The sequence below is a fragment of the Salmo salar genome, chromosome ssa04, assembly GCF_905237065.1.
Source record: "Salmo salar chromosome ssa04, Ssal_v3.1, whole genome shotgun sequence".
NCBI classification, from domain to species: domain Eukaryota; kingdom Metazoa; phylum Chordata; class Actinopteri; order Salmoniformes; family Salmonidae; genus Salmo; species Salmo salar.
This window is the reverse complement of record NC_059445.1, coordinates 54,652,510-55,805,942: the sequence shown is the minus strand read 5'-3', so window position 1 is coordinate 55,805,942 and position 1,153,433 is coordinate 54,652,510. Positions and strand designations below refer to the sequence as shown.

The following is a 1,153,433-nucleotide window of genomic DNA, read 5'->3' as shown; positions in this document are numbered from 1 at the left end:
CAATGACAGAGAATGAAAAGCCACATTCAACCATGTCAGTACAGCGAGAAACCAGGTAGAAAAAGGTAGTGGAGTAGATTATGAAATATGATGTGCCGTTGTAGTGGGTTTATGTTGCAATGAAATCTCGGAAACTCAGAACTAAAATCTTGCGTAATTGCGTCGGATGGTCTATTTGTATTGGTATTTATTATGGATCCCCATTAGCTGCTGCCTAGGCAGCATCTACTCTTCCTGGGGTCCAGCAAAATTAAGGCAGTTCTACCATTTTTTTAAACATTACAATACATTCATAACAGCTTTCACAACACACTAAGTGAGTGCCCTCTGACCCCTACTCCACTACCACATATGTACAACACAAAACCCATGTGTAAGTGTGTATAGTACACATGTTATCGTGTGTGTATGCATGTGTCTGTGCCTATGTTTGTGTTGCTTCACAGTCCCGCTGTTCCATAAGGTACATTTGTATCTGTTTTTTAATCACATTTTACTGCTTGCATCTGTTACTTGATGTAGAATAGAGTTCCATGTACAGTAGTCATGGCTCCATGTAGTACTGTTTGCCTCTCATAGTCTGTTCTGGACTTGGGGACTGTGAAGAGACCTCTGGTGGCATGTCTTGTGGGGTATGCATGGGTGTCCGAGCTGTGTGCCAGTAGTTCAAACAGACAGCTCAGTGCATTCAGCATGTCAATACCTCTCACAAATACAAGTAGTGATGAAGTCAATCTCTCTTCCACTTTGAGCCAGGAGAGATTGACATTCATATTATTAATGTTAGCACTCTGTGTACATCCACTCTTAAACTAACTGCAGCTCTTTGTTAAGTGTTGCAATCATTTCAGTAGCTGTAGTAGCTGACGCGTATAGTGTTGAGTCATCCACATACATAGACACTCTGGCTTTACTCAAAGCCAGTGGCATGACGTTAGTAAAGATTGAAAAAAGTAAGGGGCCTGGGGAGTTCCTGATTCTACCTGGATTATGTTGGAGAGGCTTCCATTAAAGAACACCCTTTGTGTTCTGTTAGACAGGTAACTCTTTATCCACAATATAGCAGGGGGTCCAAAGCCATAACACATACATTTTTCCAGCAGCAGATTATGATCGATAATGTCAAAAGCCACACTGAAGTCTAACAAAGCAGCCCCCATGATCTTTTTATTATCAATTTCTCTCAGCCAATCATCAGTCATGTGTATATGTGCTGTGCTTGTTGAATGTCCCTCACTATAAGTGTGCTGAAAGTCTGTTTTCAATCTGTTTACTGTAAAATGGCATTGTATCTGGACAAACACCATTTTTTCCAAAACTTTACTAAGGGATGGTAACAGGCTGATTGGTCAGCTACTGGAGGCTAGTAAAGGGGGCTTTATTATTCTTAGGTAGTGGAATGACTTTTGCTTCCCTCCAGGCCTGAGGGCACACACTTTCTGGTAGGCTTAAATTGAAGATATGGCAAATAGGAGAGGCAATATTGTCCGCTATTATCCTCAGTAAAAGTTGTCAGACCCCGGTGGCTTGTCATTGTTGAAAGACAACAATCATTTTTTCACCTCTTCAACACTCACTTTACAGAATTCAACATTACAATGCTTGTCTTTCATAATTTTTGTCAGATATACTTGGATGTGTAGTGTCAGCATAGGTTGCTGGCATGTCATGCCTAAATTTGCTAATCTTGCCAATGAAACAATCATTCAATTAGTTAACAGTGTGTTTTGAGATGAATGAGCCATCTAATTCAATGAATGATGGAGCTGAGTTTGCCCTTTTCCCCAAAATGTAATTTAATGTGCTCCAAAACTTTTTAATAGCATTATTTATGTCATTTATCTTTGTTTTATAGTGTAGTTTCTTCTTTTTATTCATTTTTGTCACTTGATTTCTCAATTTGCAGTACGTTTGCCAATTGGTTGTGCAGCAAGACTTATTTGCCATTCATTTTGCCTCATCCCTCTCAACCATACAATTTTTCAATTCCTCATCATTCCACAGGGATTTAACAGTTTTTACTGTCATTTTCTTAATGGGTACATGCTTATTAGTAACTGGGACAAGCAATTTCATAAATGTATTAAGTGCAGCGTCTGTTTTCTCCTCATTACACACCAGGGACCAGCAAGTACTATTTACATCAACAACATAGGAATCACTATAAAACTTCTTGTATGACTTCTATATAAACTATGTTAGGCCCAGCCTTTGGAACTTTGGTTTTCCTAGATAAGGCTACTATATTGTGATCACTACATCCGATGGATCTGGATACTGCTTTCAAGCAAATTTCTGCAGCATTAGTAAAGATGTGATCAATACATGTTGATGATTTCATTCCTGTGCTGTTTGTAACTTCACTGGTAGGTTGACTGATAACCTGAACCAGGTCGCAGGCACTGGTTACAGTTTGAAGCTTTTTCTTGAGTGGGCAAAGTTCTGGGGGGAGATGTATGACAAAAGATACTAAAGGGACTACTGAAACTAAACGGAAACAGAAACTTAACAGAAACTCTCAGCCAAAGCATGGGCCAAATGTCCCCTCCCCTTCTGAAATTCGATTAATGCGAACACCTCCGAAGCCGTGATTTGTCCAAATGATCAGCAAACAAAGTTTATCATTAGTCGTCACAACCCACAGTCTGTTGACAGACGCTACGATACCATCCCATTTGTTACGTGTCTGTCCATGAAAAATACTGTGTTTGATTCATTGTTAGTTCATTGTTGGTTGCCTAATCACACAGACTTTTTCAGTGCGTGCTGGCCCAAACTGGTCTCAGAGAATTTCGTATTATTTTGTACGCAAATCAAAGACATGATATGTTATGTTTCGTATGATACAGTATGTTACGAATTACAATTCGTATTATATGTTATGAATTTGCAAAACTTCAATATGTTACGAATTTGCAAAATGTATATTCTGCGAATTCTGGCTAGGTAGCTAACGTTAGCTAGCTAGCTAACATTTAGGGTTAAGGTTAGGAGTTAGGTTAAAGGGTTAAGGTTAGGGGAAGGGTTAGCTTAAAGGGTTAGCTAACATGCTTCATCAGCCTTTCTTAAAGTGTGGGTCGCAACCCAAAGTGGGTCTGTCAGCCACTGACTTGTCATTCCCACTCGCCATCCCTCACCGCTGTCAGCAATGGACACAGGCTAGCCACATGTTCTGACCGAGCTCAATCGTCATGAATGCAAATAAAGCGATTAGTTTCTCTTGGTTTCATACAAACTTTGAGGAATAACGAGGAGCGGCCACAATGTGTTGTGTGGGAAAGTGCTTAGTAATGAGTGTCTCAAAATGAACTGACTAAAATGACACGTCCTGACCAAACATCCACAGCATGACGGTAAACCCATGGAGTTTTTTCAGAACAGGGCAGAATGCTTCAGGAAACAGTGTTTCGACAGTGGAAAAGTCCGCTAGCAAGGTATTGTCGTCATGTTAAAACAGGTGATAAGCAGAAATAAGGGAGTACTATGTCTCGTATATGTGAGATTCTTTTTCAGACAATCACTTTGTACTCAGCTAACGTTAGCTTGCTTTGGTTAGCTACTGATAGTGCAACCTAAGTAACAGCAATGATGGAAAAAGTCCCCAATTATCAAACTTGAGTAAAAGTAAAGATACTATCACAGCTCAGGCTAAGACCCAGATAGTACGAATCTGAGTTTATTAAAGTACAAGGGGCAGGCAAAGTTGTAATCCAAATCAGAGTCAGGCAGGTACAGGACGGCAGGCAAGATCAGGACAGGCAGAAAGGTCAGAACTGGGAAGACAAGAAAACAGGGACTAGTGAAAACAGGAGTACGGAAAGACACTGGTAGGCTTGACAAGATGAACTGGCAACAGACAAACAGAAAAGTATAAATACACAGGGGTATAAAGGTATAAATACATAGGGGATAATGGGAGGAGATGGGAGACACCTGGTGTTGGGTGGAGACAAGCACAATGTCACGTCCTGACCATAGAGAGCTCTTATTTTCTATGGTAGAGTAGGTCAGGGCGTGACTGGGGGGTTGATCTAGTTTATTTATTTCTATGTGGGGTTCTAGGTTTGATTTTCTATGTTGGTGATTTGTATGATTCCCAATTAGAGGCAGCTGTAATCGTTGTCTCTAATTGGGGATCATATTTAAGTAGCTATTTTTCCCACCTCTGTTTATGGGATATTATTTTGAGTTAGTACACGTAGCATTCTCTGTAGTTACGGTTCGTTGTTAGTTTGTTTTTGTCTTTGATTAGTTTCACTTTCTAATAAAAGATGTGGAACGCTACTCACGCTGCGCCTTGGTCCGATTATTCCAACGAACGTGACACACAAAGACAGGTGAAACAGATCAGGGTGTGACATACCTTAATAGAAAATGACTTAAGTAAAAGTGAAGCCACCCAGTAAAAGTCTAAAAGTATTTGGTTTTAAATATACTTAAGGATCAAAAGTCAAATTGCTAAAATATTAAGTATCAAAAGTAAAAGTATAAATAATTTCAAACCCCTTATATTAAGGAAACCAGACGCCACCATTTATTTTATTTTTATGGATAGCCAGGGGCACACTCCAATACTCAGACATCATTTACAAACGATACATGTGTGTTTAGTCAGCCAGGGAAGAGGCAGTAGGGATGACCAGGGATGTTCTTAAGTGCGTGAGTTGGACCATTTCTGTCCTGCTAAGCATTTAAAAAGTAACGAGTACTTTTGTGTGTCAGGGAAAATGTATGGAGTAAGAAGTTTAGGAATTTAGTGAAGTAAAACTTGTCAGAAATATAAATAGTAAAATCAAGTACAGATGCCCCCAGAAACTACGTAAGTAGTACTTTAAAGTACATTTACAGTACTTATGAGTAACAGTACATATGAAGATGAAAAATGTTCAGGCCTACTGTACATTTTAATGTATACATTTTTGTTGATAACAAGTCTAGGTTGGAACTGTTGCTGTTAAATACAAGCAATTATTTTCATTCTGAACTGGAATAATCTGATTGAAGCAAGATGCTTTGAGGTGAACTCAGTTCTGGGTTGCTTCATCTACAGGAGGAAGTCCGCAACAAAAAGGGAGACAACGTGGAGATCAGGAATAAATATATTTAATAACTGAAGTAATGTAAATACAATTAACAATGGTGTGTGCAGTCAGTAATCAGTAGTGTGAGTGGTTGTGTGCATTAATGTGATAATGAGGGGTGTTGAAAGGTGCCAAAGCAAACAAAACATCCACAAAAATGCCACAACCAAACTAACTGTCTGCATGGAGAGAGTCTCCTCAATGAATGGGGAAGAAGTGTATTTATCCTGGGACACACCCGGACCCAGGTGTGTCCCATGTTGCTGACGATCCTCCCAGCTCTGCCCACCGACATCCTATTAAGGAAAACAAGAGCAAAAAGAAAGAATTTGGCAGACAGAGTGGGAGGGTCGTCACCCCCCCATAAAACCGGGAACCAACAAGGACCCCGGAACACCATACCAGTCACAAACAAAATACTGCCCTGGATCCTAGAAAATTCACCCAGCCTGCGTCCCAAATTCACCCAGCCTGCGTCCCAAATTCACCCAGCCTGCGTCCCAAATTCATGAGGGGGTACGTGTTCACACTTCCACTTGCCCCAGCCAACCTCATCCTCCCCAGACCTCAGCAACCTTTGCGCACAGGAGGCAACCTTTAAGAGGAAAGAAGAAAACGAGACCAGAAGGGAACAGACAGGAGTGACAATACCAAACAAAATAAACAACGGTCAGTCATGTAGACATTCAGGAAAAGGGCGCACGAGAGGGCGCGTCAGCAACAAGCTCCAAAAGAATAACATCTCAGGGTCCTTCTCATAAAATTTGGCAACAACCGTAAGTTTCCAAAAATATCAAATGAGTCCGGGGCACAGCCGAGAGGAGTGACCACTAGGTAAATCTGGGTCACCTTCCCTGAGCAAACTCTCCCCTGAGAGCTTTCCTTCCCTAACCAACTGTCGCAACTTGATTTTAGCATGCTCCAAATCCTGTTTAAATGACAATTCCTTTTCATACTTTACACGATCATGCTCTAGTTATAACAGAAGCAATTATTTATGTTGTTCAAAAGACAGACCACTGGTCTAACAGATGGGGCGGCCATTGTAACGAAACGGGGAGACAGCGAATCCTTGGCAGAGTCTGCCCCAATGTTAACTTCAAGAATACATCTCCATCAGATTGGCTTTCAATATCAACATAACAGAATTTTAGACATTTATCACTAATTTCAATCTTGTAGTGTTCAGCGATCTTGAACAGCTGTTCTTCAGAACATAATTCTAACAGTTCCTCTAATGGAAAGCGAGTGAAATTGTCTACATTAGGCACCATAGTCACAAGTAAATAGAAAAAAATAATAATCTTGCTCTCTACCTCTGCTGAGCACACCAGACCACAAGAAAATTGACAATCACACTATGCACCACAGAAGAGAGATGAGATATACATGGAGCTTCCCCAAAACCTACAATAACTCAACCCTAGTCTTCATGCGGACAAGCAGTGGGTAATTATGCACTGTAGCCAGCTGGCAAGGAAAGAAACACCCAGCAAGCTGACAGATTCACCCCCAAGCCACAGCTGTGCCCCCAAGACAACTGCTCAGTCCACAGACACCACACAAGTAACAAACAAAATAACCATGCCCAACGTATTCCAAAGTGAAACATCGCTAAGCCTAACAGGGGAAAAAGAAAGGCTATAGCTCCAGGAAGCAAATGTCACTACCCTACCCAAAAATACCACTGAGGTACACAGCCAATTGTACTCAACTCCTCAGACCGATGTCTCAACAGCGAGTAGAGCAAGAGACTCAAGCCTGGGCAGATGCAGCACACAACCAACTATCCACCACAGTGGCAAGTTTACCAAACAAACAGAGGCAACCAATACTGGGCCTACCAAACATTACAACAAAAAAGCTGTAGCAAAAGACGCAAACAAAGCACCTACAGAGTTCTCAAACATTAACTCCACGTTTTCTCCCAAACACAATACACATACTAGTAAGCCCAACGACACTAGTCTAAGTCCTTCATAATGCAACAAAGTGCTATACCCCAAAATGTCTAGGAACCAACCTTATGATCCCGGATGAGCCCTCACTTGTCACGAACCGGCTCAAAGTCCGTAGCAAAAAGGGAGACAACGTGGAGATTAGGAATAAAAATAAAAATAAATTAACTGAAGTAAGGTAAATACAATTAACTTCTCTAGGGTAGGGGGCAGTATTTTGATGTCCGGATGAAAGGCATGCCCGTAGTAAACTGCCTGCTACTCAGGCTCAGAAGGTAGGATATGCATAGTATTAGTAGATTTGGATAGAACACTCTGAAGTTTCTAAAACTGTTTGAATGATGTCTGTGAGTAAAACAGAACTCATATGGCAGGCAAAAACCTGAGAGAAATCCAACCAGGAAGTGTGGAAATCTGAGGTTTGTAGTTTTTCAAGTGATTGCCTATACAGTATACAGTAACTTAGGGTTATTTTACACTTCCTAAGGCTTCCACTAGATGTCAACAGACTTTAGAACATTGTTTCATGCTTTTACTGTGAATAGGGAGAGAACAAGAGCTCCTGGAAGTAGATGTGTGAGAAAATGACATGAGCTCAGAGGCGTGCGCTCACGTGAGAGTTAGCTGTGTTCCTTTTCTTTTTGGAAGACATTGGAATTGTCCGGTTGGAATATTACTGAAGATTTATGATAAAAACATCCTAAAGATTGATGCTATACATCGTTTGACATGTTTCTACGAACGTAAATATAACTTTTTTTGACTTTTTGGCATCTAGGTAAGGAAAATTATGTGGATATATTGAAGCAACATCTCAAGACATCAGTCAGGAAGTTAAAGCTTGGTAGCAAATGGGTCTTCCAAATGGACAATGACCCCAAGCATACTTGTTGTGGCAAAATGGCTTAAGGACAACAAAGTCAAGGTATTGGAGTGGCCATCACAAAGCCCTGACCTCAATCCTATAGAAAATTTGTGGGCAGAACAGAAAAAGCGTGTGCGAGCAAGTAGGCCTACAAACCTGACTCAGTTACACCAGCTCTGTCAGGAGGAATGGGGCCAAAATTCACCCAACTTATTGTGGGAAGCTTGTGGAAGGCTACACAAAATGTTTGACCCAAGTTAAACAATTTAAAGGCAATGCTATCAAATACTAATTGAGTGTATGTAGACTTCTGACCCACTGGGAATGTGATGAAAGAAATAATAGCTGAAATAAATAATTCTCTCTACTATTTTTCTGACATTTCACATTTTTAAAATAAAGTGGTGATCCTAACTGACCTAAGACAGGGAATTTTTACTAGGATTAAATGTCAGGAATTGTGAAAAACTGAGTTTAAATGTATTTGGCTAAGGTGTATGTAAACCTCCGACTTCAACTGTATACAAGTCAACTCTGGCATACTTATAAAAAAAAACAAGTACAGAAATAAACTCACTGCTGAGCATGACCCCAGGGTTGCACTGTCAAAAACTCACACCTCTCATTAGGACTGTTTGTGTGTTTTCTGGTCTACGTCTGTATGATGTGATGAATTTATTCCAGTTCAGAATAAAAATTAAACATGAATTGCTATGCATATGGATATTTCATTCCATTTTGTTTTTTTCTATATTGCATTTGTTTTGGGCATAAGGCCAATAAAATGTACCAATATTTATGTATAGTTTCATGTTTTCATAGGCTTGGGTCCCAGGAAAACATCATTTCTAATTTGGTTCCCAGGCTGAAAATGTTTAAGAATCACTGTGCTAGGTTGTTGCAAAGTAGCTAAAAAGTAGTAAGTGGTTGATATGTTGCTAATTAGCTATAATTCTTAAGTTGTCCCTGATGAGATTCAAACTCGCAAACTTTGGGCTGCTAAACGTTCGCGTTATACCCCCACACATCCACCCTACTTTAATTTTTGCCTTAAGTAACCATCTGTAACCATTCAAAATGTAACATATCATACTAATTTGAGTGTTCCAGATTCACCAGTACTATGTTACGTCTATTCTATGAGACCAGGCTGGCTGGCCAGATACTCCCTTTAAACATTTTGCACTAATTTCCAATTCTGGAGCATTTTCATGCTGTGTGTTCTTTATGTGTGAGTGTGTTAATGCCTTGGCCAATGGATTATTGGGTTTTGAATTTACAACTAAACTCTTAATTGTAGAGAGGGAATCAGTGTTGCATGATATCTGGAGAATGAAGCAGTAAACATACTGTAATGTGATGGAGATTCTGATTGAATTCCTATGTGATCTGGGAAGCTGTAATTTTCCATATCTAAGCAGGTTTTCATCAGCAGTGTTTATTAGTTAGGTGGTTCCACGAATAGGGTGCCTTTTGAGTGCCTTTGGTATTAGTGCCTTTTAATATGAACCACATTGAAAATTCAGTATGAATAAAGACTTACTAAAGTGCCAAAAATCTTCATTTTGATATGTCCCTCATCATGCTTTTCCATGATACGCTGTTATGTGAACTGAACTCAGTTAATATATGGAGAAACTATTCATTTTTTTTCGTATTATTTTTTTAGGACAGCACGTCAACCCTGTTACCCATAGACAGAGGCTGGAAATATCTTAACAATTGCATTTAATTGCCCTTCCCTGTTGCACACAACAAGCTTCCATTCCCCCTGTCATAAGGGGATTTATCACTGATTTAAGTCTACCCTGTTACAGTCAACCCTGTTACATTCAACCCTGTTACTTTATTTGGCACTTAATACACTTACTATAGTCATTTTTTTATTTAACGTCTTGATGGAAATGTGTTTTTTGTAGACCCCAACTCCCCCTGAGACACCCTCTGAGAGTGGAAGGCACTCTATTGTTGTACTGACCCAGGCACCAAATGGTAGAAAACAGACTGAAACAGGGAGTGACTACCTGGACTTGTCCAATAAGGAATACGCTTATTGTTTATGTTGTTCACTGCAATTTTATATTTTTTTATTCCGTTGTGTGACCTAATGAACCCAAACCAGCCAGCAGTGTTCATTATAATCTGTCCATATTGTCTCTCGTGTCCACTAGACTAACGAAGATTAACACATTTCCATTGCTCCTGTAATGTAAAAACACAGAGTTGATTAATCATTTTGATAGTTCCCCTGACCCTTAATAAAACCACTCTAATACGTTACCAAATGACTTGATGATATTTATATCCATTACGATATGAGACAGACACAACCATTCATAGATTAACAATTAGGCTGACATGTTTGTCAGAATTCCATTTCCCAACTGCCTCCCTCTCCTCGTCCGTGTGCATCTGTGGTGCCAATGACACGAGTCATTAGTCAGGGTTATATGTGTGCGTCTGTGTGTACACAACCAAGCTCTCTGTCTCTGATTCTATCTGACATCAAATGGGGGTGAAATACACTTGCACATCCAAATCCATCCAACAAGACATTATTTATCATTTCATCATCCATATGCCTTCGATTTCATAAGTTGTTTAACAGTGATCTACTGCTACAGATACAGTATCTGAAGAACTCTGAAGTGTTAAGGTGTTGAAGCTCATATGTGCTTTGTTTTATTGCAGATAAATCCCACCTCAGTGAGCACATGGATCTCACAATTAGTAATGTTGTAACTAGCTACAAAGCCTTGTTTTTGTTGTTGATGTTATGTTGTTTTCCTAAACCAACCAACCAACAGTGATATCGCTCTGGGTCTCATTAAGCCTCTCTGTAACATATTTGGCTGCGGTGCCATTTGAGCATTTCACCTCCCTTCCTTTTCTATTAGCACTTCTATTCATGTTGTGCTTGTGGTTAAATGATAATCTTCACACTCTCACATTTCTGCCATCGCTGGCGGAATTATAAACACCCAGTCAGAAAGTACCATGCTTCTCATAATTAACTTTTTGTATACTACGCCAGTAAAAAGTCTCAAACTTGCCGCTAAACTGTCAGTTTGTTTTTTAAATGGAGTAGCAAGTATGCTTTGTTTCAGCGATGCAAAAGCAGGATTTTATTGGCTTATGATTTATTTTATAATAATGTTGACCATACAGTGCTTGATTTCTGACATTCAACATAACAGCACCTAGTTCTATATAATAGCATATTGTATATAAACATTTGTAAACATTTATAGTAGTAATTACTAAGAGGGGGAAAGCTTTCAGGAGGGATAATGTGTTTTTATGGCATGTTCCTTGGCGTTAGTGTCCATGGTGATGGGTGGAGGTGTACTAAGTGCAGACTGGGGAAGTAGGAGGTAGGAGGTTGGTGGCAGGAGGTAGCTGGCAGCTGGCCCAGTGCCAAGCCCAGGGGGTGCCAGGGGGACAATCTCAACCCGTCATCATCTCCGGGGGGGTTCCACCTGCTGTTGTTCTGGGGGAAAACTGTCTCTCCATCTCCCCTTCTCTCCCACTCTCGCTCTCTATACCTCTCTCCCTCTCTACCTCCATCTATCATCATCTCTGGGGCGTTCCACCTGCTGTTGTTCTGGGGGAAAACTGTCTCTCCATCTCCTCATCTCTTCCTCTCTTCACGTCTTTACCTCCACCTGTTATCTCTGCTCACCTGTCCTGCTTATCGTCAGGCAGTGTTGCCAAGTGTTGTCATTGTCAGTTGAATGTATAATGAGATCACTATGAACTGTTTATGATCTCACATCGAGGTTTTGGGAGGTTTTATATGTCAATATTATATCATATAAAACCCTCAAGCTGAATACACTGTAATAATCACTCTCTGTTATCCTTAGCTAGCCTGCTGTTTGATTCAGCTACCAGCCTTCAAAGCTATACTCTGATTGACAGCTATGTCAGAGATTGTGTGACACACTGATACTTACTGTATCATATCAGTCTGATGACATTTGACAGATTGCAGCTAGCTAAATGACTCACACAGGCTATATAAGGATAGCACACAGAACGTTTTATAATACAGTATAATGATGATATTGACATATCAAAACATTAGGATGCACACAAAATATTTTGTGGAGCTTGTAACTTGTGTGTGTGAAATGCAGGAAACAAGGAGCATTTGCAGTGCCCCTGTAGCAGGCTATAGTCAGGGGCTTTAGTCTAGTGCAGTCCTTTTCCATTATCTCCTAAACGGCTACAGCGACGGGTGTAGATTTAGTTTCCCAAGGGTTCATTGCTTTGCATGTATACATCCATACCCCAACGAGCCACATCCCTCCAAGGTTTCACCTCCAACTGATAGCCGTGGCAGAATCAAAAAGGTGATGCCCAAAATTGGTCCATTTCCCATTGTATATAGTGGCTTTTGTTTTCTATTGTATTCCATTATGGGAGGCTCGCTTTCGAGGCTCAATGGCCACTGATATCCTGCCAGAGCCCATCAGATTCAAAAGGTTATCCCCTCTTCTCTCCTCCAGATAACAGCAGAGCCCTTTCACTGGGCTTTTAAACACTTCTATGGTGACTTATCTATCACCAGCATGGCCTGTCCACACTAATCCATTTCAGCCCCACTCCTCTCGCTCGCCCTCCAACCCTATTATTAATAAAGTGCTGCTGTTTTATATGAGACGCGAGTGCAGAAAAACAGGTCTTAAGGGAAATATCTTGTTTTTATTCGGAGGGATTATAAGGCAGTAGAAATTTCATTAGATTTTCTTATGGCGTTTTATTTAAGGTGCGCTAACGTCATTTTCTCTCTCCATTTCCCAAATTTCACACAACATATAGCAATACATTACACCACCATACACAGATTGAATGTGTTGTTATAGGTTCTTTACAATGTGGTTACTCTCTAATGTGCTATAAGGAGCGTAAGGTCTGTGTCTCTAGCTTTCATAAAATACAGCAGGCCTTTATTGACATTTGGCAGTGGCAGTATATTTGGGTAGCCGTGGAGACTGGAGAGAGAGAGGGGCTGTAATCTATGGTGTGTCAGTTCAGTGCCAGATGAAATCCACCTGCTTCTTTGATTAAAAGGAGCCTGAAAGTACAAATCTAATAGAAACTACTGGTCTGGGAGAGAACTGGCTAGCTGTCTCCAATCTGCAGGTGCAATCCTACCCTGGGCTTTACTGTAGAGGAGAGGATTACGGGATGGTTGGTGGGTAAAGTGTAAGGTGAAACACCTATCATTAACACCACTTTAAACTGTAGTCAAGGCACTCCTCCCTATCAAAGAGCTTGGGCAGATTCTGACAAATGATCACTTTCAGCATATGTTTTCATTTGAAGCTTGTCATCTGTGACAGGCAAATCTCATGAAAGCTCTGTAACACAAAATGGGTCTTGTGGAGAGAAAGAGACAGAGAGAGAGAGAGATTGAGGGAGAGAGAGAAAGACAGACAGAGACAGACGGAGACAGAGGTATGTAGAGAGGGGAGGGTTGTTTTGGGAACAGCTTGGTTGAGGTGAGGTTGTCCAGTGTCAGCAGGGCCAGCATTGAGCTGTGTCTTGGAAGAGGTAATGCTGTTATCTGATTGTGGCCCTTTAATTGATGTTGACTAATGGACTGTGGATAAGTCTACACAAAGCCCATGCCATGGTATACAGTGGCTTGCAAAAGTATTCACCCCCCTTGGCATTTTTCCTATTTTGTTGCCGTACAACATGGAATTAAAATAGATTTTTGGGGGGTTTGTATCATTTGATTTACACAACATGCCTACCAATTTAAAGATGCAAAATAATTTTTATTGTGAAACAAACAAGAAATAAGACAAAAACAGAAAACTTGTGCGTGCATAACTATTAACCCCCCCCAAATGTCAATACTTTGTAGAGCCATGTTTTGTAGCAATTACAGCTGCAAGTCTCTTGGGGTATGTCTCTTTAAGCTTGGCACATCTAGCCACTGGGATTTTTGCCCATTCTTCAAGGCAAAACTGCTCCAGCTCCTTCAAGTTGGATGGGTTCCGCTGGTGTACAGCAATCTTTAAGTCATACCACAGATTCTCAATTGGATTGAGGTCTGGGCTTTGACTAGGCCATTTCAAGACATTTAAATGTTTCCCCTTAAACCACTCGAATGTTGCTTTAGCAGTATGCTTTGTCCTGCTGGAAGGTGAACCTCTGTCCCACTCTCAAATCTGTGGAAGACTGAAACAGGTTTCCCTCAAGAATTTCCCTGTATTTAGCACCATCCATCATTCCTTCAATTCTGACCATTTTCCCAGTCCCTGATGATGAAAAACATCCCCACAGCATGATGCTGCCACCACCATGCTTCACTGTGGGGATGTTGTTCTCGGGGTGATGCGAGGTGTTGGGTTTGCGCCAGACATTGTGTTTTCCTTAATAGCCAAAAAGCTCAATTTTAGTCTCATCTGACCAGAGTACCTTCTTCCATATGTTTGGGGAGTCTCCCACATGCCTTTTGGCGAACACCAAACACGTTTGCTTATTTTTTTCTTTAACATTAAAATGACGAACACTTACCACGCCGCATTTTGGTCTGATTTCTCTTCCCCTTCATCCGAGGATGACGAAGACCGTTACAAGGTGCACCCATGACCAGCTCGGAAACCGGAAACTCGGAAACATACAGTATTTTATGGAAATTATAAATAAGCCCCATTGAACACAAATTAAGGCCGGTCTACACACCAATGTGTGCACAATTACAATGATAATGTAATATGGTCAATTTCAGAAAAATGTGTGTAACATAAACATACTGTGGACACGTAGGCTATGGTGTAATTGAATGTTTTGCCTTCTGTGGTAGGTTTTGTGGGTTTTGACACTCTTATGTAGGTGTCTTAACCAGCCATAAAATAACTACTGTGGTTGGTTTTGTGGGTTTTGACACTCTTAAGTAGGTGGCAGAACCAGCCACAGGTGTAAATATATGTGTCATGACAATGTTATGATCATGATCATATAACAGTATAGTATGACAAGTTATGTCAGCTGTCATGACATTTTATGACATGGTTATGACTATGTCATAACGTGTTAAACCGCTGGGTGTCCAAAAAAGTGTTAGCGATTTATTTTGAAATCCTGTGTATGCTGCTAAATCGGTTCTCTCTTGCTCTGTTGTACTCGACCCTGCCACAGGCATATACTTTGACTGATTTGGGAACACCCTCCCTATCCCTACTGGAGCAACCAGCCTAGGCCTGCATGTCTGTTATCTTGTTGCACTTGGCACCACGGGGCTACTCAGAATAGTTATTCAGAAGACACGGAAGACCGAACAAATACGGAAGAAAACTTTGCTTAGGCTATTGACCAACCTCGTTCTGCAAAAATGACGGACAAGTTCAATTAGGGCCTGATTGGTGGAGTGCTGCAGAGATGGTTGTCCTTCTGGAAGGTTGTCCCATCTCTAAAGAGGAAGTCTGGAGCTGTGTCAGGTTTTTGGTCACCTCCATGATCGAGACCATTCTCCCTGATTGCTCAGTTTGTCACACGCTGATCTGTTTCACCTGTCTTGTGCTTGTCTCCACCCCCCCACCAGGTGTCTCCCATTTGTTCCCATTATCCTCTGTGTATTTATACCTGTGTTTTCTGGATGCCTGTTGCCAGTTTGTCTTGTCTCGTCAAACCTATCAGCGTGTTGTTCCGTACTCCTGTTTTTTCTACTCCCTGTTTTCTAGTCCGCCCAGTTCTGACTTTTTCTGCCTGCCCTGACACTGAGCCTGCCTGCCAAACCATTCAGCCTGCCCTGACCTCAAGCCTGCCTGCCGCCCTGTACCTTTTTGACTCTGACCTGGTTTACGAACTTTTGCCTGTCCTCAACCTGCCTCTTGCTTGCCCCTTGTATTTTAATAAATATCAGAGACTCAAACCATCTGCCTCCTGTGTTTGCATCAGGGTCTCATCCTGTGTCGTTATACAGTTTGGCCGGGCAACCAGCTCTAGGAAAAGTCTTGGTGGTTCCAAACTTCTTCCATTTAACAAAGATGGAGTCCACTGTGTTCTTGGGGACCTTCAATGCTGCAGACATTTTTTGGTGTCCTTGCCCAGATCTGTGCCTCAACACAATCCTGTCTCGGAGCCCTATGGGACAATTCCTGTGTGACCTCATGGCTTGGTTTTTGCTCTGACATGCACTGTCAACTGTGGGACCTTATATAGACAGGTGTGTGCCTTTCCAAATCATGTCCAATCAATTGTATAAACACTGAAGTTGTAGAAACATTTCAAGGATGATCAATGGAAACAGGATTCACCTGAACTCAATATCGAGTCTCATAGCAAAGGATCTGAATACTTATGTATTATGTTTTTATTTTTAATAAATGTGCAAACATTTCTACAAACCTGTTTTAGCTTTTTCATTATGGGGTATTGTGTGTATTGTGGCTCGGGTGGACAACAACCACCCGAGCAACTGCCTGTTCACCCCGCTACCATCCAGAAGGCGAGGTCAGTACAGGTGCATCAAAGCTGGGACCGAGAGACTGAAAAATAGCTTCTATCTCAAGGCCATCAGACTGTTAAACAGCCATCACTAACATAGAGAGGCTGCTGCCTACATACAGACTTGAAATCATTGGCCACTCTAACAAATGGATCACAAGTCAGTTTATTAATGCCACTTTAATAATGATGTTTACATATCTTGAATTACTCATCCCATATGTATATACTGTATTTTATACCATCTATTGCATCTTGCCTATGCCGCTCAGTGTTACGCCCTGACCATAGAGAGCCCTTGGATTCTCTATAGTGGTTTAGGTCAGGGTGTGACTAGGGGGATGTTCTACAATGTGTATTTCTATGTTGGTGGTTTTGTATGGTTCCCAATTAGAGGCAGCTGGTAATCGTTGCCTCTAATTGGGGATCATATTTAGGAAGCCCTATCTCCCACCTGCTTTGTGGGATATTGTTTGTTTGTGTTAGTGTGTTTGGGCACTATGTCTTCACGTTCTTTGTAAGTTTTGTGGTTTTGTTTCTAGTTTCACTTTGTATTAAAAAGATGTGGAATTCAATGCACGCTGTGCCTTGGTCCACTCATTTTGAAGTTCGTGACACTCAGTCATTGCTCATCCATACATTTATATGTACATATTCTTATTCCATCCCTTTACTTAGATTTGAGTGTATTAGGTAGTTGTTGTGGAATTGTTAGATTACTTGTTGATATTGCTGCACTGTCAGAACTAGAAGCACAAGCATTTCGCTACACTCGCAATAACATCTGCTAACCGTGTGTATGTCACCAATAAAATTGGATTTGATTTGATTTAGAATGATGAGGAAAATGTCATTTAATCCATTTAGAATAAAGCTGTTAAGTAACAAAATGTGGAAAAAGTCAAAGGGTCTGAATACTTTCTGAATGCACTGTATATACTGTACATTGCCTACGGAAAGTATTCATACCCCTTGACTTATTCCTCATTTTGTTGTGTTACAGCCCGAATTCAACATTTATTAAATAGATTCTACATCTACACACAATACCCCATAATGACAAAGTGAAACATTTCAGCAAATGTATTGAAAATTAAATACATAAATATCACATTTACATAACCATCACACGCCTGAGTCAATACATGTTAGAATCACCTTTGGCAGCAATTACAGCTGTCTTTTGAGGTACGTCTCTAAGAGCTTTGCACACCTGGTTTGTACAATATCTGCAAATTATTTTTTTTAATATTCTTCAAGCTCTGTCAAGTTGGTTGTTGATCATTGCTAGACAGACATTTTCAAGTTTTGCCATAGATTTTCAAGCTGATTTAAGTCAAAACTGTAACAAGGCCACTCAGGAACATTCAATGTCATCTTTGTAAGCAACTCTAGTGTATATTTGGCCTTGTGTTTTAGACTATTGTCCTGCTAAAAGGTGTATTTTTTGCCGTTTTACTTTAGTGCCTTATTGCAAACAGGTGTGAATACTTTCTGAAGGCACTGTATAGGCGTGATGTTGATGCAATATTCTCCTAACCCTCAGAAAACTGGACACATGAATGTTCTTGCTATGTATTAATATTAGATATTCTGAAAACAAAGATAAGTTCTGGATAAGTTCTGTTTGACATTACGGGAATGCTTTCCTAACTTTAATACCAAAACATGTGTCATAATCGTGTATGTTGGTGGCAGGGAAGTCAGGCGCAGGAGAAACCAAATTGGTTATTCTGGAGTATTTAATTTAAAAAACAAACTCCACAACCAAAATACTAAATAACATGGGTAACATAATACCCGTCGCACACCAATACAAAACACACGTAACATAACATAACAAAAACAATCACCGACAAGGACATGAGGGGAAACAGAGGGTTAAATACACAACATGTAATTAATGGGATTGGAAACAGGTGTGTAGGAAAACAAGACAAGACCAATGGAAAATGAGAAACTGATCAATGATGGCTAGAAGACCGGTGACGTCGACCGCCGAACACCACCCGAGCAAGGAGGGGCATCGACTTCGGCAGAAGTCGTGACAACATGCTAAATGTCAGTCATCAGACTGATATGATACAGTAAGTACCAGTGTGTCACACAATCTCTGACATAGCTGTCAATCAGAGTATAGCTGAGAGGGCTGGTAGCTGAATCACACAGCAGGCTAGCTAAGGATAACAGAGAGTGATTATTACAGTGTATTCAACATTATGGGTAACATAAAAAAAACGTTCTCTCTCCCTAGAATTGTTAGTTGGGAAGAGTCCAATTTCGAACAACATAGTGAGAAAGAAAGTACATTATTTCATGAATTATTGCAAAATTCAGGTTTTCAAAGTTAGCAGTATGTTGTGAGGAGGCAAGGCCGATTGTATAATGTGATACTAAATAGCGTATTGGAATATAATGTTACATAATGCTGCTCTTTATAGTGGAAGGTCATGGCAGGTCATATGAAGTCTAGGGTGTCTCATCAACCTCTATGCGGAGAATAAACACTTGCGAGAACAAGACAAGTATCATCTGTTGTTATGGCTCATTTAGGCTGCGTTGGGAGTTAGACTTTCCATGTTAAATGGAGCCTGCAGGAAGTGGATAAAAACAACAACGAATAAACAAAGGCAAGGTAATTTACTGGTGTGCCTCATCTCATCAGGAGCTCCATTTACAGCGGAACGAGTGAGAAATGTGCATGCTAATCCACAGTTTATTGAACGGGGGAGAAACCTCTTTCTCTCTCACTTGTTTATTCTCTTTTTTTCTAGTCTCTCTCTCTCTCCCCCAGCTGACCGAGGAGATAAAAATGCAACCGAAAAATATAGCTATTTCTTTCTTTTTTTACATTTTAGTGCAACCAACTGCTGTGCACATATTAAAAGAAAGGGATATATTCCTCAGCAATCAATTTCAATTACAGTATGCCCTTGTTTCCCGGGCTGAGCGTTAAATTCATCCCACGCTGACTCAACAGCTGCTCTCCATGTATCAAACACACAGGCAGCCTGACAGACATCAGTCATCAGATCCTGAATTAAATCACGTCATCATTAGAATTAACAACCTGGGAGATGAGAATAGACTAGAGTTCTCTCTCTCTCTCTCTCTCTCTCTCTCTCTCTCTCTCTCTCTCTCTCTCTCTCTCTCTCTCACTCACTCACTCACTCACTCACTCACTCACTCACTCACTCACTCACTCTCTCACTCTCATCTATCTCTCTCAGGATGCCAGCTCAGCAGCTCACCACAGACGGGTTGAACCGATGGAGAGAAGGAGGGAGAGAGAGAGTTAGAGAGGGAGAGAGGGAGGAACATGCAATAATAACATTAGGCATGCTTGGAGAGTAATGAGCAATTTCCTCCCAGGTTAAACACTGCCTCGCCTAGGGCACAACCATGTTGTGGGTTGCCTGAATGTGTTGTGGGGAGGACAGAACAGCCTGTTTCTTTGAAGCCTTCCTTGAGAGTGACCTATATCGCCACAGACGTCCGCCCCTCCACCCCCGCCGCACACACACACACACACACACACACACACACACACACACACACACACACACACACACAGAGGTAACACACAAGTAGAAATGCAGACAAGGTGAATTAGCTATTGTAAATCAGTGCCATTGATGTGCAGCTTGCTCATACGAGGTAAATACAAAACCTCTTTTGTACAGTTTGCCATTGAACCCAGAATCCTCCCAAATTCTTATGCATGCGCTGTTGCCACCGTCTCTCATTGCGACAAGAGTGAGAGGTTGAAAGGCATTCCTATGCCTCCCCCCCTTCACTGCCAGCGTGCAAACAAGGCACTGTCTGCCCCAACTCCTCTGACTGCATGCAATGGCCACCCACCATCAAGCAGTAGCCGGCATTTGATGTGGTATTCCTTTGCCATTGATGTCTGAGTGGCAATTGGCCATACTGTAATTGGATTCTGTGGTGGTGGTGGTGGAATTCTTTGTTTCTCGAACAAGAGAAACACCAATGGGAGAGCAGATGGAGGACCTACTAGACTCTACAACCTCCCCTTCCATTCAGTCCCCACCAGTACCACTCCCTATGCAGAGTCCAGTACCATGCAGAACCCAGTACCACTCCCCATGCAGAGCCCAGTACCACTCCCCATGCAGAGTTCAGTCCATCATTATTTGGTGGTATTAAAGCCAAATCAATGTCACCTGGGGGAGAGACAGTACAGTGCCTTGCAAAAGTATTCATCCCCCTTGGTATTTTTACTATTTTGTTGCATTACAACCTGTAATTTAAATGGATTTTTATTTGGATTTCATGTAACGGACATACACAGAATAGTCCAAATTGGTGAAGTGAAATTTAAAAAATTACTTGTTTAAAAAATGTTTTAAACATTTTAAACGGAAAAGATGTGCGTGCATTAATATTCACCCCCTTTGCTATGAAGCCCCTAAATAAGATCTGGTGAAACCAATTACCTTCAGAAGTCACTTAATTAGTTAGATTGCACACAGGTGGACTTTATTTAAGTGTCACTCAGTATATCTACAGCTGTTCTGAAAGACCCCAGAGTCTGCAACACCACTAAGCAAGGGGCACCACCAAGCAAGAGGCACCATGAAGACCAAGGAGCTCTCCAAACAGGTCAGGGACAAAGTTGTGGAGAAGCACAGATCAGGGTTAGGTTATAAAAAAATAGCAGAAACTTTGAACATCCCACGGAGCACCATTAAATCCATTATTAAAAAAATGGAAAGAATATGGCACCACAACAAACCTGCCAAGAGAGGGCCGCCCACCAAAACTCACGGACCAGGCAAGGAGGGCATTAATCAGATAGGCAACAAAGAGACCAAAGATAACCCTGAAGGAGCTGCAAAACTCCACAGCTGAGATTGGAGTATCTGTCCATAGGACCACTTTAAGCCGTACACTCCACAGAGCTGGGCTTTACGGAAGAGTGGTCAGAAAAAAGTCATTGCTTAAAACTGAACACTAATGCGACAAGCAAACAAAAGAACAACCGAACAGTTCCATCAGGTGCAAAACACTAAACAGAAAATAACCACCCACAAAAGCCAAAGGAAAACAGGCTGCCTAAGTATGGCTCCCAATCAGCAACAACGATATACAGCTGTCCCTGATTGAGAGCCATACCCAGCCGAAACAAAGAAATACCAAACATAGAAAAAAGGACATAGAATGCCCACCCCAACTCACGCCCTGACCAACCAAAATAGAGACATAAAAGGATCTTTAAGGTCAGGGCGTGACAGTACCCCCCCAAAGGTGCGGACTCTGGCCGCAAAACCTAAACGTATAGGGGAGGGTCCGGGTGGGCATCTACCCGTGGTGGCGGCTCAGGAGCAGGACGCAGACCCGCTCCACCGCTGGCTCACCCCACTTTAATGGCTCCCCTAGAGCGTGGTCTCTTGTCGCCGATCACGGACTGGGGACCCTCGCAGCGGGTCCCGGACTGGAGGGTGACTCTGGGAGCGCCGGTTCCGGACTGGAGGGCAACTCTGGCTGCGCCGGTTCCGGACTGGAGGGCAACTCTGGCTGCGCCGGTTCCGGACTAGAGGGCAACTCTGGCTGCGCCGGATCCGGACTGGAGGGCGACTCTGGCTGCGCCGGATCCGGACTGGAGGGCGACTCTGGCTGCGCCGGATCCAGACTGGAGGGCGACTCTGGCTGCGCCGGTTATGGACTGTAGGGCGACTCTGTCGGTTCCGGACTGTGGGCCGTCTCTGCTGGCTCCGGACTGTGGCCCATCTCTAAATGGGGCACTATCGCCGGAAGCTCTGGACGGGGCACTGTTGCCGGACACTCTGGATGGGGCACTGTTGCCGGACACTCTGGACGGGGCACTGTTGCCGGACACTCTGGACGGGGCACTGTCGTCGGACGCTCTGGACGGGGACTGCGCACTGAAGGCCTGATGCGTGGGGCTGGCTTAGGAGGCACCAGACTAGGGACACGCACCACAGGGCTAGTGCGAGGAGCAGGAGCAGGACGAGCTGGACTGGGCTGACGCACTGGAGGCCTGGTGCATGGGGCTGGTACTGGAGGTACCAGACTGGAGACAAGCACCCCAAGGCTAGTGCGAGGAGCGGGAACAGGACGTACTAGACTGGGCTGACGCACTGGAGGCCTGGTGCATGGTGATGGCACTGGAGGTACCAGACTGGAGACCCGCACCTCAAGGCTAGTGCGAGGAGCAGGAACAGGGCGTACTGGACTGTGGGGTCGCACTGGAGATCTGGTGCGTAGGCTTGTTACCCATCTTCCAGGCTGAATACCCAACCTAGCCCCGCAGGTACAGGACGGACTGATTCCTCCCAGCGCTCCGGAGACACAGTACGCAGCGCCGGCGCAGGATAACCTGGACTGAGACAGCGCACCGGAGACCAGATGCGCTGAGCTGGAACACTCCGCCCCGGCTCAATGCCCACTCTCGCCCGGCAGATGTTAGGAGCTGGAATGTAGCGCACCGGGCTCTCAACGCGTACTGTGGACACCGTGCGCTCTACCGAATAACATGGTGCCTGACCAGTACTACGATGCCTCCTGTAAGCACGGGAAGTTGGCTCAGTATTCCATCCTGACTCAGGCCAACTTCTCGTGTGCCCCCCCATCATTTTTGGGGGGGCTGCCTCTCGGGCTCCCGTAGCTCCCGTAACTTGTCTTCCCAGAATCTTCGCTCCTTCTGCCAAGTCCATCCGTCAACCCGATGCTCCAATCCACGCTGCTTGGTCTTCTTATGGTGGGTGGTTCGGTAACGGTCTTCGTCGTCCTCGGATGAAGGGGAAGAGAAATCAGACCAAAATGCAGCGTGGTAAGTGTTCGTCATTTTAATGTTAAAACTGAACACTAATGCGACAAGCAAACAAAAGAACAACCGAACAGTTCCGTCAGGTGCAAAACACTAAACAGAAAATAACCACCCACAAAACCCAAAGGAAAACAGGCTGCCTAAGTATGGCTCCCAATCAGCAACAACGATATACAGCTGTCCCTGATTGAGAGCCATACCCGGCCGAAACAAAGAAATACCAAACATAGAAAAAAGGACATAGAATGCTCACCCCAACTCACGCCCTGACCAACCAAAATAGAGACATAAAAGGATCTCTAAGGTCAGGGCGTGACACACCACAGCCACGCTCAAGGTACTAAACGATATCATAACCGCCATCGATAAAAGACAGTACTGTACAGCCGTCTTCATCGACCTGGCCAAGGCTTTCGACTCTGTCAATCACCGTATTCTTATTGGCAGACTCAATAGCCTTGGTTTCTCAAATGACTGCCTTGCCTGGTTCACCAACTACTCCGCAGATAGAGTTCAGTGTGTAAAATCGGAGGGCCTGTTGTCCGGACCTCTGGCAGTCTCTATGGGGGTACCACAGGGTTCAATTCTCGGGCCGACTCTTTTCTCTGTATATATCAACGATATCGCTCTTGCTGTGGGTGATTCCCTGATCCACTTCTACGCAGACGACACAATTCTGTATACATCTGGCCCTTCTTTGGACACTGTGTTAACTAACCTTCAAACGAGCTTCAATGCCACACAACACTCCTTCCGTGGCCTCCAACTGCTCTTTAACGCCAGCAAAACTAAATGCATGCTTTTCAACCGTTCGCTGCCCGCACCCGCCCGCCCGACTAGCATCACTACTCTGGACGGTTCTGACCTAGAATACGTGGACAACTACAAATACCTAGGTGTCTGGCTAGACGGTAAACTCTCCTTCCAGACTCATATCAAACATCTCCAATTCAAAATCAAATCTAGAATCGGCTTTCTATTTCGCAACAAAGCCTCCTTCTGTCACGTTCGCTATCTTCAAATTCCCTGTCATAGATCAGCCAAGGCGCAGCGTGCCGGTAATTCCACATACTTTATTTGTGAAACCGAACAAAACAAGAAACAGGTAAAACAGAAATGAACGTGACGCAACTGAGGCGCACACAAAACACTCACAGAAAGAATATAATTACCCACAACTGAAGGAGGGAAAAAAGGCTGCCTAAGTATGATTCCTAATCAGAGACAACGATAAACAGCTGCCTCTGATTAGGAACCATACTCGGCTCAACACAAAGAAATAGAAAACATAGAAATGGACATAGAAATACAAAATATAGAATGCCCACCCAAATCACACCCTGACCTAACCAAAATAGAGAAAATAAATGGCAATCTAAGGTCAGGGCGTGACACCTTCACTCACACCGCCAAACTTACCCTAGTAAAACTGACTATCCTACCGATCCTCAACTTGATGTCATCTACAAAATAGCTTCCAATACTCTACTCAGCAAATTGGATGCAGTCTATCACAGTGCCATCCGTTTTGCTACCAAAGCGCCTTATACCACCCACCACTGCGACCTGTATGCTCTAGTCGGCTGGCCCTCGCTACATATCGTTGCCAGACCCACTGGCTCCAAGTCATCTACAAGTCTATGCTAGGTAAAGCTCCGCCTTATCTCAGCTCACTGGTCATAATAACAACACCCACCCGTAGCACGCGCTCCAGCAGGTATATCTCACTGGTCATCCCCAAAGCCAACACCTCCTTTGGCCGCCTTTCCTTCCAGTTCTCTGCTGCCAGTGAATGGAACAAAATGCAAAAATCGCTGAAGCTGGAGACTTACATTTCCCTCACTAACTTTAAACATCAGCTATCTGAGCAGCAAACCGATCACTGCAGCTGTACATAGTCCATCTGTAAATAGCCCACCCAATCTACCTACCTCATCCCCATATTGTTTTTATTTACTTTGCTGCTCTTTTGCACACCAGTATCACTACTTACACACCATCCTCTGCTCATCATCATCTGCTCATCTATCACGCCAGTGTTAATCTGCTAAATTTTAATTACTTTGCTATTATGGCCTATTTATTGCCATACCTCCTCATGTCATTTGCACACACTGTATATAGACTTACTTTTTTCTATTGTGTTATTGACTGTACGCTTGTTATTTCCATGTAACTCTGTGTTGTTGTTTCTGTTGCACTGCTTTGCTTTATCTTGGCCAGGTCGCAGTTGTAAATGAGAACTTGTTCTCAACTAGCTTACCTGATTAAATAAAGGTGAAATAAATAAAATAAATATGTGAAATTTGTCCTTCCAATTTATTCAGTTCAAAGCAATAAACGTCAATAGTGATGAAAACCTTGTTTCATTTATATTTGATGAAGATTAACATGATTTATTCCACCCATGTCTTGATTGTAATAGTTTTTTGTTCACAAAAATCACATTTTATGAAAAAAACGAATAGCGCTTTTATTGATAAATATGATCTAGCAGAGAAAATGGCAAATATTAACCATGTATGCTGTCTATATTGCTTGTAATTGATATAAGTCAACATCTAAGTATTAAGTATTTTTACGTGTTATGGCTGTAGTGTTTTAAAAACCCAATAATGTTGTGTGTCCATCAGGCCAGCGAACATTGGGTGAATAACAAAAACATGAACACCCCACAAGGGTTAATAGAAAGAATTTGAAATGATTTTTTTCTTTTACTTTTGATACTTAAGTATGTTTTAACAATTACATTTACTTTTGATACTTAAGTTTATTTATAACCAAATACTTTCAGACTTTTACTCAGACACACACACACATGCAACAACATCACTCACACTTACTTCTGGTATTGGTGTTGTTGGCTCTGTGGGTCGGGCAGATGGGGCACCAGCATCCTCCTCCTGAATCCTTCTCATGATGGCTGCAGAAGCTGGGGTCCTTGGGATACGTTGCCTCCTCTGGATTTGAGGTCTTACCAATGCCTTGCCCAGCTCCTCGAGAAAGAGCCGTCTCCTCTGGAGCTTCCCTCTGTTCCAATCTGGGTTCAACGCCATCCAAATGACAAATGTGTTGTACGCCGAGATGTCCAAGATGTTGAAGAACATCACAAGTGGCCAGCGTAGGGTTCTTCTTTTGCAGCTCCTGCCAGTCACCAGCTTGTCGAAATTGTCCACCCCTTCTTTTGTGGCATTGTAATCCATTATGATTTCTGGTTTTTGATGTGCCTGACCACAGATTCTCCCATCCCTATGCAGCTTACTCATGAGTCCCACATTTTTGCCTTTCTGTGGTATGTAGGACACTAGGGACGTGTCAGCCGTGAACACAAACTTAGAGGAATTGAAAGGCCTGTTCCGTGTATTCAACAGCTGAGGTCGGAACTCTGGCTGGTGTTTCGTACTGTTCCTACCATCGTCAGCTTCATCTTTGTCACGACTTCCGCCGAAGTCGGTTCTCTCCTTGTTCGGGCGACATTCGGCGGTCGATGTCACCGGTCTTCTAGTCATCGCCGATCCACCTTTCATTTTCCATTTGTTTTGTCTTGTTTTTCCACACACCTGGTTTACATTCTCTCATTACTTGTCGTGTATATAACCCTCTGTTCCCCCCATGTCTGTGTATGAAATTGTTTATTGTCAGGTTGGCACGCTTCCGGCTGGTTTGCGCCGGGTTTTGTTTTGCACCCGTGCTTTGTGGCAGTCGGTACTTTGTACTTGGTTGTACTTTGTGCTGCCTCACTTGTTCTTTGGGCATTTGTTTTTGTGACGCGGTTGCGTTCTGTTCAAATAATTGCCTCAGTAAAGTGCTTTGTCCACTCATCTCTGCTCTCCTGCGCCTGACTTCCATGCACCAGCTACACCCGCCGTTCGACAATCTTGAGGAGCTCTTGTCCCAGCTTGTGCGTATTTCTTCTCCTGCAGGCTGCTGATGAGCTGGTTGCTGACGGGCTGGTCCTGGGGCAGGCTGCTAATGGGCTGGTCCTTGGGCTGGTTGAGGGTCAATCTCATCCTCTTCTTCCAATTCACTGTCAGACTCTGAACTGACAGGGACATGATCCTCATATTCTGAAAATTCTTAATCTTCCAAAGTGGAAGACACTCCTTCCACACTAACTTCTCTCTCGACAAAATTGTGTTCTAAGGCCCTCTGAGCAGAGATTATTTTTGCCATACTGATTGATTGTGGTAAGGAGCCACACATGCGAAGCTACTTATTTGTTGTGTCCCCCCACCAATTTGCACGTGGCTGGGGTAGAGTGTGAGAAAATACTTGAAATAATGCATCGATACTGCATTGTGTAGCTTCACAGACAAGTTCTTGGTGATATGTTGAAACAGCAGGCCCAGGGAGGAGGAAGACAGAGTGAAGGCACACAGCAAACCTTTTTGTTTCATTTTTACTTGTTTTCACACACACACTTTTCAACACTTTTATTACCATCGGGTCCAGTGGACCCGGACACCACATATGTAATATAAATCTGTAGGGGAGTGCACAGTATGAAAATGTATTATTTTACATGTTCTTCACAGAAAATGCCAATGAGTCTCAGGCCGAATTTTTTTTTCATTGTATTTCATTCTTTTAGTAAACATTGAAAATGTGTCCCACATACCCGAACACCACACAAGGGTTAAACAAAGCAGGCTGCACCATATTATTGTTTTTAAAATGTGTGAATAGCCAGGGGCACACTCCAATACTCAGACATCATTTACAAAAGATGCATTTGTGTTTAGTGAGTCCGCCAGATCAGAGGCAGAAGGGACGACCACGTGTTGCATTGATAAGTGAATGAATTTCACAATTTTTCTGTCCTGCTAAGCATTCAGAACGACTACTATTGGGTGTCCGGTAAAATGTATGGAGTAAAAAGTACATTATTTTCTTTAGGAATCTAGTGAAGTAAAAGTAAATGTAGTCAAAAATATAAATAGTGAAGTAAAGTACAGATACCCCAAAGAACTGCTTAAGTAGTACTTTAAAGTATTATTACATATGTACTTTACACCACTGTCTCTGCCCCATGGCAAAATGTGTAGAATTACATGAAATTAATTTTAAAACGTACATTTCGCTCAGCCATTAGAGCCTGGATCATTGATCAAAACCCTGGATCATTGTTATTCTAATTTCCGCGATGCATATAAGGCCCTCCCCCGCACTCCTTTCGGAAAAAGCTGACCACGACTCCATTTTATTGCTCCCAGCCTATAGACAGAAACTAAAACAGGAAGCACCCGTGCTCAGGTCTGTTCAACGCTGGTCTGACCAATCGGATTCCATGCTTCAAGATTGCTTCGATCACGTGGACTGGGATATGTTCCGCATAGCGTCGAACAACAACATTGATGAATACGCTGATTCGGTGAGCGAGTTTATTAGCAAGTGCATCGGTGATGTTGTACCCACAGTGTCTATTAAAACATTCCCCAACCAGAAACTGTGGATTGATGCAAAACTGAAAGCGCGAACCACTGCTTTTAACCAGGGCAAGGAAACATGACCAAATACAAACATTTTAGTCATTTTTAGCAGACACTCTTATCCAGAGCAACTTTCAGTAGTGAATGCATACATTTCATACATTTTTTTTTGTTGTACTGGCCCCCCGTGGGAATCAAACCCACAACCCTGGCGTTGCACACACCATGCTGGCATTGCAAACACCATGCTCTACCAACTGAGCCACAGGGAAGACATTATTCCCTCCACAAGGCAAACAAGCTAAGCGTCAGTATAGAGACAAAGTATAGTCGCAATTCAACGGCTCAGACACGAGAGGTATGTGGCAGGGTCTACAGTCAATCACGGACTACAAAAGAAAAACCAGACCCGTCGCGGAACACGATGTCTTGCTCCCAGACAAACGAAACAACTTCTTTGCTCGCTTTGAGGACAATACAGTGCCACTGACAGGGCCCGCTACCAAAACCTGCGGGCTCTCCTTCACTGCAGCCAACATGAGTAAAACATTTAAACGTGTTAACCCTCGCAAGGCTGCAGGCCCAGACGACATCCCCAGCCGCGTCCTCAGAGCATGCGCAGACCAGCTTGCTGGTGTGTTTACGGACATATTCAATCAATCCTTATACCACTCTGCTGTTCCCACATGCTTCAAAGAGGGCCACCATTGTTCCTGTTCCCAAGAAAGCTAAGGTAACTGACTACCACCCCGTAGCACTCACTTCTGTCATCATGAAGTGCTTTGAGAGACTAGTCAAGGACCATATCACCTCCACCCTACCTGACACCCTTGACCCACTCCAATTTGCTTACCCTCCCAATAGGTCCACAGACGACACAATCGCAATCACACTCTACACTGCCCTAACCCATCTGGACAAAAGGAATACCCATGTAAGAATGCTGTTCATCGACTACAGCTCAGCATTTAACACCATAGTACCCTCCAAACTCATCATTAAGCTCGAAACCCTGGGTCTCGACCCCGCCCTGTGCAACTGGGTCCTGGACTTCCTGACGGGCCGACCCCAGATGGTAAGGGTAGGTAACAACATCTCCACCCCGCTGATCCTCAACACTGGGGCCCCACAAGGGTGCGTTCTCAGCCCCCTCCTGTACTCCCTGTTCACCCATGACTGCGTGGCCATGCACGCCTCCAACTCAATCATCAGGTTTGCAGACGACACTACAGTGGTAGGCTTGACGAGACGGCCTACAGGGAGGAGGTGAGGGCCCTCGGAGTGTGGTGTCAGGAAAATAACCTCACACTCAATGTCAACAAAACAAAGGAGATGATCGTGGACTTCAGGAAACAGCAGAGGGAGCAGCCCCCTATCCACATCGACAGGACAGTAGTGGAGAGGGTGGAAACTTTTAAGTTCTATTTCTAAATGTATTTATATAGCCCTTCTTACATCAGCTGATATCTCAAAGTGCTGTACAAAAACCCAGCCTAAAACCCCAAACAGCAAGCAATGCAGGTGTAGAAGCACGGTGGCTAGGAAAAACTCCCTAGAAAGGCCAAAACCTAGGAAGAAACCTAGAGAGGAACCAGGCTATGAGGGGTGGCCAGTCCTCTTCTGGCTGTGCCGGGTGGAGATTATAAAAGCACATGGCCAAGATGTTCAAATGTTCATAAATGACCAGCATGGTCAAATAATAATAATCATAGTAGTTGTCGAGGGTGCAACAAGTCAGTAACACAAGAGTAAGTGTCAGTTGGCTTTTTCATAGCCGATCTTTGAGAGTATCTCTACCGCTCCTGCTGTCTCTAGAGAGTTGAAAACAGCAGGTCTGGGACAGGTAGCACGTCCGGTGAACAGGTCAGGGTTCCAGCAGGTCTGGGACAGCAGGTCTGGGACATGTAGCACGTCCGGTGAACAGGTCAGGGTTCCATAGCTGCAGGCAGAACAGTTGGAACTGGAGCAGCAGCACGGCCAGGTGAACTGGGGACAGCAAGGAGTCATCAAGCCAGGTAGTCCTGAGGCATGGTCCTAGGGCTCAGGTCCTCCGAGAGAGAGAAAGAAAGAAAAAGAGAAATAGAGAATTAAAGAGAGCATATTTAAATTCACACAGGACACCGGAAAAGACAAGAGAAATACTCCAGATGTGACAGACTGACCCTAGCCCCCCGACACATAAACTACTGCAGCATAAATACTGGAGGCTGAGACAGGAGGGGTCAGGAGACACTATGGCCCCATCCGATGAAACCCCCCGGACAGGGCCAAAAAGGTAGGATATAACCCCACCCACTTTGCCAAAGCACAGCCCCCACACCACTGGAGGGATATCTCCAACCACCAACATACCATCCCGGGACAAGTCCGAGTATAGTCCACAAAGATCTCCGCTACGGCACAAACCAAGGGGGGACGCCAACCCAGACAGGAAGACCACGTCAGTGACTCAACCCACTCAAGTGACACACCCCTCCCAGGGACGGCATGGAAGAACACTAGTAAGCCAGTGACTCAGCCCCTGTAATAGGGGTAGAGGCAGAGAATCCCAGTGGAAAGAGGGGAAACCGGCCAGGCAGAGACAGCAAGGGCGGTTCGTTGCTCCAGCCTTTCCGTTCACCTTCAAAGCCCTGGGCCAGACTACACTTAATCATAGGACCTACTGAAGAGATGTGTCTTCAGTAAAGACTTAAAGGTTGAGACTGAGTCTGCGTCTCTCACATGGGTTGGCAGACTATTCCATAAAAATGGAGCTCTATAGGAGAAATCCCTGCCTCCAGCTGTTTGCTTAGAAATTCTAGGAACAATCAAGCCCGCATCTTGTGAACGTAGCGTACGTGTAGGTATGTACGGCAGGACCAAATCAGAAAGATAGGTAGGAGCAAGCCCATGTAATGCTTTGTAGGTTAGCAGTAAAACCTTGAAATCAGCCCTTGCCTTAACCTCTCTGGGCTACTCAACAGCCAGTGTAATCCCGTGGCGAGATATTCAAATACCTCAAAAATGCAAAATTTCAATTTTTCAAACATATGACTATTTTACACCATTTTAAAGACAAGACTCTCGTTAATCTAACCACACTGTCCGATTTCAAAAAGGCTTTACAATGAAAGCAAAACATTAGATTATGTCAGCAGAGTACCCAGACAGAAATAATCAGACACCCATTTTTCAAGCTAGCATATAATGTCACATAAACCCAAACCACAGCTAAATGCAGCACTAACCTTTGATGATCTTCATCAGATGACAACTCTAGGACATTATGTTATACAATACATGCATGTTTTGTTCAATCAAGTTCATATTTATATCAAAAACCAGCTTTTTACATAAGCATGTGACTAGCATGTGACTAGCATTCCCACCGAACACTGCCGGTGAATTTACTAAATGACTCACGATAAACGTTCACAAAAAACATAACAATTATTTTAAGAATTATAGATACAGAACTCCTCTATGCACTCGCTATGTCCGTAGAGCATTGCAGTAGTCCAACCTAGAAGTAACAAAGGCATGGATACATTTTTCTGCGTCATTTTTGGACAGAAGATTTCAGATTTTTGCAATGTTACGTAGATGGAAAAAAGCTGTCCTTGAAACAGTCTTGATATGTTCTTCAAAAGAGAGATCAGGGTCCAAAGTAACGCCGAGGTCCTTCACAGTTTTATTTGAGACGACTGTACAACCATCCAGATTAATTGTCAGATTCAACAGAAGATCTCTTTGTTTCTTGGGACCTAGAACAAGCATCTCTGTTTTGTTCGAGTTTAAAAGTAGAAAGTTTGCAGCCATCCACTTCCTTATCTCTGAGACACAGGCTTCTAGCAAGGGCAATTTTGGGGCTTCACCATGTTTCATTGAAATGTTCAGCTGTGTGTCATCCGCATAGCAGTGAAATTTAACATTATGTTTTCGAATGACATCCCCAAGAGGTAAAATATATAGTGAAAACAATAGTGGTCCTAAAACGGAACCTTGAGGAACACCGAAATTTACAGTTGATTTGTCAGAGGACAAACCATTCACAGAGACAAACTGATATCTTTCCGACAGATAAGTTCTAAACCAGGCCAGAACTTGTCCATGTAGACCAATTTGGGTTTCCAATCTCTCCAAAAGAATGTGGTGATCGATGGTATCAAAAGCAGCACTAAGATCTAGGAGCACGAGGACAGATGCAGAGCCTCGGTCTGACGTCATTAAAAGGTCATTTACCACATTCACAAGTGCAGTCTCAGTGCTATGATGGGGTCTAAAACCAGACTGAAGCGTTTCGTATACACTGTTTGTCTTCAGGAAGGCAGTGAGTTGCTGCGCAACAGCTTTTTCCAAAATATTTGAGAGGAATGGAAGATTCGATATAGGCCGATAGTTTGTTATAATTTCTGGGTCAAGATTTGGCTTTTTCAAGAGAGGCTTTATTACTGCCACTTTTAGTGAGTTTGGTACACATCCGGTGGATAGAGAGCAGTTTATTATGTTCAACATAGGCGGGCCAAGCACAGAAAGCAGCTCTTTCAGTAGTTTAGTTTGAATAGGGTCCAGTATGCAGCTTGAAGGTTTAGAAGCCATGATTATTTTCATCATTGTGTCAAGAGATATAGTACTAAAACACTTTAGTGTCTCCCTTGATCCTAGGTCCTGGCAGGGTTGTGCAGACTCAGGACAACGGAGCTTTGGAGGAATACGCAGATTTAAAGAGGAGTCCGTAATTTGCTTTCTAATGATCATGATCTTTTCCTCAAAGAAGTTCATGAATTCATTACTGCTGAAGTGAGAGCCATCCTCTCTTGGGGAATGCTGCTTTTTAGTTAACTTTGCGACAGTATCAAAAATAAATTTTGGATTGTTGTTATTTTCCTCAATTAAGTTGTAAAAATAGAATGATCGAGCAGCAGTGAGGGCTCTTCGATACTGCACGGTACTGTCTTTCCAAGCTAGTCGGAAGACTTCCAGTTTGGTGTGGCGCCATTTACGTTCCAATTTTCTGGAAGCTTGCTTCAGAGCTCGTGTATTTTCTGTATACCAGGGAGCTAGTTTCTTATGACAAATGTTTTTAGTTCCAGCACAGACTGGAATATGTTCCGGGAAGTCCTCCGATGGCATTGAGGAGTACACCACATCAGTCACTGGCTTCATCAATAAGTGGATCGATAATGTCGTCCCCACAGTGACCATACTTACATACCTCAACTGGAAGCCATGGATTACAGGCAACATCCGCACTGAGCAAAAGGCTAGAGCTGCCGCTTTCAAGGAGGGGACTCGAAGCTAATAAGAAATCCCGCTATGCCCTCCGACGAACCATCAAACAGGCAAAGCATCAATACAGGACTAAGAATGAATCCTACTACACCGGCTATGATGCTCGTCGGATGTGGCAGGGCTTGCAAACCATTACAGACTACAAAGTGAAACACAACCGAGAGCTGCCCAGTGACACGAGCCTACCAGACGAGCTAAACAACTTCTATGCTCACTTCGAAGCAAATAACTCTGAAACATGCATGAGAGCACCAGCTATTCTGGAAGACTGTCTGATCACGCTCTCCGCAGCTGATGTGAGTAAGACCTTTAAACAGATCAACACTCACAAGGCCGCAGGGCCAGACTAATTACCAGGATGTGTACTGCGAGCATGCGCTGACCAACTGGCTAGTGTCTTCACTGACATTTTCAACCTCTCCCTGTCGGAGCCTGTAATACCAACATGTTTTAAGCAGACCACCATAGTGCATGTGCCCAAGAACACTAAGGTAACCTGCCTAAACGACTTCCGACACATACCGCTCACATCTGTAGCCATGACGTGCTTTGAAAGGCTGGTCATGGCACACATCAACACCATTATCCCAGAAAACCTAGACCCACTCCAATTTGCATACTGGCCCAACAGATCCACAGATGATGCAATCTCTATTGCACTCCACACTGCACTTTCCCACCTGGATAAAAGGAACACCTATGTGAGAATGCTTTTCATTGACTACAGCTCAGCGTTCAACACCATGGTGCCCTCAAAGCTCATCAATAAGCTAAGGACCCTGGGACTAAACACCTCCCTCTGCAACTGGATCCTGGACTTCCTGATGGGCCGCCCCCAGGTGGTAAGGGTAGGTAACAACACATCCACCATGCTGATCCTCAACACATGGGCCCCTCAGGGGTGCGTGCTCAGTCCCCTCCTGTGCTCTCTGTTCACTCATGACTGCACGGCCAGGCACGACTCCAACACCATCATTAAGTTTGCCGATGACACAATAGTGGCCTGATTACCGACAACGACGATACAGCCTATGGGGAGGAGGTCAGAGACCTGGCCGTGTGGTGCCAGGACAACAACCTCTCCCTCAACATGATCAAGACAAAGGAGATGATTGTGGACTACAGGAAAAAGAGGACCAAGCACTTCCCCATTCTCATTGATGGGGCTGTAGTGGAGCAGGTTGAGAGCTTCAAGTTCCTTGGTGTTCACATCACCAACAAACTAACATGGTCCAAGCACACGAAGATAGTTGTGAAGAGGGCACAACAAAACCTATTCCCCCTCAGGAGACTGAAAAGATTTCGCATGGGTCCTCAGATCCTCAAAAGTTCTACAGCTGCACCATCGAGAGCTTCCTGACTGGTTGCATCACTGCGTGTTATGGCAACTGCTCGGCCTCCGACCGCAAGGCACTACAGAGGGCGAACGGCCCAGTACATCACTGGGGCCAAACTTCCTGACATCCAGGACCTCTATACCAGGCAGTGTCAGAGGAAGGCCCTAAAAATTGTGAAAGACTTCAGCCACCCTAGTCATAGACTGTTCTCTCTGCTACCGCACGGCAAGCAGTACCGGAGCTCTAAGTCTATGTCCAAAAGGCTTCTAAACAGCTTCTACCCCCAAGCCATAAGACTCCTGAACGTCTAATCAAATTGCTACCCAGACTATTTGCATTGTCCCCCCTATTTTACACCACTGCTACTCTCTGTTGTTATCATCTATGCATAGTCACTTTAATAATTCTACCTACATGTACATCTTACCTCAACTAACCGGTGCCCCCGCACATTGACTCTGATATCAATACAAGAGAGCAAACAATGTTTCAATTTGTCACTTTGTGCTTAAAGGTCAGTACCTGTCTAGCCTGCCAGATGTTTGAGAGGGTAAAGACCGCTTATGTCACTAATGCCTGGAGCCAGAAATTTGTTGATTTAAGATGAAAAACATTTGGTGTTTTTTTTTTTTTTACAATCGGGATTCTTTTTACCAATCTAAAACGACGCATAAATCCGCAATGCTTTAGGCTAGAAACGAGAGGTAAAATGCCAAAGGAAGACAGGACTCATCGATTATTGTGTTAAAATGTTGGGATCCCCTGTTGTTTTTAAGTCCTGTTTGATATTTATGTATCACTGGAACATTCCTATGAAAATGTTAGGTTATGACCTATTGAGACTGTTAAGGGAACGTTCTCTAAAGTTGTGGGAATGTGTGTTGTTAGCTGGGTTATCAGTAGTAATAAGGATCTCCCTACCAGGGTTACCCACTTCACTGGCTCTCTCTTGACTCTGGATGCAGGTACATATCTGCAACCTGAGCATGTTACAAAGAGCCCTTGAATTCACCTAATCTAGTCCTCTCTGGCTTCCAATAGTCTTCTCTCTGTGTGTCCATGACAAGGCAAAACGTCATAATCTATGGAAAAACCTTTAGTCATTTTTTCAGTCTGAAGCTGAGCTCAAAGATAAACGTGACACTTCAGTACAACCCATTGAATCAGCAGTGCACTGGGCCGCTTGTCATCGCAGTAGTGAGTGTGCCTATTTTTCTTATGCTGGCAAGTGCCAGCTTTAGCTGCCATCAAGGACAACTCCCTGTCAGATTACTGTACCATTGTTACTGAAGATAACATTTCTCCCACAGGATCTCTCTGTGTGAACATATTTATTTTTCATTTCCATACAAACCAATTTTTTTCATTTACTTTGGCGGAATGCAGGGGCGGACTGGGACAATAATTCTGCATTTTATCCACACAAGCCCACAGGTCTGCACGTTGCTAACTCACCCCCATCCCCACTCAGCACCATCCTCCTACCACTCACCTAGCTGGCCACCAAACATACACACACCCCATCTCTAAACATACATCCTACACCCTGATCCTACTCACCCTACTAAGACACAGGCAGTAGTGCTGACACATAACATTGGGAGTACAGTACAGCGTTTCTGTACCAGTGACTGGCGAGACATGGTCCTCCTCCTCTTTTTTTAACCAGCTCATGTTTAAATCAAATACAATATGTAAAAACACCACTGGAGATACAACTCACCACTATAACTGGGTCTCTGCACTAGACATTTTGTTTGCCTCCCTGTTGTGCTGTCTATCTGTCTCAGCATCTTCTCTGCTGTCACTCTGTGCTTCTTTTGTTCTCTGTCTGTCTGTCTGCCTGTCTGATTAAGCCTTAAATCTTATTAAAGCTAACAACTTAGGCTATAATGCAAATTAGTGCCTGTCATGTGTTCCCCTGAATCAACACCTACCCTACGTGTTAATTACTATGACAGGGCTCCAGACTAACATTTTCCACTGGTGTCACTAACTTTTAAAGTTGGTGGCACTGGCACCAGCCAATGATTAGGTTACTACCCATGAGACCTATAGGCCTATGCCCTCGGAATGTCCGGTGCGCATTTTGCGTGTACGTCGCTCCTTATCTCAAAGCCTTAACAAATATCTTGCTTGTAAAATAGTTAGTATTGAGCTGAATATTGAGAGTTGAGAAATAATACTTACAGAAAGCTGAAACCCTCCTGTTTTGGACAGGGACAAGTGTACGAAGCTTCCAAAGTTTTTCCTGCAATTGCATTTTGAAATGTTATGATCAGAACACGTTTTTCTCGAGGGCATGGGGGGAGAGGAGAGTGGCTCGCTCATTATAGCAGCAGGCCCCAACGAAACAGGTACAGGGGCAGGGCACACACTCATTACAGGAATCATGAGGATAATACACTTTACTGTGACCAAATCATGTTTTTAGCGGCCGTTGCCCACTGATCAGCCAAAGGCTCATTATAGATTAGTATAATAGAGAAATTAAGTAAAAATATATATTTTTATTAATAGCAAGCCTTGTCACCTTTAAAAAATGTTTTTATATATTAAACATATATTTGTGTATCAATTTCGACCAGCCCCCCCCCCAAAAAAATCCAGCCCATCTGGCATTTGCCAGAATTGCCAGATGGCCAATCCACCCCTGGCAGAATGAATGATTCTTATTTTTTTCTCTCTCTTTTCTCATTTGGCTCTTAACAGATAAGAGGGTATTCATCTTTTGTCTTTGTAGTGTAAAAAAATTATGAAGTCAATTAAAATGCAGCCATGCTTTTTCTCTGTGGAAGAGCCTTTTGTTGCGTCAAATTATCAAGCCGGGCGCTCACAGACACAAAATAGGCCTGGTCTGTCTTTCTCCATTGTAATTCCTACTCTATTATTATTCTCTCCCTGCTTTACAAGACAGGAGCTTGTCCAACACTGACCTATGAATTGTTAATATGCATGAATGCAGTTGTCACACATAATTTATTCAGCTGTTGTTACAATATATAAAATATTGAAATTATATGGTATTCTGTACAGTTCATGCAAATATGTATTAACTATGTTCATAGCACATACTGTATGTATTTCAGAATGTAATTTCCTTCTGCAATACAGACATTTTTATATTGTGATATAAAAAAACTCTTAGATGTTAAGTCCCCCAATAAGGGGGACTTTGAGCTCTCGAGACCATTTCCGACTGACACTTTGGTGTACTCTGTGAACGTCGTAGTGTCCCTAGCCATATAATGCCAGAAAGCCCCATCTGTCTGCTCTCCCCTTTTACTCTTTTAGCGGAACTGACTTTAAGTGTCAGGTTTCACATCCTACATTTGCATAGGGAGTGACGTATCACATTTTCTGGCTTATCCAGACAAAGAATCGATTTACTCTTCCTCTAAGCTGGTGAGCCCAGACTGTGAGACGGCATATGAACGGTGAGTGCGGTTACATGCACACAATAATATGATTACTGTGGATAGCCAGATTAGTATAATAGTTTGTTTAAAACGTTTACATGCTTTGCAAGAAGAACGATTCCCCTAATAACCCTGTTTACATGGACACATCTGAAATCAGGCTACCTGATGGCTCTCTGATAAATGCAGAAAATCGCCAATCAAAATAAACGTTCTACCACAGCGAACATGTTATTTTTGGGTAGCATATTTGAATCTGACTTCGGACATACACTGAGTGTACAAAACATTCGGAACACATTCCCTAATATTGAGTTGTACCCCCTTTTGCACTCAGAACAGTCTCAATTCGTCAGGGCATGGACTCTACAAGGTGTCGAAAGCGTTCCACAGGAATTCTAGCCCATGTTGACTCCATTGCTTCTCACAGTTGTGTCAAGTTGGCTGGATGTCCTTTGAGTGGTGGACCATTCTTGATTCACACAGGTAAATGGTTGAGCGTGAAAAACCCAGCAGCGTTGCAGTTCTTGACACACTCAAACCGGAGCGCCTGGCATCTACTACTATACCTCGTTCAAAGGAACTTAAGTATTTTGTCTTGCCCATTCATCCTCTGAATGGCACACATACCCAATCCATGTCTTTAACCTGTCTCCTCCCCTTCATCTCCACTGATTGAAGTGGATTTCTCAAGTGACATCAATAAGGGATCATAGCTTTCACCCTGGATTCACCTGGTCAGTCTGTCATGGAAAGAGCATGTTCCTAATGTTTTGTACACTCAGTGTATAGTTTGTGTGTGAAAACCACTTCTAAGACCCATAAATGCAGTTGTTCTGAACACAGTTCACATGCGCTAAAGAGGGAGGCTCGTTCAAATGGTGCTAACACATTCACAGATCAAATACATCACTGGAATGCGATTAAGGTGCCGACATGTCTTAATAATTCGAAAGATTTCTCAGAAAACCAGGTGTTTTAATCTGCGTATGTTTACTTCGATTTCTCACCACGCCGATTAAGAAAAGCAGAGTAAGATGTTTACATGACTATTGCATAATATGCCTACTGCCACAGTTGAATATTGAATTATTAGTCTGCATGTAAACATACATACTCAGTGTAGCGGATCCAGCCATTGTGGTTTCATCTCGCTCTGATATTCTCAGCAGGATTTAGAGCTCTCAAAAATACTAAATAATTTCATTGAATTTAAACAATACCACTTCAAATCAAATCAAATCACATTTTATTTGTCACATACACATGGTTAGCAGATGTTAACGCGAGTGTAGTGAAATGCTTGTGCTTCTATTTCCGACCATGCAGTAATATCTAACAAGTAATCTAACAACTTTATCTTGGTCACAGACAGACGAAATCCCATCGTATTTAAAGCTCACGTTGTAACGAGAATGCACACATGTGAATGGTATTTCTGCACCTTTTAGTGGACTTTTAGGAGAAAATTCTCTGACGGCAGTTGTATGAAATAGTGCCAATATTTTACTGTCACTAAGTGTGATCATATTTATTTTACACTTGTAAGAAATTTTAAATCTTATAGTAATTCATTTATAATTTGATTGTTACTATATTTAGAAACCATTACAGTCATTTCAAGCCCTATTACCCCTTTGTTGAATTTTGTTGAATTGTGAAAGAATCATGTATGATTATTTTCATAACATTTGTACTATCTATTTGAGCTTGTGCCCTCAAAAGTGATATATATATATATATGCAACAGGATCAGTTATTGTTTATGGTCATCTCATGAAAAATAATTACGTTTGGGTATGTCTATTTAAGTGGAAATAAATGTTGCCCTATCATGTCAACTGGTTAATATTTATATCAGAGTATTGATTGACCTTATATCAAACTGTGTGTTAAACCAGTATGGGGAGTGTACATTGGAGGGTTAAGGGTTAAGGGTGAAGGATTGAAGGTTTGGAATGAACTTAACAATAGATAATGTCAAGAGGCCCATTTTGAAACAATATATAATCGTCAATGAGAACATTATTGGCCTAACAGTGCTCTCATTCCCCCTTTCCCCCCTCTCTCCCCCTCTCTTCTTCCTCACTATCTCCCTCCTTCTCTCCCACCGTTTCTCCCTCCCTCATCCTCCCTCCCCCCATCCCTCCTTCCCTTGTCCTCCCTCCCTACCAAGTCCTTTCTCAACCCTTCCCTCCCTATCTTCGTCTTTCCCTCCCTCCCTCTCTCCTAAATCCTGCCATAGGTGGTTTAGTGACAGAACCCAATTTAGTGACAGAGCCCAATCACTTTACCAGACAACAAAAGCTGCCTGTCCCACAGGTCATCATTAAACCCTATTGTCTGTAGCCTCCTGGCCTCTGAGCTACAGTAGCTCCATCAGATAGACATATGATGCAGACAGGGGTTCAATTACTATTTGAAATCTTTCAAATACTTTGAGCATTTGTTCTAGCCCACCTGGAGTGCCAGCTGGGGGGGGTTTACAGCGTTGGGACTATTCTATTGGCCCATTAAGCCAGGCAAGCTCAATCAAGAAAATCATTTTTAAACCCAGGTCTGATAGCTAGGGCCACACTCTGCTCTGCTCTCTGGTGAGCAGCCTTGAAACATCCCATAATAGGGCGGCTGTGGCTGGCCTGGAACAGACTGACAGATCGTGATGAGTACATTGTTTTGTAAGGAGAAGCACACTTCTTGACATTTTCTGTCCAGGGCTCTGTACTGAAGCTGTCAGGAAGAAATGCTGAAATGACTCACCTTGGCTCATGGGAGAATTTCTGCCATAAGAGGACGATCTCTCCCACCACATCTAGCTTGATAGACATAATATAATGTTGTTTTCACCAACACTGTAAAATCAAAATATTCTAATTACAACCTTATGATGTCAGATTGTTAGAAGATTGTTCCAACAATTAACACATCAATGTGCAACATAATTCCAATCATTAGTCCCGTCCCTCGTCCCCCCAGACAGTAGAAACACTGACTTTCTTGAAAGTCTAGACAAGCACAAAGAATTACCTTTCCAACCTTTAATCAAAAATAATAATGTTGTTGCCCTGTGAAGTCGTGTTGCGTATTATTTCCAGTGACTAATCAGTAGCCAAGGGTCATAGTGAGTCCTGAGTCTCCTGATCCTGGTAAATCTGTATGCGTGGAGTGTTAGACCGTTTCTGACTAATTACTGTAGCTGTTATGAGCGACCCACCTAATTCATCACTCCCCTGAACATTTAATTAGCTGGTAGGCCCAGCGCAATTAAGCGCTGAATTAGGACAAATTGAACTGCAAGCCAAGTAGCTTGAAGGACACACCACATCACACCATGTCCAAATATGATTTCAGCTAGGAAAACCTTTACACCATGTCGTAGCCTGACTCAAAGTCATATGAGCCAGATGGACTGTCTCCATCTCTTAAGTGAAGACACAGATTACATCTCTTACAAGAGAGACCTGGATCAAAGTACCAGCAGCATGTTTTTAGTTACTTAATCATTTCTTAATGGATAAAACCTCTCAAAGTTGAAGTGTTTATTAATAATACTGAAGACATTCATCGGCTACATGAGTGAGTTGTTACATTAACGCAAAGAGAGATACGAGACAGACAGAGATGTTCATTATTGAACCAGTCATTAGTCTGCTCAGGTAAGATAATGGATCAACTGACCCAATTTAGATGTCTTGGTGCAAATAAAAAAGGATCCTTTCACATCCTCTCTGTTCTGTTGATGTCTAAAAATTTACAGTAATTTCAGATCCTTTGGTTGGTAATTAAGCATCTTTGGCACTATCACAGGGCAGTCAGGGAGATCCAATGCCTGCGGCAATGTTGGGAGAAATGAGGAGTTAAAATGCCCGATTGACTCCCGAGGATAGTCATATACAGACGGAGGGGGAAAATCTATATCTGTCATCCCCACACTGGAAATGGTAGTGGATCAACAACTGAACATATTCACAAAGCGAAAACAAACAACTCAGACAGCCACTTGTACTGATCCCCGAGGGAATAACAGAACTAAAGGAAGAGAGCCTGTTAGAAATGGTTCAATGAGCTAGGATACTGTACTATAACTGGATTAATGTCTAAACCAAGCTCTCAACCATGTCAGTAAGTGTTGGGCTGTGGCTGCAGCTTCACCAGAGCTAACTAAACCCTAAGTCAGGCTAAGTTCTGCTCTCCACCACAAAACCAAACCACATAGAAGCACTCATTCAGAATGCAACACAGGTTTGGTTTTGCTTCAGCACTCCCTCTTATCCCCACTGTGTCTTTTTGAGTACAACCTTCAGTGTGGATCTTAAAGTGTGGATCTTGTGCTCAGTGGTTTGTGCTCAGTAAATTATACCTGCAGTGGATTTTAAAAAATCTGTTTGTGTAGCAGCATAGCTTTGTCACTCAAACACTTTAAGGGCATGGTCTGATTGGCTCAAATGATTTGTTTCTTTCTCTTGCTCTCCCAAACCAAGAGGCGCTCTTTTCTCTGAATCTGTTTGTATGTGAGTGTTGTTTTGTGCGTCCCTGTGTGTTTATGTCTGAATGGGATAAATTACCTGTTAAACTGCATGATTTTAGCCCTCTCAATTTCATAGCGAGGAGAAAATCTTATTTTATAGTGGAGTGAAGTGTACTATTTCTCTCCATAACTAATACAAAGCCTGACAGTGTAGATGAGAATTTCCCACACTGCTTAAATAAACTATAACACCTTGTTTTCCATTCATTCAACAAGCATTATTTAAATGTATACATATGATTTCCTGCATAGCTAATGCTGCTCTCATTATAAACAAAGTGTCCATGCTTACAGCAGTTCAGCAAACACATTTTGTTGAACTCGAAATCATTGCATTTGTTTACCCCACTTTACCAGATATATTTTAATCAGATGCTGCTATATTGCCTGTCTTACTGCAATTCTACAAAGATGAAATAGAAGAGTGGCTGCCTTTTTATAATATGAGTCCATTATATGAGGGGGAATTTGGCATTGTTTCCTGGTTGGCATGAAGATAAAGAAGTTCCGGAGCCCTCCTGGAGGCGGAAGCTATCCCAGTTCATTCCCAGGGTTCCGCTGTGCTTTGAACTGGGTTGGACTAATGAGTGCTGTGTGGAAAGGAGTGCGTGGCCTTGCTGCACTGTGGCCCTCCACCAGGCCTACTCAGCCAGGCCTTCAGGGTTCTGTGGGATCCATGTTAGGCTCCACGTTTTGCCCTGTGTGAGGCTCCAGCTCACATTGCTTTTTCAGCAGTTATATGCAAATCCACCAAGCCCTTCACCACGGCTCCTTAAGGGCCTGTGGGGCTCCATTTAAGGCCCTCTAAAAGGCAATGTTAGGACGCCTGTTAGGAGCCTCTGAAAGGCCGCAGCCCACCCAGCAGCCACAGCAGGTATGTGATCAGGCTAGGGTAACAGTCTTGGTGAGAGGAGGGCAAGGATCGATAGCACTATCCCGTCCCTTGGTGTTGATTATGTGATACACTGCACTGACTGTGAGGCTTTGTAAAGTAGAGGATTGCTCAGTTTGCCCCTGCATGCTCCTCTCTCAGAGGTACTAAAGGAGCACTGTCTTATCTTCAACATACATTGAGGATTTAGGGAAGTTGAAGGTGGAGGTGTGGAGGGTAGGACAGAGGGATGAGGAGGGCTAGAGACTACTAGAGAGTTAATAAACCATTAGCCTGTGGTGCCAGAGGTATGTTGGTTCAAATAGTTAATTTATGGATCTGTCACGGTTGTCGTAAGGATTGGACCAAAATGCAGCGGGAATATGTATACTCAGCTTCTTTTTATTTTGAAGAAGGAGAAACAACTAAATACGTATACAAAAAAGAACAAAACGAAACAGTCCTGTCAGGTGCAACAAACACTAAACAAGGAACAACTACCCACAAAATCCCATAGAAAAAACACCCCTCTTAAATAGGACCTTCAATTAGAAGCAACTAGGAGCAGCTGCTTCCAATTGAAGGTCAACCCAACAAACACCACATAGAAATAGACATACTAGAACATAACCCAACAAACCCCGAAACACTCTAAACAAACACCCCTCTCAAAACAGAACATAGCCCAACAAACCCCGAAACACTCTAAACAAACACACCCCTGCCACGTCCTGACCAAACTACAATAACAAATAACCCCTTATACTGGTCAGGACGTGACAGGATCCCTGTTATAGTAGGCTAAAGAAGGGAAGGAGATGGAGGGGTTGGTATTTGGCATCTGTATGGTGATGGTATATAAATGTCTCCAGAAGGGTGCTTACAGGATTTTACTTATATCTAATGTTATTCCTACTTAAATAAAGGTTAAATATTTGTTTTATCTCAACTCTGTGACGTTTTCCAGGAAAAGCAATGTGTATTCACTAGCAGTTCTGGGGAGAGGCCAGGGGGGGGCAGTGCCCCTGTGACAACAATTTTGGACCCACTTGTGGCCCCCCTAAATGTGGAGTATGAAATAATTTTTACATAACTAATTTTTGCTATCGTTATTTTTTTACATCCGTTATTAGACAGTGGCAACGATGATGATTATGAACATGGTCTTTTGCCTGCTAATGCCTGCAATGCAGTGAAGAAAACAATATTACAACAATAACGTCCAATGTAACTGGCCCCTCGAACAGTACAACTGGCCCCAGCTTGGCCCCCCCAGTTGAAATGGTCTAGAACCACCACTGTGTGTATTGCCTTTCACTGGGACTTAGTGCCTTATACATAACGCTTAGCTAGCGATTAGTGCTTTTTGAGGTCGTTTCGGTTTCGGTTCGATAATTATTTTAGACATTAAATGCACTACACATTATGTGGTTTTAATGCTGTAACAACACAAAATAAATAATTCAATACAAGTCCCATGACGGTAGTGACTGCCCATTAATGCTTATCACTTATTAACCATCATTTATTCACATTACTTAACGTCAATAAAATATTTCATTTGTATATACATTTGTTTTATTTGATTACTTAATTTCATTCCGAGTCATCATCTCATCTCTATAGAGCTGCTGCTTATGCTGTCTGACATTTTACATGACATTTATATTTTAGTCATCTAGCAGATGCTCTTATCCAAAACGAGGAACAATTAGAGTTATGTGATGAGCAATTAGAGTTAAATGCCTTGCTCAAGGGCACATCAACATATTTTTCACCTAGTTGGCTTAGGGATTCAAACCAGCAACCTTTTGGTTACTAGCCCAATGCTTTTTACCGCTAGGCTACCTGACATAATGTACTTGTTAGTAGTTCTTCAAAGTAAATAAAGCATACTTTAATGACTGCTGAGCACCAACTATCATGTATTTTCAGGCAGAGATACCTTACAAAGCAACTGCTCTCTAGCTCTCTAGATCACTCATTATCTCTTCTCTCAGTCTCTGTTCCCACACAGACATGACAAGTAGGTGCGCAATGGATTATGGTCATTGTAGTTAATTACCACGTTTTCTGCGCTAAACTATGTCGAATATTGGCCTGTTGGAAACATCCACCCCATAATACATCGCACAGTTTGGGCTTGATCTGATTTCAGTCTTGAACTGTGCATTGTGCTCAGAAAAAAACAACAAAATGGAATTCAAGTAATTGAACAGACATCGGTTAAATAGTGTGTCCAGACTATAGAAGTAGAATGCCTTGGTAACAGATTGAATTGAATAGGAATTTCAAACTTGAAAATGCTCTTTTAAATAAGTGTCTATTCATTATTGGTGAGTATAGTGAATGGTGTGCTAACTACAATGCATCATTTTCCTTCAGCAAACTGTGAATCACAGGTTGATCTTTAATGATTACCTCAATAGATTACTCAGTTCATTCAGTCTATCTGATGGTAATATCTATTATTCTAATTCTACTGAGAAGTGTATTAGTTGCTAATACAGGTGACAGGATACAGGTGGAATGATGTTTCAAAGCTACATCCACCAATAAGATGGAAGCGTGTCGACCAGACAGTTTTATGTAACATCCTTTGTGTTTGAGTGTGTTTCCAATTCTGTTGAGACATATATTCTGTTGGGTCTACTGTACTGACATCTTGTTGTGTCTTATGATGTGTGAAACATAACTACTAGTACATGGTACAATCGCAAGAAAGAAGTAGGACGTTTTTCATGTGCTAATACAAAAATTCTAAACAGTTTGTGTCTGTGTGAGCATGTATGTCAGTGAGAGAGAGACAGTGATGGGAAAAAGAACAATGATGTTTGCTCTGTGGGCTACTTGTATGTGTGACATTGTGTTGTTATGGTGTTAATTCTCTTTCTCACAAATCCAGTTGAATGCTCTGTCACATGAGGTCATTTCACACTAACAGAAAATGCTGTGCATCTGGGTCCATCTCAGCACAGTCCTCCCTTTTATAATCATTAGGCTCCGGTGGATACCAGTACCTACATGGTTAACAATACAGAAAACCTGACGGTTAGACACTGTATTAGAAAACACGCTCCAAAAGTATATTAACTATAAGATTTAAGTCTTGATTGGTTACAGCCTTATTTTTACGCCGAGGTCAGTTGTGTTCCATCTACCCATTTCCACGGCCCCTCTTCATCTATGTCCGACAGACCAATCCAAACGGTTTTGTTGTTAAGGCCGAAGACATACTCCTGTTGTTGAGAAAGATAATTGGCTGATCAAAATTATATTTGATTATATCCATCTCCCCCTGCACCCCTCCTTCCTATATCTACCCCTCCCTCCTATATCTACCCCTCCCACCTATATCTACCCCTCCTATATCTACCCCTCCCTCCTATATCTACTCCTCCCTCCTATATCTACCCCTCCCTCCAATATCTACCCCTCCCTCCAATATCTACTCTACCCTCCAATATCTACTCTACCCTCCTATATCTACCCCTCCTATACAGTATCTACCCCTCCCTCCTATATCTACCCCTCCCTCCTATATCTACTCCTCCCTCCTATATCTACCCCTCCCTCCTATATCTACTCCTCCCTCCAATATCTACCCCTCCCTCCAATATCTACTCTACCCTCCTATATCTACTCTACCCTCCTATATCTACCCCTCCTATACAGTATCTACCCCTCCCTCCTATATCTACCCCTCCCTCCTATATCTACCTCTATCACCCTCCTATATCTACCCCTCCCTCCTATATCTACTCCTCCCTCCTATATCTACCCCTCCCTCCTATATCTACTCCTCCCTCCTATATCTACCCCTCCCTCCTATATCTACTCCTCCCTCCAATATCTACCCCTCCCTCCAATATCTACTCTACCCTCCTATATCTACTCTACCCTCCTATATCTACCCCTCCTATACAGTATCTACCCCTCCCTCCTATATCTACCCCTCCCTCCTATATCTACCCCTCCCACCTATATCTACCCCTCCTATATCTACCCCTCCCTCCTATATCTACTCCTCCCTCCTATATCTACCCCTCCCTCCAATATCTACCCCTCCCTCCAATATCTACTCCTCCCTCCTATATCTACTCCTCCCTCCTATATCTACCCCTCCCTCCAATATCTACCCCTCCCTCCTATATCTACTCCTCCTATACAATATCTACCCCTCCCTCCTATATCTACTCCTCCCTCCTATACAGTGTCTACCCCTCCCCCTATACAGTGTCTACCCCTCCCTCCTATATCTACCCCTCCCTCCAATATCTACTCCTCCCTTCTATATCTACCCCTCCATACAGTATCTACTCCTCCCTCCAATATCTACCCATCCCTCCTATATCTACTCCCTCCCTTCTATATCTACCCCTCCCTCCTATATCTACTCCTCCCTCCTATATCTACCCCTCCCTCCAATATCTACCCCTCCCTCCTATATCTACTCCTCCTATACAGTATCTACCCCTCCCTCCTATATCTACTCCTCCCTCCTATACAGTGTCTACCCCTCCTATACAGTGTCTACCCCTCCCTCCTATATCTACCCCTCCAATATCTACCCCTCCCTTCTATATCTACCCCTCCATACAGTATCTACCCCTCCCTCCTATATCTACCCATCCCTCCTATATCTACCCCTCCCTTCTATATCTACCCCTCCCTTCTATATCTACCCCCCATACAGTACCTACTCCTCCCTCCTATATCTACCCCTCCTTCAGACAGCTAGTCTTACTGGGGTCCAACGTATAACGAAAAATACATTACAGAATAAAGACTTCGCAATTTAAATACATTTAAAAACATTAACATGTAGTGTGTGTGTGCATCTATCAGTTACACATACAGTGCATTCGAAAATTATTCAGACCCCTTGACTTTTTCCACATTTTGTTACGTTACAGTCTTATTTTAAAACAGATTAAATTCTTTTTTCCCCCCACAGAAAATCTACACACAAAACCCCATAATGACAAACCGGTTTTTAGAAATGTTTGAAAATGTATAAAAAAAAAAGACTGAAACACCTTATTAACATAAGTATTCAGACCCTTTGCTATGAGACTTTAAATTGAGCTCAGGTGCATCCTGTTTCCATTAGTCATCCTTGAGATGTTTCTACAACTTGATTGGAGTCCACCTGTGGTAAATTCAATTGATTGGACATGATTTGGAAAGGCACACCTGTCTATCATGTCCCACAGTTGAAAGTGCATGTCAGAGCAAAAACCAAGCCATGAGGTCGAAGGAATTGTCCGTAGAGCTCCGAGACAGGATTGTGTCAAGTCACAGATCTGGGGAGGGGAGCCCCAATAAAAAAAAATTGGGGGGGGCACACGGGGAGTGTGGCTAGGTCAGGCAATAGACCTGAGCCAACTCCCCGTGCTTATTATGGGGAGCAGCGGATGAGAAGAGCGCCGGTCTATGCGGAAGTGCGCACGATCTCGCCCATGCGCACGCACAGTCCGGTGTGAGCGATTCCAGCCCCTCGCAAGTGCCGTGCTATAGTGGGCATCCAGCCAGGTAGGGGTATGCCTGCGCAGTACATCTGGCCACCAGTACATCTCCTAGGCCCAGGCTACCCTACGCCTGCTCTACGCACGGCAGCCATCAGGCCTCTGCACAGCCCAGTTCGTCCTATGCCAGCACTCCGCCCGTGCAGGGCTACTGTTACCACCCAGCCAGGACGGGTTGTGCAGGCTGTGCGCTCTTGACCTCCAGTGCTTGTTCATGGCCGGTGTATCCAGTCCCTGCTCTACGCACTAGCCTTGAGGTGCGTGTCTCCAGTCTGGCGCCTCCAAAGCCAGCACCACGCACCAGGCCTCCAGTGCGTCAGCCCAGTCCAGTACGTCCTGTTCCTGCTCCTCGCACTAGCCTTGGGGTGCGTGTCTCCAGTCTGGTACCTCCAGTACCAGCCCCACGCACCAGGCCTCCAGTGCGTCAGCCCAGTACAGTATGTCCTGTTCCTGCTCCTCGCACTGGCCCTGTGGTGCATGAAAATAGTCTGGCACCTCCAAAGCCAGCACCACGCATCAGGCCTGCAGTGTGCAGTCCCCGTCCAGAGCTTCCGACGACAGTACTCCGTCCAGAGCTTCCGACGACAGTTCCCCATCTAGAGCTTCCGACGACAGTTCCCCGTCTAGAGCTTCCGGCGACAGTTCCCCGTCCAGATCTTCCGGCGACAGTTCCCCGTCCAGAGCTTCCGGCAATTGTGCCCCGTCTAGAGCTTCCGGTGACAGTTCCTACAGTCCGGAGCCTGCAAATACGGCCCACAGTCCGGAGCCTGCAAAGACGGCCCACAGTCCTGAGCCGGCAGAGACAGCCCACAGTCCTGAGCCTGCAGAGACGGCCCACAGTCCGCAGCCTGCAGAGACGGCCCACAGTCCGGAGCCTGCAGAGACGGCCCACAGTCCGGAGCCTGCAGAGACGGCCCACAGTCCGGAGCCTGCAGAGACGGCCCACAGTCTGGAGCCTGCAGAGACGGCCTACAGTCCGGAACCGGCGCAGCCAGAGTCGCCCTCCAGTCCGGAACCGGCACAGCCAGAGTCGCCCTCCAGTCCGGAACCGGTGCAGCCAGAGTCGCCCTCCAGTCCGGAACCGGTGCAGCCAGAGTTGCCCTCCAGCCCGGAACCGGCGCAGCCAGAGTCGCCCTCCAGTCTGGAGCTCCCAGAGTCGCCCTCCAGCTGGAGCTCCCAGAGTCGCCCTCCAGTCTGGAGCTCCCAGAGTCGCCCTCCAGTCTGGAGCTCCCAGAGTCACCCTCCAGTCCGGAGCTCTCAGAGTCGCCCTCCAGTCCGAGGTCTCCAGCGATGCGCATCAGCCCGAGGTCTCCAGCGACGTGCATCAGCCCGAGGTCTCCAGCGACGTGCATCAGCCCGAGGTCTCCAGCAACGCGCATCAGGCCGAGGTCTCCAGCGACGCGCATCAGGCCGAGGTCTCCAGCGAAGCGCATCAGCCCGAAGTCTCCAGCGACGCGCATCAGGCCGAGGTCTCCAGCGACGCGCATCAGCCCGAGGTCTCCAGCGACGCGCATCAGCCCGAGGTCTCCAGCGACGCGAATCAGCCCGAGGTCTCCATCGACGCGCATCAGCCCGAGGTCTCCAGCGACGCTCCTTAGCCCTGAGCCTTCAGCGGGGGTGGACAGGTTAGGTTGGGGATTAAGGCCAGAGCCTGAGCCACCTCCATAGTAGGAGGATTGGGGAGGGGGGGTGTAGCACAAGAACCGTCGGTGACGGTGGCCACCCTCCCTTCCCTCCCTTTAGTTTGGGATTATTTTTGTTTTGGGGTTTATTTTTGTGTTTATTTTTGTGTTTTTTTGTTTGAGGTGCATCCGGGGTCTGCACCTTTGGGGGGGGGGGGTACTGTCACGTCCTGACCAGTAAAGAGGTTATTTGTTATTGTAGTTTGGTCAGGACGTGGCAGGGGGTGTTTCTTTAATGTGTTTCGGGGTTTGTTGGGCAATGTTCTATGTTAGTCTCTTTCTATGTCTGTGTCTAGTTTATCTATTTCTATGCTTAGTTTATTGGTTTGACCTTCAATTGGAGGCAACTGTTTCTCGTTGCCTCTAATTGAAGGTCCTATTTAGTAGGGGTGTTTTTTCATGGGTTTCTGTGGGTAGTTGTTCCATGTGTAGCTGTATGTCTCACAGGACTGTTTTCTCGTCGTCTTGTTTAAGTGTTTGTTTTGGTTTTTCATCTTAATAAAGAAGATGAGTATTCACATTCCCGTTGCTCCTTGGTCCCATCTTTACGACGAGCGTGACAGGAGTTTGCCAAAAGGCACCTAAAGTACTCTCAAACCATGAGAAACAAGATTCTCTGGTCTGATGAAACCAAGATTGAACTCTTTAGCTTGAATGCCAAGTGTAACTATCTGAACTTGATGGCCACATGTACTCTTAATCTCTACCTGGCACAGCCAGAAGAGGATGGTCTGGGCTTCTCTCTGGGTTTCCTTCTTCTAGGGAGTTTTTCTTGGCCACTGTCCTTCTGCTTCTGCTTTTGCTTGATCTTTGGGTCTAGACTCTAGACAGGGTTACTGTAAAAGCACTGTGTGACAACTGCTGGACTGCAGAGTTTGTGACCACCTTAACTAGATAACTGTGACAATATATAGTTTAGTCATCATATCATCATGGAGACAAATCTCATCTCTGTACTTTTCCATATGGCAGTGTATTGCAAGATGCTAATTATTTCCTGTTCCTCCCTCTAAAATTCTCCAGTGTGTGTTTATTGTCATGTCAATCATCCTCACAGCGCCCAGAAAAAGGAAATAAGGTTAACACAAAAACGTTATTTCATCACATACACTGCATTTCCTGCCCTGCTGGATGTCTATTACAAACACATTTATTTCCTTTAGCCAAAGGAACAGGCTTGTGGTTTCAACAAGACGTGCATAACAAACTAGGCTGTAGGGAACATATTTAAAATCCTGTGTGTCAATTGAATTAACATAAGAAAAAAATCCCAAACATAATCCGTCAATTTAAGCTAGAGATATACATTTTTTGCATAGCCCGCATCTCAATCCACCTACAGTATGTCAACTTTCTGCATCTGCGGTGGAAGGTGGCCGAGCTACAGCGATGTTTTGTCAGACCATGAGACATCGAAAATCGGTCTTCTCACAAAAAACATCTGTGGGGTCCGTACATTTTGCTCTACGACCCACACAAGTGTCACAGAACTCGTCTGAAGGTAACCCATAAAAATTAATAGAAGTATGGTAGTTTGTGGCAACAAAAATAAGGGGTTAAATATGTGTCCAAAAAAACCTACAATATTTCCTGAGCTTTCTTATATCTCCTGATATCGGACAGACACTTCAAAACCTTATTCCTTATGATTTCTTTTTTGATTGTCTTTATTTGCCATTTATGAATGTGTTATTCAATGCGTTTCTATTGGTTATAGTAGTAAAGGCTAAATTCAATATTTTAGAACTTGACTTCTTTAAGATCCAATGCTGTTTTTATCTCAATATCAAATTATTTCTTGGTAACAATTTAGTACCTTACTGTGACTATTTTCGGTAACACTTTATTTGGATCGTCCATCTGTAGACTCTACAGACTATCATTAACATTTCAACTATCTATCTACTAACCCATTACCCTAACCGTAACCTTAGCAAGCAGCTGCTTATCAACAGATAGTCAGTTGCTTATCAACAGAATCGAACATACAGCCCTGGTGTTGCAACGACATCCCTCTTCACACTGTCACAGGCCCAGGGCTCCCTCCAAAGGGAAATACTTTTTATGTTGTAAATTAAATATTGTCCTGCTGATAGGCCATCAGAAACACAGTGCTGATAGGCCAACAGAAACACAGTGCTGATAGGCCAACAAGAAACACCAAGATGGATCTGCTAGGCTCAGAGACTCATCCATCATCCAGGTCACATTGTCACTGATGCTGAGGAGAGCCATCCCGCCACCACTGCAGTGCATGCACGCACGTGCACACTCATGCATGCACGCATGCACACACACACACGGATCAGCTCTACTGTGCTCTGTCCTCCGGTTGATTAATGTTGGAGCTGATGCTCGGTGATGATTATCTCTTTTGATTATGTCATCACATTGTTATGTGCACAGCAGTTCTATCTGAGATTAGATTTGACTCAGGGCTTCCTTTCTAATATGAAGTCATCATGGGAAACATTTGACACTGCCTAAAGAAGAATTAATTCAAAGAGAGTAGAGCTCAGTGCATGTCAGCCTGTGCCCTTGAGCACTATGCAAAGCATAAGTAGATTTAAGTAATGGCTTTAACTCTGCTCCATATTCCCTCTCACTTATTTGGTTTTAGAAAAAGGCTTAGTTATGTGGCAATTAGCATAGATAAGTACCATTGTTTAAATGCAGATATTTAATTGAAGTAATTTGTTTTCCTCAAAGCTAGCATATTTAAACAGTCTGAACTGAACTTACTGAAGTTTTCTTTGCAATTACATCTATCTATAAATGACAGTTGCTTTGTACACTGAAAAGTCATTTTCTCTTGGAAGATTCAGTGTGGCTACAGCTGTTGTAGTTAAACACAGCCATTTAGATTTGTTTATAAAACCTTAGTGATGTTTTTTCTCAGTGAAAGAGATTAACTCTCTCTCCAGACATCATCCCCACAAGGGCAAGGCATGCTCTTTGGTGAAGTGTGCTGCTGCCGCAGGCTACTAGGCTTACTGAGAACCATGAGTCATTTTTACCGGCTACTATAGTGAGCCTTTAATATAGGTGATTCAGAAATATGCAAATACATACTGCTCTAGCTCTCTGCAATACCTTTCAAATGCAAATCACACTATCCACTGTGGAGATGAAACCAAGAAAAGGCACAGATATTAGATTGAGTTTATGCAGAATAAACTCCTTTAGATATAGTGACACTCAGCATATTGGGTTTGGATGCGGTATACTTGCCACTCACTTTTTTATCCACACAAAGAGAAAGTAGTATTTTTTATGTCCTTGATGTGTTGGGACAAAGTGATTATTTTGCTGGATTCAAACAACCCACTTTGTCATTATAAGAAACAGAGAGCAATGACAATGCCTGTTATGACTTAGATTAGCACACATTTAGGATGGTAGAGACATGCTTTCCCAAAAGAAAACGTTACAACTTGTAGCATGGGTGCAACTTTAGTTTTAGAAGTGGGGGGGGACATCTTTTATTTTTTTTGTATCCAGTCGAATAAACACTCCAAACAGCCTACCCGACCACTCAGAGGCATCCGCATGGTCATAAAGCACACTTTTCCATGGTGTTGTATCATATTCCAATGATAAAACTGGAGGGGACAAAAATACAATTTCAGAATGTGTGTGTGGGGGGGGGGGCATGTCCCTTCCCGTGCCCAGTGAAAGTTGCACCCCTGACTTGTAGTAAAAAAGAGGAAACAATACCTGTCTTGTATAACATACTCAGAGAGAGCAAGAGCAAGCGAGGGAGAGTGATAATTCACTTACAAAATCTCTGTTTTCGATCTCTACTTTTAAGTGTTTTAAATGTCAGGGATTTAGCCTTCTTATTCTCTACCTTTCTTCTTGTTATTCTGTCTCTCTCAATATCAACAGTCCTCTGTTACCCAGTAAGCTCTTGTGTTATTATTCTTGCTTACCTATGCTAATGTTGTTTCAGAAGATGGAATGAACGACCTTGAGGCTGGCGGTAATTACAAGTACTGAGGGGAAATGAGGAACCAAAACAACATTCTCTTGTAAACAAATTTTAATGAATTCCTATAGGAGACTGAAAAAATACCTCTCCATTAATTACTCTAATTCCCCAATGGCTTTAGAGTGATGTAAGTCAATAATGTAGCAGGCTAGGCATAATGTAATTGAACAGTCCAGATGGAGAGGACAGTTGTTTTAGTTGGAATCACTAAGCAGAGGGTAGTGAAGGACTATTTGGAGCTCTAAGTTCACCATGTTATTTTGGAAGGTGGAATCAGGAGATCAGAGGTGTTACAGTATGTCATCTTTGCTGTTTCCCATATACACAGTGTCCCTCTGGCTCAGTTGGTAGAGCATGGTGTGTGCAACGTTAGGGTTGTGGGTTCAATTCCCACAGGGGGCCAGTTCAATTATTTTTTTTTTAAATGAATGAAATGTATGCATTCCCTACTGTAAGTCTCTCTGGATAAGAGCGTCTGCTAAATGACTAAAATGTAAATGTAAAATGTCTCAGGACCAGGGGAATTGTCTTGCCTGTCTAGCAGCAGCCCAGCATTCATGACTGGTAGATTACTGCTGTAAGAGAGGTTCAATTGAGATTTTGGCCACACTGATTTGTGGCATAACTTTATTTTCCAGCAGTCGATTACTGTCTGTCACCTTCCACAGAAAGGCGCTGCAGTGTATGTGAAAATTGTGTGGGTGTGTGCATGCACGCACGCACGCACACACACACTTACTTACTAACTAACATCCACTCTAGACTTGAATACATGCCACAATATGCTTTATTTAACATTTACAATACAGCTTACATTACCAATTTCCACAGTGCTGCTTCACTCAGCCAATTATTTCTGACTGAGTTTTCAGTCCAGCCATCTGGGGGAGTGTGTCAGGAATGTGTTTAATACACGCAAAGCAGGCTGTTTGCCCCCGTGTGTGTGTGTGTGTGTGTGTGTGTGTGTGTGTGTGTGTGTGTGTGTGTGTGTGTGTGCGCGTGCCTGAATAGCTTTGAAGAGATTGTTCTTCAAGTCATTTGATGAAAACTAAACATTAATCCGTAATACATTGAATATGGAAGGTTAACTATAGGGTCTTGGTGTGTGTGTTTGTGTATGAGAGAGAGTGCAGCAAACACAGTGTGAAACAGAGAGAACAGAAAACAGCTGTTGCATCATATGGCCTCACAGAGCTCACAGCTCTGGCCTGGAAAGAACATCTCTCCACTTTATTACAGGTTCATAACGTTACACATTTCATTGTCTCGCTGACTGATATTGTAGGCTTAGTGAAGCAGAATTGCTTAGGTTAGCGGTGAAAATCTAGTTAACAATCTAGACTTTATCTTTCCTCTGCATCCCACCTCTGTCTGTATAGCATACAGCGGTGAGAAGGTTGGTGGTGACAAGGTAATACTAAGTATAGACCATAGATCAACCCAAGCTCTCCCTCTCTGCCCATCGCTGTCTACTATCCAGGCAGGGCCAGAGAGAAGCTTACGTGGTGTAATGCTGCATAATAAAGAACCTACAACTACCTACAACTACCCTATGCTTTTCATCCTTCATGCAGGATTAGTGTGTTGGACAGCTGAGTAGAGGGAAACATATTTCAACGCTGCTGATTGAGCAGATTATTCAATCTAATCTGATCCAACATTACTCCCACCCTTTCTCCCTATTCCTCATCCCTGTGGCAGGTAGGATATTTGCACGCAAGGCAGAGTGCCTGGACGACATGGGGGTCAATGCACTGTTGGGTGATACTAGGGAAATAACATCTCTTCAATCTGCCAAGTGGCATACTGTTGAAGTTGTATTTAACAGTATTGGAAGGCTCTTATGGTAATGACAAAAAGAAGAGGTGCTTCATCAAATAGTTTTTTATCTGCTGAAATATTACCACACACACACACACATACACACACTGTGAAGCTGGCCCTGTCCTTGATCCCATTCCTGTCCATTGGCATTGAGTTTGAACCTTGGGCCCCCTCCTCTCTTCCCTCCCTTGCCCTCCCATACAGTGAGGCATGGCCATGCTCATTACTCACTTGGCTTGTAGCTGAGACCAGAGCAGAGAAGCGGAGTTATAGACAAAGCTTTACACACACACTTGCATCTGTAGTCCACTGGGCCCGGCCATAACATTTACCGTTTAATACCCAACAGCCCGCAGGGAGCCGCGGCTTATTCAAACGCCAACGGCTTTCTGCTGATTACACACATTCTGGCCTGGCAGGAAAGAGGAGTGAGTACCAGGTTGAGTTGAATTTAGTCAGCTGTGGCACCTCTGGCCCCTGTGTGAGGGACGAAGGGTAGATATGGACACAGTTTGTGTGTGTTTGTTGTGTATGCGTGCGTGCACTGGGACAGGGGATTGGCTTCCTGGATTGGCTGTGGTTGTTTTGCTCTTGTGCCAGAGTCACAGATGTCACTACTTGGCAGTATAGGCCTACTCTGAAAGTTGCGCTGTTTTTTGTTGTATCCAATCGGTAGCCCCAGGGGTTGAATTTTTTTTTAAATACCCACACACAATATCCACTTCAGTCTAAGTGAAGGACATAGCCCATTATGCAGAAATTATCAAATTGATGTGAGACTGAGAATGAGTGTGGAGAGGGGAAATTATTGTGTTCCAAACTAGCTTCCAAATGCTGTGAGATATTTTTCTAAAACATACAAAGCTCGATTGAAGTTCCATTTAGGCAGTGAATCACTTCCTACAATATGCTAGTTGTAATTCATGAGTTCAGGAAAATATATCTGAACGCTATTAACAAAGCCTCCATGCATATTTAGGGTTGCATTATAGTATATTCTGTAAAATTGAGAGATCAGTGAGGCCAATAAATAAACATAAACAGTCAAGACCTCTCATTGAACAAAATATATCTTTTTTAATCTCTATGCTTCAGAGTGTGCATCCCAAATGGCACCCTGTTCCATATAGTGCACTACTTTTAACCAGAGCCATATGAGTCCTGGTCAAAAGTAGTGCTCGATATAGAGAAAAGGGTGCCATTTGAGTTGCAGATATATAGTAATAATGCTGTAAAGATTATTCCTCAGAGCTAATCTCTCATCCTGGTATCTGGCATCAGCCATCCCAGGCTGCAGGGAGGGATATCTGTTTAGCCAATACTATTGACAGATAAGGTTAACTTGTCTTATTCAATTATTAATGTAGGAAAGCCACTGTATTTGTGACCCTGCGAGCTTAACTGTCTATTTTTCCTGCAGTTGCCTCTATATCTCTTTCACTCTCTCATTGATCTCTACTTTCCTATTTTCCTCCCTTTTTCTCAAAGTGTTGCTCTAGGCAACCCATTCCTCCCAGGACAGGGATCTGATGGAAAAGAGAAGGGTTGAGAGGCGATGGGGGGAAGACGAGAATGACGGATCTTTTGCAAAACAGAACATTATAATGGGGAATGAAATGCCTGTCAGACCAAGAGGGATAAGGTATTTCTCCTTCTTTACAGATGGGGATATGTTATCACAGGGCTTCTGTCTTCATATCACAGGCAGGAAAGATGGTTGTTGTCAGACACAGAGAAAGGATAAGGGATGCTAGGCTCTCATTCTTCACCGGGGAGCGTTGTGCTGAATGCTTATGGTAGACAGTAGAAAAGTACCATTGTAATCTCTCTCCCTCCTGTTCTCTCATTCTCTCTCTGTCTGTCTTTCTCTTTGTTTCTTTTTTATTTATCTCATTCTCTCCACCTTCCTCTGTTTTAATAACCTCTCTTAAAGTTGCAATATCTACCTTTTTGTGTGACCTGACCAAATTCACATAGAAATAGAAGTTATAGATCTGTCATTCTCAATTTAAGCAAGTCTAAGAAGCGGTAGATCTGTTCTATGTGCGCTATTTCTATGCTTCCTGTTCATAAGTTTCCATTTTTGCATCTTTTACTTTTGGTTTTGTACACCATCTTCAAACAAGCAAAACCTTTTTTGTTATTGAAAAGATATTTCACAGCGATTTAGATGGTACAATGATTCTCTTGTAAGGGCTGTCTTCAGGAATGGACCAAAATGCAGCGGAGTTAGTGTTCGTCATATTTAATAAAGCAAAAGAGAACACTATACAAAACAAACTGAGAAAACCGACAGCCAACAGTCCTGTCAGGTGCAAACACACTAAACAAGAAACAATTACCCACAACCCCAAGGAAAAACACACACTACTATATAGGACTCCCAATCAAAGGCAACTCAACACACCTGCCTTCAATTTGGAGTCCAACCTCAATTAACTAACACATAACACAAAACTTCTGCCACGTCCTGACCAAAACGAATACAATTACGCCCTCTGCTGGTCAGGACGTGACAGTACCCCCCCCTCAAGGTGCAGACCCCGGAATGCACCTTAAAAAAAGAAAACACAAAAATCCCCAATACCCCAACAAAACCAATAAACAATACCCCCTAAACAATAAGGGAGGGAAGGGAGGGTGGCTGCCGTCAACGACGGCACTGTGCTACACCCTCCCTCCCCCAACCCACCTATCCTGGAGGTGGCTCAGGTGCGGGACGTGAACCTCGCTCCACCTTCAGCGTCGTCCACTTCGGTGGCGCCGATAGCTGCACCGGGCAGACGGGCCACTCGAGCTGACCCTGGCAGACGGGCCACTCGGGCTGGGCCGGAGGACAGGCGGGCCACTCGGGCTGGGCCGGAGGACAGGCGGGCCACTCGGGCTGGGCCGGAGGACAGGCGGGCCACTCGGGCTGGGCCGGAGGACAGGCGGGCCACTCGGGCTGGGCCGGAGGACAGGCGGGCCACTCGGGCTGGGCCGGAGGACAGGCGGGCCACTCGGGCTGGGCCGGAGGACAGTCGGGCCACTCTGGCAGCTCCGGAGGACAGTCGGGCCACTCTGGCAGCTCCGGAGGACAGTCGGGCCACTCTGGCAGCTCCGGGCAGTCGGGCCACTCTGGCAGCTCCGGGCAGTCGGGCCACTCTGGCAGCTCCGGGCAGTCGGGCCACTCTGGCAGCTCCGGGCAGTCGGGCCACTCTGGCATCTCCGGGCAGACGGGCCACTCTGGCATCTTCGGGCAGCTCTGGCGACTCTTGACTGGCGGGCAGCTCTGGCAGCTCCTGACTGGCGAGGCTGGGCTGACGCACTAGACGCCTGATGCGTGGGGCTGGTACTGGACGTGCCAGCCTGGAGACACGCACCTCCATGCTAGTGCGTATAGCGGGAAACACCGGACCGTAGAGGCGCACTGGCGGTCTTGAGCGCAGGGTTGGCATCACCCCTTCAGGCTCGATGCTCACTTCGCCCTGGCACAAGCGGGGCGCTGGTATTGTGCCTACCGGCCTGAAAATCCCAGGCCTCACCACAGCCCCAACCCCAAAGCACGGGACCTGTCCAGTCTGTTTCAGCCTAAACAGGGTATGGGGAGCTGGCCTGGGGCTCCATCCTCGCCCCATCAAACAGCCCTTGTGCCCCCCCCAAATGTTTTATTGGGGCTGCCTCTCGGGTTCCCTTAGCTCCCTTAACTTGTCCTCCCAGAATCTTCACTCCTTCTGCCAAGTCCATCCATCAACGCTGTTCTCCTGTGGCTCCCTCCTCCTCTGCTGCTTGGTCCTTTTGTGGTGGGTAATTCTGTAAGGGCTGTCTTCAGGAATGGACCAAAATGCAGCGGAGTTAGTGTTCGTCATATTTAATAAAGCAAAAGAGAACACTATACAAAACAAACTGAGAAAACCGACAGCCAACAGTCCTGTCAGGTGCAAACACACTAAACAAGAAACAATTACCCACAACCCCAAGGAAAAACACACACTACTATATAGGACTCCCAATCAAAGGCAACTCAACACACCTGCCTTCAATTGGGAGTCCAACCCCAATTAACTAACACATAACACAAAACCTCTGCCACGTCCTGACCAAAACGAATACAATTACGCCCTCTGCTGGTCAGGACGTGACATCTCTACACCCCTCAAATTCAACTCTGTACCTCGAAGCCCCAGACCTGGGACACCTGGTGTGCAATTAATTATCAGGTAGAAAAAACAGCAGGCTACGGACCTCGTAGGGTAAGAGTTGAATATTCCTGCTCAACACATAAACTTAAATTAGGCGAACTATCTGAATTTTAGCAACCAGAAAATGTGATTTCTGCATCTTCCACCTTTAAAGGAAAAATGTGCAGTTTTTCTTTGAAAACATTATGAGTATGCACTGTAGTGAAAATACACCTTCTAAATCACTTAGTCTTTTACTGTTTTTTCATAAAACAACATTTTCCCTTACCCACCAAGATTGCGCAATCCTCTCCACAAGCTTCCTCTGCCTTTGCAGTTTTCTATTTTTGCCACAAAGCCTCTCACCATTCCGGTTCTTTCTTCTTCTTCTTTAAGGTTTTATGGCAGACTACAACCTATTGGTGTATTGCCGCCAACTACTGTACAGGGTAGCGAAACCAAAATGTTCCATTGCGGGAAAGGGGGGGGGGGGTGACCTTGACATCATACAAAATACAAAAAAAAATATTAAATAAAACATCCCACTCAAAGTTCAAATCACTTCCCTACATAGGCTCAGGGGCCTGTGAGGACGGAGCATTCATCGACAGGATTCCTTGTATTTCCTCTGCTGTAAAATCCTTGAGTCCCAAAAAGCACTCAGCCGCACTCACAATGTCTATTTTCTCAGATTGTCTCTCTGTTTGCGCTGTGCAGTTGATAACCAATGCAATAATGTCTACAAACTCCAACTTCTTAACATGCAACATGTCAGGATCCCTCTGTTGACAAGGAATATTTTCTGGTGTCTCTACTCCTACCACCATTATTTATTCAACTTCACTCCTTTCTTCCACTCTTCTCACCACGTCTGCATAGGAGGCATGCTGGATAGCCCTTATTCTTGCCACCTCTGTCTCCTTCACCCACTTCAGGAATTCAGGTGCATGTTCACCACCACAATTGTAATATTTAGGCTCAGCTGGCATACGATACTTCTTCTGTCTACATACACTTGACACATGGCCAAATCATTTGCATTTATTACACCACATGGGTTTGGGCACGAATGCTCTCACAGAGAATCTCATAAAACCCAATTACATGTGAGAAAGGAGAGACTCTTCTTTAAAAAACAATAGAATGGATAGATTGGGCTTCCTCACTCCATCCACCATGCGGGTCAGTTGGTGTACACCAAACACTTCATCCAATTCTTCACATATATCCTTTGGATTCACTTCTAGCACCACCCCACCCTTTATAGGTGCCCTACTTCAAAGATCCACAGACGACACAATCCAATCCGATATCTTCTTGAGGCATAGATTACACTCTTTCTGTTCCATAGATACACAAAACAAATGTAATAAGCCAGCTTCTTGTTCCTCTCATCGACGCCACCTTACCCAACATATCCTCGATTTTCATAGAGATTTCAAACGGATCTCCCAGGTAACTCCATCGATCCAAAGCCCTTACTCCGACCCAAAAATAATCAGAACTAGGCTTGGATTTACTAGATTCCACGTCCACTTTACTTCTCTAATTTCCTTTTGTATTCACCACTGTAATCGAATTATTCTCATCTCCACTATACACGTCATCTGATTCAAACAGAACATCTGCTTCCACCATCTTTCCCTCCGACGATTCCACCTCTACCACCATTCCGCTCTCTCACCCCTCCTCTCCGGTCGTCACTAGTTATCACAGCCACAAAGTCATAAACCCCGCCTATTTCTACAATTTCTCTGCATAAAATGTGATAACGTTAGCATTAACCACACTGTTAACCTTATGCCTAACCTTAAATGAAGACCCAAAAACACATTTGTGACCGACCGGATCGGTTCTGTCTTACAGTATGTAGCAAAATTTGAAATGGTGTTTTTTACATTGGATAAAAGTAGAGACTCAGAGCTAGAAAATGGTATGTCATACACTACAGTTGAGAAACAATGGGAAAGTAATTCTTCTTTGAAAGTTGATAAACTTGTAACTTTACTTTTGAGAAAATAGCCTTTGAATGTTTTGTCTACACCCATTTAGCATCGTTCACACCCTCTTAAGCTATAGCTCAGAGCGTTGTCAGATTGTCCGTTAGTAAATTCAGAGCGTTTCGCTCTCAGAGAGTACACTGGATGCTCTGGCTGAGGAGTAGTGTTGATCCAAGCGTTCTGTCCTAACAACAGCAGTCAAGCACCCAAGCTAACTGGCTAATGTTGGCTAGCTACTTCCAGACACAAATGAGAGAACAGCCCACTGACCATTTTAAACGCCCTAGCAGAGCTGGTTAGGCTGTTTTTATGTTATCCAGAGCGTTGGTGAATGCAACTGTGCTGCTGGCAACAGTTTAATTACACTTTTTTTGCCAACATTTACTGACACCGGCCATATTCAACAGGTGTTGAGCGTTCGTAAATTTGTCAGTTATTTTGCGCTCTGGCACACTCAGACGAGAGTGCTCTGAAATCGGAGTAGATAGCGAATTTACCAGCTACGTCTATCAACAGTTGTCACATTGACATCATGAACATTCTATTGAAATGGTTACTTGTATAGTGGTTACTTGCTAGCTAGCTATACAATTAACCATAATCCCAACTCATGGCATTACTACCCTGCATGAATCTGCAGGTAGCTAACTAACCAGGTTCAATGTTAGCTAGCTAACATTAGGCTATAACTAGCAAAGCAAATGGCTCTGAGATACAAATAATATTACTACACAGATCTAACACATAACGTTAGTTAGTGAGCCAGTCAGCTAACATTAGCTAGCTAGCTAACAGTACACTTTAACTTGAAATGAAAATGACTTTCTGACAAAATTAGAAACATGTAATATCTGAAAATGTAGCTTGCTAGACTATCATACCCGTATACATGGATGGACGCTTCTCCCTTTCTGTCATGCCATGTTTGCCCTTAGTTTGAAGATGTAATCTGGAGACAGGTGTTTTCTCCATCTCCTTAGTTATCATACTCTAATTCCACTGATATAAAAACTCGATCTCTTGGCAAGTCCAGCCCCCTCATTATCTCAGCCAATCATGGCTAGCGGGATGGTTGCTGACTTTTTCTCTGGCTAAACCAACTAGGCTCATCATTTTATTCGTATTTACAGATGGCATACAAGTTTGCTATTAAGGCACATGAAAGTTCACATGTCCCAGAAGACATGTCTGCCAAAAAACGCATTTTGAAACTAATCACATTTTTGTTTTTAAGAATTTTGACTATATAGGCAATTTTTACTTTGTGGCTATTGTTTTTTATTTTTTTTTATTTATTTCAACTTTATTTAACCAGGTAGGCAAGTTGAGAACAAGTTCTCATTTACAATTGCGACCTGGCCAAGATAAAGCAAAGCAGTTCGACAACATACAACAACACAGAGTTACACATGGAGTAAAACAAACATACAGTCAATAATAGAGTAGAAAAATAAGTCTATATACTATGTGAGCAAATGAGGTGAGATAAGGGAGGTAAAGGCAAAAAGGCCATGGTGGCAAAGTAAATACAATATAGCAAGTAAAACACTGGAATGGTAGATTTGTAGTAGAAGAAAGTGCAAAGTAGAAATAGAAATAATGGGGTGCAAAGGAGCAAAATAAATAAATAAATAAATACAGTAGGGGAAGAGGTAGTTGTTTGGGCTAAATTATAGATGGGCTATGTACAGGTGCAGTGATCTGTGAGCTGCTCTGACAGCTGGTGCTTAAAGATAGTGAGGGAGATAAGTGTTTCCAGTTTCAGAGATTTTTGTAGTTCGTTCCAGTCATTGGCAGCAGAGAACTGGAAGAAGAGACGGCCAAAGGAGGAATTGGCTTTGGGGATGACCAGAGAGATATACCTGCTGGAGTGCGTGCTACAGGTGGGTGCTGCTATGGTGACCAGTGAGCGGAGATAAGGGGGGACTTTACCTAGCAGGGTCTTGTAGATGACCTGGAGCCAGTATGGTTGGCGACGAGTATGAAGCGAGGGCCAGCCAACGAGAGCGTACAGGTCGCAGTGGTGGGTAGTATATTGGGCTTTGGTGACAAAATGGATGGCACTGTGATAGACTGCATCCAGTTTGTTGAGTAGGGTATTGGAGACTATTTTGTAAATGACATCGCCGAAGTCGAGGATCGGTAGGATGGTCAGTTTTACAAGGGTATGTTTGGCAGCATGAGTGAAGGATACTTTGTTGCGAAATAGGAAGCCAATTCTAGATTTAACTTTGGATTGGAGATGTTTGATGTGAGTCTGGAAGGAGAGTTTACAGTCTAACCAGACACCTAGGTATTTGTAGTTGTCCACATATTCTAAGTCAGAACCGTCCAGTGTAGTGATGCTGGACAGGCGGGCAGGTGCAGGCAGCGATTGGTTGAAGAGCATGCATTTAGTTTTACTTGTATTTAAGAGCAGTTGGAGGCCACGGAAGGAGAGCTATATGGCATTGAAGTTGTCTGGAGGGTAGTGAACCTGTTATGGATAGGAGGCAGTATTTTCACGGCCGGATAAAAAACATACACGATTTAATCTGTTTATTACTCCTGCCCAGAAACTAGAATATATATATATATATAATTGTTTGATTTGGATAGAAACCACCCTAAAGTTTCTAAAACGGTTTGAATGGTGTCTGTGAGTATAACAGAACTCATATGGTAGGCCAAAACCTGAGAAGATTCCAAACAGGAAGTGCCCTCTCTGACCATTTCTTGGCCTTCTTTAGCCTCTTTATTGAAAACAGAGGATCTCTGCTGTGACGTGACACTTTCTAAGGCTCCCACAGGCTCTCAGAAGGCGCCAGAATGTTGAATGATGACTTTGCAGCCCCTGGCTGAAAAACAGTAGCGCATTTGGATAGTGGTCGATCTGAGAACAATGAGACGGCGCATGCACGTGAAGAGTCCATTTTACATTTTCAGTCTTTGAACGAAAACAACGACTCCCGGTCGGAATATTATCGCTATTTTACGAGAAAAATCGCATAGAAATAGATTTTAAACAGCGTTTGACATGCTTCGAAGTACAGTAATGGAATATTTTGAAATTTTTTGTCACGATACGCGCGGGCGCATCACCCTTCGTTACCCTTCGGATTGTGTCTTGAACGCACCAACAAAACGCCGCTATTTGGATATAACTATGGATTATTTGGAACCAAACCAACATTTGTTGTTGAAGTAGAAGTCCTGGGAGTGCATTCTGACGAAGAACAGCAAAGGGAATCAAATTTTTCTTATAGTAAATCTGAGTTTGGTGAGTACCAAACTTGGTGGGTGTCAAAATAGCTAGCCTGTGATGGCCGTGCTATCTACTCAGAATATTGCAAAATGTGCTTTCACCGAAAAGCTATTTTAAAATCGGACATATCGATTGCATAAAGGAGTTCTGTATCTATAATTCTTAAAATAATTGTTATGTTTTTTGTGAACGTTTATCGTGAGCAATTTAGTAAATTCACCGGAAGTGTTCGGTGGGAATGCTAGTTCTGAACGTCACATGCTAATGTAAAAAGCTGGTTTTTGATATAAATATGAACTTGATTGAACAAAACATGCATGTATTGTATAACATAATGTCCTAGGAGTGTCATCTGATGAAGATCATCAAAGGTTAGTGCTGCATTTAGCTGTGGTTTTGGTTTTTGTGACATTATATGCTAGCTTGAAAAATGGGTGCGTGATTATTTCTGGCTGGGTACTCTCCTGACATAATCTAATGTTTTGCTTTCGTTGTAACGCTTTTTGAAATCGAAAAGTGTGGTTAGATAAAGGAGAGTCTTGTCTTTAAAATGGTGTAAAATATTCATATGTTTGAAAAATTGAAGTTTTCGGATTTTCGAGGAGTTTGTATTTCGCGCCATGCCCTATCATTGGATATTGGTGTTCCGCTAGCGGAACGTCTAGATGTAAGAAGTTAACACAGTGTCCAAAGAAGGGCCAGAAGTATACATAATGGTGTCGTCTTCGTAGAGGTGGATCAGAGACTCACCAGCAGCAAGAGCGACATCATTGATGTATACAGAGAAAAGAGTTGGCCCAAGAATTGAACCCTGTGGCACCCCCATAGAGACTGCCAGAGGTCCGGACAACAGGCCCTCCGATTTGACACACTGAACTCTATCAGAGGAGTAGTTGGTGAACCAGACGAGGCCATCATTTGAGAAACCAAGGCTATTGAGTGTGCCGATGAGGATGTGGTGATTGACAGAGTCGAAGGCTTTGGCCAGGTCAATGAATACGGCTGCACAGTATTGTTTCTTATCGATGGCGGTTACGATATCGTTTAGGACCTTGAGCGTGGCTGAGGTGCACCCATGACCAGCTCTGAAACCAGATTGCATAGCGGAGAAGGTGCGGTGGGATTCGAAATGGTCGGTAATCTGTTTGTTGACTTGGCTTTCGAAGACCTTAGAAAGGCAGGGTAGGATAGATATAGGTCTGTAGCAGTTTGGGTCAAGAGTGTCCCCTCCTTTGAAGAGGGGGATGACAGCAGCTGCTTTCCAATCTTTGGGAATCTCAGACGACACGAAAGAGAGGTTGAACAGGCTAGTAATAGGGTTGCAACAATTTCGGCAGATCATTTTAGAAAGAAAGGGTCCAGATTGTCTAGCCCGGCTGATTTGTAGGGGTCCAGATTTAGTAGCTCTTTCAGAACATCAGCTGAATGGATTTGGGAAAAGGAGAAATGGGGTTGGCTTGGGCGAGTATTGTAACTAGTGGTAACCCTCCTCTCCTATCTAAATAAGGGCATGTATATTTGAAATGGGTTGGGCTGTCTAGTTTGTTTTCATCCTCCTGCTTGCTGGCAGACAGAAGTCCCCGCTTGGGAGAAAAATATCCAGAAGGATAAAGAATAACTTTATTTTTTCTCCAAATGTTGAGATACTCTCAATGATTGGCTATGAAAGCCAACTGACATTTACTCCTGAGGTGCTGACCTGTTGCACCCTCGACAACCACTGTGGTTATTATTATCTGACCATGCTGGTCATTTATGAACATTTGAACATCTTGGCCATGTTCTGTTATAATCTCCACCCGGCACAGCCAGACGAGGACTGGCCACCCCTCATAGCCTGGTTCCTCTCTAGGTTTCTTCCTAGGTTTTGGCCTTTCTAGGGAGTTTTTCCTAGCCACCGTGCCTCCTTACCTGCATTGCTTGCTGTTTGGGGTTTTAGGCTGGGTTTCTGTACAGCACTTTGAGATATCAGCTGATGTAAGAAGGGCTTTATAAATAAATTTGATTTGATTTGATTTATGTTGGACGCGATTGCTAGCTATCCTGCTTATCAGCTATTTAGGGATGAACAACTAAACTAACTAACTAATCGTACATTCAGCAATGTGTTAATTGTGAAGACAAGGGTTGTTTCTAAATCATGAATCGGTGAAATTGCTAGCCACCTAATGTAGCAAATCATTTTCCCCCCATTTGTTTTCAGGGACTAAAGAGAGCACCTGATTGCGTTTCACTCAATTGGCATGGCAGGAAAAAACACTCAACATGCCAGACTTGTTTGGAGGTAAGACATTTTAACAACATTTGATGAAAAACGTAGGAAATTCAGCCATCTGTGTTCTGTTCAATCTAGGCTTGCTAGCTATCAAAGTTATTTATGCATTCTGTTCATGAGTCTGTTTAGCTAGCTAACTTTCTATTGTCACTTTAACTTCCCCTATTGTGTTGCACCATTGGGTTTGGTGTTACTAGTTACAATTAGATGAGAAGTAATTATACTGTAAACAACTTGATCAAGCCTATATAAATATGCAATACTTGAATTTTAATTTTGAGATTATTTTGTTTTGAATATCGCGCCGTGCTATCTCACTGGTTGTTGTCCAACCAATCCCGTTATCGGGATTGTATCCTTAAGTATGAAGCGAGGGCCAGCCAACGAGAGCGTACAGGTCGCAGTGGTGGGTAGTATATTGGGCTTTGGTGACAAAATGGATGGCACTGTGATAGACTGCATCCAATTTGTTGAGTAGAGTGTTGGAGGCTATTTTATAAAGGACATCGCCGAAGTTGAGGATCGGTAGGATGGTCAGTTTTACGAGGATATGTTTGGCAGCATGAGTGAAGGATGCTTTGTTGCGAAATAGGAAGCTGATTCTAGATTTAATTTTGGATTGGAGATGCTTATTGTGAGTCTGGAAGGAGAGTTTACAGTCTAACCAGACACCTAGGTATTTGTAGTTATCCACATATTCTAAGTCAGAACCGTCCAGAGTAGTGATGCTGGACAGGTGGGCAGGTGCGGCAGTGATCGGTTGAAGAGCATGCATTTAGTTTTACTGGCATTTAAGAGCAGTTGGAGGCCACGGAAGGAGAGTTAAATGGCATTGAAGCTCGTCTGGAGGTTAGTTAACACAGTGTCCAAAGAAGGGCCAGAAGTATACAGAATGGTGTCGTCTGCGTAGATGTGGATCAGTATAATATAACACTTAAAAAAAAGTGTGGTTAGATTAACGAGAGTCTTATCTTTAAAATGGTGTAAAATAGTCATATGTTTGAGAAATTGAAGTTATAGCATTTTTGAGGTGTTTTGTATTTCGCGCCACGCTATACTATTGGATATTGGTGAGGCGTTCCGCTAGCTTTAACTTCAATTTCTCAAACATATGACTATACAAGACTTTCGTTAATCTAACCACATTGTTCGATTTCAAAAAGGCTTTACATCGAAAGCAAAACATTAGATTATGTCAGGAGAGTACCCTGCAAAAAATAATCACACAGCCATTTTCAAAGCAAGCATATATGTCACAAAAACCAAAACCACAGCTAAATGCAGCACTAACCTTTGATGATCTTCATCAGAGGACACTCCTAGGACATTATGTTATACAATACATGCATGTTTTGTTCAATCAAGTTCATATTTATATCAAAAAACAGCTTTTTACATCAGCACGTGATGTTCAGAACTAGCATACCCACTGCAAACTTCTGGTGAATTTACTAAATTACTCACGATAAACGTTTACAAAAAACATAACAATTATTTTAAGAATTATAGATACAGAACTCCTTTATGCAATCGCGGTGTCAGATTTTAAAATAGCTTTTCGGCGAAAGCACATTTTGCAATATTCTGAGTAGATAGCTCGGCCATCACAGGCTAGCTAATTTGACACCCACCAAGTTTGGTGCTCACTAAACTAAGAAAAATTGGATTACCTTTCCTGTTCTTCGTCAGAATGCACTCCCAGGACTTCTACTTCAACAACAAATGTTGTTTTGGGTTGAAATAATCCATGCTTATATTGAAATAGCTCTGTTTTGTTCGTGCGTTGAGGTCACTATCCGAAGGGTGATGCGCGGGCGCATTTCGTGACAAAAAATTTCTAAATATTCCATTACCGTACTTCGAAGCATGTCAAACACTGTTTAAAATCAATTTTTATGCTATTTTTCCCGTAAAATAGCGATAATATTCCAACGTTATATTCATTCATAGACTGAAAGAAAAACATGGAGTCGTCTCGTAAACACGCACTCCAGTGTCATTGTTCCCTGCCTGACCACTAACAAAAATTCCTGCTGTTTTTCGCCCAGAGACTGCAGAGACGTCATTCCACTTTCTGGCGCCTTCTGAGAGCCAATGGAAGCCTTAGAAAATGTCACGTTACAGCAGAGATGCTGTATTTTTGATAGAGATGCCCTAGAAAGAGAACAAATTGTCAGACAGGGCACTTCCTGTATGGAATCTTCTCAGGTTTTGGCCTGCCATATGAGTTCTGTTATACTCACAGACACCATTCAAACAGTTTTAGAAACTTTAGAGTGTTTTCTATCCAAATCTACTAATTATATGCATATTCTAGTTTCTGGGCAGGAGTAGTAAACAGATTAAATCGGGTACGTTTTTTATCTGGCCGTGAAAATACTGCCCCCTATCCCAAACAGGTTTTAAGAACAATTTCTTATTTGCAATGACGGCTTACCCCGGCTAAACCCTAACCCGGATGATGCCGGACCAATTGTGAGCTGCTCTTTGGGACTCCCAATCAAGGCCGGTTGTGATACAGCCTGGAATCAAACCAGGGTCTGTACTGACACCTCTAGCACTGAGATGGACTGCCTTAGAACGCTGCGCCACTCGGGAGTGGGAATGTGGCCGTGCGTTTGGACAATTAATAGACACTACAGTAAATAAAACCTATAAAAAAAACACTCTCGTCTAGGACTGGAGCATACGCATACCGGTGCACCATAGCCAATCAGAGCTACAGTAGGTCTTTATGCAAATAAGCCATTTGCAACAAAGGCCTGCCATCATTCACTTTGAACTGGACTGTATGTTTACAGGCAGTTGCAACAGCACGACTCTAGATCGTTAGAAAGCATTCGTCAAAAGCCACAAAATACACCTGAATGGATTTCAAAAAATATGTCAATACCACAGCAGTCCTTTTACTTTTGGGAACTTTACAGTCCTATTGATCAAACAACCATGAAAAGGTAGGCTCATTCTCCCTCAGTTATGCACATCAACAAGATCAACTACTAATGCTAGCCAGAGCAAGATGAGCTAAAATATAACAAGGGAACATTAGATAATCAATCGATAAATCTATCAAATTTATTTATAAAGCCCTTTTTACATCAGCCGATGTCACAAATTGCTATACAGACACCCAGCCTAAAACCCCAAACAGCAACCAAAGCAGGTGTAGAAGCATGGTGGCTAGGAAAAACTCCCTAGAAAGGCCAGAACCTAGGAAGAAACCTAGAGAGGAACCAGGCTCTGAGGGGTGGCCAGTCCTCTTCTGGCTGTGCCACATGGAGATTATAACAGTACATGGCCAAGATGTTCAAACGTTCACAGATGACCAGCAGGGTTAAATAATAATAATCACAGTGGTTGTAGAGGGTGCAACAGGTCAGCACCTCAGGAGTAAATGTCAGTTGGCTTTTCATAGACGAGTATTGAGTTAGAGACAGCAGGTGCGGTAGAAAATTAGAGTTGAACAGGTCAGGGTTCCATAGCCGCAGGCAGAACAGTTGAAACTGGAGCAGCAGCACGGCCAAGTGGGCTGGGGACAGCAAGGAGTCATCAGGCCAGGTAGTCCTGAGGCATCGTCCTAATGCTCAGGTCCTCCAAGACAGAGAAAGAAAGAAAGAATCAGAAAGAGCATACTTAAAATCACACAGGACACCGGCTAAGACAGGAGAAAAACTCCAGATATAACAGACTGACCCTAGCCCCCGACACATGAACTACTGCAGCATAAATACTGGAGGCTGAGACAGGAGGGGTCGGTAGATACTGTGACGATACCCCCAGACAGGGCCAAACAGGCAGGATATAACCCCACACACTTTGCCAAAGCACAGCCCCCACATTACTACAGGGATAACTTCAACCACCAACTTACCATCCTGAGACAAGGCCGAGTATAGCCCACAAAGTTCTCCCCCACGGCACAACCCAAGGGGGGGGGCGCCAACCCAGACAGGAAGATCACGTCAGTGACTCAACCCACTCAAGTGACGCACCCCTCCTAGGGACAGCATGGAAGAGCACCAGAAAGCCAGTGACTCAGCCCCTGTAATAGGGTTAGAGGCAGAGAATCCCAGTGGAGAGAGGGGAACCGGCCAAGCAGAAACAGCAAGGGCGGTTCGTTGCGCCAGTGCCCTTCCTGTTCACCTTCACACTCCTGGGCCAGACTACACTCAATCATAGGACCTACTGAAGAGATGAGTCTTCAATAAAGACTTAAAGGTTGAGACCGAGTCTGCCTCTCTCACATGGGTAGGCAGACCATTCAATATAAATGGAGCTCTATAGGAGAAAGCCCTGCCTCCAGCTGTTTGCTTAGAAATTCTAGGGACAGTTAGGAGGCCTGCGTCTTGTGACCATAGCGTACGTGTAGGTATGTACAGCAGGACCAAATCGGAAAGATAGGTAGGAGCAAGCCCATGTAATGCTTTGTATGTTAGCAGTAAAACCTTGAAACCAGCCCTAGCCTTAACAGGAAGCCAGTGTAGAGAGGCTAGCACTGGAGTAATAATATCACGTTTTTGTTTCTAGTCAAGATTCTAGCAGCCGTGTTTAGCACTAACTGAAGTGTATTTAGTGCTTTATCCGGGTAGACGGAAAGTAGAGCATTGCAGTAGTCTAACCTAGAAGTGACAAAAGCATGGATACATTTTTCTGCATCATTTTTGGACAGAAAGTTTCTGATTTTTGCAATGTTACGTAGATGGGAAAAAGCTGTCCTTGAAACAGTCTTGATATGTTCGTCTAAAGAGAGATCAGGGTCCAGAGTAACGCCGAGGTCCTTCAGTTTCATTTGAGACGACTGTACAACTATCACGATTAATTGTCAGATTCAACAGAAGATCTCTTTGTTTCTTGGGACCTAGAACAAGCATCTCTGTTTTGTCCGAGTTTAAAAGTAGAACATTTGCAGCCATCCACTTCTTTATGTCTGAAACACAGGCTTCCAGCGAGGGCAATTTTGTTGCTTCAACATGTTTCATTGAAATGTACAGCTCTGTGTCATCCGCATAGCAGTGAAAGTTAACATTATGTTTCCAAATGACATCACCAAGAGGTAAAATATATAGTGAAAACAATAGTGTTCCTAAAGCGGAACCTTGAGGAACACCGACATTTACAGTTGATTTGTCAGAGGACAAAGCATCCACAGAGACAAACTGATATTTTTCCAACAGATAAGCTCTAAACCAGGCCAGAACTTGTCCATGTAGACCAATTTGGGTTTCCAATCTCTCCAAAAGAATGTGGTGATCGATGGTATCAAAATCAACACTAAGGTCTAGGAGCACGAGGACAGATGCAGAGCCTCGGTCTGACGCCATCAAAGGGTTATTTACCACCTTCACAAGTGCAGTCTCAGTGCTATGATGGGGTCTAAAACCAGACTGAAGCGTTTCGTATACATTGTTTGTCTTCAGAAAGGCAGTTAGTTGCTGCGCAACAGCTTTTTCTAAATATTATGAGAGAAATGGGAGATTCGATATAGGCCGATAGTTTGTTATATTTTCTGGATCAAGGTTTGGTTTTTTCAAGAGAGGCTTTATTACTGCCACTTTTAGTGAGTTTGGTACACATCCGGTGGATAGAGAGACGTTTATTATGTTCAACATAGGAGGGTCAAGCACAGGAAGCAGCTCTTTCAGTAGTTTAGTTGGAATAGGGTCCAGTATGCAGCTTGAAGGTTTAGAGGCCATGATTATTTTCATCATTGTGTCAAGAGATATAGTATTAAAACACGTGAGTGTCTCCCTTGATCCTAGGTCCTGGCAGAGTTGTGCAGACTCAGGACAATGGAGGAATACGCAGATTTAAAGAGGAGTCCGTAATTTGCTTTCTAATGATCATGATCTTTTCCTCAAAGAAGTTCATGATATCTCTGCTGACGTGAAAGCCATTCTCTCTTGGGGAATGCTGCTTTTTAGTTAGCTTTGCAACAGTATCAAAAATAAATTTGGGATTGTTCTTATTTTCCTCAAGTTGGAAAAATAGGATGATCGAGCAGCAGTGAGGGCTCTTTGATACTGCACGGTACTGTCTTTCCAAGCTAGTCGGAAGACTTCCAGTTTGGTGTGGCGCCATTTCCGTTCCAATTTTCTGGAAGCTTGCTTCAGAGCTCGGGTATTTTCTGTATACCAGGGAGCTAGTTTCTTATGACAAATGTTTTGGGTTTTTAGGGGTGCGACTGCATCTGGGGTATTGCGCAAGGTATTATTGAGTTCCTCAGTTAGGTGGTTAAAACCTGTTGGGGGTAGGGGGCAGTATTGACACGGCCGGATAAAAAACGTACCCGATTTAATCTGGTTACTACTCCTGCCCAGAAACTAGAATATGCATATAATTATTGGCTTTGGATAGAAAACACCCTAAAGTTTCTAAAACTGTTTGAATGGTGTCTGTGAGTATAACAGAACTCATATGGCAGGCAAAAACCTGAGAAGATTCCTTACAGGAAGTGCCCTCTCTGACAAGATCTTGTTCTTCTTGTCTCTGTTTATTGAAGACTGAGGATCTTTGCTGTAACGTGACACTTCCTACGGCTCCCATAGGCTCTCAGAGCCCGGGAAAAAGCTGAATGATATCGAGGCAGCCCCAGGCTGAAACACATTTGCGCTTTTGGCAAGTGGCCGATCAGAGGACAATGGTCTTAGGCGCGTGCACGAGTCGACTCCATGCTTTATTTTCTTTCGTCTTTTTACCTAAACGCAGATTCCCGGTCGGAATATTATCGCTTTTTTACGAGAAAAATTGCATAAAAATTGATTTTAAACAGCGGTTGACATGCGTCGAAGTACGGTAATGGAATATTTAGAATTTTTTTGTCACGAAATGCGTCGTGCTCGTCACCCTTCTTTACCCTTTCGGATAGTGTCTTGAACGCACGAACAAAACGCCGCTGTTTGGATATAACTATGGATTATTTGGGACCAAACCAACATTTGTTATTGAAGTAGAAGTCCTGGGAGTGCATTCTGACGAAGAACAGCAAAGGTAATAACATTTTTCTTATAGTAAATCCGACTTTGGTGAGTGCTAAACTTGCTGGGTGTCTAAATAGCTAGCCCTGTGATGCCGGGCTATCTACTTAGAATATTGCAAAATGTGCTTTCACCGAAAAGCTATTTTAAAATCGGACATATCGAGTGCATAGAGGAGTTCTGTATCTATAATTCTTAAAATAATTGTTATGCTTTTTGTGAACGTTTATCATGAGTAATTTAGTACATTTTTAGTAAATTCACCGGAAGCTAGTTCTGAACGTCACATGCTAATGTAAAAAGCTGGTTTTTGATATAAATATGAACTTGATTGAACAAAACATGCATGAATTTTATAACATAATGTCCTAGGTGTGTCATCTGATGAAGATCATCAAAGGTTAGTGCTGCATTTAGCTGTCTTCTGTGTTTTTGTGACATTATATGCTAGCTTGAAAAATGGGTGTCTGATTATTTCTGGCTTGGTACTCTCCTGACATAATCTAATGTTTTGCTTTCGTTGTAAAGCCTTTTTGAAATTCGGACAGTGTGGTTAGATTAACGAGAGTCTTGTCTTTAAAATGGTGTAAAATAGTCATATGTTTGAGAAATTGAAGTAATAGCATTTCTAAGGTATTTGAATAACGCGCCACAGGATTCCACTGGCTTTTACGTAGGTGGGACGATTTCGTCCCGCCGACCCTAGAGAGGTTCTAACTGATTTTTGTACTCTGACGTCCTTGGGTAGGCAGAGGGAGTCTGAAAAGACATCTAGGAATCTTTGAGTTGTCCGAGAATTTACAGCACGACTTTTGATGATCCTTGGTTGGGGTCTGAGCAGATTGTTTGTTGCGATTGCAAACGTAATAAAATGGTGGTCTGATAGTCCAGGATTATGAGGAAAAACATTAAGATCCACAAGATTTATTCCACAGGACAAAACTAGGTCCAGAGTATGACTGTGGCAGTGAGTAGGTCCGGAGACATGTTGGACAAAACCCACTGAGTCGATGATGGCTACGAAAGTCTTTTGCAGTGGGTCTGTGGACTTTTCCATGTGAATATTAAAGTCACCAAAAATGTGAATATTATCTGCCATGACTACAAGGTCCGATAGGAATTCAGGGAACTCAGTGAGGAACGCTGTATATGGCCCAGGGGGCCTGTAAATAGTAGCTATAAAAAGTGATTGAGTAGGCTGCAGAGAGTTCATGACTAGAAGCTCAAAAGACGAAAACGTCGTTTTTTTTTTTGTTAATTGAAATTTGCTATCATAAATGTTAGCAACACATCCGCCTTTGCGGGATGCGTGGGGGATATGGTCACTAGTGTAACCAGGAGGTGAGGCCTCATTTAACACAGTAAATTCATCAGGCTTAAGCCATGTTTCAGTCAGGCCAATCACATCAAGATTATGAACAGTGATTAGTTAATTGACAATAACTGCCTTGGAAGTGAGGGATCTAACATTAAGTAGCCCTATTTTGAGATGTGAGGTATCACAATCTCTTTCAATAATGGCAGGAATGGAGGAGGTCTTTATTCCAGTGAGATTGCTAAGGCAAACGCCGCCATGTTTAGTTTTGTCCAACCTAGGTCGAGGCACAGACATGGTCTCAATGGGGATAGCTGAGCTGACTACACTGACTGTGCTAGTGGCAGACTCCACTAAACTTGCAGGCTGGCTAACAGCCTGCTGCCTGGCCTGCACCCTATCTCATTGTGGAGCTAGGGGAGTTAGAGTCCTGTCTATGTTTGTAGATAAGATGAGAGCACCCCTCCAGCTAGGATGGAGTCCATCACTCCTCAACAGGCCAGGCTTGATCCTGTTTGTGGGTGAGTCCTAGAAAGAGGGCCAATTATCTACAAATTCTATCTTTTTGGAGGGGCGGAAAACAGTTTTCAACCAGTGATTGAGTTGTGAGACTCTGCTGTAGAGCTCATCACTCCCCCTAACTGGGAGGGGGCCAGAGATAATTACTCGATTCCCAACACATCTTTCTAGCTGATTTACACGCTGAAGCTATGTTGCGCTTGATGACCTCTGACTGTTTCATCCTAACATCGTTGGTGTCGACGTGGATAATAATATTTACATTTGCATTTACATTTAAGTCATTTAGCAGACGCTCTTATCCAGAGCGACTTACAAATTGGTGCATTCACCTTATGATATCCAGTGGAACAACCACTTTACAATAGTGCATCTAAATCTTTTAAGGGGGGGGTTTAGAAGGATTACTTTATCCTATCCTAGGTATTCCTTAAAGAGGTGGGGTTTCAGGTGTCTCCGGAAGGTGGTGATTGACTCCGCTGTCCTGGCGTCGTGAGGGAGCTTGTTCCACCATTGGGGTGCCAGAGCAGCGAACAGTTTTGACTGGGCTGAGCGGGAACTGTGCTTCCTCAGAGGTAGGGGGGCCAGCAGGCCAGAGGTAGATGAACATCCCTATATTATGAATATCCCTATACTCTCTACACTTGCCAGTTTTAGCTTTAGCCAGCATCATCTTCAGATTAGCATTAAAACAGAAACCGTTTACTCCAAATGGAAAATGCAAAAGAGTTTCTATTCAACAAATTCTGGTAGGCTCTTCCCTGTTTTGTTCTGTTTGCTTCTGTTTGGTTCTTAAACAGTAAACGGTTTCTGTAATGAATATACCGGGAGACATCAACACTTATTTATTTGTTTCCCTGTATCTGTGCATGAGTCTTTAAAGTGGAACTGACAGCGTTTGAACTACTTTGCATATATGAAACAAACAGACAATCATAATATCAGTCAAAAATATCATATTCCCAGTTTATGCTACTAACCAACTTTATAAGAGGTTTTAAAAATAGGTTATATTTGACTCAACATTCCATGACGTACACTAAAGCATTGTAGGCAGAATAGATGGATGCATTTCAATGTATGATTAATATAATTCACCAATACGTTTCCTGGTAGTCCAAAAAATATTGCAATCAGGTTGTAAATCACAGTTGGCCTGATACAGTGTTTGCTGCCTCCATTCGGGATGAACTGTTTCAGTTTCAAGGGCTCAATATTTTGGACAAAAACGGATGAATGTAATTAAGGCTGGGAATGTCAATACAATCAAACTATCAAGGGCAATGGCTAGGCTAGCGCATCTAATTCTGGTGGTATTGTCTTGGTGGTATTGTCTTTCACGTCATTTCCGGTCACAACTTGCAGACTTGTTTAAGTGCTGCTGTGCGTTTTTTTGCTAACCTTACTTTGCTACCTGACAACTTTACGGTTTTAACTTTTTAATGACTGTTTATATTTTTATTTTTGCCCTCAACTTTTTCACTCCGAATGCTTTATCTGTACGTGGTTCGTCAGGACCTCGACCAGCCGAAGCTAAGTAGTAACATTAAAACTTCTTATGGATCCCTTCGCGCGCCAATCCCTTTAGCGGGATCGATTTGACAACACCCAGTGAAATTGCAGCGCACCAAATTCAAAAACAGAAATACTCATAATAAGAATTCATAAAACATACAAGTGTTATACATCGGTTTAAAGATTGACTTCTTGTCAATCCAGCCGCAGTATCAGATTTCAAAAAGGCTTTACGGCAAAAGCAGACCATGCGATTATCTTCGGACAGCGCCCAGCATTCCAACACATGAAAATCAGATTTCAACCAGGCAGGTGCTACACAAAAGTCAGAAATAACGATATAATTCATGCCTTACCTTTGATGATCTTCTTCTGTTGGCACTCCAAAATGTCCCATAAACATCACAAATGGTCCTTTTGTTCGATAAATTGCTTCTTTATATCCCCAAAATATCAATTTATTTGGCGCGTTTGATTCAGAAAAACACCGGTTCCAACTCGCCCAACATGCCTACAAAGTATCTATAAGTTACCTGTAAACTTGGTCCAAACATTTCAAACAACGTTCCTAATCCAAATTTATGTATCCTAAAACGTAAATAATCGATAAAATTTAAGACGGGAAATACTGTGCTCAATACCGGACGAAAACAAAGTGAAGCACGTTCCAGGTCGCGCAAACCAAAACACTAGAGTGTACCTGGAGTAACACATGGAACTAACAGGGCTACTTCTTCATTTCTCAAAGGAAAAACATCAACCAATTTCTAAAGACTGTTGACATCTAGTGGAAGCCATAGGAACTGCAAGCATATTTCTATTAAAAAGGGATTGCCATAGAAATAATGGAAAACAGATTGAGCTCGAAAAATGTTTCCCCTGGATGGATTGTGCTCGGGGTTTCGCCTGCCAATTAGTTCTGTTATATTCACAGACATTATTCAAAAAGTTTTAGAAACTTCAGAGTGTTTTCTATCCAAATCTACTAATAATATGCATATCCTAGCTTCTGGGCCTGAGTAGCAGGCAGTTTACTTTGGGCATGCTTTTCATCCGGATGTGAAAATACTGCCCCCTAGCCCAAAGAGGTTTTAACATGATGCCTTCTAATTGCAGTCGCTGTACTCATAATATACAGGAGAACGATCACCTTACGGCGAGGATAGCTGTGCTGCAAGCCCAGCTTCAGACGCAATCGTTAGGCAAGGCTAATTTCAGTGTAGGAAAGGATGAAACAGCGTCTGTGCCACCAGTAAGTACAGATAGTAGTATAAATCCCCTCGCACAGTCCCCGCAGCCGGACAACTTTCTCATGGTTTCTGGAGGGAAATGCTGTAGGAATGCTCAACCGGTGTCGCTCATTCAGCCGACAGAAACTTTCAACCGGTTCTCCCCATTAAGCAGCGAGTCGGAGTCAGAGGCCAAGCCTTCTCTGATCTCTACTCTTCCCGTTATGGGGTCTGAGATGCCGAAGCCTCCCCTGGTGGGGGGGACTCAGTCCAGCTTTCAACTTACTCTTGAAAGTTGTAATAGTAGAATGCACAACGTTCAATTTGGAAATTGGGTAGTGCATCATCCGTTTTCCTCTGGTCATGTCAGTCATTGCATACCTTAAAGAGCTATTTATAACTTGTCAGAAATGTCCAGATCAACTAGCCCATGTCAGCCTATATCAGCTAAACTAAGTTTTGTAGCCCAAAGATTTTGTAGTAATGTTCAAGTCACTCAAATATAACATGAATAGGCCTCCTGAGTGGCGCAGTGGTCTAGTGTGCCACTAGAGCTCCTGGTTCGAGTCCAGGATCTATCGCAGGCGGGAGACCAATGGGGCGGCTCACAATTCTGCCCTCCCAAGCAAAAAGGCAGTAACTGCTCATAGTGGAACTGAGAAAAAGTTTAATTGTCCAGACAAATGAATTCTAGGGAGATCATTGGAGATGTAATGATCTGTTGCCTTACTATGAGTACATTGTTTTATTCATGTTGACCCTGACCTCTGACATGACCTTTGACACTTAAACGGCAGTTACTGCCTTCTTCCTTGGCATGATATGTTATAAATTGCAGGGTAATACCAAAGCAAAGAGCAGTATCTGCCATTTTCATTTGTTAGTTTAGTATACTTCTCATTTATGCTATTAATTCAAGAGCAGTGTAATTACCGACAGTGTAAAATAGTTGAAACTGCATCCTTTGTGTGTCTTTCACTAAGATACCAGTTGCATTTACATAGAGATGTAGGTTCTGCGTCAGTCACATTACATACTGTGTTTGACAAGTAGCCCATGTCTTGTTATAAGAATAAATGTGAAAAGCAGCATTGCAATAGTTTGAATTACATGAAATGATAACCTGTCTTGTAATATAATGATGGAACATGATAGAAGTATGACGTAGGGTAATACAAATTATAAAAAATGACCATAAGATTGCTAATAAAAACATTTTATTTGTATTTTTTCAAATGACACTTTTGAATGAATGAATAAATAAATCACAGCTTTAAGAATACATTTTAAACATATTTACATGTTCATATTCATAAGAGGACCCAAATGAAATTTAGCTACAATTTTAAGTAACATTTCATTTTTAACCTCTAGAGGATACAATCCCGCTAAAGGGGTTGGTTGGACAACAACCAGTGAGATAGCACGGCGCGAAATTCAAAACAAAATAATCTCAAAATTAAAATTCAAGTATTATACAGCATTTTAAAGATACTCTACTCGTTAATCCAATCACATTGTCCGATTTCAAAAAGGCTTTACGGTGAAAGCAAAACATTAGATTATTTTAGCATAGCACCTTAGCAAAAAAAAAAGCAATTTTCCAAGCACGGATAGCCATCACAAAACCGGATATACAGCTAAAATGAAGCACTAACCTTTGACAGTCTTCATCAGATGACACTCCTAGGACATCATGTTAGACAATACATGCATTTTTTGTTTGATCAAGTTTATATTTATATCCAAAAACCCAATTTTTACATTGGCGCGTGACGTTCAGAAAATGTTTTCTCCCCATAACCCTCGGTGAATAGGCACATTTAATTTACAGAAGAACTCATAAATGTTGACAAAATGTATAACAATTATTAAAAAAATTTGAGATAATCTACTCCTTTATGCAACCACTTTGTCAGATTTCAAAATAACATTACGGAAAAAGCATATTGTTCAATATTCTAAATACAGAACTTAGCCTTCAATGCTAAGCTATACAGTCAGCCTACAACCACAGCGTCGACAAATCTCTAAAAATATGTTCGAAATATTTACTTACCTTTGCTGATCTTCGGCGGAATGCACTCGGATGGGCACCCACTTCCACAAGAAATGTTCATTTGTTCTGCAAAGTCCATCATTTATGTCCAAATACGTCCGTTTTGTTGACCCATCCAGAACACTTTACAATGCCATGTGGCGTGGACGCAAATCCATAGACGAAATGTTCAAAGTTCCATTACCGTTTGAAGAAACACGTCAAACGATGTTTACAATCAATCCTTTAGGGTATTTTTTTACGTAAAATTGCGATCGTTTTACAACCGGGCAATAGGTATTCATCCCAGAAGAAAAATAAAAAACAACAAAGTCACGTGCACGCGCGTCATAAGACACCTGTCCTCAGACTGGCCAGTGATTGACTGAGCCACAATTTTCTGCCCGGTAACAGGTGACGGATGAAACCAGTTCCTAAAGATTGTTGACAGCCAATGGAAGAGTTAGGAGGTGCAACGTAAATCCTATGTCACTGTAGTTTTTCAAGGGATTCAAAAGAAAAACTACATTTCTAATTTCTCCCACTTCCTGATTCAATTTTTCTCAGGTTTTTTGCCTGCCATATGAGTTATGTTATACTCACAGACACCATTCAAACCATTCAGAGTGTTTTCTATCCAAATCTACTAATAATATGCACATTATATTTTCTGGGCCAGAGTAGTAACCTGTTTAAATTGGGTACGTTTTTCATCCGGCCGTGAAAATACTGCCCCCTAGCCCCAACAGGTCTTAAGTAAAACTTCTTCAGTGCTCTTCCATGTCACTCCTCATCCACAGCAATGCTGTTCACAGCCAAGGCATTCCAAAACTGCCTTCGATTTGCAGGCATCAGAGGACACAGCTTGGTGATTATGTCCATCTTCTTGGACTCTTCTATCCCTCTATCCTGTGTACGTAGTGTCGAGGGTGTCTCTCGAGTGACTTTCTTCATTATAAAGTCAAGCTCTGTGAAGTCCTTTTCTTCATGGGAAACTTTGTAGAAGAGGCTCCTGGATCCACGCCTCAATTAGGTATCAGCCATCTCTGCCAGCTTTGGTGCTACTGCCTTCTTCAGCTTGACGATGGAATTACCAGCTTTCCATGCCAGCATGTTTTCCTTTTCAATTTCCACCACTTCCACCTTGCCTGCATTGGAAGTGGCGACCACATGGAGGAAGTCCCCGAAGTCGTACACCACACCTCCAGGTCGAGCTTTCATTTCCTGTTCCACGCCATGGTGGAAACTGTCTGCACTCATGAAGGTGTGTCCTAGCTCGAAGAACTTGTGGGTGATGTCCTCCATCAAAGTTCAGTCAGCATTGACAACACTCACCAGGGATGTTAGGAGGCACCAGTTTTTGTTTTGAGAAGTGCAGTTATCCACCCAATACACTGCATTCTTGACATCTCTCTCCCTCTCCAGTGCTGTTACGTAAGATTAAGTAATCTCCTCTGCTTTCCGACCAGCTGTTCCTTCATGCTATACCACTGAGATTGTTTTCTTCTTTTGAGACTTCTTTCCAATGGTGGTGAATGTCTCGTGATAGGCAACAATTCTTCTTGTGAACAATGCTGTTTTCACACCTGGCATGCGAGGGAGCATGATGACTTTTTGCATATCAACACTCCTCACAGACCAGTCCTCACGCCAATCTTTCTGTGCATCAGCCTGGTAATGGCTTCTGCTCTGCCCTGCAGACTTCTTATGTTCCTCATATTTCCTACATTGCATGCAGTCGGGGTTGGTGATGGTGAATTCAGGTGCTGCATGGCTATTGTCTTGGCAGGCTTGGGTTTCCATGGCCTCATTCTCCCTGTGCTCCATTTTCAGATGATGACCCTGTACCAAACAGAGCTCGCTCTCCTCCTCTCCATGCTTCACTAAGTTGATGTTCCTTCCCTTTACCGCCTTGCGATAGGTTTTGTAACCACAGCTGGCATCTTTGTTCTTCTCCTTGTAGTCATTATGCATGAACCGAATATTGATGTCACTAGGGCGGTAGAGGCGATGTGGGGCATGCTCTCATCTGTAGTGGCTGATTTGGGGATGGAAGGACTCAATGTGTTGCAGGATTGGATTCATATTCAATTTGCTTGTTGAAGCTTTCTTTCCCCACTGATCCTTTGGTGGAATCAGTTTGGTGGTGATTGACTTGCCCATCATCGTGACAATCAGCCTGTCATTTTTGGGGCGGTAGCCCAATGTTGTCATAAAAAACACTTTGCATACCTGTTGTGCAGAACCGCTCTGGTTGGAAGATGGTACAGAAACGACCTGCTGCGTCGACTGTCAGCGCCAACAGTGATATTTTTCTTAGATGGCTGTGCAACCATGTGGAAGATCCGTGTACTCTTCTCCGTATACTTCATCTCCAAATACTTTTCCCTTATTTCCTTTTGCCTACCCTCTGAGTTCATTGCCTCTTGCATTTGGGACCACATGGCTTACCCATTGGTGGAATCTTGGATTTCTTGTTTGATAGGTTGTCTGGAGTTGTGTCCACGGGCTCAGCTGCCACTTGTGCTGGAACATCCAACTCTGAAGGTGTATGATAATCTTCATCATCCTTGGCAATTGATTTCTCATCTGATAGACTGATGTCTAAGGAGTCAGAGACCACCCACTGGTTCTCAATTTCTAGTGATGACTCTGTGACTTCAGTTAAAGGGGGTAGATCAGGAATCTTTGTTGGAATGTGGCCCTCAAACTAAACTGAAATAAATAGAGCAAATAATCAGGGACATGCATCCTAATGATTCTATTCTGTCAGGATGATAATAATTAATACTGACATTTTGTGGTGTGCAAACATTTGATCATAATCCTTTTCAGTTATTCTATAATATAGGATATAATCAATGTTGATTTTATCTTGTGCAAACATTATAATAATTTTCACTGTCTTAACTCAGTTCATCTATTAATTTCATACATGCTCCCAAAAAGGCTCTTAAATTTTCATCTTTATTTACAAATACAAAAAAATTGCACGGATGGACATTGACATGAATAAAACCGAGCATTGACGTGGTTGTACTGTCCTAATACACTCTCACATGCAATTTAGATACCGCATAGATACTAATCATCTAGACCATAGGGATTGATGGAAGTCATGCAAAACAGTTTTTTCTGCATTCATGTAATGATGGCATTGAAGCAGACACATTGAGTACACATTTGGCATGTCAAAGCTTGTTGTACTAATTTCTAACTAACAAAGGTGATGGATACAATTTGGGTTTTTAACTTTCCTGATCGGGACAGTCACGCAATACTGGAATATAAAAGAAAACCAGAAACCCTGAACATGTGAGTAGATATATTATTAATGAGCTAGCAATGCTGTGTGTGTGCTCATCCGGAAAACGAGTGTGCGTGGCTTTTGACAATTCAGTATGGGGTGCAAGCCCAACTGACCATCAGCTGGCTAGAGATCGTGTGTGTGGTGTAATGTTACTGATTCAAATAACCCATGGAATGTCAGTATATATCTATAGGGATTATATTAATTCTAGGTATAACAGATTAAAGCTAGTATAAACTGCTGGTCGTCTCTTATGGGACCATGTAGCACAAATCTATTGCTTTATGCTAATGCTAGCTAGGTAGGTTTTGACGTTTTGGTAAGGGTGCATCAGTTTTAGCTAGGTGGCTGACACTGGCTAGAAATCGTGTGTATGGTGTACTGATGCAAAGAAAACATCAGATTAAATTTCAGAATATAATTCATTATATGGCTAATAGATTAAAGATAGTATCAATTGCAGATCTCCTCTTATGAGGGCAGGTAGCATTGTTAGTCTATGCTCGCTAGCTAGCTAGCTAATTAATTTTGATCTCAGATCTACTCAGCTAGCTAGTTCTTACCAGTGTCTGGATGTCGGCGTTTCAGAGCAAGTTCAACCATCATTTTCCCCCGGGAATGCTGTGCCATGGTGTTGTATACCTAGATTAGCAATGTATGTGTGTGTAGCTGTCAGTCAGTGTCCTACAGGTTCGATTGTATCACTATCAGAATAAAATTATATGAAACCAAGGTACAATGCAGTAACTGCAGCCAAGGGCAGGTTGAAACCAATCTAAAAGGCAGTAAGTTCAGTTACTGCCGTTTACCTTGGTTTCACAGTAACCTTTTGCAGTTACTGCTAATACATTTCTTTTTTTACATTTTAGTCATTTAGCAGACACTCTTATCCAGAGCAACTTACAGTAGTGAATGCATACATTTCATAAATTTTTTCTCCGTACTGGTCCCCCGTGGGAATCAAACCCACAACCCTGGCGTTGCAAACACCATGCTCTACCAACTGAGCCACACGGGACTATAATATGACCCCCATTTTCTCCAAAACACAATACAATAGAGGCAGGATACTTGTCTACATGATTAAGAATGAATTTAATGTAACAAAAATTACATGAACTCATTTTCTACCAAATGAGCAGTTACTGCCTTTTTGCTTGGGAGGGCGGAATTGGCCCAGCGTCATCCGGGTTAGGGGAGGGTTTGGCTAGCAGGGATGTTCTTGTCCCAACACGCTCTAGCGACTCCTGTGGCAGGCTGGGCGCAATGCACGCTGACATGGTCGCCAGGTGTACGGTGTTTCTTCTGACACATAGGTGCGGCTAGCTTCCGGGTTAAGTGGAAGTTGTGTCAAGAAGCAGTGCGGCTTGGCTGGGTTGTGTTTCGGAGGACGCACGGCTCTCGACCTTCGCCTCTCCCGTGTCTGTACGGGAGTTGCAGCAATGAGACAAGACTGTAACTACCAATTGGATACCACGGAATTGTGGAGAAAAGGGGTAAAACAAAAAATATATATACATAATTATACATAACATGAATACACATTAAACATGGCAAAATGTATAGAATTGCAAGAAAATCGGCATTAAAACTGCTAAATGTTCTCTCCGGCAACAAGAGGGGTGTGTCATGAACAGTGTTTGTGTCATGAACAGCTGCCAAACTAACCCTGATTCAGATGACCAACCTACCCATGCTAGATTACGGAGACATCATTTATAGATCGGCAGGTAAGGGTGCTCTCGAGCGGCTAAATGTTCTTACCATTCGGCCATCAAATTTGCCACAAATGCTCCTTATAGGACACATCACTGCACTCCATACTCCTCTGTAAACTGGTCATCTCTGTATACCCATCACTGGTTGATGCTTATTTATAAAACACTCTTAGGCCTCATTCCCCCATATCTGAGATATCTACTGCAGCCCTCATCCTCCACATATAACACCCGTTCTGCCAGTCACATTCTATTAAAGGTCCCCAAAGCACACACATCCCTGTGTCACTCCTCTTTTCAGTTCGCTGCAGCTAGTGACTGGAATGAGTTGCAACAAACACTCAAACTAGACAGTTTTATCTCAATCTCTTCATTCAAAGACTCAATCATGGACACTCTTACTGACAGTTGTGGCTGCTTTGTGTGATGTATTGTTGACTCTACCTTCTTGCCCTTTGTGCTGTTGTCGGTGCCCAATAATGTCTGTACCTTTTGTGCTGCCTTGCTACCATGTTGTGTTAACAACATGTTGTTGTTATGCTGTGTTGCTACCATGCTGTGTTGTCATGTGTTGCTGCCTTGCTATGTTGTTGTCTTAGGTATCTCTTTATGTAGTATTGTGTTGTCTATCTTGTTGTGATGTGTGTTTTGTCCTATATTTATATTGTTTTTATTGTTTTATTTTCATCCCAGGCACCTGTCCCCGCAGGAGGCCTTTTGCCTTTTGGTAGGCCGTCATTGTAAATAAGAATTTGTTCTTCACTGACTTGCCAAGTTCAATAAAGGTTAAATAAAAAAAATTAAAATGGTCCTTCTGGAAGGTTCTCCCATCTCCACAAATAAACTCTGGAGCTCTGTCAGAGTGACCATCGGGTTCTTGGTCACCGCCCTTCTCCCCCAGTTGCTCAGTTTGGTAGGGTGGCCAGCTCTATGAAGAGTCTTGGTGGTTCCAAACTTCTTCCATTTAAGAATGATGGAGGCCACTATGTTCTTGGGAACGTCAATGCTGCATTCATTTTTTGGTGTCCTTCCCCAGATCTGTGCCTCGACACAATCCTGTCTCGGAGCTCTACGGACAATTCCTTCAACCTCATGACTTGTTTTTTTTCTCTGACGTGCACTGTCAACTGTCAGACCTTATACAGACAGGTGTGTGCCTTTCCAAATCATGTCCAATCAACTTAATTTACCACAAGTGGACTCCAATGAAGTTGTAGAAACATCTCAAGGATGATCAATGGAAACAGGATGAAACTGTGCTCAATTTCGAGTCTCATAGCAAAGGTTCTGAATACTTATGTAAATAAGGTATTTCAGTTTTTATTTTTAATACATTTGAAAAAATGTCAAAACTGTTTTTGCTTTGTAGTAATAAGGTATTGTGTGTAGATTGCTGAGAAAATTTTTTATTTTATCAATTTTAGAATAAGGCTGTAACATGACAAAATGTTGGGGTCTGAATACTTTCTGAAGGCACTGTATATATGTATATTCCTGTTTGATATGCATTTATATAAGTATATTGGACATTTTATCCTTAATCACATGCCAGAGTTTGTTTTGTATACGATGCATTTACCTTACAGTGCATTCAGAAAGTATTCATATCCCTTGACTTATTCCACATGTTGTTGTTACAGCCTGAATTCAAAATTGGTTGAATATAATTTTTTCTCACCCATCTAAACACATGTTGAAAAAGTGAAAATATATATTTTTGAAATGTTTGCAAATTTCTTGAAAATGAAATACAGAAATATCTAATTTACATACATATTCACACCCCTGAGTGATTACGGCTGTGAGTCTTTCTGGGTAAGTCTCTAAGAGCTTTGCACACCGAGATTGTACAATATTTGTCCATTTATAATTTTCAAAATCCTTCAAGGTCTGTTATATTGGGTGTTGATCATTGCTAGACAACCATTTTAAGTCATGCCATAGATTTTCAAGCAGATTGAAATCAAAACTATAACTCGGCTACTCAGAAACATTCACTGTCTTTGTAAGCAACTCCAGTGTAGATTTGGCCTTATGTTTTAGGTTATTGTCCTGCTGAAAGATGAATTAATCTCTCAGCGTCTTGTGGAATGCAGACTGAACCAGGTTTTCATCTAGGACTTTGCCTGTTCTTAGCTCCATTCTGCTTTTTTTATCCTGAAAATCTCCCTTGTCCTTAATGATTACAAGCATGCCCATAACATGATGCAGCCACCACTATGTTTGAAAATATCGAGAGTGCTACTCGTGTTGAATTTCCCCAAACATAAAACTTTGTATTCAGGCCATAAAGCTAATTGCTTTGCCACATTTTGTGGCGTATTACTTTAGTTCCGTGTTGCAAAAAGGAAGTATGTTTTGGTATATATTTTTTTCTGTACAGGATTCCTCCTTCTCACTCTGTCAGTTAGGTTAGTATTGTGGATTAACTAAAACGTTGTTTATCCATCCTCAGTTTTCTCCTATCACAGCCATTAAATCCTGTAACTGTTTTAATGTCACGATTGGGCTGATGAAATCCCTGAGTGATTTCCTTCTTCTCCGGCAACTAAGTTAGGAAGGAGGTCTGTATCTTTGTAGTGACTGGGTGTATTAATACACCATGCAAAGTGTAAATAATAATAACAAGTTCAACTTCACCATGCTCAAAGCGATAGTCAATGTCTGCTTTTTTATTCTTTTACCCATCTACCAATATGTTCCATCCTTTGCGAGACATTGGAAAACCTCCCTGGTCTTTGTGGTTTAATCTTTGTTTTAAATTCACTGCTGAGTCCATGCAACTTATTATGTGACTTGTTAAGCACATTTTTACTCCTGAACGTATTTAGGCTTGCCATAACAAAGGGGTTGAATACTTATTGACTCAAGACATTTCAGCTTTTCATTTTTAATTAATTTGTAAAAATGTCAAAAAACATAATTTCATTTTTACATTATGCAGTATTGTGTGTTGACCAGTGACAAACAAATCTTAATTTAATCTATAAAGAATTCTGTCTGTAACACAACAAAATGTGGAAAAAATCAAGGGGTGAATACTTTCTGAAGGCACTGTACATTAGGATGAAGTAGCTTATGCCTTCTAATATACACTGCTCAAAAAAAATAAAGGGAATACTTAAACAACACAATGTAACTCCAAGTCAATCACACTTCTGTGAAATCAAACTGTCCACTTAGGAAGTAACACTGATTGACAATAAATTTCACATGCTGTTGTGCAAATGGAATAGACAACAGGTGGAAATTATAGGCAATTAGCAAGACACCCCCAATAAAGCAGTGGTTCTGCAGGTGGGGACCACAGACCACTTCTCAGTTCCTATACTTCCTGGCTGATGTGGTCACTTTTGAATGCTGGCGGTGCTTTCACTCTAGTGGTAGCACGAGACGGAGTCTACAACCCACACAAGTGGCTCAGGTAGTGCAGCTCATCCAGGATGGCACATCAATGCGAGCTGTGGCAAGAAGGTTTGCTGTGTCTGTCAGCGTAGTGTCCAGAGCATGGAGGCGCTACCAGGAGACAGGCCAGTACATCAGGAGACGTGGAGGAGGCCGTAGGAGGGCAACAACCCAGCAGCAGGACCGCTACCTCCGCCTTTGTGCAAGGAGGAGCAGGAGGAGCACTGCCAGAGCCCTGCAAAATGACCTCCAGCAGGCCACAAATGTGCATGTGTCTGCTCAAACGGTCAGAAACAGACTCCATGAGGGTGGTATGAGGGCCCGACGTCCACAAGTGGGGGTTGTGCTTACAGCCCAACACCGTGCAGGACGTTTGGCATTTGCCAGAGAACACCAAGATTGGCAAATTCGCCACTGGCGCCCTGTGCTCTTCACAGATGAAAGCAGGTTCACACTGAGCACGTGACAGACGTGACAGAGTCTGGAGACGCCGCGGAGAACGTTCTGCTGCCTGCAACATCCTCCAGCATGACCGGTTTGGCGGTGGGCCAGTCATGGTGTGGGGTGGCATTTCTTTGGGGGGCCGCACAGCCCTCCATGTGCTCGCCAGAGGTAGCCTGGCTGCGATTAGGTACCGAGATGAGATCCTCAGACCCCTTGTGAGACCATATGCTGGTGCGGTTGGCCCTGGGTTCCTCCTAATGCAAGACACTGCTAGACCTCATGTGGCTGGAGTGTGTCAGCAGTTCCTGCAAGAGGAAGGCATTGATGCTATGGACTGGCCCGCCCATTCCCCAGACCTGAATCCAATTGAGCACATCTGGGACATCATGTCTCGCTCCATCCAACAATGCCACATTGCACCACAGACTGTCCAGGAGTTGGCGGATGCTTTAGTCCAGGTCTGGGAGGAGATCCCTCAGGAGACCATCCGCCACCTCATCAGGAGCATGCCCAGGCGTTGTAGGGAGGTCATACAGGCTCGTGGAGGCCACACACACTACTGAGCCTCATTTTGACTTGTTTTAAGGACATTACATCAAAGTTGGATCAGCCTGTAGTGTGGTTTTCCACTTTCATTATGAGTGTGACTCCAAATCCAGACCTCCATGGGTTGATAAATTGGATTTCCATTGATTATTTTTGTGTGATTTTGTTGTCAGCACATTCAACTATGTAAAGAAAAAAGTATTTAATAAGATTATTTCTTTCATTCAGATCTTGGATGTGTTGTTTAAGTGTTCCCTTTATTTTTTTGAGCAGTATAGTTAGATTGCATCATATCACATTTCAGTATTAGTTATCAACGATTATAAACTGGGTTGTTGAGTCCTGAATGCTGATTGGCTGAAAGCTGTGGTATATTAGACCATATAGCACAGATATGACAAAACATGTATTTGTACTGTTCTAATTACGTTGGTAACCAGTTTATAATAGGAATAAGGCTTTGTGGTGTATGGCCAATATACCATGGCTAAGGGCTGTATCCAGACACTCGGCGTTGCGTCATGCATAAGAACAGCCATTAGCCATGCTATATTGGCAATATCCCTCACCCCCTTATTGATATCCCTCACCCCCTTATTGCTTAAATATAAAACTGTTTTCTTGATCATCAGTATAATTTAATAATATGCACGGATGTGATAGTTGTATGAATGAATCACAATGCAAGCCTACTCATTAGAAGAAAAACAACAGTAGCAGCCCTAATGCAATATTAGGTTCACAGTGAAACACCCTTATTCTGTCTATTAATAATTTGTAAACAGTCAGTGAGGTAGCTTATTTATTTACTTATCTAAAAAAACGTCCCACTGGGCAACAGCATGCAATGCACCCTGGACTGAAGAGGCAGACAAATAGGAGGAATGTGGTAGACCCTCTGTGAAATTACACATTTCTCGAAGTAGGAATATCGCAAAAATATATGATCAATGCCTCATTCGAGAGACAACAACCTCCCGCGTTATGACATTGGCCATTATTGAAATCGGAGATGTATGATAGATGTCTTCTCGATCTAAAAGTGATCTACCTATTTATTTATTTTTATTTCACCTTTATTTAACCAGGTAGGCCAGTTGAGAACAAGTTCTCCTTTACAACTGCGACCTGGCCAAGATAAAGCCAAGCAGTGCGACACAAACAACACAGAGTTACACTATAAACTTCCAAAGTAGGCAGTGTGGATTTATCACAATGTTATGTAACACTGGCTGTATTTCGGCCTGTGTGAAGGGCAAGAGCTCATGATACACATGAAAGCATGAAATGAGATGCCGAAAAACAGTATAACATTCAAAATGGGTGAATATTTCCTTTAATATGTGGGCTCTACTCTATTATGGCTTGTCTTGTCAGAGGAGAGGTCATCTATTTGCACGCTAGAGCAGGTAATTAGGTTATTTCACATTTAGAGCACAAGATGAGCTGTTATCTCCTGCACCTGATCACCTCCCACACACCCCACCCCCCTAGGTCCCCTCATCTCCCACTGGTAATATGCAAGGCCGTCAGGCTGCATGTCACCACAGTAGTCTCAATGTCTGCAACCAGAGCTACCGTTCCTGGAGGGAGCCTCCCACCGATCTGCTTTATAAAGGTCTGCCTATGGCTACAGCTATAGCCACAGTACTACAGCCATTACCATTACAGTTATAGCCACAGTATACAGCTACCGTTACAGCTACAGTTAGCCACAGTATACAGCTACCGTTACAGCTACAGTTATAGCCACAGTACTACAGCTACCGTTACAGCTACAGTTAGAGCCACAGTACTACAGCTACCGTTACAGCTACAGTTATAGCCACAGTATACAGCTACCGTTACAGCTACAGTTATAGCCACAGTACTACAGCTACCGTTACAGCTACAGTTATAGCCACAGTATACACCTACCGTTACAGCTACAGTTATAGCCACAGTACTACAGCTACCGTTACAGCTACAGTTATAGCCACAGTACTACAGCTACCGTTACAGCTACAGTTAGAGCCACAGTACTACAGCTACCGTTACAGCTACAATTAGAGCCACAGTACTACAGCTACCGTTACAGCTACAATTAGAGCCACAGTACTACAGCTACCGTTACAGCTACAGTTATAGCCACAGTACTACAGCTACCGTTACAGCTACAGTTATAGCCACAGTATACAGCTACCGTTACAGCTACAGTTATAGCCATAGTACTACAGCTACCGTTACAGCTACAGTTATAGCCACAGTACTACAGCTACCGTTACAGCTACAGTTATAGCCACAGTACTACAGCTACCGTTACAGCTACAGTTATAGCCACAGTATACAGCTACCGTTACAGCTACAGTTATAGCCACAGTACTACAGCTACCGTTACAGCTACAGTTATAGCCACAGTGCTATCTAGCCCCGGCCTGCTAGCTGTCTGATTCGCCGTGTCTCCAGCCAGCCTAATCTACTCACTGGACCCCTATGATCACTTGGCTACGCATGCCTCTCCCTAATGTCAATATGCCTTGCCCATTGCTGTTCTGGTTATTGATTATTGTCTTATTTCACTGTAGAGCCTCTAGCCCTGCTCACTATGTCTTAGCCAACCATTTAGTTCCACCTCCCACACATGCGGTGACATCACCTGGTTTAAATATGTCTAGAGACAACATCTCTCTCATCATCACTCATTGCCTAGGTTTACCTCCAATGTACTTCCATCCTACCATACCTTTGTCTGTACATTATGCCTTAAATCTATTCTATCACGCCCAGAAACCTGCTCCTTGTACTCTCTGTTCCGAACGTACTAGACGACCAGATCTTATAGCCTTTTTCCGTACCGTTATCCTACTCCTCCTCTGTTCCTCTGGTGATGTAGAGGTTAATCCAGGACCTGCAGTGCCTAGCTCCACTCCTATTCCCCAGGTGCTCTCATTTGTTGGCTTCTGTAACCGTAAAAGCCTTGGTTTCATGCATGTTAACATTAGAAGCCTCCTCCCTAAGTTTGTTTTATTCACAGCTTTAGCACACTCTGCCAACCCGGATGTCTTAGCCGAGTCTGAATCCTGGCTTAGGAAGACCACCAAAAACCCTGAAATTTCCATCCTTAACTATAACATTTTCCGCCAAGATAGAAATGCCAAAGGGGGAGGAGTTGCAATCTACTGCAGAGATAGCCTGCAGAGTTCTGTCTTACTATCCAGGTCTGTACCCAAACATTTCGAGCTTCTACTTTTAAAAATCCACCTTTACAGAAACAAGTCTCTCACCGTTGCCGCTTGCTATAGACCACCCTCTGCCCCCAGCTGTGCCCTGGACACCATATGTGAATTGATTGCCCCCCATCTATCTTCAGAGCTCGTACTGCTAGGTGACCTAAACTCGGACATGCTTAACACCTCGGCCATTCTACAATCTAAGCTTGATGCCCTCAATCTCAGACAAATTATCAATGAACCTACAAGGTACAACACCAAATCCGTAAACATGGGCACCCTCATAGATATCATCTTAACCAACTTGCCCTCCAAATACACCTCTGCTGTTTTCAACCAAGATCTCAGTGATCACTGCTTCATTGCCTGCATCCGTAATGGGTTTGCGGTCAAACGACCACCCCTCATCACTGTCAAACGCTCCCTAAAACACTTCAGCGAGCAGGCCTTTCTAATCGACCTGGCCCGGGTATCCTGGAAGGATATTGACCTCATCCCGTCAGTAGAGGATGCCTGGTTATTCTTTAAAAGTGCCTTCCTCACCATTTTAAATAAACATGCCCCATTCACATTTTTTTTTAACCAGGAACAGATATAGCCCTTGGTTCACTCCAGACCTGACTGCCCTTGACCAGCACAAAAACATCATGTGGCGTACTGCATTAGCATCGAATAGCCCCCGTGATATACAACTTTTCAGGGAAGTTAGGAACCAATATACACAGGCAGTTAGGAAAGCTAAGGCTAGCTTTTTCAAACAGAAATTTGCATCCTGTAGCACAAACTCAAAAAAGGTCTGGGACACTGTAAAGTCCATGGAGAATAAGAGCACCTCCTCCTAGCTGCCCACTGCACTGAAGCTAGGAAACACTGTCACCACCGATAAATCCACTATAATTGCAAATTTCAATAAGCATTTTTCTATGGCTGGCCATGCTTTCCACCTGGCTACCCCTACCCCGGTCAACTGCCCTGCACCACCCATAGCAACTCGCCCAAGCCTCCCCCATTTCTCCTTCACCCAAATCCAGATAGCTGATGTTCTGAAAGAGCTGCAAAATCTGGACCCCTACAAATCAGCCGGGCTAGACAATCTGGACCCTGTCTTTCTAAAATGATCTGCCGAAATTGTTGCATCCCCTATTACTAGCCTGTTCAACCTCTCTTTCGTATCGTCTGAGATTCCCAAAGATTGGAAAGCTGCCGCGATCATCCCCCTCTTCAAAGGGGGAGACACTCTAGACCCAAACTGCTACAGACCTATATCTATCCTACCCTGTCTTTCTAAGGTCTTCGAAAGCCAAGTTAACAAACAGATTACTGACCATTTCGAATCCCACCGTACCTTCTTCGCTATGCAATCTGGTTTTGGAGCTGGTCATGGGTGCACCTCAGCAACGCTCAAGGTCCTAAACGATATCATAACCACCATCGATAAGAAACAATACTGTGCAGCCGTATTTATCGACCTTGCCAAGGCTTTCGACTCTGTCAATCACCACATTCTTATCGGCAGACTCAACAGCCTTGGTTTCTCAAATGACTGCCTCGCCTGGTTCACCAACTACTTCTCTGATAGAGTTCAGTGTGTCAAATCGGAGGGCCTGTTTTCCGGACCTCTGGCAGTCTCTATGGGGGTGCCACAGGTTTAAATTCTCGGGCCAACTCTCTTCTCTGTATACATCAATGATGTCGCTCTTGCTGCTGGTGATTCTCTGATCCACCTCTGCACCTGTATATAGCCCATCTGTAAACAGCCCATCCAACTACCTCATCCCCTTACTGTATTTATTTATTTATTTATCTTACTCCTTTGCACCCCAGTATCTCTACTTACACCTTCATCTTCTGCACATCAATCACTCCAGTGTTTAATTGGTATATTGTAATTACTTCGCCACCATGGCCTATTTACAGTGGGGGAAAAAGTATTTGATCCCCTGCTGATTTTGTACGTTTGCCCACTTACAAAAAAATGATCAGTCTATAATTTTAATGGTAGGTTTATTTGAACTGTGAGAGAATGAATAACAACAACAAAAATCCAGAAAAACGCATGTCAAAAATGTTATAAAATTATTTGCATTTTTATGAGGGAAATAACTATTTGACCCCTCTGCAAAACATGACTTAGTACTTGGTGGCAAAACCCTTGTTGGCAATCACAGAGGTCAGACGTTTCTTGTAGTTGGCCACCAGGTTTGCACACATCTCAGGAGGGATTTTGTCCCACTCCTCTTTGCAGATCTTCTCCAAGTCATTAAGGTTTCGAGGCTGACGTTTGGCAACTCGAACCTTCAGCTCCCTCCACAGATTTTCTATGGGATTAAGGTCTGGAGACTGGCTAGGCCACTCCAGGACCTTAATGTGCTTCTTCTTGAGCCACTCCTTTGTTGCCTTGGCCTTGTGTTTTGGGTCATTGTCATGCTGGAATACCCATCCACGACCCATTTTCAATGCCCTGGCTGAGGGAAGGAGGTTCTCACCCAAGATTTGACGGTACATGGCCCCGTCCATCGTCCCTTTGCTGCGGTGAAGTCGTCCTGTCCCCTTAGCAGAAAAACACCCCCAAAGCATAATGTTTCCACTTCCATGTTTGACAGTGGAGATGGTGTTCTTGGGGTCATAGGCAGCATTCCTCCTCCTCCAAACACAGTGAGTTGAGTTGATACCAAAGAGCTCCATTTTGGTCTCATCTGACCACAACACTTTCACCAGTTGTCCTCTGAGTCATTCAGATGTTCATTGGCAAACTTCAGACGGGCATGTTTATGTATTCTTGAGCAGGGGGACCTTGCGGGCGCTGCAGGATTTCAGTCCTTCACGGCGTAGTGTGTTACCAATTGTTTTCTTGGTGACTATGGTCCCAGCTGCCTTGAGATCATTGACAAGATCCTCCCGTGTAGTTCTGGGCTGATTCCTCACCGTTCTTATGATCATTGCAACTCCACGAGGTGAGATCTTGCATGGAGCCCCAGGCCGAGGGATATTGACAGTTCTTTTGTGTTTCTTCCATTTGCGAATAATCGCACCAAATGTTGTCACCTTCTCACCAAGCTGCTTGGCGATGGTCTTGTAGCCCATTCCAGCCTTGTGTAGGTCTACAATCTTGTCCCTGACATCCTTGGAGAGCTCTTTGGTCTTGGCCATGGTGGAGAGTTTGGAATCTGATTGATTGATTGCTTCTGTGGACAGGTGTCTCTTTTACAGGTAACAAGCTGCGGTTAGCAGCACTCCCTTTAAGAGTGTGCTCCTAATCTCAGCTCGTTACCTGTATAAAAGACACCTGGGAGCCAGAAATCTTTCTGATTGAGAGGGGGTTAAATACTTGTTTCCCTCATTAAAATGCTAATCAATTTATAACATTTTTGACATGCGTTTTTCTGGATATTTTTGTTGTTATTCTGTCTCTCACTGTTCAAATAAACCTACCATTAAAATTATAGACGGCTCCTTCCTTTGTCAGTGGGCAAACGTACAAAATCAGCAGGGGATCAAATACTTTTTTCCCCCACTGTATTGTTTTACCTCCCTTATCCTACATCATTTGCACACAATGTATATAGATTTTTTTTCCTACTGTATTATTTACTGTATGTTTGTTTATTCCATGTGTAAGTCTGTGTTGTTGTATGTGTCTAACTGCTATGCTTTATCTTGGCCAGGTCGCAGTTGTAAAGGAGAACTTGTTCTCAACTAGCCTACCTGGTTAAATAAAGAAAAAAAAGAAAGAAAGAAAAAGAAAGTAAAAAACAGAGGGTAGTGCGAACGGCCCAGTACATCACTGGGGCCAAGCTTCCTCCCATCCAGGACCTCTATACCAGTCGGTGTCAGAGGAAGGCCCTAAAAATTGTCAAAGACTCCAGCCACCCTAGTCATAGACTGTTCTCTCTGCTACCGCACGGCAAGTGGTACCGGAGCGCCAAGTCTAGGTCCAAGAAGCTTCTAGGTCCAAGAGGCTTCTAGACTATTTGCATCATTTGCCCCCCCCCCCACACCACCCTCTTCTACACTGCTGCTACTCTCTGTTATTATCCATGCATAGTCACTTTAATTACTCTACCTACATGTACATATTACCTCAATTACCTAGACACCGGTGCCCCCGCACATTGATTCTGTACCGGTACCCCCTGTATATAGCCCTGCTATTGTTATTTACTGCTGCTCTTTAATTATTTGATATTCTTATCTCTTACTTTTTTGGGGGGGGATATTTTCTTAAAACTGCATTGTTAGTTAAGGGCTTGTAAGTAAGCATTTCACTGGAAGGTGTTTACGTGTTGTATTCAGCGCATGTGACAAATAACATTTGATTTGATGCCTGATATTACTGTACATTCCTTTTGTTGTTGTAAGGGCCCTTTTTAATGTCGCAAACTTCCTTCTTCTTCTGCATTCCTCTTCATAAACATCCCCTGCCCCCTTACCTATTCCCTGTCCACTGTATCCATGTGGAAGAGCTAGGTTACTGAAAAATTGAAATGAAAATCCTAATCAATCCTATATGTTAAACACACATATTGAGTTTATATTGTCACTGACATTGTAATATTATGGTCTTCTACCAGCATATTGTGATATTTATGCATTTGTGAACTTTTCATCTGTTGATTTGTGAATGCTGTACATGCTAGCTACTGTTCTTTCTACTGTAGGCTACATGTTGTCATTGGGCTAGCAAGGCTATTCATGTCCCTTTTTGTTAATTTGTACTTTACAGAGGAGTTGGTGTATAAGGGCAGCACAACATTTAGTTCATGGATGTTGTTTGTTTCTTTATTAGGTATATCATGTTTTTTTGTTTTATGATATTTTGACGATATTTTAGTGTTAGTTTGCAAGTGCACGTCATGTACTAACTGTACGTAACGCCTGGCAGTCATTTATGAAAGTTGTTTAGCCCTTTTACATTTTATACTGTACATTACATTATACATTTTATACTGTACATTGAACTATATTGTATCGTTATCAAATGAGATGATTGTTATTCTTAGTTGCGTATTAGGGCAGCACAGTATTTGTTCATGGAAGTTTTTGCTGTCTTTATCAGAGGGTAAAAGTTCAACACCAACCCTGATCCTTTGGTCATATGTAAGACGATCAAAACGCAATGCAGAGGCAATCTACACCGGTCACACTACCGTTACAGCTACAGTTAGAGCCACAGTACTACCGCTACCGTTACAGCTACAGTTATAGCCACAGTATACAGCTACCGTTACAGCTACAGTTATAGCCACAGTACTACAGCTACCGTTACAGCTACAGTTATAGCCACAGTATACAGCTACCGTTACAGCTACAGTTATAGCCACAGTACTACAGCTACAGTTATAGCCACAGTACTACAGCTACCGTTACAGCTACAGTTATAGTCACAGTACTACAGCTACCGTTACAGCTACAGTTATAGCCACAGTATACAGCTACCGTTACAGCTACAGTTATAGCCACAGTATACAGCTACCGTTACAGCTACAGTTATAGCCACAGTACTACAGCTACCGTTACAGCTACAGTTATAGCCACAGTATACAGCTACCGTTACAGCTACAGTTATAGCCGCAGTGTACAGCTACCGTTACAGCTACAGTTATAGCCACAGTATACAGCTACCGTTACAGCTACAGTTATAGCCACAGTATACAGCTACCGTTACAGCTACAGTTATAGCCACAGTACTACAGCTACTGTTACAGCTACAGTTATAGCCGCAGTGTACAGCTACCGTTACAGCTACAGTTAGAGCCACAGTACTACAGCTACCATTACCATTACAGTTACAGCAGTGATGGTCGGTGACGTTTACAATGACTTTTTTTCATGAGCATGGTCTTATTTCTATTACAGCATATTGGATGACTGTCATTCATATTCCATTCACCCAGTTCAATGTAACATCGATAGGTTTAGGCTACTACATGATACTCAAATTTTCCCTGTACCCATCATGAGGTTGTTACAACCTAGCCTTTGAATGAAAGTTTACAACGTAGGTGGACAATTCGAGAGAATATTGAGTAATCAAGGTGACAGACAATGACACATTAATACCGCTTCGCACACTATTGCCTGCATCTAGCTGATCTAGGGTGTAATCATTAGTCCAACTTTCCAAATGACAGTTTCTATTGGACAAATTCAGTTTCTTTCCATTTGCTTCTGTTTAAGAAACATTTTTCAACAGCATCAGAGGAATGAATACAACCCTGATCACACGCAAACAGTTCACTTTCATAGCAGCCACATAAAAACAGTATGATTGCTTTGCTCCTTGTACTGTGTATATATAATTTTTTCTCACATCTGTCTACGTGCTCTCCTCCTCTCACCTTTTCCCTTCGCTTGTGGACTTCAGTGCACAACACATCAGCTGTCTGTGACCAGGTGAAAAAAACTTTCCAAGCCAAACCTTCACATCATGACCGCTAACCGCTACACACAGCCTACATCGTTGTCACATCATTATCAACTACAACTACTATAACTAGTTTGTTATTAAACCCGCTACAATCATGGAGTACAGTGTACAGTCAGAAAGCAGTTTAGCAGTTACACTTGGGGGCCCCGGTGGCAATAAATTAATAAAACTAAAAGCTTACCTTGACTTGGAAGAGTTCCAGTGTTGGATAGCCATAGCCAGCTAGCTAACATAGCATCCCTCTCTGTTTGAGCCGGGTGTTTGAGTAGGCTAAACTAGCTAGCTGCATTTGCTACAGTAGCTAAGTGAAAGTGAAAGTGAAAGTAAAAAAATAGCAAGCTCTCTCTCGCTCTCCCTCTTGTTTCTCCTTAATTTTGGAAGAAATGAATTTGTTCAACTATTGTCTTTGTCTTTTTGAGTCAACATCTCACCACATTTTATGCACTGCAGTGCTAGCTAGCTGTAGCTTTTGTTTTCAGTATTATATTAATTCTCTGATCCTTTGATTGTGTGAACAACATGTCAGTTCATGCTGCAAGAGCTCTGATAGGTTGGAGGATGTCCTCCAGAAGTTGTCATAATTACTGTGTAAGTCTATGGAAGGGGGTGAGAACCATCAGCCTCCTAGGTTTTGTACTTAAGTCAATGTACACGGAGGAGGACAGAAACTAGCTGTCTTCCAGCTACACCATGGTGCTACCCTACAGAGTGCTGTTGAGGCTGCTGTAGACCTTCATTGCAAAACAGTGTGTTTTAATCTATTATTTTGTGACGTGAATATATTTAGTATAGTTTTATCTAAAAAGGATAACTTTTTAAATGTTTAACTATTTTTATGCAATTCACTGAAGAGGATGGTGCTCCCCTTCCTCCTCTGAGTTACATCCTCTAACCTACTTTACACTTCTCATTTCCTCCATTATAGCCCTGAAAATATACATGAAGGGAACGTGAGGTCACACCCTATTAGACCCTGTCAAATACCATTAGTATTCAAAGGGAAATTACCTAAGAGGAAAAAATGACAGTTTATTTTCCTGTGTCTGCTGCTTGTAATGTTATTTACAACACCAGCCTTTGGAATTAGCATTGAATTGTGTCAGAGGTCTGAACAACAAATTCCCAACAGCATCAGGCTATTAATTGTGTTTATTAATTTGCTTGCATCCCTTGGCCCCTGTTTTCCCATTACGAGGGAGAGAGGCTCTTAACCTGTGTTTAAGGAGCGTTATGTATCGCCAGCATCACACAGACACACCATCATTAACATTCTAGTGTGGGGCTAAACTCTTTTAACAGAGCAGCACAATGATTAAACCTGTCCTCATCAGTGAGACCGACTGACGTACACAAGGGAGGCCAGAGTCATTAAAAGCTCTAATAGTATATCATTTCCTCTAGATAATCAAATTGAATAATGGAGTCGTGGTAAACGCCTGTGGCTGAGGTCGTATTAATCAGGCTCTGAGGACTCTGATGTCTCTACGCCTCCTACTGACCTCAGGCCTATTGAATGACCTGGAGTGTTAAGTGTTAATAAGTATAGAGGCAGTATGGGGAGGGGCACAAAACACCTATATCGCCTATATCTCTGACTACTACAGCTATGGGAATTTTCTGCTATATTCATGGTATGTGTTGCTAAAATCTACTTAGACATTCAAAATGTGTATCTTTTACAAAAATGTGAAAGTGCCCTTTAGACTGGATCTAACACTTTGGGAGTGCATCCAAGCACGTCCTACCCACTCCCACCACCTCCATGTACCTTCTCTAAGACTGACATGGTAAATATCTGTCTCTCTCCCTCACTGAGACTGTAGAGCAGTGTGAAGCAGGCAGAGCAGGCAAGCATGAGCCCAGGGCTGACCTGATTGGCAGCAGGGCTTATTTGACATGTCATGTTGAATCTAACAAGGCTTTGCTCTGATGGGATTTGAGCTCTCTCTCTCTCTCTCTTGCGAATGGTTGGTTGGCCACGGCACTGGAGTGATACAGCTGGAATGCAACTCTGTTATGCTTATTTTTAAAAATACGCTGACCCAATGCTTTCTTTCTGTCTGTCCGTCTGTCCATCTGTTCTCTCTCTCTCTACAATTGTTAAATTCTTCTGTCAGGGACCTCAGTTGAATCTCCTCAGTAAACACAATTAAGGGCATTTTGAGAGCACCCCCTCTATTTATTTATTTATTCCTTTCTCTCTCTCTCTCTCTCTCTCTCTCTCTCTCTCTCTCTCTCTCTCACTCTCTCATACTCTCACACTCTCACACTCTCTTACACACACACAGCATGATCAGAGGATGACGATCGCATTACGGCCTGTTGGGTTTGTGCATGCAGACAAACAAAAGGCCAAGAGAGTGTACAAAATCACATGGTCATATCCCTGGTTGAAATGCTCATGTTTGGCTGCCACTCTGTCATACCATTTGATGCCAGCTGTGGGATCAGGGCGTTTAAGCCAATGGCAACGCAATGTAAGCCCATGCTGACCATTACAGGCCCAGTGATGTCATCAGGCTGGCCTGAGAAAGCTCTGTTGTGACTGGATAATCCCCAAAGCCTCTTCATTATGCCATCCAAGCTCACTCTGATGGGATTGCGTTGGCATTGGTCCTCTACTGGATGGATGAAGGACTCTGAGGTATCACTTGAATCTGAAGGGAGATGTCTATGACAACGTGTGGAGATCAGATCACCAGTCACAAAGGTAACCACAGCACTGCTTTCCCACTGTGTGGACGTAGTGGTACCTTCCCATGAAACCGGAATAGAAAGCTTATCGAACAGCCTTTCTACAAACTAACTTGATGTCAAGTTACCTTTCAAAGTAGTACCCACCTCCCTTTCATTCACATTTTTGTGAGTTCACAACTCATGAGAGGTTCATATCACAAAAAAACAAGTCTGTCTGTCTATCTATTTACTTAGCCTTGCTCTCTGTGCCTTTGATAGTCTCATTAAGAATGTAACAGACACCTATCTGATCGTCTGGTCTTCACACAGACAATAACAGCTCTTTATCCTCTGTTCTCTTTCATGTCGGACTCAGAGATTTTGATGCGACTCTTGGACATAGTTGTTTTCACTAAAGTTTTTATAGCAGAGAATCTCCTTGATCCTGGAATATGAACATATTTTTTATCAAATCACATCAAATCAGCCACCTCCAATTAGTCTCCTCTTCAGTGACCCCTGACCTCTAACGATAGACCTGGCCTAACCAGCCTCTGAGGTAATCTTAACCTCAGACAAGCCTCCTTACCTGAACTCCTACATCACACACAGGATGATAAGAGTGTCATCTAATTTCAGTCACAAAAAGTGACAGGACAATGTGTTTGAAAAGAGATGATAAAGGAGTTGAGAGTAGAATGTGAATGGAATTAAAGAGTGAAGTTGGCCCATTTTAGTTAAATCCATTTTAATGTAGCAAGATAGAGATAAGACCTGTGATGGTGTGGTTGTGATACTTGGTCAATGTGTTAGTGGAGGATTATGATCTGTAAAGTCAAAAGACATGGAGGATTTATCCCAGTAGTTCTTTATCCTGAGAGAGAGAGAGAGAGAGAGAGAGAGAGAGAGAGAGAGAGAGAGAGAGAGAGAGAGAGAGAGAGAGAGAGAGAGAGAGAGAGAGAGAGAGAGAGAATTTAAGAGGACGCATCTTTTTTTTTTTAAAGACCACCTCTTCATATGTGTGTCTGTGAGAATTTTTCCATGTCCCAGCCAGGTTTATGGTTGTTGAAATTGAACCAGTCTGAGCATCTATCTGGTTGTCTGGATCTCATCCAACACTAACACCTGCAATTACACACTTGTTCACTTGTAAATCTGGTCTCCTAGCTGCAAATGCAACACAACTAGGGAAACTTCCAAATGTCATCACCGGTTGTGGTTCACGGCAGCAACCTCTGTACCGTGGTAAAATACTGGTGAGGGAGCGCCATCATGTCATCAGTAGACTGACAACTCTCTCTCTCTCTCTCTATTTCTCTCTCTCTTGCTATCCTACTCTCTTCCCCTCCCCCTTTAGGACATGAGATTGACCAATAAGAGAAAAGAGACTTCATCAACCGCTACCACTGGTCTATGACAGTATTAGGATGGAGTGATATCATCGATTTAAAGGTGAAAAGAGGATGCTCTCGATACCAAGAATGTGACATTCTCATGCTATGAAAGGTCGTTAACATAGCAGAGTGATACGAGGACATGATGTTAGTGATATGAAAGTAGAACCATATGTGTTAATCCAGCCTGGATGGCAGCGTGTGAATTATTGTGACAAATGACAGACAGTGATTTCCTAAAGAGGGGTGAAATCAATTTGAGACAGGCAGAGCTAGGAAGCCTTGTTTTGACCCACATTCCCATCATCCCCCGGCGGTGGCATTAAATCCAGTCCAACCCGAGGGCTGGAATAAATCTGCATTCAATTAAAGGATTAACCACTGTTTAAACATGGCTTCCTCTTTTCACTGCTAATCTTCCAAGTGGGTGTCCCTGTCTGTGGCTCCAACAGACGAATGTGTGCCGTTTGCCTAATAAAAATACATTTCTAGTCAGAGTGTTTGGCGATGTCAGGACCCATGCTTACACTACTACTCGTACTGCAATCAGGAAGAAAGGGGACATTTTTATTTAGACCATCTGACAAGAAGAAATGTGTACGCGCTTTAAACATCAGTCGATAAATTTACTTTTCTGTCGTGGAGAAGAGAAAAGAGCTGGTTGAGGACTGATGCCCGTTAGATTGAATGTCAGAAAGCAGACTTGCTCTTTGCTAATTCTGCTATGTTTTTCTCTAGTTTAGTCTCACACACACACACACACGCACATCTGACCCCGTCACATATTCACCCCACATGCACCAGGTATTATTTCCTCAGTATGTAACACAATGTAATGTTACTCTTATTGTCCATGTTTGTGTAGAATAAAGACATGGGCCATCTGTTATCAGCAGGCGTATGATATGGCCTCTTATCAGCTGAAGAGCACTACACACACACAGTGGTCTGTACGTTACAAGGCCTGTCTGTGAAAGCCACTTATCTCAGTACGGGGGTGCGGGGGTGTGAAATGGTCCACTGACTGTATGTGGCAGACTGAAGAATTAATTTCAGGCTCTGCCATTCATATTTCACTACACAGACTAAGCACTGGCACTCTGACATCGCCATGACATCTCCAAATGCACAATGTCTGACTGCTCCTCCAGAGATTTGTGTGGATTTACTGTAAGATATTGAATGGATAAACTGATAACTGGAAGTGTATTTGTTCTTGTTTGAGTATGTTTGTATGTATGTGAGGGTTTAGGTATGCATGTCTGCCTGTTGAATGTGTGGGCTGTATGAGAGGACAGAATGACAGGCACCTGTGTGCGTGCGTGTGTGTGTGTGCGTGCTTGTGTGCACACGCAGACACACACAAACGCCCCCGGATCCTTTAATCACCATGCCGATGAGAATCCATGGTGCTGTCCTGTCCTTCAAGTGGAACAGCACGGCACCACTTCATCAACAGCTAATTAATAGGGTCCCTGGTAAGCATGTCTACATCCCAGGATAGAGGGAAAACTGTGTCACGTTTTACTTAGTTTTCCAATAAGACACCCTGTGGTGCGAGAAATGGAGGCCTCAAACACACTAACACACACTAACACAAACTAACACACACAGATACACACACAATACAGTCCTCCCCACAAGAAACCTAGTGGATCTGTCTGTGCATACAGTTATTTCCTCTGTAAGACTTTAAAAAAAATCCATGTTAGATTGGCTGGTTCTGTATCACTGCTCAGTGAGAGTGTGGTGAAAGCTATAGTAGGTTTACAGGATTACCAGAGATCCATCTGTGCTCTCTGAAATGACCCCACTCTTCCAACAGGACCCCCCACAGTGGCTAACAAAACACAACTCTGATTCTGGAACATTAGAAGAAAACATTTTAACTCATTTCTTTAGCCCTTTCGCAATATTCCCCTTGAAGAGAGGGATCGATGGCTCAGCGGCTCACTGTAATGGCCAATCAATAGGAGGCAGTGGAAACAGAGTGATGGATGAGCCTAGGTTAGAGTGGTTGGGCTCTGGCAGGCAGGGACACTCCTAGACAGACCCTTCCTGGGTTCAAATAGTATCTGTTTTCTTTCAAATACTTCAAGCGTTTTCACTCAGTCTAACTGAAGTGCTGGATGGGCAGGGTTTAAACGTTTGGGACTATTCCATTGGTTCCATTGCGCCAGGGAAGCTATATCAGGCACAACTTTAATAAGTATTTGAGAGAAAACAAACACTATTTCAACTCAGGTGTGAAGCCTAGACCTGTTTTCACTCCTCCTACCCCACACAAAACCCTGAGAGAGAAGGAGAAGAGTAGTTAAAGGTCTGTGGATGAGTGGTTGAAACCAAAGGGACTCCGTCTTGTAGCAGTGTTAATCATTTGACAGTCAGTGGGGGTCCAGTGTAAGTGCACTATAGTAGAGGGAGAGAAAAGGGGTCTAATAGTGATGGTTTGAAGATGATGGGGGAAGCAGTAGTTTATAGAAATACAACATATTTGCTTTGTAGAGTGGTTGTTCTGTCTTCTGTTTTATATGTTGACTTCAAACACCTCCTCAGAAGATGACAATACAAAAATGCCTTGTGGCCATAATGCAGAGGAAACAATTCTTCACTGTGTGCGTAGGTCACAGAGTTACAGAGAGCAAAGAGGTTGTGCGAGTGAAGAAGTGACCTTTAACAGTTGGCATCCACACAGTTTATTCTACATTGAACTTGGAAACTAATGCTTAAGAAATGCAAACTGCCTATATGCCATGTTTGATCTGTTATTGCTTCAGGTTCTAAGCAGTAAAGCTCTTTTGTGTGTGAGTTTCTCTTTGTCTCTTTGTGCATGTAGGTGCGGGAGAAAGAGAAAGCATATGTATGAAATGGAAAGGAAAATAAAATAAAATAGGGCTTTGTGAATTTTTCATAAATGGTTGAAAGCTCAGTTGGAAATGTGTTTGGGTGGTGCGTTGTTCATTACGCACACCCAGCACACTGTCAGATTCCCATCCTCCAGGCACTCCTTAACTCTAACATCGGGACAGGAACTCCTGTGTTATCGTATCTCACAGCTCTGACGGTGTGTGTGTGTTTGTGTGTGCATGTCAGTGTGTGTGCACATCTGTGTGGGTGTCCCGTTTCACTCCTCTCTTCATATCCTCTGTGTGTGATTTACCTGTCTGCTTCCACGGAGTCAGACGAAAGCCTCTCCTCCAGCACCGTTCAGTGAATATATGAACATAATAACTACAACGTAATTAAAGCATAACATAAGGTAATTTGGCTTGTACATCTTCATTTTGGCTTCAGATAAAACTAGACTATCAGACGAAAACCACTGGGCTTGTTTTCATTAGTAGCTACAGGTATCTGCCAAAATAATGGAATCACTTGAGTAAATGAGGTATACAAAGTATATTGAAAGCAGGTGATTCGACACAGGTGTGGTTTCTGCAATTAACATCCCATCATGCTTAGGGGTCATGTATAAAAATGCTGGAAAGGCAGTTATTTTGACCATTATATTGGCTACCATGGCTATGCCCTCATAGGCAGGGCACGGGTGGTCACTGAATGGTTTGATGAGCATGAAAGTGATGTAAACCATGTACCATGGCTGTCTCAGTCACCAGATCTTAACCTAATTGAACACTTATTGGAGATTCTGGAGCGGCACCTGAGTCAGTAAGATGGCGCCGACACATACGGTTGGCCTGTTTCCAGCTCCCAGCCAACTTTGCTGTATTTTTTTATGTTTTTGTGTTATTTCTTACATTATTTGCTCAGAACGTTTCTTGTATTACTACCTACAGCCGAAAATAACTTTTGGACATTAAATTGGCGGTCACTCATCAGAAATATGAGCAGAAATTCGACTTCCCTGACCTGGATCCTTTGTTTGAATTTCCCAAAGCAGCTCTATTCGTCCCGGGGGCTGCACCAAGACGCCAGAGAAGAGGAAAAATAAGTGGGGTCCTAGTCAGACTCAGGCATACCATCCACCACTTCTGAGTATATTACTCGCTAACGTTCAGTCCCTGGACAATAAAGTAGACAAACTCAGGGCGAGGATCTCCTTTCAGAGAGACATTAGGGACTGTAACATACTCTGTTTTACGGAATCATGGCTCTCAACGGATATATAGTCCCCATCCATTCAGCCAGCGGGGTTCTCCATCCAAGAACTCTCTGGGAAAAAGAAAGGTGAAGGGGTTTGTTTCATGATTAACTCATGGTGTGATTGTGGTAACCTACAGGAACACAAGTCCTTTTGTTTTCCCGATCTGGAATACCTCACCATCAATTTCCAGCCACATTACCTCCCAAGAGAATTTTCTTCGGTCATCGTTACTGCCGTGTATAGTCACCCCAAAGCCGACGGCTCTCAAGGAACTACACTGGACTATGTGCAAACTGAAAACCGCATATCCTGAGGCCGCATTTATTGTAGCTGGGGACTTTAATAAAGGATATCTGAGGAAAACATTACCAAAATTCTAGCCATACATCTTCAGTGCTATGTGCGCATCACAAACCCTTGATCATTGCTACTCTCCCTTCCGGAGCGGCTACAAGGCTCTCTCCTTCCCTCCCTTCGGGCAAATCAGATCACGCCTCCATTCTTCTCCTCCCCACCTATTGGCAGGAACTTAATTGGATACTTCGAGATTGGGATAATGAGGCCCTTTATCTACCAGAGTCAGATGAACTCGTGAGTACCATTTTTATGTCTATACTGTATGTCCAGTAGGAAGAAAGTTAGAGGTTGTTTCATGAGCTAATGCTAACTAGTGTTAGCGCAATGACTGGAAGTCTATGGGTATCTGCTAGCATGCTACCTCTTGCTCCCTGACGAGCTAAACTTCTTCTTCACCCGTTTCGAGGAAAACTCATCGAGCCGCTGACGCGGGCCCCCTCCGCTCATGAGGACTGTGTACTCTCATTCTCTGTGGCCAACGCGAGTAAGTAATTTAAGTGTGTTAACCCTCGCAAGGCTGCCGGCCCAGACGGCATCCCAAGCCATGTCCTCAGAGCATGTGCAGACCAGCTGGCTGGAGGGTTTAAGGGCATATTCAATCTCTCCATAGCCCAGTCTGTTGTTCCCTCTTGCTTTAAGATGTCCACCATTGTTCATGAACCCAAGAAAGCGAAGGTAACTGAACTAAATGACTATCACCCCGTAGCACTCCCTTCTGTCATCATGAAGTGCTTGAGAGGCTAGTTAAGGAACATATCACCTTACCCGACAACCTAGACACACTACAATTTGCATACCGCCCCAACAGATCCACTGACAACTCAATCGTCATTGCACTGCACACTGCCCTATCCTACCTGGACAAGAGAAATACCTATGTAAGAATGCTTGGTCATTGACTACTGCTCAGCCTTCAACACCATAGTTCCCTCCAAGCTCATCACTAAGCTCTGGGCCCTGGGTCTGAACCCCCTCCCGGTGCAACTGGGTCCTGGACTTCCTGATGGACCGACCCCAAGTGGTGGACAACAACACCTCTGCCACACTGAACCTCAACACGGGGGCCCCACAGGGGTTCTTGCTCAGTCCCCTCCTGTACTCCCTGTTCATCCATGGCTGCGTGGCCATGCACGTCTCCAACTCAATCATCAAGTTTGCTGATGACACAGCAGTGGTAGGCCTGATTACCAATGAGACAGCTTTGTAGAGTGGTTGTTCTGTCTTCTGTTTTATATGTTGACTTCAAACACCTCCTCAGAAGATGACAATACAAAGATGCCTTGTGGCCATAATGCAGAGGAAACGATTCTTCACTGTGTGCGTAGGTCACAGAGTTACAGAGAGCAAAGAGGTTGTGCGAGTGAAGAAGTGACCTTTAACAGTTGGCATCCACACTGTAGAATCAACTATGAACTTTTAAACAAATGCCTTTGAAAATAAATGCAAACCGCCTATATGCCATGTTTGATCTGTTAAGGTCCTATTGCTTCAGGTTCTAAGCAGTAAAGCTCTTTTGTGTGTGAGTTTCTGTTTGTTTCTTTGTGTATGTAGGTGATAGAGAAAGGGAAAGCATGTGTATGAAAGGAAAGGAAAATAAAATAGTGCTTTGTGCATTTTTCACCATCATAAATGGTTGAGAGCTCAGTTGGAAATGTGTTTGGGTGGTGTGTTGTACTTCACACACAGCACACAGTCAGATTCCCATCCTCCAGGCACTCCTTAACTCTAACATCGGGACAGGAACTCCTGTGTTGTCAGATGGAGGCCCTGAACATTTATCTTATCTCACAGCTCTGACATGGGGCTGTGGTGTGTATGTCTGTGTGTGTCTGTCAGTGCCTGTGTGTGTGTCCCATTCCACTCCTCTCTCATACTTCTCTGTGTGTGGGATGTGCGATTTGCCATGACTGCTTCCACAGGGTCAGATGAATGACTCTCCAGCACCGTTAAAGTGAACATAAGAACTTAATAATTGCAAAGTAATTAAAGACCAGAACAAAAGGTTGTTTGGCTTATACATCTTTGTTTTGGCATCAGATGAGGACTAGAATACAATATGGCCTTGTTTTCATTAATAGCTATCTAGCTAGCCCATAATGAGCCATAGTTAATTCTGATCAGAGAGGAGCTGGTTGTGAGGAAGACTCCAGCACTAATGAAACTGTAATAGAATGTAATGAGGCATTAATCTGTGATAGGGATTTCTTCATGCAGACGTATTATCAATGAGAGAGGAGAGGGGGGACATTAGACACATATCTACCTTCAAACGGGCTGAACTGACAACAAGCCATGGCTCCCACACACAGCCTATTCCCCTGACACTGGGAGACAGGCAAGGAAGACTTTAATGAATTACTCAGGGTGAGTTCAACAGCAATTCATCTGCTGAAACTAACTGACAACCCAACCATTCAGCCAGCCATTATTTGTTTTTCTTTTAAGTACTGAATGAGGTTTTGCTGATCTTTGGATGGAGCCTGCCAGGAGTGTCAGATAGGTGAAGTTTGCACTCCTGGGACTGTTTGCACACAAAGCATGCTCTTTCGGCCTCCCGAGTGGCGCAGCGGTCTAAGGCACTGCAGTGATTCAGGCGTCACTACAGATCCGGGTTCAATCTTTTGCTGTGTCGCAGCCGGCTACAACCGGGAGACCCATGAGGAAACGCACAATTGGCCCAGCGTCGTCCGGGTTAGGGGAGGGTTTGGCCGGCAGGGATGTCCATGTCCCATCGCACTCTAGCGACTCCTGTGGCAGGCCGGGCACATACACGCTGACACGGTTGCCAGCTGTACGGTGTTTCCTCTGACACATTGGTGCGGCTGGCTTCCGGGTTAAACGAGCAGTGTGTCAAGAAGCAGTGAGGCTTGGCAGGGACTTGTTTCGGAGGACACATGGCTCTCGACCTTCGCCTCTCCCGAGTCCGTATGGGAGTTGTAGTGATGGGAAAAGATTAACTGCCAATTTGGATATCACAGAATTCGGAAGGCAAGCTCAATCAAGCGCAGCTGAACTAATTGAAAGAAAACAAATACTTATTGAACCCGGTCTGCATCTCTCAGACACACCCTCTCTTGCGCCTTGGAAACTGTTATAAAAACGTAACTTTATGAACTGAATGGAAAAACACTGTAAGCAAAGTTAAAGACTGGAAGAGAGGGAAAACACAAAGAGACATACAGAAGAAAATAAATTCGAGACACAGACAGACACGGATTCCCCAGAGAAAATTATATTTTATTCATGTTGATAGCCCAGATAGGTTTGTTTTAAAATTAAACCCCACAACGTTACAGAGAGAGAAATATGTGGTAGGCCTAATTAGATTGCATTGTTGTTTTTTGTCTTGGGTTATGAAATCCATCCTGTCTTCATGGGAGCGATTATGGAGTGCCTCTGTCACAGCTCCTGAAAGGAGAGATAAGGCTGTAGAAGACAGATTTCTCCCTCTGCAGAGAGAGAGAGGCCTGTGTGTGCGTGTGTGTGTGTGTGTGTGTGTGTGTGTGTGTGTGTGTGTGTGTGTGTGTGTGTGTGTGTGTGTGTGTGTGTGTGTGTGTGTGTGTGTCTGTGTGTGTGTGTCTGTGTGTGTGTGTGTCTGTGTGTGTGTGTGTGTGTGTGTGTGTGTGTGTGTGTGTGTGTGTGTGTGTGTGTGTGTGTGTGTGTGTGTGTGTGTGTGTCTGTGTGTGTGTCTGTGTGTCTGTGTCTGTGTGTCTGTGTCTGTGTCTATGTGTGTGTGTGTGTGTGTGCGCGCCACAGTGTTTCGATTTCCCTGCTGCACCTCTCATATTTCTTTTAATGAAACACTGCAGAAGGTAGAAAACTCACTTTAGAGAGGATCTGGGTCGGACCAGGCTGGGGTTTTAGACGGGACAACAACTGGGCTGGGGTTCCCTTCCCACTGTGAGACGAGACAGAACCATGCAGCTGACCCAAATCCCTTTTATTGTCCAATGTCCAGACACTAGGATGTTATTAACTAGGGCTATAAGTCATTTATGGGGGTTAAAATGTGTGGTTAGTACTTGGGAAGAGATTCTGACATTAAAAACAAACTCTGTAGCAGGATTGCTTATGCAGGACCTTGACAAACTTACAGTGAATGAGTGATGATCCTGAAAACACGCAAGTCTGATGTCTATAGCTATGTTCAACAAATATATTATTCTCATGGTTTCATCAAGCTCAATTTGTGATATTTTACCTTGTGTCACTGGCTTGCTAGCTTGCTAGGTAATCAGTCCTCTGATGTCATCTGCGATGTTGTAGACGATAACCATCTGATTGCGTGTTTGTTAACTTGCATGAGCTGCATTTGAAGTTGCATGTGATCATATCCACTTCCACGTAAACAAAAGTTTTTCTGTTGGACACATGCACGCGCATCTTTTCATGACGGTGCCGGGAAATGGGTCTATTGCCAGGGCTTAGCTTTCATGTCCCATGTACTCCGGTCTGATCTCATATAATGTGACAAATGTGCTCCCGTCCTCCCTGAGATACATTTGGAAGTCAATCTTTGTGTGTGTGTCTGCATGTGCATCCTTATATGGGCATCTGTGTGTGTTCTTGTGTGCACGGTTGCGTGTGAATCCATCTGAGAGAGACTGCGTGTTTATTGGCTCTATGATGTTTCACTCTGTATGTCTTTGTGTTTGTACCTGTGCCCATAAGCAGTCAGCACACCACAGACAGATTGTGTGTAATCTCTGGCTCTGTGTGATGGCTGAGACCTGTTTGATCCAGGTCTCTACTGAGCAAGCGGTCGGTACAGCTCTTTGAGGTGGCGTCAGCCCAGTCTCTTATTAGCTGGTTGAGTGAGCCTGTAGAGAGGCCTTGTTTCATTAATAGTCCCTGGAGTGTTCCCAGGTGTGTGTTTGAATAAGAGCGGTGCACTGGAGAAGTGTCTGAGGTTGCTTCTCCTCAGCAGGCCGCCTATGCTGTGTGGAGAGAAGCAGAAAAGAGATGTAAATGCTGATTAATGAGTGTGTGCTTGCGTGGGTGCGCGTGTGTGTTGTGTGTGTTCTGTCTAGGCAGAGCTGCACACAGTGTGAGTGTCTAAGAATGAAAACGTGATCCTTCTAACTGCGGTATGACTCAGTGGTATCAAATATGTATGGTTTATAAAATCTTAACTAGCTTAGTTTTTTCCACTACTCTATTGCGAATCCAACATTAATATTCCATATTAAAATCTTCAGAAAGTTTGTGGAGTTTCTGTGTGTGTGGAGGCTGTTTGCATGCATAGACAGAGGCTGCCCAGGGGCACCATGGTTTCTGGATACCATAATGTCTCATTAACATTGGATACACAGCTTTAAAATCAATAGCCACATTCCCCTACACTGAGAATGAATCAGCAGGGGGGGGGGGCAAATATTCACAGTCACAGAGAGGGAGAAAATGGCCCGGGATGAATTAGCTGGAAATCTCTCAATGTTTGCACGAGGTCCATTACATCAAGACTTAATTTACTCAATTAAAAACATTTCAATGAACGCGGCCAGAGCACGTCGGATGAAGAGTGATTGAGCTTTGACATTAGGAGCTCCTTAAAGAGAGTGAACGGGATCTTAAGCACTTACAAATTTGTAACGTATTGTACAAATGCACTGAAATTCAGAATGTATTGTTCGAATTGGAATTTGTAATATATCATAGGAATTGCAAGGACTTAACATATCATATGAAATGAATGATGTTGTACACAATTATGCACACATTTCGGGGACCTGTTTTGGCTCGTGAATGCTACTTTCAGAACTACTGACTAAAAAGTCAAAACCTCTGGAATGCATCTTTAATGAGCGACTGCCACTAAAAAGCAACTAATCTCTTTGGAAATAGTCTATGTGGCATTGATATGAGTCAGAAACATTTATTCTAGTGTTAAAATTGACCACAAAGTGTACATTTTAGTCATGAAGGCAGACTCGTCTAAAGCGGAATTTGGAGCCTCAGTGCTTCACAATTAGTAAATCAACAAATCATGCCTCCTTTTGCTAAGCTCCACATGCAAATAGCCCTTCTCTTCCCTTCATTGAATGGGGCTCCATTGTTTCATCGCCTCCAACACGTTCAAAGGATCATAGGCCCTCTACTGCCAAAGTTCTATGGTTTGCATGCCCTGCCAAAGGATCATAGTATGCAGAATAGGTGCTTCCCTGGAGTTTGTCGGTCCCCAAGTCTGCACCAGTAACGCTAGCTTGGTGTGGTGGTGAGTATAACCAGAGATACTGGAATATAATGACCTCTCTGGTATAACGTAGCTTAAGACGTTGGATAACATTATTGCTGGATATGTAGGTAGCTATCTTTTGATAAAGGATAGCTAACGTTAGCTCGTGAGGCAGCCTAGCTAACGTTTTGGCTAACGTTAGTATAGCTAGCTAGCAACCTCATTGCAACTTAGTTAGGCCGTAGCTACAGGCTAGCTAATGTTAGCAATCTAGCTAGCTAACGTTATCCTACAAGTCAAATTTGCAAGCTAGTTTGTAGCTCATACAAGTCAATTCTTTATTATCTAGGGTAGGGTTTCCCAAACTCGGTCCTGGGGCCACCCCTCTGTGCATGTTTTGGGTTTTGCCCTAGCACTACACAGCTAATTCAAATAACCAACTCATCATCAAGCTTTGTAGTGTAGGGACAAAAGCCAAAACGTGGACTTGGGTGGGGGGGGGGGGGATGTTAGGGGGGCAACAACAACCCTGGTCTAGGGCAACAACAAAAAATGGATGCAGCTATGGTGGTAGCTAACTCATATCTGAGTCTGACTATTACAGTGAACTAGGAGCAACAAGCCATAACGGCATCACCAGCTTGGAGCTACGGACAAGCAAAACACCTCCTTGCCCACTTTGAGGAAAACACAGTGCCACCGATGCGGCAAGCTCCCAAGGACTGTGGGCTCTCGTTCTCCGTGGCCGACGTGCGTAAGACATTTAAACGTGTTAACCCACGCAAGGCTTCCGGCCCAGACGGCAGCCCTAGCCGCATCCTCAGAGCATGGGCAAACCAGCTGGCTGGAGTGTTTACGGACATATTCAATCTCTGCCTATCACAATCTGCTGTCCCCACTTGCTTCAAGATGTCCACCGTTGTTCCTGTACCCAAGAAACCATCATGTCATCATGAAGTGCTTTGAGAGGCTAGTTAAGGATCATGTCACCTCTACCTTACTTGACACCCTGTGCAACTGGGTCCTGGACTTCCTGACGGACCACCCCCAGACGGTGAAGGTAGGAAACAACACCTCCACTTCGATGAGACCGCAGTGGAGAAGGTGAAAATCTTCAAGTTCCTCGGCGTACACATCACCAATGATCTGAAATGGTCCACCCACACAGACAGTGTGGTGAAGAAGCCGCAACAATGTCTCTTCAACCTCAGGAGGCTGAAGAAATGTGGCTTGGCCCCAAAGACCTTCACAGAATTTTACAGATGCACAATTGAGAGCATCCTGTTGGGCTGTATCACCGCCTGGTACGGCAACTGCACTGCCCGCAACCGCAGGAAGGCCAAAAAGATCAAGGACATCAACCACACCAAGCCACTGCCTGTTCACCCCGCTACCATCCAGAAGGCGAGGTCAGTACAGGTGCATCAAAGCTGGGACCGAGAGACTGAAAAACAGCTTCTATCTCAAGGGAATCAGACTGTTAAATAGCCATCACTAGCCGGATACCACCCAGTTACTCAACCCTGCACCTTAGAGGCTGCTGCCCTATATACATAGATAGACATGGAATCACTGGTCACTTTAATAATGAAACAGTAGTCACTTTAATAATGTTTACATACTGCTTTACTAATTTCATATGTATATACTGTATTCTATTCTACTGTATTTTAGTCAATGCCACTCCGACATTGCTCATCCTAATATTTATATATTTCTTAACTCCATTCTTTTACTTTTAGGTTGTGTGTATTGTTGTGAATTGTTAGATGTTACTGCACTGTTGAAGCTAGGAACACAAGCATTTCTCTACACCCGCAAAAACATCTGCTAAATATGTGTATGTGACCAATACAATTTCATTTGATTTGATTTTACACTCAATGTACATTAATAAAGCATAGAATTAGAGTTTTCACAAGTTACCACAGCCACTAAGTCAAAATATATATTTTTTTATTCGCTTTTTGGCCTTAATTTAGGCTTAGGCATTAGGTTAGCAGTGTGGTTAAGGTTAGGTTTAAAATCACACTTTAAGAAGAGAAATTGTAGAAATAGGCGGGCTTTAGGACTTTGTGGCTTTAGTGACGATCTAAAATGAACATGACCCGAGTTATTGCCCTGATGCACAGACGGCTTCATCAACAACAGTAAGGTGTGTTATGTGAAAAGTTGTATAAAAAAATACCCAGTTTGATAAACTAGTAGGTTAGTTACCCAGCCAAGCAGAGACAAAAAGCTTTGTCCTTTCTTTATAAGAAAATGCAATTTACCACTTGGTGGTCTATTGTATCACCCTGTCACAGACCATCCTAGTCAATACCACCTCATAAGATGAGGAAGTACGTTGCTTATGAGGATTGCCTGCTGTAGTTGTTCGAGAGATGTCCAGTTTGCAGCAGAACATGAAACATAGAGAAGACCAGCAAAGGGAGCCTCAGCATCCCACAGGCATGCCCTAGCTGTGAGCATTCATATAAATGGAACTGGGAGGACATTTGAATCATGTCGGTGATATTTGAACTTGTCAAATCTCAAACAGTTTAGAATTTTGTCCCAATTCACCTTCATAACCTAGCCTGGTAGATTCAGCCTGGTAGCTGTGTTTACCATTCTATTTCACTTCACATATCATAATATCTGTGGACGACAGGAAAAAGAGTACCGAGCACACCCCCATTCTCATCGACGGGGCTGTAGTGGAGCAGGTTGTGAGCTTCAAGTTCCTTGGTGTCCACATCACCAACAAACTAACATGGTCCAAGCATACCAAGACAGTCGTGAAGAGGGCATGACAAAACCTATTTCCCCTCAGGAGACTGAAAAGATTTGGCATGGGTCCTCAGATCCTCAAAAGGTTCTACAGTTGCACCATCGAGAGCATCCTGACTGGTTGCATCACTGCCTGGTATGGCAACTGCTCAGCCTCCGACCGCAAGGCACTACAGAGAGTAGTGCGAACGGCCCAGTACATCACTGGGGCCAAACTTCCTGACATCCAGGACCTCTATACCAGGCAGTGTCAGAGGAAGGCCCTAAAAATTGTGAAAGACTCCAGCCACCCTAGTCATAGACTGTTTTCTCTGGTACCTCTTGGCAAGCGGTACCGGAGCGCCAAGTCTAGGTCCAGGAGGCTCCTAAACCGCTTCTACCCCCAAGCCATAAGACTCCTGAACATCTAATCAAATGGCTACCCAGACTATTTGCATTCCCCCCCCCCTCTTTACACCACTGCTACTCTCTGTTGTCATCTATGCATAGTCACTTTAATAACTCTACCTACATGTACATACTACCTTAATAACTAACCAGTGCCCCCGCACATTGACTATGTATCAGTACCCCCCAGTATACAGTCTCGCTATTGTTATTTTACTGCTGCTCTTTAATTACTTGTTACTTTTATCTCTTATTCTTATCCATATTTTTTTTAAACTGCATTGTTGGTTAGGGGCTCTTAAGTAAGCACTTCACTGTTGTATTCGGCGCATGTGACTAATACAATTTGATTTGATTTGCAATAGAAAGATGAACGCGATCAGTTTGGTACCACCATTGGTAATGTAATCAGTGCTCTGTGTGTGTATTTGTGTGTGACCAACCAGTATTTTTGATGAGGAACCAGGAGTTGATCTATGCTGCCATGCCCATCAATGGTGCACTGGCAAAGACCTTACCTCCAGCCTCTTGCCTGCTCACCAACGGTCGTTGATGGGAGACCAAAATTAGGTAGGTTTAGTCTGACCTGTTCAAACTTAAACATAGTATATGTTTGTTTGTCAGATATCACCTATCCTAACTGCCATTGGTAATAGAACAGTGACTGTGAATGTGTTCACAGATGCATCTATGGAGCCAGCACTTGGAGAATTGCAAGATAATGTGATGGACTCCTGCAGGCAAGGTTCTGACAGATAGGTGTGTCTTGTTGGTGGCAAGGACACACCCAAGAAACACCCACATCAAACCACACCCCCAAGCCAACTCACATTTGGCTCCTGTCATGGCCGCCAGGATTTCTTGAGGAACAAGCCAAAGAACTAGGCCAAATCCGCGGGTGCAGTTTCCCTTTAATCATTATATATCACTGGTGTAGCAACCTCTGATGAGAGGGGGAGAGAGGAAGAGGTAGAGAGGAGGAGAGGGGGAGATTGATTACCTGTATATGACAGTTTTTTTAATCGCTTTGGTACTATTTTCACAAGTATGTGGTAAAATGTCACAACTCTTAATACAAAACTCAAAACAGATCATCAAAAAGGCCGTTTTTTCTCAACTTTAAGCACATTTTCAATTGACTAAGTACAACACACAAAATCACACAGTAACTTTTTCACCAAACCTAATCAGTATTTCATCTAGAAATACCTTTCATATAAAGTAATTACCTTTCACAATGCAATGCTCACAGTACTTTTCAAATTATTTTCTTCTAATTTGTTTAAATACATTTGACCATCACTTAATCCAACTGTGCTTAATGGTTAATCACTTAACTGTTTGGTAAACCTATACATTTCAAACTGGTTTGTCTATTATATATGGATTTTGAGAATTACAGTAAAGTATAAACATCTAAATTACATTTATGATACTTGATAACCATTAACAACAGACTTTTAACAACAGACTTTCAGCATGCTTATAGAGAAGGGCACTTAACATGTACTGCACTGACACAAATGACTGATGATTGGTTGAAAGAAATTGATAATAAGAAGATTGTGGGAGCTGTACTGTTAGATTTCAGTGCAGCCTTTGATATTATTGACCATAACCTGTTGTTGAAAAAACGTAAGTGTTATGGCTTTTTAAGCCTCTGCCATATCGTCGATTCAGAGCCATCTATCTAATAGAACTCAAAGAGTTTTCTTAAATGGAAGTGTCTCTAATGTCAAACATGTAAAGTGTGGTGTACCGCAGGGCAGCTCTGTGGGCCCTCTACTCTTTTCTATTTTTACCAATGACCTGCCACTGGCATTAAACAAAGCATGTGTGTCCACGTATGCTGATGATTCAACCATATATGCATCAGCAACCACAGCTAATCAAATCAAATCAAATGTATTTATAAAGCCCTCTTAAATCAGTGTATATCTCAAAGTGCTGTACAGAAACCCAGCCTAAAACCCCAAACAGCAAGCAATGCAAGTGTAGAAGCACTAATGAAGTCACTGAAACCCTTAACAAAGAGTTGCAGTCTGTTTTGGAATGGGTGGCCAGAAATAAACTGGTCCTGAACATCTCTAAAACTAAGAGCATTTTATTTGGTACAAATCATTCCTTAAGTGCTAGACCTCAGCTGAATCTGGTAATGAATGGTCTGGCTGTTGAACAAGTTGAGGAGACTAAATTACTTGGCATATCTTAGATTGTAAACTGTCATGTTCAAAACCTATAGATTCAATGGTTGCAAAGATGGGGAGAGGTCTAGCCGTAAGAAAGAGATGCTCTGCTTTTTAGACACCACACTCCAAAAAGCAAGTTCTGCAGGCTCTAGTTTTGTCTAATCTTGATTATTGTCCAGTCGTGTGGTCCAGTGCGGCAAGGAAAGACCTAGTTAAGCTGCAGCTGGCCCAGAACAGAGCTGCACGTTTTGCTCTTAATTGTAATCTGATATAAATGATATAAATACTATGCATGCCAGTCTCTCTTGGCTAAGAGTTGAGGAGAGACTGACTGCATCACTTCTTCTTTTTATAAGAAACATTAATGTGTTGAAAATCCCAAATTGTTTGCATAGTCAACTTACACACAGCTCTGACACACACATTTATCCCACCAGACATGCCACCAGGGGTCTCTTCATAGTCCCCAAATCCAGAACAAATTCAAGAAAACGTACAGTATTTTATAGAGCCTTTATTGCATGGAACTTCCTTCCATCTCATATTGCTCAAATAAACAGCAAACCTGGTTTCAAAAACAGATAAAGCAACACTATGTGTGCCTTTTTAAGAAATGTATGTAGTTCTGTCCTTTAGCTGTTCTGTATTATGTCATTCTGTATGATGTTTCGTTTTTTGTGTGGACCCCAGGAAGAGTAGCTGCTGCTTTTTCAACAGCTAATGGGGATCCTAATAAAATACCAAAAACACCAAATACCGTACATAATCGTTATTGCTAATTCATTTCACATAGTGGTAACCACAATTGGCCACCATATAAAAGGGTGTCTGTGAAGACCTGCAATTTCTTTCAACATGGAGCAGGATAGACAGCAAGGGAAAGGAGGAAATCAAAGAGCTCGTGGACAAGGGGCCCGTCAGAGAGCTGGGTATGGGCCCCATCAAAGAGGTGGGCATGAGCCTGGTCAAAGAGGTGAACATCAGAGAGAACAAAGCAGACGGCAGGGAACTGTTGTGTTTAATAATGTCTGGGCCATCGTCGTTGACCATGTGCCTTATCATGGCAGAGGCTGCCAGATTAGTTCACCCCAATCTGAAAAGATCAACTGTCAATTCGATCTTGAGAACATTTCGCTAAGAAAACTGGTAAGTCTGCAGGATAGGGACTATGCTTTACCATTACATTTACAGTAAATCACATATTGTAATGCATGTAAATTCACAAAACATCTTATATGATCTATTGACAGTATACTCTGTAATTGACAGAAGACTGCATGGTGGTGGCCGTGGCCCTGTGCTGGCCGACCAGCAATAGCGGGCAGTGGTGGAAATGGTGAGGGCCAGGAATGACATAAATGATGAATAAATTAAATAAAGCAGGCCTTTGAGGAGAAGAATGACACCTTTGCCAATGTGGCATCCATCAGCCTACCAACAATCGCCGGCCTTTTGAAGACGCACCAGGTATCAATGAAACACATTTACCTGGTGCCTTTGAGCGAAACCATGACTGGGTGAAACAACTGCAGGTCGAGTATGTTTGGGTACAGCACTATACACTGTATTACTGTTACTATTTGATGCACATGCTACTTTACAATATCATATTGGAACTATATTGTAAAAATAACTAACCAAAATATATATTCATAGAGGGTGATGATGCTTGATGCTGCTGTGAACCATCACAAGTATTCTGTATCTTTGTATCTTGGCCAAAACGCAACTCCTTGAGTGGAACCTCATTGGCCAACAGGCGACCGTCCAAGTGCCTGGACAACGTGGGGAAATTGAGCAGACCTGTCAAGAGGTCACCTATGTCATTGTGTGGGACAATGTCAGGTTCCACCATGCAGAGGTAATACAGGCATGGTTTTGGACCCATCCCCGATTCGTGACCCTAAACCTGCCCCCATATTCTCCTTTCCTCAACCCTATGGAAGGTGTACGATCGCCATCCCCATGAGTGTGCCACCCTCCTTCTGGCCATGGATGAGGCATGCGACGACATCAGTGCAGACCAAAAGGTTTTCCCCGCAGTGCATGAACAATGAGGACATTCACTGTGATGTGGTTGAGCATTTGGCCCTAAATTCTCATCCACAAGACAGGCTTGATGCAAATGAATGCGTGCTGCGTAATGGTGGGTAATGTAAGTGTATTGCCTAATGTGAAATATACTGTAATTTACAGCATATTACTTTCAGCACTTCTAACGGCAACTTGAAACACGTATCTTGCATTGTTTGCTATTGGATTAACTGGTAGTTAAAACAACAACATTGCTATTTCAGATGATATTACTTTGGCTGGCCCCAAAAAGAAAAACAGCTAGAGAGAAAAGGGCTGTATTGATTTCATCTCCAGACAATGTGTACAGCATGGTTTTGAGATCTATAATAACTAGCTGCAATAATAAAACTAGCACTGACCTATTATTACCATGGTGATGGCCCTCTGTGTTTGTGTGTTTGGATGTGTGTGTGTGTGTACGTGTGTGTGCTTGAACATGTGTGTGTGTGTGTGTGTTTGGCGTGTGTATCTTTGCCTGCGTCCATCAGTGTGTGCAGTGCAGTGTGATCTAATAAATGCTATCATGATGCTTTCCAGGTAGCTGCCCGGCTGTCTCTTTCTCCATGGCTGACAGGAGTGTTAATCTATCCATAAGACAGTGTGAGACCCCTTCTGCCACCTCCTTGCCTCTGCTTCCCCTGCTCTCTGGACAGGATTTATTCACTCACATCTCCCCCATCACCCTGAGGTGCCTACACCATCTAATACACAATGTAATATAGCCTGTGTGCTCAGCACTTTGTTTTGTTCGTGGAAATCAAATTAACTTAACATTCTCAGGTAATATAGCAATAGAGTATTCCCCAGGGAGGGAGGGAGGGAGGGAGGGAAAGAAAGAAAGAAAGAAAGAAAGAAAGAAAGAAAGAAAGAAAGAAAGAAAGAAAGAAAGAAAGAAAGAAAGAAAGAAAGAAAGAAAGAAAGAAAGGAAGGAAGGAAGGAAGGAAGGAAGGAAGGAAGGAAGGAAGGAAGGAAGGAAGGAAGGAAGGAAGGAAGGAAGGAAGGAAGGAAGGAAGGAAGGAAGGAAGGAAGGAAGGAAGGAAGGAAGGAAGGAAGGAAGGAAGGAATAAATAAATAAATAAATAAATAAATAGAGGGGGTGCTCTCAAAATGCCCTTAATTGTGTTTACTGAGGAGATTCAACTGAGGTCCCTGACAGAAGAATTTAACAATTGTAGCCATTTTCCACTTGGCAGGTGAACCTGAGGTATTATTGAAACTAGACACATCACGGTCTATTTTCATCTCACCCCTCATCCTTTACATGCTTAGCTTAGAGAGTATGTGGAAAACCAATGATCTCTCCATTGCCTTAGTGATGACCCAGACCTCACAGACTAACAGTCGTAATGACACTATGCTCAACCCGTATAGGAGTCCTCTGAGAGAGGCAATACGAGATCAGACACCATACAAGTCTAAAGTGTCATAGTGATGTTTCCTGCATCCTGCTACACTGTAGGTTATATTGCTGCCACAGAGGCAAGCAGGCTAAATCCATCAGTTCATTTATCAAGAGGCTACTGTATTACCACAACGTGGGCTTGGTGCACTGGGTTCTCTCTCTTTTCTCTTCCTCTCTTCTGCTCCCTCCGTCCATGTCTCTGTTGTAAGTGCTCCTCATTTCCGCTCAGAAGGCTGTAGTGTTCTCCAACTAAACAGCTATGTTACTGTATAGAGACAACAAAGCATGGCTCAAGGCTACCAGGGGAAGATTAGTTACAGCAATGCTGTCGGACTAGTTTAAATCACTCTACAGGGTGTATTATATGAGGTACATGCAATGCACACTTTTTCCCTGTTTAAAGACGTTACACAGTGTTAACTAGAATTTTAAGGATTGATTTCACCATTGAACGTAATCTTATTTACATAGTTTGTGTCACGCCTGCTCCCGTTTTTCCTCCCTGGCGCTTGAGGGCGCCAGGCTCCCCAGCATTACGTACTCCTGCCACCATCATTATGCACACCTGCCTTCCCCCGTCACGCACATCTGTGATTATTGGACTCACCTGGACTCAATCACCTCTGTCATTACCTCCCCTATATCTGTCTGTTCCCCCGTTCTGTCCCCGCTTCAGCATTGATTCTGTCCTTGTATACCCGTGTGCTGACGATGTCCCTGTCTTGTTCCATGTCTGTTCCGATTAAATGTTTGACTCCCCGTACTTGCTTCTCTCCTCCAGCATCGGTCCTTACAGAATGCTGAAGCCACCAAACGAAGCATCGGGGAGTGCAGACTTTCTGGGTGGTGTGATGTCGGATCCGTGGGCTGCCACCAATGGAAGCGGGGGTGCCTAAGCCAGCTCGTTGGGCTGTCACGCCCTAGCTGGCTCAAGGTTTCTTGCCCCGGTTGGCTCGGAAGGTGTCAATCCCACAACAGGCCTCAGCCGGATCATCGGGTTTTTACGCCCAGCCGGCTCGTCAGGCTGCTACGTCTCCGCCGGAGCATCGGGGCTCCGACGCCTCAGTGGGATCGACAGGTCTTCATGCCTCAGCCGGATCGTCAGGCTCCTATGCCTCAGCTGGCTCGCCAGGCTCTCACGCCTCTGCCGGCTCATCGGGGGTTCACGCCCAGCTGGCTTGTCCAGCACCCATGCCTCGGCCAGCCCGTCAGGCTCACCCAGGTGGGACGCCGAGTGGCGCCCCTAGAGGGGGGCGGGGGTGGCTACTGTCACGCCTGCTCCCGCTCTTCCCCCCTGGCGCTCAAAGGCACCAGGTCCAGCATTACGCACTCCTGCCACCATCATTACACACACCTGCCTTCCCCCATCACGCACATCAGCGATCATTGGACTCACCTGGACTCAATCACCTCTGTCATTACCTCCCCAATATCTGTATGTTCCCCCGCTCTGTTCCCCACTTCAGCATTGATTGTCATATGTCCTTGTATAACCGTGTGCTGATGCTGTTCCTGTCTTGTTCCATGTCTATTCTGATTAAATGTTTGACTCCCCATACCTGCTTCTCTACTCAAGCGTCGGTTTGCATGTAGGAAATTGATCAATACATATTATGTTTAGAAAAGAAGCCAAGAGCTTTTCCCAGGTGTGCTGTGAGTTATACAGAGTAGCAGAATAATCAGATGCCTTGTAAAACCATAAAATATGAATTGCTAGTTCTGCAAGAAAAAGGATGTTGAGAGTGAGAGGAGTTTGCTCCTCTATGATGATGTTATATTTCTACTGTAATACAGAGAGACACTGTGGTAAGTTTCTGCATGACATTTTAAGTGCAGGTAATAAGCCAAAAAACAGACACCCACAAGTACCATTTCACAGAAGGGATGTGAGCTAAATTGAAAAGAAGACTAGTCATACACAATGTACTTTCTTGACGGTTTCAAGAGGTTAAATGCTTAGGAATTCTTTTGGAGTGTCAGATACTTCTTTTATCTGAGCGTGTTTTCTTTCTCCCTGTCTGTCTGGGTGCAAGTCTGGGGTCATCCGTATCGGGTATCTGCGTAATTCAGTTGTCAAACTCATTTAGGCAGATGGACGTGAGGCTCCAAGTTCCTGTCTGCACTGCATGGGGGGCTAGGGGAGGAGGGGGGTGTAGTAGACATCCAGTCATCGTCGGAAGGAAAGCAGGGGCATCGCTGTCCAATCGTCGGGAAAAGCAGAATAGAATGAAGCACAGTGTTATCCAATTATTTGATAAAACACTGAATCTGGCATTACTGCTATTAGCCCATTGAAACGCATTGAATAACAGATTCATACATGGAAAAACAACTACCTTCAGATGGGTCTTGTGAGGCTTGTGGGCATCCTAGAGCATATCAGTGTGTAACCCAAAGTGTTTGGATGCTACAGACAGATGTTGGCAGATCAGCGGTACTGACTTCAGGCGAGTCCCGTGACACTTGTGGGTGCTATAGACATACCATTTGTATGCTACAGATGTTTTCATGAGAAGACCGATTTTCGACAAACACCACTGTAACTACGGAAGGCCGACATTGGCGGATGTGGGGGATTGAGACATAGTCCATGCAAAAAACAGATATCTCTAGCTTAAACAGACTAATTTTGATGGGGATTTTTGTATTATGCAAATTCAATTTCAGTAGGGGCATGGATATTGACTCAAGGGGGTTAAGTTAAAGAACAGAGAGAAAAGGACAAGCAAGCCATGAATAAGATCTATAGATTTTAAACACAAAGATATTATACAGATAAAAACTTAACATTTATTCATATGAGTTGAAAGTGTGAGTAAAAAAAAAAAAGAAAACTATTTTCATGCCTAGCTTGTTAACAGACTCTTTGAATGTTTTCTCCTTCCTTCCACTGATCAGATACAGTAAGGGCCTCCCGTAGTGAATAGCTAGTAACTAAACCCCCCACTGACTGAACCCACCATTAAACTAAATGGGCTATCTGGCATCCATGACTTATGAACTATTTATCATGGCTCATTAACTGGTCTACGTCTAATAGGCATGGCTCTGTGTTTATCATTCCACCACCAGCTGACTAATTACATATTAATCAATGGCCCAATTAGCGTTTCTGTGTAGTTTCATCCACCTCAGCTTTTTTTTCAAACACTCGCCGTTTCTGTTCGACAAAACTGGACAGTTATTGTTTTGTAATCCTACCACACAAAGCTATTAGGCTCTGAAAAGGAAACGTGGTGAGAGATTGTAAAACATTGTACAATTAGATTTTCTTTTATCTGGAATCACAGCAAATGTAATTTATGTACATAATTGTATGACGGAATGCCTACGTTTCCAGAATGCAGTAGCCTATTTCTGATAAAAAACCCTCTGCATATATTTTTTATAAAAGCATCAATACAGCCAATGTTTTGTCAATATCAAATAATTTCTTGGTAACAATTAAGTACCTTACTGTGATTGTTTTCAATTAAAATTGTCAACAAGAAACAAAAATAGCTTCTTAGCAAAGAGCAATTTCTCAAGCAATAATTTCGCTCGGACTGTCTGGGAGTCTGAGTGGGGAGGAGGAAATGGAAAACTAGCTGTTATTGGTAGAGAGGTTGAATTAATTTACCAGGCAGGCAGGCCAAAACTCACCCACCAAAACAAGCTGAAATTTCAAACAGCTCTTATACTAAAATGGCATTATCATAATTTTCCAAATTTCACAGTATTATTCCAACCTCATATTGTGGAAATTATGTAAAACACAGAAAATTCACGTTTTTGACTGCACTGGGCCTTTAAATCCAGACGCATTCCAGTAGATCTGAAATTACCAACAGATCTGACCAAAATTAACAACTTTTTTGTGCCTGTGTATATGTATATTGGCCTAGATGTATAGCCTGTGTCTTCTGCGTGCCAGAGATAGAGACCCGTAGACACAGGGACAGCTGGTCCACATCGTGTCTCACCTCTTAAACTCCAAATCAATACGGTTGGAGATTACCCCTCCACCCATCCAGAGCTCTGAGAGCTGCTCTGAGAGCCGGGAGTGAAGACTGCGGATTCTCACTAACATTGGGCCTTAGCCTGCTGACCTACAGGAGTTTGAGAGACCAGGGAGGGGAGGCTGCTTTCTGGATCACAGACACAGGACTGTGGACGTGACACCAGGGTTAACGCAAGATTAACAGACAACAATTCACAAAGTAGCCGGGACTTCCTGGTTTTGCCAATACGCTACTTTCCCCCTGACCATCTGCAATCCCTATCTCAAAGACGGTTGACCCGACTGGCCCCTAGAACGTGAATAGGGTGCAGAGATTCCACCTGTGCTGGTGGTACATGCTCCCATAACTGAGAGAGGCCTGGAGAATATTATTAGAATTATTACAACCCTAAAGGGAGAGTACTGTAGCTCATTTTACACTTGATTTAACTTGATTTGATCCATCAAACACTTATTTGGTCATATAAAATGTGAAGTGTTCTTTTTCTTCCCATTCTTTTATTTGTATTTATTTTGTTTAACCTTTATTTTACTAGGCAAGTCAGTTAATAACAAATTCTTATTTATAATGATGGCCTAACGAAAGGCAAAAGGCCTCCTGCAGAGGCGGGGGCTGGGATTAAAATAAAAATATATCACAAAACACACATCACGACAAGAGAGACACCACAACACTACGAAATAAAGACCTAAGACAACAACATAGCATGACAGCAACACATGACAACACAGCATGGTAGCAACACCACATGACAACAACATGGTAGCAACACAACATGGCAGCAGCACATTATGGTAGCAGCACAAAACATGGTACAAACATTATCGGGCACAGACAACAGCACCAAGATAAGAAGGACAACGATACATCATGTGAAGCAGCCACAACTGTCAGTAACAGTGTCCATGATTGAGTCTTTGAATGATTCTGTAGGTGTACATTCATCTAAATATGGCCATGACTCTGAAGAATGGCCTAATGTGAATGAAGTGTAATGACTACGGAGCATCTGAATGCATATGATTCGCTGACTTATTTTTCATTTCCTTTTTTACAACCTGTCTATGAGCTAATGTTTCAACAGTCACCCTGCAACTGTTGGATGCCCAATCAGTCAATAATATGGTTACTAGTCTACATGGAAAATATTATTATACTATTAACAGTACCATAAGCATTTGGCATATCAAAGGCATACAAAGTTATTGTTTTCGTATACAGATATTGTCATATTATGTTCCATTGAAATATTTATACTAGATATTATATTGTATTAAAGCAAGAGGTTGAATCTCCATACATACTGTCCCTCTGAATAATCCATTACGTCACTGCTGTATCCCACAAACTATGAGTGTGACGTGTGCTCCCTCTCCGGCCTCTAGGTCACCAAGCTGCTCATTATGGGGCACACCAGTCTCCATCGTTACGCGCCGCTGCGCGTCGTCAGACTCACCTGGACTCCATCACTTCCCTTCCCTGTCACTCCTTTGGTTCCTTCCCCAGGCATCATTGTTTCTGTTTCAGTTTCATGTCTGTGCGTTGTTCGGATTTCATTTATTGGTTAAATCACTCACTCCCTGAACTTGCTTCCCGACTCACAGAGCACACGTTACAATGAGGCAGCTCTGAGAGTTCACATATTACATCATTTTATTCCCATCTCATATACAGTATAATACGTTGTTATTCTATAGAGGGTGATAGAAGAAGAACACGTGCCCTAGTCATACAGGAGGATGTAAGATTTTAGTCTAATGGAAAAAACGATCACTTTGATGTGGGGCGTGTGTTGATAAATAATGTATTTCATGAACAAATGCACAGGGGACTGCCAAAAGGTTGTGGAGAGTTTACACAGCAATATGTGCTGGAAGAAAAGAATGAACAAAGAGTGAATAATTTAGGTGGAATTGACAGTGTGATGACGGGCGGAAGGACAATCCAGCATTAATACACTTTACTCATCTATTTTATGGCACCCTATTCCCTATCCACCCTATGTAAAAGTAGTGCACCACACAGCCTTTTCCTTATATAGTGCAGTGCTTTAGGTCTCTGATCAAACATGCACTAGACTAGATAGTAGGGAATAGGGTGCTATTTCAGACACAAACCCTGCCTGCAGCAAAGATTTCATTCACTGTTCTAACCATTCTGAATACTATTGAATCTAAAGGACTGTTGTATAGGAGAAACCTTCAAAATGAAGAAGTAAATAAGCACACTATTGTTAAGATAATCAATTGGGATAGATGGCTTCAGCAGTAATGTACAGTGGCAGTTGAAGACATTATCCACCACCTATCGTCTATCAACTCCACAGCATGACAGGTTGAATTGTGACTTGAATTTCCACCCAGTCGATTCCACCTTAGACACATAACAGTGAGGAAAAACAAAACATTCGGTTACCTAACAAGAGATCAATATGTACATATCGATCCTGACTCATAGAGGAGAGACTGAATGCATGAAAATGCTGACTGGGTGGTTTTCCCTTCAGTCATATAACAGAGGATGTATTAACTGCATGGATCTCCTCTCCCTGTTGCGTTATGTATCCAGTTCCATAAGGCTGTACATTGTAATTAGCTTAAAACTGATCTGAAAAGCTATCGTCAGGGCTGTATTCACAAAGTGTCTCAGATCTAGGATCAGTTATGCCTTTTAAATCATAATGAATAAGAGGGGGGACCGGAGCCTTGATCAGCATTCCTACTCTGAGACGCTCAGATCTTTTTTTCCTGCAGGTGTGTGTATAGCTTTAATTTTGATGGAGGATTCTGGACACATGTCAGCTCCTTTCATGTTTTATGGGGACACAGGGAAGGGCTTGTTTACAACGCGGTCCAAAGGCACAACATGGGCAGATGTCACTTGATAGCACACATATTATGCCATCCCCTCGCTCTCTTTCACAGAGCCATGTTTGAAACAGAAGCCCTAAAGAGATGGAAAGAGAGGAGGGAAAAGGAGGGAGAGAAAAGAGGGAGAGAAAGGATGGGAGAGGGAGGGAAGGGAGAGGGACAGAAAGAGAGAGGGAGATAGATAGATGGGTTTTAGAGAAATATCGAAAAATAGGCTTTTATCTTTTCTCTTTGCAGTGCTGCCTTTACGATGGGCAGGGGGATAAATGGGCATGTAAGTGAGCAGTCTGGTGAATGCCACCAGATATATATCAACTTAGTGGGCAGCCTGACTTTATGTTGTCTTGTGCTTCCTAAATTATTTCATACAGAGTGATTTTCACTGTGGTTGTTCACGGTAAGAGGCATGCTAACAGACAATAGCCTACTGGAGCACCACTTCGGCTTGACATAGCAATTATTTGACCCCAGCCTCATGTCTCTGACCATTACCATCGTCTACTTTTAACGGAACAACTTTTCTATTAAGACATTGTCCTGCATTCACCTACTGTCCCACATAAAAAAATACTATAGTGTATACTTTGATAGGAATACTATATTATTCACTGTAGTGTTTTTGCGGACTTTACTGAAGTCAGCAAAATACTACAGTAAATATTGTAGTATTTACTGTAGTATACTGTAGTATTAACAGTTTACTATAAGATAAATACTATAGTAAAACAATAGTAGTTTATACTATAGTAATTACTGTAGAGTTTTTGGGGACTGTACAATACCATAGTATTATTTACTGTTGTGTTTTTACAGACTGTAGTACAGTACACTGTAGTATTTACTGTCGTGTTTTTGCAGACTGTACTATACTGTAGTATTTACTGTAGCGTTTTTCAGACATGACTGTTATCATGACTGTCCTGTGAGGATCCGAATGGGTCAGATCAGCTTGGAAATGGATGGCAGTAACCACAGAGGGGGGAGGAGGGAGCTGCTGGGCGGTTGACCGCTCACACTCTGTCGTAAATTAACACAGGAATGTTCCTTTGTCTCCAGAGACTTTTCCCGCTGAAACTCTAACACGTTCTAAAGCGAATATTGGGAAAATATTCCTAACAGAGAACATGGGGAATGGTCAGAGGCGAGCTAAAGAATAATAATGTCATATGGGTTGTTATTTTGTGATGTCATTAAAAGTGTTATAAAGGAAATACTGTAACTTGAAAAGTATAGACACTACATGTACGAAGTCTCCATCCTTAACAATGTATATGAAATATGAAAAATTATTAAAGTACTGTTGTTAAGATAGAAATGTGATTTTAGGAGCCATAAGAGAGAATTTGTCTCCTATAAACTTTGCACAGTAAGTAGCCATGCCCTGAGTGAAGTCAGGGTGTGTGTCAGCATGACAGAACCGTCCCTTTAGACTAGAGTGCATAAAATAAATTAACATTTAGACCAGGAAAGACCCCTGAAAGACCCCTGAATCTCAACACGAGGTTGAGACAATCACGGGTAAGGCTGATTAGCTGTCCTAAATAAAATCTCTTCGAAAGTGAATTTAAGTGGGACCATTCTACTACTCTGTCAAATCACCGTAGTACGCTACTCTCATCACCCCACTGGAACCATCGACACAGCTGGCTAGCCTATCTTCAAAGAAGCTTCAAGAGCGAATGAGAGGAGAACAACAGAGAAACACCTTTTGGACCATCAGAGCCTTACAAGCGTGCCGCTGAAAGGCCCAACGCCGTTCCTAAGGAGGACTGGTTCCAACAGTGATCCATGACAAACGAAGGATTGATGATGATTTCTTACTCCGAACGGGCAGTGGTTCGTGTGCAGTAGTTCCTAAAATGTATCAACGATAAGTCTCTCTCTCTCTCTCTCTCTCTCTCTCTCTCTCTCTCCCTCTCTCCCTCTCTCCCTCTCCCTGTTGTTGTGTAGGAAGCAGCCATATGTTTTGTCAGAACGCTAGGGACCTTTTCCTAATGTATTAAGTGTGTATGTTACCCTGTGTTATCATTTAGTTAGCTAGTAAATAAATAATTAATCCAATTTGTGTAGTACTGAATCATAAGTAAGGCTGGGGTTTTTGCAGATGCAGGAGGTTACGACTTCAGAATGATGATATGATACAAAGTTATGATTAATACGTTGACTGTTTTAAGGTAAAGACCTTTAGAGCTTAATTTGGGTAATTCTTTACAACCTCTCTCATGGTGCCCCAAATTCCTAATTAGTTAATTGCTACATGATTCATTTAATCGGGTAACAAATAAATATAGTTAGCTGATTAGATAAATAACAGTCATCAGATTAATGAAAGTAAATTCATGACACTGTAGTATACTATAGTATAAAATGTAGTGTTTTTCGGACAGTAGCATACTGTAGTATTTACGGTAGGGTTTTGCAGACATGACTGTAATATACTATATTATTTACTGTAGTGTTTTTGGGTCTCCCGAGAGGCGCAGCGGTCTAAGGCACTGCATCTCAGTGCTAGTGGTGTCACTACAGACCATGGTCCGATTCCAGGCTGTATGACAGCTAGACGTGATTGGGAGTCCCATAGGGTGGCCGGGGTAGGCCTTCATTGTAAATAAGAATGTGTTCTTTACTGACTTGCCTGGTTAAATAAAGGATTCATTATTTATTTACTAGCTAACTAAATGATGACGCTGGGCCAATTGTGCGAGAGTATACAAAAAGTATACTACATTATTCTTTATTTTTACTATGAGAGAATGCCAAGAGTGTGCAAAACTGTGATCAAGGCAAAGGGTGGCTCCTTTGGAGAATCTCAAATATAAAATATATTTTGATTTGTTTAACACTTTTTTGGTTATTACATAATTCCATATGTGTTATTTATATATATATATATATATATATATATATATATATATATATATATATATATATATATATATATATATATATATATACATTTTTTAAGGATGGGAGGCTCCTCAGGCACAGACATAAAAGGAGGAGAGGAAACTAGACTAGATGACACTGATAAGGAGGGCTTCTTGAGCACTAGGACCGGGGCCACTGTTAAATTTCCTAACGAGTGTTCTTGTTCGTTTTATGCTCATTGCACTAAAAGTCTAACAAGTCTATAATTGTTATGAACTGAGGAGTGAAAGAGCTGTGGTGGGTTGGTTTTCACAAGCTCACTGTCTGTTTGATGCCCTTGTAACCCAACTGTACATAATTAGATTGACTTCAACATACACTGTAACCCAACTGTACTGAACAAAAATATACATGAAACATGGAACAATTTCAAAGATTTGACTGAGTTACAGTTCATAAATCAGTCAATTGAAATAAATTCATGATGCCCTAATCTATGGATTTCACATGACTGGGAATACAGATATGCATCTGTTGGTCACAGTTACCTAAAAAAAAAAGTAGCGGCGTGGATCAGAAAACCAGTCAGTATCTGGTGTCACCACCATTTGCCTCATGCAGCGAGACATATCTCCTTCGCATAGAGTTGATCAGGCTGTTGATTGTGGCCGGTGGAATGTTGTCCCACTCCTCTTCAATGGATGTGCGAGGTTCCTGGATATTGGCGGGAACTGGAACACGCTGTTGTACACATCGATCTAGAGCATCTCAAACATATCCAATGGGTGACATGTCTGGTGAGTATGCAGGCCATGCAAGAACTGGGACATCCTTGTGACATGGGGCCATGGATTATCATGCTGAAACATGACTTGATGGTGGAGGATGAATGGCACTACAGGTGCCTCAGGATCTCGTCACGGTATTTCTGTTTGTTGTACGTAGCTTATGCCTGCCCATACCATAACCCCACCGCCACCATGGCACTCTGTTCACAACGTTGACATCAGCAAACTGCTCGGCCACACAATGCAATACAGGCTTTCTACCATTTGCCCAGTACACTTGAAACCAGGATTCATCTGTGAAGAGCGCACTTCTCCAGCGTGCCAGTGGCCATCGAACGTGACCATTTGCCCACTGAAGTCGGTTACTATGCCGAACTGCAGTCAGGCCAAGAACCTGGTAAGCAGGACAAGTACACAGATGAGCTTCCCTGAGACGGTTTCTGACAGTTTGTTCAGAAATTATTCGGTTGTGCAAACTCACAGTTTCATCAGCTGTCCGGGTGGCTGGTCTCAGACCATCCCGTAGGTGAAGAAGCTGGATGTGGAGGTCCTGGGCTGGCATGGTTACACATAGTTCTGCGGTTTTGAGGCCGGTTGGACGTACTGCTAAATTCCCTAAAACAATGTTGGAGGCGGCTTATGGTAAAGAAATGAACATTCAATTCTCTGGCAACAGCTCTGGTGGATGCCAATTGCACGCTCCCTTAAAACTTGAGACATCTGTGGGCATTGTGTTGTGTGACAAACTGCACATTTTATTGTTCCCAGCACAAGGTGCACCTGTGTAACGACCATGCTGTTTAATCATCTTCTTGATATGCCACACCTGTCAGGTGGATGGATTATCTTGGCAAAGGAGAAATGCTCACTAACAGGGATGTAAAAAAAAAGAAGCTTTTTGTGCGTATGGAACATTTCTGGATTCTTTTATTTAATCTCATGAAACATAGGACCAACACCAGCTTGATGTTATGAATAAATGCATAATTTTCTCCTTGTTTCTAACTCCCCCCCAGATTGTGTTTACTAAATCATCTGTCAGAACTGTTGAGTGTGTGACAGCACCATTTATGGATCAGTAATTTGTCTCTCTGCTCTACGAGCACTAAAGATCATTGTATGAGACGATGTATGAAGTCCCCCATGCTTGGTGGAAGCGTAATGCATTATTTCATCCCCCTACAATGTTAACAAGTACAGAAGCAGTGTCTGGGAATGTTAGGGGATTATAACACGGGTAAAGTGTTCTCTAAAGTTTGATATGAGATTTTAACTTTGGTGTGTGTGTGTACAATGTATATTGTTATGTATTAGTCAGCAAATGGCTTGGCATCTCTTTCCCCCACAGTGTAAGATTTGTTCACTGTAAGCAGCCAGGATGAGTACTAACTACACACATGGCTCTCATCTCGTCTCCCTCTCTGTGCTCTGACACACCTGCCAGGCTGCTGGTTCACTGGGGAAGGAAGGCGGGTGCCTGGCGAGATCCTCTCTGTGATGCTCCCAGCCTGTTCCGATGTTCTGCACGCGTCAACAGGGAGCACTAAGTGATCTCCTGGAAGAGGAGTTAAACTCTGAGCTCTTTAATGTGTTTCCTAGGGAGACAGACAGGAGGGATGAAGGCTTCTCTTATTCTCCCCCAAGTTGGGAGTACGTATGATGCCTGAGATATGAATAAATTAATGTTCTGCTGGAGCTGTATCTCTGAGCTGGTGATGCTTGGGGACATAACCTGCACTGCAGACTTTTCTGCAAATAGTTCCCCAAGGTGTAAGCAATGTGAGCAATAGCAAACTAATCATCTTAGTGTGTTTAAGCAGGGCTGAATGATTACAATCAGTCAGGTCCTGCAGCCGTTCAGTAGCAATTTATTTTCATCTTCTTCACTCTGGGTTATTTCCCTCTCCTGCTCTAGGTAATGTATTCGTCTGTAATGGAACCCAAAATACAGCAGCATCTGCACAGTAATGTAGTTACAGCAGGCAAAATCTGAATGAAATGTTGGATAAACTTAGCTAAACTAAACTATCTAACAGAGGTTTGTAACCACACGATTGTAGAGGATCAGTTAAGAGGACATAGCCTCCCGAATGGCTCAGCGGTCTAAGGCACTACAGTGCTTGAGGCGTCACTACAGACCAGGGTTCGATCCCGGGCTGTGTTACATTCGGCCACAACCGGGAGAACCATGAGGTGGCGCACAATTGGCCCAGCGTCGTCTGGGTTAGGGGAGGGATTGGCCAGCCGGCATGTCCTTGTCCTATCGTGCTCTAGCAACTCCTGTGGCGGGCCGTGTGCATGCACGCTGACACGGTCGCCAGTTTTACAGTGTTTCCTCAAGCGAGCAGTGTGGCTTGGCATGGTCGTGTTTCGGAAGGACGCATGTTGCAGCGATGGGACAAGACTATAACTACCAATTGGATATCACTAAATTGGGGTAAAAAACTAGAGGACATTTGGAAAGCTAACTGCCCTAGCATGTACAAGAGAGTTCAGTAAACTCACAAAAGTTGGTTTTAGATCTGTACCTCATGCGGATAGGTGGCTTTTGACAATTAGTCTTATTACAATCATGATGACCCAGGAGCAACAGAACACTGAGGAAGCATATGCTCCAGATCGTTTAGCTAGCATCAGTGCCATCCAGATGTGTTGTATGCTGATGTGAAGCTCTACAAGGCCAGGCATTACATCAGGAGACTGATAACTGTCACGACTTCCGCTGAAGTCGGTTCCTCTCCTTGTTCGGGCGGCGCTCGGCGGTCGACGTCGCCGGTCTTCTAGCCATCGCCGATCCATTTGTTCATTTTCCATTGGTTTTGTCTATGTTTCCCACACACCTGGTTTTCATTTCCCAATTACTGGTCATGTATTTAACCCTCTGTTTCCCCCATGTCTTTGTGTGTGTTTGTTTATTGTTAGGGTCGGTACGTTTCCGGCTGGTTTGTTCCAGGCGCTGTGTTCACCCGTGTTGTATGGCAACTATTATTGTTCGCACATTGGTTTTGTTACTTTGTGCTATTTTCTCTAGTAAAGTGCGTTGTTCACTCATCTCTGCTCTCCTGCACCTGACTTCATGCACCAGCTACACCCACCGCCTGACAATAACTTACCGTTTGGCTCAGGTCTTTAGCTTTTACTGCAGCTCTCTCCATGTGTCACGCCATAATTGGGTTTAACAGCTCAGTAAGGATCTATATATGCCCCTCCTCCCAAAAAATGAAATCCAAAAGAGAGGTTTAAATATGATATAAAACAAGCAGGAGTGATTTTTATCCAGGGTCACTAAAAACCATTACCAAAATGTAATACATTTTTAGGTTCATTACCTCAGTTTGAATTGGATAGCCTTGTGTAACACTTCACTCTAAAGAACCATACAGTTAGCTATGCAACATAGTCATTTTACACTGCTCTTTGAGCCCATTTAATCTATACAAATTATTAATTTTAACCTGGCAATTAGTCTCTTTATTTGTATAAATGTCATTATTACTCCAGTGATTATAGATCCCCCGAAGAATTGCTAAACCCCCATGGGTCCTCTTTAATGAGAGTATACGGATGCATCATACCACAGTTAATAAAAGAAACAAACTGTTTATATTATTTTCTACTAGACACCAAAAAAAAATATATTTCAGCATTTGAAGATATGGAGATGTATCATGAAGGTCTTGGACAAATCAGAACATAGAAACTGTAGCTGAATAAAAGAATGGTATGTTATCGTACAGTACATGGAGAAAATTGGACCTCTCTAAAATGAAAAAGGATGACCCTCCCTGAACGCTTGAAAAAACAACAACAAGTGACCCTCCCTCTACCCAAAATAATAAACAAAGTGGATAGCAGAGAACATGTTACCCTCACTCCTAGGACAGACTAGAGCATTAGATACGCAGTTTGTGTGTTCTTTGTCTCAAAGCATTATTTGGCAACATAGCAGTTTTGCCAGAATGTCTGGGTTCTCAGACCGCTGCTGACAAGGTCACTCTCATTATCCGTTATAGCCTACTACAGACTCTCAATAGCAATAGAGCACTTGATGCCAACATGATGCCCATGAAAATTCTTATTTAAAACAGGGTTTGTAAAACTCTGTATATCTATGGCACTGGGACAGACAACTAGCAATTCTGCAGCATGTAAACATTTTACCCCTACCCCTGCAGAAAAAGGATAAATTACCAAAGATTCTCATATGGTCCATTACATTAGACTATGTAACAGGGTTGACACTGCTAACTGGTTTTACACACAAACTAAAGAATGGGAGTGTGTTTCCATTGATATAGGCCTATTTAGCCTTTGTCCTAACTTCATTGGGTAAAATTATCCTTCTGACACATTCCTCTTTTGACATTTTAATTCACATTTGTGCATATAGCCTGTCTGAAAATGTTCCCTTGACTTGCAAAGTTTTGCATGACATCGAGTAGCGGTAGCCTACGATTCGCCAGGCAAGACAAAAAAATATCAATGTTGATTTCCAGGCAATATAAATAGCCTATCATATATAAGAAGTACATTTTCTTAGAAATATATCTTTGCCCTGTGCTTCTCCGAGCATACACTCCCAGACTAAAATTGAAAAATCATGGCCCTCCCCCAAATTCCTCCATGTATCCCGTTCTGTAAATTCCGAAATGTCCCATAGTAGCGATCTCATGCACAGCCATAAAACATAACCCAGAGGGTTAATTGCATTCCCTTGAAAAATATGTCTTGTAGCGAATGTTCTTTAGTGTCTATATAATTTTACAACCTTTAAGAAATTTATTTTTATGAAAGATTTTTCACCAGCAAGGCTGAAGCAATAACTTGAACAAAAAAGACAAATGTTAGCTAGATATTTTTTATTGTGCCAGTGATGACTTTGGTCCTAAAGAAGCAGAGGCCCCTGATCTGTAATGATAGTGGCAGTGGCATGGCATTTGGAAGGCTTCAGCTTCCTGAGAGAGGTGGGGGGGAGATGTGGGAGGGAGGTAGGGGCAAGGATCAGGTACAGCATCCGCACACATTGTAAACCCCAAGGCCTTTTGAACTCAGTTGAACTCAAAGTCAATGAAAAGTCATTATTACGTAAATTGTTTATGGTACTGCTGACTCAAAACTAAATGCTAAGTCACATCAACTACATTTTTTAAGATATGATAACAAATCCCAGCATGCTCGACTGCAGGTAGATTTTTGGGATTGTTTTTCATATCTGTGTTTTTGCATGTACATTGAGTGATTGGTTGATTAAATGTAATTTTACACAAAGTTAAATAATTGTTTTCTAAACTAATCCAATCATTGCATTTTTGCACCCGTTACTGAAATGGTTGTTCCAGTTTAAATGGCTTAGGTAGTTTCCTCCCACTGTTCTTAGCCCTGGCAGTCAATATTAATGCAGGTTAAGGGTGAATACAAATGTCAACTGTTGGGTAGCTATAAGGCCCAGATGCAGACAGTTCGAAGTAAGAAAAGTTTATTACATAAACAGGGGGCAGGCAACGATAGGTCAATGGCAGGCAGAGGTCAGTAATCCAGAGCAGAGTCCGAAAGGTACAGAACAGCAGGCAGGCTCAGAGTCAGGGCAGGCAGAATGGTCAAAACCGGGAAAACTGGAAGACAGGGACTAGAGAGAAAAACAGGAGTACGGCAAAAACGCTGGTAGGCTTGACGAGACAAGAAGAACTGGCAACAGACAAACAGAAAACACTGGTAGAAATTCACAGGAGATAATGGGGAAAATGGGCGACACCTGGAGAGGGGTGGAGACACGCACAAGACAGGTGAAACAGATCAAGGTGTGACAGGTACCCTAATGCTGGCTAGATTTCAATTGAAATTACACATCACTTTGCAAGCCAGCATAATGTGATTTACAGTTAGGGTTGCAAAATTCTGGTAAATTTCCCAGGTTTTCCAGAAATCCTGGTTGGAAGATTACTGGAAGAAAATTTGCGAACGTTTGTGGAATTTTGCAACCTTATTTGCAGGCCTGATGTGGCCTATAAACTATGATTTTCAGGCCACTGTATAAGGCCTTATGAAATATGTAATGGTTCAATTATAATGATAATATTTGCCTAGAAACTCACTTGGTGAAGGACACATGACTGAAAATGAACAAATTCAACAACCATGTGTAGCCAGGTGGTAAAAGCACATAGCTGTATTCATTTATAGCCACTAGATGGTACTGTCCCTTTAAGAGATTCATAAATAATGTGTGCAAGCGGTTATGGGATTGCGCATGCACAGTGTGTAAGTGTGTTTCACTGGAGAGTTGTTGAAATTCATTGTGGGTCCAAATGACTTTAGATGGGTAACTAATACTTTTTTTATCTTACTCTTGTACCTGAATATATCATATTTTGCATCATCTGCAGTGTATAAGAGTTTGTCTTGTAATATTCAAGCCAGATGGTCATGTTAGCCTGTTGATACTTTCAGATTGACATGAGGATGTTAGCTTTTTTCAGGCTGAATACCAGTGCTCTCAGAACCACGTTGTGGAGTTGATGAAAACATTATTTGAATCGTGAGTAATTATCAGAATTACATTCTATTTCATGTAAAGTTTTAGGCTGTTGTATTTTGTTTCATTTTTCAATTGTAACGTACAGTTGAAGTAAGAAGTTTACATACATTTAGGTTGGAGTCATTAAAAGTCATTTTTCAACCACTCCACAAATTTCTTGTTAACAAACTATTATTTTGGCAAGTCGGTTAGGACATCTACTTTGTGCATGACACAAGTAATTTTTCCAACAATTGTTTACAGACAGATTATTTCACTTATAATTCACTGTATCACAATTCCAGTGGGTCAGAGGTTTACATACACTAAGTTGACTGTGCCTTTAAACAGCTTGGAAAATACCAGAAAATTATGTCATGGCTTTTGAAGCTTCTGACATCATGGGGAAATCAAAATAAATAAGCCAAGACCTTGGGAGCAATTTCGAAACGCCTGAAGGTACCACGTACATCTGTACAAACAATCTATATCCACAGTAAAACGAGTCCTATATAGACATAACCTGAAAGGCCGCTCAGCAAGGAAGACGCCTCTGCTCCAAAACCGCCATAAAAAAAACAGACTACGTTTTGCAACTGGAAATGGGGACAAAGATTGTACTTTATGGAGAAATGTCCTCTGGTCTGACAAAACAAAAATAGAACTGACTGGCCATAATGACCATCGTTATGTTTGGAGGAAAAAGCCGAAGAACACCATCCCAACCGTGAAGCACAGGGGTGGCAGCATCATGTTGTGGGGGTGCTTTGCTGTAGGAGGGGCTGGTGCACTTCACAAAATAGATGGCATCATGAGGTAGGAAAATTATGTGGATATATTGAAGCAACACCTCAAGACATCAGTCAGGAAATTAAAGCTTGGTCACAAATGGGTCTTCCAAATGGACAATGACCCCAAGCATACTTCCAAAGTTGTGGCAAAATGGCTTAAGGACAACAAAGTCAAGGTATTGTCAAGGTAGTGGCCATCACAAAGCCCTGACCTCAATCCCATAGAAAATGCACTTGATTGTGATTTAGACTGACCTTTACTTTATGGTGACTTCATCTTACAAAGATTTCCCTTCCACATTATCCTATTTTAAATTTAAGCTTTGTCAGAATAAACAACCCCAAATTAGCTGGTGTCCTGTGCTGAGTTTCATTTCGCCAGGCTACACATGTCTCTATCACTAACATATACAGTCATGGGTGATAACTCTACAATTAAATCGAAAAGGAAAGGTACACTCGGAAATTATTGGAGGCGTAGCTTAATGGGGGAGTTATTTATTTATTTTATTTTATTTCACTTTTATTTAACCAGGTAGGCTAGTTGAGAACAGGTTCTCATTTGCAACTGCGACCTGGCCAATATAAAGCATAGCAATTTGATGCATACAACAACACAGAGTTACACATGGAATAAACAAAACATACAGTCAATAATATAGTAGAAAAAAAGAAAAGAAAAAGTCAATATACAGTGAGTGCAAATGAGGTAAGATAAGGGAGTTAAGGCAATAAATAGGCCATGAGTGGCGAAGTAATTACAATATAGCAATTAAACACTGGAATGCTAGATGTGCACAAGATGAATGTGCAAGTAGAGATACTGGGGTGCAAAGGAGCAAGATAAATAAATACAGTATGGGGATGAGGTAGTTGGATGGGCTGTTACCAGATGGGCTATGTACAGGTGCAATGATCTGTGAGCTGCTCTGACAGCTGGTGCTTAAAGCTATTGAAGGAGATATGAGTCTCCAGCTTCAGTGATTTTTGCAGTTCGTTCCAGTCATTGGCAGCAGAGAACTGGAAGGAAAGGCGACCAAAGGAGGAATTGGCTTTGGGGGTGACCAGTGAGATATACCTGCTGGAGCACGAACTACGAGTGGGTGCTGCTATGGTGACCAGTGAGCTGAGATAATGCGGGGCTTTACCTAGCAGAGACTTGTAGATAACCTGTAGCCAGTGGGTTTAGCGACGAGTATGAAGCAAGGGCCAACCAACGAGAGTGTACAGGTCGCAGTGGTGGGTAGTGTATGGGGCTTTGGTGACAAAACGGATGGCACTGTGATAGACTGCATCCAATTTGTTGAGTAGAGTGTTGGAGGCTATTTTATAGATGACATCGCCGAAGTCGAGGATCAGTAGGATGGTCAGTTTTACGAGGGTATGTTTGGCAGCATGAGTGAAGGATGCTTTGTTGCGATATAGGAAGCCAATTCTAGATTTAATTTTGGATTGGAGATGCTTAATGTGAGTCTGGAAGGAGAGTTTGCAGTCTAACCAGACACCTAGGTATTTGCAGTTGTCCACGAATTCTAAGTCAGAGCCGTCCAGAGTAGTGATGCTGGACGGGCGGGCCGGGCAGGTGCGGGCAGTGATCGATTGAATAGCATGCATTTAGTTTTACTTGCATTTAAGAGCAGTTGGAGGCCACGGAAGGAGAGTTGTATGGCATTGAAGCTCGTCTGGAGGTCAATTAACACAGTTTCCAAAGAAGGGCCAGAAGAATACAGAATGGTGTCGTCTGCGTAGAGGTGGATCAGAGAATCACCAGCAGCAAGAGTGACATCATTGATGTATACAGAGAAGAGAGTCGGCCCGAGAATTTAACCTGTGGCACCCCCATAGAGACTGCCAGAGGTCCGGACAACAGGCCCTCTGATTTGACACACTGAACTCTATCAGAGAAGTAGTTGGAAAACCAGGTGAGGCAATCATTTGAGAAACCAAGGCTGTCGAGTCTGCCAATAAGAATGTGGTGATTGACAGAGTCGAAAGCCTTGGCAAGGTTGATAAATACGGCTGCACAGTAATGTCTCTTATCGATGGCGGTTATGATGTCGTTTAGGACCTTGAGCGTGGCTGAGGTGCACCCATGACCAGCTCTGAAACCAGATTGCGTAGCGGAGAAGGTACGGTGGGATTCGAAATGGTCAGTAATCTGTTTGTTAACTTGGCTTTCGAAGACCTTAGAAAGACAGGGTAGGATAGATATAGGTCTGTAGCAGTTTGGGTCTAGAGTGTCACCCCCCTTTGAAAAGGGGGATAACCGAGGCAGCTTTCCAATCTTTGGGAATCTCAGATGAAACAAAAGAGAGTTTGAACAGGCTAGTAATGGGGGTTGCAACAATTTCGGCAGATCATTTTAGAAAGAGAGGGTCCAGATTGTCTAGCCCGGCTGATTTGTAGGGGTCCAGATTTTGCAGCTCTTTCAGAACATCAGCTATCTGGATTTGGGTGAAGGAAAATGGTGGGGGCTTTGGCAGGTTGCTGTGGAGGGTGCCGGGCAGTTGACCGGGGTAGGGGTAGCCAGGTGGAAAGCATGGCCAGCCGTAGAAAAGTGCTTATTGAAATTCTCAATTATAGTGGATTTATCGGTGGTAACAGTGTTTCCTAGCCTCAGAGCAGTGGGCAGCTGGGAGGAGGTGCTCTTATTCTCCATGGACTTTACAGTGTCCCAGAACTTTTTTGAGTTTGTACTACAGGATGCACATTTCTGTTTGATAAAGCTAGCCTTAGCTTTCCTAACTGCCTGTGTATATTTGTTCCTAACTTCATTGAAAAGTTGCATATCACTGGGGCTATTCGATGCTAATGCAGAACGCCACAGAACGCCACAGTTACATTTAAGTATACCTTACAAATAACAAACTGCATTTGTATTACTCATATGAAGCTAGTACTGCTCTCTTCAGCTATTTAAGTTTCTTAACTGATTTTTCATAGGTAATCGGTTTCCTCGAAATGTTTGAGTAGCCAGAACCTATCCTGTTTTACAGTGCAGGCATTACAAATTCTGTCTTGGCTCGGCTGAGGAAAATGTATGCAAAGCTATTCATCTGCTGCTGCAGCAAGCGCTGCTCCTGAGATGCGCAGAGAGAGAGCGATAAAGAGGCACAGGCAGGCACTCACAGACGCACCAGTCTGGAAATAGCAGATCAAGGTGCTTACACGCAAAGTAAATTGATCACACTTGAAAGTGCATGGGATGATTTCTGGAGATAAGGCGCTCGCGTGTTAATAGCAGCTGACATGCTGTCAGGGGAAATCCGCATGCACACCATTTACTTGTAGTTAAAATGTCACCAGCGCGCGCCGAGCGGTACCATGAATCTGTCTGTACATTAAAGGGAAATATAATGTATGATGATCTATATGTGTAATAGCTTGAGAAAGTCTAGATTTAATTTCAGATCAAATCCTATGCAGGGAACAGATTTCACATGGATTAGTAGTATCTTATTTGTTTAGGTTACAATGTCTGGGAGATATAGGCCTGCATTAATACACATACTCCATCCCTGTCTATCCAGAAGCTGTATACTTCTGTCAGTCTGTACTAGCTTTGCTTCAGTAACACTGCTCCCCTGCTGTGAGCCTGGGAGCCTTGCTATATTGTACATAATGATTTGTGTGACGGCCTCTGATTTCCCCTTTCCAGGCATTGTATTTATTTCCATATCTCTCATCCTCTCTCAAATGGGGCCTAATTTGTTGTAGAGAATGTTGTTGAAAGTGACATTCTCCCCTGCCTCAGTGCTCCACAAGACAGCAGCTGGGGGGGCTCGAGATGCACAATGTGGTAAGGTATTGTGTGTGTGTGTGTGTGTGTGTGTGTGTGTGTGTGTGTGTGTGTGTGTGTGTGTGTGTGTGTGTGTGTGTGTGTGTGTGTGTGTGTGTGTGTGTGTGTGTGTGTGTGTGTGTGTGTGTGTGTGTGTGTGTGTGTGTGTGTGTGTTGGAGAGAGAAAAACAGAAAGGGAGTAACTGTTGTTTGATCATTTCTATTTTCACACATTCTTTATAATGTCAGATCTCTTTGAGGTTTGTTATAACTCATCCATTCTCCACCAGTTCTATAGCAATGCAAGCAAGAGGCAATGCCATATCCTTTCCCTGTCAACAGCAGAGCAGCAATATAGCTCTGAACTTATCAAGGTTAGGGTCAGAATATGAATGAGACCAGGGCAACAGGCATGCAGCATGCTTTCACTCACATCCCAGGAGAAACTTGGCATGAATCAGTGAACATACAGTCAGCAAAAAAATAAATATATATATGTTCTTTGACATATGGTCACCTTGGTGTAGAGACAGGGAGATATAGAATGGTAAGCCATTTTGACATCACACACACACTCAAACACACACACACACGTCAGAGCTTTTACACAGCATGCCTTGTAAAGCTGTCCTTGTGAACATATTCAAAACATCAGGATCTGACTGCCAAAATGACATGCCGCTACACTCCAGTGGATTGTCAAATAAAAGGTTCCCTGTGATATGTATAAACAACAACCTGTTTCTAATGATATTGGATTTGCCTTATTGTGCCGCACAAATTTGAGTTACACATTGTACAACCCTTCGACTTTAACACGAAGCATTGGTCTTCTGTTTGACAGGTCTAAAGGTACTATTCACTGTGTCTTTCTGTGGGATGCAACATGTGCCAACAATATGTATGAGCTAAGCTACAGTATACTCACAAAAACTCTCATTCTCCCAGCATCCTCTGCGCTCTCTCTCTCTCTCTCTCTCTCTCTCTCTCTCTCTCTCTGACATAACTCGTTAGTGTGCTACTGCAGCTTGGTTAACACACACACACAAACACAAACATTGTGGATGTGGGGCTCTCACGCATGGGGGTGGGGAAGAGTTCACATGAGACAGCGGGCTGTTGCTTAACAGACAGGCTCTGAAACGCATGGCAAAGTAATTGCGGTGAAGGGATAATTTGACACCCACTTGGCTATGATAGCCTGCAATTCTCTGGCTCTTCCTGAACGCAGGGTGTGGAAGCTGTGCTTTCGCTCTGCAGAGCTGTCTACATACACAGCTCCAGGGCAAAGCTCCAATGCAAGGCTACTGTCTAGTCTACCCGCTTTTGTACTTATTTTCTTTTATAAAATCTATATCCAGTATAGAGGGATTATATTTCTGTATCAAAACAATTCCTTGTGGGAAGACTTAGCTAATGCCTTTGCCCCCTCAGTTGTGGATATTGTTTTTAGAAAAAGGTTTCAGTCTCAATGAATTTCACTCAATTCATTGAGACTGACAGCGCAATTTGTCACTCACAGTTTTGTGACAATCCCATTTAAAAAGATACCAAAGCATCATCGCTCATGGACAAAAAGCATGAGGAGCAGATACCACTGACACAAAGTGATATGTTATACCGTTTTTTTTCTTACTACACTGATTTATTTTGAGAAACTGTCTTGGTTCTATCTGTCCCTCTCTTTTGATTTGAGCCTCTTCATATTTTCATAGACAGGCTTCAATAAAACATGTCTGACATCTTGTCCTCACGGAAATGACAAGCTGAAAATGGAATGGAAATCTGTCCTCCATGTATTTATTTAGGATTGTGTACATGTATGTTAGTAGGCCTAGGCCTGGTTGGACCATGATGGAGAAAATAACCTAGTAGTGACTCACTCCAGATGTCATCTACAGTACATGCCTGGATTGGAATCTCATCTCTCAAATTCTGACAGTGAGCTCAAACACTCAGTCTCAGAGACCTTTCAGCTACAGATCTGTGATGTTTGTCTGACTGACCCATTTCTTTAATCTCAGAAATACTGTAAAAACACAGATGTATTGATTTCCTTAAATGATTGCATCGCCATGCCTAACCCTTGTAGTTGAGCTATGCTAAATCCTTTTTATCACACTAATCTTGAATAGTCTGCCTAATCTCAGTCCTACCATTTTACTATACCTGATCTTTCCCCTTTGTTACTCATTCCCTCCCTCCTTCTCCCTCTGCCTCTAACCTTCTTTTTTTTTAACATCTCTTTTCTCTGATTGTGCCAGATGCACCACAGAAAAAGGTCTCCCCCTCTCCCCTCTCCTCCCTCCTGCTCCAGACTCAGTAAGTGGTTCCAGTTGCTGTGGCATGATGTATGACTTCATCATGGCCCTGGACTAGCCTCGTTGCCCCACCACCACATGCTGTTATCATTGGGTAGTAAATGTCATAACCCAGGTGGGCCTGGCCTGCATGTACTTGAAAAGTATTTAGAGAGGCCTGGTGGATAGGGCCTAGATGAACACAACTTCTTGGTTTATAGGGCAGACAAGTGTTACAGGAAAATCTGTGTGCATCCAACACTACTCGTTAATTGTGCGACTCACTCTAGAGTCAATAACTATGGGTTTCTTAACTAAACTCCATGTCTCCTACACTCCATATCTGATAAAAATCAGTGAAGTTTTAAAGACCATTCATTTCAACTGCAGGGAGCGCTGCTTTTCTTATTATTATTTAAACACCCCTTGAGTGCCGATAAAAGGGACTTTTCATGTCAGAACTCTAATAGAACAGTTCTGATACCTTAATAGAACAGTTCTAGAACAGTAATATAGCAGTAATAGAACAGTTCTAGAACAGTAACAGAACAGTAATATAGAAGTAATAGAACACTTCTAGAACAGTAATGGAGCAGTAATATAGCAGTAATAGAACAGTTCTAGAACAGTAATAAAACAGTAATATAGCAGTAATACAACAGTTCTATAACAGTAATGGAGCCGTAATAGAACAGTAATAAAACAGTAATATGGCAGTAATAGAACAGTTCTAGAAGAGTAATGGACCCGTAATAGAACAGTAATAAAACAGTAATATGGCAGTAATAGAACAGTTCTAGAACAGTAATGGAACAGTAATATAGCATTAAAATAGCAGTAATAGAACAGTAATATAGCAGTAATAAAACAGTTCTAGAACAGTAATGGAGCAGTAATAGAACAGTAATAGAACAGTAATAAAACAGTAATATAGCACAAATAGAACAATTCTTGAACAGTAATATAGCAGTAATATAGCAGTAATAGAACAGTAATAAAACAGTAATATAGCAGTAATAGAACAGTTCTAGAACAGTAATATAGCAGTAATATAACAGTTTTAGAACAGTAATGGAGCAGTAATAGAACAGTTCTAGAACAGTAATAGAACAGTAATAAAACAGTAATATAGCAGTAATAGAACAGTTCTAGAACAGTAATGGAGCAGTAGTAGAAGAGTAATAAAACAGTAATAGAACAGTAATAGAACAGTAATAAAACAGTAATATAGCAGTAATATAACAGTTCTAGAACAGTAATGGAGCAGTAGTAGAAGAGTAATAAAACAGTAATAGAACAGTAATAGAACAGTAATAAAACAGTAATATAGCAGTAATAGAACAGTTCTAGAACAGTAATAAAACAGTAATATAGCATTAATAGAACAGTAATAGAACAGTAATAAAACAGTAATATAGCAGTAATAGAACAGTTCTAGAACAGTAATGGAGCAGTAATAAAACAGTAATATAGCAGTAATAGAACAGTAATAAAACAGTAATATAGCAGTAATAGAACAGTTCTAGAACAGTAATATAGCAGTAATAGAACAGTTTTAGAACAGTAATGGAGCAGTAATAGAACAGTTCTAGAACAGTAATAAAACAGTAATATAGCAGTAATAGAACAGTAATAAAACAGTAATATAGCAGTAATAGAACAGTTCTAGAACAGTAATGGAGCAGTAATAGAACAGTAATATAGAAGTAATAGAACAGTAATAGAACAGCAATAAAACAGTAATAGAGCAGTAATAGAACAGTTCTAGAACAGTACTAGAGCAGTTCTAGAACAGTTATAAAACAGTAGGCCAGCCATTCCAAAAGCTCAGAGAATGGTTGGATGACTCATTATGTGTGTGAGTAACGGGATGTTTTAAGTATTTAACCGCGGATGTCATTAATATGCTAAGTATTCTGGGCTGGCTGGCTTTGTCTTCACTGCTCCTCAAATCCATTGTTCAAGACCAACCAGTTGAAGTGACTAGCCCTGAAAACCACTCCATGGATTATATAAAGTGTCAGTACACATCAAATAAGGTATTTCAGGAAAGAGTTACTAGGTTGATCATGATTGTTTAACAGGTGCATGTATTGTACATTATCTTAGGGACAAGATGGCAATGTTTCAACTTCTTTATCATGTCAAAATATTGCCACAATCGATGTCTTCCTTCCCAAGTTATTAATTATGCTATCAAAGAGATAAAGAGTGGTATCCCATTACGACTAAGCTCCTCTAAGACGCTTGCATGAAATAAGGCCCTTAGAGTGATCGTTAACTACAAGCTCTAGCTAAAATAAAGGCCACAAAAGACTCTTGTAGAAACCCAGATATATATCGCCATGGCAACCCAGGATACTTTTTTTCTCAAGGAGCGGAAAACTGATAAATGAGTCAAAATGGGAAAAAAACACCTTAAAGGCCCAGTGCAGTCAAAAATGGGATTTGCCTATGTTTTATATATATTTCCACACTATGAGGTTGGAATAATACTGTGAAAATGATAATGCCCTTTTAGTGTACGAGCTGTTTGAAAAGACTGCCTGAAATGTCAGCCTGTTTTGGTGGGATGAAGCTTTGGCCTTTCCATGGTAACATCACCATGAGGTAAATTAGTTAATAGACCAATTAGAATGACAGTTCCAAACTCTCTGATAGTTTTCAGTTTTCCTCTCTCCACCCTAATACTCCCAGACAGTCTACCAAAATTCTTGCTTGAGAAATTGTTCTTTGCTAAGAAACTATTTTTTTTTTTTTTTTTACCATTTTAATTGAAAACAATCACACTAAGGTACTTAATTGTTACCCAGAAATGATTTTATATTGAGATTAAAATTGCTGCATCGAACCTTTAAATTAATACTTAAACCCCTAACACTGCAATGTAAATACCAAGGGTAAGGCAGACTTCATGTCAATGTTAATTGTTTAGAGATAATTTACCCATTTGGAAAGTAGTTTTAAATAGTCAATATGCCATTGGGGCTAAGACAAAAAAAAACTCTGGGAAAGATCAATATTGATAGAATTATGATTTTCTTGTAGTGGTCATTGTCACACGCCTGCCTATACACTGCTAATACTGTTTCACTGAGATTAAGTCTATTGCTTTCATAAAAGTGATTATTTTTCTTCATCTGAAAAGCCCACAAAAATGTTCAAAGACAACCACTTCACATTGTGTGAAGCTCAACATTTGGCAATAGAAAAACCTGGGCATTGGCCTTTAGCTGACTTGTCAGGCGTTTTATCTCGTGTGAAGCATTTGTACAGATGACGCCATCGTTATGAGAGATTTTTCATTTGATTTGTGGATTCTTTGCTTGGTTCAGCCCAGAGAGCTGCTCTGCGGAGCGTTACCATGTCTACCTCGCCAGCAGAAACCCGTGAACCGTGTTGCCACTTCACTCACTGTGCAACAGGACTTATTGTTCCAAAACCCAAGGTCAGGGGAACTTTGCTCTGTAATGGGTCTAAATACAGACCATTACTATCACCCTAAAAACTGTTTCAAACCTTCTAAGAAGGTCTATTATTAACTCTTGTTATTTTTAACAAATGGAGAAGTCCTTTTTGTCCGCAGGAGTTGTTCAGGTATCATCCTGTCAGTTCATTACAGTCCATTTGATTGAGGGCCTGGGGCATTATGGGAAAAGCCGGTTGATGTCCGCAAACTCCTAATGATCTGTATTTGTCACTACTTATTGAGGCCCTGCCACATCTCATGAACAATTCATGAGCACTTCTGTCTCTCTCATGTTAAAAGCTGCCACATAATTGAATGTAATCATTTTTATTCTTCTTCAGTATGCTACACTACTTTAGTAAACATGAGATTTGTATAGCATGATGGTTCCAGTTATAAGTCACAATGCCTCCTACTAATAACTCTGCCTGTTTGATCATAATGTGAATGTTTATGTGTGTGTAACTATTTGTATATAGTATACAGTACCAGTCAAAAGTTTGAACACACTTCCAGGGTTTTTCTTTCTACATTGTAGAATAATAGTGAAGACATCAAAACTATAAAATAACACATATGCAATCATGTAGTAACCCAAAAAAGTGTTAAACAAATCAAAATATATTTTATATTTCAGATTCTTCAAAGTAGCACCTCTTTGCCTTGATGACAGCTTTGCACACTCTTTGCAAGTACAGGGAGTGAACATTTAATGGAAACGGACATCAAACAAAACAAAAACAGCATCTAGATGGGGGGAACAAAACGACATTACGACAATAATGCTGACACGGGGAACAAAACTGAGGAACACACAGATATGGTGCAATCAACAACGTGAAGAAGTCCAGGTGAGTCTAATGAGCGCTGATGCGTGTAATGATGGTGACAGGTGTTCGCAGATGAAGGGCAACCTGGCGCCCTCGAGCACCAGAGAGGGGGAGCGGGACCAGGCGTGACAGTTGGCTGCTTTTCCTTCACTCTGAGGTCCAACTCATCCCAAACCATCTCAATTGGTTTGAGGTGCGGTGATTGTGAAGGTCAGGTCATCTGATGCAGCACTCCATCACTGTCCTTCTTGGTCAAATAGCCCTTACACAGCCTGGAGGTGTGTTGGGTCATTGTCCTGTTGAAAAACAAATGATAGTCCCACTAAGTGCAAACCAGATGGGATGGCGTATCGTTGCAGAAAGCTGTTGTAGCCATACTGATTAAGTGTGCCTTGAATTCTAAATAAATCACAGATAGTGCCACCAGCAAAACATCCCCACACCATCACACTTCCTCCTTCATGCTTCACGGTGGGAATCACATATGCAGAGATCATCCGTTCACCTACTCTGCATCTCACAAAGACACGGCGGTGTCCAATGACCTTTGCTCGGTTTCTCGGCCCAAGCAAGTCTCTTCTTCTTATTGGTGTCCTTTAGAAGTGGTTTCTTTTTAGCAATTCGATATGTAAGTAAGCTTATCACTGCAAGGCCTTTACCTGTTTATTCAGCACATGTGACAAATAACATTTGATTTGATTTTGATTGACGCAGTCTCCTCTGAACAGTTGATGTTGAGATGTGTCTGTTACTTGAACTCTGTGAAGCATTTATTTGGCCTCCAATTTCTGAGGCTGGTAACTCTAATGAACTTATCCTCTGCAGCAGAGGTAACTCTGGGACTTCCTTTCCTATGGTGGTCCTCATGAAAGCCAGTTTCATCATAAGGCTTGATAATTTTTGTGACTGCACTTGAAGAAACCTTTATAAAATTCTTGATATTTTCCTGATTGACTGACCTTCATGTTAAAATGTAAAGATGGACTGTCATTTCTCTTTGCTTATTTGAGCTGTTCTTCCCATAATATGGCCTTGGTCTTTTACCAAATAGGGTTATCTTCTGTATACCACCCCTACCTTGTCACAACACAACTGATTGGCTCAAAAGCATTAAGAAGGAAAGAAAGTGTCACGTCCTGACCAGTAAAGGGGTTATTTGTTATTATAGTTTGGTCAGGACGTGGCAGGGGGTATTTGTTTTATATGGTTCGGGGTGTGTGTGTAAGTAGAGGGGTGTTTGGTTTATGTATTCTGAGGTTTTTGTCATTGTTCTATGTTAGTGTATTCTATGTTCTGTCTAGTCATTTCTATTTCTATGTTTAGGTAATTGGGGTTGGGGCCTTCAATTGGAGGCAGCTGTCTATCGTTGCCTCTGATTGAAGGTCCTATAAATAGGAATGTGTTTGTCATGGGATTTGTGGGAGGTTGTTCTTTGCATAGCTGTGTGTTGCCTGCAAGACTGTTTGTCAACCGTTCGTTTTTCTTGTTTTGTTTATAAGTGTTCTAATAAAGTTAATATGAGCACTCAACCCGCTGCGCCTTGGTCCATCCACTACGACGACCGTTACAGAACCTCCCACCAACCACGGACCAAGCAGCGGGCACAGGAGGAGGAAGGATCCTGGGCCAGGGAGAAAAGGGAGTGGAGGACATCGTGGACATGGGAGGAGATAATGGCAGGGGACAAGATGCTGCCATGGAGACAGGTGGAGACAGCAAGAGAGGAACGGAAAAAGTGGAACGAAGACCGGGACTGTTACAGGGGTACACGGTTGGCATTTAAGCCTGAGAGGCAGCCCCAATAAAAAAAATTGGGGGGGGCACATGGGTAGTTTTGCGGGGCCAGGATTAAGCCGCAAGCCAACTCCCCGTGCTTATTGGAGGCAGCCTATTACTGGTCAGGTCCCGTGCGTTGGAGTGACGTGCACGGCGTCGAGGCCAAGCATTTACAGGCCGGTGTGCGCGGTGCCAGCGCCCCGCATTTGCCAGGGGGAAGCGGGCATCCAGCCGGTAAGGGTGGAGCCAGTACTGCGCTCGAGACCGCCAGTGCACCTTCACGGTCCAGTGTATCCTGTTCCCGCTCCTCGCACTAGCCGTGAGGTGCGTGTCTCCAGTCTGATACCTCCATTACCAGCCCCACGCACCAGGCTCCAGTGCGTCAGCCCAGTCCAGCTCGTCCTGTCCCTACTCCTCGTACTAGCCCTGTGGTGCATGTCCTTAGTCTGGCGCGTCCTAAGCCAGCCCCACGCACGAGGCCTTCCGGCAACAGTGCCTCATCCAGAACTTCCGGCAACAGTGCCTCGTCCAGAGTGTCCGGCAACAGTGCCTCGTCCAGAGCTTCCGGCGACAGTGCCCCGTAGAGAGACAGCCCACTCTCCGGAACCAAGAGAGACGGCCCACTCTCCGGAACCAAGACAGACGGCCCACTGTCCGGAACCAAGAGAGACGACCCACAGTCCGGAACCGAGTGAGTCGGCCTACAGTCCGGAACCGAGTGAGTTGTCCTACAGTCCGGAGCTCCCAGAGTCGTCCTACAGTCCAGAGCTCCCAGAGTCGCCCTACAGTCCGGAGCTCCCAGAGTACAGTCCAGGGTCTACAGTGACAGGCTTCAGGCCGAGGTATTCAATGGGGGTGGACTGGTCAGGTAGGGGACTAAGGCCTGAGCCTGAGCCACCTCCACTGTAGGAGGTTTGGGGAGGGGGGGTGTAGCACGGGAGCCGTCGGTGACGGCAGCCACCCTCCCTTCCCTCCCTCTAGTTTAAGGGGTTTATTTTTGTAAGATATTTTTTTTTGTTAGGTCCATCCGGGGTCTGCACCTTTGGGGGGGTTACTGTCACGTCCTGACCAGTAAAGGGGTTATTTGTTATTATAGTTTGGTCAGGACGTGGCAGGGGGTATTTGTTTTATATGGTTCGGGGTGTGTGTGTAAGTAGAGGGGTGTTTGGTTTATGTATTCCGGGGATTTTGTCATTGTTCTATGTTAGTGTATTTCTATGTTCTGTCTAGTCATTTCTATGTTTAGGTAATTGGGGTTGGGGCCTTCAATTGGAGGCAGCTGTCTATCGTTGCCTCTGATTGAAGGTCCTATAAATAGGAATGTGTTTGTCATGGGATTTGTGGGAGGTTGTTCTTTGCATAGCTGTGTGTTGCTTGCAAGACTGTTTGTTGTCCGTTCGTTTTTCTTGTTTTGTTTATAAGTGTTCTGATAAAGTTAAAATGAGCACTCAACCCGCTGCGCCTTGGTCCATCCACTACGACGACCGTTACAGAAAGTCCACAAATTAACTTAACAAGGCACACCTGCTAATTGAAATGCATTCCAGGTGACAACTTCATGAAGCTGGTTGAGAGAATGCCAAGAGTGTGCAAAGCTGTCATCAAGGCAAAGGGTGGCTACTTTGAAGAATCTCAAATATAAAATATATTTTGATTTGTTTAACACTTTTTTGGGTTACTACATGATTCCATATGTGTTATTTTATAGTTTTAATGTCTTCACTATTATTCTACGAAGTAGAAATGAGTAGGTGTGTCCAAACCTTTGTGTGGTACTGTATATGAAATAATTGGATTAGTACAGTAGTCTACATCTAAAATCAGATCAGATTACAGTCTTGCACTTGCAAATGCCATGGACTCTACAATGATTTTCCATTACATAAAATTAAGTATGCTCTATAAAGACCTAGTTGTCACCCATATGAATCAATATGATTGAACACCCTGAAGCCTGTACCAGTGACATTAACAGGCATACTGAGAAAATCTCCTGATTTTAATATATGGGGCCTGTCAAAATTCTCTTTCCTCATGTTACATCCCCTGGTTCAAACAATCAATCACATTTGCATTTCAAATCTGCCGGTCAGTATGAGAATAAATGGGAACAGAAGGAAGAGAACACTAAAGATGGACGATATATAATCTACTGTAATAGTTGAATTGCCAAGCACTGTAACTCATAGTTAAGAATTGATTTGAGTTTGTTTGAACCCTTTCTATGAACTGTATTCTTCATATGGTATGCTGATAGTGGACTTTCACTAGACAACTCCAGCTCTAAGAAATCATGTTTTCAAATGTGTGTGCCATTTTTCTTTCATTTCCATAGATAAATTGATACACTTATGCTGTGTGCTTTTCAACTTCGTCTTAGTCCCGGCACAGTGGAGCATTTTCCATATCTGTCATCTGTGCAAATACACCAAGACAACTTCCAAATATAGCCTGAGATAAAATGTAACAAGGAGAAGAAAACACACTGACAAAAAACCTCTCCTCCTTCTCTCGTGTTTACCTTCAACTGTGTGATACCAAAATACACTGTAGATTGCATCGTGGATATTGAGGATGACGGTTGACCTAAAAACTCAGTCATTTTTAATTATGTTTTAATCTCTTTCTTCCTCCCACCATGCTGCACTATAGAATGAAGCACATACAGAATATTACAATTGTTCTATTTATTCAATATATTACCATATTGTCCATAAATCAATACTGAGCAAATGGCATGGGTAAGTTCAACCCCCAAGTTCAATCAACTAAGATAAAAGACTGAATCACTGAAGCTGAAGTACTGAATATACTAAAACTATACTAAAACTGAGTCAATTCTATATTGGAGAATCCATAACACATGAACAGAAACCATTCAAAAGTGTGTACTGCGTACATCCAGATGATACCAAAATAAAAAGTATTGAATTTTCACTACAACTGTGGGTGTTGGCTGAGTGGGTGTCGGCTGAGTGGCTCGATAGCATCAGGCCCTATTAGCCAAGGGCATGTGTTCAGTGTGTTCAGTGATTGACAAATACAACACAGGCAGGAGGCAGAGACAGAGACAGCGTGTGACGGCAGGCTGGGGTGCATGTAGACCCTCCCCCATCACCATCACCCCCATCCATGGATCGCATGATATAAAAGAAGGGTGCACAAACATTTTCTGTTCCCTCATTCGTCCTAGAAACAAAACACACACAGAGACACAAACAGACACGCACTCTCGCACAAACACACACACACACAAACTCCTCCTCAAACTCTGCTAATTGTTCCTTTTATGAAACAAAAAGAAGAACAGAATATCTCATTGTGCAGTCGAGGGGAGGAGGGGCGGGACAGAGGAGGGAGGTTAGTTATGGTGCGGGGAGATCTCTCTGGAATACGAGGCAGGGATATTTTCCAATTACTCAGTCCTCTCTCCCTCGCATCCCACAGGGCGAGAGAAGCAAAGGCAAAGTCGCGCTCGTTTATTAGTATTAGGGTCTCGTTCCCCCTGCGAGGCCGCTCTGCTCTCCCCCTCTCCCACAGCGCCGCACACACAGGATCACGCTAATAGAATTTGTAAGCCTCCAAATTAAGTGGATTGTATAAGACAAAATGACAAGAAATATGTTTGCAGGGGGAAGGGACCTGTGGGCTGGGGTTGCAAGGTTTCTTGGGCAGAATTGGGTGGGTGAGTGTGCGCGGTACAGCCAGAGAGAGGTGAACGGAATGAATACTATGACTTAATTTCATCCTAATTTGTCTGCTACTTGCCTGCCCTGGATCGCCCACTTGCATTATCGGAGATGAAAACGTTTTACAACCATTATTTACAGGCTCACCTACAGTGGTAAGTCCATGACGGAAGGTGCCCGCTTCATCCAAAATGATCTCGTGGGTGATCTTCATTAGGTGCTTATAAACACATATGTATGTTATAAATATGGAAATTGTTAGTAGTGATAAAAACACAGTATGACCTATCCAAACACTAACCTCACAAATCACACGCTAAAAGGGTTCCAGGAAGATAATAATGTCATCACCCAGAGCCAAATGCAGCCTCTCACGAGAGACTTGGAAGATCATTTATTTTCCATAATGGAGAAGCATTGTTCCCCAGGATTTGAAAAGATTATATCATGATCTGGTGCTATCTTTGGTCGAAGCCTCATCCAACGAGTTCATAGCACTGATGTTACTTGAGGTCTGACATCTAAAGGTCACCAAAGGTCAGAGTGAATATTTAAACCCTAAAGTTAAACACTAATGGATAATGTTTGGGGAACCAAACAGGTCTTTATCAACCAGCCACTACAAAATATCAGAAATGCAATCATGATAATGTATGGATGATATAGATCACTCTGGTCCTTGATTAATCTCACTGTACCCACTACCAGTAGTTGTTTTTTTAAACAATACATTTTTTATTTTTGATACTGCTGAAGCAGCAGTTACACTTCCTAGGGTTCATACTAAACATAAAACATGACATAATTGTCACGACTTCCGCCAAAGTCGGTTCCTCTCCTTGTTCGGGCGGCACTCGGCGGTCGACGTCGCTGGTCTTCTAGCCATCGCCGATCCACTTTCATTTTCCATTGGTTTTGTATTTTTTTCCCACACACCTGGTTTTCATTTCCCAATTACTGGTCATTTATTTAACCCTATGTTTCCCCCCTGTCTTTGTGTGTGATTGTTTATTATTCAGGTTGGTACGTTTCCAGCTGGGTTTTTCCGGGTGCTGTTTTCACCCGTGTTTTGTAGCAACCGTTATTGTTCGCACATTGGTATGTTCACTGTGTGCTATTTCTCAAGTAAAGTGTGTTGTTCACTCATCTCTGCTCTCATGTGCCTGACTTCATGCACCAGCTACACCCACCGCCTGACTGAATCACACACCAAGAAACGTCATGGAGTCAGCAGGAGCAGGTACCCCTGTTATTGGGGTCGAGGAGCGCATCCAGGAGCAAGCGGCGATGCTCCATCATCTTGGCGCCACCATGGACCGCGTCCTACAGACTATGGATCGCTGGGAGAGATAGGGAGGTCTTCCAGCACCTCCGCGAGCTCAAGCAAGGTCTCCACTACTCGCCCCTCTTTCACCTGGTCCTAGTGGGATTCGTCTTGCCCTCCCTAGGGAGTATGATGGGACGGCTGCACAATGTCAGGGTTTCCTATTACAGCTGGAGCTCTACCTAGCAACCATCCACCCGGCGCCTTCGGACCGAGAGAGGGTGTCCGCCCTCGTCTCATGCCTCTCAGAGAGAGCCCTGGAGTGGGTCAACGCCCGGTGGGGGGAAGGAGATGCGGCGCTGGACCACTTCGAAGATGAACGTCTAGTACATCTGAGACAGGGGACGAGGAGCGCCCAGGAGTTCGCTCTGGACTTCTGTTGTTCCACTGGCGTGGGATGGAACAACAGGGCCCTGATCGACCACTATCGTTGCAGTTTGCGCGAGGACGTCCGTCGGGAGTTGGCCTGCAGGGACACGACCCTCACTTTCGACCAGCTGGTGGACCTGTCCATTCGGTTGGATAACCTGCTGGCTACCCGCGGACGTCCAGATCGGGGTCTGTCGGTTCCATCCCCCAGCACCACCGCTCCGACGCCCATGGAGCTGGGAGGTGCTGCGCTTAGGGAGACCAGAGGAGGTTTCGTTTCATGCACCATCCGTGGCCACAGAGGGCACACTGCCGGTCGGTGCTGGGGAGGTTCCTCTGGGAGTCGAGGCAGCAGGCAGGGCACTCTCGCATCACCCCAGGTGAGCCGGCACCATGCTCACCCAGAGATCTCTGTTGCCCACGTGTTTTTGAACATGACTTTTTCTGAGTTTTCCCCGCATTCCCAGCATAAGGCACTCGTTGATTCAGGCGCAGCTGGGAATTTCATTGCCAGATAATTTGCCCATAAATTAGGGATCCCCATTGTTCCTGTGGATATGCCCTTCCCAGTTCACGCCCTAGACAGTCGACCATTAGGGTCTGGGTTGCTTAGGGAGGAGGTCGCCGCTCCTCTGGACATGGTGACACAGGTGTGTCATAAGGAGAGAATCAGTCTCTTCCTTATTGATTCTCCTGCGTTTCCCGTGGAGCTAGGCCTACCCTGGTTAGTCTGTCATGATCCTACCATTCAATGGCAATGGAGGGCTCTCACAGGGTGGTCACGAGAGTGCTCTGGGAGGTGTTTAGGGGTTTCCGTAGGTGCTACTATGTTGGAAAGTCTAGACCAGGTCTCCACCGTGCGCATTCCCCCTAAATATGCCGATTTGGCTCTCGCCTTCTGTAAGAAGAAGGCAACTCAATTACCACCCCATCGACAGGGGGATTGTGCGATAAATCTCCTGGTAGACGCCGCACTTCCCAGGAGTCACGTGTATCCCCTGTCACAAGCGGAGACGGCGGCTATGGAGAGATATGTCTCCAAATCCCTGCGTCAGGGGTACATTCGGTCTTCCACTTCACACGCCTCCTCGAGTTTCTTTTTTGTGAAGAAGAAGGATGGGGGTCTGCGCCAGTGTATTGACTATCGAGGTCTAAATCAAATCACGGTGAGGTACAGTTACCCGCTACCTCTCGTCACCACGGCGAGTGAGTCAATGCACGGGGCGCGCTTCTTCACAAACTACATCTCAGGAGCGCGTACAACCTGGTGTGTATCCGGGAGGGAGACGAGTGGAAGACAGCGTTCAGTACCACCTCAGGGCATTATGAGTACCTCGTCATGCTGTACGGGTTGATGAATGCTCCATCAGTTTTCCAAGCCTTTGTAGACGAGATTTTCAGGAACCTGCACGGGCAGGGTGTAGTGGTGTATATTGATGACATTCTGATATACTCCGCTACACGCGCCGAGCATGTGTCTCTGGTGCGCAGGGTGCTTGGATGATTGTTGGAGCATGACCTGTACATCAAGGCTGAGAAATGCCTGTTCTTCCAGCAGGCCGTCTCCTTCCTAGGGTACCGCATTTCCACCTCAGATGTGGAGATGGAGAGTGACCGCATTTCAGCCGTGTGTAATTGGCCGACTCCCACCACGGTAAAGGAGGTGCAGCGGTTTTTAGGGTTTGCCAATTACTACCGGAGGTTTATCCGGGGTTTTGGCCAGGTGGCAGCTCCCATTACGTCACTGCTGAAGGGGGGTCCTGTACGTTTGCATTGGTCGGCTGAGGCGGACAGGGCTTTTGGTCACCTAAGGGCTCTGTTTACCTCGGCTCCCGTGCTGGCCCATCCGGATCCTTCTTTGGTGTTCATAGTGGAGGTGGATGCTGGGATAGGAGCCGTGCTCTCTCAGTGCTCGGGCACGCCACCGAAGCTCCGCCCCTGTGCTTTCTTCTCGAAGAAACTCAGCCCGGCGGAGTGGAGCTATGATGTGGGGGACCGGGAGTTGTTGGCTGTAGTGAAAGCCTTGAAGGCGTGGAGACATTGGCTTGAGGGGGCTAAACACCTTTTTCTCATCTGGACTGACCACCGCAACCTGGAGTACATCCGGGCAGCGAGGAGACTGAATCCTCATCAGGCAAGGTGGGCCATGTTTTTTATCCGTTTTGTGTTTACACTGTCCTACAGACTAGGTTCCCAAAATGTGAAGGCAGACTCGCTGTCCCGGCTGTATGACACAGAGGACCGGCTCATGGATCATACTCCCATACTCCCGGCCTCCTGCCTGGTAGCGCCGGTAGTGTGGGAGCTGGATGCGGACATTGAGCAGGCGTTACGTACAGAGCCCGCTCCCCTCCCGTGTCCAGCTGGGCGTATGTACGTTCCGTCTGCTGTCCGCGACCGGCTGATTGGTGTTTCCCACACACCTGGTTATCATTTCCCAATTACTGGTCATGTATTTAACACTCTGTTTCCCCCCTGTCTTTGTGTGTGATTGTTTATTGTTCAAGTCGGTACGTTTCCGGCTGGGTTTTTCCGGGTGCTGTTTTCACCCGTGTTTTGTGGCAACCGTTATTGTTCGCACATTGGTATGTTTACTGTGTGCTATTTCTCAAGTAAAGTGCGTTGTTCACTCATCTCTGCTCTCCTGCACCTGACTTCATGCACCAGCTACAACCACCGCCTGACAATAATACATATACATTAAGAGACAAGTACAGCACAAGGACATTTAAAATAAGAAAACATGCTTCGTACATTTATGCCTTTGCATCCATGCATCGTGTACTCATTATAGCAGAAATACTGCAGCCATTATTTTCCCATATATTGCAATCCTTTGCTCTACCGTTACAATTACTTTGTCTAAGCAGGTTCTGATATCCTAATCTCACAGTATCCTTGAATCCTGATATCCTAATCTCTCAACACCAGTTGTTCTGTAAACACCTGAGAGAATCTCACAAAATCCGAAACCATGTCCTTGGTTATTCCGTTTGACGTCAATACTATGGATAATAATGTAATTCCTAGATGCTACACATTATGTGTGTTCCCCGCAGACAAGCACATCTAGTTCCACTACAAGCTATATAATTGGTTTCAGCAATACAAAACTTAAAATAACACAAAACACTCAACAGATGTCAGGTGGTTTTCCCAGTCAGGTGGTTTTCCCAGTTCTATGCAACATGCTCATTCTGATGCTGGTGAGAAACCTGCAGATCCATCTCCATCTGTAGAGGCTCAGTCAGTGTGTCTCAGCGTGTCTCAGTGTGTCTGCAGGCCCAGACAATACAGCACTGTAGATGAGCCTTCTGCTGTAAATGTATCTGTCTCTCAACAGAGCTGTTTAGTTTACTGTGCCGGTAATTTACAGAAGTATCCTCAAGATGAAGCTTTCTTCTTTATCAAGATAAATGAGCTTTGCATGACAACAGAGTGCGCTTACAATTATCCACTTCAGTGCCATCCTGAGTCAGATACTGCAGAATGCCAGATTGCCACTGTGTCTCAGGAGGGAAGGCTGTGAGGGAGGGGAAGTATTTTCGCAGGAAATGGGAGGAGAAGAGATGAAAAGAGAAAAGGAGGAAAGAATGCTCAATATAATTTGGTTAATTTGGAGGAATTGATGGACTTCACAACAGCGTTAAACAGGGGTCAGATATTCCTTGAAGGAGGGGTCACAGGGTTCAATAAAGAGGACATTACTCTTAATGGTGGATTGTCAGATGATGGCTTGGTGTATCTGCATCAAGGGACTAAGAATAGTTTGTGGCAGTGTTGTGTCAAAGATTAATTCAGTTTTTAAATGTGGTCCACTATAAATCATTTTCAACGTCAACAGTGAAGAGGCCACTCCGGGATGCTGGCCTTCTTAGACAGAGTTGCAAAGAAAAAGCCATATCTCAGACTGGCCAATAAAAAGAAAAGATTAAGATGGGCAAACACAGACACTGGACAGAGGAACTCTGCCTAGAAGGCCAGCATCCCGGATTCGCCTCTTCACTGTTGACGTTGAGACTGGTGTTTTGTGGGTACTATTTAATGAAGCTGCCAGTTGAGGACTTGGGAGGTGTCTGTTTCTCAAACTAGACACTGTAATGTACTTGCCCTCTTGCTCAGTTGTGCACCGGGGCCTCCCACTCCTCTTTCTATTCTGGTTAGAACTAGTTTGTGAAGGGAGTAGTACACAGCATTGTGCGAGATCTTCAGTTTCATGGCAGTTTCTCACATGGAATAGCCTTCATTTCTCAGAGCAAGAATAGACTGATGAATGTCAGGAGAAAGGTCTTTGGTTTCTGGCCATTTTGAGCCTGTAATTGAACCCACAATTGCTGATGCTCCAGATACTCAACTAGTCTAAAAAGGCCAGTTTTAATCAGTACAACAGTTTTCAGCTGTGCTAACATGATTGCAAAAGGGTTTTCTAATGATCAATTAGCCTTTTAAAATTATAAACTTAGATAAGCTAACACAACGTGCCATTGGAACACAGGAGTGATGGTTGCCGATAATGGGCCTCTGTACGCCTATGTAGAAATTCCATAGCAAAAAACTGCTGTTTCCACCTACAATAGTCATTTACAACATTAACAATGTCTACACTGTATTTCTGATCAATTTGATGTTATTTTAATGGACAAAAAAAATTGCTTTTCTTTCAAAAACAAGGACATTTCTAAGTGACCCCAAACTTTTTAACGGTAGTGTAGCAAAGTCTGAAACTATTTGTAACCAGTTGGAATTTCTTGCTTTGAATCTTGATCAGCTGCCAGAATCTTGTTATAGACCCCCTCTGCTCTCGGTGATGCATTTTCTTCTAGACCTAGACCTTATGTCACGGGTGTCGTAGGGATTAGACCAAAATGCAGCGGGAATGTGTATACTCATCTTCTTTTATTTGGTAGAAAGAAGGAAAACCAAAACAAAAGTATACAAAAAATAACGACGATAACAGTCTTGTCAGGCACACAGCTAAACAAGAAACAACTACCCACAAAATCCCATAGAAAATACACCCCTCTTAAATAGGACCTTCAATTAGAAGCAACGAGGAGCAGCTGCTTCCAATTGAAGGTCAACCCCATTAACTAAACATAGAAATAAAAAGACTAGAACGAACATAGAAATATACTAACATAGAACATTAACCACAAACCACGAAACACTTAAAACAAACACCCCTCTTACATAAGAACATAGCCCAACAAACCCCGAAACACTCTAAACAAACACCCCCTGCCACGTCCTGACCAAACTACAATAACAAATAACCCTTTTACTGGTCAGGACGTGACAGCTTATGTCTAAACTTCTTTACAGCGAAATTATCTTGATTGGTGATCTCAACTGGTGTTGGTTAAAGCTGGTGTCTGATGATTTTAAAATGTTTTGTAATTCTATGAAACTTACCCAGTTGATTAACTCACCCACCTGCCCAAATCTCAAATGTCCAGAGAAATCTACCCTGATTGATTTGATATTGACAAATGTTCCCCATAAATATTCTGCGGTTGGTGTTATTTGTAATTATTTAAGTGACCATTGCGCTGTTGTTTCTGTTAGAAATACTACGGTTCTTAATACAAAGCCACGCTTTATTTGTAAGATACATTTTAAGAGTTTGAATGAGCAGGCTTTCTTTCATGATTTGTTTTATTTTGACTGGAGCAAGATTTAGTGTATTCCTGATGTGGAAACTGCCTGGAAATTCTATCATGATGGTTTTTCCCAAATAGTAAACAAACATGCCCCATTCAGCAGGTTCAGGGTTAAAGGGCGGGATAATCCATGGTTTTCTTCTGAGCTGTCTTGTATTATTCACGAACGTAATCTAGCCTGGGCTAAAGCAAGGAAATCATGTTCTGATGCTGATTGGCTTCTTTTTAGGCAGCTACGAAACAAGTGGTATTTTCTTCTCAGGAAGGCCAAGTCTGAATATTTTATGTCTGTTACCACTGATAACCTGAATGACCCTAGAAAGTTTTGGAAGGCTATTAAGTCTATGTCTGGTAACAGTAATGTTAATGGTTTACCATCATGTGTATTGAAGGACTGCTATTGCTGTATATGACAAACTGAAATGCTGAATTGTTTCAATGACCACTTTGTATCATCTGGTAGGCTGTTTGATTCAGTATCCTCTGTCTCTGTACAACCCTGTGTGGATGAACCAGTGAAAGCTGGTCAAACGTTTAGCTTTTTGCCATTCTCAGTGCAGGAGGTACATAAAGCCCTGAAATCCTTAGATCAGAGAAAGTCTGCAGGTCCTGATCTTCTTGATCCCTGCTTCTTAAAACTGGCAGCTGATTTCATAGCTGAACCACTTACAGTGAGGAAAAAAAGTATTTGATCCCCTGCTGATTTTGTACGTTTGCCTACTGACAAAGAAATGATCAGTCTATAATTTTAATGGTAGGTTTATTTGAACAGTGAGAGACAGAATAACAACAACAGAATCCAGAAAAACGCGTGTCAAAAATGTTATAAATTGATTTGCATTTTAATGAAGGAAACAAGTATTTGACCCCCTCTCAATCAGAAAGATTTCTGGCTCCCAGGTATCTTTTATACAGGTAACGAGCTGAGATTAGGAGCACACTCTTAAAGGGAGTGCTCCTAATCTCAGTTTGTTACCTGTAAAAAAGACACCTGTCCACAGAAGCAATCAATCAATCAGATTCCAAACTCTCCACCATGGCCAAGACCAAAGAGCTCTCCAAGGATGTCAGGGACAAGATTGTAGACCTACACAAGGCTGGAATGGGCTACAAGACCATCGCCAAGCAGCTTGCTGAGAAGGTGACAACAGTTGGTGCGATTATTCGCAAATGGAAGAAACACAAAAGAACTGTCAATCTCCCTCGGCCTGGGGCTCCATGCAAGATCTCACCTCATGGAGTTGCAATGATCATGAGAACAGTGAGGAATCAGCCCAGAACTACACAGGAGGATCTTGTCAATGATCTCAAGGCAGCTGGGACCATAGTCACAAAGAAAACAATTGGTAACACACTACACCGTGAAGGACTGAAATCCTGCAGCGCCCACAAGGTCCCCCTGCTCAAGAAAGCACATATACATGCCCATCTGAAGTTTGCCAATGAACATCTGAATGACTCAGAGGACAACTGGGTGAAAGTGTTGTGGTCAGATGAGACCAAAATGGAGCTCTTTGGCATCAACTCAACTCGCCGTGTTTGGAGGAGGAGGAATGCTGCCTATGACCCCAAGAACACCATCCCCACCATCAAGCATGCTTTAGGGGTGTTTTTCTGCTAAGGGGACAGGACAACTTCACCGCATCAAAGGGACGATGGACGGGGCCATGTACTGTCAAATCTTGGGTGAGAACCTCCTTCCCTCAGCCAGGGCATTGAAAATGGGTCGTGAATGAGTATTCCAGCATGACAATGACCCAAAACACACGGCCAAGGCAACAAAGGAGTGGCTCAAGAAGAAGCACATTAAGGTCCTGGAGTGGCCTAGCCAGTCTCCAGACCTTAATCCCATAGAAAATCTGTGGAGGGAGCTGAAGGTTCGAGTTGCCAAACGTCAGCCTCGAAACCTTAATGACTTGGAGAAGATCTGCAAAGAGGAATGGGACAAAATCCCTCCTGAGATGTGTGCAAACCTGGTGGCCAACTACAAGAAATGTCTGACCTCTGTGATTGCCAACAAGGGTTTTGCCACCAAGTACTAAGTCATGTTTTGCAGAGGGGTCAAATACTTATTTCCCTCATTAAAATGCAAATCAATTTATAACATTTTTTACGTGTTTTTCTGGATTTTTTTATGTTATTCTGTCTCTCACAGTTCAAATAAGTGTTTGCCCACTGATCATTTCTTTGTCAGTGGGCAAACATACAAAATCAGCAGGGGATCAAATACTTTTTTCCCTCACTGTACATATCTGTTCAATCTAACCCTGGAATGTAATGAAATTCCAAAGATCTCGAAATCAGAATTTGTCCTTCAAGTTTTAAAAGGGGGAGATCCAACTCTTTTAAATAATTATAGGCCAATCTCAAAGCTGTCACCCCTGGCGAAAGTACTTGAAACACTTGTTAGTGAATAGCTAAAATAATTTGTATATACTAACTCTATTTTATCAATGTACCAATAGGGCTTCAAGAAGAAGCATAGCTCAATTACAGCAGCCATAAAAGTTTGAAATTATATCACTGAAACCCTTGACACTTTTTATTGATCTCTCTAAGGCCTTTGATACAGTTGATCATGCTATACTGAGACAGAGATTGTCGAGTGTAGGTCTTTCGGAGCATGCAGTTGCATGGTTTGCTAACTATCTATCTGAAAGAACTCAGTGCACTCAATTTGAAGGGCTCATGTCTGTTAAAGTGCATGTCTGTAATGGTGTGCCCCAGGGCTCTGTACTTGATCCCCTCTTATTCACTATTTATATAAATAATTTAGACAAAAATGTGCAAAATACTCTACTTCACTTTTTTGCTGATTATACTGTTATTTATTGTTTTGCCTCTTCTCTCACAAAAGCTTTCCAAAACTTGCAAACTGCTTTTTACACTGTTCAACATACCTTGTGTCAGTTGAAGCTTATCCTCAATACTGACACAACTAAATTAATGGTGTTTTCTAAAGCAAGAAATAGACCTCTGAACCTTTCACCTATGACTACCTGTCAGGGCAATGAGATTGAGACTGTAACCTCATATAAATATCTTGGAATTTTAATTGATGACAGCCTCTCTTTTAAATTGCATATTCAACAACTTACAAAAAATTGAAGCTGAAGCCTGTTTTTCTTTAGAAGCCAGAAGGAGGCTAGTATCAGCTACATTTATGCCTTTACTAGACTATGGTGATATTTTATATATGAATGCTTCTGCTCAGTGTTTGAGATCAATTGGCACCCTTTACCATGGAGCATTGAGATGTATTTTAAACTGCAAAACCCTTACACACCACTGCACTTTATATACAAGGGTTGGCTGGCCTTCTCTAGTCAATCGTAGGCTCAGTCACTGGTATACTTTTTTTTACAAAGCCATTTTGGGTTTACTACCATTTTATTCTGGCATTTTTATTGTTCAGAAATGTGGGTACTCTCTTCATTCGCAGGACTTTATCCTGCTAACTGTTCCAAATGTCCGAACTGAATTTGATAAAAGAGCTTTTATGTACAGTACTCTGCTCCATCGGCTTGGAACGCCTTACAAAATACTTTTAAACTGGAAGAACTTGTCCCGAATGGTGTTTTTAAATCATTGATGAAGGATTTTGAGGCTGATTCCCTGACCTGTCAATGTTTTTAATTTTCTGTTTCATTATTTTGTTATACTCTTGTGAATTCTATGTTTTTTTTACTAGGTAACCTGTAGTTTTTTATGTTGTCTGTCTGTAATTGTGTAAAGACTTGGTGCTGCTTATCTTGGCCAGGACGCTCTTGAAAAAAAGATTTCAAATCTCAATGAGCCCTTCCTGGTTAAATAAAGGTTAAATAAAAATAAATGATTGTGTTGTGTGACAAAACTGCACATTTTAGAGTGGCTTTTATTGTCCCCAGCGCAAGTTCAACCTGTGTAATGATCATGCTGTTTAATCAGTTTCTTGATATGCCACACCTGTCAGGTGGATGGATTATCTTGGCAAAGGAGAAATGTTCACTAACAGGGATGTAAACAAATGTGTGCACAACATTTGAGAGAAATAAGCTTTTTGTGCATATGGAACATTTCTGAGATCTTTTATTTCAGTTCATGAAACATGGGACCAACACTTCACATGTTGCGTTCATAACTAAGATTTAAAGTTGGCTTTTTCTACAGAAACAGATTGTGCTTTTCTCTAAGCAGTAGGAAGCAGATTATTCAGTCAACCTTTTTTATCTGCAGCTGCTACTACTCTTAAACCTTTGGAAGCCATCTACCCTAGTGCCCTTGGTTTTGTTACAGGTGACGGTTTTGATAATCATCACTGCATCGTGTATTAAAAGGTTGGCTGGACTTCGCTAAAGACTCGTAGCTCTCTACATTACTCCCTTTTTGTTTACAAGGGTCTACTTGACAAACTTCCGTTTTATCTAACTTTGCAGTTGAAGTATAGACATCTGAGTTATCTAACCCGTTCATAGGATTGGTTAACTCTTGAGGTTCATAGGGTCCCTAACGAGCTAGGTAAATCTGCTTTTAGTTTTAATGCACCGCATTGCTGGAACAAAATAAAAAATAGATTTCATCTAGATGTTCTGGTGCCGTTCAGGCAATTTAAAGTATTGATTGGGGACTTGTTTGTGGAGGAATGCAAATGTTTTTCTGGTTCATTTGTGATGTTATATTTGTGCTTCCCATGACTGTGTTTTTGTATTTCAACGTGTGAATATATATACTGCTCAAAAAAATTAAGGGAACACTTAAACAACACAATGTAACTCCAAGTCAATCACACTTCTGTGAAATCAAACTGTCCACTTAGGAAGCAACACTGATTGACAATAAATGTCACATGCTGTTGTGCAAATGGAATAGACAACAGGTGGAAATTATAGACAATTAGTAAGACACCCCCAATAAAGGAGTGGTTCTGCAGGTGGTGAACACAGACCACTTCTCAGTTCCTATGCTTCCTGGCTGATGTTTTGGTCACTTTTGAATGCTGGCGGTGCTTTCACTCTAGTGGTAGCATGAGACGGAGTCTACAACCCACACAAGTGGCTCAGGTAGTGCAGCTCATCCAGGATGGCACATCAATGCGAGCTGTGGCAAGAAGGTTTGCTGTGTCTGTCAGCGTAGTGTCCAGAGCATGGAGGCGCTACCAGGAGACAGGCCAGTACATCAGGAGATGTGGAGGAGGCCGTAGGAGGGCAACAACCCAGCAGCAGGACCGCTACCTCCGCCTTTGTGCAAGGAGGAGCACTGCCAGAGCCCTGCAAAATGACCTCCAGCAGGTCACAAATGTGCATGTGTCTGCTCAAACGGTCAGAAACAGACTCCATGAGGGTGGTATGAGGGCCCGACGTGCACAGGTGGGGGTTGTGCTTACAGCCCAACACCGTGCAGGTCGTTTGGCATTTGCCAGAGAACACCAAGATTGGCAAATTCGCCACTGGCGCCCTGTGCTCTTCACAGATGAAAGCAGGTTCACACTGAGCACATGTGACAGATGTGACAGAGTCTGGAGACGCCGTGGAGAACATTCTGCTGCCTGCAACATCCTCCAGCATGACCGGTTTGGCGGTGGGTCAGTCATGGTGTGGGGTGACATTTCTTTGGGGGGCCGCACAGCCCTCCATGTGCTCGCCAGAGGTAGCCTGACTGCCATTTGGTACCGAGATGAGATCCTCAGACCCCTTGTGAGACCATATGCTGGTGCGGTTGGCCCTGGGTTTCTCCTATTGCAAGACAATGCTAGACCTCATGTGGCTGGAGTGTGTCAGCAGTTCCTGCAAGAGGAAGGCATTGATGCTATGGACTGGCCCGCCCATTCCCCAGACCTGAATCCAATTGAGCACATCTGGGACATCATGTCTCGCTCCATCCACCAACGTCACGTTGCACCACAGACTGTCCAGGAGTTGGCGGATGCTTTAGTCCAGGTCTGGGAGGAGATCCCTCAGGAGACCATCCCCCACCTCATCAGGAGCATGCCCAGGCGTTGTAGGGAGGTCATACAGGCACGTGGCCACACACACTACTGAGCCTCATTTTGACTTGTTTTAAGGACATTACATCAAAGTTGGATCAGCCTGTAGTGTGGTTTTCCACTTTAATTTTGAGTGTGACTCCAAATCCAGACCTCCATGGGTTGATAAATTGGATTTCCATTGATTATTTTTGTGTGATTTTGTTGTCAGCACATTCAACTATGTAAACAAAAAAGTATTTATTAAGATTATTTCATTCATTCAGATCTAGGATGTGTTATTTTTGTGTTTCCTTTATTTTTTTGAGCAGTGTATATAGGTTGGGTATAATGTGTATATTTCTGCTGTATATACAGAGCACATTTGTAAAAGTGACCTAGGTCCCAATCCAATATGTCTTAATATGTGTTAAAATAAAGGTAACCCCCGGACAGGGCCAACCAGTCAAGATATAACCCCACCCAGTTTGCCAACTTACTACCTTGAGACAACGCTGAGTATAGCCCACGAAGATCTCCTCCACCACACGAGCCCAGTGGGAGCAAAACCGGAGAGGAAGATCACGTCACTGACTCAATCCACTCAAGTGACCCACCCCTCCTACGGACAACATGGAAGAGCACTAGTAAACCAGTGACTCAGACTCGTAATAGGGGCAGACCATTCCATAAAAATGTTGCTCCATACGATAAAGCCCTGCCTCCAGCTGTTTGCTTCAAAATCTTAGGGACAATAAGGAGGCCTGCGTCTTGTAGGTATGTACAGCAGGACCAAATTGGAGAGACAGGTATGAACAAGCCCATGTAATGCTTTGTAGGTTAGCAGTAAAATCTTGAAATCAGCCCTAGCCTTAAGAGTAAGCCAATATAGAGAGGCTAGCACTGGAGTAATATGATACAATTTTGGGGTTCTGGTCAAGATTCTAGCAGCCGTGTTTAGCACTAACTGAAGTTTATTTAGTGCTTTATCCTGGTAGCTGAGGAGTAGAGCAATGCAGTAGTCTAATCTAGAAGTGACAAAAGCATGAATTAGCTTTTCTGCATAATTTCTTTGGGAAAGTTTTCAGATTTTTGTTACGAAGATGGGAAAAAGCTGTCCTTGAAATATTCTTGATATGTTTGTCAAAAGAGAGATCAGGGTCCAGAGTAACGCCGAGGTCCTTCGTAGTTTTATTTGAGACGACTGTACAACCATCAAGATTAATTGTCAGATCCAACAGCAGATCTCTTTGCTTCTTGGGACCTAGAACAAGTATCTCTGTTTTGTTTAAAAGTAAAACATTTGCCAAATCTCAATTTGTGTGAATTTATGTCTGAAACACAGGCTTCCAGGGTAGGCAATTTTGAGGCTTCACCATATTTCATCGAAATGTACAGCTGTGTGTCGTCCGCATAGCAGTGAAATTTGACATTGTGTTTCCGAATTACATCACCAAGAGGTAGAATATATAATGAAAATAATAGTGGTTCTAAAATGGAACCTTGAGGAACACCGAAACGTACAATTGATTTGTCTGAGGATAAACCATCCATAGAGACGAACTGATATCTTTCAGACAGATGAGATCTAAAACAGGCAAGAACTTATCCATGTAGACCAATTAGGGTTTCCAATTTCACCAAAATAATGTGGTGATCGATGGTGTCAAAAGCATCACTAAGGTCTAGGAGCACGAGGACAGATTCAGAGCCTTGGTCTGACGTCATTAAAAGGTAATTGACCACCTTCACGTGTGCAGTCTCAGTGTTATGATGGGGTCAAAAACCAGACTGAGGCTCAGTGAGTTGCTGCGCAGCAGCTTTCTCTAACACATTTTTGAGAGGAATAGGTGATTCAATATACATTTGAAGTCGGAGGTTTATATATATATATATATATATATTTTTTTTTTTTACATACACCTTAGCCAAATATATTTATCTCTGTTTTTCACAATTCCTGACATTTAATCCTAGTAAGAATTCCCTGTCTTAGGTCAGTTAGGATCACCAATTTATTTTAAGAATGTGAAATGTCAGAATAATAGTAGAGAGAATGATTTATTTCAGCTTTTATTTCTTTCATCACATTCCCAGTGGGTCAGAAGTTTACATACACTCAATTAGTATTTTGTAGCATTGCCTTTAAATTGTTTAACTTGGGTCAAATGTTTCGGGTTGCCTTCCACAAGCTTCCCACAATAAGTTGGGTGAATTTTGGCCCATTTCTCCTGACAGAGCTGGTGTAACTGAGACAGGTTTGAATGCCTCCTTGCTCACACACGCTTTTTCAGTTCTGCCCACAAATGTTCTATAGGATTGAGGTCAGGGCTTTGTGATACCTTGACTTTGTTGTCCTTAAGCCATTATGCCACAACTTTGGAAGTATGCTTGGGGTCATTGTACATTTGGAAGACCCATTTGCGACCAAGCATTAACTTCCAGATTGATGTATTGAGATGTTGCTTCAATATATCCACATAATTTTCCCTCCTCATGACGCCATCTATTTTGTGAAGTGCACCAGTCCCTCCTGCAGCAAAGCACCCCCACAACATGATGCTGCCACCCCCATGCTTCACGGTTAGGATGGTGTTCTTCGGCTTGCAAGCCTCCCCCTTTTTCCTCCAAGCATAACGATGGTCATTATGGCCAAACAGTTCTATTTTTGTTTCGTCAGACCAGAGGACATTTCTCCAAAAAGTACCATCTTTGTCTCCATGAGCAGTTGCAAACCGTAATCTGGCTTTTTTATGGCGGCTTTGGAGCAGTGGCTTCTTCCTTGCTGCCTTTCAGGTTATGTCAATATAGGACTCGTTTTACTGTGGATATAGATACTTTTGTACCTGTTTCCTCCAGCATCTTCACAAGGTCCTTTGCTGTTGTTCTGGGATTGATTTGCGCTTTTCGTACCAAAGTACATTCATCTCTAGGAGACAGAACGCGTTTCCTTCCTGACCAGTATTTTTTTAACCTTTATTTAACTATGCAAGTCATTTAAGAACAAAATCTTATTTTCAATGACGGCCTAGAAACATTGGGTTAACTGCCTTGTTCAGGGTCAGAACAACAGATTTTTACCTTGCTTGGGAAATGGATCTTGAAACCTTTCGGTTACTAGTCCAACGCTCTAACCACTAGGCTACCTGCCGCGGTATGACGGCTGCGTGGTCCCATGGTGTTTATACTTGCGTACTATTGTTTGTACAGATGAACGTGGTACCTTCAGGCATTTGGAAGTTGTTCCCAAGGATGAACCAGACTTGTGGAGGTCTGCAATTATCTTGGCTGATTTCTTTTGATTTTCCCATGATGTCAAGCAAAGAGGCACTGAGTTTGAAGGAAGTCCTTGAAATACATCCACAGGTACACCTCTAATTGACTCAAATGAAGCTTCTAAAGCCATGACATCTAGACTGCTAACAGCAATCACTAACACTAACTGCTGCCTACATTGAGACCCAATCACTGGCCACTTTAATAATTGGATCACTAGTCACTTTATACAATGCACTCTAAATAATGCCACTTTAATAATGTTTACATATCTTACATTACTCATATCACATGTATATACTGTATTTTATACCATCTATTGCACCTTGCCTATGCCGCTCGGCCATCGCTCATCCATATACTTACATGTACATGTACATATTCTCATTCACCCCTTTAGATTTGTGTGCATTACATAGTTGTTGGGGAATTGTTAGATTACTTGTTAAATATTATTGCACTGTTGGAACTAGAAGCACAAGCATTTCGCTACACTCGCATTAACATCTGCTAACCTTATGTATGTGACAAATTCATCGCTGCCGAAGTGAAAGCCATCTTCTCTTAGGGAATGCTGCTTTTTAGTTAGCTTTGCGACACTATCAAAAATAAATGTTGGATTATTCTTATTCTCCCGAAATAGGATGACCAAGCAGCAGTGAGGGCTCTTCGATATTGCACGGTAATGTCTTTCCAAGATAGTCGGAAGACTTCCAGTTTGGTGGAGCGCCAAGTATTTTCTGTATACCATGGAGCTAATTTTCTTGTGACAAATGTTTTTTGGTTTTAAGGGTGTGACTGCATCTAGGGTATTACGAAAGGTTAAATTTAGATAGACATTCACTCTCAGGTCAAATGCATAGAGGATCCTCATGTACAGTACACATCGTCTCCCCTTGAGCCATACATAGAAACACCATTCAGTAACACTTAACACCATTCATAATTCATCACCACTTCTACAATGGGTCATAAGGCTCTTATTAGCTGTTAATTAGCCATCAACTCCTCATGTATTAACATGCAGTTTAAGGGAATTAGGCACTCGTTAGGCCTTAAGGGACTAGTAGTTAGTCATTAATTATAAATATTAGGCTTCACCACTCTGTGATTTAACCACTCAAATCACCATCCAATATTAATAACAGCATATAGTATTGGCAGAGTGTGTATACCCAGAGCAACATTGATGATGCTCAACAGTACACCATGTAGTTCTGCATGGTTACAGAGCAGAGCGAGAGGCATTTATAAAGACTAGGGTGTACACAGTGGAAATAATAGTGGCTATTACCGGGCTTAGAAAGAGGGCTTTGGGGCAAAGACATGAGCCGATTCCATCCAGCGTTCTGCAGCTCTTTGTTGCTGTATACGTGGCATATATACCATTGGAATGTCTGTATAAATTGCAATGTACTCAACTCGTCTCAGTATCTTGTGAGATTCTTGCAGATCAAGAGAGAATGTGGATAGTTTAATGAGAGATGCGAGACAAAAATCTATTTGTAAATCTGATTTACCTAATTATCACCATCTGCTGTGGTTCCATCACTGAGGAGAAAGATTTCATTATGCCTTGTCAAAAATTCTTCCAAGATGGCGTAGCAGTTCAGACGTCCTCTACCCTCCTCTTGTCGTGTCCCGTGTATATATATATTTACATATATTTTTTTTTCTTCACTTATCTTTTTATATATATATATATTTTTTTATTCTAAAAACTCAATCTCAAAGCACTCTCCTGCAACCCGCCTCACCAATTTAAAAAAGAAAGTATTATTTACCTCATCTGAATTCCACAACAGAAGCTAGCAAGTGTTTAGCCATTTTCACTGGCTAACGTTGAAGTTCAGCTAGCCACGGTTAGCTGTCCTCAGCTATCCATTAGCTCGAAAAGCTATTGCCAGTTTTTGTACAGCGCGACTCAGACCAGAGCATACCGGACCTATTCTCTCTCCTTTCCCCGATTTCTACCGCAGGCTCTGGACATTTACACCTGGATCTTGCAGCTAACTAGCTGCTACCTGAGTGACTATTGGCAACGTCGGTCACGGAATTAACACACATTATTACGGAGCTAGCCAGCTAGCCAGCTGAAGAGTTCCGTCAGCCACTCCTGGGCTATTCATGAGCTAGCCAGCTGAAGTGTCTCCTGGGCTACAACTCACCTATCCTGACCCGTTTTACTGCCGATGCGGAGCCCCATCTGGTCTTCACGACTGGACCACCGACGTTATCTGCCCGAGGGAGTTATCCAACTGGCCCCTCTGTCGCGACGTAACCTGATCGCCCATCTGCGGCCCGCTAATCGTTAGCTGTCTTTTCGGCTGCGATCTGAATAGGTCTATCGGACACTTTTCTTGGGCCACTATAACTAACTATTTTGCCAACTTGGACTGGTCCAACCTTCCACACGGAACCCCACTAACCCACAGACGGAAACGCACGAGGTGGCTAAAAACAGACCTCCCTCCCATCTTCCACCAGCTTGCTACCTATGGCCCGGCTAGCTGTCTGAATCTCACTGGACCCTTTGATCACTCGGCTAAGCATGCCTCTCCTTAATGTCAATATGCCTTCTCCATTGCTGTTCTGGTTAGTGTTTATTGGCTTATTTCACTGTAGAGCCTCTAGCCCTGCTCATTATACCTTATCCAACCTCTCAGTTCCTCCACCCACACATGCTATGACATCTTCTGGTTTCAATGATGTTTCTAGAGACAATATCTCTCTCATAATCACTAAATGCCTAGGTTTACCTCCTCTGTACTCACATCCCACCATACCTTTGTCTGTACATTATACCTTGAAGCTATTTTATCGCCCCCAGAAACCTGCTCCTTTTTCTCTCTATTCTGGACGTCACAGACGACCAATTCTTATAGCTTTTAGCCGTACCCTCATACTTATTCTTCTCTGCTCCTCTGGGGATGTAGAGGTGAATCCAGGCCCTGCAGTGCCTGGCTCCACTCCTACTCCCCAGGCGCTCTCTTTTTGATGACTTCTGTAACCGTAATAACCTTGGTTTCATGCATGTTAACATTAGAAGCCTCCTCCCTAAGTTTGTTTTATTCACTGCATTTGCACACTCTGCCAACCCGGATGTCCTAGCTGTGTCTGAATCTTGGCTTAGGAAGTCCACCAAAAACTCTGAAATCTTCATCCCTAACTACAACGTTTTCAGACAAGATAGAACGACCAAAGGGGGCGGTGTTGCAATCTACTGCAGAGATAGCCTGCAGAGTTCTGTCCTGCTATCCAGGTCTGTACCCAAACAATTTGAACTTCTACTTTTAAAAATCCACCTCTCCAAAAACAAGTCTCTCACCGTTGCCGCCTGCTATAGACCCCCCTCGGCCCCTAGTTGTGCTCTGGACACCATCTATCTTCAGAGCTCGTGCTACTAGGTGACCTAAACTGGGACATGCTTAACACCCCAGCCATCCTACAATCCAAGCTTGATGCCCTCAATCTCACACAAATTATTAATGAACCCACCAGGTACAACCCCAAAGCCGCAAACACTGGCACCCTCATAGATATCATCCTAACCAACGTGCCCTCTAAATACACCTCTGCTGTTTTCAACCAAGATCTCAGCGATCACTGCCTCATTGCCTGCACCAGTAATGGGTCAGCGGTCAAACGACCTCCACTCATCACTGTCAAATGCTCCCTGAAACATTTCAACGAGCAAGCCTTTCTATTCGACCTGGCCCTGGTATCCTGGAAGGATATTGACCTCATCCCGTCAGTAGAGGATGCCTGGTTATTTTTTTTTAAATGCCTTCCTCTCCATCTTAAATAAGCATGCCCCTTTCAAGAAATGTAGAACCAGGAACAGATATAGCCCTTGGTTCTCCCCAGACCTGACTGCCCTTAACCAACACAAAAATATCCTGTGGCGTTCTGCATTAGCATCGAACTGCCCCCGCGATATGCAACTTTTTAGGGAAGTTAGAAACCAATACACACAGGCAGTTAGAAACGCCAAGGCTAGCTTTTTCAAACAGAAATTAACCGTGCAACTCCAACTCTAAAAAGTTCTGGGACATTGTAAAGTCCATGGAGAATAAGAACACCTCCTCCCAACTGCCCACTGCACTGAGGATAGGAAACTCTGTCACCACCGATAAGCCCACTATAATTGAGAATTTCAATAAGCATTTTTCTACGGCTGGCCATGCTTTCCACCTAACTACCCCTACTGCATTCAACAGCACTGCACCCCCCACAGCTACTCGCCCAAGCCTCCCCCATTTCTCCTTCTCCCAAATCTATTCAGCTGACGTTCTGAAAGAGCTGCAAAATCTGGACCCCTACAAATCAGCTGGGCTTGACAATCTGGACCCTTTCTTTCTAAAATTATCTGCCGAAATTATTGCAACCCCTATTACTAGCCTGTTCAACCTCTCTTTCGTGTCGTCTGAGATTCCCATAGATTGGAAAGCAGCTGCTGTCATCCCCCTCTTCAAAGGAGGTGACACTCTTGACCCAAATTGCTACAGACCTATATCCATCCTACCCTGCCTTTCTAAGGTCTTCGAAAGCCAAGTCAACAAACAGATTACCGACCATTTCGAATCCCACCGCAACCTCTCCGCTATGCAATCTGGTTTCAGAGCTGGTCATGGGTGCACCTCAGCCACGCTCAAGGTCCTAAACGACATCGTAACCGCCATCGATAAGAAACAATACTGTGCTGCCGTATTCATTGACCTGGCCAAAGCTTTTGACTCTGGTTTCTCAAACGATTGCGTCGCCTGGTTCACCAACTACTTCTCTGACAGAGTTCAGTGTGTCAAATCGGAGGGCCTACTGTCTGGACCTCTGGCAGTCTCTATGGGGGTACCACAGGGTTCAATTGTTGGGCCAACTCTTTTCTCTGTATACATAAATGATGTCGCTCTTGCTGCTGGTGAATCTCTGATCCACCTCTACGCAGACGACACCATTCTGTACACTTCTGGCCCTTCTTTGGACACTGTGTTTACAACCCTCCAGACGAGCTTCAATGCCATTCAACTCTCCTTCCGTGGTCTCCAACTGCTCCTAAACACAAGTAAAACTAAATGCATGCTCTTCAACCGATCGCTGCCTGCACCTGCCCGCCTGTCCAGCATCACTTCTCTGGACGGTTCTAACTTAGAATTTGTGGACAACTACAAATACCTAGGTGTCTGGTTAGACTGTAAACTCTCCTTCCAGACTCACATCAATCATCTCCAATCCAAAGTGAAATCTCGAATTGGCTTCCTATTTCGCAACAAAGCATCCTTCACTCATGCTGCCAAACATACCCTCGTAAAACTGACCATCCTACCAATCCTCGACTTCATTTACAAAATAGCTTCCAATACCCTACTCAACAAGCTGGATGCAGTCTATCACAGTGCCATCCGTTTTGTCACCAAAGCCCCATATACTACCCACCACTGCGACCTGTACGCTCTCGTTGGCTGGCCTTCGCTTCATAATCGTCGCCAAACACATTGGCTCCAGGTCATCTACAAGACGCTGCTAGGTAAAGTCCCCCCTTATCTCCGCTCACTGGTCACCATAGCAGCACCCACCTGTGGCACGCGCTCCAGCAGGTATATCTCTCTGGTCACCCCTAAAGCCAACTCCTCCTTTGGTCCTCTCTCCTTCCAGTTCTCTGCTGCCAATGACTGGAACGAACTACAAAAATCTCTGAAACTGGAAACACTTATCTCCCTCACTAGCTTTAAGCACCAGCTGTCAGAGCAGCTCACAGATCACTGCACCTGTACATAGCCCATCTATAATTTAGCCCAAACTACTACCTCTTCCCCTACTGTATTTATTTATTTTATTTATTTTGCTCCTTTGCACCATATTATTTATATTTTATCTCTGAACTTTCTTCAAACTACAAATCTACCATTCCAGTGTTTTTCTTGCTATACTTTATTTACTTTGCCACCATGGCATTTTTTTGCCTTTACCTCCCTTATCTCACATCATTTGCTCACATTGTATATAGTCTTATTTTTTTATTTTTTTCTACTGCATCATTGATTGTATGTTGTTTTACTCCATGTGTAACTCTGTGTTTTTGTATGTTGTCGAACTGCTTTGCTTTATCTTGGCCAGGTCGCAATTGTAAATGAGAACTTGTTCTCAACTTGCCTACCTGGTTAAATAAAGGTGAAATAAAAAAAATAAAAAATAAAAAAATAAATAATAAAAAAAACACAATGCTATATTGTACATGTACATGTGTACATGTTGGTTTGCATATGCAGTTTTCTGCAAATTGATTACATATTATGCTGGTGTTTCTGGCGACCGGTTTAGTTAATCGTGTTCATTAAACATACACTGTAAGCTGTAAACCTGAGGGTTAATACTGCTATGTGTTTTTATGTCGCTGGAAGCACTTCACAGAAGAGTTGAGCGCAGTATATTTGCTGTTGTAGCCTAGAGTAAGAAACCTTCTCAGTTAAATGCATTTCAAAGCACATCTTCACTTTTCTCTATTTCTCTTCTCTTCACAGTTTTTTATCTTCCTTTTTCTTTCTTCTTCAGAATAGAATGTATGCCGTGTGTGTGTCTGACCTTGGTCATGTCTAGATCGTGTTTAACATCAGTTTGATTAAATGCATAATAAAAAGGGTTTTCTTTAACTCTCCAATTGAATACAGGTGTTTTTGACCAGACTCAACATGCTGGTCAATCAAAGGGTGTCTGTCTTATTCTTTTCCTGAACAACCTTTTAGTTAGGTCATGACCTATAAAAAGAAAACAGCCAGTGATGTGTTTGAGGTGTTCTGACATCAAATGGTGATGACTTGAGAGTGAAGATGGTGCTGCAGAGAAAGCATGGCTAATGTCTAATAATTAAACGCGATTGTAGAGAGATTATAAAGTGTCCTGGAGCATTACTCTAACACGGCTGGGCTGCGGTGGTGGCTGGGCTGTGATGGTGGCTGGGAGGGCGCTGAGGCACCCCCTCTCAGAGGCATTGATGGGAATAGAAGCACTCTCAGACTGGACACTCTTTGAGCCATACCACTGTGCTGAGCACTCTGGCTGCATCATTACGCCTGCAAGCTAAAAATAAACTGGCTCTCCTGATCCCTAATTCACACAGGACCAGCCCACACCGCTGCTACCGCCACACACTAACACCATCACCACCACCATGTATCTGTGTGCTAGCTTTCAACATGTAGACATGTCATGTTGGTGAGATAATCACACTTCTGTGGTTTTGGGCTTTATTCTAAAAATGCTTTCTATGTTTGTCCACAGGAAACACCCCCTATGGACAACAAGGGGTGTTTCCTGTTGTCCATACACAAATATGATATTATCATGACATTTAATAATACCCTTATCACCAATAATATTACATTTAATGTGATTTACTCTTTATTATCAAGATTTGGAATTAGTCTGACGTTTAATCATATTAATTTATTTCTGTAACAAATGGCTTTTTTCAGTGCTGGTTCCATTTGAGCATTCAGAGCCCATGACTGACTGGACCAGGAAATAAAAAGTGTTCAATTGGTATCATGGTGTAACGATTGTCGTCTAAAGGGGACCAAGACGCGGCGTGTGATGTGCTCATATTCACTTTTATTAAACTCTAAATCAACAAAATAACAAAACGACCGTAAACAGTCCTGCCAGGTGCAACATACACAAAAAGGAAACAACCACCCACAAAACACAGGAAAAAACACCCCTACTAAATAGGACATTCAATTAGAGGCAACGAAGAACAGCTGCCTCCAATTGAAGGTCAACCCAAGAAACTTAAACATAGAAATAGACACACTAGAACAAACATAGAAATATACTAACATAGAACATAAACCAAAAATCCCAAAACACATAAAACAAACACCCCCTGCCACGCCCTGACCAAACTATAATAACAAATAACCCCCTTTACTGGTCAGGACGTGACACAAGGGCGACAACGGCTCCACTAATCCACCCATTGAAATTGGAGGGTGGGGCTTTGAGCCTTGAACAAAAGATCAATACAAAACCCATAGGAACACATTCATTAATACAGTACTCATATATGTAAGTGGAACTACTGAGAAATCTTTAAGCCCTATTACAAATGGCAAATTAGACATTTGGGTAATCAAGGGTGTGAACAAAATTGGCATGATTGCAGCTGAATGAAATAATACATTTCAGGACCTCAGGAAGATTAAAGCAACACTTGGCTTTCACAGCTCTCTCTCTCTCTCTCTCTCTCTCTCTCTCTCTCTCTCTCTCTCTCTCTCTCTCTCTCTCTCTCTCTCTCTCTCTCTCTCTCTCTCTACACACACACACACACAGGTTAGGACAAAAGCTGCTACTACCATTATAATGTATGAATATATTGATTCTTTGTTGTACCCAAATGATACATTGCATAGATCTGGAATAACTACAACCTTGCATAATCATGTTAGGGACTCTCTAGGCAGTAGAATATCAATTGAATATATTACTGTGGCCATAATGAAGCAGTTGCTTGGGAGATTTTCAGCATCCTTGGGTTGTGGTTACTGGTTAGCCCATGCAAGCGTGAAACATTGGAAGATCAATCATTGTATATCCTGGCCCTAGAATACATGTATTGTATTGAATGTATTTGAGAAGGACTTGTTTAGACCTACATAAAATAACTACATGACATGGATGTCTAACATTCAATATTGTAATTGCAATGTTCACCATGATAACTTATTATTTCATTGTTTTCATTACTTTCATCATTTATCTAGTCTGTAGGGAAATGTGATTTTTATTTCCCCCCAAAAAACTCAGATTTGATTTGCAAGGACATCTTGGCCTGATACCATCCCCAACCGTGCTAACATATGTGACCCACCAATGACCAAACACTTCAGGTGAGTCAAATGCTTTGTGACACAGATTAATGAGACCCGGAGAGTGTTCTATTTCACTGGGGTTTGACAGGGCAGCAGAGCAGAGTAAGTTCATTCATTAATTCATTGATTGGATTTATATAGCGTTTTTCTACCAACTGAGGTACTCAAAGTGCTTTACATAGTAGGGGGAAACTCACCTTATCCACCACCAATGTGTAGAACCCACCCTTGGTATCTCCCTGAAGAGAACCTAGCCCTGTTACATAACCTGTGTGATAATCTGACATCTGGGTCCATGATCTGTCTGCAGAGGATGGATCTGTCAATAACACTGAATGGGTGTCTGGGTGATAGCAGCAAAAAGCTCAACGCTGACTGACTGCCTGTTTGTCTGCCTTTACTCCAGATCCATATAGTCAAGAGGGCTATAGGGATATCGGCATGCTGGTGGGAGGGTTTAGAGATGATTAATGTACATATTGTTTGGGATAGGCTACAGGATTTATAATGAGTATCTTAAATAGGGGTGACTATATGGTTAGAAGGGTGGGAATTGTCAGGAATGATCACGTCACAAGTGGTGTTTTGTGCACTAGCATTTTGGTGAGTAGCCTAAGTGTATACTCAATAAGATGTATTTGTATTTATTTAAGTATGTATATTACTTATTACAGAGTTTCAACGACAACATTACATAAGCATAGTTTAGACATGTTCTCCTTAGTACAACGACCCATACCAGATTCCATATGCAGCACTATTTGCGCCGAGGAAGCGCATACCCTGTAAAGCGGCACTGCGGCATCGCCATATCAATGCGCCTGGTCCCTTCTCCGAGATACTGAAGAACGGACTGGGAGAGAAGAGCCCCTTTGCTTCCTTGCGGGATTTATTTGTTTGTTACATTTTTCCTTTTCTGTTCCCTTGTATTGACCATTTGTATCCGAATGCCTGCGACTTGCCCGGACGGTCCCCACTTTCAAGGGTTTGCATTTCTTGGTTTTGCATGACGTGTCTTGGAGGAAAAGAGGCTCGCTTTGTGTGTTGTGAAAATAAGCGGAGAGCTGGAGCAGGAGAGGAGCCAGTGCCAGTCTCTGTTGTGGGCTGGACTGGCCACGGAGCGTGAGATTTACTGACAGAGGAGCAGACAAAAAAACTGAACGAAGACAGCGAGATAGAGTGTGATAACAGGAAGGAACGAGAAAAGGGAGGGCGAAGAGGCAAAACATCTCTTAAATGATTTACTATAGTTATGTTGTATGCATGCCATTAGGGGAGTGCTGGCACGGGGCATCAGGTTAAAGGGTTGGGGACTGGGAAAAGGCTTAGGACCGTTATAGGAAAGACTGAATTTGACTTCTAGACAAGGCTGTGATTTTGGATGGTTTAGATGCGCCCTTATTACGCACCATCCGTCCAAATAAGAAAATATTTGCGAGCCATTGTAATGTGCTGATGTGTAACATTTGCCACTTGTAGTCTAGTTTATGCCACCTTGATTTGCAATCATTGGACAATGACATCATGCAAAGTTGAATATGGTGGTTGTCTATAACAGATAATTCTAATGGTGTGTCTGGTGATGATGGAGCTAGTCAAGGTGTGTTCCCACTGTCTGGAACGGTTCACTGGCAGAATTGGGAGGGGGTGATGGAATTTGGAGTGGCTTGAACATGCCTGTACGGTTTGGTGTATTCAATGATGGATAGGCTACCATTTTGGAGATGTCATCATGTACACGTTTTTATCTGGAAATGGATTTTGATAATCCTGTAGTATTCATAGAGCACACTTTCTCTGTATCTTTGACATACAAAGCAGATTAGAAGAGTGAGAATGGATTTATGTGTGAAGGAATGATTGAGGTGACAAACTGTTGAATATGTTGCCTGTCTGAAACTCAAACCAGTATGGTTACATTGTATTATATTGTAGCATGAGAAATGTAAATAGGTTAATCATTTAGAATAGCCTATTATGACTGTGATCACATAACTTCGATGCTCCAGGTTCAAGTGCTTTTGGACCAGATTGTCAAAAGGTCTTTGTCATCAGTCTAGCTTTAGGTGTGAGCATTGGTTGGCAGAATCCTCATCTCAAACTCTCAAGGACAGGAATGATTTAATATCTAGGTTAGATTTTGATAAACATGTTTAGATATATAGCTTAGATGAGATGATCTATTGGACAAAATGTATTTGATTGTAAAATATCATGTCATGCTGTGACAAAACAAGTGCTTTATAAGAATGAATAACCTTGTAGAGATATTGCATAATACACAATAGCTTTTACATATAATTCAATGAACACCTCTAACTAATCAGAATGTGCTAAATCATTTAGCGGGTTAGTTGTGTGTAGATTGAAATGAAACACACAGAATGATGAGCACACTGCAAACTCTGGGAAAAAAGACTACCATGGCATCATTCCTTGATGAAACATGTATTTACCAATGTAATGTTATTGTGTGAACTGAATCAAGGTTTTCAGCACCTGTGTGGAGATAATGTAACGTATAGGGATTGGAAGTGTTTGAAAGGCAAGTGTCGTGGTGATTGAGGAGTTTATACTAGATTTACCTGTTTAAAGCACAGTGATTTTGGAAATTGCAGTGAACAGTACTTAAAGAAACCGAGCTAATAACCACAGCAGGCCTATGTTTAAAATATACACATATAGAGGAATAGGCTAATCCAAATAGAAGAAATACCCATACATTATAAATGTAAGAAAATGCTTATTTCATTAAAAGTACAGGATAGGGTAAAACCAAGGGGGGGGGGGGGGAGGGGACTTCAGAGACAGTAGTAGAGAAGCACTTTAAACACACACTGAGTATGTTTACATGCACTAATAATTTGATATTAAACTGATTACAGCAGTCCCCTGGCAGTCGCCTGGACTACACCCCCCCCTCCATAAATCTATAAATTTATCTAGGCCGAGTATGGAAATAGTAATCTTAGTTGGTGAAAGGTCATAATCGAAGTAGGCCTAAGCATACAGCGATTTTAAAACATCTGGTTTTCTGAGCAATCTTTTGAGTTATTAGGACATATAAACAGCTTTATCGGAGTTCCAACAGTGTATTTGATCTGTGCATGTGTCAGCACCAGCAGTACAAACCTCACTCTTATGCGCGAGTGAAGTGAGTTCAGAACAAAAAAAATTATGCATCTTAAAAATAATTTTCACATACAAACTTTATATGTCCAAACTCAGAATCAAGTAGGCTTCCAAAAATAACATGGTCGCTGTGGTAGAACATTTACTTTGATTGGTGATTTTCTGCATTTATTATCAAATTCCCATCAGGAAGCCTGATTTCAGATGTGTCCATGTTAAAAGGATTATTAGGGAAATCGTTCTTGAAAAGCATGTAAACGTTTAAATCAAACTATTATATTCATCTGATTATTCACAATAATCCTATTATTATGTGCATGTAACCGTATTCAATGATCTCAGCCAAGTGGTTGTGCATTGTAAAAGAATAAAGGAAAATATGGTGAGCAGATAGCGTAATGAAACATGAATTTATGTTGCATTATGTAGACTGGTAACAATCCCCTGTACTGTATAATCTCCCTACCTACCCTGAGAGGATGGCTCATTGACTTAATGAATTCAACAGTAAGGCTTACTGCTAACTGAACATGTTGCAAATATATGCCCTCTATCTCTTTGACTTTCAGGAGGGAGAGTTGGCTGACATGACAGCATGTGAAGAGTGGGGATTCCTTAAGAAGAAGGATCAGGATTTGGCTTTTTACAGTTTGTTCACCATGGCAGGTCATGTCCAGTGATCACACATTCTGTTCCATTTAAAGATTTGTCTTCTTTTTTTATCTTTTTGGAGTTGACAGCCTAGTTACCACGTCTAACAGACTGTATTACCCTTTGCCTGTCAGTGGATTTCATGGACGACCGTTGGGAATCTTTTCTTGGAATCTGCTGCTGTGCTTTCAACGACTCAATGCATTCTCTACTCCAGCTTATGCCCTTTGGATATTATCTGATTGCTTCTTTTCTGTTGGATTTCATCCACTAACTATCTATACTTACTACTTGTTGGATATTGTTGGGAAATATCTGTTGGGATTTCTTTCTGCTGGAAGTTCAACTGTGCCAGTGAGTGCCCTTGATAGGGTTGATTCTCTGCTCTGCTAGAGGAGTCTTGAGGTGGGCTTTTCCTCTGAAGAAATGGATGGCCCTCGGTCCAGTGGGCTCCGCAAAAAGAGGAAGTCTAAGTCCGAGAGGGATCGGGGACGGAGATCAAATGGGATAAGGAACAACAACCATAAGAGGGGGGACTCTGTGGGGCTGCGCTTCTCCTCGGATTCAGAGAGGGAGGAAGGAGGCAGGAACCCCTCTTCCTCCCGTCCAAGGCCCCCCAGGAGAAAGAGAAAGGAGTCTACGTCCACTGAGGAGGACATCATAGACGGCTTCTCCATCTCTGGTTTCATGACGCTGGAGGCGTTGGAGGTGAGTAACTCCAGGCTACTGTTACTACTACTACTTTTCTGCCTCGCGGGGGATTTGCTTCGATGTGTGTTTTTAGCACTTAATCTCTGTGTTTTGCCATCTCCTCTGGATTCGGCTGTTAATCTCTTGACACTATGTGAAGAGAGAGTTGTTATTTTCTTCAGCCCCAATCCCTGTATCTGTATTACTGGGCTGGCCTTGCACTTGGCGTTGCTCTAGCCTGCATATTTCTGTTTTTGTTAGCTGGATTCCAATAGATGTGGCTTTAAAACGAGGTGATTCGGCCAAATATCTATATCTCTGTCACAGAGCTTGTTTTGTTGAGCTGTGTTCTGGATTTGTTTTTATAAGAATGTGCCAGACAAAGACTGACAGTAGGAGGATAGTCTTCCAAAGTTTCTAGAAGGTTTCAGAACCCAGAACAGGACACTGGTGGATCTCATGCACGTTCTTCATGGAATTTCTTTGCCTTATTTGTCCGTGGAATAAGCTCCTCACATGCACAATGGGATGTGTAGCCTAAACATGCACTTATTAATCATTCATTATTATTTCATTCCACTTGTTGGGACTTACATCAGTTATTACAATGTAACTATGTTACCTAACTGCCAAATGTATATTACATAATCTCATCACTGTAGGTCTGTTGTGACTTAATTCATGGATTCCTTCCAAGCTACTCCTCTGTAGTATGTTTTTTCTACAACACCAATGTGCTTTATCATGCATACATTACAACAACATTAGCTGTACTACTGGGGTAGATACCTCTGTGAAGGAGGATGTAAGAATTGCCTCAAGCTGTGTAGGATGACAAGCTAACACCATTTATTTATTTTTATTTGACCTTTATTTAACTAGGCAAGTCAGTTAAGAACAAATTCTTATTTTCAATGACGGCCTAGGAACAGTGGGTTAACTGCCTTGTTCAGGGGCAGAACGACAGATTTTTACCTTGTCAGCTCGGGGATTTGATCTTGTAACCTTTCGGTTACTAGTCCAACGCTCTAACCACCATGGTGAGATTGATCCTCAAACTGACCTCTTTATTGTGCTCTACTCAGAATCTCTACTAACAGAAGAATATTTGACCGTGATTCAGTATAGTACCAAATCAACCTAATGAATAGTCCATATAGCATTGTATTCTCTCTCCAGTGCGCTCTATATATAAGTGCATGCTAAATCCTTTGTCCACATAGGAGAAACATTACTGATAGTATTCTAACTCAAAACCTCACTAGGGAAGTTACTACTCGATACCACTCGCCATGTTTCCCCACAGTTCCCCATTCATTCTTTGTTGTGCCAGTGTGTAGCCTACATGCCCTCCAGAGCAATGTTTTTCTCTCCACCCCAAACCCCTTTTTGCTTTCAATTTGAGAGGGAATTGCACGGCTTCAATTTGCAAAAGCAGCACTGTAATCTCAAATGCATTCCGAAAGGTGTTCCGTTGGCATTCATTGAGCCAAGTCATTGAAATCAATACATTTTTCCACCTGGACATACAGCTGCAGCAGCTGTCCTTTACAAGTGAACTGTCCGAGGCAGGCGTAAAGCGCTCTATTAAGCCTGCTGCCTCGTGCCTATTGAGAGAGGCAGGAGGGAGAATGCCGGAGCTAGAACTCGTGTATAACAATGAACGCCTTTAGAAATTACAAAATTATTAACTCCGTCTCCTCTAAAACCCTGATACCAGTGCACTAAATAACTGCAGTTTAATCGTTCCCTTCTCTTCTCACACCACCCCAATTTAATATTAGTTAATGCCTGCTCAGCCGACCGCCACTGTAAAACCACATTACATGTTCATTGTGTTGTAGGCTTTTCATCCAAACACACGCTAAGCATCAATTGGTCAAGACCAATCGGCCCTGTGCAATCCAAAGAAATTGATCCCGAGGCAGAATTCACAGCCCCTTCTATCAATGAACACAATGAAGACTTTGGGCAAATGTCTTTCCCCAACACCTCATTTGAGTTTTCCCGTTTAGCACAGATAATTATTGTAAGGGAAGAAAAGCAATCAGTGTAACCAGTAGTAGCGATAATAATGGAAGGAGAATATATGTTTCCTTTCATTGATGTCATTGAAATCAGCACTTGTGGCTATAGGTCTAGTATGTGATTTATTTTCTACATCTTACTTGATTTTTGTAGAAAACAATGTTAATAGAAACAGCATTTAGTGTAGCAAGAGACCTATCACTTTCCCTTTGGGGCTTTACACATTCAATTATCTTAAAGCCATCACTTCGAAACGATTTCGACTCTCAAACTGATGTTGCGACAAATACTGCCAAGTCCCCATGAGCTGATTCCTACTTTATAGCCCTTTGTTTTTCTACCCTCATGAAATGCCAAACGTTTCTCCAGAAATACTTGTTGCGGGTCATAATAACTCCAGTGACTTCAGATTGTTTGAGCGTTTACAGGCTGGTAGGACAGTGGGGATTAGGATGCTCATAGTCATTCAGTGGACAGAAGACAAATGTCACAAGGCAATAGGCTGTGATACTATTGTCACTCCTGGTGAGTGATCTCATTTAATCAGATTGGCGTGTGTGGTGGATGACATAGTTTACTGACATGTTGTATACGGTACTTGTAACTAATTCTATTACAGAACTATTGTAGGGTCATCGACAAACTGTGAAAGGTTCAAATGCAAAATATTATTTTATGATTGACATATTAATGGCTATTAACATTTACAATTATGGAAAGCTTAGAAAAGAAGGACAAATCTCAACCTGGATTGAGATACCCATGGCAACAAACAGCCAACTTCACTTATCTCAAATGTAGTCTAGATTACGAAAATTGTGTATTTATGTCTAACTACAATGCCTTCAGAAAGTATTCATACCCCTTGAAGTATTACACATTTTGTTGTTACAGCCTGAATTCAAAATTGATTAAATAGATGTATTTTCTCACTCATCTACACACAATACCTCATAATGACAGTGATATTTTAATATGTTTGCAAATATCTTATTTACATAAGTATTCACACCCCTGAGTCAATACATGTTAGAATCACCTTTGGCAGCTATTACATCTGTGAGTCTTTCTGGGTAAGTCTCTAAGAGCTTTGCACACCTGGATTGTACAATATTTTCCAATTATTATTTTCAATATTCTTCAAGCTCTGTCAAATTGGTTGTTGATCATTGCTAGACAGCCATTTTCAAGTCTTGCCATAGATTTTAAAGCAGATTTTTCAAGTCAAAACTGTAACTCTGCCATTTAGGAACATTCACTGTCTTCTTGGTAAGCAACTCCAGTGTATATTTGGCCTTGTGTTTTAGGTTATTGTCCTGCTGAAAGGGGAAATAATCTCCCAGTGTCTGGTTGAACGCAGACTGAACAAGGTTTTACTCTAGGATTTTGCCTGCCTGAAAAACTCCCCAGTCCTTAACGATTAAAAGCATACCCATAACATAATGCAGCCACCACTATGCTTGAAAATATGGAGAGTGGTACTCAGTAATGTGTTGTACTGGATTTGCCCCAAATATAACACTTTGTATTCAGGGCAAAAAGTGAATTGCTTTGCCACATTTTTTGCAGTATTACTTTAGTGCCTTGTTGCAAACAGGATGCATGATTTGGAATATTTTTATTCTGTACAGGCTTGCTTCTTTTCACTCTGTCAATTAGGTTAATATTGTGGAGTAACTACAATGTTGTTGATCCATCCTCAGTTTTCTCCTATCACAGCCATTATAAACTCTTTAAGTGTTTTAAAGTCACCATTGCCCTCTTGGTGAAATCCCTGAGCGGTTTCCTTCCTCTCCGGCAACTTAGTTAGTAAGGAGGCCTGTATCTTTGTAGTGACTGGGTGTATTGATACACCATCCAAAGTGTAATTAATAACTTGACCACACTCAATGGGATATTCATCTACAAATAGGTGCCCTTCTTTGCGAGGCTTTGAAAAACCTGTTTTTTGTGGTTGAATCTGTTTGAAATTTACTGCTTGACTGAGGGACCTTATAGATAATTGTATGTGTGGGGTACAGAGATGAGGTAGTCATTCAGAAATCATGTTAAACACTATTATTGCACACATGCAAGTTATTATGCGACTTGTTAAGGAAATGTGTACTCTTGAACTTATTTAAGCTTGCCATAACAAAGGGGTTGAATACTTGAATACAGCTTTCATTAATTTGGAAATATATACACTACCATTCAAAAGTCTGGGGTCACTTAGAAATGTCCTTGTTTTTGAAAGAAAAGCACATTTTGTTGTCCATTAAAATAACATCATATTGATCAGAAATACAGTGTAGACATTGCTAATGTTTTAAATGACTATTGTAGCTGGAAACGTTTTTTTTAATGGAATATCTACATAGGCGTACAGAGGCCCATTATCAGCAACCATCACTCCTGTGTTCCAATGGCACGTTGTGTTAGCTAATCCAAGTCTATCATTCCACTGACATTATGGGGTATTGTATGTAAGCCAGTGACAAAGAAAATGTACATTCAGGCTGTAACATAGAAAAATGTGGAAAAAGTCAAGGGGTGTGAATACTTTCTGAAAGTACTGTATATACAGGTAACTGGCAAAATAAAGGAAACGCCAGCATAGTGTATTAATAGGGCGTTGGGCCACCACGAGCCAGAACAGCTTCAATACACATTGGCATAGATTCTACAAGTGACTATTGGAGGGATACAGAGAACTCTATTGGAGGGATACGACACCATTCTTCCACAATAAATTCCATAATTAGTTTTGTTGATGGTAGAGGAAAACACTGTCTCAGGCATCTCTCCAGGATCTCCAATAAGTGTTCAATTGGGTTGAGATCTGGTGACTGAGACGGCCATGGCATATGATTTACATTGTTTTCATGCTCGTCAAACCATTCAGTGACCAGTCATGCCCTGTGGATGGGGGCTTTGTCATCCTATGGGGGCATTGCCATGGTAGCAAAAATAATGGCCTGTCCAGCATTTTGATATAAGACCCTTAGCATGATGGGATGTTAATTGCATAATTAACTCAAATACCACACCTGTGTGGAAGCACCGGCTTTCAATATACTTTGTATCCCTCATTTACTCAAGTTATAACATTATTCTGGCAGGTACCTGTAGGTCTGTAACCCAAAAGGTTTCTTCGCTGTTCTCATAAAATAACCCTTTGAATAACCTTTTTTTGGTTCCGGGAGAAAGGAGAACCCTTTTGGGTTCCATGTAAAACCCTTTCCACAGAGGATTCTACCTGAACGGTTCTACCTGGAACCCAAAAGGGTTCTCCTATGGGGACAGCCAAAGAAACCTTTTGGAACCCTTTTTCTAAGAAAGTATAGATAACTAATAATTTTTTCTCCATGTGAATGTCTCTCAGTAACACTACCGTCAATAATCGTGTCTGTCTGGCCTTCAGAATTAAACAATGGATTTTCTTAGAAACTGTTGTCTTAGAGCTGCTGTCTGAATAGAGTGTCTGAGAGGGCAGACAGGGGAAAATTGACAAGCGCTTCATTGTGGAGAAGAATGTGAAACTGAATGTATCGACATACGGTTGGTCTGCCGTGTTTCTACAGAAACCAAATAAAACGTGAATTCCAAGAATGAAGATGCATAAGTATCAAGCGAGTCTACAGTGTATTGTGTTTGAGTGGATGGATGCAGCTGCTAGTTTGAAAGAGAAAACATCTCTCGAGAGATGCTTTCAACACGCCCGGGTCTTCTTGTACTTGATGATGGCACGCTGCCAGATATTTCCCTCTTGTGACAAATATCACTTTTTTCAAGCCCTCAATTAATTTGCCATCTTCCCTAGCTGCATTTTTCTGTCTCCTGGCAGTTATGGCAGATATTCATTTAACTGAACCTGTCACAGAATGATGTATGATATATATTAATGGGCCTAGGCAGCTGAATGACTGACACATGAAATATGACATCCTGTCTGTCTGTCATCGCTGGATTTGTTTAATGCCACACTGAGATGATCCAGCATTGGAATTTTCGATGCTTCCTGTCACCCTAGTAAATAATGTCTGTGCTGCGTGAACACATGAAGGCACAGACACACACGGACAGACCCACACACACCCCTCTGCTATGCCTTGCTGTTCTCTGCCATGGTTAGAGCAGGCAGTCAGTCAACAGTAAGGCTGGGCGATATGTCCTAAAAATCATATCTCAATTTTCTCAAATTTAGGGGTGATTCACTATATATATATATATATAGTGTAGTGTTTTGACCTTTAATTAAATTAAAGGTCAAAACACTACATATACAATTATACAGAGGCTAAATATAAGCCTTCCACAACCATAAGACCCACTAATAATTGTATTATTTTATCAAAATAGTTTCATCTGCCTTTTTGCAATATTCACTGATCTGGCTTCCAAGTCTGTTTATGAAATCTGTCTTTTTGTTAGAAATGTAACCAGATCCATGCACATCCACTAATAAGGACCAACTTCTGGTAGCAGACATAACAGAACATGAACACAGGTCTCATAAACAATCTCACAAGCCCACGTGCTAGTGAGTAGCCAGCTAATCTTTATATTTAAAGTCTAGCCAACTTGGATCTATTTGCTTGCTAACAAGGTAGAACAGTTGAACTGTAACTAGTGGAAACCAGTTTGAACTGCTTGTCGGAGTGGAAGAAGTGAGCGGCAGTGGGAGGGGTGTCTGTGTGTCGGTGTCTGTGTGTGAGTGGGAAGGTGCACAGTGCACAGAAGGAGCGAAGGAGACAACCCCAAAAATACATAGAACGCTCATAAAAACGAAAACAAATAAAAACCTAGATTCTTGCGGTACAAGTATTTGGAACATCGCGCTAAAACATAAATTCAAATGAATTAGATATATCGCCCAGCCCTAGTCAACATGAGGAGAAAGCATTTCTGATCAATGGAACCTGAACTGAGGTGATGGGCTGACTGGCCTCCCATTCCCCCTACCACTGTTGAAATCCTCATTGATCTCATCCTACCAGTCTACATAGCAGTCGAGTCTAGTCTAGTCTAGAACACGTCTCATGCACCCTACAGTGGAACTCATGAGGAGCACTTTGCGTTTATAATATTTGACCAACATCAAATCCATATTCAGCCTCTACTTTTAAATGCCTGTTTTGGCCCCCTGCTGCTTAATTTGTTGCACTTAATCTGCCTTGTTTTGCACCATTAGGCTACAGGGTTTAGCACTTTGGCTTTTTGAAAAGCACGTTACCAATAAAATGTATAATTATTATTTCATATTTTCTTAGGATGCTGCACAGCATCATGGCTAGCAGGGTGCTGTATTTCTCTTTACTGAACGCTAGTCTGCTTGATTGATGTCTAGGCATTCATTTGAACCTACAAAAGCCACACAGGTTGTGACCGCTGTCATCGTGTCATGCATGTTAAGAAAAAACCTCACATGAGCTGCAAACTCATATACACACACACACATGCACACACACAAAACAAACAGCAGTTGTGGTAATATCCAGCGAACAGCAGCAAAAGGGTAGTTAACCACAGTCAATGTTTGCTCTTATGTTTTAATGCACTGGGAAGGATCAGCTCATTAAAGGATGGTTGTCGTGGGGAAGCCAAGGAGACCCTAGCCAATCAGATAGAGCAGCAGTCTCCATTATAGGGAACAGAAATTGGTCCGGGCATTTCTTACACACCGGACATTTTTTTGGACCGGCCCACTGGGTTAAAGATGGAACAACCCATCTGGCATTTGCCAGAACTGCCCTATGGCCAGTCTGTTTTTGTAGTGCAGAATCCCCCTTCTCTACCCTCCAAACAGCTGTTGGCAGACACACCTTAATGCTTTTGTAGCTTTTAATTGAAAATGATGATAAAGGGTTGAATCCACGCTAGTTATCTTGCCAATGCCATTGACATTAACCCTAAAGATCTCAGTGGTAATAGATCCAGTCTGGGTCTTTGGAGCGGAGTGTCTAGCTAGATTGAATAGCTTTTTAGTTAGGCCCTATATGTTGAAGACCATTCAAATGTTTGGAGAATGGTGTTATTCACTCAGCATCTAGCCTACACATAGCTGAGGTGTTTATGTGGATGGAATAGGTACGTTTCTTTCAATAACCTTCAAGTAACGTCAGTTCAGTTCACGTACAAGATGAAGACGAGACAGAAACATTATATTCCTTTGCATTCAAGTGATACCAAGTTTTTTCAGTAGAATACCCCATCAAATAGAAAAGGTATCCATTAAATTAATGAGGTCACTTACACTATATATACAAAGTATGTGGACACCCCTTCAAATTAGTGGATTCGGCTACTTTAGCCACACCCGTTGCTGACAGGTATATAAAATCGAGCACACAGCCATGCAATCTCCATCGACAAACATTGGCAGTAGAATGGCCTTACTGAAGAGCTCAGTGACTTTCAACATGGCACCGTCATAGGATGCCACCTTTCCAACAAGTCAGTTAATCATTTCTTCCCTGCTAGAGCTGCCCCGGTAAGCTGTAAGTGTTGTTTTTGTGAAGTGGAAACGTCTAGGAGCAACAACGGCTCAGCCGCAAAGTGGTAGGCCCACTAGTTCACAGAACGGGTCCGCCACGTGCTGAAGCGCGTAGCGCGTAAAAATCGCCTGTCCTCATTTGCAACACTCACTACCGAGTACCAAACTGCCTCTGGAAGCAACGTCAGCACAAGAACTGTTCGGCGGAAGCTTCATGAAAGGGGTTTCGATGGCCGAGCAGCCGCACACAAGCCTAAGATCACCATGCGCAAAGCCAAGTGCCGGCTGGAGTGGTGTAAAGCTCGCCGCCATTGGACTCTGGAGCAGTGGAAACGTGTTCTCTGGAGTGATGAATTACGCTTCTCCATCTTGTAGTCCGACGGACAGATCTGCGTTTGGCGGATTCCAGGAGAACACTACCTGCCCCAATGTATAGTGCCACCTGTAAAGTTTGGTGGAGGAGGAATAACGGTCTGGGGCTGTTTTTCATGGTTCGGGCTAAGCCCCTTAGTTCCAGTGAAGGGAACTCTTAACTTGAGAGCTTAACGCAACAGCATACAATGAGACTATTCTGTGCTTCCAACTTTGTGGCAACAGTTTGGGGAAGGCCCTTTCCTGTTTCAGCATGACAATACCTTTGTGCACATACAGAAATAGTTTGTTGAGATTGGTGTGGAAGAACTTGACTGGCATGCACAGAGCCCTGACCTCAACCCCTTTGAACACCTATGGGATGAATTGGAACGCCGACTGCGAGCAAGGCCTAATCGGTCAACATCAGTTCCCGACCTCACTAATGCTCTTGTGGCTGAATGGAAACAAGTCCCTGCAGCAATGTTCAAACATATAGTGGAAAGCCAACCCAGAAGAGTGGAGGCTATTATAGCTGTAAAGGGGGGACAAATTCTATATTAATGCCCATGATTTTGTAATGAGATGTTCGACGAGCAGGTGTCCACATATTTTTGGTCATGTAGTGTATCTTTGCTGAGCCTTTTAACTTAATGTCAAGGTTAACATTTAAACCTAGTGAACCAACAGAATGCAACGTTCCCTCCACATACTACATAAGGCTCAGTCAAACTGGCAATCTGGTAGACAGTCACAACACAAGGAGAGAGTATGTCAGGACCTAGACCATTATTACATTCCACTTTGGCCGACGCTGCTGAATGTTTTAGTTTGCAAACAGAAAATGTATTCCAAAATATTGGATACTGCTGAAGACAGAATGGATATATGAAAGGGAGCTACTGCAGTGAACTCAAATGTCTTCCAGCCGCTTATGTCGCTAGCAAGGGGAACATACTCGGAGTACTGTAAATGTAAAACAACAAACTGTTTTCCTCAAGCAGATTCTTCAGCCAGTTTATGTCACACCCAGAGCTGGTAAGGAATATTGGATTAATGGGTGTTGCAGCAGCTTGTAAAATGTAAGTCTCCCAGACACTCGTTAATGCACTCCTCAGTTGGGAAAAAATATATAGTGCTGCCACATCTTAACTGGCTGTATAAGCACAGACTGCAAATTACAGTTTTATTGAAATATAATTTACTTGACTAAGTTTGTTTATAATACATTTCATAAGTCTGCATGTCACCATCTCCTGGAAACCAGGTCATGTTTTGTTATTTGTCGTCTGATGGGCCTTGGAGAGAGTGATGGAAAGCAGGATAGTGAGGGATGGGGAAAAATACAAATGTTTGCTGAGGCTGATTGTCAAATGGCATCCCTGAAGTAGGGCCCTGTCCAGTCTCAGGGTGAAGCACTCTTTTGTGCATTTCAACAGATTGTTTTCTGCTCCTGAGAGAAGACACATTTTCCCTGCCTGCTTGGTTGCACAGTGCATACGAATGGTAGATGCCTGTCTTGCCTGAGGGTGTGTTGTGTGCGTGTGCGTGTGTGTGCGCACATGCCCTTGCATTTGTGTGTGAGTGTATGTTTGTGTGTGTACATGCATGTGCGTGCATTCACGTGTGTGTGTCTGTGTGTGTGTGTCTGTGTATGTTTTTTGGTGCCAGAGGGCTGTGGGCTCATGGACAAGCCCCCTGGAGTTTCCCACCTGGAGCTTTGAGCTTCCCCCTTTGATGCGCTCTTTTTCTCACTTTTCTTCCAAGCTAGCCCTGCACTGGGGTTATTTCCATTGCTTTTGAGTTACATGTAGCTATCTAGTTGCTCTTTTTGATAGATTGCTGAAAACAAAATACAGTTGAAGTCGGAAGTTTACATATACTTAGGTTGGAGTCATTAAAACTCGTTTTTCAACCACTCCACAAATTTCTTGTTAACAAACTATACATTTGGCAAGTCGGTTAGGACATCTATTTTGTGCATGACACAAGTAATTTTTCCAACAATTGTTTACAGACAGATTATTTCACTTATAATTCACTGTGGGTCAGAAGTTGACTGTGCCTTTGTCACGGCTTAAGGAAGTTTCTGATAGGCTAATTGACATCATTTGAGTCAACTGGAGGTGTACCTGTGGATGTATTTCAAGGCCTACCTTCAAACTCAGTGCCTCTTTGCTTGACATCATGGGAAAATCTAAAGAAATCAGCCAAGACCTCAGAAAAATATTGTAGACCTCCACTAGTCTGGTTCATTCTTGGGAGCAATTTCCAAACGCCTGAAGGTACCACGTTCATCTGTACAAACAATAGTACGCAAGTATAAACACCATGGGACCACGCAGCCGTCATACCGCTCCGGAAGGAGACGTGTTCTGTCTCCTAGAGATGAAGGTACTTTGGTGCAAAAAGTGCAAATCAATCCCAGAACAACAGCAAAGAACTTTGTGAAGATGCTGGAGGAAACAGGTACAAAAGTATCTATATCCACAGTTAAACGAGTCCTATATCGACATAACCTGAAAGGCCGCTCAGCAAGGAAGAAGCCACTGCTCCAAAACCGCCATAAAAAAGCCAGACTACGGTTTGTAACTGCAAATGGGGACAAGATTGTACTTTTTGGAGAAATGTCCTCTGGTTTGATGAAACAAAAATAGAACTGTTTGGCCATAATGACCATCGTTATGTTTGGAGGAAAAAGGGGAATGCTTGCAAGCTGAAGAACACCATCCCAACCGTGAAGCACAGGGGTGGCAGCATCATGTTGTGGGGGTGCTTTGCTGCAGGAGGGGCTGGTGCACTTCACTAAATAGATGGCATCATGAGGTAGGAAAATTATGTAGATATATTGAAGCAACACCTCAAGACATCAGTCAGGAAGTTAAAGCTTGTCGCAAATGGGTCTTCCAAATGGACAATGACCCCAAGCATACTTCCAAAGTTGTGGCAAAATGGCTTAAGGACAACAAAGTCAAGGTATTGGAGTGGCCATCACAAAGCCCTGACCTAAATTCTATAGAAAATTTGTGGGCATAACTCAAAAAGCGTGTGCGAGCAAGGAGGCCTACAAACCTGACTCAGTTACACCAGCTCTGTCAGGAGGAATGGGCCAAAATTCACCCAACTTATTGTGGGAAGCTTTTGGAAGACTACCCAAAATGTTTCATCCAAGTTAAACAATTCATATGCAATGCTACCAAATACTAATTGAGTGTATGTAAACTTTTGACCCACTGGGAATATGATGAAAGAGATAAAAGCTGAAATAAATCATTCTCTCTACTATTATTCTGACATTTCACATTCTTAAAATAAAGTGATCCTGACTGGGAATTTTTACTAGGATTAAATGTCAGGAATTGTGAAACACATAGTTTAAATGTACACTGCTCAAAAAAATAAAGGGAACACTTAAACAACACAATGTAACTCCAAGTCAATCACACTTCTGTGAAATCAAACTGTCCACTTAGGAAGCAACACTGATTGACAATAAATTTCACATGTTGTTGTGCAAATGGAATAGACAACAGGTGGAAATTACAGGCAATTAGCAAGACACCCCCAATAAAGGACTGGTTCTGCAGGTGGGGACCACAGACCACTTCTCAGTTCCTATGCTTCCTGGCTGATGTTTTGGTCACTTTTGAATGCTGGCGGTGCTTTCACTCTAGTGGTAGCATGAGACGGAGTCTACAACCCACACAAGTGGCTCAGATAGTGCAGCTCATCCAGGATGGCACATCAATGCGAGCTGTGGCAAAAAGGTTTGCTGTGTCTGTCAGCGTAGTGTCCAGAGCATGGAGGCGCTACCAGGAGACAGGCCAGTACACCAGGAGACGTGGAGGAGGCCGTAGGAGGGCAACAACCCAGCAGCAGGACCGCTACCTCCGCCTTTGTGCAAGGAGGAGCAGGAGAAGCACTGCCAGAGCCCTGCAAAATGACCTCCAGCAGGCCACAAATGTGCATGTGTCTGCTCAAACGGTCAGAAACAGACTCCATGAGGGTGGTATGAGGGCCCGACGTCCACAGGTGGGGGTTGTGCTTACAGCCCAACACCGTGCAGGACGTTTGGCATTTGCCAGAGAACACCAAGATTGGCAAATTCGCCACTGGCGCCCTGTGCTCTTCACAGATGAAAGCAGGTTCACACTGAGCACATAACAGACGTGACAGAGTCTGGAGACGCCGTGGAGAACGTTCTTCTGCCTGCAACATCCTCCAGCATGACCTGTTTGGCAGTGGGTCAGTCATGGTGTGGGGTGGCATTTCTTTGGGGGGGCAGCATAGCCCTCCATGTGCTCGACAGAGGTAGCCTGACTGCCATTAGGTACCGAGATGAGATCCTCAGACCCCTTGTGAGACCATATGCTGGTGCGGTTGGCCCTGGGTTCCTCCTAATGCAAGACAATGCTAGACCTCATGTGGCTGGAGTGTGTCAGCAGTTCCTGCAAGAGGAAGGCATTGATGCTATGGACTGGCCCGCCCGTTCCCCAGACCTGAATCCAATTGAGCACATCTGGGACATCATGTCTCACTCCATCCACAGACTGTCCAGGAGTTGGCGGATGCTTTAGTCCAGGTCTGGGAGGAGATCCCTCAGGAGACCATCCGCCACCTCATCAGGAGCATGCCCAGGCGTTGTAGGGAGATCATACAGGCACGTGAAGGCCACACTCACTACTGAGCCTCATTTTGACTTGTTTTAAGGACATTACATCAAAGTTGGATCAGCCTGTAGTGTGGTTTTCCACTTTAATTTTGAGTGTGACTCCAAATCCAGACCTCCATGGGTTGATAAATTGGATTTCCATTGATTATTTTTGTGTGATTTTGTTGTCAGCACATTCAACTATGTAAAGAAAAAAGTATTTAATAAGATTATTTCTTTCATTCAGATCTAGGATGTGTTGTTTAAGTGTTCCCTTTATTTTTCTGAGTAGTATATATATATAGTACTAGTTCTCTAGTTCTCTATGTCTTACAATTAGTATGGAGCTGTGGCTTGGAGAATTGCTTTTTCTTCCTTTATAATGTATTCCCTGTTAATCCGATGATTGTTTTCCACCTGTTCAGTAAAATTAGCCATTGAAGTTGTTAGGTTTATGGCCCATCACTAAACCTGTTATTACCAGGTTCTGACCACTAGGTGGTGTAGTTCCTGCTAAACCGGCTCACTCTTTTATCCAGTTAGAGGTTTCCAGTAACTACACATCCAATACAAGTTCATGGACAAGATTAGGATTGGTTGAGATTCGTAATGAGGAAGGGGTAACCTCTCTATCAGAATGGACCAATCAAGAGGTTAATTGGCCACAGCTGAAGAGGGGTAGGCTCAGGGGTTTTCAGGCACATGAGTTCAACATTTCTATTGGTTGAGAATACATTGCATGTGTGGCTTATTCCCTTCAAAAAAAGTCTGGAGCAGTTAGACCGCTGTAGGTGAATAAGCAAACTATTAGGCTACAGCATTTCTAATGGTTTCAATGTTATGGTCTCTAATAGTCTTCAAAGGTAAATATCCCAAAGACACATTGCATTGTGTTTTGCAATAGTTTATATTGGTGAGTGGCTTAATTATTTATACTGAACAAAAATATAAATGCAACATGCCACAATTTCAAAGATTTTACTGAGTTACAGCTCATATAAGGAAATCAGTCAATTGAAATAAATTCATTAGGCCTTAATCTATGGATTTCACATGACTGGGCAGGGGTGCAGCCATGAGTGGGCCTGGGAGGGCATAGGCCCACACCCTTGGTAGCCAGGCCCACCCACTAGGTAGCCAGGCCCAGCCACTCAGAATGAGTTTTTCCCCATAGAAGGGCTTTTTTACAGACAGAAATACTCCTCAGCACCCCACCCTCCCTTAGACAATCCCGCAGGTGAAGAAGCCGGATGTGGAGGTCCTGGGCTGGCGTGGTTACACATGGTCTGCGGTTGTGAGGCCAGTTGGACATACTGCCAAATTCTCTAAAACAACATTGGAGGCAGCTTATGGTAGAGAAATTAACATAAAATTATTTGGCAACATCTCTGATGGACATTCCTGCAGTCAGCAGGCCAAATGCACGCTCCCTCAACTTGAGACATCTGTGGCATTGTGTTGTGTGACAAAACTGCACATTTTAAAATATACTTTTATTGTCCCAGCACAAGGTGCACCTGTGTAATGATCATGCTGTTTAATCAGCTTCTAGATATGCCACACCTGTCAGGTGGATGGATTTTCTTGGCAAAGAGAACTGCTTACCTGGTAGTATATATATATATATCCCTGGTAGGATATAAACACATTTGTGCACAAAAGTTGAGAGAAATAAGCGTTTTGTGTGTGTGTATGTGTATATCACTCTGGTGCTCCTAAATAAAAATTCCAGGTCACACAGGAAAATATTTATGCAAATATGCGAGTACTGTAGAGCCCTGGAAGATTCACTGTGTTTAGTTTCTGACAACCTGACTCAGTCTCTATGGGGGTGCCACAGGGCTGAATTCTCGGGCTGAATTCTCTCTGTATATATCAATGATGTCGTTCTTGCTGCTGGTGATTCTCTGATCCACCTCTATGCAGACGACACCATTCGGTATACATCTGGCCCTTCTTTGGACACTGTGCTAACAACCCTCCAAACGAGCTTCAACGCCATACAACTGCTTTTAAATGCTAGTAAAACTAAGTGCATGCTCTTCAACCGATTGCTGCCCGCACCCTCCCGCCCGACTAGCATCACTACTCTGGACGGTTCTGACCTAGAATATGTGGACAACTACAAATATCTAGGTGTCTGGTTAGACTGTAAAGTCTCCTTCCAGACTCACATTAAGCATCTTCAATCCAAAATGAAATCTAGAATCGGCTTCCTATTTCACAGCAAAGCCTCCTTCACTCATGCCGCCAAACATACCCTCGTAAAACTGACTATCCTACCGACCCTTGACTTCGGCGATGTCATTTACAAAATAGCCCCCAACACTCTACTCAGCAAACTGGATGTAGTCTATCACAGTGCCATCCGATTTATCACCAAAGCCCCATATACTGCCCACCACTGCGACCTTTATGCTCTCGTTGGCTGGCCCTCACTACATATCCGTTGCCAAACCCACTGGTTCCAGGTCATCTATAAGTCTTTGCTAGGTAAAGCCACGCCTTATCTCAGTTCACTGGTCACCATAGCAACATCCACCCGTAGCACGCGCTCCAGCAGGTATATTGCACTGGTCATCCCCAAAGCCAACACTTCCTTTTGGCCGCCTTTCCTTCCAGTTCTCTGCTGCCAATGACTGGAACGAATTGCAAAAATCTCTGAAGCTGGATTCTTATATCTCCCTCTCTAACTTTAAGCATCAGCTGTCAGAGCAGCTTACCGATCACTGTACCCGTACACAGCCAATCTGTTAATAGCACACCCAACTACCTCTTCCCCATATTATTACTTACCCTCTTGCTCTTTTGCACCCCACTATCTCTACTTGCACACCATCATCTGCACATATATCACTCCAGTATTAATCCTAAATTGTAATTATTTTCGCCTCTATGGCCTATTTATTGCCTACCTCCCTACTCTTCTACATTTGCACACACTTTACAAAGACGTTTCTATTTTTCTTTTCCTTTTTGTTATTGACTGTACGTTTGTTTATGTGTAACTCTGTGTTGTTGTTTTTGTCGCACTGCTATGCTTTATCTTGGCCAGGTCGCAGTTGTAAATGAGAACTTGTTCTCAACTAGCCTACCTATTCTCTCTCTCTTCCCTGTGAAATGTTATTAAAATGCTGTAAGGCGATCTGTGCCTCTCTGGCTGGTAATATTTCAGCAGCTATCATGTTTTCTGCTCCTCCAGAGGATGGGGAAACAGTTAGATGCCAACTGTGGATGAGCCCCCATTTCCCCCTGTAGATACAGATGATGAGTAATAATTGAAGGTTGTTTTCGTTTAACAAGTTGAGGGTAAGGTCATCTAAACCCTTAACCTGTTTACATTATGTGGAACACTGAGCTGATGATCAAGCACCAACCTTTTGAAGGTTTTAGCAGAATTGTTATATTTTAACTAAGTTGATGTACTAGGGACAGTTAGTGAAAAACATAGGTCAATCCAACCTGATTGTTTCCATTTCTCTTACCACAATGGTTAACACTGAGAGATTTATTCACCTCTGAATCTACAGATCCCTTGTGTATGTGTGTGTATTTATGATACTCACTCCCATTAATATAAATATAACCTTTATTATGATTATAGTATTATCATACTAAGTGGATTGTACAACCCAGAATGAAGGGTTTGAAATGAAGTGTCTGTTTTTTTCTGTGTTGATTTCCCGTACTTTAATAGGAGTATATAATTTTTTTGATATAGACGCTAAAGTCTAAATGATTACATTAAAATGTTATGATTATTATCACACAAGTGATGCAAAGATGGAATGTAATGCAATGTTTGCGCTTTTCTGATAACTAATTTCTGTGTTCTATTGACGTGCTGTTCTAATAACCGATTTCTGTGTTCATGCAAGTGACTGATTTAACGAATCCTCACTTATCAGTATCTGCAATTTGGCAGGATGCCCAGACCTTGTTTTGGGAACGAGAATGAAAGATATCTCAGTTTCAAGGTCTCAGCTTTGAGAGAAGAAGCCTCGTGAGGTATTGGTCTGTCACATGTTATTAACCAGTATTGGTCAGTCACATGAATGAAACAAAACGGTAATGAATAATTAATGATGCTAAATCATGCAAGTATAACATGTCTGTGTATAGTCATATATAAGACAACTGCTGGGACTTCCCAGGGAGAACTCCTAATTTACATGTGTACTATGGTACATTGAGTTGGTTGGAACCTCTCCAGTGCGCTGACAAATAAACAATGATTAATTTAAGATTGAATTCGAGTATCCCTGTGCAAGAATTTCCACGACAGTATGATAATGCACGGCCCTGTGTCGCAAGGATCTGTATACCATTTCTGGAAGCTGAAAATGTCCCAGTTCTTCCATGGCCTGCATGCTCACCAGACATGTCACCAATTGAGCATGTTTGGGATGCTCTGGATCAACGTGTACAACAGCATATTCCAGTTCTCGCCAATATCTAGCAACTTTGTACAGCCATTGAAGAGGACTGGGACAACATTACACAGGCCACAATTAACAGCCTGATCAACTCTATGCGACGGAGATTTGTTGCGCTGCATAAGGCAAATGGGGGTCACACCAGATACTGACTGGTTTTCTGATCCACACCCCTACATTTGGGGCGTGTATCTGTGACCAACAGATGCATACAGTGGCAAGAAAAAGTATGTGAACCCTTTGAAATTACCTGGATTTCTGAATAAATTGGTCATCAAATTTGATCTGATCTTCATCTAAGTCACAGCAATAGACAAACAGTGTGCTTAAACTAATAACACACAAATTATTGTATTTTTCTTCTCTACTGTATATTGAACACATCATTTAATCATTCATAGTGTAGGTTGGAAAAAGTATGTGAACCCCTAAGGCTTATGACTTTTCCAAAATCTATTTGGAGTCAGGAGTAAGCAAACCTGGAGTCCAATCAATGAGACGAGATTAGAGATGTTGGTTAGAGCTGCCTTGCCCTATAAAAAACACTCTCAAAATTTGAGTTTGCTATTCACAAGAAGCATTGGTTGATGTGAACCATCGAACAAACGAGGTCTCAGAAGACCTAAGATTAAGAATTGTTGACTTTCATAAAGCTGGAAAGGGTTACAAAAGTTTCTCTAAATGCCATGATGTTCATCAGTCCACGGTAAGACAAGTTGTCTATAAACTGAAATAGTTCAGCACTGTAGCTACTCTCCCTATGGCCGTCCTGCAAAGATGACTGCAAGAGCACAAGCGCAGAATGCTCAATGAGGTTAAGAAGAATCCTAGAGTGTCAGCTAAAGACTTACAAAAATCTCTGGAACATGCTAACATCGCTGTTGACGAGTCTACGATACGTAAAACACTAAACAAGCATGGTGTTCATGGGAGGACACCACGGAAGAAGCCACTGCTGTCAAAAAAAACATTGCTGCACGTCTGAAGTTTGCAAAAGTGCACCTGGATGTTCCACAGCACTACTGGCAAAATATTCTGTGGACAGATGAAACTACAGTTGAGTTGTTTGGAAGGAACACACAACACTATGTGTGAAGAAAAAATGGCACAGCACACCAACATCAAATCCTCATCCCAACTGTAAAGTATGGTGGAGGGAGCATCATGGTTTGGGGCTGCTTTGCTGCCTCAGGGCCTGGACAGCTTTCTATCATCAGCAGAATAATGAATTCCCAATTTTATCAAGACATTTTGCAGGAGAATGTTATGGTATCTGTCCGCCAATTGAAGCTCAACATAAATTGGGTGATGCAACAGGACAACGACCCAAAACCCATAAGTAAATCGACAACAGAATGGCTTCAACAGAAGAAAATACGCCTTCTGGTGTATCAACCTGATTGAGATGCTGTGGCATGACCTCAAGAGAGCAGTTCACACCAGACATCCCAAGAATATTGCTGAACTGAAACAGTTTTGTAAAGAGGAATGGTCCAAAATTCCTCCTGACCGTTGTGCAGGTCTGATCCGCAACTACAGGAAACTTTTGGTTGAGGTTATTGCTGGCAAAGGAGGGTCAACCAGTTATTAAATCCAATAGTTCACATACTTTTTCCACCCTGCAATGTGAATGTTTACACAGTGTGTTCAATACAGACATGAAACCATATCATTGTTTGTGTGTTATTAGTTTAAGCAGACTGTGTTTGTCTATTGTTATGACCTAGATGAAGATCAGATCAAAATGTATGACCCAATGTATGCAGAAATCCAGGTATTGCCAAAGGGTTCACATACTTTTTCTTGCCATTGTATCTGTATTGCCATTCATGTGAAATCCATAGATTAGAGCCTAATGAATTTATTTCAATTGACTGATTTCCTTATGAACTGTAGCTCAGTCAAGTCTTTTAAATTGTTGTATGTTGCTTTTAGATTTTTGTTCAGTATATATTTGTTTTGATGTGTAGCATATTGATGAGTAGCCTATTGTGTTATTGGTTTTATTTTCCTAAAACAATAATTATACATCTCACAGTTCAGCTGTCTGAGATTTGAGCATTAAATGCATCAAGGCATTGCATGCAGGCCTAGTCGTCCACTTAATGATATTAATATTTAAGAAATACATAAAGGAAGAGAAGCTTAGACCAGGGCTATAGAGACTGAGAGATAGATGGAAATATGCCGGCGCAATGTTCCCAACACCGACATGCATTTCTTTATAGTTGTCAGATAGGCTACTACTGCTATCCAGATATAGACTTACAGAAGGAGGCTAATTAGTACATTTTCTATCAGGATATATATAAAAAAAACATTAATAAGCATTATATTGTTAGACTAAATCTGGTAGGCCTAAAACATTCTTCCTCACCTCAAGTTCAACTGTCACTGGTGAACCCTACCTTCATAGGCCTGCAGTAGCTTAGCCTAGTAATAGTCATACCACATCAAACCTTCACAAAAGTTCCTTAACTTTATTAGGGTAATATCAAAAGTAAGTCAAGTCATTGTTAATAGGGAAAATACAAACAAGTTATTATATAGCGGTATTAAATTCAGTTTTGCATCTCGCCTTCTTTGGTTTTTCCTTTTCATGGTTTGAGTGCGAAAGCCCTAAGCTTACTGGTAATTCTATTATATTGCGGCAAACACAAAATCATCTTCCCAATCAACAGTAGCCTAGGCCAAAGCTCCTTTCACTTGCTCTCCCTCTCTCTCATCAGCAGGAGGTGATCAGCCGGAACCACTTTCAGCTGGACATAGTGCTTTTGCAAGTATTCAGACCCCTTGACTTTTTCCACATTACAGCCTTATTCTAAAATATATATTTTTTATCCCTCAATCTACACACAATACCTCATAATGACAAAGCAAAAACAGATTTTTTTTTTAATTGCAAATTTATATATAAAAAAAATATCTATCACATTTACATAAGTATTCAGTCCCTTTACTCAGTACTTTTTGTGGAAGCACATTTGACAGCTATTACAGCCTCGAGTCTTCTTGGGTATGACGCTACAAGCTTGGCACACCTGTATTTGGGGAGTTTCTCCCATTCTTCTCTGCAGATCATCTCAAGCTCTGTCATGTTGAATGGGAGTGTCGCTGCACAGCTATTTTCAGGTCTTTCCAGAGATGTTCGATCGAGTTCAAGTCTGGGCTCTGGATGGGCCACTCAAGGACATTCAGAGACTTTTCCCAAAGCCACTCCTGCGTTTTCTTGGCTGTTGGCTAAGTGTTGTTGTCCTGTTGGAAGGTGAATCTTTGCCCCAGTCTGAGGTCCTGAGTGCTCTGGAGCAGGATTTCCTCAAGGATCTCTCTGTACTTTGCTCCATTCATCTTTCCCTTGATCCTGACTAGTCTCCCAGTCCTTGCCGCTGAAAAACATCCCCACAGCATGAAGCTGCCACCATCATGCTCCCCCGTAGGGATGGCACCAGGTTTCCTCCAGATGTGATGCTTGGCATTCAGACCAAAGTGTTCAGTCTTGGCCAAAGAATCTATTTTCTCATGATCTGAGAGTCCTTTAGGTGCCTTTTGGCAAAATCCAAGTGGGCAGTTATGTGCCTTTTACTGAGGAGTGGCTTCCGTCTGGCCACTCTACAATAAATGCCTGATTGGTGAAGTGCTACAGAGATGGTTGTTCTTCTGGAAGGTTCTCCCATCTCCACAGAGGAACTCTAGAGCTCTGTCAGAGTGACCATCGGGTTCTTGGTCACCTCCCTGACCAAGGCCCTTCTTCCCCGATTGCTCAGTTTTGCAGGGCGGCCAGCTCTTGGAAGAGTCTTGGTGGTTCCAAACTTCTTCCATTTAAGGATGATGGAGGCCACTGTGTTCTTGGGGACCTTCAATGCTGCAGACATTTGTTGGTATCTTTCCCCAGATCTGTGCTTCAACACAATCCTGTATTGTAGCTCTACAGACAATTCCTTTGACCTCATGGCTTGGTTTTTGCTCTGACATGCACTATCAACTGTGGGACCTTATATAGACAAGTGTGTGCCTTTCCAAATCATGTCCAATCAATTGAATTTACCACAGGTGGACTCCAATCAAGTTGTATAAACATCTCATTGATGATCAATGGTAACAGGATGAACCTGAGCAAAAAATGTTGTTTCATAGGAAAGGGTCTGAATACTTAAGTAAATAAGGTATTTCTGTTTTACAATTTTTATGCATTTGCAAAAATGTCTAACAACCTTTTTTCGCTTTGTCGTTATGGGGTATTGTGTGTAGATTGATAAGGATTTTTTTTAATCAATTTTAGAATAAGGCTGTAACAAAACAAAATGTTGAAAAAGTGTAGGGGTCAGAATACTTTCCGAGTGCACTGTAAGCTATACGTTTTGTGTTGCAATTGGCTGACAAATTGGAAAAGCTTGCACAGTTCATCACCTCATACACATTCAATTAACAGAGGAGGGTTCCAATCGGGCCCAGATAGTAAATACATTTTAATTGCACATACCCGAGTCCTGTGGAAATTAAATCAGACCCGACCCAGATCCGAGACAAGACAGAATTTAGGACCCGCTCAGGGCCAGGGTTGGATCTCTGAATTTTGCATCTGTTGTAGCTGTGACCTCTGTCCAGACAGGCTACTTTAGGAAACTTTCTGAATGCACATAGAGAGAATTGGAGAACTCATACATACATACATACACATCCAAAAAGGACCCATCAATCAAAGCCACCAGCGCTCCACAGACACACAGAAATCACATTTCTCCTTTCCTAAAAACAAATTCAAGCCTAGGCTCACCTTCAAATCTTGGCTGTAGTCCATCGGAAAGTAGGCCGAGGCTACATTATTGCATAATGCTAAAATAATGTTGCCTATCAAATGAATTAACAAGGAACGTTTGAAGGGGGAAGAGAGAGACCGCTACAGTGTTACTATAGTATTACTTCAAACTGCCCCCCGTACATCTACATTTTTTTCATTCATTTGAGTCCGACGGAATCCTGGTGGTTTTTATTGTAGTCGTGAAGATATTTTAAAATCATGTCCAGACGATAAAATGTGAAATGTATAGATGTCCCCATAGGTTTACTATTTACATTGAGGAAATGTGATCAGGATCATTATTTTAGCGATTCACGTTAGACGTCCCTCCTGCTGATGTGAGCTGCTGGACAGCGCACTTGCACTTGATATGCGTTTTAGGGCTGATCCCATTTAGTCAACAGGTTGATTGTTTGGTCGATAGGCTGTTGGTCGAGATTTCTTTAGCCGAGCAGTCAGTTGCAATTATTATACTTTTTTTTATGGTGCATAAGGCACCTGTTTGATTCTCCCGTCTAATTGGACTAATCCATTACGAAGGCCATGGGGATGGCACAGTCCATCACTCAAAGATGTGCTACTGAAATTGTCCACTGTATGGTTATATTATGTAGGCTAAGAACAATGGTGCAGCACTAATAAAAAATCTTATTATTTTATTACAAATGTGCTTTCTCCCGTGTTGGATAGTGTTCGCTGTCCATGGTTCTGAAACATAAGTGCACTATTGAATTGGCGCCTTTTCCTAGACCATGTTGCTATGTGCATAATAGCAAAGTTAACAAGCATATTGGTGTGGAAAACAATTCGGCGGAGGCAGCAGCGTAGTGAGGAGATGAGAAAACACCCCTTGCCTTAATTGTTTAAGAAAAGCGAGAGATGAAACCAACTTAATTAGGTCTATAATCAATAGCCGAACTGTAAAATGTACCAGACTTTGTAAATAATCCATATATACCGTATCTGCTTCTGTTGCCTGTTTGAGTGTGGCTCAACAGAATGAATCAAAACACTTGTTGCATATTTAAAGAACTGGTTAAACCTTAAACAAGCTAATATTGCAGAAATGATCAACAAAGGTGAGTGCCTACCTCACGCATCCACATGTCAGATGAAGCAATTTCACAAATTTGTCTATTTTAAATCTTTGCTATGATATAATACTTTTTATGTACTTTTTTTTCATTAGAACAGCCTCTCTTATTTAGTGTTGTTTACACTGTTCCAAATGGTCAGAAAAATAATAATACTGTAATCTAACAGCACCTGTTTGTCACACACTCCTTTTATGATCATGATTATAATAATATGTAATGTCATGGTCTGTTACGTTCGTCGATGGAAGGATCGGACCAAGGTGCAGCGTGGTAGGCCTACATCATACTTTATTAGATGAACACCGAAAACAAAAACAAATACAAACGAAATGTAACGTTCAGTAGGGCTACACAGCACAGTACCAAAACAAGATCTCACAAACAAAGGTGGGAAAAAGGCTGCCTAAGTATGATCCCCAATCAGAGACAACTTAGACAGCTGCCTCTGATTGGGAACCATACCCGGCAAACAAAGAAATAGAAAAACTAGAATGCCCACCCAAATCACACCCTGACCTAACCAAATAGAGAAATAAAAAGGCTCTCTAAGGTCAGGGCGTGACATTGTCATTTTTGTTTGGCTTACATTTTAAGTGAAGAATCGGAGTCCACCCAGCTAGGTTCAGCAGCTTACCACATACTCATAGGCCTAGCCCTCCCTATCAGCCTCTCTATCTCTCCCCTCTCCCTTCATCCTTCCACATCAGTGCTCTCCCTACTGCCTTTCTCTCCCTGGCCCACAGCTCTTTCTCTGCTCCAGTCATTACACTAGGCTTGAACACAGATCTGATCTCTCTGGCTCTCTCTCGCTCTCTGACAGACAGACAGACCACTGAGAACAGTGCTCAGATCTGACCCATCCTACCCTGAACCACTCACCTGTGCCTACAGGCCAGACAGTAACATCTATGTAATGAAAGTTTGAGGTATTTTTTTCCTTTTCATAGCGACTTAAGGTGGAATGTTACAGTCAAAGTAAACTGAAGAAAATATAAATGCAACATGCAACAATTTTACTGAGTTACAGTTCATATAAGGAAATCAGTCAATTGAAATAAATACATTTGGCCCTAATCAATGGATTTTTTTGTTCAGTATATTTTATCCATGGTTTTATTAGTTTTAATTACTGGTTGCCTTACAACCAGGAATTAAAATAGATTTTTTGGGGGGGGTTTGTATCATTTGATTTATACAACATGCCTACCACTTTGAAGATCCAAAATATTTTTTTATTCTGAAACAAACAAGAATAAAGACAAAAAACTGAAAACTTGAGCGTGCATAACGATTCATCCCCCCAAAGTCAGTACTTTGTAGATCCAACTTTTGCAGCAATTACAGCTGCAAGTCTCTTGGGGTATGTCTCTATAAGCTTGGTACATCTAGCGACTGGGATTTTTGCCCATTCTTAAAGGAAAAACTGCTCCAGCTCCTTCAAGTTGGTTAGGTTCTGCTGGTGTACAGCAATCTTTAAGTCATACCCCAGATTCTCAATTGGATTGAGGTCTGGGCTTTGACTAGGCCATTCCAAGACATTTAAATGTTTCCCCTTAAACCACTCAAGTGTTGCTTTAGCAGTATGCTTAGGGTCATTGTCCTGCTGGAAGGTGAACCTCCGTCCCAGTTACAAATCCCTGGAAGACTGAAACAGGTTTCCCTCAAGAATTTCCCTGTATTTAGCGCCATCCATCATTCCTTCAATTCTGACCAGTTTCCCAGTCCCTGCCGATGAAAAACATCCCCACAGCATGATGCTGCCACCACCCTGCTTCACTGTGGTGATGGTGTTCTTGGGGTGATGAGAGGTGTTGGGTTTGTGCCAGACATAGCGTTTTCCTTGATGGCCAGAAAGCTCAATTTGAGTCTCATCTGACCAGAGTACCTTCTTCCATATGTTTGGGGAGTCTCCCACATGCCTATTGGCGTACACCTAACGTGTTTGCTTATTTTTTTTCTTTAAGCAATGGCTTTTTTCCTGCCACTCTTCCGTAAAGCCCAGCTCTGTGGAGTGTACGGCTTAAAGTGGTCCTATAGGCAGATACTCCAATCTTCGCAGTGGAGCTTTGCAGCTCCTTCAGGCTTATCTTTGGCCTCTCTGATTAATTCCCTCCTTGCCTGGTCCGTGAATTTTGGTGGGTGGCCCTCTCTTGGCAGGTTTATTGTGGTGCCATATTCTTTCAATTTTTTAATAATGGATTTAACGGTGCTCTGTGGGATGTTCAAAGTTTCTGCTATTTTTTTATAACCTAACCCTGATCTGTACTTCTCCACAACTTTGTCCCTGACACTTAGATTGCACACAGGTGGACTTTATTTAACTAATTTTGTGACTTCTGAAGGTAATTGGTTGTGCCAGATCTTATTTATGGGCTTCATAGCAAAGGGGGTGAATATATATGTCCGCACCGCTTTTCCGTTTAAAAAAAAAATATATATTTTTTTTTAAACAATTATTTTCATTTTTCACTTCCACCAATTTGGACTATTTTGAGTATGTCCATTACATGAAATCCAAATAAAAATCAATTTCAATTACAGGTTGCAATGCAACAAATTATGAAAAACACCAAGTGGGATGAATACTTTTGCAAAGCACTGTACGTACATATTTCAACCAGAAGCCATGGATTACAGAAAACATTCGCATCGATATAAAGGCTAGAGCTGCCACTTTCAAGGAGTGGGACACTAATCCAGAAGCTTATAAGATATCCCGCTACCCCTTCAGACGATCCATCAAACAGGCAAAGCGTCAATACAGGATTAAGATTGAATCCTACAACACTGCCTCTGACACTTGTCGGAAGGGCAGGGCTTGAAAACTATTACGGACTGCGAAGGGAAACCCAGCCGCGAGCTGCCCAGAGATGCAAGCCTACCAGAATAGCTAAATGCCTTTTATGCTCGCTTCGAGGTAAGCAACACTGAAGCATGCATGAGAGCACCAGCTGTTCCGGACGACTGTGTGATAACGCTCTCGGTAGCCTATGTGAGTAAAACCTTTAAACAGGTCAACATTCACAAAGCCGCAGGGCCAGACGGATTACCAGGATGTGTACTGAAAGCATGCACGTACCAACTGGCAAGTGTCGTCACTGATATTTTCAACCTCTCCCTGACCAAGTCTGTAATATCTACATGTTTCAAGCAGACCACCATAGTGCTTGTGCCTAAGGAAGTGAAGGTAACCTGCCTAAGTGATTACTACCCCGTAGCACTCACATCAGTAGCTATAAAGTGCTTTGAAAGGCTGGTCATGTCTCACATCAATAGCATCATCCCGGATACCCTAGACCAGTGGATCCCAAACTTTTCATAGTCCCGTACCCCTTCTAACATTCAACCTCCAGCTGCGTACCCCCTTTAGCACCAGGGTCAGCGAACTCTCAAATGTTGTTTTTTGCCATCATTGTTAGCCTGCCACACACACACTATATGATACATTTATTAAACATAAGAAGGAGAGTTTTTGTCACAACCCGGCTCGTGGGAAGTGACAAAGAGCTCTTATAGGACCAGGGAACAAATAATAATATAATAATAATCAATCATTTTGCTCTTTATTTAACCATCTTACATGTAAAACCTTATATGTTCATCGAAAATTGTGAGTACCGTAATTTCCGGACTATTGAGCGCACCTGAATATAAGCCGCACCCACTGAATTTATTTTGAACATAAATAAGCCGCACATGTCTATAAGCCGCAGGTGCCTACCGGTACATTGAAACAAATTAACTTTACACAGGCTTTAACGAAACACGGCTTGTAACAAAAATAAATAGGCTTTAACGAAACACGGCTTGTAACAAAAATAAATAGGCTTTAACGAAACACGGCTTGTAACAAAAATAAATAGGCTTTAACGAAACACTGCTTGTAACAAAAAATGAAAAATTAGCAGTAATCAGTAGCCTACCAAGAAAGTCATTGCTCCAGACCAAGCTCCCGTGCAGCAGCTCTATTTCCTTTTCCAACAGCCAGATCAATCGCCTTCAACTTGAAAGCTGCATCATATGCATTTCTCCGTGTCTTTGCCATGATGAGGGTGACAAAATGACTACCGTAATCAGAATGATGGGAAGTTTGAGCGCGCTCGATTTAATCTAAACAGTAAACAAAAAAGTTGTTTGACCTTAACCCGTTCGGCAATTTCATTGGTCTAATGAAAGCTTCATGCCGCCAAAAAACTGAGCACATCACAGAATGTATTATTATAATTTTTTTAATTTGAAAGAGGGAAAAATCCATGTATTAGCCGCGTCATTGTTTAAGCCGCGAGGTTCAAAGCGTGGGAAAAAAGTAGCGGCTTATAGTCCGGAAATTACGGTAACTCACCACAGGTTAATGAGAAGGGTGTGCTTGAAAGGATGCACATACAGTGGGGCAAAAAAGTATTTAGTCAGCCACCAATTGTGCAAGTGGGGTCAAAATGATCACTAGAACGGTGAGCAAAAATCCCAGAACCACACGGGGGGACCTAGTGAATGACCTGCAGAGAGCTGGGACCAAAGTAACAAAGCCTACCATCAGTAACACACTATGCCGCCAGGGACTCAAATTCTGCAGTGCCAGACGTGTCCCCCTGCTTAAGCCAGTACATGTCCAGGCCCGTCTGAAGTTTACTAGAGAGCATTTGGATGATCCAGAAGAGGATTGGGAGAATGTCATATGGTCAGATGAAACCAAAATATAACTTTTTGGTAAAAACTCAACTCGTCGTGTTTGGAGGACAAAGAATGCTGAGTTGCATCCAAAGAACACCATACCTACTGTGAAGCATGGGGGTGGAAACATCATGCTTTGGGGCTGATCCGTGTAAAGGAAAGAAGGAATGGGGCCATGTATCGTGAGATTTTGAGTGAAAACCTCCTTCCATCAGCAAGGGCATTGAAGATGAAACGTGGCTGGGTCTTTCAGCATGACAATGATCCCAAACACACCGCCCGGGCAACGAAGGAGTGGCTTCGTAAGAAGCATTTCAAGGTCCTGGAGTGGCCTAGCCAGTCTCCAGATCTCAACCCCATAGAAAATCTTTGGAGGGAGTTGAAAGTCCGTGTTGCCCAGTGACAGCCCCAAAACATCACCGCTCTAGAGGAGATCTGCATGGCGGAATGGACCAAAATACCAGCAACAGTGTGTGAAAACCTTATGAAGACTTACAGAAAATGTTTGACCTGTGTCATTGCCAACAAAGGGTATATAACAAAGTATTGAGATAAACTTTTGTTATTGACCAAATATTTATTTTCCACCATAATTTGCAAATAAATTCATTAAAAATTCTACAGTGTGATTTTCTGGAATTTCTTTTTCTCATTTTGTCTGTCATACTTGAAGTGTACCTATGATGAAAATTACAGGCCTCTCTCATCTTTTTAAGTGGGAGAACTTGCACAATTGGTGGCTGACTAAATACTTTTTTGCCCCACTGTAACTCTGCAATGTTGGGTTGTATTGGAGAGATTCTCAGTCTTAATTCATTTTCCACACACAGTCTTAGCCTGTATTTAGTTTTCATGCTAGTGAGGGCTGAGAATCCACTCTCATATAGGTACGTGGTTGCAAAGGGCATCAGTGTCTTAACAATGCGATTTGCCAAGACAATATACTCTGAGCGCATATTCAGAAATCGCTTGTTGCAATTTCGATGAGGCTCTCTTGTTCAGATATCGGTAAGTGGACTGGAAGCAGGGCATGAAAGGGATAACAAATCCAGTTGTTCGTGTCATCCGTTTTGGGAAAGTACCTGCATAATTGCACACCCAACTCACTCAGGTGCTTCGCTAGATCACATTTGACATTGTCCGTAAGCTTGAGTTCATTTGCACACAAAAAATCATACAATTATAGAAAGACCTGTGTGTTGTCCTTAATGCAGACAGAGAGGAGCTCCAACTTCTTAATCATAGTCTCAATTGAATATAGTTGCGGAGAGTCCCTGTAATCCTAGATTCAGATCATTCAGGCAAGAAAAACATCACCCAGATAGGCTAGTCGTGTGAGAAACTCGTCTTCATGCAAGCAGTCAGACTAGTGAAAATGATGGTCAGTAAAGAAAACTTTAAACTCGTCTCTCAATTTAAAAAAAACGTATTAATACTTTACCCCTTGATAACCAGCACACTTTTGTATGTTGTAAAAGTGTTACATGGTTGCTGCCCATATCATTGCATAGTGCAGAAAATTAACCATTTTCACTGTACTGTCCAAAATGTCTTTCAAGCTGTCAGGCATTCCCTTGGCAGCAAGAGCCTCTCGGTGGATGCTGCAGTGTACCCAAGTGGCGTCGGGAGCAACTGCTTGCACACGCTTTACCACTGCACTATGTCTCCCTGTCATGGCTTTTGCGCCATCAGTACAGATACCAACATGATCAGCGGCTAGGTTTGGCTACATATGGAGCTTTAGTGGAGTTCCTGCAAGAGAGTAACGGTTAATTTGATTGGATGTTAATTATTTGACTAGGCTACCTGTATTTGACATTGTGTTGTTATTTCGCTGAACACTAGATGGTTTAATTTTATTTTTTTGGCAGAGAAACGAGGCTACTCAGGTGAGAAAATAACCTCACCCAAATGTATAGCCCCGTTGGAAAATATAAATGGACTGTTTGAAAATATATATTTTTTAAAATGTATAAAAAAAAAGATGGATGTTGATTAAGGCAGCCCCCCACACTTCTCTGATTCAGAGGGTTTGGGTTAAATGCAGAAGACACATTTCAGTTGAATGCATTCAGTTGTACAACTGACTAGGTATCCCTCTTTCCCTACATTACTGTATGTTACAGGTTTTGGTTTTTCCATTTATGTTTTGAGGTTGGACTTTTAGCATGTTAGCGCATAGGGTGCACCGATTGGCGTCACCTCGTTAGTCAGTATGTGTTACACCTGTGCAGGTTGCCATCTCATTAGTGGGAAGGTGTTTCACCTGTGCTTGCCCAGGTGCTATTTAACCTCTATGGGCTAGGTGGGACGCTTGCGTTTAGGTAAACAGACGAAAGAAAATAAAGCATTCGGTCGACTCGGGCACGCGCCTAAGCCCATAGTACTCTGATCGGCCACTTGCCAAACGCGATAAAGTGTTTCAGCCAGAGGCTGCCTCGATATCGTTCAGCTTTTTCCCGGGCTCTGAGAGCCTATGGGAGCCGTAGGAAGTGTCACGTTATTGCAAAGATCCTCAGTCTTCAATAAAAAGAGCCAAGATGAAACACAACTTGTCAGACAGGCCACTTCCTGCATGGAATCTTCTCAGGTTTTGGCCTGCCATATGAGTTCTGTTATACTCACAGACACCATTCAAACAGTTTTAGAAACTTTAGGGTGTTTTCTATCCAAAGCCAATAATTATATGCATATTCTAGTTACTGGGCAGGAGTAGTAACCAGATTAAATCGGGTACGTTTTTTATCCGGCCGTGTCAATACTGCCCCCTAGCCCTAACAGGTTAAGAGTGGCTGGCCCAGTGCTCTGGTTGTCTTGATAGATGCGGAGGGTTAACACCTTTAGTTGGCTCTCCCGATTTTGATTTCTAGACAACATCCTTTATCTGATTTCCCTGAATAATTTTTGCTCCACCTTTTTTGTTTGCTTCCTTCCTGTCTTTAAGTTTGGTGTGAATTTTTCTTTTGTTTGCCTCTTCTTGGCCAAATTTAGTGGGCGCTCATGGTGGTTGCTTTTAGGTCCCGGTTGTTGTTGCTAGTCAACATTCAGTGGACACCCCCTTTAGTGTCTTTCAGAATCTCTCCTAAAACCCCGCCTGTTTTGTTTTTGGTCAGTGACTCTTTGGTAGTTCCCCCTTCTGTTTGAGCAACATTTTTAATTTTCTTGCTGGGGAACGTAACATGTAACCCAAGCTGTAGTGAAAATACATGTAGCAAAGCATTAAAAAAAGTAACCTTTATTTAATTAGGCTTTATTTAACAAATTTTGTTTAGAAATTGGAAAATTTCCTGGGGGTTAGGTTACTGTACCTCCTTTGTAGATTGAATATGTTTTGTCAGGATTCTTCAAATTCGAATGATAATGAACGATTAATTGTTATAAATTATGAATTATTGGTTGAATCATAGCTTGCCAGCTGTATCCTCTCATTTACCTTAGTTTCCCGTTTTATTTGTGTTGGAAGTTTCAAGCTCATGTCACACTCTTCTTTTCATTGATCTCCTCCATTAGATCATAGCTCATGAAACATACCCCTACATGCTTCTCCGCTGATCCTCTACATAGGCTACTAAAGAGACTGTGTGAGTGCCGAGCTGTCTGCCATGTCGTATTGATCTGCTTCATTTGAAGGTGTGAGACGCATTTAACTGGCATCTTAAGAGGAGTTTATTGAATTTCAGATCGGCTAGGTCAGGTTTACTTACTAATACTCAGCTTCCACCCTGCCTCCTAAAAAAACAACTCTCTACACCCCCATTTCCTACCTTGGTCCCCTTCCTCACCCCCTGGATCATATCTTATGTTACCTCATCTAATCAAGAGGCTTGGACATGAGTGGCAACATGTAATCTAATTAAAGACTACGTATACACCCTTTAATCTCCCTCCTCTCTCTCTCCCTCCTCTCTCTCTCCCTCCTCTCTCTCTCCCTCCTCTCTCTCTATGCACACACATTCTCCTTGACCCACTCAACCACTAACATTATAGTGGCTTATAATTGTTTACATTTGTACTGCTAGTGAACAGGTTGATAAGACCTTGACAACTGAAACAGGATTTTGACTTTTTATTTCTGTGAGTTTGTCGTAACAATAGGTAATTCAGAAGGTTTGCTACAGTTCCGTCTGAACATGAGTGTGTGTGCGCGCGTGTGCAAAGCTGGCTGCTACAATACAGCTCCGTCAACATGCAAAGGAAAGCTAGCACAGCTCAGAAATGAAATTATAGCTGTAACTGTAAAGTTTACAATCTCACAAACTGCCTGCCGTGGTAGATTAGCAAGCAGAAACGTATTGACTGCCTGCTACTGGAGCTGTATCTGTACTGCAGTGTTAGATGTTCAGAGACAACTGACACTAACTCACAGGTCAACCATCAAAGTAGAATGTTGTTAGGGGTGGATTTGTATTACAATGTATATCTGCTTGTTATGATGGTCTGGTACTCTAGGTACTTGTACTCAACCCTTCCCACTTTCTCTCCTCCTAATCTGTCTCCTCCGCTGTTTCAAATGTCTGAATAAAGCAAAATGCCCCCCCTCCCCCCCAAATATATATTTTAAAAAGTGTATGGGTATTTGTCAGAGAGAGAGGTAAAGAGAGAGATACAGAAAGAGTGGGAAAGAGTGTGCGTGAGGAGAAAGTGAGATTAAGTTTGTTAATGACTGTACGGGCATTGCATTTATTTTTAAATGTTCACACAAAGAATATCTTTGTAATTTAATACAGTTTCATATCCTATAAAGCTGTGCAATAAATGTTACCCAAGCCTGGACAATCTTGTGCCATCACTCAACAAAACGGAAGGTGTTTGGTTCCATACCCTCAAGGCAATTGACATTCATCCAGGCGGTTGTTATGAGTCCATATGCAGTGAAAGTTATAGACAGGCTACACAGTCTATAAAGTGCATGTAGCGTATTGGAGTCGGGGACTTTTATTACGTGTGGCCTATGGACTGTAGGCCTACATTAAAATGCAGTGAGGTAGTGGATTCTCTCTCCCCCTACCTCTCTCTCTCTCTCTCTCTCTCTCTCTCTCTCTCTCTCTCTCTCTCTCTCTCTCTCTCTCTCTCTCTCTCAGTGCTTCTCTATGTCAGTGAGGACTGTTCTGGGCCCTGTACAGTAATGGCCTTATTACAGCAGTAGTGGGAGCATGGGGAGGCGTGAGGAGGAAAGCTCCGGCTTGTCAACAGCTCCTCAGTGTCTAGCCCACCCGTCCGTCACATCCCACTCCCACAGGGCTAAGGCTTCAGTTCTGCACCGCACCACACTGGAGACATGCCAGAGACAGAGAGGAACAGAGAAGATCCCCACACCGCTACTTGCCCAATGCCTGCCTACCTGCCTTTCTTCCTGCCTGCCTAGTGCATATTGCCTGCCTTCTTGCCTCCCTGCCTGCCACGGTGCACCACCGCCTGCCAAGCCACACAGCAATCCTCTCCTCCCTCTCTTCTCTCTCTACCCAATAAGGACTCCTGTGAAATGGAGCATTGATTGCATCAGCGCGGACAGAGCCTAATGCATAATATTATTGCTCTCCCTAATCCTCCCCCTCTAGAGCGGAGGAGCCGGGCCAACAGCTCACGGCAGGGGGGAGGGGGAAGGTAGAAGGAGGTGGAGGGGTAGAGTGGGAAGTGGGAGAGAATTGACATCAGTGGCTCACAAAGACTACAGGGCCCTGCCTGGTCTGCTGTACTCTGCTGTGATCAGCCACAGTCCTGATTTGAAAGCTTCTCCTGCTGCTAATTAATAATTGAATGCCTCTGTTTCCAGTTGTAATTGTAACCTCAACGAACCAAACAAGGGACTCAATAAGAGATATTTTGGTACCTATTGTATATTCCTATTTGTTTGGGAAATGGAAATTCTGGAGGCGAGTATTATTCTTGGTAAAATTTCTAGGATTTTTAAAATTTAGTTTAGAAGGTAGAGATACTGTAGAACTGTTGGTTTTATTCTTGCTATATTGGGTGGGATGGGTGCTCTCTCCATCTGTCTCTTTCTCCCTCTCTATCTCTCTTTTTTTCTCTCCGTTCTCGCTCTCTCTCACACTCTCTCTGTGCTTCCACCAACAAAATGCTCTCGAGGTCATGTCTAGAAAGCTGTTAATGATATGCACTGTTGAAAGAAACATTCACACACAGTCTCTGCTCTCAGTACATGCCAAGTAAACATTTACCATATGAAAATGTTCACAAACATGTTCTGACAAGTGTGCCTGTCAGTGTGTATAAAGAGAGTAACACAGCGAGCTACTGAAACAAATAAAAACAACTGGATTGAGGTGCTTTTCAGGTGGGAAAAGTGGCCCTATGAATTACAAAAGATGTTGATCAGTGAGGGTTATTTCACTGTCAGAAAGTAATTTAGAGGTTACAGCAATTTAATGTTCAAACAACCAAACCGGCAATCTCAGGTCTTGACCCCATTTAGGCAAAATAGGGATCATTGATTTTATAGCTACGTGAATAAAAACATCCCAGTGATGTTTCAGCTTGGCTCTTAGAACTTTTAAAACTGCATCTGGATGTTGTCAGATTGTAATGGTTGTTACTCTCTGGCCTGGAATTTATTTGATGTGTAATGAACAGAATCTATCATTAAAGACACTTGACTTATAAATGGAACTGGCTTCAAGGCAAAACTACTCAGCATATACTCTGATTGTACTCAGCATATACACTGAGTGTACAAAACATTATGAACACCTTCCTAATATTGAGTTGCATCCCCTTTTGCCCTCAGAACAGCCTCAATTCATCAGGGCATGGACTCTACAAGGTGTCTTAGAGAGAAGGGGGAATACTGAAGCATGCATTGATGACAGTTCTACAGTCTCCAAGAGAGGCCCAGGCTTTTGGCATAGATGGTAAAGCTCTCATTTCTGGACTGCAGCATTGTAAGATTGTGCCCTTCACGGCACTTGATATACATTGACTGATAGGTTACACTATATTTAGATATTTCAAATACTGCCTGAGACACCTTTGCTATTTGTCTCCGTACTCAATAAATGGTGAATCACTATTTGTGATGGTGTTCTTTGTTTGAATGTATGTGCATGAAACGCACATTATAGAAAACATATCTCACTCTCAGTCATAGTTAGCAGAATAATGAATGGATTGGCAAGATTTTGGAACTTTTAGAAGGTTAGTAGGAAAGTGAATAATTTAAACCACTTAAATATACTCACATTCAATAAACATTTAGTAGCCTATTTGAAACTCAGTCATTTCCAACCTGCTTTTTCTATAATCCTACAGGCTCTTTATCATTCTCCATACCTTATATTCCAATGCATCCACATTATGCATGCCCACCATGATATTGGGCAGCAGCTATTCAAGAACTCTTCTGGTTTAGAAATCAAACGGTGGTTATCTTATTGCAGAGCACATTGTACAACTGTTTTTAGAGAAGATTGTATTGCAAGGTATTGTATATGTCTAGGCTATGCCATGTGTATTGGCTAATATGCATATGCAGCTGTCATTTTTAAACCTCCATTCTAGCATACATGACACACGCGATCTACATGCTGTTATTTGGGTTTCTATGCATATGATTAAATGTTTCTTTAAGCCTCCAGTTACTTGAAATGAGACATACACTATGTATACAAAAGTATGTGGACACCCCTTCAAATTAGTGGATTCGGCTATTTCAGCCACACCCGTTGCTGACGGGTGTATAAAATCGAGCACACAGCCATGCAAACATTGACAAACATTGGCAGTAGAACGGCCTTACTGAAGAGCTCAGTGACTTTCAACGTGGCACCATCATAGGATGCCACCTTTCCAACGGGAAAAGCCTTCCCAGAAGAGTGGAGGCTGTTATAGCAGCAAAGGGGGGAACAACTCCATATTAATGCCCATGATTTTGGAATGAGATGTTCAACGAGCAGGTGTCCACATACTTTTGTATTTCTAGTGTATTTATTCCTCATGTTATTTTTTTATATTATTTTTCAAAATTTCTCTCTGCCTTGTTGGGAAGGGTCTGTAAGTAAGCAATTCACTATTAGTCTACACTTGTTATTTACGAAGCGTGTGATAAATACAGTTTGATTTTATTAGTAGGGCGTTGGGCCACCATGAGCCAGAACAGGTTCAATGCGCCTTAGCATATATTCTACAAGTGTCTGGAACTCTCATTGAGCGATGCGACACCATTCTTCCACGAGAAATTCCATAATTTGGTGTTTTGTTGATGGTGGTGGAAAATGTTATCTCAGGTGCCGCTCCAGAATCTCCCATAAGTTGGTCTGGTGACTGAGACGGCCATGGCATATGGTTCACATCATTTTCATGCTCACCAAACCATTCAGTGACCTGTGGGTGGGGGCATTGTCATCCTATAGGGGCATAGACAAGGTAGCCAAAATAATTGCCTGCCCAGCATTTTTATACATGATCCTAAGCATGATGGGATGTTAATTGTGTAATTCACTCAGGATCCACACCTGTGTGGAAGTACCTGCTTTCAATATACTTTGTATCCCTCATTTACACAAGTGTTTCCTTTATTTTGGCAGCTACTTATATGTGCATTTCTGTTTGTTTTACCTTCGATTCTGTTGCTATTTCTTTGGATATATCCATTATAATGATCCTGATAATTCAATTTGCCTGGCTCAGAGAAGCTGTCCATCTTGTTACTTTGATTCTCTCAATGGCATGGTGGAGATGACAAAATAAACTGCAACATTGTTGCAAAGGTCGGAGAGGCAAGTTTTAGACAAAACACAACTGTTGCAAATCAAATGCTAGCCTAGTAGCATGGGGAAATAATGCCTGCCTAAACTTTTTTACAGGGGAGTTTAGGTTTTTGAATTGCCTGGCTGGGCTGTGGAACAGTAGATGCATATTGATAATTCAAATGGAACTGTTAACATGTGGTCCCGTGTGGCTCAGTTGGTAGAGCATGGTGTTTGCAACACCAAGGTTGTGGGTTCGATTCCCACGGGGGACCAGTATGGAAAAAAATGTATGAAATGTATGCATTCAGTACTGTAAGTTGCTCTGGATAAGAGCGTCTGCTAAATGACTAAAATGTCAAATGTAAATTACCCGGGGATTGTGGTGAATAAATCCCTGCTATCAACCAATCAGGATCCAAACAAAACACCCGTTTTATAATCACGTTCTAATTACATCACAAGCAACTTTCATGTAGGTGATACAGTTGAAAGATTTAATGAACCAATTGGAATACAATTGGCAGTTAAAAGGGAAAGCAGTGGCTGGGTTCTAATAGCTGCAGTTAAAAGCTGTTTGAAATGCAAACCCTTTCTGTTCGGCCTTGGAATACCAACCCCTTAAAGCTGTGTGTTTCTATCCCAAGTGCCAACCCATCTTTCCTTCTTCCATACGTTACTCTGTTCTTATGGCTTGATTGGGGATATATGAGAAAGACACAATAAAGCTCATGAGGCTGAAACATCATTGACACAAAATAAGCACAAAATAGACAAGCTTATTTTCTTTGAAAACTATTGATTATGAAATATAATGTATGTGCATTGCAGCAGCTATGCTGGAGCTTTATAGTGAAGGGCCTGTACAAAATGCAAGTGCTGCTATGAGTGACATTTGAAGAGGGTTTGATATTTAAAGAGTCCTTTGAGTGAATGGCTCTTAAATTATTATGCTCTGTAGAGTCTGACAGACGAGAGAGGGCCAGTTGTAAAGATGGGTGTCACTTCAGAAGCATACAGAACATAACCCTCTAAAGCAGTGGTCGGGGATGCCAGATAAATAAATAAAACAAATTTGGGGGGGAACCAAAAATGAAGAGTATAGATAATTCTATGGGACAATACATGGTATAAACTTTGAGAAAGATCATTTGAAAACAAAAAAAATATTGAGTAAATGTAGGCATGTGTTGGTTCTCTTAGAGAGATGAAAATGTGTTTCAGTAAAGTTTCTGCCGAACAAAATGGGGTCACCGCTGAATAAGTTTGAAAACCACTGCTCTAAAGTGAATTTACAATAAATACATTTGTTGGCATTTCTTGATGACAGAAGGAGACATAATATTAATATATGTCATTTAGCAGACTTACAGTAGTCATACATGCATACATTTTACATATTGGTGGTCGCGGGAATTGAACTCACTACCCTGGTGTTACAAACGCCATGTGTGTGCTTATATTTGTCCATGTATAAGTGTGTATTATACACGTGTGAAAAGGAAATGTGTTTTTGAATATCCCAACTCCCCCTGAGACACCCTTGGAGAGTGGGGTCACGGCTAGCCATTATCAACGGCGACCCCGAAGCAATTAGAGTTACGTGCCTCATCAACAGATTTTTCACCTTTTCGGCTTGGGGATTTGAACTAGCAACCGGTTAATGGCCCAATGCTCTAACCGCTAGGCTACCTGCCGCCACTTGTGCGTGTTTGGTGTGTGTGTGTGTGTGTGTGTGTGTGTGTGTGTGTGCGTGTGTGTGCGTGTGTGTGTGTGTGTGCGTGTGTGTGTGTGTGTGTGTGTGTGTGTGTGTGTGTGTGTGTGTGTGTGTGTGTGTGTGTGTGTGTGTGTGTGTGTGTGTGTGTGTGTGTGTGTACGGTCATGCATCTCTGTGTGTTGGTACGCAAGCCAGAGCCTGAAATCGAGAGATGTTGAATGTGTTTCTTGTCATCCCCTAGTCTTTCATCTGGGGGATGTGAAGAGCTGCTTTGCAAGGGAAATGCATCTGGGCTTGGAAGCAAGATGTGTAAAATATAATCAGAGGGGCTGGAGTTGGAACTAGTTAGTTTGCCTGCAGAACTGCCAGCCCACATTCTGGCTGCTGTCAGATATATCATAAATATTTTCTCTGCCTCTCACAACATTTCATAGGCTACGGCACAAAATAGCTCTTTAGTCCATTGTAGTCTGTGGCATTAGAGTAGGAGTGTATTAAGTGGTACAGCATTAGAGACCGCATGCAGTTCTGTTAACATGCTATGGCTAAATGGAGATCACAGGCTCATATTCAGTGGTTCATGGGAACGCTTATTTGACAAGAAGAATAGTTTAATACATCTCTCGGCATTGAAGCATGGAATAGGATTCTTTTCATGAGTCTCTTCTTAAAAATTGATTTCTAGCTTTATAACGTTTGGGTTGAAGCATCTTTTAAGACCCCGTCCTGTACCAACTTCCTAGTTCAACTAGCATTAATAAAGTAGAATTGACTCTGTTTCTTGCTTCACATTTTGGCTAGTGCCACAGGCTTCTTCATACAATATATAGGCTAATGCCACTATAAATCAGAACCCAGGAGACTCCTCCAGAATGTTCATGTGTGAACAGTAGAAATCCTCTGTCATATAGACCTGAAGAAAGATGTTCAGTAGGCGGTCTGTCTGTGAGGACTGAGCTGTGTGCCCAGACACAAGTACATTAGATTAGATACTTCCTGGATCATATTTGTTTAAAGCAGACAGTGTAATCTTGCGTAAATCAGATAATGTGCTTATCACTGGTGAAATTGATCATAAGTGCTGGGCTAGTGCTGGGCTATTCAAAAGGTCTGGCAAGATGGCAATGACGCTTTTCCATAGGATGCCAACAACACACCTAAAGACGAGCCTAAATATATATATACTGTATATAGTCACCTGGATTGTACAATATTTGCACATGAATTTTTTTCAAATTATTCAAGCTCTGTCAAGTTGGTCATTGAGCATTGTTAACAGCCATTTTCAAGTCTTGCCATAGATTTTCAAGCCGATTTATGTCAAAACTGTAACTAGGCCACTCAGGAGCATTCAATGTTATCTTGGTAATCAACTCCAGTGTATATTTGGCCTTGTGTTTTAAATTATTTTCCTTCTGAAAGGGAAATGTGTCTCCCAGTGTCTTTTGGATAGCACACTGAACCAGGTTTTCCTCTAGGATTTTGCCTGTGCTTAGTTCTATTTTGTTTATTTTTATCCTCAAAAAACTCCTTAGTCTTTGCCGATGAAAAGCAAACCCATAACATGATGCGGCAACCACCATGCTTGAAAATATGGAGAGTGGTACTCAGTGATGTGTTGTTGTATTGCATTTGCCCCAAACATAACACTTTGTATTCAGGACTTAAAGTTAATTTATTTTCCAATTTTTTTACAGTTTTATTTTAGTGCCTTGTTGCAAACAGGATGCATGTTTTTGAATATTTTATTCTGTACAGGCTTTCTTCTTTTCACTCTGTCATTTATGTTAGTATTGTGGAGTCACTACAATGTTGTTGATGCATCCTTAGTTTTTTCCTATATCTCTAATTGTTTTAAAGTCACCATTGACCTCATGGTGAAACCCCTGAACGGTTTCCTTCCTCTCCGGCAAATGAGTTAGGAAGGACACATGTATCTTTGTAGTGACTGGGTGTATTGATTCACCATCCAAAGTGTAATTTATAACTTGACCATGTTCAAAGGGATATTCAATGTCCCTTTTTAACCAATCTACCAATAGGCGCCCTTCTTTGCGAGGCATTGGAAAACCTCCCTGGTCTTTGTGGTTGAATCTGTGTTTGAAATTCACTGCTCGACTTAGGGACCTTACAGATAATTGTATGTGTTGGATACAGAAATGAGGTAGTCATTCAAAAATCATGTTAAACACTATTTGCACACAGTCCATGCAACTTATCATGTGACTTGTTAAGCAAATGTTTTGGCTTGCAAGCTGCCATTTAGCAGACGCTTTTATCCAGAACGACTTACAGTCATTCGTGCATAAATTTTGCGTACGGGTGGCCCTGGGAATAAGACATTCAACAAACAAAATAACTGTGTAGCTCAAGTGATATTTATTGTCATGTTAAAAATGTCCACCCGCTCTCTAAGTTCACAACTACTTTGTCATTTCAGTGTTGAGTTTGTTTTGCTCCCAGAAGTCCATTATGTCTTTAAGCCCAGTTAAAGATACTAATATTCCTGACTAATATCCCCCTAAATAGACAGGATTCTGACAAGCAGATGTAGAATCCTGCTGCATGAGGTCAGGGGTCAGAAAAACTCCCTCCAGCTCTTCCTCACTCAGCACAACATAATAACAATATTTATGAATTTACTTGGGCGGTGCTTGTATATTCACTCCACCATTTGTAAGGCTCTTTTAGGGACAAGTTCTTGACATGAATGTAAGCTAAGGTGTAATTGTTCAATTCATCTGACTGTTGTTCATTTAATATGTCAATGTTTTGGTATCAGTTCCTATATGTAAATCAATTATTGTAATGTAATGAAATGTGACACGATAAGGACCGTGTTTAAAGGATGCTGTGCTCTGTGACTCCAGTCTGCAGCCTGCAGCCAGGGGAGTGGCATGGTGCCTGATGATCCATGGCACCGCACTACATCACCATCCATCCACCATCCATCCACCATTCATCTTCATAAAGCCATCCAGGAGACCAGTAATACGTCTGCTTGCCACGGGTTTAGAAAGAATTCATCCTTTTAATGCTCTATTCACATTAGCTGCCATGTCACCACTCACCAGGCTTAGCCTATACCTGATGAACAAGTGAGTAAGGGTGAGGCACTCAAGACTGTTAGCTAAATGAGATTGCAGTCAGAGCTCAGGCTGTAAACTTAATAAATGTGTGGCAGCATAGCAGATATTTTCCTCCTCCTTTCCTAAATACAAATTTTAGCAACAGTAATGGATATTGATGCTTGCCGTTAGAAGCTGCTCTTAAATCATGGCCTGTAATAGGAGGAAATAGTTATCAGTTGAGCGGCTGAGCGGCTGAGGCTTCAACAGTATGGGCTGAGTTATGTGTGAATAATACCCTGACACCTTTAATGGTGGGTTGTTTCAATGCTATGTGTGAATAATACCCTGACACCTTTAATGGTGGGTTGTTTCAATGCTATGTGTGAATAATACCCTGACACCTTTAATAGTGGGTTGTTTCAATGCTATGTGTGAATAATACCCTGACACCTTTAATGGTGGGTTGTTTCAATGCTATGTGTGAATAATACCCTGACACCTTTAATGGTGGGTTGTTTCAATGCTATGTGTGAATAATACCCTGACACCTTTAATGGTGGGTTGTTTCAATGCTATGTGTGAAAACAAACTTTCTGTTACTCTGACCTCAAGGAATAAGATATTAGTGAAAACATACTTTCTGTTACTCTTACCTCAAGGAATATGCTATTTATTGTCTCTATATTCACCATATGTGACAGTCAGTCAGCTTGTTTTGGCCCTAAAGTTCAGGATGTCTCTCCAAATTATTCACTGTGAAACGGGCCCTTGTCGTAATACCATTTTTCACACTCTGCGTACAAGTGCAGAGTAATCAGTCTGCTCGCAGTTCGTGTTCAACAACACCCCCTCCCTTTCCTTCCCCTCCGAGAGTTGCCCTCGAAATGAATGGAAAGGCAAATGAATTTGTGCGCTTCGTTGCTTTTGGTATCGACTCGTTTCCAGTTTGTCCGTGGTCATTAGGAGATCATTTGAGCGGGGGACGCAGCTCAGGGCCCATCAGTCAGACAACGGCAACAAACACATCTCATGTGTTTCCCTGACAAAGTGGAGGATCATTGCAATGCTTTAGCAGGTGTAATCAGGCAGGGGGAAACGAACAACGTTCACACGTGTTCTGATATGTGTCTGGTATGAGAGCCTAGCTCCCCAGTCTGTGGTCGTCATGGCGGTATCTCTAAGTCATGAGAGAGATAGAGAGGGAGAAATAGAGATGGGGAGCCAGAAAGAGACAGAGAGATGGGGTTATAATATTATGAACGATATTTGTCGTACAAAGATTTTGTACGATTTTGAGATCTGCTCATAGATCAATTATTAGCCATTTCATTATGCACATCATTAATGTCGCATACACTCCTTTGTGGAGTTTGGAGAGGGAAACCCTAGATCTCCTCTCCTTTAATTTACGACAGGGTGTGAGCGGTCAACCCCCCAGCAGCTCCCTCCTCCCCCCTCTGTGGTTACTGCCATCCATTTCCAAGCTGATCTGACCCATTCGGATCCTCACAGGACAGTCATGATAACAATCATGATAACAGTCATGATAACAGTCATGATAACAATCATGATAACAGTCATGATAACAGTCATGATAACAGTCATGATAACAGTCATGATAACAGTCATGACAGCCCTCAGGTGCTAATTTGCACTTAATTGAAAGAATTGTCATGAATCAGAAGGCAAACTGCCCCTTGAGGTCTGAATCATCCCATCCTTCCTAATAGTGATTATGTTCACACTTGAGAAAGAAAGTAAGAAACACTTTGCCTTCTCAAGGAGAGAATTGTATTAAGAGATTTGATGGTTTCTCATTCCGTTTTATGTGCGGGATTGTTTGTCTGGTGTGTCTTGATGTGAGTATGTGTTGTGGTGAGAAGAGATGGGCTCTGGTATCTGGTAGACATTAGACTGAAAGAGAGAGAGATGGAGAGCGAGAGAAATAGACAGACAGACAGACAGGTGAAGGAGAGGAGGGGAGAGTGGTAGGGGGGCAGAGAGTTCAATGTAGTGGCACGTGATATTATTTGCCTGAGGGACTCCCAGAGAGGAGAAGAAAAGGCTGATGTTTGTTTCCATAATAGGAACACTGTCTCTGTGTGGCATGGAGCCGCTCTCCCAGCCGAGAGGAGAGAGACAGACACCCAGATATAGCCTATTGCCTAGCCTCAGACTGAGCACCAGACAGACACCCAGATATAGCCTATTGCCTAGCCTCAGACTGAGCACCAGACAGACCCAGATATAGCCTATTGCCTAGCCTCAGACTGAGCACCAGACAGACCCAGATATAGCCTATTGCCTAGCCTCAGACTGAGCACCAGACAGACCCAGATATAGCCTATTGCCTAGCCTCAGACTGAGCACCAGACAGACCCAGATATAGCCTATTGCCTAGCCTCAGACTGAGCACCAGACAGACCCAGATATAGCCTATTGCCTAGCCTCAGACTGAGCACCAGACAGACCCAGATATAGCCTATTGCCTAGCCTCAGACTGAGCACCAGACAGACCCAGATATAGCCTATTGCCTAGCCTCAGACTGAGCACCAGACAGACCCAGATATAGCCTATTGCCTAGCCTCAGACTGAGCACCAGTAACTGAAGATGGACAGATCATTCCAGGCATTGTGAGAAAACATTTCCCCCAAGATGAAGTGGAAGGGGAAATATTTTTGGGGTCTTTTTCAAAAATAATGTATTCATTTGACTTTTTTTCATTTCATTTTTTTTTTTACAGCAAACCAAAAAACATACATAGACAAAAACACTAAACAACTTAACATTTACATACAGTACATACATTTCCACAAACATTAATAACATCACACTTGCTCAGCCCCACATGTTCCCACCATATCAACACCTAATGTTGTTTCTAACATTCTGCTCCATATGACTTCAAATTGTGTTATAATAGGTTGTTTCTGTCTGTATCCAGATTCTTTCTTCAATATTTAAATAATAAAGCATTTGATTATTCCATTCTCTTAACATTGGAGTATTTAAGTAATAGTTTCTTCAATATAAGTGAGAAAAATAATATTGTCCAACCCATTGGGTATCTCACCACACCCCATATGCCATGTCTTGAAATATGCAGATAGACGCCGGATTAAAAGTACATTTACATTTTCAAACTTCTGACAGCCATCTTTCTAACTGCCCATAACTTTGGGACTTTATAGCAATCCCAGAATGCATGGATTATTGAGTCATTGTTAGTTTTACACTTAAGACATGACTCTGCCATTATGCTGTAGAATTTGTGAATTTTGTCTCTTTTATAATACATTCTATACATTAGTTTATACTGGATTAAGCATACATTTCTGTTTACTGTAATTTCGTTTGTTTTGTTGCAACACTCCCTCTATCCCGCCAATATCAGTTATTTTTTAATCTTGTCAGTTGGATAGGCTCTCTGCAAGGTTTTGTATATCTTACCTATCAAATGAGTATCTTTTTCTGATTCAAATAGGATTCCCTCAACATTGCTCTGATGCCCAAAGCTTTCAGTTCGAAATTTCACGAAAGGGAAATGTTTTATTTTGTTCTTCTCATCTGCAGATGAAATGGATAAAGAAAAACCAACACACAGGAAAGTATCTCCTTTTATGAAAAAGTAAACAATATTGTTTTTATCAGCCCTTCTAGCCTAGCACTGCACCCTCGTAATTGTTTGCGGATTGGCATTGGATTAACATTCACTGTTATTGTTTGGAATATTCCTAAATCATACAGGAAATTCCCATTGTGTAGGTAGTGAACACAACACAACGACACAAGTTACAACACAACCCGGCACACCACACCACACAACTCCTCACCACGCCACACTACATTACAACCCAACACAACAGCGGTGTTGTAGGCAGCCAGAGGCATCACAGAGGGAGCTCAGCAGTACAGTCCTCCCATGCCTGCCAGGTAATTGCAGTATCACTTTCAGCTGACTGAAGGTATTTCTGTATTTTTCCCATGCAGGCAGACTGACATTCTTTTGTTGTTGTGAATAGTATAGGTGTGTCTGATTCTGTTGGCGGGGTTGATGCCTGGCTGATGTGAATAATGTTTTACAGTGAATAGTTGTTGTAGTGTGTGTGTGTGTGTGTGCGTGCGTGTGTGCGTGTGTTTGTGCTGGCGGGGCTGATCCCAGTGTCAGCAGCACAATAAGGTATTGGGCTCCATCCTGCATAGCACTCTGATTATAATTTCAGATGTGTGACATGATGTTGTTGTTATCTCTCCTGTCCTTCTGTCAGAGTGGGGTGCCCTGCTCTCCCCTCTGTCACCTCCTGCTCCCCTCTGTCACCCCCTGCTCCCCTCTGTCACATCCTGCTCCCCTCTGTCACCCCCTGCTCCCCTCTGTCACCTCCTGCTCCCCTCTCTCACCCCCTGCTCCCCTCTCTCACCCCCTGCTCCCCTCTCTCACCCCCTGCTCCCCTCTGTCACCCCCTGCTCCCCTCTCTCACCCCCTGCTCCCCTCTGTCACCCCCTGCTCCCCTCTGTCACCTCCTGCTCCCCTCTGTCACCCCCTGCTCCCCTCTGTCACCCCCTGCTCCCCTCTGTCACCCCCTGCTCCCCTCTGTCACCTCCTGCTCCCCTCTGTCACCTTCTGCTCCCCTCTCTCACCCCCTGCTCCCCTCTCTCACCCCCTGCTCCCCTCTGTCACCCCCTGCTCCCCTCTGTCACCCCCTGCTCCCCTCTGTCACCCCCTGCTCCCCTCTGTCACCCCCTGCTCCCCTCTCTCACCCCCTGCTCCCCCTCTGTCACCCCCTGCTCCCCTCTGTCACCCCCTGCTCCTCTCTCTCACCCCCTGCTCCCCTCTGTCACCCCCTTGCTCTCCCCTCTGTCACCCCCTGCTCCCCTCTCTCACCCCCTGCTCCCCTCTGTCACCCCCTGCTCTCCCCTCTGTCACCCCCTGCTCTCCCCTCTGTCACCCCCTGCTCCCCTCTCTCACCCCCTGCTCCCCTCTGTCACCCCCTGCTCTCCCCTCTGTCACCTCCTGCTCCCCTCCCTCACCCCCTGCTCTCCTCTCTCACCCCGTCTTTCTCAGACAGCCTGGGTTAGCAGCGCTCCTTTCTCGCACACTCACTGTAATCGTATTGAAATGGAGGAGCGGGCTGGGGAGAGACACTGTGGAAAGAAACGCAATTGCTTGTTATACATTTAGTAACAGGCTAATAGTATCAGGCTATGACGTATTGTATTGTCATGTTTACCGTAGAGAATTGCTCATGACATGTCAATGATTACTGTATGTGTAATGACATTCAGACCTAGTATGTGTATTTCAGTGTCACTGAGCATTGGATTTAACTGAGGACTCTTTGTGGATCTCCAGTTCCCCATGGAGTACATGGCATCAGTTAACCTGCTGTGAAGTCTTGCCTGTTGGATTCCTTTGTGCTTCCTTTCATGATAAATGGGTCAGTGAAATGAGACCCAGGAGACAAGTTCCTTCACTCAGTTCCATAGTATAATCTGTGCATGCACGTGTGTGTGTGTGTGAGTGGTTATGTCTGCGTGTGTGTATGTTACTATGCTGATGTCAGTTTGTGTACACAGCTCAGGGGAGACCACCGCTGTGCTGCGATGGTTGTGTGTGTGTGGAGGAGCTGGGGGAGTTGAGGAAGTCATTAGTGTTATTACTCTGAGTGTATGAGCCAGTGTACATACGTGTGTTTGTGCTGGAAAGACCTGCTCAAATATCTGCTTAACATTCTGCAGCTCTTCTGAGCAAGTAACTACCCCAGAGCGCATGTATACACACTACCACCATTGTCCCTGCTGTTTCTGTCTTTAATGCATTATTATTTGTGCCGTTATTGTTTCCTCAAATTGGAAGTTCTTCAGCGACGAAAGATAAATAGCTCTATTGGGTAATCATTTGTCTAAAGATAAATGATACCCGGACAAAACTAAAAGAGTTTCCCTTTTACTTTAGCACAGTCCAATGACAATGCCACAACAAGGTGAGTGAGGGAAGTGTGGAACAGAGTAGGGATTCTTTTATTTGCACATCTAGGAAGTTGTTGGAATACGTTTATAGTCTGTCTGTGAAAAATGGCTCCGGTGCCTTGACACTGATGAACACAAGTGCCTGTGAATGAGGAAACAGCTCAGCCCTTGGCTGAATATCTGTATCTCATGACGGGTTGGATGAAATTATACAATTTAGTAGTTTCAAGCCTGACTGTTATTATTATAATATTATATCGTTTTATATCCCTGTTGTATATCTAGGACAAAACCGACACAGTTATCTTAGCATTTGTTCAGTTGAAGTGCAGTGGACAGCTGTAAGGAGATGAGGTTAGGAGGAGGGTAATGTAGATAATAAGGAATAAAATGGATGATGTCTGTCTGGGGTGTGTATTACACCCTGTGAAGCTGAGTTCACAGGGGTGAGAGCAAACACTGATTACATTTTGTTGTCGTTCTGCTCCAGGCTAAGGACTGGGATAAAGCCTAGTTTTCTCTCCCATGATGTAAAGTGAGGTTTTCATTTTGTGTCGTCCTCAAGTGCTCAGCTGATGAAAAGTGTAATCTTGCCCTCCAGGGAAAGCTACAGTAGCACTCCCAGAATAATGTTACTTAAACGAGTGAGGCAGGATCCTGGATCATCATTTCGCTGTGTTGATCCTGGATCATCATTTCGCTGTGTTGATCCTGGATCCTCATTTAGATGTGTTGATCCTGGATCCTCATTTAGCTGTGTTGAACCTGGATCCTCATTTCGCTGTGTTGATCCTGGATCCTCATTTAGATGTGTTGATCCTGGATCCTCATTTAGCTGTGTTGATCCTGGATCCTCATTTAGCTGTGTTGACTCTGGATCTAACACAGCTAAATGACATTCCAGGATACACTCAGCTCTATACTGTATGATTACCCAAATTCACGTCTGGATGGATGGGTCATTTTCTTTAAATGATGTAGATTTAATTATTGGTCATGATCATGCTTGGAAATGTACCAGACATGTCTGAATCACCCCATAGCATTATTTATAGTAGATAGCCAGAAGTGGATTTATGTGTACAACCACATTTTATGTCAAGCATGTATGCACACACACACTAGCCTTTCTTTGTATAAATTGGCAGTAGTAGTAGCCCTATGTAGAAGACAGACTGGCTGTGCATTGTCATGACGTGACTTTGATTAATGTGATGACTGTTATTTATCGATTCAACTAACTATGTTTAATTGTTACCAGATTAAGTTAATCATGTAACAAGTAAGTCATTAGAAATTCGGGGCACCACGGAAGAAGTTGTTTAACGAGTTACCACCTCCCGAATTAAACTCAAGAATATATATATATAAGAAAAAAATCGATAAGTCATTTATTAATCATTACCTAATTTCAGTCTCATTCTGAACTTCGCAGACTTCTGGAATCCTTAAGAACCCCAGCCTTTTCTGATTATTCAGTTCTACAAACATTGATTAAATTTTTTATTTACTTACTAAATATTAACAAAGAATACACATACACACTTAGATAAGACAAAGGCCCTATTGGACTGACTAGATATGATGGCTTGTTACACAATGGAGAGGGGGTGGGGAAAGAGAGAGATCGAGAAGGGGACATTTATCGTGGATACATTCTATAACTATTCTCACATTAATCATATACCTTGCACATGAACCACTGTCAGTGTCAGTATAGTGGAGGTGAGGAATAGAGTCAAGCGCAGGACACCAAACTGAGAAAAATAACGTAATTTACTCTAGAAAAACTCATAAGTCAAAATCCACGTAGGGATAAACAATCTTGACAAAACACAACTAACACGACAAACCAGAAAACAATAACGCACAAAACATCATGAGAACCAGAGGGTTTAAATAGGGAAATAATCATAACGAGATGGGAACCAGGTGTGAACAATCAAGACATAACAAATTCATATAACATTCCTATCTTTCCTATGTTCCAATATTCACTTTCTGGAAGTTATAGTTTTGGTGGCAAAAGTTTCCTGGAGGACAAAGGCATTCTTTTGGTTGATACTGAAGAGCAGGAAAGGGTTCTCTGCTGCATAAGATTTATGATTGGCGTGAGGCGTCATAAAACTAGCCCAGCCCCCCGTCTCCTCTCCTATGGGAGAGAGGGGGTCTGGTTATCTGTCAGCCATTTGCCAAGCTTATCTGAGTCCTTGGATCCTGGACCAGGAGAGTCATGACAGCATTTTCCCCCTGGTTGCTGGTGCATACAGACAGACAGAGAGGCAAGGAGGGAGAAAGGAAGGAAGGCCAGTCAGCCCATCAGATTGTCCTTCTTCTGTATTCAGTTCACACACTCTCAAGGACAGCACTGTCTAGCCACTAACCGCCTCTCGCTCTTTGTCTCTCCCTCTCTGTCTCTCTCTATTTTTCTCTTTCTGTCTCTCTCTCCCTTTCACTCTTTATCTTGCTCCTCTCTGTCTTCCTCTCTTCCATTTCTCTCTCTTTCTCCCCGTCTTTCTCCCCGCTTCTCTCTCTGCCTTTGTCTCTGCCTCTCTTCATCTTTCTCTCTCCCCCTTCTCTCTCCCCTTCCCTCTCCCTCCTCCCTGTCACCACCTCTGCCAGGCTGCCTGACAGTGAGCCAGAGTAAATATATAGCATTAATTGGCAGTGTAATCATTAAGAATCCCTGAGCAACTATTGCTTTATATGAGAATCGCTTAGCAGTCCATTTTGCTGAGAGACAGAGAGAGAGAGAGAAGTTGAGTGAAAGGGGGGCTGAGAAAAAGAGAGAGAGGGAGGGGGCTGAAAGAAAGAGGGAGATGGAGAGATCAGAGTATGTGTGTGTGCTGCTCAGCCAGTCCAGTCATGATGAGTCAGGGTGATTAGTTTTATTGTGCCACTGAGGAGGATGTTTCATGACCTGAAATAAAAGATCCCAGTAATGTTCCATATGCACAAAAAGCTTATTTCTCTCAAATGTTGTGCACACATTTGTTTACATAGCTGTTAGTGAAGATTTATCCTTTGCCAAGATAATCCATCCACCTGACAGGTGTGGCATATCAAGAAGCTGATTAAACAGCATGATAATTACACAGGTGCACATTGTGCGGGGGACAATAAATGCTTACAGATGTCTCAAGTTTTCAGGGAGCATTGCAATTGGCATGCTGACTGCAGAAATGTCCACCAGAACTGTTTCCATATAATGTAATGTTAATTTCTCTACCATAAGCTGCCTCCAATGTTGTTTTAGAGAATTTGGCAGTACGTCCAACCGGCCTCACAACCGCAGACCACGTGTAACCATGCCAGCCCAGGACCTCCATATCCAGCTTCTTCACCTGTCGGGATCGTCTGAGACCAGCCTCCCGGACAGCTGATGAAACTTTGGGTTTGCAGAACCAAAGAGTTTCTGCACAAACTGTCAGAAACTGTCTCAGGGAAGCTCATCTGCTTGCCCGTCGTCCTCACGAGGGTCTTGACCTGACTGTAGTTCAGCGTCGTAACCGACTTCAGCGGGCAAATACTCACTTTCGATGTCCACTGACACGCTGGAGAAGTGTGCTCTTCACGGGTGAATCACGGTTTCAACTGTACCGGGCAGATGGCAGAGTATGGCGTTGTGTAAGCGAAGAGTTTTCTGATGTCAAAATTGTGAACAGAGTGCCCCATGGTGGCGGTGGGGTTATGGTATGGGCAAGCATAAGCTACAGACATCGATCACAATTGCATTTTATCAATGGCAATTTAAATGCACAGAGATACCGTGACGAGGTACTGAGGGCCATTGTCGTGCCATTCACCTCATATTTCAGCATGGTAATGCATCTCACCGTACACAATTCCTGGAAACTCAAAATGTCCCCGTTCTTCCATGACCTGCATATTTACCAAATATGTTACCCATTCAGCATGTTTGGGATGCTCTGAATCAACATGTACGACAGCATGTTCCAGTTCCCGCCAATATCCAGCAACTTCACACAGCCATTGAAGAGGAGTGGGACAACATTCCACAGGCCACAATCATACAGATAGCCTGGTTAGCCAATGTGCGGGAGCACTGGTTGGTCGGGCCAATTGAGGTAGTATGTACATGAATGTATAGTTAAAGTGGCTATACATATATGATAAACAGAGAGTAGCAGCAGCATAAAAGAGGGGTTGGGGGGGGTACACTATGCAAATAATCCAGGTAGCCATTTGATTAGCAGTTCAGGAGTCTTATGGCTTAGGGGTAAAAACTGTTGAAGCCTTTTTGTCCTAGACTTGGCACTCCAGTACCGCTTGGCATGCGGTAGTAGAGAGAACAGTCTATGACTGGAGTGGCTGGGGTCTTTGACAATTTTTAGGGCCTTCCTCTGACACCGCCTGGTGTAGAGGGCCTGGATGGCAGGCAGCTTAGCCCCAGTGATGTACTGGGCCGTACGCACTACCCTCTGTAGTGCCTTGCGGTCGGAGGCCGAGCAATTGCCGTACCAGGCAGTGATGCAACCAGTCAGGATGCTCTCGATGTTGCAGCTGTAGAACCTTTTGAGGATCTGAGGACCCATGCCAAATCTTTTTAGTTTCCTGAGGGGGAATAGGCTTTGTCGTGCCCTCTTCACAGCTGTCTTGGTGTGATTGAATCATTCTAGTTTGTTGTTGATGTGGACACCAAGGAACTTGAAGCTCTCAACCTGCTCCACTACAGCCTCGTCGTTGAGAATGGGGACGTGCTCAGTCCTCCTTTTCATGTAGTCCACAATCATCTCCTTAGTCTTGGTCTCTGACCTCCTCCCTATAGGCTGTCTCGTCGTTATCGGTGATCAGGCCTACCACTGTTGTGTCGTCTGCAAACTTAATGATGGTGTTGGAGTCGTGCCTGGCCATGCAGTCGTGGGTGAACAGGGAGTACAGGAAGGGACTGAGCACGCACCCCTGGGGGGCTCCAGTGTTGAGGATCAGCGTGGCAGATGTGTTGCTACCTACCCTCACCACCTGGGGGCGGCCCATCAGGAAGTCCAGGATCCAGTTGCAGAGGGAGGTGTTTAGTCCCAGGATCCTTAGCTTAGTGATGAGCTTTGAGGATACTATGGTGTTGAACGCTGAGCTGTAGTCAGTGATTGCATCATCTGTGGATCTGTTTGGATGGTATGCAAATTGGAGTGAGTCTAGGGTTTCTGCGATAATGGTGTTGATGTGAGCCATTACCAGCCTTTCAAAGCACTTCATGTCTACGGACGTGAGTGCTACGGGTCTGTAGTCATTTAGGCAGGTTGTCTTCATGTTCTTGGGCACAGGGACTATGGTGGTCTGCTTGAAACATGTTGTTATTACAGACTCAATCAGGGACATGTTGAAAATGTCAGTGAAGACACCTGCCAGTTTGTCATCACATGTCCGGAGCACACGTCCGGGTAATTCGTCTGGCCCCGCAGCCTTGTGAATGTTGACCTGTTTAAAGGTCTTCCTCACGTCGGATATGGTCCGGAACAGCTGATGCTCTCATGCATGCCTCAGTGTTGCTTGCCTCAAAGTGAGTATAGAATTGATTTAGCTCGTCTGGTAGGCTCGTGTCACTGGGCAGCTCGCGGCTGTGTTTCCCTTTGTAGTCTGTAATAGTTTGCAAGCCCCGCCACATAAGACGAACGTCGGAGCCGGTGTAGTATGATTCAATCTTATCCTTGTATTGATGCTTTACCTGTTTGATGGGTCGTTGCTGGGCATAGCAGGATTTCTTATAAGCTTCCGGGTTAGAGTCCCGCACCTTGAAAGCGGCAGCTCTACCCTTTAGCTCAGTGCGAATGTTGCCTGTAATCCATGGCTTCTGGTTGGGGTATGTACATACAGTCACTGTGGGGACGACGTCCTCGATGCACTTATTGATAAAGCCAGTGACTGATGTGGTGTACTCCTCAATGCCATCGGAAGAATCCCGGAACATGTTCCAGTCTGTGATAGCAAAACAGTCCTGTAGTTTAGCATTTGCTTCATCTGACCACTTTTATATAGACCGAGTCACTGGTGCTTCCTGCTTTAATTTTTGCTTGTAAGCAGGAATCAGGAGGATAGAGTTGTGGTCGGATTTACCAAATGGAGGGCGAGGGAGAGCTTTGTACGCATCTCTGTGTGTGGAGTACAGGTTATCTAGAATCTCTACTTAAAGACGCCCTCTAATTAAAGCTATTTTTTTAAACAGTAACTTTTGATAAGTAATATCCCAAATATAAATACAGTAAAGTACACTCATTAAAGGGTAAAAAAAATGGTTTTGAGAAGAATACTGTTTTTAAGACTGAACTGCAAACTAAGGAGTAGGGCATTAAAGGGGGTTGTTTGATGGAAATGTGTGATGTGCCCTTGCTTGAGGAATGTGCCCTTGCTTGAGGAACAGTAGAGGAGCAATAGAAGCAATGTCATCAACCCCCATACACACTTGTTTGAGCTGTGTTGTTTGTTAAGTAAATCAGGGGTTAAATGAGGTGAAAAGGAGATTGGAGTGCCACTAATGTGCTTGATAGTTAACTATCTTGTGTGATACTGTACATCAGGTGTAAAATAGTAATATCACACAGCCAATAATAATATTATCACACAGCCATTTTCCAAGCAAGCATATATGTCACATAAACCCAAACCACAGCTAAATGCAGCACTAACTTTTGATGATCTTCATCAGATGACACTCCTAGGACATTATGTTATACAATACATGCATGTTTTGTTCAATCAAGTTCATATTTATATTAAAAAACAGCTTTTTACATTAGCATGTGATGTTCAGAACTAGCATACCCACCGAAAACTTCCGGTGAATTTACTAAATTACTCATGATAAACGTTGAGAAAATACATAACAATTATTTTAAGAATTATAGATACAGAACTCCTTTATGCAATCGCTATGTCCGATTTTAAAATAGCTTTTCGGCAAAAGCACATTTAGCAATATTCTGAGTACATAGCTCGGCCATCACGTCTAGCTATTCTGATATCCGCCAACTTTGGGGTCACCTAAACTCAGAATTATTATTAGAAAAATTGGATTACCTTTGCTGTTCTTCGTCAGAATGCACTCCCAGGACTTCTACTTCAACAACAAATGTTGTTTTGGTTCCAAATAATCCATAGTTATTGTCACGGGCTGGCTCGAGGAACAACAGGAGAGGTAGAGTCAGGCGCAGGAGACAGAGAGAGTTCGTGACCACCCTTCTTTATTTGAAGCACTGTACGTGGTCGACAAGGTATAGGGGCGCAGCCCTGAACGATTCTGCGGTGGCGTACACAAAAATAAAAGAAACCACTGGCAGAAGGAAAAACTAAATACACGTTCTTACGAACACACAAAACCCGGACAAGCAACACAATCACGTACAACCACATACATCCTACGCTAACCTAAATAACCCCCCCTTACTAATGACTAACCCAAAACAGGTGTGTGCCTACCTAGACCTAACCAAACGAAAGTGAAACAAAAAGGGATCGATGGTAGCTAGTAGGCCGGCGACGACGACCGCCGAGCTCCGCCCGGCCGAGGAGGGGCGCCACCATCCGTCACTGTCGTGACAGTACTCCCCCCCTGACGCGCGGCTCCCGCAGCGCGCCGACGCCGGCCTCGAGGACGCCCGGAGGGCGAGGCGCAGGGCGATCCGGATGGAGGCTGTGGAACTCCCGGATGAGCGCTGGGTCCAGTATGTCCTCCACCGGTACCCAGCACCTCTCCTCCGGGCCGTACCCCTCCCAGTCCACGAGGTACTGCAGGCCCCTCGCCCGGCGTCTGGAGTCCAAGATGGACCGGACTGTGTACGCCGGGGGCCCCCGATGTCCAGGGGGGTGGAGGGACCTCCCGTACCTCATTTTCCTGCAGCGGACCAGCTACCACCGGCCTGAGGAGAGACACATGAAACGAGGGGTTAATGCGATAATAAGAAGGAAGTTGTAATCTGTAACACACCTCGTTTATTCTCCTCAGGACTTTAAATGGCCCCACAAACCGCGGACCCAGCTTCCGGCAGGGCAGGCGGAGGGGCAGGTTCCGGGTCGAGAGCCAGACTCTCTCCCCTGGGGTGAACACCGGGGCCTCGCTGCGGTGCCGGTCAGCGCTCGCTTTTTGTCGTACCCTGGTTCGTTCCAGGGATTCCTGCACAGCGTTCCAGGTCTCCCTTGAGCGCTGAACCCATTCCTCCACCGCAGGGGCCTCCGTCTGGCTCTGATGCCATGGCCCCAGGACCGGCTGATAACCCAACACACATTGGAATGGTGATATGTTGGTGGAGGAGTGGCGCAAAGAGTTCTGAGCCATTTCGGCCCATGGCACGAACCTTGCCCACTCCCCTGGCCGGTCCTGGCAGTAGGACCGCAGGAACCTGCCCACCTCCTGGTTTACCCTTTCCACCTGCCCATTACTTTCGGGGTGAAACCCCGAGGTCAGACTGACCGAAACCCCAGTCGCTCCATAAACGCCCGCCACACTCTGGACGTGAACTGGGGGCCTCGATCTGAGACGATATCCTCGGGCACCCCGTAGTGCCGGAAGACGTGGGTGAATAAGGCTTCTGCGGTCTGCAGGGCCGTAGGAAGACCGGGTAACGGAAGCAGACGGCAGGACTTAGAAAACCGGTCCACAACGACCAGGATCGTAGTGTTGCCCTGAGACGGCGGGAGATCGGTCAAGAAATCCACCGCCAGGTGGGACCATGGTCGTTGTGGAACCGGGAGGGGTTGTAATTTCCCTCTAGGCAGGTGCCTGGGAGCCTTACTCTGAGCGCACACCGAACAGGAGGAGACATAGTGCCTCACGTCCCTCACCAAGGTGGGCCACCAGTATCTCCCACTAAGACCACGCACTGTCCGCTCAACCCCTGGGTGACCCGAGGAGGGAAGCGTGTGAGCCCACCGAATCAGCCGATCGCGAACATCGAGCGGAACGTACTTACGACCCACTGGACACTGCGGAGGAGTAGGCTCCGTCCGTAACGCCCGCTCGATGTCCGCGTCCACCTCCCAGACCACCGGTGCCACCAGGCAGGAGGCTGGAAGTATGGGAGTGGGATCGGTGGACCGTTCCTCGGCGTCATGGAGACGAGACAGTGCGTCGGCCTTAGTGTTCCGGGAACCTGGGATATACGAGATGTTAAACCGAAATCTCGTAAAGAACATCGCCCACCTGGCTTGACGCGGGTTCAGTCTCCTCGCCGCCCGGATGTACTCCAGATTGCGGTGGTCAGTCCAGATGAGAAAAGGGTGACGTGCCCCCTCAAGCCAATGTCTCCACACCTTCAGGGCTCTGACCACAGCCAACAGCTCCCTGTCCCCCACATCATAGTTACGCTCCGCCGGACTCAACTTCCTAGAGAAGAAGGCGCAGGGGCGGAGCTTTGGGGGCGCCCGAGCGCTGGGACAGCACGGCTCCTACCCCAGCCTCGGACGCGTCCACCTCCACTATGAAGGGCAAAGAGGGGTCCGGGTGCGCCAGCACCGGAGCGTCGGTGAACAAAACCTTCAGACGACTAAAGGCCCTGTCCGCCTCCGCGGACCACTGCAACCGCACCGGGCCCCCCTTCAACAGTGAGGTAATGGGAGCCGCCACCTGACCAAAGCCCCGGATAAACCTCCGGTAGTAATTGGCAAATCCCAAAAACCGCTGCACCTCCTTCACCGTGGTGGGAGTCGGCCAATTACGCACGGCTGAAACGCGGTCACATTCCATCACTACCCCTGATGAGGAAATGCGATACCCCAAGAAAGAGACGGCTGGTTTGGAAAACTCACATTTCTCAGCCTTGACGTATAGGTCATGCTCCACCAGTCGCCCAAGCACTTTACGCACCAGAGACACATGCTCGGCGCGTGTAGTGGAGTAGACCAGAATGTCATCGATGTACACCACTACACCCTGACCGAGCAGGTCCCGTGAGAATCTCATCCACAGAGGATTGAAAGACTGCGGGAGCATTCTTTAACCCATACGGCATGACGAGGTACTCATAATGGCCAGATGTGGTACTAAATGCCGTTTTCCACTCGTCACCTCCTCGGATACGCACCAGATTATATGCGCTCCTGAGATCCAATTTCGTGAAGAAGCGCGCCCCGTGAAATGACTCCATCGCCGAGGCGATGAGAGGTAGTGGGTAACTGAAACCCACTGTGATGGCATTTAGACCTCTATAGTCAATGCACGGGCGCAGACCTCCCTCCTTCTTCTTCACGAAAAGAAGCTCGAGGAGACGGGTGAGTGAGATGGCCGAATGTATCCCTGCCTCAAGGACTCAGTGACGTATGTCTCCATAGCCGCTGTTTCCTCCTGAGACAGGGGATAAACGTGACTACGAGGAAGGGCAGCGCCCACCTGGAGGTTTATCGCACAGTCTCCTCGTCGATGAGGTGGTAATTGGGTCGCCTTCGTTTTACTGAAGGCGATAGCCAAATCGGCATACTCTGAGGGAATGTGCACGGTGGATACTTGGTCTGGACTCTCCACCGTAGTCGCACCGATGGAAACTCCTATGCACCTGCCCGAGCACTCATTTGACCACCCCTTAAGAGCCCTCTGTCCCCACGAAATCTTAGGGTTGTGAGTGGCTAGCCAGGGAATCCCTAGAACCACTGGAAATGCTGGGGAATCGATGAGGAAAAGACTAATCCATTCCTCATGACCCCCCGCATTACCATGACCAGAGGCACAGTGACCTCCCTGACCAGCCCTGACCCTAGTGGTCGACTGTCTAGGGCGTGCACGGGGAAGGGTTGGTCCAACTGGACCAGGGGAATCCCTAACTTAGCCGCGACCCCACGGTCCATAAAACTCCCTGCTGCGCCTGAATCGACTAGCGCCTTAAACCGGGAGTGAGGGGAGAAACAAGGAAAGGACACTGACACATACATGTGACGGACAGGGGGCTCTGGGTGAGGCTGGTGCTGACTCACCTGAGGTGTCAAAGGAGCGCTCTGCCTGCCCTCTGGACTCCTAGGGGAGTCTCCCCAGCACCGGTCCACAGTGTGCCCTCTGCGACCACATGAGGTGCAGGAGCGACCTCCCCCTCCAGTCTTCCTGGCTGCTGCCCCCCTATCTCCATAGGCGTGGGAGCAGGAGGACTGGAGGGTGGAATGAGCAGGGCCCGGGTCGGACGTCCGCGGGCGGCCAGCAGATTGTCCAGTCGGATGGACAGATCCACCAGTTGGTCCAGTGTGTGGGTCGTGTCCCGACAGGCTAATTCCCGGCGGACGTCCTCCCTCAAACTACAACGGTAGTGATCTATAAGGGCCCTCTCATTCCACCCCTGCTCCCGCGGCCAGGGTCCGGAACTCGAGAGCGAAGTCCTGCGCGCTCCTCGTCTCCTGCCTCAGGTGAAACAGCCGCTCACCCGCCGCTCTCCCCTCCGGGGGATGATCGAATACTGCCCGAAAGCGGCGGGTGAACTCTGGGTAGTTGTCCCTGGCTGAGTCCGGACTGTCCCACACGGCGTTTGCCCATTCCAGGGCCTTACCCGTGAGGCAGGAGACGAGGACGCTGACGCTCTCCTCCCCGAGGGAGAGGGACGAACGGTCGCCAGGTATAACTCCAACTGGAGCAAGAAGCCCTTACACCCAGCGGCCGTTCCATCGTACTCCCTGGGGGGAGCAAGTTTCACCCCACTGGTACTGGGTGCTGTGGGTGCTGGTGGGGCGCAGGCTGTTGGCCTGCCGAGTTCAGGGGGCCGAGAGCGCGTCGGTCCCAGCTCTCCAGGCGCGCCAACACCTGATCCATGGCGTTCCCCAGCCGGTGGAGCAGGGTGGAGTGTTGGTCGACGGTTTCCTCCATGGACATGGCTGGCGCTGAAGCTCCTGCTGACTCCATTTAGTTACGGTACGTGATTTCTGTCACGGGCTGGCTCGAGGAACAACAGGAGAGGTAGAGTCAGGCGCAGGAGACAGAGAGAGTTCGTGACCACCCTTCTTTATTTGAAGCACTGTACGTGGTCGACAAGGTATAGGGGCGCAGCCCTGAACGATTCTGCGGTGGCGTACACAAAAATAAAAGAAACCACTGGCAGAAGGAAAAACTAAATACACGTTCTTACGAACACACAAAACCCGGACAAGCAACACAATCACGTACAACCACATACATCCTACGCTAACCTAAATAACCCCCCCTTACTAATGACTAACCCAAAACAGGTGTGTGCCTACCTAGACCTAACCAAACGAAAGTGAAACAAAAAGGGATCGATGGTAGCTAGTAGGCCGGCGACGACGACCGCCGAGCTCCGCCCGGCCGAGGAGGGGCGCCACCATCCGTCACTGTCGTGACAGTTATATCCAAATACCTCCGTTTTGTTTGTGCGTTCAGGTCACTATCTGAAGGGTAACGCGCGAGCGCATTTCGTGACAAAAAAATGCTAAATATTCCATTACCGTACTTAGAAGCATGTCAAACGCTGTTTAAAATCATTTTTTATGCTATTTTTCTCATAAAATAGCGATAATATTCCAACCGGGCAACGTTGTATTCATTCAAAGACTGAAAGAAAAACATGGCGAGTTCTCGTGACTGCGCATCTCCAGTCTCACTGTCCCCAGGCTGACCACTTACAAACTCTGCTGTTGTACTTTGCCCAGAGACAGCAGACACCCCATTCCACTTTCTGGCGGCTTTAGAGAGCCAATGGAAGCCTTAGAAAGTGTCACGTTACAGCACAGATGCTGTAATGTCGATAGAGATGCAACAGAAGGACAACAAATTGTCAGACAGGGCACTTCCTGTATGGAATCCTCTCAGGTTTTGGCCTGCCATATGAGTTCTGTTATACTCACAGACACCATTCAAACAGTTTTAGAAACTTTAGAGTGTTTTCTATCGAAATCTACGAATTATATGCATATTCTAGTTTCTGGGCAGGAGTAGTAGCCAGATTAAATCGGGTACGTTTTTTTATCCGTCCGTGAAAATACTGCCCCTTATCCCAAAGAAGTTAAGGGAGGTAGGGAGGAAGGAGGGCTGGTGGGGCGGTGAGGTGTTTAAGGGAGGTGGGGCGGTGAGGTGGGTAAGGGAGGTGGGAGGTAGGAGGGCTGGTGGGGAGTTGAGGTGTTTAAGGGAGGTGGAGAGGTAGGAGGGCTGGTGAGGCGGTGAGGTGTTTAAGGGAGGTGGGGAGGTAGGAGGGCTGTTGGGGCGGTGAGGTGTTTAAGGGAGGTAGGGAGGTAGGAGGGCTGGTGGGGCGGTGAGGTGGGTAAGGGAGGTGGGGAGGTAGGAGGGCTGGTGGGGAGTTGAGGTGTTTAAGGGAGGTGGTGAGGTAGGAGGGCTGGTAGGGCTGTGAGGTGAGTAAGGGAGGTGGGGAGGTAGGAGGGCTGGTGGGGCGGAGAGGTGTTTAAGGGAGGTGGAGAGGTAGGAGGGCTGGTGGGGCGGTGTGGTGGGTAAGGGTGTTGGTGAGGTAAGAGGGCTGGTGGGGCGTTGAGGTGTTTAAGGGAGGTGGGGAGGTAGTTGGGCTGGTGGGGCGGTGAGGTGTTTAAGGGAGGTGGGGAGGTAAGAGGGCTGGTGGGGCGGTGAGGTGTTTGAGGTGTGGAGGTAGGAGGGCTGGTGGGGCGGTGATGTGGGTAAGGGAGGTGGGGAGGTAGGAGGGCTGGTGAGAAGGTGAGGTGGGTAAGGGAGGCAGGGAGGGAGGTAGGGAGGGGAGGTAGGTGGCAGACTTGGTAGATTTGTCATTCTTGAGCCTCTTCGACCCAACTGTGACAGCAAAGCACTCCCCATTCATCCTGGATACAGACAGACAGACAGACAGACAGACAGACAGACAGACAGGCAGGCAGGCAGGCAGGCAGGCAGGCAGGCAGGCAGGCAGGCAGGCAGGCAGGCAGACCAGACAGACAGAGAGCCACGAGACTAGAGAAAACATAAATAATACACTTTCTCTCGCCCCCGCCTGCTGTCACACACACAGCCCCACTACATGGTGGTGTAACAAAAAAAGCATATACTCTCAGTGGACAGTTTATTAGGTACACTTAGGTACATTTAGTATCAGACCGCAGAACAGCCTGAATTCTTTAGGGCATGGAAATGTTGCTCAGTTGGTATCAAGGGACCTAACGTGTGCAGGAAAACATTCCTCACACCATTACATCACCGCCACCAGACTGTACCGTTGACACCAGGCAGGATGGGGCCATGGACTCATACGGCTTACGTCAAATCCTGACTCTACCATTAGCATGTCACAACAGGAACCGTTTTTTCTTGTTTTTAGCTGATTGGAGTGGAACCCCGTGTGGTCGTCTGCTGCAACAGCCCATCTGTGACAAGGACCGACGAGTTGTGTGTTCCGAAATGCCGTTCTGCACAAACAACACTGTTGTACCTCGCCATTATTTGCCTGTTTGTGGCCCACCTGTTAGCTTGCACGATTCTTGTCATTCTCCTTCGACTTCTCATCAACAAGTTGTTTTCGCCAACATGACTGGATGTTTTTTGCTTGTCACACCATTCTCAGTAAACCCTAGACAGTGTCGTGCGTGAAAAAGCCCAGGAGGCCGGCCATTTCTGAGATATTGGAACCGGCGCGCCTGGCACTGACGATCATACCACGCTCAAAGTCACTTAAGTCAATCGTTTTTCCCATCCTAACGTTCAATAGAACAGTAACTGAATGCCTCGATGCCTGCTTTATATAGCAAGCCGTGTGACTCACTGTCTGTAGGAGAGAAACATTTTCGTGAACTGGGTGGTGTACTTAGTAAACTGTCCACTAAGGGTATAGCCAGACTCATGATGATCTATCAGACCTGTTTATTGGATGTTTTATGTTGCCATAGGGACGCCCGGATGTTTGGTCATGCGTGATGATGAATACCCAATGGGGTAGAGTGGTGGCTACTGTGTGTGTGTGGGGGGGGGGGAGTCGAGAGTCCTGTGGTCATCTAATACACTATAGTGTAACAATAAGGGAGTAGAAAAAGAGGAGTTAGATATACAACTATAGTCAATTCTCTATCTTTGGTAATCCTAGCCTTATTAGGATCTAATTTCATGCTAGCCCTAGCCCATTATGATATAATTTTATATAGCACAATAAACCATTCAGGGTCTCTGAAATAATAGAGTTCTTTCATTGTATGTAATGTAATTCCATGCACCATGCATTGATCTCCTTATCTACACCAATCCTCTGTCTTTCACTCCAAATAAAGCCTATTAACATGACAGTTCAGGACCTGAATGATGCGGAGCAGAAATTTCCAGATGACAGGTTTTACAGAGTGGAAATAAATCAATCAATCCACCTGTCGACAACAGAGCCAGCAAGGAGTAGAGCTGTGTTCAGATGGGGATTTAGTGTGTAAGGGAGAAGGGAGCAGGGCTGTGTTCAGATGGGGATTTAGTGTGTAAGGGAGAAGGGAGCAGGGCTGTGTTCAGATGGGGATTAGTGTGTAAGGGAGAAGGGAGCAGGGCTGTGTTCAGATGGGGATTAGTGTGTAAGGGAGAAGGGAGCAGGGCTGTGTTCAGATGGGGATTTAGTGTGTAAGGGAGAAGGGAGCAGGGCTGTGTTCAGATGGGGATTAGTGTGTAAGGGAGAAGGAAGCAGGGCTGTGTTCAGATGGGGCTGTAGTGTGTAAGCGGGAAGGGAGCAGGGCTGTGTTCAGATGGGGATTTAGTGTGTAAGGGAGAAGGGAGCAGGGCTGTGTTCAGATGGGGATTAGTGTGTAAGGGAGAAGGGAGCAGGGCTGTGTTCAGATGGGGCTGGAGTGTGTAAGGGGGAAGGGAGCAGGGCTGTGTTTGGATGGGGCTGTAATATGTAAACTGTAATCTAATGCAGATGACAATGACAGGCCTGGCCGGAGAAATCACAGAGGTCCTGGTTGATGATAGTGGAGGTCCTGGTGGCTGGTGGAGCATGGCAGGAAAAGGGTGTTTCCACTTCACTGGACTAGACGTCTCAGTCAGAGCCACTTCAGCCAACACTGTTTACTCGTTCCTCCACTACTAGTGCTGCGCATCACGCTGCTCTGTAGGATTGATGGATTTGATTGTTTTTCCTTCAGATACCAAATCTGTTTTTACAAGTAATCTGTCACAGGTATTCCGGTAGATATTAATGCTAACATTTTTTGGACTAAATTGAATCCACCTGAATAATGAATATAAAGTTATCTACTAATTTATAGTCTGTTGTTGGGCAACAGAGACGGGCCCACTGATGTCTGGAGAGCCCAGGCTCTAGTCATCAACAGCAGGCTATAGGTTAGTAGACACCTTTATATAAATGATGTGTTGCTTCTTTGGGATTAACAACAGGCTGTGGTTTAGTGTAGTGTTTACCTTGGCTGACAGACAGACAGATCCCCACTGCAGGCCAAAAGAACACGGCCTGACTACCTGTGGGTTTACGGCTACATGGGGCAAGTCTATTTTCATCTTGCTCTGTGTCTCTCTCTGTGTCTGGGCTGAGGAGAGGAGGAGGAGGTAACGAGAGTGGAGGACATAATGACAAACAATTGGCAGCTGTGTGTACGCGCATGTGTTGGGTCTGCATCTTCTAACAGTGTGTAACAAACATTGTATTAAAAACCTCCCTTTTGTATTGGTTTGTGTCTGCAGAACACTGTAGGCAGTGTTCCAGCTCTTGAACTCTGTTCTCAGGTTGATTTGATTTTACAGCCAGCCAGAGCCAGTGTTGTAATGCATTCACTTCCAAGACAAACATAGGTAACGAGTTGGGTCCAGACCGGCAGAGCGGAGGTGTTCAGAGCTGTCTCTTACTCTCAACTCCCACCCACTCTCTCTGTACAGGTCTCTCTTGTAAAATAGATTTTATGCCAATGAGAATAACCAGTGTAAATAAAGGTTCAATGAAAAGAACTGCAGTTTCTCTCTCTCTCTCTCTCTCTCTCTCTCTCTCTCTCTCTCTCTCTCTCTTCCATTGGGCAAACATTGAATGGGGTTTTCAAGCTACAGGGTAAATAGGGACAGCTTTTAGCTTGTGAATTACTACAGAGAGGAAGAAATGAAGGGAGAGGCGTGACTCCGTCCAAAAATCTGTTCATACAAAAATACAGCTAGAAGCAGAGGAAGTGGGGATTTGTTGTAAGGAGGTCAACGAGAGAGTGTCAATTTTGTCAACATAAAATTGAATTGCTAATTTGCTACATGATGCTCATTTGAACGAATAGAAGTTTTGCAATGTTTAGGTTAATGTACTGATATAAGTGAACACACATGGCATTCTGGCAACTTTGAGAAAAACTATTTTATATTGGAGTTGTGCCTGTTGGGCACACGCGTATCTGCCCTCTCATTGACTATAATTTCCCTGTCTACTTCCACCTGCCTTCCGTCTTTCCAGAAATGTATTCCCATTGTTAGAGCGGTCAGTCCAGTATCTTGTCAGTATATAGATACATCTTTGATCACTATAGCTATCACTAGCTAACAGGGAAATAATCGGCTAGCTAGCTAACTTGATTCTTCTTACATGTACTACTAAAAGCATAGGATTGGTGTAAACATGGGCGAGTTTCCTTCCACCATATTTTTTTGCAGAAGTCTCAGCGCCATTCCTTTTAAATCCAAGTCACAATGAGATGAACTTCATAATGTAAACCTAACTTTACCTATCACCTGACCCATCACCTTATGTATTACTGCCCCCCAGTTGCAAGAAATGACCTCCCAAAAAACTATACAACACAATTGGCTCCTAGCCTCTCACTCATGCCTTCTGTCCCTAACATTGAAACTAAAATTGAAACTAAATAATATAAAAACGAAACTAAAATATTTGTATACAACTAAAACTAAATAAAACTAGAAACTGAATTTCTAATAAAACTGGAAAAATGTATAGAAATAAAAGGAATATAGAAAAACAGAACTATAATAACCTTGCTGTCAGCTGAGCTGAACGTTTCTGTCCTCAATCCATTGTTCTGTTGAATTTGGAGATGCAGAGGCAGACGATAAAACATCTCACTCAACGAGATGAGGAAAACATTTTGTGTCTCCTATTTCATGTTGAAATTGTATGTGCTTGTGTCATTTTTGAATTTGGGTGAATGAGGATCGGAATAACATTGATTGATTGTCAAACAAACTATACTGAACAAAAATATAAACACAACATGTAAAATGTTGGTCCCATGTTATTTGAGGTGAAATAAAAGATCCCAGAAATGTTCCATATGCACAAAAAGCTTATTTCTCTCAAATTTGGTGCACAAATTTGTTTACATCCCTGCTAGTGAGCATTTCTCCTTTGCCAAGACAATCCATCCACCTGACAGGTGTGGCATATCAAGAAGCTGATTAAACGGCATGATCATTACACAGGTACATCTTGTGCTGGGGACAATAAAAGGCCACTCTAAAATGTGTAGTTTTATCACACAACATAATGTCACAGATGTCTCAAGTTGATGCAGCGTGCAATTGGCATGATGACTGCAGGAATGTCCACCAGAGCTGTTGCCAGAGAATGTAATGTTCATTTCTCAACCATTTAATTTCTCTAAGATTTCATACCATTTCTCTAAACCACCTCTAACGTTGTTTTAGAGAATTTGGCAGTACGTCCAACCGGCTTCACAACCACAGACGTATGGGGTTGTTTGGGTGAGCGGTTTGCTGATTCCATCGTTGTGAACTGTGTGCCCCATGGTTATGGCGGAGCAGCAATTTCCAGATGACAGGTTTTACAAAGTGGAAATAAATCAGTCAATCCATGTGAAATCCATAGATTAGGGCCTAATTCATTTATTTCAATTGACTGATTTACTTATATGAACTGTAACTCAGTAAAATCGTTGAAATTGTAACATGTGGCGTTTATATTTTTGTTCCATATAAATAAACGCAATAGACAAAATGGCCCTTAATTCAGAGCTCTTGAAGTGGTAAAGGCCTGGGAAAAGGCTTTTCTTTGAGCTGGGGCTGTCTGTTGGCTGGGGAGGCACAGTACTACACAGCTCAGGGCCTGTTAGTGGAGGATACTGGGGACAGCATGGGCCACATGGAGTGGGAGGGAGGGATGGAGGGAGGTTAGGGAGAAAGAAGGGGTGAGTGGGAGGGAGGGAGGGAGGGAGGGAGGGAGGGAGGGAGGGAGGGAGGGAGGGAGGGAGGGAGGGGGCTCCCCAGTCACCAGCTCTTACCCCATCATTTCATTTTTTTTCTTTTTCTTTCTGTGTTAACCCGGCTGGTTAAATGAGTGGATCACACAGCAGAGTACTCAGTGCTGCACACCACAACCATCACTCTCCCTCGCTCTCTCTCTCTCCTTCTCTTCCTCTCTCCCTCTCTTCTGCTGAAGGCCTGAGCCCCTGGGCTGCTCCCAGGCCTTCATTGGGCTTTGTAGCATTTCACAGAGCTGTGAGTGTGTGTGTGTGTGTGTGTGTGTGTGTGTGTGTGTGTGTGTGTGTGTGTGTGTGTGTGTGTGTGTGTGTGTGTGTGTGTGTGTGTGTGTGTGTGTGTGTGTGTGTGTGTGTGTGTGTGTGTGTGTGTGCTTGCCTCTTGTCAGCTGTCAGGCACAGTGTGCAGCTCACCTCGAGGATACAGCACTGCTGTTGTACAGGGTAATGCCAGCCAGCAAGGCTACAGTCTGTGCACACGCATGCACAAACACACACACACATGCATGCTCACTGTACCTGGCCCAGGAAAACGGCTGAGTTGGGACTAAGATACGATAGGTGTGTGTGTGTGTGTGTGTGTGTGTGTGTGTGTGTGTGTGTGTGTGTGTGTGTGTGTGTGTGTGTGTGTGTGTGTGTGTGTGTGTGTGTGTGTGTGTGTGTGTGTGTGTCAGAGGAATTCCAAAATTGTGTAGCTAGCCCGCACTCAAAAAAGAGATTCAAATTGTATTTTTTTGTATTTATTTCAATCAGGGTGCCCTCCTTAATTATTGGGACAGTGGCTCTGTACTCCCCATTACAATAACAGGGGGGTTAGCCTTTTCTTGTGAGGGGGGGATGATATTTGTGCATCTTTAACTTTCTCACTCATCATTATTCATGATTCATTCAAGACTATCCGTAATAATGGTAGCTTCCACATTAATAATGTTTGTAGACATATTCTATTTTCATTTACAGTAAAGGTGACTCCAATATGACACAATACATTATTTACCATTCATTTTTATTGGGCACAAAATAATCAGAAATACATAGTCATTGTTGATTTTAAATCCAAACTTTTGGAGTATAGAGCCAAAAGAAGAAAAAAAGGCTTCAATGTCCCAATAATTACGGAGGGCACGTAATTGCCTATCGATACATTTTCAGGAAGTGCTTGTCTGCTGGCAGTTTTCACTTTGACTCTCATTTAATGCTATCTCTATTTTCACATGGGTCTCGCTGTGTTCTCTCTAGTGGTAGTCTTCTCTCACTATGATCCTGACACAAACACAGCAGCCTTATAGGAGGGATTCATCTCTCTGTAGAAAGGTCTTCTGAAGCTCATCCAGCTCTCTCACTCATCTATCAGCCAAACACCTCAGCTGTCTACCACTCTCCCCTCCTCTCCTTCACCTGTCTGTCTGTCTGTCTGTCTGTCTGTCTGTCTGTCTGTCTGTCTGTCTGTCTGTCTGTCTGTCTGTCTGTCTGTCTGTCTGTCTGTCTGTCTGTCTGTCTGTCTGTCTGTCTGTCTGTCTGTCTGTCTGTTTCTTTAAATGTCTGTTGGATGTTTTTGAAGTTGGCCTTGGATAAGGCAAGATTCTGACCTGACTTCCAGATGTATCACCACCTACCTGTTAGCTCACAACAGGCACCAACCACTATGTCAAAGGTGTACAGTATCTAGCCTATAGCCCTACAGTTGTTGAGCACAGTACATATCCTAGATCAGTCTGGATGGGCCCACTCCAGCTGACAGCCCAGTATTTATTCAATATAGTTCAGATCCTAGATCAGTCTGGATTAACCTAATGTGGCAGGCGTAGAAAGACGCCTGAGCAGAATTTACACTTCATGGGAATAGAAGATAGGTTGAAAATACTGTATGGCTTAAAACCGGATGTTTTCTGGCGACTCGGCATAGGCTAGTCTGGATGGGCCCCCTCCAGCTGACAGCCTAGTATTTATTCAATATGGTACAGATCCTAGATCAGTCTGTATTGGCCCACTCCAGCTGACAGCCCAGTATTTATTCAGTACAGAAGAAACCCTGGAGAGATGTGCAGTCTCACTTAACCACAGGACATACGTCAAGCTGTGCTGCCATCGATGCCTGGGTTCTGGGTTCTCCACCAGTCACTCTCTAGATTGATGTCAGTACTGATGTATGACGTATAAGGGACTTCACTGCTCTGACACATCATTTGCTATTCTGCTCAATTCAATGGCATCAACTTGGTTAGCTGTAGAGAATCAGCTTCACAGCCTAACAAACACAGAGCGGGATGTTTACACATCGAAATAAAATGATATTGTCAAATTGCCATGGTGTGAGGTGCTTTGTCTTCTCTAGCGATTCTAGTTGTATGTGTTTACCCTTGGTATTCCAATGCCTTTATGTCTGCACTCTGAATAGGGCTCTCCTGCTGACAGGTTAAAAGCTGCCAGGTAGAGTTAGCAGTGAGGGCGAAGCTTGACCTGCCTAACAGGCAGGGTATGGAACGAGCTGCCAGTGGAGTCACACAGACACTGCCTTCTGGTGACATAGTGTATTCCCCCATGACAATGCACTGACACACACAGACTCAAAGGCCATCATAAGACCTCTCTAAGTGACTGACAGCAGGTCTTTATAACATATCAGATTATAATAGTTACCCTCTAGCCTAGAAATAGAATCCCTATTAGATCTACACTGAACAAAAATATAAATGCTACATTTTCAAAGATTTTACTGAGTTACAGATACCTTTAAAAAAAGTAGGGGCGTGGATCAGAAAATCAGTCAGTATCTGGTGTGACCACCATTTGCCTCATGCAGCGCGACACATCTCCTTTGCATAGAGTTGATCAGGCTGTAGGTTGTGGCCTGTGTAATGTTGTCCCAGTCCTCTTCAATGGCTGTGCGAAGTTTCTGGATATTGGCAGGAACTGGAACACGATGTCGTACACGTCGATCCAGAGCATCCCAAACATGCTCAATGGGTGACATGTCTGGTGAGTAAGCAGGCCATCGAAGAACTGGGACATTTTCAGCTTCCAGGAATTGTGTACAGATTCTTGCGACATGGGGCCGTGTATTATCATGCTGAAACATGAGTTGAAGGCGGCAGATGAATGGCACGACAATGGGCCTGAGGATCTCATCTCGGTATCTCTGTGCATTCAAATTGTCATCGATAAAATGCAATTGTGTTCATTGTCCATAGCTTATGCCTGACCATACCATAACCCCACCGCCACCATTTGGCACTCTGTTCACAACATTGACATCAGCAAACCTCTCGCCCACATGACACCATACATGCTGTTTGCCATTTGACCGGTACAGTTTAAACCTGGATACATCCGTGAAGATCACACATCTTCAGCGGGCCAGTGGCCATTGAAGGCAAGTATTTGCCCACTGAAGTATTTGCCCCGATTACTATGCCAAACTGCAGTCTGGTCAAGACCCTGACGAGTGCGCAGGTGAGCTTCCCTGAAACAGTTTCTGACAGTCTGTGCAGAGATTCTATGGTTGTGCAAACCCACAGTTTCATCAGCTTCCGGGTGGCTGGTGTCAGATGATCCCTCAGGTGAAGAAACCAGATGTGGAGGGCTGGCGTAGTTACACGTGGTCTGCAGTTGTGAAGCCGGTTGGACATCCTGTCAAATTCTCTAAAATTATGTTGGAGACGGCTTGGTAGAGAAATGAACATTCAATTCTCTGTCAACAGCTCTGGGGGACATTCCTGCAGTCCTCATGCCAATTGCACGCTCCCTCAAAACATGATACATCTGTGACATTGTGTTGTGTGACAAAACGGCACATTTTAGAGTGTCCCCAGCACAAGGTGCACCTGTGTAATGACCATGCTGTTTAATCAGCTTCTTGATATGCCACACCTGTCAGGTGGATGGATTAGCTTGGTCAAGGAGAAATGCTCACTAACAGGGATGTAAACACATTTGTGCACAAAATTTGTGAGAAATAAGCTTTTTATTTCACCTCATGAAACATGGGACGAACACTTTACATGTTGCGTTGATATTTTTGTTCAGTGTATATTATAATCCCTATTTCATTCTACTGTTTTGTATTTCTGGAACGCCTCCCAGAGTGTGTGTGTGCACGTCGTGTGTGTGTATTCTCAGTCTGCATAAGATCTGTTAGAATAATTGATTTGGCTGATAAACAGCAGCAAACAGGCACAGAGAGTTGAAACTGTGCTATGACATAAAGAATGGTGCTAGCCTAGTGGGGCTTAATGTTGAGGCAAGATTCTATCATATTTCATTAGAGTGGCTAATTGAAAAGGAACTGCTTTTCCCTCATTCAGAAGTACTATTCTTGTTGTCTAAGATCATTTATTCCCGGGCTTAATACAGATTGTTCATTGCGTAGGGATTCATCACCGCCAATTTCCTAAAGGGATTTAAAGAGCCTACGTTCTGATTGGCCAACCACTCCAGGACTATTAAGGAAGTGTGTGTTTTTTCTGATAGCCTATACAGTTCTAATGTGTTTCTTTTTTATTTGGTTTTGTGGGGTTTTGGACACACACACACACAAACTAATCAACTCCTAATAACACCTTGTGCCACCTCTGGAAATCATGTAATTTATTGTAAACTCAATAGCATCAGGATGGGGGGATCGAGGGGGTCAGTATGAGGGGGGCAGGGAGCATGTAGAATGGGGCCGGGGTTGAGGAGCTGTTGGGTGGAACATCATGGTAGTAATTTGCTGGTGCTGCGTGAATCTGTCTGTCGCGGTTGTCGTAGGAATGAGCGGACCAAAGTGCAGTGTGTGTGTCGTTCCACATTTTATTTAAACTGTGAAACTATGCAATACATAAATAAACTTGAATGACAAAAAAACAACAAACCGTGACGCAGAGGTGAAACAGACACTACTCAAAACTAATCTCCCACAAACCCAGGTGGGAAGAAAAAAAACCCTACTTAAGTATGATCTCCAATTAGAGACAACGAGGACCAGCTGCCTCTAATTGGAGATCATACCAAACAAAACCAACATAGAAATACAAAACTAGAACATGAACATAGAAATACAAGACATAGAAAAACACCCCCTGTCACGCCCTGACCTACTCTACCATAGAAAATAACATCTTACTATGGTCAGGACGTGACACCATCTCTAGCTAATTTGGAGCAACTCCATTTGCATATTCACATCAAATTAAGTAATTGGTGGACAGCTTGTGCATAGAGATGTTTTGGTTGACTATTTTGAGATAACTGATTAAATCAATTACATTTTAATACATTGCTATAATTCGGGTAATTATGACATTAAATGTTCAGGCTGCAGTGTTTCTTGTTTCCTTCAAGTATAGTTCCAGTACCAGCACTTCTGTTCTGTTAAAATTCCTGCTGATGGCATTCATGAATACAATCATTATCATTATTTAGCATTGTTGTATCTGTTTGTCTTTTAATTATTGGTTTACATGCAGATAAACCCACCATTCCACATTGCATCCACCCATTTTGTTGGTGGTTGAGTGAAGCTAAAATGAACACCCCTCCTGTCTTTTGAGACTGTTTGATATAATGCCTGTTAGTCAGCCATAGCTTCAGGACGATAAGACAGGACGATGAGGACAAACACTGTAAATACACTCCCACAGTCTAAAGAGGCTGCTGATTTCTCTCTCAGTCCCTCCTGTCTGTATTATTGCTGGGGAAACAGTGAAAGGCCACACTTGACCGTAGGGGTACCAATTTATAACTGTTCAAACAACACACTCCAGGTGGCAGTATGCACCCTTTCAGTTTGATTACCATCTCATAGAAGTAGTAGAAGAAGAAAATGGACTACTTCAAAATGGAGATGCCTCAATGATGCTAAGTGGCGATTTTAGCATGTAAATCTTGGAGGGGCAAACAAAAACAAAAATTGTGGGATGCATGCCAGAAAAGCCACTACACTTAACCTAGGATATGTACTATATTGAATAAATACTAGGCTGTCAACTGGAGGGGGCCTATCCAGACTAGCCTATGCCGAGTCGCCAGAAAATATCCGGTTTTACTGTTTCACTGTTTCCCCAGCAATAATACAGACAGGAGGGACTGAGAGAGAAATCAGCGGCCTCTTTAGACTGTGGGAGTGTGTTTACAGTGTTTGTCCTCTGTGACATCGTCCTGAAGCTATGGCTGACCTGTAACATATTCCTGTAACACCAGCTCAAATGATTTGAATATATAATAGATTACATGGCTTAGTTATGATGATACAGTGTAATAATGTTGTTCTGGGTAAGCAGGAGGGGAGATACTGCCTGTTCACCCCGCTACCATCCAGAAGGCGAGGTCAGTACAGGTGCATCAAAGCTGGGACCGAGAGACTGAAAAACAGCTTTGATCTTAAGGCCATCAGACTGTTAAACAGCAATCACTAACTCAGAGAGGCTGCTGCCTACATAGAGACTCAAATCACTGGCCACTTTAATAAATGGATCACTAGTCACTTTAAACAATGCCACTTTAATAATGTTAACATATCTTACATTACTCATCTCATATGTAAATACTGTACCTTATACTATCTACTGCATCTTGCCTATGCCGCTCGGCCAACGCTCATCCGTATATTTATATGTACATATTCTTATTCCATCCCTTTAGATTTGTGTGTATTAGGTAGTTGTTGGGGAATTGTTAGATTACTTGTTAGATATTACTGCACTGTCGGAACTAGAAGCATGTGTATGTGACCCCAAAAATTTGATTTGACAACACAACACTAAACAATACATTAATTGCACAATAACGGTGACAAACGGTGCCCACAAACTGTTAGGGCCTACATAAAGCTGTCCCAACAGCAGAGTCCCAACAGCAGTCCTAACACCTTACCACTGTTACACCTGGCTATCAGCGGAGACTTGTCTGGCAGCGAAACAGTTCATTCATCCTCATTTATTGCCTTTTTAAAAAACATAGCTGATATGGCTGACTTGCTTAAACAAATGTGGTTTCCACTGACAATTGAGATGTACAAACTATGGCTTAAGGGGATGACAAGCGGATAAGAGGCAATCCGTCATTTAGATTGAGACATTAATGAGCGTGCTAGGACGGACGTTGTCAATATAGCCATTTGTTCAGCGCTTTTGAAATGTACAGCGACAGAATTCAGAACATGGGCCATTCTTAGAGTGTTCTCCCTGTACACCAAGTCAGAACCATAGGATAAATAAATGGGGCATTTAAGCAGACAATGAAAGCTCTTACAATATTTGATGATTACATTTCTCTAAAAGAGGTTATAGTGTACATGTGCACCACCAAGTGAGAACAGTAGGCGAAATTAAGAGGGGAAAATAAATCAAATTATTAGGGTGAGGCACATGGGCTACTAACAGCTTACTACACAACATACACTTAGTATTACTTTCTTAGCTACAGTATATATATCTTCCTGGCATATTACATAATTTATGCAGTAGCATAGAATAAATTTTTGGACTCACCTTGTTGTGCTGTGCTCACTTGAACAGGAAGGTGGCGTGGCGGTCCTTCGTGGGCAAATTTTATCATCAAACTTTGCCATCAAAGTCTGACATTCTCTGGATTTATGGTGCATTCAAAACAACTGGGCCCTCTGAAAAAAACAAGGTCGAATCATGATGACATCAGTGATCTTCAGGACGTACCTCTAGAAAGGGGACAGAGTTCCGGATATACAATTCTGAGTTGGATGACCGTTCAAAACTTATTTTCCCAGTTGGAGCTCGTTAACAGTTGTTTTTAGCGTGGCACAAATAATGCTTCGTTGACAGCATGGCCAATGTTTAATATTTAATCCCAGACTGGGACCACACAGAATCTCCACTGAATAGCAGGCTAGTGATTGCTTTGCAATGCTTGTAGTTAGCAACTGATTCCTTCCAAACCACTCATTGTTGAATTTGAGATTTCCAACTTGTGCAATGTTCATGACCAATGGCTGATAAGCACCAATACGTTTTATCTATAATTTCTATTCATTATTTCTCTTCATATCCTGGCTGCCCCACCACCACAGAAAGCACTGAGCTAGGCTGAAACACCTGCATTTTGGAGCTGCCTTACTCAAGAAAGCAAAAAAAGAGACCATGTTTTTATGCAGATTTATTAACTTATTTTACATTGTTTGCAAACTGATATTTGACACATATTAATGCCAAAAAAGCATGCAAAACAGGCAAGCCCCCTCCCACCAAAAAAAGTATACTTAAAAAATATATATAAAATAGCAAAAAATGTGGGTCTCAAAACATGTGGGACTCTATTCCACCTGCCCTGAATGATGGGTCGCCACTGATGGCGCAACCCGTGCACTCTCAGACGCCATAATGGGACAGATACAACGTTGAGATCTTTATGTAGGTCAATGAGATTAGACAAGCTTAACAAGACTTAACGGAGGAGAGAAACCACTTTGGGCCTTAATCACGTTAATATTTCCAATAAATATTTTCATGATGTTTTCGCATTTTCATTCTGTTGTCATCTCTCTCTTGTTTTCTCAGGAACTTTGGGAGTGGTTTGTTTTTTCCTTGAAACGTGGTGTATGATCTCTGCAAAGCACACCGCCCACAAAATTATACCAAAAAATTATATAAAACCATGTCCTGAGATGCAAAATGGTTAGTTTGGGAAAGGAAAGCACAGATCACAGATAAGATAGGTCAACTTATAGAAACCAACGTAGTTTGTATGATTATAAAACTATCCGGTTTAGCTACACCATCATTTCCTCACCTGTGTCCTTCTCTACATCAGGGCTTTGTCTAAATCACTATTGCCAAGGACGAAGTAGTAACTTAACGCACAGAGTTTCTCTAGTCTAGAATGCCTGTTGAATGATTCCTCTCTCCAGGCTGCTATTGCTCTCAGGACCACAAGCTAGGTTTCAATCCAATTGGCGACAGATTTTCATGAGAATATTAAAAAATCTGCATTAAAACATTTTCCCATCCGAGATGTGTTTCCATCAAATTGACTTTTTGCAGATAAAATGCTGTCCGTGATGATATAGTGTACATAAAAATAACTTTAGCGGTTAAATTCTCACGTACCGAATAAAGAATACAAGTGAAATGGGTTTCCATTGCATTTTCAACTCTACTGATGGTTTTGTCACAATAAATGTTGCATTATATAGCGAATGTGCCCACTGGTTTTGGTATGTTCTGCTCTAGCCAACAGCTTGCAGTTACAGTGCAGGTAGGCTACCTGCAGGTAGGCTACCTGCATAATGAGATTATTATGGACAAAAGAGCGAGATCATCATATCACCAGAGTAAAACCCTCAATATTTATTGGAAAGGAGCTTCAAGCTCATCACCGTGCACTTTCACCACCCTGTGAAGTTCATCATAACTTATTTCATCTGTAGTAAATTGCCTGCTTTCCCGAGTTGTAGTGGGAGGACCACACAACATCGCGTGACTCCATGTTTACTTTGATATCATGGATATTATATCAATATTTGTGCATTAAGGCATTTCCACTGCCATTTGTCACATAGTTCATTTTACTGACACAAAAAGATCCCACCTTGTCTAGCGTATTTTGTGTTGTCGACAATTGGAAAGCGTGCTGACAAATTTGCTGTTTCCATCAGGCCTGTCATGAAGTGTTTTATCCAACATGTCATTTACTTGCATAAAAACATTGGGTGGAAACCTGGTTACAGAGCGTAAAATATCCCATCAGTAGCCATAAGCTGTGATCTATCAGTGACACTGTTGGACAAACACCTGTCACTGGTCATAAATCACATGGTCTGGTCTGTTAGTGGGGAAGCCAGCGGAGACATAAAACAAAAATGAACGCTCCTATCTAATGAATGACTCATTGGAAAATGGAACGTTAATATGTGTCATTATGTGTCATTCCAGAAAGGGAACTGTTTTACTCAACTGATTTAATCAGTTCTGTTTGATATTTAAAAATCATAATTAATTTGCATAGCAAACATGTTTGGTGGCTAAACAAGCCTCCTAACATTTATTTCCAGAGAACCCTAATGCAACATATGCCTACAGAAACATAAGTAGGCTATTTCTAGAGGCATCTTCATTGTACATCATCCTGATGTGGCCCGCTATCTTCTACTGTACATGAGGTGAAAATCCATGTCCATCGACAGCTTTCTGAGGGTAAAATCCCAAGTTATTGCTAGACACGTCACCTCTATGTACTTTTGACCCATCACGTCTTGGGCTCAAGCTCTCTCGCTCTCTCTCTCTCTCTCTCTCTCTCTCTCTCTCTCTCTCTCTCTCTCTCTCTCAATTGTATCTAGCTAAGGAATTATATTTCTGCACATTTCCAGCATGTCTCAGTATTTCCTTTTTCCTTCAGCAGCAGCAAAGCACTGCCCTGTAGTGATGGGTCATTTGCGAATGAGTCGGCTCTAAGGGCCGTCTGTTGTAGGTGAACGTTGGGAGCCGGCTCGCACATCAGAAGAGCCGAATCTATTCATAAAAATATTACAAAATTAAGATATGAATAATCAAAAGATTTAAATTAATGGAATTAACTAATTCAAAGAACGAAAAAAGAAATACATTGATATAGGCCTAAATGCTCAAGCGCACACACATTCGTTCTGACTGTCTGCTCAGACTAACAGCCAAACCTGTTGTTCCTGTCAATCAGACATGCAGTGTCAACCAATGAACCAAAGATGCGTGAGGGAGGGCCGAGCCAACTGACTCACAGTCACACACTTAGCAGCCGAGGAGAGAGAGGAAGGACAGCCGTGAAAACAACAGCTGGAAAATGAGTCGGAAGCACAGTAGCATTTGGATGCATTTTAATAATGTAGACAATGTTAGAGCACAGTGTAGAATTTGCCAAAATAAAATCTCATATAAAGCCGGTTCTACGCACAACCTACACCAGCATATGCAAACTGTGCACCCAACTGTGAAGCTAGCTGTAGCGGAACTTCGAGAAACTAGCGGGCCTGCTAGTGATAGTGGTGGAGCCAGCACCTCCACGCATGGAGCTGTATCCACTCAGTCAAGTAGGCCTACTCCGCAACCCACAGCAACATAGTCTTCTAAGGACCAGTTTATGCCAAAGTCTATGTCTGTACTGAGAGAAGAAACCACATCAGCCCCTTGAAAGTGAGGCAGCTTGCATTTCTGAATTCAAATCTCTCATAAAAGCAAAATATGGTCAGCATTGCTGTGTGCTGCTGGTTATAACATGGCAATAAAGAAGAGAGAGAAAAGAGGGACCAGTTTAATGTTTTAAGTGGGATGCTGCAGTTTTGCACATTGTTATTTATTTTTCATTGATATGGTGCAATATTCTATATTGCTGTTCAGATTGTATTCGTTTTGAATGGTCAGATTTATATGCACTTTGTTTATATACATTAAAAAGTTATACTTTAAATGCAAATGTTTAATAGCATTCTTTTTCATAACAAACCAATGCATTTTTAAATACATTGTGTTTAAGGTAGAGTATGATATAATTAGAATTATTTTAACACCAATCATAGTCTATCGCAAACAACTATCCCAAACTGTTTGACTTGTAAAAATACAAAACATATTTTTTTTAAAGAGCCGTTTGGGAGCCAAAAGAGCCGGCTCACTGAAAAGAGCCAGAATGCCCATTACTACTGCCCTGGAGCCCGCTCTCGCCTGGCTTTCACTCTGTTTCTGTTTAGCATGGCAGGGCCATGCCTGGAGCGGAGGCCTGTGAGTTCACGTTCCACTGTTAGCTTTAATGTGTACAACCTATAAATAGTGCAGGTGGCAGGTCGCTGGAGACCACGAATGAAGCCTCAGCTTATAGAGTTTTACATTAGGAGGAGGAAATAGATCTTGTCTCGCCTCCTCTCACAGAGAACAGCATGCGCTAACCTATTGATTTAACTGAACATTAACCGAGCACATGTTTGTGCAATGGCATTAACTCATTATTGGGTATGTTATAATGCCCTATCCTTAGTGCACTGATTGTGATATTGTAGCTTATTGTAAGTGCACTTAACCTCAAAGAGCAGTGTTGATTAGTTGATTTTTTTGTATCCAGCTGAGTATTGTGAATGTTTGAAATGAATGTTGGACTGAATTCTTGTCATTGGTGTGAACTATATTATTATACTTTTTGGGGGTAATCTACCAACTTTAATTTCAGTGTTTTGTCAGGACTTGGGAGAATGCAGCAGCACATGTCCCAACAGTTCCTCTTTTATCATTGTAATCAAAAAGATTTGAGTTAGACTTGATTCCTTTGTCTAACCAGATTTAAATGGTTGATACAGCATAATTATGTCAGAGTTGGTTTGCACTGTGCTGTATTAAGAAAGCTAAATTTAGTTTCTCTTAAACAAAATGTTCAGATTTGTCATGTATTGATGGATCGAGAAAGCAACAAGTACTCAGACAGGTTATGGAAAATTTTATGAGAGGTTAAAGAAAATTGAGTGAGACAGGTTATGGAAGATTGAGTGATATCGGTTATGGATGACAGAGTGAGACATTATGAAGGTTTGAGTGAGACAGGTTATAGATGATTGAGTGAGATAGGTTATAGAGGACTGAGTGAGACAGGTTATGGAGGGTTGAATGAGACAGGTCACGGAGGGTTGAGCGAGACAGGTTATGGAGTTGAGGGAGACAGGTTATGGAGGGTTGAGTGAGACAGGTCATGGAGGGTTGAGTGAGACAGGTTATGGAGAGTTGAGTGAGACAGGTTATGGAGGCTTGAGTGAGACAGGTTATGGAGGGTTGAGTGAGACATGTCATGGAGGGTTGAGTGAGACATGTCATGGAGGGTTGAGTGAGACAGGTTAAGGAGAATTGAGTGAGACAGGTTATGGAGAGATGAGTGAGACAGGTTATGGAGAGATGAGTGAGACAGGTTATGGAGAGATGAGTGAGACAGGTTATGGAGAGATGAGTGAGACAGGTCATGGAGGTTTGAGTGAGACAGGTTAAAACCTGTTGGGGCTACAGGTTAGCAATGAACCCCGAGCCGGGATTGCTAACAAGGCTGGAAATTCAAAACATCAAAAATCAAATAATTTCAATTTCTCAAACAATCAACTATTTTACACAATTTAAATGATAAACATCTCCTTAATCTAACCACATTGTTCGATTTTCAAAGAGGCTTTACGGCAAAAGCATAAAGTTAGATTATGTTAGGACAGTACATAGCCACAAAAGTACAAACATCCATTTTCAATTCAAGGTCAGGCGTCACCAAAAGCAGAAACCAGCTTGAATTATGCACTAACTTTTGTCAATCTCCATCAGATGACACTCCTAGGACATTATGTTATACAATACATGCATTTTTTGTTCCATCAAGTTCATATTTATATCCAAAAACAGCATTTTACAGTAGCGTGAAATTCAGATTTTTTCTTCTCTGAAATGCTTCCGGTGAACATAACAAAATTACTATTCGAAAACATTGGTAAATTATAATATTGTCATTCAAAGAATAATATATTATCATCTCGTAATTGCTACCGAATGGCCAGATCTCAAAATAACTTTACTGGGAAATCACATTTTGCAATAAACGGGGTGCTATGCTAAGAACAACAGGCTATGCTATACAGTTAGCATCATCTAAAATCGATAATAACATTGTAAATACCCCTTACCTTTGATTATCTCCATCAGAAGGCAGGATCCCAGGTCCGGAAGGCATTCCAGGTCCGGAACAAATGTGGTTTCTTTTGACAAAGTTCATAATTTATGTCCAAATAACACCAAGTACTTAGCGTTCATTATGCTCCCACAAAACGTGGTGTGGGGCTGGTAAAATCACGCCGAAAAGCTAAAAAAACCTAGTAAATAATCTATTTATGTTCGTTCAAACATGTCAAATGTTGTTTAGCATTAATCTTTTGGTCCATTTTTAACGTTAAACATCAGTAATATTTTCACACAACCTATCCTATGTCTAGATAAAAAATGATGACAAACTCACGTTTCTCAGATTTATGCGCAGGCGCAAAAAAATGAAGTGATGACATGTCAACTTCCTTGGATTCTAATTTGCTCTCTGTTTATCATAGACGCTTCAAACAACTTTATAAAGATCGTTGACATCTAGTGGAAGCCGTAGGTGTTGCGAAATGAATCCTTTCTCACTATGGTATCTATAAAACAATGACACTAAATAGTACAGTCACAAAATTCACATTTCTTTGGATCTATTTTTCACAGGTTTTTGCCTGCAATATGAGTTTTGTTATACTTACAGACACCATTCAAACTGTTTTAGAAAATTCAGAGTGTTTTCTATCCGAATGTGTTAATAATATGCATATCCTAGCTTCTGAGTTGGTGTAGGAGGCAGTTAAAAATGGGCACATATTTTTTTCAAAATGTCTCAATACTGCCCCCGAGCCCCAACAGGTTAAAGAGGTTTGAGTGAGACGGGTTATAGAGGTTTGAGTGAGACGGGTTATAGAGGTTTGAGTGAGACAGGTTAAAGAGGTTTGAGTGAGACAGGTTATGGAGAGATGAGTGAGACAGGTCATGGAGGGTTGAGTGAGACAGGTTAAAGAGGTTTGAGTGAGACGGGTTATAGAGGTATGAGTGAGACAGGTTATGGAAAGATGAGTGAGACAGGTTATGGAGGGTTGAGTGAGACAGGTTATGGAGGTTTGAGTGAGCATCAGTGCAGTCTAATGATGTGCTTGCTGTACCCAGTTGCTAAGCAACCTTGCCTGTTTCGCTGAAGCCATGCTATCCCATTAGAAACCCCACGTCACGAGAGGGAAGGAGGGATGGGTATTATGGAGGACACACTGAGTTCAGCCATGTACTTAGTTATTGTAAGCACCCACCTATTTCCAGGCCTACATCTCACGTTGAAAGGTTTCCCAAGTTTTCTCCCACATACACTTCTAGGTGCGGACAAAGTATCTAGCCTGCATTCCCTGGCTAGTTAGTTTATCTCAAGACATATAAGCTTGATTCTAGCAAAGACAGTACAGTATGACCATTGTCAGACTGCTTCTCCAATAGAAATCCCCGATAGCGTTTGTAGGCGATGTAATTGCGTTGTTGGCTAGCTAAGCTCATGCGTAGAAACACATCATCGGGTCTAACGGTCGTCTGTGCCAAACTGTGCATGTGCAAATCAAAGGCAGCGTGTCAGTTTGTCACTGTCACTAGATCATCTGCTGCTTCCCTAGCCTGACAGACAGCAGTTTGGTTTTACCGGAGAGGAGAGATAAACTCAGCTGTCATCAGCCCTAAAAACTCAGCTTTTCACTATTCCCCCCTCTACTCCCTCTGTCCTCTCACAGGAAGCATTTTCTGCTGTGAATCACAAAAAAGGTCTTGTTAAATCAAGCATTACCTCTCGAGATCCCAGGAGAGAGCTGTTGTTGTACTACCATTGTTGTTCCGGCATCACCGCAGTGCGCAAACAACTTATGTTTTAGAGCACTAAAGGATACACACTTAAATCATGAGGAGAGGAGTGTGTGAGTTATTGAGCACAGAAATGAATGGTAACAGTTACAGTACAGAACAGCAGTGGCCTATACAGTATGTATACAGGATTACTACCTTCTCCCTAGTATCTCCCTATAGTGGTCCGGATAATGGAGGAGATGGTTGAGAGAGAAGACAAGGGGAGAGGAATGAGCAGAAAGAGAGAAACTCTCAGCTTTACTCTGAAACCTCACCTGATCTGAGTACTCTCTCTCTCTTCTCTTTCCCCATTATTCATTGTCTGTATTGACATTCTCCCAATAATCCCTCTCCTCCTCCTCCTCCCTCCCGTTCTCTTTCTTTGTGCATTTGGAATGTTTTGAGATACAGCAATATGTTCATGGTCTGCTCGGCTAAATGACTATATCATGTAAGGCAGTGAATATCTAAAATATGTATAATGTCTGATTATGCTGCTACCAGTTATAGCCTACAGTTATAGCCTACAGTTATAGCGTACGTCTTATTATGTGTTCTTGCCAAGGGTTTGTTTGTTTTGCATTGTTTCCACCCCTAAATGATAATCTAATAGTAGTAAATGAATAGGTCCAAATGAGTAATAATGTGATCCACTGCATTGAATAGATATGTATGAATGTCCAATCTCTTTCTCTCTGCCTGTTCAAGCAAACGCTTCATTTCCTTTCGCGTCTGTCATCAAATAAGGAGGAATTAGTTAATCTGAAGAGGGTTAGGGCTTCAAAGAGAAAATCCACTCTACTATGTCTGCCACGATTTGATAGATTTCAGTACAAGATGATTGTCTTTCTGACTATTTACTATTTATGATCTTTACAATCTACGCTACATGGGTTGTTCACACAGGCAGCCCAATTCAGATCTTTTTTTTCACTAATTGATCTTTTGACCAATCAGCTCTGAAAAATATCATATTTGATTGGTCAGAAGACTCTTAAATATAAGTAAAACTAAATGCATGCTCTTCAACCGATCGCTGCCTGCACCTGCCCGCCCGTCCAGCATCACTACTCTGGACGGTTCTGACTTAGAATATGTGGACAACTACAAATACCTAGGTGTCTGGTTAGACTGTAAACTCTCCTTCCAGACTCACATCAAACATCTCCAATCCAAAGTTAAATCTAGAATTGGCTTCCTATTTCGCAACAAAGCATCTTTCACTCATGCTGCCAAACATACCCTCGTAAAACTGACCATCCTACCGATCCTCGACTTCGGCGATGTCATTTACAAAATAGCCTCCAATACCCTACTCAATAAATTGGATGCAGTCTATCACAGTGCCCTCTGTTTTGTCACCAAAGCCCCATATACTACCCACCACTGTGACCTGTACGCTCTCGTTGGCTGGCCCTCGCTTCATACTCGTCGCCAAACCCACTGGCTCCAGGTCATCTACAAGACCCTGCTAGGTAAAGTTCTCCCTTATCTCAGCTCGCTGGTCACCATAGCAGCACCCACCTGTAGCACGCGCTCCAGCAGCTATATCTCTCTGGTCACCCCCAAAGCCAATTCCTCCTTCGGCCGCCTCTCCTTCCAGTTCTCTGCTGCCAATGACTGGAACGAACTACAAAAATCTCTGAAACTGGTAACTCTTATCTTCCTCACTAGCTTTAAGCACCAGCTGTCAGAGCAGCTCACAGATTACTGCACCTGTACATAGCCCATCTATCATTTAGCCCAAACAACTACCTCTTCCCCTACTGTATTTATTTATTTATTTTGCTCCTTTGCACCCCATTATTTCTATTTCTACTTTGCACTTTCTTCTACTGCAAATCTACTATTCCAGTGTTTTACTTGCTATATTGTATTTACTTCGCCACCATGGCCTTTTTTGCCTTTACCTCCCTTATTTCACCTCATTTGCTCACTTTGTATATAGACTTATTTTTCTACTATATTATTGACTGTATGTTTGTTTTACTCCATGTGTAACTCTGTGTTGTTGTATGTGTCAAACTGCTTTGCTTTATCTTGGCCAGGTCGCAATTGTAAATGAGAATTTGTTCTCAACTTGCCTATCTGGTTAAATAAAGGTGAAATAAATAAAAAAATTAAAAACACCAATTAGTGGGGGGAAAAAAGATCAGAATTGGGCTGCTTGTGTAAATGCAGCCTTCTTAATGAATACCACCGCATTGCCTTTTAGAAGCCAGTACATGATCATTACCATCAGAATAACCAGCCTGACAGGCTCTATCTCTTCAATGTGACACACACACACACTCAGTGCTCCACTCCTCATGTGTATTTAATGAGGGTAAATGTTGTGTGCTTGTATGACTGATGCTGAATATGTTTGCCACTCATTAGGGTGCTGTGCTGTCAGGGCTTGGTAATGTTTCTCTGCACTGTGTGTGGTTACTGTACTATACTGTAGTTCTAATGCCTAACCTAATATGTTACACACATAGATCTGGATCTGTTGGTTTTGCATTGAGCTAGAAAGGTAGTTTTATAGCTGAATGGGAATTGTTCCAGTTAGACATCTTCCTTGTCTGTTACATTATGTTGCCAGAGGGCGTCATCATATTGCTAAGCAGTGCATGTTATGATGATTCTCCTGAGCCTCTCCCTGAGTCTCTGATGCAGCAGACAGCAGGCGCTGTGATTCTAGTCTTTGATATGATCTGTTGAGCAGAGCCAGCCATGACACAGCGCTGCGCTGCTGTACTTTTAGAGAGGGGGACTGGTTGTGCTGCCCTCGGGACCAAGCAGAGTGAAGGAATAATACAAGAGTGATACAAATGGAATCTCTTCTTCTTCTGTTCTTCTTTCAGATCGAGGCTCCCCATCTCCAGTCCCCAGCCTGTTAGGGTCCTGTGTGTGAAATGAACTTACCAAGGGTCTGCTGTTGTTGAACAACCAACACAATCAGGAAATCAGATCAGCAGATATCCTCTTGTCAAGTTAATTTAACATTTTTGTTGTGCTGTTTGTCTGAACAGAGAGAGAGAGGGAGAGATTTAAAAAAATGGTTTGTCTCTGTTGTATGAGGCACATGCCAGCAGATTGTCCAGACTGGTGTGCGTTTGGTGCGTGTGTCCGTGCACCTGTGCGGGTGTGTATTTACAGTATCTATGTGTGTGTGCTGGCTATGGATTTTTTGAAGTCTGCTGCTAGGCCCGATATTGGTCTGGATGTGCTATCATATCAACACAGGAGACAGAGACAAAGGCGTGCGTATAAACACATTGTAGATGGTGTTGTCTGTTGGGGAGTAATTCACTGCTCACCTCGCCTCAGTGGCTGTAGAGGCTTCAGACACCCTTGCCTTTGTATACACTCGAGACGTTGTCTTATCTGCACTTTAAAGCATTCGCTAGCAGAGAGGAAGAGGGGGTTTGTTTTGAGCCACTGCTGATACCAGAGAGACCTTTACAATGGCGTACACATCACAGACAAACTGAAATGGTCCACTCACACAGGCAGTGTGGTGAAGAAGGCGCAACAGCGCCTCTTCAACCTCAGGAGGCTGAAGAAATTTGGCTTGTCACCCAAAACCCTGACAAACTTTTACAGATGCACAATTGAGAGCATCCTGTCGGGCTGTGTCACAGCCTGGTACGGCAACTGCACCGCCCTAATTTGATTTGAATGTGAGACAGTGGAATTGCCAGCGGTTCTTTCTACCCTAGAGCCCTGAGCGACAGAATGGTTTCAGAATGGTTTCAAAGCTATTAAAACATTATGAGATACTTAGAGCTGGTCGCGGTTGATCTTCTCTGATCTCCCTCTCTCTATCCACATAACATCTGTGAGCGGCAGCTTCATTGCAGTTTGTCTCGTGTCCCTGGGTATGAATCATGAGCCATGGTTATTCAGCATTCTCCCAAGCTTTTCAAACTGCCAATGATGTGTTCTTTGTAGAAATGATCACCCCCTTTTATTTCTGCCTCTGTGATGCCCTCGCTGCTATACCACTCATACATTAGACAGAGCAGAGCTGTTAGTCTGCTTGCCTCCAGACACATTGTTGAACAGCAGTAGTAGTATTGCTTACTTTAGGCCATTGAATTCCTTGCGTAACATAGGCCATAGAAGAGCCGCTTTCAATGTCTTCTAGCAGCCTTGACTGGTAAATACACATTGAACTAAAATATAAACGCAACATGCAACAATTTCAAAGATTTTACTGAGTTACAGTTCATAAAAGGAAATCAGTCAAATGAAATAAATTAATAAGGCCCTAAACTATGGATTTCACAAGACTGTTGGTTACAGATACCTAAAAAAAAGGTAGGGGATTGGATCAGAAAACCAGTTAGTATCTCGTGTGACCACCATTTGCTTCATGCAGCACGACACATCTCCTTCACATAGAGTTGATCAGGCTGTTGATTGTGGACTGTGTAATATTGTCCCACTCCTCTTCAATGGCTGTGTGAAGTTGATGGATATTGGCGGGAACTGGAACACGCTGTCGTACAGGTCGATCCAGAGCATTCCAAACATGCTTAATGGGTGACATGTCTGATGAGTATGCAGGCCATGGAAGAACTGGGACATTTTCAGCTTCCGGGAATTCTGTACAGATCTTTCCGACTTGGTGCTGTGCATTATCATGCTGAAGCATGAGGTAATGGCGGCGGATGAATAGCATGACAATGGGCCTCAGGATCGCCACCATGGGGACTCTGTTCACAAACCGCTCACCCACACAATGCCATACACGCTATCGGCCATCTGCCCGGTACAGTTGAAACAAGGATTCATCCGTGAAGAGCACACTTTTCCAACATGCCAGTGGCCATCGAAGGTGAACATTTGCCCACTGAAGTCGGTTACGATGCCGAACTACAGTCAGGTCAAGACCCTGGTGACGACGACGAGGACACAGATGAGCTTCCCTGAGATGGTTTCTGACAGTTTGTGCAGAAATTCTCCGGTTTGGCAAACACAGTTTCATCAGCTGTCCAGGTGGCTAGTCTCAGACGATCCCGCAGGTGAAGAAGCCGGATGTGGAGGTCCTGGGCTGGAGTGGTTACATGTGGTCTGCAGTTGTGAGGCCGGTTGGACGTACTGCCAAATTCTCTAAAACGACGTTGGAGGCGGCTTATGGTAGAGAAATTAACATTAAATTCTCTGGCAACAGCTCTGGTGGACATTCTGTAGTCAGCATGCCAATTGCACGCTGCCTTAAAACTTGAGACATCTGTAAAATTGTGTTGTGTAATAAAGCTGCATATTTTTTAGTGGCATTTTATTGTCCCCAGCACAAGGTGCACCTGTGTAATGATCATGCTGTTTAATAAGCTTCTTAGTATGCCACACCTGTCAGTTGGATGGATTATGTTTACAAATAGGGATGTAAACAAATTTGTGTACAACATTTCTGAGAAATAAGCTTTTTGTGCATATGGAACATTTCTGGGAATGTTTTGAGTCATGCAGCTGGTAAAGGCAGAGCATAGCCATGAAGTGTCCACTTACTTTCTTCTCCTCCTGATTCACCACGGCTGGGATGGAAAGTTGCTTTACCCTCTCTCACTCTCTAGGCAACAGAGAGATGGATACTGTGAGGTGAAATAGCTGGTGTATTTGGTTGACTTTTATTCATAGTACTGTTATTATAGACACGTCTGCTGATTTAGTCAAGGCCTTTCCATGAAGGGTGAATAACAATATGTTGAACAATCCAAATGAATTGAATTCAAAAGAATAATGCATTGCAAGTAGCATTGCTCATAAGGGATTCTACTTTTTAAGCCTAATTAACATACATTCTTATACAGTAGTCATCTTCTGCTTTTGTCATGTGCTGCATCATTTTCCAATATGAATTCATTCTATTTCTAGGATCATTCACACTCACTGTTGTTTAGCGTGGTGGATGCTGTATGGTTCAGTGATATCTGGACAGCTTCTCTGTGTTTAGCGTGGTGGATGCTGTATGGTTCAGTGATATCTGGACAGCTTCTCTGTGTTTAGCGTGGTGGATGCTGTATGGTTCAGTGATATCTGGACAGCTTCTCTGTGTTTCGCGTGGTGGATGCTGTATGGTTCAGTGATATCTGGACAGCTTCTCTGTGTTTAGCGTGGTGGATGCTGTATGGTTCAGTGATATCTGGACAGCTTCTCTGTGTTTCACGTGGTGGATGCTGTATGGTTCAGTGATATCTGGACAGCTTCTCTGTGTTTCACGTGGTGGATGCTGTATGGTTCAGTGATATCTGGACAGCTTCTCTGTGTTTAGCGTGGTGGATGGAGTATGGTTCAGTGATATCTGGACAGCTTCTCTGTGTTTAGCGTGGTGGATTGGTGTATGGTGCAATGATATCTGGACCTGCTCCCAGCACAGATCTGAGTGGAGTTTGATTAGTTAAGCAGGCCTCCACTGTGTCTGGGTGATCACACATACACACACACTCACACACACTCACTAATGAACACGCAGCACACTTATACTATTGCTTGGCCCCAGACAAACTGCCTTTTTGTGCCTGGCGGGTTTAACTACTTCATTGTGTTCTGTCAAGTTGAGCCTTCTGAAACCTCTGATTCTGTTTGATGGTTTTCCAAGGGGAGTCGCAATCAGAAGAACAGAACAGATATAATCAAACACGTGCTTGGTTTTGTTCCAAAGAGAGAGATATGTTTTTAAGTTGTTGCATCCCTGTGTTGAGGAGTGGAGAGAGGGTCAGGGCAAAATGTGTGATTTATATGGAGATACTGCAGTTAACACAAGTTTAAAGGTGACTGGAAGTTTATAATTCTGTCTTTACTATCAGCAATTGTCCTATTTTATAGCAGGAGGAAAAAGCACTACAAATCCACATTCACAATTTTATACTGGGTGACTTGTTCAACAGAATTTGTTTGAAGTTAACAGCTAGTTTGTGGAAGAAGTGTTTTCCCTCCTAATACTGTTTTATTCCAGACTCAAGCATTAGGCTAGGTAACCATTTGCTTTTCATTTTTCTCCCAAACATTTCCAATCCTCAACTGGCAATGTATAGTATTTTCTATTTCACATATATCTCAGCCCTTCACAGGAGTGAAACACATTGTGAAGTCTATTGAGCATGAAAACTGATTTGTGCTGTATTTTAGACATCATATGATATGTTCTTAAACCTGGCGTATGATCTGGATCCTGGAATTTGTCCTGGCATTTTTAAAGCTGGAAACCTTAATGGTGAAACTGCCACGTTCGTTTAAGATTTCACAACAACAAAGAAGTTACCGCAGACACCAAACACAGCTTTTCCCGCCTCTGACATTGCACGCATGAGAGAACAGCAGAATATGTCCTATGTTGGGCAATGCTCCTCACCTCCGCTTCATCAACAAAATAATAACAACGGTTGTGGAGCGGACAGTGGCACTGTTTCCCTTACAGCGAATTCCCAATTTTGTGATATCCAATTGGTAGTTACAGTCTTTTCCCATCGCTGCAACTTCCGTACGGACTCGGGAGAGGCGAAGGTCGAGAGCCATGCGTCCTCCGAAACACAACCCGGTCAAGCCGCACTGCTTCTTGATACACTGCTCGCTTAACCCAGAAGCCAGCCGCACCAATGTGTCGGAGGAAACACCGTACAGCTGGCGACCAAAGTCAGCGTGCACTGTGCCCGTCCGGCACAAGGAATCGCTAGAGCGCGATGGGACAAGGAGATCCCGGCCAAACCCTCCCCTAACCCGGACTACGCTGGGCCAATTGTGTGCCGCCTCATGGGTCTCCCGGTCGCGGCCGGCTGCGACAGGGCCTTGGATCAAACCCGGGTCTGTACTGATGCCTCTAGCACTGCGATGGAGTGCCTTGGATCGCTGCGCCACTTGGTAGGCTGTGGATTCCATCTTTAAAAGAACATGCACAACGGATAGTCTTTAAAAAAAAAATTACAACAGATTCTTAAGAGGCATAGAACCACACATCACACTAACAATGACAATGCATGCCTTGTTGCATTATTTGTGTTGGATGAGAGTGGAAGACAAAGGAGAACACAATTAGTTGATGCATGCAGCATTTGTTTGTTTTTCTGTGAGGAAAATTAGGCTTTGTTGTAAAGGTAATGGTTCAGTGAATCAGAGCCAACACTCCCACCAAACCCATTATCCTCATCAACCTACCCATTCTGGAACTCTGTCACTTGAGTTGACAGTTTATAATGTCTGTCTATTGGCTCTGCGACTGGATGGAGTGGCTCCTCCTGCTGCTACTACAAGCCTGGAACAAAATGAGTCCCCTTACAGATAATATCATTGATTTGTTCCATAGGTTTAGCTTGGATGGCTCCAGTACAGTACACTACACAGCCTCTATGTGGCAGATTAGTTGTTATATTGATCCCCCAGTCAAACTGTATAACCCCATCTCGTTGGAAAATACGATGTTACATTCCTTTCCAACTGAATTAGGGGAAACTCAAATGGATTCTTTAATTGTGTCTTATCATTAGAGGGGCTGCTTGGCTTCGTTTCTGATATCTTTACCCCCTCCTCTGAACTGACTTTACCCCCTCCTCTGAACTGACTTTACCCCCCTGCTCTGAACTGACTTTACCCCCCTCCTCTGAACTGACTTTACCCCCTCCTCTGAACTGACTTTACCCCCCTCTTCTGAACTGACTTTACCCCCCTGCTCTGAACTGACTTTACCCCCTCCTCTGAACTGACCTTACCCCCCTGCTCTGAACTGACTTTACCCCTCCTCTGAACTGACTTTACCCCCCTGCTCTGAACTGACTTTACCCCCTGCTCTGAACTGACGTTACCCCCTCCTCTGAACTGACTTTCCCCCCTGCTCTGAACTGACTTTACCCCCTCCTCTGAACTGACTTTACACCCCTGCTCTGAACTGACTTTACCCCCTCCTCTGAACTGACTTTACACCTCCTCTGAACTGACTTTACCCCCTCCTCTGAACTGACTTTACCCCCCTGCTCTGAACTGACTTTACCCCCTGCTCTGAACTGACTTTACCCCTCCTCTGAACTGACTTTACACCCCTGCTCTGAACTGACTTTACCCCCTCCTCTGAACTGACTTTACCCCTCCTCTGAACTGACTTTCCCCCTGCTCTGAACTGACTTTCCCCCCTGCTCTGAACTGACTTTACCCCTCCTCTGAACTGACTTTCCCCCCTGCTCTGAACTGACTTTACCCCCTCCTCTGAACTGACTTTACCCCCCTGCTCTGAACTGACTTTACCCCCTCCTCTGAACTGACTTTACCCCTCCTCTGAACTGACTTTACCCCCTGCTCTGAACTGACTTTACCCCCCTGCTCTGAACTGACTTTACCCCTCCTCTGAACTGACTTTACACCCCTGCTCTGAACTGACTTTACCCCTCCTCTGAACTGACTTTACCCCCTGCTCTGAACTGACTTTTCCCCCCCTGCTCTGAACTGACTTTACCCCTCCTCTGAACTGACTTTACACCCCTGCTCTGAACTGACTTTACCCCCCTCCTCTGAACTGACTTTCCCCCCTGCTCTGAACTGACTTTACACCCTCCTCTGAACTGACTTTACCCCTCCTCTGAACTGACTTTACCCCCCTGCTCTGAACTGACTTTCCCCCCCTGCTCTGAACTGACTTTACCCCTCCTCTGAACTGACTTTACACCCCTGCTCTGAACTGACTTTACCCCCTCCTCTGAACTGACTTTACCCCCTCCTCTGAACTGACTTTACCCCCTCTCCTCTGAACTGACCTGACTTAACCCCACTCCTCTGAACTGACTTAACCCCCCTGAACTGTCTTAACCCCCCCTCTGAACTGACTTAACCCCCCCTCCTCTGAACTGTATAACCCCATCTGGTTGGAAAATAGTGCACATTACAGGAGATGTGAGGGCTGGTGTATTGGTTATTGGTTTGTTTGGTTATTGGAGTGTAGTGTAGGTGTAAGTGCCCACTGTTTTACCAGGGGGTGTGGGAGTGTTGACAGGGTGAACTTCATTGACTGTATTTGTTAGTGACAGAGACATGGTTGTTGCATTCATTCATTTCCAGTCCTTCACCAAGTAAGATCCTAAGTGAATATGTTTTTCAATAAAATACAATTCTTTAAGACAATACAATCTTTCATAAGGCCTTATTTTGAGGGCCTAGTTTTACCTTAATACAGTGGCCTAAAACTCATGTTTTACAGGCCACATTAGGCCTGCAAGTCACATTATGCTGGCTTGCAAAGTGATGTGTAATTCCTAATGGAATTCAGCCAGAGTTGGGATATCTAACATTTGGAATTTTATTCACCCGCAACCTGAATTCAGAATGACCGACAGGGTTGGGAAGCCTAAGATATGAGACTACCTAAAGCATCTAGACTGGAATAACCATTTCAGTAACGGGTGCAATAAGTCCAAGTAACAGATTGGATTAGTTTAGAAAAATGTATGTTATTTATATTTGAGTAGTATAAGATTAATTAATCAATCAATGTAAAAACATAGATATTGAAACAAACAATTCTAAAAAGCAACCTACAATAGAGCATGCTGGGAAATATGATAATGATGGGCGTGGTTTTGGTTCAACCGTGGTTATTAACACCAGCACTGGGGTTATTTTACACCAATGAGTGTTAATTTAACACTTACAGATGTAATTTTGCTCCTGAATCAGCACTAGAAATGTTACACTGAAAAATAACCACTAGGTAACACTGGCCAATTTGCTGTGTGTGTGAGTGTCCTAATCCTCAGCCGTGCTCTAATAGATATGTGGTTAATCACAGACAGGCAACGTGGTGCTTTCCTATCCTTAGCCTATGAGACTCTCCTGTGACAATATGTTTAAGTGTAATGTGTCGTTAGTGCTTAACGACCCACAGTGGGCCTCTGTAGGGGAGAAGAACAGTCTCTCTTAGTACGGCTCACTGGAGAACACAGATACAATAGCTACTTCCTAACTGGCATTTGTAAATGTGAATTTGTTATCTATTTTTAAGCCTAGCTTTCATGATCATCGTAATGAGCTCTCTTTATCAGGTGTAGGAGGCTTATTTTGTCAGGATTATGTATTTAAATGAATGTAATTGCTTTTGGTACGCTCAAGCGACAAGATAATAATAAATACTTTATTTGTTTCAGTATAGTTGTCATCTCTCCCCTTCTCCCCTGCACTGTACTTTTGTGGCTGGAGTTGTATTTTTCAAATTGTCAAATAAAGACCCAGCTATCGGTCTATTCTCCGCTCTCTGTTGCTTGAAAGACTTGACCCTGAATTACTTTGTTTCAGTGTAATGGAGTGTTTACCTCCCCTCTTCTCTCCTCTTTCTTTACAGAATATACAGTGCCTTCAGAAAGTATTCACAGCCCTTTACTTTTTCCACATTTTGTTACATTACAGCCTTATTCTAAAATTGACCTCTCACCTCTCCCCTCTTCCTCTCCAGAAGGACCTGACCATGAAGCCCCAGGAGTGCAGGGAGAACCAGGAGAACCATCAGGAGAACCAGGCAGGCCCCCCCCTGCACAAGAAGAAGCCCCCCAGGGTCCCTAACGGATTCAGCCTGGACACCCGCAAAGCCCACAACAACCACCTTAACAACCACCACAACAACCATAGCAACCATCACCAGCATTCTGACCAGGAAAACAACAACCCACGCCTGGCTCCTCAGACCAACGGCAAGAAGAAGAACAAGAACAGCCTGCAGAAGAAACACAGGCCAGTCAGTACACTGTTTATTACTCGTTACACACTACACTATCTCCTCTCCACTCAGTTCCACCTCTCCTCAAGCTGCATTTTTGGTAGCCTGGTCCCAGATCTGGTATTGCAGAGTTGAGACCAGGCTAGTGTTTGGGCTCTCAGGTTGGCATATTGGGTTTTGTCTGCACACTGCAATGGTAGATGGAAACACCCGTTTAGTTTTATCCTCTTGAATGTAGAAGAGGAACTGTGAGTGTGTGTTCAGTCTTCTGTCTTTCACTTTGGTCATCAGAGCCGGTGGAATTATCAGTCATACTATGTGTTTGATAAGGATGAAGAAGGGATTGAATGATGGGTTTTTGTACTATGATTGGAGAGTGATTTACATCTAGATTGCCCTGATTTCAAACAGATAGAGGATAATACGCTACAGTACTGCAGAATCTGTTGCAGGCTGTAAACACCTCTCGATAGCAGGTTTGTAAAAGCATTATACGATGTTACCTTCCTTTCCAACTGAATTAGGAGGAACTCAAATGGATTCTCTTGTCTTATCATTAGAGGGGCTGCTTGGCTTCGTTTCTGATATCATCCCAGATATGAGTTAATTCATGTTACATTAAGGTCTGTAGACAGATGTTCCTTTTTCAGTATATGAAATGACGTTGTATTAAGGCTAGAGATTTGTGAGGACCAAATTGCCTTATTGTTATAAAGGAACACTGAACTTACCCCCTCCTCTGAACTAACTTTAACCCGCCTTTGAATTGTCTTAACCCAACCCCTCTGAACTGACTTTAACCCCCTCCTTTAACCCCTCCTCCAAACTGACTTTAACCCCTCCTCCGAACTGACTTTACTCCCCTCCTCCGAAATGACTTTAACCCCTCATCCGAACTGACTCTAACCCCTCCTCTGAACTGACTTTAACCCCTACTCTGAACTGACTTTACTCCCCTCCTCCGAACTGACTTTAACCCCTACTCTGAACTGACTTTACCCCCTCCTCCGAACTGACTTTACTCCCCTCCTCCGAACTGACTTTAACCCCTCATCCGAACTGACTCTAACCCCTCCTCTGAACTGACTTTACTCCCCTCCTCCGAACTAACTTTAACCCCCTCATCCGAAATTGCCTTTAACCCCCCTCCTCCGAACTGACTTCAACCCCCCTCCTCTGAACTGACTTTAACCCCTCCTCTGAACTGACTTTAACCCCCTCCTCTCAACTGACCTCAACCCCCCTCCTCTCAACTGACCTCAACCCCCCTCCTCTGAACTGACTTAACCCCCTCCTCTGAACTGACTTTACCCCCCTACTCTGAACTGACTTTACCCCCTTTTCCGATCTGACTCTAACCCCCCTCCTCTCAACTGACTTTTACCCTCTCCTCCGAATTGACTTCAACCCCCTCCTCCGAACTGACTTTAACCCCCTTCTCTGAACTGACTTTAACCCCCTTCTCTGGACTGACTTTAACCCCCTTCTCTGAACTGACTTTACTCCCATCCTCTGAATTGACTGTAACCCCTCCTCTGAACTGACTTTACTCCCATCCTCTGAATTGACTGTAACCCCCTCCTCTGAACTGACTTTAACCCCTCCTCTGAACTGACTTTAACCCCTCCTCTGAACTGACTTCACTCTCCTCCTCTGAACTGACTTCAACCCCCTCCTCCGAACTGACTTCAACGCCCTCCTCCGAACTGACTTTACTCCCCTCCTCCGAACTGACTTTAACCCCTCCTCCGAACTGACTTTACTCCCCTCCTCTGAACTGACTTTAACCCCTCCTCCGAACTGACTTTAACCCCTCCTCCTAACTGACTTTACTCCCCTCCTCTGAACTGACTTTAACCCCTCCTCCGAACTAACTTTAACCCCTCCTCCGAACTGACTTTACTCCCCTCCTCTGAACTGACTTTAACCCCTCCTCCAAACTGACTTTATTCCCCTCCTCTGAACTGACTTTAACCCCTCCTACGAACTGACTTTACTCCCCTCCTCTGAACTGACTTTAACCCCTCCTCCAAACTGACTTTACTACCCTCCTCTGAACTGACTTTAACCCCTCCTCCGAACTGACTTTAACCCCTCCTCTGAACTGACTTTACCCCCTCCTCCGAACTGACTTTAACCGCCTCCTCCCAACTGACTTCAACCCCCTCCTCTGAACTGACTTTACCCCCCCTCATCCGAACTGATTTTAACCCCCTCCTCCTAACTGACTTCAACCCCCTCCTCCGAACTGACTGTAACCCCTCCTCCGAACTGACTTTAACCCCTCCTCCGAACTGACTTTAACCCCCTCCTCCGAACTGACTTTAATCCCCTCCCGAACTGACTTTAACCCCTCCTCCGAACTGACTTTAACCCCTCCTCCGAACTGACTTTAACCCCTCCTCCGAACTGACTTTAACCCCTCCTCTGAACTGACTTTACCCCCTCCTCCGAACTGACTTTAACCGCCTCCTCCCAACTGACTTCAACCCCCTCCTCTGAACTGACTTTACCCCCCTCATCCGAACTGATTTTAACCCCCTCCTCCTAACTGACTTCAACCCCCTCCTCCGAACTGACTGTAACCCCCTCCTCCGAACTGACTTCAACCCCTCCTCCGAACTGACTTTAACACCCTCCTCCGAACTGACTTTACCCCTCCTCTGAACTGACTTCAACCCCCTCCTCTGAACTGACTTCAACCCCCTCCTCCGAACTGACTTCAACCCCTCCTCTGAACTGACTTCAACCCCCTCCTCCGAACTGACTTTACCCCTCCTCTGAACTGACTTCAACCCCTCCTCTGAACTTACTTAAACCCCCTCCTCCGAACTGACTTTAACCCCCTCCTCCGAACTGACTTCAACCCCTCCTCTGAACTGACTTTAACCCCTCCTCCAAACTGACTTTAACCCCTCCTATCAACTGACGTCAACCCCCTCCTCTCAACTGACCTCACCTGACCTCCTCTGAACTAACTTAACCCCCCTACTCTGAACTGACTTAACCCCCCTCCTCTGAACTGACTTTACCCCCTCTTCTGAACTGACTGTAACCCCCTCATCTGAACTGACTTCAATCCCCTCCTCCGAACTGACATTACCCCCCTCCTCGGAACTGACTGTAACCCCTCCTCCGAACTGACTTCAACTCCCTCCTCTGAACTGACTTTACTCCCCTCCTCCGTACTGAGATTACCCCCCTCCTCGGAACTGACTGTAACCCCCTCCTCCGAACTTTAACCCCCTCCTCCGAACTGACTTTACTCCCCTCCTCCGAACTGACTTTACTCCCCTCCTCTGAAGTGACTTTAACCCCTCCTCCGAACTGACTTTACTACCCTCCTCTGAACTAACTTTAACCCCTCCTCCAAACTGACTTTACTACCCTCCTCGGAACTGACTTTAACCCCTCCTCCGAACTGACTTTAACCCCTCCTCTGAACTGACTTTACCCCTCCTCTGAACTGACTTTACTCCCCTCCTCCGAACTGACTTTAACCACCTCCTCCCGAACTGACTTCAACCCCCTCCTCTGAACTGACTTAAACCCCCTCCTCCGAACTGACTTTAACCCCCTCCTCCGAACTGACTTCAACCCCCTCCTCTGATCTGACTTTAACCCCTCCTCTGAACTGATTTTAACCCCCTCCTCCTAACTGACTTCAACCCCCTCCTCCGAACTGACTTAACCCCCCTCCTCCGAAATGACTGTAACCCCCTCCTCCGAACTGACTTTATTCCCCTCCTCTGAACTGACTTTAACCCCTCCTACGAACTGACTTTACTCCCCTCCTCTGAACTGACTTTAACCCCCTCCTCCAAACTGACTTTACTACCCTCCTCTGAACTGACTTTAACCCCTCCTCCGAACTGACTTTACTCCCCTCCTCTGAACTGACTTTAACCCCCTCCTCCAAACTGACTTTACTACCCTCCTCTGAACTGACTTTAACCCCTCCTCCGAACTGACTTTAACCCCTCCTCCGAAATGACTGTAACCCCCTCCTCCTAACTGACTTCAACCCCCTCCTCCGAACTGACTTAACCCCCCTCCTCCGAAATGACTGTAACCCCCTCCTCCGAACTGACTTTAACCCCTCCTCCGAACTGACTTTAACCCCCTCCTCCGAACTGACTTTAATCCCCTCCCCGAACTGACTTTAACCCCTCCTCCGAACTGACTTTAACCCCCTCCTCCGAACTGACTTTAACCCTCCTCCGAACTGACTTTAACCCCCTCCTCCGAACTGACTTCAACCCCCTCCTCTGAACTGACTTCAACCCCCTCCTCCGAACTGACTTTAATCCCCTCCCCGAACTAACTTTAACCCCTCCTCCGAACTGACTTTAACCCCCTCCTCCGAACTGACTTCAACCCCCTCCTCTGAACTGACTTCAATCCCCTCCTCCGAACTGACTTTAACCCCCTCCTCTGAACTGACTTTAACCCCTCCTCTGAACTGACTTCAACCCCTCCTCCGAACTGACTTCAACCCCCTCCTCTGAACTGACTTCAACCCCTCCTCCGAACTGACTTTAACCCCCTCCTCCGAACTGACTTTACCCCTCCTCTGAACTGACTTCAACCCCCTCCTCTGAACTGACTTCAACCCCCTCCTCCGAACTGACTTCAACCCCCTCCTCTGAACTGACTTCAACCCCCTCCTCCGAACTGACTTTAACCCCCTCCTCCGAACTGACTTTACCCCCTCCTCTGAACTGACTTCAACCCCCTCCTCTGAACTTACTTAAACCCCCTCCTCCAAACTGACTTTAACCCCCTCCTCCGAACTGACTTCAACCCCCTCCTCTGAACTGACTTTAACCCCTCCTCCAAACTGACTTTAACCCCCTCCTATCAACTGACGTCAACCCCCTCCTCTCAACTGACCTCACCTGACCTCCTCTGAACTAACTTAACCCCCCTACTCTGAACTGACTTAACCCCCCTCCTCTGAACTGACTTTACCCCTCTTCTGAACTGACTGTAACCCCCTCATCTGAACTGACTTCAATCCCCTCCTCCGAACTGACATTACCCCCCTCCTCGGAACTGACTGTAACCCCCTCCTCCGAACTGACTTCAACTCCCTCCTCTGAACTGACTTTACTCCCCTCCTCCGTGCTGAGATTACCCCCCTCCTCGGAACTGACTGTAACCCCCCTCCTCCGAACTGACTTTACTCCCCTCCTCCGTACTGACTTTAATCCCCTCCTCCGAACTGACTTTACTCCCCTCCTCCGAACTGACTTTACTCCCCTCCTCTGAAGTGACTTTAACCCCTCCTCCGAACTGACTTTACTACCCTCCTCTGAACTAACTTTAACCCCTCCTCCAAACTGACTTTACTACCCTCCTCTGAACTGACTTTAACCCCTCCTCCGAACTGACTTTAACCCCTCCTCTGAACTGACTTTACCCCTCCTCTGAACTGACTTTACTCCCCTCCTCCGAACTGACTTTAACCGCCTCCTCCGAACTGACTTCAACCCCCTCCTCTGAACTGACTTAAACCCCCTCCTCCGAACTGACTTTAACCCCCTCCTCCGAACTGACTTCAACCCCTCCTCTGATCTGACTTTAACCCCCCTCCTCTGAACTGACTTCAACCCCTCCTCCAAACTGACTTTAATCCCCCTCCCCGAACTAACTTTAACCCCTCCTCCGAACTGACTTTAACCCCCTCCTCCGAACTGACTTCAACCCCCTCCTCTGAACTGACTTCAATCCCCTCCTCCGAACTGACTTTAACCCCTCCTCTGAACTGACTTTAACCCCTCCTCTGAACTGACTTCAACCCCCTCCTCCGAACTGACTTCAACCCCCTCCTCTGAACTGACTTCAACCCCCTCCTCCGAACTGACTTTAACACCCTCCTCCGAACTGACTTTACCCCTCCTCTGAACTGACTTCAACCCCCTCCTCTGAACTGACTTCAACCCCCTCCTCCGAACTGACTTCAACCCCTCCTCTGAACTGACTTCAACCCCCTCCTCCGAACTGACTTTACCCCCTCCTCTGAACTGACTTCAACCCCTCCTCTGAACTTACTTAAACCCCCTCCTCCGAACTGACTTTAACCCCCTCCTCCGAACTGACTTCAACCCCCCTCCTCTGAACTGACTTTAACCCCTCCTCCAAACTGACTTTAACCCCCTCCTATCAACTGACGTCAACCCCCCTCCTCTCAACTGACCTCACCTGACCTCCTCTGAACTAACTTAACCCCCCTACTCTGAACTGACTTAACCCCTCTCCTCTGAACTGACTTTACCCCCTCTTCTGAACTGACTGTAACCCCCTCATCTGAACTGACTTCAATCCCCTCCTCCGAACTGACATTACCCCCCCTCCTCGGAACTGACTGTAACCCCCTCCTCCGAACTGACTTCAACTCCCTCCTCTGAACTGACTTTACTCCCCTCCTCCGTACTGAGATTACCCCCCTCCTCGAACTGACTGTAACCCCCTCCTCCGAACTTTAACCCCCTCCTCCGAACTGACTTTAATCCCCTCCTCCGAACTGACTTTACTCCCCTCCTCTGAAGTGACTTTAACCCCTCCTCCGAACTGACTTTACTACCCTCCTCTGAACTAACTTTAACCCCTCCTCCAAACTGACTTTACTACCCTCCTCGGAACTGACTTTAACCCCTCCTCCGAACTGACTTTAACCCCTCCTCTGAACTGACTTTACCCCCTCCTCTGAACTGACTTTAACCACCTCCTCCGAACTGACTTCAACCCCTCCTCTGAACTGACTTAAACCCCTCCTCCGAACTGACTTTAACCCCCTCCTCCGAACTGACTTCAACCCCCTCCTCTGATCTGACTTTAACCCCCTCCTCTGAACTGATTTTAACCCCTCCTCCTAACTGACTTCAACCCCCTCCTCCGAACTGACTTAACCCCCTCCTCCGAAATGACTGTAACCCCCTCCTCCGAACTGACTTTATTCCCCTCCTCTGAACTGACTTTAACCCCTCCTACGAACTGACTTTACTCCCCTCCTCTGAACTGACTTTAACCCCCTCCTCCAAACTGACTTTACTACCCTCCTCTGAACTGACTTTAACCCCTCCTCCGAACTGACTTTAACCCCTCCTCTGAACTGACTTTACCCCCTCCTCCGAACTGACTTTAACCGCCTCCTCCCAACTGACTTCAACCCCCTCCTCTGAACTGACTTAACCCCCTCATCCGAACTGATTTTAACCCCCTCCTCTAACTGACTTCAACCCCCTCCTCCGAACTGACTTAACCCCCCTCCTCCGAAATGACTGTAACCCCCTCCTCCGAACTGACTTTAACCCCTCCTCCGAACTGACTTTAACCCCCTCCTCCGAACTGACTTTAATCCCCTCCCCCGAACTGACTTTAACCCCTCCTCCGAACTGACTTTAACCCCCTCCTCCGAACTGACTTTAACCCTCCTCCGAACTGACTTTAACCCCCTCCTCCGAACTGACTTCAACCCCTCCTCTGAACTGACTTCAACCCCCTCCTCCGAACTGACTTTAATCCCCTCCCCCGAACTAACTTTAACCCCTCCTCCGAACTGACTTTAACCCCCTCCTCCGAACTGACTTCAACCCCCTCCTCTGAACTGACTTCAATCCCCCTCCTCCGAACTGACTTTAACCCCCTCCTCTGAACTGACTTTAACCCCCTCCTCTGAACTGACTTCAACCCCCTCCTCCGAACTGACTTCAACCCCCTCCTCTGAACTGACTTCAACCCCCCTCCTCCGAACTGACTTTAACCCCTCCTCCGAACTGACTTTACCCCCTCCTCTGAACTGACTTCAACCCCCTCCTCTGAACTGACTTCAACCCCCTCCTCCGAACTGACTTCAACCCCTCCTCTGAACTGACTTCAACCCCCTCCTCCGAACTGACTTTAACCCCCTCCTCCGAACTGACTTTACCCCTCCTCTGAACTGACTTCAACTCCCTCCTCTGAACTGACTTTACCCCCTCCTCCGTACTGAGATTACCCCCCTCCTCGGAACTGACTGTAACCCCCCTCCTCCGAACTGACTTTACTCCCCTCCTCCGTGCTGACTTTAATCCCCCTCCTCCGAACTGACTTTACTCCCCTCCTCCGAACTGACTTTACTCCCCTCCTCTGAGTGACTTTAACCCCTCCTCCGAACTGACTTTACTACCCTCCTCTGAACTAACTTTAACCCCTCCTCCAAACTGACTTTACTACCCTCCTCTGAACTGACTCTTAACGCGCCTCCTCCGAACTGACTTTAACCCCTCCTCTGAACTGACTTTACCCCTCCTCTGAACTGACTTTACTCCCCTCCTCCGAACTGACTTTAACCGCCTCCTCCGAACTGACTTCAACCCCCTCCTCTGAACTGACTTAAACCCCCTCCTCCGAACTGACTTTAACCCCCTCCTCCGAACTGACTTCAACCCCTCCTCTGATCTGACTTTAACCCCCTCCTCTGAACTGACTTCAACCCCCTCCTCCAAACTGACTTTAATCCCCTCCCCGAACTAACTTTAACCCCTCCTCCGAACTGACTTTAACCCCCCTCCTCCGAACTGACTTCAACCCCCTCCTCTGAACTGACTTCAATCCCCTCCTCCGAACTGACTTTAACCCCCTCCTCTGAACTGACTTTAACCCCTCCTCTGAACTGACTTCAACCCCTCCTCTGAACTAACTCAACCCCCCTACTCTGAACTGACTTAACCCCCTCCTCTGAACTGACTTTACCCCCTCTTCTGAACTGACTGTAACCCCCTCATCTGAACTGACTTCAATCCCTCCTCCGAACTGACATTACCCCCCCTCCTCGGAACTGACTGTAACCCCCTCCTCCGAACTGACTTCAACTCCCTCCTCTGAACTGACTTTACTCCCCTCCTCCGTACTGAGATTACCCCCCTCCTCGGAACTGACTGTAACCCCCTCCTCCGAACTTTAACCCCCTCCTCCGAACTGACTTTAATCCCCTCCTCCGAACTGACTTTACTCCCCTCCTCTGAAGTGACTTTAACCCCTCCTCCGAACTGACTTTACTACCCTCCTCTGAACTAACTTTAACCCCTCCTCCAAACTGACTTTACTACCCTCCTCGGAACTGACTTTAACCCCTCCTCCGAACTGACTTTAACCCCTCCTCTGAACTGACTTTACCCCCTCCTCTGAACTGACTTTACTCCCCTCCTCCGAACTGACTTTAACCACCTCCTCCGAACTGACTTCAACCCCCTCCTCTGAACTGACTTAAACCCCTCCTCCGAACTGACTTTAACCCCCTCCTCCGAACTGACTTCAACCCCCTCCTCTGATCTGACTTTAACCCCCTCCTCTGAACTGATTTTAACCCCCTCCTCTAACTGACTTCAACCCCTCCTCCGAACTGACTTAACCCCCTCCTCCGAAATGACTGTAACCCCCTCCTCCGAACTGACTTTGTTCCCCTCCTCTGAACTGACTTTAACCCCTCCTACGAACTGACTTTACTCCCCTCCTCTGAACTGACTTTAACCCCCTCCTCCAAACTGACTTTACTACCCTCCTCTGAACTGACTTTAACCCCAGCTCCGAACTGACTTTAACCCCTCCTCTGAACTGACTTTACCCCCTCCTCCGAACTGACTTTAACCGCCTCCTCCCAACTGACTTCAACCCCCTCCTCTGAACTGACTTAACCCCACTCATCCGAACTGATTTTAACCCCTCCTCCTAACTGACTTCAACCCCCTCCTCCGAACTGACTTAACCCCCCTCCTCCGAAATGACTGTAACCCCCTCCTCCGAACTGACTTTAACCCCCTCCTCCGAACTGACTTTAACCCCCTCCTCCGAACTGACTTTAATCCCCTCCCCGAACTGACTTTAACCCCTCCTCCGAACTGGCTTTAACCCCCTCCTCCGAACTGACTTTAACCCTCCTCCGAACTGACTTTAACCCCCTCCTCCGAACTGACTTCAACCCCCTCCTCTGAACTGACTTCAACCCCCTCCTCCGAACTGACTTTAATCCCCTCCCCCGAACTAACTTTAACCCCTCCTCCGAACTGACTTTAACCCCCTCCTCCGAACTGACTTCAACCCCCCTCCTCTGAACTGACTTCAATCCCCTCCTCCGAACTGACTTTAACCCCCTCCTCTGAACTGACTTTAACCCCTCCTCTGAACTGACTTCAACCCCTCCTCCGAACTGACTTCAACCCCTCCTCTGAACTGACTTCAACCCCCTCCTCCGAACTGACTTTAACCCCCTCCTCCGAACTGACTTTACCCCTCCTCTGAACTGACTTCAACCCCCTCCTCTGAACTGACTTCAACCCCCTCCTCCGAACTGACTTCAACCCCCTCCTCTGAACTGACTTCAACCCCCTCCTCCGAACTGACTTTAACCCCCTCCTCCGAACTGACTTTACCCCTCCTCTGAACTGATTTCAACCCCCTCCTCTGAACTTACTTAAACCCCCTCCTCCGAACTGACTTTAACCCCCTCCTCCGGAACTGACTTCAACCCCCTCCTCTGAACTGACTTTAACCCCCTCCTCCAAACTGACTTTAACCCCCTCCTATCAACTGACGTCAACCCCCTCCTCTCAACTGACCTCACCTGACCTCCTCTGAACTAACTTAACCCCCTACTCTGAACTGACTTAACCCCCTCCTCTGAACTGACTTTACCCCTCTTCTGAACTGACTGTAACCCCTCATCTGAACTGACTTCAATCCCCTCCTCCGAACTGACATTACCCCCTCCTCGGAACTGACTGTAACCCCCTCCTCCGAACTGACTTCAACTCCCTCCTCTGAACTGACTTTACTCCCCTCCTCCGTACTGAGATTACCCCCCTCCTCGGAACTGACTGTAACCCCCTCCTCCGAACTGACTTTACTCCCCTCCTCCGTACTGACTTTAACCCCCTCCTCCGAACTGACTTTACTCCCCTCCTCCGAACTGACTTTACTCCCCTCCTCTGAAGTGACTTTAACCCCTCCTCCGAACTGACTTTACTACCCTCCTCTGAACTAACTTTAACCCCTCCTCCAAACTGACTTTACTACCCTCCTCTGAACTGACTTTAACCCCTCCTCCGAACTGACTTTAACCCCTCCTCTGAACTGACTTTACCCCCTCCTCTGAACTGACTTTACTCCCCTCCTCCGAACTGACTTTAACCGCCTCCTCCGAACTGACTTCAACCCCCTCCTCTGAACTGACTTAAACCCCCTCCTCCGAACTGACTTTAACCCCTCCTCCGAACTGACTTCAACCCCCTCCTCTGATCTGACTTTAACCCCCTCCTCTGAACTGACTTCAACCCCCTCCTCCAAACTGACTTTAATCCCCTCCCCGAACTAACTTTAACCCCTCCTCCGAACTGACTTTAACCCCTCCTCCGAACTGACTTCAACCCCCTCCTCTGAACTGACTTCAATCCCCTCCTCCGAACTGACTTTAACCCCCTCCTCTGAACTGACTTTAACCCCTCCTCTGAACTGACTTCAACCCCCTCCTCCGAACTGACTTCAACCCCCTCCTCTGAACTGACTTCAACCCCCTCCTCCGAACTGACTTTAACACCCTCCTCCGAACTGACTTTACCCCTCCTCTGAACTGACTTCAACCCCCTCCTCTGAACTGACTTCAACCCCCTCCTCCGAACTGACTTCAACCCCCTCCTCTGAACTGACTTCAACCCCCTCCTCCGAACTGACTTTACCCCCTCCTCTGAACTGACTTCAACCCCCTCCTCTGAACTTACTTAAACCCCCTCCTCCGAACTGACTTTAACCCCCTCCTCCGAACTGACTTCAACCCCCTCCTCTGAACTGACTTTAACCCCTCCTCCAAACTGACTTTAACCCCTCCTATCAACTGACGTCAACCCCCTCCTCTCAACTGACCTCACCTGACCTCCTCTGAACTAACTTAACCCCCCTACTCTGAACTGACTTAACCCCCCTCCTCTGAACTGACTTTACCCCTCTTCTGAACTGACTGTAACCCCTCATCTGAACTGACTTCAATCCCTCCTCCGAACTGACATTACCCCCTCCTCGGAACTGACTGTAACCCCCTCCTCCGAACTGACTTCAACTCCCTCCTCTGAACTGACTTTACTCCCCTCCTCCGTACTGAGATTACCCCCCCTCCTCAGAACTGACTGTAACCCCTCCTCGAACTTTAACCCCCTCCTCCGAACTGACTTTACTCCCCTCCTCCGAACTGACTTTACTCCCCTCCTCTGAAGTGACTTTAACCCCTCCTCCGAACTGACTTTACTACCCTCCTCTGAACTAACTTTAACCCCCTCCTCCAAACTGACTTTACTACCCTCCTCGGAACTGACTTTAACCCCCTCCTCCGAACTGACTTTAACCCCTCCTCTGAACTGACTTTACCCCTCCTCTGAACTGACTTTACTCCCCTCCTCCGAACTGACTTTAACCACCTCCTCCGAACTGACTTCAACCCCCTCCTCTGAACTGACTTAAACCCCCTCCTCCGAACTGACTTTAACCCCCTCCTCCGAACTGACTTCAACCCCTCCTCTGATCTGACTTTAACCCCCTCCTCTGAACTGATTTTAACCCCCTCCTCCTAACTGACTTCAACCCCTCCTCCGAACTGACTTAACCCCCCTCCTCCGAAATGACTGTAACCCCCTCCTCCGAACTGACTTTATTCCCCTCCTCTGAACTGACTTTAACCCCTCCTACGAACTGACTTTACTCCCCTCCTCTGAACTGACTTTAACCCCTCCTACGAACTGACTTTACTCCCCTCCTCTGAACTGACTTTAACCCCCTCCTCCAAACTGACTTTACTACCCTCCTCTGAACTGACTTTAACCCCTCCTCCAAACTGACTTTACTACCCTCCTCGGAACTGACTTTAACCCCTCCTCCGAACTGACTTTACTCCCCTCCTCCGAACTGACTTTAACCACCTCCTCCGAACTGACTTCAACCCCCTCCTCTGAACTGACTTAAACCCCCTCCTCCGAACTGACTTTAACCCCCTCCTCTGAACTGACTTCAACCCCCTCCTCTGATCTGACTTTAACCCCCTCCTCTGAACTGATTTTAACCCCCTCCTCCTAACTGACTTCAACCCCTCCTCCGAACTGACTTACCCCCTCCTCCGAAATGACTGTAACCCCCTCCTCCGAACTGACTTTATTCCCCTCCTCTGAACTGACTTTAACCCCTCCTACGAACTGACTTTACTCCCCTCCTCTGAACTGACTTTAACCCCTCCTCCGAACTGACTTTAACCCCTCCTCTGAACTGACTTTACCCCCTCCTCCGAACTGACTTTAACCGCCTCCTCCCAACTGACTTTCAACCCCCTCCTCTGAACTGACTTAACCCCCCTCATCCGAACTGATTTTAACCCCCTCCTCCTAACTGACTTCAACACCCTCCTCCGAACTGACTTAACCCCCCTCCTCCGGAAATGACTGTAACACCCTCCTCCGAACTGACTTTAACCCCTCCTCCGAACTGACTTTAACCCCCTCCTCCGAACGACTTTAATCCTCCTCCCGAACTGACTTTAACCCCTCCTCCGAACTGACTTTAACCCCCTCCTCCGAACTGACTTTAACCCTCCTCCGAACTGACTTTAACCCCCTCCTCCGAACTGACTTCAACCCCTCCTCTGAACTGACTTCAACCCCCTCCTCCGAACTGACTTTAATCCCCTCCCCGAACTAACTTTAACCCCTCCTCCGAACTGATTTAACCCCCTCCTCCGAACTGACTTCAACCCCCTCCTCTGAACTGACTTCAATCCCCTCCTCCGAACTGACTTTAACCCCCTCCTCTGAACTGACTTTAACCCCTCCTCTGAACTGACTTCAACCCCCTCCTCCGAACTGACTTCAACCCCTCCTCTGAACTGACTTCAACCCCCTCCTCCGAACTGACTTTAACCCCTCCTCTGAACTGACTTCAACCCCTCCTCCGAACTGACTTCAACCCCTCCTCTGAACTGACTTCAACCCCCTCCTCCGAACTGACTTTAACCCCCTCCTCCGAACTGACTTTACCCCCTCCTCTGAACTGACTTCAACCCCCTCCTCTGAACTGACTTCAACCCCTCCTCGAACTGACTTCAACCCCTCCTCTGAACTGACTTCAACCCCCTCCTCCGAACTGACTTTAACCCCCTCCTCCGAACTGACTTTACCCCTCCTCTGAACTGACTTCAACCCCCTCCTCTGAACTTACTTAAACCCCCTCCTCCGAACTGACTTTAACCCCCTCCTCCGAACTGACTTCAACCCCTCCTCTGAACTGACTTTAACCCCTCCTCCAAACTGACTTTAACCCCCTCCTATCAACTGACGTCAACCCCCCTCCTCTCAACTGACCTCACCTGACCTCCTCTGAACTAACTTAACCCCCCTACTCTGAACTGACTTAACCCCCCTCCTCTGAACTGACTTTACCCCTCTTCTGAACTGACTGTAACCCCCTCATCTGAACTGACTTCAATCCCTCCTCCGAACTGACATTACCCCCCTCCTCGGAACTGACTGTAACCCCCTCCTCCGAACTGACTTCAACTCCCTCCTCTGAACTGACTTTACCCCTCCTCCGAACTGACTTTAACCGCCTCCTCCCAACTGACTTCAACCCCCTCCTCTGAACTGACTTAACCCCCCTCATCCGAACTGATTTTAACCCCCTCCTCCTAACTGACTTCAACACCCTCCTCCGAACTGACTTAACCCCCCTCCTCCCGAAATGACTGTAACACCCTCCTCCGAACTAACTTTAACCCCTCCTCCGAACTGACTTTAACCCCCTCCTCCGAACTGACTTCAACCCCTCCTCTGAACTGACTTCAATCCCCTCCTCCGAACTGACTTTAACCCCCTCCTCTGAACTGACTTTAACCCCTCCTCTGAACTGACTTCAACCCCCTCCTCCGAACTGACTTTCAACCCCTCCTCTGAACTGACTTCAACCCCTCCTCCGAACTGACTTTAACCCCTCCTCTGAACTGACTTCAACCCCTCCTCCGAACTGACTTCAACCCCCCTCCTCTGAACTGACTTCAACCCCCTCCTCCGAACTGACTTTAACCCCCTCCTCCGAACTGACTTTACCCCTCCTCTGAACTGACTTCAACCCCCTCCTCTGAACTGACTTCAACCCCCTCCTCCGAACTGACTTCAACCCCCTCCTCTGAACTGACTTCACCCCTCCTCCGAACTGACTTTAACCCCCTCCTCCGAACTGACTTTACCCCTCCTCTGAACTGACTTCAACCCCCTCCTCTGAACTTACTTAAACCCCCTCCTCCGAACTGACTTTAACCCCCTCCTCCGAACTGACTTCAACCCCCTCCTCTGAACTGACTTTAACCCCTCCTCCAAACTGACTTTAACCCCCTCCTATCAACTGACGTCAACCCCCTCCTCTCAACTGACCTCACCTGACCTCCTCTGAACTAACTTAACCCCCCTACTCTGAACTGACTTAACCCCCTCCTCTGAACTGACTTTACCCCCTCTTCTGAACTGGACTGTAACCCCCTCATCTGAACTGACTTCAATCCCCTCCTCCGAACTGACATTACCCCTCCTCGGAACTGACTGTAACCCCCTCCTCCGAACTGACTTCAACTCCCTCCTCTGAACTGACTTTACTCCCCTCCTCCGTACTGAGATTACCCCCTCCTCGGAACTGACTGTAACCCCCTCCTCCGGACTGACTTTACTCCCCTCCTCCGTACTGACTTTAACCCCCTCCTCCGAACTGACTTTACTCCCCTCCTCCGAACTGACTTTACTCCCCTCCTCTGAAGTGACTTTAACCCCTCCTCCGAACTGACTTTACTACCCTCCTCTGAACTAACTTTAACCCCTCCTCCAAACTGACTTTACTACCCTCCTCTGAACTGACTTTAACCCCTCCTCCGAACTGACTTTAACCCCTCCTCTGAACTGACTTTACCCCCTCCTCTGAACTGACTTTACTCCCCTCCTCCGAACTGACTTTAACCGCCTCCTCCGAACTGACTTCAACCCCCTCCTCTGAACTGACTTAAACCCCCTCCTCCGAACTGACTTTAACCCCCTCCTCCGAACTGACTTCAACCCCCTCCTCTGATCTGACTTTAACCCCCTCCTCTGAACTGACTTCAACCCCCTCCTCCAAACTGACTTTAATCCCCCTCCCGAACTAACTTTAACCCCTCCTCCGAACTGACTTTAACCCCCTCCTCCGAACTGACTTCAACCCCCTCCTCTGAACTGACTTTCAATCCCCTCCTCCGAACTGACTTTAACCCCCTCCTCTGAACTGACTTTAACCCCTCCTCTGAACTGACTTCAACCCCTCCTCCGGAACTGACTTCAACCCCCTCCTCTGAACTGACTTCAACCCCCTCCTCCGAACTGACTTTAACACCCTCCTCCGAACTGACTTTACCCCTCCTCTGAACTGACTTCAACCCCCTCCTCTGAACTGACTTCAACCCCCTCCTCCGAACTGACTTCAACCCCCTCCTCTGAACTGACTTCAACCCCTCCTCCGAACTGACTTTACCCCCTCCTCTGAACTGACTTCAACCCCCTCCTCTGAACTTACTTAAACCCCCTCCTCCGAACTGACTTTAACCCCCTCCTCCGAACTGACTTCAACCCCCTCCTCTGAACTGACTTTAACCCCTCCTCCAAACTGACTTTAACCCCCTCCTATCAACTGACGTCAACCCCCTCCTCTCAACTGACCTCACCTGACCTCCTCTGAACTAACTTAACCCCCCCCTACTCTGAACTGACTTAACCCCCTCCTCTGAACTGACTTTACCCCCTCTTCTGAACTGACTGTAACCCCCTCATCTGAACTGACTTCAATCCCCTCCTCCGAACTGACATTACCCCCCTCCTCGGAACTGACTGTAACCCCCTCCTCCGGGACTGACTTCAACTCCCTCCTCTGAACTGACTTTACTCCCCTCCTCCGTACTGAGATTACCCCCCTCCTCGGAACTGACTGTAACCCCCTCCTCCGAACTTTAACCCCCTCCTCCGAACTGACTTTACTCCCCTCCTCCGAACTGACTTTACTCCCCTCCTCTGAAGTGACTTTAACCCCTCCTCCGAACTGACTTTACTACCCTCCTCTGAACTAACTTTAACCCCTCCTCCAAACTGACTTTACTACCCTCCTCGGAACTGACTTTAACCCCTCCTCCGAACTGACTTTAACCCCTCCTCTGAACTGACTTTACCCCCTCCTCTGAACTGACTTTACTCCCCTCCTCCGAACTGACTTTAACCACCTCCTCCGAACTGACTTCAACCCCCTCCTCTGAACTGACTTAAACCCCCTCCTCCAGAACTGACTTTAACCCCCTCCTCCGAACTGACTTCAACCCCCTCCTCTGATCTGACTTTAACCCCCTCCTCTGAACTGATTTTAACCCCCTCCTCCTAACTGACTTCAACCCCCTCCTCCGAACTGACTTAACCCCCCCTCCTCCGAAACGACTGTAACCCCCTCCTCCGAACTGACTTTATTCCCCTCCTCTGAACTGACTTTAACCCCTCCTACGAACTGACTTTACTCCCCTCCTCTGAACTGACTTTAACCCCTCCTCTGAACTGACTTTACTCCCCTCCTCTGAACTGACTTTAACCCCCTCCTCCAAACTGACTTTACTACCCTCCTCTGAACTGACTTTAACCCCTCCTCCAAACTGACTTTACTACCCTCCTCGGAACTGACTTTAACCCCTCCTCCGAACTGACTTTACTCCCCTCCTCCGAACTGACTTTAACCACCTCCTCCGAACTGATTAACCCTCCTCTGAACCGACTTAAACCCCTCCTCCGAACTGACTTTAACCCCCTCCTCTGAACTGACTTCAACCCCCTCCTCTGATCTGACTTTAACCCCCTCCTCTGAACTGATTTTAACCCCCTCCTCCTAACTGACTTCAACCCCCTCCTCCGAACTGACTTAACCCCCCTCCTCCGAAATGACTGTAACCCCTCCTCCGAACTGACTTTATTCCCCTCCTCTGAACTGACTTTAACCCCTCCTCTGAACTGACTTTACTCCCCTCCTCTGAACTGACTTTAACCCCTCCTCCGAACTGACTTTAACCCCTCCTCTGAACTGACTTTACCCCTCCTCCGAACTGACTTTAACCGCCTCCTCCCAAACTGACTTCAACCCCCTCCTCTGAACTGACTTAACCCCCTCATCCGAACTGATTTTAACCCCCTCCTCCTAACTGACTTCAACCCCCTCCTCCGAACTGACTTAACCCCCCTCCTCCGGAAATGACTGTAACACCCTCCTCCGAACTGACTTTAACCCCTCCTCCGAACTGACTTTAACCCCCTCCTCGAACTGACTTTAATCCCCTCCCCCGGACTGACTTTAACCCCTCCTCCGAACTGACTTTAACCCCCTCCTCCGAACTGACTTTAACCCTCCTCCGAACTGACTTTAACCCCTCCTCCGAACTGACTTCAACCCCCTCCTCTGAACTGGCTTCAACCCCCTCCTCCGAACTGGCTTTAATCCCCTCCCCGAACTAACTTTAACCCCCTCCTCCGAACTGACTTTAACCCCCTCCTCCGAACTGACTTCAACCCCTCCTCTGAACTGACTTCAATCCCCTCCTCCGAACTGACTTTAACCCCCTCCTCTGAACTGACTTTAACCCCTCCTCTGAACTGACTTCAACCCCTCCTCCGAACTGACTTCAACCCCCTCCTCTGAACTGACTTCAACCCCCTCCTCCGAACTGACTTTAACCCCTCCTCCGAACTGACTTTACCCCTCCTCTGAACAGACTTCAACCCCTCCTCTGAACTGATTTCAACCCCCTCCTCCGAACTGACTTCAACCCCCTCCTCTGAACTGACTTCAACCCCCTCCTCCGAACTGACTTTAACCCCCTCCTCCGAACTGACTTTACCCCCTCCTCTGAACTGACTTCAACCCCTCCTCTGAACTTACTTAAACCCCCTCCTCCGAACTGACTTTAACCCCCTCCTCCGAACTGACTTCAACCCCCTCCTCTGAACTGACTTTAACCCCTCCTCCAAACTGACTTTAACCCCCTCGTATCAACTGACGTCAACCCCCTCCTCTCAACTGACCTCACCTGACCTCCTCTGAACTAACTTAACCCCCCTACTCTGAACTGACTTAACCCCCCTCCTCTGAACTGACTTTACCCCCTCTTCTGAACTGACTGTAACCCCCTCATCTGAACTGACTTCAATCCCCTCCTCCGAACTGACATTACCCCCCCTCCTCGGAACTGACTGTAACCCCCTCCTCGAACTGACTTCAACTCCCTCCTCTGAACTGACTTTACTCCCCTCCTCCGTGCTGAGATAGCCCCTCCTCGGAACTGACTGTAACCCCCTCCTCCGAACTGACTTTACTCCCCTCCTCCGTACTGACTTTAACCCCCTCCTCCGACCTGACTTTACTCCCCTCCTCCGAACTGACTTTACTCCCCTCCTCTGAGGTGACTTTAACCCCTCCTCCCGAACTGACTTTATCCCTCCTCTGAACTAACTTTAACCCCTCCTCCAAACTGACTTTACTACCCTCCTCGGAACTGACTTTAACCCCTCCTCCGAGACTGGCTTTAACCCTCCTCTGAACTGACTTTACCCCCTCCTCTGAACTGACTTTACTCCCCTCCTCGGGACGCTTTAACCGCCTCCTCGAACTGACTTCAACCCCTCCTCTGAACTGACTTAAACCCCCTCCTCCGAACTGACTTTAACCCCCTCCTCCGAACTGACTTCAACCCCCTCCTCTGATCTGACTTTAACCCCTCCTCTGAACTGGTTTTAACCCCCTCCTCTAACTGACTTCAACCCCCTCCTCCGAACTGACTTAACCCCCTCCTCGAAATGACTGTAACCCCTCCTCCGGACGACTTTAACCCTCCTCCGAACTGGGCTTTAATCCCCTCCCCCAAACTGACTTTAACCCCTCCTCCGAACTGACTTTAACCCCCTCCTCCGGGCAGACTTCAACCCCCTCCTCTGAACTGACTTCAACCCCCTCCTCCAGACTGACTTCAACCCCCTCCTCTGAACTGACTTTAACCCCTCCTCTGAACTGACTTCAACCCCCTCCTCCGAACTGACTTTCAACCCCCTCCTCTGAACTGACAACAACCCCCCTCCTCCGAACTGACTTTACCCCCTCCTCTGAACTGACTTCAACCCCCTCCTCTGAACTTACTTCAACCCCTCCTCCGAACTGACTTTAACCCCCTCCTCCGAACTGACTTAACCCCTCCTCTGAACTGACTTTAACCCCTCCTCCAAACTGACTTTAACCCCCTCCTCTCAACTGACGTCAACCCCCCTCCTCTCAACTGACCTCACCTGACCTCCTCTGAACTAACTTAACCCCCCTACTCTGAACTGACTTTAACCCCCTCCTCCGAACTGACTTTAACCCCTCCTCTGAACTGACTTTACCCCCTCCTCTGAACTGACTTTACTCCCCTCCTCCGGGCTGCTTTAACCACCTCCTCCGAACTGACTTCAACCTCCTCTGAACTGACTTAAACCCCCTCCTCCGAACTGACTTTAACCCCCTCCTCCGAACTGACTTCAACCCCCTCCTCTGATCTGACTTTAACCCCCTCCTCTGAACTGATTTTAACCCCCTCCTCCTAACTGACTTCAACCCCCTCCTCCGAACTGACTTAACCCCCTCCTCCTCGAATGACTGTAACCCCCTCCTCCGAACTGACTTTAACCCCCCTCCTCCGAACTGACTTTAATCCCCTCCCCGAACTGACTTTAACCCCTCCTCGAACTGACTTTAACCCCCTCCTCGAGTGACTTAACCTCCTCTGAACTGACTTCAACCCCCTCCTCGAACTGACTTCACCCCCTCCTCCGAGACTGACTTTAACCCCTCCTCTGAACTGACTTCAAACCCCCTCCTCGGACTGACTTCAACCCCCTCCTCTGAACTGACAACAACCCCCCTCCTCCGAACTGACTTTACCCCCTCCTCTGAACTGACTTCAACCCCTCCTCTGAACTTACTTCCAACCCCCCTCCTCCGAACTGACTTTAACCCCCTCCTCGAACTGACTTCAACCCCCTCCTCTGAACTGACTTTAACCCCTCCTCCAAACCGACTTTAACCCCTCCTCTCAACTGACGTCAACCCCCCTCCTCTCAACTGACCTCACCTGACCTCCTCTGAACTAACTTAACCCCCCTACTCTGAACTGACTTAACCCCCCCTCCTCTGAACTGACTTTACTCCCCTCCTCTGAACTGACTTTAACCGCCTCCTCCGAACTGACTTCAACCCTCCTCTGAACTGACTTAAACCCCCTCCTCGAACTGATTTAACCCCCTCCTCGAACGACTTCAACCCCTCCTCTGATCTGACTTTAACCCCCTCCTCTGAACTGATTTTAACCCCCTCCTCCTAACTGACTTCAACCCCTCCTCCGAACTGACTTAACCCCCCCTCCTCCGAAATGACTGTAACCCCCTCCTCCGGACTGACTTTAACCCCCTCCTCCGAACTGACTTTAATCCCTCCCCCAAACTGACTTTAACCCCTCCTCCGAACTGACTTTAACCCCCTCCTCCGAACTGACTTCAACCCCCTCCTCTGAACTGACTTCAACCCCCTCCTCCGAACTGACTTCAACCCCCTCCTCTGAACTGACTTTAACCCCTCCTCTGAACTGACTTCAACCCCCTCCTCCGAACTGACTTCAACCCCCTCCTCTGAACTGACAACATCCCCCTCCTCCGGACTGACTTTACCCCTCCTCTGAACTGACTTCAACCCCTCCTCTGAACTTACTTCAACCCCCTCCTCCGAACTGACTTTAACCCCCTCCTCCGAACTGACTTCAACCCCCTCCTCTGAACTGACTTTAACCCCTCCTCCAAACTGACTTTAACCCCTCCTCTCAACTGACGTCAACCCCCCTCCTCTCAACTGACCTCACCTGACCTCCTCTGAACTAACTTAACCCCCCTACTCTGAACTGACTTTAACCCCTCCTCCGAACTGACTTTAACCCCTCCTCTGAACTGACTTTACCCCCTCCTCTGAACTGACTTTACTCCCCTCCTCCGAACTGACTTTAACCACCTCCTCCGAACTGACTTCAACCCACTCCTCTGAACTGACTTAAACCCCCTCCTCCGAACTGACTTTAACCCCCCTCCTCCGAACTGACTTCAACCCCTCCTCTGATCTGACTTTAACCCCCTCCTCTGAACTGATTTTAACCCCCTCCTCCTAACTGACTTCAACCCCCTCCTCCGAACTGACTTAACCCCCCTCCTCCGAAATGACTGTAACCCCCTCCTCCGAACTGACTTTATTCCCCTCCTCTGAACTGACTTTAACCTCTCCCTCACGAACTGACTTTACTCCCCTCCTCTGAACTGACTTTAACCCCCTCCTCCAAACTGACTTTACTACCCTCCTCTGAACTGACTTTAACCCCTCCTCCGAACTGACTTTAACCCTCCTCTGAACTGACTTTACCCCCTCCTCCGAACTGACTTTAACCGCCTCCTCCCAACTGACTTCAACCCCCTCCTCTGAACTGACTTAACCCCCTCATCCGAACTGATTTTAACCCCCTCCTCCTAACTGACTTCAACCCCCTCCTCCGAACTGACTTAACCCCCCTCCTCCGAAATGACTGTAACCCCCTCCTCCGAACTGACTTTAACCCCCTCCTCCGAACTGACTTTAATCCCCTCCCCGAACTGACTTTAACCCCTCCTCCGGACTGACTTTAACCCCCCTCCTCCGAACTGACTTAAACCCCTCCTCTGAACTGACTTCAACCCCCTCCTCCGAACTCGACTTTAACCCCCTCCTCCGAACTGACTTTAACCCCTCCTCTGAACTGACTTCAAACCCCTCCTCCGAACTGACTTCAACCCCCTCCTCTGAACTGACAACAACCCCCTCCTCCGAACTGACTTTACCCCCTCCTCTGAACTGACTTCAACCCCCTCCTCTGAACTTACTTCAACCCCCTCCTCGAACTGACTTTAACCCCCTCCTCCGAACTGACTTCAACCCCTCCCCGAACTGACTTTAACCCCTCCTCCGAACTGACTTTAACCCCCTCCTCCGAACTGACTTTAACCCCTCCTCCGAAATGACTGTAACACCCTCCTCCGAACTGACTTTAACCCCTCCTCCGAACTGACTTTAACCCCTCCTCCGAACTGACTTTAACCCCCTCCTCCGAACTGCTTTAATCCCCTCCCCGGACTGACTTTAACCCCTCCTCCGAACTGACTTTAACCCCCCTCCTCGAACTGACTTTAACCCTCCTCCGAACTGACTTTAACCCCCTCCTCCGAACGACTTCAACCCCTCCTCTGAACTGACTTCAACCCCTCCTCCGAACTGGCTTTAATCCCCTCCCGAACTAACTTTAACCCCTCCTCCGAACTGACTTTAACCCCCTCCTCCGAACTGACTTCAACCCCCTCCTCTGAACTGACTTCAATCCCCTCCTCCGAACTGACTTTAACCCCCTCCTCTGAACTGACTTTAACCCCTCCTCTGAACTGACTTCAACCCCCTCCTCCGAACTGACTTCAAACCCCCTCCTCTGAACTGACTTCAACCCCCTCCTCCGAACTGACTTTAACCCCCTCCTCCGAACTGACTTTACCCCCTCCTCTGAACTGACTTCAACCCCCTCCTCTGAACTGACTTCAACCCCCTCCTCCGAACTGACTTCAACCCCCTCCTCTGAACTGACTTCAACCCCCTCCTCCAGAACTGACTTTAACCCCCTCCTCCGAACTGACTTTACCCCTCCTCTGAACTGACTTCAACCCCCTCCTCTGAACTTACTTAAACCCCCTCCTCCGAACTGACTTTAACCCCCTCCTCCGAACTGACTTCAACCCCCTCCTCTGAACTGACTTTAACCCCTCCTCCAAACTGACTTTAACCCCCTCCTATCAACTGACGTCAACCCCCTCCTCTCAACTGACCTCACCTGACCTCCTCTGAACTAACTTAACCCCCCTACTCTGAACTGACTTAACCCCGCTCCTCTGAACTGACTTTACCCCCTCTTCTGAACTGGCTGTAACCCCTCATCTGAACTGACTTCAATCCCCTCCTCCGAACTGACATTACCCCCCCTCCTCGGAACTGACTGTAACCCCCTCCTCCGGACGACTTCAACTCCCTCCTCTGAACTGACTTTACTCCCCTCCTCCGTACTGAGATTACCCCCCCTCCTCGGAACTGACTGTAACCCCCTCCTCCGAACTGACTTTACTCCCCTCCTCCGTACTGACTTTAACCCCCTCCTCCGAACTGACTTTACTCCCCTCCTCCGAACTGACTTTACTCCCCTCCTCTGAAGTGACTTTAACCCCTCCTCCGAACTGACTTTACTACCCTCCTCTGAACTAACTTTAACCCCTCCTCCAAACTGACTTTACTACCCTCCTCGGAACTGACTTTAACCCTTCCTCCGAACTGACTTTAACCCCTCCTCTGAACTGACTTTACCCCCTCCTCTGAACTGACTTTACTCCCCTCCTCCGAACTGACTTTAACGCCTCCTCCGAACTGACTTCAACCCTCCTCTGAACTGACTTAAACCCCCTCCTCCGAACTGACTTTAACCCTCCTCCGAACTGACTTCAACCCCCTCCTCTGATCTGACTTTAACCCCCTCCTCTGAACTGATTTTAACCCCCTCCTCTAACTGACTTCAACCCCTCCTCCGAACTGACTTAACCCCCTCCTCCGAAATGACTGTAACCCCCTCCTCCGAACTGACTTTAACCCCCTCCTCCGAACTGACTTTAATCCCCTCCCGAACTGACTTTAACCCCTCCTCCGAACTGACTTTAACCCCCTCCTCCGAGACTGACTTCAACCCCTCCTCTGAACTGACTTCAACCCCCTCCTCCGAACTGACTTCAACCCCCTCCTCCGAACTGACTTTAACCCCTCCTCTGAACTGACTTCAAACCCCTCCTCCGAACTGACTTCAACCTCCTCTGAACTGATTTTAACCCCTCCTCCTAACTGACTTCAACCCCTCCTCCGAACTGACTTAACCCCCTCCTCCGAAATGACTGTAACCCCCTCCTCCGAACTGACTTTAACCCCTCCTCCGAACTGACTTTAATCCCCTCCCCGAACTGACTTTAACCCCTCCTCCGAACTGACTTTAACCCCCTCCTCCGAACTGACTTCAACCCCTCCTCTGAACTGACTTCAACCCCCTCCTCCGAATTGACTTCAACCCCCTCCTCCGAACTGACTTTAACCCCTCCTCTGAACTGACTTCAAACCCCCTCCTCCGGAACTGACTTCAACCCCTCCTCTGAACTGACAACAACCCCCTCCTCCGAACTGACTTTACCCCCTCCTCTGAACTGACTTCAACCCCCCCTCTGAACTTACTTCAACCCCCTCCTCCGAACTGACTTTAACCCCTCCTCCGAACTGACTTCAACCCCTCCTCTGAACTGACTTTAACCCCTCCTCCAAACTGACTTTAACCCCCTCCTCTCAACTGACGTCAAACCCCTCCTCTCAACTGACCTCACCTGACCTCCTCTGAACTAACTTAACCCCCCTACTCTGAACTGACTTAACCCCCTCCTCTGAACTGACTTTACTCCCCTCCTCTGAACTGACTTTAACCGCCTCCTCCGAACTGACTTCAACCCCTCCTCTGAACTGACTTAAACCCCCTCCTCCGAACTGACTTTAACCCCCTCCTCCGAACTGACTTCAACCCCCTCCTCTGATCTGACTTTAACCCCTCCTCTGAACTGATTTTAACCCCCTCCTCCTAACTGGCTTCAACCCCCTCCTCCGAACTGACTTAACCCCCCTCCTCCGAAATGACTGTAACCCCCTCCTCCGAACTGACTTTAACCCCCTCCTCCGAACTGACTTTAATCCCCTCTCCCAAACTGACTTTAACCCCTCCTCCGAACTGACTTTAACCCCCTCCTCCGAATTGACTTCAACCCCCTCCTCTGAACTGACTTCAACCCCTCCTCTGAACTGACTTCAAACCCCTCCTCCGAACTGACTTCAACCCCCCTCCTCTGAACTGACAACAACCCCCTCCTCCGAACTGACTTTACCCCCTCCTCTGAACTGACTTCAACCCCCTCCTCTGAACTTACTTCAACCCCCTCCTCCGAACTGACTTTAACCCCCTCCTCCGAACTGACTTCAACCCCTCCTCTGAACTGACTTTAACCCCTCCTCCAAACTGACTTTAACCCCTCCTCTCAACTGACGTCAACCCCCTCCTCTCAACTGACCTCACCTGACCTCCTCTGAACTAACTTAACCCCCCTACTCTGAACTGACTTAACCCCCTCCTCTGAACTGACTTTACTCCCCTCCTCTGAACTGACTTTAACTCGCCTCCTCCGAACTGACTTCAACCCTCCTCTGAACTGACTTAAACCCCCTCCTCCGAACTGACTTTAACCCCCTCCTCCGAACTGACTTCAACCCCCCTCCTCTGATCTGACTTTAACCCCCTCCTCTGAACTGATTTTAACCCCCTCCTCCTAACTGACTTCAACCCCCTCCTCCGAACTGACTTAACCCCCTCCTCCGAAATGACTGTAACCCCCTCCTCCGAACTGACTTTAACCCCCTCCTCCGAACTGACTTTAATCCCCTCCCCAAACTGACTTTAACCCCTCCTCCGAACTGACTTTAACCCCCTCCTCCGAACTGACTTCAACCCCCTCCTCTGAACTGACTTCAACCCCCTCCTCCGAACTGACTTCAACCCCCTCCTCTGAACTGACTTTAACCCCTCCTCTGAACTGACTTCAACCCCCTCCTCCGAACTGACTTCAACCCCTCCTCTGAACTGACAACAACCCCCTCCTCCGAACTGACTTTACCCCCTCCTCTGAACTGACTTCAACCCCCTCCTCTGAACTGACTTCAACCCCCTCCTCTGAACTGACTTTAACCCCTCCTCCAAACTGACTTTAACCCCCTCCTCTCAACTGACGTCAACCCCCCTCCTCTCAACTGACCTCACCTGACCTCCTCTGAACTAACTTAACCCCCCTACTCTGAACTGACTTTAACCCCTCCTCCGAACTGACTTTAACCCCTCCTCTGAACTGACTTTACCCCCTCCTCTGAACTGACTTTACTCCCCTCCTCCGAACTGACTTTAACCACCTCCTCCGAACTGACTTCCACCCCCTCCTCTGAACTGACTTAAACCCCCTCCTCCGAACTGACTTTAACCCCCTCCTCCGAACTGACTTCAACCCCCTCCTCTGATCTGACTTTAACCCCCTCCTCTGAACTGATTTTAACCCCCTCCTCCTAACTGACTTCAACCCCCCTCCTCCCGAACTGACTTAACCCCCCTCCTCCCGAAATGACTGTAACCCCCTCCTCCGAACTGGCTTTATTCCCCTCCTCTGAACTGACTTTAACCTCTCCCTACGAACTGACTTTACTCCCCTCCTCTGAACTGACTTTAACCCCCTCCTCCAAACTGACTTTACTACCCTCCTCTGAACTGACTTTAACCCCTCCTCCGAACTGACTTTAACCCCTCCTCTGAACTGACTTTACCCCCTCCTCCGAACTGACTTTAACCGCCTCCTCCCAACTGACTTCAACCCCCTCCTCTGAACTGACTTAACCCCCCCTCATCCGAACTGATTTTAACCCCCTCCTCTAACTGACTTCAACCCCCTCCTCCGAACTGACTTAACCCCCCTCCTCCGAAATGGCTGTAACCCCCTCCTCCGAACTGACTTTAACCCCTCCTCCGAACTGACTTTAATCCCCTCCCCGAACTGACTTTAACCCCTCCTCCGAACTGACTTTAACCCCCTCCTCGAACTGACTTCAACCCCTCCTCTGAACTGACTTCAACCCCCTCCTCGAACTGGCTTCAACCCCCTCCTCCGAACTGACTTTAACCCCTCCTCTGAACTGACTTCAAACCCCTCCTCCGAACTGACTTCAACCCCCTCCTCTGAACTGACAACAACCCCCTCCTCCGAACTGACTTTACCCCTCCTCTGAACTGACTTCAACCCCCTCCTCTGAACTTACTTCAACCCCCTCCTCCGAGCTGACTTTAACCCCCTCCTCCGAACTGACTTCAACCCCCTCCCGAACTGACTTTAACCCCTCCTCCGAACTGACTTTAACCCCTCCTCCGAACTGACTTTAACCCTCCTCCGAAATGACTGTAACACCCTCCTCCGAACTGACTTTAACCCCTCCTCCGAACTGACTTTAACCCCTCCTCCGAACTGACTTTAACCCCCTCCTCCGAACTGACTTTAATCCCCTCCCGAACTGACTTTAACCCCTCCTCCGGACTGACTTTAACCCCCTCCTCGAACTGACTTTAACCCTCCTCCGAACTGACTTTAACCCCCTCCTCCGAACTGACTTCAACCCCCTCCTCTGAACTGACTTCAACCCCCTCCTCCGAACTGACTTTAATCCCCTCCCCCGAACTAACTTTAACCCCTCCTCCGAACTGACTTTAACCCCCTCCTCCGAACTGACTTCAACCCCCTCCTCTGAACTGACTTCAATCCCCTCCTCCGAACTGACTTTAACCCCCTCCTCTGAACTGACTTTAACCCCTCCTCTGAACTGACTTCAACCCCCTCCTCCGAACGACTTCAACCCCCTCCTCTGAACTGACTTCAACCCCCTCCTCCGAACTGACTTTAACCCCCTCCTCCGAACTGACTTAACCCCCTCCTCTGGACTGACTTCAACCCCCTCCTCCGAACTGACTTCAACCCCCTCCTCTGAACTGACTTCAACCCCCTCCTCCGAACTGACTTTAACCCCCTCCTCCGAACTGACTTTACCCCTCCTCTGAACTGACTTCAACCCCTCCTCTGAACTTACTTAAACCCCCTCCTCCGAACTGACTTTAACCCCCTCCTCCGGAACTGACTTCAACCCCTCCTCTGAACTGACTTTAACCCCTCCTCCAAACTGACTTTAACCCCTCCTATCAACTGGCGTCAACCCCCTCCTCTCAACTGACCTCACCTGACCTCCTCTGAACTAACTTAACCCCCCCTACTCTGAACTGGCTTAACCCCCCTCCTCTGAACTGACTTTACCCCCTCTTCTGAACTGACTGTAACCCCCTCATCTGAACTGACTTCAATCCCCTCCTCCGAACTGACATTACCCCCCTCCTCGGAACTGACTGTAACCCCTCCTCCGAACTGACTTCAACTCCCTCCTCTGAACTGACTTTACTCCCCTCCTCCGTGCTGAGTCCCCCCTCCTCGGAACTGACTGTAACCCCCTCCTCCGGACTGACTTTACTCCCCTCCTCCGTGCTGACTTTAACCCCTCCTCCGAACTGACTTTGCTCCCCTCCTCCGAACTGACTTTACTCCCCTCCTCTGAAGTGACTTTAACCCCTCCTCCGAACTGACTTTACTACCCTCCTCTGAACTAACTTTAACCCCTCCTCCAAACTGACTTTACTACCCTCCTCGGAACTGACTTTAACCCCTCCTCCGGAACTGACTTTAACCCCTCCTCTGAACTGACTTTACCCCCTCCTCTGAACTGACTTTACTCCCCTCCTCCGAACTGACTTTAACGCCTCCTCCGAACTGACTTCAACCCCCTCCTCTGAACTGACTTAAACCCCCCTCCTCCGAACTGACTTTAACCCCCTCCTCCGAACTGACTTCAACCCCCTCCTCTGATCTGACTTTAACCCCCTCCTCTGAACTGATTTTAACCCCCTCCTCCTAGCTGACTTCAACCCCCTCCTCCGAACTGACTTAACCCCCCTCCTCCGAAATGACTGTAACCCCCTCCTCCGAACTGACTTTAACCCCCTCCTCCGAACTGACTTTAATCCCCTCCCCGAACTGACTTTAACCCCTCCTCCGAACTGACTTTAACCCCCTCCTCCGGACTGACTTCAACCCCCTCCTCTGAACTGACTTCAACCCCCTCCTCCGGGACTGACTTCAACCCCCTCCTCGAACTGACTTTAACCCCTCCTCTGAACTGACTTCAAACCCCTCCTCCGAACTGACTTCAACCCCTCCTCTGAACTGACAACAACCCCCTCCTCCGAACTGACTTTACCCTCCTCTGAACTGACTTCAACCCCCTCCTCTGAACTTACTTCAACCCCTCCTCCGAACTGACTTTAACCCCCTCCTCGAACTGACTTCAACCCCCTCCTCTGAACTGACTTTAACCCCTCCTCCAAACTGACTTTAACCCCCTCCTCTCAACTGACGTCAACCCCCCTCCTCTCAACTGACCTCACCTGACCTCCTCTGAACTAACTAACCCCCCTACTCTGAACTGGCTTAACCCCCTCCTCTGAGCTGACTTTACTCCCCTCCTCTGGACTGACTTTAATCGCCTCCTCCCGAACTGACTTCAACCCCTCCTCTGAACTGACTTAAACCCCCTCCTCCGAACTGACTTTAACCCCCTCCTCCGAACTGACTTCAACCCCTCCTCTGAACTGACTTCAAACCCCCTCCTCCGGGCTGACTTCAACCCCCTCCTCTGAACTGACAACAACCCCCTCCTCCGAACTGACTTTACCCCCTCCTCTGAACTGACTTCAACCCCCTCCTCTGAACTTACTTCAACCCCCTCCTCCGAACTGACTTTAACCCCCTCCTCCGAACTGACTTCAACCCCTCCTCTGAACTGACTTTAACCCCTCCTCCAAACTGACTTTAACCCCTCCTCTCAACTGACGTCAACCCCCCTCCTCTCAACTGACCTCACCTGACCTCCTCTGAACTAACTTAACCCCCCTACTCTGAACTGACTTAACCCCCCTCCTCTGAACTGACTTTACCCCCTCTTCTGAACTGACTGTAACCCCCTCATCTGAACTGACTTCAATCCCCCTCCTCCGAACTGACATTACCCCCTCCTCGGAACTGACTGTAACCCCCTCCTCCGAACGACTTCAACTCCCTCCTCTGAACTGACTTTACTCCCCTCCTCCGTGCTGAGATTACCCCCCTCCTCGGAACTGACTGTAACCCCTCCTCCGAACTGACTTTACTCCCCTCCTCCGTACTGACTTTAACCCCCTCCTCCGAGCTGACTTTACTCCCCTCCTCCGAACTGGCTTTACTCCCCTCCTCTGAAGTGACTTTAACCCCTCCTCCGAACTGACTTTACTACCCTCCTCTGAACTAACTTTAACCCCTCCTCCAAACTGACTTTACTACCCTCCTCGGAACTGACTTTAACCCCTCCTCCGAACTGACTTTAACCCTCCTCTGAACTGACTTTACCCCCTCCTCTGAACTGACTTTACTCCCCTCCTCGAACTGACTTTAACCGCCTCCTCCGAACTGACTTCAACCCCCTCCTCTGAACTGACTTAAACCCCCTCCTCCGGAACTGACTTTAACCCCCTCCTCCGAACTGACTTCAACCCCCTCCTCTGATCTGACTTTAACCCCCTCCTCTGAACTGATTTTAACCCCCTCCTCCTAACTGACTTCAACCCCCTCCTCCGAACTGACTTAACCCCCCTCCTCCGAAATGACTGTAACCCCCTCCTCCGAACTGACTTTAACCCCCTCCTCCGAACTGACTTTAATCCCCTCCCCGAACTGACTTTAACCCCTCCTCCGAACTGACTTTAACCCCCTCCTCCGAACTGACTTCAACCCCTCCTCTGAACTGACTTCAACCCCTCCTCGAACTGACTTCAACCCCCTCCTCCGAACTGACTTTAACCCCCTCCTCTGAACTGACTTCAAACCCCCTCCTCCGAACTGACTTCAACCCCCTCCTCTGAACTGACAACAACCCCCTCCTCCGAACTGACTTTACCCCCTCCTCTGAACTGACTTCAACCCCCTCCTCTGAACTTACTTCAACCCCCTCCTCCGAACTGACTTTAACCCCCTCCTCCGAACTGACTTCAACCCCCTCCTCTGAACTGACTTTAACCCCTCCTCCAAACTGACTTTAACCCCCCTCCTCTCAACTGACGTCAACCCCCCTCCTCTCAACTGACCTCACCTGACCTCCTCTGAACTAACTTAACCCCCCTACTCTGAACTGACTTAACCCCCTCCTCTGAACTGACTTTACTCCCCTCCTCTGAACTGACTTTAACCGCCTCCTCCCGGACTGACTTCAACCCCCTCCTCTGAACTGACTTAAACCCCCTCCTCCGGGACTGACTTTAACCCCTCCTCCGGAACTGACTTCAACCCCCTCCTCTGATCTGACTTTAACCCCCTCCTCTGAACTGATTTTAACCCCCTCCTCCTAACTGACTTCAACCCCCTCCTCCGGAACTGACTTAACCCCCCTCCTCCGAAATGACTGTAACCCCCTCCTCCGAACTGACTTTAACCCCTCCTCCGAACTGACTTTAATCCCCTCCCCAAACTGACTTTAACCCCTCCTCCGAACTGACTTTAACCCCCTCCTCCGAACTGACTTCAACCCCTCCTCTGAACTGACTTCAACCCCTCCTCCGAACTGACTTCAACCCCCTCCTCTGAACTGACTTTAACCCCTCCTCTGAACTGACTTCAACCCCCTCCTCCGAACTGACTTCAACCCCTCCTCTGAACTGACAACAACCCCCTCCTCCGAACTGACTTTACCCCCTCCTCTGAACTGACTTCAACCCCCTCCTCTGAACTTACTTCAACCCCCTCCTCCGAACTGACTTTAACCCCTCCTCCGAACTGACTTCAACCCCCTCCTCTGAACTGACTTTAACCCCTCCTCCAAACTGACTTTAACCCTCTCCTCTCAACTGACGTCAACCCCCTCCTCTCAACTGACCTCACCTGACCTCCTCTGAACTAACTTAACCCCCCCTACTCTGAACTGACTTTAACCCCTCCTCCGAACTGACTTTAACCCCTCCTCTGAACTGACTTTACCCCCTCCTCTGAACTGACTTTACTCCCCTCCTCCGAACTGACTTTAACCACCTCCTCCGAACTGACTTCAACCCCCTCCTCTGAACTGACTTAAACCCCTCCTCCGAACTGACTTTAACCCCCTCCTCCGAACTGACTTCAACCCCCTCCTCTGATCTGACTTTAACCCCCTCCTCTGAACTGATTTTAACCCCCTCCTCCTAACTGACTTCAACCCCCTCCTCCGAACTGACTTAACCCCCTCCTCCGAAATGACTGTAACCCCCCTCCTCCGAACTGACTTTATTCCCCTCCTCTGAACTGACTTTAACCTCTCCTACGAACTGACTTTACTCCCCTCCTCTGAACTGACTTTAACCCCCTCCTCCAAACTGACTTTACTACCCTCCTCTGAACTGACTTTAACCCCTCCTCCGAACTGACTTTAACCCCTCCTCTGAACTGACTTTACCCCCTCCTCCGAACTGACTTTAACCGCCTCCTCCCAACTGACTTCAACCCCCTCCTCTGAACTGACTTAACCCCCTCATCCGAACTGATTTTAACCCCCTCCTCCTAACTGACTTCAACCCCCTCCTCCGAACTGACTTAACCCCCTCCTCCGAAATGACTGTAACCCCCTCCTCCGAACTGACTTTAACCCCTCCTCCGAACTGGACTTTAATCCCCTCCTCCGAACTGACTTTAACCCCCTCCTCCGAACTGACTTTAACCCCCTCCTCGAGACTGACTTCAACCCCCTCCTCCGAACTGACTTTCAACCCCTCCTCGAACTGACTTCAACCCCTCCTCCGAACTGACTTTAAACCCCTCCTCCGAACTGACTTCAAACCCCTCCTCCGAACTGACTTTAACCCCCTCCTCCGAACTGACTTTAACCCCCTCCTCCGAACTGACTTTAACCCCCTCCTCCGAACTGACTTCAACCCCTCCTCCGAACTGACTTTAACCCCCTCCTCCGAACTGACTTTAACCCCCTCCTCCGAACTGACTTCAACCCCTCCTCCGAACTGACTTTAACCCCTCCTCGAACTGACTTTAACCCCTCCTCCGGACTGACTTTAACCCCTCCTCCGAACTGACTTTAACCCCCTCCTCCGAACTGACTTTAACCCCTCCTCCGAACTGACTTTAATCCCCTCCTCCGAACTGACTTTAACCCCTCCTCTGAACTGACTTTAACCCCTCCTCTGAACTGACTTCAACCCCCTCCTCCGAACTGACTTTCAACCCCCTCCTCTGAACTGACTTCAACCCCTCCTCCGAACTGACTTTAACCCCCTCCTCCGAACTGACTTTACCCCCTCCTCTGAACTGACTTCAACCCCCTCCTCTGAACTGACTTCAACCCCCTCCTCCGAACTGACTTCAACCCCCTCCTCTGAACTGACTTCAACCCCCTCCTCCGAACTGACTTTAACCCCCTCCTCCGAACTGACTTTACCCCCTCCTCTGAACTGACTTCAACCCTCCTCTGAACTTACTTAAACCCCCTCCTCCGAACTGACTTTAACCCCCTCCTCCGAACTGACTTCAACCCCCTCCTCTGAACTGACTTTAACCCCTCCTCCAAACTGACTTTAACCCCTCCTATCAACTGACGTCAACCCCCCTCCTCTCAACTGACCTCACCTGACCTCCTCTGAACTAACTTAACCCCCCTACTCTGAACTGACTTAACCCCGCTCCTCTGAACTGACTTTACCCCCTCTTCTGAACTGACTGTAACCCCCTCATCTGAACTGACTTCAATCCCCTCCTCCGAACTGACATTACCCCCCTCCTCGGAACTGACTGTAACCCCCTCCTCCGAACTGACTTCAACTCCCTCCTCTGAACTGACTTTACTCCCCTCCTCCGTACTGAGATTACCCCCCTCCTCGGAACTGACTGTAACCCCCTCCTCCGAACTGACTTTACTCCCCTCCTCCGTACTGACTTTAACCCCCTCCTCCGAACTGACTTTACTCCCCTCCTCCGAACTGACTTTACTCCCCTCCTCTGAAGTGACTTTAACCCCTCCTCCGAACTGACTTTACTACCCTCCTCTGAACTAACTTTAACCCCTCCTCCAAACTGACTTTACTACCCTCCTCGGAACTGACTTTAACCCTTCCTCCGAACTGACTTTAACCCCTCCTCTGAACTGACTTTACCCCCTCCTCTGAACTGACTTTACTCCCCTCCTCCGAACTGACTTTAACCGCCTCCTCCGAACTGACTTCAACCCCTCCTCTGAACTGACTTAAACCCCCTCCTCCGAACTGACTTTAACCCCCTCCTCCGAACTGACTTCAACCCCCTCCTCTGATCTGACTTTAACCCCTCCTCTGAACTGATTTTAACCCCCTCCTCCTAACTGACTTCAACCCCCTCCTCCGAACTGACTTAACCCCCCTCCTCCGAAATGACTGTAACCCCCTCCTCCGAACTGACTTTAACCCCCTCCTCCGAACTGACTTTAATCCCCTCCCCGAACTGACTTTAACCCCCTCCTCCGAACTGACTTTAACCCCCTCCTCCGAACTGACTTCAACCCCCTCCTCTGAACTGACTTCAACCCCCTCCTCCGAACTGACTTCAACCCCCTCCTCCGAACTGACTTTAACCCCTCCTCTGAACTGACTTCAAACCCCTCCTCCGAACTGACTTCAACCCCCTCCTCTGAACTGATTTTAACCCCCTCCTCCTAACTGACTTCAACCCCCTCCTCCGAACTGACTTAACCCCCCTCCTCCGAAATGACTGTAACCCCCTCCTCCGAACTGACTTTAACCCCCTCCTCCGAACTGACTTTAATCCCCTCCCCCGAACTGACTTTAACCCCTCCTCCGAACTGACTTTAACCCCCTCCTCCGAACTGACTTCAACCCCCCTCCTCTGAACTGACTTCAACCCCCTCCTCCGAACTGACTTCAACCCCCTCCTCCGAACTGACTTTAACCCCTCCTCTGAACTGACTTCAAACCCCTCCTCCGAACTGACTTCAACCCCTCCTCTGAACTGACAACAACCCCCTCCTCCGAACTGACTTTACCCCTCCTCTGAACTGACTTCAACCCCCTCCTCTGAACTTACTTCAACCCCCCTCCTCCGAACTGACTTTAACCCCCTCCTCCGAACTGACTTCAACCCCCTCCTCTGAACTGACTTTAACCCCTCCTCCAAACTGACTTTAACCCCCTCCTCTCAACTGACGTCAACCCCCTCCTCTCAACTGACCTCACCTGACCTCCTCTGAACTAACTTAACCCCCCTACTCTGAACTGACTTAACCCCCCTCCTCTGAACTGACTTTACTCCCCTCCTCTGAACTGACTTTAACCGCCTCCTCCGAACTGACTTCAACCCCCTCCTCTGAACTGACTTAAACCCCTCCTCCGAACTGACTTTAACCCCCTCCTCCGAACTGACTTCAACCCCTCCTCTGATCTGACTTTAACCCCCTCCTCTGAACTGATTTTAACCCCCTCCTCTAACTGACTTCAACCCCCTCCTCCGAACTGACTTAACCCCCCTCCTCCGAAATGACTGTAACCCCTCCTCCGAACTGACTTTAACCCCCTCCTCCGAACTGACTTTAATCCCCTCCCCCAAACTGACTTTAACCCCTCCTCCGAACTGACTTTAACCCCCTCCTCCGAACTGACTTCAACCCCTCCTCTGAACTGACTTCAACCCCCTCCTCCGGAACTGACTTCAACCCCCTCCTCTGAACTGACTTTAACCCCTCCTCTGAACTGACTTTCAACCCCCTCCTCCGAACTGACTTCAACCCCCTCCTCTGAACTGACAACAACCCCCTCCTCCGAACTGACTTTACCCCCTCCTCTGAACTGACTTCAACCCCCTCCTCTGAACTTACTTCAACCCCTCCTCCGAACTGACTTTAACCCCCTCCTCCGAACTGACTTCAACCCCCTCCTCTGAACTGACTTTAACCCCTCCTCCAAACTGACTTTAACCCCTCCTCTCAACTGACGTCAACCCCCTCCTCTCAACTGACCTCACCTGACCTCCTCTGAACTAACTTAACCCCCCTACTCTGAACTGACTTTAACCCCTCCTCCGAACTGACTTTAACCCCTCCTCTGAACTGACTTTACCCCCTCCTCTGAACTGACTTTACTCCCCTCCTCCGAACTGACTTTAACCACCTTCTCCGAACTGACTTCAACCCCCTCCTCTGAACTGACTTAAACCCCTCCTCCGAACTGACTTTAACCCCCTCCTCCGAACTGACTTCAACCCCCTCCTCTGATCTGACTTTAACCCCCTCCTCTGAACTGATTTTAACCCCCTCCTCCTAACTGACTTCAACCCCCTCCTCCGAACTGACTTAACCCCCCTCCTCCGAAATGACTGTAACCCCCTCCTCCGAACTGACTTTATTCCCCTCCTCTGAACTGACTTTAACCTCTCCTACGAACTGACTTTACTCCCCTCCTCTGAACTGACTTTAACCCCCTCCTCCAAACTGACTTTACTACCCTCCTCTGAACTGACTTTAACCCCTCCTCCGAACTGACTTTAACCCCTCCTCTGAACTGACTTTACCCCCTCCTCCGAACTGACTTTAACCGCCTCCTCCCAACTGACTTCAACCCCCTCCTCTGAACTGACTTAACCCCCCTCATCCGAACTGATTTTAACCCCCTCCTCCTAACTGACTTCAACCCCCTCCTCTGAACTGACTTTAACCCCTCCTCCAAACTGACTTTAACCCCCTCCTCTCAACTGACGTCAACCCCCTCCTCTCAACTGACCTCACCTGACCTCCTCTGAACTAACTTAACCCCCCTACTCTGAACTGACTTAACCCCCCCTCCTCTGAACTGACTTTACTCCCCTCCTCTGAACTGACTTTAACCGCCTCCTCCGAACTGACTTCAACCCCCTCCTCTGAACTGACTTAAACCCCCTCCTCCGAACTGACTTTAACCCCCTCCTCCGAACTGACTTCAACCCCCTCCTCTGATCTGACTTTAACCCCCTCCTCTGAACTGATTTTAACCCCCTCCTCCTAACTGACTTCAACCCCTCCTCCGAACTGACTTAACCCCCTCCTCCGAAATGACTGTAACCCCCTCCTCCGAACTGACTTTAACCCCCCTCCTCCGAACTGACTTTAATCCCCTCCCCCAAACTGACTTTAACCCCTCCTCCGAACTGACTTTAACCCCCTCCTCCGAACTGACTTCAACCCCCTCCTCTGAACTGACTTCAACCCCCTCCTCCGAACTGACTTCAACCCCCTCCTCTGAACTGACTTTAACCCCTCCTCTGAACTGACTTCAACCCCCTCCTCCGAACTGACTTCAACCCCTCCTCTGAACTGACAACAACCCCCTCCTCCGAACTGACTTTACCCCCTCCTCTGAACTGACTTCAACCCCCTCCTCTGAACTTACTTCAACCCCCTCCTCCGAACTGACTTTAACCCCCTCCTCCGAACTGACTTCAACCCCCTCCTCTGAACTGACTTTAACCCCTCCTCCAAACTGACTTTAACCCCCTCCTCTCAACTGACGTCAACCCCCCTCCTCTCAACTGACCTCACCTGACCTCCTCTGAACTAACTTAACCCCCCTACTCTGAACTGACTTTAACCCCTCCTCCGAACTGACTTTAACCCCTCCTCTGAACTGACTTTACCCCCTCCTCTGAACTGACTTTACTCCCCTCCTCCGAACTGACTTTAACCACCTCCTCCGAACTGACTTCAACCCCCTCCTCTGAACTGACTTAAACCCCCTCCTCCGAACTGACTTTAACCCCCTCCTCCGAACTGACTTCAACCCCCTCCTCTGATCTGACTTTAACCCCCTCCTCTGAACTGATTTTAACCCCCTCCTCCTAACTGACTTCAACCCCCTCCTCCGAACTGACTTAACCCCCTCCTCCGAAATGACTGTAACCCCCTCCTCCGAACTGACTTTATTCCCCTCCTCTGAACTGACTTTAACCTCTCCTACGAACTGACTTTACTCCCCTCCTCTGAACTGACTTTAACCCCCTCCTCCAAACTGACTTTACTACCCTCCTCTGAACTGACTTTAACCCCTCCTCCGAACTGACTTTAACCCCTCCTCTGAACTGACTTTACCCCCTCCTCCGAACTGACTTTAACCGCCTCCTCCCAACTGACTTCAACCCCCTCCTCTGAACTGACTTAACCCCCCTCATCCGAACTGATTTTAACCCCCTCCTCCTAACTGACTTCAACCCCCTCCTCCGAACTGACTTAACCCCCCTCCTCCGAAATGACTGTAACCCCCTCCTCCGAACTGACTTTAACCCCCTCCTCCGAACTGACTTTAATCCCCCCTCCCCGAACTGACTTTAACCCCTCCTCCGAACTGACTTTAACCCCCTCCTCCGAACTGACTTCAACCCCCTCCTCTGAACTGACTTCAACCCCCTCCTCCGAACTGACTTCAACCCCCTCCTCCGAACTGACTTTAACCCCTCCTCTGAACTGACTTCAAACCCCTCCTCCGAACTGACTTCAACCCCCTCCTCTGAACTGACAACAACCCCCTCCTCCGAACTGACTTTACCCCCTCCTCTGAACTGACTTCAACCCCCTCCTCTGAACTTACTTCAACCCCCTCCTCCGAACTGACTTTAACCCCCTCCTCCGAACTGACTTCAACCCCCTCCCCCGAACTGACTTTAACCCCTCCTCCGAACTGACTTTAACCCCCTCCTCCGAACTGACTTTAACCCTCCTCCGAAATGACTGTAACACCCTCCTCCGAACTGACTTTAACCCCTCCTCCGAACTGACTTTAACCCCTCCTCCGAACTGACTTTAACCCCCTCCTCCGAACTGACTTTAATCCCCTCCCCCGAACTGACTTTAACCCCTCCTCCGAACTGACTTTAACCCCCTCCTCCGAACTGACTTTAACCCTCCTCCGAACTGACTTTAACCCCCTCCTCCGAACTGACTTCAACCCCCTCCTCTGAACTGACTTCAACCCCCTCCTCCGAACTGACTTTAATCCCCTCCCCCGAACTAACTTTAACCCCTCCTCCGAACTGACTTTAACCCCCTCCTCCGAACTGACTTTACCCCCTCCTCTGAACTGACTTCAACCCCCTCCTCTGAACTTACTTAAACCCCCTCCTCCGAACTGACTTTAACCCCCTCCTCCGAACTGACTTCAACCCCCTCCTCTGAACTGACTTTAACCCCTCCTCCAAACTGACTTTAACCCCCTCCTATCAACTGACGTCAACCCCCTCCTCTCAACTGACCTCACCTGACCTCCTCTGAACTAACTTAACCCCCCTACTCTGAACTGACTTAACCCCCCTCCTCTGAACTGACTTTCAACCCCCTCCTCCGAACTGACTTTAATCCCCTCCCCGAACTAACTTTAACCCCTCCTCCGAACTGACTTTAACCCCCTCCTCCGAACTGACTTTACCCCCTCCTCTGAACTGACTTCAACCCCCTCCTCTGAACTTACTTAAACCCCCCTCCTCCGAACTGACTTTAACCCCCTCCTCCGAACTGACTTCAACCCCCTCCTCTGAACTGACTTTAACCCCTCCTCCAAACTGACTTTAACCCCCTCCTATCAACTGACGTCAACCCCCCTCCTCTCAACTGACCTCACCTGACCTCCTCTGAACTAACTTAACCCCCCTACTCTGAACTGACTTAACCCCCCCTCCTCTGAACTGACTTTACCCCCTCTTCTGAACTGACTGTAACCCCCTCATCTGAACTGACTTCAATCCCCTCCTCCGAACTGACATTACCCCCCCTCCTCGGAACTGACTGTAACCCCCCTCCTCCGAACTGACTTCAACTCCCTCCTCTGAACTGACTTTACTCCCCTCCTCCGTACTGAGATTACCCCCCCTCCTCGGAACTGACTGTAACCCCCTCCTCCGAACTGACTTTACTCCCCTCCTCCGTACTGACTTTAACCCCCCTCCTCCGAACTGACTTTACTCCCCTCCTCCGAACTGACTTTACTCCCCTCCTCTGAAGTGACTTTAACCCCTCCTCCGAACTGACTTTACTACCCTCCTCTGAACTAACTTTAACCCCTCCTCCAAACTGACTTTACTACCCTCCTCGGAACTGACTTTAACCCCTCCTCCGAACTGACTTTAACCCCTCCTCTGAACTGACTTTACCCCCTCCTCTGAACTGACTTTACTCCCCTCCTCCGAACTGACTTTAACCGCCTCCTCCGAACTGACTTCAACCCCCTCCTCTGAACTGACTTAAACCCCCTCCTCCGAACTGACTTTAACCCCCTCCTCCGAACTGACTTCAACCCCCTCCTCTGATCTGACTTTAACCCCCTCCTCTGAACTGATTTTAACCCCCTCCTCCTAACTGACTTCAACCCCCTCCTCCGAACTGACTTAACCCCCCTCCTCCGAAATGACTGTAACCCCCTCCTCCGAACTGACTTTAACCCCCTCCTCCGAACTGACTTTAATCCCCTCCCCCGAACTGACTTTAACCCCTCCTCCGAACTGACTTTAACCCCTCCTCCGAACTGACTTCAACCCCCTCCTCTGAACTGACTTCAACCCCCTCCTCCGAACTGACTTCAACCCCCTCCTCCGAACTGACTTTAACCCCTCCTCTGAACTGACTTCAAACCCCTCCTCCGAACTGACTTCAACCCCCTCCTCTGAACTGACAACAACCCCCTCCTCCGAACTGACTTTACCCCCTCCTCTGAACTGACTTCAACCCCCTCCTCTGAACTTACTTCAACCCCCTCCTCCGAACTGACTTTAACCCCCTCCTCCGAACTGACTTCAACCCCTCCTCTGAACTGACTTTAACCCCTCCTCCAAACTGACTTTAACCCCCTCCTCTCAACTGACGTCAACCCCCCTCCTCTCAACTGACCTCACCTGACCTCCTCTGAACTAACTTAACCCCCCTACTCTGAACTGACTTAACCCCCTCCTCTGAACTGACTTTACTCCCCTCCTCTGAACTGACTTTAACCGCCTCCTCCGAACTGACTTCAACCCCCTCCTCTGAACTGACTTAAACCCCCCTCCTCCGAACTGACTTTAACCCCCTCCTCCGAACTGACTTCAACCCCCTCCTCTGATCTGACTTTAACCCCCTCCTCTGAACTGATTTTAACCCCCCTCCTCCTAACTGACTTCAACCCCCTCCTCCGAACTGACTTAACCCCCCTCCTCCGAAATGACTGTAACCCCCTCCTCCGAACTGACTTTAACCCCCTCCTCCGAACTGACTTTAATCCCCTCCCCCAAACTGACTTTAACCCCTCCTCCGAACTGACTTTAACCCCCTCCTCCGAACTGACTTCAACCCCCTCCTCTGAACTGACTTCAACCCCCTCCTCCGAACTGACTTCAACCCCCTCCTCTGAACTGACTTTAACCCCTCCTCTGAACTGACTTCAACCCCCTCCTCCGAACTGACTTCAACCCCCTCCTCTGAACTGACAACAACCCCCTCCTCCGAACTGACTTTACCCCCTCCTCTGAACTGACTTCAACCCCCTCCTCTGAACTTACTTCAACCCCCCTCCTCCGAACTGACTTTAACCCCCTCCTCCGAACTGACTTCAACCCCCTCCTCTGAACTGACTTTAACCCCTCCTCCAAACTGACTTTAACCCCCTCCTCTCAACTGACGTCAACCCCCCTCCTCTCAACTGACCTCACCTGACCTCCTCTGAACTAACTTAACCCCCCTACTCTGAACTGACTTAACCCCCCTCCTCTGAACTGACTTTACCCCCTCTTCTGAACTGACTTTACCCCCTTTTCTGAACTGACTTCAACCCCCTCCTCTGAACTGACTTTTACCCCCTCCTCCGAATTGACTTCAACCCCCTCCTTCGAATTGACTTCAACCCCCTCTTCCGAACTGACTTTACTCCCCTCCTCCGAACTGACTTTACTCCCCTCCTCCAAACTGACTTCAACCCCCTCCTCCGAGCTGACTTTTACCCCCTCCTCCGAGCTGACTTTACCCCCCCTCATCTGAACTAACTTAACCCCCCTCCTCTGAACTGACTTAGCCCCTGTCCTCTGAACTGACTTAATCCCCTTCCTCTGAACTGACTCTAACCCCCTCCTTTAACCCCCTCCTCTGAACTGACTTCATCCCCCTCCTCTGAACTTACTTTAATCCCCTTCTTTAACCCCCTCCTCTGAACTGACTTCATCCCCCTCCTCTGAACTTACTTTAATCCCCTTCTGTAACCCCTCCTCTGAACTGACTTTACCCTGCTCTTCTGAACTGACTTTACCCCCTCCTCTGAACTGACTTTACCCCCTCCTCTGAACTGACTTTAACCCCTCCTCTGAACTGACTTTACCCCCTCCTCTGAACTGTCTTAACCCCCTCCTGCCACACACACACACACACACACACACACACACACACACACACACACACACACACACACACACACACACACACACACACACACACACACACACACACACACACTGCCCTGTGTGATGGGAGGAGAGCAAAGGTTGTCATTAGTCTGTGTCATCCCAGCAGGAGAGAGGTCATTCTTCAGCAGGCTGTTAATCATGTGAGCTCTGCCCCCTGGCTTTACTGAACCCTTAGAGAAACTACCCAGGGAAGTGATTACATACACACCTAAAGTTTGATCAAGTAACATTTTAGGGGCCGTAAAGTTGGCATACAGTGGTCCATTTTTCTGCTGTCTGTGTGTCAATTCTGTCAAAAGCCTACCTGCCACAGACACAATTTTATTTGTTAGACGTGTGTCAATATTTATTAGACTTGGAGATCTGAGATACCTTGTACTGACACTCTGTAAGGGCCTGCAGTAGGTGAAGAGATAGCTCCAGTATGTGTGAAGTTATGTGCCCCGGGGCCAATGTACTGTATAATAGACAGATGGTGCCACCTGCCACTCTCAAGGTTGTCTGGCACTTACAGTTGCATGGGAGAAGAGGTGACTGGTTCGAGGGCGTGTGTGTGCGCGCGCATGCATTTGTGTGTGCACACGCATGTGTGTGTATTTGTTTGTGCTTAGTCTACTTGGCAGATGGGTGTTATTGGCTCTGAGTGTGTGTGTTAGTCAGGGGAGCTATGACAACAAACTCTGTGACAAGTGAGAGCACAAAGTGGAGTTTAGGGCCAGGACTGAAGGACTCTCCTCTGACCTCCCTGCCCATGGCCCTGGGAGCAGCCACTGATTAAGGGGACAGCAGCTGCCATTAGAGCATGGGGCTTATAGGAGACATGGGCGCACACACACGCACGCACGCACGCACACACACACACACACACACACACACACAGTTGGCTGGCACTACAGTACAGCTGCTTCAGTCAGGGGTGAAGGGCAAAGGGTGTTGGCATTGTCATCATCCATGGAAAGGATGGCCTCAAGTCTAGTCAATCCTCCTGCTAAAGACAAGGTCAACATACATGTTGATGATGATGATCACCCCCCTGTGTTAATACTTGGTGAAAGCACCTTTGGGATAGGCCTCTACAAACTTTGCTCATATAGATTTGACTATGCTTCTTTACAAAACTTTTTTTGAAAGCTCCTTGGTGCTCATGGTTGAGTGTTTGCTTTGCAATTCAGTACCCGGAAGAGGGAACCTTAATTTTTTATTTAACCTTTATTTAACTAAGCAAGTCAGTTAAAACCTGTTGGGGATAGGGGGCAGTATTTGCACGGCCGGATAAAAAACGTACCCAATTTAATCTGGTTACTACTCCTGCCCACTAACTAGAATATGCATATAATTAGTAGATTTGGATAGGAAACACTCTAAAGTTTCTAAAACTGTTTGAATGGTGTCTGTGAGTATAACAGAACTCATATGCCAAAACCTGAGAAGATTCCATGCATGAAGTGGAAATCTGATTTGTGGAATCACCTTCAACACTTTGCCTATGAGACACACCGTGAGTTAGGATTCATTTAGCACTTCCTAAGGCTTCCACTAGATGTCAACAGTCTTTACAAAGTGGTTTGAGTGTTCTCCTGTAAAAACTGACCGAACGAGAGGCCTGGAAAGTTGGTCATAGGCAGATGGCTATGTCTACTATGACGCGCATGCGTGTGGGGACCCTTTCTTTCCGAAACGTTTTATAAGACAATGCAATCGTCCGCCTTGAATATTATTGAAGTTCTGATTGAAAAATCAAATCAAATTTATTTATATAGCCCTTCGTACATCAGCTGATATCTCAAAGTGCTGTACAGAAACCCAGCCTAAAACCCCAAACAGCAAGCAAAGCATGCGAAAGAAGCACGGTGGCTAGGAAAAACTCCCTAGGAAAAACTCCCTAGAAAGGCCAAAAACCTAGGAAGAAACCTAGAGAGGAACCAGGCTATGAGGGGTGGCCAGTCCTCTTCTGGCTGTGCAGGGTGGATATTATAACAGAACATGGTCAAGATGTTAAAATGTTCATAAATGACCAGCATGGTCAAATAATAATAATCATAGTAGTTGTCGAGGGTGCAACAAGCACGTCCGGTGAACAGGTCAGGGTTCCATAGCCGCAGGCAGAACAGTTGAAACTGGAGCAGCAGCACGGCCAGGTGGACTGGGGACGGCAAGGAGTCATCATACCAGGTAGTCCTGAGGCATGGTCCTAGGGCTCAGGTCCTCCGAGAGAAAGACAGAAAGAGAGAAAGAGAGAATTAGAGAGAGCATATTTAAATTCACACAGGGCACCGGATAAGACAAGAGAAATACTCCAGATGTAACAGAAAGACTAAAGACTTATGCTATACAACATTTGACATGTTTGAACGAACGTAAATATATATTTTTTTCTCTTTCGTAGCGACAAGTCCCGCGGTCTTCGGTACATTTTGAGTAGCCTACAGAACGCGCTAACAAGAAGGAGCTATTGGGACATAAATTATTAACTTTTTCGAACAAAACTACATTTGTTGTGGACCTGGGAATCCTGGAAGTGCCTTCTGATGAAGATAATCAAAGGTAAGTGAATATTTACAATAGTATATTTGATTTTAGATGGTTCCAAGATGGTGCTAACATGTATCGCCTAGCCTATTTTTCTTAGCATAGCACCTCGTTTATTGCAAAGTGTGATTTCCCAGTAAAGTTATTTTGAAATCTGGCAATGCGGTTGCATTCACGAGATGTTAATCTATAATTCTTTGAATGACAATATTATAATTTACCAATGTTTTCGAATAGTAATTTTGTAAATTGTAGCACTAATTCACCGGCAGCATGTGAGGGAAAATATTTTTCTGAATTTCACCGCCACTGTAAAATGCTGTTTTTGGATATAAATATGAATTTGATAGAACAAAAAATGCATGTATTGTCTAACATAATGTCCTAGGAGTGTCATCTGATGAAGATTGTCAAAGGTTAGTGCATCATTTTAGCTGGTTTTCTGCTTTTGGGGACGCCTGTCTTTGCATTGACAAAACATTACACACAGCTATTTTCAATGTACTGTCCTAACATAATCTAACTTTATGCTTTCGCCGTAAAGCCTTTTTGAAATCGGACAACGTGGTTAGATTAAGGAGATGTTTATCTTTCAAAGGGTGTAAGATAGTTGATTGTTTGAGAAATTTAAATGATTCGATTTATTCTGTTTTGAATTTCGCGTGTTGTATCTTGTCTAGCAATCCCGTAATCGGGATCCGAACGGGAAGGGGTATCCCCAACAGGCTAAGAACAAATTCTTATTTACAATGACAGCCTACCAAAAGGCAAGAGGCCTTATGTGGGGATACCCCTGACAGCCACAACTGTCAGTAAGTGTCCATGATTGAGTCTTTGAATGAAGAGATGGCGATAAACTGACCAGTTTGAGTGTTTTTTGCAGCTTGTTCCAGTCGCTAGCTGCAGCGAACTGAAAAGACGAGCGACCCAGGGATGTGTGTGCTTTGGGGACCTTTAACAGAATGTGACTGGCAGAATGGGTGGAGGATGAGGGCTGCATTAGATATCTTAGATAGAAGGGAGTGAGGCCTAAGAGGGTTTTAGAAATAAGCATCAACCAGTGGGTCTTGCGACGGGTGTACAGAGATGACCAGTTTACAGAGGAGTATAGAGTGCAGTGATGTGTCCTATAAGGAGCATTGGTGGCAAATCTGATGGCCGAATGGTAAAGAACATCTAGCCGTTTGAGAGCACCCTTACCAGTCGATCTATAAATTACGTCTCCGTAATCTAGCATGGGTAGGATCGTCATCTGAATCAGGGTTAGTTTGGCAGCTGGGGTGAAAGAGGAGCGATTACAATAGAGGAAACCAAATCTAGATTTAACTTTAGCCTGCAGCTTTGATATGTGCTGAGAGAAGGACAGTGTACCGTCTAGCCATACTCCCAAGTACTTGTATGAGGTGACTACCTCAAACTCTAAACTCTCAGAGATTGTAATCACACCTGTGGGGAAAGGGGCATTCGTCTTACCAAACCTACAGGAACTCCTGAATGTATCTTGTAATCCGTGTGTGATTTTGAAGGTGATTGGTTACACCTGAGCTAATTTAGGATTGCTATTACAAGGGGAGTGGACACTTATCCAACCAAAGTATCATGCAACAACCTCTCCCTCAATGTGAGCAAGACAAAGGAGCTGATCGTGGACTACAGGAAAAGGCAGGCTGAACAGGCCCCCATTAACATCGACGGGGCTGTAGTGGAGCGTTTCTTGGTGTCCACATCAGCAACGAACTATCATGGTCCAAACATACCAAAACAGTTGTGAAGAGGGCACGACAAAACCTTTTCCCCCTCAGTAGACTGAAAAGATTTGGCATGGGTCCCCAGATCCTCAAAAGGTCGAGAGCATCCAGACCGGATCGAGAGCATCCTGACCGGTTGCATCACCGCCTGGTATGGCAACTGCTCTGCATCTGACCGTAAGGCGCTACTGAGGGTAGTGCGAACGGCCCAGTACATCACTGGGGCCAAGCCTCCTGCCATCCAGGACCTATATAATACGCGGTGTCAGAGGAAAGCTCATAAAATTGTCAGAGACTCCAGTCACCCAAGTTATAGACTGTTTTCTCTGCTACCGCAAGGCAAGCGGTAGCGGAGTGCCAAGTCTAGGACCAAAAGGCTCCTCAACAGCTTCTACCCCCAAGACATTAAACTGCTGAACAATTCATAAAAATCGCCACCGGACAATTTACATTGACCCCCCCTCTTGTACACTGCTGCTACTCGCTGTTTGTTTGTTACCTATGCATAGTCACTTTGCCCCCACCTACAAGTACAGATGACCTCAACTAGCCTGTACCCCTGCACACTGACTCGGTACCGGTGCCCCCTGTATATAGCCTTGTTATTGTTATTCTTATTGTGCTCCTTTTTATTATTACTTTTTTTTTACTTGGAAGTTGTGGGGTAGGATTTGTAGATCAATGGGTTAGAACAAAAGGTGAACATTTTGAAAGGGGGTTTAGACTTTTTATAGACACTATGCAAAATGTTTAGGATCACCATCGTCTCAACCCTCTGTGGCCTCCATTATCCTTTAAACGGAATGAAGACAATCTCCTTCTCCTCCCAGAATTATTCTACAGCAGACATATTATCTTTTCACTGCTCCAAAGGCCTATAAATACCTGTTAAGGAATTGCCCTCCTGCAAGGTTATGTTGTAATGTGGAGAGTCCTGGTTCGTTCATCTCAAGGTTTAATTCTACATGAGTTAGTTAGGCTGGGCAGTAGACAGGGGAAATTAACTGTTATTAGACTGCTGGTGATTTGTACACACGTCTAGATAGGAAGGGAGAGGAGAGGAGGGGAAAAGATAAGAGAAGAAGAGAGGAGAGCAGAGATAGTTTGGAGAGGATAGGAGAGCGTAGCAGAGATACACTGAACAACAATATAAACATAACATGTAAAGTGTTCGTCCCATGTTTCATGAGCTGAAATGAAAAATCCCAGAAATGTTCCATATGCACAAAAAGCTTATTTCTCACAAATTTTGTTTACATCCCTGTCAGTGAGCATTTCTCCTTTCCCAAGATAATTCATCCACCTGACAGGTGTGGCATATCAAGAAGCTGATTAAACAGAATGAACCCTTACACAGGTGCACCTTATGCTGGGGGCAATAAAAGGCCACTCTAAAATGTGCCTTTTTGTCACACAGCACAATGCCACAGATGTCTCAAGTTTTGAGGGACTGTGCAATTGGCATGCTGACTGCAGGGAATGTCCACCAGAGCTGTTGCCAGAGAATTATTTCTCTACCATAAGCTGCCTCCAACGTTGTTTTAGAGAATTTGGCAGTACGTCCAACCGGCCTCGCAACCGCAGACCACATGTAACCACGCCAGCCCAGGAACTCCACATCCATCTTCTTCACCTGCGGGATCGTCTTGGGACCAGCCAGAATTTTTGCACAAACTGTCTTAGGTTTCTGTGTGCTTGTCGTCCTCACCAGGGTCTTGATTTGACTGCTGTTCAGTGTTGTAACCGACTTCAGTGAGCAAATGCTCACGATGGCCACTGACTCGTTGGAGAAGTGTGCTCTTCATGGATGAATCTTGGTTTCAACTGTTCCGGGCAGATGGCAGACAGCGTAAATGGCGTCGTGTTGGCTAGCGGTTTGCTGATGTCAACATTGTGAACAGAGTGCCCCATGGTGGTGGCGGTGTTATTGTATGGGCAGGCATAAGCTACGGACAGCGAACACAATTGCATTTTATCAATGGCAATTTTAATGCACAGAGAAACCGTGACGAGATCCTGAGGCCATTGTCATGCCATTCATCCGCCGCCATCACCTCATGTTTATGCATGATAATGCACGGCCCCATTTTGCAAGGATCTGTACAGAATTCCTGGAAGCTGAAAATGTCCCAGTAGCCTGCATGTCACCCATTGAGCATGTTAGGGATGCTCTGGATTGACATGTACAACATCATGTTCCAGTTCCCGCCAATATCCAGAAACTTCGCACAGCCATTGAAGAAGAATGGGACGACATTCCACAGGCCATAATCAACAGCCTGATCAACTCTATGCAAAGGAGATGTGTCGCACTGATCCACACCCCAACCTTTTTTAAGGTATCTGTGACCAACAGTCGTGTATTCCCAGTCATGTGAAATACATAGAATAAGGCCTAATGCATTTATTTCAATTTACTGATTTCCTTATATGAACTGTAACTCAGTAAAATCTTTTAAATTGTTGCATGTTGCGTTTATATATTTTTTCAGTGTAGTTTGGAGAGGAGAGCTGAGATAGTTGTGAGGATCGCAGATATAGTTTGTTGCGGAAAGGAGAGGATAAATGTTTTTTAAGAGGAGAAGAAAGGAGAGGAGATGAGATATAGGTTGCAGAGGAATCACAGCACTCGGAGGTGGTTTTCTGTTTCTATCGTCAAACACACCTCACAGCCAGGTGAATGTTTTCTATATCTGGCTGGCACTGACCCAACTCCCACATATTGTAAGCAGAAGGGGAAAAATACAGAAATGTTTGTAACAGATTCTGACATATTGCTCCATGCTGAAAGGAAGAGCACAGATAAGCGGGGTATTGTCGGCATTGAAAATGGATGTGCACAGCCACAAACTGCAAATTGTGGGTTCAGGTATGCGTACTTAGTTTATTGCTCCTGCTGTTTTTCATTGTGGAACCAACCATGATTCTGTTGCACACCACACAGACACACACACACACACACACACACACACACACACACACACACACACACACACACACAGCAGGGGGGTTGAGTAGTACTCTGGCTTTGAGCGAACAACGACAGCATGTTAGACTTTTTTATTTCAGCCAGACCCATTTCTGACAGGTGTATAAAATCGAGCACACCGCCATGCAATCTCCATAGACAAACATTGGCAGGAGAATGGCCTTACTGAAGAGCTCAGTGACTTTTAACTTGGCATCGTCTTAGGATGCCACCTTTCCAACAAGTCAGTTCGTCAAATTTCTGCCCTGGTCAACTGTAAGTGCTGTTATTGTGAAGTGGAAATGCTTAGGAGCAACAACGGCTCAGCCTCGAAGTGGTAGATCACACTAGCTCACAGAATGGGACCACGAGGTGCTGAAGTGCGTAGCATGTAAAAATCGTCTGTTCTCAGTTGCAACATTCACTACCGATTTCCAAACTGCCTCTGGAAGCAAAGTCAGCACAAGAACTGTTCGTCTGGAGCTTCATGAAATGGGTTTCCATAGCCGAGCAGCTGCACACAAGCCTAAGAACACCTTGCGCAATACCAAGCGTCGGCTGGAGTGGTGTAAAGCTCGCCGCCATTAGACTCTGGAGCAGTGGAACCATCTGGCAGTCCGACGGATGAATCTGGGTTTGGCGGATGCCAGGAGAATGCTACCCGCCCAAATGCATAGTGCCAAGTTGTGAAGTTTGGTGGAGGAGAAGGAATAATGGTGTTTTTTTCATGGTTCGGGCTAGGCCCCTTAGTTCCAGTGAAGGGAAAGCTTAATGCTACAGCGTGCTTCCAAATTTGTGGCAACAGTTTGGAGAAGGCCCTTTTCTGTTTTAGCATGACAATGCCCCGTACACAAAACGAGAGGACCATACATAAATGGTTTGGCGAGATCAGTGTGGAAGAACTTGACTGGCCTACACAGAGCCCTGACCTCAACCCCATCGGACACCTTTGGGATGAATTGGAACGCCGACTTCGAGCCAGGCCTAATCGCCCAACATCAGTGTCCGACCTCACTAATGCTCTTGTGCGTGAATGGAAGCACCTTTGGGATGAATTGGAACGCCGACTGTGAGCAAAGCCTAATTGGCCAACATCAGTGCCTGACCTCACTAATGCAAATGTAATTATTTTCAGGGAATTTTACCCCTTTTTCTCCCCAATTACATGATATCAAATTGGTAGTTACAGTTTGTCCCATCACTGCAACTCCCCTACGGACTCGTGATAGCCGAAGGTCGAGAGCCATGCATCCTCCGAAACACGACCCTGCCAAGCCACACTGCTTCTTGACACTCTGCTCGCTTAACCCGGAAGCCAGCCGTACCAATGTGTCGGAGGAAACACGGTCCAAATGACGACCACAGTCAGCTTGCAGGTGCCCAGCCCGCCACAAGGAGTCGCTAGAACGCGTTGGGACAAGGAAATCCTGGCCGACCAAACCCTCCCCTAACCCAGACGACGCTGGGCCAATTGTGCGCTGCCTCTTGGGGTCTCCCGGTCACGGCCGGCTGTGACACAGCCTGGATCGAACCCGGGGCTGTAGTGATGCCTCAAGCAGTACCTTAGACCGCTGTGCCACTAATTATTTTGTGGCTGAATGGAAGCAAGTCCCGCAGCAATGTTCCAACATCTAGTGGAAAGCCTTCCCAGAAGAGTGGAGACTGTTATAGCAGCAAAGGGGGGACCAACTCCATATTAATGCCCATGATTTTGGAATGAGATGTTCGACGAACAGGTGTCCACATACTTTTGGTCATGTAGTGTATATCAACATAGCTCACAAATATAATTACAATATAAACAAATATAGAACAATTTGTGATAAAATGTTCTGAACTGTGGAATATGCATTTGCGCATTCAAAAAGCTTGTGGATCTGTATTCTGTGCTTACAGAATGTTTAGAAATGTTTTCCTCCTGTCGATGTATTACAATCCACAAATGTAGCTTCAGATGAGTCGGCTTTCTCCATTCATTGGGATAATCTTTGTGTCAAGTGACGCTCAGAGTGAAGCAGTTTCTCATTCTGCCATGTCTCATTCAGTTTTCCATTCAGCCATGCAATTGAGATCTTCCCAAGTACTTGAGGACTGTCTGGAGGACTATGTAACGTCTTATTGTAGCCAATAAAATGTGAGCATTAACAGCTCACTGTCCCATTATGAGAACCCGATCATAGACTTCTCCATACTTCCAATAATTGCTTTAAAATGAGACTTGGAAGCTGTCCTCTTAACAATATGGTTCAGGCAGCTATTGTATGCCTACAGTTATTGAAACCTCTTGTATGGGTTCAGGAGGAAGAAATAGAATTGAACAGCATTTATATGGGTAAAAAACTTATAACACAAGATGTACAATGTATTCCTAGAGGATAGAACTTAAAAGTATTAATTAATTAGTATCAATTATTTTTTACATATCAGACCCTTTCAATGTATAACATTATTTGTACTAGAAATCTATTGTTTTTAGCAACAGAGGAACACTTGAGACATAAAACGAATAAAATCCACAAACACAATGCTACTGAATAACAGTGGACTAGTACATCAGTCATGGGCTGACAGACATCGATGTAACGATCAACATTAGCAGCGGCACAAAAGTATAACGATTCACAAAGTTACATAATAAGTAAAATTCACTGTGCACATCCTTGAATCATCACGTCAATACCATCAAAAATATGCTGACCAAAATCATCATCAGCAACGTCATCATCACCGTCATCAATATCACCATCATCATCCCCATGTTATGACAACCAAGGACAATGTTACCAGTACCAGACAGACTAGCCTACCTCCTCCTCTTCCCTGTATTCAAAGGGCAATGGCCATAGGGGTAAAGGAGTGTTTGTACCAGTTGGTCATGACATTGGGGAATCTATCTTGTCTGACTGTGCCAACCCTTTACACAATGAGCAAAACATCTGTTAAAGTTTAATGTTGAACCACGCTACTGACATCTTACCATATTCTTTAGGTCAGGGTTGCCAAAACTCAAATCAAATCAAACTGTATTTGTCACATGCTTCGTAAACAACAGGTGTAGACTAACAGTGAAATGCTTACGGGCCCTTCCCAACAATGCAGAGGAAAATAGAAAATAATAGAAAGATAATAACATGAGTAATAAATACACAATGCGTAACGATAACCTGGCTATATACTCAAAGGGTGCACATTTATTTTTATTTTTTTACTTTACACATCTGATTGAAATAATCAAAGCTTGATTATGAGTTGATTATTTGAATCAGCTGTGTAGTAAACCCCTAAATGTCCACCCCTTGGGGTCCCCAGGACCAAGTTAGGGAAACACTGCTCTTGGTCCTTAGCCGAGTCAGCAGTCTGATCAAACAACGGGAGCTTGACTAGTATCTATCTGCATTGTGTCCCGCCACCCACCACCCACCACCCGCTAACCCCTCTTTTACGCTACTGCTACTCTCTGTTCATCATATATGCAGTCACTTTAACCATATCTACATGTACATACTACCTCAATCAGCCTGACTAACCGTCTGTATGTAGCCTCGCTACTGTTATAGCCTCGCTACTGTATATAGCCTGTCTTTTTACTGTTTTATTTCTTTACCTACCTATTGTTCACCTAAAACCTTTTTTGCACTATTGGTTAGAGCCTGTAAGTAAGCATTTCACTGTAAGATCTACACCTGTTGTATTCGGCGCACGTGACAAATAAACTTTGATTTGATTTTGTCGGGAGTTGCTGTAGGGTCCAAAATCAGGCCAAACGGGGTCATGGTTCTAAGTTGACTCAGAATGGACAGCTCCATGGGAACAGTAGGAATAGAATAACAATATTTAGTTGGATGTCAACTGGGCAGCAGACACTACTTGTTACACAGAACAATACATTTGAAATAGCATGTTATTAAGCTATTTGCTCAAGCTTATATACAGGATTCACTCAATAAAAGGAGGCAAGAGGACCACATGCTGGAACCCAAGCCAATAGCGCACGGTGGCTGTTCCTGATGACTTGTTAACTCCTTCCCTGTGTGTGTGAGTGGACGCCAGGGTGTGTCAATGTGTGTAAATCGTTGGATGTAGTGTTTCTGCACTTCAGTGTGACATTATGATGCAGTTTTACATATTCATAAGTTGATCAAGTTGCACAGGTTTACTTTATTTGGTAATTTCATATTTCAAAACATTTTCTTCATAACAATTATCAGATTATCTTGAACCTAACATGGCCTGTGCATTGTTACACAATTAACCACACACATTATTATTGTCAGGTTAATCATTTTTAATGATAAAAGTCTTTACAGTGTGAGTAGAATAACTCCCTTTTATTGAATTGGTAACATTGCCCAGCCCCACAACCCAATGGTGCAGCACGATATAGAGAGGGATTAAACTGACAGTGATCAGACAAAGAATGCATGTATTGACTAGGAAAACACATATTAATAAAAGGTAGCTAAGGATGCACAACAAATTACTTGGCTAACTAGCAAGCGAGCCTACATGGAGCTGAAAACAGCTAGCTGAATTTCTAACGTTTTTAATCAGAAAACGTACAAATGTTTTACCTCCACACTATTGTCCTGTTTAGTCCCTGAAAGAAAACAGATTGAAAAATATGATTTGCAACATTTATTATTAGCGGGCTAGCCAGATCACCAATTCAGGATTTTAAAACTGAGCGGTTCTTCAAAATTGTCGCAATCCTAAATTAACAATTAACTATTTAGTTTAACTTTGGTTATTGATTTAAATAGCTGACGAGATCGTTTGTGTCACGACTTCCGCCGAAGTTGGTCCCTCTCCTTGTTCGGGCGGCATTCGGCGGTCGACGTCACTGACCTTTTAGCCATCGCCAATCCACTTTCCATTTTCCATTGGTTTTGTCTTGTCTTCCATCACACCTGGTTCCAATTCCATCAATTACATGTTGTGTATTTAACCCTCTGTTCCCCCCCATGTCCTTGTCCGTAATTGATTCTTGTAGTGCTTGTGCACGGTATGCTGGTTATTACCGGGTTTTGTTTGACCCATTTCATGTATTGTTCTGTTGACGGTGGTTTATGTTTATTAAACGACACCGTTGTAAATCAGTTTTCGCTCTCCTGCGTCTGACTTCTCTGCCGCCAGTACGCACCTCACTACATACAGCTTGCTAGCTATTGGTAGTCTCCAACATTAGCTAGCTAGCTTGGGTAGTGGGCTGATGTCTAAAGCGCACACTCAGCTTTGCATTTAACATTCATATGAAAGGCATTTGTTGAACATTTTAACATAATTTGTTGAATAAATAAACGAAATACTCACATTTCATGAAGTTCGGAATATTATCGCTTATTTACGAGAAAAATGGCATAAAAATTGATTTTAAACAGCGGTTGACATGCTTCGAAGTACGGTAATGGAATATTTAGAAATCTTTTGTCACGAAATGCGTCGTGCGCATGACCCTTATTTACACTTCGGATAGTGTCTTGAACGCACGAACAAAACGCCGCTATTTGGATATAACTATGGATTATTTGGGACCAAACCAACATTTGTTATTGAAGTAGAAGTCCTGGGAGTGCATTCTGACGAAGAACAGCAAAGGTAATAACATTTTTCTTATAGTTAATCTGACTTTGGTGAGTGCTAAACTTGCTGGGTGTCTAAATAGCTAGCCCTGTGATGCCGGGCTATCTACTCAGAATATTGCAAAATGTGCTTTCACCGAAAAGCTATTTTAAAATCGGACATATCGAGTGCATAGAGGAGTTCTGTATCTATAATTCTTAAAATAATTGTTATGTTTTTTGTGAATGTTTATCGTGAGTAATTTAGTAAATTCACCGGAAGTGTTCGGTGGGAATGCTAGTCACATGCTAGTCACATGCTAATGTAAAAAGCTGGTTTTTGATATAAATATGAACTTGATTGAACAAAACATGCATGTATTGTATAACATAATGTCCTAGGTGTGTCATCTGATGAAGATCATCAAAGATTAGTGCTGCATTTAGCTGTGGTTTGGGTTTATGTGACATTATATGCTAGCTTGAAAAATGGGTGTCTGATTATTTCTGTCTGGGTACTCTGCTGACATAATCTAATGTTTTGCTTTCGTTGTAAAGCCTTTTTGAAATCGGACAATGTGGTTAGATTAACGAGAGTCTTGTCTTTAAAATGGTGTAAAATAGTCATATGTTTGAGAAATTGAAGTAATAGCATTTCTAAGGTATTTGAATATCGCGCCACAGGATTACACTGGCTGTTGAGTAAGCGTCCCACCTAGCCCATAGAAGTTAAAGAGTTCCCACATATGCTGAGCACTTGTTGGCTGCTTTTCCTTCACTCTGCCTTCCGACTCATCCCAAACCCTCTTAATTTGGTTGAGGTCGGGGGATTGTGGAGGCTAGGTCATCTGATGCAGCACTCCATCACTCTCCTTCTTCATAAAATAGCCCTTACACAGCCTAGAGGTGTTTTGGGTAATTGTCCTGTTGAAAAATAAATGATAGTCCCACTAAGCCCAAACCAGATGGGATGGCGTACCGCTGCAGAATGCTGTGGTAGCCGTGCTTGGTTAAGTGTGCCTTGAATTCTAAATCAAGCAAAGCACCCGCACACCATAACACCAGCAACGCACCCGCACACCATAATACCTCCTCCTGAATGCTTTACGGTGGGAACTACCCATGCAGAGATTATCCGTTCACCCATACCACGTCTCACAAAGACATGGCGGTTAGAACCAAAAATGTCAAATTTGGACTCTAGACAAAGGACAAATTTCCACCGGTCTAATGTCCATTTCTCGTGTTTCTTGGCCCATCAAGTCTCTTCTTATTGGTGTCCTTTAGTAGTGGTTTCTTTGCAGTAATTTGGCCATGAAGGCCTGATTCATGCAGTCTCCTCTGAACAGTTGATTTTGAGATGTGTCTGTTACTTGAACTATTATTTGGGCTGCAATTTCTGAGGCTGGTAACTCTAATGAACTCATCATCTGCAGCAGAGGTAACTCTGGGTCTTCCATTCCTGTGGCAGTCCTCATGAGAGCCAGTTTCATCATAGCGCTTGATGGTTTTTGCTACTGTACTTGAAGAATCTGTAAAAGTTATTGAAATGTTCCGTATTGACTTATCTTAAAGTAATGATGGACTGTGGTTTCTCTTTGCTTATTTGCTGTTCTTGCCATGATATGGACTTGGTCTTTTACCAAATAGGGCTATCTTCTGTATACCCCCCTACCTTGTCACAACACAACTAATTGGCTCAAACGCATTAAGAAGGAAAGAAATTCCACAAATGAACTTTTAACAAAGCACACCTGTTAATTGAAATGCATTCCAAGTGACTACATCATGAAGCTGGTTGAGAGAATGCTAAGAGTGTGCAACGCTGTCATCAAGGCAAAGGGTGGCTATTTAAAGAATCTCAAATATAAAATATATTTTTATTTGTTTAACACTTTTTTGGTTACTACATGATTCCATATGTGTTATTTCATAGTTTTGATGTCTTCACTATTATTCCACAATGTAGAAAATAGTAAAAATAAAGAAAAACCCTTGAATGAGTAGGTGTGTCCAAACTTTTGACTGGTAGTGTACATGGGTTGCTGTACATGTCCACAGACCTGCAGGTGTTTGTGGGTGTGGGTGGGTCTGTATGAGAGACAGAGAGAGGATGGTGGGAGCATGGAGATAGATGGAGGTGGCCAGGGGCTGAGGGGGTGGAGGGGGATATGAGAGTGTAGCGTGGTGTGGTGGTGTTTGTGTCATTGCCCGTGGCACTTTGTTGTGTGGAGGTGGTGAACAGAGGGGCATGCTGAGGCCCATCTGCTCTGGCACCAAAAGAGGAGGGGAGTAAGGGGAACTGGGGGCTGAGCTTTCTCTGTCTGCCTGGCCTGCTTCTGGAAGTGTGTGTGTGTGTGTGTGTGTGTGTGTGTGTGTGTGTGTGTGTGTGTGTGTGTGTGTGTGTGTGTGTGTGTGTGTGTGTGTGTGAATAAGACTATGCATCCTGGAACATGCTGCCTGCTGTAGACTATATGGTGCTCAGCCAGTGGGGGAACGGCCAGTGTGTTCTTCAGCTAGCAGCAGACCTCCCTGCTCCAGCCATGAGCCATTCTGTAATGAGGTTTCTACTTCAGCTTTGGAAGGCTTTATGGTTCATTTCTGCACTAGTCTGTGCACCGTCAATCACCATCATCCACTTGTACACACGGCCTCTTCCTCACCCCTCACTGAGCTGTAGCAGATGTCGTTCTCTATCTGAGTGAGTGATGCAGTCTTTTCTATCCCTCACCATCTGGGGTTAAGGCTGACATGACAGTGTTATGACAGCTCAGCACATCCACAGCTCTCTTATTTCTCTGTCTACCCAACTGTCATACCAGAAGGGTGTGTGTGTTCGTTTGTGTGTTGTTGCTTTTTCCTGTGTTTCCCGTGTCGGCCGGTGTTACAAAAGTTTCCATTTGTTTGATTGCAGCTCAACAACAGACAAATTAGTATTGTATTTAGTGTTTTCCCAGGCTGGTAGTTTGAAAGGGCAGATCCAAGTTGAGCAGTGCCCTGGTCTGACCTCCCCTGGCCTGACTTTTAGACAGACAAACAGCTGGCTCACTGAGGAGTGCTTGGCTGCTCCATAGTCACACTGCTTGGAGACAGGTTGAGGTTAAGACCTTCAACAGCCCCTGGATGAGTTCACTGTATCACAGAGTGACTCACTCACATTGTTGTGCCAAAGGATAGTATAGCCTAGCTCCATGTCTGGGAAAGGATTACTATGACATAGGCATAACATAACATTACATAATACCTTATCATTTACTAAGCCTTACTTTCTTTACTCTTCTCATGTAGCTACTGGTTATAAAGGGAATGATATGCTGTAACTGCTAATCGCTGTTGTCTCCTAGGTGGGACACTTGTGTGTAAATATTGGCGTAAAGCACTGTAGAATGGGTTTCACTGTGGCTGTCTCTAAATCCGCTGTGCAAAATGTAATATTGTGTTCAATTTCAGCTCGGCAGGGCCACTCTTTATAAGCTTATTCACTAAGCCAATAAATAACTCAAAGAAAAGCAATGTCCAGATTGTCAGATAACATGGCAAATCCGTTTCGGTTCTGACTAAGTTACGGGCATGGTAATTGTTGCTGTCACAGTCATGATTTGTTGTTCTATTTGTGTCAACATCATGCCACAAAAACAGCAACACTTTACCTCAGTCTCTAGTCTGTGTGTTGTTATGCCAGCTCCACATGCTGATGTTTACACAGACAGACAGACAGAGCAGTGAATGTAATGTAGCTACTGTACACAAGATGGAACAGACCAGAGAGATGTCATTACCAAGTGTTTAGAGCCCCAGCAATCTCTCAGTTGTGTTGATAGGCGTGTCGGAAGGCTTTGTCAACACATGAAGACTGGCTATAAAGTACACACATAGCTCACAATATTATCCCATACTTCTCTCACACCACATTATTACTCTGTTATGTGTCTCATAGAGTGTGTATGGGAGTTTAACAGGAGGTTTTGACAACACACATGATTCACCCCCCACGTTTCACTCTGCTCTCTTGTTATGCAATAATAACACAGAATATGTATGTCTATCATGTTATGCATATCTGTCTCATAGTGTGTATGAGAGCACAGGCTGTGTAATGTAAAATGTTGATGTCGTGTGTCTCCCTAAAGCCCTACAGCGTCTCTCTCATAGACTGTTCTACTATGTTCCTCTTCTCTCCCCTAGCAGCAGTTGAAGCCTGTCCTGCTCAGAAACCCTGATGCTGCTCGATAAGTCTAGGCCATCATGTCTTTCCAAATGGCTGTTTTAATGTTATCCACCCCATCTCTCTCTCCCCCGTCCTCTCCTTTGCTGAGACCCTTGGCTTTGAAGTGTCAGTTAGTTTTTCTAAAGGGGGGGGGTCGGCTGGCTCCCGGTGACATGAATGTTAATGTGTCTCATTTTCCACTTCTTTTTCCACATTCAAGTCCCTCTGGCTGTCAGCAGCGTTTGTAGCGGCGGGTGGAGCTGTACCGTAACAAGCGCCGCCATACGGGTGACCGTGGCAACAGGGTGACCGTGGCAACAGGCACTCACTCATACACACACACACACTGTCCCCCCAACGCCACCCTCCTCTGTCTGTCATTCTTCCTTCCTTTGACAAACCCCTCCAAGTCAATTTGCAAAAATTAAGTACCAACACTTATACTAAAGTGTCAGCCACTTATGCCTTGGTTCTGCACAGCTGTCAATCACCTCCAGCAGCAGTTAGAGGTGTTTAAGAGGCTTTTATCAGGCCTGTCCACGACATGTCACTTCAACTACAAGACTGTAATAGTCTCAAATCAAGTAGACAGTTTTGTTTTATGTCCTTCTAGCTGAACGGTTTTATGTCTGAGGAAGAAGGCTACTTTGTCAGCGTGACAGGCTGTAGAGAGCAATGTTGAATTCAAGGGAATCATAAACAAGGTTTCCATCTAACCTTTTAATGTGAGTAAAGTTCATGTCGGGTAAGAAGTGTCACTACAGGCCTGATGGAAACAGCACATTTGTCAGTAACATTCTAAATATTGACAAAACAAAATATGCTAGACAAGGTGGGATCTTTTTGTGTCTGTAAAATGAATTATGCTACAAATGGCAGTATTGACAAATTACCATCATATCGAAGTATAGTTGGAGTCACGAGATGTTGTGTGGTCCTCCCACTACCACTCGGGAAAGCAGGCAATTTACTACAGATGAAATAAGTTATGATGAACTTCACAGGGTGGTGAAAGTGAGTGGGCACATTCGCTATATAAACATTTGTTGTGACAAAACCATCAGTAGAGTTGTGATGGAAACACATTTAACTAGTATTTTTTATTCCACATGGGAATTTAACCGCAAAAGTTATTTTTATGTACACTACGTCATCACACACAGCCTTTTATCCACAAAAAGTACATTTGATGGAAACACATCTCATCTGGAAAAATGCGCATATCGTTTTTAATGCGGATTTTAGAATATTCGCCCGAAAATCTATCGTCAATTGGATGGAAACGTAGCAATACTTTGACAGGGTTTTAAGCTTGGAGTGAATTTACTTCGTGTGGTTTCTGGGTAACAGTTTTGGGTAACACCCACAGTATCCAAAAATGTCTCATGTCTCCTCTAGCTGTCTGTCACGCTTTTTCTGCTTCGTGCGTATGAGTGGTATCCAGCAGCCTGTTAGCCCTGACCGCCCCTGCCAGCCAGAGAGAACACACCTCTTTCATCAGTACTATGTGAGAGGAGGCACAGTCCTGTTAGCACACACACACACACACACACACACACATGCAAACATTCATTCACACACACCAGCACTGCACAGACTGCCTAGGCTTTGATAACTTATCTCCTACTCACAGTCCGCTCTGCTTACCCTGCTTCTCATCTCCCCTCCTCGCTCCCATAGACAGACAGAGATTGGTGGGAGAGGAGAGGAGAAGAGAGTCCTCTCTCCCTGGGCTCCGGAAGCCGGGGCTCTTGTGTCATTATTTGGTTATTAAGTGTTAATGTGGAAATCCCAGGCATGTATCGGCCAAAGCCCAGGCTTGTAATGGACCACCTGGGCTGCAGCCAGCAACACACACACACACACATACACACACACACACACACACACACACACACACACACACACACACACACACACACACACACACACACACACACACACACACACACACACACACACACACACACACACCCCCACACATTGGTAAGTGCCAGGTTTCCTGCCAAACTAATAGGCTTTAATAAGGTGTATAATTGCAGTGTGCCCCCCTCCCTCCTCCTCTCTCTCTGATGCAGCCAGCCGAGCAGAGAGCCCATCGCTGTGTAAATATCAATTAGGCGTGTCTTGGGATCTGGCTGGGCCAAGATACACTGTAGATAAACCAGGTAGATTAGGAGGAGCAGACTTGGGTCAGGGTATGTACGTTAGGGGCGGGGGAGAATATATCACACTGTCTTTGTTTGTAATCTATGTTTTGTAGTTTCCACCCCTTTCCCCCTTCCTTTATTTCTTCCTTCCCTCCATCCCTCTATCCCCGCTCTCCTTCTCCTCAAACCCAGAGGTCACGTAGCAGGTGTGGAGGAAATGCTTAAGTATTTATGGGAACAGATACGAAGGGCCCATTCTTTACCCAGTGTCTCCGCCCTCGCTCCCTCTCCCCCTTCATCCCTGCCTCCCTCCCTCCTCGCTCCTTATGCAGCATAATGACGCCTGTAGGCCAATGAAGCTCAGATTTGTTGGCAGGTTCTGGCTCCTTTCTGGCCATACATTTCTCCATCTCTCCAATTGAGGCCAGAGCTGAGTGGCGATAGCACAGCACCTCAGCTCTCATTCACAGCCTGGGCTTAAGCTAAAGCACACTTACCTAAATTGTTTAAACAGTGTTGAAATAACACAGGGGGATGAATCAGAGAGTGATTTATACAGTGCATTCGAAAAGTATTCAGACCCCTTGACTTTTTACACATGTTACATTACAGCCTTATTCTAAAATGGATTAAAAACAGTTTTTTTCCTCATCAATATACACACAATACCCCACAATGACAAGGCGAAAACAGTTTTTTTTTTTACATTTTTGCAAATTGACCATAAAGCTCCGAGACAGGATTGTGTCGATGAACATATCTGGGGAAGGGCATCAAGAACACAGTGGAACCACCAAGACTCATCCTAGAGCTGGCCGGCCGGCCAAACTGAGCAATCAGGGGAGAAGGTTCAGGGAGGTGACCAAGAACCCGATGGTCACTCTGACAGAGCTCCAGAGTTCCTCTGTGGAGATGGGAGAACCTTCCAGAAGGACAACCATCTCTGCAGCACTCCATCAATCAGACCTTTATGGTAGAACGGCCAGATGGAAGCCACTCCTCAGTAAAAGGCACATGACAGCCCGCTTGGAGTTTGCCAAAAGGCACCTAAAGACTCTCAGACCATGAGAAACAAGATTCTCTGGTCTAATGATACCAAGATTGAACTCTTTGGCCTGAATGTCAAACGTCACGTCTGGAGGAAACCTGGCACCATCCCTACGGTGAAGCATGGTGGTGGAAACATCATGCTGTGGGGATGTGTTTCAGCGGCAGGGACTGGGAGACTAGTCAGGATGAACGGAGCAAAGTACAGAGAGATACTTGATGAAAACCAGCTCCACAGTGCTCAGGACTTCAGACTGGGCGAAGGTTCACTTTCCAACAGGACAACAACCGTAAGCACACAGCCAAGACAATGCAGGAGTGGCTTCGGGACAAGTCTCTGAATGTCCTTGAGTGGCCCAGCCAGAGCCCGGACTTGAACCACATAGAACATCTCTGGAAAGACCTGAAAATAGCTGTGCGGCGACACTCCCCATTCAACCTGACAGAGCTTGAGAGGATCTGCAGAGAAGAATGGGAGAAACTCCCCAAATACAGGTGTGCCAAGCTTGTAGCGTCATACCCACGAACACTCGAGGCCGTAATCACTGCCAAAGGTGCTTCAACAAAGTACTGAGTAAAGTGTCTTAATAGTTATGTTAATGTGATATTTCAGTTTCTTTTTATAAATTACCAAAAATTTCCAAAAACCTGTTTTTAAATTTGTCATTATGGTATTGTGTGTAGATTGATAAGGGAAAAAATATGAACTCCATTTTATAATACATTTGTAACCTGGTGCTGCCTGGTGCTGCAGGTCTGTTCCTTATCTGCTCCAGCTGTGGAGAGGGGACAGGCTTAGCTTGGGCTCTGCTCTGTTCCACGAATGTGCCATGAAAAATTATGGAAAGTAGTCAACCCTTACCCACTCACCACACCGTATAAGGACTGGAAGGATTGTTTTGGTTGGGAGAGTATCTGGTTCACTCTGGTTCATCTATGATAATAAATGATGCCCATACTATACTATAATATACTAGTCTGTCTGAGTGAAGCATAGAGAAGATTCAGATTAAGAACATTTCATACACAATCTATTTAGAGTAATTAAACATAATGAGAAGTTGGATGGTTAACACCGTGAGGCGATACTCCCAACCATCCAGGGCCTCTCAACCATAACCAAGTGCATCGTACTTCCTGTGGATCTGAACCCAGATGTTTAATAGAATACAGCCAGTAATGAAGTGCAGTGTATGGGGGAAGTGGAACATCTGCTACCACCTGCCTGAGCCAATAGGCCTCCAAGAATATAGACTACACATGAAACCAGGAAGTGTATGTAATCATAGTAGAGCCAGTTTAATCGTTGCAAAGAAGCTAATGTTTCTAGATTAATTATTTTCTTAAAACTTACAGAAGAAGAACTTCGGGGGGGAGAAAAAACATTTAATCTTATTTGGCTCACATCCAAATGACATCGCTCGGAAATGTAATCAAGTCTTTATGGATAAGAAATAAGCTAACACCAAAGTTACACTGTGCTTTCCATTTAAAACTCCCTCAGTTCCTCATAGCATTGAACAAACTGCTTGAACACACTGCTTAAGTATTTCTCCTCTGGATTGGACTACCCTTAGTGCCTTACAGTACCTCCCCATCTTGAGCAGTTCTATCACAATCATCATAATCATCTTCTCTTTTTGGAGAAACTGGCTTGTTGCAGATACTGTAGAACAGATCTTCACGCCGACAATGAATCACACTTCCCTGTGGTTATGTGTTAGAAGGGCCCGATGAGAGGCATATCGTCCTTGGGTCAACAACAGTTCACTAACTTTTATTTACCGAGACCAGTCTCTCTTCCCCAGCCCCAAGCTCTGCTCTGTGCTGAGCCAGATTAGCCTGCCAGACATAAGGCTCCCTGTAAAAGCCCATCACAGCAACAGCACACAGGACAGCCCAGTACACAGCACAATCCCAAACCACATCCAGCCAACAACACAGCCTCTGCCAGCTTGCACAGCCCTGCCTGCCAAGAAGCGAACAGAGTGGTCTCGTATTCAGAGAGAGGCAATACTCTGTGTGTGTTTGTGTTTACGTGCGTGGATGCGTGTGCGTGTGTTTGAGCCGTTCCTAGAGAGCTCTTAACACAGCTAGCTTTTCATCATCCAAAAAGTGATACTTTTGAATCATCTTTCCATCGAACATTCTCCAAGAGTCTTGATGATCATCCAGGTGCTTTTTGGCAAACTTGAGTAAACTTTTTGGATGACATGGGTCCCATTATGCCTGGCGAAAACCAAACACTGCATTCCACAGTAAGAGCCTCATACCAACGGTCAAGCATGGTGGTGGTAGTGGGATGGTTTGGGGATGCTTTGCTGCCTCAGGACCTGGACGACTTGCCTTAATAGAAGGAATCATGAATTTTGCTCTGTATCAGAGAATTCTACAGGAGAATGTCAGGCCATCTGTCTGTGAGCTGAAGCTGAAGCGCAGCTGGGTCATGCAGCAAGACAATGATCCAAAACAAGTCTACATGAAAATGGCTAAAAAGCAACACATTTTAAGTTTGGGAAATGGCTTCGTCAAAGTCCAGACCTAATCCCAATTGAGATGTTGTGGCAGGACTTGAAACAAGCAGTTCGTGCTTGAAAACCCACAAATGTCGCTGAGTTGAAGTAGTTCTGCATGCAAGAGTGGGCCAAAATTCCCCCACAGGGATGAATTTTGCAGCTAAAGGTGACACAACCAGTTATTGAGTGTAAGGGGGCAATTACTTTTTCACACAGGGGCATTGGTTGTTGCATAACTTTGTTAATTAAACCTGAGTTATTTGTAAACTCTGGGTCCCTTTATCCCTTTATTTTTGTTGAATGTCTGATAACATTCAGTATACAAAATATGCGAAAATAGAGAAAATCAGAAATGGTCAAATACTTTTTCACGGTACTGTAGCTCCAGTCAGTGGCATTAAATAGAGTGTAATAATTACGAGAGGAGTATGTGACTTGTGTTAAGACAGATAAGACCTCTCATGTTTTGACTCCTGTATCACTACTACATGTCGTCTCCTGTCTAATTGACTGTAATGTAGTCTTTAGTTAGGATATCAGTCCACAGCAGATCATGAATAATAATACCACAGCAATGTTTCAGGTCAAGACAAATACGTTCAGACTGTCATGATTTTTATAAAGTTCTGCAGTGTAGCAGCCTATGTGTCAATTGTTTATTCAATGTTACTATGAATGATTATAATTCCCATTCTTTGCCTTAGATTAGGAGTTCACCAAGTGTGTCTGGGTTGTGTTGTAGAATCATGATGTTAATGGGTTGATTTGTGTGGTGCTGTTTCTGTTTCTTACTGTCCATTGTGACCAGATAATGCCTCATCTGTTCAAGCTGTCACGCCTGCTCCCTCTATACCCCTCTGGCGTTCGAGGGCGCCAGGCTCCCCAGCATTACGCACTCCTGCCACCATCATTACGCACACCTGCTTCCCTCGTCATGCGCATCAGCCATCATTTGGACTCACCTGGACTCAATCACCTGTGTTATTTCCTTTCCTATATCTGCCTGACGCTGTTCCTGTCTTGTTCCTTGTCTGTTCCTCATTAAATGTTTGACTCCCCGTAGCTGCTTCCCGACTCCAGCGTCGGTCCTTACACAAGCAGGATTTTCCAAGTGCTGTTAAGCTCTTTCTACTCTACTCCGGCGTGTCATGTCGTCTTCAGCGTGGTGTTAAATCCCACTCCCTGGCTGCCGTGCTACACACCACACACACACACACACACACACACACACACACACACACACACACACACACACACACACACACACACACACACACACACACACACACACACACACACACACACACACACACACACACACACACACACACACACACGCACATTAAGTTTAGAGACAAACAGAACCTGCAACAAGAACCTTCCAGACTTCCAAATGTTTTAGGCAAAATAGGCTGCTGTATTGTTTTAAATGTCCCTTCTTTGCATGTACAGTATTTGCATTGTGCACAGAGAAAGATGTGAAACTTTGGGAAGCCCGTCAAAGTCTGTCATACTGTAGTAAAGGCAGTATGACCTGGTATGATCTGTGATATCAGCCTACTGTCTTGTTCCATCCTGACTGTATCAGTACCAGTACACTAGTTGGATCCCCAACTAGATTCAGTCTCGGGCAGATTGTTTTCTTGAGCGGATGGTAGTTATAGTTATAAAACATTTGTACACTGCAAATTGACCCCAAATAGATATCAAATTTGACCAAAACAGAATAATTTCAAACCTTGATTACATTGGGATAAGATCACATATGCCTCTCTATTTATGTGTGGGAATACTTGGGAACAAATTGTATGAATTAAAATCCCTTGGAGATGATTTCCTGGTGTTTTACAGTCTTTTATGTCCATCAATGGATATGTGTTTATTTATTTTTTGCTCAGAAAACTTGGGGGGCTAAATAAAATCAACGGCCTGCGGGCTGCTAGTCACAACATCAGCCAGGTACTCTGTCACTGGAGATGTGACCACAGTAAGCTGAGTGGGAATGGACCAGACAGAGAGACAGAGAGACAGACAGACAGACAGACAGACAGACAGACAGACAGACAGACAGACAGACAGACAGACAGACAGACAGACAGACAGACAGACAGACAGACAGACAGACAGACAGACAGACAGACAGACAGACAGACAGACAGACAGACAGACAGACAGACAGACAGACAGAAACTAACAGCAGTACAGTACAGGTCTTTGTGCAGAAGGAAAATACTGAGGACAGAGAATGTATTGTTTTATTATGTAGGAATTACATGCTGTACTGTACTGTAGACACGAGATGGCACAATGGTCTCTTTTACTGTTGTTAATCATTAAAGATCAAGTCTGGGCCTCCCGAGTGGCGCAGTGGTCTAAGGCATTGCATCGCAGTGCTAGCTGTGCCACTAAAGATTCTGGGTTTGAGTCCAGGCTCTGTCGCAGCCGGCTGCGACCGGGAGACCCATGGGGCGGTGCACAATTGTCCCAGCGTCGTCCGGGTTATGGAAGGGTTTGGCCGGCAGGGATCTCCTTTTCCCATCGCGCACTAGCGACTCCTGTGGCGGGCCTGGGCACAGGTGTACGGTGTTTCCTCCGACACATCGGTGCGGCTGGCTTCTGGGTTAAGTGGGCATTGTGTCAAGAAGCAGTGGGGCTTGGTTGGGTTGTGTTTCGGAGGACGCATGGCTCTCGACCTTCACCTCTCCCGAGTCCGTATGGGAGTTGCAGCGATGAGACAAGACTGTAACTACCAATTGGACACCACGAAAGAAAAAAGAAAAAGATCAAGTCTGCATTAGGGGAGTCAGCGTCATTGTTTGCCCCAGTGCATTTGTTATTGTTTTTGTTTTGTTGTTGAAACGGAGGACTAGTGGAGGAGAGGAGCATCCAACAGTACATATTCTGCTGTTCTATCATAGGTGCAGTGAGATCTGAGAGAAAAGAAAGTGTTCGGATGGATGTGGCAGTTTCACCATTTAAGGATTCCAACTTTAAAGGCAGCCAATGCTATTAAGTAGTATTTTTCGGTGTTATTGAAAGTAATATGTCTCTTTATTGCTGTTATTGCACCAAACAAACACCCTAATTCTGACTGACTATGGTCTTAATTTCATGGTTGAGTTTATCAAGCTGTTCAGAGAGACATTCATTTTGATTAGAGAGTGTAGATGGGAATCCATGAACCCTGATTTGAAAAATAAGTCGTTATCATGTAATAAGGCATTTAAAGGGTCAGTGCAGTCAAAAACTCCTGTGATGCTGGTGCTGTGTCTGTCAGCTCACTCTCCTCTCATCAAACATGTCACCTGCACACACTGGGGTCTCAGGGGTCAGGAGAGTAGTTGACAGTTGACGCCCTGTGACCCTCTGCACTGGGGGAAGCCATGTCCAAAATCAGGTTGTGTGTTTGGAGTTTTGATTTGGAGTAAAGGTTATGTTGTGGATGGTAGTATCCTGTATATGTCCTTGTATCCAACTGTAAATCTATCATCAGGAGCTCATCTGCTCATGACCTGCGCTCTGCTCTGCTCTCTGCTCTGCTCTGCTCTGCTCTGCTCTGCTCTGCTCTCTCTCTCTCTCTCTCTCTCTCTCTCTCTCTCTCTCTCTCTCTCTCTCTCTCAGTGAGGCATGGAGTGATCTGGAGCAGAGCATGCCCACAGAAATGAGTTATTGGTCAGCTAACCTTGCAGTAGACTAACAGTAGAGCTTCAGGGGGGGGGGGAGCACTACATTCTGCACACACAGTACAGCATAAATTCAAAGGCCCATAACCACCAGATACGGTACAGTATCAGCTGAGTTTTTGATAGAATTCTTCCAGAAAGACAAGAGTTCATGAAACTTAAGGAACATGTTGGCATCTATAGCTGCACAATACAATGCCCAAGATAAACGATGTCTAGACAAGCATTCTCACAGACCCAGACACAACCAATACAGACAGGCAGCCAGGAAAGATGTAATAATAGTTTGCAGAATCAAACGATGTCTGGTATTTTTAGTTGGAAATTGGACTGTAAACTCTGTGGAATGTAAGGTATGTGAGTGTTGTCTATGTGGGAGTTAAGTGATGTTTTGGCACCCTCTGCTGCTAGCTGAAGAGAATGCCTGAGTGGAGATAGAATTTAGATTGCCATGCAAGGTGGAGCTGGATTTTCCACAAGGATTCCTTCTAGTGGTGGAACACGCTCATTTCCCTCTCTCCTTCTCTCTGTTGCTGTTTCTCTCTCTCTCTCTCTCTCTCTCTCTCTCTCTCTCTCTCTCTCTCTCTCTCTTTCTTCCTGTCTCTCTCTCTCTCTCTCTCTCTCTCTCTCTCTCTCTTCCTTCCTTGCTCTCTCGTTCTCTCTTTAATGCTGCATCTCAGAGCCAATTTGCTGTGCTCTTCCCAGGCGCTGTGCAGCTCCCTGTTGCTAATGATGCTAAAGCTAAAATGAGTGCAGCTTATTAGCTATTATAAACTGGGTGGTTACAGCCCCGAATGCTGATTGGCTGACAGCCATGGTATATCAGACCGTATACCACAGTATGACAAAGCATTACTTTTTACTGCTCTAATTACGTTGGTAACCAGTTTATAATAGCAATCAGACACCTCGGGGGTTTGTGGTATATGGCCAATATACCAAGGCTAAGGGCTGTATCCAGGCACTCCGCGTTACGTCTTGCCTAAGAACAGCCCTTAGCCGTGGTATACTGGCCATATACCACATCCCCTCAGGCCTTATTGCTTAATGATAACACAATGAACAGAGCTCTCTCTACTCTCTCTCTCTCTCTCTCTCTCTCAAAAAACATGGACTTCTTCAATAAGACAGTAATAATATGCTGCTTTGAAATTAAATAGTTGTTGCCTTTTAACTTGCCCTTTAAATCATTTGGCTTCAAACTGGTGCATGTAGCCCAGGCAGCATTGATGATAGCGTCTCAGTCTCTTCTCTCTCCCTGTGTTGACCCATTTAGGGCAGGTTGAGAAGGCAGTTTTGATGCTTTTCTACTTCTCCTCAGAGACCTGGCTTCCCCTCCAGTCATACAGTGCAGATGCTGAAAGACACATGTTGGAAAAACACATGCTGAGCAGCGGGGAGTGTGTGCGGGTGTGTGTGTGTTTGTGTGTGTGATCTGGGAGCTATTCGAAGCAGGCAGAGTCAGAGGGTATATACAGCACTTGCTCTCTTTTCATTCTCCCCCTCAGGTTCTCCTCTCCTCCACACAGACTGCGGGGGCTTCCCCTCCTCCCTCCATCCCTTCCCTCTCCTCCTCATACATTCACCCTGTCAATGCTACACACGTACAGGTAACTGCCAAAATAAAGGAAACACTTGAGTAAATGAGGGCTACAAAGTATATTGAAAACAGCTACTTCCACACAGGTGTGGTTCCTGAGTTAATTAAGCAATGGATATCCCATCATGCTTAGGGTCATGTATAAAAATGCCCAGTTGCCTATTATTTTGGCTACCATGACTGGAAGAAGAAATCTCAGTGACTTTGAAAGAGGAGCGTAGGGGGTTCAAAGGGTGTGTGTGTGTTTCAGTCACCAGATCTTAACCAGATCTTAATTGAATGCTTATGGGAGATTCTGGAGTGAGACAGCGTTTTTCACCACCATCAACAAAACACCAAATTCTGGAATTTCTTTTGGAAGAATGGTGTTGCATTCCAACCAATAGAGTTCCAGACACTTGTAGAATCCATTCCAAGGGGCATTGTAGCTGTTCTGGCTCGTGGTGGCCCAACGCCCAATTAAGACACTTCATGTTGGTGTTTCCATTATTTTGGTAGTTAACTGTAGTTCACGAGTTTGATCAATAGCGCTTGGCAACCCTCGCTAGGAGACGACTCGGCCTCCACCAATCTGCTGTAACGTAGTGGCTGTTGCTAAGGAGCCTGGTAATGTGCTGCAGTCTGTATTTTAGACATGATGTTTGAGGGTTTTAATGGTGCTGCTATGCTTCTGCCCACAATAAGAGGCCCCATGTGGGTTGTAGTAATGGCCAACAGAATGGATATGTGTCCTTTTTCTGCCCTGGAATCATGAGTGTTATAACATTAAGGGCATTATGATCTGTGTTAAGCTGATTTATTTATCCATGTCTGGAGAGTGGGTCAGGACAGGTGCCCAACCTGGGGTTCAGGGACTCCTGGGGGTCCGCAAAGAGGTCTAGGTATTCCTCGTTAAGGTATAATTAAAGAATATCCTATTTGATTATCATACCAATATTTCACCCAGCCTGATATTAATAGTTATATTATTGTTGTTATAAAAGTAAATGTGTCAACTCGTATCCCTTGTAAATCTGGGGAAAAAAGTGAAGTCATTTATCCTGTTTGATTGTGTGTGAAATGAGAGGTGTAGATGTGCAGTGGGTCACTGGGCTTTAGAGATGTCTGTCTACATGGGCTTTGGTGTGTCATTGCTTCTCAAGGATCCAATTATGATTACCTGGCTTAGATACATTTGCTCAACAGACTATGCTTAATCCCTGGAGATATTTATGTGTTTGCTCCAAGACACACACACACACACACACACACACACACACACACACACACACACACACACACACACACACACACACACACTTCTTTACACTCACACAGTTTCACAACACTGGACACACATACTTTTTGGAGCCGGACAAACACACACACAACATTTTCCTACTTTAGGTGCTCCCACTTAAACCACTGGTATCATGTCAACTATCCAAGGTCTGAAAAATGGCACTGGCAGAATATGACTCTTGGTTTTCTGACTCTCTCTCTTTCGCGCTCTCTATCTCTTTGTCTCTCTCTGTCTCTCCCCCCCCCCTTCTCCTGTTGGTAATGATTTGCCTACGGCATGGTCCAGGTCCTCAGTGCACACGCACAGACAGTCTCCTGGCCCGCTACTCCATTAGGCCCTTTCCTCTCCTTTCGTCTCCTCTCCAACCTCGCTCCGCTCCAGCTAACCCTCCCCGTCCTGTCTCTCCACGCCATTGTTCCCCCCCACCTACTCCCCTCGCCTGTGAGCAATTACAGCGAGTTTATCTCTCTTTCCTGCTTTCATCTGATTCCTCTGCTCGCCAAGGCAGCGGTGGATGGAGCAGCAGCTTGGGCCTATGGGTCGGCGGGTTCCCTGTCCCATCCCGGTTCCCAGTGGAGGAGAGGTGTGCGTGCAAATCCGTTTAGGAGGAAGGAGAGCTGGAACATCAGGGTTGGCACCGGCCCCTGCATGAGTCTAAAAGTCATTGGAACGTGGAATTATTCCACCATTGTTTTTTTGTCCTTTCCTTTCCTCTCCCTCTCCTTATATCTCTCAAATCTTTTCCCCCCTGTCTAAGTCTCCTCTGACTTGTGAGAAGGAATGAGTTCCAAATGAGGGGCATGTCACTGATGATGCTCCTCCCCCCCCCTCTCCTGGCTGGGGCTGCTGGGAGGCTGGGGCTGCTGGGAGGCTGGGACTGCTGGGAGGCTGGGGCTGCTGGGAAGCTGGGGCTGCTGGGAGGCTGGGGCAGCTGGGAGGCTGGGGCTGCTGGGAGGCTGGGGCTGCTGGGAAGCTGGGACTGGGTAATGTCTGTCAGTCTGATGGAGCTCAGGGTGGGATCAAATCAAATCACATTTTATTTCTCACATGCGCCGAATACAACAGGTGTAGTAGACCTTACCGTGAAATGCTTACTTACAAGCCAGTAACCAACAATGCAGTTCAAGAAATTAAGAAAATATTTACTAAATTAACTAAAGTAAAAAAGAAATCAAAAAGTAACACAATAAAATAACAATAATGAGGCTATATAGAGGGGGTACTGGTATAGTCAAATCACCTGTGACTTTCCCCTTAGACCCATTCTAGGGCAGCTTTCATGTCTAAGTGTACCTGTAAGGGTAGTGTAAAGATAGGGTACTGATTGTAAGGCTGTAAGGAGCAAACCATCTAAATGTAAGGGTATTATAATGTGATGATGATATGATATGCTAACGAGACTAGGTTTGGTTTAACATGAATGTAGATCTCAGGGGCTGTTCCTTAGCTGTGGTTAGTTGTGTGAAAATGGGAGCAGAGCATGACATTTTCATAGCTCCAGAGTGGCCAAGACCAAGAGTGAGTGCCCACTCACCTAAACATTAATGGGATACATTTTCCCAGAGACTGAGCCAAGCTCTCATCACTTACAGTCCATTTGGCCTCCGCTCCCACCTTAAGGGACCCACACACACACACACACACACACACACACACACACACACACACACACACACACACACACACACACACACACACACACACACACATACAGTAACAACCACACATACAGTACCAATCAAAAGTTTGGACACACCTACTCATTCCAGGGTTTTTCTTTATTTTTACTATTTTCTACATTGTACAATAACAGTGAAGACATCAAAACTATGAAATAACACATATGGAATCATGTAGTAACCAAAAAAGTGTTTAACAAATCAAAATATATTTTATATTTGAAATTCTTCAAAGAAGCCACACTTTGCCTTGACGACAGTTTTTCACACTCTTGGCATTCTATCAACTAGCTTCATGAGGTAGTCACCTGGAATGCATTTCATTAACAGGTTACCTTATTAAAAGTTTGAGCCATTCAGTTGTGTTGTGACAAGGTATGGTTGGGATACAGAAGATAGCCCTCTTTGGTAAAGACCAAGTCCATATTATGGTAAGAACAGCTCAAATAAGCAAAGAGAAATGACAGTCCATCATTACTTTACGACATGAAGTTTTTAAAGTTTCTTCAAGGGCAGTCGCAAAAACCATCAAGCGCTATCATGAAGCTGGCTCTCATGAGGACCGCCACAGGAAAGGAAGACCCAGAGTTACGCTCTGCTGCAGAGGATAAGTTCATTAGAGTTAACTGCACCTCAGATTGCAGCCCAAATAAGTAACATACACATCTCAACATCAATTGTTCAGAGGAGACTGCGTGAATCAGGCCTTCATGGTCAAATTGCTGCAAAGAAATCACTACTAAAGGACACCAATAAGAAGAAGACACTTGCTTGGGCCAAGAAACACGAGCAATGAACATTAGATCGGTGGAAATGTGTCCTTTGGTCTGATGAGTCCAAATATGAGATTTTTGGTTCTAACCGCCATGTCTTTGTGAGACGCGGAGTAGGTGAACGGATGATCTCCACATGTGTGGTTACCATTGTGAAGCATGGAGGAGGAGGTGTGATGGTGTGGTGGTGCTTTGCTGGTGACACTGTCTGTGATTTATTTAGAATTTGTCACAAAAAGAGCCGTGTTGAATAGACCAAACTGCAGCGGGAATATGGATGCTCATGTTTTAATTCAAAAAAGGAGTAACGCATCCACTGGAAAACAATATACACGACAGGAACAGTTTTGCAGGCACACAACACGCAGTGCAAAAACAACTACCCACGAAAACCAAACAAACACACACCTACTTATAGGACTCCCAATCAGAGGCAACTAGAAACACCTGCCTCCAATTGAGAGTCCATCACCCAAAACTACACATAGAAAAACAAACCTAGAACCTATACCAAACTAACACACCCCACTACACCACACACAAAACCCCATAATACAAAACAAATATACCTCTGCCACGTCCTGACCAAATATAATAGAAATAATACCTAAATATTGGTCAGGACGTGACAGAATTCAAGGCACACTTAACCAACATGGCTACCACAGCTTTCTGCAGCGATACGACATCCCATCTGGTTTGGGCTTAGTGGGACTATCATTTGTTTTTCAACATGACAATGACCCAAAACACACCTCTAGGCTGTGTAGGGGCTATTTGACAAAGGAGAGTGATGGAGTGCTGCATCAGATGACCTGGTCTCCACAATCACCCGATCTCAACCCAATTGAGATGGTTTGGGATGAGTGGGACTGCAGAGTGAAGGAAAAGCAGCCAACAAGTGCTCAACATACGTGGGAACTCCCTCAAGACTGTTGGAAAAGCATTCCAGGCAAAGCTGGTTGAGAGAATGCCAAGAGTGTGCAAAGCTGTCATCAAGGCAAAGGGTGGCTACTTTGAAGAATCTCAAATATAAAATATATTTTCATTTGTTTAACACTTTTTTGGTTACTACATGATTACATATGTGTTATTTCAAAGTTTCGATGTCTTCACTATTATTCTACAATGTAGAAATAGTACAAATAAAGAAAAACCCTTGAATGACTTGGTGTGCCCAACTGACTGGTACTGTACATACACACACACAGACTGGCACAATTACAGAGATTTTTGGTTGTGTAACACTTTCTTCCAGTCACGAAATCTGCTCTCTCAGTGTGAGAGGAAATGGGGAGGCAGGGGAGGCAGGGGAGGCTGTGCCATTACCAGAGGTGTTACTAACTGTTCTCTGTGAGGGAGGCAGGAGGGCAGGTAGCCTCACGCCATGGCGCTCTGATCTGCTGCCTCTCTGAGAGGAGTCAGGACAGGTCACCATCATCACACAGCCAGGGTGGCACAGCAGAACAGTGCAGAGCAGCCCGGACTGGAGCACAGGGACATGCACTCAGGGTCAGACACAGTCCAGCTAGCGGCATCATGACCTCATGACAGACAGGAGGGCATTGCTTCTATGGTGATAATAAAGATCCGGAAACAGAAGATTATAGTCTGTGATTTTCATCCCAACCGGATACTGTTGATTCTGCTCATCAAATCTACTAACGATATCTTTTTTGTTTTTCCTTCCTGTTTAGCAATGGTTCCAATGTAGTTCCTCCATATTAGTAATGCCCACCTCACCAGCCCTAGTCTGGTTTTACCCAAAAGAGGAAACCTTGTAAAGCTTAATGCCGGTGCTTACAGCAAGTTGTCTTTGCTAGAGCAGACCTGTAACCTAATCCTCTGTATTAGGAGAGAAGAGAGGGGTATAACTGGATTTCCTGAGCGTGCCCTATCTCTGGCTCAGTCCCCTGTCTCCCCCTGTGTTATCTAACCATCAGAGGGGCTGCAGTGCACTAATATCTGTGTGTAGCATGAAGAGCCCTTTGTTCAGCGGGACAAGTAAGAGCCTGGGGAGGGGAAGGAAGGAGAAGAGAGGAAACAGCATAACATCATCCTGTCTGTGCCATGCCCTGCCGTGCCATACCGGGCCACTGCCTCCCGGTGAGTGCAGCTACGTTAAAGACCTCGCTCATGTCACATTACACTCTGCACTCTCACAATGATTCAGGATGATTCCCCTCTTCATCACTGAATCTCTCTCTGTATCGCACTGAACCATCCACAAGCCAGGTAAACCCTGGAGCGGAGGAGAAGAAAGAATCGCAAATGTAGCAAATGTTTGTAGTAGTGCCGTGCTTTTGAAGAATTCCCTTATTTCTTACCAACACCCCTCCGTCTTTCTCTCATTCCCCTCCTTTTTTCTCCCCAGCTTGATTAAGTAAGGGGCTGTGTTACTTTCAATAGAGTACCGCACCATTAGCCCCCAGAGAGCTTAAAAGATTAAAGGAACCACTAAAAACATTTAGGGAGGTGAAGGGGACGTTTGTGCGTGAGGGACTTTGGGTTGGAGGAGGAGGGGTTTTTCTTCATCTTCTTCCACGGCAGGCAGCAGGTTTAGCAGAACATTGGAGCTAGGGCTCAGGCTTTGTAGAGGAGGACTCTGGAACATCTGGCCTGGTGTAGCTGAGAAAGGAGAGGAGAGAAGGGCTGCTGTGACACTCACCCTCTCTATCCTCCTGTTAGCACGCTCAGTGCGCCAGCTCAGGGTGTAGGGACTGGGGAAGCCTACACATGCGTGCACACATGCACAAACACACGTCCCTCTCTCCACCCAGGAGATTGTTTGCCTCCTGCAGGGAAGCGTCTGTATAGTCAGGCAGGCAGCCTGGGGCCTTCTCTCTCAGCCTTCTAAGCAGCTCGTCTGCATGGCTCCTCTGTTGGGCTCTGTGGGATGAAGGTATTTAACAGGGAACGGATGAGAAAGAAAACTCATAGCATTGAATCACATCATCCTACAAGGTTTAGACTGTTCTCAGAAAGTGGAGCAAGCAGCAGCATTTGCTCATATCATACCCTATCAGGCAGCAGTGCACTGTAGTGTGCAGTGTATTGAGCCATGCATAAACAATGTTCTGTTCTTCCTAGCATAATTCTACTCTATTAAATTCAATTTTAATGATATGATCTTTTTGCATGCTGTGTTTAATTGCTAAGCTAAGATTCCAAAAGCGGCTGTAGATAACCTTTTGATCGTTACAGCAAATTCTCATTATCCTCACACACACTAACACAGACTAACAGACTAACACACACTAACAGACTAACACAGACTAACACACACTAACAGACTAACACTGATACACTAACAGACTAACACAGACTATGCATGTGCTTCTTTCACATGCATTGCTTGCTGTTTGGGGTTTTAGGCTGGGTTTCTGTACAGCACTTTGAGATATCAGCTGATGTACGAAGGGCTATATAAATACATTTGATTTGATTTGATTTGACTAACACACACTACCAGACTAACACAGACTAACACAGACTAACACACACTAACAGACTAACACTGATACACTAACAGACTAACACAGACGAACACACACTAACAGACTAACACTGATACACTAACAGACTAACACAGACTAACACACACTACCAGACTAACAGACTAACACACACTAACACAGACTAATACAGACTAACACAGACTAACACACACTAGTACAGACTAACACACACTAATACAGACTAACACAGACTAACACACACTAATACAGACTAACACAGACTAAAAGCACGGTCCATGCTCTTTTTTCTCTTTCTCAATGCCCTGTCTTAGAGCTGTGTACTCTGTGTAATGTGCATCATGCCCTATTATCTTGCTAAGGCACACAGTCTGTGGATGGAATGGCTGCTATGTGTTTTTTTGTTCTCTGGTGATTCAAGCACAGTGCTGGCCGCGGGGCGCATAGCCAAGCGTATGCATGTGTCTGTGGGAAGGGAGCGGGTAGGCAGGCAGCGAGGACTGTCACTATGCATTTCAGGCACTGTGGACTCCCTGTACACAAGGAGGAGCCAACACAGCCCGAGGGTCCGGGGGTATACCCCCCTGTGTTTAGAACATCCCCAGTGATGACCTAAGCCCACCTGACAAGAGTTTACTGCGTAGGCCTGGAAACAGAACCCATACCGTATGGTGCTCAACTGTTTTGTTTGTTTGTTTTTGCAGTCTGGTGAAAGAATGTGTCCCTTGAAGAAGAATATGTAAAAAAAAATGGAGCCTGCAGAGGGTATTGTCCCAAGTGAACCCAAGTTTTGGGGTCTGAGTGTGCTTATTGCTTTATTGTATATAAAACATTGTTAGCCTTTTCTTTACAACATTACAATTTATTTCAAATATTGCACTATGTACTCTCTTTCACTGCAATGCATCCTAGCTTGTCCCGAAAGACTGCCTCTCAGCTTCTCCTTGGATAATAACTAAACTCAAGCTTTTGTTATTATGGTGCATCTCATTAATATTGTTTGTAGATTCATACACTATTTCTGTGTAGTGACGGATGGATTGTCTTCCGACAGAGTTGTTACTGTTTCAGGTTGTGTTGCCAAATGTGGATCATTCTCCTGGGATAAAGGACCCTATTATAGCTGGCAAGTACTTCACACCGCTGTCCCAGATGACATAATTATATACACAAGAAGCTGTGTGTGAGTTATCCTAACCTGATGTGCTACTAGGGAGAGTGACAGAAAGTAAACACAGGCAGGGTGGCCCGCTGGCCCAATCTGAGCTGTGTGTACGTGGCCATTTTTAGACTTCTTGTACTCTTCCTCCTACCATACAGACAAGACTAGGGGGACTGGGATGTCATAACCAACTGAGTGAATGTTTAAACGGTGTTTGAAGATGGCATACTGGATAGTAGAGCAATTTCAAGACCTTTTTTTTAAGAACAAGTCTGTTGAATCAAAGTCCAGTGGTGAAACAAATGTCAAATACACTACTAGAGATCTATGGAGAAATCACAAAGGGCTTCCTTTATAAGAAGAGAACAGCAACTAAAGCAATATAAAAAAAAGGGGTTCAATGAGAAAGAGCTCTATACACAGGGCATAACAGAGAGAGCCAAGGAGAGAGAACAAATATGCTGAAGAAAGGGGAGGAATAAAAGAGAGAGAGAGAGCGAGAGAGAGAGACAAAGCGGGGGAAAGCGGGAGGAGAGAGAGAGGCAAACGAGAGAAAATGGGTTGGGCAGTGAGCAGAGAGGAGGTTACTACAGTAGTGTGTGTAGTCAGAGCCGAGGACGAGGACAACAAGAGGACAGAACACCCTTCTTACTGTCATATGCCAATAGGGATGAACACACAGCTAAAGTCCATTTGAGGAGAACTGCTGTCAGACTGCCAAGCCAGCTACGCCACACACACACACACCACACACACACCACGCCAGAGAGAGAAAGGTTGAGAGAGACGGGAGGAAGCATAGAGGGTAGAAGAGAGGGACAGAGAAAGAGGGAGTGAGAGAGAGAACCAGGAGCAAGCAGAGAGGATAAAGAACAACAGACGCAGGAGAAAGAAGAAACTGGTGTTTTGGCTGTCTTCTAGCTTTGGGACCTTTTGGCGGGTTGCTGTTACTGTTTTTGATTCCTTTAGGAAAAGACTTGACTTGTTCCCTTACCGTCGGCACACTGAGTCAGCCAGGGACAGCAGACGGAGGCAGGATGATCAAGTCCAGTTGGTTCTATGTCAAGTTCAAATACAACGAAAAGGTAAGTCAATGAGCTGTTGATTTCTGCTTTGACTTGCTATTGGCTTCTGGCCAAAAGCTGTGCACTATATAGGGAAAATAGTCCCATTTGGGACATGGCCTTAGCTTCTGACCTTCAGCATCTAGCCATAACTTATGTCTCTAATGGGATGTCTGGCACACTTATCAAAACTCTGGCATCGATTTGTTGTTGCTGACAATTCTGCTTTGGCAACCCAGGAGACGGTTATATTTTTAAGTTGCTCATACATTATTGAACATCATGTCTTACCAGTATTTTGAGACCATGAATATTCTATCCTTTTTCCATGTCTCTCTCACGGCTGTGTGGATTTTTAAATGCGGAGTTCAACATATGTCCATACATTTGAAAGTAGGGCTAAATAGGAATATGGTTTCTATAATTTTGACCATGGGAATTTTGTCTTGAGATATTTACCATCATGTGTACATAGCTGTACATTGATTGACATGTATTTATTCCTATGGATCCCACTTTCATTCAGTTTCAATCTCTCCCAGCTACGGCTAGGGCTCGACCCTGTCCTGTGGGGGGGCAAGGTGTTGAAGTATTAATGCTGAGGAGTGATACTGTACCATCCCCTGTCCACACTCAGGCTAATGAGATGGACCTGGCAGAAGGTGTGCTTTGCTTATGGATGGGGTTACTGCGTGTGTAAAGAGGGTGCTGTGTGTGTGTATAGAGTTCTCTTGTAGAAACCAAGACCCGAGCCAGGGCCCAGCACTTTGTCAAGCAGCCTGCCGCCTGGCCAGACAAGCAGACAGATAGCCAGCCAGACAGTCAGTGAGTCAGGCAGACGGACAGACTGCTAAGGAAACCAGGCAGTCAGGTTCTCTGAGTTGTGTGAGGTGTCTGCGTGGCTGGAGCATCATCTCCTTACCTAAACTAAGTACTAGGATTGTCCTGCTTGTGTAGGTCCACATTTGTACTCTGACCTTTTAGTGGATGTTTTAATGTACCGGTAATGTTTTTATCCTGCTTGAAGAACCAGTACTTGAGTGTAAGAGTTAGGAAGAGAGTTTTATACAGAGACTAACTTACACACAGAGCATGATGCCTATGCGCTGTTGTATGCCTGTGCTGCTGTTGTCTGACTCAAAATAGCGGTAAGAAAAGTGAAGCTGTGCCATGTGGTCTCACGGGAGCATCTGTTGACACCTGAGGGCTCTGTTTCTGCCTGCTACACAGCTGCCATTTTGTGTCTGCTCTGACCTGCATGGAGGATGTCATGTCTGCCTGTGTAGTAATGGCCTGGTGACCACCATCGCAGTCATCTCCTCTCATCATGGTCCTCTGTAATAATAATAATACTGCATTGAATTATAATGCGCTTTTCATTGAAAAACAATCTCAAAGTGCAGCTGTAGCTCAGTTGGTGGCGGTTGCAACGCCAGGGTATTGGGTTTGATTCCCGAGACCACCCATATGTGTGTAACACACAGGATATGAACCTGGGTCTCCCACGGGAGCAACCAACATCTTAGACCATTAGACCAAGAAGAAATCCCCTTTTGGGCTGAGGGCAGACACAGGTTTTGAAGTTCGCAGGTAGAGCTACCTTGTCACGTGACCATAACCAATTAATGTCCGCTACACAAGCATGACTGTAAGTTGCTTTGGATAAAAGTGTCTGCTAAATGGCATATATTATTATTATTACAGCCCTTAGCGCTACGCCACAGATAGAACAATGAAACAGATATTTCACCTGATGTATAAGTGTGCAGCATCCGTTTGGCGTTTCCACTCACTACCAAATATGGTGATGAGAGGATGTTCAGTGGCTGGCAGTAGGAGAAGATGGATTTTGGCCGACATTTTGCACATTTTCTCATCAATGAAATATTTGATCTCCACAAAGTTTTCTGTTTCCAGAACTAGAATCTGTTGCTAACAGAGTGGACTGTGTTTTGTAGACTTTACCCTTTGCCAAAGTTTTTACAAATTGCATTGTTTAGAAGGAGTCGAGGGTAAAATGAGTTATTGCACATGCACACTTCACGGAGTAGGCGTTCCCTAATGGGAATATGCAAATATATGCTAGAATGCGCCAATAGGATCTCACTAGCTCATGCTTGGCTCTGCCCACCTCCTTGCTTGCTCTGCCCACTACGATTAATTTACTCCCATTGACAGGCTCTGGTCTATCTTGAGTTAGTTATAAAAAGATCTTTGGCTACGCTACACAGACTTTGTGTGCGCCACGCTGGAGACGAGTTAAGGGAACCATGACAACCAGATGACTGCATGGAGCCGCGCTAGCCGGGTGGAACAGTGGAAGGATAAGAGTGCAGCTAGCTACTCATTCATTCATTTCCACTCTACCAGCCATCCTTCCATTAGAATCAGAAAAAATATAGTGTGAACATTTTCACTTCACAGTTGATTAAGGAAAGAGGGTGAAATACCATGAACCGAGACGGAAAGAGACGAGATGCTCAGGCTTATGTACTGATATGTATCAGAAATCTTATGAAGAGTAGGAAAAAGGAAATCATGGTTTGACAGATCGCTGGATTGTGGAAATGTCTTATTTAGCTCACTATCGTATCGAGTTTCAATATATAGATCTGAAATATTAGACAATTTCGACAGCCTGTACAATATTTTTGTCTTCCCCTTACCCTGTGTTTTTGCTCTCTATAAACTGTACTGTGTGTGTGTGCGTGCGTGTCAGCATGCATTGACTGTTGAAGAAAATACTTTTGCCTTTGCTGCTCCTGGATGTGCTGGCTGTGCTGGCTGTGCTGGCTGTGCTTTCCAAATGCCTGCTTGATTGACAACTGGCCTCTCAGCGGTATGTGAATAGGAAGTGACCTTAAACAAGCAGGTTCAGCAGCTCTGTAGTTTGACTGACTGCCTGTTTTCCTTTCCCGGACTCTGACGTGAGTGGGTGGGTGAGTGAGACAGGGACGGAGAGACGGAAGACGGGTTAGCTGTTGGCTGCAGTGCTGAGGGGGGGCTGAGTGAATGAGATGGCCGTGAGACGAGGGGAGCCGGGGGAGGTGGGGTGGGCTAGCTCCTGGCTGTAGAGCTGAGGGGTCACTCAGACTGGAGAGTGGGTAATTACTACCCCTGTGTCTGGGCTCAGGTCCTGAAGAGAGGAGGAGGAGGGTGGACGGAGGAGAAAGGGAGGATGGAGGAGGGGTGGGAGGTGGGTTACATTCCGCGCAGTGGAAGGAAGGAGACTATTGTAGCTCTATTCTCTGTGTGGGCTCTTTGTCCTCTCTTTCTCTGTGTGTGTCTTTGAGCTGCTGTTGCCAGTCAGGGCCCAGAAGGTGAGCAGTGAGCATCAGCCCCTTGGACTCACTCACACTGGGCTAATTCAGTGTTACACACACAGGGCCATGTGTAAATAGTAGGAGCATGGAGAGAGGAGGCCTCTCTCTCTCTCTCCCTTTCTCTCTCTCTCCCGCTCTCTCTCTCTCTGTCTCTCCCTCTCTCTCATCTGTTAACATTTTTATTGTGTCTCCACAGAATTTTTTAAGCACACATGTTTCCGCACGGACCCTTTTAAGCGCAGAACACAACACGGAACACAGCTACAGTCAATGCTTGCGCCTTTACATGAAACCCCTTTACATCGCTGAAGACAGGATGCCTCCAGCCAAAATCATGTAACAGTTATGCCCAATATTACCAGAGCTATGGTTTTTATTTCTGCCACAGATTTATGCGCATGTTGCGGGCTAGCCTAGCAACCTGATAACTTCAGGATCAATGGAAAGGCCTAAAATGTGCAAACTCTGCACACCCGGGGCAACGGGCCATGCAAAAACACACTCACCCAGTGAGAGAGAGAGGGTGTGGGAAGGAGGGAGAGTGTGAATGCCTGTATGAGTAAAGTTATCTGAACAGTACAGGTGGTTATAGTGTTTTCATAACATTGTTCGACAAGTTTAAAAGCTCTTTGTTCTTTAGAATGCCTGAAGCTTTAACAATACTTAAAGCTGTGTGTGTGTGTGTGTGTGTGTGTGTGTGTGTGTGTGTGTGTGTGTGTGTGTGTGTGTGTGTGCGTGTGTGTGTGCGCTGTGCTCAAGTGTTAAACTTTAAGAACATTCATACGACTACTGAAACATTGGGAGCATTAATAGCTGGATGTTACAGTGACTTCTGTGTGGTTTATGATGAAAATTGCTAGTAAAACATGATTTTGTGCTTCTGTCCTTTACAATCTAATCATAGTATGCCTGTAACTCAATGCACTGTTTTTTTAAATGGAAAAAGCTTTTTTAGGGCCGTATTTGAAATAAAAAAATGTACTACTTAACTAATGGAATTTAAAAAATGAACTAACGCCATTCATTTGATGAATTATTTTAATTGTTTGACAGCCCTATTAAAGACATAATGAGAGAGGTTATCGCATAATGTCTAGTTAGGAACGATCGCTTTTGTTAGTGCTGTCTTTATTTACCCCAAAGGATATTATAGCTGCCCTTGGTTGGATGATGTTCCTTGTTTGGAGCTTGCTTTATTTTTCTCATTTAATCTTTAATACACCTCTTATCCCTCCGTCCCATCTTCCCCCCTCACTCTCTAGGTGTAATCACATCCCTGAGTTGTTTCATGGATAAGGAAAATGCTTTTACCTACTTGAGAAAACCCTGCGATATGATGGTTCCAACTTTAATATGGATAATTACAGGAATTGTGTCTTGTTTATCCTCCTCTGTATTTACTGCCAGTGTGACAGGCTGTATTAGATGGTTGGAGAATACAGGGAGGTAGAGCATCATAATGACTATAATGACAATAGCAACCGCTAAGTGGGGTGTGGGTTGGAATTATGGGTGAACATTGTCCACATTATGTAGAGACATAGTAGGTACTAGCTCACTGGCTCTCAGGTTTATACTGACCATGGAAGTATAAGCAGTGAAAGAGAAGATCTTGAATTATTGACAGACTTCTTTATTTTTCCAAGTCTGTGATCTATCATCTAACTCCAGTACCTCCTCAGCCTTCAACATCATAGTGCCCTCCAAGCTCATCATTAAGCTCAGGGCCCTGGGTCTGAACCCCGCGCTGTACAACTTGGTCCTGGACTTCCTGACGGGCTGACCCTAGGTGGTGTAGGTAGGCAACAACACCTCTGCTATGCTGATCCTCAACACGGAGGCACCACAAGGGTGCGTGCTCAGCCCCCTTCTGTACTCCCTGTTCACCCATGACTGCTTGGCCATGCACGTCTCCAACTCAGTCATCAAGTTGGCAGACAACACAACGACAAGACAGCCTACAGGGAGGAGGTGAGGGCCCTGGCAGAGTAGTGCCAGGAAAATAACCTCTCTCTCAATGTCAACAAAAAGAAGGAGCTGATCGTGGACTTCGGGAGACAGCAGAGGGAGAATGCCCCTATCTGGGGCCACAGTGGAGATTGGGAAAAGTTCAAGTTCCTTGGCGTGCACATCATTGACAACCTGAAATGGTCCATCCACACAGAGAGTGTGGTGAAGAAGGCGCAACAGCGCAACAGCGCCTCTTCAACCTCAGGAGGCTGAATAAATTTGTCTTATCCCCTAAAACCCTTGTGAACTTCTACAGATGCACCATTGAGAGCATCCTGTCTGGCTGCATCACTGCCTGGTACGGCAACTGCACCGTCCGCAACCGCAGGGCTCTCCGGAGGGCGGTGTGGTCAGCCCAACACATCACCGTGAGGCACACTGCTTGTCCTCCAGGACATCTACACCACCCGGTGTCACAGGAAGGCCAAGAAGACCACGGCCTGTTCACCCCGCTACCATCTAGAGGGTGGAGACAGTACAGGTGCATCAAGTTGGGACCGAGAGACTGAAAAACAGCTTCTTTCTCCAGGCCATCAGACTGTTAAATAGTCACCACTAGCCGGCCTCTGCACGGTACCCTGCCTTGAACTTTACCCCTGTTTATATTCGTCTACCACCCGGTACTCAACCCTGCACCTGTTGCCCTATGTGCATGGTCATTGAACATTGGTCACTATAATCATATTTACATACTGTTTTACCCACTTTATATGTACTGTATATACTGTATTTTGAGCTTACCAGGTCTGACCAGGTCTGAACAGGCGTGTTCAGGGTGATATGGCCACAAACATATTTTTTTTACCACATTTTCTCCCTTGCCTCATCTCTGCGACTTCTCAATGGGCTCGGGAGAGGCAAAGTTCGAGTCATGCGTCCTCCGAAACATGACCCGCCTGGCCATCTACTTCTTATCATGTCAGACGGACCAATGTGTCAGAGGAAACACAGTTCAACTGACGACAGCTTGCAGGTGCCCGGCCCTGTCACAAGTAGTCGCTAGAGCACGATGAGCCAAGGAAAGCCCCACCGGCCAAACCTTCCCCTACACCAGATGGTGCTGGGCCAATTGTGCACCATCCTTTGGGGCTCCTGCTCATGGACGGTTGTGACACAGCCGGGATTGAACCCCAGGTGCTTTTGAACGCTGCACCACCCAGAGCCCCCTATGTATACTGTATAGTCATGGCTCAGAGAGTATTCACACCCCTTGACTTTTTACACATTTTGTTTTGTTACAGCCTGAATTTAAAATTGATTCAATTAAAATAATGTGTCACTGGCCTACACACAATTCCTTTAATGTCAAAGTGGAATTCTGTTTTTAGACATTTTTACAAATGAATTAAAAATGATAATCTGAAATGTCTTGAGTCAATAATTATTCAACTCTTTCTTATGGCAATCCTAAATATGTTCAGGAGTACAAATTTGATTAACAAGTCACATATTAAGTTGCATGGACTCACTCTGTTTGCAATAATAGTGTTTAACATGATTTTTGAATAACTACCTCATCTCTTTATCCTACACATACAATTATCTACCCCACACATACAATTATCTCAGTCGAGCAGTGATTTCCAACATAGATTCAACCATAAAGACCAGGGAGGTTTTTCAATGCTTCGTAAAGAAGGGCACCTATTGGTAGATAGGTAAAAAAAGAAGAAAAAAAAGTTGACATTGAATATCCCTTTAAGCATGGTGAAGTTATTAATTAAATTTTGGATGCAGTATCAATACACTCAGTCACTACAAAGATACAGGCATCCTTCCTAACTCAGTTGCCGGAGAGGAAGGAAACCGCTCAGGGATGTCACCATGAGGCCAATGGTGACTTTAAAACAGTTTCAGATAGCTGTGATAGGAAAAAATTGCAGATGGATCAACAACGTTATAGTTACTCCACAATACTAACATAAATGACAGAGTGAAAAGAAGGAAGCCTGTACAGAATAAAAAATATGAAGCGTTAATGAAGCGTTATGTTTGGGGCAAATCCAGCACAACACGTCACTGATACCACTCTTCATATTGTCAAGCATGGGGGTGGCTGCACCTTGTCATCGGCAAGGACTAGGGATTTTTTTAGGATAAAAAGCAACGGAATAGAGCTAAGCACAGGCAAAATCTTAGAGGAAAACCTGGTTCAGTCTGCTTTCCAACAGACACTGGGAGATGTAGGACAAAAACCTAAAACACAAGGCCAAATATACACTCGAGTTGCTTACCAGGAAGACAGCTAATGTTCCTGAGTGGTTGAGTTACAGTTTTGACTTAAATCTGCATGAAAATCTATGGCAAGAGCTGAAAATGGTTGTCTAGCAATGATCAACAACCAATTTGACAGAGAATTTGAAGAATGATTTAAATAATAATTTGCAAATATTGTACAATCCAGATGTGCAAAGTTCTTAGAGGCTTGCTCAAAAATACTCACAGCTGTAATTGCTGCCAAATGTGGTTCTAAAATGTATTGACTCAAGGGTTTGAATGCTTAAGTAAATGAGATATTTATGTATTTATTTTTCAATAAATGTGCAAACATTTCTAAAAACATGTTTTCACTTTGTCATTATTGGCTATTGTGTGTAGATGGTTGAGAATGTTTTTTTTTTAATCCATTTAGAATTTATGCTGTAACACAACAAAATGTGGAATAAGTCACTTTCTGAAAGCACTGTAACTACTGCAATACACACCTTTTCTATTCACATAGTGTCCATAATGTCTATACACACCATCATATACATATATATTTATGTTCCGGACTTTGACATTGGTCTTTCTAATATTTATATACACTGCTCAAAAAAATAAAGGGAACACTAAAATAACACATCCTAGATCTGAATGAATGAAATAATCTTATTAAATACTTTTTTCTTTACATAGTTGAATGTGCTGACAACAAAATCACACAAAAATAATCAATGGAAATCCAATTTATCAACCCATGGAGGTCTGGATTTGGAGTCACACTCAAAATTAAAGTGGAAAGCCACACTACAGGCTGATTCAAATTTGATGTAATGTCCTTAAAACAAGTCAAAATGAGGCTCAGTAGTGTGTGTGGCCTCCACGTGCCTGTATGACTTCCCTACAACGCCTGGGCATGCTCCTGATGAGGTGGCGGATGGTCTCCTGAGGGATCTCCTCCCAGACCTGGACTAAAGCATCCGCCAACTCCTGGACAGTCTGTGGTGCAATGTGGCGTTTGTGGATGGAGCGAGACATGATGTCCCAGATGTGCTCAACTGGATTCAGGTCTGGGGAACGGGCGGGCCAGTCCATAGCATCAATGCCTTCCTCTTGCAGGAACTGCTGACACACTCCAGCCACATGAGGTCTAGCATTGTCTTGCATTAGGAGGAACCCAGGGCCAACCACACCAGCATATGGTCTCACAAGGGGTCTGAGGATCTCATCTCGGTACCTAATGGCAGTCAGGCTACCTCTGGTGAGCACATGGAGGGCTGTGCGGCCCCCCAAAGAAATGCCACCCCACACCATGAATGACCCACCGCCAAACCGGTCATGCTGGAGGATGTTGCAGGCAGCAGAACGTTCTCCACGGCGTCTCCAGACTGTCACGTCTGTCACATGTGCTCAGTGTGAACCTGCTTTCATCTGTGAAGAGCACAGGGCGCCTGTGGCGAATTTGCCAATCTTGGTGTTCTCTGGCAAATGCCAAACGTCCTGCACGGTGTTGGGCTGTAAGCACAACCCCCACCTGTGGACGTCGGGCCCTCATACCACCCTCATGGAGTCTGTTTCTGACCGTTTGAGCAGACACATGTACATTTGTGGCCTGCTGGAGGTCATTTTGCAGGGCTCTGGCAGTCCTCCTCCTTGCACAAAGGCGGAGGTAGCGGTCCTGCTGCTGGGTTGTTGCCCTCCTACGGCCTCCTCCACGTCTCCTGATGTACTGGCCTGTCTCCTGGGAGCACCTCCATGCTCTGGACACTACGCTGACAGACACAGCAAACCTTCTTGCCACAGCTCGCATTGATGTGGCATCCTGGATGAGCTGCACTACCTGAGCCACTTGTGTGGGTTGTAGACTCCGTCTCATGCTACCACTAGAGTGAAAGCACCGCCAGCATTCAAAAGTAACCAAAACATCAGCCAGGAAGCATAGGAACTGAGAAGTGGTCTATGGTCCACCTGCAGAACCACTCCTTTATTGGGGGTGTCTTGCTAATTGCCTATAATTTCCACCTGTTGTCTATTCCATTTGCACAACAGCATGTGAAATTTATTGTCAATCAGTGTTGCTTCCTAAGTGGACAGTTTGATTTCACAGAAGTGTGATTGACTTGGAGTTACATTGTGTTGTTTAAGTGTTCCCTTTATTTTTTTGAGCAGTATATTTCTTAATTCCTTTCTTACATTTTGGGGGGATTTACGTGTACTGTTTTGTATTACTGCACCGTTGGAGCTAGGAACATAAGCATTTCGCTACACCATCTTTCACTATAACATCTGCAAAGTATGTGGATGCGACCAATACAATTGTATTTTATTTCATGTAGCATTCAGAATTTAGCTATACTCTTCAGGAATGCAACCCCTCCATTACAACTGGTATTGTGAAGGGCCATTCTCTGCTGTACAACTCATTAGTCAACATGTACAACCCCTCTACATACACATTGTCTTCTCCTCAGATAATGAAACGTTTATCCCAGCCAGTCCACGCTCGGCAGAGTTTAATGAGAGTTTATTGGAGCCGTTTTGCCAAGTTTAACTGATTTATGCTTAAAAGCAGAAGAAGTGGTAAGAGGCTTACAGAACTTCTGACCCCTTTCCTGTGGTAATTCACACAGCTTTTAAGAAAAGCCGCGTACTTAGTTTATACACATTGAAATTCTAGGACCATGTTTCTGACTGCAGGGCAATTCCATGGTAACGGAATTACGCTGGGACTCAGATTTTTCACTTTAACATGTATACCAAACAAAAAACATTGATTTAAAAGTTTAACCCACCATAGAACTCTATGCACAAGGACTACTTTTAACAATTTCCACTGAACATTTTACAAAAACACATTTACAAGAAGAACTGTGCAGATGCAAAGTTTGGTAACAGAACTAAATTGAGGTAGATTTTACCATAATTATGTTACCAAACTTTGTATCTGCACAGTTTTTCCAGTAAATGTTTAAATGTTCTATTTACTGTGTAAATAGTTCAAAGTAGTCATTGTGCATAGAGTTGTATGGTTTGCTAAACGTTGAAATCAATGGTTTTTGTTTGGCATACATTGTAAAGTGAAAAATCTGAGTATCAGCGTATTTCTGTTACTACGGAATTGCCATGCAGCTAGCCAAGGGGATTACTGTTAACCCAGAGTGGTGCAGATGTTTCAAAGGCTGTACTGTGCAGCACACAGTGAGGAAGCATTGCACATTGCCTGTAAACATGTCAAACAATAGACCTTACCACACTACTGATAACATAAGCTCAGGGAGGAAACAGCATTTACTAGAAACGATGCAGATTTTTTACAGTTGAGCGAACTGGATTTAAGGATTTAGTTTTTTATTCATTTTTCTAATGAAGTGATAAAAATAGGTTTAGGATGATAACTTACAGTAGATCCCTTCAGTAGTCTTTAATGTTCACCCAAGCTCCATCGTCAGAGAATTGTTATTCTATGTTATTCTACCTTATTGTGGCTGATAAGCGTTGTCAGTATTGGACAATATCTGCTATCAAATTCATACTGTATAGCTCTTAATCACAGCAGACATTACAGGAATGAAGTGTCTCTGGGCATTGATTTCTTTCATAATATGACAAACTTGTCTCAACTTCAAGTTCATAGTTAGCAACAGCCTTCAGTGCAAATGACAACGACTGTCTCCCTAAGTGAGTACTGAACCACACTAGGAGGTTAAGTCAGACCATGTTTGGTAATGCTGGTGTCCTCTGGTAATGCTGGTGGGCCTGTCTGCCTGAAAAGGTTACTATAAGCTTCACTCCGTTGATCTATGTGGGTGTGTAGGTGGAATGGGATTTTTGGAGCAGCAGACACTTTTTGTTAACATGATATCCTCACCGGTCCTACTCCTATTCACAACTGGGCGATAGCGTTTTTTTTTATTTTTTTTATTTCATTTTGTGAAAGCAAGGAAGAGTCACCTTCCCTTGCTAGTAGTAGCTAGCTGGCAGCCTGGCTAGCTGGCTTTTGCCTGGCTAAAAACATAGCAAGCAAGCTAGATTTTTTAGCTTCCCACGTGAAATAATTAGATTTATAATAGAAGAAATTTGCCATGGCAAATATTCCTATACTTGCCGGTGTAACCTAAAACATTATCCTAGTTTGATATGCTGCTTGTGTATTCATTCCGATATCAGCTAAAAATAGAACGTCATCATGTTTTGGTCCCAGAGAACAAAGCACATGACTAGCTAGTTGGCTACAGCAGGTTCTGCCATTTCACAATAGCTTGGAATCGCTAGTTATTACTTCTAAACAAAATACCTTTCTGGTTGGTTTACTGTTTGAACAGTCGCTGAGATTATATTTGGTCATCAATGCAGAATAAGCTACTTTGATGAATAGTTTATAAAGCCTATAGATCAGATCACAGAACCAAGCTACAACACTGCTCCCACGGCTACGGAAGGAATGATACATTGCAACAGAAACAACATTACAACAGAACGGCTGTGCTGTAACAGGACACTGACTGACACTCTCTAGTCTCTCTCTCTCTCTGTTTCTAGTGGAGAGTGGATGGGCTGAATGTGGATTACTGAGTAATGACAGAGCTGAGAGTGGCTGGATCCTCAGTGCAGCCAACAGAAACAAGGGCTTAGAGAGAATGGCAGGGTGATTGACACCCAGCCCAGCCAACCAGGAATGGCCAGTCCCTCTAACGGCCTGCTACATCTCTCCTTTCATGACCACTAATCTGCACGTTTATAGTCTATATCTATATAATATCATGTGTGCTGTCCTTATGTGACTGTTTCAAATCATAGAACAATTGCTTTATTCAGCCCTTTTTGGACCAATGCTTTCACCCTTAAACCTGATATAAAATGTTTTAAATGGTTGTGCCCGCTGTAGTGAAGGTGTATGCCAGGTAGAGAGGGAGTACTCCGTTCCGTCTTTTCAAAAGGTCCCGGTTTTGAAGATCATTACAGTGAAATTCCCATTGGAATGGCTGGTCCGCTGGCTGTCTGCTGCTGGGTCCTGGGCTAAGCTCAGCTCCGGTTTCTCCCTGACTCGGCACTGGGATGGTTCCCATAGTTTAGCTGCCTTCTGACCCTGCATGGGCAGACCCTTGTACCCAGGCTCAATGAGCCCTCTGTAGTCTCAGAAAACACACGTTGGTAAGCAAGCATGCGCGGACATACACACACACACACACACACACACACACACACACACACACACACACACACACACACACACACACACACACACACACACACACACACACACACACACACACACACACACACACACACACACACACACACACAGGGTCACATCGCACACCCTGGCAGGCAATCAGAATGCTGCAGATCAGTGTGAGGATAGATCACATGCTCACAGACTGCTAGGGGAGGGAGGGCTCACAATCACTTTTTGTCTGAATGAAAACTTGTGTAAGTGTCTGGCAATAGCTGGCTATGCTAGCATTGTCCGGAAGAACTATCCTATGCTTTTCTCTGCCGCCCTGAATCAGTCACACACACAGATATATCCATACATAACTGCTTTCCTTCAAGAAGGTCCTAAGAAGAATGACATTCTTGCTTAAGATTGCATCAAGTTGCTTTTCATGCATCATGCCAACTTAATCATGTCCATAGACTGCAACAAAGTCAGAAATAACCCCTAAACCTTTCCCAAAGTAAAAGAGAAGGAGAGAGAGAGAGAGAGAAGAGTTGGATGGAGTGAGTGAATAGACAGAGAGAGGGAGAGAGAGAGAGAGAGAGAGAGAGAGAGAGAGAGAGAGAGAGAGAGAAGAGGTGGATGGAGTGAGTGAATAGACAGAGAGAGGGAGAGAGAGAGAGAGAGAGAGAGAGAGAGAAGAGGTGGATGGAGTGAGTGAATAGACAGAGAGAGGGAGAGAGAGAGAGAGAGAGAGAGAGAGAGAGAAGAGGTGGATGGAGTGAGTGAATAGACAGAGAGAGGGGAGAGAGAGAGAGAGAGAGAGAGAGAGAGAGAGAAGAGGTGGATGGAGAGAGTGAAGAGAGAGCAAGAGAGAAAGAGTCAGATAGAGGAGATTGTGCAATATATCAAAGCACGGGAGCCATCTGTCAGCTTGGCCATTAAACAGCTGGTGGAGGAGATGCAAGATGTCTGAACAGAGACTGACAAGATGGGAGATGACAGGAAACAGATTCCCTTTTCTTTTTCTTCTTCCCTCTCTCTCTGTGGAACGGCGGAGGAAACGGACCGTCGTACGTCTGTGAACGCTCCCTCCTGATGCTACTACCTCTCCTCTCCTCTCCTCCCCCCTTTTCCTTCCCTCCCTGCCCTCTCCTCTTACATGTTGTTGTTGATGTCATTGAAACATCCCATAATCCCTGTGGCACTGTCAGCCTGAGAGAGTGACAAGCAGTTTGTCTCTAGGATTCATTCGTTTGTTGTTTTAGTTAGTTTTGTTGGGTTTTGTTTGTAGTCTTCAGAGTGTACCGTCACTTGGCACCTTTACTCATACAGACGTTCTGGTGTCTGTCCTGTTGTTTCTATGGTTACTTAGTGTGCTGTTTCTTCCCTTATTATTGGGTCAGGATGACAGTAGAAAGCAGAGTCTTAAGGTGTAGAGTCCACTATTATCTGTTGATGGAGATAGTTCTTTTTATGGGATTGTTTTGCAGCCTCAGATCACAGTGCATATGGCCTGGATTATTTAGCTGGGATAATGGACCCACTGCTGATCATGTGGATACAAATCTCTGCCTGCTGTTCATTTAATTCAAACATATGAAAATAAGGAATCTGAGTTGGTGTTTAGTTAGTTTTAAAAATGAGTACTTGGTCTAATGTTAATTAGTGTTCTCTGCTATCCTTAGCTATTCCCCAATACCCCTTTGTGTTAATGTGAACCGGGGGGGTTCTAAATAGGGCAACAGTGCACAAGGGTCTGGTTGACATCATTAAGCCCATGTTCTGCTGGCTTAAAGCCGTTGAAATGCTCATTCCTCCTCTCTCTCTCCCTCCCTCCCTCTCTCCCTCCACAGCACAGTGTAATGTGTGATCTCCATGACATTGGGCAGTGTAATACCATAATGGCCCTAATTGTCTAATCACTTTCATATGTGGCTGTGGCCCCTTCCACATGACAGGGCCAGGCCAGCCTAATAAACAGTGATTACGCTCAGCTGGAACCATCGCAGTCACCCGCAGGGGACGGCCTGTTTTTCTTTCCTTCTTTCTCTCTCTCTTTCATTTTGATGGTGAGCGGAGAAAGAATGGCAGCTGCTGAGGCTGCGAAAGGTCACTTCGTAGTTTGCGGCACGTGTGAGCGAGGGAAAGAGCGAGCGGAAAGACAGAGAGAGGGAGAGAGCGAGAAAGACAGATCGAGCGGGGAGAAAAAGAGAGAGAGGGAGTGAGGGGAGAGAGAGGGACAGAGAGAGGAAAGGGAAGGAGAGGGCGGGAGCAAGAGGAAGAAATAGAGGGAAAGAATGAATGGAGCAGACGAGATGAGCTGTCATCTTCAGAGCTTCTCTCCCGGCTGTCAGATTGACAGGCCGCCTGGACACCTCACTCTCTGTGGAACAAGAACTTGACAAGACAAGCAGGAGCTGTCACTTCTCCACCAGGCCTTCTGTCTCTCTCCCTCTCCCTCTCTCTCTCTCTCTCCTTCTTTCCCTCTCCCCGTTCTCTCTCTCTATCTATCTCCCTCTTTCTTTCTTTCTCTCTCTCTCTCTCTCCTTCTTTCCCTCTCCCCGTTCTCTCTCTCTATCTATCTCCCTCTTTCTTTCTTTCTTTCTTTCTCTCTCTCTCTCTTTCTCTCTTCCTTTCTCTCTTTCAATCTCTCTCTTGCTCTCTCTCTCTCTTTCTCTTTGTGTGTCTTTCTCTCTCTCTGTCTCTCCGTATCGCTCTCCTCATGTGTCTGGGTAAGGGGACTGGAGGTGGAGAGGGTACATATGTGTGTGTGTGTGTTTGTAGTTTCATGTTTTATGTTTTATGCACCCTAGTATTGGAATGAACCGGGGTGAACCACTCATTTCACAGCTCCCAATGGACTAGAAGGGATGTTTATGTGTTTGAGTTTCTGTGGTGGTGGTGGGGGGCATAGCCGGGTGTGTGTGCTCCCTATATCAGCTGAGAAACAAGACTGCTCTTCTTCAGTCTCTGATAACATACCCCCTATTCATTATTCATTATTCAACCCTCCCCCCCCCCAAGCAGCATAAATATAATAAGGTTAAGAATCGCCATGAACCGCGTCTCGGCGGATCAAGAGGGGGAGAGGCAGGATGTCGGCCTTTATCTGCGCTACATCTTTTATTAATTGAGAGTGCTAGCGAGTCTCCCCGTGATCATTAATGCATGCAACGTGGAATAACGTATTTACATGTTCCCATGCATTATGCATGGCTAGGGAGGGGGCCGCCATGTTGTGTAGTAGAGGACCCTGTGTTCTCTCTCTGTGTGTGTGGAGGCATGCGTGTGCACTTGTGTGTGTGTGTTTTCTGTGTGTGTGAATGTGTATCAGTCAGCTGATTTAGACTCAGCCCTGCTAACTTCACTACCTGCCAGGACTCTCCTGTCCTCTACTGGATAGTGAGAGTGAGGAGGAAATGTTGGACAACAAATGATGTTCCCTAGGTTGAACTCAGTACAGGGGCACTGAGGGTTCTACTCTCAATACGACTGGGGAGATTAGTTTCCACCCCCCTCCATGGAGCTATTCTGTATCTGTATGTCTGCATCCGAAGTGGCACCCTATTCACTATGGACCCTGGCCAAAAGTAGTGCACTAAATAGGGAATAGGGTGCCATTTGGGATGCATCCTATGTGTTTGTGACAGAGCAGTTCCTGTAAGCACAGTTAACCTTGTATATATGTTATATATTATATAGAAGTGTTACCCTGTAACCCCCCCCCCCCATAAGGTATATTTCCCTCTGCTGCTGAGATCCAGTATTCATGTTCTCCCAGATACATTAGCTGGAAGCATTTCGCCCGGCCCATTGCTCTCACACTGCCTGACAGCTTGTTGAAATTCGATGCAGCTGAGCGAAAACATTACCATCCAACAGAGATCAGTAACTGGAAGAAACACACATAGTCTAGACGAGAGGAAAAGTCGTTTTTCACAGTGCTGGTGATTGACCAGGCTAATGTATAGCTCCCTATAGGCCAATTCCACCTCCAAGATCAATCTCTGACTCAATTGTGCCTGTAGTGCTAGTGTGCATTTCCATATACTCAGTATTCACAGAGTACAGTTCATATAACGGAACATTTCTTTAACCAAACCTCTCTCTGTCTTAACTCATGCTTTGCTTTCTCTCTCTCTCTCTCTCTCTCTCTCTCTCTCTCTCTCTCTCTCCAACCCTCAGCAGGTTTCCCAGTAGTATTGATCAGAGACTGGCCCACCATAACCAAGTCAATGAGGGAGTGCTGTGCTGTAATGTGTCTGTAGTAGTTGTAGTAGCGACAGACAGACAGACAGACAGACAGACAGACGACACACACACACACACACACACACACACACACACACACACACACACACACACACACACACACACACACACACACACACACACACACACACACACACACACACACACAGTGTGCATTGTGCTGCCTAGCATGAGAACGGAAAAAGGCTCAGTAATTTGAATTGATCCGGTTACAACTTAATTAATCACAGGGGTTAGTTCACTGGTACCTCTCATGGTACACAGACCTACCCTGTTGTGAGCGTGTGCGTGTGTGTATTGCAAAAATAATTGGCTAGGAGCAGTCTGTAGGTCTCTTTTTGGTTTATTTTATGTTAGAGAAAAAACTAATTTAGCCTTGCCCTCTCTCCCTATCTACAAATGTGTGTGTGTGTGTGTATCATATTGTATCTAGTTGCAGGCGTGTATGCTCACTTGTATGCCTGTTCATCCATGTATGCCTCATAGAGGGAAAATGAAAAGTGAGAGGAGCAGAGATGTTGTGTTCTCTCTTTCTCTCTATCTTGTATTCATCCTTAAGTGCACTGGAGTGTGTTGTTGTGTGTCTAGCAGCATCACCTTCATATAGAGAGGAAAACAAAGGCGTTGGGCCCATTCTGCAGGGCCTGATTGTAGTCATCATGATGCAGGGCCTCGCCTCCCTCTCCTCCCTCTCATCCCTCTTCTCCCTCTCCTCCCTGTCCTCCCTCCTCCTCCCTCTTCTCCCTGTCCTCCCTCTCCTCCCTGTCCTCCGTCCTCCTCCCTCTCCTCCCTGTCCTCCCTCCTCCTCCCTCTTCTCCCTGTCCTCCCTCTTCTCCCTGTCCTCCCTCTTCTCCCTCTCCTCCCTCTCCTCCCTCTTCTCCCTCTCCTCCCTCTTCTCCCTCTCCTCCCTGTCCTCCCTCTTCTCCCTCTCCTCCCTCTCCTCCCTCTCCTCCCTCTTCTCCCTCTCCTCCCTGTCCTCCCTCTTCTCCCTCTTCTCCCTCTCCTCCCTCTCCTCCCTGTCCTCCCCTCCTCCGTCCTCCTCCCTCTCCTCCCTCTTCTCCCTCTCCTCCCTCTTCTCCCTCTCCTCCCTGTCCTCCCTCTTCTCCCTCTCCTCCCTCTCCTCCCTCTCCTCCCTCTTCTCCCTCTCCTCCCTCTCCTCCCTCTTCTCCCTCTCCTCCCTGTCCTCCCTCTTCTCCCTCTTCTCCCTCTCCTCCCTCTCCTCCCTGTCCTCCCCTCCTCCCCTCCTCCGTCCTCCTCCCTCTCCTCCCTGTCCTCCCTCTCCTCCCTTTTCTCCCTCTCCTCCCTCTCCTCCCTCTTCTCCCTCTTCTCCCTCTCCTCCCTGTCCTCCCTCTCCTCCCTCTTCTCCCACTCCTCCCTCTTCTCCCTCTTCTCCCTCTCCTCCCACTCCTCCCTCTCCTCCCTCTTCTCCCTCTCCTCCCTCTCCTCCCTCTTCTCCCTCTTCTCCCTCTCCTCCCTGTCCTCCCTCTTCTCCCTCTCCTCCCTCTCATCCCTCTCTTCCCTCTCTTCCCTCTTCTCCCTCTCCTCCCTGTCCTCCCCCTCCTCCCCGTCCTCCCTCTCCTCCCTCTTCTCCCACTCCTCCCTCTCCTCCCTCTCCTCCCACTCCTCCCTCTTCTCCCTCTTCTCCCTCTCCTCCCTGTCCTCCCTCTCCTCCCTCTTCTCCCTCTCCTCCCTCTCCTCCCTCTTCTCCCTCTTCTCCCTCTCCTCCCTGTCCTCCCTCTTCTCCCTCTTCTCCCACTCCTCCCTCTCCTCCCTCTCTTCCCTCTTCTCCCTCTCCTCCCTCTCCTCCCTGTCCTCCCTCTTCTCCCTCTCCTCTCTCTTCTCCCTGTCCTCCCTCTCCTCCCTGTCCTCCCTCTTCTCCCTCTCCTCCCTGTCCACCCCCTCCTCCTCCCTCTCCTCCCTCTTCTCCCTGTCCTCCCTCTTCTCCCTCTCCTCTCTCTTCTCCCTGTCCTCCCTCTTCTCCCTCTCCTCCCTGTCCTCCCTCTCCTCCCTCTTCTCCCTCTCCTCCCTCTCCTCCCTCTTCTCCCTCTTCTCCCTCTCCTCCCTGTCCTCCCTCTTCTCCCTGTCCTCCCTCTTCTCCCTCTCCTCCCCCTTCTCCCTCTCCTCCCTCTTCTCCCTCTTCTCCCTCTCCTCCCCCTTCTCCCTCTCCTCCCTCTTCTCCCTCTCCTCCCTCTCCTTCCTCTCCTCCCTGTCCTCCCTCTTCTCCCTCTTCTCCCACTCCTCCCTGTTCTCCCACTCCTCCCTCTTCTCCCTCTCCTCCCTGTCCTCCCTCTCCTCCCTCTACTCCCTGTCCTCCCTCTCTTCCCTGTCTTCCCTCTTCTCCCTCTCCTCCCTGTTCTCCCCCTCTTCCCTCTCCTCCCTCTCCTCCCTGTCCTCCCTCTTCTCCCTATCCTCCCTCTTCTCCCTCTCCTCCCTCTTCTCCCTCTTCTCCCTCTCCTCCCTCTCCTCCCTCTCCTCCCCCTTCTCCCTCTCCTCCCTCTTCTCCCTCTCCTCCCTGTCCTCCCTCTCCTTCCTTTTCTCCCTCTCCTCCCTCTTCTCCCTCTCCCTCTCCTCCCTCTCCTCCCTGTCCTCCCTCTTCTCCCTCTCCTCCCTCTCCTCCCTCTCCTCCCTCTTCGCCCTCTTCTCCCTCTCCTCCCTCTTCTCCCTCTCCTCCCTCTTCTCCCTTTTCTCCCTCTCCTCCCTCTTCTCCCTCTTCTCGCTCTCCTCCCTCTCCTCCATCTTCTCCCTCTTCTCGCTCTCCTCCCTCTCCTCCATCTTCTCCCTCTTCTCCCTCTCCTCCCTCTTCTCCCTCTCCTCCCTCTTCTCCCTCTCCTCCCCTCCAGGGAGCTCAACTCGTAAAGCACCACTGCTGCGCCGCTCTTCTGTTTTTAATAACAATTATCTAAAATCGCTGCAATTAGCCTAAAGCTATAAGGGGATGGAGAGCAGGAGGAGAGGAGCGACTGAGGAAGGAAGGGAGGGAGGATGAGAGAGAAGGAGAGAGAGACAGCGAGGGATAAGAGGGAGGCAGAGAGAGAGAGAGAGAAAGAGAAGGAGGGAGAGTGGGTGAGAGGAGTCTCAGATTCAGTGAACCTCAGAATGTCAGATCGTCTTTCACATGGAAAATTCAAGAGGACCTTTGTGTTCATCAATTATTAGCGCTGAAAGTTAAAGAGGTCCATTGTGTTTTTTTAATCAGAGTTATATGGGGAATCTTTTGAAAGTTCCCAGCCTGGCCCCAGGCTACAAGCTGAAGTAACTTCCAGGGTCCTCTCTTCCTCCTCCCCTCCTCCTTCATGGTGTGCTGCAGCTCAACACAATTCTATTCCAGCAGAAGCCCATGAAGGCAAGTAAGGCATTTAAACTGCAGAACTGGCTAAATAACAGGTTAAGTTCATCTCTGTAAATGCAGTATCTATCTATATGGTTTTATCTTTGGTGTTTTTTCTTCTAGTGTGCAAGCAGTTAACTGAATGTGAGGCGTGGAGATGGGGCCAGTTTAAGGTCCTGTGCTGCAGACTGCAGTATGTCCTTGAAAGAGACAGACTGTGACTGTGCCAGGGGCTACAGCCCGTCTCATCTGCTATGTGGCACTGCATCGCCAATCTGGGCACCGTGTACATTAGTGTATTTTGGAGGGGGGGTAGACAGTGTTTATATCACAATCTGTGGAATACATTTTAAGTAGACATACAAATAGACAGACAGACAGACCGATGCACACACACTTTTTCACCCACAGGCAGAAGCAAGGAGCAACCCAGCAGACCTTGATTCTATACAAATGCACAAGCTACATAACACAACCATTATGGGCTAGTTGTACTGCCTTTTACCCGTCAACGTCACTTTACTGCCCGCTCCTTTAATGCCTCAAGCTCTGCCCTCTCCTTTAACGCCTCTAGCTCTGCCCTCTCCTTTAACGCCTCTAGCTCTGCCCGCTCCTTTAATGCCTCTAGCTCTGCCCGCTCCTTTAATGCCTCAAGCTCTGCCCTCTCCTTTAACGCCTCTAGCTCTGCCCTCTCCTTTAACGCCTCTAGCTCTGCCCTCTCCTTTAACGCCTCTAGCTCTGCCCTCTCCTTTAACGCCTCTAGCTCTGCCCTCTCCTTTAACGCCTCTAGCTCTGCCCTCTCCTTTAATGCCTCTAGCTCTGCCCTCTCCTTTAATGCCTCTAGCTCTGCCCTCTCCTTTAACGCCTCTAGCTCTGCCCTCTCCTTTAATGCCTCTAGCTCTGCCCTCTCCTTTAACGCCTCTAGCTCTGCCCTCTCCTTTAATGCCTCTAGCTCTGCCCTCTCCTTTAACGCCTCTAGCTCTGCCCTCTCCTTTAACGCCTCTAGCTCTGCCCTCTCCTTTAACGCCTCTAGCTCTGCCCGCTCCTTTAACGCCTCTAGCTCTGCCCTCTCCTTTAATGCCTCTAGCTCTGCCCGCTCCTTTAACGCCTTTAGCTCTGCCCTCTCCTTTAATGCCTCTAGCTCTGCCCTCTCCTTTAATGCCTCTAGCTCTGCCCGCTCCTTTAACGCCTTTAGCTCTGCCCTCTCCTTTAATGCCTCTAGCTCTGCCCTCTCCTTTAATGCCTCTAGCTCTGCCCTCTCCTTTAACGCCTCTAGCTCTGCCCTCTCCTTTAATGCCTTTAGCTCTGCCCTCTCCTTTAATGCCTCTAGCTCTGCCCTCTCCTTTAACGCCTCTAGCTCTGCCCTCTCCTTTAATGCCTCTAGCTCTGCCCTCTCCTTTAATGCCTCTAGCTCTGCCCTCTCCTTTAACGCCTCTAGCTCTGCCCTTCCCTTTAATGCCTCTAGCTCTGCCGTCTCCTTTAATGCCTCTAGCTCTGCCCTCTCCTTTATCGCCTCTAGCTCTGCCCTTCCCTTTAATGCCTCTAGCTCTGCCCTCTCCTTTAATGCCTCTAGCTCTGCCCTCCCCTTTAATGCCTCTAGCTCTGCCCTCTCTGTAGGAGAAGTCCTAATGAAAAACACACTAAGCCTATGGGACTGTGTGCATGTGTTTACGTGGGTGTAAACTATGTAGTACTACCCTACAGCATATATAGAAGCATGACATAAGTTCACCTGCTGACCTTTGTGTTTGTCAGCTAGTTCAGAGCAAAAGAGCAAGTCGACACATTACAGTTCTTAGCACAGGGTTGTCATGGAATAATAATATCAGCCTGTTCACTGTGGTACATTACATCTCCTCATTCACACAGTGGAGCTGAGTCATCAGGTTAGACACAGTCACTTACCATTGGAATGTCATTGTATCATATCAGTATGCCATAAGAGCATGTCTTATGTTACTATGACCCCTGGCGTTTGGTTGCTTTATCTTTATTTGAATTAAAGGTTGTCCAATGTCTTCCGTTTTAATAATATACTAACAATGCTATTATACTTTTGATTTGATTTTGTATATTTGCATGATATTATAAGTCTACTAAGCACACCAATAAATGAAATGCCATGCAGGTTGTGATTAAAGAAGGGCTTGTCAGAGAATAGTTTATTACTCCCCATTTCACTCGTTATTCTCTAACCTCTGTCCTGTAACCTCTAATCTCTGTCCTCTAATCTCTGTCCTCTAACCTCTGTCCTCTAATCTCTGTCCTCTAAACTCTAATCTCTGTCCTCTAATCTCTGTCCTCTAACCTCTGTCCTCTAATCTCTGTCCTCTAACCTCTAATCTCTGTACTCTAACCTCTGTCCTCTAATCTCTGTCCTCTAACCTCTAATCTCTGTCCTCTGTCCTCTAACCTCTAAACTCTGTCCTCTAACCTCTGTCCTCTAATCTCTGTCCTCTAACCTCTAATCTCTGTCCTCTGTCCTCTAACCTCTGTCCTCTAACCTCTAAACTCTGTCCTCTAACCTCTGTCGTCTAATCTCTGTCCTCTAATCTCTAATCTCTGTCCTCTAACCTCTGTCCTCTAACCTCTAACCTCTGTCCTATAACCTCTAATCTCTGTCCTCTAACCTCTGTCCTCTAACCTCTAATCTCTGTCCTCTAATTTCTGTTCTCTAACCGCTGTCCTCTAATCTCAGTCCTCTAACCTCTGTCCTCTAACCTCTGTCCTCTGTCCTCTAATCTCAGTCCTCTAACCTCAGTCCTCTGTCCTCTAACCTCAGTCCTCTAACCTCTGTCCTCTAACCTCTGTCCTCTAACCTCTGTCCTCTAACCTCTGTCCTCTAACCTCTAATCTCTGTCCTCTAACCTCTGTCCTCTGTCCTCTGTCCTCTAACCTCTGTCCTCTGTCCTCTAACCTCAGTCCTCTAACCTCTGTCCTCTAATCTCTGTCCTCTAACCTCTGTCCTCTAACCTCTAATCTCTGTCCTCTGTGTTCTAACCTCAGTCCTCTAACCTCAGTCCTCTAACCTCTAATCTCTGTCCTCTGTCCTCTAACCTCTGTCCTCTGCCCTCTGTCCTCTATTGCGGTCATAGTCATTGCGCGGCTCGCAGCAATAATCTTAAAGAATGTGTTGTTTTTCTGTCAGCCAAATGTGCGGCTTACTTCATAGAACCGTGGTTACGTGAGTAACCTTATTAGCGGCTGAGACAAACAGAGCAGTAATAGCGTTTCTAGTGCTTCTGGCGCATCTTGAAAACGTTTTCTTCCTACAAATGTGCAGGCCTTGTTAGAAGGGAGAGTGATGAATCTGCACAGAATAACTGAGAGAAGTGAATTGATTCTCCACACACGATCATATAGAGTTGATGATCATCCTTGATGTTTTACTGAACATTCCAATACCTTTCTGATGTAATTCAACATTCATAAAATGATTTTAAACATTTCTTTCTCATAACCCAAAGAGTCCTAAAATAGAGAATCAGAAAATGGGATTTTCCATGTTAATATCAATTTAATATCATTTACAATTTGGCTTTGTGATCCCCCAACCTCCATTCTCTGATGGCTATGACGGCCCGCCTAGTGATTTTGTTTCACAAGTGTCTCCCTCTGAAATATTAGTGACTACCACTGCTCTATTGTCTATTCCTGTCGTTGATTCCCCTCTATTCTGCTTTTCTCCATCTCCTCTCCATTTCTTATTTTCCTCAGCCTTTCTTGATGTGTTGTCATGTAGCACCACCTGCAGGTCATCAGTAAGGTGACATGTCTGCTGCTGGTTGGTGGAGCTCTCTTCTGAGAGAGGAGTTTGACTGAAGCAGCTGTCCCTCCAGGGGCCTCTCTGGGGTAGGAAATTAGCCCTGGAATAGACAAACTTCCCAGCTAGAAACTGGTGTAGTGGTGGGCTTATTGTACATTCTTCTGGGACAGAGGAGGGAGGCAGTGTGCTGCTTACATGAGAGAGAACTGAGCTCACATTCTGTGTCAGTCTCTCTGCTCAGCGAGGGAGTGATACATTATTTACCAGTGTACTTAACATTTTGCTCAAGGGAAGTTTTACGTTAGCTCTTGTGCCTGGATTGACATCACATACTTGGCCCTGTAAATTTTTTGTTGTTGTATACTCTCATGACAGTGTACATTTAACTATATAGGCTAGCACACACTGGGAAAGTGGGATAAAGAATAAAAAACGAATGCAAAGGAAAACGGCAAAGGAAAATCTCTGAAGTATTTCTTTTTTAAAACCTCTGGATACAGTTGCTTCTTTTAGCCTTGTACTATTGTTCACACTTGCTCTCCAGGGGTGAGAGAGACTGTAGAAAAGAAAGCATTCTCTCTCTCCCCCCAAACCCCCTAACATTCTGACACTTTTTAAGTTTATACCAAACCTTGTTTTTCTGCTTTACTGATTTGTCTGTGGCTTTTGGGTTGAAAATAAACCTTGTATTGTTTCTAATTTGCATTCAGCACACTTCTCAATAATTCATTAAACTGCTTGGTGTGGAACTATGGTCTCTCTCTGTGTGTGTGTGTGTGTGTGTGTGTGTGTGTGTGTGTGTGTGTGTGTGTGTGTGTGTGTGTGTGTGTGTGTGTGTGTGTGTGTGTGTGTGTGTGTGTGTGTGTGTGTGTGTGTGTGTGTGTGTGTGTGTGTGTGTGTGCGTGCGCGTGCGTGCGTGTGCGTGTGAATAAAGTCATGAATGAAGTCGTTTAATAAGAATGCTGTCAGCAGATCCTCAAAGCTACACAACTTTGTTGATGTGTATTTTGCAGTGCTAGTGTATTGTGTGTAGTACACTAACAATGTATAGAACACAGCAATCTTCATCTAACATTTAACACTCATCCACTGTTCTTGTCTTGGAAATCATTGGTATGTATCTTAAAAATGTCAAAGATATTTTACGACTTTGATAAGTTTGATGTTGTGACTAGCGTGATCAAGGGTCTTGACCTCTTGGGTTCGTGTTGGACTTTCTAATTGCAAACTGCTGTTCCATCTGTGGTGATAACTTTGATGTATTATCCCATAGATCTCCATGGAACAGCCCTTCTGTAGTCATAAATGATGTGATTAGCCTGAGCATCATAAGACATGAAATCTAATCTTAGCCCTGGTTATCAGTGTAATTCTTACTGCTTGTGGAATAGTACTGATTAGATGATAGTGAGGTCGCCCGCAGTTTCACACACACAAACACCACGTTCTTAGCCCCCAATCCCAAACTGCTTGTCATCTCCTCCTGCTGATCCATCCACCACAGTCCCAACTGTATCTAATCAGCCAGTGTGGTGGACAACGATTTGAGATGCAGGTTATCAGTGTTTTAACAGCCTTTAATTACCATAGGATTGCCTCTTTGGCTTAGTCTTTATGGCTGTGTGATTGATTTGAGCAGAGAAATATGTGGATTGGCCAGCAATAGCAAGGCTGCACTGATAACCCTGTGATCCCTGGCTCAGCCAGTGGTTATGTAAGACTCATCCTGGAGACTAGAAAGCTATGGGGCCTGAGGTTCACAGCCATTTGACTTCTGGGACCTGTGGTTCACAGACATCTGACTTCTGGGGCCTGGGGTTCACAGACATCTGACTTCTGGGGCCTAGGGTTCACAGACATCTGACTTCTGGGGCCTAGGGTTCACAGACATCTGACTTCTGGGGCCTGGGGTTCACAGACATCTGAATTCTGGGGCCTGGGGTTCACAGACATCTGACTTCTGGGGCCTGGGGTTCACAGACATCTGACTTCTGGGGCCTGGGGTTCACAGACATCTGACTTCTGGGGCCTGGGGTTCACAGACATCTGACTTCTGGGGCCTGGGGTTCACAGACATCTGACTTCTAACACAACATGAGCCACAGAGAAGTCAGGAAGATAATCAGGGAGACCATTAAAACCCCACAGTACTCTCCTCCACCACCGCCTTTCGCTGATTAGGTACAAAGTCCAAGTGCCGTGGTGATTGTTTATTATGCTACTGAATGAGTAGATTTAAAATGATTACACCACCTTTTCTGTTCTTGAAAAAACTGTCTTGAGTAACAGTAATAATAATGCCATAAACCCCTGAGCTGAGTAGCTAATTTTCCTCGACAAACACTGAAGCCACTGGCTCCCTTTTATTAATTTCTCTGTGCTTTTCACCGAAACTGCTGCGCTGAGAGTTACACAAATTATTTCCCAGTGTTTCCCTCTGAGAAGAGTTAGACAGTCCTCCCACTTCTCCCCCTTTCACCGTGCCGCGCCCGGGGGTCGAGCCGTAGCGAGCTGCATAAGGTAGACAAATGATTGGGTATCAGCTGTGATTTCCTCAATAGCTCAGTGGGGAGCAGGAAGTGGGACCATGCGGTAGCAGTGGGTGTGGCACGGTGCAGATCGCCGTGGCCCTGGAACAGCCGCCATGCTGTGAGGGAGATGGCTTTTCTCTGTGACAGTCCAACAGAGAGCCGCAGGTCTGCAAATGAAAAAGAGGGGAGGAAATGTCGCCTTTACAGACAACCAGCATGCAGGCCCCTATTGCCTGGCTGTGCTGTGGACTGCTGTGTGTGTCTGCTGCTGCTGGGGAAGGAAAATAAAAGCATTGGATGGACAGAGAGCCAAACAGACAAAGAAATATGGATCATTCTCGAAAAACAGACCAGTGTTATTTTCTCTGCTAAACAGACCTCCCCTATGGTGTGCAAGTGATTTATAAATATGCTTTCCTCATCTGATACACATTTGTTAACTCTGTGTTGTGTTATGGATGGCTGTGCATAAACCAAATAGTTTGCTCTGTGTCTGGTGTCTGTCTACTCCATGTGGGTGGGAAGGCCTGATGCGCTCTGCTCATAGTTTTACAGGGAGAGCCTGACTGGACTGACATTGTGTTATTATCAGGGATAGGAAGGTGGCTGTGTATTCATGCCAGCAGGCAGACAGTGTGGAGTGGCAGTCAGCCCTGCCACACACACACACACACACACACACACACACACACACACACACACACACACACACACACACACACACACACACACACACACACACACACACACTCCTAGCTCCTGTTTGACAGGCGTGAGGCTTACACAATAATACCTGTGAGGAGGAGAGGGCTTAGCTTTTAGCTCTCATCACCCCTGACACTGCATCAGCCATGCAGCCATGCAGCCATGCAGCCATGCAGCCATGCAGCCATGCAGCCATGCAGCCAGACTACAGGCCAGACTCTATCTAACCTCATTACCCTCGTCCGTATCACTGAGTCTCCTGGTCTGCACACCATCATGTCAATGAGAAAAGGTTACTGGGAGATTAACTAGAATGGGTAAGATATTGTCTCTCTGTGTAACATCTGTAGTAGACAGTCTCTGCTTTGTCTTAGAGGAGCACTGTTTTCCCAGGGTCTCGTGTCTTAACAAAGGACTCCGGACTGCAGAGAAGGCATTTGCAGTAGGTGGAGCTCTTGTGTTGGGTTTGATGTTGGGAAGGTGATCCACCTGCTGGTTGAGGGCTGGACGACTGCCTTTCTCTCTGTGTGTGTGTGTGTGTGTGTGTGTGTGTGTGTGTGTGTGTGTGTGTGTGTGTGTGTGTGTGTGTGTGTGTGTGTGTGTGTGTGTGTGTGTGTGTGTGTGTGTGTGTGTGTGTGTGTGTGTGTGTGTGTGTGTTTCTCTATGTGTCTGTTAAAAAGTGAAATAGGAATATTAATGCAAATATGGCATATTATTTTAGCTTTACATGGTCTTGTACACACACCACCCAGACATACAAATAACACATGTTCAGTCTAATTGACAGAGCTTGAGGACTGGTGAAACATGGAGCTTATTAGAAATTGTAATGGATATATTGTGTACTCCAGCTGGGGATTGTGTGTGTGTGTGTGTGTGCATTTTTGTGCGTGGGCATGCGTGCATATATGTGTGTATTTTATGTACTGCCTGCAACCACATGCCACATTTCTCTCCCAGCTCCCTGACACCTTCATGCACAGGAACAAACATAAATGTCTCTTCATATTTTCTCTCCCTCTGCCTGCCTCTCTCTCTCCCTGCCTGCATTCTCTCTCCCTTTGCCTGCCTCTCTCTCTCCCTGCCTGCATTCTCTCTCCCTCTGCCTGCCTCTCTCTCCCTCTGCCTGCCCTGCCTCTCTCTCCCTCTGCCTGCCTCTCTCTCCCTCTTTCTCTCCCTCCCCTGCACCCTCCTTCTCCTCCTGTATTCTACCGCAGGCCCTCCATCTCTCCGGCCTGTCAGCGTGCTTTTTTCATTTGGCTTGTTGCTACAGGGGGCTCGGCGCTGGCAGATTACAACTCGGCAGCCAGTCATTTTCGATTTATCTGAGCGCCCCTCCCCCCCAGTGCCTCCTCCCCCCCCCCTCAACCTGCCAAGCTTGCTCCCTGGCTAGCATCAATCCAGACACATAACAATTCCTCTGACCCCCCTCTCCCCCCTTTTCACCCTCCCTATTTTCCTCTTTCGATCGGCGAGAAAATTTAGCTCACAAGCCCTGAGACAAAAAAGAAATATTGTGGCAGGGGAAGCATTTAAGTTAGAGGAGGCAGCCAGGGCTGTATTATTACTTAGGCCTCTGTCACCGGTGATGACCCGGGAGAGTGGAGGATATCGATCGCGTGTCACTCAAGGCATTCAGCAGATTGCATTGACAAAGCTTGTCGAGGCCATTAATAGCAAGGTTAGCAGCCTTGGCTGGGACCCAGGAGAAAACTCTAACTGTGCCCCATTACATGGTGACTTTTAACCATTCCCCCGGCTCACAGACTGGATTGATAACCGTAAGGAAGTCATTTTACTCTCATAATTGCCTTCCTGTGGTTGACATTTGTGGCCCTAAGAGCCTGTAAAAGAGCCTTTCAGAGACAAAGGAGGAAGACGGTTAGCATTGTCTGGTTGAATTTTGAAAAAAAACAAAGACGTGCTGCACTAAACAAAACATGGCAGAGCGCAAAACCAAAAGATGAAAAGGAGCGACATAAGTGTGATTTATGGTTTGAAGGAAGTCCATTACTTGTAAGAGGAAGCCCAGACCAAAACAAAAACAGAGTGAGGGCACAGTTTGTAAAGAAGGTCACAGAGTAATTATTTTGCCCTGGTAAGATCCCTGATAGCCACTGAATGCTCTTGGGGAGATGAAAGTAGAAAAAAAATTACAAGATTTCGATCTGGCTGTAATTCTCAACGTAAATACAAGCGGCGCTGAGGACTTAAATAGTCCCTTTTCGTGCCTAGTGATGTGGAACTGGGCTGAAATGTAACAGGTCCCCTGTGTGTAGTAATTTGGCTTGGACACAGGTGGGGAAGCTATTTGTGCCAGCTGCCTTGCCACTGGTAGGTGCTGACAGGTCTCGGATGGAAGGTAGCTATTTTCAGCAGTGTGTAAATCAAAAAGACGTAACTGATTCTCTTCAGCGTTCTGGGGTAGACTCCTCCGTTTCACCATACTGGGGAAACTTACAATAATAAAATCTGTTTTTATTTATGGTGGTTGGAGGGGAATTATCACTGCTTGGGAGAAATATAATTACAAAGTTCTCATCCTCAGTGAAAGAATCACTCATTGAACTGGTATCCGGTACATGGCCCAGTTGCTGAAAACAGTTTTTTTCCTGGTAGCCGTTCATGTTATGCAAGCGTGGCATGTCCCATCCCTCCATCGACTGTCTTTCTGGCTCTCCTGTGCTCAGTTGTGATGTTGTTGAAGAGGAGTTAGCCTTGTATCCAGGTCATTAACCACTAGCTAGAGTGGTGAATGGAGGTGGAACTGAGAATGTGGACAATGCCAGGCTGGGATTGTGAAGAGCAGGAGGCCTGAGGATGGAGGGAGCGGAGAGTTGCTCTGTGCTCGTATAGACGCCATTTCCCCCCTGCTGTTGACTCCATTATGTCCACATTCCAGCCGCACTTTTATGGCCTGATGGGATCATAGGGGAACGATTGCACTGTTAATGCTATTACATTGTAATGTTAATGGTCATATCCCTTAATCATCTAGGCTTACTTGTATTATACTGTATGTTTGGAACCACGGTGGACCCACAAATTGCATGTTCTGTTTTTAACCTCTGTTATAGTCTAGGTTTCCAAGTAATTCCTGACAAAATTTGGGATTCCATCATTTCCTACACAGTGCCAGTTAGCGACATCATATTCAGAAAATGGTCAGCCTCTTGTAAGATAAATGTCTTGTTTTGTTGTTTGTTTAGCTCATATAGCCAAGTATGTGAGGTCGCCAGCCCACTGGGGAGGTATCTGAGCTGTTCAGATGCTGCTCATACTGCATTAGGACTTCTCCACCTATAGATACATGAGTTAACCTTGATGTGAGTTGTTGATCCTGGATCGTCATTTAGAAATCAGCATGTGTACTCTGCTACTGCACTAACATGTGATCTGACATGAGGTCAAAGGTCAAATACAAGGAATTAAGTCATGCTAAGGTCAAAGAAAATTCCTGCCAGCTAGCATCAAGCTGATAGAGAGCCTAATGTTGTTACGAGGCTCTCTATTGCAGCTCTAGTGTGCCCGTCACATTTAAACCAAGCTGATGAGAAAGTAGAAACAGATGCTGAGTAGTCCTCCTCCAAAGTCAACAAGCCAAGTCAACTCTTGGCCCAGTTCCTATTAATACATTGGCGCCTTTTGTACCATCTTCTTTTATGGCCTTCTAATAGTAGACGTGAATTTCAGGAAGGCGGCTAAATGAAGAAGGTTACAACAGGGGATTAGTGCTGTGCGCGGCCTCGGACAGGCACCCTGTCGGCCAGCCAAAAGGGAACCGCATATTCTCTAAACAGATTTTACAGTCACTCTAATCCCCCAGCCTGCAGCCCAGGGGAGCTAAACACGGGTAAGGTGAGACGCTGCGCTCTCGTTCCCTTGCACCGTGGCCAGCCAAAACAGGCTAGGGCTTCTGTCCCCTAGGCCGATAGCCCGGCATCCTGTTCCACAGAGGTCACGCCCACCTGCTGATTGGAGATCAGCTGATCTCAGCTCTGCTGTAATTTACAGCCCTCCTGCCTCACTGTTCCAGGGATCACAGATCAATGAGGGACAAGCACCAGCCTGCCAGGACCTAATCAAATCACTCTCACTGCTGTGCCCTGAAGCCAAAGGGTGTGACTGACTGGTACTAGTGGACAAGCTATTACTCACCCAGCACAACTTGTCTTGTATTTATAGACCTGTTATTGCAGTGGGACTTTAGTTCATATCTAGTCAGAATGTATGTGTATTACTAGTCATGGATGTGTATCAGCCATACAGTATATCCATTAGTCATATATAGGTAGACCAGTGTGGGTGCGGTATTCAATTACAGTCATTTTGTCCATTACTGCTGTCTAGTCGCTGTTAATGGACATAAATTGCGGGTTTATTGTGTGACCTTTCCTTTTAAAGATTTGAGTGGAATCGTTATAAACGAATCTCCCGTTTGACCATTTTTCTCTGCTTATTTACTGCTTTACATTCAGGCTGGGAGCTTGCCCTGCCTCAGGTTCTGCTATAATGGCACTGCAATGACCTATTTAGATCTTATCTCCTTAATAGCAGGAGCCAGGCGATAGCACACTCACTCCGCCATTTTGAAAAAATAATGTGTATATCTTCTTCCCCGCTTCTGAAAGGCTCCGTTTGTGCATTTTGGAAGCATTTGTTTATCATATTACCGCCACACATGAGCCGCGCACAAGGCTTGACCCGGTGTTAAGTGTCCGCACTAAATTTCATTGCCTCCATCTACTGGAAGGCCTGCCAATATACTGGCAGTGAATTCCTGGAGGAAGATATGGCAATAAAAAAGAGAAATGATAGCCTCCTCCTGCAAGCCGAGAGGAGAGGAGCCCTTTTTCCTTTTTTCTCCTAGCAGCACACTTTATTGAGGCTGGCCAGGCAGCTCAGGGAGCTAGCTGTGACTTGGCACTGAGGCTGCGACTTAGTGAGATGGCTAGCTGAAAGCTGATATTGAAGTAACGACTCGGTGGCATGGATGGGGGGGCTTGGGAATAATGTAATTAATTGCACACAAATTTCTTTGATGAATAGTTATGTGGTGATAAGCGCTCGGCTGAGCAGCTGAAGGTCTCAGGCTTCTCTCTCTTTGCAGCTGTTTCACTCTGGGAAAGCTTCTCGTGTCTCTTCCTTCTCTTTCTCTCTCCTTCGCTCTCTAGTGTTGCCCCACACTCCCCTTTCTCTCTCCTTCTCTATCACCTCTTTCTCCCCTCTCTCTTTCTCTCTCTCTCTTTCTCTCTCTCCCTCCCCCTTTCTGTCTCCTCTCTCTGTCCTTCCTCCCTTAGAGCCTAGGGGGATTCTGCTGTGGCCAGGGTGGGCAGGGGAGATGGAGGTGTTTAAAATGGTAAGGGGGCGATGGGAGGGGGGTCCTATAACAAGGTATTCTGATAGGATCTGAAAGAGTGGAGGTCTCCCGCTGGTCTTATTATCCTCCTACCACCTCTCCCTCCTTCCAGCGCCTCACACCACTCAGTTCATTATTAAATCTGGTAATTGTCCCCATAACTCAGTGCAGCTGACTACAGCATTATATGGCCATTTGTACAAAGAGGGAAAAAGGTGATTGCGTTGCAGCTGCAGAGAGGATGGATGTTAAAAGCATATTGATTTGTCTGTAATGTCGTCACAGATTTATGTCTGTGTATAAATGCAGCCTCAAGTGTACCCACCCCCCCCCCCCTCCCCAAGCTCTGTAGTGTGCTGTGGCACCCTTGCTTTGCTGTGAAGCATCACATTCCACCACAGAGAGACTGTGATCGTGCTCTGTGGGCTAAGCCTGTCCTCAGGGTGCATTAGGCCTGTGGATCTTCCTGCCACCATTACAATAATGTCTGACTAGGTCGCCAGAGGTCACGGCATCCACTTGAGCATGATAACGGCAAAGAGGTATAAGAGTGAAATGGAGCGTTTCCATGGCAATCACACCACACCCCACAGAAATGTGAGACACTGATGAAAACTGCTGTTTCTGTTCTGCCGAGTCCCTAGCTATAGTGACAGCTAGGCGACGTTGTCATTGATGTCACAGCCAGAGCAGAGCATTGGGGGGCTAAATATTCCAAGAATCTCAAATGCAGTGAGCTCCCTAAGTATTGGGACAGTGAATTGTTGTTGTTGCTGTTTTGGCTCTGTACTCCAGCACTTTGGATTTGAAATTATACAATGACTATGAGGTTAAAGTGCAGACTGTCAGCTTACATTTGATGGTATTTTTAGCCATATCGGGTGAACCGTTTAGAAATTACGACATTTTTTTCTACATTGTCCCCCCCAATATTAGGCGACCAAAAGTAGTGGGAGAAATTCTCTGATATGTGAATTAAAGTAGTCAAAAGTTTAGTATTTGGTCCCATAGTGAATAATGATGAGTGAGAAAGTGTCACGTCCTGACCAGTATAAGGGTTATTTGTTATTGTAGTTTGGTCAGGACGTGGCAGAGGGTATTTGTTTTATGTGGTTCGGGGTGATGGTTTATGTAGTGGGGTGTTTGATTTATTATTTCCGGTTTTTTTGGTCACTGCTATATGTTAGTCTATTTCTATGTTCTTTCTAGTTAGTCTGTTTCTATGTCTGGTTTATTGGGGTTGGACTCTCAATTGGAGGCAGGTGTTTTCTCGTTGCCTCTGATTGGGAGTCCTATATATGGGTATGTGTTTGGTTTAGTGTTTGTGGGAGATTGTTTCTTGTTTTTCCTGTGTGAGCCTGACAAGACTGTTTTGTTGTTCGTGCATTCTTCGTTTTGTTGTTTTTGGTGTTCTCTTTATTTTAAAATAAATATCAAGATGAGCATCCACATTCCTGCTGCGTTTTGGTCCTCTATTCCCAACGACAACCGTTACAGAAAGTTACACACGCACAAATATCATACCCCTAAAATGCTAACTTCCCCTAATGGTGAGAGGTTAGCATGTTTTAGGGGTATGATATTTGTAAGTCTGTAACTTTCTCACTCATCATTATTAATGATTCATTCAGGACTATACATAATCATGGTAGCATCCACATTAATGTAGTGTTTAGAAACATATTATTTTCTTATTTACAATAAAAGTGACTACAAAATTACACTACATGATTTACCATGAATTTCTATTGGGCACAAAATAATCTGAAACATGAGCAAAACAAACAGCAAATGCATCCAACAAGTTTGTAGAGTCACAAGCTTGATGTAATCATTCCGTGCTAGAAATATGGGACTAAATACTCAACTTTAGACTACTTTAATACACATACAGTGCCTTCGGAAAGTATTCATTTGTAACGTTACAGCCTTATTCAGAAATTGATTAAATATACTTTTTTCCTCAGCAATCTACACACAATACCCCATAATGACAAAGTGAAAACATTTTTTTTTTTGTAAATGTATTAAAAATAAAGAACAGAAATCACTTATTTACATAAGTATTCAGACCCTTTGCTATGAGACTCGAAATTTAGCTCAGGTGCATCCTGTTTCCATTGATCATCCTTGAGATGTTTCTACAACTTGATTGGAGTCCACCTGTGGTAAATTCAATTGATTGGACATGATTTGGAAAGGCACATACTTGTCCATTTAAAGTCCCACAGTTGACAGTGCATGTCAGAGCAAAAACCAAGCCATGAAGGCAAAGGAATTGTCCGTAGAGTTCCGAGACATGATTGGGTCGAGGCACAGATCTGGGGAAGGCTACCAAAAAATGTCTGCAGCATTGAAGGTCCCCAAGAACACAGTGGCCTCCATCATTCTTACTGTAAATGAAAGAAGAAGTTTGGAACCACCAAGACTCTTCCTAGAACTGGCTGCCCGGCCAAACTTTGCAATCGGGGGAGAAGGGCCTCGATCAGGGAGGTGACCAAGAACCCAGATGGTCACTCTGACAGAGCTCTAGAGTTCTACTGTGGAGATGGGGGAACCTTCCAGAAGGACAACCATCTCTGCAGCAACTCTTTGGACTGAATGCCAAGTGTTACGTCTGGAGGAAACCTGACACCAACCCTATGGTGAAGCATGGGGGTGGCAGCGTTATGCTATGGGGATGTTTTTTCAGTGGCAGGGACTGGGAGACTAGTCATGATCGAGGCAAAGATGAACGTAGCAAAGTACAGAGAGATCCTTGATGAAAACCCGCTCAAGAGTGCTCAGGACCTCAGACTGGGGTGAAGGTTCAATTTCCAACAGGACAATGACCCTAAGCACATAGCAAAGACAATGCAGGAGTTGCTTCGGGACAAGTCTCTGAATGTCCTCGAGTGGCCCAGCCAGAAACTGAACTTGAACCCGATCTAACATCTCTGGAGAGACCTGAAAAGCTGTGCAGCAATGCTCCCCATGCAACCTGACAGAGCTTGAGAGGATCTGCAGAGAGGAATGGGAGAAACTTCCCAAGTACAGGTGTGCCAAGCTTGCATCCATACACAAGAAGACTTGAGGCAGTAATCGCTGCCAAAGGTGTTTCAACAACGTACTGAGTAAAGGGTCTGAATACTTAAATACATGTGCAAAAATATCTACCAACCTGTTTTTGCTTTGTTATTATGGGGTATTGTGTGTAGATTGATAAGGGTTAATTGTTTTCTTAATACATTTTACAATAAGGCTGTAACGTAACAAAATGTGGAAAAAGTCAATGAGTCTGAATACTTTGGAATGCACTGTATATGTGAATTTGTCCCAATACTAAAATGGAGGGACTACATTATGTACAAAAAGTGCTTTAATTTCTAAATGGTTCACCCGATATGGATGAAAATACCCTCAAATGTAAGCTGACAGTCTGCACTTTAACCTCATAGTCATTGTACCAAAACAACACATGTGTCACTGTCCCAATACTTTTGGAACTCACTGTATGTCAATTGGAAGATGGGGACGTACTGTATTGGGACATAAAGACAATGCTTCTGCTGTCTAATGCTTCTAAAAGAGACACTGAATGATGTATTTTAACTGTCTTCCCATGACCTCTATACCACACACAGACCAACTAAACACTAAACAAATAAGGGCAGTGGGACCCCAGTGAACCCTGATGCCCAGTGACAGGCTGTGACTGTGGGTGGCTGAGGACGTGGGGAGGAGGTGGGGGGATGGAGGGCGCCTGTCTGGGGTGGTTAGAGCGCTCAGGCCTCAGAGCCAAACACAGGGTCAGGCCCGGGCCACGCTGGTTACCGCCGGTTACGCTCTGCCACACAGCTGCTGTCGGAACGATGACAGAGGAAGCTGAACCAGCGCTTTACAGGCCCTGATGGCCCCTGTGTCCCACTTTCACATTACGTTCTCCTCGGAAGAAACGCGTTGTGGGTTAACCGTGCCCGACTGTTTCCAACTGCTGCTGTCTGCTGCCAGTCCAAAGGTGACACGCTATGGGGCTGGACCTCACCACGGGGCTGATGGGAAATGTAGTCTCTCATCCCCCTATGCTAAGACGGTGATTATTGCTATGAATATCATCATGATATGTTTTTACTATTCAGAATATAAACATATCCTAGGCATTTGGCATGCTTTTTGTTCCATGAATAGTTTAAAGGGAAATCTTTTCATGCTCATCATTAGGGAATCTTGAAAAATGTAGTGTAATGTCTTGTCATTGGTTTGTCCTCCAGCTATACAGTAATCTGTGTGTGCAGTAGGCTAAAAACTCCTCCAGTTTCTTATGTTAACTGCTGAGTTGTGCAGCCTCCAGCCTTTCAGGTTTTTTGGGGGTTCTGTATAAGCACTTTGTGACATCTGCTGATGTAAGAAGAGCTTTATACATGCATTTGATTTGATTTGTTTCAATCCGTTATACATAAACCTCTGAAGGTAACATAAAGGAGATATTCAAAGTGTAGTCGCTGGAAACCAACGGGATTTGACAGTGCAGCAGGAAATAGAGCGTTTATTATAAGCAGCCCGTGCTAGCTAGTGGATTATCTATAAAACTTTCATGATACTCCCTCAGTAGCAAGCAGCCATAAAACTTCCCGAATGAGGGACTTGTTAATTTACTTGTTAAAGCAAATTAAAAATGTATAAGCGCTTTTAGGTAAATGAGATCCTCTTTCATTGCTGGCCTGGTGGGAGGAATACTGAGAGGACAGGTTAGCTATGCTGAAACCCGAACGCAGAAGAACAATAAAAGCCCTTAAATTGTTCCAGGTTTTATTACCACTGAGTTCCGCAGCTGCTGTTGTGCGTAACTAAGGGAAACCAGGAGCTGATAGCAACGGAATCCCACAGGAGCTAGCATAGAAAGCCGGGCCCAGCTTTCACATTTTTTTGTGTGGCGGATGGAGGGGGGTGGGTAGGAGGTGGGTTGTGTACAGCTCTGTCAAAAAGGCCTGTGTGGTTACACACGTTAAGCAGGGCCCACTTTTGTGTTTGATTGCATTTAGTTGCTAGTGGAGCCCTTGGGAATAAGTCAATATGCTTGTAAAATTTGTCCGCAGCACTGGCAAAGCACTTTTCAGTAAGTGGGTAGAGGAAATAATTGACTACACATGTTGACGATAATCCCGTAAAAACCTTCAAAGGCTGTTTTTCAACCTCCATTCTAATGTGCAAGCGGCATCTTAAGGGAGATATTTCTTCCCTTGAAAATTCTCAAGTAGGAAAATTAGTATTGTTCAGGTCATGTTTGTATAGATGAATAGCACTTTCTCAGCTCAGCTGCCCATACTAGCAATACAGAAATAAAAAGCATTCCGTTTAAGTTTGTCTTCTATTGATTCAGGCTTCTTTTATAAACTAGGCTATCTGTATTGTAAGTGGCAGCCATCTCCTTCTGTGAGGCAGTACTCCATAACAGTTAGCTTGGGCATTTGTATGGCCATTGAGGTAACAGTTTCATAGAGGTTTAGTTGTTTAGTTCAGGGTGAGGGAAATTACTTCCAAATATGGAAGGTATCTGAGCTCCAACTTTCTGTGCGTTCTAAGAGATGTAATACCTGGAAATTGCTTAACACCACAGCTCCGTGTGGATCTGGGTTTGCACAGCGCGGTGAAGGACATTACAGACATCCTGTATGATATGCTGTTCATTTTCCTGGTGAAGTTGGCTGGCCCCTTGCACTTTTCACACAATTGGAAACAAATTCATCCATTCCCTTTTGGCCCTTGTATCATAAGCGATAACGTTACCAGATCTACTCTAGGTATGTGTCATAGCAAGCCGTTCCAAACTACAGAATGGAGGTTTCTATTTAGTTTGAATTTGGGGGAATATATATCATTTTGTTGCTATCACATTGGAGATATAGAGGCATGGATACAACTATGATAGTGTGTAGGTTTTATTTAGGTTGCTCTCTGCCAAACAATCACGCTGACTGGAAACACTTGTTAATTCTATACTTCAATAAATTCAGGAGGGGGGGGGGGGGGTTTCTCTCCTAACACAAAACAGATTGAGGGAAAACAAGACCTTATTGTGTTGGAATTAATAGCAGATGCACTTAAGATGCACTAAATGTTTCATTAGATGCTAATGTCTTGCTGTGTTTTTAATTGTTGTGAAATTAGCCTCTGCAATATTAAAACCATCTGTTTGTTAGCCCTGTTCCTGCAGGGTGAATCTTTACCCAGGCTGTGTGGATGACAAGGTCATTAAACGAATGCATCGGTATGTGTACTGAATACTCAGGGAGAAAAAGGTGTAGATTCACACGCAGAGCGCAGCAGATGTTATTTAAGCCTTCACAGAAGGAAGGAATCACAGGCAGGCAATGGTCAAACACAGGTAGGCAGTCAAAAACAACACCTCACAACCATACAAACAGAAAGAATTGAACTAAATAGGGAGCTGATGAGACCAGGTGAGAAACGAACACAGGTGAAAACAATGAACAAAAATGAAAGACAGGGCTACGTTCCAGAACACAAAGAAACAGGGCTACGTTCAAGAACACAAAGAAAAAGAACACAAGGTTGACTAAGAAAAGAAAAGCAGAAGCTTACAGTATGTTTCAACCTGCCTCTTAATTACTATGTTTATATTGTTATTACATGAGCAAGGAACAACAGAACGGGCATGTACAGATCACACATGCACACTGCAAGTACATGCACACACACGTGCGTGAAGGAAAACACATGCACACACACACACACACACACACACACACACACACACACACACACACACACACACACACACACACACACACACACACACACACACACACACACACACACACACACACACACAAAAGCACACACCCAGTACCCCCACCCACCCTTTCTGACTGCACCTATCATCTCTGTACTAGATGTTCTGGAAAGCAGCCATGGCGTGTTCACTGCAAGAGAAGAAACTGTTAAAAGACAATGAAGTGATAAAATGTGAAATGACTGGCCAGAGTAATGAGAAGACGTAGACCTTGATGATGAGCCACTGCTTCCTGCTGCTGGGATGAGTGTCCAACTGAAGGGACTACTAGTCTCTACCCACATAGGGACTAGTTTATCCCTCAGATAAATATATATCAGATATATCTGTACTGGGAGGTCATTAATTCTCAGCTCAGCTTTTTGATGGGGCTGATTTATTGTGACCACCATTCCTTCTCTTCGTTTAGCATGTCTATTAACCACACCGTTAAAGGATGAGTCCATCACGCCACGGAGCGGGCATGATCTGCACCTCGGAAAGAAGATTCACTCTCAGAAGTAATTTAAGGAGGCTTTAAGTGAAATTAAAGGGAACAACAAGTCAAGGGAGACATTTTGCTAATCACTGTTTAATAGCTGGTGCCTGCCTGGCCATGTAATACATCTGAAAGATGATTTAGGCTTATTGAATTGGCTTTATTGGGTGATTGTTCTTTACACGTTGTCTGAGGTCAATTTCATCAAGATTTTGATTTCACAGAGTATATTTTCTACTGATCGATGGAGACCAATGAGTGTACAGTATTTATACAATCAGTTAGTTTCACTTCCGGACATCAGTCATTTTGATGATACTTGAACTGTTAGATTAATCAAAATGTATTTTACTCCAACATACTGTGACAGAATTCTTGTCCAATGTGTCAGACTTTATTCTAAGAGATAAGGTAATGCAGACAAGCCCTTAAAAAAAACAAAGAAAGAAAATATGTTTTTGTCACATACCCCGGTTAGGTGCAGTGAAATGTGTTGTTTTATAGGGTCGGCCATAGTAGTATGGTGCCCCTGGAGAGAATTAGGGTTTAGTGCCTTGCTCAAGGGCACATCGGAATATTTTTCACCCTGTCGGCTCAGATATTCAAACCAGTGACCCTTTCGGTTACTGGCCCAACGCTTTAACCGCTAGGCTACCTGCCACCCCTTAGAGCTTCATGTGCTATGGATTGGCTTGAATTATGAGGACCACACAATTTATTTTCATAATATGCCTAATCTATTTTTTTTTAACCTAAAGTTGCAAAGGAAATGTTGTGATCTATTTAATAAACACAAGAAACCAGCAAAATTTATAAAAGAGTGTGGCTGTATAGCAGGAACAACAGCATCTAGTGGTCAAAACCTGGTACTTTCACACTACTTGTCAAACATATAGAACTTTTACTGTATACTACTGTAGTTGTTGGGGTGGGATTGGCATTAGATGTGGAAAGTCCGTGGGTGGCTTCAGATTTTTTGGCGGGATTCCATTGTGTCTTATTCATTGGAAGGAAGACGTTTGGTCCAGATCGGATATTGGGGACTATATTTATTGAATGTTATCTTAATCATATAAATTAAAATGGCCAATTTTGCGTGCAATCAATTTGCTTCATTTCTCGGAGATCACATTATATTTCAACAAAATAATGTTTCAGGAATGCTAATCTTATCTTTTACTGACTACTCTCTCCTTGAGAGAGAAATGCACAGTGCTGCCAGCAGGGACCCAGGTTGGTTATTAATGAATATTATATTATAGGTCAACATGTTTTGATGAACGACCTGCAGACTGGGGCATAAACAGTGCACAGTGCCATCGCTCCCATCTTTCCATGCCCTTACTTCAGGGCTCTATTACTGTGCCAGTGTGTATGCCCAGGATATTACTTCCCCCTCTCTCTGAAAATATGCAAACTCCCATCAGAGGAATTGGCCTTTAACAAGAAAAAAAGGAGGGAAAATGTGGAGGGGAAGTGTGTTGAAGGTAATTAGTGCTATCACACATGCCGGAGCCCTGTGTTTGAAGCTCTGTGTGTGTGTGTCTCTATGTCCTTGTGTTCCCTCCAGCACTGTTGTCTTGTGTGGCCTCGCTCTCTTATCTCCTCTCCCCTTTAGGCCCATCTGGCATCTCCCAGTGCTCTGGCTCTCTCTTATCACTCTCAGCACTCAGCCTGGCTCACAGTCTTTCACCCACCACTGTATTCTCCCAAGGAAAGGATTCCTTTCACACTGCTAATGGCTACAGAGAAGGGAACATTTTAATTTTAATTATACATTTAATTCAAGGGCTCTTAAGACATTCCCCCTACCCTGTGCCATTTCAATAAAATTTGATGGCCGGAATGAGGATGTATAAAAAATCCTTGTATCAAAAGCGAGCTGTATAGTTCAGTCAGAGAGAGAGAGAGAAAGAAAGAAAGAAAGAGAGAGAAGGAAGGAAAGAGAACAGCCCCTCTTAGAGAATACAATCCCTCTGCGTGCTGTCTGTCGTGTCATACTCTGCTTTTTCTATTTTGTGGCATTACACCTGTTTACTGCTCTCCTCCACAAAGGCCCCATAAAGCATTTTTTTCTGTGCTTTGAAATGAAGCATGCAAGGTTTGTCAAAGATTTGGCAAGGCTGGCCTGGTCTGGTTTTGGTCTGGTCTTCTGGGTCTGGAAGGAAGGAGTATCGTTAGGAAGCTTCAGAGGACATGAATTGCGGATTTGGACCACAACGGCCCGTGGGCTCCCAGGAGTCCCACATTGTTATCTTCAGACTTCTGGAGGGCTCAGATGTTCTTGGATCGCACATCTTCCTCCTACTCTTTGCTCTCTTGCTTTTTATTTTCTGTGTCTTAGTGAGTCTGACAGTGTCTGGAAAGTGACACCTGCTGAGCTCCTGTAGTCTCTGTATGGGGCTGTCTGTTTGTTGGAAGGGAAGGGAATACGGCTTTTGAAGATTTTTGAAGGCTTTTGTTTCTGTTCTTATCTTCTCTGAAAGGTTGATAGGGATTTCACAGTGTGAGATCATATGCTGGCTGTCTTGTCTGTCATTGGCAGGCTGGAGTGACTGCTGCTGGCTCAAGAGGCCTATAAACATGACAGATTTACACATACACCACAGCGCTTGCTGCCAACACGCACAGATTCATGAAAAAATGTTCTTCTGTCTGTTGGATAGGGATTCCCAGCTCAGTCTCCTCAGCCAATATCATCTATGTAAAGCTTAGAACCAAAGCCCTGTCGCAACATCTTCAGCATGTTAACGTGTGTCTGACTGTGTGTGTTTGTTGTCTTTCAGCTGAAGCCAGGACAGAACAACTGCAAGGACAGCGACAGCGAGAGTGTGAGCGGAGGGTCCAAGCCTTTTGTCGGAAGCAGCTCCAGAGATAGGCTGAGTGACGTAAGTAAACAAACAAATAAGCACACAAACAAGACGTGACACTAACTGTATGTCTACACACTACAATATAACTTAAATGCCTCATGAGCTTAGTTCAACTGTCGTACCCCATCAGAACTCAAAATATAAGCATGTTTTACTCCAATGTTTGGAAACAAAGTAGATGTGACTTGCTCCATCATTATCAGTCGGATTGACCCCAACAAACGTTTCGAGCTTTATATATGGTTGAAAACAGGAGATTCTAAGCTTAACTAAGGATAACTTGTGTATCAACTCTCAAATTTTAGCTCAGTAGAGTTAGTTACAACAGAGATATCCCTGGTCAGCTCTTTAGAGAAAATCCCCCTGAAGTTTGCTGTTTGTTTTCAGTGCGACACTGTTTGCATTTTGCATGTCGCAACACAAGGGCTACTGTAGAAGACATTATGTCTGTTATATGGCATAACTTGTAGCTTGCTTGCTACTCATTTAAAAGTTTGACAAGTTAATGTGTATAAAAATGAGTTTGTGGGTAAGCTAGCAAGCTAAACTGCTAGTTAGCTAGCGTGTTAGTTGACTGTTAGCTAGCCAATGACTCATTTTGAAAGTTGGATCTTACAGTATCGTCTGTAGGCTTTAAATATCACACAGATTTTGACATTCAAAATGATTTTGTTGGCTAAAAAACATGTTCAGGTGATTTCTTTTTGAATCCATAAACAGACAATGTCAACATTTAGCCTCAAACATGTTTCTACTGCTGATTGCCGCTTAAAAGGCGATCTTTGGGTTGTCTTTTGTGAAGATTACATGAGGTTTGACAAGGTAAGTTTAAGTTACTCAAACTCAAGAAGAGTCTGATTAAGATACATTGTGTGCTGCATATCACAGCCAACAGGTAAGTTCTGCTGATGCTGTGGACTGATAAAAACGTAATGTGATTTGCATTGGCCCTTCACCAATAAGAAGATCTCCAGCCTGGTGTTGTCATTGGCTGTCCGCCAGGCTCCTTCTGGTGAACAGGGCTGTACAGTACAGTTACAGTTAGTGTTGTAACCATATACTGTACACACAGAGGTTTAGTACTAGAATAAGGACATCCTATTTACCCAGTGTCTTGTTCCTCAGTCTCAGTTCTTTAGAATCTAAATGTAAATGTATTTCATTTATTTATTCAACCTTTATTTAACGAGTCAATAGAGATCAAATTCTTATTTACAATGATGGCCTGGCACATAGGGTGAGAGATCCATCTCTGTGCTGGCTTGGATATGTAAGGAGAGCAGACTGGTGTTAGGAAGGCTCTAAGGCTCTGTAAAGGCCTGCTATGCTATCTGGCAGACCAAAGCCATTTTACTTTGATTCTAGTGGTGAATCTACAGAGGTGCTGCTATCAGATATGGTCCATAATTAAAACTGTCAGTTGGAAGGTGAAGCCAGTTGTTGACAAAGACACGGAGCGAACGAGTGAAGCAAAACGAATTCTGATGTGTAGCTATAGGATGCTTGGCCAGGCATGAAATTAAATAAGTAATTTGATGTCAACATCATACATTTAAATGATACCTGCTGCTTCACCTCGTCCTACTGTACTGTAGTAGCAAGGCAGAGAGAGAGAGAGAGAAAGAGAGAAAAAGAGAGAGAGAGAAAGAACGAGCGAGTGAAAACAGAGAGAGAGAGATATTGTGTATAAAGACAAACAACGATAAAAAAATGAAACTGTGGATGGACACAGTTTTATCACTTTGAATAACTGATAGCCACAGCTGTGCGTGCCATGGAAAATTAACAACAGCCTTTAATTTGTCGTCCATTAGGCCACGCTGAGCAATATGGGCTTGGAGAAGAAGACTTACACGGTGCTGTCATTCAGGGCCTGAGGAGAAGACAGACATGTGATAACCTTTTGGTTTAAATTATAGGGCAACATAGTAGAATGTATTGAATAAGAAATTAGAGAGTATGAGCCGATCTGGAGCTATACATTATATGTGGACTTCAGGACTAGAATGTGAGCGAATCATCCGTTTCTTGTCCTTTGTGGTTTTGCTTTAAACAAAGTGCAACTTATAAAAGCTTCATAAAGCATTCATAAAGGCTTCCTAAGCACTACATAAATGGGTCATGAATCATATAACCCGTATGTCATGCTCTATAAAGGATTCATAAATGTGACAAAACCCCACTATGTCAAATGTTACATAAACCAGTGTTTTTTAAAGGGTGACATAAGCACTGCTTAAAGGTGCACTATGCAGAAATTGCTCTGCCATTTTCTGGTTGCAAAAATTCTAATAGTTCGCTTAATTTCAGTTTATCTGACACAACAAGCAAGTGTAGTTTATTTGTATTTGTATTTGTTATGGATCCCCATTAACTGCTGCACTCTTCCTGGGGTCTGGCAAAATTAAAGCTGTTATACAATTTTAAAATATTACAATACATTCATAACAGATTTCACAACACACAAGTGTGTGCCCTTAGGCCCGTACTCCACTACCACATATCTACAGCACAAAATCCATGTGTACGTGTGTGTGTAGTGCGTATGTTATCATGTGTGTGTATATGTATGTGTCTGTGCCTATGTTTGTTGCTTCACAGTCCCGCTGTTCTATAAGGTGCATTTTTATCTGTTTTTTAAATGTGATTCTACTGCTTGCATCAGTTACCTGATGTGGAATAGAGTTCCATGTAGTCATGGCTCTATGTAGTACTGTGCGCCTCTCATAGCCTATTCTGAACTTGGGGACTGTGAAGAGACCTCAGGTGGCATGTCTTGTGGGGTATGCATGAGTGTCTGAGCTGTGTGCTAGTCGTTTAAACAGACAGCTTGGTGCTTTCAACATGTCAATACCTCTCACAGTAGTGATTAAGTCAATCTCTCCACTTTGAGCCTGGAGAAATTGACATGCATATTATTATTACTAGTAGAGAATCATTATACCATCTAAACCGCTGTGAAATATGTTTTCTATAACCAAAAATATTGTCACAACTGTCGGAAGGATTGGACCAAGGCGCAGCGTGTAAAGTGCTCATCTTCTTTTATTAACGTGAACACTTAACCAAAATAAACAATACGACAAAACAGTTCCGTAAGGTGCACAGACTATACGGAAAACAACCACCCACAAACCCAAAGGAAAAAAGGGCTGCCTAAGTATGGCTTCCAATCAGAGACAACGAAAGACACCTGCCTCTGATTGGAAACCATACTCGGCCACACATAGAAAATGAACATAGAAAATGAAAACTAGAACAAATCCCCTCTAAACAAACCAACCCCAAAACCCACAAAAACAACACCCCCTGCCACGCCCTGACCATACTAAAGGGAGGGAAGGGAGGGTGGCCACCGTCAACGACGGTTCCTGTGCTACACCCCCCCTTTGCCAATCCTCCCACTACGGAGGTAGCTCTGGCTCTGGGCGTAGCTCCCGTTCTGAAGACTCTGGGCTGCAGACCACCGCTGAAGGCCCTTGGCTGCAGACCACCGCTGAAGGCCCTTGGCTGCAGACCACCGCTGAAGGCTCCTGGCTGCAGACCACCGCTGAAGGCTCCTGGCTGCAGACCACCGCTGGAGGCTCCGGACTTGGGAGGCGTCGCTGGAGGCCCCGGGCTGAGAGGCGTCACTGGAGGCCCCGGGCTGAGAGGCGTCGCTGGAGGCTCCTGACTGAGGAGCGTTGCTGGAGGCTCCTGACTGAGGAGCGTTGCTGGAGGCTCCGGGCTGAGAAGCGTCGCTGGAGGCTCCGGGCTGAGGAGCGTCGCTGGAGGCTCCGGGTCGAGGAGCGTCGCTGGATGCTCCTGACTGGGGAGCGTCGCTGGAGGCTCCGGACTGAGGAGCGTCGCTGGAGGCTCCGGGCTGAGGAGCGTCGCTCGAGGCTCCGGGTTGGGGAGCGTCGCTGGAGGCTCCTGACTGGGGAGTGTCGCTGGAAGCTCCGGGCTGAGGAGCGTCGCTGGAGGCTCCGGGCTGAGGAGCGTCGCTGGAGGCTCCGGGCTGTGGAGCGTCGCTGGAGGCCTCCTGCGTGGAGCTGGGACCGGTCTCCCCGGACTGGGGAGACTTACAGGAGACTGGGTGCGCAGAGCAAGCTCGGGGCACACTGGGCCGTGGAGGCGCACCGGCGGTCTGGAGCTCAGGGCTGGCACACCCCGTCCTGGCTGAATGGTCACTGTAGCCCGGCACGGGCAGAGCGCTGGCACAGGGCGAAATGGGCTGTGCTGGAGAGTGAGGGCTGCCGTGCGTAGAGCAGGCGCAGGGTAAGCTGGACCGAGGAGACGCACTGGCGGCCAGATGTGCTGCGCCGGCGCACTTCTCCCTGGCTGCCGGCCAACTCTCGCCCGGCAACGCTGCGGAGCCGGTACTGACCGGACCGGACTGTGCGTGCGTATGGGCGATACCGTGCGCATTTCCGCATAGCTCGGTGCTCTCCTCGTCACCCGCTCCCCACGGTAAGCACGGGGAGTTGGCTCAGGACTCCACCCTGACTCTGCCCAACTCCCCGTGTGCCCCCCCCCCCCAAAAAAATAATTGGAGGCTGCCTCTCGCACTTGCCTCTTGGCTTATATAGCGCCTCATAGTAGCGCCGCTCTGCCTTCACTGGCTCCAGTTCCTCCTTTGGTCAACGATACTCCCCAGCCTGCCTCCAGGGGCCTTTCCCGTCTAAGATCTCCTCCCACATCCACGACTCCAAATACCACCTTCCCTGCTCCTAACCCCGCTGCTTGGTCTTCTTTCGGTGGGTGGTTCTGTCATAACCGTCGTAAGGATTAGACCAAGGTGCAGCGTGTAAAGTGCTCATCTTCTTTTATTAACGTGAACACTTAACCAAAATAAACAATATGACAAAACAGTTCCGTAAGGTGCACAGACTGTACCAAAAACAACCACCCACAAACCCAAAGGAAAAGAGGGCTGCCTAAGTATGGCTTCCAATCAGAGACAACGAAAGACACCTGCCTCTGATTGGAAACCATACTCGGCCACACATAGAAAATGAACATAGAAAATGAAAACTAGAACAAATCCCCTCTAAACAAACCAACGCCAAATCCCACAAAAGCAACACCCCCTGCCATGCCCTGACCATACTACAATGACAAATGACCCCTTCTACTGGTCAGGACGTGACAAATATAGTATTTTCACCTGTTTCAAGCTGGTGTACAAAACCGAAAGAAAAATACTTAAAAACTAAACTTAAGCACGGGAAGCATATAAATAGCGCACCTGAAACAGATCTACTGCTTCCTAGACTTGCTTTCAATGAGAATGACAGATCTATAACTCACATTTCTATGTGAATTTTGTCAGATCGCCCAAAGTTACGTATTGCAGCTTTATTATAGGCTTAATAAATCATATTAAATTTACGCTTCACAAAGCATCTATAACCTTGTCATGTCATATTCTACAAAATATCTAGGAGAGCCCAACCTCTTTCCATCTTGGGTGCATAGCCAATATTGTCCCTGACCCTAACCTTCTCCAAAATGCTGTCCTGCAATTATTGTACACCCTAATTGCCCAGTGTTTGAGGATAAATGCCTCATATTACTTCCCTCTCTTTCAACTCACATACCTCTGAATGTGGTAACATACCTTGTATGTCCTGAAATTATCTTTACTTCTGTTTGAACATTTCTTTAACCCATCCATAAGTTATGTGTTGTGGTTGTCAAGATATTTTTGTCCTCCCCATTATCTTTCACCACGACAGCCTTTTATCCACAATGTGTTTCCTGTGAGGGTTGAATAAAGCCAGTCCTCCACAATATCTATCTACCTGTCTGGCATGGAGGGCCAGAGGGTCTGTCCTCTCTGTGTGTCTGACGGGAGCTGCTGAAAGCTGGGCTGCGTGAGGACAGTGTTTTTGCCACTTTGAAAGAGTCACGCTATAAGAGGACCCATCTCAGGCCCCCACGGGCCTCTGAACAGTCCTGCCTGGCCACGCTGTAAAAACCCACTTCACACATCGCAGGCGGCGACAGCTGAGACCTCTGTAGCAGGACCACTGCCCCAGATGGAGGGTGAGGAGAGGGAGATGGGTTGAGAAAGGGGGAGGGGAGTAAGGGTGAAGAGAGGGAGAGGGGGTGTAATGAGAAAAAGTGGGTGAGAGAAGAGGGAGTGAGATCCTGTGGAAGCCATATTGATAAACCTGAAATATTGTCTGATTTTCTGGCTTATAGTAGGCATGTGTGAAGAATGTGATACAAGGCCGGCCTGTTGCTTAGCTTGAAATATTCACCAAGGCCAACCCTAAATGTAATTCATAGTGCAACATGTACGCATGCACACACACTTGTGTGTACGCCCACATGCGCACGCCACACACACTGCATCAAAGTGAGTTATTAGTTCTATGGAGCAGTGTGAGGCAGGGCTATGAGTAACCCTGGCCATTTGTTAGACACCAACAGTTTGCTAATGATGTTTGCTAAAGGTCTGCCTGCTCCCCTTTCACCCTCTGACTCAGCCTCCTGTGCTACCCAGGTCCTGCCTGGGAGGAACAGAGAGGACAGGGTAGGTCAGCCTGGACCCCATCTCCTCTCTCTCTCTCTCTCTCCCTCTTTCCTAGGCAACTCATTAGGTCCTACAAATGGCACATCAGCCTCATTGGGGTTAGCCTTAACCCCAAACCCCAGCTAAATTGGCAGGCAATGCTATATTTACTCTGAAGCCTGTTGTCCCCTTTAGGAAGCATTTGATAGGCGTTGGGTTCACAGCAGGCATACAGGCCTCCCCCTCCCCACCACCATTGCCACCCCTTGCCCCCGCCCCCTCTCCTCCTGCCGCCATCCCCATCCTGGGTGGCAGGAGTCAGACAGGAGTTCTGGGCAGAGGGAGTCTGCTGGATGGGGGTGGGCAGGGAGGCTGGGATTATTCAGTCGTGTTTAGTCTCTGCGGCAGAGGTGAAATGCCATCATTATCCGGCTGCTTATCAAATAAATTGGCAATTACGGGGCTTGGAACGCGAGTAAACAGCACATTACTCTTTTTTTGTTACTACCCAAGGCCCTTGATGAGAGATGAGCGAGAGGGAGAGAGAGAGGCCCGAAAGCGTTTGGTGTCATAGCCCGCCAGTCAGTGTCCATCGAGGCATGCAGGCAAATGGGGACAGGAAATAAATAGATGTTGAAATAACAACATTTGATCCCCTAATTCACCATGATCATTCTCCCTTATTTGTCCAGTTGTTTTTTTCTGTTGACAGATCCATTCTTTCAAGTATCAGCACAGAAGTTTGTGAATTGTAAGTACCATAATTTATGCTCAACTTTCATTAGCAGCTTTATGGCCATAGAAATACTGATGCAGAGCTCTAGAAACGTTCAGGCTAATACTCATATTGACGGCATATACAGTGGCCATGTTTTTTTTAAGCTGATCTTAACTTTTGTTGTACATAATGTCGCCGCCATCATTTCCTATGACCGAAAACCGTTTTTGGACAACAGAACAGCTATCACTAACCTCAATTTGGATGATCATTTCTACTTCAATGAGTCGGCAGCTCTAGATGTTCTGCTTACTCCCGACCAGGCCTTAATTCCCGGGACTCGAAAGAGGAAGCGGCATCCTGAGATGACTACGGCGATGAACAAATAGTCCGCCATTGCCTTCTGTTGTGTTGGAGAACATGCAGTCACTGGAGAACAAACTGGATGAGCTCTATCCTATCAATGGAACCTGAAAAAATATAATATCCAATGTTTCTCTGAGTCATGGCTGAACGAGGACATGAATGTACATCTTGCTGGTTTTTCTATGCATCGACAAGACCGGACTGCAGACTCAGGTAAGATGAAGAGAGGAGGGGTGTGTCTCTTTGTTAACAACAGCTGGTGCGTGATATCTAATGTTAAGGAAGTCTCAAGTTTTTGTCTCGCCTGAGTTAGAATACCTTATGATAAGCTGCAGACCATACTATTTACCAAGAGAGTTTTCATCTATATTTTTCATAGCTGTCTATTTACCACCAGAAACCGATGCTGGCCTTAGGAAATCAAGAAAATGCACATTTAGAGGCTGCGTTTCTCATGGTCGGTAATTTTAACGCAGGAAGAAAAAAAATCAGTATTACCTCATTTTCACCAGCATGTCACTTGTGCAACTAGAGGCGACTTAACTCTAGATCACCTTTACTCCACACACAGAAATGCATACAAGGCCCTCCCTTGCCCTCCCATTGGCAAATCAGGCCATTACTATCCTCCTGCTGCCTGCTCACAAGCAAAAACTGAAACAGGAAGCACCAGTTACGCATTCATGTGGCAGGGCTTTGCAAACTATCACGGATTATGAAAGGAAACCAAGCTTTGAGCTACCCAGCGATGCGAGCCTACCAGACGAGCTAAATGCCTTCTATGCTCGCTTCGAGGCAAGCAACACTGAACCATGCATGAGAGCACCAGCTGTTCCCGACGACTGTGTGATCTCGCTCTCGGTAGCCGATGTGAGTAAGACCTTTAAACAGGTTAACATTTACAATGCCAAACGAAATATCAATTTTCACCTTCACTCTGTTGGTAATGCGTACAAATTGGATCATAAGTCTAAAAGTAGCATAGATCCCACTTAGAACATTGATATGCCCGTAAAGTAATCTCGAAAACCCGACCCTATGCAACACAGTGAATAGGGTCTGGTTTCAATAATGGATTTTTTGTCATACAGGATATACGTCACTGCTTACGTCGATAATGGAAAAAAATCACGAGGCAGACATGCCAGAACGTCGCACTTCAGAACCAAAGTTTGCAGGCAAAACCTTTGCAGTGGTTTTAGTTAAGGTAGTTGATGCAAACTAGCCACTTGTGAAATGCACTTATAAAAAAATTACCTCTGTGATCTCCATCTTGCTAGTAGTGACGTAGGCAGTGACATAGACTCTTTTGGCACAGAGGAACTATCATTGAAACCAGACCCTAGTCACTGCGTTGCCTAGGGTTGTGTTTTCGAGACTACCCGTAGAGTATATTATGTTCAACAGTATATTGTACAAATTAGAAAATCAAGTTTATATTTTTGAATATTCATAAAGTAATGTAAGAAAATGATTTAAATATAAACACTACCCATATTTCAGAGCAAATAGTAAAGCTTCATGTGTGTCCAGATTTCTCTATTGAGGTTTATGTCAAATGTAAGTGATTTGATATTTATTTTTTTTTGTATTTTTTTACCTCTTTTTCTCCCCAATTTCGTGATATCCAATTGGTATTTACAGTCTTTTTCCATCGCTGCAACTTCCATACAGACTCGGGAGAGGCGAAGGTCGAGAGCCATGGGTCCTCCGAAACACGACCCGCCAAGCCGCACTGCTTCTTGACACACTGTTCACTTAACCCGGAAGCCAGCTGCACCAATGTGTCAGAGGAAACATCGCACCCCTGGCGACCGTGTCAGCGTGCATGCAGCCGGCCCGCCACAGGAGTCGCTAGAGCGAGATGGGACAAGGACATCCCAGCCGGCCAAACCCTCCCCTAACATGGACGCTGGGCCAATTGTGCACCTCCTCATGGGTCACCCGGTCACAGCCGGCTGCGACACCCGGTCAAACCTGAATCTGTAGTGATTCCGCTAGCACTGCGATGCAGTGCTTTAGACCCCTTTGCCATTCGGGAGGCCAATTTGCTTATTTTTACACTTGTAAAAGTACAGACACTTCGATCCCGGGCTTTTAAAAACAATATATGTGGGGCTCGAAACAGGTGGGGCGAACACAAGATGTTCTCAAATGGGCTTTGGAATATTTGCCAATTGCAGTTGGGATACAAGTGCAGTGTTCTCTGATCGTTTCAATTACATTTTTTCCCCAAAAATTGGCAGACTCGAGTGATTGACACTATCAAACACATAAGCAAGTGGTCACTCCCTATAGGGCTTAGGGCCAACGGGTTATTTCAACATAATGTGCAGGTCTGTCTGCGTAATGGGCAGGTCTTTCTCACTGTCTGGAAGTTCTGGCTGCTATGATTGGATAGAGCGTGCAAAGCTGATAGAACGTAATCAGCTCAGCTGCTTTTTCTGCAGTTGGAGGGCACTGAGCGTGGGCATGATGGTAATCCATACCCAACCCTCCAGTAAGTTGTGATGAACTCATTTCCAAAACTCTGTTTTGGACTGACTTTATGACCAAAATTATCCTATTTACACTTTGTAGTCAATTTTGACACTAGAATAAATGTTTCTGACTCATATCAATGCCACATAGGCCGTTTAAAACCAGAAAAGTTGGTTCTAAGGAGCAGTCAAACAGCCCTTCTGTGAAATAGAAATGCTGGTCTTTTTTTGTCCTGATTTCATTAGGAATCACCCTGTAGCTTTATACTTTATACTATACTCTCTCTGAGCCCACCTGATAGTCCCATAGGTCATATGGAAGTCGTTTGGTTGTGGCTGTGTTAAGACTGCTGGTCAATGGGGTGCTGTTGCTCAGGACAATCATAATAGGACATGGAGTTTTTCCAACCCAAATTAAAATGTGAAAACTGTGGGTTCCTGTGGAATTCATCCTTGTCTGCTCCGTCTTGCCTCACCTTCTCAGATATGAGAATAAGTTATTTTCCTGCGGTGTGGTCTTAGAACGTCGCTTTGTAATGAAACATCTGGAAATGATATCTGGAAACATCTAACATCTAATCATATCCATGTCAATCTGAGTTTTTTCTGCTGAAATGGAGCAAAAAGAAAAGTCTCCCTCAAGGCTGGTAAACCTGAACCTAGTTATTAGTGGCTTTTAATGAATACAATGAATAATGACAATATATTTGGAATTCCTTCACGCATGTGGCAAAACGATTCTAACTCTCAAATTACCACTTTTGAAAAGCGATTAATGTCATATAATATAGTTGTTGTTTTTAATGATTACTCTGATTATTTAATTTGCTCGAACATATGAAGAAACCACAACGTTTTTGCTGGTATTTTGTTTTTCAACCTCACGGTACTTTTCATGCCCCAGGGTCTAAGGAATTGGTATTTCTTGGCTGTGTACAAATGGGATCTAGCCCTTACATTGACCTGGTTGTGTAATCTGGTCAAAGCAGGTCTGTGTGACATTGTGCCCATCTCACCTCCTCAGTACATATTCCGATTATTCCCTGACACACCACTGAAAATGAGGTCACAGTCCCCCTATAATTTGAGATATGCCGGCCAATTTGCTACGACATGGAAGTTGTAATTGCTAGCATCAATTAATTATCCACTTCCAGAGATTTTTTTCCATCCTCTCTCTCTCTTTCTTTCTTTCTTTCTCTCTCTCTCCCCCCTCTCCCCCCTCTCTCTCGCTATGTTTCTCTCTGTCTCTCTATAATTTAAAATGTTCCTTACTAGAGACAATCATTTAGATATGGAAGTCAGAATGTTATACCTATAATTAGTTCATTATTATAGTATCATCCTCCTAATTTCTCCGGCTCAGTCAGAGATGGGTTGGTTGTCAGTGTGCGTGTGGAGGAGAAACAGTAGGAACACAACACACACACACACACACACACACGCACACACACACACACACACACATCAAGCATTTATTTTGGCGTTTTAGCTGCCTGCAGAGCAAGCACACACTGAATAAACCTGCCACCTTCCTTTCTTGCCCCCTGATGTTACAATGCCTGGCCTCAAACAACACCCCACAATTATGGAGTCCTATAATGACTTGTAATTTGTAAGTAATCTCAGAGGAACATGCACATGCTCTGATCATGGTATTCTAACACAAACACACTTAGAATTTCACAAAAATGTACGATCAGATTGAAATTAGTTTAGTAAAACGTTAGATATCACAACAATGACTCATTTTCAGAGTAAGGCAGGGACATTGTATTTATTCATGAAAAAGCCTGGAAGATACTGCTTGTTTACCCAATATTTTCTCAGAAGTTATGAGCTTCCAAAAAGATGCAGTACACTTGTCTACGAGCACTATTTCGATCTCTCCCTGTGATTCATTATGTCTGTGAACATAATCTAACTATGTACAGCTAGCTAGCTAGAGGACATGGGTCTGAGAAAGAGAAAGAGAGAGATCTTGAACCACCTCTCCTTTAAAGCGGACAGATGAATAGTCTCTCTTGAGGAAGAGGCGAGACGTGGCTTATTTCCACCTCTAGCGTTTCAGATCAAGCCCCATCTCTCCCCCCCTCTCGCTCTCTCTCTTGCCCTCTTTCCCTCTCCCTCGTACACTCCCCCGTCTGCTCCGGCGGCGCTCCCTCTCTCTCTCTTCTTGTCTGCTCTGGCTTGTCGTTCAGGGCCTCATAGTCAGGGTGTCAGGAACAGATTGTGACACTTTGTGACACGGCAGTCGGGCAGAATTACGGCGCGCCTCTGTCCCACTGTCATCTCCCGACAGCCAACTGTCCATCAGGGTTTCATAGATGGGCCCTCTGGTACTGCTCTAAAGTTCTTTCTCACACACACACACACACACACACACACACACACACACACACACACACACACACACACACACACACACACACACACACACACACAAAGCTCCACGGGCGCTGGAGAGAACGCCGCCACCGCTCACAAGTTTTTAACAAGCGCCTGGGTGGATCTAATCTTCTAAAATATAATTAATGTCAGAAAAGCATGATAATGTGACGGTGTGCAGTGACCTCAGAGCAGCCTTTACGTGTCATAGCGGTCTGCCTGCCTGTCGCAGCGTAGTTCATCTCTGCTAATTATTTACTGTAGCTCAGGACCTCTGCCATCCTTTAAAAAAGGCATTTGGTCATCCTATTTATACAAAACACCCCATGTGTCATCAATGGAATATTGTGACATTAAGGGATGTTTTTGCAGTATATCTAATTTCATGTACTGTGTCATATTATTAGAATTAAATATAAAGGCTATTTGAATGAAATGAGATGTTCACATACTGGTTCAAGCTGACTTGTGCAGTCAGGATATATGAAAGGAGAGGCATTCTACTAGAAGATTAATGGATTTCAGTGGTGGTGTTGAATGTCATTGTTGAAGGTTGAAAGTATTGAGCGTCTGAATTCTATCCATATGTTTTCAGGAATTACATAAATAGAATCAGCCTGAATCCATTCTGACTTATCAAGCCTTCGCCACTGCCAGAGCCTCTGCAACACTTGCCAATCCTATCCCACAGAATTTCCACTGAAATTGGGCATGGATCATGGATCGTGGATCATGGATCACGAACAGCCAGCATCACCATCCTGTTTTGCTTTTCTGTTCGTGTCACTCTTTGGCTACATATTGCATCCGCACCCCCTGTAACCCAACCACATTTTTTTTGTCAGGTCGGGTTCTGGTAGTGGAGCCTCTTCCCTTTGGCTGTGTCCAAAATGGCACCCTATTCCCTATGCAGTGCACTACTTTTGACCAGAGCCCTAAGGGGAGGACCCTTTGTTCTCTTCCTCTCAGTATGGAGGCTGTTCCGGTGGGGTAAGTTGAATAAGTGAAGCCCAAAGGATTCTCTCTTCACAATGGTCTCACTCTGATTGGATGCATGCGGAGGGAGCCCAAGAATTGAGCACCGGTTGCCATAGCAATGAGAGCAATGTGGGAACAGGGTTGTGTGAGTGAGAAAAAAGGAGGGGAAAAACAAGATGCATTCTTTAGCAGTAGGAAACACACTACATCAACCAACATACCCCCTTCCTCTCTCTCTCAGAGAAACACACATATATACACACACACTCACTCATACACATACAAACTGCATCACGCATACATCTCGCTCTAGACCCCCTGAGGAGAAGCCTGGCTCGAGCCGCATCCTTCAATCACAATGTCTTGGTGGGGGTGCACCTGCTGTAGGCTCAGGCTGGAAGCCAGAGAAAACACAATTCAGCTCACCAGGAGCACAGCACAGTCCCGGCTTCCCCTCATAAACATGATTACCGGTCGTTCACGACTGGGTATCGCTTACCTCTCCCGAGCCAACAAATCATCATGACCCCTCTTCCCTTCCTTTCCATTGTTCCCCCCTCTTCTGCTCATCAGAGCACTGTAAATATCACATATATCTTTCCCTTGACTTTTTTTTTACGGTGTCTGTCTTAAGGACAAATCTAACATTCTCCCCCTCCCTGACCTCTCTAATGCTTTCGCCATATGACTACGTAGAGTCTACAAGGAATTAAGGAATACCTACCTGAATAGAGAGAGTGTGTGTGTGTGTGTTCGTGTGTGTGTGTGGGTGTATACACTGAGTGTACAAAACATTAGGAACATGACATAGACTGACCAGGTGAATCCAGGTGAAAGCTATGATACCTTATTGATGTTGCTTGCTAAATCCACTTCAAATCAGTGTAGATGAAGGGGAGGAGACAGGTTAAAGACATATTTTTAAGCCTTGAGAGAATTGAGACATGGATTGTGTGTGTATGTGCGCCATTTAGAGGTTGAATGGGCAAGACAAAAGATTTAAGTGCCTTTGAACGGGGCATGGTAGTAGGTGCCAGGCCCACCGGTTTGTGACAAGAACTGCAACGCTGCTGGGTTTTTCATGCTCAACAGTTTCCCGTGTGTATCAAGAATGGTCCACCACCCCAAGGACATCTAGCCAGTTTGACACAACTGTAGGAAGCATTGGAGTCTACATGGGCCAGGATCCCTGTGGAACACTTTCGACACCTTGTAGAGTCCATGCCTCGACAAATTGAGGCTGTTCTGAGGGCAAAAAGGGTTGTGGCTCAATATTAGGAAGGTGTTCCTAATGTTTTGTACACTCAGTGTATATATTCATGTATGTGTGCTAGGGTGTGGGTGGGCGTCCTAGGTAAAGGGGGGTGAAAGTTTGACTTTTGGGCGGGGGGGGGACGACCTACAGTATGAATGTTTAGTGTCTGGGGAGTCCACAGCAAGGTCTGCTGGTTCTTTCTCTCCTGTGTCTCTGGGCCAAACGCAACACTTTCATATACATCTCCTCTCATGCATGTGATCCTGCTGGGTTTCCCCTATAACAGTCTATCATAGGGGTACTGTGTAATCTACGCTCCGCTTCAGACTGGAGCTGAACCTTTCATTGACATCTGTTAACCATGTCAAGTTGATGTCTCGGACAACATCTAAGTGTTTTAATACATGACAGGGTTAATGATTTAAAGGTTCTGTTCCAGTGAACAAGCAGTTAGCTGACAGAAATCCTTAAAGAGTGTGTTGGGACTCCAGAAGTATCCTTCAGCCCACTGTTGTTGAAACGTATGAATGAAAGCTGGGGGCTGGACGTGCTGAGCCTGTTGTATAATCAATGCCTCCCTGCCTCTTTTTAGTGATATGGGAGTAGCCCTGCCTGGCTCCCCAGCTAGCAGCACTTATACTCAGTGGATTACTGTACACTGGCTAGAGCAGGGCTGGTGGGGCTGACTTTATCCTTACTAGACCCCCAAGGAAATGACACGCTCTCCGGGTTGTTTAGCTTTCAGCACTCAGTTAATTCATCTGGCTTTATACTGTTGTTGCCTACTACTGTAGCTCTGTGCATGCAGTGCATGAAGTGAAATAATGTGTTGGATATAGGAAGAAGGAGGTAGTGGGCTAGGCATGGAAAAACTCATTTGTTGTCCTTAGTATGATGCTAGGAATGTCGGGGAGAGATTTTCGGTCTTACGATCTGAGAACGTTTAGCTGATATTATGTTTTAAATGGGTTTTGGGTTGAGCCCAGTATTTTTCCGTTTTGACAGGCTCCACTTTACAAGGCTGTCCATGTGTATTAGGCCAGTGTTTTTTCTCTGCTCGGGAGAAGGGCATGTTCTGTCTTATTCAGGGCCTGCAAGGCTGACTGGATTACTATGAGGCTTTGGATGTCACATCACTTCTATTTTAGAAGCCAGCCTAATTTCCCTTAAACCATAAGGCAAATAAATAAAATAAAGAAATATATCGATAAGAAAAAAAGCCCCTGGAATTATAGTTTTCAGAAGATTTTTCCAGAGACATTATTTCCCTCATGTCACCGGCATATTTGAAGTCAGAATGGAATTGCCAGCAGTGAAAAAGCAAGACAAAAGGTTCATGAGAAGAGAAATAACATTTTCATTGGTTTCTGCTCCCGTGGACATCCAGTAAATAGAGGCTTCCAGTAATTAGAAACAGTTATGAGGAATCCATTTTTTCTCTCCCATTGAAAAGGATTTGGTTTTAAGGCTCACTTATCCATCTGCAATCTAGATGTCAGACCCCAGGAATCCGAAGGATGGCCGCTGTGATGTCGTATTTTATGAAACACGAGGGCTAGCTGAGGCTTCCCTATCCCTGGCCCTCCCACCGTCTTTGTTTATTTCCCATCTCTCTCGGAGATTCAGTTTAATATGCGCTCCTGTTTATACAGTATGTTTCCTTAAGTCTAATTATCATGCTTTGTTCGGAGCAGCCAGCTGAAGCCTCACCATTAACTGGAGCCAGTGTGTGGTTTTAGGTGGTGAGATTTGTTTTCTGCCATTTTGGATATTATTTGTGAGGTTGGGAGCTCTGTATTAGGATGGAAAGATTCTCAGTGATGCCACTTATGCCCCCTTCTTAGAGTTCTTATATTTGTTGGTGGCAGAAAATCTAGTATAAAGACACATTCAAGAATCCATTACAAATCACCATACTGTCATTTGAACTACTTTGGTGGACATTTTTGAAATATGTTTTCCTGGATTACAGATCAGTGGAGAACTGAGAAGGCTCAATTTATTTATTCTGCTGGGTTTCTGCTGTCAGTCTTCTGGCCTCTGTTCTGTATTTGGGAGTTGGCTCGCTTCAAGAAAGGATATGTCAAACACCTCCTCTGTCTGTGGTGTCAAGCTCTTTTGAACAAGTCATCTTTGAAAGTATCATCATCATAGGTTGTGTTGTCAAATGTGCTTGGAAAGGCGCTTTCTTACACCCCAGATTTGGTGTTTTCCAGACTCCAAAGAACATTGTTGAGTAAATTATACACATTAGATGCATCACAGTGTGTAAATGTTCTGTCATAGTCGTGTTGGAAGTATATTAGTATTTTAGCTACTCTTTAAGCTACACAAAGCGAGACGCTACTCCTAACAACTCAACATTTGGTCGCACTTCAAAAAAGTCTGTACAGAACCTAAGTACATTCTGTAGATTATCCTAAAGTAGATAGTAGTGACAGTTATGATACCAAACAAATCTCCTTTGAACTATAATCATCATCCTTCTCTACTGAACAAGCATTGGCTTAATCTCATTCAAATGTACTGTAAATTTCATAGTACTGTAAGTTATTTATACATGATTCATTTCCAAAAACAATGGTCTTTCATCCAGCGCTGTCCTGTCCTGTCAGCAGGAAGATTTACACACAAACACAGACAAACGCACGCACACACGCACACACACGCACACACACACACACACACACACACACACACACACACACACACACACACACACACACACACACACACACACACACACACACACACACACACACACACACACACACACACAACTCAGGCAGGTGATTAAGCGGCTTCCTGTCCTCTCCTTATCATCCTACACAAGCCTTCATCCTACTTGTCACACAACCCCATTTGATTACGGTCGATATTGACACAGAAATTGAATAAGTGTATGCAATAAGAAGATTAAGGCTTCCGAAGAGGCGTGTGATGTGTGTGTCCCATTCACTCCTGATGAGGAGCATTGAGCCCCTTTAGAGACGTGACTGGATTTCATACACATAGGTAATCCCATCTCTGGCTGCAGCGCGACGACAACGTGTAAATAGAAAAGAAGGACAGAGATTAATCTGCCAGCCGTCTTTAATGGAATGACAGCAGTCTGGCATCAAGCGGGGGTGAAATTGCACCCAGTCCTTTGTTGGAAAATCGTTCCACATTAATCAGAAATTCGCTTCCCCCTCTCTATTCATCATGTACAAACGTCCCTCAACCCTTCTTCCTCCCTCTCTCCTTTCCTCCTTTCTTCCCTCCTTCCCTCCTATCTTAATACATTACAGATCATGCTTTCCAGATCATGATTTTAGCTCCAATAAACCGATAAACATATATGAAATTCATCTTGTTTTTCACTCCCACCACTACACACGGCTAGCTACCATTCATTAACTCCTCTTTCTTCTCACTGACCTTATGTAACATGGTTAAGAGGGGGAATTCCAAAGCATTAGACCTGAGTTGGCGTTCCCCACCTCCTTCATTGATGATTGCCTTTAGTACAGGAGATGAATGAGGATTATCAAGATAATTCACGGCCATGGTTATTTGTGATGCTGTATATCGAGGAAAACTGCCCAGTTAAGGATGAAAAGACGATTGTATTAAGACCCCATGCACAAACGTTGTTCAGCTATCCTATTAGCAATTTGCCAAATTTTGATAGTTATCTTTATTTAACGATGTTCAGAATGGAAGTAAATCTGGTATAGGATTGTTTTGGTGGGTCCACAGAGAATCTAGTGAATGTTGCCATATACTGTGAACTAGTAGAACATTAAAGACACCAAATTAGATACCAATAGATAACCTAAACTCAGGAAAAAAAAGAAACGTCCTCTCACTGTCAACTGCGTTTATTTTCAGCAAACTTAAATATTTGTATGAACATAACAAGATTCAACAACTGAGACATAAACTGAACAAGTTCCACAAACATGTGACTAACAGAAATTGAAAAATGTGTCCCTTAACAAAGGGGGGGTCAAAATCAAAAGTAACAGTCAGTATCTGGTGTGGCCACCAGCTGCATTAAGTACTGCAGTGCATCTCCTCCTCATGGACTGCACCAGATATGCCAGTTCTTGCTGTGAGATGTTACCCCACTCTTCCACCAAGGCACCTGCAAGTTCCCGGACATTTCTGGGGAGGGGGGGGAATGGCCCTAGCCCTCACACTCTAATACAATAGGTCCCAGACGTGCTCAATGGGATTGAGATCCGGGCTCTTCTCTGGCCATGGCAGAACACTGACATTCCTGTCTTGCACGAAATCATGCACAGAACGAGCAGTATGGCTGGTGATATTGTCATGCTGTAGGGTCAGGTCAGGATGAGCCTACAGGAAGCGTACCACTTGAGGGACGCTTGTAACGCACAGCATTGAGATTGCCTGCAATGACAACAAGCTCAGTCCGATGATGCTGTGACACACCACCCCAGACCATGACGGACCCTCCACTTCATGGAGGCCAACTACAAGAAACGTCTGACCTCTGTGATTGCCAACAAGGGTTTTGCCACCAAGTACTAAGTCATGTTTTGCAGAGGGGTCAAATACTTATTTCCCTCATTAAAATGCAAATCATTTTATAACATTTTTGACATGCGTTTTTCTGGATTCTTTTGTTGTTATTCTGTCTCTCACTGTTCAAATAAACCTACCATTAAAATTATAGACTGATCATTTCTTTGTCAGTGGGCAAACGTACAAAATCAGCAGAGGATCAAATACTTTTTTCCCTCACTGTAACTATAATCAAGCAATTTGTCTAGAGAGCATTAATAGATCTGAAGCCTAACAGACAGTTTGTAATGCATTATAGTGTTGTGGTGCATGTGTATTCAATCCAATTACACTATTGGCTCTGACTTATTTAAAGAGTCACCCTGGCCGTGTTGGGGCCACAGAGAGAGGGCAAAGGGCTGCGCAGGGCCACACAAACCAGGGGATTGGACAGGATTAACCCAGGATTGGCACTCGAACCCTGGCGCCCACCAGCCCTTTGGCCCCCATCCCAGCCCAGAATTAGCCAGGCATTAGCTAGCCTCAGCCAGGGTCATCTGATTCCAAGCCTCCCCCTCTATCCAATTAGGACCTTATCTCCCTGGCCAAATGAGATCAATAAAGTGAAGGCTTGCCCAGAGAAGGTGTGACAATCAACAGCAGGGAGAGCACATGGGGGTAGAACACTGCTGGTTGTCTTGGAAGAGAGAGAGACAGTATACTGTACACTTCAGTATGCTGTGATGATGAGCTTATGCTGCCTAGTAGTACTATTTCTGACCTCTCCTTTGTGTTTGTGGACATCCTGGTGGTGTAATGCATTTAGAGTTTACTTTGTGCTTTTCATTCTCAAGTGCAGCCACTTTAGGTTGTTGGGTATTGTGAATAATTAGAGTTTTGCCTCTTATCGTGGATGAATTTAAACTGCTGATTTCTGATGACTAAAAGGTACTGCAGAGTAACAACGTCGCAGTAATTGCTTTTTATACATAATGCATGTAAAAGCCACTTTTAAGCGTTATACAATGGGTTGGAGAGCAACCCTTTGTGGCTAATGTAATCCACTGTTCATTTCCTTGTCAATTAGGGGAAAAACGAATGTTTGACGTTTCTAGATGTAATAAGGAAAATAATGAACCTCTACACACGCCCCATGAAAGCAGTCCATTTAGTTCTTCCCCTTCCTCATCCTCTGTTCTTGAAATGGACTCATTGTGACTCCGGATGAGTTTTAGCGTGAAAGAGGGTCCTGATTAAATGGACAATTTTTCTTCATGGGAAATTACATTTTAGGGGCATTATTCTGTTTTAGTGCAGTTCCCCGTCATTTAATTACATTTCTGTGCACTTAGCACAGTGTTACAATATCTAAACCTGCTTTGAATGTCTCCAGACTTTGAACCTCACAGAAATAATAATTGCAAATGTTCAACTCTTTTTTCATTCTTTCACCACGCTGTAATAAGTAGCAATTTTAATCTCAGGAAATCGTCCCCAAATCAATTTCTATGATACAATGACTAACAATTATACATGCTCTAAGGGGGCGGGATTCATTGAAACATGTGCCCTCAAAATGGAGGAAGCATAGAGAAAAAATATATTGTAAGCAGCCCTTTATATTTACTTCTACAATGCTGACACTCTTCCAGTGATTGTATGGCACCACTGGTGTGTCCCACAGCCATCTGGCTGAAGGCTTAGTGCCCGCGATAGGGTTGAACAGGGACCCATTCCATTGAATTCATGGCTGGACATTCTCCTCATAGCATTCTGAACATGAGCTTCCATTGGAGAACAATAGGTAGAGTTGAAGTCGGAAGTTTACATACACCTTAGTCAAATATATTTAAACTCAGTTTTTCACAATTCCTGACATTTAATCCTCGTAAAAATTCCCTGTCTTAGGTCAGTTAGGATCACCACTTTATTTTAAGATTGTGAAATGTCAGAATAATAGTAGAGAGAATGATTTATTTCAGCTTTTATTTCTTTCATCACATTCCCAGTGGGTCAGAAGTTTACATACACGCAATTAGTATTTGGTAGCATTGCCTTTAAATTGTTTAATTTGGGTCAAACGTTTCGGATAGCCTTCCACAAGCCTCCACAATAAGTTGAGTGAATTTTGTCCCGTTCCTCCTGACAGAGCTGGTGTAACGGAGTCAGGTTTGTAGGCCTCCTTGCTCGCACACGCTTTTTCAGTTCTGCCCACAAATTTTCTATAGGGTTGAGGTCACGGTTTTGTGATGGCCACTCCAATACCTTGACTTTGTTGTACTTAAGCCATTTTGCCACAATTTTGGAAGTATGCTTGGGGTCATTGTCCATTTGGAAGACCCATTTGCAACCAAGCTTTAACTTCCTGACTGATGTCTTGCGATGTTGCTTCAATATATCCACATAATTGTCGTTCCTCATGATGCCATCTATTTTGTGAAATGCACCAGTCCCTCCCGCAGCAAAGCACCCCCACAACATGATGCTGCCACCCCCATGCTTCACGGTTGGGATGGTGTTCTTCGGCTTGCAAGCCTGCCCCTTTTTCCTCCAAACATAACAATGGTCATTATGGCCAAACAGTTCTATTTTTGTTTCATCAGACCAGAAGACATTTCTCCAAAAAGTATGATCTTTGTTCCCACGTGCAGTTGCAAACCGTAGTCTGGATTTTTATGGCGGTTTTGGAGCAGTGGCTTCTTCCTTTCAGGTTATGTCGATATAGGACTCGTTTTACTGTGGATATAGATACGTTTGTACCTATTTCCTCCAGCATCTTCACAAGTTCCTTTGCTATTTTTCTGGGATTGATTTGCACTTTTCGCACCAAAGTACGTTCATTTCTAGGAGACAGAACGCGTCTCCTTCCTGAGCGGTATGACGGCTGCGTGGTCCCATGGTGTTTATACTTGCGTATTATTGTTTGTACAGATGAACGTTGTACCTTCAGGCATTTGGAAATTGCTCCCAAGGATGAACCAGCCTTGTCAAGGTCTACAATTTTTTTTCTGAGGTCTTGGCTGATTTCTTTTTATTTTCCCATGACTTCAAGCAAGGAGGCACTGAGTTTGAAGGTAGGCCTTGAAATACATCCACAGGTACACCTCCAATTGATTCAAATGATGTCGATTAGCCTATCAGAAGCTTCTAAAGCCATGACATCATTTTCTGGAATTTTTCAAGCTGTTTAAAGGTACAGTCAATTTAGTGATGTAAACTTCTGACCCACTGGAATTGTGATACAGTGAACTATAAGTGAAATAATCTGTCTGTAAACAATTGTTGGAAAAATGATGTCCTAACCGACTTGCCAAAACTATAGTTTGTTGACAAGAAATTTGTGGAGTGGTTGAAAAACTAGTTTTAATGACTCCAACCTAAGTGTATGTAAACTTCCAACTGCAACTGTATCTAAATATGTTTTTTTCAATGACGTGACTCCGCCAATAATTACATTTAGAGGATGCGAGGATTCTAAATGAATATCTAAGGGGCATTTTTTATTAGGGCAAATCTGATCTGTGAGAATATCTAAGGGGCTTTTATATAATTATAATGCAAGGTTAATAATAATATTATTAATAATAATCGTTTCATTTAAAAAATAACGAGATTTTGAAGATGATTTCATTTTCAAAAAACTGAAAGTGAGCGATTGTAAAATAATATTTATAAAGGCCGAAATATTTATTTCTGTTTTTAGAGGGAGATACACCAATAGCACACCGTGCCTATTTTTTGGAGAAGGACATCCCGGCCAGCCAAACCCTCACGACGCTGGGGCAATTGTGTGCCGCCCTGTGGGATTCCCTATGGGATATTAACCAGGGAATGTAGTGATGCCTCTTGCACTGAGATGCAGTGTCTTAGACTACTGCACCACTTGGGAGCCATGACCAATATGACCAATATACACTGCTCAAAAAAATAAAGGGAACACTTAAACAACACAATGTAACTCCAAGTCAATCACACTTCTGTGAAATCAAACTGTCCACTTAGGAAGCAACACTGATTGACAATAAATTTCACATGCTGTTGTGCAAATGGAATAGACAACAGGTGGAAATTATAGGCAATTAGCAAGACACCCCCAATAAAGGAGTGGTTCTGCAGGTGGTGACCACAGACCACTTCTCAGTTCCTATGCTTCCTGGCTGATGTTTTGGTCACTTTTGAATGCTGGCGGTGCTTTCACTCTAGTGGTAGCATGAGACGGAGTCTACAACCCACACAAGTGGCTCAGGTAGTGCAGCTCATCCAGGATGGCACATCAATGCGAGCTGTGGCAAGAAGGTTTGCTGTGTCTGTCAGCGTAGTGTCCAGAGCATGGAGGCGCTACCAGGAGACAGGCCAGTACATCAGGAGACGTGGAGGAGGCCGTAGGAGGGCAACAACCCAGCAGCAGGACCGCTACCTCCGCCTTTGTGCAAGGAGGAGCAGGAGGAGCACTGCCAGAGCCCTGCAAAATGACCTCCAGCAGGCCACAAATGTGCATGTGTCTGCTCAAACGGTCAGAAACAGACTCCATGAGGGTGGTATGAGGGCCCGACGTCCACAGATGGGGGTTGTGCTTACAGCCCAACACCATGCAGGACGTTTGGCATTTGCCACTGGCGCCCTGTGCTCTTCACAGATGAAAGCAGGTTCACACTGAGCACATGTGACAGACGTGACAGAGCCTGGAGACGCCGTGGAGAACGTTCTGCTGCCTGCAACATCCTCCAGCATGACCGGTTTGGCGGTGGGTCAGTCATGGTGTGGGGTGGCATTTCTTTGGGGGGCCGCACAGCCCTCCATGTGCTCACCAGAGGTAGCCTGACTGCCATTAGGTACCGAGATGAGATCCTCAGACCCCTTGTGAGACCATATGCTGGTGCGGTTGGCCCTGTGTTCCTCCTAATGCAAGACAATGCTAGACCTCATGTGGCTGGAGTGTGTCAGCAGTTCCTGCAAGAGGAAGGCATTGATGCTATGGACTGGCCCGCCCGTTCCCCAGACCTGAATCCAATTGAGCACATCTGGGACATCATGTCTCGCTCCATCCACCAACGCCACATTGCACCACAGACCGTCCAGGAGTTGGCGGATGCTTTAGTCCAGGTCTGGGAGGAGATCCCTCAGGAGACCATCCGCCACCTCATCAGGAGCATGCCCAGGCGTTGTAGGGAGGTCATACAGGCACGTGGAGGCCACACACACTACTGAGCCTCATTTTGACTTGTTTTAAGGACATTACATCAAAGTTGGATCAGCCTGTAGTGTGGTTTTCCACTTTAATTTTGAGTGTGACTCCAAATCCAGACCTCCATGGGTTGATAAATTGGATTTCCATTGATTATTTTTGTGTGATTTTGTTGTCAGCACATTCAACTATGTAAAGAAAAAAGTATTTAATGACATTATTTCATTCATTCAGATCTAGGATGTGTTATTTTAGTGTTCCCTTTATTTTTTGAGCAGTGTATATTGTCCTGCTAATAGCCCATCCTAGAAACGTTGTTTGCAGAATTCACAGCCTGCTACGCTTGTGAAAAACAGGGTTAATAATAATAATAATACTTTTTCCCCCTTCCACTTGTTAAAGGTTCCGATTGATAATGTTTTTTTTATCAATTAGTATATTTGAGTTTAACCACAGTATTTGTTGTATTACTTGTTCTGTCTTTTCTGGTGCATTAAACTGAAATTACAACCAACTTTCTATGGCTTGTTTAAAAAATGATGATATGTTGGAAATTATTTTGTTTTCAAATGACTGAAAGCGAGCGGGAAAAAGACCATTCTTGAACATGGGGCGAGACATTCTAACTAATTTGGAAATAAAGCCAGTTTGTTATTTACAATTATTCATTTCAGTTTTTAGAGGGAGAGAAAACCACCGTTGCCTCATTTGTCTCCCGGTCGCGGCCGGCACGGTATCGAGCCAGCATCTGTAGCAACACCGTTTGCACTGCGCCGATGCAGTGTCTTAGACCTCTGCGCCACTCGGGAGGCCCCATCCACAAAGTTTTTAATGCTGATCAATTGCCTTGCACAAAGTATCTATGGTCCTGCTAATAGCCCATAATGGCGCTGTACAACGTGAACGGTCTGGAGTAGGCTACGGTACTACAGTAAGAGCAAAATAATCCTAACATTTCCACACCCTAATTGTAGTCTAACCAATACCCAAATGGAGATTCAGTGAAAATAAAAATCTCATTGATTTATCAAGACCAGTCCCCATGCTTGTCTCAGAGCAGCGCGAAACCTCTGAATGCTGTCTTTTCTCCCTTCCACTTGCCTTTTCCATTAATTTTGAAAGTGTATTTTCCAGTAAGCAAAGTACGTACTCTAACTCCCCTTTGCGCTGGTCTGGAGCAGTGACGCAGTGACGCAGGGTAACGTACTAAACCACAAATTACCTCTAAATCCCGCAGCATAATCTCAAAACGTTTAGTTGAGCAACCACTGTATACACTTATAATAGATTGTATCATGAATGACAATCATTGCAAGTTTGAATTTCAGGTTGAAAGGATGCAGCTGTCTTTTACTGACGATAAGTCACCAGGTACAGATAATCTTGACAGCAAATTGCCTAGAGTTACAGGAAACCACATATCCACTCCAATTTGGCATATTTTTAAGGTGCTTGATGTTTGTGGGGTGTGCCCTGAAATCTGGAAAGTGTCCTACGTCATTCCACTACGTAAGGATACAAAATCTGATTTCACTGGCCCTAATAGTCATCCTATAAGCTTGCTGCCTGTGTTAAGTAAGTCATTGAGAGAAAACATCTGTGCAAGGATTATTTGTCATGTAATGGTCTGATAACGGGTTTCTAGCATTCATACAGAGAAGGGCGTTCTCTGAGTACGGCCTTAGCGCAAATGACAGATGATTGGCTTAAGAGTATGGATGAGAGGTGGGCGAGCAACCCTCTGTGGGTGCAGTGCTGTTAGACTTTAGTGCTGCTTTTGATGTAATTGATATTGAACTGTTGCTAGGTAAAGATTTACACTGTGGTGTTCCTCAAGGCAGCTGCCTAGGCCCACTCCTCTACTCCATCTTTACTAATGATTTACCCTCAGTAATTAATAAAGCAAGAGTGGTTATGTATGCGGATGACTACAATGTATAGCACTACATAAGCATATAATGAGCTAACACATTACTGAGCAAAGAACTAAGAATGGTGTCTGAGTGGGTTAACATGAATAAATTGGTGTTGAATATTTTTTAAACAAAATGTATTGTATTTGGTCCAAGATATATGTTTGCTGGTGACCCTCAATTAAACTTGGCGATGGATGGGTTGCTGGTGGAACAAGTTAAATAGACCAAACTACTTGGCGCCACATTGGAAGCAGCTCTATCTTTTTCTGAACATATATAACATTGTAATTAAAATGGGTAAGGGCATTGCTATAACAAGAACATGTTCTCAGTATCTAACATCCAGCATTCTGAATCAGGTAATTCAAGCTTTGGTTTTGTCACAAAGAGTACTGTCCATTCATATGGTCATCTGCAGAAAAAAAATACCCCAAAAAATCTCTAACTCGCTCAATACAGAGCTGCTAGATTAGCGCTTCATTGCTCTATCCGTATGAATTTCAACCGAATGCACCACAATCTCTCATGGCTTCTTGTTGAAAACAAATTAGCATTTGGAACTTAATTTCAAGAAACTTTTTTTCAAGAAACCATAGTATTCTTTTAAACAATTAGTGTATACTATCACTTCAACATAACCACCAAACCAGACAGTCTAGTTCAGGACATCTGATACCCTCCAGACCATTGGCAAATCTCCTCAAATCTACAGTAATATACAGAGCCATCACTGATTTTTTATATATTTAATTTTTGAAGAGATTGCTTATTATATTTTAGTTCAAATATTTTTATTGAACACACACAAGAATGGTGTATAGATATGAAAGACAAGTATGCAATTCTTATCTAAACATAAAAGAGCAGACAGAAACAACAAGACCCAGAGTTCTAGGTACAAGGTAAATAATAAAAAAACAAGACATACAGAACAAGGACAGGTAGAAAGAAAAAGGGTAGATGTCACCCCCCCCCGGCCCAAAACAAAGAAATACAAAAACATAGAAAAAGGAACATAGAACGCCCACCCAATGTAACACCCTGGCCTAACCAAAGTAAAGAACAAAAAACCCCTCTCTATGGCCAGGGCGTTACAATTTATTTTTAAGTGTACAGTGTTTGCCAATTTGCTGAGCCATAATCTGGTAGAGGGAGCTTCCTTCCTTTTCCAAAACAACAATATTTTATTTTTGCCGAAATGAGACTGTAAGAGATTAGTTGTTTTTGGGGGTTGGTTAAAACCTCTTACATCTAGACGTTCCGCTAGCGGAACACCTACTCCAATATCCAATGATAGGCGTGGCGCGAAATACAAACTCCTCGAAAATCCGAAAACTTCCATTTTTCAAACATATGACTATTTTACACCATTTTAAAGACAAGACTCTCCTTTATCTAACCACACTGTCCGATTTCAAAAAGGCTTTACAGCGAAAGCAAAACATTAGATTATGTTAGCAGAGTACCCAGCCAGAAATAATCAGACACCCATTTTTCAAGCTAGCATATAATGTCACAAAAAACAAAGCCACAGCTAAATGCAGCACTAACCTTTGATGATCTTCATCAGATGACACTCCTAGGACATTATGTTATACAATACATGCATGTTTTGTTCAATCAAGTTCATATTTATATCAAAAAACAGCTTTTTACATTAGCATGTGACGTTCAGAACTAGCATTCCCACCGAACACTTCCGGTGAATTTACTAAATTACTCACGATAAACGTTCACAAAAAACATAACAATTATTTTAAGAATTATAGATACAGAACTCCTTTATGCAATCGCGGTGTCCGATTTTAAAATAGCTTTTCGGTGAAAGCACATTTTGCAATATTCTGAGTAGATAGCCCGGCCATCATGGCTAGCTATTTTGACACCCACCAAGTTTGGTACTCACCAAACTCAGATTTACTATAAGAAAAATTGGATTACCTTTGCTGTTCTTCGTCAGAATGCACTCCCAGGACTTCTACTTCAATAACAAATATTGGTTTGGTTCCAAATAATCCATAGTTATATCCAAATAGCGGTGTTTTGTTGTGCGTTCAAGACACTATCCGAAGGGTAAAGAAGGGTGACGCGCCCGGCGCGTTTCGTGACAAAAAATTTCGAAGCATGTCAAACGCTGTTTAAAATCAATTTTTATGCGATTTTTCTCGTAAAAAAGCGATAATATTCCGACCGGGAAACCTGTTTTCGTTCAAAGACTGAAAATAAAAACATGGAGTCGTCTCGTGCACGCGCGCACCAGTCTCATTGTTCTCAGATCGACCACTTACCAAATGCGCTACTGTTTTTCAGCCATGGCCTGCAAAGTCATCATTCAACGTTCTGGCGCCTTCTGAGAGCCTATGGGAGCGTTAGAAAATGTCACGTTACAGCAGAGATCCCCTGTTTTGGATAGAGATGATCAAGAAGGCCAAGAAATAGTCAGAGAGGGCGCTTCCTGTTTGGAATCCTCTCAGGTTTTGGCCTGCCAAATGAGTTCTGTTATACTCACAGACACCATTCAAACAGTTTTAGAAACTTTGGAGTGTTTTCTATCCAAAGCTAATAATTATATGCATATTCTAGTTTCTGGGCAGGAGTAATAATCAGATTAAATTGGGTACGTTTTTTATCCGGCCGTGAAAATACTGCCCCCTATCCATAACAAGTTAATTCGTTTAGGGAATCAGACACTCCCCGGATTATCAGAAGTGAGTCTGAGTCAATTGAAGTCTCCAGAACTTCAGAGAGGATCCTAAAAATTCCACACCAATAACCATACAAGTTAGAGCATAGGGCAAAGAAGTGGAGTAGTGTACCGCCTGACATTTATCACACATAGGGAATGTATCAGGAAATATCCTATGCAGTTTAGTTATGGAATAGTGTCATCTGTGTAATACCTTGAATTGTATGAGATGATGTCTGGAGTTAATGGAGCAGGTGTGGATATACTCCAAGCTATCTTCCCAGTCTGCCACAAAAATGTCAGTCCCTAGTTCTTCCTCCCATTTTGCCTCAATGGCATCTGCAGAATGTATGCTAACAGATTGAAAAGCGTCACATAGACGAGATATCAGTTTGTCTGAAGTGGGGCATATTTTTATGCATCCGTCAAACATGGAAGGTTTAGCATCCCCAAATGTTGGCAGGTGTTTTCTAACATAGTCTCTAATCTGTAGGTATCTGAAAAAGTTACTTCTGGGAAGATTATAAGTTTCCCTCAGCAACTCAAAGGAGGCAAAGGTCCCTTCTATATATAGATCCCCTATGGTATTTATCCCTAGCTCTCCCCATTGCTCAAAGGTGTTATCAAGGTTAGAGGGGGCAAAGGAGGGATTCCTCGCAACAGGGAGCATGAATGATATTGGTCTAAGATCAAAGTGGTCTTTAATTTGCTTCCAGATTCGGACTGTGCTATGTATAATAGGATTGTTACTATAAAGTGACATCTCCAGATTGACAGGCGACAAAATCACAGCGCCAATAGAGAAGGGGTGACAATCCTCACGCTCTATACTAAGCCAGCTGGATGACGGAAGTGCGTCATCCAGCAAAAAACGTAACAGCGCGGAGGTTAGCGGCCCAATAGTAAAATATAACATTTGGGAGAGACAATCCTCCTTCCATCTTGGATTTACAGAAGTGTTTTTTTACCTATCCTGTGTGTTTTATAATCCCAGATGAATGGATTGATAATTGAGTCCAGTTGTTTATGAAAGGACTTAGGTATGAATACTGGGATGTTCTGGTATAGGTAGAGCAATTGTGGGAGGAAGACCATTTTAATGGCATTAATTCTTCCGAGCAGAGAAATTGGGAGAGTTCTCCAACATTGTATGTTTGCCTTGAGTTTTTGCATCAGAGAGGGTAAATTCTCTTTAAATAGTGAGGAGTATTATTTGGTAACTACAATTCCTAGGTAGGTAAATTGTTCTGAAGATAACTTAACTGGAAGATGTTCTAACCAAGAGGTGTTTTGCAACTGTATGGGCATTAATTCGCTCTTGTTCCAATTTATTAGGTACTATACAAATTAATCACATCAAGAATAGCTGGAATACTAGCTTGGGGTTCTGTTACATAGAGGAGAATATCATCTGCGTATAGGGAAATCTTATTTAGAGTATCTTTAGTATTATAGCCGTGTATTTCTGCATGAGATCTGATTGCCTGAGCGAGAGGTTCAATGATTAGAGCAAAGAGCATAGGCGACAGCGCACAACCCTGCCTTGTCCCTCTATAAAGGTTAAATCGGGGCGACAATGATTGATTAGTGAGTATTCTCGCACAGGGGTTCCTATATAAAAGCTGGATCCGATTTATGAACCCATCTCCAATATTACATTTCTGTAGGACCTTGAATAGATAGGACCACTCAACTTGGTCAAAGGCCTTATCGGTGTCAAGAGATATAACGGCAAGGTCCACGTTAGGTAACCTCTGAGCATACATAATGTTGAAGAGGCACCTGAGATTGAAGAATGAGTTTATGTTAGGGATAAAGCCGGTCTGGTCCGAATGGACCAATTTGCCCATTAAAGTGCTAAGCCTGTTAGCCAGAGTTTTTGCTAAAATCTTTTGGTCTGTATTAGGGAGAGATATTGGTCTATATGACCCTACCTCATCTGGATCTTTACCCTTCTTATGTATAACTGTAATGAACGCCTTATCCAAAGTAGGTGGGAGAGCTCCATCCTCATTGGCCTGAACTAACATTTTGTGCAGGTAGGGAGAGAGTATGTTGCTGAATGCTTTATAGAATTCACCAGGGTATCCGTCTGGGCCTGGGGTCTTGCCACTCTTTAGAGATTTAATTGTTTCTCGAATTTCTCCAAGAGATATTTCCTTATTCAGGAAGTTGGAATCTTCCTGGTTCGGGGCAGGGAGATTACAGTCCTCCAAAAAGTTGAGCATAATTAAGGGATTAGGATCCGCTTTAGATGTATATAGAGCCTCGTAAAACTGACGGAATCTGTCATTGATGTCTTTGGGGGAAGAGAGTAATTCCCCAGATGCAGATTTAACTTTGTGAATCATTCTGTCACACACAATTTTTTGAAGTTGTCTGGCGAGTAATTTGTGTGGTTTGTCACTAAACTCAAAATATTTTTGCTTGGCATAGAGAAAAGATTTAGCAATTTTAGCTGAGAGAATCTGATTATGTTCAAATTTTAAAGAGGTAATTTTTGATGTTTCTCCATTGATGGATGGCTAGCATTCTCCCTATCCAGTAAGTGAATTTGTCCCTCCAATTCTACAAAATTTTCTCTGTTTTGCCTACTCCTGGCAGCCTGAAAGGAGATGTTACAGCCTCTCAAATAAGACTTTAGTGTTTCCCACAATAATGCTGGGGAAGTCTCTGTGTTGTCGTTGGTATCAAAGAAAATTGTAAATTGGTCTTTAAGATGTTCACAGAATGTTGGTTCTGTGAGGAGCTGAGGATTAAACCTCCAGACCCTCTCGTTTGGTACGATGTCACCCAATCTCAGGGAGAAGGTAAGTGGACTGTGGTCAGAGATTATAATATATATACCTCACATTACAGGTATAGGGGAGTCATTTTGCATCAACCAAAAAGTAGTCAATTCGGGTATAAACATTGTGAACATGAGAGTAAAAGGAATATTTCCTACCCGTAGGGTTAGAGATGCTCCATATATCAAATACGTTAGAATTTTTTATGTAGGTGTTCAAGAATTCACTTGAATAGGAGGTAGGGGTACGCCGGGTAGAGGATCTGTCCAAATATTGGTCTAGCACACAGTTAAAGTCCCCTCCAATTACCAAATTAGTATGGAAGATATCTGGAATCAGGGCACGGACTCTTTTGAAAAAAGAGGGGTTATGAATGTTTGGCCCATAAATATTTAGTAGAGTTACAGAGGTAGAGTGGATCTCTCTTATTACGATCACATAACGACCCTCTTTATCCGCAATAGTGGTATTGTGTAGAAAGGGAATTCCTTTCCGTACCAGAATTGCTGTGCCTCTCGTTTTGTCGGAGAAGTTAGAGTGATACACTTGACCCACCCACCTACATTTAAGTCTGCTATGAGAATTGTTTTTCAGATGGGCTTCTTGCAAAAATATAATATCAGACGAGAGTGCTTTCAAGTGGGCTAGGACCTTGCCTCTCTTAATTGGTTCGTTTAAATCCAAAACATTCCAGGAAGTACATGTAAGCCCCGCCCTCCTCTCGTTTGTAGTTCCTATGGTGGCCTGCATAACATGTAACTCAATAAAAAGGTAAGAAAGTGCTCCAAACCATCACGATCAGCATATGTAGCACCTACACCCGACCAGTATTCAACCGACCCCTCCCCCCCGGAAAGCACCTTTACTCTCTACCCTGTCCCCCAACTTTCCCCAACATTTACCCTCCCAAATATACATATACACATGCATACATACATAGACATATATATACTGCTCAAAAAAATAAAGGGAACACTTAAACAACACATCCTAGATCTGAATGAAAGAAATAATCTTATTAAATACTTTTTTCTTTACATAGTTGAATGTGCTGACAACAAAATCACACAAAAAGAATCAATGGAAATCCAATTTATCAACCCATGGAGATCTGGATTTGGAGTCACACTCTTGACCATTTATTTTGGGACTGGTCTTATGTCAGAAGATTTTGGAGTGAGTTAGAATATTTTATTTTAAAATAAACTATTGTTAATGTTAATTTGAAAGACTGATATTGTGTTTTATTTGGATCCAAATTATATGGACCCTGATTTAACTTTCATTGTTAATTTGTTTATTTTTCATGGCACATTCTTTATCCATAAAATGAAGTGGGTGGAGAACAAACCCCTCTTCACATTGTTTAAGATAGAATTTAAATGATCAGTAAGTGTAAAAACAAAATACAAATAGAAAATGTAATACCCCTGTCTGTTAGGTTTATGTACTCATGTTTGTATATTTGTTTTGTTCATAATAATAACAAAAAATTATAATAATATAATTTTAAAAAGGAGTCAAGCACCCAAGCTAACTTGCTAGCTGTTCCAGACACAAATGAGAGAACGGCTCACTGAACATTACTAGCAGAGCTGGTTAGGCTGTTATGTTATCCAGAGCGTTGGTGACTGCAACTGTGCTGTCAGATTGCCTGTTCGGAAATTGAAAGCATTTCAGAGAGCACACTGGACGCACTGGCCAAAGAGTAGGGTTGATCCGAACATTCTGACCTCACAATGGCAGTCAAGCACCCAAGCTAACTGGCTGACATTGGCTAGCTTGCTAGCTACTTCCAGACACATAATGAGAGAACACCCCACTCTGACCATTTTACTCGCCCTAGTAGAGCTGGTTAGGCTGTTTTCAGGTTATCCAGAGTGTTGGTGACTGTAACTGTGCTGCTGGCAACAATTTAATTATTATTTTTTGCCGACATTTACCGACTCCGGCCATATTCAACGGGTGTTGAGCGTTCGTAAATTCATCAGTTATTCTGCACTCTGGCACACTCAGACGAGACTCTTTTGTTAAGACGTAGCTAGACGTTACTACCCTGCATGAATCTGCAGGTAGCTAACCAACCAGGTTCAATGTTAGCTAGCTAACATTAGGCTATAACTAGTCAAGCAAATGGCTCTGAGATACAAATAATAAGATCATACACGTAACGTTAGCTAGCGAGCCAGCCTGTTAATGTTAGCTAGCTGACAGTACACTTCGAAATGTGTAATATTTGAAAATGTAGCTAGCTAACTATCTTTCCCGTATACATCATGGATGGACGCTTCTCCTGTCGGATGCCATGGTTGCCCTTAGTTTGAAGATGTAATCCGAAGACAGATGTTTTCTCCATCTCCTTAGCTATCATACCTGAATTCCACTGATTTCAAAACTCGGTCCTTCAGAAAGTGGCGTGCATACATGTAACGTTAGCTAGTGAGCCAGCCAGCTAACGATAGCTAGCTAACAGTACACTTTAACTTGACATTAGGCTTATGCAGTTTTACAACGCGATACATTTCAGAAATAGCCGCATTAGACAGGATTACTTAGACATACTGACCAGCTCAAATAGACAGAGGGTACTATATGGCAGACCAATCTAAACTCATCTCTCGGCATGTCCAGCCCACGCATTATCTCAGCCAATCATGGCTAGCGGTTGCTGCCTTTTTCTGTGGCTAAACCAACTAGGCTCATAATTTAACCATTTTATTTGAATTTACAGATGGCATACACGTTTGTTATTAAGGCGCATGAAAGTTCACAAGTTCGAGAAGGCATTTCTGCCAAAAAACACATTTTGATCAACAACAAAAAAAGTTTACGTTCAAACGGCTCTCCTGTGAAGTATTGACCCGCGACATATGCCTAGTTTCCTGAAACGAGTCACAAATGTTGGTAATGTCTTAATGTAAATGTAATTGTTTGTAATGTCTTTTCAATTCTGTGTTAGACCCCAGGAAGATAAGCTGACGTTATGGTGTCAGCTAATGGGGATCCTAATAACAATAAAAAATTAAATTCTTTCAAAAGCCCAACCAGTCTAGTCTTATGGCTCTAGTCTTATCTAGTCCCACGCTTCCCCTTCCCCTGCCTCTCCCCTGTGTCTCCTCAGCCGAGTTAGATAAAAGGTCTCTTAAATTCACCACAGCGTGCCGGGCTCACAGGGAGAAGCTGGCATCACAGGGGCCGTATGACAATCAGCACTCGGCCAGAAACTAATGAGCATGGGGAGGGGTGTGGGGAGCGTGGGTGGGGACGTGGGGCGTTGGTGGGGGTGGCAACAGTGGCAGCCACCAGCAGTAGGTAGAATAGGGGGTTTGTTATGGGAAAAGAGGCAGTGTAGTGGGATGGCTGGCATGATTTTGTCTGTCTGTTGGGCTAGAGTAGGCTGGGCCCCAGCTCCACATCCGCAGCACTGACTAGATTAGCTTCCAGGGGACAGAGCAGTAGTCAGTTTGGGGAAATATCACAGCCCATTAGTTAGGAGCAATGAAATGGAGTCAACTTCTGGGACTCCATTAGGCACGCTGCGCTTAGGCAGGCGGTGTCCCTGGGCGTGCTGTTGCTATTCTGGAAGGATTGAGCACATAGATATATAATTGGACTGGGGAAATCAAGCAGGTTCCAGTGGCCCTGGTGGGGCTTTCACACTCAAAATGAGAACATAGGCCTTTGTATTGAAAAAAAAAACATTTTCCTGTTAGCATTATGTGGGCTTTTTGGAAAACAGTGCAGAGTGAAAAGAAAAAGGCAGTCTGGCTGCATGCTGGGGTTTTGTTTCGATTTTTTGTCCCTCTCTCTGTCTTTCTCTCCTTCTCTTTCTCCCTCTCACAGTTGTGAGATTTCACCCGATGCTTTAAATTAAAATGGTTTTATTTATCTCCTCCTAACCCTTAACTAAATGACATGCATTTATTAACCTGCAGTTGTATCAAGGCACTGATGAGGTTGTGGTTTGTCATAAACATGGCTAAGTCCTTAGACAGGCTTCTACTGTAGGTATCCCATCCCGACAGCTAACGAGTGTCCCTGTCCCCCAGGAGCTGGAGTGCCTGTGGGTCTGGGTGAGACCCTACCACCTCCCATGTCCCTTCTCTGCCATTGCAGTATGTGTTGTCTGCTTCCCTCTTCAATCACTAAATCAATATACACTCAGAGATCATCTACTAACAGCATCTGATCAACTGTGATCAGAGCATTCTGACGTTGGAATTGTTTTTCTAGGGGACTTCAACAAATTTGATACAAACCTAATCTGCTGGGGAAATGGCTTCACGCAACTTGTACGAGAAGGATCAAGAGAAGATGCTACACTGGATTTAATCATCACAGATATGAAGCAGCTGTATAACACACCAACAATCGTTCCCCCAGTCTACTCCACACAGATCTCTCACTTGAAAAGGGAAGACCCAAGGTCCTGGCACAGGGAGCTACAAACCATGGCCGGAATGAGGAAAGCACCACTCAAAATTAGCATTCCCGGTGATAATCACAATGACAATAGAAAAATTGCCATTGAAATAAATAAAAGGTTCTCTCAGGTCAGCCAACAAAACATCCCCTTGGACATATCTGCCCTCCCTACCTACTTTCCTGCCTCAAAGCCACTGCCAGAAGTAAAGGTATGGGAACTGTATGATAAACTGAAGGTTATTAAGACTCACAAAGTTCCCAGCCCTGATGGCTTACTGCAAAAAATTCTATGTGTATAAAAATACAAAAACTGATATCACATTTACCTAAGTATTCAGACCCTTTGCTCAGTACTTTGTTGAAGCACCTTTGGCAGCGATTACAGCCTCGAGTCTTCTTGGGTATGACGCTACAAGCTTGGCACACCTGTATTTGGGAAGTTTCTCCCATTCTTCTCTGCAGAGCCTGTCAAGCTCTGTCAGGTTGGATGGGGAGCGTCACTGCACAGCTATTTTTAGGTCTCTCCAGAGATGTTCTATCGGGTTCAAGTCCGGGCTCTGGCTGGGCCACTCAAGGACATTCAGAGACTTGTCCCGAAGAGAGAAACTGCCTAGACTTTTCTGTATCCCTGTAAATAAACGTGTTGAGTCTCCTAAATGTACATTACCATGAATTGCACTTGTGATTTAAATTTAAATCTTGTATTGTGTAATATCCATGTATTTCAGTGACCTTGACTGCCATGTGAATATCAATAAAAACTTGAACTTGTGTTCATTGGTTTTCTGGAGGATTGGCTAATATCATCATTATTTTAACCTTTTTTTACATGTTTTCTATTGGATATAGAAATGGATGACCTAGCAGGAAGTGTCAGAGCAGGGTGAAATATGCTAAAATATGAGTCATTGACAGGCTGCTTCACAAAGGCAATGTTCTGCTTCTCTCTCTGTCCTTTCTATTTGTAGAATAATTTCCCCTGTAGCAGGAGAGTGGTGACATTTCCACACCCCTTGGGACACCATCACCATGAATGTTATCAAAACCTTAAAGACAGCACTCAGCCCCCAAGTCACTCTCATCCCATCCCAGCCTTAAAGAGAGCCCATCCCAGCCTACCTCAACCTTCCACCCCTGACCTGTCTCTCTGACAGGCTTAAGAAAGCACCCTTGACAGCTCCTTTGACTGTATGGGAAGGATGAGGTGTGGATGGGGATCCACCGTGTAAAGAATAGGTGAAATGGAGGGTAAAAAGAGGGCCAGCCATTTGAAAATGTCTGCAGTGAGAGATCTAATCAGACTGCTGTGTTTGGCTCTGGGCTGTGCTGGACCCATTTAAGTAGCTAGCTTAGTTAACGCTTTGCACCTTACCGCTGGTTCTCCCAGGCCCAGCCCTCAGAGTGCTTCTCATGTCATCAACAACCCCCCACCCCTCCACCACACACTACATTCACTCACACACACACACACACACACACACACACACACACACACACACACACACACACACACACACACACACACACACACACACACACACACACACACACACACACACACACACACACACACACACGCACACCAGCCCCATAACCCTCTGGAACACATCACCCCCGTCCCCCTAGCCCAGCCAGTCCCGGCCCTGGATTTATGCCCAACCCGCCTTGACAGGTTTATCTGTTCACCCGGTCGGTCGGCAGACCCCAGAGAGTTGGAGAGCTGGCAGTTAGGGAAGGAGTAGGCTCTGGGAAAAGCGGGGCAAGTAAATGTCAAGTGAAGCGCCAAGGATGGATATTATAGCTGCTGGGTACCAGAGAGAGTATCGTCTGTCTCTCGCTGTCTGTTTTACAGTCAGCCTGCTGCACTGCACAAGATGGCAGTCTCCACTGGACTGTCCTCGTATTGATTTCCTTACAGAGTTATGTGCAGGTTAGAATTAGATAGTTTCCACAGAGCGATGTTATACACTGCCCCTGCTATGGATTGAATGGAAAGAAGCAGTGATTACCGAAGTACCATTTACCCCCCCCCTCTCATTTTCTCAGGAGCTCAGCACTATCCTGAAGAGCTGTGGAGTATTGGGAAAAACACACACATTTATTATGGAGAATGGTGTGGAGTGTTTACTCCTAAGATGTGTTTGTGTTAGTGTGGTAATACTGCAGGTGTACTTAAATGGCGTCATTATTCCATTCAGTTTACATAGTGACTGTTATTGGATGGATAAAGATATGGATGACCTAGCAGGAAGTGTCAGAGTGGGAGACATTAGACCAGGATATGGACACAAATATTAACAGATAGGCTACATAGCATAACACATGGGGCAATGCTAAGAAGTATTGATTGTGTTGTATTTACATTGCACATCCCAAATGTGTCAATGGAATCAAACAAACCTGTTTCTACCTCTGGTGTCCATAATCCTCGTTCCAGCAGTGGTGTTGAATTTGTGCTACTGGATTAACTCACTTCCTAATACGGCTTGTCACAACGGTTTCTCCTCCCAGCCAGCATAGAATGTTATTCCAGGCAAGACTCTGGTTACCTGAGGTGAGTGGAGATGGGATTTAGCTAGTCAAGATCTTCTCTCCGTTCACCGTAGACGTGTAGGTCCAGCATCATGCTATAGTTCACTCATGTGCCTGTACAGTATTTGCACTCCAGTGAACCCTCTCTGACAGAAGCCCTCTCAGGGCGACACACAGAGGAAATCTAAATTGTGAGATGATAATTGTCTAGGGCCCTAATTGCATGTCTCTTGTGAAAGTCTCCCCCCTCCCTCTCTCTCCAATCCTTTTAGAACTACTTAAACGCTTTGCTTCGGTGTGGATTAGTGGATAATGGTCGCAGCAGGATTCCAGGTAGTCTATAGAAATGTTCCTGAGATGGATAGCGTTGGCGGTCCCTAGGGGTGGGAGGGTGGGGGGGAGGAGGGAAGCAGAGAGCCAGGAGTTCATTGTTGCTGTGACAGGTTGGTTAAGTGGATTACATGCAGTTTAAAGGGAAACTTCACCGCTAGACACTATTTGGTGTTTTTCCAGTCTCCCGACATAATTATGAGTGATGAGAGCGTGTCAGACATAATTATGCACTATATCGGTATTTTTTTCATTTTTGCGCTGGGAGAGTTCTACCAATGACGTCATTGATTGATTGAGCCTGCTGACTGATATTTTAAAAAAGTAAGCAATTGTTGAGGCCTTTGTGTTACGCCAAATGCACGATCACGCTAGCAGCGAGTAGATATGGTTGTCCTTGTTCAATAGAGCCATTGGACTTACCTGCCAGGACATTGCAGGATACAGTGCCTTCAAAAAGTATTCACACCCCTTGAATTTTTACACATTTTGTTGTGTTACAAGGTGAGATTAAAATGTATTTAATTGTCATTTTTTGTCAATGATCTATACTACACAAAATACTCTGTAATGTCAAAGTAATGTCATTTGTAAAAAAAAATATATATAATAATACTGTAAGTATTCAACCCCCTGAGTCAATACATGTTAGAATCACTTTTGACAGCGGTGAGTCTTTCTAGGTTAGTCTCTCTTCATGAAGCTCAGCCCGGCGGAGCGAAACTATGATGTGGGGGACCGGGAGCTGTTGGCTGTCGTCAAGGCTCTGAAGGCTTGGAGGCATTGGCTTGAGGGAGCTAAACACCCTTTACTCATTTGGACTGACCACCGCAATCTGGAGTACATCTGGGCGGCGAGGAGACTGAACCCTCGCCAGGCAAGGTGGGCCATGTTTTTCACCCGTTTTGTTTTCACCCTATCCTACAGACCAGGTTCCCAGAACGCTAAGGCAGACGTACTTTCCCGGATGTATGACATAGAAGAGCGGTCCACGGATCCCACTCCCATACTTCAGGCTTCTTGCCTGGTGGCACCGGTGGTATGGGAGGTGGACGCGGACATCGAGCGGGCGTTACGTACAGAGCCCGCTCCCACCCAGTGTCCAGCTGGGTGTCCGCGATCGTTTGATCTGTTGGGCCCACACGTCACCCTCCTCTGGTCATCCTGGCATCGGTCGGACAGTGTGCTGTCTTAGTGGGAAGTACTGGTGGCCCACTTTAGCTAAGGACGTGAGGGTTTATGTTTCGTCCTGCTCGGTGTGCGCCCAGTGCAAGGCACCTAGACACCTGCCCAGAGGGAAATTACAACCCCTAACCATTCCACAACGGCCGTGGTCACACCTATCGGTGGATTTCGTGATGGATCTTCCTCCGTCACAGGGAAACACCACGATCCTGGTTGTTGTGGATCGGTTTTCTAAGTCCTGCCGTCTCCTTCCTTTGCCCGGTCTCCCTACAGCTCTACAGACTGCGGAGGCCCTGTTCACCCACGTCTTCCGGCACTACGGGTGCCTGAGGATATAGTTTCTGATCGGGGTCCCCAGTTCACGTCTAGGGTCTGGAGGGCGTTTACGGAACGCCTGGGGGTCTCGGTCAGCCTCACATCAGGTTTTCACCCCGAGAGTAACGGGCAGAGTTAACCAGGATGTGGGTAGGTTTCTGCGGTCCTATTGCCAGGACCGGCCGGGGGAGTGGGCGGCTTTCATCCCCTGGGCAGAGATGGCCCAAAACTCCCTCCGCCACTCCTCCACTAACCTATCTCCTTTTCAGTGTGTACTAGGTTATCAGCCGGTCCTGGCACCGTGGCATCAGAGCCAGATCGAGGCACCTGCGGTGGATGAATGGTTTCGGCGCTTGGAGGAGACATGGAACGCTGCCCATGTGCACCTGTAATGGGCCATCAGGCGGCAGAAGGTGAGCGCTGACCGCCACCGCAGTGAGGCCCCGGTGTATGCACTGGGGGACCGGGTCTGGCTCTCGACCCGAAACCTGCCCCTTCGCCTGCCCTGCAAAGCTGGGTCCGCGGTTTGTGGGGCCATTTAAAGTCCTGAGGAGACTGAACGAGGTTTGTTATAAGTTACAGCTCCCCCCTGATTACCGTATTAACCCCTCGTTCCATGTGTCTCTCCTCAGGCCGGTGGTGGCTGGTCTGCTCCAGGAGTCTGAGGTGCGGGAGGTTCCTCCGCCCCCTCTGGACATCTAGGGCGCCCCGGCGTATACTCGAGCCATCATGGACTGAAGGCGTCAGGCGAGGGGCCTTCAGTACCTCATGGAGTGGTAGGGGTACGGTCCGGAGGAGAGATGCTGGGTGCCGGTGGAGGACATCCTGGATCCTTCCTTACTGCAGGAATTTCACCGTCTCCACTCGGATCGTCCTGCGCCTCGTCCTCCGGGTCATCCCCGAGGCCGGTGTCGGCGCGCTGCTGGATCCGCACATCGGGGGGGGGGGGTACTGTCGCGACTTCCGCCGAAGTTGGTGCCTCTCCTTGTTCGGGCGGCATTCGGCGGTCGACGTCACCGGCTTTCTAGCCGCCACCGATCTACGTTTCATTGTCCATTTGTTTGTCTTGATTGTACACACCTGGTTTCAATTACATTATTATTTATTCCCTATTTAACCCTCTGGTTCCCACATGGTTTTGTGCGTGTTTGTTCGTTGTTAAGTGTTCGCTATTTCTGTGAGCTAGAGTATTTTCCCTGTGTGGAATTATTTTGTGGTTTATTCACTTCCCCAAGATGGCATAGCAGTCAGACGTCCTTTGTCCTCCTCTTGTCGTGTCCCGTGTATATATATATTTACATATTTTCTTCGCATATCTTTTTACATATTTTTTTCCTAAAAACTCAACCTCAAAACACTCCTGCAACCCGCCTCACCAATTTAAAAAAAAAAAAGTATTATTTACCTCAAATCTGAAATCCACAACAGAAGCTAGCCAGAGGTTAGCCAGTTCACTGGCTAACGTTGGAGTTCAGCTAGCCACGGTTAGCGGTCATCAGCTATCCATTAGCTCGAAAAGCTATCGCTAGTTTTGTACAGCGTGACTCAGACCAGAGCATACCGGACCTATTCTCTCTCCATATCCCCTGATTTCTTCCGCAGGCTCTGGACATTTACACCTGGATCTTGCAGCTAGCTAGCTGCTACCTGAGTGACTATTGGCAAACGTCGGTCCCGGAGCTAACATAAATTATTCTGGAGCTAGCCAGCTGAAGAGTTCCATCAGCCACTCCTGTGCTACAATCACCTATCCGGACCCGTTTTACTGCCGATGCGGAGGCCCATCGGGCCTTCACGACTGGACTACCGACGTTATCTGCCCGAGGGAGTTATCCAACTGGCCCCTCCGTCGCGACGTAACCCGAACGCCCATCTGCGGCCCGCTAATCGTTAGCTGTCTTATCGGCTGCTATCTGAATAGGTCTATCGGACAATTTTCTTGGGCCACTATAACTATAACTATTTTGCCAATTGAACTGGTCCCCCCTACCACACGGAACCCCACTAATCTACAGACGGAAACGCACGAGGTGGCTAAAAACAGACCTCCCTCCATCTTCTACCAGCTTGCTACCTATGGCTCGGTTAGCTGTCTAATTCTTACTGGACCCTTTACTCGGCTAAGCATGCCTCTCCTTAATGTCAATATGCCTTGTCCATTGCTGTTCTGGTTAGTGTTTATTGGCTTATTTCACTGTAGAGCCTCTAGCCCTGCTCATTATACCTTATCCAACCTTTCTGTTCCTCCACCCACACATGCTATGACATCTTCTGGTTTCAATTATGTTTCTAGAGACAATATCTCTCTCATCATCACTCAATGCCTAGGTTTACCTCCACTGTATTCACATCCTACCATACCTTTGTCTGTACATTATACCTTGAAGCTATTTTATCGCACCCAGAAACCTGCTCCTTTTACTCTCTATTCAGGACGTCACAGACGACCAATCCTCATAGCTTTTAGCCGTACCCTTATCCTCCTCCTCCTCTGTGCCTCTGGTGATGTAGAGGTGAATCCAGGCCCTGAAGTACCTAGCTCCACTCCAATTCCCAAGGCGCTCTCTTTTGATGACTTCTGTAACCATAATAGCCTTGGTTTCATGCATGTTAACATTAGAAGCCTCCTCCCTAAGTTTGTTTTATTCACTGCTTTAGCACACTCTGCCAACCCGGATGACCTAGACGTGTCTGAATCCTGGCTTAGGAAGTCCACCAAAAACTATGAAATCTTCATCCCTAACTACAACATTTTCAGACAAGATAGAACGGCCAAAGGGGGCGGTGTTGCAATCTACTGCAGAGATAGCCTGCAGAGTTCTGTCCTACTATCCAGGTCTGTACCCAAACAATTTGAACTTCTACTTTTAAAAATCCATCTCTCTAAAAACAAGTCTCTCACCGTTGCCGCCTGCTATAGACCACCCTCGGCCCCCAGCTGTGCTCTGGATACCATATGTGAACTGATTGCCCCCCATCTATCTTCAGAGCTCGTGCTGCCAGGTGACCTAAACTGGGACATGCTTAACACCCCAGCCATCCTACAATCCAAGCTTGATGCCCTCAATCTCACACAAATTATTAATGAACCCACCAGGTACCACCCCAAAGCCGTAAACACGGGAACCCTCATAGATATAATCCTAACCAACTTGCCCTCTAAATACACCTCTGCTGTTTTCAACCAAGATCTCAGCGATCACTGCCTCATTGCCTGCATCCGTAATGGGTCAGCGGTCAAACGACCTCCACCAGCACTGTCAAACGCTCCCTGAAACATTTCAGCGAGCAAGCCTTTCTAATCGACCTGGCCCGGGTATCCTGGAAGGATATTGACCTCATCCCGTCAGTAGAGGATGCCTGGTTATTTTTTTTAAATGCCTTCCTCTCCATCTTAAATAAGCATGCCCCATTCAAGAAATTTAGAACCAGGAACAGATATAGCCCTTGGTTCTCTCCAGACCTGACTGCCCTTAACCAACACAAAAAAATCCTGTGGCGTTTTGCATTAGCATCGAACAGCCCCCGTGATATGCAACTTTTCAGGGAAGTTAGAAACCAATATACACAGGCAGTTAGAAAAGCCAAGGCTAGCTTTTTCAAGCAGAAATTTGCTTCCTGCAACACAAACTCAAAAAAGTTCTGGGACACTGTAAAGTCCATGGAGAATAAGAACACCTCCTCCCAGCTGCCCACTGCACTGAGGATAGGAAACTCTATCATCACCGATAAACCCACTATAATTGAGAATTTCAATAAGCATTTTTCTACGGCTGGCCATGCTTTCCACCTGGCTACCCCTACCGCAGTCAACAGCACTGCACCCCCCACAGCTACTCGCCCAAGCCTTCCCCATGTCTCCTTCTCCCAAATCCATTCAGCTGATGTTCTCAAAGAGCTGCAAAGTCTGGACCACTACAAATCAGCCGGGCTAGACAATCTGGACCCTTTCTTTCTAAAATTATCTGCTGAAATTGTTGCAACCCCTATTACTAGCCTGTTCAACCTCTCTTTCGTATCGTCTGAGATTCCCAAAGATTGGAAAACAGCTGCTGTCATCCCCCTCTTCAAAGGAGGGGACACTCTTGACCCAAACTGCTACAGACCTATATCTATCCTACCCTGCCTTTCTAAGGTCTTCGAAAGCCATGTCAACAAACAGATTACCGACCATTTCAAATCCCACCGCACCTTCTCCGCTATGCAATCTGGTTTCAGAGCTGGTCATGGGTGCACCTCAGCCACGCTCAAGGTCCTAAACGATATCGTAACCGCCATCGATAAGAAACAATACTGTGCTGCCATATTCATTGGCCTGGCCAAAGCTTTCGACTCTGTCAATCACCACATCCTCATCGGCAGACTCAATAGCCTTGGTTTCTCAAATGATTGCCTCGCCTGGTTCACCAACTACTTCTCTGATAGAGTTCAGTGTGTCAAATCAGAGGGCCTGTTGTCCGGACAACTGGCAGTCTCTATGGGGATGCCACAGGGTTCAATTCTTGGGCCAACTCTTTTCTCTGTATACATCAATGATGTCGCTCTTGCTGCTGGTGAGTCTCTGATCCACCTCTACGCAGACTAAATGCATGCTCTTCAACCGATCGCTGCCAGCACCTGCCCGCCTGTCCAGCATCACTACTCTGGATGGTTCTGACTTAGAATATTTGGACAACTACAAATACCTAGGTGTCTGGTTAGACTGTAAACTCTCCTTTCAGACTCACATCAAACATCTCCAATCCAAAGTTAAATCTAGAATTGGCTTCCTGTTTCGCAACAAAGCATCCTTCACTCATGCTGCCAAACATACCCTCGTAAAACTGACCGTCCTACCGATCCTCGACTTTGGCGATGTCATTTACAAAATAGCCTCCAATACCCTACTCAACAAACTGGATGCAGTCTATCACAGTGCCATCCGTTTTGTCACCAAAGCCCCATATACTACCCACCACTGCGACCTGTACGCTCTCGTTGGCTGGCCCTCGCTTCATACTCATCGCCAAACCCACTGGCTCCAGGTCATCTACAAGACCCTGCTAGGTAAAGTCCCCCCTTATCTCCGCTCACTGGTCACCATAGCAGCACCCACCTGTAGCACGCGCTCCAGCAGGTATATCTCTCTGGTCACCCCCAAAGCCAATTCCTCCTTTGGCCGTCTCTCCTTCCAGTTCTCTGCTGCCAATGACTGGAACGAACTACAAAAATCTCTGAAACTGGAAACACTTATCTCTCTCACTAGCTTTAAGCACCAGCTGTCAGAGCAGCTCACAGATCACTGCACCTGTACATAGCCCATCTATAATTTAGCCCAAACAACTACCTCTTCCCCTACTGTATTTATTTATTTATTTAGCTCCTTTGCACCCCATTATTTCTATTTCTACTTTGCACTTTCTTCTACTACAAATCTACCATTCCAGTGTTTTACTTGCTATATTGTATTTACTTTGCCACCATGGCCTTTTTGCCTTTACCTCCCTTATCTCACCTCATTTGCTTTTTCTACTGTATTATTGACTGTATGTTTGTTTTTACTCCATGTGTAACTCTGTGTTGTTGTATGTTGTCGAACTACTTTGCTTTATCATGGCCAGGTCGCAATTGTAAATGAGAACTTGTTCTCAACTTGCCTACCTGGTTAAATAAAGGTGAAATAAATAAAAAATTCAAAATAAATTTGAGTAAAGTACTGTGTCCTGCGCCTGACTCCGTTCAACCCGCTGCACACTGACACTTGACACAGTGCATAGCCGCGGGAAGTAGGGGTGCTGAGGGTGCTGCAGCAACACTGGAAAATCGTAATAAAAAATAATATATAAAAACAAGAAAACAAAAATGTACTTTTATTTTTTTCTTCACAAAAGTACTGCACTGTGCCTTTACTAATCCTGTATTAATGGACCAAATAGCCGTCTGTAACATGGGCACATTTTTGTTTTGTTTTTACACCATAAAAAATATTCATAGACTAAAGACAATAGACAAATTAACATTTCACAAACATGGATCCACTAAACTAGACAAGACATTGTCTGGGACTTTCCCACCTTCAACATGAAGAAAAAATAAGACTAAAGACAACACCTACTCAGACGTACAGTTGAAGTCGTAAGTTTACATACACCTTAGCCAAATACATTTAAACTCAGTTTTTTACAATTTCTGACATTTAATCCTAATAAAAATTCACCATTTTATTTTAAGAATGTGAAATGTCAGAATAATAGTAGAGAGAATGATTTATTTCAGCTTTTATTTCTTTCATCACATTCCCAGTGGGTCAGAAGTTTACATACACTCAATTAGTATTTGGTAGCATTGCCTTTAAATTGTTTAACTTGGGTCAAATGTTTCGGGTAGCCTTCCACAAGCTTCCCACAATAAGTTGGGTGAATTTTGGCCCATTCCTCCTGACAGAGCTGGTGTAATAACTGAGTCAGGTTTGTAGGCCTCCTTGCTTGCACACGCTTTTTCAGTTCTGCCCACAAATGTTCTATGGGATTGAGGTCAGGGCTTTGTGATGGCCACTCCAATACCTTGACTTTGTTGTCCTTAAGCCATTTTGCCACAACTTTGGAAGTATGCTTTGGGTCATTGTCCATTTGGAAGACCCATTTGCGACAAAGCTTTAACTTCCTGACTGATATCCTGAGATGTTGCTTCAATATATCCATGTAATTGTCGTTCCTCATGATGCCATCTATTTTGTGAAGTGCACCAGTCCCTCCTGCAGCAAAACACCCCCACAACATGATGCTGCCACCCCCGTGCTTCACGGTTGGGATGGTGTTCTTGGGCTTGCAAGCATCCCCCTTTTTCCTCCAAACATAACGTTGGTCATTATGGCCAAACAGTTCTATTTTTGTTTCATCAGAGCAGAGGACATTTCTCCAAAAAGTACAATCTTTGTCCCCATGTGCAGTTGTAATCTGTAGTTTGGCTTTTTTATGGCGGTTTTGGAGCAGTGGCTTCTTCCTTGCTGAATGGCCTTTCAGGTTATGTCGATGAAGACAGGTCTCGTTTTACTGTGGATATTGATATTTTTGTACCTGTTTCCTCCAGCATCTTCACAAGGTCCTTTGCTGTTGTTCTGGGATTGATTTGCACTTTTTGCACCAAAGTACGTTCATCTCTAGGAGACAGAAGGAGACTCCTTCCTGAGCGGTATGACGGCTGCGTGGTCCCATGGTGTTTATACTTGCGTACTATTGTTTGTACAGATGAACGTGGTACCTTCAGGCGTTTGAACGTGGTACCTTCAGGCCTATCAGAAGCTTCTAAGGCCATGACATCATTTTATGGAATTTTCCAAGCTGTTTAAAGGCACGGTCAACTTAGTGTATGTAAACTTCTGACCCACTGGAATTGAGATACAGTGAATTATAAGTGAAATAATCTGTCTGTAAACAATTGTTGAAAAAATGACTTGTGTCGTGCACAAAGTAGATGTCCAAACCGACTTGCCAAAACTATAGTTTGTTAACAAGAAATTTGTGGAGTGGTTGAAAAACGAGTTTTAATGATTCCAACCTAAGTGTATTTAAGCATCCGACTTCAACTGTACATACATTTCAACAAACATTAATGACATCATACTTGCTCAGACCTACCGTTCCCACCATATTAATATCCATCTAGTTTGTCTCATAACAACATTTCAAATTGTTCATTACATTTGGATATTTCTAGTGCGTGTAATACTTTATGTATATTGCTTCAAATTGTACCATTTTGTTTCTTTATAGCCAACATGTTTTCAGTATTTAAATAATAATGCTTGTGATTCATCCTTTGCCTTAACAATGGAGGATCATTTGATTTCCATTTTTTAAGTACATTTTTTTCATTCAAAATGATTGACGAGACAAGAAAAATATCTTCACAAAAGTAGTGCACTGGGCCTCTACTACTACTGTATTAGCTGACCGATATAGCCATCTGTAGCACGGGCCCCCCAAAAATGGCCTTCCTCTTTGAAGTGAAGGGGTAAATCGTTGGAATAGCACTTTTCAAAGTTCGACGACCTGGCAGTCCCATCAGTTTAGACTTCAGTTCCATTTCGAAATCTTCTGACTAAACGTGCTGCTTACAAACAGACATTTTAGAAATTTCTCCACATCAACTGGATCCACCTACACCGGGGCAGATAATACGTCCTGAAATCGCTATGAATTTTGTATATTGTGGTTTGCTTACAACAAGGAAATGTACAGTATATGGCCCGTTTCTACTGGTGAAATGCAGAAATGCTCATATTTGCATGTAGTGAGGACATTTTTATGACAAGTATGATGTGTTAATAACATATTAATGGACATATATAGTGAAATAGAGCAGTGGGGAAATGTCCCTTTAAGAGACTGGATTGGCTTGGGGCTGAGGCCAATTATCCTCTTGGATTAGATTGCTGATTAGTGACCTCCCATTCCAATTTACAGTCACCAGGTGAGGCCTATACCTGCTCTAACCGTCTAAGAAGTCATTAAAGGATTGAGGTGGGCGAAGATACACTATCGTTCAAAAGTTTGGGGTCACTTAGAAATGTCCTTGTTTTTGAAAGAACAGCACATTTTTTATCCATTACAATAACATCAAATTGATCAGAAATCCAGTGTAGACGTTGTTAATGTTGTAAATGACTATTGTAGCTGGAAACGGCTGATTTTGAATGGAATATCTACATAGGCGCACAGAGGCCGATTTATCAGCAACCATCACTCCTGTGTTCAAATGGCACGTTGTGTTTGCTAATCCAAGTTTATAATTTTAAAAGGCTAATTGGTCATTAGAAAACACTTTTGCAATTATGGTAGCATGGTTTTGCGGGTACTATTTAATGAAGCTGCCAGTTGAGGACTTGTGAGGCATCTGTTTCTCTAACTAGTCACTCTAATGTACTTGTTCTCTAGTTTGCGCTGTTCTGTGAAGGGAGTAGTACACAGCGTTGTACGAGATCTTCCGTTTCTTGGCAATTTCTCACATGGAATAGCCTTCATTTCTCAGAACAAGAATAGACTGACGAGTTTTAGAAGAAAGTTCTTTGTTTCTGGCCATTTTGAGCCTGTAATCGAACCCACAAATGCTGATGCTCCAAATACTCAACTAGTCTAAAGAAGGCCAATTGTATGGCTTCTTTAAACAGAACAACAGTTTTCAGCTGTGCTAACATAATTGCAAAAGGGTTTTCTAATGATCAATTAGCCTTTTAAAATGATAACTTGGATTAGCTAACACAACGTGCCATTGGAACACAGGAGTGATGGTTGCTGATAATGGGCCTCCGTACGCCTGTAGGTATGTAGATATTCTACAATAGTCATTTACAACATTAACCATGTCTACACTGTATTTCTGATCAATTTGATGTTATTTTAATGGACAAAAACGACTTTTTCTTTAAAAAACAAGGACATTTCTAAGTGACCCCAAACTTTTGAAAGGTAGTGTAAATAACAACTGTGTTTACACAACCATGTGAAACATGACCCACACACACACATGCACACACACACCACCTACACCCTCTATATAGAATGTAAAATGCATCACAATAGATAGATTTTGACAGGAGAACCTCTTTTTACTACCTGTCAATGTGGTTTATTTTAATCAGCGGCGTGCATTTCTGCAATGTCAATGGGTCGCTCCGTTCTATAGGACATCATTTTGTCGCCATATCATTAATTTATTTATGCTGCCAATTATTGTCCAGTCAGAGAGGCATCACAGGCCTGGCTCGTATTAAAAACAGTTAGAAGGTAGTCTAATTTAATTATAATTTAGTGGAAAAGGTCACATTGTTGCTGGCTGCCAAGATAGTCGTGTTTCTGGATACAAGTTAATTTAAAGGCCAACGTTCGCACATCCAAAATAGTTTTTAATATATACAGTGCCTTCGGAGAGAATTCATATACCTTGATTTATTCCAAATTTCGTTGTGTTACAGCCTGAATTAAAAAAAAAAAAAAAAGAATCATCCATCTACACACAATACCCCATAATGACTAAGTGAAAACATGTTTTTAGAAATGTTTGAAAATGTATTGAAAATGAAATACAGAAATATATAATTTACATAAGTATTCACACCCCTGTGTCTTTCTGGGTAAGTCTCTAAGAGCTTTCCACACCTGGACTGTGCAACATTTGCCCATTATTCTTTTCAAAATTCTTCAAGCTCTGTCGAAATGGTTCTTGATCATTGCTAGACAACCATTTTCAGGTCTTGCCATAGATTTTCAAGTAGATTTATGTCAAAACTGTAACTCGGCCACTCAGGAACATTATACTGGCTTCTTGGTAAGCAACTTCAGTGTAGATTTGGCCTTGTGTTTTAGGTTATTGTCCTGCTGAAAGTGGAATAATCTCCTAGTGGTGGAAAGCCACCACCATGCTTGAAAATATAGAGAGTGGTAGGGAATAATGTGTTGTTTTGGATTTGCCCGAAACATAACACTTTGTATTGAGAACAAAAAGTTAATTGCTTTGCCAAATGTTTTGCAGTATTACTTTAGTGCCTTGTTGCAAACAGGATGCATGTTTTGGAATATTTTTATTCTTTACAGACTTCCTTCGTTTCACTCTGTCAATTAGGTTAGTATTGTGGAGTAACTACAATGTTGTTCCATCCTCAGTTTCTTCTATCACAGCCATTAAACTCTGTAACAGTTTTAAAGTCACCATTGGCCTCTCCGGCAACTTAGTTAGGAAGGACGCCTGTATCTTTGTAGTGACTGAGTGTATTGATATACATTCCAAAGTGTAATAAATAACTTCACCATTCTCAAAGGGATATTCTGTCACGTTGGCATAAAGGATTTAGGAGACAGGCACAGGAATGCGTAATAGAGGTTTTTATTAAGCCCAAATTACGGCGTGCCGTGTAAAGACACCCAAAACAAAAGAGTGAGGAGTACCTTGAATAAGTAACACACGCGCACAATGATTAACCCACAGGACCCGCGCAATCCACAATGGCACGAAAGCCAAAATACACAGCGCAGGTACTCACACGCACCAACGGACATTGTAACAATAAACGACAGCCCAATGGAAACCAAAGGGCACACTTATACAAGTACTAATCAGTGGGAATAGGGGACAGGTGTGCGTAATGAAAGTTCCCGGAGGGATCCGTGACAGTACCCCTCTCGAATAAATAACACACGCGCACAATGATTAACACACGGGACGAGACCCGTAATCATCTGCGCAATCCACAATGGCACGAAAGCCAAAACACACAGCACAGGTACTCACACGCACCAACAGACATTGTAACAACAGTCGACAGCCCAATGGAAACCAAAGGGCACACTTATACAAGTACTAATCAGTGGGAATAGGGGACAGATGTGCGTAATGAAAGTTCCGGAGGGATCCGTGACAATATTCAATGTCTGCTTTTTTTTATTTTGTGTGGGGTACAGAGATGAGGTTGTCATTCAAAAATCATGTTAAACACTATTATTGGAGTGAGTCCATGCAACTTATTATGTGACTTGTTAAGCACATTTTTACTCCAGAATGTATTTCGTTTTTGAATATTTATTGACTCAAGACATTTCAGCTTTTAATTTGTAAGAATTTCAACAGCAATAAAAAATAGACTATGACATTATGGGGTATTGTGTGTAGGCCAGTGACAAAGAATCTCAATTGAATCCATTTTAAACTCAGACTTTAACAAAACAAAATGTGGAAAAAATCAAGGTGTGTGAATACTTTCTGAAGGCACTGTAATTACTGCTGTAACAAGATCAGAGTATTCTCTAGGGGTTATTTTGTCCCCTTCCAAATCTAACTTCTAGGAGAGAGTTAGCTCTATTATCGAAATGAAATTCAAATTCAAAACTTTACTCCCGAGATAGACTCTTAGGGGCCTGGTGAGACAAGATCACCAAGTGGTTCATTCAGTTGAGTTATCATGTTTGAATATCTCTAATACTGCTCATTGGAATATACATTTTACCTCTGCAATATGTTCTGCTGCAAGAAGAAATGAATGTCCCATTTGCCTTTTCTTCCTCCAAATCAGATCACGAGGCACAGGCAAAGTAATTTGAACCGCTCCCTGCGTAGCCAGTCGTTATGTACAGTATGAAAGCATTAAAGAATATTTGCTATCCATTACATTTCTGAGATGAACAATTCTGTATTTTCCCCCTCTTTTGTTCTGCTCCAGCCTTCATCCCACAGGGAGCTGCTCTTTGGTGTTCCTCCCTCCCCAGATTGAACCTGTAATCCATGAAATAGCTGTTCTACAAGCCCAGTCAGAAGGAGCGTTCATATCCTTCTCGCCTAGCACAGATCATATACATTTACTTTCACACTTAGGGCCCCCCTTCTATTCTTGGCTTAGATATGTATTTTGAAAATGCCTTTTTTATTCCTGCTCATTTAAATCCCTTCTACCCTGTATAAGTCTGGAACCATTTCAATTCATTTCAATTTGCACATAATTTTCCTCTCTCAACTGCTGCTGCTGCATTCGCCTACTCTACTCAAAGTGAGAGTCATTCTAGTGCATTATACGCATTGCTTTCAGAAGGGAAAGGGAAAGCTATATTTTCACTCTATTACCATCCATGGTACATAAAGGGATTTTTTTAAACTGAAAAACTGTCCAAATTTTTTTCTCTGCTCCTGCTGTCTTGACGTAGACTCTCATATGGCGAGCTGTCAGAGCAGGCTGTTGCGGTAATGCCTTGGTTTTTTTGGGATCCTAGTGAGTGGATAACAATGTCTCCCTTGGTGTTGTGCTCATCTGATTCCATCAGGAAGAGAAGAAAAGCAGCACCGTGGCATCTTGGGAATATGGCGCCTGGAAATGGTAATTTGCCAGCTTGCTGAAATCCCTGGGAGAGCAAAGGAAGATGAAGAGTAGACAGATTTCAGTTGCTTTATTTATTACATTTGATAACCGGTACAGGCCTCCAGAGAGGGAAAAACATTCAGCTGTGTGGGGTTTGGAGGGAGGGATGGAAGGAAGGAAGGACGGAGGGAGTGAAGCAGAGAGCCGTCAAAGAAAGCTTTCCAATCATTCAGTCACTCGGATGGTTAGGCATCATTGGGTCCAATGCTAGCTACCTTTATTTACTTGCTATCATTTCCCTACCATAAACAGATTATTAAAAGTGTTTGACATTTTGGTTTTCCAGCAGACATATCCATAACTACAAGTCCAAATAATAGTTACATAGTTTGCCGGGAGGATATTGGGTGAGAACCTGTGACTTTAAGGAAGGCACATATTTTATGGGAGAATTGAATTTGTGAATCAAATTTTTGCAGTAGCAGCAGTAGCTTTTGGAGCAGTGAGTCAATGTTGAAAATTGTCTTGCTGTCCGAGGTTCAGAAACAGCAGCCCTGTACTCCCATGTACACTAATGTAAGGTACGTCTGATAACATGGTGACTGTGACTGAGTCATCCTTACTTGGTCTTTTGTCAAAGAGGAATTAGGTTATTTAGATTTGCTCATATTCACTGCAGGGGTTTGAAAATGACAGAGACCACCTCAACTCACCTCAATTTAAGGTGGAACACCTAACCTGACGTCCTTACTACCTTTTAATAGGTTGCCTTTTAATGTAGAACAAATACTGTATGTTGTTTTTTCCATCACTTTGTCCATAAAACCTCTAATGTCCTCACAGTCTGTTGTAGAGGACTCCTTTGGGATGCTTTACAGAATTCAGAGACACACAGAGAGAGGAAAACAGGCTTCACAGGAGCCCCTACTTGAAAGGTATCACTTTCCAATCTGCCTGTCTCTCCCTGCCCTGGCGTCTCATTTGTTCTGTGTGCTGATGTGCATCGGGATAGCAGGGCAAGGGGATAGTCTCCAGGGACAAGTTGCTAAGGAAAGTTACCTTAGGAGATAAGATAGAATAGAATAGGGAAAAAATAAATCATTTTTCTGAGCCTCAGGTCTTTGTGTTTCTACTCGGACCAAAAGCACAGTTTAGCAGCAGTATAGCTGCAGCAGCAGCCTTCGGTAACTTGACTGGGAAGCTAGAGGTCTTTGAATAGTTCGGTCTTTGAATGTGATTCTCTTTGAATGAGAGCTCTTTGTGATTCTCCCTCGGCTCCAGTGGTATCGTCAGTTAGTGCTGGCTCTGTGCTCTGTGCTCTGTGCTCTGTGCTCTGTGCTTCGGTTGTAGTGTCTCAGACTGAGCTAGACTATTCTCCTGATGGTTCTTGTTTATGGGTAGCGAATAGGAGCTCCTTCATGGTGAAAATGTTCATTAGATAAGGTGTCAGTTTTTAATCTGTGACTAAAACACTTTCATTCTCACAGTCATGAACGCTTTAGAGAGCCTGAGAAATTAAATGTCCCCTGAAACGGTCACAAAAGACTTGAGCTAAAGGGCTTTATGCCCAAAGGACATAGTGTGGCAACTGAAACTAACACAATCGATTATGACTGTGTATAAACATGGGGAAATGGGCAGTCACAGTGGTAACTATATGACACACAACACCTAGAAGCTGTAATGATGCAAGTCCTCACATATAGGTTGGTCTAAACTTAATCCCTGTCGATTCAGTTTTGAGCCACCTAATTCTTCAAAATATAGAAGCCTGTATAGTTACTGTATATATTTTTGTAATTAACGAATCACATTTTAATCCGCAGTGCATGACAATTCAATTTGTTGATTGCATTTTTCCCTCCTCTCGTCTATTTGGGAACGAGGGAGGGAGAAAAAAAGTCATGTTGAATGTATTAATTCAACATGATGAATCCTGTATTCAACTCACTGGAGTGAATAATTAAAATTAGCTGATAAAACTTTTAGCAAAATTACTTTGCAGAAATTGCTGAACAGATGTGTCATTTTAATGAAAATCCACAGCCAAGCTCCTTTTCCCCACGGCACATAGTTAATTTGGTGGTAAATACACTCGGAGCCATCTCTGAAAAAGGGGAAGAGAGGGAGAAGGAGCAACTTGTCACACTTAGTAACTTGATTTTTCCCCCCTGCACACGCGAACAGCTATCTACAGTAATTCATGGCACTCCATTGTTGCGGCAAGTCCCAAAGAGGACTTATTAAAATGCAATAATCTCCCAATTTAAACCGAAACAATAACCATTAGAATTCCCGCGGATCTAAAACCGAGCGTAAGCCCCCATCTGCTGTGAATGATTAGAGCCTTGACGAGGGAATTTAATTTGCAACATTCAAAGACTAAAATCTGAGCAGATCTCTCCTCCGAGGCTCTTTCTCACCCTCTTTCTCACCCTCTTTCTCACTTGCCTCCCTCTTTATTTATATTTATTTAGCTGCCAGATCCTTCACTCTTGAGACTAGGCATAAAATGCTTTCATGCAAGTCAACCAAGGATCTGTATTGTAATTGTATGACCCTGTGTGGATGTTTTGTCTTATGTACCAGGATCAGCATCACAGCTTGTAGCATTAGAGAGCATCAATAGGGTCAAGCCTCAATATTTCTTTCACAACCAGCTCTACCATGCCCCTGTCACATTTGCTATTTTACAGTAGGCCTATAGTACAACTGCTATGTTGATTACATTTTAGTTATATCTTGAACAGTTTTCACCCAGTCAAATCACTATCAGTGGGAACTAACAAAAGTGCAATGCACACTGTATTAGTCTTACTGTAGTCCCCCTTAACTGAATCCCACCACTGTCGGTCTCTATCTATAGTTGTTGCTGTTGTAATAACCAAGGCCTAAAAGAGTAAAGGTTACCATGTATTCTGGGGATCTTTGGGCCTGGTGGATTATTGGCTGGTTTCAGCTCTTTCAGGGTTTCTTCTCTCTACATCTGAGTTCTGTTTGTGTGGCCGCATTCTGACAACCAGCCTTGTTTATTTCTGGTTGGTGAAAATAACAAAAAATGGCTGTTTCACTCTTAGTAAAATGCTAGGGTTTTAATCAGCCCCAGTAGTGAGAGGGAGAAAGGCTGAGCTATGAAGCAACAATGCTCTGAGATGTTTCTCTGGCCCTATGGGGAATGCTTAATGCATAAAAGGGTCAGAGCTTCATAATGTTAATTTAAGAGCCAGGCTTTTGCTGTAGGAAACAATCCATCATTTTAAAGAATGGCCCCAAAGTACCTGTCTTATGAAAAAACTAAATTGTGTCAAGGAAGCAACCTTTTGGCCTTGGCTACTGTCACGGCTGTCGAAAGGAGCGGACCAAAGTACAGCATGGTTGTAGTTCCACATTTTATTAAATCCGTGAAACTTTGCAATACATAAATAACTGAATTAACAAAACAACAAACCGTGACACAGAGAGAAACAAACACTACTCAAAATATATAATCACCCACAAAACCCAGGAAGAAAAACCCCTACTTAAATATGATCTCCAATTAGAGACAACGAGGACCAGCTGCCTCCAATTTGAGATCATCCCAAACAAGCCAACATAGAAATACAAAAACTAGAACCTAAGAACAAAGAAATAGAAAAACACAAAACACCCCCTGTCACTCCCTGACCTACTCTACCATAGAAAATCACATCTTACTATGGTCAGGACGTGACAGCTACTATCTTTTGGAGAAGGAAGAGAGAAAGAAAGAGAGAATACCCACATGAAAAAATACTATAGTTTACTGCAGTTTTTTTGCAGATACATTACTTTAATATTTACTACAGTGTTTTGCTTTTGCAGAAATTATTGCAGTATACTATATTATTTACAGTTTACTATAGTATAAATACTGTTGTGTTACTATAGTAATAAAAATAGAGAGTATATTCTATAGTAATTAATGTAGTGTTTTTTTGCGGAAATTGCTGCAGTTTGTACTATAGTGTTTTTGTTTTATTATCTTTGACATAGTCCCTGTTTCCCAGCTCCTCCTCTTCTCCCTCTTTCCGTTCCTCTACTTCCTACCATAATGAGTTCCACAGCAGACTGAGATCAGTATTCTGCTACTGAGGCAACAGACAGAGGCTTCCTTCCTTAAAGAATATCACTAACTAGGGCCTGCAGACAAATAGACAGCACAAATTAGCAGCTATGAAATAGAGGGTCTGGTTTCTTCTTTTACACTGTGCATTATGGGCTCTTGGGCTCAGCATATACTGTAGCCTTGTATGGCTCCCAACCCTAATTTTCTATGTATGTACAAGTCCAGTTTATGCAATTGTAATGTCGTACTTGTAAAACAAACTGAGAAATTGAGTGAGAAGCAATGTTGTACTCAACAGGAGCTGAGCGTTATCATTACCACTGTGGTGTAATAACACTTTGAAAGCATATCTATTCTCTTCATTGACTGTCTTTCACAACATCACAATGATAAAGTAACACTTTTTCTCAACAGCTAAAATAGAAGCCTACATATTTCAGCATGTTCAGCAATTGAACAGTTCTTTCCTTCGCTCAGTTCCATTTCAGTTGTTGGACTTAAACGCCGGCAACATGCTCTCGGAACTTGATGATGGTTTCCTGCACAGGAGCTGAGCGCCATCCCTCGTGTCAGGGCAGATAGCATTGACGGTGCTTTATCACTTCAAATGGCTCCTTGAGAAGGGGAGCAGCTAGCTACACCACATCGGCAAGCTAAAACGTAGCAGGTGTAAATGCTAAATATATATTTAAAAGTGCCTTACTCTGCAAGTTGACTGTATTCCCGCAGGTTTCTCTCTTCCCTGCTACTGATCTCTCTGCTTGCTATCATCCATTTATGGCTCTGAGTGTGCCTGGCGGCCAAGCAGAGCACCTCCTAATTCTCTGTGTCTCTGGTTAGCCAGGCGCCCCTGAGACTTCTGATAATGAGCTCGGAGGTTAAAACAGAACAGTGGAGTGCCGGTCCCTGAAGGTGCCGTTGAGTTATGGATGGGGCCAGAGATCCAGGGGGTCCCCAGAGACCCAGTTAGGGCAAACCTTTTGGCGGAGCAGCAGCATATTACTCCCACAATTTGAAAGGGAAGCCACCATGGCATTTTGAAACATGGACTAATTGCCACGGAATACAGGAAGACTTCTGAAGGAAAGACGATTTGTTAGGATTTTTCTCCCAGCAAAATGCCTTTTTAAGACTGTAAAAGGGAGCATGGAATTCAGATGTTAATGAAATAGGTAGTATGTGTTTAATGATTGCGTAGTACTTAATTTTAGGTTATTTTTAATCGTACATCCATAGGGGTTAAATTGATACATGACGGGATACATGTTTGCATACTTGTTTTGCGTCATAAGTAACATAGTCATACATAAAACCTGTACTTGTATGGATGCTTACAAGAATTTAAATGAAGATTTAAATGAATGTCTAGGAAAATTGTCACTTGCAGCCATCTAAAATTATAACAATATGTTTGAAACCGTCAATTACAGATGCATCAAATTAAATCCTCTCTGCCGCCAGGAATTCAATTATAAAGCAAAAAGAAAAACACAAGCATCTTGAGCTTAATCAAATCATCAACACAAACCAATCACTTCCCTCCTACATTCAACAGTTATGTACTGTTGTCCCCGGCTCGACTAATGACTTATTTGATTTAAAAAGCCTCTAATGAATACATCCTCAAGTAGCTTGTGTTCTAACAAAGATGATGAAACAGAGATAAAAAACACACCACATCAAACTTCTCTCCTCATTCGCCAACCTGCCATTTGGTCTCAGCGTGTGACAGTGATCTGGTTTGGCAGAGCTGATATGGTTTGTCAACGCAGATTTTTCCCCCATGTGTGTCGTGACGGTCTGCGGTCTGACATTGTGGTAGACTCTCCGTGTCACTGTGGAAGGCTTTGATTGGTTGCGACATCACATTTATGTCACAAGCAGTAAGAACTGCCAAGGTGGTGGTGAAGGTGGGGCTAGGGTCAGGCTGTATAACTGCATTGTCTACAGAGTCAGATGGTGTTAGGAAGGGAGCTGGTGGTGAAATAGACCTCTAAACAGATTACAGTGGCTGTGTCAAGAGACATCCATGACTTGGTGCCCAATTATAACCAGATTTAAATTCTGAGCTCAATAGCTGTTTAGGGTCACACGGCTGCATTTCTAGATCCATGTACACTTGCCCATGACCCACATGGATAACTGTTAGTACATACCTTTATCGATTGGGACATTTTATTTAACTATGAATTGTTTTGTATTGCATTGTGAACATACACAGTATTCTCAGAGAAGGATGTGCATGAGACTCCAGTAAATAGCCTCCATTTGAACTACGACATACACTATTATTTTCCAAGAAACAGAACAGAGAAAGACAATCTCCATTTTATTCTCTGTAATTTCCAGTCAATTTCCGAGCTAGATAAAAGGACATTGAGACCTCAAGGTTATAGATGCTGTGCGTTTTGAATGAGCTACTATTTAATTACAGCACTGACTATTCCCCGGCGTGATAAAGTAACATAATTGGACTGAACACTGGCAATATAGAAATAATTCCACATGTGCTGCCCTAATAACAGTCCTGTTAAATAATTTCCCTCCAAATGTGAATTCCCCTTCATTTATTGTTCGGCTTGCAGCTTGACAGCTAAACGCTTTATTAAAAAAACTGATGCAACCACTGGGAGGTCAAGTTATTTTGTTTTCATAATTACTTTTCATGTTCTAACTGAAATAATGACCCAGCGTTTACACTTGTAAACCAACAAGACACAAATAGTAGATGGATTTTTGAAGATGGGATGTTTCAGAGAAGAAAAAAAAAATCTGAAAATGTGTCCATGTGAATTTGATAGAAAACATGGTTACCTAAATATTACACCCTTTCCTTTGATGAATAATTCCTTTTGAATAATGCTTTCTCTTTTAACGTTCTTCCTTCAAATTCCACTCATATTTTCTCTGGTAACACCTTGTTTGGATAGTCCATCTGTAGATGCTCTACAGCCAGTCAGTAACATTTCAACTATCTACTAACCCTAACCTTAACCCTTATCCTCACCTTAAACTTAACCCTTACCCTAACCCTTATTCTAAACCTAACCCTAACCCTAACCGTAACCTTAGCAAGCAGTTGCTTATCAACAGAGAGTTTCTGTAGAGTATTGACAGATGGACAATCCGAACTATCCAAATAAAGTGTGACCTTTTCTCTTTCAAGACTAGTTGAACAGCAGCACCTACAGTACCAGTCAAAAGTTTGGACACACCTACTCATTCCAGGGTTTTTCTTTATTTTTACTATTTTCTACATTGAAGAATAATAGTGAAGACATCAAACTATGAAATAACACATATGGAATAATGTAGTAACCAAAAAAGTGTCAAACAAATCAAAATATATTTTATATTTGAGATTCTTCAAAGTATATTTGAGATTCTTCACCCCTTGCCTTGATGACAGCTTTGCACATTCTTGCCATTCTCTCAACCAGCTTCATGAGGTAGTGACCTGGAATGCATTTCAATTAACAGGTGTGCTTTGTTAAAAGTTAATTTGTGGATTTCTTTCCTTCTTAATGCATTTGAGCCAATCAGTTGTGTTGTGACAAGGTAGGGGTGGTATACAGAAGATAGCCCTATTTGGTAAAATACCAAGTCCATTTTATGGCAAGAACAGCTCAAATAAGCAAAGAGAAACGACAGTCCATGCGGAAAAATTCAAGAACTCTGAAAGTTTCTTCAAGTGCAGTCACAAAAACCATCAAGCACTATGATGAAACTGTCTCTCATGAGGACCACCACAGGAAAGGAAGATGAGAGTTACCTCTGCTGCAGAGGATATGTTTATTAGAGTTACCAGCCTCAGAAATTGCAGCCCCAAAAAATGCTTCACAGAATTCAAGTAACAGACATATCTCAACATCAACTGTTCAGAGGAGACTGCGTGAATCAGGACTTCATGGTCGAATTGCTGCAAAGAAACGACTACTAAAGGACACCAGCAAGAGTAAGAGACTTGCTTGGTCCAAGAAACACAAGCAATTGACATTAGACCAGTGGAAATATGTCCTTTTGTCCAAAAATCTGAACGGATGATCTCTGCATGTGTGGTTCCTACCGTGAAGCATGGAGGAGGAGGTGTGATGGCGTGGGGATGCTTTGCTGGTGACACTGTCAATGATTTATTTAGAATTCAAGGCACACCTAACCAGCATACCCATCTGGGTTGCTCTTAGTGGGTCTATCATTTGTTTTTCAACAGTACAATAATCCAACACACCTCCAGGCTGTGTAAGGGCTATTTGACCAAGAAGGAGAGTGATAGAGTGCTGCATCAGATGACCTGGCCTCCACAATCAGCCAACCTCAATCCAATTGAGATGGTTTGGGATGAGTTGGACCGCAGAGTGAAGGAAAAGCAGCCAACAAGTGCTCAGCATATGTGGGAACTCCTTCAAGACTGTTGGAAAAGCATTCCAAGTGAAGCTGGTTGGAAGAATGCCAAGAGTGTGCAAAGCTATCATCAAGGCAAAGGGTGGCTACTTTTGAAGAATCTACAACGTAGAAAATAGTACAAATTTGAATGAGTAGGTGTATCCAAACTATTGACTGGTACTGTAAATTAGAAGGTTCGTTATAATGAATTAATCGACTTCACTATGGCCATTTCTACACTTTGCTCTCTCCAGCTAAAAATGTAAACCACCTGACTTTCTTAACTCCATTTTGTGTTGAAACAGGGAAGTGTTCCATTGGCCTCTCTGGAGTTACTGTAATGTAGTGAATAACCATAATGCCGTGCCCTAACAAGACTAATCATCTATTGTGGATGTCCGACGGTAACGGGGCCTTCCTCTGATTAATTGCAACGCAGCGCAAGCTGCTCTTATAACCTATTAGAGCACCAGGAAATGAAAGGCGGTAAAACTAACTGGCCTATTTAGTGGTGGGCTGGAAGCCAGGACGATGCTAAAAGAACTTCTGCAGAAAGAAAGAGCTGTGCATCAGCATTTATTAGCAGCCAGTGATTCAACCACCTTGTGTACAGTAAAGGCCCTCCTCAACACACACTGTATATTTAGTTCAACAACTGTTGCTTTTCCAGGTTAACAATTACCAGCTCCTGTTTTTTCTTTATTGTCCAGGTGCGTGAAATGTTTTGATGAATGTCTCATGCATTTGACGTCTTTATCATGGGAAACCGCAGATGGAATGTAATCTTATAATCATAATCATAGAAATGTGTCTACTTGTGCATGTGTGTGTGTGTGCTTGAATGAGGACCTATGATGAAATATGCCATGGCACTTCCTTTACGTTCATTTTGTATGCCTCACCAAGATGGTAACATGTAGCCATGGTCAATTAGCCTGCTGCTAGCCTAGTGTTAGCTCACCCCTCATTGGTTCCTATTGCTCAGTCCAGCACTAAACACATTACACTTGACACCTCATTCTGAGCACATCATTCTCAGCTTGGTTAGGTTGTGCTCCCCCACCCAAAACGTATCAGAGAACCAAGATTACTGTGATTATTCAAGTGTATATTCACCTTATATGAAAGCCATGTCAACTATAGGCATGTGAAGCATACTCTACAGAAATGCACATTTGCTGTATGGCTGGAATATGTACAAAAAATAAAGAAGAACAGGCATGTTATTGCTTTCCTTTCCAGAAACTAGATGTATAAACCCATTACTCATTCGAGTGTGAGCTTAGTGAAGTGAGTGGTTATTCATGCATGTATTGGCAGTCGAAATAACAGAATGTGGTGTTGAAAAAGGTGTTGAAAATGATACTTTTAAAGTATTACAGAGGCCTTTTCACAGTGAGTTGGCTTCAGCACATTGTAAAATAAATGTGAAATGAAGAGGCAAGTAGTGAAAAAAAATCTTGACCTGAATTTTGTTGGTTTGGTGACAATGAGAAAGATAAGTGGTTGTGACAGCTGTGAGTGATGTTCCGTCACGGGCCTGTGAGCTGCTCTGCGGCTAAATTGACACCGTTGTCAAACACACTTTTCACAACGCCCTGACCTCCCGTGAACCTTCTAATACGCCAAATGGGAACCCTAATTCTTCGTTAACTCAGAGGAAAAAGGAGATTTGGTCATGTAATGTTCTCCTTGGTGCCCATTTGAAAGATTCCAATAACCAAGCGTTTACAGTTGAGTAGGCAGGAATTGCTTTTTTCTCTCTCCCCCCTCCTCTCCTTTTCTCCTCCTCTCACTCTCTCCTTTTACAACCTTGACATGGTGGCTGTGAAACCTAGTGACGCTTAAAGCCAGACTTATTGCTGTGGTTATCTTTAATGACTTTTAACTGTATTGTCCATGTTAATAAGTTGCTGGGTTATCAATTCCCCTAATTAGGCATTGAGGTCCCCTAAGAAATGTACCATTAAAGAGCAGAAAGATGACGCGAGAGAACACGCAAGATGCTGCCTGCCTGGTAGAGAAGAGGTGGGGGGTGGGGTACGGGCTCTGGGCCCGGGGAAAGCAGGGGAAAGGAGGGTAGGGGGTTAGCTAGCTGTAAAGCTAAAAGTCAAAGACTTTCTCCTGTCTGAGAAGATTAGCCATTAATTCACCACACACCTCCCTCCCCCTCCATCCACCCCAACACTCCTTTCTCTCTTCCCAATCTGAAAATGACTGTTTCACTTCCATATTAAAGCTGTGAGTGTCTGTGTGCAGGGTAGTGGTAATGGCTGGTGGGGTGGGGAGTGGGGAGCGGAGCAGTAATGGGACGTGAACACTGCTGAGGTGTGAAATACGATCAGGAGTTACTGTCACAGGGCACTGATGTGCATATCTCACCCTGACATGTCCAGGCCATATCCCTCCACACAGAGCCGAGCCCAGACCATTTGGGTTAGCTTTCTGTGCTGTTCCAGAGGTGCTCAGACCAGCCACTGACTGAAATGGACCCTTATTAGGAAATGACCACCTGCCTTTTGTTTCTGTCACTTCACAGATCCAGGTCGAATGTCAGTGTATGCAAGGCTTATATTAACACACCTCTCTGTGTACTGTAGATGTATGCAGATTGTCAACAAACCAAACGATAGTGGCAACAGCACACATTCTCAAGTAATGACATTACAAACATTTTATATTTGCTTGGTAAATATTGATAATGTTAATGATGATTTAAACAGAAACGCATCCAACTCTTGAGTTCAAGGAAGTTGTTTTTATATGATTTACTTGGTGTCTTTTCTACTGTATATGCCAGAGGAGCACACTGTATGTGCTACACACATGCTGGCCTTTGCAGCCTTTCCCATCACATGACTCCAATTCACCCATAAATTAGTGGAGACTTAGCAAGGAGGTCAATGGGCCAGGACAAAGTGTTTGTATCTTGCACCAGCAAGAGGTCAAACCGTTGGAGACTTCTAATAAATTATAAATTATCCAGCGAGCAGCATACGGAATTACACACCATTCCTGGAAACATATTTCTGCCCCATTTTCTGTGTGTGTGCTTGTGCATGTGCGTGCGGTCGTACGTGTGAAAATAGAGATTAGCTGTAAATGCCCCCCTGATTTATTTGCACTGCGGCCCCACCATCCACGGTGAGCTACCCACAAATGTATTGCCAAACGTCACTTTTACATGATGGGTTTGTAACAAATATCCGCCGCATATTGTTAAATTAATCTTCCATTTAATATTAATGGAGTTAGACTCCCCAGGTTCCATGTAATTTGGTGTTCACGGAAGAGACGTGGTGTGAATACAGAATGAGCCTGGGCCAAACGGCCTAATCTTCCATCACCTTGAACCTGCGAAGAGAGGACGCCTCATCCACCAGCAGCTAATGAGATTGTGTTCACTTCCCGAGAGAGCGAGAAAGAGAGAGAGAGGGTGAGACAGCGAGAGAGAAAGATGGAGGGAAAGAGGATTGATGGATATAGGCACACTGAGATGGAAAAGCGAGAGGAGAGGGAGATGAAGTTAGAAAACGATGGTAGAGGGAGCGAGGGAGGAAGGGAGAGCTGGTGCTCATAGAAGCCTGAAGTTTTCCAGTATGGCTGTTCTTTCTTCAACAATATCTCATTTGATAGGACATGGATAATGTATGTATGAGAGATCCAGGGCATGGTGAGATTAAATGAATTCTAGATAATTATTTCCAGATCCCAGGCCCTGACAGAAAGACAGCGTGAGGACATATTTCACAGTTAAGGATGCACCGTTCAGTGGGGAGTCTTTCCTTCTATAATTCATTGTGATCAGAGCCAGGACCACTTTGTTAAAACACTGCAGGTTTCCCAGTGGAAGCCATGCAGGCCATGTTATTGACACTGACTGCAGCAGTAGGGGATAAAACTAACACAGTGGTCAGACAGAGACATGATGTACTGTACATTTCTGCTGGTACATTTATGTGGAGATGTGACAATCCAAAGACATGTTAGATCATTATTTAATATGCACATACACTCAGTATACCAAAAATTAGGAACACCTCAGAACAGCCTGAATTTGTCAGGGCATGGACTCTACAAGGTGTCGAAAGCGTTCCACAAGGATGCTGGCCCATGTTGACTCCAATGCTTCGCAAAGTTGTGTCAAGTTGGCTGGATTACCTTTGGATGGTGGACCATTCTTGATACACACGGGAAACTGTTGAGCATGAAAAACCCAGCAGTGTTGCAGTTCTTGAAATAAACTGGTACGCCTGGCACCTACTACCGTACCCCGTTCAATTCACTTGTATCTTTTGTCTTGCCCATTTACCCTCTGAATGGCACACATACACAATCCATGTCTCAACTGTCTCAAGGCTTAGAAATCCTTCTTCAACTTCTCCTCCTCTTTATCTACAAGGATTGAAGTGATAAGGGATCACAGCTTTCACCTGGTCAGTCTATTTCATGGAAAGATCAGGTGTTCTTAATGTTTTGTATAGTTAGTGTGTGTTGTGAAAAATATGGACAGATCAGAAACCTGTGTTATAGGGATTAATGCAGTTCTTGGATTTGCTTATTTGTTTTACATAAGGTTCCCACACACAGGCACACCTATAGTAATCCATAGTGTAACACAGTGCCGTGTTAACTGTAGTGTAACACAGTGCCGTGTTAACTGTAGTGTAACACAGTGCCGTGTTAACTGTAGTGTAACACAGTGCCGTGTTAACTGTAGTGTAACACAGTGCCGTGTTAACTGTAGTGTAACACACTGCCGTGTTAACTGTAGTGTAACACAGTGCCGCGTTAACTGTAGTGTAACACAGTGCCGTGTTAACTGTATAAACCATGCCCTCCTGCAGCTCAGATCTGTAGCTGCAGTACATTGAGCCAGCTCCTAAATGATGATATGATATACTGTGATATGATATGATATACTGTGTCCCCGTAGGAAATTTGACTTGAACAATTAAAGAGTGCTGTTGCTTAGAATAACACCCCATCATACACACCCTCCCCATCATACACACCCTCCCCATCATACACACCCTCCCCATCATACACACCCTCCCCATCATACACACCCTCCCCATCATACACACCCCTCCCCATCATACACACCCTCCCCATCATACACACCCCTCCCCATCATACACACCCTCCCCATCATACACACCCCTCCCCATCATACACACCCTCCCCATCATACACACCCTCCCCATCATACACACCCCTCCCCATCATACACACCCTCCCCATCATACACACCCCTCCCCATCATACACACCCCTCCCCATCATACACACCCCTCCCCATCATACACACCCTCCCCATCATACACACCCCTCCCCATCATACACACCCTCCCCATCATACACACCCCTCCCCATCATACACACCCTCCCCATCATACACACCCCTCCCCATCATACACACCCTCCCCATCATACACACCCCTCCCCAGCTACACACCCCTCCCCATCATACACACCCTCCCCATCATACACACCCCTCCCCACCTACACACCCCTCCCCTTCATACACATCCCTCCCCATCATACACACACCTCCCCACCATACACACCCCTCCCCACCATACAAACCCCTCCCCATCATACACACCCCTCCCCACATACACACCCCTCCCCACCTACACACCCCTCCCCATCATACACACCCCTCCCCATCATACACACCCCTCCCCACCATACACACCCCTCCCCACCATACACACCCCTCCCCACCTACACACCCCTCCCCATCATACACACCCCTCCCCATCATACACACCCCTCCCCATCATACACACCCCTCCCCACCATACACACCCCTCCCCATCATACACACCCCTCCCCATCATACACACCCCTCCACACCTACACACCCCTCCCCATCATACACACCCCTCCCCACATACACACCCCTCCCCATCATACACACCCCTCCCCATCATACACACCCTCCCCATCATACACACCCCTCCCCATCATACACACCCTCCCCATCATACACACCCCTCCCCATCATACACACCCCTCCCCATCATACACACCCCTCCCCACCATACACACCCCTCCACACCTACACACCCCTCCCCACCATACACACCCCTCCCCACCATACACACCCCTCCCCACCATACACACCCTCCCCATCATACACACCCCTCCCCATCATACACCCCTCCCCATCATACACACCCCTCCCCATCATACACACCCCTCCCCACCATACACACCTCTCCCATCATACACACCCCTCCACACCTACACACCCCTCCCCACCATACACACCCCTCCCCATCATACACACCCCTCCCCATCATACACACCCCTCCCCATCATACACACCCCTCCCCATCATACACACCCCTCCCCACATACACACCCCTCCCCACATACACACCCCTCCCCATCAAACACACCCCTCCCCACCATACACACCCCTCCCCACCATACACACCCCTCCCCATCATACACACCCCTCCCCCACCATACACACCCCTCCCCATCATACACACCCCTCCCCACATACACACCCCTCCCCACCATACACACCCTCCCCATCAAACACACCCCTCCCCACCATACACACCCCTCCCCATCATACACACCCCTCCCCCACCATACACACCCCTCCCCATCATACACACCCCTCCCCACCATACACACCCCTCCCCCATCATACACACCCCTCCCCACATACACACCCCTCCACACCATACACACCCCTCCCCACCATACACACCCCTCCCCATCATCACACCCCTCCCCATCATACACACCCCTCCCCATCATACACACCCCTCCCCACATACACCCCTCCCCACCATACACACCCCTCCCCACATACACACCCCTCCCCATCAAACACACCCCTCCCCACCATACACACCCCTCCCCACCATACACACCCCTCCCCATCATACACCCCTCCCCACCATACACACCCCTCCCCACCATACACACCCCTCCCCATCATACACACCCCTCCCCGTCATTCACACCCTCCCCATCATACACACCCCTCCCCACATACACACCCCTCCCCATCATACACACCCCTCCCCATCATACACACCCCTCCCCATCATACACACCCCTCCCCATCATACACACCCCTCCACACCTACACACCCCTCCCCATCATACACACCCCTCCCCACCTACACACCCCTCCCCATCATACACACCCCTCCCCATCATACACACCCCTCCCCACCTACACAAAGGTTCATTAGTTCATGTCAGACAATGCTGTGACTCAGGTGGGCGATCCACATGACGTAAATAAACCTGTGCCAGCACTCGCAGCTCACATGGTTTGTCTTGGATGCATTTATTTGGGATGTGGAAGCTGCTCTCCAGGCCAACTAGGAGGATTAGGAGGAGTTTCGTACAGTAGACCTACTATAGTAAAGCACAGATCTGCTTTGTTGGGTTGTCTTACTGTATGTAGTAGGATATATTCAGAATAGGCTGGGTGAATGTGTCTCATAGCATACCTACTGTAGATATTATTACTGACATATTACTGTAGATTACATCATTTTTTGTCTCAGGTATACTGATGTGAAGACAGCAATACTTGTATATATTATGTTTATTGAATTCCTTATTGCACATTAGTTAATTAATTTATTGATTCACTCTTTTATTCACCCATTAACTCAATCACCTACACATTAGATTACATTCATAGTATTCTGTCCATTCATTCACTCATTCCACTAGGCTTTCATTCTTCCTGGCTATGTACATACTCACCCACATTCATTCATTCATTGATCCAGTCATCCCATTCTCCTCTTGCCCACACATAATCAATGAGAGGTTCTGTTTCCCAGTGTTCTTTATAACCTAACCAGGGCACCTATGACACTCATTCTAATCCCTGAACAACTGAACAATCCCTGAACACCGTCTGTGTGAATGCATGGCCTTTATTGGCTGGCAGAAATGCTAGCTGTCTGTGGCAATATTAGCCCCATGCTAAGAGGGGCACATCCCAGCCTGCTAACCCCTCAGCCCTCTGTAGTAACACAGCAACTAATGGAACACAAGATGGCCACCGCTTGCTACTGTAGCTCTCTGTGTCTCCAGCTATGTATCCACCACTAGTGTTGTGTCAGTGTAAGCCTCCCCCTCCAGCAAACTGTGCTTCATTTAGATTTATGTCTGTCCGATATGAACAGTGTTAGAGTGCCTTGCTACCTGTCTTCCTCCCCGGGGTCGTATTGATGGCTGCTTGCGTCCAGCATTCACCCAGGGCCGGATTGATCAGCAAATAAGTTGTTGTCAACTGGCTTTAAAAAAGATTAAAGATTTTGCGCTTGTCTGTAAAAATGGATCTGGTGCGGTTGACTGTGATTATAAACTCCCTCTCCCTACTCGCTCTCTCCCTACTCGCTCTCTCCCGGCTGGAGATGTATTGAGTGGGCCGCGGGGTTATGCAGTTCCAGCTGGCAACGTTTTTTTAATTACTTAAATCCGTTCGATCAAAGCTTTTCAGGCAATTATGTCAGCGCTTTCAAGACCCTAACATACAATACATTGATTATTTTCTTTACGCATCAAACATCCTGCAGTCAGAGAATCAAATGAGGGTCAGTGATGATGGAGCTTTCTGCGCCTGCGACGGTGTTCACTATTGAGTTTATGTGTGAATCAGACCTGGGTGCAAATAGTATTTGAAATTGTTTAATTGAGCTTGCCTGGCTCAATGGAACCAATGAAATAGTACCAAAAGTGCAAACCCACCAATCTAGCACTTGGCAGACTCAAGCAAAATAAAATGATTTCATTGATTTTGAATACAATTTAAACTCAGGTCTGAACAGAGCATTAACATATTGCATTACATTCTCAGGTGGTATTGGAACGTTGCATTACATTGCATTACATTCTCAGGTGGCCCTAGGTCATCAGGTCACAGTAAGGTCAGAGAATGTACATTAACACCACAGCCTTCACATCCAACCATCTCTCACAGCCCAGTGACAGTTTCAAACCCACTAAGACCAGCAGGAAAACACAGAGTGGTACAAAGGAAGTCTTTAGGGAGCAAACCAACGTCCTCCTAGCTGCATTAAGTTGTTCCTGTGTCACTGAGCAGTTGAATGCTATGGAGGAAATGACACAATGTCTTTCCTCACGTGTTGCCAGTGCCGCTTGGTGACTGACACCCGGACTGGAAACATTGGGACAGGATAATGATAGTAAAAATCTCTCTCCCAGAGGTTACAGGATATTGCTGTCTGTCACCATGTTGGTTCTTCTGGGTAGTGGCTCTGTCTGTGTGAGTGTGTGTGTGTGTGTGTGTGTGTGTGTGTGTGTGTGTGTGTGTGTGTGTGTGTGTGTGTGTGTGTGTGTGTGTGTGTGTGTGTGTGTGTGTGTGTGTGTGTGTGTGTGTGTGTGTGTGTGTGTGTGTGTGTGTGTGTGTGTGTGTGTGTCGGGTCAGGCGCCAGAATGTGGTGCAAGTTTCGGCTGAGCTGAGGAGTGTTGTGTGTAGGCAGCAACAGAGAAGCCAGTGAAGAGTATAGCAGCTCTCCTCTGTGTGTGTGTGTGTGCACTGCAAGGGCCCAGGGGCCACAGCTAGCTTTGATGTTCTTCAAAGTGTCAAGATCAGATCTGGATGCAAGGGGGGACTGCTCCCCATGGAAGACCAACTGCTCTAGAAAGCTTCTAACACATTGACTGTTGCATCCTACCATCTTTATTTGTCAATTAGGGTTTTGTTTACTCAAAGTTTGACAGTTAAATAAGTAGAGGAGAGATGTCTGGGTTTGTGGTCTTCTCATACTTTCATATTGTGTATTTATGAAGTTTAATACCATCGGCAGCATGAAAGCAAATGCAGGGAGAAAGGGAATGCTAAATTATTGTCATACCCTATCAGGGAGAGGAGATTTTGCAGTGCAATAACTAACCTGCCAAGGCCCATATTACTCACAGAACACTCACAGTAGTCTAGTTCATTTTAAAACATTTAATAAACTGCCGATTTAGTTTGGTTTATTTATTCTCTTCTACATATTTCTGGGGTTGCGTGGAAAACCCATCACAATGTTAAGAGCATATATAGTGATCCATGGTGAATTCTGCAATAAGCTAGTGGTGTGTGGGGAGTCATCTAGAGCCATGTGGTGCTAAACGATACTGAATACCTGGGCCTGGTGAGGTCACACTGAAAAGCCTGGAGTTTCATAAGAAGTTGAAAACTCACTGTGTTCACTGCCAAAGGCTTGTCTTAAAGTACCCGCTGACTTCCTGTACTGCTCGTCACACTGTAAGACCTGTGTACTGACAGGAGAGAGGAGCCCTCAAGGGTGTGTGTGTGTGTGTGCGTGCGTGCGTGTGTTTGTGCTCCCTGTGAAGATCAATAGCGCTACAAGGCCGCGGCCTGCAGGTCCATATCACCTCCACCTCGCCCTGGGTATTAAAAGATATGGAAGGTAAATCCAAACAGAGGTGGAGCCCGGTGCACCAGGCGATTCTCCAGGCCTCCAGGCTCTGAGGCTCACAGCTCAGCCTGCCAGCTTTGTAATACAGAGAGATTACAACACTCAGTAAACTCTGAGCGTACGTCTTCTATCTATCTCTCCTGACGAGATGGGATGGAGCACAACACACGGCACTATATCAACCCTGGGGTTATGGCTGTGAGGAGAGACAAAGATCAGCTTTCTAAGAGCCTTTACTAACCCCTGGAGAAGAGAGGAGTTACTACCCAGCGTTTATCACATGCCATGGGAAAGGCCTCACCTGTTGAACCACACACAAGTCCTCTCTGTCATCTTAGATTTTTATACTCTCTGTGGCTCTTTTTTTTGTATGGATTGAGTGATTTTGTGTAGTAAGTGGAGGCTGATGCAAGATTGCTAGGCCAGGTAGAGTATTTGTGTTTTAAAGGAGCTTAAAGAAAGAGCTAAAATGTATTCTGTTTAGCACTGTGTCCGACATGCAGAATAGAAACCAATTGGCTTTACTTTAACAAAATGTGATAACTTGAGCATTGCAACTACATTACTAAACTTTATGCTTGTTTTTTCCATTTGGGGTTGTATTACTTTTTCTTTATTTTTTCAAAGAAATAAGTCATAACGCTTAGAACATTTGATATGTCAGGTTTTGCTTTGAAATATCTTCCAAGGGTCTTTTGAAAATCCAATAGAATGCTCAAGCATGTCCTGAGAGTTAATGCTGAGAACTACTAACTAGCTCTGTCAGTTCATATGGTTTGGTAGCATTGGGTGTGCAGTAGGATTTTACAGTATAGTGTCTTAGATTTTAATGTCTCCACACATACTGTAGTGTATTACAGAGCCCCATCAAAGGACTGTGTGATATATTCAGTGGATACCTGCAGGAGACATGAGCCTAGGAACTACGCCAGCATCCAGGGCTCCCTCCTATTAGCCGTCTGGCCAGGTCACAATGCACACACACATACATACACACCGAGCACACACACACTCCGAGCACACACACACCGAGCACACACACACACACACACACACACACACACACACACACACACACACACACACACACACACACACACACACACACACACACACACACACACACACACACAGTGTGCCCCTGGCCCTAGCATCACCTCTCAAACACCCACTCACCAAAATGGCACCCCCTGAGGACTTCCTGGCCATGATAGGCCAAGGCTCGGTGGCATTGATACCTCAACCCGCCCCCTCCAACCCCTGCCCCCTATCCCACATCTCCATATATGGCTTCCTCAGGGGTGTTTGTAAATGGTAGATTAGCAGCACATTGCCCATTTCAAAGGGAAGGCTTCTGTGAAGTTGCCAAGTCTGTCCTGACAAATGAAAATACTTAATTTTTTTTATGGATGCAAAAGCCTGTGGAAATGTCACCACATGTCGTCCACATTCAGTACTCTTGTTATTTTATTGCTTACGGATGCCATTTCAATACATTTTTATGCGTTTGAGCCGCATGTAGCATAAACAGCCAAAAACAAAGAATATCAAATCAAAAAGAAGAGCTCTGATGAGTAAGGTTGATTCATAAATTATAAGAAAAGTGCTGACTCCAAAATGTATTATAGTGAAGATTTTAATAAATGGCCTGAACTGTGGCTCATATCTCTCATCATTCATCCTGCCGTGCTCTGGCAGAAATCCTGCTTCACATTAGAACCGCTGGGATTTCTATATTAGTTTCAGCTGCAGCGTAAAAAAGCGCTTCTCCGATGCTCGACAGACTGACACTGCGGAATATTTCCACTAGCTGTGAACTCTTACCAAGCAGAATGTGTCAACATCACCACCAGACACAGAGACAGTAAAGCAGCATCGTTGTGGTGTGTGTAGAGGATGAACTTATCAACTGAGGTTTGACACTGCATAATACTCTATGAGGAAGATTTCTCTCTGAATGCCTCAATGGTGCTGCGGACAGGGACGGGGGGAGGATTGCAACACCTACTCAGTGAACACAGCACACATGACATTCCCAAGTTCCCTCACTCTTTCTTTTTCTCTCATTCTCTCATTTCTCTCTCCTTTCCAGTCTTCGAAGTCTTAAATCTTGCGATTTAATGGCCGGTTTAATGAGAGGTTCTAATGGGAGTTTCCAAAAGGCTAAGTAGAGATTCTGATTTTGAAATGTGGACTTAATAGTGGAAGCCCCTCTCTGCCAGAAATGGATTTTCCCTGGTGCCTCGATGGTGAAGTAGTTAAGCTGCTACTCACAGTGTGTCCAAGTCTTTGTTCTCTTTCTCTCTCTCTCTCTCTCTCTCTCTCTCTTCCTCTCTCCCTTTCTCTTTCTCTCTCTCTTTCTTTCTCTCTCTCTCCCACTCTCTCTCTCTTTATCTCTCTCTCTCTTTCTCTCTTTCTCCCACTCTCCCTCTCTCTCGCTCTTTCTCTCTCTCTCCCTCTCTCTCGCTCTTTCTCTCTCTCTCTCTCTCCCCCTCTTTCTCTCTCTCTTTCTCTCTTCCATTTGGTAATAATAATCAAACCTCCTCACATTCGCTGGTCATAACCAAGGTCATAGACACACAGCTTTTCTCTGATTTCTTACCCAAGCCTTGGCATTGCACTTGGTCAGATGACATTTAGATATTTTAATAAAAGGTTCTGTGTTATGTGATATTTTGTGGCATCTACCGTTCATTGTGTGACAGGGCTTCAAAATACTTATGGTTACCAATACAGTTGCAAAAAAATATTAAAGTGAGTGTGGCCTTGAACACATGCTAGACGTGAACTCCCCAAGGAGAAAGTGGGTATTGCGTTGCATGGTGTGAACAACTGTCTCCTCAACTTACATCTGGATCAAAAGAAAGACGAGAGCAGACCTTGAAACATTTATGAGTTGTGACGGAGCTGACATCCCAGGTCTGGAGCGTTCAGTCAGAGGGGACCCGTCGGGTCCTGAGAGGGTCATCGACAGGGCCAGGATCAAGACAGGCCTGGAGCCTCTGTGGTTTCCTTTAATTTATGCCTTTTATCACTGACACGTGCATGTGTTCACTGGAAAACACTGCTATCCCCTAGGTGAATAGCTGGCGGGTGATAAATAGCTCCTGCTTTCCACTCCATTTGGTCTGAGGCAGCCAACACCCCCACCCGCCCCCCTTCCTCCCCCTCCTATCCACATCCCCTCTCGCTGCTTCCTCTTCAGGCACTGACCTTTGGGATGCTGTCTTTCCCATCCCCCCTAACCGGGGGCCTCATGGGAGCTGTAATGGACTCAACGTTAATTGCCTATTGAAGGACAGAAGCAGTTCCTCGCAGCCTGATTGCAGACTCCCCTGAGAGTACAGCTGTCCGTTTCTGTGACTGTTGCTCTAATGCACACACAGGGTCCATCCGGCAAATTCACTCAGCATGCACTCACACGCACGAACGCGAATACACTAACACGCATACTCACACAAGGAAGCCACACACACACACATGCGCTAATGCACACAGTCCATTTCTTCACATACATACACACAACATATTTACTCTCCTGCTCCTCTGCTTTTATAATGGGAATATTTTCATTTTCATTATGCAAAAGATTCCATCAAACACACACATATCCAAAAGTTGTGTGAGACTATGTCCAGACGTATTTTTGGTGAGGACTCTATCTGTCTTGCCCTGGTTTAGCCGTGCATCTGTCAGACAGACAGCAGAAAGCAGCAGACAGATTGGTCATAATGTGCTCCTCGTGCTTTGTGGTTTCCTGTGCTGTCCCTGCTCTGGGCTCTGTGGTACTCTGGAGCCTTCTGCCAACAGTTAGGGTTCACATAAACACCACCTATCCCAGTAGCCTGGGTGTCATGCTAATTTAGACAGATATCCCATGGTGCGCAGCCAGGGAGGAGAGATTTATCGAGAGCTTCTATGGATTGTTTTTCTATGTTTTATTCTGAGGAATTGAGTTGGATGTGAGGCCAAACTCCGTTAGACCTCTGAGTCCTTCAGGGTCAGTGAATAATACTTGTGTTGTGTGTTGCCATTCCAATAGATAGCTACCCTCACACACACATACAGTAAAAAACAACAAGCATATGGAGAGAAATCCCTAGTTTATGGTGCCTAGTGTGTGTAGCATATCATTTTATTCCACTACCGTATATAGTACCAGTCAAACGTTTGGACACACCTACTCATTCAAGGGTTTTTCTTTATTTTTACTATTTTTTACATTGTAGAATAATAGTGAAGACATCAAAAGTATGAAATAATACATATGGAATCATGTAGTAACCAAAAAAGTGTTAAACAAATAAAAAATATATTTTACATTTGAGATCCTTCAAAGTAGCCACCATTTGGCTTGATGACAGCTTTACACACTCTTGGCATTCTCTCAACCAGCTTCATGAAATAGTCACCTGGAATGCATTTCAATTAACAGGTGTGCCTTGTTAAAAGTTAATTTGTGGAATTTCTTTCCTTCTTAGTGTGTTTGAGCCAATCAGTTGTGCTGTGACAAGGTAGGGGTGGTATACAGAAGATAGCCCTATTTGGTAAAATACCAAGTCCATTTTATGGCAAGAACAGCTCAAATAAGCAAAGAGAAACAACAGTCCATCATTACTTTAAGACATGAAGGTCAGTCAATGCGGAAAATTTCAAGGACTTTGAAAGTTTCTTCAAATGCAGTCGCAAAAACCATCAAGCACTATGATGAAACTGGCTCTCATGTGGACCACCACAGGAAAGGAAGACCCAGATTTGTTTAACACTTTTTTGGTATTGATTCCATATGTGTTATTTCATAGTTTTGATGTCTTCACTATTATTCTAGAAAATAGTACAAATAAAGAAAAACCCTTGAATGAGTAGGTGTTTCCAAACTTTTGACTGGTACTGTATATATATATAATGCGGAGCGGTGAGTAGGTGAAGGTGAACACTTCCCCCCATCCCCTTCTCTCTACCTGAGAGAGAGCAGGCTGTGTGTGAATCGCCCATGGCTGGACCTTGATCACTTCTGGTTTGAAGTTGAAAGTCGGTCCGATTGCTCTGGGGGTAAAAGCAGGCGAGCATTTTCTGCCAGATAGATACGGCCTCTCTTTCTTTCAATGTGTGTTTACTTGCCTGAGCAGTGTTGTCATGGTGAGGCAAATTCAGGCGATGAGCAGGGCCTAACCCAGACAGACCAGACTAGGAGATCTTTACATTTCAGTTAAATTCCTATTTACAGTATACTCTATTACATTTATTTCTCAAGAGATACAGTACACTCTGAAATATCAACCTCGTCAACCATAAAAATCCATTCACGGCAATTAAACTAATGATAATGCATATTTGGTTTGATAGAGTAAATCTATCTGAGCATTATGACTTCATCTTCTTGTAGAGACCAATGAGAGCTGTGTGTTTGTATCTATTTATTTTATTTCACTCTATTGACCGTGGTATTCATCCCTCATTAATTCCTCATATCCATCCCAGTTTCCCTGTGTCTTTCCCAATGGCTTCCTCCACCACAGTCTCTCATCATCTCATAGAGTTTCAGGCTAACTGTTTGGGGAGATATATTGTGACCGAGCACTGCCGCTAATGACGACTCGCCGAGCTGGAGCCAATCAGAGCGGTAATCTTTAATGTTTTTGAAATGCGTTTTGGTTAAGTGGACATGATAAATCATCTACCTTACACACAAGACTAATGCTGTGGAATTGAGCCTGTGATTCAATTACCTGCGGTCTGATGTGTGTGGTGTACTGTATGTGGGAGAGGATAGGGCGCTGTGACTGGGTCTACTGTGCTACTAACTACACAAAGCATGGAAGGATCTCTCGTTAGCGCCGTGAAGTCTCCTAGAGTTAAAGGATGAATCATTTCTCAGCTAGGCCTCTTGAGAAAAGTATGTTAAATGAACTGCAGTGCACACACTGAACAGTACCTCACACTTGTAGCTCCTTTAATAGCTAAGAGAATGTGATTGGGAATTCTCATAATATGTTGAGAGAGCAGATGTTTATTAGGTAACTGCAAGTGGTCTTTCTTATTGCTGTCCTCTAACACTGTAACAGTGAGTGATGGTTGTCTTAAGGGTTTATCATAGTCCAAAACGTGTACACGAATGCACTGCAGTGTTTGTAGAATATTGGACCGTTGGCTTTCATACTTCTTGAATTCTCAGGGGAAAGTTATTTTTCCAACTGTCAACACATTCAAATGAATAGATGTGTTGGTATCTGAGATGCTTTGATTGGGAATTGTGGGGGGGTGCACATTCGGGCTGTGCGACTCGCCGAGCTGGAGCCAATCAGAGAGCGGTGATCTTTAATGTTTTTGAAATGCGTTTTGGTTAAGTGGACATGTGCGTTCCCCGCGGATGGTGGTCTCAGAGCCACGTAGCTATGTCAAAATGAGATGCCGGACTATCGCGTTTCAGCATCTGTAGACTATTATTTACACTTTAGACACATGGGGTTCAACTAATATCCCCAATGGGTTTCTGTGCAGCACAGAGTTGCAGTCTTGAGTCTTTTCCCGCAAAGCTTTGGCTATAGGTCTCCGTGGAGATGAGGTCAAATAACCACTTCTTGTGAATTTCAAGAACTTTAGTTTGAGGCCTAAACCAACCATCTTAAAAATGAGGCCCTAATCTCTGGATTTCACATGTCTGGGCAGGAGCGCAGCCATGGGTGGGCCTGGGAGCCAATCAGAATGAGTTTTTCCCAACAAAAGAGCTTTATTACAGACAGAAATACTCCTCAGTTTCATCAGTTGTCCGGGCGGAGTGGTTACACGTGGTCTGCGGTTTTTAGTCCGGTTAGATGTCCTGCCAAATTCTCTAAAACAACGTTGGAGGCGGCTTATGGTAGATAAATGTACATTACATTCTCTGGTAACAGCTCTGGTGGACATTCCTGGAGTCAGCATGCCAATTGCATGCTCCCTCAAAACGTGAGACTTCTGTGGCATTCTGTTCTGTGACAAATCTGCACATTTTAGAGTGGCCTTTTATTGTCCCCAGCACAAGGTGCACCTGTGTAATGATCCTGCTGTTTAATCAGCTTCTTGATATGCCACACCTGTCAGGTGGATGGATTATCTTGGCAAAAGAGAAATGCTCACTGATAGGGATGTAAACAAATTTGTGCACAAAGTTTTAGAGAAATAAGCTTTTTGTGCATATGGAACATTTCTGGGATATTTTATTTCATCTCATGAAACATGGGACCAACACTTTACATGTTGCGTTTGTATTTTTGTTCAGTATAATCTGAAATAATAATATGTCATTGAACAGCCACTTTCATACGGTAATGCTTGCACACCTTTTTGTATATGTGACTGCAGTGGGAATCGAACCTACGCCCCTGGCACCAGACAGACCCACTGGGTAAAAGTCTGCTTTGACTCTGAGCCCTGTAGTTTTTATATGAGTGTTCAGTTTGTTCATTGACAATAGGTTTCGCATCATTGCCTTACAGAGAGAATAATGTGCTCTTTATGTTTAAGGACTCTTGATGATGTTTAAATGGCTGTTTGTGGTGTTTATCCTCCCCCTTGACAAGCAGAAGATGGTGCTAAAACATGGAAGTCCTGCTTGAGACACTGACTGGGAAATCTGCTCTGTTTCTACTAAGAAACAAACAATCACACCATCCGGAAAACCCAAAGAGCCATCTGCATCTCAATATCTCAATGGTGGTCTTATGACATATGTGACTCACCACCTGGATTCGGTCTTATGTAGCAAAATTTGAAATTGGGTTTGTTGCATTGGTAAAAATAGAGACTCAGAGCTACGAAATGGTATATCATACACTGCATTTTTGAGAAACAATGGCAAAGTAATTCTGCTTTGAAAGTTGATAAACTTGTAAACTCACTTTTGAGAAATGGGCCTTTGAATATTTTGGTACCTACTGGAGAGCTCTCCTGTGTTTACACCCATTCAGCATTGTTCACACCCTCTTAAACCAGCCCCACCCATCTCTTTATGGATTCACATGTGAGGTCATGTGCTAAACAGTGAGATGTGTATTGAAGATTAAGACTAACAGTGGTTGTTGCCTACAATAAGGAACAATTCCAAGTAAACAGAAAGTGTCCAGATAAAAATATTTTATAAATATTAGATGACTCTTACCCAGACACACTTATCTAAATTGATGTGTCATGTGAAAGAAATGCTATAACCCCCAGCCACATCTAGTGGTGGAAAAAGTACTAAATTGTCATACTTGAGTAAAAGTAAAGATACCTTAATAGAAAATGACTGAAGTAAAAGTAAAGAGTCTCAAAAGAGAGAGCGAAAAAGAAGAACAAATGAGAGCATGTAATTGGCTTCTCATTAACTGCATCCTCCAGACCTACATTTTTCCCTCTCCTGCTCGACGAGGCACACTGCCATAACGTCTGTTGATCAGGAGATGCCGAGCAGGGGTTGGAGGAGTGAAAAGTTTTATCTTCAACCGGCATTACCATGCTTGTTTTCTTTCTAAACAACGACGGCCTCCCGTAATGATTGTAAGAAAGCTAATGGCAGGTTTCGGTAGGTGTGAAATGGTTTCTCTGGACTCCACACCCATAGGGAGGATAATGGAGCCATTCAGACCCTCTCTTCTCCAGAAGGGGTACCTTTTGTTACAGCACTCACATGCTACTCCACAGGCTCCTGAAAGGAGACATTTTGTTCAATTTGTCTAAAAGCCACTGGCTTATGTGACAATTGAAAGACTTTGGCTGTTAAAGTTTCTTTAACCCGCTGACTACTGACTGGCTTTTGTTCTGCCCTGTGATCTGTCCATCATTTTTAGAAGGCACATACAAAGAGAAAGTGGGGATGAAAAATAGAGGAGGAGTATAAGGATGGGATACAGGGGCCTGGCTGGGGATCCCGCGTGCCTTCCAGCTCTCTGAAATGATTTGAATTCAGTGGAAGGCGTGAGAAATTGGATGAGTGGAGGAGTGGAGTCTGGATTATGACTAGCCAGTCGCCAAGGCCAGTGTGGCCGTTTCCACACAAACATTGAATCATTGAATTATTCAACAGTACTAACTGACTAAACTCACTTCACTTGCTGTTGTGACTGGCTGAAACCAGGGTTCCTCTGTTCTCTGTGGCAGATTGGGTTATTTATATAGTGTAGGCCCCTGCCATGTAGCTCCATACAATACATCTGTATTATCCTTGACCCAAACGATCTTCATCTTAACTCTTTGGTGAGGTGTAGCTAGGTAATATGATTTGGTTTGGTCCTTTACTTATCTTACCCCTTTGGGTAATTTAATTGACACAATGGTATCTAAGTGTGTGGAGTAGGGATGTACAATGGTTGAAAGTGATGCTATTCCTTGAGGTTTGTCCGTTAAGGATTGTACCCTTTTTTGCCTGTAGCTCAGGACTTGAAGCAAGGATATGCATATTATTGACACCATTTTAAAGGAAACACGTTGACGTTTGTGGAAATGTAAAATTAATGTAGGAGAATATAACACATTAGATCTGGTTAAAGATAATACAAACAAAAAAACATGTGTTTTCTTTCTACATCATCTTTGAAATGCAAGAGAAAGGCCATACTTTCAGATAGAAATCTAGGTGTAATTTAGATTTTGGACACCTGATGGGAGCAGTGTGTGTGCAAAGTTTCAGACTGATCCAGTGAAGAATTACATTACTGCACAATATTTTGTATCAAGATTGCCAAGAGTTTGCCCAAATGTGCCGAATTGGTCAATTGATACATTTTCAGGTATATAACTATAGAGAACATACAAAAATGCTATGGTAATAAAGAATTTCAGTTTACACACTCTCAGGAATGTCATACATGATGGATCATTAACTTATACACTAACTTTCACACATCTAGATGGCCGGGAGGGGTGGGTGTGGAGCCAGAGACAGCAGTGGGGTTCAAACTGTAGACCCCAGTTCCTACATTTGAACATAAAAATGGATGTAATCAAACAAAACTGTGCTTCATTGAATCTCTGGGACCCTCAGGATGACAAATCAGAGCAAGATTACTGAATGTAAGTACATTATTTACCTTCAGAGGTGAATGTATCAAACCAGTTTCCGTGATAAACGTTTTTTTGTTGTTGTGGACTCTCCTCAAACAATAGCATGGTATTTCCTCACTGTAATAGCTACTGTTAATTTGACACTGCAGTTAGATTAACAAGAATTTAAGCTTTCTGCCCATATAAGACATGTCTATGTCCCGGAAAGTTGGCTGTTGTATACAACGTCATTCTAGTCACATTAGCACACGTTAGCAATGGCTTTCCCGATTTAGGGACAATCTGGTGCCCGTAGAGGTTAATAACACTCTCCTCCTCAAAAAATGAATAAAATCACTGCAATAAATCACAGTCAATACATGTCATATGGGGGTTCCCTGTGCATCCAACCATTCTGACATTAATATAACAGCCACACACACATACGGAATGTAAATCATCACTACATAGGGTTCTCTGCTTTTATATTAATTATTAGTGAGTGAGGATGTAACTGTCCCTGATGCACATGCAAAACAAGAGATGCACAAAGGAGGGCCAGCCAACCAGAAAAATGTATTACGTCTTTATTGAAATGAACACGGAATAGAGGAGCCACGATATCCCTTTAAACAATGTCAAGAGAGAGATTCCACAGCATATAGGTTTTACATGGCAGGTCCCAGCAGTGCTGGGAGAGAGAAGGAGTTTTGTATTAAAAAAACATGAACCGCTGTTATCTCTTCTTTAATCGTGCTCTGTGTGTATAAGTGTACAGTGCATTCGGAAAGTATTCAGACCCCTTGACTTTTTCCAAATTTTGTTACGTTACAGCCTTATTCGAAAATTCGACTGCTTGGGTATGACGCTACAAGCTTGGCACACCTTTATTTGGGGAGTTTCTCTCATTCTTCTCTGCAGATCCTCTCAAGCTCTGTCAGGTTGGATGGGGAGCGTCGCTGCACAGCTATTTTCAGGTCTCTCCAGTGATGTTTGATCGAGTTCAAGTCTGGGCTCTGGCTGGGCTACTCAAGGACATTCAGAGACTTGTCCCGAAGCCACTCCTGCATTGTCTTGGCTGTGTGCTTAGGGTCGTTGTCCTGTTGGAAGGTGAACCTTCACCCCAGTCTGAGGTCCTGAGCGCTCTGGAGCAGGTTTTCATCAAGGATCTCTTGTTATTTTACTCTGAACACCTTTCCCTCGATCTTGACTAGTCTCCCTGTCCCTGCCGCTGAAAAACATCCCCACAACATGATGCTGCCACCACCATGCTTCACCATAGGGATGGTGCTAGATTTCCTCCAGACGTGACGCTTGGCATTCAGGCCAAAGAGTTCAATATTGGTTTCATCAGACAAGAGAATCTTGTTTGTTTCTCATGGTCTGAGAGTCTTTAGGTGCCTTTTGGCAAACTCCAAGCGGGCTGTCATGTGCCTTTTACTGAGGAGTGGCTTCCGTCTTGCCAGTCTACCATAAAGACCTGATTGGTGGAATGCTGCAGAGATGGTTGTCCATCTGTGTTTTTTATTTGTAATTAATTTGCACCCCAAAAAATATTATAATATTAAGTATTGTGTGTAAATTGATGATGATTTTTTTATTTAATACATTTTAGACTGTAACGTAACAAAATGTGGAAAAAGTCAAGTGGTCTGAATACTTTCCAAATGCAATGTATGTGCGTGCGTATCTGCTTGTTTTAAGTCAAGCATGAAACAGTTAAATCGCAGACCGAGGCAGGCCCCCGTGCCATTCATCTCAGGAGCTGAATTTTTCATGTGGTAATTAAAATGTGTAGGTCAAGTCTCCCATGACACCTATTTCTGCTAATACGGGGGGAAAACCTGTCGCACTCGTTAACTCTGCTCTTTTGCCGAGCCGAGGTTTAAAGGATGAAGGGTGACATTTTCTCCCATTTTCTAAATTAACGTGATTGATCTGCCTAACAAGAACAAAGTTAGGCTTCCAAATACCACATGATAAAAAGATTAAGCCTTTAAATGGCTTTCCAAATGCAATCTTTATTACTAGGCCTGGAGCGAAGGCATTGAACTTTCAATTAGAATTTCTAATAGGCTGTTGCCTGGAAAGTATAAAATGTTGCTATACAGCTATATAGATCGTGAAAGGGTCTTATTTCTGGGGCCAGGGTGTGTAACCTAGAAATCCCTCAGACCAAATGGCTGTACAGAAAAAACACTGTCGGCAGCCATGTTTTAGCGCACGTGCCAAAGTCATTCCATGGAGGGCCGAGTGTCTGTGGATTTTTGTTCCACCCTTGTACTCGATTGATGAATTAAAGTCCCTGATTAGTAAGGAACTCCCCTCACCTGGTTGTCTAGCTCTTAATTAAAAGGAAAACCCAAAACCCAGCAGACACATAGTATAAAGGATATATATTTATTGAGGCAAGCATGTGTTTTCTCTCAAGCCTGTACATATTCAGGTGGTTTTAATTGTGATTGTTAGAAGATGTGATAGCGTTACTTTAACCGGCATTATGTCGAGCCACCTTTGTAATCCATGGTAATTTCACCAAAGCCTTTTGATCCCTGTATCCTTTTTTGTGGTTAAGTGTTTTAATCTGTGTCATTTTTAGTTATTTCTTTTCTCCTCTCCTTTTTTTCTTTCTTTCTGGCTTAGTTTCTTTGATGTCGTTCCAAGGTCTGGTTCTTTTGTTGGTCTTAATTTCCAAGTTTCTTAATTTCCAAGTTAAAAGACTGTTTCTAATTTTCAGTGAGTGATCTCAGCGTCTAAATCCAATGTAATTGTCTCTAATGCCGTATTAACTGTTGTCAAAATATTTTTGCGTTATGTCATCCTAATTCAATCTGCTATTTCTAGTGTCATGCTTGAAGGCAGTCAGGCCTGTTTTTGGTTTACTGTACTCTCTCTTTATCTCTCTCTCTCCGTCTCGCTCTATCTTGCTTTCTCTCTCTATCTGTCTGTCTCTCTCTCTCTCTTTCTCTCTCTCAGCCTTGATTCTCTCTGTCTCCGTTGTTCTCTCTTACCCTTTCACACACACACTCTCTCTCTCTATCTGTAGGCGATTGTCAGCCTTCAGAGAGAGAGGCATCAGAATACAATTTGTCAGGACTCTAACAGCCCATTCCATTCAGACTGTGGGGTTAGCGTTCTGTTTATGTTATACTGCATTCAAACTGAACAACATTACATCCCCCATCTGCCAATCTCCAGTAATCTTCTTTAATTGCGGTAATTAAACTATATTTACATGTGCAGAATACTTGTAATTTAGCAAATTGCACTCTCCTCTCTGCACATTTAATCAGTGCAGGGAGCTGCAGTGAGTGGAGAGGAATGGAGTGATTTCAGTCTTTTGATTTCAGTGGTGGGCTGTGTGTTTCTGACAGGGTAAGTGGACCAGCGCCCGGGGGCTCGGTGAGGTTAGGAAAACAAGCCGTTGGAGAGGTATTGTCATTGGGCTCTGATTGCAGCTCATGTGCCTAATTACAGGGCTCCTTTGTGAAGCCTACCAAAGCGCAGTAGACACGTGTGTGTTAGTAGTGTGTGTGTTTGTGTGTGTGTGTGTGTGTGTGTGTGTGTGTGTGTGTGTGTGTGTGTGTGTGTGTGTGTGTGTGTGTGTGTGTGTGTGTGTGTGTGTGTGTGTGTGTGTGTGTGTGTGTGTGTGTGTGTGTGAGGGCAGCAGAGTTGTAAATGATAGGCAATTGAGGGACACAATTTTGTGTTTCACACTCTTAGACTACATTTTTGTTCTAGATACTTTTGCCGTTTTTACAGTTCTAGCAGTATAATCAGCAAGCAAAAGATCTATTTTATTTTTAGCAGATTCGTCAATGAGGTATTTAGATCACCTGTGCTGTTTGACCAAGTGCAAGAAGTTAAAAGAGGGTATTAAATCCAGATCTGAGACTCTCAGCTATTGAAACAACTAATGTTGTAATGAAAACGTCATCCAGCCTGTTTGACAGTGGAATAACAGCATGATTGCTCTCAGATTAATGGTATTAGCTAGGGATTAATACGGAATAGGGCATTTGTTAAGCAGCAGTTGCATGATATTAGTATTCCTAAATAGCTTTATGATGCCCTAGTACTACATGATGGTGGAATAGTTGTGTCTAAAGGCGTCTGAACCCACTAAAGTCATTTTCTCATCTATTTCTATGGTCGTACAGTAAGTGTATCAAACACGTCTACTCTGCACTTTTCTCAGTTTTAGTCATTTGCTAATTTACATAACCTCTGAGGCCAGGCCACATTCTGTCATTTGGTGCAGTTGACTTGACTTTCATCCCCGTTGTTAGTGGCAATGACTAAGTCCAGGACATCAGACACACAGCCTGGCCAACAGCGTCATCATTTTAGTCAGAGGAGGAGGAGACACGAGTCCCCGCGGGGAGTGACTGGGTTTATCCTGTGTGTTGTTGTTCTAGAGTAGCTAGCTACCATTAGGCTAATTACAGCCCTGTATCCCTGTGAAAGCCCCTATCAGGCCAGATGGAAGCTCTGTGGATGGAACAGCAGTTTGAGGTCAAAGGGTTCCTGCCCCCCTGGTGAGGCAGAGGTATAGGGAGACCTATAGGGTGACATGGCTGCTGAGGTAATTGGTGTGGTCATAGAAAGCTTCACCCCGCCTAGAGTGGCTTATTATCGCCTACATGCCTGTACCATTACACATCATCGGACCAATGGTTGCGTGCTACATCATTGACTGTGCCGTCGGGCACCAGATTGCTTATAATATGGTTAGCTGATACATAAAATACCTTTCCAGGCGTTGTAAGATCTGGCATGCGTCAGCAACGCTTGGGCAGAGGAACATTTTTATTTGAGTATTTTTTATTTCACCTTTATTTAACCAGGTAGGCCAGTTGAGAACACGTTCTCATTTACAACCGCAACCTGGCCAAGATAAAGCAAAGCAGTGCGACACAAACAACACAGAGTTACACATGGGATAAACAAACGTACAGTCAGAAACACAATCGAAAAATCTATATACAGTGTGTGCAAATGTAGTAAGATTAGGGAAGTAAGGCAATAAATAGGCCATAGTGGCGAAATAATTACAATTTAGCAATTAACACTGGAGTGATAGATGTGCAGAAGATGAATGTGCAAGTAGAGATACTGGGGTGCAAAGGAGCAACAACAAAAAAATAACAATATTGGGATGAGGTAGTTGGGTGGGCTATTTACGGATGGGCTGTGTACAGGTGCAATCATCGGTAAGCTGCTCTGACAGCTGATGCTTAAATTTAGTGAGGGAGATATAAGAATCCAGCTTCAGTGATTTTTGCAATTCATTCCAGTCATTGGCATCAGAGAACTGGAAGGAAAGGCGGCCAAACGAGGAGTTGGCTTTGGGGATGACCAGTGAAATATACCTGCTGGAGCGCGTGCTACGGGTGGGTGCTGCTATGGTGACCAGTGAACTGAGATAAGGCAGGGCTTTACCTAGCAAAGACTTATAGATGACCTGGAGCCAGTGGGTTTGGCGACGAATATGAAGCAAGGGCCAGCCAACGAGAGCATACAAGTCGCAGTGGTGGGTAGTATATGGGGCTTTGGTGACGAAACGGATGGCACTGTGATAGACTGCATCCAATTTGCTGAGTAGAGTGTTGGAGGCTATTTTGTAAATGCCCATATGTCTATATGTCCCTTTTTGATCCACCTTATGTATTCAAATGTTTCATCCTATTGCCAGTGGATTTGGCTTATTGCAGAGAAGGATGGGTTCCTCTGATTGGTTGGTATATATGGCTGCCACAGCTCTGAAATAAAGAGTAGGATGTGATTTGTGTGAATATAAAAGGCTTCTGTATAGCTCTGAACTAGAGAGAGAGTGGTTCCAGCAGTAGTAGTGCAAATGATATCCTAAGACGGACGAAGCCCCAAATCCTCATTAGCTGAAGAGTAGTTCCTTCTAATTAGTTTCCATTCAGTGTAATTAGCATGGATGAGGCTAATCATGGGATGGGAAACCAATCTAACGCTTGGGATACAACGTCCTTGGCCTCTCTTTCATGCTCCGGTTCAGAGCATTTTGATGGTTTTTTTCAGGTGCAGTTAGTTGTCTCTTTCATAAGCTTTTTGTATTAAAAAATAACCATTGATTTTGTGTCGAACAATGCTAGCTGCCTGCACTCTTACAGTAATGAAGGCCGATTCATTTGAGGTAGTTTGAAGGAAAAAAATTACAAGACGTATTTTCTAGCTAGTTTACTTTAAAGGCAAGGTCAAGCATGAGGCAGAGAAAGATGACATTGTGAGGAAGGCTATGTCTGTTTGGTCCTAAAACATGAGGTCAGCCTAACATGAAAGGCATGCCAGGCCACAGCTCTTTGTTAGAATGTTATTACCATAGTTATCCTGGCTCTATTCACTACTGCTGTGGCCCTGTAATTCATTCTGAAGGAGAAGTGTGCCATTGCATCAGGATTTGATAGAAGCCCCCTTTTATGTCAATGGATTTCATATTTTGGCAGCAGCGCGTTCTCGTTCGTACTTCGAACCTTTAGAAGGCAGGGGAAATAAATAATAGAAGAAAAAGCAGGATATTGACATCTGACAGTTGTATGATGTTGTGCTAGGCTGTATTTTTATTCCTTTGACTTTGACTTGTTTTCACTGACTGATCAAACCCACGTTAATGGCTCTGCTTGTGCTACACAAATGAGACGACCAGAGGAGAACAAAGGCAAAATGATTGGAGGAGAATGGCACTGATGCACTGTTGTTATAAGTGTGCAGGAATATGATTGATACTCTCGTCTTGTCTTATCAGGCCCTAGAGAGAGATAGGCTCTAGTAATGTTGCATTCGCTGCCAATCAACCCCTTGTCTTGTTGTCTCCCAATGGTTACTCTGCCAACCAAGCTCTATCCAACCAATCTGCTACAGCTGCCTTAGATGCAAAATATATATATATATTTTTTTGTACTCTCGCTTTTGATTTAAGCAAACAAAAACAGAGCTAAGATAAGTACTCCCAAATGTCATATACGGGGGATGTTTGCAGGATATGAGCTTTTGATTAGATTTTCTCCCTTGTGGTTTTAAATACCAGCTATCTGTGTCTTTACTGTTTCTTTATTGATACCAAATCCCTGCATTGATCCCTCTAAATCACTCTCCACAAATGTCCTCGCGCCTAATCTCTTGGCCGGAGACAAAGGGACGTGCACGCCGCCCAACCAACCCAGCCTCAGACCCAGATCACGGCTGTGAGTCTGCTGCTTTCCCCAAAATGCCGAGGGCAGCATCTCCCTGGCTCGCCTCTCTGAGCGGTGGATAGCTCCCTGATCTAAAGCAGAACCATGTTTTTCTCCAGCTCAGTGTTATTGTGGCAGTGATTATGTGAGAATGAGAAGCGCTGGATGGGCTGGATCAGGCTAAATTAGATACATACACAGTCCGAGAAAACACCAGATAGTATCATATGACTGGTATATATTTCAACATTTCACTCCATCATTTTTTTCCTTCTTTCTTTTCTTCTCGTCTTTTATTATTTATTTTTCCGTCCTTAGGCTGGATGGATGGTCTTGTGAAATGAAGCGTTCGACATGAACTTTTGCCATATGCCTGTAGTACTGCCAAAAATATTTAGAGCAGCTCTTTTCCTTCGCCAAGTATTCAGCCATCTGCTCAAGTCCTTAACCAGCGGCCCCTAGGACTTCATCAAGCCCTAACTGTGAAGTCAAATGGCTTTCTAACATCTCTCAAGTCAAAGCAATTGCACTGAGCTGATTTACTAGACTGGCCATATCAATCACATATGTATTTTATTATCCTCTAGATCATTGTCGTGGTTACGATATTTGTTCTGTGATTTGGGCAAAGTCTTTCCTCAGAACTATTTTCATGCGTCGCTGAATAGGTGGCTCATTTTGAAATTTAACCAGGAAAAATGGAGGGTCGGTGAAAATATTCCAAAAGCTTACACAGATAAGGTCATTTCTGTTTTACTACTGTGTGTTTGTTTGTGTGTAGGGATGAAGGTAAAGACGTCTGGATGGCTAAACCAGCTACTGGAGTCAGACAGTATAAAGTGCCTCTTTACTAGCACTTATTTTCTCCAGTTATATGGGCCACACAGCCTACTGGCAGAGTAAGAGAGAGGCACAGCCTACTGGCGGAGTAAGAGAGAGGCACAGTGCTTTTATAACCAGAACCTAGTTATATGGGCCGTACAGCCTACTGGCGGAGTAAGAGAGAGGCACAGTGCTTTTATAACCAGAACCTAGTTATATGGGCCGTACAGCCTACTGGCGGAGTAAGAGAGAGGCACAGTGCTTTTATAACCAGAACCTAGTTTCTGGGCCGCACAGCCTGCTGGCGGAGTAAGAGAGAGGCACAGTGATTTTATAACCAGAACCTAGTTATATGGGCCGCACAGCCTACTGGCGGAGTAAGAGAGAGGCACGTGCTTTACAGTGCACAGCCTACTGGCGGAGTAAGAGAGAGGCACAGTGCTTTTATAACCAGAACCTAGTTATATGGGCCGTACAGCCTACTGGCAGAGTAAGAGAGAGGCACAGTGCTTTTATAACCAGAACCTAGTTATATGGGCCGTACAGCCTACTGGCGGAGTAAGAGAGAGGCACAGCGCTTTTATAACCAGAACCTAGTTTCTGGGCCGCACAGCCTACTGGCGGAGTAAGAGAGAGGCACAGTGCTTTTATAACCAGAACCTAGTTTATGGGCCGCACAGCCTGCTGGCGGAGTAAGAGAGAGGCACAGTGCTTTTATAACCAGAACCTAGTTATATGGGCCGTACAGCCTACTGGCGGAGTAAGAGAGAGGCACAGCGCTTTTATAACCAGAACCTAGTTTCTGGGCCGCACAGCCTGCTGGCGGAGTAAGAGAGAGGCACAGTGCTTTTATAACCAGAACCTAGTTATATGGGCCGTACAGCCTACTGGCGGAGTAAGAGAGAGGCACAGTGCTTTTATAACCAGAACGAGGGTCTGAGCATGAGCTGCCTGCACCAGCCAGCACAGGAGAAGAGATGGCTTTTGTATGGAGAGGAGGAACATCATTATGCAGTACGCAGGACACCATTATTAGCCCCATTACACACAATGACAGCCAGGCATTCATTCTCCTCTACCTGCTTTTTAAAACAACCAATAAATAATGAGAGGCTCCATCTAGCAGCGGAGAAAGAGGGAAAAGGTCATTACAGGCTTGGCCGCCATTTGTCAAAATTATTTCATAATCTCGGTTCGCGAGGAGAAATTTTGCTTAGTTAATTGTAGATGGGACCACTGAACATAAATTCCCATTAGGAATCAATTTGTTACACTCCGCAGCCGGTGACCCCACCCCCTCCCTGGCTGGCTGGTTGGCTCACTCTGTTGGGCTTGTTTTGACCAGCACGACTGCTAGACCTACCATAGCAGTTTATTAGCATTGAATTCAATAAGCTTCACATACACTGCTCTGTTGTTACTTGGTCATGCATATATACTGTGAACATTTAAGGGAGCATTACATGCATACCGTACAGTAAGCTAATAGTTCCTTTATCAAATCATGTACAGTGCCTTCAGAAAGTATTCACACCTCTGTTACAGCCTGAATTTAAAATAAATTACATTTAGTGTCACGTCCTGACCAGTAAAGGGGTTATTTGTTATTGTAGTTTGGTCAGGACGTGGCAGGGGGTGTTTGTTTTATGTGGTTCGGGGTTTGTTGGGTTATGTTATTATGTAAGAGGGGTGTTTGTTTAGAGTGTTCCGGGGTTTTTGGGCTATGTTCTATGTTAGTATATTTCTATGTTTATCTAGTATGTCTAGTTCTATGTTTAGTTTATGGGTTTGACCTTCAATTGGAAGCAGCTGCTCCTAGTTGCTTCTAATTGAAGGTCCTATTTAAGAGAGGTGTTTTTCTGTGGGATGTTGTGGGTGGGTAGTTGTCTCCTGTTTAGTGTCTGAGCACCTGATAGGACTGTTAGTGTCGGTCGTTTGTTTTGTATACGTGATTTGTTTGTTTTTCCGTCTTCACATTAAAAAGAAGATGAGTATACACGTTCCCGCTGCGTTTTGGTCTGATCGTTACGACACCCGTTTCATTTAGATGTTTTTGTCACTGGCCTACACACAATACCCCATAATATCAAAGTGGAATTTTGTTTTTGATTTTTTATACATGTATTAGAAATGAAAATCTGAAATGTCTTGAGTCAATAAGTATTCAACCCCTTTGTTATGGCAAGCCTAAGTAAGTTCAGGAGTAAAAATGTGCTTAACAAGTCACATAATAAGTTGCATGAACTCAGTCTGTGTGCAACAATAGTGTTTGACTACCTCATCTCTGTACCCCACAATACAATTATCTGTAAGGTCCCTCAGTCGAGCTGTGAATTTCAAACACAGATTCAACTACAAAGACCAGGGAGGTTTTCAAGTGCTTCACAAACAAGGGCACCTCTTGGTATGGTGAGCATGGTGAAATTATTTTACTGAACAAAAATATAAACGCAACATGCAACAGTTTCAAAGATTTTACTGAGTTACAGTTCATATAACGAAATCAGTAAATTGAAATAAATGAATTAGGCCCTAATCTATCGATTTCACATGACTGGGAATACAGATATGAATCTGTTGGTCACAGATACCTTAAAAAAAAAAGGTAGGGGCGTGGATCAGAAAACCACAACGTTGACATCAGCAAACCGCTCCCCCACATGACGCCATACACATGGTCTGCAGTTGTGAGGCCGGTTGGATGTGCTGCCTAATTCTCTAAAACGATGTTGGAGGCGGTTTATGGTAGAGAAATTAACATTCAATTCTCTGACAACAGCTCTGGTGGACATTCCTGCAGTCAGCATGCCAATCTGTGGCATTGTGTTGTGTGACAAAACTGCACATTTTTGAGTGGCCTTTTATTGTTCCAATCACAAGGTGCACCTATGTAATGATCATGCTGTTTAATCAGCTTCTTGATATGCATCACCTGTCAGGTGGATGGATTGTCTTGGCAAAGGAGAAATGCTTACCAGTAGGGATGTAAACAAATTTGTGCACAATATTTGAGAGAAATAAACTTTCTGTGCGTATGCAACGTTTCTGGGATATTTTATTTCATCTCATGAAACATGGGACCAACACTTTACAGTGTAATTACACTCTTGGATGGTGTATCAATACACCCAGTCACTACAAAGATACAGGCGTCCTTCCTAACTCAGTTTCCGGATAGGAAGGAAACCGCTCAGGGATTTTACCATGAGGCCATTGGTGACTTTAAAAAGCTAGAGTTTAATGGCTGTGGTAGGAGAAAACTGAGGATGGATCAACAACATTATAGTTACTCCACAATACAAACATAATTGACAGAGTGAAAAGAAGTAAGCCTGTACAGAATAAAAATATTCCAAAACATGCATCCTGTTTGCAACAAGGCTCTAAAGTAATACTGCAAAAAATGTGGCAAAGCAATTCACTTTTTGTGCCAAATGTGTTATTTTTGGGGCAAATGCAATACAACACATTACTGAGTAACACTCCATATTTTCAAGCATGGTGCTGGCTCCCAGACACTGGGAGATTAATTCACCATTCAGCAGGACAATAACCTAAAACACAAGGCTAAATCTACACTGGAGTTTCTTACCAAGAATACAGTGAATGTTTCCCTGTGGCTGAGTTACAGTTTTCACTTAAATCTACTTGAAAATCTATGGCAAGAGCTGAAAATGGTTGTCTAGCAATGATCAACAACCAATTTGACAGAGCTTGAAGAATTTTGAAAATAATAATGGCAAATGTTGCACAATCCAGGTGTGGAAAGCTCTTCGAGACACACAGCTGTAATCACTGCCAAAGGGGCTTCTACAAAGTATTGACTCAGGGGTATGAAAATTAGATCTTTCTCATTTTAATTTTCAATACATTTGATACAATTTCTAAAAACATGTTTTCACTATGGGCTATTGTTTGTAGATGGATGAAAAAATTATCAATTGAATACATTTTTAATTAAGGCTGTAACACAACAAAAAGTGGAATAAGCAAAGGGGTATGAATACTTTCTGAAGGCACTGTATGCCTCTAAAGATCCACGTTATGCCTTCATAAATGTCAATCCAATTTCCATAAACCAATGTGGTTTCTCCCTTCATAGTTTCACATTGCTCAGCTCTGACTGTCTATAGATGTGTGATCTAGAGTTCACGGGGAAGGTCACCCTGGATAAATGCTCTGTGATTGGTAACTAACTTGTGGAACTGTGTAATGCCGTATAATTGCCCATCAGCCTCTATCACAGTGACCTGTTTACCAACCAACTGACCGCAGGTCAGGAGTCACCTGAGATTTCTGGACCCTCCCTATCAGTCGTTGTGTTATCTAAAGGCCCCCTCACCTCACATGGGGCCTCATTTATAAACAATGCTTACATTTCACACTAAATATATGCGTCCGCCATTTCTTTAAAGATTACGTATGTATAAAAATATTGATTTATAAACTTGGCATACTCCATACATACACGTTTCCCGTTATAAATCACACCTGTCGTAAAACTGTACGCATGTGAATGAGTATTATAATTCCACCTGCAAAATGCCCTCCATTCATTCACCTTTTAGGATGACAATATCACCATTTATTTGCTGTATAATTTGGAACTATTGGAATTAGGCCACAGCAGTTTCTAAAAGAAAGAGCAAAGGCAAATCTTATCAAATGTTTTTGGAGGTGGTGGCAGAATATTTTAATATTTTGCAGTAACTTACACTGTATTTGGCAAAGGACAGTGACAGTTTCTGAAAACAATTGCTAACTGTTGTGGACCTGTCAGCAGAACGTTTGAATTCAACAATGCTTTGTATTGACTTGTCCACCATCCTAAATATGCTGGACTGCCAGCAAATTCTGAAAGTTGTCTCGCCTACTCAAAATAATTGGAATTACAGTAGGCTACAGTAGTTGTATGCATGCTTAACTGTAAAATATCAACTGTCTGTTCACTTGTTAAATTTGACTGTATTTTATAAATTGCGCTGCCTATGGGATCGCATATGCTACAGAAAAACATGAAATACATAGCCTATCTATTTACTAAATGAGAGATATGCATGGTAATTTGTTGTATGGCTATTTCAGGAATGCATCATGGCCCAAAAAGGTGAAATAGTAAATTCCAAAAACAAAACACAGATTTTTGCTCTTCTCACTAATGGCAAATAGCTGCATCTTGTTATTATGTTTTCCTTAAAAAATATATATATTTTACAAATAAGCGTGTCATCATATTCCCCATTTGCAAAATACTTACTTACCTGCTTGCAATACAATACTTCAACCACTATAAAATGTGCGTATTCATGGTCTGGTGTTTGCGTGGAGGTAAGCACATTCTCATGCCAAGGTCAGTTTTTATAAATGCCAACTTTTGCTGGACAACATTTTTGGGATATATTTTATATGTATGCAACGTTTATAAATGAGGCCCTAGGCCGAAGCCCCTGTATAATACTGGCCCTGTTCTGTTCACCCCATATAGGGATAATGGAGGAGGCTGTAGTAGTAGCAGTCCTGTTTGTTAGACGCTGCCTCTTCCCAACGTGGCCGGACAAGTGAAACCAATACCCAGTCCTATCGGCTGATATATGACACTAATACACAAGCAGCCTGACTCGGCCTGGGCTGGGACCCTAAACAGAGAGAAAAGAGTGATTGTTCCAAATTGAGACGGCATGGCATGGCTCTAGGATCTATGACTCACAGGTACCGCGCTGTCTGGCCCCCACAGACAACTCTAATTGCTTTACATCTGTACAAAGGTTTCTTGTAATCGGGCCTTCTGCCTCCATTTGTCTTGCTTTCAGTTTCCTAGTGAACGGCCTTAATTGGTCTTAGTGGAGCTTTTTCTTTCCAGTTAGCTCCCGGGCCTGAGCTAGGAGAAGCCTGGGGGGTGAAGAGAGGGTGGTTGGAGAGGAAAGGAAGTCAATGCTTTCTTTTATCTTTAACACTTTAATTAATGTTCTCCTGACAGGGAGGGGGAGGTTTTCTTCCCATTGCTTCATATGCGGGATGGAGGGAGAGAGCTCCTGTAATACCATGCATAGAATCCAGACTTTAGAGTGCTGCCTGGGAGAAACCTCCCTTGCTGTGTTCTCTAGTGGCCAATTGACAAGACGACACTGCTTCTTTTCCATTGTTTCCAGTTAAAACGTAGAAGTGTATGAACGTTTGCCTGTGTGTTGGTCTGTGAGTGGGCGAGGGTGGCGGAGTATTGCTCTCTTTGAGAAAAAATTGCTTTGCGAGAACTGAGTGTTAACATGAGTGATAAGTGAAGTTTATCAGTATCCTATATCTTTTAATGAATAAATTCACTCTTAATCAATTCCTCATGGTGCATTTAATGTGAAGAAAGAGTTCATTTTATCTGAAGATATTAGTAGTGGAGGAGTACTAGTTTTTTCCTACATCTGTCTTTTATTGGTGTTCTGGGCTTGGCAGTTGCGCTGTATCTGTACAAACAGAAGATGAGATGAGCCCATCATTTTGGGTTGACGTGTTTGCAGACCGTCTTTGTTTTCTCTGCAAGAGTATGTTTTCGTCAACACATTAGACAATGATACAGTATGTGTGCACATTGCTTTCCAAATCGCTTTTCCAAATTCATACCATGGAAGATAGTTTTTGTCAGTTGCTTAGAAAGCAGCACCAGTTACTGTCTGCCTTCCAAAAAAAGGAAAATTACCCCAGACTGTCAGTGTTTACTTCAGTAGAAGTGCAGCTGTAGTTCCTGGGTTGTATTCTAGCCCAGTGACCCCACCCTCTGCCTCTTTATCCCTCTGCCCTGCTCACACTTGTCTTTGCACAGCGATAACATCTTAAGTACACTGCTCAATGAGCCACACTCCACATCTCTCATCTCAGATAGCACAGTCATTTCCTCTTTCTGAACCAACACACAACCTCCTCTTAAACACAATAATATATACAGCCCCTGTCTGTGTGACCACAGAGTGGAGGAGTGTACTGGGCCAGCACCAGAGGTAGTAAAATCTGTCTTTACACAGCTAATCAGCTTCTCCTGCAAGCTGTGTTTGCTCATAAACGCTTATGTTTATGTTGAAACTAGCTCGTTATAGGAACACATCCATAACTCATAAACCTGAGCCCCAGGAGCCCCTGTAGTTTGCTAAAGGTGTAGTATCACAACATCTGATGTATAATGTGGCCTTGTTGATTGTAGAATGACTTCAGTATAGCCATGTTAACTTGTGAGCCAGGGAGCGACCCAGTGAGGCAGCCTTATGGGGGTCGGAGGTATGGGATGTGGAGGGCTGTGCTCCCTCCCTGTGTTACCCGTCCGCTGACTGACTGATGGAGCTATGCTGCCAGGGTTTAAATAGCAGCTCTAAGCGTCCAGCTGCTCCCCGCCACGCTCCACTTCTCCCCAGATGGCTCCGAGACGTTCCAGGAGCCCTCAGGAGGTTCCGGCCGCTCATGAGGAAAGTGCTACGGAGTGGGTCTCAGAAGCTCCAGGGAGGACCCCCCCTCCCCTCCACCCCCGGGCCCCGCGCCCAAACCAGGGAAGGCCCGCCTAACTCGGTCCGGCCGCCTGCCTGCTTGTGCAGCTTCACCGGCCAACTCACCAATGGCGGACAGCAGATGGCTGTGGCCGCAGCGCAGGCCAGCAGGCTGAGGCTCCACACCCTGGAGGGGGCCTGGAGAGACAGAGCGAGTGCACATGCCACGCCTGGCATGGGATACCACAGATAGCTCGCTGGAGTAGCCCTCCTCTCATTGGCCCGAAGCAGATGACCAGCAGAGACTGGGCCACCATTCTACTACTCCTCCTCAAAGATGGCATAGTGAAATGTTTTTGTTGTTTTACCCCTACATGAACATCTTTGATAAGTGTGCTATTTCTCAACTTTAAAAGTTCATGCCAACCCTTGAGTGTTTGTGTTGGGAGAACAAAACATATTCAAAGTCATTGAGATTTCCTAGAAAACAGTTGGTGTTAATATATTATGTGTGTCTGCTGTAGTGTAGTGCCTCAGGGCACCAATCCCTGACCTTGTTCTATGTGTTAAGTGATGGATGGGCCACTCCTGAGCAATCAACTTTACACTGCAGGACTTTGACAGGGCTTTTACTTTCTACTTTGGCATTACTCTAGCATATACACTAGCTTCATATACACACATACACAAACACTTACATACTCCCACTACATACACACAGTTGTTGAAATCATACATATTTGACATTATGAAGTGGTTTGATGAGATAAACAAGTTGTCTGAGTGGAAAGAAGTTTGGAATTTTATGACCACATTTGTTAGATCTCTATGATGGGCTATGGTTGACAGCTGACAGAATGTTTAATTTCCCCTCATCCTGACCTTCTCATACCCTCTCTATCTCTTTCTCTTTCTTTCTTTATTTCACTCTCTCGCTCTCTTTCTTTCTTTCTTTCACTCTCTCTTTCTCTTTCTTTCTTTCTTTCTTTATTTCACTCTCTCTCACTCTCTCTCTTTCTCTCTCACTCATTCAGTCTTCCTCTCTCACTTTCCCACTCCATCTCTCTCTCTGTATTCTGTGTGGTTCTGGAAAGAGAGTGTGTCTGAGTTTGTGCATGTGTGTGCATTTCCATGTATGTGTGTGCCTGAGGGATGGATGGAGGCCCCCCATTGCTCCCACCAGGTGGGGGGCCCCTGCTCTGCTGGCCCCCACTGTTATCTTTGCCCTGACAGGAAACATACATCATGCCGGGGCCCCTAATGCGAAACACATTCCATCACAACCTGATCTAAGCGAGGCTGCCCAGACAACAAAGTGGCCCTTAATGTTTTGACCTTATAATTGGAGGGTAATTATGGCTGACAAAACACTTGTGTTTCTCTCTCTCGCTCTCTTTCTCTTTTTCTCTCTCTCTCTCTGTCTCTCTCTGCTTCTCTAAGAGAGACAAGACTGAGCTAGGTTAGATTGTCATAAAGTATGCAGCAAGATATCTGTGTGCTGAGTTGGCTATAAAGTCCACAATGAAGCTTAAGGGGGAGGTCAGTTTTTTCATTGGAGCACACACTCTCACACACAGACTAACAAACACACATGGGTAAGCGGTAGCCAGTGGCCTAGAATAACACCACCGAGCCACATGAGGGAGAAACATGATCTGCTGTGCTGACTGACCCTCTCCTACTGACAGGACTACTGACTCTCCAAAGACCACTTCTGCCCCCCAGATGCGGTGCTCTGACAGATTTACCCTGCTCTCTGTTGTTTCTGACAACACGCTGTAAAAGGAGGGAATTTAGTAGAGTTCCTAGTCCTCTGTGACCTGACACAGCTTTAAGAGGAGCAGGACTAGTAAATCAGTATAGCCGCTTAGAGACGTTGGACTAACAAAACTAAGCAATTAACCACAGGAACTAAGCAGTTAACCACAGATAACAACTGGACAGGGAAAATAAAATGTAATAGCCAGAAAAAGGCTCAGTTTTGGCACAAATGATGTAGATATAGCCAAACATGTAGACTTTAGCATTACATTAAAACATTATATAAACAAGACATTTCAGATGCGCTACATTGAGACTAAGTTGGTAGGGGAAAAAAATGGGTAAAGGGATTGAGGTTTATTTAGTACAGATGTATGAACACTTTGTTGCATTTCCATAGCAGCTACAGTAGCATGTTGTTCTGTTGAATAGGTTTTGCCCAGTTTGCTTGGCTAGCCTTTCGTCATGTGCGTTCGGTAGCTCAGGCTTTCATAGAACTGAAGTCGACCCCCAACTGTGACAATCAATATGAAAACAAGAGCCTTGGGGGCTGCACTCTGCGTTCTCCCACTGTAGGCCCAGCACCAGTTTAAAAGAGATGGACCCACCACAGCACAAACACTGGAAAACATCTGAGGTCAGAAAGGAAGGACTACTGGAAAACATATTTGGGGGCTCAAAATGAATTTCAATGAAAATCGAGTGCAATAATACAGGGTTTGGCTGACAATATCATGAAAATTGTCTGGCGCACCGACGTGGCCGGAGGCCGTGCTTTGTTATGATTCTGAATGGTCAGATAGCAAGCGACAATGACAAGAAGTTTCCATGTGGAGAATCGTAGGGGCTTGTTTCAACTAGTTTTATATTTTTCTTGATACCATGTCTTGTTTTGAGGTGTTTTGACTGATTTTATGTCAATGCTAATATGGCTATAGTTCTCTAGCTAGCTAACCAACAACAGTAATGATGTATTTCAGAGATACTCATTGGGCAAATATATTTATGTTTTCAATAAACATTTGGAGACTAAATATAGTTATCAACAATCTAAGCCAACCCTGTCTGTTTTGCCCCATAGTTTTACATTTTTTACATTTTAGTAGACACTTTTATACAGAGCGACTTACAGTAATGAATGCTTACATTTCATACATTTCATTTCATGCATTTTTTTATACTGGTCCCCCGTGGGAATCGAACCCACAACCCTGGCTTTGCACACACCATGCTCTACCAACTGAGCCACAGGGAGACCCCTGTGGCTCAGGGGTCTCCATGTCTCCTAGTTGCGCATACATCGGTTTTGTTGCTAAACAACTAGGGCTGACCCCATTTAGTTCACTGGTCAATTGTTTGGTTGATAGACTGTTGGTCGACCGAGATTTCTTTAGTCGAGCAGTAGCAAAACATTTAATAAAAATGGTGGTGTACAAGACAACTGTCTGATTCACGCCTGTCTGAGTGGACTAATCCATTGTGGAGGCCGTAGGGATGGCACAATCCATCAAGACATGTGCTACTGAAATTGTATATGGTTATATTACGTAAGAACAATGGTGCAACTCTAATACAAATAATGTTATTTTATAACAAATCTGCTTTCTCCTGCATTGGATAGCGGTCACTGTCCACGGTTCTGAAACACATTAGTGCGCTGTTGTATTGGCATCTTTCCTAGACCATGTTGCTATGTGCATAATAGCAAAGTTAACCAGCATATTGGTGTTGAGAACAATGCGGTGGAGGCAGCAATGGAGTTAGGAGATGAGAAAACAGACCTTGCCTTATTGTCTAAGAAAAGTGAGGAGAGAGGAAACCAACTTAATTAGGTCTATAATCAACAGCCTAACTGTTAAATGTGCCTGACTTTATAAATCAACCACATATATAATTGAAGTCAGAAGTTTACATACACCTTAGCCAGATACATTTAAACTCAGTTTTTCACAATTCCTAACAATTAATCCCAGTAAAAATTCCCAGTCTTAGGTCAGTTAGGATCACCACTTGTCACGACTTCCGCCGAAGTCGGTCCCTCTCCTTGTTCGGGCGGCGTTCGGCGGTCGACGTCACCGGCCTTCTAGCCACCGCCGATCCACTTTTCATTTTCCATTTGTTTTGTCTTTGTTTTACACACCTGATTTCAATCCCACAATTACTGTTTCATTATTTAACCCTCTGTTCCCCCATGGGTTTTTGTGAGTGATTGTTTATTGTATTTTCGGTCTGTCATGGTGTGCGTGTATTTGTTACTTTGTATATTTGACATTTTGAGTAAAAGTACGTTGATTGCTCATATCTGCTGTTCTGCGCCTGACTCTCTACACCAGCTACACATAGGACCCGTTACAGAATCACTCACCTGAAGAATGGAGTCAGCAGGAGCAGACGCCCTCCCTGTTCCAGTGGAGGAGCGCGTTCAGCAGCACGCGACCATGTTGCAACGTCTGGGCACTGCCATGGACTGCGTGCTGCAGACTATGGATCGGTTGAAGAGAGTTTTTCAGCGCCTCCACCAGCCCCACTACAACAGGTCGTTCCACCTGAGGCAGGGGACGAGGAGCGCGCAGGATTTCGCCTTGGATTTCGCCTTGGACTTCCGGACCCTGGCCGCCAGCGCGGAATGGAACGACAGTGCCCTGATCGATCACTACAGGTGCAATCTGAGCGAGGACGTCCGTCGGTAGTTGGCCTGCTGAGACACCACGCTCACATTGGACCAGCTGGTGGACCTGTCCATCCGGCTGGACAACCTGCTGACTGCCCGTGGATGTCCGGATCGGAACCTGTCAGTTCCATCCCCCAGCACCTCCGCTCCGACGGCCATGGAGCTGGGAGGTGCTGCACTTAGGGCGACCGGACGAGGGGCCATTCCCTGCACCATCTGTGGCCGCAGAGGGCACACTGCTGGTCGGTGCTGGAGGGGTTCCTCAGGGAGTCGAGGCAGTAGGCAGGGCACTATCGTGTCACCCCAGGTGAGTCGACACCAGGCTCACCCAGAGCCCCTGTTGCTCACATGTATGTGTTTATTTCATTTCCTGAGTTTTCCCTATATTCCCAGCATAAGGCACTAGTAGATTCAGGCGCAGCTGGGAATTTTATTGACCGTTCATTTGCTCATAGTTTAGGGATTCCCCTTGTTCCTGTGGATATGCCTTTCCCTGTGCATACCCTAGATAGTTGACCATTAGGGTCAGGGCTGATTAGGGAGGCCACCGCTCCACTTGACATGGTTACGCAGGAGGGTCACGAGGAGAGAATCAGTCTCTTCCTTATTGATTCTCTTGCGTTTCCCGTGGTGCTGGGCTTACCCTGGTTGGCCTATCATGACCCCACTATTTCATGGCAACAGAGGGCTCTCAAGGGGTGGTCACGAGAGTGCTCAGGGAGGTGTGTGGGAGTTTCCATCGGTGCAACTACGGTGGAAAGTCCAGACCAGGTCTCCACCGTGCACATCCCCTCAGAATATGCAGATTTGCCTCTCGCTTTCTGTAAGAAGAGGGAGACTAAATTACCACCTCATCGACGGGGGATTGTGCGATAAATCTCCTGGTAGACGTAGCACTTCCCAGGAGTTACATGTATCCTCTGTCACAGGAGGAGACGGTGGCTATGGAAACATATGTCTCTGAATCCCTGAGGCAGGGATACATTCGGCCCTCCATTTCACCTGCCTCCTCAAGTTTATTTTTTGTGAAGAAGAAGGATGGGGGTCTGCACCCATGTATTGACTATCGAGGGATCAATCAGATCACTGTGAGGTACAGCTTCCCGCTGCCTCTCATCGCCAGTGCGATCAAGTCAATGCACAGGGCGCACTTCTTCACAAAATTGGATCTCAGGAGCGTTTACAACCTGGTGTGTATCCGGGAGGGGGACGAGTGGAAGACGGCATTTAGTACCACCTCAGGGCACTATGAGTACCTCGTCATGCCGTACGGGTTGATGAATGCTCCATCAGTAATTCCAGGCCTTTGTTGACGAGATTTTCCGGGATCTGCACGGGCAGGGTGTAGTGGTGTATATTGATGACATTCTGATATACTCCGCTACACATGCCGAGCATGTGTCCCTGGTGCGTAGGGTGGTTGGTCGACTGTTGGAGCATGACCTGTACGTCAAGGCTGAGAAATGTCTGTTTTTCCAACAGTCTGTCTCCTTAGGGTACCGCATTTCCACGTCAGGGGTGGAGATGGAGAGTGACCGTATTTCAGCCGTGCGTAATTGGCCGACTCCCACCACGGTAAAGGAAGTGCAGCGGTTTCTGGGGTTTGCCAACTACTACGGGAGGTTTATCTGGGGGTTTGGTCAGGTAGCAGTTCCCATTACCTCACTGCTGAAGGGAGGACCGGTGCGGCTGCAGTGGTCGGCTGAGGCGGACAGGGCTTTTGGTCATCTGAAGGCTCTGTATACCTCGGCTCCCGTGCTGGCTCATCCGGATCCCTCTTTAGAATTCATAGTGGAGGTGGACACGTCCGAGGCTGGGATAGGAGCTGTGCTCTCTCAGCACTCGGGTACGCCACCGAAGCTCCACCCCTGTGCCTTCTTCTCTAAGAAGCTCAGCCCTGCGGAGCGAAACTATGATGTGGGGGACCGGAAGTTGTTGGCTGTTGTCAAGGCTCTGAAGGCGTGGAGACATTGGCTTGAGGGGGCTAAACACCCTTTTCTCATCTGGACTGACCACCGCAATCTGGAGTACATCCAGGCGGCGAGGAGACTGAACCCTCGCCAGGCAAGGTGGGCTATGTTCTGGGAGCTGGACGCGGACAACGAGCGGGCGTTACGCACAAAGCCCACTCCCCCGCAGTGTCCAGCTGGGCGCCTGTACGTTCCGTCTGCTGTTCATGACCGTTTGATCTATTGGGCCAATACGTCACCTTCCTCTGGTGATCCTGGCATCGGGCGGACGGTGCGTTGCCTTAGCGGGAAGTACTGGTGGCCCACCTTGGCCAAGGACATGAGGGTTTATGTTTCCTCCTGCTCGGTGTGCACCCAGTGCAAGGCTCCCAGCCACCTGCCCAGAGGGAAATTACAACCCCTACCCATTCTACAACGGCCGTGGTAGCACCTGTCGGTGGACTTCCTGACGGATCTTCCTCCCTCATAGGGCAACACCACGATCCTGGTCATTGTGGATCGGTTTTCTAAGTCCTGCCATCTCCTCCCTTTGCCCGGTCTCCCTACGGCCCTACGGACTACGGAGGCCCTGTTCACTCATGTCTTCCGGCACTACGGGGTGCCTGAGGACATAGTCTCTGATCGAGGTCCCCAGTTCACGTCCAGGGTCTGGAGAGCGTTCATGGAATGTATGGGGGTCTCGGTCAGTCTCACCTCAGGTTTTCACCCCGAGAGTAACGGGCAGGTGGAGAGAGTAAACCAGGATGTGGGTAGGTTTCTGCGGTCATATTGCCAGGACCAGCCGGGGGAGTGGGCGGCATTCATCCCCTGGGCAGAGATGGCCCAAAACTCACTCCGCCACTCCTCCACTAACCTATCTCCTTTCCAGTGCGTACTGGGGTATCAGCTGCCGCCACCGCAGCGAGGCCCCGGTGTTCGCACCGGGGGACCGGGTCTGGCTCTCGACCCGAAACCTGCCCCTCCGCCTGCCCTGCCGGAAGCTGGGTCCGCAGTTTGTGGGGCCATTTAAAGTCCTGAGGAGACTGAACGAGGTATGCTACAGGTTACAGCGTCCCCCAGATTATCATATTAATCCCTCGTTCCATGTGTCTCTCCTCAGGCCGGTGGTGGCTGGTCCACTCCAGGAAGCTGAGGTGCAGGAGGTTCCTCCGCCCCCTCTGGACATCGAGGGGGCCCCGGCCTATGCTGTTCGAGTATCCTGGACTCGAGGCGTCGGGCGAGGGGCCTTCAGTACCTCGTGGAGTGGGAGGGGTACGGTCCGGAGGAGGGATGCTGGGTGCCGGTGAAGGACATCCTGGACCCTTCGTTGCTGCGTGATTCCCCCCGTCTCCATCCGGATCGCCCTGCGCCTCGTCCTCCGGGTCGTCCCCGAGGTCGGTGTCGGTGCGCTGCTGGAGCCGCGCGTCAAGGGGGGGTACTGTCACGACTTCCACCGAAGTCGGTCCCTCTCCTTGTTCGGGCGGCGTTCGGCGGTCGACGTCACCGGCCTTCTTGCCACCGCCGATCCACTTTTCATTTTCCATTTGTTTTGTCTTTGTTTTACACACCTGATTTCAATCCCACAATTACTGTTTCATTATTTAACCCTCTGTTCCCCCATGGGTTTTTGTGAGTGATTGTTTATTGTATTTTCGGTCTGTCATGGTGTGCGTGTATTTGTTACTTTGTATATTTGACATTTTGAGTAAAAGTACGTTGATTGCTCATATCTGCTGTTCTGCGCCTGACTCTCTACACCAGCTACACATAGGACCCGTTACAGAATCACTCACCTTCCACAAGCTTCCCACAATAAGTTGGGTGAATTTTGGCCCATTCCTCCTGACAGAGCTGGTGTAACTGAGTCAGGTTTGTAGGCCTCCTTGCTCGCACACACTTTTTCAGTTCTGCCCACAAATTATTTATAGGATTGAGGTCAGGGTTTTGTGATGGCCACTCCAATACCTTGACTTTGTTGTCCTGAAGTCATTTTGCCACAACTTTGGAAGTATGCTTGGGGTCATTGTCCATTTGGAAGACCCATTTGCGACCAAGCTTTAACTTCCTGACTGATGTCTTGAGATGTTGCTTCAATATATCCACCAAATTTTTGTTCTTCATGATGCCATCTATTTTGTGAAGTACACCAGTCCCTCAGCAAAGCACTAAAGCACCAGCAAAGCACCCCCACAACATGATGCTGCCACCCCCGTGCTTCACGGTTGGGATGGTGTTCTTGGGCTTGCAAGCATCCCCCTTTTTCCTCCAAACATAACAATGGTCATTATGGCCAAACAGTTCTATTTTTGTTTCATCAGAGCAGAGGACATTTCTCCAAAAAGTACGATCTTTGTCCCCATGTGCAGTTGCAAACCATAGTCTGGCTTTTTTAATGGCGGTTTTGGAGCAGTGGCTTCTTCCTTGCTGAGCAGCCTTTCAGGTTATGTCGATATAGAACTTGTTTTACTGTGGATATAGATACTTTTGTACCTGTTTCCTCCAGCATCTTTACAAGGTCCTTTGCTGTTGTTCTGGGATTGATTTGCTCTTTTTGCACCAAAGTACGTTAATCTCTAGGAGACAGAACGCGTCTCCTTCCTGGGCAAAATGACGGCTGCGTGGTCCCATGGTGTTTATACTTGTGTACTATTGTTTGTACAGATGAACATGGTACCTTCAGGCGTTTGGAAATTTCTCCCAAGGATGATCCAGACTTGTGGAGGTCTACAAATTTTTTTTGAGGTCTTGGCTGATTTCTTTTGATTTTCCCATGATGTCAAACAAAGAGGCACTGAGTTTGAAGGTAGGCCTTGAAATACATCCACAGGTACACCTCCGATTGACTCAAATGATGTCAATTAGCCTATCAGAAGCTTCTAAAGCCATGACATCATTTTCTGGAATTTTCCAAGCTGTTTAAAGGCAGTCACCTTAGTGTATGTAAACTTCTGACCCACTGGAATTGTGATACAGTGAATTATAAGTGAAATAATCTGTCTGTAAACAATTGTTGGAAAAATTACTTGTTTCATGCACAAAGTAGATGTCCTAACCGACTTGCCAAATCTATAGTTTGTTAACAAGAAATTTGTGGAGTGGTTGAAAAACGAGTTTTAATGACTCCAACCTAAGTGTATGTAAACTTCCGACTTCAATTGAATCTACAGATAAGACAGATCCTGCTTCTGTTGCCTGTTTGAGTGTTTGTTTAATAGCCTACTGATTCTGTGAGCACTAACCCTCACGTAACCACAACATGTTGGATAAACAATTTCACAAATTCTGCAGTTTTTAATCTTTGCTATGATGTAATAACGGCTTTACACTTATTTATCCATTAGACCAGCCTCTCTGGTATTACTTATTTAGTGTTGTTTACACTGTTCCATGTTGTCAGAAACATAATATTTATAATAATAATAATAACCCTCCTTTTTACTTAGGTCTATATTTTTAATACTTATAAAGGTTACTGTATCAATCAATCATTCATTTGTTCATGTCATCACACAGCATACATTCATGGATTTGAAAAATAAAATAACCAAGCGACCCTTGAATAATTAGCAATAGGCTAAATCTATTTTTTTATTTAACTAGGCAAGTCAGTTAAGAACAAATTCTTATTTACAATGACGGCCTAGGAACAGTGTGTTAACTGTCTTGTTCAGGGGCAGAACCACAGATTTTTACCTTGTCAGCTCGGGGATTCGATCTAGCAACCTTTCGGTTACTGGGCCAACGTTCTAACCACTCGGCTACCTGCCGCCCCTAAATAAAACATTCCATTTCGGATGAATGTGACTGTTTATAGTCTTTTCTGTAATAAAGGCTATACGTTAATCATTTTTTTTACTACATTACAACAGACTCTGGTACGCTTATAATTTATTTAGTGTTGTTTAGCCTACATTATTCCAAACGCTCTGAAAAATGATTTTGTAATCTAACAGCATCTGTTTGGCAAACATAATACGCACACAGGGGTTGCTCCTTACCTTGTTTTTCTTGATCTCCAGACTTCCCCTGAGCAACCAGTAAACATTCCCCCTTTTCTAGTTTATTTGTCACATCCTCTGCATCCATTTAGCTGTCACATGTGTTATGGTGTTCAGAGTTTGTTATAACCAATTTATTGATGTGATTATGATATGCTATAGGTCAGGCCCTATTGGTCACAAGAGAGCAAGGGTTGAAGGAATGTTTTTCCTAAAGAAATTAGGGATAACGGTAACAGAACCTTTCAGTCAGAAATGGCTGTAATTATGTTGCAGCTTCAGCAACATGGACACCGCGATAAACACTGTTGATGTTATGTGGTGGTCGCTGCAGCAGGGAGGAGTGCGAGACAACGGGTGCTAGTCACAGTCACTCGCTGTCATTCTTTTAGACATAGCGGAGCAAGTCTGAGTCCGGCCCGGCATAATCAAATCAATTGTGGTTCGACTCCCTCTAGTCATTTGTGTGTCTTAATAATGTAATCAAATAGTGCGCTTAAAGCATCAGACAAGCTCAGTGCATATAGTTGATTTGATTAAAACACATAGGATGTGTCTATATATGGAGAATTACACGTTTTAACATTTTGACCAATCAATTGGTTGAAAGAACAGAAGACAGGGCCTGCCCTATAAACAACCAACCCGTCTGTAAGATGAAGGAAGAAAAGTTGATTTCGTAAAATGTTCCACAACCCCAAGATGGTGCCATGATGATCTAATGGTACAGTACTGTTAATGTGGTTTGGGAGTTGAAGAAAAGAACAGAAACATAGTTAAGAGTATTATAATCCTGACCCTTTATGAGCATGAACTCCACTTCTCCTAATTGGTCTTATCTAGGGCCAGCTCTGTGTTCCCCTCAGGGGTTCTCCTCTATTTGAAGTTTAATTGACCAAAGCTTCCAGCTGTTGTCCAGTATCAGCTTGATGACATGGATTTGGCGTAGCAGGGTAGGGCTCCAGCCTCTTAGCACGCCATTCACTGCCATCAGCCAAAGCCAGCCCTTTCTGTCAGCCCAATATGGAAATGATATTAGGGATGACCTCTCCAACTACCCCTACTATTTTTCCTCTTCTCGTTTCTTGTTTTTCTCTGATCCTCTGGCTTTTTCCACAAGGCTGTTGGTATTGTATTTCTCTTTGCAGTGGGACCTGTGTTGTTGAGGAAGTTGTTTTCCTGCAATTACCTAATAAAAGGTAGCATGCTCTCTCATCTTTTTGAATCTCAATGTCAAGCAAACAAACTCCTCTCTCTCTCTCCTCAGCCCTACACAAGTGTGTCCAGGCCAGAGAGAGGTAGAGATGTTTGATGGACAGAGAGACCGGCTTGGCTGCTGGTCTATGATGGGGCAGTTGATGTGGGAGTTGGGATGTCAGATGGTTGGGATGCGGCCCGTCGCTCTCCGCCCTCCAGCCGCCTGCTCCCATGCTCTTCCACTTAGCATGCTAATTAATCCCATCCTGAGGGCTGTGTCACTCACCCCGACCAGCCCAGTGCTATGCTACCTCCTTCCATCCCTCCCTCTGCCAGGGACGATCCCACTGGGCTCATCCCGCTTTAATTGAGCACGTTTTTCAGGAGAGCACGCCATCCCTGGCGCCCCGGGATTACATTAGAGCCCTGTAATTCACCCTGCTCGTCCGCCTGCCACCAGAGAGAAGAGGATGAGATGGTCGGGGAGATGGAGGAATGTATAAATAAACCAAACAAACAAACAAGCAGACACAAAAAGTGTGTTTATGAGCACCCCTGGGATGAGGAGGAGGTGAAGGCAGTGGATAATTAGCACAGGAAGGAAAGCTGGAGTTGGGCGCGTTTGATCTCTCTGATGGAAGAGCAAATGTAATTTAGCATGTTGCAAGTAATTTGTTTTAACAGTTAGCGTGAGTTCCTTTTAATTTAATTTTGCCTTGCATCAGTCTTTCAAATAAAATATTTTTATTGAACAAAGCAAAGCCTGCCGGCTTGAAGTCTAGCGCAGCAGCGGCAGCTCGACAACAACTAATGTTTATTCATCTTTGCTTGTTTGCATGTGGCGTAGACACAATCTTGACAGAGGAACTGGGCTGTGGCTTTTATTTGACTAGATCCTGCATAATAAGGCTACTCAGATGTGCAGTATGACAGCTACCTAATCACAATATGAGAATAACAAATTGCCGTGTTTGCCACTGAAGGTCTGATTGTTGTAAAGGCCAGTTTACATGGCTGCATCTGATTTGGTGTGTTTACAGTGCAGGACCCTTCAAAATGAGTTCTATTGAAAACAGAAAGTTCTATTGAAAATGTAAAGTCCTGGATTTATACCTCTACTCTGCTGGAGTCTACTGTATGTGATTATCTACATCTGCACCAACCAGCAAAATACACACTACCAAAGTACTACAGTTTATACTATACATCTTTGCTGTAGTATAACAGTATAAACAATGGAATTATGATTCATTATTTATCCCCTCTTTATTTATTTACTTGAGGGATCTTCATTTCCTCACCCGATTTCTCCTAAACTTACTCTCCCTTCCCACTCTAAATGGCGGGTTTCAAGTCATCACAGTAGGATGAAGGCTGCTCTGTTCCCCTTGGAGCTTCCCACGGAAGTTTATCTTGGCCTGTCAGGGAGATGTCTGCTAATTGCTGCTGCACTGCCGCCCATGGCATAGAAAAGCTTTCCTCCTGCATGGAGCCATGGAGCCAACCAGGCAACTGGGCTGCTGTGTGGGGAGGAGATGAGCCATAATGGGAGTCTTATCATGTCTTATCATGTGTGGTTGCAACGAACCGCATGGAGGCTGAACTCCCACTCTCATTGGCCAGAGCTGTGGGAGATGAGAAAGATGGGAATATTGGGATTGATTGTTGGATGAGGCTCCCCGTCTGAGCATGTGCAGAAGAGTGGCCATCTTGGATAAGGCTACACAGAAGGAGCTCACAGTCATTCGGCTTTCTAGTATTACTGAGGAATGTGGAATGTTCATGTACATACATCATAATAGTGTAAAACATTGATATTAGGGATACGATATCATGTGGTAGATCTAATGCTGTTGGCAATGCTGAATAATTTATATGCTGTAGGCTATGAATCCAAAATACAATTGAGGAAGCATTCAGTTTGTAATATTAGAAGTAGCCAACACTCTGCATGCACATTGGCGCATCTGTGCTCCAATTCTTCAAAATGTTCCAATATCCCAGTTATTTCAAAAACCCTTCAAACCTCCCCAAAGGAGCTCTGCTACCTGCAGTTTCCCAGCGGAAAAAAGCATCAGCTGTATTTGTTCTAATGTGAATTGCGGTGAGGGGGTTGTGCTAGCCTATTGTGTGTCTCAGCTGTGTCCTTGGCAGAGACTGTCTATGGGGCTGTTAGCATTGACAGCTAGTTCGTGCTCCTCTGCTCCTCTCCTCTTTATGGATGGGACTGGAGGCAGATTGTTGGCAGAACAGGAGAGCATCTCAGACTGGTGTCATCTGGCTGGCGCTCCTCTCAGTGTCTGAGCCTCCTCCTTCTCCTCCTCCCTCCTTTTTAACAGAGCAGAGCCAGATCTAGAGAGGAGCTTTATGGAGCCCATAATGATACCTGGAGACTGTACACACACACACACACACACACACACACACACACACACACACACACACACACACACACACACACACACACACACACACACACACACTACGGACTCCTGATTGTTAACCGTGGCAGCTGCATGAGATAGCGGCTCTGCGGCTGCAATCATGATGGAAATCCACAGACCTCATTTTGAGTTGGCACTATGAATATTAATGGTTCGTATTCCAGGCCATGTCTAATGATGAGGAAAATTCCCTAGTAAAAACTTGATGTGATGAGCAATGACCCGCAGGGTCACGGGAGACAGTGAAAGTGAGTAGTGTGCCATCAGGTGTGAGGAGCTAAGTGATTAAAGGCCTGCCACAATCCTGCCTTTTTACCCTTTTTATACCTCAGCTATGGATGGGGGGGGGGCTGGGAGTATACCTCAACTATGGATGGGGGGGGCTGGGAGTATACCTCAGCTATGCATGGGGGGTGGGGGAGCTGGGAGTATACCTCAGCTATGGATGGGGGGTGGGGGGGGCTGGGAGAATACCTCAGCTATGGATGGGGGGGTGGGAGTATACCTCAGCTATGGATGGGGGGGTGGGGGAGCTGGGAGTATACCTCAGCTATGGATGGGGGAGGGTGGGAGTATACCTCAGCTATGGATGGGGGGGGGAGTATACCTCAGCTATGGATGGGGGGGATGGGAGTATACCTCAGCTATGGATGGGGGGGGTGGGGGAGCTGGGAGTATACCTCAGCTATGGATGGGGGGGTAGTATACCTCAGCTATGGATGGGGGGATGGGAGTATACCTCAGCTATGGATGGGGGGTGGGGGAGCTGGGAGTATACCTCAGCTATGGATGTGGGGGATGGGAGTATACCTCAGCTATGGATGTGGGGGGTGGGAGTATATCTCAGCTATGGATGTGGGGGGATGGGAGTATACCTCAGCTATGGATGTGGGGGATGGGAGTATATCTCAGCTATGGATGTGGGGGGATGGGAGTATACCTCAGCTATGGATGGGGGGGTGGGGGGGCTGGGAGTATACCTCAGCTATGGATGGGGGGGTGGGGAAGCTGGGAGTATACCTCAGCTATGGATGGGGGGTGGGGAGCTGGGAGTATACCTCAGCTATGGATGGGGGGGATGGGAGTATACCTCAGCTATGGATGGGGGGATGGGAGTATACCTCAGCTATGGATGGGGGGTGGGGGAGCTGGGAGTATACGTCAGCTATGGATGGGGGGATGGGAGTATACCTCAGCTATGGATGGGGGGATGAGAGTATACCTCAGCTATTGATGGGGGGATGGGAGTATACCTCAGCTATGGATGGGGGTGGGGGAGCTGGGAGTATACCTCAGCTATGGATGTGGGGGATGGGAGTACACCTCAGCTATGGATGTGGGGGGTGGGAGTATATCTCAGCTATGGATGGGGGGTTGGGAGTATACCTCAGCTATGGATGGGGGTGGGGGGGGCTGGGAGTATACCTCAGCTATGTATGGGGGGGGATGGGAGTATACCTCAGCTATGGATGGGGGGGTGGGAGTATACCTCAGCTATGGATGGGGGGGTGGGAGTATACCTCAGCTATGGGTGGGGGGGTGGGGGAGCTGGGAGTATACCTCAGCTATGTATGGGGGGTGGGGGGGCTGGGAGAATACCTCAGCTATGGATGGGGGGGGTGGGAGTATACCTCAGCTATGGATGGGGGGGGGGGTGGGGAGTATACCTCAGCTATGGATGGGGGGGGTGGGAGTATACCTCAGCTATGGATGGGGGGGGGGAGTATACCTCAGCTATGGATGGGGGGTGGGAGTATACCTCAGCTATGGATGGGGGGGGGTGGGGAGCTGGGAGTATACCTCAGCTATGGATGGGGGGGATGTGAGTATACCTCAGCTATGGATGGGGGGGATGGAGTATACCTCAGCTATGGATGGGGGGTGGGGAGCTGGGAGTATACCTCAGCTATGGATGGGGGGGTGGGAGTATACCTCAGCTATGGATGTGGGGGGTGGGAGTATATCTCAGCTATGGATGTGGGGGGTGGGAGTATACCTCAGCTATGGAGGGGGGTGGGAGTATACCTCAGCTATGGATGGGGGGGATGGGAGTATACCTCAGCTATGGATGGGGGGGGTGGGAGTATACCTCAGCTATGGATGGGGGGGGGGAGCTGGGAGTATATCTCAGCTATGGATGGGGGGGGAGTGGGAGTATACCTCAGCTATGGATGGGGGGGTGGGAGTATACCTCAGCTATGGATGGGGGGATGGGAGTATACCTCAGCTATGGATGGGGGGGTGGGGTGGGAGAATACCTCAGCTATGGATGGGGGGGGATGGGAGTATACCTCAGCTATGGATGGGGGGGGTGGGAGAATACCTCAGCTATGGATGGGGGGGATGGGAGTATACCTCAGCTATGGATGGGGGGTGGGGGCTGGGAGTATACCTCAGCTATGGATGGGGGGGATGGGAGTACACCTCAGCTATGGATGGGGGGGTGGGAGTATATCTCAGCTATGGATGGGGGTGTGGGAGTATACCTCAGCTATGGATGGGGGGTGGGGGGCTGGGAGTATACCTCAGATATGGATGGGGGGTGGGAGTATAACTCAGCTATGGATGGGGGGGTGGGAGTATACCTCAGCTATGGATGGGGGGGTGGGAGTATACCTCAGCTATGGATGGGGGGGGTGGGAGTATACCTCAGCTATGGATGGGGGGTGGGAGTATACCTCAGCTATGGATGGGGGGTGTGAGTATACCTCAGCTATGGATGGGGGGGATGGGAGTATACCTCAGCTATGGATGGGGGGGTGGGAGTATACCTCAGCTATGGATGGGGGGGTGGGAGTATACCTCAGCTATGGATGGGGGGATGGGAGTATACCTCAGCTATGGATGGGGGGGTGTAGAATACCTCAGCTATGGATGGGGGGGGATGGGAGTATACCTCAGCTATGGATGGGGGGGGTGGGAGTATACCTCAGCTATGGATGGGGGGGGTGGGAGTATACCTCAGCTATGGATGGGGGGGATGGGAGTATACCTCAGCTATGGATGGGGGGGTGTGAGAATACCTCAGCTATGGATGTGGGGGGGGTGGGAGTATACCTCAGCTATGGATGGGGGGTGTGAGAATATCTCAGCTATGGATGTGGGGGGGTGGGAGTATACCTCAGCTATGGATGGGGGGGGCTGGGAGTATATCTCAGCTATGGATGGGGGGGTGGGGAGCTGGGAGTATACCTCAGCTATGGATGTGGGGGATGGGAGTATACCTCAGCTATGGATGTGGGGGATGGGAGTATACCTCAGCTATGGATGTGGGGGGTGGGAGTATACCTCAGCTATGGATGGGGGGGGGGATGGGAGTATACCTCAGCTATGGATGGGGGGTGGGGGAGCTGGGAGTATACCTCAGCTATGGATGGGGGGGGATGGGAGTATACCTCAGCTATGGATGGGGGGGTGGGAGTATACCTCAGCTATGGATGGGGGGGGTGGGAGTATACCTCAGCTATGGGTGGGGGTGGGGGGGGCTGGGAGTATACCTCAGCTATGTATGGGGGGGATGGGAGTATACCTCAGCTATGGATGGGGGGGGTGGGAGTATACCTCAGCTATGGATGGGGGGGTGGGAGTATACCTCAGCTATGGATGGGGGGTGTGAGTATACCTCAGCTATGTATGGGGGGGGATGGGAGTATACCTCAGCTATGGATGGGGGGGTGGGAGTATACCTCAGCTATGGATGGGGGGGTGGGAGTATACCTCAGCTATGGATGGGGGGGTGGGAGTATACCTCAGCTATGGATGGGGGGGTGTGAGTATACCTCAGCTATGGATGGGGGGGATGGGAGTATACCTCAGCTATGGATGGGGGGTGGGAGTATACCTCAGCTATGGATGGGGGGGTGGGAGTATACCTCAGCTATGGATGGGGGGATGGGAGTATACCTCAGCTATGGATGGGGGGGTGGAGTATACCTCAGCTATGGATGGGGGGTGGGAGTATACCTCAGCTATGGATGGGGGGGGTGGGAGTATACCTCAGCTATGGATGGGGGGTGTGAGTATACCTCAGCTATGGATGTGGGGGGTGGGAGTATACCTCAGCTATGGATGGGGGGGCTGGGAGTATACCTCAGCTATGGATGGGGGGGGGGTGGGAGTATACCTCAGCTATGGATGGGGGGGTGGGAGTATACCTCAGCTATGGATGGGGGGGTGGGAGTATACCTCAGCTATGGATGGGGGGGGTGGGAGTATACCTCAGCTATGGATGGGGGGTGGGAGTATACCTCAGCTATGGATGGGGGGGATGGGAGTATACCTCAGCTATGGATGGGGGTGGGGGAGCTGGGAGTATACCTCAGCTATGGATGGGGGGGAGTGGGAGTATACCTCAGCTATGGATGTGGGGGGATGGGAGTATACCTCAGCTATGGATGGGGGGGTGGGGGAGCTGGGAGTATACCTCAGCTATGGATGTGGGGGATGGGAGTATACCTCAGCTATGGATGGGGGGGGGGGTGGGAGTATATCTCAGCTATGGATGGGGGGGGGATGGGAGTATACCTCAGCTATGGATGTGGGGGGTGGGAGTATACCTCAGCTATGGATGGGGGGGGTGGGAGTATACCTCAGCTATGGATGGGGGGGTGGGGGGCTGGGAGTATACCTCAGCTATGTATGGGGGGGGATGGGAGTATACCTCAGCTATGGATGGGGGGTGGGAGTATACCTCAGCTATGGATGGGGGGTGGGAGTATACCTCAGCTATGGATGGGGGGGTGTGAGTATACCTCAGCTATGTATGGGGGGGGATGGGAGTATACCTCAGCTATGGATGGGGGGGGTGGGAGTATACCTCAGCTATGGAGGGGGGTGGGAGTATACCTCAGCTATGGATGGGGGGGGATGGGAGTATACCTCAGCTATGGATGGGGGGGGTGGGAGTATACCTCAGCTATGGATGGGGGGGTGGGAGTATACCTCAGCTATGGATGGGGGGGATGGGAGTATACCTCAGCTATGGATGGGGGGTGGGAGTATACCTCAGCTATGGATGGGGGGGTGGGAGTATACCTCAGCTATGGATGGGGGGGATGGGAGTATACCTCAGCTATGGATGGGGGGTGGGAGTATACCTCAGCTATGGATGGGGGGGGTGGGAGTATACCTCAGCTATGGATGGGGGGGGTGGGAGTATACCTCAGCTATGGATGGGGGGGTGGGAGTATACCTCAGCTATGGATGGGGGGGATGGGAGTATACCTCAGCTATGGATGGGGGGGGTGGGGAGTATACCTCAGCTATGGATGGGGGGGTGGGAGTATACCTCAGCTATGGATGGGGGGGTGGGAGTATACCTCAGCTATGGATGGGGGGGTGGGAGTATACCTCAGCTATGGATGGGGGGGTGGGAGTATACCTCAGCTATGGATGGGGGGGGATGGGAGTATACCTCAGCTATGGATGGGGGGTGGGGGGGCTGGGAGTATACCTCAGCTATGGATGTGGGGGGGGATGGGAGTATACCTCAGCTATGGATGGGGGGGTGGGAGAATACCTCAGCTATGGATGGGGGGGTGGGAGTATACCTCAGCTATGGATGGGGGGGGCTGGGAGTATACCTCAGCTATGGATGGGGGGTGGGGGAGCTGGGAGTATACCTCAGCTATGGATGTGGGGGATGGGAGTATACCTCAGCTATGGATGGGGGGTGGGGGAGCTGGGAGTATACCTCAGCTATGGATGTGGGGGGATGGGAGTACACCTCAGCTATGGATGTGGTGGGTGGGAGTATATCTCAGCTATGGATGGGGGGGTGGGAGTATACCTCAGCTATGGATGGGGGGGGTGGGGGGGGCTGGGAGTATACCTCAGCTATGGATGGGGGGTGGGAGTATACCTCAGCTATGGATGGGGGGGATGGGAGTATACCTCAGCTATGGATGGGGGGTGTAGAATACCTCAGCTATGGATGTGGGGGGTGGGAGTATACCTCAGCTATGGATGTGGGGGATGGGAGTATACCTCAGCTATGGATGGGGGGGTGGGGGAGCTGGGAGTATACCTCAGCTATGGATGTGGGGGATGGGAGTATACCTCAGCTATGGATGTGGGGGGGTGGGAGTATACCTCAGCTATGGATGGGGGGGGATGGGAGTATACCTCAGCTATGGATGGGGGGGTGGGGGAGCTGGGAGTATACCTCAGCTATGGATGGGGGGGGGATGGGAGTATACCTCAGCTATGGATGGGGGGGTGGGAGTATACCTCAGCTATGGATGGGGGGTGGGAGTATACCTCAGCTATGGATGGGGGGGGGGCTGGGAGTATACCTCAGCTATGGATGGGGGGGGGATGGGAGTATACCTCAGCTATGGATGGGGGGGGTGGGAGTATACCTCAGCTATGGATGGGGGGGTGGGAGTATACCTCAGCTATGGATGGGGGGTGGGAGTATACCTCAGCTATGGATGGGGGGGTGGGAGTATACCTCAGCTATGGATGGGGGGGTGGGAGTATACCTCAGCTATGGATGGGGGGTGGGAGTATACCTCAGCTATGGATGTGGGGGTGGGAGTATACCTCAGCTATGGATGGGGGGGTGGGAGTATACCTCAGCTATGGATGTGGGGGGTGGGAGTATACCTCAGCTATGGATGGGGGGGGTGGGAGTATACCTCAGCTATGGATGGGGGGTGGGAGTATACCTCAGCTATGGATGGGGGGGTGGGAGTATACCTCAGCTCTGGATGGGGGGGTGGGAGTATATCTCAGCTATGGATGGGGGGATGGGAGTATACCTCAGCTATGGATGTGGGGGGATGGGAGTATATCTCAGCTATGGATGGGGGGATGGGAGTATACCTCAGCTATGGATGGGGGGGGGGGGAGCTGGGAGTATACCTCAGCTATGGATAGGGGGGGGGGACCTGGGAGTATACCTCAGCTATGGATGTGGGGGGTGGGAGTATACCTCAGCTATGGATGGGGGGGGTGGGAGTATACCTCAGCTATGGATGGGGGGGGGGGCTGGGAGTATACCTCAGCTATGGATGGGGGGGAGTGGGAGTATACCTCAGCTATGGATGTGGGGGATGGGAGTATACCTCAGCTATGGATGGGGGGTGGGGGAGCTGGGAGTATACCTCAGCTATGGATGTGGGGGATGGGAGTATACCTCAGCTATGGATGTGGGGGTGGGAGTATATCTCAGCTATGGATGGGGGGGTGGGGGGCTGGGAGTATACCTCAGCTATGGATGGGGGGGATGGGAGTATACCTCAGCTATGGATGGGGGGGTGGGAGTATACCTCAGCTATGGATGTGGGGGGTGGGAGTATACCTCAGCTATGGGATGGGGGGTGGGGTGGCTGGGAGTATACCTCAGCTATGTATGGGGGGGATGGGAGTATACCTCAGCTATGGATGGGGGGGGGGAGTATACCTCAGCTATGGAGGGGGGTGGGAGTATACCTCAGCTATGGAGGGGGGATGGGAGTATACCTCAGCTATGGATGGGGGGGTGGAGTATACCTCAGCTATGGATGGGGGGGATGGGAGTATACCTCAGCTATGGATGGGGGGGTGGGAGTATACCTCAGCTATGTATGGGGGGGTAGGGAGTATATCTCAGCTATGGATGGGGGGGGATGTAGTATACCTCAGCTATGGATGGGGGTGGGGGGGCCTGGGAGTATATCTCAGCTATGGATGGGGGGGTGGGGGAGCTGGGAGTATACCTCAGCTATGGATGTGGGGGATGGGAGTATACCTCAGCTATGGATGTGGGGGGTGGGAGTATACCTCAGCTATGGATGTGGGGGGTGGGAGTATACCTCAGCTATGGATGGGGGGGATGGGAGTATACCTCAGCTATGGATGGGGGGTGGGGGAGCTGGGAGTATACCTCAGCTATGGATGGGGGGGATGGGAGTATACCTCAGCTATGGATGGGGGGTGGGAGTATACCTCAGCTATGGATGGGGGGGTGGGAGTATACCTCAGCTATGGATGGGGGGTGGGGGGGCTGGGAGTATACCTTAGCTATGTATGGGGGGGATTGGGAGTATACCTCAGCTATGGATGGGGGGGTGGGAGTATACCCCAGCTATGGATGGGGGGTGGGAGTATACCTCAGCTATGGATGGGGGGGTGTGAGTATACCTCAGCTATGTATGGGGGGGGATGGGAGTATACCTCAGCTATGGATGGGGGGGTGGGAGTATACCTCAGCTATGGATGGGGGGTGGGAGTATACCTCAGCTATGGAGGGGGGGATGGGAGTATACCTCAGCTATGGATGGGGGGGGTGGGAGTATACCTCAGCTATGGATTGTGGGGGTGGGAGTATACCTCAGATATGGAGGGGGGGTGGGAGTATACCTCAGCTATGGATGGGATGGTGGGAGTATACCTCAGCTATGGATGGGGGATGGGAGTATACCTCAGCTATGGATGAGGGGGGTGTAGTATACCTCAGCTATGGAGGGGGGGTGGGAGTATACCTCAGCTATGGATGGGGGGGATGGGAGTATACCTCAGCTATGGATGGGGGGGTGTAGAATACCTCAGCTATGGATGTGGGGGGCTGGGAGTATACCTCAGCTATGGATGGGGGGGCTGGGAGTATACCTCAGCTATGGATGGGGGGTGGGGGAGCTGGGAGTATACCTCAGCTATGGATGGGGGGGGGGTGGGAGTATACCTCAGCTATGGATGGGGGGTGGGAGTATACCTCAGCTATGGATGGGGGGGTGGGAGTATACCTCAGCTATGGGATGGGGGGGTGGGTGGCTGGGAGTATATCTCAGCTATGGATGGGGGGGATGTAGTATACCTCAGCTATGTATGGGGGGAGTGGGAGTATACCTCAGCTATGGATGGGGGGGTGGAGTATACCTCAGCTATGGATGGGGGGTGGGAGTATACCTCAGCTATGTATGGGGGGATGGGAGTATACCTCAGCTATGGATGGGGGGGGTGGAGTATACCTCAGCTATGGATGGGGGGGTGGGAGTATACCTCAGCTATGGATGTGGGGGGTGGGAGTATACCTCAGCTATGGATGGGGGGAGCTGGGAGTATACCTCAGCTATGGATGTGGGGGATGGGAGTATACCTCAGCTATGGATGGGGGGTGGGAGTATACCTCAGCTATGGATGTGGGGGGTGGGAGTATACCTCAGCTATGGATGGGGGGTGGGAGTATACCTCAGCTATGGATGTGGGGGGTGGGAATATACCTCAGCTATGGATGGGGGGGTGGGGGGGGGGCTGGGAGTATACCTCAGCTATGTATGGGGGGGATGGGAGTATACCTCAGCTATGGATGGGGGTGGAGTATACCTCACCTATGGATGGGGGTAGTATACCTCAGCTATGGATGTGGGTGGTGGGAGTATACCTCAGCTATGGATGGGGGGATGGGAGTATACCTCAGCTATGGATGTGGGGGGTGGGAGTATTCCTCAGCTATGGATGGGGGGTGGGGGGGCTGGGAGTATACCTCAGCTATGGATGGGGGGGGGGCTGGGACTATACCTCAGCTATGTATGGGGGGGATGGGAGTATACCTCAGCTATGGATGTGGGGGGTTGGAGTATACCTCAGCTAAGGATGTGGGGGGTGGGAGTATACCTCAGCTATGGATGTGGGGCTGGGAGTATACCTCAGCTATGGATGGGGGGCTGGGAGTATACCTCAGCTATGGATGGGGGGGTGGGAGTATACCTCAGCTATGGATGGGGGGTTGGAGTATACCTCAGCTATGGATGTGGGGGGTGGGAGTATACCTCAGCTATGGATGTGGGGGCTGGGAGTATACCTCAGCTATGGATGGGGGAGTGGGGCTGTGAGTATACCTCAGCTATGGATGGGGGAGTGGGGCTGGGAGTATACCTCAGCTATGGATGGGGGAGTGGGGCTCGGAGTATACCTCAGCTATGGATGGGGGAATGGGGCTCGGAGTATACAGTGTATATAGTGTACACCTAGACAACAGAGCCAATGAGATGCTTGTCAAGTTTGCCACCTGAGCACAGGCATGCCATCCACATAGGCCCTTAGAGATGTCCAATGCATAGGCAGTAAAGTGTCTGGTCTGGTTTGGTGTGTGGGAGGTTATTAGGAATCAGGAGGAGGAGGGAGAGTGTCACCTTTGCTCACCTCCTTCTCAAGGTCATTGTAATGTAGACTATTTTTACATAAATAGAATGGCAATTTACCACCATTATTTATGTATACTATCACTTTTGACACGATTTTATATGTTTCAGTTTGCGTGTAATGACACAGGATAAAATGGATTTGCTAGTACTGAGCGATTAGTGCTTTTTGAGGTCGGTTCGGTTTAGATTATTATTATTATTATTATTATTATTAAAAAATAATCACGGTTTTCGATTTCAGTTTGCATATCTTTTTGAAACATTAAATGCACTATGCATTATGTGGGTTGAATGCACTATAAAACAATAAAACTATTAGGCCAAATAGAAGTCCCATGATGGTAGTGACTGCCCATTACTGCTCATCGCTTATTAACCATCATTCATTCACATTACTTTACTTCAATAAAATATTTCAGTTGTTGTGTATATTACATTTGTTTTATTTGATGACTTTATTATTTAATTCCAAGTCTTCATCTATACAGAACTGCTGCCTATGCTGTCTGACAAAATCACTATTTTACTAGTTCTTCAAAGTAATTAAGGCATACTTTTATGATTGCTGAATACCAACTGTCAATCACTTAGATCATGTATTTTCAGGTAAAGGTACCTTGCGAAGCAACTGCTCTCTATCCCTCAGATTTGCGCATTCTTCTGTCTGTTCTCTCCGTGTCAGCCCCACACTAACCTAATGTAGCAGGCGTAAAAGAAACATATGGATCGGACAAGTAGGCGAGCAATGGATTATGGTCATTGTAGTTAAATACCGCCCTGTTGGAAACTACAACTCCCTACTACATCGCACCGTTCGGGCTTGATCTGATTCATCTCTAGAGAAACTGTGTAATGTGCGCATTGAGCTCACAATTTTTTTTTTAACAATTCATGGGATACAAATAATTTTACCGACTTCAATTATGTTAACTGAATTGTACATATATTTTTTTACTAATATGTCCCTTTTTCATTTGCATGTCCTTCAAGTTCCCCTTGTAGTCAGATGTATCCAGATGTTTTCTATTCTATATATTGAAGACTTTATACATTACCCGGAACACATACAGCAAATGAGGCTGACATTGACAGTGACCTCTCTGTGTGTGTTGGAATAGATCACTGCAATAAAGACACCAACTGACATCAATGCTATTGTATGCCGTGTGCATTAATTAAAATGCACACTAAGTGGACCTGTCTCAGGGGACGTGCCATAATGGCGCAAACAATGCATCTGATGTATGTAATTGTCTCAAAATCCTTCCATTAATCCTTGATTAAGCCAGCATCTGCTTGGGACCCCAATCCCCAACTCCCCGACTATGTGTGTGTGTGTGTGTGTGTGTGTGTGTGTGTGTGTGTGTGTGTGTGTGTGTGTCTCCATCCGCTAACCTTCAGTAAATGCTTCCCTCCTTGAGGCACCCCCTCCACACCTCATCTCACCATCCTACCCATGGATTTGTTACCTGCTTATAGAGAAGGGCGGGCGGGCGGGCGGGCGCGGGGCCACCCTGTAGATCAGTTGAGTGCTGTGCCCTGCGGCACCATCTGTCTGTGCCAAGCACCACTCCAGGGCTCTGTCGGCACATCTGTTGAGGAGAGCAGCTTAACTGACAAGTTATTTTAAAGGTAGACACCCCCTCCTCCCAACTCCCGACATGCACAGACACCAACACACATGCACGCACAGACACACAGACACCAACACACACATGCACGCACAGACACACAGACACCAACACACACACATGCACGCACAGACACACAGACACCAACACACACACATGCACGCACAGACACACAGACACCAACACACACACATGCATGCACAGACACACAGACACCAACACACATGCACGCACAGACACACAGACACCAACACACATGCACGCACAGACACACAGACACCAACACACATGCACGCACAGACACACAGACACCAACACACATGCACGCACAGACACACAGACACCAACACACATGCACGCACAGACACACAGACACCAACACACACACATGCACGCACAGACACACAGACACCAACACACACGCACGCACAGACACACAGACACCAACACACACACATGCACGCACAGACACACAGACACCAACACACATGCACGCACAGACACACAGACACCAACACACACACATGCACACACAGACACAAAGACACACACACACACATCTACACGTTCCCTACCCCCACAGCCCATCCTTTTACCCCAGGCAAAATATGTAAGTGTATCTGTCTGTGTATGGTGTGTGTGATTTTCCCCCTTGTGAAGAGGTTGTCTGCCTTTCAAGCATTCCTCTTTTCCACTTGTGAGCTAACACCTTCAAATGGAATCCCTTTACACATGCACAGAGCCCGCTCTCTAATTTGCCATTATTGGTGTTGTTCTATTATAAACCATAAGAGATTAAACAATATGGAAATAATCATAAAAAATAACCTCATCCAAGAAAGTTCTCTCTCTCTCTCAAATCTTCTTTCAATAAGTCTGGGCAGATTCCAGAGGAATTAAACTTTTAAAAAATGGGCCTAATGTTGCACTCTCGGATATTGAAACCAGAGGTCATAAACTATAAAGCTATTATTATTTTCCCTCCATCTCTCCTCCTCTATACCAATGACTGGAATCCTGCGTTTAGTTTGCGGTCTAAATGAATGTCGTCTGGATAAAGTTTTACATTTGAAAAGAAATTGCCTTCAGATGTTGGCCTGCTGCAATTGGATAGGGGTGGACGGGTGAGCGGATCATGCGTGGTAATGTTGGGCCAGACAGTAGACAGCACCTCCCTCTCCTTTCTCTCTCTCTGGTCTGAAGGGAGGGACACACTTGGCCAGCAGAGGAGACGTTTTGCCTAGCTACCTAGACTCCTTGCTTCGGCCAAACGCTATGCCATGCCCACGGACGTTAGTTTCTTCTCTGCAATGAGTCTGGATCTGAGTACATACCTGACCCTTCATCAAAGCCGAACACATTCGGGGCCGTCTGATTGGTCCAGAAACCGATGGGTTGGGCCAGAGCCAGAACACACGTGGGTAAACCGTCATTGGTTTTGATACTCTGATTGGTTAGACGATCCAATCGCTAATGACTTTGATTTGTACTACTGTACGCCTCGCGTCACCACAAACTACTTCAATGACGGCAGTCTCAGACTAAAGTATGTAGTGAACAACAGAGCAGCGGAAGAATAGTGTGAGTCGTCAGACTAGGAGACGTTAGCCTCATGTCACTATGGCTGTGCTACAGACTGTCTGAACTGAAGCCCTCCAGCTAGTAGGATGGTTTGGCCTTTTTTCCTCTTCCTTCTCCATACTTTATATGACAGCTAGACATCAAGCAGATGCTGGGGATATTGAGATGTTAGATGTCATCGCTACAGACCTTGGTTTTATTTTAATGACTCACCCTAGTCAGACATGTCATGTTGAATTTCCTTCTATTTGGGAACCCAGTGTTTTTGTAAAACTGTCTTTTTAAGAATATTTGGCGGGAAGAAAATGCAATGTTTTTCCAGGTTTTTTCTGGGTTAGGAACAGAAGTAAAAATATCTGAGGTCTGGATTTATTTAAACTGCATTCCACCATGATCCCTTGAACGTGTTTGCGTGATTCGCTAGTGTGGCTGGTCATCATTTTGCTGTTAATGTAGGAATTTTAAACCAATTAACCTGATTTAGATTGAGGTTTTAACCTAAAGAATGTTTTTCTGGTATATTGTACCGTTCAGTTCACCCCTAATATATAGTTACAGGTTGGAGTTACAGTTGGGCTTTGTCATTGAGATCTACGGTAGCCTAATGGCCAGGGTACCTGGAGGAAGTGGATGTTTGATTTGAACAGGCCTTTGGTGTGTCTGTCTGGAGCAGCCTGTCTGACTGGATAGTATCTCTGCTTTCTGTCTCCAAGATGGATGGCCAGTGTCCTTTTGCCAACAATGAGAAAATCTCTCTTCATTCTGTTCTCTCGCTCTTATTTTCTCTCACTTTCTCTCTGTCGGAGGTGAAAGTATTATCATAATAATCAGACATTCCATTTAGCAATCCACTCTCTCAAACTCATTTGTAAGTCTGTCCAGTTGGCCCAGTCTGCTCCGGTGCTCTATGTGTTGTAAACCCTGAGCTCATCAGTCTCCCCTTACTACCAGGGTGGATTTGCTATTTACTGTTCCTCAGCTCACAGTGGTGGTACTAGGACAGGGACTGGCTGGCAGGCCTTGCATGGGGATGTGAGAATGAGCATGGCACAGGTCCCTGCTTGCCTCATCACCATCACGGCCCCTATGTTACCTGTGAATAACACGCCAGAGTCCAGGCCCGGCACATCGCCATATTGTGGAAGGGAGTTTGAGGAGGGAGGAAGGAGCGGGGAGGAGAGGCACAGGCTCGGCAGGCACGGGCTCAGCCACCTCCATGGCAGGCAGGCCTCCCTTCCCTTCCGCTCTGCTCTGCAGGGAGGAGCGCGGGGCTCCAAGATGGCAATCAAGCCTTGATTTGCCAACACATTTCTAATGATTAAAATGTAATTAGCACCAGCGAGCGCCTCCTCCCCAGCTAATTTCCATGCACACTGTGACAGGCAGGTGGTTGGCGGCGCCCGGGCCCCAGCAGCAGATGGAAGAGCAGGCAGCGGGAGAGGAAAAAAACATTTTGCCATGCGACTGTTTGCATCAGAAAACCATCAGGACGTGCAGCTTTACTCTGGGAGGGAGAAAAAAAGAAGAGGAGCCCTTGACAGCGGCATATCAAATTGGCACCGTCTGAGCTGACCCTGGCAATAGCTGCCATTATTCATGCTGCTATCCCACTAGCTTCCAAGCTGGCAGACAGGCAGGCAGGTGGGCAGACAGACAGACAGGCGAGTCTACGGGCAGACAGTTTCTATTTATCCTTTATTTAACCTGGGAGTCCCTCAGCTTTAATTCAGTGATCCTGCAGGAAATGTGTCCCAGGCAGATAACTATCCCCAGTCCTCAGCTCCACTAGACCCTTAAAGGAAGCAGATATCAATGGTACTGTCATTAATTCTAGGGTCATGGACAGTGACCAGCAGCACCTCGTGATAGTACCAGACATGGGGATGGCATGGCACAATGATGCATCCATCCAGTCATATTGAAGAAGTTGACATTTGAGCAAATATTAGGTCAGGCTATTGTGACATGTCTCTCTGAATGGTTGTTTATATTTATTTGATTGACACAGCATCTGTATACATTTGAGAAACAGTGCATTTGGAACCACATATTCCATGATTCCAGATTATATGCCTAAATGTTATGTTTCTAAGTAGCTACAGTACAGAACATGGCGTGCATCTCTCTCACGCATCTCTGTTTGATGTGGTGGGCAAGACTCCTTATGACAATAGTTGTTTCTGTTGGGGAGTTTGGCAGAGCCAGACACAGAAAGACCCTGCTGTTGCTTATGAGAGGATAGCAGAGCGGAGCTAGCTGAATCATTTACCATTGAGGACATCTCTCCTCATGTTCCCTGTCTGTTCCCTGTCTCCTCTGTCTATTGGGTTAATATTATCTCAGCTGGAGTCTGGAGAGGCTTACGGACACAGAATAGTTTTATCCTACTCTGAGTCTGATATAAACAAAAGCCTTGATGCTTGGACACATTATAGGGAAATTTGTAAGTGCACTCAGCCAAAAGGAGGGGTAGAGGGTGGGGGTCGTGGTAGGGCGGTCGGGGCAATCAGAAGTGCTCCAGATACAGGCCAACATCAACAGCTCTTAGTGCTGAGGGTAATGTTTGACATTCCTCTGTTACTTAACCTAAACACTGAGGTCTGGGGTCTGCGTTGTACAGTATAATGTTGGGGCTGTGTAAATACCACTGGGCCTGGCTAGAGTATCGCTTTCTATGGCTGCTGCCCTCCTTCTCCCCCCGTCTTCCTCAGAGGAGTAATGGTTTCCTTATTGTACATGACTGCATTAAATTACGCAGACTTCCTCAAGCTGCCTCAGCCTGTCTGAGAGCTACGCTCTAGGTTCTAAATGGCCCCATTGTTGTACTGTAGGTACATATGTTTTACATGTCTGTGTGTTTTACATATTAATGTCCTAGTTTTTCTAGTTTCCCTTTCAAAATAGTTTTTGCAGTTTGTTCTCCTATTTACAGTAGCATACTATACCTACTCATTTCCATGAGCACTCTGATTTAAAACCTTATCAAATCCATCCAACCTCCACATGTGCAACCATAATGGTACTTTAGTTGAGATATGTCATCCACATAATCTTAGGCTCACAGTGATATTATCTAGCCTAGGCTTCCTGCAGTGCCTCTGTTTTTCAACATGGGACTCAGTAAATGGAAAAGAACACAGTAGATTTGCCAATGATGGTGCTCCTCTCTCCGAGCCACACTGCATGACTGCATTTTAACGCACCATGATCACTAATCAGTGACTGACGACACCGACTTGTTTTTATGTTACAAGTGTTTGTATCATTTTAGCGTTATTATTATTGGTTGCTTTTCCCTGTGTAGTGCAGTGAGTGTGAGGGAGCGTGGCGTCTTGTGCTTAAAGGACGAACAAATTGCCTGCCCTTGCCTGTCAGTCTTGATCTCTGGCTTTCTTGCTTTGCTCATTATAAAGGTATTTCCATTTTATTGAGTTCTCATTTTTTCTTCTCCCACTCCCTTTATAGTGCAGAGAAATTTGCATACCTCTATCCTCGGGGGGAAAAAAGTAATGACAGCAATTGATTTGTATTTTCTCTTCCCCCTCTAGCTGTGTGAGTGTCTCGTGTAGTGGCACCTGCAGAAGCGACAGGCATGGGGATGAGAAGCGAAAGAGAGCAGTTGATTAAATCATCATCAAGTCGTACCGCTAGAAAGTCAATTCTGCTCGCCGTCTACAATGATATCCTTTTATCTTAAAGTAATGAGCTATGGCACTTTTGCATCGGGTAATACGATGACTTCTATTAGCATGTTCCATTTGCTTCATAAGCAAGGGCAAGTAATTCCAGTCCTCTTCTATCTCGACAATCAAAGCAATTGGCTGCACAGGCAGGCAGGGGAAAAAGGGAATGGAATGGGGGAAGAAAAGAAAGAAAGGCTGAGGGTGTTTTTTATGGATCACAACACAGTGGAAAAAATGTATCTCCCCATTATTTGAACTCCTCGCCTGCCTGCTCTGCTTGGTGTGCTCTGCACAGAGACTGCAGAGACTAATGAGTCTTGGGTAACATTACTCTTGTCACAGTATGAAGGCTTAAACACATGGAAGTAGTTCAGACAGTAATACAGGCCCCTTTATTAGTGATGGGGGGGAAAAGTCGATACAGTTACATATCACAATATTATTTTGGACAACATTTTATTGATACTTTGACTCCAAGTAATGGCTATCGTTAGCTAGCGCTAATCGGCTGTACCTGCACAAAAACTCTGGTATTTTTCATCCTATATCTTCTGTTCCATTTTCTTTTAAATATTGAGCCAACATGTTTTAAGCAGTTTTATTTCCATGACTGATGAAAACTTGTTTTTATTATGGCTCCTTCTTGTCTCTCTGCAGCAGACATATAGTGAGCAATATGTTTGGAACATCAAATCACAATAAAATTGCAGTATCGAATTGCAATACATGTACATCAATACAAGTATCGTGATAGTATAGTATCATGGGGTCCCTGGCAATTCCCAGCCCTAATAGATACAGTTACAGTTAGCATGCATCATTTGTAGAACATGCATTGTTGTAGGTAATGACGTACATTAACTTTGTTTATGTTTCCAGCTGACAGGCTATGTGTCACGCTCGTTGAAAAGGTCGGATCAAGGCGCAGCGTGATTTGAGTTCCACATATTTTATTAAAGTGAAACTAAGAAAACAACAAACATACAACGAACGTGAAGTCGTAGTGCTCAACACACTAACACAAAACAATATCCCACAACCCAGGTGGGAACAATGGAGAACTTAAGTATGATCCCCAATTAGAGACAACGAACATCAGCTGCCTCTAATTGGGAACCATACCAAGAGCACCAACATAGAAATGAAAAGACTAGAACACCCCCTAGTCACGCCCTGACCTACAACACCATGGTCAGGGCGTGACACTATGTAGTCTATATTTGGCTGTTGACTTGTCTCTGTGCACTGTGAATTAATTAACACAGGGGGAAAGAAAGGAGTGATGGAGGTAGATAAAGAGGGGGAAAGAGGGTGGGAGGGAGAGAACGGGAGAAAGTGTTAGAGGAGAGTGTTTTCTCAGTGTGCTTATTGCCCCCCCCCCCAAAGGTGCGGACTCCGGCCGCAAAACCGGAAACCAAATGGGGAGGGTAGGGGGGCTGTCTTGTGTCGGTGGTGGCTCCGGTGCGGGCTGAACGCCGTGCCTGGACTGGGCATCGGCGCAGAGGAAGGCTCCGGCCTTGGAGCGGTACTGGATGCCGTGCCTGGATTGGGCACCGGCGCAGAGGAGGGCTCCGGCCATGGAGCTGGGTTGGACGTCATCCCTGGACTGGGAACCGGCGCAGAGGAAGGCTCGCTGGGTTGGCCGCCGTGGCTGGACTGGGCACTGGCGCAGAGGAAGGCTCCTGCCATGGAGCGGGACTGGACGCCGTGCCTGGACTGGGCACCAGCGCAGAGGAAGGCTCCTGCCATAGAGCGGGACTGGACACCGTGCCTGGACTGGGCACCGGCGCAGAGGAAGGCTCCGGCCTTGAAGCGGGACTGGACGCCGTGCCTGGACTGGGCACCGGCGCAGAGGAAGGCTCCGGCCTTGGAGTGGGACTGGTCGCCGTGCCTGGACTGGGCACCGGCGCAGAGGAAGGCTCCGGCCTTGGAGTGGGACTGAAGCCGTGCCTGGACTGGGCACCGGCGCAGAGGGAGGCTCCTGCCAGGGAGTGGGACTGGACACCGTGCCTGGACTGGGCATCGGCACAGGTTGCACCGGACTGATGACACGTTCCTCAGGTCGAGTGCGTGGAGCCAGCACAGGACGCTCCGGGCTGGAGGCGCACTGGAGGCTTAGTGCGTGGAGCCGGTACAGGTGGCACCGGACTATTGACACGCACTTTAGGGCAAGTGCGGGGAGCTGGCACAGGACATACCGGACTGGGGAGGCGCATTGGAGGCCTGATGCGTGGAGCCGGCACAGGTGGCACCGGACTGGTGACACGCACTTCAGGTCGAATGTTGAGCAGAACACACTTGACCAACATCTCTCTCCTCTCTCTCTCCCCCCCAACTTCTCCATCGCCTCCCTGACGGTCTCTGGCTTTTCAGGGCGGGTGCGGGGAGCTGGCACAGATGGCACCGGACTGGTGTCACGCTTTTCAGCACTCCTGCGGTGCAGCATACTCCTCGCCAAAGTCATTCTCCGATATTCCTCCTCACACTGCTCCATCGACTCCCAGGCGGGCTCTGGCTCTCTCCTTGGCTCGGCCGACCACCCATCGTGCCCCCCCCCCAAACAATCTTGGGGTTTCTGTGGCCGTGGGTCCCGGCGTCGTCGCTGTCCTTCCTGATTTCCTGGCGACTCCCGCCAAGGAAGGGTCTCGCATCCTCCCATGATCTCTTCCCGGGTCCAACTCACTTTTCCCTCCGTTACACGCTGCTTGGTCCTTGTTTGGTGGGATATTCTGTCACACTCGTTGAAAAGGTCGGACCAAGGCGCAGCGTGATTTGAGTTCCACATATTTTATTAAAGTGAAACTAAGAAAACAACAAACACACAACGGACGTGAAGAAGTAGTGCTCAACACACTAACACAAAACAATATCCCACAACCCAGGTGGGAACAATGGAGAACTTAAGTATGATCCCCAATTAGAGACAAAGAAACATCAGCTGCCTCTAATTGGGAACCATACCAAGAGCACCAACATAGAAATGAAAAGACTAGAACACCCCCTAGTCACGCCCTGACCTACAACACCATAGAGAACCAAGGGCTCTCTATGGTCAGGGCGTGACACTATGTCGTCTATATTTGGCTGTTGGCTTGTCTCGGTGCACTGTGAATTAATTAACACAGGGGGAAAGAAAGGAGTGATGGAGGTAGATAAAGAGGGGGAAAGAGGGTGGGAGGGAGAGTACGGGAGAGAGTGTTAGAGGAGAGTGTTTTCTCAGTGTGTTTATTGCCTCTGCATAATTTACGAGGTGCTGACCATCATGGCAGTTTGCTGGGGGCTGGGCCCTGGGGCCGTATGGGACAGGCCGGTAAATTGCACGCTGCCCAGCACAGGCCCCTTTCCTTCTTCACTGGTCCAGTTAGCCAGGGGAATACAGAGCCAGAGGCCCAGCCTGCCTTTTACCTTTGAGCTCTGCAGGGAGCAGGGCCCCGGCTCAGCAGAAAGGAAAAAATAGAGAGCACCAGGCTTAAGGAAGTCACCGTGACCTGGCTCCCATGCGCTGTCAGTCAATCACCCCACACTGGGCTGGCACAAGGGTAAACCCTCTCTGTTTTAATCGACACTAGCCCCCCCCGCTCCACACACCGAGTGCCTTCTTCATTTCCGACTCCAGTGCCTCCCCGTTCCTCGGCCATACTCACAACTTCGAGGGCCGCCGGCCATCCAGCATCCCGCTAATTAGTTGATAAAGAATTAAGTGGACCTTGAAATTGAAATTGGGTAGAAAAACTGAAATCCAACTTTCTTTTCCCAAAAGACACCCTTCCTGTTTCGCTGTTCTCTCCATCTTTCCATCCTGCACCTAAAATAATTGATATGAACAATTTGGAATTTTTAGTTTTGAATGTTAATCAGACCAACCAGGTGCTTGTGTGAGATATTTTATGGACTGTTTGTTTCATATTCAGGTCCATGTCTAAATAGTATAATGGAGTGGTCTAATGACATTGGCCCAACAGATCCACGGACGACACTATCGCCATCGCAATGCACACTGCCATATTCCACCTGGACAAGAGGAATACATATGTAAGAATGCTGTTCATTGACTATAGCTCAGCCTTCAACACCATAGAGCCATCCAAGCTCATCACTAAGCTCGGGGCCTTGGGTCTGAACCCCGCCATGTACAACTGGTTCCTGGACTTCCTGATGGGCCGTCACCAGATGTTGAAGGTAGACAACAACACCTCTGCCACGCTGATCCTCAACACAGGGGCCCCACAGGGGTGCATGCTTATCCCCCTTCTGCACACTGCCTTCCCTCCAGGAAATCTACAACACCTGGTTTCACAGGAAGGCCAAGAAGAACATCAAAGACCTCAGCCAACCGAACCACGGCCTGTTCACCCCGCTACCATCCAGAAGGCGGAAACAGTACAAGTGCATTCAAGCTGGGACTGATAGACTGAAAAACAGCTTCTATCTCCAGGCCATCAGTCTTTTAAATAGTCACCACTAGCCGGCCTCTGCCCAGTACCCTGCCCTGAACCTTAGTCACTGTTACTAGCTAGCTACCACCCAGTACTCTACCCTGTACCTTAGAGACTGCTGCCCTATGTACATAGTCATTGAACACGGGTCACTTTAATAATGTTTACATACTGTCATACCCACTTCATATGTATATACTGTATTCTAGTGGTGGCTCATCCTATAATACTGCTGTAAACACCTTTTTCTATTGATATACTGCCCATACTGTCTATACACCATGATATATATATATATATACAGTACCAGTCAAAAGTTTGGACACCCTTACTCATTCAAGGGTTTTTCTTTATTTGTACTATTTTCTACATGGTTGAATAATAGTGAAGACATCAAAACTATTACATAACACATGTTGAATAATGTAGTAATCAAAAAAAGTTTTAAACCAATCAAAATATATTTTATATTTGAGATTCTTCAAAGTAGGCACCCTTTGCCTTGATGACAGCTTTGCACATTCTTGCCATTCTCTCAACCAGCTTCATGATGTAGTCACCTGGAATACATTTCAATTAACAGGTGTGCCTTGTTAAAAGTTCATTTGTGGAATATCTTTCATTCATAATGTGTTTGAGCCAATCAGTTGTGTTGTGACAAGGTAAGGGTGGTATACAGAAGATAGCCCTATTTGGTAAAAGACCAAATCCATATTATGGCAATAACAGCTCAAATAAGCAAAGAGAAACGACAGTCTATAATTGCTTTAAGACATGTGTCACGGCTGTCGAAAGGAGCAGACCAAAGTGCAGCGTGGTTGTAGTTCCACATTTTATTAAATCCGTGAAACTTTGCAATACATAAATAACTGAATCGACAAAACAACAAACCGTGACAGAGAGAAACAAACACTACTCAAAATATAATAACCCACAAAACCCAGGAAGAAAACCCCTACTTAAATATGATTTCCAATTAGAGACAACAAGGACCAGCTGCCTCCAATTGGAGATCAACCCCCCCCCAAAAAAAAACATAGAAATAGAAAAACTAGAACTTAAACATAGAAAACATAGACAAACCACCCAAAACACCCCCTGTCACGCCCTGACCTACTCTACTATAGAAAATGACATCTTACTAGGCTCAGGACGTGACAACATGAAGGTCAGTCAATCTGGAAAATGTCAAGAACTTTGAAAGCTTCTTCAAATGCAGTCGCACAAAACAATCAAGCGCTATGATGAAACTGGCTCTCATGAGGACCACCACCACAGGAATGGAAGACCCAGAGTTACCTCTGCTGCAGAGGATAAGTTCATCAGAGTTACCGGCCTCAGAAATTGCAGCCCAAATAAATGCTTCTCAGAGTTCAAGTAATAGAAACATCTCAATTTCAACTGTTCAGAGGAGACTGCGTGAATCAGGCCTTCATGGTCGAATTGCTGCAAAGAAACCACTACTAAAGGACACCAATAAGAAGAAGATACTTTCTTGGGCCAAGAAACACGAGCAATGGACATTAGACCAGTGGAAGTCCAAATTTGACGTTTTTGGATCTAACCGCCTTGTTTTTGTGAGACGCAGAGTAGGTGAACGGATGATCTCCGCATGTGTGGTTCCCACCGTGAAGCATGGAGGAGGAGGTTTGATGGTGTGGTGGTGATTTGCTGGTGACACTGTCCCCATCCAACCTGACAGAGCTTGAGAGGATCTGCAGAGAAGAATGAGAGAAACTCCCCAAATACAGGTGTGCCAAGCTTGTAGCATCATACCCAAGAAGAGGCAGTAATCGCTACCAAATGTGCTTCAACAATGTACTGATTAAAGGGTCTGAATACTTATGTAAATGTGATATTTCCGGTTTTAATTTGTAATAAATTTGCTACAATTTCTAAAAACCTGTTTTGCTTTGTCATTATGGGGTATTGTGTGAAGATTGATGAGGGGGAAAAACTATTTAATCCATTTTAGAATAAGGCTGTAATGTAACAAAATGTGGAAAAAGTCAAGGGGTCTGAATACTTTCTGAATGCACTGTATATTTACACTGTACATACAGTTGAAGTCGGAAGTTTACATACACCTTATTCAAATACATTTAAACTCCGTTTTTCACAATTCCTGACATTTAATCCTCGGAAAAATTCCCTGTCTTAGGTCAGTTAGGATCACCACTTTATTTTAAGAATGTGAAATGTCAGAATAATAGTAGAGAGAATGATTTATTTCAGCTTTTATTTCTTTCATCACATTCCCTGTGGGTCAGAAGTTTACATACACTCAATTAGTATTTGGTAGCATTGCCTTTAAATTGTTAAACTTGGATCAAACGTTTTGGGTAGCCTTCCACAAGCTTCCCACAATAAGTTGGGTGAATTTTGGCCCATTCCTCCTGACAGATCTGATGTAACTGAATCAGGTTTGTAGCCCTCCTTGCTCACACACGCTTTTTCAGTTCTGCCCACAAATTTTCTATGGGATTGAGGTCAGGGCTTTGTGATGGCCACTCCAATACCTTGACTTTGTTGTCCTTAAGCCATTTTGCCACAACTTTGGAAGAATGCTTGGGGTCATTGTCCATTTGGAAGACCCATTTGCGACCAAGCTTTAACTTCCTGACTGATGTCATGAGATGTTGCTTCAATATATCCATGTAATGGTCGTTCCTCATGATGCCATCTATTTTGTGAAGTGCACCAGTCCCTCCTGCAGCAAAGCACCCCACAACATGATGCTGCCACCCCCGTGCTTCACAGTTGGGATAGTGTTCTTCACGGTTGGGATAGTGTTCTTTGCAAGCCTCCCCATTTTTCCTCCAAACATAATGATGGTCATTATGGCCGAACAGTTCTATTTTTGTTTCATCAGACCAGAGGACATTTCTCCAAAAAGTACGATCTTCGTCCCCATGTGCAGTTGCAAACCGTAGTCTGGCTTTTTTATGGCGGTTTTGGAGCAGTGGCTTCTTCCTTGCTGAGTGGCCTTTCAGGTTATGTCGATGTAGGACTCGTTTTACTGTGGATATAGATACTTTTGTACCTGTTTCCCCCAGCATCTTCACAAGGTCCTTTGCTGTTGTTCTGGGATTGATTTGCACTTTTCGCACCAAAGTACGTTCATCTCTAGGAGACAGAACCCATCTCCTTCCTGAGCGGTATGATGGCTGCGTGGTCCCATGGTGTTTATACTTCCATACTATTGTTTGTACAGATGAGCGTGGTACCTTCAGTCATTTGGAAATTGCTCCCAAGGATGAACCAGACTTGCGGAGGTCTACAATGTTTTTACGGAGGTCTTGGCTGATTTCTTTTGATTTTCCCATGATGTCAAACAAAGAGGCACTGAGTTTGAAGGTAGGCCTTGAAATACATCCACAGGTACACCTCCAATTGACTCAAATTATGTCAATTAGCCTATCAGAAGCTTCTAAAGCCATGACATCATTTTCTGGAATTGTCCAAGCTGTTTAAAGGCACAGTCAACTTAGTGTATGTAAACTTCTGGCCCCACTGGAATTGTGATACAGTGAGTTGTAAGTGCAATAATCTGTCTGTAAACAATTGTTGGAAAAATTACTTGTGTCATGCACAAAGTAGATGTCCTAACCGACTTGCCAAAACTATAGTTTGTTAACAAGAAAGTTGTGGAGTGGTTGAAAAACGAGTTTTAATGACTCCAACCTAAGGATATGTAAACTTCTGACTTCAACTGTACAGTGCCTTCAGAAAGTATTCTCACCCTTTTACTTTTTCTAAATTTTGTTGTGTTACAGCCTGAATTTAAAATGGATTTAAATGAGATTTTGTGTCACTGATCAACACACAATACTGTCAAAGTGGAATTTTGTTTGTCAATTTTTTTTTTATTAATACAAAATTAAAAGCTGAAATGTCTTCAATCAATAAGTATTCAACCCCTTTGTTATGGCAAGACTAAATAAGTTCAGGAGTAAAAATGTGCTTAACAAATCGTGTAATAAATTGCATGGAAGTTGCATGTTACGAATAGTGGTTAACATGATTTTTGATTGACTACCCCATCTCTGTACCCCACACATACAATTATCTGTAAGGTCCCTCAATCGTGAATTTCAAGCACAGTATTCCAAAACATGCACCTTGTTTGCGACAAGGCACTAAAGTAATACTGCAAAAGAATTGGGGAAGAATTTAACTTTTTTGTCCTGAATACAGATATGTTTGGGGCATATCCAACACAACACATCACTGAGTACCACTCTTCATATTTTCAAGCATGGTGGTGGCTGCATCATATTATGGATATGCTTGTCATCTGCAAGGACTAGGGAGTTTTTTGTGATAAAAAGAAAAGGAATACAGCTATAAGCACAGGTAAAATCCTAGAAGAAAACCTGGTTCAGTCTGCTTTCACCTTTCAGCAGGATGAATTCACCTTTCAGCAGGACAATAATCTAAAACACAAGGCCAAATCTGGGGCGGTAGGTAGCCTAGTGGTTAGAGCATTGGGCCAGTAACCGAAAGGTTGCTAGATTGAGTCCCCGAGCCAACAAGGTAAAAATCTGTCGTTCTGCCCCTGAACAAGTCAGTTTACCCACTGTTCCTAGGATGTCATTGTAAATAAGAATTTGTTCTTATCTGACTTGCCTAGTTAAATAAAGGTTAAATAAAAAATAAAAATAAAAACATCTACACTGGAGTTGCTTACCAAGATGACATTGAATGTTCCTGAGTGGCCTAGTTACAGTTTTTACTGAATTGGCTTGGAAATCTATGGCAAGACGTGAAAATGACTGTCTAGTACTGATCAACAATCAAGATCTTGAAGAAGTGTAAAAAGAATAATGGGCAAATATTGCACAATCCAGGTGTGTAAAGCTCTTAGACATCCCCAAAAAGACAGCTGTAATGGCTGCCAAAGGTGCTTCTACAAAGTATTGACTGAGTGGTGTGAATACTTACGTAAATTAGATATTTCTGTATTTCTTTCTCAATAAATTACCAAAAATGTCTAAAAACTTGTTTTCACTTTGTCTTTAATGGGGTAATGTGTATAGATCTGTGAATATATTTATTTTATTCCATTTGGAATTCAGGCTGTAACACAATAAAATGTGGAAGAAGTCAAGGTGTATGGATACTTTTTGAAGGCGCTGTATATATTTATATTCCAGACTCTGACATTGTTCATTCTGATATTTCTTAATTTACATTTTTATATTTTGGGGATTTGTGTTTATTTTGTTGTGTTACTAGGTATTACTGCACTGTTGGAGCTAGAAGCACAAGCATTTCACTGCACCTGCGTAACATCTGTAAATATATGTACACAACCAATAAAATATGATTTGAATATGATGGAAATACTCATCTGTACTCAGTTCTCCATTAAAGACCTGATAAAATGTGTCGTGTGACGAGGTAAATTAGATTCTGTACACTCACGTTTAAATTAAAGCAAATAAAAAGGAGAGCCAATTACAGGGTATATGCCGAGTTATTCTAACCATGTTTCTGTGTTCTCTTACAGTGTGACAGTGAGAGCGACCAGGAAGACAAGGTAAGACTCCATCTTAGTGTTTACCTTTCTCTACCAAGACATTCCTTTCTTCCTGCAATGCAGATCTTTTTCATGTATCTTTCATCAATGTGGTTTCAATGAGGATCAAATATTAGACTTTATTTAAGTGTACATTTCTATTTAATTAGAATTAAACATCTAGTTAATAACTGTGAGAGAGGCCTAATTAGCTGCACATTAATTATAAATGACTAAATGATGTGCGAAATCTAAATTGAACTGTTATGGCTTTAGATTACAGTTAAGTGGAGCTGCTATGGCTGTGTGCGTTTCCATTAGGGTTTATACAGTATTTTCTCAAATCGTTTCTCACAGAAGCATTGTGTTTACAAGACATAAACAATGTGCTTCACTGTCTTCACCTGTAGTATAATAGTAAAATAATAGTATAAAAAGTGTAATTCTTTAGTTCATATTCTTGAATTATTCGAAGTATTATTAGCCTCTCATCATACTGTATCGGAGTCTCTTATCTTAAACAGACTGCATTTTAATGCAACTTGGTCCAAAACCATGTGGCTCAGACTGGTCTGTCTGCTGCAAAGTTGGACCTTTGCCAGTGGTCTGAACATATTCACAGATAGTAGTCTCAGATCCTTCTGAGCAGCCATATTTCCCAGGAACAGTAAACTTGCAACTGTAAATCCAGCAAAAGTGTGATGATTTAGAATACCGTTTGTTGTTTTGTTTAGTCGCTTCTGTAAATTGAGTCATTACTCAGTGCCGTCAATTCAAATTACCCCTGCAGCCGTGACAATTCCTTTTGTTTCAGCAACACGTCGTAGCCTGTAATTCCCTTAGTGATTTTATTCATTCATCCCGGATCATGTTACAGTGGTGATGAACAGAGCTGAGCGCCACGCTGTACCTTTCTGTCATTGATTAATTGTGTATTAAAATAACAGAGGAGTGAATGAGTAAATAGGGGGGCTCTGACTGCCACGGTTCTCCTCTGTTACGGAGTAATTGAAGCTCAAGCTCCTCAGCATCATCCTCGTTACCCTGTAGTCACCACAGTCACTATCTGTCCCTGCCAGGCATCAGCCTCGTTACCCTGTAGTCACCACAGTCACTATCTGTCCCTGCCAGGCATCAGCCTCGTTACCCTGTAGTCACCACAGTCACTATCTGTCCCTGCCAGGCATCAGCCTCGTTACCCTGTAGTCACCACAGTCACTATCTGTCCCTGCCAGGCATCAGCCTCGTTACCCTGTAGTCACCACAGTCACTATCTGTCCCTGCCAGGCATCATCCTCGTTACCCTGTAGTCACCACAGTCACTATCTGTCCCTGCCAGGCATCAGCCTCGTTACCCTGTAGTCACCACAGTCACTATCTGTCCCTGCCAGGCATCAGCCTCGTTACCCTGTAGTCACCACAGTCACTATCTGTCCCTGCCAGGCATCAGCCTCGCTCTCTTTCTTTCTCTCGCTCCCTCTCTCCAGCCACCACCAGGATCATTTGAATTCTGTGGATGTGTTCTACTTTAGAACACGGCTGTGGAGAGGAAGGGGGAGGGGCACAGTCGTTTTAAAGGGTCAAATGTATTCAGATGAGGACAAACGTGGCTTATTTCGTTTTCTTCAGAATCAGGAAATGGAAAAAGTGTTCCCAGGAGAAATCCCGTTCTGCCTGGTGTAGAGAGGCCTCTGCTGTGCTGACAGGAGCCGCAGGGGCTCTGATAAGAGCCAGCTTTTCGCCTCTCTCTTATTGTGTGTGTGTATGTGTGTGTGTGTGTGTGTGTGTGTGTGTGTGTGTGTGTGTGTGTGTGCACGTGAGTGTGGTGGATGAGTGTGTGTGTGTGTGTGTTCTTTTAATACATCCAGTCAACGCTGTCAGAAGACATGGATGTTCTCCTGGGTGCTCTTTACAAAGTGACCTGTTGGTTGGGATTCCTCTAACATGACATGATAATGGTGTGTTGGCTGACAGATAGAAACCAGGGTCCTCACACACACATGCATGGATACACACATACACACACACTTGTCCATTATTAGCCCAATCTATCGGTCATTCCCTTTCTTCTCTATGACAGTGTCTCACATGCAGAGTCCTTTTAGAGTTAAGACATTGATAGGGACAGGGTGTTCTCATCCTACTGTCACTTTAATAGATAATATCACTATACCATGATTACTGTAACTGTTAGAATGTTAAAGAAGTGTCTGTGATTCTGTCTGGTCTTAGGCTGAAGGAGATGGTACACTGTCTATAGCACTGTCATGTCTCTTTGTCCCTGTAATAGTGACTGATGGCCCATCTCATTGTTGCCCAGAGTTTTCTTGAATGATATGTTCTGTCCTCTTTCATCAGGCAGAGTGGGCTGGTCCATCTCAGCTCAGGGCCTGCACCCGGGGTCCGTCCAGGGACTGCCGGTGGTTGATGAATTGGTGTCGGTATATGGCAGGGATCATCAACTAGATTCAGCCGCGGGTCGACTTATTCTTGAGCGGATGGTTGGGAGGCCGGAACATAATTAAAAATCATTTCTAGACTACAAATTGACCGCAAAAAGCCCAAACAGATATAATGTTTGACTAAAACATAATCATTTCAAACCTTGCTTACAAGCGTATACGATCATGTGTGTCTCTCTATTACGTGTGGGAATACTCGGGAACAGATTTCCTAAGTTTAAATCACTTGGAGCTGATCTCCTGGTGTTTTTACAGTCTTTTACGTCCTACAATGAAAATACCCCCCAATTTTTTTGTTGTTGAAATTATATATTTTTGTCTCAGAAAACTTGGGGGGCAAAATAAAACCAAATTCGCTCCGCAAGTTGGGGAAGCCTGGTATATCGGATACGAGTGAGAGAGGAAAAGCTAATCCCAATGAGTCTCTTCTCAAAGCTTTGGCCTGCCTGGATGTTCCAATCCTGGCTCTGGCTGCAAAGTGTGCTTGGCCCCGATTCCAGGTTCCATTCTGGAAAAGCTAGTCAGTCATTGATTGTGTTCCGGCTCTCTTTCACTTCCCAGGCTAGGCAGCCCGGGGATCCGGGCTCGAATCTGATCCAGGATCAGGTGGTTCTTTTTATTATTGCTAACAGGTAGGACTGGGCTGTTCATTTGGAGCAGCTTGAGTCCCATTATTACAGCAGGATTACAGGCAGGAGTAGAGGATAGGAGAGGAGTTGCAGAGAGAGAGAGGGGGAAGGATTCCATAGCCTAAAGGTGCCTTTGATGTGGCCCGCCAATATCCAATAACATTCCCCGTTTCATGGCGCAGTTAACGCCAACAGGTTTTTCACCATCTGAGAGCGTTTAAAGGCTGATGAGGCTAAAGTGAATGTAAAATGGGCTCAGTCTTAAACTTTAATGTGCACGTGTTTATGTGCCCAGAACATCTTTCAGTGATTTAAGAAAAATATCCTGTGCTGCTCCTTGGGCGTGTGGACACAGCGCATAGTTGCGTAAGCTTCAATTCCCTCAAATATATAGCTTTTATTTAAAAAAAAATGCTTTTCATGAGAAATCTTTTGAAGCATTAGTTATAAGATGGAAATGACTGTTCCATGGAAATGACATAGTCACGAGCACCAGCCACTCTATCCAGACCAGACTAGCTAAATGCTTAAGTGGTTTTGCTGGTAAGTGGCACCTTAAACTGCCAGTCAAATTATTTGCAAAGATATCTGGTGGTGTTCTAGTGCTTTTTACTAGACTAGAGCGTCAGCCCCCAGCCCTGAGTGACTGAAGACTACTTAGGCCTTTTATGAAGATGGCGAGTCCTCTCTCTTATCATTCAACAGTCTTTTTATTCCACCTGGCGCAGAGCCTCTTTACCTAGACCACACCTTCACTAAGTGTGTATTTATTCACCATCAGTCTATCAGCGTTTGGCCAGTAAGCAGTAAATGCCATTTTGAAAGCGGTTTGTGTCTTATTAATGACCTGGCATGGAAAAGTGGTGTAATTTGCCATAGTTGGCTCTTATTGGAGGCAAGGGGAGGCTGTAAGTGGGTGCTTTAGTGGAGCCGCCATGGAGAGGACCTGTTTGTCCTTGACATCAAATAAAGATCTGAGCTGGTAATATATTTGCTGTTTCTCTTTTTTTATTGTATTGCAGTGTTTGCCCTCAGGCAATTACAGCAGAAGTGTTGAGTTTCTCAATCATTCAACGAACAAACGGTGCTGTATATAAAAACATTTTATCTTCTCTCCTTCCCCCCTACTGCTGGGGAGCTGGATGAGTAATAAAAAGCAGAGAGCGACTTGTCACTGTTAAAAGATTGTGTTTTGCCCCTCCAAAGGAAGAGTATAGTGTTTACAGGCTTGAGTGGGTGCTCGCTAGGCCGAGGCTGAGGCTGATTGCTCTAGAGTACCCTGTCAGCCCGTGATTTGTCATGTACTCTATCATCCTTGTCACTCCGCAGAGCGTTGTCATAGGTAACGAATTTGTACCCCCCCACACTCCCTCTCCCCCTTCTCCCATATTTGTACCCAGTCCATGTAGGAAATTTGTATTTACTTTGTGGGAGTGTAATTTGTTCCTCATGGATAATATGACCCTTAGCGGAGTCGGATCATGGGTTAGTTGAAGTGATATTTTCCGGTAATGGTAGTCGTACATCATGGCTGTCAGGCCGGGTTAGGAGGCGAGCACATTATAGCTCCATTTTAGCACTGCAGGCATCTGGGATTATTTTCCATAACCAAGTATGACATGACCGCTTTGCGGAGTGCATTACATTTTACTAGATTTTTCTCCTCCCTCTGCAACTTCTGTGACTTTTCCCCAGGACCAGGAGGGAGGAGGGGGCTCAGAGCTGCCACTGTGATGGATACCCTGGAGTTCCAGCAGCCCCTGCCCAGGTTAACCAATGTCACAGACCTACACAGGTCCCCTCCATCCCACTATGGACAAATCCACACTCCCTCCGAGACTGACCACAGCAGCCTGCTCCCTAGCCCACACACACACCCACACACACACCCACAACACACTAAGCAACACAGAGAAAAAGATAAAGGGAACGAGGGAGAGGGAAAGAGCAGGCTTTTTTTTCAATAACAAAAAGCTATGAAATGAGTTACCATGGATGTGAGGAATATAAAAATGATTGTGTCTTGACATTTGTCCCTCTGAGCAATTTTCGCTTAAGACGGTGAATCAGAAAAACAGCCCTGACAGATAGAGAACGTTCAGACAGCAACACCTCTTCGTCCCTCCTTCCTCCCTCCTTCCATCCCTATTTCATCCAATCTTCACTTTCACGGACAGAAATTGTCCTCAGACATGGCAGAGAAGACAATGAAAACAGCGGTTAATGCAAACAATTTTTTTGTCCCTCCCAGGCAAGGTCAGCAGTGTAAATGCCACCTCTTGCCATTGACAAATGGTCGCACCCCTGTCTGGTAATCAGCCAGGTCCCAGAGGTGGGCAAGCAGGCGGAGCTCATTAGCGCGGCTCCAATTAATATTAAGACCCTAGTCCTTTTCCGAGCGCTGCACTGACGGCAGGCCAGGGGCGAGGGGAGGAAAGGGGAGGAGAGGGGAGGGGGTTAGATGGATGGATGGGGATGGACTGACGCTGGCTGGTTGACGAATAGCCAGGTCAGCATGCTCCCTCTCTCCACACAGTCCCAGCAGGCAGACACACACCCAGCTGTACATAATGACAAAGCAGAGCATTGGGCCATGAGAGGGAAGGTCAGCATGCCCTTAGGAGAGTGTTACCCTTCTCCCACTGACAGGTTGATAATTAAACACAACCAGCGTAGTCTATTTTATTAACTAGTTGCATGGTGATGACATGAGGCTAAATATCAGAGCAGTAAAAATGTTTGTTTTTTTTGCAATTTTTTTTTCCTTGTAGGGATTTGGGCCATTTTAGTAGTTAATATAACACTAGCATGTAAGGGTATTTTTATGTTCACTTAGCATTCCAGTATATTGTGGGCAGCTCCTCCACAGGTATGTTTCTATGACCCTGCACAGATCTGTGTAACACTGGGGTGGTAGCCGTTTTGAATCTCTAGCCATTGTCTCTCCTTTGGTCACTGAATGACCTTGTGCACCCTGGCCAAAAGTAGTGCGCTATATACGGAATAGGGTGCCATTTTAGACACAGGCCGAGTCCCCAGTTGCTAGTTCCTAGTCACTAGTCTTCTCCCCCAGAGGGCATATCCTCATTCTGTCATTCTGTCACAGCACATCTCCCTGTGCTAACACTCAACATCTAGATGGGGACAATTATCAACATGTCACTAATGTCCACTCAGCAGCAGCACCCATGCCATACACCCCAAGCACTTACACTACAGACCTAGTAAATACATAGTGATAAAAGTGACAACCCCTGATCACTCGTTGGAAAGGTTAGAGACAAAGATAGCCATAGGCGGGAAGTGTCGTTGTTGTTGTGTGTTGTTGTTGATAGTGATTTTGCAATGCCCAAGCTGATTCCTCAGATTCCATTACCAAACAACCATGTCTCTCCTCTCCTCTCTTCATTAGAATGCTACGTCGAAAACACATTTATTTTAACACCCAAAAGGGCATCGGTTATATTTCTTTGCTAGACCTATGAAATTATCCACGTGTGCCTTTGATAGCTGTGAACGTCCAGTTTGGGTGTCGAAACATTGCAAGAGGTTGACTGCAGCCTGGCTATGTGATATTATACAAGGCCAGTGTTAGCTCTCCAGAGCCTTTGACCTCACCATTCATTTATTCCCAACAATAAAAGGTAATAATGTACACGGTTGAATAGGGACAAAGTTGCCAAGTCCTTGAAATTGAATGAAGGGAGAACACTCGGTAGTGAATGTTTCAGTGGCAACGTTTCAATTCCCAATGCAGAGGGAGAACAGGCAATGGAAAATAATTCAATCAGCAACCAAAACCATGAATACACCATTTGAATGAGATAGTCTCTCCTGTGGAAAGAAAATCCATTTGCATCTTTCCTGACCTGGAAAAGAAAAATATTCCTGGCAAATTATGGATATATATCACCGATTTTATGAGATCTGCTGCATACAGGAAGGCTTTGCTATGGAAACAAAACCCTAAGACCAGAAAAATGGAACATGGATGTATACATTGTGGCAGATTTTTTCCACAGCTCAAATGCTACTGTACACACAATACCATGTTGAGTATAAGCCTTCATAAACAAATATTGGTTAGGACTTTTCTATTGCAAATTATTTTACATGGATGAATGTTTTGGCTATTTACAGTAAATGTCTACTATATGTCCTCAGTTCTGATCTTATTTATTTTATTAGCACCGATACAAATGTTATTAAATCAAATCAAATTGTATAATTAATATGATTAACCAATTAGAGAACAACTTTCTATTATAACCCCCTACAGTGGCATTGATCAGACATACATTTACATTTACATTTAAGTCATTTAGCAGACGCTCTTATCCAGAGCGACTTACAAATTGGTGCATTCACCTTATAATATCCAGTGGAACAACCACTTTACAATAGTGCATCTAAATCTTTTAAGGGGGGGGTTAGAAGGATTACTTTATCCTATCCCAGGTATTCCTTGAAGAGGTGGGGTTTCAGGTGTCTCCGGAAGGTGGTGATTGACTCCGCTGTCCTGGCGTCGTGAGGGAGCTTGTTCCACCATTGGGGTGCCAGAGCAGCGAACAGTTTTGACTGGGCTGAGCGGGAACTGTGCTTCCTCAGAGGTAGGGAGGCGAGCAGGCCAGAGGTGGATGAACGGAGTGCCCTTGTTTGGGTGTAGGGCCTGATCAGAGCCTGAAGGTACGGAGGTGCCGTTCCCCTCACAGCTCCGTAGGCAAGCACCATGGTCTTGTAGCGGATGCGAGCTTCGACTGGAAGCCAGTGGAGAGAGCGGAGGAACGGGGTGGCGTGAGAGAACTTGGGAAGGTTGAACACCAGACGGGCTGCGGCGTTCTGGATGAGTTGTAGGGGTTTAATGGCACAGGCAGGGAGCCCAGCCAACAGCGAGTTGCAATAATCCAGACGGGAGATGACAAGTGCCTGGATTAGGACCTGCGCCGCTTCCTGTGTGAGGCAGGGTCGTACTCTGCGAATGTTGTAGAGCATGAACCTACAGGATCGGGTCACCGCCTTGATGTTGGTGGAGAACGACAGGGTGTTGTCCAGGGTCACGCCAAGGCTCTTAGCACTCTGGGAGGAGGACACAAGGGAGTTGTCAACCGTGATGGCGAGATCATGGAACGGGCAGTCCTTCCCCGGGAGGAAGAGCAGCTCCGTCTTGCCGAGGTTCAGCTTGAGGTGGTGATCCGTCATCCACACTGATATGTCTGCCAGACATGCAGAGATGCGATTCGCCACCTGGTTGTCAGAAGGGGGAAAGGAGAAGATTAATTGTGTGTCATCTGCATAGCAGTGATATGAGAGACCATGTGAGGATATGACAGAGCCAAGTGACTTGGTGTATAGCGAGAATAGGAGTGGGCCAAGAAAAGAGCCCTGGGGGACACCAGTGGTGAGAGCACGTGGTGCGGAGACGGCGCCGGAGATGCCCAGCTCGGAGAGGGTGGAGAGGAGGATCTGATGGTTCACGGTATCAAAGGCAGCAGATAGGTCTAGAAGGATGAGAGCAGAGGAGAGAGAGTTAGCTTTAGCAGTGCGGAGAGCCTCCGTGACACAGAGAAGAGCAGTCTCAGTTGAATGCCCAGTCTTGAAGCCTGACTGATTAGGATCAAGAAGGTCATTCTGAGAGAGATAGCAAGAGAGCTGGCCAAGGACGGCACGTTCAAGAGTTTTGGAGAGAAAGGAAAGAAGGGATACTGGTCTGTAGTTGTTGACATCGGAGGGATCGAGTGTAGGTTTTCAACAGAAGGGGTGCAACTCTCGCTCTCTTGAAGACGGAGGGGACGTAGCCAGCGGTCAAGGATGAGTTGATGAGCGAGGTGAGGTAGGGGAGAAGGTCTCCGGAAATGGTCTGGAGAAGAGAGGAGGGGATAGGGTCAAGTGGGCAGGTTGTTGGACGGCCGGCCGTCACAAGACGCAAGATTTCATCTGGAGAGAGAGGGGAGAAAGAGGTCAAAGCACAGGGTAGGGCAGTGTGAGCAGGACCAGCAGTGTCGTTTGACTTAGCAAACGAGGATCGGATGTCGTCAACCTTCTTTTCAAAATGGTTGACGAAGTCATCCGCAGAGAGGGAGGAGGAGGGGGGAGGGGGAGGAGGATTCAGGAGGGAGGAGAAGGTAGCAAAGAGCTTCCTAGGGTTAGAGGCAGATGCTTGGAGTTTAGAGTGGTAGAAAGTGGCTTTAGCAGCAGAGACAGAAGAGGAAAATGTAGAGAGGAGGGAGTGAAAGGATGCCAGGTCCGCAGGGAGGCGAGTTTTCCTCCATTTCCGCTCGGCTGCCCGGAGCCCTGTTCTGTGAGCTCGCAGTGAGTCGTCGAGCCACGGAGCAGGAGGGGAGGACCGAGCCGGCCTGGAGGATAGGGGACAGAGGAAATCAAAGGATGCAGAGAGGGAGGAGAGGAGGGTTGAGGAGGCAGAATCAGGAGATAGGTTGGAGAAGGTTTGAGCAGAGGGAAGAGATGATAGGATGGAAGAGGAGAGAGTAGCGGGAGAGAGAGAGCGAAGGTTGGGACGGCGCAATACCATCCGAGTAGGGGCAGAGTGAGAAGTGTTGGATGAGAGCGAGAGGGAAAAGGATACAAGGTAGTGGTCGGAGACTTGGAGGGGAGTTGCAATGAGATTAGTGGAAGAACAGCATCAAGTAAAGATGAGGTCAAGCGTATTGCCTGCCTTGTGAGTAGGGGGGGAAGGTGAGAGGGTGAGGTCGAAAGAGGAGAGGAGTGGAAAGAAGGAGGCAGAGAGGAATGAGTCGAAGGTAGACGTGGGGAGGTTAAAGTCACCCAGAACTGTGAGAGGTGAGCCATCCTCAGGAAAGGAACTTATCAAGGCGTCAAGCTCATTGATGAACTCTCCAAGGGAACCTGGAGGGCGATAAATGATAAGGATGTTAAGCTTGAAAGGGCTGGTAACTGTGACAGCATGGAATTCAAATGAGGAGATAGACAGATGGGTCAGGGGAGAAAGAGAGAATGTCCACTTGGGAGAGATGAGGATTCCAGTGCCACCACCCTGCTGGCTCGATGTTCTAGGGGTTTGCGAGAACACGTAGTCAGACGAGGAGAGAGCAGTAGGAGTAGCAGTGTTATCTGTGGTAATCCATGTTTCCGTCAGCGCCAGGAAGTCTAGGGACTGGAGGGTAGCATAGGCTGAGATGAACACAGCCTTGTTGGCCGCAGACCGGCAGTTCCAGAGGCTGCCGGAGACCTGGAACTCCACGTGGGTCGTGCGCGCTGGGACCACCAGGTTAGAGTGGCAGCGGCCACGCGGTGTGGAGCGTTTGTATGGCCTGTGCAGAGGAGAGAGAACAGGGATAGACAGACACATAGTAGACAAGCTACAGAAGAGGCTACGCTAATGCAAAGGAGATTGGAGTGACAAGTGGACTACACGTCTCGAATGTTCAGGAAGTTAAGCTTACGTTGCAAAAATCTTATTGACTAAAATGATACAGTACTGCTGGCTGGTGGAGTAGGCTAGCTAGCAGTGGCTGCGTTGTTGACTTTGAACGTGTAGCTGGCTAGGTAACCTCGATAGTTTCAGTACTACACCTTGTCATGATACAAAGCAACTTTGTAGCTAGCTAGCTAACATAACACTAATCAAGACGTTCCTTGTAGTGTATTTAGTTTCTACAATGCTGCTTGTCGGTAATAGTTGGCTGGGTTAGGAAAAATGGCGTCGCGGGGGACGGAAATAGCTGGCTAGCTAACCTCGATGGCTGGCTAGCTAACAATTACCAAGCTATGACAAAGACAACTAAGTAGCTAGCTAGGTAACACTGCACTAGTCAAATCGTTCCGTTGTAAAGTATTAGTATCTACAGCGCTGCTAGTCGGTAACGGTTGGCTAGCTGGCAGTGGGTTAATGATGACTAGGTGTGTTGAGTAAGTCTGGCGCCGCGTCGCGGCTGGCTAGCTCACCTCGATAATACTCAAACTCAAACTACACAATTATCTTAGATACAGAGACTACAAAGACAACTATGTAGCTGGCTAACTAACACTAACACCACACTAATCAAGTCGTTACGTTGTAATGTAATAGTTTCTGCAGTGCTGCTAGTCGGTAGAAGTTGGCTAGCTAGCAGTGATGACTAGCTAGCTAGCAGCTAGCAGTGTTGACTACGTTAGGAGGACGAAGATAGCTAGCCTCGATAATTACTCAATTACTCTAAACTACACAATTATCTTTGATACAAAGACGGCTATGTAGCTAGCTAAGAAGAATTGCTCAGATCAAACAAATCAAGCCGTTGTAATGGGGTGAAGTGTAATATTACCTGTGGAGCGAAGCGTGGTGCGACTGCTCGTGGTGCGACTTCTCTTGATAAAACAGTAGGACTCTTGTAACAACAAACATAGGGAGCAGCTAAGAGAATCTGATTGCATCCCAAATGGCACCCTTTTCCCTTTGTATTGCAGTACAGTTGACCAGATATATTTGGTTGGATCAAGACTAGGCCGTGGGCCGTGCCCTCTCAGGTGTCTATCCTCATCTTTATCCCCATCTATATTTATGACAGAGCGTTGTCTGTTACCAGCCTTTAAAAATGCATGTACTCAGACCTTGGGTTCAAACCAGTCTCTGGAAACCCGTTCTTTAGGAAAAAACACTATTGTTGTTATGCAGGACTCTTTCCATGGAGCCTATCTTCATCTCTCTCCGTCTGTCTGTCTGTCTCTCTCTCTCTCTCTCCATCCCTCTCCGTGCCCTCTCTCTCCCTGCCTGCTGAGAGTGATTTCTTAGACACTCCAAGGTTAAACTTTCTCTGTGTATGCGGAGGATGTCAGTCAAGGCCCCGCTCACCTACGCAGAAGCCCCCTGGCGACCGGCCAGTCACTCGCACACAAACCTCTGCCAACTCATTGCCCTTTTGTCAAGCCAACGATTCCTGCAGGTGCTCACTTTAGAATTTACTGCCTTTTTTCTCTCCCTTCATCCCTCTAAAGATCAACCTCGCCTTACCTACACAAATTGGCTCTATCCAGTGGCGGCCTGACCATTCGGGCGTTAGGAGCAGTGCCCCACTTATTTTACATTTTTCAAATAAATATATCTTATATAATTCATAGATTAGGTTTCAAAGGTCCTTAAAAGTGTACATTTTACTGTTTAAAAAAGATATTGTTAAAAACAAGCTGTTCAGTTCCCTACTACTCTGCCAGCAGCCGCTCCGGGTGCTCGGCCTGCCGCCCAGTGCTTAGATTGCATTACCAGTTATTACGCTGAGGGAGTACCATTAAGTGCACCGGGCTAGGGACCGTGACGTGAACGGGCAAAAGCGGTGATATCATGACACAAGGCGAGACCCAGATGCAGACACAGGAGGCAGATGGTTAGAGTCTTACAATGTTTAATAATCCAAAAGGAGTAGGCAAGAGAATAGTCGTCGACATGCAAAAGGTCAAAAGCAAATCAGAGACCAGGAGGTACAGAGTGGCAGACAGGCTCGTGGTCAAGGCAGGCAGAATGGTCAGGCAGGCGGGTACAGAGTCCAGAACAGGCAAGGGTCAAAACCGGGAGGACTTGAAAAAAGAAAATAGCAAAGGCTGGCGTTCGTGAATACGGCTGGTTGACTTGGAACGTACAAGACGAACTGGCATAGAGAGAAAGGAAACACAGGGATAAATACACTGGGGAAAACAAGCGACACCTGGAGGGGAGGAGACAATAACGAGGACAGGTGAAACTGATCAGGGTGTGACAGGTGAGGGAGGAGCGCCCTTCTCAAATTGAACAGTAATCTGCACCGTTCAGTCATGTTGTCAACAAGGCATCGTTCAGAAATATACAGCATATCTTTTCCATAAAATACAGTTGAAGTCGGAAGTATACATACACTTAGGTTGGAGTCATTAAAACTCGTTTTTCAACCACTACACAAATTTCTTGTTAACAAACTATAGTTTTGGCAAGTCGGTTAGGACATCTATTTTGTGCATCACACAAGTAATTTTTCCAACAATTGTTTACAGACAGATTATTGCACTTATAATTCACTGTATCACTATTCCAGTTGGTCAGAAGTTTACATACACTACGTTGACTGTGCCTTTAAACAGCTTGGAAAATTCCAGAAAAATTATGTCATGGCTTTAGAAGCTTCTGATAGGCTAATAGACAACATTTGAGTCAATTGGAGGTGCACTTGTGGATGTATTTCAAGGCCTACCTTCAAACTCAGTGCCTCTTTGCTTGACACCATGGGAAAATCAATCAAAAATTGTAGATCTCCACAAGTCAAAAGAAATCAGCCAAGACCTCTGAAAAAATGTGTAGACCTCCACAAGTCTGGTTCATCCTTGGGAGCAATTTCCAAACGCCTGAAGGTACCACGTTCATCTGTACAAACAATAGTACGTGAGTATAAACATCATGGGACCACGCAGCCGTCACACCACTCAGAAAGGAGACGCGTTCTGTCTCCTAGAGATGAACGTACTTTGGTGTGAAAAGTGTAAATCAATCCCAGAACAACAGCAAAGGACCTTGTGAAGATGCTGGAGGAAACAGGTACAAAAGTATCTATATCCACAGCAAAACGAGTCCTATATCGACATAACCTGAAAGGTCGCTCAGCAAGGAAGAAGCCACCGCTCCAAAACAGCCATAAAAAGGCCAGACTATGGTTTGCAACTGCACATGGGGACAAAGATCGTACTTTTTGGAGAAATGTCCTCTGGTCTGATGAAACAAAAATAGAACTGTTTGGCCATAATGACCATCGTTATGTTTGGAGGAAAAAGGGAGACGCTTGCAAGCCGAAGAACACCATCCCAACCATGAAGCACGGGGCTGGCAGCATCATGTTTTGGGGGTGCTTTCTGCAGGAGGGACTGGTGCACTTCACAAAATAGATGGCAAGCAAAGAGGCCTACAAACCTGACTCAGTTACACCAGCTCTGTCAGGAGGAATGGGCCAAAATTCACCCAACTTATTGTGGGAAGCTTGTGGAAGGCTACCCAAATTGTTTGACCCAAGTTAAACAATTTAAAGGCAATGCTACCAAATACTAATTGAGTGTATGTAAACTTCTGACCCACTGGGAATGTGATGAAATAAATAAAAGCTGAAATAAATCATTCTCTCTACTATTATTCTGACATTTCACATTCTTAAAATAAAGTGGTTGTCCTAACTGACCTAAGACAGGGAATTTATACTAGGATTAAATGTCAGGAATTGTGAAAAACTGAGTTTAAATGTATTTGGCTAAGGTGTATGTAAACTTCCGACTTCAACTGTATATGTTCTAATTTTCAAACTAGTTTTCATTGGGAAGACAGATAAAGACTTTTTATCAAAGGCAAACACTTTTGCGTGTGAAAACCCAGAATCCTACTCATTACTCCATGTGCTTAACCTACGTCAACTGGGGTGTTAATATAACTCCCTCATTGCTTGCTAATGGGGGAACTGCACCAATGAGATTGCAGGATTTCATCATATGATTTTCACAGCACAATGTTAAATGGACCGTCCTCGGATGTTGAAATTAACACCCAGAAGATATGCTCTATCAGGTACTCAGCAGATGGTGCCAAAGAGCAAATTGCAATGGACTTGAAAATACATTATCATGACAGTCATTGGGAGCCTTGGACCTGATAAACCGGACATCCACATTCATCAACAGTCAAAGGACAGACAGATACACTAGGTAGAACCTTCTTGCAGACCTCGTAGGAGAAAAAAAAAGCATGGCTCTGTGCCCAGTTCGCAACACTGTTTTTTGTTTCCCTTGCTGTTCATCAGATGCTAGCTAGTGGACACCAGCTACCGGCAAGGTAACTACCGGTAACTTGCTAGATCGTGTGACATTTTCACATCTAAGTTAACTGGCGAGCACATCATGCTGTGTGACATTGTGCAAGCTATCAGCAGTTAGATAATTTGTTTCCACTTTTTGCACTTGTCATGAGCTGGCTACTCGTTCTAAATAGTTGGTAATCAAAACAGTGGCAGCATGTGCAGATGTGGTGTTTCTGTTTTTACATGCAAAATTGAAATAGGTGTATTTATGCTGTTGTTCAAGTGCACAGGTCACTTTATATATCTTCCCAAAGAAACAACTTAATTTTTAAACTATTTCTATCATGCTGATTTGTTGACAACTCCCCTGCACCACCACCCGCCGCCGCCAACTGGGTATGTCTTTGCCTCTGGAACCGGTGTGAAATGTCTAGTTGGCGGTGAGTGCCTGTGGCATTGCAATTGGTGACATCACTTGCTCTGAGACCTTGAAGTAGTTGTTTCCGGGCCTCCCGAGTGGTGCAGTGGTCTAAGGCACTGCATTACAGTGCTAGCTGTGCCACTAGAGATTCTGGGTTTGAGTCCAGGCTCTGTCGCAGCTGGCCGCGACTGGGAGACCCATGGGGCATCGCACAATTGGCCCAGTGTCATCCGGGTTAGGGGAGGGTTTGGCCCGTAGAAACGGTCGCCAGGTGCAAATTGGTGCGTCTGGCTTCCGGGTTAAGTGGGCATTGTGTCAAGAAGCAGTGCGGCTTGGTTGGGTTGTATTTCGGAGGACGCACGGCTCTTGACCTTCGCCTCTCCTGAGTCCATACGGGAGTTGCAGCGATGAGACAAGACTGCAACTACCAATTGGATACCATGAAATTTCAGAGAAAAAGGGGTAAAAAAATTAATAAAATAAGTAGTTTCCCTTTTGGAGCGATAGGTAACAATGCTTTGTGGGAGGCAGTTGTTGATGTGTTCAGAGGGTCCATGGTTCGAACCCAGGTTTGGGCAAGGAGAGGGACGGAAGCAATACTGTTACACCTCCCTGTACGTCCCTGTTCCTGCCTCGACCGACGCTTGCTTGTTAGAGCCACATAATTAGGTGGCTTTGCTGCTTTGCTGCCTCGTCGTGGCGACGCGATGGGGTCAGAGAAGCATGTCCAACCCCTGGCCTGATTGTCAACAAATCGCTGAGGATCAATGCGCGTCACATGTTGGGCTCTAGTTATCTGTTGAAGACATAGACGGCCTAGGGGAAACTAAATAAAATTCCCCACCTTGATGAGTTGGCTGTCCTCCTCCAATGGGAGCCATTTTGGATCTTATTAAGTCAAGCCATTGTCTGCCTTTATTAGGCCACTAAACTGTGCAAGAGCCAACCAGGCACCGGCTAACTGCTTTTAAGTAAGAGATTTGACTCTTGGGCCGTGGCACACAGCAGCAGCACTTCAGTGGATTGTTATTGAAAATTTCCCTTTGCCTATTGCAGTCTTGGTTGGTATTGTAATTAAATAATCTTTAGCTAACTATTTTATTTAGAATATCTTGCTAATGTAACACCTGTGTTGATCTGGTGGAGACGCAGTTTGTTATCCGTTTCCTGTCATGGCGTACCCACAGACGTGTCTCAAAGCACCTACGGCCTGATCATTCCCCTTAGCTAGCTACCCTGCATGCCCTACATACTGGACAGGAATTGATAGGCCCCTGCGTGTGCAAATCAAGTGATAAGAGGTCTCACCCGGATTACACAGAGTCTAAGTGGTTCTGAAGAAGCTTTATGGAGATGAATGAATTCATGAGGTCGGTTGACAGTTCCTTAAAAAGCAATATAATAAGGAATAAATCACATGGTTAGCATGTTGTGCCTCCATAATGATTTCAGATTAAAGGGACAGGGAGGGTGACATACAGAGAGACTCCTGAGAGGTAATAGGACCACATCACTAGAGAGCTGTTGTAACTGATCTTGTTTATAGTTCTCTGCTTTGCATTAATCTAATATTTTAAAACAGGTACAGTAGCAGAAGATATTAGCAAAATATACATTAGCAGAACATTAACAATGTCAGAAAATACTGTGCTTCTTTTGTATATGTATCCAGTTCAGTGGGTAAGACTGTCTTTGATTGGCTTTACTCTGGGAGCGGGCTAATCTCAGAAATATTCCCATTGATCAATCTTGCTGTCATTAATTATGCAGGTCAGGATATGTTGTATTGCAATGGGCCTCAGGGACCATTCTAAAGATATCCATTTGCTGTAGAGCTTTGGTCTTAAAGCTTCATGCTTACTTACAAGCCCTTAACCAGCAATGCAGTTTTAAGAAAATAGAGTTAAGAAAATATTTACTAAATAAACTAAAGTAAAAAATTAATAAGTAACACAATAAAATAACAATAATGAGGCTATATACAGGGGGGGGGGGGGGGGGGGGTACCGGTACTGAGGCAATGTGCAGGGCTACAGGTTAGTCGAGGTAATTTGTACATTTAGATAGGGATAAAGTGACTAAGCATAGATAATAACATTAGCTGGTTGGCTGGTAACATTCTTTTATATTTGCTTAGATGATGTTATGTATTTTCAAAACTTTGGTTTACTTTAATGTAGCAGTAAGCTAGGTGTTGATAACAACTGGCTGACTCATGGGGTGGCAGGTAACCTAGTGGTTAGAGCGTTGGGTCAGTAACCAAAAGGTTGCTAGATTGAATCCCTGAGCTGACTAGGTAAAAATCTGTTGTTCGGCCCCTGAACAAGGCACTTCCTAGGCTGTCATTGTAAATAAGAATTTGATCTTAACTGAATTGCCTAGTTAAATAAAGGTAAAATAAAAATAAACTAATTCAAGATGGTGCTGATAGATAGTTGCCTTGCTTCAAGTCCTTAGGAAACTATACATGTATGTATTATTTCTTACATTGTTAGCCCAGAAAATCTCAAGTGTTATTACATACAGCCGGGAAGAACTATTGGATGTAAAAGCGATGTCAACTTACCAACATTGCGACCAGGAATATACGTCTTTCCCGATGCGGATCCTTTGTTCGGACCTCCACCCTGGACATGGGATCTTATCCCAGAGGCCAACCCAAAACAACGCGGTCGCCACAGGAGAGGCCGACAGAGCGTCCTACTGGTCAGACTGGTCAGACTCAGAAGGCAAGCACACCATCCACCGCTTCTGAGCATATTACTCGCCAATGTCCAATCTCCAGATAACAAGGTGGATGAAATTAGGGCATGAGTTGCCTTCCAGAGAGACGTAAGAGATTGTAACATTCTCTGTTTCACGGAAACATGGCTCACTCGGAATATGTTGTCAGAGTCGGTACAGCCACCCGGTTTCTTCATGTATTGCGCCGACAGAAACAAACATCTCTCTGGTAAGAAGATGGGCGGGGGTGTATGCCTTATGATTAACGACTCATGGTGTAATCACAACAACATACAGGAACTAAAGTCCTTTTGTTCACCTAACCTAGAATTCCTTACAATCAAATGCCGACCGCATTATCTTCCAAAAGAATTCTCTATGATTATAGTCACAGCCGTGTATATCCTCCCAAGCAGATAGGCTGCATTTATTGTAGCTGGGGATTTAAACAAATCTAAGCTGAGAACAAGACTTCCTAAATTCTATCAGCATATCTAATGTGCGACACGAGCTGGTAGCATTCTATATCAATGCTACTCTAACTTCCGCGATGCATACAAAGCCCTCCCCCATCCTGCCTTCGGCAAATCTGACCATGACTCCATTTTGTTGCTCCCAGCCTATAGACAGAAACTAAAACATGAAACGCCGTGCTCAGGTCTATCCAACGCTGGTCTGACCAATCGGATTCCACGCTTCAAGATTACTTAGATCACATGGACTGGGACATGTTTCCCGGATAGCCTCAGACAATAGCATTGATGTATACGCTGACTTGGGGAGCGAGTTTATTAGCAAGTGCATCGGAGATGTCATACCCACTGTGACTATTAAAACCTTTCCGAACCAGAAACCGCGGATTGATGGCAGCATTCGCGCAAAACTGAAAGCGTGAACCACCGCTTTTAATCATGGCAAGGCGACTGGAAACATGACCGAATACAAATAGTGCAGCTATTCCCTCCGCAAGGCAATCAAACAAGTAAAGCGTCAGTATAGAGACAAAGTAGAGTCGCAATTCAACGGCTCAAACACGAGACGTACAGTTGAAGTCGGATGTTTACATACATATAGGTTGGAGTCATTAAAACTTGTTTTTCAACCACTCCCCAAATTTCTTGTTAACAAACTATAGTTTTGGCAAGTCGGTTAGGACATCTACTTTGTGCATGAAACAAGTAATTTTTCCAACAATTGTTTACAGACAGATTACTTCACTTATAATTCACTGTATCACAATTCCAGTTGGTCAGAAGTTTACATACACTAAGTTGACTGTGCCTTTAAACAGCTTGGAAAATTCCAGAAAATTATGTCATGGCTTTAGAAGCTTCTGGTAGGCTAATTAACATAATTCGAGTCAATTGGAGGTGTACCTGTGGATGTATTTCAAGGCCTACCTTCAAACACAGTGCCTCTTTGCTTGACATCATGGGAAAATCAAAAGAAATCCGCCAAGACCTCCACAAATTGTTGACCTCCACAAGTCTGGTTCATCCTTGGGAGCAATTTCCAAATGCCTGAAGGTACCACATTCATCTGTACAAACAATAGTACACAAGTATAAACACCATGGGACCACGCAGACGTCATACCGCTCAGGAAGGAGACGCGCTCTGTCTCCTAGAGATTAACGTACTATGGTGCAAAAAGTGCAAATCAATCCCAAAACAACAGCAAAGGACCTTGTGAAGATGCTGGAGGAAACAGGTACAAAAGTATCTATATCCACAGCAAAAAGAGTCCTATATCGACATAACCTGAAAGGCCGCTCAGCAAGGAAGAAGCCACTGCTCCAAAACCGCCATAAAAAAGCCAGACTCCGGTTTGCAACTGCAAATTGGGACGAAGATTGTACTTTTTGGAGAAATGTCCTTTGGTCTGATGAAACAAAAATATAACTGTTTGGCCATAATGACCATCGTTATGTTTGGAGGAAAAAAGGGGAAGCTTGCAAGCCGAAGAACACCATCCCAACCGTGAAGCACTGGAGTGGCAGCATCATGTTTTGGGGGTGCTTTGCTGCAGGAGGAACTGGAGCACTTCACAAAATATATGTCATCATGAGGAAGTTAAAGTATGGTCGCAAATGGGTCTTTCAAATGGACCCCAAGCATACAAAGTTGTGGCAAAATGACTTAAGGACAACAAAGTCAAGGTATTGGAGTGGCCATCACAAAGCCCTGACCTCAATCCCATAGAAAATTTGTGGGCAGAACTGAAAAAGCGTGTGCGAGCAAGGAGGCCTACAAACCTGTCTCAGTTACACCAGCTCTGTCAGAGGGAATGTGCCAAAATTTACACAACTTACTGTGGGAAGCTTCTTGAAGGCTACCCAAAATGTTTGATCCAAGTTACAATTTAAAGGCAATGCTACCAAATACTAATTGAGTGTATGTAAACTTCTGACCCACAGGGAATGTGATGAAAGAAATAAAAGCTGAAATAAATCATTCTCTCTACTATTATTCTGACATTTCACATTCTTAAAATAAAGTGGTGATCCTAACTGACCTAAGACAGGGCATTTTTACTAGGATTAAATGTCAGGAATTGTGAAAAACTGAGTTGAAATGTATTTGACTAAGGTGTATGTAAGCTTCTGACTTCAACTGTATGTGGCAGGGTCTACAGTCAATCACGGATTACAAAAACAAAACCAGCCCTCAACATCTTGTTCCCAGACAAATTAATCAACTTCTTTGCTCACCTTGAGGACAATACAGTGCCACTGACATGGCCCACTACCAAAGCCTGTGGGCTCTCCTTCTCCGTGGCCAACGTGAGTAAAACATTTAAACGTGTTAACCCTTGCAAGGCTGCCTACCCAGACGGCATCCCTGGTCACGTCCTCAGAGCATGCACAGACCAGCTGGCTGGTGTGTTTACGGACATATTCAATCAATCCCTATCCCAGTCTGCTGTCCGCACATGCTTCAAGATGGTCACCATTGTTCCTGTTCCCAAGAAAGCAAAGGTAACTGAGCTAAATGACTATCGCCCCGTTGCCCTCACTTCTGTCATCATGAAGTGCTTGAGAGACTAGTCAATGACCATATCACCTCCAACCTACCTGATACCCTAGACCCACTCCAATTTGCTTACTGCCCCAATAGGTCCACTGATGATGCAATCGCCATCACACTGCGCACTGCCCTATCCCATCTGGACAAGAGGAATACCTATGTACAGTTAGAATGCTGTTCATTGACTACAGCTCAGCATTTAACACCATAGTACCCTCCAAACTTGTCATTAAGTTCGAGACCCTGGGTCTCGACCCCGCCCTGTGCAACTGGGTCCTGGACTTTCTGACAGGCCGCCCGCAGGTGGTGAAGGTAGGAAACAACATCTCCACTTTGCTGATCCTCAGCACTGGAGCCAGACAAGGGTGTGTTCTCAGCCCTCTCCTGTCCTGTCCTACTCAATCAACTCAATCATCAAGTTTGCAGACGACACTACAGTGGTAGGCTTAATTACCAACAACAACGAGACGGCCTACAAGGAGGAGGTGAGGGCCCTCGGAGTGTGGTGTCAGGAAAATAACCTCTCACTCAACGTCAACAAAACAAAGGAGATGATCGTGGACTTCAGGAAACAGCAGAGGGAGCACCCCCCCCATTCACATCGACGGGACAGTAGTGGAGAAAGTAGAACGTTTTAAGTTCCTCGGCGTACACATCACGGACAAACTGAAATGGTCCACCCACACAGACAGCATGTGGACGAAGGCACATCAGCGCCTCTTCAACCTCAAGAGGCTGAAGAAATTTGGGTTGTCACCTAAAACACTCACAGACTTTTACAGATGCACAATGGAGAGCATCCTGTTGAGCTGTATCACCGCCTGGTAGAGCAACTGCACTGCCCTTAACCGCAAGCCTCTCCAGAGGGTAGTCTGCACAATGCATCACCGGGGGCAAATGCATCACAGCATCGCAGCCCTCCAGGACACCTACAGCACCCGATGTCACAGGAAGGCCAAAAAGATAATCAAGGACAACAACCACCCGAGCCACTGTCTGTTCACCCTGCTATCATCCAGAAGGCAAGGTCAGTACAGGTGCATCAAAACTGGGACCAAGAGATAGAAACAGTTTTTCAATCTCAAGGCCATCAGACTGTTAAACAGCCATCACTAACATGGAGAGAGAGGCTACTGCCAACATACAGACTCAAATCTCTGCCCACTTTAATAAATGGACTTAATAAAGGTATCACTAGTCACTTTAAATAACGCCACTTTAATAATGTTTGCATATCCTACATTACTCATCTCATGTGTATATACTGTATTCTATACCATTTACTTCATCTTGCCTATGCCGCACGGCCATCGCTCATCCATATACAGTGGGGGAAAAAAGTAAAATGCAAATCAATTTATAATATTTTTGACATGTGTTTTTCTGGATATTTTTGTTGTTATTCTGTCTCTCACTGTTCAAATAAACCTACCATTAAAATGATAGACTGATCCTTTCTTTATCAGTGGGCAAATGTACAATATCAGCAGGGGATCAAATACTTTTTTTCCCCCACTGTATTTATATGTACATAGCCTAATTCATCCCTTTACATTTGTGTGTATAAGGTAGTTGTTGTGAATTTGTTAGATATTACTGCATTGTCAGAACTAGAAGCACAAGCATTTCGCTACACTCGCATTAACATCTGCTAACCATGTTTATGTGACCAATAACATTTGATTTGATGATTTGATTTGATTCAGTGCTAATGTAACGTTAGCAGGCTAATAGGGCTAACGTTAGCAGGCTAGTTGGCTAGCAACCTTGCAAGTTGATTTGTAACAATAAGTATTTGCTTGTAAGTTGGCTGAAAATGGAATTGAAACCAGTTGTCATGAGTGCGAACGATTTGGTTTAATTTGAAGTTATTTCTGTTGGAGTTCACGTTATAGGGAATAGGCTAGTTTGCTGGGTCCTCTATATTACATCACACACCGGAAAACATTTTCCAACATGACTTAGGCTTTCTTTGAAATTCTGATTGTTTCTGATTGTTTGAAAGTTGAAAAAGTGAGGTGTAACTTTGCATTGGGACTTTTCATGCATATACTAATGCAAATCCATATGTCTAGTTTGATATGTTGTATGGCAATGGGCCTCAGTTTCTGTAGAGCTTTGGTCTTAAAGCGTCACCTCTATTTTGTAAAGGTAACAGTGGAGTAGATACAGTATCACATGGAAGAAAAATAACTTCAATACCAACATACTGGGGTGGCAGCGTAGCCTAGTGGTTATAGCGTTGGACTAGTAACCGAAAGGTTGCAAGTTCAAATCCCTGAGCTGACAAGGTACAAATCTGTTGTTCTGCCCCTGAACAAGATTGTCCCTAGGCTGTCATTGAAAATAAGAATTTGTTCTTAACTGACTTGCCTGGTTAAATAAAGGTAAAATACAGGATATAGAATTTCCCTCAGTTAAAGCTCCTATTGAGATGGATGACAACCAAGATTTGACATGAAAAGGGTTTTGCCTTCAATGGAGTGTGGTTTTATAATTGTACTGTGAAAGCCTTGCAAATTTTTTTTTTTTACATAATAACACATATTTTTTTTTCTTGTTAAAAGGTCCAGACTCTATGTCCATCAAATACAACTCTGGACCTCGAAGACAGTTCTACAGCATTTTTTAAATTGTTCCCCTCTAGTCAGGGACTGATTTTATACCTGGGACACCAGGTGTGTGCAATTCATTATCAGGTAGAACAAAAACCAGCAGGCTCCGTACCTCGTAGGGTAAGAGTTGAGTACCCCTGCTCTATGCTGTCTGTTTACCTGCACATAGATTTGAATCATGCTTCATTTATTCGCTCCTATTAAAATCTCCTCAGACACCTGACTCTCAGATACAGATGCACAAGTCATTATCAAATTGGAACCGTATGTGAAAATGTCAGGCTAGCTCGTTGATACAGTATGATATGTCTCACAGTCACAACATATTGACTCTGTGGTCCATTAAACATGGGCTGGACTTAACGGTCGGTATGTCAGCCGAGACGTTCCACAGTCACTCACTGTTGCCCTGTGGCCATGCAGCCAGTCCTACTTCTGTATATATTCTCAGATTGTTAGGAAAAACCCACAAAATAATTGGTGGAAGATGCAGATGCTTTTCTCCCCTGTTCAGAGGGGAAAAGATGTGTCCTGAATGCCAAGTAGAGGTGATTCACACAGCCACTACTACCATTAATGATATTTCTGTTTGGTTCTCCATAAAATGGAGGAGAGAAAGAGAAAGAGAGAAAACATTTCAGTGAGAGAACAGACAAATGTGAGGATGGAATTTTAGTTAGCCTTGCATTGTGGGGTATTATGTGATTTACTATATGTGATTCCTACCCAGACACCAATTTCATGATATCTATCAGTGCCATGCACACTGTTCATCCTTATTTGTATCTCTTGTTTCTCTCCGTCTTCCAACGTCCTCCCTTCCTTGCTTCTGTATCCTCTCTTTCTGCCTCCTACGCACGCACGCGCCACACACACACACACACACACACACACACACACACACACACACACACACACACACACACACACACGTTTTGTTCTTCTATCTAAAATGTATTTCCATTCAAAATCCTATTTTCCCTAAACCTAACCCTAAAACTTACCCTTACCATAACCGTAACCTTGGGTCCTCCCAAGAGGTGCCGCGGTCTAAAGCACTGCATCTCAGTGCTTGAGGCGTCACTACAGACCCGGGTTCGATCCCATGTTGTGTCACAGCCGGCCGTGACCGGGAGACCCATGAGGCGGCAGACAATTGGCCCAGCGTCGTCCGGGTTAGGGGAGGGTTTGGCCGGCCGGGATGTCCTTGTCCCATTGCGCTCTAGCGACTCCTTGTGGCGGGCCGGGCGATCGCCAGTTACGGTATAGGTTGTTTCCTCTTACACATTGATGCGGCTGTCAAGAAGAAGTGCGGCTTGGCAGGGAAATTGGGGAGAAAAAGCCGTAAAACTATATAAAAAAATATATATAAACAAAAAATAACCTTAAACTAACTCCTAAACCTAAACACTTACCCTTACCCTAATTGTAACCCTAACTCTAAATATAGCCCCAGCTTAAAATAGCCTTTGTCCTCATGGGGACGTGGGAAATGTCCGCACAAGGGAGAATTTTCCTTGTTTTACTATCCTTGTGGGAACTTTGGGGGATTTTAGGTCCCCACAAGGATAGAAGAATACCCCCCTCCCCCCCCCCCCACACACACACAGTTCTAAATAACAAAGCGAAAGATGTGCCCTTTGGTGGTGAGAGATAGCTCATTACCTATGAGCGACCTTCCATCTGCACTCATGGTTGCTCTGGGAGCCATTACGATTATGATGGAAATCTCACAAGCCATTACTGGGAAGCGAGCAGCAGAGCACAGGGCTCACTGCAGACACGCTAATGGACTCATTTGTAATTGGGAGAGAGGGAAATGACTTTGCTAGCTAGCAGTGGCTTTGTTTGATGGAGTATGGCGGGAGAGCATGCTAGATTTGACAAATGAACGAACTGGGGTTCTCGTCGTCGTCTATGTGTGTGCGAGTCACACGGGCTGTTCTTCTTATTCCCCCAACACAAAAGCACACACATACACACACACACACACACACACACACACACACACACACACACACACACACACACACACACACACACACACACACACACACACACACACACACACACACACACACACCATCTACCTAGGGGGGTAGGGCTGGTGGGCTGGTGGGGATGATGCTGCTGTCACCTCTAAAACCCTCCTGTGATTGTGAGGACATTCTTTAAGGTCCTCTCTGAAACATAGACATATGCACTAAGCAATTCCATTATCGCTATGGAACAGAAACATGCTACTAGGCTTTCCAGGTTGTCTGGGCGGCTGGTAGTCTAGTGGTTAGAGCATTGGGCCAATAACCGAAAGGTTGCTAGATCGAATCCCTAACTTGACAATGTAAACATCTGTCGTCATGCCCCTGAACAAGGCAGTTAACCCACTGTTCCTAGGCCGTCAATGTAAATAAGAATTTGTTCTTAACTGACTTGCCTAGTTAAATAAAAAAAATGTAGCTTTGATTTTTCACTTCAAATAACATTTTCTCTGTGGTTTGCCACATACAACAGTCGTGATTTGCTTATTACAAATATTATACTGGACATTTCAAACATGGCCGGCAGGACTGCATAAAAAATGTAAAAACCGTGTTTATCCAAGGTAGCTCCCCCACTATTAACCTGACAAGGATGAATCAAAGAAAAAGAGAAAGGAGGGAGAGAAAGGGCGAGAGAGAGAGGATGAGGCTAATAAGATAGCCCTCTCTGTGCAGCCAGTGTGATTTATAGATTAATTTGTGTTGTGCTTGTTTAGGAAACTGCACTGCATTATTCCTAGTTCCAGAGAAGAAGGGCGGAGAGAGAGAGGGGACATTACCTGGTTAACCCCGTGTTAATTTTATTTATTTTATGTATTACATTATTTTAATGGCCATTGGTAGCCAGGGCCAAGCCTTTCTTTGCTCCACTGCTAGGGGGAAAAACACATTGTTTACTACAGGCAAGAAGCTCATATAGATCTACATAGGGAACAGAACAGGTGTGGCCCCAGCATTATTATTAAATTAGGTGTGTTACAGGTAAACATTCCATAACGCTTTACTGTTCAGAAGACGAGGAAGGTAATTGGTAATGTAACGCCAGATGGACAACTTTTGTCCGTCCCAATTGATTATTTATTTGTTTTAGTGTGGCAGCTGTTGGGAGGTGAGGCGACCACAGCATATTGTGTGTGTGTGCTTGTGTGTTCTTGCTAGGACTGCTTGTGTATCTTGCGTGTGTGCGATTATTATTCGTTTCTGTTAACATGGCCTGTAGCAGTACCAGTGTAAAATAGGGTGATACACCTCTCTCTCACTCTATCCTTCTCCCTCTGTTTCTCTGGGGATAGGCTGTCATGCAGAGAGCGGGGGGCGGGGAGCAGCATATGACTGCTGTAGTGTGTGGTGCTGACAGACAGGTCTTATAATCGCTGCAGCTCTTCACTACAAGCTTGATTAACGCTGACAGCTCCGATTGCTGATAAAAGAGGGAACATTAAAGAAAACAGAGGAGCTTGGCTCAGTCGGCGCGCCACGCTACTGTTTCTCCTCCTCCCGCTACCCCACCCCCTCATCCCACGCTGCGCTGGGTGTCAAAGCTGTCGAACGGGGGATGTGACATCACAAGGTTCCGCAGGCAGACTGGAGGCTCATTCACATCAGTAGAAGCTTGTGCCTTCTGTCAGGCGTCCCCCAGGCAACCAGTGATCCATCTAGCCTCCATCTAGCCTTCTTCTCCTTCTTCTCATCCACATCAAGATGACTCTTCTGGTGCTGCAGAGACGAGAAAAAAACGGAGCAGAATGTTTCTCCATCTTGTTAACTGACAGCATCGTTTGTTAAAATGTTGTCCTAGAAAGCTGAGAAAGTGCAAATGGTTTGGGATTGGCAGAGTGGAAATTGGCAACAAAAGTGTTGTGAATTATGGAGTTTGGATGGGGTTGTGGATCTAGCTAGCTACCGCATTACTTTGGATTCGACAACCCTCTGAGGTGTCACTGGAAACCATGGAGGAGTACTCAATTAAAACGCAGAGATTATGTGGCTTCATTTACATATAGTTCTGCTTTGCCAAAAAATATGTATGTGTATGTGCACGTTTGTGTTTGTCTGAACGTCTGAAGTTCAAGGAAATAACAGGCCCGCACAAGCTACTGCCATCCCATCCCTCATCCTGTCCACACCAGACCCTGGCTCCTCCCCCCTTCCCTCCCCCCATGGTGAAACTCTCTTCACGTCTCTCTCGTGTCTCTGGGGTAAATCTCCATCTCAGAGATCTGGCGGGCAGTCGGCTCATTTGGCCAGAGAGAGAGAGGGAGCGCCTGGTTTGGCAAAGCCACGCTTTTGATTCTCTTTTCATTTATTCAAACTGATCTGCTGTGATTAAGAGCTCCGTGTCTCGTTATTCTCTTTTTGGAAGAGTGGAGTGGAGAGCTGCTGCTTTTTGCCAAAATATGTGAATAATTAGAGACCCAGGCAGGCGTGTGCTGTGCCAAAGCGACGGGAAGCATTCGCTCTCCTTATTAGATTCACTTAAACGCTGTTGTAAATCATGGCTGCCAGTGGGGCTCTGCCAGTGGGGCTCTGCTAGTGGGGCTCTGCCAGTGGGGTTCTGCCAAGCCAATGCAGGCTCATGCCCACAGCCCCACACTCTCTCTGGAAGCTTCCACTATGACCGCCACGTCAAGTCTGAGGGAGGGAGGGAGGGAGGGAGGGAGGGAGGGAGGGAGGGAGGGAGGGAGGGAGGGAGGGAGCAAAGTTCTGAGAGCAGAGCGGCAAAGAGCCAACCAACGTGTTGTACTACAGCGCATGTTTGTTTTATGTTATGGTGCTTAATATCAATAAAAGAGTGTATGAACAGTTTTGGGATTTCATCCCCAATCCGGATTAATGTGAGATGGACGAATGAAGCTGAGACAAAGCTTTGAGAGACTTTCAGTGTTCAGAGGCCGTCATATATACTCTACAATGGGAAGGGGGGTCCAAACACTAATGCTATACAGCCCAGCTGGAGAAGATGTCTATCTCCCCAAACTGTTATTTTCAAAAGAAGTGAGTAATGATGACTTCAACTTCAAGGCATGGGAGATGTTGATTAATTCCAGGACTGAGGCCCTCTATTTTCTCTCTCTGTCTGTTTTGTCAATCCAGCTCTATTATTCCAGACATACTCAACGTCCCATTGACGTGTTTAGAACATCCCATTGACGTGTTTAGAACGTCCCATTGACGTGTTTAGAACGTGTCAGATCAGTGCTGAAGTGATTATTATCCCTAAAAGCCTCCTGCTTGAATGAGTGCCATTATAGAAAGTTGAGCTGGAGTGCTGTTCCCAATGTTCTGACAAATGTTTGATTATAGAGAGAGGGACATGAGAGACGGAAGCAGACAAAGGTTGCTGAGAGGAAAAGCGAGACGGAAAAATCAGCGATGGCCTTTAAAACAAAAATGCATCAGAAAGCTCAATCAGACCCTGGATTCAGCACGTTGTCAGGGAACAGGAGCAACAAATCAAAACACATTGTTCCACATGGGGGTAATGGGGATCTCTCAGCCAATGACAAGCTTCTGCTATGTTCCACATGTTGACAAAGTGCCGCCACCGCTCTGGATCATGCACGACACGTTCCCCCTGTCAGCACCTCTCATACTCATGACAAGCCAGCTGTGATTCTGGATCTCTTTTTAGTTTTTTTGTTGTTGTCCTGAGTAACATACTGTACATGCCATCACCCTGTCTCATATTGTAAAGGTCACTAGGCTGGGTTGGACCGGTTGGGGTGGGTGAGGTTATTGGGGCAGTATGTAGGATGGGGCCCAGGGTGGGGTGGTTGTGGCCAGGTCAGTGGGTGGTGCTGTTGGGGGCATTATGGAGGAGGGTCCTGAATGGCCCCTTAACCACGCACTGCTGGCTCTGCTCCACCGCGCCTGTCTCCTTTCACCCTTAAACAAAGCCAGCGGCAGAGCCCTGGGAAGAGCTGTGGCTGGGGGGCAGGTGGATGGGGCGTGGGGGTGGTCGGGGGACGGTAGGGTAGGGGAAGCCGATTTAAATGGTTGTGCCGCAGGGGGAAGATGTATGGCACCCAGCCAGCCCAGGCGGCACGGTGGAGGGGAGCATTAGAAAACAGTGGTCCAGACTAATGATCCACAGCTTGATCGTTATGGCCCCCACAGAAAGGCTTGAAGCGAGCTGCAGTCCCCAGGAAATCAATTCCCAGGAAGAGCCTGAGTCCTAGCTGTAAATCATGGAAGTACAGAACGGAGGGTGGGAAGGAGGGAAGGAAAGGAGGGAGGTGGTGGGATGAAAGAGGAAGGTAGTGGATGGATGGAGGGGGATGGAGGAAGTGAAAGGGAGAACACTCTTTTGATCATAAACCCTGAAGGCAAAATGACTTGTGGTTGTCCTCACTGAAGGTGCCCAATGATGTGGCTGTTCCAGCTCCCTGGCTGCCCCTCCCTACCCCTCCCTCAACCCCCCAGTCCCCCTGTGTGACGGCTCCATCGGAGGCTACTACGGCATGGCGCGGTGCGGTAGGTTTTGGAAGGTGTTCTCAGCTTGATTAATCTCCCTGAGCAGGGCCCCATCAATCCTAATACGCCTCTAAAGAAATTGTTGGGTGTTGGGGAGAGGCGGGGGGTCATAAGTCACTTTAGAAACATATCATGATAAAGAAGGCTTTGATCACGGGAACCAGAATGATGACAAATGCCGGAGCTCTCCAGGAATACAGCCAAAACAATAGAGGAGGGGAGGTGCTCAGATGCTATCAGTCAGGCACAGCACTCAGGCCTGGGATAAATCACACCACTATCTTAGGGAGAGACTTGGCTGCATTTATTTGGTTGATTCCTCCAGTGTTTTTTGTGTTATTCGGATGGATATTGACATGCGTATCTGCATACTTAGAATATGGCTGAAGATTTTTAAGGTAAACACACAGGGAGATGGGTGCTAAGATGGCTGACAATGGAGCTGTTTTTTGTGCCACACATTCTGATTGATAGACACGCACACAGACACACTGAGACCATTGCGTTGACCATTAGTCAGGCCACTACTAAATGATGCATCTCTTCCTGTTTTTAGCCATGGCGGCTTGCTGCTGCGGTGGTGGTATTGGCTGCGGAGATAACAAGTGAAAGTAGATCCTTTTTCCTCATTTTTTCCTTTTTCCTCACTCATTGTCACTTCATTATGCAGGCAGCCTCCTGACGGTATCTGACAGAATGTGCTATCTGCAACACCCAGCTGCAGTCCCTCTCTGTATCGCCCAATCGCTGGCGGCTTAACCCTAATGATGCCTGCCTGCCTGGCCAGGGATGCATGGAGCAGGGTGGAAATTCTGCTATTTTCTGGATAGAGAGAGAGGCCAGGCATACCCTGCTGTTGATGTTGGCTCTGTTGGTAGTGACACTAGAGGGGTATAGTCAGTACTGTACTGGATGGCAGGGTGTTGGCATCACTGCAGCGTCAGTTAAACAAATGCCAAAGCTGTAATGTTGTAGTAAGGATATTTTGGGTAACAGCAGTGGTGGCGGTGGATGTGGTAGAAGTCTGTATTCAAACATGGAATAATTTACGTAATGTAGTAGCACTAAGTGGAATTGGTGTGCATCCAAGGACAATCTGCAGTGTGTGTGTACAGTAGTTACATGAAGACCATTCTATAGTACCATTCTCCTCTTTTGCTCTGTAGTGTTTATTTTTTATTTAGCCTTTATTTAAACAGTTGAGTCCTTTAAGAACAAATTCTTATTTTCAATGACAGCCTGGCAAAGTGAAGGGAATGTTGACACTGGGCTGTGCTCACTTCTCTAGCAGCAGAGAAGCCTGAGTGTTTGTGTGTTTTGGCTCCACACAGCAGCATTATTGTCCTCCTCATAAATACATTATGTGCCTTAGCACAGCTCTAGAATAGGTCTTTGGAGAGGCCCCAGAGAGCCTTAAATTAGCTTAAGAAAAAACAAACAAACAAACAAGCGGCTTTAAGGGTGAAGCCTCAGAAAGCTGCAGGTCTGGAGCACCAGGCATGATGCATAGCTAATTATGTAGGTTAATATCACAGGAGGATATTTATCTGGGTTAAGCTCCACTTTGGAGAATTGGAAGGGTTGCCTCCAACTGGTTGCCTCCAATATGGTATCCTATTCCCTATGTAGTGCACTACTTTTGACCAAAGCACAATATAGGGAATATAGCGTGCCATTTCGGGACCATCCTCTGAGTTGTGGACACTATCAATCAACAAAGACCATTCCAATATGTGACTCGTTTCAAGAAACTAGGTGTATGTCACAAGTCACTACTTCACAGGAGAGGCATTTGAATGTAGTTTTTACATTTTTTGGCAGAAATGCCTTCTGGAACATGTGAACTTTCATTTTTCTTGATAACAAACTTGTAGGTCATCTGTAAATACAAATGCAATTGTTAAATTACGAGCCAAGTTGGTTTAGCTATGGAAAGAGGCAGGAACCTTCCCGCTAGCCATGATTGGCTGAAATAATGGATGGGCTGGACATGCCGAGAGATGAGATCAGATTGGTCTGCCATGTAGTATGTTTCTGTGTATAACATGAGCTGCTCAGTATGTGTAGGTAATCCTTTCTAACGCAGCTTTTTTGAAAGGCTGTTGTATTAACCACCTGTCTCCGGAATACATATTCAAACTAAGGGCAACTATGGCTTCTGTGACAGAGAGTGAGAAGCGTTTATCCATGTATAAGGGTAAGAGAGTCTAGCTAGCTACATTTTCAGATATTATATGTTTCTAATTTTGTCAAAGTCATTTTCTTTGCAAGTTAAAGCGTACTGTTAGCTAGCTAGCTGACATTAGCTGGCTGGCTGGCTCGCTAGCTAACGTTACATGTATGACCTGTGTAGTAATATTAATCATATCTCAGAGCCATTTGCATTGCTAGTTATAGCTTAATGTTAGCTAGTTAGCTATCATTGAACCTAGTTGGTTAGCTTTAGCTACCTGTAGATTCATGCAGGGTAGTAACATTATGAGTTGGGATTATGGTTCATTGTTCAGCTAGCTAACTAGCTACTAAACAAAAGACTCCACTATGCAAGTAACCATTTCACTGTACCGTTTACACCTTCTGTATCCTGTGCATGTGACAAATAAACTTTTATTTTATTTGAAATAGTGCGTGTTTATCAGAGACAGTAATGTGAAGAACAACATGACCTGCACCAAAGTCAAGTTAGGATATAACGTTAGGCCAACGAGACAGTGTCCAAGATCTAAAATTATCCAGTAGAATGCCCTGCTTTCATTTCGTTACACTCACAATTAGCTCACCATTACTGTAACTTGTAAATAATGATCTAGTTGTGAGTTTATTTTCCTGTAATAATGAATACAACTTAAGACGTTGTCAGCTATATGATATGGTCATTATTTGAACTGGACTGAACAATAGAATGTTCATGATGTCACTGCGACAACTGTCTACAGACATGTCGATAGACGTAGTATTAAACCAGCCTTTAGTCTTAATCTTTGGTTGTTTAGTACACTACCATACTCACTCTGTTTAGCACATGACTTCACGTGAATCCTTAAAGAGTTGGGTGGGGGTAAGGCTCAAGAGAGTGTGAATGATGCTGAATGGGTGTAGACAAAGAGGATCTCTCCAGTAGGTGTACCAAAACATTCAAGGGCCATTTTCTCAAAAGTGGGGTTACAAATTTATCAACTTTCATTATTATTATATTTTTATTTAACCTTTTATTTAACTAGGCAAGTCAGTTAAGAACAAATTCTTATTTACAATGATGGCCTAACCCGGCCAAACCTGGACGACGCTGGGCCAATTGTGCATCACCTTATGGGATTCCTAATCACGGCCGGATGTGATTCAACCCGGATTCAAACCAGGGACTGTAGTGATGCCTCGCACTGAGATGCAGTGCCTTAGACCGCTGCGCCACTCGGAAGCCCTTATTATAGGCACATTCAATAGTAATAACCATGATAACAATTTAAAAAATCATCATCATTCAAATAAACATAGGGAAGTGTATTATTATCCTAAGTGGATAGCAGCAAAAACATAGAGGAATATATTGGTTTGGTTGCATAATAGGACTGAGATTCTCCAGTGACAGTCAGTAATGGCCCTTGTCTCTCTCAGTAACTGTCAGGTGTTCTGAGCCCGCCTCAGCCCAGACTGGAGTTTGTTTTTTTCATATCTGCTGTCTGCTTTTGATTCTTACTCCCCGAGGTTTTAAAAAAAGTAGTAGATTGTTAGTGACAATCAGACGCTCTGGCCCTTTTGAGCAGGGGGTTTGATTTAATCGCCAGGGTGTCTGTCATTTGTTATTCCAGAGCGAGCAGTGTGGCTGTGTCTGCCTGCCTGACTGGTTGGCTGGCTGGCTGGCCGCCCCCAGTTAGTGAGGCCTGGGCCTGATCAAGCAACGCCTTGCTACCAGCAGCACTCCCTCCCTCCCTCCCCGACATCTCTCCCTCTTTCCCTCCTCTCGTTCTTCAATTTTTTTGGGGTTATATCTAAATCCTCAGTAGAAATGCAGTGTTTCTCCTCTCCCAGTGGGCCCCATTACTGCCTGTGGGGCATTAAAAATCATTAATAGTGCTGTCAGAAAGAGCGAGGGAGCAGGGAGAGGAGGAGGAGGGGGGTGCAGCAGTGGTAGTGAGTTGCTTAGCTGCTCATAAATGGGAAATTAATACATCTGCTTCCTTAATGCTGGCTCGTGTTTGATGTTTGTTAGCTGGCAACTTTAATGATGTAGGTTTGAGCCGACGGGGCGCTTGACTAAATTTGATTCCTCCAATTAAGTAGTCAGAGTTCTTTTCTTTCGGGAGAAAAAGGAATAGGGGAGAGAGAAAAAAGAAAAAACACTCCCTAATTATGGTCTCCAAACCTTCAGTTTTGTGGTTCTTGCTTTGCTTTTTTGCTGTCTCTATCAGTCTCCCTCTCTATCTTCCCCCCTCTTTCTATCTCTCTCTAGCGTCCCTCTCTCCCGCCTCCTCTTCTGTCAGAGCTTGATTGCAGGGACATGTTCATCAGCCTTGGCCTTCGTAAAAAAAGTTGTTTACCGTTCACTAATCAAGGGGAAATATTTTAATCAGCACCCGCCACTGTCTTAATCATTAACATTAGCAAGCCATGTATGTTAATTGCTATATAGAGCAAGGTGATGATAGTCAATCTTAAGTGCAAATGATGAAATTACCACCATCGAGGTTCCAGACATGAGCAAATGTATAATAATCACAGCCTTGGATGCCGAGCTAGCTACCGTGAAGGAAATATGAAAGGTAGCTTCTGTAGAAAGAGCATTTTTGTTCCTGACATATTCCTTTACATAACATAGACTAGGCAATGGGACTCGCTTTTAGCACTTGAAAAAGGTGTGAAAACTAGTCTGTGTTTTTGTAGCTAACACCCCCTCATACATATCTGTTTTACCGTTTAGAAAGGAAAGCACTTTGTATCTAGTCCCCCCATTTGAGGAATGGGGGGACAAATTCACTTATAGTGTATTAAAGTAATCAAAAGTTTAGTATTTGGTTCCCATATTTCTAGCATGCAATGACTACATCAAGTGTAACACGTGCGCTGAGAGTCGGGAAGCAAGATCAGGGAGTGAGTGTTTTTAATAAATAAATGAAACAATAAACACGTAACACAAACTACGCACCGACATGAACACAGAGTCAATAACACCTGAGGAAAGAACCAAGGGGAGTGACAGATATAGGGAAGATAATCAGGGAGGTGATGGAGTCCAGGTGAGTGTCATGAGGGGCAGATGCGCGAGACGATGTTGACAGGTGTGCAGGATAATCAGCAGCCTGATGACCTAGAGGCCGGAGAGGGAGTATACGTGACATCAAGCTTTTGACACTACAAACTCATTGGATGCATTTGCAGTTTGTTCTGGTTGTGTTTTGACAATAGGAAGTGAATCTCTACAAATGGAGGGGAGTGTACGCAATGCTAATGTGATCCTATAGAAATCAGAGTAATGATTTGTGATGCAGATCATTTACAGTAGGAACTACATGGATGAAACCGCTACAGTCCAGTACTGTATGGTCCTAATATCGTAGAGGTCGATGGTACGATACAGGGAAGCAATCGGTCTCTCTTCCCTTTGACTCTCAGTGTAGATGGAAGAGTAGTCATTTCAACATGTATTATCAGTCGAGCTGAAATAGAATAGTAAATCAGCTCAGCTTACTGGTCCTCAGAAGAATTACTCATCTTCAAACAAACTGATTCCATGCCTGCTAGGTCCAGACCAGCCCCCCCCCCAGTACCTGCCTAACTCATTAGTGTGGGTTCCTTTATGAATGTTTTATCAGTGTTTTATCAGTGATTTGATGTGATTGAGGGAAGGAATGCAAGCAGCAAAGAGACGGATGAGTGTGTCTGTGGAGCTGCCCTGAGCTTGGCCCTTGTTTACTGTACACACACCTACCTGGGATGCCAGTTTAACACTTGACATTAGCTTACTTAGTACGGCTCCCTGTTCACATGCGTGCGTGCGTGCGTGCGTGCGTGGGTGGGTGCATGCGTGCCAGCCAGGGTTTCCGTTTGACATTTGTCCAGCAGCATTTTAATTTACCGGACATTTATGCATTGGGTGCATAACCCGATTAGGGCGTCCACCGACGGTGCTCAGAATGACAGAAATCATCTTAACACAACATGCAACTCAAGGATGCAACAGAGTGCATCCTTCTTACCGAATTCTGATGTGCACTTTAGAATAACTGTCCACATTTACTATTCCTCAGCCAACAAGACGAGTAATCACAAAATCACTAACCTTGTCAATCTACTATCCCCAATAGTAGAAAAGTTGACCTGTTCTGTTGGTCAGCTTGCCATTCTGTTTGAGAAAGAAATAGCACATGTTACAGGAGCAGTAGGCCTAGTAGCAGACTAGGCGATCTCTGTATGCTGTGCTTGTGTGATAAATAAGAATCATAACGACTAACCAAAATACACACATGCCAATTTAATTCTATCGAATTATGTAAATTAACCTATAGACCAATCAGCATGACAAGTGAAATGTAGAGTATTTACATCGACTGTTACTGTATTTCCATCAATCAATAGACTAAAAGTCATTATTTTGCAATGGGATATTTTTCTTCTCCTGGACAATTGGCCAGCAGCAATTTTATTTATTGGCTTAAAGCCGGCTATTACCAGCCAACGGAAACCCTGGTGTGGGCATGCAGGCAGGCAGGCAGGCAGGCAGGCAGGCAGGCAGGCAGGCAGGCAGACGGGGTTCGGTATCAGGCCTACATGTAGGTAACTTATTCTGGCCATCCCTCTTCACAACGCCCCTGTGGGACTGTAATGTCACAGCCCGTTAGCAGCCCCCGGTGCCCCTCCTGGCACCGGCCGTTATAGAAACCGTTATAGTGTGTTAACATTACAGACGGACTGGAGCGATCAGTGGTCGTGTGTACAGTTAAGTCACTGTGTCACAGACGTCGTAGTAATTGGACCAAGGCGCAGCGGGTTGAGTGTAAACACGACTAATAAACAAAACAATAAACGCCAGAACAGTCTTGCAGGCTAAACACAGTAGTGCAAAGAACAACCTCCCACAATTCCCATAACAAACACACTCCTAATTATAGGACCTTCAATCAGAGGCAACGATAAACAGCTGCCTCCAATTGAAGGCCCCAATCCCAATTACCTAAACATAGAAATAGAATGACTAGATGGAACATAGAAATACACTAACATAGAACATAGACCAAAACCCCGGAATACATTAATCAAACACCCCTCTACATAAACAAACACCCCGAACCACATAAAACAAATACCCCCTGCCACGTCCTGACCAAACTACAATAACCAATAACCCCTATTACTGGTCAGGACGTGACACACTGTCCAGCTGGCTCTCACCTTTACACATTCAATAATTCACAGTGAACAATCGTCATATACAGCTACTGTTCCATAGAAATGTATGTGCCCAGTGCAGAGGGAGGTATGGAGCACAGAACTAGAACGAGATTCTATTTTTATGGTATGGAGGCATGTCGAACTTCTCGTGGATTTCCTAAAATGTGCACCTGAGTGTTTATCAGGTTCAGGCCTCAGGCTCTACTGACCAGGGTAATAATACTGTAGCCGATTAAGCATCTTTATTTCTCCTTCCTCCTCTTTTCTCTGAACCATTTGCATACCTAACCAATCCATTCTATGGGTTGTATCTATAACAATAGGTGAAATCAAGTTGAATTTATGCAAAGATTTTTTAGCTCAATGATTTAAGCCTTTTTACCTTTATAGCCCAAAAAGAAAGCAATAGTTTTGCTAAAGAACTTGTCTTTGGTGTGGTAATATTAATGGTGATGAAATATTTGAAGTTGGCTACTTTATTACATTCTGATTACAGTGGCTTGTGAAAGTATTCACCCCCTTGGCATTTTTCCTATGTTGTTGCCTTAAACCAGGAATGAAAATATATTTTTTGGGGGGGTTGTATAATTAGATTTACACAACATGCCTACCACTTTGAAGATGAAAAATATTGTTGTGAAACAAACAAGAAATAAGACAAAAGAACAGAACTTGACCGTGCATAACTATTCACCCCCCCCAAGTCAATACTTTGTAGAGCCACCTTTTGCAGCAATTACAGCTGCAAGTCTCTTGGGGTATGTCTCTATAAGATTGGCACATCTAGCCACTGGGATTTTTGCCCATTCTTCAAGGCAAAACTGCTCCAGCTCCTTCAAGTTGGATGGGTTCCGCTGGTGTACATTCCAAGACATTTAAATGTTTCCCCTTAAACCACTCGAGTGTTGCTTTAGCAGTATGCTTAGGGTCATTGTCCTGCTGGAAGGTGAACCTCCGTCCCAGTCTCAAATCTCTTGAAGACTGAAACAGGTTTCCCTCAAGAATTTCCCTGTATCTAGCGCTATCCATCATTCCTTCAATTCTGACCAGTTTCCCAGTCCCTGCTGATGAAAAACATACCCACAGCATGATCCTGCCACCACCATGCTTCACTGTGGGGATGGTGGTCTCGGGGTGATGAGAGGTGTTGGGTTTGCGCCAGACATAGCGTTTTCCTTGATGGCCAAAAAGCTCAATTTTAGTCTCATCTCATCAGAGTACCTTTTTCCATATGTTTGGGGAGTCTCCCACATAACTTTTGGCAAACACCAAATGTGTTTGCTTATTTTTTTCTTTAAGCAATGGCTTTTTTCTGGCCACTCTTCAGTAAAGCCCAGCTCTGTGGAGTGTCCGACTTAGTGGTCCTATGGACAGATACTCCAATCTCCGCTGTGCAGCTTTGCAGCTCCTTCAGGGTTATCTTTGGTCTCTTTGTTGCCTCTCTGATTAATGCCCTCCTTGCCTGTTCCATGAGTTTTGGTGGGCGGCCCTCTCTTGGCAGGTTTGTTGTGGTGCCATATTCTATGTGCATAGTCACTGTTCACTTTATAGTCACTGCCCACTTTATGTATATACTGTATTCTAGTCAAGGCTCAACCTACAGTTGAAGTCAGAAGTTTACATACACTTAGGTTGGAGTCTTTAAAACTCGTTTTTCAACCACTCAATTCACTGTAGCACAATTCCAGTGGGTCAGACGTTTACATACACTAAGTTGACTGTGCCTTTTAAACAGCTTGGACAATTCCAGAAAATGATGGCATGGCTTTAGAAGCTTCTGATAGGCTAATTGACATCATTTGAGTCAATTGGAAGTGTACCTGTGAATGTATTTCAAGGCCTACCTTCAAACCCAGTGCCTCTTTGTTTGACATCATGGGAAAAGTCAAAAGAAATCAGCCAAGACCTCTGAAAAAATTTGTAGACCTCCACAAGTCTGGTTCATCCTTGGGAGCAATTCCCAAACGCCTGAAGGTACCACGTTCATCTGCACAAACAATAGTATGCAAGTATAAACACCATGGGACCATGCAGCCGTCATACCGCTCAGGAAGGAGATGCGTTCTCTCTCCACTGCGTACTTTTTGGAGAAATGTCCTCTGGTCTGATGAAACAAAAATAGAACCGTTTGGCCATAATGACCATCGTTATGTTTGGAGGAAAAAGGGGGAAGCTTGCTAGCCGAAGAACACCATCCCAACCGTGAAGCACAGGGTGGAAGCATCATGTTGTGGGGGTGCTTTGCTGCAGGAGGGACTGGTGCACTTCACAAAATAGATGATATCATGAGGATGGAAAATTATGTGGATATATTGAAGCAACATCTCAAGACATCAGTCAGGAAGTTAAAGCTTGGTCGCAAATGGGTCTTCCAAATGGACAATGACCCCAAGCATGCTTCCAAAGTTGTAGCAAAATGGCTTAAGGACAACAAATTCAAGGTATTGGAGTGGCCATCACAAAGCACTGACTTCAATCCTATAGAACATTTGTTGGCAGAACTGAAAAAAGCGTGTGCAAGCAAGGAGGCCTACAAACCTAATACAGTTACACCAGCTGTGTCAGGAGGAATGGGCCAAAATTCACCCAAGTTATTGTGGGAAGCTTGTGGAAGGCTACCCGAAACGTTTGACCCAAGTTAAACAATTTAAAGGAAATGCTACCAAATACTAATTGAGTGTATGTAAACTTCTGACCCACAGGGAATGTGATGAAAGAAATACATTTCACATTCTTAAAATAAAGTGGTGATCCTAACTGACCTAAGACAGGGAATTTTTGGTAGGATTAAATGTCCGGAATTGTGATAAACGGAGTTTAAATGTATTTGGCTAAGGTGTATGTAAACTTCCGACTTCAACTGTATATAACTACTGCTGTACACACTTTTTCTTTTCATATACTGTCCATAATGTCTATACACACCATCGTATACATACTGTATATATTTATATTCTGGACTCTGACATTGCTCATTGTAATATTTCTTAATTGTTTTGTATTGCTCGGTATTACTGCACTGTTGGAGTTAGCAACATAAGCATTTTGCTGCACCTGCGATAACATCTGCAAAATATATGTATGCGACCAAGAATATTTTATTTTATTTCAGAGACGGACACGTAATTGAAACATCTGTAACATATTAAACAAATCAAGTGATTGTTTGTGGGTATGAGAGGACATGTTGAAACCCAGGGAGGGAATAAACTGTGTGTGGCGTGTAGCAGATGCATAGCCCGCGTGCATAGCTAATGCAAATTAGTATGACTTTAAAATGTTAATGGGAACAAAGTGAAAGCTGTTGGCTCACACAGACACACACAGAGAGAGAGAGAGAGAGAGAGAGAGAGAGAGAGAGAGAGAGAGAGAGAGAGAGATGCTGTTTTCAGAAGGAAGTAGCATTGCAGGCCTTGAGCACTTCTACTTACCACAAACAAGCTTTTTTCCCCGCTCGCTTTGAAACGAACGGGGAGTTAGAATGAGCTCTGGATAAAAGGCTCAACGCACAGGATAGGAGAAGACGTTTTATTTGTTTACCGATCGCAATAGCTAGCTATTCGACTCCTGTCCCCTTACCCGTCCTCCCGGGTCGGCGGCGCCTACAGACACAGCAGGACATTGCCTCCCACCATGCAGCACTGTGTACCATGCTATGCTGCCATCTGCTAGGACCTGTTGGCTTGTTTGTTTTCTCAAGCAAACAGCAGATCACTTCTTTCCTGTTCCTGCTTTTTACCATATGCCACTGCCTGGTGGATCAGAGCGAGGCATGTATATTAATGAACTTAATCAAAGACACGCACACACATCTGCCACCGGGGGAATTTAGGAAAACAATCACCCCGTAAGTCGATTCACCCCCTCCCCTCATAAGTAACACCTAAACAAGTAACAATTAACAAATATAAGTAGCAAATATAAACTGTTATGCCAACAATTAGGGATCTTCGGACCCAACAACAGTGTTCTGCAGCCTTAAATCATAGACAGCTGGGTTACTGTCTGAACACATGTTGCACAAATGATTGTACAGTAAATGAAAAAATATATAAATCCAAAAAAAGATACAAAATACACTGAGTGTACAAAACATTAAGAACACCTTTCTAATATTGAGTTGCATCCCCTTTTGCCCTCAGAACAGCCTCAATTTGTCAGGGCATGGACTCAACAATATACACAATCCATGTCTCAATTGTCTCAAGGCTTAAAAATCCTTTAACCTGTCTCCTCCCCTTCATCTACACTGATTGAAGTGGATTTAACAAGTGACTCAATGAGGTATCATAGCTTTCACCTGGATTCACTTGGTCAGTCTATTTTTTGTACACTCAGTGTATGTGTCAACCCTGAAGATACAGATAACACCCCCCCCCCCCAGAGCCCATGACTATAATAGCAGTGAGAGTAATGCTAGTCCACCAAATACCACCAGCACAGCTAAATAATACATCCACTGCAGATGGCAGACTGCCTGCCCTGTTTGCTTAAAGGCTGCTGATGTCCTTCAGGTGTTTATTGTGCTCCTGACCCAATCCAAAATGGAGGTCTGGTCTCTCAGAGCCATGCTGTGAACTCATCACTGTGTGACGAGACTAGAGAACAGCACAGCACATCCCTGCTTCGGGTTGCTAGTAAACACAGTTGGTCAGTATGCCATTGATTGGTTGATTTAGGACAACTGAAGCAATTACTTTTCATGGATCTTTTAATGAATTGACTGTGTGATGATACAGAATATGAGAGGTGGTATGAATTAGGGCTGTTCTGTTATCCAGACACTATTTTAATACCAACAGTAGTTCTGGATTTGGATCCCTAGATATATATATAAGCGGGAATTATTTGTTTACAGTAGCAAGGAGGCTAAACATGAGATTCTTGTTATTCATGTTATTATAATCCTAATGGGATTATGGGGCTGCTACTGTTGCTGCTCAACACTGCTTACAATGTGCTTTTTGTTTTAACACATACCATACATAAACCTAATCCCAATCTACAAGATTTTCCTGTTTATCCTGGTTTTGACTGATCCGTGTTTCACCCACATTCAGTATGTGTATCTTAAGAGTTAATTTATCATCCAGGATATGCTCATAATTCAGTAAAATGTGACACAGAGGGAGAAAGACAGGTTTCTGAGATTCAATTTCACTCATAACACAATTATAATTATCTGATATGAATTTGACATTGTGGCTATTGAAAGCTCTCTTTTCCTTCAAGGAAATGTGGAGGGTGTCCTGAAATGGCAATTAAAACTATTTTAAATTAAACAAAAGAGGAATATGTTTTTTATAACTTTCTGATTAAGATAAACTATTCAGCTATGATCATGCTGTAAGTCATTATCATTGGAGAGACTGCGTCTGTTGATGTATTGGTACTTAGCACATCATTAAGCTCAGGGCTTTGAGGGAGAAACTTCATTTGATCGTTGGACCTGTCACTCAACATGTGACAGAACAACAAATGCAAACAGACAAATCTGTCCTCATCAACGGTTCATGGTTAGATGTAACTGAGGACATATTCCCCAAACGCAGGGCCCTGCGGCTTTAAAGTCCTAGAAATATCTGCCAGCCACATCTCCAGTCTAGCTACTTTAATATGTGCCTGTCTATACGTGGGCTGTTTTGTTTGGGGTTGTTTTGTTTTCATGCCGCAACCAGCTGTTTTTCAGTGGTATTTGCAGAGGCTTTCCTGTCCTGTCTCTTCCAATAAAGACTGCAGACAGGCAGTGATTCCTGGGGTTGTTTGTGGGCCTCCGCCACGGTGTGGAGTATTGGGCGGGTGGCACCATGCATCATTTAGGCTGCTTTGTACATGCCTACAGGAGTATCTGTTGGTTGGGCTGGGGGGGGTACACTAACACCAGACAGTCTGGCAGGACTTAACCTCACACCCGGGCGGATGTGTAGGAACATGAGAGGTAGACTGAGTGCGCTCCGCTCCACTCAGGCGTTCTCAAGGCCACCTACCTCCCAGGTCCTAGCGGGTGGATGACTCTACAGGAGTTATCAGGTGTTGAGGTGTTGCCAGGAGCAGAATTTGCCTCTCCCAAAAAAGCCTGATCTGCTCCCATTCCATAGTACTTCAAACAGCAGGATGTGCTAAGAGCAGCACTCTGCTGTAGCTAAATGCTATATCCTCTGATGGTTCTTCACTAAAGCAGAGTCTGGTGCTAACAACTATCCCCTACTACTCACTGTATTCCCTTGTCTGGGAGGCCTTTTGTCTGACCTTGTGTTGTGTTGAGTGACTGTTTTCCAACTCTTTCTTTATAGACAACTCTAACATCGCTTTTGAAGTTCAAAACTTGCCGTAGCAGTAGCATGACGTCAAGAACTGAATTGTGTTGTGCCGTGGTTAATGTTGCACACACATGCACCATGCTGCCATTCTGATATTCCCTAGTATCCCAACGGCTGTGCCTCCTTGGCCACGCATTCCCCCAGAGCTCCGTCCACTTGAAGGGCTGACAGGCGACCATGTCATCTGTCAGAGGGAGATGGATAGCACTATCACTCACCCCTCCTCCCCTCCCTCCTCATCCCATCTTCCATCCCCTAAATCTCACACTGCCTATCTCACTGTCACCCCTCCACTGCCCTGCCTTGTGCCAGACCACAAGATGAATCACACGGGTTCACAGGTCAAGATGACCCAGTCCAGCAGAAATGTATGACACCCCCTCTCTGTCACGGTGGAATCTTGGTCTGAACCACATTAACAGTATTGACCCTGGGATTATAAAAACAAAAGATAGAGGGATAAGAGAATGCCATTGTCTGGCTCAATAACTGTTATTCCATTTCAGATTGGAATGGCTACTGCTAATACAGGAGCTCCCCTGTTACATTTGAGTCATTTAGGAGATGCTCTTATCCAGAGTGACTTACCGGAGCAATTAGGGTTACGTGCCTTGCTCAAGGACACATCGACAGATTTTCCACCTAGTCGGCTCCAGGATTCAAACCAGTGACCTTTCGGTTACTGGCCCAACTGGCCCTCTTAACCGCAAGGCAACCTGCCGCCCACAGCTTGAATATTTTATCAGATTAGGCACTGTTCATAAAGTTCTCCAGACTAGTTGTATTGCCATAACAACATATACTGTATTTATATTCGCTTTGAGCTTTCAATAATTTATGTGATATGTGCCAATGTGCTTGAGTCCAATGCCAAGTACTGTTCTACAGCCAGTGCTATTAGCATTATCATCATCATTATTGTTTCACCAGATGAACTGGAGGCTCTCTCTCTCTTTAGGCCTTTCTAGTAGTCAGCTAAGCCACGTTAAAACAACACAGATGGTGCTCTCTAGTGGCATTCTCAAAATAACATGCTGTTTTAGTTATCACCCCTAAAGGCTTCAAACTTCCCCTCTCTCCCCCATCTCCCTCCCTTGCCCCCCTGTTTGACAGGCTGATGGGAACAGACAATAACCACACGCCAGCTGATGCTTGATCCATGGGTTTGACCCTTGCACCCGGACCATGTTGTTATTGCCTGTTTACATTGTGCAAATTACCAAATGTTTTCAGAGGCCCCTTCCTCGCTAGCAGTCTCCCACGGAATATCTCTCCCGACACCACTCCACCCCTCCCTCCATCCATCCTTTTCATTTTTTTTATTTATTATTATTATTATTTATTTATTTACCCCTTTTTTCTCCCCAATTTCGTGATATCCAATTGGTAGTAATTACAGTCTTGTCTCATCGCTGAAACTCCCGTATGGACTCGGGAGAGGCGACGGCGAGAGCCATGAGTCCTACGAAACACAACCCAACCAAGCCACATTGCTTCTTGACATAACACACATCCAACCCGGAAGCCAGATGCACCATTGTGTCGGAAGGAAACACCGTACACCTGGCGACCTGGTCAGCGTGCACTGCGCCCGGCCCGCCACAGGAGTCACTAGTGCGCGATGAGACAAGGATATCCCTGCCGGCCAAGCCCTACCTAACCCGGACGACACTGGGCCAATTGTGCGTCGCCCCGTGGGCCTCCCGGTCGCGGCCGGCTGCGACAGAGCCTGGGCTCGAACCCAGGAGGCCATCCATCCTTTTCAACCTCTCCCTGACCCAGTCTGTAATACCTACATGTTTCAAGCAGACCACCATAGTCCCTGTGCCCAAGAACGCCAAGGTAACCTGTCTAAATGACTATCGCCCCGTAGCAATCACATCTGAAGCCATGAAATGCTTTGAAAGGCTGGTCATGGCTCACATCAACACCATCATCCCAGACACCCTGCACCCACTCCAATTCCTATACCGCCCCAACAGATCCTCGATGACTCAATCTTTATGGCACTTCACACTGCCCTCTCCCACCTGGACAAGAGGAATACCTACATGAGAATGCTGTTCATTGACTACAGCTCAGTGTTCAACACCATAATGCCCTCCAAGCTCATCACTAAGCTAAGGAGCCTGGGACTGAACACCTCCTTCTGCAACTGAATCCTGGACTTCCTGACTGGCCACCTGACTGCTTTGTCCCCTCCTGTACTCCATGTTCACCCACAACTGCGTGGCCGCGCATGACTCCAACACCATCATAAAGTTGGCTGATGACACAACGGTGGTAGGCCTGATCACCGACAGCAATGAGATAGCCTATAGGGAGGAGGTCAGTAACCTGGCAGTGTGGTGCCAGGACAACAATCTCCAAAAAGAATGTGGTTTTCTGTGGTTTTCTACTAGATGTTGGAATATTGCTGCAGGGACTTGCTTCCATTCAGCCTCGATCATTAGTGAGGTCGGGCACTGATGTTGGGCGATTAGGCCTGCCTTGCAGTCTGCGTTCCAATTCACCCCAAAGAATTTCTATGGGGTTGAGGTCAGGGCTCTGTCAAGTTCTTCCACATCGATCTCGGGAAAAAGAATCTGTATGGATCTCGCTTTGTGCACAGGGGCATTGTCATGCTGAAACAGGAAAGGCGTAACCGAGAACAGACACTTTTTACACGGTACATGCTTCAGCACTCGGCGGTCCCGTTCTGTGAGTTTGTGGGGCCTACCACTTCGCAGCTGAGCCGTTGTTGCTCCTAGAAGTTTCCATTTCACAATAACAGCATTTAAAGTTGACCGGGGCAGCTCTAGCAGGGCAGAAATTTGATGAACTGACTTGATGGAAAGGTGGCATCATATGACGGTGCCATGTTGAAAGTCACTGAGCTCCTCAGTACGGGCCATTCTACACCCAGTGTTTATCTATTGAGATTTCGTGGATGTGTGCTCGATTTTATATTCCTGTTATTAACGAGTGTGGCTAAAATAGCCGAATCCACTAATTTGAAGGGGTGCCCACATACTTTTGGCAATGTAGTGTATCTACCTCAATTACCTCATACCCCTGCACATTAACTCGGTACTGGGACCCCGTGTATTTATTCCTTGTGTTATTATGTTGCTATTATTTCAATTTTGTTCTCTCTGCATTGTTGGGAAGGGCCCGTAAGTAAGCATTTCACTGTTAGTCTACACAAAGCATGTAAATCCATCCAACCCACTTCCCCCAGAGTTAGGCATATTCTCTGATAAGCATTGAGCTAGAGGTGGCAGTGGAGGAGGAGGAAGTGGGGAGGGAGGGGAAGACTCAGGGATATACAGTATTGGTATTCCACACATATCCGTGGACATTAGGTGGGGCATCAAGGTGCAAATATGAGCCAGACAGCTCTCATAATGAAAGAATCCAGGCATTATGAAATAAGTGGAAGTGACCAACGAAGAGAGATGCAGCACTCGCTGCTTTGAATTCCAATTAGGTTAGAGAGAAGGGGGGGGCGAGAGAGAGAGAGAGAATGTGATGCCTTCTAATGTCTGTGAAGCTGTTGTGGGGGTGATGTGTGGGGAATGGAGGTACTGTATGGGCTTGCAGTAAAGGTCAGTGTGGCTGAAGATTCTAGGTCTTCTGGTTTCTGGGTCTGATGCGAGTCTCACAGTGGCTGATGACACACTGAGGGAGGGATGGATGGACGGATGGATAGATGGACAGATGTGTGGATGGATGGGTAGATGTGAAAGAGGGGCATGGGGGTCTGCTATGGGAGGAGACTAGATTATCCCCAGAAGGGAAATCAATTAGGAATGATGGAGGTTGAATGTGAACCTTTATCAATTTAGCTCGACCACCTGAATTTTCATGATGGGCTTTGACTCTTCTCCTTTCTGTAGGAGATCAGAGTTAATGGCGATTGTTCTGCACTTAACCGCTCCTCCAAATGTATTATCTGGGCTGTATTCAATAGAAGACACTTCATCGGGGCCTGCAGCCTTGTTGATGGATGAGATTTGTGTGGGGTTTGTAAAAAGAAAAGGCTCATGGGGGTGGGAGGAAGGGGGGCGAGAGGGAGGGCAGAGGGTTGTCACAGATGTCCGGCCATTTGAAAGAAAATTAAACAAGTACCTCATTACAGAACGCTCCAGTGCTCCCTGGAGGTGGCCACTGAGCCAGCCTTTTTAATGAGCTGGGAACTTAAACGCTGCCAAAGTTTACCCCGGCCATTGCCAGCTCAGTTAGGCCACTGGGAAGTAACAGCCCCTCACTCCCCTGGCCCCCACCTTACCCCTCCACCGGCCTTCCTCTCCCATTCAGGGCCGCTCATCCAGAGGAAAGAGGGAGATAGAGAGGCACCATGCTGGTTCCCTCTCTTTCAGCTCTGGAGAAGGGGATAATGCCTTTTTTGTGCCACGCATCCAGAGGAATTATGTGTGCTAATTTGATTAGGGGGAGATTTGATTAACTGGAAAATGAGGGCTTTGCTTAGACTTTCACACGCTTAATTTATCCCTTGCAAAGCAGACGAAACATTGTGTCATGAAACTCTGAAGGCATATGGGAAGCCCTTTCAGCGGCTAGATGGTCCTTTCAGACCCAACAATATCAAGGATTGCCATGGTTCATATTGGGATAATCAGTTTAAAGCTTTTTGCCCGGCCGTAGAATACAAATTGTATTTGGCATCGCCAGTGAAAAGGTTGAAATGATAATGAGATTAATGTAGTACGGAATTGAGCTAAGGAAAAAAAGTGGAAAACTATTTGCTATTTGCATGTTTTATTTATGAAAATAGTACTTTTTTTCAAGTGTTTATGTCTTATTACTTCTGTTGCTAGGTTCATATCATTTTTTTTATGATCATCTACATCAGGGATCATCAACTAGATTCAGTCACGGAACAATTTTTTTGCTTTTTGTTGAGCGGATGGTCGGTGGGGGGGGCGGAACATAATTACAAATCATTTGTAGACTGCAAGTTGACCGCAAGAAGCCCAAACAGATATAATCTTTGACTAAAACATAATAATTTCAAACCTTGCTTACATTTGTTTTTAGAAATGCGAAAACAGGTATTTTGACATTTTTGCAAATTTAAAAAAACATAAATATTTTAGTTACCTAAGTATTCAGACTATGAGACTCGAAATTGAGCTCAGTTGCATCCTGTTTCCATTGATGATCCTTGAGATATTTCTACAACTTGATTGGAGTCCACCTGTGGGGAAACTCAATTAATTGGACATGATTTGAAAAAGCACATTCCTGTTTATATAAGGTCCCACAGTTGACAGTGCATGTCAGAGTAAAAACCAAGGCATGAGGTCGAAGGAATTGTCCGTAGAGCTCCAAGACATGATTGTGTCAAGGCACAAATCTGGGGAAGGGTACCAAAAAATGTCTACAGCATTGAAGGTCCCCAAGAACACAGTGTCCTCCATCATTCTTAAATGGAAGAGGTTTGCAACCACCAAGACTCTTCCTAGAGCTGGCAGCCCAGCCAAATTGAGCAATCGGTGGACAAGGGCCTTGGTCAGGGAGGTGACCAAAAACCCAATGGTCACTCTGACAGAGTCCCTCTGTGGATATCGGAGAACCTTCCAGAAGGACAACCATCTCTGCAGCACTCCACCAATCAGGCCTTTATGGTAGAGTGGCCAGTAAAAGGCACATGACAGCCCGCTTGGAGTTTACTGAAAGGTACCTAAAGGACTCTCAGACCATGAGAAACAAGATTCTCTGGTTTGATGAAACCAAGATTGAACTATTTGGCCTGAATGCCAAGCGTCACATCTGGCGGAAACCTGGCACCATCCCTACGGTGAAACATAGTGGTTGCAGCATCATGGTGGTGGCAGCATCATGCTGTGGGGATGTTTTTCAGCGGGAGGGACTGGGAGACTAGTCAGAATCGAGGGTAAGATGAATGGAGCAAAGTACAGAGAGATAGATCATTGATGTAAACCTGCTCCAAAGGGCTCCGGACCTCAGACTGGGGCGAAGGTTCACCTTCCAACAGGACAATGACACTAAGCACACAGCCAGGACAACACAGGAGTGGCTTCGGGACAAGTCTCTGAATGTCTTTGAGTGGCCCAGCCAGAGCCCGGACTTGAACCCGATAGAACATCTCTAGAGAGACCTGAAAATAGCTGTGCAGCAACACTCCCCGTTCAACCTGACAGAGCTTGAGAGGATCTGCAGAGGAAAATGGGAGAAACTCCCCAAATACAGGTGTGCCAAGCTTGTAGTGTGATACCCAAGAAGACTCGAGGCTGTAATTGCTGCCAAATGTGCTTCAACAAAGTACTGAGTAAAGGGGCTGTACTTTTTTTTTAAATACATTTGTAAACATTTCTAAAAGCCTGTTTTTGCTTTGTCATTAAGGGGTTTTGTGTATAAATTGGTGAGGGAAAAAACAAACTATTTAATACATTTTAGAGTAAGACTGTAACGTAACAAATGTGCAAAAAGTCAAGGGGTCTGAATACTTTCCGAATTCACTGTTATATATTTATTTATTTTTGCTCAGAAAACTTGGGGAGCCAAATAAAACCACCTGCGGGCTGCCAGCTGTGGAACCTTGATCTACATGGAATATAGATTTTCCAATATGTTTGTGTTCCATTTATACCTTTTATTTCAAACCACTATTCAAATCTATTGCTGCTGTCAATAAAACGTGCAATTTATGTACAGTTATTATGTGCATAAATCACAGCTGCATAGTGGTAATGTATCATATTTTAAATCACTTAGTGGTTTCACTTGTCTTTCTGATCGTTTTGTATCCCCTGCTATGACCACTGGGACCGGAGGGCCTGAATGGTTTGCTTTACCTCCTTTAACATGCAGCCATGAAGGTCATATTACCGCTCACTGATGATTGCATTTGAATAAAAAGTGAGTTATTCTAGGAGAGAGAGGGGGATATGGCTGGAGAGAGAGATGGAGAGAGAAAGACGAAGAGAAAGATTGAGATGGAGAGAAGCAGCGAGAGAGAGACTCGATCTTTCTGATCTAGGATCTTGACTTTACCCAGCAGCATGGTGACCATCCCCTCGGTCCAACTGGCCTGCAAAGGCTGTATTTTCAACAAATAGCTGTCCTTTATTTTACACTGCGATTGCCTTCTAATAAGGGATTAACCACCCTCCAACCAGCTCCACCCATCCCTGCCTAAAGCTGCTTTACCCCAAGCCACTCATGAACCACTGTAGACTCCCTTCCTTCTCCTTCAAGAGCCAATGCAGCCAACACAATGCCAGCGTGAGTGGACTGGCTGATTTGTTTTTGTCATCTGTCCCGACGCCAAGGGGAAGGAAGCTTCAAATTGGGACGTTCTAGAAGCCAAGGATTCATTAAAAAAAATAGTTGAGATGAGAAGGACGGATGAGGCGGAGGATGGAGGGATGGAGAGAGAAGTGTGGAGAGAGACACAGACAGATGAGCTGTCTCCTGTTGGACTCCCTTCCATCTTCCCCATCTGTTCACCACAGTTTTAATTAAATCTACTGAGATGAGGATTTTTTCCTCTTTTTCTATCCCCCCAGCTGTCTCTCTCTCTCTCTGTTTTTCTCTCTCACAACCCTCTCTCTCCCTCCCTCCCTCTCTCCCTCTCTAAACTGGACCGCAGTTGGTCTGTGCAGTTCCAATGTCCATTCATCTCACCACCTCACTGCCAGTTGCTAATGAGAGCAAGCCAGGGTGACACGGCGCTGCTTGCCAGCCATCATGAGCTGTTAATGAGGAGGATTCTAGAAAGTCCCTGGTCCAACAACCTCCCCAATCCGCTTCGCTACACACACACACATACACACACTCAGACTTAAAGAACATACACACAAACTGTAGACAATACACACACACACACACACTCACACACACACACACACACACACACACACACACACACACACACACACACACACACACACACACACAGATACACACACATAGAAAACGTACACACACACTCACACTATACACTCACACATTCAGATGCACAAACACTGTCTATAAAGAGATGCAAACCACCTTGAAAATCACACTCTCTCTGACACCTACAGATACACATGTACAGTGCCTTCGGAAAGTATTCAGACCACTTTGCTTTATCCACATTTTGTTACGTTATAGCCTTTAAAAATATATATATAATAATAATAAAATGCTGTCATCAATCTACACACAATACCCCACAATGACAAAGTAACAAAAGGTTTTCAGAATAAAAAAAAAATGTATTACAAATAAAAAACAGAAATACCTTATTTACATAAGAAGACTCGAAATTGAGCTCAGATGCATCCTGTTTCGATTGATCATCCTTGAGATGTTTCTACAACTTGATTGGAGACCACCTGTGTTAAATTCAATTGATTGGACATGATTTGGAAAGGTACATATCTGTTTATATAGGGTCCCACAGTTGACAGTGCATGTCAGAGCAAAAATCAAACCTTGAGGTTGTAGGAATTGTCCGTAGAGCTCCGAGACAGGATTGTGTCGAGGCATAGATCTGGGGAAGGGTACCAAAAAATGTCTACAGCATTGAAGGTCCCCAAGAACACAGTGGCCTCCATAATTTTTAAATGGAAGAAGTTTGGAACCTCCAAGACTCTTCATGGAGCTGGTCGTACAACCAAACTGAGCAATCGGGGGAGAAGGGCCATGGTCAGGGAGGTGACCAAGAACCGGATGCTCACTCTGACAGAGATCTAGAGTTCCTCTGTGGAGTTGGGAGAACCTTCTAGAAGGACAACCATCTCTGCAGCACTCCACCAAACAGGTCTTTATGGTAGAGTGACCAGACGGAAGCCACTCCTCAGTAAAAGGCACATGTAAAGGCACCTAAAGGACTCTCAGATCATGAGAAACAAGGTTCTCTGGTCTGATGAAACCAAGACCGATCTCTTTTGTCTGAATGCCAAGCGTCACATCTGGAGGAAACCTAGCAACATCCCTATGGTGAAGCATGGTGGTGGCAGCATTATGCTGTAGGGTTGTTTTTCAGCGGCAGGACTGGGAGACTAGTCAGGATCAAGGGAAAGATGAAAAGAGAAAAGTACAGTGAGATCCTTAATGAAAACCTGCTCCAGAGCGCTCAGGACCTCACACTGGGGCGAAGCTTCACCTTCCACCTTCCAACAGCACACAGCCAAGACAACGCAGGAGTGGCTTCTCTAGAGAGACCTGAAAATACCTGTGCAGCGACACTCCCCATCCAACCTGACAGAGCTTGAGAGGATCTGCAGAGAAGAATGGGAGAAATTCCACCAAAACAGGTGTGCCAGGCTTGTAACATCATACCCCAGAAGACTAGAGGCTGTAATTGCTGGCAAAGGTTCTTCAACAAAGTACTGAGTAAAGGGTCTGAATAATTATGTAAATACAACATTTCAGTTTTTTAAATGCAAAAATTTCTAAAAGCCTGTATTGTGTGGAGATTGATCAGGGGGGAAAAAACTATTGAATCCATTTTAGACTAAGGCTGTAAAGTAACAAAATGTGTATAAAGTCAAGGGTCTGAATACTTTCCGAATGCACTGTACATACCTCTGAGCATCCAACAAAAAACACACATACTGAACAACTCGCTGTTTAAAACAACTCAGCACATGTTCTCCCTCCACTGTCTGTCAGGCCTGGATCACTTTGCCTAGCCCAGATAGCTGTCTGTCTGTAATACAATGTCAGACTTAACGTTTTCCCATGGTGACACTGCTGACACAAACTTTTTCAGTTGGTGGCACAAGCCCATGATTTGGTCGCACCAGAATTTTGATGTATTTTGTCTTCTGTTATTGCCTTTAGGAGACTAAAGCACATCTCCCATTTGTTTCCCATAGTTATCTAGCCAGGTGACGAATCTGTCTCGTTCAATAGCAGCTCCCTCTCCCCTTCACCCCTCTCATTGTCTCTGTATAGTCTATATTTCTCTTTCAGTTCTAGAGTAGCTTCTCCTCTTGTCTCCAACTCCCTCTTTATCTCTTCTCATTTCCTTTGTCCTACTTGTTCCTCTCACTTTTCTCTTATTTTCTTTCCCTTGGCTTCACCCCCTCAACCCTCCACCTCTTCTCTCTCTATCTCTTTCTCCTTCTCTCAATTTCAATTTTAATTTAAGGGGCTTAATTGGCATGGGAAACATATGTTAACATTGTCACTGGTTGCCCTTTTCTTGTTGCAACAGGTCTCTCTCTCTCTCTCTCTCTCTCTCTCTCTCTCTCTCTCTCTCTCTCTCTCTCTCTCTCAGAGAGTTGCCACTTAGCTGTGAAGCTGTATCACTTCATTTGCACAGAGGGTAAGTGTGGCAGCGCTCAGAGCAGTGTGTAAATTGTTAAACAGCTTGCAGTGCACTGAGTCTGAGCAGATAGAGGTTTTAGTTGGCGACACCTTGGGTTAAAACAGCGGTGCTCACCTCTCGAGCTGTGACCACACTTCTCACAGGAAGTGACAAAGTAGACACTCTAATGCCATTCTAGGTGTCGCACATCACACATCACTGCATTTAAGGTGTTTGTGCAAGTGTGTGCGTGTTTAAAGTAAGAGCACGTAAACACAATTTCTTAGCAGAGTGGCAAATCGTTTTTTCACTTGTATAGTAGGTAGTAGATTAACTTCTATTTACACAAAAGAGCAATAGACATTCCTGTTATTTGTTTTGAATGCTGCTCATTAACTTTCTTCTTAGCTTCTATTCGATTTAATTTTATTGCATTCCTGTCATAGCTGTAGAGTCAGTGTGTGGCGTCGATGACTCTCCCAGTGTGCTGATTAATATTGAGAGTGTTGGGACAGAGGGAGGGAGAGACACATCATGGCAGAGTGACAATAAAACAAGTGTTTTCATCATTACACAGACAGACAGCAGCCCCGGGGCAAACATCTCACTCACACACACACACACACACACACACACACACACACACACACACACACACACACACACACACACACACACACACACACACGTCGTTATTCACAGACAACATAGTGAATAGTAGTTTTTACTGTATAAACTCCACTCTCACCAGGCTCATGCAAATGAGAATTGTTCCTCTGCTGCATAATTATGTTATCAACACACAGGAGTGCACTGTTGTTTGTTTTAAAACGCACTGACAAGGTATGTGGCGTGTACTCTGTTTTTGATTATGAATTCAGACAACTTTTCTGGAAGGAGATAAGAAGATGGTGATGATATGCACTGTGTATGGTGAGGCGTTGGAAGTTGAAATGGAAGCCCTGGGTGTCAATGGCTCTGGTTAAAAGCAGTGCTCTATAAAGGGAATAGCGTGCCATTTGGGACACAGCCTAGTAGTCTAACCACAGCGCCTTGCTAAAATACAGGGCCTGCCTCATATGTGTTCATCTACCTGGAAGACAGTGTAGTGTTTATGTGGAAATCTCTGTCTGTGTGTTCAGATCAGACTCATTTCTCCAGTTGGCTTGTCCTCTGAAAATGGATGACTGGCTTCACAGATGCCTTGGTTGTGTTGTTGAGTAAAGAGGAAATATCAATTTGGTGTTTTATTCTCTAGCTGGAGAGGTTTTCCATGGATACAGGCATGGCCTTGCCAAAGGCTTTTATTCTGTCTCTCTTTCAAAGGCTAATACAGCCATGTTGAAAGAGGTAATGATACGCCTGAGAGAGAAAGATGTGAGGACTCTTAAACACAGACATCTTTAGTGCTATTTACACAAACATCTTTAGTGCTATTTAGTCACATTATGGGTTGTTTTTCTCCTCAGGATGATTTCCTATTGCCCTGGTGAAAAAGGGAGAGAGAGCGAGAGAGAGACAGAGGGAACAGAGGAGACATTACATTTGTAATAGTTGGCAATTTTATTTTATTTATTTTATTTATTTCACCTTTATTTAACCAGGTAGGCAAGTTGAGAACAAGTTCTCATTTACAATTGCGACCTGGCCAAGATAAAGCAAAGCAGTTCGACACATATAACACAGAGTTACACATGGAGTAAAACAAACATACAGTCAATAATACAGTAGAAAAATAAGTCTATATACAAAGTGAGCAAATGAGGTGAAATAAGGGAGGTAAAGGCAAAAAGGCCATGGTGGCAAAGTAAATACAATATAGCAAGTAAAACACTGGAATGGTAGATTTGTAGTGGAAGAAAGTGCAAAGTAGAAATAGAAATAATGGGGTGCAAAGGAGCAAAATAAATAAATAAATACAGTAGGGGAAGAGGTAGTTGTTTGGGCTAAATTATAGATGGGCTATGTACAGGTGTAGTGATCTGTGAGCTGCTCTGACAGCTGGTGCTTAAAGCTAGTGAGGGAGATAAGTGTTTCCAGTTTCAGAGATTTTTGTAGTTCATTCCAGTCATTGGCAGCAGAGAACTGGAAGGAGAGACGGCCAAAGGAGGAATTGGCTTTGGGGGTGACCAGGGAGATATACCTGCTGGAGCGCGTGCTACAGGTGGGTGCTGCTATGGTGACCAGTGAGTGGAGATAAGGGGGGACTTTACCTAGCAGGGTCTTGTAGATGACCTGGAGCCAGTGGGTTTGGCAACGAGTATGAAGCAAGGGCCAGCCAACGAGAGCGTACAGGTCGCAGTGGTGGGTAGTATATGGGGCTTTGGTGACAAAACGGATGGCACTGTGATACACTGCATCCAGTTTGTTGAGTAGGGTATTGGAGGCTATTTTGTAAATGACATCGCCGAAGTCGAGGATCAGTAGGATGGTCAGTTTTACGAGGATATGTTTGGCAGCATGAGTGAAGGATGCTTTGTTGCGAAATAGGAAGCCAATTCTAGATTTAACTTTGGATTGGAGATGTTTGATGTGAGTTTACAGTCTAACCAGACACCTAGGTATTTGTAGTTGTCCACATATTCTAAGTCAGAACCGTCCAGAGTAGTGATGCTGGTCAGGCGGGCAGGTGCAGGCAGCGATCGTTTGAAGAGCATGTATTTAAGAGCAGTTGGAGGCCACGGAAGGAGAGTTGTATGGCATTGAAGCTTGTCTGGAGGGTTGTTAACACGGTGTCCAAAGAGGGGCCAGAAGTATACAGAATGGTGTCGTCTGCGTAGAGGTGGATCAGAGACTCACCAGCAGCAAGAGCGACATCATTGATGTATACAGAGAAAAGAGTTGGCCCAAGAATTGAACCCTGTGGCACCCCCATAGAGACTGCCAGAGGTCCGGACAACAGGCCCTCCGATTTGACATACTGAACTCTATCAGAGAAGTAGTTGGTGAACCAGGTGAGGCAATCATTTGAGAACCAAGGCTATTGAGTCTGCCGATGAGGATGTGGTGATTGACAGAGTCGAAAGCTTTGGCCAGGTCAATGAATACGGCAGCACAGTATTGTTTCTTATTGATGGCGGTTACGATATCGTTTAGGACCTTGAGCGTGGCTGAGGTGCACCCATGACCAGCTCTGAAACCAGATTGCATAGCGGAGAAGGTACGGTGGGATTCGAAATGGTCGGTAATCTGTTTGTTGACTTGGCTTTCGAAGACCTTAGAAAGGCAGGGTAGGATAGATATAGGTCTGTAGCAGTTTGGGTCACGAGTGTCCTCTCCTTTGAAGAGGGGGATGAGAGCAGCTGCTTTCCAGTCTTTGGGAATCTCAGATGACACGAAAGAGAGGTTGAACAGGCTAGTAATAGGGGTTGCAACAATTTCGGCAGATCATTTTAGAAAGAAAGGGTCCAAATTGTCTAGCCCGGCTGATTTGTAGGGGTCCAGATTTTGAAGAGCATGCATTTAGTTTTTATTTACTCAGAGTCAGAATTCAGACTCAGAATTTACTCAGAGGATGAAAATTAAGAGGCTTTTTTGATCCAAGATCTATTGTCGTTTAGTTTCTCTCATTTAAGAGAGTGAAACAATCTTCAAAGCTAAAAGACTGAGATGTCTTACTTACTGTATATGTGTCTTAGAAAAAGGAGTAAGCAAAACATTCGCAATGTAAACATTTAACTTTTTGCCCAGGGCTGCCATTTTCTCTGTGAAATGTATTTCCACTTTTTTTAATGTATTTTTTTTTAAGTTTGAAAGTTCAAAAGGCATTTAAAGTTGATATTGCACAAAACGCTTTCTGTTCAGCTCTCCTAGGTCTTCTTCTTTTGACGGGCTTCTTTTCACCTTAAAGCAGTTTTTCAGAAGTCTACTTTTCAAAGTGGATAATTGACAGCAACAGCGGCGGTGGCATGAACCCCCAAACCCCCCCATTACCATGACACTGTCTTCAAAGCTGCCTCACGTCTAAAGGAGCTCAGCCCCAAAGCTCTTGTGTAGCGTCTGGACCCGGCGCTCAAATTCCTTTTACACCCCCATTGAAAATCATTGATTCTCTAGTCGATTGTTCTAGTCTAGTCATCGGGAAAAGCCTGTGCTTGTTCTGTCAGAGCGAGACCGTGTGTGTGTGTGTGTGTGTGTGTGTGTGTGTGTGTGTGTGTGTGTGTGTGTGTGTGTGTGTGTGTGTGTGTGTGTGTGTGTGTGTGTGTGTGTGTGCACCTCAGTATAGTAAATGAGTCCCAGCTAGATTTAGTGAGGGGTTTTACTAGCAGGCTAAGGCTGAGCCCACAGCATAGCCAGAACAGGTTGGGTTTCAAAGGGCTTATGGGGGAATTAGACGGGTCTTTGGAGTTTGAGCGTAGCCTAATTCCTGGTGACCTTTCCCTTGCTCTGGGTTGACTTTTTGCGGTGATCAGCCAGCGCTATAACAAGCTTTTTCTGTCTGTGTGGCTGGGGATTACTGTGAAACAGCAGTGCCCTCCCATCGCCTCCCCTCGCCTTGCCTCCACTCACAGGGAGCCATCTGTGGATGAGAGAGAGAGAAAGAGACAGAGAGAGGGAAGCAAAGAGCTTTTGAGGGAGGGAGAAAATAGGCCTTAGCCTGAAGGGGCATTGTCACGCCTGTCTGTGTGTTAGTGAGGATTCTGTGGCTGTCAGAGCTCCTTTTGTGTAACATTGGGATGTTTTGTACTGCCATCTAAAACTGCCAGGCTTTGACAACCTTTCCAGCCTGGTATTCAAGAGCATTCAAGGTCATCTGAACCTGTTTTGCTCTTTCTTCTTTTAGTAGCTGCCTTGGATCTTCTTTTGATCTTTTATTTTACTCTCTGCAAAGGGGGAAGGATTATTGGTGCTGTTGGAGTCAGCTTAGTGGTTATCTACTGTAGGTGAGTCTTCTCCTTGTTTAACCACTCGTTTGTCTCATCTTCAGAGGTCCGTGGTGTTGATAAAAGCCATAGTTGGTACCTTGGAGTCACTAACTTTCTTCTAGGTACAGAAACTTCTGTGTGTATGTGTCTTCAAAATGTATTTTTCTACTGTTGCCATTTTTCTTTTGCATTAAAAGCAAAGGTAAGTCAGCATTGTTTACTGGCTATGGTATAAATCTCTAGGTGTATCTTACATCCTATTTAAAGTGGATTAGCAGTGGCGTAAGTAATGAATGCCATATGTTATAGTGATATGATGTTCTATAATTAGATTGACCTTACAAACCCACTCACTGTAATTACATGGCTATTTATTACCTGGTTGGGGGATCTCTACTCCACCACACCTGCGGAGAGAATACATGATCTCTGTTTGTATTAATTGCTCTTGTGACAATGCGATTCACAAGGTAAATTACACAAATGTAGGTTGAGATGAGAAGAAGCAACTAAAATGCAGTGTTTTTATTTTTTATTTGTTTGTGCGAAACGAAAGCAGTCTGACTACATGCAGTTGAGTCTCAAGATGTCTCAAGGCATTTGCGTAGACGTAATCATTTATAAAGGAAAGTGAGATGTGTGATCCTGATCCAACATCAGGGCTTAGTAAAGAGGGAGAGAGAGAGAGACGTACCGACCGAGTGGTACGGCATTGCCGGCTTAATTGCCTGTGCAGGACAGAGGTGTCTTTCATTGGTCCTTGGCACAGGCACTCTCTCTCTGGGGTAGCCATGGAGGGAGGGAGGCGGCCCTGTTCATTCCTCTCTGTGCCTGCTGGCATGTGTGATGCACTGGGCCCTGTATGGCTCAGTTGGTAGAGCATGGTGTTCGCAACGCCAGCATGGTGTGTGCAACGCCAGGGTTGTGGGTTCGATTCCCACGGGGGGCCAGTACAAAAAAAAAAAAAAAAATGCATGAAATGTATGCATTCACTACTGTAAGTCGCTCTGGATAAGAGCATCTGCTAAATGACTAAAATGTAAATGTATGGCTATGTCTGGGGGGCAGTTCCCCGCTCTGCAGCCCGGTGTGTGTTTTTAAGAGATTTACACTGAGGTGTGAGTGCAGGAGCCTGGGGCCACGTTACATCATAATGCAGGAGCCTGGGACCGCACTACATCATAATGCAGGAGGTGTCTGTGGGCCTCTCCACTCCACTTCTCTATTTCTCTCCTCTCCTCCTCTCCCCTCTTTCCGCTCCACAGCATTATCATAAAAACTGATTTAGAGCTGATTGATGCAAATGGCCCTCTGTTCTTTTCTATCATTAACGGCGCCTTCTCCACAGCCACAGGCACCTATTAAAGCTGTCATTTACGGTGACTCATTAAAGAGAAGCGACGGGCTATGGAAGGGATGGAGAGAGATCGAGGGAGGAGGAGGAGAGGGAAATTTCTTCTTCCTGAAAAGTGTTGTCTGTTAAATGCCTGCCTGAAAAGCAACACTATACTTGGCAGCAGAGTGTTTTTTTTGCCCATGTTTTTCCTCTAACACAGACATGCTTTCTAGAAAGTTCTTCTCACCTCTACACCAATAGAGTTACTGCTACCTCTACTTCAACTGCCACGTGTAGTAGTAGTGGTGGATACCGTGCTTAAAGTAAAAGTAGCGGTGGTGTCGTTTGTGATAAAAATATATGTGGCAGTCAAGTGCACTACAAGTATTTACCAGTTTTACAGTTTGCTTCCATGACAGAGATAGTAGATATGATGCACAGGGTATAAATCCAATATGATGTGTTTTTTTGGCTGTTGGCCATACATTTTGAACTGCGCTCTGAAAGAAAGTAAACCACAGAAGAAGAAAACAACAGCAACCCTCAAACTCTAAAGTGTGTCTGCAGCCCTCCCCACCACTCCTGCCACCTCAACTCCTGGCAAACAGATTACAGCTCGTGTGTGTGTGTGTGTGTGTGTGTGTGTGTGTGTGTGTGTGTGTGTGTGTGTGTGTGTGTGTGTGTGTGTGTGTGTGTGTGTGTGTGTGTGTGTGTGTGTGTGAGAGAGAGTTGCGGACAGGGACCTGAGCTCCTTTAATGGGGGGCCACCGTGCTATTATTGCTGCTGCAGGGGGCTCCATGGAGCTCCAGCTGAGCCTCCTCCTGCCTCCTCCAGGGGCCTCAAACAGAGAGCCTCTCTGTGGCTTGGAGGGCCTATAGGGGCCCGTGGAGACCAGTGCTAATGGCCTGGGGAGCCCCATGTCTTTTGTGCTCAGCGGGTGCCTCCCTCTTCCTTCTCCACACCCTTAATCCCCAGCATGACCCAGTCCTCCTGTGATCACATGCTGGAAAGAAAACATCGTCAGGGGGTTGGTGGGGTTGTGGAAGTAGTGGGGGGAGCCTGGGGCTGATGGGATGAGGATGAAGGTTGGAGGGATATTGGGGAGATCTGTCTTCTCAGTTTCCAGGGGGCACCAGGGCACTAAGCTCCAATCAGAGGGGTCTATCGATCAACATAATTCTGTAGCCAACATTTCCTGCACTGACAGATATATAATACCCTTCCCAGAGCTTCTGTGCAGCCCCCATGCAGCTCCCTGTGTGTGAAGAGCTGATACAGAGGTTAACTCTTTTCTGCCCCTGTGTCCACTGGGTGATCTCAGGGTAATGGCTATGGCCCCTTCACTACATGATCTAGGCTCCCAATGTTCCCGCTCAAGTGCATCCAAGATAATTTTTTCCACATTCTAGAGAACAGAAAGAGAGAGGTGTTAAAATATGGATTGTACTGGCTTGCTGTGGGGGACTGATTGACAGGCTCTCAGGGGCCAGGCTGTAGTGTTTGGCTTTTGACCTATGACCTCAGGGCTCTGTTACGGTAGCTGGGCACCATGACGTTCCTCTCTCTCTCTCTTTCTATCTTCCTCTCTCTCTCTCTCTCTTTCTATCTCTGTCTCTGTCTTTCCTTCTTTATATCTCTCTCTCTGTGTCTCTCCCCCCTCCCCTCTCTCTCTATGTCACTCTCTTCCTCTAGCTCTCTCTCTGGACACATGAAGAGTAGAGTCAGTCTGCTCTGCTCCATGGGAGGCCTGAGTGTTGCGTGGAAACAAGTATCCTCTCAGACACAGATCTCTAGTGAGATACATTATGAGCACCACATAAAACACATTAATTACTAGCCCAAGGCAAACATGCACAAATATTGAACAGGAAATTACTAGTGATTTAAAGGCTTTTCAACACTGTGTTCAATCAAATTTCAATCAATCAAATGTATTTACAAAGACCTTTTAACATCAACAGATATCACAAAATGCTTATACAGAAACCCAGCCTAAAACCCCAAACAGCAAGCAATGCAGATGTAGAAGCACGGTGGCTATGAAAAATTCCCTAGAAAGCCAGGAACCTAGGAAGAAACCTAGAGAGGAACCAGGCTTTGAGGGGTGGCCAGTCCTCTTCTGGCTGTACCAGGTGGAGATTATAAGAGTACATGGCCATTAAGGCCAGATTGTTCTTCAAGATGTTCCAACGTTCATAGGTGACCAGCACGGTCAAATAATAATCACAGCGGTTGTAGAGGGTGCAACAGGTCAGCACCTCAGGAGTAAAAGTCAGTTTGCTTTTCATTGCCAAGCTTTCAGAGGTCGAGACAGCAGGTGCGGTAGAGAGCGGTAGAGAGAGAGAGGGAGAGTTGAAAACAGCAGGTCTGGGACAAGGTAGCACGTCCAGTGAACAGGTCAGGGCTTCTTAGCAGGGCTGCAGAACAGTTGAAACTGGAGCAGTAGCACGACCAGGTGGACTGGGGACAGCCAGGAGTCATCAGGCCAGGTAGTCCTGAGGCATGGTCCTAGGGCTCAGCTTGTCCTGGATGGGAGAGAGCGAGTTAGAGGGAGCATACTTAAATTCACACTTAGTGTTCTTACAATAGACTTCCATGATGGATGGTATTATTTCCTGTATTTTATATAGTCTACACGGTACATGACGTATAGTGTGTGAGTCAGCGGACTAACAGGTTCAAGATCACCTGTGGAGTTAAGCTCAGAACCCACTTAGTGCTCCTACTGCGAGGAGAATGATTAGACACAACACAATACAACACTGAGACACCATGCTGGACATGCTTTTCAACAGCAAATAACACCGGAGCCCCCTTCTGAGACCTATTCCAACGCCAGTCTGAAACCTTTATTTTATGGCAAATGTTGCCGTAATTGGCTTTTTACAAAGAGTACTTTGTAACACACATACATGCACCACTCCAGTACTGTCTATCGGGGGAGACTTTCAAAGAAAATATATATTTTTTTGTCCTCGTCCTCCTCCCTCACTCCCAGGGTAGTCTAATGAGAGACCAGCACCTGGACAGGCACTGGAGAGAGTGGAAGTGTCAGGGGCCTGATCAGTGATCACACCTCACGTAACGGATGAGGGTAGGGCCCCCACCACTCCCTATACCCTGGATTATACCACATCAAGTGATACCACCATGGCAGCCTAATCTGTCCCCTGCTAACTAATCACTCATCAAGGTGCCCATGCAGCTCACAATGGCATCATTAGTCTCCAGCGGGCCTTGCCTGTGGGTCTGGAGGTGGGCCCACCTCTCAGGGGAGAGACTGGCTGAAGGGCTGCAGCTAGGATCGAGGGGAGGGGCTCTCAGGGGAGACTCCTGGATCTAGGGCTGAAGGGCTGCAACGAAGGGAGGGGCTGGCAGGGTCGTTATGACTACAGCTCCCCTGTCCCCGAGGAGTGCTCAGGAATACATTACCATGGCCACAGCCCTCTGGCGTAATATGATTGGACAGGAGGGAGCAGTGGGAAGCAGCTCCACCACTCCACCCCTCCGTCCCTCTGCCCCTCCACCTCTCCCAGAGGACATGTGTAGCCTGTGTTCAGCCTCTTATCTCCTCCCAGCATTAAAATACATTATTGAACCTCGGGGGCACGTGCACAAATCTTCTATTCCTTTGTGTGCATTCACCTCCCTAACCTATCTTATCCAGCCATAAGGCATAGATCATAAACCAGGCTCCTGAATTATTCCAAGCAGGATATTGTTTTTAAGTTAATAAACACGGTAGCTGATCTTGTAAAACTTTGTTTATTGGCTTTCAGAGCCCAATTTGCCTTGTGCGCCTGGCTTAGTGTAAGACTGTAAATCCCTAGCTAAAACACACAAGCCTCAGGAGGTAATGTGCTTCTTAACCTCAGCCTGCATCGTCTGATAAGACTAGAGCTCTTTGTTGTGTCTTGGAGAAGAGATGGAGAAGAGCCAAAGGCTGTTAAACTATGCTTACCCTCCGCGTTGGTAATCAGAAGGTTACGTCATCATGCACAGTGTATTAAGACAAGGAAAACAGTCTCTTTAGGCCGTCTCGCCACTGCCAATCAAGATTCACAAGATAAAAAAAAAAGGGAAATCTTGATCGGCTTGCCACCTAATTGGCAATTTTTGGAATCCTCCAATTAGAGTGCAAATATTGCTCTTCCAAAATATTTTGGAAAACATGGCGACCGTTTTTGATCTGAAAAATCAACTCCCATGTTGGAGTGAAATGTTGCCATTCACATCTCATATGTTGCTTTACTACAATTTTTGAAAATGAAATGTTAATACATACATATTGTGTTCAGTTTGCAACGTTAAACTACCGAAAATATCCACTATGGTGCACATGCTGATCGATTAGCATGCTAACTGAAAGCCATGCTAAGTCAATGGGACAAACAGGCTAATTCGGTAGCTAGTTAGCCATACAGATTTTACATTTCGTTTTTTGTTTTAGGTTGTTTTTTGTATGCTTAACTGTCTGACTAGCTGGATGAATACCATTTACACTTCCTAGCTTAGAATTAAGGATAACTAAATCTAGTTATCCTTATGTCTGCATTGCCATTGACTTGACTGGCAGTAGGTTGAGTGGATGCCCAGGGCAGGGGCAACAAATCTAATCTAATTTTATTTGTCACATACACATGGTTAGCAGATGTTAATGCGAGTGTAGCGAAATGCTTGTGCTTCTAGTTCCGACAATGCAGTAATATCCAACGAGTAATCTAAACTAACAATTTCACAACAATTACCTTATACACACAAGTGTAAAGGAATGAATAAGAATATGTACATAAAAAATATATTTAAAAAATATATATGAATGAGTGATGGTATTGTAATGGCTTGGTAGTCGTGGTGAAGGAATGAGGCACAGGAAGCAGCGAGCACAGGGTAGTGGCGTATTTAATGTACACTCACACACAAAACAAATATTCCCAAACACAGGGGAGAAAACACACACGGCGTAAAACAGCGCCGACACGAACATGAGCCGTCAGTAACGAAATAATCCCGCACAACACGGAAGCGGACCAGCTAAATTAAATAGCCCCGCTAATTACCCAAACTAAACACAGGTGCACAAAACCAAAAAAAGGGAAAACCAAAAAAGGGAATCAGTGGTAGCTAATAGGCCGGTGACGACGACTGCCGAGCGCCACCCGAGCAGGAGGGGGCGCCACCGTCGGTGGGAATCGTGACAGTACCCCCCTCCTGACACGCGGCTCCCGCAGCGCACCGACACCGGCCTCGAGGACGACCCGGAGGGCGAGGTGCAGGGCGATCCGGACGGAGGCGATGGAAATCTTTCAACATGGATAGGTCCAAGACGTCCTCCGCCGGCACCCAGCACCTCTCCTCCGGGCCGTACCCCTCCCAGTCCACGAGGTACTGCAGGCCCCTCGCCCGGCATCTCGAGTCCAGAATGGCCCGTATGCTGTACGCCGGGGACCCCCCGATGTCCAGAGGGGGTGGAGGGACCTCCGGTACCTCACCTTCCTGCAGGGGACCAGCTACCACCGGCCTGAGGAGAGACACATGAAATGAGGGGTTAATACGGTAATAGGAAGGGAGTTGTAACCGATAACACACCTCGTTTATCCTCCTCAGGACTTTAAAGGGCCCCACACACTGCGGCCCCAGCTTCCGGCAGGGCACGCGGAGGGGCAGGTTCCGGGTCGAGAGCCAGACCCTGTCTCCCGGTACGAACACGGGTGCCTCACTGCGGTGGCGGTGAGCACTCCTCTTCTGCCGTCCACTGGCCTCCTTCAGGGAGTCCTGGACGGCTCTCCAGGTCTCCTTGGAGTGCTGTACCCAGTCCTCCACCGCAGGAGCCTCGGTCTGGCTCCGGTGCCATGGTGCCAGGACCGGCTGGTAACCCAAAACACACTGAAAGGGTGACATGTTAGTAGAGGAGTGGCGAAGTGAGTTCTGGGCTAACTCAGCCCAAGGAATGTACCTCGCCCACTCCCCTGGCCGGTCCTGGCAATACGACCTCAGAAACCTGCCCACTTCCTGGTTCACCCTCTCCGCCTGCCCATTGCTCTCGGGGTGATAACCGGAGGTCAAACTGACCGAGACCCCTAGCCGCTCCATAAATGCTTTCCAGACCCTGGATGTGAACTGGGAACCTCGATCAGAGACAATGTCCTCCGGCCCCCCGTAGTGCCGGAAGACGTGGGTAAATAGGGCCTCCGCAGTCTGCAGGGCCGTAGGGAGACCGGGCAACGGGAGGAGACGGCAGGACTTAGAGAACTGATCCACAACCACCAGAATCGCAGTGTTCCCCTGAGAGGGGGGAAGATCTGTCAAAAAATCTATAGACAGGTGCGACCATGGCCGTTGTGGAACGGGGAGGGGCTGTAACTTCCCTCTCGGTAGATGCCTAGGAGCCTTACTCTGAGCGCACACCGAACAGGAAGAGACATAGGACCTCACGTCCTTAGCCAAGGTGGGCCACTAGTACTTCCCCCTGAGACTCCGCACTGTCCTCGCCACACCAGGATGACCCGCAGTAGGTAGCGTGTGTGCCCATCGAATCAATCGATCACGAACACCGAGCGGCACATACATGCGACCCACGGGAACCTGCGCAGGCGCAGGTTCCAACACTAATGCCCGCTCTATGTCCGCGTCCACCTCCCATACCACCGGTGCCACCAGCCTAGACGCTGGAATGATGGGAGTTGGATCGATGGGCCGGTCCTCCGTGTCATAGAGACGGGACAGCGCGTCGGCTCTAGTGTTCAGGGAACCCGGTCTATAGGAGATAGTGAACCTAAACCGGGCGAAGAACATGGCCCACCTTGCCTGACGTGGATTGTCTCCTCGCTGCCCGGATGTACTCCAGGTTTCGGTGGTCGGTCCAGATGAGAAAGGGGTGCTTAGCCCCCTCAAGCCAGTGCTGCCACACCCTCAAGGCTTTTACCACCGCTAGCAACTCCCTGTCCCCCACATCATAGTTACGCTCCGCCGAACTGAGCTTCTTCAAAAAGAAAGCGCAGGGGCGGAGTTTCGATGGCGTACCCGAGCGCTGTGATAGCACGGCACCCACCCCAGCCTCGGATGCGTCCACCTCCACTATGAATGCTAGAGACGGGTCCGGGTGCGCCAACACGGTGCGTCGGTGAACAGCGTCTTCAACTTCTTGAAGGCTCTGTCCAGCTCCGTCGACCATCGCAAACGCACCGCCCTTCGTCTCCCTTCTTGATACGCACCAGGTTATACGCGTTCCTGAGATCCAGTTTTGTGAAGAACTTTGCTCCGTGAAATGATTCCACCGCCGTAGCGATGAGAGGTAGTGGGTAACTAAACCCCACCGTGATAGTGTTTAGACCTCTGTAATCAATGCACGGACGCAGACCTCCCTCTTTTTTCTTCACAAAAAAGAAACTCGAGGAGGCGGGTGAGATGGAGGGCCGAATGTACCCCTGTCCCAGGGATTCTGTGACATATGTCTCCATAGCCGCCGTCTCCTCCTGTGACAAGGGGTACACGTGACTCTTGGGAAGCGCAGCGTTAACCTGGAGATCTATCGCACAATCCCCCTGTCGATGAGGTGGTTATTTAGTCGCCCTCTTTTTACAGAACTCGATCGCCAAATCGGCGTATTCAGGGGGAATGCGCACGGTGGACACCTGGTCTGGACTCTCCACCAACGTGGGACCTATGGAAACTCCTAGACACCTCCCTGAACACTCCTCTGACCACCCCTGGAGAACCCCCTGTTTCCACGAAGCACCCAGCTTAATGGCAAGTCCACGATCCATAAAGTTCCCAGCTGCGCCTGAATCGACTAGCGCCCTATGCTGGGAAGAGGGGAAAAATGTAGAAAACAAAACAGGTAAGAACACGTGACCAACAGGGGGTTCTGGGTGAATCTGGTGCTGACTCACCTGGGGTGACCGAGAAGTGTTCTGCCTGCCCTCTCGACTCCCAGACTGGCTCCTCCAGCACCGGTCGGCCGTGTGTCCTCTCCGACCACAGCTGGTGCAGGAGGACCCACCTCCTCCGGTGCCCCTTGGCACGGCCCCCCTACCTCCATAGGGGTAGGGGCGGGTGTGCACGGAGGTGGAACGGGCAGGACCCTCTCCGAACGCCCGCGGGCAGCCAGCAGATTGTCCAGACGAATGGACATGTCGATGAGCTCGTCCAAGGATAGAGCGGCGTCTCGACAGGCCAGCTCCCTGCGGACGTCCGCCCGGAGACTGCATCTGTAGTGGTCTATGAGGGCCCTGTCGTTCCACCCCGCCCCAGCAGCCAAGGTCCTGAACTCCAACGCGAAGTCCTGAGCGCTCCTCGTCTCCTGCCTGAGGTGGAACAGCCGTTCACCCGCCGCTCTTCCTTCCGGAGGGTGGTCGAAAACTTCCATTTTTCAAACATATGACTATTTTACAGCATTTTAAAGACAATACTCTCCTTTATCTAACCACACTGTCCGATTTCAAAAAGGCTTTACAGCGAAAGCAAAACATTAGATTATGTCAGCAGAGTACCCAGCCAGAAATAATCAGACACCCATTTTTCAAGCTGGCATATAATGTCACAAAAATCAAAACCGCAGCTAAATGCAGCACTAACCTTTGATGATCTTCATCAGATGACACGCCTAGGACATTATGTTATACAAAACATGCATGTTTTGTTCAATCAAGTTCATATTTATATCAAAAACCAGCTTTTTACATTAGCATGTGACGTTCAGAACTAGCATTCCCACCGAACACTTCGGTGAATTTACTAAATTACTCACGATAAACGTTCACAAAAAACATAACAATTATTTTAAGAATTATAGATACAGAACTCCTTTGTGCAATCGAGGTGTCCGATTTTAAAATAGCTTTTCGGTGAAAGCACATTTTGCAATATTCTGAGTAGATAGCCCAGCCATCACGGCTAGCTATTTTGACACCCACCAAGTTTAGCCCTGACCAAACTCCGATTTACTATTAGAAAAGTTTGATTACCTTTGGTGTTCTTCGTCAGAATGCACTCCCAGGACTTCTACTTCAATAACAAATGTTCGTTTGGTTCAAAATAATCCATAGTTATATCCAAATAGCGGCGTTTTGTTCGTGCGTTCAAGACACTATCCAAGGGTGACGAAGGGTCACGCGCACGACGCATTTCGTGACAAAAAAAATCGAAATATTCCATTACCGTACTTCGAAGCATGTCAACTGCTGTTTAAAATCAATTTTTATGCCATTTTTCTCGTAAAAAAAGCGATAACATTCCGACCGGGAGTGGTGGTTTTCGTTCAAAGACGAAAGAATAAAAACATGGAGTCGACTCGTGCACGAGCCTGAGTCTCATAGTACTGTGACCGGCCACTGTCCAAACGCGCTACTGTTTTTCAGCCAGAGCCTGCAAAGCCACGATTCAGCTTTTTTCCGTCTTCTGAGAGCCCATGGGAGCCGTAGGAAGTGTCACGTAACAGCAGAGATCCCCTGTATTGGATAGAGATAATAAAGAAGGCCAAGAAATGGTCAGACAGGGTACTTCCTGTACAGAATCTTCTCAGGTTTTGGCCTGCCAAATGAGTTCTGTTATACTCACAGACACCATTTAAACAGTTTTAGAAACTTTGGAGTGTTTTCTATCCAAAGCTAATAATTATATGCATATTCTAGTTTCTGGGCAGGAGTAATAATCAGATTAAATCGGGTACGTTTTTTATCCGGCCGTGAAAATACTGCCCCCTAGCCATAACAGGTTAACAGTCTGATGGCCTTGAGATAGAAGCTGTTTTTCAGTCTCTCGGTCCCTGCTTTGATGCACCTGTACTGACCTCGCCTTCTGGATGATAGCGGGGTGAACAGGCAGTGGCTCGGGTGGTTGTGGTCCTTGATGATCTTTTTGGCCTTCTTGTGACATTGGGTGGTGTAGGTGTCCTGGAGGGCAGGTAGTTTGCCCCCGGTGATGCGTTGTGCAGACCTCACTACCCTCTGGAGAGCCTTACGGTTATGGGCGGAGCAGTTGCCGTACCAGGTGGTGATACAGCCCGACAGGATGCTTTCGATTGTGCATCTGTAAAAGTTTGAGTGTTTTTGGTGACAAGCCGAATTTCTTCAGCCTCCTGAGGTTGAAGAGGCGCTACTGTGTCTTCTTCACCATGCTGTCTGTGTGGTTGGACCATTTCAGTTTGTCCGTGATGTGTACGCCGAGGAACTTTAACTTTCTACCCTCTCCACTACTGTCCCGTCGATGTGGATAGGGGGTGCTCCCTCTGCTGTTTCCTGAAGTCCATGATCATCTCCTTTGTTTTGTTGACGTTGAGTGTGAGGTTATTTTCCTGACACCACACTCCGAGGGCCCTCAGCTCCTCCTTGTAGGCCGTCTCGTCATTGTTGGTAATCAAGCCTACCACTGTAGTGTCGTCTGCAAACTTAATGATTGAGTTGGAGGCGTGCATGGCCACGCAGTCGTGGGTGAACAGGGAGTACAGGAGAGGGCTGAGAATGCACCCTTGTGGGGCCCCAGTGTTGAGGATCAGCAGGGTGTAGATGTTGTTACCTACCCTCACCACCTGGGGGCGGCCTGTCAGGAAGTCCAGGACCCAGTTGCACAGGGCGGGGTCGAGACCCAGGGTCTCGAGCTTAATGACGAGTTTGGAGGGTACTATGGTGTTAAATGCTGAGCTGCAGTCGATGAACGGCATTCTCACATAGGTATTCCTCTTGTCCAGATGGGGTAGGGCAGTGTGCAGTGTGATTGCGATTGCGTCGTCTGTGGACCTATTGGGGCGGTAAGCAAATTGGAGTGGGTCTAGGGTATCAGGTAGGGTGGAGGTGATATGGTCCTTGACTAGTCTCTCAAAGCACTTCATGATGATGGAAGTGAGTGCAACGGGGCGGTAGTCATTGAGCTCAGTTACCTTAGCTTTCTTGGGAACAGGAACAATGGTGGCCCTCTTGAAGCATGTGGGGACAGCAGACTGGGATAAGGATCAATTGAATATGTCTGTAAACACACCAGCCAGCTGGTCTGCGCATGCTGTGAGGACACGGCTGGGATGCCGTCTGGGCCTGCAGCCTTGCGAGGGTTGACACGTTTAAATGTTTTGCTCACATCGGCTGCAGTGAAGGAGAGCCCGCTGGTTTTGGTAGCGGGCCGTGTTAGTGGCACTGTGTTGTCCTCAAAGCGAGCAAAGAAGTTGTTTAGTCTGTCTGGGAGCAAGACATCCTGGTCCGCGACGAGGCAGGTTTTCCTTTTATAGTCCGTGATTGACTGTAGACCCTGCCACATACCTCTCATGTCTGAGCTGTTGAATTGCGACTACTTTGTCTCTATACTGACACTTAGCTTGTTTGATTGCCTTGCGGAGGGAATAGCTACACTGTTTGTATTCGGTCATGTTTCTGGTCACCTTGCCCTGATTAAAAGCAGTGGTTCGCGCTTTCAGTTTTGTGCGAATGCTGCCATCAATCCACGGTTTCTGGTTTGGGAATGTTTTAATAGACGCTGTGGGTACGACATCGCCGATGCACTTGCTAATAAACCCGCTCACCGACTCAGCGAATTCGTCAATGTTGTTGTTCGCGCAATGCAGAACATATCCCAGTCCACGTGATCTAAGCAATCTTGAAGCGTGGAATCCGATTGGTCGGACCAGCGTTGAACAGACCTGAGCGCGCGAGCTTCCTGTTTTAGATTCTGTCTATTGGTTGGAAGCAACAAAATGGAGTCGTGGTCAGCTTTTCCGAAAGGAGGGAGGGGGAGGGCCTTATATGCGTCGTGGAAGTTAGAATAGCAATGATCTAGGGTTTTGCCAGCCCTGGTAGCGAAATCAATATGCTGATAGAATTTAGGGAGCCTTGTTTTCAGATTAGCCTTGTTAAAATCCCCAGCTACAAGCCAAAGAACACCATCCCAACCGTGAAGCACGGGGGTGGCAGCATCATGTTGTGGGGATGCTTTGCTGCAGGAGGGACTGGTGCACTTCACAAAATAGATGATATCATGAGGATGGAAAATTATGCATGGGCATGCATGGGGTGCTGTGGTTCATTGTACCATCATTTAGCTTTGATTCCTGTATACTGTCCAGATGTTAAGATGTTAGGATCACCTCTATACAGGACCATATGTTTCCACTTAGTTGTTGGGGGGAAAATAAATGATTTGTTTTTCCATCGTGGTCTCTCTCATTATACATTTATAAAATAGGCTTTTAAAGATTAAAAAATACTGCCCTAGCTCGTCGAGCCAGACTGACGCTGGCTTGACATGGCATGTTTTTCAGATGTAGTATTTTAGTCATTTACTCATCTGGGCTCAGACAGGGGCTAAGATTAGAACCAGCACTCAACATATTTTAGTAATTTCAACTGTAAGTTTTGCTCCCGTTGGTAGAACATTTCTCACGTCAATGCCTGGTTTACTTTATGCGTACCCAACCAGCTCGTTCATTGGCTTCAGGCTGCTCATGGTGAATTCTTCTTGTGCTCTTTCCTGTAATTGGTTGGCTCCCACAGTGAGGAGTAACACTAAATGAAGTAGGTATAAAATAGGGTAGCAGGTGTTCCTGGCCTCCCCTAACCTCCACTACCCTCCTCTACCCTGGCTGCCTCACCTCTGCCCCTGGGGGTGGGGGGCGGGCAGTAAAGTCCAGGTCACATGCCATACATGGAGGTCACAGGCCAGACATTCTTTCTGAAGGAAATAAGCTGGAGGTGAAAAGGGAAGATTTATTGACTACCTGATCCTGTTTAACAGGCACTGCTGGACCAGAGCCTCTCAGTCATGTAGGGGCTGCCTTTTTTTGTTTTGTCAGAGTTGTCCCTGGCACATGAAAGAGGCATTGAGAAAAGCCAAGAATGACAACTACTGCTTTTATTCACTTGATATGTATGAAAATATTTGGCCCAAAAATTCCATGGAGTTTTAACACTGAAGCCGTTGTTGTCATTCATTACAGATTTGAGCATGTGCTCTCAACTGCAGCCTCTCACCAACATTATAGAATGCAGACTTAAGGCCAGTATTGCTGTTGAATGACTCATGAGGTTGCCAAGTTTACAGTGAATTCAATGAGGCAACAATAAGACAAATCGTACACGTTTTAACAGCTCTCTACTCCATAAAAAAATATATTTTTCAGTGTCTTTGTAATCTTGCTTTTGATATGTTCAACTCCGCCAATTTGACACCCCCTCTCCCGAATTAAGGTCCTTCAGAGATGCACAAAAGAGGCAGATAGACGTTGCATGTCTTCATTAAGCCTCCTTTAATTGGCTTTATAACAAATAATCTCCTATCATTCTGAGCGTGGGACGTGGCAGGTAGGCCGAGCACCAGCTCCAGTCATCTGTCAAAACGTCAGATGGATCTCAGAAATGAAAGCATCCAGAGAACGCAAGCATGCCCCATACCAGCCAGTTGTTCAACACTGTGTACAAACACTCCAGATCAGAAATGGCTGTCAGAAAGCCTGCTGTATGGGGATTAAACAGTAAACACCGAACTGTCGAGACTAGAGACATGTTTCTCCCTTTAAAATTGTTTTGTTTTTCTTACTCTGTAAAGAACACCAATCAAAGTGGCATGTCACGTCCAAAAGAAAGGCTACTACAGGAGACGAGTGGTGCAGAGCACCAGGAACCACCTCACTGTGTCTGTCCTGGTTGTTCCCATGGACGCTCTCACACACATAGGGTAGCAAAATTCCCTGGTTCTCCTGAAATCCCAGTTGGAGACTTCCCGGAATCAGGAGGGAATAAGCAGGAAATCCGGAATCCTCCAACCAGGATTTCTGGAAAACCAGTGAACTTGTTTAAAGCTCCCGGAATTTGCAACCCTACACACACACACACACACACACACACACACACACACACACACACACACACACACACACACACACACACACACACACACACACACACACACACACACACACACACACACACACACACACCAGGTTATCCATTAGCCGGTAATAGCTTTGTCTTTTCTTTTTTTTTAAGCCGATAAATAAAATTGCAGCCAAACAATTGCCCGGGAGAAGAAAAAAAATCCTCTTGTAAAATAAGGCTTTTTAGCCTATTAATTGATGGAAATAGCAGTCGATGGAAATACATTTGACCGGTCATGCTTAGGGACAGATCTACATTTACTGGGGGAAAGGGGCTGGTCCAACTCAAGATGTCATAAACATATTTTTTTTTAAATGCACTCCCCTCCCAAACATTAAAAATACTTTTTCACACTGGACACTGAAAACTAGGGCTGATCTGAGCATTCTGACTTAACAATAGCAGTCAAGCACCCAAGCTAACTGGCTAACTTTGGCTAGCTTGCTAGCTACTTCCAGACACAAATGAGAGAACAGCTCACTCTGACCACTTGGTGACTGTATCTGTGCTGCTGGCAACAATTTAATTACGCTTTTTTTGCGTAATGTTAGCTAGCTAGCTAACACTACACTTTAACTTGAAATGAAAACAACTAGTCTTCTTGGGTATGACGCTACAAGCTTGGCACACCTGTATTTGGGGATTTTCTCCCATTCTTCTCTGCAGATCCTCTCAAGCTCTGTCAGGTTGGATGGGGAGCGTCGCTGCACAGCTATTTTCAGGTCTCTCCAGAGATGTTCAATCGGGTTCAAGTCCAGGCTCTGGCTGGGCCACTCAAGGACATTTAGAGACTTGTCCCGAAGCCACTCCTGCGTTGTCTTGGCTGTATCCTTAGGGTCGTTGTCCTTTTGGAAGGTGAAACTTCGCCCCAGTCTGAGGTCCTGGAGCAGGTTTTCATCAAGGATCTCTCTGTACTTTGCTCCATTCATCTTTCCCTCGATCCTGACTAGTCTCCCAGTCCATTTTCCTGAAAAATATTCCCACAGGATGATGATGCCACCACCATTCTTCACCGTAGGGATGGTGCCAGGTTACCACCAGACGTAACGTGACGATTGGCATTCAAGCCAAAGATTTGAGAAATTTTGATTTCATCAGACCAGAGAATCTTGCTTCTCATGGTCTGAGAGTCCTTTAGGTGCCTTTTGGCAAACTCCAAGCGGGCCTTTTACTGAGGAGTGGCTTCCGTCTGGCCACTCTACCATAAAGGCCTTATTGCTGGAGTGCTGCAGATCAATGCAAACAGGATGTTCCTGAGCTCAATTTCGAGCCTCATAGCAAAGGGCCTGAATACTTATTTAAATAAGGTTATTTATTTATTATGAATTTTTTGTATAATTTTTCTGAAAACCTGTTTTCACTTTTTCATTATGGGGTATTGTGTGTAGATTGATGAGTAAAATAAATAAGTCTGTAACGTAACAAAATGTGGAAAAGGTGAAGGGGTCTGAATACTTTCCGAATGCACTGTATATTATAGCCTATAGAAAGGAAGAGAAGATTAGGCCTAACGCCAGAGAGATAGAGAGATTTGCCGGTGGCATGCGACACCGACATGCATTAGTCTATCATTGAGAACATCAATGTATGGCCTGTTGAAGTGTAATTATGATATTTATGACCTGTAAAGATTAATAATGGTGTGATCAATCCATCCCTGTGATTTAACCTGTAGCATTATAATATAATATAATATATGCATTCATCTGTGTGAATCTGCTCTGCTGGCACTGGGCATGGGCATGGTATCAGCATGTTATAATCAATCAATCAATTAAATGTATCAGCAGTTGTCTCAAAGTGCTTTGACATGACTCAGATGCTTATACATTACATTACACATATGTTATCCATGGTGAGTAGTCTGTAATTGTCAACATGCCCCATTGAACAAAAGGGAGAGGAAAGGCATTGATAAACCGTCCACTGAGCACTCTGCTGTTAATTAGGGAAGTATTGAACAACATGCGTTTGCCTGTCATTGTGCTAAAGAGCTTGATTGCCAGTTTGCAAGGGCCTGAACGGGAAAACAACATCTGTGAACATCTGTTTTGAAAAGAAAAAATTCTGGCTGCTCTGAATGGAACTTTATTTTGTCTTGGTGGACCAATTATATTAACAGATTTACACAACCATCCGGATCAATCTGAAAACAATAGCACCATAATAGTGTGCATGCGCGTACGTGTGTTAGAGAACAAGCATTAAGGTACGCACACATCGCACCGAATGTGGATCTTGCGTTCGTCTGTTGGTCGTTTTAAGGACCACCCGCCAACATTTTTCACTCAATTCTACATGTAAAATCGGTGCACACTCGGTTTACAAATTACATTCAGAGCTGCCAAGTAAATGCTATCGATGTGTCAGAGACTTTAGAGAACAGCCAGAATCCTGAGCCCCAAAACTCTACACTCCCTTCCCCCAACTTCTTCATGCCGTCTTGTCAAATCCCCAAAAGTCCACTTTTCTTTAAACTGGAAACACACTGTAGACTGTGTGCTGCTTGGCTTTTCATGCCCGGCATCCTTGCTACAGTTAATTAACAGTTATTAGTGTTAGCGCAGCAGCACTGGATAAGATGTCACAAATCATCAAGTCTCTAGGTGCAGTTACAGCAATTAAGAGCTCTATCGCACCTAGCTAGCCATTTGGTACACTTCCAGGTTCTTTTTTTAGACCTGAAAGCACTAATCAAATCATTTTTGCTCTGCAATTCACCATCATTATTTCAAGTCCTAATGACGTGAGGCTCCCTCCCACCTCCTCCACCCCTACTTTATCTCTTTTTTGATCAATAGAAGAAGCTGACTTTCTCAATGCAGCCATCACCAGGCAGTACAGTAATAACTTAGTGAAGTTCTCTCTGGCTAGTAGTGAGGCTTTTATTTAGGCCTAGTAGGCCCTCACAACCTGGAGATAGAGATATGCTGCTGGAACATGTGTGTGTGGGGGGGGGGGTGTGTGCAGGGTGATGGAACAGCAGATTAGAGTGTGTAATTTAGGATTTTTTTCTTCTCCCTCTCCTGCCAGCGATTGTTGTTTTCAAGTTTTATCCTTATCAAAAGTGATTTAATTTGTTGCTTTTTTTCTGGTGTGATTGAGATCTGCGCTTGGCCCTGGAGGGAAGAGAAGTGAGGCGAAGTGTAGTGAAGAGAAGTGAAGTGTGCCCCAGCGCTGGTAAAGTGGGCCCAGTTGAATGAACACTGGCCTCTTTATAACCTGGCAGGCAGTGGGAGAATTCCTAGCTCTTGCTCTGCAATTCATAACCTTTTATTAAACTCTGTTAACAGTCGTGCCCTTTCACAATACAACCCCTGCTCTGGTTTTAGATTGATTATTGTACAGATTAACTGAAGGAAGTGGTAGCTAGTATACCAGTTATAGCACAGGCAATCTTATACAGTGATTGGGAAAGAAAACATTTTGATCAGGAATACTTTTTTGGTATTTCCTCTGTACGTTCTATAGAGATACAGTTGAAGTCGGAAGTTTACATACACTTAGGTTGGAGTCATTAAAACTCGTTTTTCAACCACTCCACAAATTTCTTGTTAACAAACTATAGTTTTGGCAAGTCGGTTAGGACATCTACTTTGTGCATGACCCAAGTCATTTTTTAACAGTTGTTTACAGACAGATTATTTCACTTATAATTCACTGTATCACAATTCCAGTGGGTCAGAAGTTCACATACACTAAGTTGACTGTGCCTTTAAACAGCTTGGAAAATTCCAGAAAATGATGTCATGGCTTTAGAAGCTTCTGATAGGCTAATTGACATAATTTGAGTCAATTGGAGGTGTACCTGTGGATGTATTTCAAGGCCTACCTTCAAACTCAGTCCCTCTTTGTTTGACATCATGGGAAAATCAAAAGAAATCAGCCAAGACCTCAGAAAAAAAATTGTAGACCTCCACAAGTCTGGTTCATACTTGGGAGCAATTTCTAAATGCCTGAAGGTACCACGTTCATCTGTACAAATAATAATACACAGTATAAACACCATGGGACCACGCATCCGTCATACCGCTCAGGAAGGAGACACGTTCTGTCTCCTAGAGATTAACGTACTTTGGTGCGAAAAGTGCAAATCAATCCGAGAACAACAGCAAAGGACCTTGTGAAGATGCTGGAGGAAACAGGTACAAAAGTATCTATATCCACAGTAAAACGAGTCCTATGTCAACATAACCTGAAAGGCCGCTCAGCAAGGAAGAAGCCACTGCTCCAAAACCGCCATAAAAAAGCCAGACTACGGTTTGCAACTGCACATGGGGACGAATATCGTACTTTTTGGAGAAATGTCCTCTGGTCTGATGAAACAAAAATAGAACTGTTCAGCCATAATGACCATCATTATGTTTGGAGGAAAAATGGGGAGGCTTGCAAGCCAAAGAACACCATCCCAACCGTGAAGCACGGGGGTGGCAGCATCATGTTGTGGGGGTGCTTTGCTGCAGGACAGGCTGGTGCGCATCACAAAATAGATGGCATCATGGGGATGGAAATTTGTGTGGATATATTGAAGCAACATCTCAAGACATCAGTCAGGAACTTAAAGCTTGGTCGCAAATGGGTCTTCCAAATGAACAATGACCCCATGCATACTTCCAAAGTTGTGGCAAAATGGCTTAAGGACAACAAAGTCAAGGTATTGGAGTGGCCATCACAAAGCCCTGACCTCAATCCTATAGAAAATCTGTGGGCAGAACTGAAAAAGCGTGACTCAGTTACACCAGCTCTCTCAGGAGGAATGGGCCAAGATTCACCCAACTTATTGTGGGAAGCTTGTGGAAGGCTATCCGAAACGTTTGACCCAAGTTAAACAATTTAAAGGCAATGCTACCAAATACTCATTGAGTGTATGTAAACTTCTGACCCACAGGGAATGGGATGAAAGAAATAAAAGCTGAAATAAATAATTCTCTCTACTATTATTCTGACATTTCACATTCTTAAAATAAAATGGTGATCCTAACTGACCTAAGACATGGAATTTATGTCAGGAATTGTGAAAAACTGACATTAAATGTATTTGGCTGAGGTGTATGTAAACTTCCAACTTCAACTGTAGCTCTCGTATCGAGAAATTCCAGTGCTCTTGACGTTCTTCAAGTATTTCCACACAATAAGACAGTAAAGCAGTGTTGACCTTGGCCTGACCTTGGCCCGGGCTGCAGTGAGAGAACAGCAGTAATGACTGGATAATGAGCCACCTGGAACAGGCTATAGAGTCCAGGCCAGACCCTGACCCCATTGCCCCTCTCAGGCTCTCTCAGGACCCCTTATTGAAGAGCTTCCACCAGCCCAGCTTTGCCCCCCCCTCTTGTATAAACAGTCAGTATGCCACACACATGCACGCACGCATACACACAGGTGCTTAGTGCTGACCTTTAGTGTTGGAGGGAGGCAGCAGCCCCCCCTTGTCTATAACCAGGCTCCCAAGGGCCTCTTCTGTCAGGTGCCAGAGAAGACACACGTAAACACTTGTTTGGATTGACACGGGGCCCTGGCATTGATCGGCAGCCATAAAAACCTGCAGAAGGTAGAAAAAAAGGAGAGACCGTGTGTTGCTTAGAGAACTGTGGAGTGTAGAGAATCTACTCTCTCCTCTCAAATAGACTGGCCATTGTAGTGAGTGGACAGGGCAGGTCTCTTACTGTCCTTCACTCCTGCTTCATAGGAGAGCTCAAGAGACTCTTTGGTGTGTCACTCAGAGAGAGAGCGAGAGAGAGAGAGAGAGAGAGAGAATGGAATGGTGGTGGGTGTTGATAGGGGGTGGTCTGCCCTGTAGCTACATTAGTCCAATGATGGCTATCAGTGCTGAGAGGGGGTGATAACAGGCCTCAGTGCTCCTGGTCCTGGGGGTTTCATTATCCCGCAGTCATCTCAGAGGGAAGGTGGGACGAATGGATGGGGGCCGCTGTTGTACCTTATAGCGTCCTATCCTAACTGTGGTTGAAATAGCAGAACAGAGCCAATATGTCTTCCTCTAATATACTCCCACCAACGTGCTTTTACACCAGTGTGATTGTTTGTTTAGTGCTCTGAGGGTTCAGCCATAGAAGGCCTCTGGAGGACATATTATACATAGCTGGATCAAGAGTGGTTTAATTCCTACTTCACTCAGGGAAATGGAGCAGGCTGATTTACATAAAGCCCACAAGGCTCATCAGTATGGACGACACGTAGCCTACACATCTCGCCCAGCAACCAGGGTGTGTATTCACATGTGTGCGTGCTTACGTGCGTGCGTGTGTCCAAACACCCAGGAGGCTAATATTAATGAGCTACATCAAGAAGATGACATCATACAGGCAGCCCTGTCTAGCTCAACAGAAAACCCAATCCAATGTAAACTCAGCAAAAAAGAAACATCCCTTTTTCAGGACCCTGTCTTTCAAAGATAATTCGTAAAAATCCAAATAACACTGTTTCCCATGCTTGTTCAATGAACCATAAACAATTAATGAACATGCACCTGTAGAACGGTTGTTAAGACACTAACAGCTTATAGACGGTAGGCAATTAAGGTCACAGTTATGAAAACTTAGGACACTAAAGAGGCCTTTCTACTGACTCTGAAAAACACTAAAGAAAGATGCCCAGGGTCCCTGCTCATCTGCGTGAACATGCCTTAGGCATGCTGCAAGGAGGCATGAGGACTGCAGATGTGGCCAGGTCAATAAATTGCAATGTCCGTACTGTGAGACTCCTAAGACAGCGCTACAGGGAGACAGGACGGACAGCTGATTGTCCTCGCAGTGGCAGACCATGTGTAACAACACCTGCACAGGATCGGTACATCCGAACATCACACCTGCGGGACAGGTACAGGATGGCAACAACAACTGCCCGAGTTACACCAGGAACGCACAATCCCTCCATCAGTGCTCAGACTGTCCGCAATAGGCTGAGAGAGGCTGGACTGAGGGCTTGCAGGCCTGTTGTAAGGCAGGTCCTCACCAGACATCACCGGCAACAATGTCGCCTATGGGCACAAACCCACCGTCGCTGGACCAGACAGGACTGGCAAAAAGTGCTTTTCACTGACGAGTCGCGGTTTTGGCTCACCAGGGGTGATAGTCGGATTCGCGTTTATCGTCGAAGGAATGAGCGTTACACCGAGGCCTGTACTCTGGAGTGGCATCGATTTGGAGGTGGCGGGTCCGTCATGGTCTGGGGCGGTGTGTCACAGCATCATCGGACTGGGCTTGTTGTCATTGCAAGCAATCTCAACGCTGTGCGTTACAGGGAAGACAATTTCCTCCCTCATATGTTACCCTTCCTGCAGGCTCATCCTGACATGACCCTCCAGCATGACAATGCCACCAGCCATACTACTCGTTCTGTGTGCGATTTCCTGCAAGACAGGAATGTCAGTGTTCTGCCATGGCCAGCGAAGAGCCCGGATCTCAATCCCACTGAGCACGTCTGGGATCTGTTGGATCGGAGGGTGAGTGCTAGGGCCATTCTCTCCAGAAATGTCCTGGAACTTGCAGGTGCCTTGGTGGAAGAGTGGGGTAACATCTTAAAGCAAGAATTGGCAAATCTGGTGCAGTCCATGAGGAGGAGATGCACTGCAATACTTAAGGCAGCTGGTGGCCACACCAGATACTGACTGTTACTGTTCAGGGACACATCATTCCATTTCTGTTAGTCACATGTCTGTGGAACTTTTTCAGTTTATGTCTCAGTTGTTGAATCTTGTTATGTTCATACAAATATTTATACATGGTACGTATGTGGACACCGAACATCTCGTCGAACATCTCATTCCAAAATCATGGGCATTAATATGAAGTTGGTCCCCCCCCCCTTTGCTGCTATAACTGTTGCCGCTTGCTATAGACCTCCCTCTGCCCCCAGCTGTGCCCTCGATAACATATGTGAATTGATTGCCCCCCATCTATCTTCTGAGCTTGTGCTACTAGGTGACCTAAACTGGGACATGCTTAACATCCCGGCCATCCTACAATCTAAGCTTGATGCCCTCAATCTCACACAAATTATCAATGAACCTACCAGGTACAACCCCAAATCCGTAAACACGGGCACCCTCATAGATGTCATCCTAACTAACTCGCCCTCCAAATACACCTCTGCTGTTTTCAATCAAGATCTCAGTGATCACTGCCTCATTGCCTGCATCCGTAATGGGTATGCGACCAAACGACCACCCCTCATCACTGTACCCCTAAAACACTTCTGCGAGCAGGCCTTTCTAATCGACCTGGCCGGGTATCCTGGAATGACATTGACCTCATCCCGTCAGTAGATGATGCCTGGCTATTCTTTAAAAGTGCCTTCCTCACCATCTTAAATAAGCCTGCCCCACTCAAAAAATGTAGAACTATGAATACATATAGTCCTTGGTTCAATCCAGAGCTGTCTGCCCTTGACCAGCACAAAAACATCCTGTGGCGTTCTGCATTAGCATTGAATAGCCCCCGTGATATGCAACTTTTCAGGGAAGTTAGGAACAAATATACACAGGCAGTTAGAAAAGCTAAGGCTAGCTTTTCCAAACAGAAATTTGCATCCTGTAGTACTAACTCAAAAAAGTTCTGGGACACTGTAAAGTCCATGGAGAATAAGAGCACCTCCTCCCAGCTGCCCACTGCTCTGAGGCTAGGAAACACTGTTACCACCGATAAATCCACTATAATTGAGAATTTCAACAAGCATTTCTCTACTGCTGGCCATGATTTCCACCTGGCTACCCCTACCCTGGTCAACTGCCCGGCACCCTCCACAGCAACCCGCCAAAGCCCCCACCATTTCTCCTTCACCCAAATCCAGATAGATGATGATCTGAAAGAGCTGCAAAATCTGGACCCATACAAATCAGCCGGGCTAGACAATCTGGACCCTCTCTTTCTAAAATTATCTGCCGAAATTGTTGCAACCCCTATTACTAGCCTGTTCAACCTCTCTTTCGTATCATCTGAGATTCCCAAAGATTGGAAAGCTGCCGCGGTCATCCCCCTCTTCAAAGGGGCTGACACTCTAGACCCAAACTGCTAGAGACCTATATCTATCCTACCCTGTCTTTCTAAGGTCTTCGAAAGCCAAGTTAACAAACAGATTACCGACCATTTCGAATCCCACCGTACCTTCTCCGTTATGCAATCTGGTTTCAGAGCTGGTCATGGTTGCCCCTCAGCCACGCTCAAGGTCCTAAACAACATCATAACCGCCATCGATAAGAGACATTACTGTGCAGCCGTATTCATCGACCTGGCCAAGGCTTTCGACTCTGTCAATCACCACATTCTTATTGGCAGACTCGACAGCCTTGGTTTCTCAAATGATTGCCTCGCCTGGTTCGCCAACTACTTCTCTGATAGAGTTCAATGTGTCAAATCGGAGGGCCTGTTGTCCGGACCTCTGGCAGTCTCTATGGGTGTGCCACAGGGTTCAATTCTCGGGCCGACTCTCTTCTCTGTATACATCAATGATGTTGCTCTTGCTGCTGGTGATTCTCTGATCCACCTCTACGCAGACGACACCATTCTGTATACTTCTGGCCCCTCTTTGGACACTGTGTTAACTAACATCCAGACGAGCTTCAATGCCATACAACTCTCCTTCCGTGGCCTCCAAATGCTCTTAAACGCAGGTAAAACTAAATGCATGCTATTCAATCGATCACTGCCCGCACCTGCTCGCCCGTCCAGCATCACTACTCTGGACGGCTCTGACTTAGAATATGTGGACAACTACAAATACCTGGGTGTCTGGTTAGACTGTAAACTCTTCTTCCAGACTCACATTAAGCATCTCCAATCCAAAATTAAATCTAGAATCGGCTTCCTATATTGCAACAAAGCATCCTTCACTCATGCTGCCAAACACACCCTCGTAAAACTGACCATCCTACCGATCCTCAACTTCGGTAATGCCATCTATAAAATAGCCTCCAACACTCTACTCAACAAACTGGATGCAGTCTATCACAGTGCCATCCGTTTTGTCACCAAAGCCCCATACACTACCCACCATTGCGACCTGTACGCTATCGTTGGTTGGCCCTCGCTTCATACTCGTCGCCAAACCCACTGGCTACAGGTTATCTACAAGTCTCTGCTAGTTAAAGCCCCGCCTTATCTCAGCTCACTGGTCACCATAGCAGCACCCACTCGTAGCACGCGCTCCAGCAGGTATATCTCACTGGTCACCCCCAAAGCCAATTCCTGCTTTGGCCGCCTTTCCTTCCAGTTCTCTGTTGCCAATGACTGGAACAAACTGCAAACATTTCTGAAGCTGGAGACTCATACCTCCCTCACTAGCTTTAAGCACCAGCTGTCAGAGCAGCTCACAGATCACTGCTCCTGTACATAGCCCATCTGTAAACAGCCCATTTATCTACCTACCTCATCCCCATACTGTATTTATTTATCTTGCTCCTTTGCACCCCAGTATCTCTACTTGCACATTCATCTTCTGCACATCTACCATTCCAGTGTTTAATTGCTATATTGTAATTACTTCGCCACCATGGCCTCTTTATTGCCTTAACTTACCTCATTTGCACTCACTGTATATAGACTTTTTGTTTTCTTCTGTTCTACTGTATTATTGACTGTATGTTTTGTTTATTCCATGTGTAACTCTGTGTTGTTGTATGTGTTGAATTGCTAAGCTTTATCTTGGCCAGGTCGCAGTTGTAAATGAGAACTTGTTCTCAACTAGCCTACCTGGTTAAATAAAGGTGAAATAAAAATAACAGTCTCCACTCTTCTGGGAAGGCTTTCCATTAGATGTTGGAACATTGCTGCGGGGACATCCACAAGAGCATTATTGAGGTTGGGCAATGATGTTGGGCAATTAGACCTGGCTTGCAGTCGGCGTTCCAATTCATCCCAAAGGTGTTCGATGAGGTTGAGGTCAGGGCTCTGTGCAGGCCAGTCAAGTTTTTCCACACCGATCCCAACAAACCACTTCTGTATGGACGTCGCTTTGTGGACATTGTCATGCTGAAACAGGAAAGGGCCTTCATCAAACTGTTGCCACAAAGTTGGATGCACAGAATCGTCTAGAATGTCATTCATTGTATGTTGTAGCGTTAATACTTCCCTTCTCTGTAACTAAGGGGCCTAGCCCGAGCCATGAAAAACAGTCCCAGACCATTATTCCTCCTCCTCCACCAAGGCCCCAGACCACCATGCGCTATGCATTCAGGCAGGTAGCGTTCTCCTGGCATCCGCCTAACCCAGATTCAACTGAGAACAGACAATTTTTACGCGCTGCGCACTTCAGCACTCGCAGTCTTGTTCTGTGAGCTTATGTGGCCTACCACTTCACGGCTGAGCCGTTGTTGCTCCTAGACGTTTCCACTTCACAATAACAGCACTTACAGTTGACCGGGGCAGAAATTGGATGAACTGATTTGTTTGAAAGGTGGCATCCTATGACGTTACCATGTTGAAAGTCTCTGAGCTCTTCAGTAAGGCCATTCTACTACCAATGTTTTCTTTGGCGATTGCATGGCTGTGTGCTTGATTTACACAGGTGTGATTTGCTACGTGTTTCGCTGAAATTGCCTAATCCACTAATTTGAATGGGTGTCCACATACTTTTGTATATATAGTGTACATTTTCAGAACTACTCTTTTTTTAACGCACAGATAAGAAAAATTAGTAGTTTGCTTTATGCCGATGATAAAAGGGTTGTTACCTTCCAGGAAGGAGTATAAATGTCCCATTTGAGTATTTGCTCATGCAGTATGCAGCAGGCTAGTGCGTCGGCAGTATGGTAATAGATGATGGATGCACTGATCCCACTCATTATTATCAGTCATGAAGTTGCTCCTACTACAGGGCGGCAGTCACCTTCATCTCTCCCTGAGTAGTACATCAGCAGGCAGGCAGCTAGCTACCATCCTGAAATAACAAGCCCTGAGAGAGGGGAGAGAGAGTGAGAGAGAGAGAGGGAGAGATAGATAGAAGGGGGGGAGTGGTAGAGACAAAGATGGGCCATGCTCCACCCCACACACACACACACACACACACACACACACACACACTGGCTGATGATGGATAGACTTTGTTAGTGTGGTATTTCCCTCTCTCCCCCTTTGTCTCTCTCTACCCTCCTCTCTCGCTCTCTTTCTCTCTCTGAGATGAAGGCCTCATCACAGAGCCAGGTCTTAGGCTGAGGGAAGGGTTTCATTTTGCCTCATTACAGGAGCCACTAGAGGATTATGGGGCTTCAAAGCTTCTTGATTGCATTATCAGGCTTTAGTTTGTTGGAACACAGGGCTAATCTGGCCTTCCGTTGTGAAGGAGGGGCGTTGGCCACATAGCAACACAGTGGAGTGACGCTCCCAGTGATGTCATCTGGCATCATCTGGCACAGCAGAGATAGAGGACAGGATTTATCATTGTGATTGGCTACTACGTCCTGAAAAATATATGGTGGTCGATGCATGTGTATTTTACCTACACCGGGGGGTTTACCTACATTACACCAGGGGGCTCAATCTGGTATCACAGCCAACCCAAACAGGTTTTCTAGTCTACCCCTTTAGGAGCCCGGTGGGACGGCAAGTTCCTTTATACATATTTAACCAGACCTCCTCACGGATGACTTCACCCTAGAATGAGTTGAAATTTAAGGGAAGCAGGCAGGCAGAGAGTGATATCGCTTTGCTGCTCCCACAGGCATCCCATGGATGCATTCAGTGTTTATTTTTCAGATTTGTATATGAGCATGAATGGTCTCCTTTTCTGAAAGAAGATGGCTTTGGGGGAACACTGAAGGAGAGACCATGGTACTTTTTTGGGGGGGGCAAATCATGAAGATATTTGAAAGCTAATTCAGATCAGAAGGAAATTATGAAAAATTGGTTCACTTCAATGTACTGTACATGTATATGAAGTATTTGCTCATGTGGGATTTTAAGAGAGAACCTATAAACTAGCACCCATTACGTAATCTATTTTTGTCTGGAGGTAATGTTTGTTAAAACATGTAAAGGTGTGTTCCTGAGTGAGGCATCAGGGATCCCCCGCAGCTCTGCTGTAGTCAGATGAATTATTAATGCTAAAAGAATCCATGTTTTCTTTTAAATGCTGTGTAGAGAGCTCAGCCTGGTTGAATATAAGTAGCTGCTACATTTTTCAAGCCCATGCCAAGTATAGCCTTCAATTTAACATGAGCTTTTAATCCTACGAGTGCTAAATTGCTTTTTAATGCCGGGGATCAACGTCTTTTCAGAAGTAACTGGTGAAAAATGCATCAGATATGCAGAGCAAATCAGATAGGAAACTTCTCAGGGTTAGAGGAGCAAAGTGGAGAGAAACCAAGATGTTGTTTTGACACCTCATTCACCTCCTGGGTCTCAAGAGTACCCCCTCTAGCAGTAAATGTGTGTATGTGTGTGTGTGCACGCGTGTGTGTGTTCACGCATGCATTTACATGTGTGCAGCTTCATAAGCAAATTCATTAGCAGTGTCAGGTACTACTGTACTGTACCCACCAAAGCATTAGTTGAACCACAGCATGAGTCAAAGATAGGTGTTACAGTCATGTAAAACTCCCTTGTACTGTACTGTACACTCTGGGTCACTGAGGTCATAACTCCAACAGTGCGTGACTGAGAGCCCTTATTCTAATCTAATATCATTAGGCCTGGGTGGGAGTTGGCAGGCTCCCTCGCCATTGGTCCAATCCAAAATACTTCCTGAAGGGCAGCCAACAGCGTTCCTCCATCACACAACAATGTGGTCATCAGAGCACACTAATCAGTCCACGCCAGAGAGGACCACAAAAACGTGTGTGTGTGACCCCTTTTCCTTCGCCCAGAACTATGCCAGCGGCATCGTCTGTGAACAGCTTCAATTAAACGGGCTGTAACGTGCCTAACTCCCATTTGTTTGGATTTCCCCAGTGGCTGATTTTTTTATAGCAGCAGCAGTAGCATTTTCAGTTTCCCCAGTAGCTGTCTATGGGCCTTAATGGAGGACAATCCAAAGATTTTCTCACAGCAAACTGTGTACCTCTGTGTCATAGGAGGAGCTGAACAGAGGAAGGAACGCAATACCCCGGAGACCTTGTTTGTTTTGGGGGGGGGGGGGTGTTTACCCCTTTTTCTCCCCAATTTCAGTAGTTACAGTCTTGTCTCATCGCTCGGGAGAGGCGAAGGTCGAGAGCCGTGCGTCCTCCAAAACACAATCCAACCAAGCCGCACTGCATCTTGACACAATGTCCTCTTAACCCGGAAGCCAGCCACACTGTGTCGGACTGTGTCAGCGTGCACTGGGCCCAGCCCGCCACAGGAGTCGCTAGTGCGTGATGGGACAAGGACATCCCTGTTGGGCAAACCCTCCCCTAACCCGGACGACGCTGGGCCAATTGTGCGCCGCCCCATGGGTCTCCCGGTCGCGGCCGGCTGCGACAGAGCCTGGACTCAAACCCAGAATCTCTAGTGGCACAGCTAGCACTGTGATGCAGTGCCTTAGACCACTGCGCCAGTGGTCTAATGTGATATCCTCAGTAATAGCAGTATCCCACTGCAAGCCAAGAAGTGCTCCAGGAAAACATCATTCTCTTTCTCTCTTTCAGATGGTACTGTCTATGTTTATCTTCCATGGAGTCCTAACCATGTGAGTGGAGCATTTGAGGTTAGACAACCCATCAAATCTCCCTGTGTGTTATTGCATGATATAACATCCTGTGATATTATTGTTGGTCCCAGCCAGCTCCCTGCTGGGCCTGGTTGGCCTGGTGGGCCTGCTAGTCTCTGTGTCTCTCTGTCTTAGCCACCGTCAAATCGGCCTGGCACCCCGACCCGGCTGCTTTATCAAGTTTCCTGGAAGGATTATCCCCAAGCTCACTCATTTGATATTTTCCCCTGATGCGGGGCTTTGGGGGGATAGCGTGTGTGTGCGTGTGTGCATGCTAGTGTACGTGCTTACATGCGTGCCTTCGCTAGGGTGTGCAGCTGTGTGTGTGTGTGTGTGTGTGTGTGAGTGAGTGTGTGAGTGAGTGAGTGAGTGAGTGAGTGAGTGAGTGAGTGAGTGAGTGAGTGAGTGAGTGAGTGAGTGAGTGAGTGAGTGAGTGAGTGAGTGAGTGAGTGAGTGAGTGAGTGAGTGAGATGGTGCAGCTGTTTGGTCTCTCCCTGGGCGAGTGGACAGCGCAACACAGACTGTCCCTGTTTGCCAGTGTGAAATCCTCTTACAGCCCCTGTCTGTCTCTGTTGGGCCAGGCGCGTGCAGCAGCAGTCCCAGATCCTCTTGTGGAGGCCGTGTTAGTAAGCAGAGCGCATGTTAAGCCCGGCTGAGACAGACACTGATGATTGGGCTTAGTGCTAAGTGATGTACTGCTTGGTTCTCCGTGCGCGGCGCCAACCCTCATCCCAGCCCCACTGAGACCTGGGCCTTGACAGACAGACATATGCACGTATACAACACTCTCTCACAGTGGGCAGGCATCACGCCCTGCTAGTGTCAGGGGCTATCTTGGCAGACTGGCTGGCAAAACACTAATACATGCTCTCAAATTCACGCACATCCTCTCCTATGCCCACTCCTCTCCATGGCTACTTTCAAATGCAAATCAGGACATAAACAGTATCTCATTTAACACAGTTAACACTCACACCAACATACACACTTGTACAAATGGACATACATACACAAACTCTGAGAGAGCAGAGAGAGAACACACTGACTGTGTCTGTACCTTGGGAGCCTCCACTCAAATAACCCCAATGTGGTGAATGTCCTGCTCTCTCTCAGCCACTCTATCAGCCATCCAGCCAGGCAGGGAAGGCAGTGAGTGGGTCTCAGACTCACAATGTGGACATTTAGGTCTCCAGCTGGCGTGGTGTGAGTTTGTGGAGGAAAGCATGGAATGCAGGCCTGCCTGGCCCACAGGGCCCGCTGTCTGCCAGATGGAGGCCCCTCTCAAAGGCATCTCTATTACCGCTCCGAGCCCCAGACAACCAGGCCTTATGTCACAGTCACAGCGGAGGGCATGGAGAGGGCTGAAGAGGCCAGAGTGCCAACACGACACTCCCTCATGGAAATGTACCGGCAGACACCACACACACTCCCATTGATCCCAATTGATGGTGCTTGACAGAAATGAGTATCAGTTATATTTGAATATTTAGTACTTTTACATATTTATTACATTATATTTTATTCTGTAGAGAATATGCAATCATTAGGGCTAATAGTTTTTCCTGGCCGTGTGACTTGACCAAACCTGTGACATCATACTGTACCTGGTGAACTGTAAATTAATTTGGAAGAGGAAATGACATCATTTGAAACCAGCCATAGACATGACAATGCCAGCAAGTATGGCCGCCATGTATTTCCCACCATGTTGGTTGTTTCCTGCAGCTTGCCTCACGCCTGCCCTCACATTGATAGTGACAGATAAAGCCCCTGTGATCTTGTGGAGCGTCAGGCTCTAGCTGGCTGCCTGATTACCATCCCCACCGATAACACTGCATGTTAATCATTGTAAACATGGTGTTGTCTCCGCCAGGGCTTTGACACACTTAGCTTATCTCTAATTGTTTTAATTGCTACTAGCGTTTAACGAGATCGTCCCCTAGATTTGGAAAAGCCCAAAGCCCAGAGACTGACTGGGTACACAGAGCAGGAACACAGTGTTTCTGTTTCCTCAGATCTATGGTTCTGTGATGGGGTGTACGCTCGCTCCTCGCTGGCTAGCTCCTCAGATCTATGGTACTGTGATGGGGTGTACGCTCGCTCCTCGCTGGCTAGCTCCTCACATCTATGGTACTGTGATGGGGTGTACGCTCGCTCCTCGCTGGCTAGCTCCTCAGATCTATGGTACTGTGATGGGGTGTACGCTCGCTCCTCACTGGCTAGCTCCTCAGATCTATGGTTCTGTGATGGGGTGTACGCTCGCTCCTCGCTGGCTAGCTCCTCAGATCTATGGTACTGTGATGGGGTGTACGCTCGCTCCTCGCTGGCTAGCTCCTCAGATCTATGGTACTGTGATGGGGTGTACACTCGCTGTGATGGGGTGTACACTCGCTCTGGTGGGGGGGGGGACTGCCTGTCTGCCCGCATGTCTGTCTGCCACAAGACATTTTGCGGATTAAATCTCTCCCTCTTGTCTCTAACCTCCTCAAAACACACACACACATACTCTTTCTGTCTCCCATGTTCTTTCATTACTGTAGGAGAAGGTTGGGGTGGAGGGGATATCCTACCCCTGTCTCGGTGGATTTTGACATGTTAAAATCTTCTGACACACAGAGAAGGCTCAAATCTCTCCTCTCCCCCCCCGCCCCCCCCCCAGCAGGATGGCTACAGTAGGCAGAACAAGGCCCTTATTTAGTTCAGTCCCTGTGAAATGCAATTAGAAACCCCTCAAGGGCCAGCAGGGGCCTGGGCTGAGAAGTCAGGAGGGAGGGAGAGGGAGAGGGAGAGGGAGAGGGAGAGAGAGAGAGAGAGAGAGAGAGAGAGAGACCTCCCTGATGTCTGTCAGCCTGCTGGCTTTTGAAGTCTGGGGCCATCTTATGTCCCCCTAGAGACCCTATCATCAGGGCCCCACTCTGGAGCAGTTCAACATGACCCTGGAGTGGCTGGCTGGGCTGAGATCTGGAGGAAAGTAGGGAGGGACAGAGAGGGAGGAGAGGTTTGGGCAGTGGGCTGTCTCAGTGTGTGCCTGACAGAATGGTCTCGGCAGAGCGTTTCAGAGGCCCAATCCCCCTGACCATATCTTGCTAGCCTGGCAGGCAGGCATACAGACAGGCAAGCAGGCAGGCAGATCGCTCTGGGCTGCAGTCAGGAGTCCATCAGGGGTCAGACACATTTTAATGCAGGCCTTCCTGGTGATTTCCTCCCGTGATTCCTCTTAAAGACGCAGCGTGGCAATTTCTCTCCCCCCTCCATTTCCCCACCCTCCCTCCTCTGGCTGTCTGGCTATTTTCTTTCTGTCTCTCTTCTCTCTGACACTCTCTCCTCCTACTGTTTCTCTTCCTTTTCTTCCTCTCCCCTTCTTTCCTCACTCCCAGTGCAGTGCAAGAAAGTAACAAAGGGAAAAAAATTATCCTAGCCAAAGTAGCTCTGGGTTGGAATTATGTCGAGCCTCGTGGGGGGTTTCTGGAGAAAGCAGTTATTTGGTTGCTGATGTCTGCCGTGCCTCATTGACTATGGAGACTTATGTGCAGATTAGTGAGGGAAATGAAAGCTACGATTTGACATTGTGTGTTTTTATGTAGGGGTTTGTCTGGGGTGCATGGCTCCACTGCAATACTTCAGAGAGAACTGGAATCATATTGGAATATTGAGATGATTTTCCTCCTTTTCCATTGTGAGACAGCTGAAAGCTATTGCCTGGTTTTTAACAGGGAATCCTCAAGAAAACCAACCTCAATATTACTGCAAACCAGATTAAACCAGTGTCTGGACCGGCTTCATATGAAATAATTTGATCAAAGGATAGGCTGTCGTTGTATCAACTTTTGCATGCTATACTGTAGTTCTTATGACATTTACAGTCTGACTTGATGTTAGCCAGAACACTCTCTAATCATTCACCAACTCAAAGGAACGTTTACAACACAGGGAAACACACACAGTCTAGTGTGTGTGCGTGCGTGTGCTGATGTGTGTATGTTTGTGTTACATATGCATGTTTGTTTGTGTGCGTGTGTATTCTAAGTGTGTGTTTGTGTGTGTGTTTTTGCACTGCTGCAGTAGAGTGGTACTCTCTGTTGGTCTGCTGGATGGGGAGGGAGTGATTGACTGGCCTGAAATGACCCGTGGCACGGCGGCCCGGTACTCTGTGGCATGTCTATCATTTAAACAAAAGGGCCTCCCTCCCATTCCCGGTTCTACTCTGACTGGAAAAAAGGGGGGAAATGCATTAAGGATGTAACCCAAGCGTTTGAGGAGGGAAGGTTAAACCAATTTTCTTGTCCTGGTTGGTTTTGAAAGGAGAGTCCCTAGGAAGGGGACAGGGCAGTGGACTGATGGCTCTAGGTCCAGGCAGTAGAGTGGCTGCTCATGCTGACAGAGCAGTGCTATGTCAACTCTCAGTAATTACTGGCCTCCTAGATGGAGATGATGGCTACCATTATTCATCCACATTTACCTAGTGGTCCAACCGACGGCCCAGCCTGTGCTGATTCCTGAAAGCAGACAGGTAGAGATAGCATCCAGATAACCAGATAAAACTAGTTGCTCTACAGGCTTTTTACTTTACACCAGGAATAAATACTTTCCGCCTCTCTCTCAGTGACAAAAGATGTGAGTTTCATGTCTCTCAAGGAAACATATTACCGTTGAGGAAAACGACCAGTTTCTTTTGAATTCCCGTTGTCCTAGTTTATCAGACAGATGCTTCCATCCCTCTGTCTTGTTTATCTCTCTTCCTATTCAAAAACCACCAATCCCTCTTGTGTGATAAAGGCAGGTTTAAATAAGTATGAAGGATGTGCGAAATATGGCTTGTCTTTTTGTCATTCATATTTCCAGGTTTGATATTCACAGGCATGTCTCTCACAATGCAGAGGAACTAGTCAGGTCCCTAAACCATTCAGCCTCCCAGAGAAGTATATTATATGACTAAACCATTCAGCCTCCCAGCCAAGTATATTATATGACTTGTGTCTGCAATATACACAGGGAAGAAGTGAATGTTGTTTGTTACCTCTCCCTGGGGTTCTGTCTCCTACTCTTGGTCTGGCCTTTCTTCCCTTTCAATGCTCACAGGCCCTGTCGTTTTTCATTCAGATCTTATTCATAGAGTGAGTGAGTGAGTGAGTGAGTGAGTGAGTGAGTGAGTGAGTGAGTGAGTGAGTGAGTGAGTGAGTGAGTGAGTGAGTGAGTGAGTGAGTGAGTGAGTGAGTGAGTGAGTGAGTGAGTGAGTGAGTGAGTGTCATCTCCCGGGTGATGAGTGACAGATTAATATATGTCTGGCTACGTGTCTGAGGAATTGGGAAGAAAAGCGCTGTCAGAGCTGCTTGTCGGGAAGGGGCGAGATTAGAAGCAGTTGTCATTGGCAGGCTAGTGCAGACTCAGGCTCACTGAGATAAGGCTGGATGTAATGACTGTAAAAAGCATCCTGACCTCGCCTTCAAAAGGCACAGAAAAGAGATGATATATAGATGATTTTTGATTAATTTGATGTGTGTGTACGTACGCGTCTGTGCATGTGTTTGATGATAGGATGTTCCATGGCATATGGCGTAGTCTCCCTATTTTTCCAGTCGGATAGAATATCAGGCATGCTATGAATCTTATTGAAAATGGCGCAAATAATTCATATATTTAAGTGTTCGCTTCAACATGTGCTTATGAAAATTCATCACCCCAGACAACGCGTTTCCACTGCTACAGAGTCCAATGACGGCGAGCTTTACACCACTCCAGCCGATGCTTGGCATTGCGCATGGTGATCTTAGGCTTGTGTGTGGCTGCTCGGCCATGGAAACCCATTTCATGAAGCTCTTGACTAACAGTTATTGTGCTGACATTGCTTCCAGAGGCAGTTTGGAACTCGGTAGTGAGTGTTGCAACCGAGGACAGATGATGTTTACGCGCTACACGCTTCAGCACTCGGCGGTCCCGTTCTGTGAGTTTGTGTGGCCTGTCATTTCGCGGATGAGACATTGTTGTTCATAGATGTTTCCACTTCACAATAACAGCACTTACAGTTGACCGGGGCAGCTCTATTAGGGCAGAAATTTGACAAACGGACTTGTTGGAAAGGTGGCATCCTATGACGGTGCCACGTTGAAAGTCACTCAGCTCTTCAGTAGGGCCATTCTACAGCCAATGTTTGTCTATGGAGATTGCATGGCTGGGTGCTCGATTTTATACACCTGTCAAAACGGGTCTGGCTGGAATAGCCAAATCCACTCATTTGAAGGGGTGTCCACATACTACTGTATGTAGTGTATATATCTGCTATTCTCCTCAGAATGTTTCTACCATTTCTGAATGTCATTGAGACACTTTTCCTTTCATTGCCTCACCTCGTCCTCCTCATCCACCCTGAATAGACTTCTGGAAGTCGTGAGTCCTACAAATGCGCCAGTCAGACACAACGGATGTGAATTCAATAAGAGCTCTTAACGTCTTACATGCACAGCACTCATGTTACACTTATCAGAAAATATTTGAAATTAGGAGATATTTTCCGTAATGGCAAGAAGGCTCATGAAAAAGAGAGCCGGTCTCCTGTGATTGCAATCTAGGAAAAGAAAGTGAAATTAAACCGCCATTGCGGAGGAAGAATAAAAATAAAAATTGCTTCTTGACGCTTTGAAGCGAAGGATCAAGGCCAAAAAAAAAGGAATAAAAGATGAAAAAACGTCAGCAGAGGAGAGATGGCTGATGGTCTATAGACAGAACTTACAAGCACAGACACCAATTACTGGCATGCATAACATAACTCCAGACGTTATGTTTGATCTCCGCTCTCCATTCTCTGGCAACGGCATCAAGTGCTTTTCCATAGCAAAGTGACACTTTATATTATTTTCTTGGCTACGACACGCAGGGCTTTTTTTCTTCTTCTTTCTGTTGATCTCTGTCAGCGTTTCATTTGAATTTAAAATCATGTGCAGTGAGAGATCCGGACATAGATTGTCTGGTGGTTGAGCTGTAATCACAGACCTGAGGTTTCTCCTAAATCTGATAATGACCGTTTAGGACCGAGAACGCTGATTTGTTGATGGCTGCTATTCCTTAGACCTGTGCGACAACAAGCAGCCATTTTGTTGGTGGCAGACAATGGTATAAATATACAGTGTATCTTCTTGCAACTAGCCATGAAATGGATTTAAAACGACGTGACTAAAATCGCCATGTTTCATCACTGTCTAGACACCTTTCTCTATTTTAACAACAAAATAATACAATGACATGGAATGTCTTGCAATTACAATGTAATAACCCAGTATTTATATAACTAATTTGAAACATCATTTGTCGAATTTGTTTTTAGCATTAGGAATAAGCTTGTGCTCACATAGGCTCACACACACTATAATGTTTTACTTCTCTTCTTCCCAATGTTCAAGCTGCTTGATGTTCAAAGCACATACTTGTCAACATGGCTTCATCATCTATTGAACATGGGCCGACTGATGGCCAAGACGGGCCCCCTAACCCAATGGACACTTTGTATTGGAGATCAAGGAGGGCCCCTAACCCAATGAACGCTTTGTATTGGAGTGCTGTGTTCTTTTCAGGGCCATTGTGTGATCAGGTTTAGCTCTCTGGGGCCTTGGGGCCCGGCGTTATGGCTTTGACTGGTCTTCTTGGGCCTCGGCCAGCCACGTCTCCCTGCTGATAGTCATCTATCTGATAGTCATCTCATCTGTCTGGCCATGAGATCCAGTGTCCTGATAGATAGAACACTAAGAGCACATACAACACTGCCATTCAGAGCTGGGGGCTATCGCTCTCTCTCATTTTCTATCTCTCTGTTTCAATCTCTTTCCCTCTCTGTCGCTCTGTCCATCTGTGTCTATCTTTCTCTCCCTCTCTTCTTCTCTCTCCAGCAAAGAGGGTAGAGGGATGGATTAGCACCCAGCAGCAAAGAGTTAAGTCTGTTTTCTGCTCTGTGGGGGCTGGGCGCTGTAGGGAGAGAGAAAGAGATCCCATCCTCCCTGTAATGTGACTCCATTGTTGATCCATTGACTACCCAGGCAGTGGGCTAATGCTGATTAGCCAAGGCTATAGTACCCTGGGTTTTCGTGCGATTAAAGTTATTTTCCAGGAACGTCCAGCATTAGCTGAAATTTGCAAGATTGTTTTGGTTTGGAGTGTCCATGGGCCACCAGATTAGTGAGATGGATCAAATAAAAATAGGGGTACTCTCTCAATTTCAATTCAATTTCAATTTAAGGGCTTTATTTGCATGGGAAACATATGTTAACATTTGTCGAAGCAAGTGAAGTAGATAATAAACTAAAGTGAAATAAACAATACAAATGAACAGTAAACATTACACTCACAGAAGTTCCAAAAGATTAAAGACATTTCCAATGTCATATTATGTCTATATACAGTGTTGTAACGATGTGCAAATAGTGAAAGTACAAAAGGGAAAATAAATAAACGTAAATATGGGTTGTATTTACAATGGTGTTTGTTCTTCACTGGTTGCCCTTTTCTTGTGGCAACAAGGTCACAAATCTTGCTGCTGTGATGGCACACTGTGTTATTTCACCCAGTAGAAATGGGAGTTTATGAAAATTGGGTTTGTTTTTAAATTCTTTGTAGATCTGTGTAATCTGAGGGAAATATGTGTCTCTAATACGGTCATACATTAGGCAAGAGGTTAGGAAGTGCAGCTCAGTTTCCACCTCATTTTGTGGGCAGTGTGCACATAGCCTGTCTTCTCTTGAGAGCCAGGTCTGCCTACGGCGGCCTTTCTCAATAGCAAGGCTATGCTCACTGAGTCTGTACATAGTCAAAGCTTTCCTTGAGTTTGGGTCAGTCACAGTGGTCTGGTATTCTGTGTACTCTCTGTTTAGGGCCAAATAGCATTTTAGTTTGCTCAGTTTTTTTGTTAACTCTTTCCAATGTGTCAAGTAATTATCTGTTTGTTTTCTCATGATTTGGTTGGGTCTAATTAGCAGGTATTGGCCTAATTCTGCTCTGCATGCATTATTTTATGTTTTACGTTGTACACGGGGGATATTTTTGCAGAATTCTGCATGTAGAGTCTCAATTTGGTGTTTGTCCCATTTTGTGAATTCTTGGTTGGTGAGCAGACCCCAGACCTCACAACCATAAAGGGCAATGGGTTCTATAACTGATTCAAGTATTTTTAGCCAGATTATAATTGGTATGTCAAATTTTATGTTCCTTCTTGCCTTGTCTCTCAGCTTGTTCTCAGCTTTGTGGAAGTTACCTGTGGCGCTGATGTTTAGGCTGAGGTATGTATAGCTTTTTGTGAGCTCTAGGGCAACGGTGTCCAGATGGAATTTGTATTTGTGGTCCTGGCGACTGGACCTTTTTTGGAACACCATTATTTTTGTCTTACTGAGATTTACTGTCAAGGCCCAGGTCTAACAGAATCTGTACAGAAGATCTATGTGCTGCTGTAGGCCCTCCTTGGTTGGTGACAGAAGCATCAGATCATCAGCAAACAGTAGACATTTGACTTCAGATTCTAGTAGGGTGAGGCCAGGTGCTGCAGACTGTTCTAGTGCCCTCGCCAATTCGTTGATATATGTGTTGAAGAGGGTGGGGCTTAAGCTGCATCCATGTCTTACCACATGGCCCTGTGGAAAGAAATGTGTGTTTTTTGCCAATTTTAACCGCACACTTGTTGTTTGTGTACATGGATTTTATAATGTTGTATGTTTTTCCCCCAACACCACTTTCCATCAATGCTGTCTCTCTCTCAATCAATCTTTCGCCTTCCAAGCAAACCAGTACCATCATTAACATGATTAATAATAGGACAAATGTCCACGAAAGCTGCTGATCCTCTTACAATACAGACGGTTTTAACATGAGAAAACTACTACAAACCTGATCATAGTACCATGTTTCAGGGAGGGACATTGGTGGGCTTTTCGATGTCTGCGTTTGAGCCCTGGATCAAGCTTGATTAAGTGGGCACCATTGGTGAGCATGGCTGGATCACTATCTCACCATGGTTAACCTAGTTGCTGGTGTGAGTGTGTTACCCCCCCCTCTAGGACAGTAGAGTGGTGGTTATTTCAACAGGAAGAGAGTGGCTGTGAGCTCTGAGGAGGTGCACTACTGCTTATAAAGAGCGTTTTGTTTTCCTCCCCTCGCATTGGCAGCACCCTACTGGGAAATTCATTAGCCGCTGACATCATCTCACTCTGTCGACAGTGAAAGAATATCATTCTAGTCTCAGGCCCTCCCTCTGTCCCTCCCTCCTCTCTCTCTCTCTCTCTCTCTCTCTCTCTCTATCTCTCTCTCTCTCTCTCTCTCTCTGCCTCTTGCTCTCACCCTCTCTCGTTCTGGAACTGCCAGGCAGTTTTCTCTGAGCTTCATTCAAGCAAAATAAAACACACTCCTGCACGCCTTTCCCAAGAAGAGCGCGGTCTTTGGAACCAAGGAATCTGGACCCTCAGAAGCAGAAAACACAGGTGTGTTTGTGTTCAGAAGAGAAGTAGTAGTGAGGTTGAACCAAGTCAGGTTAGAATCAGGAAGTGGGAGGACCCAACCATCAAACGAGGACCACAGAGGCAGCAGTTGGATGAATGGGAGTTTGTCTGACGCTTGGAGCGATGAGAGGCTCTGTCGGTGACAGAACCGTCAGCAACCACAGGACATAAGCTTTAACCAGCTGGAAATATAATGAAAGCGGAGTCCCCTTTTGGCTCAAGGTGATTCTAAATGTGATTTTGTCTCCCTCTTTGCTCCAGAGGAAATTGGTCTGCGCTTTGTTGGATTTTGCTGCTCTGTAGGAGCGAGCTGGCGACTCCCGCTGGTGTCTGTGGACACAGCCTCTTTACGCGTCCTGATACGCAGTCTCCCAAGGATCTTGCCTATTCGAACCTCGCATATCTTCAATACGAGAATATTGCGAGATAGATTTGTATCCCACTCTGAACTGAAGACAAAACGCACTTAACGGGATTTAGCGACCTAGAGCTGTTGCTGATGCTTTTTCTGCAAAGACACATGGCTTCCTTTGTCCGAGAGGCACCGTAGCTTTGTAAGAGCTTCTCGTATCTCGTTGGAATTTTATTGGAAACGGATTCTCTTTTCGCATGGATGTCATCGATTTAAACGGAGTTGAATTCGCCGCCTATTTGTGGATTACATTATTTTGACAAGCAGAATGTGAAACGGGGCCATATTTACTACACAGCGAAAGTGATATCTTAACTAATATTTTCCTTCTTGCCAGCTTCGCCACATCAAAGGTATGCGCGTCGCTGTTCTTTATTCACGTCTACCTTATTATAAATTATTTGGTTATTAGCTTATAGTTTACGTCCTATTAACGACGAATTATGTGTAGGCCTATTATCAGTATGTACTATGTTTATTGGATATAATAAAACGTGTAGGAGAATATCTGTGGTTATTGCAGCAATGTTTTTTGTAGTATAGCTCTTCCTATACATGTAGTTATAAATTGATAATAACGTAAATGCTTAATATTGCTATGAGCATTCATAGATATGAAGAAAAAAATCGTCATTTTGAATGTTGTTGGCCTATATCTGGATATTTGTTGTGTGCAGAAGGGAAATATCCAAACTGAATATGCTTCAATCAAGTCTGTCTATTTCAATCTGCAGTAATATTCTTTGATAGGTTACTGACGTTTCATTTTTAGAATTAGGAGATTCAATTATTTTTTTGTGGAGAGAAAAATATTCTGCTTTCCATGCACCTACACATTTTAATTTGGATGAATAGCTACACTGAAATGCCTGTCTCTTACCTTGGAATTGCCTGTACCCTAAGCAAATGAATATGGAAATGTTTTCTGTCTCGAGCAAAATCATCTCATGTGCGAATAGAAAATAATTGATAGGCGTTAGTTATTAATGGGATATGTGTCATTTGCGCAAATGTCATACCATTATTATTGGACCCCGTGCCACTGTCCATTTGCCGAAAAGGTGTGAAGAGTCTTCATTGTCTGTGATAAAATCTTCTGAATTGTTTTGAATTAGTCTCATTGTCATTTTCACTTTACTAGGACTGATATCTAATATTTAAAACAGCGTCTTTCAATAGCCATCTGTTTTTTTACTTCTCCGCGACAAAAAAGTGAAATGCTATGAAAGTGACATTTAAAACCAATGGTTCAATGTGTTGTTATTTCCTAGTAGGCCTAGGCTCAGCCTTGCCACGCACACACTGGTAGGAATTGTAACATGTCGATCTTTCACTTTGTTAGTGGGATTGAATTAGCCAATGCCTTTTTGACACCGCAATGTCACCTAAATAGGCTTTCATTATCTAATACTGTGTAAATGCTTAGCACTGAATGTTTGCACAATAACACAGCAATGTTAATTTGCGCTCTGCCACACTGGGCTCGACATGGAATGGGTGAGGGTTAGCGCTGTCATGTTATTACATGGACCAACAGTGCCATCAAGTGGCCGCGGTGTGCTGCAGTGCGGAATGTTTCGCTCCCTTCAGCTGGCCGTTTGGGTCATTGACGATGAAACCCACCTGTTTAAGCAAGTTTGCTAATGATATCGTCTTTCTCTCTCACAGGGCTCTGATGCCAGCTCAGAGAAATTCTTCAGCACCGCTGCAGTTAAAGGTATGAACTCTTATAATGTGTTTTATGTAGCAGTATTATTTATGGCAATATTATTTTAATTTGCAAGAATCATAGTTTGGCATTGGTTGGTCATTGTAATTCTGCATTGGCTCAGTGTAGGCGCTCATAGCTCCCGAGTGGCGCAGTGGTCTAAGACACTGCATCTCAGCAAGAGGCGTCACAGCAGTACCTGGTTCGTATCCAGGCTGCATCACATCCAGCCGTGATTGAGAGTGGTGCACCTGTTGTCTGGGTTTGGCAAGGGGTAGGCTGTCATTGTAAATAAGAATATGTTCTGACTTGCCTAGTTAAATAATGGTTTAGAAGTTGTTTAATAGCAATGCTTGCCTTTGTAGCCCATTTGTATATCAACCAAGACCAGAGCTTGGTCGTGCAAAACAGACTCTGTTTTCACTGCAGCTCTTTGTATTACACAGGTGTGAAATATCAATCTGTGTTTTCTCATGTCTGGACATGACAGAAAATTCATTCCTGGTGGTTTATTCAATGAAATCGAATTGGATTCAGTGTAATGAATAAAAAAATCCATATGAGCTACTCACTCAGGTAAACAACACCATGCAGAGTTTTGATATGCCAAGACATGTTACTACTCCCTTTAGTGGGAAATACATTTGACATTAAATAAAAAAACACAAAAATCGGTGTTTTTGCATGTACACTGAATGATTGATAAATGTTATGCTACACAAAGATAAATAGCATACATTTTTCTCAACAATTCCAAACTGTTAGTAGTTGGACTTATTGCAGCCGTTACTGAGATGGTTGTTCCAGGTTAGATGATTGAGGTAGTCTCAGTATACAATCTTCCCTACCCTGGCAGTCTGCGTGCAGGTTGCTGGTGATAAAAAAAAATCCACTTGTTGGATATTTTAACTCTGTCTGGAATCCAATAGGAATTAAACATCACTTTGCAAGCCAGCATAATGTGACTTGCTGGCCTGATGTGGCCTGTAAACCAGGAGTTTCCTAACACCACTGTGTTAGGGTATAACTCTCAAAGAAAGGCCTTTTGATATATGTAATGTATTGTCATATGTAATAACATTTTAAAGGCTAGTAAGGCTGGTGGAACCATTCATAGAGGGTTCTAGTAGGAACCCTCCAAAGATAAAAGGGTTCTCGGTAGAACCATATACAGGAGGTTCTATAAAGAACCCTACATAAAGGGGGTATAGGGAGAACCTTCTGCAAAGGTTTCTACCTAGCACCAAAAAGGGTTCCCCAATATGGACAAACTGAAGAACCCTATATGGTTCTACTTAACACCATTTTTCTAAGAGTGTAGGAGCCAGAGGAGGAGGAACCAGGAAGTGCTAACGCAGTATGAAATAAAGTCAGAAGGAGGGCATCTGTTTACGACCTCAGAGTGCCAACACCACATGTGACCTCATAATCACGTCACTAATTTGCTGTGAAAAGCAGACAGTCCCATTTTCTCCATCCCTGGAGGAGCCCAGATAATGTGTTAAATGGACATTCCTCTGCAATGGTGGGTTACTATAGGATTTGATGGGGCTGGGGGGATGTTAGGGGAGAGGAGGGGCTGGAGAAACAGGGCTTATGACCCCTTCAGAGAGCAGGAGAAAGAGGGGCTGATTGGTGCAGATAGGTTCTTGTTTCCCCCCTTTCCCCCTTTCTTGCTGTACTGTGCTCTGCTGTGGAGTCTGGGGACCCCAAACACATTTCCCACATTCTGGCCTTTGATTACCTCCAGGGCTTGATTTGTGGCATACATCGGTGGCTCAATGGCCATGCTTGACAGGGAGGCTTCCTTTTGAAGGCACCGCTCTGTGGGGATATTTGGTTCCCTTGAAAGGACTAAGACCCCCTTTGTGTGGCCTAAATCAACATGGGCCACCCTCTTTACCCCTCAGTGAAAGGCCTTATTGAGGGAAACAGTACACAAATACGCTCTCTCCCTCCCTGGTGGATAGCAGGCACCCTCTTGGCCCCTATTTACATTTAAATATATAAGCCCCTTTTCTTTCTTTTTAACATCCAAGCTTCTACTCCTCCTCCTTCTTCTTCTCCTCCCCCAGCCATATGCAAATTCCTATTGCAATCACAAAAGGCGAGTAAAAGAATCCAGGTGCAGAAGAACGGAGACCATTGGTATTTTTATTGAGGGAAGTGTTAAGATAAAAGAAGTAGGGTGGGTATTTAGTTTGATGGGATTACCACCACTATGATGCACCGACCGACTGATTGACCAACCAACTGCCTCAGGACAAGATACAACTCCAGGTAAAATGGGAGAAGCTTAGATTGTGTGGAGATGAATATCAGTATTTGCCCGAGGGCAAGTGCAAAAGGTCTGTTGGTTTGGTGGTTTGTGCTTTCTTGTTGGTACACATTAAATGCTTATTGGGCTTAACATTCGACAGGGGCTTGGAGGGTCTATCCACAAAAAAATGATTTCTTAATCCAGCCCTGTCTACCTCCCAACAATTACTGCCCTGCCTGGCAGGCAGCACCTCTCACAGTACAGTACACTCACAACAGATAGCCAGTCACCTCATTGCTTATTGCATCTGACTGTGGCATATTTGCAAAGAAATTCAACTCCTGACTGAGTGCAGTGTTTTAGTTCCTGGACGTTGATTTGCTTCCAGCCGCGCGTCATCTTTCTCACGTCTCGCCTCAGGTCCAGGGCCATTGATATCCACCGTGTGGAATTGTCACGCTCCCCTGTGGCATTGTCACTCTCCCACGCTCTGTTGCTCTCTCTCACCCATCTCTCTCTCTCTCTCTCTCTCTCCCTCCCTCCCTCCCTCCCTCCCTCCCTCCCTCCCTCACAACCTCTCTCTCGCAATTCAATTCATTTTCTCCCTCCCTCTCTCCCTCCCTCCCTCTCTCTCCTCTCTGTCTGGGTTCAATTTGCCCAGACGCAGCCTTCATTAAGGAAGAATCATTAAACGTTAGCTCTAATTACGTGGCCTGTCAAAGCGCCTGCAGGTGTCAGCCTGCCTGCAAGCCTCATTCATTTAGTCTCCTGCAGAAAATGTAAAAGAGAAACCAGCCGTATGCTGGGCCAGTTGAAAGAACTTGTTGCAGACTAGGGGCTGTCAGGTTGGTTTCCAATCCTAAACTGATGTTGAGGTCTACATAATGTTGTCCAGGCCTAGTTTAGCTGTGTGTGCGTGGGCTGCCCAGGAAAGGATTAGAGTGTGGCAGAGCCTTGGCTGTAATAACAAAACAGAGCACCATGTCAGGAGAAAAGCATGTGTAGATAGATTTATTAAATGATTAAAGGTTCAGTCCCACACGTGTAATCTCTCTTCGCCACTGTAACACTGGCATTCTTTATGATGTAGTCAGGCCCCACAGCACGGCCCTGAACGCTACTATGTCATTGGAGAGGGCAGTCTAAACATATTACAGCTGATTTGTTATAGCAGAGCATAGCCCCATGCAGTAATGCTGTTTAGCTAATGCTAAATACAGCAGGACCGTAATGGTTGTCATCTGTAAATTGGGCTGCTGATGAGTCATAGCTTTGTATGTTTGTTTCAGACCAGACTGACTCAGTATTGAATAGGACCACAGACAGACAGACAGACAGACAGACAGACAGACAGACAGACCATATTGTTATTACTTAGAGGGAGAAAATATGTAGTGACATTGCAGTGGTCATTTAATTACTGTCTACACCAGATGATCAGTTGATATCTGATTAAATGTATTTTATTTTTCTTGCTTTGACACAGGGAAACTTAGACGATGTACAGTATTAGGGACATGTCATACTTTCTCAGACAGTAATACTCTATAATTACAAGTTAGCCACCAATGAATTACATAGTTATTTCTTGACATTTCATCATAAACAATTCCCCAGTTTGACATAAAACATATTTCTTTTAGTTTTTTCCTATGGCTCAGATATGATAGGAGGTGAGTTCAGTCTGTAAGGGTTGAAGTACCAGGAGAGAGGGAGGCTGCTCTGCTGTCCCCTCCTCTCTCAGTGCTTCAGCTGAAAGGCTGGTTTCACCAAAGCTTTACCGGAGCTAATGTGAAAATGAAACTGCTATGGTGAGACCCAGGGAGCAGCGCCAGCGCCAGACGAGAAGTGCACAGCCAGCCAGCGAAGTGCTTGAGTGTGTCTTCCTCCAGAGGGGAGGGGAGCGAGAGAGAGAGAGTAATGTGCAAGGTGTAATTTGCGCCACTGATGACATTGTTTAAAAAAAAAGAAGCAAGGTAAAGAGAAAATAGCGGAGGTGAACTTTGTGGCAGTAACGGATTGAAGAGCTCTCTGGATTGTCGTGGAGAGCTCTTCAGGCAGCAGAATGGCCTCTGAGTGTTTTACACGTGTGTAGGAGGGAGCTGAGAGGTTGACTCTCTCTCTGGCTGACAGTACGGTGTCGGTCCTGCACTGTGGGCTGCCTTCTTCTACTGTAATAATCAGATGATGTAAAGATGCTATAGGGAACTATTACACACTGATCTGGACCAACACAGATGATGGTGACCCATTCAGTGTAATGGGAGCGCCAGTTAGCCTTTCACAGCACCACCATCATTGGTTTACACTACAGTAGCCACAGCCTTTACTGTGCTGTGCCCTCCGATGGACCTCAACCTTCTTTGTGGGTTTGGGTTTTGGAGACCAGGACAGAACTTGGCCTGGTACACAGTGGAAAAATGACCCACCTCTGATTGGCCTTCTATGTCTGAGGCACGGACTTGGTTCTCTGCCTGGTAGGGTGAGAGGTCATTCATATGGCACTAGCTGTCCCTTCCAGACACAAAACTGTAGACAAAAAGACACAACAATGTTGGAATATAAAAGCACTTTTATTGTTAGTCTTATATAAACACACACAGCCACTACAGTGAGTGAAACACTCTTCAACATCTCTGACAGAAGTCTGTTATATGATGCACTTATATCCATTAGCTGTGATTGGAAGAATCCGATTACCAAGTGTACTGATGACATACAGTGGGGTCCGGAATAATGAATGTATAAGATAAATAATTCAAATACTGAGTTATACTGAACAAATATAATCGCAACATGTAAAGTGTTGGTCCCATGTTTCATGAGATGAAATAAAATATCCCAGAAAATGGACACATGCACAAAAAGCTTATTTCTCTCAAATCTGGTGCACAAATTTGTTTACATCCCTGTTAGTGAGCATTTCTCCTTTACCAAGATAATCCATCCACCTGACAGGTATGGCATATCAAGAAGCTGATTAAACAGCATGATCATTAAACAGGTGAACCTTGTGCTGGGGACAATAAGAGGCCACTCTAAAATGTGCAGTTTTATCACACAACATAATGTCACAGATGTCTAAAGTTTTTGAGGGAGCGTGCAATTGGCATGCTGACTGCAGGATTGTCCACCAGAGCTGTTGCCAGAGAATTTAATGTTAATTTCTCTACCATAAGCCGCCTCCAACGTCGTTTTAAAGAATTTGGCAGTACATCCAACCGGCCTCACAACCGCAGACCACATGTAACCACTCCAGCCCAGGACCTCCACATCCGACTTCTTCACCTGCGGGATCGTCTGACACCAGCCACCCAGACTGATGATGAAACTGAGGAGTATTTCTGTCTGTAATAAAGCCTTTTTGTGGGGAAAAACTCATTCTGATTGTCTGGGCCTGGCTCCCAAGTGGGTGGGCTTATGCCCTCTCAAGCCCACCCATGGCGGCTCCCCTCTCAAACATGTGAAATCCATAGATTAGCGCCTAATGAATTTATTTCAATTGACAGATTTTCTTATATGAACTGTAACTCAGTAAAATTGTTGAAATTGTTGCATGTTGCGTTTATAATTTTATTCAGTATATATTATAAGTAAAACATTTTGGGGGAATGATATTATTTTATGCTAATACAATTGACTCTCAAAGAGGTAGGGGTCAGAATTATTGACACCCTTAAATCGTGAATAATGATGAGTGAGAATTACAGAGGGTCAAAGATCTACCCTAAAGACCTTCATCATTTCTTTTTTACCTTTATGTAACTTGGCAAGTCAGCTAAGAACAAATTCTTATTTTCAATGACGGCCGAGGAACAGTGGGTTAACGGCTTTGTTCAGGGACAGAACAACAGATTCTTTCCTTGTCAGCTCAGGGATTTGATCTTGCAACCTTTCAGTTACAAGTCCAATGCTCTAACCACTAGGCTACCCGCCGCCCCATTACCAATAACAGAGGTTAGTATGTCTTAGGGGTATGATCTTTGACCCTCTAACTTTCTTACTCATCATTATTCATGATTCATTCAGGACTATCCATAATCATGGTAGCTTCCACATTCATGTAGAAGTCTTTAGAAACATATTCTATTCTTATTTACAATAAAAGTGACTCAAATGACACAATCAATTATTTACCATTCATTTCTATTGAGCACAAAATAATCTAAAACACAACCAAAACAAACTGCAAATGCATCCAACAAGTTTGTAGAGTCACAAACTTTGATGTTGTCATAGCGTGCTAGAAATATGGGACCAATACTAAACTTTTGACTACTTTATTCAACAATATATTTTTTTAATTACTTGTTCAATAAAATCTCTTTCTCTGAGCATTTGCCTTAGTATAAAATAATATAATTTCCCCTTTTTTTGGGAATACAATATAGCTCAGTATTTTAATTCTTTATTTTACACAGACATTATTGCTCATCTTTATCATAGGTGTCAATCATTTTGGCCCCCACTGTACCTCTAATGCCAGGTTTATTCCCCCTTCCAAAGAGCTCTCCTTGGTGGTATGTACATTTAGCGAGAATCCGTCTCCAACCAGGGCTGTCTAATGTGTGACAATGGATGTATAGATTAGCTCAATATCCTGTTCTGTGTGTGTGGAGGTAAGATGTCTCCCTCCTCTCCTCCGTGCCTGTGGCTGCAGGGTAAAGAGAGGCTATAATTCAGGGCCATGAAAGGAGCCACTCCAACCATGCCTCATCTGCTGACATATGGCCACACAAAGGTTAACAAATCACTAGTGGCTGATTTACTGCTGCAGACAATGGCTACCCTCTCCTCTCTCACTCACTCTCTCTCTCTCTCTCTCTCTCTCTCTCTCTCTCTCACTCAGAGCCTATAGAGTGATGCATTGGCTGGGTGTGTGTGCAGTGAGAGACAGACAGAAAGAGATGTTGACAATATCACTGTTCTTTCTGTTTTACTTTCAAAATACTGGTATAAATAAAATGTGTTCATAATAAAAACCTTGTTATAATCTTATAAGCCCTGTTATAATCATATAAGCAATGGGATATTAATCCTCTACCACTATATCTATATTTATACTTAAATTAAGCAGTGAAATTAATAGTAGTGTACTATTTTCTCATGTAAGGCAGGCTTTGTACCCTAGTGTAGTGAATGTGCTGCATCTGTCATGACCTCAATGGTAGAGCAGTTACTGGGTCTGGGGGGGGGGTGTATAGAAACATTCACACACAAACAGCATTCCAGTCTGACACTTCTCCTTCCCTAATCCCTCGTCCTCTACCTTTCCTGACACAAAGAGGTCATTGAGGGTTTGTTTCCAAAATCCTGAGGTTAGAGTCTTAAGTAAATCCATCCATCTTCATGCACTTATTTCAGCACCACCAGGAGGGCTGGAGCAGGCAGACCAGAGCAGGGACTGAGGGAGGCAGGCAGGGAGGTTGTGTAAACACTCCAATATTCGACATGCCATGGCTAAACCAGAGAGCCTGCAACCCATTGCAGGCCAAATTAAAGGCTACCTTCTCAAACACAAACATTTGAAGGGGCCACACTTCAGTGATCAAAGTTAAAACCCTTCGGTCTTCTCCTGTCTGTCCGCCCCTGGGAGATGTTTGTGTGGATGGTTAGTGTGGTGGGATTGAAGGGAAGCCAGCATTTCTCTATACCCCCGTTAGTCTCTGTTTCCCCCAATTGCCAAGCTCTCTACTCAACTGGTGTACAGTAGTTTGGTTACAAGGACATTGGTGCTGATGATGACAAAATGTGCATGTTGTTAGGCTTGGCTTCGTAAGTGAGTGTGGACTTTGGACATGAACAGAGGAAATTGTAATTCTAGCGTTTGTAGATTGTTTGTGATATGGATACTATAATGGATTTAGAACATTATACTCTGGTACAAAGTGTACTTTTCGCTCTGCTACTTAGATAAACAACCATAGCAAGATTTTGCAATAAATGTATTTTACAAATGAAATACAAATACAATTGTATCAAATCGAATACAATTGTATTGGTCGCATACACATATTTAGAAGATGTTATTGTGGGTGTAGCGAAATGCTGGTGTTCCTATGTCCAACAGTGCAGTAATATCTAACAATACACACAAATCTAAAAGTAAAAGAATGGAATTAAGAAATACAGAAATATATAGCGGGGAGCCGGGGTCTGGTGGCGATCTGCCTGTTGCTGATACCTGGAGGTGGTCTTAAGAAGAACGGACCGGGCTGTCTTCCAGGTACGCCGACAGCGGCTGACCTCTTCCTCTTACTCAGGGAAGAGTGGGGGTTGGTAACCCAATGAGGGTGCAGAATGCCTTCCAGAACCTGGACAACAACTGAGGACCCCGATCGGAGACTATGTTTGGAGACTCCCTGTATGGCCCACCAGCGTACCCGTACCTACTGACTGGTCTTTTACTGGACAGGTGGCTATGTAATATCCTGTAGTACCACAATACAGAAAACTGTTGGGAGTTCAGCCTGCGTAAACATTCACTAGGAGACAATCTAGCCCTGCCCAGTTGCATGGGCTCAGGAGTGGAAGAGTCGCCATTCCCCGATGATCCTTGAAGGGGGCACAGGTGATTTCAGATTCTCTCGGAAATGCAGGTGTCGGGGACTTCCGGGGTTCTTCAGAGACGAGGGAGAAACCATGGATGAGCGAGTGTGGCAGAGAACAGACCTGTTCTCCCTCCTGCGTTCCCGTAGGTGCCCATTGATCCTCATAGTAAAGGCTATAAGGGAGTCAAGGTCCCTGGGTAACTCCCAGGCTGTGAGTTCGTCTTTGATTTCCTCCGATAATCCATGAAGGAAGGTGTCGAACAGGGACTCTGGGTTCCAGGCACTCTCGGCGGCCAGCCTGCAAAAGTCTACCACGTAGTCTGCAACACTGCGGGAGTCTTGACGCAGATGAAGTAGCTTCCAAGCCGCCTCTATCCCGGACACCGGGGAATCGAACACCTTTCCTTACCACTGCCACGAAATCCTCCAGACTAAGGAAAATGGAGGATTGTTGATCCCACACCGCCGTAGCCCAGGCAAGCACCCTTCCAGACATCAGTGTTATAAGATACGCTATCTTCGACCGACCCGAAGGAAACTAAGAGGACTGTAGCTCAAAGATGAGGGAGCACTGGGAGAGAAACCCCCGGCAGGTTCCAGGATCTTCAGCATAGTGCTCTGGGGGAGGTAAGCGGGGTTCTCGGGAAGCCGGGGTAGGCTGGGGAGAAGCATCGCTAATAGCAAGGTTACTGAGGGAGGTTTCCCGGGATGTTTCCGTTGTGACTTGCTCCAGTAATGACTTGAACATATCACTATCACGACTCAGGATATGACCCAGATGCAGACACAGGAGGTAGATGGTTCGGTTCTCAGAATATTTATTATAACAAAGGGGCAGGCAAAAGGGCAGGTCGAGGGCAGGCAGAGGTTCGTAAATCCAAGGCCGAGTAAAAAAGGGACAGAACGCAGGCAGGCTCAGGATAAGGACAGGTAGAAAGGTCGGAACCGAGAAGACTAGAAAACAAGAATTTGAGAACTGGTAATACACGGAAAACACGCCGGGATGACTTGACGAGACAAGACAAACTGGCAAAGACAAACAGAAAACGCAGGTATAAATACACAGGGGATAATGGGGAAAATAGGAGACACCTGGTGGGGGATGGAGACAAGCACAAGACAGATGAAACAGATCAGGGTGTGACACTGTCATCAAAGCAAAGGGTGGCTACTTTGAGAAATCTAAAATCTAAAATAAATGTTGATTTGTTTAACACTTTTTGGGTTACTGCATGATTCCATGTGTTATTTCATAGTTTTGATGTCTTCACTATTATTCTACAATGTAGAAATAGTAACATTTTAAGTAAATGAGTAGGTGTGTCCAATCTTTTGACTGTGGATAGAATATGTAGTATATCTGAAGAATACGTAGGGTGGAATAGTATATGTATAGAAGTAGTTGAATATGATGGCCTTGACTAGAATACATTATATACATATGAAATGGGTAAAATGATATGTAAACATTATTAAAGTGACCAGTGGTCCATGTCTATGGACATAGGACAGCAGCCTCTAAGGTACAGGCTTGAGTAATCGGGTGGTAGCCGGTTAGTGACAGTGACTACGTTCAAGACAGGGTACTGAGTGGAGGCCAGCTAGTGATGGCTATATAACATTCTGGCGGCCTTGAGATAGAAGATGTTTTTCAGTCCCAGCTTTGATGCACCTGTCCTGACCTCGCCTTCTGGATGATAGCGGGGTGAACATGCCGTGGCTCAGTGGCTGAGGTCTTTGATGATCTTCTTGGCCTTCCTGTGACCCCGGGTGCTGTAGATGTCCTGGAAGGCAGGCAGTGTGCCCCGGTGATGTGTTGGGCTGACCACACTACCCCATGGAGAGCCCTGCGGTTGCAGACGGTGCAGTAATATAGCCCGACAAGATGCTCCCAATGATGCATCTGTAAAAGTTTGTGAGGGTCTTAGGGGCCAAGCCAAATTTATTCAGCCTCCACTGTTGCGCCTTCTTCACCACACTGTCTGTGTGGGTGGACCATTTCAGATTGTCAGGGATGTGTACGCCGAGGAACTTGAAGCTTTTCACCTTCTCCACTGTGGACTGTCAATGTGGATGGGGGCGTGCTCCCGCTGCTGTCTCCTGAAGTCCACGATCAGCTCCTTCGTTTTGTTGACGTTGAGGGAGAGTTTATTTTCCTGTCACCACTCCGCCAAGGCTCTTACCTCCTCCCTGTAGACTGTCTCGTCATTGTTGGTAATCAAGTCTACAACTGTTGTCGTTTGCAAACTTGATGATTGAAATGGAGGCGTGCGTGGACACGCAGTCGTGGGTGAACAGGGAGTACACGACGGGGCTAAGCACGCACCCTTGTGGGGCCCCTGTGTTGTGGATCAGCGTAGTGGAGGTGTTGTTGCCTACCGTCACCACCTGGGGGCGGCCCGTCAGGAAGTTCAGGACCCAGTTGCACAGTGTTGGGTTCAGACCCAGGGACCAGAGCTTAATGTTGAGCTTGGAGAGTACTATGTTGTTGAAGGCTGAGCTGTAATCGATTAACAGCATTCCTACATTTGTTCAGATGGGATACGGCAGTGTGCAGTGCGATGGCGATTGTATCGTCAGTGGATCTTTTGGGGCAGTATTTAAATTGCAGTGGGTCTAGAGTGTCAGGTAAGGTAGAGGTGATATGATCCTTAACTAGCCTCGCAAAGCACTTCATGATGACAAGTGAGTGCTACGGGGCTATAGTCATTTAGTTCAGTTACATTCGCTTTTTGGGTACAGGAATAATAGTGGACATATTGAAGCAAGTGGGGACAGCAGACTGGGATAGGGAGAGATTGAATATGTCCGTAAACACTCCAGCCAGCTGGTCTGCGTATGCGCTGAGGACGGGGCTAGGGATGCTGCCTGAGCCGGCAGCCTTGGGAGGGTTAACACGCTTAAATGTCTTACTGACGGCCACAGAGAACGAGAGTTCCCAGTCCTCAGGAGCGACCCGCGTCGGTGGCACTGTGTTATCCTCAAAGCAGACGTAGAAGGTGTTTAGCTTGTCCGGGAGCAAGACGTCTTTGTCCGCGACGTGGCTGGAGTCCCTGCCACATACGTCTCGTGTCTGAGCCATTGAATTGTGACTCCAGTTTGTCTCTGTACTGATGTTTTGCCTGTTTGATTGCCTTACAGAGGGCATAAGTGGACTGTTTGTATTCAACCATATTCCCAGTCACCTTTCCGTGGTTAAATGCGGTGGTTCGCGCTTTCAGTTTTTTGCGAATGCTGCCATCTATACTTTTGTTTTTTGTGTTGGATAGGTTGAAAATCGTCATAATGGGAACAACATCCCTTATACACTTCCTGATGAACTCAGTCACCGTGTCAATGTTATACTGAGAGGCAACCCGGAACATATCCCAGTCCGCGTGATCAAAACAATCTTATACAGTAATTGTAGGGGAAGGAAATACACATGAAGCTTATCAACAAGACCTGTAGATGGGAAATACATGGTTATTAAAAAAATTGAATCTCTATTAACATTTTTTTGGTCATTCAAGCGAGCCATCTCCAGAGTTGGTGTGTCAGAGAGGTTTGTGTGATGGAGGCTGCTGATTGGTGGGGATGATGAAGCCATAAAACCCCACTCTGTCAGTCACAAGGGAAACCCAGTCCCCCCCCCCCCCCCCCTCAAACAGGTCAGCATCCATCCAGTGATCTGATGTTACATTGGCCACTCTTCTTCCAATCATGCTGTATTAAGGGCCAGAGCAGCTTATTCCCCTAGCACGATACACACCATAAATGATGTCTGTGTCAGTCAGTGGTCCCTGTGGTAGGCATTGGCAAGGTGCATGTGTGCGTATCCTAATGAGGCCCCATGGTGGCCAAGTTGTGTTTGTGTGTCAGGAGACTAGTCCACCCTCGTTACCATGTCAATGTATGGATGGATTTGTTTACCAATACCAGCCAAGGCCAGAGGCAGACTAGACGCTCCTGTCTCCTCAACAGCCTATCTCCTTCTGTTAGTCTTATTCTATCTTTCTCCCTTTCAAAGCAACTTAACCACTGCTATTTTATATCACTCTAAGGCAGATGTGGATGTGGAAACGTGATGACTGGACGCTACTTGGAGCTCCACAGACATGCGGCTTCAGCCTGGCAGACTGAAATCCTCCGACATGATGGGATTAACACACAGGATTAGATTCCCTGGTTGTGATTACTGTTAGATTACTGTTTTACTGTCAAGAGGTTCACCCTGAGGGCAGCAGCAGCGATGGCGGTGGTGCTCTGGGTTGCGTGAAGCAGTATTGGAGCTCTGCTACTGATTACTGTGATGTTGGGAGGGTAGGCCCACTGTAAATCTGTTACTAAATGTATCAGTGCTGTATTGTACTGAGAGCCCCATAGGGAGGCTGTGTGAAGTTTAGAGAAACAGAAACACCATTTTTTTTTTTTTGGTGTGTCTGACCAGACAGGTTTCCTTCATATGGAAGCAGTTTCCTGTGTGAGGTACATTAGACCTGATGGCAATCCCCCTAGTCCTCGTAGTGACATGGGATCTCCAGTCTGTTTAGACCAACCTAGAGGAAGTGAAACCCAGGCAATGTTGTCGTTACATACAGCCGTCTGGGCTCTGAGATGGAGGGTTCTTTTACTGTAGGGGGACCCGCTGTGAACAGTCTGAAGGGGAAGCACAGCACATGGGTGGTATACCCCATCTCCGCCCCTCTCCTCTCCACCACTGTGGTCCCAGAGGGGGGGCAGGGTTATGGGCTGAAACCGTAAACACTGAACTCTGGAGACGGAGGATAAAGTTGGAGACACACACAGCTGGTGCCCAGGCTGGTGTGAGAGAGGGGGAGAGAGAGCGAGGAAGGAGGAATCTGGCCGGGTTGATGAATGCAGGGCTTTAATTGCTCCCCAAGAGAAGAGGTTATCTTTTTTGACTCTCTCTTTTCTCCTCATAAATATGCAGGGTTCAAACCAACGCCCCGAGGGTCAGGCGTATTAGACCTGACTACAGAGTGCTGTTAGTTAGCAGCTCAAACCTGACCCAGATAGGCCTACATGTGTTTCCAGTACACTCCCTATGAATACTACCCCAGCCACCACACAGTCTGGCTGTCATTTGTCCCAGCGTTGGTTCATTAAGACGCGCCAGATTAGTATGGCTGAAGAGTTGGGAGTGGAGCTAGGCTGATATAATAGTGAGAGATGTAGCTGCCTAGGACTAGTCTCAATGGCCAGTGCAACATCGCCCTCTGCTGTTGGTGTACCATTACACAGGGCAAGAGAGAGATGTCGGCACAGAGAGGACATGCTTCATTTGTGGTGGGTTATGCTTGTGTGTGTGTACATTTTGTTAAATACACTGAGTTTACAAAACATTAAGAACACCTGCTCTTTCCATGGCATAAACTGACCAGGTGAATCTAGGTGAAAGCTATGATCCTTTATTGATGTCACTTCAATTAGTGTAGATGCAGGGGAGGAGACAGTTTAAAGAAGGATTTTTCTTGATACAATTGAGACATGGATTGTGTATATGTGCTATTCAGAGGGTAAATGGGCAAGACAAAATATTTAAGTGCCTTTGAACAGGGTACGGTAGTAGGTGCCAGGCGCACCGGTTTGAGTGTGTCAAGAACTGCACCGCTGCTGGGTTTTTCATGCTCAACAGTTTCCCGTGTGTATCAAGAATGGTCCACCATCCAAAGGACATCCATCCAACTTGATACAACTGTGGGAAGCATTGGAGTCAACCTGGGCCAGCATCCCTGTGGAATGCTTTTGACACCTTGTAGAGTCCATGCCCTGAGGGCAAAAGGGAAGGTATTCCTAATGTTTTGTACACTCAGTGTATATATTGGAAAATAAAGTTGAGCATGTGCATTTGATATAAGCAAAGCCTAATGAACTGTGAAATGTTCAATTTGATCACCATGCAGGCCCATTGGTTCTCCCTGTCCGTCTCTGGCCAGGCTTTTATAAGCCTTCTAAAGCACATCAACATCCCCCGGATTGTCGCCATCTGTTAAAGATTACTCCGACTCTGCTTGGTTCAGTCCGCTCCTATTTGATTTTGTGGTTTTAGAGTTCCCACTTTATTCCATGTGTCAAGTTTTTGTGTAAAGCCGACATCTTAGAAGGGCCTTTTTTTAGGCCTTTTCAAAGGGGAAGCCAACAGGCTGTGTCAGCGGTGTTGGGTCCGGGTCTGTTTTAGCTCTTACTGGGGTTGCGTTGTTACTTCTTTGGGGCTGTTCGGGGGCTTCTCTTGGGCTGTGGAGGTGAAGTGGAGGAGAGCGAGGCGAGGCGGAGGCCCTTCCCCGAGCCCCAATAACCCCAGAAGCCCCTTTCCCTCTCTGCCATGCGGTGTTGTGATGTATGAATCCCCCGGCCAGCCCTGACACTGCCCGCCTGCCCAGTGGGGCCATTTGGAACCCCACACCCCCTGTGAGGACTGAGAAGGAAGCCCTGGCAACAGAGGCTGCATTGTTCAACCTTCTTCTGCCGGCCCACCATAACGTAACCCTACCCCGGGGGCCCGCCACAGTCCAAGAGGGGGGATATTGGGTTGTCCCCCCTCTAAGCCGAGGGGTTTGTTGAGAGAAGAGCGAGGCAGCTGACTGTTTGGGCGGCTCAGCTCTGTTCAAATAAACAGCTCAGGTCTAACCCCCACACCTCTCCTCTCCCTCTGAACCCCTTCTTCTAATGCCCCACATTCCAGCCTCAGAAGGCAGCAATCACACAGCCAGAGCTCATCAGCATCAAACCCCACCCACCCACCAACCCAACCTCTGTGATCTAGCCGCTAATTTGCGGTGTTATTTTTAAAAGGGGAAATGGTGGTGTCGGGCTTAGAGAGAGAGAGAGAGAGAGAGAGAGGGAGAAAAAGCAAGAGAGGTTGGGGTGGCCCAATTCCTTGCCTTCCCTCCCTCCCTAGGTGCTGCTGGTGGATAGATAGATACGTAGATACATTTACAGCCACATCAGCGGGCCATGCAGGCCACAGAGGGGGGAAGGGCTGGTTTTCTAGGAAACGGGAAGGGGAGGGGAGGGGAGAGGGACGACCATTAACAGCCCAGGGTTTGTGTGCTCGCCCTCTTCCACCCAGGGTGTGCTGTTAATCCAGTCACTCTGAAACCTGAGCCCGGGGTAATGAGAAAGCACATTACACACACAACACACACACACACAGGCCCTTAAATGTACACTGAGAGCTAACATTAATAATGAGGAGAGATTGACTTCGTCACTATTTGTATTTGTGAGAAGTATTGACATGTTGAATGCACTGAGCTGTCTGTTTAAACTACTAGCACACAGCTCAGGCACCCATGCATACCCCACAAGACATGCCACCAGAGGTCTCTTCACAGTCCATAAGTCCACAACAGACTATGGGAGGCAAACAGTACTACATAGAGCCATGACTACATTGAACTCTATTCCACATCAGGTAACTCAATCAAGCAGTAAAATTAGATTAAAGATATACCTAATGGAACAGCGGGGACTGTGAAGAGACACAAACACATGATAACATACACCCTACATACACACCCTACACACACGCACACATTCATGTTGTGTTGTAGATACTGTATGTGGTGGTAGAGTAGTGGCCTGAGGGCACACACTTAATGTGTTGTGAAATCTAATGTAATGTTTTTTTTTTATTGTATATAGCTGCCTTAATTTTGCTGGACCCCAAAAAGAGTAGCTGCTGTCCTGGCAGGAGGTCATGGGGATCCATAATAAATACAAATAAAATACACACACATTTATAGAACTGTTTTAGGAATGTTGGCATCCCTAATCGTTTTCTTAAGAAAAGAAGCTACAGTTGAAGTGGGAAGTTTACATACACTTAGGTTGGATTCATTAAAACACGTTTTTTAACCACTCCACAAATTTCTTGTTAACAAACTATAGTTTTGGCAAGTTGGACATCTACTTTGTGCATGACACAAGTCATTTTTCCAACAATTGTTTACAGACAGATTATTTCACTTATAATTCACTGTATCACAATTCCAGTGGGTCAGAAGTTTACATAGACTAAGTTGACTGTGCCTTTAAACAGCTTGGAAAATTCCAGAAAATCATGTCATGGCTTTAGAAGCTTCTGATTGACATCATTTGAGTCAATTGGAGGTGTACCTGTGGATGAATTTCAAGGCCTACCTTCAAACTCAGTGCCTCTTTGCTTGACATCATAGGAAAATCAAACGAAATCAGCCAAGACCTCCACAAGTCTGGTTCATTCTTGGGAGCAATTTCCAAACGCCTGAAGGTACCATGTTCATCTGTACAAACAATAGTATGCAAATATAAACACCATGGGACCACGCAACCGTCCCACCACTCTAGAAGGAGACACGTTCTGTCTCCTAGAGATGAACGTACTTTGGTGCAAAAAGTGCAAATCAATCCCAGAACAACAGCAAAGGGCCTTGTGAAGATGCTGGAGGAAACAGGTACAAAAATATCTATATCCACAGTAAAACGAGTCCTATATCGACATAACCTGAAAGGCCGCTCAGCAAGGAAGAAGCCACTGCTCCAAAACCGCCATAAAAAAGCCAGACTACGGTTTGCAACTGCACATGGGGACGAAGATCGTACGATTTGGAGAAATGCCCACTGGTCTGATGTAACAAAAATAGAACTGTTTGGCCATAATCACCATCGTTATGTTTGGAGGAAAAAGGGGGAGGCTTGCAAGCCGAAGAACACCATCCCAACCGTGAAGCACGGGGGTGGCAGCATCATGTTTTGGGGGCGCTTTGCTGCAGGAGGGACTGGTGCACTTCACAAAATAGATGGCATCACAAGGAAGAAAAATGATGTGAATATATTGAAGCAACATCTCAAGACATCAGTCAGGAAGTTAAAGCTTGGTCGCAAATGGGTCTTCCAAATGGACAATGACCTCAAGCATACTTCCAAAGTTGTGGCAAAATGGCTTAAGGACAACAAAGTCAAGGTAATGGAGTGGCCATCACAAAGCACCGACCTCAATCCCATAGAAAATGTGTGAGCAGAACTGAAAAGGCGTGTGTGAGCAAGGAGGCCGACAAACCTGACTCAGTTACACCAGCTCTGTCAGGATGAATGGGCCAAAATTCACCCAACTTATTGTGGGAAGCTTGTAGAAGGCTACCTGAAACGTTTGACCCAAGTTAAACAATTTAAAGGCAATGCTACCAAATACTAATTGAGTGTATGTAAACTTCTGACCCACTGGGAATGTGATGAAAGAAATGAAAGTTGTAATAAATCACTCTCTCTACTATTATTCTGACATTTCACATTCTTAAAATAAACTGACCTAAAACAGGGAATTTTTACTAGGAATAAATGCCAGGAATTGTGAAAAATTTAGTTTAAATGTATTTGGCTAAGGTGTATGTAAACTTCTGACTTCAACTGTACATAACATTTTGTGTAAGACATATTTAGCCCCAGTCATAATCGTTGAGGATATAGATAGAAGCAGTGTTTTTTGCCAATGTTAGCTCCTTCCTTCCACCATTCTAAACAGAGAGTGCTAGACTGATGGCTCTCTAGGGGCATGTCTCTCTCTTTCCATCTCCATCTCCCTCCCACTGAAATCAGGTGGTGTCAATGTGTCGAGTAGAGCTGTCACTCCCCTGATTGCAGCCAGTCAATTACTCTCACTCACACCCCCCTGGACAAAGACACTCAGAGAGAGAGAAGGATAGAGAGAGGGAGGAGTGGAAGGGGTGGGGGGACTAGAGGGACTAGGGATTGTTACTCGACACCACAGGCGTGCCAAGCTTAAATGCCCCTCAGTGCTGCATGCTGGAGCGTCTCATCAGATAGAAAGAGAGTGAGAGAGCCGTCTGCCCCACTAGAGTAGCCCTGTCCTGCTGTAAGGACACACAGCAGTCACCCCCGTGGCTGTGTAGAATGACCTGCTGGGCTGGATGGTTCTGTGTGTGGTACGAGCTGCCCTGCTGGGTCTAAACTGACCCCATTGGGACTCTATGGAGCTGAAGGAGCCTCTGTCTGTCTGTCTGCAGAGAATAAGAGAATAGAGCCACACACAGAGGACATATGGCAGGACAAAGCACACGACTGAGGTGGCAGTTGGACCTGTAGACCGGTAGGGTTTCTGTGTGTGTGTGTCAGAGATGTGAGAGAGACAGAAATGGAGAAAGGATGTTATTGTGTACTTAACCTTATGTTGTTAACTCAACATGGGAAATCCGGAGCTGAATCTACTTAGTGTCGAGAGTATATGTTGCAAGTTAAAACTCAGAATCCTTTTTCAAGTGTATGTCTTTGAATGTACACGCCACCTGACAGTACATGACAGACTCCTAGACCACCTCACTGCTCATGTTAAGGCATTGAAAAAGCATTTGTGGTAAAAGTCAACCAGCAGATTGTGACATTAAAGTAATGGTGAGAATGGTAAGAAAGGACATCTCTGTAGGGGGGGGGGGGGGCTCAGACTGCTTTGTGGTAATGGAGGTCTATTGTCCTGTCTCAGTGTCGGTGTCGTTCTCTGGGGCCCAGGCTGTGAATGAGCTGAGTGAGGAGTGACAGAAGCATCACGGGTGGCTAGAGAGGTAAAGCCCACCGCTGACTGACAGAACTGGACTGTTCTGTGGTGGTGAGGGCCTCTTAGCAATTCCTCTCTCCCAGGAGAGATACAGGGTTTACAGAGAGAGATAGAGAGGGATAGGGCCACCTACCATCACTAGCAAATATATCAGGGCCTGAAAGGAGATCTCAGCTGCCTTGCTTCCAGGTCCAACACTCTCTCTGTCTCCACAGCTGCCTTGTGTTGGGGTGTAGTGTTATTCCACTGTGACAGCCAGTAAGTAGCACTGTAATCCACTTATGTGTTATTATTTTACAACAGGTTGGCGATAGAGAGATGTGACAGTGGCAGCCAAAGCTGCAGTAGACCTGTCAGCCTGGCCATACTGTGTGTGACAACATAGAAAGATAATTACTAAACAGACATTCCCATTCCCAATGTTCTGACATTATATTTCTATGTGTGAGAACAACCAATCCTCTCTGGCTCTGACCCCTTAGGGATGCCCCCCCCCCCCGCCCTGTGCCCCCTGGTGAAAGGAGAGCAGTCCCAGTATGCTATGTGGGCACCACCACCTGTGACAGTGTGCCCATCATCAGGGCCCCGTGGCAGGGCCCAGAGCCTGACCTCACCTCCCATGGGATATATAAAGATTTGTTCTCTAAAGGGTGAACACTGTCCTCACCATTGGGCCTGGAAACCAGATACCCACCACTGCCACCGAGCCTAGCGTCCTCCTACCTCACCCCCACCCTCCTCGGTCCTCACTCTTAGGGCTCACTCAGGCCAACAGTGGAGCCAGCACATATCCCACATGCTGCTGGAGTGAGAAGTGGACAGGCAGTCAGCCATAGGAAAGACAGACAGTCCAGAGCCATTATGAGTTGGAGTAATCAGAGCTGAGCTGTGGGTGGCTGAGATTCAGAGGGCCTGGGTAATGGTAATGGTAATGGTAATGGTAATGGTAATGGCTGCATTACGATGATGAAGACTGAGACTGATCGTTTGTGTCAAGAGATTATATGTGTGAATGGAAGAAGAATAGAAATGATTAGGCGAGGTGAGTTAGCATGTTGGTCTCTCTCCTTTCTGTCTGTTTCTCTTCAATTCAAATTGATTGCTTCATTGGCATGACATTCAGAGACGTATTGCCAAAATAGCAAGATCATTTGACCTAAAACTAAGGCATCTTAAGTTTCTCTTTCCAGGATGCAATATTTTTGCTAGGGGGGAGCGAGATTGGATTCTCTCCTTCTCCCTCCCTCCATCTATCTGGCAGTGTCTCTCATGTTTTCTTTCTCTCTCTTTCATTCTCTTTCTTACCCTCCCTCCATCTATCTGGCAGTGTCTCTCATGTTTTCTTTCTCTCTCTCTCATTCTCTTTCTTACCCTCCCTCCATTTATCTGGCAGTGTCTTTTCCTCTGAGCCCCTCAGGCCACTGGTCCTCTCACATGGCCACGCATCTGTCACAAGAGCTTAGAACAACAGTCAATGGGGTTAATAGACCCATTATATTAGAGTACTGCTGCCTTCTAACTCCCAGGGAATCACAGCTATATATATCAGAGCAGAGGCCGTTAACTCCCTCCATTGGTCAACCACACATGCACATGCATACACAGCACTAATAACACGCACGCACGCACGCACGCACGCACGCACGCACGCACGCACGCACGCACGCACGCACGCACGCACACACACACACACACACACACACACACACACACACACACACACACACACACACACACACACACACACACACACACACACACACACACACACACACACACACACACACACACACACACACACACACACACACACAGACCAGTACACAAGCACAGCAATAGTCTAATACCACACATACAAAATAAAATCATTAATACTACACACGTGCACAGAATGTTATCACTAATGCATACATCGAGGAACATCCTCTTACGTTTCATCCATGTACCTACATTCATTTCTTCATTTCTGACATTGATCTATTACATGAGCTACAGTTTCAGCTCTATGGCTGCTTTACATACCTTTCCTTTGCCGTATCATCATCGCAGGTCGTTAATGCCAGGGTGTGCCTTACTACCGAGGAATACATGTGTCTGTATTCACACTGAAACGCAACACGTGACACACTTTCCCCAAGACACATATCCAGAATAGCTTTCCTGTCCTCTCTCTTACCCCTGGCTTTATTTCTGTTTAACTTCCATTCCCCTGCGGTTAACAGCTCTGGTCCCCCAGCGGGATGTAGCCTGGCCCTCCTGACCCAGGGTGTAACCCACACCCCTCTGGCCCTGTTTTTAGAGCCCTGCTGACGTGAATCAGCACAGCCGGGCCAGCCAGGGGACCCACCATCAGTGTCAGGCCCAGTGGCGGGGCCCCGTCTGGGGCATGTAGGACATGCATACCTGGGTGATGTGTGCACATAGCTGCAGGGTGCTCTGGGACACACTGAGACGTGGATATGGGGATCAGAGGCATAGTGTTACAGCTCTCACCCCCTCTAATGCTGTTAAGGTCTTTAAACCTGAGGGGATGATACTGTGTGCAGGATTCTCTGGCTGCCTGCTTTGGCATGAACCCCGAGCTGAGGTCAACCAACTGCCTTCTGATAAGGTTACTGACATAGAGCTTTTAGCTATTCAGTAAATTGATATTACAAGTACAAGTCACTGGTCGTTTGGCTTACAGCGGTTGGCCTTGTAAAAATTTGAGTGATCTGTCTGACTTTAAAGCAGCAGTCAAAGTGTAGCACAGTAAACTGCATTCTCCACAGACTCTGAGCCTTCTCTCAGTTCTTCTGGAGAGGTGCATTGTGGGCCATGTCCCACCAGACGTGGAGGTTCCCTCATGGCACCACCAGACAGACTGTTGTGACGCCAGGGTTCCCTATACTCTACCATGGTGGAGTAGTTCAGGAGCACCAGGGAACTCAGTGGGGGAGTTGGGCTCAGCAGCCATCTGCTAATATGAACACTGGAGCTTTCCCTTTTCCTTGTCTTTCTGGAGAAAGAGAGATGGAGAGATGGTGAAGAGGTAAAGTATCCTGAGAGAGAGATGTAGATAGAGACTGCCGTGTATGTGTGTGTGTCTGACGTTCATCTGACTACAGTCTTTATTAAGAACAAATAAACACATCTACTCTCACTAACTGACTCAGGGTCTGTGGGGGACACCAGTCCACAAAGCTGAGGATGAGGTCACTCAATTTAACACACTTGGTAGACCTACATGAAAACCCAATTTTCGCTGTCTAACCAAGTACAAAGCCAAATGTTAAGCTACTTTCTTATTTCTTTCTTTACGAGCTAAATTGTTTCCTGACCAGAGGTTGCTCTGTGGCCTAACCACTTATAGAATAGTGTTTCTGCAGTAGAATAAAAGGCATGTTTTATTCAGAGTGCATCTGGAAACACAGTTAGCATAGTGAGAGTTCTCCCCAGACCCCTCGGCATGGGGGACTGATTATAATTCATGTTTACAGAGATAGACAGATAAAAGATGTCATTTTCTCTTTGAGGAGGGCCGAACTGTAGTCGGTGGTATTCAGCTCTGTGTGTACATTAATTGATTTGACTTTAGGAAACAGCCAGCCTCCTGGATTTATTTGTCCGTTTTGGAGGGGGAGAGCAGGGATAGGCAGAGCGGGGGCGTGGGTGGGAATGGAAGGTGCCGGGGGAAAGAGAGCGGCAGGCTCTCGAAACAACACCACCATTGTTTAAGTGTATAATTGTGGGTCCGGCTGGAAGGCGAGAAATGGAGAAAGAGAGAGAGAGAGAAAACGCCCACGATAATGTCTAGACCGTATTAATCTCTTTCTTATGATTGTGACTGAGCCTTGAGTTCAGTGCAGTGCAGTCCTTGGTGGAGCATTGGGTTGGTTGGCTGCAACTCTAAGCAGGATGCAGAGAGATGTTTCCCCTGAAGCATGGTTAGAGACTGACTGACTGACTGACTGACTGACTGACTGACTGACTGACTGACTGACTGACTGACTGACTGACTGACTGACTGACTGACTGAGTGGGGCAGAATCTGCTAACGATGGCAAGAGAGAGAAAAAGAAAAGACATACAGAGAGAGATGGAGAGAAAGAGGAGATATATAAAGGAGAGAGAGAGAGGAGATATATAAGAGAGAGAGAGAGAGAGAGAGAGAGAGAGAGAGAGAGATAAAAAAGGTGAGAGCTAGTCGAGGGGAGATTCTCATTTGGGCAAAAGACCGTCCTCCGTTCTCTCTCCGTGACCTGGAAATCGATAAGTGGTCAAGGAGTGTGTCATATCGTTAATAGGCAAACGGAAGTGTCCTCCCCTCCTCGATAGCCACCTTCCATCCAGGATACTTGTGTATACTACCACAGAAGAGCTTTGAAATCTACCACACCCCTTTGAATCAGCTTTTGTTTTGTCAGTGGAGAAAAACATACACACGTTTAAAAACAATATGCTACTTATTGATTTATCTATAAAATGTCTTGCACAACTAACTGAGACATTTATTTTGGGATCTACCCCTGTAAACATAATGACACGTGAGTGGAGAAGGACCATCTCATTACAAACAAGCACATTTCCATCCACTTTCACTCTCCTCGATGAACTTTGACCTTTTCCCAAAGGAGGCGAGAGAGGATGTTCTCACAGGGTGGGGTGTTTTTACCGTCCACCTGAAACCGCAGAGTCATGGCCGCGGCCTCTTAGGTTTCCCCTCCCCAAAAGACAGACAGACAACATGGTTCAGCACGCGCCACAGGTTAACTGCTGTTGCATCACCTTCTGCCCTCTCTCGCTCTCTCCCCCTCTCTCTCTTTTTTTCTCTCTCTCTCTCTGACAAGGTGGGGTTAACCAGGGTTGGCTGTGTTTTTCTCCACATTTCCTGGCAGTGTGTTTCCCCTCAGTAGCACCTGTTTCCTTCTGCATCTCAACAGGTGCACAGCTGTCAGCACAACACAGCTGTCAGACTGTATAAATCTTGTTTTTCATACAAAACATTTTGACGACGTTAACTAAAATTATCACCTGCCCTCAAGTTTCCTAGCCCTGGTCTTTGAACCCAAGCCTAAGTGTTCTACAGTTATTTTCGTTCAATGAGAATGTTTTGTGTCCTCTGTGAACCATGAGGGGCTCAGTATCACTCGAGCACACAGGCTGCTTCTGCTGCTAACGAGACATTTCACCCTCTGATAACTGTTGCATACTGGGATTTTGACACTGAGCAAGCCAGACAGTTTGGTCTCCTCTAAGGCTCCTGTCGCTTGCATCATGGAGTCTGGGTAGTGGCTAGATAGCCTCATAGCTTCACTTCCCTTTTCATCATCATCTTCCTCACTGTGTCTCTCAGACCAAAACCCACCCATAGGCTAGCGTGATGACAGATTTGTTTTGTGCTGTCTTGCCAACTCTTATGGTCATTGTCACGCCATAGGAGTTGGCAAGACAGCACAAACAGATCAGGGACAAGGTTATCCCCGGGCCAGCGGAGAGACAGACTCAGTGAAGAAGTCTATCCGGCCATTTGGGCTCGATAGCGCATACACTACTGATCAATAGTTTTAGAACACCTACTCATTCAAGGGTTTTCTTAATTTTTTACTATTTTCTACATTGTAGGATAATAGTGAAGACATCAAAACTATGAAATAACACATATGGACTCATGTAGTAACCAAAAAAAGTGATAAATAAATCAAAATATATTTTATATTTGAGATTCTTCAAATAGCCACCCTTTGCCTTGATGACAGCTTTGCACACTCTTGGCATTCTCTCAATCAGCTTCACCTGGCATGCTTTTCCAATAGTCTTGAAGGAGTTCCCACATATGCTGAGCACTTGTTGGCTGCTTTTCCTTCACTCTGTGATCCAACTCATCCCAAACCATCTCAGTTTGGTTGAGGTCGGGGGATTGTGGAGGCCAGGTCATCTGATTCAACACTCCATCACTCTCCTTCTTGGTAAAATAGCCCTTATACAGCCTGGAGGTGTTTTGGGTCATTGTCCTGTTGAAAAACAAATGATAGTCCCACTAAGCCCAAACCAGATGGGATGGCGTATCGCTGCAGAATGCTGTGTAGCCATGCTGGTTACCGGCAATGCACCCCCACACCATAACACATCCTCCTCGATGCTTTACGGTGGGAAATACACATGTGGAGATCATCCGTTCACCCACATCGCGTCCCACAAAGACACGGCGGTTGGAACCAAAAATCTCCAATTTGGACTCCAGACCAAAGAACTAATGTCCATTTCTGGTGTTTCTTGGCCCAAGCAAGTCTCTTCTTATTATTGGTGCCCTTTAGTAGTGGTTTCTTTGCAGCAGTTCGGCCATGAAGGCTTGATTCACACAGTCTCCTCTGAACAGTTGATGTTGAGATGTGTCTGTTACTTAAACTCTGTGAAGCATTTATTTGGGCTGCAATTTCTGAGGCTGGTAACTCTGATGAACTTATCCTCTGCAGCAGAGGTAACTCTGGGTCTTCCTTTCCTGTGGCAGTCCTCATGAGAGCCAGTTTCATCATAGCGCTTGATGGTTTTTGCGACTGCACTTCAAGAAACTTTCAGAGTTTTTGAAATGTTCCGTATTGACTGACCTTCATGTCTTAAAGTAATGATGGACTGTCATTTCTCTTTGCTTATTTGAGCTGTTCTTGCCATAATATGGACTTGATCTTTTACCAAATAGGGCTATCTTCTGTATACCCCCCTACCTTGTCACAACTGACTGGCTCAAACTCATTAAGAAGGAAAGAAATTCCACTAATTAACTTTTAACAAAGCACACCTGTTCATTGAAATGCATTCTAGGTGACTACCTCATGAAGCTGGTTGAGAGAATGCCAAGATTGTGCAAAGCTGTTATCAAGGCAAAGGGTGGCTATTTGAAAAATCTCAAATATAAAATATATTTAGATTTGTTTAACACTTTTTTGGTTAGTACATGATTCCATATGTGTTATTTTATAGTTTTGATGTCTTCAACATTATTCTACAATGTAGAATATAGTAAAAATAAAGAAAAACCCTTGAATGAGTAGGTGTTGTAAAACTTTTGACCGGTAGTGTAGCTAGGCTGTTTGCTGCATTGGTTTTGTGTGATTGATGCGATGGAACCTCTGACTCCATTGGATCCTGTGGGTGAAGGGATGACTTGTGGGTTAAGAATGTGATGGGGCTATTTAGGTGAGGAATGGGACAGAGAGACGGGGCGAAGGGGACATGGACGGAGTGTTGGGAATGGGATGTCCCAGAGGTCTCTACCCCTATAAATCTGTCAGGATGGTCTCCAGGGGTAGGACTCCCTCTCAAAATGGGAGAGGAGGAGGAGGGTACGAGGGAGAGAATAGTGACAGGGATTTTATAGCTGAAGGACAGGTGTATATTGAAATTAATGTGCATGTGTATTATTGTGTAATCATTTGATATATCAGGTGTAGGCTGTTGTCGCAATCAGTGCTAAAATAAATACTGAAATGCCAGTTCCCTCACTCACCCTTTTTCCTAGTAGTGTGTTCTCTATTTTGTGCCATACCCCCCCCCCATAATGTAGTCCCTGTAGCAGCAGTGGAGGTGTAGTTAATGTTCTGTGAGTGGTTAGAGTGGGCTCATCCTTGGATAATGAGTGGTGCTTCTAAGCCCCTCGCCCAGTCCCCAAACACCCTGTCTTAATGAGCGGCTTTTCTGCTTTTCTCTGCTCAGAAATCAAATCAAATCAAACTGTATTAGTCACATGCGCCGAATAGCATAGACCTTACCGTGAAATGCTTACTTAAAAGCCCTTAATCAACAGTGCAGTTCAAGAAAGAGTTAAAAAAATATTTTCCAAATAAACAAAAGTAAAAAATTATAAAAAGTAACACAATTAAATAACAATAACGAGGCTATATACAGGGGTACCGGTACCGAGTCAATGTGCAGGGGTACAGGTTAGTTGAGGTCATTTGTAGATGTCGGTAGGGGTGAAGTGACTATGCATAGATAAACAACGAGTAGCAGCAGTGTAAAAACAATTGGAGGGGGGGTGTCAATGTAAATAGTCTGGTGGCCATTTGATGAATTGTTCGGCAGTCTTATGGCTTGGGGGTAGAAGCTGTTGAGGAGCCTTTTGGTCCCACACACCCTGACTGACCCCACTCTAACCCCTCAGTTTCCCTTGAGCCTCAAATCTAGCCCCTGGCTTCACCACCACAACCCCACTACTACACAAACACTCAGTTCTTCCCCATCCTAATGTGATACAAACCCCCACCACAACCCCACTACTACACAAACACTCAGTTCTTCTCCATCCTAATGTGATACAAACCCCCACCACAACCCCACTACTACACAAACACTCAGTTCTTCTCCATCCTAATGTGATACAAACCCCCACCACAACCCCACTACTACACAAACACTCAGTTCTTCCCCATCCTAATGTGATACAAACCCCCACCACAACCCCACTACTACACAAACACTCAGTTCTTCTCCATCCTAATGTGATACAAACCCCCACCACAACCCCACTACTACACAAACACTCAGTTCTTCTCCATCCTAATGTGATACAAACCCCCACCACAACCCCACTACTACACAAACACTCAGTTCTTCTCCATCCTAATGTGATACAAACCCCCACCACAACCCCACTACTACACAAACACTCAGTTCTTCTCCATCCTAATGTGATACAAACCCCCACCACAACCCCACTACTACACAAACACTCAGTTCTTCCCCATCCTAATGTGATACAAACCCCCACCACAACCCCACTACTACACAAACACTCAGTTCTTCTCCATCCTAATGTGATACAAACCACCACCACAACCCCACTACTACACAAACACTCAGTTCTTCTCCATCCTAATGTGATACAAACCACCACCACAACCCCACTACTACACAAACACTCAGTTCTTCCCCATCCTAATGTGATACAAACCCCCACCACAACCCCACTACTACACAAACAAAAAAGATTGTTGGGAAAGGAAAACAGCAGGGCTGGTGCTCTAAAGGAACCAGGATGTATGTATTTGTTTCCAGGGATCAAGGGAAAGGACAAATGACCCCTCGTGGGAGGTGTACACATCTCCTCCTCCTGGCCCAGGAGTCTTCATTACGAGAAGAAGAGACACCTTCTTTTCAACATGGTAGCACATTCTCAAAACAAGCCCAGGGACCTCAGGGGGGAAGGAAATGGGGAATGGATGGATGGAGAATTAGGGAGCTCTCTCTCCATCCATCCATCTATTAACCCAGTGATGTTTTCTATCTAGAAGGAGCCTCTGTAGAAGGGTGATGGCGTGGAGCAGATTGGCGTGGACAATAACATGGATCTGGTCTGAGGATAGACAGACACTGATTGGTGTTAGTTAGGACAAGCTTTATGCGAGTCAGTGCCATATTAGGCTATGGAAAATGGAACTTTATGGAATTTTAAGTTGGCCTTGCTGATCCTTTAGAATCAAACATTTTGTGGAAGATTGTGCTTCTTGCTTTACATCCCCCCTGTATTTAGTACAATGGGTATTATGTAGGCTATGTGTAATGATCTGACAAAAGTGTGCTAGTGCAGAAGGATACGCTTCATCTGGGAAGAATGTATCTTGTGTTCTCCAGCTGACAGATGTCTTGCCCTGTCCCGTCTCTCCAGGAAGCAGCAGTGGTCAATAGTTGTTAACACAGATAATAGATTTTGGCACCCTGGTATATCTGGTGCCGGTCAGGCATTATCTGGCCTGACCCCTAATGATGGTGTCGCATGGGTGCTTAAATCCCTGTTAAACATTCTACTGCTAATGGAGGGGCTCTGTATGGAGCCTGAGAGAGAGGCAGGCTGGCTGGGATGCAGGCTGGGGCTCAGGCGTGGTCTGTTCTCTCTCTGTAGGCTAGCTCTCTGTAGTATTACTGCTAGGCTGGTCCTTGGGGCCCCTGGGTCTTCCTCTATGAGGCTGGGGCCCCTGATTCTTCCTCTATGAGGCGGGGGCCCACAGGGACCAGCCTAGCAGTAATACTACAGAGGAAACCTCCTCAGAGGCTTCAGCCTGCTATAATGGTGCTCCAGAGGGCTGCTTGCCTGCCTCACAGCCACGGCTCTGGGGAACCAGCCCAATCAACAGCTCTGAAGAGATTTGTGTGTGTGTGTGTGTGTGTGTGTGTGTGTGTGTGTGTGTGTGTGTGTGTGTGTGTGTGTGTGTGTGTGTGTGTGCGTGCGTGCGTGCGTGCGTGCGTGCCCCCAGAGGCCCAGAGAGAAGGGTTAATCACTGGTTGTGTATGCACTGTCATCCCCCATGAGTCTCTCTGCTCCTGCTCTTGCTCCTACACCATGCAGAGAGTTGACTGCTGATGCTACAGCAGTGTCTGTCTGAGTAGGACCCACCGGCCATGCACAAACACTGTAGATGGGCTCTGTTTAGGTCTTGCATACTGTATATGGTACCATCAATGGACTTTATCAGTGGACTGTTCTGTAGAAATTAGCAGGTTTTATGTGTAGTGTTTTGAGGTACTTACCAGTTCTTATTTGTTGGAGTGAGCAGCCTGTGATTCAATATGAACTGTGACTGAAGTACTGATCAGTCTATTTCCCTCTCTCTGTCCACAGTTCCAGATTTCAGCGTCGATGCGCTGTCCACCAATGACATCCAGGAGCGTGGCGGCCTGGGCCTCCCCAAGGTGTCAGGCCTAGAGCGCAGCCAGGAGAAGAGTCAGGAGAGCTGCAAGGACGTCCCCGTGCCTCTCCCCGCTCCCAGTGCCCCCAAGCAGCCCCTACCCCCGCAGCCCTACACGGCTGGCCGCCCTCGGCCCCTGCCTCTGTCCCTACCCACCTCCCAGGCCCATCCCTCTCTCCACAGCCCCCGTCTGGCACAGGCCCCGGTCCACCAGCCCCCACGCTCAGAGGCTTCTCTCAGGCCTCAGATCCCCGCAGCCCTGCCTCTCGCTCAGGGCCAAGAGCCTTCGCAGGCCCCCCAGCCCAGGCCCCAGCACCAGCCTGAGCCCCTGTCCCGGCCCCAGCGCCAGCCTGAGCCACTGTCCCACCCCCGGCCTCCGCCCAGTCTGCACCCACACCCCGCCCTACTGTCCCACCACCCCAGCCAGAGCCAGGCCGGGCCTCAACGCCTCCCCTCACACTGTGGGGCCCACCCTCGCCCCCTGTCTGCCTACAGCAGCAGCCTTAGCCTTAACGGCCTCAGGTGAGTCCCAACACAGTCTGTTTACACCAAGATATGTTGGCCTGTTTTTGTCTGTTTATGCTCCAGTAAATTGATGTTATCTTTTGTTTGTGTGCTGTTTTGATATTGAGTAATGTAAAGAGAAGACCCTTTCAGACCCTCTTTAACTGAAAGTATTCAAACTCTGATCTTATATCAGCATATAAATGATTGGCAAGAACAAGCCTTGAATTTGCATTGAGGTGAAACTCCCCCAGCCAGAAAACATCACTGATTCTCACCAGGGTGGGAAAACCACCGCCAGTCCAGCTGAGCGATAAGTACCTTGGATTGTTTAACCACCCACATGGTCATCTGCTGCTGAGGAGCCTCCAGCTCTCTACCCATCTCTATTAATCAGCTAGCTGTTCCCTTACCCATAGTCGAGCACTGAGCCAATGAGCTGTTAGTGTGTTAAAGTTAGAATATTGTGCATTAATTCAGAGCTCCAGGATAGCTCCCCCAGAGCCCCAGTCAGCCCCAGTCCCAGGGAAGGCTCACCCTCTGAGGGAGGAGCTGGCTCTGTGTCTGACTCCCTCTGCCAGCGTGCCAGTGTGTCAGTCAGTGTGTCAGTCAGTTTCAGTCAGTGTGCCAACGGGTCTGGCAGACTCTGTGAATAATCATGGGGTGGTTACAGAGACAGGCGGCAGCTGCAAATGAGCTTTGGGGCTCAGCTTGTTAAGTTACTGCTACATGACTCTGAGTCTCAGAGAGACAAAATCCACACACACAACACAAGGCTCGCTGCCTTCCTTTTTTCTGCATGTACCTCTGGAGCTGCTTAACTACAGAAGTGTTTGAACACAGATGCTGTTCTATAATGTATGCCAGTGATGGTCATTGGCATCTGAGGGTGTTTTGAAGGTAAAGTTTTGATACATCCTGAGATTCAGAGAAAAGTCTCTTGAGGGAAATGCGATGTAAAACCTTTCTGTCAGAGCAAGGGGAAGCTGATTTAGGTGGGAATGTAAACAAATAAAAAACTCCCTTTTTCTCTCTGTCGCCTTGTCCGTCCTTCTATCTCTCTAGCAGCAGTCGGAGTAGTACCCCGAGCGGTACCAAGCCCCACGGCCCCACGGCCCACGGTCCGTCCCCACACCTACCCCACCTCCCACCTTCCGGCTCTGCCTCTGCAGCCACAGCCTTCCCCCTGCCCCACCCAGCTAATCAGATCGCTCCCCACGGTTTCCCCCCCGCCCTGCAGTCCTCGCCACACCCCCACCACCCCAATATGTTTGCGCCTCCACCGGCCTTGCCCCCACCTCCGCCACTGACGTCTAGCACCCTGCCAGTCCCCGGAGGACACCCCGCCGCTGGGACGCCCTATTCAGGTAGGCACATATACCAGGCTGCCCCCATGTGGACAGGCAGGAGAACTGCACCACAACAGCAGCTGTCGCAACACACAGACAGCAAAGAGCAAAGCTGTAAATTCTCATGGCAGAAGCCAGGTCATCTATGGCGTGAGAGAGGTGCGTGTGGAGCCCTAGACGTATTGAACTGTGACAGGGAGCGAGACAGAGACTGACAGAATGTTACCTTTGTGCTAATTTATAGGAGACAGAGACTGACAGGTAAGGATTCCACACATAGCTGCACTATGTGCCGTCTGTGTTTGTCTATAATGGTTCAGTAGGTGCAGGCAGGTGTCATGTCTTTCCCTCGGTCAAGATTCTGTTGTGTTTGATTGATTGATCACTCAAACAACGCACGCTTTTCCCCCCAATCAGCCCATGTGATGAATGCCCTCTCCTGTCGTGCCACTTGTGATCTAGCTTAATGTCAGGGTCTCACTGAAAGGGAGTATTATCATGGTTTAATAACACTATGAGCAATTCTGATTTTCACAAGGAAATGTGTTCATCTCACAGAAATCTATTCAGTCAAAACAGCATAATGAACTCTGCTGTATATTGTTCAGATTCTAATGAAACTTTTATGAAGAAACAAATAAAATGTCCCTTATCTCAAGAAGAGCTAGAAATAAATGTATGAAATGGTGCATTATATTACAGTGGAATACAAATTATATGGTTACTCTGGAGAAAATAACAATTCTCGGGCCAATTTGCTCAATTTGGATGGAGAGCGTAATATAAAATGCATTTCTCTATTTTTCCTCAAGCCGTTGTTTGCCAGTTAGTTGACCAACAGCTCTGTTCTAAAATGGGTTTTGAGGTATTCATGTAATTGCAATAAAGTTGCTGACTCTTTGAGCAGCAGGCACCATTCAGGGATGCCCTGTGTCACTCCCATAGTAAAGAGAATACCTGAACTTTGGTTCTCTATCTTGGTTTTAATGTGATATGTGACTACCACTATGCATCCTCTGTAAGGGTTGTTCCCTGATCATGAAGTACTGTACCTCTATGGATGTTGTTACTCTGATCATGAAGTACTGTACCTCTATGGATGTTGTTACTCTGATCATGAAGTACTGTACCTTTATGGATGTTGTTACTTTCACACTAAACCGATCCAGCACAGACACTTTGACTATCACGTCTTGTCTTACTCTGCTATTCTTAGACAAAACTGATCCAGCGTGGACAAACAGACACTGGTCCTGACTGTGAGTCTCGTCTTTCCTCCTCTCTTCCTCTCCTTTCTCTCTCCTCCAGAACAAGACCTGCTGCGCCAGGAGCTCAACAACCGTTTCCTCGCCTCGCAGAGCGCCGACCGCGGGGCCTCCCTGGGCCCGCCCCCGTACCTGCGCACCGAGCACCACCAACACCAGCACCAGCACCAGCACCAACACACGCACCAGCACACCCACCAGCACACCTTCACCCCCTTCTCCCACGCCATCATGCCAACCCCTGCACCCCCCATGGTGCGTACCCCAGCCAGAAATGTGAGGATAAGTAGAACACTACTCCTGGGAGGGCAGAGGGGGTTGGTGGTTTTGGACTGGAAGGGGAGGTGGACTGGGGGGGTAAGGGGTGTGGATAATGATAATAATGTTTAATTATGGTTTATTTTATTAAGCATTTACAGCAAAAATCTCCAAAAAGGTATTTGGTGTACATACAGAAACAATAGGGTGGAATGGATAGTGTTTCTGAATATGAGGGTTTTAGCCTCTTACATCTAGACGTTCCGCTAGCGGAACACCTGCTCCAATATCCAATGATAGGCGTGGCGCGAATTACAAATTCCTCAAAAATACAAAAACTTCAATTTTTCAAACATATGACTATTTTACAGCATTTTAAAGACAAGACTCTCCTTTATCTAACCACACTGTCCGATTTCAAAAAGGCTTTACAGCGAAAGCAAAACATTAGATTATGTCAGCAGAGTACCCAGCCAGAAATAATCAGACACCCATTTTTCAAGCTAGCATATAATGTCACAAAAAACAAAACCACAGCTAAATGCAGCACTAACCTTTGATGATCTTCATCAGATGACACGCCTAGGACATTATGTTATATAATACATGCATGTTTTGTTCAATCAAGTTCATATTTATATCAAAAAACAGCTTTTTACATTAGCATGTGACGTTCAGAACTAGCATACCCCCGCAAACTTCCGGTGAATTTACTAAATTACTCACGATAAACGTTCACAAAAAACATAACAATTATTTTAAGAATTATAGATACAGAACTCCTCCATGCACTCGCTATGTCCGATTTTAAAATAGCTTTTCGGTGAAAGCACATTTTGCAATATTCTGAGTAGATAGCCCAGCCATCACGGCTAGCTATTTTGACACCCACCAAGTTTAGCCCTGACCAAACTCCGATTTACTATTAGAAAAGTTTGATTACCTTTGGTGTTCTTCGTCAGAATGCACTCCCAGGACTGCTACTTCAATAACAAATGTTGGTTTGGTTCAAAATAATCCATAGTTATATCCAAATAGCGGCGTTTTGTTCGTGCGTTCAAGACACTATCCGAAGTGTAAATAAGGGTCACGAGCACGACGCATTTCGTGACAAAAAAATTCTAAATATTCCATTACCGTACTTCGAAGCATGTCAACCGCTGTTTAAAATCAATTTTTATGCCATTTGTCTCGTAAAAAAGCGATAATATTCCGACCGGGAAAGCGTGTTTACATACAAAGAGAGAGAAAATAAAAGCATGGGATCCCCTCGTGCAAGAGCCTGAGTCTCATAGTACTGTTACCGGCCACTATCCAAACGCGCTAATGTTTTTCAACCAGGCCCTGCAAAGCCATGATTCAGCTTTTTGCCGCCTTCTGAGAGCCCATGGGAGCCGTAGGAAGTGTCACGTAACAGCAGAGATCCCCTGTATTGGATAGAGATAATCAAGAAGGCCAAGAAATGGTCAGACAGGGTACTTCCTGTACAGAATCTTCTCAGGTTTTGGCCTGCCAAATGAGTTCTGTTATACTCACAGACACCATTCAAACAGTTTTAGAAACTTTGGAGTGTTTTCTATCCAAAGCTAATAATTATATGCATATTCTAGTTTCTGGGCAGGAGTAATAATCAGATTAAATCGGGTACGTTTTTTATCCGGCCATGAAAATACTGCCCCCTAGCCATAACAGGTTAAAACAGTATTGGTGATTGTATAGTACTATAAGGCAGTTCCAGTCTTGCTGGAGGGAAACAGGGGTTTTCTGTGGCGTGTCTCTCAATGATGACCCATCTGTTTCTGCATTTTTTACCACAGTGATACCTTTCTTCTCCCAAAACAATTTTTGGTGTTTTCTCTGGCATATTTCGGGCACCCCAAACTGGAATGGAGCTATTTTTAAACTAGCGGTAACATGCTGTTAGTTTGAGGCCACGGGCACTGTGTGGCTGTCCCTCTGAAACAGGCCTGCTCACCAGCCCTCTCTCTAACACATACACGCACACATGTACACACACAGACACACCGTGGCCCCAGACAATGCACACACACACACTCACATAGGCCTACTGTAACCGCTGAGTATTTTACATTGCTCTGAAGATTTTCCTCAAAGGCGGAATGGCTAGCGCTCTGACAGCTAATGAGGACATAAAAGTGTTTTTACAGCCGCAGTGTTTAAACTTTACTGGGGGAATGTTCTCCCTGGGTCCACATTAAACCACTTTAACCTACCCAAATTAAACACAGAGATACAGAGAGCTGGATAGTTTATGAGCTCTTCAGTCACTCACAAAATGGGAGGGTGAAAAGCAGGGAAAGGACTCTTAAGGCAGAGAATAACGATGTGGCCAAATTGGTCCTCCGTCTTCTTGATTCACTAAATAGCCCAGTCTGTCATGTCGATAATTAAGCTTCTGTTGAGATGCTGCGATATTCTTTCAGATGTACATTGTGTGACTCCTGAAATGTCCTAAAAAGGGGACATTATGCTGTTACTCAACCCTCTATGTTAGTTAGCACGTACAGTGCTTTGCAAAAGTATTCATCCCCCTTGGCGTTTTTCCTATTATGTCACATTACAAGCTGCAATTTAAATGTATTGTTATTTGGATTTCATGTAATGGACATACAGAAAATAGTCCAGATTGGTGAAGTGAAATTTCAAAAATTACTTGTTTCCAAAAATTCTACAAAATTTAAATGGAAAAGTGGTGTGCGCATATGTATTCACCCCCTTGCTGTGAAGCCCCTAAATAAGATCTGGTGCAACCAATTGCCTTCAGAAGTCACATAATTAGTTAAATAATGTCCACCTGTGTTCAATCTAAGTATCACATGATCTGTCACATGATCTCAGTATATATACACCTGTTCTGAAAGGCCCCAGAGTCTGCAACGCCACTAATCAATGGGCACCACCAAGCAAGCGGCACCATGAAGACCAAGGAGCTCTCCAAACAGGTCAGGGACAAAGTTGTGGAGAAGTACAGATCAGGGTTGGGTTATAAAAAAATAGCAGAAACTTTGAACATCCCACGGAGCACCATTAAATCCATTATTAAAAAATGTATATAATATGGCACCACAACAAACCTGCCAAGAGAGGGCCGCCCACCAAAACTCACAGACCAGGCAAGGAAGGCATTAATCAGAGAGGCAACAAAGAGATCAAAGATAACCCTGAAGGAGCTGCAAAGCTCCACAGCAGAGATTGGAGTATCTGTCCATAGGACCACTTTAAGCCGTACACTCCACAGAGCTGGGCTTTATGGAAGAAAACTAAAAAAATAAGCAAACACATTTGGTGTTCGCCAAAAGGCGAGACTCTCGAAACATATGGAAGAAAGTACTCTTTTCAGATGAGACTATCATGGAAAATGCTATGTCTGACACAAACCCAACACCTTCCATCACCCCGAGAACACCATCCCCACAGTGAGGCATGGTGGTGGCAGCATCATGCTGTGGGGATGTTTTTCATCAGCAGGGACTGGGAAACTGGTCAGAACTGAAGGAATGATGGATGGCGCTAAATGCAGGGAAATTCCTGAGTGAAAACGGTTTCAGTCTTCCAGAGATTTGAGACTGGGACGGAGGTTCACCTTCCAGCAGGACAATGACCCTAAGCATACTGCTAAAGCAACACTCAAGTGGTTTAAGGGGAAACATTTAAATGTCTTGGAATGGCCTAGTCAAAGCCATCCAACTTGAAGGAGCTGGAGAATTTGAAGAATGGGTAAAAATCCCAGTGGCTAGATGTGCCAAGCTTATAGAGACATACCCCAAGAGACTTGCAGCTGTAATTGCTGCAAAAGGTGGCTCTACAAAGTATTGACTTTGGGGGGGGGGGGGGGTGAATAGTTATGCACACTCAAGTTTTCTGTTTTTTTGTCTTATTTCTTGTTTGTTTCACAGTAAAAAATATTTTACATCTTCAAAGTGGTAGGCATGTTGTGTAAATCAAATGATACAAACCCCCCATAAAATCTATTTTAATTCCAGGTTGTAAGGCAACAAAATAGGAAAAATGCCAAAGGGGGTGAATACTTTCGCAAGCCACTGTATCCTCTCTGTATCCTCCTTGTTCTTAGTTCTGTTTATTTCATTCCTTCTACAGTTTGAAAAGTTCCCAACAAAAGTTGACCCTTTCTACAGACACAGCGTGAGTTTCTCTATGTGTTTGTGGGGCAGTTTGTGCATTCTTCACCCATCCAGCCATGTTAGTCCATGTTGTAGCTGTGTGTGTGTATTTGTACTGTAGCTCCCATGCCATCCCCCTCTGCTTCTGCTCTGAGAGAATACAGCGTCCTGTCTGTCCACAGCGGAAGACTGGGCAGATGCTCTATCTATGTCTTACCCATCACAAATGTCTGTCTGCTAATACAACTGTCTGCTTGCTCATTCATTCACTACTGTGGAACCTGGCTGAAGCATTTCAACCCCCTTCCTACTCAAGTGAATAGAACAAGTGTGTGTGTTGTATGTGTGTGGTATGTGAGTGAGTGTGTGTGTGTGTGTGTGTGTGTGTGTGTGTGGTATGTGAGTGTGTGTGTGCCGCTGTATGCTTTGTCTCTACCACTTAACCTCTGCCTTCAATTACGGCTCTGCTATTCAGAGGCATTCACCTGTTTCCCAGGTTGTGAATCAGAGTAGCAATTACATGTTCCTCAGAGTTTGGTCTTAATTCATCTCACTGCTATCAGCACAGTTAGGCGGGCTAACCCCTATTTAAAATGAATGAATTCATGTGTCAACAGAGAGACAGTGGTTGTGATTACATAGGAGTATTCTTTCTGGTGAGAGTTCCTTTTAACTGTCAACACTCACAAAGACTACAGCAGTAAATGGATTTTAGCGGCTAACAAATAATTCATAGGTTATTAGTGTGTAATTTCAATGTTAGTGCTTAGTAAATACCTGGTGATTTCAGTCGAATAAACAAGTGACCATTTTAGTTTTGCTGAACACTTTGAGGCACTAAGGTCAGTGACAGTTGTAGCTACCTGACTGACGGTGGTCTGGATGTGGACCCCTAGTGATGCTGGTGTTGTTCCCTCCACCCCGCCCACCCCGCCCACCCTGTACCCTGTACCCTGTCCTGTCATCCTGGCCCCTCTCTCCTTCATCTCACTGTTCATACAGCTGCTGTCCTACTCTGTCTGAACAACACAACACTCCACCCATCATCACTCCTCTCTCTGTTCCTTCTCTTCTTTTCTCAGCTGTTCCACTCCTACCCCCCGGGCGTGTCCGGCATTCCACCGGTGATCCCTCCGACCGGGCCCTTTGGCTCGCTGCAGGGGGCCTTCCAGCCCAAGGTAGGGCCACAGCCCAACACACACACACACACACACACACACACACACACACACACACACACACACACACACACACACACACACAGTTGGTGAACCTGACAAACACACCTTCAGTGTAGTGTGCTCTCTGAAGACCAACACACAGCTAAACATACAGTACGTTATCAGAATAGGGAGTGAACTTGAAAAACATGTGCATGTACACACTGAAGACAGAGACGACGCTCCCCATACCTCCTCTCACAATGAGCTCTCTCTGTGTTCTGCAGACTTCTAACCCACTGGATGTGGCCTCAAGAGCTGGAGCAGTCCCACACACACTCTTACAGAAGGACCCCAGGGTAAGCACCCTAGCTGGACACACTCACACACTCAATAAGGAAGCCATGCATAGTTGCTAATTAGGAACGCCTGAATGACAGACATTAAAGTAACTGAGCCATCTCTCTCTCTCTCCTCTAGCTAACGGATCCGTTTCGGCCCATTCTCAGGGTAAGAATGTTAATAGCTGTAGTTGTCTCTCCCCTAACTTTCTTCCCCTAATATTTTTATTGCAGTAAAATGTTGTTTGCACACCCAAGTTAGTGAACAAACTGGACAAAGATTAAACCTTGTCCTGGACAAATAAAAATGCCCCTAATGTGTATACAGTCCTTGAGAATCATACATTTGAGGTTAACCGTATCAGCTGGCTTTGTGTTTTGTGCAGAAACCAGGGAAGTGGTGTGCCATGCATGTCCACATGGCCTGGCAGATCTACCACCACCAGCAGAAAGTCAAGGTGAGACCTCCCCTTTGCACTTCCTTCCACTCACAGACTATAGAGAAACACTGTCTGTTGTGCTTCATTATAGTGTGGTTCTCTAAACCCCAATGTTTTATCATCTAAGACCCAGTCTAGTTTAGGTAGTAGTGTAATCCAGCTCCTCTCCTGGAGAGAGGGAGAGGGAGAGGGAGAGAGAGAGAGAGAGGGAGGGAGAGAGAGAGAGGGAGGGAGAGGGAGAGAGAGAGAGGGAGGGAGAGGGAGAGAGAGAGAGAGAGTCCCATAGAGAATCTGCCATCTTGTGTTACTTTCACTGATGTAGTGGAGGGTAAGTGTTTACAACCCTTTTGCAATGAAATGCATTAAAAACATTGGGAGCGTTACTTTAATCACCGCTCAGCGTTTACTCACCTATTTTTTATTGCCTCTACATTACTGGGTACCTTCATAACCAACAAAACCTTTTTTACAGTTTGTAGCCTTGCTGATCCTGCAGTGTTGGTGGTGGGTTTTTCATGTGCTGTTTCTTCCTGTCTGGCGTCTTCCAGCAGCAGATGCAGGTCGACCCGCACAAGCTGGACTTCGGGCTCAAGCCGGAGTTCCTCAGTCGACCCCCTGGCCCCAGCCTCTTTGGCGCAATGCACCACCACCACCACGACTTAGCGCGTCCCGCTACGCTCTTCTCAGCAGCAGGTGAGTGTAGGTTGGTTAGTGCCCTTGGTAGAAGATGATTGACACCATAGAAATTTGATTATTAGAAGGGAAAAGCCCTTCAGACCAGGGCAATTTGACTAGAACACTCATTGGTCATTGTATTTCTATGATTGACACACTACCTCCAGGACCTCCTCTCCCCACAGAGGTAGATCAATCCTTCTGGACCCATAGAGAGGTCTATTTTTAACAGTGTCGAGGCAGCGCACAGGTCTCCACATGGGTTATAGATTACATGCTAAGATCAATGCACTTGCCTCTTAAAAGGAAAGAATACTGTTTCTCAGTTTAAAATCCTTATGGAAGATGTCTTACATAAACTCTCTCTCTTTTCCATGTCAGGTTCTACACACCCGTCAGCCGGACCGTTCGGCCACCCGCCCCACCACCCTGGCAACTTCCTCACCCCTGCACCTCACTTAGGTAAGACACAGCACACACAGCGCACCTAGTCACGTCAAATGTATATCAATTGATCCTTGTCTCACTGAGGCTGTATGGAGCGCTAACAAGTACAGTATGTCTGTGTCAGAAGCTGGTTGACCCAGTACAGGCGCAATATAGATAATGTGCTGACTGTGTGCTCTCTCTCTCTCTCTCTCTCTCTCTCTCAGAGCCATTCAGTAGGCCTCCCTCGTTTGGAGGTCTCTCATCTCTTAGCACAGCAGCCTTCGGTGGGCTTGGAAACCCAGCACTAAGTGAGTTTCATTTCCATGACAACATCATGTATTTGTGTGTATGAAAATTAATGTTGCATGATGTTTTCGTCAAAATTCTAACTTTAGAATTGACCGACCGCCACACCAAAGAGATATGCCTTTTAACTTGCGTTTTGGTATTTTCTTCTTTCCGTATGTTGAATCTCTAACAGCGCCTAACTCTGTGTTTGGCCATAAAGACAACCCCAATGCACAGCAGCACTTCAACAACAACCATGAGCCGTGGAACCGGCTGCACCGCACGCCACCCTCCTTCCCCACCCCTCCGCCCTGGCTCAAACCTGCCGACTCGGAGAGGAGCGCCTCGGTCAGCTCCCACGAGAGAGACAGAGACTCAGACAAGCGAGACACGTCCTCCATCAACAAAGACGACAAGGAGAGGTGGGTGTAATGGAGGGATTTTACCTGTAGCAGTCACACCAGCAGATTGTCAGAAGTTGTAAAGCTTTGTCATGGCTGAGACTATTTTATTTGAGAGTTTTTTAATAGATGTCGATGTTTTAGGGGACTTGTGCCAACTCTGAATGTACCCTAAAATTAAACCACTGACAAACACTGAGATAGTGGTACAAATGTTACATTTACTTCATCTTTAAAACCCATTGTTTTGTGTCCATCCAGGGAAGCCATGGAGAAGCGTCACCAGAGCCATCCGTCCCCAGTGCCCATTAACCCCATCAGCCTGCTGGGTCACAGCCGTCCCCCAGAGCCCCAAAAGAACCACCTGCCCCCCAGCGAACCCCCCAGGGACAAGGACAAGCCCAAAGATCGAGACAGGGACAGGGAGCACCCCGACTCCTGGAAGCTCAACGGCACAGACGAGCACAAACTCAAAGAGAATCACCACGGCGACAAGGATACAACACCAATCATCCACGACGGGCGGGTGACTGAGGACAAGGCCAACGGCAGAGGAACGACCTCACCCTACATCCGCCAGACCAGCCTGGACCGGCCCAACGGGGGGCTGGGGAGGGGGGAGAGAGAGGCCCTGATGGAGAAGAAGGGAGAGCTGCCCTCTCTCTACGAGCACCACAAGAAGAACAACAACGAGGTGAAGGTAAAGGAGGAGAGGAAAGAGGAGCAGGATAGCCCTACAGACAGGGACAGACCCCCCTCTCACCCTCACCTCCACCCACACCTGCCCCAGGTGCCCCCCACGCCCAGCCTCCATACCCACCACCACCCCCCTTCCTCCATGGCGATGCCCATGGGCATGGCGGGCGTCCACCCAATGAACAGCATCAGCGGCCTGGAGAGGACTCGAATGGTGGCCCCCTTCTTGGGCATCAGCCCCATTCCGGGGGCAGAGAGGTTCCCCTACCCAGCCTTCCACTGGGACCCCATGAGGGACCCCTACAGGGGCCTAGACATCCACAGACGGGACCCTCTGGCCAGGGACCTGCTGCTGAGGAACGACCCCCTGCATCGGCTGGCCGGGCAGCGCCTTTACGAGGCAGAACGCTCCTACAGGGACCGAGAAGCTCATGACTTTAACCGCGACCACCACCACCCTCTAGCCCTGGAGCAGCGCCGGGAGCAGGAGGCCCGGGCACACTTGGAGGAGCGTGAGCGGTTGCACATGCTCAGAGAAGACTACGAGCATGGCCGCCTGCATGCCGCCATGCACCACCCGGCCCTGGACGGCCACCTGCCACACCACCACGCTGCCCTCATGGTCCCCGGATTACCCAGCATGCACTACCCCAGGGTCAGCCCTTCGGCCGCCGCTGCAGCTCACGCCGCCCACCAGAATGGTATCCTGAACAAAACACCGCCCACAGCCTCCCTGAGTGCCCCGCCCCCCCTCATCCCCACGCTGGGTGCCAGGCCGGGCTCCCCCAGACGGACTACGCCCCTCACCACAGACATCAGAGACAGACCATCAGCACACAACCACAAAGACATAGAGGCACGGTGAGCAGAGTGGGGCGCAATCCTCACCCTGGATTGGAGGCAGACTACAGGCATACTCTGCCCTGTGCCTCACACCAAGCACTTAGCTTTGGAAACAGCAGACTGTACCATAGCTGTAAATAATATGTGGGGGAGAACACCCACAGATTATGTTTTTGTAACATTTTTAAAAAGTCGGGGGGGGTTTGCTCCAGTTTGCTCCTGCTTTTTGTGTGTATTCATTCTCTTGTACAGAACGTGTCCTGGACTACCCTGAAGGTGTGTAGGGCAATGGAAACAGCACCCTCAAAGACATTTGGAATGTTCAGGTACTTCAATGCATTGACAGGCAGCAAAGTGTGTAGATATGTGTACAGTCGACATGCTCACTCCTTAAGGAACAAATCAAGGTACAAATATGCAAAAGGGTGTTTTGAAAGCTTTACTTTGAACAAATGTAAATAGAGGACTATTATTAATGAGGAGGAAGTTCAGAATGTGCTTTTTGCTGATTGGTTTTAGCTTGACGCAGCTGAAAAGGTTAACATTGTACCACCATGCCCCACATTCAACTATGCAACAAATGTCTTGGCTTCTACTCTGAAAGCCAGCCTGGTCACCATCCCAACTGAGTCTGACAACACTGTATTCTCTCCACAACCTACATCTCACAAACCCATTATAATGTATGTATCACTGAAATGAAATCCACAGTACTCATAGAAAAACACAATATCCTAGTACGGTATACGGTTGTGCAAACGTTAAACAATTTTCTTAAATATGATACAAAAGTGTGGTAACAATCCTTAAAATTCCTATTATAGAGCTATTCATTTTGCAGAGGAATTCCAATGCCTGAAGTCACAGTGGTTCCCAACTTTTTTCCCTTACTGTACCACCAACTGAATTTTGCTCTGCCTGAAGTACCCCCTCATGTGCATTTTACCAGTAAGCCTATGGTCTAAAGAGTCTTCTAGTACCCCCTGGATAGGCCAAGTACCCCCAGGGGTCCTAATACGTCTGGTTGGGAACCACTGACCTAACAGAGAGAGAAAGATTGATAGAAAGTGAGAGAGATCCCTTACTCCAACAACTCAACTCCTACCACCATTCTTGTTTTGGAGAGAATACAGCACATTTACAAAAAGACCCCACATTTTACCTTCTAAAGGAGTGTAAAGTATGTGTTTGGAAATAAGTTATGTTTATCTAACAGTGTATTAAAGTGCTATCTAAGCTGTTGTATCTACAAAAATAAAAAGACAAAAAAGCCAGTCTAAACTATGGACAGTTTGTTTCTAAAGAGCAGAGATCTATTTTAGTAGTCCACTGAAGGTTTAGTTGTGCGCTTCAAAACTCTGTGAGAGCCAGATGTTGTGCAGTGTTTTTTTAACCCCACATTAAAAATGTCCACTGAAGCCGTAGTGGTTAGTCAATGCATATTGCAAAGAGATTGTAAACAAGAAAAACAATTTTGCTGTTTATCATGTATGTAAAAAAAATATGTCTTTCTAGATGAGAAAAAAACAAAACAAAACAAGCGATGCGACTGAATCTTCAGCATGCTCCTCATTTAAATGTGTGTTATGTAAATTGTGCCATGTTATTAAAAAATGTGAACTAAAAATGTCTACTGGCTTTTTTATGAACATGAGAGGAAAACAATGGCGGTTCCCGGATATTACTAGACCAACCCATAAATCTACCTGTGCAGACGTCGGACTCAAGGGCATGATGATTTCCATTATACAGGGGCAGGTTTGGAGAGCACTGAAAATCCATCAATATCTCCATCACTCTAAATCAGCACTTACTCACAGTACTGTATGGCATTCACATTTCCTGAAGGGAATTACGACTTTTTGATAGATATCTATAGCCAAGAACCTCTTATTCATTAATATGGTGGTGGCAGGTAGCCTAGCGATTAATAGCGTTGGGCCAGTAACCGTAAGGTCGTTGTTGAGACTCCCCGAGCCAACTTGTGAAAAATGGGTCGATGTGCCCTTGAGCAAGGCACTTAACCCTAGTTGCCTTGGATAAGAGCATGTACAAACATTTATTGACCTGTGATTGCCCAGTTGTTTTGATGACACCAGATTTGTGAAATGAGCTGTGAATTTCCACACTGTTATCATCACCCTCAACTCAAATGTGTTTTTGCTCAGCAGAGGGCGCTACCCGTTGTAAGCCTCTACACAGGCCAGGATTCATTTAAATGCGCATTGTTGATAAGTGCTATAGTGGTTGTTTTGGCGGTGTCAAGGGGTGGTCCACAAGCGACTTCTTGCGTTACCTTATCGCAGACACTGCCATTGGATGCAACGAAACCGCACCCGACTGTACAAAACGGCAAATCTCATGCAGCTGCGTAAGAAGTCCATGCAATCACTTGAATGCATGATGTTCTATTGTCTACACCTCGATAACACGGTTAGGCAATAACCCTCCCCACACACACACATCCAAATGAACGTGAAAACCTGTATTTGCCTGTCATTATTTATATAATTCATTTAGCCTACACATTCAATCGCGGTTTTGAAGGATGAACGCGGTTTGGATACTAAGTAAGTGTGGTTGGTGGCACACAATTTGTCAGCACACAGTTACACCTCCAACACCGCCAAAACAACAAACGCGCGATCTGACTAAATCGAGGCCTAACTTTTAAAGGTAATTTACGTGGCTTGGCTGGTCTAGTGGTAGTGCTGCAGCCTCCAACACAGGTCTACATTGTCTGCATAGGTTTTTTGGTTACTACATGATTCCATATGTTTTTTTCATAGTTTTGATGTCTTCACTATTATTCAAAGAAAATTGCAAAAATCAAGAAAAACCCTTGAATGAGTAGCTGTGTGTCCAAACTTTTCACTGGTACTGTATGTATATATCTTATTTTTTTAAGCAGCATGGAAGGGGGCAAATTGAGTTCAGTAAAGTTGACTACAGTATGTATGGAGAACAGTTCAGAGAATTCATTGAAAATGTGTATTCTCTTTCTTTGACACTAGATGGAAACAAAGTATAATAAAAAAAATGGTCAGGAATGCAGACAGAGGGACAGTAAGGCAGAGAGCTCCCAGAACAGAATACCTGCTGTAGCGTTGTGCTTATGTCCTTTCTCCTCATCTCTGTCACATAAACAGATTTAACCAGTCTCACAGCTATTTGTTGAGGTGGAATTGTACACCGCTGTCAAACTGGAAGAGCAGCAGCATAGCAAACAGAGGAAGGGGGGAAATGTTTTCCCCTTACAGTACATGACATAGAATCTTGAGATCATACAAAGACACACATAAAAACAGAAACATACCCACATCCCTTACCCTTACCCTAGACTTAGATACATTGTACTGGCAATACATTGCAGTAGAGCTAGCTGTAACCCTAAACCTAACCCTAGGATCATATCCACATCCCTGCATTACCCTAACCCTAGGATCATATCCACATCCCTGCATTACCCTAACCCTAGGATCATATCCACATCCCTGCATTACCCTAACCCTAGGATCATATCCACGTCCCTGCATTACCCTAACCCTAGGACCATGTCCACGTCCATGCATTACCCTAACCCTAGGATCATATCCACATCCCTGCATTACCCTAACCCTAGGATCATATCCACATCCCTGCATTACCCTAACCCTAGGATCATGTCCACATCCCTGCATTACCCTAACCCTAGGACCATGTCCACATCCCTGCATTACCCTAACCCTAGGATCATATCCACATCCCTGCATTACCCTAACCCTAGGACCATGTCCACGTCCATGCATTACCCTAACTCTAGGATCATATCCACATCCCTGCATTACCCTAACCCTAGGATCATATCCACATCCTGCATTACCCTAACCCTAGGATCATGTCCACATCCCTGCATTACCCTAACCCTAGGATCATGTCCACATCCCTGCATTACCCTAACCCTAGGATCATATCCACATCCTGCATTACCCTAACCCTAGGATCATATCCACATCCCTGCATTACCCTAACCCTAGGATCAACCACATCCCTGCATTACCTAACCCTAGATAATCAATCCCTTAACCCTAGGATCATATCCACATCCCTGCATTACCCTAACCCTAGGATCATATCCACATCCCTGCATTACCCTAACCCTAGGATCATATCCACATCCCTGCATTACCCTAACCCTAGCCCTGTGTGTATGTGTATGTGCATGTGTGCACTAGAGAGAGACAGAGAGAGAAAAATTATTCAAAGAGAAACGATATGGAGACTGACAACATTTTACTATTGAGCGTTATCCTGGTCCACTCACTCACACACTTTCATATGTACAGATTAAATATATACCCAATAAGTTTACCTAACAACAAAAAATATGTTTACCAAGGTTAAAAAAATAGAACCTTCACTGCAACCAGAGCAAATCGTCATTCCCTCACAACCGGACCAACACCACCAACGGAAGCACATCTTTCCTTCATACCTCAGAGTCTGTGCTTCAAAACTCAGACTCCTGAGTCATTAAAGAACCCACATAAACCAGTTAGTGCACGAGTCGCCATCGTCAAAACCGACTGAGTACCAGAAAGAGAACCCTAGTTTAATATCCAAACCCTGATTCAACCCTAACCCTAGCCAAAACCCTCATCCTATCCCTAAACCTAGCTTCATGTCCACACCCCGGTTCAACCCTAATCCTGGCCAAAACCCTCATCCTATCCCTAACCCTCCTAACCCTAGCTTTATGTCCACACCCTGGTTCAACCCTAATCCTAGTCAAAATCCTAACCCTACACTGGTAGTACGTACAACAGTAGAGCTGGAAAGTCATTTGTGGGCAGGCCATGTGATACGCTTCCCTATAGTTGGAGGGAATAATGAACTCCTAGGGAAGCTTATCACAGGTTATCACTTCCCTATAGTTAGAGGGAATAATGAACTCCTAGGGAAGCTTATCACAGGTTATCACTTCCCTATAGTTAGAGGGAATAATGAACTCCTAGGGAAGCTTATCACAGGTTATCACTTCCCTATAGTTAGAGGGAATAATGAACTCCTAGGGAAGCTTATCACAGGTTATCACTTCCCTATAGTTGGAGGGAATAATGAACTCCTAGGGAAGCTTATCACAGGTTATCACTTCCCTATAGTTAGAGGGAATAATGAACTCCTAGGGAAGCTTATCACAGGTTATCACTTCCCTATAGTTGGAGGGAATAATGAACTCCTAGGGAAGCTTATCACAGGTTATCACTTCCCTATAGTTGGAGGGAATAATGAACTCCTAGGGAAGCTTATCACAGGTTATCACTTCCCTATAGTTGGAGGGAATAATGAACTCCTAGGGAAGCTTATCACAGGTTATCACTTCCCTATAGTTGGAGGGAATAATGAACTCCTAGGGAAGCTTATCACAGGTTATCACTTCCCTATAGTTGGAGGGAATAATGAACTCCTAGGGAAGCTTATCACAGGTTATCACTTCCCTATAGTTAGAGGGAATAATGAACTCCTAGGGAAGTTTATCACAGGGATATTCTGTGGCAGGGGAGGATCCCAGAAAAAACAATATGAACCTCAGAAGAGCATACAAACTTAAACATATTTCAAATGTGCTACCCCTCTACCCATCAGATGCATAATTTATAGCAGATTATGTCCCTTTCCTAGGCTTGTGTTACCTCCTCCCCAACAATTCTATACAATGCTCAGACTGGCAATAACAGCAAAAATACATATTTAGAAAAGGCGATTTGGTGGAAATAGACAGAATATTTCCTCTGACAACAATCCTAATCACATCCAAACAAACATACTTCCCTTCTTATAAATGGGACATTTTCCCTGGCAGTCTCCATGGTAATGTTCCCCTTATGTTTGTTCACCCCTCTGAGAAGCGAGCTAAAAACAGAAAGCTGTCATTCATCTGAGCTCTATTACTGCTGGAGCTCCAGCTATTAAAATGAGTGATGCTAGGAATCGCAGCAGAAAAAAACTTTAATTTCACACAGAGTTCTTAAATCATTAGTAAGAGGAGAGGCATGGGGTTGTATGCATTTCTACTTTAATATGCATAGCAGAGATTGTAAGATAATATTCAATCAAACATGCATTGCAGTGTTCGCACAATAGCATATAACATACTTTTTCCCTATAGGAACTGTAGTCAACTTACCTTGTTGCTATAGGTAATATTTTCAAATATAATCACAGAAGTGTTACTTTATACCAAACTCACCTCACACTACAACTAAATGCCTCCAGTTTTCAGAACTAAGGCATGGACAAATGGGCATGTGTCTGTGAACAGTTGTTGAGCAAACAAACACTGCATAAACATTGCTGGGGGAGGTTCAGTTGGAATCTGGCCCAAAGTTTAAAACAATAGGAATTCCTTTGTATTACTGCCTGAAAACATATCAAAGATAAGGTACCAGGGGGAGATGCTGTTCCTGTAATTCTATGTCCCTTGTTTACCCCACAAGGTATGAACACAGTACTGGAAGTGATTTCTTGTTTGAACCTAAATGATCCTGATACCTAACACATCCAGCTGATGGTCAAATGTGCACAGATCTGCTAGTATTTCCATTCAGCCTCCCGGCTGCGTTTACGCATTCTCTTTTGACCAATCACATCAGATCTTTTGAAATGAGATCTTTTCAGAAATTGAATTGGGCTGCCTGTCTAAACACATTCCTGATTCTCTGCAGGCCTACAAGGTCATCAGAAAGACTGCTACATTGTTATGTTCTACTGAAAGTCATTTTGGAAATAACAGACCCCACGGTAGAGGAATGGCTCAACACCAATTGTTGTACAACAATAACATGTATTACTGTGGTAGACTTGCAGGTCTTGAAATGACATTCCTGCTTGATGAATTAACTTAGCTGCAGTAGTTGGTCCTTATAAACTCAGCAAAAAAAGAAATGGCCCTTTTTCAGGACCCTGTCTTTCAAAGATAATTCGTAAAAATCCAAATAACTTCACAGATCTTCTTTGTAAAGGGTTTAAACACTGTTTCTCATGCTTGTTCAATGAACCAAAAACAATTAATGAACATGAACCTGTGGAACGGTCATTAAGACACTAACAGCTTACAGACAGTAGTCTTGTTGAATCTTATGTTCATACAAATATTTACACATGTTAAGTTTGCTGAAAATAAACGCAGTTGACAGTGAAATGACGTTTCTTTTTTTGCTGAGTTTACAACTAGCCAATACTAAGCAGATACTCATTCCATCATTGACGAGATGAGGGGCTTTAATTATTTAAATTATTTATCGTTGCCAGGCACATTCATTTGTGCGACACCTCTCATCAGCTGTGCCAAGCAAACAATTCTTTATTCATGAAGTTGGAGAAAGTGGTCATGTAAAAACAGGTAGAGGAGAGGGAAAATGTGTCTAGTTTTTGCAAAAATCTATCTTTTCTTACCTGTTGAGTTCCTCAAAAGGTTCATGAATAGCAGCTAGAGCCTTTTTCTACAAGGTGGAACACTAACTTTTGCATATTGTGACAGCTTGCATGTCAACTGTGTGTGTGACTGTAATTCTGAAGTAGGAATTAGCATTTTGGTCTCTGAGACAATTATTTTTAATCTGTGAAAACAATAATTAAGATACTTGTTTTTCTATCTACTGTTTCTAGCATGTACAGGGGTGATTCCAGACCAGATAATAACCTTTTCACACAAAACACAGAGGCAGGTAAATCATTAGGGTGCTGGTTATTGGGTGCAGATGCTCCACTCCTCAAAACAATTAGATTAAATCAGAACTAGGGGAGGTGATTTCTCTCATTTTCAATTCTGGCTAGCCTACCTACTATATAGAGATGTATGATCTTAATTTGATCACTCAGTTGTTGCTGAGAATGTTCCTGTGCTGCAGGAAATGCAGATGAGCTTCGTAATTTACATAAATTCACTGAAAACCCACACTAACACACAGTTATATTACCAACAGTATTGGACTTTTCATGTAGCCTAATTTTGTCCATCTTATAGCCTAACCACCGATCAAGCAACATTATGGACACATTCAAACCCTGTTGGTGCAGGATTATTTTGCGGCAACAATACTGGTCAAATTAAAATCCTACATCTGTATTTTTTCTTTTTGTCACAACTGTCAGCTTTCCTAAACCTTTATCCTTGAAATAGGGTTGTGACGTGGATATGTGTACATGGGTTGGCCTCTAACACCACTTGGGTTCAATTACCTATGTATGCCTGGCAAATAAATAAACCACAGATTCCTGGTCCTGTCTAGGATTATTTGTATACAGTGCAGATTCCTTTAGAGTGACTCTTCCTTTGAGCCCTCCACCCCATCCAATTCCCTGTCTGTCAGATCTAATGGTCTAGTTCCCCACAGTCTCTTCTCTCTGATCATGTCTACTCTCTGACCCCTCTCTGTCCCCTGGACCCACTGGTTCCTACATGAAAACTATTTATACAATCTTTCTCCTGAGGTCAGCAAAATCACCCAGGAAAACGAACGCACCCATCACCCTTCATTTGCAGCTCAATCGAACCAACTTAGAGTAGACATGATGGGTAGGCCTGCGGGACCAGGGAGGTCTCAATCTGTGGTGCTGGACAGGAGTACGTGTGCGGCATGGAGAGGGAAGGAAAGACAGGGCACTCTAATTGCCTGGTTCGAAATAGCCTGGGGTGGGCTGCTGTCATATCCAGGGGGCCTTGGAGGGAGAGGGATGGCCCCATACGAATCCATCACCACCCTGACCTGCGACCCATACTGTGGCGACTCAGGGTGATGATACTGCACAGTGTATGGACTCACATGGACAAGCCCACATGCACGCATACACACACACACGCAAGTACAAACACAGATTTATCACTGACATCACCATGGTAATAACGGATATGAATCCAATCTCGATGAGGAAAAAGTAAAACGCATCACATTACGTCGCCAAGGCTGTTTTTTTTGTCCCATCGCCATTGTACCCTCCTGATTACATGTTGTTGGAGGTTGATCACTTGTAATGGAGTCCAGCAGAGGTGCAGATTAAGAGCACAAATCACCATGTAAAAGACTGCAATAGTAAGTGCACTGTCTGGCAGGGTTCAGGAAACCTGGATTTAAAGAGGATTTGATTTCTTTCAAATACTTTATCTGATTTTGAATGACCTTGCCTGGGCACAATGGCGCCAATGAAATAGAGGCCAAAAGAACAAACCCACCCAGCCTGGCCAGACAGGCTCAGTCAATTAAAATATCAAAGAAATTGAAAGAAAACTAATACTATTTTAACCCAGCAGATATGGTGTCTGGGTCTGTGATCTGCAGGGTGAGTAGCCAGCCAGGGCTAATTTGAGTTTCCAGTTTGTGAGAGGCTGAGCTGCTGTGGAATCTATTACAGACTACAAAGGGAAGCACAGCCTCGAGCTGCCCAGTGACACGAGCCTACCAGACGAGCTAAATTACTTCTATGCTCGCTTCGAGGCAAGTAACACTGAAACATGCATGAGAGCATCAGCTGTTCCGGACAACTGTGTGATCACGCTCTCCTTAGCCGATGTGAGTAAGACCTTTAAACAGGTCAACATTCACAAGGCCGCAGGGCCAGACGGATTACCAGGACGTGTACTCTGAGCAGGCGCTGACCAACAGGCAAGTGTCTACACTGACATTTTCAACCTGTCCCTGACTGCGTGTGTAATACCAACATATTTCAAGCAGAACACTAGTCTCTGTGCCCAAGAACACTAAGGTAACCTGCCTAAATGACTACAGACCTGTAGCACTCACGTCTGTAGCCATGAAGTGCTTTGAAAGGCTGGTCATGACTCACATCAACACCATTATCCCAGAAACCCTAGACCCACTACATTTCACATACCGCCACAACAGATCCACAGATGATCCAATCTCTATTGCACTCCACACTGCCCTTTCCCATTTGGACAAAAGGAACACTTATGTGAGAATGCTATTCATTGACTACAGCTCAGAGTTCAACACCATAGTGCCCCCAAAGCTCATCACTAAGCTAAGGACACTGGGACTAAACACCTCCCTCTGCAAATGGATCCTGGACTTCCTGAAAGGCTGCCCCCAGGTGGTAAGGGTAGGTAACAACACATCCGCCACGCTGATCCTCAACACGGGGGCCCCTCAGGGGTGTGTGCTCAGTCCACTCCTGTACTCCCTGTTCACTCATGACTACATGGCCAGGAACGACTCCAACACCATCATTAAGTTTACCGATGACACAACAGTGGTAGGCCTGATCACTGACAATGATGAGACAGCCTATAGGGAGGAGGTCAGAGACCTGGCTGGGTGGTGCCAGGACAACAACCTCTCCCTCAACGTGATCAAGACAAAGGAGATGATTGTGGACTACAGGAAAAGGAGGACCGAGCACGCCCCCATTCTCATCGACGGGGCTGTAGTGGAGCAGGTTGAGAGCTTCAAGTTCCTTGTTGTCCACATCACTAACAAACTATCATGGTCCAAACACACCAAGACAGTCGTGAAGAGGGCACGACAAAGCCTATTCCCCCTCAGGAGACTGAAAAGATTTGGCATGGGTCCTTAGATCCGCAAAAGAAGTTCTACAACTGCACCATCGAGAGCATCCTGACTGGTTGCATCATTGCCTGGTATGGCAACTGCTCGGCCTCCGACCGCAAGGCACTACAGAGGGTAGTGTGTGCTCTCTCCCTGCATGTCTGCTGTGATCCACACCGCTGAGAGGATATTAAACCAGCTCACCCCCTCACTTCCCAGCCTGTCAGCCGCTGACCTCTCCTCCTCTCCTCGCTGCATTCTTAAACACTCTTTTCTTCTTCACCACCATACGGAACAGAACTGAAGATCAGCTCCCTGAATATAATTCACCTCACGCAATGCATTCTGCATTCCTGTGGTATGTAACAAAGTGTTGCTGGCTGGCTCTCGTGATGATGACCTTGGAGGGTGACTATAACATCTTACTCACCCATTAACATAGTCCTCCATACACTAGTCCTCCAACAACTGTAAAAGCAGCCTGGGTGCCATTTTTAAACGTCACATATTTGTCACTAAAATGTCTTGTCACCACAGGTGATGTCAGAGGTGACAGTGTATGAGCTTCAGGGTCAGCTAATAACACATGACCCTTGACCTAGCTAAACTAGATGATACTAGTAGATAAATGGTAGTAGGGCGAGGGTGCACTCCCTCTGGGATTACGAGATGAAATAGGAACGACTGGGAAAAGGGATGATATGCCTAATGAGAGTTCATCAGCTGGGGCATCACCTCCACCTCAGAATCCTTTACTGTCAGTCTGGCATTCTAAATGAAATATGTTGGAAGTGGGTGGTGTTGTACACTCCCTCATTCTACCACAGTGACTGTCTGTGCTAAAATATGAGGTTTTCAACAGACGTTACAAAATGTAGAATAGTTTCTCCCACTCCAACGTTACTGTTGCTAAAAACAGCACTGCTTTGCTGTGGCAGCAGGAGAGGCAGCAACACAGTGGAAGAGAGTAAGCTTGATTATACCAATGCTTTTAGACGGTCCTTTTGTTAGAAGGGAACATATTACGCTTACAAGATAAATCATCCAGCTACGCAGCCGGCTTAGTCTGTGTACAACCAGATAACGTTGCCATGGAAACCCTCTTGAAAAACCAATAAGCACTCTCCCTCTCTTACCCCCCTCAGCCCACCCCCAATCTGTGCAAACAATGAATAACTTGAGCAGGCAAATGGAAGGGAGCTGGAGAGGTAGGCTGCACAAATCCCCAGGTGCTTAACAAATGCCCGTCTTTTCCCTCTGTGTGAGGTAGAATTGGTCACATACTGAGAATGGAACCAGAAAATACATTTCAATAAAATATATTAAAGACAGAATGGGACGAGGGAATGTATTATTAATTGTACATTAATTCAATGAGAATAGAATGGCACAAGCTACATAACCCAATAAGTCCAATCCATATGCAATATAGGAGAATGTATTTTTACAGCTGTCAAAAGTGTCATTATCATGCCAGTAGACACATCCATAGGGACTATTATGATGATGATGACTGTGATAATTGAAGGGCAGCTAACAAACCCAGTGCATAGCCCAATTGTGTGTGTGCATCCATGGCTGTGATTGTTTGATTTTATTTAACACTTATTTTACCAGGTAAGTTGACTGAGAACACATTCTCATTTACAGCAACGACCTGGGGAATAGTTACAGGGGAGAGGAGAGGCGATGAATGTGCCAAATGTAAGCTGGGGATGATTAAGTGACCGTGATTGTACTGTATGAGGGCCAGATTGGGAATTTAGCCAGGACACTGGGGTTAACACCTCTACTCTTACGATAAGTGCCATGGGATCTTTAGTGACCACAGAGAGCCAGGACACCCGTTTAACTTCCCATGCGAAAGATGGCAACTTATACAGGGCAATGTCTCCAATCATTGCCCTGGTGCATAGGGATATTTTTGATCAGAGGAAAGGTTGCCTCCTACTGAACCTCCAACACCACTTCCAGCAGCATCTGGTCTCCCATCCAGCGACCAACCAGGACAACCCTGCTTAGCTTCAGAAGCAAGCCAGCAGTGGGATGCTGGGTGGTATGCTGCTGGTGATTAGCAAGCCAGTTATTAGGGTCCATGATTGATTTCAACACTGACCCCAGATCAAAGCTCTGGGGTCCTATCCATTATCAGACACCCAATTACAGCTATGGACATCCTGCTTCACAGCTAAGTGCTCTACTGTAGTTGGTTTATTGGCCACCAGTCAAACACACTGCCTGCCTGCCCAGACAGACAACAGACACTCAGAGCTATTAGCAAATCATCAGCTATTGATCCAGTCATCCATAGATCATGAGCAAGAGGGCAAAAAAAAAGTCTGTACATACCAACTCAGTGGCCTTGAGGTTAGTGTAAGCCCTGATATTGGAAGGTTCGTAGTTCGATCCCTGGCCGAAACATACCTAAGACTTAAAAATGGGACCAAACGCATAAACCCCCTCCCCCCCAGTCATTTTGTAGATACTTCAGGAAAAGAGGGACCTTATATCCAAACGTCATCATAGTGAGGATAACATTAGTGAGATGTGCAATGCCATTTCATTAACCTGTTGGGGGTAGGGGGCAGTATTGACACGGCCGGATAAACAACGTACCCGATTTAATCTGGTTACTACTCCTGCCCAGTAACTAGAATATGCATATAATTATTGGCTTTGGATAGAAAACACCCTAACGTTTCTAAAACTGTTTTAATGGTGTCTGTGAGTATAACAGAACTCATATGGCAGGCAAAAACCTGAGAAGGTTCCTTACAGGAAGTGCACTCTCTGACAAGATCTTGTTCTTCTTGTCTCTGTTTATTGAAGACTGAGGATCTTTGCTGTAATGTGACACTTCCCATGGCTCCCATAGGCTCTCAGAGCTCGGGAAAAAGCTGAATGATATCGAGGCAGCCCCAGGCTGAAACACATTATCGCTTTTGGCAAGTGGCCGATCAGAGGACAATGGGCTTAGGCGCGTGCACGAGTCGACCCCGTGCTTTATTTTCTTTCGTCTTTTTACCTAAACGCAGATTCCTGGTCGGAATATTATCGCTTTTTTACGAGAAAAATTGCATAAAAATTGATTTTAAACAGCGGTTGACATGCTTCGACGTACGGTAATGGAATATTTAGAATTTTTTTGTCACGAAATGCGCCTTGCTCATCACCCTTCTTTACCCTTTCGGATAGTGTCTTGGACGCACGAACAAAACGCCGCTGTTTGGATATAACAATGGATTATTTGGGACCAAACCAACATTTGTTATTGAAGTAGAAGTCCTGGGAGTGCATTCTGACGAAGAACACCAAAGGTAATAACATTTTTCTTATAGTAAATCTGACTTTGGTGAGTGCTAAACTTGCTGGGTGTCTAAATAGCTAGCCCTGTGATGCCGGGCTATCTACTTAGAATATTGCAAAATGTGCTTTCACCGAAAAGCTATTTTAAAATCGGACATATCGAGTGCATAGAGGAGTTCTGTATCTATAATTCTTAAAATAATTGTTATGCTTTTTGTGAACGTTTATCGTGAGTCATTAAGTACATTTTTAGTAAATTCACCGGAAGTTTGCGGGGGGTATGCTAGTTCTGAACGTCACATGCTAATGTAAAAAGCTGGTTTTTGATATAAATATGAACTTGATTGAACAAAACATGCATGTATTGTATAACATAATGTCCTAGGGTTGTCATCTGATGAAGATCATCAAAGGTTAGTGCTGCATTTAGCTGTCTTCTGGGTTTTTGTGACATTATATTATTACAGACTCAATCAGGGACATGTTGAAAATGTCAGTGAAGACACCTGCCAGTTGGTCAGCACATGCCCGGAGCACATGTCCTGGTAATCCGTCTGGCCCCGCAGCCTGGCCTCGGCTACGGAGAGCGTGATCACACAGTCGTCCGGGAACAGCCGATGCTCTCATGCATGCCTCAGTGTTGCCTGCCTCGAAGCGAGCATAGAAGTGGTTTAGCTCATCTGGTTGGCTCGTGTCACTGGGCAGCTCGCGGCTGTGCTTTCCTTTGTAGTCTGTAATAGTTTGCAAGCCCTGCCACATAAGACGAGCGTCGGAGCCGGTGTAGTATGATTCAATCTTAGCCCTGTATAGACGCTTTGCCTGTTTGATGGTTCGTCGCAGGGCATAGCAGGATTTCTTGTAAGCTTCCGGGTTAGAGTCCCGCACCTTGAAAGCGGCAGCTCTACCCTTTAGCTCAGTGCGAATGTTGCCTGTAATCCATGGCTTCTGGTTGGGGTATGTACGTACAGTCACTGATGCACTTATTGATAAAGCCAGTGACTGATGTGGTGTACTCCTCAATGCCATCGGAAGAATGCCGGAACATGTTCCAGTCTGTGATAGCAAAACAGTCCTGCAGTTTGGCATCTTCTTCATCTGACCACTTTTTTTATAGACCGAGTCACTGGTGCTTCGTGCTTTAATTTTTGCTTGTAAGCAGGAATCAGGAGGATAGAGTTGTGGTCGGATTTACCAAATGTAGGGCGAGGGAGAGCTTTGTATGTGTCTCTGTGTGTGGAGTACAGGTGATCTAGAATTTTTTTCCCTCCGGTTGCACATTTAACCTGTCTGGTCTAGGGGGCAGTATTTTCATGGCCGGATAAAAAACGTACCCGATTTAAACTGGTTACTACTCTTGCCCAGAAACGAGAATATGCATATTATTAGTAGATCTGGATAGAAAACACTCTAAAGTTTCTGAAACTGTTTGAATGGTGTCTGTGAGTATAACAGAACTCATATGGCAGGCAAAAACCTGAGAAGATTCCAAGTAGGAAGTGGCCTGTCTGCGATTTTGTAGTTCTCCCTTTGCTTGTCTATCGAAACTACAGTATCCGTGGGGTTATGTTGCACGTTCTAAGGCTTCCATTGGCTCTCTAAAGCCGCCAGAAAGCGGATTGGGGCGTCTCCTGTCTCTGGGCAAAGTATAGTAACTCAGTTTGTCAGTGGTCTGCCTGAGGACAAAGGGAATGGAAATGCGAGTTCACGAGACCTCGCCATTTTTTATTTTCCTTTTTGAATGAATACAGCATTGTCCGGTTGGAATATTAGCGCTATTTTACGAGAAAAACACCATAAAAATTGATTTTAAACAGCGTTTGACATGCTTCTAAGTACGGTAATGGAACATTTGGAATTTTTTTGTCTCGAAATGCATTCGCGCATTACCCTTTGGATAGTGACCTGAACGCACAAACAAAACGGGGATATTTGCACATAACTATGGATTATTTGGAACAAAAACAACATTTGTTGTGGAAGTAGCAGTCCTGGGAGTGCATTCTGACAAAGAACAGCAAAGGTAATCCAATTTTTCTAATAGTAATTCTGAGTTTAGGTTTCCCCAAAGTTGGCGGGTGTCAAATTAGCTAGCCGTGATGGCTGAGCTATGTACTCAGAATATTGCAAAATGTGTTTTCGCCGAAAAGCTATTTTAAAATCTGACATAGCGATTGCATAAAGGAGTTCTGTATCTATAATTCTTAAAATAATGATGTATTTTGTCAATGTTTATCATGGGTAATTTAGTAAATTACCCGGAAGTTTTGGGTGGGAATGCTAGTTCTGAACATCACATGCTAATGTAAAAAGCTGTTTTTTGATATAAATATGAACTTGATTGAACAAAACATGCATGTATTGTATAACATAATGTCCTAGGAGTGTCATCTGATGAAGATCATCAAAGGTTAGTGCTGCATTTAGCTGTGTTTTGGGTTTTTGTGACATATATGCTTGCTTGAAAAATGGCTGTGTGGTTATTTGTGTCTATGTACTCTCCTAACATAATCTAATGTTTTGCTGTCGCTGTAAAGCCTTTTTGAAATCGGACAATGTGGTTAGATTAACGAGAGTCTTATCTTTCAGATGGTGTAAACCAGCCTGCCAGCTTAGTGGAGTATGCCACTAGCACAGTCAGTGTAGTCAGCTCAGCTATCCCCATTGAGACCGTGTCTGTGCCTCGATCTAGGTTGGGAAAAACTAAACATGGCGGTGTTCGCCTTAGCAATCTCACTGGAATAAAGACCTCCTCCATTCCTGTCATTATTGAAAGAGATTGTGATATCTCACATCTCAAAAAAGGGCAACTTAATGTTAGATCCCTCACTTGCAAGGCAGTTATAGTCAATGAACTAATCACTGATCATAATCTTGATGTGATTGGCCGGACTGAAACATGGCTTAAGCCTGATGAATTTACTGTGTTAAATGAGGCCTCTCCTCCTGGTTACACTAGTGACCATATCCCCTGCGCATCCCGCAAAGGTGGGGGTGTTGCTAACATTTACGATAGCAAAAAAAAAAAAAAAAAAAAAAAAAAGACTGCATTTTTGTCTTTTGAGCTTCTAGTCATGAAATCTATGCAGCCCACTCAATCACTTTTTATAGCTACTGTTTACAGGTCTCCTGGGCCATATAGAGCGTTCCTCACTGAGTTCCCTGAATTCCTATCAAACCTTGTAGTCATTGCAGATAATTTTCAAATTGTTGGTGACTTTAATATTCACATGGAAAAGTCCACAGACCCATTCCAAAAGGCTTTCGGAGCCATCATCGACTCACTGGGTTTTGTTCAACATCGCTCTGCACCTACTACAGTCATACTCTGGACCTAGTTTTGTCCCGTGGAATAAATGTTGTGGATCTTAATGTTTTTCCAAATAATCCTGGACTATCGGACCACCGTTTTATTACGTGTGCAATCGCAACAAATAATCTGCTCAGACCCCAACCAAGGACCATCAAAAGCCGTGCTATAAATTCTCGGACAACCCAAAGATTCCTAGTAGCCCTTCCAGACTCCCTCCACCTACCCAAGGACGTCAGAGTACAAAAATCACTTAACCACCTAACTGAGGAACTCAACTTAACCTTGCGTAATACCCTAGATGCAGTCGCAGCCCTAAAAACGAAAAACATTTGTCATAAGAAACTAGCTCCCTGGTATACAGAAAATACTAGAGCACTGAAGCAAACTTCCAGAAAATTGGAACGGAAATGTCACTACACCAAAGTGGAAGTCTTCCGACTAGCTTGGAAAGACGGTACCGTGCAGTATCGAAGAGCCCACACTGCTGCTCGATCATCCTATTTTCCAACTTAATTGAGGAAAATAAGAACAATCCAAAATGTATTTTTGATACTGTCGCAAAGCTAACTAAAAAGCAGCAGTGATAAATTCATCAACTTCTTTGACGAAAAGATCATGATTATTAGAAAGCAAATTATGGGCTCCCTCTTTAAATCTGCGTATTTCTCCAAAGCTCAGTTGTCCTGAGTCTGCACAACTCTGCCAGGATCTAGGATCAAGGGAGACACTCAAGTTTTTTAATACTATATCTCTTGACACATTGATGAAAATAGTAATGGCCTCTAAACCGTCAAGCTGCATACTGGACCCTATTCCAACTAAACTACTGAAAGAGCTGGTTCCTGTAGCTTGGCCCTCCTATGCTGAACAGAGTAAACGGCTGCCTACCCAAAACGCTTCAGTCTGGTTTTAGACCCCATCATAGCACTGAGACTGCACTTGTGAAGGTGGTAAATTACCTTTTAATGGCGTCAGACCGAGGCTCTGCATCTGTCCTCGTTCTCCTAGACCTTAGTGCTGCTTTTGATACCATCGATCACCACATTCTTTTGGAGAGATTGGAAACCCAAATTGGTCTACATGGACAAGTTCTGGCCTGGTTTAGATCTTATCTGTCGGAAAGATGTCAGTTTGTCTCTGTAGATGGTTTGTCCTCTGACAAATCAACTGTACATTTCGGTGTTCCTTAAGGCTCCGTTTTAGGACCACTTGTTTTTACCTCTTAGTAATGTCATTCGGAAACATGTTAATTTTCACTGCTATGTGGACAACACACAGAAGTATATTTCAATGGAACATGGTGAAGCCCCAAAATTGCCCTCCCTGGAAGCCTGTGTTTCAGACATAAGGAAGTGGATGGCGGCAAATGTTCTACTTTTAAACTCGGACAAAACAGAGATGCTAGTTCTAGGTCCCAAGAAACAAAGAGATCTTCTGTTGAATCTGACAATAAATATTGATGGTTGTACAGTGGTCTCAAATGAAACTGAAGGACCTCGGCGTTACTCTAGACCCTGATCTCTTTTTTTGATGAACATATCAAGACTGTTTCAAGGACAGTTTTTCCCCACCTATGTAACATTGCAAAAATCAGAAACTTTCTGTCCAAAAATTATGCAGAAAAATGTATCCATGCTTTTGTCACTTCTAGATTAGACTACTGCAATGTGCTACTTTCCGGCTACTCGGATAAAGCACTAAATAAACTTCAGTTAGTGCTAAACACGGCTGCTAGAATCCTGACAAGAACCCCAAAATGTGATCATATTACTCCAGTGCTAGCCTCTACATTGGCTTCCTGTTAAGGCTAGGGCCGATTTCAAGGTTTTACTGCTAACCTACAAAGCATTACATGGGCTTGCTCCTACCCATCTTTCCGATTTGGTCCTGCTGTACATACCTACACGTACGCTACGGTCACGCAGGCCTCCTTACTGTCCATAGAATTTCTAAGCAAACAGCTGGAGGAACTGCTTTCTCCTATAGAGCTCAATTTTGATGGAATAGTCTGCCTATCTATGTGAGAGACGCAGACTCGGTCTCGACCTTTAAGTCTTTATTGACGACTCATCTCTTCAGTAGGTCCTATGATTGAGTGTAGTCTGGCCCAGGAGTGTGAGGTGAACGGAAAGGCACTGGAGCAACGAACCGTCCTTGCTGTCTCTGCCTGGCCGGATCCCCTCTCTCCACTGGGATTCTCTGCCTCAAACCCTATTACGGGGGCTGTGTCACTGGCTTACTGGTCCTCTTCCATGCCGTCCCTAGGAGGCATTTTACTGTCCGTGTTGGCGTCCCCCCTCGGGTTCGTGCCATGGGGGAGATCTTCGTGGGCTATACTCGACCTTGTCTCAGGATAGTAAGTTGGTGTGGTTGAAGATATCCCTCTAGTGGTGTGGGGCCTGTGCTTTGGCAAAGTGGGTGGGGTTATATGCTGCCTGTTTGGCCCTGTCCGGGGGTATCGTCGGACGGGGCCACAGTGTCTCCCGACCCCTGTTGTCTCAGCCTCCAGTATTTATGCTGCAATAGTTTGTGTCGGGGGGGCTATGGTCAGTCTGTTATATCTCGAGTATTTCTCCCATCTTACCCGGTGTCCTGTGTGAATTTAAGTATGCTCCCTCTAATTCTCGCTCTCTCTTTTTCTCTCTCTTTCCCTCTGAGGACCTGAGCCCTAGGACCATGCCTCAGGACTACCTGGCCTGATGACTCCTTGCTGTCCCCAGTCCACCTGGCCATGCTGCTGCTCCAGTTTCAACTGTTCTGCCTGCGGCTATGGAACCCTGACCTGTTCACCGGACGAGCTACCTTGTTCCAGACCTGCTGTTTTAAACTCTCTAGAGACAGCAGGTGCGGTAGAAATACTCTGAATGATTGGCTATGAAAAGCCAACTGACATCTACTCCTGAGGTGTTAACCTGTTGCACCCTCTACAACAACTGTGATTATTATTATTATTATCTGACCCTGCTCGTCATCTATAAACATTTGAACATCTTGGCCATGTTCTGTTATAATCTCCACCTGGCACAGTCAGAAGAGGGCTGGTCACCCCTCATAGCCTGGTTCCTCTCTGGGTTTCTTCCTAAGTTCTGGCCTTTCTACAGAGTTTTTCCTAGCCACTGTGCTTCTACACCTGCATTGCTTGCTGTTTGGGGTTTTAGACTGGGTTTCTGTACAGCACTTTGAGATATCAGCTGATGTAAGAAGGGCTATATAAATACATTTGATTTGATCTGCAGATGCCCATGGTATGAGTGATAAACTAAACATGACAGTAGGTACCCTCATCACTACGGTGCCAGGGAGCACTCACCCACTATCAAACTACCTGTGCCTGTCACACCCTGTTGACCCACCCTGTTGACCCACCGGATGAAAACACATATGTCAATGTACCTGATGTTGAACGCCAATGTCTTTTTTGGTTATATCGGCAAAAAGTCATTCATGTACAGTTTTGTAGAGAGTGTGAGCTTATAGTGTGAGTCTATTAAGAGCAGACAGTGCTCAGAGTACTATCAATAGCTCGCAGTATAACGACTCATTAAATCACTACTTAATGAACCCTTAAAGCCCCTCAAGTCATTTCAACCACAAGTTGACCCAAATGTCTGATTTAAATTTGAATAGAATAAACCTTTGGCTAATCTATATCAGCTGATGTAAGAAGGGCTTTATAAATTATTTGATTGATTGATTGATCTAAAAAAATATGTACAAAAAATATTTGCTGAAACATTTTATTTGGCCTTAATGCTATTAGCCCATACAAATGCATTGAACAACAGATTTACTACATGGAACAACAGATTTTTAAAAAATCTAAAGGAAGCTATATCTGAGAGATAAGAAAGATCAGGACACATTCTTTATATTTAAACCCTTATTTTTGGCACTAAACAGACTCCATGTATACTTCCATAAATTTTTTCAACTGGTACCGGGGACCTTCAGACGAGTCGTGAGGCCTGTAGGCATCCTAGAGCAAAACAACTGACACGTGTCAGTGAGAATCTCACCTTTCCACAGAGGGGTCCAAACTGTTCGGACAGACAGTAGTTGGCAGATCAGCTCTACCTAATTCAGATGAGTCCCAAGATGCTTGTGGGAGTCATAGAGCAAAACCGTTCGGACGCTAAAGGCAATTTTGTGAGAAGACCGATTTTTGTGTTGTCTCATGGTCTGACAAACAACGTTCTAGCTGTCACCTTTCACCGCAGATGCGGCATTGGCGGATGCGGTGGATTGAGACGCATCCAATGCAAAAACAACTTCTCTCTAGCTTAAATTGACAGCTTTTTACAAATTATGCTAATTAGATTTCTGCGGGGGCACGGACATTGACTCTAGGGGATTAAAAAACAAAAAGTGTAGACATTTTTCTTCTTAGCTGGCCTAAAGACATCGAGGTTAAACATTTGTTACAATCCCTAACATGGCTGATCTATCCAATAAGCATTAACCTTAGTTACTCCAATGTATCCAGCTCAGTTGAGCTGCTATAGGAGCTAATTTGTACCACACAGCTAATTAGCTGGGACTCGTCATGCAGTTAATTAGCAACAACATTAGCAACAACATTAGCTAAGGCAGGAAATTGTCTACAATTGAAACCAGCCAAGGGTAAACGCTGCATATGTTGGCTCAATCGAAAATTACCTCTACATTTCAAGCGCGCTATAGCACTGAACTTCAGCGATACATATTGATTCGAGCCCTAGGTACACGCTGACTTTAGTTCTCCCTCAGTCATTACAGAGGCAGTGATGACATGTTGTGAGAGAAGTGCTACACTGCAGCACGAGGATAATGACTCAGTAGGGATAAAGGACAAGTATCAGTGGGTGAAACACAGAGTTAAGACATTACTCCCCTGTTCCCTCAAGTCAAACCAGGGCAGGGGCCTGGAGTAGTTCTGATTCACACTACAGGGCTGACCCCAACCATACTGTGCTGGCTCAGTTATTTTCTTTTCACATTGTCCTTTCCAGCAACTCTGGTGGATGTGTAAATCAGGCCAGCCCAGTAAAGCTCGGCCCTATAGTGTGAATCATGCTAGTATATGTAATGTTCTAGTGCTGCCTGTTTCAACAGGGCTGTGGATTTTCACTGGGCGGGTTCTGATCATCGTGCCTTTGTGCTTCATTGATTAATTATAATCATTAAGTGGTTAGAAAGTAACCTCACCTGGCATTAATGGTGAAAATCACTGCCTGATTCAAATGAATCACAGTGGAAGCCTGGAGGAGGGCCAGCCGGGCCACAGAGGATAGACTGGCTGCTGCTGCTGATACTTGCAGAGAGAAAAACACTTTGATTTAAGACAAAGTCAACAGCTGCTGCTATGGGAAAGAAAGGCAAAATAATGTTATTATTTCTTTCATTTTGTGTCCTTTATTATTTAAAAATACACGCACAAAAATAAAAACAGGTATGATCACACAATGTGCAAACAAACCACCAAATAAAAATCTTCATACAATATTAGTACACTAGTTTTAAAAGCTACAGTTAATACCATGTTAGTAGTACTTATTCCTTTTCTGAGTTGAGAGGGACTGTACAACATGACTAACTCCCTAATGGCTCTCTAGTTTGGCAGCAGTTGGGGGTCTACTAAAATACTATATTGGGGACGCATCCAGACAGTAAAGACATACACACTAACACACAGTTCCCTGGGCTTGGAGAGAGCTGACAGGTTTTCCACTTTGGGGTAATGTACGGGGTGGGTTTCACTTCACGTCCTGTCTCGGATGTGGCTGCTGTCCCCATGTGTGAGGTTACACCTGCCACAACAAGGAGAGGCGTAAGGCCACAACTCCGAGAGGTCTTCACCGGTCACCTCCACTTCATCCACCTCAAATCTATTACTTTCTATTTCATACACACAGAGTCTGTGTGTTTCATTAACCATACTAGTATACTATTTACAATGCATGCTATTGCTTCATCATAATTAATAAGCTAATGTGGATATTGAAACATAGCTGCAGTAGAATGCCAGTGGTGCCCACCTGAATTAACATTAGTGGGCTTTCACCCTCCACTGTTATTTATAAGACCCATCGATCATGATTTAGATACACACTAACCAAGCAAAGCATTGCCTGAGCATCATCATACATACAGAGCATTAGAATAAGTGTGGTGGGATTAGTTCTAGAGATAGTGTAACTTTAACAGTATATTTACACATACAACCAAAGCCTTCATAATAAAAATAAAAATAATCCTCAAATAATGCATTTAAAACTAAGAAAGAAGTAACAACTGAGTCAACTGTTTTTTTTTACATTGTTAATGTTTAAATATAGAGCTAATGTAATTGAAAATAATCTATTTCGGATGGGGGAGTAAAGCAACCAACCTCCACTCAGTTGATGTGGATTTACACAGGATCCAGAACCATGAAAAGTGGACTAGTTGTCATGCCCGATGTGGGTCTAGTACTACATGTTCTGTAGCAAACTATTGTGTCATGTATCATACAATGACAGCTGGCAACAAAACATACATGAATGGCGCATATCAACGGTAGAATATTAGAACACAGCCTGGGTACGTACACACACACACACACACACACACACACACACACACACACACACACACACACACACACACACACACACACACACACACACACACACACACACACACACACACACACCTACCTAGGGGCCTGTGGCTGTAACAGTATGTATGTGATACAAGTCAGTAGAGACAAGGCACAAGAACACTGATGTGAATCACAGAAACACTCCATCTGGGCTGAGCAGAAGCACTGACTGGGGGGCTGTGAGTGTGAGAGAGAGTGAGAGAGCATGGGTGCATTATAGACACCCTGGAAAACAGAGTTACTGTGCTGTTGGTGCAGCCTAAACATAACACCCATGACTCAGTATTCTAATATTTTCTTCTTCTCCTCCACACTCACTTCCTTCCATATATCATGTAAATTACTATACTGTACATACTTCATCCTTCATTTATCCTTCATGAATAGAGGTGCATGAAGGAACCACTAAACATTTTTGACTTCATAATGACCATTGAGAAAGTTGTTTCATCAAGATATTGAATCCTGAGTGTGCAGTTACAAATATACCATTTTTTTCAGGGGTTTGATGGTTAAACACCAGAGATGGTTAATAATAACATACAGTGTAGGGGATAGGGAAGGGGCGTACTGGCGGGGTCAGAGGGTTTGGGGGCCTGGGCTGGTGGCAGTCAAACACAATCAAATATGATTGTTCAGTGAACCTCACTATTCTCCAAAACACTGCCTGTTGTAGGAACTTGAGGGGTGGGCTGTAAACCCAGTAAAGAAACAATCCACCAATCACAAGATGTGGTGGTTTGAACTCCCCCTTCCGTGTCATTAGCCAACCCTGTCCATCCGTCCCCTCCAGCCCAGCTGGACATTTCAAAACAGTCAACTGTCCAAATAACAACCAGCTGACCTAATTTATCTTAGGGCTGGCAAACATGGCCATTACATCAGCCACAGTTCAACCAGTGGAATGAATATCTTTAAAAAGGTAACTATTTGACAAATAATTATTTTGAAAAGCAGAACTCTAAAATCCCTTTGGCAACCCCTATTTTTGAGATAAGCTGTGTGTTACAGAAGTGAATTGATCAAACATGTCTGATCATTCCGTGAGTATTTCATCCAAAGAAAGTAGAGTAGAACTGTACATTTCCCACCCCCAGAAACATACACGTAAAGCTGTAATACTCTACATGGTACACACACACACAACACAGGCCAATCAGAGACCTTGGTCTGCTCTGAACACAACTCTCTATGGACAGGGCCGGGCTAGATAAAAAAAACATCATGCATTCAACTATGTACAAAGCAACCTGTGTGAATTGACCATTAAAATGTACCCAGCCTAGAATTCATATTTGTCATGTGTGAGAAAGTTCAGGAAGTCAAATTCATAAAAGCATCTGTTTTTTGTCTTCAGTAAATAGTTCATAGTGGGTCTGATATGACATGGTACAATACTGCTTCTCTTTTCTCCTCAGTACAACACCACACCCAGACCTCCATAAAGCAGAGCAGAGTGGGGGTCCCAGTTGGTGGTGAGTGGTAGAGGGTAGAATCTGGCAGCCCAGCCACCCCACCTCTCTGGCTAGTGTCCCCCGGTCTTTCTGTTTCTTTCCACTACACAATGGAGCCGTCCCTGTTCTGGGCGGGGATCATGACGGCGATGGCGCCCATGCGGCTGAGGTTGGGGCCGGCCATCTTGCTGGCGACGGGTGGGGGCAGGGGTGCGTGGCTGGGGGGCCTCTCATACTCCTCCACAGAGGGGATTTTGTCGTACTGGGGCTTGAGGGCATACTCGTGCAGGTTGGAGGGGGACATGGAGCCCAGGGAGGAGCGCTGGCTGCCCACGCTGGTGAAGGAGCGGGCCGTCGACACGCGGCTCTTCGGAGGGGGGACGTCCTCTCTGAAGGAGAGAAGGGGGGTGAGATGGTTATGTAAAAAAACACAAGCTTTTTCACTCCCTTTCACATTCACTTGGGTTTGGATTTTCCCCCAGGGGTCCAGACAGAAAGAAAGTGAAAGAGAAACAATAAAGATAATGGAGAGACACAGAAACACAGAGAGCGTGTGGGACAGAGACAGAGAGGGTGAATAAGACAAACACAGAGAGTATGGGACAGACAGAGAGGGTGAATAAGACAGAAACACAGAGAGCGTGTGGGACAGACAGAGAGGGTGAATAAGACAGAAACACAGAGAGAGTGTGGGACAGAGACAGAGAGGGTGAATAAGACAAACACAGAGAGTGTGGGACAGACAGAGAGGGTGAATAAGGCAGAAACACAGAGAGCGTGTGGGACAGAGACAGAGAGGGTAAATAAGACAGAAACACAGAGTGTGGGACAGACAGAGAGGGTGAATAAGGCAGAAACACAGAGAGAGTGTGGGACAGAGACAGAGAGGGTGGATAAGACAGAAACACAGAGAGAGTGTGGGACAGAGACAGAGAGGGTAAATAAGACAAACACAGAGAGTGTGGGACAGACAGAGAGGGTGAATAAGGCAGAAACACAGAGAGCGTGTGGGACAGAGACAGAGAGGGTGGATAAGACAGAAACACAGAGAGTGTGGGACAGACAGACAGAGAGGGTGAATAAGGCAGAAACACAGAGAGAGTGTGGGACAGACACAGAGAGGGTGAATAAGACAGAAACACAGAGAGTGTGGGACAGAGACAGAGAGGGTAAATAAGACAAACACAGAGAGTGTGGGACAGACAGAGAGGGTGAATAAGGCAGAAACACAGAGAGAGTGTGGGACAGAGACAGAGAGGGTGAATAAGACAGAAACACAGAGAGAGTGTGAATAAGGCAGAAACACAGAGAGTGTGGGACAGAGACAGAGAGGGTGGATAAGACAGAAACACAGAGAGAGTGTGGGACAGAGACAGAGAGGGTGAATAAGACAGAAACACAGAGAGTGTGGGACAGAGACAGAGGGTGAATAAGACAGAAACACAGAGAGTGTGGGACAGAGACAGAGAGGGTGGATAAGACAGAAACACAGAGAGAGTGTGGGACAGACAGAAAGATAGAGGGTGAATAAGACAGACAGACAGAGGGGACAGACAGAAAAAGAGGATGAAGGGAGAGAAAGAGACAGCAATGATAGCTAGTGGGGATGGAATGTAGTTCGGGCTGTGCCAGCTCTGGTCAGCTACAGTAAGAATGAGGTTTCTCAGCAGTGGTAACAGAGTAACCTTCATTCTGACCAACCCCCTTCAGCTCCCAGAGCAACACAATTAAAAACGAATAACCGGCAATAATCCATTAAAGAGCTCAATCAAACTGAGCCTGAGGGGCACTTGGCTTTGAATATGTTAGTAAATATGTGTGTGTGTGTGTGTGTTTGTGCATGCATGGTATGTGTAGGCGCACAAGTGTTTGTGTGTGCAAGTGTGCATTCCTGTCTGTATGCGTGCCTCCGTGTGCGTGTGTGTGTGTGTGTGTCAGGGCTGGGTACCCAGACACAGTGCTCATAGGGCTAATCTTTTTTGTGCTCCACTGAGTTGCCAGGCAGATAGCCAGACAGTGTCCAGGCTGAAGCTAGCAGACCCAGAGACAGAGAAAGAGGGAGGGAGACCCTGTGCTTTCTGGATGGAATACTGTGTCCAGGGGGGCTGGGCAGGACAGACAGGATCCACAGAACAAACAAAACTCCCAAACTGATTACCAAAGCCGTTTATTTTAGGAAGGGGAAAAAAAGAGAACGCTGATGGGGCGACAACCTTTTTTCCGTGTGTGTGAAAGAAAGAGAGAGAGAGAAAGAGAGAGAGAGAGAGAGAGAGAGAGAGAGAGAGAGAGAGAGAGAGAGAGAGAGAGAGAGAGAGGGAGGGAGAGAGAGGGAGGGAGAGACAGAGACTGGGCAGGGAGGAGCTGGGGCCAGAGAACGTCGGACGTTCACAATGACACATACCTACTGGCACATTTTTCGTTGCTTTATCTCAGGCTGTAGCAGCCAAATAACCCACATACAGATAGTTAGATAATACATACTACACTGCTATATCAGTTTGATGCAGTATGTACCAGTGTCTGTACAATGAAAGTGTATTTGGGGGATCCTACACAGCATTGATGGTGTTATAATGCGTTGCCCATACCTGATCTCGTAGGAGATCTCTTTCTCGTACTTCTTCCTGTTCCGGGCGCGGCAGCAGCAGAAGAGGATGATGGCGATGATGATGAGGGCCAGCAGAACAGCGATGATGGCTCCAGCTATGATACCAGCAGTGTTGGGTGCTAGACCAGACAGAGAAAATCATTAAAAACACTCATCCTTCACAATCCCACCATTTTGACTCTATACAGCCATACAGGTCTCAGCACAAATGCCCACCTGATTAAAATAATCAAATCATTCTAATCTTCAATTAAGACCACATAAAGGTGAATCAGGGGGCGTTGAGGGACTCACGAGGAGTGATGCCAAGCTGTAGAATACACTCCTCCATGCCCACGTGGTTCTTAGCTGTGCAGCGGTAGGTTCCTGAGGAGCTGGTGGACGCGTTCCTTACATTCATGGTGCCTCCCACAGGGTCTACAGACAGAGGGGGAGGGGTTGACAGCAGCACGTTCATGAAGCCAAAACTTTTCAGAGACCCTTCTGTCCATTTGGCAGTGAATAACCATTCTGTATGAAAGCATCTGCTCCATCTGGGGATGGTGAAACCTAGCTTCCATAAATATTATGTGTCTTACCGAGCACGGCGGAGGCAGGCAGCAGTTTGTTGTCGCTGGTCTTCTCCCAGGTGTACTGCAGGGGTTTGGTCCCCTCACTGGACGTACACCTCAGAACCACATCCGTACCCTCCAGGGTGGGGCCGTCGGCAGAGCATCTGGGCTTGGACGGCCTCACTACCAGGAGAGAGGGGGAGAATAAGCTATTAGAGATGGCAGACATGGCGGAAAAGAGAAATTAGCTTGAAGCTACACAAACCCTTCCTAATTTTCTATTGCACACCCCTCTGGGCAGGTTGCCACGCTTTGTGTGTGTGTGTCTCATAGCAGCAGTCATCAGCGTAATGAGAGCAGTAATCAGGGTCAGTGATACAGCTGCTGTCATTACAGGTGCTGTCACTCAAGATAATTACGATCAGAGCGTGACACACACACAAATGGTGGGGGTAGGGCATCTGTGGAAGCCAGGCATAGTTTCAGTCTGTTGACAGGAGACGAGAATCCAAAAGCAAACAAAGCTCCAAATTGAAAGCAGGCCAGATCCAGTGCAAGGCAAATATGAACAGACCAACTGTCTGTCTGCTGGAGCGGTGGGGTGAGGTAGGGGGTACTATGCTAGGGATGGGAGGTGGAGGGGCATTTAGGAAGCCTGATTGGCGCTGTGTGTGTAGTCATGTGTGTATGTGCGACTGTGTGAGTGTCTCTCTTTCTCTCTCTTTGTGTGTCTGAGCGTTGTGCTGGAGCACTGACATGGTTTGGTAATGGGCGCTGTAACAACAAAGCCCAGCGAGAGGGGAGGACAGAATCATGTGGATTAACACCAGACAGCCCTGTGGGACACTACAGCACATAGTGCAGCGCCCAGACCATCTAATCTAATAGGCAGGGGTCAGGACGGACAGAACGAGGGAGGGGAGGAATGAGAGAACAGAGAGAAATGAAACGAGTTCTGATGGACGGTTGGAGGGATGACAGGGGCCAAGACGGCTCGCTCTCCTGACTTGGCGGTCGGCTGTCCACATGCACTGTGTGTGTGTCTTACAATGTAATACAGCAATGATATTTTGAATTCACATTAAAAGCTCAAAGTCAGCTTGACATATCAAGGGCTACATATAGCTCCACATGTAGATGTTCCTATTGGAAATGGGTAGAAGCTTCATCAGAGCAGATTTCTATGTGAGAGATGAGGTCAAAGGAAGAAGAAAGAATGGTCTTTAGAGAGATACTGTAGAGACTAGAGGGAGACAGTGATTGGTTGTGGTGGACTATATGGATGTGGTGTAATATGAAGGGCTAAAGATAAGGTGATGTATTGCTGTACAGGACTACATTGAGGTACAGACAGGGTACAGTAGAGTATATATGGAGAAAGTGAGCGTGATACATTGCGGTAGACCACAGAGACGTGGCTATAAAGACCATGAGGGATTAGTTTGGAGAGGCCAGGGAGACTGAGAAAGATTGGCTGTAGTGAGGTCTAGGCAGTGCTGATTGGTTGTTTGGGATTCAGATCAGGGAACTTGAGAGAAAGTGATTGGCTGTTAAAGAATGTAGTGACCTATGGGTAGACGTTGGTTGGGACTGAGGCCAAGGTGACAGAGTAAAAGTGAATGGCTGTTGAAGGTTGATGTGAAGTCTAGGCAGAGATGGTGAATGGTTGTGAGGGTTGCCGATGTGCCTGTCCGGTGTGCTGTACTGACTGCAGGTGCCCTCTCCTCCTGTTAACGTCACTGTCCATCTTTAAACTAGCGGAGACAACACACAGCTCACAACGTTACCTGCACTCAGGGAAGATGCCTCTGTGTGTGTGTTTTTAAACAACTAATGGACTGACGGTTGGTTCAATTATTTTAATTCCATTTAGTTCGTTTTTTTCTTCTTCTGTGAGCTCAATGCACAGTTTCTCTAGAGACACATCAGATCCAGCCCAAACAGTGCGATGTTGTAGAGGGTTGTAGTTTCTAACAGGACAATATTCAACATAGTTTAGCACAGAAAACGCGGTAATTAACTACAATGGCCATAATCCATTGCGCGCCTATTTGTCTGGTCGGTGTGGGGCAGACACAGAGAAATGAGAGAAGAACGTGTGAGGTAGCTCTACCTGAAAATACATGACCTAAGTGATTGATAGTTGGTATTTATAAAAGTGTGTCTTATTTACTTCAAAGAACTACTAAAATAGTGATTTTGTCAGACCGCATAGGCAGCAGCTAAATATAGATGAGATGAAGACTTGGAATTATAAAAGTCATAAAACAAATGAAAGATTTGATTAAAGTAATGTGAATAAATGATGGTTAATAAGTGATGAGCAGTAATGGACAGTCACTACCATCATGGGACTTTGATTGTTTTATTCAGTGTTACAGAATTCAACCCACATAATGCATAGTCCATTTAATGTAAAAAAATGTATCAAAACCATAATGTTTTTATAATTGAACCGAAATCAAACCGTCCTCAAAAAGTAATAATCGCTTAGCACTAGTGTGTGTGTGTGTGTGTGTGTGTGTGTGTGCGTGCGCGCGCGCAGAGTAAAACGGTGTACATCTGAGAGTGTGTGACTGTGTGCCATGTCTGAGTGACCATGTCTGCCAATGTTCTCCGGAGCATTTACATTGTGACCTGATGGGAATTCATTGTATTATTCTTTTGGACAAAATTCATATTCACAAATGTATATTTATAAAAACTCTACCAACAAAAAATTATCAAATGTGTGTATATCCCTTGCATGTTGACCAGACCGCTGGTGTGTGTGCGTCCGCCATCGCGAGCATGTTGATTTTGTCCATCCACACCAGACGCGATCAGGACACGCAGGTTGAAATATCAAAACAAACTCTGAACCAACTATATTAATTTGGGGACAAGTCGAAAAGAATTAAACATTTATGGCAATTTAGCTAGCTAGCTTGCTGTTGCTAGCTACTTTGTCCTGGGATAAACGTTAAGTTGTTATTTTACCTTAAATGCACAAGGTCCTCTACTCCGACAATTCATCTAAAGATAAAAGGGTAAACATAGTTTGTTTCCAGTAATCTCTCCTCGTTCAGGCTTCTTCTACTTCGGACTTTACATGGCGGTTGGCAACTAACTTCAAGGTGCATTACCACCACCAACTAGACTGGAGTGGGAACCTCAGTTCATCTTTCAATCACCCACGTGGATATATGCTCCTAAAAACCAATGAGGTGAGGCGAGACTTGCAGCGCATCAAGCGTCACAAATCGAACCAAGTTATATTTTAGCGCCTGGCTACGCAGACTCTTGTTGACACGGTCGAGCAGTGTGGTCAGCATGTTAAGGTCCTTGTGTAATGTGTTATTGTATACCCTAGCCTAAAAGTCCTTTGTATAGTCTTTATGAATACTTATGTTTCCAATTTAACTTTGTATTGATTTATTATTGTTAATAAAAAAAGAGCGACCTGAAGATATACTGGGGAGCAGGCAAGAGGTCTTCATGTCTCCTTGTCACACTGCTCCCCTTGAGAAATGGAACAGCTCTGCCCCAGAGGTCAATGGCTTTAGGCCTGTCAGACCCACTACCGGGCAGCAGCACTAAGCAAGTATCGACAGACACTACATCACCAGCTCTGTGGCCAACTCAGGAGAAATGCCTCTGCATTGTATTTGCTCTAGTCAGCTCAAGCCCATCTCTCCTCGGCTGGCTCAGGTAATCATTGGACATTACTGAATCAATTTATCTTCCTCCCTGTAGACCTGAGAGAGCAGATTCAAGCCAGGCTTACTGGTATAAATGAATGACTAGAAACCAGTTTGTTTTGGACACAACTTCCTGGTTAAGGCAGTTAAATATAACACCAACGAATTGTGTCACAACACCAATTTCTCAAAAGAGAGATGTTGTTAACCAGGAAAACAAGAGTCCTAATCATACTTTATCCAGGCACTGGCCGTGTTTACGATAAAGTGTGCAGGGCCTCAGTAATAGTTCCTATATTGTTTGACCACATCAGTCAGCCCACACCACTTTTCATACAGTATGTAAATATGCTGAATGGTTGAGTGACTGGGGGAGTTTCAGAGTAAAGTTGACACAGGAACAGCCATACACTTGCCTGGCTACCCAGACTCCTTGCTTCGGCCAAACAATACGCCACACCCACGGATGTTCGTTTGTTCTCCGCAATGAGTCTGGATCTGATTACCTCCCCGACAATTTCTAGAACGCAAACACATTCTAATGGTTCTGATTGAGACTAGATACCGATGGGTTGGGCCAGAGCCAGAACACACACGGGTAAAGTGGTGTTTTGAAAATTCGGCATTGGCTTTGATACTCGGAAACATGGCTCTCTCGGGATACTCTGTCGGAGTCGGTAAAGCTAGCAGGATTCTCAGTACATCGCGCAGACAGGAAAAAATATCTCTCCGGGAAGCAGAAGGGCGGAGGGGGGTGTTTCATGATTAACGACTCATGGTGTAATTCTAGGAATATACAGGAACTCAAGTTCTTTTGTTCACCCGACCTAGAATACCTCACAATTAAATGCCGACCATATTATCTCCCAAGAGAATTCTCCGTCATCGCCGGGGACGTTTACGTCTCACCTCAAGCCAAAACCTTGACGGTCCTCAAAAAACTTCACTGGACTTTATGCAAACCAGTAACCACATATCCTGAGGCTGCATTTATTGTAGCTGGGGATTTTAACAAAGCAAATCTGAGGACTAGGCTGCCGAAGTTCTATCAACATATCGACTGTCCTACTCGTGTTACTAAGACTCCTGACCATTGCTATTCAAACTTCCAGACTGCTTACAAGGCCCTCCCCCGCCCTCCTTTCGGCAAATCTGACCACAACTCCATCTTGCTCCTCCCGTCCTATAGGCAGAAACTCAAGCAGGAAGTGCCCGTGCTGTGTACTATTCAATGCTGGTCTAACCAATCAGAATCCACGCTTCAGGATTGTTTTGATCACGTGGACTGCGATATGTTCTAGGTAGCTTGCGAAAATAATCTTGACGCAAACATGGATACGGTGACTGAGTTTATAAGGAAGTGTATAGGAGATGTAGTACCCTCTGACTATTAAAACCTACCCTAACCAGAAACCGTGGATAGATGGTAGCATTCGCGCAAAACTGAAAGCGCAAACCACTGCATTTAACCATGGCAAGGCAACTGGTAATATGGCAGAATATAAACAGTGTAGTTTATTCACTCCGCAACGCGAAGTAACAAAGCTAAACGTCAGTATAGAGTAGAGGTCGACCGATTAATCGGAGTGGCCGATTAATTAGGGCCGATTTCAAGTTTTCATAACAAATCGGTAATCGGTATTTTTGGTCACCAATTTTTTTTATTTTTTTTCACCTTTATTTAACTAGGCAAGTCAGATTAAGAACACATTCTTATTTACAATGACGGCCTAGAAACGGGGGTTAACTGCCTTGTTCAGGGGGGATTTGTTTTTGCAACCTTCGGTTACCAGTCCAACGCTCTAACCACCTGCCTTACATTGCACTCCACAAGGATTAACAGGCTGACTACCTGTTACGCGAGGGCAGCAAGAAGCAAAGGTAAGTTGCTAGCTAGCATTAGACTTATAAAAAACTATCAATCTTAACATAATCACTAGTTAACTACACATGGTTGATGATATTACTAGTTTATCTAATGTGTCCTGCGTTGCATATAATCGATGCGGTGCCTGTTAATTTTCATTGAATCACAGCCTACTTCGACAAACAGGTGTTGATTTAACAAGCGCATTTGCGAAAAAAGTACTGTCGTTGCACCAATGTACCTAACCATAAACATCAATGCCTAACAGGAAAATGTTGACTTAGCCATCCGTTAGATAAAATACAGAACGGTTCCATATGTCACTGAAAGAAAAAAAACGTTTGTTTTCGAGATGATAGTTTCCGGATTCGACCATATTAATGACCTAAGGCTCGTATTTCTGTGTGTTTATTATATTATAATTAAGTCTATGATTTGATAGAGCAGTCTGACTGAGCGGTGGTAGGCAGCAGCAGGCTCGTAAGCATTCATTCAAACAGCCCTTCGCTCAACTTCAAGCATTGCGCTGTTTATGACTTCAACCTGGGTGGGTATAATTTGTGGAACGTTCCAACAGGAATCTATTCCAAAAACTTCGTAAATAACAAGGTTTCCAAAAAACAACGCATACAAAGTTGTATAGAGGCAGAATAAGATACCGGGTAGGGAGTGGTCTATTTCATTGCGTTTTCACTCATCACGTTTATTCTGAAAAAATGTCTGTCCTCACATGTCTGTTTGCCTATGGACAAACATTAAGAATAAGCTACGTGGTGAGTTGATGCCTATTCGGCAGCTAGTTAGCTAGGTTTGTATGCGTTGCTACTTTGTATGCGTTGTTGGTTGGCAACCTTTTACTTTACGTTTTTTGGAACAGATTCCTGTTGGAACGTTCCACCCCTTCAAGCCTATCAACTCCCAAGATTAGGCTGGTGTAACCGATGTGAAATGGCTAGCTAGTTAGCCGGGTGCACGCTAATAGCATTTCAAACGTCACTCGCTCTGAGACTTGGAGTAGTTGTTTCCCTTCCTCTGCATGGGTAACGCTGCTTCAAGGGTGGCTGTTGTCGATGTGTTCCTGGTTTGAGCCCAGGTAGGAGCGAGGAGAGGGACGGAAGCTATACTGTTACACTGGCAATACTAAAGTGCTTATAAGAACATCCAATAGTCAAAGGTATATGAAATACAAATCGTATAGAGAGAAATAGTCCTATAATTCCTATAATAACTACAACCTAAAACTTCTTACCTGGGAATATTGAAGACTCATGTTAAAAGGAACGACGAGCTTTCATATGTTCCCATGTTCTGAGCAAGGCACTTAAACATTAGCTTTCTTACATGGCACATATTGCACTTTTACTTTCTTCTCCAACACTTTGTTTTGCATTATTTAAACCAAATTGGAAATGTTTCATTATTTATTTGAGGCTAAATTGATTTTATTGATGTATTATACACTGCTCAAAAAAATAAAGGGAACACTTAAACAACACATCCTAGATCTGAATTAATGAAATAATCTTATTAAATACTTTTTTCTTTACATAGTTGAATGTGCTGACAACAAAATCACACAAAAATAATCAATGGAAATCCAATTTATCAACCCATGGAGGTCTGGATTTGGAGTCACACTCAAAATTAAAGTGGAAAACCACACTACAGGCTGATCCAACTTTGATGTAATGTCCTTAAAACAAGTCAAAATGAGGCTCAGTAGTGTGTGTGGCCTCCACGTACCTGTATGACCTCCCTACAACGCCTGGGCATGCTCCTGATGAGGTGGCGGATGGTCTCCTGAGGGATCTCCTCCCAGACCTGGACTAAAGCATCGGCCAACTCCTGGACAGTCTGTGGTGCAACGTGGCGTTGGTGGATGGAGCGAGACATGATGTCCCAGATGTGCTCAATTGGATTCAGGTCTGGGGAACGGGCGGGCCAGTCCATAGCATCAATGCCTTCCTCTTGCAGGAACTGCTGACACACTCCAGCCACATGAGGTCTAGCATTGTCTTGCATTAGGAGGAACCCAGGGCCAACCGCACCAGCATATGGTCTCACAAGGGGTCTGAGGATCTCATCTCGGTACCTAATGGCAGTCAGGCTACCTCTGGCGAGCACATGGAGGGCTGTGCGGCCCCCCAAAGAAATGCCACCCCACACCATGACTGACCCACCGCCAAACCGGTCATGCTGGAGGATGTTGCAGGCAGCAGAACGTTCTCCACGGCGTCTCCAGACTCTGTCACGTCTGTCACATGTGCTCAGTGTGAACCTGCTTTCATCTGTGAAGAGCACAGGGCGCCAGTGGCGAATTTGCCAATCTTAGTGTTCTTTGGCAAATGCCAAACGTCCTGCATGGTGTTGGGCTGTAAGCACAACCCCCACCTGTGGACGTCGGGCCCTCATACCACCCTCATGGAGTCTGTTTCTGACCGTTTGAGCAGACACATGCACATTTGTGGCCTGCTGGAGGTCATTTTGCAGGGCTCTGGCAGTGCTCCTCCTTGCACAAAGGCGGAGGTAGCGGTCCTGCTGCTGGGTTGTTGCCCTCCTACGGCCTCCTCCACGTCTCCTGATGTACTGGCCAGTCTCCTGGTAGCGCCTCCATGCTCTGGACACTACGCTGACAGACACAGCAAACCTTCTTGCCACAGCTCGCATTGATGTGCCATCCTGGATGAGCTGCACTACCTGAGCCACTTGTGTGGGTTGTAGACTTCACTAGAGTGAAAGCACCGCCAGCATTCAAAAGTGACCAAAACATCAGCTAGGAAGGATAGAAACTGAGAAGTGGTCTGTGGTCTCAACCTGCAGAACCACTCCTTTATTGGGGGTGTCTTGCTTATTGCCTATAATTTCCACCTGTTGTCTATTCCATTTGCACAACAGCATGTGAAATTTATTGTCAATCAGTGTTGCTTCCTAAGTGGACAGTTTGATTTCACAGAAGTGTGATTGACTTGGAGTTACATTGTGTTGTTTAAGTGTTCCCTTTATTTTTTTGAGCAGTATATTAAGTTAAAATAAGTGTTCATTCAGTATTGTTGTAATTGTCATTATTACCCCCCCCAAAAAAAATTATAAATCGGCCCGATTAATCAGCAGCGCTCTTTTTGGGCCACCAATAATCGGTATCGGCGTTGAAAACTCATAATTGGTCGACCTCTAGTATAGAGATAAAGTGGAGTCGCAATTCAACGGCTCAGACGCCAGACGTATGTGGCAGGGACTACAGACAATCACACGACAAAAGGAAAACCAGCCACATCACCGAGACCGACGTCTTGCTTCCGGACAGGCTAAACACATTCTTGGCAAGCTTTGAGGATAACACAGTGCCACCGACGTGGCCCGCTACAAAGGACTGTGGGCTCTCCTTCTCTGTGGCCGACGTGAGTAAGATATTTAAGTGCGTTAATCCTCGTAAGGCTGTCGGACCAGACGGCATCCCTAGCAGTGTCCTCAGAGCATGCGCAGACCAGCTGGCTGGTGTGTTTACAGGCATATTCGATCTCTCCCTATCACAGTCTGCTGTCATCACATGCTTCAAGACGGCCACCATTGTTCCTGTACCCAAGAAAGCAAAGGTAACTGAACTTGACTATCGCTCCATAGCACTAACCTCTGTCACCATGAAGTGCTTTGAGAGACTGACTACCTTACCTGCCACCCTAGACCCATTTCAATTTTCTTATTGCCCCAATAGATCCACAGACGATGCAATCGCCATCACTCTGCACACTTCCCTATCCCATCTGGACAAGAGGAATACCTATGTAAGAATGCTGTTTATTGACTATAGCTCAGCATTCAATACCATAGTACCCTACAAGCTCATCATTAAGCTTGAGGCCCTGGGTCTGAACCCCGCCCTGTGCAACTGGGTACTGGACTTCCTGATCGGCCTCCCCCAGGTGGTGATGGTAGGAAACCACCTCCACTCCACTGATCCTCAACACTGGGGCCCCACAAGGGTGCATGCTCAGCCCCTCCTGTACTCCCTGTTCACCCATGACTGCGTTGCCAAGCATGCCTCCAACTCAATCATCAAGTTTGCAGATAACACAACAGTAGTAGGCTTGATTACCAATGATGAGGTGACAGCCTACAGGGAGGTGGTGAGGGCTCTGGGAGTGTGGTGCCTGGAAAACAACCCCTCACTCAACATCAACAAAACAAAGGAGATGATCGTGGACTGAGAGTGCACCTCATTATCTACATTGACGGGACTGCAGTGGAGAAGGTGGAAAGCTTCAAGTTCCTTGGCGTACACATCACTGACAAACTGAAATGGACCACCCACACAGACAGCATGGTAAAGAAGGCGCAACAGAGCCTCTTCAACCTTAGGAGGCAAAATACATTTTAAGTAAAACGAGTCCTATATCGACATAACCTGAAAGGCCGCTCAGCAAGGAAGAAGCCACTGCTCCAAAACCGCCATGAAAAATCCAGACTACGGTTTGCAACTGCACAGATCATACTTTTTGGACAAATGTCCTCTGGTCTGATGAAACAAAAATAGAACTGTTTGGCCATAATGACCATTGTTATGTTTGGAGGAAAAAGAGGGAGGCTTGCAAGCCCAAGAACACCATCCCAACCGTAAAGCACGGAGGTGGCAGCATCATGTTGTGGGGGTGCTTTGCTGCAGGAGGGACTGGTGCACTTCACAATATAGATGGCATCATGAGGGAGGAAAATTATGTGGATATATTGAAGCAACATATCAAGACATCAGTCAGGAAGTTAAAGCTTGGTCGCAAATGGATCTTCCAAATGGACAATGACCCCAAGCATTCTTCCAAAGTTGTGGCAAAATGGCTTAAGGACAACAAATTCAAGGTTTTGGAGTGGACATCACAAAGCCCTGACCTCAATCCCATAGAAAATTTGTGGGCAGAACTGAAAAAGTGTGTGCAAGCAAGGAGACCTACAAACCTGACTCAGTTACACCAGCCAAGTCAGGAGGAATGGGCCAAAATTCACCCAACTTATTGTGGGAAGCTCGTGGAAGGCTACCACGAAACGTTTGACCCAAGTTAAACAATTTAAAAGGCAATGCTAACAAATACTAATTGAGTGTATGTAAACTTCTGACCAATTGGGAATGTGATAAAATAAATAAAAGCTTAAATAAATCATTCTCTCTACTATTATTCTGACATTTCACATTCTTAAAATAAAGTGATGATCGTAACTGACGTAAGACAGGGAATTTTTATTAGGATTAAATGTCAGGAATGGTAAAAAAACGGAGTTTAAATGTATTTGGCTAAGGTGTATGTGAACTTCCGACTTCAACTGTATATACTGTTTTCTATACTATTCTACGGAATCTCATTCACTTAATGTTTACATACCTTACATTACTAATCTCATATGTATATACTGTTTTCTATACTATTCTACAGTATCTTAGTCTGTTCCGCTTTGACATCGCTCGTCCATATGTATATAGTCTTAATTCATTCCTACTTAGATTTGTGTGTATTGGGTATATGTTGTGTAATTTGTTAGATATTACTTGTTAGATATTACTACACTGTCGGAGCTAGAAGAACAAGCATTTCGCTACACCCACAATAACATCTGCTAATCACGTGTATGTGACCAATAAAATGTGATTTGATTAGAGATGATCCAATCGCTGCTAACTTTCTTTTGTACAACACACCTCGTTTTGACGTCACCACAAATGACTTCAACGATGGCAGTCTCAGACTGAAGTACAATATATATACAAAAGTATGTGGACACCAATTCAAATGAGTGGATTTGGCTATTTCAGCAACATCCATTGCTGACAGGTGTAAAAATCAAACACACAGCCATGCAATCGCCATAGACAAACATTGGCAGTAGAATGGCCTTACTGAAGAGCTCAGTGACTTTCAATATGGTACCGTCATTATGGTACCGACCAGGGCATTTTGTGTGAGTTTGTGTGGCAAGACTACTGTTATAGTGAAGTGGAAACATCTAGAAGCAACTACGGCTTAGTGGTAGGCCACACAAACTCACAGACCGGGACCACCGAGTGCTGAAGCACAGAGCGTAAAAATCGACAGAGTTCCAAACTACCTGTGGAAGCAACGTCAACACAAGAATTGTTTGTCAGGAGCTTTATGAAATGGGTTTCCATGGCCGAGCAGCCGCACACAAGCCTAAGATCACCATGTGCAATACCAAGCATCAGCCGGAGAGGTGTAAAGCTCACCTCCATTGGACTCTGGAGCAGTGGAAACGTGTTCTCTGGAGTGACGAATCACGCTTCACCATCTGGCAGTCTGACGGACAAATCTGGGTTTGGCAGATGGCAGGAGAAAGCTACCTGCCCGAATGCATAGTGCCAACTGTTAAGTTTGGTGGAGGAGGAATAATGGTCTGGGGCTGTTTTACATGGTTCGGGCTAGGCCCCTTAGTTCCAGTGAAATCTTAACGCTACAGCATACAATGACATTCTAGACGATTCATTGCTTCCAACTTTGTGGCCCTTTCCTGTTTCAGCATGACAATGCCAACGTGCACAAAGTGAGGTCCATACAAAAATGGTTTGTCGAGATCGGTGTGGAAGAACTTGACTGGCCTGCACAGAGGCCTGACCTCAACCCCATTGAACACCTTTGGGATGAATTGGAACGCCGACTGCGAGCCAGGCCTAATCGCCCAACATCAGAGCCCGACCTCACTTACGCTCGTGGCTGAATGGAATCAAGACCCGGCAGCAATGTTCCAACATCTAGTGGAAAGCCTTCTCAGAAGAGTGGAGGCTGTAATAGCAGCAAGGGGGGGGACGAACTCCATATTAATGCCCATAATTTTGGAAAGAGATGTTCGACGAGCAGGTGTCCACATACCTTTGGTCATGTAGTGTAGGTAGCAAACAGAGCAGTGGAAGAATTCAGTTTGAGTCGTCAGGCAGGGAAGTGTGTGAGTATATAGCAGCTGGATTAGTATAATCATCACTATGAATGTTCTGCTTATCTCACACCCTAGTGATGACAAATCAGTCATGTACGCACTGTACATTTCACAAGACTATTGTCAATTAGCTATATTAAATTGGCAATTAGTAGGCTATTGGGTGTTTGATGTCATCTGATAATAGTGACATAGCTCTTTCCTATCAGTCTATGGATTGAATGGGGCTGCAATCTATAACCCCACTAGGAATGTTAAACATACCACCACACCAGGGGAGGTTGGTGGGTGGAGCTATATGAGGACAGGCTCAGTGTAATGGCTAAAATGGAATTACCATTCCATTAATTCCATTCTAGCCATTACAATGAGCCCGTCCTCCTATAGATCCCCCCACCAGCCTCTACTGCACCATACCATTCTAGAGGGGGGCATTACATTGAACACTTATCTAGTCAGCCACATGTACCCTTTAAAAGGGCATTGTGTTTGGAGTTTTTACTCCAATAGATAGATAAAGTAATGGCTGTTTAAGATTTAAAATGTCACCAGTGGTGTCTCACTCACCCATGACGGTCAACAGCATCTTCCTGCTGCGGATGCCCGGGGCCTTCTTCACCTTGCACTGATAGGTCCCAGTGTCGCTAGACCTCAGACCCGTCAAGTTGATGGAGGCGTCACCATTCTTAGGGTCGGCTGAGTTGAAGTGGGCTCGCCCCTTCACTGCAGGGTAGTAGTCCTCATAGGCCCTGTCCCCAGAGTACAGGATCACCTGAAGGTGGAGACATGGGAAGGAGGGGGGAGAGACATGGGAGGGAAGGAGGGGGGGAGGGAAGGAGGGGGGAGAGACATGGGAGGGAAGGAGGGGGGAGAGACATGGGAGGGAGAGACATGGGAAGGAGGAATGGAGGGAGAGACATGGGAAGGAGGAAGGGAGGGAGAGACATGGGAAGGAGAGAGGGAGGGAGGGAGAGAGAGACATGGGAAGGAGGAAGGGAGGGAGAGACATGGGAAGGAGAGAGGGAGAGAGAGACATGGGAAGGAGAGAGGGAGGGAGGGAGGGAGAGACATGGGAAGGAGGAAGGGAGGGAGAGAGATGGGAAGGAGGGAGGGAGAGAGATGGGAAGGAGGGAGGGAGAGAGATGGGAAGGAGGGAGGGAGAGAGATGGGAAGGAGGGAGGGCGAGAGATGGGAAGGAGGGAGGGCGAGAGATGGGAAGGAGGGAGGGAGAGAGATGGGAAGGAGGGAGGGAGAGAGATGGTAAGGAGGGAGGGAGAGAGATGGGAAGGAGGGAGGGAGAGAGATGGTAAGGAGGGAGGGAGAGAGATGGGAAGGAGGGAGGGAGAGAGAAATAAATCGATAAATCGAGAATTAGTGCGGCAGTTACATGTACAAGAGTTACAACTTTCAAAAAAATCAAGCCTGGAGAAATAATCCAAGCTGTTATTGAGAGAGTGCAAACGGGCACCCTGTCTTTGTTCACTAAAACAACCGATACTGAGGGAGAGTAAGTCAGTTTGTAACATTCTTATCTCCCTAACGACCTGCAGTGCCTGGCTCTGGCTTGTTTTAGCCCTTTCATTTCCATGCTGCTGAGCTGTGGTATGGCATGGAACAAACAAAGCCCTACTGTGGAGTCAAATCAACACCTGCTGTGTCAACACAGACCGAGAGAGAGCTATGCCCTGGGCTCAGCAACAGCCCCCAGCGCTACCTTCCTGCACCTCCCCTACCCCCCCGTCTGTCTCTCCCCCTTCCCTCCGACACAGAGCGACGTGGAGAAGACAGGAGATGGAGTCAAGGTGGAGCCAACGGACAACTAGCCGGAGAAGCACAGAGGCAGAGAAAACAAGGATTGGGAGGGAGGGCCAAACTAAAAATGAAAGGATTCCAGTTGTAATTCTCTCACACTGCAGGCAGACAACAGGCACATCATTCTCCATTTTCCATGGAGATGGTCAGAGACAGGAGCTAATGGTGTGTGCCGTGATCCTCATCATACACACGTACTGACAACCCAGGCTGGAGAGCCCAGGCTGGAGAACCCAGGCTGGAGAGGAGAAGAAAACATAGATAGACGAACAGAACAGAGGGCGGTGGGCTGGGAGGCGGCAAAAGAAAAGAGAACCAGATGGACGGCGGACTGCAAGTTGTCTAGCAGCTCGGCTGGGGATCCTTGTGTAGAGCCCATGACTGCCAAGCCAAGGCTGTGTAGCTAGAATACATCTTGAACATACTGTATTAGCCACTAAACCTGTAATGCATAACACCTGGATGCCAGGAGAGACACAGAGACCTCAAACTAACACTGGGATCAGAGCATCGGCAGTAAAAACGAGATGAAAGGTGGAGGGGAGGAAATTAAATTGCCCGAGGCACTGAGGTAGAGACAGGCAACGAGGCACTCAGTCTCACACTGACACACGTACATACTGCATGTAGGGCTGGGAAATATATTGCATTGATCAGATTCATTAGAATGTAATGTTTTAGTACAATGTTCCAAATGACTATCGCAAGAAAATCCGATTTTGTTTTTATGAGTGTTCTGTCTTTTTGGTCTCTTCCCCTTCGCTCCTTCTGAGCTGTGTGCACTGTGCACCTTGCCAATCACACAGACACCAAGCCTCTCACCCTACCGCTCACAACAACAAAGACGAAAGATCACTTCTTCCTCTTTGACAAGCAGTATCAACTCTCCTTCTGCATTTGAGGTTTGGCCCAATAGCATAAAAAAATCAAATAAATCAAATAAAAATGGGTCATATGGACACCGAAACGGTTAGACCTTATTTTACTGTACTAGACGAGAACTTAACCTTTCTAACGATACCGTTTTTATGTCTCATCTCCCAACAGAGCAGACCCTACTAAAACGACCTTACCAAAACGAGAGTAGGGTAACTGAGGAAATAGTTTATTTACGGACAGATAAAAACAAAGTTTGGTAAGATTTAGATATGTGAATACTGGCTATCCTTAGGCAAACTAATTTTAAGAGAAATAAGTGGGCACCCTCTATGGGGAAAAATGCTCCCTGAAGATTAGTGTGTTAAAATACATTTATGCGTGCCATTTTGGCATTTTATTTTAATTGACGCTTAAAAGCTAGTCTAGGTATCTTATTTTAATAAATCAAATATCGGAACAAAATTACAATGCACATCTCACTATTAGTGCTGAGGGATTTTCTGACATTGGTTCAATTATTTGAATTTCATTTTGTTCAGTTTTTCCTGTGAGCTCGATGTACAGTTTCTGTCAAGATAAATCAGATGAAGCCGGAACAGTGCGATGTAGTGGGAGTTGTAGTTTCGTACAGGCCAATAATCTACATAGTTTAGCGCAGAAAACGTGGTAATTAACTACATAGACCATAACCCATTGCGCACCCGCATAAACTTGACCGGTCTGTGCGGAGCAGACACGGAGACAGAGAATAGAAGCCTCAATCGAGGAGGATAGAAAGCAGTTGCTTCGCAAGCCTGAAAATACCTGATACCTGATTGATAGTTGGTATTCATAAAAGTATGCCTTATTTACTTTGAAGAACTACTAAAATAGTGATTTTGTCAGACAGCAGCTCTATACAGATGAGATTACTTGGAATGAAAGTCAAATAAAATACTTTTATTAAAGTAATGTGAATAATTTATGGTCAATAAGTGATAAGCAGTAATGGACAGTCACTACCATCATGGGACTTTGATTCATTGTTTTATTCAGTGTTACAGCATTCAACTCACATAATGCATTTAACGTTTTTTTGAAACAGAAATCTGTGATCATTTTTTTATATAATTGAACTGAAACGACCCCCCCCCCCAAAAAAAGTAATTTAATTAACTAGGCAAGTCAGTTAAGAACAAATTCTTATTTACAATGACGGCCTACACTGGCTAAACCTGGACGACGCTGGGCCAATTGTGCACCGCCCTATGGAACTCCCAATCACAGCCGGTTGTGATAAGGCCTGGATTTGAACCAGGGTGTCTGTAGTGACGCCTCAAGCACTGAGATGCAGTGCCTTAGACCGCTGCGCCACTCGAGAGCCCAGTCACTATTAATAACCTCACTATAAAATATGTTTTTTTAATTTAGTCCTTCCTGTCCAAATCATCCTAAAGAATCCGAAAATGTATTGTATAACTTAAAGATACTTATAGATGATTAGGGATATGTTAATATAGGTACAATTGACTTGCATTGATTGCCCTGGGGGCATTTTGCCCCAAACATACTCACTTAAAATGATACTTTTTTTGAATGTTTATTCTCTGACCATTTATCTTTAGGATCCCCTACTGGTATACATAAAACAGTTTATAGATGTAACTTCATTCAATTATAGAACTTTTTCTAAAATGAGAAAATATTAGGTAAATGTACCTCAAAATTGTTTTGTTGGAGCGACTTAAAAAGGTTGCGATGAGACAGATGACATGTTTTGTTGAGGAAGACTAGTGGTATCCAGGGAAAGTGAGGAACAAAAAAAATTGGACAAACTGGTTTCTGTGAGAATTACAGGGGGAATTTAACCCCAAGACAATGAACAGGAAAACTAATGCCCCGTTTGTCGCACGCGGCATTGCGGTACCACGTAGCCTACCGCTAGCAGCATTTTAGCCATAGACGTATGTGCTAGTTGTTCAGTCTCTGTTTAATAAATGTGCACTAAGCATAAAAATCCACATTCATAAGAAATTGGCAACTTGTTCTCATTCTGAGAAATAAGTACAATTTCTATTCAGGTAGGCCACTTGAACAATATCTAAAACAAGGTGAACAAGCTGTTGTTCAAACAGTTGGAGACAGACAGGAGGGTGTGTCCATAACAGTTCAACTGTTCTACCTTGTTAGCAAGCAAATCCAAGTTGGCTTGACTTTAAATATAAAGATTAGCTGGCTACTCACTAGCACGTGGGCTTGTGCTTGAGAGATTGTTTATGAGACCTGTGTTCATTTTCTATAATGCCTGCTACAAGAAGTTAGTGATTATTACTGGATGTGCTTTTTGCATGGCTCTGGTTAAATTTGTAACAAAAAGGGCATTTTCATAGACTTGAAAGCCAGATCAGTGATTATTGGAAAAAAGCAGGTTAAACTATTTTGATAAAATAATTAAATTGTTAGTGGGTCTTATGGTTGTAGAAGGCTTCTATTTAGCCTAGGTATAATTTCACAACCCCTAAATTCATTAGATTATTCCTGACTGTTTGAAATGCAGTTTGACCTTTAATTGCGCATCAAAACTTATTTTGAGAAAATGTTAAAATGAAGATAATGTATGGCATACCCATAAGTTTGAAAAAAAATTGCCCACTCCAGTCCTAACTGCATGAAAGAATGTGGCTCCATAAAACAAATCCTATAAAAACGCCAAGAGGGCCTACATGCTGGAAATCAAAGGGCAGACATTAGGGAAAACCAGACAACTGAAGTTGAAAACAAGGACACTTTCATTCCCGAGTGCTGATTCAGAACAGGTAGACCAGTATTACAGTATCCATCTGGTGAGGTCAGACAAAGTCTCTGTGGACAACTTTATTTTGCACTTGTAATGGACACTTAGTAACCTTACATAGTAATGAACTATTAAAGAAAATAGTAAAAAGTGCAGAAGTGAAAATACCTCTATTATACTTGCAACAGCTGTAGCAGCAGCAGGAATAAGAAACATGTTAGGTTATTTACATGGGGCCATTTAAAGATGATGTCATCATCATGTGTGAGGGGAGGGGCTAATTTGAGGCAAACAGGGAGTGGCGTCACCTGTGTACATTCAATTTCCCTGTCGGTCTTACTCCGGCAACAGTGTTGTTGTGTCTTTGGTAAAAACAGGCTTTTCTACTGACTCAGCCATGCCTCTATAGTCAGTTCCAGAAAAGTACCTCCACTCCAAATGTATTCTCAAGGTTAAACCTGAACCACTACACTTGGACTTTCTTTAGTAAACAAAGCTCTAGTGCTTTCAAGGACACAATGTTTTTATCAGCCCACCAGGAATTTGAAGCAGCTATACAGTGTTCTATACTCTCAAGACTAAAGCACTATAGGCAACTACCATTCATACATTTTTATCATGATTGTAGTTACCCTGCTTCCAGCCTATCTGTAGTGTATTCCCGTGATGAGAGCCAAATGCTAATGAACTATTACAGTAGGCATGTCAGCAGTGCATTAGCTATGCTTCACTGGCTCCATAAAGCCTGTAGGACAATGCTATACCAACAGACCACGATTCCCAAACCTCTAAATAGAGTATCTGATGTAAGCGGTGCATTGTTTTTTGCTACTTTATGAACACAAAAATGTCAGTTTGACTGTGCAGTAAAGAGACTAATAGTAATTTGTCATAGGGGCGGTCCGTTGAGGAAACATCCAATGACGACTGACGTTATTAGAGGTCTGTCCGTCCTGATACTGTCAGTCGTCCTTATAGTCCTTACTAGGTTAACAGCGAGTATAACCCTCTCTATGTGATGGATGGTTGGGTCATCCTCCTCCTGGTCATCCTAAGCCCTCTCACTGAGAACGCCATATCAGTTATGAACCTCTAGAGCTCTCTGGGGAACAGTTAAGTGCCACCCTCCTCCTTCCCTCTTCTACAGTGTTCCTTTCACACTCCTCTCCCACATCACCATCTCAATCACTCCCTCCCCTTCTCTCCTTTCGTCAGCTATCCCATCCCATCCTCTTCTCCTTTCTCCCTCTCCTCTCCTAGAAGAGTAGATCAGTACTGCACGTCCAGTAGTCCAGCGTAGCCCTGGTCTACCAGCACTAATCCTACTTGGCACGGTCACACACACTATTCAGCTGTAGTCATGTTGTGGTCTCCCTCCTCTCTAGCTAGGCTACATTCAGCTGTAGACATCATGTTGTGGTCTCCCTCCTCACAAGCTAGGCTACATTCAGCTGTAGACATGTTGTGGACTTATTAACAGGCCACTAATTGCTGATAATACACATGACATCACCCCATCAGGGCACAAGGAGGCTGTGTGTGTATGCACCGAGTGCCCTTCTGATTGGTCAATTAATATCTACCCGCTCAGAGGAAGATTGGTCGTTGTGAATGAAGGAATGGTCTAGTGAGATTGTGGTGGGAGACCACAATATGATGTCTACAGCTGAATGTAGCCTAGCTAGAGAGGAGGGAGACTACAACCTGTCTACAGCTGAATGTAGCCTAGCTAGAGAGGAGGGAGACTACAACCTGTCTACAGCTGAATGTAGCCTAGCTAGAGAGGAGGGAGACTACAACCTGTCTACAGCTGAATGTAGCCTAGCTAGAGAGGAGGGAGACTACAACCTGTCTACAGCTGAATGTAGCCTAGCTAGAGAGGAGGGAGACTACAACCTGTCTACAGCTGAATGTAGCCTAGCTAGAGAGGAGGGAGACTACAACATGATGTCAACAGCTGAATGTAGCCTAGCTAGAGAGGAGGGAGACTACAACCTGTCTACAGCTGAATGTAGCCTAGCTAGAGAGGAGGGAGACTACAACATGATGTCAACAGCTGAATGTAGCCTAGCTAGAGAGGAGGGAGACTACAACATGATGTCTACAGCTGAATGTAGCCTAGCTAGAGAGGAGGGAGACTACAACATGATGTCAACAGCTGAATGTAGCCTAGCTAGAGAGGAGGGAGACTACAACCTGTCTACAGCTGAATGTAGCCTAGCTAGAGAGGAGGGAGACTACAACCTGTCTACAGCTGAATGTAGCCTAGCTAGAGAGGAGGGAGACTACAACCTGTCTACAGCTGAATGTAGCCTAGCTAGAGAGGAGGGAGACTACAACATGATGTCAACAGCTGAATGTAGCCTAGCTAGAGAGGAGGGAGACTACAACCTGTCTACAGCTGAATGTAGCCTAGCTAGAGAGGAGGGAGACTACAACATGATGTCAACAGCTGAATGTAGCCTAGCTAGAGAGGAGGGAGACTACAACATGATGTCTACAGCTGAATGTAGCCTAGCTAGAGAGGAGGGAGACTACAACATGATGTCAACAGCTGAATGTAGCCTAGCTAGAGAGGAGGGAGACTACAACATGTTGTCAACAGCTGAATGTAGCCTAGCTAGAGAGGTGGGAGACTACAACATGATGTCTACAGCTGAATGTAGCCTAGCTAGAGAGGAGGGAGACTACAACCTGTCTACAGCTGAATGTAGCCTAGCTAGAGAGGAGGGAGACTACAACATGATGTCAACAGCTGAATGTAGCCTAGCTAGAGAGGAGGGAGACTACAACCTGTCTACAGCTGAATGTAGCCTAGCTAGAGAGGAGGGAGACTACAACATGACTACAGCTGAATGTAGCCTAGCTAGAGAGGAGGGAGACTACAACATGATGTCTACAGCTGAATGTAGCCTAGCTAGAGAGGAGGGAGACCTCAACATGATGTCTACAGCTGAATGTAGCCTAGCTAGAGAGGAGGGAGACCTCAACATGATGTCTACAGCTGAATGTAGCCTAGCTAGAGAGGAGGGAGACCTCAACATGATGTCTACAGCTGAATGTAGCCTAGCTAGAGAGGAGGGAGACAACAACATGATGTCAACAGCTGAATGTAGCCTAGCTAGAGAGGAGGGAGACAACAACATGATGTCAACAGCTGAATGTAGCCTAGCTAGAGAGGAGGGAGACCTCAACATGATGTCTACAGCTGAATGTTGCCTAGCTAGAGAGGAGGGAGACAACAACATGATGTCTACAGCTGAGAGGGGGAGGGCGACCACAATGAGAAAATCACCCGCACAGGATTCTACAGTTACATGTCTATCCACATGAGCACGCCAAACATGGGATAACAATGATGGCTCTATTATAATACTTTTTTTTTTTTTTATCTGCCACTTCCACCCCCACCCCTTCCAATTAATTATTGGTGGTTCCCATTCTAAATCAAATGAAGTAGGTCAAAAACAAAAACAGAGGTCTCTTGAGGCACTGCTCCCCAGTTTAGCATAGACAATAGAGGGAGAGGAGAGAGCAGGGCAGGGGCTGGAACCTTGGCTGGGCTGGGCGGACTGAAGTGGGAGGCAGGGATGGAGGGAGAGAGGAATGGGGTGAGGAACAGCTAAGGAAGGGCTCCTACTGACCCACTTCTAGCCCTGGCCAAAAACTGAAGCACTGGGGGACAAAGAGAGAGAGTGCGTCTAGGATGTCGTCCCCATAGTGACTGTACGTACATACCCCAACCAGAAACCATGGATTACAGGCAACATTCGCACTGAGCTAAAGGGTAGAGCTGCCGCTTTTAAGGAGTGGGACTCTAACCCGGAAGCTTATAAGAAATCCCGCTATTCCCTCTGACGAACCATCAAACAGGGAAAGCGTCAATACAGCACTAAGATCGAATCGTACTACACCGGCTCCAACGCTCGTCGGATGTGGCAGGGCATGCAAACTATTAGACTACAAGGGGAAGCACAGCCGAGAGCTGCCCAGTGACACGAGCCTACCAGATGAGCTAAACCACTTCTATGCTCGCTTCGAGGCAAGTAACACTGAAAAATGCCCGACAGCATCAGCTGTTCCGGACGACTGTGTGATCACACTCTCCGCAGCCGATGTGAGTAAGACCGCTGGGCCAGATGGATTACCAGGACATGTACTCTGAGCATGCGCTGACCAACTGACAAGTGTCTTCACTGACATTTTCAACCTCTCCCTGTCTGAGTCTGTAATACCAACATGTTTCAAGCAGACCACCATAGTCCCTGTGCCCAAGAACACTAAGGTAACCTGTCTAAATGACTACCGACCCGTAGCACTCACGTCTGTTGTCATGAAACGCTTTGTAAGGCCGGTCAAGGCTCACATCAACACCATTATCCCAGAAACCCTAGACTAGAGGGCGGCCGTTTAATTAGGGCTGATTTCAAGTTTTCATAACAATTGTTAAGCAGCATTTTTGGATGCCGATTATGGCTGATTACATTGCAATCCACGAGGAGACTGCGTGGCAGGCTGACCACCTGTTACGCGAGTGCAGCAAGGAGCCAAGGTAAGTTGATTGCTAGTATTAAACTAATCTTATAAAAAACAAATATTAACATAATCACTAGTTAACTTCTTATGGGCAGGTGGGACGGTAGCGTCCCACCTGGCCAACATCCGGTGAAATTGCAGAGCGCGAAATTCAAAAATACCAAATTCAAATATTTAGCATTCTTGAAAATATGTGTTATACATCAAAATAAAGCTTAACTTCTTGATAATCCAGCCGCTGTGTCAAATTTTAAAAAGGCTTTACGGTGAAAGCAAACCATGCGATAATCTGAGGACAGTGCCCCGCATACAAACACATGAAAATCATTTTTCAACCAGGCAGGTGTGCCACAAAAGTCAGAAATAGCGATTTAATTACTGCCTTACCTTTGAAGTCCTTCTGTTGGCACTCCAAAATGTCCCAGAAACATCACAAATGGTCCTTTTGTTCGATAATGTCCTTCTTTATGTCCCAAAAATGTCAATTTATTTGGCGCATTTGATTCAGAAATACACCGGTTTCAACTCGCCCAACATGCCTACAAAGTATTTAATAAGTTACCTGTAAACTTAGCCCAAACATTTCAAACAACGTTCCTAATCCAACCTCAGGTACCCTAAAACGTAAATAATCGATACAATTTAAGATGGAATAAACTGTTTCTAATACCGGATAAAAACAACGTGAAGAGCGTTCCAGTTCACATGCACCAAAACAGTAGATTCCACCTGGAGTGACACTTACAATGAATAGGACTACTTCTTCATTTCTCAAAAGAAAAACATCGAACAATTTCTAAAGACTGTTGACATCTAGTGGAAGCCATAGGAACTGCAACCAGGTTCCTAATAATAAGGGTATCCCATAGAAATCAATTGGAAAATAATATGACCTAACAAAAAAAAAAAAAAATATCCCTGGATGGTTTGTCCTCGGGGTTTCGCCTGTCATATCAGTTGTTATACTCACAGACAATATTTAACAGTTTTAGAAACTTGAGTGTTTTCTATCTAAATCTACCAATTACATGCATATCCTAGCTTCTGGGCCTGAGTAACAGGCAGTTTACTTTGGGCACGCTTTTCATCCGGAGGTGAAAATATTGCTCCCGACCCAAGAGAGGTTCACTATACATGGTTGTCCTGCGTTGCATATAATCAATAATTGTTAATTTATCATCAAATCACAGCCTACTTCGCCAAACGGGTGCTGATTTAAAAAAAGGACATTCATGTCAGGGTATATGCAGCAGTTGGGCCACCGTTGCGAACTGTGTGAAGACCATTTCTTTCTAACAAAGACCGTAATTAATTTGCCAGAATTTTACATAATTATGACATAACATTGAAGGTTGTGCAATGTAACAGCAATATTTAGACTTTGGGTTGCCACCCGTTCGATAAAATACAGAACGGTTCCGTATATCACTGAAAGAAAAAAACGTGTTTTCGAAATTATAGTTTCCGGATTTGATTACATGAATGAATTAAGGCTCATATTTCTGTGTGTTTATTATATTATAATTAAGTCTATGAATTGATATTTGATAGAGCAGTCTGACTGAGCGGTGGTAGGAAGCAGCAGACTCGTAAGCATTCATTCAAACAGCACTTTCTTGCGTTTGCCAGCAGCTCTTCACAATGCTTGAAGCACAGCGCTGTTTATGACTTCAAGCCTATCAACTACCGAGATAAGCTGGCAATACTATAGTGCCTATAAGAACATCCAAAAGTCAAAGGTATTTAAATACAAACGGTATAGAGAGAAAAGACCTAAAACTTCTTAACTGGGAATATTGAAGACTCATGTTAAAAGGAACCACCAGCTTTCATATGTTCTTATGTTCTGATGAAGGAACTTAAACGTTAGCTTTTTTACATAGCACATAGTGCACTTTTACTTTCTTCTCCAACACTTTGTTTTTGCATTATTTAAACCAAATTGAACACGTTTCGTTATTTATTTGAGACTAAATTGATTTTATTTATGTTTATATTAATTTCAAATAAAAGTGTTCATTCAGTATTGTTGTAATTGTCAGTATTACAAATATACATATACATTTTTTTTAAATAAATCAATCAATCGAAATAAAAAATATATATATATATAAAAACAAAAAAAAAATTGCCGTTTAATTGGTATTGGAATTTTTTGGTCCTCCAATAAATCGGTATCAGAGATGAAAAATCATAATCGGTCGACCTCTACCCACTCCAATTTGCATATCACACCAACAGATCACGCAATCTCCATTGTACTCCACACTGCCCTTTCCCACCTGGAATGCTATTCATTGACTACAGCTCAGAGTTCAACACCATGGTGCCCTCAAAGCTCCTCACGAAGCTAAGGACCGTGAGACTAAACACCTCCCTCTGTAACAGGATCCTGGACTTCCTGACTGGAAGCCCCCAGGTGGTAAGGGTAGGTAACAACACATCCGCCACACTGATCCTCAACACGGGGGCCCCTCAGGGGTGGGTGCTCAGTCCCCTCCTGTACTCACTGTTCACTCATGACTGCATGGCCAGGCACGACTAATACCATCATTAAGTTTGCCAATGACACAACAGTGGTAGGCCTGATCACTGACAACAATGAGACAGCCTATAGTAAGGAGGTCAGAGACCTGATCGTGTGGTGCCAGGACAACAACCTCTCCCTCAACGTGATCAAGACAAAGGAGATGATTGTGGACTTCAGGAAAAGGAGGACCGAGCACGCCCCCATTCTCATCGACGGAGCTGTAGAGGAGCAGGTTGAGAGCTTCAAGTTCCTTGTTGTCCACATCACCAACAAACTAACATGGTCCAAGCACACCAAAACAGTTGTGAAGAGGGCACAACAAAGCCTATTCACCCTCAGGAGACTGAAAAGATTTGGCATGGGTCCTCAGATTATCAAAAGGTTCTACAGCTGCACCAGAGAGCATCCTGACGGGTTGCATCACTGCCTGGTATGGCAACTGCTCGGCCTCCGATCGCAAGGCACTACAGAGAATGCGTACGGCCCAGTACATCACCGGGGCCAAGCTTTCTGCCATCCAGGACCTCTATACCAGGAGGTGTCAGAGGAAGGCCCTAAAAATTGCAAAAACTCCAGCCACCCTAGTCATAGACTGTTCTCTCTGCTACCGCATGGCAAGCAATACCGGAGCGCCAAGTCTAGGTCCAAGAGACTTCTAAACAGCTTCTACCCCCAAGACATAAGACTCCTGAACAGGTAATCAAATAGCTACCCAGACTATCTGCATTGCCCCCCCACTCTGTTATTATCTATGCATAGCCACTTTAATAACTCCACTTACATGTAGATAATTACCTGAATTACCTTGACACCGGTGCCCCCGCACATTGACTCTGTACCGGTACCCCCTGTACCCCACTTTACTCCAGATCATCGCAAGCTAGCTAGCTGCTATCCGAGTGGCTACTCCTTGCTAACGTCTCTGTCCCGAAGCAAGCACCAGTTAGCCTGGAGCTAGCCTCAAGCTAGGCCCATCTCCCAACTAGCCGAAGAGATCCATCAGACAATTCCTGGGCTTCAATACCTATTTTGCAAAATTGGCCTGGACACTTTGCTGGCAACATGGAGCCCCGCCAATCCATCACGACTGGTCTGCCAACGTAACCGCCCGAGGGGGTTTCAGACTCTTCCGTTGCAACGTCCCAGAGGCCCATCTGCTTGCCCCGGCCTGCTAGCTGTCTGAATCGCCGTGTCTCCAGCTCGCCTAGCTACTCACTGGACCCTATGATGCCTCTCCCTAATGTCAATATGCTTTGTCTATTGCTGTTTTGGTTAGTGATTTTTGTCTTATTTCACTGTAGAGCCTTCAGCCCTGCTCAATATGCCTTAGCTAGCCCTTTTGTTCCACCCCCCCCACATGCGGTGACCTCACCTTGCTTAAATGGTGCCTCTAGAGACAAAACCTCTCTCATCATCACTCAATGCCTAGGCTTACCTCCACTGTACTCACATCCTACCATACCCTTGTCTGCACATTATGCCTTGAATCCATTCTTCCGTGCCCAGAAATCTGCTCCTTTTACTCTTTGTTCCGAACGCACTAGACAACCAGTTCTTTAAGCCTTTAGCCGTACTCTAATCCTACTCCTCCTCTGGTGATGTAGAGGTTAACACAGGCCCTGTAGCCCCAAGCATCACTCCCATTCCCCAGGTGCTCTCATTTGTTGACTTCTGTAACCGTAAAAGCCTTGGTTTCATGCATGTTAACATCAGAAGCCAGCTCCCTAAGTTTGTTTTATTCACTGCTTTAACACACTCCACCAACACCGATGTCCTAGCCGTGTCTGAATCCTGGCTTAGGAAGGCCACCAAAAATTCAGAAATTTCCATCCCTAACTATAACATTTTCCAACAAGATAGAACTGCCAAAGGGGGCGGAGTTGCAATCTACTGCAGAGATAGCCTGCAGAGTTCTGTCATACTATCCAGGTCTGTGCCCAAACTATTCGAGCTTCTACTATGAAAAATACACCTTTCCAGAAACAAGTCTCTCACCATTGCCACTTGTTATAGACCCCCTTCAGCCCCCAGCTGTGCCCTGGACACCATATGTGAATTGATCGCCCCCCATCTATCTTCAGAGTTTGTACTGTTAGGTGACCTAAACTGGGACATGCTCAACACCCCGGCCATCCTACAATCTAAACTAGATTCCCTCAAACTCACACAAATTATCAAGGAACCTACCAGGTACAACCCAAAATCCGTAACCATAGGCACCCTCTTAGATATCATCCTGACCAACTTGCCCTCTAAATACACCTCTGCTGTCTTCAACCAGGATCTCAGCGATCACTGCCTCATTGCCTGTGTGCGAAATGGCTCCGCGGTCAAACAACCACCCCTCATCACTGACAAACACTCCCTAAAATACTTCAGCGAGCAGGCCTTTCTAATCGACCTGGCCCGGGTATCCTGGAAGGATATTGACCTCATCCCGTCAGTAGAGGATGCCTGGTTGCTCTTCAAAAGTTATTTCGTCTCCATCTTAAATAAGCACGCCCCATTAAAAAAATGTAGAACTAAGAACAAATATAGCCCTTGGTTCACCCCAGACTTGACTGCCCTTAACCAGCACAAAAACATCCTGTGGCGTTCTGCATTAGCATCGAATAGCCCCCGCGATATGCAACTTTTCAGGGAAGTCAGGAACCAATATACTCAGGCAGTTAGGAAAGCTAAGGCTAGCTTTATGAAACAGAAATTTGCTTCCTGTAGCACTAATTCCAAAAAGTTTTGGGACACTGTAAAGTCCATGGAGAATAAGAGCACCTCCTCCCAGCTGCCCACTGCACTGAGGATAGGAAAATCTGTCACCACCGATAAATCTACGATAATTTATCATTTCAATAAGCATTTTTCTATGGCTAGCCATGCTTTCCACCTGGCTACCCCTACTGGAGGTCAACCGATTATGATCTTTCAACGCCAATACCAATACCGATTATTGGAGGACCAAAAAAAGCCGATACCTATTAAATCGGCCGATTTATATATATATTTTTTTATAATGACAATTACAACAATACTGAATGAACACTTATTTTAACTTAATATAATACATCAATAAAATCTATTTAGCCTCAAATAAATAATGAAACATGTTCAATTTGGTTTAAATAATGCAAAAACAAAGTGTTGGAGAAGAAAGTAAAAGTGCAATATGTGCCATGTAAGAAAGCTAACGTTTAAGTTCAATGCTCAGAACATGAGAACATATGAAAGCTGGTGGTTCCTTTTAACAAGTCTTCAATATTCCCAGGTAAGAAGTTTTACATTGTAGTTATTATAGGAATTATAGGACTATTTCTCTCTATACGATTTGTATTTCATATACCTTTGACTATTGGATGTTCTTATAGGCACTTTAGTATTGCCAGTGTAACAGTATAGTTTCCGTCCCTCTCCTCGCTCCTACCTGGGCTCGAACCAGGAACACATCGACAACAGCCACCCTCGAAGCAGCGTTACCCATGCAGAGCAAGTGACGTTTGAAACGCTATTGGCGCGCACCCCGCTAACTAGCTAGCCATTTCACATGGGTTACATCAGACTAATCTCGGGAGTTGATAGGCTTGAAGTCAAACAGCGCAATGCTTGAAGCATTGCGAAGAGCTGCTGGCAAAATGCACGAAAGTGCTGTTTAAATGAATGCTTACGAGCCTGCTGGTGCCTACCATCGCTCAGTCAGACTGCTCTATCAAATCATAGACTTAATTATAACATAACACACAGAAATACGAGCCTTAGGTCATTAATATGGTCGAATCCGGAAACTATCATGTTTATTCTTTCAGTGAAATACGGAACCGTTCCGTATTTTAATCTAACTGGTGGCATCCATAAGTCTAAATATTCCTGTTACATTGCACAACCTTCAATGTTATGTCATAATTACGTAAAATTCTGGCAAATTAGTTCGCAACGAGCCAGGCGGCCCAAACTGTTGCATATACCCTGACTCTGCGTGCAATGAACGCAAGAGAAGTGACACAATTTCACCTGGTTAATATTACCTGCTAACCTGGATTTCTTTTAGCTAAATATGCAGGTTTAAAAATATATACTTCTGTGTATTGATTTTAAGAAAGGCATTGATGTTTATGGTTAGGTACATTCGTGCAACGATTGTGCTTTTTTCGCAAATGCTCTTTTGTTAAATCATCCCCCGTTTGGTGAAGTCGGCTGTCTTTGTTAGGAAGAAATAGTCTTCACACAGTTCGCAACGAGCCAGGCGGCCCAAACTGCTGCATATACCCAGACTCAAGAGAGAAGTGGAGCAACGTTGGAGCAACGTGTGCCTAAGCGATTATATGCAACGCAGGACAGGCTAGATAAACTAGTAATATCATCAACCATGTGTAGCTAACTAGTGATTATGATTGATTGATTGTTTTTATAAGATAAGTTTAATGCTAGCTAGCAACTTACCTTGGCTTCTTACTGCATTCGCGTAACAGGCAGGCTCCTCGTGGAGTGCAATGTAAAGCAGGTGGTTAGAGCATTGGACTAGTTAACCGTAAGGTTGCAAGATTGAATCCCCGAGCTGACAAGGTAAAAATCAGTCGTTCTTCCCCTGAACAAGGCAGTTAACCCACCGTTCCTAGGCCGTCATTGAAAATAAGAAATATGTTTTAACAAACTTGCCTAGTTAAATAAAGGTGTGAAAAAAATAAGAAAAAAAAATGTAAATATATATATATTTTTAAATCGGTCAAATCGGTGTCCAAAAATACCGATTTCCGATTGTTATGAAAACTTGAAATCGGCCCTAATTAAATCGGCCATTCCGATTAATCGGTCGACCTCTAACCCCTACCAACATCTCAGCACCCCCTGCAGCAACTTGCCCAAGCCCCCTTCTGCTTCTCCTCCACCCAAATCCAGACAGCTGATGTTCTGAAAGAGCTGCAAAATCTGGATCCCTACAATTCAGCTGGGCTAGACAATCTGGACCCTCTCTTTCTAAAATTATCTGCCAAAATTGATGCAACCCCTATTACTAGCCTATTTAACCTCTTTCATATCGTCTGAGATCCCCAAAGATTGGAAAGCTGCCGCGGTCATCCCCCTCTTCAAAGGGGGAGACACTCTAGACCCAAACTGTTACAGACCTACATCCATCCTGCCCTGCCTTTCTAAAATCTTTGAAAGCCAAGTTAACAAACAGATCACCAACCATTTTGAATCCAAAAGTACCTTTTCCACTATGCAATCTTCCGAGCTGGTCATGGGTGCACCTCAGCCAAGCTCAAGGTCCTAAACGATATCATAACCGCCATCGATAAAAGACCGTACTGTGCAGCCGTCTTCATCGACCTGGCCAAGGCTTTCGACTCTGTCAATCACCACATTCTTATCGGCAGACTCAATAGCCTTGGCTTCTCAAATGACTGCCTCGTCTGGTTCACCAACTACTTCTCAGATTGAGTTCAGTGTGTCAAATCGGAGGGCCTGTTGTCTGGACCTCTGGCATATTCTTTGGGGGTGCCACAGGGTTCAATTCTCGGGCCGACTCTTTTCTCTGTATATATCAATGATGTCGCTCTTGCTGCTGGTGATTCTCTGATCCACCTCTACGCAGACAACACCATTCTGTATACATCTGGCCCTTGTTTGGACACTGTGCTAACAAACCTCCAAAACGAGCTTCAACGCCATACAACACTCCTTCCGTGGCCTCCAACTGCCTTTAAATGCTAGTAAAACTAAGTGCATGCTCTTCAACCGATTGCTGCCCGCACCCTCTCGCCCGACTAGCATCACTACTCTGGACGGTTCTGACCTAGAATATGTGGACAACTACAAATACCTAGGTGTATGGTTAGGCTGTAAACTCTCCTTCCAGACTCACATTAAGCATCTCCAATCCCAAATTAAATCTAGAATCGGCTTCCTATTTCGCAACAAAGCCTACTTCACTCATGCTGCCAAACATACCCTCGTCAAACTGACTTATCTACCGATCCATGACTTTGGGGATGTCATTTACAAAATAGCCCCCAACACTCTACTCAGCAAACTGGACGTAGTCTATCACAGTGCCATCCGTTTTGTCACCAAAGCCCCATATACTACCCACCACTGCGACCTGTATGCTCTCGTTGGCTGGCTCTCACTACATATCAGTCGCCAAACCCACTGGCTCCAGGTCATCTATAGGTCTTTGCCAGTTAAAGCCCCACCTTATCTCAGCTCACTGTTCACCATAGCAACACCCACCCGTAGCACGCGCTCCAGCAGGTATATTGCACTGGTCATCCCCAAAGGCAACACTTCCTTTGGCCGCCTTTCCTTCCAGTTCTCTGCTGCCAATGACTGGAACGAATTGCAAAAATCTCTGAAGCTGGAGACTTATATCTCCCTCTCTAACTTTAAGCATCAGCTGTCAGAGTAGCTTACCTATCATTTTACCTGTACATAGCCAATCTGTAAATAGCACAACCAACTACCTCATCCCCATATTATTACTTACCCTCTTGCTCTTTTGCACCCCAGTATCTCTACTTGCACATGATCATCTGCACATCCATCACTCCAGTATTAATGCTAAATTGTAATTATTTCGCCTCTATGGCTTACCTCCCTACATTTGCAAACACAGAACATAGATTTTTCTATTTTTCTTTTCTATTGTGTTATTGACTGTACATTTGTTTATGTGTAACTCTGTTGTTGTTTTTGTCTCACTGCTTTGCTTTATCTTGGCCAGGTCGCAGTTGCAAATGAGAACTTGTTCTCAACTGGCCTACCTAGTTAAATAAAGGTGAAATAAAAAAAGGTAAAATAAACATAGCCCCCCTATTGTTATTTACAGCTGCTCTTTAAATATGTTATTCTTAGCTCTTACTTTTTTGGGGGGCATTTTCTTAAAACAGCATTGTGGCATTTCACGTTGTTGTTGTATTCAGCACATATGACAAATACAATTTGATTTGAAAGAGAGATGCAGAGGAATCACTAGTGAATGAGGGAATGGAGAAGTACAGGAGAGACTGTATCCATCTCTAGGCTTCTAGCTACATGCCCTCTGGCAGTGCATGGGCTATGTGGATCTATTTATCCTCAGCAGCTTGGTGCACCCCATACCTCCAGGCTATAGAGCGATGACATGGCATGTACACAGGGAGCTGCTGGGTTCCCACAGCATGGCTGGGAGGTGGCATTCCACTCAATAGAGGTACCATGCAGAGAGCAGGTGGTTGAGGTTACACTCCTTTTCACACGCTAATGGGTGTGGACAGTGCACGCTTGCACACACACTGAAAGAGCTCCATGCCCCACACACACACACACACACACACACACTCAAACCCATGTGGGATATTTTATAGAGCTCTAAAAAGATGGAACAAGTAAAACATTAACCTATTTTTAGTCGTGTTTGGGGGTTGTGTGAAAGAAAACTGCTTAACAAAAGGGGAAAAAACCTGACTTCTCCTTTTACTTCTCAAATGGCAGGTACTGTATCAAAGCAGACAGAACTTTAGAGCCATGCTTATCTTTGCCTCTGGTTAACCAGTTCAGGTTGCTGCTTCTGACACAACACTAAGACTGGCATAACACTTCTGTTGTAACAATGGATAACATTGACTAGTTCTGACAGAACATGACTTCTGACATACCAGAGCAGGAATAACCACAAACACTTTTTCAGGGATGAAAAAAAAAAAACACATACAAACCACTTGGAGGGACCACATAAAAACACACACTCACCACTTTATCCTCTTTCTGGTTGTCGGAAGCCAGCAGGCTCCATTCGATGTCCAGGGGGCCAGAGTCCTCGGGTGCCAGAGAGAACTGGCAGTCCAGCTTGACGCTCTCACTGCTGGCCTTCTCTATGGACGTGGGCCCCTGGGACGTGATCTCCAGGCCATGGGCTACACCTGGACACACAAACGGAGGAGAGAGATCAAGTCCACTAGCCTAATAGCGCACACTGATTGCATAGCATTCCCTTCATGAGTACCTAGGGGCTACTCATAGAATTAGAATATATAATGTTATTTCTAAAACAAAAAAAATCAGGATTTAAATCTGACAGTGCCTGTTCACACTGGTACATTAGCAGTTGGAGATTTCAGTTAAGGTTTTAAACAGTGTTTTGGTTAAACGGGAGTATGGAGGCAGCATTTCAAATCTTCGAAATAGTCTTCATAAAATCACACGTTTTTAGGAGGTCAAGTGCTACACATCTGTAAAATGTGAACCACACAGGAAAGAACAGCAGAAAGAATAGGTTGACACGTAAAAAACTGACACTGTAGCTCTGCTCATCATCCAACTGGAGCATCATATTATCAAGGAGTTATTCTTAGAACGAATAAACATAATTTCCTTGTGACATCAACGGAGCTAAAGATTCTCTCCATTCAATTCAATAAGAGCTTTAAGCCGCCGCATGGAACTACAGTCCATAGAGAATGGAGGTGTCACATGCTGCCGCCACAGAAAAATCCTTTTGACAGTCAGTCGCCTTGCCGTCAAAGAAAAATGCTGCTTTTTTTTTTCACTAGGCTGCCAGGCTATATCCCCTTGATGTAGCGTTGTGTGCTGAGGCAAGTGTTCAAAATCCTCTCAGACTATTTGTGTAAAATGCAATACCACTGAAATTATCTATACGGTTTACTACAGCCTGGTTGTACCAACACATGAAAATCCATGAAAGCCAAGATGAAACGATCTGAATTATTTGGAACAAAATTAAAAAGCATACATACAGTGGGCGCGCACACACACACACACACACACACACACACACACACACACACACACACACACACACACGATAGAGACAAGAGCCTGGGTTGAAACTGCATTCTGTAATCTAAAGTAAGCAGAGGCTGGAGCAGGTTGGCCATATGGGCAGTTCTCAGACCCACTGTGACCTACATCAAACACACTCCTCAGCTGCATGTTCTGCCAGCCCAATATTTTAAAGTAATCTGCCCTTGTGTGTAATTTGATGGTGGGGGCTGTCGTACTGGGTGTAGGCTTGGGCAATATACCGTTTATACCGTATAACGGGGTATTTTGAAATATAGACCGTAAGACTTTCAATATTGTTTAAAAAAAAGTATAATTTTGAAGTCTAAGATGTGACAAATAAATTATATCCAGCTCAGGACTCCAGCTTTGCATTTTGTTTCTTAAGTTGCTAGTTAAGCGGCTAGATGTCTAGATCAAGCTTCTTGGTTACAGCAGAGACATTCTAGCCTGAGTACCAGTCTCTTTAGCTAACGTTCCACTCCTTGCCATTGCCAGGGACTGGCCTTTCTGCCATCCTCAAATATGAACATTATCATTAATGAGCTTGCAGAGAACAGAGGAGATGATCCTGATCCGATAAGCCTCACAGCTATCCTCCAATCACAACTTTTATCCAAATATTGGATCTATCACTTTTTTTTCTCTCCACAGAACATGTTGGTATCCGGTTGCTAAGAAACAGTTTGTTTTCCCAGAAGAAACCAGTCTGTCAAAAGTTGCTGGCTCATGTCTAAATCCTCAAACTAAATACATACTGCAATTCCAAATCACGAAACCACTGCTTTGATTTTAAGCCTAAAAATACAACAACTTGCTAACAGCTAAATGTTTCTTTTTGACTTTATGATTCTAATTCCATTTGAGGCTCCACATGGAAAATGTACTTCCAACAACCAATGAGCCAATCTGCCGTAAATCCAGCTGCATATTGAATGTTGAGATTGCAGAAAGGCCAGTCTCTTTGGCAATGACATGGAGTGGCAAGGAGTAGAATGTTAGCTAAACATACTGGTACCCAGACTAGAGACATTCAAGACCCCTGTTGCTTAAATTGTTTGGTGTGTTTTCTTTGGGGGGGGATAGCACCCCTTGTGTGCAATTCCGGTAATACCGTGTACCCCGGTATGGTACAGAAACCCTAGCTGGGGGGCACTCGGCACCCAAGACCCCCCCACAGAAGACCGAACCTCCACAGAATGTAATACATCTATAGGCTGAAAAGCTTCTCTGTTCTCCCCTCATTTGTCTGTTCAATCTGTAGTGTGGTGGGATATTCTATATGTTGCAATTGTTTCTCCACCCTAGACAGCCAGGAGATATCATATAACATACACAAGCTCCCAATTATACACTAATATAAAACGCAACATGTAAAGTGTTGGTCCCATGTTTCTTGAGATGAAATAATATATCCCAGAAATGTTCCATACGCACAAAAAGCTTATTGCCATTAAATTGTGCACACATTTGCTTACATCCATGTTAGTGAGCATTTCTCCTTTGCCAAGACAATCCATCCACCTGAAAGGTGTGTCATATCAAGAAGCTGATTAAATAGCATGATCATTACACACGTGCACCTTGTGCTGGGGACAATAAAAGGCAACTCGAAAATATGCAGTTGTGACACAATGTCACAGATGTCTCAAGTTTTGAGGGAGTATGGAGTTGGCTTGCTGACTGCAGGAATGTCCAGCAGAGCTGTTGCCAGAGAATATAATGTTAATTTCGCTACCATAAGCCATCTCTCCAAAGTCGTTTTAGTGAATTTGGCAGTACGTCTAACCGGCCTTACAACCACAGACCACGTGTAACCACGCTAGCCCAGGACCTCCACATCCGGCTTCTTCACCTGCAGGATTGTCTGAGATCAGCCAACCGGACAGCTGATGAAACTGAGTTTCCACAAAAAAAGAATTTCTGCACAAACTGTCAGAAACCGACTCAGGGAAGCTGATATGCGTGCACGTCGTCCTCACCAGGGTCTTGACCTGACTGCAGTTCGGCGGCATAACCGATTTCAGAGGGAAAATGCTCACTTTTGACGGCCTTTTGAAGTGTGCTCTTCACAGATGAATCCCGTTTTCAACTGTACTGGGCAGATGGCAGACAGCGTGTATGGTGTCGTGTGGGCGAGCGGTTTGCTGATGTCAACGTTGTGAACAGAGTGCCCCATGGTGGCGGCGGTTATGGTATGTGCAGGCATAAGCTACAGGCAATGAACACAATTGCATTTTATCGAGATACCGTGACAAGATCCTGAGGCCCATTGTCTTGCCATCCATCCGCTGCCATCACCTCATGTTTCAGCATGATAGTGCACGGCCCCATGTCGCAAGGATCTGTACACAATTCCTGGAAGCTGAAAAAATGTCCCAGTTCTTCCATGACCTGCATACTCACAAGACGTCACCCATTGAGCATGTTTGAGATGCTCTGGATCGACATGTACAATAGAGTGTTTCACTTCACGCCAATATCCAGCAACTTCGCACAGCCATTGAAGAGTGGGACAACATTCCACAGGCAATAATCAACAGCCTCATCAACTCTATGCGAAGGAGATGTGTCTCGCTGCATGTGGTAAATGGTGGTCACGCCAGATACTGACTGGTTTTCTGAACGCATGTCACATGTATATTTTTGTTCAGGGCAATTTCCACGCTGATGAGAAAACGCATACACACTCATACATACGGTGTATTCCTCCATACATAAATGTTCACAATCAATAGGTATGTTGAATAAGAATGAAAAGCACAACAATGCAAATAAACTCAGCAAAAAAAGAAACATCCTCTCCCTGTCAACTGCGTTTATTTTCAGCAAACTTAACATGAGTAAATATTTGTATGAACATAAGATTCAACAACAGACGTAAACTGAACAAGTTCCACAGACCTGTGACTAACAGCAAATGGAATCATGTGTCCCTGAACAAAGGGGGAGGGGGGGGGGTCAAATTCAAAAGTAACAGTCAGTATCTGGTGTGGCCACCAGCTGCATTAAGTACTGCAGTGCATCTCCTCCTCATGGACTGCACCAGATTTGCCAGTTCTTGCTGTGAGATGTTACCCCACTCTTCCACCAAGGCATCTGCAAGTTCCCGGACATTTCTGGGGGGGGAATGGCCCTAGCCCTCACCCTCCGATCCAACAGGTCCCAGACGTGCTCAATGGGATTGAGATCCGGGCTCTTCGCTGGCCATGGCAGAAGACTGACATTACTGTCTTGCAGGAAATCACACAGAACGAGTAGTATGGCTGTTGGCGTTGTAATGCTGGAGGGTCATGTCAGGATGAGCCTGCAGGAGGGTACCACATGAGGGAGGAAGATGTCGTCCCTGTAACGCACTGCGTTGAGATTGCCTGCAATGACAACAAGCTCAGTCTGATGATGCTGTGACACACCGCCCCAGACTATGACGCACCCTCCACCTCCAAATTAGTAATTTAGTGTCCTAAGTTTTCATAACTCTGATCTTAACTGCCTACCGTCTGTAAGCAGTTAGTGTCTTAATGAACATGCATCTGTGGAACGGTCGTTAATTGTTTATGGTTCATTGAACAAGCATGGGAAACAGTGTTTAAACCCTTCACAATGAAGATCTGTGAAGTTATTTGGATTTCTACGAATTATCTTTGGAAGACAGGGTCCTGAAAAAGGGACGTTTCTTTTTTTGCTGAGTTTAGGAGTGGAATTCCTTTCAATTACACTTGGAACATCCCTTTTGTCATTCTTTGAATTGAATACACATTGTGTTTGTGATGACTCAGTTCTAATTGAGTGTCATCGGCACAATGCTGCTGCCTGACCGACGGGCAAAAACTCCTGGAACCGGTTTGTCCAGTCCTGGAGGTAACGTTAGTTAGTGATACAGGTGCACCACCCTCACTGCTCATCTGTCTCCAACCACCTCGCCTCCCTCTGGAGCGTAACAGACTGCGATGTAACACACACACACACACACACACACACACACACACACACACACACACACACACAGCCCAGTCTCAGTCACATACTATTGTGGCTGTGAGCAGGCAAAAGGGCCCAACCCCCACTCTCACACTAGCCCCAGCCAATGGCATGTATGTAATGCTCATCAGGCTGTGCTCTTACTTACTGGTCTGAGGTCAAACCACACGACTAATATTAGACACGTCATGGAACACAAAACCATCATTATCTCATCCCAGAATATCCAAGACCTGAGGTCATCTGCCTTCGGCCTAAATAGTAGGAACCCAGACCGCACCAAATAAATTAGAAATACAAAAACATGGTATTGAGGAAATTGGTTGTCCTCTAGGTTACAGAGAGCTGGTAGTCCGATCCACTAAACTACCAGGTGTGAAACAGGAAAGGGAGTATGCTAATTTGGTATAGAGAACACCTTAAATTAATCAAAAACAGGAATATTTTACATTTGGCTAGAAATTCAAAAATACATTTTCCGAATAATGTCCTCGTGTGTGCTACCTACAGTTGAAGTCGGAAGTTTACATACACCTTAGCCAAATACATTTAAACTCAGTTTCACAATTCCTGACATGAAATCCTCGTAAACATTCCCTGTCATAGGTCAGTTAGGATCACCACTTTATTTTAAGAATGTGAAATGTCAGCATAATAGTAGAGAATTATTTAATTGATTTATTTCAGATTTCAGTTCTTTCATCACATTCCCAGTAGGTCAGAAGTTTACATACACTCAATTAGTATTTGGTAGTATTGCCGTTAAATTGTTTAACTTGGGTCAAATGTTTCGGGTAGCCTTTCACAAGCTTCCCACAATAAGTTGGGTGAATTTTGGCCCATTCCTCATGACAGAGCTGGTGTAACTGAGTCAGGTTTGTAGGCCTCCTTGCTCACAAACACTTTTCCAGTTCTGCCCACATATTTTCTATGTGATTGAGGTCAGGGCTTTCTGATAGCCACTCCAATACCTTGACTTTGTTGTCCTTAAGCCATTTTGCCACAACTTTGGAAGTATGCTTGGGGTCATTGTCCATTTGGAAGACCCATTTGCGACCAAAATGTAACTTCCTGACTGATATCGTGAGATGTTGCTTCAATATATCCACAAAATGTTCCATCCTCATGATGCTATCTATTTTGTGAAGTGCACCAGTCCCTCCTGCAGCAAAGCAACCCCACAACATGATGCTGCCACCCCCATGCTTCACAGTTGGGATGGTATTCTTGGGCTTGCAAGCCTCCCCCTTTTTCCTCCAAACATAACAATGGGCAGTATGGCCAAACAGTTCTATTTTTGTTTCATCAGACCAGAGGACATTTCTCCAAAAAGTACAGTCTTTGTCCCCATGTGCAGTTGCAAACTGTAGTCTGGCTTTTTTATGGAGGTTTTGGAGCAGTGGCTTCTTCCTTGCTGAGCGGACTTTCAGGTTATGTCGATATAGGACTCATTTTACTGTGGATATAGATACATTTGTACCGGTTTCCACCAGCATCTTCACAAGGTCTTTGCTGTTGTTCTGGGATTGATTTGCACTTTTCGCACCAAAGTACATTCATCTCTAGGAGACAGAACTATTCTCCTTCCTGAGCGGTATGACAGCTGCGTGGTCCCATGGTGTTTATACTTGCGTACTATTGTTTGAAAAGATGAAAGTGGTAACGTCAGGCGTTTGGAATTTGCTCCCAAGGATGAACCAGACTTGTGAAGATCTACAATTTAGGTCTTGGCTGATTTCTTTTGATTTTCCCATGATGTCAAGCAAAGAGGCACTGAGTTTGACGGTAGGCCATGAAATACATCTACAGGTACACTTACATTTCCCTCACTAACTTTAACATCAGCTATCTGAGCAGCTGACCGATCGCTGCAGCTGTACATAGTCCATCTGTAAAACAGCCCACCCTCATCCCGATATTGTTTTTATTCACTTTGCTGCTCATTTGCACATCAGTATCACTCCTTACACACCATCATCTGATCATCATCATCTGCTCATCTATCACTCCAGTGTTAATCTGCAAAATTGTCATTACTTTGCTACTATGGACTATTTATTGCCTTACCACCTCATGCCATTTGCACACACTGTACACTGCGTGCACAATTATTAGGCAAGTGAGTATTCTGATCTTATCATTGTTTCTATCCACATTTTCGAACTCCAAACCATATAAACTTGAATGCTTATTGGATTTAATCATTTTCAGGTGATATGTATTTGTGTAATTAGGGAGGGTGTGGTGAAAGTGAATAACACCTTATATCAAGGTGTGCATAATTATTAGGCAGCCTCAAAACCTCAGGTAAAATGGGCCAAAAAATAAATTTAAACTGACACTGAAAAGCCAAAAATGTAAAATGCCTTTCAGACGGATGCGACACTCTTTAAATAGCTAAATTATTGAGGTGTGACCACCGGACATTCAAACGTTTTGTTGCGAATAGTCAACTGGGGCGCAAAAAACACATGGGGAAGAAAAGGCGCAAATTAACTGCAAAAGACTTGAAGAATTAAACGTCAAACTACCAGGAACCCATTATCCTCCAGTGCCACCGTATTCCAGAACTGCAACCTACCTGGAGTGCTCAGAAGTACAAGATGTCAAGTGCTCAGAGACATGGCCAAGGTCAAGAAGACTGAAACAAGACCACCACTGAATAAGATTCACAAGTTGAGGCAAAGAAATACCTGAAGACAGATTTTTTCAAAGGTTTTATGGACAGATGAAATGAAAGTGACTCGATGGACCAAATGGATGGGCCCGTGGCTGGATCAGTAATGGACACAGGGCACCAGTTTGAGTCAGCTGCCAGCAAGGTGAAGGAGGGGTACTGGTATGGGCTGCTATCATTGAGGATGAGGTAGTTGGACCTTTTCAGGTTGAAGATGGACTGAAACTCAACTCCCAAACCTACTGCCAGTTTCTGGAAGATTCTTTCGTCAAACAGTGGTACAGGAAGAAGTCCTCAGCATTCTAGAAGGCCATGATCTTTATGCAGGACAATGCTCCATCACATGCATCCAAGTACTCCACTGCTTGGCTAGCCAGCAAGGGCCTCAAAGATGCCTGAATAATGACCTGGCCCCCTTCCTCACCTGACTTAAATCCTATTGAGAACTTGTGGGCCCTTCTCAAACGTGAGATTTACAGTGAAGAAAGACAATACACCTTTTTGAACAGCATTTGGGAGGCTGTGGTTGCTGCTTCAGTGAAAATTGATTGTGAACAGATCAAGAAACTGACAGACTCCATGGATGGAAGGCTTATGGCAGTTCTTGAAAATAAGGGTGGCTATATTGGTCACTGAATATTTTTGAAAGGCCAAAAATGTTATATAATTGTCATTGTGTTACTTATCTGTTACACTTACTCTAAAAATTTAGAATAAACAAGTGAGTTGAGAGAAATTATTTTTGTAATTTAGTTGCCTAATAATTATGCACACATATTTCCCTGAGAAAGAAAACTCACTTTTCCTTTGTTAAACATTCAGGTTTGAGGTTCAATAACATTTTGGATTGACTGAGAGCATTGTGTTTGTTCAACAATGAAATTAATCCCGAGGAATACAATTTGCCTAATAATTGTGCACGCAGTGTATATAGACTTTATTTTTTTCCTATTGTGTTATTGACTGTACGCTTGTATATTCCATGTTTAACTCTGTTGTTGTTGTTGTTTCTGTCGCACTGCTTTGCTTTATCTTGGCCAGGTCGTAGTTGTAAATGAGAACTTGTTCTCAACTAGCTTACCTGGTTAAATAAAGCTGAAATAAATAACAAAATAAAAAATGGACTCAAATAAGTAACTAACTAACTAACTAGTATATAACTCAGAAGCTTCTAATGCCATGACATCATTTTCTAGAATTTTCCAAACTGTTTAAAGGCACAGTCAACTATGTAAACTTCTGACCCACTGGAATTGTGATACAATTCACTGTAAGTGAAATAATCTGTCTGTAAACAATTGTTGGAAAAATTACTTGTGTCATGCACAAAGTAGATGTCCTAACCGACTTGCCAAAACGATAGTTTGTTAACAAGAAATGTGTGGAGTGGTTGAAAAACGAGTTTTAATGAATCCAACCTAAGTGTATGTAAACTTCCGACTTCAACTGAATATCCATTCCCCCCACTAGAACCCCATACTTTAACGAAGATAGCTTCTCCATCCTAGGTGGGGGGGTCAATCATTTCGAGGCACAGGGACATGTACTAGTCAGTGGTGACCTAAATGCCAGAACATGACACCCTCACAGCACACAGGGGGACAAACACATACCAAACCTAATCTCATTGGTCACATACACATGTTTAGCAGATGTTAATGCGAGTGTAGCAAAATGCTTGTGCTTCTAGTTCCGACCATGCAGTAATATCAAACAACTAACAATTTCACAACAACAAAGGAATGAATAAGAATATGTACATATAAATATATGGATGAACTGCATTTGCAAGATGCAGTAGATGGTAGAGTACAGTATATACACATATGAGATGAGTAATGTAGGGTATGTAAACATTATATAAAGTGGCATTGTTTAAAGTGACTAGTGATACATTTATTACATCCAATTTGTAATTATTAAAGTAGCTAGAGTTGAGTCAGTATGTTGGCAGCAGCCAGTCAATGTTAGTGATTGCTGTTTAACAGTCTGATGGCCTTGAGATAGAAGCTGTTTTTCAGTCTCTCAGGTCCCAGCTTTGACGCACCTGTACTGACCTCGCCTTCTGGATGATAGCGTGGTGAACAGGCAGTGGCGCGGGTGGTTGTTGTCCTTGATCTTTTTGGCCTTCCTGTGACATTGGGTGGTGTAGGTGTCCTGGAGAGCAGGTAGTTTGCCCCCGGTGATGCGTTGTGCAGACCTCACTACCCTCTGGAGAGCCTTACGGTTGTGGGCGGAGCAGTTGCCGTACCAGGCGGTGAAACAGCCCGACAGGATGCTCTCGATTGTGCATCTGTAAATGTTTGTGAGTGTTTTTGGTGACAAGCCAAATTTCTTCAGCCTCCTGAGGTTGAAGAGGCGCTGTTGCGCCTTCACCACGCTGTCTGTGTGGGTGGACCATTTCAGTTTGTCCGTGATGTGTACGCCGAGGAACTTAAAACTTTCTACTTTCTCCACTACTGTCCCATCGATGTGGATAGGGGAGTGCTCCCTCTTCTGTTTCCTGAAGTCCACGAAGGTGACAGCATTCCATCTCCCATATGACCCCCGAGACACAACTACTACAACATAACCAACAACAACGGGTCACAACTCTTGCAGCTCTGTCGCACACATAGTTCCCACAGATCACACAGACCTACAAAGAATTTGAAAACTAATCTAGCATTGATAAACTTCCATATCTGTTAGGTGAAATACCGCACTGTGCAATCACAGCAGCAAGACTTGTGGCCCGTTGCCATGAGAAAAGGGCAACCAGTGGAGCACAAACAATGTTAATACAATCTATATTTATACGTTTTTTTTCTCTTCTCTTTCCATATTTACAACATTGTACATAGCCAATAATATTTTAAATGTCTATATTTTCTTTTAATACCTTTGTGAGTAATGTTTACTGATTTATTTCCCTTTTGTTTATTGTGTATCCATTTGCTTTGGCAATGTAAACATATGTTTCCTATGCCAATGAAGCTCTTTGAATTGGAGAGAGCGAGGAGGCCCTTAGAGCATTTTATATGGTCACAAAACACAAAGCTCTAACCGCTATGATTCCCACATTGCTGCGGCAGCTGATTCTGTTGTCCATTGGATCTGACAGACGTCCTTGTTCACAGCAACTCAGTCACAGCCCTGAGCAGCAGACAACACCAGTGAAATCAGAGTAATAGAAACGAAGTGAGATGAATGCCTATTAAAGTCAACACAGAGAGAGCCTGACGTCTTCGTGACAAAGAGCCATGTATCAATTCATCAGGCGCTGGTAAATAGCAGAGAAACAGCCTATAATCAAAAAATGAAATTACATTTTCGAAACATTACATTCAGCTGTAACTGTGAGGGAATTGTTTCCCTGGACGTTTTATCAGGGGGCAAGATGTTTTCCATCTAAATGATGGGACCTCGATGACCTTGGGCTGCTTTTGTCTTTATTACAGTTGATACTCACTGACGTGTCTCCATCTCTCCACAATCACAAAAAGGGAAAAGTGCTATTTCATGCTCTCATCTAGTCACATTTAAGCTTTCTGCAGTGCGTGTAATGAGGGTTCAGATGAGAACAGCACAGGCATGCAGCTCTGAAAAGAGGAGATAGCAGTGTTCTGTGTGATTTAAGGTTAATTCAACATTACGACAACTAACTGGAATTTATGACCACTACCTCCTTACCCTCAACTACCTCTCCCCTTCTCTCCTCCCCTCATTCTTTGGTAGGCCAATCCTCCCAGTGCTCGGAAAATTCCCTAAACAGTCACACAAATCTAAAGAACCAAAAAAAAAGAAAAGTAGTCAACGGTCCTTTTAAAAAATGCCGCTCTGTCTCAGATTTTTGATTAGCCAGTAATAGCCACATAAAAATGCAAGTGAAGCTAATGGCATCTGAGCCATTACTTTATTCTCCACTGTTCAAGTCCCTTGGTAATGAATGTACTTAAGGGATATTCAGGACATCCGCCACACTTTAACACTACATATAAAAACACCCAGATGGCTGTGGCTTTTATACACCATGCCCATTACTGTAATGGCTCGTGTTCACTAGCACACGGTAAATTACCGCGTGCCACTTAGGCTGCCCAGAGTAGCTCGCTTGTGGGCGTGCTGGCAGCACATTGAATTGTGTGTCAAGAAAGCAGCATAGCAAGTTTGTATGAAGGTCTGATTATTAAATGGGTAAATTGTTAAACAGTAATATGCTCTAAAACGCTCTGGTGACAAACTTTGCTGCCCTGTTTTCAAATCGTCCACATGGCTGGGAGAACTTACTCAAGTAAGTAAATATACTTCTAAAATGTGAAGAAAAAAAATCTATATATTACTAGCGAACTAGCTACAGTGCAGGCTAACTCAAATGAGCTGCTTGCTTGCTTGCTTGCTATCTAGCCAACTTTACACAGCGTATAGAAAGCTAGCTAAGTGAATTACATAGCACCAGCTACCCAACGTCATATTAGCTAACTAATGTATTTATCACTGTAAAAAAATGCATTCGTAGGTAGCTAGCTAACAGCCATGGAGGAGGGTAAAAGGATAGCAGCCCCAACTGTCAAAGTGAGAAAGTAGGCTATTCTGGATAGGGAAGGTACTTTTGTGTAGTTCCAGTCCCTAGAAGTGAGGACAGAGATAGTAACTTAACATTCAGTGCTGTCTAATTTGAGTATAATGCAGTCTGTTTCTTGTGAGGTTTTCTGTCCTCAGATACAGAGAGCTGTGAAAGCCTGTCTGCAGATGAAGAGGTCCCAATGAAGAGCAGTGGTTCTCAGTTCTGGTCCTGTGGACGCAAAGGGGTGCACATTTTTGTTTTGACTTAGCACTGCACAGCTGATTCAAATGATCAACTCACCAAGCTTCAAGTGTTTTTTTTATATATATTCATTTGTGATGCTATCCTTGATATGATCCTGCTATTGTCACATGCGTCGATCAATCCAATGTCATCATGATTTGTTATAAGGGATATTATACTTTAGTAATCCACAATGACCTTGTGATGTAAAAGTCTAATAATGACAATATCATCCATATTCCTACAGATACCTTTTAACTGGAGATTTCTTCAAAACGATTGCCTACGGTCACCGTGTAGGGCACTGGAAGGTTGGGTGACCAGGGCCATCTGGGACTGCCTCCTGGAGGAATTCAGGCGTGTGAAGGCTACCTGTGTCCTGCATAACTTCATGAGGATGGACACGAGGACCAGGAGGGGATCTGCAGCTCGCTGCCGTGTGCGAACGAAGTCTGCTGCTCTGCAGGATGTTTCAAGGATGAGGTCCAACAATGTAGCAAGAGGGGCAATCCGTGTGCAGGAGATCTTCACCTCTTACTTCTTCAAAGAGGGTGCTGTTCTCTGGCAACACCATAGACTACACAATGCACAACCAAATGCTCTTTTAATTGCTCTTAGAGTATTCTTCTATTTACTTAGCCATGTCAACTGCAGTTACTCACTTCCCAGTTTCTCTCCCTTTGATTTCTACTTCTCAGATGAGGGTGCTGTTTAGGTAAGGGTGTGATGTCTGTACAAAAATAGGCTATTTTAAGTCACCCATATTGAAAAAAAGGTAGAACAATTAGACACCCTATAAGCCACACCAACACACTCATGTATCAATATGATTGATGGATTGTGTTGTGTACTAAGCAGGCTCAGGTGTATAACGGTGGCTCCTTCCACCTTCCAAGAAGAAGCAAGAGGGCCAACTATGGAGAATAGTAAGACACTTCATTATTTCTATAACTACGCTATATTGTTTGTCCTTGTGTGTCTGTGCATCTTTTTCAGCATAAAGTACTCTGCTGCCCCTTAGGGTAGACACCGGGTGAGGCCAAACACACACAGATTCCTGTTAAACACTGTCTATTTAACAACCTTATTTTCTGAATAACAGTCTCTCCCCTTCTCCATAAATCCTCTAGGTTATATAAGCTGTGTCGGTGAACTGCTCCCGCATCTGAACTGGCTACAGAGGGCACAGCATGATCAGAAGTGAGAAGTCACTTGGTCAGGTCAGGTCAAAAGGAAGTATTATTAAAAATAAACTTTACATTGAAATACAGATAGAGATGTAGTAGTCCCAGAGTTAATGATCCAAGGTCAGTTTTGCATTTCACCTCCTAATGACTGACAGTGTAAAAAAAAAATGGCTTAAACAGGATCTCTCTCGTTTGCAGGTATGTTGATGTGAGAGGATGCCAACCCCCAGTCCTGTCATCGCCACATCATCCGCTGTTAAGATTATCTTTAGGCCAACTGGGAGCCCAAGGCTGGTTAAGAGACACCACTAGAGAAACTATTATGTAATTGTGATGAACTGCGAGAGTATTAGGGTAGCACTGTGATTCATTAATCATATGCAACCTCCCTGCTCCTTTGTTCTTAACACTTTGTCTTAAAAAAATTTTTTTACCTTTATTTAACCAGGTAGGCTAGTTGAGAACAAGTTGTCATTTTTACATCTCTTTCGTTCTGTTTTTATAATGCACACCAGATGTGCATTGAAGTACAGATTGAACTTGTATTTATAATATATTACGTATTTATAAACACTAGGATAATGAACTTCTTTCAATAAAAGTGTTTCACATTCTCTACTGGTTGAAAGTTAGTCTCATTTGATGAAATACTACACCTATCCTGTGTTTATCAGATCAATGCAGATGAAGGAAATTAGATATAGATGAACCGGTTTTACATGATGCATAGGAAGTGTAGAGTACGGTTTCTTAAAATCAGCCTTTAAGTAGTTCAATCATGTTTCTAGTCTATCACATAGATACAATGTGTAACCATTGATGTCCCAGGACCAAGATTGGTAAACACTGTTGAAGTGTATAATTGTAATACACACATGCAGACAGAGCATCATTCAAAGACTGGAATTTGATACTCCTGGTATTGAATATGACTGAAAAATAATCTGAACGATGTTCATACCTGAACTGCACCTATATTTGCCAAGGTAGAGTACATGATCAGCGAATATATTAAAATGTACAAGCTACAATGTGGGGATCTCATGCATGGTAATAACTACATTTACGTCATTTAGCAGAATTATAAATTGGTTCATTCACCTTATGATATCCAATGGAACAACCACTTTACAATAGTACATCTATATCTTTTTTGGGGGGGAGGGGGGGTTAGAAGGATTACTTTATCCTATCCCAGGTATTCTTTAAAGAGGTGGGGTTTCAGGTGTCTCCGGAAGGTGGTATATACGACCTGCATCCTTGGCACAATATATTTTCTACTCAATCCATAGGCTTCATTAATGTCATTCAGACTGTTTAAGTTGATACAGCTGAGGTTCATAGCTAGATTCTGAACTAATATGTATAGTAAATGTTTTAGGGTCCATACACAGATCGGCTACATAGATAGTTACACATCCACAGGTATTTTTATTATCCTCCACTGCACAATAAGAAAAGTTAGCTAGCTATGTTACTTCATCTGCATTGCATGTCAAATATTAGCAAGGCAAGCTTAAAAAATGTAACATTCAATTTGCAGTAAATTCCTTAGCTAGCTAGATTCTTTACATCCATGTTTCACAAGACTGGTTTGCTGGTTGTTTCAGGAGTCCCTAACAACCAGAATTACAATTTCATACTCATGTCACAACACTAGGGATACACCGACATGACATTTTTGGCCGATATCAATATACGATATTTTCCTTGGCAAAAAAACAATACATATACCTGATATTTAACATATACCAGCCTTTTAAGCATTCTAGTACAGTTAAATAGTTCACACACACACGGACGCAGCGGTCTACGGCCTGCAAGAGGCATCACTACAGTCTCTGGTTTGTATCTAGGCTCTCTCACATCCGGCCGTGATTGGGAGTCCCATAGGGCGGTGCACAATTGGCCAAGCGTCATCAGGGTTTGGCCGGGGTAGTCCGTCATAGTAAATAAGAATTTGTCCTTAAATGACTTGCCTAGTTAAATAAAAAAGGTATAACAAAATTAACGCTACACTGACCAAAAAGTTATTTTGTTGGCATTTACCTATGTCCCCATTACCAGTAAAACATAATCAAAACCTATTTCTTTCACTTACTTGCTGTGTTGTTTCATTGGTAATTTGTTAAGTAGTTTCATTCTCAACCAGGATTTCACCATACATGTCAAAAAGTGAAGTTTCAGCTTCGTCTGTACGTGGCCTCTCTTCCACTGTCATTGTGCCTGTTTCAATCTTGTCCAGCTGTGTATGTAACATTTCACGTAAACCCTGTTTTTTGTCTGCATCGAAGTAGCGGTCCTTGTAACTAGTATCAAGCATGGTGGCGACACAGTAAAGAGGCTCAAAGAAAATAGCACCGATTCGTTTGTCACTACATTAACATATTCCTCTCAACTGTAAATGTTTTTGCATGATTGATTTATAACGTCATAAGGACTTACAATTGATCCATCCTAGTATTTTTGTCAGCTGTCTTTACTGAAGACAGTCTCCAGCCATGGGTCGCATAGCGTCAAATTCGTCATGGGAACCATTGGATATGATTGGTCATTGCCCAGCGGTTGCCGCTGGCGATTTGCATAAAGTTGGGAAAATATGAACTTTTTCACCACCGCCCAAAGGTCCCCTGCACTCTCCACTTCTCACCGCTTTCCTTCCATTGAAAATGAATGGGAAGCGGTGTTACACCGCACATCACCGCTTGCTAGTGAACACCGGGCATATTGGAGATGAGTACACAAAAAAATAATTTCCAAAAACTATCATGGTGTAGCATGAAAAGGAGTTCGGACCAATATGATCTGCTAGATAAGCCAATGGTAAATCAATTGCTGGGAAGTAAATAATGATGAAACACAAAATGGGAAAAAAATATACAGTACCAGTCAAAAGTCTGGACATCTACTCATTCCAGGGTTTCTTTATTTGTACTATTTTCTACATTGTACAATAACAGTGTAGACATCAAAACTATGAAATAACACATGAAATCATGTAGCAACCAAAAAAAGTGTTCAACAAATCAAAATAGATTTGAGATTCTTCAAATAGCCACCCTTTGCACACTCTTGGCATTCTCTCAACCAGCTTCATGAGGTAGTCACCTGGAATGCATTTCAATTAACAGGTGTGCCTTGTTAAAAGTTACTTTGTGGAATTTATTTCCTTCTTAATGCATTTGAGCCAATCAGTTGTGTTGTGACAAGGTAGAGGGGGTATACAGAAGATAGCCCTATTTGGTAAAAGACCAAGTCCATATTACGACAAGAACAGCTCAAATAAGCAAAGAGAAACAACAGTCCATCCTTACTTTAAGACATGAAGGTCAGTCAATGCAGAACGTTCATATTTTCCCGATGTTGGACACATCTCAACATCAACTGTTCAGAGGAGACTGCGTGAATCAGGCCTTCATGGTCAAATTGCTGCAAAGAAACCACTACTAAAGGACACCAATAAGAAAAAGAGACTCTTGGTTCCAACCGCTGTGGCTTTGTGAGAGTAGGTGAACGGATGGCCTCTGCATGTGTGGTTCCTGCCGTGATGCATGGAGATGCGATGGTGTTTTGCTGGTGACACTGTCAGTGATTTATTTAGAATTCAAGGCACTCTTAACCAGCACGGCTACCACAGCATTCTGCACCGACACGCCATCCCATCTGGTTTGCGCTTAGTGGGACTATTTGTTCTTCAACAGGATAATGGCCTAACACCTCCAGGCTGTGTAATGACTATTTGACCAAGAAGGAGAGTGATTGAAGGCTGCATCAGATGACCTGCATCAATCACCCGACCTCAACCCAATTGAGATCGTTTGGGATGAGTTGGACCGCAGAGTGAAGGAAAAGCAGCCAATAAGTGTTCAGCATATGTGGGAACTCCTTCAAGACTGTTGGAAAAGCATTCCTCATGAAGCTGGTTGAGAGAATGTCAAGAGTGTGCAAAGCTGTCAAGGCAAAGGGTGGCTTTTTGAAGAATTTCAAATATATTTTAATTTGTTTAACACTTTTTTGGTTGCAACATGATTCCATAGTTTATATGTCTTCACTATTATTCTACAATGTTGAAATAGTCAAAATAAAGTTCAAACCCTTGAATGAATGAACAGTACTGTATATTTATGGACATTGAAAGTGGTGGCGGATAGATTATGCTAGATCCTTTCACACGACAACTAGAGCCTTAAAAATTAAGGACAACAAATCTGATTAATAAGTAGGTGGAACCCAGTGCTGCCAGAGAGAGCTGTTCTTTGACGTGGATGTTCCAACAGCTGGAACATAATTAGTCAATGCTATAAATCACCTCGCTACTACACTCACCGCAGACTAACACAAAACGGCCAACTCTGCGTAGCACTGACAGACAGGGAGGTTGCTAGTTACTGATTCACACACCCACGTGATTGGGAAAATCGCCTTTATTCTACGTGCCGTTACTGGGCCTCGGTGAGATCAAGCTCTGTGTGTAATCAGTTTGTTATATTATGGGATGTCCTTTATTCTTTATCAGGAGTCATGTCAGCCTGGTTCAGGGAAATGGCATCTCTAACAGAAAATAGAGGGTGATAAGAGAAACTTTATTATTATGGTCTCAGGAAAAGGACCACTAATATGATTAACCTGCTGGTCAATGTGGGTAAATGTGCACGCACACAGTGTACTATCCTTGAAAATGTTTTACCATATTAGTGAGCAACTGCCCGTCTACCTCCTGTTGCTGTGTGCTGAGTGTGGCAGGTAGCCTTGCGGTTAAGAACGTTGGCCATTAAAGGCGCTGGTTTGAATGCCCGAGCCGACTAGGTGAAACATCTGTCTGTGTCCTTGAGCAAGGCACTTAGCCCTAATTGCTCCAGTAAGTCTCTCTGGATAAGAGCGTCTACTAAAATGTGTAATGTAAATGTCAGGGATGCAAAAAAGGTGACACTTTTTTTTTTTTGCACTGGAAATGCAGGTTTTCACTAATTAAACAAAATAATATGATCTACATGATCAGCCTGTGTGTAAAATAAAAAAGTGGTTGATGTAAACCTAACTCACAGGTAAAAAATGTAAAGAAAGCAATCCAATGTTATTTGTGGCTCAGTTGGTAGAGCATGGTGTTTGCAACGCCAGCATGGTGTGTGCAACGCCAGGATTGTGGGTTCGATTCCCACGGGGGGCCAGTACAACAACAAAAAATGCATGAAATGAAATGAATGAATTCACTACTGTAAGTCGTTCTGGATAAGAGCGTCTGCTAAATGACTAAAATGTAATGTAAATTTGTTGCCTAGACTTTACTGCAAATGACACTCAAGTATTGAGAAAAAAACAACACACTAATATTGCAGTTAGCCATGACAGTCTTTATAATAGAACGCTTGTGACCACACACACACACAAACAGCACTTGGGAAAAAAACATCTTAAAGTAGAAATAGAATGAAACATGCATTCTAGTTTTCATCTATTATAGTGGAAATTATAGTAGACATTGATCAAGTGCACAAGGCTACATTTGTGCAAAAATAACGCTTACTGAGTAAAAAAATAAATAATCCCCCTCACTCTCACACACACACACACACACACACACACACACACACACACACACACGTGTTACCTTCAAGTTCAACACAACAAAAGCAATATATTTGGGCTACACTGCACATTATTACACTACACTTTCTGCCTGTGGACAGCTGTTCTACAATATGCCAGCAGAGCATGATACCCTTTGTGGACATAATTGATCTCTTTCAGGCAGCGTGTACACCTGGCATACCCCATTTTATCCACTTTATTGAAAAAGTGAGAGAGGGAAAGTGTGTGCTGTTCCTTTCATCATATTGGCATCCAGCTTAAGCCAGGAGCAGCTCCAGCTACACTTGAAGCCCGAATCCACTTGTTTAAACAAGAAATGCCTCATTTTCACCTAATTCTCCCTTTTGAAAATGAACCACATACTGTAGAGGGAAAACATTAGTTCACAGATAGCAGTTAACTAGCTAACATTTCACACAGATTGCCAGGGTCCAGTAAACAACTAACACGTTATAATTTGAGGAACAGCAAGGAGTCGTAACTTTATACCAGTTAATCCTATAGCGAATTGGTTAGGTTACTAACGTTAGCTCATCTGATGTTGTAACTTAAGCTAGCTAACGTTAGCCGTCTGCCTTTATTAGCCAGCTAATTTTCACACCATAAACTCAATTATTTGATTAGTTAAGTTTGCTAATGTTGCTCAACATTTCTGGCTAGCTAACGGAGAATTCGATCCAGCCAGCAAGATAATTAACACTAACAATACTTGTTCCACCACACTTTCTCCCTCACCTCAAACTTCCCAAATGCCAGTTGTTTTTCGGTTACAGCTCATGAAGTACGCTTCATCACCTTTTCACCGACCTCTGTTATCGTTCAGGGGACATGCTGCCGTAAAAGGCAAACTGCCTTTCTACTCACTGCGTTCTTTCCGGAGGGCGCGCTGATGCTGTAACTAGTAAATTGGTTGTCTGCTCTCTCTTCAATCACGTGCCGCATTCTGTTATGCGAACAATTGGCTGAGCCTTAGATACAGACAGTATTGCTCCAAACGTGCATCACTTGTTCGCTTACAGCCAGTATTGATCCAAAGCCCCTCCGCCCCTCGCCCAATCTTTTCTCGTCGGATCTACACAAATCACGCAAGTCAACTATTTTGGACTCAAAACGGCAATTTACCAGACGAGCTAAAATTACTTCTATGCTCACTTCGAGGCAAGTAACACTGAAGCATGCATGAGAGCATCAACTGTTCCCGACGACTGTATGATCACGCTCACCGTAGGCAATGTGAGTAAGACCTTTAAACAGGTCAACATTCACAAAGCCGTAGAGCCAGACGGATTACCAGGATGTGTACTCCGAGCATGCGCTGACCAACTGGCAAGTGTCTTCACTGACATTTCCTCAAACCTCATCACTAAGCTAAGGACCCTGGGACTAAACACCTCCCTCTGCAAGTAGACCCTGGACTTCCTGACGGGCCAACCCCAGATGGTAAGGATAGGTAACATATCTGCCACGCTGATCCTCACCACGGGGGCCCCTCAAGGGTGAGTGCTCAGTCCCCTCCGGTACTCCCTGTTCACTCATGACTGCATGGCCAGGCATGACTCCAACACCGTCCCGTCATGTTTGCCGATGACAACAGTAGTAGGCCTGATCACTGACAACGATGAGACAGCCTATAGGGAGGAGGTCATAGACCTGGCCGTGTGGTGCCAGGACAACAACCTCTCCCTCAACGTGATCAAGACAAAGGAGATGATTGTTGACCCACAGGAAAAGGAGGACCGAGCACGCCACCATTCTCGTCGGCAGTGCTGCAGTGGAGCAGGTTGAGAGCTTCAAGTTCCACCAACAAACTATCATGGTCCAAAACACACTAATACAGTTGTGAAGAGGGCACAACAAAGCCTATTCCCCCTCAGGAGACTGAAAAGATGTGTCATGGGTCCTCAGATTATCAACAGGTTCTACAGCTGCACCAGAGAGCATCCTGACGGGCTGCATCACTGCCTGGTATGGCAACTGCTCGGCCTCCGACCGCAAGGCACTACAGAGGGTAGTGCATACGGCCCAGTACATCACTGGGGCCAAGCTTGGTGTCAGAGGAAGGCCCTAAAAATTGTCAAAGACTCCAGCCACCCTAGTCATGGACTGTTCTCTCTGCTACCACATGGCAAGCGGTACCAGAGCGCCAAGTCTAGGTCCAAAAGGCTTATTAACAGCTTCTACCCCCAAGCCATAAGACTCCTGAACAGCTAATCAAATGGCTGATGCTACTCTATTATGAGTGCGTATGTGTAGAGGGGGAGGGGAGTGAACAGTGAGAGCGGAGGTACACGGACTAGCTACTTAAAAAGTCTAATGACTACTCATGCCTGCTTCGCTCCATGTGACTGAATGACTGGCTCCTCTTACACACAAATTGTGAATGTCTGACATGGCACATCCAAGCATGGTTACCTGGCAACCAGCACTGTCTGACAGGAATGTGTGTGTCAGAGCCCTCCAACTCCATAATGTTGCCCATGTCCCCCCAGCAGCCCTCCAACCTACACCCAATTGTGGTGTGTGGGTCCCCAGGGGCCCGGATTTTTCCCAGTCGTGCTGATTGTGCTCTGACAAAGAGGGTCTACAATGGGGAAAGAATCACGTCTCCTGGCAACAGATCCTACTGAGAATGCTGCTGCCGCTACAGCACTTGAGATACCGAGAGTAGAGGGGGAAGGAGAGGATAGAGAAATGCTGAGCAGGAGAAGGACGGAAGAATGTGGATTTGTGAAAGAGGGAAATTACATGTTGCTCAAAGGTTTAATATTTTGTGGGAAAGTAAGGACCAGTCATAAACCAGAATCCAGTCAAGGGAGTGAGGTGCCTATTAAGACAGACATCATCCTAAACAAGGGCCTTGAAGATCACAATGAAAGATACATTTAAGTACCGTCACATGACAACAATTAAACCGTGTTTTCAGTTGTCCTTCAACTACAACCATGCTGAACGTTATCGTCAGTTGAGAGGTAATGCTTGGAGGGGTAAAAATAGTGCATACTTTCCCACACATTCCAGATAACATTTTCTGTGTCTTCGCACTCCGTTAAGCTACAATATTGAGATAACAAATGGCAGTGTCTCTGTGTGATATGTCTGAAGCATAATAATCTACCACTGTGGCAGGTAGATAAAAATATATATATATACCAGCCACTCAGATTACCAGCCAAAATATAATAAAAAAAATAATTGACTGAGATAATAGACGGGCTCGAAATGTCGAGAGAGGAGTTCGGATTGGTCTGCTATGTAGCTAGCTTCTGTCTATAACATGAGCTGCTCAGTATGTGTAGGTAAAGGGAGTCAAATACAGAACACACAGAAGGTTGTTGGACAAAACACCTGTCTCCAGATTACATCTTCAAAATAAGGGAAACCATGTACGGTAATGGAATATTTTGAATTTTTTTGTCACGAAACGCGTCGGGTGCATCACCCTTCGGATAGTGTCTTGAACGCACAACAAAACGCCGCTATTTGGATATAACTATGGATTATTTGGAACCAAACCAACATTTGTTATTGAAGTAGAAGTCCTGGGAGTGCATTCTGACGAAGAACAGCAAAGGTAATCCAATTTTTCTTATAGTAAATCTGAGTTTGGTGAGGGCCAAACTTGGTGGGTGTCAAAATAGCTAGCCCGTGATGGCGAGCTATCTACTCAGAATATTGCAAAATGTGCTTTCACCGAAAAGCTATTTTAAAACTATGTATTTTGTCAACGTTTATCATGAGTAATTTAGTAAATTCACCGGAAGTTTGCGGTGGGTATGCTAGTTCTGAACGTCACATGCTAATGTAAAAGCTGTTTTTTGATATATGAACTTGATTGAACAAAACATGCATGTATTGTATAACATAATGTCCTAGGAGTGTCATCTGATGAAGATCATCAAAGGTTAGTGCTGCATTTAGCTGTGGTTTTGTTTTTTGTGACATTATATGCTAGCTTGAAAAATGGGTGTCTGATTATTTCTGGCTGGGTACTCTGCTGACATAATCTAATGTTTTGCTTTCGCTGTAAAGCCTTTTTGAAATCGGACAGTGTGGTTAGCTAAAGGAGAGTCTTGTCTTTAAAATGGTGTAAAATAGTCATATGTTTGAAAAATGGAAGTTTTCGGATTTTCGAGGACTTTGTATTTCGCACCACGCCCATCATTGGATATTGGAGCAGGTGTTCCGCTAGCGGAACGTCTAGATGTAAGAGGTTAAAGGCACAGTCAACTTAGTCTATGTAAACTTCTGACCCACTGGAATTGTGATACAGTGAATTATAAGTGAAATAATCTGTCTGTAAACAACTGTTGGAAAAATTACTTGGTGCGTGCACAAAGTAGATGTCCTAACCGACTTGCCAAAACTTCAGTTTGTTAACAAGAAAATTTGTGGAGTGGTTGAAAAATGAGTTTTAATGACTCCAACTTAACCCCTGGTCGGGCTCCGTCCCGCATCCAGCGAAAAATCCTCTCTCCATTAGCATAACATTTATTTTTTTATTTTTTCAAATATAGGACTATGTTATATCGTTTTATAGATACACCTCTCCTGAATCGAACCACGTTGTCCGATTTCAAAAAGGCTTTACAGCAAAAGCAAAACATTAGATTTTGTTAGAGGAGTATATCGTAAAAGTAGCCACATAGCCATTTTCCGACCAACCACATGCATCACAAATAACCAAAAAAACAGCTAAATGCAGCACTAACCTTTGACAATCCTCATCAGATGACACACCTAGGACATCATGTTACACAATACATGCATTCTTTTGTTCGATAAAGTTCATATTTGTATATAAAAACAGCATTTTACATCGGCGCGTGACGTTGACTAACTATTTTCCCTCAAATGCATCCGGTGAAACAGGGCTACAATTTACTAAATTACTATTCGAAAACATTTTTAAAATGTAATATTGTCATTCTAAGATTTTAGATGAATATCTCTTGAAAGCACCTGTAATGCCAGATTTAAAAATAACTTTACTGTGTAATCACACTTTGCGATAAAAGGGGATGCGATACTCAGAAAAATAGGCTAACGTTACAGGTCAGCGCCATCTTGGAACAATCGCATATCAAATCTACTCTTTTATACTATTGTCAATAATCCCTTACCTTTGATTATCTTTATCAGAAAGCACTTCCAGGAATCCTAGGTCCACAACAAATGTATTTTCGTTCGAAAAAGTTAATCCTTTACGTCCCAATAGCTTGTTCTTGTTAGCGCGTTCTGAAGGCTGCTGCGGGACTTCTCTCTCAACAAAATGCATTTTTTTTTTTAAATGTAGGTTCGTTCAAACATGTCAAACATTTAAGTCATTTAGCAGACGCTCTTATTCAGAGCGACTTACAAATTGGTGGATTCACCTTATGATATCCAGTGGAACAACCACTTACAATAGTGCATCTAAATCTTTTAAGGGGGGGGGGGGGGGTTAGAAGGATTACTTAAATGTATAACATAAATCTTTAGGGCCTTTTTCAACCAGAGCTCCAATAAGATTCAAGGGGGACGATTGCAGTAGGCTCAAATCACTTTGTAAAGACTGGGGACATCTAGTGGAAGCAATAGTAAGTGCTCAACGAACCATTGCTCACTGTGTGAATTACAGGCAAAGTGGTGAAGTTGAGTCCGCAATTCAGAATTCCACATCCTGTTACGATCGGTCTCGGGGTTTTGACTGCCATATGAGTTCTGTTATACTCACAGACACAGTAGGAGGCCGTTTAAAATGGGCACGTATAATATATATATATTTTTTTTAATCGCTGTAGCGCCCCCTATCCTAGGCGACCGTCAAGAGGTTAAGTCTATGTAAAACTTACAGTTGAAATCGGAAGTTAAGTTTGTCAGAACGTTTTCATTGCAAGTTAAAGCATCCTGTTAGCTAGCTAGCTAACATTAGCTGGTTGGCTAGCTAGCTAACGTTACGTGTATGATCTATGTAGCAATATTATTCGTATCTCAGAGCCATTTGCATTGCTAGTTATAGCCTGATGTTAGCTAGCTAGCTAACAATTGACCTAGTTGGTTTGCTACCTGCATATTCATGCAGGGTACTAACGTTATGAGTTGGGATCATGGTTCATTGTTTAGCAAGCATATCTAAAAAAATATATATAAAAAAAAAAAAAGACTCCACTACGCAAGTAACCATTTCACTATACCGTTTACCCCTTCTGTATCCTCTGCATGTGACATATAAACTTTGATTTTATTTCATAAAGTGTGTTTACCAGAGACGGACAATATAACCTGCACCAAAGCCAAATAAGACTATAACGTTAGGCCAACGAGACGGTGTCCAAGTAAACATTTTTTACGGTAGAATGCCCCGCTTTTATTTCGTCACACACTTGGACCACCAGGCTGCTGATGTCATGCAGCGTGTCGTTTGTGTTTATACTGGTCTTCTCTTCAGACGACAATAGAATATTCATGATGTCACTGCGACAACTGTCTACAGACATGTCGATAGACGTAGTATAAACCAGCCTTTAGTCTTGAAATCTTTGGTTGTTTTGCACACTACCGCACTCACTGTTAAGCACATGACCCACATGTGAATCATTATAGATCATTAACCTCTTACATCTAGACGTTCCGCTAGCGGAACACCTGCTCCAATATCCAATGATAGGCGTGGCGCGAATTACAAATTCCTCTAAAATACAAAAACTTCCATTTTTCAAACATATGACTATTTCACAGCATTTTAAAGACAAGACTCTCCTTTATCTAACCACACTGTCCGATTTCAAAAAGGCTTTACAGCGAAAGCAAAACAGATGTCAGCAGAGTACCCAGCCAGAAATAATCAGACACCCATTTTTCAAGCCAGCATATGTCACAAAAAACAAAACCACAGCTAAATGCAGCACTAACCTTTGATGATCTTCATCAGATGACACACCTAGGACATTATGTTATACAATACATGCATGTTTTGTTCAATCAAGTTCATATTTATATCAAAAAACAGCTTTTTACATTAGCATGTGACGTTCAGAACTAGCATACCCCCGCAAACCTCCGGTGAATTTACTAAATTACTCACGATAAACGTTCACAAAAAACATAAATTATTTTAAGAATTATAGATACAGAACTCCTTTGTGCAATCGAGGTGTCCGATTTTAAAATAGCTTTTCGGTGAAAGCACATTTTGCAATATTCTGAGTAGATAGCCCAGCCATCACGGCTAGCTATTTTGACACCCACCAAGTTTAGCCCTGACCAAACTCCGATTTACTATTAGAAAAGTTTGATTACCTTTGGTGTTCTTCGTCAGAATGCACTCCCAGGACTGCTACTTCAATAACAAATGTTGGTTTGGTTCAAAATAATCCATAGTTATATCCAAACAGCGGCGTTTTGTTTGTGCGTTCAAGACACTATCCGAAGTGTAAATAAGGGTCACGAGCATGGCACATTTCGTGACAAAAGATTTCTAAATATTCCATTACCGTACTTCGAAGCATGTCAACCGCTGTTTAAAATCCATTTTTATGCCATTTCTCTCATAAAAAAGCGATAATATTCCAACCGGGAATCTGCGTTTAGGTAAACAGACGAAAGAAAACAAAGCATGGGGTCGACTCGGGCACGCGCCTGAGTCTCACAGTACTGTAACCAGCCACTATCCAAACACGCTACTTTTTTTTTTTTTTTTTCAGCCAGAGCCTGCAAACCCACGATTCAGCTTTTTGCCGCCTTCTGAGAGCCCATGGGAGCCGTAGGAAGTGTCACGTAACAGCAGAGATCCTTTGTAATGGATAGAGATAATCAAGAAGGGCAAGAAATTGTCAGACAGGGCACTTCCTGCATGGAATCTTCTCAGGTTTTGGCCTGCCAAATGAGTTCTGTTATACTCACAGACACCATTCAAACAGTTTTAGCCCCTAGCCATAACAGGTTAAAGCAATCTACACACAATACCACCTAAATGACAAAAAATAAATTAGCAAAAATGTCAACTTTTTTTAAGGTTAAGTATTCAGACCCTTTGCTATGAAACTCGAAATTGAGCTCAGGTGCATCCTGTTTGCATTGATCATCCTTGAAATGTTAATACATGAGTCCACCTGTGGTAAATTCAATTGATTGGACATGATTTCGAAAGGCACACACCTGTCTCTACAAGGTCCCACAGTTGACAGTGCATGTCAGAGCAAAAACCAAGCCATGAGGTTGAAGGAATTGTTCGTAGAGCTCCGAGACAGGATTATGTCAAGGCACAGATCTGGGGAAGGGTAGCAAAAAAAATGTCTGCAGCATTGAAGGTCCCCAAGAACACAGTGGCTTCCATCCTTCTTAAATGGTAGAAGTTTGGAACCACCAAGACTCTTACTAGAGCTGGCCGCCCGGCCAAACTGAGCAATCGGGGGAGAAGTGCTTTGGTCAGGGAGTTGCCCAAGAACCCGATGGTCACTCTGACAGAGCTGCAGAGTAACTCTGTGGAGACAGAAGAACCTTCCAGAAGGACAATCACCTAAGCAGCACTCCACCAATCAGGCTTTGGGGATGGCAGCATCATGCTGTGGGGATGTTTTTCAGGTCCTTGAGTGGCCCAGCCAGAGCCCGGACTTGAACTCGATCGAAGATCTCTGGAGAGACCTGAAAATAGCTGTGCAGCGTCGCTCCCCATCCAACCTGACAGAGCTTGAAGATCTGCAGAGAAGAACGGGAGAAACTCCCCAAATACAGGTGTGCCAAGCTTGTAGCGGTCATACCCAAGAAGACTCGAGGCTGTAATCGCTGCCAAAGGTGTCAACAAAGTATTGAGTAAAGGGTCTGAATACTTATGTAAGTGTGATTTGTAATACATTTAAAAAAAATGTCTAAAAAGCCTGTTTTTGCTTTGTCATTATGGGGTACTGTGTGTAGCTTGACGAGGGGGGGGGGGGGAACAAATGCATTTTCAAATAAAGCTGTAACATAACAAAATGTGGGAAGTCTGAATACTTTCTGAAGGCACTCTAAACAGCCAAGAAACACTTGAGTAGACTTTCGTTTCAAGTAAATTAGACCAACTTTTATACCTGGGCGCAGCGCTTCTAAAAAGGAATCTTTCACTCAGCTCTTCACGTGCGCACAGCCCCCAGCCAGGGAGGGATGCAGCGCGAGGTGGGATCGGCTATATCGAACTCGTAGTTCTTATACTTTGTGCGATTAAATTTACCCGCTATGAAACCAAAACGGCAGAAATACTTTGAAAACAGCTACTGCATCATTTATTTGAATATAAATGTGATCATGCTTGACTATTTTTATTCACAAATGTTCACACTGTGGAGCCTTGACCACCAGCCAACGTGGCAAGTGAAATAGGCATCCTACACGTCAATGCTAAAATCTACCCGCATTTGGCAGGTGTTGATTTTAGGCCCTGGTCCTCACAGCAGAACAGATTCTAGCAGTGGTGTAATGTCTTATCCTCCTTTTCGACTTAAAACATTTCATAATGGCATTGGCTGGCATCTAAGTCACTGAACCGGTTTGATCCTGAGAGGTCTTAGAGCAGAATGTGAGTTTAAGCGGTGCAGCAGAAGCAACACAAGACCCAACAGACACTAATAAACCCTAAAGGCTAAAGCCCAATGACAGACAGGGGATTGCACACGGAGACAGACTGACTCTGTTCTGGCTCATCTAGCCAAGCTAAAGAACCTCTCCGATCAACCGTTGGCTGCATGGCTGGCTGGGGCCACAGCAGACTATAAGCCTCTATCTCAAACCGCCCTTTGACCCCAAAGAGCCTCAATGTGTGTTATAGACTGGAGGCTATATGTTTCTAGGAACAGGCTATTTCAGGCTCTGGGGCTAACAGCGAAGTGTAAACAAGAAGTAGAGAATTAGTACATGTCAGGCAGGGGGAGTGTGTGAGATGTCGGTTTGTTGAGGTCGCCTGTATACATCAGTAAAATTGTCAGTTTAGGTCAAATTCCAAGTTAAAGCCCTATTACCTTGTTTGAGAGAAAAGACTTGCTGCATAAATGGATAGCAACAAATCTTCTGATTGACAACAAAAAAGTGTGTGTTTGAAGGAGAACAGGCTTGTGGATCTGGTAGGACGACAACAGCCTGCGCCTCACACTGACAGCAAGATACCGCCTGTGAAGTTTAATTAGCCCATTGTTTTTGGAGGACAGCATGGCACTTCAGTTTCTCAAAAAAGGTTTTTGTCTTCCTTCTTTTACAGAACAATTTTCAAAACATCCATCAAAACAAAAAAGGAAAAGGGAGCTATTTTAGGGCGGCGATATAAAAAGGAGCCAACTTTCTTGGCTGAGTAGAACAGGGCTTTTGAAGAGCGAGTGTGGCGGACGGGACAATATTTTTCATGGGTGGGCTGTGAGTGTGCTGTGTCGCTGCTCTGTGCTGGTGGGATTAAGCTCTCGTGGACCATCATCATTAGAAAATTACAGTCTGGGCCCCCTGTAGCGAGCAACTGATAACACTTACCTTTCATTAAAGCTGTGCCGCCTGGCCTGTGCATGACGGAGATGACTTGATGGCAATAGAACGGTTTCAAAAATAATAAATGTTAATGTGAACGCTGCTCCACCAACCCACAACCAGCTCCCCAGAGTGGAGCCAATGCAATTTGTAGCAATCTGCATGTGAGCGGGTTGTAGTTTGTTTTGCGGAATAGAGAGCAGGAGGATGGGCTGGATGGCTGTTGAACCATACACAATGCACTATAATGCAACCTGAAAGCTCAGCAAGTCAACTACCCACATGACACTGTCATCAATTATCTGAGCTGAATGAATGACCTGAAGGCTGTTTGAACATAATTGAACGTTAACTTCTTTGGGATAGGGGGCAGTATTTTCACGTCCGGATAAAAAACGTACCCGATTTAATCTGGTTACTACTCCTGCCCAGAAACTAGAATATGCATATAATTAGTAGATTTGGATAGAAAACACTCTAAAGTTTCTAAAACTGTTTGAATGGTGTCTGAGTATAACAGAACTCATATGGCAGGCCAAAACCTGAGAAGATTCCATGCAGGAAGTGCCTCTAACCTCTATGGGCTATGGGCTCTTACCTCTTAACCTCTATGGGCTAGGTGGGACGCTAGCGTGCCACCCGTGGTGCACTCCATCAACAGCAGGTGCATTTCAAGAGCGGCAAATTTGAATCCAAATAAATGTCAAAATTCAAATTTTTCAAAAATACAACTATTTTACACCATTTGAAAGATAAACATCTCCTTAATCTAACCACGTTTTACGATTTCAAAAAGGTTTTACGGCGAAAGCATAAATTTAGAGTATGTTAGGACAGTACATTTACAAGAGTTGTGTGTAATGTTTTGTCAAGTCAAAGACAGGGTCACCAAAACCATAAAACCAGCTAAAATGATGCACTAACCTTTTACAATCTCCATCAGATGACACTCCTAGGACATTATGTTAGACAATGCATGCATTTTTAGTTCTATCAAGTTCATATTTATATCCAAAAACAGCGTTTTACTATGGCATTGATGTTGAGGAAATCGTTTCCCTCCAATAACCGGCAGTCAAGTCAGCGTCACAAATTAAATAATTAAAATTAGAAAACATTGGTAAAATATTATATTGTCATTTAAAGAATTATAGATTTACATCTCTTGAACGCAATCAACTTGCCAGATTTAAAAATAACCTTACTGGGAAATCACACTTTGCAATAATCTGAGCACTGCGCCCAGAAAAATACGCGTTGCGATACAGACTAGACGTCATGTTGGGGAGATCTAAAATCGAAAATACTATGTAAATAATCCATTACCTTTGATTCTCTTCATCAGATGTCACTTCCAGGTATCACAGGTCCATAACAAATGTAGTTTTGTTCAAAAAAGCTCATCATTTATGTCCAAAAATCTCCGTCTTGTTCGCACATGATCTAAGCCAGCCGGACTTCTCGTCATGAACGAGGGGACAAAATATATTTCCGTTCGTTCAAACATGTCAAACGTTGTATAGCATAAATCATTAGGGCCTTTTTTAACCAGAACATGAATAATATTCAAGGTGGACGAATGCATACTCTTTTATAACGTATTGGAACGAGGGTACCCAACATGAACTCGCGCGCCAGGTGTCTAATGGGACATCATCGTTCCATGGCTCTTGTTCGGTCAGATCTCCCTCCAGAAGACTCAAAACACTTTGTAAAGGCTGGTGACATCTAGTGGAAGCAATAGGAAGTGCCAAAATATTCCTAAACCCCTGTGTTTTTCAATGGGATAGGTTTAAAGTCAATACAACACATCAGGTATCCACTTCCTGTCAGAAAATGTCTCAGGGTTTTGCCTGCCAAATGAGTTCTGTTATACTCACAGACACCATTCAAACAGTTTTAGAAACTTTAGAGTGTTTTCTATCCATATATAATAAGTATATGCATATTCTAGTTACTGGGTAGGATTAGTAACCAGATTAAATCGGGTACATTTTTTTTATCCAGACGTGCAAATGCTGCCCCCTAGCCCTAACAGGTTAATGAAGTAGTAGCAGGACCACTTCAGCTCTCAGCTTCAGCTCTGTTAAAGGGCACAGCTGTATGTAGCCTAGCTACTTCACTTCAGAATACATTTGCTGTAATGGGGGAATACGCAAATCAGATATGGACACCACACGCTGAGCAAATAAGCAATGAAAAATACAAGATGTCTCACCAACACACACCCCAACGGACATATTCACACTGCCTGGTTTCCTTAAATGATACGTTAATCAAAGGAGAAATGGCTTTATGACTTCTTATTACTTTGTCTCTCAGACCACAGCATTGGGCAGAATTGCTGCTTATTTACAGGCTGCACTGCATTATCATCTTACAAGGCATCAGATCTGTGGACGTTCAACAGCGGCTGCTTGTCTAAACCTCCATCTCTGGTCTGGAGACAGACCACTACTACCACACCCACCACCAACCTCTCTCTCCATCCACTCCCCTTCCCTCCATCCCCCTCTCCTCTTTCCATCCCTTGAAGATTATCCAAGCACCCTGAACAGTCAGATAAAAGCGCCCCCTCAAGTCTCTCCTCCCCACTCCCCTGTGCTCTCAGTGGACAAACACACACCTTAGGGACAGTGTGTGCTGGCTGACGACAAGACGGGGGAGGCAGTCAGTCAGTCTCTGGAGATGGGCTGATAGGCAGCAGGCCAGGCCAGCCGAGGGAGCCCTGATAACACCTCCATGGGGAACACAAACAGCCAGTTGGGGCCAGGAGGAAATTAAAAAGAAGAAGGTTGAATACATTCAGAGGGGTCACTGGACACTACAGTACAAATCAAATGTTATTTGTCCCATGCGCCAAATACAACAGTTGTAGACCTTACTGTGAAAATGTATTACCAACAAGCCCTTAACCAACAACACAGTTCAAGTAAAAGAGTTAAGAAAATATTTACTCATTAAACTAAAGTAAAAAAAAGTAATAAATTAACAAAATAATAACGAGGCTATATACAGGGGGTACCGGTACAGAGTCAATGTGCGGGGTTACAGGTTAGTCGATGTAATTTGTACATGTACAGTCGTGGCCAAAAGTTTTGAGAATGACAAATATACATTTTCACAAAGTCTGCTGCCTCAGTTTGTATGATGGCAATTTGCATATACTGTAATTTCCAGACTATTAAGCGCACCTGAATATAAGCCGCACCCACTGAATTTAAAAAATAAATATTATTTTGAACATAAATAAGCCGCACGTCTATAAGCCACAGGTGCCTACCGGTACATTGAAACAAATTAACTTTACACAGGCTTTAACGAAACACGGCTTGTAACAAAAAAATTAAAAATTAGCAGTAAGCTTTAGTTGTCTTTTTGCACCGAGTCAATTCCTCACGCTGCTGTTTCCAACATCTTATCATCGACTTATTAAGACCAAGCTCCCGTGCAGCAGCTCTATTTCCTTTTCCAACAGCCAGATCAATCGCCTTCAACTTGAAAGCTGCATCATATGCATTTCTCCGTGTCTTTGCCATGATGAGGGTGACAGAATGACTACCGTAATCAGAATGATGGAAAGTTTGAGAGCGCTCGATTTAATCTAAAGAGTAAACAAAAAAGTTGTTTGACCTTAACCCGTTCGGCAATTTCATTGGTCTAATGAAAGCTTCATGCCGCCAAAAAACTGAGCACGTCACAGAATGTGTTTTTTTTTTTTTAGAAAAAAAAAATTTAAAAGCGGGAAAAATCCATATATTAGCCGCGTCATTGTTTAAGCCACGAGGTTCAAAGCGTGGGAAAAAAGTTGCGGCTTATAGTCCGGAATTTACGGTACTCCAGAATGTTATGAAGAGTGATCAGATGAATTGCAATTAATTGCAAAGTCCCCCTTTGCCATGCAAATGAACTGAATCCCCCCAAAACATTTCCACTGAATTTCAGCCCTGCTACAAAAGGGCCAGCTGACATCATGTCAGTGATTCTCTCGTTAACACAGGTGTGAGTGTTGACGAGGACAAGGCTAGAGTTCACTCTGTCATGCTGATTGAGTTCGAATAACAGACTGGAAGCTTCAAAAGGAGGGTGCTTGGAATCGTTGTTCTTCCTCTGTCAACCATGGTTACCTACAAGGAAACATGTGCCGTCATCATTGCTTTGCACAAAGAGGGCTTCACAGGCAAGGATATTGCTGCCAGTAAGATTGCACCTAAATCAACCATTTATCGGATCATCAAGAACTTCAAGGAGAGCGGTTCAATTGTTGTGAAGAAAGCTTTAGGGCGCCCAAGAAAGTCCAGCAAGCGCCAGGACCGTCTCCTAAAGTTGATTCAGCTGCGGGATCGGGGCACCAGCAGTACAGAGCTTGCTCAGGAATGGCAGCAGGCAGGTGTGAGTGCATCTGCACGCACAGTGAGGCGAAGACTTTTGGAGGATGGCCTGGTGTCAAGAAGGGCAGCAAAGAAGCCACTTCTCTCCAAGAAAAACATCAGGGACAGACTGATATTCTGCAAAAGGTATAGGAATTGGACTGCTGAGGACTGGGGTAAAGTAATTTTCTCTGATGAATCCCCATTCTGATTGTTTGGAAAAAAAGCTTGTCCAGAGAAGACAAGGTGAGCGCTACCATCAGTCCTGTGTAATGCCAACATTAAAGCATCCTGAGACCATTCATGTGTGGGGTTACTTCTCAGCCAAGGGAGTGGGCTCACTCACAATTTTGCGTAAAAACACAGCCATGAATAAAGAATGGTACCAACACATCCTCCGAGAGCAACTTCTCCCAACCATCCAGGAACAGTTTGGTGACGAACAATGCCTTTTCCAGCATGATGGAGCACCTTGCCTAAAGGCAAAAGTGATAACTAAGTGGCTCGGGGAACAAAACATCGATATTTTGGGTCCATGGCCAGGAAACTCCCCAGACCTTAATCTCATTGAGAACTTGTGGTCAATCCCCAAAAGGCGGGTTGGACAAACAAAAACCCACAAATTCTGACCAACTCCAAGCATTGATTATGCAAGAATGGGCTGCCATCAGTCAGGATGTGGCCCAGAATTTAATTGACAGCATGCCATGGCGGATTGCAGAGGTCTTGAAAAAGAAGGGTCAACACCGCAAATATTGACTCTTTGCATCAACTTCAAGTAATTGTCAATAAAAGCCTTTGACACTTATGAAATGCTTGTAATTATACTTCAGTATTCCATAGTAACATCTGACAAAATCATCTAAAGACAATGAAGCAGCAAACTTTGTGGAAATTAATATTTGTGTCATTCTCAAAACTTTTGGCCACGACTGTAGGTAGGGGTAAAGTGACTATGCATAGATAAACAGCGAGCAGCAGCAGTGTGGTCAACGTAAATAGTCGTGGTGGCCATTGTTAAGAAGCCTTTTGGACCTAGATTTGGCGCTCCGGTACCGCTTGCCGTGCGGTAGCAGATAGAGCAGTCTATGACTAGGGTGGCTCTGGAGTCTTTCACAAATGTTGGGCCTTCCTCTGGCACCGCCTGGTAAAGAAGTCCTGGATGGCAGGAAGCTTGGCCCCAGTGAGGTACTGGGCCGTACGCACTACCCTCTGTAGCGCCTTGCAGTCGGATGCTGAGCAGTGACGCAACCTGTCAGGATACTCTGTAGAACTTTTTGATAATCTGAGGACCCATGCCAAATCTTTTCAGTCTCCTGATGGGAATAGGTGTTTTTGGACCATGACAGTTCGTTGGTAAGGTGGACACCAAGGAACTTGAAACGCTCGACCCCCTCCACTACAGCCCCGTCAATGTGAATGGGGGCGTGTTTGGACCTCCTTTTCTTGTGGTCCACGATCAGCTCCTTTGTCTTGATCACATTGAGGGAGAGGTTGTTGTCCTGGCAGTCACGGACCTCCTCCCTATAGACTGTCTCATCGTTGTCAGTGATCAAGCCTACCACTGTTGTGTCGTCAGCAAACTAAATGATGGTGTTGGAGTCGTGCCTGGCCATGCATTCGTGGGTGAACAGGGAATACAGGAGGGGAGTAAGCATGCACCCGAGGGACACCTGTGTTGAGGATCAGCGTGGCGGATGTGTTGTTGCCTACCCTTTCCACCTGGGGGCAGCCCATCGGGAAGTCCAGGATCCAGTTGCAGAGGGAGGAGTTTAGTCCCAGGGCTCCTTAGCTTAGTGATAAGCTGTGTGGGAACTACGGTGTTGAACACCAAGCTGTAGTCAATGAACAGCATTCTCACAAAGGTGTTCCTTTTGTTCAGGTGGGAAAGAGCAGTGCGAAGTGCGATTGATAATGCGTCTTCTGTGGATCTGTTGGGGCAGTATGCGAATTGGATTGGGTCAAGGGTTTCCGGGATGATGGTGTTGATGTGATGTATGACCAGCCTTTCAAAGCACTTCATGGCTACCGACGTGAGTGCATGTTACCTTTGCTTTCCTGGGCACAGGGGCTATGGTGGTCTGCTTGAAACATGTAGGTATTACCGACTATCAGGGAGAGGTTGAAAATGTCAGTGAAGACACTTGCCAGTTAGTCTGCGCATGCGCCGAGTACACGTCCTGGTAATCCGTCTGGCCCTGCGGCTTTGTGAATGTTGACCTGTTTAACCTCTTGACGGTCGCCTAGGATAGGGGGCGCTACAGCGATTAAAATAAATAAATACGTGCCCATTTTAAACGGCCTCCTACTCAAACTCAGAAGCTAGGATATGCATATAATTAATAGATGTGGATAGAAAACACCCTAAAGTTTCTAAAACTGTTTGAATGGTGTCTGTGAGTATAACAGAACTCATATGGCAGTCAAAACTCCGAGACAGTTTCTAACAGGATGTGGAAATCTGATTTGCGGACTCAACTTCAGCACTTTGCCTATAAATCACACCGTGAGCTATGGTTCACTGAGCACTTCCTATGGCTTCCACTAGATGTCCCCAGTCTTTCCAAAGTGGTTTGAGTCTTCTACTGTGAAAACTGACTGAAAGAGAGGCTGTTGCTCTTGGTCACATGGGGAGGGCCATCACCATTATGACGCGGGCGCCCCTGGCTACCCTCCCCTTTCAAAACGTTTTGAAAGACAATGCAACCGTCCCCATGGAATATTATTGAAGCTCTGGTTGAAAAAGGCCCTAAAGATTTGTTATACAACGTTTGACATGTTTGAACGAACTTAAAAAAATAAAAAATAAAAATTGGGCTTTCGTTAGGAGAAGTCCCCCGCACGACGGAACATTTTGAGGTGCCTTCGGGAACACGCTAACAAGAAGAAGCTATTGGGACATAAATTATGAACTTTTTCTAACAAAACTACATTTGTTGGGGACCTGGGATTCCTGGAAGTGCCTTCTGATGAAGATAATCAAAGGTAAGGGATTATTTACAATAATATACAAGAGTAGATTTGATATTCAATTGTTCCAAGATGGCGCAGACCTGTATTGCTAGCCTATTTCTCTGAGTATAGCATCACCTTTTATTGCAAAGTGTGATTTCCCAGTAAAGTTATTTTTAAATCTGGCAATGCAGGTGCTTTCACGAGATGTTCATCTATAATTCTTTGAATGACAATATTACATTTTTAAAATGTTTTCGAATAGTAATTTAGTAAATTGTAGCGCTGTTTCACCGGATGCATTTGAGGGAAAATAGTTTCTCAACGTCACGCGCCGATGTAAAATGCTGTTTTTATATATGAATATTAACTTTATCGAACAAAAGAATGCATGTATTGTGTAACATCATGTCCTAGGAGTGTCATCTGATGAAGATTGTCAAAGGTTAGTGCTGCATTTAGCTGTTTTTTGGTTATTTGTGATGCATGTGGTTGATCGGAAAATGGCTATGTGAATACTTTGACGATATACTCCTCTAACATTATCTAATGTTTAGCTTTTGCTGTAAAGACTTTTTGAAATCGGACAACGTGGTTCGATTCAGGAGAGGTGTATCTATAAAACGATATAAAATAGTCCTATATTTGAAAAAAAAAAAATGAAATTTTTCTATTGTTCGGTTATGAATATGGCGAAATGATTTTACGCTGGATGTTGATCCCGCATACGGGACGGAGAACATCAAGAGGTTTAAAGGTCTTGCTCACATCAGCTACGGAAAGCGTGATCACAGTCATCCAGAACAGCTTGTGCACTCATGCATGCTTCAGTATTGCTTGCCTCGAAGCGAGCATAAAAAAGGCATTTAGATCTTCTGGTAGGCTTGCGTCACTGGGCAGCTAGTGGCTTGGTTTCCCTTTGTAGTCCGTAATGGTTTGCAACTCCTGCCACATCCGATGAGCGTCAGAGCCGGTGTAGTAGGATTCAATCTTAGTCCTGTTTTGATGCTTTGCTTGCTAGATGGTTCGTCTGAGGGCATAGCAGGGTTAGTGTCTGGATTAGTGTCCTGCTCCTTGAAAGCAACAGCTCTTTCCTTTAGCTTGGTGCGGATGTTGCCTGTAATCCATAGCTTCTGGTTGGAATATGTGCGTACTGTCACTGTGGGGACGATGTCATCGATGCAATTATCGATGAAACCGGTGACTAAGCTGGTTTACTCCTCAATGCCATTGGATCTCAGCCCCCTGTATTTCCGTCTTTTCTTCACGCAAATGGGGATTTGGGCCTGTTCTCAGAGAAGCAGTATATCCGTCGCGTCAGACTGATTAAAAGTAAAATCTAAGTCCAGTTAGAGGAGAGTAATCGCTGTTCTGATATCCTGAAGCTCTTTTCGGTCATAAGAGACAATAGCAGCAACATTATGTACAAAATAAGTTAAACAATGTGAAAACACACAAAATAGCACAGTTGGTTAGGAGCCCGTAAAACGGCAGCCCTCTGGCGCCATTATCAGTCATGTTGCCTTGTTTAGAAAACACAAGTCTTTGTAGATGTACAGTGCATTTGGAAAGTATTCACCCCTTGACTTTAGATATTTTGTTCCATTACAGCCTTATTGTAAAATTTATTAAATGAACAAGATTGCAAACAAGCAATACAATGATGAAAATAAACATAAAACACCATAAGTATTCAGACCCTTTGCGATGAGACTCGAAATTGAGCTTGAAGGTCCCCAAGAACACAGTGGCATCCATCATTCTTAAATGGAAGAAGTTTGGAACCACCAAGACTCTTCCTAGAGCTGGCTGCCCAGCCAAACTGAGCAATCGGGGAAGAAGGGCCTTTGTCAGGGAGGTGACCAAGAACCCGATGGCCACTCTGACAAAGCTCCAGAGTTCCTCTGTGGAGATGGGAGAACCTTCCAGAAGAACAACCATCTCCGCAGCACTCCACCAATCAGGCCTTTATGGTAGAGTGGCCGGACGGAAGCTAATCTTCACTAAAAAAGTCACATGACAGCCCACTTGGAGTTTGCCAAAAGGCACCCAAAGGACTCTCAGACCATCAGAAACAAGCTTCTCTGGTCTGACGAAACCAAGATTGAGCTCTTTGGCCTGAATGCAAAGCGTCACATCTGGAGGAAACCTGGCACCATCCCTATGGTGAAGCATGGTGGTGGCAGCATCATGCTGTGGGGATGTATTTCAGCTGCAGGGACTGGGAGACTAGTCAGGATCGAGGCAAAGATGAACGGAGCAAAGTACAAAGAGATCCTTGACGAAAACCTGCTCCAGGATCATCAGAGAAGAATGGGGAAAAACTCCCCAAATACAGGTTTGCCAAGCTTGTAGCGTCATACCCAAGAAGACTAGAGGCTGTAATCGCTGCCAAAAGGTGCTACACCAATTTTTTACACATTAGCAAACATTTCTAAAAAACTGTTTTTGCTTTGTCATTATGGGGTAGTGTGTGTAGGTTGATGAGGGAAAAAACAATTTAATCAATTTTAGAATAAGGCCGTAACATTATAAAATATTGAAAAAGTCAAGGGGTCTGAATATTTTCCAAATGCACTGTAGTTAGAGGCAGAGGGATGCAAACAAAACAGACAAGGCATCCAGTCAGGGGAGCTATCTGCTGAAGTAATTATTAAATTGTGTCATCCTCACTAAGTGAGAAAACAGTTCCCCGTGAGCGATTACTAAACACTCAACGTCGACTGAGGATGATTTGAAAAGTGTTTAAAAATAGAACACTCACATCACAGTTGACGTGCCAAAGCGTTAGCAGGATCAAATCAAACCAATTAAAAAGGGCTGCGAAAGAGTGTGTACGCACACACACACACACACACACACACACACGGGAGAGATGCAAGTAAAATTTCAATCGATGTACATTAAACCAAAACGCATGGTAAAATACCAGTATTTTCAAGCTGGTGGATATATATATATTTTTTTAACAAGGCAAGTCAGTTAAGAATAAATTCTTATTTACAATGACGGCCAACACCGGCCAAACCCGGACGACACTGGGCCAAATGTGCGCCGCCCTACAGGACTCCCAATCACGGCCGGATGCGACAGTCTGGATACTGCATGGCACAATGACATAATTTAAAATCAAAGGAGTGGTGTGGAGTTAAACCTTACCTCATCTAGTGGACAACTGTGTGGTAAATAAGATTTTTTTTTCTTAACTGACTTGCCTAGTTAAATAAAATAAAAATATTAATGTTATTTTTATTCACTGTGTATTTATTCCTTCCATCACCATTCCTATTTTGTATCTTCAACTCTGCATTGTTGGAATTGGATCCGTAAGTACGCATTTGATAGTTTACACCGGCTGTTTACAAAGCATGTGACAAATAAAAATGTATTTGATTTGGAACGGTACGAGTTAAATTGTAACTCATCAGGGTTAAAATAACATTTGTTGGCAGGCTCCAGCACATTTTGAAGTGGACAGCGTCACTGACCGGGACTTTGATATCTCACGAGACCAACAACGTGTCCTGTGTCAGCTGGGCCATTATGAGAGCAGTGCGTTGGAGTCACACACACATGACCCTGGATGCTAGGAACGTTTTATAGGCTGTAAATCTTCAATCCCATCGTGTCTGCTGATGCTGCTGGTGTATAAGGTCACTTGACGCAGACCACTAGCCTGTGGTTTCACATCTGTACCACAGTCTCTACAGTACAAGCAATCTTCCCAAACAAGTAAAGACGGCGGTAAAGCAGTTTATTCCAATGATTAAAAAAAGCTTAAATATAAATTTGGTAATGGATCAGTTTTTTAAATTGGAGATTAAAAAAACAAGAAAAATAAAGGAGTGAAAGAGACAGTGAGCAAGAGAAATAGAATCCATGGAACCTTCAGACTCATGCTCCAACAATTCAAACTAGAGCAGAAATGAGAGCAACATGGGCTTTTGGGCTGTACCCCATATCTCCCTTCAGACACAAGAAGAGCTATAGACAGGGTAAAATACCCCAGCCCTATCCACCAGCCTTCGGTCGGGCCTTAGGGCACAATGCCCTTTTGATCGGGGGGCAGCGTCACTGATCAAACACAGAGAGCCATACTGCTGAGTGCAGTCACTTCATTCGGACAGACAGAGAGCCAATGGAGTCACACACCATCACCCTACATCAGGGAGGGAAACACAGGCTGTTTGGGAGATGAAAATAACAGGCACAGTTGACGAAAAGCCTACACATATGCACATAAATAACAAGCACACAACACAGTAGGACAGGGGTCAGAAACAGGCGGCCCACGGGCCCGGAGATTGAGTATTGTTTTTTATATATAAACCCCATGGAACACCATATATACATATAATATATATATATTTACATATAATATAATATATATATACATATAATATATATACATATAATATAATATATATACATATAATATAATATATATAACATATAATATAATATATATAACATACAATATAATATATATAACATACACATATATATATATATATAACATACACATATATATATATATAACATACACATATATATACAACATACACATATATATATATATAACATACACATATATATATATATAACATACACATATATATAACATACACATATATATAACACACACACACACACACACACACACACACACACACACACACACACACACACACACACACACACATATATATATATATATATATATAAAAAACACTACATGACAGAAAGCATGTGGACACCTGCTTGTCGAACATCTCATTCCAAAATCATTGGCATTAATATGGAGTTGGTCCCTGCTTTCCTGCTATAACAGCCTCCACTCTTCTGGGAAGGCTTTGCACTTGATGTTGGAACTTTGCTGCGGGGACTTCCTTCCATTCAGCCACAAGAACATTAGTGAGGTTGGACACTGATGTTGGGCGATTAGGCCTGGCTCGCATTCAGCGTTCCAATTCATTCCAAAGGTGTTCCATGGGGTTGAGGTCAGGGCTCTGTGCAGGCCAGTCAAGTTCTTCCACACCGATCTTGACAAACCATTTCTTTATGGACCTCGCTTTGTGGACATAGGCATTGTCATGCTGAAACAGGAAAGGGCCACAAAGTTGGAAGCAATGAATCGTCTAGAATGTCATTGTATGCTGTAGCGTTAAGATTTCTCTTCACTGGAACTAAGGGGCCTAGTCCGAACCATGAAAAACAGCCCCAGACCATTATTCTTCCCGCACCAAACTTTACAGTTGGCACTATGCAGTTGGGCAAGTAGCGTTCTCCTGGCATCCACCAAACTCATATTTGTCCGTCGGACTGCCAGATGGTGAAGCGTGATACATCACTCCAGAGAACACGTTTCCACTCTTCCAGAGTCCAATGGTGGCAAGCTTTACACCACTCCAGCTGACGCTTGGCATTGTGATCTTAGGCTTGCTTAGCCATGGAAAATAATTTCATGAAGATCCCGACGAATAGTTCTTGTGCCGATGTTGCTTCCAGAGGCAGTTTGGAACTCCGTAGTGAGTATCGCAACCGAGGACAGGTGATTTTTTTTTTTAACACGCTTCAACACTCGGTAGTCCCGTTCTGTGAGCTTGTGTGGCCTATCACTTCGCGGCTGAGCCGTTGTTGCTCCTAAACGTTTCCACTTCACAATAACAGCACTTACAGTTGACCAGGCAGCTCAAGCAGGGCAGAAATTTTACAGACTTGTTGGAAAGTTGGCATCCTATGACAGTGCCAAGTCACAACTCTTCAGCACGGGCCATTCTACTGCCAATGTTGGGCTAGAGAGATTGCATGGCTGTGTGCTCGATTTTATACACCTTTCAGCAACGTGTGTAGCTGAAAATCAGCGAATCTACTAATTTGAAGGCGTGTCCTTATACTTTTGGCAATGTAGCGTGTGTGTGTGTGTAAGATAAATAATATATACACACACACACACACACACACACACACACACACACACATATATGTTAAAAAAAAAAAAATCTAATACAACCTCTTTTTGGGCTTACTTGCTCAATTTGTAGCGGAACAAATTAGAACAATTATGTTCCGGCCCCCGGATCATCAACTCTGACAAAAAGCGTCCCACGGCTGGATCTAGTTGCCTTCCCATACAGTGGGAGAATTGATGCCCCCGCTACAGATTCACGTCATAATAGCTCAATAATAGCTTAATTTCGAGGAATAGGGAAAGTGGACCTTTCTTTGAAAGTTGTGTATAGTCTGTGGGTTAATTCGAAAATGGAACGCAGTGAAAAACTGTTCTCACGACAGTCCATAACGATGTCGGAGGACGAGGGAGGCAGCACACCAGAAGTAGCCAGCTTAGACTGGCGAAGCGTGAATATCATACCAGAACATTCTCCCTTGAAACGCAGGGCTCAATTAAGGATTAAGACTCCTCGTTAGCACTCCTAACAAGCTAAGGTTCTCAAACTCATTAGTAACAGGAGTTTATAAAAAGTGGACAGACCTAAGGGCTGGCTAGCCTGAAAAGGGGCCTCTGCTCAGCCTGACATGTTCGCAGCTCAGTCATGTCTGAAATGAGCCAAATGAATTTACCATTTGCTCTGATAGACAAAGCAGCAAAAGGCAATTGTTCAGTTTTTGAGATCAGTTTCTTCCTTGTACGCCAGGCACAAATACCTGACATGATAAACACTGCGGGTATGGCCCAGTTTCTGTCTAGATGACCCATACTTACAGACAGGGCTTTCAGGTTATGTCCAGAAGACCCTACAGTTTGACTTAAGCCCAGAGTTATGAGGAAGTCACACACAGAAGGGTAAAGGCTGGATGCCAAACACCCAAAGGAAGTGTGGGAGGCTGTGCGCAGACAGTACAGAGTTAGCTTCTGCAAAGACTCCTGATGTATTAAGCACAAATGGTTCCCTCTGAGTACTAGGAAACTGGGATACTCCCTAACCTAAGGGAAGAGACGAGGAATCAACTAGAGACTACAACAGAATCTTCCTCTTCCATCTAGACTTATTTTTTAAGAAAAAGTATCTATGGAACTGTCAGTTTTCCAGGACAAAACAAAATTGTTTTAATTTGTTACAGGATTTAAGGCAACAGAAATCACATTTGTTTCATGTTCAGACACACACATGCACATATTTCATGCAGATTAAGCTATTCATTCTTTAGAGTCTAAGACGTTGGGGGATGAGGGGTGCTAAGCTGACATATGGAATTGTTTTAAGATGGTCATACTATGGATCATTTAGTTATTTGATTTTGAATTTTAGCCAGCCTTTAGGTATATTTTTGATTTTGGCCTTTACTACTATAGCCCATAGAAACGCATTGAATAACAAATGGCAAAACAAAGTCAAAAAAATTATAAACAAGGTTATGAAGTGTCTGTCCTATATCTAGGAGATATATTTAAAAATTAAAACTAATCTCGGGAAATGAATATGTATTTTTATTACATGTTTAACCCCTTTTTGGGTATTTTTTTCTTTGTTTCATTTTTCATGTTCATGTTTCAGTTACCTTCAGAGGAGTCCTGTGATACTTGTGTGGGTCCTAGAGCAAAACGGAGAACACCATTGTTTTTGTGAGAATCTCTCCTTACATGCAGATCAAGGTATTAACATGTATTCTATGCATTTTTTACATGGTAACCTATTTTTACACTGCACAGGAGCGTGTATTACTGTCAGCTAGTTTGACTAGGAGCAGTTGATGATGAGTCCATCTTACTCATGCTTCCTCCTCCCAGGTTCTGGTCTAAATATAGGTCCACCCCCCAGGTTGTTGCACGGTGGTCCTCTGGACACAATCAGACAAAATACACATCATGAATGTGTGTGTGTCCATGTGAAGTAGGCTAGGTAGGTAGTCCATGACTGGTATGGGCAACCCATGGGCTTACACAATTACATTTAAAATTATTGTGTTTCCAATGATAGGGCCTTAGGGACATTGGCAAAGGGAATATTGATAAAGTACCTTCTAAGCACAAAAGAATGATATCAGTTCAACATGGCCCTGGCTCCCTTTCAAAGCCCACTCAGCCAGTCTCGCCCAGTCTCTCTCCACCAGGGAGAATGCATACTTTGTGGACCTGGACTAACACAGAGCCGTCTTCCTGTCCTCTGTGGAGACAACGTACAGCAGAACATCAAGATAAGGTCTCTGTCAAAAGATAACAGGCCTGCTTTATGCCCTCCTGATAATCATTGTTTGACCCTAGCAGCATCCCTTTTCTCTCTCTTCTGAGGCAAGGAAACCCAAGTCCCCTGTTGAGTACAACAATAGTATCATCACTAGGAGGACTCAAAGGCAGCAGCCAGCCAGGTGGACTAAACTAAAACACACTGGAGTGTTCAGGCTTGTTATGTAGAGTTGCAGAGTCTGTCAGTTACTATTACAGCTAAGCTGAGACCACTGGGTATATTCATCCCTCCTCCAGTTCTCAAAGTCAGCCTGAACATGAGAAAGCCAGAATGGACCACCCCCCACCCGCTAATCCTTGCCAGGCCTATTCAATATGATTGAAAGACAAACTGTTGCCGGTTGTCGTGGTAATACTATGAAAGTTTAGATGCCAATCACCATATAAGTTAAACGATGAAAAGGCCTAGAAGGAGGAGAGATGACTAGAAACGATTCGGTTGACAGTTTTTGTGTGGATTAATTGTCGGGGTAGAGGACCTTGTGCATTTCAGGTAAAATATCAACCTAATGTTTATATCCCAGGACAAATTAGCTAGCAAGTGCAAGCTAACTAGCCATAAATGTTTAATGGTTTTCGACCTGTCCCAAAATTAATGTCATTGGTTCAGAGTTTGTTTTGATATTTTAACCTGCGTGTCGTGATCGCATTTGGTGTAGGGGGACAAAATAGATTTATGCACGATGGCGCACGCACGCAGCCGGTTTGAGTTCCGTGTTAGCCTCCTGGATTGTGATGTCATCTTCAGCTTCAACAGCTGACAATACTTTGGAAAGACAGGTTACAGTGAAAAGCGAAGGCTACAATATTCTCTAGGAGGTGAACAGGTGTCAAATTTGACAGCCATCAGCAGTTCTGGATTCAATTCCTCTAGTCCAGAACACTGCCTTACACTGGGTCAAACAGTCACTACAATGGGGGGGGGAAGTATTTGATGATTTTGTACGTTTGCCCACTGACAAAGAAAGGATCAGTCTATAATTTTAATGGTAGGTTTATTTGAACAGTGAAAGACTGAATAACAACAAAAATATCCCGAAAAACATGTCAGAAATGTTATAAATTGATTTGCATTTTAATGAGGGAAATAAGTATTTGACCCCCTCTCAATCAGAAAGATTTCTGGCTCCCAGGTGTCTTTTATACAGGTAACGAGCTGAGATTAGGAGCACACTCTTAAAGGGAGTGCTCCTCATCTCAGTTTGTTACCTGTATAAAAGACACCTGTCCACACAAGCAATCAATCAGATTCCAAACTCTCCACCATGGCCAAGACCAAAGAGCTCTCCAAGGATGTCAGGGACAAGATTGTAGACCTACACAAGGCTGGAATGGGCTACAAGACCATCCCCAAGCAGCTTGATGAGAAGGTGACAACATTTGGTGCGATTATTCACAAATGGAAGAAACACAAAAGAACTGTCAATATGTCTCGGCCTGGGGCTCCATGCAAGATCTCACCTCGTGGAGTTGCAATGATCATGAGAACGGTGAGGAATCAGCCCAGAACTACACAGGAGGATCTTGTCAATGATCTCAAGGCAGCTGGGACCATAGTCACCAAGAAAACAATTGGTAACACACGACGCCGTAGGACTGAAATCCTGCAGCGCCCGCAAGGTCCCCCTGCTCAAGAATACATATACATGCCCATCTGAAGTTTGCCAATGAAAATCTGAATGACTCAGAGGACAACTGGTGAAAGTGTTGGTCAGATGAGACCAAAATGGAGCTCTTTGACATCAACTCAACTCGCCGTGTTTGGAGGAGGAATGCTGCCTATGACCAAGAACACCATCTCCACCATCAAACCTGGAGGTGGAAAGATTATGCTTTGGGGGTATTTTTCTGCTAAGGGGACAGGACAACTTCACCGCATCAAAGGGACGATGGACGGGGCCATGTACCGTCAAATCTTGGGTGAGAACCTCCTTCCCTCAGCCAGGGCATTGAAAATGGGTCGTGGATGGGTATTCCAGCATGACAATGACCCAAAACACACGGCCAAGGCAACAAAGGAGTGGCTCAAGAAGAAGCACATTAAGGTCCTGGAGTGACCTAGCCAGTCTCCAGACCTTAATCCCATAGAAAATTTGTGGAAGGAGCTGAAGGTTCGAGTTGCCAAACGTCAGCCTCGAAACCTTAATGACTTGGAGAAGATCTGCAAAGAGGAGTGGGACAAAATCCCTCCTGAGATGTGTGCAAACCTGGTGGCCAACTACAAGAAACGTCTGACCTCTGTGATTGCCAACAAGGGTTTTGCCACCAAGTACTAAGTCATGTTTTGCACAAGGGGTCAAATATTTATTTCCCTCATTAAAATGCAAATCATTTTATAACATTTTTGATATGCGTTTTTCTTGATTTTTTGTTGTTGTTATTCTGTCTCACTGTTCAAATAAACCTACCATTAAAATTATAGACTGATCATTTCTTTGTAAGTGGGCAAACGTTCAAAATCAGCAGGGGATCAAATACTTTTTCCCCCCCACTGTAGATACCTATGGATAGGGCTATGCCAAGCCTGACAAAGCTGCAGAATCCAAGACAGACAAGGAAAACAAGCTTGACCTTTAACAGCCTCACAGTGTAATATTACTCACTAAAAAATACCACCGCCATGACCTGAATTACTACTAGACAAATAATGTCAAAGACACAGGGAATACGCAGGGCCGTTGGTGTCCAACACAATTCAACAATGTTAGCCTAACACTTATCAATCATGGCTCAGACAGACATGGCTACCCACTTCATTAGGTTGCAGCACACGGCAAAAACAAAAGTCTGTCTGACAAGCACATAATCCCAGGGAAAGTTATGTAAACTTAGAAAGCAGACAGAGGATGTCATAAGACAGAATTAAGTCTGTCAGGTAGGAAAAGGAGAATTAACAATACAAGAGACGAGAGCATGTAGCAAATTTAAATTGATCAATGTTATACAAATGTAACAGGTGTAAGATGTGTAATGTACGTGTAGCACATGTAATCAACTGTCCTAGTGTTGACCTTGGCCATTTTCCCACAGCTCCATCTCCCAGCAATAAAACAAATATAGGCAAAACATTCTAAAAGAAAGTGTCTACCACGTAGGTGATACACTGAGTTTACTCAAGGGAATATCTGTCAGGTACCCCTTGTACATTGTTGGGCATATTACCATAATAAAGTGTTGCATGTTGCGATAGTAACACCCTGAATTCCAAGAACTATGAAATGGTTTTAATTTTAAAACAATTATGGAAGTGAACATTTGATCTCCAGCATTGTGGAATATTTACTAACTGCTGTTCTGACGTCAACTACTAAGAATCATTCCTCTGGCTTATTCACACTGAGTTTGGACTTCCAAGGGAGACTTTTTTCTATCTGATCAATGTCATAACGTCAAAGTCAGATGTTTCCATCCAGAATAGAGCTTGTTTTGACAGACAATTCCATCTAATCGTTGTGCTGTTTTGCAAGAACTGCTCCTGTCATCAACTTAAGCTCCAGCAATTCCTTCTAATAGCTCCAACAGCCCATAAAATAACATGTTCCTGTTGTTTTTAACTGTAGTGTCAGTCAGTGGGTTTACAGTAGACATGAAGCGGATGTTGCCCCAACACCTCACTAAAGAGAAGCGGGTGCCATTTGTGCCAGTGTGACGCTTCGCTCTGCAACTATCAGACACTCAGAAAGAGCCACAGCCAGCTCTGTGTGTCCATGAATTACAGCGCATATGGAAAGTATTCAGAGCCCTTGACTTTATCCATATTTTGTTACAACCTTGGATTAAATTGTCCCCCCCACCTCACCACACACACAAAAAAGTGTTACATTTTTTAAATAAAAACAAATCACATGAAATCAAATCAAATCTTATGTCACATGCGCCGAATACAACAGGTGTAGGTAGACCTTACCGGAAATGCTTACTTACAAGCCTTTAAAATATCACATGTACAGACACTTTGCTCAGAACTTTGTTGAAGCAACTTTGGCAGCGATTACAGCCGAGTCTTCTTGGCTATGAGCTACAACCTTGGCACACCAATATTTCGTGAACTTCTCCCATTCTTCTCTGCAGATCCACTCAAGCTGTCAGATTGGATGGGGAGCGTCACTGCACAGCTATTTTCAGGTCTCCCCAGAGATCTTCGATTGGGTTCAAATCCGTGCTCGGGATGGGCCACTCAAGGACATTCAGAAACTTGTCCCGAAGCCACTCCTGCGTGGTCTTGGCTGTGTGCATCGGGTCGTTGTCCTGTTGGAAGGTGAACCTTCACCCCAGTCTGAAGTCCTGAGCGCTCTGGAGCAAGTTTTCATTAAGGGTCTCGCTGTACTTTGCTCCGTTCATCTTTCCCGACTAGTCTTCCAGTTCCTGCTGCTGAAAAACATCACCACAGCATGATGCCACCACCATGCTTCACCGTAGGGATGGTGCCAGGTTTCCTCCAGATGTGACGCTTGGCATTCAGGCCAAAGAGATCAGTCTTGGTTTCATCAGACCAGAGAATCTTGTTTCTCATGGTCTTGGAGTCCTGTAGGTGCATTTTGACAAACTCCAAGTGGGCTGTCCTGTGCCTTTTACTGAGGAGTTGGTTCCGTCTCACCACTCTACCATAAAGGCCTGATTGGTAGAGTGCTGCAGAAATGGGAGAACCTTCCAGAAGGACAACCATCTCCACCGAGGAACTCTGGAGCTCTGTCAGAGTGACCATCGGGCTCTTGGTCACCTCCCTGACCTCGACAATCCTGTCTCGGAGCACTATGGACAATTCCTTTGACCTCATGGCTAGGTTTTTGCTCTGACATGCACTGTCAACTGTGGGACCTTATATAGACAGGTGCATACCTTTCCAAATCATGTCCAATCAATTGAATTTACCACAGGTGGACTCCAAATCAAGTTGTAGAAATATCTCAAGGATGATCAATGCAAACAGGATGCACCTGAGCTCAATTTCCAGTCTCATAGCAAAGTGTCTGAGTACTTATGTAAATAAGGTATCGGTTTTTATTTTTAACCTCTAGGGGGTGTGGGACGCTACCGTCCCACCTGGCCAACATCCAGTGAAATTGCAGAGCGCCAAATTCAAAAACAGAAATACTCATTATAAAAATTCATAAAACATACAAGTGTTATACATCGGTTTAAAGATGAACTTCTTGTTAATCCAACCACGGTGTCAGATTTCAAAAAGGCTTTACGGCGAAAGCATACAATGCGATTATCTGAGAACAGTGCCCAGCAGACAAATCATTCCAAACAGTTACCAGCCAAGTAGAGGAGTTACACAAGTCAGAAATAGCGATAAAATTAATCACTTACCTTTGATGATCTTTATATGGTTGCACTCACAAGACTCCCATTTACTCAATAAATGTTTGTTTTGTTCGATAAAGTACCTCTATATCCAAAAACCTCCATTGTTGTTGTTTTCATCCAGAGGTGAAAATAGTGCCCCCTACCCTAGTGAGGTTAATACACAATTTGCAAAAAGAAAAATGTAAACCTGTTTTCGCTTTGTCATTATGGGGTATTGTGTGTAGACTGAGTATTTTTTTATTTTTATTTAATGCATTTTAGAATAAGGCTGTAACGTAACAAAATATGGAAAAAGTCAAGGGGTCTGAATACTTTCCAAATGCACTGGCTTCATAAAGACACTTAACAGCTGCTTCCTAAAGGAGCCTACTACATACAGTACATATCAGCCAGGGCAGCAGACCACCCAGTCACCCCTGTGTGCCTTCATATTGCATTGTGGCTTAGTTGGTCAGAGTGTGGCGCTACCAACACCAAGGTCGTAGGACTAATTCCCATAGTGGTCACATACACATATACTAAAAACATATACACTCACTGTACAGGATAGTTGCTTTAAATAAAAGTGTCTGCGAAGTGAAATATCATTATGTTATAAAACAGGAGCACATGCATGCGATTAAGGTCAAACAGTACTAATATATACCATACACCTGTTCCTCCTCCTGTGACCACCATAACCCAACCTTTCACACAGCAGAGTGACTGACCTGGATGAGCTGCTGATCTCCACACATGGCGGCCGGTGGCTGTGAGATGCACTACAGTAATTAAATGAGTGTTTGATGTGGCCTGTTGAACAGACCTTGCTGTAGTTCATGCACTCAGCCTTCACCACAGAGGACACAAGCAGATGTCTCGGTCATCATCCCCTTACATATCAGCCCATGGTCATAAAAAGGTGTGCGTGTAACAGCAGGAGAGGGCCCTGCTCTTCAAGGTTAAGGTCAGAGAGAGAGAGGGCAGTTGGTGGTGGCAGATTGCAAATGTTGTTAAACACCTTGGTGTGCTGGATGTTGGCATAGTCAGGGAAATAATGAAAATAATTTAAAATGCACTGAAGACCCATTATGTGGTGAAATTAAACAGTCATACCAGGGCTTTGTACTTCCACATTCGCTCTGCTCCTCTGCCGCTGCAAAGCAAACCTTGAATTTAAGGAATCAGAAATTGAAATGTAATGCCCTTTGACAACGGAACATGAAAGCACTGCCTGATTTATTTATACTCCCAAGGCACAACAGATTAGGTCTTAACAAAAGGTTATACTGTAACATTTCATGATAGTGTTACCCAGCTTTGTACAGTTGTGGCCAAAAGTTTTGAGAATTACACAAATATTAAATTTCCACAAAGTTTGCTTCTTCACTGTCTTTAGATAATTTTGTCAGATGTTACTATGGAATACTGAAGTATAATTACAAGCATTTCATTTTTATTGACAATTACTTGAAGTTGATGCAAAGAGTCAATATTTGCGGTGTTGACCCTTCTTTTTCAAGACCTCTGCAATCCGCCCTGGCATGCTGTCAATTAAATTCTGGGCCACATCCTGACTGATGGCAGCCCATTCTTGCATAAGCAATGCTTGGAGTTGGTCAGAATTTGTGGGTTTTTGTTTGTCCAACCCGCCTCTTGGGGATTGACCACAAGTTCTCAATGAGATTAAGGTCTGGGGAGTTTCCTGGCCATGGACCCAAAATATCGATGTTTTGTTCCCCGAGCCACTTAGTTATCACTTTTGCCTTTAGGCAAGGTGCTCCATCATGCTGGAAAAGGCATTGTTCGTCACCAAACTGTTCCTGGATGGTTGGGAGAAGTTGCTCTCGGAGGATGTGTTGGTACCATTCTTTATTCATGGCTGTGTTTTTACGCAAAATTGTGAGTGAGCCCACTCCCTTGGCTGAGAAGCAATCCCACACATGAAGGGTCTCAGGATGCTTTAATGTTGGCATTACACAGGACTGATGGTAGCGCTCACCTTGTCTTCTCTGGACAAGTTTTTTTTCCGGATGCCCCAAACAATCGGAAAGGGATTCATCAGAGAAAATTACTTTACCCCAGTCCTCAGCAGTCCAATCTCTGTACCTTTTGCAGAATATCAGTCTGTCCCTGATGTTTTTCTTGGAGAGAAGTGGCTTCTTTGCTGCCCTTCTTGACACCAGGCCATCCTCCAAAAGTCTTCGCCTCACTGTGCGTGCAGATGCACTCACACCTGCCTGCTGCCATTCCTGAGCAAGCTCTGTACTGCTGGTGCCCCGATCCCGCAGCTGAATCAACTTTAGGAGACGGTCCTGGCGCTTGCTGGACTTTCTTGGGCGCCCTAAAGCTTTCTTCACAACAATTGAACCGCTCTCGTTGAAGTTCTTGATGATCCGATAAATGGTTGATTTAGGTGCAATCTTACTGGAAGCAATATCCTTGCCTGTGAAGCCCTCTTTGTGCAAAGCAATGATGACGGCACGTTTCCTTGCAGGTAACCATGGTTGACAGAGGAAGAACAATGATTCCAAGCACCACCCTCCTTTTGAAGCTTCCAGTCTGTTATTCGAACTCAATCAGCATGACAGAGTGAACTCCAGCCTTGTCCTCATCAACACTCACACCTGTGTTAACGAGAGAGTCACTGACATGTCAGCTGGCCCTTTTGTGGCAGGGCTGAAATTCAGTGAAATGTTTTGGGGGGGATTCAGTTCATTTGCATGGCAAAGAGGGACTTTGCAGTTAATTGCAATTCATCTGATCACTCGTCATAACATTCTGGAGTATATGCAAATTGCCATCATACAAACTGAGGCAGCAGACTTTGACACAAATATTCATTTTCACATTCTCAACTTTTGGCCACGACTGTACATTCACAGCTAAAGAGCGAACTCAAACATACTTGTGGAGTGTTCAGCATAAATAACAAAAAAAACTACAAAAATACGTATGCATTTTAATAGTCATCTTAGGAAAACAAATTACTTTTCCGTGCACACAGGGTTCATTTCCATATGTATACACCATGTGGCGCTGGACATTTGACCGGCATCATTTTAATTTACTGGACATTTCAGAAATGTACCGAACCCATATGCATTGGGTGTGTAACCTGATCAGGGCGTCCACCAACACACAATGGCAGATCACATTTGGATTCTGGTTATTCATATTAACAGAACAAGTCGAGGATGCAACGATGTGCAGTCCCTTACCTAATTCTGATGCACACTTTGAAGATATTTGAATAACTGTCCACATTTACTTCAACACCACGAGTAACCAAAATGCAAAATCCCTAGCCTATGTCAATCTACTATCACCATAGTTGAAAAGTTGACTTACCGTAATTTCCGGACTATTGAGCGCACCTGAATATAAGCCGCACCCACTGAATTTAAAAATATTTATTATTTTGAACATAAATAAGCCGCACATGTCTATAAGCTGCAGGTGCCTACCGGTACATTGAAACAAATGAACTTTACACAGGCTTTAACGAAACACGGCTGGTAACAAAAATAAATACGCTTTAACCTCTTACATCTAGACGTTCCGCTAGCGGAACACCTGCTCCAATATCCAATGATGGGCGTGGCGCGAAATACAAATTCCTCTAAAATCCGAAAACTTCAATTTTTCAAACATATTACTATTTTACAGCATTTTAAAGACAAGACTCTCGTTACTCTAACCACACTGTCCGATTTCAAAAAGGCTTTACAACGAAAGCAAAACAGATTATGTCAGCAGAGTACCCAGCCAGAAATAATCAGACACCCATTTTTCAAGCTAGCATATAATGTCACAAAAAACAAAACCACAGCTAAATGCAGCACTAACCTTTGATGATCTTCATCAGATGACAACCCTATGACATTATGTTATACAATGCATCATATGCATTTCTCCATGTCTTTGCCATGAGGGTGACAAAATGACTACCGTAATCAGAATGATGGGAAGTTTGAGAGCGCTCGATTTAATCTAAACAGTAAACAAAAAAGTTGTTTGACCTTAACCTGTTCGGCAATTTCATTGGTCTAATGAAAGCTTCATGCCGCCAAAAAACTGAGCACGTCACAGAATGTGTTTTTTTGGAGAGAAAAACATTTGAAAGCGGGAAAAATCCATATATTAGCCGCGTCATTGTTTAAGCCGCGAGGTTCAAAGCGTGGGAAAAAAGTTGCGGCTTATAGTGCGGAAATTACGGTAGTCTATTGGTCAGCTTGTCGAGAAAGAAATGGCCTATTCCAAAACAGACTCTGGGACAGCTGAGGGACGACAGATCCTTAATACATACAACCAGGCTCCATAAAACAAATAAAAAAACATTAACAAGCAATGAGTCTGATGCAACAGATGACAACTTTTAGCTTAAAATGTTGATTAACTATTATTTCTTCACATTATAAGCGCAGCAATGCACACAAGGCAGTAGGCTAAGCGCTAACGTTTGTTCCATAATGCAATTAGCGGGAAAACAATGATGTCAAAAGCGTGAGTGGTTTCATATGACAGACATGTAGAAAGACGGGATATCTAATATGCAAAAACTAGCTTCGGTTATTAATATGACTAGGATTGTGCCTTTGGCTACTTGACAATGAAACAAAGTTAAACAATAATATGGTTTCATATTGCCTAGGCTACTTTGAAGCAAGGTAAGACATTCCTCAATATGTAGTACAATGTTCCGTATTCAAACAATTAAGAATGTTTTCAAAAATGCATACTGCCTCCAGTTTACTACAACGTTGTATGACGAACTCATGAAGCCTTCCTTCCTTTGCCTATGCATTTGCTGTTTACGATGCTGTAGCAGCAGCTCTCACGCTGTCTGACAGATTTTCCGCTCAAAGGCTCTGTATGCTGTATGTATGTGATAAGGTACATAACGAATATACTGTACACGAGCCAATTTAATTCAACTAAATTATGCAAATTAACCAATAGACTGATAAGCATGACCAGACAAATGTATTTACATCGACTTATTTACATCAATGAATGGCTAGCATTAGTTCGCAATGGGATTTTTTCTTCATCTCCTAGATAAATTGCCAGGGACAATTTTCTGTATTATCTTTTCTATTTATTTTATCGGCCAAAAGCCGGCTATTACCAACGAACAGAAATCCTGGTATAGACGCAATTATAATGTACCTTGATTTAACACTAGACAAGGAATAACTTGAATACCAACGCCAGAGGATAGCAGAGGGGGGAGCTTTAAATCAAGGAAATAGTTCAGGCTACAGTCTGTGCATGTTTGCCTTTTCCACCCCGTGCATGCTGGCAGTCGACAATGCGTAATGTTTCTCAATGAGATACAGGCTCTAAAAATGGCTTCTCCAACAGCTGCTTCAACTCCCCTCCTAAATCCAGCCCCACCTTCTGCCCGTGCTTCTTATTTTCTGAGCCATAATATTTTTTAAGATTAGTTAATGTTCTTAGTGAGAGGGGGTGGCGGGCTTAATGCTGGAAGAGACAGAGTATTATCATATTCTAATAGCCGGTACCAATGCCTGTAACAATACACATAATTGATCACGCTGACATCTCTATTGAAATATTGCGGGTGTTGCAATCGCCTCAAGGCAGACGTATACTGCTCAAATGACTGCATGGCAGGGATTCTTGCTTTGAATATGCCAGGGAATACATTTACATTTACGTAATTTAGCAGACGCTCTTATCCAGAGCGACTTACAAATTACACGTCAACTACTACAGTGACTGAAATGACTACAACAATTAACAAAGAGCTACAGTTAGTTTCAGAATGGTTGGCAAGGAATAAGTTAGTCCTAAACATTTCAAAAACTAAAAACATTGTATTTGGGACAAATCATTCACTAAACCCTAAGCCTCCGCTACATCTCGTAATGAATAATGTGGAATTTGAGCAAGTTGAGGTGACTAAACTGCTTGGAGTAACCCTGGATTGTAAAATGTCATGGTCAAAACATATTGAGACAACAGTAGCTAAGATGGGGAGAAGTCTGTCCATAATAAAGTGCTGCTCTGCCATCTTGACAGCACTATCAACAAGGAAGATCCTACACGTCCTCGTTTTGTAGCAACTGGACTACTGTTCAGTCATGTGGTCAGGTGCCACAAAGACGGAAATTGCAACTGGCTTAGAACAGGGCAGCATGGCTGGTCTTTAAAAGTACATAGAGAGCTAACGTGACAAAACTGCACATTTTAGAGTGGCCTATTATTTTCCCCAGCACAAGGTGCACCTGTGTAATGATCATGCTGTTTAATCAGATTATTGATATGCCACACCTGTCAGGTGGATGGATTATCTTGGCCACAGAGAAATGTTCACTAACAGGGATGTAAACAAATTTGTTCACAACATTTTGGAGAAATATTATTTTGCATATGGAGCAGTTCTGGGATCTTTTATTTCAGCTCATGAAACATGGGACCAACACTTTACATGTTGTGTTCATATATTTGTTCAGTATATTTCTGGAGTAAGATAAATATTTCTCTGATATAATTCTAATGTTGAAATTGTGTTTTGAGGGTGAGTGCAAATTAAATGGCTAGCTAGTTTGCTTGGCTAACCCAGAATCTGACAATGTTTAATCTCCTCTTTTTAGCTCCCCATATGATCACTGCTTTTTGGCGAAGTTAACTAGCCATCTTAGCATAAAGAGTGAACAGATTAATCAGATGCGTGTGAAAATAGCTACCTAGCTAGCTATCAAATTAGGTTGCCATTAGATAAACTGGCTAAGCTAGCTGATGTGTAAACCATGTAGCTACCTAGCTAAGTAACGTTAGCTAGATCAACTGGTCAGCCGAGCGCAGAATCCTCCCACTCCACTGCTCTCTCTCACTGTGGGTGCATTACTCTCTTTCACTGTGTGTGTGTGTGTGTGTGTGTGTGTGTGTGTGTGTGTGTGTGTGTCTAAATGTCATTCTGTTTTCATGACAAGGTCTACAGTGCATTAGGAAAGTATTCAGACCCATTGACTTTTTCCTCATTTTGTTACAGCCTTATTCTAAAATTGATCAAATAATATATATATTTTCGAATAGATGGAGGTAGTGTTTTCTATAGAACCCATTTTATTCCACCTTTACTTTTCAACAAAAAATAGATAAAGAATTGTGCAAGAGAGTCAGGATCTAGCTGGCAGGTAGGACGAAGCTGACTGCATACACACACCTGCAGATGCAGAACCCTGTGGCCAGGCCTGTCGCATTGTGTACCATCACACTGTGGTGGTCCAACATACACAGCGAAGGAAGAGGCATGTATTAGCTTAGAATTCTAGAGAGAGAGAGAAAGATTTATTTCCCTGATCCGAACCGGTTTAAGATGGTTTACATAATAAGGAGAACAAACGTTTAAGCTTTTGGACCGAAGGCATGTTTAGAAATTAACCCTGTCCAAAGCAGTGAGTCCTGATCCTTTTCCTCATCTGAAGACACTTCATCCAGACTGTTAAACGTTAAAATCTTCAGAGGAGCAACATTCCCTGAGAGAGGATCAAACAAACTCAAGAGCCTTAAAATGACAGATAGCTGGAGGCCTTATTTATCTGTTTGCTTGTAAAATCACTTCTCTTAGGCAGAAATAAAGTACATTGCGCGTTATATTGATGTTTGACGTATTTTCTCAGACCTGGCACCCATAATTTGTAAAGATTTATGTTCGTCTCATTCCACAAGCCATTAATGGAATGTATTTGAAAGGTGCAATATGTAACTTCAAGTGATCTGACCAAATTCACACAGAAATGTGAGGTATAGGTGTCATTCTCATGGAAAGCAAGTCCAAAACGCGGTAGATCTGTTCTATGTGCGTTATTTCTATGCTTCTCATTAGGGGATGCACGATATATTGGTGAACCGCTACAAGACCATGGTGCTTGCCTACGGAGCTGTGAGGGGAACGGCACCTCCGTACATTCAGGCTCTGATCAGGCCCTACACCCAAACAAGGGCACTCCGTTCATCCACCTCTGGCCTGCTCGCCTCCCTACCTCTGAGGAAGCACAGTTCCCGCTCAGCCCAGTCAAAACTGTTCGCTGCTCTGGCACCCCAATGGTGGAACAAGCTCCCTCACGACGCCAGGACAGCGGAGTCAATCACCACCTTCCGGAGACACCTGAAACCCCACCTCTTCAAGGAATACCTGGGATAGGATAAAGTAATCCTTCTAACCCCCCCCTTAAAGATTTAGATGCACTATTGTAAAGTGGTTGTTCCACTGGATATTATAGGTGAATGCACCAATTTGTAAGTCGCTCTGGATAAGAGCGTCTGCTAAATGACTAAAATGTAAAAAAATGTGAACATATCGGAATCGGACGATATTAGCTAAAAAAAAAGTCTAGTTTAACGCCCCGATGTGCAAAACCGATGTCAAAGCTGACGTGCATACCTATATATCGTAGGTACATGACGTAATGACGCCACGCAAAATGTTGCACTATACGTGCAACACAGCATTCCTAAACAAGCCCACAATGTCTGCCGTGTGGATCGAGCAGTCATTTGAAAGTGTAACAAAATTTCAGTGAGACAACTCAAAGGTGAAATCCATTAAAGCCAAGATAATGGAATTCATTGCCCTTGACAATCAACCGTCCTCTGTCGTTGGCGATGTTGGCTTTCGCAGACTGGTCGAACATTGGTACACACTACCAAGTGTGCTATTTTTCAGATGTTGCCTGACCGTATTAAACAGTAATAGCGTCACTGCTATTAACAACATACAGTTGAAGTCGGAAGTTTACATGAATGAGTTAATGACTCCAACCTAAGTGTTTGAACCACTCCAAAAATGTATTGTCAACAAACTATAGTTTTGGAAAGTCGGTTAGGACATCTACTTTGTGCGTGACACAAGTAATTTTTCCAACAGTTGTTTACAGACAGATTATTTCACTGTATCACAATTCCAGTGGGTCAGAAGTTTACATACACTAAGTTGACTGTGCCTTTAAACAGCTTGGAAAATTCCAGAAAATGATGTCATGGCTTTAGAAGCTTCTGATTGACATCATTTGAGTCATTTGGAGGTATACCCGTGGATGCATTTCAAGGCCTACCTTCAAACTCAGTGCCTCTTTGCTTGACATCATGGGAAAATCAAAAGAAATCAGCCAAGACATCATTAAAAAAAAAAAATGGTAGACCTCCACAAGTCTGGTTCATTCTTGGGAGCAATTTCCAAATGCCTGAAGGTACCACGTTCATCTGTACAAACAATAGTACGCAAGTATAAACACCATGGAACCACGCAGCCGTCATACCGCCCAGGAAGGAGACGGGTTCTGTCTCCTGGAGATTAACGTACTTTCATGTGAAAAGTGCAAATCAATCCCAGAACAGCAGCAAAGGACCTTGTGAAGATGCTGGAGGAAACTGGTACAAAAGTATCTATATCCACAGTAAAACGAGTCCTATATTGACATAACCTGAAAGGCCGCTCAGCCAGGAAGAAGCCACTGCCCCAAAACAGCCATAAAAAGCCAGACTACGGTTTGCAACTGCACATGGGGACAAAGATCGTACTTTTTGGAGAAATGTCCTCTGGTCTGATGAAACAAAAATAGAACTGTTTGGCCATAATCACCATCGTTATGTTTGGAGGAAAAGAGGGACGCTTGCAAGTCGAAGAACACCATCCCTACCGTGAAGCACGGGGGTGGCAGCATCATGTTGTGGGGGTGCTTTGCTGCAGGAGGGACTGGTGCACTTCACAAAATAGAGAGCATCATGAGGATGGAACATTTTGTGAATATATTGATGCAACATCTCAAGACATCAGTCAGGAAGTTAAAGCTTGGTCGCAAATGGGTCTTCCAAATGGACAATGACCCCAAGCATACTTCCAAAGTTGTGGCAAAATGGCTTAAGGACAACAAAGTCAAGGTAATGGAGTGGCCATCACAAAGCACCGACCTCAATCCCATAGAAAATGTGTGGGCAGAACTGAAAAGGCGTGTGTGAGCAAGGAGGCCGACAAACCTGACTCAGTTACACCAGCTCTGTCAGGATGAATGGGCCAAAATTCACCCAACTTATTGTGGGAAGCTTGTGGAAGGCTACCACGAAATGTTTGACCCAAGTTAAACAATTTCAAGGCAATGCTACCAAATACTAACTGAATGTATGTAAACTTCTGACCCACTGGGAATGTGATGAAAGAACTAAAAGCTGAAATAAATCATTCTCTGCTATTTTTCTGACATTTCACATTCTTAAAATAAAGTGGTGATCTTAACTGACCTAAGACTGGGAATTTTTACTAGGATTAAATGTCAGGAATTGTGAAAAACTGAATTTAAAATTAGTTGGCTAAGGCGTATGTAAACTTCCGACTTCAACTGTACATCCTATGGAACGTTTGGGTCTTTGCGCGTCAAAAAAGATACAGTAGCACTGTCAAGCTGTGCAAACAAGCAAATACCGGCCACGAACGATGTGTTTACAATACCGTGTTGGTAATAAATCATAATTTGTTTGACAGCAACTTCTGGGGTAGCTAGCTTTAGCTTGGTACCTAGCTAGTGCCAATACAACCAGCCTGAAAACAAATGACCAGTAGAACCTGCAGTCATTTTCATTATTCTTAGCAATGATTCAGGAATCCTTGTGAAATATTAGCTAGGTTGCCACTTGTTCGCCTATTGAAATTGAACTTAAGTTCATGAAAATAAATAGCTAGCCAGCTACTTAACCCTGTTGCCCAAAGCTAACGTTATAAGCGGCCAGCTAGTTTAATCTGGCTAGTGAGGCTCGACCGAAGCGGGTTGGGTTGTGAAGCTAGCCACAATAAGGATTAGGCACAATAGTGGATTTTACAGTTTGCCTTCAAAGTCCACTATTGTGGTTAATCCTTATTGTGCTAGCTTCACATAGATGTGTCCGACCGCCTTTAATCAAATAAGAACCGTTTTATAAATTAGGGTTATTTTAGATGACACCTAGCTAACTATAACTACTTAAACAGATGTTGTGTTACTTGACACGTCAAAGTGTTATTTGACATGTATCTTTGATACAAAGACCCAAACGGCGTTCCATAGAAAACCTGGATGAGAATGAAACGACTGAACAAATTAACAATGAAACAGAACAGCAAGTAAGTGTAAGAAATAGGTTTAGATGATATTTTACTGGTAATGGGGGACATACGTAAATGCCAACAAAATAACTTTTTGGTCAGTGTGGTGTGCGCAACCTTGATTTAACTAGGCAAGTCAGTTAAGAACAAATTCTTATTTATAATGATGGCCGGACGACACTGGGCCAATTGTGCGCCGCCCTATGATACTCCCAATCACAGCCGGATGTGATACAGCCTGGATTCGAACCGGGACTGTAGTGACACCTCTTGCACTGAGATGCAGACCACTGCGTCCGTGTGTGTGTGTTAATTATTTAACTGTACTAGAACACTTAATAAAAGGCCGCTAAAATTTTAAATATCGGTTATCGTTGTCAGTTTTGTTGGCAAGGAAAATATTGGATGTTGGTATCGGCCAAAAACGTCATATCGATGCATCACTACTTCTCATTCTTAAATTTCATTTTTGCATCTTTTACTTTTGTACATCAACTTCAAAACAGCTGAAAACTAAATATTTTTGGTTATGGAAAACATATTTCACAGCGGTGTAGATGCTACAGTATAGTTGCTTGTTGTGTCACAAATTTTAATTATGCGAACTATTAGAATTTTAGAAAACAGATAATGGGGGAGTGATTTCTGCATAATGCATCTTTAAGTTTCAGATCCATTGCTTAGACCAAATTGGTGAGAAAAAAAAAAAGAGACAGAGTTAAGGTTTTTAGAGACCGGCACACCAGGAGTAGCGTTAACGCAGAATTCAGTGTTTTTCACGCAGAAAAAATAAAGGAAAAAATATATATCTTGCTGCGTTTTGTAAACGCAGATTTAAGATGCTTTTTTTTTGTCATTTCTGCTCGGCATCAGACTAATGTATAGCTAATTTTCTCCAGTGATTTTCTTGGTGTAGGCTAATTTTCTCTAGTAAAAATGTAAGATTAATTTCAAGCATAACATTAGGACATGTACAGGGATGCAAACTGGTGAGGACCCAAAAAGGTAACAGTTGTTTTTGCACCGAAACATGCAAAAAAAATCCCTGCTAGGGGGAAATGCAGGTTTTAACTAATTAAACAACAAAAGAATATGATCACATGATCAGTCTGTGTTTACAATACAAAGTGATTAATGTGAAGCTAATTCACGGCTAAAAGATGTAAAGAAAGCAATCCAATGTTATTTATTGCCTAGACTAAACCGCAAATGACACTCACACATTGAGAAAAAAACAATACACTAATATTGCAGTTAGCCATAACAGTCTTTATAATAGAACGCTTGTGACCACACACACTGCACTTGTGAAAAAAACATCTTAAAAGTAGAAATAGAATGAAAAAGGCATTCTATTTTGCTCTATTATAATGGCCACTACAGTAGACATTGATCATGTGCACAAGGCTACATGTGTGCAAAAATAACGTTCATCCACTCTATTGAAAAAGTGAGAAAGAGGGAAAGTGTGTGGTGTTGCTTTCAACTCTGTGGCATTCAGTTTAAGCCAGGCCCAGCTCCAGCTACACTTGATCCCTGAATCCACTTGTTTCACAAGCAACGCCTAATTTTCACCTAATTCTTTCATTCTGAAAATTAACCACATATTGTAGAGTGCGGCAAATAACAAATAAGTTGTCTCCTCTCTTCAGTCGCGTGCTGCATTCTGTTATGTGAACGATTGGCTGAGCCTTAGATACAGACAGTATTGCTCCAAATGCGCATCACTCGTTTGCTTACAGCCAGTAGTGTGATCCAAAAACCCTTTTTTTTGCAAAAAAACACCTTGCTTTTTCATTGTAAGCTCATTTCCTTGTGTGGCTGCTTGCCAAATAGTGTTGCACTTCGGATGAAAATGAAGCTATTTTCTACCGAATGTTTTGCACTAATTAATTTTCTGTGAAGAAAAACTAGCTGCGGACCTTGACTGTCAATATCAAACGCAGGTGGAATGGTTTACAATGCAAATTTTTGGATGGCCCGCGTTTTGAAAATGCAGATTTCTTAACTCTAACGCGACCTCTGGCACACTTGACCTTAGGATTCTGCCATTGACTGTAAATCCATGCTCCAAATGAAAAAATTAACTTATTTAATAAGAGATAAGTGGATAACAAAAGATGGCCCAAATTTGGCAAAGAAATCCCTCATTCCATGCACGATAAAGCTCCTTGGGTCCTTTAGCCTAGTCATTCATCTACAGGAGCAGGGCAGTTGTGTGATCAAACAGGTGAATTTGAAAAATTATATTTCCATCAGGGACCATTATTCCTTATTTGGGGATGAGAGCGTTGCTGGGCTGTGCGTATGTGATCATCGAGTGACCCAGTGATGGATGTGGTGGGGTGTTTATCATCTTGACAGACCTACAGCCTGATGACTGATGGGAGGGGAGAATCAGCAGCACCATGACCTTTTTTTTTTATTTTATTATTGATGGGTTAAAACACACCACACACACACAGGGAAAATTCCATTCAATAGGGCACATCCACCAATATTTTATGGCACATCTGCATTGTAATCATTAAGCAACGAACAAACGTTTTACAACGAATACAAAAAACAAAACAAAAAAATGAATGTTTCTTATTGGACAAGCCCAGGTAGTCCTTCCCTGTTTCAGTCCGTTGTCTTCTGTTTGGTTCCTAATGAATACGACCCAGCATACCCTGTACCAATCCCACCTTACATATCTTTGCCACTCACAATTCACTTTATTCCCTCATTAAAACATTGAGGGGCTAGCCCAAGGATTCCAAAACTTTTTTAACTCGGGCCCCCTTTCAGCATTGGGTTACTAATAGCTCCTCTCTGGGTAGGCTAGTGCTTTGGCACTGCATCTCAGTGCTAGAGGCGGCACTACAGACCCTGGTTCGATTCCAAGCTGTATCACAACCGGCCGTGATTGGGAGTCCCATAGGGCAGCGCAAAATTATCCCAGCATCGTCCGGTTTAAGGTTTGGCCGGGGTAGGCCGTCACTGTAAATAAGAAACTGTTCTTAACTGACTTGCCTAGTTAAATAAAACTTGTGAATAAGGAATGAACTCTGAATACAGTGGCCTCACCGCCAGCCTGTAAACGGGGCTTGAAAACAAGAGCTACTATTAATCATGATCACTGGCCGTAATGGAATGCAATCGGCACGACTTAATGGTCCACTCGCTCTCCAAACCGAAAATGAAAGGATGACATTTTTAAAAAGGGAGGGGGTTAGCGAGTGTGTTTCAGGTTAGGGATCAGCGTCGTTTCGCACTCCCGGGCAGACGAGGGAACAAGTCGTCACTCAACGCAGGGCCTGTACGACTCCAGCATGTTCAAATATTTAAGGTCCGCCTGGATCTCTGAATATTCATGGGATGTCGTCCTCATCATGAGATTGTGAAGGACACAGCAGCAGCGTCCCCGGAGTGTAATCCAATTCTACATGTTCTTGCTTTATATTCCAAGGACGAAACCGGGCCTCGGGCAGAGTGAGTAAGTGGGGCCGAGCGGGCGGATGTTGGGTTGGAGGTGAAGCTCGCTGCTGCCAGAATGAGATGAGGGATGCGACTGTTGCAGCCATGTCACGAGAACTGAATTTGAAATGATGACCTCAAGCCAACACTGCCCATCTACATTGGGCCCATGCATGACAATAGCTCAGTTGAACAGTTCATGATGCCTTCTCTAATCGCTCTTGCTTTGTGTCCGTTTCTAGATAAAAGGGCCAAACTTTCCAAACAGTGAAATAAACTGATATGTTCTAGTGCAATATGGATTATCACCTGAGCAAATAAATCTCAATTTATTTCAAACAGTGTAACTGAAAACTAGGCTGACTGGCTGCCTGAAACTCCATTCTACTTTGAGATACTACAATATGATATTCTTGTTTGAGTCAAAAGGGTTGGTTTAAGATAGGACAAAAGAACCTCACCCTGGCCGTGATCAGCTAACAATAGCCTAAGACCAATTATAAACCAGGTGGTTCGAGCCCTGAATGCTGATTGGCTGAAAGCTGTGGGTATGACTAAACAAATATTTTTACTGTTCTAATTACGTTGGTAACCAGTTTATAATAGCAATAAGGCACCTCTGGGTTTTGTGGTATATGACCAATATACCACGGCTAAAGGCTGTATCCAGGCACTCCATATTGGCTATATACACCACCTCCTCCGGGCCTTATTGCTTAATTATACAACGGGTGGTTTGGAATTCCCATTGTTAGAGTCTATCCCACCCATTATATACTAGACAACATACACATGGCAACGTTCATAAAAAGTGCCATCGTTTACATCGTTACCTAGCAACGCACTACTACTTTTACAGATCAAATGCCTCATCTGCCCAGCCATGAAACTTATAAACATGAGAGCCACTGTAAAAAGCATATAGACATCTGACATTTGCAACAATGTTGCAATATTGAAATTCGGTCTCCACCTTGTCCCATAATAAAGAACATGTCGGGAGTCGGGAAGAGACAGAAGTAAGGCTTTTCTCAGTCAGTCGAAATCATAAATCAGCATAATTGTTAAGGATATATACAAAGAAATGCAGCTAGTTTGCCATCTTCCCAGCTTCAATCAGAAGTGATTGTGCTAGCTAGCAGGGGGGGACCATTTTTGTTTGCCATAGCAACCTGCAAAGTTATGGAACAATCAACCAGTGCTCGGGTAGTTTTGCTTTACCTGACAGTTAAAATGAATAGAACTAACGACCAGAGAACACCTAAAATTGCACTTGACAACCAGTGTTAGTGAATGTAGCATCCCGTTTTGTCGAAAAATTGATTGTTTGGGAAATAATTTTGCTTTTTAATGCTGGTAACTCGCGGTATAAAAGCAATAATACACTTGAGTCCATGTGTATGACATTTTTATTATACCATGTCCACAGTCAAGATAAAGATTTCACATGGCCTCTAATGTATTATTGCTTAAGTGAACAAATAAAATAAAACATTTGTGAAAGAATTTAGTTTTCATGAGATTGAATCAAAGGAGTTATTTCAGACCCACCAATACAATAGAGAAAGGCTTCACTTCAATGAGACCCAAACCCAATCACCCTCCCAGGATCTACTTGCTTGTTTTCACAAGGTATCCTAGCAGCGAGCTTCCAGCTGGCACTGTGGAGTGCAGCATGCTTATCAGGTAACAACATCCAAGGTCTGCTGCACCCTTAGTCTCTCTGCATTTACCTTACCCTAGGTCCCCAGCTTCACTCAGCACTGACCAGTCCACAGCCAGCTCTACAGGAGACCTCATCAGGTTTCTGTGAAAATAACTGGCCAGGCCCCACAACTTAAACCAACACAGTCAAAGTGCTGACTGGCTGGAGGATGTTTACTGCCATCTGCTTATTGTAGCCAGGGCTGTGGAGAAGATATTGAGAATGTACCTCTGACAGAACAAACACAGAAAGTGCCTTAGACACAGCCTTGACACAAGCCTCGGAAAGAGGAGAATCACCTTTTACTTTGAGCTCCCTGTAAAAGCTTATTTTTACTTTGAGCTCCCTGTAAAAGCTTATTTGTTTCAGTTGGCAAAGCTAGCCTATATGAAAACTGTTACATCTCAGAAATCCAACTATAACCCTCAACACCCTTTATATTCTTGCAAATTATTTGTGAAGCACTTATGTAGGCCTAGGCCTTATAAAATAATATAATCTTCATTAAGCCTAACTTATAGGCTAGACTAGGCATACTTCATTTAAAGAAATGCCCAAAGTTGCATTGAATCCCAATTGTGAAGAGGCTGCCTATGCATCATTGTGCCATGTCAGATAAATGCCATGATAAGTCTGGTAAAAATGCCATGCATGTCTACTCTGCTGGGACAGTGCCCCAAATGATGAGCTCATGAAGCCATTATAATGGTAATGAGCCTCTCTACTAATGTACAACAATGTACAGCATGAGCAAAAACCACATTGTTGGGATAGTATAACACCCTTAACCAGACGTTTAACACAGCAGGAGATGTGCCTGCATGTGTAAACAAAGCACTTCATTATTGCAGGGGTTTTATCTGTAACCAGTGGAGAGGAACATCATTGCTCTGACCGTGGGTCTTCGCGGTCAGAGCAATGTTTTTTTAGTTTCTTATTCAATACGCCGTCCAGCTGCTGGCGGTAATGCACCATTAACATTGGATGCCAACTGCTGTTAAACCCCATGGAAGATGATGTAGAATACAGTTTAGCAATCTGCTACGGACGCATCTTTGCCAGAAGAATAGGCTACCTGGCGACTTCATGGATCATTTTCATATTTCAGATAGGTCTAGTTTGGGTGGGTTAATTATATACCCCAGTATATAGGCCTACTGGCTATGTCTAAAGATAGCTGTAACATCGTAATGCCTTCCATACTTGTGGGATGAAGATGTAACATTCTGACAAAATAATTACGATATTTGTGAGCAAGAAAAAGGTTAGACAGATCATGCTTTCCATCCAATCCTGCAAGCGCTGCATACAGGTAGGCCGTATGATCCAGCTTTCTGTGGACTCCAGAGAAGTGACATGATATCCCTAGTTGATATTGACTGCTAACATGAATGACTAAGCTCAAAATGCAGGAGTTATACAGTTTATTTCTGTATCTTGCGTTTAGAAAATTCATCACCATTTATGGCTTTAATGGCAGGCTACATTTGTTCAGTGATTGTGCGCGAGGTCAAAAGCTTTGAACCACTTCTTCTTGGGGGTTGTGGATCAAAAAGTTTGAGAACCAACTGACCTACAGTACCATGGTTTCACTTCTGTGGTGAGAGAGGAGGATGGGCTGGTTTCAGTGGAAATTCCAGGACAGCAACAAGGACACAAATAATAAGAGTGCTAAATTACCCTCCAGCAGTGAGCTACCCACCGGCAACAATACAATCTGTATAAAGGGCATCCCTGATGAAAAATTTATTTTATAGGTAATCAATGATAACAACCCATCTGCATCGCCTGCTGATAACGAGGGTAATTTCCATCCAATCTAGATGTCATGAGAGCCAATACCCATTTCAACAGGTCCCAGAAAGTTCAAACTACATGATACCACAGTGTCTACCACGTCAAAAATCAGAGCCATCTACATGTCTCTAGGCCCAAACTTTGTTCACTACTATTGATTAGTTACAGCAGGACATTTGCACATGGTGTGTTGCTGGGGGGGGGGGGGATAGTGACAAGGAGTGTGAGAAATTATTAACAGGCAGTCAGTCAGAAGAAAATGGACCTCAACAAATCACTCCTCATATCTTTACTGGTGAAGGATTGTGAATCAAAGCTAATTAGGTTCTGTTCTCTATCTATGAGGCTAAAGGAAACATTCAAATGGGCTACACTAATTGTAGGCCTAATGGTTGAAATTACACACTCACAGTAATATTAACATATTTCAGGGACATAAATCTGGTCGATAATCAGCTAACGTGATTAATTTCTGGCTGGGCTTATTAAAAAACACATCCTTGGCACTTTTCATGCCTAGCGAGGGAGGGTTATACAGTTTACATGGTATTGGCAGATGGCTGAGAGAAACTGCAGCACTTTGAAGCCCTTTACAGGTTCTAAGGCAGATCAAACTATTGTGTGTTAAAGTTAACATATGCAAAACAAAAACATCGCTTGATAGGTAGCGTTCAAAAATGCTTTGCAGAATGAGTTAGGAAACCAATTTCGCCCAAGACGTAACAGCTAGCTCAGGCACATGAATAACCCATAACTTAATAAAATAAACCATGTGTTGGAAAAATAACATTCTTAAAGTAAAAATGATTTCCAGTCAATTGAAGAATAATAGGCTCTAGTATGGAATTTCAGAATTCCAGCATGGAATTTGGGGTGATCACACATTTTGACCAGTGATGCAATTTGGAATTCTCAGTTAACGTTAGCTAGTTAGCGAAACTATGTTTAAATAGCTATTTTCAATATTCTTTCAGTGAAAACAGGAGTAACCAAATTAGTATAATCTTTGGTAAAGTTACGTCACATGTAATTCCATAGAGCAGCCTACCAGTTCGTTATTTTAGTCGCAAACATCTCAAAGTTAACTTTTTAGCATGTTGCTCGCCAGCGCAATGAGTGAGACGACCTGTGTAACGTTACTTACTCGCCACTCCATTTTCGATCGCGCTTTTGAAATTTGCGAATAAAAAAAGTACCCGGTGGAAGCAAAACTTACCTGCAATGAGAATAATTAATACAGAGCAGAGATGGGATATCGACAAATCCATTCCTTTCTGTCTATTCCAATACTTTTCCTTTAAAACTCGGTTGAAAAAATAACTTCTGCGGCGCTCCAGACAGACAGACCACTCTCCCGAAGCATCAAAACTCTCCGCTCCCTTTTCGCCTCAGCAGGTGCATTGGAGAGCAGGAGTCTAGACACGTGATTTCCGGAGGGTAGCAAAGTCGTGTACCAAGATACTTTCACGCCCCCTGCCGTATTAGGCTATTATGCCGCGTGCAAGTGCTGTCGGAAGCTCCTAGTTCCCAGTGGGAAATGTCACTTGAATGGCCCAAGTCAGAATTACAGGAGGGAAACTACTCGGAGAAAATGTTAGTCGAGTTGCTACGTTTCACCACAGACCTTTTACCCAAAAGATAAATCCGCTTTTGACAATTACAACCTTATCAATATGGATACTGTAGCTAGTCTGACCATATTGTGAATGTTTAACAAGCCAGCTAACTTTAGTATTAGCAGCAATGTTAGCAAGCTTATCAAGCTAGCTACATTCTTACTGGTTGAATAATAATAAGATTTCCAAAGGCTTGAACACAATCATGTTGGACTTACCTCTTCCCAGTTTCCTACAATATTTCCCCCGAGCACGTGAAGCCAGTAATACAACAATGAACACACCTTCCCAATAGTTAAATTGTCATTTTACTGTTCAACAATTTGAAATACTGTAAACAAGACAAGCTATAAAATAGTTTGGAAAAGCTTTAAAACGTAGCCTATGACATTGCAAACATGCTTTTGAACAGCATCAGACTGAATTCAACAGCTGTCAACAGCTGTCATCCATATACCTTCTTTTGATTGTGTGTACTGTAGGCCTATGGGTTGTTAAAATATAAAGTTAATTAATATTTACCTGATATGGCCTCTGATGGTGTGAAGGCAATAAGTATTAAAATTACAGAATAGTAAAATCAAAACAGCATTGAGGTAGGATTAGAAAATGTGTTTGTCTCAATTTAAGTGGTAAGCGCAATTCAAATCAAATTTCAAATCAAATTTATTTTTATATAGCCCTTCGTACATCAGCTGATATTCTCAAAGTGCTGTACAGAAACCCAGCCTAAAACCCCAAACAGCAAGCAAAGCATGTGAAAGAAGCACGGTGGCTAGGAAAAACTCCCTAGGAAAAACTCCCTAGAAAGGCCAAAAACCTAGGAAGAAACCTAGAGAGGAACCAGGCTATGAGGGGTGGCCAGTCCTCTTCTGGCTGTGCAGGGTGGATATTAAAACAGAACATGGTCAAAATGTTAAAATGTTAAAATGTTCATAAATGACCAGCATGGTCAAATAATAATAATCATAGTAGTTGTCGAGGGTGCAACAAGCACGTCCGGTGAACAGGTCAGGGTTCCATAGCCGCAGGCAGAACAGTTGAAACTGGAGCAGCAGCACGGCCAGGTGGACTGGGGACAGCAAGGAGTCATCATACCAGGTAGTCCTGAGGCATGGTCCTAGGGCTCAGGTCCTCCGAGAGAAAGACAGAAAGAGAGAAAGAGAATTAGAGAGAGCATATTTAAATACACACAGGACACCGGATAAGACAAGAGAAATACTCCAGATGTAACAGACTGACCCTAGCCCCCCGACACATAAACTACTGCAGCATAAATACTGGAGGCTGATATACTAGTACACTGAATAAATAAAACAATTTCTCATTGGAACGTAACTGATGGACAGTACAGCAGGAGGTATCATACAATTAACCCATAAAAAATAAATACAGTACATATATCTTTGTATCTATAAAATACACATAAAATTCCTATATTCCTTATCCATTACAACGAATTATTTTACTCACACGATTACAAATTTTCTCAAGTGTATAGAGTTAATGTTCTTATCATAAAAATAACAAATTCCAGTGACTATCTCACTACAAAAATACATTTAAAAAATGTGGTCAGACATCTTGGTGGACTTTGTTTGCCCCTTCATTCCCATTCCCTCTAACATGTCAGTCACTTAGCAGACACTCTTCTCCAGAGCAACTTACAGGAGCAATAAGGGTTAAGTGCCTTGCTCAAGGGCACATCGACAGATGTTTTACCTAGTCGGCTCGGAGATTTAAACCAGCAACCTTTCAGTTACTGACCCAACACTCTTAACCGCTAGGCTACCTGTCACCCATGAACTATTGCTCGCTCTAGTGGTTAGCCTCAACAGCTCAGGGAACCTGGAACAGGCTAATACTAACGTCAACACTTGCTACAGTGGTCCCTAACAGTAAGCCAGGCCTGGAGTGCCACCCCAGTATCCGAGCCCCCCTCTCTAGCCAGGCAGAGCCCAGCCTTTGTGTCTGAAGGGCTGGGTGGGTCTGCCTTGAGGTCTGAAGCCATAGTGAGGAGGACGTGGAGGGACGTCATATCCTTTACCAGGCCCCATCTTCTTTTGCTTGGGCACTTGACGACGCCACAAAGGAGCAGCTGGGTAGATCACCTTTGAACAATAAAACATGCGTCAATTTCAATTATATTTCCCACATTGTCAGTGCTGACCAAGGAGGTATTCTGTATGGAAACACTACATTACTGGTTGTACCTGGTATGTGTGGTGATTTTAGGGGCAGGTAGGGGATGGACGGGTTTCCCTGAGGCCACTATCCTCATCTGAAGAAGAACCGAAGTGGTAGTCAGACGTCACCCTCTCCACAGCGCTGGTCACCTTCTCAGTCACATTCTCATCACCAAAAAAAACTGGCCACCGTGAAAGCATGGTTCTTCTCTCCATACCTGCGCGATAGTGAAAGGAAGAAGCCAACAAGACTTGTGATGCTCTATCACTGAATGTATATCAACAATTTAGTTACTTGACTGGTAAACAATGCAACAACCGAGGCTGCATACCGATTGTCTACCCATCTCCCAAAGTGTGCACTTGCACACTCTCCTGTAATGGATTTAACGCCTTCCAGCCAATACTTACACAAACCCAATGCTTTTAAATAAGACAGACTGACCTGCAGCACACCTCCCCAGGGTCTACCCACAGAGTGAGTTCTCTGGGCAGGCCAAGGTCCTTGTACTGAACCCCACTCTCCTGGCAGGCCCGCAGCAACTCTGGATCCTCCTTCTGCAACCTGTTCAGCCGAATACACCTGCGAAGTAGAGTATACAATACATTGATAACTCCAATCATACAAATCACTGCATATCAAAAACACACCTTATTCATGATGCCCTAAACTGGAGGTTCATAAAACTACTGGTATGGATGCCAAACCGTGAGAGCAAGGCAACAGACTGGGGTCAGATCAGTAGTTTAGTTACCTGAAGGCCTGTCCTTTGCTGGGGTTGTCAGGGTACCAATGCCCCCTGAACTTCTCCTGCAGGGCAACAGTAAACTGCTCCACAAACAAGTCCAGTTTCTGGGTCTCTAACTTTTCCACCTTTTTGATCAGTCTTTTCAGGAAAAACACCACTGCTGCAATCTCTTTTTTCATCATGTTTCACTGATGTGCTGTAATGATGGTCCAAATTCTTAAGATATACGAGCGTGTCTTTCGTCAGATTAGTAGCTAGTTACCACATTTGACAACAAACAATAAACTTTAGCTTAGCTATAATAGGAAGCAACATGTTACCCCCATGAGTGGTTTCATCCATCAATGAATCTCAATGTCCTTGAAGTATGTAGCAAGCAAAGCCTACCTTACAACACAAAACAGGGTGACAAGAACTCTTTGCATGTAAACATTAAGCTAATTTAGCAGGTTAACTATTGTTAAAGCCAAAGGGCATTACAGTCTGGCAGGTCTTCGTCCAGAAAGGCGCGCTGTGACGCATAAATCCCGTTAAGCCATATGACTGCCCGTGAGTCATAGCTGGCTAGCACATAACAAAACCTTTACAAATTATGTAGTTGTACATGCATTATGTATGTATTAATTGCAGACATTTTGGTGACAACTTTTCAGGTGAAACTAGCTAAGACAAAAGTTCACAAACAGCATGATCGAAGAACTTGATTTGGGATAGCTAATTTAGCTACTAGACTAACCTTACTGTAGCTAGTTATATTATCTCGCTAAAAACTAGCAAGTTATAAATAATGTTCAAGAAATAAACTACACAGCAAAAGTTGTCAGATTTCACAAAATGACAATAAAAACCAATCATATACCGTATTTGCTGCTCATCAACATGTGGACAACTGTTGCCAACTTGACTCATGAATGTTTAAACCTCATTAGTATTCTGCCAGCGCCACAAACAATGACGTCACTTCCGTGTGGTAATGAAGAAACCTTCAAAAGAAAAGGCATTGAGTCATTTATGAAAACATATTTTTTTTTTTTTATAATAATTTAAAAAAAAAAGACATGTTGACACTGATATGTTGAGAATATTGTGGTTTAGAGAACTTTTCTACCCGTCCCTTTTAGCGTATTTAGTGAAAAATACTCAGTAGGGCATCTACTAACCAAATACCTTGCCTTCAGAAAGTATTCACACCCCTTGACTTTTCCAAATGTTGTGTTATGGCATGAATTTAAAATGTAATACATAGAGATTGTAAGCGAGTGACAAAACACACAATAACCCATAATGTCAAGGTGGAATTATGTTTTTACACATTTATTAAAAATAAAAATCTGAACTGTATTCAACCCCTTTGTTATGGCAAGCCTAAATAAGTTCAGGAATAGAAATAAGCTTAACAAGTCACATAATAAATTGTATGGATTTACTCAGTGTGCAATTATAATGTTTAATATGATTTTTGAATGACTCATCTCTGTACCCCACACATACAATTACAGTGCATTCGGAAAATATTCAGACCCCTTCACTGCAAATGTATAAACAATTTTTTTTTTAAATGCATTCTTTACATAACTATTCAGACCATTTGCTATGAGACTTGAAATTGAGATCAGGTGCATCCTGTTTCCATTGATCATCCTTGAGCTGTTTCTACAACTACATTGGAGTCCACCTGTGCTAAATTCAATTGATTGGACATGATTTGAAAAAGGCACACACCTGTCTATATAAGGTCCCACAGTTGACAGTGCATGTCAGAGCAAAAACCTAGCCATGAGGTCGAAGGAATTGTCCATAGAGCTCCGAGATAGGATTGTGTCGAGATCTGGGGAAGGGTGCCAAAAAATGTCTGCAGCATTGTAGGTCCCCAAGAACACAGTGGCCTCCATCATTCTTAAATGGAAGACGTTTGGAATCACCGAGACTCTTCCTAGAGCTGAGCGCCCGGCCAAACTGAGCAATCGGGGGAGAAGGGCCTTGGTCAGGGAGGTGAACAAGAACCCAATGGTCACTCTGACAGAGCTCTAGAGTTCCTCTGTGGAGATGGGAGAACCTTCCAGAAGGACAACCATCTCTGCAGCACTACACCAATCAGGTCTTTATGGTAGAGTGGCCAGACCCCTCCTCAGTAAAAGGCACATGACAGCCCGCTTGGAGTTGGCCAAAAGACACCTACACCATGAGAAACAAGATTCTCTGGTCTGATGAAACCAAGATTGAACTCTGGCCTGAATGCAAAGCATCACGTCTGGAGGAAACCAGGCACTGCTCATCACCTGGCCAATACCATCCCTACGGTGAAGCGTGGTGGCAGCATCATGCTGTGGGGATGTTTTTCAGCGGCAGGGACTGGGAGACCGAGCAAAGTACAGAGAACCTTGATGAAAACCTGATCCAGAGCGTTCAGGACCTCAGACTGGGATGAAGGTTCACCTTCCTACAGGACAACAACCCTAAGCATACAGCCAAGACAACGCAGAAGTGGTTTCGGGACAAGTCTCTGAATGGTGTGCCAAGCTTGTAGCGTCACACCCAAGAAGACTCGATGCTGTAATCACTGCTAAAGGTGCTTCAACAAGGTGCACCGCCAAAGGTGCTTCAACAAGGGCAAAAGCAAATAAAAAAAACAGGTTTTTAGAAATGTTTGCAAATTTTAAAAAAGAATACAGAAATATCACATTTCAGGAGTTTCTCACATTCTTCTCTGCAGATCCTCTTAAGCTCTGAAAAACATCCCCACAGCATGATGCTGCCACCACGCTTCACCATAGGGATGGTATTGGCCAGGTGATGAGCAGTGCCTGTATTCAGATACTTATGTAAATGTGATATTTCTGTATTATTTTTGCTTTGTCATTATGGGATATTGTGTGTAGATTGAGGGGAAAGACGATTTAATCATTTTCAGAATATGGCTGACATGTAACAAAATGTGGAAGTGAAGGGGTCTGAATATTTTCCAAATGCACTGTATCTGTAAGGTCCCTCATTCGAGCAGTGAATTTCAAACACCGATTCAACCACAAAGACCAGGGAGGATTTCCAATGCCTCGCAAAGAAGGGCACCTATTAGTAGACCAGCCTTTGAATATCCCTGGTGAAGTTATTAATTACACTTCGGATTGTGCATCAATACACCCAGTCACTACAAAGATACAGGCCTCCTTCCTAACTCAGTTGCCGGAGAGGAAGGAAACCGCTCGGGGATTTCACCATGAGGCCAATGCTGACTAAAACAGTTTGATTATAATGGCTGTGATAGAAAACTGAGGATGAAACATTTTAGTTACTCCACAATACTAACCTAATTGACAGAGTGAAAAGAAGGAAGGCTGTACAGAATACAAATATTCCAAAACATGAATCCTGTTTTCAACAAGGTACTAAAGTAATACTGCAAAAGAGGTGGCAAAGCAATTAACTGTTTGTCCTGAATACAAAGTGTTATGTTTGGAGCAAATCCAATACGACACATTACTGAGTATATCTCTCCATATTTTTAAGCATAGTGGTGGCTGCATCATGTTATGTGTATGCTTGTAATCGTTAAGGACTGTGGATTTTTTCAGGATAAAATGAAACGGAATGGAGCTAAGCACAAAATCCTGGTTCAGTTTTCCACCAGAAACTGGGAGATTAATTCACCTTTCAGCAGGACAATAACGTAAAACACAAGGTCAAATCTACACTAGAGTTGCTTACCAAGAAGACAGTGAATGTTCCTGAGTGGCCGAGTTACAGTGTTGATTTAAATCTACTTGAAAATCTATGGCAAGACCTGAAAATAGTTGTCTAGCAATGATCAACAATCAATTTGACAGATCTTGAAGAATTTTTAAAAGAATATTGGGCAAATGTTGCACAATCCAGGTCTTGAAAGCTCTTCGAGACTTACCCAGAAAGACTCACAGCTGTAATCATGCCAAAGATGCTTCTACAAAGTATTGACACAGGGATGTGAATACTTATGTAAATTGTAACTTTTATTTCCATCTATGTAAAAATAGCTTACATAAAGCCAACACATTAAAAACAGTGTAGCCTGCAGGTAGAAAATATACTGATAAAAATAAATATCCTTTTAATCACATTGGCTACGCATGGCCTGTCTGCAACAAACTTGAAACATTGTATCAAATATCAACTGGGTCACCCAGAAACTGGTTGTATAAAATATTCTGGGCCCTCAGAGTTTCCCGCGCCAGTGAGCTCGGAACAGCTGTAGGCTATTTGTGAAAGGAATAACAAGTAATCAGGTATTTTATGACGTTTCCACTGGATCAGAGCTTTACATTTTTCAATTTCATGCCGAATGGTTATTGAAAGGGAGAGAGCTGGAAATATTGTTCAAATACTTTGAGGAACTATTGTCATTCTCAATTGATTCTAAAAACAGACTTTGTTAACTTGCTCTTTGATGTGAAGAAAAATTACTTTGAGAAGCTCCACAGCTCATTAGTGGTGGTGAGTTAAGACAAAATACTATCACACATCCACAAATGGGCACATTTATAGGCCTACATTTGTGTGCAGGCCAGGTAGACTAGTCCTACTTCTATATGCGTAATCAGGTGCGCGTCCTTCCTTAACATTGACAGGAGCGTTTCAAACAAAAGATGAATAAATTGACAAAACTCGTAAATGGAATGAAATAAACAAACACTTATCTATTTGCAACTGCTCGACTAAAAAAAAAAAATCGAATTTTCAATACAGACTCATTTTGTCATACAGTATTCCATATAAGGCACCCAGAACTTATGAAAGTTGCACAGTATACCCATAATCTTATAATAAATAAAATCTAGTGATGCATAACTTGACATTTCTGCCATCCATTGTGACATTCTGGGAGGATAACCAATCTTCCAATTAATGGCAATGCATTTCTTTGCCGCTATAAACGTTTATTCTGATAAATCTCCAGTATCAACATTTCCAAGCAAACAAAAACAGGGAGAAGGGAGAATCTGTAGACATGCTGAGATAAAATAATACTCTGACAAAATTCAGCCAGTCTTTGCAAGATCATAACATATGCAAATATGTCCAAATATGTCCCCTTTTGTGTTTCACACAGCCAGCAGAGGAATTACACTTCTGAGTGAATGATATTTAGTTTCAAAATCAAATCAAATCACATTTTACTTGTCACATGCGCCAAATAGAACAGGTGTAGACCTTACAGTGAAATGCTTAGTTACAAGCCCTTCACCAACAATGCAATGGGGGGGGGGCAATGCAAATAGTCAGGGTAGCCATTTGATTAGCTGTTCAGAAGTCTTATGGCTTGAGGGTAGAAGCTGTTTAGAAGCCTCTTGGACCTAGACTTTGCGCTCCGGTACCTCTTGACGTGCGGATACTGAGAGAACAGTCTATGACTAGGGTGGCTGGAGTCTTTGACAATATTTTCAGCCTTTCTCTGACACTGCCTGGTATAGAGGTCCTGGATGGCAGGAAGCTTGGCCCCGTGATGTACTGGGCCGTACGCATTACCCTCTGTAGTACCCTGCGGTCGGAAGCTGAGCAGTTGCCATACCAGGCAGTGATTCACTGGAATATAGTATGTTTTATCTTAAACGGCAGTAATTTATGTCTGAGATTATATAAACATGACTGGGCATTCAAACATATCTATATCCATTCATCATCAATAGTGTCTCCCAGGTTTTCCCACATTCTTGTTTGACATGTTTTGTGTCATCGGGAAAAGCCTCTATCAATCCTTGATACAGTTTGAAAATCAACTTTGGAGGTTTGTCAGAATGCCTTAAAATAGTTTTCAGTGTTTGCTGCACAGAGAGAATAAAGTGTGGTACCTGCAAAAGTGCACCTCAATGCCGTCAAAGACTGGTCTTCCCTGGTTGCCTGAACCTGCTGAGACCCCGGTCACCATCTGATCCTGCTCAGATGAGGCATGACAAAGAATTACCTTGGTGAACTTTATACATTATCCAAGAAAATAATCAATGGTTCAATAATTGATAATAGATCACAGACTGTAGCCTACCCATCAACTCAAGATGGAACTTTGTATCCATTCACTGATTGTTAAAATATACTGCAAAATTCACCTGAGCTCCGTAAACTGGTCTTCCCTGGCTGTCTGACCCTGCTAAGACAATTATATAGGGAAACTGACAGATCAATAACGTTACATTGCTATATTGACTCTAATAAAAACTCACATTGCACTGTCAAAAAAACATTCGAATATCGGTCTGAAATCGTTTGGCCGCTGGTTTCATAATTTGATTCAGGTCTAATGTGATTGAAGTAAAAATAATAGCTAAAGTTAGTGAGCTAGCTAGCGAATGTTAGCCAACTTTTGGATAGCTCTAATGGTACATCAACTGGTGAAAACTAGCCAAGTTAATTTACTTCTGTTGAAACAGAACAAAAAGGCAACAAAAAAACATTTCAATACACACAACAACTGTTAGATGCATCTCCCTGACAGATAGCTAGAGGCTAGAGCTGAACTGACTGCGGTAGCTACTAGCTAGCTAACTAGTTAATTCTCTTCAGACATAACTTCAGTCGAGAGGGGATGAAACATTAGTTAACATTGCATGTGAGTTACACTACAAGCTCAGCACTGGGAATATTTTAATTTTTTTCTGTTAAGTCAAACAGCTGTTATCTTGACAGCTATATCAGTCAAATAAAGAGTAGCCAATTTCTGCTCTGCTTGCTTTTACAACCCAGAGAAAAGCACAACACAGAGACAGCAGCTGCAGACAGCAGCACTGTGCTGGTCCTACAATAATAGTTTTGCCTTCACACAGCCTGTCCACCCGCAATGTGGTGTCCTAGCAGGTCCTAAATCCAGCCGGCTGACACAGTCAAACAGCCTACCATACCGCTCTGAGGCGTCCGCATGATCCTAAAGCACGCCGGTGCCGTTTTTTGTATCACAGTGCAATGATAAAACCTGTGTCCCCAGTGAAAGTTGTGCCTCTGGTTCTGATGATATGGAGTCAGGAGGATGAGGGTCAGGGATCTGAATGGTCTGTATTGGAAAGACATAGGAAGAAGAGAGATCAGATCATATGATACTGAAAGCAGTGGAGCGTCAAGGTAGGAAGTAAGAGTAATAATGTGTCGGAGTGGAAAGTTGTGATTGTGTTTGATTAGACAACAGGGCTTCAATTACAAACTATCTGACTAACTAATGCTGTAGAGAAAGAGATAGGTGAAGTTAAATCAGCCTGGTTAATTGGAAATGGAAGATTGCTAATATTTTGTGTTAGCCAGGAAAAGCTTAGTGGGAAGAAGATAAAAAGCCATGTACCTGGTGCTTATGATAGGTTGAGGGGAGTATTCACTGGTGTCCCAATATCTATGTCCACAGATGATATTATTAAAGAAAATGTGAAGGGAGGCAAAGTGATTGAGGCCAAAAGGTTGATCAGTAGGAAAGTGGGTCAAAGAAGTGAAAGCTTATCAGTGATGCTGAGGTTTGAGAAAGTTTTGCCAGGAAAAGTACAGAAAGGATTCCTTAGTTTCAATGTTAGAGAATTTGTCCCATATGCACTGTGGTGTTTTAAATGCCAAAGAATGGGACATATAGCTGACAACGCTCAGTGTAAAGGAAAGAAAAGATGTGCCAAGTGTGGAGGGGACAATGATTACGGTGAGTTTGGAAGCAATGTGAAGGTTAAGTGCAATATTTGGTCGATGCCAGGTGCAGAGAGAGGCTAGAGAGGCTCAGAGATATAGGATCAGTCATGATGTATCATATGCAGAGGCTGTAAAACAGATTGGTAGAACTACAGTGCAGACTGATGGAGCTTACGTGGATCTACCTGTAGTAAGTGGACCTACTGTCGGGACTGGTGCTTCTGATGGTCCTGGCATGGTTTTAAGGCCTGTTCAAAAATCTTGTGCTCATGAATGTGCGGTATCAAAGGACGCTTTTTATTGGTAAGGTTAGCAATACGACACGGGTTGTGGAAAGCAAAAATGCCAGTTTGAAGGTTATTGTGGAGACGGCAAAATAGATATTGGGGTTAACAGTTGAAATGGTTGTTGACATGCTGAACAATCCTAAGGGTGGAGTGTTTCAGCATGATATAGATCAAGTTTAATGGGGTAGGGGGGTTGGGGAGGTGTGGTAGAAGTTAGTAGGGATTTTATTTTCATGTTAGTACAGAATTGGGCACACCATGATTGATCGTACATTCCAGCACAGTAGGCATGCACTTCAAACATTTGTTTGCGGACTGCCATGATATCACAGAAGAAGAATCAAATCAAATGTATATTTGTCACATACACATGGTTAGCAGATGTTAATGCGAGTGTAGCGAAATGCTTGTTTAAATATATTTTTTTAAAGAAACAAAATGTTCTTCCCGACTGTATATAACAAAACCTAATATTTCCTGGGGTAACAACGTAAGAAATAACACATAAAAAAACGAAATACTGCATAGTTTCCTAGGAACGCGAAGCTAGACGGCCATCTGTCGGCCCCGGAAGTACAGAATTAGTAGAAGAGGAGTGATCTCTGGGCGTTCGTAAATTCAGAGCATTGTCAGATTGTCCGTTTGTAAATTCAAAGCGGTTCGCCCATCGGGCGCACACTGAACGCTCTGGCTGGGGAATAGGGTTGATCCAAGCGTTTTGACCTCACGACGGCAGTTAAGCACCCAAGCTAAAGTTGGCTAGATATAGCTACTTCCAGACACAAATGAGAGAACACCTCACTCTGACCATTTTACTCGCCCTAGCAGAGCTGGCTGTTTTCATGTTCTGGTGACTAACTGTGCTGCCAACAATTGAATTACGTTTTTTTACACGTTTACTGACACCGGTAATATTCAACGGGGTGTTGCGCGTTAGTAAATTCCTCGGTTATACTGCGCTCCGGCACACTCATAAGAGAGTGTGCTGAAATCGTATTAGATAGCCGCATTAAATTTACGAGCGCACCCAACTATGGCCAAAATCCATCTCGCTCGTTCTTCTCCGACTGCTGTCCACTAGGCTTCCTCTCTTTGGTGTGTGAGTGGATGCTTCAGATTTATACATCCGATGAAACATCTGGCTCATTGAGCACGGTTACACGCACAAAATAATACAATTCTGTGGATAGTCAGATTAATATAATAGTTAGTTAAACACGTTTACATGCTTTGCAAGAAAGATTAACTTAATCAATCTTGTTTACATGGACACATCTGAAATTAGGCCACTAATGGGACTTTCAATAAATGCAGAACATCTCCAATCAAAATAAAAGTTCTACCACAGTGACCATGTTCCATTTTGGTCCGTACATAACGTTTGTGTGAAAACTCTTAAGATGCATTCTTTCAGTTTTCCGAATTCAATTCACTCAAAATAAGAGGGCATCACGAACAATGTACAAAACAATATACAAATATCACACATAAAAGACCCGCCAAAAAGTAAAAAGCAGGGAGACACAAAACAAGTATTACACTTTGGACAAAGTTACATGTTGACAAATACTGTATACACTTATGATAATTTGCTATTTCCGGAATTCAGATGTGAAGTCTGAGCACCATCAACTTTTTAACTACGGCGCGCGACCTGGTTCGATGTGCCTAAAAATCATCTTTAAAATTGCCGCTGTCTTGGAACTAGAATTGGGATCATGTGTATACTGTGTTAATGCCGAAACAAAAAAAATAATAAGGGAGAGCGAGCACTGTGAACCAAAATACAAAATACAGTTGCAATCTTTCTCCACAGGGCGGTGATCAACCTCCATCAACAGTGTCACTGGCATGTATGTATCAAATTAGAGTGGTAGAAACCAATCATTTATATATACACTAGATTACATTTTGGGGGTGTTGTTTTGAAGCCACCACACCTTGGCACTCCCCTGCCATTGTAAAAAATATTTTGGAAGCTGTAGAAATGCATTTGTCTACATTTGTTTACCCACGTTTACTGCTAAACATAAACTTAGCAAAAAAAAGAAACGTCCTCACTGTCAAATGCGTTTATTTTCAGCAAACTTAACATGTGTAAATATTTGTATGAACATAAGATTCTACAACTGAGACAAACTGAACAAGTTCCACAGACATGTGACTAACAGAAATTGACTAATGTGTCTCTGACTAATGTGTCTCTGGGGGGGGGTCAAAATCAAAACTAACAGTCAGTATCTGGTGTGGCCACCAGCTGCATTAAGTACTGCAGTGCATCTCCTCCTCATGGAATGCACCAGATGTGCCAGTTGTTGCTGTGAGATGTTACCCCACTCTTCCACCAAGGCACCTGCAAGTTCCCGGACATTTCTGGGGGGGGGATGGCCCTAGCCCTCACCCTCCGATCCCAGACGTGCTCAATGGGATTGAGATCCGGGCTCTTCGCTGGCCATGGCAGAACATTGACAGTCCTGTCTTGCAGGAAATCACGCACAGAAGGAACATTATGGCTGGTGGCATTGTCATGCTGGAGGGTCATGTCAGGATGAGCCTGCAGGAAGGGTACCACATGAGGGAGGAGGATGTCTTCCCTGTAACGCACAGTGTTGAGATTGCCTGCAATGACAACAAGCTCAGTCCGATGATGCTGTGACACACCACCCCAGACCATGACAGACCCTCCACCTCCAAATCGATCCCGCTCCAGAGTACAGGCCTCGGTGTAATGCTCATTCCTTCGACGATAAACGTGAATCCGACCACCGCCCCTGATGAGACAAAACCGCGACTCGTCAGCGAAGAGCACTTTTTGCCAGTCCTGTCTGGTCCAGCGACGGTGGGTTTGTGCCCATAGGCAACGTTGTTGCAAGTGATGTCTGGTGAGGACCTGCCTTACAACAGGCCTACAAGCCCTCAGTCCAGCCTCTCTCAGCCTATTGCGGACAGTCTGAGCACTGATGGAGGGATTGTGCGTTCCTGGTGTAACTCGGGCAGTTGTTGTTGCAATCCTGTACCTGTCCCGCAGGTGTGATGTTCGGATGTACCGATCCTGTGCAGTTGTTGTTACACGCGGTCTGCCACTGGGAGGACAATCAGCTGTCCATCCTGTCTCCCTCTAGCGGTGTCTTAGGTGTCTCACAGTACAGACATTGCAATTTATTGCCCTGGCCACATCTGCAGTCCTCATGCCTCATGCAGCATGCCTAAGGCACATTCACACAGATGAGCAGGGACCCTGGGCATCTTTCTTTTCCTGTTTTTCAGAGTCAGTAGAAAGGCCTCTTTAGTGTCCCAACTGTGACCTTAATTGCCTACTGTCTGTAAACTGTTGGTGTCTTAATGACCGTTCCACAGGTGCATGTTCATTAATTGTTTATGGTTCATTGAACAAGCATGGGAAACAGTGTTTAAACCGTTTACAATGAAGATCTGTGAAGTTATTTGGATTTTTACAAATTATCTTTGTAAGACAGGGTCCTGAAAAAGGGACATTCATTTTTTTGCTGAGTTTACAAATAAAATATAATGTACTGTTACTGTCCCCAATACAAAAAAAATTAAAAATACTTAAATACATGTCATTTTGTCCTTGAAACATTCCTATGGAGGACTGCTTCTTCTGGGGAGTGCCAATATGGCCGACCGGTGGCTTTGAAGCCCCTCATTGGCCAATACATAGCATCAGCAATCCAGGGTTTATATACAGTGCCTTCGGAAAGTATTGGGACCCCTTGACTTTTTCCAAATTTTGTTAGGTTACAGCCTCATTCTAAAATGGATCACTTTTTTCCCCTCCTCAATCTACACACAATACCCCACAATGACAAAGCAAAGACAGGACTTTAGATTTTTTCCCTAATTATTAAAATTTAAAAAACTTAAATATCATATTTACATAAGTATTCAGACCCTTTTCTCAGTACTTTCTTCTAGCACCTTCGCAGCGATTACAGCCTCAAGTCTTCTTGGGTATGACGATACAAGCTTGGCACAACTGTATTTGGGGAGTTTCTCCCATTCGTCTCTTCAGATCCTCTCAAGCTCTGTCAGGTTAAATGGGGAGCATTGCTGTACAGATATTTTCAGGTCTCTCCAGAGTCTGGGCTCTGGATGGGCCACAAGGACATTCTGAGACTTCTCCCGAAGCCACTCCAGCGTTGTCTTGGCTGTGTGCTTAGGGTCGTTGTCCTGTTGGAAGGTGAACCTTCACCCCAGTCTGAAGTCCTGAGTGCTCTGGAGCAGGTTTTCATCAAGTATCTCTTTTTACTTTGCTCCATTCATCTTTTCCTCAATTCTGACTAGTCTCCAGTCCCTGCCGCTGACAAACGTCACCATAGCATGATGCTGCCACCAACATGTTTCACCATAGGGATGGTGCCAGGTTTCCTCTAGAAGTGACGCTTGGCATTCAGGCCAAATTATGAGGTATTGTGTGTAGATTGCTGAGGCTCTTTATTTATTTAAACCATTTTAGAATAAGGCTGTAACGTAACAAAATGTGAAAGAAGTCAAGGGGTCTGAATACTTTCCAAAGGCACTGTACATCATTGGTAGAAACCTTGTAGAAGACTGTACTGTACTCTAGTTTGAATTACAAATGATCAAGGGTATGGAGGGCTCTGATTAGAGACCATTAGTAAATAACTAGAATTAATAGCCCCTCCCATAAATTGTACTGTAGTCAACATCTATCATTGTCTTACCAGGCTTACATTTACTAAGACAATATGACACTAAAAGGAATAGAAAGAATAAATAATGATTTCATTTTACTGAAATATTTGAGAGAAAAAAGATGACCCTTTACTTTACACAGGCAGTAAGCTTAAACACACATTTCTACAAATAACAAAATCCACCACAGCACAAGCACAGACATAGCCTAAATGTATCAGCCCACCAAATAAAATCACAAGTCAAACTTAGCAGAAAGGGGAAATAAATATAAATGTATTTCCAGATACACACACAGCTAATGATTCACCCCAGACACATAGATCTTTCCAACCAGGGAAGCAACCATTCAGACATGTTCAGACATGCACCAAACCTACAAACCACTCAGCGGGCAAATCTGAAATGTCACCCTATTCTCTAGCATACATCGCCTTCGGAAAGTATTCAGACCCTTGGACTTTTTCCATATATTTTGTTACGTTACAGCCTTACTCTAAAATCGATTTAATGTTAATAATCCTATGCAAATCTACACACAATAACCCATAATGACAAAGCAAAAACAGGTTGAGAAATGTGTTCAAATTAATCCAAAATAAAAACAAAAAAACCGTATTTACACAAGTATTCAGACCCTTTGCTATGCAACTAGAAATTGAGCTCAGGTTAATCCTGTTACCATTGAACATCCGTGAGCTATTTCTACAACTTGATTGGAGTCCACCTGTGGTAAATTCAATTGATTGAACATGATTTGGAAAGGCACACACCTGTCTATATATAAGGTCAACAGTTGACAGTGCATGTCCAAGCAAAAACCAAGCCATGAGGTCAAAGGAATTGTCCCTAGAGCTCCGAGACAGGATTGTGTTGAGGCACAGATCTGGTGAAGGGTCCCAAAATATTTCTGCAGCATTGAAGGTCCCCAAGAACACAGTGGCCTCCATCATTCTTAAATGGAAGAAGTTTGGAACCACCATGACTCTTCCTAGAGCTGACCGCCCAAGCGGTCACTTCTGGAGGAAACCTGGCACCATCCCTATGGCTAAGCATGGTGGTGTTAGCATCATGCTGTGGGGATGTTTTTCAGCGGCAGGGACAGGGAGTCTAGTCAGGATCGAGTCAAAGATGAACGGAGCAAAGTACAAAGAGATCCTTGATGAAAACCTGCTCCAGAGCACACAGGATTTCAGACTGGGGTGAAGGTTCACCGTCCAACAGGACAACAAGCCTAAGCACAGAGCCAAGACAATGCAGGAGTGGCTTCGGGACAAGTCTTTGAATGCCCTTGAGTGGCCCAGCCACAGCCTGGTCATGAAACCTATCGAAGATCTCTGGAGACCTGAAAATAGCTGTGCAGCAAAGCTCCCCATCCAACCTGACAGAGCTTGAGAGGATCTGCATAGAATTGGAGAAACTCCCCAAATACAGGTTTGCCAAGCTTGTAGCGTCAAAGGTGCTTCATCAAAGTACTGAGTAAAGGGTCTGAATACTTACAGTTGAAGTCAGAAGTTTACACACACTTATGTTGGAGTCATTAAAACTTGTTTTTCAACCACTCCACAAATGTCTTTTTAACAAACTATAGTTTTGGCAAGTCGGTTAGGACATCTACTTTGTGCATGAAACAAGTTATTTTTTCCAACAATTGTTTACAGATTATTTCACTGTATCACAATTCCTGTGAGTCAGAAGTTTATATACACTAAGTTGACTGTGCCTTTAAACAGCTTGGACAATTCCAGAAAATGATGTCATGGCTTTAGACGCTTCTGATAGGCTAATTGACATCATTTGAGTCAATTGGAGGTGTACCTATGGATGTATTTCAAGGCCTACCTTCAAACTCAGGGCCTCTTTGCTTGACATGATGGGAAAATCAGCCAAGACCTCAGGAAAAAAAATTGTAGACCTCAACAAGTCTGGTTCATCCTTGGGAGCAATTTCCAAACACCTGAAGGTACCACATTCATCTGTACAAACAATAGTACGCAAGTATAAACACCATGGGACCAGGCAGCCGTCATACCGCTCAAGAAGGAGAAGCGTTCTGTCTCCTAGAGATGAACGTACTTGTGTGAAAAGTGCAAATCAATCCCAGAACAACAGCAAAAGGACCCTGTAAAGATGCTGGAGGAAACAAGTATCTATATCCACAGTAAAACGAGTACTATTTCGACATAACCTGAAAGGCCACTCAGCAAGGAAGAAGCCACTGCTCCAAAACCGCCATAAAAAAGCCAGACTACGGTTTGCAACTGCATATGGGGTAAAAAAAAAAAAACTTTCTGGAGAATTGTCCTCTGGTCTGATGAAACAAAAATAGAACTGTTTGGCCATAAAGACCATCGTTATGTTTTGAGGAAAAAGGGGGACGCTTGCAAGCTGAAGAACACCATCCCAACCGTGAAGCACAGGGGTGGCAGCATCATGTTGTGGGGGTGCTTTGCTGCAGGAGGGATTGGTGCACTTCACAAAATAGATGGCATCATGAGGTAGGAAGTTAAAGCTTGGTCGCAAATGGGTCTTCCAAATGGACAATGACCCCAAGCATACATCCAAAGTTGTGGCAAAATGGCTTAAGGACAACTAAGTCAAGGTATTGGAGTGACCATCACAAAGCCCTGACCTCAATCCCATACAAAATTTGTGGGCAGAACTGAAAAAGTGTGCGTGAGCAAAGAGGCCTACAAACCTGAATTCACCCAACTTATTGTGGGAAGCTTGTGGAAGGCTACCCAAAACGGTTGACCCAAGTTAAACAATTTAAAGGCAATGCTACCATACACTCAATTAATATATGTAAACTTCTGACCCACTGGGAATGTGATGAAATAAATAAAAGCTGAAATAAATCACTACTATTATTCTGACATTTCACATTCTTAAAATAAAGTGGTAATCCTAACTGACCTAAGACAGGGAATTTTTACTAGGATTAAATGTCAGGAATTGTGAAAAACTGATTTTAAATGTATTTGGCTGAGGTGTATGTAAACCTCCGACTTCAACTGTAAGTAAATGTCATATCAGTTATTTATTTTTAATATATTAGCAAAATGTCTAAAGTCCTATTTGTCCTTTGTCATTTTGGGGTATTGTGTGTAGATTGATGAGGGGGAAAAAATTATTTAATCAATTTTAAAATAATGCTATAACCTACCAAAATGTGGGAAAATGTCAAGGGGTCTGAATACTTTCCGAAGGCACTAAGTGCACTAAAGGATAAAGGGTTCCATTACAAACACATACGAGTCAAATCTCAAAAACCAAGAGTTAGGGGAAAATGAGAATGTGTATGATAAAATTCGTACAACATGCCAGTTGCACGAATTAGGGTGACACTAAACTCACGCTCAGAAGAATACACATTTATTAATCCAAACAAAAGCAGGATAAGATTTAAAAGCAGAGCTAAAACCTTTCTTGTAAACCCCAGAGGGGTCAAACCTGATCTCTTATAAAGAGAGTGACATTGGAAGATTCAAATACATCAACCTGACTACATTTGTTTCTTTCTTCCCAAAATATACACATTCTTGTTGGGCCAATGATAGAGGGTCCACTTCAGTGATCAGAACCTCTACAGCTGTTTCAAACCACCAGAGTATGCCTAAATTTCACATGCAGATCTAAGTATTGACCAGAGACATACTAAAATCCATTTTCTTACTACATCTGTGTCCCAAATATTCATGAAGGCTAGTTCATTTGTTGCTGGATAGGTAAAATTAAATCATTATTTGGCCTTTCCATCATATTGCTTTCTTTTCACCATGGATACATCATATTAAGAGAAAACCGGATTCGGCAGTTTATACATAATTTGAACTCCACACAGCATAGACCTGCCACCAGAAAATGATTAGCTAAAATAAAATAACAAGTAAAAACCAAAGCACACTTGAAACACGCAACCACAAAATAATAAACCAATATACGAATAATTGCTTGAATAAACTGTCACACAACCTAACATCAACTTGACAGTGAAACCAGGGGAGAACACATTTACATCATTTAGCAGTCGCTCTTTATCCAGAGCGATTTACAAGAGCAACCGGTTCCCCCGCACATGGACTCTGTACTGGTACCCCCTGTATAGACGTTTCGCTATTGTTATTTTACTGCTCCTCTTTAATTACTTGTTACTTTTATTTCTTATTTGTATGTTTTAAACTGCATTGTTGGTTAGGGGCTTGTAAGTAAGCATTTCACTCTAAGGTCTACACCTGTTGTATTCGGCGCACGTGACTAATAAAAATAGATTTGAAGTGCCTTGCTCAAGGGCACATTGACAGATTTTTCACTTAGTCGGCCCGGGGATTCAAACCAGTGACCTTTTGGTTATTGGCTCAATGCTCTTAACCGCTAGGCTACCTGCCAAATTGTGTTGAGCAGTTCATAACACAGGACATTACAGCTAAACCAATTTTATAGTTACAAGTGTATCATTGAGCCACATTTCAAGTGAATTTGGTATCAGTGTATTCTATTGCGTTCCACTATCAATTGTAGTTGGTCTAGCGAGGCCTATATTTGTAGTTCACAAGTGAAATAATAAATACTGATATTTGCTGCTTTGAAGCAAATAAAGGCTTTGGTTTGGCAAATGGACAATATAATGCTTACCGAGTTAGGCCTTTTCTACAATCAGCACACATTTCTACAATCAGCACACATTTCATGTCACTCCCTTGTTCAACTACATGACTTGTGCTCAACAGCCTTACCATAAAATACCTTACCAGTTGAAATCAAGAGGACTTAAAGTTAAGAATAGCAGAAAACAGCATTTGCAGCATGCCACTAACAAAAAACAAAACAAATAAAAATACAAACAAGACATTCAAATCAAAAACTGGAGAAATAATAAAAGCAACAAACTGTAACCTCTGGACTTAAAATCCCACCTCTTAGACGTAACAGAATTTATTCAAACCGCAAGAGTATGTTTCACTGCACTGAATACAAAATAACCTCTCTTTAAGTAACATATACCATAGCAACATCAGCAAATATTTGGTTGACTGATTGAGCGAGGAAATGGGTGTGATTAAAATAACAAAAAGAAAACAAAATGTAAAAGAGTGTGAGGAAATTCAATAAATGAAAACTGTCATTGTAAAAAGAAAACTGCAGCTAGATACAGGTAACTGCCAAAATAAAGGAAATACCAACATAAAATGTCTTAATAGGGCGTTGGGCCACCACGTGCCACCAGAACAGCTTCTATGCTCCTAGGCATAGATTCTACAAGTGTCTGAAACTCTATTGGATGGATACAACACCATTCTTCCACAAGAAGTGCCATAATTTGGTGTTTTGTTGATGGTGGTGAAAAAGGCCGTCTCAGGCGCCGCTCCAGAATCTCCCATAGGTTTTCAATTGGGTTGAGATCAGAGGGGTATACTACAAAGCAGGATCAATGAGATAACTGATAAACAACGATTGATTTTCTGGTTCATTAAGACAGCTAAACTTAGATATGCGTTCTTGATTGTTGAGTCAATTAGTCAATGCCCATATCAAGCTTATCTTTCTAAAAAAGAAAGTTATTTCAGAACATTTATGCAAGTCAGCTGGCTAACTCCTTGATCATGCTTTGTAGTACACCCTTCTGGTAACTGACAGACACACCCACACACACTAAACCTCCTATGCACCTTTGACACCCCTTTTCTAGCCATGGTAGCCAAAGTAATGGCCAACTGGGCATGTTTATACATGACGGGATAGGATGTTAATTGCTTAATTAACTCAGGAACCACACGAGTGGAAGCACCTGCTTTCAGGGCTCTAAATTCAAATGTTTCATTAGTAACTTAAAGTTGGAAGCACCAAATGAAATTTAGGAGCACCAGAAAAGTTGATTGGGATTGGGCCTATATTGCTACATTTTCACAGGCAGACCAATTCTGATATTTTTTCCACCTGTTGTTCTTTTGATCAATCACATCAGATCTTTTCACATCAGATCTTTTTCAGAGCTGATCTGATTGGTCAAAAGACCAATTAGTGAAAAGAAATATCAGAATTGGGCTGCCTGTGTAAATGCTGCCTATGAATTCTAGCTACTTCTGAAGCACGTTGTGCCCAAGAAACTAATATGGAACACTGTAAACGCATTTGTTTATTATAAAAGCTAAACTGATGATACAAATACCTGTCATTGAAATTAAAGTAATTTGTGGAATATTAATGGTCTACATATTGTGTAAAAACAGCATTTTCCTATTGAGACGCATTACATAGAAAATTGTACACAGTCTCTTTAAAAACATCAGGTTTATGATGTTGACATGCAAGAGATCTGTCATTCATTCACTGCTATGATCACTGATCTGAAGAAGCTACCCCTTTTCCTTTCTTTCTGTGCCCCCAAATGCTTGGATATACTGGTAAAGTTACCAGGTTGTTAGCTAGCTAGCGAACAAGGTAACATGACTGAACAAAGTGTAAACAAATGGTTAACAACGTCGACGCATGAGTAGTTTTAGAACGGCCCACGACATGGTTTATGAATCTAAAATGCAGTCCCGGCGAGCCGCTCGGCTATAGGAAGATAAAAATGTTGTGCCGGTAAAATTGGTCAGATCTTTTGACCTGGTTGAGCTAGAAGCAAGCTGTTTTCACTGTAGTAATAGTGCAACCATGATGCTAACGAATCTGACTTTAGAGCCCTGCCTGCCTGCTTTCAATATACTTTATTTTATTTACTCAAGTGTTTCCTTTATTTTGGAAATTACCAGTATTCAAACAAGATCTCGCTCATGTCATTCTGTATCAAATCTGAATAGGTATTCTTCCAAAAATACTTTGTCTGCATAGGCAACAGGTCCACCGACAGCGAGGTTCAACAACCCATAGTTCCCATGCGGAAGTCAGTGGATCCCAAGATATTTAAATTTTATTGCCTTTCTCTGAGCCCTTCTTCAAAGTACTGCAGTCAGAAAACATTGGAGCACCAGATGAGAGGAGACCATGTCCATTCCTCACTCTTCTGAGAGAAACCACACCACGCAACAAGTATTTTACAATATAAAGGGCACGGGCCACAGTGGCCATCCTGTTTGTCTGTCTGTAGCCCTGGGAGTGAAACAGCCATCTCCCTGAGAGAGGCAGTCACCAGCCAGGTAAGTACGCCCAGACTCCCCTCACTCCACAGAGGTGTTAGTGCTGGCCTTGACCACAGACCCGGCCCGGCTGATCTGCAGCCAGGGCAGCTTGGCACAGTTCTTGAAGAGCTGCTCGATGGCGATGTGGCGAACATGCAGTTCCGATGCCAGTGAGTCTTTTTCCTGCACAGCCACTGTCAGCCCCTCAAACACCTCTGTAGAGGGGAGAGGAAACAGAGCAGAGATTAGTACAGTGCAGGGTCTCTCTCTTAGGGATGTTACAGTGACCGTATTACCGCCACACCGACGGTCACGGGTCATGCTAACAGTCAAGTTCCACGTGACCGTTTAGTCACGGTAATTAGGCTTCTCCAAGCTCTGATGCTGCTGATGGTCATTAGTAGCCTACCAAACTTGCTAACTGACTGGTACTCCGCACTCTATTGTCCCTCTAATCACTCTGACATCAATGCAAATGTATTAAAAAAAAATAAAAAATAAAACACTTCATAAAAGCCCATGAGCTTATGTTGCGCAACATTTCTATAGGCTATGCAATTGGGTGAGAAAACAGAGTTGATGGCCTGTATTAAAAAGAAGAGGATCCTATCAGCTTTCTATAGGCTATGCCTACTATATTTATTTCTCAACGTTCCTAATATTAAGCACATTGCTTCGCTTTTAACATTTTTTTAATTTAACAAGGCAAGTCAGTTAAGACCAAATTCTTATTTACAATGACGACCTACCGGGGAACAGTGGGTTAACTGCCTCGTTCAGGGGCAGAACGACAGATTTTTACCTTGTCAGCTCGGGGATTCGTTCCAGCAACCTTTTGGTTACTGGCCCACTCTAACCACTAGCCTACCTGCCGCTTTACAACAGGAGTATAGCCTACCTGGCTGGCATGAAAATTTAACCACAGGAAAAGCGTACTCCATTCGCTATTTAAGTCCATAGATTACATATTTGTTCCCCCGACCCCGTTTTCCGAGACAGGTACATGATAATGGTCCATTTTATATCTGTGAAATTAGTTATGATTTATGTAAAGACTAGATTAAATTAAGAATAGTCTGATGGGTGACACTATTAGCCTATCACTTGTGAATGATGCCCAGCGTGTGCAGTAAGGCAAGAAACAGTGCATGCCTTTTTTTTCTAATCATAGTTGCACACCTCATGTAGCCTAGCCCATATGTTTTGACAAGCTTTGTATCACAACTAAATAACTTCTTAAAATTAAGCACATTAATCCGCTTTACAACAGGTGGGTGTAGAGCCTAACTGGCATACATAGGCGGCGCATGGGTGAGCTTGAAATTTGGGGAAGATAATTTTCACCATAAAAATGAACCTTTGTAATAAAGCATTACACGCATAATTGCATTTGTGGTCACTTTTAAGAATAGTGGTTCCCAGCCGCGTGCTCATTGCTGCGCTTATAATGTGAAGAAATAGCCTAATAGTTGATCAACATTTTAAGCTAAACGTTCTGATCTGTTGCATCGGGCTCATTGCTTTTAAAACGTTTTTTTTAATGCTAGTGGTTGTATTAATTTGGGATCTATTGCATCCCACAACTGTCCCAGACTATATTTGGAATATTTATTTATCACACAGAATAGGTCAACTTTTGTACTATGGGGAATATAAGATTGACGTAGGCTAGAGCTTTTGCTGTTTGTTAGGCCTACTCATCTTGTTGGCTGACAAAATAAATGTGTACAGTTCTTCTAACGTCTTCAATACGTGCCTCGGAATTGGATATGCACACGTGCAGGTGCGTCCCCGATGTGTCGGTCTTCACTTGCAGCCTACTTTGGAGCTGACATGCCTGTGAGAAGGTCGTGATCACGTGACGGGCATGGGCTAATAAGAATTTAGTTATGAGAGAGCCATGTGAGTGAGGTACTTCAGACGACCGCGATTAGCCGCCGGGAGAAGGGAATTATAATTATTACATTCAGCCAAGGAGCACAGCGGCCACTGGCCGCAAAAGGCATGGAGGTTGCCGCTGGGAAATTCAAGGCTTTATCAAGTTCTTGTCAAATTGTGAATAAGAGACTGATGAAGTGAGTGCAGTCTGCGCAAAAAACTAAGCAGAGCTCAGGCCTTTCATGCAACTTTTTTTCAAATCATCATTAGAGTCGCATCATGCAGCCTTAGAATGTATTAAAAATAAAAAAACATATAGCCAGATGTTTGTATCACAACTAAAGTTACATAAATAACTCTAAATGAAGCATATTATAGGACCTGTTTCTTTGTTAACTGCTCAACACAGAATAGCCGCATGTGCACTCCCTCATAAATCGCTTGGAGAATATATACTTTCTATTTTATTCAGCTATGTTCAATTGTATTCTTCATACTATACAATAAAAGAATGCTACAGAATTCTAAGCAAATCTTGTCTGCTAAATGAACTAGTGTAGCCCACAGCCACACGGCACATCCAGATCAGGGCCTAACATAAGGACAACTCAGAGGACGCTATCTGCACTTCTGAAATAGACAAAAATCTTTTCAGATCATGTTTTTTTTGACCGGTCTAAAATAAATCGTAGATTTATTGTGATGGTGGTGTAAGTTATAGTGAAGGTTATATTAAATTGATTTATACTTTTTTTAAATGTAGATGTTCCAAAGGTCTGCATCAGTGGCTTGTAGGCTATGCGTGGAAGCCAGGAGATGCTAAACATGTTTATGTTAATTTATGGTCAATTACAGTGAGACCGGCAGTTACAGTTGAAGTCAGAAGTTTACATACACCTTAGCCAAATACATTTAAACTCAGTTTATCACAATTCCTGACATGTAATCCTCGTAAAAATTCCCTCTCTTAGGTCAGTCAGGATCACCACTTCATGTTAAGAACGTGAATTGCCAGAATAATAGTAGAGAGAATGATTTATTTCAGCTTTTATTTCTTTCATCAAATTCCCAGTGAGTCAGAAGATTACATAGCTCAATTAGTGTTTGGTAGCATTGCCTTTAAATTGTTTAACATTTCAGGTAGCCTTCCACAAGCTTCCCACATAAGTTGGGTGAATTTTGGCCCATTCCTCCTGACAGAGCTGGTGTAACTGAGTCAGGTTTGTAGGCTTCCTTGCTCGCACACGCCTTTTCAGTTCTGCCCACAAATTTTCTATAGGATTGAGGTCAGGGCTTTGTGATGGCCACTCCAATACATTGACTTTGTTGTCCTTAAGCCATTTTGCCACAACTTTGGATGTATGCTTGGGGTCATTGTCCATTTGGAAGACCCATTTGCGACCAAGCTTTAACTCCCTGACTTATGTCTTGATATGTTGCTTCAATATATCCACATAATTTTCCTTCCCCATGATGCAATCTATTTTGTGAAGTGCACCAGTACCTCCTGCAGCAAAGCACCCCCACAACATGATGCTGCCACCCCCGTGCTTCACAGTTGGGATGGTATTCTTCGGGGTGCAAGCCTCCCCCTTTTTCCTCCAAACATAACCTTCCCTGTGGCTCAGTTGGTAGAGCATGGTGTTCGCAACGCCAGCATGGTGTGTGCAACGCCAGGGTTGTGGGTTCGATTCCCACGGGGGGCAGTAAAAAAAAAATGAAATTGTATGAAATGTATGCATTCACTACTGTAAGTCGCTCTGGATAAGAGCGTCTGCTAAATGACTAAACTGTAAAAATGTAAATGTAATAACGATGGTCATTATGGCCAAACAGTTCTATTTTTGTTTCATCAGACCAAAGGACATTTATCCAAAAAGTACGATCTTTGTCCCCCATGTGCAGTTGCAAACCGTAGTCTGGCTTTTTTATGGCGGTTTTGGAGCAGTGGCTTCTTCCTTGCTGAGCGGCCTTTCAGGTTATGTCGATATATGACTCGTTTTACTGTGGATATAGATACTTTTGTACCTGTTTCCTCCAGCATCTTCACAAGGTCCTTTGCTGTTGTTCTGGGATTGATTTGCACTTTTCGCACCAAAGTACGTTCATCTCTAGGAGACAGAACGTGTCTCCTTCCTGAGCGGTATGACGGCTGTGTGGTCCCATGGTGTTTATACTTGCGTACTATTGTTTGTACAGATGAATATGGTACCTTCACGCATTTGGAAATTGCTCCCAAGGATGAATCAGACTTGTGGTGGTCTACAATTTTTTTTCTGGGGTCTTGGCTGATTTCTTTTGATTTTCCCATGATGTCAAGCAAAGAGGCACTGAGTTTGAAGGTAGGCCTTGAAATACATCCACAGGTACACCTCCAATTGACTCAAATTATGTAAATTAGCCTATCAGGAGCTTCTAAAGCCATGACATCATTTTCTGGAATTTTCCAAGCTGTTTAAAGGCACAGTCAACTTAGTGTATGTAAACTCCTGACCCACTGGAATTGTGATAGTGAATTATAAGTTAAATAATATGTCTGTAAACAATTGTTGGAAAAATAACTTGTGTCATGCACACAGTAGATGTCCTAACCGACTTGCCAAAACTATAGTTTATTAACAAGAAATTTGTAGAGTGGTTGAAAAACGAGTTTTAATGACTCCAACCTAATTATATGTAAACTTCCGACTTCAACTGTATTTGCTTGACAATCACCAGCCACAGCCCTACTCTCTCACAAAAACACACACAGAGCAAAAGAGCAATGAGATCAATGAAGGCCAGGGACCACACACCCGGAAAAGAAATCAAACAGATTAAGCCGAGGGTGCAGACAGCGATGACAACGCAGTACTACCAATACATAACACCACCTCACAATCAAAGACACAACGTCACATCAAAGACACACCAGCATAGAAGAGATGCAAGAAAACACTAATGAGGCACATTCAGTTCCATCCATTTATGGACATTTACAAGCACTTCAAACAAGAGACTTAAAACCCATGCATGCTCTAAAGCACTCCTTTATAGATGATTAATGCAAAAGAATAATTTAGACATCTGTTCACAGTTAACTTCAATAGATGGCTATGAAAGTGTCTCTTACTTTGAATCTGTAGCAGCAGCTGCTCATTCAGCTGGTGGAGCTCGTCCACACTCATTTTAATCACTGGAAGATAAAACAAAGATTGGGTCACAAAACAAGAGCAACACAGCATGGCATGTTTGATCAAATAAATGAACCAACTAAAGCAACTTCCAGCACTGGGGGGGATTCCGACCCGAGTTAAGCATGCATAAATGGAACGTAATTCCCCTTTTATGCACTTTTCACTCTACACGTATTCTGAACTATTAGTTTGGGGTGGATATCAAAGAAATTAAGGAGTCGCGGAGGTGTGTTTACAGATGAACTGTATTCTGACCTTGACTTAATTCCCTCAATTCCACCTTTACGTGCAATAAAATTATGAAAAAGGTGGGGAAACCTGTTGGTTTCACATCTACTTAATTTTTTTACTGATAGAAATAACACAATTTTCCATGCACTAATTTACAAATTGATAAGACGGAGATATTTATAAGAGCTAGGTGAATGTGTGAGCCGTTTGGATAAGCGGGTTGAAAATATAAATGACAATTGTTGATCTATTTTACCTTTTGATTGCTAGCGACAAATGCGAAACCAATAATATGGCAGCAAACTGAAGCATATCAACATATCAGCTTTTTAACAGCGAAGTTTACGAAATGTTGGTATTATAACCTGAAGGGAAAGAATTTGGAGACCCAAGCTATAGAGCCTCACAGTGGAGGTGTCATAATACCCATAAAACCTAGCGGTCAAACAGGGAAATGGTTCCAATCATTTTCCCACCATACATTTTTCCCATACGGGACTTTAGAAACACTTAAAATAAGGGTTGTGTTTCGTGAAGGCTTACCCTGGCATCATGTTTTGATAACCATGTAAATCTCTCTCGGACAAGGTGACTTATCAATATATTTGGCTCCATTTACTCAGATTCAAAAATGCTAATCCCTGCAAGCTTCTGCACGTCATCTCTAGCTGGCACCTTCGCTAACAGGTATGGTGTCAAGTTCTCATAATTTTCCATTTAAAGAAATTGCCTATTTATTAATTACTACATTTAGAGAACATTAGATAGTAAATCCAGAGCTTCTTACCCTTTCTTCGATTTGGCAGTCTTATCCAGATCATCATGGCATTTGTAGTTCTTTATGATAGCCACATTAGCAGCTAATTAGCATGTCATCTTGGGGGGTTAAATTCAGGCGCATATATTGATAAAAAAAAGTCACCTTGTTCGAGAAAGATTTACATGGTTATCAAAACGTCACGCCAGGGTAAGCCTACACGAAACACAAACCTTATTTTAAGTTTCTAAAATCCCCTATGGGAAAAATGGTGGGGAAATGATTGGAACCATTTCCCTGTTTGACCACTAGGTTTTATGGGTATTATGAGTTGTACTGTGGAATTCTGTAGGCTTCTGTAGCCATGGCAAATGACAGTATAGCGCCAAAACTACCAAGTTGATTTATGACTTCTAGAATGGTTTAATTATACAGTTGAAGTCAGAAGTTTACATACACCTTAGCCAAATACATTTAAACTCAGTTTATCACAATTCCTGACATGTTTCTCCTAGTAACAATTCCCCGTCTTAGGTCAGTTAGGATCACCACTTTATTTTAAGAATGTGAAATGTCAGAATAATAGTAGAGAAAATGATACATTTCAGCTTTTATTTCTTTCATCACATTCCCAGTGGGTCAATTAGTATTTGGTAGCATTGCCTTTAAATTGTTTAATTTGGGTGAAACATTTTGGGTAGCCTTCTACGAGCTTCCCACAATAAGTTGGGTAAATTTTGGCCCATTTCTCCTGACAGAGCTGGTGTAACTGAGTCAGGTTTGTAGGCCTCCTTGCTCACACAGGCTTTTTCAGTTCTTCCAACAAATGTTCTATAGGATTGAGGTCAGGGCTTTGTGATGATCACTCCAATACATTGACTTTGTTGTCCTTAAGCCATTTTGCCACAACTTTGGATGTATGCTTGGGGTCATTGTCCATTTGGAAGACCCATTTACAACCAAGCTTTACCTTCCTGACTGATGTCTTGAGATGTTGCTTCAATACATCCACATAATTTTCCTCATGATGCCATCTATTTTGTGAAGTGCACCAGTCCCTCCTGCAGAAAAGCACCCACACAACATGATGCTGCCACCCCCGTGCTTCACGGTTGGGATGATGTTCTTCAATTGTAACAATTGTTGGAAAAATTACTTGTGTCATGCACAAAGTAGATGTCCTAACAGACTTGCCAAAACTATAGTTTGTTAACATGAATTTTGTGGAGTGGTTGAAAAACGAGTTTTAAATGACTCCAACCTAAGTGTACAGTGCCTTGCGAAAGTATTCGGCCCCCTTGAACTTTTCGACCTTTTGCCACATTTCAGGCTTCAAACAAAGATATAAAACTGTAATTTTTTGTGAAGAATCAACAACAAGTGGGACACAATTATGAAGTGGAACGAAATTTATTGGATATTTCAAACTTTTTTAACAAATAAAAAACGGAAAAATTGGGCGTGCAAAATTATTCAGCCCCTTTACTTTCAGTGCAGCAAACTCTCTCCAGAAGTTCAGTGAGGATCTCTGAATGATCCAATGTTGACCTAAATGACTAATGATGATAAATAGAATCCACCTGTGTGTAATCAAGTCTCCGTATAAATGCACCTGCTCTGTGATAGTCTCAGAGGTTCGTTTAAAGCGCAGAGAGCATCATGAAGAACAAGGAACACACCAGGCAGGTCCGAGATACTGTTGTGGAGAAGTTTAAAGCCGGATTTGGATACAAAAAGATTTCCCAAGCTTTAAACATCCCAAGGAGCACTGTGCAAGCGATAATATTGAAATGGAAGGAGTATCAGACCACTGCAAATCTACGAAGACCCGGCCATCCCTCTAAACTTTCAGCTCATACAAGGAGAAGACTGATCAGAGATGCAGCCAAGAGGCCCATGATCACTCTGGATGAACTGCAGAGATCTACAGCTGAGGTGGGAGACTCTGTCCATAGGACAACAATCAGTCGTATACTGCACAAATCTGGCCTTTATGGAAGAGTGGCAAGAAGAAAGCCATTTCTTAAAGATATCCATAAAAAGTGTCGTTTAAAGTTTGCCACTAGCCACCTGGGAGACACACCAAACATGTGGAAGAAGGTGCTCTGGTCAGATGAAACCAAAATCGAACTTTTTGGCAACAATGCAAAAACGTTATGTTTGGCGTAAAAGCAACACAGCTCATCACCCTGAACACACCATCCCCACTGTCAAACATGGTGGTGGCAGCATCATGGTTTGGGCCTGCTTTTCTTCAGCAGGGGCAGGGAAGATGGTTAAAATTGATGGGAAGATGGATGGAGCCAAATACAGGACCATTCTGGAAGAAAACCTGATGGAGTCTGCAAAAGACCTGAGACTGGGACGGAGATTTGTCTTCCAACAAGACAATGATCCAAAACATAAAGCAAAATCTACAATGGAATGGTTCACAAATAAACATACCCAGGTGTTAGAATGGCCAAGTCAAAGTCCAGACCTGAATCCAATCGAGAATCTGTGGAAAGAACTGAAAACTGCTGTTCACAAACGCTCTCCATCCAACCTCACTGAGCTCGAGCTGCTTTGCAAGGAGGAATGGGCAAAAATTTCAGTCTCTCGATGTGCAAAACTGATAGAGACATACCCCAAGCGACTTACAGCTGTAATCGCAGCAAAAGGTGGCGCTACAAAGTATTAATTAAAGGGGCTGAATAAACGAAAAGTTGAATAAAAAAATCAAAGAAAGCCTAAAGCAAAAGGTCGAAAAGTTCAAGGGGGCCGAATACTTTCGCAAGGCACTGTATGTAAACTTCCGACTTCAACTGTATGCCCAGACTTTTCACTGTATTTAACAAAAATGTATATTGTGTTAAATTGGGAGTCATCGTCAGTTATTCCCATATACATTTATAACTGTCACTTTAGTGTTAGTTTCCTTACATTTTGCATCATTCCATTCCATTGTTAGTTTACCTGTCTCTCCTCTCTCACGTTTGTGTGGTTTTTCCTGAGGATCGCTAGCAATAGTGGATCATATTAGGCTAACATATTACAAGTTGTGCAATAATTTGGGACATGTAGCCTATTTTAATCATTATGGAAGGCAGACCATACGTAGCAGCAAACCTGGAGCACGTTTCACGATGGCTGGACTGTTGTCATCACAGTTCCATGATTAGTGCTGATTATTCAGGTAGATTTTTAGGACTACTGATCAACCCCTATTGTACACTTCTCACCTAATATTTCATGGATTGAACAATTTATTATGGCAAACTACTATTTCTTAAGTCTGAATCGGGCCTTTGTTGCATAGCAACAACAAACTATGCAGAAACAGAGAGAGAAAAGCTAAGGGTCTGAAAGTTACTGTCATAATTTACAAAGGAAAGGAATTCTATAAACTACCTGAAAGTGTCAGCGTCCTTGAGAGAGATTCATCCTCTCTCCAAGAGGGCGTGTAGCAGACACAAACAATCTTGGTACTGTGACATGGCATGGAGAACCCAAGGACACTTTATGAGGTAGGACTAAGAATAACTTTTCTCTGGACAAATTGAGAGTGTGGTGGTGTGGGGAAAGGAGGAAGAGTGGTGGCTGAGGAGGAATGTGTGAGGATGCACTAAAAACTGGGCCCTGGCCTGCGTCACTACATTGTCTTGTCCACCATTAATAAGTAGGGGAAATGGAAGAGATAGCAGACTCCATATAACAAAGATCACAGAGACCAGATAAGAGGAGAAAAAGGGGTGCATTGCATCCCATCTGTTTTCCTCCCTCCCTTTTCAACATCCCTCCTCCCACTCAATGCCACTCTGCAGAGGCTCTAGACTCACGTGGTCATATCTCCAAAATCACGTCGTTGTCACGCCTCCCTCGGAGGCCTGGTGAACTTTGTATTGCAAAAAGGTGTTGAATGGTCCGCGGCAAGATTTTGATTGGATGTTGTCTTTCAAGAACCCTCCCCCACACGCCCGTAGAAGGGGTGCTGTGTGTTATGTGCATCACTGTTTTCCGTCCGGGTAGTTGTCTATTCTAGTTTAACCTGTTGGGGATAGGGGGCAGTATTTGCACAGCCGGATAAAAAACGTACCCGATTTAATCTGGTTACTACTCCTGCCCAGTAACTAGAATATGCATATAATTGTTTGATTTGGTAGAAAACCCCCTAAAGTTTCTAAAACTGTTTGAATGGTGTCTGAGTATAACAGAACTCATTTGGCAGGCCAAAACCTGAGAAGATTCCAAACAGGAAGCGCTCTCTCTGACTATTTCTTGGCCTTCTTGATCATCTCTAACCAAAACAGGGGATCTCTGGCATAACGTGACATTTTCTAACGCTCCCATAGGCTCTCAGAAGGCGCCAGAACGATGAATGGTGACTTTGCAGGCCATGGCTGAAAAACAGTAGCGCATTTGGATAGTGGTCGATCTGAGAACAATGAGACTGAGGCGCGTGCACGAGCCGACACCATGTTTTTATTGATTGGTCTTTGAACAAAAACAGGGTTTCCCGGTCGGAATATTATCGCTTTTTTACGAGAAAAATCGCATAAAAATTTATTTTAACCTCTATGGGCTAGGTGGGACGCTTGCGTAACAGCCACTGGCAGCCTGTGGCGCGATTTTCAAAACGTTAAAAATCCTATTACTTCAATTTCTCAAACATATGACTATTTTACAGCTATTTAAAGACAAGACTCTCGTTAATCTAACCACAATGTCCGATTTCAAAAAGGCTTTACAACGAAAGCAAAACATTAGATTATGTCAGCAGAGTACCAAGCCAGAAATAATCAGACACCCATTTTTCAAGCCAGCATATAATGTCACCAAAACCCAGAAGACAGCTAAATGCAGCACTCACCTTTGATGATCTTCATCAGATGACAACCCTAGGACATTATGTTATACAATACATGCATGTTTTGTTCAATCAAGTTCATATTTATATCAAAAACCAGCTTTTACATTAGCATGTGACGTTCAGAACTAGCATACCCCCGCAAACTTCCGGGGAATTCGCTAACATTTTACTAAATTACTCACGATAAACGTTCACAAAAAGCATAACAATTATTTTAAGAATTATAGATACAGACCTCCTCTATGCACTCGATATGTCCGATTTTAAAATAGCTTTTTGGTGAAAGCACATTTTGCAATATTCTAAGTACATAGCCCAGGCATCACGGGCTCGCTTATTTAGACACCCGGCAAGTTTAGCACTCACCATAATCATATTTACTATTATAAAAGTTTGATTACCTTTTGTTGTCTTCGTCAGAATGCACACCCAGGACTGCTACTTCAATAACAAATGTTGGTTTGGTCCAAAATAATCCATCGTTATATCCGAATAGCGGCGTTTTGTTCGTGCGTTCCAGACACTATCCGGAATAGTAAAGAAGTGTCGCGCGCATGGCGCAATTCGTGACAATTAAAATCTTAAATATTCCATTACCGTACCTCGAAGCATGTCAACCGCTGTTTAAAATCAATTTTTACGACATTTTTCTCGTAGAAAAGCGATAATATTCCGACAGGGAATCTCCTTTTCGGCAAACAGAGGAAAAAATCCCAAAGGCGGGGGCGGTCGGGTCACGCGCATAAGCCCAGTGTCCCTTGATCGGCCACTTGAGAAAGGCGATAATGTGTTTCAGCCTGGGGCTGGAATGACGACATTCTGTTTTTTCCCGGGCTCTGAGCGCCTATGGACGACGTGGGAAGTGTCACGTTAGAGCAGAGATCCTTAGTAAATGATAGAGATGGAAAAGAAGTTCAAGAAATGGTCAGACAGGCCACTTCCTGTAAAGGAATCTCTCAGGTTTTGACCTGCCATTTGAGTTCTGTTATACTCACAGACACCATTCAAACAGTTTTAGAAAATTTAGGGTGTTTTCTATCCATATGTAATAAGTATATGCATATTCTAGTTACTGGGTAGGAGTGGTAACCAGATTAAATCGGGTATGTTTTTTATCCAGCCGTGTCAATACTGCCCCCTAGCCCTAACAGGTTAAACAGCGTTTGACATGCTTCGAAGTACGGTAATGGAATATTTTGAAATGTTTTGTCACGAAACGCGTCGGGCGCGTCACCCTTCGGATAGTGTCTTGAACGTACGAACAAAACGCCGCTATTTGGATATAACTATGGATTATTTGGAACCAAACCAACATTTGTTATTGAAGTAGAAGTCCTGGGAGTGCATTCTGACGAAGAACAGCAAAGGTAATAACATTTTTCTAATAGTAATTCTGAGTTTGGTGAGTACCACACTTGGTGGGTGTCAAAATAGCTAGCCATGATGGCCGGGCTATCTACTCAGAATATTGCAAAATGTGCTTTCACCGAAAAGCTATTTTAAAATCGGACATAGCGATTGCATAAAGGAGTTCTGTATCTATAATCCTTAACCTCTATGGGCTAGGTGGGACGCTAGCGTGCCACCCGTGGTGCACTCCATCAACAGCAGGTGCATTTCAAGAGCGGCAAATTTGAATCCAAATAAATGTCAAAATTCAAATTTTTCAAAAATACAACTATTTTACACCATTTGAAAGATAAACATCTCCTTAATCTAACCACGTTTTACGATTTCAAAAAGGTTTTACGGCGAAAGCATAAATTTAGAGTATGTTAGGACAGTACATTTACAAGAGTTGTGTGTAATGTTTTGTCAAGTCAAAGACAGGGTCACCAAAACCATAAAACCAGCTAAAATGATGCACTAACCTTTTACAATCTCCATCAGATGACACTCCTAGGACATTATGTTAGACAATGCATGCATTTTTAGTTCTATCAAGTTCATATTTATATCCAAAAACAGCGTTTTACTATGGCATTGATGTTGAGGAAATCGTTTCCCTCCAATAACCGGCAGTCAAGTCAGCGTCACAAATTAAATAATTAAAATTAGAAAACATTGGTAAAATATTATATTGTCATTTAAAGAATTATAGATTTACATCTCTTGAACGCAATCAACTTGCCAGATTTAAAAATAACCTTACTGGGAAATCACACTTTGCAATAATCTGAGCACTGCGCCCAGAAAAATACGCGTTGCGATACAGACTAGACGTCATGTTGGGGAGATCTAAAATCGAAAATACTATGTAAATAATCCATTACCTTTGATTCTCTTCATCAGATGTCACTTCCAGGTATCACAGGTCCATAACGAATGTAGTTTTGTTCAAAAAAGCTCATCATTTATGTCCAAAAATCTCCGTCTTGTTCGCGCATGATCTAAGCCAGCCGGACTTCTCGTCATGAACGAGGGGAAAAAATATATTTCCGTTCGTTCAAACATGTCAAACGTTGTATAGCATAAATCATTAGGGCCTTTTTAACCAGAACATGAATAATATTCAAGGTGGACGAATGCATACTCTTTTATAACGTATTGGAACGAGGGTACCCAACATGAACTCGCGCGCCAGGTGTCTAATGGGACATCATCGTTCCATGGCTCTTGTTCGGTCAGATCTCCCTCCAGATGACTCAAAACACTTTGTAAAGGCTGGTGACATCTAGTGGAAGCAATAGGAAGTGCCAAAATATTCCTAAACCCCTGTGTTTTTCAATGGGATAGGTTTAAAGTCAATACAACACATCAGGTATCCACTTCCTGTCAGAAAATGTCTCAGGGTTTTGCCTGCCAAATGAGTTCTGTTATACTCACAGACACCATTCAAACAGTTTTAGAAACTTTAGAGTGTTTTCTATCCATATATAATAAGTATATGCATATTCTAGTTACTGGGTAGGATTAGTAACCAGATTAAATCGGGTACATTTTTTTTATCCAGATGTGCAAATGCTGCCCCCCTAGCCCTAACAGGTTAAAATAATTGTTATGTTTTTTGTGAACGTTTATCGTGAGTAATTTAGTAAATTCACGGGAAGTGTTCGGTGGGAATGCTAGTCACATGCTAATGTAAAAAGCTGGTTTTTGATATAAATATGAACTTGATTGAACAAAACATGCATGTATTGTATAACATAATGTCCTAGGAGTGTCATCTGATGAAGATCATCGAAGGTTAGTGCTGCATTTAGCTGTGGTTTTGGGTTTTGTGACATTACATGCTAGCTTGAAAAATGGGTGTCTGATTATTTCTGGCTGGGTACTCTGCTGACATAATCTAATGTTTTGCTTTCGTTGTAAAGCCTTTTTGAAATCGGACAGTGTGGTTAGATTAACGAGAGTCTTGTCTTTAAAATGGTGTAAAATAGTCATATGTTTGAGAAATTGAAGTAATAGCATTTCTAAGGTATTTGAATATCGCGCCACGGGATTCCACTGGCTGTTGAGGTGGGACGCAAGCGTTCTAAGCCACTCTGGTGACAAACACTTGTCCATTCGTCTGAATTTGTTCTGTTCACATGGCTGCGCTTTGCTGACACTGAAAATATCTTGAAGATTGCCCATTATTTAGATTTTGTAAGGACCCAAAAAACAAGGCAGTGGCAGTACCTATTCAAATAAGTAAATAAGTACATTTTGAAAATGTTAAACTATTCATTATTAGCTAGATAGCTGGCTACAATAGGTCACTTTGTAGGCTAAATGTCTTCAGCTAGCTAACTTCATATTAGCTATCTATCTTGATGTAATCATTGTAAATTAAAAACAATCTCCAAATGCATTTGTAGATAACAGTTAAAGAAGTAGTGTTGTCACAACACCAGAATTTTGACTTCGATACCGCTACCAGGTTTAGTATCACAATACTCAATACCGTCACAATACTCAATACCGTCACAATACTCAATACCAAAACGATACCACGGCAAAAGAATAAGGCACAACATGGCAATTGGTCCAGACCGATAAACTCAGCTATTGCTCTGTTCAACTGTCTTGCATCTTTTGAGTTCAATATCATTACTTTAAAAAAAAATTCAGAGACAGTCAATGACTCAATTATACAAATATACAATCAATTTGACTTTGTTTTTACCAAATCTAACTAAATTATGGTAATAATTTATTTGAATGGTAAATCTCTATTGATAAACTGGGTAAATCAAGATGTAGCCCAGGCTTGTGCACAATACAGATGAATGCATATTCAATAGGTGTGTGCATGCATTGAGTTATTGAGCTTGTTTTGGCTGATTTCATGGGGCTACAGATGCCAAACAAACAATATTTTTCCCTTCCAGTTGGGACTTAATTTTATTGTACTGATCAACAACATTTGCATAAAAGTAATAGATCATATTTGGGAGAGACGTGAGAGAGACTGAATAAGTGTATGAAAAGTTTTTGTGGGAAATCAACTTTGAAATCAGCATATTTTGCATTATGGTTAGCAAGGAAAGTTAGCCTACAAAGCTGGAAGCTACCAGTATCTTCTTCCATTGTAAAGTATTTTAGCCAATATAGACATTGTTTTCCGAATAGTAATTAACAGTTCCAACATTTCGACATGCCGTGTCGCATTATTCAAGACTTAACTTCTGTGCAGCATGAGGGGAGCTAACATGATGCAGCTCAGATTCCCAGTGCAGGCTAGCAATGAGTAAGTGGAGCATGCACGGTGCGAGCTATAATAAGGGGTTGACTGCTCTGATAGACAGGCTTGATCTGTGAGACACATGACACAGGAGTACCTGAAGCAACAAAAATTCTAGTACCGAACCGCTTTTCATGTTCTAGTATCAAAAGAGTAGCGAAGTTTCGGTATACCGTGCAACACTACATGAAAGAGGGTGAAACTGCAGCTCCAGCTACAGTAAAGGGAGAGTGTAGGCTACTGGACAGGACAGTGTAGGCTACTGGATATGGCAGGTCATTTTGTGGGAGGATATTATGAAAAGATTGTCCAGTTCCAGTCCCTAGAGGGGAAAACTTTGAGGACAGAGAGATAATAGCAACATCATATTCAGTGGTGTCTAATTTAAATATAATGAAGCCTGTTTCTTTGTGATGTTTCTGTCCTCAGACATGGAAAGCTGTAAAAGCCTTTTTGCATATGAAGAGAGGTCCCAATGAATATCACAACAAACTTAGGGTATATCCTATATGCCATGGGTTATATGTGTAGGCCTATGTTAGCAAATGTTGTATATAAAAAAATATAGTGAAACATCACACACACACACACACAATGTATAAACCTATTGGAGTTGGAGCAGGACAACCCTGCTGGAGGTCTGCTGGGTGTAGCAGGGTTCTGTTTCAGCCCAGCATTAACACACCAGGATTCAACTTATCAAATCTAAAGAGTTCATAATCAAGTGTGCCATTGCTGGGCTGGAATAGAAGTCTGCTCACCCAGTAGATCAGGGACCAGTGGAGCAAGGTTGGCTACCGCTGGTATGGAGTTTTTTTGGTTCACCTGAAATTATGCTTTAGTAATAATAGCTTACATGTTACTACTCAATGATCTATTGTTATTTAGACTAAGATGTCTAATCTTTACATACAAGTTCACTTATATGTACATTCTGAAGTGATGAAGTGTTGATTCTTTGAAGTGAAGCGAGTGTTTGAACTTGTTTTAATTGTTCAACTATTATTCAAAATTAACTAATGTCAATGTTGATTAACCACATCACAATCCTGCAATAAAGAGGGGAAAGGGTTCTGTCTCTAACGTGTCAGTGTTGTATTCTAAAATTAGTCCAGTTGTATGATCCTTTTTGTCTAGTTGTAAGATTTCCAATCTGTTTTATTTGATTGTCACTCTCTCTCAGTATATCAGCTCTGTGAATCCAATCTGCAGCTTATCATATGGCATGCATCGCCAATGCAGCCATAAGCCTACAGTATGGTGACATTACTGGCCTTATTGGCATCTGAAGCAGAGAATAGCTAAACTCACACATTGTTTACAAGTTAAACTATATGCTCTCAATTTCAACTGATACCATAACAATAGACAATGTATAGGAGGCCAACCATATACCAGACTCTGTACATGCCTTTTAAGCGCTGACATATAACATTCAGTGCAAATCCAACCCTTGTAATTTAGTTACAGTATATGAAAATAAGGAGATGACAATTAGGCTACTGGAGATCAGCATTACAGGTAACATTTAATGAGGTTCATTTAATTTCCTTCATTTGAGCAAAATTATTGCAGTTCCCATAGAAACAGACACAGTACATGGTTGCTCTATGTATCACTGACCCTGGAAAGCTAGCAACTGGGCTAACACAGCTAACCTTTCAGATCAATAATATGCTGTTTTTATTCACATTTTGTTGGCTATATAGTAGCTAGCTAGCTAGTTATACCTAGGTAGTTTACAAAGTTGGTTGACTTTTCTCAAAACGAACCTCATTATGGCTAGCTACTTGTCCCTCATGCTAGCCTATACAGCCAAATATCACTTCAGAAACGTCAAAATATTGATATGGCCAGCATTGTAGACCATTTCTCCCCTCTTGTTGCAGCTTTAGCTCATCTCGAAATAACAGTGAAATGCTGTCAAAACCAGTGTGCTGCAAAAACGTTCTAAAATGTTTTGTCACCCGTGCTTGTTTTGTTGAAATGTTTAGTCCTCACACACTGTTGCACCTACAGCACTAATCTGGTGAGCACCTTTGGAGCACCACCCAAACAAGACATTTGATTGGTTTGAAGTGTTGCGAGGCGTCACAGATTTACAGCGGGTTCTGACCCCTCTTTAGAGGATTTCTTCCATGGAACTTCCCCAGGCTTCCCATTTTAGGGAAGCCTAGTTCACGAGGAGCCTATAGAGGCTCAGAAACCAGCTAAATAACACTCTGGCTACAGTCTGACTTATCTACCCTTCTCCTAAAATGGTGCACTCTTTCCGCGAGGCTCCATCTAGCCACGCTTATGCTACACCAATACAATGCTTTGAATCAATGGGGGGAGTGAACGAGAGCACACTTCTGGAGAATAGAGGGGTAGAGAGAATCTGACCACAACCAGTGTGGTGTTTTAGGAATGGAGGAAGGCTAGTTACTGTTTGTGGTGTAAAGTAAATGAGGCTGACTGTGAACTCACACTCGTCTCTGCTGTGACCATTGTTTGAATGCAGTGTCTGGTGGTCTCCTCCAGAAGACTGGCTGTGGCTGCGGTGAAGAAGGCCCCTCCTCCCTGTGACCCCCCACAGGGCCCCGAGGCCGCGCCTGTCCTCCAGTAGCCCCAGCTCCTCGGCCGAGTGGCACTCCAGCATGCCCGTGGCGTAGTCCGGCAGCCCTTCTGCCCCCATCCCCTGGTTCCAGCGTGGGGTGTAGCGGGGTACCTGGGCGTCCAACTGGGGCAGTAGTTTACGGTCTCCATTCTGGCTGTAGCAGAGGAGCTGGTGCTTGCCCCCCCGGCAGCCAGGACTCCCCTCTGAGCTGACAGAGTCTTTGTTCTGGGCGTACTGCACGATGCGGCTGATCTTCTGGCTAAGGGCCAGCTTCATGCCCTCGTAGGGACTGCGGGAGACCTTGGAGCGGGACAGCTTCTGGTTGGCAATGAGGTGGTACTTCTCAAAACACTCCCGGTGGCCCCGTAGGGATTTGGTGTGCAGGAGGGTGGCATGAGAGACACCTGGAGGGAGCAATCAGTTAAAGAAGACAATTAGTTACATGTTCTATTTAGCAATCAATGCTATATGTATATCAAAGCATTGGATACATTTCTATGAAACAGAGGTCTAAGAACTGAAATGAGGTGCTGTTGGCTTTGCTCTTTTTTCAAAGTCAAGCCACTAAAGATATATTTTTTGTCTTCTTTTTTTGTTGTAATTTTTACCCCCTTTATCACCCCAATTTCGTGATTATGATCTTGTCTCATTGCTGCAACTCCCCAACGGGCCTGGGAGAGGCGAAGGTCGAGTCATGCACCATCCGAAACATGACCCGCCAAGCCGCACTTCTTAGCACGGAAGCCAGCTGCACCAATGTATCGGTGGAAACACCGTTGAGCTAACAACCGAAAGTCAGCCTGCAGGCGCCCGGCCCACCACAAGGAGTCGCTAGAATGCGATGAGCCAAGTAAAGTCCCCCTGGCCAAACCCTCTCCTAACCCGGACGATGCTGGACCAATTGTGTGCCACCTTATGAGACTCCCAGTCACGGCCGGTTGTTACACAGCCTGGGATCGAACCCCAGGCTGTAGTGACGCCACAACACTGCGTCGCAGTGCCTTAGACCGCTGCGCCACTCGGGAGGCACCACTGCATATTTCAATGACTTCCTGCTCTAGATGCTTTTCTCAAAGGACCTAAAACTATAAAACGGTATTACAGTACTAACCTATTATTTATTTTTTAGAATGTACCTACTGAAAGCAGCCTAAAAGGCAGATTTAAGTATTTTAATGTCTAGAGCAGGGCTGCCCAACCCTCTTCCTGGAGATCTACTGTCCTGTGGGTTTTCAGTCCAACCCTAATTTAAACACACCTGATTCTACTAATTAGCTGCTCAACAAGACCTTAACTAGCTGAATCAGATATGCTAAATTATGGTTGGACAGAAAACCTACAGGACAGTAGATCTCCAGGAAGAGGGCTGGGCAGCCCTGGTCTAGGGGATAGTGGGCTTCTGAACCAGGGAGAGAGCAGAGATGGGAGAGATTTACCCATCTTAAATGGACAGATACCCACTAGGCTGAATTTTGTCTCACCTCAATATCTAAAATGGCTTTTCAAAGATAGGCCAACACTGCATTTTAGGTTCACAGAATTTGTAAAAGAAGAACAGAGTCAAGTAGGCTACCATCTTTGCAAAGATAAAAGCTTTGACCCTCCTTTTTAAGGACATTACTTAAATCCTTCTGAAGAATCTCATTGAGTAACTATTTAAGAGAAGTTGCAAGAGAAGTTGCTCTGCTGTGGTGTGTACGCTCCAGAGAGTGAGGGTATTTGAGTCATAATAACAGAGCCTCCAGCTTCCTCAGAAGGAGAGGTTTACCACAACATTTCCTCAACTCAGACTGCAAGAGGCCATTCACTCTCTAACCCACTTAACACAGAAGAAATGCGGGAGAATTTACCACATATACCACACCCAAATTCAAAAATCACCTTAAAGTAACCTGGGGGCAGTGTTGTGGATTGGCAATGGTGTAAACACTGAATGCAGTGTGTGAGAACAAGTTAGCAAGCAAGCTAGTGGGTGTGTTGTACAAGCATTGTCTTCAGTCTTTTTCCTCCTGGCCTACATTTCTATCACGCAGACAGACATGCTGGAACATGAAACTAGGGGATTAGTCAACGTCAAGACACAGTGAGAGGCAGTAAAGCGGATGCTTGTTAGGTAAGTTCACCGCAAACACACCTCTAGGAAAGAGAGGAGATGTAAGAAGGCATACGGCCACCAAATGACTAGCCTATTGCACTAGGCCTATACAATAACTATAAATATGCAAAGTCAGAATTCAGTCCATATCAGTCATCAGAAAGCATTAGCCTCAACTTTAAGAAAAAGGATTTAAAAAAGTGAGAGATCAAACTAAATCAGGTCAACATGATCAGGCCATTTCCTAGTGTGTTACATTAATGGTCAGGGCCAACAACAGGAAGACACACTTAACTATAGCCATATCCCAGACAAAGAGGAAGACCTTCAGCCAACCTAGTTCACTCGCACGCACAGCGAGCAGCTTGGCTGCCTGTAACAGAATACAGAGAAAAGCAAACAGGAAAGCATCAAGTTGTTCAACGCTGTAGGATTTAAGACACAATAACCGACTTGCTTGTGTTAACCAACCCCATGACACACAAGGTAAAGTAAAAAAAATAAACGCAGTATTCTTGTTTAAGAACAATTTGGCCTATACAATCATTGTGTGAGTGAGTGAGTGAGTGAGTGAGAGAGAGAGAGAGAGAGAGAGAGTGTGTGTGTGCCCTGAGAGACAGCTCTGTGGTGGATTAGTCTTATATACTTGAGGCTTGGAAAGCTGGCCTGGGACAGTGTTGTGTCTGTGTCGCTGGCTACAGAAGATTCCCTAAATACCCAACCTGCTCAGCAGTTACCAGGGTCTCCATAAGCCGCCCAGCCAAGAGCAATGCCTTAAGCCCGATCAGATAAATCAGGCATCGACTACTGACGCGTCTGTCCCATTTAAAATACAAATAAAATACATTTAAAAAACAGTCCCAACGGTCAAATCACAGGCCCACAAACAGAGCAGTGTACCAGCCCAGAGCCAAGCAGCTTAGCAGCTATGGATATTGGCTAGCAATACTCTTTCTGTCACACAAACAAACACCATTCAGCGGTGAGTAAACGTCTCAGACAGTGGCAGTCAACTCGTCAGGGAAATAAGTAGCAGCATAACACTGCAGCTAATGAGCAACAGGCTTGTGTGAACACAGAACACTGGCCTGTGAATCATCCTTCTGTTAGCTTTAGCACATCTCCGGTTCAAGCAGTTTACCTGGCCTTCAGAGAAACAAAGCCACAGAGCAGCCTCATCATCCAAGCATTGTGCAAAACATTCACCATGCCGACAGAGTCAGACTCATGTTTGAATGGTGTCTGAGTAAAAGCAAAGGGAGCATAGATAGCAGAGGAACGATCAGTGAGTAACTCCTGTTTGGATTGAACGCTGTCTAAGTAAAAGCATATATAGGGCAGGTAAATATTACATGAGGAATGATCTGTCATCATGCTATATGGTGAGTAAGTAACTCCAACCCGAAACGCTACAGCTAATCCCAGAGGCTAAGGAAGCAGAGAGACATGATCCATTCAGAATGCAGAATTCTGCATTTTTCCCACACTGGATTTATTATTTATTTCCTTTTTACACAGGACAAAAAATGTGTGTTGCATTCTGAAAAACGCAGGTATACTGACCATGACACTCAATGTTGATATTTAAATAGACTCGCTGTGATTATCCGAAAAGTGTCATCCAAAACACACGCTTTGTCTCTGCGGCAGTGTGGGACGGGTGTGTGTGGCGGAAGATGTAGTCAGTGGCATTTTCGTTGCTAGGTACTGCATGTATAAACCGCTGGAATTTTGAAGAAAAGCTTGAATAATTGGAATGGCTAGCCAACAAACAATGACAAGTCAATTAACACAACAAAAAAACTATAAAAAAGGTTCTTTAACCCCTCCGCAAATTGAAATGAAAGTGAGACAGAGAGGAGACAGACGGAGACCGAGAAAGGGACAGAGATCGCTGCAACAGAAACAGCTAGGGTAGAAGAGAATGCTGTACCTAATGCTAATCTCCCACAGAAATGGCTTCACATGAAGGAAAAAGTAGTACATGGTGTGTCAGGGAAACATATTGTATGTTTATGTGAGAAGTGTGGGAAAAAATAATTCCTTCACCACAGGCTGCGCAACCTATTAGAAAATTGCATAAAAACGCCATGCAGATCGACCACGGGGATGCAGTATTGCTTCAGACTGTAAATGTTTTGTAGAAACATTGGAAGAAGCAGAAAACGTAAACAGACGACTCAAACTGTGGAACTGCGGATTGTATACTGTATGGCAAAAGAGGAAATAGCAGACAGCAAGTTTCCAGTGTTGATAGAGCTACAAAAATAAAAGCTTCTACCCTGCCATTCAGTCGGGTACCACCTACACATATCACTCCAGCATTGCGCAAATGCAAAACACCATCGGTCAAACTTACTGAGAAGGGCATTCAGGAAATAGAACAGAGTCCGTATGTTGGAATAATCAGAGTTAAAATCTGTGACAGTTGCAGTCAAGAAGAAACTTGTGATGTTTGTGAGGTATGTGCATGAGGGCCAGGCGAAGACTGTTCTTAGCAAATGTAATGATACCGCATGGAGATGCCAAAACAATCACAAATGCCATCCTAGCAACATTCTAATCAAAGGTTATCAATTTTAAAAATGTGGTGGGACTGGACAGCGACGGGTCAAGTGTCATGACTGGAAAAGGCACAGGGGTGGGTCAGAGACTGCAGGAGAGAAACCTGTACCAGCTCAAAGTGCACATCAACTTGTGTCCTCCAACACATCAAAAGGCCTGACAGCTTCACAGCAATAACCCATTTCTTGCTGGATTTGCTTCCAATCATGGACATACTGAACCTGTTTTTCCAGAAATAAAATGTCTCTTGCACACATCAAGCCGATGGTTGCGGCAACCAGGACCACCCTACAATATATCTCAGACAACATGGGCGTGTATGAGCAACAGCTCATAGATGAGACCGCTGCCAACCCCGGTTACTACAAAAGCCACAAACTCCTCTTCAGCGGGGATGGCAAAGTGTGCACACACAGACTTCCTCTCGCACCTGATCCAGGGCCTTAATGACAGATTCGCAGAAGATGATCTGAGACATCTCTCTTGCATGGAAAAACGTCTAAATCCTGCCAATCTACCCGACAATGACCGAGACCTTACCCAGCATGGAGCTCCTGAACTCGACTCGTCTATGCAATATCTACAAATATATTCTACCAATGTCCTGTGGCAGGAATTTACCCAGGTCAAATGTGTTTATGCTAAAATGTCTTTGTTAAAAAGGAAATTCATAATTAATATTGCGATGAATACAGTTTTGTGCATTCTCTGTTCTTTTTCCCCCATGCGCCTCACTCACTCACAGCCTCCATCCCCTCCCATTGGAGCAGTTTCCACAATTCCCGCTGTAATTGTTACATCAACATATAGCTATAAAATATTTTTGTTTAATAGGCAATGCTTAATAATATTATGATGAATTCATGTTTAATATATGGTTTTGTGCACTCTGTCTAATTTCTTTCCCCTACGTCACACACAGCCACCATCCCCTCCCATTGGAACAGTTTCCACAATTGTTACATCAACATTTACAAAATGCAGAGATGGTCTCCTGCAATAACTACTCCTTTTTCTTCCCCAGGTAAGACATCTATTAAAACACCAGGGCTATAAAACCATGGCAGAAGCATGCATGGCTCTTATTCAAGAGTTCCCCGACATGTTCCCAGTGCACGCTCAGCTGGTCCTTGCCTTGTCCAGTGTTGCTACTGAAAGGGGATTCAGCTGCCAGAACCAAATTCTGGCGAAGAAACGGTCCCGCAGTGATCCCCTAGAGGCATTAATGACCATTTTGATAGGGGCACCGGTGTCCTGAAAATGTTATTTTGCTGGGGCACGCACCATTTTTTACCAGGATGACAAAAGGAGAAAATAGAGATAAAAAATAGAAAGCAACTGAGGGAGATTTGCACACATTTGTGCAAAATGTACACCGAACAAAAATAAATGCAACATGTTTCATGAGCAGAAATAAAAGATCCCAGAATTGCACAAAAAGCTTATTTCTCTCAAATTTTGTGCACAAATGTGTTTACATCCCTGTTAGTGAGCATTTTTCCTTTGCCAAGATAATCCATCCACCTGACAGGTGTGGCATATCAAGAAGCTGATTAAAGAGCATGATCACAACACAGGTGCACCTTGTGCTGGGGACAATAAAAAGTCACACTAAAAAGCAGTTGTCACACAAGTTGAGGGAATGTGCAATTGGCATGCTGACTGCAAGAAATGTCTACCAGAGCGGTTCGCAGAGAATTACATTTTCATTTCTCTACGATAAGCTGTCTCCAACGTTGTTTTAGAGAATTTGGCAGAGGGTGCTGGGGAGTATTTCTGTCGGTAATAAAGCCCTTGTGGGGAAAAAAACTAAATTAGATTGCCTGAGCCTTCCAAGTGGGTGGGTCTATCCGGTCATGTGAAATTAGGGCCTAATGAGTTTATTTGAATTGACCGAGTTCCTTACATGAACTATAACTCAGTAAAATCTTTGAAATTGCTGCATGTAGCATTTATATTTTTGTTCGGTATAATTAGTGGAACATACAGTATCTGACAACATTAAGTTTAACTGTAGCCAACTTTAAAATGAATACATTACAAGGTAATTATTTACAAGTATGGCGAGCTGCTATCTTACATTTGTGAATGTGACGACATTAAAAGCAGTGTGCATTGCTACCGGGTTTTAGAGCTTGCTCTCATGTCAAATTACCATAACAACGATAGCAACAACCGGGTCAAAGTTGAATGTCTCTTGCACAGTTGCAGCTTGCTATATTGTGGATAAAGAGTTACCTGTCTAACAGAACAGAGAGTCTTCTTTAATGGAAGCCTCTCCAACATAATCCAGGTAGAATAAGGAATTCCCCAGGGCAGCTGTCTAGGCCCCTTACTTTTTTCAATCTTTACTAAGGACATGCCACTGGCTTTGACTAAGGCCAGTATGTCTATGTATGCAGATGACTCAACACTATATACATCAACTACTACAGCGACTGAAATGACTGCAACATTTAACAAAGAGCTGCAGTTAGTTTCAGAGTGGGTGGCAAGGAATAAGTTAGTCCTCCATTTTTCTAAAACTAAAATCATTGTATTTGGGACAAATCATTCACTAAACCTCAACTAAATCTTGTAATAAATAATGTAGAAATTGAGCAAGTTGAGGTGAATAAACTGCTTGTAGTAACCCAGGATTGTAAACTGTCATGGTCAAAACATATTGAGACAACAGTAGCTAAGATGGGGAGAAGTCTGTTGTTACGTTCCCCAGTTTCTGTGTTGTAGTTTGTGTTTCAGGTAATGGCTTCCTGAAGTTCTCCAAGCAGCTGATTGGTCGGCCCCATTGCTGATTGGAGAGCTGACCCCGCCCCCTCGTCAGGACGCAGCTGTCTCCAATTAACAACCCCACCTAAAGCTATATAAGCCAGACAGAGAGATGATTGCAGAGAGATATTTGCTGAGAGACACACAGATGATGGCCGAGAGATATTTGCTGGGAGACACAGATAATGGCTGAGAGTTATAGCATGTTGGTTGTTTCTCAGAAAGAGAATTTGGTATGTACTTAGTTGTTGCTGAGAAACCTTATTATGTTCTGTGTTAGTTTGTTGCTCAGAGAGAGAGCTTCTTTAATGTCCTGAGTTCTCAGTTTAGTTGTGAAATAGTTTGTTATTCTGTTTCCTTTGTTCCCAGAGGGGAAGGGGAAGGCACCTAGGGAGTGCTTAGGCAAGAGGCCCGCGGGCATACATATACCCGTAGTAGTTTACTGTCTATGCACACTAGGAAAGACCTGGGCGGACCATCCCATGTATTTTGGTTAGTGCACCAGGTGGTGCTAGTTAGGTAAGTAGTGGGTAGGCAGGTAAGGTAGGAGAGGGTTTTGATATTTACTTTCTTTGCTTTGGTTCCGTCCAGCCCCTTTTTCCCAAACTTATCGTGTGAAGGATTAAAATTCCCTGTAAACGGTATATTCTGCCTATTTGTCATCCTTGCTCACACCTACACTTCCATACCTCTTTCACACCACGGAGAATTAAGTTGTAGCAGGGTGTTGCGTCCCCTCTTTCTAGAGGCGTGCGTAACATCTGTCCATAATAAATCGCTACTCTACCTTCTTAACAGCACTATCAACAAGGCAGGTCCTACAGGCTCTAGTTGTCGCACCTGCACTACTGTTCAGTTGTGATGTCAATCTGTAGAGATCGACTTCATCACTACGTGTATTTGTGAGAGGTACAGACATCTTGAAAGCACCAACCTGTCTGTTTAAATGACTAGCACACAGCTCAGACACCCATTCATACCCCACAATACATGCCACCAGAGGTCTCTTCACAGTCCACAACAGACTATGGGAGGTGCACAGTACTAGATAGAACCATGACTACATTGAACTTTATTCCACATCAGGTAACTGATGCGAGCAGTAGAATCATTTTTTTATTTTAAAGACACACACAACACCTTGGCCAAATACATTTAATCCTCGTAAAAATTCCATGTCTTAGGTCAGTTAGGATCACCACTTTAATTTAAGAATGTGAATTGTCAGAATAATATGAGAGTGATTTATTTCAGCTTTTATTTCTTTCATCACATTCCCACATTCCCAGTGGGTCAGAAGTTCATACACTCAATTAGTATTTGGTAGCATTGCCTTTAAATTGTTTAACTTGGGTCAACTGTTTTGGGTAGCCTTCCACAAGCTTCCCACAATAAGTTGGGTGAATTTTGGCCCATTCCTCCTGACAGAGACGGTGTAACTGAGTCAGGTTTGTAGGCCTCTTTGCTCGCACACGCCTTTTCAGTTCTGCCCACAAATTTTGTATGAGATTGAGGTCAGGGCTTTGTGATGGTCACTCCAATACCTTGACTTGTTGTCCTTAAGCCATTTTGGATGTATGCTTGGGGCCATTGTCCATTTGGAAGACCCATTTGCGACCAAGCTTTAACTTCCTGACTGATGTCTTGAGATGTTGCTTCAATATACCCACATAATTTTCCTCATTAAACCAGAGGACATTTCTCCAAAAAGTACGATTTTTGTCCCCATGTGCAGTTGCAAACCGTAGTCTGGCTTTTCTATGACGGTTTTGGAGCAGTGGCTTCTTTCTTGCTGAGCGGCCTTTCAGGTTATGTCGATATAGGACTCGTTTTACTGTGGATATAGATACTTTTGTACCGGTTTCCTCCAGCATCTTCACAAGGTCCTTTACTGTCGTTCTGGGATTGATTTGCACCTTTCGCACCAAAGTACGTTCATCTCTAGGAGACAGAACACATCTTCCTGAGCGGTATGACGGCTGCGTGATCCCATGGTGTTTATGCTTGCCTACTATTGTTTGTACAGGTGAACGTGGTACCTTAAGCGTTTGGAAATTGCTCCCAAGGAAGAGCCAGACTTGTGGAGGTCTACAATGTTTTTTCTGAGGTCTTGGCTGATTTCTTTTGATTTTCCCCATGATGTCAAGCAAAGAGGCTCTGAGTTTGAAGGTAGGCCTTGAAATACATCCACAGGTACACCTCCAATTGACTCAAATGATGTCAATTAGCCTATCAAAAGCAATGACATAATTGTCTGGAATTTTCCAAGCTGTTTAAAGGCACAGTCAACTTAGTGTATGTAAACTTCTGACCCACTGGAATTGTGATACAGTGAATTACAAGTGAAATAATCTGTCTGTAAACAATTGTTGGAAAAATTACTAAGTAGATGTCCTAACCGACTTGCCAAAAATAGAGTTTGTTAACAAAAAAAAGTGTGTAGTGGTTGAAAAACTAGTTTTAATGACTCCAACCTAAGTGTATGTAAACCTCCGACTTCAACTGTATGTGGTAGTGGAGTAGGAGCCTGAGGGCCCCAGGAAGAGTAGCTGCTGCCTTGGCAGCAGTTAATGGGGATCCAAAATAAGACAATTATAATAAGGCAAATGCCAACAAGAATGTGGTAAAAAATTTGGCTGTTTGAAAGGGGACCATATAAACATTTCCCAATTCCTTTTTCAGGCAACATACCGCATATCCTATGTGAATTAGGTATTAGTAATACACTCCCTTGGTCCCAAAGAACCAGACTATGCCTCAGTATGCCCATAATGACAAGCTATAGGTAACTGCTTTCCTTTCTGCATATTGTTTCACTCAACCCTGTTTGTGTCTGTGTGTAGGCCTACATTAGGCAAGGACATTCAATCCTTGACACAGATTCGGAGTCGTCGAGGTAGGAGGTTGGTAGTGAAAAATGGTGCAGGGGTCATGGTGATATCATGTCTAAATAGAGCTTGGCACGGCTGTCAACAACTGCAGAGCTAAACCTGGAGAACAGACAGAACTCACGTGTCTACAGTACACCATACATACTGGTCACACTTTAGTCCTGCTGCTACACTACGGAGTGGTGGAGGGGGAAGATGAGGGACTTTTAACCAGTAGGGGTGAACAGAAACTAGGGGTTAATACAGTGAGTTAAGCAGTTATTACCTTTTTAAATACTGTTACATTGCCTTCATATAGACTGAGTATACAAAACATGCTCTTTCCATGAAATAGACTGACCAGGTGAAACTATGATCCCTTATTGATATCACTTGTGGTGATAAGGTTAAATCGACAGGTTAACCTTTCTGGCGCAGGCGTTCCACTAGCGACCCACCACGACAACATCCGGTGAAATGGCACATTCATAAAAAATACAAGTATGTCAAGAACTGTAACGCTGCGGGGTTTTTTACACTCAGTGTATCAAGAATGGTCCACCACCCAACTTGACACAACTGTGGCAAGAAATGGAGTCAACACGGGCCAGCATCCCTGTGGAATGCTTTCGACATCTTGTAGAGTTCATACCCGGATGAAATGAGGCTGTTCTGAGGGCAAAAGGGGATGCAACTCAATATTCTTAAGGTGTTCCTGACATTTGGTATACTCAGTGTATATGATTATGTATTTAGGCAGGTCAATCTAGATAGAGCTGAACAGCATATGGTGCAAATTATTAATGAATTAGCCTAAATATTACTGTATTCCCAAAACATAGGCCTATTAATGAAATTGATAAAGGCCTTTTGTCCAAAACTGGAATTAGCGCTGAAAGCCGTAGATTACTCGACCACTCCAAAATAAATACCCCAAATGCCAAAACTGAAAGCCATTTGTGCTCAATGGGGGGTGGAATAGTGGCTCTGGGATCAGCTATAGCAAAGTCAGCACGTTTCTCTATCGGCCACACGGAGCTGCCAGGCTGCCACAGCCCTTAACATAATCAGAGCTGTTTGCATCTCGAGGTGAGGAGTTCAGCCACAATGAGCAGGCCGTTTAGACCAGAGAGCAGCACAATGACCCCTAACAGCAGCACAGTGGCAGCATCAGCTTCATCATTCCACTGCATTGTGTCTGACTCAGATCTGCTGAGCCCCTCTTCGTTCTCTGGAATTTCCCCCTGCCCTTTTTCATTCTCATGATGCCAGCTGTGTGTGAGTGTGTAACGTCACTAGCCTCAGCAAAAATTCCATCTCCGTTATGTAACGGGATGAAGAGGAAGGAATGCTGCGGTTTGCCTTGGACTGAATCCTGCTGCTGCTCATCTGAACTGCGGTCTGCTTTCTATAGTCTGTGAGATTAGAGACTGAGGTCACATCACACCTGTGTGATAGACAGGAGGACAGGACACATAACAGCCCTCAGGTTAGAGGGGGGGCTCTGAGGTGGTTACTCTGTCTCAACAGCCTGAGGCCCGTCAGCTCCGGGGAAAAACAATCTCTGGTGTGAAACTGATGTATTCTGACTAAGAGCATCAGGTTAATTAAATCTTCAAAGAATATTGGATACGTTTAGCCGTTTTTTTGCTTTAGAGTGATCAGGGGAGTGCAACTATAGTTTTCCTTCACAGAAAATACATTAGTACAACACATTCGGCAGAAAATAACACAGATGACAACAGAACTGCAACGCTATTTGGCTAGCAGCCACACAAGTATATTTCCTAATGTTTGCTTGAAGTTAAATCGAGCATTTTACCAGAGAAAAGTAAGCTACATAGAGAAATGTACAGGCGAAAAGTAGCTACACATCAGTCAGAGCTAGGGCTCGAAATGAAGGGTGTGCTGTCGTCAAAACAGAATTTGGGACAGTTGAGGGACGATAAGTGGCTGATGAAACAGATCGCAACATTTAGCTTAAACGTTGATAAACTATGATTAACTCACATTACAAGCGCAGCAATGTGTTCACTCGTCTCAGCCATATGCGTGAATATTACAAAATGCTATTACAGGAGAACACCATTTCTAAAACGCGCACCTGATGCGAGCAGTTTTTATAATGCAACAGAGACGGATATACAGCCTAATGGTAGAAACTTAAAACGAGTGCATATCTGAAGATGCAACAATAGGATTGTGCCTTAAACCAGAATGCATTATTCTACTGTCCAAAAGCTTTCAATGGCATATCAGGAAATCTTAAAGAATTTGCATTTTTGTTTATTTTGATCAGCTTTTTTTCTATTTTGGCTGTAGGCTATTAAAAGCAAGATAAACTACGTAAAACATCCAGGTTTCAAACAATGATATGGCTGACTAGGCATCACACATGTAATTATTTAGGTTATGGAAATGTATAATATTAGAATATCATTCCAATGTTGGGGAAATAGGCCTAGTAAAATGTGCATTCTAATATCTCCCAGCCTGTCTGCGAGCTGAGGTTGCGTGTGCCTGGAGTTGCTGTGGTATTTGCATTGTCTGTAGGCTATGGCTAGTTACTATGGTATTCTAGAGAATATGGTTGTCTCTCCCTGGCCACGAACCGAATGCACACTAAAATGTATAAAGTATTTTGGCCCCCCCGCTGCAACACTGCCTGGCTGGGGCAGTGCGTACACACGTGAAGAGCTGAGTGACAGATTCATTTTTAGAAGGCATGAAAGTTCGTTTCAAGTAAATTAAACTAAAGTCTACTGAAGTGAGACCTTGTTTTGTTCACAAGTTAGGTTGTTTTTTTAATGTTTGAGTTTCAACTGCTAGGGAAGAGAAGCAACTTGGATACTAGTCAGACTCAATCTCACAGGCACAAACATGACTCGTGTCGCGTTACCACGCTAACCTACCAATTTGTCTCATCTGTAATATTTTGATTAAAAGACAAAAAATGAAATTAAACAATATACCACATTACTTCTTACTTGTAATTAGGGATGCACAATATATCGGTTAACATATAGGAATCGGCCGATATTAGCGAAAAATGAGTTGGTACATGACGTAATGACGCCACGTAGCATTCCTAACCTAGCCCACAATGTCTGCTGTGTGGATCGAGCAGTCAACAAGTTGAGCAGTCATTTGAAAGAGTAAGAAAATTTCAGCGAGACAGCTCAAAAGGTTAAAGCCAAGATAACGGAATTCATTGCCATTGACAATCAACCGTTTTCTGTCGTGGGTGATGTTGGCTTTCGCCGACTGGTCGAGCACCGGTACACACTACCAAGTGCGCTATTTTTCAGATGTTGCCCTACTGGAGTTACACAGTAATAGCGTCACTACTATTAACTTCACGACGTACATACTAAGGAACGTTTGGGTTTTTGCGTGTCAAAAAAATACAGTAGCACTGTCAACGCTGTACAAAAAGTCTGCAAACAAGCAAACACCGGCCACAAACTATGTGCTTACAATACTGCGTTGGTAATAAAGCATAATTTGTTCGCCAGCAACTTCTGGGGTAGCTAGCTTTAGCTTGGTACCTAGCTAGCACCAATACAACCAGCCTGAAAACAATGACCAGTTGAACCTGCAGTCATTTTCATTATTCTTAGCAATGATTTAGGAATCCTTGTGAGTAAGTATTAGCTAGGTTGTCACTTGTCGTTCGCCTATTGAAATTGAACTTCATGAAAATAAATAGCTAGCCAGCTACTTAACCCTGTTGCCCAAAGCTAATGTTATAAGCAGCCAGCTAGCTTCTTCTGGCTAGTGAAGCTCGACCGGACCAGGTTGCGAAGCTAGCCACAATAAGGATTAGGCACAATAGTGGAATTTGTGGGTTTACCTTCAAAATAAAAGTATGTAATTGACAGTGATGCAAATGAATACAAATAGTAGAACTATGCCATACTTTTATTTTGAAGGCTAACAGCAAAGTCCACAATTGTGGCTAATCCTTATTTGGCTAGCGTCACAGATGGGTCCAACCACCATTAATCAAATAAGAACCGTCTTCTAAATTAGGGTTATTTTAGATGATGACACCTAGCTATATAGTTAACTACCGTAATTTCCAGACTATAAACCGCAACTTTTTTCCCAGGCTTTGAACGTCGCGGCTAATATATGGATTTTTCCCCACTTAAAAAAAAAATTCTCAAAAAAAAAAAAAACACATTCTGTGACGTGCTCAGTTTTTTGGCGGCATGAAGCTTTTATTAGACCAATGAAATTGCCGAACGGGTTAAGGTCAAACAACTTTTTTGTTTACTGTTTAGATTAAATCGAGCGCTCTCAAACTTCCCATCATTCTGATTACGGTAGTCATTTTGTCACCCGGATTCCTGGGGGCACAACAAAGTATTTGCAGCCACTCGACATCAGTGTAAATCGTGCATTTAAGGTGGCGCTCCGTGTTCAGCGGGAGGCTTGGATGACAAGTGGGGAGAAATCCTTCACTAAAACGGGCCGCATGCGAAGAACAACTTATGGTCAAATCTGCAAGTGGGTCCTGACAGTGTGGAGCATTGTCAAAAAAATCCACTATCATCAACGGGTTTCGAAAGGCTGGACTGCTGCATGTTGAAGAGGGCTCAGCGGGGGATTTGCCTCCGGATGAAAGTGACGAGAGCGACAATGAAAACGATCCAATATCGGATGAAGCAATTCAGAGGCTATTCAACTCCGACACCGAAGGAGATGGTTTCAGTGCACAGGAGAAGGAAGATGGTGACCAATGACTTTCTTGGTAGGCTACTGTTTACTGCAAATGTTTTATTTTTGTTACAAGCCGTGCTTCGTTAAAGCCTGTGTAAACTTCATTTGTTTCAATGTACCGGTAGGCACCTGCGGCTTATAGACATGTGTGGCTTATTTATGTTCAAAATAATAATGTTTTACAAATTCAGTGGGTGCGGCTTATATTCAGGTGCGCTTAATAGTCCGGAAATTACGGTAGCTAACTATAGCTACTGAAACAGATGTGTCGTTTTGCTATGTTTTGGGGGAAGAACATTGTTTGCATCCATGAGCTTGCTAGCTTTATTTTATGACCAGCACTGTAGGTGCGTGAGAAAACTTTACCAGCATCCTAGCACACGTGTCGATGAATCGTTGTGGCATATGAAATACGAGTGAGTGTAACCAATGTGTAATAACTACGTAAAAAATGTATGAACGCGTTAAATTATGTGACGTGCAGTCATATTCAGGTCCTGATTGGTCAAATAGTGTTATTTGATGGGAATCTTTTTTGACAAGCAAGGACCCACGTGTCCTTCTTTGGACACTGTGTTAACTAACCTCCAGATGAGCTTCAATGCCATACAACTCTCCTTCCGTGGCCTCCAACTGCTCTTAACCTGTTTAGGATAGGGGGCAGTATTGACACGGCTGGATAAAAAACATACCCGATTTAATCTGGTTACCACTCCTACCCAGTAACTAGAATATGCATATACTTATTACATATGGATAGAAAACACCCTAAATTTTCTAAAACTGTTTGAATGGTGTCTGAGTATAACAGAACTCAAATGGCAGGTCAAAACCTGAGAGATTCCTTTACAGGAAGTGGCCTGTCTGACCATTTCTTGAACTTGTTTTCCATCTCTATCATTTACTAAGGATCTCTGCTCTAACGTGACACTTCCCACGTCGTCCATAGGCGCTCAGAGCCCGGGAAAAAACAGAATGTCGTCATTCCAGCCCCAGGCTGAAACACATTATCGCCTTTCTCAAGTGGCCGATCAAGGGACACTGGCTTATGCGCGTGACCCCGACCGCCCCCGCCTTTGGGATTTTTTTCCTCTGTTTGCCGAAAAGGAGATTCCCTGTCGGAATATTATCGCTTTTCTACGAGAAAAATGTCGTAAAAATTGATTTTAAACAGCGGTTGACATGCTTCGAAGTACGGTAATGGAATACTTAGAATTTTATTGTCACGAATTGCGCCATGCGCGCGACACTTCTTTACTATTTCGGATAGTGTCTGGAACGCACGAACAAAACGCCGCTATTCGGATATAACGATGGATTATTTTGGACCAAACCAACATTTGTTATTGAAGTAGCAGTCCTGGGTGTGTATTCTGACGAAGACAACAAAAGGTAATCAAACTTTTATTATAGTAAATATGATTATGGTGAGTGCTAAACTTGCCGGGTGTCTAAATAGCGAGCCCGTGATGCCTGGGCTATGTACTTAGAATATTGCAAAATGTGCTTTCACCAAAAGCTATTTTAAAATCGGACATATCGAGTGCATAGAGGAGGTCTGTATCTATAATTCTTAAAATAATTGTTATGCTTTTTGTGAACGTTTATCGTGAGTAATTTAGTAAAATGTTAGCGAATTCCCCGGAAGTTTGCGGGCGGTATGCTAGTTCTGAACGTCACATGCTAATGTAAAAAGCTGGTTTTTGATATAAATATGAACTTGATTGAACAAAACATGCATGTATTGTATAACATAATGTCCTAGGGTTGTCATCTGATGAAGATCAAAGGTGAGTGCTGCATTTAGCTGTCTTCTGGGTTTTGGTGACATTATATGCTGGCTTGAAAAATGGGTGTCTGATTATTTCTGGCTTGGTACTCTGCTGACATAATCTAATGTTTTGCTTTCGTTGTAAAGCCTTTTTGAAATCGGACAGTGTGGTTAGATTAACGAGAGTCTTGTCTTTAAATGGCTGTAAAATAGTCATATGTTTGAGAAATTGAAGTAATAGGATTTTTAAGGTTTTGAAAATCGCGCCACAGGATAGCAGTGGCTGTTACGTAGGTGGGACGAATTCGTCCCGCCTAGCCTAGAGAGGATAAATGCAAGTAAAACTAAATGCATGCTCTTCAACCGATCGCTGCCCACACCTGCCCACCCGCCCAGCATCACTGCTATGTACGGTTCTGACTTAGGTATTTGTAATTGTCCACATATTCTAGGTGTCTGGTTAGACTGTAAACTCTCCTTCCAGGCTCACATTAAGCATCTCCATTCCAAAATTAAATCTAGAATCAGCTTCCTATTTCGCAACAAAGCATCCTTCACTCATGCTGCCAAACATACCCTCGTAAAACTGACTATCCTATCGATCCTTGACTTCGGCGATGTCATTTACAAAATAGCCTCCAACACTCTACTCAGCAAATTGGATGCAGTCTATCACAGTGCCATCCGCTTTGTCACCAAAGCCCCATATACTACCCACCATTGCGACCTGTATGCTCTCGTTGGCTGGCCCTCGCTTCATATTCGTCGCCAAACCCACTGGCTCCAGGTCATCTAAGTCTTTGCTAGGTAAAGCCCCACCTTATCTCAGCTCACTGGTCAACCTTGGCAGCACCCACCCGTAGCACTCGCTTCAGCAGGTATATTTCACTGGTCACCCCCAAAGCAAATTCCTCCTTCAGCCACCTTTCCTTCCAGTTCTCTGCTGCCAATGACTGGAACGAACTGCAAAAAAAAAAAATTCACTGAAGCTGGAGACTCATATCTCCCTCACTAGCTTCAAGCACCAGCTGTCAGAGCAGCTCATAGATCACTGCACCTGTACATAACCCATCTGTAATTAGCCCATCCGTAATTAGCCCATCCAACTACCTCATCCCCATACTGTTTTCTATTTTATTTATTTTGCTCCTTTGCACCCCAGTATCTACTTGTATACTCATCTACTGCACATCTATCATTCCAGTGTTTAATTGCTATATTGTAATTATTTCGCCACTATTGCCTATTTATTGCCTTACCTCCGTTATCCTACCTCATTTGCACACACTGTATATAGACTTTCTATTGTATTATTGACTATGTTTGTTTATTCCATGTGTAACTCTGTTGTTTGTGTTGCACTGCTTTGCTTTATCTTGGCCAGGTCACAGTTGTAAATGAGAACTTGTTTAACTAGCCTACCTGGTTAAATAAAGGTGAAATAAAAAAATAAAAACATGAATTCCATAGAAATCCTGGTTGAGAATGAAACGACTGAACAAATGAACAAAACAGCACAGCAAGTAAGTGAAAGAAATGTAAAACTTTTTATTTAACTAGGCAAGTCAGATAAGAACAAATTCTTATTTACTATGATGGCCTACCCCGGCCAAACCTGGACTACGCTGAGCCAATTGTGCACCACCCTATGTGACTCCCAATCACGGCCGTTTGTGATACAGCCTGGAATCGAACCAGGGTCTGTGGTGACGCTTCTAGCACTGAGATGGAGTGCCTTAGACCACTGCAGTTTATTCAGTAACCAGTTCACAATAACATTGTTCTCTCTTAGATATATTGTATACATGTGGTTAACATGTTCAATTAATCAATTATAATTATTAATAATGTTTGTCTGTTTTAAATTTTGGGACAGCTCAGACATGGTATAATTAAGCAATAATACAAGGCCATTTTTGTCATGGCTGTGACATGGTCATAGCCGAGGCCTAGATCACCACAGCCATGATAAACAAAACGCCAAAACACATGGACTCAAGTGTATTATTGCTTTCATACAACTTGTTACAAGCATTAAATAGCACAATTCTTTCCCAAACAATACATTTTTCAACAAAACGTGATGCTACATTCACTAACACTTGTCAAGTGCAATTTTAGGCGTTTACAGGTCATTAGTCCGATTCATATTGACTGCCATGTAAAGCAAAACTACCCAAGTGCTGGTTGAGTTGCAAGTTGCTATTGCAAACAAAAAAGTATGACAAACATAAATGGTTGCTATGGAGGCTTTCCCCCCCTTGCTAGCTAGCCAACTACACAGCTAATACAATCACTTCCGACTGAAGCTGGAATGACAGAAAACTGGCAACATTTTACTTGTTTTTCTATTGACATTTCTCATCCTGATGGCACTTTTAGAATATGGCCATGTGTATGTTGTCTAGTATATCATGGGAAGGATAGGCTCTAACAATTCCAAACCGCCCGTTGTATAACAGAGGTTGTTCTTCCTATCCTTCCTTCACACTGAAGGGGCCTGGCAGGCTGCACAGTTCTCTCTCTCCCCATTCAAAACAACAGACTGCTACTGGTCCTACAGGACCTGCCCTGTTGTCTATGGAGTTTGGACAATCAACAATAGAATTGTCACAACAACAACAAAAATCACAGCAGTTTCTGTCAACGTCAGCCTTTTTTTTTTTTTTTTTAGGTGATATGCCTGAATATCCACGCCTCATGTTAACCTTGGGCTACGTTAGGGAGAAGCTCTGAGTGTGGAGCTGAAAGTGGTTAGGGACACAGAAACAGCCTTATATGCATGCCCTCCACAGCAACAGTGCACTGCTGCGCTATATGCCTACACTCTGAACTAGGGGCAAACTGAGTCTGTCTGAGAATGAAGGCCTGGATAACATCTCAGTCTTGAACTACTGAGTGTAGCCTAGTAGAGAAAATGTGTTGTGTGGCTCCTCTTAAATATTCAGAGAGCAGTGTCGCGTTGATGAATATTCAGCAGTGCTAATTCACCCATGAGGAACAGTGATAGAGAGAGAGCAAAGAAGCAGAGAGAGAGAGCAAAGAGGCAGAGAGAGAGAGCAAGACTTCTGCATGGTCTACTCTGAGCAGTGTGGACAGAGAGCAGTTGAAGTCAGGCAGAATCAGATAAGCCGTGGGCATTAGCCTAGATGATCAGTGGGCATGTAACGTAGCCTGGCCACGGAGGGATTCGACTGTAAGCAGGGCCTGGAGATACTTGGCTCCCTCCCATATATCACTAATAATGTCTCACACACACACACACACACACACACACAGGGGTTGACATTTAGCGCTCAGACACTTGCCCATACAGCAAGAACAGTTCTTGTTTTACTTCAAAATCAAATTTTATTGGTCACCTACACGTTTAGCAGATGTTATTGCGGGTGTAGCTTAATGTTTGCCTTAAGGTCAAAGGTACTTGGCCCAAAAATGTAAATGGTCCATTGCACACACAAATGGTTAACATTTCTAGTAGCATACCTTTAAATTTTAACGTTGTTTGAATGCGTTAGCATAATTATGACAATATTCTAACCCCCTTTCTTTACATTACTTGCATGTTAATTCTGTAAGGCCTTTCCTTATTCAGCCGGACATCTGTTGAAAAGGGTTAAAGTGTTATAGTTATAAGTATGAAACAAGTAATGATCACAGATGTGAAACATTGAAGTTCTCTAGTTAAAATGTTATGTAAACATCAACATAGTACGCTGTATCATATAAATAATTAACAACCGTTTTATTCCCCATCAATAGGGAGGGGTATCGAAATTCAGATCCTTAATGGCACTGACCAAATCTTCTACCAGACCAAAAGTAGTAAATGTCGATGCCAAGTTTCAGTTCCAACGGGTCATTGCTGTACAACCTTTGGATTGTCAAAAAGTTATTAGATAAAGAATCATGATTGAAGGATTCACAGCGAGAATAAACTACTAAAGGACACTGCAGTATGACACACACACACACACACACAAACAAGTTCCTTCAACCTCATGGCCTGGTTTTTGCTCTGACAAATGTGGGACCTTATATAGACAGGTGTGTCTTTCCAAATCATGTCCAATCAATTGAATTTACCACAGGTGGACTCCAATCAAGTTGTAGAAACATCAAGGATGATCAATGGAAACAGGATGCACCTGAGCTCAAGTAATCTGCTTTTATTTTTAATACATTTGCAAAAATGTCTAAAAACCTGTTTTTGCTTTGTCATTATGTAGTGTGTAGATTGAGGATTACATTTAAAAAAAAATCCATTTTAGATAAGGCTGTAACGTAACAAAATGTGGAAAAAGTCAAGGGATCGGGATGCTTTCCGAAGGCACTGTAAATGTCACCTGCCCATAAAGTCAGCCACAAAGCACATTCCACCTGCCCAACTGTTCTGCTTACTTCATGGACAGTGGCCACACAGGCTGTATCACAATCTCTGCAACAATAGCCGAAATAGGCTAGGCTTATCTAGACACAAAGACACAGTGGAGCAACAATGACAGCGGTAACACAGACTGGGGCATCTGTCCATTCCACTCACAATCATGCTCTTTCTGGGAAACTCACAATAAATCCCTGCTGCAGTACAATAAACAACTCAGCCTGGAACAAACAGGATATATTATTACCATTCCTCAGTCAGGATATATTCCCTTAGTTCCAGGATTCGATAACTGCTCAATGCATGCACAGCACATAAATCCTTGATGCATATGAATTTCCCTTCCTGTCAGAATTACATAATACTATACTCAAATTATTCAGTGATGTATCATTGGGCTCCTGAATGGCACAGCGGTCTAAAGGTGTCACTGTAGACCCTCGTTCGAGTCTAGGCTGTATCACAACCACCCGTGATTGGGAGTCCCATAGGGCGGCGCATAATTGGCCCAGTGTCGTCTGGGTTTGGCTGGGGTAGGCCGTCATTGTAAATAAGAATTTGTTCTTAACTGACTTGCCTAGTTAAATATATATATTTTTAAATGTAGTCTGCTCTGCTATCAGCTGCTGCTGCTTCAATAGGATGACTCTCTCCTTTCATGTGGAGATAAATGCACGGCTCTCCCTCACAAAAGAGGGGCCCGTGTACAGTGGCTCTGTCTGTCCATGAGATGAGACAAACGCTGAGAGCCACATCAAGTCCCCTCGGAGGTAGCGTTCTCTTTCATTCAAAATAGGCCAATCATTAACTAAAAATGGAAAAAGGCACTTCAAAACACATTGCTGCACCTCGTATTGGAGTGGCAAAGCATGAGGAGGCTGAGCAGCAGTCTGTCTACTGTGTTCTAACGAAAGGATTGGGGGTGAATGAATGGATGCTCAGCTCGCCTCTTATGGGCCCTTCAGACCCATTCTGTCCACTGCATGGGGAAATTGCATACTGTCCATGATGAAGACAAGGGCAGAGCTTGAATAGACACCAAAACATACCCTCTCAAAGGACGCACATCATCAATCTGGATAACATCAAGCTTCCATTAGGGCTTTCACCTAGAAACAGGGAACAGATTCACTGGGACAGGTGGTGGGAGGGAGGTGATTCAAGCCATTACACCCCCACCTGAACCTGCCGGGCCCACAGCTTACACACACACAGAACACAAACCACACTGTGGTTAACTTACCGTGCAGACTTTTCTCCTATAAGCCAAAGCTGTTGGAAAATTATACTGGCAAGGCCTTATGCCCAGGGTTGAAAATTAACAACCACCACCTGCCAAATGCGGGTAGATTTTGTCACTTGTGGGTAAGCATGTCTATTTCAATCACAAGCAAGCGCCCAAGTCACCACGGTAACAGTTTGTCCCTTAAAAAGGGGCAGCTGAAAATGTTTCTCACCTAATGATTGTGCTTGATTGAGGATGGATCACTCCTAAAAACTTTTATTCATTAACTGAGTAATTTCGCATCAATAAAACATTCAAATAACTTTTCTCCGAGATTTATTTGTGTGCTTCAACATTTGTTCATTGGGGCACATCATGTACTCCTTGTAAAACATGTCAGCAGGGCCTGAAACAAACTTTTGTAAACCAGCCACTGTGCCAGATACACAACAAAAAAAACAATACCAGCCACTCCAATTTTTCACCAGCAAAAACATTTTTCGGGGCTATAATTACGCCCACCAAAAAAACTGATGAGCATGCTTAGTAAAGTCTCTAAAACAAGAAATGTATTACTAGTAGATGTAATGGCGCCGGACGGGATGACTGCCATTTTAAGGGCTATTAACCAACCGTGGTATTTTGTTTGTTTTTTCACATTGTTTGTAACTTATTTTGTACATAATGTTGCTGCTACCGTCTCTTAACACCGAAAAGAGCTTCTGGACATCAGAACAGGGATTAGTCACCTTGAGCTGGATGAACAATTTTTCTTGAATGAGTCGGACGAGAGGGATTTACTCCAGACACCCGACGAGGCCCTCATCCCCGTCATTTGCAGGAGAAAAAGACGGAGATATCGCGGAAGGAGATCGGGGTGCCCTGTAAGGATACGGTGACGAGTGGCTAATCTGCCTTTGTCATCGGTACTATTGGCCAACTTACAATTGCTGGATAATAAAGTGGAAGAACTACAATCACGTATATCCTACCAACGGGACATTAAAACTGTAATATCTTATGTTTCACCGAGTTGTGGCTGAACGGCGGCATGAATAACATACAGCTGGCGGGTTACACACTGTATCAGCAGGATAGAACAGCAGCCTCTGGTAAGAAAAGGGGTGAGGGTCTATGTATATTTTTTTTTAAAACAGCTGGTGCACAATATCTAAGGAAGTCTCGAGGTTTTGCTCGCCGGAGGTAGAGTATCTCATGACAAGCTGTAGACCACACTATCTACCAAGAGAGTTTTGACATATATTCTTCGTACCTGTCTATTTAACACCACAAACCGATGCTGGCACTAGGACCACACTCAATGATCTGTATAAGGCCAGATGCAAACAGGAAAACGCTCGTCCAGAAGGCGGCGCTCCTAGTGGCCAGGGACGTTAATTCAGGCAAACTTAAATCCGTTTTACCTAATTTCTACCAGCATGTTAAATGTGCAACCAGAGAGGAAAAAAATTCGACCACCTTTACTCCACTCACAAAGCTCTTCCTCGCCCTCCATTAAATCTGACCATAATTCTATCCTCCGGATTCTTGCTTACAAGCAAAAACTAAAGCAGGAAGCACCAGTGACTCGGTCAATAAAAAAAAGTGGTCAGATGAAGCAGATGCTAAGCTACAGGACTGTTTTGCTAGCAGACTGGAAAATGTTCCGGGATTCTTCTGATGGTATTGAGGAGTACACCACATCAGTCACTGGCTTCATCAATAAGTGCATCGATGACGTCATCCCCACAGTGACTGTACGTGCATACAGTACATTGTAGAGAAATTAACATTCAATTCTCTGGCAACAGCTCTGGTGGACATTCCTGCAGAAGCATGCCAATTGTATGCTCCCTCCAAACTTGAGACATCTGTGGCATTGTGTTGTGTGACAAAACTGCACATTTAAGAGTGGACTTTTATTGTCCCCAGGACAAGGTGCATCTGTGTAATGATCATGCCATTTAATCAGCTTCTTGATATGCCACACCTGTAAAGTGGATGGATTATCTTGGCAAAGAATAAATGCTCACCAACAGGGATGTAAACAAATGTGCACAACATTTTAGACAAAAGCTTTGTGCGTATGGAAAAAACAATCTCATGAAACATGGGACCAACACTTTACATGTTGCGTTTATATTTTTATTCAGTATAAATAGCCAAGAAACACGAGGACAATGTCTCACTTTAGTAGACTTGAGTAAATTAGACCACAGTTTATGCCTGTACCCATTGCATTTAAAAACAAATCTTTCAGCACTTCACTCAGTGCTCACAGCCCTCCAGACAGGCAGTATTGATGTGCAAGGTGGGATACGTTAACGTTATGATTAAGATTTTTGTGCATTACCAGTTATAAAACAAAATGGCAGAAATACTTTGAAAAACAGCATGTATTTTGCTATAAATCACAACTTGCACTGGTGCCCATACTTGAGTTTTTATGAAATGCTTGCCATGAGTGTGACCAGCCGCCAACGTGGCTGGTGAATTAGACATTCTTACAGGCTAACTACACCGCTCGCGTCGTGTGCGCGAGTGTTGCAAAATAAATGTAGAAATGTATATTATTCAATTATTGCACCCACACCGCTTGCGCGCGTCTGCGTTGCCAAGGGCTAAAATAGAAGTCAGTTCTATTTGTGACGCAGATCGCGCTGCAAGTCTTGCCTACCCCATCTCCTCATTGGTTTATAGAAGCAGGTACCCACGTCCCATCTCCTCATTGGTTATACCCCCGTGGGTGATTGAAAGACGAACGAGGTCAGTGGCAGTAATGCACCTAATTTATGAGAAGTTGCCAATCGCAATATAACGTCATGAGAAGAAAAAGCCTAGAAGGAGGAGAGATGACTAGAAACGATTCGGTTGACCGTTTTATGTGTGGATTAATTGTCGGAGTAGAGGACCTTGTGCATTTCAGGTAAAATAACTCAATATTTATATCTAAGGACAAATTAGCTAGCAACAGCAAGCCAGCTAAATAGGACAAATTAGCTAGCAAGTGCAAGCTAGCTAAATTGCCATAAATGTTTAATGCTTTTCGACCTGTCCCCAAATTAACGTAATTGGTTCAGAGTTTGTTTTGATATTTTAACCTGCGTGTTGTGATCGCGTTTGGTGTGGGGGACAAAATACATGAATGCACGATGGCACACGCGCAGCCGGTTTGGATTCCGTGTTATTTATAATAAAAGGGTTACATGGAGAAAATCGGATCTCTGAAATTAAATGGATGGCCCTCCCTACACCGTCCCTGAATGCTTAAAAAAAGACCAGAGAACACTTATTGGACAGACTAGAGCCTTAGATATGCAGGTTTAGAAACTGTTCATCCAGTAAGCATTACATGACAACACAGGAATTTTTACAGAGCACAGGGCTGTGGGCCAGAAGGTTGTGTGTTCGCAGACCACCGTGAACAAGAGTAAGGGTGAAAAGATCGCCTTTATAGTACAAGCATTGCCTACATCTACCATAGTATTTGCAGGTCTGAGAAAAAACAGCCTTTCATAAACATTTTGTGCAAGTCTACGTAGTTTTTTTTAATACCACACAAATTACAGGCTAAGAATGGACATAGGTCTGTGCTCATCTTATCATATTTCTCCAATGCCAAATCAGTGTCTTGTTTGCAATGAAACTCTACCTGTGGAACAATAATTCAATCTGAGAAGTCATTAGGAATCTGAACATGGTACTTTCAAAAGTTTGGCCAACCTTTCCACCACAGACAGAGTAGGCCTACCAACACAGAAAAATTGAAGCTTTAATTGTTGGCTACTCTCTTCCGTGGCTTAACCCAACAAGAGAAGGTCACAAGTATTTTCTTAAAAGCTGTCTGGGTTTAAACATTTTCTATAGTACAGAAAGTGAACAGCTTAATCAATTGAGTGACAGATTACTACCCAAGAAACGTCCATGTTTTTGTCTCCTCGTCTATAGAATGTTGTAGCTCAGCCTCAGAATGTCAAAGAAACGAAACAATGATATTATTATATGTATCGGAGTCACGTCTTTGACGGGTATTTCACAGCTTGTTTCTAGCATAAAGCATAACAGACCACAGCGCTGTATAGATCACTTTACATCAAATCGGATCCAGTGGCTTAGTTACAGTTGACAAAAAAAATATATAGATGCTTGAAAATGTATGGCAAGACTTGAAAATGGCTGTCTAGCAATGTTCAACAACCAACTTGATAGAGCTTTTAGAATTTAAAAAAGAAAAAAATGTGAAGTGACAACGCGAAAACTGATTTATTCAAAATAAAAAACAAATACCTTCTTTTCATAAGTATTCAGACCATTTGCTATGAGACTAGAAATTGAGCTCAGGTGAATCCTGTTTCCATTGATCATCCTTGAGATGTTTCTTCAACTTGATTGGAGTCCACCTGTGGTAAATTCATTTGACTGGACAATGTTTGGAAAAGACACACAAAGGTGCCACAGTTGACACAACATGTCATTGCAAAAACCAAGCCATGAGGTCGAAGGAATTGTCAGTAGAGCTCTGAGACAGGATTGTGTCGAGGCACAGATCTGGGGAAGGGTACCAAAAAAAAGGTCTGCAGCATTGAAGGTCCCCAAGAACACAGTGGCCTCCATAATTCTTAAATGGAAGACATTTGGAACCACCACGACTCCTCCTAGAGCTGGCTGCCCAGCCAAAATGAGAAATCGGGAGATAAGGGCCTTGGTCAGGGAGGTGACCAAGAACCTGATGGTCACTGACAGAGCTCCTCTTTGGAGATGGGAGAACCTTCCAGAAGGAAAACCATCTCTGTCAGAGATGACAGAGCTTGACAAGATCAGCAGAGAAGAACGGGGAAAAAAACTCCCCAAATACAGGTGTGCTAAGCTTATAGCGTCATACCCAAGAAGACTCGAGGCTGTAATCACTGCCAAAAGTGCTTCAACAAAGTACTGAGTAAAGGGTCTGAATACTTAAGTAAATGTGATTTCAGGTTTTTATTTTTAATCAATTAGCAAAAATGTCTAGAAACCTGTTTTTGCTTTGTCATTATGGGGTATTGTGTGTTGATTGATGAGGGTAAAAAAAATATTTAATCCATTTTAGAATAAGGCTGTAACTTAACAAAATTTGGAAAAAGTCAAGGGGTCTGAATACTTTCCGAATGCACTGTATCCGTTTCTACTATTGTATCTAAAATGTTCATTTTAACATACATTGGTTAAAAGACCGGTCACAAAAATGTAATTAAGCAATATACCCCATTACCCCTTACTAGTAATACATTTATTGTTTTAGAAAAACCGAAAGCACGGGCATCCGTTTATTGGTTTTATTTTTGTTGTGCAATTATGGGAAAAAACTATTTTGGTTTGTAAAAACATCTCAGTGGATGGTAGATTATTATTTCTTTCTACCTACCTGCCACAGTGGACCAAAAAGTGAATTTCAAACCCTGATAAGCCTCCTTCACATTCCAAATTGTGCTGCGCCGGAAGTCATTCATTTCAATTGGGACAATCCGCACCAGAGTGGCATTGCAGTGCCCCCTTGCGTCCAAGGCTCTGTTGCGAGACGCATACTTTGCATCATCTTCACTCCGACCAGAGTCCGTCAATAGAACAGGAAGGTATAAAAACCACAGAACAAATATGTCGTTTTCCACAATGGCTTCATGGGATAGCTAGCAAATTGGAAACAATGAGTACTATTTTAATAGTAATGTTGAATAATACATTGGCTGTTAAGCCAATTATGACTGTAGCCTCCCATTTTAATTCCGAAAATGTTCTTGATGGTATTCATTACATTTTTTTATGATGATAATTATTAGGCATTGGGTTAGTTGGCTACATTCAACCTAGCTTTTAGCTAGCTGTGTAAGCTAGCTTGACAGAAAGTAAACGAAACAAGTTGAGGAAAAAGTAAATAAAATAAACATGTCTTATCACCTGAAACAATACGTTTCTCCTGTCTTGAAAGTAAAGGTCATATTTTGCAATCTTCCAAAATAAATGCGACCTCTGACGAGAGACCCTTCCATCTTGCGTTATGACACTACACCTGTCCGACCAGTAGTGGAGCAAGACTGTGTTTAAAGGACGTACGACCAACGGAATTAAATACATTTTTGAACAAGGCGTTACTGTGCTGTTGTGTCTTGACTACATTTTTTATCAAGTAACACCAGTACTGTTCTAGGCCACGGTTCTTCCCAGGCAGCAGACGGCCAATAAGAGTTGTATGAAAAATGTGTTATCTGATATCCTCCCCCCCACTTCACTCTCTCACCTTCGATGCTGAGCTCAAAGCAGACGTGACAGAAGGACATGGTCCCCGTGTCGGTCTCTAGCTTGCAGACACTGCAGATGTTGTCGTCGTTTAGGTCGATGTTGACAAACTGCTCCTCTTTGTCCATACTATCTCTGAGGGAGAAACACAAAACACAGAGATAAGAGGACATGAAAGGAAATGAGACTAGCACAACATCCATTGACCTCTAAGAGTTCTCCCTCATTCTTGAACAGAAAAACTCTTTCAAATGTTCATCTTGGCTTGTACTAGTCAGACGGAACGGGAGACTTTCTGATGAAAATTGCTCATCATGAATGAGACGGTCATTACCATGCTGAGAGGTACGGTTTGTTCAAGGCGGTGCACTCAAAGCATGTCTAATGAAATATCAAACAGCGCAGAAGATAGAGATCCCCCTTCTTGAGAAAGGAGAGGGATGACCTGATTTTCAAAATGATGGAACATCTTTTAAAAAGCTTATGAAAAAGCCATGTACAGTGAGGGAAAAACGTATTTGAACCCCTGCTGATTTTGTACGTTTGCCCACTGACAAAGAAATTATCAGTCTATAATTTTAATGGTAGGTTTATTTGAACAGTGAGAGACAGAATAACAACAAAATCCAGAAAAACACATGTCAAAAATGTTATAAATTGATTTGCATTTTAATGAGGGAAATAAGTATTTGACCCCCTCTCAATCAGAAAGATCTGGCTCCATGGTGTCTTTTATACAGGTAACGAGCTGAGATTAGGAGCACACTCTTGAAGGGAGTGCTCCTCATCTCAGCTTGTTACCTGTATAAAAGACACCTGTCCACAGAAGCAATCAATCAGATTCCAACTCTCCACCATGGCCAAGACCAAAGAGCTCTCAAAGGATGTCAGGGACAAGATTGTAGACCTACACAAGGCTGGAATGGGCTACAAGACCATCCCCAAGCAGCTTGGTGAGAAAGTGACAACATTTGGTGCGATTATTCGCAAATGGAAGAAACACAAAAGAACTGTGAATATCCCTCGGCCTGGGGCTCCATGCAAGATCTCACCTCGTGGAGTTGCAATGATCATGAGAACGGTGAGGAATCAGCCCAGAACTACACGGGAGGATCTTGTCAATGATCTCAAGGCAGCTGGGACCATAGTCACCAAGAAAACAATTGGTAACACACTACGCCGTGAAGGACTGAAATCCTGCAGCGCCCGCAAGGTCCCCGTGCTCAAGAAAGCACATATACATGCCCGTCTGAAGTTTGAATCATTCAGATGTTCATTGGCAGAGGGCAACTGGGTGAAAGTGTTGTGGTCAGATGAGACCAAAATGGAGCTCTTTGGCATCAACTCAACTCGCCGTGTTTGGAGGAGGAGGAATGCTGCCTATGTCCCTAAGAACACCATCCCAACCGTCAAACCTGGAGGTGGAAACATTATGCTTTGGGGGTGTTTTTCTGCTAAGGGGACAGGACAACTTCACCGCATCAAAGGGACGATGGACGGGGCCATGTACCGTCAAATCTTGGGTGAGAACCTCCTTCCCTCAGCCAGGGCATTGAAAATGGGTCGTGGATGGGTATTCCTGCATTACAATGACCCAAAACACACGGCCAAGGCAACAAAGGAGTGGCTCAAGAAGAAGCACATTAAGGTCCTGGAGTGGCCTAGCCAGTCTCCAGACCTTAATCCCATAGAAAATCTGTGGAGGGAGCTGAAGGTTCCAGTTGCCAAACGTCAGCCTCGAAACCTTAATGACTTGGAGAAGATCTGCAAAGAGGAGTGGGACAAAATCCCTCCTGAGATGTGCGCAAACCTGGTGGCCAACTACAAGAAATGTCTGACCTCTGTGATTGCCAACAAGGGTTTTGCCACTATGTACTAAGTCATGTTTTGCAGAGGGGTCAAATATTTATTTCCCTCATTAAAATGCAAATCAATTTATAACATTTTGACGTGCTTTTTTTCTGGATTTTTTTGTTGTTATTCTGTCTCTCACTGTTCAAATAAACCCGCCACTAAAATTATAGACTGATAATTTCTTTGTCAGTGGGCAAACGTACAAAATCAGCAGGGGATCAAATACTTTTTCCCCCTCACTGTAAACTAGGACCCAACAGTGATCTCACAGAGAACAGAAGCCGTGTGTCTGGTGAGCCATGTTTACTCTTGGTAAATTAATTTACCCCGGCTTACATAGGTGACCATTTTGGAATGTGAGAACCAAGCAGGTAATTTCATTATAACGTGAAAATAATTGTCTCTCTCCCTCTCCCCCAGGACCCTTTTCTTCCTTTCGTTTATCTAAAGAATTACATATCTAAACTGCACAATGAGATTAAAAATGAATGAGTAGGCACACATATTCAAGGTTCTCATTCTTCTTTTATACTGTTCCTAAATATTGCATATATTGACATTTGAAAAACAACTCCTGGTAAAAGCACAAATAAAAATAAAATGTGCAATATGACAAACCAAGTGGAAAGACAACCATTTGTTTAAATCCAAGGCCCCTGTCCCTGCAGGAAGCCTTTTGGTATGCCTTCATTGTAAATAAGAATGTGTTCTTAACTGACTTGCCTTGTTAAATAAAACAAGACAGGAGAGCATAAAGCTAGATAGCTAATGTTGTCAAAACTCTTTAGGTACTTAATTTTTTTTGTAAAAACATTGTTTACGAAGCATGAGACAAATAACAGGTTTAGACTAACAGTGAAATGCTTACTGTAATTTCCGGACTATTAAGCGCACCTGAATATAAGCCGCACCCACTGAATTTTTTTAATTTGAACATAAATAAGCCGCACATGTCTATAAGCCGCAGGTGCCTACCGGTACATTGAAACAAATGAACTTACGCAGGCTTTAACGAAACATGGCTTGTCATCGACTCATTAAGACCAAGCTCCCGTGCAGCAGCTCTATTTCCTTTTCCAACAGCCAGATCAATCGCCTTCAACTTGAAAGCTGCATCATTTGCATTTCTCCATGTCTTTGCCATGATGAGGGTGACAAAATGACTACCGTAATCAGAATGATGGGAAGTTTGAGAGCGTTCGATTTAATCTAGACAGTAAACAAAATTGTTGTTTGACCTTAACCCGTTCGGCAATTTCATTGGTCTAATGAAAGCTTCATGCCGCCAAAAAACTGAGCATGTCACAGAACGTGTTTTTTTGGAGAAAAAAAATTGAAAGCGGGAAAAATCCATATATTAGCCGCGTCATTGTTTAAGCCGCGAGGTTCAAAGCCTGGGAAAAAAGTTGCGGCTTATAGTCCGGAATTTACGGTACTTATGGGCCCTTCACAACATTGTAGAGAAAGAAAAGAGAAATAAAAGAAAAGTAATAACACAAAAGTAATAATAAATACACTCACCAAAATAAGGAGTTTCGCAGAACAACCATCCTCATTACTGCCGTTACGGTATGTACTTACAATAAAAACAATTACATTGTTTTGACCAAGTGCGAATGCACCAAATCCACCTTCGGCAAATCCAATAAAATCAGTCATCCAGCAGCAGTACAGTATCCCGAAAGATTGAAAATAAAATATTTTAGACCTTTTTCATAAGTACATAGCATGCGTAGCAGCAGTAATGACAAAACAATTTAAATCACTCAAATTAGGCTACATATGCAGATATTACAGTAACAGCACATCAAGTGTTTTAGACAGTATTGCCAACTGCAGTATTCTAAGTCCATTTTTGTACTAATACTGTGCCCGTCAAGCGATAGATCCACTTGACTGGCTGGCAGAGTGTGTACCCATGGGAGAGAATGAGAGGTTTTTTTGTATGCATGTGTCAGAGAGTAAGAGAGATATGAAAGAGGCCTAGGGTAGGCCAGATGTTAGGGTATTGTGTTACCAGCTCACCTACTCATAATTGACTAGTTAAAATGGGATACATTGATTGTTAATAATTGTAATTCTTATAATGCTAAATAGTTACAATTGTTTATACAGCTCAGTCAAATATACTGAAGAAAAATATAAAAAGGCAACATGTAAGTGTTGGTCCCATGTTTCATGAGCTGAAATAAAATGTCTGGGATATTCTTTTCATATGTACAAAAATAGTATTTCTAAAACAAAAACAAAACAAACTTGGCTCACAAATGAGGTTACATCCCTTTTAGTGAGCATTTCTCTTTTGCCAAGACAATCCATCCACCTGACAGGTGTGGCATATCAAGAAACTGATTAAACAGCATGATCATTACACAGGTGCACCCTGTGCTGGGGACAAAAAAAAGACCACTCTAAAATGTGCAGTTTTGTCACAACACAATGCCTCAAGTTGAGGGAGCATGCAATTGGCATGCTGACTGCAGTAATGTCCACCAGAGCTGTTGCCAGTGAATTGAATGTTCATTTCTGTACCATAAGCTGCCTCCAACGTTGTTTTAGAGAATTTGGCAGTACGTCCAACCAGCCTCGCAACCGCAGACCACGTGTAACCACGCTAGCCCAGGACCTCCACATCCGGCTTCTTCACCGGCAGGATTGTCTGAGACAAGCCACCGGACAGGTGATGAAACGGTGGGTTTGCACAACTGAATAATTTCTGCACACTGTTTGACAGTCTCGGGGAAGCTCATCTGCGTGCTCGTCGTCCTCACCAAGGTCTCGATCTGACTGAAGTTGGGCTTCGTAACCGACTTCAGTGGGCAAATGCTCACCTTTGATGGCCACTGGCACGCTGGAGATTTGTGCTCTTCACAGATGAATCCCGGCATCAACTGTACCGGGCAGATGCCGTGTATGGCGTTGTGTGGGCGAGCGGGTTGCTGATGTCAACGTTGTGAACAGAGTGCCCCATGATGGCGGTGGGGTTATAGTATGGTCAGGCATAAGCTACGGACAACGAACACAACTGCATTTTATCGATGGCAATTTCAATGCAGAGATACCGTGACGAGATCTGGAGGCCAATTGTCATGCCATTCATCCACCACCATCACGTCATATTTCAGCATGATAATGCACGATCCCATGTCGCAAGGGTCTGTACACAATACCAAGAAGCTAAAAATGTCCCAGTTCTTCCATGGCCTGCATACTCACCAGACATCACCCATTGAACATGTTTGGGATGCCCCCACCAATATCCAGAAACTTTGCACAGCCATTGAAGAGGAATAGACAGCATTCCACAGGCCAAAATCAACAGCCCGATCAACTTTATGTGAAGGAGATGTGTCTCACTGCAGGAGGTAAATGGTGTTCCCACCAGATCCTGACTGGGTTTCTGATCCTCTCACCTACCTTTTTCTTTTTAAGCTGTATTCCCAGTCATGTGTCATCCATAGATTAGGAACTAATGAATTTATTTAAATGGCATTTTAGACTTATATTCAATGTTAATGTAAATTCATCCCATTTTTATCCACAGGTCCTGTGGTGTCTATATTAATCACACAATACGCACACACACGTACTACCTACACACACAAACTCAAACTTTGTGCTGTTAAAAAAAAAGTTTGATGTGTCTTCCTTAAGGTGTAAGAGCAGAAGCTTTTAAAATGTTTCCCATTGAAGTGAATGGAACGTTGCAATTCTACAACTAATTAGCATAATTCATAAAAACAAATATATGAATTATTTGTTATTGCTTTATTAAATAGTTACAACCTCCCAGTTCTGCATAAAACATCAATATATGTTAACAATATGACCACCTTTCTATAAATGAATGAGCTGAATGTGTGGAATTTGACATGCTGTACATACTAATTAGCATATTGTACGAGACCTTCAGTTTCTTGGCAATTTCTCGCATGGAATTGCCTTCATTTCTCAGAACAAGAATAGACTGACAAGTTTCAGAAGAGTTCTTTGTTTCTGGCCATTTTGAGCCTGTAATCAAACCCACAAATGCTGATGCTCCAGATACTCAACTAGTCTGAAGGCCAGTTATACTTATTTTTCAGCTGTGCTAACATAACTGAAAAAGGGTTTTCAAATGATCAATTAGCCTTTTAAAATGATACACTTGGATTAGCTAACAACGTGCCATTGGAACACAGGAGTGATGGTTGCTGATAATGGGCCTCTGTACCCCTATGTAGATATTCCATGAAAAATCAGCCGTTCCCAGCTACAATATTCATTTACAACATAAAAAATGTCTACAGTGTATTTCTGATCAATCTGATGTTATTTGAATGGACAAAAAGTGCTTTTCTTTCAAAAACATGGACATTGCTAAGTGATCCCAAACTTTTGAACGGTAGTGTATGTTTGTTCTTATATCAACACTTAGAGCTAAATATAAGCAAGTGCAAGGACACGAGCTGAAACATGGTAGGCCTAATCGTTCAACTTTTAAAATGGAATTAAATGAATTAATGCCAAAATATCATGCAAAACAGGCCAAAAAAAAAGTTTTTAAGCTAAAGAGGTGGAGATTAAAGCAGGTGGGGCTCCACCTGCCCTGAATGACAGGTCACCACTGTTTGGTGCCATTATTGACTAGGGATTAACACTGACCAGTCCGCAACCTTTTTCTATCATATCATAAGATATCCTCATCATAAAGTGTTCTGTGTTCCTGAGAAGATTCTCTATAACATGGAATACAGTATTCCCCAAGTATAACACCAAAACCACAGTTTCATTTGGAACCTTAACACCCTACTGGATAATTATGTGGATGTATTTAAGTCTAGATGAAACCTTAGTTAAGTGTGGTCTCAGATGGCAATAATTGTACATTTTATTGCAACAGCTTTCAGTGAATTTGTTGCCACCTGATGCTTATGGTAGGGACAACTAGAAAACAACTGCTGTTCCCTAACTTATCTTTTTTTTTGTCTGACTAGCTAGCTAGGTTTAACACTAGGAGGAAAGGACAATTGACAGTAACATCTTCACAACAACGTGGATTTGAAAAAACATGAAAAATCGGAAGTTAGCTAGCTAGTCGTAAGTTAGGCTAACTACCAACACATACAACTAACTAGTTAGCTAGCTACATTGGCATGCATCTGAAATGAGTGGCTAACTAGTTAACTAAACGACTGACATTATGTTAGCTTACTGCTAGCAAAACCTATAACACTTGCTGCTAGCTAGCCAACATACGCTTGCTATCTAACGTTACGTTAATCGTGACCCGTTATCTGGTCGTCAAGATTAATCATTTCCAGCAGGAGCCCAACAAAATGATAGCTACTAATACTATCTAAACGATAAAACAGGGTAATGACATATGATGTATTTCTTCTGTCTAACAGACGTTTACCTTGTAGCTAGCTAATCCTTTGTCAAATCGTCAAGGGAATTCACGGGTGTTTGAGTTCCCTTCACCTCGGTCCTCGAGCGCCTGCGGGGCAGTAAAGTATTGTTGATGGTGGCTTGCAGACTAGCACATTTCTTTGAGCGGAGGGGAAAACCACCCACCTTTCGGGAACGAACCACTTGTAAATCAGGGGGTGGGTTATTATATCAATATAAATTCAATACAAATCGTTCTGCATATATAATAAATTACACACTTTTGAAACAAAGCACAGCGTATATATCGACGTGTTACCTCGAATCATCATTATTCGAGCTCTAGATTCCCTTTTTAAATTAATTTGTCATAATTTAACCCCTTACACTTTGGTATGGGTATATTGAAGAAACATCAACAAAACAGTGGAACACATGGAAGAGTTGGAACATCATGTATGATCAAAAATAATTATATAGGGTGCGAGAGCAGGTGTCCACATACACATGTAGTGTATGTAGAACATGGGCCTGTTGGAAACTAGAACCCACTACTATATGCACAGTTCGGGCGTGATCAGATTTAGCTCTAGAAAAACTGCGCATTAAGCTCAGGAAAAAAAACAGAATTAAATGGAATTCAAATAATTTAACCGATGTCTGTCGTCAATTAGTTACCAATTTGTTTTATAATAATCTGTTAATCGCTCAGCACTATTGGTCCCAGATAGTTTGTGCCGTTTTGTCAACTCCTGTGGTCAGTTCCCACTGGGCACAAACTGGTTGAATCAACGTTGATTCAACGTATTGTGACCTGGAATCTACATGGAAAATACATTTCATTTGAAAAATGCATCAATTACAGTATGCTGTTGTTTTGAGGGTGAAATTTCAACCACATGATTACGTCATCGTGGTAAACAATTTAACATAGACACACCTTGTATAAAATATTTGTAATGACCTCAATAGATCATAAATGAGAGAATGTCCACAACAGTTCTCGAGTTCTCAAATTTAACGGTGTATTGACCCAGAACTCACACAGGCTACTGTCTGGCCGTAACCTACGCCAAATAAATCTGATAACAATAACAGGTAGCTATCCCGCGGGCCACCAACAACGCCTGACCCCGAAACATTTCAGGCATTCCTTTGATTGGCCTCGAGCAGGGTGATTGGTATGCTGGATGCAGAGAAACCCCTGAGTAACTGGTAAACGTGCCTTGATAACCACACAACAGAACGTCAGATCACATAACTGAAAGTAAAAAAGTAACAAAAGTCTAAATAAATATATCATTGGTTTGTATTTGTGGGGCTTTAGCTAATGATTGTTCTTTAAAGAGTCAAGTATATTTGTCCAGGCCTCTATTGTTCCTTGATTAGCACCATTCATTCTCACTGTTGATAATTCTAATGTTATAACTTCTAATAGTAACTGTATCTACTGGTTAAATGGGAGAGAGTGCGGTGGTTTCCATCTTAGAGTCAACATTTTTTTCACAGCAGTGCTGACTGCCAGCAGTAATCTTTTCAGACAAATTCAAATCAAATCAAATTGTATTTGTCACATATAGGCGTTTAGCAGATGTTATTGTGGGTGTAGCGAAATGCTTGTGTTCCTAGCTCCAACAGTGCAGTAATATCTAACAAGTAATATTTAACAATTTCACAACAATACACATGAATCTAAAGTAAAGGAATGGAATTAAGAATATATAAATATTTGGAGAGCAATGTCAGAGCGGCATAGACTAAGATAGCCCCTTGAATATCTATTATACTCTATCATCGTTAAGTAACAAAGTAGATGGAAAGCGTTCAACATTTAAATTCATGCACTTCAAAATTAATTTTGTAACTTTGCCCAAGAAGCATTTAACTGCACGGCACTCCCACATCATATAAAGGCAGGTGCCTACTTGGTTTAGGGGACTCAGTGAACACTTCGGAGTTGGGGCCAATTTCATTGTAAAATGTTTCGTTGGTGTTAATTATACTCTGTGAACAAACTTAAAATGCATAAATTGATGGTTTGGATTACGGGATGCCAAGGTTATATTTTCGATATTATGTTGCAGTTAAAGCGTGGTTCAGATTCAATTAGATCTGTGGACCATACTTTTTTTAATGGCTAGCTCAGAATATGACCTTTCCAAAAGTTTATATATTATAGAGATCAGTCCTTTCGGGCGAACAGATCATGTATTTATAAATCCCGCCATTGGATGTTTTGGTAGTAGGGTTTCCCAAAGTACTCCATAGCTGACCTAAATTGTATATCGAAAAAAGTTTCAGAAAAAAGTTTATTTCAAATCTTGGAATGTTATCAAACCCTTACTGTCCATGATATCGGTAAGGGTACGGATTCAACATGTGGACCATTGGGGGGTGCAAAAGGCCATCCTCCAGAGGCATTATTGTGAAATATTGGAGTATGGCCGTGCCATTTTGATTCCCAGTTACATTGTTTAAAAATATAAATTGTGTGAAAAGAATTGTGTGAGCAATAATAGGACCAAAGCGTAACTTACTACATTGTTTAAGGCATATATCAGTGAAGACCACCTCTTCCAGGGCAATAGGAGATACCATATTTTTCTCTATACTCAGCCAGAGGGCAAAATAATCATGTCTAAACCAATTTAGGATGGGACGAAATGCTAGAGCCTGGAAATACAATTTAAAGTTTGGTACAGATAGTCCTCCTACACCTTTATCCGGAATAATTTACCTTTCCAAATAATGGTTGAAACGCACAATGAATTTTATCCCAATAGCCAGAAGGGGGAGCCATGGGAAGCACTGAACGCCTTGGCAATATATTCAATTTGACAATAGATATTCTGCTGGTTAAAGCAATTGGGATATTATTCCATCAACTGATGTCGGATTTAATTGATTTCAGCGTTCTGTTAAAGGTTCTGGCAATGGTTTTATTTAGATAAGGAAATATATCTACTCCCAAATATTTAAAATGGGAAACGATTGGGATTCCATAAGTAGAGATGGAGTCCTCCATCAGGGCCTTGAGAGGCAGTAGGGCTGATTTGGTTAGATACATTTTCTAACTTGAAATTAAGTTGAATTTATTGATGATCTTCAATGCATTTAGGAGCGATTGAGATACATTGTCTAGATATAGTAAAATATAATCTGCATATAATGATATGAAATTATCAGTAGATTTGAGTGAAATTGGTGTTATTTCTTTCAATGTATTAATTGTCTGGGCCAGATGTTCCATGGATCATAAGAATAGCAGAGGCCAGACTGGATCTCCTTGTCTGCTGCGTCTAGTGATTCTGAATGGAGCAGAGCTGATATTGCCTGTTACAAGTATGGCTGAGGGATTGACATATAGTATTTTAATCATATTAATTAAATTGAAGCCAATTCCCATATCTTCCAAGAGCAGACTAGAGATATGACCATTGTAGTCTATCAAAAGCGTTTTTTGCGTCGAGAGATAATACAGCCCAAGGAGCTGTTGTTTCTGATGAAGTGTCTAAGATACAATATATACAAAAGTATGTGGACAAACCCTTCAAATTAGTGGATTCGGCTATTTCATCTACACCTATTGCTGACAGGTGTATAAAATCGAGCACACAGCCATGCAATCTCCATACACAAACATTGGCAGTAGAATGGCCTTACTGAAGAGCTCAGTGACTTTCAACGTGGCATCGTCATAGGATACCACTTTTACAATAAGTCAGTTTGTCAAATTTCTGCCCTGCTAGAGCTGCCTCGGTCAACTGTAAGTGCTGTTATTGTGAAGTGGAAACGTCTAGGAGCAACAACGGCTCAGCCGCGAAGCGATAGGCTACACAAGCTCACAACAGGACCACCAAATGCTGAAGCGCGTAGTGCGTACAAATGTACTGTCCTCGGTTGCAACACTCACTACTGAGTTCCAAACTGCCTTTAGAAGCAACATCAGCACAAGAACTGCTCTTCTTATCCATGGCTGAGCAGCCCGAACACAAGCCTAAGATCACCATGAGTAATGCCAAGCGTCGGCTGGAGTGGTGTAAAGCTCGCTTCCATTGGACTCTGGAGCAGTGGAAACACATTCTCTTGAGTGATGAATCATGCTTCACCATCTGGCAGTCCGACAGACAAATCTGGGTTTGGGGGATGCCAAGAGAAAGCTAACTGCCACAATGCATAGTGCCAACTATAAAGTTCGGTGGAGGAGGAATAATGGTCAGCGTGACATTGCCCCCGTGCACAAAGCAAGGTCTGTCCAGAAATGGTTTGTCGAGATCAGTGTGGAAGAACTTGACTGGCCTACACAGAGCTCTGAACTCAACCAAATTAGTGCTGTGTTCACGTCTCCCAAATTAACCTTTGTGAATGGCTCTATGAATCATTTAGAGCAATATAGACCTAATTTATTCAAACATTTTAAACAGGAGGAATATCATCCTACCCAGGTCATTTGCCTTTATTCATGTTATCCAATGCCCTTTTGAGTTAATTGAGATTTGGGCTTCCAGCAAGGTAGCTTCCTTTGTTGAGAGAAGAAGAGTTCTTAATAATTTTAGAAAGGACAGTCTGGGTTGGTGTGGATTTACAATCCATAATGCATGTTTCTCCAACTCCCGCTTGGCAAACATCTCCATTTACGACCCTACAATGACATGCAATTACACTTGTATCAGCCCACAGCACTGCATCAGGAAATACTGAAGACAAAGAGCTGCATAACATAAGTAGTATATAAAAGAGAGCCTTGTGTTCCATTATGGAGTGGTGCTGTGAATTTATGATCACATTTTTTATAATTTATTTAACTAAACAAGTCAGTTAAGAACAAACTCTTATTTTCAATGACAGCCTAGGAATGGGGGGTTTAACTGCCTGTTCAGGGGTAGAACGACAGATTTGTACCTTGTCAGCTCGGGGATTTGAACTTGCAACCTTTCGATTACTAGTCCAACACTCTAACCACTAGGCTAGCCTGCCTTCGCTGTTAGGCCTCCCACTACACCTTGGCCTCCTCTGTTAGGCCTCCCACTATACCTTGGCCTCCTCTGTTAGGCCTCCTACTATACCCTGGCCTCCTCTGTTAGGCCTCCCACTATACCCTGGCCTCCTCTGTTAGGCCTCCCACTATACCCTGGCCTCCTCTGTTAGGCCTCCTACCATACCCTGGCCTCCTCTGTTAGGCCTCCCACTATACCCTGGCCTCCTCTATTAGGCCTCCCACTATACCCTGGCCTCATTTGTTAGGCCTCCGAATATACCCTGGCCTCCTCTGTTAGGCCTCCGAATATACCCTGGCCTCCTCTGTTAGGCCTCCCACTACACCCTGGCCTCCTCTGCTAGGCCTCCTACTATACCCTGGCCTCCTCTGTTAGGCCTCCTACTATACCCTGGCCTCATTTGTTAGGCCTCCTACAATACCCTGGCCTCCTCTGTTAGGCCTCCAAATATACCCTGGCCTTCTCTGTTAGGCCTCCCACTATACCCTGGCCTCCTCTGTTAGGCCTCCCACTACACCCTGGCCTCCTCTGCTAGGCCTCCTACTATACCCTGGCCTCCTCTGTTAGGCCTCCTACTATACCCTGGCCTCCTCTGTTAGGCTTCCTAATATACCCTGGCCTTCTCTGTTAGGCCTCCCACTATACCCTGGCCTCCTCTGTTAGGCCTCCCACTATACCCTGGCCTCCTCTGTTAGGCCTCCTACTATACCCTGGCCTCATCTGTTAGGCCTCCTACTATACCCTGGCCTCCTCTGTTAGGCCTCCTACTACACCCTGGCCTCCTCTGTTAGGCCTCCTACTATACCCTGGCCTTCTCTGTTAGGCCTCCTACTATACCCTGGCCTCCTCTGTTAGGCCTCCCACTATACCTTGGCCTCCTCTGTTAGGCCTCCTACTATACCCTGGCCTCCTCTGTTAGGCCTCCTACTATACCCTGGCCTCCTCTGTTAGGCCTCCCACTATACCCTGGCCTCCTCTATTAGGCCTCCTACCATACCCTGGCCTCCTCTATTAGGCCTCCCACTATACCCTGGCTTCATTTGTTAGGCCTCCGAATATACCCTGGCCTCCTCTGTTAGGCCTCCCAATATACCCTGGCCTCCTCTGTTAGGCCTCCCACTATACCCTGGCCTCCTCTGCTAGGCCTCCTACTATACCCTGGCCTCCTCTGTTAGGCCTCCCACTATACCCTGGCCTCATTTGTTAGGCCTCCGACAATACCCTGGCCTCCTCTGTTAGGCCTCCAAATATACCCTGGCCTCCTCTGTTAGGCCTCCCACTATACCCTGGCCTCCTCTGTTAGGCCTCCCAATATACCCTGGCCTTCTCTGCTAGGACTCCCACTATACCCTGGCCTCCTCTGTTAGGCCTCCCACTATACCCTGGCCTCCTCTGTTAGGCTTCCTACTATACCCTGGCCTTCTCTGTTAGGACTCCCACTATACCCTGGCCTCCTCTGTTAGGTCTCCCACTACACCCTGGCCTCCTCTGCTAGGCCTCCTACTATACCCTGGCCTCCTCTGTTAGGCCTCCTACTATACCCTGGCCTCCTCTGTTAGGCCTCCTACTATACCCTGGCCTCCTCTGTTAGGCCTCCTACTATACCCTGGCCTCCTCTGTTAGGCCTCCTACTATACCCTGGCCTCCTCTGTTAGGCCTCCTAATATACCCTGGCCTTCTCTGTTAGGCCTCCCACTATACCCTGGCCTTCTCTGTTAGGCCTCCCACTATACCCTGGCCTTCTTTGTTAGGCCTCCCACTACATCCTGGCCTCCTCTGCTAGGCCTCCTACTATACCCTGGCCTCCTCTGTTAGGCCTCCTACTATACCCTGGTCTTCTCTGTCAGGCTACCTAATATACCCTGCCATTGGTGATCTCTGTTCATCCTGAACATGAAGCCATGACAATATTTATGACCTACTACGCCTCATCAAGGCTATTATAGCCACATTACCACACAATGGTATCAATGTCATTAGCCCCCATGAGGTGGAGTATATAATGGGAATTACTACAGGTGCGTCACCTGAATGTATTCCTAAGCAGTTTTCATTTGACTAATTGACTCAAGTCTAATGGCAAAACACATGGACCTTCATATGCAGAGATCCACTGCAGTTCAATGATTGAACGTGGCTTAATGGCTAATCAGGTCCACAGAGACGAGTTTTTCCCAGTAGAAAATTGTTTACATATTTTTCCTCTAAAACAAAGCAACCAATGTTGATTCACTGCAGCCTGCAACTGTGTATATTTCAGGGCATGTTGACAATGGTCATTAAAACGTGACATGCACCAGCTTGTTCTAGTGTTTCATCTCATGCCTGCATCATGGAAACAAACAGCTCCTCCAATTTGGCACCAGAATAAAGAGCCGTTTGTCTGAATGATTCTGCTTGATCAAAACAGATCTGTGCCTTCCCCATTAAAATCAAATAAAATCAGGTTAATGTTGAATTGCTTGTTCAGTAACTATCACCTTTACCTTTATAATAGGGACTAAAACATAAATAGCTGTAGCTTCAGAGAACGGGTGTAATCAGGTAGGTTTTCAACCATAACAAATGTACCATTATGCTAATGTTCTCCCTATAAATAATATATTAAGACATACACATGAACAACACATTTTAAAGATAGGGTAACAGAGCCCCCTCGTGGTCAGAGAAAGTGCTACAGGTACACAATCTGAACAAAGTCTCTTATGACCTCAATAACGTGGGGTAAACTGGACATTTAGATTTTCTTCTCAACAGGCCTATTAGGGGGTAAAGTTAAGGGAAAAGACTTGTCATGTAACCAGCTCACCAAATGGATCTCATTCACTATGAAGAAGCATTTGTTTTGGAAGAGGATTAACAACTCAAATGACTTATGCAGACATACAGTGCCTTCAGAAAGTATTCAGCCCCCATGACTTTTTCCACAGTGTTACTTTACAGCCTTATTCTAAAATGGATAAAATAAAAAAGAATCCTCAGCAATCTACACACAGTGCAAGTCCCTGAATGTCCTTGAGTGGCCCAGCCAGAGCTCGAACATCTCTGTAGAGACCTGAAAATAGCCGTGTAGCAACGCTCCCCATTCAACCTGAAAGAGCTTGAGAGGATCTGCAGAGAGGAATGGGAGAAACTCCCCAAATACAGGTGTGCCAAGCTTGTAGCGTTATACCCAAGAAGACTCTATGCTGTAATAGCTGTCAAAGACGCTTCAACAAAGTACTGAGTAAAGGGTCTGAATACTTATGTAAATGTGATATTTCAATTTTTTTTTTTTAATACACATGCAAAAATGTTAAAAAAAATGTTTTTGCATTATGGGGTAGTGTAGGATTGATGAGGGAGAAAAAAAACGATTTAATCCATTTTAGAATAAGGCTGTAACGTAACAAAATGTGGAAAAAGTAAAGGGGTCTAAATACTTTCCGAATGCACTGTACATCAAATGTGAGCATACAACTACAGAAGCAAAATATTGTACTATTTTAGTCTGTAAATAATGTTAAACTGATTGAAAATATGTACATCAATAATAAGATACACAGTAACATGTTTGTTTAACCACCGCGGGAAAGAAATAACCATTAAATGTTTATCTTTCCAATTCACTGGACATGAACCCCCTTCTCTTTCTGCCTCTCAACTCTGTCAATTAGTAACTTATCATGAGTTCAACACGGCGCTTTTAACGTCTACATATTCAGCCATTAATCTCTAGGAATTCATCATCACTGCTTCAGTGCACCCACATTGTAACCCCAAGGCGATCTCTAGTCTACAGGTTGCTGCTTGTTCACAACCAGAGACACCAGCTCAGATCTGGTTAGACAAGTTCTGTCAGGTTAAAAAAGCTTTCAGTGATCATGTGATCGTTTTAGCTCTGAGCAGCCAGCTTGTGAGTTTGTAAAGATGTTAGGCTACTGTTATGTTACCGCTGTTTAAAATTATTGCTTTCTGAAATCACTCTTTATTTGGTATATTTTCATTCAGATGCGGTTCAGTCTACTGTATATCAGCAATGTTAGTATTAATAACAATCTTCAGTGTAACAAACTGACAAGAGTTTGTATTGGGATTTATTATGGATCCCCATTATCTGATGCCAAGGCAGCAGCTACTCTTCCTGGGGTCCAGCAGAATTAAGGTAGTAATACAATTCAGAAAGCATTACAATACATTCACAGATTTCATCAGAGTTATGTCTAATGATATTACAAATACGGGGCTTGCGTCATTTCAGCCGTTCGACTCAGTGAAGTGTTTGGGGATGGGTCTCCTGCCATTGAGGTATGACTCCTCACAAAAAGGCCCTGTTGTAGCATCCAGGTGAGCACAACCTGTACTAGCGTCTTCCAGGGAGGAAGTCCCATGACCCTTAAGACAGACCTTTACAGGAAAAGGCCAGGCTAGCCAGATGACTACACAGAGAGGGCAGACAATAACTGTCTTGTTTCCAATTAAATACAGTATAGTATTCATTTTAGGATGGATCAGACTACTATTAGAGATTATATGACTCATAATGAAACACATTTAGTCTTACCATTTTTTTTAACCTTTATTTAACTAGGCAAGTCAGTAAAGAACAAATTCTTATTTTCAACGACTGCCTAGGAACAGTGGGTTAACTGCCTTGTTCAGGGGCAGAACGACAGATTTTTACCTTGTCAGCTCGGGGATTTGATCTTGCAACCTTTCGGTTACTAGTCCAACACTCTACCTGCTACCCTCTATTTAAATTATTTTTCCCTTATCAGAATAACGGACCTCCAGGTGAGACCTAGCTATCTCTTGAACCTAATTGGTAGTAATTCAAGTGAAAGTAACTTGCTTGGTAAAAAAAATGTGCTGCAAATTCAGGGAGAACCTTTGTTGGCATTCCATATTCGTCGCGGTCTAGTATTTAACATGAGACAAATGAGCTCCTCAGCCATGCTGGACACCACTAATCATGCAGATGCAGGCTCCATACATGTGGCCTCAGCAGACCAAGGAGATATGGCTCCACAGTCCTCCCTAGGTGTACTACCCACAGACAGGGACAGGGAGGACCTAGGGCCAACCTGGCCACCGATCTCATTCTGGCACCCAGGCCCAGCAGGTGTCTGTGCAGTACATGCGCAGTGCTACTTACTGGCTGCCTCAGCACCAGCTACACCAAGACCAGCGTGCTGCACAGTGGAGGCCTGAGTCCTATAGGATGGCCTAATAGGCTGGGGTCACCTGGTCCTACACAGGAGGATCCATGGATGCTAGGATGTATCCTATTTTCTCCACAGCGCCCCAACAAGCCCCACTGGCCTCAGGCTGGAGCAGGTCCCTTCCAGGTAGACTCCAGCAGCCCTCTGTCACAGCTTCAGAGCCATAGCCTCAGAGTTGCAAAAGTCTCCTAGGGCCCTCTGACCCAGGTCACCGGCCCCAGCAGGGGTTAGGGGACATTTCCCTGCCTGCAGTCACCTCCCTGGAAGAGGCTAAGAAGATCTTCCACTGAGCTGGAGGCTGAACCCAGCCAGCAGGCTGGGGCTGAGTGTTCCGGTGCCACAGGGGATGTTGTCCAGCCCAGCCCAGCAAGGTTCAGGCAGGGGTCAGTTTCCCTCCACCCTGGATCACTCTCTGGACCAGGAGGACCTAGAGGCCTGCATGCAGTGACTGCTGGAGGCCCAGGGATCAGAAGGAACATTTTCTGCACATTAACATGATATGAATCATCTTGACACAATCAAAAGATGAAGTAGAGATGAGCGTCACTAAGAGGGAGCAATGAGTCAAAGCAGTGTTTGTTATTCCCATGAGAGGTTTAAAGAGTCACATACATTTAAATAATGTTCTCTACTTACTTTTTCATCAAACACTATAAGGGTGGGCACAGTGCAAGTAGAGGGAGTGTACTTGCATAACAAGCTACTGTGTACAGTATGTAGAAAGTGTACAGTGAAGGAATGACATGATAATTGAGGGAAGATTGAGTAATGGTAGCACATGATCTTCCACACCACTAAGGATCACTTGGCAACAGGTGAGACAGACACACACACAAAACAAGGCCTCTGATCACACAAACTCACCAGTCAAATTTCAGGGACACCGGGGTGGCAGGGTAGCCTAGTGGTTAGAGTGTTGGACTAGTAACTGAAAGGTTGCAAGTTCGAATCCCTGAGCTGACAAGGTACAAATCTGTTCTGCCCCTGAACAGGCAGTTAACCCACTGTTCCTAGGCTGTCATTGAAAATAAGAATTTGTTTTTAACTGACTTGCCTAGTTAAATAAAGGTAAAATAAAATAAAAACATGAGCTGTAAAAACAGGGCAATGCCAGGGCTCAACTCAGGAGGGCTTCAGACTCAGGTTACGACTCTTCAACCAGCCCTGCAAGCGTCAACAATGGCATGTTGGTTAAGGAGAGTGAGGTTTAAGTGGTCTGTGGAATGAGCCAACAGCCTGGAAAGGCAGGCATGTTCCCCCCTCTTCACTCCTCCCACCTGGCCTGTGATCCCCCCCTGAGGGCAGTTCCCATGGCTGGTGCCAAGTTGAGCATGCTCTGTGGGGTCTGGGGGATAGGCAGGAGGCACAGATAAGAACATAGCTGGCTGCAGATAGAGACATGCCCATTTTGCCCGGCATTGAAGATGTCATTTGCACATGGGTACACACACACACACACACACTTGTATTGACACTTGTTTTATTAGAGAATATAACTTATGAACATGATAAACATACCAGCTAGAGTAAGTAGATGGGAAATGAAAATACAAATGAGCATTCCACAGATGTCAACATTCTCTTTCTGTACGGACGGCAATGAATGTATGAATGTGCATATGCAAAGTATAAAAGTTACACTATTAAGGGGAAAAACGTGACATTGAGTGTATATTTAACATGAAGGGAAAAAAGTAAATGATGATCCAAATGAGCTCATGGTTCTATATACAGTGTATTTACATTAAAGCATTCCTTCCCTGATAAGATACCCAAGTAAGATAACAGGGGCTTTGAGAGGCCCAAAGCACCAAATAATCATAACATCTGGCAATGAATGATCAACGACTGACATAATAATAACACACAATCAATAAAAAATACTATGTACAAACAAAACAAAAAAAAATCACAATACAACAGCTGGTCTCTTTAGCTTGGACACTTCTCCCATCACATCAATGGGGAAGGGAATAGAAGAGATCCCTGACTGTTTTCAATTCAAGGACAGTTCTGTACAATCCAGTCACCGGGTGACTCCCTCCTCTCAGCGGAGGGCCGAGGCTCACAGTGCACCAGCGGACTCTGGACATTCGTTACCCTCACGCTCCGTCAGTTTCAAGATTACAACCTTCCTCTGGAGCCGCAAGGCCAACTGGCTAGGCCTACGAGCCAGGAGCTTTGGGCAGTCCTCTGCTGTTGGATGCAGGGTGTCCTGGGGGATGGAGTCCTGTGGTACATCCTGTGGCAGGGATATGGAGTCCTGTTGTACCTCTTGTGTATGCTGGGAGATGGAGTCCTGTGGTACTTCCGGTGATAGTTCCACCCCCTGGGCCAGCAGCATGCTGGTGATATCTGTATAGCCTCCCCTCACAGCCAGGTGCATAGGGGTGAGGCCCTGTTCGTCTGATAGACTAACAGCCTCAGGGCAGTGGACCAGAAGCTCTTTGAAGACCTCACAGTGGCCCCCTTCTGCCGCCAGGTGGCAGGGGGTACGCAGGGTCTGATTGGTGCAGTAGGGGTCTGCCCCTTCCTCCATCAGCATCTTCACTGTGGGCAAGTGGCCGCGTTGGGCAGCGAGGTGGAGGGCGGTAAGACCCTTGTCAGTCCGGGCCTGGATGTCTGCATTGTGCTTGACCAGGAGGCGGGAGGTGCTGGTGTGGCCTGTCTCAGCCGCCACGTGCAGGGGGGTGTGGAGGCCCATGGAGGTCACGTGGACGTCTGCCCCCAGCTCTATCAGGATCCTTGCCACCCTGTACTGCCCCCTTTGGGAGGCCAGGTGCAGCGGTGTGCGCCCGTCAGTGGTCTGCCCGTCTACGTCCGCTCCAGCCTGCTTCACCAGCAGTTTGGCAATGCCTAGGTGGCCCTGCCAGGCAGCCAGGTGAAGTGCCGTCCAGTCATCTCTGCCCTTCACGTGGACGTCTGCGCCTCGGCTCAGCAGCACCCTGACCACGTTCTCTTGGCCATGCTGGCAGGCGATGTGTGCAGGCGTGCGGCCCTGGGCGTCCGTCTCATTGATTGAGGCGCCGCGGTCCAGCAGCAGGCGGGTGATGGCCTCGTCTCCGTTCTGAGCAGCACAGTGCAGGGCCGTGTATTGGTCCTCATCCCGGGCGTTGGCGTTGGTGCTCCGACGGCCCAGCAGCAGCTCGGCCAGGCCCTTCAGGTGCATCTCGGTGGCCAGGTGGAGGGGGGTGGAGCCGCGAGCGTTGGCCAGGTTGGTGTTGGCGTGGTTGAGGAGCAGGAACTTGATGGCCTCCTCGTTGGCCTGCGTGACAGCGTGGTGGAGCAGGCTGCAGCCGCCCTCCAATAAGAGGTCCACGTCCTGAGGCTGCAGGATCTTCATCAGCTTGGACATGTCTTTGGTACGGATGGCGTCGCTCAGCTTCCTCCTCTGCACCTCCCCTGAGTCTAAACAACAAGGAGATAGAAGATACAGTATAGACTCAGGGCCAAAACGACAAAGAACCTATCTGAAAGTTAAAGAGACACTCCACATACTCCAGAAGTCATTCAGGACTGTATTGCATGTAGGATATATGACCCTGATAAATAAGAATTCCTGTCATCTGTTAAAGAAAACCATGGACAATGCCACAATGTATTGACTACAATCACCATATCAGCCAGTCTTACCACAAGTATTCTCTTTCTCAAAGGAGAGGGTGATGGAGTCTTGAGAGGAGAAGGCAGAGTCTACAGAGGAGATCCCTGACAGTCTCTTGCTGGTGTTGTCTTTGCTGGGACAGCAGTCCTCCGTCACACGGTCAAAGCTCCGAGATATCCCAGAGTCCACCTGGCTCAGCAGCTCTGATAGGCTGTAGTCTTTCTCTGGCAGCATGGCCGATTTGGGCCTGACCGGTTTCTGCATTATCATAATTTTCACAATTTCACAGCATTATTCCAACCTCATAGTGTGGAAGTATATGTAAAACACACAGGGAAATCACATTTTTGACTGCACTGGGCCTTTCAATAGTTTTTCTCAAACCCAGTCTTCATGCCTTTCTCTGACTGTTTATCATCTTCACCAATATATCATCTTCACACATTGCACAATAACACCTGTAAATTCTGTCATATTTTGTAAACGGGTGTCGGTCAGTTTGTCACGTACATCGAGCACCAAACATTCAGAATGTGTCGCAACAGAGTTAACCAAGTTAAACAATGCTGCTGGACAGCATTCTTATTTGATGAGGAAACTGTTTGTCAGGATCAAATATTGACTGTGTATGTATTATGGAAACAATAACAGGTCCAGTACACAGGAAAGCAATCTCAAAAATAGGCACTCAGACCTTCTGACATACCAGAGGGTTTTCTAATTACATTACAGAAGAACACCAAAGAAGACTGACAGAATACTATATAGTCTGGCATGTCAGGGAGAAGAAGAGGATAGAAATACATAGAAAAAACAGAGGGAGAAGGCAGGGGAATAGAAGTGTGAAGGTTATACCTTCTCAGTGGTTAGCCCATGGCAGTGGTTATTCTCGAGCTCAGGAGTTTGGGTCTTGGACTCCTCTTGGGGTTTAGAGCACAGCTCCTCAGTTTCTGATGTGATTTCTGCAGACAGAAAACAACAAAGGTCAGGTTTGGTCAGGTGTACAGAATAGCATCCCTTGGTTTGATTTTCACCTTTTCAGAAAGCTATGCACAGTACATCATGATGTCGTGTAACCCAGTTAAATTGGGTTCTTACTGCTTTAAGATACACACAAACACCCACCCTTTAGAGACATAGGCCCCATTGGGTCTGTACTCACCCTGGAAGCTGGGTCTGGTGTCAGGTGAGGAGGCCCAGCAGCGTTGCATGAGGCACAGGAACCCCGTGCAGGCCTGGGGTCGACTCCAGGGCACAACATTGAGGTCAGGGCGCACCCCTCTCACCACCTTCACCATAATCTGCAGGATGTTGTTCTCCCCTGGAGGGAATAGAGGACATATGGTTCCAGTCAACACAAGACACATTGATACACTTCCTTCAATTCTCATATGATACCTCAGTCCATAAGGTCTACTGAGGTCACATTATTCTAAATACAAATTAAATCCTTGATCATATCAATGAATTATGTCTTGATCGTGTTCTGTTGAAGGTATGGAGAAGCAACATAAACTAATTTGGGTAAGACTGACACTAGTATGTACAGTTCATTATTATCATTATTATCATTCATGTACGCTTAGATAAGGAAGGTGTATAGATGTTTTGTTTGTTTCCCACACCAGGCCTGAAAAAATCTCTTAGATTTCCTTCTGTTAACGGTCTCTTTGTTATCAGGTGTTGGGACCAGCCAGTCAGCCAGTCAGTCAATAATTCAAAGCAAACAGAGGCAGTGGACTTAAACTCAGATCACCCTGGCTTCTTTGGTATCTCCGAGAGAGATTTACATGGTTATCAAAAGTCACGCCAGAGTAAGCCCACATGAAACACAGCCCTTATTTTAAGTGTTTCTAAAATCCCTTATGAGAAAAACAATTAGAATAATTTCCCTGTTTGACCGCTAGGTTTTATGGGTATTATGACACCTCCCCTGTGGGGCTCTATTGCAGTCCTGGAACTTTGAGTTTAAGAAATACTAGGAGTGCATTTTATAAGACAAACCCTGAAGGACTACAAGGTGTCTTTACATGGGAACAGAATCTCCATACGTTTCCTCAACATGTCTCACCTTGGTAAGGTTTCTTTTGAGTAAGAATTCCCCAGATGACTATGGAAAAGCTGTAACAGGAAGGGAATAACAACAGTTCAGTATCAAGTCATACTGTCTAAAGTGATAAATGATTGAATGACTGACTCACTATGGGTTTTCCAGGCATAACTTATAACTGATCAATATACACAGTGTACAAAACATTAGGAACACTTTCCTAATATTGCGTTGCACCCCCTTTTGCCCTCGGAAGTGCCTCAATTTGTCAGGGCATGGACTCTACAAGGCGTTGAAAGTGTTCCACAGGAATTCTAGCCCATGTTGACTCCAATGCTTCCCATAGTTGTGTCAAGTTGGCTGGATGTCCTTTGGATGGTGGACCATTCTTGATACACACAGAAAACTGTTGAGCATGAAAAACCCAGCAGCGGTGCAGTTCTTGACACACTCAAACCGGTGCGCCTGGCACCTACTACCGTACCCTGTTCAAAGAGACTTCAATATTTTGTCTTGCCCATTAACCCTCTGAAAGGTACACATACACAATCCATGTCTCAGTTATCTCAAGGCTTAAAAATCATTCTTTAACCCGTCTCCTCCCCTTCATCTTTACTGATTGTAGTGGATTTAACAAGTGACATCAATAAGGGATGATAGCTTTCACCTGGATTCACCTGGTCAGTCTGTCATGGAAAGAGCAGGTATTCTTAATGTTTTGTAAACTCAGTGTAAATCCAATTCAGATTCATATTGATTAAAACAAATATTGTAAAACAAACAATGGAGGGAGGAAGTGAAAAAACAAACATCATGACTAAGCATTAAACAGACAACGTTCCACCCCTCTGGCAGACAAGGACAGAGAGAAGTGAAGGTGAAGACACTCACCTGTAGACGTCATGCTTGGTTTCTGACACCCTGTCCTTCTCAATGATGCTCTCCGGCGGCAGGTAGGCAATGGTGCCACAGAACCCGTCACGGCTGATTTCATCAACCCTGGATAGGCCGTTCCATCGTGCCAGACCAAAATCTGATATCTGAAGGGGGAGATGGGAGATACAGAACACAGCTTGTTAGGACAAGACCAACATCCGATTTCTAAGGGGGAAGATGAGGATATACAGAACATATCTTATTAAGACAAGAACCCACTGGAACTCTCAGCCTTTCCCATTGTTCTTATGGTTATGGCTACCTTTACCCTCAAGCTGATGGCTGAGCCCTCATTGTATTCTATGCATTCAGAGCCATGATGAGGTCAGAGGCAGCCACGTCCTGTCCTAGCCTGAGGGTGCCTCCCAGTCACGTCCTGTCCTAGCCTGAGGGTGCCTCCCAGCCACGTCCTGTCCTAGCCTGAGGGTGCCTCCCAGTCACGTCCTGTCCTAGCCTGACGGTGCCTCCCAGCCACGTCCTGTCCTAGCCTGACGGTGCCTCCCAGCCACGTCCTGTCCTAGCCTGACGGTGCCTCCCAGCCACGTCCTGTCCTAGCCTGAGGGTGCCTCCCAGCCACGTCCTGTCCTAGCCTGACGGTGCCTCCCAGCCACGTCCTGTCCTAGCCTGAGGGTGCCTCCCAGCCACGTCCTGTCCTAGCCTGAGGGTGCCTCCCAGCCACGTCCTGTCCTAGCCTGAGGGTGCCTCTCAGCCACGTCCTGTCCTAGCCTGAGGGTGCCTCCCAGCCACGTCCTGTCCTAGCCTGACGGTGCCTCCCAGCCACGTCCTGTCCTAGCCTGACGGTGCCTCCCAGCCACGTCCTGTCCTAGCCTGACAATGCCTCCCAGCCACGTCCTGTCCTAGCCTGACGGTGCCTCCAAGCCATGTCCTGTCCTAGCCTGTGGGTGCTTTCCTTACCCCTCATGTCAGAAGTTGAGACCCTGTTTGACTGAGTTACATGTGTGGGCGAGTAGCCGAACACAAACTCAGTCAGTGTTGGCAGAGTACCTCAGCCTGTTAAGACAGGCCCAGGTTACGTGTTTACATGGAGGTATTAAAACAGACAGGTTGAAGGAAGGTTCCCACCCATTTCTCTTCCACCTCCAACCATTAGTCATGCAGGGGGAGGTTGGAGATCAGGTGGGATGAAGGCTGGGCGGGAGACACCTTTCTGCCCATAGCATGTGTGTCCAACAGGACGGCCATTTAAAGCAAAATATCCATACCTGTCAGCTGAAATGCATCCTTGACCAAATCCTATTAAAAAGGACTTGAAGTTATTGGGTTTGGGCTGTTGTTTTAAAGAGTCATGCTACATCATTTGGGGGAAGGTTTACTAAATACTCACTATAAGGTCAAATCTGACTTTTCTAACATTAGACAGTGTAATGATTTGACATATTTGGGTCGTTCCATGAAATAAGTGCCTTTTGTGTCTCTTTGATATTTTTAGTAGAAAGTGTGCGCCAATATTGAAATGTAAAATCCTGTTATATTAAAGGAAGTGCCCTTTAGTATAGATCACATGGAAAATTCAATAAATCAGATGTTTTATATACAGTAAAGACTTGCGGAAGTGCCTAAATTCAGACGTTTAAACCCAACAAGTTTTCACCATCATTGTAAAGCCCTAGTTATTTTGTTGCTTTGACAAAGTCATTTCTGAAGATTATTATTTTTTAATGTGATTAGTGATTCATTTTAAGGTACATTTTTTAAAATAAAAACTGTCCCACATTTTAAGGTAAATCCTGTTACGTGAACTAAACTGTCATTTTAATATGGTGAAACTATTCCTTTTAAAATATTTTTTTCCCAGAAAACATTGAACATCTAATAGTCAAATCATAGTGTAAAAGCAGATGAGCTGGTTCTACTATTTTTGGCCATTTTCTGTGTACCACCAATCTTCTGAACCAGTAGCAGTAGTAACAGTAACAAAAGCAGTAGCAATACTGTAGGAGTGTTTGGTTGAGTTCACCCGCCGCCCCAGGGAGGCAGAATCCCAATTTAGGACCAATGCAATGTGTATTTCAGGAACAATTGTCTCAAATGTGCAAGCTCTTCCCACACAGCGCCCTGTGCGAACTCTAATGAACAAACCAAGTAAGTCGTCTCTCACCTTGACGTGGTAGTGTGCGTCCAGTAGGATGTTGGCAGGTTTTAGGTCCAGGTGCAGGAGGGGTGGGCTCATGCAGTGCAGGAAGTTCATGCCCACCGCCGTCTCGTGGATGATCCTGAAGCGCAGCTCCCAGGGCAGAGGCTCAGCAGCCAGCAGGGTCTCCAGGGAGCCTGTCTCCATGTACTCCATCACCAGGCCCTGGGGGTCCCCACAGATCCCATACACTGGCAGGATGTAGCGGAACTTAGCCGCCTCCATCTTCTTAGCCTCTTCCAGCAGCTCTGCTCGCTCCCTACAGAGGACATAGCGGTCTGTTAACTTACTTACCTACTTAGCCTTCATTGCGCCAAGTGGTGCATAAAGGCCTTGTATACCTGTCTGTTCAGATTGAACTACATACTGTAACTCATACTGTACAGAGTAAAGGGAATTTAGGTTTAGCTGTCCTATAAACCTGCCCATCCATCTACATCCCTCGATCCACACCAAATTCGTAAAATGCTGTTCTCTTATCTTACTAACACAGGTATTCTAAGCCTTGTTAAAACAGCACCATCTGGAATACCTTTTACCATTGACCCAAACTCAAACTTCGTTACACAGTAGAATACAAGGAGACAACAAACTGAGATGCATGAGATTCTCCATGCATTAACTGGTCTCTCTGACAGTGCAGTAAATCAGTGAACCCAATAAGACATGACACATTTGAAGCTAGGCCTTAATGACATTCCTCAGAGAGGGCCAGGCCAAAGCATCGAGGTCTGTGTGGAGTTGTGAACACAACAAACCTCTTGTTCTCTGTGCTCGTTGCTCAACCTTTGCACAATTTCCTATTACCTTTATCAGTGTTAGCCCGGCTAGGCTAGCAGATGCAAACAGAGCAGTGTAGCCTATCACCACTGACCTCAATAGAGAGATCTCAAGGAGAGGTCCCTTTGAAAACAAACTCAGATAAACTGCTTAATCATCATGAATAATGTGTGTGTACGGGAGTGACTTCACTACAAATGAGCAACGACTTGGGTTTACAAAGGATTCATTCATGTCAAAACAGCATGGTGATGAGAACACCTTAAAAAGTAGTAGAAGCAGATAAAATGATGAAGTATAGTCAGCCATTCTAAGGCAGCCATGTTTGGAGGGGTCAATTATGAAATCATTCAAGTTCAATAAAAGTGTAAGCTTTCTCATCATATAAATCTGACAAGCATTAAAAATCAGTGCAAATGTGTGGATTTAGGAGATTTGGGGGAGAAAGAGAGGGGCTGACAGTCGTAATCACCTGGCATCACCCAGAAAACTCCTCAGCTCAGAAACCTTTCAAAACCAAACAATGACCCTTTTTATAAGGGAGAGGAGCCCAGCAAGACCGGTTCTGCAACTTCTCTTATTGTTTCCACCAAACATCGTCTGTATAGAAGGGAGTTGGGATCCAGTCAGACAAAGCTGGCTTTGAGTCAGAGAAGTGTGTGGAGGCAGGGTGCAGGCAGGCAAATTACAGTTCATGTACTTTTCAGATGTTCAGAGCAGATAGCATCTTTAGTTCAGGTTTAGTGGGTGCCATGAGTCTAGCTACCACGGATTGGAGATGGATGACAATGCTTGTCATTGGTGAAGCTGAAGAACTTCCTCCTTGTGCTGTGTATCTGACATTTTCCTTTATAGGCAGAGTTGCAAAGACAAAGCAATATCTCCGACTGGCCAATAAAAAGACAAGATTAAGATGGGCAAAAGACGACAGACACTGGACAGAGGAACTCTGCCTAGAAGGCCAGCATCCCAGGGTCGCCTCTTCACTGTTGACGTTGAGACTGGTGTTTTGTGGATACTATATAATAAAGCTGACAGTTGAGGACTTGTGAGGTGTCTGGTTCTCAAACTAGACACTCTAATGTACTTGCCCTCTTGCTCAGTTGTGCACCGGGGCCTCCTACTCCTCTTTCTATTCTGGTTAGAGCCAGTTTGCGCTGTTTTGTGAAGGGAGTAGTACACAGCGTTGTATGAGATCTTCAATTTCTTGGCAACTTCTCGCATGGAATAGCCTTCATTTCTCAGAACAAAAAGAGACTGACGAGTTTCAGAAGAAAGTTCTTTGTTTCTGGCCATTTTGAGCCTGTAATCGAACCCACAAATGCTGATGCTCCAGATACTCAACTAGTCTGAAGGCCAGTTTAATGCTTCTTTTTCAGCTGTGCTAACATAACTGAGAAAGGGTTTTCTAATGATCAATTAGCCTTTTAAAATGATAAACTTGAATTACCTAACACAACGTGCCATTGAAACACAGGAGTGATGGTTGCTGATAATGGGCCTCTGTACCCTTATGTAGATATTCCATGAAAAATCTGCCATTTCCAGCTACAATAGTCAATCACAACATTAACAATGTCTACGCTGTATTTCTGATTGATTTGATGTTATTTTAATGGACAAAAAAGTTGCATTTCTGAGTGACCCCAAACAGTTGAAGTCGGAAGTTTACATACACCTTAGCCAAATACATTTAAACTCAGTTTTTTACAATTCCTGACATTTAATCATAGTAAAAATGCCCTATCTTAGATCAGTTAGGATCACCACTTTATTTTAAGAACGTGAAATGTCAGAATAATTGTAGAGAATTATTTATTTCAGCTTTTATTTCTTTTATCACATTCCCAGTGGGTCAGAAGTTAACATACACTCAATTAGTATTTGGTAGCATTGCCTTTAAATTGTTTAACTTGGGTCAAATGTTTTGGGTAGCCTTCCACAAGCTTCCCACAATAAGTTGGGTGAATTTTGGACCATTCCTCCTGACAGAGCTAGTGTAACTGAATCAGGTTTGTAGGCCTCCTTGCTTGCACACGCTTTTTCAGTTCTGCCCACACATTTTCTACAGGATTGAGGTCAGGGCTTTGTGATGGCCACTCCAATACCTTGACTTTGTTGTCCTTATGCCATTTTGCCACAACTTTGGGAGCATGCTTGGGGTCATTGTCCATTTGGAAGACAGATTTTTGACCAAGCTTTAACTTCCTGACTGATCTCTGGAGATATTACTTCAATATATCCACATCATTTTCGTTCCTGATGATGCCATCTATTTTGTGAAGTGCATCAGTCCCTCCTGTTTTCTCCAGCATCTTCACAAGGTCCTTTGCTGTTGTTCTGGGATTGATTTGCACTTTTCGCACCAAAGTACATTCATTTCTAGGAGACAGAACACGTCTCCTTCCTGAGCGGTATTATTGCTGCGTGGTCCCATGGTGTTTATACTTGCGTACTATTGTTTGTACAGATGTCTACAATTTTTTTTCTGAGGTCTTGGCTGATTTCTTGTGATTTTCCCATGATGTCAAGCAAAGAGGCACTGAGTTTGTAGGTAGGCCTTGAAATACATCCACAGGTACACCTCCAATTGACTCAAATGATGTAAATTAGCCTATCAGAAGCTTCATTTTCTGGATTTTTCCAAGCTGTTTAAAGGCACAGTCAACTTAGTGTATGTAAACTTCTGACCAACTGGAATTGTGATACAGTGAATTATAAGTGAAATAATCTGTCTGTAAACAATTGTTGGAAAAATTACTTGTGTCCTGCACAAAGTAAATGTCCTAACCGACTTGCCACAACTATAGTTTGTTAACAAGAAATTATGGAGTGGTTGAAAAAAAAGTTTTAATGACTCCAACCTAAGTGTATGTAAACTTCCGACTTCAACTGTATATGTATGACAAAAAAAATACGTATTAGGGTATGGTGCATGGCTTGTATACTATTCAGGCTACGTGTAATTATGCAATACTAAGGTACTATACCTTTCGTTGACACTTCAAAAACATTCCAAGTGGCATGTGTTATGATTGATTTTTATCAAGAAATCTAAGATTTGAATGTGTATTTCAGACTAATATCCATAACAGAAGGTGTAACATCTAAAACAGTTGTTTTTACACTAAAAAGTAATAATGTACATTTCAATATGTAAAAAAAGTTTTAGTATGTGTTCAGCCATGCTTTTCCTTCAAAAAAGCAATCCATGTTTTGACCTAAGACTTACAAACTCAGACTTTTGCTAATACAGTACGTTCAGTCTCCCCAAAAAGCTTGTCCATTTCACGTAACATCCATAACGCTTCTTATGCGTTTTATTTCGCCAAAATGTCAATATTTATAAGTCTGCTTTTTTGGGTATACACTCCCCCCAAGGAGTACTGTAGACACACATCAAAAGTTTAATTTATATTTATTCCATTCTGTGAGACATTTAAGTTCTGATTGTGTGTGCAAATGTAATGTCAATAACACTGTAATCACCTTAAATTACTAAAATGTAATTTAAAAGTGTCTGTGACAGTGAATAAATCCTTCAACAAGTTCTCAACAGCAGAAAGTTCCGCATTCGGTCTGTGGATATATAGCCTCAAGTGAAATTAAGTTTACGCACAACCTGATCCAATCATTGTCTTCAAAGCTGTAAAAGCTCTCAAATGACAGATGGTCACAATGGTTAAAGTGTTCTACATTATAAGCCTCTTGAATAATGTTCCCAACCTCTTACACCTTTAGAAACATTAACTTGATATGACACCAAAAATGTTCAAATGCACTAACGTTCTCCACTGCTGATGAATGTAAAGTCACCATTTCATAAGTAACACCTTTTGTGCCAAAGGAATGAAAGGACATTGTACAGATTTTTTAAACACATCCACTCTGGTTAATTTTTTTAATCAAGTAGAAAGTAGGAAACTAATAATGAGAGTAAAAGAATAGCTGATAGTCCTCTTTGAGGCTCCAGGGGGGGCTCAGGTGTATACTACATTCGTTAAGAAGAGGGTAGGGTAGGGTGACAGGTTGTTCTTCTGACGGAGACAGCTGAGCTAGGCCTTTCGTGTTTCCTCCTGCTGTTGGCATACATGAGAAAGGTCAGGGGCACCCACGCAAGAGGGCATGCCTTCAAAGCAGCCTCAATTTGTTTGGGGGCATGGATTACATGGTGTTGAAAGCATTCCCCAGGGATGCTGGCCCATGTTGACTACAATGCTTCACACAGTTTTTTTGTTGTTGTTTTATTTAAGTTTTTTTTTTTTACATTATTGAAACATTCTGTATTTGTGGCCTTCTAAACCATGACAAAAACTACTGGCAGCGAATCTGGACCCTCGTCCAATCAGAGGGTAGTAAGGGCAACCTGATGGAAGGTGGACCAAAGGAGAGAAGTGTGGTGTTGACATAATTTGCACATTTCTAGATACATTTTCTAGGTTGTACACTCAAGCTTTTTAAGTGCAATGACAAGAACTGCTTGTGAGAGACGTTAGCTACGCTTAGTATACCAAATATTAATTACACCTTCCTAATATTGAGTTGCCCCCCCTTTTGCCCTCAGAAGTGCCTCAAGTCATTGGGACATGGACTCTGCAAGGTGTCGAAAGCATTCCACAGGGATGCAGGCCCATGTTGACTCCAATGCTTCCCACAGTTGTCAAGTTGGCTGGATGTCCATTGTGTGGTGGACCATTTTTGATACAAATGGGAAACTGTTGAGCGTGAAGAACCCAGCAGCGTCACAGTTCTTTACACAAACCGGTGCGCATGGCACCTACTACCATACTCCGTTCAAAGGCACTTCAATCTTTTGCCTTTCCCATTTACCCTCTGAATGGCACACATACACAATCCATGTCTATTGTTTCAAGGCTTAAAAATCCTTCTTTAACCTGTCTCCTCCCCTTCATCTTCACTGATTTAAGTGGATTTAACAAGTGACATCAATAAGGGATCATAGCTTTTACCTCGTCAGTCTGTCATGGAAGGAGCAGGTGTTCTTAATGTTTTGTACACTCAGTGTATTTTCACCATCCACGAGTCCGTGACATAAGGCTGAATAAGCATGCTGCCCAGTTCACACCCTTAGATAGAGGATCAAACTCATAATCACATAGAACTACAACTTTCTACTCTGAAGCCCACAGAGGATATCAAACAGATATCATGGAGTCTAGGCTTAAATACTTGAAACAACATTCTTCATACCCCACACACAATGAATCCCAGAATAATAGCTGACCCACTCACTTGTCATCTACATGAAGGCAGGGAGGGCACTTGATAGCCAGCCATGTTTTCCACTGTACATGCCGGACTTTGTATACTTGTCCAAATCCGCCAGAGCCTATCTTCTCCCAGCTCCCAAACTCAGAGGAGTCAAAGGTTCTCAGCAGCCCCATATTCCCATGGGAAGGGTCCGGAACATCCATATCCATCTTTAGAAAGGCTTTAATAGTGTTGAAATGCCCAAATCCTTATTTTTTCCTCTAACACACATTCAGAAGAACTTAACACACACACACATGCCTACTGAAAGCTTCCTTCCTTGTTTTTTTCCACCCTCTTGCCTGACTCAGTCTGGCCCCTCCTTCTTTTCAGGTGAAAGCAGGGGAAGGGCCAGTAGATGTGACATCATATCCTGGGTCTGGCCAGACAGACCAAACAACAGCCTTTCCAGGGAGCATTCAACACTGAACCTGTTTGTCAAAGTGCTCGAGTCCCAACTCTCCTATTTCTGCCCAGAAAAAAAATAAGCATCATATTTGTAAATAAGATGGAATTCAAGAACAGTGGAATGTTGGCATATCACCCAACACCTTTCTCCCTCTAATAACCATAACATAGCAAAGACCCTGTAAATATCCTGAGGAGACATGGGAAATATACTTTGAAAAAATGTGTTACATGATATATGATATGGCTCTGGTTTTGAATGTGTGGGTTCATATGAGAAGTATACTAACCTATTCATGAGGTATCCAAAACCACAAGCCTTGTCATAAACCTGCCTGATTCCTTTCCTGTCCACACTGTGTGAGACATGCCAGTGATTCAGCAGGTGTCATATACAGTACCAGTGAAAAGCTTGGACACCCCTACTCATTGTAAGATTTTTCTTTATTTTTACTATCTTCTATATTGCAAATTAATAGAGATTACATCAAAACTAGGAAATAACACATTTGGAATCATGTAGTAACCAACAAAGTCGTTTTATTTTTAGATTTTAGATTCTTCAAAGTAGCTACCCTTTGCCTTGATGACACCTTTGCACATTCTTGGCATTCTCTCAACCAGCTTCACCTGGAATGCTTTTCTAACAGTCTTGAAGTAGTTCCCACATGTGCTGATCACTTGTTGGCTGCTTTTCCTTCAATCTGCTGTCAAACTCATCCCAAAGAATCTCAAATAGGTTGAGGACGGGTGATTGTGGAGGCCAGGTCATCTGATGCAGCATTCCAATACTCTTCTTCTTGGTGAAATAGCCCTTACACAGCCTGGAGGTGTGTTGGGTCATTGTCCTGTTGAAAAAAAAATTATAGTCCCACTAAGCCCAAACCAAATGGGATGACGTATCGCTGCAGAATGCTGTGGTAGCCAGGCTGGTTAAGTGTGCCTTGAATTCTAAATAAATCACAGACAGTGTCACCAGCAAAGCACCCCCACACCATCACACCTCCTCCTCCATGCTTCACGGTGGGAACCACACACGCGGAGATCATCCGTTCACCTACTCTGCGTCTCACAAATACAAGGCAGTTGGAACCAAAAATCACAAATTTGTCTCATCAGACCAAAGGACAGATTTCCGCCGGTCTAATGTCCATTGCTCGTGTTTCTTGGCCCAAGCAAGTCTCTTCTTATTATTGGTGTCCTTTAGTAGTGGTTTCTTCGCACCAATTCGACCATGAAGGTATGCATCACGCGGTCTGCATCACGCAGTATCCCTTTTCAATCCGAGTTTCCAACGACCCCCTCGATCGACAGAACAACTTCTTATCCTGATTTCTATTAACATAGAGGGGTGACCAGATGTAAATGGGCCATGTGGGAAATAATAATGAGATCTTAGTAATTTATGAGGGACCCTACTTCACACCACAGTGATGCACATCACCACAGAGTGATATTTTTTTGGGGGGATGGCAGGGTAACCTAGTGGTTAGAGCATTGTGCTAGTAACCAAAAGGTTGCAAGTTCAAATCCCCGAGCTGACAAGGTACAGATCTGTCGTTCTGCCCCTGAACAAGGCAGTCAACCCACTGTTCCTAGGCCACCATTGAACATAAGAATTTGTTCTTAACTGACTTGCTTAGAAAGGTAAGAGACAGATTGTTTAATGTTTGGGGCTAATAGACACAACAAACGCTTCACATATCTCATATGTGAAGGGTTCACACCTTCAACATTTGAATGTGTGAACCCTGTGAATGAGGGTCGTTTCAGATGATGGTCCATCTAGTCCACACCTCATGTTAAGTCTGGATGTTTAGCCTTATTGTGGGTTTTGACACACCTTGGTCCATAACTGTGGAAAGAGACAATAGCAAGATCCATACAGACTGAAGCCCTATGCTCCTTTAAACACCTTTCTTAGACAGAATATCTTTGCATAATCTAATGCTGATGTCAAGCGCTCTGTTCGGGGTCTCTCAGATAAATCACATTTGTGAAGATAGCGCTCCCTTCTGGTTGATCCAGGTTCTGACTCCTGGTGGGAAGCTATAGGTGTAAAACAGGTGGAAAGACTGACTGGTTCTTTTGATATACATACAGTTCCAGTCAGAAGTTTGGACACACCAACTAATTCAAGTGTTTTTCTTAATTTTTTGCTATTTTCTACATTGTAGAACAGTAGTGAATACATCAAAACAATGACATAACACATATGGAATCATGTGGTAACCAAAAAAGTGTTAAACAAATGAAAATATATATTCGATTTTAGATTCTTCAAAGTAGCTACCCTTTGCCTTGATGACAGCTTTGCACACTCTTGGAATTCTCTCAACTATCTTCACCTGGAATGCTTTTCCAACAGTCTTGAAGGAGTTCCCACATATGCTGAGCACTTGTTGGCTGCTTTTCCTTCACTCTGCGGTCCAACTCATCCCAAACCATCTCAATTGGGTTGACGTCAGGTGATTGTGGACACCAAGTCATCTGATGCAGCACTCCATCACTCTCCTTCTTGGTCAAATAGGCCTTACACAGCCTGGAGGTGTTTTGGATCATTGTCCTGTTGAAAAACAAATGATAGTCCCACTAAGTGCAAACCAGATGGGATGGCGCATCACAGCAGGATGCTGTGGTAGCCATGCTGGTTAAGTGTGCCTTGAATTCTAAATAAATCACAGACAGTGTCACCAGCAAAGCACCCCACACCATCACACCTCCTATTCCTCCGTGGGAACCATACATGCGGAGATCATCCGTTCACCTACTCTGTGTCTGACAAAGACAAAGTGTTTGGAACCAAAAATCACAAATGTGCACTCATCAGACCAAAGGACAGATTTACACAGGGTCTAATGTCCATTGCTCGTGTTTCTTGGCCCAAGCAAGTCTCTTCTTATTATTGGTGTCCTTTAGTAGTGGTTTCTCTGCACCAATTCGACCACGAAGGCCTGATTCACGAAGTCTCCTCTGAACAGTTGATGTTGAGATGTGTCTGTTACTTGAAATCTGTGAAGCATTTATTTGGGCTGCAATTTGAGGCTGGTAACTCCAATGAACTTATCCTCTGCAGCAGAGGTAACTCTAGGTCTTCCTATCCTGTGGCGGTCCTCATGGGAGTAGTCATCATAGTTCTTGATGGTTTTTGCGACTGCACTTGAAGAAACTTTCAAAGTTATCAACATCTTCCGGATAGACTGACCTTCGTGTCATAAAGTAATGATGGACTGTCGTATCTCTTTGCTTATTTCAGCTGTTCTTGCCATAATATGGACTTGGTCTTTCACCAAATAGGGTTATCTTCTGTATACCAACCCTAACTTGTCACAACACAACTGATTGGCTCAAATGCATTAAAGAAGGAAAGAAAGTCCACAAATTAACTTTTAACAAGGCAGACCTGTTAATTGAAATGCATTCCAGGCAGTGGTGGAAAAAGTACTCAATTGTCATACTTGAGTAAAAGTAAAGATACCTTAATAGAAAATGACTCAAGTAAAAGTGAAAGTCACCCAGGAAAATACTACTTGAGTAAAAGTCTAAAAGTATTTGGTTTTAAATATACTTAAGTATGAAAAGTAAATGGAATTGCTAAAATGTACTTAAGTATCAAAAGTAAAAGTATATAAACCATTTCAAATTCCTTATATTAAGCAAATCAGACAGCACAACTCATAATTTTTTTTGACGGATAGCCAGGGGTACACTCCAGCACTCAGACATAATTTACAAACAAAGCATTTGTGTTTGGTGAGTCCGCCAGATCAGAGGCAGCAGGAATGACCAGGGATGTTCTCTTGATAAGTGTGTGAATTGGACCATTTTCCTGTCAAAATGTAATGAGTACTTTTGGGTGTCAGGGAAAATGTATGGAGTAAAAAGTACATTATTTTCTTTAGGAATGTGTGAAGTAAAAGTTGGAAAAAATATAAATAGTAAAGTACAGATACCCCAAAAAGCTACTTAAGTAGTATTTTACACAACTGATTCCAGGTGACTACCTCATGGAGCTGGTTAAGAGAATGCCAAGAGTGTGCAAAGCTGTCATCAAGGCAAAGGGTGGCTACTTCGAAGAATCTCAAATACAAAATATATTTTGATTTGTTTAAGACTTTCTTGGTTACTATATGATTCGATATGTGTTATTTAATAGTTTTAATGTCTTCACTATTATTCCACAATGTAGAAAATAGTAAAAATAAAGAAAAACCCTTGATTGGGTAGGTGTGTCCAAACTTTTTACTGGTACTGTACATTACAGATATCTGAGATGAAGGGAGTTATTGGAGCCTTGGGCAGTGCTGTGGGAAGATGACCCCCATTCGGCAAGCGGACAAACACATCAATCTGATTACAATGACACCAGCCAGCCAGCCGAGTTTGCCAGTTCGGTAAATCAGAACCCAGGCTAGAAATAGTCTAGAAAACAAGTACGTTTGCAGTGCACTATATTTTCACATTTATACTCTATCTAAACATTGATATTTAGACAGAAATTAGCTAAACACATATTTCCTTTTTGAGACATTTCATTGAAAAACTGCTATAAAAAGGCTTCCAGTATTTCTTCGACAATTTCTCAAAAACAATCTGACGCTTCAATGCTTTCAGATACATTTTTTTTTTTACATCTGATTATCTCTACTCTTTAAATGCTCTGTGTCTTGGCTGCTCTACACTCATGATCTATTCATAAAGAACGCTTAGACTCTATCATCTAATTGTCTTCTTTAAACCTGTTGTGCAAGGCATTCAAAGTTATGTGCCAAAATAATTTCATATTCTTCTTTTAACCCCCAATGAGTGAATCAGAGAATTCCTAAAAGTCATACACTTTTTTTCCCTTTCAATAACTGAAATAATTATGTAATATACTATGTGATCAAACGTATGTGGACACCTCCATTAATATGGAGTTGGGCCCCCTTTGCTGCTATAACAGCCTCCACTCCTCTGGGAAGGCTTTCCATTAGATGTTGGAACATTGCTGCCGGGACTTGCTTCCATTCAGCCACAAGACCATTAGTGAGGTTGGACACTGATGTCGGGCAATTAGGCCTGGCTCGCAGTCGGTGTTCGATGGGGTTGAGGTCAGGGCTCTGTGTAGGCCAGTCAAGTCCTTCCACACCGATGTCAACAAACCATTTCTGTATGGACCTTGTTTTGTGCACAGGGGCATTGTCATGCTGAAACAGGAAAGGGCCTTCTCCAAACTGTTGCCACAAAGTTGGAAGCACAGAATCGTCTAGAATGTCATTGTATACTGTCGCGTTAAGATTTCCCTTCACTGGAACTAAGGGGCCTAGCCCGATCCATGAAAAACAGCCCCACACCATTATTCCTCCTCCACCAAACTTTACACTTGGCACGGCAGGTAGCCTCTCCTGGCATCTGCCAAACCCAGATTTGTCCATGGACTGGCATATGGTGAAGCGTGATTCATCACTCCAGGGAATGAATTTCCACTACTTGAGAGTCCAATTGCGGCGAGCTTTACACCACTCCAGCCGATGCTTGGTATTGTGCATGGTGATCTTAGGCGTGGTGCGGCTGCTTGGCCATAGAAACCCATTTCATTAAGCTCCTGAAGAACAGTTCTTGTGCTGACGTAGCTTCCAGAGGCAGTTTGGAACTCATTAGTGAGTGTTGCAACCGAGAAAGGACGATTTTTATGTGCTCTGCGCTTAAGCACTCGACGGTTACGTTCTGGGAGTTTGTGTGGCCTACCACTTCCCAGCTGAGCTGTTGTTGCTCCTAGATGTTTCCACTTCACAATAACAGCACTTACAGTTGACCAGTGAAGCTCTGGCAGGGCAAAATTTGGTGGCATCCTATGACGGTGCCACTTTGAAAGTCACTGAGCTCTTTAGTGAAGCCATTCTACTGTCAATGTTAGGCTATGGAGATTGCATGGCTGTGTGCTCAATTTGATACACCTGTCAGCAAAGGGTGTGACTGAAATAGCTGAATCCACCAATTTGAAGGGGTGTCCACATACTTTTGTATATATAGTATGTTAATATTGTTAGACATGCATGTTTCAAATTTACAAAATATTCAATAGCTTACTTTTGTTTATGTTGATAAGTCAACCTGTGCAGTTTTGACCAAAGAAACAATGCAGCAAAATCCTTTTAACTATACATCCATCTCTGTAAACAGCTTCCTCTGTGTTTTTCTTTTTTTTTTACAATAAAAGAAAGGAACAACTAATGTTGACGTAAGACAAAGTGGCTCTTGGTTCTTGTAAATGCAATCATCCTCCATCAATGTTCTCTTGTTCCAGGGATGTATTTTGGGGAGAATGTAACATAGGCATTTTGGAGACAGCATTCAAGGTCTCTAGTCCACATAGGCCTTCATAATAGGAATCGGTATTCCATGTGTGTAGACTATCCACTATCCTTCACCAGGACTGTGAGGTGACCAGCATCTCCCTTCTCCAGTCTAGCAGCTGAACATATGTTGTGTTGTGTTGGCCTGCTGCACTGCCTGGGCTTGTCTAGCCTGCTCTGGGGTTTGGGTCTCAGAGTCCTGGGCATCACCTGGAGCCCCCTCCACCACAGGGGTGACCCGGAACCCCTCCGCCTGCGTGACGGGCCTCCAGGCCAAGGTGGGGGCCTCCAGGAGTTGGCCCTGGATTGGGTTGACGAAGGTGGTCAGGTTGATGAAGTGGGCGACCGACTGTGGCCCAGTTCCGTCACCACCTGGCTCCACCGTCTCGGCTGTGAGCTCGGTGGGCCGGTTGTGGAGCATTGCGGAGCCAGTGACTGCGTCAAAGGTGACAGTGAGGATGGAGCTGTCTAGGGTGAGGGGCCGGTGGTCACTAGCCATCAGGTGGCCCAGGGATACGGGCTGCAGGCTGGTGAACTGGGAAGGGGCATGGGAGGTGATGGGGGTCACTGTGATGCTGGTGGAGGAGGCTGAGGACGTGTTGGGGTTGGCTTGCACCACCACCTACAACAACAGCACCAGTCACATTGGGTCAGATCATACAGTATGATAGACTCACACAATCTACACATGATGTTGTGGATAACATGGAAAACTCAAAAACTCCACTTATCCATTACCAAAATACTATTTAAGACATTTATCACAGACAGGTGGACCCAATTGTAATGAGTAGAATCTCTAACCTCATATAACTTCTAACATTGATGATCAGACTAACACATGTCCAGTGTGGCACACCCACCTGTTGGATACTCTGCACAGCAGAGCTGGTCTCATCTCCCACTATGGTGGTGGTGTACTCTACTCCATTGCCTGTGAAGTCAGCGTACTCGTCAGAGTCTGGCAGCTCCAGCTCCTCCAGCTGTTTCTGCTTCTTCCTGGGCAGCCGGGGGGTCCGCTGGGGCCTCTCCCCAGAAAGTGCCTCCTTCTCTGGGGTTAGACTGGGCTGCAAAGGAGGGTATGAGAACCAAAAATATTGAAGGTTCAATGCAGCCGCTTGTATCTCAATGTCAAATCATTACTGGGTAACAATAAAGTACCTTACTGTGATTGTTTTCAACTAAAAGTGTCAAAGGGGGGTAGATCAGCTTTAATAGTGCAGATAGATTGTAGTTTCCATCAATGTAATTGTCTGCATCATTTCCAATCTCGATATATTTTTTAAACAAAGAAATAAAATAAAAAACATCTATATCTATATCTATTATATATATATATATATACATACAGTTGAAGTCGGAAGTTTATATACACTTAGGTTGGAGTCATTAAAACTCGTTTTTCAACCACTCCACAAATTTCTTGTTAACAAACTATAGTTTTGGCAAGTCGGTTAGGACATCTACTTTGTGCATGACACAAGTAATTTTCCCAACAATTGTTTACAGACAGATTACTTCACTTATAATTAATTCACTGTATCACAATTCCAGTGGGTCAGAAGTTTACATACACTAATTTGACTGTGCCTTTAAACAGCTTGGAAAAATCCAGAAAATGATGTCATGGCTTTAGAAGCTTCTGATAGGCTAATTGACATCATTTGAGTCAATTGGAGGTGTACCTGTGGATGTATTTCAGGGCCTACCTTCAAACTCAGTGCCTCTTTGCTTGACATCATGGGAAAATCAAAAGAAATCAGCCAAGAAACCCCAGAAAAAAAATTGTAGACCTCCACAAGTCTGGTTCATCCTTGGGAGCAATTTCCAAATGCGTGGAGGTACCACATTCATCTGTACAAACAATAGTACGCAAGTATAAACACCATGGGACCACGCAGCCGTCATACCGCTCAGGAAGGAGACGCGTTCTGTCTCCTAGAGATGAGCGTACTTTGGTGTGAAAAGTGCAAATCAATCCCAGAACAACAGCAAAGGACCTTGTGAAGATGCTGGAGGAAACAGTTACAAAGGTATCTATATCCACAGTAAAACGAGTCCTATATCGACATAACCTGAAAGGCCGCTCAGCAAGGAAGAAGCCACTGCTCCAAAACCGCCATAAAAAAGCCAGATTACGGTTTGCAACTGCACATGGGGACAAAGATCGTACTTTTTGGAGAAATGTCCTCTGGTCTGATGAAACAAAAATAGAACTGTTTGGCCATAATGACCAACATTATGTTTGGAGTAAAAAGGGGGAGGCTTGCAAGCCGAAGAACACCATCCCAACCGCGAAGCACGGGGGTGGCAGCATCATGTTGTGGGGTTTCTTTGCTGCAGGAGGGACTGGTGCACTTCACAAAATAGATGGCATCATGAGGAACGAAAATTATGTGGATATATTGAAGCAACATCTCAAGACATCAGTCAGGAAGTTAAAGCTTGGTCGCAAATGGGTCTTCGAAATTGAAAATGACCCCAAGCATACTTCCAAAGTTGTGGCAAAATGGCTTAAAGACAACAAAGTCAAGGTATTGGAGTGGCCATCACAAAGTCCTGACCTCAATCCTATAGAAAATGTGTGGGCAGAACTGAAAAGGCATGTGTAAGCAAGGAGGCCTACAAACCTGATTCAGTTACACAAGCTCTGTCAGGAGGAATGGGCCAAAATTCACCCAACTTATTGTGGGAAGCTTGTGGAAAGCTACCCAAAACGTTTGACCCAAGTTACACAATTTAAAGGCAATGCTCCCAAATACTAATTGAGTGTTTGTAAACTTCTGACCCACTGGGAATGTGATGAAAGAAATAAAAGCTGAAATAAATCATTCTCTCTACTATTATTCTGACATTTCACATTCTTAAAATAAAGTGGTGATCCTAACTGACCTAAGACAGGGAATTTTTACTTGGATTAAATGTCAGGAATTGTGAAAAACTGAGCTTAAATGTATTTGGCTAAGGTGTATGTAAACTTCCGACTTCAACTATATATATATATATATAAATATATATATATACACACAAATACACACTACCGTTCAAAAGTTTGGGGTCACTTACAAAAAAAGAAACATTTTTTGTCCATTAAAATAACATCAAATTGATCAGAAATGCAGTGTATCAATCAATCAAATGTATTTATAAAGCCCTTCTTACATCAGCTGATGTCACAAAGTGCTGTGCAGAAACCCAGCCTAAAACCCCAAACAGCAAGCAACGCAGGTGTAGAAGCACGGTGGCTAGGAAAAACTCCCTAGAAAGGCCAGAACCTAGGAAGAATTCCAGAGAGGAACCAGGCTATGAGGGGTGGCCAGTTCTCTTCTGGCTGTGCCAGGTGAAGATTATAATAGAACATGGCCAAGATGTTCATAGATGACCAGCAGGGTCAAATAATAATAAGTGGTTGTAGAGGGTGCAACAGGTCAGCACCTCAGGAGTAAATGTCAGTTGGCTTTTCATAGTGTAGACATTGTTAATTTTGTAAATGACTAATGTAGCTGGAAACGGCAGATTTTTTTATGGAATATCTACATAGGCGTACAGAGGCCCATTATCAGCAACCATCACTCCTGTGTTCCAATGGCACGTTGTGTTAGCTAATCCAAGTTTATCATTTTAAAAGGCTAATTGATCATTAGAAAACCCTTTTGCAATTATGTTAGCACAGCTTAAAACTGTTGTTCTCATTAAAGAAGCAATAAAACTGGCCTTCTTTAGACTAGTTGAGTATCTGGAGCATCAGCAATTGTGGGTTCGATTACAGACTCAAAATGGCCAGAAACAAATAACTTTCTTCTGAAACCTGTCAGTCTATTCTTGTTCTGAGTTATTAGGGCTATTCCATGCGAGAAATTGCCAAGAAACTGAAGATCTCGTACAACGCTGTGTACTACTCCCTTAACAGAACAGCGCAAACTGTCTCGAACCAGAATAGAAAGAGGAGTGGGAGGCCTCGGTACACAACTGAGCAAGAGGACAAGTACGTTAGAGTGTCTAGTTTGAGAAACAGACGCCTCGCAAGTCCTCAACTGGCAGCATCATTAAATAGTACCCACAAAATACCAGTCTCAACGGTGAAGAGGTGACTCTGGGATGCTGGCCTTCTAGGCAGAGTTCCTCTGTCCAGTGTCTGTGTTCTTTTGCCCATCTTAATCTTTTATTTTTATTGGCCAGTCTGAGATATGGCTTTTTCTTTGCAACTCTGCCTAGAAGGCCAGGTGCATCCTGTTTCCATTGATCATCCTTGAGATGTTTCTACAACTTGATTGGAGTCCACCTGTGGTAAATTCAATTGGAAAGGCATACACCTGTCTAAGGTCTCACAGTCAAAACATTCGAAACCAAGAAAACATTCGTTACAATAAATGCGGCCTCAGGATACGCGGTTTCCAGTTTGCACAAATTCCAGTGTAGTTCCTTGAGAGCCGTCGCAGTGTTGGATTAAGGGGGAATATACACGGCTGCGGCGATGATGGAAGACAATTCTCTCGGGAGGTAACGCTTTTGGCATTTGATGGTGAGGTATTCCAGATTGGGAGAACAAAATGACTTGAATTCCTGTACGTTTCCACAATCACACCATGAGTAGTTAATCATGAAACACAGGACAATCACGTTTTGACTGCATTGGGCTTTTAAAATAGTTTCATCTGTGCATATATGCTACTTAGCTCACCACCATAGGCTTTGTATGGATCTACGTACCTGCACAATGCAGATGCTTGACTCATCGATGTTTGAGTCTTCTTGGAGCTCGTCAAACTCATCTATTCTTACAGTGACCACCTGGGGTTGGAGGTAAGATCAGAAGCACACAGGTTTAAATAAAACTGAGACTTCACTATCACAGACAGGTGGGATAGAAAATTATGTTTAAAACAGAGATGGCCCACTCTGCATTAGGTCTGGAGAACAAGGCTGTTTCAGCTGATACTCTAAGAATTCCATTTAAGTTGTGATAGATCTCATGCATATATGGTTTAACCCCTACTGTCCCAGCTCACCTCGGGGTGTTTATATGGTTTAATCCTTACTGTCCCAGCTCACCTCGGGGTGTTTATATGGTTTAATCCTTACTGTCCCAGCTCACCTCGGGGTGTTTATATGGTTTAATCCTTACTGTCCCAGCTCACCTCGGGGTGTTTATATGGTTTAACCCTTACTGTCCCAGCTCACCTCGGGGTGTTTATATGGTTTAATCCTTACTGTCCCAGCTCACCTCGGGGTGTTTATATGGTTTAATCCTTACTGTCCCAGCTCACCTCGGGGTGTTTATATGGTTTAACCCTTACTGTCCCAGCTCACCTCGGGGTGTTTATATGGTTTAACCCTTACTGTCCCAGCTCACCTCGGGGTGTTTATATGGTTTAACCCTTACTGTCCCAGCTCACCTCGGGGTGTTTATATGGTTTAACCCTTACTGTCCCAGCACACCTCGGGGTGTTTGCGCCTCATGTGGCGGTTCATGGAGGCTCGGGTGGACACCTTGGTGCCACACAGGTGACAGCTATGGGCCTCCACCTTCTCATGGGTCAGCTGCACATGCTTCTGGAGCATGTATTCTGTCACATACTTCTTATCACACACTGCACATGACCACGTCTTCCCCACTGGGGAGCGAGAGAGAGAAAGGGAGAGAGACAGCTCTAATAACAGCTCTCAAAAGATAAAGAAACTTTGAGAAGGTATTCATGGAGTTGTCAAAACACACCATATATGAAACTATGAGTATTCATCCAGGAACTTACCTGTGTGAATGAGCTTGTGTGTCTCCATGGTATTCCTCTCACTGAAGGTCTTCCCACACAACTCACACATGAAGTCCTTTATTCCTGTAGGAGTAGAAACAGTACATCTGTCAGTGTAAGCCTTAACCCAATGAGCCCTTTGTACAGACACTTGTAACTTACATGCTTCATTAGCGTTGCTGTATCTGTAAGATTTGACAAATGTTTGGTCATGTACAGTATGTTAGCTTAAAGTGCCCAGCCCATGTTTACAAATGAAAGTGGCCTCTTTTTTCATTCCTCTGGGTTGTTTTGTATTGTTGTTGCTGGGTCCATCTCACCTGTGTGTCTCTTGTAGTGTTTCAGCATGTTGACCTTCTGGGCAAACTTACGTTTGCACTCCTTACACTCGTACTCTTTGATGCCCTTATGCAGCTTCATATGGTGCCTCAGCGCATGCTTGGTCTTCATCCCTGCAGAGAACACATTGGCTTAATTTCTTAGCTTTACCTTCATATATGTTTTTACTCAAAAAAGGTACAGTGAGGGAAAAAAGTATTTGATCCCCTGCTGATTTTGTATGTTTGCCCACTGACAAAGAAATGATCAGTCTATAATTTTAATGGTTGGCTTATTTGAACAGTGAGACAGAATAACAACAAAAAAATCCAGAAAAACGCATGTCAAAAATGTTATAAATTGATTTGCATTTTAATGAGGGAAATAAGTATTTGACCCCTCTGCAAAACATGACTTAGTACTGTGGTTACCACCTGCAGAACCACTTCTTTATTGGGGGTGTCTTGCTAATTGCCTATAATTTCCACCTGTTGTCTATTCCATTTGCACAACAGCATGTGACATTTATTGTCAATCAGTGTTGCTTCCTAAGTGGACAGTTTGATTTCACAGAAGTGTGATTGACTTGGAGTTACATTGTGTTGTTTAAGTGTTCCCTTTATTTTTTTGAGCAGTATATTTGACCCCTGTGCAAAACATGACTTAGTACTTGGTGGCAAAACCCTTGTTGGCAATCACAGAGGTCAGTCGTTTCTTGTAGTTGGCCACCAGGTTTGCACACATCTCAGGAGGGATTTTGTCCCACTCCTCTTTGCAGATCTTCTCCAAGTCATTAAGGTTTCGAGGCTGACGTTTGGCAACTGGAACCTTCAGCTCCCTCCACAGATTTTCTCTGGGATTAAGGTCTGGAGACTGGCTAGGCCACTCCAGGACCTTAATGTGCTTCTTCTTGAGCCACTCCTTTGTTGCCTTGGCCGTGTGTTTTGGGTCATTGTCATGCTGGAATACCCATCCACGACCCATTTTCAATGCCCTGGCTGAGGGAAGGAGGTTCTCACCCAAGATTTGACGGTACATGGCCCCATCCATTATCCCTTTGATGTGGTGAAGTTGTCCTGTCCCCTTAGCAGAAAAACACCCCCAAAGCATAATGTTTCCACCTCCATGTTTGACGGTGGAGATGGTGTTCTTGGGGTCATAGGCAGCATTCCTCCTCCTCCAAACACGGCGAGTTGAGTTGATGCCAAAGAGCTCCATTTTGGTCTCATCTGACCACAACACTTTCACCCAGTTGTCCTCTGCCAATGAACATCTGAATGATTCAAACTTCAGACGGGCATGTATATGTATTCTTGAGCACGGGGGACCTTGCGGGCGCTGCAGGATTTCAGTCCTACGGCGTAGTGTGTTACCAATTGTTTTCTTGGTGACTATGGTCCCAGCTGCCTTGAGATCATTGACAAGATCCTCCCGTGTAGTTCTGGGCTGATTCCTCACCGTTCTCATGATCATTGCAACTCCACGAGGTGAGATCATGCATGGAGCCCCAGGCCGAGGGATATTGACAGTTCTTTTGTGTTTCTTCCATTTGTGAATAATTGCACCAAATGTTGTCACCTTCTCACCAAGCTGCTTGGCGATGGTCTTGTAGCCCATTCCAGCCTTGTGTAGGTCTACAATCTTGTCCCTGACATCCTTGGAGAGCTCTTTGGTCTTGGCCATGGTGGAGAGTTTGGAATCTGATTGATTGCTTGTGTGGACAGGTGTCTTTTATACAGGTAACAAACTGAGATTAGGAGCACTCCCTTTAAGAGTGTGCTCCTAATCTCAGCTCGTTACCTGTATAAAAGACACCTGGGAGCCAGAATTCTTTCTGATTGAGAGGGGGTCAAATACTTATTTCCCTCATTAAAATGCAAATCAATTTATTACATTTTTGACATGCGTTTTTCTGAATTTTTTTGTTGTTATTCTGTCTCTCACTGTTCAAATAAACCTACCATTAAAATTATAGACTGATAATTTCTTTGTCAGTGGGCAAACGTACAAAATCAGCAGGGGGATCAAATACTTTTTTCCCTCACTGTATATACAGCACATGCTTAATCAGAACACTTTTCCAATTCATAAAGTGGCATATTTCTTGTTTTTGTCAGTCAAGGTAAAAGGCTTGGCCAAGGAGCATTTGGAAATTCCACCACCAATGTAGGTCAATTTGGTCTCCATTTCTAGTCTATTAGCCAAACCCCTTTACCCCCAAACTACCGTATGTGACAAGCATAGTTGTCATGGTGATGGCCTCACCTTTCCCACACTCGGCACAGAGGAAGTCTCTGATGTTGTCATGGACCCTCAGGTGTTCCTTTAGCATGTCCTTCCTGGCAAATGACCTCCCACACTGGTCACAACCGTGGCTCTTCACCCCTGGGTGGACAACATTACAGAGGAGACAGCAAAAGAAAAGTTTAATAAGCCCATAAAAATCAGATGTAAGGAACAATATTCTTTATATCTTCATCATGCCTTCAATACAAATATTGTGTGAATAATCATAGTGCCAAAATCGGTGATTGATGCGTGTTAAAGTACAGAATGTAATGTGGTCCAGTATCCAGAAAGTATATTGGTTGAGATGAAGGCTTCAGTTCATACCTGTGTGGATGACCTTGTGTCTCTCCAAGTTGCCGATGCTGTTGAAGATTCGGCCACACATTTCACAGGGATGGATGTACCTTTTGAGCAAAATGAAAAGTGTAACAGATAGGGTTATAGTCTGAGTGCTAGTAACTAGCCAATAGTGAGACTGTACAACAGTGCACCTGTTCTATATCTCTGTGTCCCTGTACCATTTTTTCACACTCCCCGGTCCCCACCGGTTTTCTACCCATCTCTCTCCATCCCTGTCCCATATCCCTGTGTCTCATCTCTCTCCACCCCTGACCCATGCCCCTGTCTCTCATCTCTATGTCCCCCGTCTCACCTCTGCACTGCAGGGTCTGGGAGCTGTTCTCTGTGGATGACCAGGTGGGCATGGTATGTGGCTTTTAGAGCAAAGCGCCGGTTACAGATGATGCAGCCATAACCCCTCTCTTTGTGGAAGTCCATGATGTGCTTCAGGTAGTCTCTGCCCTTGAAGAACGTCACCTACAAATACAAAGACATCAGGGTCTAACATGAAGAGTGTGAGTGTGTCTGTTTGACTACCACAGTGGTGAAGGTTTGTTTGTGTGACAGAATGTGTGTCGGGATGTGGAATTTGTGTGAATATGTGTGTGTGTCAAATCAAAGTTTATTCGTCACATACACAGTTCACAGCAGGTATAAACGATGCAGCGAAATACTTACTTGCAAGCTCACTCAACAGTGCAGTAGAAATATCAATATAATCGAAAGTGAAATAAAAATGTAAAAGTTGTGGGAGAAATTAGTATGCATAATAATAGTAAACATAGTAATATAACTGATATACACAGTAGGATATACAGTATGAATGATGAATGTGCTATGTAAAGTAACTATCTACAAATATAAATTGGAGAGTATTTTGGTCGTGCAGTTGAATAAAATAGTATATAAATAGAACAGCAGCAGTGTGTGTGTGTGTGTGTGTGTGTGTGTGTAATTGTGTGTGTGTGTGTGTGTGTGTGTGTGTGTGTGTGTGTGTGTGTGTGTGTGTGTGTAAGCGTTGGATGTGTGGAGGGTCAGTGCAAATAGTCTCTAAGGTACAGGTCTGAGTAATTAGACAGCTTGAATTAGCTGTTCAGCAGTCTGGTGGCCTTGTGGTTGAAGCTGTCTCGGAGCCTGTTGGTCCGAGACCCGATACTCTGATACCGCTTGCCAGATGGTAGCGGAGTGAGCAGTCTGTGGCTCGGGTGACTGGAGTCCTTGACGATCTTCCGGGCCTTCCTCAGACACCGCCTGGTGTAAATGTCCTGGAGAGCAGAGAACTCGCCCCCAGTTACAGTTGAAGTCGGAAGTTTACATACACTTAGGTTGGAGTCATTAAAACTCGTTTTTCAACCACTCCACAAATTTCTTGTTAATCAACTATAGTTTTGGCAAGTCGGTTAGGACATCTACTTTGTGCATGACACAAGTCATTATTCCAACAATTGTTTACAGACAGATTACTTCACTTATAATTCACTGTCTCACAGTTCCAGTGGGTCAGAAGTTTACATAGACTAATTTGACTGTGCCTTTAAACAGCTTGGAAAATTCCAGAAAATGATGTCATGGCTTTAGAAGCTTCTGAAAGGCTAATTGACATCTGTGTACCTGTGGATGTATTCAAGACCTACCTACCTTTCAACTCAGTGCCTCTTTGCTTGACATCATGGGAAAATCAAAAGAAACTAGCCAAGACCCCAGAAAAATATTTGTAGACCTCCACAAGTCTGGTTCATCCTTGGGAGCAATTTCCAAACGCTGAAGGTACCATGTTCATCTGTACAAACAATAGTACGCAAGTTTAAACACCATGGGAGCACGCAGCCGTCATACCGCTTAGGAAGGAGACGCGTTCTGTCTCCTAGAGATGAACGTACTTTGGTGTGAAAAGTGCAAATCAATCCCAGAACAACAGCAAAGGACCTTGTGAAGATGCTGGAGGAAACAGGTACAAAGGTATCTATATCCACAGTAAAATGAGTCCTATTTCGACATAACCTGAAAGGCCGCTCAGCAAGGAAGAAGCCACTGCTCCAAAACTGCCATAAAAAAGCCAGACTACGGTTTGCAACTGCACATGGGGACTAAGATCGTACTTTTTGGAGAAATGTTCTCTGGTCTAATGAAACAAAAATAGAACTGTTTGGCCATAATGACCATTACTATGTTTGGAGGAAAAAGGGGGAGGCTTGCAAGCCGAAGAATACCATCCCAACTGTGAAGCACGGGGGTGGCAGCATCATGTTGTGGGGGTGCTTTGCTGCAGGAGGGACTGGTGCACTTCACAAAATAGATGGCATCATAAGGAATTAAAATTATGTGGATATATTGAAGCAACATCTCAAGACATCAGTCGGGAAGTTAAAGCTTGGTCGCAAACGGGTCTTCCAAAGTCAAGGTATTGGAGTGGCCATCACAAAGCCCTGACCTCAAACAAATAGAAAATGTATGGGCAGAACTGAAAAAGCATGTGCGAGCCATGAGGCCTACAAACCTGACTCAGTTACACCATCTCTGTCAGGAGGAATGGGCCAAAATTCACCCAACTTATTGTGGGAAGCTTGTGGAAGGGCACCCGAAACATTTGACGCAAGTTAAACGATTTAAAGGCAAAGCTACCAAATACTAATTGAGTGTATGTAAACTTAAAATAAAAGCTGAAATAAATCATTCTTTCTACTATTATTCTGACATTTCACATTCTTAAAATAAAGTTTTGATCCTAACTGAACCAAGACAGGGAATTTTTACTAGGATTAAATGTCAGGAATTGTGAAAAACTCAGTTTAAATGTATTTGGCTAAGGTGTATGTAAACTTCCGACTTCAACTGTATGTATTGGTTCGTCTGCACCACCCTCTGTAGAGCCTTGCGGTTGAGGGTGGTGCAGTTGCCATACCAGGCGGTGATGCAGCCAGACAATAATTTTTCAATGGTGCATCTATAGAATTTCATGAGGATCCGAGAGGCCATGCCAAATTTCATCAGTCACCTGAGGTTGAAGTCTGTGTGTTGGGACCATGTCAGGTCCTCTGTGATGTGCACGCCGATGAACTTGAAGCTTTTGACCTTCTCCACCGCAGTCCCATCGATGCGGATGGGGGTGTGCTCCCTCCCGTTTCCTGTAGTCCACATTCAGCTCCTTGGTCTTACTGACATTGAGGGAGAGGTTGTTGTCCTGGCACCACTCTGCCAGGTCTCTAACGTCCTCCACGTAGTTTTGTCAGTGTCTGTGATCAGGTCTACCACCGTTGTGTCGTCTGCAAACTTAATGATGGTGTTGGAGTCGTGGGTGAACAGGTAGTACAGGTGGCTGAGCACACACCTCTGAGGGGCCCCCTGAGCTTAATGATGTGCTTGGAGGAGACTATGGTGTTGAAAGCTGAGCTGTGAACAGCATTCTCACAAAGGTATTCCTCTTGTCCAGATTGGATAGGGCAGTGTGCTGTGCAATGGCGATTGTGTCATCCGTGAATCTGTTGGGGCGGTATGCAAATTGTAGTGGGTCCGGGTTGTCAAGTAAGGTGGAGCTCAAAGCAATAGTCAGGTTACCTTTGCTTGCTTGGGTACAGGAACAGTGGTGGACACCTTGAAGCATGTGGAGATTATAGACTGGGACAGGGAGTGGTTGAGTATGTCCATAAAAGTCTTACTCACATCGGCCAGAGATATGGAGTATATGTCTGTGTGTGTGTGACTGACCTGACACTTCTTGCAGCTGTATTTGTGGGTCTCTTGGTCATCGTCTTCATCCTCATCATCAGTGTTGTCACTGCTGTCCACTGAGATGCCAATCTTCCTGGTGAACTCCTCCCTCTCCTGCTCGTCCATCAGGGCTATGTCCTTCGGAACACACAACCACAAGAAGTTGAACAACGACACCAATATGGACCTAGTGTCAATCTCTATCTCATTCTGTCATTTTTGAGAGTTTGCCAAATATTTCGTAATGTCGAAGGTCAAAAGAAGCATGAACTAAACGTTTTATTGCAAAATCAACCTAATCTCTCTCACCTTAAAGTGCACGTGAATATGGTCCCTCAGGACGTCCACTCTGAAGAACTTGCGTCCGCAGATCTCACAGGTGTACTTCTTATCCCCGTGAGTCAGCAGATGCTTGTTCATGTTGCTCCTGCAGGAAAACACCTGGATACACACAGTCAGGGTAAATATCTTCTTTCAAATATTATTTGATATATTTTCAGGTATCTGTGTCATCTCACCTTGCCACAGATAGGACACTCTGAAGGCTCCTTCCTGTATTTGCTCCCTTCCTCCCCATTGGCCTCCAGCTCCTCACTCTTCAGGTCTTTTGGGTTTGCTGAGACATACAATAACAGTACAGCTGAGCACTAAGGTGCTGAGAGAAGTGTTGATTGATGCTTTGGGATATAACACGTCATGATCCAGCCACTTGTAAAAGCTCTGCTGTGTTGATGTATACAATCAAGTACATCATATACTAGAACATACTTCAAACGTATAATAACCGCCAGAGTATCAATACAATAGTAATAAAGAAAGATCACGCCCTCCTGGTCCCTCTGCCAGTACTGACCCGCAGTATGTCTCCTCTGGTGGTCCTGCATAACGTCCTTGCGGTAGAACATCTTGCTGCAGATCTCACAGGTGTAAAGCTTCTCTCTATGCTTCTTCTTGTGCTTAGAGAGGTTACTGTTGGTGGAGAAGAACCTCGAGCAGATCTCACACTGGAATGTCTTGTCATCTGCCACCACAGGACCAAGAACAAACAATCAAACTAGTCATTAAATTAAATACATAATGATGGATAGGATGATGAAACAGTACAGTACAACAAGGGACACAACTGTGCAGTAACATCAGAAGTCTTTCAAAAGGTGGAAAAAGATTGCCGACACCCCAACAAATGGTCTGCAACTAAATTATGTTTCCAATTCATGGTGAACTTACCTGTCCTACAGTTGTGGAACTTCAATGCATTCTCCACACGGAAGGCTTTGTCGCATGTGTTACATTTGTACCTGTACTCTACGTCGAGCTGGAGGGGGAGACACACAAGTGATACATGAGTGATACACACAATGTACAGTGAATCAAGGAGCTATCCACTGCAACAGAAAAAATGACTATCCTGGGGAAAAGCTGTAAAGGCCAAAAGCATTGATCTTGGTGTGCCTACCTCGTTTTTGCTGTGCTTGTATGAGATGTGCTGTTTCAAGCTCTCCTTGCGGCTGAACATCTTGTCACAGTCATCACATTTAAACAGCTTATCACCTAAGAGAGCACAGGCAAACAAACAAAACATACCGTATGTATTATTGTGTATATGTGTATGTCTGTATGATACAGAGCATTCGGAAAGTATTCAGACCTCTTGACTTTTTCCACATTTTGTTACGTTAAAGCCTTATTCTAAAATTGATTAAAATGTTATTCCCCCCTCATAAATTGACACACAACACCCCATACTGGTCCCGTGTGGCTCAGTTTGTAGAGCATGGTGTTTGCAACGCCAGGGTTGTGGGTTCGATTCCCACGGGGGACCAGTATGGAAAAAAATGTATGCATTCACTACAGTAAGTCGTTCTGGATAAGAGCGTCTGCTAAATGACTAAAATGTAAAAATGTAAATAAATACAAATCAAAACTGTTTTTTTTTTAATGTTTTATTTGCAAATGTATATAAAAAAAGATCATATTTACATAAGTATTCAGACCCTTTACTCAGTACTTTGTTGAAGCACCTGGCAGCGATTATAGTCTTGAGTGTTCTTGGGTATGCCGCTACAAGCTTGGCACACCTGTATTTGGGGAGTTTTTCCCATTCTTCTCTGCAGATCTTCTCAAGCTCTGTCAGGGAGCGTAGCTGCACAGCTATTTTCAGGTCTCTCTAGAGATGTTCAATCGGGTTCAAGTGTGGGCTCTGGCTGGGCCCCTCAAGGACATTCAGAGATATGTCCCGAAGCCACTCCTGCGTTGTCTTGGCTGTGTGCTTAGGGTTGTTGTCCTGTTGGAAGGTGAACCTGTGGTCTTGAGCTCTCTGGAGCAGGTTTACTTCAAGGATCTCTCTGTACTTTGCTCTGTTCATGTTTCCCTCGATCCTGACTAGTCTCCCAGTCCCTGAAAAACATCCCCACAGCAAGTTGCTGCCACCAACATGCTTTACCGAAGGGAATGTGCCAGGTTTCCTCCAGACGTGATGCTTGGCATTCAGGCCAAATAGTTCAATCTTTGTTTCATCAGACCAGAGAATTTTGTTTCTCATGGTTCAGAGAGTCTTTAGGTGCCTTTTGGCAAACTCCAAGAGGGCTGCCATGTGCCTTTTACTGAAGAGTGGCTTCCATCTGGCAACTATACCATAAAGGCCTGATTGGTGGAGTGCTGCAGACATGGTTGTCCTTCTGGAAGGTTCTCCAATCTCCACAGAGGAACTCTGGAGCTCTGTCAGAGTGACCATCGGGTTCTTGGTCACCTGACCAAGACCCTTCTCCCCAGATCCGCTCCCCCGATTGCTCAGCTCTAGGAAGAGTCTTGGTGGTTCCAAATGTCTTCCATTTAAGAATGATGGAGGCCACTGTGTTCTTGGGGACCTTCTTCGCTGCATAATTTTTTTGGTAGCCTTCCCCAGATCTGTGCTTCGACACAATCATGTCTCGGAGAACTACGGACAATTCCTTCAACCTCATGGCTTGGTTTTTGCTCTGACATGCACTGTCAACTGTGGGACCTTATATAGACAGGCATGTGCCTTTCCAAATCATGTGCAATCAATTGAAATTACCACAGGTGGACTCCAATCAAGTTGCAGAAACATCTCAAGGATGATCAATGGAAACAGGATGCACCTGAGCTCAATTTCGAGTCTCATAGAAAAGGGTTTGAATCCATGTGTAAATAAGGTATTTCAGTTTTTTTAATAAATTGCACAAATTTCTAAAAACCTGTTTTTTCTTTGTCATTATGGGGTATTGTGTGTAGATTGATGATTAGTAATCACAGTGATCTCCACGGATGCTGCTCTTCAGAGAGAAGTCCTGGCACAAAAAACACAGGGACAAAAAAAGGAGGGAGTAGAGGCGGGAGCATTACCGTGGGAGCGGATGTGTCTGTTGAGGTTGCTGCTGTTCTGAAAGACCTTGTTGCAGAGGGTGCACTTGTAAACCCTCTTATGGTCTACTCCCTGCCTCAGGAACCTCTTCCTCGACTCAGGCCTGGGAAGAAGAAACAAGGGCAAGATAGTAGAAAGAGTGAGAGAGAAGAGAGAGGGACAAGACAGTGTGGAGAGAGTGAGAGAGAGGAGAGAAGGACAAGACAGTGTGGAGAGAGTGAGAGAGAGGAGAGAGGGACAAGACAGTGTGGAGAGAGTGAGAGAGTGAGAGAGAGGAGAGAGGGACAAGACAGTGTGGAGAGTGATTGAAAGCAAGCCTGGCATCTTCCAAAGTCTATGGAAGAACTGATTGATGACGTTTATTGTCCATATGTGTACAGTAAAGTAAGAATATGATGAAAGTTTAACTGTAGTTGAAAGATAGCGATGAAAAATTAGGACTCTACTTAGAGACATTTACTTTGGCAATGTAAGTCATGACAGTATAGTGGAAAGGGTGTTGATCCTTACTTCCCAGCGGAGAGGAGGGTGCGGGTAAGCCTGGGCATGGTGACAGCCACCTCATCAGGGCCAATCTCCAGGTCATTGTCATCCGGCATGGCCTCTCCTCCGTCTGTAGGGCCCGTGTTGAGGGCTTTTTCTACTGGCTCTAATGACGCTGCAACTAAAAGCAGGAAGGTATAAATGAAAATCACATTTTGAAGAGAGAATATGGTGGAAATTGAACAGTGCATGTGATGGGGTAGTCAATAATGTAACAACGAAAAAGAGGTGGAACCGGTCTCACTTTTCTTCTGTGCCGCTATAGTTGCAGCACTAGGTTTCCGTCCTCCTTTGGCCCTCTTCCCCGTACTTCTCTTAAGAGATGGCAGAGGGGGAGGAGCAGGGATGGGCTCAGCACTGAGGCAGTCGTCAGGGGTTACTAGTTCTGCTTCCTCCAGCTGCTGAGGCTGGTTGTCAGGGGTTACTAGTTCTGCTTCCTCCAGCTGCTGAGGCTGGTTGTCAGGGGGCAGGGCTACAGCCTTCAGTTCCTGGAGGTGGCTTAGCAGGTGATCTGGCAACAAGTTTTTCATGTAAACACAGAAGAGCATCTCTTCCTCTTAAATATTGTCCTGATTAATATGAGCAATTCAGCCGCCTGTCTTAACCCAACTCTGAAGCCCTCAACCATCATGGAAGCCTTCTATATAATGGATGTGCTGGTATATTAAGGAAGGAAAGGTTATATATATTTTATATTTGAGATTCTTCAAAGTAGCCATCCTTTGCCTTGATGACTGCTTTGCACACACTTGGCATTCTCTCAACCAGTTTCATGAGATTGTCACCTGGAACGCATTTTAATTAACAGGTGAGCCTTGTTAAGTTTGGGATAGGCGTCCCGCTAGCGGGACAACTTCCGGTTTAACTGGAGGGCACGCAATTCAAATAAATAATCATACAAATTATAGATATTAAACATTTAGGTACATATAAGTGTCTTATATCGGTTGAAAGCTTAAATTCTTGTTAATCTAACTGCACTGTCCAATTTACAGTAGCTATTACAGCGAAAACATGCCATGCGATTGTTTGAGGACGGAGCCCCACATCAAAATATTTTTCCACCAGCTCAGGTTTCATACATTCACAAATAACGATTAAATATTCACTTACTTTTTGAAAATCTTCCTCTGATTTGTCATCCAAAGGGTCCCAGCTATAACATGTAGTGTTGTTTTATTAGATAAAATCCTTCTTTGTATCTCAAAAAGTCAGTTTAGTTGGTGCCCCCGATTTAAGTAATCCACTCGTTCAACATGCAGAGAAAGAAATCCGAAAATCTACAACTAAACTTTGTTTCAACAAGTCAAAATACATTTCAATTTACTCCTCAGATACCCTAAAATGTAATCAAACTATAATATTTCTTACGGAAAGAAGTATGTTCAATAGGAAACTGATTTTAACAGGTGCGTCCTGTCTTCATGGCGTGCGCAAACACGAATTTCCAAGACTGTGTCCAATAGGAAACAGATTTTAGCAGGTGCGTCCTGTCTTCATGGCGTGCTCAAACACGAATTTCAAAGACTGTGTCCCTGTACTAAAACTGATTTTTCTTACTCGTTTTTGAAGTTACAAGCCTGAAACCTTGACCATAGACTGCTGACACCCTGTGCTAGCCATAGGAATTGCATCCAGGGAGCTAATTTTCAATATGACCTTTTACTTGCCATTCTAAGAGGACGGTCTCTCTCTCAAAAATAATTCAGGCTGTTTTTCTTTGGATTTTCTCCTACCATATCTATTGTGTTATATTCTCCTACATTATTTTTATATTTCTACAAACTTCAAAGTGTTTTCTTTCAGTCAATCAGTTGTATTGTGACAAGGTAGGGGTGGTATACAGAAGATAGCCATATTTGATCAAATACCAAGTCCATATTATGGCAAGAACAGCTCAAATAAGCAAAGAGAAACTACAGTCCATCCTTACTTTAAGACATGAAGGTCAGTCAATACGGAAAATTTCAATAACTTTGAAAGTTTCTTCAAGTGCAGTCGCAAAAACCATCAAGTGCTATGACAAAACTGGCTCTCATGAGGACCGCCACAGGAAAGGAAGACCCAGAGTTAATAAATGCTTCACAGAGTTAAAGTAACAGACACATCTCAACATCAAATGTTCAGAGGAGACTGAGTGAATCAGGCCTTCATGGTCGAATTGCTGCAAAGAAACCACTACTAAAGGACACCAAAAAGAAGAACAGACTTGCTTGGGCCAAGAAACATGAGCAATGGACATTAGACTGGTGGAAATCTGTCCTTTGGTCTGATGAGTCCAAATTTGAGATTTTGGTTACAACCGCCGTGTCTTTGTAAGACGCAGAGTAAGTGAACGGATGATCTCCGCATGAATGGTTCCCACCGTGAAGCATGGAGGAGGAGGTGTGATGGTGCTTTGCTGGTGACACAGTCAGTGATTTATTTAGAATTCAAGGCACACTTAACCAGCATGGCTACCACAGAAATCTGCAGCGATACACCATCCCATCTGGTTTGCGCTTAGTCCCACTATCATTTGTTTTTCAACAGGACAATGACCCAACACACATCCAGGCCGTGTAAGGGCTCTTTGACCAAGAAGGAGAGTGATGGAGTGCTGCATCAGATGACCTGCCCTCCACAATCACCCGACCTCAACCCAAATGAGTTGGACAGCAGAGTGAAGGAAAAGCAGCCAACAAGTACTCAGTATATGGGAACTCCTTCAAGACTGTTGGAAAAGCTTTCCAGGTGAAGCTGGTTGAGGGATTTTTTTTTTTTTACCAGGTAAGTTGACTGAGAACACGTTCTCATTTACAGCAACGACCTGGGGAATAGTTACAGGAGAGAGGAGGGGGATGAAAGAGCCAATTGTAAACTGGGGATTATTAGGTGACCGTGATGGTTTGAAGGCCAGATTGGGAATTTAGCCAGGACACCGGGGTTAACACCCCTACTCTTACGATAAGTGCCATGGGATCTTTAATGACCTCAGAGAGTCAGGACACCCGTTTAACGTCCCATCCAAAAGACGGCACCCTACACAGGGCAGTGTGAAGGGTGTCCTGGGACATTGGGATATTTTTTAGACCTGAGGAAAGAGTGCCTCCTACTGGCCCTCCAACACCACTTCCAGCAGCATCTGGTCCATCCAGGGACCAACCAGGACAACCCTGCTTAGCTTCAGAAGCAAGCCAGCAGTGGTATGCAGGGTGGAATGCCAAGAGTGTGCAAAGCTGTCATCAAGGTAAAGAGTAGCTACTTTGAAGAATCTAAAATCTAAAATATATGTTGATTTGTTGAACACTTTTTTGGTTACTACATAATTCCATGTTATTTCATAGTTTTGATGTCTTCACTATTATTCTACAATGTAGACAATAGTAAAAAAGAAAGAAAAACCCTTGAATGAGTAGGTGTGTCCAAACTTTTGACTGGTACTGTATGTCCGCAAAGTATTTGTGGCATCTCTGGAAGTGAACTCACCTGCATCCTTCTCTCCCACCACAAGGGGCAGTGATGGTCCAGCTTTACCCAAAGTCCCCTCTGGCTTGGTACAGGCAGTATGCACAACTGAAGGAAAAACAATAGTACAACAATGTCACATATTTCACATTCATTATGAGTTTAGCATCAGAACACTTAATCGATCTGCGTTAAGAGTAGGGTGAAAGCTACAGTACACCAGTTTGCATCTCAGGGGACAATGATGCAGAATCCAGTGGAGCTCCATACCTGCTGGAGGTGGAGGGACTGGGGCTTTCAGCATGGGCCTCTCCATCTTCTTGGCATAGAAGGCCCCATACCAAACCCTCAGCTCAGACCCTGGCAGGACATCCTGGGGAAAAGACAGAGGGTTACAATATAAAAGTAGAGTGAATCATCTCCGTGTCTGAGATCTCTCTTCCAGTTATTAGTGATGTATTGCCCATGGACACCAAATAGTACGCTAGTGTGGATATTGGGACCTATCCACTACAGAATGGACAAAACTGTTCTCAGTTGCTTTGGTTGGGAGTATTAGTATATGATATATGATACCTGTGAGGTGTTGAAGTAGACCTCATCGTCGTGCTGGTAAGCAGTCATGTTCTGGTGCTGATGGTCAGTGGCGGGCCGAACCAGCATCATCCAGTTACAGTCATCCTCATTGGCTGCATCAAAACAGACTACCTGGTTATCTCTCTGGAAGATCTGTCAAGGCCACCAACAAAACAAAGACACAGAGAATACAGAGTGGGATATTAGCACCATTGCAAACAACAGTTGAAGTCAGAAGTTTACACCTTAGCCAAATACATTTAACCTGTTTAGGATAGGTTTGCAGTATTTTCACGTCCGGATAAAAAAACGTACCCGATTTAATCTGGTTATTACTCCTGCCCAGAAACTAGAATATGCATATAATTATTTGATTTGGATAGAAAACACCCTAAAGTTTCTAAAACTGTTTGAATGGTGTCTGTGAGTATAACAGAACTCATATGGCAGGCCAAAACCTGAGAAGATTCTATATGGGAAGTGCCCTGTCTGACAATTTCTTGGTCTTCTGTAGCCTCTTTATCAAAAATAGAGGATCTCTGCTGTAACGTGACATTTTCTAAGAGTCCCATATGCTCTCAGAAGGCGCCAGAACGTTGAATGATAACTCTGCAGTCCCTGGGCGAAAAACAGTGGGGGTTTTGGAAAGTGGTCGTTCTGAGAACAATGACACTGGCGCACGCGTGCATGTGCAGACTCCATTTTCTATTTTCAGTGTTTGAACGAAAACAAGGTCTCCCGGTTGGAATATTATCGCTATTTTACGAGAAAAATCGCATAAAAATTGATTTTAAACAGCGTTTGACATGCTTCGAAGTACGGTAATGGAATATTTTGAATTTTTTTGTCACGATACGCGCCGGCACGTCACCCTTCGGATAGTGTCTTGAACGCAAGAACAAAACGCAGCTATTTGGATATAACTATGGATTATTTGGAACCAAAACAACATTGGGTGTTGAAGTAGAAGTCCTGGGAGTGCATTTTGACGAAGAACAGCAAAGGTAATCCAATTTTTCTTATAGTAAATCTGAGTTTGGTGAGTGCCAAACTTGGTGGGTGTCAAAATAGCGAGCCATGATGGCTGGGCTATCTACTCAGAATATTGCAAAATGTGCTTTCACCGAAAAGCTATTTTAAAATCGGACACCGCGATTGCATAAAGGAGTTCTGTATCTATAATTCTTAAAATAATTGTTATGTTTTTTGTGAACGTTTATCGTGAGTAATTTAGTAAATTCACCGGAAGTTTTCGATGGGTATGCTAGTTCTGAACGTCACATGCTAATGTAAAAAGCTGGTTTTTGATATAAATATGAACTTGATTGAACAAAACATGCATGTATTGTATAACATAATGTCCTAGGTGTGTCATCTGATGAAGATCATCAAAGGTTAGTGCTGCATTTAGCTGTGGTTTTGTTTTTTGTGACATTATATGCTAGCTTGAAAAATGGGTGTCCGATTATTTCTGGCTGGGTACTCTCCTGACATAATCTAATGTTTTGCTTTCGTTGTAAAGCCTTTTTGAAATAGGACAATGTGGTTAGATAAAGGAGAGTCTTGTCTTTAAAATGGTGTAAAATAGTCATATGTTTGAAAAATTGAAGTTTTAGGATTTTTGAGGTGTTTGTAATTCGCGCCACGCTCTATCATTGGATATTGGCGAGGCGTTCCGCTAGCGGAACATCTAGATGTAAGAGGTTTTAAGCTCAGTTTTCACAATTCCTGACATTTAATCATAGTAAAAATTATCTGTCTTAGATCAGTTAGGATCACCACTTTATTTTAAGAATGTGAAATGTCAGAATAATAGTAGAGAGAATGATTTATTTAAGCTTTTATTTCTTTCATCACATTCCCAGTGGGTCAGAAGTTTACATACACTCAGTTAGTATTTGGTAGCATTGCCTTTAAATTATTTAACTTGGGACAAATGTTTCAGGTAGCCTTCCATAAGCTTCCCACAATAAGTTGGGTGAATTTTGTCCCATTCCTCCTGACAGAGATGGTGTAACTGAGTCAGGTTTGTAGGCCTCCTTGCTCGCACAGGCTTTTTCAGTTCTTCCCACAAATTTTCTATAGGATTGAGGTCAGGGCTTTGTGATGGCCACTCCAAAACCTTGACTTTGTTGTCCTTAAGCCATTTTGCCACAACTTTGGAAGTATGCTTGGGGTCATTTTCCATTTGGAAGACCCATTTGTGACCAAGCTTTAACTTCCTGACTGATGTCTTGAGATGTTGCTTCAATATATCCACATCATTTTCATTCCTCATGATGCCATCTATTTTGTGAAGTGCACCAGTCCCTCCTGCAGCAAAGCACCCTCACAACATGATGCTGCCACCCTCGTGCTTCACGGTTGGGATGGTGTTCTTCGGCTTGCAAGCCTCCCCCTTTTTCCTCCAAACATAACATGGTCATTATGGCCAAACAGTTCTATTTTTGTTTCATCAGACCAGAGGACAATTCTCCAAAAAAGTGTGATCTTTGTCCCCATGTGCAGTTGCAAACCATAGTCTGGATTTTTTATGGCGGTTTTGGAGCAGTGGCTTCTTCCTTGCTGAGCGGCCTTTCAGGTTATGTCGATATAGGACTCGTTTTACTGTGGATATAGATACTTTTGTACCCGTTTCCTCCAGCATCTTCACAAGGTCCTTTGCTGTTGTACTGGGATTGATTTGCACTTTTCGCACCAAAGTACATTCATCTCTAGGAGAGCGGTATGATGGCTGCGTGGTCCCATGGTGTTTAAACATGCGTACTATTGTTTGTACAGATGAACGTGGTACCTTCAGGTGTTTGGAAATTGCTCCCAAGGATGAACCTTGGGAATGATGAATGCACAAAGTAGATGTCCTAACCGACTTGCCAAAACTATAGTTTGTTAACAAGAAATCTGTGGAGTGGTTGAAAAATGAGTTTTAATAACTCCAACCTAAGTGTATGTAAACTTCCGACTTCAACTGTATAAGACATACACATCTTCTCCATAAAATTAGCACCCTATGTTGAGAAAGCACCTTCAGAGGAAACAGGCCTTCTTTGTCCAGGTGGGACACCCTCTTAGCCTCAAACGGTCCAAACCTGGTCCTATTGACCAACCGTCGGAGGACAAACACTCCCTCCTTTCCATCTGGCACCTGTCTGATCTCCAGATTTTCCGGCAGAGAAGACCTGACCAATGACAAACACAAACAATACAACATCTACCAATACATTGCCTCCTCCATTTCTGTTCCTCAGATATCAGGTTAAATATTGCCATCTTTAAAGACACCATTTGTAAGATTTTAAGCTAAGCTAGAAACCCTCTCCATGCTGGAGTCAACTCAGTAACCCTCTCATTGTGTATTTTGCATGGTGGACTTTTACTCACCGAGCTCTGCTGAGAACGAATGAGTCCTGTACAGTCACTACTGGTCCCAGCTCTGGACACTCAGAGTCATGATACTGCCCACAGTCCTCACACCCTGAGAGGTACCATCAAAAAGTCACTTATCAGATACCACATATCCAACTTGGTCTCAGATCATTTCGAATTATACTGTATATAAATGTGGGACACTCCATTTAGTATGACATGTTACATTTCGTATGGTATGTATTCATTTGTGGCTGTCCATCACCCATTTCGTATGATATCTTACTTATTACAATTCATATTATATGTTACGAATTTGCAAAACGTATGATATGTTACTAATTCTAGCTAGGTGGCTAACGTTAGCTAGCTCGCTAAAATTTGCTAGGCTAGTGGTTAAGGTTAAGTTTAGGAGTTTGGTTAAAGGGCTATGGTTAGGGTTAGCTAAAAGGGTTACGATTAGGGGTAGGGATAGTTAACATGCTAAGTAGTTGCAAAGTAGCTAAAAAGTAGTAAGTAGTTGAAAAGTTGCTAATTAGCTAAAATGCTAAAGTTGTCTGTGATGAGATTCGAACTTGCAATCTTTGGGTTGCTAGACGTTCACGTTATACGCCCACTTCGACCAACCACCCTCCTTTCGTTTTTGCCTTAAAGTAACCATCTGTCTTATGTAACCATACCAAACATAACATATAGTATTTTTTTTATTTATTTGTATTTATTTTTTAGGGGGTAGATCAGCTTTAACCCATTTTACTATACATGACTTTAACCCATTTTATAAGAGATCGTCCAAAATGTAAATGTTCCAGGCATTTATCTATAAACTCCTGTCGTACTTTATCAAAAGCCTTTTCAAACTCAGCTATGAATAGCAGGCCTGGTTTCCCAGATGTTCATAGTGTTCTATTGTTTCCAGTACTTGTCTTATATTATCTCCAATGTATCATCCATGTAAAAAACCTGTCTGATTAGAAAGAGTAATATCCGACAATACCTTTTTAATTCTATGCGATACACATTTTGCTATAATTTTTTAAGTGTAAGGGGCCTCGACTTTTTTTCATGGACTGGATCTTTAGATTTACCACTTGTATCCTGTTTCAGTAAAATTAAATCAGACCTTCTTGTTGAATGTCCGATAATCTACCATTTACATAGGAGTGGTTAAAACATGCTAATAACGATCCTCTGAGTATATCATAAAATACACCTCAATTGGTATGCCATCCAGCGCTGGAGTTTTCCCGGCCTTAAAGGCTTTAATTCCATCAATTATATAATTTGGTGAATCAAGGGTGTCATTTGTAACACGTTTCAGTAAATAATTTTTGGTAGCATTTCTATGTTGAAGATTAAAAAAGTATTTGGTGCATTTTTCCCCATATTCCATCCAGTTTGCTTTATTTTTATAATATATTACACTTGATCTTTCTTGAATAAGTTCCTCCATTTCTTTTTGTTTTTCCTCTAACGTGTTCTGTGCATTTTTGGTACAGTTTTTATTGCCATCTGTACTGTTAGTCCCTCTATTTCCTATGTTAATATGAACTCTTTTGACCTACATTGCTTTCGCTTTAGAGCTGAGTACTGACCTCTAAAGGCACATTTAAAAGTGTCCCATACAATAAGAGAATCTGGATCCTCGCCCATAAGGATATTCAGTAAGAGTTATGTATATGCCAATTATCTGATGGTCCGACCGCATTTTGTCCCCTATCAACACTTTTTAAACGTTTGGTGCCAACGACAAATATATAACTAGCTTGACTGAGCCTCCACCATGTATATCTCCCTAGGTCAGGATATTAAACCTCCTCCATGTATATCTCACTAGGTCAGGATATTTAAGTCTCCATATATCCACTAGTTCCAATATATCCATGACATTCATGATTTCCTTAAGAGCATGAGGGTGATAGTTTGTAGTGTGATTTCCTTTATGGTCCATTGAGGTATTTAAAACAGTATTATAATCCCCCACCGTAATAATAGAGTTGTGTATTGCTTGTAGGGTTGATAATTGATTATATATATTTTCAAATAAATTATTTGGTCCGTAAAGGTTAATGAGCCATATCTGTTTATGGTCCAATAACATATTTAAAAGAATCCATCTACCTTGCAGATCTGTTTGAACAATTTGCACATTCAGATCAAAATTACTGTTAATTAATATCATCACCCCTTTTTAGTTTCTTTGCCCATGGGAGAAGTATATTTCACTCCCCCAGTCCTTTTTCTACACAACTTCAACTAAAATGGTTGAATGAGTTTCCTGTAAACAATAGATATTATATTCCTTCTCTTTTAGCCAGGCAAATATTATTTGTCTTTTCTTATTATCTGCTAAGCCATTACAATTAGAACTGTCTATACTTATTTCACCAATTACCATAATGAGATACAAGTTTCAAATCTATTTATCATAATATATATTTGTAAATTTACCATTACAAAGTACCATAGTGATTGAGTATCCATATAACTATACCATGATATTTGTATTGCTACTAAGTAACCCTCCAATTGTTCTCCACTATTCCACCTGTTAAAGCCCCTCCAAATCACATATTGGGTAGTCATCCCAGTGACTGACCGGCCACCCCCATCCCCCCGGATCCCTAGGCCCCACAAGAGGCCAGGATCCATCCTTTGAAAAGAGCACACAGTGCCACCCACAAACTGAAGCAGATTTCCGCTAAAAGCATTTCCATTGCTCTTACCTCAATTTGCTGTATACATAGCTCTTTAAAAAAACGATACGCAAGATTTTTGAAAATGTATCTCAATTCCCATCATTAACAATAAATATGCATAATAATGTTGACAGTTCAGTTCAAGCAATTATTATTATAGAAAACAATTATTGTGATTCATCCTATATTGACCGTCACATCCTTACCCCCTAGCAACAGATGTGGGATACATACACACACACACTCTTACACACTCAACCCCTTTTCGGCACAATCAACCATAAGCTCAGATGCTCAACGGTTGTTACATCACAGAGCCCAACTCAAGAAAAGACTTGATTTACAAATGCATATCCAGTTACAGCTGTTTGAGAAAGCATGCAAGATTGAGCAGAATTGGCAAAAATGGGGAGATTTGATTAACCAATGTTTAGTCCTAGGTGATGGAGATCAGATACACACACACACTGGTCCCCCGTTGTGACCATTTTCCTAAGCCTCTTTGTGCAGTCAGACCTTTGATTATATTATTGTGACCCCACCAGGGTCACAATAATATGCCCCCTCTCTGATTGTCCGATTGTGACCCCCTCCCCATGGGTTACTGCAGCCAGTGTTGCCAGCCCTGCCACTACCTGGTTGGGGGTACCACACCGGCTAGGTACAAGGTCATCAAGGTTCTCATTAGCAGCTTTGAGAATGTCCTTGTATATTATGCTCTCCCATCAGGGGGCGCTGGCTTTGTAGGACCAACCCTGCCAGGCAGGCTCAGAATCTTGAGGGGGTTGTGCTGCTCTAGTAGGTCTCTGTCCACATTCCTCTTTCTGTTTAGGCTGCATATAGCCAACTTACAGCAGGCATACAGTATTATCCTAAATGGAGTGGGGCAATTTACGTACAGAATAATACGAAATGCTCTGAGACGAGGTTGACATATCACATACCCTTCCCAATGGGCACACACTGGTTGAATCAACCTTGTTTCCATGTAATTTCAATGAAATTATGTTGAATCGACGTCTGTGCCCAGTGGGTTATGTCTAAATAGGCACAGGCATGCACAATGTGAAATACACACATATGCACCTGTAGGGCGCCACACACACGCATGTGCAGACCAAGTGAGAGCTACAATAGAATGGCAATGCGCACTTTGCCATTTCAAGGCATTGAAGTTTTCAGTATACTCACAGATAAACTCATCTGGTGTTTGCTCCGTCATTATGACAATCTACAATTTTTTTAAAAAGGAGAAAGGGATGGTGTTACAAACCTTTGTAACATGTGTATCATTTGCTTTATTGAAATCAAAACTTTCAAGAGTTTAAAGGGTCATGGAAGATAAGGAACCAATCTATTTACAAGATCAGTAGGCTACCTATTTTTACTTAGAGATTATCATTACATTATTACAACATGATCATTATAGAGATAGGCTGTTGGTTGCAAGAGAAATACATTTATAAATCCCAAATAGGTTGGTCAACTTAATTAATTCTGAAGAATGTATGCAATCCTCTGAAGTAGACCAAAGGAGTGGCTAATGTAAGGCCTACACTTCTTGATTCATGTGGATAAATCAACCTGGAGCTATATTCTGGACAAAAGCAGTGGTGTGGTAAATGTATGGAGACTTCACTAAAGCAAAGGCCATAACGTTACACTTCTCCAGTATGAAAATAACGCTATACATTTTACGCTAATCACAATTCACCAGGGGAGTAGCTACACAATAAGAATAGGATCCCGGTTTTCACCGGTTTCCGAACTCTAGCCGGGTTTTAACTCAGATCTCAGACTCGTATTTTGCGGCAATGTAAATGTAACAAAGAACAATCGGCATGGCGGATGGAATGGAGACGCAAACCCCATCTGGAGCCAGTACATTTCAACGTCAGAACGGCGTTATTCTGACCCCTCCGGGACTTTCCGTGTGCACCATGCAAATTAAAAATAGTGTGTTCTGCACGGTGGCACAATTGTTGTTTGTTCAAACTGCAGAAATAAACACGTTACCTGCTATCCAACAACTACACATTTACAGAATCCTGACTCCGGGTTCCAATCCGCTCCAGAAACCGCGCAGGACCGGAAATGCAGTGAAGTGTAGTCTGGGAATCGTAGTTTTGCTCAATCGCTCGCGTTATCAAATGGTCAATTAAACACGTTTTTAAAATAACATCTTATTCATTACAAATTTGCTTTACACAACCAGATCACCTATTTCAATGCAATATATCTATATTTTCACATGAACAATAGGCTATTGAAAACCAAACTGCACTCATTCAGTCCACACTTTGAATAGGCAAATAACCATGGCCCTCTAATGAGTGTAAACAGAAAGGAAGGAGAAAAAAAACAATTGCTATTTTGATACATGAGGCCTTGTTTGATATAATAGAAGTTTCGTTGTACTTGGGTTGTTACGAGTGTACTGATATAACTGTGATGCACGTGACTTCCCAGCAACTTTGAGGAAAACGCTTAATATCAGAATTGCCCCCACAGAAATTCGAGACGGTCTATGCATATTCATTAGGCTAGCGTAGCATCTCACTCTACATTGAAAACAGGCAGTTGACGTTAACTCCCTCATAAAAAAAATCATGAGATGTATCCACCAATCCAAAGACAGGAATAAGCGGGAGCTTGACAGCCAACCATTCAACTCTGCGAACAAGGAATCCTATTGTTAGGGCGGATCAGAGCCATATATTTAGTTACGCTAACTTTTACAATTTTGAATGTTATTCTAATTCTGGACATTCAGTTAAATATCATTGATTAAATATTCCCCACGTAATGTTAATGGGGAGCTAACACGGCTGCCATACAATGTTGAAGTGTAAAGTAAATGCATCATATAGCAGAACCTGCATTGGCTAAATACATGGCTGTGGGGCGGATATACAGTGCATTCTGAAATGATTCAGACCCCTAGACTTTTTCCACATTTTGTTATGTTACAGCGTTATTCTAAAATGGATTACACTTACATTTACATTTTAGTCATTTAGCAGACGCTCTTATTCAGAGCGACTTACAGAAGTGAATGCATACATTTCATATTTTTATTTTTTTTCCGTACTGGTCCCGTATTACATTGTCATTATGAGGTATTGTGTGTAGATTGAGGGGGGGAAAACAAAGCAAAAACGTATATATATCATATTTACCTAAGTTGAGACCCTTTACTCAGTAGTTTTTAGAAGCACCTTCGGCAGCTATTGCAGCCTCGAATCTTCTTGGATATAACACTACAACCTTGGCACACCTGTATTTGTGGAGTTTCTCCCATTCTTCTCTGCAGATCCTCTCAAGCTCTGTCCGGTTGGATGGGGAGCGTTGCTGCACAGCTATTTTCAGGTCTCTCCAGACATCTTCGATCGGGTTCAAGTCCGGGCTCTGGCTGGGCCACTCATGGACATTCAGAGATTTGCCCCGAAGCAACTCCTGCGTTGTCTTGGCTATGTGCTTAGGATCGTTGTCCTGTTGGAAGTTGAACCTTCACCCCCGTCTGAGGTCCTAAGTGCTCTGGAGCAGGTTTTCTTCAAGGATCTCTCTGTACTTCACTCCTTTCATCTTTCCCTCGATCCTAACTTGTCTCCCAGTCCCTGCCGCTGAAAAACATCCCCACAGCATGATGCTGCCACCACCACCACCATACTTAACAATAGCGATGTTGCCAGGTTTCCTCCAGGCGCAAAGCTTGGCATTCAGGCCAAAGAGCTCAATATTGGTTTCATCAGACCAGACTATCTTGTTTCTCATGGTGTGAGAGTCCTTTAGGTGCCTTTTGGCAAATTCCAAGCGGGCTGTCATGTGCCTTTTACTGAGGAGTGGCTTGTCTGGCCACTTTACCATAAAGGCCTGATTGGTGGAGTGCTAGGCCCTTCTCCCCCGATTGCTGTTTGGCCAGGCGGTCAGCTCTAGGAAGAGTCTTGGTGGTTCCAAACTTCTTCCATTTAAGAATGATGGAGGCCACTGTGTTCTTGGGGACCTTCAATGCTGCAGACATTTTTGGTACCCTTCCCAAGAAGATTTAATCAATTTCAGAATAAGGCTGTAATGTAACAAAATGTGGAAAAAGTCAAGGGGTCTGAATACTTTCCGAATGCAGTCATTGGCAGAGACACAAGCATCTCGTCATTATATCCAGAGTCTCTGGTGTACAGTTGAAGTCGGACATTTACATACACTAAGATTAGAGTCATTAAAACTTGTTTCAAACGCTCCACAAATTTCTTGATAACAAACTACAGTTTTGGCAAGTCAGTTAGGACATCCACTTTGTGCATGACAAGTAATTTTTCCAACAATTGTATACAGACAGATTATTTCACTTATAATGCACTGTATCACAATTCCAGTGGGTCAGAAGTTTACATACACTAAGTTGACTGTGCCTTTAAACAGCTTGGAAAATTCCAGAAAATTATGTCATGGCTTTAGAAGCTTCTGGCTAAGTGACATCATTTGAGTCAGAAGAGGTGTTCCTGTGGATGTATTTCAAGGCCTACCTACAAACTCAGTGCCTCTTTGCTTGACATCATGGGAAAATCAAAAGAAATCAGCCAAGACCTCCGTAAAAACATTGTAGACCTCCGCAAGTCTGGTTCATCCTTGGGAGCAATTTCCAAACGCTGAAGGTACCACGTTCATCTGTACAAACAATTCTGTCTCCTAGAGATGAACGTACTTTGGTGCGAAAAGTGAAAATCAATCCCAGAAGAACAGCAAGACCTTGTGAAGATGCTGGAGGAAACAGGTACAAAATTATCTATATCCACAGTAAAATGAGTCTATCGACATAACCTGAAAGGCCGCTCAGCAAGGAAGAAGCCACTGCTCCAAAACCGCCATAAAAAAGCCAGACTATGGTTTGCAACTGCACATGGGGACAAAGATCGTACTTTTTGGATAAATGTCCTCTGGTCTGATGAAACAAAAATATGATTATTTGGCCATAATGACCATCGTTATGTTTGGAGGAAAAAGGGGGTTGGCTTGCAAGCCGAAGAACACCATCCCAACCGTGAAGCACGGGGGTGCAGCATCATGTTGTGGGGGTGCTTTGCTGCAGGAGGGACTGGTGCACTTCATAAAATAGACAGCATCATGAGGATGGAAAATTATGTGGATATATTGAAGCAACATCTCAAGACATCTGTCAGGAAGTTAAAGCTAGGTCGCAAATGGGTCTTCCAAATGGACAATGACCCCAAACATACTTCCAAAGTTGTGGCAAAATGGCTTAAAGACAACAAAGTCAAGGTATTGGAGTGGCCATCACAAAGCCCTGACCTCAATCCTATAGAACATTTGTGGGCAGAACTGAAAAGCGTGTGCGAGCAAGGAGGCCTTGAAACCTGACCCAGTGACACCAGCTCTGTCAGGAAGGGGCCAAAATTCCCCCAACTTATTGTGGGAAGCTTGTGGAAGAACACCCGAAACGTTTGACCCAAGTTAAACAATTTAAAGGCAATGCTACCAAATACTAATTGAGTGTATGTAAACTTCTGACCCACTGGGAATGTGATGAAAGAAATAAAAGCTGAAATGAATCACTCTACAATTATTCTGACATTTCACATTCTTAAAATAAAGTGGTGATCCTAACTGACCTAAGACAGGGAAGTTTTACTAGGATTAAATGTCAGGAATTGTGAAAAACTGAGTTTAAATGTATTTGGCTAAGGTGTATGTAAACTTCCGACTTGTACTGTAGACGTGATCTCCATATGAACACTGCATTACATAAACATTTAATTGCATAAAATAGGTGTGGCCTCAAAACTTTAATACATAGCCCTATTATATTAGAAAAGGGAAACAAGCATTTTTTCACAGCTTGAAAGAACAGCACACTTCAGTGGTTATTCAGACAATATTTATTGCTCAAGATGATAAACCTGATGTCAATAATTAATTAGTCATAATCCCTGCATGGCATTGACTGACATTCAATATAAGCAGTCAACCAGGTTCTGTGCATTTCAGAGCCAATGCCAATATTAAATGTCAGGAAGCAGTTAGATCAAATACAGGCCCACTGCCTATTGAAATGCATAATCTTGCACTTGTCAGTAGCCATGTTAAAGCCTGAGAAACAAGTTAGCATGGTTAAAACTTCCCACATTCTTTTTACATGGTTTTTAGATGACTTCGGGTGTCAGCATATGCCTCAATCTGCAATATGGCTCTAAAAGGGATCTTATTTACTAAAACAGGGAGCAGTCAGGCCATTGGAAACTCTACCAGCAGCCCATGTCAATATTTGACCCACAACTTTTCAAACAGCAAGAGATCAGTACCAGGCATTTAACACACCAGCCCACTTTGTTCAATGCCCCCATCCTGGCAAATTTCTCTCCTCAAGGCCTTCATTACTAGCCAAATAACAATTTTGCACTACATTTTAACAGGCCCAATTGGCCAAAAATGGACCAGGTCATCTGGCATTTGCCCAAACTGCCCTACGGCCAGCCCACCACTTCAAATATAACCCATACAGTATATGCAGGAGATAACTTCATTAATGCGGTTGTTCTAGATCAACACAAATGGCATGCATTTTTTTCTTCCAGCAACGATACCCCAGTGTGATCAGTCAGTCATACCTGGATATGATAAAAAGCAGGGCTCCTTGATTATACAGTTTTCATATGGGTTGTTGAGAGGGGGAAATTGAACTGGCCCCTCTCTCATCTCAAAGCCTTTCAAGCCATATAGCAACATTCACAAGTCCTCTGAAAACACCATCTGATAGGCATAGAAAGCACAGTCAGGGATAGCAAGGCCATGGTCACACAGACCCCAGGTCATTCTAAGACTGTTCATACCTGAAAAATTGATGATTTCCAAGAGGTAATCCCTAACACTACAATTTGTCACTACTACACTGGTAGAAGAACTGTTCTCCAGTCTTTTCAAAAGTATTGCAAACAGTAGGGCATCTGACTACTACATCCATCTTGAGTACTGCCATCATGTCCATAAGAGTATAGCAGTCCTCTCAGGAGGTTCATTTTCTGAGAAGAAAAGCAGTAGTTAACACAAAGGGAAATCATATCGAAGACAACATTCATTTAATTTACCGGTTTATGAAAAATAACAGTACAATCATTAGCGTAAAAGCCCAAAGCAGTGAAACCATTCAGATTTCCCAAACTTTCCTTATCACCCTTTCAGTTAAGATGTTTAAAGCTCCGATACATTTCATTTTTAAAACAAAAAAACAGCAAAAACACAAGTAATTCAGTGGAAATGCATGTGCGCATCAACACTGCATTTTTAGTGAACACTGCAATAAGTATGCCTTGGGGTAGTATCACTTTCCCTCTCTCAGCATATGAGATCATTGGGGTTCTAGTTACCACTTCACCAACCCCAGACAGAGTTGTAGTGTAAAGAGGGCATCTTTAGGTCAGAAGACGACAAGAAATTGCATATAATTTTAAAAACACTGCAATAGCTTATAAAAGAAAAGTGATAATACAAAAAACATTCAAAAATGTTAATATATAAAAAATAAATTCATCTTCTCCATGATGTCACTGCACTGTTTTGAAATAGTGTTTATAGTGGACAATACAAAACGCAATGAATTATATATTAAAAACTAATTTTGGTCTTTCCAAAATGGTTTCAGTGTCAGGTAACGGATGAATGACATTTACCTCTTTAGATGTGTTATTTACAATACTGTCATAACTTAACTGAAATGTTTAGTCTAGCATATGATTTTCACAGTAGCTTTGAGGTTTGCATGTGAATTTATTTTAGATAAGATGTCTTGTATTACAATGTTAGGCTTTATCATCTCCCACTAGTATCAACCTTAGTGGAACAGACTGGTTCCCTTGACAACACATCAAACACCTATCTCAATCACATAGGGCCTACAGTACATAAGCTGCTTGCTATTTCTATACACTGACTGAAGAAACACTAAGAACTTTTGCTCTTTCCATGACAGACTGACCAGGTGAATCCAGTTGAAAGCTATGATCCCTTATTTATATCACTTGTTAAATCAAATTCAAATCAGTGTAGATGAAGAAGCAGAGACGGGTTAAAGAATGATTTTTAAGCTTTGAGGGAATTGAGACATGCATTGTGTATGTGTGCTATTCTGAAGGTGAATGGGCAAGAAAAAACATTTAAGTGCCTTTGAACGGGGTATCGTAGTAGGTGCCATACGCACCGGTTTGTGTCAAGAACTGCAACGCTGCTGGGTGTTTCTTTTTCAAAAGTTTCCTGTGTGTATCAAGAATGCTCAACCACCCAAAGGACATCCAGCCAACTTGACAACTGTGGGAAGCAATGGAGTCAACATAGGCCAGCATCCCTGTGGAACGCTTTCGACACATTGCAGAGTCCATGTCCCGACGAATTGAGGCTGTTCTGAGGGCAAAAAATATGATATTAGTGGAGTTGTCAACACCATTCTTTTCTCCTCTGGTCCACCTTCCATCAGATCCCATCAGGTTGCCCTGACTACCCTCAGATTGGACGAGGGTCCAGGTTGGCCACCAGTAGTTCTTCTCATGGTTTCGAAGGCCACAAATACAGAATGTTTCAATAATGTTGCAAAAAAAAGGTCAACTTAAATCAAACGAAAAAATGATCTCATGAAATGGCATGAAGGTGAAAGTCATTCAAATTAGCATCACCCAAACAGATATACTCCCTGTCAAATATTTCTGCTTCAAAAAAAGGTGACGGTGAAGGAAGAGCAGGAGGAAGGGAGATAAAGACAATGTTTCCTCAACTAGTAGTGTATGATTCACGGATCGGGAAGTGGGATCTCTCAGTCAGTGCAAGGTGGTAGAGGTGGAGGCGGCATGGGGAGCTGGAGGACTTGAGGAGGGGAAGAAGCGGGTGGTAGGGGTGGTGGAGCGGGGGGCTGTAGAACTGGAGGAGTGGAAGAAGCGGGTGGTAGGGGTGGTGGAGTGGGGGGCTGGAGGACTAGAAGAGGGGAAAAAGCGGGTGGTAGAGTGGGGGGCTGTAGAACTGGAGGAGTGGAAGAAGCGGGTGGTAGGGGTGGTGGAGCGGGGGGCTGGAGGCCTAGAGGAGGGGAATAAGCGGGTCGTAGGGGTGGTGGAGCAGGGGGCTGGAGGACTAGAGGAGGGGAAGAAGCGGGTGGTAGGGGTGGTGGAGCGGGGGGCTGGAGGACTAGAGGAGGGGAAGAAGCGGGTGGTAGGGGTGGTGGAGCGGGGGGCTGGAGGCCTAGAGGAGGGGAAGAAGCGGGTGGTAGGGGTGGTGGAGCGGGGGGCTGGAGGCCTAGAGGAGGGGAAGAAGCGGGTGGTAGGGGTGGTGGAGCGGGGGGCTGGAGGCCTAGAGGAGGGGAAGAAGCGGGTGGTAGGGGTGGTGGAGCGGGGGGCTGGAGGCCTAGAGGGGAAGAAGCGGGTGGCAGGGGTGGTGGAGCGGGAGGCTGGAGGACTAGAGGAGAAGAAGCGGGTGGCAGGGGTGGTGGAGCGGGAGGCTGGAGGACTAGAGGAGAAGAAGCGGGTGGTAGGGGTGGTGGAGCGGGGGGCTGGAGGACTAGAGGAGGGGAAGAAGCGGGTGGTAGGGGTGGTAGAGCGGGAGGCCGGAGGACTAGAGGAGGGGAAGAAGCAGGTGGTAGGGGTGGTGGAGCGGGGGGCTGGAGGACTAGAGGAGGGGAAGAAGCGGGTGGTAGGGTGGTGGAGCGGGAGGCTGGAGGACTAGAGGAGGGGAAGAAGCGGGTGGTAGGGGTGGTGGAGCGGGGGGCTGGAGGACTAGAGGAGGGGAAGAAGCGGGTGGTAGGGGTGGTGGAGCGGGGGGCTGGAGGACTAGAGGAGGGGAAGAAGCGGGTGGTAGGGGTGGTGGAGCGGGGGGCTGGAGGACTAGAGGAGGGGAAGAAGCGGGTGGTAGGGGTGGTGGAGCGGGGGGCTGGAGGACTAGAGGAGGGGAAGAAGCGGGTGGTAGGGGTGGTGAAGCGGGAGGCTGGAGGACTAGAGGGGAAGAAGCGGGTGGTAGGGGTGGTGGAGCGGGGGGCTGGAGGACTAGAGGAGGGGAAGAAGCGGGTGGTAGGGGTGGTGGAGCGGGGGGCTGGAGGACTAGAGGAGGGGAAGAAGCGGGTGGTAGGGATGGTGGAGCGGGGGGCTGGAGGACTAGAGGAGGGGAAGAAGCGGGTGGTAGGGATGGTGGAGTGGGGGGCTGGAGGCCTAGAGGGGAAGAAGCGGGTGGTAGGGGTGGTGGAGTGGGGGGCTGGAGGCCTAGAGGAGGGGAAGAAGCGGGTGGTGGAGTGGGGGGCTGGAGGCCTAGAGGAGGGGAAGAAGCGGGTGGTAGAGTGGGGGGCTGGAGGACTAGAGGAGGGGAAGAAGCGGGTGGTAGGGGTGGTGGAGTGGGGGGCTGGAGGACTAGAGGAGGGGAAGAAGTGGGTGGTAGGGGTGGTGGAGTGGGGGTGCTGGAGGACTAGAGGAGGGGAAGAAGTGGGTGGTAGGGGTGGTGGAGTGGGGGGCTGGAGGACTAGAGGAGGGGAAGAAGTGGGTGGTAGGGGTGGTGGAGTGGGGGGCTGGAGGATTGAGGAAAGGGTTAGAGGCGGTAGGAATGGCGGCGTGGGGGGCTCCAGAACTATCGGAGGGGGAGTCAGGCTGCGTGTTGTTCCTCCAGGGTGGGAGTGGGTGTCTGGGTTGTGGAGCCGTTGGCTTTGCTCTTGCTCTTGGGCAGCAGCTTGCGGTTCAACATCCGGCTGAAAGTGGCCGTGCGTTTCTCTCGGTCCACCGTCACAGGTTGCTCCAGGTACACCAGGTCGTTGTGCGACTGGCTCATACCCGGGTCTTTGCACTGGCGGCGCCGGCGGAAGAACAGCTTGGCACTCTTTTGCAGGAAGCCGCCTCCTGGTGGGAGGAAGAGGAGAAAACAAGACGAGGTTGTCGTAAATGAATATAATTCAACAGTAACTGAAATGGTGTCCTCTACATAGCCGCAGGAAGTAGTTTGGGGATGGGGTTGCTGTGTTTGGGGTGGCAGTGGTGTCAGTTCGGCAAAACCTCAGGTATGGCAGAGTGGGGTGTAGAAATACATCCACCAGTTGAAGCTCATTTACTGTACTTCTACACAACTTTTAAAAAAAACTCTAAAATGCTATTATTTGGAGAACAGCAAAAACAAAATGTCCCCCAGACATTATCACCCCAATATGAGCTTTATATACTGCTCAAAAAAATAAAGGGAACACTAAAATAACACATCCTAGATCTGAATGAATGAAATAATCTTATTAAATACTTTTTTCTTTACATAGTTGAATGTGCTGACAACAAAATCACACAAAAATAATCAATGGAAATCCAATTTATCAACCCATGGAGGTCTGGATTTGGAGTCACACTCAAAATTAAAGTGGGAAACCAGACTACAGGCTGATCCAACTTTGATGTAATGTCCTTAAAACAAGTCAAAATGAGGCTCAGTAGTGTGTGTGGCCTCCACGTGCCTGTATGACCTCCCTACAACGCCTGGGCATGCTCCTGATGAAGTGGCGGAGGGATCTCCTCCCAGACCTGGACTAAAGCATCCGCCAACTCCTGGACAGTCTGTGGTGCAACGTGGCTTTGGTGGATGGAGCGAGACATGATGTCCCAGATGTGCTCAATTGGATTCAGGTCTGGGGAACGGGCGGGCCAGTCCATAGCATCAATGCCTTCCTCTTGCAGGAACTGCTGACACACTCCAGCCACATGAGGTCTAGCATTGTCTTGCATTAGGAGGAACCCAGGGCCAACCGCACCAGCATATGGTCTCACAAGGGGTCTGAGGATCTCACCTTGGTACCTAATGGCAGTCAGGCTACCTCTGGCGAGCACATGGAGGGCTGTGCGGCCCCCCAAAGAAATGCCACCCCACACCATGACTGACCCACCGCCAAACCGGTCATGCTGGAGGATGTTGCAGGCAGCAGAACGTTCTTCACGGCGTCTCCAGACTCGGTCACATGTGCTCAGTGTGAACCTGCTTTCATCTGTGAAGAGCACAGGGCTCCAGTGGCGAATTTGCCAATCTTGGTGTTCTCTAGCAAATGCCAAAAAGCCTGCACGGTGTTGGGCTGTAAGCACAACCACCACCTGTGGACGTCGGGCCCACATACCACCCTCATGGAGTCTGTGTCTGCTCAAACGGTCAGAAACATTCACATTTGTGGCCTGCTGGAGGTCATTTTGCAGGGCTCTGGCAGTGCTCCTCCTGCTCCTCCTTGCACAAATGCGAAGGTAGCGGTCCTGCTGCTGGGTTGTTGCCCTCCTACGGCCTCCTCCACGTCTCCTGATGTACTGGCCTGTCTCCTGGTAGCGCCTCCATGCTCTGGACACTACACTGACAGACACAGCAAACCTTCTTGCCACAGCTCGCATTGATGTGCCATCCTGGATGAGCTGCACTACCTGAGCCACTTGTGTGGGTTGTAGACTCCGTCTCATGCTACCACTAGAGTGAAAGCACCGCCAGCATTCAAAAGTGACCAAAACATCAGCCAGGAAGCATAGGAACTGAGAAGTGGTCTGTGGTCTCCACCTGCAGAACCACTCCTTTATTGGGGGTGTCTTGCTAATTGCCTACAATTTCCACCGGTTGTCTATTCCATTTGCACAACAACATGTGAAATTTATTGTCAATCAATGTTGGTTCCTAAGTGGACAGTTTGATTTCACAGAAGTGTGATTGACTTGGAGTTACATTGTGTTGTTTAAGTGTTCCCTTTATTTTTTTGAGCAGTGTATTTGGTTTCAAGGCCTGCGGAATGGCCTGTACAACGTACTACTCAAAACTCATCATACATACTGTAGGCTACATTGACTCATTTAGCCTACTTGTGGAGCAGTGCATACACTGCAAAATGACAGATGCAAAATACAGGCTATCGATGCCCACTTTAAATACCGACATCAATGTGAAATTAACCAGAGCATAAAACAGCTGACTGCGAATGCAAACTATGCCAGATAAATCCTATACATGCATTGAAATAAAAAGGCACACAAAGGAATGACCTAAGGCCTATAACCGGGAAGGACACAAAGACAAACAAACTCCACCAAGAAATGAAGAAAAATCGACACATTAAGGACGTGCCTGTGATTCAGCACCGCTGAATGGACAGCGCCTCGGTACAGGTAGGCATAGTGGAGCTCCATGGGGTGTGGCTGAATGGACAGCATCGCTGTCGAGTAGCCAGCTAGAATAAGGCTATTCAGTTTGTGGGCAGTTAGACATTTTCTGGACACAGTCGAGTAGCCTACAATGCTTATATGAAAATCATCAGAGCAGGCTAAAGGTAGGGATGGAGGCAGAGGATGATGATGTAGGTCTACCTCAAGAAGTAAAAAAAAAAAAAAAAAAAAAAAAATTGTTAGCCCAACTAGGTAATCATTCATTATTTGCAATTCCTCAATTATCGTTCTGTCACTGCAAGACAATGCTCATTTGTTATAGCCTACAAGTGTTAATGTCTTTGAAGCCACATTTTGTTATGTTCCAGCCTTCTACTAAAATTGATTAAAATAGTTTTTTCCCCCCTTCATAAATCTACACACAATACCCCATAATGACAAAGCAAAAACAGGTTTAGACATTTTTGGAAATGTATTAAAAATAAATGTAAAATCACATTTACATAATTATTCACACCCTTTACTCAGGACGTTATTGAAGCACCTTTGGCAGCGATTACGGCCACTATTCTTCTTGAGTATGAAGCTACAAGCTTGGCACACCTGTATTTGGGGAATTTCTCCCATTTTCCTCTGCAGATCCTCTCAAGTTCTGTCAGGTTGGATGGGGAGCGTCGCTGCACAGCTATTTTCAGGTCTCTCCAGAGATGTTTGATAGGGTTCAAGTCTGGGCTCTGGCTGGGCCACTCAAGGACATTTAGAGACTTGTCCCGAATCCACTCCTGCGTGGTCTTGGCTGTGTGCTTAGGGTTGTTGTCATGTTGGAAGATGAACCTTCGTCTCAGTCTGAGGTCCTGAGCAAGTTTCCAAGGATCTCTGTACTTTGCTCTGTTCATCTTTCCCTCGATCCTGACTAGTCTCCCAGTCCCTGAAAACATCCCCACAGCAAGTTGCTGCCACCAACATGCTTCACCGTAGGGATGGTGCCACATTTCCTCCAGACGTGACGCTTGGCATTCAGGCCAAAGAGATCAATCTTGGTTACATCAGACCAAAGAATCTTGTTTTTCATGGTCTGAGTCTTTAGGTGCCTTTTGGCAAACTCTAAGCAGGCTGTCATGGGCCTTTTCCTGAGGAGTGGCTTTCGTCTGGCCACTCTACCATAAAGGCCTGATTGGTGGAGTGCTGCAGAGATGGTTGTCCTTCTGGAAGGTTCTCCCATCTCCACAGAGGAACTCTGGAGCTCTGTCAGAGGGACCATCTGGTTCTTGGCCACCTCTCTGACCAAGGCCCTTGTCCCCCGATTGCTCAGTTTGGCCGGGTGGCCAGCTCTAGGAAGAGTCTCATCGTCACTCAATGCCTAGGTTAACCTCCACTGTATTCACATCCTACCATACCCTTGTCAGTACATTAGGACATGAATCTATTCTTTCGCGCCCAGAAACCTGCTCCTTCTACTCTCTGTTCCGAACGCACTAGACAAACAGTTCTTATAGCCGAACCCTTATCCTACTCCTCCTCTGTTCCTCTGGTGATGTAGAGGTTAACCCAGGCCCTGCAGCACTTAGCTCCCCTCCCATTCCCCAGGCGCTCTCATTTGTTGACTTCTGTAACCGTAAAAGCCTTGGTTTCATGCATGTTAACATTAGAAGCCTCACTGCTTTAGCACTCTCTGCCAACCCAGATGTCCTTGCCATGTCTGAATCCTGGCTTAGGAAGGCCACCAAAAATCATGAAATTTCCATCCCTAACCATAACATTTTCCGACAAGATAGAACTGCCAAAGGGGGCGGAGTTGCAATCTACTGCAGAGATAGCCTGCAGAGTTCTGTCATACTATCCTGGTCTGTGCCAAAACAATTCAAGCTTCTACTTTAAAAAATTCACCTTTCCAGAAACAAGTCTCTCACCGTTGCTGCTTGTTAAAGACCACCTTCAGCCCCCAGCTTTGCCCTGGACACCATACGTGAATTGATAGCCCCCCATCTATCTTCAGAATTCGTACTGTTAGGTGACCAAAACTGGGACATGCTTAACACCCCGGCAGTCCTACAATCTAAGCTAGATGCCCTCAATCTCACACAAATTATCAAGGAACCTACCAGGTACAACCCTAAATCCGTAACCATGGGCACCCTCTTAGATATCATCCTGACCAACTTCCCTTCCTAATACACCTCTGCTGTCTTCAACCAGGATCATTGCCTCATTGCCTGCCTGTGTAATTGGTCCGAGGTCAAACGACCAGCTCTCATCACTGTCAAACGCTTCCTAAAACACTTCAGCGAGCAGGCCTTTCAAATCGACCTGGCCCAGGTATCCTGGAAGGATACTGACCTCATCCCGTCAGTAGAGGACGCCTGGTTGCTCTTTAAAAGTGCTTTCCTCTCCATCTTAAATAAGCATGCCACATTCAAAAAATGGAGAACTAAGAACAGATATAGCCCTTGGTTCACCCCAGACTTGACTGCCCTTGACCAGCACAAAATCATCCTGTGGTGTTCTGCATTAGCATCGAATAGCCCACGCGATATGCACATTTTCAGGGAATTCAGGAACCAATATACTCAGTCAGTTAGGAAAGCTAAGGCTAGCTTTTTCAAACAGAAATTTGCATCCTGTAGCACTAATTCCAAAAAGTTTGGGGACACAGTACAGTCCATGGAGAATAAGAGCACCTCCTCCCAGTTGCCCACTGCACTGAGAATAGGAGCACCTCCTCCCAGTTGCCCACCGATAAATCTACAATAATTGATCATTTCAATAAGCATTTTTCTATGGCTGGCCATGGCTACCCATACCCCAGCCAACATCTCAGCACCCCTGTAGCAAACTTGCTCAACCCCCCCCCCCCCCACCCCACCCCACAGGGTTCAATTCTCTTTTCTCTGTTCTGGACGACTGTGTGATCACGATCTCCGTAGGCGACGTGAGTAGGACCTTTAACCTCTTGGGGCTAGGTGGGACGCTAGCGTGCCACCCGTGGTGCACTCCATCAACAGCAGGTGCATTTCAAGAGCGGCAAATTTGAATCCAAATAAATGTCAAAATTCAAATTTTTCAAAAATACAACTATGTTACACCATTTGAAAGATAAACATCTCCTTAATCTAACCACGTTTTACGATTTCAAAAAGGTTTTACGGCGAAAGCATAAATTTAGAGTATGTTAGGACAGTACATTTACAAGAGTTGTGTGTAATGTTTTGTCAAGTCAAAGACAGGGTCACCAAAACCATAAAACCAGCTAAAATGATGCACTAACCTTTTACAATCTCCATCAGATGACACTCCTAGGACATTATGTTAGACAATGCATGCATTTTTAGTTCTATCAAGTTCATATTTATATCCAAAAACAGCGTTTTACTATGGCATTGATGTTGAGGAAATCGTTTCCCTCCAATAACCGGCAGTCAAGTCAGCGTCAGAAATTAAATAATTAAAATTAGAAAACATTGGTAAAATATTATATTGTCATTTAAAGAATTATAGATTTACATCTCTTGAACGCAATCAACTTGCCAGATTTAAAAATAACCTTACTGGGAAATCACACTTTGCAATAATCTGAGCACTGCGCCCAGAAAAATACGCGTTGCGATACAGACTAGACGTCATGTTGGGGAGATCTAAAATCGAAAATACTATGTAAATAATCCATTACCTTTGATTCTCTTCATCAGATGTCACTTCCAGGTATCACAGGTCCATAACGAATGTAGTTTTGTTCAAAAAAGCTCATCATTTATGTCCAAAAATCTCCGTCTCGTTAGCACATGATGTAAGCCAGCCGGACTTCTCGTCATGAATGAGGGGAAAAAATATATTTCCGTTCGTTCAAACATGTCAAACGTTGTATAGCATAAATCATTAGGGCCTTTTTTAACCAGAACATGAATAATATTCAAGGTGGACGAATGCATACTCTTTTATAACGTATTGGAACGAGGGTACCCAACATGAACTAGCGCGCCAGGTGTCTAATGGGACATCACCGTTCCATGGCTCTTGTTCGGTCAGATCTCCCTCCAGAAGACTCAAAACACTTTGTAAAGGCTGGTGACATCTAGTGGAAGCAATAGGAAGTGCCAAAATATTCCTAAACCCCTGTGTTTTTCAATGGGATAGGTTTAAAGTCAATACAACACATCAGGTATCCACTTCCTGTCAGAAAATGTCTCAGGGTTTTGCCTGCCAAATGAGTTCTGTTATACTCACAGACACCATTCAAACAGTTTTAGAAACTTTAGAGTGTTTTCTATCCATATATAATAAGTATATGCATATTCTAGTTACTGGGTAGGATTAGTAACCAGATTAAATCGGGTACATTTTTTTTATCCAGACGTGCAAATGCTGCCCCCTAGACCCAACAGGTTAAAGAGTTCAACATACACAAGGCTGTGGGGCCAGACGGATTACCAGGACGTGTGCTCCGGGCATGTGCTGACCAACTGGCAGGTGTCTTCACTGACATTTTCAACATGTCCCTGATTGAGTCTGTAATACCAACATGTTTCAAGCAGACCACCATAGTCCCTGTGCCCAAGAACAAAGGCAACCTGCCTAAATGACTACAGACCCGTAGCACTCATGTAAGTAGCCATGAAGTGCTTTGAAAGGTTCGTAATGGCTCACATCAACACCATTATCCTAGAAACCCTAGACCCACTCCAATTTGCATACCGCCCAAACAGATCCACAGATGATGCATTCTCTATTGCACTCCACACTGCCCTTTCCCACCTGGACAAAAGGAACACTTATGTGAGAATTCATTGACTACAGCTCAGCGTTCAACACCATAGTACCCTCAAAGCTCATCACTAAGCTAAGGATCCTTGAGACTAAACACCTCCCTCTGGAACTGGACCCTGGACTTCCTGACGGGCCGCCCCCAGGTAGTGAGGGTAGGTAACAACATCTGCCACGCTGATCCTCAACACTGGAGCTCCCCAAGTGTGCGTGCTCAGTCCCCTCCTGTACTCCCTGTTCACCCACGACTGCATGGCCAGGCATGACTCCAACACAATCATTATGTTTGCAGGCGACACAACAGTGCCTGATCACAGACAATGACGAGACAGCCTATAGGGAGGAGGTCAGAGACCTGGCCGTGTGGTGCCAGAATAACAACCTGTCCCTCAACGTAACCAAGACTAAGGAGATGATTGTGGACTACAGGAAAAGGAGGACCGAGCACGCCCCCACTCTCATCGACGGGGCTGTAGTGGAGCAGGTTGAGAGCTTCAAGTTCCTCGGTGTCCACATCAACAACAAACTAGAATGGTTCAAACACACCAAGACAGTCGTGAAGAGGGCACGACAAAGCCCATTCCCCTCAGGAAACTAAAAAGATTTGCCATGGGTCCTGAGATCCTCAAAAGGTTCTACAGCTGCAACATCGAGAGCATGCTGAATGGTTGCATCACTGCCTGGTACGGCAATTGCTTGGCCTCTGACCGCAAGGCACTATAGAGGGTAGTGCATACGGCCCAGTACATCACTGGGGCTAAGCTGCCTGCCATCCAGGACCTCGACACCAGGCGGTGTCAGAGGAAGGCCCTAAAAAGTGTCAAAGACCCCAGCCACCCCAGTCATAGACTGTTCTCTCTACTACTGCATGGCAAGCGGTACTGGAGTGCCAAGTCTAGGACAAAAAGGCTTCTCAACAGTTTTTAACACCAATCCATAAGACTCCTGAACAGGTAATCAAATGGCTACCCGGACTATTTGCATTGTGTGCCCCCCCCCAAACCCTCTTTCTACGATGCTGCTGCTACTCTCCGTTTATCATATATGCATAGTCACTTTAACAAAACATTCATGTACATACTACCTCAATTGGGCCGACCAACCAGTGTTCCCCCACATTGGCTAACCGCGCTATCTGCTACTGCTACTCTCCGTTCATCATATATGCATAGTCACTTTAACCATATCTACATGTACATACTACCTCAATCAGCCTGACTAACCGGTGTCTGTATGTTGCCTCGCTACTGTATATAGCCTCGCTACTGTATATAGCCTGTCTTTTTATTTCTTTATTTACCTATTGTTCACCTAACACCTTTTTTGCACTATTGGTAGGAGCCTGTAAGTAAGCATTTCACTGTAAGGACTACACCTGTTGTATTCAGCGCACGTGACAAATAAACTTTGATTTGATCAATGATGTCGCTCTTGCTGCTGGTGATTCTCTGATCCACCTCTACACAGACAACACCATTCTGTATAAATCTGGCCCTTCTTTGGACACTGTGCTAACAAACCTCCAAACGAGCTTCAATGCTATACAACACTCCTTTCGAGGCCTCCAACTGCTTTTAAAACGCAAGTAAAACTAAGTGCATGCTCTTCAACCGATTGCTGCCCGCACTCTCCTGCCTGACTAGCATCACTACTCTGCACGGCTCTGACTTAGAATATGTGGACAACTACAAATACCTAGGTGTCTGGTTAGACTGTAAACTCTCCTTCCAGACTCAAACATTTCCAATCCAAAATCAAATCTAGAAGCAGCTTCCTATTTCGCAACAAAGCCTCCTTCACTCATGCTGCCAAACATACCCTCGTAAAACTGACTATCCTACCGATCCTTGACTTCGGCGATATAATTTACAAAATAGCCTCCAACACTCTACTCAACAAATTGGATGTAGTCTATCACAGTGCCATCCGTTTTGTTACTAAAGCCCCATATACTACCCACCACTGCGACCTATAAGCTCTCGTTGGCTGGCCCGCACTACATATTCGTCGCCAAACCCACTGGCTCCAGGTCATCTATAGGTCTATGCTAGGTAATGCCCCACCTTATCTCAGCTCACAGGTCACCATAGCAACACCCACCCGTAGCACGCGCTCCAGTAGGTATATTGCACTGGTCATCCCCAAAGGCAACACTTCCTTTGGCCACCTTTCCTTCCAGTTCTCTGCTGCCAATGACTGGAACGAATTGCAAAAATCTCTGAAGCTGGATTCTTATATCTCCCTCTCTAACTTTAAGCATCAGCTGTCAGAGCAGCTTACCTATCATTTTACCTGTACATAGCCAATCTGTAAATAGCACAACCAACTACCTCATCCCCATATTATTACTTACCCTCTTGCTCTTTTGCACCCCAGTATCTCTACTTGCACATCATCATCTGCACATCCATCACTCCAGTAGTAATGCTAAATTGTAATTATTTTGCCTCTATGGCCTATTTATTGCCTACCTCCCTACATTTGCACACAATGTACATACATTTTTTCTATTGTGTTATTGACTGTACGTTTGTTTGTGTATAACTCTGTTGTTTGATTTTGTCACACTGCTTTGCTTTAGCTTGGCCAGGTCGCAGTTGTAAATGAGAACTTGTTCTCAACTGGCCTACCTGGTTAAATAAAAAAATAAAAAAAAGAGAAGCCGCAGAAAAGTAATTTCTTAAGCTACGTTATTAAGCGGAGAGGAGGTAGAGAGGATGGCCGCTCTAGCAAGTGGGGGAGGAGCCGTAAGTTACTGTGAGCGAGTGAAACAGGGAGCAGGGAGAGACAGCACCCAACCAAACAAGCCAACTTGCGTTATAGTAGACTAATAGCTGCCATAGCTAGGTTATTTATCATCAAATTTGATTACATTGTACCCGTCTTGACTGCATCATACCGGGAGACGCTAGTTAAGCTCTCTCGCTCTCTCTCCCCCTTTTCAACATTTTTGTTACGTTACAGCCTTATTCTAAAACTGATTAAATAAAAAAATGGTCATCAATCTACACACAATACCCCATAATGACAAAGTGAAAAAAGGATTAGAAATGTTGCTAATTTATTAAAAAAAAAAACAGAAATACCTTATTTTCAGAAGTATTCAGACCCTTTGCTATGAGAGTCTAAATTGAGCTCAGGTGCATCCTATTACCATTAATCATCCTTGAGATGTTTCTGCAACTTGATTGGAGTCCACCTGAGGTACAATCAATTGATTGGACATGATATGGAAAGGCACACACCTGTCTATATAAGGTCCCACATGCATGTCAGAGCAAAAACCAAGCAATGAGGCCGAAGGAATTGTCCGTTGAGCTCCGAGACAGGATTGTGTCAAGGCACAGATCTGGAGAAGGGTACCAAAAATGTCTGCAGCATTGAAGGCCCCCAAGAATACAGTGGCCTCCATCATTCTTAAATGGAAGTTTGGAACAACCAAGACTCTGGCCGCCCGGCCAAACTGAGCAATCAGGGAAGAAGGGCCTTGGTCAGGGAGGTGACTAAGAACCTGATGGTCACTCTGACAGAGCGCCAGAGTTCCTCGGTGGAGATGGGAGAACCTTCCAGAAGGACAACCATCTCTGCAGCACTCCACCAATCAGGCATTTATTGTATAGTGGCCAGACGGAAGCCACTTCTCAGTAAAAGGCACATGACAGCCCGCTTGGAGTTTACCAAAAGGTACCTAAAGGACTCTCAGACCATAAGAAATAAGATTCTCTGGTCTGATGAAACCAAGGTTGCACTCTTTGGCCTGAATGTCAAGCGTCACATCTGGAGGAAATCTGGCAACCATCCATAGAGTAATGCATGGTGGTGGCAGCATCAAACTGTGGGGATCTTTTTCAGCGGCAGGAACTGGAAGACTAGTCAGGATCGAGGGAAAGATCAACAAAGCAAAGTACAGAGAGATCCTTGATGAAAACCTCAGACTGGGGCAAAGGTTCACCTTCCAACAGGACAACGATCCTAAGCACATAGCCAACACAACACAGGAGTGGCTTCGGGACAAGTCTCTGAATGTCCATGAGTGGCCCAGCCAGAGCCCGGACTTGAACCCGATCGAATATCTGACAATATCCAACCTGACAGAGTTTGAGGGGATCTGCAGAGAAGAATGGGAGTAACTCCCCAAATACAGGTTTGCCCAGCTTGTAGCGTCATACCCAAGAAGAATCGAGGCTGTATTGCTACCAAAGGTCTGAGTAAAGGGTCTGAATAATTACATAAATGTGATATTTTATTTATTTACTTTGTGTGCAAAAAAAAAAAAAAAAATGTTTGTCCGTCATTATGGGTATTGTGTGTAGATTTATGAAGGAAAAAAACGATTTAATCAATTTTAGAATAAGGCTGTAACGTAACAAAATGTGGGGAAAAAAAAATCAAGCGGTCTGAATACTTTCCGAATGCACTGTTGTTCCAAGTTGGCTAAACTTCAAATATAAAGATTAGCTGGTTACTCACTTCTACATGGGCTTGTGCTTGAAAGATTGTTTATGAAACCCGTGTTCATTTTCTGTTATGCCTGCTACAAGAAGTTAGTCATTATTAGTGAATGTGCATTATGCACGGTTCTAGTTAAATTTGTAACAAAAAACACATTTTCACTAGATTTCATAGTGATTATTGCAAAAAAGGATATCATTTCACAAACCGGAAATTCTTTAGATCATTAATAATGCAGTGTATTTGACCTTTAATTGTACAACAAAGCTTATTTAGAGAAAATATTTTTTTTAAGTGATATATTTATTGTGAATCGTTGAGATATGATTTTTAGGCCATATTGCCCAGCCCCAACTCTGGTCTTGAAAAATAGCACCGACCTTGATAGAAATGCACCTAAAACTGCTCCTACAACTCAGCTTGGAGCTGTTGCAGCCTAAAAGATGTTATACCATCTGAAAGAAAATGTGAATGTCACATTTCATAGATGGATAGCATGCTAGTCTCTACTGTACCAAGCTACTAACAGCTGCTGTGAGGTAACTTACTCTTCAGGAAAACATTTCTGGTTAGCAATGGTATCCTCTTTAAGATGGCAAAGAATAAAGAGACAAGGGAAGGGTGGAGATAGGAGGAAGGAAAAATGAGAAATCAGATCAACAAGATGGAAAGAGAGAGAGACAGACACTAAAAATAACAGACTGGAGTGGTGACCAGGATCATAAGGACGTGAGTAGAGTAAGAGAGTTACCAAAGTGATATGCCCGGTAGAATATTTTAGGAGAGAATAAGGCTAAAAATAGACACAACAATAAGATCTTAAAGATTTGCCACAGTGCCGGCATAGGGCACCATCCGATAAACTCTCACCCCTGCTCTTTTTGGAGCCTGACTCTGAGATGCAGAGGGACATGGAGGTTTTATCTGCATCCCTGTCTGGGTCCTCGTCTGCTTGGCTCTCCCAGTCCTCCGGGGCCTGCTGGGCTTGAGCCTGGGCCACTCCACTGGGGCACTCCTGGGATTCCGACCACGCCGCCGGGGGGTTGCTACTGGCTCCTACTACTGATGCAGTTGCCACAGAAATCTCCTGAGAACCCTGCTCCGACATGGAGGCATCCATCGCAGCAGCGTAGCCCACCATCAAGGCCATCTCATCATCCTGAGAAAGAGGGGTCTAGGAAATGGAGTACAGAATAGAAAACCCACTCTTAACATTTCAAAAAGAAGAGACTCTAAGAGGTAGAAAGTAGCCTAGCGGTTAGAGCTTTGGGCCAGTAACCAAAAGGTTGCTAGTTTGAATCCCCAAGCCAACAACATGAAAAAAATGTTTGCTCTGCCCTTGAGCAAGGCACTTAACTAACTGCTCCAGGGTCGCCATCAATAATGGCTGATCCCTGATTGTGACACCAATCTTTGTGGGTGTCTCAGTGAGGGTTTGGATATGCAAAAAACATTTGCATTTCACACTTGTGCGGCTTACCCACTTGCAAATGCAGTGAAAATGGGCAAATATAAGCATCCCCCATTTGACCTTGGAGTGTACTGCTGAGCTGCTGTCGAGCTGCTCTGTATGGTATGCCTTTGAGTTCGTGTCTTAGGGTTTCAGAAAAGCCCTAACCAAATCTTACGTATTATTATGGTACCTTGGCCACTCCTGAGATGATGATGGTGCTCTTCTTGACCGGGGACTTGAGCTTCTGCTTGGCTGACTCGTGGAGCTGGCGGATGGCGGCTTCTGCCACGGGATCGGACCCATTGAGCATGAGCAGTTCTGTGTCGGAGGAGGACAGGGCCTTGCTCCCCATCGTCCCAAGCATGGATGGCTGCTCTGACACCCTCCGAGACGACAGCTTGGACTTGGTGCCGCTGGGAGGCTTCAAGGGGGTCTCTGAAAACATACAAGATCACTTGGATAAAATCCTTATCATTTTATTGACAATAATACCAGTAATTGCATTCTATACATTTGATTTAAAATAAGCTGAGCCCATCTCCTGTAAGCAACATCTCATAGTAATGCCTAGACAAGAAAGTCCAAAAGCCTGAACATGAAATCCCCAGAGAATAGTTGTCGATAGTATGTGGACAAGGAGGACTATATTACCTCCAAATTATTGCCATACATTGACATTTTAGTCTATTAGCAGACCCTCTTATCCAGAGAGACTTACAGGAGCAATTCAGGTTAAGTGACTTGCTCAAGGGCACATTAAAAGATTTTCCATCTAGTTGGCTCAGGATTCGAACCAGTGACCTTTCGGTAACTGGCCCAAAGCTCTTAATCGCAAGGTTACCTGCTGTCATACTTTTGGGGTTCCATCTTAAACGTTAATTCTATTGTTAAAGACTCAATACGTACGCTGGGTTGGATTTTTGCTGAGTGCAGACAGTAGTGGTCGAGCTGGTTTACTCTTCACTGCAGTGATTGTGGTGACCACAGTACCGCAGGGCATGACCGTGCGGTCCATCTCCACTCTCTTAGTGGGGGCTGGAGTAGGGGGCTGCCACGACCGCACTTCACTAGGTTCCAAATAGGTAAACTTGGGGACGAGAGAAAGGATGGAATGACATGATTCATTGTGTAAAACGGTAAGGTATTAGATATGAATTTGATATGTATTAAGAAGTTAAAATGTCCAAAGCAAATATTTTTATTTCTACATCAAATAATTTCTGGGTAACAATTAAGTAACTTACTGTGAATCTTTTCAATAAAATGGCCAAAAAGAAACAAAAATAGCTTCTTAGCTAAGAGCAATTTGACAAGCAAGAATTTTGCTAAGACGGTCTGGGAGTGAGGAGCGGAAAACTAGCTGTTATTGGCAGAGAGGTTTGGAACTCTTTCTTATTGGTCTGTTAACCAACTTACCACCTGGGGATGTCACCAGGTAGGTCAAAACTCCATCCCACCAAAACAGGCTGACATTTCAGGTGATCTTTTCTCACAGCTCTTACAGTAAAAGGGCATTATCATAATTTTCACAGTATTATTCCTACCTCATAGTGTGAAAATATATATAAAACACACTGGGCCTTAAAAAAGGTAGTTATCTTACCTCAGCAGTAAGTGACCCAGTCACTTGGTCATTGGATATGAGGGCAAATGTTTGCTGTCCTTTGGGTTGCTTCTTCACCAGATCAAAAGGCACGAACACTTGACCCATTAAGGAGTCTGTCAGGAAGACAACACATCCGAATCAGTTTGCTATAACAAGACTTCATACATACAGTTGAAGTCGGAAGTTTACATACACTTAGGTTGGAGTCATTAAAACTCGTTTTTCAACCACTCCAAATTTCTTGTTAACAAACTATAGTTTTGGCAAGTCTGTTAGGACATCTACTTTGTGCATGAAACAAGTAATTTTTCCAACAATTGTTTACAGAGAGATTATTTCACTTATAATTCACTGTATCACAATTCCAGTGGGTCAGAAGTTTACATACACTAAGTTGACTGTACCTTTAAACAGCTTGGAAAATTCCAGAAAATGATGTCATGGCTTTAGAAGCTTCTGATAGGCTAATTGACATCATTTGAGTCAATTGGAGGTGTACCTGTGGATGTATTTCAAGGCCTACCTTCAAACTCAGTGCCTCTTTGTTTGACATCATGGGAAAATCAAAAGAAATCAGCCAAGACCTCCGTAAAAACATTGTAGACCTCCGCAAGTCTGGTTCATCCTTGGGAGCAATTTCCAAACGCTGAAGGTACCACGTTCATCTGTACAAACAATAGTACGCAAGTTTAAACACCATGGGAGCACGCAGCCGTCATAACGCTCAGGAAGGAGACGCATTCTGTTTCCTAGAGATGAATGTACTTTGGTGCGAAAAGTGAAAATCAATCCCAGAACAACGGCAAAGGACCTTGTGAAGATGCTGGAGGAAACAGGTACAAAATTATCTATATCCACAGTAAAATGAGTCTATCGACATAACCTAAAAGGCCGCTCAGCAAGGAAGAAGCCACTGCTCCAAAACCGCCATAAAAAAGCCAGACTACGGTTTGCAACTGCACATGGGGACAAATATCGTACTTTTTGGAGAAATGTCCTCTGGTCTGATGAAACAAAAATAGAACTGTTTGGCCATAATGACCATCATTATGTTTGGAGGAAAAATGGGGAGGCTTGCAAGCCGAAGAACACCATCCCAACCGTGAAGCACGGGGTGGCAGCATCATGTTGTGGGGTTTCTTTGCTGCAGGAGGGACTGGTGCACTTCACAAAATAGATGGCATCATGAGGAACGAAAATTAAGTGGATATATTGAAGCAACATCTCCAGACATCAGTCTGGAAGTTAAAGCTTGGTCGCAAATGGGTCTTCTAAATGGACATTGACCCCAAGCATACTTCCAAAGTTGTGGCAAAATGGCTTAAGTACAACAAAGTCAAGGTATTGGAGTGGCCATCACAAAGCCCTGACCTCAATCCTATAGAACATTTGTGGGCAGAACTGAAAATGCTACCAAATACTAATTGAGCGTATGTAAACTTCTGACCCACTGGGAATGTGATGAAAGAAATAAAAGCTGAAAGAAACAATTCTCTCTACTATTATTCTGACATTTCACATTCTTAAAATTAAGTGGTGATCCTAACTGACCTAAGACAGGGAATTTTTACTAGGATTAAATGTCAGGAATTGTGAAACATTTTGTTTAAATGTATTTGGCTAAGGTGTATGTAAACTTCCGACTTCAACTGTATAATTTTGCTCACAAACAACAATAAATCACAGTATGAGTAAAATGACAACATTTTAAGACTATCAGACATGATAAAAAGCTTTAATTGTTCTTAAATTCAAATATTGTGGGTGTGTATCAGACATAGTATTAGTGTCCTTACCTCTCCCTGTGCCTAAATTTAGAGATACACAACAAATATATACTTACTCTCCTGAGGATTCCCATTATCCAGCAGCTGAATATTGAGCTCTTTTGATCGTCCATTCAGCTCACTTGGTGAGAGAAAGAGGAACATTTACAAAACTGATAACGAGCAACAGGAAGACAATGAGGGAGCGAGAGGGACTGTAGGTTGGATATTGTGCGACTGGGTGGCAAGTGTTTACTAAGAGATTGAGCTCACATGACACTATAATGTCTATTAGCTTCATTTTTGATTTCCATATAAAAATGGCTCTGTAAAGACTCTCTGGCAGCAGCAGTGGATCTCGAGTCTGGACTCACAAGATGAAGGGCTGGTCCCAGGCTGGGCTGGCTGTGTTCTGTTGGACTGAAGTGGAGAGTTTCTGTGGAGGGTCGTCTAGCTGCAGCACACACAGGGGATTCATACTGCCTGCCAAGTGCAAACAACAGAAGAGGAGTTCAACAGAAATGCACGGCCGCATACAAATCAAACATTGGGGTTGATTGGTACAGTACACTGACAACCCAAGTCATGAGCATTATGATGTTTGAACATTAGATTAAGTCTACGTTCAATTAATTGTTGGAAAACTAAATAAAATTGTAATTGACGTTGGATGTCTGAACCTACAGTATTAGAATGAGTTCATTCTATTTCTATGGTCTGAACACTTTAGTTTAGGCATAAACATATTTTTGGGGGGGCATTACTGCTATTAGCCCATAGAAATGCATTGAATAAAAGATTCACTACATGGAACATATTTTAGATTCTTCAAAGTTGCCACCCTTTGCCTTGATGACAGCTTTGCACACTCTTGGCATTCTCTAAACCAGCTTCATGAGGAATGCTTTTCCAACAGTCTTGAAGGAGTTCCCACATATGCTGAATACTTGTTGGCTGCTTTTCCTTTACTCCGCGGTCCAACTCATCCCAAATCATCTCAATTGGGTTAAGGTTGGGTGATTGTGGAGACCAGGTCATCTAATGCAGCACTCCATTACTCTCCTTGGTCAAATAGCCCTTACACACCCTGGAGGTGTGTTTTAGGTCATTGTCCTGTTGAAAAACAAATACCATCCCATCTAGTTTGTGCTTAGTGGGACTGGTGTATCGCTGCAGAATGCTGTGGTAGACATGCTGGTTAAGTGTGCCTTGAATTCTAAATAAATCACGACAGTGTCACCAGCAAAGCACCCCCAAACAATCACACCTCCTCCATGGTGGGAACCATACATGCGGAGATCATCCGTTCACCTATTCTGTATCTGACAAAGACACGGCGGTTGGGACCAAAAATCTCCAGTTTGGACTCATCAGATCAAAGGACAGATTTCCACCAGTCTAATGTCCATTGCTCGTGTTTCTTGACCCAAGCAACTCTCTTCTTACTATTGGTGTCCTTTAGTAGTGGTTTCCTTGCAGCAATTCAACCATGAAAACCTGATTCACACAGTCTCCTCTGAACAGTTGATGTTGAGATCTGTGTCTGTTACTTGAACTCTGAAGCATTTATTTGGGTTGCAATTTCTGAGGCTGGTAACTAGAATGAACCTCTGCAGCAGAGGTAACTCTGGGTCTTCCTCTCCTGTGGCGGTCCTCATGAGAGCCAGTTTCATCATAGCGCTTGATGGTTTTTGCGACTGCACTTGAAGAAACATTCAAAGTTATTGAAATATTCAGGATTGACTGACCTTCATGTCTTAAAGTAATGATGGACTGTCATTTCCCTTTGCTTATTTGAGCTGTTCTTGCCATAATATGGACTTGGTCTTTTACCAAATAGGGCTATCTTCTGTAGACCACCCCTACTGTACCTTGTCACAACCCAACTGATTGGCTCAAATGCATTAAGGAAAGAAATTCCACAAATTAACTTTTAAGGCACACCTGTTAATTGAAATGCCTTCCAGGTCACTACCTCATGAAGCGGGTTGAGAGAATGCCAAGACTGTGCAATGCTGTCATCAAGACAAAGGGTGGCTACTTTGAAGAACCTCAAATATAAAATATATTTTGATTTGTTTAACCTGTTAGGGCTAGGGGGCAGTATTGACACGGCTGGATAAAAAACATACCCGATTTAATCTGGTTACCACTCCTACCCAGTAATTAGAATATGCATATACTTATTACATATGGATAGAAAACACCCTAAAGTTTCTAAAACTGTTTGAATGGTGTCTGTGAGTATAACAGAACTCAAATGGCAGGTCAAAACCTGAGAGATTCCTTTACAGGAAGTGGCCTGTCTGACCATTTCTTGAACTTCTTTTCCATCTCTATCTTTTACTAAGGATCTCTGCTCTAACGTGACACTTCCCACGTATTCCATAGGCTCTCAGAGCCCGGGAAAAAACAGAATGTCGTCATTCCAGCCCCAGGCTGAAACACATTATCGCCTTTCTCAAGTGGCCGATCAAGGGACTCTGGGCTTATGCCCGTGACCCGACCGCCCCCGCCTTTGTGATTTTTTCCTCTGTTTGCCGAAAAGGAGATTCCCTGTCGGAATATTATCGCTTTTCTACGAGAAAAATGGCGTAAAAATTTATTTTAAACAGCGGTTGACATGCTTCGAAGTACGGTAATGGAATATTTAGAATTTTATTGTCACGAATTGCGCCATGCGCGCGACACTTCTTTACCATTTCGGATAGTGTCTGGAACGCACGAACAAAACGCCGCTATTCGGATATAACGATGGATTATTTTGGACCAAACCAACATTTGTTATTGAAGTAGACGTCCTGGGTGTGCATTCTGACGAAGACAACAAAAGGTAATCAAACTTTTATAATAGTAAATATGATTATGGTGAGTGCTAAACTTGCCGGGTGTCTAAATAGCGAGCCCGTGATGCCTGGGCTATGTACTTAGAATATTGCAAAATGTGCTTTCACCAAAAAGCTATTTTAAAATCGGACATATCGAGTGCATAGAGGAGGTCTGTATCTATAATTCTTAAAATAATTGTTATGCTTTTTGTGAACGTTTATCGTGAGTAATTTAGTAAAATGTTAGCGAATTCCCCGGAAGTTTGCGGGGGTATGCTAGTTCTGAACGTCACATGCTAATGTAAAAAGCTGGTTTTTGATATAAATATGAACTTGATTGAACAAAACATGCATGTATTGTATAACATAATGTCCTAGGGTTGTCATCTGATGAAGATCATCAAAGGTGAGTGCTGCATTTAGCTGTCTTCTGGGTTTTGGTGACATTATTTGCTGGCTTGAAAAATGGGTGTCTGATTATTTCTGGCTTGGTACTCTGCTGACATAATCTAATGTTTTGCTTTCATTGTAAAGCCTTTTTGAAATCGGACAGTGTGGTTAGATTAACGAGAGTCTCGTCTTTAAATAGCTGTAAAATAGTCATATGTTTGAGAAATTGAAGTAATAGGATTTTTAAGGTTTTGAAAATCGCGCCACAGGCTGCAAGTGGCTGTTACGTAGGTGGGACGAATTCGTCCCGCCTAGCCCAGAGAGGTTAACACTTTTTTGGTTACATTATTATTCCATATGTGTTATTTCATAGTGTTGAGGTCTTCACTATTATTCTACAATGTAGAAAATTGTACAAAAAGAAAAACCCTTGAATGAGTAGGTGTGTCCAAACTTTTGACTGCTACAGTATATATTTTGGGACATGTATTTAACCCCTTATTTTAGGCACTAAACTATACCCATACATATACACTTCCATTCTTTTTTTAACTGGTACTTTCAGATGAGTCTTGTTCCTAGTCTTGAAAATGTCCAGAGGGTCATAATAGTTTGTAGGCCAAAACGTATGGTTTTCGTGAGAAGACCGATTTTCGGGATGTCTCATGGTCTGACAAACAGATTTAGCTCTGTCACCTTTCACCGCAGATGTGGAAGGGAGATATTGGCGGATGAGGTAGATTGAGAAGCAGCTCATGCAAAAAAAAAACAGATCTCTCTAGCTGAAACAGATGGACTAATGTTTTTTATTGTTAAGTAAATTAGATTTTCGCAGGGCTGCCAGAAATTGCAGAAGGGTTAATAGCAAGATGGTTACTTGTAGTGACCAGTACGTTTACATTGAGTGTACAAAACATTAGGAACACTTGCTCTTTCCATGACAGACTGGCCAGGTGAATCCAGGTGAAAGCTGAGATATCTTATTGATGTCACTTATTAAATCCACTTCAAATCAGTATAAATTAAGAGGAGACAGGTTAAAGATGGATTTTTAAACCTGGAAACAATTGAAACATGGATTGCGTATGTGTGCCATTCAGAGGGTGAATGGGCATGACAAAATATTTAAGTGCCTTTGAACAGGGTACGGTAGCAGGTGCCAGGCAGGTTTGAGTGCGTCAAGAACTGCAACGCTGCTGGGTTTTTCCAGCCAACTTGACACAACTGTGGGTAGAATTCAAATCAACATCGGCCAGCATCCCTGTGGAACGCTTTCGACACCTTGTAGAGTCCATGCACGGACGAATTGAGGCTGTTCTAAGGAAAAAGGGGGGTGCAACTCAATATTAGAAATATCAGTATACATGTCAATGGCTGAGAAAGTCAGTCTGGCTATCAGGGTTGTAACTGAATGAATAATGTATCAACTGGTGGAGACACAAGTTGCCCTGGCTATTGCATAGCTGCTGCCTCCTTGGCTTTATGCCACACTGCACATTTAAACAATAAACCCTATCAGTAGTTGTCCTCTTAGCTTTAATGAAAAAGAAGCAACTGGGGAGAGAAGTGCTGAACACTACACATCTAACTATCAACAGTAATGTATACAGGGAGAGACGCTGTGGCTGATGATCTGCAGCTCTGACAGCCCTGCTACTGTAGGAGAGTTTGGAACCACAGTGAGTAGGCTTCAATAGGTTCAACTGATGTCAGAAAATAACAAGTCTCAGCGGCTCCTTGAGGTCCATGCTACTGTTTTCTCTGCTTGCAGCCACCTCAACATGAGGCACATGTGGCGCTGTAGCAACACTTCATTGTTTTGCCCATGTATTCATGGTTGAACCTTGTTGTGATCCAGTTGTGTCCCTCACCTGCAGCACCGTCCTCCTGCTCCTTACATGTCACCCGGATATTCTTCACCAGCAGCTTCCAGTCGTGAGCGCGGGGGGGCTTGGGCGGTGATGTCACCTGCTTATAGGCCTCCTAGAGAAGCGGACAGAGAACATGCCGATATTAGGTACTACCATATATTATATAGTGGAGAGAAGTATAGAGCTACAGGGTGTGCATGCTTTTGTTCCAGCCCAGTATTAACACACCTGACTCAGGAACGCGTGGTGTTGAGACTAAGCAACCTAACTATGTTGATATTCACCACTTCTGCATATCAGGCAATCTATCAATACAGAGGTATAGAAATGGCCAACAGGTGACAGGAGCACGATGTGCTGAGAGGGTGCATTTGTTGTTGTATGTCATCGACAGGTTGACACAGGAGGGAAAATGTATTCCAGTCCAGTCTTGTCAAAATTTTCCCGTACTGTCCTGATTCCGCAAAACTTCTATAAACCCGGAACTTTCCTGTCCCGTCCCGATAAAAATCCCTCCCATCCCGAACTTGTTCTCAACTGGCCTACCTGGTTAAATAAAGGTGAAATATATATATATTTTTTAATGGGTCTTCCAAATGGACGATGAACCCAAGCATACTTCCAAAGTTGTGGCAAAATGGCTTAAAGACAACAAAGTCAAGGTATTGGAGTGGCAATCACAAAGCCCTGACCTCAATCCCATAGAAAATTTGTGGGCAGAACTGAAAAAGCGTGTGCGAGCAAGGAGGCCTACAAACCTGACTCCGTTACATCAGCTCTGTCAGGTGGAATGGGCCAAAATTCACCCAACTTATTGTGGGAAGCTTGTGGAAGGCTACCCGAAATGTTTGACCCAAGTTAAACAATTTAAAGGCAATGCTACCAAATACTAATTGAGTGTATGTAAACTTCTGACCCACTGGGAATGTGATGAAAGAAATAAAAGCTGAAATAAATCACTCTCTACTATTATTCTGACATTTCACAATCTTAAAATAAAGTGGTGATCCTAACTGACCTAAGACAGGGAATTTTTACTAGAATTCAATGTCAGGAATTGTGAAAAACTGCGTGTAAATGTATTTGGCTAAGGTGTATGTAAACTTCCGACTTCAACTGTACATAGACATGGGACATTAGTCACTTTAATAATGTTTACTCATTTCATATACTGTATTCTATTCTACTGTATTTCAGTCAATGCCACTCCGACATTGCTGGCTACAACTGGAGTGGGTTGATGGAAGGGGAAAATGACCATATATTTTACATGTAATTTTTATTAAGTAAACTATAATCGTTTTTTCCCCCCCTTTTTCACACATTGCATAATTCTATCTCCCCCCCAAAAAACTGTTTATATAACTATTCCTGTACTGCCCGTTCCTTTGGTCTGTCGATCCTGTCCTGTCCTGACCCACGGGAGTCCTGTTCCAGTGTCAAACTATAATGTCTTCCTCTCACCTTGACCTCTGTGGCCTGAGCAGGCCTGCAACTCAGCATCACGGAGGGACGCGCAGCACACAGCAGCTGTCTCAGCACGTCCTTTACTGCAGCCACACTGGGGCCTGTGGCATTGTCCTGACAGACAGGCAAACAGATCAACACTCCACCATCACATCACTAGCAATCATCTCCATTACCGTTTGACTCGTCTGGACTGCTGATTTTTGGAAACATCATAAAAAATAAAACATGTTGAGGTTTGCAGTTTACCCTCAGGAAGTATTGAAGATCTTAGTTTAAATGTTTGCCTAATATATATTTTATACCAAAGACTGTGGGTTATGGGCCATACCTGTGTGAAGCTGGGGCTGAGCTGCAGGTCCCATGTCTCCAGATGGGACACCCCCCAGCCCACCCAGACCTCGCCTTCAGCCTCCCTCATCTGCAAGTCCAACTGGGGAACAGAGGGCATCAGAATGACCATGAGCAACAACACAGTTGTTGTATTATCCCAAACACACGCTTCACCCCTGCAGAGTGCAAGCCAACACAATGAGCTGTAATTGAGCAGTCCACCATAGAGAGAAAAAGAGAGTAAGTGAGAGAGAAGGAGAGTGAGCGAGTGTGGGAGAGAGACAGACAGAGGGCTATAGAGGGAGAGAGGACTGTGTGCTAGTGACTGGGCCATCCTATCCCAGCATGCCTAGAATCCACTGACTGTACAGCCAACTATGTTAGCAAACAAAGGCTTTTTCTGATAGCACTAAAATACAATCAATATATATATTAGGCAAAAATCAGTTAGATCAGTAAAAATAGGTTTTGGTCATACTGGAAAAAGTGTAGGCCTTAGTGTTAGATAAAGCACAGTACAAATGGAGTCAAGTAATGGTGAGTAAAGTACAGCAACCATATTTTGCCAGAAGCACTACTATTTCCATGGGAGATGTATCATCAATGTGTGGGAAAATGTTGACAACAAACACGGTGTCATTATAGTAATGGGGAATGAATATAGCCTAGTCTCTTATGGTTTAGGAAAAAATACCTGAGAACAAAAGGATTCCATTTAAAGTAGCCCATCACGTCAGTCACATGAAATGCCCCACTGCACTGAATATAGCCTAGTTGTGTTACAACTGTGTGGTTACACATGGCCAAAGTGCACTAAGCTGCAAAACCACAGAGCGTGTGAGTGAGGCAGAAAGAGAAACACACTGGCTCAATATACTGTTTAAATATATCCCTCACAATCACTCATAACAAGAACAGGGACCATTCTAGAGTCAGTCAGTCGCAATGTGGAAAAAGGATGAAAATATATCAAAAGGCCTGCCCTCAGGACTTTTCCAGACCAAACCGAAGAAGGGAGTATGAAAAAAATGTAACAATAGCCTCCCTCTACCCCTCCCAAAAACAACAACCAATCCAAAACCCTAACAAAAGGTGTCCTGACCAAACCTAGTCCTGGCTTTAGATTTTTTACCTCTCACTGGACTTGTATTTACGGCAGGATCAGGCCAACAACGAGGCAACAAGTCAAGCACCAGATTTATAAAAAAAATAGCTTTAAATCAATTGGGTTAACTTCAACAGCCACTTACTAGCCGTGCATTTGCAACCGCTTAACAACTAGCTCAATAACTTAGACAGGATGGAAGCTTATAGCTTTATGTAATATACCCACAACACACACCCCGGCTGTCTTTCTCACTTTCATGATGTTCAATATGAAACCACAAATAGTACTTGGCTACAGCAAGCAACTTAGAGGAAAAACCAGCAGAGGGAAAGGTTAGATTGCTAAATATTATGGGTGAGCCCGAGTCAGAGATTTGACTTTAAATTGTGCCCAGTTACGGGCGATGCTAATAAAATGGATGTTTAACATGAAAGAGGGAACATTTCTCAACATCACTTTTTGGGTGAGAAATTATTCTTAATTTCTCTCTTCTCCAATGACAAAAGTGGAGGTAGTAGAAAAAAAAATGGGTCACCTTTACCAAGAAGGGGCACCTATACCCCCTCCAGTATTTTACATTAGACAGACAGTGATTTAAATAAGGTATACAGGACATCTTCCAACCTCTAGGCCCTCGCCATTTAATCCGATTCTCATAGCAGCAGCAAAGCTACGCTGAAGTGTGTCATGTTCAATAAATCACAGAGCTTCCTCCATTAAGACAACACAGGGAGAGAACAAGGAGCCCTGCCCCCCCCCCCTCCCCTCTCTCCCTTTGTTTGTCTAAAGCATCGCTCCAATAGAGATGGGATGGGAAAGATGTTAGCTGCAGATGTAGTGGACATAACTGTTGTGTTCCTTTACCTGCAGTTCAAGTGGAGATATCTTCACGCTGTACCTACAGGGCTCTCCTGGAGACATGGCTGATGGTGATGCACTGAGGGAAAACTGAAGCTTATCACCGACAACCTTGCATTGTGCAGCCTAGGGGAAGACAAGACTGCATACAGTTACAATAGTACCGTACAGTAATCAAGGTTACACAAAAAAAACAATTTGAGGTAAAAAAGGTGCTTGGTGCTAAACATGCCCAACCATAACTGCGGTATTCATACATGGTTCACATTCAGACTTGCTTACCTGGGTTTCTTCCTTAATGTGTGTGTGTTTATTTTTTTAACAGTTCAGTGTGTGACAACAATCAACTTGAAAGCTCCAAACATGAAGTATCTCATCATACTGCCCATTTCTCCCAGCAGGACCCTCCTCATCATCACTTCCCTCATCTCCTTAGTGTTGATCTGTACCGGGCTGGCTATAAGGAGACAGCTACTAAGCTTCTTACTGCACACTCACTCATGCAGGCAGGTCAAGGATAAGCCTTTGTTTATCAAAGTCTCTAAAAAAAAATGAAGCAGCATCTGGATCTTGCATATTATAGAAAAACCTAAACAAAATAAATTGAGCAGGCATTTAAAGGTGCAATGTGCAGATATCACTTCGACATTTCCTGGTTGTTAAAAAATTCTAATAGCTCTCCTAATTTCAGTTTGTGACAAAACAAACAAGTGCAGAGAATCATTGTACCATCTAAACCGCTGTGAAATATATTTTCAATAACCAAAAATATTGTATTTTCAGTCGTTTGAAGCTGGTGTACAAAACCAAAAATGTAAAAGATGCAAAAACAAAACGTAACAATGGCAATCATAGAAATTGCACACATAGAACAGATCTACTGCTTTTTAGACTTGCTTTCAATGAGAAGGACAGATCTATAACTCACGCCTATGTGAATTTGGTCAGGTCGCCCAAAAAGTTACGTATTGCAGCTTAAATAACAGACAAGTCCATCTGAAAAACCCTGCTTTGCTTTCCTTTTCCATACAAAATCTGCTAATGCTCTTGGTGAAAATATTATTTATTTACTAAGAATGTATAAAAACAGTGAGAATTCTCTTCACCTTTTTAGAAGAGGCGCTGGTTATATGAGGATCCCATAACCTTGGAGCTGGAGAGGAGGTCGTAAAAATGTGCTATTGGCTCTAGACAGACAATTTAAGGCGAGGAGGAAAATGTCTGGAAGTGCCAGTGAAGCTAATAGACATTGTGTGAATCAGAATATTGGCCACTGCGGGCCTGAAATGAAGTTAAAAGGCTGCAGCACCAATAGAGCACTGCCATTTACATTGAATTACAGTGGAAGAGTCAATTGACTATAGAGGCTGGTTATGACATTAAGACACATTGATTAGGAAATGGCAACAACATAAATGCTTTCTTTACTAACTGTAGTTAATGTTTAAGAGGCCTCCACTGTCAAACTAAAAACAACTGCAAAACCATTTCAGTGGCTGTAGGCGGAGGACCACGCTGCACTGGGTTCAACAATGACCCAATTGATCCAGATTCCTCTTAGCTCAAACTTGATTTTAATCAGGAAAATAAGCATTTATAAACAACGATGAACCATATCTGGACTATACGGAATGATGTACTGAGCTTTTCATTCTGTGTGCAATTTGTTGCTAGCCATTCAATGAGAGCCAGTCTTTGACACAGGGATTTTATCTTACCTTCTGCCCAGCAGATTTTTTTAAGGTGGACACTTGGCCAACCACCAGCTCTGATGACTGAAGGCCCTCCTCTTCAAATGTTAGTTGCACTGGGCTCTGTGTGAGTTAGGAGTACCTGGGTCAGGTGGTGGTCAGCAAAAAGCTATGCTCCAACAACTAACATTATCTCAACATTACACTTCATTTTTGACAGTTTCAACTAAAGAGTCAGAGAACAGGGTACAAATGGATCATGTTTACAATTTGCTGAGATGAAAAGGTTACAAGGTACAGTAGCAAGGTACAGGAATCAAGATTGTTGACACTGGATTCTGTGAAGGTGATTGATCTCTTGTACTACGAGGCTTACCTGTGTGCTCAGGTCTTGTTTCAGTTAATACAGATCCTGTATTCATACGTTGTTTGTTGTGATACAGTAGATTATTTCTAACGTCTGTCACTGACTTTCCTATTCATGTATTTAGCTACAGGCAACTTGTGTAAATCCATACGAATTTGGAAAGTTAAATAAACTAGTGTATGGGTCATGGGACTCACCCCAGACTTCCTCGATTCGTCATTCAACGCTCTGCACCAAGCACCTCTCCATTGACTTTTCCAGCTTTTCAGTGACAGCGCCCATCCCAACAGAGCTTCCGCTTCCCCCGAAACCGCATTGTTTTGCTCAGGCTTCTGTATCCGTAGATCGTCGTAAAAATACTGTATTAGATACAGTATCAATGTAATGCTGGAAGCAATGAACAGTGTTACCATGCAAAGCCACTGCAAGTCTCCCAAAACAGAATTTGAAAGGGGACTTTCTGAGTCAGTCATCCTCAGCAACTGACTTAAATAGCTTGCTAGCTATTTATTGAACTAATGACAATGGTCTGTTGAAAGTAAGACCCAGTACAAAACATGGTCTGATGCGCTTTTGAATTAAGTCCCCGTCATTCAAGACAATTAAGTTAGCTAACGTTTGCCATCTGAGTTATGGATCCAGCTATATTAGCAATGAGAGCGAGTCTTATGAACAAGTTCAACCACTGAACCAGTAACTCTATGCAATGTTAGCCTCTTATCGGTCAATAATATCGTGGTTACTGATGGAGACTCAACATTCAACTAAAATATCCCAAGATGAGTAACTATAGACTTCAAGGAAGTAGTTAATCCTTGCTAACGTTAGCTATCTGGTTTGAAAACCGCAGTAGAAAGCTAGGTAGCTAACAAGCAAGCAATATAAATGGTTTCCTTAAAGTTATTGCAAGTAACTTAGTATTTTGAGTAAGTTAGACCAAGCAAGTTCGAGCAAGCTCCACTCATCTCTAACGTTAGCTGCACACCATTGTATCAAATGTCTGTGTTTGCTAGCTAGCCCCTAGTATTGCTAGCCAACAACAGTAAGTTAGCCAACTACACATAACGACGAGCTTTTCATAAAAATTGGCTAGCTAGCGTCAGACCTTTCTCTCATTGAGATTACGAGTCAACGTTAGCTAATTTAGCAAATTATCTAGCTAGCTAATATCACGTAGTCCAAAATGTAATGTCAATGAATCGTTTCTGGCGTCCATGGCGTAAAGCCAAGTGAAAGTTATTCGTGGCTTCAAACGACAAAACAAATGTATTATTTTGTGAACTCCTTATCTATAAAGCCTCGTCACACGCTTGAAGACCATCTCCGATACCGTCGATGACCGAAATCGAAAAATTGCAAATGTCATGTGATGTGGCATGAACTGCTATTCCCAGACTGCATAGCGATATCTTAAAGCGCTTTCATCTATACTCTAGTGGGTTTTCCCAAGCTTTCAATTCTATCTTCAAATACATTTTCATATCTAAGGAAAATCTGCGTTTTCATGTAGAAATAACTGCAATTACATAGCTTTTATTGATCGTTTCTGATTTTTAGCTGACTTGTATCTTATACACGTGTTATTACATTGCTGGGGTATAAGAACGGATACAAGGTTCGGATTGGTCCACAGGACTTTCCGTAGTTTTCCCAACTTGTTCACAGAAGTAGCTCCTCCCCTTTTTAGTAGGACAACGAAATTGCAGTTTGTGTGTCAGCATGTTGTTATTAATAAATACTTATAAAGAACATAGCTAGCAACAACACATTTTCTACATATGTTGCAATATTCAACAAGTCAGTTTAAAAATAACGTGTTCTCTTGATAACCATCGAGCTTGTCACAGGAAACCAACGTTTAGTTAGCTACTTACAATAGATAGCAGGAACGTTAGCTAGCTAGCTTGTGTTGATGTTTAGCCCAGTTCTATGGAACGTGAACAACAGTTGAAGGGTGTCTTGGAATAGCGAGTTCCACCATATATTCCATCTGCCGCTGTAGGGAAGCAGATCACCATGAACTGCCGTTCGGAGGCTCTGGAAGTGTCGGTGGAGGGAAGACAGGTGGACGAGGCCATGTTGGCTCTGTTGCACACTATCTTACTGCATCGCAGCACTGGGAAATTTCACTACAAGAAAGAGGGCACCTACTCCATTGGTACTGTTGGCACACAGGACATTGACTGCGACTTTATTGATTTCAGTTTTGTTCGTGTTTCTTCTGATGAGCTTGACAGGGCCATCAGGAAAGCAGTAGGAGAATTCAAGGTAGTCCTATATGATGACTGATTGTTTGTTGAAATGTATAGATATTATCCACTAAAACCTATAGCTATATATTATATGAGTTATGTTATGTATAACTATACTTGTAATTTATTGGCATCCATTGACCTCTGGATCTATATTGTGCTTTACAGGATGCCATGGGCAATGGGACGGATGGAATGGGACAAATCTCACTGGAGTTCTACCAGAAAAAAAAGTCCCGCTGGCCTTTCTCTGATGAGTGTATTCCCTGGGAGGTCTGGAGCATCAAGGTCAATGTTGTCAACCTGGCCAACGAGCAGGAGAGACAGATCTGCCGGGAGAAAGTAGGCGAGAAGCTGGGTGAGAAGGTGATCAACATCGTGGAAGTGATCAACCGGCACGAGTACCTACCCAAGATGCCCACCCAGTCGGAAGTGGACAATGTGTTCGACACCAGCCTCAAAGATGTCCAGCCTTACCTGTACAAAATCACTTTTCAGATCACTGATACGCTGGGCACCTCAGTGAGCACCACCATGAGAAGGCTAATAAAAGACACCTTAGCACTGTGAGGGCACAGTGCATCTTTAAACATTGCTGTGGGTAGCCTGGTTCCAAATCGTTTGGGCTGTCTTGTCAACTCTTATGGTTGTGACCATAGGATGACCATAGAAGTTAGCAAGAAAACACAAACAGATCTGGGACCAGGCTAAATTGTGGGCTTTATTGACTATGGGATGTAATTGCTTCATTGACATGGGCATTTGCAGGCCCGTGGGTGTCTTAACTATTAGTTAGTACGCTAGAAGTACAACCACCCAATGTCTAATCAGAAAGTAAAATCAGTTTATTTTTTATTATTTGTATTTTTTTATTTTACCTTTATTTAACCAGGTAGGCTAGTTGAGAACAAGTTCTTATTTACAACTGCGACCTGGCCAAGATAAAGCAAAGCAGTGCGACACAAACAACAACACAGTTACACATGGAATAAACAAACATACAGTCAATAACACAATAGAAAAAGTCTATATACAGTGTGTGCAAATGAGGATAAGCAGTGTGTGCACATTTGTAAGCAGTCATTTTACAATCCTAGTTACCTATCCCTACACTTTCTCTAAATGCCTTTGTCAACACTGAAACATGACCTTTCACATCCGATAGTACAGAGTATAACATTGTCAAGTACCATTTTTGCTTTTATGTTTTTTGTATGAACGAAGTGCTACAAGTAACATGTCTGTCTGAAACAGGTTTTCATTTAATAACTGCTTTATGGAAGTTTTAATTATCTTTTCAAGTAATTGTAAAGTAATTTTCTGATTTATGTTTGACATTTGCTTTAAAATGATGTGAAGAAAGATGTTTCACTTTTGAAAATAAAATGTATCACCTTGAATTAATTTCACATTCCCAATTGTTATTTTAGAAAACCACCTGCTACTGTGCTTACTGATGTTAAGGACAAGACAGACCAACACGAACATCAGTCGTGCGTGGTGGGTTGCCATCCTATTGCCTCTGACCACAGAACCTCGTTAATCATTTTATGTTAATTTCCTGACTACACGTTGAATCGCCACACTTTGACACCCAGCAGGTGATTTACTGCAGACGGCCAATGTTCTTGTTGGCCTGTCTTGTCCTTTACGGGTTCAGATTTGTGCACTATACTGCATACCAATAATGCATCATCAGACAGGTCAACTTGCAAAGATGTGGAAGAAATCTTCCAATAAAGAATGAATAATTAAACAGTGAGGGCTTTTTTTAGGTTGAGAGGCCAGATGCTTTATTCAAAAGCATTCTTTGCCATTCAGCTGTATGGATGTTTTTCATCATCTGTTGCAAAGGTTTCCTCTCCAATCACATATTTTTCATTCAGAGAGTGACCTTGTACTATAATGTCACAATATCTTAAAGTTCCACATCAGTGCAGACCACAAATTCACTTCCTGATTCACAGCCAAAAAAATGTGTCACCTCTGTCCAAGTGGCTAAATAGCTTGAAAAACATCTATGTGACCCATGGCAGTGACCATCTGTCCAAGGAATAACATTGCCACCTTTTCTCTTGGTCACATTAGTAAGCGGTTTTCCATCTGTAACAGCTATTTTATCTGTAACAGCTCTGAACATGCCTTAATAATGTTGCAACTAGCGCAACCAGATTGCAGTTTCAATAGTTCCACAGTGGAAGCTAAAGCCAAGTACAGAGGCACTACTCATTTAAACACATACCAACTTCTCCTGAAAACCTTCACATGATTCAAGGGTGTTCATTTCTTATAAACGCAATCCAAACAGTATACACACTCAATACCAAGGCAGCTACTGCAATATTACTCTTTATTACAGAAAGAATTCAAGCACAAAAACTGTAGAAAAAACACAAAATGGCTGCCTTTTATGTAAAGCAACAATAATGCAACCCATACAAATATGCATTATTGCAGAAATAGCAGAATAATACTAAAGATATGTATTTTCATAAACAAACTAATTATAGATACAAAATTAAAAGGTTATACAAACACTGCCATATACACAAAATTATATTCAATTTCTTTGAACTCAATGTCTTTTTTTAAGATCTTCCACAAAAATTCAGAGCACAAATATAAATACATTGTTTTAACCTAACCACAGATGTGAAACATTAAAAAGTTACATCTTTCAAATCTGAATATCAATATCTGTGGTTATTGCGGTCTCCTCAATCAGTATACAAATGATAAAACCATTTATCATCAACAATTAAATCCTCTTTTCCAGATGTACTGTAATTAACAAGCCATCACAACCACAGCAACCCAAAAACATTGGACTGTTATAAAGGAACTATTTTCCAAATACCACTTTTTCACCCAGGGCAAGTCTTGCTTTCACGTTCTTACATTTTTTTAAACCTTTATTGGCTCTTGGTTGTAAATCATTCAAAATATCCAAGTAAAAAAAGTAGGTAATCTGCAACGATTTATTGTGCTTCGTTTTAACAGAACATTTGTCAATTGTCTCAGGATGCATATGCTAAGACCATGCTATCAATTCACACGATTACTTGTGTAATTATCATACAAACTATTTCAGACTTCATCATACTGGTATTGAGCCGTCACAGAGCAGTGATACAATACCCATGTCTTTGGTCATTCAAATTCATTCTTGTATTACTATACAAGTTTCTTTTGTATTTTTGTACCAAATTAATAATTTAAAAAACTACAACAAAATCTACCATACACCAAGCCCAGAAGGTAAACAAAACTTTCCCAATAAAGTAGATATTTTCCTTATTCTTTACACAATAATCCATTCATGATGATCTGTAATTTATTGTGTGATATCTAAAATTAAAATAGAAATAAAGATTATTTATTTTCTCAGAATCTACAAAAAGTGTCAGTTAAAATACTGCACGTTTTTACAGTTCTTATCCCCTTGCTAATCTATCTCCTCTTTGGTTTTGTTTACTAGTATAATCTACACGAAATATCACTAAGGCAATGACAAAATCTGAATAAAGAAGAATTAATATGAATAGTCAATATGAAAACCATAATTTTATGGTACAAAACAGATTATAGCTGAAATGTTAATGGGATGCAGAGGATCTAAAATAAAGATTCATATAACAATAATGAATCAATGTAATTTGACCAATATGCGCAATGTTAATAGTGAACAGAATTGCAAAGTGCATATCAATAAACATGATGCCTGAGGCCACTAATATCATATTCATATATCATATTCATAATCGTCACGCATCAATCAACACAAATTCACAATTTAAGCAAAAGCACTTAACTGATCTTGAATTGTACAGTACAGCAATTCCTAAATCAAAAGAGTTTTAATAGGTAAGGACGAGTCAAAGGGGGTTATCTGAAATATATTTACGCAGTACTAACAATGTCAAAAGCCAAGTAACATTTGTTAGGAGCTGATGACGAGGCAAATAGCAATTAATTGCACACATTCACACCTTTACACCAACACACATGGCCACTGGAAAATATAACATGAAGGAAAGCCAACTACCAACAGCAATAGATACATTCAAAATCTTTCTTGTGTAGATAGAGTTGTATTTGATATTTTACGATGCTGTGAGCATAAAGTATCATCTCAGAGGCTCAAAACAGAGCACAGGTGTCCGAGTGAGACACATTCAAATGTGGCTATGGCTCTGCTCATGGCTCCAAAGACTGAAGGCAGTCTTGAATGTCCTGTGGCAGAGCTTACACATGTACTGCCTCTTAAACGTGAGGGCAGAGAGAGTGGGAGCATGGTAAAAAAAGGTTTCTGATTCCTGAGGGGTGAGAGGATTATCCACACTATCCGTCTTGGGTAGGGGGCTACTGTATGATCTGTCCATCTCCGGCCTCTTGGTCCTGGGCATTGACGACAAGCTTACAGGCTTCTCCTCCTCCTTAGCTACCACAGATGTAGCTACCACTGGCTCTGCCTCCATTGGTTTAGGTGGAGAAACGTGTGGGGCAGGACATCCAGTTGCTTGTGTGACCGCCGGTGGTGGTGAGGGGGAGGGAGACGAAGGGCGCCTATCATCGACCTCTCTCACTCCAGGTTCATCGGAGGTGGACATGTGGGACTGGAAGTGGCTCCAAAGACGAAAGTTGGTCCTGAAGGCCTTATTGCAGATGTGACAGATGAAGGGTTTGATGTGGCACAGCAGCTCCTGGTGGCGCTCCAGGTCTTTGTGGCCACTGAAGAGCTTGCCACATTTTTCACATGGCCAAACACCTGGCTCCTCGGGCTCGATGGAGGCCCCAGACGTCATGTCCTCCCTCTCGCTCACAGCCTCCTCAATGGGCTCCTCCTTCACTGTCAGCTCGCCATGATGGTCGTTCTTATGCTGGCTAACACTCAAGTCCTCGGCCACGAATGATGAAGAATCCTCTGAGTCGAACATAGGCGGACCTGAAGAGTCACTGTAGATGATGTCCTCTCTGGAGCTCCCCGCTCCCACAGACTCCTGGGTATGGAGCGGCCTTCCGAGGTGGTCAGATACTTCTCCATTGATCTCCTCCTGATGGCTCAGCTGTTCCTTAACAGTCATAATGTTGTGGTTATGAACCTCCACCTGGTGTCTCCATATGCTAAAGGAGGACTTGAAGGTCCGCATGCACTCCAGGCATGTCAGTTTCTTGTACTTGCAGTGTGCTTCATGCTCTTTTTTAACCGCTGGGCTGGAGAATCGGAGGCCACAGTACGGGCACACGGTTGCGTGTCGACAGCCCCTCTCGTGGTCTCCCTGCTCAAAGTGAGAGGACAGCTTCTCATTGCAGAGCCTGCAGGAGTAAACCTCTGTGTCTATGTTCTCTCTCTGACCGGGCTGGTCCTGGTCCTGGTCCTTTTGGCAGAGACTGCTCTCTCTCTCAGTCTCTTGGTTGGCCCTCTCTGCAGGGTGTGTCTTCAAATGCTGCTTGAACTGAGACAGAAACAAAAACGTTTTCCCACAGTAAGGGCATATCAAATTTGACCTGGACCTCAGGCCACCTTTTTTGGCAAACACCTGAGACTGCGAACCCTGCTTATTCCTCCTCAGCTTCATGAGCAAGGCTTTCTTAATTTCTCTCTCTCGCACAATATCAATCAGCTTCCTCTGAAACTTTTCATCCAGCTGGAACGAGCTGGAGGATGAAGCAGGGTTTTGTACCACTCCGTGCTGGGTTTGGCAGTGGGTCCAGACTTTAAAGTTGGTGTGGAAGCGTTTGTGGCAGATGTCACAAGCATATGGCTTATCTGGGTTGTGATACATGTTAACATGGCGGTGCAGTCCAGCTTTGGATCTGAACAATTTTAAACAGTTCCAGCATTTAAACATCTTGCTCTGCCTGGGCTCATCGGTCCAGTCTCCATCATTGTCATCCATGTTGGAGTTGTGTGGTACAGATTCTGACATGTTATTGTCATCTTCACGTGGTAAATCATGTTTGTTCACACCTTTGGACTTCTTGAATGGGTACCTTCTGTTGTCTCTTCTCACCTTTCTCTTTCCAGGGAGATTATAAAATGGCTTAGTAGGGCCTTGGTCAAAATTAATTTCAATGTCTTTTAGGTTTACTGGTAGAGAATCCCCTACTGTGATTCTAATGATCTCTGAGGGGTCAGACAGTGGGCTGCTAGGTTCTGTCTTCACATGGAACACCTCTCCCTGAGTTTCTTCTTCATCATCATACCTACTGTGGTGCCTTGATCTGAGAAGTAGCGGCGGAACCACTTTCACACTGTGTTTGTGCTCACTCTGAGTCCCTTCCTCTGTCTTTGCCACCATCTTAACAACAGACTGTTCCCGGCCTTGCAGCTTATTGAGCTCCAGTGTTGGGGAGAAGACTGGGACGGGACTGTCCATGGATAATGACCTGCGCAGCAGGCTTTTTATGAGTGGGCCACTCCTGTCAATGGTCTGGCTAGGCTCCCCTGCCGAGCCCTGAATTTTTGTGTTGGGTCTGTAGAGCCTCTGCTCCTCCTCCTCTTCTTTAGTGCTTAGATCAGACTCAGTCTGTAACATGACTGTTGGAGATTCACTGAAGGAGACTGAGGAGGTGAGCTGGGGCCTTACTGATGACCCTGTGCGTGATGATGTCTTCCCCTTTAAGATGGAGGCATATGAACTGATGGGCTTGCTATCAGAACCCTCACTAGTTGCTTCAGCTGATTTTCTGGGATTGGATGCAGTGTTCCTGGCTGATTCGTTTGGTTTCCTGTGTCCTGAGGGCTCTCCTTGATAATTTGAACTGTAGCGACTGGGGCCGGGAGAATCACCACCTCGGTTCTGGCGCATAATGACACTCCTCAGCTGGCTGTCGTTGTCATCTTCCTCTGAGAAGGACAACCTTTTTCTGGAGACGGAGTAAGACACATGCGGCCTTGTTGACATGATGTTGGTTAGAAAGGGAATTCCTAGACTGTATCCCATCTCCTGGATGGCTGCCAGGCTGCCTCTGTCCACGAAGAGGGAGGATGAGTATATGTAATTCAGCACTACCTCAAAGGCCTCAGGCTCACAGAAGTCCAACTGTATCACTTTGTGGGTGTCAGACAGCCTTCGTGTGAACAGGGATTGGAAATACTCACTGCTGGCAGCAAGCACACTCCTGTGGGCTTGGTACCTCTGATCCCCGACAACCAAGACTGTGTCACAGAGCTGCCCCTTCAGGCGCTGCTCATTGAGCATCCCCAAGACCGAGAGGCCATGGGAGGGATTACTATAGTGCACCAGACTCTCCATTCTGACTGAAAGGCAAGAAAAAAAATGAGAGGATTTTAATTTCAAGACCCTTAGTTTGACTAACATTGTTCAGTAAAAAAAAATAAGGAAGGAGTTACCTAAACATTTAGGAAATACATAAAATCAAACAAACTATGTGTCAAATAAATCTACCTAAAGAAATAAATAACATCAGAAAAGTTGCAAAAAGTAGAAGAATCTAATAACATTATGCCAAATTCTTATGACATACAGGTGTGACAATGTTTCAGAAACTTCCCCAAGTTTGTGGCAAATTTGCTGAAAACTAAATGGTGTGCCACAAAATGTTGCCAGTAGTTTGCAAATGTTTGCACCTAATGGTGAATCTGTGGCAAATCTTTGGCAGCAATAATATTTATTGCCACAAGTGGCAAAGAGTTCGCCAGAGATTTTTTTCTGGCAGACAATTCTCTCAAGCTTCAATTTGAATCTGTGGCATAACTTGTTGCAAAACGTTCCAAGACCAGTAACCGTTGATTACATAATCAGCGGGATTAGAAACATCTGTTGAAAAATGGAAACCAAGCTATCTTAGCTAGCTACCAAAGTTGTCCTGTGAGTGTCTAACTTATTAATTAAACTTCATAGTGAATAAACTTCAACATTTTATTTGGTAAATGATACCTAGTTAGCAATGTCATGTTTTATGGGATAGAGTGAAACACATTTTGTTGATACCAGTTTCAATCTCAGTGCCACGGACTGGCTAACGTTAGCTATCCTATTTTTGCACAATTAATGTGATAGGTAGCTAAGCTAGCAAACTAATGATTTGCCTAAACATTTATATTTTTGGGTGAATACGTTGCTGTCTTAATACCAATACGCTAGTGTCACAGTTCAGTAGCATGTTAGCTAGCACAACTGCTAAGGTAGCAACAATATGAGTTGATTTGACAATAATGCAACATTTATTTTTGCAGATGGATACCCTTCCCCTACCAGTGGTGTTGGCAGAGAGGAGGATGCATCAACACCCTGGAAATATGTTTGCGGTGCAATCACTCATAACACTTTTTTGAGCGATAAATTAGTATTGTCAATAAGATTGATAAGGTAAGCAAATGCATGTATTCTCAAATGTAGCCCATACATTCATTCTTTGTAACAATCAGATCTTTCATTGCTTAAAACTAGTAGAAGCTAACTCATCTTGATCATGTTGTTCCTTCCCTTGTTCTAGAAACAATCAGTTACAAGGAAAAAATACAGATTGAGGCCTTCAATCAAACTGAGGACAGAGAAATATTTGTGCACCAGACAGGCCAAGACTTCTTGCATGCATGGCTTTGAGATGTAAGTTACACTTTACAAAATGCTGGGTTGTTTGGATGACCCAATTGCTGGGTTGCAGGCATTGGGTCAATAGTTGGGTTGTTTTCTGTAAAAACAGCAAGGTTGGGTCGTTTGTACTGGGTTATTAAGGTTGGGTTATGGCAGTGCTGATTTTAGCATGTAAATCTCGGTGGGGCAAACTCAACCAATTTTTTTTTAGATGCATGTCAGCTAAGCCCCTGCGCAACGCAACGCCTAAAAAAATACATTATGGATATTTGACCCAGCCAGTGGGATAAGTCCACCATAATGTGAACAAGTGTCAAGACGTGGCAACTAACAAGTCCTCTAGTGCGACTTTGTGAGTTTGAAAATGGCTAATGTTATTTAGACAAACTAAGGGTGTTTTGGCAGACTGAACTGTGATAATGGTAACTAACAAACTTTACAAATTAAGAATTTGATGGTTAAATTTGATTCAGGTTAAATAGGTTGACCTATTATAATTAGGTAGCTAGCTAACATTAGCTTGAGCATTAGCGAACGACCATTAACTAGTTAGCTAGCCATTTTCTGTGCTAATATCTCTGGCTGTGTTAAGGTTTAATAGTTAGCTAACGTTAGCCTGGCGACCATGCTCAAGACGCTAGCTTACTGGAGGGTTGTCGCAGAATATAGCTAAATGTGCGTTCATTGAATCAGATTGCTCATTCATCACAAAACCCGCTGAAAATTCCAACAACCTTAATGCTGAATGATTGTTTGGTGTTTTCTGATTGTATGCATGTACTACTGTAAGTCGCTCTGGATAAGAGTGTCTGCTAAATGACTAAAATGTAAAAAAATAATAATAATAATTCTAAGGTCAACATCCCTACCCATAGTGTTCACATTTCTCTCATGTATGTGTTGTAGCTACATAAAAATATTAAATAAACAATTTATTTGGGAAATATCTGGTCTTTGCTCTTTTTACCATGCTGATGATTTCAATATGTATTGGATTTATTTGTATCTGTTAAGACATTTAATACATGTTTATATTTAATGTTTTAGTTTTTCCCTGATCTAATTTGCATATTCATACTGAGTTTGCAGCAATCAGAAAGTTCATCACAAGTTTCCCAGAATTGATCGCCAAAAGTTCACAAATTGCCGCAAATTTACCGCAAGTCTGCCACAAAACCTGCCATATGCATGAAAAATGAGTTTGTTGCAAATTTGCGACAAATTGGCCAAAGACTTGACAAGTGTTTGCCAGAAGCCAGTTTTTTTCGGTAAGACGTATTTTGCTATGCAGTCTGTGCCAACAATTTATTAGTGAAAATTTGCCTAGTTGGTAAATCCTTAATTTTCAATTTTAGAATACCAAAACACGTATTCTGTAAATCATGAAGAGTACTGCATTAGTCTACCCAACCTTTTTTAGCTCAGCAACTGGAAGGAGGCGACTGTATTTGTGCTATGAGCGCAAATAACATGACGCATGCGCATTTATAGGTTCCATTTCGATTACATCATGTCTTTAATCAGAAGACATGGCGGGGGGCATATTTAGAAGGAACGCAGGCAGCGTTCATTCCGTTGCACACAGAACGGTGGACACCGTTATCAATTCCACATGATTACACAAACATGTTTGGTACATTCCATACCAGAAAAGTTTAGAACGCTGCGCCCATAGAATGTGTCTGAGGAGAAGCCAGGGGAGCAAGCATTAGATAATAAGCGAGACGTGGCTAAAATTCCTGATGACACACAAATTCAGCCGAAACTGGTTTTAGAACTCGGGCAAGTATCCTCTCCGTAATGGACTAAATAGGTAAATTACATCTAAACAATGACGCGGTATATGGTCTGTTTGTTACCGTTGCTGGTGGTGAAATCACGTAATCACTTTGTGTTAATGTTTCCGAAAGGGAAACGTAAAGAAACAGAATAAAACCACAGTGCTCGAGAAAGGAGTGTGTGGTCACTGTGTGCGCACACACCCACTACTGTATTTTCTCCCTGGTTAGTTAAAGCGCAGACGCAGCATCTACAGGAGCAGACACAGAGCAGTTACTCGTGGGGTTTAGAAAAGACGAAGAAGCCACCTCAGAGTTACGTCAGGAAAAAAAAGCTTTTCTCCAAACAAGAGTCCAATGTAGAGCACTAGCGCAAGACAATCTCAACCAAAGTAGTTTCATGGCTTTCTAAACTTACCCCTATGTATTCGTTCTGTTTCCACGCAGCACACTAAAGACTTTATATCAGAATTATGTTGAGTGTGTGGTAGTCGTGATTCCATCCATCTTGAATTTGACGTCATCCCACTCCAGGGATGAGGTCATCGCATAGAACGCTCGTCACGTGCGCTGTGAGCTGATAGGCTGCTTTATACCATGTAGGCGGGAGTGTAGGATATGACAGGCAGATTTAACCATCTTAAAGTGACAGGCCATATTTTCGTTCTTTGACATGTGAACATGCCCTTGGGAAGCAACACCAATTCACATTCAATAAAAAAACAGTCATATTGCTATCAGGTCAACATCGCTGTCTCAGTTGCAGAATATCAATATTATGTTCTTTTAAAACCATAGATGGATACTGTTAAATGATGTGGAATTACATAAATAAATGCAGAATGTATTTTTCTGTTATTGTTAATGTTATTTTTATGTTGTATCTAAATGACGACAATCAAAGCACGGGGTAATATCTGCATTTGGCATTGGTGGATGAATGCGTTTCTCTGTAACCAGATCCATTGTCCCACTGAAACTAATTAAAGACATGTGATTAAAAATGTCATTATGGCACCTCTGCTCTCTCTCATTACAGATACCCAGAGGACGCCTGTTGCTCTGTTTATCCGACCACATCCTGGAAAGTCTTCATGTAGTACCGTACCTCACAAGCGGATAATCCAAGGATGGTGTGGCCCTGCTATTGCCTCATTTTGACATGTATGTACAATCTGTGTGTATATGCGAAGACTTTAAGGTATGCAAATAAACTGGATAGAACAAGCTGCACCTGAGTGGGGGACACTATGATTGTGCTTCTGCAGTTAGGGCCAGTCCCATAATCTGTGGAACTAGGTGATGTGATGACACCTGTTAATGGTTGTTGTGTCACTCAGGTTGAGCCGCCCCTCTTCTCTGAGAGCACCCTCCCTCCCTCACCTCCCTCCAGCACAGCCTGTATGAAAAGCAGAGTTTCTGGGTGAAATTGGATCTGTTATATTCCTGTGAAATTTGAGGTGCACGGTTGTGGGTGGGAATTTACCAATGCTAATGTGCAGACTCCTGTAGAGATCCACACATCCCAGAACACTTACGTGATACAGGAATTTCTGGGATAGTAAAATCCCAATTATGCATTAGTACATTTCATGAAATTTCCAGACGGTCCACGTCACGTAAATTCTCAACTGCCACAGGCGCGTGCCTCTCTACCTTATGTGTTGCAAGAGAAGCCCAGTGAAAAGAAGCCATATCTCTGTGTCTACTTATTTATCCTGTTTTCAGGTTTGTAACAAATAGAAGCATGGTTTCTCGCTCTGAGACCTTGAAGTAGTTGTTCCCCTTGCTCTGCAAGGGCCGTGGCTTTTGTGGAGCGATGGGTAACGATGCTTCGAGGGTGGCTGTTGTCGATGTGTGCAGAGGGTCCCTGGTTCGAGCCCAGGTAGGGGCGAGGAGAGGGACGGAAGCTATACTGTTAGATTGATGCTGTTGACCCGGATCACTGGTTGCTGCGGAAAAGGAAGAGGTCAAAAGGGGGGTGAGTGTAACCGATGTGAAATGGCTAGCTAGTTAGCGGTGGTGCGCGCTAATAGCGTTTCAATCGGTGACGTCACTCGCTCTGAGACCTTGAAGTAGTTGTTCCCCTTTGTGGAGCGATTATTAACGATGCCTCAAGGGTGGCTGTTGTCGATGTGTGCAGAGGGTCCCTGATGTCTTGAAATGTTGCTTCAATATATCCACATAATTGTCGTTCCTCATGATGCCATCTATTTTGTGAAGTGCACCAGTCCCTCCTGCAGCAAAGCACCCCCACAACATGATGCTGCCACCCCCGTGCTGAACGGTTGGGGTGGTGTTCTTCGGCTTGCAAGCTTCCCCCTTTTTCCTCCAAACATAACAATGGTCATTATGGCCAAGCAGTTATATTTTTGTTTCATCAGGCCAGAGGACATTTCTCCAAAAAGTACGATCTTTGTCCCCATGTGCAGTTGCAAACCGTAGTCTGGCTTTTTTATGGCGGTTTTGGACCAATGGCTTCTTCCTTGCTGAATGGCCTTTCAGGTTATTTTGATATAGGACTCGTTTTACTGTGGATATTGTTACTTTTGTACCTGTTTCCTCCAGCATCTTCACAAGGTCCTTTGCTGTTGTTCTGGGATTGTTTTGCACTTTTCGCACCAAAGTACATTCATCTCTAGGAGACAGAATGCGTCTGTTGTTGTTTATACTTGCGTACTATTGTAGCTAGGTAACTAGATAGTTAACTAACGAGGTTTAACCTTGGTGTGTCATACATGCACAGCTAGTAAGACATACATTTTTGCAAAGGCAATTAGCTAGTGAAGTAGATTATTCTAGAGATTGTTGAATTGAGTTGTAACATTTACACAAACGTAACACGTTTGCATTCTCTCTGACACAGATTTACCTCCCAGTACAATGTGTCTGTGCGATGTCAAAGAGCACGAACACGTCCCCAGATGTTAATGTTTTCTTTGTTCATTCAAATACTGAAAATGGTTGATACTTTTAATGGTATGCTTAATGCTGTTTTTACAAACGATAGCAATGCCCTACACCGGTGACCTGGCCACCAAAACAACATCAAATTAACCTTGCGCTTATATCCATTGCAGGCTCTTGTGCCACCTATTACAAGACTGTGAGGCAGGCGTATCTCTCAGGTTTACCTGATAACATAGGGGACACAATCTTGGAGAACCATACAAATAAGTAATTTTGGAAAAGTAGCTTCTGTGTAACACTAGGTTTATTACTCCTGGTCCTTGGAATACAAAGTGCATATATGGCCCTATTACAGGTTTCAAGTTATATATTTGAGTGTAGAAAAGTAGAATGAAAACAGACATTGAATTCCACCCACCTGGTCTAGAGTGGCTGCTCTAGCCCTCGTAGTTCCGTTAATCACTGATTGCTGTACTTTGTTGGAACAGTAATTGTTTATGCGGTGTCAGAGGAAGACCCTAAAAATTGTCAAAGACTCCAGCCACCCTAGTCATAGACTGTTCTCTCTGCTACCGCATGGCAAGCGGTACCGGAGTGCCAGGTCTTGGTCCAAGAGGCATCTAAACAGCTTCTACCCCCAAGACATAAGACTCCTGAATAGCTAATCAAATGGCTACCCAGACTATTTGCATTGCCCCCCTCCCTCCTCCTCTTCTAAGCTGCTGCTACTCTGTTATTATCCATGCATAGTCACTTTAATAACTCTACCTACATGTACACATTACCTCAATTAACTTGACTAACTGGTGCCACCGCACATTGACTCTGTACCAGTACCCCCTGTATATAGCCCTGCTATTGTTATTTACTGCTGCTCTTTAATTATTTGTTATTCTTATCTCTTACTTTTTTTGAGGTATTTTCTTAACTGCATTGTTGGTTAAGGGCTTGCAAGTAAGCATTTCACTGTAAGATCTACAGCTGTTGTATTCGGCACATGTGACAAATACATTTTGATTGGATTTGATCAGAACTGTATTGACTGTTTTACTGAAAATAACAGTAATCATGAGCTTGGTACACATTTTGGCTAACATTCTGTTTCCTACTCTAGTCCTCATGCCTGTAGCTCTGTGCACTGACAGTATCACATGCAAAACTTATATCTCATTTGATTATAATGACCTTTGGGTCGGTGTTTGTGGGTGATACATCGAGTGCATGTAGCCAAAGGCATGTGGAGCCCCTTTCAACCAAGTGGATGAAATTCAACTATTGTTATCACAATAGTCCAATAATACCAATAATCTCAGTACTTTCACAAGATATCAAAAACTGTTTTGGGGAACTACAATGAAGGTAGGTGATATGTCAAAGGTTGGAATTCCCCTTCACTAACTCTGAATCTGGGGTTAGTGGGGTAAAGTTAAGATTTTATATGAATTATATGAACATGAATGACTTGAGACTTATGCATTTGTTTACTGTGTTCTATTGGTTCTAGATGCATGGTGGAGAGTGCTTGCAGAGAATGAGAGAGACATTTGGAGTCGAGTTAATGTGGACTTGATGAACAATGAGGAGGCCTGCAAAACAGAAAACCAGTGTGGTTCGTCAAGCCCCCCTACTTGCGGAGTGAGGTGCTCACTGCCCTTAATGGAGAACTACAGAGCTGCTTGGAGAGGGACAAGAGCTACTTGACGAGCCACAGCACATGGATCATGTCTGGGGAGTTTCCATTAAGGCAACCAACAGTGCATTCGGTAAGTATTCAGACCCCTTCCCCTTTTCCACATTTTGTGACGTAACAGCCTTATTCTAAAATCAAATTAAATGTTTTCCTCATCAGTCTACACACAATACCCCATAATGACAAAGTGAAAACAGTTTTTTTTGAAAATGTAGCAAATTTCTTACAAATAAAATAACTTACTTTTATAAGTATTCAGACCCTTTGCTATGAGACTTGAAATTGAGGTCAGGTGCATCCTGCTTCCATTGATCATCCTTGATGTTTCTACAACCTGATTGGAGTCCACCTGTGGTAAATTCAATTGATTGGACATGATTTGGAAAGGCACACACCTGTCTATATAAGGTCCCACAGTTGACAGTCCATGTGAGAGAAAAACCCAAGCCATGAGGTTGAAGGAATTGTCCGTAGAGCTCTGAGACATAATTCTGGTGAGGCACAGATCTGGGGAAGGGTACAAAAAACTTTCTGCAGCATTGAAAGTCCCCAAGAACACAGTGACCTCCAAGACTCTTCCTAGAGCTGGCCGCCTGGTGAAAGCAGGTAATCGGGGGAAAAGAGCCTTGGTCAGGGAGGTGACCAAGAACCCGATGGTCACTCTGACAGAGCTCCAGAGTTCATCTGTGGAGATGGGAGAACCTTTCAGAAGGACAACCATCTTTGCAGCATTCCACCAATCAGGCCTTTATGGTAGAGTGGCCAGACGGAAGCTACTCCTCAGTAAAAGGCACATGACAACCCGTTTGGAGTTTCTCAAAAGGCACCTAAAGGACTCTCAGACCATGAGAAACAAGATTCTCTGGTCTGATGAAACCAAGATTGAACTCTTTGGCTTGAATGCCAAGCGTCACGTCTGGAGGAAACCCGGCACCATCCCTACGGTGAAGCATGGTGGTGGCAGCATCATGCTGTGGGGAAATTTTTCAGCGGCAGGGACTGGGAGATTAGTCAGGATCAAGGGAAAGATGAACAGAGCAAAGTACAGAGAGATCCTTGATGAAAACCTTTTCCAGAGCGCTCAGGACCTCAGACTGGGGCAATGGTTCACCTTCCAACAGGACAACCACCCTAACCACACAGCCAAGACAACACAGGAGTGGCTTTGGACAAGTCTCTGAATGTCCTTTCGTGGGCCAGCCAGACCCCAGACTTGAATCCAATCTACCGCTTCTGGAGAGACTGAAAATAGCTGTGCAGTGACGCTCCCCATCCAACATGACAGAGCTTGAGAGGATCTGCAGAGAAGAATGGGAGAAACTCCCCAAATACTGGTGTGCCAAGCTTGTAGCGTCATTCCCAAGAAGACTCAAGGCTTTATTCGCTGCCAAAGGTGCTTCAACAAAGTACTGAGTAAAGGGTCTGAATACTTATGGAAATGTAATATTTCAGTTTTAATGGGGTATTGTGTATAGATTGATTAGGAAATAAAACATTTTTTAAATACATTTTAGAATAAGGCTGTAACGTAACAAAATGTGGAAAAAGTCAAGTGGTCTGAATACTTTCCAAATGCACTGTATATACCACGGACCAGACAACCCTCAACACTATAGCACCCCCAATGGAGGCTCGCCCTGGGCCAAGCTGGATGACTCCTGTCAGTACTGTGCTTGATCCTTTTGAAAACACTTTTGTTAATCTTTGAATTTTGAATAGGCTCGTTCGTATTCCTTCATATGAGGTATACCCTCACCCCTCTTTTTCCCATGTAAGCAAGTAAGCACCACATTTGAAATTCAATAATTAATTAAAGTGTTTTCAAAATAAGAGCGCTGAATACTGGCAGGAGTCATCCAGCTTGGCCCAGGGCTAGCCTCCATGGGTTTTACTTTAGTTTCAGGCTCTGCTTAGCCTAAATGCAGATGCTATTACCCACTTTCTCCCGCTCTACTGCAATTATTTGTCGTCCTTCAACAAGTGTATTGATAAGTTTTATTCAAGGAACTAAGACTTGTTTTAGTATAACAATGTCGTGAGGTGCTGGAAAAACCTTGATAGTGATGCTTGAATATTTGTTTCGGAAAAGGTTGATTTGTGATATTTATTATTATACAAATAATTAAGTCATTTATTAATTAATTAATTCCTAATTCACTGTAAGTCATTCATTTAATAATTCATTGTGTTTTTATTATACCCTTGACAGCCACTAAGGCAAGCTAGCAATGACTAGCATTAGTATTCAGTGGGGCGAATAAATATGTGCAACCTTGAGCAAGTGCACGACCATTTACTGACATTCATGGGAGAGACGTGGACGGACGTGGAAGGAGATGTATTGCAACTGACGTCAAAGGCGTGCACTGGAATTTCAAGATGTGTCCTGGTATGTGGGTGGACATGTGCGGTAGTTTCTGGGGATTTTACTGAACTATTTCCGGACATACTGTATACACGTCCGTGCATGTCTGCGCACAAAAGTGGTTCGTTATTTGAGATTTTTGGGATGTGTGCCGGGCCAAACACTGCTGGACAAGTGCACACAAAAATGTCCAGAAGCTATACCCTTTCGGACTTGTGCACTGGAGTGTACGGCCTGTAAATGTGCCTTTCATGCAGTGATGTGCCTCAGACTATCATAATTGATTCAGTCAAATTACTGAGGCTAGGTTTAATTGCTTAATATGTTTAATAGTTCATTTTCACACTACATTAGAATTACAAGATGTATAAGCCTTGTGTGGAAGGATGGTAATGAATGTGTTGTGATGAGTGAACCTTTAAAATTCCAGAGGTTATAGAGATCTTTTTATGGAAGGATGGAGCATGTATTTTTTATTACAGTCTTTGAGGGAAAAGTGACAATTTCTAAAGGAACTACTTTTCCTAGAGAGCTTAGTTATCAAATTAGCATTATAACCAGCAGAAAATATGAATATTTCATGAATAGCTGCTGTTACTCTCTGTTTATCATATATGCATGGTCACTTAACTATACATTCATATATACATACTACCTCAATTGGGCCGACCAACCAATGCTCCCGCACATTGGCTAACCGGGCTATCTGCATTGTGTCCCACCCGCCAACCCCTCTTTTACGCTACTGCTACTCTCTGTTCATCATATATGCATAGTCACTTTAACCATATCTACATGTACATACTACCTCATTCAGCCTGACTAACTGTCTGTATGTAGCCTCGCTACTGTTATAGCCTCACTACTGTATATAGCCTGTCTTTTTACTGTTTTTATTTCTTTACCTACCTATTGTTCACCTAATACCTTTTTTGCACTATTGGTTAGAGCCTGTAAGTAACCACTTCACTGTAAGGTCTACACTTGTTGTATTTGGCACACGTGACAAATAAACTTTGATTTAATTTGAGTCTGTTGCCCTAGGCAAGACTAGTGAAACACTAGGTAGCACAGTATTTTAGTGACTGCATTTTTACATCACCTCTCCTGATTCTCCAGCCTGCCTGCCTGAGGCAGTGGGTGAGGAGATGAGTGAGAGGATGAGAGCAAACACTTCCATGGTTACTTGAGTGGAAACCAAGTCACCTGGGACAGTCACTGCTGCTCTCTTTTCATAGCCACCATCTCTTCCCCTCTAGCATCACAAACATGTTGTTTGCCATGGCAGGTCATAACATATACTATATATACAAAAGTATGTGGACAACCCTTCAAATTAGTGGATTCACACAACCATGCAATCTCCATAGACAAACATTGGCAGTAAAATGGCTTTACTGAAGAGGTTAGTGACTTTCAACATGGCACTGTCGTAGGATGCCACCTTTCCAACAAGTCAGTTCGTCAAATTTCTGCCCTACTAGAGCTGCCCCGGTCAACTGTATGCTGTTATTGTGAAGTGGAAACGTCTTGGAACAACAACGGCTCAGCCGCAAAGTTGGTAGGCCACACAAGCTCACAGAACGGGACCGCCAAGTGCTGAAGCGTGTAGCGCGTAAAAACATTGTCTCTCCTCGGTCTGTCCTCGGTTACAACACTCTCTCCGAGTTCCAAACCTCATAAAATGGGTTTCCGTGGCCGAGCAGCCACACACAAGCCTAAGATCAGAATGTGCAATGCCAAGCGTCGGCTGGAGTGGTGTAAAGCTTGCCACCACTAGACTATGGAGCAGTGGAAACACGTTCTCTGGAGTAATGAATCACGCTTCACCATCTGGCAGTCCGATTGACGAATTTGGGGTTGGCGGATGCCAGGAGAACACTACCTGCCCGAATGCATAGTGCCAACTGTAAAGTTTGGTGGAGGAGGAATAATGGTCTGCGGCTGTTTTTCATGGTTCTGGCTAGGCCCCTTAGTTCCAGTAAAGGGAAATCTTGATTCTGTGCTTCCAACTTTGTGACAACAGTTTGGGGAAGGCCCTTTCCTGTTTCAGCATGACAATGCCTCTGTGCACAAAGCGAGGTCCATACAGAAATGGTTTGTCGAGATCAGTGTGGAAGAACTTGACTGGCCTGCAAAGAGCCCTGACCTCAACCCCATCGGACACCTTTGGGATGAATTGGAACGCCGACTTCGAGCCAGGCCTAATCGCCCAACATCAGTGCCCAACCTCACTAATGCTCTTGTGCGTGAATGGAAGCATGTCCCCACAGCAATGTTCCAACTAGTGGAAAGCCTTCCCAGAAGAGTGAAGGCTGTTATAGCAGCAAAGGGGGGACCAACTCCCTATTAATGCCCATGATTTTGGAATGAGATGTTCGACGAGCAGGTGTCCACATACTTTTGTTCATGTAGTGTATGTGCAAAGCCTTGTGTTTGTCCCGGCCACGCATAACTGGTTGGGATGATAAGCACACACTCAATAGTTAGGGATGCACAGTACTTTTAAATACAGGAAACATACAGGAACATAGGAACAAACAAAGGGATCGATTTGATTCCAGAAATGTCACTTCAACCAAATGTGAATGGATACACCGTCTCCATATAGCTGTATGCACTCTCCATCTAGATATTGCCATGCAGTATGTTACACTGGGGACTGTGGGAGCAAGGGTGGAGGATATCAGGGGGTGTGGACGACGAGGGAAAAGAATCTCAGAATCGTTACCAAAAGCTCAGCTCTGAAAATGGTAGTGCAGCATGGTCCTTGAATACGTGGCGTATTTCATTTATTCAAGATGAGTTGGATGTTCTCTCTCAGTCTGGCCGTGGCTCTTCTTGACCTCTGTAGGGGACACAGCACTTTGTATAAAGGTAGGACAATAAGTTATGACACAATCAATAATATGAAAATGTGTATGCTTTACTGTTTATTGCCATGTTCCATGATATCTTTGTTAATGTTTTCTTTCTACAGGTGGAGACAGGTAGCTTATATCTGCTAATCAGTTTTGATTCTGTTTCTAAAACCAGGTGCAAATCATCAAATGTTGCATACTGTACGTGCGTTTATAGTGTGGGCACTCCTTGGCCCTATATGAATGCTGGCTGTTGTGGAAATTAAAACCTTTTGTTATGTGTTCGTGTGTATATATCCTGTTATTTATGCAACATTGATATGCAAATACTTACTTTCCAATATTATGTATTTGTAGCAGTTGTTTGGAATTCCCTTCCCATTTGTCTTACATTCTGCAAACATAAAGAACAGCATTGTCTCCTTTAGATACTATATAACATAAGTATTTCTTTATTTCAGGATATGACCTGTCTATGTCCAGCTACCACCTGTGTACTGGACATGAGAGCACGGTGGTGAGTAAAGTGTGGTCCTATAAGACCTCCTACAGCGACCGGAGGTTGTGTGGAGGATGGCTACCCTGGAAGACGTGTATGGTCACTCTTTACAAAACAGCCTATTGGACTGAGTACATGAATGTCACCGAGGAGGTTATGAGGTGCTGTGACGGCTATGAACAAGTGGGCAGCTACTGTGCTTTACGTGAGTGGTCCAGCTTATATTTTAGGACTTGTTCATCATGAAAAGAAAGTATATTTAGGAGCACACAGAAGTATCTATGTGTAAAGAACATATTTAACAGTTTTCTAATTTTCACAATTTACATCAGCACCCTGCCCTACAACAATCAGGACCTGTAGTCACGGAGACCCCTTTTTATGAAGTATCTAACAAAGATCAATAGATGGGGCTGTCGACCAAGAATACAGTTCGTAGTTTGCTATTTACAGTGCTCTTTGTAAACATTTGATATGATACTCTCTCTATTTCTGTATCTCTCATTGATTAAGCTATGAACAGAAGTGGAGAGTTCACTGCCAAACCAGGCTCCTGCCCCAAGGGTGTAGTGGACGCACCCAGGAATACAGGGTGTGAATGGGACTCAGACTGCCCAGGGTGGCAAAAGTGCTGCCAGAGAGAGGGCCACTCTTTTTGCACCAACCCTCAACATACAGGTGAGTACAGATCCCAGATCAACTTTATTGTTGAAGTGATTCAAGACATATGTTTAAATTGTATAATAACTGCAATTGTGTAAACATCACGGCACATAAAATCATATTGCAAACCGTTATTCGTTATTATTTCACTCAGGCAATAGAGGCTGTTGGTTCAACGTCACTGTGACTGTGAAGACAGATTACCAGCAGCTGATATCCATGGACGGGGGAATCATGAACCACACAAGGCTTTTGCACTCTGTGGTAGGCTACTGTATCTCTCCCTATGTTCTTCTCAATGACGGTCCATTATATTGCCCCTACATTTCTCAGTGTGTGTGCCCAGTATAGGCCTTGACCATTCTGTATTGGCTTATAGGTGACCGGAGCCCTGGACTCCTCTGACGTCTCTGTATACTACATCAGCTCCTGGCCTGTAGGACCATTTAGAACCGCTTCATCTATGCTGATTGGTTCCCCTGAAACTCTGTCCTTGTCCAACACGACCACAAAGCTGCACCTTCTTCTCAAACACATTGAAGAAGTCACCTCTGTGTCAGTTGAAGGTAAGAGGATACAGTACTGCACTGTGGGGTGTAAATACACAGGCTTTTGTAGTGTGTAACATCCAGGGCCATAAATATCTCTAGATAAGGTAAGTGAGCACCATATACAGTATTTCTGGTAACATCTGTCTGTCGACTTTGTTGGGTTTTCTGGTGGCTATGATTATGTAGTCTGTGTTGGAGTTATACTCGTGTTACTGAGAACACTGTGCTGACTCAGTAACACCACGGTGTCCCACTCTGCTTCCATTTCCCCTTCACACTCATCTGTGACATGTTTCCTCTGGAAATTAAAAAAATGTGTCATTGACACACTCAGAAAAACACACACCACACCAGTGAAAACACACAATCATACACTCACAAAAACACACACAGATGTGCACACAAGCACGCATACTCACACACATGAACACACACATGAACACGCACACGCACAATCATGCACGCGCGCACACACATTCATGAAAGGGAATATATTATATATCCTGTAGACATACACAGTGTCTACATAAACTCAGCAAAAAAAGAAACGTCCCTTTTTCAGGACCCTGTCTTTCAAAGATAATTCGTAAAAATCTGAAGAACTTAACAGATCTTCATTGTAAAGGGTTTAAACACTGTTTCCCATGCTTGTTCAATGAACCATAAACAATTAATGAACATGCACCTGTGGAACGGTCGTTAAGACACTGACAGCTTACAGACGGTAGGCAATTAAGGTCACAGTTATGAAAACTTAGAACACTAAAGAGGCCTTTCTACTGACTCTGAAAAACGCCAAAAGAAAGATGCCCAGGGTCCCTGCTCATCTGCATGAATGTGCCTTAGGCATGCTGCAAGGAGGCATGAGCACTGCAGATGTGGTCAGGGCAATAAATTGCAATGTCCGTACTGTAAGACAGTGCTACAGGGAGACAGGACGGACAGCTGATCATCCTCGCAGTGGCAGACCACATGTAACAACACCTGCACAGGATCGGTACATCCGAACATCACACCTGCGGGACAGGTCAGGATGGCAACAACAACTGCCAGAGTTACACCAGGAACGCACAATCCCTCCATCAGTGCTCAGACTGTCCGCAATAGGCTGAGAGAGGCTGGACTGAGGGCTTGTAGGCCTGTTGTAAGGCAGGTCCTCAACAGACATCACCGGCCACAACGTCGCCTATGGGCACAAACCCACCGTCGCTGGACCAGCCAGGACTGGCAAAAAGTGCTCTTCACTGACTAGTCGCGGTTTTGTCTCACCAGGGGTGATGGTCGGATTCGCGTTTATCGTCGAAGGAATGAGCATTACACCGATGCCTGTACTCTGGAGCGGGATCGATTGGTCTGGGGCGGTGTGTCACAGCATCATCGGACTGAGCTTGTTGTCATTGCAGGCAATCTCAACACTGTGCGTTACAGGGAAGACATCATCCTCCCTCATGTGGTACCCTTCCGGCAGGCTCATCCTGACATGACCCTCCAGCATGACAATGCCACCAGCCATACTGCTCATTTTGTGCGTGATTTCCTGCAAGACAGGAATGTCAGTGTTCTGCCATGGCCTGCGAAGAGCCCGGATCTCAATCCCATTGAGCACGTCTGGGACCTGTTGGATCGGAGGGTTAGGGGCTAGGGACATTCTCCCCAGAAATGTTCAGGAACTTGCAGGTGCCTTGGTGGAAGAGTGGGGTAACATCTCACAGCAACAACTGGCACATCTGGTGCAGTCCATGAGGAGGAGATGCACTGCAGTACTTAATGCAGCTGGTGGCCACACCAGATACTGACTGTTAGTTTTGATTTTGACCCCCCCCCCCCCCTTTGATTAGGGACACATGATTCCATTTCTGTTAGTTACATGTCTGTGGAACTTGTTCAGTTTATGTCTCAGTTTTTGAATCTTATGTTCATACAAATATTTACACATGTTAAGTTTGCTGAAAATAAACGCAGTTGACAGTGAAAGGACGTTTCTTTTTTTGCTGAGTTTATAACACACATTATGCTGCTGTCCTTTCAGATATAGATGAGTGTACCTATGCTGCTCTCAGCAGCTGCTCACGTCAAGCAGACTGTGCCAACACAGAGGGCTCCTACAGCTGCACCTGCCATCCTGGATTCACTGATCTGAACCCCAACAACACAGGGGTAGACTGCCAAGGTAAGAACAGGGAGTGGTGTATACTAACTCTGGGTTATATTAAATGAATGTCAAAATTAAAATGTTTAACTCACACTCTCAACCTATTTGTTCTGCTTTCAGCTGCTTACCTTGTGACCTCAGCCCTGCCCAGTAATGCCACTCATACGTTTCGGTGGGCCAATGCAACAGAGTCGCCACCCAACAGCACCAGCTATCAGTCCTGGGACTCCAGCTTTATTGATAACCTAACAGCCGTAGCTACAACCACAGACAGGGGCATGATGCTGAGCTCCACCCATGTACCTGTTACCACACATGACCTAGCTATAACCAGCTCCAACAGGTCTGAGACCAGTACAGCTCTCACATCCTGGAGTAGTCCCACCTCACTGCAGAATACCACTAACAACAACACTCCTACCCTACCCCTCTCCACCTCCATACCCCAAACCAGCATGGGACCTACTGTGGAGGACATGTATCTGAGTGTATCCTCACTACCACCATCCACATGCCGTATGTAAATCAATAACACTCTCTTTATACAGTGTATAACAGTGACAATATTTTTCTCCAATATCAGTTTCCCCCAATGACTCCCCTGCTGTTTCTCGGAGCCCTTGAGGCTGTTTGGATAATATTTTCCAAAGTGCTCCACTTTAATCTAATTGTTTTAATACATTGAACACTTAACAAAATCACAACTAATTTCAAAGCAGCTCAGATGCTGTAATATTTCAAGGTGAGATTGACTATTGATTCCCTTCTACCCTCTCCCCCAGACCCAACCCCCACCACCAACTTGCAGGCCTCCAATGTTACTGGCTTCTCTTTCTGCCTGTCCTGGACTGGCCAATCCCAGAGCGGGCTCAGCTTCCTCGTGGTGTTGAAGGAGGGGTCAGAGGTCAAGGGACGCTGGGAGACAAAGCTGTCCGTCTGGGAGGTGACAGGGCTGCAACCTGGGGTTCTCTACAATGTCACTGTCACTCCTTGTGCCTGTGGGAGACATTGGGCCAGCCTTCTGCTGCTGGTTAAAACTGGTTAGTACCATGTGCAGGATGTTCGACAGATCAACTAACTGTAATGTGCACAAACTTTAATTGTTATGAGGGTTGTGTTCTCCTAACTGATGCTGTGTACTTTATTCATTACACACTGGCACAGCAAAACACTTTCACGTAATGTTGACTCCTATAGCAGATATTAAACTTTTCTACAGTGGTGGAAAAACTACCCAAATGCCATACTTGAGTAAAAGTAAAGATACCTTAATAGAAAATGACTCAAGTAAAAGTGAAAGTCCCCCAGTAAAATACTACTTGAGTAAGAGTCTAAAGTTATTTGGTTTTAATTATACTTAAGTATCAAAAGTACATGTAATTGCTAAAACATACTTAAGTATCAAAAGTAAAAGTATAAATGATTTCAAATTGCTTATATTAAAACCTCTTACATCTAGATGTTCCGCTAGTGGAACACCGCTCCAATATCCAATGATAGGGCGTGGCGCGAATTACAAACTCCTCAAAAATCCCAAAACTTCAATTTTTCAAACATATGACTATTTTACACCATTTTAAAGACAAGACTCTCCTTTATCTAACCACATTGTCCGATTTCAAAAAGGCTTTACAACGAAAGCAAAACATTAGATTATGTCAGGAGAGTACCCAGCCAGAAATAATCACACACACATTTTTCAAGCTAGCATATAATGTCACAAAAACCAAAACCACAGCTAAATGCAGCACTAACCTTTGATGATCTTCATCAGATGACACTCCTAGGACATTATGTTATACAATACATGCATGTTTTGTTCAATCAAGTTCATATTTATATCAAAAACCAGCTTTTTACATTAGCATGTGACGTTCAGAACTAGCATACCCACCGAAAACTTCCGGTGAATTTACTAAATTACTCACGATAAACGTTCACAAAAAACATAACAATTATTTAAAGAATTATAGATACAGAACTCCTTTATGCAATCGCGGTGTCCGATTTTAAAATAGCTTTTCGGTGAAAGCACATTTTGCAATATTCTGAGTAGATAGCCCGGCCATCATGGCTAGCTATTTTGACACCCACCAAGTTTGGCACTCACCAAACTCAGATTTACTATAAGAAAAATTGGATTACCTTTACTGTTCTTCGTCAGAATGCACTCCCAGGACTTCTACGTTACACCCAATGTTGTTTTGGTTCCAAATAATCCATAGTTATATCCAAATAGCGGTGTTTTGTTCTTGCGTTCAAGACACTATCCGAAGGGGAACGCGCCGGCGCGTATCGTGACAAAAAATTTCAAAATATTTCATTACCGTACTTCGAAGCATGTCAAACGCTGTTTAAAATAAATTTTTCTGCGATTTTTCTCGTAAAATAGCGATAATATTCCGACCGGGAGACGTCGTTTTCGTTCAAAGACTGAAAATGTAAAATGGACTCTTCATGCGCGCACTCGTTTCATTGTTCTCAGATCGACCACTATCCAAATGTGCTACTGTTTTTCAGCCAGGGACTGCAGAGTCATCATTCCCCGTTCTGGCGCCTTCTGAGAGCCTATGGGAGCCTTAGAAAATGTCACGTTACAGCAGAGATCCTCTGTTTTCGATAAAGAGGCTTTAGAAGGCCAAGAAATTGTCAGAGAGGGCACTTCCTGTATAGAATCTTCTCAGGTTTTGGCCTGCCATATGAGTTCTGTTATACTGACAGACACCATTCAAACAGTTTTAGAAACTTTAGGGTGTTTTCTATCCAAATCAAACAATTATATGCATATTCTAGTTTCTGGGCAGGAGTAATAACCAGATTAAATCGGGTACGTTTTTTTATCCGGCTGTGAAAATACTGCCCCCTATCCTAAACATGTTCAGCAAACCAGACGGCACCATTGTCTTGTTTTTTAATTTACGGATAGCCAGCGTCACACTCCAACACTCAGACAGTCCGCCAGATCGTAGGCAGTAGGGATGATCAGGGATGCTCTCTTGATAGGTGTGTGAATTGGACCCTTTTCCTGTCCTGCTAAGCATTCAAAATGTAATGGGTACTTTTGGGTGTCAGGGAAAATGAATGGAGTAAAAAGTACATCATTTTCTTTTGGAATGTAGTGAAGTAAAAATAAAAGTAGTCAAAAATATTAATTGTAAAGTACAGATACCCCAAAAAACTACTTAAGTAGTACTTTAAAGTATTTTTACTGAAGTACTTTACACCATTGCTTTTCTTGTTACTGCAGTGCATTGACTGGATGAGTGTATCCCATCCACAGCTGCACAGACACTTCGAGCAACAGTTCGCCTGACCAACGTGCAGTTCACTGATGCCTTGCTGTACCCCACTAGCCAGGAGTATCAGAATCTCAGTCGTAGTATTGAGAAAGAGGTACAAGGCTATCGCACAACGAATGCTTTGATAAATGTTTTTTGAATGTTTGAATGATGTCATTGTCCTCACTAATAGTAGAAACATGGAATACATGAATGATGTAATAAAGACACCTACACATGTTTTGTAGTTCCTACATGTTGTAGTTCATACATGTTGTAATGTTGTAGTTTCTATCAAACAACACTGACACAAACACCCTGTCTCCACTAACTGTCTCATAGATCCTCCAGTCTCTCCCTCCTTATATCCTGGCCCTGGTGAACTCAGGAGATGTGAGGGTTCAGATCACAGGCCTGACTCCTGGCAGTGTAGTAGTGAACTTCATCATCATCTTCACACCCAGTCAGTCCCAGGTCATCCTGCAGGTGTCCTCTGCTCTGATGCAGGCCCTACAGAACAGCTCCATATACACTGTTGACAGCAACAACACCCGTATAGATGGTAACACTGTCTTAACCTTTTACATTTGTAAGAATACTTTGATTTTGATAAAAGGAATGTGCACAAGATAATGTGCCAGGTCTTAAATTGGCCATCTTGAAAACTATTATTTGTATCAATGGGACTTCCTGATGAAATATACTGTAGGTTAAATATGAAAGAAGGTAACTCTCTGTGAGTATTAGATGGAGGGCACATTTTGGGATACCAATCTGCATCAACTGTTAACCTGATTTTCAATGCCAGTTCTATTTTTGTTTTTGTCTCTAACAGATGATGATGAGTGCAGTACAGGGGACATGGACTGCTCCCCATGGGCCCAGTGCACTAACACCTGGGGCTCCTACAGCTGTCTCTGTCTGGACGGATTCACTGACTCCAACCCCTCCAGGCCAGGACGGGGCTGTTCAGGTAGACAATAGAGAATCCTTTCTTTCACTTTAGTTTGATAGTCTTAATGCATAGGTATTTGGAGATACTAGAGTACTTCAGGCTTCATTGCCTAATCAGTTCACTACAGTTCAACCTGTAATTTTCATATTTTTGCCTTGCAGCACCTTTGACCACAACCATACCTACAATGCCCATCACGACACCTGTCCAGACGACCACAGCTCCAGCTACAATCACAACCACAACCAACACTCTGGTTACAACCAACAATACAGTTTCAACCACTACAACCTACAATACAACCTCAATCACATCCAACAATAAAACTATAACTACAATCAACACACCAGTTACAACCAACAATGCCGTTAGAATCAACAACACTGTTTCAACCGCTACTCTAATCCTAATCACAACCATGACCCCAGTTCCAACCACAACCACCACTGACGTTCCTACAGCAATGACCACCACTGTGACTAGCGGTCTCATCACAACGAGTCTGCAGCCTAAGACTCCAACATCTTTGGCTATTCTGGTTTCTTATACGAGGGGCATCTCTGTGGAGTGCAGGGCCAGCTATATCATCGTGACAGTTGCGAGGGACTTCCTGGAGGCGAGGCACATTGGGGACTCTTCCCTCTACCTGGGGAGACAGGAGTGTGGCGTGAACAAAGCGAACAGCAGCCATGTCCAGCTGACGGTGGCTTGGGACCAGTGTAACACACAGCTCTTATATGTGAGTCAGTACATTTGTGAGTCAGTGGCTAGATGATGCTAACTATTGCCCCTTTGTGTCACAACGAGCATTGTCTCTGGTGTGTTTTGGGTAAATAAAATGCTATTCTATAATGTACAGTACATAACAGACCTGGATTTTACAGGTTTAAATGTCCTTATTTAGTCAAAACATGCAACAACAACAAAAATATGCAAAACAACATGCAGCCTGTGAACATGGTCTCTTGTAGGTGCAGATGTTTGATGACCAAACTAGATTGAACTGTCCTCATGGTCTGTTAGAAAGTAAAATAACTTTCCCATTCCCCTGTCAACTTTTGTATTTCAGAATAGCACTCATTACACTGCTCAGACGACTCTGTTCAATTCCATGGATCTCCAGAGCCTGCCCGACAGCAAAACGAGAGTTCCTACAGTACAGCTGGAGGTCCCCATCATGTGTACATTTGGGAGGAGCATCCTCATCTCTGCGGGTTATGGCCCCACAGGGTACGCTGTGCCAGGCGCCATGGTTACTCTATCTACCGTCACTATGGTCACCACCATTTTACACCCACAAATCACTGCTCAGCTAGACTGAAACTAATTACACATAACTCTACTCAATAAAGGCTTGAAATGTCTCTCTGATTAACATACAGTATATAGTAATGCATTATCTATGAACTATGACATATTCAGCATGCTGTTATTCATGACATATTTTGTTGACAGGTATGACATGATCAAAGATGCCGTCATGGGCTCAGGGACTTTCCATGTGACGGTTCAGCTCCTGAATGGAATGTCCCCTCTCCCTCAGAACTACAGCCTGTCTCCCGAGGAGGACGTTGTGGTCGAGGTCAGCGTCAACTCCACAATTGACCAGATCATAGTGGTCATCAACAAGTGCTGGGCCACCCAGAGCAGCAACCCCTTGGAACCAACAATTTACTTGTTCCTGGAAAACAGGTCTGTTCTACAATTTATTTTTATGTTGCCCTATCATAGTTAGTTTCTAGATGCTAGGTTTTCATTAAGTGGCATGGAGTAGAACAGAATAGAATGGAAATGTTCCTGAAGATTCAGATGTGTTTAGGTACTTTCTAAGATTTCTGCCAGTAATCTATCTCTCTCTGTCTCTTTTCTCATCAGCTGTCCCCTCCCCAACACATACACCACAGTCTTGGAGAACGGCAACTCCAGCAAGTCTCGCCTGTCCCTTCGCATCTTCTCCTACGTCAACCTCAATGTCATCTACTTGCACTGCCAGATTCATATCTGTGTTGAGACTGGCTCAGCCACCTGCCAGCCTGTGAGTATCTGTCCATCTTTATTCATACTGTACTACTCAAGTATACAGTATGTACATTGATGTCTAGATTTACTGTTCAACCAGGGGTTAAATTGGGAATTGGGGAAGTCCTGGCGGGTTGAATATAAGTGTTATGCCAAAATTAGGATTAGAGTTAGGCTTACTGCTTTGAGTACAATGTATTACTATTCTAGGGTTAGGGGTTTGAGTTAGGATTAATACTTTATCCTAGTCTTTTTTGAACCCGTATGGTGCTGGAGCTCAGCTCTGCATGACTCTCCCTTTAACCCAAGGTGCTGGAGCTCGGCTCTGCCTGACTATCCCTTTAACATTTTTTTTTTTTTTAACCTTTATTTAACTAGGCAAGTCAGTTAACAACAAATTCTTATTTTCAATGACGGCCTGGGAACAGTGGGTTAACTGCCTTCTTCAGGGGCAGAATGACAAATGTTTACCTTGTCAGCTCGGGGATTCGATCTTGCAACCTTTCGGTTGGGGATTCGATCTCGGGGATTCGATCTCGGGGATTCGATCTTGCAACCTTTCGGTTACTAGTCCAACGCTCTAACCACTAGGCTACCTGCCACCCCTAATAGGTGCAGGAGTCCAGCTCCGGGTATTTCCAGTTTAATTTCAGCCACTGTGTTCAACCATTTTGGAATGGCTACCCTAGAGGCTTTTGAAAACTTCTCTACTAGGAGAAGAAGTTTAACTAGTTCAATGCTGTTCTCTTTCCATATATTTCATTTTTGTTAGGATTGTATTGAGCGGACAGAAAGATTTTCTAATCTAATGGGAACGGGAAAAGCAACCTGTGGACCATTCCTTCGATCACACCAAGGTAAATGCTCTTCAAAGTGTGACTGCATCAAAATAAGCTATACTGTGACAGCATGATGACTAGGCTACTGATAATATCCCAAATATCCAGAATGTCCTACTTATAGCCCATGATATACAGTATATGATGATGATCAGATGTACATATTGGGGAGTTAATGTATTCTGACATGTTTTCTGGCAGTGTCCGTCAAAGAGAGCTCTGTTACTCTTCGTCTGGTGGACTACATCTTACTGGGAATAGGACTGTTCCTCCTCTTCGTCGGGAGTCTCTCGTTCTTGTTCTTCTGCTACAGGAAGCGAATTGGAACCTACAGCTTCAGCCTCAAACCCAAGCAAGAGAACTTTACCTATCATGTTTTTGATGCTTAGCACTGGAACGCTTTTAGGCTAGTTTTAGGGAACTTAAAGAGATATTAAAGTTGGGATTCAAGCTGCAATGCCTGTTGTGTAGTAGTCAGTGTAATGAACGAGTCAATATAGATAGTTTAATTGAAATAAAGATATATTATTAGAAAAGTGTATCAAAGTCCACAACTCATTATTCATTTGAATAACATCAACGTTTCTTCAATTATTTCAACATCGAAACATTTAAATACGTACATACCGAATACAAGGCACCATTTACCAGATTTGTAACAGTCTAGTTAAGATCAGATTTGTATAGAAAATTGTATTTATAAAATATATATGCTACAATCACTTTATTTTATTTTAAACAGATGTTTTTCTATAACTGAGAAAATCTACCGTTTTTAATTATGGAAATAACATTTATTTTATCAGCATATCCTGAAGTCTTCTTAAGTCAATAGCTAACACGCCCTGGAATATTGACCTGATGAAATGTGAAATATGTTAATAAAAACCATAGAAATAAAAAGGAATGATTTGAATATTGGATCATTTGTAGCAGTGGAAGAGAATATTTACCCAGTCTATTTATGAGGTGAAATACAATAAGTACTTATGTTGAATTTGTGATCCAATCTTAGAAGTACTGTAATGATCCATACACTAGAGGACACTGTTGGCTCATTGCATGAAACCACTGTAAAACAAAACAACAACAAAAAACATGGCCCCTGTACATATAGGTAGGACACAGATGTGATATTACAGTGTTATGACAACATTAATTACATATGGTTACATTCATAAACCACCACTTCACAGTATCAAATCCCTTCTAGTTCAGTTCAAACCGCTGAGCCTTCTGCTAATGGGTGCTGATAATCCTGGTAGGTGAGTTGTTTGTGACACGTCTTTCTCTCTCTGAGAGGCGAGTCCTGTGGAGGGATACATGGTAACCAAGAGGCTGGTTTCTTTGAGAGGCGTACCCTGGAGACCTGGGGGGTGGGTGGGGGGGGGGTAACATCTGTGTTGAGGTGGGCTCATATAAACCCCACCCCCAATTAACCCATACAGCTGCCCGCCCTTACTGGCAACCCGTTTCCATGGAAACACCTCTGGCGCAGCCTCAGTGTGCACGGGGGTGTTTGTTACAGTTATACCGACATTGTAAGCTGAGTGAAGTGTAGATTCAGTACCCACCAGAATAACATCCTCCTTCAATAAAATTCATTGAATGATTTTCAGTGCCATAGGTTTGATTCCCAATGATCCAACTCTGCAATTTTGTTATATGGATTCTTCCCCCGATCTAATGACCTAATTAGAGATTCCTTTAGCAATGAATCTGGCTTTGTTAGGGATATCAGGACAGGTTTTCTTTTATGGTGGGCAGATGTGTTGGTTCATACATAACATTCAGAGTGAATAAGAAAACACAGAAAGCTGCACTGAATTTCCTAAGAACCCCCATTGTTAAGTACCACTATGAGTGTCTGGGGAGTCCTGTCCAAAAATATAACAGGCGGGCCGCGGAAAAGTAATGTATTTTATTTTCAACATCCAATAAACAGCATTCTAGGTCACATCCATGGAATGGCTACAATTTGATCATTCTGTCCTCCTTCCCTTCATTGTAAATAATAATTTGTTCTTAACTGACTTGCCTAGTTAAATAAAGGTCAAATTAATCAAATATACACCCCTCCTCCTCTCTTCCATCCCCAGTCCATTTATCTGAGTCTGTCCGTCTCTGTGGCAGATAGGACAGACACAGACAGCATTTATCGCCCAAGCAGTCGTTCTGTCTGTCTATGTGTTCAGTCATCTACCTGGGCTTTCAGACCAGTCCCTTCTCAGTGCTCAGACCTCACACAGATCATTACTAATTAATTTCCTCTCTTCCTCTTACTTTTAGCCCATTGTCCATTTATGTACCATAATCAGCCAGGGTTTGCTCTATGCACCTCAACTACATAATTACCGCTGAAGGTGAGGACATTCACTACTTTAAGAGGTCGTATTACCGCATGGTCCTGTATGGCTCAGTTGGTCAAGCAGAGCCTTGCACTGCCAGGGTTGTGGGATTGATTCCCGGGGCCACCCATATTTAAAATGTACACTGCGTGCACAATTATTAGGCAAGTGAGTATTCTGATCTTATCATTATTTCTATTCACAATTTCGAACTCCAAACCATATAAACTTGAATGCTTATTGGATTTAATCATTTTCAGGTGATATGTATTTGTGTAATGAAGTTGTTCTAGCAGCAAAGGGGGGACGGACTCCATATTAATGCCCATGATTTTGGAATGAGGAAAACCAGATTCAGTCTACTTTCCAACAGACACTGGGAGATGAATTCACGTTTCAGCAGGACAATAACCTTAAACACAAGGCCAAATCTACACTGGAGTTGCTTACCAAGAAGAGTAAATGTTTCCCTGTGGCTGAGTTACAGTTTTGACTTAACTCTACTTGAAAATATATGGCAAGACCTGTAAAGGATTGTCTAGCAAAGATCAACAATCAATTTGACAGAGCTTGAAGAATTTTGAAAAGAATAATGGGCAAATGTTGCACAATCCAGGTGTGGAAAGCTCTTAGAGACACACAGCTGTAATCACTGCCAAAGGTGTTTCTACAAATTATTGATTTAGGGGTGTGAATAGTTATGTAAATGAGATATTTCTGTATTTAATTTTCAATACATTTGCTAACATTTCTAAAAATATGTTTTCACTTTGTCATTAAGGGGTATTGTGTGTAGATGGGTGAGAAAAGAAAAAAAAATATATCTCTCCTCTATCCATGTCCCTGTCATAGACAACAGCTTTCTATGGACAATTACTGAAATATCCTCTAATCGTTATAACCGACAATAACTTTGCAACAAGATTCTAGTTGGACTGTTTGTAGGCTATGATTTCCTATTAATTGTAATAGCTATGTTTACTGGTAGTAGGAGGAGACTTGTGTGTGATGAGACACAGTCTATAGGAGAAGAATCGTCCTCAGAGATACGAGTCCTCCAATCCTGATGAGCAACTCAAGTCCTTGTAGTGTCATGTGAAGATGTGAAGGCTTCACATCAAAGTCTTGTGTGCATGCTTGTGTGTTTACTCCTCTGGGTAGGCACATTGAGGAGGAGGCAGCAGAGCACATCTGTACACATCTGTACTGATTACTCTTATTATTTAATACTAACTCTTTCCTCATCTTTTACTGCATAATCAAAGAAAGAAGAGAGGGGTTCTTAATGAAGAGTAATATGAAGAGTGACAGAGAAACAGCTGCGCCAGCCAAGAGCTAAAACCCCCTTCACGCAAGAACTTATAAGCATTATCACACAAATATTCACTAGACAAGAATGAAACTCATACAGTAAATGAAAAATGTATATGTGTCCTAAAGCATTTCTGCTTCACAAAAGGGTGGCCTGAGAACCTTGATATTAATTTTGAAGTGTGTTTACACACTTCACACACCAGTAAAAATGCAACACAGATTAGCAAATCCACAGGTTATATATATTTATTTGCATTTGAATTTAGCAATATATAGTACAGTACCGTTTCATTTTTTCAATAAGCACTTTATGGTTTGGCATTTCTAATATCATGACCGATGAAACACATTATTTTCAAACATGAGCATGTCATGGAAATTCTATTTATAGCACCTTTTGCATTTGCAATTGCTCAAACAGCTATGACCATTACGCTGTTTCAAACACACTACGTGTATGTGGGTTTACCTCACTCAGAGGAGTTCTTAATGGGGTATTTCTCTTCATGAATAGAACTCAGTTGAAAATACTAGATATGCACAGTACAGAACAGATCAGGACAATAGTCCCTCCCTGTGCACCACAGGCCTACAGTGTAGATCTAGTGGATCTACTTCTACTTTACATCAGGGGAAAAGCGCACTACTCCGCCGCTCCTCCGTGGTCCGGGTCTTTCCTCCAGTGTTTCTGGTTCTCCTCCAACGGCACCCTGGGAATGATGATCACCGGGTCGGAGAACCTCGCCATTAGGCTCTCTAGGAGGTGAGGCAGCACATAGTTGAAATACAAATAAAAAGGCACAAACAAAGATACACAGGATGAGGCATTTCTCAAAGGCCAATCAAAAAGCATTCTGCTGAGTTGAGCACCCTGTGACTACTCATATCAGTGGACAACATCAGATTGATACTGTGTGGGCATGAAGCTCATTCTCAGGCAAAGCTACTCTCGGTTTCTTGTCACTAAATCTAATGTTGCTCAAAAAGACTGTGTTGGTGGACTTAAACAATTCATATTTTTTCCCCTAATCTTCATTCTGGAACAGACTGTTGGCATTTACAAAGAAAACACATACCTTCTTCAAATCCGAACAAAAGTTGGCATTGTTCTTCAATCAGAGTGAGGATTTGATCAATTTCTGTTGAGGGATTTTGTGTTACTAAATAGCCACTGCTCTCCGAGTTTGAATCCAATCTGTCACCTGATACCTTTTCAGACTAAAAGCTAGAGCGTACTAATGGGAATAATGAGAGTCTAATGAGAGGCTCAGGGTGTTCAAGGATACACAGCCACAGGACATTCAGAAATAATCTAACCTAAAATGAGCTAGAAACTTGAAGAGATTAAAACATGCACTTACAATCTTCTCTAGTAGCAGAAATTGTCTCTCTTTACAGCTAGAGTTTCAGTGCACCCACCCTATTCAAACCCATCCCAATACACATTCAATATACATTTAAGAAAATAAATCGTTATGTTATATTTAGTATCACATTTGGTACTACGGTATAACATTTGGATTGCCGATCTAACTCAAACAACATAACATCATTACATCAAATGATCAACAATGATACAACAAAAAAGTTAAGATGTATAACTATGTGTTAATATAAACATCTGTAAGGTGTCTTATCCAACATGTTTATTAATCATTTCTATATAATCAGACTGGTAACATGCGGGTAATTACAATATCAGTTTGATATAATACCAAATAATGTTATATCAAATAATACAGTGATTGCATGGTATGGCTAATCCAGTTGCTTTAAAGGATTGGCATCTCTAGTCATCTGTGTGAATCCCTTGACAGTCACGGTTTACTACACAGCCATGCAATTTGTTTAGCCTTGACCTATTTTTTATCTAACCACGAGCAATGAATGCATCTAGCATCTTCCAGTAGCTCATAGAGGGCTCCAAAGTTGGACTGGACTATAGACATTTTAATAGAACAATACAGGCCCAAGGCCTCCTTAAGAACCTTAAGGCGCCATACCTACAGTATAGGATGTGACAGCCAACTTGCGAGCACTCACTCACACAGCCAGCCAGCCAGCCCAACCGACCGACCGACCACTCACTCACTCACTCACTCACTCACTCACTCACTCACTCACTCACTCACTCACTCACTCACTCACTCACTCACTCACTCACTCACTCACTCACTCCCCTACTCTTGTTTCCATATGGAAGAGGAATCTCACCTGGTGGGAACTGTTACCTAGTACAGAGAGATTCATGGTGGGTCACTTTCAAAACAAAACCGTGCCACTATCAAATATCGAAGAAATCATGACTGAATTACATTTTATGAGCACATATGCATGATAATGAGAGATTTATGGCTGTGTGTGTTTTTAGGTTACCTTGGAATGGGTAGTGCACAGCCCCACAGGTGTTGCTTAAGCGTCTGCACCCAGCCTGTATCACGGATTGGCTGACAGAGCTGTATGTAGTGGTACTGTTTTAGCACAACCCTTCAAATGAATCAGAATGTCACTCATTAGATTTTCTAGATGTAGGATTTCACATCCTCAAAAAGCTACTCATGATACCAGATAAAGCTGAAAAATATAGTAATTACATGATTAAAATGGTTTCAGAAAATATATCCAAATGTCTCACACATTCTCACAGCCAAAAAAAGGACCTTTCATAAATCATTACATTGTGTAAATTTGTACAGTTTGTTGGCCCAGTGTATTTACATGACATCTAATTCTGTAATAATGTTCTACCCATCCTTAAATTGTACATTGCTGTATAATTTAGGCTTTGAATATATTGGGACACATGATGCAAAATAACATACTGTAGCAGCAATATTCAAGCTCTTGAAAGGATGTCAGAACTCATGCCAGAATGTCTTTGATGAGCTTTGATAAGCGCTAAAGAAAATCTGAAGAGGATTGTTTTTTTCTTCCATGTGGATTCACTCTCTAAAAATCATCTCATCTCACAAAGACACAAAAACATTTAAACAAATACCTGCAACCACTGTTCTTTCCCCCTCCTCCATACGTTTCAACACAAAGAACCAAGAACCACACTGCTTTTTCTGCTTTTGCATTTATTCATATTTCAGTAAATAGGAGCAAGCAGAGAGAAACACAAGCACGTCACAGTAAAATATATTGGCCCAACAAATAACTTCTTTGTACCATTATTACTTACAATTTTTAGCGTTTGATTCTAATGCTTGGATTCAAAATCGATAGCACCGGGTGGGTTGTGTGTCAGCACTTTACATGTATGACCCCCCAACCCCTCCTTCATGTGTTACGAGAGAAAGCATCCCCCTCCCCCATCCAAAGGCTGCAAAATGCTAATAAGATGGCCCTCGCCTTCTGCTCCGTGGGTTCATGCTCAGTCTGTGGAATACGGTGTGGTGATTCATTGTGACATACTAACCAAGACACCACCATGGCAAATGGAGAGACAACACACTCCATTACTCAACACTGAGGGGAGCGAGGGAGTCAGGGGACACTGACTAGCACAACAGATGACAACAACACAAGAAAGAGACTGGGGAGTGTGAGGAGGTGGGGGTTGACCCATGACATGACAAGTCCTGCACAATGCACTGCTCTATTGAGGCCTATCCTATCCCAGGAGTCTGAGACGCTGTTCTGGTCTTTACTACTGTCTGCTAAGACACAAGCAGACGTCTAGTAGCATACTATTACTTACAGCAAATAGAGCTCCACTGGCACTATACAGCCAATACAAAGGGGACAAGTCTAACTTGATTAATTTTGACATAATTAGGTTTTCATTTGTAATACAGATCATTTTCCTTGCTCACTCATTTTATCCCTTTCAAGAAACTGCAAACATATGCAGAAGTATAACACAAATGTAAACCAAATATAGAATTGAGTTTCGCTGCTTGTCCTAATTCAATGAAATCACAGGGGAGAAATATCAAGTTGCTCTACATTGTTAGCCTATGCCTACAATATTTAGATTGCCATGGAAGGCAGCAGAGAGAGATTGATTCGAAGTTGAATGCGTTGAATATAATCTTGTCATCTACACGTAATCTTGTCAACCTAATCAAATCCACACACTTAAACACACACCTGGTTCAGGGAAGAGGCCAGTTCATTGAGGCCTGTGTTAGACAGACACATACAGATAATAATTTGAGAAAAAGAAGCATTCCAAACGGCCAGCATTCAACTTACCATCACATCACAGACTCATTATTATTCAATAAAGAGAAGTATTAGCAGAGGTGGTAATCAATGTTTCATACCCAAACAAATAGATGAATAAATAAAACATAATAAATGACATATGATTATAAAACCATGAATCCGCTCCTACTAGTGTGGACTAATATCACATCCAGCCAGACACCACTTTAGACCTCTGGGATGTGACAGCGTTGCTGGGGTCCCATCTGCTAGTCCCATGGGGGCCTAATCACGTTGGTTACAGTCAACCATGGCTCTGTGTGTGTGTGTGTGTCTGAGAGGAGGGGAGGGGCTGTAGGCGGGGGTGTGTGAGGTTATAGGTTAGGCTGCTCTATGCAGGATTAAAAAGCGATCCTGCCACTCCACTGAGCTATATCTACACAGAGTCTGCATGGTCTGGGTGAAAGCATAGCTAACGACCACAGAGCCACAAAATCAATTTCCTATGGTGACTCAGTGACATGTAATGTAGTTATTCAAATGGCTAATGTAATTATAATTTCATGATAGTAACATTTAATTTATCTGCTGTGCAAATAACTGGTCTAGTAATGCATCATCATGTTACTGAATCCCAGATGGCTCCTGGTTTGGCAACAAGGTTGATGAAACAAGATATCCTTGTCTGCCCTTTAAAATAACTTGAACTAATTTTCCTGTGAATAGAGAGAACACTTTGAATGAGACAGTATGAGGTTTTAAATGTTTACCTGACAATTATTTTCTCAAAACCATTCCCACATCATCCACAATCAACAGTTATTAGGTTTACAAAATAAGATTTCATTCAAGAATGATGGCAAAGTTTAACAAAGCATCTTAGTAATGGCAATCTGATTACAGACAGACTTGGAGGCCCGTGTACACAGGAAGACAGCATTCAGGACCTACAGAGCAGGCATACACTCAGCCATGGATCAATACACTCTAGAAAAACCAAGCTGCACATTTATCAAAGATTTTCAGACCATAATTCTAGATGAGTATCTATCTTTGGATAAATTTAGCAAGTTACAGCTATAAAGATCAAGTCCATTCAGTGAGCCAATTTACATGGTATTCTCTTTCCCAAAAATCCTTGATAAACTCAACAAAGCAATCTTTTCAGTTGGAAGATGGAAGCCAACCACACAGGATTGCTAATCGGTGAGCTCATGCAACAATAGCACGCGCCGTTCATTGGTAGCCATGGCAACCTTGAGATGGAGACGGAGAAAGGTGGGTGGTCGGTGGCATCAGGAAGCAGAGGAAGCGGATGCACACATCCCCTCATTAGTACGGTGATCTAATGTAATGTGAGGCAGGGAAGAAACGACATGTCATGTCCCAACTCACATTTACTGTAACTACTACTAACTTAGCCAATTGGCAGAGAGAAGAGAGTGAAAGAGAGAGAGAGAGAGAGAGAGAGAGAGCAGAGAGAGAGAGAGAGAAAAGAGAGACAAAACTTAAAAGGGGATGAGAACCTCTATTTTGCAGCCTTTGTGTTCTTTCCCTCAAAGAAGAATAAAAGGTAGAAGTAGTGCTAAATGATTTTTACTCTTTTGCCTCAGCCAGTTTGTTGTTCATCTCTTTACTTTTCTCCTTGTCCATCTCCGCAGGCCTGGACTCAGTGGGCTGGTTCTCCAAGGTCTTCTGCTTGGTGCCCCGCAGTGCTGTGCTGCCTTGCAGCTTCTGCTCTTTAGCCTTCTTCACAGGTTTGCCCCCCTGGCTCGCTAACCTGGTGCCCGCCTTTTTGGGTTTGGATCGGGGAGCACTGTTAGACCTCTCAACCTAGGCACAGGTGATGGGGAAGATTGGGATTCTTTATATATTCTATCACCCAAGAAATTAGCAACAGGAGTAAATTACTGTGAAAAAAGCTGCAGCTGTCCTCGGTTTGATATTGTGTTTGTTTCATTATTACAATTAGATGTGTTTTGCCATTACGACATACACAGTAAACAGAACAGCAAGAGAAATATTCTGTCATTCACAAGGACAGTGGGTTTGAAAATGTACTCTAGGAGGCTGTGGTTCTGAATAGGAGATTATCTCCCTAGTCAAAAAATCCTATAGGATTAGTGATTTTTCCAATATAATCCCAGAGGATTCTCACAAACCTATGGGATTATGTGGCACCTCTATTAGAATCCTATTGGACTACTTTTTTCCTATTGGAAATGAAAAGTAATCATATTGGATCCAATAGGATTCTCACAGTCCTATAGGATTTGTGTCACCTGTATCAGAATCCTATTGGAATTATATTGGACTATTTTTTTCCTATTGGACCCTATATGATTCTCACAATCCTATCAGAATCCTATTGGAATTCTATTGGACTAGTTTTTTCTTATTGGAAATCAAAAGTAATCTGATTGGATCCTATAGGTTTTTGATAAGCCTTTTTTTGTCACCCCAATCCGAATCAAATTATAACTTTTTTGATCATTACATTTATTGGTGTCAGAAGTAAAAATGTATATAAAAATTTGCCAGCTAGCTAGCTGACTACGGTGGCTAGTTAACATACGTGAGAACGGGGGTTGAAAATGCTTCGAGGGAATCCGAAAGTGAAGGTGGAGGTAGGGGACGTTTATAGCCAAGGAGGTGCGTGTGCATGGACGTCGGAGGATCTGGCTGAGGAGATCGCCAGGGCATCGGAGCACAGAGGCCGCTTGATGGAGACCGCTAGAATGATGGCGGCTGAAGCAGGTATGAGTTCTTCGTCGACTGTGCTTCGCGCGGATTCTAATGGGCGGACCAAAGGGTGACGTCAACACTGCGGGACGAGGAATCTGAGGCTCAGGATGTAAACAAACATGGCGGCGTCCAGTTCCCGATTGCGTCCGTATCTGCTAAGACCCCGAAGTACTCCGGTAAGGCGGATTGGGAAGCTTTTCATGCTCAGTTTGAAATGTTAGCTAATTTTGGGGGGTGGTCGAATGAAGATGCAGGGAGACAGACCCACTGTCCGAGCTAATGGGCAGAGCAGCCCAGAGCCGGAAAAGCCTGCATGGGTGGCTGAAATGACTGAACTAATTCGTGCGGTGTCGCTACAGGCAGCACGAAACACACGCCCTGGTCCCAGGGTCTGCTGGGGGTGTGGCCAGCCAGGCCATCTGCGCGAGGAATGCCCCATGTCTCCCAGAGCTCAGGGAAATGGCTTGGGGTCCGCATAGACGCGGTAGTGCGGACCCCTGGCTCTCTTTCCCAACCTCCACCATCTTCAGGAGGCGCCCACTGGCGCGGATGGGGGAGCAAGGCTCCATGTCCCCCAGAAGCAGACGAGGGTGCTCCCCTGAACCACCTGCTGCACGAGGACAAGGCCTTCACTTGGATAGTGGAGTGCGAGGAGGCCTTCAGCACCCTCACAAGTGCACTGATCAAGGCCCCTGTGCTCGCCCCCCCTGACCTCACATTGCCCTTTATCCTGTACACGGACGCAAGCAATATGGGCATGGGTGGGGTGCTGGCCCAGGTGGGGCCAGAGGGGGAGAGAGTGGTGACATACTTCAGCAAAACATTCAACAAACATGAGTTCAAGTACTACCTGGGTGGCCTGCCCTTTACTGTGAGGACTGACCACTTTGCTCTCCAGTGGCTCATGTCTTTCAGAGGGGCAGGTGGGCAGGTGGCACGCTGGTTGGAGGAGCTTCAGCCGTACGACTTCACAGTGGTGCACAGGGCAGGGGCACGCCACTCCAACGCCGATGCAATGTCCCGTCAGCCCTGTACTGCAGACGGCTGCCGCCACTGTGAGCGGAGAGAGGGCTGAGAGAGAGCTGTGGCTGAGAGAGAGCTGTGTCTCACTCGCGACCAAAGGGTTGTGGTCAAAGTTTGAGAGACTGTGGCTGGTTGATGGCGTGCTACAGCGGGCATGGAAGGAGTCAGCTACGGGAGAGGAGAGGTGGCAGGTGGTGGTCCCAAAAGCACTGCGGGAGGCTGTGCTCCAAAGCACTCATGGGGTGGTGGAGACTGGACACTTTGGGGTCACAAAAACACTCTGCGGCCTCCGTCAAGGCTTTTATTGTGGGCAGCACAAGAGTGATGTGGAGGACTTTTGCCGCCGCTGTGACAACTGCACAGCGAGAAAGGGCCCTCCAGGCCGCTCTCATGCTCAGCTCCAACAGTTCCCAGTGGGGGCTCCCATGGAGAGGGTGGGAGTTGATGTAGTTGGGCCGTTCCCCACCACAGACAGTGGAAACCGCTGGGTGCTCACAGCCATGGACTATTTCACAAAATGGCCCGAGGCCTATGCTCTGCCTTACCAGGAGGCAGAGGCCATTGTCGACTCCCTGACAGAGGGGATGTTCAGCAGGTTTGGAGCTGCGGAGTCCATCCACAACGACCAAGGCAGAAACTTTGAGTCCCGTGTGTTCGCCACCATGTGTGAGAGGCTGGGTATGCACAAGACCCGCACTACTCCTCTCCATCCTCAAAGTGATGGCCTTGTGGAGCGCTTCAACAAAACGCTTGGACAGCAGCTGGCCATCGTCTCTGCCAAACACCAGTGTGACTGGGACAAGCACCTGCCTATGGTCCTCATGGCATGCCGCTCCGCTATCCAAGCCTCCATTTCCTGCACGCCTGCCCTCCTCATGTTGGGGAGAGAGATCTGCACCCCTGCAGAGATGGCGTTTGGTCTGCCCCTGGATAGCCCTCTTGTTCCCCCAGGGCCGGAGTATGCCCGGAGACTCCAGGACCGCCTGGAGACAGCCCACACCTTCGCCAGAGAGCAGCTGGTGAATGCAGGTGTGAGGCAGCAGAGGAACTATGATCTGCACACCCGGGGAAGGCACTTTGTGGCTGGGGAGCTATTCTGGGTCTATAGCCCCCTGAGAAAGAAAGGCAGATGCCCCAAGTTGGACAGGTACTGGGTGGAGCCCTGCAGAGGGTAGGGGAGGTTGTTTACCAGGTGCAGCTTTTTTTTGTTATGGGACAAGCTAGCCCCACACAGAGGGGCCTCTTCTCCCCAAACCCCAGGGACCCCCACAATTCTCCTCTCTGGCAATGACATTCACCAGCCTACCCCCTGGCGCCGCAGACAAGGCTCCAGACAGCCCACTCCCCCAGTCTCCCTCCCTGTGTCACCGCGTGGTTCCCCGGAGCCACGGACTGTATACCCCGTTCCCTCATCCTTGTCCCCCATGTCCCTGACTTCATCCCCTGGGCCCCAGAGGGGCAGCCCCCTGCCACGGACTGAACCCCCTGTTTCACATCTGGACACTCTGCAACCATCACGGCCACGCAGGCAAAGGAGACCTCCGGGTCGCTTCAGAGACTTTGTTTATTCTGTCGGGGACGAGGGACTTTGTGGTGGGGGGGGCTGTGTAGCGACCCGCACAGACAGCTGTGTGTTATGTGTTATGCTGTTAGTTGGTTGTGTTGTACTTACCAGTACCAGTGTTCACGGGGTCTGACATGCCAATCAACCTGCTATGAGCCAATCACGGGAATGCCTGGAATGTTCTGGTTGGTGGAGTGGCGTGGAGGGGGGTTGGCAGGGGGATGGAGCATTGCATGTTTAAGACCATGTTTTAGCCATTGTTCTCTCTCTTACGTCTGGTCTTCACAAGAGAAGGTCATGGTTGTTTTATACGGGTATCTTTCATTTATTTGGCGTGGGCTACGGCCAAACAGTAGCCTGTGCGGAGCTGGGAATAAACCGTGAATTCGTAAATTCATTCCTTTGTCTGGACAATTGTTCCTTTATGATCCAGCGAGGTCATTACATATACTATTGAAAATTGATTTTGAAAGTTCCATTTATATTCCTAAAACATACATTGAAAATTATGTTGTTGCTGCTTCCCATTGACAATCACTTTTGATAAATAGCCCAATGTCAAAACACTGTTTTTAAGTGTGCAAATCAATAATTAATGAACAGTTTGTGATATATTGAAAACCTAAACATAAAATGCACTACCTACACATACATGTACCATAATAGTGATCATATTACTTAGAAACTAACTAAAAACTAACACATACTGTCCACGTACAGGAAATTAGTGCAATATAAAATAATTAAGGATGTAAAAATAAATCAACATTTCAATTTCTCACTAGCTTAACAATTTACAGAGTAAAAAAATGCTCTTCTGCACAATTTAACCGGCCTGCTGTGGAAAGAGCTCCCATAGTGACTGTGCAGTTCATTCGCCCTGCCTACTTATTATAACCTGTCAAGCCATAATATTGATATTATTCTATTCATTGTTATTTCAGATCACATTGTATGGACACTACAATTACATAAATACAGCTTTATTGGAAAATCTGGGTGGCAGTAACCGAAAGGTTGCTGGCTTGAATCCTTGAGACGACTAGGTGAGGAGAATTGTTTTTTGTCGGTGTGCCTTTGAGCAAGGCACTTAACCCTAATTGATCCTGTAAGTCACTCTGGATAAGAACGTCTGCTAAAATGTAAATCTCACAGCTAAATATGGAACAGAAACCTGAACATTTATGTTTACCTGCAATCAAGATTAAAGACCAGTAAACTGAGGAACATCATCTCTCCCGTGTCTCTGGAGCACAATCTCCATATCTTTGCCTATTCACACCACTGAAAAAATCCTGAGGTTCTCAACCTCTTCATCACACCATCACAATATGGGAGACAATCATATAGGATAGGTTCCAAAGTCTGATTGCAATTTCTATTGGAATTTGTTTTTGGGAATCCTATCAGATTTTTTTTTACTAGGGCTGCATTATGGCTGTACCATTGGTGTAGTCAATAGGACATGGGCTGCATGGTTTAAAGGAGCTTAAACATTCTCACCTTGGTCTCTTGTAGCCTTTTGTAGGGCTCATTGTACAGGCTGCGTATCCTCCTCCTGTCCACAGCCTTGTTGTCGTTGGGCTGCTGCTTGGCCTGCTCTCCCCTGTAGGTGGCGCTATAGCTGGTCTCCAGGCTGGTCTTCTCATCAGGGGGAAGGAACTGGGACTTAGCTCGGATCAGCTTCACTGGCTTCACATCCCCGTGGGCCTTGAACTCAGTCCTACGAGAATAATCAGTATCAAATACAGTCACGGAAGAAACTGGGATACAGTAGTGTGATGAAAAAAGCTCTCTTCACATTTCACCTACAATCTATTTAGGGACAGTAAAGACTAGATCTGTATTGTCCCAAAGGGCAATTTGTGTTGCAGCATGTAGGCATTTAAATACTCATAAACAATGAAGCAGTCACATACCAATAAGTACATTGACATAGAGCAGGCAGTGGTACTCAAAGTAGCCTTCTGTTTGGATATAGAAATATATTTAGTGGAATGACTGGATGTCTCCCATAGTATGGGTGAATAGGTGGGTGTATGGGAGCAGTGACTGCACCAGGCAGCTAGCGGCTCAGGTATTTAGTATAGTCCAGACACAGCAGTTCTTCAGAAGGTCAGCTCAATGGCGTTCACACAGAACAGCTTGACCTCCAGTCTCATAGAGAGGGTTCTGTACAGGACGAGCCAACCTCCAGATAATCATCAAATTGAGATCTGTTCACTATCAACTCTTTAGCAGGTCTATGAACGAACATGTTGCTAATCATTTGAGTTTTAGATTGAACTGCCTTTCATAGATCAAGTTGATTTCAAGAGTTGTAATGGATTTTGAACTCATAAAAGCGGACCTAATGTTCCAGAAATGACTACAAGATGGCCTTCTCACTGATGAGCAGCTTGAGGCTGGGACATGGCATATTAACTCTAGTATTGGGAGGTCAGGTGGAAACATATTAATTAATTAATTATCCATAACTTCGATATTCCTTTCCCACTGCTCCTTCGTACTATCTAACCAAATTCCATTGTTCATGCAACTAAGGTGGCTGTCAGACTGGGTGTGCAACTGGTCAACTGGAGTCAGGTGCAGGAGAGCAGAGATGAGTGAACAGGCACACTTTAATTGGCAGAAGCAAATCAGTCGGACGCAACAGCGTCACAACACTCCAGCCATAGGCAAAAGCGAATAGCGCACTAGTCACACAAATAATGTACAACAATACAATACCACGGGCTCAAAACAATAACCAGAAAAAAACAGCAATAAACGTAACGAACAATACCACACACAGACATGGGGGGAACAGAGGATAATATACATGTAGAGTGATGAGGGGATGTAAACCAGGTGTGCGGGAAAACAATACAAAACAAATGGAAAATGAAAGGTGGAGCGGCAATGGCTAGAAGACCGGTGACACCGAGCGACGCCCGAACAAGGAGAGGGGCCGACTTCGGTGGGAGTCGTGACAGTGGCAAACACCAAATGAAAACAGAGGACTCCCTCCCTGGTCCCTGGACAAGAAAAAACGACCTGTCAAGGCTCCCCAGTGACCCCACTCTGTGCAGCAGCAGACCCCAACCCCCAACCCCTCCCCCCACAACAGCACAATGCACACGCCTTCCCTTATAGCCACAGTGAAAAACACAGCATAGACCAACATAGAGAACAATATCACAGTGAAAAACTCAATGTTCCCGCTGTGCGCTACAGCAGTGAAGGGAAGGAGGGAGGGAGTGTATATTGATTAGGTAACACTATTACTAGCTAACACTATTACTAGCCTGAATGTAGGAGGCAGCCCAGACAGGCCAGGCAGCCCAAGCAGGCTCAAGTACTACAGGCCCATTATAACAATTAGGCTGCTGCTGAAGATCACATAAATAGACATGATGTCAATCACACTACAGCTCAACCCATGGAAACCAAGGCAGCTACTGTAGCATGGCCATGGATTGATGACGAGAAGGCTTAAGTAACTGCCATCCATTAAGTAATACACTGTCCGATGTGTGGTACAAATGTGGCCTTCATTTGAATAAAATAGAAGAATTGGCAACACTTTATTTGGATAGTCCCAAGTAGATGGTTTGTAGATGTTCAGTAGATGTTCAATAACTCCAACAACATTTCAACTAACTATCCACTAACCCTAACCCTTATCCTAACCCTAAACTTAACCCTAATCCTATCCCTTATGCTCACCTTAACCCTTACCCTAACCCATATTCTACATATAACCCTAACCTTAACCTTAGCAAGCAGTTTCTTATCACCATATAATTTGTTGATAGTATGACCATCTGTAGATCATCTACAGATAACTGCCAAAATAATGGAAACACTTGAGTAAATGAGGGATACAAAGTATATTGAAAGCAGGTGGTTCCACACAGATGTGATTCCTGAGTTAATTAAGCAATTAACATCCAATCATGCTTAGGGTCATGTATAAAAATGCTGGACAGGCCATTATTTTGGCTACCATGGCAATGCCCCCATAGGATGCCAAAGCCCCCATCCACAGGGCACGAGTGGTCACTGAATGGTTTGATGAGTATGAAAACGGTGCAAATCATATGCCATGGCCGTCTCAGTCACCAGATCTCAACCCAATTGAACACATATTGGAGATCCTGGAGAGATGCCTGAGACAGTGTTTTCCTCTACCATCAACACAACATCAAATGATGGAATTTCATAACACTTATAGAATCTATCCCAAGGTGCATTGATGCTGATCTGGCTCGTGGTGGCCCAACACCCCATTCAGACACTTTATGTCGGTGTTTCCTTTACTTAGGCAGTTACCTGTATATGGGACTATCCAAATAAAGTGTGACCCAATAGTTTGAGAATGTCATACTGAAGAAAAATCAGACTGTATATGTAGCTGGCTCTTTTCTAACTCCATCCCAGTTTGAAACAGAGCTGGATTTGTATCTCAAATATCCTCTTGTAATAGGTTGCCATGGGATAGCATGTGGCTGGAGAGAAACATAACAGAATGTGTGGTGATGAGGAGAATGCCTCAAAGAGAACATTATCTGCATTCTCTGATTCTCAGACCAATGGAATCTGCTGTTAGCTCCAAAACACAACATCCAAGCTTTTATCTACATCAACTGTATCTCAGCCCTCTATCTCGATCTTTCCTATGCAGTATCTACAGTGTCACGGCCCGTCCTCTGCAGTGCAGGGGCGTTTCCTCCTGCAGGCAGAGGAGGGTCGTTAGTGATTGGAGCAACCTGGGCTCAGGGTATTTAAAACTGCTTCACTAACCACTCTCTCTCTCCCTGCTCCTCCAGGTATGATCCTGTTTTGTTTGTTTCTTTGTAGTTTTATGTAGTTTCCACTCAGTCATATTCACACACACTGATTCATGCATCCCTGCACTTTACATACACCCTACATGATGACATTTCCACACCTCATTCCTTTTTCTTTGTTTAAAGTTAATAGTTTTTGGTTTATAATAAATAACCTTTTTGATTGGCCTATACCTGTTGTTCGTGTCCCCTCATTTTTGCCACAGGCTATGAGCCGGCCTGTGACAACAGAGTAATGCTACCTTTTGTATGACATGTTTTTATGTCAAGTGTGTGATGAAGCTTGCCTTAAACTAATCTAAAAGACAGAGTGAACCGCTATCTCTGTGAGCCTCCAATCTTATTGATGTAGACTAGCGGAACACACCTCAGAAAACATTTTTGATATCCAAATTGTTCATAAATTTAAATGAACCTTTATTGGCATTAAACAATAAGATCTTATTGGGTGGCATTTAGAAAATATCTAATGTATTATGTATTACCCCACTGCAACTATACATCAACACATGGACCCAATCCAATTTGTATACCGCCCCAACAGATCCACAGATGACGCTATCTCTATTGTACTCCACACTGCCCTCTCCCAGCTGGATAAGAGGAACACCTACAGTGCATTCGGGAAGTATTCAGACCACTTGACTTTTTCCACATTTTGATATGTTACAGCCTTATTCTAAAATTGAATAAATATATTTTTCCCTTATCAATCTACACACAATGCCCCATAATGATAAAGAAAAAAACGTTTTGTTTCTGAAATAATTAACAAAAAATACTGAAAATAAAAAAACTGAAATATCACATTTACATAAGTATTGAGACCGTTTACTCTGTACTTTGTTGAATCACTTTTGGCAGCAATTACAGCCTTGAGTCTTCTTTGGTATGACGCTACAAGCTTGGCACAACTGTATTTGGGGAGTTTCTCCCATTCTTCTCTGCAGATCCTCTCAAGCTCTGTCATGTTGGATGGGGAGCGTCGCTGCACAGCTATTTTCAGGTCTCTCCAGAGATGTTCGATTGGGTTCAAGGTCAGGCTCTGGCTGGGCCACTCAAGGACATTCAGAGACTTGTCCCGAAGCCACTCCTGCGTTGTCTTGGCTGTGCGCATAGGGTCATTGTCCTGATTTCTGGTTTCTTGTTTCTCATGGTCTTTAGGTGCCTTTTGGCAAACTCCAAGCAAGCTGTCATGTGCCTTTTCTCAGGAGTGCCTTCCGTCTGGCCACTCTACCATAAAGGCCTGATGAGTGCTGCAGAGATGGTTGTCCTTCTGGAAGGTTCTCCCATCTCCACAGAGGAACTCTGGAGCCATGTCAGAGTGACCATCGGGTTCTTGGTCACCTCCCTGACCAAGGCCCTTTCCCCCGATTTTGCCGGGCAGCCAGCTCTAGGAAGTCTTGGTGGGTCCAAGCTTCTTCCATTTAAAAATGATGGAGGCCACTGTGTTCTTGGGGACCTTTAATGCTGCAGAAATGTTTTGGTACCCTTCCCCAGATCTGTGCCTCGACACAATCCTGTCCCTGAGCTCTACGGACAAGTCCTTTGACCTCATGGCTTTTTTTTGCTCTGACATGCACTGTCAACTGTTGGACCTTATATAGACAGGTGTATGCCTTTCCAAATCATGTCCAATCAATTTAATTTAACACTGGTGGACTCCAACCAAGTTGTAGTAACATCTCAAGGATAATCAATGGAAACAGGATGCACCTGAGCTCAATTTTGAGTCTCATGGGCCTCCCGAGTGGCGCAGTGGTCTAAGGCACTGCATCGCAGTGCAAGCTGTGCCACTAGAGATTCTGGGTTCGAGTCCAGACTCGGTCGCAGCCGGCTGCGACCGGGAGGCCCATGGCGCGGTGCACAAGTGGCCCAGCGCCGTCCAGGTTAGTGGAGGGTTTGGCTGGCAGGGATATCCTTGTCTCATCGCGCACTAGCGACTCCTGTGGCAGACCGGGCACAGTGCAAGTTGACATGGTCGCCAGGTGAACGGTGTTTCCTCCGACACATTGGTGCGGCTGGCTTCCAGGTTGGATGGGCATTGTGTCAAGAAGCCTTGGTTGTGTTTAGGAGGACGCATGGCTCTCGATCTTCGCCTCTCCCGAGTCCGTACGAGAGTTGCAGCGATGAGACAAGACTATAACTACTACCAGTTGGATACCACGAAATTGGGGAGAAAAAAGGAGTCAAAAATAAAACATGTATTTGAGTCTCATAGCAAACGGTTAGAATATTTATATAAATAAGGTATTTTAAAAATATATATTTTTTTATACATTTGCAAAATTTCGAAAAACCTGTTTACACTTTGTCCTTATGGGGTATTGTGTCTAGATCAATGAGAAAAAATAAATAATTTAATACATTTTAGATGAAAGTCAAGGGGTCTGAATTCTTTCTGAATGCACTGTATGTAAGAATGCTGTTCATTGACTACAGCTCAGTGTTCAACACCATAGTGCCCTTCAAGCTCATCACTAAGCTCAGGACCCTGGGACTGAACACCTTTCTCTGCAACTGCGATCTTGGACTTTCTGACGGGCCACCCGCAGGTGGTGAGAGTAGGCAACAACACATCCACCACACTGACCCTCAACACGGGGGCCCCTCAAGGATGTGTGCTTAGTCCCCTCCTGTACTCCCTGTTCACCCACGACTGCACACCATCATTATGTTTGCTGATGACATGACAGTGGTAGGCCGGATTACCGACGACGATGAGACAGGCTTTAGGGAGGAGGTCAGTGACCTGGCAGTGTGGTGCCAGGATAAAAACCTATCCCTCAACGTCAGTATGACAAAAGAGCTGATCGTGGATTACAGGAAACAGAGGGCTGAGCACGCCGCCATCCACATTGATGGGGTCGAGAGCTTCAAGTTCCATGGTGTCCACATCACTAAGGAATTAACATGGTCCACACACACCAACACAGTAGTGAAGAAGGCACGACAATACCTCTTCCCCCTCAGGAGTCTGAAAAGATTTGGCATGGGCCCTTAGATCCTCAAAAGGTTCTACAGCTGCACCATTGAGAGCATCTTGACTGGCTGCATCACATATATATATATTATATATATATATATATATACAGTGCCTTGCGAAAGTATTCGGCCCCCTTGAACTTTTCGACCTTTTGCCACATTTCAGGCTTCAAACATAAAGATATAAAACTGTAATTTTTTGTGAAGAATCAACAACAAATGGGACACAATTATGAAGTGGAACGAAATTTATTGAATATTTCAAACTTTTTTAACAAATAAAAAACTGAAAAATTGTCAGTGCAAAATTATTCAGCCCCCTTAAGTTAATACTTTGTAGCGCCACCTTTTGCTGCGATTACAGCTGTAAGTCGCTTGGCGTATGTCTCTATCAGTTTTGCACATCGAGAGACTGAAATTTTTGCCCATTCCTCCTTGCAAAACAGCTGCGTTTGTGAACAGCAGTTTTCAGTTCTTTCCACAGATTCTCGATTGGATTCAGGTCTGGACTTTGACTTGGCCATTCTAACACCTGGATATGTTTATTTGTGAACCTTTCCATTGTAGATTTTGCTTTATGTTTTGGATCATTGTCTTGTTGGAAGACAAATCTCCGTCCCAGTCTCAGGTCTTTTGCAGACTCCATCAGGTTTTCTTCCAGAATGGTCCTGTATTTGGCTCCATCCATCTTCCCATCAATTTTAACCATCCTTCCCTGCCCCTGCTGAAGAAAAGCAGGCCCAAACCATGATGCTGCCACCACCATGTTTGACAGTGGGGATGGTGTGTTCAGGGTGATGAGCTGTGTTGCTTTTACGCCAAACATAACGTTTTGCATTGTTGCCAAAAAGTTCGATTTTGGTTTCATCTGACCAGAGCACCTTCTTCCACATGTTTGGTGTGTCTCCCAGGTGGCTAGTGGCAAACTTTAAACGACACTTTTTATGGATATCTTTAAGAAATGGCTTTCTTCTTGCCACTCTTCCATAAAGGCCAGATTTGTGCAGTATACGACTGATTGTTGTCCTATGGACAGAGTCTCCCACCTCAGCTGTAGATCTCTGCAGTTCATCCAGAGTGATCATGGGCCTCTTGGCTGCATCTCTGATCAGTCTTCTCCTTGTATGAGCTGAAAGTTTAGAGGGACGGCCGGGTCTTCGTAGATTTGCAGTGGTCTGATACTCCTTCCATTTCAATATTATCGCTTGCACAGTGCTCCTTGGGATGTTTAAAGCTTGGGAAATCATTTTGTATCCAAATCCGGCTTTAAACTTCTCCACAACAGTATCTCGGACCTGCCTGGTGTGTTCCTTGTTCTTCATGATGCTCTCTGCGCTTTAAACGAACCTCTGAGACTATCACAGAGCAGGTGCATTTATACGGAGACTTGATTACACACAGGTGGATTCTATTTATCATCATTAGTCATTTAGGTCAACATTGGATCATTCAGAGATCCTCACTGAACTTCTGGAGAGAGTTTGCTGCACTGAAAGTAAAGGGGCTGAATAATTTTGCACGCCCAATCTTTCAGTTTTTTATTTGTTAAAAAAGTTTGAAATATCCAATAAATTTCATCCACTTCATGATTGTGTCCCACTTGTTGTTGATTCTTCACAAAAAATTACAGTTTTATATCTTTATGTTTGAAACCTGAAATGTGGCAAAAGCTCGAAAAGTTCAAGGGGGCCGAATACTTTCGCAAGGCACTGTATATATATATATATGTTGTGGGTCAATGTTGTGGGTCAATTTAAATCAAATCAAATGTTATTTGTCACATGCCAAATACAACAGGTGTAAACTTTACCGTGAAATGCTTACTCAGAAAGGATCCATTAACAGAGTAGCAGCAGCATATGTGAAAAAGTGTGTGTGTGTGTGTGTGTGTGTGTGTGTGTGTGTGTGTGTGTGTGTGTGTGTGTGTGTGTGTGTGTGTGTGTGTGTGTGTGTGGGGCATCAATATGCATGCGTGTGTGTGTGTGTGTGTTGTGTGTGTGAGTGTATATATATTATATATATATATACACTCACACACACAAAGCACACACACACACACACACGCATACATATTGATGCCACACACACACACACACACACACACACACACACACACACACACACACACACACACACACACACACACACACTTTTTCACATATGCTGCTGCTACTCTGTTAATGGATCCTTTCTGATTGCCTACTCACTTTTACCCCTACCTATATGTACATATTACCTCAATTACCTCGTACCCCTGCACATTGACTCGGTACCGGTACTCCTTGTACAGCCTCGTTATTGATATCTATTGTGTTACTATTTTATTTTTGCTAATTTTCTTACTTACTCGTAAGTAAGCATTTCACTGTAAAGTCTACCCCTGTTGTATTTGGCATGTGACAAATAACATTTGATTTGATTTAAATTGACCCACAACATTTGATTTTCTCATGAAGTAAACTGCCCATGATCTCTATGATGTGACATGGTGAGTAGAGTGGTGGTTAAAATAAGTACAAAGTAGATTACACAAAGACAGATTCTACAATGTCCAAGGCCAGGGGCACAGAGTGCTACCCGCAACAGGGCACTAGTGACGGAGGGTAGTGGTAGGACTGGCAGAGAGAGAGAGAGAGTCAAACACAAGTCTATACTGTACATAACTAGCTGGACAACGTCATGCTCATATGACTGGTAACAATCAAGCTAGTGTCTTTCAGGTCAGTGTGTGCTTGGTACCTACTCTCCTTCCAGCTGATCAGTGTACATTTCATTCAAAACAGGTCTTTGACAAAGACAAGTATCAAAATGTTTTATGTATGACAGGATTAGGTACATTTCTTGAAAATTCCTGCACACCTGTTACACACACTTCTAACTCTAACAACTGAACACATCTAATTTCCCTTTACTCCCTCTATTATGTGGTACTACAAATGAAACTTCCCTCCCCAAAAACAAGCTGTTATTTGATGAGGTCAAGCTAACATATGTATTTCTTACTGTGTGGCCATGTAGAAAAGCAGGTGTTGCCAAGCTAACAGACTGGCTAATGGTTCTGCCTGCTTCTTGGAGCTGACCCTGCTGACCCTGCGGGCGAGATGGGATGTCTTGTGAAAAGCTCTGTCACTATGACGATATGACACTGGCACTGACAAGGGGTGTATGTGTGTGGGGGGGCAGGGAACAACACTGCTGAGATACACACACCCACTCTTTTCTAACATGGCACAGCCAGGCAACAGTCCGGCAGAGAGGGAACATTCTGGCACTGCTCTCTTAGAGACTAATAAAGGGCAGAGAACAGGAAAAAAGGGCCATCAAAACGACACTTATAGCTTTATGGCTAGTCTAACTCTAAACAAATGTATTCCCAAGTAAAATCGTGCACTCTCCTTAAACATGCCATGTCAGTTAGGCTACATCCATTCATGAGAGAAAATGGAAGAAATCCAATTGATTGCAGCATTTACATTGGACTGTGTTTCATTCAGTGTTTTATATTAAAAATCATTGTCATCAGTTTGACTGGACAGTCAATCTATTTGACTGTAAATTTACCTTCCTATATCAAATCAAATCAAATTCTATTGGTTGCTAACCCATATTTTGCAGATGTTATCGCAGGTGCAACGAATTGCTTATGTTCCCAGCTCCAACAGTGTAGTAATACCTAACAATACACACAAATCCCCAAAATAAAAAGATAAAAACATCCCCAACATGGCACAAAGTAGGGAGGCAGCTGAACTGAGGGATCTTAACCACTGCTCTGCCTGAAGTGGCAGCAGGTTCCCTAGTCAGAGAATAGAGCTCAGGGATAGAGCTCTGCTACCCGACATGAACCCGACGATACATCAATAACTAGGGTACGGATAGGACTCGGGTATCACTAAATTGATCACTAACATTTTGAAGCAGAGCCATTCGCTTGTGCTCTGCTGCATAGTACTGTCATATCTGACTAAGATCATAACATGGTTTTGGAAGTGTTTCAACCTCGTCAAATATAACAAAATAATGAGGCCTCCCGAGTGGAGCAGTGGTCTAAGGCACTGCATCGCAGTGCTTGAGGCGGCACTACAGACACAGGATCCATCCCGGGCTGTGTCGCAGCCGGCTGCGACCGGGAGACCCATGAGGCGGCGCACAATTGGCCCAGCGTTGTCCGGGTTAGGGGAGGGTTGGCCGGCCGGTATGTCCTTGTCCCATCGCGCTCTAACGACTCCTGTTTTGGGCCGGGTGCATGCATGCTAACACGATCGTCAGTTGTACTATGTTTCCTCTGACACATTGGTGCGGCTGGCTTCCGGGTTAAGTGAGCAGTGTGTCAAGAAGTCGTGCGGCTTGGCAAGGTCGTGTTTCGGAGGATGCATGGCTCTCGACCTTCGCCTCTCCTGACTCCTTACAGGAGATTCAGCGATGGGACAAGACTAACTACCAATTGGATATCACGAAAAAAGGGTAAAAAATTGTAATATTCATAATAATGAAAAAATAATAATGTTCCTTCAGTTTTGTCGGAGTTAAGAGTGACGAAAAGTAGGTAACAACTCTCATGTCTAGTCATTGAGCAGAGCAGCCCGAGCCAAGCAGAGCTGTTGTTATGGATACTCACCGAGTGCATGCAGAGCGAGCTGTCTGTGCGCAGGGAGCGAGTGACAGACAGATAGGAGCAGCTAATGGATTTACTAATAGAGGAAGTTATTTTCTGATTTCGGGTTTCGGGCACGGCCAGGCTTTAAATTTGGCAGAAGCAATCGGGTGGGTAGGGTAGGGCCTGAAATGTCGCAGAAATGCGTAGGGCTTGGGCTTAAAATCCATGCCCTTGCAGGGCTCCACCTCACACAGCTAATACAAGTCATTGAAGTCTACACAATGGTGGTGGAAGCTAGGCTTTGATGGAGACAAAGAGAGGTCCTTGATCACATCTGTCACAGTCCGCACCATCCACAGTCCAACTTGTCATGCACACACGTTATTATGAAATCAAAAGAAAAAGGTGAGAAATCAGGAATGATTGAAACCTGACATAAAACCAAGGCATTCATCATAAATGCTACTTCATGTTTTCCTATTCGATTGATAAAGAAGCTGTGAATGGCGCCGGAGGGAATGGCTGCCGTTTTAAGGGTTCCTAACCAATTGTGCTATTTTGTTCGTTTTTTTCGCATTCTTTGTAACTCTTTTTGTACATAATGTTGCTGCTACCGTCTCTTATGACCGAAAAGAGTTTCTGGACATCCGAACAGCAATTATTCACCTCAAACTGGACAAAGATTTTTATTTAATGAGTCCGACGCGAAGGATATACTGCCTTGTGGAGACAAGGCCCAAATCCTTGTCAACCGCGTGAAGAAAAGACTGAGAAAAAGGGGGAGGAGGGTGGGGTGCCTTGTAGGAATTTGTGTCTAATGTCTAATATTAAAGAAGTCTTGAGGTATTGCTTGCCTGAGGTAGAATACCTCATAATAAGCTGTAGACCACACTATCTACCAAGAGAGTTCCCATCTATATTATTCAAAGCCGTCTATTTAACACCACAAACCGATGCTGGCAATAAGACTGCACTCAACGAGCTGTATAAGACCATAGCAAACAAGAAAATGTGCATCAAGATGCAGCGATCCTAATGGCCGGGGACTTCAATGCAGGCAAACTTAAATCTGTTTTACCTCATTTCTACCAGCATGTCACATGCAACCAGAGGAAAAACACTCTAGACCACCTTTACTCCACACACAGAGACACATACAAAGCTCTCCCTTGCCCTCCATTTGGCAAATCTAACCATAATTCTATCCTTCTGTTTCCTGCTTACAAGCAAAAACTAAGCAGGAAGTACCAGTGACTCGCTTAATATGGAAGTGGTCAGATGACGTGGATGCTACAGGACTATTTTGTTAGCACAGACTGGAATATGTTCCCGGGATTCATCCAAAGGCATTAAGGAGTATCGCCTGGTTGTCAGGTATGCGTAAGTGCCTGCAAGGGAGTCAGGCGCAGGAGAGCAGGTATTTGGTAGCACACAGAGCCTTTTATTCAGGCAAACCAAAAGCACACGGCACAATGAACACGAAATACAAAATGGGTATACATAACCCTGCGCAACCAGACTAACGTGCGCATACATCAACACAGATAAACAATACCACACAAAGACATGGGGGAAACAGAGAGTTAAATACACAACACATAATGAGGGACAATGAGAACCAGGTGTGTGGAAAAACGAGACAAAACAAATGGAAAATGAAAAATGGATCGGCGATGGCTAGAAGGCCGGTGACGTCGACTGCCGAACACCGCCCGAACAAGGAGAGGCATCGACTTCGGCAGAAGTCGTGACACTGGTAAGGCAACTGCTCGGCATCTGACCGTGAGGCGCTACAGAGGGTAGTGCATACGGCCCAGTACATTACTAGGGCCAAGCTTCCTGACATCCAGGACCTATACACAAGGCGGTGTCAGAGGAAGGGCCAAAAAATTGTCAAAGACTCCAGTTACCCAACTCATAGACTGTTCTCTCTGCTACCACACGGAAAGCTGTACTGGAGCGCCAAATCCAGGACCAAAAGGCTCAACAGCTTCTACCCCCAAGCCATAAGACTGCTGAACAATTAATCAAATGGCCACCCGGACTATTTACATTGAACCCCCCCACCTTCTGTTTTTTCACTGCTGCTACTTGCTGTTTATTATCTATGCATAGTCACTTTACAAATGACCTCGACTAACCTATACCCCCGCACATTGACTCGGTACCGGTACCCCCTGTATATAGCCTGGTTATTGTTATGTAACTTTCTTGTGTTCTTTTTTGATTATATTTTTTTTACTTTAGATTATTTTGTAAATATTTTCTTAACCCTATTTATTGAACAGCATTGTTGTTAAAGGGCTTGTAAGTAAGCATTTCACGGTAAGGTCTACGCCCGTTGTATTCAGTGCATGCGACAAATAACATTCGATTTGATTTTTTCATCTTTGGGATGCATTGTTGGGACATGCAGGCTGCACAGAATCATTTCAGATTGCCTAGATTTTAAAAGGACTGCTGCAGTCTAAGCATAGCTCTTGGTTCTGCTTCAGTACTTTTGTTTTTGTACCGTGAGGGCAGTTCTATTATCTTTACGGTGCCTTAAAAAAATCCTCTGACAGTCACTGGCTGAACACAAATAATGATGTGGTCCAGCTATCCAGTCAGGTTCCATCTGTAATTTGTAGTCAAGAAGCTTCATATCGCATTTCTAGGAGAGCTTGGATAAAAATACTGTTTTTCTCAATAGGCTTCATTTATACATTGTACATAGGTCCAGGAGGATACTTGCATTAACTGAAGCAAATATGTGTTACTTGGCTGAATTGGGAGAACCAACTACACTGCAAACCTCATTCACATCCTTCATTCTAATGAATAACACTTCCATCTCTAACCATGCAGGCATTCAGAGATAAGGTTTCGTCATACACAAATTAGAGACAGACCAGAGGCTTTAGCATCAAATGAAAGCAGGCTGAATGAAGCCGCTTTGAGCAGTACACCTTCAGCACTGTCTGTCACTCCTCAGACACCCAGCCTGGTCCCCAACAGCAAGGTCAACAACAGTGTGTGTGTGTGTGTGTGTGTGTGTGTGTGTGTGTGTGTGTGTGTGTGTGTGTGTGTGTGTGTGTGTGTGTTGGAGATGAACCCAGAGCTGACCTGCTTCTTTCTATCTCAGGACTCCTGCTTGTCACAGTGCAGCCATTTCATGCCATGTAAGGAGGACTGAGGAGATCTCTCTCTGCCCTGGGCTGGTCCCCACTGGCTGCAGAACAATACTAACACAGCACAGCAACAGTGGACCGCACCACTATGGCCAGCTGCCAGACGTGTTGCTCTCTTCTCACACCACCTCCTCCTGTCAGGTGATGTTCAGAGAGTCTATTCTCAGCCCTAAGGGTTAGTCATGTCTGCTTTGTTAGTAAATTCAGTAAGGAAGTATTGTAATATAATTCACAGTTGTCACTGGGTGATGTTTTTTCTTCTTCTATTTACCAGACCAGAGGTACTGTGTTTTGCAGTAAGGCTTGGACATAACAACAATGGAGTGTGATCTGTTAGTCATGGGACTGTAATTTTTCTGAATTCAGCAGTGTGATGTTGCAGAGAGGACTGAAAACAGACAAGCAATAACAGTGGTACTGATGCATCTGAAACAACAAAGGCAAAACACCCTCAAGGTGTAATTCAAACACTCAAATTATCTGTGCACTCACTCCGTAAAGAACTCTAATGGGATGTGGCAAATGACTAAACAAACTACCCACCGTCTTGGTTCACAGAGCATAACTACTGAATAAACCCCCCAAAAACATTGCACTGCCTCTGCCCCAAGCCGTGTCTGTGTAAACGGCATGTCTCTGGCAGGGGCTTCCTTAGTACTCGGCTCACTGAGCCAGACAGAGACAAGGCAGGTCTCCATCATTACTCATGCACAGGTCATAACACTGGGACAGAGTAACAGATTTATTTTAACAGGGACGTTCATCCTACCTCAGCACACATTTTATATTAAACATTATGTATAAGTGTTACATTATTTCTGTGCTCAATGCCGTTATATCCATGGTACTTTATTGAGGCACATGATTCAAAGTTTTGAATAGAAAACAGTGGTTAGAATACCTTGGTAAGAATATATTTGATGCCTGATGATAATGAATGATAGCCTACATCAAGAATATTTTACTTACTTCTCTCATCAATATACAACTACCTTCTTACTACTACCTCCTCACAGGGGCTTTGTTTTTTTGTAAACAAATCCAAGCACAAAGATACAATTCAGTGCGTGGTAAATTTACTGTTGAAGAAAAAACATTTTATAATAAAGCCATAATAACATGTATTATGTGGTATAGACTACAGTTGAGCAGCGGCGTTTTTAGGATTTCCACACATGTCATAAATCCATACTGCAGAGCTATCCCTGTCCTCTGCCTTGATTGTATTGCTGTTGATGATATCTGGAAATATGCATGTACACCCTGACCCATCTACAGTTGCTAGCCCCAATTCTGACTTGTGCTCTGATATCTGTTTCACTGATTTCTGCTCTCGTAAAAGTCTGGGTTTTCTGCACGTTAACACAAGAAGCTTATTACCTAAAATGGATCAATTGAAAGTGTGGGTTCACAGCTCCAATCCAGATGTGTTGGTCATAACTGAGACGTGGTTAAGGAAGAGTGTTTTAAATACTGATGTTAACCTTTCTGGTTAGAACCTTTTTCGGCAAGACCGATCTTCCAAAGGTGAGGGAGTGGCAATCTTTACCAAGGATCACCTTCAGTGCTCAGTTGTCTCCTCCAAGTCTGTCCCCAAACAATTTGATTTGCTGGTTTTAAGCATTAAACTTTGAAATAGCTCTTTGTTGACTCTTTCTGGGTGTTATCGTCCTCCATCAGCACCGGCCTGTACCCTACCTGCCCTAAGCTCTCTCCTGGCCCCTTACACTAAGTCTGAATTTGTCCTACTAGGTGACCTAAACTGGAACATGCTTAAAGCACCTGACCAAGTCCTAAAGCAATGGGACTCCCTAAATCTTTCTCAGATTATCACCAATCCACAAAGTCTGACTCCAAACACCCAGAAAAGGCTACTCTCCTCGATGTTACCCTCACAAATAATCGTGATAGGTATCAGTCTGGTGTTTTCTGTAATGACCTTAGTGATCACTGTTTTACAGCCTGTGTTCCTAATGCCTGCTCAGTGAAACGACCTGTCCTGATTTGTCATAGACCCTAGCTAAAAAACTTTCATGAGCAAGCTTTCCTTCATGAACTGGCCTCTGTAAAATGGGATAGAATCAGCTTGATCCCCTCTGTTGAAGATGCTTGGACCTTCTTTTTTGATATTTTCAGTGATATTGTTAACAAACACACTACCATAAAGAAAATGAGAATTAAAAACAGGTTCAACCCCTGGTTCGACCGTGATCTTGCAGAGTTACTCCACCTCAAGAATTGCATTTGGCGAAAGGCTCGGCACAAGGCTCTCGTTCATGCAAATGAGAAATAAGTGCACTCAGGCTATCTGAAAGGCCAAAGTTAGTTACTTTAAGGAGCAGTTCTCTCTCTGTGGGTCTAACCCCAAGAAGTTCTGGAAAACGGTTAAAGACCTGGAGAATAAAGCCTCCTCCTCACAGCTGCCTGTCCCTTAAAGTTGATGATGTGGTTGTTACTGACAAGAAGCACATGGCTGAGCTTTTTAATCACCACTTCATTAAGTCAGGATTCCTATTTGACTCAGCCATGCCTCCTTGCCCGTCCAACATTTCCTCATCTCCCACGCCTTCTAATGCGACTATCCCCGATGCTCCTTCCTCATTTTCCCGTCCCGCTACAAAGTTTCTCCCTGCAGGCGGTCACTGAGTCCGAGGTGCTAAAGGATCTCCTTAAACTTGACCCCAAAAAAACATTGGGGTCAGATGGTTTAGACCCTTTCTTCTTTAACCTGTTGAGTATAGGGGGCAGTATTTTCACGGCCGGATGAAAAACGTACCCAAATTAAACTGCCTCCTACTCAGACTCAGAAGGTAGGATATGCATATTATTAGTAGATTTGGATAGAAAACACTCTGAAGTTTCTAGAACTGTTTGAATGATGTCTGTGAGTATAACAGAACTCATATCGCAGGCAAAAACCTGAGAAAAATCCAACCAGGAAGTTTGACCTCACATGGTTGTAGTCATTTCAAATGATGTTTTATCTAAACTACAGTGTCTGTGATGTCATATTGCACTTCCTAAGGCTTCCACTAGATGTCAACCGTCATTAGAACCTTGTTTGAGGCTTCTACAATGCAATTTGATTGAATAATACCCGGAACAGTAAGTGGTCGACCTGGTGTCATTGACTTACCTCGTGCGCACTCACGCAGGGCTAGCCATTTTTATTTTTCTTCTGTAATGAATCTGCTATTGTCCGGTTGGAATATTATCGAAATTCTACATTAAAAACACCCTAAAGATTGATTGAGAACATGGTTTGACATGTTTCTACAAACGCTGAGGGAACTTTATAACTTTTTGTTGACGGTGGATAGATGCATTTTGGAATGGTGATCTGGACGCGCCATCAAAACTGATTTATTTCAACATAAATTATGGACTTTATCGAACAAATGAACATTTCTTGTGGAAGTGGGAGACCTTCCAAGTGCATTCAGCCGAAGATCAGCAAAGGTAAGATAATATTTGTAACATATTTCAGTGTTTTGTGGATGCCGTGGCTGGACGGCTAACTGAATAGCTTGGGGCTCAGTACTCAGAATATTGAACAATGCGCTTTCTCCGTAAAGTTATTTTGAAATCTGACAAAGCGTTTGCATAAAGGAATAGTTCATCTATACTTCTTTAATTAATTGTTATATATTTTGTCAACGTTTATGATGAGTATTTCTGTAAATTATGATGCACATTCACTGGAAATTTAAATATATAAATATGAACTTGATGGAACAAAGAAATGCATGTATTGTCTAACATAATGTCCTAGGAGTGTCATCTGATGAAGTTCGTCAAAGGTTAGTGCATAATTTTAGCTGGTTTTGTGCTTTTGGACGGCTACCCTTGCTTGGAAAATGGCTGTCCTTGCTAGGAAAATGGCTGTGTTGTTGTTTTTTTGCTGTGGTGGTATCCTAACATAATCTAATGTTTTGCTTTCGCTGTAAAGCCTTTTTGAAATTGGACAACGTGGTTGGATTCAGGAGAAGTGTATCTTTAAAATGGTGTAAAATAGTCGTATGTTTGAGAAAATTCAATTGTGGTATTTTAGTTGTTTTTGTATTTCGCGCCATGCGATCCCATTGGCTGTTGGCTATGGGTTCCCCTGGAGGAACGGGGTTCCGCTAGTGGAATGCCTAGATGTAAGAAGTTAAGGTTGCTGCCCCTATTATCGCCAAGCCTATTTCTGACATTTTTAACCTGTCTCTCCTCTCTGGGGAAATTCCCATTGCTTGGAAGGCCGCCACGGTTCATCCTTAATTTAAAGGGGGAGATCAAGCTGATCCTAATTGTTATAGGCCTATTTCTATTTTGCCCTGTTTAACAAAAGTGGTGGAAAAACTGGTCAATAATCAACTGACTGGCTTTCTTGATATCTATAGTGTTCTCTCTGGTATGGAATCTGGTTTCCGCTCAGGTTATGGATGTGTCACTGCAACCTTAAAGGTCCTCAATGATGCCACCACTGCCCTTAATTTTAAACAATATTGTGCTGCTATTTTTATTGACATGGCTAAAGCTTTTGGCACGGTAGACCATTCCATTCTTGTGGGCCGGCTAAGGAGTATTGGTGTCTCTGAGGGGTCTTTGGCCTGGTTTGCTAACTACCTCTCTCAAAGAGTGCAGTGTATAAAATCAGAACATCTGCCGTCTCAGCCACTGCCTGTCACCAAGGGTGTACCCCAAGGCTCGATCCTAGGCCACACGCTCTTCTCAATTTACGTCAATAACATAGCTCAGGCAGTAGGATACAGAAAATAAGTTCATATTCATTTTTAAACAACACAATAGTAATGTTTTAACTTAGGAAGAGTTCAGAAATCAATATTTGGAGGAAGAACCCTGATTTTCAATCATGCCCTCCATCAGTCTTTCACATTGATGTTGGGTGACTTTATGCCACTCCTGGCGCAAAAATTTAAGCAGTTCGGCTTTGTTTGATGGCTTGTGACCATCCATCTTCCTCTTGATCACATTCCAGAGGTTTTCAATGGGGTTCAGGTTTGGAGATTGGGCTGGCCATGACAGGGTCTTGATCTGGTGGTCATCCATCCACACCTTGATTGACCTGGCTGTGTGGCATGGAGCATTGTCCTACTGGAAAAACCAATCCTCATAGTTGGGGAACATTGTCAGAGCAGAAGGAATCAAGTTTTCTTCCTGGACAACCTTGTACGTGGCTTGATTCATGCGTCCTTCACAAAGACAAATCTGCCCAATTCCAGCCTTGCTGAAGCACCCCCAGATCATCACCGATCCTCCACCAAATTTCACAGTGGGTGCGAGATACTGTGGCTTGTAGGCTTCTCCAGGTCTCGCACCCACTGTGAAAAATGGTGGAGGATCGCATGAAAGCTGTGATTGAAAATCAGGGTTATTCCACCAAATATTGATTTTTGAACTCTTCCTAAGTTAAAACATTAGTATTGTGTTGTTTAAAAATTAATATGAACACTGCATCTGTCACGGTTGTCGTACGAAGGAGCGGACCAAAGTGCAGCGTGTGTGTTGTTCCACATTTTATTTTCACTGTGAAACTATGCAATACATACACATAAACTAAAGAACGAAAACAACAAACCGTGACGCAGAGTTAAAACATACACAAACTCAAAAACAATCTTCCACAAACCCAGGTGGAAAAAATTAGAGACAACAAGGACCAGCTGCCTCTAATTGGAGATCATCCCAAACAAAACCTAACATAGAAATACAAAACTAGAACATGACAACATAGAAAACGAAACTAGAAAAAACCCCTGTCACGCCCCGACCTACTCTACCATAGAAAATAACAGTACCCCCCCCCCCAAAAAAATAAAAAATAAAAAAACAGGGCGGGTTAGGGAGGGTGACAAATGTCTATGGCGGCTCTGGTGCAGTAAGCAGAACCTTCTCATCCCGCTGATCCTCCAACAGAGGAGGCGGCTCCGGTTCGGGGTGAAATCCCCGCTCCGCCCGCTGGTCCCTCTGCTTTTGTGCCACCGGACCCTGGATCGTCATCGGAGGAACCGGACCGTAGATCATCGCCGGAGGCTCTGTACTGCAGACCGCCGCCGGAGGTTCTGAACTGCAGACCGCCGGCGGAGGTTCTGGACTGCAGACGGCCGCCGGAGGTTCTGGACTGCAGACGGCCGCCGGAGGTTCTGGACTGCAGACGGCCGCCGGAGGCTCTGGACTGCAGACCGCCGCCGGAGGCTCTGGACTGCGGACCGCCGCCGGAGACTCAGGATTGCGGACCGCCGCCGGAGACCTTGGACAGCGGACCGTCGCTGAAGGTTCCGGTCTGCGGACCGTCTCAGGAGGTTCCGGACTGCGGGCCGTCTCAGGGGGTTCCGGACTGCGGGCCGTCTCAGGAGGTTCCGGACTGCGGGCCGTCTCAGGAGGTTCCGGACTGCGGGCCGTCTCAGGGGGTTGGACGCGTCGTCTCAGGGGGTTCGGACTGCGGGCCGTCTCAGGGGGTTCCGGACTGCGGGCCGTCTCAGGAGGTTCCGGACTGCGGGCCGTCTCAGGAGGTTCCGGACTGCAGACCGTCTCAGGAGGTTCCGGACTGTAAGCCGTCTCAGGAGGTTCCGTAATGTAGGCCGTCTCAGGAGGTTCCGGACTGGGGAACGTCGCTGCAGGCTCCATGCCATGGATCATCACTGCAGGCTCAGCGCCATGGATCCCCACTGGAGGCTTTGTGCCATGGATCATCACTACAGGCTCCGGGCCATGGATCATCACTGGAGGCATCGGACCATGGATCATCACTGGAGGCTTCTTACGTGGAGCCGGAACAGGTCTCACCGGACTAGGGAACATCACTGGAGGCTCCGGACTGGGGAACGTCGCCGGAAGCTCTGGACTGGGAACTGTCGCCGGAAGCTCTGGACTGGGAAGGCGCACTGGAGGCCTGATGCGTGGGGCTGGCAGAGGTGGCGCCAGACTGGTAACACGCACCTCAGGGCAAGTGCGAGGAGCAGGCACAGGGCGTACCAGGCTGGATAGACTCACTGGAGGCCTGGTACGTGGGGCGGGAACAGAGCGCACCGGGCTTTGAATGCGCACTGGCGATATAGTGCGTATCACCGCATAACACGGTGCTCATTCACTCGCTCCCCACTGTAAGCATGAGGAAGTTGGCTCAGGTCTCCAACCTGACTCTGCCAATCTCCCCGTGTGACCCCCCAAAGAAATAATTTGGGGGCTGCCTCTCGTGCTTCCCTTGTTGCCGTGCTCTCGCTGCCTCCACCTGTTCCCATGGGAGGCGCTTTTCTCCTGCCCCTAATTCCTCCAAAGCCCTGGATATACTCCTCCTTATCTCCTCAATAGTCCACTGGTCCATACCACGCTTCTTGGTCCTTTGGTGGTGGGAGATTCTGTCACGGTTGTCGTACGAAGGAGCGGACCAAAGTGCAGCGTGTGTGTCGTTCCACATTTTATTTTCACTGTGAAACTATGCAATACATACACATAAACTAAAGAACGAAAACAACAAACCGTGACGCAGAGTTGAAACATACACAAACTCAAAAACAATCTCCCACAAACCCAGGTGGAAAAAACACCTACTTAAGTATGATCTCCAATTAGAGACAATGAGGACCAGCTGCCTCTAATTGGAGATCATCCCAAACAAAACCCAACATAGAAATACAAAACTAGAACATGACAACATAGAAAAACTAAACTAGAAAACCCCCCTGTCACGCCTCGACCTCCTCTACCATAGAAAATAACAGCTTTCTATGGTCAGGACGTGACAGCATCTTTTTTGTTATTTTGACCAGTTGTCATTTTCTGCAAATAAATGCTCTAAATGACAATATTTTTGGGGGGAATTTGGTATAAATTTTGTCAGTAGTTTATAGAATAAAACAAAAATGTTCATTTTACCCAAACACATACCTATAAATAGTAAAACCAGAGAAACTGATAATTTTGTAGTGGTCTCTTAATATCTTCCAGAGCTGTATATACAGTACCAGTCAAACGTTTGGACACACCTACTCATTCCATGTTTTTTCTTAGTTTTTCTATTTTCTACATCGTAGAATAATAATGAAGACATCAAGTATATGAAATAACACATATGGAATCATGTAGTAACCAAAAATGTGTTAAACAAATAAAGTCTTAAAGTAATGATGGACTGTCGATTCTCTTTGCTTATTTGAGCTGTTCATGCCATAATATGGACTTGGTCTTTTACCAAATAGGGATATCTTCTGTATACCAACCTTGTAACAACACAACTGATTGGCTCAAACGCATTAAGAAGGAAAGAAATTCCACAAATTAACTTTTAACAAGGCACACCTGTTAATTGGAATGGATTCCACGTGACTACCTCATGAAGCTGGTTGAAAGAATGCCAAGAGTGTGCAAAGCTGTGATCAGGGCAAAGAGTGGCTACTTTGAAGAATCTCAAATATAAAATATATTTTGATTTGTTAAACCCATTTTTGGTTCTTACATGATTCCATATGTTATTTCACAGTTGTGATGTCTTCACTATTATTCTACAATGTAGACAATTGTAAAAAATAAAGAAAAACCCTTGAATGAGTAGGTGTGCCCAAACTTTTGACTGGTACTGAGATATATATTATAGGCTACACTAGGCTACTACAATAAATAAACTTTCCAGTGACACACTGACTTACTAAATGATGAAGATGAAGCCATAGGCTACTCACCGGTGATGGCCGATGTGCTCGTCGTTGATAATCTCAAGATAAACTTTGTAAAACAGTGCTGCTGCTGTTCACTCAAAATTGGGAGTTGTTGAGAATGTATTTCTCTATTGGTTCTACAGAGAGATTAGTCTTCTGTTTTCAGCAGTGGGCATTTGCTTCCAAATTATATGTTTTTATTCACAATTGTATTTAGAAATTTGCAAAAGGCGAACTGACAGCCTCAACCAACTAAAGTAAAATAATCCATAGTTCCCATTCAAGTCAGGACTGGCAGCCATCACTAGTGTACCCATTAACAGTCAAATTGACGGTAAGAGGTTCCAAAAGCCTTCTATGGATTATGTCTATGGCCACAACACATTTGGTGCACAGAGGATTACCGATAACTGACAAAATAAAGACAACACTTGAGTAAATGAGGGATACAAATGATATGTTTTGCTGTGGGGTAAATTTTCCTGGCATTGTTTAGGTCCACTTGTAGAATCTATGACAAGGCACATTGAAGCTGTTCTGGCAGGTTGGTGGCCCAACACCCTTTAAGACACTTTATGTTGGTGTTTTCTTTATTTGGGCAGTTAGGCCTACTTGTATGTGCTTGTGATAAAACATACTCTGCGGCTAAATTATGCTCTCTGGTGTACTTTGAACATTGAGAGTGGGCCCTAGTGCCTCATTATCTTAAAGTTGATCTCACTAAGTGTGCACATGATACCAGTGGTGTAAAGTACTTAAGTAAAAAATACTTTAAAGTACTACTTAAGTCGTTTTGGGGGGTATCTGTACTTCACTACTTACATTTCTGACAACTTTTACTTTTACTCCACTACATTCTTAAAGAAAATAATATACTTTTTACAACGTACATTTTCCCTGACACACAAAAGTACTCGTTACATTTTGAATGCTTAACAGGACAGGAAAATGGTCCAATTCACACACTTATCAAGAGAACATCCCTGGTCACCAATAATGTCTTGGTCATCCCTACTGCCTTGGTCATTCCTACTGCCCCTGATCTTGAGGACTCACTAAACACAAATGCTTTGTTTGTAAATTATGTCTATGGAGTGTGCCCCTGGCTGGCAGTAAAAAAAAAAAAGGTCATTGTGCCATCTGGTTTGCTTAAAATAAAGAATGTGAAATGATTTATACTTTTACTTTTGATACTAAGTATATTTTAGCAATAACATTTACTTTTAATAATTAAGTATATTTAAAACCAAATACCTTTTACACTTTTACTCAAGTAGTATTTTACTGGGTGACTCACTTTTACTTGAGTCATTTTATATTAAGGTATCTTTACTTTAACTCAAGTATTGGGTACTTTTTCCACCACTGCATGATACAATGTGTGGATTTGTGTTTCATCTGTCAATAGAATTTACAACTTACTTGTATGAGCTGCCAATTGTTACTTCCTGTTTTAACTGCCTGTTTAGCGCATCTAACGCCGCCCTGCCTCTGGCCCCTGCCGCGTCTTCTCGCTCCACTTTGATGCTAACTTTCTTTTCACCATCCTTCTCTGCAGTTTGGTTATTTGTACTCCCTCCCAGAATTTCTTTCTCTTGCACTTTGTCAGCAATTTCGCTTTTCTCCACCCCACTGTCAACTTCCGCGTGTGCATGGTAGTGTTTGGACCTATCCTGGACACAGTCACCGCCGATGGAGATGGAGGGATTGGGCCTGGCAATCCAAGGATGGTCGTCCCTTTTCGGAATGGGCCATGGCTTGAAATCCTTCTGATATTGTGTCTTGTTGTTAAAAGGGGTCTCGGGAGTGTGATATTCATTCTTAGGTTTACAGCTTGGCTCAGGGCGCACGTTCCAGTGCTTAAAGTCTTGGCGCATTACAGAACCACATGCGCGCTCCTCAGACACAGCGGTTCCCGTTGCGGGGTGCTCACAAGCCGCTACCGCCTTGTCCTCGTGAGCGGGTTGAGTTTCTATGGCGACCGCGCTTGCCTGTGCCTGGTGATGCGGTTGTTTTTGTTGGTGCTGCAGTTGAAGATGCTGCATCTCCGAGACGTCGTACCTGGTGAAAACCAATGGCACCGAAATGTCCCCCTTGTCCAGCTGGTTCCAGAAGCGGGCCATACAGCACGCCCTGGTGATGCAGGGCCACGCCATGATGTCGGCTTTAGCTCAGTTCCTGCGCCCGATACAATGGCACTCTCTGTCTCTCCTAGGCTCTTGATGGGCACCAGTGTTCTGTTAAAGGAACAAAATGAGGAACAAAATGTCCGAGTTGTTGAATGGATACGATGTTTAGCGAAAATAGAGGAATTATACATCCATGATGCAAATATTACGAATACAGAGATTGGATGCTTAATTAGCGTTATTACAACCTCCCCTCTCGCTGATGTTTTCCCTTTGCGCTGCTCTCAGCTCTGCTCGTTCTGTCCTGTCATGCACATTGCTCTATGATAGTGCACTGCAAGGAAAATCGGCCCCGCCTGTGCGCTCAGCATCCCCCCACGAGAGGATGCTCAGAATTGGAGCAGAGAAATATCACCTGGCATCGTCATCATCATGTAATGTCTGCAGTGGGAGGAGAGACGTTTTCATGCCTCAACCCATTCCATTATAGTTTTATGTCGCCATACTGTGTTTATGTATTGCTAGTAATTAATAAAACATGAGAGGTTGATGGTTTGCTTTATAGCATATCAAATAGGAAATCAATTGAACAGTGGCCAATACTGCAATTTGATCTAGAAAGGTTTAGAGCAGAAATCAGAAATGCAGACATATTTCATGTGTGTATGTGTCATTGTATGGAAGCTTTGGAGTAAGTGATAGGAGAGAAGTTGGCTTTGTGATCAGGGGTCTTACCTCTGTTTAACAACAGAGGACAGATGGTGATTTCTGCTCTGAAGTAGACAATGCCTACTCATTATACACAATCAAGAGTAGCGCCACACTGAGCATCTGAAAACGTTTGCACGTGAATGATGGGAAACACTAATGACTCATTCTGTATTAGTTTTCACTCTGTTATTACTGTAATTCTAGATGCATAAAACAAGTTATTTTAAGGTACAGCTACAAGATCATTCATTCATTGCCTAGCAAAAATCCTGGAATCATTGATTAATACTCAGTTTAGACCCCCCATTGATCTTATAAATATCTGGGCATCTGGATTGACGAAAAGCTATCTTTTAAAAAGCATGTTGACGAGTTAGTCAAAAAAAATTAAGTATTAAGTTGGGCTTCTTCTGTAGGAATAGGGCTTGCCTTTCATGAAATAGTAGAAAACAGATCATTCAGTCTACATTTATTCCTGTTATAGATTATGGAGATATTATATACGTGAATGTAGCTACCAGTGTTTTGAAGCCTTTGGACACAATTTATCATAGCGCACTTCGTTTTATAACGTCTGACAGTTTTGACACTCACCACTGCATCCTTTATCATTAGTTGGTTGGACCTCTCTACAAACACACAGGTCACTTCATAATTCTGTTTTTGTTATAAAGCCTTTCATAATAAACTACCAATTTACTTAACATCATTGTTGAAATATAGAAACTCGGATTACAACACTTGGTCACAGGTTTGGTTAATGCTGGAGACTCCACGTGTATCCACAGAGTTGTTAAATCTTCCTTTTCCTATCAGGCCCCTATCATGTTGAATAATCTCCAAGTAACGTTTCATTTGGATATGTTGTTGTCTCTGGGTCAGTTTAGGAGAAAGTGATTTTCATATTTATAAATGTCTTTGTTTTGTTTGATTGTTTGTGTATATAATATTTGCTGTTTATTTAATTTTGTGTTTTAAATTGTTTATCATTTTCTTTTCTTTATTGTTCCCAGGGCATATTTGCAAATGAGACCTAGCTCTCAATGCGTTTTTTCCCTGGTTAAATAGAAGTTAATACATTTTCACTTTCAGGAAATCAGATTGCATAAAATTCTTTAAATGGCTTGTGAGATCATACAATTAAAGAATGGTATTTATAGGATAGGTTATTAGTGTCACTTTAAATAGATTCCCTCGAGGTTATGATAGATGCCAGATTTCCATCTGTTTACGGCCTAGTTAGATAGCCCCAAATAATCAATATGAAGTGAAAGGGAAAAGTCACAATCAGTAATAAACAATCTAAACCAGTTAATTAACACAAAAAGATTGATAACACCAGGGTCTTATCAATCAGTATGTGTGTGTTCAGCTATACATCACCCCTATTAACTTGTTAGATTTATTTAATATATATATTTTTTTATTTAACTAGGCAAGTCAGTTAAGAACAAATTCTTATTTACAATGACAGCCTACCCCATCCAAACCCGGACGACGCTGGGTCAATTGTGCACCACCCTATGGGACTCCTAATCACAGCCAGTTGTGATACAGCCTGGAATCGAACCAGGGTCTGTAGTGACCCCTCCAATGTACGGTTTTTTACCCTTGTGACTGACGCCATCTCTGTGTTGCCGGAGTCTCCCTCAACTCCTATGGAAAGGACACGACATCATGAGGCCTCTGAAAGTGACCTGAGTTACTGCCCTAAGACAACAACAGGTAATGTTACTGCCCCATCAGCAACGTGCTGTTGGAACACAGGAGTGATGGTTGCTGATAATGGGCCTCTGTGCGCCTGTGTAGATATTCCATTGGAGATCGGCCGTTTCCAGCTACAGTGGACATTTGCAACATTAGCGGTGTCTGCACTGTATTTCTGATCAAATTGATGTTGTTTTGATGGACAGGGTGTGTGCTTTTCTTTCAAAGGCGAGTACATTTCTGAGTGAACCCAAACTTTTGAAAGGTAGTGTAGATTTAAAAAATATATTTTCATGATACTTCAAGGGCTTAAAATTCTAAATCAAATAGCAAAAAGATCCTTGGTATGACATTCTTAAAACAATTCCATATAGCTTAGTAGAACCCCCCCCCAACAGGGCTTAGACTGTTTAATGTGAAAAATATGGGGTTAAATACATGTTCAAAAAGAATAACAGATCTTTCTTATACTTTATCTCAGATATAGGAAAGACACTTCAGAACAAACTTAATTTAGATTTTTTTGGGGGGGACTATCTGTTTTTCCATGTAGTGAATCTGTTTGTATGGTCTAATAGCAGTGAGGCCGAATAAAAATGTTCATCAAATATATTTTTTACATATTTTTTGATACTTCAAGGGTTCCTAAAATTCAAACGCAAATAGCAAAATGATACGTGGTATGACCTTCTTAACACTCAATTTAAACATGGGATCCATGAGTTGATCTGACTCTGGGGAAATAGATAAAGGGCTTCATTGCAAAAATCCCGAAGTATCCCTTTAATATGGGTTCAAAGTCTTCAGGGGAGAAATTAGCTCCCATTAAATAGGTTTACTGTGCCAGCTGCTTTCTGTGGTGTGCCAATGTTTCCATTTCATTGATTATACTTAATTTCAGTTGGAAATTTAAAGTAAGTAAAGTAATATGCTAATAGCTTTAGTGTTATATTTATCAGTCAGCTAATATCAGCTAATATCATCCAGCTGTTTAATCCTAAGTATCCTATTTCAATTAGATTAGCAGTCAAGTATATTTGATCAGACACACATCACACACACACTTTTTGTAACAATAACTTAATAATGTTTAATCTAGTCATTTATTGATTATTTTTCATTACAAAACAAAAAAAATGCAGTTTGGGGCTGAACAGTTTCAATATTACCAAAACCGAAAAAAACATTTTTGTAAAACAATATGGACTTGTTTTGATATTGTTTAGCTATTTTAAAACTATAGCTACTAGACAGTACGTCACTGTTGAAAATCAACTCCGATAACAAATACTTGTATATTTTGAATTAGTTTTTTTTCTTGATTTGTTATTTTGATTTCCATCCATCTGTTTTGGGATAGTATTCTTAGGACTTAGGACTTTATCGAACAAAACGACCATTTGTTGTGTAGCTGGGACCCTTGGGATTGCAAACAGAGGAAGATCTTCAAAGGTAAGTGATTTATTTTATCGCTATTTCTGACTTTGTGACGCCTCTGCTGGTTTGGAAAATGTTTTTAATGGTTTTGTGTGTGGGGCACTGTCCTCAGATAATCGCATGGTATGCTTTGAAGCCTTTTTGAAGCCTTTTTGAAATCTGACAACGCAGTTGGATTATCAAGAAGTTAAGCTTTTAAATGATGTAAGACACTTGTGTGTTCATGAATGTTTAATATTACAATTTTTGTATTTTGAATTTCGCGCTCTGCAATTTCACCGGATGTTGTCGAGGTGGGATGCTAGCGCCCCACCTATCCCAAATAAGTTTTTAAGTCATCCATATTCTTGTCACATCCTGACCAGTATAGAGTATATTTGGTTATTGTAGTTTGGTCAGGACGTGGCAGAGGGTAGTTGATGTATGTATTATGGGGTTTGTCACTGGTCTATGTCTGTGTTTCTATGTCTAGTTGATTAGGGTTGGACTCTCAATTGAAGGCAGGTGTGTTGAGTTGCCTTTGATTGGGAGTCCTATATAGTAGGGTGTGTTTGTCTTTGTTTTTCGTGGGTAGTTGTTTGAGAGCACTGCTTTTTGTTGAGCCTGCTTTCACTGTTTCATGTCGCTAGTTTGTTTATTGTTTTCTTCCGTGGTGTTCGCATTATTTGATAAATAAATATGTTGAGCACGAAACCCGCTGCGCTTTGGTCCCATTCTCTCTACGACGACAAACATGACAATTCTCCAGTAATACATTCGCAGACGCTATGGTATTGGTTCTAATACAAGGTATTAAGTGCCGTGACCAATTAATTATTATCCAGGGTAGTGGGTAGCGCTACATTGGAAAATAGTTAATAGAAGGTGTGTATTATAGACGGGAGTGAAGAAATCCAAAACACCCTGAACACCGTCGGGAGAGGTTAGGGAATAATAACTATTGATATGGCGACAAACGGCCCCGATTCTCCCTGTAATATGGAGCTAGAGGATTTTAATAAAACCATGGAGGCGCTGAAAGAAGTGCACCAGCATTCTACCAATTCGGCTCGAATATTGGAAAGATTGAGCAAACTGGATAAAATTAGGCAACATTTCCCTGCTGATGGAGAATTCAAATAAAGAATTCAGGGAGGCAATTATGACTTGCAACAAAGACATAAAACCAGAATCAAAAGCTCAATACACCAACGTTTTGATGTCAGCATTCTATCAACAAAAAATGCACCACGATAAACCCGGAATGAGTACCAGTACGCAGCCACAGAAATACTGGGAGTGCATTGATAGAATTTGCATTTCTGCTTTGATGGCAGGTTTGAACCCTGTGATCAAAACAGTAATTGTGGGGGTAGTGGATGAAATACGGCAGGATGTTTTGAGAGTGGAATATAACTCCGCTCACTTTGCAGACGTGCGAGGGGTAATAGGGCCATTGGGAAAAATCACTATAGTTTCAATGGCCAAGGTAAACCAAAGAAATGTAGTGGAAAAGCAACAAAGCGTAGGGAGTCAGAGTCCTGTTTTAGGTGTGGGGCTATTGGTCATTGGAAAAGGGAGTGTAAAGTGGGTAATGGAGCCTGCTGTATTCAGAGAAAATGCTGCCAGGCAAAGCGTTTGCATCTTTTTCAAAAGAGCAGCAACAAATCCTTTTGAGAGTAGCAGGAGAGGAAATGTCACATATCAGTGTATAGCCTCGGATCGATCGATAGTGGTTCATAGAGATTACAGTTTCTATGTGAAGGAAGACATATGAGATCACGTCTTACCTAACCTTTTAGTAGAGGCCAGGGATCAAATATCGCGGATTCCTTACGATGAGAAATTGGTTAAAATTTCCACAGGAAAATGTCTTTTGCGTTGAAGAATCTAGGTGAAATGCCAGGGGAAGGGATTCTAAAGGTAACACATTTAAATTATATGGCCAAACACTCCTTGCAAACTCAGAAAGTCTTGGGGGATTTTTTGATCTCATGAGACATTTTATGTGGTTTTACTTTGAAGAGATTTACGTTTTATGTCGTCTTATTCTGAAATAGATTTCTAGAATATACGAAAAGGTAGAGGGGTAACAAGGAATTAGCAAAGGAGTTACTAAACCTAAAATGAACTTCATTTTTTTTGTTTGCTCATGAACATTGTGGTGGATTGAAACAAACATTTAATGATTGGAGTAAGGACAGTGGATTTACAATTATCAGGTTTGGTTTATAATTAATACTTTTGGATTGCTGATTAAAATGTAGCATAGTGAGTGCTAACGAAATGTACACTTTCTTTTTCAAAAGAGGGGGTTTCATTATTTCTCGTTGGAATGTCCCCGGAGACTGTGGGCTTTGGGGAGAGCAGTTAGTGATATTCTGCAGTTTTAAGTATAAAAGTATCTGGTTTAGGCCATAAACTGAGTTCCAGATAAGTGAGGCCTGTGCATGTGTGTTGTGGACCTACGGTTCACTAGCACGCACACACCATTTACCGGTTACGAATAGGCATTAGTGGTGTTGATACTGTGGGATTTATTTTTGGATGGGATCTTTCAATTCAGTTTTAAATTGGGTATGCAGAAGGATGGAAATGTTTTGAAAGGTATTTAAATGGTTTTCGGAAGGTCAGGGAAAGAAAAGGGAGAGGAAATATTTTAATGGGGTTGAATGCCCTGTATCCTGACTTTCTGGTGAGGCCTGATCAATCCCACTAGAAAAGATCGGAACAAGTGGGAATTAATTATAAAATGAATGAGAAACACCAGTCGCTATTCAAAGTGTACCATTTCTTTATGAAATACTATTATTTCCTTAAGGAGTTATAAAGAGTTGCAATTCTAAGTTGAATAGTTATTCAAACGTGTTTATTTTTGATTTAACATGTTTTTTAATCATGTGTTCGAGCGGGAAAATTACCGGTTCCCTGGGGTCCTGGTCTTTGAGTAAATATACAGAGGTACTTTGTTCAGTCTGCATATAGAAGGGAAAATATATGTTAATAAGGGATGACAGTTACTCCAAATGGATTGTGATACATGTATTGCTGATTTCATTTTTTGTTTTTGTTTCGATACAAATTTCACCAGATTGGGATTTATGGAGTGTGGGATTTCTGCGAAGGTTTAGGGTGCTAACTTCATGATCTGGTAACACTTCTGAGAGGTTGCCAGTAGAATAAGCGAGTATGGACTAATTTTGAAAATGGTTTTAGCAGTAACAGTATGTTGTTGTGCTCTTTGACATTTGTTGTAGAGATAATGTTATTAAGAAAAGGTTAATGTAATAATTTGTCATATAGTCAATGCTTGTCTAGATTTCCTGAAACAGAAATGAATTGAACTAAACTGTTGTTCTGATCTATGCTTTTTTGAGGTTATCATGGAAGGTGACGTCAGATTGTGTCTTAATGCATGGTAGGAATAATCTGACCACAAACAGTGTGTGTGAACCTCAAAACCCTCCCTAACCAGCTGAAGAAAGAGCGACAAAGGCATGCAATGCGACAGTGACTTTTAACACTTCTATCTGAGTCCGAGCCATAAACCTGGGTGCGGGCTGCAGTAGTGCTGGGAGCGGGTGTGGAGTGAGCGTGGAGAGAGAGAACGGCTCAGGTGAGAGACTCGTGTACGTGGGAGAAAAGGATGAATCTACTTGGATATTGAAATCAGGACATTATCAAGGGCCATCAAATGGGACAGGCAAGAGTTACATGAGCCGTTGGGAAGATGAACTGTAAACAATATCTGAAAAAGACACGCTAGAATGATAAGTGCCAGGAGAAGGACAGGGGTGGTGGTCTACACAACAGAGGTGTGGACTCAAGTCACATGACTTGGACTCGAGTCAGACTCGAGTCACAAATATGATGACTTGCAACTGGACTTTGACTTTAACACCAATGACTCGTGACTTAACTTGGACTTGAGCCTTTTGACTCGAACTGACTTGATACCGTCTCCAAGCCGAAATATTAAAAATGATGCTATTTAAAAAAGTGTGCAGCACATCAATTCTTCATTTAACGGATTACAGTTTGAATCAGACAGCAACCAATCAAATTGTGCCAGCTGAGAAAAAGTTGCGTGTGGCAGTGCATAGGAACATCGGTGGGTGAATTCAGATGGAGCCCATGGAAAGATGATACCCAAAATCATTATTTTCGGATATAAAGACTACGCTGTAGTCAACAAAAAACAGATTGCTACTTGCAAAACATGCGGTAAGAAAATGACAGACAGAGGCGCAACAACTTCCAACTTTGTTCGACATTTGAAGCTGCACAAAGAATGGTAAGTCGTGGCTAATATAGCCGACAGCTATATATAACTTTGCTAGTGTAGCATGTAGGCTAATGTAAAGTTAAATCAATGAGCCCCCACACTGTCAGTCAGTGCGGGAACATGATCATTGCAGCCAAGATTGAGCTACAACGGGCTAGGCAGTTGGTAGCCTAAATCCTGCCTGATGTTACTGCTGTTGACATACGTTAGCCTACTGTAACCACACACAGAGAGGGTGTGTATGTGTGTGTGTATGTGTTAAGGTTGGGCGATTGTGTACAAGCCTACATTGCACGATTGCACCCCATAGCGATCCTCGATAGTCGATCACTATGGGGGGGGGTCTTTCTCATGGCTACCCATGTATTTCCATGGAAATATAACGTTTATTTGGAAAGTAATAAATATATATATTTTTAAAAGCATTCATGATTTGCGTAAATGTATTGTACTAACTATTACTATTACTAACATTTGGTGAAGAGCACATTATGACTTGTTTAGGACTCGAAACTCAAATTTTAGGACTTGAGACTTGACTCGAGACTTGTCAGTCTTGACTTGAGACTTGACTCGGACTTGCCTGTCTTGACTTGGGACTTGACTTGGGACTTGAGTGCTAAGACTTGAGACTTACTTGTGACTTGTAAAACAATGACTTAGTCCCACCTTTGCCACACACTGCAAACAATTTAGACTAAGGATGCATTAAGATACTGATCTTTCATTACCAGGCCACGTGTGACAGGAATACAGGGACAAAGGGGGGCTGTAATGGGGAGTTATTCCCGGCAATAAAAGGTTTTGTTTATAAATGCATGTTCTAACAGGGATGATGTGTGCTAAATTGAGAAGCTGGAATTCAAGTCCTAGACTCAAAGTAAGCACGAAGGACTGTCATTCTAAATTTGGGTTGGATACTTTATAAAATGTTTTAGTTATGATTTGAATACAGCGAGAGAGAGTTGCTACAAAACAGTGAGGGGTGGGGCCCTGCTAAAATGTATTTGGCCGAGGGAGGCCCCAGAAACCTTATCTCTAAGTGTTCTCTGACAGGGAGGTTGTTTGTTAAAGAAATCACTGGATGATAGCTTGGGTCAACCATGAAGGTTTTTTTTGTTCTCTTTTGTTTTACCATGTAATCAGAATGATGTTAGTTGCATCAATGGGTGGTGTGAAGTTATTAAACACATACTTTTTTTCTCTTTCCTTTTCAAGTCAATATGTTTTTAGGTTTCATGGAACATAATTGTTCCAGAGGAGGGACTGATGTATATTGACTAATTCATTTGAGAATGTTTCAGTATGTTTATAACTGAAGAAGTGCATTAGAAGTAGTGACTAGTATGTAATGGGTTAGATGGAATGATATATGTGTAAATGTATCTGTAGCAGGAGGCGAGGTGTTTGAGACAGAATGTTTACATAGGGCTGTTAAGTAGGATGGAACGTGACTGCCATGAAGATCTGTGGGGGCTCATAAATGAAGGTTGTGGTGATGGAGGAGTATCATTCTAGAGACTGTATATTGTTACAGGAGATAGCTCATAGGAGAGGGAGGACAGCTAACTGTCCACAATATAGGGATTTAATGAAGTTAAATGGAACATTACACATACCCAGATCATGGTGAGAGTAGAAGAGATAGTGGTGATAATTTCAGACACTTTGGTAAACTTTCAAGAAACCTGTGACTCAGAATTTTGTTAGGTTGGATATTCTTCCAACTCATTAATCTCTTCCCAATTTCTAACAGCCGGCGAACACTTGACAGATTACATACAGGAGTTATTCTCACGGTAGTCGCTGTAGGGACCGTAATTGAAGGAGGCTATAGGCATGGGCCATGTTAGTAGTAGCAGGGGTTACTTTAGTAGCATTATTGGGATATCAGGTTATGAAGACTCGTGCCACATGGATTGGTAGCTGGTAACTGGGAGACCGATGGGTGTACAGGGGAGGCTGTTATTCAAATGTCACAAATTAGTGATCTTGCCATAACAGGAGAGTCTAGGTTGTGAGGAAATGACCCATGTGTTGCAGTGTATATATCGTCAGGTGAAAGCAGAGATAACCAAGGGCACGGGCTGAATTCTGGAGATTGAGTGTTCATCAAGATACACCAGGCTGGGCTGTTGGGACAGTGTTGGTTTGGTCCACACACAGTACTCCTTACAGCACCTGTAGCGGTAAAGATCGTCATGTCTCTCCTCGGTGGGTGCATAGTTCTCACGTGAAGCAAGGTCCAGCTGCATAATGGGTGAGCTTGAAGACTCCATGACAGAGGAAACAGAGCGAAAGAGAGAGAGAGAAACTAGATTCCACTGTAAGACATGCAGATGGGTTGGGTCTGGGAGATACTTTAAACATCATAGTTGGGTTGGGGTTAGCTGCTTTATTGGTTAATGCATCATATGAAAGAGGATAGATGGGATAATTGTACTCTAAACAAAATGTTGAAGGCATTGATGTGAAAGCATATACATTGCTGAGTTACCTCAAGAGGATGTAGGGTTGTGGCAATGGGGTAGATGAGGAACAAAGTGAAAATGACATGACTTGGGAACACCTCTCGGAGCCTGGGGCCGGAAAGGGGAAGACTGAGCGAAAGCATGAGGAGGCTTTTTAGGGCTTTCATTTTTGTGGAATCCTGCAGAAAAGTATCCTGGATGTATAGTCAGGTGAAGAGAGAGTGGGACTTGTCATGGTCTCAGACTTGAATATATAATGATGCATATCTTATCACATTGTTAATACCGTTATGTTTTGTGTGTCTTTTTGTTGCTTTCCAAGTCTTATGATATCACTCACAGGGACTAGAAGGAGAACGTGGAGAAAATTAAAGCCGCTCCAGCTGACATGAAGCAAGCCAGCAGATGCAGCTGGAATGGCATTTTGTTGTGTGATGAGAGATGGAAATAAAATTGTGTATTGTGTGATCATAGAACAGAGGCTATACATTTCTGAGTTGGTAAACCTCACGGTGAATGTTTTGTTATCATTGCTTGTTCATTTATAATATATATATATTTTTTTAATTCATGTTTTATTATCATTGTTTGTCCATTTATAAGTAATTTCCAAGTTTATGTAAGTTGAACAGTAGGAAGCTATTGTTCAAGAGGAGAGTTTTGAGAATATGAAATATACTTATTCATGTCACTGATGGAGTGCTGAGGTTTAGAGGATCTACACCAGAAGTTAATGGTTATAGGAGGAAGGTATATAGTGGGTGCAACTAAGCTTGGAATGTGTTGAGTGCAGGGAAGTGATTACATGTGGCAGGCATTGATAAGGGGAAAGAGCCATGGATTAGTGATGGAGGGGGGTTGAGGTCAGGTCAGGTCACCTTAAGGGAGAAATATACGTTTTTGGCCCGTAACACTAGTGTCCTGCCTAGCAGTAAAGAACGATGCTTGTACAGATGGGTAGGAGGAGACTCAGCCTGTGAGGAACGGTTTAATATCAGTGCTTGTGTGAAAATGTATTTTGTTTGAATCCAGCTGTATCGACCCTTTTAGAAGAATTAAACTTGGTTAAGCTTCTCTAGTTCTAATTTTACTCTGAAAATTAGAACCTAACAACATACAGATGGGTTTTGTGCTGTAGATATGTGGTAGTTGTGGAGTCGGGGCCTGAGAGCACAGTGTGTTTGGAAATCTGTGAATGTATTGTAATGTTTTTAAAATTGTATAAACTGCCTTAATTTTGCTGGACCCCAGGAAGAGCTGCTGCCTTGGCAGCTAACGGGATACATAATAAATACAAATAGAAATGACGAGAGAATATTTGGATTAACTGGTACCTGACATGGACATGATGGTTTGCAGGAAGATCAGAATACCATAAACCAGGAGGTTGGGAGTTCAAATCCCATGTGTAGAAATGTTGAATAATAGTTTCTGTATACATGCACAATGTAATCATGCATGTCAAAATATGTCAAATGTGTGAGTTGAAAACACTGCATGTTAGAAGTACTGTGTGTGAGTATCCCTAACCTTGACAACATACGAAGCACATTGAATGGATCAGTGGTTCACAATCAGGACCTTGTTTGGCTGAGCAACAGTAACAATACAAATGTTCTTGCAACTACAGTTGTTAGCTGGGCCAGTACCAGCAAGGTCAAAGGTCTTGAAGATATAGAAATGGGTTGAGTAATTAATTCATGCATTAAAGGATTGCAGAGATAAGACGGTCAAATGTCAGTTGACTGTGGATAGAGAGGGAGAAAGGCAGACTTTGGACCCACTTCACTCACTTCTCCTCTCCTGAGTGTCACAGACATAAGCCTCCTGTCTGCCTGCACTGCCTGGCTCTTCAGTCCCCACCATGAATATCCAGTTTGCCCCTACCGACCTGCCCCTAAGCAGAAGACTGCAGACGGCATCGGTGCTACAGTGGGTCTTCTCCTTTCTGGGCCTGGGTGAGTCTGCCTCTGTCCTGGGCTGTCTGTGTGTGTCTGTGTGTGCTGTGCAGCTGTGTTAGCTAGCCTTTCTTCCTCATTTCTTAACAAGCGGGGAGCCTTGTGTCCAGTTCTGTTTGCTTAATGGGTTGCTCGGTGTGGAGAACTTGAAATTGAATTTAATGCGCGTTTCCACTGCTGGCTGACTTCCATGTGCCCATGGAGTTGTGCCTGAAACAGAGCAAGGAATGATGCTAACAGTAATACATGCATACAGAAGAAACTCCCTTATCCAACTCTTAAGTAACTGTTACATAACATGTGTTGCACAGTGGAGAGACTCCATGTGTGTTGCAATAGATTTGTCCATTAGGCCTTCCATACTTTTTATTATTTTTGAGATGGATTGGATACTGTGCATCAGTGGTACCTAGTGGATAAGAGGAAACACACTACCTGGTATTCGTTTTTTATGACCACATGACCTGACAAGGAAAAACTCTGGGTCCTAGTTATTGGTCAATCTGTTCAGGTCACGTGGTCAGGAAAAACTCATGGCTTGAGTTGTAGTACACTTCTCGGGTTTGCTTAGATCTCTCTCTCTACCCCTTTCTATCTCTCTATCCCTGTTCCTCTCCTGCTCACTGCTGCTCAGTATGTCAGCAGGTTAAGAGATGCAACCTAATAGTGCAGTGCCCATCACATGTCTGTCTGTCTGTCTGTCTGTGTGTGTGTGTGTGTGTGTGTGTGTGTGTGTGTGTGTGTGTGTGTGTGTGTGTGTGTGTGTGTGTGTGTGTGTGTGTGTGTTGGCTGTCTTCCTCCAGCTCCAAGCTGCATCGTGCTGTTCTTTGTGTTGATGTTCACTCGGTTCTGGCTGATCAGCGTGCTGTACGCCTGCTGGTGGTTCATCGACTGGGAAACACCGTCCAAGGGGGGCAACAGGGTTCACTTCCTCTCCAATCTACGTGTCTGGGACTACATGAGGGACTACTTCCCTGTAAAGGTGGGATGACTTCACTGTGTTTACTGCACTCTTTTGTGAGTGTTTGTGACTATGTTTTTTTTGGGCTTCAATAAAAGAGCAGCGCCCAGGCCAGGGATGGATTGGCCCTATCTACAGCTGTTGCTGGTTGATGTCACCATCTAGTGGTGATATATGGATTGTGTGTAGAGACATACAAGTTCAGCTAAGATATGTGAGGTGGTATTTGTTGGAATTTGATCATCATTAGTCTTATCCTACGAACTTAGTCTCTCAAAATCATACCAACGTCTATATGCTGTGTTATTGGATAGTGCAGTAAGAAATCCTGTTTAAAAGGATATACAAATCTTTGATTCTATTCTATGGAGCTTAGAGGCCTGTGAGCCTGCAATATCCTTCCGCTGAGATGGGTCCACGCTCTTGCCCTTGGTCAGAATGTACACTTTGGTCTGTACTGATAAGCATGTGAACATCAACAACAAAATGGCTCAGATGTGTATTTTTCCTTTCAATTGCTATGCAGAGCTTTGTTATCTATAGTTTGTCTAATTGAAAGTCTCAATAGGGTCACATGAATTAGCATGAATTATCTTTGACATTGTTAAATCCATAATTGTTATTCTAATGGTATAGCTAGACCTATGTATTTATTAATTTGATGTGAATGGTAGTGTTTCTTTTTTTTTAAAGCTTCTATTGGTCATTGTAATCAATTGTTATTTTCAGATGACCTAGAAATCAGCCATAGATAATCATAAATGTATTGTTTACGTAAATTCAGTGATACGTTTGGATCTCCAACGACAGCCTTAGTGGGACATACCTTCATTGTAAACATAGAATGACTTTTGATGCCATTGATAAAACATTCCTCAGATAGTTAATTTCAGAAAGAAAGCACCATGTAGAAATATGTTTAACCATTTATTAAACAATGAATAATGCAAGTCTTGCCGATATAGGTTCTGCTCGTTCAGGGTAGCTCACTGCCCAAGCAAAGCGTCAATATAAAATAGCCAGCCTACAGGCAGTGAGCGCGGAAAACTATACAAATCCCCCCGGCAGGAGCTGGGGTGGTGATGGGAGCAAACAGCCAGCGCATAGTGCAGCAAGCAGCAGCAGGATGAGTGAGCAGACCCGGTCAGCTTATATAGACCGCCAAATAAGGTAGGTGTGATTGATATAAGCCTCTAATTTATGCCATCTCAGCTGATGCGGGGCACTCGGGTTTCTTTTCTGAACTGGCTTCGCTTAATTTCAGATAGAAAAGACATAGAAATACAGTACCAGTCAAAAATTTGGACACACCTACTCATTCCAGGGGTTTTCTTTATTTGTACTATTTTCTACATTGAAGAATAATAGTGAAGACATCAAAACTATGAAATAAAACATATGGAATCATGTAGTAACGAAAAAAGTGATAAACAAATCAAAATATATTTTATATTTGAGATTCTTCGAAGTAGCCACCCTTTGCCTTGATGACAGCTTTGCACACTCTTAGCATTCTCACAACCAGCTTCAGGAGGAATGCTTTTATAACTGTTTTGAAAGAGTTTCCAAATATGCTGAGCACCTGTTAGCTGCTTTTCCTTCACTCTGCTGTTAAACTCATCCCAAACCATCTCAATTGGGTTGAGGTTGGGTGATTGTGGAGGCCAGGTCATCTAATGCAGCACCATCACTCTCCTTGGTCAAATAGCCCTTAAACAGCCTGGAGGTGTGTTTTGGATCATTGTCCTGTTGAAAAACAAATGATAGTCCCACTAAGCGCAAACCAGATGGGATGGCATATCGCTGCAGAATGCATGCTGGTCAGGTGTGCTTTGAATTCAAAATAAATCACAGACAGTCTCAACAGCAAAGCACCCCCATACCAACACACCTCCTCCTCAATGCTTCATGGTGGGAACCACACAAGCGAGGACCATCCGTTCACCTACCCTGCATCACAAAGACCCAGCGGTTATAACCAAAAATCTCACATTTGGACTCATCAGACCAAAGGACAGATTTCCACCGGTCTAATGTCCATTGCTCGTATTTCTTGGCCCAAGCAAGTCTCTTCTTATTATTGGTGTCCTTTAGTAATGGTTTCTTTGCAGCAATTCAACCATGAATGCATGATTCACGCAGTCTCCTCTGAACAGTTGATGTTGAGATGTGTCTGTTACTTTAACTCTGTGAAGCATTTATTTGGGCTGCAATCTGAGGTGCAGTTAACTCTAATGAACTTATCTTCTGCAGCAGAGGTAACTCTGGTTCTTCCTTTCCTGTGGCGGTCTTCATAAGAACCAGTTTCATCAAAGCGCATGATGTTTTTTGCGACTGCTCTTGAATAAACTTTAGAAAGTTCTTGAAATGTTCTGTATTGACTGACCTTCATGTCTTAAAGTAATGATGGACTGTCATTTCTCTTTGCTTATTTGAGCTGTTCTTGCCATAATATGGACTATTTTACCAAATAAGGCTATCTTCTGTATACCACCCAAACTTGTCACAACACAACTGATTGGGTCAAACGCATTAAGGAAAGACATTTCACAAATTAACTTTTAACAAGGCACACCTGTTAATTGAAATACATTCCAGGTGACTACCTCATGCAGCTGGCTGAGACAACGCCAAGAATGTGCATAGCTGTCAAGGCAAAGGGTGGTTACTTTGAAGAATCTCAAATATAAATTATATATTTTGATTTGTTTAACACTTTTTTAGTTACTAAATTATTCCATATGTGTTATTTCATAGTTTTGATGTCTTCACTATTATTCTTCAATGTAGAAAATAGTAAAAATAAAGAAAAACCATGGAATAAGTAGGTGTGTCCAAACTTTTGACTGGTACTGTATGTTTAACCATTTACTAAGCAATGAATAATGCAAGTCTTGGCGCTATGTAAATAAGAATTTGTTCTTAACTGACTTGCCTAGTTAAATAAAATAAAAAAGCACTGTAAACTATACAATCCCCCAAAACAGCAGAACCTCACACCATCCGACTATGTGTAGCTACGGCAGAGTGCCGTTTAGATATGACCAAATAGACCAGCTAAAGTACATCTACCAGCGCAAGAACGAATACCATGTGAGAATGTTAACCATGTGTGGCATAAACTGAGCAACGTGTGACTTCTATCCCTCATGACATAACGCTGGGTACCCTCGCTTGAGGCGAGCTTCATCTGCCTATCTTGCCAACGTAACAGTGTGAACCCAGCTGCCCTAGAGATGCATCGCCAGGTGCACTCCCTGATCAATACAAGTAGCCTGATCATCTGTTGGCCTACATTAAATATCTACCATCTAACAAGCAACCTAAGCAATATGCACCCAGCCAACCATCTGTAGCTATGCACTGAACTTTATTACGATACTGTAAGTGCCAAAGCAATGCTATTGACCGTGGGCTGAACCCAGTCATACCAAACTATAGTATAAAAGGCATGGAACTGGCAGATGAACTATTCACTTTTGGGCATCCAAAATCTCCTTGGCGTTTAATCTAATATTGCGTTCGTAGGAAGCAGAGGACTGACCTCCGTGATCTTCAGTGTGTATGCAGGGACAGATAGAAATGCCGATTAAGCAGCGCCGATGCGAAATGAATGAGCTGTGTACAGCTCAAGAGAGTGTCAACTCTGTGGGCTAAGGAGATGGAACCGTGATGAAAACCAGTATCTCGTCATTGGTTTGCCAGCGTCAGTGAGGAATAACGGATCGCCCGGCGTGGTCAGTGGTCGCCATTGCAGGTAGCGTAACATGGAAGAGAGTACAGAAAGCAGCGTTAGTTTGAGCAATGACAACAGCAGTACCTTTACCCATCCTATCAGTTTAAGAATGCTTTACCAACACTGTAAACATATGAGTGGAGTGAACATAATTAAATCCGAGATCATGCAATGATTAAAGAGAAATGATTACGAAGTGTATTCCCCAACAGTAAAAACCATAGAAAGCCATAAGAAAGCCTCTAATAAAATCATTGTAGGAGCCGAAACACCCTTTACTTAAAGCTGATATGGATAGGGGGCAGTATTTTCACGGCCGGATGAAAAACGTACCCGATTTAAACTGGTTACTACTCTTGCCCAGAAACGAGAATATGCATATATATGATTTGGATAGAAAACACTCTGAAGTTTTGAATGGTGTCTGTGAGTATTACAGAACTCATATGGCAGGCAAAAACCTGAGAAAAATTCAACCAGGAAGTGTAGGATCTGAGAAATGTAGTTCTTCTTTCTAGTCCCTTTCGAAACTACAGTATCTGTGCTGTTACGTTGCACTTTCTAAGACTTCCATTCGCTGTCTAAAGCCTTCAGAAAGTGGATTGAGCCTTCTCCTGTCTCTGGGCAGAGTATAGGAGCTCAGTTACTGAGTGGTCTGCCTGAGGACAAAGAGATTGGATATGCGCGTTCCTGCGAGCACGCTGTTTTTTCTTTTCCTCCTTGAATGAATACACTATTGTCCGGTTGGAATATTATCACAATTTTACGTTAAAAATACCATAAAAATTGATTTTAAACAGCGTTTGACATGCTTCTAAGTACGGTAATGGAACATTTGGACTTTTTGTGTCTCGAATTGCGCTCGTGCGTTACCCTTTGGATAGTGACCTGAACGCACGAACAAAACTGAGGTATTTGGACATAACTATGGATTATTTCGAACAAAAACAACATTTCTTGTGGAAGTAGCAGTCCTGGGAGTGCATTCTGACGAAGATCAGCAAAGGTAATACAATATTTCTAATACTAATTCTGAGTTTAGGTTGCCCCGAACTTGGCGGGTGTCTGAATAGCTCACCGTGATGGCGAGCTATGTACTCAGAATATTTAAAAATGTGCTTTCGCCGAAAAGCTATTTTAAAATCTGACACAGCGATTGCATAAACGAGTTCTGTATCTATAATTCTTAAAATAATTGTTATGTATTTTGTCAACGTTTATGATGAGTATTTTTGTAAATTCACCGGAAGTTTTTGGTGGGAATACATTTTCTGAACATCACGCGCTAATGTAAAAAGCTGTTTTTGGATATAAATATGAACTTGATTGAACAAAACATACATGTATTGTATAACATACATGTATTGTATAACACATTTAGCTGTGTTTTGGGTTTTATTGACATATATGCTTGCTTGGAAAATGGCTGTGTGGTTATTTTGGTCTATGTACTCTCCTAACATAATTTAATGTTTTGCTTTCGCTGTAAAGCCTTTTTGAAATCGGACAACGTGGTTGGATTCAGGAGAGGTTTATCTTTCAAATGGTGTAAAATAGTCGTATGTTTGAAAAATTGAAATTATTGGATTTTTGAGGTTTTTGTATTTCGCGCCATGCGATCCCTTTCGCTTTTTTATGTCGGATTTGGAGCAGTGGCTTCTTCCTTGCTGAGCGGCCTTTCAGGTTATGTCGATATAGGACTCGTTTTACTGTGGATATAGATGCTTGTGTTCCCGTTTCCTCCAGCATCTTCACAAGGTTCTTTGCTGTTGTTCTTTTGCACTTTTCGCACCACAGTACGTTCATCTCTAGGAGACTAAACGCGTCTCCTTCCTGAGCGGTATGACAGCTGCGTGATCCCATGGTGTTTATACTTGCATACTATTGTTTGTACAGATGAACGTGGTACCTTCAGCAATTTAGAAATTGCTCCCAAGTATGAACCAGACTTGTGGAGGTCTACAATTTTTTTCTGAGGTCTTGGCTGATTTCTTTTGATTTTCCCATGATGTCATGCAAAGAGGCACTGAGTTTGAAGGTACATCCACAGGTACACCTCCAATTGACTCAATTGATGTCAATTAGCCTATCAGAAGCTTCTAAAGCCATGACATAATTTTCTGGAATTTTCCAAGCTGTTTGAAGGCACAGTCAACTTAGTGTATGTAAACTTCTGACCCACTGAAATTGTGATACAGTGAATTATATGTGAAGTAATCTGTCTGTAAACAATTGTAGGAAAAATTACTTGTTTCATGCACAAAGTAGATGTCCTAACCGACTTGCCAAAACTATAATCTGTTAATAAGAAATTTGTGGAGTGGTTGAAAAACAAGTTTTAATGACACCAACCTAAGTGTATGTAAACTTCCAACTTAAACTGTAGCAATACTGGAGGAACTTATGTAGGTTCCACAATTTCAGAATCAATCAAACGTAACACCGTAGCAGCAGAGGATGAGAGTGAAGCCAGGATGTATTGAAAAGCAGTAGCACCGCCGATGCAGAATTCGGTGCCCAGAGCTAGCCCTCAGCACTGACGAAGGAACCAGATCCGTGATGAGTTCCAGTATCTTGTCATTGGTTGGCAGCGTCAATGTTGAACAAGAGGTTCGCCAGGTGCTGCCCGTGCTCAGCATGCAGGCAACATAACATGAAAGAGGACAAAGCCGTGTTAGATCTGGCAGTGAAGACTTCAGTTCCATGCCAATTCTTTCATCTCGGGGTGTATGACAGTACGTTTAACATGTGAGAGTCCACAATGCAAACAGAACTTAAGAGATCATGCAATAATAAAGCGGAGGAACATTTAGTGCATTTCAGACTGAAGAACCCGTAAAGCCAGAGTAATGTAACCCAACTCTGTTGTCTTAACGTGAACTCAAACATGTGCTACTGAGAGAGGAGAGATACTCTTTGATATGCATGTTCATTCCTTCTCCATAGGCCATGAAGTGTAGGCAGACATGGATCCTTGAGCAGACTGCATGCTGAAGGGTCCTGACGCCCAAAATGAACTGAATCACTGCTAACAGAGCATGATAAAGCTGCATTTGCCAGACAAATTGGAATAGAAAAGGCATACATGGTTATATTACAGAAGACATTGTATGGAGATAAGAGCATACAGTAGACTGCTGTAGAGAGCACAGCTCAGCCATGACATACCATAAAACATATGCATTACTAACAAACCCCCAAAACCACAAATAAACGTTGGTGCAGGTTGTTTCATAGCTACCTAAATAGCCTAATGTACTACTGAAATTGCTCAGCTGTAGCTGATGCATCTGCAGCGTGCACAGTGAGAGTGACCTGATAATCAACCTGGACCAACAATATAGTCTACCTGAGCTAATGGCTAATGTCTAACAGTATATACTGGTGAGCCATGAGAGAAGAATGAATGACCTGATGAAGAGAGAATAGACCCCATAGATAACTAGAATAAGCCTGCATATAAGAGTGTCTGAAATAAGAACTAACAGACATTCCCCTGAGAGGCAATGAAGGCTTGATCACCAACACTGATCGCCAAGTGGGTGTTTAGCAAGCCCACCGCATGCTAGGTAATGCTAGTATCAACACCCATCCAATACGGCTGAAACTATATCAAGACTTGATTAGTCATCGCACAGCGTCAGATTCCCCACTAAGGTACAAGGTGATAACTCTTCTTCCTCAGATATCAAGTTATGGTTAGGCAGTAGTATCAATTTAAAATGAGGCTGTACTTCTGTGAATATATGCTTAGTGATGGAAAGACCGAGTAATGTTCGATGTAACATGAAGATAACAAAATGCAAGCAGAAGATTCATTAATAACAGTACTAATACATGACCCTAACCAGAAACTGTGGATAGATGGCAGCATTCGCTCAAACTGAAAGCGCGAACCACCACATTTAACCATGGCAAGGTGACTGGGAATATGGTAGAATACAAACAGAGTAGTCATTCCCTCCACAAGGCAATCAAACAGGCAAAACATCAGTACAGAGACAAAGTGGAGTCACAATTCAATGGCTCAGACACGAGACGTGTGTGGCAGGGACTCCAGATAATCATGGATTATAAATGGAAAACCAGCCACGTCGCGGACAAAGACGTCTTGCTTCCGGACAAGTTAAATACGTTTTTTGCCCGCTTTGAGGATAACACAGTACTACCGACGCGGTCAGCTACCAAGGACTGCGGGCTCTCCTTCTCTATGGCCGACGTGAATAAGACTGTTAAACGTGTTAACCTTCGCAAGGCTGCCAGCCCAGACGGCATCACTAGCCGCGTCCTCAGAGTCAGACCAGCTGGCTGGTGTGTTTACGGTCATATTCAATCTCTCCCTATTCCAGTCTGCTGTCCCCACATGCTTCAAGATGGCCACCATTGTTCCTGTACCCAAGAATGCAAAGGTAACTGAACTAAATGACTATCGCCCCGTAGCACTCACTTCTGTCATCATGAATTGCTTTGAGAGACTAGTCAAGGATCATATCACCTCCACCTTACCTGTCACCCTAGACCCACTTCAATTTGCATACCGCCCCAATAGGTCCACAGATGATGCACACTGCCCTATCCCATCTGGACAAGAAGAATACCTATGTAAGAATGCTGTTCATTAACTATAGCTCAGAATTCAACACCATAGTACCCTCCAAGGTCATCATTAAGCTCGAGGCCCTGGGTCTGAAACCCGCCCTGTGGAATTGGGTCCTGGACTTCCTGACAGGCTGCCCCCAGGTGGTGAAGGTAGGAAACAACATCTCCACTTCACTGATTCTCAACACAGGGTGCCCCACAAGGGTGCGTGCTCAGCCCCCTCATGTACTCCCTGTTCACCCATGACTGCGTGGCCAAGCACACCTCCAACTCAATCAAGTTTGCAGGTGACACAACAGTAGTAGGCTTGATTACCAACAACGATGAGAGCCTACAGGGAGGAGGTGAGGGCTCTGGGAGTATGGTGACAGGAAAACTTCTCACTCAATGTCAACAAAACAAAGGACATCAACCACCTGAGCCACTGCCTGTTCACCCCACTGTCTTCCAGAAGGCGAGGTCAGTACTGGTGCATCAAAGCTGGGACCGAGACACTGAAAAACAGCTTCTATCTCAAGGCCATCAGACTGTTAAACAGCCATCACTAGCACAGAGAGGCTGCTGCCTACATACACAGACTTGAAATCATTGGCCACTTTAATAAATGGATCACTAGTCACTTTAATAATGTCACTTTAATAATGTTTACATATCTTGCATTACTCATCTCATATGTATATACTATCTACTGTATCTTAGTCTACGCCGTTCTGACATTGCGCATATATATATTTATATATTCTTAATTCCATTACTTAGATTTGTGTGTATTAGGTATTTGTTGTGAAATGTTTGATATTACTTAGATATTGCTGCACTGTTGGAACTAGAATGACAAGCATTTCGCTACACCCGCATTAACATCTGCTAAACACTTGTACAGTATGTGACCAATAACATTTTATTTGATTTTACTTGAATGAAGGGATCTCTACAATAGCACAATACAATTATTTATTTTACCTTTATTTAACTAGGCAAGTCAGTTAAGAACAAATTCTTGTTTTCAATGACGGTCTAGGAACAGTGGGTTAACTGCCTTAACTGCCAATAAGAATGTTATGATTGACAGAGTCAAAAGCCTTAGCCAGGTCGATGAATACTGCCTTGTTGAGGGGCAGAACAGCTTTTTACCTTGTCAGCTCGGGGATTCAATCTTGCAACCTTTTGGTTATTGGCCCAACGATCTAACCACTAGGCTACCTGCCGCCACAATAGTCTATTATAGAATAAGAGCAGGCACTAGAATAATACTACTAGAACGCAAGATGAACCAACAAGGAGGACCGCCTGGGTAAAATGCATGACACATGATTAGAACATGGCTAATAAATCTGAGCCTAAACCTATTGCTGCAATAAGAATTAAGTATAAATGAGTTGACTGAAATGATACCTTAAAATGTATGCTAATAGTGTGACTCATGCAACAGCAGGCTATACACTAATAAGCTAGCAGATTTATGATTTCTCAGAGTAGAAGAGCAGCAAAAGTGTAGCAATACGAGGAGCGCACTATCCAGTCCAGTTAAATTGAATGTGTTCTAGCTTATACTGTGTAAGGGTTCCAAAGATACTAACCATAACCAGATCATTTGTACAACATTTGAAGTGTGACTGCTGGCACAAGTCACATTAACCTATGTGACTGGGATGACTCATAAAATGTAGGCCATCACTGATGTGTGCATTGATTGCAGCAGTCTCATGAGATGTGCAACATGCAGTGATAGTTACTATCCATACTGACGCTGCACTAAACTAAGCATAGAGACTTACATACTATTGAATCACCGTGATAAGCGCCATCTCCTGCCAGTGGCGTATATTCATGGATGCCAAGGCAACCAGGCTACCCCTAAAAATGAACCCCCCAGAAATGTAAAAACATAAAATAATGTATCTTTTGTCTATCTGTATTTCATAATTTTCCTTCAATTTGCAAGAGGCTGAATGTATCTCACAGGAGAACGCATCCGAGCGAGCGAAACAGCTTCCTTCTGTCTCTGTACATGTAGGCCATCTATCTCTATCTGATGCTGTCTGGTACAAATGAGGTTGACATTGTTGCCACCCATAGCATTGAAGGCAAGGGATGACAGCCAGCATCTGGCCACCATTGACAAAAAAAAAATAACATTTGCCAATCAGCGTTGAGCTAAACTGAGCGAGCTCAGCGCTGAATGGTCCTGGCGCACCAAAAAAATAAAAGTGTCCAGGGAAGCCAGCTTGGATTTGGCATCACTCCTATCAAATCCTACTAAGAGCATTTGTCATTGACAGAAAAACTTGAATTGTTGCATCTCGTGGTGTTGTCCTCCGGTGGCTAGTTAGCCAACTTGTTAAAATTGGCCCTTTCCTAAATTAGCCATGGATGGAGATGGGGATTTGGACTTGGGGTTTTACTTAATTCTCCGTACTGGCCAATGATTATAACAGCGATTCTGATCCAACCATTAATTAATTAATTCTTGTTCCCCTGGCCTGAGAGGATGGAAGTTCAATATGTAGCTAGATGTAGAAGGCTAATGTTAACTAGCTAACGTTGCCCATGAATAGAAGTTAGGCTATTGAGCAAGCATTTTAGCCAGGCAGCCAAGGACAACAATAAATTGAAGTGCGTACTGTATGACAGAGTAATAGACTGTTTCGTCAACATGAAAGAGGAGGATGGCATTGGCATTTCTCTACAAGTAGGGTGAGTCAACATGTTTTTCTACATGCACGAACACACGCACTTGGTTTCCCAATGATTTTACCCACACACCACTACTGTCTCCTGCTCATAATCAGAAAACATTGCTACTCACTCACTACATATCAACGCATAGCCACGGGAAGTAGGGGTGCTGAGGATGCTGCTGCTGGAAATAAATAAAATAACTATACAAAAAATGTAAACATTTGTAAAAAAATTGTTACAAAAAGTATTGTACTGGGCCTTTACTTGTCCTGTATTGTTGGACCAATACAGCCCCTCCCAACCCACACCCCAATTTGTTTTTGCCCCCACCTTAACGTGGCTATGCCTGTATTGTACCCTAGAATAGGTTACTTCCTCATTGTATGGTGGAGGGATTATTCTCCATGAATGTGTTCACAGAGTTACTGACTCTGCCCGAAAACTGGTATTGTGAACAAACAAGTAAACAATATGATAGGCTACTCTCGAGGCTAATTCTACTTGGCTAACTAGTTTGTAGCCGGCAGTTGACTGACAACAGTAGCGCAACAACATGCTGATCCTCACAGTCAATGACATCCCTGCAGCAGCCAAACATTGCAACATGAGCATATTGAACGACGTGGGCAAGGTTCCAACACAGCTAGTTCGCAAAGAAAATATACCAGAAAGCAGCAACATAAGCGTGAAATGGCTAGTTAAGGCTTAAGGCAGCAGCGTCAATGTAGAAAAAAAATGTGCACGGTAACAGCAAGCAGCAGCAGGATGAGTGAGCAGACCCGGTCAGCTTAAATAGACCGCCAAATAAGGTAGGCGTGATTGTTACTAGCCTCTAATTGATGCCATCTCAGCTGATGCGAAGCACTCGGGTTTCCTTTCTGAACTGGCTCTGCTTAATTTTGATGTCAACATCTTATCATTTCTATTAGTTATTATAGTTCTCTGCATTTACCATTACACGAACTAGTACAGCAAATGTAGTTCAGAAAAGTTATTGTAGGAACAAACAGTGATACAACAGGTAAAAAGAGACTTTCTATGTATTATACTGTATTTGATTTGATCAATCAGTTGTAATGAACACGATGGGAGACAGATAGCTGGTTTCAAGCACAGGGCACAGCAGGTGTTTATTTGTAGAGGACCACAGGAGGAGGCAGGTAACTGGGTCCAGGGGCAGGCAGAAGGTCATACACAGGGGGTCCAAAAGGGCAACAGTACAGGCAGGGAAAAGACTACTAACATCATCCAGGAGATCAGGCCATAGGTTGATAACAGGAAATCCAATAGGCTAAAGTACAGGCAAAAACGATCATACACAGGAGGATTAAATTACAGCCCCCCCAAAAAAAACCCAGCACTTTGACTAGAAGTGTGTCACAAAACAAACAATACCTCACAGTGATGGGGAGCAAAGAACTGAACTAAATAGTGTGTGATAATGACATACAGGTGTGTGAACAGGTGATCAGAATTCAGGTGATTGGGATCTGGAGAGGGAGCTGCGTTCAGGGGATCTATGTGTTTGAGAGTGTGAGCTCGAAAGTGGGCTGGAAGGGGATCTGCGTTCAGGGGATCTACGTGTTTGAGAGTGTGAGTTGGAAACAGACGCTACATCAGTCTGATATCTTCTTTGATAGCATGCTTATCTGTTGTACTTAGCACAGAGCGTGTCCTTAATGCCACTTCTCCAGTGTCCAAAGTTTTCCCAAGGTAGAGGCCCCACCTCAAGACTCTGCTCCTTTGAGTTGGGGTAAATGTCCCTGATTGTTCCATACAGTGTACTGATAAGATAAAATATCAAAACCAACTGACTAGGGAACACAGTCAACACGTTCTACTGTATGTAAAGTGTTCCGTGTGTATTGAGTATACAGACAGAGCTGTATTGAGGCAAATGCGTTTTATTAGAGAGAGTAATGTCTCATTCAAGCAAAACATAAATTGGTTCTGAATGCCACACGTACAAATGGGGAATTTACATAATTAGGTCATATGGACTTTCATTCATTTCTCAAGGAAAGATACAGTACATTGAACACATCTAGATACCAAGTTCCCAACAAAGAGGACTTCCTCAAGCAAACATGTTTGAATGTAATTTCCCCTGTATTATCCCCTGTCTTTTGCCGATCGAACATTTGACTTCATGCATTATTAAGGCTTGAATAAAGAGTCAATGTTAGTCTGAACAGAGCAGTGTCCTTCAGAGGCTGTCATCGGTTACACTGAGGTCTTGTTCTCCACCACCGTCCCTAATGACAGCGTCACTGCCTCCGACTGTGAGCCAACCACCTGATTTGAAAACCTGTTCTGCTCTCTGCAGAAATCAACACTAACTAGACACTGACTCCTCTCATGACTTTACATTTGTAGAATGTATACATGTTAGTCGCATTTGAACCTAACTCTAAGCCAAAATGCAACAACATGCATATGCCAAGCCTGTGCATGTCAAGCCTGTTGGGAAAACGTGAAAAATGGGTTCAGTGTATAAACAGGCATAAGAAGGCAACTCTTTTGTTTGTAAACATGGAGAAATAGGAGCCAATAATTCATCCTGAAAAGAAAGGCTGCTGTGAGCAGGGACCAAAATAATGATGGGCCACTAAACAATTGGCCAGTGTTCTCTCACTATGTCAATCCACGACTACAGCTCCATTCTCAATCATACAGGCATCTGTGTTGACCACTAGTACAACATCTGACAAAGCTCCATTCCCCAAAAACAAACAGTACAGTGGTCTTAGAGCTTGACTTATTCTGTAATTTGTTTTTGGAAAGAGCAAAATCTCATGATCAGATAGAGGACTACAGGAAACGAGAGAAGGACAAACGGGTTGTTTACAATCACAAAACCCCAAATTATTTTGTTGTTGTTATGTTCCCCTAATGTTTGAGTGTCCAGTTTTCTGTTAATTATGGGAACATTCTATCTACGTTAGCTTGCAAAAACCATCTGAGAACCTTTTAAAACTTCTTCGGGATCGGTGTCCCTTCCACGGGATGGTTGACCTAACGTAGGCTAATACGATTAGCATGAGGTTGTAAGTAACAAGAACATTTCCCAGGACATAGACATATCTGATATAACTCTACTGTCCAATTTACAGTAGCTATTACAGTGAAAGAATACCATGATATTGTTTGAGGAGAGTGCACAATTTTAAACATGAAAAGTTATTAATAAACAAATTAGGCATATTTGGGCAGTCTTGACACAAAATCTGGAACAAAATACAATGGTTCATTGGATCAGTCTAAAACGTTGCACATACACTGCTCTAAGTTGCATCTGGGCTGGAATAATACAATGTGGCCTTTCTCTTGCATTTCAAAGATGATGGTACAAAAAAATACGAAAGAACAATTGTTTTTTTCGTTTGCATTATTGTTTACCAGATACTCTATCTATGAGATATAAGAATGCTCAGGAAACATAAAAAAATATTTGGACACATATTTAATAACCCCTTATTTTTGTTGGAACAAAACTACCTCCTTATTTCTATTAATTTGTATGGGTTAACTTCATATGAGTCCTGTGACACTTGTGGGGGTCGAAGAAAAAAACGGAGGACACCATAGTGTTCGTGAGTCTTCCCTTTCCCCTGTGGGCCAAACCGTTCGGACACTACAGACTTTTTCATAAGAAGACCGATTTTCAATGGTCTGACAAACACAAATGTAGCTTGGCCACCTTTCACTGCAGATGTGGAAGGCCAACATACTGTAGGCGGATGTGACCCGCCTTATCTCAGCTCACTGGTCACCATAGCAGCACCCACCCGTAGCATGCGCTCCAGCAGGTATATTTCACTGGTCACCCCCAAAGCCAATTCCTCCTTTGGCCGCCTTTCCTTCCAGTTCTCTGCTGCCAATGACTGGAACGAATTGCAAAAATCACTGAAGCTGGAGACTCATATCTCCCTCACTAACTTTAAGCACCAACTGTCAGAGCAGCTCACAGATCACTGCACCTGTACATAGCCCATCTATAAATAGCCCATCCAACTACCTCATCCCCATACTGTTATTTTGTTGTTGTTGTTGCTCCTTTGCACCCCAGTATCTCTACTTGCACATTTATCTTCTGCATATCTATCACTCCAGTGTTTAATTGCTAAATTGTCATTATTTCGCCGCTATGGCCTATTTATTGCCTTACCTCCCTTATCTTACCTAATTTGCACACACTGTATGTAAACTTTTTCTATTGTGTTATTGACTGTATGTTTGTTTATACCATGTGTAACTCTGTGTTGCTGATTGTGTCGCTTTGCTTTATCTTGGCCAGGTCACAGTTGTAAATGAGAAATTGTTCTCAACTAGCCTACCTGGTTAAATAAAGGTGAAATGTATACATATTTTTTTAATAAAAAAAAAGAGAGATAACCCTTATTGGAACAGTGGTAAGGGTGTTCGTCATTGGTGCTGGTGGCCTGGGTTTGAGACCCGCTTGGGGATTTACCCTACTCTCACATTCTTAGCAATATACACTACATGACCAAAAGTATGTGGACACCTTCTCGTCGAACATCTCATTCCAAAATCATGGGCATTAATATGGAGTTGGTCCCCCCCTTTGCTGCTATAACAGCCTCCACTCTTCTGGGAAGGCTTTCCACTTGATGTTGGGATGTTGCTGTGGGGACATGCTTCCTTTCAGACACGAGCATTAGTGAGGTTGGGCACTGATGTTGGGTGATTAGGCCTGGCTCACAGTCGGTGTTCCAATTCATCCCAAAGGTTTCAACAGGGTTGAGGTCAGGGCTCTGCGCAGGCCAGTCAAGTTCTTCCACAACAATCTCGACAAACCATTTCTGTATTGACCTCGCTTTGTGCATGGGGGCATTGTGTGGCCTCACCTTCTGTGAGCTTGTGTGGCCTACCACTTCGTGGCTGAGCCGTTGTTGTTCTTAGACGTTTCCACTTAACAATAACAGCACTTACAGTTGACCAAGGCAGCTCTAGTAGGGCAGAAATCTGACAAACTGACTTGTTGGAAAGGTGGCATCCTATGACGGTGCCATGTTGAAAGTCACTGAGCTCTTCGGTAAGGCCATACTGATGTTTGTCTATGGAGATAGCATGGCTGTGTACTAAATTTTATACACCTGTCAGCAACGGGTGTGCCTGAAATAGCCGAATCCACTAATTTGAAGGGGTGTCCACATACTTCTCTCTCTATATAGTGTTTGTTAATGTCATTATTTCGCAAAACACACCTATCTGATCTAAGTAAAATTAGTTTGTCATTGAAAGACACAAATCTGTAGGATTCATCCTTTAATGAATCATCTCAATCCGTAAAGTCAATAAATCCCACCATGCCTAGTGCTTAGTGTTTACTTAGCACTAAGCACTGCCCTTGTTTTGCTAGTGAGAGGTTAGTGTAGCCCGAGCTAGTAGGCGGGGACTTGATTCATGGAGCTGATTGACCTTGAACTGCTAATCTCAAACACTGAGGTCGATACAAACTGTTTGTTGGCAGCTTTGTTTTGACATGACTGAGCGATGCTGATCATGAGCATAACATGCCCATTATGATTACCCTGCTGAAGAAAAAATACATAGACCATATGCTGGCGATAAATGCGTTTTTCTTCTGGTGACCAGCGCATGTTGTTTTGGACACTGATGCTACTATGCTGGTGACCATCTGATATTAGTGGCGTGGCTTTCAGATAGTTATTTTTGGCGAGTAAATATGATTCTTGTTAAGTTCGTACACCACAAATTGAAATGTTCCTTAAATATTTTTGCACATAACATATTCTAATATAATATTCATAACATTATTTACATATTGTAACAAAGCGGTAACTATCCCAATGTTGGGATTTTCATAGTCTCTTAGTTAAGGGACTCATACACTTGTGTAAACCTCATTAATGCTACAAAACTGTCAGTGTCTTCAACCTTAATAAATCAGAACAGATGAACCGGAATAACATTTACTCACAGGTGGCCAAAAATAACTGAAAGCCACGCCTGCAGTCTTCTGATTACGCTGTGTGTAATATCTCTATAAACTACCATCAACAACCCAACTACATGACCCAATGCCTGCAACCCAGTAGTAGGGTCAGGATACAAACCCAGCATTTAGAGTGTTTTGGGTGGCCTATTAATGCAGACTTTGTAATTAATTGTGCATGTTTATCTTACATGCTGTTAGAATAAATGTTCTAGACGTGAATGTTGTTACGAACCGGGTCGTAACAAGGAGAAAGACAACGCGGAGATAAAGAAATAACAAAAATATATTTATTAAATAAAGAAACATACACAAGTAACAATGGTGTGTGTGTTCAGTGTAAGGGAGTGGATGCTTGCATAGATGGTGATAATGAGGGGTGTTGAGGTACCAAAACACATGAACACAAAGAAGCTCCAAAATGCCACAAAAAACAGTGTCTACATGGAGAGTGTCTCCTCAACGTATGGGGGAAAGGTGTACCCGAGCCTGGGTGTGTCCCATTTCGCTGACGACCCTTCCAGTACCGCTCACCGACATCGTATTAAGGAAAACAAGGGCAGAGGGAAAGAATTCAGCAGACAGAGTCAGAGGGTCGTCACAATGTGCACTTTTAAATTGGGTGGACTGAGACTAAAAAACATTGCCATAGACTGAAGTAAAATCAAATGTATTTATACCATCAGAGATGTCCAAGTCAATGCAGAGTCCCCCGGGTCTCAAACAGAATAGGCCTGAGTCCACCTTGTTCACTGGGCAGCTAGACCAGCACTGACCAGTGATAGACCAGCACGGACTAGCTTGACATTTATGCTGGTCTATGCTTTTTTTTCAGCAGGGTAGCTAACAAGAACTTTTGACCCCATCCTGTGACCTTTGGCATGATCGTCCATCCTGTTTATCTCCTATCTGCCTGTGCACAGAGACAGACGACACTGGTCAATACTGGTTAGAGGCAGGATAGTCTTTCTGACAGCCGCTGTGGAGGCAGACAAACAACAGCGAGAACTCACACATGCAACGTGATGAAGATAAAGGCAAAATACCTGGAAGTCAATTCATAGGCTTCGATGAGAGTATGGTTTTCAATGAAACTTTCAAATGTTTTGAGATTTAGAAATTAATTTGATGCATCCTGTATACTGTGTTGTGCAGTTGTGCATAACTATGTTGAGTATTGAGGTCCTTAGCAGTGACTCCGCTCTGTGTTGTATTGCAGCTGGTGAAGACAGCAGACTTGGACCCCAGGCAGAACTACATCCTTGGTTTCCATCCCCATGGGGTCCTGGTGGCTGGAGCCTTCATTAACTTCTGCACGTACGCTACAGGCTTCAGGAAACTGTTCCCTGGCCTGGACAGCTTTCTGCTGATGCTACCTCTCTGGTTCAGAGCCCCCTTCTTCAGAGACTACATCATGATGGCAGGTTAGTGGGGTTGGGGTTAGAGGTCAAGGCAGGGATACTGTGAAACACTTTGTGACAGATGTTGCTGTAAAACAAGATGGCAATATAAATACATCTGATTCATTGATTTACTGATAGATTGATAGATTACTGATAGATTGATTAGGGACAACCATCATGATACAAATTAACATGTTTGTTCGACAGTGAAGAATAGTGTACCAACCCCCCCCCCCCCACTGTTAACTACACCTGATCTCAGTGTCTACTGTGTGTCCCAGGTCTGATTCCTTCGGACAAGGAGAGTGCCAGCTATCTGTTACGTCGACAGGGAGGTGGGAATGCCGTTGTTATAGCAGTAGGAGGAGCCCCCGAGGCCCTTGACGCACGCCCTGGCGCCTTCATCATTCAATTAGCCAATAAGAAGGGCTTCGTCAAACTGGCAATGGAACATGGGTAACACCAGGGCCAGAGGTGGAAGAGTACATTTTACTGCCTGTGTCTCTGATTAAATCTTATAACTACTCTCATGGTTACACAAGTGACTTCAACTGTGTCAATCACTTCATCATAGTTTGATATTAATGTTCACAGTGTGTACTTGTGGATGGCTTACTGAAATAGTGACGTGTAAGCCCTTTAGGAATTTCAATTGGGAGCATGCAAGCACCAAATGGCATACAGAGGGACAAGTGAAGTGACACCATGATTGATTGAATTTATTAGACTATTTTTAAAATACATATATGAGGGCGCTCCAGCCGGTGACGCCGCAACATAAAATGTAAGAAAATCGTCAAGGATATCACCATTTCCATTGTGGTCCTTTTGTAAGGGTGAGGGGGGGGGGGGGGGTGCAGCTGAGTACAAAAACATTTATTTCACCATACCACTATTAAATCCTTCTAGTGGAATAGTTATGGTTATCCCAGAACAAGTTAAAGTAGTTACATAGGTACCTGAGGACCATACTATGGACTATCTTATGTACATGACACAATTTCATCTGAGAAACTCTCTCCTCCACTTTGAGCCATCTGAGGCTTTCAAAGTGGGAATGGTCAAGATGAGTACGTGCTGGAAGATTAAGAATAATCCTGACTAATTTGTTCTGAGATGTCTGCAATTTATTTGTAATTATGTTGGGGGCACTATTGTACCAGGAAGAGCACGCATGGTTGAAGTGGCACTGAACAAGAGCCCCTGCCAATGCCACCATTGCATTCTTATCCAGATATTTGGAGGTTCTTGCCTTGAACCTAATTTTATGGTTCACTTTGGAGATAACTTTTCGTGCCATGCTCTCCCTGTCAGATGGTCATCTAGCACACATCCAAGATAATTAACTGAGTATTTTGCTGTGACCACTGTCACCTACTACCACCTTAAAATCAGGGGATTTCCTCAGTTTCTCATTGGACCAGTACAAGAGCGACTCTGTTTTTCCAAGGTGTAGTGACAAATCAAATAAATCACATTTTATTTGTCACATCCACCAAATACAACAGGTATTTACTTATAAGCCCTTAAACAACAATGCGGTTCAAGAAATGGAGTAAAGAAAATATTTACAAAATAATAATCAAAAAGTAACACAACAAAATTACATGACAATAACGAGGCTATATACAGGGAGTACCGAGTCAATGTGTGGGGGTACAGGTTAATCGAGGTAATTTGTGAAATTACTATGCAAAGATAGATAATAAACAACGAGTAGCAGCGGGCGGGGTGGGGGTTGTGTTCAATGTAAATAGTCTGGGTGGCCATTTGATTAATTGTTCAGCAGTCTTATGGTCTAGGGGTAGCAGAGAGAACAGTCTATGATTTGGGTGACTGGAGTCTTTGACAATCTTTTGGGCCTTCCTCTGACACCGCCTATATAATCGTATAAAGGTCCTGGATGTCAGGAAGCTGGGCCCCGGTGATGTACTGGGCCCTACGCGCACTACACTCTGTAGCGCCTTATGGTCAGATGCAACCGATCAGGATGCTCTCAATGGTGCAGCTGTAGAACTTTTTGAGGATCTGGGGACCCATGCCAAATCTTTTCAGTCTCCTGAGGGGGTAAAGGTGTTGTCATGCCCTCTTCACAACTGTCTTGGTGTGTTTGGACCATTATAGTTCGTTGGTGATGTGGACACCAAGGAACTTCAAACGCTCTGTCACGCCCTGATCTGTTTCACCTGTTCTTGTGCGTGTCTCCACCCCCTCCAGGTGTCGCTTATTATCCCCCTGTGTATTTATCCCTGTGTTTCCTGTCTCTCTGTGCCAGTTTGTCTTGTTTTGCCAAGTCAACCAGCGTTTTTGTCCTTGCTCCTATTTTTCCCAGTCTCTGTTTTTCCTAGCCCTCCTGGTTTTGTCCCTTACCTGTCCTGACACCAAACCCTCCTGCCTGACCTTTCTTCTTGCCTTGACCTCAAGCCTGCCTATTGTCTTGTACCGTCTGGACTTGGACCTGGTTACTGAAACCCTGCCTGTCCAGACCTCGAGGCTGCCTATCACCTGGTACTGTTTGGACTCTGACCTGGTTTATGAACTCTCGCCTGTACCCAACCTGCCTTTTGCCAGCCCCTTTTGTTATAATAAATATCAGAGCTCAACCATCTGCCTCCTGTGTCTGCATTTGGGTCTCGCCTTGTGCCCTTATCCTCTCGACCTGCTCCACTTCAGCCCCGTCGATGTTAACGGGGGCCTGTTTGGCCCTCCTTTCTCCTATGGTCCATGATCAGCTCCTTTGTCTTGCTCACATTGAGGGAGAGGTTGTTGTCCTGGTGTAACCGATGTGAAATGGCTAGTTAGTTAGCGGTGGTGCGCGCTAAAAGCGTTTCAATCAGTGACGTCACTCGCTCTGAGACTTGAAGTAGGGTTTCCCCTTGCGTTGCAAGGGCCGCGGCTTTTGTGGCGCGATGGGTAACGATGCTTCGTGGGGTGTCAGTTGTTGATGTGTGCAAGGGTCTCTGGTTCGAGCCCAGGTTGGGGCGAAGAGAGGGACGGAACCTACACTGTGACATTGATGCTGTTGACCCGGATCATTGGTTGCTGCGGAAAACGGAGGAGGTCAAAGGGGGGGTGAGTGTAACCGATGTGAAATGGCTAGTTAGTTAGCGGTGGTGCGCGCTAATAGCGTTTCAATCAGTGACGTCACTCGCTCTGAGACTTGAAGTAGGGTTTCCCCTTGCGTTGCAAGGGCCGTGGCTTTTGTGGCGCGATGGGTAACGATGCTTCGTGGGGTGTCAGTTGTTGATGTGTGCAAGGGTCCCTGGTTCGAGCCCGGGTTGGGGCGAAGAGAGGGACGGAACCTACACTGTTACACTGGCACCACACTGCCAGGTCTCTGACCTCCTCCCTATGGTCCGTCTCATCATTGTTGTTGGTCAGGCCTACTACTGTTGTGTCATCAGCAAACTTAATTATGGTGTTGGAGTTGTGCTTGGCCACGCAGTAGTGGGTGAACAGGGAGTACAGGAGGGGACTAAGCACACACCCCTGAGGGGCCCCAGTGTTGAGGATCAGCGTGCCAGATATGTTGTTGCCTACCCTTACCACCTGGGGGCGGACCGTTAGGAAGTCCAGGATCCAGTTGCAGACGGAGGTGTTTAGTCCCAGGGTCCTTAGCTTAGTGATGAGCTTTGTGGGTACTATGATGTTGAACGCTTAGCTGTAGTCAATGAACAGCATTCTCACATAGGTGTTCCTTTTGTCCAGTTGGGAAAGGGCAGTGTGGAGTGCGATTGCGTCATCTGTGGATCAGTTGGTGTGGTATGTGAATTGGAGTTGGTTTCACGTCTGCTCCTGCTCCCCCTCCCTGTGTAATGCCCAACGCAGGAGATGAGAAGCGGGTACAGGGAGTGAACCATATAATATAGACGGACATGCAACGGAATAAGAACAGCCTCTGGACATAAACACGACACGACAAACAATGCTACTACAGCGAACAACACAGAGGAGCGGACATATATGTAGGGCCCACAACAAAGTGATGGAGTTCAGGTGAGTCCAATGAGTGCAGATGCGCGCAATGGAGGTAACAGGTGGGTGTAATGACGGGTAGCCTGGTGCCCTGGAGCCGCTCGGTGTGACAGTACCCCCCCCCCCCAGGGGTTTCACCCGGTGTCCCACCTTGGTGAGCTGGACGGGCCGGCTGAGGCATGACAGCCTGACGATCCCGCAGCAGCGAAGAAGCCCCATGAGCCAGCTGAAGAATGACGTGGGATGGGAACCTGCCGAGCAAACTGAGGCAAGGAAACCTCTCGAGCCAGCTAGGGCGTGACAGCCTGACGAGCCAGCGTAGGCACCCCTGGTTCCATCGGTGGTGGAATCCAAGCCCGACGTCACCAACAAAACAAAATAACTCATGGCCGGCTGATGCATAGGAGCCTGACGAGCCGGCTGAAGCGTGATGTGGGATGGGTACCTGCCGAGCCAACCGGGGCAAGGAAACCTCTCGAGCCAGCTTAGGCACCCCCGGTTCCATCGGCGGCGGAATCCAAGCCCGACGTCACCAACTAAACAAAACCCTGATGCTTCTTGTATTCGTAGTAGCATTCTGTAACGCCCAACACAGGAGATGAGAAACAGGTGCAGGGAGTGAACACACAACAAACAATGCTACTACTGGGAACAAAACAGAGGAGCAGACATATATGCAGGGGCAATCAACAAAGTGAGGGAGTTCAAGGGTTACCCCTTAACACGCATCTAACACCATCAAAACGCACAACAGGCTCATTGGACTCACCTGGACTCCTTCACGTTGTTGATTACCCCCTGTATATCTGTCTGTTCCTCGGTGGTGTTCCCTGTGTCCGCATTAATTGTTGTTATGTGTTCCTGTCCAGATGCTGTTCCGTTTCATGTCCGTCAACTATTAAACCTTCACTCCCTGTACCTGCTTCTCATCTCCTGCATCGATCCTTACAGTGGGTCTAGGGTTTGGTGTTAACGCGAGTCATGACCATCCTTTCAAAGTACTTCATGGCTACCGACATGAGTGCTACGGGGCGGTAATCATTTAGGCAGGTTACCTTAGCTTTCTTGGGCACAGGGACTATGGTGGTCTGTTTGAAACATGTAGGTTATTGTCATAGCCATTTACTGACATTCAGAAGTTCAGCACTGAGGGCTTTCTCAACCACATTTTTGTCTTTGTGGGAAACCAACAGTGCAGAATCATCTGCATAGAGGGAAAGGTCACATATACAGATTTCAGATAATGTATATACAACAGAAAGAAAAGTGGACCCAGCACACTCCCTTACGGAATTCCATGACTGGTCTACCGACGTCACCGCACGAGGAGGCAAAAACAGACTTTCCCCCATTGCGACGTCCCTCTAAGGCCCTTCTGCTAACTTGCTAGCCCCTGCCTGCTAACTGCTAACTTGTTAGCCCCGGCCTGCTAACTGCTAACTTGCTAGCCCCTGCCTGCTAACTGCTAACTTGTTAGCCCCGGCCTGCTAACTGCTAACTTGCTATCCCCGGCCTGCTAACTGCTAGCTTGCTAGCCCCGGCCTGCTAACTGTCTGAATCGCCGTGTCCCCAGCCAGCCCAACCACTCACTGGACACATACGATTAACTTGGCTGCGCATGCCTCTCCCTAATATCAATATGCCTTGTCCATTACTGTCCTGGTTAGTGATTACTGTCTTATTTCACTGTAGACCCTCCAGCCCTGCTCAATATGCCTTAACCAACCATGTTGTTTCGCCTCCGACATATGTGATGACATCACCTGGTTTAAACGTCTCTAGAGACTATCTATCTCATCATTACTCAATGCCTAGGTTTACCTCCAATGTACTCTCTTCCTACCATACCTTTGTCTGTAAATTATGCCTTGAATCTATGCTATCATGCCCAGAAACCTGCTCCTTTTACTCTCTGTTCCGAACGTGCTTGACAGCCAGTTCTTATAGCCTTTAGCCGTACTCTTATCCTACTTCTCCTCTGCTCCTCTGGTGATGTGGAAGTTAATCCAGGACCTGCAGTGGCTAGCTCCACTTCTACTCCCCAGGTGCTCTCATTTGTTGACTTCTGTAACCGTGAAAGCCTTGGTTTCATGCATGTTAACATTAGAAACCTACTTCCTAAGTTTGATTATTCACTGCTTTAGCACATTCGGCCAACCCGGATGTCTTAGCCATGTCTGAATCCTGTCTTTGGAAGGCCACCAAAACCACTGAAATGTCCATCCCTAATTATAACATTTTCCGACAAGATAGAAATGCCAAAGGAGCCGACGTTGCAATCTACTGCAGAGATAGCCTGCAGAGTTCTGTCTTACTATCCAGGTCTGTACCAAAACAATTTGAGCTTCTACTTCTAAAAATTCAACTTTCCAGAAACAAGTCTCTCACCGTTGCCGCTTGCTATAGACCACCCTCTGCCCCCAGCTGTGCCCTGCACACCATATGTGAATTGATTGCCCCCCATCTATCTTCTTAGCTCGTGCTGCTAGGTGACCTAAACTGGGACATGCTTAACACCCCGGCATCCTACAATCTAAGCTTGATGCCCTCAATCTCACACAAATTATCAATGAACCTACCAGGTACAACCCCATATCCGTAAACATGGGCACCCTCATAGATATCATCCTAACTAACTCGCCTTCCAAATACACCTCTGCTGTTTTCAACCAAGATCTCAGCAATCACTGCCTCATTGCCTGCATCAGTAATGGGTCTGCGGTCAAACGACCACCCCTCATCACTGTCAAACAATCCCTAAACCACTTCAGTGAACAGGCCTTTCTAATCGACCTGGCAGGGGTATCCTGGAATGACATTGACCTCATCCCGTCAGTAAAGGATGCCTGGTTATTCTTTAAAAGTGCCTTCCTCACCATCTTAAATAAGCATGCTCCATTCAAAAAATGTAGAACCAGGAATAGATATAGCCCTTGGTTAACTCCAGACCTAACTCCAAACATCCTGTGGCGTTCTGCATTAGCATCAAATAGCCCCCGTGATATGCAACTTTTCAGGGAAGTTAGGAACCAATATACACAGGCAGTTAGGAAAGCTAAGGCTAGCTTTTCCAAACAGAAATGTGCATCCTGTAGTACACACTCAAAAATGGTTCTGGGACACTGTAAAGTCCATGGAGAATAAGAGCACCTCCTCCCAGCTGCCCACTGCACAGAAGCTAGGAAACACTGTCACTACCGATAAATCCACAATAATTGAGAATTTCAATAAGCATTTTTCTACGGCTGGCCATGCTTTCCACCTGGCTACTCCTACCCCGGTCAACAGCTCTGCGCTCCCCACAGCAACTCGCCCAAACCTCCTCCACTTCTCCTTCACCCAAATCCAGATAGCTGATGTTCTGAAAGAGCTGCAAAATCTGGACCCCTTTCAAATCAACCGGGCTAGACAATCTGGACCCTCTCTTTCTAAAATGATCTGCCGAAATTGTTGCAACCCCTATTACTAGCCTGTTCAACCTCTTTCGTATCGTCTGAGATTCCCACAGATTGGAAAGCTGCCACTGTCATCCCCCTCTTCAAAGGGGGAGGCACTCTAGACCCAAACTGCTACTGACCTATATCTATTCTACCCTGCCTTTCTAAGGTCTTTGAAAGCCAAGTTAACGAACAGATTACCGACCATTTCGAATCTCATCGTACCTTCTCCCCTATGCAATCTGGTTTCAGAGCTGGTCATGGGTGCACCTCAGCCACGCTCAAGGTCCTAAACGATATCATAACCGCCATCGATAAGAGACATTACTGTGCAGCTGTATTCATCGACCTGGCTAAGGCTTTTGACTCTGTCAATCATAACATCCTTATTGGCAGTTAAGGCAGTTAACCCACTGTTCCTAGGCCGTCATTGAAAATAAGAATTTGTTCTTAACTGACTTGCCTAGTTAAATAAAGGTAAAAAATTGGCAGACTCAACAGCCTTGGTTTCTCAAATGATTGCCTCGCCTGGTTCACCAACTACTTCTCTGACAGAGCTTAGTGTGTCAAATCGCAGGGCCTGTTGTCCGGACCTCTGGCAGTCTCTATGGGGGTGCCACAGGGTTCAATTTTCGGGCCGACTCTCTTTTCTGTATACATCAATGATGTCGCTCTCGCTGCTGGAGATTCTTTGATCCACCTTTACGCAGACGACACCTTTCTGTATACCTCTGGCCCTTCTTTGGACACTGTGTTAACTAACCTCCAGATGAGCTTCAATGCCAGTAAACCTAAATGCATGCTCTTCAACCGTTCGCTGCCCGCACCTGCCCGCCCATCCAGCATCACTACTCTGGACGGTTCTGACTTAGAATATGTGGACAACTACAAATACCTAGGTGTCTGGTTAGACTGTATACTCTCCTTCCAGACTCACATTAAACATCTCCAATCCAAAATTAAATCTAGAATCGGCTTCCTATTTTGCTACAAAGCATCCTTCACTCATGCTGCCAAACATACCCTCGTAAAACTGACCATCCTACCGATCCTCGACTTCGGCGATGTCATTTACAAAATAGCCTCCAACACTCTACTCAACAAATTGGATGCAGTCTATCACAGTGCCATCCATTTTGTCACCAAAGCCCCATACACTACCCACCACTGTGACCTGTATGCTCTCGTTGGCTGGCCCTCGCTTCATACTCGTCGCCAAACCCACTGGCTCCAGGTCATCTACAAGTCTCTGTTCGGTAAAACCCCACCTTATCTCAGCTCACTGGTCACCATAGCAGCACCCTCCCATAGCATGCGCTCCAGCAGATATATCTCACTGGTCACCCCCAAAGCCAATTCTTCCTTTGGCCGCCTCTCCTTCCAGTTCTCTGCTGCCAATGACTGGAACGAACTGCAAAAATCTCTGAAGCTGGAGACTCTTACCTCCCTCACTAGCTTTAAGCACCAGCTGTCAGATCATCTCACAGATCACTGCACCTGTACATAGCTCATCTGTAAATAGCCCGTCTAATCTACCTCATCCCCATACTGTATTTATTTATTTATCTTGCTCCTTTGCACCCCAGTATCTCTATTTGCACATTAATCTTCTGTACATCTACCATTCCAGTGTTTAATTGCTATATTGTAATTACTTCACCACCATGGCCTATTTATTGCCTTACCTCTCTTATCCTACCTCATTTGCACATGCTGTGTACAGATTTTTTTACTGTATTATTGATTGTATGTTTGTTTATTCCATGTGTAACTCTGTGTTGTTGTATGTGTCGAACTGCTTTTCTTTACCTTGGCCAGGTCGCAATTGCAAATGAGAACTTGTTCTCAACTAGCTTACCTGGATAAATAAAGGTGAAATAAATAAAAATAAATAGGGTACCCAAAGTTCAAGATTTTGGTTTTAGACTGGGTCCCATCCACATACATCATCTGGTTTTTTCCTTGCAGATAAGAGAAAACCCATTTTACAACTAAGTTGTTAAAGCCCATGGCTCTTCGTTTGATTAACAGAATCTCATGATCCACTGTATCAAATGCATTTTGGAGATCTAACATAACCATAGCACAAAATGTCCCACCATCTACTTCCTTCCTGATGGGGTCAGTTAGATATAGTAGGCAAGTGTCGGTGGAATGGGATTTCCTAAAGCCAGACCTTAACTCATATAGTAGGTTATGTAAGGAAATATAACTGTCAATCTGCTCGAACATATTCTTTTCCATGACCTTCGATAAAATACACAGGATTGAGACAGGCCGATAGTTTCCATGATCTAGCCTATTCTCTTCATTATATAGATGAATGACCCTTGCAAGTTTTAGTTCACTGGGAAAAATCCCTAGTTCAATATACAGATTTACAATGTGAGTTACACAGGGGGTTATAATTACCTCAGCATCCCGTAGAAATCTGGCAGGAATGTTGTCAAGGCCACCCTTTCTAATGAAAAAGCATTGACTTGAATCCCCTGCTGTGAGTAAAAGTGCTAGACTTGACTCTCCCCATAACTATAGTTGTAAAATAGCTATTCATACTGTCTGCAACCATGGTCTTGTCTGATGTAACCTTTCCTCCAATGTCCAAGCTAAGATTTCGAGTTTTGTTCTTCAGTCTGTTACTGTAAACTAACAGCTTCAGACAATTCCATAATTTACTTGGATTGTTCCTGTTCTCAACTATTTTGTCATTAAAATAATCTTTCTTGACCTTCTCTATCATCCTGTTAACCTAATTTCTTAAATTCTTATAATCAATAAAATCATAATCTGTCCTGGATTTCCTGAACTCCAGAAAGCATTCATTTCTAAGCTTAATTGCTTTTAAAATGTTGTTTATCCATGCTTCTGTTCTTTGCTTAATTCCACAACAATTACAAAAAAATATTGCGCCAGCTTGTCAACAGCATCTAAAAGCAATTATTAAAAATTGCCCTAAGCCTTTTCCAACTTCGCTTAATGAACTGTTGGAGGAGACTTGCTCCAACTGTATGGATTTTGGTAAATCAGAGGTTATTGTTACTGGAGATTTTAATACAGACATGCTCAAAAAGGACAATGCTACTTTTTAAAGCTCTTAAAAAAATGGTAATCCCTTTGCCTTACACCAGCTGATGAATGAGCCCACCAGGGTCTGCCCTTCTAGTAGGAAGGTTCAGAAAATAGTTTTTAATTGTCAAAACTCAACAAAACAATTGGTCTATGAAGAACTATAGTGCAGATATTTTTCAATACAGCAGACCAGTCTAATTTGCTCAAACAATTAACAAAAATATCTGCACTATAGTTCTTCATAGACCTAATTTTTATTGAGTTTTGACAATTAAAAATGGATTTCTGAATCTTCCTACTACAGAAAATGATGGAATGATCACTGAGCCCATAGTTTACAACCCTACTGTTTGATAACCTTGATCCATCTGACACCAACACGAGGTCAATGATGGTTTGGGTAGAAGGACCCTGGTGGGCTCATTAATCAGCTTGTGTAAGGCAAAGTGATTACAACAATTCTTAAGAGTTTAAAAAGCAGCTATGTCCTTTTTGAGCATGTCTGTATTAAATCACCAGCAACTCTCCTTCAACAATTCATTAAACTTGTACTGGTCTGTTGGTCTGTAACAGGTTCCGACTATAATGGGTTTGCATTTTGGTAATAGAATGTTCAACCACACAGCTTCAATCTCGTCATGGCTTAAATCTAAACTATAGTTAAACACAATATCTGATTTTACATAATACAAACTCCGCCGGATTTGCGATTGTGGTCTTTTCTAATTACTACATCATTTTCAACTTCAATCTCAACGTTTTTTTATCAAACCATCTAGCCATGTTTCGGTAAAGAAAAGCACTCCCACCTTAGTTACTGGAGAGTAGGCGAATTTCCTCCGTCTGGGGAAGAAGGATTCTAACGTTGAGATAAATTATGTGTAGTCATCTCGTAGAAAAACCCTTTTCTAGAGTCAAGTTCTCCTCATCTGCTGGAACTGTCAGCCAAAATTGTTCACTTGAGACGAGTGTTGACTCCCTGCCATTCAATCGCAGCAGTGAAGCTCCATCCAGGGTTCGCGCTGGCATCTGACCCCATTGTTACCCAACTCAGTTTTCCCCTGATTTTGTTTGTAATACAGCGAGTTCATCTACAGCAGCTCAAGTCTTATTTCGTGGGATACACAAAGCTTGCTCAAATCAAGCGTTTACATGTCATTACATCAATAGTGGAATCATTTAGGACAAACTTCAACACACCTATGAGTAAAATGGAAACTGGGTCTGTTCTCTACAAATATACTGTACGTTACAAACTCATAGATGATCGTAACAAAACTGAAGGCCAAACTTCTGTCTCAACTCACCTCTGCTCTACCCCTCTCCTTCACCTCACTCCTCTCCTCTACCCATTCCCTCCCTAGTGCCCATCTGGTGCCGGTCTTCTCCTTCGGGGAGAATGAGTTGTTCGACCAGGTGGAGAACCCTCGAGGCACCTGGATCCGCTTGATTCAGGACAAGCTGCAGAGCATCATGGGTATCTCTCTGCCCCTCTTCCACGCACGGGGAATTTTCCAGTACAGCTATGGTATCATGCCCTACAGGAAGCCCATCAACACTGTGGGTGAGTAACATTCCATGTCACTATATCTGCCAAATCTTTTTATCCTATTTCTCTAGCTTTCTCCTATTTCTATGTTGCAAGGCAATTGTTGTTTTTGGCAGAAGTTTCATATGAGTAAACTAACTGGCAGAGATGGTTCTGTCATTTAAACATGAGGAATATTGATCAGAGAGGGACAGATTTGCCCTTGGAAATATTTGACTTACTAGAATGTTACTAGATAGTAACATTGTCAGTTTGCCACAACTTCTCAGCAACAGTGGCTGGCACACAGTTAGTCATCTGTCTGTGTACATCTATTGGCAAGGCCCAACAATGACATATTTAATTTTCAATCCCCGCTTGAAAAGTAAACTCATGAGTAAAATCATATCCAAAAGCAAATACGTTTTTGCCCATCATGCACTACTACCAGTGGCATACCGCAGTTTCACAGGGCCTGTTTTTGGTTTGGCCCCTACAGAGCTCATGAGCCCCCCCCCGCACTGTGGGGCTGTGTGGTACATCAGTGACTACTACAGTAACCTATATTTGAATGTAATGTCATCATGCATACCCTTGGACCTTTCCACAGTGGGACGGCCAATCAGAGTGGAGAAGAATGAGAAACCCACAGTGGATGAGCTTGACGCCCTCCATCAGCTCTACACAGAAGAACTCAGCCAGCTGTTTGAGGAGCACAAGGGCAAGTATGGAGTGCCAGAGGACCAACACCTCAGCTTTGTCTGAGCAGGACTCACAACCAGGAGAGAGAGAGAGAGAGATAAAGACAGAGAGAGCGAGAGGGACGGCGGGAGAGAAAGATGAAGAAAGACAGAGAGAGCGAGAGAGAGAGACTGAAAGAGGGAGGGGGAGAGAAGGGAGGAGGGCATCAAAACTGTAATTGGAGTTGCACCACCAAGTCCTTTCACTTTCCTCAACCAGAAAAACCTTTACAGCTATAACAACCTGAAGGATCCAGACCAAACTAGAGGAGACAAGTGACACGAGGAATTGATATGGACATTCTTAGCCAAGATATTGAAAAATCTTTCCCGCTATTAAAAGCACTGTATTATGTATGTCAACTAGATTCAGCCGCGGGCCTATTTTTTTCTTGAGTGGAGGGTTGGGGGGCCGGAACATAAATACAAATAATTTGGAGACTGCAAATTGACCGCAAGAAGCCCAAACAGATATAATGTTTGACGAAAACTTGCTTACATTTGTATATGATCACGTGTCTCTCTATTATGTGTGGGAATACTTGGGAACAGATTTCTAAAATTAAAGTCACTTGGAGCTAATCTCCTGGTGTTTTTACAGTCTTATGTCCAACAATGAAAAAATTAAAACAATTTTTTTGCTCAGAAAACTTGGGGGGCCAAATAAAACCACCTATGAGCCAAATTCGGCCCTCGGGCCGCCAGTGGGGGAACCCTATCCTAGAGCCACATTTTTGCCTTAATCCACAGATGAAGTGACATCTGTCTGGGCGATTCGAGACTTGTATAAGTCCGTAGATCCTGTCAAATAAAGTCAGAGGTTGAATTTGTATGGAGATTTCATGTAATGGGGTGATGCACTGTATCCTCACTTAAAGTATATAAGGCCTCTAGGTCTCCTATATCAAAGACACACTAGGAAAAATTGGGAATATTTCTCATTTTACTCACTCTTTTTACATAATAATACTATATCTGGTTAATAAGTTTCCATTTACAGTATATATTTAAAATCCCAACTTATTAATTTTAAATGTCTCTGTCTTAATGTCTCTGTCATGTATACATTTTTCACAATATTGTAATATAAAATCTGTTAAAATAACTGATACTATTTTTCTCACTTGCATTGTTTTTATTATAATACCAGTTCATTTATTTTAATAAAGGTGATTTCAGGTCTCATTCACTGTATCAAACTTTGCACATGGCTGCCCATCCAGTCCTGATGAATTAATCAAGGGTCAGTGACAGCTTGAAGTTGGACCTGGTCCTTCAGCGATAAAACTATCTGTGCACTTTCACAACACTTTTTTCATGACTGCGATGGCCAGAGTGACATATTTCCAAACGGGCAGCAGACTGGCACCTGGTCATATATTAGTGTGGAGCGGACAGTGTCCAGGCACTTTCAACAAAGACCGATGACCCTTAGGCCATAAAAAAGAAAAGCACAGGGAGAGATAACCTATTCATAGATGCTAGCTAACTTTAGAATCTATTCACAAAGGTATCTTCCATCCGGAGGGGGAGGTTTTATTTAGAGCCCGACTCGGTATGGTGTTGGAAACATAAGGACCTTATCTTTCATATCAGCGTGAAATAATTGTATTAGTTCTAAGTATATATTTAGCATTTGTGAAATTATTTTGATGTATTATGAAAGAACCGTATCGCTATTAAGAATCGATTCACGTTTGTATTTGGCTGTTTTGGTTGCCACAGCCTGTCTCCCTCTATCCGCAGCATTGCCAGGTGAGAGCTACCCGGTAGCCAGGGAGAAGTGCGCCGGCGCAGCGCATCTGGCCACCAGTGCATCTCCTCGGTCCAGTTTACCCTGTTCCTGCTCCTCGCACTAGCCCTGATGTGTGTGTTACTAGGCTGGCGCCTCCAAAACCAGCCCCACGCATCAGGCCTCTAGTGCGCCTGCCCAGTCCAGTATGTCCTGTGCCTGCTCCTCGCACTAGCCCTGAGGTGCATGTCACTAGTCTGGCGCGTGGGACTGGCGCGTGGGGGCATCACGCCTCTAGTGCACCTGCCCAGTCCAGTACGTCCTGTTCCTGCTCCTCGCACTAGCCCTGAGGTGCGTGTCACTAGTCTGGCGCCTCCAAAGCCAGCCCCACGCATCAGGCCTGTAGTGCACCTGCCCAGTCCTTTCCTGCTCCCCGCACTAGCCATGAGGTGCATGTCACTAGTCTGGTGCCTCCTAAGCCAGCCCCACGCATCAGGCTTCCAGTGCACCTGCCCAGTCCAGTACGTCCTGTTCCTGCTCCTCGCACTAGCCCTGAGGTGCGTGTCACTAGTCTGGCGCCTCCAAAGCCAGCCCCACGCATCAGGCCTGTAGTGCACCTGCCCAGTCCTTTCCTGTTCCCCGCACTAGCCATGAGGTGCATGTCACTAGTCTGGCGCCTCCTAAGCCAGCCCCACGCATCAGGCTTCCAGTGTGCCTGCCCAGTCCAGTACGTCCTGTTCCTGCTCCGCGCACTCACCCTCCAGTGCGCCTCCATAACCCGGTACAGCCAGTGCCTGCTGTGAGCACTCGGCCTCCAGCTACGCTGTCCAGTCTGCAGCCTCCAGCGACGCTGTCCAGTCTGCAGCCTCCAGCGACGCTCTCCAGTCTGCAGCCTCCAGCGACGCTCCCCAGCCCGGAGTCTCCAGCGACGCTCCCCAGCCCGGAGTCTCCAGCGACGCTCCCCAGCCCGGAGTCTCCAGCGACGCTCCCCAGCCCGGAGTCTCCAGCGACGCTCCCCAGCCCGGAGTCTCCAGCGACGCTCCCCAGCCCGGAGTCTCCAGCGACGCTCCCCAGCCCGGAGTCTCCAGCGACGCTCCCCAGCCCGGAGTCTCCAGCGACGCTCCCCAGCCCGGAGTCTCCAGCGACGCTCCCCAGCCCGTGGGAGGATTGGGAGGGGGGGAGGTGTAGCACAGGAACCGTTGTTGACGGTGGCCACCCTCCCTTCCCTCCCTTTAAGTTTGGGGTTGTTTTTATGGTGTTTTTGTTTTTGAGGTGCATTCGGGGTCTGCACCTTTGGGGGGGGGGTACTGTCACGTCCTGACCAGTAAAAGGGGTTATTTGTTATTGTAGTTTGGTCAGGGCGTGGCAGGGGGTGTTTGTTTTGTGTGTTTCGGTGTTTTGGGATTTAGGTTCTATGTTATCTATTTCTATGTTTATATCTAGTTTTCTATTTCTATGTTGGAGTTTTGGCAATGACCTCCAATTAGAGGCAGCTGGTTGTCGTTGTCTCTAATTGGAGGTCATATTTAGTTGTTTGTTTCACTTGTGTTTTGTGGGTGGTTATTTTCTGTGTAGCCTGGGAGCCTTATGGAACTGTTATCGTCGTTTGTTTATTTTGTTTAAGTGTTTTTTTTAAATAAATTAAGAAGATGAGCACTTTACCCGCTTTATCCTTACGACGCCCATGACAGAGACAGAGTGAGTGATAGAGAAAGAAAGACGGTAAAGTAGTATGTGTGAGAAATATCAAACAAAATCCTATTTATTTTGATGAGAGATTATGTAATGCTAATACTGATCTTTAATCACTGAACTTCAAGTTCACAATATAGGAAGTGGTGTGGGAATGTGAGAGGTGTGTGACAATGGCATGCATGGAAAGTTGGTTTGGCTCCCCTGGCAGTTGTGGGATTTGCAGACTGGCAAGATGAGTGTTTGGAAAAGTTTTCTGCCCTGTGATAACACTTCAAGGGTTTATTTTGAGTCTTCACCAACAGGATTATAGAGTGGTCTGTTGAGTACTCCAAGTCATTCAATCCATAATCTAATTCACAATGACTTTGTTTTGTGGGATAGACATTGGGTTTAACAACTAGGGTTACAACCAGGTCGCTAGCCCCCGATTGCATTATTTGACGTGTCCAATGGGGTTATACAGGGTTAGGTTAACATGAAATCAGATTACAAAATATTTTTAACAAAAATCAATCGTTATATTGCCTGCACCATTGTTCTTGTCTCCTCAAGTCTCAAAGTGTGTGTGTGTGTGTGTGTGTGTGTGTGTGTGAGACTGTGTACTCCATGTTGTTAGATCCCGTTAAGGACACTTATCACGTCAGCCTAGAGAACCAAGAAAAATGATTTGTTCGTCAAAATCAATTTGCGGGCCAGAAAAAGGGCAGTTATTTGAAAATATATAGGTCCATTATAAATTCTATAGTCTTTCTATCTAGTTTTAGATCTTTAGGCCACCCCTTCCAGGGACCAGAAATACAAGGACCAAAATCCTACCCATACCACCCCTTCCTCGTGGGCCTGAAAAAAAAAGTAAATATTAAAATAGGTGTACTGTATATAATTTATGGTACAGTACCATTCAATAGTTGGGACACACCTACTCATTCAAGGGTTTTTCTTTATTTTTACTATTGTTACTACCACCCCTACCTTGTCACAACACAACTGAATGACTTAAGAAGGAAAGAAATTCCACAAATTAACTTTTAACAAGGCACACCTGTTAATTGAAATGCATTACAGGTGACTACCTCATGAAGCTGGTTGAGAGAATGCCAAGAGTGTGCAAAGCTGTCATCAAGGCAAAGGGTGGCTACTTTGAAGAATCTCAAATATAAAATATATTTTGATTTGTTGAACACTTTTTTTGGTTACTATATGTTTCCATATGTGTTATTTCATAGTTTTGATGTCTTCATTATTATTCTACAATGTAGGAAATAGTAAAATAAAGAAAAACCCTTGAATGAGGAGGTGTGTCCAAACTTTAGACTGGTACTGTATATCTATTCCGAAATATTTAAAATGGGATTCCATAAGTAGAGATGGTCCTCCATCGGGGTCTTGAGAGGCAGTAGGGCATATTTGGTTAGCTTTATTTTAGAACTTGAGAGAGACAAATTCAGCTCTATGATTTTCAAAGTTTTTGGGAGGGATTGAGATGTTGTCTAGATAAAGTAAGATATTGTCAGCATATAATGATATGATGTGATGCGTAGAATTGAGAGATATGGGGGTAATTTCTTTTGATTGTCAAATTGCCTGGGCCAGGGGTTCCATAGACAATATAAATAGCAGAGGTGAGATGAGATCACCTTGCCTGCTACTTCTAGTTATTCTGAACGCAAAAGAGCAGGTATTGCCTGTTATTACGACGGCTGAGTATTTTACATAATAAAATTGGAGCTGTCCCATATGTTCCAAACCTGACCAAAGATATGACCATTCTAGTCTATCAAAAGCTTTTTCTGCATTGAGAAATAGAACTGCCCAAGGAGCTTTGGTTTCTGATGAAGCCTGTAAAATATGTAATAGACGACTGATGGGGCAGCAGGTAGCCTAGTGGCTGGAGCGTTGGGCCAGTAACCGAAAGGTTGCTACATCAAATCCCCGAGCTGATAAGGTAAACAAAGTAAAAATCTGTTGTTCTGCCCCTGAACAAGGCAGTTAACCCAATGTTCCTGGGCCGTCATTGTAAATAGAATTTGTTCTTTTAACTGACTTGCCTAGTTAAATAAAGGTTAAACATAAAAATGAATTATCTGAGGGTATTAGTTTTTTTAACAAACTTGCTTTCGTCCAGATGTACCAATTTGCATAAGAACATTTCGAGATGGGATGACAATGGTTTAATATTTTTGTTTATCAAAGATAGAGGGCGATAGTGAGAGCACTGTGTCCTTACCTTATTTTTTTTTAAATAAAAGCTCAATTGCTGCTGTATTTGCATCAGAACCCAAAGGTTAATTTGGAAGAGAACGGCACTGAACGGCTGTGTTAATAATTTCAAGTAATAGTGGACCTACTTGGTTCCAAAACTTTAAATAGACCTAAGGAGGAATACCATGACAACCAGGTGATTTGCCTTTATTCATGTTATTCAATGCCCTTTTGAGTTCACGGAGAGAAATTTGGGCTCCCAGCAAGCCGGCTTCCTCAGTTGAGAGGAGTTCTTATATCTTTTAAAAAGGACGGATCTGGCTTGGTGTGGATTCACAATCAGAGGTGTACAATTCTTTATAGAAATGGGATAATCTTTTAGTTGATTAATTTGGGTTCTGATAGTAATTCACCTGATTCAGATTCAATAGTTGCAATATCCGTTAATTGATCATTACTGAAAAGCTTGTTAGCCAGTAGATGACTGGGTTGATTACCATGGAAGTAATGGTTGAGTCTAACTCAATGGATGGCAAATACTGCTCTCTGTCTTATCAATAGATTTAGTTCTATCTTGACTTTGAACAGAGTAGTTGCTACCTGGTCTGAGAAAGTTTTTGTTGAGAACGTTCTAACATCGTTAACAACTTTTCCAATTCTGATATCGTCTTTAATTGTGATTTATTCAGCCCAGATGCAAATGCAGTTAAATTGTTTTTAATAAAACCTTTAATGGCGTCCCATAAAATCCAAGGATCATCTACTGAATTTTTGTTCATCATTACGAATTAATTGAACAAAGTTTCAAATTGTTGACAGAAAGTAGGATTTTGGAGTAAGGACACATTAAAGTGCCATCTTGTCTCTTTTAGCAAATTCTGACATTTTGTATGTGGCAGTAATAAGTATGATGATCAGATAGGCTCATGTCAAATTTCTATTTTCTTGATTTAAAGGAGTAGATAATAGTACAAAATTGATTTGGGAGAATTTTGTGCCTGTTTAAATAGAAAGTATACTCTTTTGCTTTAGGGTTATGAGCTCATGAGGAAACAAGGTTATAATCAGAGAGAAAATGTTGGAGAGCCTTGGTTGCCTGCGGATTGTAGTTGGTCTTATTAGATTTGTCCCGCATGTCCAGAATGGCATTCATGTCTGTCCCAATAACCAGTTGGAATTCAGTTAATTCTAACAATATGCTGTTCAAAGAATTAAAAAAAACATAGGATCATATGAATTTGGAGCAAACACATTAATAAAGGCAATTTTCTTTCCATTATGGATACATTTAACAAAGTGATTCTGCCTTCTTGATCTTTGCCTTTACCAAGGATGGTGATTTTGAGTTTCTTAAGCATCATTATGGTTACACCTTGGCTTTGTTTGGTGTCTTGCTAGAATATCAAGATAGCTGGAACGCTTGATAGGAATATTAAGGCCTTTCAAATTACATGAGAGAATAGCTAGTGTTGCCATTATTTTCTAAAATGTATTTATTTTTAATTTTTAGTGTTGATAAGCCCATGGATGTAAAACAAAAAGCAGGGCCCACAAGGAATACCACCCATTGGTCACGCCCTACCCAGAAGACCCTCTCTATACATCGTTTCCTCCTTCCCTGTCACCCATTCACTGCCCCCTTCCCCAGCCCCCATCCCTCCTTCCCCGGTTCCTCCTGCCCTGCACTTTAATTACAGGGTTGTAGCATAACGGTGAGTGGCAGCCTTATATTTGAAATCTCTTAAGCAGCATATTTTTGGTCTTATGGTATTATTTTTTATAAAGTAACTAATTGAGACCTTTACAATTAAGTTAGCAGACTTGATGAATAAGGGTGGGTAATGATGAAAAAAGAACGAGAATGAAAACCAAAAGAAGATATGACAGATATGCAAGCCTTAATGCCTAAACAGTCAGAAATAGAATAGCTGTAGGATCCATATACAGTTGAAGTTGTACATTTACATAAACCTTAGCCAAATACATTTAAACTCAGTTTTTCACAATTCCTGACATTTAATCCAAGTAAAAATTCCCAGTCTTACGTCAGTTAGGATCATCACTTTATTTTAAGAATGTGAAATGTCAGAATAATAGTCGAGAGAATGATTTATTTCAGCTTTTATTTCTTTCATCACATTCCCAGTGGGTCAGAAGCTTACATACACTCAATTAGTACTTGGTAGTACATTTAAATTGTTTAACTTGGGTCAAATGTTTCGGGTAGCTTTCCACAAGCTTCCCACAATAAGTTGGGTGAATTTTGGCCCATTCCTCCTGACAGAGCTGGTGTACCTGAATCAGGTTTGTTGGCCTCCTTGCTCGCACACGCTTTTTCAGTTCTGCCCACAAATTTTCTACAGGTTTGAGGTCAGGGCTTTGTGATGGCCACTCCAGTACCTTGACTTTGTCTTTAAACCATTTTGCCACAACTTTGGAAGTATGCTTGGGGTCATTGTTCATTTGGAAGACCCATTTGCGACCAAGCTTTAACTTCCTGACTGATGTCTTGCTTCAATATATCCACATAATTGTCCTTGCTCATGAGGATATAGGACTCATTTTACTGTGGATATAGATACTTTTGTACCTGTTTCCTCCAGCATCTTCACAAGGCCTTTTGCTGTTGTTCTGGGATTGATTTGCACTTTTCGCACCAAAGAACATTCATCTCTAGGAGACAGAACGTGTCTCCTTCCTGAGCGGTATGACGGCTGCGTGGTCCCATGGCGATTATACTTGCGTACTATTGTTTGTACAGATGAACGTGGTACCTTCAGGCGTTTGAAAATTTCTCCCAAGGATGAACCAGACAAGTGGAGGTCTACAATTTTTTTCTGAGGTCTTGGCTGATTCCTTTTGACTTAACCATGATGTCAAATAAAGGCTAGGCTATATGATTGTGCATGGATAGCATACCTGAATAGTGAGCCAGTCATGAGGTTCCATTTGTAGGCTTGTCCCCATGTGTGCTGCTTGTCCCCATTCGATGTGCTTCTCTCAGAAATCTTGAGCTTCCTTGGCAGTGGATGATGAGTTTTGCCGGGTGGATGAAGCCGTATCTCAGGTTTAGCTTGCATAGCTGGAATCTCACCTTATTTAGGTCTTCCTATGTTTTCGCAGTTTGGCAATCAGGTCTGGGTAGATGCTGATCCCTTCCCTGCATAAGTCAGACCCCGCGATTCCGCTGCAAGAATTCGCCGCTTGACTTCAAAGCTGTGGATGCGTATAATCATACAGCGAGAGACGTTCCAGAGAGGACCTGTGCGGTGCACAATGTTAATCAGCGGCATGGGACCCAGCTTCTCCTGCCCAAACAGTTCATAGAAAAGATTGCTCATGAAAGAAGTTGGGATTTTACAGGAATGATTTTTGAGTGATTCCGTTTCCTCTTTTAGGAGTTTGATTATCTCTTCCAACTTAGCTCACACTATTTACAGGTCATGGAGTCGCAACTCTGTCGCATTGGCTGTCTTCTCCAGACTTTCCAATTTGGTTGAATAGGTATCCACCAATGATTCATTTACCGGTTGTAATTGTAAGTTGAGGGCAGAGGTAATCTCCTCACAAACAATCTTTCGTATAGTAGCAGCCAGCTCTTTCTGGTGTTGAAAGACGCCATATTCCCACAGTTGAATTGTGGACGGACAAATTCTAGCTGCTGGAGCGTAATAGACCTGCTAGATGTTCCATACCATAATATAATGTTAAGTATTGACAGTTTTTTGGGTAATAAGTCCCTGCCCCCCCCCCCATAAAAAAAAGAAGATTATTCTTATTTTTCACTCAAACAAACCTTCCGCGGGCTGGAGTGATTTGCGGGCTGTACTCTGCCCACCCCTGCAGTAGACCATTTAAATCTTACCAGAGTGAGATGAAATGCAAACTTGTCAAAATAGGAGACGATAGTGTTATGATATGATAAAGACGGTAACTGCCTTGTCTCTGATTTCTCTGGTCTGGGTGGGTATAGGGTCGGAGTAATTATACTGTCCACTTATTTTTGGGCTAAATGAGAAAAGTACAGAGGGAATGAAGACCCACGAGTATTACTATACACCCCATATCTTTCAGGTCAGGCCTCCCGAGTGGCGCAGCAGTGCTTGAGGCATCACTACAGATCCGGGTTTGATCCTGGGAGACCTATGGGGCAGCGCACAATTGGCCCAGCGTCGTCCGGGTTAGGGGAGGGTTTGGCCAGCCAGGGTTTTCCTTGTTCCATCGCGCTATAGTGACTCCTGTGGCAGGCCGGGCACATGTACGCTGACATGGTCGCCAGTTGTACAGTGTTTCCTCTGACACATTGGCGAGGCTGGCTTCCGGGTTAAGCGAGCAGTGTGTCAAGAAGCAGTGTGGCTTGGCAGGGTCGTTTTTCAGAGGATGCATGGCTCTGACCTTCGCCTCTCCCAAGTCCGGATGGGAATTGCAGCGATGGGACAAGATTGAAACTACCAATTGGGGAGAAAAGGGGTCATATCTTTTCATCACCTATTCATCTAACTTCTCAACAGAGAACAGAACTCGATGAATAGATTCCCTATCCCAATTCTTTAAACACCGTTTTTGGTTATTTCTGACAAATTGGGACAAGGGATTATTTAAGCAATAAGTCCTGAGGGGGTGTGGTATATGGCCAATATACCACGGCTAAGGGTTTTTCTTATGCACGACGCAATGTGAAGTGCCTGGATACAGCCCATAGTCGTGGTATATTGGCCAAATACCACTAACCCCGAGGTGCCTTACTTATTTTATAAACTGTTTGCCAACACATTAAGGCAAGGAACTACACATTTAAATTGAAAACATTGCTTTAATAAATAAATAAATAAATAAATAATACATTCTGCCAGAAAAAGTAGTCCGGACAAAAGTCTCGTTGCTAGACTGGTTGCTACAGTGGGGGAAAAAAGTATTTGATCCCCTGCTGATTTTGTACGTTTGCCGACTGACAAAGAAAGGATTAGTCTATCATTTTAATGGTAGGTTTATTTCAACAGTGAGAGACAGAATAACAACAAAAATATCCAGAAAAACGCACGTCAAAAATGTTATAAATTGATTTGCACTTAAATGCAAAAGCCACAGGTTAGCTAGCAAGATTACAGTAAATGTATAAAAAAACCGAGCACTAGTGCCACTTCTAAAAATGGTGCCGACAGGGAGGGCTGCCTTGCTTCTAGCTCTTAGGAAACTTTGCAGTATTTTACTTAATTATGTATTATTTGTTACATTATTGGCCCAGAAAATGTTTTGTGTTATTACATACAGCCAGGAAGAACTATTATATATCAGAGCGGCGGTAACTCACCAGCACTACCAGCATTACGACCAGGAATATGACTTTCCCAAGCAGATCCTTTGTTGTCACCCCCCAGGGCAATTGAACTTGGGATGACCCAAAACAACGCCTGTGAAGGAGAGGTACTCGGAGTGGTCTTCTAGTCCGACTTAGGAGACGCACACACCACCCACCGCTTCCGAGTATATTCCTCGCTAATGTTCAGTCTCTGGATAATAAAGTTGATGAGCATATCTTGCATTACTCATCTCATATGTATATACTGTATTCTATTCTACTGTATCTTAGTCTATGCCACTCTGACATTGCTCGTCCATATATTTATATACTCTTAATTCATCATTCTTTTACACAGATTTGTGTGTATTGGGTATACAGTTTAAGTCGGAAGTTTACATACACTTAGGTTGGAGTCATTAAAACTCATTTTTCAACCACTCCACAACTTTCTTGTTAACAAACTATAGTTTTGGCAAGTCAGTTAGGAAATCTACTTTGTGCATGACACAAGTCATTTTTCCAACAGTTGTTTACAGACAGATTATTTCACTTATAATTCACTGTATCACAATTCCAGTGGGTCAGAAGTTTACATGCACTAAGTTGACTGTGCCTTTAAACAGCTTGGAAAATTCCAGAACATTATGTCATGGCTTTAGAAGCTTCTGATAGGCTAGTTGACATCATTTGAGTCAATTGGAGGTGTACCTGTGGATGTATTTCAAGGCCTACCTTCAAACTCAGTGCCTCTTTGCTTGACATCATGGGAAAATAAATAAAAAATCAACCAAGACCTCAGAGAAATGATTGTAGACATCCACAAGTCTGGTTCATCCTTGGGAGAAATTGTCAAACGCCTGAAGATACCACGTTCATCTGTACAAACAATAGTATGCAAGTATAAACACCATGGGACCACGCAGCCGTCATACCGTTCAGGAAGGAGACGCGTTCTGTCTCCTAGAGATGAACGTACTTGGTGCGAGAAGTGCAAATCAATCCCAGAACAACAGCAAAAGACCTTGTGAAGATGCTGGAGGAAACTGGCACAAAATTATCTATATCCACAGTAAAACGAGTCCTATATCGACATAACCTGAAAAGCTGCTTTGCAAGGAAGAAGCCACTGCTCCAAAATCGCCATAAAAAAAGCCAGACTACAGTTTGCAACTGCACATGCGGACAAAGATCGTACTTTTTGGAGAAATGTCCTCTGGTCTGATGAAACAAAAATCTAACTGCTTGGCCATAATGACCATTGTTATGTTTGGAGGAGGCTTGCAAGCCAAAGAACACCATTCAGCATCATGTTGTGGGGGTGCTTTGCTGCAGGAGGTATTGGTGCACTTCACAAAATAGATGGCATCATGAGGGACGAAAATTATGTGGATATATTTAAGCAACATTTCAAGACATCAGTCAGGAAGTTAAAGCTTGGTCGCAAAGGGTCTTCCAAATGAACAATGACCCCAAGCATACTTCCAAAGTTGTGGGAAAATGGCTTAAGGACAACAAAGTTAAGATATTGGAGTGGCCATCACAAAGCCATGACCTCAATCCAGTGTTTTGTGTAAATCTGCGATGGGACAGCTATTTTGAAGATCTTTGGCAGCATTTCTGCGAGGGTGTTCACTCCCATCGGCTCTTTTGTGTACCTGAAACACAAGACAAAATAACGTTAGCTAATAGTTAGGCCTACATAGCTATTGGTTATATTGTCAGGGTACATTAGAATGATTTAGCTAGCTAACAGTTACATACCATATGTAGCCGTTCACTGTTGGGAAGCTATATCGCGCCCCTCTTCCCTCAACTTTTTAATTATGCTGACAGACACATTGTTGCTTGTTGTGAATTCGGTGTCCTTCTGTATACTCCATGCCAAACTGTCCAGCGTAGCTGCTAATCCCATATTCTTCGCCATTCATGTTTCTCACTGAACCACACAAGTCCCGTAGAATGACGTTCAGCTCCATTTTTCTTGTATTCCCAAACTCACAATGTATCCCTTTTTCTGCACACCAGTCAGTGAAGCAGGTAAGTGCCAACTTTGTTTGTTTCATGATGTTCTTTTTGTTTTGGTTTCTCTAAAGTTAATCTAAATGCTTATTTTGTACATTGGCATGTCAAACTATTGTTGATGTAGCCATTTTATCGAGGTTAAAAGGCCCAACGATATAGAGGTGAAAAGGCTAAACGTCATAGTCATTGTATACAGTCTCACATACACAAGGCCTAATGTTGTTTTAGTCAATCAGTATCCAAACTACCCGATGTAAAAATTCAGACATAGAGCTGGGTGATATGGTAAAAAATCCATATGACAATAAATGTACTGGATTATGACAATAACAATAAATGTAATTATAAGTTTAAAACATGAATGTGCACCAGTTACTTTTTTATATTACCCTTAAAATGACTACTACTACTTTGAATGTTGTGGCTTCCATTGTCCCGTTTAATTTAAAACTTCACATTCTTCTAGTAAAGGCTACTTATAGTTATTATCAATAAATGTTCGGTCGGTATCGATAATTTCCGGTTTATCGTACCAGCTCTATTGGGCCACATGGTTAGAAGTTTACAGCGATCATGGTGGCGTCACAATTTCACTCACAGGGCAACAGAAACGAACAAATAAGAACATAAATAAGGGAGGGGTAGGCCTATATGATAATACAGCAATACACCGTAGGTAAGATTGTGACACTTAAGCTAAATTGGTTAGTAATTGTTAGTAATTATATAATGGAACATGATGCACTGTAACCCTACAAGTGCATCATAACAGATCTTACTTTATAGCATCTGACATAAGTACTAACTATCAAATCAAAGTTTATTGGTTGCGTACACAGTATAGCAGATGTTTTAGTGTGTGCAGTGAAATGCTTATCTTACTAGCTCCTAAAAATGCAGTAAAATGTAAAACAAGTAATTAAAAAAACAAGGAATCAAGAGTGTCGGGACGTATCCAATTAACTAACCAAATACCCCTGTAAGAGTAATGAAAATGCAATCAATACGTATGTGCACTGGAATAATTTACACAAGATATACTAAGAATGAAATGCACAGCAGTAGATATATTAGAGTGAGCTATGTCAAGAATCCAGTATATAAATAAATATGAGGGGAGGGTGAGGGTGTCATGAAAGCTTATAACACTTTCAAATAAACTGGATGGCCACTCAGATTGTAATGAGTTAATGCCAAAAAAAAATTATACTTTTTTAATAGAAACTCAAGGGTCAATTACAGTACAGTAGATATTAGCCAAATGCAAGTATTTTATTCTGATCCTATTTGATTTCTGTGTGTCTAGACTGTGGCCTTCACCATATCTCTGTTGTCATAGTGTGATCAGCTCTTTGGACCTTCATGAATCATGGGCATGATAACGTTACATTTACATGCAATATCTGAGAACAGCATTTTAGATTTCACATACTGTAGGCCTACCCACATGAAATACCATACTGTACTATGGTATAAATACTATAGTATTCACTGTAGTGTTTTTGCGGACTTTACTGTAGTATTCACTAAGTCTGCAAAAACCTCACATTGAATACTGTAGTATTTACTGTAGTATACTGTAGTATTTACAGTTAACTATACTATAAATACTGTAGTAAAAGAACTTGTCACGACTTCCGCCGAAATTGGTCCCTCTCCTTGTTCGGGCGGAGTTCGGCGGTCGACGTCACCGACCTTCTAGCCATCTCATCGATCCACTTTTCATTTTCCATTGGTTTTGTCTTGTCTTCCATCACACCTGGTTCCAATTCCATCAATTACATGTTGTGTATTTAACCCTCTGTGTCGTCCCCCCCCATGTCCTTGTCGGTAATTGTTTGTTGTAGTGCTTGTGCACGGCATGCTGGTATTTACCGGGTTTTGTTTGACCCATGATTGTATTATTCTGTTGACAGTGGTTTATGGTTATTAAACACAACCGTTGCAAATCAGTTTCCGCTCTCCTGCGCCTGACTTCTCTGTGTCACGACTTCTGCCGAAGTCGATGCCCCTCCTTGTTCGGGTGGTGCTCGGCGGTCGACGTCACCGGTCTTCTAGACATCATTGATCCATTTTTCATTTTCATTGGTTTGGTTTTGTCTTGTCTTCCTACACACCTGGTTCCAATCCCATTAATTATATGCTGTGTATTTAACCCTCTGTTTCCCCTCATGACCTTGTCGGAGATTGTTTGTGGTTATGTGTTCGTGATTTTGTATAGGTGTGCGACGGGTATGTTTACCCATGTTTATTTTTTATGTACGTTGGTTTCTTGGAGTTTGTTTTATAATATATTAAACTACTCCAGTTACACCAAGTTGGTTTCCCCTGCGCCTGACTTCCCTGCCACCTACACACACGACAATGACACTCTGCCGCCAGTAGCATCGCATTACAGAACTGTTGTATACACTATAGTAATTCATTTAGTATTTTGTGGATTGCAGTAAAGTCTGTAGTCTCCTGTAGTATTTATTGAAGTGTTTTTGCAAACTGTAATATACTGTAGTATTTATTGTAGTGTTTTTGTTTTATTATCTTTAACATAGAAGTGGAGGCATTCTCCTTGAGGAAACCTACTGGTTAAATACTAAAAGAGCAATTGTTTCATAACCTACAGGTCAGTAGGACTGATTCTGCTATTTTCTATGCAATACAATATGGTCTATACTTGGCATGGAGGTTTCTCACTTATGGGTGCCACAAATTGGGATATGCAAATTAAATATTGTAATAAATAAGTGTAGTGTTTTTGAGGATTGTAGTGTTTTTGCAGTCATTAATGTAGTATTTACTACAGTTTACTACAGAATTGTATAAAAAGTACTGTAGTATTCTATAGTTAACTGTAGTATTTTTTTCATGTGGGTAATGTAGAGGAAGTATGAGTTGACTGTGGGCTGTGTCAAAAGGTTATTGAGTGGTTCCTGGTCTGTGTTCTTTCTATGTGTTATGTGTGTTTGCCAGGCTGGGCATCAGGGTAGTGGTTGAAGGACAGTGCTGCTGGAGTCTGGGCCAGAAATGCCACAGGCAGGGCACTGAATAGAGTCTTGCACAATACTGTCAACAGTTGCCCATATGCACGCTGACCAACCGAAAAGCCAGGGGGGACATTCTCTATGCCAAGGCTTTTATGTTGTGGGTCAATTTGACACATTATTTTGTTTGAAATCAATAAAATACTATTTAACTAAAAATGTTCACCATGAACCTTCATCTACATTCATTGGTACGAGTTTCAATCTTGTAAAAAATAAAAAACATAGAAAATAAATGAACACAACCCGGAACAAAAAAAGTGACATCCATGATGTTCTGGGGCAATTTGACCTTGGCCTTGATAATTCTTGAACTGTGTCCTAGAACCAAGCTGCTTTCTGCACAAGAATGATGCAACCATGCCGATTTACAGGGCTGTACACTGAACAATAATATAAACGCAACATGCAATAATTTACAGTTCATGTAAGGAATTGAAATGAATAAATTAGACCCTAATCTGTGGATTTCACATGACTGGGAATACAGATATGCATCTGTTGGTCACAGATACCTTTAAAAAAAAGTTAGGGACGTAGATCAGAAAACCAGTCAGTATCTGGTGTGACCACCATTTGCCTCATGCAGCGCGACACATTTCCTCGCATAGAGTTGATCAGGCTGTTGATTGTGGCCTGTGGAATGCTGTCCCACTCTTCAATGGCTGTGCGAAGTTGCTGGATATTGACAGAAACTGGAACATGCTGTTGTACACATCGATTCAGAGCATCCTAAAAATACTCAATGGGTGACATGTCTGGTGAGTATGCAGGCCATGGAAGAACTGGGACATTTTCAGCTTCCAGGAATTGTGTACAGATCTGTGGGACATGGGGCCGTGTATTATCATGTTGAAACATGAGGTGATGGTGGCGGATGAATGGCACGACAGTGGGCCTCAGGATCTTGTCACGGTATCTCTGTGCATTTAAATTGCCATTGAAAAATGCAATCGTGTTCGTTGTCCGTAGCTTATGCCTGCCCATACCATAATCCCTACCGCCACCATGGGGCACACATTGACATCAGCAAACCGCTTGTCCACACGACGCCATACACTCTGTCTACCATCTGCCCAGTACAGTTGAAACCGGGATTCATCCGTGAAGAGCACACATCTCCAGCGTGACAGTGACCATCAAAGGTGAGAATTTGCCCACTGAAGTCGGTTACGATGCCGAACTGCCGTCAGGTCAAGACCCTGGTGAGGATGACGAGCACGCAGATGAGCTTCCCTGAAATGGTTTCTGACTGTTGCATTGTGTGACAAAACTACACATTTTAGAGTGGCACTTTATTGTCCCCAGCACAAGGTGCGCCTGTGGAATGATCATGCTGTTTAATCAGCTTCTTGATATGCCACACCTGTCAGGTGGATGAATTATCTTGGCAAAGGAGAAATGCTCCCCAACAGGGATGCAAACAAATTTGTGCACATAATTTGAGAGAAATACGCTTTTTGTGTATATGGAAAATGTGTGGGTTCTTTTATTTCAGCTAATAAAACATTGGACCAACACTTTACATGTTGCGTTTATATTTTTGTTCGGTGTAAAACTATGCTCAGAAGCTGAGAAACACTGATCTGAAGTCAGTTTGACCCGCCACTTGACCTTGACATCTTATGACCTCTTGAATGGTGTGTCCTATGGAGATTCTCAAGGTCTGTCCTCTCCTTGACGACACCATCCACGTCTCCTCCATGACCCGGAAAACCAATAAGTGGTCAAGTGGTCAAAGGGGAGTGTCAACTCTTTAGTAGGCGAAAAGAGAAGTGTCCTCCACTACTCAGTAGCCTCTCGCCGAGAATACTTGCGAGCAATGTTCCCTCTAATAATTTTCAGCACTGTGCAAATTTCAGGTCTGCTGAGTGCACAGTTGAATGTTGTGAAAATTCTTTACAACTTCTGGTGCGCGTTTATTCTGAACACAGAGAGCCTGTATTTGCTACAATACAGTTACAATTATAACTGTGGCCAAGTAGGCTACTGTGGCTATTTCATCATAATGAAGTCCTATCAGAGGGGCCTACCATAAAAAACAATGGAGAAAAGGCATCCCATAACATTTTAAAATTGAAATAGCTGTTCTATTATTCAGCCTACAGTAGCAGCCAATGTGTGATGTTCAATGTAGGCCTACATTTCATGTGACTTTTGAAAAAAACATGTAGGGATTGACATTCATCTGTTCATCCATTTGTCTTTCAGACAAGGAGGTTACTGAAAATGTTGTGTTGCTTGATGCAAGAAACCACTTTACAAAATAAAAAGCATTATTATTCCCATATCATTATTACAGAGAATCAGACAAATTATGCAACCCTCTGCCTATTGGCTACTTGGCTTATTCAAGCCTGTCTCAAAATACAACACTGCTCCTTAAAAAAAGCTTTTTCTCTGACTTGCTTTTCAAAGATGGCTAAAAATGCACACTTTTTGTGCTTTTGTTGGAAACAACCACTGCTCCATTGCTGACTAGAAATGAGCTATAACTGGGCTAATAACTAAATTACTAACCAAGAATATGAACAAATGTGCAAACGTGGCTACATGCAGCTCTCACTTTGATCTCAAAACAAGCGCATCTACTTTGCAACCACTCATGCTGTAAACACCATCCAGTTCAAAGTGAATGGCACAGGTCCATATATGGCAATGGTCAATTTGCATATAGGGATACCGCAGCTATGATTGGTTATGTATCACAATGTATCATCTCATGTCATCTTCTCTGTTCTTTAGGCCTACTGAAGGACCCACAATAAGATTGCTGCTTAGCATAGCCACGGGAAGTATTGTGGGGGTGAGGTGCTGTGATTCTTTTGCCGATGGGGGATGCTGAATTTTTTGGGGTGCCCGTTGTCACAACTTCTGCAGAAGTCGATGCCTCTCCTTGTTCGGGCGGTGCTCAGCGGTCGACGACACTGGTCTTCTAGCCATCATTGATCCATTTTTCATTTTCCATTGGTTTTGTCATGTCTTCCTACACAACAGAGATTGTTTGTTGTTATGCTCGTGATTATGGATTGGTGTGCGACGGGTTCTTGTACCCATGTTTATTTTATTATGTACTTTGGTTTTGGAGTTTTTGTTTTACGTTATTAAACTACTCCATTTATACCACGTTTGATTCTCCTGCGCCTGACTTCCCTGCCACCTACACACACGACATGACACCCGTGCTCCACTAATACAGGGCCCAGTAAAGGCCGAGTGCACAACTTTTGTGAAATGTTTTTAACGAAATATATTTGAGTGTTTACCAGCATTTGTCACAATAGCAGTTCATCTGATATTACTTGTGGAATATAAAAACAATTGCTTACTTGACACAGAAAGGGACAGAGCAACAACTCTTACTATTAAAACTATTGTATGTTGCAAGATACTGTTCTTAATTATAGAACTACTTTTTTTTTTGCTGTAGTAGAGATGCTGAAAAAAATGTTTTTGCCAATGCTACAGACATCTATATCAGTCAGCTAATTCTAGTAAAAACCCAGTGCACTACTTTTGTGACTTTAAAATATATATATATTTGACTTGGATTTTTCAGGGGTTTGCTGCAGCACCCCAACTTCCCACGGCTATGCTGATTAGGCCTATATGTGTGAATCATAACTTGCCTAACAAATATTTTCAAGTGATTGGAAACAGTTTCCATCAGGCCTCTTGTTTCCTCAGGCCAATTGTTTGACACCTCTGCTCATGTCAATTATTCTACCTTTACAGGTAAGCAACTAGTCTCACGTGGCCATCCTTCCAAAGCCCTGCTCTAGTAAACAACTATGCCTGGGCCATACCATAGTGACCTGTTACGCATGTTTGACTTTGACCTGTTCAGCTTCATGGCGCTAAAAGTTAGAAATCCATAAGAATTGCATAGCAGTGCAGGCTGTCGTCAGATAAGATGGAAATGGTCAAAACACGATCGACGCCGACATCACGTCACTGCAGTACCTGATAAATACGTGGTTGAGAGTACTTTCAGACCACCGCAGGCTGACTTGAGAAAAATTATGTTTTCGAGTAGCGCAATTTGCATCCTCTTCAGTTCTTCTACAGGAGCGCATCGGTTTGGACCCAGTACACCTCCCACCCTCCCTCACGTACTGACTTTGAACTGGCTCCTCCTATACGGGTTAAATGCCGTTCAGTTATTCAATTTAATGCAGTCATGATAGAGGAACTCTAGAGTTTATTAACTTTATTGTAGTAAATATTTCCAAGTATTGTAACCTGTTAATTCGCGGAGCCACAGTTATGAAGACAATACTTGCTGCCTACCCCGGTGTCCTAAAAGGTAAGAGATGCGCCCCAATGAAAAAATGCACTGTTTGCATGCAGACTTCAAACATCATATTCCCTGAGCGTTTTTTAGAAATGCATCCCCTTCATGATATTCCAAATCCTATTGTATTGACGTTTAATTCGTTTTCGTGAGCTGTAGAAGCAGCTTGCTATACGTTCTGAAATGACTGAGGACTATGGCAGCCCAAACATAATCAGAAGTTTGTTGTGGATGCTATAGTTTCGTGTAAGCAATAGTTTTCATATTTCGTAACTTCCATTTTGTAAATAGTGACTGACCCCCTTATTTGTTTGACAACTCTGTGTGATCAAATGGTCACGTAGGTCACAACATTTACGTCATTTAGCAGACGCTCTTATCCAGAGCGACTTACAAATTGGTGCATTCATCATTTTAGTCATTAGCAGACGCTCTTATCCAGAGCGATTTACAGTAGTGAATGCATACATTTCATGTCATTTCATACACTTTTTTTCTTGTGCTGGCCACCCGTGGGAATCGAACCCACAACCCTGGTATTGCAAACACCATGCTCTACCAACTGAGCTACAGGGAAGGCATCTATGTGCTTTCTATTGATACTCTGTGTAGGGAAACCTTTTGGGATTAAGGGATTAAGTAACTATAGGCTCTTGTCTAGAAATTACCACACATTGTCATGTGAGCCATTTGTTCTGAAATACACAGATACTCAACAGATAAGTATGTGTACTGTATGTGTGAGTGTGTGATGAAGAGTGTATCTGGGCACAGTGGTTTTCATACATTGCTTATATATTTTTGTGTGTTTACGGGTCTGATCTGTGAAGGCAGAGAAGTGAAAATAGTACACCAGGGGCAAGTTTAGTACGAAAACATGAACGTTGAAGATAGAAATATCATGAATAGACCTGATTCTACATGCCAGAGAGGCAAGTTTGTTCAACATAATCTATTTCTATCTGCAACGTTCCACAACGTTGTGCCCTTCTGCTGCCCGATTCACTGTGTAGTACACTAGTTCACATCATGTCCCTGACCCTCTGAGGCTGATCCTACCCAGTAGCCCTGACTGAAAGCATCATTGACTTAATGTGAGAGTGTGGGCCAGAGTGCAGAATGGCCAATGTTTGTTTTACAGCATGACAGTGTTATTTAGTCTTTCAAGATGGGATTATGTGGCTGTGTTGTCCTGTGGCATGGGGAGGATCTGTTGATCAGGCACTATGAGTTTAGGTAGATTTAGCACAGTCCCCTTAGTGGCTCTCTCTTATGCTGTGGACTGGTCTGTCACGGTCACTTCTACATGTAGCTGTCTGGACTGTGGCTCTGCTGCATCTCTATAGCGACTGCAGTGGCGGAGGGAATTTGACGTGACATGTGGTGTTTATTGCTTGTGCTGTTTCAACACAGATCTTTGTAAGGCATGTCTCAAGTCTATAATCTAATTTCCCTTGTTCATGTGTGTTTCTGTGGTTGACAGACTGAAAACCTGGGAAAAGGTTGATGACAGTTTCATTATTTTATCTCTTTAGTCTTCTTGCTGACTCCCTCGAGACTGTCTGTGACTTAATCCATTGATGTGGTTCTTATGTACTGTACAGTATGACTCATTTATGACCCTGTCAATCTCCTTTAGGCACCGGCTGCAGCATCCTCTCCGCCCTGCAGGACCTACCCTCTGCTCCTTGGCCTGCACTCCGATCCAAGATGGAGAAACACCTTCAGGTCATCTCAGTTCTGCAGTGGGTCATCAGCTTCCTCGCCATGGGTGAGTGTGCGATTGTCTCTCCGTGTGGCTCTAACCAGTAGTGGCTGAAGGATATAGTGACCTGTGACCTTACAAGGAGATCAAGCCCGTAAACTCTCTCCCCCTCACGCTTTTTTACTACTAGAGATATTATTTGAGAATAGCTTTTTCACTGGTGGGCCATATACAGTGCCTTCATAATGTAGGCATGCCCTTTGATTTATTCCACATTTTGTTGTGTTACAGCCTGAATTCAAAATTGATTAAATATAAAAATGCTCACCCATCTACACACAATACCCCATAAGGACAAAGTGAAAACATGTTTTAGAAATTTTGGCAAATTCATTGATAATGAAATACAGAAATATCTCATTTACATATAGTAAGTATTCACACCCCTGAGTCAATACTTTGTAGAAGAACCTTTGGCAGCGATTACAGCTGTGAGTGTTTCTGGCTAAGTCTCTAAAGCCTTGTTCACACTGCAGGCCTTAATGCTCAAATCAGTTTTGTTTTTCAAATCCGTTTTGGACTACCAACTGTCCAAACAGCAAGTTACATGTGACCAAATCAGATTTATTTGTGTGTGTTCAGACAGCAGTCATTTGCTGACACAGCTATGCTAGTTGTCATAGTAATGACGGGTGTGTTTGCAGGGGTGTAGGCTGATTGGTGGTTGTGCTCATGCTTCATATCACTGTAGCAAGCCTGCCATGGATGTTTTCCACTTGCTTTGATTGGTCAAAATCATAGGGTAAGAACACTGTTAAAGCCTCAAAGGATAACATCCAACTTTCAAAACGAGTCCTAGCTAGGTAGCTGTCTAGCTTTCTAGCACATTCACTAATTTGTTTGTAAACAATTAACAAGCTAGTTAGCGACCACATGTTCTTGTCAAACTGTCAACGGTAGTTAGCAAGCAACAAGATATGCCAAATAACAGTCTAAAAACCACTTGAGGGCAAATAAATCAGATTTGAGCGTTCAGACAAGTCACATGGCCAAGAATCAGATTTGTGTCTGACTTCAAACCACCTATGAAGGTGGTTTGAAATGTAGCTTGAAATATCTGATTCCATGTGCTTTTTGGCTGTTCAGAATACAGGAAAAATAACAAATAAATATAAATTATGCAAATAAATAGGCTTTGAGTCACTTCAAACTGCCAATGTGAACATGGCTTAAAAGCTGTTCACACCTGGATTGTGCAACATTTGCCTATTATTTTTTCCAAAATTCTTCAAGCTCTGTCAAATAAGATTCTTGCCATGGATTTTCAAGTAGATTTAAGTTAGTTTTAACTCGGCCTCTCAGGAACCTTCAATGTCTTCTTGGTAAGCAACTCCAGTGTAGATTTGGCCTTGTGTTTTAGGTTATTGTCCTACTGAAAGGTGAATTCATCTTCCAGTGTCTGGTGGAAAGCAGACTGAACCAGGTTTTACTCTAGGATTTTGCCTGTGCTTAGCGCCATTCCATTTATGTTTTATCCTGAAAAACTCCCCAGTCCTTAACGATTACAAGCATATCCATAACATGATGCAGCCACCACTATGATTGAAAATATGGAGAGTGGTACTCAGTAATGTGTTGCAATGGATTTGCCCCAAACATAACACTTTGTGTTCAGGACAAAAAGGTAATTGCTTTGCCACATTTTTTGCAGTATTACTTAGTACCTTGTTGCAAACAGGATGCATGTTTTGGAATATTTTTATTCTGTACAGGCTTCCTTCTTTCCACTCTGTCAATTAGGTTAGTATTGTGGAGTAACTAAAATATTGTTAATCCATCCTCTGTTTTTTCCTATCACAGCCATTAAAGTCTGTAACTGTTTTAAAGCAACCATTGGCCTCATGGTGAAATACCTGAGTGGTTTCCTTCCTCTCCGGCAACTGAGTTAGGAAGGACGCCTGTATCTTTGTAGTGACTGTGTATTGATACACCATCTAAAGTGTAATTAATAACTTGCTCAAAGGGATATTCAATGTCTGCTTTTTTTATTTCTACCAATATGTGCCCTTCTTTGCAAGGCATTGGAAAACCTCCCTGGTCTTTGTTTTTGAATCTGTGTTTGAAATTAATTGCTCGACTGAGAGACCTTACAGATAATTGTATGTGTGGGGTAAAGAGATGAGGTAGTTCTAAAAAAATGATTGTGTCCTTGAGTGTGTCCATGCAACTTATTATATGACGTGTTAAGCATATTTTTACTTCTGAATTTATTTAGGCTTGCCATAACAAAGGGGTTTAATACTTATTGGCTGAAGACATTTCAGCATTTCATTTGTATTTAATTTGTTAACATTTCTGATAACATAATTCCACTTTGACAATATGGGGTATTGTGTGTAGGCAAGTGACAAAAAATCTAAATGTAATTAATTTCAAATTCAGGCTGTAACACAACAAAATGTGGAAAAAGTTAAGGGGTATGAATACTTTCTGAAGGCACTTAAATGTAATGTCGGGCCTCATGGAAACCGCAACTTTGTCAGTAAACTTTACAAATGTTGACAAAACAAAATATGCTAGACAAGGTGGGATCTTTTTGTGTCAGTAAAATTAATTCTGCAAGAAATGACGGTGGAAACACCTCTATGCGCAACTATTGATATAATAAAGTGGTATGCCTGATGACCGACAACGATGAGACAGCCTATAGGGAGGAGTTCAGAGACCTGGCCGTGTGGTGCCCTGGATAACAACCTCTCCCTCAACGTGATCAAGACAAAGGAGGTTCTTTATTCGTTCAACTAGGCAAGTCAGTTAAGAACAAATTCTTATTTATAATGACGGCCGACCAGGGAAGAAGCAGAACGACAGATTTTTACCTTGTCAGCTCAGGGATTCAATCCAGCAACCTTTTGGTTACTTGCCCAAGATGATTGTGGACTACAAGAAAAGGAGGACCGAGCACGCCCCCATTCTCATCGACGGGGCTGCAGTAGAACAGGTTGAGAGCTTCAAGTTCCTTGGTGTCCACATCACCAAGAAACTATCATGGTCCAAACACACTAAGAGAGTCGTGAAGAGGGCACGACAAAGCCTATTCCCCCTCAGGAGACTGAAAAGATTTGGCATGGGTCCTCAGATCCTCAAAAGGTTCTACAGCTGCACCATCAAGAGCATCCTGATTGGTTGCATCACTGCCTGGTATGGCAACTGCTCGGCTTCCGACCGCAAGGCACTACAGAGGGTAGTGTGTACGGCCCAGTACATCACTGGGGTCAAGCTTCGTGCCATCCAGGACCTCTATACCAGTCGGTGTCAGAGGAAGGCCCTAACAATTGTCAAAGACTCCAGCCACTCTAGTCATAGATTGTTCTCTCTGCTACCGCATGGCAAGCGGTACCGGAGCGCCAAGTCTAGGTCCAAAATGCTTCTTATTAACAGCTTCTACCCCAAAGCCATAAGACTCCTGAACATCTAATCAAATGGCTACCCAGACTAGTTGCATTGCCCCCCTCCTTTTTACACTGTTGCTACTCTGTTTATTATCTATGCATAGTCACTTTAACTCTACCTACATGTACATATTACCTCAATTACCTCGACTAACCTGTGCCCCTGCACATTGAAACTGTACCAGTAGCCCCATGTATATACCCTCACTAATGTTATTTTACTGCTGCTCTTTAATTATTTACTTTTCAATTTTTTACTTAACACTTATTTTTCTTAAAAGTGCATTATTGGTTAAAGGCTTGTAAGTAAGCATTTTACTGTAAGGTCTACACCTGTTGTATTTGGCGCATGTGACAAATCAAATTTTATTTGATTTGGAATAACCATCATATCGAAGTAATCTTGGAGTCACACGATGACATGGTGTGTGCTCCTCCCACTCGGGAAACCATTTAGTTTATTAGGCTACCGAGGTCAAGGCTAGAAGTATTCCAGCTTTTGTCAGATTAACGTTGAAACTAGGTTTGTTTTGTGCATTTTAGCCAACCGTAGCCCTTTTCCTAACCTTAACCTAATTCTTCTAACCTGCTACGTTAATTATCCTAACCAGGTGCGTAAGTTATCCTAACCTGCTAAAAAAATAAAATCTGATGTTAATTTGACAAAAGCTGCATCCCTTCTAGCCATAACCGGCTACAGATGAAATAAGTTATGATGAACTTCACAGGTTGGTGAAAGTGCATGGTATGAGCTTGATGCTCCTTTCCAATAATTATTCTTATTCTGGTGACATGATGATCGATGCTTGACTGACGTTTGACAAATACAAATATTCTCACTCTTATCCATAATAATCTCATCGTGTATCTGTGAGCTGTTGGCTAGAGAGCATGTACCAAGACCTTTCTAGGCCTAATTAACTACCTAACTTATCCGTAGAGTAGAAAATGCAATGGAAACACATTGAATATTACATTTGTATTTGGTACATGAAAACTTAAGAGAAAGCGTACATTTTGTGTGCACTACGTCATCACCCACTGAATTGTATCTGCAACAAGTCAGTTTGGAACACCGGTGGTAGGAAAATGCACATATTTTCTTTTTGCAGATTTTAGAATATTCACGACTATCTTTCGCCAATTGGATGGAAAACTGGCTAGTAAGGTAGTAAGGTACTTAAATGTTACTCAGAAATGATTTGTATTGAGATAAAAACAGTTGCATTGGACCTTTAATGAAGTGTGGTACAGTGCAGGTGCTGAATGCCTCTTCCTCTGCTCTCTCCCCTATCATTTCCTACCCCATAGGTGCCGCTGGCACTGTGCTCTTAATCTACATGTTCTGCACAGACCTCTGGGTGATCGCTGCCATGTACACTGCCTGGCTCATCTTCGACTGGAACACCCCCAAACAAGGCAAGTACCGCAGCCCTGGGATTTGAACTTGCAACATTTTGGTTACTGGCTTAACCTCAAGGCTATCGCTGCCCTATTGTAATTAAACGCAGTGCCCTAAATAGGAAATGGGTGTCATTTCAGACGCAGTGTTTTGTGTCTGTGACCATAGGGAGCTGTATGGGAAATTGGGTAATTGTCACCCAGGTACTGTTGATGTAAATGATTCAGTATGTGTGTTACATTATTCAGGATGTGGGTTATAGTCTGACTGGAGATCTTTACCTCTGCCTTCTCAGGTGGCAGGAGGTCCTCTTGGGTGAGGAACTGGACCATGTGGACTTACTTCAGAGACTACTTCCCCATCAGGGTGAGTGGAAAGGAATAGGCTTAACATTTAAAGGAAACCTGTAGTGTGTGTTTGTGCGTGAATGTGCGGGTCTCTCTGGGTCTGCGTGTGTGTGTGCAATGTGTGTTGGGGTGTGAAGTCAGATAATTAAGATCGCTATCAACCTGGAAATGTGTGATAGAATACATGTATATGTTTTTGTGTTCAGCAGCACTGCCTGTACAGATGATACAATTAGCTTTTTCTGGTCAGATACAAAGTTAAAGATCATCAATATTGTTATTGATTATGGTGTATCCCAGTAACAGTATCCTATTAGCACAGGCATGAAGATGGTGTTATCTGTGACTGTATCCAGTATCAGCTGGAGGTTCCATGCTGTTCCTTGTCCCTTGTGATAATGCTTTAAAGGAGTTGACTTCGGTTGGAAGGATAGACTTTGCCCCACATGATAGGAGAAAGCTCTTTGATTAGTTTGTTTTCCATTTGTATTATTTTGCTCCTCTGCACCTGGAGATTGTTGGGAGACACACACTGAGGAGAGAGAGGATGGATATACGCTGGTTTATAGGCCATCAGCCTTGACAGAAATCACAGTGGGAGAAGTTAAGGTTAAGCAATGTGAAATGCAGGTGATTTGACTTAGTTTGTTCAAGTGGAAATAAAATCGGATTCTCACGAAACTGACACTTGACAAAAAAAGGGGTACAAAATAAACATTTTCCACCATAATTCCTCTTGGATTAGAATCTGTATTTATCTATTTCATAATTATTGTTATGTTTATTGATGAGATATTATGCATTTTACCACAATTTCCACAACTACCAACACAAAAATTATCATTACCACAACAGCCTTCGAAGTCTATAAAAGTACTAAACAAATACATTGCTAATATGTTTTGACATTGCTCACCTAATGAAAAGGCTTGAGTTAAACAACACGGAAAAGAAATATATTAAACATTTTATTATAAAAAAACCTTTTCAGAATCTATTTTTTGTCATAATTACTTGGATAAACATGTTATTTTTATGTACACATATTTGTATTAAGAACAAAAGGCACACGATCAGATTAAGCTAAAATGACTAAAATCAAAATTTTATGTTTCCTAATATTTCCTAAATATTAGTGCATTATGGTAATGATAACCAGGTTTTGGAGATAATGCATTTTTCAGTAATGAGTTTTGCCATTGAAAAACTGTACTGAGATTTAGTAACCTAACACATCAGCAAACTGTGTCAATTGGTAATCCCAGATGATTTGCATAATACAAATCATTGATCTTAATGCAATCGAGTAAAATACCCCTTTAGCATAAGTACTGTAATTAAAAAAAAAATAATAATTTCTCCAAGGTAATTACAGGTAATATTAGTGTATTTGGACCAGTGTTGGGGGTAGCACGTTTACATTTACGGAGAACACCTCTGATCTCTGCCATTGATCGCTTCTGTGATAGTAAAGCCCATAGAGGGCTTCACCATCTAGTGGAAAGTGTGCCCTCTAGATATTCATTTCTATGCAACCAGCACTAGCGGCTAGAGAAAAATATTTTGAATGGAAAGAAAGGACATCTGTACAGAGTTGAGCTTATATTAGGCTGTGCAACATAATGTACATTTCATAGGATGACACATACTGTAAAGGTTAAAGGGATTTTCTATTCATATTTTTAATTCGTCTAACTTTCCCAGGGAACTTCTGACAGCTATCAGACCCTCAGAAAATAATTTCCCCGATCCAAATTATCCATGCATGCAGCTATAGAAATGCGATTTATGCTCCTCATCCAATTTGTGATTTTACATTTTTTTACAATACTAAACATCCACAAACATCCACAACATCACCCCTGCCCAGGTGGGTCTGGGCGCCGTATCACTCTCCACCACATGGTGTGATTTGGATAGGTATAATATCCTAATATTACGTTTTTAGTTTAAACATTAGAAACGTGTATGAATAAATTACCAACAGTTTTATTGTTTTACAGGCTGCCTTCCTCCAGCGAGCGAGCAGTACCAACCTGTTCAATGTGATAATGCTATCATTTCAGACAATAGAAAAGTTATATTTGCATCAAAAAGCTTTGTCGAATCCTAATTTTGTATGCCTATTCTAATAGATTATACATTATCATAACGCATTGTATAGAGACAGCATTCAATTGCATGATCAGTGCCCTGGCACGTATGGCTGCCGTGTTGTGGATTATCAATTTGGACATGTGCTGTCAAGCCAAAAGAGGAGAAATGGAAATATTGATTTCGATGGTTGACATTACAGAAAGGAAGGTCGATATTTTCTTGTCTCGTTAAGGGATTCAAACAACAGTTCTTGTACAGCCTACATTTCACATAAATGTTGTCTTGCGTCGTGGAGGGGCATGGCCCTGGTGGACTCTCGAATAGTCTTTTGCGCAAATGTAGGCCTGCTCCAAATTCAGAGATAATTACATCAATGAATACATCGGCCTTTTATTAGGAAATAAAATATGAGCTTGTGACCAAGGTCTTTCTGATCCGGTTGAAATATTGAATTAATTATTGAATTAGTGAGATTACATATTAGTAGCCTATCTTTGGTAGAGAGAGCGCGGCTCGCTCCCTCCGACAGTTGAGATTTTTTTATGAAAGTAATGAAAAGTAATAAACGTGTTACTTTCCACGCAAAGTAATATTGTAACGTGTTACACGTAATTTGGTTTCCGTATGTTTGATTCCATTCCAGCCATTACAATGAGCCCGTCCTCCTATAGCTCCTCCCACCAGCCGCCACTGATTTAATGAGTTTTTCCCAATTTGACCTTTTTAGTCATTTCGGTAATGAGAAGGTCAAGTGTCTTAAAGGGGATGTTTGAGTATAAGATCCTCATTCTGAAGGCATATAAGTGAATACATTCAATGAACTTGTGCTCATCTAAGGACTACTCCTCTAGATGATGTATCATAGGTGAATAAAACATTAAAACAATTATTGGAGTTCTTACAGAAACTCGAAATAGTGTTACGTAATGAGAAATGTCCACAGACATTGTGTTTTTAGATATTAAATATTATAGTTTAATGGAAACTTAAACTACTATAACTACATCAACATTTTGTTTTATTCAAATAGTTAGGTTTTTCTATAAAAAAATTATACAATGACCTGAGAAATCCAGATTAATTTCGGTAATAAGAATTGGGGTGAAAATGTATAAAATTCTGATGGGAAATGTATTTAAAATAAGACACTGTGCCATAAACTAGGCAGAATGATAGTTGATTGTTGCAGAAGCGTCATGGTTTTCTAACTCAATTTGCTACTGCCATGGTGACAATAATTATTGGTATTTAACATACCCCATATCGTCTCTTTTAGATCACAAATAGGGGCGGCAGGTAGCCTAGTGGTAAGAGCGTTGGGCCAGTCACCAAAAGGTTGCTGGATCGAATCCCCAAGCTGACAAGGTAAAAATCTGTCGTTCTACCCCTGAGCAAGGCAGTTAACCCACTGTTCCCCCGGCGCCGAAGACGTGGTTAAAACCTCCTACAGGATTGGTGGGTCCCCCGCGGGACGGTTGAGCTAACGTAGGCTAATGTGATTAGCATGAGGTTGTAAATAACAAGAACATTTCCCAGGACATAGACATATATAATATTGGCAGAAAGCTTAAATTCTTGTTAATCTAACTGCATTGTCCAATTTACCGTAGCTATTACAGTGAGCGTGCACAGTTATGAATTTGTAAATATATTAATAAACCAGTTATGCACATTTGGGCAGTCTTGACACAACATTTTTAACAGAAAGGCAATGGTTCATTGGATCAGTCTAAAACTTTGCACATGCACTGCTGCCATCTAGTGGCCAAATCTAAATTGTGCCTGGGCTGTAATAATACATTATGGCCATTCTCTTGCATTTCAAAGATGTTACAAAAAAAAAAAACATGTTTTTTTTCTTTGTATTGTCTTTTACCAGATTTAATGTGTTATATTCTCCTACATTAATTTAACATTTCCACAAACTTCAAAGTGTTTCCTTTCAAATGGTATCAGGAATATGCATATCCTTGCTTCAGGTCCTGAGCTACAGGCAAATAGATTTGGGTATGTCATTTTAGACGAAAATTGAAAAAAAGAGTCCGATCCTTAAGAGGTTTTTAAGGCAGCCCCCCGCACCTCTCTGATTCAGAGAGGTGCGGAAGACACATTTCAGTTAATGGCATTCAGTTGTACAACTGACTAGGTATCCCCCTTTCCAATATAATATGTAAACTCATGCTAAACCTATGCTAAACTCTTGGTCTCTTGGTATCCTGACAGAGCAACATATTTTTACCGTTCATATTTTTTGGCAAGTTCCTCTTGTGTTTTCTCTCACTGCCCTCCTGACCAAGGCTTGAATCAACTGAGTTGTTTGTATGCCTTTACACTTCTCAGTAATATCAATGAACCAACGGTATTCACATTACATCCGCTATGTTTAATCCTCCTTCAGTTCAATCCGTTCAGCTGATTGATTTAATGGTGAATGAGCATGACTATTTTTAAAATGGAGCATTCTTGAAACATTAACCTGACAATCATTTTTTACCATACAATCCTTTTCACTTATAAATAGAAAGTATAGTCAAAGGCTCTTAAGTAAAACCAGAGCTTTGATACTGTTAGTGTTACCTGTTAAGAATCAAGGTGAAAGGTTATCTTAACTATTAATAATTGAGTCCTGATATGACTAACAGCCAGGGGAAATCAAGAGTGTGTGTATTGTCTCTTGAACTTTGACCCTGCTCGTGATCCATATGTTGGACTCCGACAGTTTCTTTAAATTCAGTTAAAGGCTTTGGTTTTTCCATTTATGTTTTGAGGTTGGACTTGAGCACGTATAGCACCGATTGGTGTTACCTCATTAGTCAGAATGTGTTACACCTATGCTGGCTTGTCCATCTCGTTAGTAGGAAGGTGTTTCAGCTGTGCTGGCCCAGGTGCTATTTTTTTAAGAGTGACTGGCTCCAGTTGTCTTTAGTGATGTGGAGGGTCAATGCCTTTAGTTGGCGCTCCCGATTTGATTTCTAGAAAAACATTGTTTTGTCTGATTTCCCTGTTTTCATTTTGCTCCACCTTTATGGTTTACTTCCTGTCTTTAAGTTTGGTGTGGATTTTTATTTTGTTTGCCTCTTAGTGGATGCTCATGATGGGTGTCTTAGGTCCCAGTTGTTGTTGCTATGCAACTTTCAGTGGACACCCCCATGAGTGCCTTTTTAAAACCCCACCTGTTTTGTTTTGGTTGTTGTCAGTGACTCTTTGTTAGTTCCCTGTTTCGTTTGAGTGATGTTTTTGGTTTTCTTGCTTGGGAACGTAACAACTTCTTGCTTGGGAACGTGTGTTCAGCCCCCTCCTGTAATCCCTTTTCACCCATGACTGCGTGGCCACACGTCTCCAACTCAATCATCAAGTTTGCTGATGACACAACAGTGATAGGCCTGATTACCAACAATGATGAGACAGCCTACAGGGAGGAGGTGAGAGCCCTGGCGGAGTGGTGCCAGGAAAATAACTTCTTCCTCAACATCAACAAAGCTAAGGAGCTGATCGTGGACTATAGGAGACAGCAGAGAGAGCACGCCCCTATGAGCATGCCCCTATCCACATCGACGGGCCCCCACACCCTGTTCACCTCCCACCATCTACAAGGAGGAGACAGTACAGTTGCATCAAAGCTGGGACCAAGAGACTGAGCAACAGCTTCTATCTACAGGCCATTAGACTGTTAAACAGTCACCACTAGTCAGCCTACACCCAGTACCTTGCCCTGAACCTTAATCACTGTTCTAGCCGGCTACCACACGGTACTCTACTTTGCACTTTAGAGACTGCTGCCCTATGTATATAGTCATTGAATACTTGTCACTAATGTTTACTCTCTTCATGTGTATATACTGTATTCTAGTCATGGCTCATGTACACAGTACCAGTCAAAAGTTTGGACACCTACTCATTCAAGGGTATTTCTTTATTTTACTATTTTCTACATTGTAGAATAATAATGAAGACATCAAAACTATGAAAGAACACATGGAATCATGTAGTAACCAAAAATGTTTTAAACAAATAAAAATATATTTTATATTCTTCGAAGTAGCCACCCTTTGCCTTGATGACAGCTTTGCACACTCTAGAAACACAAGCATTTTGTTGCACCTGCGATTACAGTACAGTAATTCTTTGAGTTGGAATCAAAGATTGTTTATTGCTGGTTGTGGAGTTAAGGGGCTGTGGTTTTCTGACCCAAGGATGTGCTGTATGCCAGGTATTCGCAGAGATCTGTACCCATTACGTAATTCACCTAGCAGCATCCTGTTTCAGATGAAGGGTTGCTTACCTTGTCTAGCTTGTGCAGCTAATGGAGTTGAACGCCAGTTAGTAGACATGCCTGGCTGGCAGCAGCGTGAGTGTGTCAGTGCATCCAGGGACAGTAACTATTACATCTTGAGGGTCAGCAAGGTCTCCTCTCTTCCATTTCTTCTACTTACTGTGCGCATGTTGTAAACGCCACCTGTTTTCATATCACCAAATGGTAATCTCTTTACATCTACCATGCTATCACTGTGGAAACCTTACAGATGGTCTTTGATAATCTGATAATGTGGTTATGCAATGGGCCTTGTTTGATTAGAGTCCTGTGTACACATCTCTTTGGATCTGTGTGTATATCCTCTGTGCCCTTTCAATTTCTTCCATAAGCGTGGCATTGGGGCACCCGCTTCACTGAAGACACAATTCGTCTCTCACCGTTATGGAGCCTACGCTCTCCTTCTCATACTCGAAACAACTTTTAAGAATATTGAAGCTCTGTAATGGGACTGCTGTACACAATAGGGGAAACGTGCACATGAACATCCCAGACACAGAATACTGTTTGTTGCCTGTAATTATTTTATTACTTGAGCGTAAATATGTCATATCAGGGCTAAACTGATAAGCTGTCCCAATTTCATGGAAATATCCTAATACTTATAGTACAATGCACAGGTAAATGGCCTTTAACTTCTTGAGACAAGTAATAAAAATAACAATGTTATCATATCTGCACAACTGAATTGGCTTAATTTTGTGCAGATTCTCTGACCTGTTAAATTGCTTAACAAACACTCTGTAGTTATATTTTGCTTAATGTGATAGTAACCACCATGTCTCTTTGTCATCCTGTTTACCAGCTCATCAAGACACACAACCTGCTGCCCAGCCGAAACTACATCTTTGGCTACCACCCCCATGGGATCTTCTCTTTTGGAGCCTTCTGTAACTTCGGAACAGAGGCCACCGGCTTCTCTAAGAAGTTCCCGGGCATCAAGCCTTCCCTGGCCACCCTGGCTGGAAACTTCCGGATGCCAGTCTTTAGAGACTATCTCATGTCTGGAGGTGAGATGGTTTCTCTGAGTTTTGTCCCTCTGTACTCAGTAAACTGCTGATACCAGCCCTGTATCTACCGACTCTAATCTGGTAGAACTCTGAGCTTTGTCCTATTTCCCAATGTAGACTAAACAGCCCCTGTGCCTGCCAAACTGTATTTGCTGATGTCACTATTGTAAAGAGCTGCTTCAGTCAACCTGCGCTGTTAGCTTATCTTCATTTCAAAGGTTTCTTTTGCTCAACATCCACTAACAATGTTTTTGTGCTCAAACAGTGTTGATTTCTCTTCAAATGTGTTCTCCACTGCAAACACACTGACTTGTTTGGTCTTTGGGCCCCATGTGTGATAATTGAGCCTAACCCCATCCTCTTCCATGTGTCAGGTATCTGCCCAGTGAACCGTAACTCCATTGACTACCTCCTCTCTCAGAATGGAACTGGCAATGCAGTGGTCATTGTTGTCGGGGGAGCAGCTGAATCTTTGAACTGTGCGCCAGGAAAGAATTCTGTCACCCTGAATAACCGCAAGGGCTTTGTGAGGTTGGCCCTCCAGCAAGGGTGAGTTTAGAGCACAAACCTCCCGGCCACACATACACCATCCTGACAGGCGCACCTTCCGTTCACACACACACCTCTCAGTTACACGCATCAACTGATCAGACTACATGTTTTGATGTGAGACCTTACTGGGCCAGCACAGACACTGGTGTCATTATGACCAATTTGATGGAATAGAGAGAGTTGGCTCAACAATAGGTTTGATTGGCACATAAAACATACTTTCACATGTGGTAATTGGTCCTCAAGTGCTCAGAGCTCCTCCTGACATGCAGTACTGTACACAGACACCGGGTCAAGGCCAAAGGACAGGCTCCATCAGCTTGTGACTCAGAACAAGTTGAGAATAATATATAATATACACTGAACAAAAATATATAAACGCAACATGTCAAATTTTGGTCCCATGTTTCATGAGCTGAAATAAAAGATCCCAGAAATGTTCCATACACACAATTAACTTATTTCTCTCAAATTCGTTGGACAAATTTGTTTACATCCCTGCTAGTGAGCATTTCTCCTTTGCCAAGATAATCCAGCCACCTGACAGGTGTGGCATATCAATAAGCTGATTCAACAGCATGATCAATACACAGGTGCACCTTGTGCTGGGGACAATAAAAATCCACTCCCATAGGGCGGGCACAATTGACCCAGCGTCATCCGGGTTAGAGGAGAGTTTGGCTGGGGTAGGCCGTCATTGTAAAATAATAATTTGTTCTTAACTGACTTGCCTAGTTAAATAAAGGTTAAATCATTTTTTATTTTTTTAAGTTACCTTTAACAGACAACACGATACCACAGATGTCTCAAATTTTGAGGGCGTGTGCAATTGGCATACTGACTGCGGGAATGTCCAATAGAGCTGTTGCCAGAGATTTGAATGTTCATTTTTCCCCCATAAACCACCTCTAACATAATTTTTGAGAATATGGCAGTACATTTAAACTGCCTCACAACCGCAGACCGCGTGTATGGCATCGTGTGGGCAAGCAGATTGTTGATGTCAACGTTGTGAACCGAGTGCACCATGGTGGCGTTAGGGTTATGGTATGGGCAGGCGTAAGCTACGGACAATGAATACAATTGCATTTTATCTATGGTAATATGAATGCACAGAGATACCGTGACGAGATCCTGAGGCCCATTGTCGTGCCATTCACCCTCCGCTATGCAAGGGAGATGTGCCACACTGCATGAGGCAAATGGTGGGGTCACACCAGATACTGACTGGTTTTTCGGATTTTTAGTTATCTGTGACCAACAGATGCATATCTTTATTCCCAGTCATGTGAAATCCATAGATTAGGGTCTCATGAATTTATTTCCATTGACTGATTTCCTTATATGAACTGTAACTCAGTAAAATCTTTGAAATTGTTGCATTTATATTTTTGTTCAGTGTAATGTATGCCATTTATCAGACGCTTTATCCCAAGCGACTTAGTCATGAATCGAACCCACTATCCTGGTGTTGCAAGCGCCATGCTTTACCAACTGAGCTACTGAAAACAAAGTCTGGGTAAACTGGTGTAGGTGAGCTGGCATAAACCACATGGTTTAGTAGCCCATCATTCAGTGATCAGATATCTGTTACGGCCTATGAGTAACTTCAGGAGACTATTGTAAACCCCCTCTCTCTGTCAGGTCTGACCTGGTACCAGTCTACTCCTTTGGGGAGAACGATGTGTACAAACAGGTGATCTTCGAGGAGAGAACCTGGTGGCGGCTGGCTCAAAAGCGATTGCAGAAGATTATTGGTTTTGCTCCCTGTCTGTTCCATGGCTGTGGCTTCTTCTCCTCCGACTCCTGGGGAATGGTGCCTTACAACAAACCCATCACCACCATCGGTAAGTAAAACCCTCTCCAAGACCCTACTGACAGTCTCACTAGGGTTGCAAAGCCACCGGTAATTTAACACATTTTACCGGAATCTATCGTAACTTTGCTAATTTATACTTGAATAACTTTTGAAAAATGTATTCATATTCTAGTATTAATATATTACATCTGTCTCCATATTGTCCATGAGTTTCTAGTAGATAGACCATATGGTTCAATAGCCTCATTCATGAAAAAAGCATTTCATCAACATTATTTTCAATTAATTCACAACTGACACCAGTTTGACACCAAAACATGAACAAATACATGTTTACATAGTAAAAAAGTGTGTAAAAGATATATATAGGATATTTCATGCTATAATCCTCATATTAAAAACAGTGGTGTTCTCTTAGTTGATGGTTTATATTTAGGATAATGTTTTACAGCTTTGTCATTCGATTTTTCTATCATCTTACTTCATTATTTCATATATTTGACATGTGATTAGTCCACACAGAGGGCCAGAGATGATTACAGACGACCTGTGATAATCGGAAGTACCCAAAAGAGCCTCTAGATGTCTTGTGATAGATTAACATAAAATCCTTGAAAGATACCAAAATTCTGGTAGTTTACTGGTAAACTTAGATTTCCAGTTGTTTACCCTCCCTTTTCAATCCCATCTCTTACAGGCATTTAGTGCTTGTTGACTTAGTTTCTGTTAGGGATTCAGTCTTAGGATGGTCTGTAAGTATAATTTCAATGATCGGACTGTTATGGTTACTACCAAGCCGTTGAGCTACTCTAGTTCCTCTGTGTTAACAGAACCATCCACCCAGTCAATATTTACTCTCCCCTGCATCAAGGCCGTATTAATGTTTAACACTACAGCTCATCAAACTACGTATTTCCAATATGTTAAATGTTTTTTAAAGTTGATTTTGGGGATATAGATTTTTACATGTTTATTTCTCTTAGTGGGTGAACCGATCACAGTGCCAAAGATTGAGCAGCCTCCTCGGGATATGGTGGATCTGTACCATGCCATGTACATCAATTCCCTCACGAGCCTCTTTGACAAGTATAAGACCCGCTTCGGCCTGAAGGAGAGTGACATCCTGCACATCCATTGAGAAAGGGTCAGCTGTGGCAGCTGTCTGTTCAGCCCTGCCCCTCCATTCACGTGCCTGGCTCTGATTGATTGTCTCTGGAATTCAATCGATATACATAAAGCTGTGTCTATATAAACCCACCGCGCTCTCAGCATCACTCACGTCGGTCCTTCACTCAGGATGAAAATGGCAGGTCACCTTACTATTCTCTCTGACCTAGTCACTGTCAATGGCAAAGTTGACTAACTTCCGTTTATTGAATATTTCATTGAGTGTATGACACATCTATAGATGTGTTCCATGACAGAAAAGATGAGGGAGTATAGTTAAGGTATGATCCCTTGCAGTGGAACTCCCACTAGGTGGCACTAGAAGGTTACACAAGACACACACAAGCACCATCTTTGTTTCCTCCATGCATCCATGTAATTTTCACTGAGAATATGCCTGTACAAAGAATGTGTTAAGTGGTAAAAGGTAAATATAGGATGATGTTTTGAGACCTTACATTTTTTGTTGTTGCTAAATGCACAAACAATGCAATTGTAAGGGTGTTGCCTCACTGAGATGTTGATGGTGTGGTTTATTGAGCCAAAGAGCTGATTGGTGTCCCCTCCCCACACATGAACACTTCATTGAAACTTGAAAGTGAAGGAATTCTATTGAATGGATTTAGATTGTGCATATTGGTAATGCAATCTGATTGTGTGATAGCACTAAGTATTAATTGTATTTTGTAAATAAGAACATTTTCAATGAAAATTAATATATTGATGCACTTTTTGTATTTGTGACAACCCTCTGAGGTATTTCTCTAAAACATGCCTTTGAAAGAGTCCTATGTCAAATTTGCCAATTTCTAAGAGAATCACTATGGTGCTTTTGTCATTTAACCTTGACCTGTGTTTTAGTTTTCTTGTACATTTCTCCACATGAGTGTATTGACTGGGTTGCAGAGTGTTACCTAGTGCATTGAGGCCCCATGTACTGTAGTGATGGTGATGTAAGAACAATTTCAGGGTGAAGAACATTTCTTCCCCTACACAGAGGGCAGATTACTGATGAATGAAATTAAGAGATTGCAAAGCATATGCCTTATTTTAAAAACTACAACTCAAACCTCTTAGGGGCTTCCACTCAATTGAGTAAAATGGCAAAGGGGTTGCTATCACAGATTTGAAATAGAGTATAAAAGTCACAAACTCCCCTAGTAATTACCAAGAAGTGTTTGAGAGAAATCATTTTTTCATATTGGGCATATCAAGTCCATTATCCAGCCAATGATCCTAGGTGCAGAAATGTATGTATGTTGTATATTATGCAAGATAAAAGGACTACGAGATTTCACCTCATGGCAAAATAATTGAGATTGGTGAGAAATAGTGTGTCATTCAAAATGTAATTTCTTCTAGCTTCATCGGTGACTTTTTGCAAAGAGCAGTGAACATCCCGCTCTCCTAATTCATGTACAATAAATACAGCAATAAATAGCAGCCAATGCATTTTTATTTTGTGAATGAATGGCTTCATCACAGTCTATTTAAATGAAACTTCTTTATGTTTCCAGAATACAACTTGTACATGTCTGTTAACTATTTTTCAGTCCCACCGCGACATCACAATGCCAGAATGTAATTTTGCTGAAGCGATAAAATAAGGCATTTGTAGATATAATCACAAATACACCAAATGTCCTAGGGTTGGGGGAACTATACATTGATGCATGCACACAACTCATCAAGTGATAGAAAACATCAAAATGTTCTCTTAAAACACATTCCATGGCTTTTTTACGCACTCCGGTTACTACAAAGACCCCTAATTCCAGATTAAGATCATCCAATGATACTTGATTTACTGTCTGATAATCCCCTACTGTCACTCTACATCACAACATAAGAGTTGAGTAGGTCCATTTCTTGTATGTGAGTGATGTTCATGAAAACATCTTTGCATATTTTGTGAGATCAAAAATGTAAATAGATGCACAAACAATGAGTGATTTAATTAATGACAAATAGGCTACTGCTCAACTGTAATTTTGTCATGTGTCATTTAGTTTTCTACCTCTAATTACTTGAAAAGGAAATAGTTGGCCTTTGTAAAATGTATTGCGAAAGAGATGCCATGCTGTTCAAAGACTAGGGGGTTTTCTTGCTTGGACAAAAGACTGTCCTCTATCCACTTTCCTCCGTGACCCGGAAACCGTGGTTGAGTGGTCAAGGAGTGTGTCAATTCATTACTAGGCAAATGGAAGTGTCCTCCCCTCCTCGATAGCCACCTTCCATCGAGGATACTCGTGTATACTACCACAGAAGAGCTTTGAAATCTACCACACTCCCCCTTCTTCTTCTGGATTGTGTTGGCGGATTGCATTCAATTTAAGGTGCATACACCGTTACCTACTGTACTGGAGTGTGAGGACATTCATTGCCTACCTACATGAAATTCTTTGTGATACAGTACTATACAATTGGGGAAAAGGAAAAATGACCCTGCCAACTATTAGCCCTCTAAAAAAACAAAAAACAAACACACCACCTCATTCCACTATTTACCCCATCTAATCCTACTCCAGACCAACAGTATTTCTCTGCCATTGCCACCACATCCTCTATTTTCTATGACTTTCAATCCATTTCTGCAGTACAATTGACAACCATAGCTATGAATGGCAAGAAACCTACCTTACTGAAGCACATATTCTTCCCAGTCTCTGCCTACTCACAGGAATCCTCTCAGGATCCCTCAACCTGTACCCATCTTCCTCTCCCACTCTCTTCACTGCTTCAGCACAACCTCAACCTGCCTTTCTCTCACCGGACACGGTGAGAGAAAGGGCACCCCCACAACTTTCTCCACTGAAACTACACATTCTTTCGTCTCACGCCCTCCTGCACACTTCGCACATCTAGGACTCTCCCTCCTACATACTGCTTAATGCCACCCCCGTTCACTCCTTTCAATGGTGCCCTGCTCCGGAGAGCAAAGCAAGCCACATTTATTTTCCCTAATCGTGTGATCTGGAGCGCCCACTCCCTCTGGGTTGAAGAAACACAATAAATCATCACTAGTCCATTCCTAGTTACTTTCACCAACTCAACAGTCCCCAACCTCTTCTCCACCCAAACCACATATGGATCAGCCAAAATGCAAGGATCCATTCTCTCCACAAATCTTACTCACACTGGGCCAGAATCATCCTTTATATCCTCGGACCGAGGCCTGACCTTGAAGGTCCTCATTGCAGGAACTTCATCCACACTCTCATCTGGTTCCATCTCTGAGCTACTTACTGGAACATGTATCCCTCTTTTTGCACTTGATGCTAACCTTCCTCTCCACACAGCTTCCCTCTACATTCAATTTCTTCTCAACAGTCATCACTGCACCTGCCACCACATCTAATTCATCCTCACTCTCATCTCTCTCTATTTCCTCAAGTTCTTCCAAATGTTCTGTGAAATCCCTCGTTATTCCCTCATAACCATTTCCACTGTTCTCCTTTTTTTCCTTGTCCATTATCTTCTGTCACCAGATCTTTCAGAAGGCCTGTGTAATCCCCCACTTCATGTTTATTCATAATATGCTCCACTTTCTTGCTTATTTCCTTTTCTGCCATCTTCTCCAATCACTCCCATTCTCCAAACATTTCTCCCTTTGCAACTTCTCCAAAGAAACCCCAGTTAGTGTCTATGAAAGGGCAAAATACTCGCTCCCGACTCTACTCGCCTTTTCTTTGTTTCTTTTTGGACAGAGCCTCTCATCATTGACCTTCTCATTCGCTTCGGCAGCCTACCACACCCCCTTTGAATACATTTTGTTATGTCTGAGAAAAATATTGCTAGTTTAAAAACAATATGTTATTGTTTTATTTATAAAATGTCTTGCAAAACTGACTTACTTTGTTTTGATCACTTTACACATTTATTTTGGGATCCACCCCTGTAAACATAATTTGCCTAATGGCGCACGAGTGGAGAAGTACCATCTCATTTCAAGCAAGCGCATTTCCATCCACGTTCACTCTCCTCGCCAACTTCTCCTCGACTGAGGAGAGAGGACACAGGAGGCAAGAAAATCTAATCGATAAAAGGTTATTAACTGTTGAATTGATACTGTTTCTAGTCATGTGATGCTGCCACCTTGTGCAAGTTTGAAGGCTAGGTTGATTGGTGCTTTATTATGTGATTGCTGGAGGTCATACAATAGAGTACCACAGTATGAGTCATAATTCC

At 43.9% G+C, this 1,153,433-nt stretch overlaps 13 protein-coding genes and 2 non-coding genes across 36 annotated transcripts; 7 read left to right on the top strand and 8 right to left on the bottom strand.

Annotated features, from left to right (window-relative positions):
- Positions 1-184,875: 184,875 nt before the first annotated feature.
- LOC106603524 (autism susceptibility gene 2 protein) lies at positions 184,876-690,871 on the top strand. 10 transcript variants are annotated; one of them, XM_045717118.1, is made up of 19 exons: positions 184,876-185,018; positions 187,735-188,524; positions 282,364-282,642; positions 406,163-406,264; positions 545,022-545,051; positions 646,390-646,438; positions 676,387-676,975; positions 678,026-678,324; positions 679,615-679,847; positions 683,949-683,993; positions 685,054-685,149; positions 685,419-685,490; positions 685,612-685,641; positions 685,859-685,930; positions 686,464-686,605; positions 686,969-687,049; positions 687,241-687,324; positions 687,498-687,726; positions 687,967-690,871. In XM_045717118.1, the coding sequence occupies exons 2-19, from the start codon at positions 188,243-188,245 to the stop codon at positions 689,264-689,266; spliced, it is 4,014 nt and encodes a 1,337-aa protein (XP_045573074.1). In that variant the 5' UTR covers positions 184,876-185,018; positions 187,735-188,242; the 3' UTR covers positions 689,267-690,871. The 10 variants fall into 10 exon arrangements, with proteins under 10 accessions (XP_045573074.1, XP_045573072.1, XP_014052810.2 ...); XM_045717116.1 differs by having other exon boundaries at positions 686,461-686,605; XM_014197335.2 differs by having other exon boundaries at positions 686,461-686,605; positions 687,486-687,726.
- trnaa-cgc (transfer RNA alanine (anticodon CGC)) lies at positions 604,868-604,963 on the top strand. Its single transcript has 2 exons — positions 604,868-604,906; positions 604,927-604,963. It is a non-coding gene; the product is annotated as a tRNA-Ala (tRNA).
- Positions 690,872-711,772: 20,901 nt separating the features above from the next.
- Positions 711,773-820,402, bottom strand: LOC106603525 (coxsackievirus and adenovirus receptor homolog). The gene is made up of 7 exons (XM_014197343.2): positions 820,204-820,402; positions 750,363-750,532; positions 730,681-730,885; positions 717,664-717,819; positions 717,380-717,502; positions 717,066-717,204; positions 711,773-714,866 (listed from the first exon to the last, which is right to left on the bottom strand). Exons 1-7 carry the CDS (start codon positions 820,253-820,255, stop codon positions 714,581-714,583), a joined length of 1,131 nt encoding a protein of 376 aa, XP_014052818.1. The 5' UTR covers positions 820,256-820,402; the 3' UTR covers positions 711,773-714,580.
- Positions 820,403-821,703: 1,301 nt separating this feature from the next.
- Positions 821,704-824,490, bottom strand: LOC106603526 (protein BTG3). The gene is given in 5 exon segments (XM_014197344.2): positions 821,704-822,714; positions 822,817-822,964; positions 822,966-823,007; positions 823,235-823,372; positions 823,545-824,490. Coding segments are annotated over 5 exon segments (672 nt in total). The 5' UTR covers positions 823,721-824,490; the 3' UTR covers positions 821,704-822,546.
- A 14,997-nt stretch (positions 824,491-839,487) lies between these two features.
- On the bottom strand, positions 839,488-897,469 carry LOC106603527 (protein EURL homolog). The gene is made up of 5 exons (XM_014197345.2): positions 897,332-897,469; positions 890,081-890,214; positions 861,276-861,809; positions 848,240-848,302; positions 839,488-843,464 (listed from the first exon to the last, which is right to left on the bottom strand). Exons 2-5 carry the CDS (start codon positions 890,205-890,207, stop codon positions 843,289-843,291), a joined length of 900 nt encoding a protein of 299 aa, XP_014052820.1. The 5' UTR covers positions 890,208-890,214; positions 897,332-897,469; the 3' UTR covers positions 839,488-843,288.
- trnaa-cgc (transfer RNA alanine (anticodon CGC)) lies at positions 846,738-846,833 on the top strand. The gene is made up of 2 exons: positions 846,738-846,777; positions 846,798-846,833. It is a non-coding gene; the product is annotated as a tRNA-Ala (tRNA).
- An 11,498-nt stretch (positions 897,470-908,967) lies between the features above and the next one.
- LOC106603528 (receptor-interacting serine/threonine-protein kinase 4) lies at positions 908,968-923,142 on the bottom strand. Its single transcript, XM_014197346.2, has 8 exons — positions 922,277-923,142; positions 916,211-916,502; positions 914,047-914,195; positions 913,177-913,226; positions 912,268-912,426; positions 911,961-912,067; positions 911,135-911,363; positions 908,968-910,909 (listed from the first exon to the last, which is right to left on the bottom strand). Exons 1-8 carry the CDS (start codon positions 922,462-922,464, stop codon positions 909,567-909,569), a joined length of 2,517 nt encoding a protein of 838 aa, XP_014052821.1. The 5' UTR covers positions 922,465-923,142; the 3' UTR covers positions 908,968-909,566.
- A 4,799-nt stretch (positions 923,143-927,941) lies between these two features.
- On the bottom strand, positions 927,942-957,547 carry LOC106603529 (PR domain zinc finger protein 15). 4 transcript variants are annotated; one of them, XM_014197347.2, is made up of 25 exons: positions 957,480-957,547; positions 956,655-956,694; positions 952,780-952,873; positions 952,424-952,577; positions 949,399-949,551; positions 949,093-949,195; positions 948,844-948,930; positions 945,620-945,886; positions 945,343-945,496; positions 944,814-944,935; positions 942,904-942,998; positions 942,675-942,762; positions 942,301-942,468; positions 941,966-942,063; positions 941,757-941,888; positions 941,445-941,585; positions 938,053-938,216; positions 937,725-937,804; positions 937,377-937,496; positions 935,114-935,245; positions 934,794-934,877; positions 934,480-934,655; positions 933,751-933,831; positions 929,904-930,107; positions 927,942-929,662 (listed from the first exon to the last, which is right to left on the bottom strand). In XM_014197347.2, the coding sequence occupies exons 2-25, from the start codon at positions 956,683-956,685 to the stop codon at positions 929,153-929,155; spliced, it is 3,438 nt and encodes a 1,145-aa protein (XP_014052822.2). In that variant the 5' UTR covers positions 956,686-956,694; positions 957,480-957,547; the 3' UTR covers positions 927,942-929,152. The 4 variants fall into 4 exon arrangements, with proteins under 4 accessions (XP_014052822.2, XP_014052823.2, XP_045573069.1 ...); XM_014197348.2 differs by lacking the exon at positions 956,655-956,694 and having other exon boundaries at positions 957,480-957,529; XM_045717113.1 differs by lacking the exons at positions 952,424-952,577; positions 956,655-956,694 and having other exon boundaries at positions 927,943-929,662; positions 957,480-957,496.
- Positions 957,548-965,908: 8,361 nt separating this feature from the next.
- On the bottom strand, positions 965,909-994,919 carry c2cd2 (C2 calcium dependent domain containing 2). 4 transcript variants are annotated; one of them, XM_045717110.1, is made up of 14 exons: positions 993,745-994,916; positions 993,557-993,592; positions 993,208-993,303; positions 991,496-991,615; positions 989,522-989,623; positions 989,188-989,304; positions 987,724-987,835; positions 983,009-983,117; positions 982,712-982,776; positions 980,866-980,981; positions 980,169-980,349; positions 979,453-979,697; positions 978,680-978,983; positions 965,910-966,331 (listed from the first exon to the last, which is right to left on the bottom strand). In XM_045717110.1, the coding sequence occupies exons 4-14, from the start codon at positions 991,550-991,552 to the stop codon at positions 966,081-966,083; spliced, it is 1,659 nt and encodes a 552-aa protein (XP_045573066.1). In that variant the 5' UTR covers positions 991,553-991,615; positions 993,208-993,303; positions 993,557-993,592; positions 993,745-994,916; the 3' UTR covers positions 965,910-966,080. The 4 variants fall into 4 exon arrangements, with proteins under 4 accessions (XP_045573065.1, XP_045573066.1, XP_014052829.1 ...); XM_045717109.1 differs by lacking the exon at positions 993,557-993,592 and having other exon boundaries at positions 965,909-966,331; positions 993,745-994,917; XM_014197354.2 differs by lacking the exon at positions 993,557-993,592 and having other exon boundaries at positions 989,188-989,291.
- Positions 994,920-995,205: 286 nt separating this feature from the next.
- Positions 995,206-997,203, top strand: LOC106603532 (autophagy-related protein 101). Its single transcript, XM_014197358.2, has 2 exons — positions 995,206-995,815; positions 995,968-997,203. Exons 1-2 carry the CDS (start codon positions 995,564-995,566, stop codon positions 996,367-996,369), a joined length of 654 nt encoding a protein of 217 aa, XP_014052833.1. The 5' UTR covers positions 995,206-995,563; the 3' UTR covers positions 996,370-997,203.
- A 929-nt stretch (positions 997,204-998,132) lies between these two features.
- LOC106603531 (zinc finger and BTB domain-containing protein 21) lies at positions 998,133-1,006,702 on the bottom strand. The gene is made up of 2 exons (XM_014197356.2): positions 1,006,560-1,006,702; positions 998,133-1,003,063 (listed from the first exon to the last, which is right to left on the bottom strand). Exons 1-2 carry the CDS (start codon positions 1,006,663-1,006,665, stop codon positions 999,975-999,977), a joined length of 3,195 nt encoding a protein of 1,064 aa, XP_014052831.2. The 5' UTR covers positions 1,006,666-1,006,702; the 3' UTR covers positions 998,133-999,974.
- A 9,108-nt stretch (positions 1,006,703-1,015,810) lies between these two features.
- LOC106603535 (uromodulin-like 1) lies at positions 1,015,811-1,027,807 on the top strand. Its single transcript, XM_014197360.2, has 17 exons — positions 1,015,811-1,015,983; positions 1,016,429-1,016,671; positions 1,016,980-1,017,144; positions 1,017,284-1,017,393; positions 1,017,509-1,017,695; positions 1,019,710-1,019,850; positions 1,019,953-1,020,348; positions 1,020,615-1,020,872; positions 1,023,113-1,023,225; positions 1,023,453-1,023,672; positions 1,023,946-1,024,083; positions 1,024,227-1,024,804; positions 1,025,135-1,025,295; positions 1,025,521-1,025,757; positions 1,025,941-1,026,100; positions 1,026,857-1,026,941; positions 1,027,125-1,027,807. The coding sequence occupies exons 1-17, from the start codon at positions 1,015,908-1,015,910 to the stop codon at positions 1,027,310-1,027,312; spliced, it is 3,456 nt and encodes a 1,151-aa protein (XP_014052835.2). The 5' UTR covers positions 1,015,811-1,015,907; the 3' UTR covers positions 1,027,313-1,027,807.
- Positions 1,027,808-1,030,805: 2,998 nt separating this feature from the next.
- Positions 1,030,806-1,066,832, bottom strand: LOC106603536 (microtubule-associated protein 6). 3 transcript variants are annotated; one of them, XM_014197362.2, is made up of 6 exons: positions 1,066,688-1,066,832; positions 1,065,733-1,066,547; positions 1,041,573-1,041,792; positions 1,036,338-1,036,570; positions 1,032,962-1,033,072; positions 1,030,806-1,031,341 (listed from the first exon to the last, which is right to left on the bottom strand). In XM_014197362.2, the coding sequence occupies exons 2-6, from the start codon at positions 1,066,464-1,066,466 to the stop codon at positions 1,031,203-1,031,205; spliced, it is 1,437 nt and encodes a 478-aa protein (XP_014052837.1). In that variant the 5' UTR covers positions 1,066,467-1,066,547; positions 1,066,688-1,066,832; the 3' UTR covers positions 1,030,806-1,031,202. The 3 variants fall into 3 exon arrangements, with proteins under 3 accessions (XP_014052837.1, XP_014052836.1, XP_014052839.1); XM_014197361.2 differs by having other exon boundaries at positions 1,066,693-1,066,831; XM_014197364.2 differs by lacking the exons at positions 1,030,806-1,031,341; positions 1,032,962-1,033,072 and adding an exon at positions 1,033,649-1,036,082 and having other exon boundaries at positions 1,065,733-1,066,830.
- An 11,908-nt stretch (positions 1,066,833-1,078,740) lies between these two features.
- On the top strand, positions 1,078,741-1,112,282 carry mog2a (2-acylglycerol O-acyltransferase 2-A). Of its 3 annotated transcripts, XM_014197077.2 has the most exons (6): positions 1,078,741-1,078,987; positions 1,079,791-1,079,969; positions 1,098,165-1,098,369; positions 1,098,630-1,098,804; positions 1,110,194-1,110,393; positions 1,110,968-1,112,282. In XM_014197077.2, exons 1-6 carry the CDS (start codon positions 1,078,894-1,078,896, stop codon positions 1,111,120-1,111,122), a joined length of 1,008 nt encoding a protein of 335 aa, XP_014052552.1. In that variant the 5' UTR covers positions 1,078,741-1,078,893; the 3' UTR covers positions 1,111,123-1,112,282.
- An 18,791-nt stretch (positions 1,112,283-1,131,073) lies between these two features.
- LOC106603538 (diacylglycerol O-acyltransferase 2) lies at positions 1,131,074-1,150,688 on the top strand. Of its 3 annotated transcripts, none has more exons than XM_014197366.2 (8): positions 1,131,074-1,131,394; positions 1,133,022-1,133,153; positions 1,137,851-1,137,958; positions 1,138,237-1,138,307; positions 1,145,503-1,145,707; positions 1,146,082-1,146,256; positions 1,147,904-1,148,106; positions 1,149,062-1,150,688. In XM_014197366.2, exons 1-8 carry the CDS (start codon positions 1,131,355-1,131,357, stop codon positions 1,149,214-1,149,216), a joined length of 1,089 nt encoding a protein of 362 aa, XP_014052841.2. In that variant the 5' UTR covers positions 1,131,074-1,131,354; the 3' UTR covers positions 1,149,217-1,150,688. The 3 variants fall into 3 exon arrangements, with proteins under 3 accessions (XP_014052841.2, XP_014052842.2, XP_014052843.2); XM_014197367.2 differs by lacking the exon at positions 1,131,074-1,131,394 and adding an exon at positions 1,132,589-1,132,801; XM_014197368.2 differs by lacking the exon at positions 1,131,074-1,131,394 and adding an exon at positions 1,132,590-1,132,806.
- The last annotated feature ends 2,745 nt before the right edge of the window (positions 1,150,689-1,153,433 follow it).

What these genes read in the sequence shown, in the direction of transcription:
- LOC106603536 (XM_014197362.2), bottom strand. Translation starts at nt 1,066,466, where the DNA reads ATGGCGTGGCCCTGCATCACCAGGGCGTGCTGTATGGCCCGCTTCTGG. An exon ending in ACAATTGGCAGCTCATACAA is followed by an intron (nt 1,041,793 to 1,065,732) that starts GTAAGTTGTAAA and finishes TTATTCTCGTAG; the next exon opens with GACTGAGTTCAAGGCCCACG. An exon ending in AAAGGCTACAAGAGACCAAG is followed by an intron (nt 1,036,571 to 1,041,572) that starts GTGAGAATGTTT and finishes ACCTGTGCCTAG; the next exon opens with GTTGAGAGGTCTAACAGTGC.
- LOC106603527 (XM_014197345.2), bottom strand. Translation starts at nt 890,207, where the DNA reads ATGGACAAAGAGGAGCAGTTTGTCAACATCGACCTAAACGACGACAAC. An exon ending in CTTTGAGCTCAGCATCGAAG is followed by an intron (nt 861,810 to 890,080) that starts GTGAGAGAGTGA and finishes TGCTCCCTCCAG; the next exon opens with GTGTCTCTCATGCCACCCTC. An exon ending in GCTGCTGCTACAGATTCAAA is followed by an intron (nt 843,465 to 848,239) that starts GTAAGAGACACT and finishes TCCCCTCTACAG; the next exon opens with AGGTGTTTGAGGGGCTGACA.
- c2cd2 (XM_045717109.1), bottom strand. Translation starts at nt 994,020, where the DNA reads ATGACTGACTCAGAAAGTCCCCTTTCAAATTCTGTTTTGGGAGACTTG. An exon ending in TGGGACCAGCCCTTCATCTT is followed by an intron (nt 982,777 to 983,008) that starts GTGAGTCCAGAC and finishes TCTCTCACCAAG; the next exon opens with TGAGCTGAATGGACGATCAA. An exon ending in TCATCTCAGGAGTGGCCAAG is followed by an intron (nt 978,984 to 979,452) that starts GTACCATAATAA and finishes TCCATTTCCTAG; the next exon opens with ACCCCTCTTTCTCAGGATGA.
- LOC106603531 (XM_014197356.2), bottom strand. Translation starts at nt 1,006,665, where the DNA reads ATGACGTCAAATTCAAGATGGATGGAATCACGACTACCACACACTCAA. An exon ending in AACAGAACGAATACATAGGG is followed by an intron (nt 1,003,064 to 1,006,559) that starts GTAAGTTTAGAA and finishes CTTGCCTTTCAG; the next exon opens with TCAGAATGGAGAGTCTGGTG.
- LOC106603528 (XM_014197346.2), bottom strand. Translation starts at nt 922,464, where the DNA reads ATGGATATGGATGTTCCGGACCCTTCCCATGGGAATATGGGGCTGCTG. An exon ending in ATGGGCTAACCACTGAGAAG is followed by an intron (nt 911,364 to 911,960) that starts GTATAACCTTCA and finishes ATGATAATGCAG; the next exon opens with AAACCGGTCAGGCCCAAATC. An exon ending in TGAGAAAGAGAATACTTGTG is followed by an intron (nt 910,910 to 911,134) that starts GTAAGACTGGCT and finishes CTTGTTGTTTAG; the next exon opens with ACTCAGGGGAGGTGCAGAGG.
- LOC106603529 (XM_014197347.2), bottom strand. Translation starts at nt 956,685, where the DNA reads ATGACGGAGCAAACACCAGATGAGTTTATCT. An exon ending in ATATTCACGTGCACTTTAAG is followed by an intron (nt 941,586 to 941,756) that starts GTGAGAGAGATT and finishes TGTGTTCCGAAG; the next exon opens with GACATAGCCCTGATGGACGA. An exon ending in ACACAAGCTCATTCACACAG is followed by an intron (nt 934,656 to 934,793) that starts GTAAGTTCCTGG and finishes CTCGCTCCCCAG; the next exon opens with TGGGGAAGACGTGGTCATGT.
- LOC106603532 (XM_014197358.2), top strand. Translation starts at nt 995,564, where the DNA reads ATGAACTGCCGTTCGGAGGCTCTGGAAGTGTCGGTGGAGGGAAGACAG. An exon ending in AAGCAGTAGGAGAATTCAAG is followed by an intron (nt 995,816 to 995,967) that starts GTAGTCCTATAT and finishes TGTGCTTTACAG; the next exon opens with GATGCCATGGGCAATGGGAC.
- LOC106603535 (XM_014197360.2), top strand. Translation starts at nt 1,015,908, where the DNA reads ATGAGTTGGATGTTCTCTCTCAGTCTGGCCGTGGCTCTTCTTGACCTC. An exon ending in CACAGGGGTAGACTGCCAAG is followed by an intron (nt 1,019,851 to 1,019,952) that starts GTAAGAACAGGG and finishes TTCTGCTTTCAG; the next exon opens with CTGCTTACCTTGTGACCTCA. An exon ending in TCTGCTGCTGGTTAAAACTG is followed by an intron (nt 1,020,873 to 1,023,112) that starts GTTAGTACCATG and finishes TCCCATCCACAG; the next exon opens with CTGCACAGACACTTCGAGCA.
- LOC106603524 (XM_014197334.2), top strand. Translation starts at nt 188,243, where the DNA reads ATGGATGGCCCTCGGTCCAGTGGGCTCCGCAAAAAGAGGAAGTCTAAG. An exon ending in CGCTGGGACGCCCTATTCAG is followed by an intron (nt 678,325 to 679,614) that starts GTAGGCACATAT and finishes TCTCTCCTCCAG; the next exon opens with AACAAGACCTGCTGCGCCAG. An exon ending in AACAAAGACGACAAGGAGAG is followed by an intron (nt 687,727 to 687,966) that starts GTGGGTGTAATG and finishes GTGTCCATCCAG; the next exon opens with GGAAGCCATGGAGAAGCGTC.
- mog2a (XM_014197077.2), top strand. Translation starts at nt 1,078,894, where the DNA reads ATGAATATCCAGTTTGCCCCTACCGACCTGCCCCTAAGCAGAAGACTG. An exon ending in AGACTACATCATGATGGCAG is followed by an intron (nt 1,098,370 to 1,098,629) that starts GTTAGTGGGGTT and finishes TGTGTGTCCCAG; the next exon opens with GTCTGATTCCTTCGGACAAG. An exon ending in GAAGCCCATCAACACTGTGG is followed by an intron (nt 1,110,394 to 1,110,967) that starts GTGAGTAACATT and finishes ACCTTTCCACAG; the next exon opens with TGGGACGGCCAATCAGAGTG.
- LOC106603538 (XM_014197366.2), top strand. Translation starts at nt 1,131,355, where the DNA reads ATGAAGACAATACTTGCTGCCTACCCCGGTGTCCTAAAAG. An exon ending in CATCAGCTTCCTCGCCATGG is followed by an intron (nt 1,133,154 to 1,137,850) that starts GTGAGTGTGCGA and finishes CCTACCCCATAG; the next exon opens with GTGCCGCTGGCACTGTGCTC. An exon ending in CTGGAACACCCCCAAACAAG is followed by an intron (nt 1,137,959 to 1,138,236) that starts GCAAGTACCGCA and finishes CTGCCTTCTCAG; the next exon opens with GTGGCAGGAGGTCCTCTTGG.
- LOC106603525 (XM_014197343.2), bottom strand. Translation starts at nt 820,255, where the DNA reads ATGGATTTGTCGATATCCCATCTCTGCTCTGTATTAATTATTCTCATT. An exon ending in ACCAGAAAGAGGATAAAGTG is followed by an intron (nt 730,886 to 750,362) that starts GTGAGTGTGTGT and finishes CTCCACCTTCAG; the next exon opens with GTGATCCTGTACTCTGGGGA. An exon ending in GCCTGCCTCCGCCGTGCTCG is followed by an intron (nt 717,503 to 717,663) that starts GTAAGACACATA and finishes CTCTGTCTGTAG; the next exon opens with ACCCTGTGGGAGGCACCATG.